Below are 1,119,682 nucleotides of genomic sequence, written 5' to 3'. Positions count from 1 at the left end.
TACTCATTTGCCTAGAGCTAAATGGGATACTGCACCCTGTAAGACTTCCTTATTATGGTAGGGTGAGGATTTATTATTAGAGGAAGTGCTGGCAGCAATGCTTATAGCTAAGGTTGTCTAATACTTTCTAAGACCAAGTTTTCAGTTGTTTGTAATTTTAATTAACTGTAATCATTTGGGCTGAAGTTTCCCTGGCCAGGTCTCTGACTCAGGCTGATTTTTTGGGGGAAGGGCGGAGTGGTAGGAAGGGGAGCAGGAAAGGGGAAGGGGGAGCAGGGAAGGGGAGAAGTTTCGGCAGAAATGGTTCAGCTATTTCCAAAAAAGAAGGCTATGGGAAAATGCAGTGCTTTGCCAATGTTAAATTAGTTTTTCAGATGTTTTGTTCAGAAGTTCTAGTGCTTCCATAATTTGGATCAAGAACTTGACATTTTGTGGTGGTGGTGGTGGTGGAAGTGTTCTGGGAAACACTTTCCTTGTGAAAATCCACTCAAAATTGGCTGAGTTATAGACTTCTGAAAATTGCTATTTACTCATGCTGAGTAGAGTGTTCTTAGAAGCTGGTGTCCAAAATCTCAAAACATTCCATCAAGCTCTGCCTTGGAGCTGAGCAAGACTTTTTATGCAATTGCTCTTTCTCTCATCTGGAGGCCACAGAACTGAGAGAAGGAAGTCTGTCTGTCCTGTCCTCTCAGTGCTCCTCAGCAGGCAGTATGCCCTGGTGGCATGGAGAAAAAGGAGGAAGCAGATGTATTTGAATGCAGAGGGATCCAGACAGATAACCTATTGTGGGTACTTGAATGGGCAGGCCTAGGACTGTCCAGAACTAAAGGTCCACCCCTTCAATCAAGGGGGAGGAACCACTGAACCTAGGGCACAACTCAAGTCTTGCAGCAATAAATTAAAAAACAGGATGAGAGTAAGGGTCAAAGGATAAAAATCAGGGAACCCAAAGGAGACACTTATTAGAGACGCTTCCTACCCTCACTTCCCACATCAGTAGTGTCCCGGCAGTCAGCAAACTCTTCTCTGACATCCTCGGCGGTTGCCTGGGTGTCTGCAGGGGCCTTAGCGCAGTCGGCCTCTGCAGCCTGGGGCTTCAGCAACTTCCTGGCGGGAACCTGCAGTACCCATCTACTCTCCTCCTCACTCAGCCCAGACTGAGTTGCTCCCTCTTATACTGTGGTTCCAGTCGGAGGATGCCCAGCAGGCATGAGGAAGCGTGGCTTCCTCGGTCCGTAGCATGGAGTTACCCCCCTCCAGTCCAGAGAGGGTCAGGTATACTCTGTCACAGTGGGCATCAGCCAGAGTGAGAGGTTGCCCACACTGACTGTACAGTTTGTCCCACAGGAACCCACAAACATCACAGTTGCTTGGATCTAGAGAGAAGAGGCTCACATAGAAGGCTTTGGTCCTTCCCTGCATGCCCACTGGATCCGTGAGAGGGGTGCTATCTTCTGCCAGCAGGCAGGTGATATGCTTTTTGGCACTTCTCTTTCTCTCCAGAGTGTAGTAAAAGCGGGAGCTGCAATCCATCTCCCAAAGGAGCTGGATGCAGGATCTAATGAAAGTGTCCTGGGCCCAAGAGTCATCGAGGGCCCAGAGCTCATCCCGCTTCTCCTGACAGGAGATCCCTGATGGATCCCTAGGGCGAGAGGCCAGGTGCCTCTCCAGCTCCAAAACTTCTCCCTCCAACTGCTCTATTGCTGTATCCCTTCTCTGACTGGCCTCTTGGGTGTAGTCACAACAGAAGAGCTAAGCACATACCTTCCACATTTCCCACACCCTCTGTGCCAAAGGAAAGGCATGCCTCTGCCTCTGGTACCTGCACAAAATTCTCTGTTACTCGAGCACTCTAGAGGCACCCACCCTTACCCAGTTACTCTGGCTCAAGGCATAACCCTCTTAATTTAGACACCCATCCTTATCCAATTCCTAGGGCTCAGAGCATACTCTTTGTGGGTTTGCAGGATATTTTACCAGTGAAAGAGCCTTACCCAGTAATATCCTTATCCTCTATGTATTAACAATTACCAAGCAGAATACACATGCTAAGCATACAATGCTATGCTCACCAATCCTGATCAGGCAGGCGGAATGTCCCTGTTCGCCAGGCAAGGTCAGTTTCGTCTGGATTCTGGTTGCTGCATGTCAGGTTGTGCAGAGGATTCTTAGCAGCTTTGATCATAGGCTGAGTCTTAGAGGTGATTTCTTCTTCTTCTTCTTCTTCTTCTTCCAGGTCTTTCCTTCTGTTCTTTCTGCTGGTCTCCTTCTTGGACCCAAGTTTATGTAGTAAAACTTGAGACCTGCTTAGCTATACCTTAACCAATCATTTTACTAAAATTTTACCAACCAATCCAAACATATTGTAGCAAAATTCTCTAACCAATCATACCTCACCACCTTAATTAATTTACACCTAGCAAAATTAATTATGTAACAGACAGAAACAATCAAAGAACAAGACAGAGATCATACAGAAAAACAATAGAGAAGTGGGGACTATATATACAAAACAATAAAGAAATGAGGATTTCACAACCACAACTATTGATAAGTGATTTCTTGCCAGACAGAATGCTATCAAATTAAGTTTTCTTTAACCATCTTAAGATCTGTTTCTTTATCTGGTGATAGTGAGTGCTATTAGGACAGGATCGCCTTCTTAACAGCCCGATATTACATTGCTTTCATTATAATTTAGATGGAATGTGAGGATGTGACTTCCTGCTTCTTAGTTAATGGCTGCTGCTCTCCTAATATGGCTGCAGACAAAGGCCTTAGCCTTACAATATGACTATAGGAAAAGTCCTTATCCTTACACCTCCACCAGGCCAGCCAGAACTCCTGGAAGGACACCACAAAGCCTGCATTCTCCAACAGACTATTGTTGAAATGCTGGTAGGCTAGCCCCAACCTCTCAGGTGTCAATAAGGCTGTCACAGCCATCAGATGGCCTGAGAATGGGGCTGGCCTGTTGCTGGAGGAGTGGACCTACAAGATGCAAAATCAAGAAATGTGAATGCGGTTCAACTGGGAGTGGCACGAACAAGTATCCTCCCCCTGGACATAAGTGGAAGAGTCACCCTGGTGGTGTATATCTCCCAGGAAACGATGGTTGACAATCTCCCTGAAGACATCCAAGGCAGCCTGGCACTTCTCTATCCCAAGGCAGTCCCACATGTCCATGGTGGTGTTAAAATTTCCACCCAGGACCCAGCACTTGGGAAGATCCAGAGTGCCGAGGAAGGTGGACACCTGCCGATACCCCTGCACTCACTCCAGGCCCAGTATAGGGGAATAGATGTATAACAGGTTGAGAATCAGCCCCTCCACACAGACCTGGAGGTACAGCAGGCATCCCAGTGTGACCTTAGCAACCTCCAGCATCTCGGACTGTAGGTTTGAGGAGAAGAAGGTGGCCTCACCTTGTTCGTGCCTGAGTGCATGGAGCAGAAATACACCCTGTCCCCCCACTTCAGCCACCAGCTGACTCTGGTAGCTGGATTAGTTTGAATCTCCTGCAGGAACATCACAGAGAACCCTCTGCCTGAAGGAAGGAGAGTACCTGGCATCTGTGGAGACATACCCTATAGCCTCTGGAAGTGATAGGTCTCATTGTGGGGTTGAGGATCCACAGGGCCAGGAGTGCCACTCGCTCCCACAGAGCCACACAGCAATTCATGGTTGATCCCAAAGGCAACCAGGGAATCACAGAAGCTGAGGGTCCATTGATAGGCTGTGGCATTTTTTAAGACATCATTAGTGATTTTGGGTGCCTAACTTGAGGAGCCCTAAAGGGGCCTGACTTTCAGAGGGCAGGTTCACAGCACTTTCTGAAAATCAAGCTTCTAAGGAACCTCAAGTTGAGCACCTTAAATCACTAGTTAGTCTGAAAATTTTAGCCTCTGAGACTAAAAGATGCTTTGATAGAAATCTGATCAGTGGTATGTAAACCGTTAGAGTGAATGGACTGGCCCCAAAAAATGTTCATAGTCATCAAGGTCTTTTCCTTCAGTTTTTATGTTTGAGGGAGATAGAACAGTGTCTGAAAACAAGAAAACAAAATGGTCTAACATAACCATTTTGGGCTACAGCCCCTTTGGGTGTGGGTGGAGCTCTACCTTCTGAAAAGCATCCTTCCTGCTTTTGAGTAGTGTCAATAGTTGTTTCTATGGAGACTTTTATATTCCTTCTGAAAGCCTGATTGAGCAGTCAGTCATCAACCCTCCTTCATTAGTCTCCCCTATACACCTATCTGAAGTGTAATCAGGGAGTTAACTCCCTGCTTGCTAGATAAACTGCAAGGACTGTGCTCTGGGCACTGTCGTATGTGTCTGCTGCTGAGACTCCAATGTTTGAGGCTGAGGAGAACTTGTGGTTGATCTGCCCTCCAGTTCCATGTGCAGGAACTAGAAATCTAGCCAATTTTTTGTTCATTCAGAAGAGAGAAGCGAAGTAACTGAACATATAATAATAATAACTGAATAATAATAACTGAACATAGTAACCCGGAGGAGGAGGGAAAACAGAAGCTGGAGAAGATATTCTGTTAATGGTATTGTGAGGGGGTGTACCAAGCCCACACTGGGCCAACAGGGTCTGACCAATCACTGTGGGCCCAGGAGATCACTGTGGGCCCAGAAGATCATGCCCCCTCGCCCCTGCTTCGCATGCTTCAGGTGGAAGGGACAGATAAAAGGAGGCAACGCAGATCAGTCTGGGCTGGCTGAGGAGGAGGAAGGATGTGTGCTGTAGACTCCTGCAAGGGTGCCTGTGACTCTCCAAGTGGTGAGAACTGCAGATCCTGACTATGCTGTGGATGACCATTCGCTCGCAGAGACTGACTGGGATGCTGAACTGCTGCCAGCCAAAGAGATGCCTGAGATGAGCCTTGTGGTAGGAAGTGACCCAGGGAATGTATTAGAAGCTGATACTGGGAATTTTCCAGCTTTAGAGGCCCAGGGTTGGAACCCAGTGGACAGGGTCGGTGCAACCACTAGGTGAACTAGGCGGTCGCCTAGGGCGTCAAGTGGTTGGGAGCACCAAAAAGCAGAGGCACTGGAGAGCCAGAGCGTCAGCTTGTGAGGGCGGCGAGCCCCAGCCATGGAGGAGCCGGCACGGCGCAGGGGGACAGCAGCCCTGCAAAGGCAGCAGCACCACTAGCGGGGAGCAGCTGCGCCCCCCGCCCCTCCTGCCCAGGCTGTGGCCTGGCGCCCCTCCCATCCCCCGAGGGATCCTGCAGGCTGCAGCAGATGCATGCGGGCGGTGGCCCCTGTGCGCCCCCCGGCTTCCCCTCTTGCCGCTCTTGGGTTCTGTGGCTCCCGGGAGTGTGAGCCGCTGACGCCGCCAGGATGCAGGGCCCTAAGCCTGCTCCGAAAGGGGCAGTGGCAGCTCACACTCTCGGGAGCCGTAGTGCCTGAACGTGGCGAGAGGGGAGCCAGGAGGAGCACTGGGGGCAGGCACGGCCCCCGGCTCCCCCCTCACCGTGCTCAGGTTCTGTGGCTCCCGGTAGTGTGAGCTACCGCCGCTGCCCCTCCCAGAGCTCCCCCCCTCCCGCTGGCTCAGCACTCTGCGGGGGAGGGGCTGCATGCACGGCAGCCCAGCAGCGTGTTTTGCCTCCACGTGGAGCCAGCGTCTGACCGGCATGGGCATGGCGGTAAGGGGAGTCTCGGGGGGCAGTCAGGGAGCAGGCGGAACTGATGTGCAAGGGGTGGGGGCGCAAGATGGAAGTTTCACCTAGGGTCAGGGTCCCCAACTCCCTCCCTCTGCACTTGTGACTAGGTGTGACTATTGGGTGTTACAGCCATAAACTGATTGACTGCTCTGCCCTGCCTAAAGGGTCAGAGCCCCCTAATTGCTATTGCCTGCCCCAGCCAGGAGGCTCAGGAGCTGCAGACTATTTGTTTTGCTTTACCCTGCCCAGGGGCTACAGAGGCCTTGGCTACACTCGGGAATTCACAGAGGGTGTAGTCACGCTGCCAGCGCTGCAAGAGAGCTCTCGCAGCGCTGTATGTACTCCACCTCTCCGAGGGGAATAGCGTGCAGCACTGCAGGCTCTGATTACACTGGTGCTGTACAGCGCTGCACTCGCTGCGCTCGGGGGGAGGGGCGTTTTCACACCCCTGAGCGCAGCAAGTTGCAGCACTGTACAGCGCCAGTGTAGCCAAGGCCAGACTGACTGCTTGTCCTGCCCTGCCCTGCGCAGCCCAGGGAGTCAGAGTCCCCTAACTGCTATTGTTTCTCCCAGCCAGGAGGCTTAGAAGACTAGAGAGTGAGCATTGGCTCTGTCCCGCCCTGTGGTTGCTGACTATTTGTTGGCTTTACTCTGTCCAGAGAGTGAAAGCTCAGCTGTGATTACTTGCCCCAGTCAGGAGGTTCAAGAGGCATAGACTGAGTCCCCCTAACCGCAATTGCTTGATCCAAGAGGGAGTCCTGCCAATTGTGTGATGAGGTGTACCAACCCTGCACTGGGCCAATGGGGGCAGTCCCACTTGACATGCAGGGTCCTCTGAGATAGGTATATTTTCTATTTTGGAATATGAGATTGTTCCAATAATAATAATAAATGTGCCTTAACAGACCATGCTAGGACTACTGATTTCTGGGAAGGAATATTTGTGCTATGATAAACAGTACAGTATTTCAGAGTCATGAAAAAGCACATTTAAGTGTATTGAAAACGTCCTGTTTTTAGACTCTCTCATGGGTTACTTAGAATAGTTTGCTTGTCAAGGCTGAGGTAGGGTGTGGGTTTCATTTCCTGAATCCACCACACATTTCCTGAAAAGAAATGGATTACCTGGGATTCATTCAGAGGAAAGTGAATTTCACCCAAAGTGAAGTGTTGACCCCAGCTTTGAACAAGGCAGAGTCCTGTGGAAAAATAATATGTGATTATGTAAATAAAAACTGCATCATAATGCATACACATGAGGAGGCAAAACTCTGCCCACATATTTACACCAGCGACACCATCACAGGACCTAACCAGATCAGTCACAACATCACCAGTTCAGTCACCTGCATATCCACCAACGTAATATACACCATCATGTGCCAGCAATGCCCCTCTGCTATGTACATCGGCCAAACTGGACAATCCCTATGTAAAAGGATAAATGGACACAAGTCAGATATTAGGAATGGCAATATACAAAAACCTGTAGGAGAACACTTCAACCTCCCTGGCCACACAATAGCAGATGTAAAGGTAGCCATCCTGCAGCAAAAAAACTTCAGGACCAAACAGAGAAACTGCTGAGCTCCAGTTCATTTGCAAATTTGACACCATCAGCTCAGGATTAAACAAAGACTGTGAATGGCTAGCCAACTACAAAAGCAGTTTCTCCTCCCTTGGTGTTCACACCTCAACTGCTAGAAGAGGGCCTCACCCTCCCTAATTGAACTAACCTCGTTATCTCTAGACTGATTCTTGCCTGTATATTTATACCTGCCTCTGGAAATTTCCACTACATGCATCTAAAGAAGTGACAGAGGGTCTTGTGGCACCTTTAAGGCCTTGGCTACAGTCGCGGATTCACAGCGCTGTGAGTGTAGTCGCGCCGCCAGTGCTGCGAGAGCTCTCTAGCTCTCCGAGGGGAATAGCTTGCAGCGCTGCGTGCAGAGAGCGTGCATCGCTGCAGGCGCCGATTACACTGACGCTTTACAGCGCTGCACTCGCTGCGCTCAGGGGGGGGTGTGTGTTTTTTCACACCCCTGAGCGCAGCAAGTGCAGCGCTGTGAATTGCCAGTGTAGCCAAGGCCTAAGACTAAGAGAAGTATTGGGAGCATAAGCTTTCATGGGTAAGAACCTCACTTCTTCAGATGCAGTCTTGCATCTGAAGAAGTGAGGTTCTTACCCACGAAAGCTTATGCTCCCAATACTTCTGTTAGTCTTAAAGGTGCCACAGGACCCTCTGTTGCTTTTTACAGATCCAGACTAACACGGCTACCCCTCTGATGCTTGACACACAATTAGTATTTTAGAGGATAGCCATGTAAACAGACAGTTCCTATCTGTCACTATAACTATTAATTCAGAGATCAAAAGGGAATATTAACATTTAGATGACTCTTGGGTGAAATAATGTCATTGTCTATATGTCTCCTTGAAATTTGTAATAGACTGCCTAATGAATAAATTGCCCTGTGTTAATTTGTGTAACTAATTACTGATGCTGCTGAGAAAACAGAAGGTTACATCAAAAGCCTATTGTTTACCCAGGACTGCATGATCAAGTGGATGCTAGAACACTGTACAAAAGGACCTTTGGGTCCTGATCCAGTTTATCTCAGAACTGCTTGAGGTTTCATGCCGGGGAAGCCTAAGCCACAAGGACTGAGATCCCAGTTATGCTGGTACTTCCTGAATGTGATATTGGACATTGGACTATAACCTCAGGAGTAAATTCTAAAAGAACTCTTTGCAACTACAAACCTCACCATCTCTGCTGTGAATCTGAACCTCAAGAATTAAACTTATGTATGTATATATAAGTTGAACCTCATATACCTGATGAGGTTCAACAAGGACAAGTGCAGAGTCCTGCACTTAGGACAGAAGAATCCCATGCACTGCTACAGACTAGGGACCGAATGGCTAGGTAGCAGTTCTGCAGAAAAGGACCTAGGGGTCACAGTGGACGAGAAGCTGGATATGAGTCAACAGTGTGCTCTTGTTGCCAAGAAGGCTAACGGCATTTTGGGCTGTATAAGTAGGGGCATTGCCAGCAGATCGAGGGACGTGATCGTTCCCCTTTATTCGACATTGGTGAGGCCTCATCTGGAATACTGTGTCCAGTTTTGGGCCCCACACTACAAGAAGGATGTGGAAAAATTGGAAAGAGTCCAGCGGAGGGCAACAAAAATGATTAGGGGTCTGGAGCACATGACTTATGAGGAGAGGCTGAGGGAACTGGGATTGTTTAGTCTCCAGAAGAGAAGAATGAGGGGGGATTTGATAGCAGCCTTCAACTACCTGAAGGGGGGTTCCAAAGAGGATGGAGCTCGGCTGTTCTCAGTGGTGGCAGATGACAGAACAAGGAGCAATGGTCTCAAGTTGCAGTGGGGGAGGTCCAGGTTGGATATCAGGAAAAACTATTTCACTAGGAGGGTGGTGAAACACTGGAATGCGTTACCTAGGGAGGTGGTGGAGTCTCCTTCCTTGGAGGTTTTTAAGGCCCGGCTTGACAAAGCCCTGGCTGGGATGATTTAGCTGGGAATTGGTCCTGCTTTGAGCAGGGGGTTGGACTAGATGACCTCTTGAGGTCCCTTCCAACTCTGATATTCTATGATTCTATATTAATCTTTTAACCATACTCTTTCTCTTCTTTTTAAAATAAATTTTAGTTTCGTTAATAAGAATAGTCTGTAGCGTGAGTTTGGGTAAGATCTGGAATAGTCATTAACCTGGGAGGTAATGTGTCTGATCCTTTGGGATTGTTAGAACCTTTTCTTTTATATGATGAAATAAGATTTTCAGAAATCTTCATCATATTTGACTTGGGTATCTGGATGGAGGCCTGAGGCTGGGTTACTTCAAGGGAACTGTGTTGTTGGCTTCTGGACAACCAGTGAGGTAATAAAGAAGCTGTTTTATGCTGGCTTGGTAAATCTAAGTATTGAAAATGTCCACCAGTTTTGGGGATTATCTGCCCCATTCTTTGCAGTTCATCCTAATTGAGCTTCAGCTGGCCCCCACTGGGACCCCGGTCACAGCTTGACTTTGCAACCTTAATATCATTCTTTTAAGGGAGTGTTTTTTGTTGCATTGGAATGACCATAGGATCCAGAGGCCCTGGTCAGGACTGGATCCCCATTTTACGAGGTGCTATACATATATATATAAAGACATGGTCGTTGTCTTGTATAACTAAATGGTATTGTACAAATTAGACTCCCTTAGGCATATGTACACCCCCCTACTGATGGATACGGGAATCTCAGTTCTTGTTAGTATGCCAAAGAAACTGAAGAATGTTACCAGATTTGCCTGTTACTTTGGGGTATGCTCATTTATTAGGGTTACTCTTCAGAGGGGTTCTGTAATTCTATCAACGTACTGCTTGAGAACACAAGTGACACATATGGAGCTCTATTTCTCCTTGCTGCAAGTTCCCTCCCAGTGGAGCTATCCTGCAGGACCTAGTTCCCCAGAGCTGGGTTCTTCCAACCCCCAGAATCTCTCTCTCTCTCACACACACACACACACACACACACACACACACTTACTTACTTAAACAGAGCGCGTCTGAGAGGACTGGGTTAATAAGTGCTCCCAAGCTGACTCCTTATATGTCCCTGGACTCAGTAGGCTGGGTCGAGCAGCATTTCCAAGCTGTCACCCTCATATGCCATGGGCACCGCACAGGGCCAGTGCAAGGATATTTTGCGCCCTAGGCGAAACTTCCATCTTGCGTCCCTCCCTTGCACATCAGTTCATTGAGGGGCAAATCCCAACAAGCCTTTATAGACTCCAAGGGCCAGCCGTGCCCAGGGGCTGCTCCCCAGACCAGGTTCCCCCCTCCCCGCCCCCTGTACTCCCCTTGATGGTTCATAGCCCCCCCACAAGCCCTCCCCACCCCGGCGGCCCCCGCCCGAGTCCACTCACTGGCTTTGCCAGGCTTAGGCCGCTGCAGCAGCTCAGCAGGGAGGAGCCACCTTCTGGAGGCACTGGAGAGCCAGAGCGTCCCACTTGCAGCGGTGGCGAGCCCCAGCCATGGAGGAGCCGGCGCGGCACAGGGAGGAAGCAGCCCTGCAAAGGCGGCGACGCTGCTAGCGGGGAGCAGCCGCGCCCCCACCCCTCCTGCCCAGGCTGCGGCCCGACACTCCCCCCGGGGCTCCTGCAGGCTGCAGCGGATGCATGCATGCATGCGCCCTCTGGCTCCCCCCTCGCCTACGGTTACCATATTTCAACAATCAAAAAAGAGGACGGGGAAAGCCCCGCCCTAACCCCGCCCCCATCCAACTCCCTCCCACTTCCCACCCCCTGACTGTCCCTCTCAGAACCCCTAACCCCTGACTGCCCCCTCCTGGGACCCCTGCCCCTAACTGCCCCCCAGAACCCTCCCCCTACCTGCCCCCCAGAACCCTCCCCCTACCTAAGCCTCCCTGTTCCTTGTCCCCCGACTTCCCCCCCCGAGACTCCACCACCCTAACTGCCCCCCTAGGATCCTACCCCCTACCTGTCCCGACTGCCCCAACCCTTATCCACACCCCATGCCCCATCCAACCACTCCCCGCCCCCTGATAGGACTCCCAGAACTCCCGACCCATCCATCCTTCTCCCTGCTCCCTGACTGCCCCCTGGGACTCCCCTTACCATGCCCATGCCGGTCAGACGCTGGCTCCACGTGGAGGCAAAACAGGCTGCTGGGCTGCCGTGCGTGCAGCCCCTCCCATGCAGAGTGCTGAGGCAGCGGGAGCGGGGGAGTTCCGGGAGGGGCAGCGATGGCAGCTCACACTCCCGGGAGCTGCAGAACCTGATCGCAGTGAGGAAGGAGCCGGGGGGCGTGCCTGTCTGGGCTGTGGGCGGCGGCCCCCGTGCTCCCCGTCTCCCCTCTTGCCATGCTCGGGCACTGCGGCTCCCGGGAGTGTGAGCCGCCACCGTCACTGCCCCTCTCAGAGCAGGCTCAGGGCAATGTGCCCCAGCGGCTCACGCTTCCAGGAGCTGCAGAACCCAAGCGCGGCAAGGGAGGAAGCCTGCAGGAGCCCTCGAAGGGTGGGAGGGGCGGCAGGCCACAGCCTGGGCAGGAGGGGCAGGGGGCGCGGCTGCTCCTCACTAGTGGTGCTGCTGCCTTTGCAGGGCTGCTGCCCCCCTGCGCCGTGCCGGCTCCTCCATGGCTGGGGCTCGCCGCTCTCACAAGCCGACGCTCTGGCTCTCCAGTGCCTCTGCTTTTTGGTGCCCCCAACCACTTGACGCCCTAGGCGACCGCCTAGTTCACCTAGTGGTTGCACCGGCCCTGGCACTGCACCAGAATAGAGTACGCCTGAGCAGGCTGGGTCGAGCAGCACTTCCAAGTTGCCACCCCCATATGTCCCAGGTTCAGAATGTCTCTATTCCCACTTTCACATTACAATTGTTCTGGTAGTAACCCTCTCGCTGAGCAAACACCACAGGATTTTTGGGTTCTGCAGGGATCTTTTAGCTTAGGTATGAGGAGCGTTGCTGCAGAGCAAATGAGGAAACCAAAAAACACCCACAAGGGGGAGAGAGAGAAGTAACCAGTTTAACCATTAAAGTTATTTATTGCCAGGTAATAACCATAGTGGAGCCAAACAAACAAAAACAGGTATATTAAATCTAACTTAAATATGATTATAAAAGTCAGGTTTAGAAAACGATAACTGATCGCAAAAGTCAGGGTCAGAAGGCTATACTGAGAGAGAGAGAGAGAGCTGGGTTCTCACCACTCTGTGAAGCTTGAATCAATCTGGGGTCCCAAGTGGTGGTGGTGGTAGCTGAGGGTCTGGAGTACTGGAGACAGGCAGAGTCTACAGTATGCTCAGTCAGGAGAAGTTGAAGTCCCAATGGAACTGATGCAGGTTTTGGATCCAGGCATCAGAACATGTACATGGATAGGGGTTTTTGTAGATAAACAACAATGGTTCAAGGGAGAACACTAGATGTTTATGTGTAAACTGATGGCTCAAGGGAATATACCAACGTTGTTTTGTTCAGGCTAGACAATAGCAGCTGATCATTCCTGGCTTTGGGCGATGTTCCTTGGAGGGAGCTTACAATGCAATTAGGGAGCTTCACTATTTTGGATACCAATAAAGGATTTATTACTATAATTGGTCTGATAACTACTGAGCTGGAAAAAGAACAGGAGTACTTGTGGCACCTTAGAGACTAACAAATTTATTTGAGCATAAGCTTTCATGGACTACAGCCCACTTCTTCAGATGCATACTGAGCTGGGTGTGTGCAGGCGTGGGTTCATTAACATCTGGAGCAGAGATCCCCTGTCATGCAGTGCTTCCCTGCTTTTCTAGTCCCAGAGTTCCATGCGGTTCTTGCCTTGGAATCTCTGTTCTCCATGCTGTATGCTAATGGAGATGCCACCTTGTCCCATCTTTGATGCAAATGAGGCTAGGGGAGTTTCCTTAATCCTGTCACCCTTATCCCAGGGGTTTAGGTGCGTCTCCCACTGCCTTTTCATTGCTTCTTGTAAGTCTTTCTTCTGATCGGTTTTGGTTCAAGCAGACACTATGGGGGGCGGGGGAGGGGAAGGTCTTTTGTGAGTCAGACAGGCTGGTTACTGCGCCCTGGTTCCCCAAGAACTCAGAGCCGCTAGGTAACCAGTAGGTATAAGTTAAAGCAGGCCACCTATTACTTTAACTTACAAGTTTTTACATATTCCCATAAGTTGTGTTTCTTGGTCTTTTCTCATTTGAGTTACACCAATTTAGGTTTAGATCCTGTTTCCAAGAGTGGCCAGCACTGAATGCCTCTGAGGAAGATGCACGAAACCTCATAGTAGGCAGCTCTGGGATAATCTTACCCTTATGAAAGTCTCATGCTAACCCCTAGTTTGAGATTGCCTTAAGCCTTGAAGCATGAGGTTTTATAGCCTTTCCAAATCTCCTTTCATTTAGCATTAATTATTATAGCTCTGGATATTCTTTTTATCCATATAAACATCCAGTCCCAATGGGCTATAAAATACACAATGAAGGATTACACTTTTGCAGGAATCTGTAGCCTGCAAAACCTTAAGAGCATTTGCCACCTAGCAACAGCTAGGAACATTTCTGTTTCTTCAGTACAATCCATAATTGTGTGATTCAGAGGAAACCTCCTACAACAACGTGTATAACTGCAATAGTCATTTATGTGGGAAGAAAAATGCAGCAACAGTCTCAGGTTTGCATTGCTAACAAAAAGGATCTTATTACTATTAGAAGTCTCTAACATAGTGGTAAATGTTCAAGACAAAAGAATTTATGAAAACAGCAGAAAGGGAAACAATGAAGTTACTATTATAGCAAAGGCCTTTACAATAAAGGGAATGTCAGCTTTTTCAGATGGCTGTTGGGTCTCACCCACATACTCAGGGTTTAAATGATTGCTGTATTTGGGATAGGGAAGGAATTTCCCCCCAGGTCAGATTGGCAGAGAGCGGGGAGGGGAGAGTCACCTTCCTCTGTTGCGTGGGGCACGGGTGACTTGCGGGTTTGAACTAGACTAAATGATGGATTTTCTGTAACTTTAAGTCTTTAAATAAAGATTTGAGGACTTCAGTACTCAGCCAGAGGCTTTGGGCCTATTAGAGGAGTGGGTGGGTGAGGTTCTGTAGCCTGAGATGTGGAGGAGGCCAGACTAAATACACTAACTCCTCACTTAATGTTGTAGTTATGTTCCTGAAAAATGCGACTTTAAGTGATACAATGTTAAGTGAATCCAATTTCCCCATAAGAATTAATGTAAATGAGGGGGTTAGGTTCCAGGGAATTTTTTTTTCACCAGACTAAAGACTATTATATATATATATATATATATATATACATACATACATACATACACACACACATATACACACACACACACACTATAAGTTTTAAACAAACAATTTAACACTGTACACAGTGATGATGATTGTGAAGCTTGGTTGAGGTGGAGGAGTCAGAGGGTGGGATATTTCCCAAGGAATGCCTTACTGCTAAATGATAAACTAGCAATTGGCTGAGCCCTCAAGGGTTAACTCTCACACTCTACAAGGCAGCAGGAATGGAGGGAGGGGAGACAGCATCACAGCCAGAGACACACACCGTGTGTGTGAGAGAGAGAGAGAGAGAGAGAGAGAGAGAGATGCGCATTTCCCCTTTAATTACACTGCCTTGTTAATTAGATCAGCTTGCTGAGACCACAGCTGCTGCCAGCAAGTTTCCACCATCCTGAGCCCTGTTGTGTGTCCCCCCTGATCTATGGAAGATGGGGGTAAGTGGGGTGTGGGAGCAGGGGGGAGGGGGACACCCTGACAGCCTCCCTCTTACTCCCCTCTCCCCCACACAGCAAGCAGGAGTCTCGGGGAGCAGCTCCAAGGCAGAGGGCAGGAGCAGCACATAGCAGTGGGGGGAGGGACTCAGTTGCAACTGCTAGCCTGCTGGGCAGGGCTGGCTCCAGCTTTTTTGCCGCACCAAGCATTGAAGCAAAATAAATAAATAAATAAATAAAATAAAAAATAAAGCCGCGATTGGCAGCACTTTGGCGGCAGCTCTACTGCGCCACTTCACTCTTCGGCATCAATTCATCAGCGGGTCCTTCCCTCCCAGAGTGAGTGAGGGACCTGCCACCGAAGACCTGGACGTGTCGCCCCTTTCCAATGGCCGCCCCAAGCACCTGCTTCCTGCACTGGTGCCTGGAGCTGGCCCTGCTGCTGGGCAGCTGCTGCACAGGGAACTTAGAGCAGGGAGCTGATAGGGGAGCTGCCGGTCCACCCTGGTTCTAAGCCCCCACGAGCTAGCTGCAATGGGCTGCTCTTCCTGCAAGCAGTGGACAAAGCAGGCAACTGCCAAATGACGTTAGAAGGGAGCATTGCACAACTTTAAATGAGCATGTTCCCTAATTGATCAGCAATGTAATAACGAAACATTGACCAGGACGACTATAAGTGAGGAGTTACTGTAATCATGATGCTCCCTTATGGCCTTAAAGTCTGAGAGACAAGGTGGGTGTGGTAATATCTTTTATTGGACCAACTTCAGTTGGTGAGAGACAAGCTTTTGAGCTACACAGAGCCATGTAGCTCAAAACCTTGTCTTTTTCACCAGACAGAGGCATAGCGAGTGCCCTCCGTACCCTCCGACTGGAGGGGGCCCCGCAAGGAAGGGGGCCCCTAAAAGTGGCAAAAAAAAATGTAAGGTATAACTAGGTAAGTGACATTTATTGATGCTATTGCACAATCCATGTCGGTTTTACTGACAAAACCGTGAAGTCATTATGATACATCATAATGCTATTGGCTACATCAGTTGTCTGTTGGTCAGTTTCGAATTTTAGTTGGACCCATTCAAAGAATGTGTATTTGCGTTCATAATGGCGGTCGGCGGATAAATGTTATTAATTTAGTTGTTAAATTTTTTATCGTTTGAAATGATTCGTTTCCAACGCAGAAGCGTGCTTTGTGATATCTAAGAGAACGTATAAGAGCGAAGCTAGTAAATGAAAGGCAGCAAAAGATGCCGAGAAGGAACTTGAGAAAATTCCAAAGTTGTCAATGTATTTTGCGCTGCAATCCAACGTACAAGTACAGGCACAAGAAACGAACAGCACTAGCAGCAACGAATCGTATTCAGAAGTGCTTCAAGTGAGGTCGAAGGTGAAGCTAGTTGTTCTACCAAACAAACTGTGACAGATATTCCAGCTGCAGCCAGGAAAGAAGTATCTGAATCTGAACCACTGATCCAGGAGATTGGCCGTCTATAATATCGGACAGGCAAGTGTGTGACATTGTTGCATGTGGCCCACCGCAGCAGAATGAAAGTTACGAATTTCCATTTAACGAGGAAAGACGGAGGTTCACAAGTACTCATTTCTAACGAACCATGGCAAATGGCGAGAAAATAAGATGTTCATGGTTAATGTACTCAGTTCAGAAAGATGCCATTTTTTGTTTTTGTTGTAAATTATTTGGCACTGGCGACATACCGCTACATCATGGAACATCTGCTTGGAAAGCACTGAAAGACTTCAGCAGCATGAAACAGGCAAAGGTCATCAAGACTGTATGGTGAAATGGTTTGACCTTCGGTCAGGCATAGTAAACCGTACATCTATTGACCAACTCAAATTGCAGGTGTGACGGGTTGGACCACACAAGCCCCCTTGGGAGCTGTCACCAGAAGTGCAAAGACTACCCCTGCTTCTGTTTTCCCTGCCAGCTCAGGACTCCAGCACCCTGTCTTGTGAGCCAGCCACTCCTGTCTGGCTCTAACACAGATCCAGGGTCTGAATCACTTGTCCCAAAGCTGCAGGTTTACCTGAAAACAGATCGCAGTAGTGTGCTTGTCTTTAGCACTCAGATGTCCAACTCCCAATGGGGTCTAAACCCAGATAAATCTGTTTTACCCTGCATAAAGCTTATGCAGGGCAAACTCAAATTGTTCGCCCTCTATAACACTGATAGAGAGATATGCACAGTTGTTTGCTCCCCCAGGTATTAATACATACTCTGAGTGAATTACTAAATAGAAAGTGATTTTATTAAATACAGACAGTAGGATTTAAGTGGTTCAAAGTAGTAACAGACAGAACAAAGTCAGTCACCAAGCAAAATAAAATAAAATGTGCAAATCTATGTCTAATCAAACTAAATACAGATTATTTCCTCACCGGTTCCAGAGCACTCCCTTTCACAGGCTAATCTCCTTTTAGCCTGGGTCCAGCAATCACTCACACCCCCTGTAGTTACTGTCCTTTGTTTCAGTCTCCTTCAAGTATCCTGGGGGGGTGGGGGTGGAGAGGCTCCTTCTTTAGCCAGCTGAAGACCAAATGGAGGGGTCTCCCATGGGTTTAAATAGACTCTTGTGGGTGGGGACCCCCCTCCTCCCTCCTATGCAAAGTCCAGCTCCAAGATGGAGTTTTGGAGTCACCTGGGCAAGTCACATGCCCCTGCATGACTCAGTCTTTACAGGCCGATGCCATTGTCCACATGGTATCTTGCATGTCTCCAGGAAGACTTCTTATGTGGATTGGAGCATTCCAAGATGCTTTGTTCTCCAAGTGTTTCCTGATCAGGTACTTAACCTGGCGAATTCCTTCCTAAAGAAGCTGACCAAATGCCTCCCAAAGCTTACTTAGAAACCAAGCAAGCATACAGACCATATTCTTAACCTCAAGTAGAAAATTATATATATATATATATATATATATATATACATACATATATACACAAATAGGATGAATGGATATAGTAGACCATAACCTTTACGGAGATATGTTACCTGGCAGGCAGCACAAAACATATTCCAGTTATGTCATACATTTATAAGCACCCCCTCCCCATAAAGTCTTATGTGGTACACTGTCACAGCAGGCTTTTCTGAAAGAAAGATTTCTGGAGAAATGTTGTCAAATGCATGGTTGATGTAGTTATTTTCTTGTCCGAAAGAAACTTGGCATTTTGAGGAAGTAATGAAAAGCTTGGCAATCCTTCGAATGGCAACTTTTTGGGACTGTTTGAATTGCTTGCAAAGTATGATACTGTCCTCAGTGAACTTTTACAGAGGATTAAGAAGGCAGAGACACATGTTCAGTACCTCAGTCCACAGATCCAAAACGAGCTGATTCAACTTGTTGCCAGTAACATTCAAGAGGCCAACATAGCGCAGCTTAAAAAAAAGCAAAATATTAATCAGTTATTTTGGACTGTACTCCCGACGTGTCACACGAAGAATAGATGTCTGTGGTGTTACACTTTGTTGAATGCAATGGTGAAGATGGTGTCAATATTCGTGAAGTGTTTGTTGGTTTTCTTAATGTCCATGATACAACTGGCGAGGGCTTATTGGAAGCGTTTCTTGAAAAGGCAAACAACTTAGGAATAGACATTGCTGACATGAGAGGCCAAGCTTGTGATAACGGCGCAAATATGAGAGGAAAGAATAAAGGAGTTCAAGCCCGCATGCTAGAAATAAATGACCGTGCCTTGTGTGTACCATGTGGCGCTCACACTTGGAATCTTGTGATCTCAGATGCGGCAAAGTCATTGAAATATGCCGTTGACTTTTTCGGTCTGATTAAGAGAATGTACGTTATCTTTTCTTCTTCACCTTCACGTTGGGATATACTTCAAGAACATATGCCAATATCTGTTAAAGGGTTATCGGACACTCGCTGGGAGTCGAGAATTGATGCTGTGAAGCCATTTTATTATCACCTTGAAGAATTGTGCAATGCTTTGTCATCTTTGCGAGAATATGCGCTCGAAAAGAAAGATGGCAATACAGCAACAGAAGCCGATGCGCTTTTAGACCATGTTACTACGTGGCCTTTTGTTCTGACTGTGTACATGTGGTACGATATACTATTTCATGTCAATAAAACCAGCAAATTAATTCAGTCACCAGATGTGTCAATTAACGTACTGCAGGCAGAAGTCGGTGCTACAAAGAAGTTTTTGGAAGCCTATCGAAATACAGGCTATATCTCTGTGGTCACAAATGCACATGAAATAGCAGAGCATATGGGTATTGAGCAGGTGTTTCCAGAAACCAGGGTGTGACGTAAGAAGAGAATGTTTGATTATGAATGTGCTGATGATTCGAGTAGTCTTTCTGCCAAAGAAAAATTCAAATCGCAGTTCTTTCTTGTTCTCACTAATCAGGCCATATCTTCTGTTTCGTCATGATTTGACCAACTCGTGGAGTGGTATAAGTTGTTTGGATTTCTGTACAATGCTAACCGCCTGAAGCTGTGTCAGAGAAAATGAACTGGAGAATCACAGCAAAAATTTTGAAAGAAAAAAGTGAGACATTGATGCCAACGAACTCATAATGGAATTGAATCGTTTTATTTGTCATCGAGAAAGAGAGAGGACTTGTCACGGCAAACAATTTTTTAACGTACATATACAAGATCAGCCTTCAGGAGATATATCCGAATCTTTGCATTTGCATCAGAATTCTTCTGACCACATCAGTTACTGTCGCTGGTGCTGAAAGGAGCTTCAGCCGAATGAAACTGATCAAGAATATCCTGTGCTCAACCATGGCAGATGACAGGCTTTCTGCGCTTGCAGTTCTCAGTCGAAAACAAGATTGCCAGATCTCTGGACTATGACACATTGATTAACCAATTTGCGGAGAACAAGGCTCGAAAGAAGCGCTTTGCATAAATATGGAATACATGTACACTGTAGGCCTATGTATACATAATATGAACCCTGTATATTGTATAAAGTAAATACTGCATTCCAGTTTCTGCACTGTAAGGGGCCCCACCTGGACATATGTTCGGAGGGGGCCACGTTCTTTGTTGCTACGGCCCTGCCAACAGAAGTTGGTCCATTAAAAAAATATTACCATACTCACCTTGTCTCTCAAATTAACTTATGTTAAACTTATTTCCCATTAGATGTTTCTGGAGTTTACTATGGTGTATGAGTGAGGTCAGGGAATGAAATGAGAGGGAAGATGATTGGAGTGCATGTGGACTGGACTCAGTGACAACAGAAGATTCCATCAAGTTTGTGTTCTGAAGTGCTAGAGGGATTCTAGAAAAGCTACAATAAGATGTTTATGCACTTGAGTAGACCCACTGCATCCAGTAAGACTACTTTCGGGCATAAAACTTTTCGGGATCAGGGCCTTTATTTATCATTGGATTTGAAGTGTGCCTGAAATGAAATGTGTCATGCTCCTTCCACTACTTTTCTCTCTTACCCTTTATTTCTCCATGGAGTAAAGAAACTAGTACTACATGGGGACTGTGATGGGTCACTTGGCTGTGCTTCTCAACACACTGAACAACTGTTACTTGTTAGGGAATTTTAGTCCTGTGACTTCATTAAATTAAGATTCCATAAACTGCATATATTCTGACAAATAGACAGTTTCTATCCCATATGGGCCATGAAACTTATTTCAAGTCTCAATTCAGCAAGGTATTTAAGTACATGCATAACTGTCTATAGGCTACTCAGATGCTTAAAGTTACACATGTTCTCCAGTACCTATCTCAGTCAGGACTTCAGTGATTCTCTTTATTTCTTACTTGCAGGGAAAGTTACTTATTTTCACTTCTTAAAAATTACTACTTTTTAAAAGTGTGGATCACTGTTTCTCTGTGAACTACTTTTAAACTAGCAATGACTTTTTAAGATGCTTTAAAAATCATATTTTTATATGCCACAGGATTGGCAAAGTATTGTAACTAAATTAGACCACTGCACAATTTATTAAAACTGTATTTACTTAGCTCCTTACAGGCAATATGTAGGATTCAGTTCTGGTTGTGATAGCAGTAGCAGAATACACACTAGTGTCAGAATAGGAGCCGGTAATTGTAAACGGAACAGAAAATTGAAAGGGAAGTAGCATGCTGTCTCTTGTGAAAGCCATGCTTTTTGTAATAAACACATGTAGTGAATTTATATTCTATAGAGATGTTTAGATAAAGATTTTTCAATTCACTGTACACAGTATAATTAACTGAAAATTAAGAATCCTCATCTTTTGAACTACATGCTTTACATGTTAACAAATTGTGCAGAAAAAAATTGACATTTGTATACCAGTGCTTATGCAGAATTAGCCAATTCAAAAATATTGGAAGGCAGAGAATGTCTGCTTGACAAAGGTTTCTCAAAGTAGGATTATTGGTGCCTAATTAAATGTTGGAGGCATGTTGCCATAGAGTTTTTGAGTTGTATAGGCTAATGGCCCAATCTGGTCGTCCTTGCCTGGCAATGCTTCCATTGACTTAAGTCAAGACTACAGGATCAAACATCATCTCACTGCACTGTAGATTTTTCTGCCTACTAAAAACAAGCTATAATGCATTTTGACTTTGCAGTGAGTTCTATCAACTCTTTTCTATTCTATCCTAATACCACATTACTTAGAAAAGAAAATTTTGAAGAACTGTAATAAAAAAAAATCACAAATATCAGGATGTAACATTTACAGATATTTTTTATATATCACTAATTTTTGAGGAAAACATCACAGCTGTAATTGCATTAAATGTGTAATGCCTGCAAAGTCATATAGTAATGTTACAGTCTATACATTTAATACCCTTACTATCTGTAAGTATGTAGTCAACACTGGTTTTCTTCATTATGAGGTGAGGACATATAACCTTTATGCCCAACTAATTCCCAGTACTTACAGTCTTAGGCATATTGTGCCATTTCTTTCCTGGTATAATTTCATTAAAGTCAGTGGTGCTACACCAGTGATAAATTTGGCCAGGTAGGGCTAATGTTTGTTTTCTGAATTGCTTATCCAGCTTTATTAGAAGCAAACCAGATACAATTTAGTCTACCCAACTTTAGCATACTGTTAGTCTTTTCAAAAATTATTTTATACTTTTCCTGTTTCATCTTTTCCCCCCTGTGTAGTGGATCTAGATAGCTTTTGTTTACTAACATTGCAATAATCTACTTTTTTTTGCTTTTAAGGGGGGGGGGGAGAGAAGGGGGAGGAGAGAGAGAGAGAGAGCGCGCGCGCGAGCGCACATGAGCAAACAAACAAAACAAAAAAATACCCCAAACAAGATGGCAAGGTCTAGGGCTGCTCAAGTTCTTTTCCCAGTACTGTGCAAAAGCCCAGGAAGCAGTGGAATTCTTTCTCTAGGCCTGCAAAGGGCTGAGAATGGCCTGTGAACATGGAGAGTTGGAAAAGTTGATGCTCAGATATTTTTTTAAAATTTTCATAGTGTTACAGGCCATTAAAAATTAAGTCCCCGTCTCCAGGAGATACACTCTAAATTAGACATAGCAGAAAGCATGACAATAAATAAGGGGAGGCTTATGGATGGACAAGGGAAACGAGTGCCTGATCCTGCCCCATTGAAGTCCAAGACCAACTTTACCATTGATTTCAATGACACAGGAATGAAAGATTGAGCTGCTGTGACTATTATTTTAGCTCCTTTTAAGGAAGATGTTAGAATTTTGGGAATTTATCTGGAATGAAGGCTGGAGTGGAAATCCTCAGTGTAAAACTGTATGAAAGTTAATATTATCTCCTTTACCAAAGCAGATATCTGGAGAAATTTACCTTTCAATATTTTTTTCATCTGGATGGTAATCCTCTGGTATTTCCTGGTTTGCTAAAGACATTTCAGAATCCATGAATTAATGGTATCATTAATGTCACATAATGAACATGATAACTGTGTGATCTCTAGCAACCCGAAAATACTAGAGATTTTTTAAAGTTTTCCTGTGTGAAAAGATAAGTTAAAACAAATTTCTCTGTGTCCCTGATCCCCAGTAATATTTTGAATATCTCCATTCAAAATAATCTTTCACTGTTTTCATGTTGGCTTTGCAAGTCACCTACAACAATTGCTGCTGGGCAATTAGGATACAAATGTAAGCCATTCCTTCCCCTCTCATTTTATTATTTTTTTTATGTAGAGATAGAAAGCATGATTCCCCCTTAAAAATCCTTTCTATCTATTGTGACAAAGTTCCTCCTCTATCTTGGTGGGTCTTGCGCTTATTAGCGGATTTTCTTGCCTCAAAGATTCACCATGTGGGTTGGTGAACATCCAGGAAACCTTCTCCTCTGGAAGAACCCACAGTCCAGGTCAATTGGGAGGTTTGGGGGGAACCCGGGCCCACTATCTACACCGGGGTCCAGCCCAGGGCCCTGTGGACTGCAGCTGTCTATAGTGCCTCCTATAACAGCTGCATGATAGCTACAACGCCCTAGGCTACTTCCCCATGGTCTCCTCCAAACACCTTCCTTATTCTTACCACAGGACCTTCCTTCTGGTGTCTGATAACGCTTATGCTCCTTAGTCCTCCAGCAGCACTCCCTCTTCCTCTCAGCTCTTTGTACCTCTTGCTCCCAGCTCCTCACACTCTCACCACAAACTGAAGTGAGCTCCTTTTAAAACCCAGGTGCCCTGATTAGCCTGCCTTAATTAGTTCTAGCAGCTTCTTCTTAATTGGCTCCAGGTGTCCTAATTAACCTGCCTGCCTTAACTGGTTCTAGCAGGTTCCTGATTACTCTAGTATAGCCCCTGCTCTGGTCACTCAGGGAACAGAAACCCTGTCTGACCTGGGAATCATAGATCACTCTCCTGTAGCCCTCTGCCCTGGAGGGAAGGGGCTGCTCCTCCTCCTCTTCCTCCTCCTCCTCCTCCTTCTCTGCTACCTGCTTGCTGGCTGGCTGCTAGACCCACCCACACCCTTGGGTGCTACTGCTCCAACTACAGCCTCTTGGGGGGGGCCTGCTGGCCCACTCCCCAGAGGAGGGGAGGGAAAGACCCCAACCATTGCTCCTGCTGCTGAGGATGCCACCACTATCTCCACCTGAGAAGGGTCCTTCCTGCTGGCCACCAGACTACCGCCTGGAGCTGCTGTGTTTGCTGCTGGGGAGCTGCTGGAGCCCTGAGGAGAGGAAGAGGACCATCTGCCAGTGGGGGAGCGCGTAGGAATTCTACAGACCACAATGGAGGGGACCCTCCCGGACTGAGTAACTTTTGAACTGTGCTCTTGTGGTGGGGATCTAGACTGTGTTTGTGGAGACACCGGGGGTGTGGCGTGGAGACTGCCCCCTGATCCATCTGTGTTGTCCCCACCACCACCATCATCGTTGCCCCCTCCACCACCCCCACCGGCTACTTACCATCTGCCTCAGGCTCCTGCCTCTGGGACTCAGCTGCTCCCCAAGGCTTGCCACACCCTGTTGCCACCATTGGGCCTGACGCAGCAGCCAGCTTGCAAGGACTTTCTTTTTTGTTGCAAGTGCACGTGGGTGCACGTGCCCCCCCTTTTGGACTGACCCTTTCCCCCCTGCAACAAGCCCCCAGCTTTACCCCTGCTGCCTACCCATTTGCCCCTTGCTGCCTTTTGCCCCTCCCCCTTACCCCACCCCCTCGCTAGCTCCAGTTAGTTTGTCTGCCCCGCCCTTTCCCTCTGCAGCCTTTGTTTGACCCGCCCCAGCCTCCGAAGCTAGCCCCGTGGTTCCTCTGCCCCTTTTCCCGCCTGGTTACTCCCTTCCCCCTGCGGTCCCCTTGCCCTGATTAGCCCCTCCCCTCGTGCACCTATGTCCCCTCCTATGCGCTTGTGCCCCTCCCCGTTTTAGTTTGATTCTATTTCACTGCACCCCCCCCCCAATGCTGTTATTTCCTCCCTTCCTTGGTGCAACAAAAGGAGCCGGAAACCTTCCCTGAGTCGGTGACTGACCCCTAGCCCTTGATAGCCCCCCCATTCACCCCTCCCCTTTTTTTTGGTGCCCTCCTCCCCTGCCTACAGCCTGGCGGGGAGGAGTGGTCGACCTGCTTCCCCTTTCCCTACCCCCCCTCCAGTGTTTGCTCTCCCCCCGTCCTCATTATGGCAGGGGACGAGGAGAGTGAGACCCCTCGGGCAGACCCTGCTACCCATCCTCCACCCGCCCCACCATCTTCACCCCCTAGCCTCTACCTCAACCGCCGCTGCCAAGCCACCTACTACCACCCCTGCTGGAGCGCCAGCAGCGGTGGGTAACGAGGTGACCTCCGCTGCTGCCACGTCTCTCGCCCCCTCTGACTCTGGGGGAGTCCCCCCAGCCGGCAGGAAGGGCCAGGGCACGAAGGAAGGTAAAGGCCCTGCTAAAAAAGCCAGGCCCTCCATGGCAGGGGGTGCCCCCACTGCCGCAGCCCCGCAACAGGCTGCAGCGTTCCTCCCTGCTGTTCCCTCCACCAGCTCTATGGGTGTCCCACCCCCAGCTCCCAGGGCATACGCCCAGGTGGCGGCGGCCCCCCCGCCTGCCGCTACATCATCTCCCCCATCCACCGCCTCTGCTACCATCTATAGCGGCCGGGGCCCCTTCCCCACCTTGACCAGGAAGCACGGCGTCCGTTGCCTCCTGGTACCCGCCTCGCCCCACGTGGAGACCTACGTGCGGGCGATGGCGAGGGTGGTGGGGCCCACGGCCATTGTGGCGGCCTCCAAGATGTATGGAAAGGTCGTCTTCTTCCTAGCATCGGAGGCCGCCGCCCAGGAGGCAGTGGAGAAGGGCCTGGCGGTGGGGGCGTGTATGTCCCCCTGGAGCCGCTAGAAGACCTGGGCGCCCGACTGGTCCTGACTTCTGTCCCTCCCTTCCTTCCAAATGCCGCCCTGTTACCCGCCCTCTCTACCCTGGGGAGGCCGATCTCTATGGTCAGCCCTCTCCCATTGGGCTGCAAAGACCCCGCCCTCCGTCACGTCCTCTCCTTCCGCCGGCAGGTACAGTTACAACTGCCGCACGTGACGGTGAGGCGCTCGAGGGGTCCTTCTTGGTCCCCTACCAGGGTTCCCGCTACCGGGTACATTATTCAATGGGGGAGGCCCGGTGCTACCTCTGCCGGGCGATGGGACACGTCCGGAGGGACTGCCCTTTGGCCCGGCAAGGAGGGACATCAGGGACCCCCGAGCCCCGGCAGGGTGCCGGCCCCGTCGTCGCCGGCGCCCATAGCTGCCCGGCGCCCGAAGCCGCCCCTCCTCCTTTCCGGCCCACCAACACTCCTTCTCGGGCCCAAGGGGTATCTCCCCCAGTGCGCCTAGACGAGCGAGTGGGCCCCGCCTCTGCCGCCTGCGATCTGGCAGGGCCTGTGGAGGAGGGTAAGGTAGGGATATCGCCGGGCATAGAAGAGGGCTTGCCCCAGGGAGAATCCTCCCTCCTACATGCTGCCCCACCATTGCCTCCCTGAGTCCCTAAACCTTCGCTTTTGCTCCCTGACCCGACTCCTGTTTGCCAGCCCCCAGATGATGCCATGGAGGGCTGGTCCGTAGTACAGGGGAAGCGGGGCAAGCGGAAGGCTGATGCGGTAGCCCCCCGGAAGACCAGGAAGGGGGGCACCGATGCTGAGCCTTCCGCTTTGCCCCTGGGTGGGTTTTGTCCACCATTACCAGCTGGGGAAGACGTGGCAGTATCGGAGGGTAGCACTACCCCTCCTCCAGAGTCCCTTCCTATGGAAGCCCTTGATGGAGCCCTTCTCGCCCCCTTACAATCTGAAGCCCCTGCCCGCACCATGGCGAGCGTCGCTTCGGGTGCAGGCGGAGAGAGCCCTGGGGTGGTGGAAGGTGATCTCCCTTCCATTTATGAGGAGATTGAGGCCCTGGGTCTGACCCCGGTTACGCAGGGGGAGGACGACCCTCTGCCAGCGGGCCTCGATCTGAGCGACCTCGCCTCAGCCCCCTTTTCCCCATGTTCTGTCCCCTTACCCACTGCTTCCGCTCCCGCCTCCGAGGAGCCCCTGGACTCTTCCACCAACTCGGCTGCAGATGGCACCCCGCTAGCGGCCGCCGAGCCTCTTGAGGCGACGGCCAGTGCCATGCAACCGGGACCCGAGTCACCAGGGGACTCCCTCGTGCCTGAGGGGCAGCCGACCTCCTTCCCGGGTGAGGGCCCCATCATTGATTCTCCACCTATGGATGCCGTGGCCTTACCATCTGCCTTGGAGCACGAGGGCCCACCTCCCTCCCTGCAAATCCCTGAGCCCCTTTGTGGAGTGCCACCCCCCACACCCAGTGGCCTGGCTGCTGGGGCCCCCGATCCCACTATCGCCCCTTCCCCTTTCCCTATTCCTGACTCCGACCCTGCCCCTGACACCGACCCCGTCCCTGTCCCCTCCACTTTCCATGATGCTATTGCCGCCCCTGGGGCCATCTCCGTCCGTATCCCAGAGGATGACCCCCAAGGAGCGGAATTTGTTTTTCCCTCTCCCGACCCTCCAGGGGCTGCTATTTTCCCTCCTCCGCCCCCCATTGAGCCAGGGTCTGAGGCGGGCCATGTGGCGCCAGCCCATCGGACGCCACGTCGAAGGTCTGCCCCCTGCTTGCCCGTCTCGGTGGGCCATGGGGCTATGACAGGGGCCCCGCTGGGGGATAGCCATAGATCGATAACTCCACCCCCCCCATACGCTGAGAGAGGAGCTACAGGAGTTCCTTGAGGACGTCCATGGCTCCCACAACAAGGTACAGCTTGCACTCCAGCGATGGGGGGATTTCCATCAGATCCTCCGGGCCGCAAGGGCCCTCATGGGGGAGGGTAAGAGGACCAGGAGGCAGGCCGCCGTGGCCTACCAACGGGTCCGCCTCTTCCGTGACTCCTTAATCGCTTATGGGGTAGGTCACGGATTGTTGCGCGGCCTGACGGAGGCCGTGGGTGTCTCTGCTAGCGAGGATCCCCCCCAGCCCTCCTCATGGCACCGATCATCTTCGCAACATTAAACACCAGGGGCTGTAGGATGGGTCTCCGCAGGAGCCAGGTGCTCTCCTTCCTTCAGGAGGGGGGGTAGTCTGTGATTTTCCTGCAGGAGACCCATACGGATCCGGCCGCTGAAGCTAGCTGGCGACTGGCGACCCTGTTCTCCCCCGACCTACGGCCCGAGGTGCTGGGGGTCACCGAGGCTGTGCCGGGCCGCCTGCTGCACCTCCGGGTCCGCATGGAGGGGCTTGTAGTTAATCTCGGCAACGTTTACGCCCCGACATTGGGCCCGGAGAGGTTGTGGTTTTATCAGCAGGCGTCCGCCTTCCTCGGCACCTTGGATCCTCGCGAGTGCCTGGTCCTGGGCGGGGACTTTAACGCCACCCTTGAGGAACGGGACCGCTCGGGGACCGAGCAGCACCAGGCCGCCGCGGACGTCCTCCGGAAGATCGTCGAACATCACTCCCTGGTGGACGTCTGGCGCGACCACCACCCGGATGACGTTTCGACATTCACTTTTGTCCGGGTGGAGGTCCATCGGTCGTACCACTCCCGGTTGGACTGCATCTATATGTCACGCTTCCATCTTTCCCGAGCCCACTCATCCAGCGTCCGGCCGGCCCCTTTTTCAGATCATCATTTGGCCACCGTGACAGCCTCTCTTTGCGCGGAGAGGCCGGGGCCGGCCTATTGGCACTTTAATAATAGCTTGTTGGCGGATGGGGGCTTCGTGGCATCCTTCCGGGAGTTCTGGTTGGCCTGGCGAGGGCAGCGGCGTGCCTTTCCCTCGGCGCGGCGGTGGTGGGACTTGGGGAAGGTGCTTGCCTGGCTCTTCTGCCGTGACTACACCCGGGGCGCCAGCCGACGGAGGGATGCGGCGATAGGGCAGTTGGAACGGGATGTCTTAGAGCTGGAGAGGCGTCTGGCCGCCAGCCCCGATGATCCATCCCTCTGTGGAGCGTGCCGGGAGAAGTGGGAAGAGCTGCGGACCCTCGAGGACCATCGGGCCCGAGGTGCCTTTGTTCGATCCCGCATCCGTCTCCTTCGGGAGATGGATTGCGGCTCCCGCTTCTTCTACACCCTGGAGAAAAAGAGGGGGGCTAAGAAGCACGTCACCTGCCTTCTAGCAGAGGACGGCACCCCCCTCACGGATCCGGCGGAAATGTGCGGGAGGGCCAGGGCCTTCTACGCAGGCCTTTTCTCCCCGGATCCGACCAATCCTAACGATTGCAGAATGCTCTGGGATGAACTCCTGACGGTCAGCGCGGGCGACCGAGACTGGCTGGAGCTGCCTCTCACTCTGGCCGAGTTCTCGGAAGCCCTCCGCCACATGCCCACCAATAAATCTCCGGGCATGGACGTGCTGACCGTGGAGTTCTACCGCGTGTTTTGGGACGTCCTCGGCCCGGACCTTGTCACCGTCTGGGCCGAGTCCTTCCAGGGCGGGGTCCTCCCTCTTTCGTGCAGGCGAGCCGTGCTCACCTTATTGCCGAAGAAGGGGGACCTCCGCGATTTACGGAATTGGTGTCCCATCTCGCTCCTCAGCACAGACTATAAAATCGTAGCGAAGGCCATCTCGCTGCAGCTAGGGTCTGTGCTGGCGGACGTGATCCACCCAGACCAGACCTACACCGTCCTGGGCCGCACCATCTTCGACAACTTGTATCTGGTCCGGGACCTCTTGGAACTCGGGTGTAGGGATGGTCTGTCGTTCGCCCTCCTGTCCCTGGATCAGGAGAAGGCATTCGACAGGGTGGACCACGGGTATCTCCTGGGCACTCTGCGAGCATTTGGCTTCGGGCCCCAGTTTGTGGGTTTTCTCCAGGTGCTGTATGCCTCCGCAGAGTGTTTGGTCAGGCTCAACTGGACCCTGACCGAACCGGTCAGCTTCGGGCGAGGAGTACGTCAAGGGTGCCCCCTCTCGGGCCAGCTGTATGCTCTGGCAATCGAGCCCTTCCTCTGTCTCCTCCGTAGGAGGTTGGCAGGGTTGGTGCTGCGGGAGCCGGAGCTGCGGCTGGTCTTGTTGGCGTACGCTGACGACGTGCTCCTCGTGGTCCAGGACCCGGGCGACTTGGTGCGGGTGGAGGCTTGCCAGACCATCTATTCGGCGGCCTCCTCCGCCCAGGTCAACTGGGTCAAGAGCTCTGGCCTTGTGGTAGGGGATGGGTGGCAGGTGAGCTCCCTCCCGCCCGCGCTTCAGGCCGTCCGGTGGAGCGCGGGTCCGCTGCTCTATCTCGGCGTTGACCTTTCTGCCACGCATCCATCTCCGCCAGAGAACTGGCTAGGTTTAGAGGGCAGGATGTCGGAGTAGCTCCGGAAATGGACAGGACTGCTCCGGTGTCTCCCTCTTTGAGGGAGAGCACTGGTGCTCAATCAACTAGTCCTGTCCATGCTCTGGTACCGGCTCTACACCCTGGTCCCAGCCCCGGGTTTCCTGGCCACCCTCCGGACGTCGATTCTGGAGTTCTTTTGGTCAGGACTGCACTGGGTCTCTGCGGGGGTTCTCCATCTACCCCTGGAGGAGGGAGGGCAGGGCCTGAAGTGTCTGCACGCTCAGGTCCATGTCTTCTGCCTCCAGGCCCTTCAGAGGCTCCTTTATGGTGCAGGTAGTCCGGCATGAAGTGTATTGGCGCACGCCTTCCTGCGCCACTTCCAAGGGCTCCGATATGACCGGCAGCTCCTTTGTCTCCATCCGAGAGGTCTTCCGCGAGGCCTCTCCGGGTTGCCGGTCTTCTACCAGGACCTCCTCCGGACCTGGAAACTGTTCAGTGACCAGGTCCGTGGCGGCCACCGTGGGGGCAGATCTCCTCGCGGAGCCCCTGCTACACAACCCCCAGCTCCGTGTGCAGGTGGCGGAGTCCCCCATGGTGCGCCAGAGGTTGGTCCTGGCAGAAGTCACCAAAGTCGGAGACCTCCTGGACTATGACCGGGGAGACTGGCTGGATCCCCTGACGCTCGCTCAGCGCATGGGGCTCTCCAGACCTCGTACTCCCCGGCGCATACTTCAGAAGGTGAGGGCCACTTTGCTGCCCTCTGCTTGGGACTATCTTGACCGGGTCCTGTGAGAGGGCACGCCCCGCTCACCCTCCACTCCGAGCCCTCCAGACTTTTTCATTGGGCCCCTGCCCCGTGGACCCAACCGGCCCCCTCCCCGTCCCTTCGCCATGAGTTGGCTGCACGATCTGCAGCCGGTTCTGTTCCGGACTGCGCCAAGGACACATCTATACACGCTCGTGCTCCATGTTCTTCATGTCCTCACCCTCGCGTCCCACCCCAATACGAAGTGGCAGGACCTTCTGCCACCTCTGGAGGGTGAGGGGCACCGGTGGGCCAGCCTTTATTCTGCTCTGATCCCAAAGCCCACCGGGGACATCAGTTGGCGGCTCCTTCATGGAGCCATGAGTATGGGCATGTACTTGGCGCGGTTTACCCCTATTCCAGACACCTGCCCGTTTTGCGGCATATTTACCTGGAATGCGCCAGGCTGCAGCCCCTATTCTGGCTCCTCACAGATATTTTTGTTAAGATTTTGGTTGCACTTTTTTCCTCACCTTTTTATTTATGCACTCCCTATCCGTCGCCCCACGAAGTCACGGGACCTCCTGGTCAACCTCCTCCTGGCCCTAGTGAAACTAGCCATCTAGAAAACCAGAGTGAGGAGGTTGGCCGATGGAGTCTCCTGTGACTGTGGGGCTTATTTCAGGTCCTCCGTTCGTTCATGTATCTGAGCAGAGTTCCTCTGGGTGGTGTCCACTGGCTCCCTTGCCACCTTTGAGGAGCAGTGGGCGCTGTCTGAGGTTCTTTGCTCAGTGTCCCCATCTGGTTTGCTTCGTTTGACCCTCTGACCTCACTCCTGTCCCTGTTCTTTTATTAGTTGTCCCCTGTAATTTTTTGGTTTCCAGGTCCTGTGGACCCCTCCCTTAGGCTGGGGGGGGGGATCCACTTCCTGGATCCCAAAAGGACCAGACTCCTGTACCCCACTGGTCTGGGTCTGTCACACTATCTATTTATCTATCTATTGTAAATTAATTTGGCCTTTATTAAATACCTGTATTGTTTTGGTTGTTCCTCTTATAACTTTTTAATGTTTCTTAAGTTTCATTTCTGAAGTATGAACACCATAGCATTCTAGGAATGTTTTAAAGTGGCACTAAAACCTTTTGTCTTGTAAGAGATCTCTGTATACATCTACATCAGAGAATAGAATTGACCTTTGCAACAACATCAGAGTGAATTCAATTCAATTTGTAATACACCGCTACCCTCAAATCTCTCATCATTACTGCTTTTTAGATAATATTCTCATAATTTATATCTATATTGAGTTATTTCCCCTATGGCTTTTATCTTGTGATTTTGTTTTACATGAAGTCTCCTTTGATTTTAATATGATCAGACTCCTTAATTCTCCTCCTTTTTAATGCAATCGAACACACTTACAGTTAATTCAGTTATACTTTGATATACTTGGTTGAACCACTGTTTCTATCAAAGCAAAATGAAAACCTTGAAGTGCTTCATTGAACTGCACTTGTCCAATTAGAATTCCATTTATAGTGAACTTCTACTTATTATTAGATGTTCTGTGGGATAAGATCACTATCGGTGGGATTTTCAAAACCTCTCAGAGACTAACTCTGCTCTCATTGAAGTTAGAGAATTTTAATACTGACTTCTGTGGGAGCTGACATAGGCCAAGAGTGAACACTTTGGAAAACCCCATTTTATGGGTCCAGTTCTGCAACCCGTAATTGGATGCGTAGTCACTTGACTTCATTGATTCTACTTACGTGAGGGTTTCAGAATCAGGTTGTACATAAGAGGGTTCCACTGTAGATCTTTTATATTTAGTGTACATCTTCGTATTATCATCTGCAGGTCAGGGGGCAAATTCTGCTCCCTTGGACTGTGGTTACTCGAGACTTATAGTGGGGAACTGAACAGAATTTGGTCTCTGAGTAGTCCCACGTTAATCTGCAGTGACTGATAATGTCCCAGATCTATCAAAGGTGTTCTATATCCTCAGTGTCATTGATCATCTTAGTCTTTGGCAGAATAATGTGTGGTGGCTGCTAGGAAAAAATCATCCAAAGAACTCTGCCTGGGCTTCTTTCTATGCCTCTCACTCCTTCCTTCTTAAGACAGTTGCAGTATTTATTGTGGCTACTTTTATCATGTATTGATAGGACTAATACTGAGAACCTTTAGTTCCTGCTTGCTCCCTTATCTCTTAGCTATTTGTACATTTCACTTTTTTCTTCATTGACTTGGATATGATTTGAAAAAAAGGATAACCCCCTCCCTGCTGCCACATCCCAGTGGTCACATATAGTTACATGGCCCCCCAAACAGTGACAAATGCCTGATATCTCTAGTAGCGGCAGAAACTTGTGCCACTCCTGCCTCTTCTCCTCACAGCTACAGAAACCCTGCTAGGCATCCATCCAAAGCCCAACTGTAACCTCCAGCAGGAAGGAGACAAGGAATTGTTCCTAGATGATCAACAGCATTTATTCCTGCTCCCCACAGAATGAGGTACAGTTATGCCCCCTCCCCTCTGAAAGCTGCAGGAATCCTCTGTAGGCCTGGATGTTCTGGCAGTGCTGCTCCAATAGAGGGGCAGACTGAGGTTGTCATGGGGAACCCTTTGTAAAGGATTTTCTCTGCTCAAAGGGATGCTCAAAGGAACAAAGGATGTGGGTGAAGCTGGACCTTGTCCTTATGGAACACTGTGTATGGGGGCTCGGAGGTCAGGGCCCTGAGTTCCAAGACCCCAAGGTGATCACCACCAGGAAAGCTACCTTCCACGAGAGGTGTGACCAGGAACATGTAGGTAGTGGCTCAAACTGGGGGCCTGTCAGTCAGGCCAGCACCAAGTTCAGGTCCCACTGCAGGACTGGGGCCTAACATATGGGAAGAGATGATCCAATCCCTTAAGGAATCGGCCAGTCATAGCATGGGAGAATACAGTGTGTCCCTGCACCAGTGGGTGGAAGGCTGATGTGGCCGCCAAGTGCACCTTGATGGAAAAGGGCCCCCGGCCCTGGGCTCTAAGGTGAAGGAGATAGTCCAAGATGAGCTGGATCAGGGCATCCCTGAGGGAAATGCCCCGCTCAGCCGTCCTTGGGAAAACCGAGACCACTTTGCCAAATAGGCTCGGCATGTGGAGGGTCGCCTGCTTTTCAAGAGGACCTGCTGAACCCCTTCTGAGCACATCCTTTCCTCCTGGCCTAACTATTGAGCAACCATGCCGTGAGGTGGAGTGCCGCTAGGTTGGGGTGGAGGAGGCGTCCCTGGTCCTGGGAGAGCAGGTCCAGGCAGGACAGTAATGGCCACGGCAGGATTACCACCAGGCTGGTGAGGGTCCCGTACCAGTGCTGCCTGGGCCACGCTGAGGCAATCAGGAGGATCTGGGCCCTGTCCGTCTTTATCTTTTCCAGGACCTGCCAATCAGCAGGAACAGGGGGAAGGCACAGAGAAACTGGCCTGACCAGGACAGAAGGAAGGCATCAGAGATAGCACCCTGTCCCAGCCCCTTCCCGGAGCAGAACAGGGGACAGTGACAGTTCTGCCGAGTCGTGAACAGGTCCACCTGGGGAGTTCCCCACTCTTGGAAAAGTCTGTGCACCACCTCTGGGTGAAGAGACCACTTTGCTTAAGCAGGGACTTCTCCTCTCAGCACATCTGCCCGTGAGTTCGGGCACCTGGTAGGTGGTAGGCCTGTAGGCAAATGTCGTGGGCTATATAGAAGTCCCACAGCTTGAGGGCTTCCACACAGAGGGCAGAGGATCGGGCCCCACCTTGATGGAGGCCAGGGAGACCATGCGGAACTTGAGCTTCACCATGTACTAGTTCAGGCCTTGCAGGTCCAGGATGGGCTTGAGCCCCCCTGTGGGATAAGGAAATAGCAGGACTAGTACTGAGGGCCGGTGCAAGGATATTTTGTGCCCTAGGCGAAACTTCCACCTTGTGCCCTCTCCCCCCCGCACATCAGTTCATTGAGGGGCAAATCCTAATGAGCCTTTTATAGACCCCAGGGGCCAACTATGCCCAGGGGCTGCTCCCCAGACCAGGTTTCCCCCCTCCCTGCCTCCTGAACAACCCTTGGAGGATGCACAGCCTCCCCGTGAGCCCTCCCCACCCCACCAGCCCCCGCCCATACTGGCTTTGCCGGGCTTGGGCCGCTGCAGCAGCTTGGCCGGGAGGAGCTACCTTCTGGAGGCACTGGAGAGTCAGAGCGTCCCTCTTGCGGTGGCGGCGAGCCCAACCATGGAGGAGCTGGCGTGGCGCAGGGGGGCAGCAGCTCTGCAAAGGTGGCAGCACTGCTAGCAGGGAGCAGCTGTGCCCCCCACCCCTCCTGCCTAGGCTGTGGCCCTACGCCCCCTCCCCCCCCGGGTCTCCTGCAGGCTGTAATGGATGCATGCGGGCGCCGGCCCTCATGCATCCCCCGGCTCCCCCCTCACTGCGCTCGGGCTCTGTGAGCCACCGCTAGGGGGTGGGGCCCTGAGCCTGCTCCAGGAGGGGCAGCGGCGGCTCGCACGCCCAGGAGCTGCAGAACCCGAGCGTGGGGGGGGGGAAGCTGGGGGCCACATCTGCCCAGGCTGTGGCCCAGGGGCTCCTGCAGCAGCACCCAGGAGTTATTGAAAAAGGTGGCATCAAACCTCAACCTTCAGGCAGAGGAGGTGGAGGAGCCCTCAGCGTCCCTTTTTAACATCCTGTCCGCCTTGGTACCGGGCAGGCTGGCCTTGCCACTCCACAAAGGGGTGGCGAAAATTTCAAATGCCTTGTGGCAAACCCCAGCCTCGTTGGCCCCCATCTCTAAGAGAGTGGAATGCAAGTATTTTGTGCCTACCAAAGGACATGAATACCTATACACCCACCCTGCTCTTAACTCCCTGGTGGTTGATTCGGTCAACCACAGGGAACGGCAGGGCTAACCAGCCCCTACTCCGAAAAATAAAGATTCAAGGAGGCTGGATTCAGTTGGGAGAAAAACGTATTCACCCTCAAGCTTCCAGTTACGGGCGGCGAACCATCAGGCTCTCCTGGGCCAGTATGAGTTCAATCTATGGGGCTCTCTGTCTATGTTTGAGGACTCTCTCCAGGAGTGTGACAGGAAGGAGTTCAAAGCGCTGGTGTAGGAGGGTACAGTGGCTGCCAGGGAACCCTGCAGGCGGCATCGGATGCAGCGGACACGGCCTCCGCGGTGTCCATGAGGAGGGTGTCGTGGTTCCTGCTGTCTGGCCTGTCCAGCGAGGCGCAGAACTCCTTCCAGGACCTCCCGTTTGACAGCAAGGCCCTGTTTGTGGAACAGAAAGACATAAAACTGCATGGCCTGAAAGACTCCCGCACACGCTTAAGACTCTTGGCCTCTATGTTCCGGCTCCGCCTAGACCTAAGTTTAAGCTGCAGCAGGCTCCCACCCAGGCCACCCACTCTAAATACAAGCCCCGTTATAAACAGTCACGGGACTATAAGATACTCCCGCAGAGACACTCAATCTGTCCCCCACCCTGGGTCCTCTAAGGTCAAACAGGCAGGGAAACAGCAGATTTGACAGGGCGCCCCGGGGAGACCTATCAGTTCTCATCAGGGATTCACCCACAATAAAGCTTCCCTTCTCCAACCAGTTGTGTGCTTTATTCCTGGAGCGGTCAGGGCTGACCTCGGACCGATGGGTCCTCAGCACCATCTCTTGGGCTACACCCTCCAGTTTACCTCTACTCCGCCCCCCAACCACCCTCCACCCCCATCCCTCCTGGGGGACCCCTCTCATGAGGCTCTGCTTGAGCAGGAGGTGGGGCGTGGTGCCAGTGGAGTTCAAACGCAAGGGGTACTAGCAGGGCTGGTGCAACAACTAGGTGGTCGCCTAGGGCGTCAAGTAGATGGGGGCACCAAAAAGCGGTGCTCTGACTCAGCAGGGAGGAGCAGAGCAGTTCCAAAGCACCTTCACTGGCGGCAAGAAGGAACTGAGGGTGGGGGAAGCGGACTGCATCCCTTATACCGCGCCTTAGAGGTGCCACTCCAGGGGTTGCTAGGGGCGCTCCCCTATGGGTACTGCTAGGGGAAAAACTTCCAACACCGGTGCACATGGCAAGCACGCACACCTATTGTGGAATACACATGAGCAATCACTCAAAGAAGAACCACAGCATGCCTCCCCCAAACTCTCCCCCACAGCCACCTATGCCCAGAACCTCCTTCCCAGAGACTCCTCCACAGAGTGGGGCCAGGAGTGGAGCCTTGGGTGGGGAGCCAGGCAGCAGGGACCCTGGAGTCTGATGTGCATTGCTGGGCGGTAGCCCCAACCCTGGACCCGGCAGTGCGGGGTTGGGTGGCAGGGCAGCCAGGTGACAGCCTGGACCCTGACCCCGTGGGGCCGGCTGGCAGTCCTGATGCCAACTCTGGATCTGGACCCTGTGGGGCAGATCCCGGACCCTGTGGGGCTGGTCGGCAGCCCCAGACTCTGAAGTCCCAGGCCCTGCAGGGCTGGCCCGCAACTCCGGACCCTGGACCTCCACCATGTGGGGCCAACCGGCAACCCCGAGCCTGCCACGATGGGTGTCCAGGTAGTCGGGAACCCAGACTCCATGCAGCCTGGCCACCTTTAGCACACAGCTGGGCCACAGCTGTGTGCTAATTGGGCTGCATGTGGACCACGGGTTGAGAACCGCTGAGTCAGAGGAAGTGGGGGGATAGTGCTGCTGTGAGAGTTGACATCACTGCTTCTGTGACAGAGTGCAGGTCATGAACACCTATTGAGTTCCAGGAGGTGTAGCTGAAGGCTGCTCCCCCAGCCTAAGTGGAGGAGCTACTGAACTCAGGGCTCAAATAATTATGTGGGACAACAAATTAAAAACAGGGTCAAGAGTGCGGGTCACAGGTTCAAAATCAGGGATTGAGAAGTGCACACCAAGCAGAGAACCCCAGACAGCTCCTCAAAGATGTCTAAGGAGCCAGTGAATGCAGCCCAGAGGAACTCTGCCCAGATACATGAACCAAGGGAGGAGTAGAAATAGGCCCCACAGTCGCAGAGCACCTCCCTGCTGGTGGAATAAATGGCCACCTTGGCCAGGGCCAGGAGGAGGTTGATGAGGAGGTCTCATGACTTTGTGGGCCACAGATGGGGTGTACGTAAATTAGGAGGTGTGGGGAGAAGTGCAGCCAAAAGCAGAGGAGAAGGTTCTGGAGGAGCCAGAAAAGGGGCTGCACTCTGGTGCACTGGAGGTAGATGTGCACCTGGGTCTCCCTCATGCTGCCGCAGGGTGTGAACACCTATTGAATCCTGGGAAGGTGGGCAGGCGCACGCCCGCCTGCAGCTGAAGGCCGCTCCCCCAGCTTAGGGAGAGGAGCCACTGAACCTGGCGTTCAACTGAATATGGGGGATAACAAATGAATAAACAGGAATGGGCGTGGGGGTCACAGGGTCATAATAAGGGATCCAGAGGGGGACACCAAACAGAGAATCCCGGACAGCACCCACTGCTCCTCAAACGTGTCTAGGGAGCCAGCAGATGCCACCCAGATGAGCTCTGCCCAGATACGTGATGGAAGGGAGGAACGGAAGTATGACCCACAGTCACAGACCACCTTCCCATACATCCTCCTCCTCCTCCTGGTTTTGTAAATGGCCACTTTTGCCAGCGCCAGGAGGAGGTTGATGAGAAAGTCTTGTCATTTCATGGGATCATGGGTGGGATGTGCAAAGATCAGGAGGTGCGGGGGGGTGGAAGTGCAGCCAGAACCTGAGGAGAAGGTTCTGGAGGAGCCGAAAAGAGGCTGCAACCTGGCACACTGCAGGTAAACATGCGCTAGGGTCTCCCTCATGCCGCAGCAGTGTATGTACAGGTAAGCCTGCACTCTGATCACTCATGTTAATTAGTTCCCATTAAGAAAGCTGATGGGCATAACGAGACAATCAGGCTGACAGGTTGGGTGGGATAAGGAGACAATTAACCCATCAGCCCAAGGCTGATAAAGAGGCAGGAAGGAAGCCCTAAGGAGGAGGGAAAGAGGAGACTAGGATTATGTGAGCTCAGTTATGCGGAAGCCTCAAGGGAAGGAGACCTCTGATCCCCTCAGGTCCTGGGGAGAGGGCCAAAAAGCACAGTGGGGCTGTAAAACTGTTTCATGGGGATTGTTATGGAAATGGTGGAAGGAATTTAAAAGGATATGGTGAAGGCACAGCCACTAGAATCCATGTAGTTTCTGCAGGGAAGAAGGTAGGAGGGAAGCCGTGCCCTGTGACAACTTCCCATGAAGGGGAGAGAGGACCCACATGCATTTATATTTGGTTGGGTGTTTTAAGGCTCTCCTGTTTAGTTGAGCAAGGGAGTTGAAAAAACTTTTGCATTTTGTCACTGGATGGTCAGGTCAGGAGGGTTTTTGAAACTGGGAGTGGCTTGCTAAGGAGGAGAGGAGAAGGCATTTGACAGTGGGAGGATGATCTAGTCCTTGTCATTGGGAGGCAGGATGGAAGGAGATTTTTAGTTGTAGATTGTCAGAGTTCATTAATTGACCATGCCTGAATATATCTGTATTTTTGAGAACTACTGTTTGTTGTTTTCTGCACACTGTAAGACAATGGGCCAAATTTGGGCCTGCTGTAAGCAAACTCAGGAAGCTGCATCCAATTATAACAAGGCTGAATTTAGCCTGCCCTCTTTAAAATTTTGTCTAGGCCCATAACCTTTATTGTTAATAGCTGCCTCAATTTCTGAGCTGCAGTCATGCATTTTAGATTCTCTACTTTAGCATCCAAGAAATCAAGATGATCCAACAAGGATATTAAAACTCTTCATGCTTTTCCAACCCACACAGCTGTTAAATACTAATTCATCATGAGGAGGCATTCTTCAGCCTGTTTTAGTTTTCTCTTTTATTTCATGGAAATCTGCAGTGTTCTTGCTGGCACAATTAAATATGACTCCAGAGGCAAATAAAAATAGTTTCATAGTTCTTCTGCAGCAGCAACTGCTGCAGTGACTATAACATACAAGAGAGGCAGGATAAGTAAGTCTTAGTAGACAAAACTTCCAATTTAGACTGATTTCTCTGGCAAATTTTGCATACTAGAACCAGGGCTTGGTGCCACAACAGCATAATAAGGGAGATAACAATCGGCCATACTTTTCTGAGCTCGGATTCACTGTTTCATACTATTTTGCAAGTATTAAAGTAAATCTTTGAACAAATTTCATCTGGTTTGACACAACAAAATCAAAACAAACACAGATACTGGATATTTAGAGCATCGAGTAATTCATAAAAATAAATCAGAAATCAATGTAGTGAATCGAGTTAACTAGGTATGAATTTGCTCCATAATTGTCATTTCAAGCAGCTAGGGATCAGATGGCAATGGCAGCTTACTGGCTATGTCCCTCATCCAGGAAGATTATAGAAGAAAGTGATAGCATAGGAGTCACTATGCCAGATCTACAGGAGGGGGGATTCTGAGTTTACAAGTTAAGTCAGGTTTGCAATAGCTTTCTATAGCATCATCCAACTGGATCTCAGTAATATCACCCAGATTTAGGTGGTATTTTAGGAAAGAATTGTAAAGAATTGTTTGTCACTAGAGTTGAGCAAATAATTTATTAATTATTGGAAAGCATCCAACAAAATGTTCTTTAATTTCTTTTACTCTATTATTTTCCATTTGAAATCTGAAATTCAAGTTGTTTAGACTAGCTACAGGACTCTCATGTAGGGTAGGTGGTTTCCATCCTATACAGGGTTTACAGTTTTGGTCAATGGCTTTCAGCTCCCACACTATAAAAATTGTTCCAATGCCATTGCTCACATGATAATTTCTTTTCTCTGATTGGATGAGTGACTTATCACGTTTCTGACATGAATACTTGCAAAAGTAAATTTAGACTTAGTTTTCAGCAAATATAGGAGGAGTGTATAACTTTCTGCAAGCATTCATGATAGTAACACTCAGATCAAGTGGTTACAGAAAATGAATACATACAGAGAAATAAATTCACTTAGGGTATGTCTACATTACAAAATAAGGTCGAATTTATAGAAGCCGGTTTTATAGAAATCGGTTTTATACAGTCGATTGTGTGTGTCCCCACATAAAATGCTCTAAGTGCATTAAGTCGGCGGCCCTCATCCACAGCACCGAGGCTAGCATCTACTTCCTGAGCATTGCACTGTGGGTAGCTATCCCACAGTTCCCGCAGTCTCCGCTGCCCATTGGAATTCTGGGTTGAGATCCCAATGCCTGATGATGCAAAAACAGTGTCGTGGAGGGTTCTGGGTACATGTCGTCAGGCCCCTCCCCCTCTGTCAGAGCAACGGCAGACAATCGATTCGTGCCTTTTTACCTGGGTTACCTGTGCAGACAACATACCACGGCAAGCATGGAGCCTGCTCAGTTCAGCTCAGCTCACCATCACCATATGTCATCTGGGTGCCGGCAGACGTGGTACTGCATTGCTACACAGCAGCAGCTAATTGCCTTTTGGCAGTAGACGGTGCAGTATGACTGGTAGCCTTCATCGGCGATCTGGGTGTTGGCAGACATGGGGCTGCATTGCTATACAGCAGCAGCTCCTTGCCTTTTGGCAGTAGATGGTGTATTACGACTGGTATCCATTGTCGTCATATTCCTCAGTGAGTTCGGTCAGAGGCACCTGGGCAAACATGTTTTGTCTCCTGGAGACTCAGTCCTGCTGGCAGTCCTATTGAACCGTCTTGACGATGATGGCTAGCAATCGTAGTACAGCATCTTCTGTCTATCAGTCATGCTGCACCGTCTGCTGCCAGCTTAAGATGTAAAGAATAGATGGACCAGATTTGTTCTGTATTCATTTGCTTCCCCCTCCCTCCGTGAAATCAACGGCCTGCTAAACCCAGGGTTTTGAGGTCAATCTTTGGGGGGGCCATTCTGTGTGACAGTTGTTTGTGTTTCTCCCTGATGCACAGCCACCTTTGTTGATTTTAATTCCCTGTACCTGTAAGCCATGTCGTCACTCCTCCCTCCCTCCCTCCGTCAGACAATAGTTTTGCGCCTTTTTTCAGCCCAGACGCCATAGCACTGGGATCATGGAGCCCGCTCAGATCACCATGGCAATTATGAGCACTGTGAACACCACGCGCATTGTCCTGGAGTATATGCAGAGCCAGAACATGCCAAAGCAAAAGCAGGCGAGGAGGCGATTGCAGCAATTGTAGTGTGGTGACGAGAGTGATGAGGAAATTGACATGGACATAGACCTCTCACAAAGTACAGGCCCCAGCAATGTGCAAATCATGGTGTTACTGGGGCAGGTTCATGCCGTGGAACGCCGATTCTGGGCCCGGGAAACAAGCACAGATTGGTGGGGCTGCATCGTGTTGCAGGTGTGGGATGATTCCCAGTGGCTGCGAAACTTTCGCATGCGTAAGGGCACTTTCATGGAACTTTGTGACTTGCTTTCCCCTGCCCTGAAGCACCAGAATACCAGGATGAGAGCAGCCCTCACAGTTGAGAAGCGAGTGGCGATAGCCCTGTGGAAGCTTGCAATGCCAGACAGCTACCAGTCAGTCGGGAATCAATTTGGAATGGGCAAATCTACTGTGGGGGCTGCTGTGAGCCAAGTAGCCAATGCAATCAAAGACCTGCTGATATCAAGGGTAGTGACTCTGGGAAACATGCAGGTCATAGTGGACGGCTTTGCTGTAATGGGATTCCCAAACTGTGGTGGGTCGATAGACGGCACCCATATCCCTATCTTATCACCGGAGCACTGAGTACATAAACCGCAAGGGGTACTTTTCAATGCTGCTGCAAACCCTGGTGGATCACAAGGGATGTTTCACTAACATCACCGTGGGATGGCCGGGAAAGGTACATGATGCTCGCGTCTTCAGGAACTGTGGTCTGTTTCAAAAGCTGGAGGAAGGGACTTTCTTCCCGGACCAGAAAATAACCGTTGGGGATGTTGAAATGCCTATCATTATACTTGGGGACCCAGCCTACCCCTTAATGCCATGGCTCATGAAGCCGTACACAGACAGCCTGGACAGTAGTCAGGACCTATTCAACTATAGGCTGAGCAAGTGCCGAATGGTGGTGGAATGTGCATTTGGACATTTAAAAGCACGCTGGCGCAGTTTATTGACTCAGATAGACCTCAGCAAAGCCAATATTCCAATTGTTATTGCTGCTTGCTGTGCGCTCCACAATATCTGTGAGAGTAAGGGGGAGACATTTATGGCGGGGTGGGAGATTGAGGCAAATCGCCTGGCCGCTGATTACATGCAGCCAGACACCAGGGCGGTTAGAAGAGTACAGCAGGGCGCGGTGCGCATCAGAGAAGCTTTGAAAACGAGTTTTGTGACTGGCCAGGCTACAGTGTGAAACTTCTGTTTGTTTCTCCTTGATGAACCCGTCGCCCTCCTCCCCCCCCCGTTCACTCTACTTCCCTGTAAACTAACCACCTTCCCCTCCCCCCTTCGAGCACCGCTTGCAGAGGCAATAAAGTCATTGTTACTTCACATTCATGCATTCTTTATTAATTCATTACACAACTAGGGGGATAACTGCCAAGGTAGCCCGGGAGGGGTGGGAGAGGAAGGAAGGAAAAGGATACACTGCAGTTTAAAACTTTAAAACTTTAACACTTATTGAAGGCCAGCCTTCTGATGCTCGGGTAATCATCTGGGGTGGAGTGAGTGGGTGACCGGAGGCCCCCCCACCGCGTTCTTGGGCGTCTGGGTGAGGAGGCTATGGAACTTGGGGAGGAGGGCTGTTGGTTACACAGGGGTTGTAGCGGCAGTCTCTGCTCCTGCTGCCTTTTCTGCAGCTCAACCATACGCTGGAGCATATCAGTTTGATGCTCCAGCAGACGGAGCATCGACTCTTGCCTTCTGTCAGCAAGCTGATGCCACCTATCCTCTTCAGCCCGCCACTTGCTCTCTTCAGTCCGCGATTCAGCCCACCACCTCTCCTCTCGTTCATATTGTGCTTTTTTGCACTCTGACATTGACTGCCTCAACGCATTCTGCTGTGCTCTGTCAGCGTGGGAGGACATCTGGAGCTCCGAGAACATATCACCCCGAGTCTGCCGTTTTTTCCTTCTAATCTTCACTAGCCTCTGTGAAGGAGAAACATTTGCAGCTGGTGGAGGAGAAGGGAGAGGTGGTTAAAAAAGACACATTTTAGAGAACAATGGGTACACTTTTTCACGTTTAATTTTGCTGTTCACATTACACAGCACATGTGCTTTCGTTACAAGGTCGCATTTTTCCTCTTATATTGAGGGCCTGCCAGTTTGGTGTGAGAGTGCCAGGCAACAGATTTCGGCTTGCAGGCAGCCATGGTAAGTCACAGTCTTTTGGCTTTTTTAACCTTCTTAACATGTGGGAATGGTTTCAAACAGCAGCGCCTTCATTTCCCATACCAAGCACCCGTTGGGTTGGCCATTTAAAATGGGTTTGCAATGTAAAAGGAGGGGCTGCGGTTTCCGGGTTAACATGCAGCACAAATCCAACTACCCCCCCCACACCCAATTCTCTTGGATGATCACTTCACCCCTCCCCGCCCACCGCATGGCTAACAGCAGGGAACATTTCTGTTCAGCCGAGCAGGAACCTCTGAATGTTCCCTTAATAAAATCACCCCATTTCAACCAGGTGACCGTGAATGATATCACTGTCCTGAGGATAACAAAGAGAGATAAGGAATGAATGTTGTCTGCATGCCAGCGAACACCGGGACCATACGCTGCCATACTTTGTTATGTAACGATTCTAGACTACGTGCTACTGGCCTGGCGTGGCAAAGTGTCCTACCATGGGGGACGGGATAAGGCAGCCCTCCCCAGAAACCTTTTGCAAAGGCTTTGGAAGTACATGAAGGAGAGCTTTCTGGAGATGTCCCTGGAGGATTTCCGCTCCATCCCCAAACACGTTAACAGACTTTTCCAGTAGCTGTACTGGCCGCGATTGCCAGGGCAAATTAATCATTAATCATTAAACACACTTGCTTTTAAACCATGTGTAATATTTACAAAGGTACACTCACCAGAGGTTCTTGTGTGCCCTCAGGGTCTGGGAGCACACCTTGGGTGAGTTCGGGGGTTACTGGTTCCAGGTCCTGGCTGTTGGGGAAACCGCTTCCTTGCTGTGAGTTATCTTCATTGTCTTCATCATCATCTTCCTCGTACCCCGAACCCGCTTCCCTGTTGCGTGATTCTCCATTGATGGAGTCAAAGCACACGGTTGGGGTAATGGTGGCTGCACCCCTAGCATCACATGCAGCTCTGTGTAGAAGCGGCATGTTTGCGGCTCTGCCCCGGACCTTCCGTTTGCCTCTCTGGCTTTGTGGTAGGCTTGCCTTAGCTCCTTAATTTTCACGTGGCACTGCTGTGCGTCCCTGTTATGGCCTCTGTCCTTCATGGCCTTTGAGACTTTTTCTAATATTTTGCCATTTCGTTTACTGCTACGGAGTTCAGCTAGCACTGATTCGTCTCCCCATATGGCGAGCAGATCCCGTACCTCCCTTTCTGTCCATGCTGGAGCTCTTTTGCGATCCTGGGACTCCATCATGGTTACCTGTGCTGATGAGTTCTGCGTGGTCACCTGTGCTTTCCATGCTGGGCAAACAGGAAATGAAATTCAAAAGTTTGCGGGGCTTTTCCTGTCTACCTGGTCAGTGCATCTGAGTTGAGAGTGCTGTCCAGAGCAGTCACAATGAAGCACTGTGGGATAGCTCCCGGAGGCCAATAACGTCAAATTCTGTCCACACTACCCCAAATCCGACCCACAAAGGCTGATTTTAGCGCTAATCCCCTCGTCGGAGATGGAGTAAAGAAACCAGTTTAAAGGGCCCTTTAAGTCGAAAAAAGAGCTTCGTCATGTGGACTTGTTCAGGCTTAATTCGATTTAACGCTGCTAAATTCGACCTAAACTCGTAGTGTAGACCAGGCCTTAAATGCAAACAAACATTTGTGGAAATACTTTTTGCAGTATTTGTCCAGCTCTCTTCAGAAGAGATTTGGCATCCGCTGATGGAAAAACCTCATGCAAGATAAAACTGAACAATCCAATCTTTCCTGGCCACACTAGTATTTATTACTAGCTATCAACGTGATTTGTTGAAGGGGCTTAAGCATGAAGTGCCTTCTGCTATCTCCAAGACTTGCTTCCCTTATTGAATCACCCTGAAAGGTATCTTAAAACCTGCTAGCCCAGTTCCTTTGCTCAAATAATTCACCAGTCCTGTAACCTCCCATGTGGAACTATTTTCAAAATTAGGTGAAAAATAAGGGAAAATGTGTCTGATGTAAACTTAGATGGTTTAGACAAGAGTTGGTTCAATTTCAGCTTCACTTGAATGAAACCAGCTTTGATTATACTTTGACATAATTTTATGAACTCTGCTATTGAATAATTTGGTCTGAATTAATTGAAATCTTGCTGATGCAATGCACACATTTGGATTAATTCTCTATTACCTGTCACATTTTTATATGCCAAAATTAATTTTATCACTGATAATTGAAACATTGTAATATAAATAAGTTTAAGGATCAAAGAGCCTTCAGCAATGGGTGCCTGGACATTTAAAATGACTGTTATTGCCATTAGTGAAGTGAGAAGCTATAACATTTCTGTTATACTTCACAAAAAAGTACTGTCTAGAGCAGGGGTTGGCAACCTTTCAGAAGTGGTGTGCCGAGTCTTCATTTATTCACTCTAATTTAAGGTTTCGCGTGCCAGTAATACATTTTAATGTTTTTAGAAGGTCTCTTTCTATAAGTCTGTAATATATAACTAAACTATTGTTGAATGTAAATTAAATAAGGTTTTTAAAATGTTTAAGAAGCTTCATTTAAAATTAAATTAAAATACAGAGCCCACCGGACCAGTGGCCACGACCCATGCAGTGTGAGTGCCGCTGAAAATCAGCTTGTGTGCCATCTTCGGCACACGTGCCATCGGTTGCCTACCCCTGGTCTAGAGATTTAATAAAGATTCATAAATACAGAATACAAAGATCACAGTAGAGATCGATAATGGGGGAAAAAAAGAGAGTACAGAGGCTGAATAGAATGGCAAGTATTTTCATTAGTTGTACTTAAAATTGCTTTGACAGCTATAACCCTTTATCTTGTTTCTAGTGCAGTGTTTTGAGGGTTGAATGGAAAACTGCCCTTCCAAACACGCGTCTTGATGAGTCCCTCGAGGGAGAGATTCTTGCATAAAAACGTATCAATTTCGGTACATGGAGCCAAACAAAACCCAGATCAGATAAATTTAACAAATTAGTATAAAGCTTTGTCTCAGATAAACAAAGTACTGGCATTTCACCTTACCATTCAGTCTGAATAAAAGGGAAATATGTAGCTGCACTGCCCTGGGAAATCTGAGTCATAATCTCATGCTTCCCTTTGCTCCAGAAGGGAAATAAGTCACACCACCCTTTTTGCTGGCACGGCTTACTTCCTTCTTTATGCCACCTCTGGGATGCAGTCCACTAAGTCGGATGGTGGAGCCACGGTTCTTCCCATTCCTCAGCCACCCACTCAGGCTGGGGAGTATCAACCCACCAGCATCCTTCTCTCGCCTCCCCTTGCCCCCTCCCCGGCAAGGCTCAGGTAGTTTTTCCCTCAGTTTATTAGTCTTATCAGATGTCTGTTCCTAGAGTGTTAACAAATCCTTAAGGAAAGAGAAATCAAAGGGCACAGGCATTTTTCTTTAACATGCCTTAATTAATGTTAAATGTGCAGTAAAGAATCTTTAATTCTGCTAAAAGAAGAACAGGAGTACTTGTGGCACCTTAGAGACTAACAAATTTATTAGAGCATAAGCTTTTGTGGACTGTTGTTCATAACAGTCCTTGGTGCTTTTAGAGCTTCTTGTGACTCTCTTGTTTAATCCTTTGCAATGACCTGGAGGGCTAAGCCCCACTTGCTTTAATCATGCAAATAGCCCTCCTTACTTCAGTGAAACTACTTGTGTGGTACCTAGTCTTCACAGGCTGACAATTTTGTTCTTGCAATAAGAAGATTAATTATCTATGAAGATATTAGATATATCATCTGCCTTCAGTACAAGATGTGGTTAACTTGCTTGTGGGTGAGGGGAGAGTGGATGGGATTGCTCTCAAGTGTGTTTGTTTCTTTCTAAAAGATACAAGAAGGTAGTGTTGAACAATTGGTCCTGTTCCCCAAAGGTGCTTTTATGAGGAGTTCTGTTGGATTTCATCTTGTCCTCTCTCTTGTTCAATATATATGGGAGTGCTAGGGAGACAGCCTGGGTTTTGGTGTCTTCAGTACAAAGGTGACCTCCAGCTTTGTTTCTACCTTTTCTGTCTCATATGCAGTGCAAAGGAGCTCTGTCCCAGCATCTGGCTGAGTGGGGCATGGATGAGAGCAGGTCGGCTGTAACTTCATCCAGGTAAAACAGAAATGATGTTGGGGAAAGCAGCAAGGAGATGTGCTGAAGTTTAAATCTACTCCTCTCAGAGCATCTTTGTCTATAATTTGTTACTCTTGTACATGTAACACTTCTGCTAGGTGTTGTCAGCCAAAAGGGCCAGGTTCAATTTTCTAGGGGTTCCTTCTAAAAAACTGAAATACCACTGGCTCAAGCCCAGGGGGGAATAAATATATAAATATAAATATATAAATATCTCTCTCTTTCACTCTGTGTGTGTGTGTGTGTATATATACATACATACTTCCGGACATGCTTCCTTTGATCCAGGGCTGCCACGCCCCCATACCAGTCTTATTCACACACACACACACACACACACACACACAACCCTTGATGATAATACTTCCCCATTCACAAACAGTGAGTCCAGGGGTTTAAAACAAAGAGAATGCTATTAAAGAGGAAGGGGGTAGGTGGAGGGAAATGACAACAGAATGAACTTGGGAAAGTCAGCAATTAATAAATAAATATCTATTAGGTAAGACTCCCACCCCTCAGGGCGTTTTAACAATAATCCCAACCTCAGTCCTCCTTTTCCAGTTATGAGTGTCTAATGCATGCAAGCCACTTCTGTCCTCCCCAGCTCCTTACCCACAGTTTGTTGTCCTGGACTGGTAGAGACCAATGATTCTGACAGGTCAGTGCTGCCTAGGCTATCCTAGAACTCTATCACCTGAGCGGATTCCAGTTCTGATGGCTGAGTAGGGAAGCCTCCCTCAGGTAAACTGTTGTTCCCTGCAACTTCAGCCTCATGGCTCTCACTTGTGTCAGCATCACCTCAGCGCCGTACCATCTGCTTTTTGTTCCTGACTTAACTCAGCTCTTCAAAGGTAGATCAAGGATATCTAGAATCCTTAACAGAATCCTTACCACCAGAAAAGCACTCTCCCCTCAGTGCAAAATACAATCCTCTATTTTTTGCCCTGTCCATTTTTTTCTCACTTTCCCAAGTATGCCTGACTGAAGTAATAGTTAGGGTCACCTCTGGTACATTTGGTGTTGATCTCTTGTCTCAATTTCTCAGGAGGGTCAATAGTATTTTATTTCCCTCAAAACTTAACTGTATTTTAACCACATCCCCCAAACTGTCATATAACTAAAATGCAAATAAAACTTGGCCCATTGAATCATTCCCCCTTGCTCACCAACAACAGTTCTCAAGCAGCTCTGGGCTGCTCTTCTCTCATTTCACCAATAGATGTCAATAGTGAGCTCCCAACAATTTGGGCTTCAGGCCACAGGGTTTAGGTCAGTTATTTGAAAGTCTAGTTAGATTCACAGTACAGGCAAGTCACATCTTAGGCGCATTTAACATGCGCGAATTCAGCTTTGCGCAGTCGGCAAAAACGGGGAAAAAAAAAGAAAAACAACAATATAAAAACTGCATCTGTAGTGCGGGCGATTCCGCCCGCCATTGAACTCAATGAGTGTTTCACTATACGCGGTTTTCGCTTTACACGCTAACCGCGGAACGGAACCCCCGCATAAGATGAGACTTGCCTGTAATCAAGATTCAGTAGTAGCTAGGATGTTCTTCCCTTTGCACCTGCCATCCACTAGTTGTATCTGGCTTTGTTGTTGTAACCTTTTCTCTAGGATCTGAATCTTTTTAATTTAGCAGACCAGAATTACAAGATGCCTTGGCTGAAAACTGAAATTAGATAAATTCAGATTGGAAACAAAATGCAAATTTTTGAGGCAGGGTAATTAACCACTGGAACAAATTCTCAAACGTAGTGGTAGATTCATCATCACTCAGTCTTTAAATAGAGATTGGATGTCTAAAAGATATGCTCTAGGTTATTTGAGTTGATAGTGCTCACTTACACAGTAGGAAGAATAATTCCTTTCACTGCAAGAACTAATGGGTGAAATTCTATGACTTGTGTTAAACAGGGTGCCAGAGTAGATGATCATAGTGGTCCTCTCTGGTCTTATAAATCTATGAACCTCAAAACTTCATTACTGCAATAATGCTGTACTTGGGACTGCTTTTCTCATATACTCAGAAACTGAAGCTGGTACAGAATTTGACAGCCAGGTTGGTAAGTCTCATTATATTAAGGGCACCTAGATCCTGTGAGAGGTACCTTTTTGTCTATTCTTATAATGCAAAGAAACAAAAACCAATTAATTCCTTGAATAATATTTCGCTCCTGTTACCCTTACTGTGATTTCAAATCTCAGAACTCTGTTTCTGTCTTTTCTTGGGGAGGGAAAAATCCTGTTTTCAGCAGTGAAACTTGATCTTTTAATCATGCACTGTATTTTACCCTATTGACTCCATCATTTATAATATGTTGATTGATCACTAAAATATACCAAGCAAATGATTTCACATTATATGCATCCCAGAATGCAATCTTGGAAAGTTTTGGACAAAGGCCATAAAAACGCCTTGTACATTTTTCTCTCATTGTAAAATGTCAATGTAAAATGCTTTATAATTTCATTTCAACATAAAAAGAAAAACTCATGATGAAAGTTAAGCACACTATAAATTGAAAGCGCTGTTGGCTGCTGCACTGTGTAAGATTTATGAAAGAATAACGGAAACAGAAAAATGAATAGGTAATGGATAGAAGTATAAACTAACACCATACTTGTACAAAATCAGTCAAGTTTGCAAATGGATTCCTCTTGTAAAAAAGACTTTTAAGTAGTTTAGAGTTCCGCTGTTACAGTGTAAAATTATCATGCCATTGTGTAGCTTTTGGTAGAGGCATTAGTAAATTAAAGGAAATTTAACAGAAGTCCACTGCAGATTATTACTGTTACTATAACAATAGAAACTAGAGCTGGTGACACTTGTGAGTCACTTTGCCAGTGCAGAATGGGGACTGAAAACTAGAACTGGTCAGAAATTTTCCATCAAAATGTTTTTTTTAATGGAAAATAGTTATGCAGAATTTTTTCAATTTTCTGTGGGGAAGTTTTGTTTTGGGTCAGGTCAACCTGAAACATTTTGATTTGTTTAACTGAATTGAACAGTTGAACCAACATGGTGCAACATGAGAGTCATGTGACTGTGGTGCTTCATAGGAATCAGAAGAAATGTAGTCCGTCTAGAAAGCCTCACCCATAGAGGAGAACAGAGGCATGAGGTACTTGAACTACAAATCCTATGCGGCTCTGTGGCAGCTCAGAGGGACACATTAATATTAAGCCAAGTTGAAATGAAATATTTTGAATCTTCAAAATTCTGAATGATTTGACACTTTTGAAATGTTCTGTTTGACTTTTCACTCCATTTCAGGATGAAAACATTCAGTCATCCAGTCTTCCAACTGCAGAGGTCACTCGCATCCTGAAGACATGTGTCATTAGAATAAGAGTTTCTCAAATAGCCTAATTATTAGTGCTGTGACAGGGAATATGAAGAATTCAGAATAATACTCAGAAACATTTAGCTCCCACCTAGAGATGCTATCAGAAAGGTGCTCAGGGACCATGGAAATGGGGAAGTATAAGAACCTAAATAGAATAAAGGTGAAAGATAATCTAGTAGTTAAGGCATAGGCAATGCATGGTGCGCGGAGGGGAGATGTAGAGACAAGTACCCCCTCCTCTGGTTTCTGCTTGGCCTGCTTGAGGGGTGAGGGGAGAATGGGGCTCCCTTCTTCCACTGCACCTGTCCCCTGTCCCTGGCAGCTGGGCCTGGGCAGGGAGCAGAAGGGGCAGGACCAGTCACTTCTCATCCCAGCTGCTCTGGGTTCCTGCTCTGTGCAGCCTGGAGGCTTCCTGAGAGAGCGTCTGGCTGGGGTGGCAGCTCACCACGCCCCCTGTGCTCTCCACCTGGGCCTGGCACAAAAGCTTGGCTTGTTTAGCCTAACCAAAAGAAGGTTGAGGGGAGATATGATTGCTCTATAAATGCATAAGAAGGATGAATACCAGGGAGGGAGAGGAGTTATTTAAATGAAGTGCCAATACTGATACAAGAACAAATGGATATAAACTATCCATCAACAAGTTTAGACTTGAAATTAGGTGAAGGGTTCTAACCATCAGAGGAGTGAGGTTCTGGAACAGCCTTCCAAGGGGAGCAGGGGGGGCAAAAAAATTAACTGGCTTCAAGACTGAGGTTGATAAATTTATGGAGGGGATGGTTGTCACTGTGCCTCAGTGGGTCACAGCTGAGGATGCCAAATTCAGGACAAACAGCTGAGAAATGGGGCAGACTCACCCCAAATTGGTGGTTATTCGGTCATTAGATTATACCCAGCTAGAAACAAAAGTACATTTGTGTCTCACTACCTTGGTTAACAAGAAGTAAAAAATGCATTAGTTCTTAGGCATTCCAGCCCTTAACTCACCCAGATATTAGACTTTATGATGAGCGGTTACTGAAAACCAATGTAATCACATATAGGGTCCTTCTAATCCCAGGAGATCAGCCACTTAGCCAGGTCAATATAAAACTCAGATCTTACCCAATAATCACACTGGTGCCAATCCTTTAGTAACTAAAATCTAACGGTTTAATAATAAAAGAAAGAATAAGACAGTTAATAGTGGCTAATAGATCATATGCATGCAAATGATTGCAAAGTCCTTATATCAGGTTTGTAGCCGTGATGGAATAGGCTGCTGACTTGTAAAGTCTCTCTGGTAACTTCCAAAACACTGGAAGTTCCTCAGTCTATAGTTCAATATGCTCCTTTTAGTTGTAAATCCACAGTCCAGAGAATCAGAGTAGGAAAGAGGCAAAATGGAGACATCACAGGGGTCTTTATAGCCTTTGCAAAGTGGAAACAGACATTGAAAAGGGCTGAAGGAGGAAGAGGCAGGCATGCTAAGTATCAATATAAATGCCTTCTCTTCAGGGGGCCTCTGAAATCCTAACACAAGACCTATGATGACTGTATGAGCAAAGTGGCTTTGCAGCTCTGTTTGTAGATAGGGGGTGGACACAGGGTCTAATATTTAAATGTTTTGGAAAGAGACAGTAAGCCTTAGTTTTCATCTTGTTTTTTTAAATGTTGCTACTGGCTATTCTCTTATTTATAGTGTGAAATGCATGCAGGCATTTTGGGCTTTGTCACTTTGGTATGTGACATTTGTTAGTATTTTATCTGAAACTAATTTGCTACAGGCAAGATATTCTAGTCTAGAATCCCAAAGAACAGATTCTGCCACCCTTATCCATACTATGTGCAGGGCCGGCTCCAGGCACCAGCTTAAAAAGCAGGTGCTTGGGGCAGCCAAGGGAGAGGGGCAGCACCTGCGGCAATTTGGGGGCGGCAGGAGTGAAGGACCTGCCGCTCAACTGCCACCGCCGATCGTGTCTTTTTTTTTTTTTTTTCAATTGCCACCGCCGATCATGATCGCGGCTCTTTTTTTTTTTGGCTTGGGGCGGCAGAAATGCTGGAGCCGGCCCTGACTATGTGCATGGTCTTATTGATGTAAATGGGACTACACCAGAATAAGGCATTACTCAGCATAAGGTAGTAGGGCAGAGAAAAGAATTGGGACCCAAATAAATATTGGTGAGGTACTATTTTTGTATCTTTTTAAAAAAATTAAAATTCCTTAATATAATCTAAGATGTAGGGGATTGCATCTGACATTTCAAAGTTCCCAGGGGAGGACCCTGCAGAGCCCATGCTTTTATCTCTTAGCTCCCTGCTTTTACTTGGCTAGTTACAGGCCTGAAGCATACATGCAGAGGCCTTGAGCCTTACTTTCATTGAGCACTTTAGTTGCTCCTCCACTTATCTGCATTAGAAGACATCAGTCTTGAATTCCCTGGACTTGTGGGATCAGTGCCTATGTTACTAGTCTGAATCTACGACATACAACATTCTGATGTCAGAGAGAAGAATCAAAGGCAGACCTCCTGATTCCTAGTGGTTAGACAAGGAAAAGACCATCTTTCCAATCTGCTTTCCACTAGCACTAGGTTTTTGGGAAGATATGACTACTTACCATGTGTTATTGAATGTGTTTGGGGTTATTTTCCTTGATGAACATTAGTTTTGATTTTGTAAGTAAAATCTAATTTTGGTGTTTCAGTTTATCATCAGCTGCAAATTTTACAAATATGCCGCTTTCCCCATCTTGTATATCATCAGTGAAGCTCTTAAGATTAGACCTAACATAGCTCTGTGTGACTCCAGCACACTTCCCCACAACGTGATACATGTCCATAAACCTAAAAGTAATGATAAATGGCATTTTCCCTTTCCAACTGGTTAGGGACCTGAAAAAGTGGGATGAGCTTAAAGAGTGTCCCCATAAAATAAAGTCCTCTTTAGTGCTGTACTTTATATTTCAGTTTTTTATTTTTTTTTCTGGAGGCAGGGGGACTAACTTCTCTTCTGCTAAAGTTCCTAATGCCTTATTATTGTCATTCTTATCTCATACGATCTAACAAATCTTCTGTAATTGGCTTCCTAAAGGGCATGGTTACATGTACGCATCTCCAGGTAAGAACATTGTTTTAAATTATTCATAGTTCCATCCCAGTCTCAGATTACTGGTTCTGTTGATTAGCTAAGTGGACAGCAGGACTGTTCAAAATACTAGGATAATAAGTGTGACATCATTCATCAGGCATGAGGGAAACAGCTACTGCTTCTCCTCCATGCTGGTACAAATGAAGTATATGAAGCAAGACTCTTTAAGAAAGTATTTTAACAGGATAATGTGAATAGTTCTCAACTTTTGAGACTCTCAACTTTTCTCAGAGTAAAAAGCAACAGAGGGTCCTGTGGCACCTTTAAGACTAACAGAAGTATTGGGAGCATAAGCTTACTTCTGTTAGTCTTAAAGGTGCCACAGGACCCTCTGTTGCTTTTTACAGATTCAGACTAACACGGCTACCCCTCTGATACTTTTTCTCAGAGTGTGTATCATGTCTTGAGCGTCTTGTGGATCACATTCTTTCCCGTTTGCAATTGCATAACATCCTGTGTAACTATAGCAATTGCTTATATGAAAAAGTGACATTATTAGGAAAGAATTTGTCCCAGATTCTCTGGTTGGGCTGCCACCAGCTCAGTGCAAGACCAGATATGGGGTAAAGATGGTTTTGTGCCACCTTTGTGGCACCTAGGTCCTGGGACCAGACTAGTCTCTGGCATGAATGACAGCTGCCAGAAGGGATACCACCAATTCAAGTAGCAAAGGTGCAGTGCACTAGCCAAGCAATTTCATCTGCAGTTTTGCCTTGTGTCCACACTTGTACTGTATGACACCATTGCAGTTGTGCTGCCCTTTAGGTACTTGTCTCACAGTTCCTGGAACAACTTCTTGAAGCAGTGTATTTCGGGAGATTTCAAAAGGGATTCTAGAGTCTAGAGGAATTGTGGGAGAATAGATCAAACTCCCACATCCATGGGAACCTCCCATAAATCCCCAGGAACTGATGTTATTTTCCTCTTTTGAAAATGAAGGTCAGGATGAAATTTCATCTTTCACTTCCTGCTCTGCAAATCTCTCTGCTGGAGACTTTGGAAAGCTGTCACAAAGCTTATCAAGCAGCTGTTGTGAGGTGGTGATGATGGGTGCTCTAGCAATTTCTGTGGAGAGTTAGAAGCTGAGACCAGCAGTTGATGGAGTATTTGCTGCAACAGTCCTGCATTCTAACCTTGGAGTAGCTTTGATCTCTCTAGTAGCTGAGTAATGTTCACTGAGCAGAACACTACTTTTGAGTGCTAACCACAGACTGGTGGGTTGAGTTGTTTGAGAATTGAGATGAGCAGCTGCACCTTCATAATTTCAGAATGAAGGAGACATTTCTGTTCCTCTGTGGTGAGCTGGTCCTGAGAAGTATGTCCACCAAGATGAAAGCTCTGATTTCTGTAGAAAAGTTTGGCAATTTCCTTGTGGAAACTAGGTATGCTAGATAGTTACAGGTCATGTAGGCATCAGTTTGGGATTGAAAAGCCCATGGTAGATGCTGTTGTTGTGGAAATTTGTGTTGTAAACATAATGTATTGCAGGGGTGTGCAATCAAAGTGGTCAGTGTGCCACTGATTGGGGGATTGAAACAATTGGGATTCCTGACCTATGCAGGAGCTATTGATAGAACCCATATGTTCATTGTCTGTCCCCCTCTAACCCAACAAACCCAGAAGGATAGTTACAGAAAGGGGGTATTACTTTGTGGTGATGCAGGCCATCTCAGTAGATCATCAAGCTAGTTCTTGGACATGTATCTAGAGTGGCCAGGCAAAGCATGTGATAGCAGAATTTTGAGAACTTTAGACTTCTCAAGAACAGGCAAAAGGGGTTTCTCTTCCCACCAAGTATTCATGGAGTCTTTATCACCTCTGTGACTTTAGATGACCCTGCATATACCCACTTTTTTCATGGCTCATAAAGTCATTCCAGATTACCCAGAACAAGAGATGCAGTTTCACTGAGACATTCAAAAGGCACAGGCTGTGGAGGAGTGTGCTTTTGGCACATAGAAGGCAAGATGGAAATGTCTTTTGGCCTACCCCCCCCCATGACATTCAATGATAGGGTAGCAATAATAACTGCAGGTTGCATTTGTATAACATATATGAAAGCAAATGGGAGATCTAATGAAATTTGGACTGTGGGGGCAGTGAGACTTGCAGCAATTTAGCTCCAGCCAGCCAGATGAGCTATTTCATTTCAGATGGGTTTTTATTAGGGTGTCGATTAATCGCAGTTAACTCATGTGATTAACAAAGAAATTAATCGTGATTTTAAAAATTAATTGTGATTAATCAGTTTTAATACACTGTTGAACAATAGAATACCAATTGAAATGTATTAAATATTTTTGGATTTTTTTTCTACATTTTCAAATATATTGATTTCAATTATAATACAGAATACAAAGTGTATGCTGCTCACTTTATATTATCATTTTTGATTACAAATATTTACACTGTAAAAATGATAAACAAAAGAAATAGTATTTTTCAATTCACCTCATACCAGTACTGTAATGCAATCTCTTTATCGTGAAAGTGCAACTTACAAATATAGATTTTTTTCTGTTACATAACTGCACTCAAAAACAAAACAATGCAAAACTTTAGAGCCTACAAGTCCACTCAGTCCTACTTCTTGTTCAACCAATCGCTAAGACAAACAAGTTTGTTTACATTTGCAGGAGATAATGTTGCACACGTCTTATTTACAACGTCACCTGAAAGTGAGAACAGGCGTTCGCATGGCACTTTTGTAGCCGTCACTGCAAGGTATTTACACGACAGATATGCTAAACATTCGTATGTCCCTTCATGCTTCAGCCATCATTCCAGAGGATATGCTTCCATGCTGATGATGCTTGTTAAAAAAAATAATGCATTAATTAAATTTGTGACTGAACTCCTTGGGGGAGAATTGTATGTCTCCGGCTTTGTTTTACCCGCATTCTGCCATATATTTCACGTTATAGCAGTCTTGGATGATGACTCAGCACATGTTGTTCATTTTACGAACACTTTTGCTACAGATTTGGCAAAATGAAAAGAAGGTGCCAATGTGAGATTTCTAAAGAGAGCTAAAGCAGTCGACCCAAGGTTTAGTAATCTGAAGTGCCTTCCAAAATCTGAGAGGGACGAGGTGTGGAGAATGCTTTCAGAAGTCTTAAAAGAGCACCATTCTGATGCAGAAACTACAGAACCTGAACCACCAAAAAAGAAAATCAACCTTCTGCTGGTGGCATCTGACTCAAATGATGTAAATGGACATGTGTCAATCCATACTGCTTTGTATTGTTATCAAGCACAACCCGTCATCAACATGGACGCATGTCCTCTGGAATGGTGGTTGAAGCATGAAGGGACATATGAATCTTTAGTGCATCTTGTATGTAAATATCTTGTGATGCTGGCTACAACAGTGCCATGCCAATGCCTGTTCTCACTTTCAGGTGACATTGTGAACAAGAAGCGGGCAGCATTATCTCCTGCAAATGTAAACAAACTTATTTGTCTGAGCGATTGGCTGAACAAGAAATAGTACTGAGTGGACTTGTAGGCTCTAAAGTTTTACATTGTAATATTTAAAAAAGCTCAGTGGTTTGAGCATTGGCCTGCTAAACCCAGGATTGTGAGTTCAATCTTTGAGGAGGCCACTTAGGGATCTGGGGCAAAAATCAGTACTTGGTCCTGCTAGTGAAGGCAGGGGGCTGGACTTGATGACCTTTTGAGGTCCCTTCCAGCTCTATGAAATAGGTATAGGTATATCTCAATATATTAAAATGTAGGGTTTTTTGGTACATAATTCTACATTTGTAAATTCAACTTTCATGATAAAGAGATTGCGCTACAGTACTTGTATTAGGTGAATTGAAAAAATACTATTTCTTTTGTTTTTTAGAGTGCAAATATTTGTAATCTAAAGTAAATGTAAAGTGAGCACTGTACACTTTGTATTCTGTGTTGTAACTGAAGTCAATATATTTGAAAATGTAGAAAACATCCACAAATATTTAGATAAATGGTATTCTATTATTGTTTAACAGTGCGATAATCACATGATTAGTTGTGGTTAATTTGTTTAATCACTTGATAGCCCTATTTTTTATATAAGTTCAGCCTCCATGGTGTGTGCTGCCCAAACTGCAAATTCTATGTGCATGCACTTTCAGACCGGTATTGGGGATAGATCAGTGAAATGGACGTTTTGATCTTAAAAAATAAGACATGTAATGATATCTTTAAAAGACAGCAGAGGGGTTTGAGCTGGACACTCTTTGATTTAAGAGGGAACTGCTGGCAGAACATTGTCAATCAGCAACCTCAACTATGGAACTCTTTCCCTTCTTGGCCACCAAAATCCAGGTTTAAACCTCCAGGCCTGTTACAAAACCTGCCTTTTGAGTGGTGGTATTGTTGTTGTTAATGGCTAGACTCATGTAGCAAGTTTTAAGTAAATAACTGATTTTAAAATTGGTATGGAAATAGATTTAGTTTTATTAGGCACCTAAGTTCCAATTCTCCATTCTGCTATGGCTCCTTTGTGCTGCTCTTCTGCTACAAAGGGGCCATAAACCCAGATGAACTGGCCCCGGGGAACATTTTCCTGAATAGGGGAAAAGCCACATGTGGCAGACAGAGCATCTCTGTGTTCCCCTGGTGTACATGTCATTCCTGGAAAAAAGAGGGTATGGTGGTGTGCCCTTATGAATTAACTGTTCCTGGTTTCTGGAACGAACTAACATCAGGTCAACCCCTGAATACAGTAAGCATAAAAGGTATTCCAAAGCCATATAAGCCATGGTTGAGGGCAAGCCCATTTTCTGGGCTCATCATTGCTCAGTTGGAATGGAGATTCAGACTCCGGCAGTTTAAGCGAGGTGCTATGAAATCTGAATATAGTGCAGCTTCTTGATGTCACCATTAACCTGGAAACGAAGCAGCTACTGAAAGCTGGGCATGAAGAACTTCCCAGCACTCAGATGGACACCTTCCATCAGTTACAGAAAGTTTATTCTAGAGTTGTCCATTCTAGTGCTGCCAGGGGGTGGCAGAGATGAAAGAGAGAAATAATGTGCAAGGCCAGGTGGAAGTCAGCAGCCATTTCTAATTTGTGCATTTTTAATGTATGAATGACCAATCTGGAGTCTCTTGGCTGGCTATTCAGAGCTGAAGCTTGTGTCATATGCCAGGTGGAAGGTCCTTGTCCCATAATTTGCAATACAGTCTCAGACACTGAATATGACCTCAAGGACACAATAATGTGAGCATTCTTAACATGCTCATTGCTTGCATAGGAATACCCACTTGTAATTCTAGATTCCTAATAACTATTTATTAAACCTTCTGATTTGGCTTACTTCCCTACAAACTGATTCTCCAAGGCAAACTCATCTTTGTCTCCTGTTAATCTGTTCACCCTGTTCACAGGCCCTTGGGTTACAAATCCTCTCTCTGATCATATGCTAATAAGTCATTAGTAGTGACTCTCTGTTAATGTGAATAAATCACTCCTTTTTAGTCACTCTTTTTTTAAATAAAGAAGCCTACTCCAATAACAACCATTTCCTGCCAAGAAGCAATGTAAAGTAAAATGAGCAAAACAGTTTTTTCATAGGCCCAACAGCAAACTCAGCTCTGCTTGTCCATTTCACTGTTTGTCTGCTCCTGAATGCAGCTTCTTGCTATTTTTTTTAAAATTACATCTTGGATCTCTGGATTTTTAGACACGTTACCAATCACTAGGAACAAAGAGCCAAATAAATTGGATCCAAGATTTATAAACTAACAGGTTGCATCTTTTCAAGATCTAGTGTTATCACCAAAAAGGATCTTAGGGTATGTCTACACTGCAATTTGACACCAGCAGCTGGCTCATCCCTTGGGCTCAGAGGGCTTGGGCTTAGGCACTGTTTAATTACAGTGTAGACATTTAGGCTCGGGCTGGAGCCCAGGCTCTGTCTAGGATATTACAAGCAGCAAGGGTCCCAGAGTTCAGGCCTGAATGTCCACACTGCAATTAAACTGAGCCTGAGCCTGGGCCAGCAGCAAGTTTTAAATTGCAGTGTAGACATACCCTTGGTGACTCTGGGTCAAGTTTACATTGTTGTCAGCAGTTACATGTTAAATATTAGACTAGCTACTCCCATTTTTAAATAAGAGATTTATATTGTCGTAAGATACATTGTCAAATTCAGGTAACATCTGAAAATACAATGTAAACACACTGCTTTTTAAGTAGTTTCCGATGCTACCTACATTAGCACAAGGAAAGATTTTAACTAGCATGAAATGACTATAGAAATGCTGAGCCAAACTCTGCCATCTGTTAGCCTAGTGCAACGTCACCAGAAGTTGTACCAGGGTAAATGAGGGCAATCTGAACCACTGTGTGTTGCTATAGGGGAAAATGCTTTAGCATGACTTTCTCAAACTACCAATGCTTATTCATATTACATTCAGCATGACTGAGGTACTGCATTAGATTTTCCATGACCAGGGTCCGTGTAATCCACCGTTACAGAGTTTACCATGGAATTCTTTTCCATGATGCAGAATTGTGCTCCAGAATATCAGCTATCATTTAAAAAATGCATGTAGCCCCTATGGTTACAATGCTAACCTGGACGAATCAAATGTAAACCAAAGCTGCATCTACAGCTTTAAAGGGTGCAATCTGCCCTGTTCATTTCTGTCAGGGCGTCAGGGACTTCATGCTTCTGTGGTCAAGGATTCTGGCATTTTTCCAAGGTGCCACAGAATTCAACATTTGTGGCACAGAATTCACCATTTTATTGCACCAGGCACCCAACATTTCCTTTTCCATTTTCCTGACCTCCCAGGACCTGTTTATAGATACATCTTGTTTTCCAGGCTTCCTCACAAGAGAGTTTACAGTGTATTCTCTCTGCACTGTTCCATGGAGCCAGGCAGCAGTATAGACTAGTGAGCTGGGAAGACTGGATTAAAAACACAGCAGCTGAGGCCCAGGGAGAGAATATATGAGCTGCTGAAGTTAGCTACAAACTCCCTGCTTCCGTGACACACATGAAGGGGGAAGGTTGTTTGGAGTATTATGGGAGCTGAGACCTGGTTAGTAAAGCTGGGCTGTTTGGAAAGCACAATGGGAAAAAAAATCTGTGATTGAAAATAATCACCAACCTATTTTATATCACTGAGTATTTTCAGTTATGACCACAGCTAAGGTGGGGGATGGAAGTAAAGGTTATTTTATGTCAATAGAATAAATCTTGTCTCAGAATGTAGGGGTTGCTGCTATGGAATTTAGGAGCTGCTTTTGGAATTTTGGCACGAGGCGCAGAGTGCCTGGTGCTCTGGCTATGACTTCAGTGCCTTTTTCACTGCTACATTACTTCAGGTTTTTTGCCATGATGCAGCATGAAACTAAAGTAAGGCAGCTAAGAGTTACTTTCCTTTCAATTCACAGTAGACACTCGCATTATTCTGTAGGTGGGAAAATGTATAATTATGAATGGTAATACAACACTTTTCTTTGGTTGCAATGTAACACGATTTAACTAGTTTAAAATGTTTTTAAAATATGCTTATAATGAGTTGTTGTAACCTTTTATCATGGGTGGCCCAAGTGTTAGTCACTGACAAATCATGAAAAACTTTTTTTTTATGCAAAGATTTTTTAAAAAAAGATGTTCCTCTGTTCACTCCAGTGTCCTAAATGACTGCTACTGACAAAAGCTGAAGGGAATCAACTGACCTGGATCAGGTTTTGAAGTGAGCTACAGTATATAAAGAGGTATTGATGAGCTCAATTTAGAGCTGATCTGCACATGGGTTTTATACTACTGCCATTATATTGATTTAGAAACTTCTGAATTTCCAAAAAGGTCCAAATTTCAGAACAAGCTATACCAATATAAGCACTTTATATACCAGTATTACTGCATCCATGCTAGGGAGTTCCACTGCTTTAATTACATTTTCCACAATCACATTCTTCACTCTGCTTGCATGGTATACCTCTTCCCCCACCTATGTCTGTTCTATCTATTTAGACAATATTGTCTCATTGTTTCCTTGTGCTTCCCCCAACCATCTGTTTGTATCCATCTGTTGTCTTGTCTTATAGTTAGTTTGAAAGCTCTTCTGGGCAGAGACTGTCTTTTTGTTCTGTGTTTGTACAACACACAAAGATCTTGGTCTGTGACTGGGGCTCCAAGATGCTATTATAATACAAATAATAAATGATACAATAACAATTAATATTAGTATTGGTACAAAAACTTATGTATAGACCAGCTCTCATTACTATTAGGCATGGAGGATTTTTAATCTAAGATTTGTTTGACCCCCAAAAAGGATATGAAACTCTTAAGATTTGGGAAGGTTCAGAGCAGATCATAAGCTGTACTTCATGGTTTAGGACCATCTATTTTTACAGGGATGTAGATTATGATCGATCTTTCTTGATATATAACAGGCATCACTTAGTGGGTGTAGCAGGGTGAACACCCGCTCCAGACCTGAAGAGCTTGGAAAAGCCCTGCAGAGGGCTGGGGCTGTAAAAAGGAGAAAAATCCCAGCTGATTGGGGAAGTGGCCACGCCCCAAACTGAGCCACTCAGCCTGATAAGAAGGCCAGGGCAGCCAGAAGCTGGGAGTCTCCCTCTGATGGGAGAGAGAGACAGGCCTGGCTGCAGGGAACTCACTGGGGACCTAGAGTGAGGCAGGGCTGGGAAGCCCTAGGCCAGCAACTCCCCAGGCTGCAGGGCCTGGTCCTAGGCCCATATAGGTATTGGGGTTGCAGAGGGGCAGCCTGAGGGTGGGTAAAGGCAGCCAGTCCAAACCCCTTGTTGCCTGTGATGTTTGGCTGATAGACTGCAGTCTGCCCCAGGGCGTGGGGGCTAGATGGTGACTGGCAGTAGCTATGACTGAGGCAACATTGGGATAGGGGGTGGAGTCTCCCCTGGGTGGGGAGACCCAGAGAGAGAGTGGGGTACTGCCAGGGGAGCAGCACCCAAGCCAAAGTCACTGGGGTCTGGGAGGGACATGGGGGGGCCAACGACAGGCAGGACACTTGGCCTGCAGAGGGTGCTCTGGATGCTGGTGAGCTAATTCCTGAAACAACCAGCAGGAGGTGCTGCAGGGGTGAGTCTATGCCTGATTACAGTGGGGGGGAAACCTGAAAGATAATTGTAGCAGAATTTTATAAGCAATCTCTGCTATAACTCTATCAGTGTTCACTATTACTTGGCTTTGAATGTAAGACTCCATTTTAGAGACCTTTTAATAGATATTAGCTGTGACATATTAAGGACCCTTTTACAAAGCCTGAGTAAATCATGCACAGGGGTTACTGAGGAGGCTCTCCCCCAGCAAAGCTGAAGAGTACCTGTATTGTACATCTGCTCCACCACTTTAGCCCATAAGCGAGAGTAGTGGAGGCTGGTGCTGTGACCAATTTTCTTAAAATACAATGTGAAATATAATAATGGATATGCAACTATGGTTCTGGCAGTGTGGTTTTATTGCATGGCAACTTAATTTCTGTCACAACTGGATTTTGTGCATGAACTTCCTGGAGCTGTCCTGCATAGGTGGTGGGCACAAATGGTGAGGCATGATCCCTGACAAAGTGTTCTTAGCAGGACACTTTGTCAAATCAAATTAATTGAAAGCTTAGGTTTTGTAAACACAAGGGCCCAGATCCTTGGCTAATGCAAGGGTCAAATTCTGCACTCATTTGAGAGAGTAAATCCAAAGTAATTCCACTGAGCTCAATAAAAGGCTTTTGATTTTACAGAAACATTTCTATTAGGAGTTATTCTGGATTTACATTATTGGAACTCAGAACAGAATCTTACCCAAGATTCTATAAAGTGTTCTGGATCAATACAAATGTTTCCATTAAAAACATTGTGATGGGAGTGGGCACTTTAGGGTATCTCCTGAGGCGCTGGGGTGCCACTGAGTCAGCTTATTCTGCCAGCCTGGGTCCCCTTTACCTGGCCTTGCTGGACTAGGTTCACAAGCCTTTTCCAGTCAAGCACACAGGCAGGGCCACACCCAGCTGCACAGAGAGACCGAGATCTGCTCTAGTGCCCACTCCCTATAAGATGGAGGTATAGCTCAGTGGTTTGAGCATTGGCCTGGTAAACCTAGCATTGTGAGTTCAATCCTTGAGGGGGCCATTTAGGGAACTGGGATAAAAATCTGTCTGGGGATTAGTCCTGCTTTGAGCAGGGGGTTGGACTAGATGACCTCCTGAGGTCCCTTCCAATCCTGAGATTCTATGAAATTCACTCCCTCCCTCAATGTGGAGGGAGATATGTACCACTTCTTGCTGCCCCCCCATTAGAAATTATATAAACTAGGTTATACTATAAACAAGAAATAAGTTTATTAACTACAGAAGTTTTAAGTGAACATGAGAGATAAAAGACAGAACAAAACAGATAACTGAGCAAATAAAACACAGTACGCAAGCTAAGCTCAATATACTTAAGAAACAGGTTACAAACTGTAAATTCTCACCCTAAATGTTGTTTTAGGCAGGTTGCAAAGTTTCTGTGGTTCAGAGTTCCAGTCATATTCCTTTTCAGACTGGTTGTCTGTCTCAGTCTGGACTCCCCTCTTGCCTTCCCTTCAGGTGGCTTTAGCAGTCTTTATTCTTGGGCAAACAGGCCATGGAGAGGAAGAGTCCTGTTTGCCTTCCTCCCCACCCTTAAATAGGATTTACATAAGGCGGAAATCCTTTGTTTCCCAAACTTGACCCCCTTCCCTTCCCTTCCAGGAGAAAGTTACAAGAAGTCCCAGGTAACGTTTAGTATCAGGTGACCAGACCACCTGATTCTGTAGGATCACAGCATCTATGAGTCAGTGGTAGTATGGAGCATCCGCAGGAAGGCCAAGCCTTTCCATAGTCCATTGTCCTCACTGATGGGCCATCCGCCCTGTCTGGCATTTCCATTGTTGTACCTGAAGTGCTAGCAGTGGGCATCACCCAAAGTAGCATAGCTGAAATACAGCTACATAGTCAATATTCCTAACTTCAGATACAGAAATGATACAGACATACAGATTTGATAATCACATTCAGTAAATCATAACCTTTCCAATGATATCTTACATGACCCATCTTACATAAAGTACATCTCAATTATGTTATATTCATATCATAAGCATATTTTCATAAAGAATATGGAGTGATACGTCACAAAAATAACCCTCAATGAAAAAGTGTTTTTGTTTGGATGTCAATAGTCCCATGAATGGTTTGCAAACCAAATGTTGCAAGCTTACAGTAGTGCATGAAAGCCGCAAGGGGACTAGTCTATTTTCATTGCCCATACTGAATAACAAGAAAAGTAGGTTTTGTAATATGACTTCTAAACTGACTGTGTCCCTTTGCTGACCCCAAGTGAAGGGATAGATAATGGACCCACTCCTTCTTCCATTAAAGTCAATGGTAAAATTACTCTGTGGCCAGTAAAAATAGACATTCAGAACTACAGACCAACATTGGGAGAAGAAACTGTGTTTTGCCTTTTCTGTGATTGTATTTCCTTGAGGTGAGGAAGCCGGGGAAGCCAGTTTTACATCATCAAATGCTACAGTGGCTAAGATGGCTTGTAGCGAAAGGGCAAGAAGTATCATCTGTTTCTTATTTTTCACAATTCATTTTAGTGCAGTAAATTACAAAAGAAACAAAACAAAGGCCTATTTTTGTAACTGTGATAGAATTTTTAAAAATGGATATGCTAGCATCCGCATAGCCTGCAGATAGCACCCCACTGAAGAGACATGCTATTCTTGAGGCACAATGGAAACCTAAGAAATGGACACAGCATTTCAATTTTTATTGCATACCATCAACAGGGAGAGGAGAGAAACCCATAGTTGAGCACCTAGAAAGAATGTGTTTGGTAGTACTCTCTCACAATCGCTGCTGGAGCAACTGGTTGTTAAGGGTTCTACCCCTGAGTTGGGATATTTAGTTTCTGACAGCACCATATGTGATCTTGTATTAGGCTGGAAGTAAGCTTTTAGCCTTTTCCTTCTAACTAGGCTAACTTGATTCACTTAACTGGATGAGAAAAACAGCAAGAAATTGTTATAGTTAATTAAAAAGTCATGACTGGCTTCTTTTGATCTGGAGTGATAGCGCAAGTCACTGCTGGGATGAAAGAATCCAGTGGGTTCTGCTAAAGGGTAAATACAAAAGCTATTTTAATTTTATTGAAACCTTTAATGGAAATTATATGTGAAATCATAAAAGAAATGGAGAAGGAAAACACATCTACAGGTACACACTACAGAGTTGGTTCCTTCCTTTTTCCCATGCTGGAGAACAAAAAGTAGAGCCCTGGACATTCTTATTGTAGGGGCATCTTTTTACCTCAGAGCTTGGTGAAGTCAGTTGGACTTGGATTTCATTTTAAATCACACACGAGGGTGTGTGAGTACATTAGTGATGCCCTCACATATCGCTAGTGGAGCTAGACGGAGCTTGGAAACAGGGAAGGAACTCACTGGCTGAAGCAAAATGAAGGGGAAACCTTGGGATTATAAAGTCAGTTACAATCAGGAATCCATAGTAAGACGACTTCAAATCAGAAATCATCCAGATGCTCCCTCCCTTGTATGGTAAAGCTGGGCCTTAAAGAAGGGTGATTCCTCATAAAGATAGCACCTGAATTTTGTTACTGGAATGTTGTGAACTAAATTAATTTATGTGGGAAGGTATGTAATGTAATCATTCTGCCATGTAGTGTCAGTAGCAACAGGGCCAGGTTCAGTATTTAGGTGTTCCTCTTAACTTTGCAAAACAGAACCAGTGCAAGCCGCCACCCAGAAATCACAGAAAACTAAACACCACCTCTGGGTGCTTCTCAGAGGGGGATATCTTCTGCCCCCCCTCCCCCAACACAAACACTGACTTTGTGTATAATACCTTTTTTTTAAATGGGAGAGGGAACACAGCATTAATTTTGGGAGAACACACAACTTTGCCTCCATAGTACTCAAATGGATAAACACCCACAGTTCTTGGGCAGAAGTCCTTTGACTAAGTGTCCAATGCTGTGATGTGATTGTCCATGGGATGAATGTCTCTTTAACGTGCCATTCCCCCTTCTACTCTGCTGCACACTACTCATGATTTGTGTCTGAGGTCAGTGAAACCCCATAGTCTAGGTGTGTATTCAGGTGGGCTCACCTCCAGCCCTGGGGAGGCAGGACTGATGGGGTGCTGAGATGATGATGATGATGCTATGCTGCCACCACTTCTTCTTTTCCATTGTGTCCTTGGTCCAATCTGGTCTGGTCCTACAGTACCATGATCACCTAGCTCAGCTATTAGTAATCACAGCTCTAGGATTTGCTGCTGCTCTGTCTCACTATGGTGTCTTTATCTGCAATGCCTTGTCTTGAGGCACCACTGCCTAGCTGAGTAGTGATTTCACTGGGTAGTGGGGAACCTCACTGCTTACTCCTCTGGGTTGTCTTTCACCAGAACACACTCTCCATACCAGGTCTAAGGCTCAGCCTCCCAGACCAGCTTAGCAGGAATTTCAGTTCTAGTTGTCGGCGAGAACAGACAGAACTCTCTCATGAATCTAATCAGTTCTGTCTTTGAACATTGGAGGGGGAGAGCCAAATAGTATCAATGAACCTTTAAACAGAATCTTAGCTACCACGTAAGAACACCTATACCTACCCCCTCTGTCTCTCATTTGAATTTACGTCACTACCCCAAACTTAGCAAGTGAGGCTAAAGTTAGGGTGACCCCCTTCAATTAGGGCATATTAAATACAGTTCTACTGCCCTTTAGACATAAAATGAGAATTTCATTACTCCTTCACCTAAGAAGTAAGTGAATTTTAACCTAAAACAGCATCATTGGAGGATTTTAAGAACAGGTTGGACAAACACCTATCCGGGATGATCTAGGTTTACTTGGTCCTGCCTCGGTGCAGTGGGTTGGACTAGATGAACTCTCAAGGTCCTCATCAGCCCTACATTTCTATGATTCTATGAAAATTGATCACTTTGGCAAAGCGTGTGTGTTTATGCAAATATGGTCTGCTCCTGAGGTCTTTTCCTCCACTTCATCAATAGATGGCAGAAAAGAGCTCATTCAGACCACTGGCTTATATTAAATAACAACATATTTTTGTGCCTACAATAGATGTCTAATTTTTTTCTGCTCTTCCTCTTTTCACTGACTCCTATGAATTTACAAGCCATGTACCTTGTGCTACAATGGTCACATGACATGGAGACATAACATTTCCCGTTTGGGGAAGGGAGATAGTGAGAACTGGATGTGGTCCTGTTTGTGTGTGTGTGTGTGTGGTGGTGGTTTTCTTTTAAACTGCCACTTTATATTAAGCCAAGAATAGCAAAAATTATGACTATGTAGGCAATGTGGACAGTGCCAGAAAAGTTTTATAAAGAATGCTACAAGAGAAATACTGAGGGGAAAAACCACAAGCATTAAAAATGAAGGAAATTCTAGTATCTGTTTGCTCCTGCATAGTGCAACCAAGGAGGCTGGAGATGGTAGGTAGGTCTGGGAGGCAGCTGATGAATAGAGGGCTTTGGCCAGTGGGTTGGGAATTGAGGGATGGAAAGAGGAAGCTAGGGGTAGGCGGTGAGAGTGCTTGGTGTGAAAGAGCAGGGGTTGAAAAGAGTGGGAAGCAGACTGGGTGGTAGAGGATGTTGGCAGCAAGGAAGCTTGTAGCTTTTGTCTCTGTTGGGGGCTGGCAAATGGGAGTCTTGGAGGTCAGATGGGAAAAGGGGCTAGCTGTTACCTCTAGGAACCAGTGGAACAGAAGGCTATATATTCTCTGCCCAAGGCTGTTTTTTTCTTTCAGGTTCCTGGCTCAGCCAGAACCCGAAATTGGACTGATGGGGAGTCAGGACTCTTGTCCTCTAAGCTTGTTTTCAGGGGATAGCAATGTTATCCAGGTACTCATCTACCATTGCCTTCAACTGGCCCCTTATTAGGAAGGGGTGGAGGTCTGATATCTACTTGTGTGCTGAGACAGCCAAAGTTTCCTGGCTGCTTTACTCTGCAGCATACATGGAAAATTCCAATTTGCTGTATTTTCATAAGGATGGTAGAAAGCCAATCAAAACAGAGCTTCCAGTAAATTGATGGGTTTTCGCTGAAAACCTCTAGTCTATGGGATAACATCATGGAGATGGCAGGCCAATTTGTAATAGAATTCAGAAAGGATTTAGAAAGAAAACAATATTGGATTTAAATCTCCCCAAATAATCAGCCTATTTTTTATTTTAAAAGTTCCTGTTCTTTTGAGAAAACCATATGACAATATTCTCTCTAATTTTTTCCATCCATGTGCGGAATTAATTTTGTTATGTGCAGCGATATCGAGGTAATGTGCAGATGTGTGCCACCAGTAGAAACACAAAACCTAGATATAATATATATTTTTAAAAAGTTACCATAGGGATAATTACTTCAGCCAGAACAGGTTAGGCATTTTAGAACTCACTGCTCAAAGAATTAAATTTAAGCATAATAGAGCAATGAAATTATGAAATGCATAGACCAGTCAAAAAACCTAAAAAACAGCAATTTGAAAGAATAAAATTACAGAGAATAGATGTGCATTGCAGGAAGTACCAAGAAGTAACAACAACACAAGTATGTGTTGGGAGGTGAGTGTGAAAGAGACTGTGTGTGTGTGTGTGTGTCTGAGAGAGAGACACAGAGTGTGTGTGTGTGCTGGCTGCTGGGGAAGTGTATGAGAGACTGTGCACTGTCTCTTTAAGCAGAGAGGCGTTTACCAGTCTGAAGGTTAGTACAGACCACAGCAGCCGGGTCTAACTCCTGAGCCCTATTCCCCCTCCCCCACTCTGTGAAGATGGGGTACATGGGTAGGGGGAGGGGAATATCCTGATATTAGTGCCCCCTCCCCCATGCTCTGCACAGCAAGCAGAAGGGTCCCATCCTGGCAGCAGCTGGCAAGGGGCTCCAAGGCAGAGGGCAGGAGCAATGCAGCTGCAGAGTAGCAGGGGGAGGGGCACCTAAGCACAAGTCGCTGGATGTGCGCGGCTCTACTAATCAAGTGCGTGGCACTTGATTGATTCTTGGGCGGCTGCAGGAAGTTTAGAGGGAACACTGCAAGAGGGGAACTATTATTTGTATGACAATAACTAAGGCTGTGAGTCTGTCACGGAAGTCACAGATTCTGTGACTTTCTGGGACCTCTGTGAGTTCTGCAGTGGCTGGTGTGGCTGGCCTCAGGTGCCGCGTGTGCTCTGGGGCAGTTCGGGCAGTCCCTGGGCCAGCAGCACCAGTCACTGCTGGGGCAGTCTCGGGCCACCACCCCAGCAGCAGCAGGGGTCTGGGGCCGCCATGCCCCCCCCCCAGCAGCGGGGGGTGGGGGGGCCGGGCTGCACGGCGTCCCCAGGCCACCTCCTGCCCCAGAGCACATGTCGCACCCTCGGGCCGCTCCCTGCCCGAGAGCACTCAAGATTTAGTGAGGGGTATATAGTACAAGTCATGGACAGGTCACAGGCCGTGAATATTTGTTTACTGTGTGTGATCTGTCCATGACTTTTCCTAAAAACACCCCTGACTAAAACATAGCCTTAACAATAAATGATACCTAGCGGTCCCAGTCAGGATTAGGAATCCCATTGTGCCAGATGTTGTACATACAGGCCTCTGTCCTCCAATCACTTACGCATGTGAATAGCTATAGCTTTATGCACAAGAGTAGCAACAACAATAAAATTACATCAAGGTTGTATGGTCCAACAACCACCCACCTTGGGCCTACAGTATATTTGTAATTTAGTTTTAACCCTAACCGGTTTCTCTCGCTTATTTTTAAAACCTCTATTCTACTTCTCTAGTCTCCCCTCATGTTGTCTTTCTTTTGTGATTTTCATAATGTAGAGCTGTGTGAGACACTGTAAGGCAAGGAGGAATCTAGGGAAGGAGAAGGGTGGAGGGAAGGCTTTGGAGGCATGGATCAAATAGCATAAGAAATTGTCAAAGTCCAGAATGCAGACTCTGATATCACAAAAAGTGTCTCAAGTCTGATGGCATGCCTCCTCCCTCACTGCTGCCTGGGTGGCTCTAAGACTTTCATGCCCTCCAGAATCTAACTGCTGGCTGGGGGTTCTTACTGACATCAGTGGTTATCCAAAAGTAGCAATCGAGAAATGGTCTAAGATATTTAATTGAACCAACACAGAAATAGTATAACATTTCTACTAATGGTTTTACAAAACAGCATGGGCGTTCCATGCTCTCAAACGGTCTGCCTTATTTTAAAACATGCGCTCAACTGATCTGACTCTCCTGAAATGAAATATGGTAGCTCTGTCAGCCTATTTTAGTATTCGGCTATTGTCAACTTTTACTGAAACTGGGCAGCTTTTGTAATCAGTTCTGTCAGTGTCTTTTATTGACACAACACCTTGAATACTTAAAAATCATCATCCCTCAGCCTATTGATAGTAATCAGATCAGAGATACAATGCAGGACTTGCTTACTGTCTGTAATACAATCTTACATTTTTAAATTAAGTGTGCCCATTGTCTAATAGACTTCGTGATAGTGACAGGAGATGTTTGCCTGTGAAATATTCCAGACTTTTTCTGTTTTCAAACTGAGTATCATCTGGCCAGATCAAAGATCGCATTACAGGGAACTTATGTAAAAATGAGGAGACAATGGAATTGTAAAATATCTTCACTGATCTAGTGCAATAACAAATATACTGATTGAATTCTCACTTCTCTCTTGTTGGAAATGGATTATATGTTTCCCAAGAAAACTTTGCTGTTCTCATGAGGGAAAATACAATTTCCTCTAACACACTTCTCATGACAAATGTATGTATTGGGAGGGGAGTAGCAATGGTCCCTTTATTTAAATAGGCTAGCACTTTCCATTATATTTAAAAAATATCAAGATTTTTTTTTTTAAGAGCTCTAACACCTCCAGGGTTTGAAATGTGTTGGGAATACTTCAGAGGTCAGTGAGGTGCCTTTTTCTGACCTCAGAGAAATCCATTCAGATTTTCCCAAGTTATAAAATTGAAAATCTTCATTTCCCTGCTGTGTTTCACACAGCACAGCTTTTTGGATTGCTGTCAATCCCCCTCAGGATTACATAAACTACTCCTGGGGGAATTCTGTGCGCAAGCACAGAATTAATGTGTGTAGACTTCTGGCCCTGGTCTACATTATGAGTTTAGGTTGAATTTAGCAGCCTTAGATCAATTTAACCCTGCACCTGTCCACACGACAAAGCCATTTTTGTCGACTTAAAGGGCACTTAAAAGCAATTTCTGTATTCCTCCCCGACGAGGAGATTAGCACTGAAATTGACATTGCCGGGTTGAATTTGTGGTAGCGTGGACACAATTTGATGGTATTGGCCTCCAGGAACTATCCCAGAGTGCTCCATTGTGACCGCTCTGGGCAGCACTTTCAACTCAGATGCACTGGCCAGGTACACAGGAAAAGCCCCAGGAACTTTTGAATTTCATTTCCACAGGTGACTGTGCAGATCTCATCAGCAGAGGTGACCGTAGAGTCCCAGAATCACAAAAGAGCTCCTGCATGGACCGAACGGGAGATACTGGAAGTGATCGCTGTATGGGGAGATGAATCCGAGCTATCCAAACTCCGTTCCAAAAGACGAAATGCCCAAATATTTGAAAAAATCTCCAAGGGCATGAAGGACAGAGGCTATAACAGGGACCTGCAGCAGTGCTGCGTGAAACTTAAGGAGCTGAGGCGAGCCTACCAAAAACCAAAGAGGCGAACGGCCACTCCGGGTCAGAGCCCCAGACGTGCCGCTTCTATGATGAGCTGCATGCCATTCTAGGGGGTGCCCCCACTAATACCCCACCCCTGTTCGTGGACTCCTGCAAGGGAAGAGTCTCATGCAACAGGGATGAGGATTTGGGGGATGAGGAGGTTGAAGATAGTGCACAGCAGGCAAGCGGAGAAACTGTTGGGAGGGTATTATCACCCTGGAGACAATACCCTCCCAACCCCACAAGATTACAGCTTTCTTATGCTGCCAGCTAACATAGCTACCAGAGTGGGATTGAATTATTCAGTCAACAAGTTTTCCCGTCAAAAATACTTTTTTTGAGGGAAAATGTCTCTTTCAAAGTTTTTATTTATATTTTGGCAAGAAATAATCAAATGAGAAAATTATTTAATTTTAAATTGAAATTTTTGGTTTTCAAAAATGAAACAATTTAAAAAAATTAAAATTTTGGATTATTTTTTTTCTTCTTCTTCAATTCAATTCATAAAATGAATCATAACTGTTTTTCCCCATCTTTTTCTTTTTCCATGCTAGAATTTTTAAAAATTCCTCAACTTTGGGAATGCCAGAGAACTTCAGTAGGAAAAATGTAACTCTTTGCTGGTCTGTTATTTTTCCAGAGTTGAAGATGTTCTTGAAAAATTACAGGCTAAATAAAGGAAAAGCAGTGGCTGGAACCAAAAAAGTGAATAATTCCAACTTCAGACATTATTAATCACCTTCAGTGGGAAACAGGAAATGTGAAACATTTTTTAGAAAAAATTCAGATTTTTTTTTTAAAAAATCATTCAGTTTTGATCTTTGCAAAATGGAAACCACTTTGAACATTTTTTTTTATGAAATGGTTTTTCCATTTTTCATGCAGCTTTAGTATCTAGTCCTTTAGCTGAAATGGTAGAGGCCTTGGCTACAGTCCTCAAGGTTTCAGGCTCATAACCTGTAAGTGATCCATAATGGGGCTGGGAGTTGTTTGTTGCACATTATAAAATGTTTCTTTTTCTTTTTAAAAAACCTAGGAAATTATATAAAAAAGGAAAATTGTATTTAAATAACGCTAAGGTTCAAATCACACACTCCAAAGTTAGGAAATGCTAGAATTAACTCTGCTTGTGCAACCTCAATTGGCATTATAATAGAATCTTTAATGACATAATCAAATCATATTTTTTTCAAGGGATCCCTGCTTCATTCAGTGATTTAGATAATGGCATAGATAAACTTTGCAGATGATACCAAGCTGGGAGGGGTTCTAAATGTTTAGGATTAAAATTAAAAATGATCTAGACAAACTGGAGAAATGGTCTAAAGTAAATAGGATGAAATTCAATAAGGACAAAAGTACTCCATTTAGGAAGGAACAATCAGTTGCACACATACAAAATGGAAAATGATTGCCTAGGAAGGAGTACTGCGGAAAGGGATCTGATAGTGGACCACAACTTAAATACAAGTCAACAGTGTAACACTATTGCAAAAAAAGCAAACATTATTCTGGGATGTATTAGCTGGAGTGTTGTAGGCAAGACACGAAGTAATTCTTCCGCTCTACTCTGTGCTGATTAGGGCTCAACTGGAGTATTGTCTAGTTCTGGGCGCCACATTTTAGGAAAGATGTGGACAAATTGAAGAAAGTCCAGAGAAGAGCAACAAAAAATGATTAAAGGTCTAGAGAACATGACCTGTGAGGGAAGATTGAAAAAATTGGGTTTGTTTAGTCTGGAAAAGAGAAGACTGAGAGGGGACGTGATAAGTTTTCAAGTACATAAAAGGTTTTTACAAGGAGGAGGGATAAAAATTGTTGTTCTTAACCTCTGAGGATAGGACAAGAAGCAATGGGCTTAAATTGTAGCAAGGAAGGTTCAGGTTGGACATTAGGAAAAACTTCCTAACTGTCAGGGTAGTTAAGCGCTCGAAAAATTTCCTTGAGAGGTTGTGGAATCTCCATCATTGGAGATTTTTAAGAGCAGGTTGGACAAACCCCTGTCAGAGTTGGTCTAGATAATACTTAGTCCTACCATGAGTGCAGGGGACTGGATTCGATGACCTATCGAGGTCCTTTCCAGTCCTATGATTCTATGATTGTCTGATAATGAAAGAGTTGTGTAGTGAATGGAGCTGTTGTCTGTAGGATCCAGTCTCATTTGCTGTAGAAGTTAGAAGAGTGTGGTGAATGAGGCAAGGGACTGCACAGTGTATTGAAAACTGTATTAAAATTGTAACCTATCTCATAAATGATCAGGGTTTTTCCTGGTCCCGCTCTTCAGGAAAGCATGTCATATGGGCCTAGGCTGCCTAGCAGAGTCAGTCTTCAGACAGACAGCCTAGAGCAGAGGTGGGCAAACTACGGCCCGCAGGACCATCATGCCTGGCCCCCGAGCTCCTGACCCAGGAGGCTAGCCCCTAACCCCTCTCCTGCTGTCCCCCCTTCCCCGAAGCCTCAGCTCGCTTGCTCTGCTGCCGGCGCAATGCTCTGGGCGGCGGGGCTGTGAGCTCCTGGGGCAGTGCAGCCGCAGAGCCTGGCCTGACCCAGTACTCTGTGCTGCGTGGTGGCGGCAGCAGTGTGGCCCAGCTCCAGCTGGGCAGCGTGGCTGTAGCTCCGCCAGCCACCGGTGCTCCAGGCAGCGCGATAAGGGGGCAGGGAGCAGGGGGGGTTGGATAGAGGGCAGGGGAGTTCGGGGTGGTGGTCAGGGGGCAGGGGTGTGGATGGTGGTCGGGGTGGAAAGGGGGTTGAATGGGGGCAGGGGTCCTGGGGCGGGCAGTCAAGAAGGAGAGGGGGTTGGATGGGGCGGCAGGGAGCAGTCAGGGGCGAGGGTTCCGGGGGCAGTCAGGGGACAGGGAGCAGGGGTGTGTGGATGGGGCAGGGGTCCCAGAGGGGCGGGGGGGGGTTGGATGGGGCAGGAGTCCTGGGGGGGCAGATAGGAGGTGAGGGCTGGGCCACGGTGGGGGCCATTGCGGTGCTGGCTCACTAGCTTGCTTTTTTTTGCTCCCTCTGCTGATTCCCAGCTGAAAAGGGGTAACCGATCTGGAAAAAGGGGCAAACAGTGAGGTGGCAAAATTTGCACATGACACAAAACTGCTTAAGATAGTTAAGTCCCAGGCAGACTGCGAAGAGCTACCAAAGGATCTCACAAAACTGGGTGACTGGGCAACAAAATGGCAAATGAAATTTAATATTGATAAATGCAAAGTAATGCACATTGGAAAACATAATCCTAACTATACAATGGTGGGGTCTAAATTAGCTGTTACCACTCAAGAAAGAGATCTTGGAGTCATTGTGGATCATTCTCTGAAAACATCCACTCAATGTGCAGTGGCAGTCAAGAAAGCGAACAGAATGTTGGGAATCATCAAGAAAGGGATCGATAATAAGACAGAAAATATCATATTGCCTCTATATAAATACATGGTACGCCCACCCCTTGAATAACGAGTGCAGATGTGGTCACCCCATCTCAAAAAAGATATATTGGAATTGGAAAAGGTTCAGAAAAGGGCAACAAAAATGATTAGGGGTATAGAACGGCTTCCGTATGAGGAGAGATTAATAAGACTGGGACTTTCCAGCTTGGAAAAGATGCAACTAAAGGGGGATCTGATAGAGGTCTATAAAATCATGAGTGGTATAAAGAAAGTAAATAAGGAAGTGTTATTTACTCCTTCTCATAAAACAAGAACAAGGGGGCCACCAAATGAAATTAATAGGTAACAGGTTTAAAACAAACACAAGGAAATGTTTTTTCACGTAATGCACTGTCAACCTCTGGAACTCCTTGCCAGAGGGTGTTGTGAAGGCCAATACTATAGCAGGGTTCATAAGGGAGCTAGATAGATTCATGGAAGATAGGTCCATCAATGGCTATTAGCCAGGATAGAGAGGAATGGTGTCCCTAACCTCTGTTTGCCAGAAGCTGGGATTAGGTGACAGGGCATGGATCACTTCATAACCTGTCTGTTCATTCCCTTTGGGGCACCTGCCATTGGCCACTGTCAGAGGATAGGATACTGGGCTTGATGGACCTTTGGTCTGACCCAGTACGGCCGTTCTTATGTTTGTTAATAAGCAGCAGTAACAGAATGGGAGAGACTTCTCCAGGCTCTTCAAACAAACCTTTAGGTTGCTTCAGTCTTTCATTTGGAGGGTTTCTATGGCAGGTACACCACAGCATTTCATACTAAGGAGGTAAAAAATGCCAGAGAAATCAAATAAGGAAGTTATTAGAAACCAATTTTGGACATGAATGAATGTACCTAACTTGAGGATGTTCTAGTTTTCCAGGTGTTCTCAGCAGCAGATGGTGTCTTACCATAGCTGAAGATCAAATTTGCTATTAATTTACGTTCATGTCAAACACTTGATATAATTAATCACTTTCAAATTTAAAAGTTTTATGTAAAACAAAATCCTAATCATCATGCTAATAACTGTGAAATGCTACTTTCAGATTCTGAATTCCATAGACTTCAAAGCTTCCAGATAGGAATTTTGGGTAGGAATCTTAGAATTTAAACTTAGATTTTTTTAAAAACATTATTCCTGTTACTAGTCTACTTGTATCAGTTATTTATTCACATTTGTAGATTTCATACAAGCAGTGAAAAAATTCTTAGTGAGCAGTCAGTGTTAAATGATATTTGCTCCAGCTATACACTTAACTTCACCAGGGCTGAAAGGCCATATTTCACACTGACTTTAATAGAAATTATTAGGGCTGTCAAGCAATTAAAAAGTAATTGTGATTAATCACATGATTAAAAATTAATCATGATTAATCATATAATTGCACTGTTAATCATAAAATACCATTTATTTTAATAGTTTTGGATATTTTCTACATTTTCAAATGTACAGTGCTCACTTTATATTTTTGATTACAAGTATTTGCACTGTAAAAAAACAAAATAAATGGTATTTTTCAATTCACCTAATACAAGTACTGTAGTGCAATCTCTTTATCATGAAAGTTGAACTTACAAATGTAGAATTGTGTTTTAAAAAAAAAAAAAAAAAAACCTGCATTCTAAAATAAAACAATGTAAACTTTTAGAGCCTGCAGGTCCACTCAGTCCTACTTCTTCAGCCAGTCGCTCAGACAAACAAGTTTGTTTACATTTGCAGGAGATAATTCTTCCTGCTTCTTGCTTACAATATCACTTGAAAGAGAGAACAGGCATTCTCATGACACTGTTGTAGCTGGAGTCGCAAGATAATTACATGCCAGATGCACTAAAGATTCATATGTCCCTTTATGCTTCAACCACCATTCCAGGGGACATGTGTCCATGCTGCCCAATAACTATCCAAAGCAGTGTGGACCGACGCATGTTCATTTTCATTATCTGAGTCAGATGCCATCAGCAGAAGATTGATTTTCTCTTTTGGGTTCTGTAGTTTCCACATTGGAGTGTTGCTCTTTTAAGACTTCTGAAAACATCTCCACACCTCGTCCCTCTCAGATTTTGGAAGGCACTTCAGATTCTTAAACCTTGGGTTGAGTGATGTAGCTATCTTTAGAAATCTCATATTGCAGATTTGACAAAACGCAAAGAAGGAAGCAATGAAAGTGTTCTTAAAATGAACATGTGCTGAGTCATCATCCAAGACTGCTATAACATGAAATATGTGATAGAGCAGGGCACATACAATTCTCCCCCAAGGAGTTCAGTCACAAATTTAATTAACACTTTTTTTTTAACAAGTGTCATCAGCATGGAGGCATTTCCTCTGGCATGCTGGCCAAAGCATGAAGGGGCATATCTGGCAGGTAAATACCTTGCTCCGCCGGCTACAAAAGTGCCATGCAAATGCCTGTTCTCACTTTCTGGTGACATTGTAAATAAGAAGAGGACAGCATTATCTCCTGTAAATGTAAAGTTTCAGAGTAACAGCCGTGTTAGTCTGTATCCGCAAAAAGAAGAACAGGAGTACTTGTGGCACCTTAGAGACTAACAAATTTATTAGAGCATAAGCTAACCTGGTGGCTGAACTTTGTGATTTTGTCCTCACCCACAACTATTTCACATTTGGGGACAATATATACCTTCAAGTCAGCGGCACTGCTATGGGTACCCGCATGGCCCCACAATATGCCAACATTTTTAGGGCTGACTTAGAACAACGCTTCCTTAGCTCTCGTCCCCTAACGCCCCTACTCTACTTGCGCTACATTGATGACATCTTCATCATCTGGACCCATGGAAAAGAAGCCCTTGAGGAATTTCACCATGATTTCAATAATTTCCATCCCACCATCAACCTCAGCCTAGATCAATCCACACAAGTGGTCCATTTCCTGGACACTACTGTGCTAATAAGCGACGGTCACATCAATACCACCCTATACCGGAAACCTACTGACCGCTACACTTACCGACATGCCTCTAGCTTCCATCCAGGACACACCACACGATCCATTGTCTACAGCCAAGCTCTAAGATATAACCGCATTTGCTCCAATCCCTCGGATAGAGACAAGCACCTACAAGATCTCTATCAAGCATTCTTAAAACTACAATACCCACCTGCTGAAGTGAAAAAACAGATTGACAGAGCCAGACGAGTACCCAGAAGTCACCTCCTACAAGACAGGCCCAACAAAGAAAATAACAGAACACCACTAGCTGTCACCTTCAGCCCCCAACTAAAACCTCTCCAGCGCATCATCAGAGATCTACAACCTATCCTGAAAGATGATCCTTTACTCTCACAGATCTTGGGAGACAGACCTGTCCTCGCTTACAGACAACCCCCCAACCTAAAGCAAATACTCACCAGCAACCACACATCACTGAACAAAACCACTAACCCAGGAACCTATCCTTGTAACAAACCCCGATGCCAACTCTGTCCACATATCTATTCAAGTGACATCATCATAGGACCTAATCACATCAGCCATACCATCAGGGGCTCGTTCACCTGCACATCTACCAATGTGATATATGCCATCATGTGCCAGCAATGCCCCTCTGCCATGTACATTGGCCAAACCGGACAGTCTCTACGCAAAAGAATTAATGGACACAAATCTGACATCAGGAATCAAAATACTCAAAAACCAGTGGGAGAACACTTTAACCTGTCTGGTCATTCAGTGACAGACCTGCGGGTGGCTATATTACAACAGAAAAACTTCAAAAACAGACTCCAAAGAGAGACTGCTGAGCTAGAATTGATATGCAAACTAGACACAATCAACTCCGGTTTGAATAAGGACTGGGAATGGCTGAGCCATTACAAACATTGACTCTATCTCCCCTTGTAAGTACTCTCACACTTCTTATCAAACTGTATGTACTGGGCTAGCTTGATTATCACTTCAAAAGTTTTTTTTCTCTTAATTAATTGGCCTCTCAGAGTTGGTAAGACAACTCCCACCTGTTTATGCTCTCTGTATGTGTGTATATATATCTCCTCAATATATGTTCCATTCTATATGCATCCGAAGAAGTGGGCTGTAGTCCACGAAAGCTTATGCTCTAATAAATTTGTTAGTCTCTAAGGTGCCACAAGTACTCCTGTTCTTCTTTTTTTGTAAATGTAAACAAACTTGTCTTAGCAATTGGGTGAACAAGAAGTGGGACTGAATGGACTTGTAGGCTCTGAAGTTTTACATTGTTTTGTTTTTGAGTGCAGTTATGTAACAAAAAATACATTTGTGAGTTGCACTTTCAGGACAAAGAGATTGCACTACAGTACTTGTATGAGGTGAATTGAAAAATAGTATTTCTTTTGTTTATCACTTTTACAGTACAAATATTTGCAATAATAATATACACTTTGATTTCAAATACAACACAGAATACATTATAGATGACAAATGTAGAAAAACATCCAAAATATTTAGTAAATTTCAATTGGTATTCTATTGTTTAACAGTGCAATTAAAACTGCAATTAATTGCAATTAATTTTTTTGAGTTAATCGCGTGAGTTAACTGTGATTAATCAACAGTCCTAAAAATTATACACATGAACCAAGAGTGTGATAAGGAACTTCAGTAGTACCATTGTCCGTTATACACCTGCTGTTTTATTCAGAAACAACATACTGAAAGTTATGTATGGTATGTTACTGATTTCAACCAACCTAGAAAAATAGAAAATCAAATTTGATCGGGGGAAGCACCACTGGTACTTTGTACTATTTGTATTTTTGCACAAATCTAATTACCATTCCATAGACATTAGAGATGAAAAAGGATTATCAGGTCATCTTGTCCATTCTTTGTTCCATTGCAAGATTCCCCCTCCCCCCTGCACTATATTGCATGCTTTGTATAGCCTAATTTTAAATTACTCCAGCTATGGACATTCCTTTAATTTTTCTGGGAAGACTATTCTACAGACTAATAGAATTTATGATTAGGAAATGTTTCCTGATATTCATCGGACTTTTCCTTTTCTCTCTTTCATCTGACATCTCCCTTTCACACCAATGGACTTCCTTAAATCAGTGGTTCTCAAACTGTGGTGTGTGTGTTTCATGGACAGCTGGCTTGTCACAAGGTGCTAGCTCCTCCTACTTGGTTCCAGCTGCTGACCTGTATTCAAAAGAAGATTATAAATGCACTACTCTCCAAGTACTACTACTTCTCATTAATAATTTCTATATTTGTCACAGGAATGGAAAGTAATTGCAAATGGGAGGGCAGATTGTCATGGTGATTGTGATCAAAGGGAAGGTGGCCCATGCAACATGCTCTCTATTAAGATGTGGTCCACACACTGAAATAGTTTGAAAATCCCTGCCTCAAACAACGTATCTCCTTCCAGGGTAAGAAGATGGGAACATAATGCTATGTGTACGCTTTAGGAGCCCTATCCAATGCCCCCTGAAATCAATGGGTGTCCTTCCGTGGGCTTCAGTGGGAATTGGATAAGGCCCTAGGTGCCTCTAACACTTGGGTCATGTGTGATGGGTTCTATTTTCGCATCTACTGCAAGGATGGATTCTAGAATGTAGATAAGAGAAAACCCGGAAACTTTTAAACCTTCAACAGCTGATTGTAGATTTTTAATGGTCTTTTTTTACTCACATGCATAAATGTGGCAATGAGGTAAACCCTGTACAAACAGGGAATCTAACGGAAGAATGAGGAAGACCGGCATGATGCTGCATGGTGTTGGTGATCTGAGATACTCAGGAGTCAGACTAGATAATCTGGCTTCCGAACTAGGAATTGGGTGTGGTGGGGTCCCACCCCCTGAGAAAAAGGGCTGAACTAGGCCTGAGAGGCTGCGTGGACCAGCAGCCAATCAGAGAAGGCCTGGGGAGAGCCAATCAGGGTAGGGAAAGAGGCAGCCAATCAGGGCCGGGCTAGGTCCTATATAAAGGCTGCATGGCGGAGGTGAAGTTAGTCACTGCCTGACTAGTGAGGGAGAAGGACTGGCTCCTGAGCTAAGGAGCAGTACCTTGGACAGAGCAGTGCTGGGCAGGCTTGGAGAAGTGGGGTGGAGCTCTGGCCCAGAAACCTGCCAGGCTGTGGCCCTTGCTAGAAGGGGTTGAGAAGGTGCATAGGGCCAAAGGGGAAGTGGCCCAGGGAAACTAGGCAAATGAGAGGGGAGAGAAGGAGGACAGAGGGAGGCTGCCAGGGATCCAGAGTAGTGGGTGGGCCTGGGTTCCCCCCCTTGTATTGCCACTGAGGAGAGGGGCCAAGACAGACTGTGACCTGCCCCTGAGACGAGGGGCTAGACTCTAAGGTTGTGGTTGGCCACCGAGGCAGGGGCAAATAGGACTGCTGTTAACAACCTTCCCCCTCCCCCCAGAAGACCAGACTGGAAGGCAGTGTCCTGAAGTGGATGAAGACTGTCCTGAAGAGGATGCCGCCGAGCAAGGAGCAACGGGGGTCCCAGGGCAGCAGAACAGAGACAACAGGTGAGCTACCACACGTCGAGGATGCCCTGGAGCAGTCAAAAGGTAATTCCTGGAGCGACCGGCAGGGGGCGCCAGCAGTGGTGAGTTGAACCCCACCACATTGGGTTATATTGATCACTTTGAGGCTGCAAAAGCAGTTCCAGATATAAGAAGTCTCTGTGGTGGTGTACCTTGTGAGTGTGAAGGCATTTGTGATACTTTGTTGTCAGATGAACCAGAAAAAGCTTCATTTGCTAAAATTATGGTCGTAACAGTGAATCCCTGTTTCACAAAGCAACACATGATAGTGGAAAGAGTTCCTTTTCACTAACAAACAGGAAGCAGAGGAGCCACAGACTCCTTTTGTCATCATCTTTAAAAAGCTATCAGAAAGCCTGCTGTGTTTGCAATGGAAACTGACTAGAACAAGCCTTTTGCAAAGCATGCTGCTTTATGCTCACAGGAACACAACCAGATTTTGGTAAATCTCTGGTGTGAGGCCTGCAAAACTGTGGACTTTAGTAGGAGTACCAGGAATGACCACCCATACCAGCAAATAGTGAAGAAGCTGCCAGCTTTGCAAATTTACCAAACTGGTGACCAGTTCAGGGGGTGGACTAAAAGTGGCTCAAGAACGAGTACTGGAAAACCAGGGACCAGAACCATACCTTGGGCACTCGCTGCCACATGCTCATTTTACAATGAATCAACCATGGTGCATAATGACCTGGTCAGCTGGCATAGTGCTCTGCTCCAGGAGAGGCCCACTGGTACCAGAACCATGGCCCTGCCCCCTCACTTTGCCCCTTCCCCCTGAGTATTCCCCTTGTAAGTATTCTCACACTTCTTATCAAACTGTCTGTACTGGGCTAGCTTGATTATCACTTCAAACGTTTTTTTTTTTTTTTTCTCTCAATTAATTGGCCTCTCAGAGTTGGTAAGACAACTCCCACCTGTTTATGCTCTCTGTATGTGTGTATATATATCTCCTCAATATATGTTCCATTCTATATGCATCCGAAGAAGCGGGCTGTAGTCCACGAAAGCTTATGCTCTAATAAATTTGTTAGTCTCTAAGGTGCCAAAAGTACTCCTGTTCTTAATCCAGAGAAGGACTCTCAGGTTAAGAGAGGAGGGAGGTGCTGCATATCAGCAGTGGCCACTAGGGATCGGCATGTGTCCTGAGAATGCTGGGAGCTCAGGTTTGCAGGGCAGGATCAGGGGTGGCAGGTTTGTAGAAATTTTGGTAGTGTCCAGAACCTGCCCTCACCCAAACTCTACCCCCCCACCTGCCCAAGGCTCTGGGTGTGAGTTTGGGTGAGGGAAGAGGTCTGGGGTGCAGGCCCTAGGCTGGGGCAGAGGATTGGGGTGCAGGCTCTGGGAGGGAGTTTGGGGATGGGAGGGGTGCAGACAGATGTGGTGCAGGGGTGAGGGCTGTGGGTTGTGGCTGCAGATGAGGGGTTTAGAGTGTGGGGGGGGCTTGGGGTGAGGGCTCTATCTGGGGCTGGGAATGGGAGACTTGGGGTGTGGGAGGGGCTCAGGCCTCAGGCAGAGGGTTGAGGGTGCGGTGGGGGGTGTGTGAAAGCTCTGGGGGTGTGGGCTCTGGGGTAGGGCAGGGCTGGGGATGAGTTTGGGCTGCAAGCAGGCTGCTCTGGGACAGGGGCCAGAGAGGACGTCCCCCCTGCCCCTAGCCCTTTCCCTGGTGGCAGCAGCAAGCTCTGGGGGAGGAGGCCCCCTTTCCTGCTTCTCCCCAGCAGCACACTCACCCCCACCACTGTCACTGCATGTGCTCCTAGGGCCCCTCTCATGTCCAGGAATCTCCCTTGCCTCCCCTGTGGTGGGTGCCGGGGCATGCTGCGTGCACCTCCTCCCCTGCTGTTGCCCCTGACTGTAGGGTTACCATATTTCAGCGAGCAAAAAAGAGGACGGGAGGAGCCCCGCCCTAGCCCCGCCCCTGCCCCTCCCACTTCCCGCCCCCCCTGACCTCCCAACCCTCCCCCCGTTCCTTGTCCCCTGACTACCCCCTCCTGGGACCCCTGCCCCCAACTGCCCCCCAGGACTATCTAAGCCTCCCTGCCTCTTGTCCCCTGACTGCCCCAACCTTTATCCACACCCCCACCCCCAGACAGACCCCTGGGACTCCCACGCCCCATCCAACCACTCCCCACCCCCTGACAGCCCCCCCCAGAACTCCCAACCCATCTAAACCCCTCTGCTCCCTGTCCCCTGACTGCTCCGATCCCTCTCCCCACCCCTGCCCCCTGACAGCTCCCCCCCAGAACTCCCAGCCCCCTACCCCCCCCGCTCCTTGTCCCCTGACTGCCCCCTCCTGGGACCCCTGCTCCTAACTGCCCTCCAGAACCCCACCCCCTACCTAAGACTCCCTGTTCCTTGTCCCCTAACTGCCCCCTCCTAAGACCCCCCCCCAACTGCCCACCAGGACCCTACCCCCTACCTGTACCCTGACTGCTCAAAACTTTCTCCACTCCCCCCAAAAAGCCCCCCCCCGTTTCTTGACTGCCCCCTCCAGAACCTCCCTGCCCCTTCTCCTGCCCCCCTTACCCTGCTGCTCAGAACAGGGTGTTGGGCTCTGTGCGAGCCGGACACGTGGCTGAGCTCCCCAGCACAACAAAACCCGGTCCCTGGCCCTGCACAACAAAACCCGGTCCCTGGTCCGGACCGGGTTGCAGGGGAGAGCTGCCCTTGTATCAGCACAAAGTGCTCTCGCTCCCGTTTTGCTACCCTGCATGGCAGAAACTGCTCCCAGTTGCAAAAGGGGAGGGCTGCACTTTGTGCTGAGACACTTGCTCAGAATGCAGGGCGGAGCTCCTCTCCAGCTGCTCCGGAGTCCAGCCCGGGACTTTCCTGCAGCCCTCCCAGCCGCTCGCTCTGCTGTGCCGGGGGAGGGGGAAATCCCGGACATTGTGAGTGCTTTACAAATTCCCCCCGGACGCTATTTTTAGCACAAAAAGGAGGACATGTCCGGGTAAATCCGGACGAATGGTAACCCTACCTGACTGTAGCCTCACTGGGGTGAGGGATGGGGCTGCGCCCTTGCCCAGCATGGGGCAGGAGCAGTGACTGTGGGTGGGGATGGGGGGCCCTGTGCTGCTGGAGGGTCCCATTGAAAAATGAAAGGGTCTGAGGGGGAGGGCAGGCTCAGAGTCAGTCCACCACTTTCTGCGCCCCCTCGGCATTGTGCTCCCAAGGCAAGTGCCTCACTCGCCTTGCCCTTGTTACGGCACTGCCCCAAGACCCTATCCTCCACTTGCTCCTCTCTGTTCCCTCCCCTGAGTTGATTGCCATTACAGCCAGTGAAAAGTGCACTTTTAAAAGTGGCAGGAACATGGACCCTTGCTTCCCACTGTTCTGGCAACCCTGCTCGGCTCCACCCAGAAGCCAGCATGGGGACTGAGGGGAGCCAGCAGCAGGCACTGACTGAGGACCAGGAAGTCACTCTGATGCTGACACCAGTTCCAGCGCAGGCTAGTGCCAGTGGTGTTCCACTTCTGTGTGCTGGGAGCCTTCCTGTTTTCTGTGCAACAGTGAGTACCTGTGGTGGGGCTGGGTAAAGGGGGCTGGGGTAGGGGGAAGAAACAATGGGGAAGTGGAATAGAGCAGAGGGAGGGGAATGTGGGAGTGAGGGGTGGGGGATGGGGAATATGGTGGTGGTTGGGGGTGGGGGGGGGATGAGATGGAGAAGAAAAGGGGATAGGGCAATTGTATGGGAAAAATGGGAGCCCAGCATGCAGCATCCCCTCAGCAGTAGCTGGGGCTCCCCTGTTAAGCAGGCCCATCAAACCATCACTCCGACAAGCCCTACCCCCCACACCCAGACCCCCAGTGAGCCCCAACCAGCTGCACCTGGATTCCAACCCCATCAAGTCCCAGCACCCAGACCACCCACTGAGCCCCCCATACCCAGACCCCCTGCCGAGCCCCATCTCTCCACACTCAGACCCCCCCTACTGAGCCCCAACCACCTTCACCTGGATCCCCTTCAGAGTCCCATTGCCCCTGCACCCAGAACCCCCCAACAAGCCTTTGTGCATCCAGATCTCCCACTGAGCTGCCCACACCCAGATTGCCCCACACCTGGATCCCCTCCACACTTGGATCTTGCTGGGCTGAACCTGCCCACCCACATCTGGTGCACCTGGCACAGAGGGGCAGGGCCCCAGGCTGTTTCTGGGGCAGGCCCAGCCCTTGCACTGTATCAGGGTTGGGTGCAGCCTCACTGCCAAGTCTCTGTATCGGGGAGGTGGGGGCTTCAGAGTGATCACTCACCTCAGTGCAGCCAGTGGCCAGTGCTCCCCACTGCCATGCTGGAGCCACATTTATTTATTGACAAATAAAATTTTGCAGAATTTTAAAATATTGTGTGTGTAATTTTTTGGCACAGAATTCCCTCAGGAGTAAAGAACACCTTTAAAATTATTTTTACTGGAAAGGCACAGATTTTTGCTTGGGTCATTCAGGTTTCATAAAAATAATAACCTTCTATTGCTATGCTTGTAAGTTTGCTGCTCAGTAATCACTCAACAGTGTAATGAACTGCTGGGAAATAGTGAACTGTGGGGGAGGTGGAAATGTGTTCCATTTCCAAATCTAGTCCATTTCAGTTAAAGGGAGGCCATGCAATCCATAGGTGACAAAATCATTTTTCCCTGGTATGACTGTGGCTTGAAATTTTGTTCAGAAATGTGCTGTGGACAGGGAGGGGGAAGGCTGTTGGGTTCTGTGTGTTTGCCTGCAGCCATAACAGGGTAAGCCATGTGGAAGCTAAAGCAACATCCTATTGACTCCCTCATGAATTCTGACCCAATCCCTGGGGCTGATAATTGCAAACTTTTTTTCTGAAGCAGGAGCTCTAGATAGGCAGTCACGTTTCAGGGAAGAGCATAATTTTCCAGGGCCATGTCAGTAGCTGACTTAGATGTGCTGTTCAGTCACTGTATGTTTGAATACTTCGGCTGCATCCACAGCAGGTTGCTATCGGCAGCTTGGAATAACACCTCCCTTTGCCTGTCAGGCACCACAAGAACCGTTATGTCCTCCAAAATATGAAAGGCCTGAAATGGTAGAAAAAAGCTTTTGTAGCAAGGCCACTGACTGCTTTCCACTCGCTGCTGTACCTCTGCAGCTTACCCACAGTGCAGTATAAGCCTGGCCCAATGTACCGTCACAGAACCGTTCGGAGATGAAGTGTTTCTGTGATGAACTTATGGTTGAAGTCCTGGAGAGGGTGAACAAGCAGCTCCAGAAACAGAAGGACTTGTGGCTTGAGAAAAGGCATGCTGAGAGGCAAGAAGAAAGGCTGAGGCTAGCTGCACAGCCTGAGGGCAGGGTGTTTCACCACAGGAGCAGTTGCTTGCTATTCAGTTCTTGGAACAGGAACAGCGGCTAAGGAGGAGAACAAAGCTCACCAGTGAGAACTGTTTGAGTGGCTGATATCAATAATGGCTAAAAGATTACTGGCTCCTGCTTCCTCACAAATACCACTGCTTGAGTCCCCCACGCTGTATGCTGGGATACAGTCCAGAAACAGCTTGGGAAGCTCCATGGCTGGGTGGCCCATGCAGTTGGGCCCCATAAGCAGCTGGACAGGGCAACTTAGCCCCAGGCAATCCTCCATCTTGACCCCCTCCTTTATGGTACCTCCACCCCATCCCCTGGCTCTAAGTGAGTGGCATAGGGGGAAAGAAGAACTGAGGGCCAGGGGATGTACAATGGTAGGGGGTTTCTGTCTTGTACATGGTTTCACTGTTTGCACTTGCTCATTCACTTTTTGTTGTGGAAAGGTTCTCTTGTTACTACAGTAGAACCTCATAATTACAAACACCTCGGGAATGGAGGTTGTTCATAACTCTGAAATGTTTGTAACTCTGAACAAAACATTAGGTTTTTTTTTTTTTTTTTCAAAAGTTTACAACTGAACCTTGACTTAATACAGCTTTGAAACTTTACTATGCAGAAGAAAAATGCTGCTTTCCCTTTACCTTGTTAGTGGTTTGTTTAACACAGTACTGTAGTGTGGGTTTTTTTGTTTGTTTGTTCCCCCCCCCTCCCCACCCCCCGCTGCCTGATTGCGTTCTACTGGTTCCAAATGACAGTCAATTACAAACCTCAGTTCATAACGCTGCTGTTTGTAACTCCTGAGGTTCTATTGTACTGTTTTGGTGTGGTAATGGCAGCTGGCCTGCCTCGCAATGGGTGAATGTTGTACTTTTATAATACACATTTATAAATAAAGCTTTTTATGTCATTCAGAAAGTTTCTTGCTATCACTGCATCTCATCATATCTATATTAGAAATAATAAAGGTAAACACAGTATGAGGGACCATTAGAAAGCAAACACTATTCTTCTATACAGTTAGGTACTTCAATCCACACCTCAATCACTTCCTAATATCAATCTATACTTAAAATCATCCTCCATCTCCCCTTTCATAAGTGGTCATGTCATTTATAAGTCCCAGCCTGTCCCTGAATGTAAACCCTGACTGGGGAAAAACCCTGGCATCATGAACTTTCTGAGTGCAGCCCACATTGATATTAATAAAACGCCCTCTGTGGTCTATGAGGGCCTGCAAGGGGGTAGTACCCTTGTAGTTCATGTACTCAAGTGCTCCATGAGAGAGGCAAACTACAGCCACAATTCCCATCAGTGGCCTCGGTGCACTTTGGAAACCCCATTCTTTTAAAGCTAGCAATTACCTCAGGAATATCTTTTATGGCCACCACCTTGGGATAAACTACACAGCTGATTGGCTCAGAAACCTCTGCCATCATTTTACCCACAGTAGATAGCCCAACACCAAACTGGTTGGCAACAGCCCTGTAGCAGTTTGGGGCAGCCAGCTTCCAGGTAGCTATTGCAACCCACTTCTGGACATGCAAGGGTGCCTTTATGCACGTGTCTTTATGCTGGAGGGCCAGGACAAGCTGCTCATAAAGGTCCAAAAGTGTGGCTTTCTTCATGTGAAGGTTTTGTCCTAACTGCTGGTCATCCAAGGGCTGCATGAGGTGGTGATCCCCACCAGCCTGTGCTTGTGGCCTGCACCAGAAGCACCAGTCTACAGCATCAGTGGCTATACTGGGGGTAATGAGTAACATCAGCCAGTTTGAGACTGCCATGCCTGGGTACTCCTCTTCCTCTGTCTCCTCCCAGGGGTGTCGGAACCCGGGGAGCCAGGGGACTATGGCCCTCCCACTTTTCACTGGGGCAGACCCCACCTCCTTCCCCTCCTCTTTCCCCGCAAGGCCCCGCTGCCAGGTCAGTGTGGAGCCCAGCCAGGGAGGGAAGCCCAGGCAGTTGTGGGAGACCCTCCCCCTACCTGGAGTGTGTGTGTGTGTGTGGGGGGAGGGGGGGGCTGAGAGCAGTCCCCAGCCCTTTTCCCTGCCCCCTGGGCTCCTCACCCAGCCCAGGGCAAGTGGAGGTGGAGGGTTCATGACTCTGCGCCAGCTCACCACAGCTGCCCATGCAGCTCTTCCTGACCCGGCTCTGGCCAGGGAGTGGGGCCTTGGAGCCACAGCCTGGCCATGGTAAGAGCAGTGCCATGGGCAGATGTGAGGAGCTGCAGACACTCCACCTGCCCTGGGCAGGGAGCTGGTGGGCAGGAACATGGGCTGCTGCTCTTGGCGGGCCTCCCTGCCCAGGACGGTGGAGGATCCGCTGCAGCTCCCTACAGCTGCCCACGCAGCTCTGATCATGGCCGGGCTGAAGCTCTGAGGCCCCACCCCCTGGCTGGAGCCGACTCAGAGAGAGCCCCACAGGCAGCTGTGGGGAGCCTGGGTCCCTCCACCTGCCCTGGGTGGGAGGTCCGGGGGCAGGGACACAGGCAGGGAGCTGCTTTCACCCCCCACTCCACCCTGAGTGGGCTCCCTGGCCCTGTTCCAGCTTGACCAGAGGCTCCTGGTCTCCCAGCCTCCCCACTGTTGGCAAGGATCCAGCACCCCTGCCTCATGATCCATCATAAGCTCTGTCAGGTGCCTTTGGTGGGTCAGAAAACACTGCTGAAATGTCCACCAGCGTCTCACAGAAGCTCTGCCCATTACCTGACAAGAATGAAAGTGCAAGCAAGAGAAGTTCTTGAAAAGATGCCTCCTCCATGTTGCTCAGCAGGGTGGGCAATAAAACTTTCCCACAGTGCACCACAGTCAAGGGCTAGAGTGGTCACATGTCGGGAGGGTGATAGGGAGTCTGGGATATGGTTGGTTTGACTCAGGTCTGTCTGCTGCAGTGTGGATGTCAGAGTTCCAGTTTCAAGCCCAGGTTGGAAAATTCTTATTGTAGGGTTAACATCAGTTTAGATGCTTTAGCCCTGGGTTTTCTAACCCAGGGTCAGCTGACTCGAGTCCCACTAACCCTGGGCTTACATTGCAGTGTATACATACTCTAAGAGGGGTAATCTGCTCAGTTACTTGTTAGTGAACTAAAGTAAAGAAAGATCTCTTACATTAAAATTAACTTAGCTTTTAACTTAAAGATAAAATGGAGGTCAGCTCAGTACCCATTAGCAGAGTTAAAATCCCAGTAAAAGCAATGGAGGTAAAAGACCAGCAAAAGATTGGTCAAGGTGAAGGATATCAATTAGCACGGAATGTACAACCATGTGCCTCCCAGCCCAGATAGACAGACACATGCTAGCTCTGCTCAAGCAAGCATGCTAAAAATTGCAGAGTGGATGTTGTGGCACGGGCAGCAGCTTAGGCTAGCTATCTGGGTACGGACCCAGGAGGTTGGGTGGACTTGTACCCATGCCATCACTCATGCTGCAACATCCACACTGCTATTTTTAGCATGTCTACCCAGGCATGTTCCTAGCTGCAGTGTGGACATGCCCTGTATGAATATATTAGTTCAGCTCAGTAGGGGTCTGTCTGGAATAGGGTTACCATCTTTTAATTTTTAAAAAGGAGGACACTCCATGGGGACCCGGCCCCGCCCCAACCTCACCCCTTCCCCGCCCTCAGCCCTGCCCCAACTCTGCCCCCTCCCCTGAATGCTCCGCCCCCTGCTCCTCCCCCTCCCCTGCTTCCCGCGAATCAAATGTTCGCAGGAAGCCTGAAACAGGGAGGCAGCAGGTAAGCTCGGGTGGGGTGCAGCGCGGCCCAGTCCGGCCCCCCGGCCGAGCGGCTCCCTCCGGCGGCCGGCCGGCCCAGGCCAAGAGGCTCTGGCCCCGCGTCTCCCATCCGGCTTGGCTCGGGCCCTGGGGCACTGGCCCCCGGCCCAGCACCGCGCCCCTGGCTCCCGGCCCGGCCCGGCCCAGTACCGCACCCCTGGCTCCCGGCCCGGCTCCCGGCCCGGCACCGTGCCCCCGGCTCCCAGCCCCCGGACCGGCCCCGCGACCCCGGCCTGACCCCGGACCGGCCCCGCGCCAGCCCCGGCCCCGCACCCCCGGCTCCTGCCGAGCACCGCCGGCCCCAGCCCCAGTGGCCTCGGCCCCGCACTGCCGAGCCCTCCCTCCCTATTTTCCTGGACATGTCTGGCTTTTTGGGATTTTCCCCCGGACGGGGATTTGAGCCCCAAAAAGCCGGACATGTCCGGGAAAATCTGGACGTATGGTAACCCTAGTCTGGAAGTCAGGTAGCAAGGAGAAGAATGGCTCAAAATAGCTACCTCTGAGCAAACATTTAAGAATTGTTAAGAGACAGTGCCAGAACTGTTAGCTTTGATCACTCTCTCACAGGGTATGTCTTGATTGCAGAGTTAACTCCAGTAAATCAGCAGTTGGGTCAGCCTTGCCCAGGAGTGTGCAGCCACACTGCACAGCCTTACCCGAGTTACTGTGTCCTCACTGGTGCTGCATTCACCCATTTGTATTGCCAGGACTTTTGGGGATACAGTCCATGGTTCTCTGTGCTGCAGTAAGTGGAGGCATTCTGTGATTCTGTCTCGGTTAATTGTGGGAGAACTTGTCTACCCTTCTGGATGCAAAGTGGTATTTGCACTTATAGCGCTCAAGTGGTTTAGCCTATATCCTCTCTGCAAAATGGGTGGGCTACTAACTGAGTGAAAGCCTCACTGGGATTTTAGCCTACAGCCCCAGATGAGCCAGCTGCCCTGGGTGGAAAGCTCCACTAAACTTGGGCAAGAAGGAATTGTGTGTGGATGGGAGGAGGGTTAGGCGCAACATCTGCATAAAACCCTGTGTTAACTCTGCAGCTAAGACTTATCCTCTTTCTCTGGACATCCTCTGAAACTGATTTAATCAGGAATGACTGAGGTCCTGCAAACACAGGCAGAGTTTAAAAGGAACATTCCCTTAGGACAGCAAATGGGAGAACCAGGCTAAAACCAGACCCAGGAAATGGTTGGGGGTGTCTGGAGAAGCGAGGCTTGCCTAGGTCACCATGATGGTAGGACCTGAGGTAAGATAGAGATGTGTGTAGACTGTTTGTTGTTTTAAAAGCCTTTCTCTCCAAAGCTTTGTTCCTACTATTAAGTAAACAATGTTTGTTTTAAGAAGGATATGGGTCACTGTGAAACTGGCAAACTACGTTCCAACTCTTGCCAAGGCTTTAGGCCTTAGCCAAGCACTAACAAATTCATTGCTGGAAACCGATCTGTTCCCTGTGTGTTAGTATGATTAAGATGTGTATTGAACTTATAACAATGTGTTTAGTCTTTATACAATGCTTGTAAGTTGCTGCATGCATTAATCCCATTTATAATTTCTTTATCACATGCTATAAGATAATATTTAAGTTCTTCTTCGAGTAGTGTCCCTATGAGTGCTCCACTGAAGGTGTGTTTGCATCCCTGTGCTGCTGATTGGAGAATTTTGGTAGCAGTGTCCGTTCAGCCCGCACATGGGCTGTCTCCCAGTCCCCCTCTGTCCTTCCCACCCCCCATGCTCTGCCAGGAGGCTAACCAGTGTTGTGCACGCGAATCCCCCTCAGTTCCTTCTCAACAGCCCTTGGATAGAGATGGAACTTTAGCTGTCTGTTAGCAGATTGTTAACGTTCAAAAGACTTACTAATCGTTTCCTTTTCTTAACTACTACTTAGAGTTTCCTTTACATTTCCCTTCTTTTATCCTGTTACTTAAAAATATCTTTAATTTAAACTTTATTTTTTGTCCAACTCCTCCCCTTATCTGGGGACCCCCTGGATAGGTTATGCCCAGTTCACTGGCATGGGCAGCGGGTAGAGCCCCCCTTTTGGGAGGCTAGCCCCCAGCTCTGCCCCTTCTGCCCAAGTTCCTCCCCCCCCCAATGGCTGGAACCCCAAGATCCCCTCACCTCCGACAGCTGGAACCACAAACCCCGGGCTGGCCAAAGCCCCAAGCCCCCCCCCTGCCTGGAGAAGCCCTGGGCTAGCCACGCCTCCCCTCCTCTCCCATCCCCAGACCCAAGTCGCTGCAGGGAAAAAAGTATCAGGGGGTAGCCGTGTTAGTCTGTATCTACAAAAACAACAAGGAGTCTGGTGGCACCTAAGGTGCCACCAGACTCCTTGTTGTTTTTGCAGGGAAAAGCATCTCTTCCTGACACATTTGATATGCCCCATGCAGGTTCCGGAGCGGCTTAGGAGGTGGTATGTACTACTCAGCTTCCTGGGTTCATCAGTAAGCTGAATAGCACATACCACCTCCTCAACCACCCTGGAACCTCCATGGGGCATAATAAAGCAAAAACTCCCCCGCCAAATCCCGCAACCGGAGGTCTGGTGGCCATGCATGGCAGTGCCAGGGGAGGCAGAGCCTCCCCATGCCTATTATACCCACTGCCTATGTTCACTGGGCTTCAGGAACTGTCTCAGCTGTAAAGAATCTATCTAGGTGACAGATGGACATGCCCAGTACGTCTATTGCCTGTGCCACCCCTTACCAGTACGGACCTCAACCGACCGTCTCGCTGACCCTCAACCTCCCTGATATGGGCAGCCATGGTACCAACCACTGGGACCCTTCCCACCATCCCAGTGGCCTTATTGGGACCCTTGGCAGGCTTATAGGCATTGTGCCTCTCGAAGTTCTAGCATGGCTTATCAGGTGCCAATGAGGTATTTATATGTTTGTATCACATTTGTATTGTGAGTTATAGATATGTAGGGTACATGACACCCCCAGACAGATTGGCAGCAGCAGTTGCCTAGCCTGTTTGACGGCCCATCAAGGGTCATCAGCTGTACAATGAACTCATTGAAAAAGCCCGGGGCTACACCTTATGAGTCAGCAAGGCATGCCTATGGACAGAACTCTAAGGCCTTGGCTACACTTGCAAGTTACAGCGCTGTAAAGCCTCCCCCGGCGCTGTAACTCACTCCCCGTCCACACTGGCAGGGCACTTGCAGCGCTGTATCTCCCTGGGTACACCGCTGCAGGTACTCCACATCTCCGAGAGGAATAGCAGCTGCAGCGGAGTGGCCATGACTCACAGGTGTGAGTGTAAACGCTTGCAGCACTGTACTAATCACTTTGTCAAGTGGCCAATCCTCTCCATTGTTGTGACCGGCTGCAGGAATGCGGAAGTGCCGGTTTCAAAGCTCGTACCGCAGAGAAAAGCAAACAGTTTGCAGCTTGCTTTGAGTGAGTAAATGAATGAGCAGGGGGCCAGGAGTTCGGAACTTGCAAAATAGAGAGCTGACATGCTCCAAAAAGCACACTCTCCCCCCCACACTCTCTGTCACAATCCAATCCACCCCCACCCCCCGTTTGAAAAGCACGTTGCAGCCACATGAATGCTGGGATAGCTGCCCATAATGCACCGCTCCCAACACAGCTGCAAATGTGGCCACACCACTGTGCTGGCAGCTGTCAGTGTGGACAGACTGCAGTGCTTTTCCCTACTCAGCTGTACAAAGACAGGTTTACCTCACAGCACTGTACAGCTGCAAGTGTAGCCAAGGCCTAAGGCTTTTCCATGCCAAGTGCTGTGAAGCTTGTGTTTTGGACACAAGAAGTACAAGCCACATGGCAAAAGGAATATAAAGGGCAGCTGCATCTTCTCCATTTTGTCTTCATTCCTGCTTCTTACCGCATGAAGCTCTGAACAAAGGAACGAATGACCCATCCAAGTTGTGGATGTGTCCAGAGGGACTTTCAAGCCAGCAAACTCACCAATACTGCTAAGAACCTGAGACATGGACTTTAAAATCTCTGTATCTGATTGCTTTATCATTTAGCAACTCTCTTCTTCTTTTTTCATCTTATAATAAACCTTTAGTTTTAGACACTAAAGGATTGGCTGGCAGCATGGTATTTTGGGTAAGATCCAAAATTGTATTGACCTGGTAACGTGGCTGACCCTTTGGGGTCAGAAGAACATTTTGTATATGTGAGCAGAGTTTTTAAATAACTTCTTACTGTACTGGACCTAGGTGCTGATTGGGAGCCGGAGAACTGGAATGCAATAAAGGGGGCTGTGTGATTTACTTTTTTAGCTCCTCGATAATCAGTGTGGGGGATCAGAAGCACAGTTTGTGACTGGTGGGTGAGTTTAACTTTAGTGTTAGCCACCAGTTTTCGGAGAATGAGTTCTCCTTTTTGCAGCATACCCTGACCATGGCATTTTCAGCGAGGGCTTCCCCAGGCATCCCAGGTCACATAGGGTATGTCTACACAGCAATTAAACACCCACAACTGGCCCATGTCAGCTGACTCAGGCTCGTGGGGTTTAGTAGTGTCCCAGAGCACAGGCTCCAGCCTGAGCCTGAATGTCTGCACTGCAATTTTATAGCCCCACAGCCTTGTGAACAGGGCCGGCTTTAAAAAGTGCGGGGCCCGATTCGATGGGGCCCCAGCAGGGATGACTCACCTGGCGGCGCTCCGGGTCTTCCGTGGCACTGAAGGACCCACCGCCGAAGACCCGATAGGGAACCGTCCGGTGAGTACATTCCCCCCCCCACCATCTGACCCCCCCATGTCCTGCCCCCAACTACCCCCCCTCAGAAACCGCAACCATCAATCCCCCACCTTGTCCCCTGACCACTCCTTCCCAAGACCCCCCACCCTAACTGCCCCCCAGGATCTCACCCCCTACCCAACTCACCCTGCTCCCTGTCCCCTGACCCCATTCATCACCACCCCGACAGACTCCCCGGAACTCCCATGCCTACCCAACCCCCCCTCCCCATCCCCTGATTGCCCCCCCCCCACAGAACCTCTGCCCAATCAACCCCCCCCACCCGCTCCCTGTCCCCGGGACTCCCTGTCCCTGTCTTATCCAACTCCCCCCCCCCGCCCCAGTCTCTTACCATGCTGCTTACCCCCGCCGGAGCCGGGCCTGGGGTCCAGGCCAGAGCCGGGTCCACGTCGCCCGGCCGGAGCTGGGCAACCTGGAGCCGGGGCTGTGCCACCCGGCCAGAGTCGGGGCTGGGGCCAGGCCGGAGCTGCGCCACCTGGCCAGAGTTGGGGCCTGGGCTGGGCTGGGGCTGCTCAGCCAGGTCTGGAGGGAGCCGCTCGGCCGGGTCTGGGTCGGAGCTGGGCCAGAGCCAGACTGGGCCACGCCACGCTCCCTGGAGCCCTCCTCACGCCCCCCCACCCCAGCTTACCTGCCGCTGCTTGTTTCCAGGCTTCCTGCATGAACATCTGATTTGCAGGAAGCAGGGGAGGGGGAGGAGAAAGGTGGCGGAGCGTTCAGGGGAGGAGGGGGAGGTGAGGTGAGCTGTGGCCGGGGGTGGGGCGGACAGCTGCTGGAGCTTGGGAACCGGCTCCAGCTCACCACTGGGCGCAGGGCCCAATTCAGGGGAATCGGCCTAAAGCTGGCCCTGCTTGTGAACCTGTTAGCTGGCATGGGCCAGTCGCAGGTGCTTAATTGCTGTGAAGACATACCCTTACACATGGTCCACATACAAAGTTCCACCAATTAAATGAAAGGTGTGATTTTTAAACTAATTTAGTTAAATTAGTGCAACTTTTCATGAGGACACTCTTCCAGTGATTTAAAGCTGTTTTTTTATTAGCTTAAATTTACAAAGGCAAGCTAAACCAATATAACTATTGTAAAACCACTGTAAGTGGGGCCATCTAGGCATTTGCATCATTTTAACTAAACCACTGCAAATTTGTATGTACATAAACTCTTAAGAGGAAATTATCTATATACTTGGGCAGCTTGTGTGTGTGTGTGTGTGTGTGTGTGTGTAAGTAAAATCCATTTATTTATGTTTGAATATTGGTGACATCATAGCAGAATTTTTGGAAGCCTTCTCTATCTATCAGTAGTTTTGAGCACTCAGCAGCTGCCCTTCCAGTGATCTGCCACACACTATCTAATCATCTCCTCACTGGTCATCTCCAAATCTACAAGGATGACCCACTGCCATGTTGTCAGATGTTTGGCGGTGTGTGTATGTTCTCTCTGTGTGCTATCCCAGCTCTGTGCAGATAATTGGCACAGCAAACCTCCATCAAACTGCCCAATAACCACAGACCTGTTAGTGAAGACACTCGGTCATGTTTATGGTCAATGAAGCATGGTCCTAATGCCATGGCTCAATGGTTACAGGTACACTAACACGTGGACTGGACTAGCTCAGTTAATGATGGGACTTTCCATTATCCCCTAGGCCAGTCAAAAAGACTCCCTCTGAAACTTCATTTTATACCCCAATACAAACAAGTTACATATGGCCCCTCTGACATAGTTAGTTACTCCTGATGTGAGTTGTTACCACCCATTACCTTGCACACGTTGGTTCAATCAAAATATCTCTATCACACTGTCATCCTGACCTCATCTTTAGGAGGGGTCATTGTGTTCTCATTATCTTCGGGAAGTGTGTTTTGTACCAAACTTGGTATGGGGTGTTCTATTACCACCCTTCTGGAATGTGCTTGCGTGAATGTCCTGTGCCTAGCACTTCTCAGGAATGTGTGTGTTTTTGCAATATCAGCCCTGTTCTTATCAGGTTCTGTGAGCCTGCACACAGGCAGAGTCTGACTTCTGCTCATGGCCTGTCTCTTGCTAACTTTGCTTTATGTTAGCAAGGCTTGACTACTACTTTAGTTGAGGCCTCACACCAGGCTTCTGATACAAGGGGTTATGTCTCAGGCTCTCTTCTTACTAGACACCAATTCTTCCATTATAACTTTGTTGAGGTTATTTCCATTTCTATGCCTGATGTGACCGAAGTACATAAGTTTGCTCCTGTTGACTTCTCTCCAATAACATTTCTAATATGAACAAGAAAAAAGATGAATACCTATAAGATAGGCAAGTGTCCCCACGAACACCTCATCTCAAAGGTTTCAATTTTCTCCTTGCCAGAAGCATTAATTTCCCACAATTCACATCCATAAGTTGCACTGGAAAAAGTATTCTTTTTACCAGTTGAACGTTTGTACATTTCCAGATGCCACGGTTTTTCCATGGGTGAGGCCATGGGTGAGCAAATCAATCATCGCCTTCTGATTCCTTTGGTACAGCCTCTTTGGTTGGATATGTATGATCCTAGATAACTGAATGCATGTGATTCTAGCCTATGGGTGGGGGTGGGGGAAGGAGAGGGAAACGCATGGGTGTCAAGGGTGGGGAAGAGATCAGACTAGGAGTGAACATCTGAGTCTAATGAAGTGAAGGATGAGAAAGCTGGGAGGGAGCAGGCTTCAGACGACTGGAGGTGGGGAAGGTCAGCTGGACGGGCGGGACGGGGTGTGACATAGACAATGCTGAATGAGATTAGGTGGTGGCCAGAGCCAGAGAATTCAGAGAGATTAGAGGACAGAGTTTTAGTGAATATAAGGTCAAATGAATGGCTTTTTTGATGAATGGGAGAATTAATCCAAGGAGTAGTTGGCAAATACATCAAATGGGGCACTGATATGAAAACTGAAGTCACCAAGGATAGGAGAGGCAGACTGAGAAGAGAGGACAGGGACAGGGCTGGGGGAGATCTCATTTGCTGGTAAGAGTAAGAGCTGGGGGGGGGGGGGGGAGGGAAGAATGGAAGGAGAAAGGGAGAAGGGATGGAGAAGGCAGAGTAGAGGAATTGGATGGAGATCAGGCAGCCAGCAGAAGATTACTTCAATAGTCATGATAGTTAGAAGTGAAAAAAACAAAATCTAGTGACTCAATACAGTATTTGAAGAAAGGATAAATCACATGAACAGGGAAATAATTAATGAAGGACAAAAATTAGAGCTATGAATTAACTGAATACACAGAAAATCAATTGAGCAAAGAACTAATCATTAAATATATACAGAGGCAAGACATTTAATTAAGGAGAAAACAAATGGGGCTTGAAATAATATATTATATGGAAAATGTAAGTGATCAGTTGACAAATCAATATACAGCGAATCAATTGCTCAAAGGGATAATAAAGTATTAAGTAAATCTAAGCGGCCAGATAAATGGCAAGCAAGTTCAGTCAGACATAGCTGGAGAGGCAATTGCTAATTTGTTTTCACTAGTAGAGGATAGTGTGTTGTCAACAAGGGAGATGAAGAACTTGCAGAATTATGCCCTCCAGGTCTCCCTGTGCCTGCCCTGTACTTTGCAGAGGCTGAAAAGGTGGCAGTAGCAGTTGGTCTGCAGTGGAAGTGATTAACCCCAATGGTGGGGTGAGGGAGAGTCAGGTACTATAATGTTCCCAAAGCTAATAGAGCTACACAATGTTTCATGAGAACTGTGCATTTCCTGTTTTTTCTGACATTGGTGAGAATACAACTCTCACATTCTGGAAAGGCACAGGGAAGTAGCAAATGCTTGCAACCTTAACTCCATGTTAACAGAAGTTTGTGTGTTAATTTTAAGCATGTTTTATAATGCAATCTTAACTGTGGAGCTGTGAGCAGTGGCTGTCTAATAGTACAGAAATGACTATCTCTGTCTCCTCTCTCCACACCAAACAACGCAAAAAGGCAAATTTTGAAGATTCTGGTTGAATAAATTTTTGAAAATGACATTTCACTTCAAAAACTCACAGGGAATTTTTGAAAACCCATATTTGCTGAGTTAATGTTTTGTTCCTGTTTTTGTTTTGACAAAACAAAATGAACTCAAACCCCAAGAGATTCAAAGCTTATATGAAACAAGATGACAAATTTAGCACCCCTGATCACGTAGCTCATGAAACTGGCCTACAAGGGAAAAAAAAAGGATGGGGAAAGCGAAAGCTTTAAGGTTCTATTTTTCCATGCTTTGCAGTTTGGCTAGAGTACATTTCCCACTGCATTGCCTTTTTATATATTCAAAATAATGTAAAAGATACCTTTCTAGCATAGTTCAGGTCATATTATGTTAATCATTAAACATTAAAGTATAGCAAGTGCAAAAGTCAAGCATAGCATAAAAGGTAAACATTTCCTTCCAGAGCATTCACATTGCTGTCTGTGAGAAAGCATATATTTATCACATTTTCTTTCCAATGTAGATGCTGATTTCTCAATGTATCTGCCTTTTTTGCTTGGGTCTTTCAAACATTCTCATATACAAAATACCTTATAGATATTGCTAGCACACTAAAGTGACTTTGCCCTCATTTTCTAGACATCTCGCTCTTGACATTTTTTAAAAAAAATATACTGCAGTGGTTATTTTTGTGATTGAAAGAAAAATGACAAAAATAATATGCCTCAATGCACCTTTAGCATGTGAGATTTATAAGTCATGTGCCTGAAAATACAAACTCGGGTTATTTTGTTTGATGTTCTGTGTCTGGTTTAGTTTTAAATGGTTCAAATGAGGGCTTCCACCACTTCCATTGGACACTGTTGATAATCTCTCAGAGATCTAATTTTGAGGACATTGTTTTGATACTCCAACTAATTTTTTGTTCTATATCATCCCACAAATCTTAACTAAATACTTATATCTGTCATCTCTGGATTAAGATAAACAACTTAATCCTTACACCTTTCACAGCCTTGTATTCACTCCTCAGATATCACTTAGCCAAACTATACAGATATCATTCTATTAAGGTTTCCTAATAAGTGTATGTGATAAAGTGCATAAACCCCACACTGCAGGAGCCATGAAGGAGTTAATGGCCAGAACAGTGACTTCCCCAGCTGTGACCAAGTGGCTGACTAGCAACAGCTGGATAAAACGCTGCATTCTCAGACAGAGAGGGGAGGCTGCTAAGGCCAGTGATGATCTCAAGGAGGTTCCATGAGTCCTGGCAAGGAGCTGCCCATGGAACAGACCCACAGGTCTTACTCTGCAAGGTGGGAAGGAGAAAGCTGGACATCTGGAGGCCCACATTTAGTTAGGTCTTGGAGTAGTCCTCAGAGACCCAGAAAGCTTGGAGACTGTGCTCTTAAAGGGCCATGGCATCACAATAGCCCCTTGGATATAGGGTGAAGGATTAAAAACTTTCACATTTCAGCTCTTTAATTATTTCTTGTTCTTCTCTAAATTGTATCCATTTTGTTAACATTTTTCTGGTATTGAGAGGCCCAGAACTAAACACAGTACTCAAAGGGATCTGGCCCCTACCTTGATCTTACCTGATCAGTTTCTGTTGAATAAGATGATGTAATGGTGAGAAGAAACTTAAAACAAACTATTTTAATTTAATCCTTAAATAAATCCTTAAATGTATTAACAACCAATGAAGCTGAATGACACTTGAGAATAGGAGGTCAGTGAAGTATTAATTTAGTTGCATAACTTTGAATGGAATGAAGACTGTAGTTAGAAGAAAGGATTCCAGTCAAATGAGAATCACAGTAATTTAGGCATAATATATAACTAGAGCTTTGACCAAGGTTCTATAGCAAAGGGGAGGGTCAAGGAGTTGCATATTTCAGATGCACATTCAATAAATTAGATCAACAATATAAACTAAAAGAAAGGTAAATGGATTCCCAATTCCTTATCTATCTTGGGTTTTTGACAGCATCTGAGTGCCTTCAACTTAAAATAGATTAGCAATAGCTCACATGCTCACGGTCTAATTGGTCACCATATGTGGGATTGGGAAGGAATTTCCACCCAGGTCTGATTGGCAGAGACCATTAGATGTTTTTCGCCTTCCTCTGAAGCAGAGTTTGGGTCACTTGCCAGTGTTATAAGGGTATATCTTAATCAATCCCCTGCTATTACAGGGGCCTCGGGTACTAGTGCACCTTGGTCCCTCCTACTCTCTGCCTGTGGCACCTAATAGCCTAGTCTCCTTTGGACCAATTTTGGACTGTTGGATTTGGTGTGTGACTGGTGTTGGGGGCTTGTGGTGTGTAGGAGGTCCGACTAGATGATCTGGTGGTCCCTTTTGGCCTTCACCTCTGAGGTCTCCAGGAGGCTATGTGGAGCCTTTAGGTCTTCTTCATTTTTTGAGGCAAAGAAACTCTGCTAGTGGTTGGTTTTTTTGTTTTTGTTTTTCTGTTATTGGTCTTTTTTTTATGGTATTACTATGGGACTGAGTTAAGATTGGGTGCCTTAACTATGCATTTCCTTAAGCTTCATAGAATTTAAGGTCAGAAAGGGACCATTAGATCAAATAATCTGACCTTCTGGATATCACAAGCCATTGAATTTCATGCAAATACCCTACACTGAGCCTACAATGACTTCAGTTATACTAAAACATCATATTCCTCTGGACGCTAAACTGTTACTGAAAACAGAGACCAAGGGACCACCAATGCCCGAGGTTCCTGCAAAGTAAAATTAGAACAACATTAAAGGTTGAAAAATACAAGGAAGTAAAAAATATGAAAAGAAAAGTAATGCACAGAACCCACACCCCAGAGGAAATGATTTGATAGCACCCACTATCTTGTGCCTGCTCACTGACCTCACTAGGCAGAGGATATGTTAAATCTTTTGTTGGGTGTTCCTAGGTCACTAAGTTTTGTGCACATATTTGTTTTAGTAAGTATGTGCTGATATATTTTAAAATATTTTTTAAACAAAGATATAGCTGCAATCTGTTATTGCTTTCAGAGTTAATTCAGTCATGCTATCTGCATAGTGTCTCAAGAATTCTAAATGTTGACACACAATAAAGTGAAATTTCAGAGGTCTCTGGAAGCTCATTCACTCTCCCATAAACAATATAGATCACTACATCCAGTCCAAGTTGTTCAGGGATTATCATACAGTAATAAATATCCTTAGCCTTCACCTGATGTTTCTAATTGTTCTCGAGCATGCATTTGACTTTTCTTCCTGTTAATGCCACCTCACAAACAACCATTTTAGATCCCAGTGTTTCAGGACAGAGCCAATCACTTCCACACAACCTTCTCAATTGTTATGTTTGGAGGAAAAGTAGTTAATCCTCTAAAAAGGAAAAATTATTGAATAGTACTGAGACCATGCATACAAATATTCACAATTTTCAGACCAGAAAGAATTTTTATAACTCAAATTTAAATACTTGAAATGTGGGTTTTAATGGGAATTGAGATAGATTCTTAACAATGCTTTTCAGGAAATAAGGTTGTTCATAATAAAAGAAATACATTTTATGAGAGTGGTGTGTACCGTTAATGCATATGTGTTTGCAATATAAATCCAGGGCACCAAAGCTGTTTGCGCCCTTGGCATAAGGAACTGGGATTTTCCATAGTAATGCATTTTGTGTTTGCTCTTATCTGAGAAAGCTCCAGATCGGATGGCTGGATCCTTGCTACTTTTGAGTACCTTGTTTACCGAGTTAGTGTATATGTAAAAGTGACAGAAGGTACTGATAGCAAAACTATGATGTAGAAAAGAATGCTGCAAGCAAAGATATAATGCCAGTAAACATGGGCCTGATCCAAATGACAGTCTTTCCACTGACTTCTATGAGTTTTGGATCATAACCCATATGAGCCCTATCTCTTTTAGAGATGTTCATACTGTGTCATGTTTATCGGTAGATTTTACATTTCAAAGTGTAATTCATGCAATAACTCTTGGCATTTGTACATATTGTTAAAATATGTGGGGTGTATATATATATATATATATATATATATGCATAAAGTTCTGCTACTACTCTTCATACAAAGCAATATTATTTGAAAATAACCACAGATGGGTGTGAAAGTCAGGCAAACAATAAATGCCTTTTTTGTTTTAACAAGATACTAGTGTATTGCAATATTATCCACAATCCACACAATAACCTCTGCTAATATGGGGTTTGTAAATAGAATATAATATTAACTGTTTGAGATTGTACTTCTGAGTGTTGTCTTTTTGCAATGGAAAAATACCTCTTTCCACATTTTTATGTGCTCTGGAATGCATGCCTGCTATCACATCTCTGTTTCTGCATTATGTTTTTGAAGCTGAAGCTCTAATCAGTTTGATTACATGACAAGCTGTTTCATCCCCTTCTACTTTTTCAAGCAATTTTCTAGGTCATGATTGCATGAGACTTCCCTGTTTAACAAAAGGATTTGAGAAGATTTTCTAGTGTGTCTTTCAGCAAGCAAGTTACATTCATTGTTTAGACATTTAATTTTGACACAGCAATTTCTGTTTGTATTTCTGAATAATTTTACCATTCGCTATTATTTTCTTCAGAAAAATGTGAAGCACATTTATGCATTTGGCAGTGAAAGCCATTTGTAAAATACACTTTTACCCCGATATAACGCGACCCGATATAACACGAATTCGGATATAACGCGGTAAAGCAGCGCTCCAGGGGGGGCAGGGCTGTGCCACTCTGGCAGATCAAAGCAAGTTCGATATAACGCGGTTTCACCTATAACGCGGTAAGATTTTTTGGCTCCCAAGGACAGTGTTATATCGGGGTAGAGGTGTATTTAAAATGTAGCCCCTTCAATAAAATATCAGAGATGCAATTAATATTTATTAAATTCAATCCAGCACCTTTCACAAGCACTATTCAGCTTTCAATTTAAAATGAGATTGAATTTATCTGACTTTTTGGATGTAGTGTAAAAACTTGTGTTTGATGTCTGCTTTCTTATCTTACAATGTGTTTGTGGAATGTACTGTCGAGTCAAATTATTGTGGCAAGTTACATTTTTTTAAATGTAGGATAAGTAAATCTGGCTGGTAAAAGAAAACAGTGTTTTTCCATCAAAGGTCATGTAGATACAGTCTATAAGCATTCTCATAGGGAATAATTCCTCACCTGGATCATCCCTTCTGTGGTAAATCCTACAGGAGCGGGTTCAAAGGGTAGAAGTTTCTGCAAGAGATTATTATTGTGCTGGAGATGTGGAATTTCCCCAATCATGAAAGTGACTACAGGGCCATATCCCAAACCTGGAAGAAAAGGAAAAGATGATCTTGTGGTTAACATGATTGTGACCCAAGAGAACGGAGTTCTATTCTTGGCTGTTATCCAGCTTTAGATAAGGAGTCTGTAAGTCACTCACACCAAAATGTTCATAATTATGTTCCTTATTTTCTAAGTGCCACACTTGAGATTACTAGAGTGAAATTGTGACTCCACTAAAATCAATAGGAGTTTTGTCTTGTATTGAGGATCCTATTGAAACCAACAGGTTTCTTACTTCTAGAATCTAATTTTCAGAAGTGTTGAGCACTTACAACTGTACTTGATGTCAACTGTGGGTGCTCAGCAACTCTAAAAAATGACATTCTAGATTTTTCAAGTAGGGTACCTGGGTAGTGAGGCACTCAAAATGAATGGACATAGGTCAATTTTGGCCTTAATTGCTCTGTTCTTGTTCCCTATCTATAAAATGGGCATAAGTAATACCACCCATCCTTCACATGGGTAGTGTGAAGACATTCATATATTTTTGTGAGGCACTCAAGCACTATGGTGATGGGTACCCTAGAAAAGAAAATGAATGATTCTGGGCTGGGTGTGGGTTGTGTACAGCAAATCACATACTGAATAATGATAAATAAAAATACTGAATAGCTCCCTCATTCACCAAGCACCTTTTATCCTGTGCACTGAATGAGGCATAGGTCCCAAGAATAAAAATGTGGCAATTTAATTAAAGATTGTATCACAATGCATATGCACAAAAAGGCAGAATTAAGAATACAGCAGCAACATTAACTCTTGACATTTTCTAACTTCTGAGTACTTGACTATGCAACCATAACAGCGTTTAACATTTGTGTCTGTGTGTGTATAGTTAAAAGTACACATTTACAAGCTGTACAAAACAAACCTACAACACTGTGTAAACATCTTTAGTAAAAGGCGAAAGATTTATACGATTGGAAGAGAAACCAGAAGATCTGTCACTCCATTTTTATTCATACATATTTTTCTATTCCACCGCCACATCCACTATGAGAAAAATCTGACAATGTTCCTGGGACTGTTACTTTTGAAATCTTACTACATATTTAAGAAGATTAGCGACACAGAGCCCGTGCAACGTTTCCATAACGAAGCAGGGTGGCGAAGAAGTGAGGTTGGGTATTTAAAAAGATTCCAGCAGACAAACGTCTCCACGCGCTGGCCGAGCTCTCCCGCAGCCATTCAACCCCAACTCGTAACCGCGTCTCCCTACGTCCCCCCGGGAATCCCCTCGCCCTTGCACCCGGCAGCGGCCACACTGGGAAGCCGGGGAAGGGCGAGATGTCAGCGAGTATCAGCAGCGGTGCTCGGGGGGGCAGAGGAGTAGGAGCAGAGCGCGCGACCCTGTTCAGCCGCCGCCCAGCCCGGGGGCACGAGCGCACAGGCGGGATGTAAACGGAACCGGTTTCTGCCGCCAGAGAAGCGCGGTGTCTGTCAGGCCGGGCGGGCGGGCAGCGGAGGGGTCAGGCGTTGGGCCGCCCCAAGCTATCCTGGGCCCTGCGCAGCCCCCCCACCCCCGCGCGGGTGTGTGAGGCCCCAGCCCTCCGCGGGGGGCTGGCTTAGGGGGCTTTGGGGTGGGGGCGGGGCTGGAGCGGGGGCGGGGCTTTGAGGTGGGGGCGGGTCTAGAGCGGGGGCGGGGCGTTGGGGTGGGGGCGGGTCTAGAGCGGGGGCGGGTAGGGACGGCCAGGCTAGTGGATGAGAGCGAGGCTGAGGGACTGCAGAGCCTGGCTACAGTTCACAGCCCCGCCCTCTCGCGGAGGCGCCTCTCGGACGCCGTACCCGACTCGCGCGGAGTCGCACGACGGAAGCTGCGTGAGGTCAAAGGGGCGGTGCGCGAGGGAAATGGCGGCGCCCCTGAGAGTCTGTCACGTTGCCTGTTGCGCGAATCGGGCTGGCGGCGGGGCCGTGTCGTGGGGGAGGGGCGGGCTCCTGGCCTTCGGCACCTGCCGCTCCGTGGCGCTCTACGAGCCCGAGGTGAGGGGGCGGGCAGAGGTGAAAGTTGACCGTAGGGGCTTCCCCGGGCTGGTGATTTAAAGGGCCAGCACCAGGCCCTTTAAATTGCCGCCAGAGCCTCACTGCAGGAGCCCCGGGGCTGAGGCTGAGATTTAAAGGGCTGGAGGCTCCACAGCAGCTGGAGCCCTGGGCCCTTTAAATCATCGCTCGAGCCCTGCTGCCGGAGCCCTGGGGTAGCGGTGGTGGCCAGGAGCCCCGGGGCTCAGATGGCAATTTAAAGGGCCTGGGGCTCCCAGCAGTGGCCAGAGCCTCGGGCCCTTTAAATCTCAGCCTGAGCCCCGAGGCTCCTGGCCACCTCCATAGCTGGTAGCTCCGGTGGTGATTTAAAGAGCCCGGGGATTTAACAGCCCCGCCCCCTTCCGGTTGAGGCTCTGCTTCCCCCACCCCCCCAGGACTCTGGCATACTTTTAAGTCCTTTAAGTCAGTCGTTCTCAAAGCCGATCCGCCACTTGTTCAGGGAAAGCCCCTGGTGGTCCAGGACGGTTTGTTTACCTGCCACGTCTGCAGTTTCAACCGATTGCAGCTCCCACTGGCCACAGTTCGCTGCTCCAGGCCAATGGAGGCTGCGGGAAGTAGCACGGGCTGAGGGATGTGCTGGCTGCCCTTCCCACAGCCCCCATTGGCCTGGAGCGGTGAACTGTGGCCAGTGGGAGCCGTGATCGGCTGAACCTGCGGACGCGGCAGGTAAACAAACCGGCCCGGCCCGCCAGGGGCTTTCCCTGAACAAGCAGCGGACTGGCTTTGAGAACCACTGCTTTAAGTTACTTTCACTCCTGGGTGCAGGACAGTGACCTCGTTTATCCCCCAGTTAGCGCTGCTGCTGGGCTTGCTGGCCTCAGGCGTTCCACTGCGCACGCCTCAGCCCCGCAACTGCCTCGCACCCCGGTGGGCTAGGCCCCCATCTGCTCAACCTCTACCAGTTCGCAGCCCCGCTTCATTTTAATTGCAGCCCCACCCCACAGCAACTTGGTTATCAGCTCCCGCCAGCCCTTCTGCTTAATGCGCTGGCTGCGAGCTTCCTCAGCTGCGTGTGCAGCGGGGGACCGAGTTCATGCGCTCGCGCCGGGCTGGCAGCACTTACCCGGCATGGAAACCCGCATTATAACCAGGCCAGCTCTGTGTGTGTGGATGGGCCTGGCCCCCAGGGGCGGGGCCTCCTGGCACTGCCCTCAGCGCCTGCCCCCGTGAGAGCAGCCGGTGTAGTGTGAAAACTGCTCTCACTCTTAAATTTGCTACATGTAGCAGTTACTGATATTAAACTGCTATCTGACCTGCTCTGCTACTGTAACAGCCATAGCAAATTGTAATCAGTATCAGTTACTGATATGGAAAGTTGTTCTTATTTGCTGACTTGTCCTAATTTGCTAAAACTTGACAGTGGTGTGAGATGGAAATATAACATCTGCTTCCAAAGAACCCTGCTTGGGGTACACGTGTATCAATTACTTCTTTATTGAGTGGAGTCTTTTAAACATCATTTATTTTGCAGCTTCAGTTACTGTGCTAAGACAACATAGCAAGTGCAAAACTAGAAGCACAGATGTCCTTGCTAAAACTATTAGCAAGTACTTATACATATTTTTAATGAGTATTTGTTATTAAAATATAAATTAAATAGCACTGTGACACATCTGCATAATAACACAGGTAAATGATGAAGTGCTAAGAGTAATTCAGGGAATCCTAGCAGCAAATAAGACAAGATTGTGAATTGCTAAGATACTTGATGCACTCATATAAACCGACTCTTTGTTTGTGAAGGGGTATATGTAAAATATTTCACTGAATCAAGTCTCCTGCAGCATCTCAGTAAGTTACATTAGAAAGAGGGGAGCTGCGGTGACTAGGCATTGGTATGCCTGTGCCTTTAAGAACCCAGTGGGAAGCCTATGCTGAGACCTACTGTCCTGTGGGAGGGGAAATGAAAAAGTCCCTCTATCCCCCATCGCAGGTTTTGTCCTTAAGCCCCTATCCTAACCCTGCCTCCTTCTGCTTGAACCCCCTGGCCAGTCAATTTCTGTCTCGTGCTCAGCCCCTGGCCACCCCCTCCTTCATTTTGCCCCCTTTGCTCCTTTTTAACCGCTGTAAAAAACAGTCCACAGAATCTCATGCCAAGTAAACGCAGGGTGAAGGGCTGTGGCTTCAGCAGATGTTACTGAGTGTGCTCAGTTCGTGTGATACATCATAAGTAGCCAATTAAGACAGAGAGCAGTTTTTCCTCACTTAGGCCTTGGCTACACTGGCGGTGTACAGCGCTGCAACTTGCTGCGCTCAGGGGTGTGAAAACGCCCCTCCCCCCGAGCGCAGCGAGTGCAGCGCTGTACAGCACCAGTGTAATCAGAGCCTGCAGCGCTGCGCGCTATTCCCCTCGGAGAGGTGGAGAACATACAGCACTGCGAGAGCTGGCGGCATGACTACACTCGTGTGGCAGCGCTCTGAAGTCCCAAGTGTAGCCAAGGCCTCAGCCTCCCTCTGGCTGGGAATCTGTGTGTCTCCCTCCAGCTCCTTTTTCTCCACTTTGCTTCTGGTGCCCAGGCTGCCAGCTACATGACTGCCCTGAGTGGTTGAAGGACCTGCCTGCCATTAAAATGCTAATGTCAAGAAGGTGTTTGATCTTTTTTGATATAACTTGTTCCTTCTTGAGCAAGCTCTCCAGCACATCAGGAAGCTGTTAGATAAATGTCCCTTCTTAAAGCTTTGGCAGTGTGGCTTACCTGCCCTTGTTTTTATAAACATAAATTTCCTCAAAAACAGTTGGGCAACTAAATGTTTTCTTTCTTTTCTCAGAAAAGAAGAGTAGTTGCTACACTGAATGGTCACACTGGTAGAGTTAATTGTGTGCAGTGGATTCACAACCAAAATGGCTGTAAGTATTAAGCAAGCTGTGTTTACAAATACCACTTTTGTTCTATGCTAGAATTCTTAGTTTTCATGTGCTCATCTGAGAACTGCTGAATCCAGGATGCTGTCAACTTGCAATCTCGTCAATTTAAAAATTTGAATTAAGTAGTTGTTTATGTGTTAACTGACTCCAAATCCACTTGTCAGTTTTGATTTTATTTTTAATCGTGCTTTGCTATTTTACAAAAATGCTGCTCTCTCTCCTGTTGCTTGGCGAAAGACCCATGCAAATGAGAAACTGAGCCTGGTCCTAATCTTGCAAATACTTGAGGTATGGCTTCACTTCAGAGTTAACTTGGGTTATTGGCACCTGGGTTAGCCTACCTTGGGTGTGAATGGTGACTGTGCACTGGTGCTGTACTCACTCTAAATTTGTTAAAGTAGTGGGTATTACTGCCTCTCTGCATAGGTAATCTGCCTTCCCAAGAGGCAGTAGCTAGTGCTGTTTGCACTTGGAGTTACATCAGCATAGCTACATTTCTCAGGGATGTACGTTTTTTGCACCACTCAGAGATGTAGCTGTGCTGATGTAAGTTCCCAGTGTAGACCAGTCCTGAGTTAACTCTTCAGTAAAAACAAGTCTTTAAACTCATGCATAACTTTATTAATTTGAGTAATACCATTAACTTTAATGGGGCTAATAATTTTAATTAAACTACACAGATGTTAAGTGTTTGCACAATTAAAGCCAATAGAGGGAGACAGTGAAAAGGACTTTACAGAAAGCACTGTCTGATGCAGAAAGTAAAACTAGAAATAATGATTTTTTCCCGCTAATAATCTGTTATAATAATCTTGGGATAGAGGCTTTTATAAAACCTGCAGAGGGGGGATTTATGATTAGGAAATCTCCTCACAGATATTCTTCGCCTCATCCTACTTGGGCAAGGTTTGTTTTTTTTCCTGCCCAGAAAAAAGTCATCCAGAAATCTGGTGGACCCTAGTAGCTGCTAAGGTACTTGGGGGATACTCAGAATTAAGACCCCAAGAGCTATGAATAACTCTTATGTATATTCTGCTGGGCTAGAAGGGGAACAGTGTATCCTACACCAGCCAGCCCCCTGGTGCTCCAATCTGCCCCCAACTCCACCCCTCAACTCCTTGTGCAGCCTGTGGATCAGCCAGAGAGTCCTCTGTGTGTGCACTGGGGTCGAGAGGGAGTGGAGGAAGAGGCAGCTGAGCTCCAGTTCCACATACTGAGAGATCTGTGCATAGAGGATCCCCATATAAATCTCAGGGTGGTGATCTGATCTGGACCTTTAAGTGTGACTGGTAAGGACTGCAGGTAGAAAGTTTCAGAGAGAGATGTGACTTTATTTTGAGCTGATAACAGAGCATGTTAAAAGAAATTATTTTTCATCTACTCCTTGCTCGGCAGCTGCTTCCCAGTTGGCTGTGAAGGAAAACAGCTAAACTGCTGTGGGGAAGTGTTTCTGTTCTTCACAGTACATAATTGGTGGTTGGTACCTGTGACTGATGCTCTGTAAATAGGGGAGTGACGTGTGTTTTTTAGGACAGTTCTTCCTCTGTTCCCATGCTTTTTCAGTAGTCAGGAACTTGAATCCAAGTGGTGGTAGAGAGTGTTGCAGCATCTTCAAGGGGTACAGACAACTTGAAAATCATATTTATTAGAAAATGTTATACGCAGAAGTAATCACTAAGATTACAATTGAAAGATTGCAGTAATTTTTCTAATTTTCATTGTGTTTACTTTGAGGATTTGACAATACTTTGTGCATAGTAAGTTTCATTGATTTTTTTTTTTTTTTTTTATGGTCAGTTGCTCTTCTTGTTTTTACCTATAAGGCAGGGGTCTCAAACTCAAATGACCACGAGGGCCACATGAGGGCTAGTTCATTGGCCCGAGGGCCGCATCACTGACACACACCCCCTCGCTGCCCCCGGCCCTGCCCCCACTCCACCCCTTCCATGAGGCCCCGCCTCTTCCCACCCCTTCCCTTCTCTCATTCCAACCCCTTCCCCAAAGTCCCCACCCCAACTCTGCCCCCTCCCTGCCTCCATAGGGTGCATGAGGGGTGTGGCGGGGGCTCAGTGCAGGGAGTTGAGGTGCAGCAGGGGGTTGGGGTGCAGGCAGGGGGCTCAGGGTGCAGAAGGGGTGTGGGATGCAGCAGGGGGCTCAGGGCAGGGGGTTGGGGTGCAGGAGGGGTGTGGGATGTGGCAGGAAATAGCCCTGCGGGCCATGTGTTTGAGATCCCTGTTATAAGGTATGCATTCCTGTGAGGGGAGGGAACTTCAGTGCTTTTCCTCAGGGCCTTTAAGAGGGCATGTTTGGTGTTATTTTTGTGACAAGTTACTCCCTGTTGCTGAGAAGATCATTATATGCAACAGCAGGGAAGCAGAAAAAACTATTATAAAACTTATTTAAAATGGAATTAAAAGAACAAAGTAGGACACAATATTTAAGGAGTTCTTCACTGGTAAATGTGAAGTTCATCATCTTTAAAAATAAATAAAATTCACAATGCTTCAGGAGCCTCATCCAGTACCCACTAAAATCAAAGGGAGTCTGCCCACTGACTTCAGTGGATATTTAATCAGGCTCTGTGTTCCATGCCCTGGGGTAGAGTGATGAGAGCACATTTGATTTCTTCTCTGAATACTTTTGTTTATTTTTTTCTTATAAAACATTGGCAAACTGTAAATTTGTTGAAGCAGACTTGACATATATTTTGAAAATGTAATGCATTACATGGCCCTGCTTCTAAACTGTTCTTGGAGTTTAGAGTTCTCTATATTATTGTCTTGCAATACCTGCAAAAAATTGCAGCATGCAATATATGAGTTTGAGAATGTCATGATATCTGCTGAAAAAAGTCTTCTGAAAATGTTTATGAAATATAGCTGAAGAGATTGCTCTTTGTGCTTCCTATATTTAGTGAACCTTTTAAAATATATATTTCTGCCTTACGGCTTTCTGCAAAATTGTCTAACACTGTACAAAAAAACAAAATAGAATTAATGGTGTGGGGGTGGGGGGGAAGAGGGAGTATGGAGGGAGTGAAGTGACTTCATTATTAAAATTACATCTAGATTTCCATTATAAGCCCAATTTCCCATCCTTCCCCTCCTAACTGTTGATTGGAGAAAGTGATTTTTTTCTGAGAATTTTTGTGGTTACCAAATTTCTATATGAAGAAGTGGGAACATTGCTTTGTACTAAATGCATTGTACAATTAATATTGACGACCAGGGGGAAGGAATGCAAGCTCAAAATAGGGAAAGAACAAGTTAAAGAATATTTCTATGTTAGATCTATTCAAGTCAGCAGGGCCTGATGAGACCCATAGTAAGAGGAACAAAAAGTGCCACCATTGCTAAACAACAAAGTTTAAAAATAAAGGCATCCTTTAAAAATTGGAAGTTAAACCTTAGTAAAGAAAATAGAAAGGAGCATAAGCTCTGGCAAGTCAAGTGCAAGAGTATAACTAGGCAGGCCAAAAAAGAATTTGAAGAGCAACTAGCCAAAAGCTCAAATGAACAGCAAATAATTTAAGTACAGCAGAAGTAGAAAGCCTGTCAAAGAATCAGTGGGGCCACTGGATGATCAAGGTGCTAAACGAGCACTCGAGGAAGATAAGGCCACTGTGGAGAAGCTAAATGAATTCTTTGCATCAGTTTTCACTGTAAAAGATGTGAGGGAAATTCCCACACCTGAGCCATTCTTTTTAGGTGATAAATCTGAGGAACTGTCCCAGATCGAGAGGTCATTAGTAAGGCTACGTGTTAGTCATGGGTATTTTTAGGAAAAGTAATGGACAGAACTCGGGCAGTAAACAAAAATTCACAGACTGTGACCTGTCCATGACTTGTACTATATACCCCTGACGAAATCTTGGGGAGGGGGGCGGCCTGGGGGTACCGCAGGTGCTTGGGGGGGCGGCCCGGGAGGGTGCTGGGGGGGCAGGCAGTGGTGCACGGCCCAGGACCCTGCTGGTGCTGGCGGGGAGGGGTATTCTGTGGAAGCGGCGACATCCCTCAGCACCTAGGCAGAGGTGGAGGCGCGGCCACGCAGCTCTAAGCGCTGCCTCCCTCCCCCCCGCCCCCGCGAGCGCTGGCTTCACAGCTCCCATTGGCTGGTTGGCAGTGCCTATAGGGGAATGCAGCGCGCAGAGCCCCCCGGCCACACCTCCCCCTAGGAGCTGAAGGATGTTGCTGCTTTCGGGGAACTCCCCCCAAGGTAAGTGTTATCCAGAGCCCTCACCCCCTCCTGTGTCCCAGCCCTTAGTCTCCGACCCAAATGTCTGCTGCTTGGGGGGGTGTGGGTGGGGGGGGGACACGGGGCGGTGACCTGAGACTGCCCCAGCAGTGGCTGCTGTGGCTGGCCTGAGGGCTGCCCGAACTGCTCAGGTGGCATGCCCTTGACCGTATTCGTATAAAACTTCACAAGCATTAACGTTTGTGGGGTTTTTTTGTTTTGTTTTGGGGTGTTTTTTTTTTTTTTTTTTACAAATATATTCAATGGTCTGTCTAGTCTTGAACAGCACTTAGCATTCTTAGCTATCACAACTCTTATGTTTTTAGGGAAATTTAATTTTCTGTAATACACATCGAGTAGCTTTGTTTGTTCCGTGACTGAAATAACTCTTACTTTATAGTAGCAATTAAAAGTAGGTGTTCACATAATTTAAAAAAATATTTTTTTAGCTGCTGAGACTGAATTAATTTCTGGAGGATCTGATAAACAGCTCATTGTATGGGAAACACAGAATAAGCAGGTAAGCAGAAATATTCCTATTGTCTTTTTGAACTATCACTTCATCAATTTTTATTTTCAAACATAGTACCCATGAAATATTTAGTAAATTAAATTACTTCTGTCTGCATTTCTGAACTCTTTATCTTGCCTTTTTATCTCACCTAGATTATTGCAACTCTTATATGCCTCTTCCAAGTCTCTCTCTGAACTTTTGCATCAGCATAATGTTGCTATCCTCTGCCACATGACTACATTTAATCCTATTTCTAAATATCTCTGCTGCAATTCTTTTAGTGATTCATTTACAAAAAATCCATAGACTTGCTTCAAAGACTTTTATCTCTCCCTGCTCCAAGCTTCATTTTCTAACATCATGTAGTATACTTCTTTCCCATAATCTCATCACTCTTAGAGTGAGACCCATTTTTCTATAGTTCTGTGTGCCTGGCACAGCATTCCTGTATCTTTCTTCACTCTTCTCTAGTTGCATCTGGTGAATCCACAACTGGAATACAGCATTTATTTATAGGGACCTTTATTACCAGAAGAATAGACAAATTGTGAGGAGTGTTGAAAAGATGGTTTGAAGGCTGCAAGGGTTTAACCCTTCTTGAATAAGAAGTTATACCTAATACAGTCCTGAAGTGCATTATGGAAATTCAAAAATTCTATTTTAGTCAGAACCAGTCTTCCACTTGGTTGAAAAAAGAGGATTTGAAAAAAGAAATTTGCACCCAATATGAGGAGGGCTATGATCAAAATGTAGCATGTATTTTGCACAAGAGAGTACAAAGAGGCACCAAATTTACAAAAGCAACTGAAGGATGATTTTGAAGGAGTTTGACAGATTGCAGGCTGACAGATTGTAGACTTTTCCATTCTCAGTGGAAGTCTCAATTTAGCTAATTAACCAAAACCTGAAACTAGAACCTTAGAAGGATGAAATACGGTAATAATAATAATCCAAAAAGACGGAGATGCTATAGAACCTTTCTCCTACTTAAATAACACGACTGATCACAAATATAAATGTAAATGGTTGAGCTCAGTACATGAAGAATAGGCTGAAATGTGACTGATGGCCCTTAAGCCAGAGTGTGTTCTTGATCTTCTAGCACTTAGAGATTTCTATCCCAAAGCCCATGTGTCAAGGAGGTTGTCAGAGTTGTTTGCATCACAGTGGTGGAAAACCGTGGGACTAAGTTATAGAAGGTGTAATAATTGAATTCAGAACTTAGTCAATTTTCAAAAGACCTACACTATGTTTAGCCAGACCACTGTCAATCAAGCACTTTTAATATATTTGAATTGGTTTTCATGAAACTGTGTAATAGGCTAGATTAAGATAAGGTGCCAGGTGTTTCTGTGGGTGGATAACAAATGCTAGGCCTAACTAGTTACAGGATTAAAAGCTTTTCTTTTCAGTCTGTGGGTATCATGTGATTATGAAATGTATCAGTCACAGTATGTTTTGTGTTTAATTTAATAAATTCTTTACAGCTTTAAAATTTTTTTTGGGGGGGCGGAAACAGTTTGAGTTGCAGAAAATTGCAGCAAGCCTGTATTAAGAAGTTGTTGGACACTAAATACACACCCAGGGCAAGTCTACGCTGCAGTGCTATATCAACGCAGCTGCACTGATGCAGTGCATCTGGTGAAGATGCACTATGCTTACGGGAGAGTGCTCTCCCGTTAGCATAATTACTCCACCTCAGCGAGAAGCGGAAGCTGTGTTGGTGGGAGAGTATCTCCGGCCAACATAGCGCCAGTGTGGACAGTGCGAAACTTGTGTTGCTTGTGTGTGTGTGTGTGTGTGTGTGTGGGAAAGCTTTTTCACACCCTTGAGTGACGTAAATTAGATTGACTTAAGTGGTAGTATAGATCTGCCCTCAGCTATACTCATTGTTCCAAGTCTTCTTCAGTAATGTACTCCACATTCTTACGAGCCTTTTGGAAAGAAACTTCCTTGATAAGTTCTGCAGTTATCATTGAATAGTTTTTTCTAATGACCTCATTATGACCAGGGCTCCGTGCATGTCACAGAGGTCACGGAAGTCAGATTCCATGACTTTGAGACCTCTGACACTTCTCAGGGGTCAGTGTAGGTGACCCCAGACCCCCTCCCCAAGATTTAGTCACCGGTATTTTTAGTAAAAGTCATGAACAGGTCACGGGCCACGAATTTTTGTTTATTGCCCATGACCTGTCCATGACTTTTACTAAAAATACCTGTGACTAAATTGTAGCCCTTAATTATGACATCTGTAATCTGGCAAGGTTCTCCTTTTAAGAAATACATGAACATATACTGTAATCAAGTTACTTCAGTCATTTTTTTCAAGGCTGAATGTACTTACCTCGGCAAGCTAGCCCACATAAGTTGTTAGTTTTCATATTTAACCATTACAGCCCTCTTCTAAACCTTTCCAAGAATTTAAATGTCTACATGCCTGAAAGTTTCATGTTTTCTGTTAAGTGTTTTATCTTTATTCTTTGTTTAATCTTATGTAACTTTCTGTCACGTTCAGCTTGTGAAATGCATTCATCTTGAAGGCCACACAGAAGCTGTTTGTGCTGTGGATGCTGTTTACCAGACAGATGAGTCAAAAACAGAATTAAATCTACTAATAGCTTCTGCCGCTTCTGACTCTACTGTCAGAATCTGGTCCAAACGAGGTTCAGAAGGTAACTTTCCTTACTGTTAATACTGTAGACACAACGGGATGGCTTAAAGACCAACACTAAAAATGGATGAATGTATACATGTTAAAGTACCTCTATTACACTAAAGTCTCCGAAGACTCTCTGCTAAAGACAGGGTGTAAGCTGGATTCTGTTTCTTCAGAGCAGTCATTCAGTCAGACCTCTACAAATTCATTGTCCTCTCCTCTGCATTGGGAATGATGGGTTGCTTACCTTAGGATGAGTAGCCCGATTTTACAGACAGCGTAGCAGGCTAGTGTAGCTAAACGTGTGAGATTTTGGTTTTCCATATTAGAGCTCTATGTTCTATTCCCAGCTTATGTAACCTTTCAGTGACACCTTGCTTAATAATAATGATTGTGAAGGGTATAGAATTGTTAGCACCAATTAGTAGAAGAGTGAGTCTAGAACTTGTAATTTCCTGGTTCCCGGTTGTGGGTTTTTGTTTTGTTTTATTATGTAGATCCTAGAGGTCCCAGTCGGAGATCAGGGCTCCATTGTAATAAGCACTGTGTGCATACAGAACAAAAAGTCAGTCTCTGCCCTAAGAACTTAGTCTTAATAGACAAGCTAATCAAATAATAATAGACAACATACAAGCAAAATGTTGAGGTACAAAACTTGATGTTTATTTGGTAGTTGTTTCTAGTTCTCTCAAACTAGTCACCACCTCCATACCCCGTGTACATCCGGCCCAGGCAACCTACACCACTATTTCTCATCCAAAGAGATCTCCCTTTAACCTGACCACCTCAGAGAAATAACTTCTTTCCTAGATCAAATGAGCAGGGAACTGCCTGAGCAGAACTACCCACCCCAGAAAACAAATCCCAGATCTTCCTGCGCAAACATTCTAAATTCTCTACATGTCTCTTCCCCCGCATTGCCACACTCTAGCAGCAGCAGGGCTGAGCATCTCATTCCTAATCCTGCCCGAGATATGGGGGAGCTCTTCCCTTAGGTGTTGCCTTTAGTTCAGGGTGCTGAGCCATTCGGACCACTGCTGGGTCTGTAGGGTGGTTGGGGGAAAGTGTGGCTTATCTCTCTCTCCCTTCTGCCACTGCAGCTGCTCTGGTAGAAGACAGGCTGAGTTTCTGCCCCAGTGCAGTGCATGTCTGCTGCAGTAATGGGGCCCATCCAGAGAGGGATTTAGAACATGCAATGCTATTGTCATGCTGCCAAAATTAAACTGTACAATATAAGATGCTCTGGGAAATAACTTTTAATAGCTTATAACTCAGATCTCAATGGATTTTACTGGGGCCAGCAAAAGGCATCTCCCTGATTCCATGGAGGTCCCTTGCCAAAATCAGATGTTTTTTCCAACCAATGGAGGTGGTAACTTCTCAGTGGGGTGTATGATTTTTTTTGTAATGGAAAGTGTTAAGCAACCATAACATAAGTGTGCTGCCCTCTCCCCCTACAGCGTTAATTTGGTAGAGTGAGTTCAGCATTCTTTACTCTCAATTTTCAGCTACCTGCCTTCAGACCTTGGAATTTGGAAATGGATTTGTTATGGATGTCTCCTTATCCTTCTTGCCTGGCAGTGATGGTAAGTACAGCTACATATCCTGAATGCTTAGTCCAGGAGAAATGACACATTTTTAAAAACAATGGTTGATGTGCCTTGAAAAACAGTGTTTTCATTTAGCTAATTTTGGACACACATAGTATATGAATAATCATATCTAAATTGACAAGAAACCACCCCAAGCTTCACATCTGAATAGATTTAATTTGGAGGTTAGTAGTTAGAACAAAGTTGCTTAGTTGTAGTGCTTCCAAAACAGTCTTGATAGAGCATGTATTATATGTCAATTTAGTTGTATTGTGAGGCAGATGTCAGTTATAGATTCATAAAGTTAGGTCAAGATATAAGCACCCCAGCAATGGTGGGATGGAGGTAAGCTCCTTTGGAAGGGAGGAACCATACTTGCAGCATCCTAAAGCAATTGTATAAATTTCATAGATTTTTTTTTAAAGACCAAATTGACTATTTAAATCATTTAACCTCCTGCATAACACAGACCATAGAACTTCACCCGATACTTCGTGTCAAGTTCTATTATTATTACTAACTATTATCTGATATTTACGTTATAGTAGCTTCTGGAAGTCCCATTGTGCTAGGCACTGTATACAGAGTCTGAGGCAGTCTTGGCCTCAAAGTTTACAGTCTAAATAGACAAGACAGAAAAAGAATGTGTGGCAGAGATATAACACAAACAGTGACCAGTGTGATGGTCTGCAAACATCATGTGAATTCATGAATTTTTTGGGAGGTGGATTTTGTTGGGATTAGCTAAACAGATGCCAGAAGGGATAAGGGACGTTGCAGGGAGTGGGGTAAGGCAATCAGAAAGGAAGATGAGGAGGGCAAGGGGATAACGTAAGGGAGAAGTGGGACAAGAGCAGGGCTATATGAGTGTGGGGTGTAGTGAGATGAAGAGGGCGGGAGGGAATTGAATTAAACTGCCAAATTAATGCAAAGGAGAGAGTGTCCAAATTAAAAATTGTAGGAAGCAGCACTGACAGCATCATCAGTGTCTGATGGTCCCTGCTGCAGCTGCTTGGCTCTGCCTCTGCTGGCTGAGTCTCTTGGTGGGTCCTTTCATGAGTTTGTCCATCCCAAGATCATATGAATTGGGGGAGGGAGGAGGCTGAATGGAGCCTAGTGTCTGTGGAGTAGGTTTTTCCCTGTGCATAGTTGTATGCCCAGTGATACTGGGGGTGGAATATGTTATGAGCAGGACATGGGTGGTCTGGCCTAGCAAGTAGAACCAGGAATCCGGCTTAGAGGTTGGAGACAGGAGTCAAGCCAAGGGTCAGAACTGAAGTCAGGAGACAAGGCAGGGGTCAGTCTCAGAGGCAGGAGTCAGTCAAGCCAGGAATCAGAGCCAGAGTTGGGAGTCAGGAGTCGGAGCTAGCCGAGATGCAGGTCTATTGCTATGGCTGGCAGGGATCTGTTTTGTTACACAGACGCTTCCTGGAACTTCTCCTGGGGCTGAAATATAGTGCCTGGTCTAGCCATGAGGGAAACTGTCAGCCTGGCCTTCCGAGGTGGTAATTCCTGTGGTATTTATCTCCACAGGATTTGTGTGGTAATGCATAGCATGCTACCGTAGCTGCCGGGTAACAGCGTGGAGGCATTGGTCATTCCACAGACCTGGATTCCAGTCCTATCCCTGCACAACCTCACATAGCACCCCTTTCAGGGGGGCCCATATGGCATTGCTGGACCAGGGTGTTTTTATGAAAGGTCAGGTGGTTCCCAGGACCATTGTTCAGGGCCATAGTCTTTCCAGTCGATGAGATACCATAGTTTGCCCCAGTTTATCTTGGTGTCAAGCACTTCATGGACTACATACTCTTTGTAGTCCGGGACATGTACTTGTGAGAGAGGAGGTTGGGTTTAGTGGAGAATGGATCTCCATGTAGGGTTTCAGGAGCGACATATGGAAGACAGGGTGTAACTCGAGGGATCTAGACAGGCAGAGTTTGAAGGTAACTGTGTTGATTTGTTAACTGATTTGGTATGGCCTGAGGAACTGGTTGTCTAGTTTGCAGGATGGCCTGTTTGTGCAGAGTTGTTCTGTGGAAAGCTGCACATCTTGGCATACTGAAAAAGTTGGCCATTGACAGTCTGATATCACTATAGGCTTTCTTTGCTTCCTCAAGGTAGCCTCTTACCACTTCTTGGACCTGGTGAATCTGTTGAATCCAGTCAGTGACTGCTGGGTTTGGGGAACCACTCAAACCACTGAGCTATCCCAGGTATACGCCTCTACTGAAAGCAAATTTCAGGGATCCAGTACTTCTGATTCTGCATACTCAAGTGTAAAAGCATCCCCATAAAAAGTCTGAGCTCAAAAGTCAGAGCAACAGCAAAGGGGGTATTAAGGGCCAGTGTCATCCTGCCCTGAATTGGTTCCAGGCTTGAAAACTCCTCAGAAGCCTGATAAGACACCTGATGGTTCCTTAGAGCCATTGCTTCCTATTGGATCTATGGCTACAGTGGTGACTTAGGTTCATGGTGAACACTTGGAACACTGTCATTTAGTTACCCTCATGCAACACCAGATACGTTAACTTTGGTGATTTAGGGTAAAGGAAAGAAGTATAATGTGGTGGGTCTGGTTCCTGTTCCTTCTCCCCCTCCTCCAGAAAAGAAAAAGAAAAATGTAAGTCCAAACCATTTTCTTACCTACGCAGAATTCTCTGGAGATAAGAGAACCTCCCCGTAGGACCCGCTACTCGTTCGCCATGGAAATGTGTCACAGTTTTGAGCTTTTTGCTTAACCAGGTGGTTGTTGTTGCCGTGGACACTGCCTTAGATTGACACTGATCTGGAATCAGGCTACCACTGGCCTGATACCTTTCCTTGTTATTGCCCTGCCAGAAAATGGATCAGGGAACCTCTCATAACTGGCCATTCTCTTATAGTTTTTCACAAAGAAAGTGATCCTTCATACACTCCCAAATTTTCTCTCCAAAATGATAATGGAATTCCATCTTAACCAGTCCATAAACTTGCCAGTATTTTTTCCGAGGCCACACTGTCACTCAGGTGAAGTGAACTACACACATTGGATGCTAAGGGTATGTCTACACTACGGGATTAATCCGAATTTAGATAATTACAGGTTGTATAAAGTCGAAATGAGTGCGGCCACACTAGCACAGTAATTCGGTGGTGTGCGTCCAAGTACCGGGGCTAGCGTCGATTTCTGCACCGTTGCACTGTGGGTAGCAATTCCATAGCTATCCCATAGTTCCCGCAGTCTCCTGCGCCCATTGGGATTGTGAGTTAAGATCCCAGTGCCTGATGGGACAAAAAACATCGTCGCAGGTGGTTCTGGGTACAGCCTCACTTCCTCCCTCCCTCCCTCCCTGCATGAAAGCAACGGACGGCAGACAACCATTTTCGCGCCTTTTTTCCTGGGTGGGTGAACACTGCAGACTCCATACCACGGCAAGCATGGAGCCCGCTGAGGTCAAGACAGCACTCATGAATATTGCAAACACCTCGCGCGTTCTCGTGGAGTTTATGCTCAGCCAGGACCAGAAAAACGAGGCGAGGAGGCAGCGGCGGCGGCAGCGCAGCGACAAGCATGATGAGGACATGGACACGGACACAGAATTCAGTGAAACCACAGGCCCCGGTGCTTTGGAGATCATGTTGTTAATGGGGCAGATTCTATCCATGGAACGCCGATTCTGGGCAAGGGAAACGAGCACAGACTGGTGGGACCGCATAGTGTTGCAGGTCTGGGACGATTCCCAGTGGCTGCGGAACTTTCGCATGCGTAAGGGCTCTTTCATGGAACTTTGTGACTTGCTGTCTCCTGCCCTGAAACGCCAGAATACCAAGATGAGAGCAGCCCTCACAGTTGAGAAGCGCGTGGCGATAGCCCTGTGGAAGCTTGCAACGCCAGACAGCTACCGGTCAGTCGGGAATCAATTTGGAGTGGGCAACTCTACTGTGGGGGCTGCTGTGATGCAAGTAGCCAAAGCAATCACTCAGGTGCTGCTACGAAAGTTAGTGACTCTGGGAAATGTGCAGGCTATAGTGGATGGTTTTGCTGCAATGGGATTCCCTAACTGTGGTGGGGCAATAGACGGAACCCATATCCCTATCTTGGCACCGGAGCACCAAGCCACCGAGTACATAAACCGCAAGGGGTACTTTTCAATGGTGCTGCAAGCACTTGTGGATCACAAGGGACGTTTCACCAACATCAACGCGGGCTGGGCGGGAAGGGTTCATGACGCTCGCGTCTTCAGGAACACTACTCTGTTTAAAGGGCTGCAGCAAGGGACTTACTTTCCGGACCAGAAAATAACCGTTGGGGATGTTGAAATGCCCATAGTTATTCTTGGGGACCCAGCCTACCCCTTAATGCCATGGCTTATGAAGCCATACACAGGCAGCCTGGACAGGAGTCAGGAGCTGTTTAACTACAGGCTAAGCAAGTGCAGAATGGTGGTAGAATGTGCATTTGGCCGTTTAAAAGGTCGCTGGCGTTCATTATTGACTCGCTCTGACCTCAGCCAAAGAAATCTCCCCATTGTTATTTCTGCTTGCTGTGTGCTCCACAATCTCTGTGAAAGTAAGGGGGAGACCTTTATGGCGGGGTGGGAGGCTGAGGCAAATCGCCTGGCTGCTGATTACGCGCAGCCAGACACCAGGGCGATTAGAAGATCACACCATGAAGCGCTGTGCATCAGAGAAGCTTTGAAAACCAGTTTCATGGCTGGCCAGGCTACCGTGTGAAATATCTGTTTGTTTCTCCTTCATGAAAACCCTCCCCCTTTACTGACTGATTTTCTGTAAGGAACCCACCCTGCCCCTTCCCCCAGCTTTCTTTCAAACCAAATAAAGTCACTATCATTTAAAAATCATTTATTCTTTATTAATAGATTAGAAAAAGAGGGAGGGAACCCGGGTGGTATTTGGGAGGAGGATTGCTGGGAAGGAAAAAGCCACAAAGAAAAGGTTAAAAAAATGACAGCCTTTTGCTTGGGCTGTCTACTGGGGTGGAATGGGAAGGTGTACAGAGCCTCCCCCCCCGCGTTCTTACACGTCTGGGTGAGGAGGATACGGAACATGGGGAGGGGGGAGGGTGGAACAGGGGCTGAAGCGGCAGTCTGTTTTCCAGCAGCCGTTCCTGAACCTCCACCAGACGCCGGAGCAGCCCCAGCGTTGCATCCTTCATCCTCTGGTCATCCTGCCGCCATCTCTCATCTCGATCGTCTCTCCTCTCCTCACGTTGGTCCCTCCTCTCCTCACGTTGGTCCCTCCTCTCCTCACGTTCACTGACTTCTTTCCTATACTTTGAAACTGTTTCCTTCCACTCATTCAGATGAGCTCTGTCACTCCTGCTGGATTGCATAATTTCAGAAAACATGTCCTCCCGCGTCTTCTTCTTACGACGCCTTATCTGTGATAACCTTCGGGATGGAGGAGGGAGGCTTGAGGAATTTGCAGCTGCTGTAGGGAGGGGAAAAAAGAGAATTGTTTTAAAAGCTACATTTTGCAGAACAATGCTTATACTCTTTCACGGTGACCAACACTGTTCACATTACATAGCACATGTGATTTCTGTGCAAGGTCGCATTTTGCCTCTTAATGCTGAGTGCTTGTGGCTTTGCTGCTAGAGATCACAGGTCTGGGCAACAGAATTCGGCTTGCATGCGGCCATGGTAAGCCATTGTTTTACAGCTTCTGCACCCTCCTTTCCCACATACCAAGCATAGCCTGTAGAGTGCTGCAGAAGCCTGGCCAATCTCAGCCAGTTGGGGGGGGGGGGCAGTGTGGGGGGGCTTGTCTGGGCCCCTTCAGGCAAGTAGAGTGCTGCGGTTTTTCTGTTAACATTCAGCAGCACCAGAAAACAAACTAACCCCCCCCCCCCCCCCCGCCATGAATTCTCTGGGATGATCACGGTACCCCTCCCCCCACCGCATGGCTGGTATCAGGGAAGATCCCTGCAGGCACCAAACTACCCCCCCCCTCGCCGCCGACCCCCCCCCCTCGCCATGAATTCTCTGGGATGATCACGGTACCCCTCCCCCCCACCGCATGGCTGGTATCAGGGAAGATCCCTGCAGGCACCAAACTACCCCCCCCCCCGCCGCCGACCCCCCCCCCTCGCCATGAATTCTCTGGGATGATCACGGTACCCTCCCCCCACCGCGTGGCTGGTAACAGGGAAGATACCTGCTAGCCAAACGCGGAAAACTTCAGGGCCAATTTCCCATCTGCGCTTGGCTAACTGCAGGGAAGGATTTATTTTCCGCCACAGGCAAACAGCCCAGTAGGAACGGCCACCTCTGTCCCCTTAATTAAGTTCCCGTATTTCAACCAGGTTACCAGGAGTGATATCACTCTCCTGAGGATTACACAACAAGATAAAGAACGGATGTTGCTTGAATGCCAGCAAACACCGGGACCATACGCTGCCAGGCTTTGTCAGGCAATGATACCAGATTACTTGCTGCAAGCATGGCGTGGTCAAGTGTCCTACCATGGAGGAGGGAATAAGGATGCACTGCCCAGAAACCTTCTGGCAAGGCTTTCGGAGTACCTCCAGGAGAGCTTCATGGAGATGTCCCTGGAGGATTTCCGCTCCATCCCCAGACACGTTAACAGACTTTTCCAGTAGCTACAGACTTTTCCAGTAGCTGAACTGACCGCGAATGCAAAGTCAGGCAAAGTAATCATTAAAAACCGTTTGCTTTTAAAACAAGTTTTATATTTTAAAAGGTAAACTCACCTGAGGTCCCTTCCATGGGGTCAGAGTCTTGGGTACTGGCTTGGGAGGCTTGGGAGGGTACTTCAGTCAGGGTGATAAAAAGATCCTGGCTGTTGGGGAGAATGGAGTGCTGTGTGCTCTCTGCAAGCTCATCCTCCTCCTCCTCCTCCTCCTCTACCCCATCGGCAGAATCCTCAGGCGTCGAGACTATCCCCGACCCAGAATCCACGAACAAAGGTGGGGTAGTGGTGGCAGCCCCCCCTAGAATTGCATGCAGCTCGGCGTAGTAGCGGCATGTCCGCGGCTCTGACCCGGAGCGACCGTTTGCCTCCTTTGTTTTTTGATAGGCTTGTCTGAGCTCCTTGACCTTCACGCGGCACTGCTCAGAGTCCCTATTGTGGCCTCTCTCCATCATGCCCTTGGAAATTTTTTCAAAAGTTTTTGCATTTCGTCTTTTAGAACGAAGTTCTGCAAGCACTCCCATACAGATCAGATCTCCCCATACAGATCAGATCCAGTACCTCCCTCACGGTCCATGCTGGTGCTCTTTTTCGATTATCAGCCTGCATGGTTACCTGTGCTGATGAGGTATCTGTGGTCACCTGTGCTCTCCACTCTGGGCAAACAGGAAATGAAGTTCAAATGTTCGCGGGGCTTTTCCTGTCTACCTGGCCAGTGCATCCGAGTTCGGATTGCTGTCCAGAGCGGTCACAATGATGCACTGTGGGATAGCTCCCGGAGGCCAATACCATCGAATTGCGGCCACACTAACCCTAATTCGAATAGCTAAAATCGATTTTGGCGCTACTCCGCTCGTTGGGGTGGAGTACAGAAATCGATTTAAAGGGCCCTTTACATCGAATTAAATGGCGTCGTTGTGTGGACGGTTACAGGGTTAATTCGAATTAAAGCTGATAAATCCGAATTAAAGTCGTAGTGTAGACCAGGCCTAAGAGAGCATTAGCCTTTTGTTTGAATAGGACTAAGTAACATCATCTGAACTGCTTGTCCCTTATGGGGAAGAGAGGAAAGGGTAGGTACTCACATTCCAGCACCTAAGTGGTTTAGACTGTGTATTGAAAAGTTTTAACACACACACCTCTGTTCCTGTTCCAGAAGGGCTTACTTGACTAGGGCCAAAGTTACTTCTATGGTTTATCTTTGATGTAATCCGATATTAGAAATCTGCAGAGTTGCTACTTGGAGCTCAACTCATACTTTCACAAAACATTATTCCTTAGATCTGGCATTTAGATTGGTATGCACAATTTGGTAATCTGTATTTCAATCAATTTAACTGTATCTCATCTCACCTTCCGAAAAGAAGAGTGCTTCCTCAGTGTTCACAGCTTTAGCTGGAATTCCTGTTAAAAAAGTTTGATATTCATAGTTTTCAGCTTAGATAGTGTAGTTCTAGTAGTACAGGGGCCTGGAGAAAAACCTGACCTACCCCAGCATCCCCTATACAGGGTTGCCTAGTGTACCCAAGACCTCAGGATTCAAGATCTGCATGGCCTGCCTTCCTGGTCATCGACATCCACGACACATCTCTCTATCTGCCTTCTAAGTATAATATCTGATGGTTCTTTTCTTGGCAAACTTGTCAAGCCTGTGACTTCAGACTTAGAAGATTCCTGATGGATCATTCCATGAGACCGCAGTCCAATCCTCACCCATCAGACCTCCCTATGCATTGTACAAAAGCATTAAATATCCCTTCAAGCACCTGGTCTCAGGCTCAGGGACTGCTTAGGGTAGATAAAGACTCTTCCAAACACAGCAGACATTAGGTGGCAGGAGCAAACGCTCACAAAAAATGTGAAAAATCTCCCTCCAAGTCTTCAAGTACAGGACTTCTTCTTTGACACCCTCAAAGTTGGCTGAGACTCCACTCCTTGGTCCATGTAGGTCAGGAGGTCACAAAAGGCATGGTGCCGGTTTCTCGACACTGAGAATCACAAACGTCACAAAGCCATCCACAGCCAAATGGACTGCACCATCCTCGATACTGGTGAGGAAAGAAGACAGTGGACATTTCCTACATGGACAGTACCTGTGCTCAAAGAAAAGGAATGATCAGTAACGAAAACAGCTAATCTGTGCAGGCCCAGAATCAGTAATACTGTCAGATCTGGTCTAACCAAGGATGTCCCTGCAACTTTGGTTAGCCGCTGTCTGGTACAATTGACCAGCCAACGAATAATGAGACCACCAATACCAACAGCATGGCCCACTGACAGAAGCCTCATTCTCCTTCAGTGAGTCCAGAATCAAGGAGAGGGCTTCACCAGCCTTATCAAGGTAGAAGATCAGCCCTGATAGTGTCTCCAAGATCTCATGGGCACCTTCCCACTCTCACAAGTAGGACTACCTGACTTGGGATTGATGGTATCCTCCTCCAGGGGGACTATCCCATGAGCCCTTGCACTGGCCTTATTTGGATCTCTGGGATCTGTATGAGACATCCCAAATATGCGAGGTCTCAGTGGGAATCAGGACAGGCTTCTTTACCTGGGGAAGAACCTCAGTCTGCCCAGGATCACTCTGAGGAAGAGGAGCAATCAGCACAGCCAGAACCACTCACTTCAGTAGGATTATCATTGTTCTCACCAGATGAGGCAGTCACTCCTGCCTTGCCATTACCACATGATGACTATATGACCTCTTGAGAATTGGATGCACACTCTAGATTCCCCTGGAGGAAAAACAGGGCACCCTTATAAGTTGCTGGATATCCTCCAGGGTGCTGCTCCCAGTAATGTGGCACTGCCTGTTAATGAGGCCACTTTAGAAGTGGCTGAGACAGTCTAGCATACTCCAGCCACTTGCGCCCCCATTCTGAAAAGAACGGAGAATAAATATTCTATATCATGAAAGGGACGGGATATTTATTTTCAATCCTTGCTCCATACTCTTTTTAGTGGTGCAGGCTGTCGTTGAAAAGAACAAGCAACTACCAACCCAGATCTAAACCCACAGACGAGGCTAAATGTCTAGACCTTTTTGGGAGGAAGAACTTCACTTTGGCAAGTTTAACAGTTCCGGATAGTGAAGTACCAACCTTCAATATCAAAGTCTGAGTTTATTATTTACAGTAAGTTCTGAATTCACTAAGAACTGACTTGAGAATAAACTTCAGCTCCAAGCAATCATTGATGACTGTAAACTTGCCTGCCTGATTGGCCCTTCAGACTTTGTGTATGCAGCAGATACAGCCTCCTGCTTGATGGCAATATCCATAGTTATGAGAGGAGTTTCATGGCTCTAATCCTCTAGATTCTCAAGGAAGTCCAATTCACTGTGAGGATCTGGCTTTTGAGGGCAATGATCTATTTAGTGAGAGAACGAATGAATCGTTAAATACACATCAGATTCCAAGGCCATCTAGTCTGACCTCATATATCACACAGGTCTTGCCCATAACAGAACTTCCTCAAAATAATTTCTAGAGCATATATTTTAGAAGAACATCCAATCTTGGTTTAAAAATGGTCAGTGATGGAGAATTCACCTTGGTAAATTGTTCCAAAATGATTAATTACTCTCTCCATTAAAAATTTGTACCTTATTTCCGGTCTGAACTTGTCTAGCTTCAACTTCCAGCCATTGGATTGTGGTATGCCTTTCTCTGCTAGATTGAAGAGCCCATTATTGAATGTTTGTTCCCTATGTAGGTACTTTATAACGAAGTCACCCCTTAACCTTCTCTTTGTTAAGTTAAATAGATTGAGCTACTTGAGTTTATAAGGCATGTTTTATAATCCTTTGATCATTCTTGTGGCTCTTCTTTGAACTCTCTCCAATTTTTCAATATTCTTTTTGAATTGTGGACATCAGAACTGGACACAGTATTCCATTGGTGGTAGCACCAGTGCCAAATGCAGAGATAAAAAACTTCTCTACTCCTACTCTAGATTCCCTTGTTTATGCATTCCAGGATTGCATCGGCTCTTTTGGACAAGTGTCACACTGGTATCTCATGTTCAGCTGATTATCCACAATGACCTCCAAATCTTCGGGAGTCACTGGTTCCCAGTATAGAGTCCCCCAACCTATAAGTATGATCCTGCATTCTTTGTTACTAAATGTATACATTTACCTTTAGTCATAGTAAAATGCATATTCTTTGCTTGTGCCTAGTTTGCCAAGGGATCCAGATCTCTCTTTATCAGTGATCTGTCCTCTTCATTATTTACCACTCTACCAATTTGTCATCTCATCTGCAAACTTTATCAGTGACTGTTTTATATTTTCATTCAGGACATTGATAAGTATTAATTAGTGTAGGGCCAAGAACTGATGATCCCTGTTGGTCCATGCTGGAGAAGCACCCAATCAGTGACCATTCCCCATTAACAATTATGTTTTGAGACCTATCAGTTAGCCAGTTTTTAATCCATAATTATGTGTATGTGTGTGTGTGTGCCATGTTAATTTTATATTCTAATTTAGTCAAGTGGTACCAAGTTAGACACCCTACAGAAGTCTATTACTGTAACACTATTACCTTCATCAACCAAACAAACTTGTAATCTCATAAAAAAATATTAAGTTAGGTTGATAGGATCTATTTTCCATAAACCCATGTTCATTTGCATTAATTACATTACCTTCATTTAATACTTTATTAATAGACTCCCATGTCAGCTGCTCCATTATCTTGCCCTTTTTCAAAACTGGCATAACATTTAGCTTTCAGTGCTCTAGGACTTACTGAAAATCAAAATTAATGGACCAGCAAGCTCCTCAGGCAGTTATCTGGACCTGCTGATTTGAAAATGTCTGACTCTGGTAGCTTCTGTTTAACATCCTCTAGAGATACTAGTGGAATGAAAAGAGTGTAATCACCATATGATGAGACTATACTGTCTGTTTTTCCTCCAACGTTGTTATTGCTCCTCCACAGGGTTCTGACTTTGCTTACTTGGTGGCAAAACAGGATAACAGAGTGTGTGTGTGTGTGTGTGTGTGTGTGTGTGTAAAGGGTTACATTTGTCCCGTCCCTACCCACAAAAAGTTTAATCGGCCACCTCCTTACTAAGTTGGGTAGGCTGCCTGGATAAACACATACTTGGACCCAACAAGAATCCCAATTGCACATAAATGTCCTGGAACTGTTGGCAGTACAGAAAGTCTGCAAACAATTCCTACTGTTTAATCAGACCCTGGACGTTCAAGTCATGTCAGACAACATGACAGCACTTTATTATATCAGTGAATTGGGAGGAGTAAGGTCCACCCTTCTTTGTACAGAAGCTGTTAGTATTTGGAACTGGTGCATCTACCATCAAGTCACCATCTTGGCAGTGCTCTTTTCGAGAGTGTCTGACATTGCAGCAGACATTTCTCCAGATACCATAAGTGGGAACTACATAACTCAGTGGTACAGAGCATATTCAAACAGTGGGATTCCAATGGTGAGATCTCTTTGCATCCCCCAAAAAACAATAAATGCCCAGTCTAGTGCTCCAGTTTGTCTCTGGGACACATTTCTTGTACAGTGGTTGAAGTTGTTGATGTACACATTCCTATACCATCCCTCTCTTACCTCAAGTCTTGAGGAAAACAAGACAAAGTTGGTAATCCTACTTGCTCCTCAGTGGCTGAGGCAGTTCTGGTTAACCAACATTTTCCAGATTCCCACTATTCTGGACTGCCTTCTCTCTCAAAAGGTCAGGATTGCCTATCAGCTTCTTGCAAGTGCCTGGTGGAGGCTATTAACGTCTTTCACCCTCCAATGGGCAGCCATTTGCTCTTTGCGCATCCTACTACAGCATGGTTTTTCAAGGCACTTGTCAGAACCCTTTTTCTTGTACTGAAACCTACCCTGATAAGTAATCTCAATCTAGTCCTGTCAGCATTTATGAAAGCTCCATTTGAACCTTTATTTTCATGTTCCTTTGTTCATCTATCTGTGAAGGTTGCCTTTCTAGTTGCAAGAACCTCAGCCAGAAAGGCAGCTAAGCTGGAGGCCCTATATGGCATACCTGACCTACAAGGTTTTTCATAAGGGCAGGGTTTCCTTGAGAGGCTGCATCCTAAATTAATCTCTAGAATAATGTTGGAATTCCATCTGAAGCAGGTAATCCGTTGACCCTTTTTTTTTTTTTTTTATCTGAAGTGTCATGCCACCAGAGAGGATGAGAAGCTGCACACTTCTTGGATGTCCATCAAGCCTTGGCATTTACCTGCAGAGGACAAAACCCTTCTAGAAATCCCCTAAACTATTTGTCTCCTTTGCTTCCCTTCTCATACATTCAGCAATATCCTGTCAGAGACTTTCCTAATGGATTTCGCTCTGTGTCCTGCTTTAGTAGGAGTTGATAGCAACCCCTCTCTTGCAAGGTATAAGGGCCCACTTGACCAGAATCCAGACTATATTGGTAGCTTTGCTTTGAGATGTCCCTCTCCTAGAAATCTATAAAGCAGCAGTCTGGGGCTCTGTGTATACTTTTACTAGTGTGACAAAGTTCCTCCTCAGTCTTGGTGGGTCCTGCGTTTATTGGCGGATTTTCTTGCCTCAGAGATTCACCATGTGGGTTGGCGAACAGCCCAGAGACCTTCCCCTCTGGAAGAACCCACAGTCCAGGTTGATTGGGAGGTTTGGGGGGAACCCGGGCCTGCCCTCTACTCCGGGTTCCAGCCCAGGGCCCTGTGGACTGCAGCTGTCTATAGTGCCTCCTGTAACAGCTGCATGACAGCTACAACTCCCTGGGCTACTTCCCCATGGCCTCCTCCAAACACCTTCCTTATTCTCACCACAGGACCTTCCTCCTGGTGTCTGATAACGCTTGTGTTCCTCAGTCCTCCAGCAGCACACCCTCTCACTCTCAGCTCCTTGCACCTCTTGCTCCCAGCTCCTCACACTCGCACCATAAACTGAAGCAAGCTCCTTTTAAAACCCAGGTGCCCTGTTTAACCTGCCTTAATTGATTCTAGCATCTTCTTCTTAATTGGCTCCAGGTGTCCTAATTAGCCTGCCTTCCTTAACTGGTTCTAGCAGGTTCCCGATTACTCTAGTGCAGCCCCTGCTCTGGTCACTCAGGGAACAGAAAACTACTCATCCAGTGACCAGTATATTTGTCCTCTACCAGACTGGTCTGGGTCTGTCACATATCCCTCCCCCCTGCTCAACGCCAAGGGGTTGGGCATCTTGGGATGCCAGACAGTGCACACGTGACAAGCTATCGGCGTTGCCATGACAGCTCCCTGCTCTGTGTTGCACATGGAACTGGAAAGGTTGGAGGGATAAGAACCATCTGGTCACCCTTGTGTTCTTCTCCTTGTTCCGCTGCATCCATTGAAGAGGGGCATGGTTGGTCACGAGGACAAATCTGCGTCCGAGCAGGTAGTTGCGCAATGTTTCCATGGCCCATTTTACAGCGAGACATTCTCTCTCCACCACTGCATATTTTTGTTCCCTTGGAAGGAGTTTCCGACTGAGGTATAGAATTGGGTGTTCCTCGTCCCCGAACATCTGGGATAGAACGGCCCCCACCCTACTTCCGATGCATCCATCTGCAGGATAAACTCCTTGGTGAAATCAGGGGCTATCAGTACGGGGTTACTGCAGAGGGCAGTCTGTAGGTCTGTGAATGCTTCCTCTGCTACGTCAGACCATCTCACCAGATTAGGTCCACGGGCTTTCACTAGGTCTGTCAGGGGCTTGCCCTTGTGGCAAAGTGGGGGATAAATCCTCGGTAATACCCCACCACACCTAGGAACGCCCGGACTTGTTTCTTGCGACTTGGTCGGGGCCAATTTTGGATGGCCTCTAACTTGTTCACTTGGGGTTTTACCAAACCTTTTCCCACAATGTAGCCAAGATATTTGGCCTCTGTAAACCCTACAGCGCACTTGGCAGGGTTTGCTGTAAGGCCAGCTGGCCTGAAGGTATCAAGGACTGCCTCCACCTTCTCCAGGTGGGTTTCCCTGTCTGGGGTATGAATGACCACATCGTCCAAGTAGGCAGCAGCATAAGTGTTATGCGGGCGTAATAGTTTGTCCATGAGGCGCTGGAAGGTAGCTGGGGTCCCATGTAGTCCAAAAGGGAGGACAGTATATTGAAAAAGACCCTCTGGTGTAGAGAACATATTCTTTTCCTTTGCGTCTTCTGCAAGGGGAATCTGCCAGTACCCCTTTGTCAAGTCTAGGGTAGTCAAGTACCAGGCATTACCCAGACGGTCCATTAGCTCATCTATGCGAGGTATGGGGTACGCGTCGAACTGGGATACTTTGTTTAGTCGCCGGAAGTAGTTGCAAAATCTTGTGGTGCCATCAGGTTTGGGCACCAGCACGACTGGGCTGGACCACTGACTGTGGGATTCTTCGATGATCCCCAACTCCAGCATTTTTTTTACTTCTGCTTTTATTTCCTCCCTTTTTGCCACTGGCACCCGATAGGGCCTCATTGTTATTCTGGCCCCAGGGTTCGTGACGATGTGGTGATATGTCTCGGTTGTTCGACCCGGTTTTGTCGAGAACACATCTTGGTTCCGGAAGATCATCTCAGACACCTCATTCTTCTGGTCTGGTGTTAAATCGGGAGACACTCTCACCTGTTTGGAAGGCTTGTTTTCCTGGGTTAGGTCTTTTTGGACCGTTGTGCATGCCTCTTGTGCATGCCAGGGTTTCAGAAGGTTAACGTGATAAATCTGTTCAGTTCTTGTTTTCTGCATCCTGGCTGCTGCACCTTGTAGGTTACTTCCCCCACGGGTTCAACCACCTCACAGGGCCTCTGCCATTGGGCCAGAAGGTTGCTTTCTGCCATGGGTACCAACACCATAACCCAATCCCCTGGTTGGAACTGTCGCACTTTTGCCTGGCGATTGTAATGGGTTCACTGGGCCTCCTGTGCCTTCTCCAAATGTTCCCGTACAATAGGGGTAACCCGGGCTATCCGGTCTTGCATCTGCATTACATGCTCTATTATATTTCTCCCCTCATTGTGTTCCTCTTCCCAGATCTCTTTGGCGATATCTAGTATGCCACGGGGGTGACGCCCGTATAATAACTCGAAGGGGAAAACCCAGTTGAGGCCTGTGGTACCTCCCAGATAGCGAACATAAGGTAGGATAGTAGGGTGTCCCAATCCTTCCCATCCCGACTTACCACCTTCCTTATCATAGCCTTGTTCAGTTAAACCTTTCTACCAACCCATCAGTCAGCGGATGGTAGACCGAAGTTCTCAGGGTATGTATATGGAGCAGCGTACAGAGGTCCTTCATTAGCTTCGACATAAATGGGGTTCCTTGGTCAGTTAATATCTCCTTCGGTAACCCCATTCGGGCAAAGATCCCCACCAGCTCCTTGGCTATAGTTTTAGAGGCCGTGTTCCGCAGGGGGACGGCTTCTGGGTAGCGAGTAGCATAGTCCAAAACAACAAGTATATATTGGTGGCCCCAAGCCGTCTTCTCCAGGGGTCCCACTAGGTCCATGGCTATTCGCTCGAAGGGGACCTCTATGATGGGAAGAGGTACTAAAGGTGCCCTCAAGTGGGGATGGGGACTGTGTAGCTGACACTCCGGGCAGGAGGCACAGTATCTCTGCACTTCTTCATGAACTCCGGGCCAGAAGAACCATTGTAGGACTCGTGCCAGGATCTTCTCTACCCCCAAATGCCCCCCAAAAAGATGACTATGAGCAAGACTTAATACAGCTTTCTGGTGTTTTTGAGGTACTAGGATCTGCTGTACCTTCTGCCCCTGTACTGGTGCAACCCGGTATAAGAGATCCTTCTTCATTATGAAGTAGGATCCTGGTCACTGGGTTTTCCCTTCCACGGGGACCCCATCTATTTCAGTCGCCTCCTTCCTAATGTTGTCATACCAAAATTTCCTCTCCCGGGGCTAATCTGCCCAAGATCTAGGGGCCCAGTCTCTGTTGCCTCTACTGGTTCAGAAGCATTAGGGTGGGGGTCAGACTCAGGTGCTTCTCTCTCCTGGGTGGCCTCCTTTTCAGCTGCGCGGGTCCGCCTACCTACAAGAGCGACCCTCTGGCTTTGGGTCAGTATTCGGATTCCCAAGGCCGTAGCTGCCCTTCTTTCCCTTTTTGTCTTTCTACCCTGTCTGGGAGTGGAGAACAAATCTGGGGATATTTCAGAGAAGATTGGGGGTTGACAGTCTGCTGTGGATGCCTCATCAATTTTAGGGTCCCCATCTTTCTCCAATCCCCCTACTGGGAGTAAGTTTCCAAAGCCTGGGAAGTCCCTCCCTATGAGCACCGGGTATGAGACTTTAGGGACTACACCTGCTGCTACCTCAGTAGTGTTCCCATGGATCTCGATTTTTACTGGGATGGTGGGTAGTAACTAACTGTCCCATGGACACATGTTATCCCCGTACGTTTAGCCTGTAGCAGCTGATTACGCTTCACGAGCTTCCCTGAGATAAGCATGATAGCACTCCCCGAATCAACCAGTGCCGTGGTCCCTACCCCATTTAGTTTCACTGGTCTGGTATACATATATGGGGTTAGTGAGACCCCCACAAGGTGGATTAGGGAGCATGGATCTGCCCAGTTCCCCGGGTTACACTGCATAGGCTCCTCAGCAATGGGACACTGTGCAGCTATGTGTCCCCACTCCCCGCAGGCATAACATCTGTATGGAGCCCTAGGCGTTCCCCGGTCTCTTGGTTTGGGCAGTCTAACATCACAATCCTCTTCTCCCTCAGTGCTCCGACTCTTTGTGGCCTCTGATGGGCCTTCAGCCTCTCTCTTTTTCCACCTGGGCCCTCCTGGTGGCCCAGTCACCCGAATTTTAGGGCTTGGTGCTGCTAGTTTAACCCGAGGTGCCTCTTCCTTAACTGGTCGGGTCAGCTCCCTCGCTGTCCTTCGCCTCTCTACCAGGGCGACAACCTCGTCATAGCTGGAGTGTTCATTCTGGCTTACCCAGGCACGAAGGTCTGGTGGTAGTCCCCTCATGTATCGGTCGATGACCAGAACCGCTAGTATCTCTTCCGGACTCCGGGACTCTGTTTGCAACCACTTCCGTGCGAAATGGATGAGGTCATATAATTGGGACCGTGGGGTTTTGTCTTCCTGGTACCTCCAACCGTGATACTGCTGGGCCCGCACGTTACCCCAGATCTGGCCAGGATCTCTGCCTTCAGCGGGGGGTAGTCTGCCGCAGCCTTTTCAGGCAGATCATGGTAGATCTTCTGGGACTCCCCACACAGGAATGGGGCAAGGATGCCAGACCACTGATCTCGAGGCCAGGCCTCCCGTAGGGCTGTCCTCTCTAAGGCCAGAAGATATGCCTCTGCATCATCCTCCCGTGTCATTTTCTGCAGCCAGTGGCTGGCCTGTATGAGCCGCGTCCCATCATGGCCTCAATTCAGCTCTGTAAGGGATTTTACCTGGTTTACCAGTTCCTGCAACATAGCTCGGTCTTGAGCAGCCTGGTCCATCAGCAGGCGATTAGTCTCTTGCTGCAGCCGCACTGCCTCCTGTTGGGCGGCTGCCTGGACACGGGTAGCCTCCTGCTGGGCCGCCATAGCTTGTATCAGTGCCCGCACGATGTCATCCATTGTGGTGGAAAAAAAAACACCCTCTCCCTTTTTTGTTGTTGTTGTGGTTTTTTTTTTTAATCACCCTCCTGCTGCTGCTGCGCTGTGCACCCCAAGATCCCACCGCTAACACCAGTGTGACGAAGTTCCTCCTCTATCTTGGTGGGTCCTGTGCTTATTGGCGGATTTTCTTGCCTCAGAGATTCACCATGTGGGTTGGTGTGGAGCAGCCCCCAACCCAGTATCCCGGCTGGAGCACCGGAGTGGGGCCGAGCCACATGGTGCGGCCCCCGACCCAGTGTCCTGGCCAGAGCGCCGGAGTGGAGCAAGCCCCAGACCCCGCTCCCCAGTGGGAACTCGCGGGCTGACTTAAAACAGCTTGCAAGCTGGATCCGGCCCGCGGGCTGTAGTTTGCCCACCCCGGCATAGTCCAATGAACACTGGTAGCAGAAATCTTCCTGTCTAAGGTTCAAGGAGCACATGTGTACCTTGAGTGGAATATATATAGGAAGCACGCATCTTGAAGAGCTCCAGTTACTAGACAAGGTAAATAACCATATTACAGTAATGGGGGACATATAAAGTATCTGAGCATCTCCCAGTATTTAATAGAAGTAGCGAGTGTGTTGTTAGTATGAATGCAGGTGTTTCTGAAATACTAGGAAAATAAGCAAGAGAGGGAGGCCCTCCCAAAATTGCCCTGAATGATCAGTGGGGAAGAGATTCTTTGATAAGATAATTAAACTGTCAGCCATTTTGCATTGTGAGAAGAAGCTGCCAGCAGATATTCTTTCCTCAGGTGAATAAGGTATAAACTACCTTCTGTCCATGCATGTAAGAAACTGCCTCAGGGCATGGTTAGGCATACACTGTATAACTGCTGCATTAAGACAGCAATCCAACAGTGCCTAGCACAGCACAGAACATGTATGAATAAGTCCCTACCAAATTCATGGTTTACTTTGGTTAATTTCATAGCCACAGGGTCTTAAAATTGGTCAATTTAATGATTTCAGATGTTTCCATCTTAAATTTCACAGTGTTGTAACTAGGGGTCCTGATCCAAAAGGGTATTGTGGGGTGGTGGTCCTAAAGCTGTTGTACAGGGGTTGCAGGATTGTCATACTCCTGTGGCGTTTCCTGCAGCTGGAGGAGGCTCCCGGAGGTAGAGGTAGGGCCAATCTCCCCAGTGTTGCTGGGAGTGCCCCAGCTGGGGGCTCCTAGCTGCTAGTCAGGGCCAGTGGTGGATTAATGCATAGGACCTGTGCCCAGGGGCCCCGGACAGTTTGAAAAATGGGTGCCCTAGCTCTGGCAGGAGCCACGGGTGGAAGTCCCGAGCACCAGCAGGAGCCGGAGGAGGAGGGAAGGGGGGCAGAAGCCCCAAACTTGGGCAGCCCAGAGTCCAGGCAGGAGCCCTCGTGAACCGCAGCCTTGAGTCTGTGCACACCGAGCTCTGGCTGGAGCCCTGGGGCGGGGGTGTGTGTGGCCTCCCCAAGTCCGGGCAGGAGCTGTGGGGGTGGCAGCCCCGAGTTCTGGCTGAAGCCTGGGTGCCCCTAGCCCTGGCAGGAGCCATGGGGGGAGTGTGGGGGGAGAGAAGGGAACAGCAGCCCTGGAACTCGGTGTCCCGAGCTCAGTCAGGAGCTGTGGAGGTGGGGTAGGGGGGCGGGGAGGCGGCAGCCCTGAGCCTGGGCAGGAGCCACCGGGGGTGGAAGCCCTGAGTCCCCGCTGGAGACCGGCTGCCCCCAGCCCTGGCAGGAACCACAGGGTGGGAGTGTGGCAGCCCTGGAACTTGGGTGTCCTGAGCCCTGGCAGGAGCCGCAGGGAGCAGCCCTGAGCTGGGCAGGAGCTGCGGGTAGTGGCAGCCCCCAGCCCAGGTCCCTGAACCCGAGCAGGAGCCGGAGTGGGTGGAAGCCCCGAGTCCCAGCTGGTGCCTGGGCGCGACTAGCCCAGGCAGGAGCTGAGGAGGAAGGGAGAGCAGCAGCCTGGGCAGGAGCCATGGGGGAGAGGGAGCGGAAGCCCCACAGCTTGGAGGCCCTGAGCCCCGGCAGGAACAGTGCGCTGGTGGGGGCGGAAGCCCCGGAACTAGGACACCCTGAGCCCAGGCAGGAGCCACGGGGAGCCGCAGTCTGGAGCCCAGCTCTGGGGCTTCTGCAGCACATAAGTGAGGGTGTACCACCCTCTTCTGTGCTGCCTGTGGAGGTGGGTCTGACCTCTCCCCTTAACAGTCATGCAGGGGAAGGACAAGTCCTGTCCCTCCCAGGCCTGGCTGATTTTGGGGAGATCAGATTTCATGGGGCCAGGCTTATTTCATGGTCCATGACACATTTTTTACAGCTGTGAAATTGGTAGGGCCCTATATATGACACATTTAATGAGACAAATATAGGCATATTCATAGCTGTCTAGTTATGTGTTATTTAACTCTGACAGTTTTTTTTACTGTAATGCCTTCAGAGCAGACAAGTCAATTTGTTTGGTTTATGAAGTTTTCAGATCTTCTAGAACTATATACAAAAATACATCGTGCAGTTTGAAAATGCTATCATACCCTGAAGGCAGTGCAATATGAAAAGCAGTATTTCCATTTTCACTCTGAATAATTTTAACTCAATAGATATTTTTTCCTTAGATATGTGAGTAAGTGATTGTTGACATTAAGTTTACAAGGCTGGAAAATTACAATAAATTCTTGTGACCTGTAGTCTGAATTACTGTCAGAAATAATAAAGGGTCTGTGCTGCATATTAGTCAGGATAATGCTGTCTTAAAATTCATGCTGTGAAGCAATAGGTTAGTTCTTTGTTTATTATGGTGGTGTATTTATTAGAAATCCTCTTTGAGTACCCTAGAGGAATATATCAGTATAGCCCTGTGTATATAAATGAGAAGTAATGATTCACACTTCAAGATTTAAAATAAAGCTTGCAAACCTGTAATAGTAGTTTAAAAATGAAACTCAGAATTTACTGTGCTCAGTCTTAAAATCAGCTCTTTCTAAAGGTGATATTCCATGTAAGGCTTAATCTTGAAATGTAAATAACTGGATATTAAACATTTTGCTTTATTATAAAGGTACTCTTTTGTTTCCATAGTTAAGGCTGAGTTTAAGTTTGTATTTAAAGCAGGGAAACATAATTGTTATGTGGAAATGATATAGCATATCTTCCACAGCTTAAAGAACTTTCTCAAAAGGTAAAGAATGAATTTTCATATAAATCTGTTAATTAAGATATAAGCATTTTAAAATATCCCAAAAATTCTAAAAAGGGGACAAGTCTATTATTTTTAAAACCAGTGGATAAATAAATGCTTCGTTTTTTTTGTTTTTTGTTTTTGGTGGGCATAGAAATGTGAAAACGGACTTGCCTCTAGACTGTATCAAAAAGTCAGGCATGCAATAATGAAAAATTATTACCGGTAATTTGTTATTTTTTGAATACTAGTTATAAATGGTTTGGTCTGTGCTGCAATGATTAAGGTTCAAAATCTATCATTATGATCCAAAGTCGTCTTATTAAAAAAAAAAGGAAATTCTCACTATGTTGGTGGTTGAGGAAACCTTGAAAACTTGAATAGCATATAGACTGGTGCAGTTAATTGTGTTATCTACTTGAATCTGAAACAATACCACGGAGACTTGGATTACCCCTTTTTATATGAAGGTTAACTCTGAAACCTACAGGTAACTTAAATGTCATCATTAAGTCTCACTGCTGATCTTTTTGCCAGAAACAGTTAGTTAATGTGACAAACTGAGATGACTAAGAATTTAAAACTTTAGAGAACAAGATGTCTTTGATAAATCTATGGAGCCATTATGGTGCCTTCATGCCAAAGCTGTGCTGACATCTGCATCTTGCCCAAATGTTATAGTACATACTCTTTGCATGCAGAATGACGTTTCTGAAAAATTACAAGTAGTCAGCTAGCTAACTTGAGTTAGAGGCATTTAAAATTTACTCTTGAATTCTTTTGTTGAGTATAATTTCTTTGAACTCTCCAGCAAAGAAATCATCTGACGTGTGGCAGTTGAAACTGATTCAAAATAATTCCAAAATCTATATAAAAGTTTCTTGATGTTCATTTTTTATAAACTTTTTCATAACCATAACTAATCTTGCATCAATTGCTTTGTTAGAGAAGTGATACTGGAACATTCTCTGCACGGTAAGTCATCTATGAGAAGACAACAGAAAACTCTTAATTAAAAAAAAAAAACTGTTACAGAAGAGCAAATTATATGATTCAATGCTTCACCGGTTGACCTATGAGCAAAGAGTTGCTCTGAGCTGGTCTCCTGGACCTTGAGAATTTGCGGGAGAGTTGTTATCCTGTGGATCCCTAAGACTGCAGAACAACTCCCCTCAAGTGCTTACAGATCTCGGCAAGCCCTTTTGCCATCCAGGCTAATCACCCCATACTAATATAAGAACTGCCATAATGGATCAAACTATTGGTTCACCAATCCTAGTCACTTGGGTTCTGAAAAATAAATTAGAAGTGGCTCTTCATGATCTTGAATCTCAAGCTGAAAAAATGAACAAACTTGAAAAAGCTTTACAGGTTATATTTAACTTATTGGCATGATGAAAACTGACGACTTATTCCAATGCCCGTTTTCTGTTTTGTAGCCAGATTGTCATCCATTGTAGTAATTAGTTTCTTAATCCATAACTGTGTATTTCCCAGTAAAACAAAATCTCTTGACTGTATGCCAAGGAATTTATGAAAGTCCCAATTCCCCCCCCCTCCCTTTTTATCTGCTATTCTGATATGTTTCATAGATTCATAGATACTAGGACTGGAAGGGAGCTCGGGAGGTCATCGAGCCCAGTCCCCTGCCCTCATGACAGGACCAAATACTGTCTAGACTATCCCTGATAGACATTTATCTAACCTACTCTTAAATATTTCCAGAAATGGAGATTCCACAACCTCCCTAGGCAATTTATTCCAGTGTTTAACCACCCTGACAGTTAGGAACTTTTTCCTAATGTCCAACCTAGACCTCCCTGGCTGCAGTTTAAGCCCATTGCTTCTTGTTCCATCCTTGGAGGCTAAGGTGAACAAGTTTTCTCCCTCCTCCTTATGACATCCTTTTAGATACCTGAAAACTGCTATCATGTCCCCTCTCAGTCTTCTCTTTTCCAAACTAAACAAACCCAATTCTTTCAGCCTTCCTTCATAGGTCATGTTCTCAAGACCTTCAATCATTCTTGTTGCTCTTCTTTGGACCCTCTCCAATTTCTCCACATCTTTCTTGAAATGCGGTGCCCAGAACTGGACACAATACTCCAGTTGAGGCCTAACCAGCGCAGAGTAGAGCGGAAGAATGACTTCTCATGTCTTGCTCACAACACACCTGTTAATACATCCCAGAATCATGTTTGCTTTTTTTGCAACAGCATCACACTGTTGACTCATATTTAGCTTGTGGTCCACTATAACCCCTAGATCCCTTTCTGCTGTACTCCTTCCTAGACAGTCTCTTCCCATTCTGTTCAAAGAATCCTAATACATTAGAGAGGCATCTAGTGGTTTGTCCTTATATTATCATCTGTGTTATAATTCTGTTTTTAATTATTTCAGTCAGTTTACTTGGTGTGGTACAAAATTTAGTAACATGTTACTTGCAGGATTACCCCTACTACTGTTTTCTAAGACATGTCCATTTTCTACATTCTGATCTCCTAGTACAGTAGCTGGTTTTAATGAGTGAATACTTTTGCTAGCATCTCAGAACTCTTCGATGGATAACATCTAGGCCTGCTGACTCATTGCTCCTTAACTCATCAGCTGGTTCCAGCACCTTTGCCTTTAACATCTCAGTCTCTGACAGTTCTTCATTGTTATTACAGTAACTCCTCACTTAAAGTCATCCCGGTTAAAGTTGTTACGTCGTTTGGCAGCCGCCTGCTTTGTCTACTGCTTGCAGGAAGAGCAGCCCGTTGCAGCTAGCTGGTGGGGGCTTGGAACCAGGGTGGACTGGCAGCCCCCTATCAGCTCCCCGCTCCCTTAAGTTCCCTGTGCAGCAACTGCCTACAGTTCAGCCGTCCCTCCCCCCACTGCCATGTGCTGCTCCTGCCCTCTGCCTTGGAGCTGCTCCCCGAGACTCCTGCTTGCTGTGCGGGCGGAGGGAGGGAAGAGGGGGTCTAATGTCAGGGTGTCCCCCTCCCCCCTGCTCCTGCACCCCGCTTACCCCATCTTCCATAGAGCAGGGGGCACACAGCAGGGCTCAGGACGGAGGGAGCTTCCAGGCAGCAGCTGTGGTCTCAGCAAGCTGATCTAATTAACAAGGCAGTGTACTTAAAGGGGAAATGTGCATATTTCTCTCTAACACATACTCCCTCAATTCCTGCTGCCTTGTAGAGTGAGAGAGTTAACCCTTGAGAGCTCAGCCAATTGCTAGTTCATCATTTAGCAGTAAGGGAAATATCCCACCCTCTGACTCCTCCACCTCAACCAAGCTTCACAATCATCATCACTGTGTACCAGTATTAAATTGTTTGTTTAAAACTTATAGTTAGTGTGTGTGTGTGTGTGTGTGTGTATATATATATATATATAGTTAGTTAGTTAGTCTTTTGTCTGGTGAAAAAAAATTCCCTGGAACCTAACCCCCCCCATTTACATTAATTCTTATGGGGAAATTGGATTCGCTTAACATTGTTTCGTTTAAAGTCGCATTTTTCAGGAACATAACTACAACGTTAAGTGAGGAGTTACTGTACTTGAAAAGAGTAAGGCTGTGGTTGGCATTTCCTTATTGTAATCTGTAATGAAGACTGATACAAAGAAATAATTTGGCTTCTCTGCAGTGTTATCCTCAGTCATTACTTCCTTAACTCTCTATTCCAGCAGATTTACACATTCTTTTGTTGTCTTACTGCTTCTCATAATTTTAACAAATGTCGTATTTATTTTTATACCTTTAGCTACTTGTGCTTCATATCTATCTTCACCCTCCCACTCTCCTTGAATATTACTTGATGTAACTTATGCTTCCCTTTATTAGCTGAACATGGGTTGCCCTTCCATTTTCTGAAGGCTCAAATAAGGTCTTCAATCTTACTGCTTAATCATATTGGTTTTCTACTTGCCTTCCTAGTTCCTTTTTTTAAATTAAGAGATCAAGCCCAACGTTTGTGTAGTTGAGGAGATATATGAAGAATAAATTTCTGCAAACTTTCCAGAAATAGTAATGCCTAGCGTCACAGTTCAGGGCAACTGCACCTGTATTTCCCTCTCTGTGATCCAGTAAGGACATCAACTTTTAGGCTTCTGGCTGTCTGCTGTCACTTCTCTGGGAAAGAGATGCACATCTCTCTCCCTCCTGACCAGTGGATTTCCAGGCAGTGCAGTTTCCTGCCTATACTGTGTTATTCACAGCAAGCTAGACTGCCTAGACCAGGGGTTCTCACAACAATTTTTTGGTGGCCTCGGAGTGCGGCCATCAACTTTCACTGGTGGCTGCACTGACACTTTTTCCTAAAATATTTAATTAACTTTAGGAAAAACAATTAAATATGCACAGATACACATCCAAATCATTGTAATTTATATTTGTAGGGTTTTTTGGCAGACTCAGTAATAAAAATAATGCTGCCTCCCCCTTCGGGAGTGATATTTGTATATTTGTTAATATCACAGCACACTTAGTAGCTACCTGGGAGGCTATGATAAGTGATATTAACAAATATACAAGTATCACTTTTCACAGATAGCTAGTAAGTCTGCTGTGAAAAGTGATACTTGCATGTTTGTAAATATCACTTTTCTCAGCAAACCCTAGGACCCATTAAGCTCTGGGGGGGGGGGGGGGGGGAGGGGGCGAGGTTAAAGGGGCAGGCATCAGGGGTAGGCATCAGGGGCCAGAGGCGATGGTGGGATGGATGTGTGGCTGGGGAAGCAGCGGGGGCCAGGGGCGATGGGGATGGATGATGAGTCCCTCTGTCGCGTGGCCAGCCCCAGGGCCTGGTGTCTGCTGTCATGCGGCCAGGGCTGTGGGTCAGTGCCCGGGGCCAGTGCCTTCTGCCGCACAGCCAGAGCACAGTGCTAGGTGCCAGGGCTGCATGGCTGGAGCCAGGAATCAGCGCCTGCCGCTGTGTGACTGGAGCTTGGGACTGGAGCCGGGGGCCAGCACCTGCTGCCTCACAGCTGGAACCAGGGGCCGGAGCTGAAGCCCCGCAGCTGGAGGCCAAGGCCTCGTGACCAGAGCCGGGGGGTGGAGGGGTGGAGGGGCAGGAGGTGAGTACCCACTGCCCTGTGGTCAGAGCCTGGGGCCTCATGGCCAAGCTCCTGAAGTCCCACTGCTAGAGCCTGCCGCCCAAAACCCCTCCCCCCAAGGTGGGTCAAGAACTCACCTTGCTCCTGCAGCGTTGTGCCCCATCTCCTTCCAGAGGCAGTGCAGGGCGGCACATCCAGGAGCAACAAGGAGGGAGTGGGAGGGGCTGATGTTCCCCCCCACATTGCCTCCCAGGAGGCTGTCGTGGCCACTTGAAAACCCCCTGGTGGCCACATTTGAGTAACATTAGCCTAGACAGGCCAGCATCTGTGCTTTGCTTTCTCCTTAGAGGCTATAAACAGCGTAATTATGCACAGTTATAATTTACCACACAGCTCTTTCTAAATAAGCACATTTGGTGAAAGCATTACAGAGGAAATGTATTAAAAACAATAAGAACTTACACATGCTAAAATGACCAGTTGGTCACCCCACCCCCAACCTTGGGGTCTGGTGCTGGTGTTAGTCTTTCCAGGTCTTCCCGAAGGATTGGGGCCCCCTTTGGACAGAAGGACCTGTCAGTTTTCTGGATCAGAAAGAAGTTCCTGAGTCAGCTTATGCAATTTCTTTGCTTGTCTGTTGGTCTCTGGAGAATCCAGATTGAACCAGTATGCCACTCTCCAAGTAGTGGTACTTCTCTGGAGGTGTTACAACCTGAGTGGATTTGCTCAATCACCCCGTACTGCTCTTTGTTCTTGGATGACTGTGGTCCCCTCACTTATGGAATTAGATACAATCCCTAGTCTATAATGATATGTAAACGTAATACATTAAGTATGACTGGGTTTAAAAAAAAATAAGATAAGTTCATGGCGGATAGGGTCATCAATGGCTATTAGTCAAGATTGTCAGGGACGCAGATCCATGCTTGGCATGTTTGTAAACATCAGACTGCTAGAAGCTGGGACTGGATGATAGGGTGGATCTCTCGATAAAAGTGTCCTGTTCTGTTCACTCCTTCTGAAGCATCTGCTACTGGTCACTGTCAGAAGATAGCATACTGGACTAAATGGACCATTGGTCTGACCCAGTATGGCCATTATTTATAGTGTGTAAGATCTCCCAAAGATATTGCAGGAAATTGCCATATCTGTCACAACTGGACTTAATAGAGGTACATTGGAGACCTAAATTAGAGGTACTTGCCCTTCAGCCTCCCAATATTTGTAGCAGATACTATATATCTACAAGAACTTCCATTTTAGATGATTTTAAATAAGAATTTTTACTACTTTGAAGTTCTTACTCATCTTGAATAAAGAGCACAAAGTGGCTGAGTTAGATTGTGACATAATATCCATTATATTATTCAGTTATATTTATGGTTTCATCTTGTGCCCATTTTTTCTTTTTAATAAAGATCACAGAATGCTAAAGTTACAAGATTTAATAACAAAAGCTTAATTTTTTTTCTTTTTTTGCAGTACCAATATTAGCTTGCGGTGGCGATGACTGCAAAATTAATTTGTATATTCAACAGAATGGGCAGGTAATTATTGCTTCATATCCTGTCTTGAAGTAAAATACTCATTCTTTTCTGCTTCATTTCTTTTGATGTGTGCTGCTATTCTTTTTGGCTTCTTCTATAACTGTTATCTCTCCCTAGAGAGCCATCACATAATAACAGCTTTATTTAAATTCTGTTTCAGGTATTTAGTTTTCCTGCATAGCTAATAATGGATGACACCAAGAAGGCTGAGGTGTTTAATGCCTATTTTGGTTCTGTCTTAACTAAAACAGTTAGTATTAAATGTGCTAAGCATCTGATCACAACTAACAACAAGGGGCAAGTAACACAATCCAGAATAGGAGGGAAAAGTGTAAGGCCTGATGAAATTCACCCTAGAGTACTTAAAGAACTAGTTGAAACAATTCTCAGAACTTTTAACAATTATCTTCAATAACTCATGGAGGATGGGTGAGGTCCCGGAGGACGGGAGAAGGACAAACATAGTACCAACATAGTACCTATATTTAAAAAGGGGAACAGAGACATGAATCTAGCTTAGATTCCTGGAAAGACAGTGGAACAAATTGTTAGACCATTTATAAGCACTTAGAGGATGATAACAGGGTGATAAGGAATAGACAACATGGATTTTTCGGGAACAATTCATGCCATACCAACCTAATTTCCTTCTTTGACAGGTTACTGTCCTAGTGGATAGGAGAGAAATGGTAGATGTGGTATCTTGATTTTAGTGAAGCTTTTATAATAATAATTAATAATAATAATTACACAGTCTACTATGGCATTTTCATAAACAAACTAGGGAAATGTGGTCTAGGGGAACTTACTGTAAGGTGGGGGCACAACTGGTTGGAAAACCATGCTAAATAAAAAGTTTTATTAATGGTTCTCTGTGAAAGCGGGAGTTCTTTAGTGGGTTTCTGCAGGCGTCTGTCTTGGTCTGATGCTAGTCAATATTTTCATTAATGACTTGAAAAATGGAGTGGAGAGTATACTTACAAAATTTGCTGATGGCACCAAGCTGGGAGAGGTTGCATGCATTTTGGAGAACAGGATTAGAATTCAGAAGGACTTTGGTAAATTTCAGAATGGTCTGAAATCAACAAGATGAAATTCAATAAAGACAATTGCAAAGTATTACACTTAAAAAAATCCAGCATACAACTAAAAATGTAGAATAACTGGCTAGGTGGCTAGGCTGAAAAGCATCTGGTGATTATAGTGGATGAGAAACTGAACATGAGCCAAAAGTGTGGTGCAGTTGCAAAAAAAGCTAATGTCATTCTGAGGTTTATTAGCAGAAGTGTCATATGTAAGACACAGAAGGTAATTGTTCCACTTTACTTGGCAGTGGTGAGGTCTCAGTTGGAGTATTGTTGCCAATTCTGGGTGCCATACTTTAAGGAAAGATGTGGACAAATTCGAGAGAGTCCAGAGGTGACCATAAAAAATGAAAAAAGACTTAGAAAGCCTGACCTATGAGGAAAGGTTAAAAAAAAAAAAAAAAAAGGGAGGCATGTTTAGTCTTGAGAAGAGACTGAGGGAGGATCTGATAACACTCTTCAAATATGTTGAGGGCTGTTATAAAGAGCATGGAGATCAGTTGTCCTACCTTCAGTGGACTTGAAGAAGAAGTATAATGGGCTTAATATATAGAGCAAAGGAGATTTAGATTAGATATTAGGAAAAAGCTTCTTACTATAAGGATAGGTAAGCGCTGGAATGGGTTACCAAGGAAGGTTGTGGAAACCCTATAATTGGAGGTTTTTAAGGACAGGTTGAACAAACACCTCTAAGGGATAGTTTAAGGTCCTGCCTTTGCACAGGGGGGATGGACTAAGATGACCTCTTGAGGTCCCTTCCAGCCCTACATTTCTATGATTTCTTAGGTAATCGTGAAATACAGATATGTCAGTTTCACACACGGAACTCTCAGGGTTTTTTAAATATTTCTCTCTATGAAAAGAAAACCTACCTCAGTCCAACCATTGAAATAAAGTAATTATGCATCTCTTTCCTTAAGGAGTATCCAAGCATTTAGTATATCATTTGAAAATAACGTCCTCAATTGAAAATGTAAATATCGTAGTCTAATTGAAATTACATTATTACTCTTTTTGGAATTAGGTATTTCCCATTAAAATTGCCTTCTGTGCCTTCTGAGTGCTTCTGAAAGTTCAAAAGAACCTTTGAAGCACATGATATCCAATAAGTTGTGACTTGTGTTCAGTATGTGTGAAAAGTACTGTGTGTCATTTGGAACATAGAAACTTTTAATTTTTCATATAGTTAACTATCAAAAGTATTCAAATGAGGATATGGGATGGAGCTATAATAGTGTATCTGAATTTTTAGCTCCTATCAAAACTTAAAAATGTTTGTGTCCCTCTGGCTTTTGGAAACTTTTTTTTAATTTCTTCCATTGACAAGTCATTCTGGCAAGGTCTCCCAAACATGTGGTGATGATTTTTTATATATCTTTTGTGATAGAAATTAGAGACTAAATAAAAAATATTTCTCTGATATACACAACTTACAGTCTGAGGCCTTGTTTACAGTAAATTCAGACCTACAATTCACCCTTTGGGCAGCTCTACTGGGGTGAATTCTGGGTCTGAATTTGCTAGTGTTTATATACACACAGAAATAAGGATTTTGGAAAGCTGTGGCTAGAATGCTAATTTTTTGTTGGTGATGCTGCTGCATTGTGGCCAAGAATTTCAAAAGTGATTTTATTTTGTGTCTCAATTTTTGGGTGCCCAACTTAAGATACCTTAAAGGTACTTGGTTTTCAGAAAGTGCTGATCAACTGGTCTTCGAAAAATCAAGCCTCTTCTAAGACATTTACATCTTCAGAGTCTGTATTTGAAGATACTTTAAACTCAGTTCTTCTGGAGCTGGGGAGGATCCCTGATTTCAGATCTCACATGGTAAAATCCTGAAGCAATACCCGCTTGAAAATTTTGGGGTGTGTTGTATGCTGGTTGGGTTAGCTGCTCAATGTAAGGGCTAAAGAGGTCCATTGCAGCTAAAGTTCAGAAACTTGGCTCATACCTTATCCAAATTGACACCATTGGTAATAAGCCACTCTACACTCTTTACAGTCATGAAATGACATGGCCAAAGCAATAAAGAAAAGGTTCAGAATATACTTGTGAATGTTGGATTACATTCTGGGTCATAGCCACTGTTTCTGTTTTTGGGCCCTCATAGAGTGGACATTATTACTAATACACAGTTTCAAGGTTACTTGAAGCATAACCAATTTTCTTGCATTTGTTTAAGTGCAAAGTTGCAGGGTTTAAAATAAGTCCCACACCGCCCCTGCATGCCTCTCCTCCATTCAAAAAGCTTGAGAATCTATGAACACCCAGTTGAACCTTTATGTTCCTTCTTAAAAGTATTTGTCTTTTAACTTTAGGTAATTAATGAGATGCAATCAAATACAGTTTTTTTCAGAGTAACATTTTGTCATTTTTTTCTAAAACTCAATGTAAATTTAATATTTGTTAAGGTTTTATACCAATAGCTTGTCCTTTTTCTCACTCCCCCATTCCATTAAGACCCACTGTTACCTTCAGCTCCCTTTTTCATCCAGGTGTAGTCCAGTCATCAATTCCTGCCCACCAGGCCCAGTGTTACCAGTGTACCTTAGAACAAACCTAATTCAGTACATTAGGTGACATTTAAACTTGTACTGACTGGTCAGTTCCTCCTCTTTCCTTTTTTTGTTTTGAGTTTCAAGAGCTTGACATTTTATACAAAGTGAGGGTGGTCCCCATTTTGATAGTGAACACAAACTAATTTTAAGAATGGTGGTCTGGACCTACATTCACATACTTTATTTAAAAAAACAAACATCTTTTTGATCTGTATTTTAAAATCATCTCTTACTCTCTCCTCTCTATTTCTGTTCCTTGACCTACTGCCAGCTCTGCAGATAGTTTCCCCTTCACTCCCATATTTTCTCTTTCAGGGGCACATATTTATTTGAATAAAATGTTACACCTCATCCTGTCTCCTTTCAAGTTAATTTGGTGTGGAAGATTGAGTTTACAAACACTGCCTCCTCCCCTAGCCAGTAAAGATCCTTCACCCTTCCCAGTCAACAGTGACTCTTTGGTGTTGAATAGGGTTACCATACGTCCGGATTTTCCCGGACATGTCCGGCTTTTGGGGGTTCAAATCCCCGTCCGGGGGGAAATCCCCAAAAGCCGGGCATGTCCGGGAAAATCGGGAGGGAGGGATGGAGGGCTCGGCCGGGGCCGGTGCGGGGCCGGGGGCATGGTGCCGGGCCGGGCGCGGTGCCGGGCTGGGGTAGCGGGGGGTGCGCCGGACTGCGGGGCCGGGCGGGGAGCCGGTCCGGGGTAGTGGGGGGGGGGGTGCGCCGGGCTGCGGGGCCGGGCGGGGAGCCGGTCCGGGGTAGCGGGGGGGGGGGGTGCGCCGGGGAGCCGGTCCGGGGTAGCAGGGGGGGGTGCGCGGGGCCGCGGGGCCGGGCGGGGAGCCGGGGGTGCGCGGGGCCGCGGGCCGGTCCGGGGTAGCGGGGGGGGGGGGTGTGCGGGGCCGGGCGGGTAGCGGGGGGGGGGGTGCGCGGGGCCGCGGGGCCGGGCGGGGAGCCGGGGGTGCGCGGGGCCGCGGGCCGGTCCGGGGTAGCGGGGGGGGTGCGCGGGGCCGTGGGGCCGGGCGGGGAGCCGGTCCGGGGTAGCGGGGGGGGGGGTGCGCGGGGCCGGGCGGGGAGCCGGGGGTGCGCGGGGCTGCGGGCCGGTCCGGGGTAGCGGGGGGGTGCACGGGGCCGCGGGGCCGGGCGGGGAGCCGGTCCGGGGTAGCGGGGGGGGTGCGCGGGGCCGCGGGGCCGGGCGGGGAGCCGGTCCGGGGTAGCGGGAGGGTGCGCGGGGCCGCGGGGCCGGGCGGGGAGCCGGTCCGGGGTAGCGGGGGGGGTGCGCCGGGCCGCGGGGCCGGGCGGGGAGCCGGTCCGGGGTAGCGGGGGGGGGGGGGTGCGCCGGGGAGCCGGTCCGGGGTAGCAGGGGGGGGGTGCGCGGGGCCGCGGGGCCGGGCGGGGTGCGCGGGGCTGCGGGGCCGGGCGGGGAGCCGGTCCGGGGTAGCGGGGGGGTGCGCCGGGCCGCGGGGCCGGGCGGGGAGCCGGGGGTGCGCGGGGCTGCGGGCCGGTCCGGGGTAGCGGGGGGGTGCGCGGGGTCGCGGAGCCGGGAGCCGGTCCGGGGTTGTGGGTCCGGGCCGCCGGGGGGTGCGCTGGGCCGCGGGGCCAGGAGCCAGTCCAGGATAGCTGGGGGGGTGCGCTGGGCCGCAGGGCCCGAGCCGACCCAGGCTGGAGCCGTCGGGGGGGCCAGCCTGGGCCGCGCCTCCTCCCCCCACACACACCCCCCCTTTACCTGCTTCAGGCTTCCCGCGAATCAAATGTTCGCGGGAAGCAGGGGAGGGGGCGGAGACTTTGGGGAGTGGGCGGGGCTGGGGGCGGGGCCGGGGCCCGTGGAGTGTCCTCCATTTGGAGGCACAAAATATGGTAACCCTAGTGTTGAACCATCCCCCTCAGATTCTCATCATAAGAAAAATAAAGTTTTGTGTGTAGGAGGGTGGCGGACAGGTTGATAAAGGAAAGTTCAGATAAACCCTAAAAAGGGATTGTTGTCATATTCTTGAGCAAGGTGAAATCTCTTCAGCTTCAAGTCATAAAATTCAGGCTGAGAGCAATCTGAATATACTTATTCCTAAAATCAGCTAGGTTTTTGAGAGTGAGGGGTCAGATGTGAAATCCTTGAAGACTACTGTACCAAGAAATCCCTTGTAGGATGAAAGAGTATGGGGAAACTACTGTTTCTTTTTTTGTGAGTCTTTGAAAGATAGTGTTGATTCAGAATTGTGGCTCCCAGGGAAGAAAAGTTATATATCTCTTCCTGCAAGGCCTCTCAAGAGGAACTTAAGGAAAACAAAAACAACAAGGCGTCCTTGTGGCACCGTAGAGACTAACAAATTTATTTGGACAACAGTATCTAAAAAATTTCAAAATTTGCATAAGGTTCTTTTTAGTCCAAATGGAACCAGACTGTTGGCATGTAAAATGAGTTTGGAGAAATGGCTCAAATAAAAGCTGGGGGGAAAGTGGCAAGAGCTGAAATGCACACAAGTTGGACAAAGACATTGTTAAAGATGTGGGTAGTACAATGGTATCTGTGTATCCAGTAAAGGTTAGAATGAAAATACAACTATGCTAGAGCAGAGACAGGATAACAACACAGAGGTACATTCCACAAAATTAGCTTGGTCTTGGATCAAGGAGTTATATAAAAACAGACATGTAGGCAAGAATAAAAGCGAGAAGTGTCTGTGTGCCAAGGCAAGAGTTTTAAAAGCAAAATTAGGTATCACAGAAATGTGGCGGAATGATCAAAAACAGCCGGCTATTGTAATATCTACTTACAAACTATACAAAAAAGAGAGAAAAGGCCAGAGATGTTGAGGAGTGAGTAGTGCTATATATTAGTGATTCCATAGAATTTAATGAGCTTAAAAATGCTGAATGGAGACTACAACACGAGTGAATCTATATTGATACAAATCCCAAACTGTAAAAATGTAAATATATTAGTAGGTGTTACTTCCAGCTTCCATATCAAGCAAAGGAAATTGAGCACTCAGTACTGAGAGAGATCAGCCAGGCAGTAAAATCTAACAAAACAATAAAGTGGACTTTGACTATCCGTATAGAAACTGGTCAAATGGCATAACAGGACACAGTTTAGAGAAACCGTTTCTTGACACTTCAAATGATTGCCTCTTTCAACAACTGGTTCTAGGGCATAGGCTATTAATTAGCACACAAGAACTAATTCAAGAAGTGATGGTAGCTAAACTATGCTGAAATAGTGACAATAGTATGATTAGGTTTAACATTCAAACAGCAGGTAGAGTAGTAAAAAGTGACACTAATCATTAGAATAAAAGATTTAAATAAAATGAGGTTAGTCAAAAGGCTGTTTGTGCAAATTGAAATCCTTCAAAATTTGGAATTCTTACCCTAGCTTTGTCAGTGAGCAAGAGTATAAATTACAGCAGTTACTAAGAAGAGGAAAGTTAGAAGGGTCAAAATGAAATTCAAAAAGTAAATAGCTAAAGGTGTAAAAACAAAGATAAGCTTCTTTAAGTCATATTGGAAGCAGGAAGCCTGCAAATGAATTGGTGGGTCCACTGGGTCTTCAAGGGCTAAACTGAGCAATTTGAGAAGATGAAACCATTGCTGAGCAGTTACATGATTTCTTTCCATCAGTCTTCATTAGTGAGAAAATTGGTGAGATTCCTACCCCAGAACTAATCTTTTCTGGTAACAAAGGTGAGGCACTCTCAGACTGAGATGACAGGAGAAGAGGATTTGGAGCATACTGATAATGTAAAATACAGTAAATCATCAGGCCCAGGTGGTGTACAGCCAAGAGATTTGAAGGAGCTTAAGTATGAAGTAACTGAGTTGGTAACACAAATTGGTAATTTTTCATTAAACAGTTACTCTTCCAGAGTATTGGAAAGTAGCAAATGTTTTATTTATGTTTAAAAAGGTCTCAATAGATGATCAGGAAAACGATAATTCTGTAAGTCTTGCTATCTGTCTGTACCTGGCAAATCAGTTGAATGGATAGTTTAAAAACAATAACAAAATCTTCCAGATATTTAATGAGCTTGGATTCAACAAAGAAAAGTTATTTCACTGATCTCTTAGATTTATCTGAGTGTGTCAGTAGTGACTAAAAGAGAACCATTGGCTTAATTTATTTAGTCCTCCAAAAGGCTTTGATAAGGTCCATAGGAAGAGGCTGCTGAAAAAGTTAGGGCAGTTATGGGTGAGTGGCAAAGTACTGTTTTTGTTTTTTTATCAAAAACTGGACAGGAGACAAAGCAAAGAATAGGAGTAAGTCAACTTTAATCGTGGCAAAAAAATTAACATCAGGGTGCCTCAAGGTTCCATACTACATCCTGTGTTTAATATATTAAAACAGTGATCTGGAAAGAGTGGTTAATAGGTAGCAAAATTTGCATATGACTCTCAGTTATTTAAGTTATTCAGGACCATAGAAGACCATGAGACTCTTCAGAGAGACCTAAACAATTTGGGTGAATGAGCAACATGATGGCAAATAATATTCAGTGTTGTGAAATGCAAAGTAATGCACATTGGAGGGAAAATTATAACTACTCATGTACCTAACAGGATTCCAAATTAACTGTATCAACCGAAGAAAGGGACCAGGGTCATCACTATAGAAAGTTCAATGAAAATCTCTGCTCAGTGTGCAACTGCAGTCAAAAAAGTTAACAAGACGTTAGGAATAGGCTGAAGAATAATACTGAAAACACTAATTCCTTTATATAACTCAGTGGTGTAACCTCACTTAGAATACTACATGAAGTACTGGACACTCGATTTCAAAAAGGGTATTAAAGAAGTGAAGGGGATTCAGTGAAGAATGACAAGAATGATCAAAAGCTGGTAAAATTCCCACGTGAAGAGAAACAATCACAATCTACTTTAGAAAGGAGACAAATAAGAGGGAACATGATAAAAATATATAAAATTACAGAGAAGATAGAGTGGGAGCTTCTGTTTTACTTGTCTCAAAGCTGTAACAAGGCAAAATTCAATGAAATTAGAAGCTGGCAAATTCAAAACACGCAGTGAAAAATTTTCCTCCACAGTATGTAGTTAAACTAGAACTCATTGCCACAGGAAGTCATTGAGACCAAGAACATAATGAGATTCAAAAAGTGATTGGATATTTATACAGATATTAAGAATATCCAGATTTGTCATAATCAGTGACAGTACAGATTTTGGAAATGCCATTAAACCTTCTGAGCTTAAGCCAATCTCTAACTATTAGAGATCAGGGTGAGACCTATATGAGGGATAGATTATTCCACATCTGCCTACTACGAGGTTCTTAAGCAGTCCCCCGAAGCATCTGGTTCTGGCCACTGTATGAGACAGGGTGCTAGTCTAGATGAACCATGGATCTGCTCCAGTATGGCAATTCCTATGTTCCTCATTTTTATTTTATTTTTTGTATAACATGTTTTCTTGTAATATCACAGGATTCGCTTCATAGTCTTTTCTCTGATCCACAGTGGCCAGAAAGCACATCTTGTTGTAGTCCTGGGATAAGGATGACATCTCTAGAACACCCCTTGATCATATGTCATTTGGTGGTCAGAAGTTAGATACAGCTTTCTAAAAAGCTTTGGATCTTAGCAAGCTCTCTGTATTTCAAGAGCATTTTTCCTACTGGTAAGATCTTCAAGGATTTTGAAAAGATCAGAAGTAGTAATCATGAAAGTCTAACTACATGTGATAGTAGTCAACATCCTGGATGCCTCACAATCAGGGTTCAGACCAGAGCACAGCACAGAGACTGCTCTAATGATACTAAAAGACTACTTTCTATAGCCATGAACACAGGCAAAATCTCCATACTCATGCTGTTGGACCTCTTTGCAGCTTTTTACATAGTAGGCCACAAGGTGCTGTTAACTTTAACCTGCCTATGTGACGTAACAGGAGTAGATTGCTGTGATTGTACCTTTCCAGCAGAGCTAAGAGAATGATGAGTTGTCCTCTCTAAAACCCCTCACTTCTTCTATAGCTACATGAGACCATTGAAGAGATAGTGAGACCCCATCGGGTTTTGCTGCCAACAACACAATAACTCACTTGTATATCTCAACCTGAACTGATGCAATTACCACCACTACAAAACTGTGATAATGCCTACAAGCAATCGGCACTTAGATAAAAAGCAACTGGCTCAAGCTAAATCCAGGCAAGACCAAAATGGTGATGGTTGGAAAGGGGAAATGCAGTGAAAAACTAGTGTAGATGTTGCCTCCGCTTTCCACTGAAGGCATTCATTCGTCAATGTGGTGTGAAGCCTCAAAGAACAACATGAAGTATCAGTGTTTAAAAATGCTTTCTTTCACCTCCAACTTGCCATGAAAATTTTCCCTTCCTTCCAGACAAGGATCTGGCCACAGTGATTCATGCATTTGACATCTCTGATCTGGATTACTGTAACTCACTGAACTTGATGCTGAATGTGAAAACCATGCTCAGGCTCAAGCTATTATGGTTTAACATTAAATGTATTAAGTCACTGAAAACTTTTGAAAATCTGAATAGGAAAATTCTTTCTTGTAAATTTGTTTTCTCACAGGGACTCTGCAGGCATTCCTTCTGCCAGTTTGGAGTAATGGCCCTGGTTCTCTATGTAATGAGACTTTAACCCTTCATTTACTGTTTTGATCTCTGGAGTGGTGCCTGAAAAACTAGGAATATGTCTAAGGGCAAACACTTGATGGACATTCCAATAGAATAAAAATTGCTAGGGTGGCCTGTCTGAACCACCCAGGACCTATATTTGTCAGACACTATGGTCATCTCTGGAATGGGGTATGAGTATCATTTACCTGGAATTACAGGTATCGGGAAGTCTATGCTTCTAAAAGTCCAGTGCCTCTTGCAACTTGCTCCCAGTTCAGAGCAATATTTGCCCTCCTGTGGAATAAGCAAATCATGGGGGAGACTCATCTGAGGATAGTACTTCTATCACAGGAATGTCCTAGCTGCAGCGCAGCTTTGGCGACAGCATTGAGGTTCTTGACTTGTAGAATCAGCTGAGTCATTTGATCCTATCCTTTGGGGATTAGGAATTGGATGATAAAATTCTTCAGATGTTGGGAGAAGAGGGCATGGAAAATCAATGTGTTGCAGAGAAGGTTAGAGCTTTTACCATCAAAGAACAGGCTGGATTGAGGCCCAAGAGATTCTGTGTAGATCAGATATTTACGCTAAGAACCATCATAGAAGAATGTATAGAATGGCAGGCTCTTGTTTATTATCAGTTTCAAAAGGCATTTGACAGCCTGCATGGGCATACATTGTGCAATGTTGGTCAATTTTATGGAATTCCAGCTAAAGTCATTAACATCAAGGCTATGTACAGCGATGCAAAGTGTTCTGTAAAGGTGAACAACCAGAAAATAGACTGGTTCAGTGTGGATATTGGCATGAAACAGGGCTGTGTTCTGTCTCCACTGTTATTTGACATTGCTGTAAACTGGATAATGAAGTATATTAGCAATACAAACACTGGCATAGGATGCATAGAAGGCAAATGCCTAGAAGATCTAGACTTTGGTAATATTACATTATGGAGCAACACTCCAAAAATCTACAAAGACATGTTGGCAAAAACAGCAGGCCAAGCAGGGATCAAAATCTGTTACACCAAAACAGACATCCTTGAAGTCCAGATGTCAAGCGGTAATATAATATTAGAAGGCGAAAACATCAAGGCAGTAGAACAGTTCCTTTACTTGGGCAGCACTGTCATGGGGGTACAGCCGTCATCGCCAGACTGGCACCTCCTCCTGGTCATGCTGGGGATTAGCTCAAGGCTGATGCCCACATCCACAGTTTGCACACCAGCATTCTGTCTCTGCTCGCGCCTATGGCGCCTTTCTGAGCTCCCAGAACCTCAGCATCCTCTTTTCAACTCAGCCCTCCGGCTAGGTCATCAGCTGTGTTTTCCCCTTCCAGGGTTAGGTATCTCTGTCCAACAGTCCAGCCACTTCCCCAGGAACAAAGGGGGGAGGAGGAGGTGACCCAGGCCCTCCCACCACTCCAGGCCCCAACCCAGGCACCCTGTAAATAGCAGCCTCCTGTTGTCCTCCTGTAGCCTCTGTCAATACTGCTCTATCTCCCTGGGCCACTTCCTCATGGCCCCGGCACCTTCTTCACCCTCATCTTAGAGCACAGCTGCTCAGTCCCAGGAGCCAGCCACTGCTCTGTCCAAGGTGCTTATAGTTCTCTCAGCCCTCCAGGGACACAGTCCTTATTCCCTGGGCTCCCAGCAGCAACTGAACTATTCTGCCCTGCAACTCCCTTTTATATGGGCTCAATGGGCCCTGATTGGCTGTTCCTCACTGTAGCCTCCCCAGGTCTCTATTAACCCCATCTCTACCAGTGTGGTGCAGGTGTCCCATCACAAGCACCATACTAGGTAACGGAGATGTCAAGAAAGAAGTGACGTCAAGGATAGGAAGGGCATTCACAACATTCACTAAACTCAATAACATTTGGAAATCAAAGAGAGACAATACCAGACAAAACCTGAAAAAATTCAGCTCAAATGTAATCTCAGTGCTAACATATGGCTGTGACAGCTGAAGAGCTTCCAATACGTCATATAAAAAATTAGATGTCTTTTTAAAATAAGTGCTATAAAAGCTTCTGGGCATTCGATGGTGAGACTTTATTACCAACATAGAGATTGGAGAAAGTACCAACCTGCAGGTTGTCAGAGAAAGTACCAACCTGCAGGTTGTCAGAGAAAGTACCAACCTGCAGGTAGAATTAGGAGGAAGTTTTGGACATATTTGGGGCATGTACTCCGGTTGCCAATATGCAGACTCCCACATGAAGCTGTCAAGTGATAACCAATTGGGTGCTCTCATTTCCTCACTCCAAGGGAAACCTTAAGAAGAACCATTAGCTGGGAGGACAGAACAGTCAAACTTAACACCATAGAGCAGATGGAAACAGCAGCTAATGATAAAGAGGGATGGAAGAAACTAGTTTCCACTCCGTGTGCCAACATTGGCATGAGAAGGATATAGTCTATAATATCTGGGGTGCCTGAGGAAGCTAGGTCTGCCCAGGTTACCATCACAGGATGGTAGGGGCTTTAGGTAAGAAAGAACAGCATGTTAACTGTTTTAAAAATCCTTTTTCTTGAAATGTTTTGTTCCCACTGGTCAGTAAGCAATATGTTTAGTTTTAAGAAGGCTGTTTGCTCACTATGTTCACCACTGATCACAGACTCTCAAAGGTAAGAACTGCAGGGAAATGCAGTTGATACGCTGCATACTGTAGTCCAGGAGTATGGGCTAAGAGTGGGAGAATTGCAGAATTCCACCCCAGAAGAGGTAGTGATGGCCTGAGATCTTAGGGGGCACAGAAAGGGGACAGAGATGCAACTAGCTCTGTATTGGGGGTAGCCGTGTTTGTCTGTATCCACAAAAACAACAAGGAGTCCGGTGGCTCCTTAAAGACTAACAGATTTATTTGGGCAGAAGCTTTCGTGGGTAAAAACCCTCACTTCTTCAGATGCATGGAGTGAAAGTTACAGATGCATCTGAAGAAGTGAGGTTTTTTACCCACGAAAGCTTATGCCCAAATAAATCTGATAGTCTTTAACTAGCTCGGTAACAATGACAAGTATTTCATAGGTTCTCTTCTCTGTTGGAAGTTACCTCCTGGGCTTGTGCTATAGTTACTGCCCGGTTGTAGAATAATCATTTAGGTGTTAAAAAAAATTTAACCTGCAAGCTGCCTCTGTGAGTGCTGGTGGGTATAAATACCCCAAAGGTGAGCAGTCAGATTGTTGGATTCCCTGTTATGAATAGACAAATTTATAGTTAAGAACAAAATTTTCCAATTCGGAGTGTTTTCAAAAGTCTTTTCAGTGACTTAATGCTTTTTATCTAGACATCTATGTAATGTTAAGGCTGTGAATTGTAAAAAGAGAAAAGCAAAGAAATGTTGATTAATGGGTGGAGATGATTACAGGAATGTCGAAGACTAGGTAGTCATCCCTTTTATTGGGTATGCGTACATATCAACATAATAAATATAAACAATTATGGTTAATGGCCCTGCTGCTGTTTCACTCAGACAAAACTCCTGTTGAAGTCACGTAAGTGTAGGATTGACCTCCAAGATTACGGTATTTGCAGTTTTTTTCCAAAAGATTTTAAAAAGAAAAGAAAAGGTTCGTAGGGAGGAAAAACCCCATCTATTTTTTGCCCACTTTTCTTGTTTAGATAGTGGGACAATAACTGAGATGAGATGATCTGCTAAAGTTACTCCTTGGCTATGGCCTCATCAAAAGGGCTCATTCAAGAACATGGTATTGGACAATAAGGCCTTGTTCTTCAGGTACTGATCATCCAGTTAATGGGAGTTGCAGGTGGTCAGCACATCTGAAGAGCAGGAGTTAATTGTCCAAAGCCATATGTATGGTATGTAAGACTATTGGATATTGAAGTTCTGACTTCTGTGGTGTAATGATGATTTCTTTTTAGTTTCAGAAAACACTAATACTCCATGGCCATGAAGATTGGATAAGAGGCATTGAATGGGCAGTCTGTGGTCAGTATGAAAGTCCAATAAAACATTTAATGAGGCAGAGAGTTGAAGATTGGAAGGGGGAAAAAAACCAACCATCTGGTCTTCATTTTTAATCCCATTCATTTGTTAGATCGCAGTTCCTGGTTCAGTGGAAGGCTGATGTCTTTGCATGGATTAGATGTTAGGTGGAGGAATATTTTAGCATAGCACTGCCATTTTACTCCAGTATTCACTATTCTCTGATATATTTATATTCTCTGATACTTCTGACATATTTGCTGTAGATCTTTTTTTAGATGGCACTTCTGATTATAATCTATCTGGGTCACTTTACAGAACAACATTCCTCAGACTAAACAAAGTATAATGCAAAGTAATACAGAAATTGAATTGTCTCAGTTAGCCAGAATACAGGGATGCCTTGCAGGTCTTTATGCTAGTACCACAATGGTGTGGTTATTTCTGGCACTCTGATTGCAGTGGGATTGGTTTGCATTTGTATATTTCTTAACCACCCAGTATACAAATCTCTTTATAACCATTGTTTTCTCTGCATCCATCACCTTGTCTTGCCTTGCCTGGTTTTTAATGTGTCAATCTTAGTGGCATTTGAACTCAAACAAATTTGCTTGACTTAGCAACTTGTCCCTTGCCATCCCTGTGGTCCTTGTTCCTGAGAATGGTGAGTCAGCCCCAGTTTATTTTTAAAAATTAAATTAATTTTAGGAACTTCCCTACCTCCTCTTTCTCCCCTTGTAAGAATAGCACAAATTGGTGGGAGACTCCACTACTCCTCATATTCAGCCTTTGAATAACTGATTACAAACGTTACTCACTTTGTAGAAAATGTAGGGGAGAGGCAACAGGAGGAAGGGACTTCTTAAAATGTATTAATTTAAATGGATACTCAAGATTGGGGATTTATCCTTCCTAAGCAGCATGGAGGGTGAAAAGATCAAGGGTGCAGGTGGGAGAAGCACATCTCAGAACAGTAACTTGTAGGGTTTCTCCCTAAGTCAATAACCAGTGTTTCCTGGACTGATGAACTGTGAGGCTGAAGTTTCGATATTGTATATCCCAGGATCAGGGCCGGCTCTAAGGTTTTGGCCGCCCCAAGCAGCCAAACAAAACAAAACAAAAAAAAGCCATGATCGCGATCTGCGGCGGCAATTCGGCGGGAGGTCCTTCGCTCCGAGCAGGAGTGAGGGACCGTCCGCTGAATTGCCGCCGAACAGCTGGACGTGCCGCCCCTTTCCGAAGTGGCCGCCCCAAGCACCTGCTTGGTAAGCTGGTGCCTGGAGCCGGCCCTGCCCAGGATATGGCTGTTACCATGTAAGTGAGGCAGGACCCATGAGTCAGTGTGTTCTAATTTGCTTGGTTGTGTTAAATTGTTAGAATGAGTTGACATTGGAATAAAAGGAACAATAGTGTTCATAATACTGTTTGCAGAGGGAAAAAATAAAATATGTATGGTGTGGTGAAGGGTGATAAGAATGGAAGATGTTAATCTTGATAAGTCAGAATGAAAAGGTAAGTGATTTAACATTTTTATTTTTACTGTGTGTTATTTTTTTAAACAGGCGGGGATCTTTTCTTAGCAAGCTGTGCCCAGGATTGTCTGATAAGAATCTGGAAAGTGCAGGCAAAATCAGCTCCGTCTGTGGAAGTCAAAGATGATGACTCTATAAGGCTGAAGGAGAACACTTTTACTATAAAAAATAAAAGTGAGTAACAACTGAAATGCTCTCTCTGTAGCTATTCCTTCTTCCAGCCAGTGTCGTGGTTATTGCTTTCAGTAGGGATAATAGGAATTCTGTCTGTTATAATTTTATTCCGATGCTAGAGTAATTTAAGACAAATTCAGTTACAGTAATAACTCTTGCTCCTCAACAGCAAAATATGTTTGTGTTTTAGAAGCATTGGCTGTGTACAGCGTCTGGTTTATTGCAGAAATAGTACACCAGAGAAGAGTCTCAATAGAGGCCTTCTATTAAACTATAAATATTATAACCATAGCCTATGGTTTTAAGGCATGTATTTGTTCTACCTCCAGTAAGCTGTTTGTTACACAGTTTCTCTCCAGTTATCAGACAAATGTGCGTCTTAAGTTTTTTTAAATTAATAAGATTAATAAGTCTTTCATATTAATAAGATTTGATTATACATGTGCCTTTAAAGGTGAAAAGAGAGCATTGTATGGATTTATTACTTCAGTATTTTTCAGATAATTTAACAGGCTGTGTAATCATATGTAAAGATAAATTATGTCACAGAGGTCATGCAAGGCAGCTCTCAGCCACAGCTCCCAGCTGCCAGCCTTGCAGCTCCAAGCTGCCTCGCGTGGTGGGAGTCCCCCTTCCCCCCTCTTCCCCGGCTCTGAGTCCCCCTTCCCCCTTCGGTCTCTCATCCCCCCCCCCCATTGTTTTTTGTAAAAGTCACAGACAGGTAGTTTTCTGTGTTTTCAGTTTTTACTGATTTTTCACTGATAAATTACCAGGTTTTTTAGTAAAGGAGTTCAGTTTTTACAGATTTACACCCATTTATCAATCCACTGGGTATTTTTTCGGGGCTTATTTTTGTTAAACATTAAAGGTTTATGCGATTGTTGTGTCCTGTAGCTCTGAAATTGAAGCAGTTCCATGGTGTAAAACACAGAACACGCACACGGTGAAGGTCAGAAAATCAAGTAGTTAATATTGCACTATGATTGGCTCACAAAGAGATGCTGCCTGCCTATTTCTCTGTGTCTGTTTAGTGTGGCGCTGAATTTAAACAATCAGTTCTTCATAAAGATATCTAATGCCCCCTGTCCACCCAGTTACCTCCTTTAGTGCCAAACTCCTTATAGGATTGGATGGACGGGCCTGGGTTCTTCTGGATCCCCACACAACCAGTCCTGCCCTTTCTATGGGCGGCTCCCAACTACCCACAAAATTTCTTCTCCCCCCTCCAGGGCTCCCGGGGGAGAACAGCTCACTCCCTATTGGCAGGCTAGCTCTTCTTCCCAGGCTTCCTCTTGTCAATCGTTTGACTCTGCCCCTTCCTCTGAGCAGGCATGCCTGCAATCCTTCCCCGAACCAACAAGGCCCTCTGTTTTACATAATGTGTCTCCCTCTGGGTTGCTTAGCAGACTGAGTCTGCCCTTGGCTACCTCTTCCTATAGCTCTTATGTAGACTTGACCAAATTTGGTCTTTTTTATTAGTATTTCAATGGAGAGTATCAATGATTTTTAAGCATTTTAAAAATTTTTATGTATTTACATTATCAGTTATGGGGAAATTATAAGGTGGGGGGAGAGGGGGGGTCAGACAATAGTAGATACTGAAATTCAAAAAGTTAAAGCGTTATAACCATTAAAAATAAATTGTACAATTAAATATCCTTAAGTTCTCAAGCTCATTTTTCTTACTCAAAAACAAAACAATGCAAAATTTTAGAGCCTACAAGTCTACTCAGTCCTATTTCCTAACTAGTCCCACTAGTCCTAACTAACTCATACAGAGCTCTTTATATAACGAGAGATAGATAGTAAGAGAGAGAGAATTATGGTATAAACATGTTTGCACATATTTAACATTTTGTAGGAGTTAGACTTGTGAGCATTGGAAACATCATATTTATGGAGATTATAGCCAAAATTCATTAGTCTTCTTACACAGAGGTTTATAAGGGGAGAAGTATAACAACATTTGAAAAAATCCCAGATATCTGCCCTGTGCTGAAGACAGGTTCATTATGATTTCCTTTACATAGGGTGCAAAGTAATTTTCTATAGAAATTTCTAAAAAATATATAAAAAGAACAGGAGTACTTGTGGCACCTTAGAGACTAATAAATTTGTTAGTCTCTAAGGTGCCACAAGTACTCCTGTTCTTTTTGCAGATACAGACTAACATGGCTGCTACTCTGAAACCTAAAAAATATATAGTAATTCAGAGAATCTCATGTCTGAGGCCAAATTATTATTTTTTTATTATTAGCATATTATTTTAAAATGTTTGCTTCTCTTTAAATATAGTACTTAAAGATCATATTAAAATATAATACATTACACAAATTGTTATAAATACCTCACATACCGCCTTTTGTAAGACTTGAACTATGGATTGAGGTCAGAAATATTTTTATAATTAAGTGCATTGCAGTGAGTTAGATTGATTATTCTATAGTTATGAGTATTTCAATTTATGCAGGGCAGCCTTAATTTGCTAATTTCCAACATCATGGAGAGTAGAGTAAGGCTACAAATTGCCTTTAATTTTGGTACCATTTCCAGAGAGGGTAATAGGATAGGCCTGTGCATTGCAGTGCCCACATTGGGTGTGAGCCACCCAGCAGTGCAGGGTACCATATTGCAGTTCACTTTGCTTGTTTTTAAGGCTTCTCATTGAATTGTACCACTATAGCAACTGTCTCTGTATTTGTGAAAATGTGAAAGATCTTTGTTCTTATCAAAATGCTATTGAAGAATAAGCAGTCTCATTCCCTCTGTTCTATGGTAGATACTGAGACAACATATGCAGTTATTCTGGAGTCCGTGTTAGCTGGCCATGAAAATTGGGTATTTGCAGTTCACTGGCAGCCTTCTTTTTTGAAAGGTAGGAAGAAAGTACATAAAGTACATAGTTTACCAGATAATGTATAAACATGGTGCTACTATACATTATATACCTTTTTGTGGGCAAGAGTTTCCACAGAGAAGCTATTGGAATATTCTCTGTAATTTTGCAATCAGAACATTTTTGGATGTATCGTAAGGTCCTGCTGTATGGTGTTCCTGCTTTATTTGCTGTTGTGCACCATATGATGCTTTGCCTTTTATTGATGTTGCCTTGATAAAAGACAATATGAATATAGTATATGAATGTTTTACATGTAGTACTGGCTTTGTTTGATTTGTGATTTATACAGCTTGTGGTATTTCACCTCAGTTTGTTCAACACAAACTAAAAATAAATTGTAAAGATGAAGATTTGTTTTTAATAATCGCTCCAGAAGATCAATGTTAACTCAAATGCCCTTCCTTGTTTTTCTTAATATAGAAAAATTGGTAGGGTAATAAAATATTGGCATTCTGAAATTTCTTTATTTCAACCTTACATGCATTAGTAGAACTCTTCAGAGAAATCCCTTGAATTTGTCTGTTTTTCAGATATAAATTATTTAAAACTATGCATTAATATTTAATTAGTCAAAGGTATTTGAAAACATTCTTCTTTAGAGCCTCTGCAATTCTCTGTCCCCAGCCATAGCATCAGGGATTTAAAAAAATAAAGGAATAAACTATTTCTTCTAAATACGTGAAAGAACAGTTACTGCTTTAGTTTGTAGAACAATGAATAGCATTATAGAATTCCCCCTCCCCCCCCGCTTTCAAGCAATAATAATCTAATGATATATATCCAATACAATAGACTATCTTTACAAATAAAGAGTTTGGAATTGTGATTCATAATCTTGGGGTCTTTAGTGTTATCAATGTGTGCTAGCTTTTGTTTCCTCTAAATCAAAACTTTGAAAATCCTAATGTGAAAGTAATAGTATAAATTGCTTATTCTTATACTTTCCTTTAGCATATCCCTCACACAAACAAATATTTGAAACAATATTTTAACATACCCTTATCAGAGATTTGCATTCATCAAGGACCTGATCTTGTTAAGGCTGGTGTTTATTCATTGTTTACAGCACAAATTTTGCAATGCAGCAGTTGAATTTTCAGCATATTTAGATTTCAATATTGGCATATTCTGTTCAAGAGCATTCTAATTTGTAGTAGCAGAATAATTTATTTTTTGTACTGTAGATGGCATAATACAACAACCAATGAGACTACTGTCTGCATCAATGGACAAAACTATGATTCTGTGGGCTCCAGATGAAGAATCTGGGGTATGGTTAGAACAGGTAAGGGTCAGTTTTTCTTAGCATACCTGTGTAACCTAACATATATTGGGTTTGCCTCAAATTTCAATGTGATTTTTGTTTTTTGTGCTTTGTTTTTTTTAAATTTATTGTGGAAAATTTCAGGTAGAATATATTGCTTTGAAAATGTTTCCTAAGTTATATGTATGTTCAGTGGAATAAGAACTGTATGCAAAATATAGAAAAGATAATGCAGAAAACACTTGTCAAGTTCAAGGGCAACAGCTGAACAAAAGATGTAGTACCCGACAAAACTGAATTATAGCTGAAGTGCTAGTGATATCCTTGGTTAAGGTTGCCATTTTAAACACAGTTACTCAGTTGTGAATAACATTCTAATTTTCCACTTTTGGGGCTGAAATTTGCAAGAACTGGTCTTGATTGCAAAGTGAATTCTTTGATGTTTTTACATAAACTGTTAAAACACTCTCTCTTTTCTTCACTCAACTGATATACTCTATGACATGAATAAAACTACATTTCTCAAAAGGAACAAAGTATACTTTGTAATGTAATAATTTTAATTTTTCTGCTGTATGTATTTGCTTACTTATTTGCAATGTGTGGCAAGCCACAATAAGTTTCTTTATCATTAGTACATATCACTACAGTATTTGTAATGGTGTTTTAATATAGATAGATATGGTTGCAACACCTATATTTAGGGTTCCTTTACACTTTCTAAGTCCCTGTTTTCCGTTATTTATAACTTTGCCAGACACTAAGTGTTTGGGCTAAATTTTTCTATGCTTTGTCTCTGCTTAAGGTCAATTTTTGGATATAGGTATAGATATCAGCAAAAAGTTTCAACCATTTTTGAGAATGAGGTTTTAGAAAATAGTTGTGTTCTTAATGTTAAATGTTGTTATTATTTCTTTGAAAGTTATATAGTACCTTTGTGCTTGGGAGTAGGAATTTGAAATTGGCTTGGTGATGCTAATCAGGTCAGAGAGATGCCTTTTGCTATCACCATGAAAATCCACACACATCTGGCCAGATAATGTCTCTAAAAATCATCAGTTGCATATACAGTAGAAACTCAGAGTTGTGAACACCTCGGGAATGGAGGTTGTTCGGAACTCTGAAATGTTCGTAGCTCTGAACAAAATGGTATGGTTGGTCTTTGAAAAGTTTATAACTAGCCATTGACTTAATACAGCTTTGAAACTTTACTATGCAGAAGAAAAGTGCTGCTTTCCCTTTGTTTTTTTTAGTTGTTTACGTTTAACACAGTACTGTACTGTATTTGCTTTTTTTGTCTCTGCTACTGCCTGAATGCATACTTGTGGTTCCAAATGAGGTGTGTGGTTGATTGGTCAGTTTGTAACTCTGGTGTTCGTAACTCTGAGGTTTTACTGTATTCAATAGAGCTTGCTAGATGTTTACTGCTAAATCTCCGAACATTCCATTTGCATTGAATATGTTCTCTAGACACACAGATGTTGAGCTCTATATGTTAGTTATAAGCCACAGCAACTCTTTTGGCCTAGGAGAAAAAGTGCAGGGCTGGAAGCCCAAATGGAGGAGTTCTAGTTTCTGTTCTTTCAGTTATTGGTGTTTAATAATTCTGTGCACTCATACATCAGAGAGGCCAGGTAAGTATTATTTCCACTCTTGCCCTTCCCCATTTTAATGTAGGTAATTGGGAGGCTGCACCAAATCACTTCAGGCAGAGTTGGGAATAGAATCCTTTCTCTAATATGGTAGAGTAAAGTCTAATCCACAGCCACACTGCTTTTCAGAATGAACGTGTCATATCTGTGTATTTGGCTATGCTGTCTATATCCACTGATCCACAATCCCTTTTACAGCCAAACACAGAGCCTAGGAATCCTACGACCCAACAGTCCATTGCTATCTAGCAGATAGCTGTATAAACCACTGGCAAACTATGTGGCTAGTTGGAAGAGGATAACAGGCTTCTATTGCCATCAGTTACTCCTTGAGTTCATGAGCAAGAGGTCTGTGCTGTGGATTTAAATGTCTTAATAAGAGCTGGTGAAAATTTTGGACAAAAATATTTTTCATTTAAAAAATAGCCTTTTATCAAAAATAAAAATTTTCATGAAAAAGTTTTGACATTGAAAATTTTCACAAAAAACCAAGAATGGGTCCTTTTGAAACTCTTACACATGAAAAAACTTAGAAAATGTGAAATTTTTATATGAACATATGTTTTCATTTTTTCAAACCCTACAGATAATCCATGTAGGATTTCATATGATGGAATTTGTTTTCTTTTTTTCTGACTAAACCTAGGAAGTTACACACACAAACCTACATTAAATGGCCTAAAGGTGCAAAGACAAGAATTTAAAAGCTAAAGAATACCAAAAATAAGTTTGACCGTGCAACCTTAGTACAGTCCCCTTACATATATAATACAATAGTCTTCAATTACATGATCACACAGTTGTTCTACAAGTCCCATTTCTCATTCAGTTCAAGGATGGATAGTGAATGAGGTAGAAGATTGCAAGAAGTTCTCTTGTGTTTAAAGAGCTGGACTGAGCAGGAGAGCGGGTTCTATACCTGGTTCTACTACAGATTTACTGATTTGGGGAAGGAGCCCTGATGTATGTATGGAAGGAGGCCACATAAAAATGTCATGAGCAACCTTTATTTTGGTACCTCTTAACTTTTGTGTCCTTGATTTTGCAACCATAATGTACTCCTGAGGGAATTCTGTGCCAAAAAACAAAATTCTGCATACAGTATATTAAGATTCTGCAAATTTTATTTGTCAATAAATAAATGGCAGTGGGGAGCACAGGTGACTAAGTCCACAGAGGTGGGAGATCACCCTGCAGCCCCACCTGTGCTCCTCTCCTCCCTCCCCCGGGATGTGGACTTGGTGGAGAGGCTGCACCTGACCCCGACACAGCGCAAGAACTGTGTGGGGTCCGGATACACAGGGGCTTGTTGGAAGGTGTCCGGGTGCAGGGGCAATGGGACTCTGCAGTGGGGTCCAGGTGAAGGTAGCTAGGGCTCAGCGTGGGAGGGCTACGTCTGCAGGAATGGGACTTGACAGAGGAGGTCTGGGTGTTGGGGGCTCAGCAGAGGGGTCTGGGTTCTGGGGGAGTGGGGCAGCATGGGGTGGGGGTCCATGTGCAGCTGGTTGGGGCTCAGTGGGGTGGGGGTCTGGGTGTGGGGAGCTCATTGGGGTGATCCAGGTGCATAGGGGCATGGCTCGTCGGGGTGGGGGTTCAAGTGCGGGTGGCTCAGTGGGGGGTGGTTTGGGTGCAGGGGCTCAGTAAAGGGGGTCTGGATATCAGGATGCACGGGAGTTGGGCAGATGGAAGCAGCTCCCCATATAATGACCCCTCCCCCCCCCAGACAAGGAGCAATGGGGGCAGGAATAGGGGGGTGCAGCTCTGGGGAAGGTTTCTGGGGGTGGGTCTGACCCAGCCCCAGCCGCTCTGTGTAGGGTAACGGTGCTCTTCCCCCACTCCCAGCCCATCTGGGACTAGCAGCTGAGCCCAGCGCAGGGTAGGAGCCACCTAGGAAGGGTTGGGTGCGTGGGGCTTGGTGGGAGTGTTCTGAGTGGGGGGGTGAGGCTAGGTGGCAGGCAGTTTGGGTATGAGGGGGCTTCAGATGCATGGGGGTTGGGCAGCTAGGGGGTGGTCTGACCCGGCACTAGCCGGGGCGTCCCCAGACACCCTCTCCCCCCAGTGATTTACCTCTCCACTGGCTGCTCTAGGTGCTCGAAACCACATGCCCACACTACTGGGGAAGGGCACGTGACTGCTCTTGTGGCTTCCCTTTGCCTCCTCATCAGAAAGTAATTTTTCTGTGGGGAAGCAAAGAAATCTGTGAATTCTGCACACGCGGTGGCACAGAATTCCCCCAGGAGTAATAATGCTCTTTTAACGTGTTTTTTGCATGCAAAATATAGATTGTGGTATGTGGCTGAGCTTGGGGTAGGATTACAACTAATGAAAGACTAGTTACTGAGCAATAAATATTTCACTTTCAATTGTTCATTCAGGTCCGTGTAGGAGAAGTGGGTGGTAACACGCTTGGATTTTTTGACTGTCAGTTTAGCCCAGATGGTTCAATGATTCTTGCTCATGCTTTCCATGGAGCACTACATCTTTGGAGACAGACTCCAGCTAACAGGGTAAAACCATATTATTGTTTTTACTGTTGAGTAGAAAAATCATGATAAATGTATGTACACCAAGTGCCATTTAACTTACTTTAAAATGACAGAACCATTCTTTGTCTAAAGAGATCATTCTCCAGGATTCTCAGTTCTGGACCTTGAGAATAAGGCATGTTGGGCTCCTCAAACTCTTAGCCTTTTGGTTTCTAAGGGCTGGTCTACACTACTGCGGTAAATCAATCTAACTTACGCAGCTTCAGTTATGTGACTAACGTAACTGAAGTCAATGTAGTTAGATCCATTTACTGCGGTGGCTACACTGTGCTGTGTGATGCACTTCCGTTATGCTTCTCGGGAAGGTGGGGCACACAAATCGATGGGAGAGTGCTCTCCCATCGATTTAGCATGTCTTCACCGGACCCGCTAAATTAACGCTCACTGCATTGCAGCAGTGCTGACCAGTGCTGTAGACATGCCCTAAGGGCAATGATAGCGGCTTGGGGAATGAGCTAACTTCCATTTGGGTCTGGGCTGTGGTCCAGCTGCCTCCTCTGAATGTTCACATCTGCGGTTAGTCAAGAATAACTGAGCAGCTCCCACTAGGACTTGAGCCTCTTCAGCCCATGCTCTGGCACTTCACCTTGATCTAACCTTTTGCTGTTTCAGGTATCCTGTTTGTGTCTTCCTGACAGTCAGGTCTGGTAAAGGACTATTCAGTTCTATGTATTTTGTATGTAAAAAGGTACACAGAAATAAATCTATTGCTCCTTTTTATGCATGTTCTCTCACACACATATGTATAATTTAAGGTTTCTGTTATTTGAATAGAAAGAATGGACTCCAGAAGTTGTGATTTCAGGACATTTTAACAGTGTACAAGATGTAAAGTGGGATCCAGAAGGAGAATTTATTATCACTGTTGGTTCTGATCAAACTACTAGACTTTTTGCTCCATGGAAAAGAAAACACCAGACAGAGGTAAATCTTTGAAAGTTTTTGCAAAGGGATGTTAGAACTCTGGATGGATAAAGCAGTTTGGTGCAAGATTAGAGACAACCTGAACAATGTTTATCCCTTAAGCTACGCTAAACTGGGACTCATGGAAGGGTTTTGAGTTTACATTTTTAATTTTGTCCTTCAACATTTCCTGTTTTCAGTGTTTGTAAGGACAGGAAACTGAAATCCCAAAATATTATAAGAGAAAGGAGTTGCTGCAGGTTTTTATGCTGCCCTGATTGGGGGTCTGTAGGTGCTACTGTAATATCAATTATAAATAGTAACATTTCCAACTCTTCAAAAACTAGCAGGTATTTGAAAACTAAAACCTAATCTTCTTCTCACTGGATTTCCAGCCTGGTTTTTTATTTATTTTGTTATTTGTGTAGCATCACTTGTAAATTACATCAGAATTCTTGGTTTTGGTGACTTGTTCTTAAATTAGCAGTTTTGTTCCAGCACCTCTTTTGTTGACTCTTCAGTTTCTGATATGAGAGGACCTAATTAAGTATGTGAGGAGAGGAGGTCCGGGTAAGGTATCTCCCCAACATCCTCTGGTGAAGGCTGATGCAAAGTAATCACTTTAGCTTTCTTGCAAGGTCCTTATCTTCCTCATTGTTTTCTTAAATTGCTGCTGGTCCACTAGACGTATCAGTTCTTTTGCAAACTTTTTGCCTTGGATATAATGGAATAGGCATCTCCAGGCAGATGAAAAATAATGAGGTCCCTAACCTTTTTTTTTTTAAGATGTAGTGGAGATTGTGTCATGTTCAATTAAGCATCTGCTTCCTTCTCAAACCATACCAGCACCTCTCTCCTTTGTGTGTTTTTTGTTTGTTTTTGGAGGTTTTGTGTTGCTGCACTGACAAGCAGATATTCTAAAATGACAGACTTCTGGCTTTTCTGAGGCTGTCTTTACTAGAAACAATGCTGCAGCTGTCGCTTTAGTGTAGACACTCACTACAGTGATGGAAGGGTTTCTCCCACTGCTATAGTTAATCCACTTTCCCCAAGAGGTGGCAGCTAGGTCGAGAGAAGAATTCTTCCATCAACCTAGCACTGTCTGTGCAGGAGAGAGGGGTAGGGTGAGGTTGGCTTAACTTCATCAGTCAACGGTGTGGCTTTTTCACACGCCTGAGCAAGGTAGCTGGGTTTACCTAATTTTTAGTGCAGACTTGGCCTTAAAAATAGAAATACCAATGAGAGAATGTGTACTGTTCAATTGGTTAGTGTTCATACTGGACAATGACTTGGAAATGAAAAATGTTTGTTATGTGTTGTTACGCTGATTAAGGAATTATTTTGTGGAGGAATTGAAATATGCCAGTGTTTGACATTGAGAGCACTCTTATCATTATCTCTCTCTCAAAAAAAGGGAAAAAAGTAGAAAAACATGCTAATACAATTCTTGCAGTTTTAACTCACATAACATGTAGTATCTTTGTCATTGTTTATACTACTATAGTCACATCTTCAATAGCTTCCACCAGTGTTTCCCAAACTCCCGCACCTCCTTCAGGAAAATTAAATCAGTCGTGCTTCCCTGTAACCTCATTAGTGTTTTGCACTGCTCTGTTTAGTCCTTCATGTGCCCCCCACTTTGATCATTGTTGGAATAGTTCTTCATAATGATACTTCTCCTCTCTTTTCTCAGGCCTGCTCTACATACAGTTTTTGTACTGATATAACTATTTTGGTAAGGGGTATGTGATTATTTTACCAAAATAGCTATACTGGTTTAGCCCCTACCATGGATTCAGTTAGGAGCTGTCTACACTTGCAGTTATTCAGTAATACCTATTAGGCTTAGGCCTGATCTACACTACAAATGCTTTGCCGATATATCTATGCTGGCAGATTCCCCTAGTGTAGACACAGTGTATGCCAACAGAAGCAGTCTTCTGTCAGCATAGCTGCGTTTACGCTGGGGGGGTTGTTGATATTGCTATATTGGCTAGAGAGCGTGTGGATTTTCCCCCCACACCTCTGACTGATATAGCTATGCCGAAAAAATATTGTAGTGTTTAAATAAAAAGTAATACAAAGTACTACATATGTGTCATGAGACGGTTAAGATTGCTGAGGGAGCTTCAGCTTTCAACTTCCTAATTTTTATGTATGTTAATTGTCAACATGTTAATAGCATAAAATTAAGGAATAGCTGTTTCTTCTCAGGAAATGGTATAATGTGGACTAAATTTAGATACCGGGTACGGTATGTATTGTAGATGTACTGTAAGTTGACAATCTTCAAAAAACTATCGGTCAGGAACATATTGGGGTACTTGTGGCTTTAACTTATTGAAGTATCATTTATTTACTATACAAATGATAGTATATTTTGTACAGTAAATAGATTATACCTCAATAATTTAAAGCCACAAGTATATTTTACTGTATTTTTAATATAGAGGCTCTCAAGCTGTTAAGTATTTTCAATTTACCGTACATAACTTAGAAATGTATAGGATATGTAATGTTACTGTTGAGGATAGTGACATCTGTTGGTGAATTAACAGTTGAGCAAAATACAAAAAATAAAACAGGTATTGCTCAGATGTCCATGGAAAAATTGGCAGCCAAATGTTTTTTAATCACAGCTGTTAGTTGCTTTTACTATGAACCTCTGTCTTATTAACTCTTTAATCTTCCATTTCAGTAAGAGCCTTGGTCATCTTTTCAATAATCTCTATTTACCTTTATTTATCTTCTGATCTGTGAATGCAATACAGAATTAATCATCAGTTATAATTTGTCATCCAGACTTGCACCCTATTTTTGGAAGAAATTATTGAACAAATCATTGCAAAATTAGTACAGCATAGTGTAGAGGAAAATAAATGAAAACGTAAGTTAGTAAAGAGTGGGGAAGGACTTAAATATAACTTTTTATGTGAGATCCTCTTTTTATAAGAGTTCAAAAAACTCTCTATTTTCACTGAAAAGAGATCTTGGGATTTTGCAAGATCTTTCAAACTTCCCATTGGTTTGTCATGGAAAACTCTTAGGATGCATGAAACTTGTGCAGATTTTTTTCCACCTTGTAAGCTCTTCAGGATAGGCACCATGTCTTTTTATATGTTTGTATAGTGTCTAGTACAATAGGATCCCCATCCTGGTTGTGACTTCTGGACGTTACCATAATATTAATAGTAACAAATAATAAAATAGGCTGATAACTCAGTGGTTTGAGCATTGGCCTGTTAAACCCAGGGTTGTAAATTCAATCCTTGAGGGGGCCATTTAGGGACCTGGGGTAAAAATCTGTCTGGGGATTGGTCCTGCTTTGAGCTGGGGGTTGGACTAGATGACCTCCTGAGGTCCCTTCTAACCCTGATATTCTATGATTAACCCAAAGAACACTATATGTTCTGCAAAGGAAGGTGTCAGATATGTGCAGTGGCAAAGGATGAAAGCTTTGGAACAAATGACTTCTATGAAATGGAATTTGGTTAAAAAACTTTTTTTTATTTTAAGAAAAAAATTCCTTTACTGTGTTAAACAGATTATTTAAATTGAAATACTTTTTCAAAATCTAGCTTACTTTTCAATATTTGTATTATCAGTGTACTACTTTTTTGCCTTTTATTTCATGTGACCAATAAAACTGGACTAGTCAGTTTCATTTAAGTCTAGTCAGTTTTCACTGTCACTTTCTATTTCTCTTGCACTTGCAGTATCTGCATTTGCAGTCCAAGTATTACAGTATTGTGCAAGAGAATTTTTAATTAAAAAAAATGTTTCTATCAACACCAGGGTTTTGCAATCCCCTCCCTCCCCCCAAAACATATAAATAGGGTCTAACTACCTAAAAAAAGAAATTTTGCTAAAATGGTAAATTATGCTTTGATGTTCTTTTATTGCCTCAGTTGACCTCCTTTTCATGTTTCTTTAATATTTGAAAATGTGCATGGTTTGCAAGTGAGCAATAATGAGCATCAGTATAAACATACATCATTACTTGCCACTTAATACAAAGCATTGTCAATTTAAGACAAAAATAAACGTACAATAAAAACATTGAGATATAGACAGAAGAGGGGAAAAAACAGGAATTGTAACACATTCTGTAAATGATACCTAGACTTCTTTTTAGAGGCTGAAACACAGAAAAAAAAAATGGAAGGAAGGGAGGTCTGTTGGATGCATACTACCTAGAGCTAGGCAAAATTTTTCAGCTGAAACTTTTTCCAGTGAAAAATGTAGATTCAGCACCAACAAAATATTTTGAAAACTTAGGTTTGTTTTGCCAAAATGTTCATGTTGGGGCAAAACAACAATTGTGGTGGTTTTGTTTTTGTTTAGCAAAGAATAAATTTTGTTTTGCCATTTTTGAAAGAAACATTTTGATTTTTTTATTTGAAATGACTTTGTTTTGAAATTTCCTTCAATTTTATTTAAAAAAAAAAAAAACAACTTGAAATCAAATAGTTCTTCCAGTGATTGCACATGCACATTCCACTCTTGGTGTGCATGTGCCCTGTGCACAGTTGCCGGAAATATTTCTCTCAGTGGTACCTGTTGGGGCAGCTCTAATGCCTGCTGCTTGAGCTGGTGTAAAAGGCCCAGCTGACCCCAAGCCTCCTCAGTTCTTTCTCACCACCTGTGACGGTTGCTGGAACTGCAGATACTCCCAGTGGACTGTGTTCTCTTGTATTTTATTGTAAATAATTTAGTTTAATTAAGGTTATTAGAGTTTAGTATAGTTAGATAGGTGTTTACTCCACCTGAAGGTTTTGGTCGATTCCCGGTACTGAGGGATTTGGAAGATGCCTCTCACCAGGCTGCAGGTCCTGTGTTTCCTGCAATAAAACTATGCTCATGAGCGACTTGCACTCAAGTTGCTTAAAGTGCCTAGGGGAGGTTCATATTGGAGTGCGTTGCCAAATTTTCAGGCACTGTAAGCCTCTCACGAAGAAAGATCGTGAAGCCAGGCTAGAGTTTTTACTCATGGAGGCTGCCTTGAGACCTCCATCTGAACCGGGTTGGTGGATTCGACATTGGGTGCATTGGCATCGGTAAGGATTGCACCTCACTCTGTGCCCGAGTCTCAACACCATTCACCATCCTCAATCCCTAAGAGAGGCATAAGAAGCAGACAGCCAAAAGGGGAAGGTCCCAGGCACCCAAATCTGCTAGGCAAGGGTTGAAGAGGAGAGTGTGGTCCAAGTCTAAGCACTCCTCTGCAGAAGATGGAACCATTGACTCTGGTATCTGGGTAAGTGCCATGGAGTCTGGAGCCAGAAGGAGCTCCTTCCACCTCTGCAGCAGCACACCATACCGATGCTGTCCCGGTACCGACTGTGCCGGAGGCATTTGCGGCTGCCAGTGCCTTGACTCTGTCAGTACCAGTATTGCCGGTAGTGCAAGAGTCAATACTGTCAGTGCCAGCAGACACAGGAGAGCCAGCAGGATCGCTGCAGTGCTCAGTGCTGTGCCAGCCTCACATACTATTTTTTTTAAGCATATCAGCAGAAGATTAAGTTAACCTTAAAGCAGTTTTTGAAGTAGCTTAATTTGAAGATGGTAATGTAAGTTATCTGTTGTTGAATTTAGACAACTGATAATTTGACTACTGTGGTTACTTTTTACTTAGGTAACTTGGCATGAAATTGCAAGGCCTCAAGTACATGGATATGACATGCATTGTCTAGCAATGACTGGCCGATTTCAGTTTGTTTCTGGAGCAGATGAAAAGGTGCTTCGAGTCTTTACTGCCCCCAAGAATTTTGTGGAAAACTTCAGTAACATCAGTGGTATTTCAATGGAGAAACTATGTTCCAGTGTAAGTATTGAAACAAACAAACAAGCGTTCGATAAAATAGCACCTTTGGGAGAGAGAGAGAATCATCACTACAGCATAACTATTGAGATTAAAATTTATTAAATGTCAAAATTATTTAAAAAAATCCTGAAACCACAGCCCTTAGATATTTCTCCCTTTCCAGTCTATTCAGGCAGGTGTGTGTGTACTTAGATCACATGTACCTTCTCTATCGTTTTATCAAATTGGCTGGATAGAAGGAAGGTTGCTGAGGGTTCTAAAGTGTATGGATATTTAGTAAAGGTCAGCACGTGTAAGCTACTCTTAATAAACAATTAAAAACAAATCTTGTGAATAGGTTCTCAAGAATGTAAGGGCATAATAGCATTATCTAGATGTAGTTCCTGTTGTGTGGTATTATTTGTTCTTTAATGGTATGTTTTGAAACAATCCGAGGCTCCCAGAAGCTATTGGATTAGATATTGTATATAAATGTTGTATACATACTCATCAATGTCTCTTTCCTCTTACCTTGCCTTGTCTTGTCTTTAAACTGTCTTGTGAGGTCTTTATGTCCCAGTTTTCCAGGCTACAGCTTTGCTTCCTTATCCACAGAAAGAGACATGACCACAGCGTCTCCATCCTAAAATAGCTGCACTGACTTCCCTGTGATCCAAATCAAATCCATTCTCTTCTTTTACTAACTTGCTTAATCTTAATAGGCCTTGTCTCTCAGGTTCAGTCCTTCCTGCTCTCTATCTGCTCTTCTAGCACTGGCTCCTTTTCCGTTCCATAACATACTCTCTGCACTACAAGCTCATGAGCTCTTTCTGCTGCAGCTACTACCAGCTGGAACAATCTTCTTGTGTCCAAACATTTTAGAGTTTCCATGTATTAAATATCAGCTGAAAAAAAAAATCTTCTCCCATGGCTACTCATATTATTTCTCACTATTTGTCTTTAACGTGAAAAAGCATTTGTGATCATTTGTGTTAATGAAGCTATACGAAATAACATATTGTACTGTATGATGCAGATACATGCTCTGTTTGATTTTCCACACAGTTCTCCCTTTGTACTCTGTGACCTACAGTATTCCAGAACTTTTTACAGGCCTTGTCTGCACAGGAAAGTTTTACCAGTTAGATTGTAACTATGTTCAGTACATCTATGATACAGTTTTATCAGAATAACCCCGTTTGGACACACTTATTCTGGTATAAAACTGGCTTTTTTGATTTAGCTTAAACCCCATCCTCGTGACATAAGGCACTTTTATACCAAAATAAGTGTCCACTTTAAACAAGGCTTTAGAGACTGTTATTTGTATTCTGGGTTTCTGATGTGGCTTTATGATATAATTAAATATTGTTTATCAGGTAAGTTGTTTCCACCAAATCTGTTAACCCAATCTTGGAAAATACTTTTGTCTCAGTGAATTTGCACAGAGGTGCTGAGTATGAATATACGCACCAGCAGGTACTGATCTCTCATGTCCCTGCCCTCCCACCCCCCGAAAAGTGCTCCAACCTGACTTCCCACCCCTAGCTTTGGCTTTCTCCCAGGGCTTCCCTTCCTTTGACATATAGCTGATGCAAACTGCCAGTCAGCTAACAGGACCTTTTCTCTCCCTATCCTGCCATGTGCCCAAAGCAAAGCTGCCCCTTTGGCACCCGAAGTCTTCTTGAAAATCACAGGTATATACTCTCACCTCCTTTCCCCCCAGAAAAATCCTTTCTTGTACCCAGACCTCAAAACACCCAGTTCCCAGGTCTTGTTTTCCTGGAAACTGTATTGTTTGAGTTAAGTATTCACTTTATAAAAGCAATCTCTATATATTTTGAATAAGTGCAGTTACCTCAGAATACCTGTACTAAAATGATTACAGATGCATGCTTCACATCAAATCTAGAAAATTGAGCAAAGTTCACCATATGTAGTTTCAGAGGAGGGGCTGAAGCATGGCATGGCTTTCAAAGTCTGGCAGTGCAGCTGCTCAAGCATACACTTCCCTGAGGAATTCTGGATGATTCAGAGGCTTCTTCTACAATGTGACACATCTTTATTTCCCTCTAGTGACATCTGGCCCTTGATTTTAAAGTACCCATAAAGTATACTAACTTCTGCATGAAAATATGTTTACTTTTTTTACCCAGGAAGCTGTTGACCTTCCAGAAGGTGCGACTGTGCCTGCTTTGGGTTTGTCCAATAAAGCTGTCTTTCAGGGTAAGACTATTGTGAAATAGTGTGAAGGCACTCCAGAGTTGTTTGTAAATTTACATCATTACTTGTCTTAAAAGTGTATATTTGATGACTTGACTAAGTCTGCTACCATACAACTGATTAACATTTAAGATCACCTGGAACTGTTGTTAGGTGCTGAGCATTTACTTGTCTATGTAGACTTCTTTATTGGTGCCCACCCTATTTGAGTGCCCTCCCAAAGGTAAAAGTGACAACAATAATCTCTCCTTTCCCTGCCATCAGAGACAGGCTTAGGAATTTTTAATACTGATGTATGAGAATGAAGGTGCTGATATGGGAATGCTTGGGCAAAGAGATGGGGTTTGCATTCAGCTCTAATATGGTGGGATTAGTGGCCATTCTTATTTCACCTGGCAAGTGAGTTCCCTACTCCTGATACAGCTCCTATGAATGTTTATCTTCTGCAGTCACTAATCTTCCCCTATGACCAGCTAGTTCATTATTGCAGTAAATAATTGTTATAATGGTGGAGGGAGTGGGGAGTCTCAAGTGACTACGACCAATTCACAGCCCCGGCTCGATGGTGCACGCTTTTCTCCTCTCGTGGATGAGGCGCCTGTTGTATGCATTCCCGCTGTTCCCTCTCATCCACAAGGTCCTCCTCAAGGTCCGGGAGGACAAGGCTTCGCTGATTCTCATAGCTCCGGCGTGGCCCCGCCAACACTGGTTCTCCATGCTGTTGAACCTCTTGGTGAACATGCCGATGACTTTGCCCATGATTCTGTTTGGCCCAAAAGGGGCTTGTGGTTCTTTTGGGGTTCTTGGTGAAGGACTGAGTTGAATGACCCAGGATGAGGAGAAATGGATACAACTCAATTTTATTATATGATGATAATTATAATATAATGTTAATTTTATGAATTCTTATTAACTTGCTACTATACTATGTAACAGATTTTAAGCAACTATAATTACTATGTAACTAAATTTGTAACACTTGCAATTATTATGTAACTAACTTTAAAAAGCACTTACAAGATAAGGGAAAGGAACCACATTAACAGTTGAGGCCTTTTTCAGTCTAACCACAGTATGAGGTAACAAGCAAAGTAACCACAAACAAAGCAATGATAGTTAACTAATTACTTACAACCATGCAGATAACAGTCAGATGGGAGAGCATATACATAATGAGTTCGAGCTGGCTATACAACACACGCTCAGGCTGGGTTCGGGAGCGGGAGGGTCAAGCCCAAGTTGATCAGACCTGGACTGGCCGTGACGTAGGTTCGTTTTCGGGACACCTCTAATTGCTATACAGGGGTGACTAAGTATATAGTTTTTGGAAGTGAATGTGGCACGCGTTGATTGGTTTTTTAGTGCCCCACTGTCTTCCCCTTATTAGGAAGAACAGTACAATATGGAAACTGCAGAAATGGCTTTTTGTGTGGTAACACTAGGGACACATAAGTTTCCTGTGATAAGCACTATGCCCTAATAAGGTCGTGCGGTCTATTGGGCCTCTTTCCTGGCTTCAGGTCCGCTGCGGGGTTGCGAAGCGGCCTGGCCAAAATGAATGGGGGGGAGTATACGCTGTATTAACAGATTCCTCATCACGCAAGGCCATGGCTTCCTTCAGCACCCCAACCTAGAGTCTTTCCACCTCAGCACATGGAAAATCCATGGTTAAACCCATTAGCGCTCCAGTGCTCTGATTCGGTTTGGAGAAGGTTCTCCTTGGCAGTAGAAAACCTTCCACTTGTGCCACTTATCTAGCCAAGTGGAAAAGGTTCTCTGTTTGGTCCTCACAGAATGGCACCCTTCCTCTGCAGTCCTCAATCCCCTTTGTACTGGACAACTTACTCTACATAAAGCAGCAAGGGCTAGCAGTCTCGTCAATCAAGGTGCACCTGGCAGCTATTTCTGCTTTCCACCCGGGCGCAGCAGGGTAGTAGGTATTTGCTAACCCCATGGTTGGATGCTTCCTTAAAGGGCTAGACAGACTGTACCCCCAGGTGTGACAACTGGTCCCCCAATGGGACCTTAACCTGGTCCTCTCAAGGCTCATGGGGCCCTCTTTCAAACCTCTAGAACTTGTTTTCTGCTTTACCTCTCTTGGAAAGTGACATTCTCGTGGCGATAACGTGGCTCAAAGCTTTATTGTCTGAGCCCCCTTATACAGTGTTTTATTAGGGCAAGGTACAACTGTGGCCACACCCGGCTTTTCTCCCTAAGGTTGTTTCACAATTTCATGCAAATCAGGACATCTTTTTACCAACGTTCTTCACAAAGTCACATGCTAATGACCGAGAACGCAGGTTCCATTCCCTAGAAGTCAAATGGGTGCTGGCTTTTTACATTGAGTGGACAAAGCCATTTAGGAAGTTGACGCAACTCTTCATCGCCATTGCTCAGAGAATGAAAGGGCTGATGGTCTCATCCCAATGAATCTCTTCTTGGATCACGGCCTGTATCAGGACATGTTACAACCTGGCAAAGACAGCAGCCCCAGCATTGACAGCGCACTCCATGAGAGCGCAAGCTTCATCTGCAGTGCTCCTGGCACAGGTCTCCATTGAAGACATCTGCAGGATGGCGACCTGGTCATCTGTTCCTACCTTTACATCGCACTACGCCGTCACACAGCAGGCTAGAGACTATGCCGCGTTTGGTAGAGCAATGCTTCAGTGTGCAACTCTGTGAACTCCGACCCCTCCTCCAAAGGACTGCTTGGGAGTTACCTACTTGGAATCAACATGAGCAATCACTCGAAGAAGAAAAAATGCTTACCTACCTTTTGTAACTGTTGTTCTTCAAGACGTGTTGCTTATGTCCATTCCAAGACCCACCCACCTCTCTGTCTGAGTATCCGTCAAGAAGGAACTGAAGAGGTGGCGGGTCGGCATGGACCTATATACACAGCCATGAAGGCTCCACTCCACTCCAAGTGGCTCCACAACCGACTCAATGGGTACCGCTAGGGAAAAGCCTTCTGATGATTGTGCATGCGGTGCGCACACATCTACTTGGAATGGACATGAGCAACACATCTCGAAGAACAACAGTTACGAAAGGTAGGTAACTGTTTTTAATTTTTTAGACCAAAATAATTCCTAACCAAGATTAACTCTTTTTCCCCCCATATCCCAAAGCCTCAGCAAATGAAAGCGAGTGGAGCATATGATTGATGTGATTTTAAAAACAGTTCAAATACACCTCTACCCTGATATAACGCGACCCGATATAACACGAATTCTGTAAGAATTCCAACTAGTCATGCATAAACACTATCAACAGTTTGGTAAATCACTATAGGCTTGACTTTTATTACTCTGCCGAAGCATCTTTCACCATGAAGATGTCCCAGAGTGGTTGTCTGAAAAGAGATAAGTGGTAGTGATTTGGGGGAAGGGGGAACCTTTCTTTTCTGTTCTGCCTCATTTTTCCTCCCTGCTTATATATTTTTTCTTAGTGCTTTCTGTATGCCAGATATCTTCTCTGGAGAAGTCATCATCCAGAATTGAAAATGTATTACTTGATAGCATCCTTTCTGAGACTGATCTCTCCCTGAGTATGCCCCACCTGATAAGTTCTTTGGGTATCTTTTCAGTGGCCTCTTTAGGGTCAGATTAACAGTTGAATTTTAATTTACTAATTTACTTTAACTTTAGGCACCTACTGTATTTAAGTGCTGAGCACCCAGCAGCTCACATTTAAGTTCATGGGAAGTGCAGGGTTTGGCACCTTTGAAAGTTAACCCCTTGTTTAGGTCCTAAATATAGATTTACAAGGCTAACTTTAGGCACCCATTTTTAAAATCTTGGCTGTAGTGTTTCCACACATCTTTGAAAATACTCCTCTGGTGCACGGGGAGAAGCACATGGCCAACTCCTGGAGTTTGTGGATGAGTCTGAACTGCCTCAGAGTCTTTGTAAGAGAGAGACAGACCAAATGCCTCTAATCCAGGGGAGGTCAGTCCCAGAAAGAAAATAATCAAGTAAGAAGTTTTCCATTTCATACTATATATTTGTCTGACAAAGTTTTTTCCCCCTACTTCCCTAGATGTACATTAGATACTTGAACTTATATTAGATAACTAGTTCCTAATTTGCATAGTAGGATATTACTGAAATAGACGCATCTTCATCTAAATACTTTCTGTCCTAAAACTAATAGGATCTCTTTACTTATATGTAACCAAATTTTCAGGTCAAGTATTTTCTCTGTGGCTGAATTAAATATTTATTTTGAACAGGTGATATGGCAGCTCAACCAGCTGATGAGGAAGAAAAGTTTAATAGTGTTTCGAATCAGTATCATCAGATTTACTTTCAACCCCTCATCCTTACAGGTATGCAACATAAAAAGGGTATTTTATGTGAATTAATAGTTGCTTTCATTACTAGAATGAGGTTTTTTGGGTGTTACTCTTTGGGACAGAGAGATTAACTGGTAAAGAAAAACACTATACTAAATTTGAATAAAATGTATGCATATGTCTTGTAGAACCTCCCACAGAAGATCATTTGTTGCAGAATACATTATGGCCTGAAGTTCAAAAGCTGTAAGTTATAGAAATGTTACAAAATGTCTTAGAAGCTCTTGTAACAGATTCCTGTAGTCTTGTACACAGTATTATTATAAATGTTTATAAGGCATCCATTGCAGTAATATGTTATGTTCTTAATATCCAGTGCTCTTATTCATTCATTTGCTAGTTGTTTTGATGTTGTGCATGCTCAGTATGTAGGTTGTAAGAAACTTTTTAATATGGGTCAGTATACAAGTTTGCACTGGATAAATAGGAACTGATATACTTTTAAATAAGCTATTTCCATGTCTCTCAAGGTGGTATGTCTGTAGCATAGCATTCAAGTATAGCTCCTTGTCAGCTTCATGTAGGGCTTAACACTTTTGAACCCTCTTATTAAAAAGCCCCCTGTGACCTGCATCCTATTAAAACATTGATATTAAGACACATTAAGACTAAAGGGCTTATATCAGCAGCCTAGAATGATAGTCAGAAGCAGTGTTCAGAAGCTGTAGAAAACCTGTACTATATTCCCAGCCATAAATGCACTTATGCAAACACAGATCTTTCTGATCCATTGAAACTTTTTTCTCCAGGATTATATGGCAACAGAGAACAGAGCATTTACAATAAACATAAATCATGAGAAGTGTTTTCACGTAATATAGTCATGCCAACTAATATAAACCATTTGGGCAAAAGTAATACACACAATAAATAAAAAAATAAAGCATATATTGGAATTTTTTGTTCCTAAAATGCCAAAAATATGTGTTCTTGGTATTAATGGTGTTTTGAAATTTCATAAAATGACTGAAAAGGGTTTCACTGGCTTAAAAAACCCAAACCTGGGAGAATGGGTGAATCCAGTGGGACCACAACATTCTATTGCGCTTCATTCTGATCAGAGTAAACCTTATAATTGAGCAAGTCTGAACAAGAACACCACCAAACTCAGTCCAGTTTGTAAGGAAACTGAAATCAAGCAATTGTTTCAAATAAATACCCCTGCTGCATAGATCTGTATGCATCTGTGTGACAGTCAGCTGGAATTCCCAGAACTGTGAGCCACTTTATCCCTTTTAGCCACAGCAAGAGAAGCTTTGCTGCTAAGCGGACACACGAGCATGTCTGCCTTATCAGCAAACTCTTCAAGATGCTCTGCCAGTCCAAATCTTGCCTAGCAGGTAACAATCAGTGAACCCCAGTTCCTGAGTTCCCCAGAGATATCTTTCTCTGCAGTGCTCAGCTCCTCTTACTGTAGCATTCACAAAACTTACCAAGCCTGCTGCTCCTTTAAAGAGACAAATCCTCCTCTTCAATCAAAGTTGGTTTATGTTAAAAGTAAAACAAGTTTATTAACAAAAGGACATAAGTAAGTGAAACCAAGTATAAGGAATAAGGATAGAAATGTTTATGAAGAAACAAAAATAAAAATATATATCTAAGACTAAAATTCAACAAACTAGTCTTTGGTTCAAAGACAATTTTCTTTCCAGTCTTTCTTCCAGCATGGCTGACCAGTTTTTTAACCTGGATCCTTCAGAGAGTACAGAGTGTTTTGGTTTCTTTGTCACCTCAGGTGAAGGATAAAATAGGGGTTATCTCCCCTCCTTTTTGTAGTCCAGTAAACTTTTGAAATGTATTATTTGAAAAGTAAGCCCAGACAAAGCCTCTCTTTCATACCGTGCTGCCTTTTCCTCCCACTTGTTCATTGATAGCTTTGTTTATCTTGCATGGTGTCAAGTATCAGGGGGTAGCCGTGTTAGTCTGTATCTACAAAAACAACAAGGAGTCTGGTGGCACCTTAAAGACTAACAGATTTATTTGGGCATAAGCTTTCGTGAGTAAAAACCTCACTTCTTCGGATGCTTTCACTCTATGCATCCGAAGAAGTGAGGTTTTTACTCACGAAAGCTTATGCCCAAATAAATCTGTTAGTCTTTAAGGTGCCACCAGACTCCTTGTTGTTTTTGTTTATCTTGTATGCAAATGTACCTTCATTGTCTCTGCTTGAGAACCCTGCTGATCAGACAAACAAATACACATTCCTTTGTCTAGGGCACACTGAGCTTACCCATTGCTAGCTGAACACATTTTCAGAACATAATTCTAGCACATAATTCTTTGTACACACCCTGTATGTGTACACCACTCCATGATGTTCAGGAACATTGTGTTACTAGTTTTTATATGATACTTTACATTACAGCTTATAAATACAGATTATGACAACAATGAGTTGGGATATACTGGGCTGGTCAGGTCAGCTGAAACTCACTGCTAGATACCAGGGAGCCCTTTATCTTCTGGCACTGGGATGCTCTGAGGGCCACAATCTGACACAAGGAGATTCATTTTTCCTGATGGTATTGACTTCAGCTCATAGAGTGTGCTCCAAGCTCTAGTGGCTAATTTACTGTAAAACAGACCCACTCAAGATTCTTTTTCAAGGTGATTGATGGGATTCCCCCCTCTGTTGGAGCCTATCATCGTGCCAATGGTCTTCCCATGCTCTCTTGCCCATCCTACGAATGGCCCATAATTCACATCAAAAGGTCCTTGGGATTCTGCTTGTATTGATCTACCATCTTTGTGTGTCCAAGATGAAAGTGTTCATATTTTTTCTTATTTTAGAAAGTTAAAGTTCAAGATTGACCATTTATTCTCCCCTGCCTTGGGGGAACCAGTTAAAAGTGTTGGGGAGAAGTCTAGCTGCATTTCAGTATATCCAGTATTTTGTATTCTTATGCAGTAATGCAACTTTGACATTTTTGTGATCCACATTACTTGAAATCATAACTATATTACATTTTAGGGGTAGGGTTGTGGGTGGCGCATTTAATCTAATTGATTGCCCTGTATTTTTAGAGATACTGAATCTTTTTAAAGAGACTCTTAAGAACATAAGAATGGCCATACTGGGTCAGACCAAAGGTCCATCCAGCCCAGTATCTTGTCTACCGACAGTGGCCAATGCCAGGTGCCCCAGAGGGAGTGAACCTAACAGGTAATGATCAAGTGATCTCTCTCCTGCCATCCATCTCCACCCCCTGACAAACAGAAGCTAGGGACACCATTCCTTACCCATCCTGGCTAATAACCATTAATGGACTTAACCTCCATGAATTTATCTAGTTCTCTTTTAAACCCTGTTATAGTCGTAGCCTTCACAACCTCCTCAGGCAAGGAGTTCTATAGGTTGACCATGCGCTGTGTGAAGAAGAACTTCCTTTTATTTGTTTTAAACCTGCTGCCCATTAATTTCATTTGATGGCCCCTAGTTCTTATATTATGGGAACAAGTAAATAACTTTTCCTTATTCACTTTCTCCACACCACTCATGATTTTCTGTACCTCTATCATATCCCCCCTTAGTCTCCTCTTTTCCAAGTTGAAAAGTCCTAGCCTCTTTAATCTCTGCCCATATGGGACCAGTTCCAAACCCCTAATCATTTTAGTTGCCCTTCTCCGAACCTTTTCTAATGCCAGTATATCTTTTTTGAGATGAGGAGACCACATATGTATGCAATATTCAAGATGTGGGCGTACCATGGATTTATATAAGGGCAATAAGATATTCTCCATCTTATTCTCTATCCCTTTTTGAATGATTCCTAACATCCTGTTTGCTTTTTTGACTGCCGCTGCACACTGCGTGGACGTCTTCAGAGAACTATTCACGATGAATCCAAGATCTCTTTCCTGATTAGTTGTAGCTAAATTAGCCCCCCATCTTATTGTATGTATAGTTGGGGTTATTCTTTCCAGTGTGCATTACTTTACATTTATCCACATGAAATTTCATTTGCCATTTTGTTGCCCAGTCACTTAGTTTTGTGAGATCTTTTTGAAGTTCTTCACAGTCTGCTTTGGTCTTAACTATCTTGAGCAGTTTAGTATCATCTGCAAACTTTGCCACCTCACTGTTTTACCCCTTTCTCCAGATCATTTATGAATAAGTTGAATAGGATTGGTCCGAGGACTGACCCTTGGGGAACACCACTAGTTACCCCTCTCCATTCTGAAAATTTACCATTTATTCCTACCCTTTGTTCCCTGTCTTTTAACCAGTTCTCAATCTATGAAAGGATCTTCCCTCTTATCCCATGACAACTTAATTTACGTAAGAGCCTTTGGTGAGGAACCTTGTCAAAGGCTTTCTGGAAATCTAAGTACACTATGTCCACTGGATCCCCTGTGTCCATATATTTGTTGACCCCTTCAAAGAACTCTAATAGATTAGTAAGACATGATTTCCCTTTACAGAAACCATGTTGATTTTTACGCAACAATTTATGTTCTTTTACGTGTCTGACAATTTTATTCTTTACTATTGTTTCAATTCATTTGCCCGGTACTGACGTTAGACTTACTGGTCTGTAATTGCTGGGATCACCTCTAGAGCCCTTTTTAGATATTGGCATTACATTAGCTATCTTCCAGTCATTGGGTACAGAAGCTGATTTAAAGGACAGGTTACAAACCATAGTTAATAGTTTCGCAATTTCACATTTGGGTTCCTTCAGAACTCTTGGGTGAATGCCATCTGGTCCCGGTGACTTGTTACTGTTATTAATTCCAAAACCTCCTCTAGTGACACTTCAATCTGTGACAATTCCTCAGATTTGTCACCTACAAAGGACGGCTCAGGTTTGGGACTCTCCCTAACATGCTCAGCCGTGAAGACTGAAGCAAAGAATTAATTTAGTTTCTCCGCAATGACTTTATCATCTTTAAGTGCTCCTTTTGTATCTCGATCGTCCAGGGGCCCCACTGGTTGTTTAGCAGTGTGGCGGGGCAACGACTCACTGGCGCGGTGCCTCCTGCTGGTCATCCTGGGAATCAGCTCTTTCCAGCCCAGAGCACCCTCTGCAGGCTGGCTGATATCTCGCCTGCCGCTGGCCCTGTGTCCCTCCCGGATCCCGGCACCCTTTGCCCAGGGGTTCTGCCCACCGTAGTATCCCCTCACTCTGGGTATCCCAGGGGAACCCCCAACCCTTTATCCCCACCTCGTCTCAGTGGCTACTGCCAATCATTGTTGAGCCCCTGGTCCCTGGGGCAGACCGCAGTCTGTAAACCATTCATCATCGGCGAGGGGGGTTGGACCAGCTGCCTCTGCTTATCTCTGGGCTGCCCCTCTGCAGCCCCAGTACCCTTTGTGGGCCCTTAACTCGGCCTGCAGCCTGGGGGTTTGCTAAGCTGGAACTCTCCAGCTCCCTCTGCCCTTACCCAGCACTGCTCCACCCTAGGTACCCTCGTCAGCTTCCCAGGCAGCCAGGTCCTTCTCTCTCAGAGAAGCTAGAGAAAGAGTGTCCTCTTGAGCTCCTGGCTCATAGCCCTTTTATAGGGCCAGCTGTGGCCTGATTGGGGCATGGCCTCGGCTGTGGCTGCTTCCCCAATCAGCCTTTCCCCAGCCACAGCCCTCTCCAGGGCTGCTTTTAACCCCTCCGGGCAGGAGCGGGGTGACCTCCCTGCTACAAGCAGGCTTCCTGCTTCTGATGTACTTAAAAAACATTTTATTACCATCATTGGAGTTTTTGGCTAGATGTTCTTCAAACTCCTTTTTGGCTTTTCTTATTACATTTTTACACTTAATTTGGCAGTGTTTATGCTCCTTTCTATTTACCTCACTAGGATTTGACTTCCACTTTTTAAAAGATGCCTTTTTATCTCTCACTGCTGCTTTTACATGGTTGTTAAGCCACAGTGGCTCTTTTTTAGTTTATTTACTGTGTTTTTTAATTTGGGGTATACATTTAAGTTGGGCTTCTATTATGGTGTCTTTGAAAAGTGTCCAGGCAGCTTGCAGGGACCTTTTAATTTCTGTTTAACTAAGCTCCTCATTTTTGCATAGTTCCCCTTTCTGAAATTAAATGCCACAGTGTTGGGCTGGTGAGGTGTTCTTCCCACCACAGGAATGTTAAATGTTGTTATATTATGGTCACTATTTTCAAGTGGTCCCGTTACAGTTACCTCTTGGACCAGATCCTGCGCTCCACTCAAGACTAAATCAAGAATTGCCTCTCCCTTGTGGGTTCCTGTACCAGTTGCTCCAAGAAGCAGCCATTTAAAGTACACCTCTACCCTGATAGAACGCTGTCCTCGGGAGCCAAAAAATCTTACCCCGTTGTGGGTGAAACCGCGTTATATTGAACTTGCTTTGATCCACCAGAGCACGCAGCCCCGCCCCCCTGGAGCGCTGCTTTACCACGTTGTATCCGAATTCATGTTATATTGGGTCGCATTATATCGGGGTAGAGGTGTATTGAGAAATTTTGTCTCTGCATTTCGTCCTGAGGTGACATGTACCCAGTCAATATGGGGATAATTGAAATCCCCCACTATTACTGAGTTCTTTATTTTGGTAGCCTCTCTAATCTTCCTTAGCATTTTATCGTCAATATCACTGTCCTGGTCAGGTGGTCGATAATAGATCCCTACTGTTATATTCTTATTAGAGCATGGAATTACTATCCATAGAGATTCTATGGAACATGTAGATTCATTTAAGATTTTTACTTCATTTGATTCTACATTTTCTTTCACATATAGTGCCACTCCCTCCCCCGCCCACATGACCTGTTCTGTCCTTCTGGTATATTTTGTACCCCGGAATGATTGTCCTCACTCCACCAGGTTTCTGGGATGCCTATTATATCAATATCCTCCTTTAACATGAGGCACTCTAGTTCACCCATCTTATTGTTTAGACTTCTAGCATTTGTGTACAAGCACTTTAAAAACTTGTCACTGTTTATTTGTCTGCCCTTTTCAGATGTGTCAGATTCTTTTTTATGTGAATGTTTCTCGTCTGATCTGGCCCATACTTTATCCTCTTCCATTCTCTCCTCCTGACTAAAACCTAGAGAATCTCTATCAATAGACTCTCCTCTAAGAGAAGTCTCTGTCCAATCCATGTGCTCCTCTGCAGCAATTGGCTTTCCCCCATCTCTTAAAACTTAAAAACTGCTCTGCAACCTTTTTAATGTTAAGTGCCAGCAGTCTGGATCCACTTTGGTTTAGGTGGAGCCCATCCTTTAGGCTCCCTCTATCCCAAAAGTTTCCCCAGTTTCTAATAAATCTTAATCCCTCCTCTCTACACCATCGTCTCATCCACACATTGAGACTCTGAAGCTCTGCCTGCCTACCTGGCCCTGTGCGTGGAACTGGAAGCATTTCTGAGAATGCCACCATAGAGGTCCTGGATTTCAGTCTCTTTCCTAGCAGCCTAAATTTGGCCTCCAGGACGTCTCTCCTACCCTTCCCTATGTCACGACCACTGGCTCCTGCCCAGCATGACACACAAGTCTATCTAGATGCCTCGAGAGATCCGCAACCTTCGCACCAGGCAGGCAAGTCACCATACGGTTCTCTCGGTCATCACAAACCCAGCTATCTATGTTTCTAATGATCTACTCTCCCAATACCTGCCTTTTCCTAATGACTGGAGTTCCCTCTCCCAGAGAGGTACCCTCAGTGCGAAAGGATACCCCAACATCACCTGGAAGGAGGGCCCAACTCCGGGAAGGTTTCGTTTGCTCCCATTGACTGCTCTCCTTCCCTGAGCCTTTCATCCTCCTTAACAGCACAGGGGCTGTCTGACCGGAGGTGGGACAAATTTACAGTGTCCAGGAAAGCCTCATCAACATACCTCTCTGCCTCCCTTAGCTCCTCCAGTTCCGCCACCCTGGCCTCCAAAGCCCATAAGCGGTCTCTGAGGGCCAGGAGCTCCTTGCACTGAATGCACACAGACACCACCCGCCCACAGGGCAGGTAATCATACATGCTACACTGAGCGCAATAAACAGGATAGCCCTCACTCTGCTGCTGGGCTTCTGCCTGCATTCTCTCCTTCAGCTACCTAGGTTAATGAAAGGGTTTTTGTTTAAATCACAAAGTTTTGATTATAGTTTAGTGTAAAGGTCTTAAAGAATGGCAAGTGTCTCTCGCCCCCCTCCCAAACTCCCTCTCAAAACTCCTTTAGCGGCCCCTGTTTGCAAATTCTCATTATTTGATAAATAGGCAGTGGGATGTAAAATATTCTTGGCTTTCAATTTTATTGCACAGCATTAATCTTAAAAGCAACATGAAATCACATAATGTAGATTGCATGTGGCCGTAGCAGCTGGAAAACCATGTTAGGAACTAGTCTGCTAAAAATAGCTTGCGTGTCACCTGCATTTCTGTGCCAAATATTCAAGCTTTAACTCCATCACCAGAATTTGAAAAAATTAATGTTGAATTTTCATAAATATTTAATTGACTAGATAATATTACTATAAAAAAAATCTACTGAAGTGATTGCACAACCTAACTGCCATATAAAGAATGTGACACATTCTGAGAGATGATACAATTTAAAATTTATACTAATCTTTTTGGAAAATTGCAATATAGAATTAGTATGCAGCAGTTTTGTGTAAATACTGTCTGCTTGAACTATTGCACCCTGAAGCACTTTTGCAATTAACACCAAAATGTTTTCAGAAATGTGTATATATATATATATATATATATATATATATATATATATATATATATGTGTGTGTGTATATCCTGTGTCATATATTTGAAAGTTCTTGATTGCTTACTTCAGCAGTACATGAACTAATTTCATCAGAGTGATTACTGCAAACTTTGAAAGTCACACAATTTTACCTGTGCGCAAGAGTTTTGTTTATTATGCAGTGCCAGGGCAAAATGAGTTGTGTGCATATTCTGTTGAAAATGTAGCTCCTTTACACTTCCAAGCTCCTTCCACAAACTAAGCCCAATTGTAGGAGGCTTGCCCACTCGCCACTAGTGCGTCGTCTTGCATCTAGGTTGAGGAATATAAATCTCACTGCATTGGGTGCCTACTCGTTGCTTGCTCTGCGATAGTCTTTCTTCTGGTAACTTGGCCCTCTGGCCAGGTCACCATTTAGTCCCCACCCTTTTCAGGGTTACAGAGTTCACCAAACAAGTCCAACAAATAATTTCTAGACCTTGTGTTGCATCAGCCACAGATGCTTGCTCCAGCCTTCCAGATATGTCCACCATTTAGTGCCTGGGATACTGACTGTAGACTTTCTCTCCCTGCAGTCACTATATTGCAGATTTTATCTTTGCCTGGGTACGTAGTTTTGCTTATATCAATAGCTTTCTATAGTGCCTGCATATTATAAAACTTGTACTCAATATAGTAGCTTCATGTTTTCCCCAACTACATTATAGATCTTCAATGAATTATTTTAATCTAGAGGCAAACTGCACTTTGATTTTCATCATTACTCACCATTCAAAGTTTCTTCTAAAATTTCTGCTTTCTCATTATCAGAACTTTTAACTATTTTGTCAGTTCCAATAAAACCTGAGATGTAACTTCTCTTATTCTGAATTCCATTCCTTCATTCTGATTTTCTGGTATATTTCTGATGCTTTGATATCTTTATTTAACCTTTCACAATACTTCCTCCAACTTTCTTTGATTTTGTTACAATGCTTTGTGGTATTGCCTTACTTCTTTTATACTTCATTAGATCTTCACTGTTCATAGTAAATTTTTGCTTTCTTATAAGCTTTATTTTTTAACTGACATTTCACACTCCTCATTCCACCATGGAAGTGAATTTTTAGTTTTGGGGTATTTTAATATCTTAGATATGGCTATAGTAGCTGCTGCTATTATCTTTATTACGTTGTCATTGAAATTTTCTGTGTCAACACTCACACAGTGATCATTCACAGATTCAGTATATTTTACTTGTGAAAGCTCCCAGTTAGCTTTCTGAAAATTCTAGGTGGGTAATTTTTCATTACCTCCAGCCTTACCTTGTCCTTGAAAAGTAAAGGGAAATGATCACTCCCCATTCCTCCTTCCATATATATTTCCCAGTTGCATTTGCTTGCAATAACTGCTGCTGTTATTCCCAGGTCTAAGCAAGAAAACCTACCATCTGGTGCATTAAATCTAGTTGGGGTGCCATCAGTTAAAACCTGTAGATTGTTTTTGTCTATTAAATCTTTCTAGGCATGTGCCATTACGATCAGTTGTCCTACTTCCCATAAATTATTATGACTATTTAGATCACCTCATGTAATACATGGTCTTTTACCATTCTTCACTGTTTCTTGTGATTCTGAGCTTTCCCACAGAGGTTATAGGTATTATAAATCCTTAAAGAAATATTTCTCTTCTGCATTGGGATCTCAACAGCACTATATTCAAGACTTACTTCTATGTAGTTTAATCTTTCCCTAATGAAAGTACAAACACCTCCTCCTGTACGTAGCTTTCAGTTTTGCCTAAAGGCAATATACCCTGGAATTTTAAAAAGTTTTCCAACCAACCATGTTTCCTGGATACAGTATCTGGTTTAGTTCTTATTTCCAGTATATTTTCTTTTAGTTCTTGACCATGTGCTATCAAATTGTGTGGATTCCAACAGAAGACTGTGATTCCTATACTAGTCATATTTCACCATTACCCTCATTCAGGATTGCATGAATATGATCCATTGACAGATTACTAACACACAAGAATTTTTCCACTTTCCTTGCTTTTCGTTTTCATTTTTTCTGATTTTTCCCTTGTTTCTGATGCACAGTTTGTCACTTCTATCATAAATGCAATAAACCTCCCTTTTTCACTACTAATATATTATTGCTTGTTTCTTCTGCAATGTTTATCATATTCTTTATAGAATGAGGCTGTATCTGAAGTTCCCCTTTTTCTGGGCTGCTTTTCTTTTCCTTTTTTGCCTGATGTCTTTTCAGCTTCTGCATAAGATATGTTAACAGTCTTCATCTTTTGTATATCTTTAGCTTGTCTCGCCACAATGTGTCCCTCTGTATGCCCATCAGTGACTTCCACCACAGTCACTGCACCGACCTCCACCCCTTCTATATAGTTTTCATAGGGATGCTTACCCCTCACGTTTACTGCAACTCGTTTGCCCTCTACAAACATTTGCAACATACCCTTACCATTGGAACATATAACACCTTAGGGTTGGTGGGATATATGGACTTGATTCTAAATATCTGATACCTTAAGGAAGAGTCCTTCCCTTAAATGTAATCAGTGCAGCTGTTGATGGTTTGATGGTTTGTTTTCTCCTCCTCTCTTACTAATTATTAAGGCTAAGTTTTTGTCACAGATATTTTTAGTAAAAATCACAGAAAGGTCACGGGCAATAATGAAAAATTAACAGAAGCCAGTGACCTGTCCTTCACTTTTACTAAAAATACCCAGGACAAAATGGGTAGTCTGTGGGGAGGTGGGGCCTGGGAGCTCCAGGGTCCCCTCCTGCTGTGGCTGGGAGCTGCTGGGGTCCCCTCGGCCACCCGTTGGGGGGGGGAGGGATAGCTCAGTGGTTTAAACATTGGCCTGCTAAACCCAGGGTTGTGAGTTCAATCCTTGAGGGGGCCATTTAGGGATCGGGGGCAAAAATCTGTCTGGGGATTGGTCCTGCTTTGAGCAGGGGGTTGGACTGAGGTCCCTTCCAACCCTGATATTCTATGATTCCCCATGGCAGCTGGGAGTGGCAGATCCCCCTTGCCACCCATGGTGGCTGAGATGTGGGGTTCCCCCCTGCCACCTGTGGTGGCTGGGAGCTGTGGGGGTACCTCTCAGCTCCCTGCCTCCACAGACAGCAGAGGCCAGCACTGGCTGAAGTCATGGAGGTCTTTGGAAGTTATGGATTCCGTGACCTATGTGACTAAATCGCAGCCTTACTAATTAGACATTTACTTACTAACACTCTGTTTTCTCCTGTGCTTTTTGTTATCTTCTTATCAGTCAGTTCCAGTGGTGTCCCATATGTTACTTCCTTGGTTTCTGTCAAATACTCTGGTAGCTGGCATGTTATTTTAACTTTCCCTAAAATTTTAGTTTTTAGCAGTATTCATGAGCCTGCTCTTTATTTTTACATTCAACTAAAAGATCCCTATCTTGCAACCTTCTGGCTCTTACTATATGCCCTATATATTTTTAATTCTGTCAGCTACTTTCACAGGATTAGTGTCCCCTATTCTTATTTCCATGGCTAGTGATCATAACATTGTGGCTTATTTCTTTTCTCAGCTTTGCTTTTTTGCCTATGCCATCATCTGAGCCAGCTTCTACTCTTTCTTCTCTCTCTTCCCCCACCACCACCTTGTATCTTACATTTCAGACATTCAGCCACTTTCTGGTTGGAACATTCTCTCTTTATGCTAACCAGATTGCTCGTGCCCAGGTGGGCTTCATGATCAGTTAAGCCTCTCTCTCCCTCCAGGTGCAGCCACGTAACATAATTGGCCTCTCAGGCCCACATTAACTCATTAAGGAACTCTGTGGAGTACACACCCCATCACACCCCACCCGTCTCAGATGCTATCCATAGTAGATTGATTATGTTTGAATATATGCACATGCATGCTGTTTGTGTTCTGCTGGCCTCCTGGGGTTTGGCTCCTTCTTAATTGGGGAAAAAATAAGTGGTGCTAAGCATCACTCACTCATGGTGCAAAATGAATTAATTAGTCGTGATTTAGTTAAATGATGACATTTGATCATTGAAGGCAAACTGGGAAGTTCATACCTCCAAGCATTTGTTTCAGCCTCACTGCAAACTCAGATGTGCAGAAAGAATAGCAAATATGGCAGGCGACCAGCTTGGCTTAACAGTGAAATCTTAGGTGAGCTTAAACACAAAAAGGAAGCTTACAAGAAGTGGAAACTTGGACAGATAACTAGAGAGGAGTATAAAAATATTGCTCGAGCATGCAGGGGTGTAATCATGAAAGCCAAAGCACAATTGGAGTTGCAGCTAGCAAGGGATATGAAGGGTAACAAGAAAGGTTTCTACAGGTATGTTAGCAACAAGAAGAAGGTCAGGGAAAGTGTGGGACCCTTACTGAATGGGGGAGGCATTTCCATGATGTGGAAAAAGCTGAAGTACTCAATGTTTTTTTTGCCTTGGTCTTCACAGACAAGGTCAGCTCCCAGACTTCTGCACTGGGCAGCACAATACGGGGAGGAGGTGAGCAGCCCCAGTGGTGAAAGAACAAGTTAAGGACTATTTAGAAAAGCTGGGCATGCACAAGTCCATGGGGCTGAATGCAGTGCATCCGAGGGTGCTGAGGGAGTTGACTGATGTGATTGCAGAACCATTGGCCATTATCTTTGAAAACTCATGGCAATTGAAGGAGGTCCTGGATGATTGGAAAAAGGCGAATATAGTACCCATCTTTTAAAAAGGGAAGAAGGAGAATCCGAGGAATTACAGACTGGTCAGCCTCACCTCAGTCCATGGAAAAATCATGGAGCAGGTCCTCAAGGAATCCATTTTGAAGCACTTGGAGGAAAGGAAGGTGATGAGGAACAGTCAACATATATTCACCAAGGGCAAGTCATGCCTCACCAACCTGATTGCCTTCTATGATGAGATAACTGGCTCTGTGGATATGGGGAAAGCGGTGGACATGATATACCTTGACTTTAGCAAGCTTTTGATATGGTCTCCCACAGTATTCTTGCCAGCAAGTTAAAGAAGTACGGATTGGATGAATGGACTATAAGGTGGATAGAAAGCTAGCTAGATTGTCGGGCTCAATGGGTAGTGATCAATGGCTCGATGTCTAGTTGGCAGCCGGTATCAAGTGGAGTGTCGTGGGGGTCGGTCCTGGGGCCGGTTTTGTTCAATATCTTCATTAATGATATGGATGATGGGACGGATTGCACCCTCAGCAAGTTCGTGGGTGACACTAAGCTGGGGGGAGAGGTAGATACGCTGGAGGGTAGGGATAGGGTCCAGAGGGACCTAGACAAATTAGAGGATTGGGCCACAAGAAACCTGATGAGATTCAACAAGGACAAGTGCAGAGTCCTGCACTTCGGACAGAAGAATCCCATGCACTGCTACAGGTTGGGGACTGACTGGCTAAGCGGCAGTTCTGCAGAAAAAGACCTGGGCTGGTTACAGTGGACGAGAAGCTGGATGTGAGTCAACAATGTGCTCTTGTTGCCAAGAAGGCTAACGGCATATTGGGCTGCATTAGTAGAAGCATTGCTAGCAAATCGAGGGAAGTGATTATTAGCCTCTATTCGGCACTGGTGAGGCCACATCTGGAGTATTGTGTCCAATTTTGGTCCCCCCATTACAGAAGGGACGTGGAGAAATTGGAGAGAGTCCAGCGGAGGGCAACGAAAATGATCAGGGGGTTGGGGCACATGACTTACAAGGAGAGGCTGAGGGAACTGGGCTTATTTAGTCTGCAGAAGAGAAGAGTGAGGGGGGATTTGATAGCAGCCTTCAACTACCTGAAGGAGGTTCCAAAGAGAATGGAGCTAGGCTGTTCTCAGTGGTGGCAGATGACAGAGCAAGGAGCAATGGTCTCAAGTTGCAGTGGGGAAGGTCTAGGTTGGATATTAGGAAAAACTATTTCACTAGGATGGTGGTGAAGCACTGGAATAGGTTACCTAGGGAGGTGGTGGAATCTCCATCCGTAGAGGTTTTTAAGGCCCAGCTTGACAAAGCCCTGGCTGGGATGATTTAGTTGGGATTGGTCCTGTTTTGAGGAGGGGGTTGGACTAGATGACCTCCTGAGGTCTCTTCCAACACTAATCTTTTATGATTCTGTGTTACACTTGGTTCAAATTTACAGGATTTTATTTGCAATCATGACAGTTAGATACTTGTTTTAAAACAAAGCTTAGATTTTAGAGCACAAGATGACATCTTGGAGAGATGCAAGAATGCCATACTTGAGTACACCCACCCTCATCTCCCACCACTCTCAATTGAATCCCTCCAGCTTAGAGTCTGTAGAGCAGGGTTTCCCTAGCTTTTCAAAACCAAGAACTGCATCAACAACTTCCCAGAGAGTTAGTGGCTGCACCTGCTTGCCATATACATTTGCCACCTTAATCATGCTTTATGATCATTTTTAAAAAACAAACCTGTTTTATTTCAGTGGCAGTTTTGTCATAATACCTACTTTAAAGTCAGGGAGCCACATTATTCTATAAGCAATGCCATTGAAAGAGCCCGGTGCTCAAAATTTGGACAGCTCTAGGGAAACAATCATCCATTTGCAGGGGAAAGTGCTGAAATAAAATCATTGTTTTTCTTCAGAGGAGAAGAATGCAAAACATGTTATTAAACATCTAAGTGTCCAGAATAACGGGGGATTTGGGGATATCTTATATTTGAATGGAACACAGTCATATTAATGCTAGGAAGACAAGGGTGACTTTTTGGAGCTATGCATGCTACACTTTATATGTCCTTTCTATAGAAGGACAAAGTTCCCAGCTTTTTCTCTTTTTAATTTGTATTTTTATCAAATGAGGCTTAATCTTTAACAAACATTTTGTTGACCATCTGAATTTTGCTTTGAGGAAAACAGCTGCTGCTAATTAGGCAGCTTATGCTTACATCCTCACTGAGGCCTCTTATCACTAGTATAATACAAATAATAAAAAATATCGTTTAGAAAGAAAGGATTAAAATAATATGTGCGCTAACAAGATAATCAGTAATAAAGAAATGTAGATGACAGCAGAACCCTATGACTATAGAATGTAGCCCATACATATGCATCTGAAGAAGTGGGCCGTAGTCCACGAAAGCTTATGCTCTAATAAATTTGTTAGTCTCTAAGGTGCCACAAGTACTCCTGTTCTTTTTTTAGAGTGGAGGAAGACACTTGTAGAGCAGTGGCTCGTAAAAGAACATGGGAGTCATGATGTATAATCAGCTGAACTTGAGCTTCCAGTGCAACACTGTGATCAAAAGTGCTAACATAATGCTTGTATGTACAAACCGGGGGATATCGAGAAGGAGTGGAGAGGATATTTTACTTCTGTAGTTTGCACTGGTGAGACTGTCCACAATTCAAGAAGGATGCTGAAAAACTGAGCAGGGGAATTACTTCGGTGGGAGGAGCATTTCAATGTGTACACATCCACTGTTTTGTTGACAAAAGTGTGTAGTGTAGAAAGGCCTTATACTAAGTTCTTTCGAGTTCTATTTTGCCCTTAAATTGGGATCTCATCCTCTCTTTCTGGGGGAAAAACAGTGCTTTGCTCTTCAACCAGCTGAGAACAATGAACAGAGAACAAGGTCTTTGACAAAGCAACAGCTGCTGGGTTGAGGATCCTATTCTTTGTGAATTGATTCAGCCCGCTCAAGAGCATGGGGGCGGTAGGCTCTCTAGTCCAACATCATTCTTGTTGTTTGTACAGAAAGATTTTCAGCAAAGCACTGATTACTTTCATGAAGGAAAAAAACCTTCATAAAAGTGCCCTTTCATGAAAGTGAAGTCCCAAGACAATCAGACAGCTTAACAAAGATCCTGTTCTTCTTATTGCAGCTCTCTTCCGAAATCTTAAAAAAACAACCAACCAACCCCCCACATCTGGGAAATTAATACATAACACTACTATGTTGTGTGTCACTTCAGGTTAGTCTGTACATAACATACCTAACACAAAACAGACTAAGGCTTGGTCTACACTAAACCCCCAAATCGAACTAAGGTACGCAACTTCAGCTACGTGAATAACGTAGCTGAAGTCGACATACCTTAGTTCGAACTTACCGCCATCCAGACGCGGCAGGCAGGCTCCCCCGTCGACTCCGCGTACTCCTCGCGGCGAGCAGGATTACCGGAGTCGACGGGGAGCACTTCTGAGTTCGATTTATCGCGTCCAGACTAGACGCGATAAATCGAACCCAGAAGTTCGATTGCCTGCCGCCGAACCAGCGCGGTAAGTATAGACAAGCCCTTAATTAAGGCATCCAGTAGTGTGTACCCTCTAGTCCTCTACCCAGAATCTCATTCACACTTTGCTACTAGCACAACAGTGATACACTTCAGACAATATACTATGTTGTGGCTGTGCTTCAGAGTAGATTCTAACCTTCAAGCACCCTGTTCCCCAGACGTGAGTGAATGTGATTTTCTAGAACTGTGCAAAAAAGGTATTGAGGAAAGACTGGCTGATTTGTGTTGATGTGCATGTATTGTGTTGGGGGAGTTCATGTATTAATATACAATTGTGACCTCCCCCACCCATGAAAAAACCCACCATGTGTGTCATTTGTCATTTTTAGATTGTAAACTCTTTGGGTAAGGGACTTTGTCTTTATATGTTTGTATAACACCTAGCACAATGGGTCCCTGATTCTGATTGGGTCCTCCAGCCATTATTGTAATATAGATATTTAACAACAGTAAAGTAAATGGCAAACTCGTTTTTATTCTGTTCGTGAAGGGTTTGAATTGCCTTTTAAATACTGCTTCCTTTATTGATTTGATCTAGAGGACTGAGGGAAAAATGCAGGAGATTACATACTCATATTGTTGTTTTTGAGATTGCCTCATAATTTACACTTCAGTGGTGTTTTTTAAAAAAAAACCTATATAAATCTTGAAACGTATCACTGAGATTTTGTAATCTGTATAACAAATTTTATTTTCTGTTTCAGATACGGACATGGCTATGAAATATTTTGTGTTGCTTGTAACAATTCAAAAACTATAGTTGCCTCAGCATGTAAGGTAAGAAAAGAGAGATTTTAGCACCATTTATTGAAAAAGGTTATATGATATCAGATTGACAAGGATTGTGGTCTAAAAGTTAGAGCACAGGATTGGGAGACAGAATTCTAAATTGTGGTCTACATTCTGCTACTTGAGTTGCAGTGACTCGGGGCAAGCCACTTAACTTTTCTGTGCCTCAGTTTGTCCATCCATAAAATGGGTATATTTGGTCTTATGGACATGTGCAAATGAATGTACAAAAATTAGTAATAATAAATTATTTGTGGTATTTTTGGTGTTGAGCAAGTTAAGAAGAAAGTGAATTGTCAGAATTCATACATATACTGTTGTCATCTTCCAGGGTTTAGTAGAAAGTTTAAGCAGGACACATCCTTACTATCATAGTAACATGTGAGTGAAAATAAAACTTGGAACTTCCTAGAGGAAAATTCAATCTAACTCAGTTGCAAGCATTAAAAAAATCATGCTAATATTTTAAGGTGGTGTCATTTTGTTTTTTGTTTCCTTTCCTTCATTTTCAGTGGTTTTGTCCCTGTCCTTACAGGCTTCCAAAAAAGAACACGCAGCAATTATTTTGTGGAGCACCACTTCTTGGAAGCAGCTGCAAAGCTTGTCTTTTCACAATCTGACCGTTACTCAGATGGCATTTTCTCCTGATGACAAATTCTTATTAGCAGTTTCCAGAGATAGAAATTGGTCACTGTGGAAAAATCAAGATAAAAAACCATTGCAGTCAGGTAAGCTACACGGCATTGGTGTGTCCATTCAAAAAGAGGTATTGAAACTAGTAAACCAATTTAGCTTTTAAAATAATTTTAACAATAAATTAATAAGATTCTGTTATATCTCACTGTGACATCTTGTTATACTTTTATTGTTTCATTCTTTAGGAAATAGAGAATTGTTCACATCGTTCTTTTTAAATACTGTACATTTATTGTCATATGGAGCAGCCACAAAGTAGATTAAAATGTAGAAAGCCAGGCATAAACATATATTAATAAAATAAATACATGTATTGAAATAAAAATATATGTATATAGGATGTGCTATCTCTGGGTTTTGTCAAGTAATTTGATTTGGTTTCAGTAAATCAGAGGTATAAAAAATACTTGGTTACGGGAAACCTATGATGTGTGTCTGAACTGTAAAACTATAATCCATTAAATAAGTTATTTCTTTGTTGTGGTCTGTCACTCCTGTGCAGGCTAAAGGACAGTATTAGACTGATGTCCACCTCAGAGTCTGTTGGACTTGTGTAGTAGGGCTGTATACCTGTTCGGTATTTCTTGATAAGATTAGCCACTTCCCACCTCTCTGGTGCTTTCTATGCACAATGCAGCAGTGGTTCTCAACCAGAGGTACATGTTCTCCTGGGCATACGCAGACGTTTTCCGGGGGTACTTCAGCTCATCTAGATATTTGCCTAGTTTTACAACAGGCTACATAAAAAGCACTAGTGAAGACAGTACAAACTAAAATTTCAGATAGACAATGACTTGTTTATACTGCTCTGTATTCTATACACTGAAATGTAAGTACAATATTTATATTCCAATTGATTTATTTTATAATTATATGGTAAAAATTAGGAAGTAAGCTATTTTTCAGTAATAGTATGCTGTGACACTTTTGTATTTTTATTCTGGTTTTAAGTGAGGTGAAACTTGAGGGTACGCAAGACAAATCAGACTCCTGAAAGGGGTACAGTAATCTTGAAAGGTTGAGAGCCACTGCTCTATAGGGTACACTGACTTTACAAACATGGCTCTGTCAGAGGAGAATTTGATAAGAAGAGATTCACTTGACTTTCAGCCTTGGAAAATCCTGCAAGATCCAACTCCTAGTGGAGCGTGTTTTACTCAAACATCGTATACATATGCTGAAAGCTGTTGTAGTTATACCAGCTGCTGATTTGAACCTAATTGCTAGGGGGTTGGTGTGTAATGTTACTGAGCTCCACAATATTTTCATAGAATCAGACCCTGATCAGGTATGTGTCTGGTAGACCTGCCTGGGAAATATTGGTAATGTTGATCAAGTCCTTTGTTAGAGGAGAATTTGATAAGAAGAGATTCACTTGACTTTCAGCCTTGGAAAATCAAGTCCTTTATGACTGGGTGATTGTTGTTTCTTACCTGAGAGGTCCATCCCAGAACATAACACATTGTCCAGTTTAGTTTTAAAAAGCACTAAAAAATATGCTGCATTGCAGGTTGATAGATTGGATGACCTAGGGTTAGAATCCTACGCAGATAAAAAATGTATATCTGCGGATGCGGCTATCCACAGATATAAAGTGGATATCTGCAGGGCTCTACCAGGAACCACAGCAACAAAAGCAGCAGCATGTTGGGACGCCGCTTACAAGAGCCAACACCCAGCCCGGGCAGCTCCTCCAGTGTGGTTATATTGCCCCCAGTCCTGCCCCCTGGGGTGGGCACTAGGCTCACAGGCAGCTGTCCCTGGTGCAAGCATGTGCAAGCGGCTCCCGCTCCCGGACAGAAGACACAGAGTGACGGCCCGACATGCTGCTGCTTTCGCTGCTGCGGTTCCTGGAAGAGCCCTGCAGCTCCACGGATATCCGCTTTATATCCGCAGATATAAATTTTGTATCTGCGCAGGACTCTACATAGGATTTTTCTACATCTATAACTTACGTGAGGCAAATATGGTAGCATAATTATACTTTGTATTTACAAATTTTAATAAGTGTGCTACAAGTAAATGAAATATACAGTGCATTTCAAGGGACAGTACTGAGCCCTATGTTTAAAAACTAAGACCGTGTCTCCACTACAGAGTTAAGTCGACTTAAGTTATGTTGACAATCATAAGTCACTTGTGTCTGCAGAGCATGTCCCCAGTTGTTGCTCTTGCATAGACAGGCAGTGTTTTGCATCATGGGTAGCTATCCCACTGTGCAACTCGCCATCCTCTGTCACCCTCTGCCTCTGGGAGCTCTGGGAATGGATCACGGTGCATCATGGGAACGTGTTCGCTGTCCCGTGATGCAGTTCTTTCCGTCCCATCATTCCATGGGCTTCCTACTTCATTTCATGCCATTTTTCAACAGTCCTTGTAAACTATGCACCTGCCATCTCTGCCTGACAGCATGGCTCTTGAGCTATTGACCAGTCTGGTGATGAGTGTTATGAACACAATGCGGCTGGTCCTGCAGTTATTTCATGAGCTGCAAAACAGAGAGTGAATCGGTGATGCATTCCCTGCTGGCTACCATGGAAACAAATAATTCAAGATTGCTGCTGCCTTGGTAGACCATTGGTACTGGGCTCAGGAAACAAGCTCTGAATGGTGGGATCACATCGTGATGCATGTAGGGGATGACGAGCAGTGGCTGCAGAACTTTCGGATGCACAAATCCACCATCCTGGAACAGTGTGTGGAGCTTGCCCTAGCACTGTGGCACAAGGACACCAGAATGAGAGCTGCCCTCACTGTGGAAAAGCAAGTGGCAGTCGCTGTGTGGAAGATGGCAACTCCATTTGCTACTGGTCAGTCGCAAATCAGTTTTGAATGGGAAAGTCCACCGTGGGGGTGGAGGTGATGCAAGTGTGCAGGGTCATTAATCACCTCCTGCTATGAAGGACTGTAACTCTCGGTAATGTGCAGGAAATAATTGATGGCTTTGAGGCAATGGGATTCCCTAACTGCAGCGGGATGATCGATGGAACACATCTGAATTTTGGCCCCCGCAACCGTCTTGCAACAGAGTTCATCAACCGAAAGGGCTATTTCTCCATGGTCTTGCAGGTGCTAGTGACTCACCAGGGCTGTTTCACTGACATCAATGCAGCATGGTCAGGGAAGGTGCATCATGCATGCATCTTTCAGAACACTGGACTGTATAGAAAGCTGCACGCTGGGATTTTCTTTCCAGACCAGAAGATTCCAATGAGGAATGTGGAGATGCCCCTAGTGATCCTTGGAAACCCCATCTTACCCCTTGCTCCTGTGGCTCATGAGCAGCAAGGAGCGCTTCAACAACAGGCTCAGCAGGCATCGAATAATTGTTGAATGTGCCTTTGTTTGATTGCTGGCCGGTTAGGCCTCAGTGAGAAAAATATTCCGATGGTCATTGTGGCCTGTTGTACTCGGCATGTTTGCGACGCGAAGGGTGAAAAGTTTCCTGGGGTGGACGACTGGGGCTGATCGTCTGGCTCCTGATTTTGAGCAGCCAGATACAAGGGCAGTTAGAGGGGTGCAGTGGAAGGCTGTTTGAATCCGGGAGGCTTTCAAGGAGCATTTTGACAATGAGTCCCAGTAATGTGTCTTTATGTAATGCATTCAGCCAGGCAGTGTTTACTTGTCCCCTTGAATTGCCCCTGTAGTGCTTGCTTCCTGAGCATTAATTGTACTAAGCAAATATTCCCACCTCTAGCCACTGTGTTTCAATGTTAGCACTGACTGATGTGTGTATGTCATAAATAAAGACTCGTTTTATTTCAAAAATTCAAGTTTAATAACAGGACAAAACACAAATTTTTGGTCAAACGTGGGACATGACAATGAGAAACAGTCTCATGGTTAGGGCTCTCACAGCTGTGTGTAACTCCAGTCCAGCTTTCATTGGGAAACAAGTCCCTAGGCGTCGAGTGCACAGGGTATTGTGAGGGACCAAGAACACATGATGAATGTGGTAGGGGAGTTTAGGGAGGGCATGGACTGAAGTTCTGTAGTGGTTACAGCAAAAGTTGTGCACAGACCTGCTCATAGTGCAGGGTAATGAGGGACTTCATCATCTCTGTCTGGCCCTCCAGGAGCTTTATCATCCGCTTCTGCCCCTGTGTCCTTTCCAGCTATCCAGCCTCAGTCTTTCATTAATTGACTCCCGCCATACTCTTGTTTTGCCATGTGCTCTTGTTTTGCCATCTGTTGACTGCAGCACTTCGCAAAACATCTCCATACTGCTCCTGGTCCTCCGCCTTATGTGACAGAGGTATTCTGCTGGCAGGGCCGGCTCTAGGATTTTTGCCGCCCCAAGCAAAACCCCCCCCCCCCCTTTTTTCGTGCCCCTCTGCCCCCAGCCCCGCCCCAACTCCACCCCTTCCGAATCCCTTCCCCAAATCCCCAGCCCTGCCTCCTCCCCCGGCATGCCGCATTTCCCCCCCCCATTGCTTCCTGCGGGCCCCCTGCGACCTCCCACCCTAGCTCACCTCCGCTCTGCCTGCTCCCCTGGGAGTGCCGCCGCTCCGCTTCTCCCCCCTCCCTCTCAGGCGAGGGAGGGCGGAGAAGCGGAGCAGTGGCGCGTTCAGGGAAGCAGGCGGAGCAGAGGTGATCTAGGGTCGGGGGGGGCGCAGGAAATAACAGGGGGGTAGAGGAACCGCTCCCCGCTCCAGCTCACCTCTGCTCCACCACCGCCACTCGGCTTCTCCTCCCTCCCAGCCTTGCTGTGCGAAATAACGGTTTCATGCGCGGCAAGCCTGGGAGGGAGGGGGGAGAAGCGGAGCCGGCGGCACGCTCAGGGGAGCAGGCAGAGGCGGAGCAGAGGCGAGCTGGGGCGGTGGGGGCCCTTTTTCCCCATGCCCCGGAGTGAGCACCTATGATGGCCGGCACCAGAATGCTGCCCCAAGAAATGTGCCTCCCCAAGCACCTGCTTGTTTTGCTGGTGCCTGCAGCCAGCCCTGTCTGCTGGTGTAGAGGACAAGGGCACATCTGCAGAAGCAAAAGAAACACTGAACAGAGACAGTATTGTGTGTGTGCTTACAGCCGTGAATCATAAAAGTTACACACAGTTCTTTCACTGTCCCTGGGCTAGCATGCAGGTCAGCATGAGTCCCAAATATGATGAGTTTGCAGGGGAGGAGGATGACAAGGGGGAATAGGCAAGAATTGATAAAGGGTGGTGTGATGGGTTCCCCCCAGGATGCCACCTAGAACTAGGATACCACTAAGCCTTCTGACCCACCAGCCTGGGCTCCCTCTCACACTGTGCTGCTGTGACGAGCTGCAGAGTCGCTCCCGGTCCTACACCTCTACCAGCATTCACATTGGCAGGGACCCACCCAGCTGCAGTTACATGCAGGCTCTCTGACCAGTCACTGCATGACCCAACAATAGAGAGGCTACAGCCAAAATAACCTCCAGCTTCCCAATCTAGGACCTCAGAGCTATACTGTCCTGCCCTGGTTAAAACCCCGACCAGTATGAATTTATTATCCAGTTCACCTTCCTCTCAATGTAGAAAGGAAAGGCAACAGCCTTTGCCCCTTGAGCTAAGATTTCCAAGCACTTCTTCAAACTCACTGGTTTAGATAAAGCAAAAACAAATTTATTAACTACAAAAGATAGATTTTAAGTGATGATAAACAGATCAAAGCAGATTACCTAGTAAATAAACAAAAATGCAAACTAAGCTTAACATACTAGAAAGATAGGATTTGAATTAACAATCGCTCACCCTGACTGATGATACAAGCAGGCTAGCAGATTCTCAAGGTACAAGCTGCACCTGCTTTACAGCTTGGAATAGCCAGGTTTTTCATACTTGCTAGAAATCCCTTTATCCTGGATCCAGCACTTCCCCCAGTTCAGTCTTTGTTCCTCAGGTATTTCCAGGAGTCCTCTTGTGTAGGGAGTGAAGAACAACAGATGATGTCACTCCCTGCCTTATATAGCTTTAGCATATGGCGGGAACCCTTTGTTCCCAAACTCAGTTTGTTGAAAAACATTGACATCCCACGATGGAGTCTAGTCATGTGGTCTGGTCACATGCCCTTGCATACCTTGCTGAGTCATAGCAGCCATTACTTACAGCTTGTCTGGAGCGTTCACAGGAAGGTGAAGTTCTTCCAGGGTCCATTGTCTTTGCTGATGGGCCATCAGCACCGTCTGGCTTCTTCCTTGTTGTACCAGAAAGGCTAGTTGTGGATGTCACCCAGAATAAGCACAATTGAAATACAGATACATAGTTAATATTCCTAACTTTAGATACAAAAATGATACATGCATATAAATAGCATAATCATATTCAGCAAATCATAACTTTTCCAATGACACCTCACAACCCATCTTGTACAAAATGCATCATAATTATGACATAATCATATGATAATATCACTGTGAAAAATATGGGGTGCAGTATCACAGGTGGTTTGCGAAGGGGATCACTACAAATGGCTAGGGAGACAGTTCTGAATATTGGTACCTTTTTCCATAGCCTAGGGTAATCAAATCCAATATTTCACTCCTGAGGGTAACCCAGGATGCAAGATGCATCTCCTGCATGTGTGCTGCTTCAGATCAACTCTGTATGCTGCTCGCCTGTGTGACACTCTGGTCCCTGCAGAAATAATTGCCAGATGGCATGGCAAAGTTTCCTAAAGCCAGGGGAGAAACAAGGCAGCTCTGCAAAGGAACCTTCAGCAGAGGATTGCAGAATACGTGCAGGAAAGTTTCCTAGAGATCTCTGTGGAGGGTTACCAGGACATCCCTATGTACATTAACAAACTTTTCCGCCGTGGCCCCACTGCATATATGGACAGGCTCTATTGTTAATTTCTGTCCCTTATCCCTCCTCTACCATATAACAAAGTACATGACTGCTCAATCTCCTCTCACCGTGCAGTATCAAAGCAAAATGAACACTTATCGGAACTCCCCTCCTCTGCATGCCAGAGCCAGAGTGCTGGGACTGGCTAGACCCCTCCAGAGTGGAAAAGAGGTCCTGACTCACCACACCACTGGACAACCCTGCTGTGCGCTCCACATGATCCTCCAGCTCCACTTCCTCGTCCACCACTTCATCATCAACTGCTGGCTGCTGCCTCTAGTTCCCCTGAAGTATCCACAGGCGCTTGGAGGAGAAGCTGGGATCGCTGCTGAGGATGGCATGCAGCTCCTTATAGAAGCAGCATGTTTTCGGCACCGCACTAGAGCAATGATTGGCGTCCCTGGCTTTCTGGCACGCCTGTCTCAGCTCCTTGATCTTAGAGCAGCACTGCTGCATGTCCCCCCGTGCCCCTTCTCCTGCATGCCACTAGCAATCAACCGTCAGTAGCAAAGTTCCTATGGCTGGAGCAAAGCTGCGACTGCACAGCCTCCTCTCCCCATAGACTCAGTAGATCCAACAGCTCTGATGTGCTCCATGCAGGGAAGCATCTGCTGAGGAAAGCTGGCATGGTCAGCTGGGAAGATGCTGTGTGAACTGTGCATGCTGAGCAAACGGGAAGAGGAATTTCAAATTTCCTGGGCCTTTAAATGTGGGAGGGGTGCATACCTGTGTACCTTCAGGGCAGCAGAGTTCAAACTGCTGACCAGCGGTCATGATGGGCATTGGGAGACACCTCCTGGAGGCCAATTAGGGCAACATAATCATGCACATTGTCTCTACTGATGCTGCGTCACTGTAACTGGGTCGCAAAAAGCTCTAGCGCTTGTCAAGGTGGTTTTATTATGTTGGCGTAGCAGGGGAGTTACATCGGTGGGAGGAGCATTTTAGTGTTTTGTAGACAAAAGTTGACTTTTGTCGACTAAACTATATAGACAAGGCCTAAAGCAACACTATTAGGTTAAAAATCACTTTTAAAAACAAACTTTCTTACCTGATAGTACATTAGATTATTAAAACTTAAATTTCCATTGGTTTTGTCAGATATGAAAATTGGCTGTGTTGATTCTTCTAAATAAGTTAAATATCCCCAGATTTTGATGTTTGATGTTATCTCCCATAAATAATCTGCTAAAAGGAAACTCCAGTAGTTGGTGGACTGGTTGTTTTTTTTTTTGTTTTTTGTTTTGTTTTCGGGAGGGGTTGGGATTAGGATTTTTTTAAACATTGCAGAGAGATTTTGGGGAAGTACAAAAATGTAAATGCAAATGGCAAATAAATTAAAGAAATAAGTAAAAATATCAACATTTTGTGGCTGTGGAAGGCTCAGAGCTTATTCCACAGAGACTGCCATTTTCCTGTGAAACAGGAAGGACGCTTTGTTAACAGAGATCGAGTCTTTTCCACTGATTTCAGTCAGAAAAGCAGTCAACTTTGAATGTTGTTTTCAGTTAAGTTTCAGCATCTATTTTAAAGTTTTGTGTGAATGGAAGGAAAAATGTTTGGTGTTTTACTTTGTAGATGAGGTCTAAGATATGAATAAGAAAATCTGCTGTACTTCCCACTTTCCCAAGATTTTTTGCTCATTAACTTCTGAAAGGATGTGTTACTGATGTTTAAGTATGCCAGTCCAATCGAGCGCCAATCTTGCTAGCTTGTTTACAGTACTCCTCTCACTGGAGAAACTTCCTTTGTTAGTTTGTGTTACTTTAATAAAGCAGTAGGAATAAGATTGGCACATTTAGTTTAAAACTCCAAATAGGCACACAGTGTTCCAAGTTGAAGACCATGAGTACTCTGTGGGAGGTGGACGGAAGAGATTCTCTTTTCATGTACAAATCCAGAACCCATCTGTCAACAAAGTACTAATCCCCAAATCAGTTTGAAATAAAACTACATTTACTGCCATCCTAAGAAATTTAAAGGCCTAATAAAATTTAATATTACTGCTTTTTACATTGCAGTAAATGAGAATACTTTTCTGTTGTTCACAGTTAAACTTAAAACAAAAAATGGTGACCCAAGACTGCATAATTCTGAAAATATGCAGTATCACTGGAGTTTTTTGTAGTAAAGAATGAAGAACTGTTATTGGGTCAGTGACTTCTGCACACATGATGATAAAGTGAAAGTTACATTGGTAATACTTTTCAAAGCCACTAAAATGTACTTATTAAGATACTATCAAAAATAAACAGTATGTCATAGAATTAGGCCAAGTAGAATATGAAAGAGTATTCTTATAGACATGGATAAATTTTCAGAGCGAGAGAAATGCATACAGAAGATAAAATTGTTTTTGCCATTATCTGGTGTTACAACTAATGGTATTATATTGTAATTAGGCTGACTAGTTATATTTATATTGGTCGCTGTTCATATATAATAAATATGAAAGGAATATGGCTTGATCCTTCCTACAAAGTGCTGACTACCCCAGTTCCCACTAAAGTCACTTGGAGCTGAGGGTGGGATTGTACAGGATTATTTCTGTAGATTTGGTGCCCTCCCTTTACTGCTTTCAAAGCAAAATAAGAGCAGGCTTTTTTTTTTTTTTTTTTTTTACAAAAGATAATCACAAGGATTTTTCTTCTGTTTACTTGTTTTATTCCAGAACCCGTTTTCAGCCTCTTTGCGTACACTGACAAAAACACAGCTGTGCATAGCCGGATCATTTGGTCTTGTGATTGGACCCCAGACAGCAAATATTTCATTACCGGAAGTCGGGACAAAAAGGTAACTAATACAAAAGGAACTAACAAATAGAGCAGCATAAAGTAAGCATTGAGTTGAAATAAACGTATTTGGATTTAGCAACTGTATCATATGTATGAATAGTGACACAGAAGTCATTGGGGCTACTTGGGTGCATAAAGCTAAGCACGTACATAAGCATGTGCAAGATTATGGCCAGTGATTTGCTTTTTTTTTTATTGTGTATAGCAACAAAAGGAGAACATGATGTATGTCATTTTGTGCATGTGTTTTTTAATCAAGGATTCTGTAACTTGATTCATTCCGCTCTTACAAGTAGACTTATATTTACCAAATATTGTTACCAATATCTTTAATAATACCACTCTAAACTCTGTTTTTAAGAAAGATTTGAATTCCTATAAATAGAAGCTGTTGTTTATTTCAAGGGGGGGGGGGGGGGGGGAGAGGGGAAGAGTTTTGCTCTATCTACCTCCATACCACAATACAAAATTACTGCTATTCCTGATGTGGTCTTAGTTCCTAAGCACAGGTACATAAAAGATAAAAGGGAACAATTGACTATCTTCTTTCTAATAGGTCATTGTCTGGGGTGACTGTGGCTCAGCTGGAGCTACTGAAAGCAGTGGGCCAGGTGCAGTCAAGCCTTGTTCTTCAATACTGGATGTTGGGGATTCTGTCACTGCAGTCAGTATCAGCCATGTGCTTGCTCCTGATGAAAGGTATTGTTACCTCTGCATTCTATAATTCATTTGTTGGTGTTTTTTTTTCTTTTTACCTGAAATTGATATTTGTTTTCCACTTTAGTCAGTGCAAGCCTTTTCTAGGTCTGTTGCTTGCTCTCTTTTAACATTATTTTCTTGTTTTCATTTACATGTTCTTTTGATGATGATAAAATATTGTTTTGAAGAGCAGGTTTCAACATAAAATGTGTATGATTTGGGCAGTGATCAGCTTTTTTGAAAATTGTTGATTCAAGCTTTTTAGAAATAACACAGTTGTTCCTTCTCAACAGCTACATCATTGCAGTAGGGTTAGAGTGTGGGAAGATTAACTTGTACACATGGAAGCAGTGTGAGCAGAGACCAGTGTTGACAGATTGGACCAAATGTGTCGAGACTGACAACAGGTATCTTTTTTGGGTGAAGGGGCTCATGAGCGGTTCTCCAGACCTATCCTGTCTTACAAGTGTGGCAAGGTACCTTCTCGGTCTCACCAGCCTCAGCTGTTTTTAGCCTTGGTGAGACGGGCTTGGGTAAAAGGGTCCTTCTAGGATGCATAGGGGAAGTCCGTTCCCTCTCTCAGCCAGTCTTTTGGGCTCCTTTTCCTTCCCTTATGGGAGGGGATGCAGCCTCCCCTCCTGGTGAGGTTCACTGTCTTGCTGCTCCTAGCCTACTGGCAGCTTGACTTCTCTCTCTCCTCCCCCCTCTTCTCCCAACAGGGGAGGGTTTAAAAAGGTCTCAGGCAGCCCTTAGTTGGAATCAGCTGATCTTAATTGACCTCAGGTAACTTCCTCTTAGCTGATCCTAATTGATTCTCTGGTAACCCCTTCTCAGCTGAATCTGATTGACCTTTAGTTACCCCTCCTCAGTTGATAGGGAGGAGGGCTTTTTAACCTTCTGGGACTGTTTTCTACCCCTCCCTTGCAGCTGTCTGTCCTGAGTTTAATCACATATCCCACCTCCCTGCTCAACATTATGGGGTTGGGCTACTTGGGTCGGCAAACAGTGCACCCTTGACAGACCATCCGCATTGCCATGCTTGATTCTGGACCTATGCTGTACTCTGAAGTGGAAGGGTTGTAGCGACAGGAACTATCTTGTTACTCTTGTGTTTCTTTCTTTGTTTTGGTGCATCCACTTCAGAGGGGCATGGTCCGTGACGAGGGTAAACCTCCATCCGAGTAGGTAGTAGCGAAGGCTTTCTATGGCCCACTTTACCTCCGGGCATTCCTTCTCTACTACAGCATATTTACGTTCCCTGGGCAGGAGTTTCCTACTGAGCAACAGAACTGGGTGTTCTTCTTCTCCAACCATTTGCGAAAGAACTGCTCCCAACCCAACCTCAGAGGCATCGGTTTGCAAGATAAACTCTTTCTCCCACTCTGGAGCTACCAGCACTGGGTCGGTGCAGAAGGCGGTCTGCAGATCTGCAAATGACTCTTCAGCCGCGCTGGTCCATCTTACTATGTCTGGGCCACGGGCTTTTGTTAGGTCTGTCAATGGGCATGCCCTGGTGGCAAAGTGTGGGGTGAGCTGCCTATAGTATCCAACTAGTCCCAAGAATGCTCTGACCTGTTTCTTCTGGACTGAGCGGGGCCAATTCTGTATTGCCTCTAACTTGTTGAGTTGGGGCTTCACCGTGCCCCTCCCCACTATATACCCGAGGTATTTGGCTTCTGCTAGCCTAGGGGTTCTCAAACTGGGGGTTGGGACCCTTCAGGGGGTTGTAGGTTATTACATGGGGGGTTGCAAGCTGTCAGCCTCCACCCCAAACCCCGCTTTGCCTCCAGCATTTATAATGGTGTTAAATATATAAAAAAGTGTTTTTAATTTATAAAGGGGATCACACTCAGAGGCTTGCTATGTGAAAGGGGTCACCAGTACAAAAGTTTGAGAACCACTGTGCTAGGCCAATCGCGCATTTGGAGGGATTTGCAGTCAGCCTTGCCTTCCTCAGGGTGTCCAGGACTGCTTCCACCTTCTCCAAGTGCGTCTCCCAGTCTGGGCTATGTATAATGACATCGTCGAGATAGGTGGCCGCATACTTGCCATACGCAACAGTTTTTCCATGAGTCGTTGGAAAAATTGCGGGAGCCCCATGTAAACCAAAAGGCAGGACTGAAACAGTTCCTCTAGTGTTGAAAAGGCCCTCTTCTTTTTGTCAGTCTTGGCTGGGGGATTTGCCAATAACCCTTGGTAAGGTCAAAGGTAGACAAAAATCATACTTTTCCCAATCGGTCAATTAGCTCATCTATCCGGGTTATAGAGTACGCATCAAATTGGGACACTTCATTCAGTTTCCAGAAGTCATTGCAGAACCTCATACTGCCATCAAGCTTAGGTACTAGGACAACTGGACTTGACCATTGGCTTTGAGACTCTTCAGTGACTCCTAACTTCAGCATTTTCCTGACTTCTGTCTTGATCTCTTCTCTTTTCGCCTCCGGGATCCGGTATGGCTTGACATTCACCTTCACTCCAGGCTCTGTGAGGATGTAATGGTGAACCTCAGTAGCCCTGCCTGGCATTTCCGAGAATACATCCTGGTTGCGTTTGATCATGTTGATCACTTCAGTTCGTTGGTCAGGGGTCAATTCCGGGGATTTTCCCACTTGGCCGGGCTGGTTGCTTGCAGGGGGTGACGACCCTAGAGTGACCACATGAGCTTCTCTGTCTTGCCAAGGTTTCAACAGGTTTATATGATAGCTCTGTTCCAGCTTCCAGCGACCAGGCTGTCGGACCTTATAGTCGACTTCTCCAATGACTTCTGTTATCTCGTATGGCCCCTGCCACCTGGCCAGGAGCTTGCGCTGCGCTGTGGGTACGAGCACCATTACCCAATCTCCCACCTGAAGTTTTCGGATCATCGCTTGGCGATTGTAGTATGTCTGCTGGGCCCCTTGTGCCCTTTCCATGTGTTCCTGCACTATGGGGGTGACTTGGGCTATCCTGTCTTTCATCTGCAACACATGGTCGATGATGTTTCTCCCTGGGTTCGGCTGTTCTTCCCAACCCTCTTTGGCAATGTCCAGTATGCCATGGGGGTGGCGAACATATAACCGTTTGAATGGGGAAAACCCAGTTGCAGTCTGAGGAACCTCCCTTATAGCAAACATTAGGTATGGCACCAGGGCGTCCCAGTTCTTCCCGTCCCGGCTGACCACCTTTCGTATCATGTTCTTTAATGTTCTATTAAAACGTTCGATGAGGCCATCGGTCTGCGGATGATAGACTGACGTCCATATGGTCCATATGTGGAGCATTGCACATAAATCCTTCATTAATTTAGACACAAAGTGGGTTCCTTGATCCGTCAGGATCTCTTTGGGTAACCCCACTCTAGAAAAAATTTGGATTAATTCCTTAGCTATGGTCTTGGACATAGTGTTCTGTAGGGGTACGGCCTTGGGGTATCAGGTGGCATAATCTAGCACAACCAGTATGTGCTGATGGCCCCGGGCTGATTTCTCCAGTGGCCCTACTAGGTCCATAGCTGTCATAACTATAAAGGGAAGGGTAACAGCTGTCCTGTGTACAGTACTATAAAATCCCTCCTGGACAGAGACTCCAAAATCCTTTTCCCTGTAAAGGGTTAAGAAGCTCAGGTAACCTGGCTGGCATCTGACCTAAAGGACCAATAAGGGGACAAGATACTTTCAAATCTTGGGGGGGGAAGGCTTTTGTTTGTGTTCTTTGTTTGGGAGAGTGTGTTCGTTCTCGGGACTGAGAGGGACCAGACATCAATCCAGGTTCTCCACATCTTTCTAAACAAGTCTCTCCTATTTCAAACTTGTAAGTAAATAGCCAGGCAAGGCGTGTTAGTTTTCCTTTGTTCTCTCAACTTGTAAATGTACCTTTTACTAGAGCGTTTATCTTTGTTTGCTGTACTTTGAACCTGAGACTAGAGGGGAGTTCTCTGAGCTCTTTAAGTTTGATTACCCTGTAAGGTTAATTTCCATACTGATTTTACAGAGATGATTTTTACTTTTTTTCTTTAATTAAAAGCCTTCTTTTTAAGAACCTGATTGATTTTTCCTTTTTTTTAAGATCCAAGGGGTTTGGATCTTGATTCACCAGGAGTTGGTGGGAGGAAGGAGGGGGGATGGTTAATTTCTCCTTGTTTTAGATCCCAGGGGGGTTGGAACTGTATTCACCAGGAGTTGGTGGGAGGAAGGAGGGGGAATGGGTAATTTCTCCTTGTTTTAAGATCCAAGGGGTTTGGATCTGTATTCACCAGGGAATTGGTGAAGGTTTTTCAAGGCTTCCCAGGAAGGGAATCCATTGAAATGGTGGCAGCGGAACCAGAGCTAAGCTGGTAGTTAAGCTTAGTTTTCATGCAGGCCCCTACATTTGTACCCTAAAGTTCAAAGTGGGGATACAGCCTTGACAATAGCCATTCGCTCGAATGGGACTTCCATAATCGGCAGAGGTACCAAAGGGGCCCTTAAGTGTGGTTGGGGGCCATATAATTGGCATTCAGGACAAGAGGCACAATATCATCGGACCACTGCATAAATTCCGGGCCAAAAAAACCTCTGCAGAATTCGATCGAGGGTTTTATCTACCCCTAGATACCCCCCGAACAGATGGCTGTGGGCTAGATCCATCATGCCCCTCTGATGCGTCTGCGGTACTAAGAGCTGTTCCACGACTTGCTCTTGGACCCAGACTACTCTGTATAGCAGATCCCTCTTTATCATATAATATGACCCTGGACTCTCCCTTCCACAGCGACCCCATTCACCTCAACTGCTTCTTTGCGAATGTTGTTATATATCAGATCATTGGCCTGATCCTGCCCAAAATTCTCCAGTGAAGGTCCAATTTGCCCAAACTCAGGGGGATCTATTTCCGTCTCCCTCTCAGGGGGAGTCTGTGGGGAACTGGGTCCAGCTGCAGGTTCGTCGACCGCCTGCATAGTCCCCTTGTCAGTTGGGCCAACTCTTTCCCCTACAAGTATAGGCTTCTGGTTCTGGGCCAAGGTTCTCATTCCCCTCCTCTTATCTGCCATCCTTTCTCGCCAAGTCTTCCTGAGCTTCCCAGGAGGAGAGAACAAATCCTGGGCAAATTCATGGAAGACCGGCGGGGTGCTAACTATTGGGGTCATCCCACTGCTGTCGGGGTTATTACATTCTTCTGACTCCTCTCCAGGGAGTAGGCTGCCAAACCCTGGGAAGTCTCATCCTATGAGGACTGGATAGGGGAGTTTTGGGACTACTCCCACGGTCACCTTAGTGACCTCTATTTTTACCGGGATTGTCGGGTAGTAATTGACATCCCCATGTACACAGGATATTCCTGTGCGCTTGGCCCGAGATAGTTGGTCTTGTCCGACCAGCTTTCCCGAGACCAGCGTGACCTCACTTCCCGAGTCCACTAATGCAGTGGTCTCTATGCCATTCATTTTAATTGGTATAGTATACCTATGAGGGACCATCGCAACCCTTACTAGATTTATTAGGTCGCATGGTCCTTCTATATCTCCCAGGTCGCATTGCATGGGCTCTTCTAGGTTTGGGTATTGGGCAGCTGTATGCCCTATTTTCCCACATGCATAACATCTGTACCCTGCTCGGGGCAGCCCCCTATTTTTCAGGCTATTGGGCCTTACCCCCTGAGTCTTTCTCCCCCAGGCCGTAAATCTCTCTGCGATCTCCGGCTGCTCTTCAGCCTCCTTCCTCCCCTCCATAGTTCTGCCCGGGGCTATGGCAACCTGGGTCCTCAGCGCAGAGACTTGCCTCCTATTCTGGTGCCTTCCTTCCCCAGTGGTCCGAGAAAGTTCTTGGGCTGCTAGATGTCTCTCTACGAGGGCAACTAGCTCATCATAGAAGGAGGGATCATTTTGACTGACCCATCCTTGCATGTCTGGTGGTAGCCCACTCATGTACCTGTCCAAAACTATGGTTTCCACAATTTTCTCCAGGCTGTGGGTCTCGGGGGGGAAGCCACTTCCGGGCTAGGTGGATCAGGTCAAACAGCTGGGACCTCGGCGCTTTGCTGTCCCAGTATTTCCACTCGTGGAACTGGCCCCTTATGGCTGTCGTCACGCCAGACCTCGCCAGGATTTCTGCCTTCACCTGGGGGTAATCTGTAGCTGCTTCTGATGTCATGTCAAAATACACCTTCTGGGCCTCCCCACACAGAAAAGGAACAAGGATACTTGCCCACTGGTCTTGGGACCAAGCCTCCCGCTGGGCCATTCTCTCGAACGCGAGGAGATATGCCTCTACGTCGTCGTCAATTGTCCTCTTCTGTAAGTAGTTGCTTGCCCGCAGGGGCTGGGTCCCATAGGGCCATGCATCAGAGTGGTCAGGGCCTTTAGCTGGTTCACAACCTCATACAGGGTGGCTTGATCCTAGGCCACCTGGCTCATCAGTAATTGATTTGGCTCCTGCTGTATTTGCACTGACTCTTGCTGGGTAGTCATCGGAACCCTGATAGCCTCTTGTTGGACTGCGGTGGCCTGCACCAATGCCTTCACTACATCCTCCTTTTTTTTTTCTTCTTCTTCTTCTTCTTCTTCTTGGGGGTGATTTATCCTGCCCTGAGATGGTTCACCACGAAGTCTCACTCACAGATCCCACCTTTGACACCACAAGTGGCAAGGTACCTTCTCGGTCTCACCAGTCTCAGCTGTTTTTAGCCTTGGTGAGACAGGCTTGAGTAAAACCGTCCTTCTAGGATACACAGAGGCAGTCCGTTCCTTCTCTCAGCCAGTCTTTTGGGCTTGTTTTTCTTCCCTTATGGGAGGGAATGCAGCCTCCCCTCCTGGTGAGGTTCGCTGTCTTGCTGCTCCTAGCCTACTGGCAGCTTGACTCCTCCTCTCTCTCCTCCCCCCTCTTCTCCCAACAGGAGGGTTTAAAAAGGTCTCAGGCAGCCCTTAGTTGGAATCAGCTGATCCTAATTGATTCTCTGGTAACAGCTTCTCAGCTGAACCTGGTTGACCTATAGTTACCTCTCCTCAGTTGATAGGGAGGAGGGCCTTTTAACCTTCTGGGACTGTCTGTCCTGAGTTTATCACACAAGTCATATGCAAGGAAAGAGCTTTCTTTTGAGATCTGGACAGTATTGGAATTCTGAATTAAATTTATTTAGATACATTTTTTTTTTTTGCTATTTTTATGGTGTATCAAAAGCTTTAAAAAAAATTTTCAGAAAAAGACAATATGCAACCCCTGTAACCCCAAGATATCCTCCAACAAAACCTGGGAAAGACCAGCATCAGCATTCCTGATATTGCCAAGGGAGAAATAAGCTTTTTAAAAACAAAAATATTATTTCAGGCTGCCATTAGACATCAGAGAAAGGCAAAAAGGGCATAAACCCAGTTTTTAAGAAATCCTTTGATGTCACCTTTAAGGGTAAAATAGGATTGAAGCTTTTAAAAATGTTTTTAAAAAAATCATTGTTAAAATGTGGAGAGGACTAGGAAGTGAGAGATGGCGTGGTGATTCTACTGATCTATGCCATCGACTCTGGGCTCCCAGCTCTGTATTCATTGGGAGTTGGTGCAGAGCTTTAGTTGTGCCAGAAAGGCCCCAGTCAGAATATGACTTTCTAATAGTTGTTCCCAAGTCATAGTCATACTTTAACACCAATTCTTCAGTTCAGTTCATTTGGCCCAAATAACTTTTTAGTTTAAATTCAACATCCTAATCATCACTGTTGCTCAGGAAGCATTGTAGATAGAACAAGCAGTTTTATATGGCACCTTCCATACAGAAAGCAAATCCAAAAGGATTAGAACGTAAGGCATACATACCGGTACTGCAGTGACTTGGTGGGCACATACAACAATCATCATAAAGCTGGTCAGGAACATTTCATTGAACCAAAACGTTTCACAGAGACATCCGTTTCCACAAAACTTTTGTTCAGAGAGATCCTGTAACTGGGTGGGTAGAGGATTGGCCTGGGATGTCGGAGACCCAGGTTAAAGCACCCTGCTCTGCCTGATTTGGAGTGATCTGGGATGAAAAACTACTGTGAATCTGGCAGAGCAGGGACTTGAACCTAGGTCTGACACAGCCCAGAGTGATATCCTGACCACCTGGCTGGAGAGAGAGAGATACTCACAGACACATCAGTTTTGTGTGAAAATGTTTCAAAAGGTTTGGTTTTCATTCCAATATGGAATGGAAAATTTTGAAACCACAAAAGTGGCAGTGAAAACATCCTCCTGCGAGCTCTAAGTCATTATGCTCCTAAGCACTAGCTTATGCATTGCATCCTGTTTTAAGAAGTAAGAAGAAAATTACTCAATATACTGGAATTATACTCTACTCTTTATCTTGGCGGCCTGGACATGATCATCAGTTCAAAACCTTAGACTGATATCTTTGGTAAATGACAGCAGTATTTTAGAGTACACTACAGGAAGGGAAGCTACAGTGTTTCTCTGATTTTGTAACTAGAAATTATAGATGAACTCCAATCAGAGCCGTGGACTAGAATCACCCTCCACCACCACCATACATTGAAGAAATTGGGATTCACATTTGGATCTGCAGATGAACAGTGTGACTTTGGCTCATGTATACGTAGTCAGTTTGAAAGACGCATCAAACAGTGTTTCTAGCATTTAGTCAGCAGTGTCATTTCTGAGCAAGTGAGATGCTTAACCTGAAACTAATGCGGTGAAACTTAAAATTGATAGCCGTTTTAATTATTGACAAGTGAGAGGATAAAATGTCATTAGTGTTGTTAATAACCCTAGAAATTCTGGAGTGTTTAATACCTTCAGGTCATGACAAGTCAATTTTTCTCAGCTGGTAGCACTGAAAGGGAGTGCACTAATTAGATAAATGATGATGTTTAAACTCAGAAGTCCAGCTGAGTTTGACATTTTGAAGTTGGTGTATGCATTCTTTTTTTCAATGTCTTCCATCTTCATTGCAGCCAAAGTCACACTCTTGCTATCAAACGGCTATGCTGGAGAAATCGGGTGGGCAGAGCTGGACATAACGACCAAGACAACAGTGAATGGTTGCAGCTTGCAAGTTGTGGAGATGACCACTGTGTAAAGATACTAAATGTTAACAGGTGTGCTCTTTAGATAAGGCAGCAGACCCAGCTGAGCCAAATGAACCTGTATTTTAGTTTGTTTAACCATTTAATTTTTAAACTCCATTTTCTGTTGTGAAAACAGGAAGTCTGACAAGTGTATTGATCTAATTTATTAAAGGATCTTGAATAATAGCACCTTGTAGTGTCTTGAAGTGTTAAATAATTATCTTATCCAGCAGTATTAGGAAGTTTCAAATACATTGGGTGTTCCAGCTAGTAAATATTTTGGAGTGTGTGTGAAATAGATGGGGGTTTCCACTTGATATAAAAATGGTGGCAAGGAGACAGTGTTTCTCCACTCTGCATGGAGATGGATAAGTAGAGAAATCAGTACTTCTATCATCCAGTTGAGAGGGAAGGAACTGTTTGTGTTTGGGCTTCAAATGAAGTATCAAAACATTTCAGACTTATTACAGTAACTCCCCATTTATCGTTGTAGTTATGTTCCTGAAAAATGCTACTTTAAGCAAAACCATGTTAAGCGAATCCAATTTCTCCATAAGAATTAGTGTAAATAGTGGGGGTTAGGTCCCAGGGATATATATATATATACACACACACACACACACACACACACACACACACACACACACAGATTATAAGTTTTAAGCAAACAATTTAATACTGTACACAGCAATGATGATTGTGAAGCTTGGCTGAGGTGGTGGAATCAGAGGGAGGGATATTTCCCAAGGAATGCCTTACTGCTAAATGATGAACTAGCACTTGTCTGAGCCCTAAAGGGTTAACACCGGGGTCTCAAACTCAATTTACCTTAGGGCCAGTGCCAGTCCTCAGATCCTCCCAGCGGGCCAATAATGTCACTCATGCCGCCCAGAACCCGCCCTCCAAAACTCCATCCCCCCAAACTCCGCCCCCCATCTGCCTAAGGCTCTGGGACGGAGTTTGGGTGGGAGAGGAGGTCTGGGATAGAGGATTGGGGTGCAGGCTCTGGGAGGGAGTTTGGGTGCAGAAGGGGTGAGCGGTTGGGCTCTGGGAGGGAGTTTAGGTGGGCGAGGGGGTCGGGTGCAGGCTCTGGGATGGCGTTTGGGTGCTGGGTGCAGGCTGGGGCAGGGGGTGGGGTTGCAGGCTGTGGGCGGGAAGAGGGGTGCAGGGTCTGGGAGGGGGTGTGTGGGAAGGGGGAGGGGATGCAGGCTCTGGGAGGGTGTTTGGAGGTGGGAGAGGGTATGTGGGGAAGGGCTGGGGTGCAAGCTTTGGGACGGGGTTGGGGGCCCGCTTACCTGGAGCTCCAAGGTGGGGTGGGCCAGAGGCCTCCGCGCGCTGCTGCCCCCTGGCACTGCACCTGCAGCTTCTCATTGGCTGCAGGGGTGCCCGGGGCAGGGGCAGCACATGGAGGCACAGCCCTGCCCTGCCCCGCCCCAGGGCTGCAGGGAGGGGCCAGCAGACACGTGGAGCGAGCAGGCAGAAGCCATTGTAAATCGCCCAGGGGCCGTGCCAAGGGAGAGACCCAGCCACAAAATTGCTGGAGCCCCGCGGGCCACACTGGGGAGGTTCTCGGGCCACAGATGGCCTGCGGCCTGGGAGTTTGAGACCCCTGGGTTAATACGTTGTTAATGTAGCCTCACACTCTACAAGGCATAGGCACCAACTTCCCCACCTTCCTGTGGGTGCCTGACATTCCCCTGCCCCTGGCCCACCCCTACTCCACCCCTTCCCTAAAGTCTCTGCCCCAACTCTGCTCCCTCCCTGCCAATATTCCAACTCCTTCCCCAAATCCCCGCCCTGGCCCTGCCTCTTCCACGCCTCCTCCCCTGAGCGTGTCGTATTTCCGCTCCTCTCCCTCCCTCCCGGAGTGTGCTAACGCTGCCAAACAGTTGTTTGGCGGCAGCCAGGCAGGAAGCACTGGGAGGTAGGTGGAGGAGCGGGGACACAGCACGCTCGGGGGGGAGGAGAATGGGGGAGAGCTTGGCTGCCGGTGGGTGCAGAGCACCCACTAATTTTTCCCCCTGGGTGAGCCAGCCCCAGAGCACCCACAGAGTCGGCGCCTGTGCTACAAGGCAGCACAAATGGAGGGAGGAAACACAATAGATGCATGGCAATGGCTGCAAACATTCCCTGTGGAAACTGAATCTGATGATGAACCCACAGTATCCCACTGGAGCGCACCTCTCCCTCCACTTTCCAAAGTGTGTGTGTGTGTGTGTGTGTGTGTGTGTGTGTGTGTGTGTGTGTGTGTGTGTGTGTGTGTGTGTGTGTGTGTGTGTGTGTGTGTGTGTGATGCGCATTGCCCCTTTAAGTACGCTGATCCCACTCTAAGTACATTGCCTTTTTAAGTAGATCAGCAAGTTGAAACAGCAGCTGCTGCCAGCAAGCTCCCTGAGCCCTGTTGTGTCCGTCTCTCCCCCCCCCCCCGCTCTGTGGAGATGGGGTACAGGAGTGGGGGGAGGGGGACACCCTGACATCAGCACCCCCGTCGGCGTAGAGCATCTTCCTTAAAGCACTACAGCGGCACAGCTGCGCTGATGCAGCGTTTTAAGTGTAGACCCACCCTTTGTTTCCCAAACTGGAGGAAGAGCTCTGTGTGAGCTCAAAAGCTTTATCTCTCTCACCACCAGAAGTTGGTCCAATAAAAGATATTAGCTCACCCACTTTGTCTCTCTAGCTTTACTTGGAGCAGTCACACTGAAGTCATGGCACTACTCATGGTGGTAGAGTTAAACACATGCACAACTGTGTGCAAGATTGGGGCCTGAAACAGGTTTATCTGGATTATAGACCGGAAACTGTGCAATGGTAAAAAGTCAGTCTTGCACATGAGTTAATATGTTAAAAGAAGAATAATTCCATGTATTTTTATTTCACAGGGATGAAATTCTAAATGCATAATATTTCAGTGATCATTGAACTGAAAACCTGCTCATTTTGTTTCTTTCTCTGCGGACCACCAGATGTCAGTATAAGAAAAAGGATAAGCAAAGGACCACAGAATCTGTGATATATAAATGAAAAAACAAAATAAAATTATCGTTATTCAAAGGAAAATATTTGTTCTAGACTGAGGTTGTTTAAATAAATGCTTCTGATAAGCATCTTCCAGGAATAAAATGTTCACTCACCGTTTGTTGGGGTGGGTTGAATCTGACTTCAGAAAATTGAGAACAATCTTCAAATCAGATTGCATCATGTTCTGCGTTCCATAACCCTCATCCCAAAACTACAAGTTGAAGATCACAAGATAATTTTTAAATTCCATCTAAAGCAAGAAAAATTAAGAGTAAAATCCAAATTATTTTACCAAAAAGCTTTTAAAGAGTGGGAGTTTTCTGCATTTTATGAAATCCTGTTAGAGTTTGTGTTTTATCTTGTGGAGCCTGGTATAACCATGAGGGTGTCGTAAAAAGGGTTTACAACTGTGAGGTACTGTGCACTCTCTGGAAACCTGTGGGATTTGCAGTTCCTCAGCACCACAGTATGCCTATAAAAAGATCAACAGTATTTATTACAATAGGTGATTCCTTTCATTTATTTAAATTGGGATTTGGATTGCATAGTAAATAGAACTGCTTATTTAAGACATTTACAAATCACTCTTCCATTTTGAAACAAATTAAATCTTCCTTTTTTGAAGCAGTTAAACCACCTGAACTGAATTTAAAATAACCTTCCAGGACTATATGCGACGAGACAGAGCAGTTTCCCATTGCCTCTGGACTGCTGTAATCTACTGTAATTTAAGACACAACTAAAATGATTTTGCTGTTATTGGTCTAGTCTGTAATGGATACTTGTCAGCATCTCAAAATCACCACACAGTTTGGGATGATCGGCATTTTCTACTAGTGAGGTTAATAGTTGAATAGTAGGCTGAAATGATGGCAGTGTGCTTGCTTAGCAGCTGATAACATTATGCCTTATTCTAGCCTGTGCTAGCAGTCTTCTTGTAAATTCAGGGATCAGTCAAAGAACAGGTAGTGAAAAGTACGTTTATTGCCTCAGTGAAGGAAAGGGAGGCCAGAGGCCTGGGTCCACAAAGGGACTTAGGCACTGCAATGCTCAGTGTTGTGGTGCCTAGAAAAAAAACAGGATTTCTGTGACCCACAAAGCCAAGTTAGGCACCTAGGCTCCCTATGCAATGGATGGGGTGGGGCGGGAGAGGCGCCATAGAACGCAATCCACAAAAGCCAGTCTGCCAGGTGGGGAGCTGCCTAAACTAGCCAATGGGAGATTCTGACAAATGGGGTGTGTCCTAAGCCCTGTCCCTCTCCCAAAGATCTAGGGACATCTATGTCCAGGCTATAGAGAGAAGCCTGTGTCTGCTCACAGTCCACGAATGGGAACCCACCACCTGGAATCAGGTGGCTTAGGTGCCAAAGTCATTTCTTGCAGGAATGAGTGAGGCACCTGTCTCACTCCACACAAAACAGCAGGAGGAGATAGTAGTGGTGCCCCAGGCCAGGGGGCAGAATACTTCCCTGAGATGTGGGAGACCCATATTCAATTCCCCTTTCTGCTAGAGGAGGAGAAAGGATTTGAAAAGAGGTCTCCCATCTCTTTAGAGAGGGCTGTAACCCCTGGGCTATGGGATAGTCTGATGTGGGACTCCCTCTCTCTCTCCTGGTGAAGCTATTCCACTGTGGATAAATAGCGATGGGAGCAGGGAACTGAACCCTGGGTCTCCCCCTTCCCAGGTCCTTTCCCTGACTACCAGGCTACAGCATCATTCTCACCCATTTTCTCTGGCCTAATGACAATTGAAGTATTTCTCCACAGTGGAACAAGCTGGCACCAAGGAAATGTACCTGTAGGAGTTTCCAGAATTAAAAAAAAAAGCAAAAACAGAATGGATTTATGGCCAAAAGGACCCACTGTGCTGTGTCTTCTTGCATAACATAGACCATAGAAGGAATTCTTCCCTCTTATGCAATTGAACATTATTGAGACAAATAACTCATGGTTAGGGCCCTACCAAATTCATGGTCCATTTTGGTCAATTTCATGGTCATAGGATTTTTAACATAGTCAATGTCATAGTTTCAGATGTTTACATCTGAAATTTCATAGTGTTGTAACCGTGGGCGCCCTGATACAAAAGGGTATCATAGGGGGTGGGGTTGCAAGGCTATTGTAGGGGGATCGTGGGATTGCCACGCTTACTTCAGTGCTGTTGTTGCCAGGGGTGCTGCCTTCAGAGCAGGGCAGCTGGACAGCTGCAGCTGCTGGCTGGGTGCCAACCTCTAAAACTAGCACCACTGCCAGCAGCAGTGCAGAAGTAAGAGTTGCAGGGCCTGGTGAGGGGGGTGTTACTATATGTCCAGGTTTTCCAGTCAGCCTCCCCACAAGGTCGGTGGCTGCCTCTCCGAGTGGGAGACTGACACCTGAAGCCATAGATGCCAACTCCGTGAGTGCTCTGGGGCTGGAGCACCTATGGGGAAAAATTAGTAGGTGCTCTGCACCCACCGGCAGCTAAGCTGAAAATGCTGGGCCTGTATGTTCCTGGCCCTGCCCGCAAGCGGTTTAAGCCACAGCAGCCTCAGGGTCAGGGGAGCCACCCTCGCCAGGAGCCTCCCCATAAGAAATCCAGAGGCTACAAGATGTGTCCTAGCCAATAGCCCTTGCAGGCCTCTCAGTCAAGCTCGAACCGCAGTAAGCAGGCAGGCAAGCTCTCATTTTGAGGGTATGCCTGAGAGCAACCTACTGGACTGATCCTCCCTCCCCTATTCTTGCCAACCGCCTTTCTCCTTTCCTCCCTGTGTGGGCATCTATAACATCGTACCAATGGGGCCTCAGTACAGTGGTGCAGGGCTATACCCTTCAGTTACTTTCTACCTCTCCTTCCCACACCACCCCCGCATCCCTCTTCAGGGACCCTTCTCATGAGAGTCTGCTCGCGCAGGAAATAGAGGGGTCACTACAGCTAGGTGCGGTGGCGGTCGTTCCTCCAGAGTACAGGAACAAGGGGTTCTATTCACGCTTCTCTTTAATCCCAAAGGCCAAGGGCAGTCTGAGACCTATCCTGGACCTGCGAGATCTGAACTGCTTCTTAGCGAAGTTGAAGTTCCACACAGTCACCCTGGCCTCCATCATCCCCTCCCTGGATTCGGGAGACTGGTATGCTGCCCTCGATCTGAAAGATGCATACTTTCACATCGCCATCTTCGAGGGACACAGATGCTCTCCACCTCCTGCCAGGCTTCAACCAACAACTGGCGCCAAGGGTGAGGGAAGGGCTTTCTTGGTCAAGCTCCTGCCTGCCATGACCTGTGTAGAGGTGCCACTAGCCTGCCCTGACAGCTTTGCTCATAGAGTAGGAGAACTGATATTTTGGTTGCTCCTGGTGTATATGCACAAGGAGCAGAGAAGTGCTTCAGATGGCCTCTTCTCACCCCAGCCCCATCTCGCCCCGCCCTCTGCAGGGGCAGCCAGAATCTATCACACTGTGTTAGTCATACAGTCAAGGTCTTCACAAATATTTTACTAACGTTCTCCTTGTTGTGGCTTATTTTATGCATTCAAGACTTTCAGTGCTGCTTTTCACAGCAAAACATTTGCCTGAGTTATATTTATTCCAAAGATATTAATTTTATATGAGCAAGAGTTAGGTTTAAAGTGTATAAAACAGTGGAAGTGCTCTCAATCCAATTTCTAACAATGCATGCAACTATTCCAACACCAGCACTACTGTTTTCATAGATATAATGCTAAAGTCTGCCTTCATTTACACTTGTCTGACCCTCAGTGCTCAGTGGGGTTGAATGGGTTTAACTGATTACAGCTTTAGGCCCAACACCTCTCTGTCGCTGAGCTGTTTTGATTGTTATAAAATAAATCTGACCCAAAACATTGTTAAAAAGCAAATTTTATTAAAAAAAAAAAGTGGCAGTAATTTTAGCGACCAGCAGTGCAGCAGCCAGACTATTCAGCACTTAGTCTCCCATTAGAAAGACAGAAATACAGTTTTTCTTCATGGTAGTGACTCCAGTACATAAATTAACCAAGATCCTCCAAGGCTTATACTTTTCATGCACTCTGCATCATGCTAGGAACCTTAAAATATTAACCAACTTTGATCCCAGAGCAATTTAACTGCTCATTCAGTCCTGTTTTCTGGCTAGAATACACTCAGTCTTTTGAATCAGTGGTCAAGTTTAGAAACAGTCTTGCTATTCTGGCTTTCAGTGTAACTTCCAGCATCTAAACGCCTTGATAATTTCTTTTAAAACCATTCTTAGCCCCTCTTTGGGGTTGTATTTTATAGATGTTCTGGGATATAAAATTATTCTAAAGAAATCCCATGCTCTCTAATCAGTCTTTTCCTTTATAATTTGAGATGCTACAATCCCTGTGCAACAAACCCAGTATCTTATGCTTCTTTATTACCTTGAATCTATCAATCTCCTTTCCATGCTTACTTTATAAGGATGTGACCTAAATTGTTTAGATGCATTATTGTGTAGACACTGGTACACAGAAATTGGAAATATTAAGATTGGGGTTGGGGAAAATAAGGGAGAAAAGAGGTGACGAGGGAGCACGCCTTCTTCCTTCCCTGGGTATTTCAGCAGCAACACAGGGCTATTATGAAGGCCAGCCAGCAGAGATTCTCCCTCTTTTTCTCCCCTCCCCTTCCCCCCAGCCATGACCTTCGCCTCAGGGGCCTGAGAGTCTTGATGGTGGCAACAGCAGACAGCCTGTGGGAGAAAGGCAAGTGACATTAAATCACTGTCATCTCTGCCTGCTGTGCTAAGCTGCCAGTTCAGCACTCATTCGCTTCCCTTCACAGGCTCTGTGCTGCTCTCCCCTGCAGCTGAGGTTCTGGGCAAGCCAGGTGATAAGTAGTCAGCTGTGCTAGGCAGCCCAGTGCAGGAGCAGGAGTTAGCCAACTGTTAGTAATAGCAGAGCACTGATCCGGGCATGGGTGAGGGACAAAGTGGGGACAGTGCCCTGCATGCCCTCCTCTTTGTTTCAAGCTCTCAGTCTGAGTTAGCGATTTAGCTGTATCTGCTCAAATTTGGTGTATTTCTTTCATGCACTTCATTTAGGTTGGGTCTTTTGAAAATATCCCTCTGGTTTGGGTCACATGAAGCCGCACGTCAGAAACACATTCCAGTCTGGCAAAATGACTTTCCTGTGCATTTCTAGCTCTAAAGCTCGTGTACCGTTTCCCCTCCTTCTTTACTGTATCCCTGTCATCCAGTTCTAATTGGTACAGCTCTTTGATCTTTATACAGCAACTATTTTTCAGACGGGTTTGCCAGAAAAATCTGAAATATTTGTGATGTGAGAGACATAAAAGGCGGAGGGGTGGCATGTGTGTGTGTATCCGTGGAAATTGAGGTATGATGAAATAGCTACTAGTCGCATCTACCCACAGCTATACCTGCAATGTTTGGTGACCTGCCGCGATTTGGCATCATAGTTGGTGTTTTACTTTTACTGACTGTCAGGTATTTTAATACTTGCACATCATTAAAGGATATTTCTTTTGTTCTGCTCTTCAGTCTGAAAGTTCAATTGGTAAGAAGCACTTTTCACTATTAATTAGCTGTGAATGGAATGTAAAATGAAAGCTTAATTAAAATTGGCATTTCTGAGCCTTTTGTGGGTGGGAATCAAGTTGGTGACAGGTGACATTAGTGGTGACACTGGGTGTGGAAACTCAGTGTAAAATGTGTATGATAATTAATAGGGAGCTAGTTGATAACATGCATTGCTGCAAGTCTGTATAGCAGAGGTTGCCCAAACTGTGGGGCGTGCCCAATTCTGGGCGGTGGGGCAGGGGGCACCACCCAGCCCCCACCCCACCCCCAGCTCTGTTGTGGCCCTGCCACCAGCCACGGCCCCAATCCCCAGCCTTGGTGTGGCTGCTGTTTCCCACCACCATGTCCCAGCTGCGGCTCTGCCCGCCGCCCCCAGCCTTGGCTCAGCTCACGGCCCCCTTACCCCTAACTATTCCCCTAGCTGAGGCCCCAGCCTTGGCCCCCTTACCCTTGTCTGCGGTCCCCTCCCTCCCCCTGAGCCGCAGCCCCGTTCCTGGCCCCGGCTTGGGGGGGAGGGGACATGGACAGGGATGGGGGGGCAAAACCCTCAAAAGTTTGGGGTGCACTGCTGTATAGGCTGAGATCTAACTCTAGCTCTGCCACTGCCTCTTCTCTGATTTTAGGCATGACCGTTCATCTCTGTGCCTCATTTTCCATGACGTTATACCCAGTAAAATGGGCATAAAACCTACCTCACAGGGTCATTGTGAAGACTGACTGGGTTACAATTTTCAAAGTGCTTTCTGCACTGATTTACCAAGTTCATACAAAAGTTGTAATTGATGGGTCTTCCTCAGTATTGGTTTTGCAATCAGACTCACCTTTATTTACAGAGTGCACCCCTGCTCCACGGTAAACATTCATTAAAAGATCAAAGAGATTGCAGTGATTAGCCTAAAAAAATACCTTTGAAAAAGAAAAGTGTTTATACAAGTTAAGCAAATACATTCCAAGCACAAATGTTAACAGAGTAAGCAGATGTAGCTTGCATCCTGCTCTGATCCACACAGCATGTGTGGATTTACACCCTTTCTCAGGTTTGGTTTTGCTGGTAACACAAGTAACAGCAACAAAACATAGACTTTGGCCTAAGCGTCCTCCCCCTACCTGGCTGTTCATAGTGGTTTCCCCACAGGCCTTCTGTTTCCCAGTCCCATTTCCCTCTACTTCCCTGAGAGACTCCAATCCCTCTGTGTATTGGTTAGAGTTAATAAGCTGCATCTACTACTCCAGCTCTACTGTAAATATCCTGCAGTTTCTTGCAGGGTTCTAGTACCTGAAGTCAAAGTGGCTCAGTGGAGTACTGCATTTATAGGAGGAATCTAGAAACTGTCACCACTAGATAACATAGAACATCTAGGTAATGCTGTCAGAAGGCAGCAAAAAGCCATCTCTCTCTCTTTCTCTCTCTCTCTCTGTGTATATATATATATATGTACATATATATGTATATATGTTAGGATTATGCAACAAGCACAGGATGAAATGCTGCTAGAATTTCTAAGAATAGCAGGTTTATGGAAGATTTAGAATATTTTAAGCACTGAATGAAGTCATGCATGATGTCTGAAAACTATCATTCAAGCAATACTTATACAGCTCAGAAATTCACTGGAAACTTCAAAACAGGATTTTGAACAGGAGTCTGGACTCTGAATTCAGACAAATATATGCAGCAAATTTTACAATGGCACATGAATTTTCAAAATGAATGTGTATTTACATTAAAGAAACAAGATGGATTGGACCAACAGCCGTTGGTGAGAGAGACAAGCTTTTGAGCCAAGCAGAGCTGAGCATCGACATGGCTACAATTACGCTGCATATTACAATTTAGTTTCTTTACTTGAGTTGGGATTAAGATTAATTTTTCAGATTCCTTCCTGATTTAGAAGAATATACACTATGAAGATAGAGGTAGCTATTGTGATGCTCAGGAAACTGTTTGTAAAACAACACATCAAATCTTTTATTGCATCTAAAGATGCAAAATGTTTGACAGAATTAAATAATACAGCTCCAAAGTTGAATAAGAAACAGGCATGAGTGTATGTATAAGATATTGGTGAGGGAGGGAAAAATAGGGTTTCAGATAAGAGTTGAAAAGAGATGGAGTCATGAAACAGAAAGGAAGGTAACTGTAGATGGTAGGAGCTGGAAATGAGAAGGCTATTACATCAAGAGAGGCCAGATGCTGGGAAAGACTAAAGCGAGCAAGTGAAAAGAGAAAGCAACCAGAACTCAGTCACTTTGTTTCTACCAGCTCCTTTAAAACAACTGTATTTTGCAGTTGAGCAGTACAGGCTGTTCCTTTCTTCACTTCGATGCAACCCAAATGCCTTTCCCTTGGCACTTCTAGTTTGCATATGGAAGAGTCTTGCTTATATAACAGGGAAAGTTTAGTAATATGGGAGGATCCACTTTCATACTGGTCTTTCAATTAAAATTATGGTGTGCCTTGATTATAACTACTGTCAAGTGTCTAAATTGTTCTCCTTCAAACACTTATTCAGCAGGCCTTTAAGAGCAGCTGGAAATGTTGTTACTAACTGATGAGCAAGTCTAAATACTGAGAGCGTGAAACAAGTAACATTCTTAAAGGTAAACAGAGAAACTTTTCATCTGGAGGATGCTGTTGGTAGGCGCAGATCCAGTAGTTTTTGTCTGGCACTATCTGCACTATTGAACCTCATATAAAACACTTCAAGTCAAGTCTAAAATAGTGGCAATAAAACCGCTGAACATGAAGCCTGTAGCACCACTTCAGCACTGAACAAAACACTTCGCTTTTAGTCTCTGCCCTAGTGGTCTCAACTAGACTACGACAAGCTTATGTCCAAGTGTAGTAATTGCAGCTTATGTTGTTTCCTAAATAAAAGCATTGCTGAACACAGTTTTGCTCTGTGTGAATTTAAATAATTTCCCATGGAGTAGATGATGATTATTGCTGGATGACAGATTGATTTCCACTCTATGCTTAACCATAAATAAACCTTGGGGTACAAGGGTATTACTGTTGTGCATTCCTACCTATAATATTCAGCAGCAAGTGATCAATCACAAACATGCACTCTGCATCTATTTGCTTTGCTTCTAGAGGCTGGATGCCTGGAACACTATGCTTTTTCAGGGCATAAAATTGCTTGTGCCATTACACATGACAGTTACTAGTTTCCTCTGGGTTCTCCTGAACTGCTTTCGATTTCCTAGATGCTATTTAACATTTTAAAAATCTTGCTGCTCTGTTCTTTTCTCTGAAGCGCTTAAATTCTTAAATAACATTAAAAGAGGAAAAGGAAATAAATAACTCCTTTTGTATGGATCAGCATTCTAGAATACTGGATGATGATCTCAGACCCCCCACGGCCATGCTCCATTAGAAGGGCTGTATAAGCAATGTAAAATTGCACCAAGTTATTATCTAACCAGTGGTTTTACAGCCACCTAGGATAAAGCACACATTTTTTCTAAATGATTTTAGAAATGTGTATTATAAGCTTTCCTAGACAAGCTCACACAAATAGCTAAGCCCCGTATACCATACAAGCTGTGGTTGCTGTTAACAAAAATAGCTGACGTACCCCAGTAAGCTCGCCCCTGTAATTCACTGGCAGCGATCAGTGCTGGTGGCAGTTGTTACTTAGCAGTGAAGGAATGAGAAGCATAATAGTTAAATTTTATTTGGGTCTCCGGTGAGATTTCATTTTCACAGCTAGTTTGGTTGACAGAAAATTTGATTCTTCAACTAGATCTAGACACATATTCCACATAGGTGTGTGTTTATCCAGTGCACCGCTGCTGGAGATATTTGCCTAGCAGTACCCGTAGAGGCATGGTGCCCATGGCTGTGGCCCCTCCCCTGGTTATATGTTGTGATGCTGTCTTCCCTGCCCCCTCCCCCCCCCCCCCAGTTCCTTCTGAGCGCCCAGGGCTGGAGTCAGAGTTCTGTGTGGTTGTAATCTCACAAACTCACAATCAGTCTTAGCGTAGTTTTTTACTGTATGTAGTTAGTATTTAGTGTTAGGTTAGCTCTAGTAGTTTTGTCCCCTGGTTCTGCCCTCATCTGGGGGAGTGATCCCTAACATGGGGAGGGATAGCTCAGTGGTTTGAGCATTGGCCTGCTAAACCCAGGGTTGTGAGTTCAATCCTTCAGGGGGCCATTTAGGGATCTGGGACAAAAATCTATCTGGGGATTGGTCCTGCTTTGAGCAGGGGGTTGGACTAGATGACCTCCTGAGGTCCCTTCCAACCCTGATATTCTATGAACAGTGATTCCCCACATGCGGTGCCTGCTATGTCTTGGCAAGATCAAAGAGCGTTGTTCAGTCGGCAGATTGTTCAAGAAAAGGATTAACGTGGCCCAAGACCTTTGCCTCACCAGCACCTACTCAAACAAGCCATGTGTTCTGATCTGGTACTGAGGCCTTCCTTAAGCCGACAATCACCCTCAGGCTCTGAGAGTGTGGCTGCGTCATGCTCAGGAGCAGGTGCTTCTCCGAAGAGGCAGAGGAGCGTTTCCGCATTGACTGTGCCAAAAAAAGATCACATAAGACCAATTGAGATCACTCCAGGTCTCGGGGTGAATCTCCAAGAAGAGAATGGACAGGCACGAAGCTGGTGCTGGCAGGTAGGACAGTGTGGGTGTAGTAAGTGAAGGCCCTAATGAAGGCCCAGTATGAGGCCTGAGGCCTGAACCAAACTAAAGTAATGGTCAAGACTTTGCTAATATAAAGCAAAGTTAAGCTGTGAGCAGGAGGCAGGCCCTGCTCACAGAAGCTGGCAAGAAAAGGGCTGATGTTGCATAAATATATATTCATCTTGCATAGTTAAAGTATAAACATGGTACCAAGATACACTATACTGGAACATTCCACAGATAACATGGAACAGGCCGACCCACCCCAGTGACAGAGGCAAAAGGGTAAAATGATGGATAGAGTTGTTTTGATCGAACCAACAGGTACAAGGTGCGAGGCGGCACCTTACCACGTAGAGGGGTTGTACCTTGCTACGTGAAGGGGTTGCACCTCAATACGTCAGGAGTGATGTGTAACTTGTTTGTGCCTGTGTATAAAAATGTATCCATGGGATGGTGTCTTGGTCCAGCCGAGGGGGCAGTGGAAAGTCCCGCCACTGACTGAGCTGAGTCCATTGCCGAGCGGCACTTTCTAGCAGTATGCCCGGTAGACTAAGTAATCTACAGGGAACTGAAATTGTGTCAGGGTCGCAATAAACCTGGCCGAGGTGCCTTTGTACCTTACTAGACTCTGTGGTTATTGGGGGTTCTTGTCGGGTTTGCTGTGTCAGCTATCTGCGCAGAGCTGGGGCAGCACACAGAGGGAACACACGCACGCAGCCGAGTGATATCAACAGGAGAAAGCAGAAGCACCACACCGGTAGCATCTGACAACAGTGGGTATTGCTGATCCTTCCCTGGTAACAAGTGGGAAGGTCAGAAACCCTGCATCATTGACTATGGTTCCAGCCTCTGGGCATCTGTGAAGTCCAGTACCACTGAGAGAGCTGCTGGTATTGACTATCCATGGCATTGGCATACCAGGCAGCTGCAGACCTCCTCTGCCTGTTGGTTCAGGACTTTTCCAGGCCACTCTGATGGAGTAAGATGCTGAACCCTGGTGTCTGTTCACACCATGTCCCAGCACTCCCCTTCGAGTAGTTGGGGTGGGGCTGGTTTCAGAATCAGTACGCATGCTTCCCTGGTAGCTCTCACCACCCCACAGCACCAATACAATCGGGCATGCCGGTGCCATTATTCACATTGGGACGACACCGCCTTTGCACTGGTATTTTCGGTACCAATGGTACTGCCTCCATCTGCGGCACTGTTTTCTGCCTCATTCTGGGTGACAGATGAATTGGATTATCTATTTGCTCCCTCTGGTCTCACTCCATCCTTGTCAGCAGGGTCCCAAGACTCCTCTGCATCTGAATCAAGGTCATCATCCTCCTGCTTTGCATCACCCAACAAACACTGAGGACCACTAAGGTCCCCAAGACTAATATAAGCCCTGTGGTAAGAACAAAGGTCCCTGGACCAGCACCTACTGGCCACCAACTCCCTATCCATATCAGTGACCCTCTTGGAATTAGTGGGACGCCCCTCGTTCATAGAGGTCCGCTCTTCATCTCGTTCAAAGGTGATATCACCTGCCAGATCTGCAATGGTGGCCACAAATCAGCCATGGGCTCAGACATCAGCTGTCTTCCTCCCTTGTCCGGGTGCCTCATCCCTGGAACACGATTCAGCTTTGGCTCAAACAAGGGCCTTGACTTTGTCTGCAGACAAGGCAGTACTACCGGGTTCATCCTCCTCTTCAATACCAGAGGACTTTAAGGCATATCAGTACCTCTTGTGTCATGTGGCTGCATCCTTGGGCATCCAATCGGAATTCCTGAATGAGAACATCCACAAATTGGTGGACATTTTACAGCCATCTGCCCCTGGGAGAGTTGCCCTTCTGATCAGTGATGCACTCCTCAAACTGGCCAAAGCCCTTTGGAGTACGCCAGCCTCAGTACCACCAGGGCTAAGCACAAGGACAAGTGCTACTTTGTTCCAGTTCAGGGATTTGAGGGCTTTTATTCACACCTGTCCTCAAATTCCCTGGTAGTGATGGCAGTGAATGACAGGACCTGGCAGGGCAGATTCAAATCCACCCCCCCAGGACAGAGACTCTAAGCAATTGGACCTTATGGGCAGGAAAATCTACACATCCTCAGCCCTACTGATGCAAATTGCTAATTAATATGCTTTGCTGTCCAAATATGACTTCCTTAATTGGACAGCTATGTCCAAATTTGCCATAGATGCCCAAGGCCTCACAGGATGACATTAATGCTTTTGTCAAGGAAGGCTACTTGGTGGCCAAGATGTCCCTACAGTCTGTCCTTGTCATTGCTGACACTTAGGCCAAGGTGATGCTTCTGTGGTCACCATACGGAGGTGCTGCTAAACTCCGGCATTGTGCCTGATGTCCAGCAGGCCTGTGAGGACTTGCCTTTTGATGGCTGAACCCTGTTCTTGGTCAAGACTGGTGATGTGCTTCACTCCTTCAAGGACTCCAGGACTACCCTGAGGTCCTTGGGGGTGTACACCCTGCCAGCAGAGGCACCGCTATGTTGCTCAGTGCCTTTGCACAGCCCTTTCCCCTGAAACAACAGGCCTACCCTAGGAAGAGGGATAGGTCCCACAAGAGAAAGCACTCAGGGTTCAATCAGCCTACACACCATTCCCCAGTGTCGTGTAAGTGCCCATTTTGACTCCCTGGTCCAGTGCACTTTTCCAGTTGTTGCTCCTCCCTCCTTCTCCCCCTGCCCATTTGGGGACAGACTGGCCCCCTTTTACAGCAGTTGGGGCTTGATTATTTCCAACAACTGGGTGTTAGACACTGTCAGATTGGATTATGCCACCCAGTTCATCTCCCCACCTTCCCTCCCTGTCCCTTTTCAGGGACCCCTCTCATACGAGTCTGCTCATTGAGCAGCTTAGTTCCTTGCTGGCCCTGGGTGCAGTGAAGGAAGTTCCATTGGAATTCCATTGGGTCATAGCTTCTACTCCAGGCATTTCCTGATATCCAAATCCAAGGGTGGGATGAGATCCATCCTCGACCTTCACAGCCTCAAACATATCAGATATATGAGGTTCTCTTTGACTATCCTTCCTGTGTTATTTCAGAATGACTGGTGCACTGCTCTGGACCTCCAGGATACCTTCTTCGATGTAATGATTCTGCTGAGCCGTAGGAAGTTCCTTTGCTTCGTTGTAAGAGAACACCATTTTCTGTGTTCTGAGGTCCTGCCATTTGGCCTCTCTTTCTCTCCCCAAGTCTTCACCCAGTGCATGGTTGTTGTTACCTCATATGTCAGGAGACAGGGACTCCACATCTTCCTGTACCTTGATGACGGTTACTGAGGGGCAGATCCAGAGAGGAAGTTCTCGTCCCATCAGCACCACATTGCACTTGCTTGGGCCTCATTTTGAACACTGGAAAGTCAGCGTGGGCTCACACTAAAAATATCAAGTTAATTGAGGTCCTGTTAGATTGCATGAGGTCAAAAGCGTTCCTACTGAACAGCCACTTTCAGGCAATTCAGTATCTCTGTTCCAGTCTGCAATCCCAGTCCTCCATGACAGACCAGGTGTGTCTGAGCCTCTTGGGCCACATGTCTGCTTGCATGCAGGTGGTCAAGTTTGTGAGACTACACCTCTGCCCCCTTCAAATGTGGCTCAAGACGGTCTATCACCCCACCCTTCATTTGGGGGTTGAGCTGGGTCATCTTCCTCACTAGCCCTAGAGTCCTTGCAGTGGTGGATTTACCCATAGATTGTTTGTCTGGGAGTTCCCTTCACCAACCAAGTCAGTTGTTACCAACACTTCCGTGCTGGGGGGTGGGGAGGGTGCACCTGGGCTCACTGAAGGTGCAGGAACTCTGGTCAGAGCAGAGACCTTGCTTCATATCAATATGCTGGAGCTTTGGGACATCCACAATACATGCCATACGGTTCCAGAAGGTATCAGACACTCAGAGGTTCACATACTCACTGACAATACCACTGGGATGTTCTGTGTGAACAAACAAAAGGGAGAACACTCTAGGTTGCTCTGCCTCGAGGTGATCAATCTGTGGCAATTTTGCACTGAGGAGGCAATTTTGCACTCCAGCCAGGGCGCTAGGTTGGGTTCGCACCACGCGGCTCAGCCCCGCTCTGGCTGGGGCTCTGGGTCGGGGCCGCCTCGAAAGGGACAGGGCACATCTCAGCCTGTTAGGTAGGCTGGAGACTCAGACTTTACTTGAACACAGCACTGAGGTGGTTTGGGAAGCGAAGTAACAAAGAACAGATTTAAGTGATATTAAGCAAGAGAAAGAGACAAGTTTGTTTACAAACAAAATAGGCTTTGTAGTGACTAAAACTGATAAGTCACAATCTTTGCCTCAGGAGTTTCCAGACTAACATCAAGTTACCAGCATCTCCAGCCATCTGGGCCAGGGGACCCAATGTTCCCACAAACAAAGGGTGCTGTTCCCTCTGTTCCCTATGTGATGGAGAACTCAAATGTCTTTTGCTCCCCTTCTGTTACCCATAGTTGATTGTCTGTGCTTCCAGAGCCAGGAAAGCTTCCTGGGGGCAGACTCCATCCCACGGGGTGCTCCCCAAGCTGCCACTTCTTAGCTTAGCTGCTTTCTTTACCTTCAGTATCAATGTACTTTCATTGCCTCTGGCTTATAAAGCTTGACCCAGACAGATGAATCCATGTCCCTGTTTCTAAGCCAAACTTGTTTATAATTTTGACTCCAAAACACAACCTATTTCCAGCACATGTACACAACTCATTATACCCCACCCGGACCTACATCACACAAGGATATTTTTGACCAGCGTGTTCTCAGCGTTCCTAACAGACCTTACTTGATGTCCCTGGATGGTACAATAATTCTCTATTGAATCAGTTGATTTAATTGCTTAGTCTTTTGGTTTCAGACCCTCTGTTCTCCCCCTGGGGTACCTGTATTCTGATTGTCACGTCTGTCTTCCAGGCTCTGTCCCAGCCTCTCACACAGATGTATCCTGCAGCCAGCCCAGCTCAGGGAGCAGTGGGGACAGATGATCTCATCTTGTCAAAACAAGCAACATGGGTCTCATTGAGACTCAGATGGAAGATCCCATGCATCTCCTGGAGGTAAGAACTGTTCACTCTTCTGGGCACTTGGGGCTTTTGCAACAAACAGGGGGCTCCTGCTATATATCCTGGTTGGAAGCTTTCCCTATCCCTGGATCCCAGCCCTGGTACAGAGACCTAGTTCTCATCATGACACCCTTATTTTATTCTCAGAAGATGTGTCCAGGATCCTGGTGACTGTTTCCTGCAGGAGATTTGAGCGGGGAGAGATCACTCACTGTCATGACCCAGGGGTCTTCAACCCGGGTCTGCAGGGTTCATGGGAGTAGCCACATTCCAGCCCTCTACCTGGAAGCCTGCTGACAACTGCTTAGCTAGGACCCCTGGAGTCCAGCCCCAGTTTGAGGCTCCACCCCTGAGGCCTATTGGCAGAGTCCCAGAGCAGCTAATTGACCCCCGGGCCCTCCTTAAGCCAGCAGCAGGAACACGAAGCTGCCTGAGCACCTGATGGGAGCTGATAGATTGTCCTTAGTGGGCCATATCCTTGTGTGTGATGGAGCTGTGTGCCAGAGAGGGCCAGGAGCAGATGCACCACGCATGGCCAGGAGCAGATTAAACAGCCTGTAATGCTAGGTGAGTACAACCATGGCCACATACAGACACCATGGGCATCCATAGGGACTGAATCTGGCCCTTTGCTACCAAGAGCACAACTCACTCCAACTTGAGTGGTGACCCCTGCCAGCCCCTCTGAGGTGGGTCAGTATTATCCCTGTTAGCTGGGGAACAGGGATGAAAAGCGACTGGCTGCCAGGTCACCCACAACGTCACTGACAGAGGCAGGACTGAAGCACGTTCCTGATACCAGTACAGCTCCAACCATTAGACTACACCCATTCCCAAAGCCAGAGAACCCAGGAGCCCTGACTCTGACAGCCAGTCCTGAAATGTCAAGAGCAAACTCCCTCCCATTCAGGAAGCCATAGAAGGGACCATCTGCTGAGCCCCCCTCTGCAATGCCACTGTCAGAGACCATTGCTAGTGGGTGCCAAGTGACTGAGCAGGGAGCTCCTGGAGATACTCCTAGGGGCTGCCCAGTCGTGTTTCATTGTGACTCTCTGGGAGCCATGCACAGACTGCAGCATTGACGAGACTCCCCTGCTCTAACAAAGGGTTTCTGTTCTCCTAGCTAGTCAGCCAGTGAGGCCAGCTTGCAGAATGTGGAAGAGCCATTTGGCGATGGGTTGGAGGACTCGCCATGTAGGTGGCAGCAGCTGCAGTGCCCATGGGCCAAGCCTCCACTCCTGACACTTGAGGCTAATCTCCCACTGCTCTCAGTGGGGCTTTGGCTTTAGCTGCTGGGCCTGCATGCCTAGACAGAGGACTCAGGTATTTCCATCACTCTGCTCAATGGCAAATGCAGCCATCCAAAGAAGTGAAGAACGGAAGTGAAATAGCAAAACTGGACCATCCGCTGAGCTGCTGCAATCAAGTGAGCACAGCCGGGGAGAGAAGAGGGAGAACTTGAAGGTGGCTGGTGGCTGTAGGGAGGAAAAGCAGTTTGGGAGCCAGGAGAGTAGAAATAAATAGTTAATGATGAATACTGCTGGCTTTGTCTTGTGTGGTGAAGGGTTTACAATGGGTCTCTTTACTGTCGCACTAAACTTTAAAATAGCTGTGTATGATGAAAGGGCAGGTCTATAAAGGTAAGAGGTCACACTAGGAGCTTGAAGTCCCAGATTCTGTCACTATTGCCTTCTTCTACCAGCTGATCTCAACACATCAAATTCCTCAGGTGGTAGCAGTAGTGAGCTCTTGTCCTCTTTTTCTGCACTAGCCACCAGAAAAAGGACACAATACATGTGGCCAAGGAAATAGAAAGGCATGGGGGTCACTTGCAGAGTTGCCTGTTAATGCGGCTCATGTGGGGGAGCACAGCAGGGTACTATGGACTCAGGGGTGCCATTTCAGATGGGGGGGGGGGAAATTTATCCATTATTCCAGGGGCTACTTAGTCACCTGAAAACTCTGTTTTTTTGGCAGATAACTTAGCAGTTAGCTGACAAGAGCACTATATCTAATTCCTAAATAAAAGAAAGAAAATTAAATATTAGATCCAATGAGCTCTAATACTAATGTGTTCTGACATCTCGTGACAAGTCACTTAAGGGACACTGGTTAAAATGTTAATATATATTCTTACTTTGTTACTAACTCTGCAGAGAGAGAGACTCCATCAGGACTCCTGGGTTTTATCCCAGCTCTGGGAGAGGAGTGGGGTCTAGTGGGTTATAGTGGGGGACAGATACATCAGGGTTCTATATAAGAACATCAGAATGGCCATACTGGGTCAGACCAATGGTTCATCTAGCTCAGTATCCTGTCTTCTGACAGTGGCAGGGGGACTGGACATGAGGACTTGGTTGTAATTGCAGCAGAGGTTAGTGAAGGGGCCTGGAAATAATGACTGCTGGGTCCCATCCATGGCTCTAATGGTGTGACCTTGAGCCGGTAGCTTCCCCTCCCCAGGTCCATTTCCCATCAGTAGGGGTGGGGTCGCAGTCCCTACAGCCCAGGGGGGTTGGGAGGCTCCAGGAAGGTGTGTGAAGTGCCGGGATGTCAGGAGCTGGAAGGCGCTGTCACCCCCGCACTAGGGCAGTGTTCTGCACCCCCTGCTGCTGGCCGAGTTTCTCCATCCCTTGGCAATAAGACAGACTCTTGTTTTCACAGCCAGTGTCATCACCTTGCCTGCTGGCTGGGCAGGGTAACTCCTCAGGTCACCACCCTCTCCAGCCTGCCTTGTGCTTGGGGAGTGAGGTGACACCGCTCTGTATATGCTGATAGCTCATTCTCCAAAGAAGAAAACTAGCTAGATAAATGCACTTTCTACATATACTACTTCTTTCTTGATAGTTAGACCCTTTGACCTACTCCCCCATCAGATACCTGACCTTTTGTCTTTCACTGATTAGATCACTTTTTCTAGCTAACTTAATACCCTCCCCCTCTTATATTAGCATGGTAGGTATCAGTCTGTTCTGCTAGGTGAAACTCTTGATTGAGTGAGAACTAGATTACTGGGAAATGCTTTGAAAATGAAGAGTGCTTTGCTAATGCTAGGGTTCATCAATACCTGGTTCTGTCTTTCATTATGTGTCTCTTTCTCATTAGTTTTATCTGTGTGTCTCATTACTAACAAACTAGCTAGTTAATTTTGTATTCTTCACTGACCAGTTGGCTTTAGAATATATAAATTGCTGTATATACGATCATACAAGTCATTATTAAGTGAGACCAAGGCCTTGAAATATGTTGGGGAAAGCATCTGGACTCAAATATGCCTCAATTAACATGATTGAAAGTTTGGGAAGAACTATTTAAACAATCTATTCAGCCTCATTACCCAGTCAGCCTGTTTTGTACAATCCAGAATAGCATAGAGGCCATCACATCTAATTCAATCTGGCATTCAGCCCAGAATATAGACCTCTTCTGTACTCCCGTTTTTGTCACCTCCAAGTATATGTGGAAACTGCAGCTGAAACAAGCTCAGTCCCTGGAAAAATCATGGAGCAGGTCCTCAAGGAATCAATTCTGAAGCACTTAGAGGAGAGGAAAGTGATCAGGAACAGTCAGCATGGATTCACCAAGGGCAACTCATGCCTGATTAACCTAATTGCCTTCTATGAAGAGATAACTGGCTCTGTGGATGAGGGGGAAGCAGTGGATGTGTTATTCCTTGACTTTAGCAAAGCTTTTGATACAGTCTCCCACAGTATTCTTGACAGCAAGTTAAAGAAGTATGGGCTGGATGAATGGACTATAAGGTGGATAGAAAGCTGGCTAACTCATCGGGCTCAATGGGTAATGATCAATGGCTCGATGGATAGTTGGCAGCCAGTATCAAGCGGAGTGCCCCAAGGGTCGGTCCTGGGGCCGGTTTTGTTCAATATCTTCATTAATGATCTGGAGGATGGCATGGACTGCACCCTCAGCAAGTTTGCAGGTGACACTAAACTGGGAGGAGTGGTAGATATGCTGGAGGGTAGGGATAGGATACAGAGGGACCTAGACAAATTAGAGGATTGGGCCAAAAGAAATCTGATGAGTTTCAACAAGGACAAATGCAGAGTCCTGCATTTAGGATGGAAGAATCCCATGCACTGCTACAGACTAGGGACCGAATGGCTAGGCAGCAGTTCTGCAGAAAAGGACCTCAGGGTTACAGTGGACGAGAAGCTGGATATGAGTCAACAGTGTGCCCTTGTTGCCAAGAAGGCTAACAGCATTTTGGGCTGTATTAGTTGGGGCATTGCCAGCAGATCGAGGGACATGATCATTCCCCTCTATTCGGCATTGGTGAGGCCTCATCTGGAGTAGTGTGTCCAGTTTTGGGCCCCACACTACAAGAAGGATGTGGAAAACTTGGAAAGAGTCCAGCAGAGGGCAACAAAAATGATTAACTTACAGCAGGTAACTAAGCTGGGCAGAGGCTAAGTCTAGAGTCCTACTTCCCTCATGCAGACCATCTGGGGAGTAACCCACAACCACACACACTGCAACAGTCTCTGAGTTGGCAAGGATTAGGGTTGTGCCTGAGGCAGGGTAAACAGCACAGATCTGCCCTTGGGGGAAGTTTCTCCAACAGCCACGAAGTGCCTGTGAAAGCCAACTCTGCTGGTGAACAGGCTCCCGTAGAGCAGGGCTCCTTTTGGATCCCCCCACCCCCATTCAGCAAGGGAAAGCAGTCCAGGGCAGCGCATGAAAGCTGAAGAACCAGGCTGGAATACATGGGCTCCCCTTCTTGCTGAGAGTTGCTGGGATCTTCTCCTCTGCTTGGGCAAGGGATTCCTCACCAGCCACCCTCCCAAACCTAGAGTGTAGCACCAGGGGAACCAATGGGAAATAAAAGAATGCATCTGTGTGCAAGCAGCTCCCCCTGCAGACCAGATCCGGCATGACTTATGAGGAGAGGCTGAGGGAACTGGGATTATTTAGTCTGCAGAAGAGAAGAATGAGGGGGGATTTGATAGCTGCTTTCAACTACCTGAAAGGGGGTTCCAAAGAGGATGGATCTAGACTGTTCTCAGTGGTACCAGATGACAGAACAAGGAGTAATGATCTCAAGTTGCAGTGGGGGATGGTTAGGTTGGATATTAGGAAAATCTTTTTCACTAGGAGGGTGGTGAAGCACTGGAATGGATTACCTAGGGAGGTGGTGGAATCTCCTTCCTTAGAGGTTTTTAAGGTCAGGCTTGACAAAGCCCTGACTGGGATGATTTAGTTGGGATTGGTCCTGCTTTGAGCAGTGGGTTGGACTAGATGACCTCCTGAGGTCCCTTCCAACTCTGATATTCTATGATTCTATGATAAATAGTTTCATCTGGCTCAGCAACACCTATATATATATATTTATATGGCTATATATATATATATATACACACACAGAATCCAACATCTGTTTTCTTCTTTTATTTGATGACCATGTAAGAATGTGCTGTTAAAAATGTTGGCTTTTGTAGAAAATGAATGTTTGAGACAGAAAGGCAGCTAAGACATTCTCACCCTTTATTTGCTGGACTCAAAAGATTTACTGCTGGGAACAGTGAAGTTAGTGACAACTACAGGAGACATCTGGATGTTTATTCCTCAATAAATTGTTTTTTAACATGCCTCTAGTAAGAACACAGGCACCAAGTGAGATCCAAACCAGCACGAATCTTTCTTCTTTTAAAACCAATTGATGTTTATTGCAATATTAGGAAGTCAGCTGATGCTTTGGGGATTGGTCAGGTTGCAGAGGGTTTGGTGTTCATTGGGGGAGCATCTTGTACCCTGGAGGAGGAAGGGTTTCTGGTTCTTCCAGGTGGGACAAGTCAGGATTCTTTGGAAGAGCTCGACATGCCCTCACTGCCCTCTTTTGGGAGCTCCCCTCCTTTGGTCTGTGCTCCTGATGTGCACCATCCTACTTGCTGCTGTTTTCTGACCCCTTCCTGAGGCATGTGTGTGTGTGTGTGTGTGCACGCGCATCACAATGGAGATGGAAGGGGAAGGAAGAACCTAAGTACAGGTGGCAGCAGAAAATAGGTAGGTGCAGAGCATGTGATGCTTTTCTCATTCAGGTGGTGGGGTATCTCCTTGAGCTGTGTGTGGTGCGGGGAAAGAGGCTAGAGGAGGGCAGTGCAGTTGGTAGGGGGCTCAGTTGGCTGAGGTACTGAGGGAACAAGACTAGTTAGGGAAGTTGGGATCCTGTTGGGGTAGAAAAGGAGGAATGAAATTAGAGTTGAGATTATTTGGATCCCATCCCTCAGGAAATTGCCTGGGGATGAGTATTCACATCTGTAGACTCTAGAGTTTAGGAGGGAAATTGCTTAGACCCGGATTTTGTTCCTGACAAGTCAATAACAAAATGCTACTTGCCTTCAATGGTATAGGATTGACACTGATAAAACAATTTGCAAAGGGCCTGTTCCTTAGAGAGGCTGCACACCCACATTTCCTACTGAAGTTAACCAGAGTTGGGGTTCATCAACACTTCTCAGGATCATAGCTAGTAAAATTATAGAACTCAGGAATCTAGGCACTATAAAGTGGACTGCGCAATTACACTACTATAACTCATAATGCATAAAGAAAATATTAAGAAATGACCTAATTCTTCTCTCACCCTGACTTTAAAGTGGTGTAATCCTCTTGACTTCAGTGGCGCTATTTCTGATTTGTATGGTTTGAAGTCAGACGAGAATCAGGCCCATAAACCTCAAATGGAATTTAACCATTAAAATAATTAAAAATAGAAGGAGGAGAATACACAAAGCAAAGTATAAAGACAAGACAATGAAAACTCTTGATGATGTTAACTACCGTTTTCAGCATGCTGCACAGCAACAACACAGCCGTGAATAAAAGCTGACATTAATCACCCTACATCTATGCTTCACTAAAATAGCAAGAGTTTATAAAAAATGTATGAGCCCCAGAACAGCCTGTCAAAAATTCCTTACATGATCAATCAGTATAATCTTTATGTAATGTTTCTTATATTGGCTCATGAATATGGGCTTTATTTAACTGCAGATATAGGACTTTTTCCTATTTTACAGTCTCTAATACTGCATTACTCCTTTGTTCAGTATTTGGAAGGGATGGGTTTTTCTACAGTGTGAAAACCAACCTATGGACTTATGCTAAAATTAATTTAACATAATATCAGTAGAGCTGGTTGACAATTTTCTGACAAAAAGCTTTTATTGGAAAACAGGATTTGATTGAAAGCATTTGCATGTGAAAATGTCATTGATATTTTTCAAAAAGAAAAAGTTTGGAAAAAACTCTGAAATTTAAAAATTTGGTGTTTTTTTTTTCTTTCAGAAATGTTTCATTTTGAAATTGTGAGTTTTCGCCAAAACTCTCATTGTTTGCTAAATGGAGTTGGGAAAGAATAAGAAAGTATGAGATGAGAAACCCTGATAAGTGTTACTTACATTCAGACTGGATCAAAAAATAAACTCACTGGCTATGTCAGCTCCTCCTTGAGCCAGGTTAGTCGAAAATACTTCTGCTGGATACAGAGAATAACTGACGGGTTGTTTGCAAATGGTTTTTAACCCGAATAACACATTTTCCTACACTATAAAAGCCAGCTGAATGTGGCCAAAGGCTTCCTGGGCATTGGCAAATGCTTGTTACATGGCTTCATTACCACTTTAATTGCTCTTTAACAGTTTCAGTGATCTGCTACTGGGTCTCTGGAAGGCTTTTTCACTTGTGTAAAGTTACTCAAGGATCCCCTCCGCTCACCTCCTCACTCCCCAACTGCCACTGACTCCCCGCTTGCATTCTCTCACACACACACACCCCGTGCCCCTGGGTGAGGAGGAGAGACGTGCTGGGTGGTGGTGGTGAGGAGGAGGGATGTGGCTGGCAGCTGCGGGGACCTCCGAAGGGGGAAGGGGATGGAGTGGAGTGGAGGAAGACTCACCAGGCAGCAGCAGCAGGCTGTGGGAGCCCCAGGGAAGGTCAGAGCAGGGAGCGGAAGAGGTGCAGGGGAAGGGGAACCATGGCCCAGGTGTCAGGCTGCACAGACAGTTGCATTAGGGGATGCACAGTCTCCCCTTGCCTATTATACCCGCTGCCCAGGGCCTCAGATCATTTTCAGGGTCTGTCTTGCCCTGTTTGTCCACAATTGGGGCAAGATCGCCACCAGCTGCTGGGTGCTGGATGTTGCTCACCAAGGGTACCTGATAGGGTTTCTCTCATTCCCTCCATGTTGCCCGCCCCATGGTGGCTCTGGGGATCCTTCCCAATGCGATCTCCTCCAAGAGGAAGCAGACACCCTCCTCCAGAAGGGTGCCATAGAATGCGTCCCACGCTGCTACCAGGTTCCCTTATTTCCTTGTGCTGAAAAAGTGGGGTGGCTGCCACCCCATTCTGGATCTCTGGTTGCTGAGCAAATTCATACGCAAGTTCTGCTTCTGAATGGTCACACTCTCCCTCATCATTTTTTCATATAGACATCCACCCCGCTCAGCGCAAATTCCTCCACTTCACGGTGGGACACGCCCACTACCAGTTCTGTGTGTACCCCTTTGGGATCACCACAACTCCCCATGTCTTCACAAAGGTCTTTGCCGTCATTGCAGCCTACATGCGCAGTCTAGGCCACTCCCTATTCCCCTACCTGGACAACTGGCTCCTTGTTGCACCATCTTGTGACTGTCTCCTCGCCACTATCCAGATCTCCGTGACCTCCCTGCCAGCCTGGGAATTTTCATCACTGAGGACCAATTGGTTCTCATCCCTACCTGCAAGACCCAGCACTAATTAAGCACTGATTAAAGATACTGGGAGCCACCACTGTGAAGGCTTGTCTCCAGAGCCAAGTAAGACATCTATTGTTGTTAGGGTTTGCAGGCACTGGTCCTAACTTGCTTGGTAGATGGTGATCAGTTGATCTTTCACTGGACTGGATAGGACAAGGACATAACTTGAAATGGGAAGATAATCTAGTTCTGGAAACTGTTTTAAATACACATTAGGGAATATTTAAAGATGGGCACTTTAAAAGGCACTACTGCTAAAATCTATGTAAACCCAAATGTCATGTCTTGTTATTTCAGACCCAGCTCTGTACTCTTTGCCATGAAACAAATTTGAAATTGAGTTAAAAAGACTACAGGCAACTGGTATTATTTAACCTGTGAAGTTTCTGAATGGGCTGCACCAACAGGTCCAGTGTTGAAACTGGATGGCTTTGTATGCATATGTGATGATTGACTATAATTTGACTGTAAATCAGATCACAATTAGAACAGTATTCATTTCCAAAAATGATCAGTTTTGCAGTTTTAGCAGCAGAGGAATTGTTTACAAATTTAGACTTGAACCATGCCTACCAACAGATCATCCTGGAAGACGATTCCAAGCAATATTTCACTGTAAATACTCACAAAGGACTGTTTAAATATAATCAGTTACCTCTCAGTGTGTCCTCAACTCCTGTTACTCTCCAAAGTACCACAGAAAAATTAATTCAAAGAACTGCACATGTGGCAGTACAGTAGAACCTCAGAGTTACAAACACTTTGGGAATGGAGGTTGTTCGTAAGTCTGAAATATTCATTACTCTGAACAAAACGTTGTGGTTGTTCTTTCAAAAGTTTACAGCTGAATATTGACTTAATTCAGCTTTGAAATTTTACTATGCAGAAGAAAAATGCTACTTTCTCTTTATTTTTGTAGTAGTTTACATTTAACTCAGTACTGTACTGTATTGCCTTTTTTGGGGGACAGGGGTGTCTCTGCTGCTGCCTGATTGTATACTTCCAGTTCCAAATGAGGTGTGTGGTTGACTGGTCAGTTCATAACTCTGGTTTTCATAACTCTGAGATTCTACTGTATATCTGGATGATGTATTAATCACAGGTACCACCGATACAGAACATTTACAGAATTTAGCAGACGTGTTAAAAAGGCTAAAGGAAGCAGGTCTGCTCCTAAAAAGTAATGTGTTCCTTCCTGGAGCATTAAGTGATATACTTGAGATAAAAAGTGGATACTCAATGAGGATGTGAGTGAGAGGGTAAAAGCAATTGTGGATGCCCCAGCACTTAGGAATATTTCAGAGCTGAAGACTTACTTAGGCTTACTTAATTACTACTGTAAAAGTTTTTGACAAACTTATTAATGTTTCTAATGACTCTGTATATGTTACTTTTAAAGGTTAAATAGTACTGGAAATCAGATAAGGAACAAACGCTGCAGGATTCTAAACTATTGCTACAATTGCTGACAAAGAACTAATATTGACTTGTGATGGATTACCTTATGCAGTTGGAGCCATTTTAGCTCACCAAATGGAAGATGGGTCAGAGAAACCAATTGGATTTGTATCTAATACTCTGTCTTGAGCTGAACATAATTATTCACAGCTAGATTGAGAAGGATTAGCTGTTATCTTTGGGGTTCAGAAGTTTACAAATATATATATATATATATATATATATAGGTTTACAATTTGTACTCATCATGAACCCTATATCTCATTGTTTAATGAGATGAAAGCCATGCCACCCATAACATCACCCAGGATCCAGAGATGGGCACTGACATTAAGACCCTATGACTATTCCATTGTATACTAAGCTAATAAGAAGTTGAGAAACACAGATGCTTTAAGTGGGCTGCCTTTACCGGAGACACATGAAAAAGACAAAAGTGAACAGAGAGTATTACTAATGGGCTATCTCAGTACACCTCTAGGTTCCAGGTAAAATCATGGACTGTAAAGATTTAGTACTCAGAAAAATTAGAGAACTTGTGCTAAGGCCATGACCCCAGACAAAAGCTGAACAGGAGCTCCGATGATGCAGTGAATTTAGTGTGCAAGATTCTATAGTGTACTATAGGAGCCTGACTTATCATTCCAAAGCAAGGATGTGAAGTAATAATGGATGAACTCCATAAGACACACCCAGGTAACACTAAAATGAAAGAGTTAGCCTGGAGTTGCATGTGGTGGCCAAAGATGAATATTGATAATGAGAGCAATCCTATTCTACTTGGCAAGAGAGTCTAAAAGCTCCTACTGTGGCACCACTCTATCCTTGCTAGTGGCCAGATAAGCCTGGAAGGAGAGTACATATTGATTATGCTGGACTATTTCTGGGAAAAATGTTTTTAATACTAGTGGATGCACATTCCAAATGGATGAATACATTATGAATACATCCATTAGAGAAACCACCATAGAAAAACTAAGGACCAATTTTAGACTCTGTGTTTTACCTGAAATGCTTGTATAAGATATTGGAAGTTCTTTTACTAGCATTGAGTTCCAAAGATTTATGACTCAAAACACCATTTAACATGTTACATCAGTATCTTACCATCCATCGTCAAATGGGTTATATTTACTTCCTGCTTAATATAATTACTGAGTTGGATATATTTTATGTTTTTGTTATTTCTTGGGCATCTCCAACTATCTCCCAAGTAAGTGGGGTTACCTTGCGCTTAGAATGTTTCTTCCACACTGGCCTGGCAACCCTGCCAGGAAGGAGGAAGGTGTGAGGAGACACTCATTTAAAGAGGGTATTAAAAGAAAACGTGGAGTTACTATAGAAACGAAAGTTACCTGTTTAATTGTTGGGTAACACTGCAGTCAACCACAGGCCTGTCCCCAGCAGCGATGTTAATGGGAAGGAAATGAAGGTGAAGGTTACACCTGATGCATACATACTTAATGGAAAAATACAGCAGAAACAATGGAAGCAAAAGCAACAACATGACAAACATGCTAACGAATGTTGTTTTACTGTTGGCAAAGCTCTATACTAAAAACTCTGGTCCTGGTCTCAGTTGGATGCCAGCTATCATCCAATATATTACAGGACCAGTCTCCTACATGGTAATTCTAGGGATAGCAAAGTTGTGCACCAACATATGGATCACTGAGAAAAGGGATTGTGGTAAGCTCTGGAGAGCAAGAATGGAATTGCCTCTGGAAAATGCCCAGTTAGGTTCCGTGCTAGTTTCTGGAAGTCTGAAGGGGCATCAGCCTGCAACAAATCGACTACTACAGACAGCCTTCATGGACAGACTGTGCAAGTTCCCATCGCAGAATGGCAGATTTGAACCAAAAACTGTTCCTGAAAATGCAGCAATGATGGTGGAATTACCTTTTTCATTGCTTGAATTGAGGCATTCTATACATGAGAAATGTCCATCTACATACTGGAAATATTATACAGTGTAATAGTGATTGAGTGCCTATTTCTTTATTATTATTTGCCATTTGAAATGCATTACTAATTATTATTATTGGTTTTGTAATTAGTATAGTAAATACTTTAAAGTGGAGGGGAAACAATGTTATGAGTCCTATGAACCAGCCCTTGGGGAGGGCAGATAGTTGAACAAGGAAATGTGTGCCTGTCTAATATTGGTTGGTTTGTTGTTGGCAATTGCTGGAAGTGGAGGCCTGCAGAACCACTCCAGCCATATATGTTGTCAAGGCTGCTTCCCCACTCTGAACTTTAGGGTACAAATGTGGGGGCCTGCATGAAAACTTCTAAGCTTAACTACCAGCTTAGATCTGGTCCGCTGCCACCATTCCCAAGTGGATTCCCTTCCCTGGGTAGCCTTGAGAGACTCTTCACCAATTCTCTGGTGAATACAGATCCAAACCCCTTGGATCTTAAAGCAAGGAGAAATTAACCATCCCCCGTCCTTCCTCCCACCAACTCCTGGTGGATCAAGATCCAACCCCCTTGGATCTAAAAACAAGGAAAAATCAATCAGGTTCTTAAAAAGAAGGCTTCTAATTAAAGAAAAAAGGTAAAAATCATCTCTGTAAAATCAGTATGGAAAATAACTTTACAGGGTAATCAAACTTAAAGAGTTCAGAGGACCCCCCACTAGCCTCAGGTTCAAAGTACAGCAAACAGAGATAAACACTCTAGTAAAAGGTACATTTACAAGTTGAGAAAACAAAGTAAAACTAACATGCCTTGCCTGGCTGTTTACTTACAAGTTTGAAATAGGAGAGACTTGTTTAGAAAGATGTGGAGAAACTGGATTGATGTCTGGTCCCTCTCAGTCCCAAGAGTGAACGAACTCCTGAACAAAGAGCACAAACAAAAGCCTTTCCCTGGAAGACTAACAAATTTATTTGAGCATAAGCTTTCGTGGGCTACAGCCTACTTCATCGGATGCATGTAGTGGAAAATATAGTAGGCAGCAAGGGCGGCTCCAGACACCAGCGCAGTAAGCCCGTGCCTGGGGCGGCAAGCGGCGGGGGGCAGTGTGTTGGTTGCTGTGAGGGGGGCAGTCAGGCGGCTTTCGGCGGCATGTCTGCGGGAGGTCCGCCGGCGTCCAGTCCCGCGGTTTCAGCGGCAATTCAGCAGCAAGTATGCTGAAGCCGCAGGACAGGAAGACCTCCCGCAGAAACGTCACCAAATCTGCGTGACCGCGGAGCGCCCACAGGCATGCCGCCAAAGCCCACCTGACTGCCATGCTTGGGGCGGCAAAAAACATAGAACCTCCCCTGATAGGAAGATATATATATACATAGCGAACATGAAACAATGGGTGTTACTATACACACTGTAAGGAGAGTGATCAGTTAAGGTGAGCTTTTATCATCAGGAGAGAAAAAAAACTGTTTGTAGTGGTAATGAAAATGGCCCATTTCCAGCAATTGACAAGGAGATATGAGGAACTGTGTGTGTGTGTGTGTGTGTGTATGTGTGTGTGGGGGGGGGAATAAGCATGGGGAAATAGTTTTACTTTGTGTAATGACCCATCCACTCCAAGTCTTTGTTCAAGCCTAATTTAATGGTGTCCAAATTGGTGGAATAGTAATTCCCAGTCTTCTCACTATGGGCATAGCCAACCATAAATTAAGGATATTGTATCTGTAGACAGAAAGTCTTGGAGTACGGGGTACTTAACTCAATCCCTTTCACCCCACTCTTTTCTGTGTCCATATTAGGGCTAAGTGTCTTCTGAGAGGTTTTGAACTAAAAGTTGTAATCATGAGCCATAGAAATTCTCTGACCATAGTGAAATATCTGGCCTTTTGTCCATCCTACCTGGAGGATTTCTTTTCTTTTCCTTCGAAGTCAAACTATTTTTAATACAGTGGATCACTGGATCATGTTTGTTACCAAGTTTCTGGGTGGGTGCTTGTGAATTCTTTCTATGTGCAGAGACTTGTAAGTACAGTTTGTTTGTTTGTTCTTAAGCATAATGTTTTTAAAACCCAGGGTGTGATTTTGATCTTTTTCAGGGAGGCCATAAGTTCTGTTTTCTGGATCATCACATTTTTTTCGTCGCTCCTTTTCTCTACAGATCAGGAATGTGATTGCTTTGACCTGAACTATACACTTGTCATCCTCCCCTGCATATTGGTCTACCCTCTCCTATTCAGTGCTTAAAGACATGACCAACTCTTTAAGCAAATGAATACAGAACAAATCTATTTTTTACATCTTAAGACGACGGTGCAGCATGACTGATAGCCCTCGGCATCTTCTGGGTGCTTGGCAGCAAATACTGGGCGCTTGGCAGTTAGGGTACTAAGACTGATAGCCACATTTTTCCTGTATGATGACGATGGCCTTCAGGCCTATTGCACGATCTGCTGCTCAGGGAAGACTCTGCTAATGTGCGATGATCCAACTTGTAATAGGACGGTTACCAGTCGTAATACACCATCTACTGCCAAAAGGCAAAAGGCAAAGGGCTGGTGCAATGCAGCCCTACGGCTGCTAGCCCCACAGCTGCCAGCAGCCAGATCGCCGATGAAGGCTACCAGTCATACTGCACCGTCTACCGCCAAAAGGCAGTTAGCTGCTGCTGCTGTGTAGCAATGCAGTACCACGTCTGCCGGCACCCAGAGGACATATGGTGACAGTGAGCTGAGCTGAGCGGGCTCCATGCTTGCCGTGGTATGTTGTCTGCACAGGTAACCCAGGTAAAAAGGCGCGAATCTATTGTCTGCCGTTGCTCTGACGGAGGGGGAGGGGCCTGACAACATGTACCCAGAACCTCCCGCGACACTGTTTTGCATCATTCGGGCATTGGGATCTCAACCCAGAATTCCAATGGGCGGCGGAGACTGCGGGAACTGTGGGATAGCTACCCATAGTGCAATGCTCCGGAAGTCGACGCTAGCCTTGGTACTGTGGACGCGGTCCGCTGACTAGAGCACTTAGAGCATTTTATGTGGGGACACACACAATCGGCTGTATACAACCAATTTCTATAAAACCGGCTTCTATAAATTCGACCTAATTTCGTAGTGTGGACATACCCTAAGACAAGAGATGATGTTTTTAGGAGATGTGACTGTGTCTTTAAGATAAAGACACTGGCCTTCTCTACACTGCCACTTTACAGCGCTGAAACTTTGTCGCTTGGGGGTGTGAAAAAACACCCCCCTGAGTGATGCAAGTTTCAGCTTTGTAAAGTGGCAGTGTAGATAGTGCTACAGTGCTGGGAGCCTTGCTCCCAGTGCTGGTAGCTACTCCCCTCATGGGGGTGGTTTTTTTACAGCGCTGGGAGAGCTCTTTCCCAGTGCTGGTGCTTACACGCGGCAGCGCTTTAAGGTTGGTAGTGAAGACTTACCCACTGTGGTTTTGATCACTTTCAGCTCCCTTGCAGTTTTTTGCTTGAAGAGAAGCATTGTCTAATGCAGGAGCTTTTTCATTTGAAGCAGTGCTGCTTGCTCAGCCAGAGACACTGTGCATTTTTGCAAAGTGAAGAGGCAGTTGCCAAGTTGTTCTTGCTGTTCCTTGCTTTCATCCATTTTCAGAGCTGCTGGAGAGACTGCTGTCAGCTCTGCCTGGCTGCTGCTCCTGCTGGATGACATATTATTTGATGAGCTGCAGAATCTGTTTTGGGGGCAAACTAAAGGATTTCTCAGGGTGAAGGAGCAGTTTTCACCTCTGTGGCGGGAAGAGCTTTTCTCCTGTACAGTCATGTTATAAGTAACAGGAACAGTAGGTCTCACAAGACAGGTAATAGATTGGAGAGGGCCACTTTCCTTTTACAGAAGCTGTGGTGGGTTCCTCCTAGCAGTTCGTGTTCATTTAACCGTCTTAAACTAAGCCATGTCTATGCTAGCGAGCTGACAGTGACACAGCTGTAAGATAGCTCATGTAGTCGTTCTATGCCAATGGGAGAGACCTTTCCCGTCAACATAGTAAAATCACCTCAATGAGTGGCAGTAGCTATGTCGATAGGAGAAGCTCTCACACCAACATAACACTGTGCACACTACCACCCCTGAGCGACATATATTTTGCTGGTATAAGTGGTAGTGTAAACATGGCCTAAATAGTATGTCAACTAATTTACCTGGCATGGAGGAAAGACTCACTCCCCTTCTTAGAACAGATGGTTCCTGTCTCCAGTGTGTGCTGTGATGCCTTTGCTACAATTTAAGTAACTGAAGTTCAAATACCAGAGGCCACTTATTACAAGGGACTAATGGGTCTAGCTCCCAACAGTAATGTCAAAAGACCCTTGCCCACTGTAAATACTGTGGAGTGTGGCTAAATGTGCTGCAGGGTGTGGTACCAACTGCTGTCAGGGGGTGTCCTAACCCTCCAGCACATACACTGTGGGCCTTCTGAGGGAGGAGGCGCTGCCTGGGACAGACATGCTTCTGCAGGATTAATTCAGCTCAGCAGCCAATAGACACATGCACATTTCCTACTTGTTGCACCCACAGTCTTTCCCTTCTGTTTCTCTAGATCCAACAACAATTAGTAGAGGTTTCTGGCCTGAGGGCTAAGGGAGGCTGCTGAGCTGGGTGGGGGTGAGGAAGGAGAAGGACATTTTCTGAACCTGGGGATGGGCTTTCTGAGCACTCTCGTTCGCTCTGTGGGGAGGGGAGACTGATACTGGCTTTGTATGGGAAAGGGTCTAGAGCTCTTGGGTGGCTCTGAGCTGTGTGCACAGGCTAAGTAGGACGAGGCAGGGTTCTCAGCCTGGGGCTCAGGGCTTGTGTGTGTGTGCGGGGGGGAGGGGGCAGTTTATGAGCAAGTTGGATTGATGGGTGCTCAGAAGCCTTGGGGAGGTTGAGGGAGAGGGGTTGGGTTTCATACAGGAGAGAATGGGGTCAAATGGCGAATGAGGCTATAGGTGAACTGGTGATGTGTATGTTGGGGGGTGGAGAGGTTGGGCCTGGGAGGTGAACAGTGAAGGGCTAACAGGGATAATCAGTTTGCTCCTGGCCTGGCCCTCACTATATAGTGTCCTTGTCTTTCAGTCAGAAAAGGGGTGAGAGAAGGCAGCTCTTGTTCCTCCTGCTTCCTCACCAACCCACCTTATTCCCACCAATACGGTTCCAAGCAGCACCTTGCCTAGTTTCCCAGTTTGAAAATGTAATTTGCCAAGGTGCCGGGGTGCAGCAGCGTGCTACCTGCAGCCCCACTGCAGGGCATATTTTGGGCACCACTAGCCACAAGGAAGCAGTGTCACATTCTGGCAGGCACGCCATGTGAGTCCTGGTCCTGGAAGCTCTTTGAGAGTGCTGAATCATTGCATGCCTGGCTCCCTTTCTCATCTCACACCCCAGCTGGTGGTGCCACCTTTGGTGACTCTGTTGCGGACTGTGGGGTTCCTAGGAGAGGGGAGGCAGCTGCCACCTTGCAGAATGGACTGTAGATTCAGCTGTGCCCTTTGACAAGGACTGCCTTTGAGTAAATTTGGCTCAATTTTCGTTTCTTACAGAATCACAAATGAGGAACTGGTGCTGGTGCAACACACTGGAATTGCTCCTTCATCCCTGTAGTGTTTTCCAGGCCACTATCCTGGGTCGCTTGTCCTACTCGTGCCCTTCTGCTGCTTCCTATCCCTGCCATTATCGCTCCTGGGCTCTGCAGCAGCATGCCCATCCATTTCAAGTTGAACTGACGCAGCCGAATGACATACTTTAAATTTTACATCATCAGCAACAACTTCATCCTGTGTGGACACCGAGCTGCCCAGCCTCTTTCTGTTTAATACATTCATCCTGTTTTGGGGGGACAGCATTTCTCTGAGCTCTGCAAGTGGGACTGACTAGTTGTTAAGCTGTCAAAGCTGAGCCAATTGTGCTGCAACCCTTAGGCCCCTGGCTAAGAGGGATCTTTTTCTTCTATAAATGTAGCCCTACCCCTTCTGTTGCTCTCAACTCTCTTAGTTTTCAAGGGAATTCTATTGGTGCCACAGCAGAATTCTGATATTCTTAGGCCATGTGCACTTTATATGATGATAAAGGAATAATAAATATGAGTGTTTAAAACCTCAACAGATGGAAAAGACAGTCAGTAAATGGAAGAAGCTGAATTGAATTCAAATCACAACATTTAAACTAAAGAATGAATTTGTCAGTTTTCTCAGGTAATGAGGGATTAAACAAGTCGGGGTAGTCAGACCTCAGTTACAGAACAAAAAAACTAACCCCCCCCCCCATCCTGCAATTTGACCCATGTGTGCAATCCCCAACTCCTGCATGAAATCCCACTGAAGTTGATGAAGATCTGTAAAGGTTAAGCGTGTGTGTGTGTGTGTGCGGGGGTGGGGGGTGGGGGTGTGTCTGCCTGCAGGACAAGAGCTAACTTGGTATAAAAAGCCTAATTGTCAAACACTTGTGGGAGGTGATTGACTGTTAGGACAAAATACGTTTTACTGTGATTAACAAATGCTACATATAACGTTACATGGCATGAAATAATCACAGTTGATTCCCAAGCTGCTTTGATTATAAAATACTGGGAAATGGGGACACTATCTTTTAAACTTAAAAGTGAAGGGGTGTGTGTGTGTTTGGGGGGGGGGGGAATCTCTTTCCCAACTTTGGGCAGATTTTTGAGCATTTTGCAAGAAATGCTGTTTTTTATACAATGTCTGAGAACTCAGTGCCAAATGTGGAACGGTGTCCACTTTACTGGAACTATTATATGCAGCAGCTGTGAATACCTCAGTACCTTAACAAACCTCAGTAAAACTACACCTCTATAGGTTTCCCCTCAGGTAGGTTTACCATACATCTGGGTTTCCCCAGATATAGCCTCTTTTTCGAGCTTCCTTTCTCTGTCTGGGCGGATTTTTCAAATAACAGGAAATGACTGGGGTTTTTGCAGAGCAGACAAGCTGGAGCTCAGAAACAGTCCCGATTGGTCCACTTCCCAATTGGCCCCACCCCTGCATCTGCAGCTGATTGGTCCATTCCCCTGCAAGCCACAGCTCCCACCCAAGCCCCAGTTCCCAGCCCAGGGAGGCACTGACTGACAGCTCTTGCTGAGTCCTGGCCTTGGCCAGCTGCCCTCCCACCGTGACACAGACTGACACTGCCCCTCCCCACCTCTAGTGAGTATCCCCACCACAGGTAACCCCTTCAACACTCACAACTGTCCCCCCCCCACTCCTTCACCCTTCTGCAGTGTCCTCTAGTTGGCAAACTGAAATATGGTAACCCTCCCCTCAGATCAGTGTTTTTCTTCAGTAGTGAACTCAAAGACATAGGTTTCCCACATTCTGCTTCCTAATTAAATCTGGATTGCTCAGTAAATTTTTGTATGAGATTTGGAGTATTATCTTCCTGAGTTTCTCATACCAGCGGTGCTTTGGCTGTATTCTACACTGAGTTCCCATTTAGCCAGCATGCTTTACCCCTTTCTGTGCTTATGCTTTTTTTACCATTTGGTCTATATGACCCAAGTTCAATCAGAATGGTATTTGCCGGGAAACCTATTTTTTGCTGATATCAGTCTCCTATCACCTTGGTTTATAAATCACTCAGTACACTGGCTTGAAGATTCTCCCCATTTCCATATAAACATGCTCTCTTGGTTACTCCCCTCCCCTTGCCCTGGCTTACGATGCACCCTGAAAACACATGGGGTAGCCCAGCCAACAGAAGAACCCAATTTAGAACATGAAATCTATTGCCTGTGCAAGAAGGGGCAGAGAGGTTTAGCACATGCTTTCATGAAATAATGATAGAGTCTGCTTAAAACCAGCTTGTTCACTGAAGCAGACATTGCCACAATTGTATTACCTAGGTAGGTTTGCTTACCTTCTAGTCTGAATAAATCTAGTTGTAGGAAAAGGTGAAGCAGGGGTGGGGCCTCGGGGGAAGAGGTGAAGCCAGGGTGTGGGGCGGTTCCAGCACTTCTGCTGTGGTGTCTGGTTTTCAGAAATTAGAAAGTTGGCAATCCTAGTCACTTTGAAGAGGGAAAGGGCCAAGCTGAGGGATCCTGCTCCCAGGTTCCCAGAGGCCAGTTCTCATGGGTACCCTGCATGCTGGCCTGGGACTCATCAGCTCCCCACACAGTCAGTCCTGCCCTTTCTATGGCTGGCTCCAGACTGCTCCAAAATGGCTTCTCCCCCCTCCAGGGCTCCCAGGGGATGGCATCTCACTTAGTGTTAGTCAGGTTAACTCTTCTGTCTAGGCTTTCCCTTGTCAATCATTTGACCCCCTTCTTTCTCTCAGACATGGCCCCTCTTCTGAGCAGGTGCCCTGCCAGCCTCCTTGGCTCTAAACAGTGACTCTCCTCTCTCCTTCTTGGTTGCCTAGCAGACTCTGAGTCTGCCCTTGGTCCCCCTTCCTCCCAGGGACAGCGACTCTCTCTGAGGCTCATGCACACCAAGCCCGAACCCAGATAAGCTCCTTGGGGGTTACAGATGTAAATGTTTAGAATGTCTAAATTGGCCCCTCACAGTTTCTAGTCTCTTTGGTGGATATTCCAAAGAAAGGGATATAGACAAGGTTCTAAACTTCATTTATAGTCACAACCAGGGTTGAAGCAAGCAGGTCTATTGTATCTTGGTACATGTGCACTCAGTTAGACTATTAGTGTGCATTTTTACTCTTCTGTATTATTACCAAGATGTGTTGTGATCCCTCCTTCTCCAGAGTTTGGTTTGCTGCTCCTTTAGGGATGAGAGGCAATGGACTCATCAAGCTACACAAAGTTAGATTTTCTATATTTTATTCATAAAAACAGATTTGCAACAATTTTTTAAAAATTGATCTCATGCAGTATAAGGGTATACAAGAAATTTTTCATTTACATTTTCTTCTGGCAGTTCCAGTCTAGTTTAAAGCATTTGTGCACTAACATCATTGGAAAATGCCATTGGGGCACAGCCTCTTCATAAATTTACAGTACTGTTTTGCTGCAGTAGAAAAGAACAGAAACATTAAATAGCTATATTCACTTGGTGGGTCTTGTTATGCTGCAGGAAATTAAAAAAATGTCATGAGAGAAACTACAGTATCATTGAGACAAAGAATGTACTGCATGGTTTAAACCTAATAAACGGCACACAGTCAGTATTCACAAAGTTACAGACACACACACACTCACCTCCATCAGGCCAATACTTTTGAGTTTTTCCTGCTATGTTGGATTAATATTTCTACAGCGATGTTTGTGTATACATTATATACAATATTGTCCTTTTCTCTTTTACAAATTAACAGATTCCTTTAAAAATAAACCAGGCCCTGATTAAATTCATAAAGAGAATACTGTCAACACACATTGAGTGACAACATCAATGCTTAAACAGAGTAATGAATTCTATTTTACCTGTGTTATACTTACATGTTTTTGTTCTAAAAGCTACAGGTACCTCCATAATCTCTCTTACTGTATGTGCCAAGTGAAATATTTTGTGATGCTCCCATTGGAAGATTTATATTTATGGTTATTTTTGGCTACGTGGTAAAGATTTTTGCTTGTCAAAGCTGCAATTAAGTCCCTCAGTTAATGAGCCTCCTCCCCTGTGCAGATACTGAAAGCTGCTCTTTAGTCATCTCTGGTCTGGGAGTGTTGTGGAATAGTCACTTCAGAATGTGGGAGGTGGGCAGGCATTGGTTAAAGACATCAAGTGCAGCCTGAGGCACCACTGCTATTTTTAGCTAGACAATATTTTTATTTGGTTTAAGAAAATCACTGGTCTTAATAACTGACAAGGCCGTGATACATCACACTGACAATATACTGGAGAATAGGCTGGGATTAGGCCTCACTTACAGTCCATGAGAATGTCTCTAAGATTGGTTCAGCTAGAACAGTGGTTCTGAAACTGGGGGTCAGGATCCCTCAGGGGGTCGCAAGGTTATTACATGGGGGGGGGGGGGTCGTGAGCTGTCAACCTCCACCGTAAACCCTGCTTACCTCCAGCATTTATAATGGTGTTAAATATATAAAAAAGAGTGTTTCATTTATTAGGGGGGTCGCATTCAGAGACTTGCTGTGTGAAAGGGGTCGCCAGTAAAAAAGTTTGAGCCCCACTGAGCTAAAACATCTTACAACTATAATACCTTAGAACAACTTTGCTTAGGGGAGTGGAGCTAAGGTATGTGCTCAAATATGAAAAATGATCAGTCCCTATCAACAGAGAGATTAAAATTCATGCTTTTTCCACATCTTTATTTTTCATATTCAAATAAAATATTCTATGGGCAAACTTGGTTTATACCACCAATTACCAGTTACAACTGTCACACACCCAGGTACCAAGCAAAGGTAGTGTATATTATTGTGTATGCACTCTGCAGAATTTGCCTGCAGCCTCAAGGTGCTGTGCCCTGTTCCCCCACCCACCCCCTGTCTACTAAATTAATATGATTGTAATTATGTGTGGCATAATTCAAACAAACTGTGAAAATCAATCCACCCTGTGACATTAAGACTTTACTACCCATCCATCCTCAGCTTCTTGAGTTAGCAGCCCTAGGACTTTTTCTGCCAGCTTTGTATATTACGGTTGGTTGTGTTTATTTTGAAAGAGAGGCAGAAACTCTGTCAAAATGAAGTCCCTGATGGTCAGCATGGGAACCTGGCAATCACCACATCTAATCCCTGGAGAACTGTAAAGAGCTCTGACTCGGAACAGCAACTCTGTAGCTGGTAACGCCTCAGGGCTGTTGCTACAACCTCTGCTTCTGCCCTATGTATAGTTTTTAGTTACAGGGGGACCCTGCTATTAGCAACACAGAGTCTCAATCACACTTCAGGAATCATTTCTCAAAATCCCCCTTTCCCACTGAAAATCCTCTCTGAAATGAAAACAAGCAAGACTAACCAGTGCAGAATGCTTCCAACAATTTAACACAACTTTTGTAAAATGAAGTGTATCTATTTCAATAAATGTTATAGCTCTACCATTTTATTTTTCTTTCATGGACAGCATATAGTTCCATGTTTTCAGCAGCCATGTAACAGTGACAGTTGAGTGGTTTTTATTTTTTTTAATTGTCTCATTTTTTGCAAGATTTGTATTTCCCAGCCTCCTCGTTGCTAGTAGAAATTTGGGAAGAAATATTTTCAATGACTTCTTTGTGAAGAAATAAAAGCTCCATGAATAAGGCTACAGATGAAACTCCAGGTTTCTCTTGCTCTCGCCTTTCCACATGAGTTACACTGGTACTCCCATGATGATGGCCTTAGCCCTAGTTCCTCTGTGTGGTAAGAGCAAATAGTATGTTTATAGCAGAGTTCTACGTCTGATGTTCAGTCCAGTCATTGAGTACTTAAAAGCAGTTCAGGAAGCTCTGATCTCCCATTTCTACAGGCCAGAAACCATCACTCGAAAAGATGGTGGCACGTGTCTGTGCCGAGGACTGGCACTGGGGCTTACACATGGACTGGCACAGCTAGCGTCAACTCCTCCTATGGATGGCAAATAGGCATGGTGAAGAATGGGCAGTTGTAAAGACAATCGGCGTTGTATACTGTAGAGAGAGGAAAAAAAAGAGGTGTTAGCAGAAGAGGAAAAGTGAATATGTCAAATGCGTGATGTCTCTGCAGGTTTTCTCTGACTTCTGCTATTACAGAGAGGGTTAATGCCAAGAACATTACATTTGCTGCTGTTGAGATATACCACTGCTGTTACCAACTTCCCTTTTGGGAGTTTTTTTTGACAGACTAGACAAGACAGGAGAATCTAATGGCTTGTTTCAAGTATCCCACAACTGTCTAAAATTCCCAGCTATTTTGAGATTAAATGTTAGACTGCTGATGTTTGGAAAAAAACTTTTAGCTTGCAATGAGGATGAACTAGCTAACAGAGCACACTCACAGGCTGATTTACCACCATTCTGAGGGCTGGATAACTAGACAGAACAGAAACTGAATGAACGAGTTCCAATCTATGTGTATTTTTAGTTCAAAAACATTAGAATTAAAGAAGTCAGTTTTTCAAATCCATCTAAAGCAAATAAGTGCATATGGAGGTGTGGAAGGAACCCATAGGTCACTTTGTAGAGTTTATCTACCTTTCAGTTTGGGCCCAATCCAGGGACATGCTGAGCATCCCTCAAAGCCCAGTGAAGTCAATGGAAGCTGTGGCGGCTCAGCCCCCATGAAAAAATCAAGCCTAACTGTCTATTTGGAGCTTAACTTTAGGCATTCAATTTTCCTAGTGGGCGGGTTTTCACATCACAAGATCCCACCATCATAAATGGTAGTCTTAAGAGAGATGCTGAAGAGTGAGGACATGGAGTTTGAACTAATCTCTCCTCCCTGAAGGTGGAGGTCCTTCCAGAACAGAGTCGAGGCGTACTAGCAGACTGCTTTGTGGAAACCTCTATTATCTCTGCGCATGGGCAGCGGATATAATAGGCAAGGGGAGGTGTTGCCTCCCCAGCACAGCTGTCCCTGCTGCCGGACACCTGGGCTGTGGTGCCCCCCTCCCTGCTCTGACCCTTCCCCAAGGCTCCCATGGCTTGCTGCTGCTGCCTGGGGTGAATCTTCCTCCTCTCCTCCATCCCATCTCCTTCCGCCCTCGGAGATCCCCGCAGTTACCGGCTGTGTCTCTCCTCACCCCCTACTCCCCAGTGTGTGTGGGGGTGTGTGTGAGAATGCGAGCGGGGAGTCAGTGGCAGTCTGGGGAGTGAGGAGGCTAGTAGAGGAGATCCCTGAGTAACTTTACATAAGTGACTTCCAGAGACCCAGTAGCAGATCACTGAAACTGTTAAAGAGCCATTAAAGTGGTAATGAAGCCATGTAACAGGCATTTGCCAATGCCCAGGAAGCCTTTGGCCACATTCAGCTGGCTTTTATAGTGTAGGAAAATGTGTTATTGGGGTTAAAAACAGTTTCCAATTGAGGACCCTTCAGTTATTCTCTGTACCCAGAAGCAGTAACTGCTAACCTGGCTCAAAGAGGAGCTGACATAGCCAGTGAGTTTATTTCTTGATCTAGTCATTTTATTCAATTTAAGTAAATGAGTCTGGCAGGGAATTCTGTGTAAGAAAGGTGATTAACCTACTGCCTTAGTGCAGGCTGTCAATGACAAGCACTTTTTCAAAAGGAGAGATTAGGCTTCAGTTTGGCACAGGTAGCCTGACTTTTCATCCCTCTCTATACAGCATACACAGAACTCCCTGCCACGCAGAGGAGAATCTATCTGGTAACTAAGCTATACCTGTTGCCTGTTCAGTTCCCCTGGGGAATGTTATTAGTGCCCTAAGGTGAAATGGGGAGAGGGTGTCACAGGGGCAGCAGCAGGGTGAGGAGTCCAGCAGTGAGCCAGCTGCACAGGGGGTCTCCTCGTGGTGGGTGGGGAAAGGGTCTGCGGGGGGACGTGAGGAGGTGAGCGGAGGGGGAGGTTTCAGGGGGGGTGAAGAGATGAGCGGTGAGTCAGTGGTGGGTGGGGGAGGGGCCTGGGGCAGAGCAGGGATGGAGTGTGGGCAGGGCTGTGGGCGGAAGAGGCAGGACAAAGAGCTGGTTTCTCCCAGGGGAAGTTTCAGCCACCGCCGATGTCTCTGCCTGTGCTCTTTCTGTACTGTGGATAAACTGAGGTCTTCAATTTCCAGGGCTGTCAATTTAGCACCTTTCACAAGAACTGGAATTTACTTAGGGCTTGTCCACATGGGGGATTTTCCCACTTATATTGGTATAATTATTCTGGTATGGCCAAACTGCTATAGTTATACTGGTATGAGTCCCATGTGGACATTCTTGGTCCAGACCAAGAGTGCTTTTTTGTTTGTTTGTTTTAGCTTAAACCGATTGCAAAGCAACATAAGCTAAATTGGAAAAAAGCACTGTTATACCAGAATATGAGTGTCTACATGGGGGATTATACCAGTACAACTATAGCACTTCTCATTCACATCTTATAGCCTTCCCAAGTGGACAAGTCATTCGAAAAAAATGTATGCCTGAATGCTTGCTTGTTGATGATCTTTCTTATTCTACTAGATCTGCATTTGTTGTTTGTACATTATGCTGTCAAATGGAGATAGATTACCAGTCACCCATTGCTTGGCTCATGAACCAAAAATTAGTTACTATGGAGAACTTAAAATTGTTGGCTTTGTTCAGATGCTGCATTACTGTGCTGCAATACATCAGACAAACATAGGGGGTGTAAGTGATTGCAATCTGCAACACCATGGACAGATAGACTCAACTTTACATTTCAGGGCTCTGCAGATTTCCTTTCAATGTTTTAAATGTTTGGTGAAATACAAACGTCCACTGTTTCTCATGCTACTGATGGTATTACATCTAGTGGATTAAATTAAATCCTCTTATTGTTACTCTGTCACACTATTTTGGTGGTATCAATTGAATCATGCCGGTTCCCAAGGAGTGCAGAGGTGGCATGTTTGCTGATTCCACGTGCTGAATCCTTATTAGTTTGATGTTGCATTTTTTAATTGTGTTTATGGTGCAGGGTCAAAAAGAGAATTGCCAAAGCTTATTTTCCCACCAGTGAAACTGCTTACTTTGACTATTACAAACTCTTCTGTAAAGAGCTATTTGAAGCTATTCCAAGAGAATTCAGTTGCATAGTAGACTGAATGGGATTTTTCACCCATTTAAATGTCAGCCATGCCACAGACAAAGCATGTCTGACTACATCAACATTGGCTGCAGTGGGTGGCAATTTTGCTTTAACTGTACTTACAATTTACTTTAACTTGAAAACTTTGTTTCCAGAGGGGTAGCCTCTGGTAAGAGGATTGGAATAAACATAACAGTTTATGCAAAAACTCTGTCTTAAAAAAATATCTAGCTCATAGTTTGCAAGGGCTGGGGGTAAAATGTCTAAAGGGAAGGTGAGAGTTCAACTTCTACAGTTAGTTACTCTGTATGGAATTGTATTCAACCTGAATTGCATTTCCCTACCTACATCTTGTGGCCATAGCTTTCCATGATGACTGCTCATGAGCTCAAGATGGCTGCATAAAAACTGAGATTTCAAAATTACTGGACATTTTGAAAATGTAGGGCTAACCAGGTATTGGTGTAGGAGAGTTTAGTATTTTATTAGCTATAGATTATATTGCAAATCCCTGTCATTGCTAAAACTAGCCCAAGATGGATGATAATATAAACTGCTTCGGGAGTACAATTCAAACTGAAGTCAATTGGAGTTCGGCGATCAGAGCAGCTACAAGTCAGGGCACTGGACGGGGCAGGAGGGGTAGAAGTGCCCTAAAAGTGTGGGGGCCACAGGTGCCTGAACCGTGGCCCTGCCCCCTGTGCCATGCCATCCCCCGAGGCCCTGCCCCCGCACTGCCCTTCTCCCCCGAACTCCTGCTCCCACACCACCTCTTCCCCCCAAGACCATGCCCCCCCCCAATTGCTCCTCTCTGCCCCCTCCCCCTGCTGCTTTCCCTTACGGCCAGTAAAAAGTGGGAGGACATAGCTCTGGTCCCCCCAGTCTCCCTGTTCTGGAGCCCCTGGTATGGGGAATAGACCATAGATGTTTTTTCATTTCAGTATGGAAATATATTCTTTAAATTTATAGGGAACAAGTGAAATCCTAGCAATAGTGTAGGTTCAATACTAGATGAGGATGGTAAAACTGTCAATCATGATGTGAGGAAGGAAGAAGCAGCTATAAAAATATTCCAGGATTGTCATTTTGTGTGTCATGCAGAAGCCTAGAATGTCTGAGTCAGTGTGAAGCAATGGAAACAGCTACAAGCATGGCTGAGAACTCTGTGTGCTTACAGTCTGTTCCCATCCAATTTTTAAGTTCTCAGCTATTTTGACTTTAAGAATTATAATACAGAGTAGATTTCAGTAACACATGCAACTGTGACATGCCAAGAGTCCACCTCAACCATTGTGATATCAGAGGTAACTCAGCCAATCATCTCCCTTACTCTATAGCTAATTTGCATGCAGCAGTCTCATGAGTTGTGTAAAGGAGACTGCACAGATGGGGGATTACTTGGCCCAACTGCCCCACCTGTGTGCCCAGTTGCCACAGTTCTTCAAAACCTGCACAAAACAACACAACCCCCCCCACAATAACCCCAAACACACACAACTCCTTATGGCAGCACACATCCCTCATTTGCCATCACATCACACAACCCACACACACAATAACCCCAAACGCACATAGCATCTCACGGCATCACACAACCCTCATCATCAACTGCACAAATCAATACAAATCTCCCAGCACAAACCTTCCCTCACTTCAACACAAATCAACGCAACCAGCACACACACTAATAACTCCAAACATCACACTGAAGACTAGAATATTTAAGTCAATGTGAAGTGGTGGAGAGAGCTACAAGCATGGTTTGGAGCTCTTTTTGTTTAGAATATCACCAGGTTCAAACATCACTAAGACTCATGGTTTGTTAGCAACAAATTATTAAGTTCTTAGTCATTTGTGGCTTCTCCCATCCCCCATGACTTTATGAATTAAATTGGTGTGACAGCACTGCTTTCAGCTACTGCTTCAATAAATATTTCTATTCTGTATTTGAAAGGATGAGGTATTCACATCTTACAATGACGATGAAATACTTTTCTGTCAGTAACTAGAGTGAGTGGGTACTAATCAACAACTGTTATCCAGTCCAGCAGATTTTACAATGTTTAACTTGCACCCAGGATTATTAAAAGAACTGGCTGAGGTGCTCTCTGAACCATTAATGTTGGTCCTTGGGACACTGGGGAAGTTCCAGAGGACTGGGGCAAAAAAGCAAATGCTGTGCTAATATTTAAAAAGGGAATTCAAATGGGATGGACCCAGGTAACTATAGGCTGGTTAGCCTGATATCTCCTTCGGTGGGACTTGTGGGGACAAACAACCTAAGTAGCTTTAAGATGTAACTTGATACATTTATGAACAGGATTATATGACATGACTGCCTGTGACTGCAGGGGACTGGAGTTTGACCTATGCCCTTCCAGTCCTATGTAAATGAACCACTAGTTAGATAAATGATCTAAAGCTGTGTTTACAGAGATGCATCCGAAGAAGTGGGCATTAACCCACGAAAGCTTATGCTCCAATACATCTGTTAGTCTTAAAGGTGCCACAGGACTCTCTGTTGCTTTTTATAGAGATCAGCTTTCCTCTAGAAATACTGACTTAACTCCTAGTAACTCAAGAAAAATTCAATTTTAAGATTCTGATTGAAAGTGACCTAATCTAAACAGCACTCATGAGTTTTTAAGTGGAAGAACTTTCTGCAGTGATCAGTTTCATACATGCCTACAACGTGTATTTGATTAATGCCTTCAGTTAGTATTCAGCTTTATGATGAAGGGTCAGATTTTTAATTATTCAAATATATTGGTAATGCTGAGAGGTAATTTAAACGAAAACTCCTCTTTTTACATTGCAAAGCTTCAGAACTTGAAGAGCTGTAAGTGTTGTATGCTGATAACAAAAGGAAGTGAATTGATTTTTGGTTAGTACAGAAGGAATGAGTTGACATTTTCCAAAGCAAATGGTCATACTGTCTCTTAGGTTTGCGTGAAGTGGAAATATTTAACTATTTTAATTCTAGCTCTCTGGAGTTAATTATTTTAGGTACACATTCCTGAGGTCTATTTGCTGAACTTTACTGAGTGTCCCTAAAGAATTGTTAAACTGCTTCACCAACAGGTAGTTCAGATCAACCCCAACTATTTCAACCTTCAATTCACTTTTTACCAAATTACCGAGTGTTAGTAACCTTAAAGACACGTACTCCACAACTCAAGCTGGAAAAGTGAGCATGGACACATTAGAAGTGCAGTTCTACTTGTGGAGAACACAAAGGTTAGGTAAGAAATGGTCTCTTCTTAAAAAGGAAATAAAAAATTGTAGATCCCTAATCCCAGAGTCTAAAAAGTGTTATGGTTCCCCTATAGGTACACATTCAGTGGTATGAAACCTAAATAGCAAAACCTGCTTAACAAGTACAAAAATTAATAGCATCTCCCTAAAATAGGTGCAATATAGTGATAGAGAATCACTAACACAAACATTTATTTTAAAATGAAAAGAAAAGACCCTTCAGACAGCACAGAGCATGAGTTTGGAAAAGGAAAACAGAGAGAAATTTTAGACCAGTTCCTTGCCTCCAGTCTAGCTGCTGTAGTGCCCCAAAGCTTCTGGAAACCAGTGAATTTGCACAGGGGAATGAACTGAAGAGCTGAAGGCTCTGTGCCACCCCATCTGTGCATTCCCCAGCATGTGGAAAAGGGATGTGGCTGCTCGGTGTGTGTTACACATAGTCCTCTGTGTCCAATCTGCAGAGGATGTGTGTCTGCTACAGCTCATCTTCAGAGCCTGCTTTGTAACTTAAACTAAAGACACTCCTTTTCACCTCTGGAGGTCTGTAGTATCAGCCACGATGTTGGCTAACACACAAGTGTAGCATGTGCCTTCACCACTTGACATGAATGATTTGTAGGGTGACAGCAGCTGCAAGCAAAGGGTGGAGCTTGTTATATCTGTGCAAAATACGTGTAGAATGCTACCATTTCGATTTAGGAGCACTTTATTAAGTGCTTTGCATAGGTATAAATGACTGTATAAAATGCAAGGCAATGAAGATTCAAGACCATTACCTTTGTGGAACCTCATTTTCCCCTCACCTATCATTAGCCTGAAGGAAGGCTGCTGTATCCAACAAAATGGTGATTTCTTTTGTGCTTAATATGCATTAGGAGTTCTGGAGTATTTGTGTTTGGATATCTTTTCATGATATAACTCTATCTTTAATATAACAGTATTACGTTAATCGGTTGTGTATTAATCTATGCACACTACAGCATGTCTTGTAAATGGGGTTGAAATGGAAAAGGCACCTAATACCCACACATTAAGGGAGACTGCTCGATCTCACCAAACTGTGCATGCATCCTTTTTTAATGTGGGCCTTGCTTTTGTGAACTGACCAAATATTTTCTTAGTATATTTTTCCAATAACAAAATGCACTGGCAATTCGGGTCCCTGTGGATTTTCCTGCATCAGGGCACTACAGGTATAGTAAAATCCATGTTTCTGTGGATTCGGTCATAGCTGGCATCATATAGCATAAGTTACATAAAGTATGGCTAGATGCACAGTCTGATCCACAAATCTCTCCAATAGCTTTATGCACCAATGCACGTGCACTTTTGACAACAGAAACTAGATATGCTACGTCAAATCCTGTAGTGAGCCAGACAAATGCCTGGCATAACTGTGGGGCACAGTGGTGTCTTGCTGCTACCTTTCTGTCCCCCTTAGGTCCCAATCTTGGGGGCTACTGGATGCTGAACTGGGCTGCTCTAACTTGTGCTGGTGGATAGAGGCTCCCAAGAAACCATTCTGCTGTCCAGGACCACTCCCTATCATATGGAAATCCTCATTTGCTGCCTTAAGGAAATTTTGCAGCAGTGCAAAGGGGATTTACCAAAGGGTGAGGATCTGCCCACCTGTCACAGACCTGTGATCGTCGTAGAAATCTAGACCTAAATTCTATGGCGGAGTCCCCTGGTTTCTGAATGACTCCACCATGACAGATTGGAAACTCTGCAGCAGCTTCAGGTAAAAAAATTTTTTTTTAAAGGGAGGCTGTTTAATTGCACGTTAAAACAAATATTATGATCAGATCAAAATCTGTTATTTTATGTTGATACTAGATTCAATTTATTTTATATTAAACATATTTTACTCTGCCCTTACAATTTTCAATATGATCCAGTTTTTTGTATAAGCAACATGCAGCCTTAAGGGAGCCAATATGGTCCAGTGTGCAGGGTACAGCATGAGACCTGGGTTCTATCCCTGACTGTGCCATGGGGCTGCTGGGTGACCTTGGGCAAGTCACTTAACCTCTCTCTGCCTCTACCAGGCAGATGGAGCTTGTCAGCTGTACTAGACAGTGCACCCAGGAGAAGGAAAACTCTGATTCCAAACCAAGAACATCAGGCCTGACCAGCCAGTTTGTAAAAGGTGTGCCGATGCTCTATGGGTCTGCACTGCCAACTCTGGTTACTGGGATAAGGCAAAGAACCACGCAACCTTAGGGCTTGTCTACATTACCTGTTTGATCGACAGGCAGTGATTGATCCAGCGGGGGTTGATTTATCGCATCTAGTCTAGACGCGATAAATCAACCGATGAGCACTCTCCCATCAACTCCAGTTCTCCACCGGAGCGTGAAGTGGAAGCAGAGTCGATTGGGGAGCATCAGCCGTCGACTTACCACACTGAAGACACTGTGGTAAGTAGATCTAAGTACGTTGACTTCAGCTACGTTATTCAGGTGAAAGCTGGAGATTTGGGCAGCTAGGCAGAAGATTTTGGGAAATTCTGGCATGACATGAGGCATGGGCAATGGTTGAGGAATGTAGGATAGCCACATTAGGTGGATATTTCTGCTTAAATGATCAGCAATGAATAGCTACCAATACTGAAATTTAAGCAGTTATTATTAGGATTCAGTGTCAACAGCGGTTTGGGATGAATGCAGTAGTTCACATCTTTTATAACTACTTGGCTGACTGCATAATTGATAATAAAGTTGGTAAAAATATTTTCTACAAAACGTTTTTCCATTGAAAAATGCCATTTCGTCGAAACTGAACTTTTTAGTGGAAAGGTAGTATTTGAGAAAAATTTAGTTGGGGGGAAGAGGGGGTTGTAAGGGTTAGTTAGTGCTTATGAAGTGCTTTGAACATACGGAGTGTTCTGAAAAATCAGGCGCTAGGTGTCCCAAGTTGGGCACAATCACTGAGGCACCCCAAGTTAGTGGAAAGTTCTTCAAACATTGACATTAAATGTGTAAGTGATCAAGTAATTAAAGAGTATTAAAATCCATATGCACAACTGGCCTAAATTAAGGTTGCACAGGCAAACTCAAAAACTGTCATTTCCTCATTTTTGTGTGCTCTAAATAATGTTTAACAATAAGTGACCCATGGTAAAACATGACCAAAATTTAACTCTCCAGTTAAAAAAAGTTCTCAGTTCCTCTCTGCATTTACCACTAACCTGTTTTCATCAATATGCTACTTACTGTTCTGGAGAGTTGATGTCTTCTATAGGGTCTTTGCTTGTTCTGGAGGGCTCTGTTGTGCTCCACTGTGCTTGTGGATTTTGATCAAGGTGATTTTTCAAAACAGCTTTCTCACCATCTGGATGGGGGGAAATGTTTAAATTGTATTTACTATGATAAAATGAAAATGGATTTTTTAAACAATTTCCTTTTAAAACATTCAATAGGTTCTTAGAGACATGAAGTGACCCTTCCAGGCTCTTCAGTCCAACAACATCTCTAATTTCTTCACTGCAGCTCTCAGCCTTTTTCTTCTTTCCCTCACCTCAATTGGTTGGTGCCCACCTCCAACTTCACTCTCTCTTCCACACTTAATTCCTTCAGTCCTTTCTCCCTTTGTTATGTCTGACTCACTAATTCCAACGCTGGCTTAATCCTCACATCTTTCTCTTTCATCTCCTGCTTTCAATGACTCTGAGCACCTTTGGAGAAATTAAGGACTATACTGACTTCCCTCATTCTCTCTTCTTTCAGATCTGCCTCAGTCCTTGACCAATACCAAGCTTACTTACTAATGTGCCATTAACCCATAGAAACTCCATCTCCATTTTCCATGCCCTCCTCCAACACTTGCCAAATTCTGCACACAAAAAAAAAATGTTGACACAATCTGGCAATACCTTTCATTCTCTCACTCTTTCCCCTCCTTTCTATGCTTTTCCCAAACCACCCAATTAATCACGTTTTTTATTTTTCCCCTTCTATTGTTTTTGTGCATCTTCCTATGTAGCCCTTGATAGATGACACCTGGAAGAGACTGAGAGGGAACATGTTCCTCTCAGTTTTGTTTACTGTCTTGTTGTCCATCTACATGCAGTTGCAGGATGAATGTATTCTCACCCAGAATGTTCTCTCTACATTTATAGAGCGTCTGCATTACTAACATGTTCCAAATCTTTGTGAGACAGTAGCCATCTTTGCTAAGGGCAGTATACAGGCTAAATCCCACAGAGAATAAGGGGAGATGACAATCATTTTGAGAGAGTTATAATAATAGATGGAGATATACCTATCTCATAGAACATAGAACTCATTGAGTCCAGTCCCCTGCCTTCACTAGCAGGACAAAGTACTGATTTTGCCTCAGATCCCTAAGTGGCTCCCTCAAGGATTGAGCTCACAACCCTAGGTTTAGCAGGCCAATACTCAAACCACTGAGCTATCCCTCCCCCTTGTTGTCTTAACTGTGGATTGTTTGTGACTTCAGTCCCACTGAGAACAATGTCATTTTGAAAGAGGACAGTTCTTGATAAATTTCTTTGAAGGAGAAGATTTTATGTGCCAGCCACTGTTGAGGGAGAAATTTGGAGTCATGAAGAACAATGGCAAAAAATTACCCTTAATCCTAAACATTTCTTAAAAAAACAAAAACAAAAACAAAACTACTTGTGCCAGATCTACTCAACAAAGAGGGCAAAAGGAGAAATTGGGAGTGATAGTTCAGCAGTTTGGGCATTAGCCTGCTAAGCCCAAGGGTGTAAGCTCAATCCTTGAGGGGGCCATTTAGGGATTTGGGGCAAAAATCTGTCTGGGGATTGGTTCTGCTTTGAGCAGGGGGTTGGACTAGATGACCTCCTGAGGTCCCTTCCAACCCTGTGATTCTATGATCAAAAACTAGGACTGAAAGGTTGTAATAGAATATGTATAAATCTATTAAAGGTATTTGTTTCTGATACACTAGAAGCACAGTTCTCTAGAACAGAATAGTTGATGCACTTTGCAATGGTGCTAGTTAAGGCAAAATGGCTGTATGCTGAATACCACAAAGTCAGATTATAATGACATGTGATGGACTATGATGATGAGTCTAAAAATGTTATGTCTCTTCTTGAGAAATGAGGGGAGGTTGGATTAGACTTCATGTATAATGTGATATTTTAAAATGTACATGACAGAATGTCAGTCTGTTTCTCAACAGAGCTCTTAAAATTAACAGACAATGCCCATTCTTGCATTTTAGCTAACTGGCATGCTTATGAAGAGAAACCTATGTGGCTAGATAGTCAAATGGGCCAATTCTGCTTAGTTATACCAATGTAAATCCAGTGTAATCCCAGACTCAGTGAAGACACTCTTGGGATTAAACAGGTGTAATGGAGCAGAATATGGCCCAGTGTATCTGTTCTCTCTACATTTATAGAGCGTCTGCATTACTAATGTGTTCCAAATCCTTTGTGACCATTCCCTCTTGGAAAGGGATATTTTAGTAGAATTGTCTTTTTAATGAGGGAACTGAACAAGGAGAGGGTCAATGTCACAGTTACATGTCTAACTGCTTCTGTCCCCTTTCTGGTCTCTGAGTCACCCCATCAGGTGCCAGGCCACAAGCTTTTACCGCTTCTGGGGCGGAATTCCAAAATTCTCCCATATCAGATGGGCCTGGTGTTATAGTACCCTGTGGTTCTTCCCTTTGGGAGTCTGTGATCAAAGGTGTATACATTGTTCAGACAGCCTTCTTAAAAACAAAGTATTCTTTATTTTAAACAATAGAAACAAAGAATTTTAGAGAAAAAGCATTAAAAACAAACAGTCTACCTGCATGTCTGTCTTATCACCCCCTAGACAGGCTCAAATCCTTCAGATGCCCCCAGTGTGGTGTGTCTTAATCTGGTTTCCCTGAACAGCTGAATAGGAGGCAAAATCTTCAAAGCTAATAGTCCCTTTTTACAATCCTCAAGTGTTTGCAAGGAGGTGGTTTATCTTGAGCCATTCTTTCCCTTCCTGCCTGTTTTTTCAGACACACAATCTCCTCGTGTGTTAAGCCAATACAGTCACGCAGAGAACATCTCAACCAAGTCAACAGACAATAGTCATAAATCATTACAGAGCAGCTCCAAAGCCATCAAGATAGTTGTTTGCTACATATGGAAAGTGTGACTGTTGCAAGTATAAAGGCAACGTGGAAAAAGGCATGAAGGTGAAAATAGGAGAAGAACACAAAGGGTGCAGTTAGGGAGGAGGCTAGGATGGCGTGAAGGGAATGAGATGATGAGTAGCAATACACCAGAGAAAAGACAACACTAAAGAAAAGCAGCAACAGAGCTGCAGAAAGCTTTACAAAGGCTGACCCATGGTTTTTATGTATTATTTCTATTGCAGTAGCACCTAGCATATGGAAACCTCAGAGGCCCTTTTGTGTCAGGTTCAGTAATACCTGTAAAAATATCCCCAAAGAACTTACAATCAAGATTAATAATGAGACAAAACAGATGGTGAAACAAGGCAGTGGGTTGGGTGTCAGGGAAGGAAGATGGGGTAACAGTATTATGAGTGTTTTTGTGCAAACTAGCTATTCTCCACATGTGTTATTCTGTAGTCATCACAGCACAAGCGAGTCTTAAGGAGTGATTTGAAGGGAAAAAAAGGATTAACATAGGAGAGGATGCCGAAGTGAGTAGTGTGTGGGAGTGCTATGGTCCAAAGGGGTAGGAGCAAAGATTTTCGGTATATTGGATGGAGGAGTAGTGAACTTGGCGAGAAGGAAGGAGGAGGCTAGAGCAGAAGAGTTACTTTAGCTGAGGCAAGAAATGACCATACAACAGGGACAAGGATTTTAATTGTAAGAATGGAGAGGGAAGGACAACATTTAGAGATGTTATAAAAAACGAAATGATGGGATTTGATAGCCTGGATGTGAAGGGAGAAGAACAGAAAGGAGTCGAATCTGACACTAGTTAACATAAGAAGTTTAACATTTTGGACAGCGGTGAGGGTGGGGTTGTGGGCGAAGAGAGCGGAAGTGTGTTGTGTTTGCTGTGGCAGCTACTGTCATGTGGGTTCAGCTTTTATTTTCTATACCTCACATTTTTATGTATATTATTCTTGGCATTTTCATAAAAGCCTTGTGGTGTCTATAAGCAGAGGCATTAGACAGGAATGCTTTTTTCTTTCAGAAATTAAAACAATGTTTGATGTAGAGCTGATTAAGGTGACAATGTAACACACTGACTTTATGATATAGACCAATTAAATTAACAAACAAAGTTACATCTGGCAAATCTTAGAAATTAGGGATTGAACAGACCTGTGGTTTATCTAGTCCAGTCCTTTTTTAGAGCATCATTGTTACCCATACTACATTTTCTAGCCAATTGTCCAGTCTGGTTTTAAATGTCTCAGATGAGGTCCCACCATTTCCGTGGGAAACTCTTCCACAATTGAACAGAGCGCAGTGCCAGGAAGATTTTTAATAGTGCTCATGGCTGGCTGGTGCTCAAAATAAGTGTTGGAGCTGGGGAGAGCAATTACATACCCGCTCTTCCCCTCAACCTGCCTCCCCCCAACAATAATTGTTATCTCCCAAATTAGAAAAAAGAACAACTGAAATATTTGAGGGCTCTTCCCCTTCCACCAATACATAAATCCTGTCCCCTCCCTCAATAGCTCCTCTGCTGTAACTCCTGCTGCTGTTTCCCTACTCCTCCTGAATATGAGCAAGCACCTGCTCCATTCACCAGGTTATAGGCTCCCCCTTTCACCCTTCTAACTGATTTACAGACCCCCATGCTCCCCCTTTCCTCCTCAGTTGCAGGCTGCTCCTAGAAGCCATTGATTTGCCAAGCTCCTCTCTCCTTCTGCCCCAGTTTTCCCCACCTGGGGCTGTTCCTGATGTGGGGTGGAGCTCTGCACTCTGACTCTGGGACTACCTTGATTCTGCCTCAAAAACCAGCCTATGAACTTATGGAGCACTCAGGAGGAGCACTCTTAGGAGTTGGAGACTTGCCAGCTCCTTCTTTCCTGGATTGCCCTCTCTGGTACTGCACTGAAGATGCTACAATCTGCCAGCCCCTACTCCCAGCCCACCTGCTCCTTGCTCTTTCCAGGGTGCTTTAGGAGAGAAGGGAGAAAAAGTTATCAGCCTAAAAGGGGGTTAGTTTGTTTAAAGAAATAAAAGAGAGGAGAATTCATAGGTGGGGTTTAGCCCCGTTACTAGTCCTTCAATACCTGAGTCATCCTCAAATTTACACATCCTTCTTGTGTCTCATTATTTGATACCCTCTCCTATCATTCTAGTCAATTCCTTTCCCTTCTTGACTGTACATGTAAGCGTACTCATAGAGTATTGCCACCCCAAAGTGTTCATGAATCAGGCCCCCCAAACTCATAATTGGCTTAAAATGACTTTTAAAATAATAAATGTTGGGTTATTTTTATTTGACATCTCATGTTTTCAAGCTTTACTCCACAGCCAGGAGGGCTAGGAACTTTCATTTTTTTTAAATGAAAACTACAATTCTCCCAGATCACATGCCTCCAGAAGCTGAGCCTTGAAGAAAAACACCAAATGTCCCAAGGCTCACAATAAAATTATGAGAATTGGCAACACTGTATATAGACAAAGCAATGGTAGAAACTTAAAACATACAACCTTTTGAGAGTAAAGGGAAAGGACTTGGTTGAGATATCAAGGCTGCAATTTAAATTTCTTGCGCACATAGACATGGCACAAACAATAATAGTGACAGTATTAACCAATGGGTTTATTTTATATATATATATATATATATATATATATAATTTCATCGTATGGTTCACATCATAATTATGATTTATGTGCAAAAATAGGTGGAAAGGAAATAAAGTAATTGCACTGGCAAACTTTCAAGCTTCCAATTACCTCTGAAGCTCAATATTGGCTTGAACATCTCTTTCTTATTGTCTTCTCTTTCTTTGTTCATTAAGTACACTACTTAAAATTGCCTTCTTCCCTCTTCAAGGTGCTGTTTGTTACTACAGGATGTGAAACCTCAAACTGAATGGGTTGCACTGAAATGTTCTAACTCACTTTAAAACTGCATTTCCATTATCTGAAGGCAGTTTCTAAAGCACTCCACATTCTCATCTCATGCAGGTACTTAGAATCTTGAATAAATAATGCCTCGGCATTTTCTATTCACAGAGCAGTGGCAAGAGAGCCAGGCAGATATCAAGTACTTTACATGGAACAGAACTTATTGGAAGTGCAAAATCCAGTGCCCAATTGTCATTGAATGCCAGAAAGCTTTAGCAAAGGACTTTTATTCATCTATGGTAGAGAAGTGAATTCCAGTTACAAAACTCACAAGTGTACAGATCTTCTCACTTGTTATAGTTTCTTAAAGAAACATACGCTATTTCTATAGGTGTCATATACGTTTCTGTAAGTTTCAATCTCAGTGTCATTTGTACTATTGTAATTTTATTAAGGCTCTTTGTTACTATGCTTATGCTGCAGCAGCATTTTAATGGTTTGCTACTTGATGAAAATACTTCTGTTTACCCTGTTTCTCCCGGTTTGATCATTACTTTCAATTCTATTGGAAAACATATTTTACACTCCACTTATTAATAAATATAAGTCTAATACTGACTTGAGGAAAACTGGCAGGTTTAAAATTCATACAGTTTTAAAGCCAGATAACCTAGCTGTATTATTAAAGGAATCAGAAATTTTTGAGGAATTTTCCCCATGTATGTTGTTTGTTTCCTTTGGACAGTGAAAACAGACCAATCAATTTCTGTTTTGCCAGCAATTTCTAATGAATTTCATATTTTGGGATCATAAGTCAGAGATGACAATCTGCAGATTAGAAACACTACACCTATTAAAAATAAATCATCTCTTTTGAAAAGAATAAGATAAAATGACCGTATTCTCAGTTGGTATAAATCACATAGCTCCACTGAAGCCACTTCCCAGCAGATGACAGTCTGGCTCAACCCTTCTAATGAGGTTAGGCTTTGAAAAAAGATTTTATTAAACAAAGCCTGGGCAAAATTCTACTCTCATTCCACTGTAAATGTGAAAAAACTCCATTTATTTTAGATTTACATCGGTGTAAATGAGAACAGAAATTGAACCACCTACATTTTGGCCCTAAATGGACCTCACAGCTATTGTTATTACTGTTGTGGTATTGGAGTCACTGTATTAGTGTGGCACCCAAAGGCCCCAATCAGGATTGGAATCCATTTGCTCAGCTCTGTACAAACACATAGGAAGTCCCTATTTTGAAGCAGTGTCCCTTTAAAGTCATATAGATCTCATTTGTGAAAGCCTTTGACTCTATCTGTGGTTCAGTCTCATGCTAAATGCCTTCATCAAAGCAACTTCACTGAGGTATCATTTCTCTCTTCTGTGGCAGATGAACTTCTCTTTTCCCCTGCGGTTACTAGCACCCTGCCTTTGAAGTTTGTTTTTCTTTGAAATATTTCTACAAGAGGAAAAATTGTAACACTAAAAAACATTGGAGGCTGGTGAAAACTGACAGTAGATAGGCAAACCTGACCCACCAAGGTATATTCTGAGTCAATTTACAGCAGCGAGTAAAGATTATACTGTGTCTGACTCAAAACATGATGGGTAATACCTTCCCTGAGCAAACTATAGTGCCAAAAAGAGAAAATTTGCTAATGTGACAAGCAAAAAGTCAGAGTTCTCTTAAGTAGGGGGAAAAAAGAGTTGCAAATCACTGCCTTTAACTTCTTACTATACTTCCCATAGAGCAGATGTCATTCATTGATTCTCCCCACAAACTGCTCTACAACTTACTATATAGATGTAGAGATAAATCAAGGAATTCTACTGAAGAATATAGAGTTTGGTTTTATATCAAAAGTCCTGTCATCCATGAATCATTTATCATTTCTTCATCTAATTAAATGCCAAACACAACGTTAATGCATAATTGACTGCATATTTTAAATGATAAAATGTCAGTAAATGAAAGATTTAAAATTCCTTCGCCAACATAAAATTAACCACATTACAAGTATATTTTTTTCCTGTTTTTCTTGTAGGGCCAAATTCAACCCTCATATACACCTATTCAATTCTCATTGACTTCTGTGGGATTTATGCACAAGTATTTGAGAACCAAATTTGCCCTTAAACAGAAAAAGGGAAGAAAAACTCAGGAGTCAGAAGGCACCCATTTCCAGCTGTGAAAAGGATTAACAAAAGATCAAGGGGAACCTTCCTTTAGCAGATATAATCAATAGCTCTTTAGAAGACAACCAGTTACCAATGAATTAATGAAAGAAATAAACTAACAGCTACAGTAAGTGCAGGTCTACTCTAAAAAGCAACGTTTAAAATGGCATAATAAAGTACATCATTTAGTAGTGAGCATATTTGCTCATTTGCAAGTAAAAAGAGGTTGAGATCCCATGCTGCATTTCTTGGAGGCATAGCACAGAAGGCACAGCCCAAGGGGAGAGGAGTTTGGCCTGCTCCAGAGGACTATATGGCTTTTGGCAGACATCTGAGAAGCCCCAGGATTGCTCCAATGTATGGCAGCATCCTGAGGGCTACTTCACAGTCTGAAGCAACCCAGAATCTCTGTAGCAGTATGCACTAAAGAGACACCCTGTCCTTTCTTTACAGGACCTTTCCTCTCCCTGATACACCCTCTACACTGGGACAGCATGGGGCCACTTATGGCAGCTCAACGCTGTGCAAGTGCCATGGTAATTCTCCTGTGGGCCCTTGAGCACATTTCTGGCTCCAATACACTGTCCAAGTGGCTAGGATGGGGGATAAAATCTATTCTTTTTTTTATAAATGCCAACCTGGGAAACTCAATGTGGACTCTTCTTGCTTGTACATAATCACCAGTAGCAAATATTCTGCAGGCCAAATTCTGCTCCAAAGAGTGTTGTATACAATGTAACAGGATGGAATGTAGTGTTACAACTGGAACACAACTAGCAATTCTGTTAGTAGGCAAGCCAGAACAAAATCTCTCTCTGTCACTCATAACTCTGCAATGCTAGCAGAAGCAATGCGTTCAAAGAAAATAAACTATCTGAAGAAAATAACAAATAGAGTTGATGGATGTTACAGTTGAAAACATTTCTATTTGGTTTGGGAAGCCATTTGATTCTGTATCGCAGAGGTTCCAAACTTGGCCCCAAATAAACTAAATGCTTGACTAATATTACTTTTCCATGTAAGCAATTGCTGTAGATGCCACAGGACAGTTATGGGATTATGGATGGGAGGTGAGTGTCTTGGGCAATCTCTGTCTTAAGGTAGGGCATATCCAATGAAAATGTTTGTGCTGCACATAAGGGGTTCTCAATACAGCACAGTACTCCTGATATAAAGAGTCAAACTGGGAGTTGCAGGTGCTTAGCACCTCTTGTGATTTGGCTCTTTATTCACTTAGCTAGAGCGAGCGAATATAGGTTGTTGTGATGTGATAGGGTTTTTTTTAATGGTACAAGTTTGGAATGGTCACATTTCTCACACGTGGCAATGTGGATCTTGGAGCTCATCCCAAAAGAGTGTTCCTAACACCTTCATATTCCACTACACCACTGTGTGTGTTCTGGCCAAGATTTTCTACAGTTAAACTCATAATTTCATATTTGAGATGAATGGGAAAATCAAGTAGCCTATTTAGGTGTTTAACTACAGATTTAGGAGCCTAACTTTTGCTCCTATTTTAAGAAATGTCTCCATAATACACAAGTGTGTGCTGTGGTATAAAGATTTTTATTAGGGATGAGCTGTACGGCTTACTTGTGGTGTCATCCGACCTCTGAAATGTGGTCATTCCAAACTCATGCCAGTGATAGACAATTGGAACTTACTGCAAATATGTTCTTTTAGAACAGAGGAACACTGTAGCCTGGAGATTGGCTTAGGGGTTAACCATGCCCATAAGAGCAGAGGCAAATGATTTTGCAGTGCCCAATCTGCTCCCCCTATATAAGCCCTGGAACTACATCACAGCTCCAGTCTGATGTTACTTCTCTTCTTTATTGTCCTGCTAAGTCTCTCTCTCTCTCTCTCTCTCTCTCCACTCACCAGCAGGCCAGACATGTACTATGGAGTTAGTGCATACAGCCCATCCCCTGTGCCCAGACATAGGCTATCCCTCTGCCCCCAGGTGAGACTTGTGGCCACTTCGAACTCATGCCAATACCATCTTTCTATCAAGCCACAACATTAAGCATTCCCTCTCCCCATCTAAGTAGGGGCTCACAACAATTTCACAAATATGCTTCCCTTGTCTATTCTAAAAAGCTGCAGGGTCCAGCCACAGTGACCTCCTTTCTTCTGGGCATTGGCATCTCTAAATTTAGAGTTCACCTGCTCTAAACCTTCCCCTGTCAAAAGTATGTTAACGGTATGCTGTAAACCTCCATGCACAATATTTCCAGCTAGACACACCTGAAACTCATCTGAGAGACTGTCATTGCTACTGGGTCCCGCAACTTTAATAATAAAGGGATTTTGAAGGTTCATTATCTGAACGTTTGAAAGGCTTTGGTTTGGCTAGAGCAAACAATGGGGTTTTATTTGTCTGGTGTTTTTATTCTGGCTAAACCAATTAATTAGTTCACAACAAAGAATTATCTTGGATACAAGAAGATTCTTGTGAGTGGAAGCAGTTTAATACAAAACAAACAAACAAAAATGGAACCAGTGGCATTAAACAAAGTTCACTCTTAGGAGAGATTTTGTGTATTTTATATACCAGTGATCTGGAAGAAAGAATTTTTAAAAAATCATTAATAATAATATGCCGCTAGGGGACAGTACAATTTTGATTAAGCTGAATAGATTTTGAAATCTGTAATTCAGTGCAGAAAAAGGTAAAATGATTTAGCCTAGGGACAAAGACATGAAAATGGAACATGCCCTTGGCATTTGCATGGTGCAAAACAATGAAAAGTCTGGGACACTGATGTTTAAAATTTGAATACCTTCAGCATGCTGTGGAAAAGTTAATTGAGCACAAACAAAATATGAGATACATAGAAAATTATTCTAATAAACTATTAGAAATAAGAGCAAGGTCACATTTAGAATACTCTTTACCAAGGGAATCATTTTTATTCAAACCACATATTCAAGAGTCCATTTGGCACAATTTAATGGCTCTTTTTTGCATGAACTATTGTTTGTGTTTTGTTATTTTTTTCTGGCGTGCCTATCACTGGTGAAATAGTCCACGTTCCTTTCAAACACATTATAAAAGTGCTTAATTCCACTCTCTGGGGTTAGTTCTTTTTGCTGATCTCAGCCCAGTAATTGCATGACTCCAGCAGCTATATATGCTTTTTTAGGACATTGGGAACTTTCTGGAGCCATAACTAGTGTAACTATAAGTACAGCCACAGTTGAAAATATGGATATTCTCTGCCATGAAGGAAAAAAGGCTGCTCTGATCCAAGCCAAAACTTAATATGCTCAAAACCAAATTATTTTGACCTATTGCAACAATAGTACAACATTTTAATGATTGAAAGACTATAACAAATATTTTCATTGAGGTAGCTTCTGTCTAGCTTAAACGGAGTTTGTGCCGCCGCAGAAATACGGTACCTGTGCCCATCTGTTTGTTAACATTTAAGCAATACACGATGTCTTATAGTGATAGACTCAAGGAACACAGCTTAACAAAGAGAAGCTTAGGGGGTAACTTGAATACAGTCCATAGTACCTGCATGGGGAAGAAACAGTTACTCACTGCCATAGGCGCCGACTTCCCCTCTTTCCCTGGGTACTCGATCCCTGCTCTGCCCCCAGCCTCACCCCCACTCCACCCCTTCCATGAGGCCTCGCCCCCATTCCAACCCCTTCCCCAAAGTCCCCACCCCAACTCCGCCCCCTCCCTATCCCTATTCCAACTCTTTCCACAAATCCCCGCCCCAGCCCTGCCTCTTCCCCGCCTCCTCCCCTGAGCATGCCATGTTCCCACTCTTGCCCCTCCCTCCCGGAGCGTGCTAACGCTGTCAAACAGCTGTTTGGTGGTGGCCGGGCAGGAAGCACTGGGAGGTAGGCTGAGGAGTGGGGACGCAGCGTGCTCAGGGGAGGAGGAGGAGGTGGGGCGGGGGATGAGGAGAGCTTGGCTGCCAGTGAGTGCATAGCACCCACTAATTTTTCCCCGTGGGTGCTCTAGCCCCAGAGCACCCACGGAATTGGTGTCTATGCTCACTGCAGTTCTTTAAGATGTGTCTCCCTATGGGTGCTCCACTCTAAGTGCACTTGCACCCCCTGTGCCTTCGATTGGAGATTTTTCATAGCAGTGTCTGTTTGGCCCACGCATATGTGTTACTCTGCCTTGTGCCGCATGCTGTTGTTATATAGCACTGTGTGAGCTAACTGTCCTCAGTTCCTTCCCTACCATGACGCCCCATGACAGGGAACTCTGAAGCAGCGGGGAAGGAGGGCAGGTAGTGGAGCACCCATAGGGACATACATTTCGACCTGCAGTTATTTCTTCGAGTAGTTACTCTCCCTATGGGTGCTCCACTGTAGGTGAAGCAGTTCCCCTTTCAGGAGGAGGGGGCTTTGGAGTCTGGCTCTGCTGTACCTTCTTCCATACTGGACTAAACAGAGTGTTGGAAGCAGAGTTGTGAATTGTTGCAGTGTTCAGCAAATGTACGCAGAGAAGCCCAAGTTGCAGCTTTACACATTTCAATGATAGAAACATTCTAAAGAAAGGCTGCAGAGGTGGAAACAGACCTCGTTGAGTGAGCTCAGATGTCAGTGGGTGCTTCGAGTTCCGGCCTTCAGCCCCCGTGAATTAACACATAACTCATGCTGTGAATTAATCCTTAATTGACAGCCCTAGTGCAAAGTGAAAGGCCATGGGGATTTATCAGTTGGAAGTGACAGAGAAGGAATAAGACCTGGGTGCATTGATTGATGACTATGAGCTGCCAATGTGATGCAGCTGTGAAAAAGGTTAATTAAGTCCTAGGATGCATCAGGCAAGGTATTTCCTGCAGAGATAGGGAAGTGTTATTATCACTTGTACTATTACAAGGTACTGGTGAGACCTCATCTGGAATACTGGATGCAATTCTGATCTCCTATGTTTAACAAAGGTGATTTCAAACTGGAACAGGTTCAGAGAAGGGCTGCTAGGAGGATCAGAGGAATGGAGAAACTACCTTACAAGAGGAGACTTAAGGATCTTGGCTTGTTTAGCCTAACAAAACAAAGGATGAGGGGAGGTATGATTGCTCTTCATAAATACGTCAGAGGGATAAGCATCAGGGAGCGAGAGGTGCTATTTAAGTTAAGGGCCAGGGGTAGTACAAGAACAAATGGATATAGACTGGCCATCAACAAATTTAGGCTTGAAGTTAGATGGAAGTTTAAGGCCCAGAACAGCCTTCCTAGGGGAGCAGTGGGGGGGAAATAAACTAACTTGTTTCAAGACTGAGCTTCATAAGTAGGACTATTAAGCGATTAAAAAAATTAGTTGTGATTAATCATAGTTTTGATTGCACTGGATAAAAAGACGGTGATATGTAGCTATTGCAAGGCTAAGTTCTAATACATTGAAATACTTCAAGTCTGCAGTACTATCTACACACTAAACATGCTTTCGCCTCCAGGTCTTGTGCTACAGATAACCCACCGACAGCAAATGAATCTCTCCAGCCGTGACAGAGTAACCTTACAGAGTTTCAGGATCTTTGCAAGCCCATGTATGAAAGAAAGTACAATAGCTTAACCAATGCTATTGCAAAATGAATAGCTATGGTCTGCAGACTATTCAACATTGTAAATGACAGAGAACCAAGAGATGTTATTCAAATTGCATTTTCCAATCAGTCACACCTCCCGAGGAATACATGACCTATATCACAACAAGAAGACTATAAAGTTTGAGCTTCTTAAAAATGCACTGCTTGCTGTGACTGGTGATCCTTGGACATCCTTGAGCAATCACTGCTATCTTGGGAGTCACAGCACATCTGATTGATGCTGCATGGACACTGCAGTCATTTGCTTTAGCAGTAACACCTACTGAAGAGAGACATTATGCTGAAAAATGTGTAGAGAATTTCTTGGATGTTGTGAAAGAATGGAATATTCAAGAAAAGGTAACAACAATTAGTACTAACTGTGCGATCAAAACTGTGATTAATCACTATTAATTTTTTGAAATCACAATTAATTTTTTTTGAGTTACTCGCTGAGTTAACTGTGATTAATTGACAGCCGTAGGTGAGAGTAATTAACCACTGGAACAACTTAAATTGTGGTGGATTCTCCATCATTGACAATATATATATCAAGATTGGATGTTTTTTGAAAAGATACGCTTTAGGAATTATTTTGGGGAAGTTCTTCAGTATGTGTTATACAGGATATCAGACTAGATGATCATCATGGTCCCTTCTGACCTGGAAATCTATTAACCAATTCTGTGATGTCTCACTGTGACACCCCAATGAATAGCAATTAGTTTTTCCAATAATATATATTGTGACTTTGGCAGACCAGGTGCCAGCTCATGCCAAGGCATGTAGGCTTCAACTGAACACTAACAAATAAATAGCTGAAACCAGTCGGGCTCACCTGTGTGTAAATATTGTTAAAGTAGATATTAGAGTTATAAAAATGTGTTTAGTTTTTAGACTTTATGAAATGCTTGTAGGATACTGCATGTACTAATCTCACTTATAACATCTGTACTCCATGTTATAGAGTGGTATTAAGTGTTTGCCTGGCAATCCTCCATAATTGTGTAAGTCATCAAACAGGAAAGAAGCATTAATTAATGTAAAGTGCTGGCTTCCTACAGAAGGTGTTAGTTCCTGCCGATCAAGAAGGTCCATTGAAATCAAATGAGCCATTGTGAAACATCAAAGAACAAAGACTTAGTTAATTGCATTCCTCCCCTTCTTCCCCTCAGAAAGAGGAGACATTGCATGAACTCATCCCATCACCCTGAACTCTGAAAAATCCCTCACAAGAAGAAACTGTATCTCTTTACTGCTTGGACTTTGGGACAGCAAGATTTCTAAGCATAAGCAAGGGATCCCCAGCTGCCTACCCTGGGTTAGCCCTAAAGGAGATATAGAATCTGCATATTACAGCAGCTTTTATCACTTTTGGAACCTAAGACTGTAACTCATTTGTGTGTGTATATTTGTCTGCTTTAACCTTGTAAATAACTCTCATTTCTTTTTCTTAGTTAATTCTTTAGATTGTTTATTATAGGATTGGCTACAAGCGTTGTCTTTGGTATAAGAACTAGAGTGCAGTTGACCTGGGGTAAGTGATCTGTCCTTTGGGATTGGGAGTAACCTGAATATCATTGTGATTTTTGGTGTAAGGGACCATCTATCACAAAGGTAAGCTTGCTTAGGTGGCATAATAGATTGGAATACCCACAGGCAATGTCTGTGACTAGTGTTTTAGTGCCTGAGAAGTTTACACGTGGTACTTGGTTAGTGAAATGTACGGACAGAACTCACAGCCAATTTGGGGTATATGCTCTGTTTCCTGACAGCCTGCCCTGAAATTGGTACTCATGCTCTTGAGCCACTGGGGGACAGCTTGAGATATATAATACTTAAATCTTAGATAGTGATTTTCATTTGTAGATTTAAAAAGGATAATATTTATCATTATTGTCATACTCCCTAGTCAGGCTGCCCCTTCTGCCTTGGGAAGAGATACATGCCTTAGTCTGGGTGGTTCTAGCAAAGTAGTTTCTTCTTCCAGCTGATGGCCCAATTCTTGTTCTTAACTTCTTTGAAATGGGTACCTTACAGGTTGTCTAGTATGTGTTATTGTTTACCCTTCCTTGATTTTATTTTTACAACCCCCTTTGATTTGATTATGCATTCAGGCAGGTAACAATATCAAACCAAACAGGGAAACAGGGTTATACATAAGATTAATGTGAATAATAAGCCATTTTCCTGATTTGTCACATCATTATCCCCATTTTAGTCACAAAGCAGATCAATGTCAGAGCCAGAAATAGAACCAAGGTGTCCTGACTGTGACTCAAGTGGAGCATGCTGCTTCTCAATAGCGGAACATCTTTAATGGAAGTAATTGTTTTGCCTGTATTTCTTTGGGGAGTGATGCAAAATACATGGCGGAAAGCAGCTGTGGGGTAGCTATAGTAGTAATGAAAATTCCTTTTTAGCACAGCCTATTTTTAGGTAACAGTTTTCAAACACAAATGTCTCCAATCTGACATTTGGAAGCTCAAATCAGCACTTAGTATATAAGCACATAAATATTTATTTTTTGCGGCTTTTTGCCAAAAGCAAAATGTGGACACCCTAATAAGACCGTCATGTTTGAAAACTTGGTTTCCCATATTTAATACTGACAACACAGGTGAGGTAATCTCTTTTATTGGACCTGCTTCTGTTGGTGAGAGAGACAAGCTTTTGAGCTTACATGGAACTTTTCTTCAGGTCAGGTCAGGTCATGTTTAATACTGACTCAGTTAATTGTCACAACATCCAAAATAAAACAAGAAAGTCTTTTTAATCATCCCGCTATGACTTTCTATTCCTGCTTGCAACACAGAAAATCCTTGATTCTGAATATCTTTCAAAACGTCTTTCTCTATGATATTTTATATGTATATGATATGCTCTTAGAGCGCACAACAGGATAAGGCCATTTTATACAGTGAGGTAACTAAGCAGTTGGTAAGACAACTCCCACCTGTTTATGCTCTCTGTATGTGTGTATATATATCTCCTCAATATTTATTCCACTCTATATGCATCCGAAGAAGTGGGCTGTAGTCCACGAAAGCTTATGCTCTAATAAATTCGTTAGTCTCTAAGGTGCCACAAGTACTCCTGTTCTTTTTGAACACAGTATAGTTTAGTACTAGATTCTGCATATTTGCAAAATGAAACCTTATAATTTAACACTCAATCCAGTAAAATGCAGAGCCCTCTGGAGCCAGTCCACGGGGGCCAAACTGCTTAACACCTTGCAGGACCAAGCCCTTAGCAGGCATCAGTGATTCTTACCTTTGCTGTCTGTAAAGTTCCGTATACTGAGGATGTCATTAAGATCCTGATAGTGGTTCTGCTTAATGTATGTTGTCTTCTCAGGTGTGTCCTGGAGCTGCATAGTAACCTCTTCTAAATCTTTGTCCAGCTGTAAAACAAAAACACAGTATAAGAAATCTAATGAGTGGGAACTAGGTCTGTCAAGTAATTAAACAAAAAATTAATCACGATTGATCGCACAATTAAAAAAATTAATCATGATTAATTGTGCGATTAATCGCAGTGTTAAACAATATAATACCATTTATTTAAATGCTTTTTGATGTTTTCTACATTTTCAAATATACTGATTTCAGTTACAACACAGAATACAAAATGTACAGTGCTCACTTTATATTTATTTTTTATTACAAATATATGCACTGTAAAAAACAAAAGAAATAGTATTTTTCAATTCACCTAATACAAGTATTGTAGTGCAATCTCTTTATCATGAAAGTTGAACTTACAAATGTAGAATGTACAAAAAAACCTGCATTTAAAATAAAACAATGTAAAACTTTAGAGCCTGCAAGTCCACTCAGTCCTACTTCTTGTTCAGTCAATCGCTCAGATAAACAAGCTTATCTACATTTGCTGGAGATAATGCGGTCCGCTTCTTGTTCACAATGTCACCTGAAAGTGAGAACAGGTGTTCGCATGGCACTATTGTAGCCAGTGTCACAGATGCGCTAAAGATTCATATGTCCCTTCATGCTTCAACCATCTTTCCAGGGGACATGTGTCTATGCTGATAACAGGTTCTGCTTGATAACAATCCAAAGCAGTGTGGACTGACGCATTCATTTTCATCATCTGAGTCAGATGCAAATAGCAGAAGGTTGATTTTCTTTTTTGGTGATGTGGGTTCTGTAGTTTCTGCATCAGAGTATTGCTCTTTAAAGACTCCTGAAAGCATTCTCCACACTGCATCCCTCTCAGATTTTGGAAGGCACTTCAGATTCTTAAACCTTGGGTCGAGTGCTGTAGTTATCTTTAGAAATCTCACATTTCTACCTTCTTTGCGTTTTGTCAAATCTGCAGCAAAAGTGCTCTTAAAATGAACATGTGCTGAGTCATTATCCGAGATTATTATAACATGAAATATATGTCAGAATGCCAGTAAAATAGAGCCAGAGACATACAATTCTCCCCCAAGGAGTTCAGTCACAAATTTAATTAACAGATTTTTTTTTAATGAGCATCATCAGCACGGAAATATGTCCTCTGGAATGGTGGCTGAAGCATGAAGGGGCATACAAATATTTAGCATATCTGGCACATAAATACCTTGTAATGCCAGCTACAAAAGTCCCATATGAATGCCTGTTCTCACTTTCTGATGATGTTTTAAATAAGAAGTGGGCAGCATTATCTCCCGTAAATGTAAACAAACTTGTTTGTCTTAGCCATTGGCTGAATGAGAAGTAAGACTTAGAGGTCTTGTAGGCTCTAAAGTTTAGCATTGTTTTGTTTTTAAGTGCAGTTATGTAACAAAAAATAATCTATATTTGTAAATTGCACTTTCACAATAGAGAGATTGCATTACAGTACTGGTATGAGGTGAACTGAAAAATGTTTCTTTTGTTGGTCATTTTTACAATACAAATATTTGTAATCAAAAATAATAATGTAAAGTGAGCAGTGTATACTTTATATTCTGTGTTGTAATTGAAATCAATATATTTGAAAATGTAAAAAAACATCCAAAAATATTGAATAAATTTCAATTGGTATTTAACAGTGCGATTGTTTAACAGTGCGATTAAAAATGCAATTAATCGCAATTAATTTTTTAATTGTGATTAATTTTTTTGAGTTAATCGCGTGAGTTAACTGTGATTAATTGACAGTCCTAGTGGGAACCATTAAAAACTCAAGTCGCTGCTTCCAGTATGGGCACTAAATGCATAGCTTTCTATCATTAGAATAGTAGACAGCTTGACATTGCAATTACTGCAGTGTGTCAAATACTGGTTTTTGGAGGTACCGTATAGTACCTCCAAAAGTCACGCTAAAGGTACCAAAATTAGTTAAAGTGGAAAGCTGTGCACATAGGACTCTAAATAGCCAATAAATACTGTTATTTGCTAGAGATAACATACAAATGAAAAAAAACAAGCTGCTTTGTCATTTAGTACTTTTCATTTTAGTTAAGCAAATTTTATTTCACATGACATTGCCGTCTTGCTGAATAAGAGAGCGAGTCCCTTGGACACTGGCATGCCTTGCATGGAAACCTCTTAATTTCATTCACTGCACACACATTACAGATGTAACTTAGAGAATTTTTCACTTGACCAGGTGGCTACTACATTGATTTCCACAGCAACCTGCACACAGCCCTTTGTAGGAATTCTGTTATTTTTAAATTTGACCTTGTCTGAGTCAGTGCATCAGTAATGCACAGAAAGATTCAGTCATTTAGCAGATTCAGTAATCAAACAATATATGAAATGTCAAAATATTTGATAACATGATGTAAAGAGAAAGCTTTTAAACAAGAGATTGATATAATCAAGTGTATGTTTTGCAGGAGTTAAGACTACGTGATCATAATGGTGCCTCTGGCTTTCAGAGTTATGGGAGGGATTCTCTGTGCTGCTCCTGACCCTGTATGCCACTGAGCCAGCATATGGGACCCTAAAGGCACCACAAGGAGCTTGGAGAGAATTCCCCAGTGTAGGTCCTACGCACAAGATGTGTGTTGGGATGGAATGAGGCATGTTAGAAGAAGCTGAGTGATCTGTATAGTGTACATTGCTATACCGATTATGGACACTGCAGGGTGCACAACCACTCAGCCCAGGCAGGAAATGCCGCAGCTTAGGTCAGCCCTGGCCTATTTTAAGTTGTGCTGGAAGCAACACTGGCCCCTAACCAGCCAGAATCCTGAGAGTGCAAATGTGACCCCTTTCTCCCTGAGCTGCTTTTGTGTCCTGTCACACACACTCACCCTATGCATAACATTTTCTTATAACAATAACAAAGTAGCACTGACATAAGTAACTCATTTGTTTAGTTTTGGCAATTAAAAAGGAAACTTACCCAAATTGTGGCATCATGGATGTGACTATGTGACTATGAAGTCAAGACTGCAGGAAGCATTTCCTTCTTTTAAATGAGACAAGCTGGGTGAGATAATATCTCTTTTTCACCAACAGAAGTTGGTCCAATGAGACAAACTTTTGAGCTTACACAGGATCTGAAGAAGAGCTCTGTGTATGCTCAAATGCTTGTCTCTTTCACGAAGAGAAGTTGGTCCAATAAAAGATATTAGCTCACCCACCTTGCTTCTCTAATATCCTGGGACAAACAACATTCTTTTAAATGGTATCTTCACTCCCTTTTAACCTTCTCAGAGAAACTTCTTTTATGAGGATGTTTTTCTATAATTCAGCTCAGAGGTGTCATTTTTGGAAGGTTTCAAGACAATCAAGCTCATGACAGAGTTGAGAAAGTTCCATGCTTTCTGTGATTTGAAAATTATTTTCTAACTTTTTAGATCCTTCATAACTCAAACTGACCAACCTGCCAGTCAGCAGGTGGCCATTCAGCTGCTGTTTTTGGTTGGCACTGCCCTTGGTACCAGCCTCCAGGCAAGGGGAAAAACATCCTGAACTCTTTGAAAGCATCCTTCAGACTGTAGGGAGAGAGAATCAAAGACCTCACCCCAGCAACATGCCTGGAAGATCAAGAGAGAGAACACTGGCCTGCTGCACTTGCACCATAAAGGACTGTACAGAAAAGAAGAATGACCTCCCCGAGGGCTAAATTGTGCTAATAGGTACAGTCCTGAGTAGGGAGTGGAGCAGGGTCTGGATTGTAATTACTCCTGGTACTTACAAGGGGCTCCTTGTACCACTCTCTTTACACAATTCTAGGGACAATCTGTCCCCAGAATTTGATCTGGTTCTATAACTGAGACCATAATAATGAATTAAGGTGTTCATTTAACTTTATATTGCTTCTTTATAAATCTCAGATCTGGAAACACGATGAAGGTAAGCTGTAGAGGTAGTCACAGGCTTTAATAGAATGAGCCCCAAGTTCTTCTGACACTGGAACTCTTGATTGCTCTTGGCAGGTTTTGGTATCTAGTTTAATCCATTTAGACAAAGTCTGAACAGAAAGAACTTCTACTCTTGGACCTCTCTGCAAATGCTATGAAGAACCGGTATGATTTCCAACATAGTTTGTTTCTATTCTGGTAATAGCGAACAGTTCTTTTTATATCCAATTTACATAGTCTGGCCTCACCAGATATACTCTAAGGCTCTGATTGGTAGACCAGGAGCTCGATGCTATAATTCAGATGGAATTCTGACATCAACTTGGGCGATGAAGATTTGTCTTTGTGAAAAAATGTAACAGGAGAACTTCTCTCACCTCTCTCATTGACCTAACTGCTACCATCAAGGCAACTTGTAGAGAGCTGGTAAAAAGAACCACAATTTGCAACTGTATTAAAAACTTTAGGCTATGCTCATCACAGTGTTATCTTAGCACCTCTGCAATTCTGGTGAGTACTATGTTCAAGTCTCATGCATTAGGAGGGTTATGAATTGGTGGATACAAATGCAATAACCCTTTTAAGAAAATGTTTCACAGGCGGGTGAGTAAAACAGATGCCAATGTCACATTAGAGTGGTAAGCAGAAACCACCACCAGGTGTAATTTAATCATGCAGTAGACAAGCCGGTCTTCATTAAAAATGGCAAGAATTCTAAGATGAAAGGGATGGGGCAGGAGAGTGATGGGAGAAAGCAGAGTTGGATGGCCAGGATTGGGAGGAACTTCCTTAGCCCGGGCAGGGAGTGGAGCACTGAGCTAGGGAGGTGTCAATGAGTGACCAGGATGGTCCTGGGGGTGAGGGGCAGGGGGAGAATTGTGGGCTATGAGGTGAGTGGGAGGTGTTGGGAGGGGGCTGCAGGGTGAGATATTGGGGGCAAGTGTGGGGAGATGGGGTGAGTTGTGGGGGCTGTGGGGCGAATGGGGGATGTTGGGAGCTGTGGTCAGTGGGGCTGAGGGGTTGGAGTTGTGGTGAGTGGGGTATATGTCAGGGCTGCTGGGATGTGTGATGGGCCTGTCACAACAAGTGAGGACTGGTGGAGGATTGTTGGGGCATATGTGGGCTGAAGGAGAATTCTGGTGTCTGTGTGGGGTGGGACACTTTAGGAAGGAGGGGGCCCTCCAATTACCCTAGTGCACAGAGTCCCCAATCTGATCCTGCTCCTGGTCTTAAAAATCTGTGAATAATTTGTAGCACTAGCTGTGGAATTAGCTTAACTAACAAATGTAAAAGCCGTTTATAAATAAATATTGACACAGTGTTGAGAGATGGTGGTGAAAATGATTCTGTAGGAGGGTGGGAAGAGAAGATGTGAGGGTAGTGGGGCTGCACACCTTTTATAACAGGGAGCAGAATGCCTCAAACTATCACCACGAATGGCGTCACTGACTAATTGCTTCAAAGTGGGTCAGGGACTCAGGAAGCTCAGTGGTTAATTCCTACAATGTGGATTTGCGAAGGTAACCATATAGAGGAGAACCTTGGCTTTCCCTAGTGAGTGCACACTGTGAATCAGGCTGCAGGATCAGCTGCAGAAGGGTAACAATGGGAGAAAGGACTTTTATACCCTCTTGCTGAATGGGGAGGTGGGGCAGGCAACCCATTGCCCAAAAAACCTTACCATGGACCTTACGGGGCAGCAGCTCCCCTTGCCAGCTCTCTGAAGACAAAGCTGCTGTGTTTCCCTTAACACATCTCCAGTCCGAAGGGAGATCCACATCTGTTGGATTTTGATATTTGTATTCAGAGACTAGAAAACCACACATAGTATTAGGCCATGCTAATAGGAATTTTATACTATGGAAGTGCCAACCAAGATCAGAGTCCCATTTTGCTAGGTACTGTACAGACAGAGGCACAGAGAGGTGAAGTGACATGCTCAAGGTCATACAGCAGTTAAGCAGCAGAAATGGGAACAGAATCCAGATCTCCTGATCCACAGCATTGTACCTTATCCACTAGAACACTCTGCCTCTGCTACCTCAAAATTGGGGTATTGGACCAACTCAGTAAAAGTGGAACTATTATTGGGATGCTGCAAGGTACAATAAAAAATGTCAATATAACATACCTACTCTTTGAGTCCCATGGTGGTCATGATATAAGATTTGCACTTTTACAACTACACCTGTACAACTAGAGGTGTTTAGTCTGTCTACAGGTAGCATAGAGAGTTCATGTACCTGTTGGGAATTCTCAGAAACGAGGGAAGTTTCACATAAAGCTGATAAAGGTATCATCTGTGATGAGATGAAGTGTCTCATCTCTATTAGTTTATAAGTATGACAATACTTACGATTTTAAATTTTTTCCCACTTGCTAACTAACTTTCTTTCTTTAGAAACACAGGCTAAAATTATGAGGTTTTGGTTGAAAAAAATGAGTAAGGTTAAGCTTTGTATGGCTTTACAGCTATGCAAATAACGTATTTCATCCACAGGACAGATTTATCTGGTTTAGTGTATACAATAAATGATACCTCTGTGATTTTCATTCTCAAGCGGTGGTTTTCTGACTGCAGTCCTTCTAGCCGAGATGTACTGGCTTGATTGACACTGGTGACTGATGTTGATGTTTTTGAGTCTTCCTTCTTTTGATTTTGAGTGAATTGGAAACGTCTGTTCTGAGTGGCCGCATCAGGATTTGTCCTCAGTGTGATTAACTGAAAGGTTTAAAAGCTGTGAGAAATTCTGCAGAGGATTTTATTTTTATATCAGTTTCTTCTGGCCCCCCAAATAAAAATAATAGAAGGTACACTTTACTTTCCACATGGAGTACAATTTCTCTGTGACCATGCAGACTGTTGAGCTATAATAACCTTGCAAGATGAACTGTTCCATTTTTTCAATTATTGGGAAATGTTTCTTAAAGTTCTAGTTAAATATATTATTTTTAAAATTTACTGCATCATCCCTTGTTAGTTCCTTCCTTTCATTGATATTTTCATCCTTCAAAGGGAAACATTCAACTTAAAAATCACACTTCTGTCTGAAAATTTCTTACACCCTATAGTTACAAAGAATGCAGTGAGCAGAGGGATAGAATGAGAAAGAGAGGTACCGACAAAGGGATCACAGGGATTTTAGACTGGGTGGGAGTTCAGCAGCAGGGGAGGAGGAGCAGGCAGCCATTAGTAGACTAAAATAAAGAATAGCCATTCAGATAAATTAAATACACCACATTTTTTAAAAAAAGGTTAAGCTCAAACTTAAAGATAAAGATAAACCCTAGTACAACCTAGTAGACACTGACAGAGAAAAAACCCCCACTTGAAGGTGGAAGGCCAGCAGCAGTTTAACAATGGTGGGGGCTATCCAGTTTATTTCAGAGAGTGCAAACTGTATGACCATTTGCCAAGTGACATATGTATAAACCCACTTCGAGCCTCTCATGGCCCTCAAGCACAGTGCAGCCTCTTAAGGCCAAAGCTGACGAACTGGTGAGGCCTACAGAGATAGCGAATTATTTGAAGAGATGGCATATAAGGACATGGTAGTGCTGTTCCACCTCAGAGCTGGCTCCCCACATCCTCCAGTTAAGGAAGTTGGTTTCATGAGCCGAAGGAATGGAGGGAAAAATGCCTCTCTTTGAGACTCCACTTCCGATAGAGGTGGGAAGAGGCTGATCAGGCACTGAAGTGATCATTCCAGAAGATGGGGTTATAAATGAGAGATGCAGACAGGCTATGGTAATAGGCTACATTTGAAGGTTGTAATTAAGTTAAGCTATTAATGACTATTTTATCCAGTTTTTATAGTTATATTCCCAGACAAAAAACTGCATTAAGATGGAGTTAAGGTAGAGTCTGAGTAACGTTTTCATCGAGCAGAAAAAAAAATATCACAAAGTTTGGAAGTTTGAAGTGAACTAAATTCAAATTGGAAATAATACAGAAAAAGAGTAATTAATTATCAGATCAGCTGACCAAGGAATGTGGTGAATTCTGCATCACTCGGGAGTCTTTAAATCAAGATTTGGACGTCATGCTACAAAGCCGTGTTCCACTTCATCCATATATTGTTAGATTAGATGCAAAAATCAGTAGGTGAAATCTATGGCCAGTGTTATACAAAATGCCAGACTAAAGTATCACAATGGTCCCTTCCAGCCATAAAATTTAACCAATCCTCTGTTGCTCTGCACTTGTACAGTCATTTTCAACCGTCCAAAGTTGGTGTCAAATGCTACTGAATTAGAAAGATAGAGTTTTACATCAACTTTGTACTCACTTTGCACTGGTGTAAAATATTAGGATGCATAAGAAATTGGATTAAAAATACCATGGAAAATGTTTTAATACCATTATACCAATCAATGCTATGCTCTCATACGGAATGCTATGCTCATTTCTGATCACCCCATCTCAAAAAGGCTATAGCAGAAGAAGAGGGCTTCAGAAAGGGGTGATAAAAATCAACAGACATGGGAAGATTTCTATATGAAGAGAAACTAAAACGATTAGGATTGTTTACTTTAGAAAGGAGATGAATAAGTGGGGACATGTTAAAGGTATACATTGCAAGAAAAAAGGGACTTTAAAGGCAGCAGATTAAAAACTTCTAATAGGAACAATTTTTGACCTAATGCATATTTAACCTATGGAGCTCATTTCCATGAGATATTAATGGGGCTAACAATGTAATTCTGTTAAGAATGATTGGACTTTTATATGGATAAGAAGATCTTCCAAAGTTAGGTAGGCAACAATATATTGGATATGAATCTGCATACTTTGGGGTATAAGGCAACCTCTAGATGAAGAAAAGTTAGGACTAAACTGCGCTCTGATCTAGTTATTCCATTATAAGCTTTCTTGCACTTTCTTCTGAAGCATCTTGTGCTGGCAACAGGTTACTCGACTAGATGGACCACTGGGCTGAGCTAGTATGGTAATTGCTATGTCCTATATCCTGAGCTAAGATAGTTGAACTGAAAGAAAGTAAAGAGAAAATGGTTTTTCTCTTTGTTCAGTTGTTTACTTTGTGTATTTGACAGTCATCTGTGTAGAGTCACTGTTTCTCCTGGGCAGTCATTTACTCCCTTCCAGAAATCACTCTTACAGATATCAACGTAATGACTTTTTAAAATAAGAATTAATTTTTCAAAAATAAATACATTAAAAAGCCACTTTCAGAGAGACCATCTTTACCTGGTATGCCATAAAGCTGGAATTTTTAAAAGTCATTTAAAAAAAAGTCAAGTGATCGATGTCCCTTTAATTAATGCTCAGTTAAGAAAGGTTGTGGTACCCCCATCTACAGGTACCACAACTTGCCAAAGCAGCATGCAGTATCAATAAAGCCTCTCTAGTCATGCAAGTAACTATCCTGTAATTATATTCTAGAAATGATTTGACAGATTTATTATTATAATTATAATTATAATTTTATTTAATATTTATATTCAGGGTAGCACAAAAAGGCCACAACCAGGTTGGGCCCCATTTTACTAGGCACAGTGCAAACACTGTAAACAATAGTCCTTGCCCCTAAAGAGCTTAGAGTCTAAAAGACAAGACATAACAGGGGTCGGAGACAAACAAGTGGGCTAGGATGGAGGGAAGGGGAAGCAGGACAACAAACCTAAGATGGTATGCACAGTTTTTAGCCCTTCAGGAGGAGTGATCACAGCACTTCCCCTGACTAGCCATGATTGGGCTTCAGTATTCTGTATGCATTAGGGCAGAGAGTTCTGAGGAGGGATGTGAAAAAGGGCAATTTGGTGGCTTTATGGATTTTCCCTGGGCGCTTGGCAATAAGATAATAGATTGATGGGGTGGGGTTGAGACTTTTTTATGCTCGGAGACATCAGTGCATATTTGCATTGTGAGTGGAAGGAACCTGAGGAGAAGCTGAGGAGAAGAAGAAGAGTAGGGGTGAGTCAGCCTAAGAAATGGGAAGGGATGGGAGGGGAGGAGATGGGAGGGCAGGGGCAGGGGTTAGATGAAAGCTGGGAAGCAGTCTCAGTGTCTGTGATAGGGGAGAGGGAGGAGAGTGTGATGGAGAGGTGTGATAGGGATGGTCTTGTCAGATTTTGTCAAGTTGTTTTCCTTTGAAGAAATCAAGAAGATCCTATGGGGAGATATGCATTCATATTCAATTTGTCATTCACCAGTTCTCCTAAATCTCTTGTTTTATGACTCTGTTTATGAATAGGCTCTCTTAACTTATGGCTATGTTGTAAGTAATTCTTCTGTAGGATCCAGTATAAAAAAGTTGGACTATACAGCCCTGGAGACTGAATTACTCTAACTGCAGAACGCATAAAGCACTACTGGTCAGCTAACGTGACATTCCACCCACATGTCTCAACCCTTACCTTCAGGAACCACATTTAGAGGAGATTTAGTAATTCAGTTCCTGCTCCCATTTGTAGTTGGTCTATCTGCTGAAAATGCCAGTCACTGCCAGATGTGTTGGCAGTTTTGTGGTGTGGACACCTGTTCACTAAGAACTGCTTTTTCTTCTGGCTCGGAACAGATGCCACAAACTTACTTTACATAAGCCACTAAAGAATCGTTGACATTTGGTTGTTATTAACCTTAGTTGGATTGGACCTGGTGACCTAGAGGCAAAAGGCTCCCAGTCTCTGAGGCATCCAGTCTCCAACTAACTATATGAAAGTCATCCAGGCTACACATTTAATTTATGTTTATTTTACTTCAAAATATCAAGTAGATTTCCAAAAAATGAGGTCTTTACTAAGTCAAACTCCCATAGGAATCAATTTCCCTTTGACTCAGATTCTGTTGGACTCACCTTGACTAGCACCTCACTTCACAAGTGAATGGGACTATTTATGGAGTGACATCAGACTCTGGCTCTTTGTGAATACATTCTGATTCATTCCACCAGTGCATAATATAAATATACAAGAGGAGCTCAAAGATAATAAAAGGCAATTAAATCTTGTGTTTCAGGGCACATCTACATGGGTCAGGAAAGAATTCCTCTCTCCTTCTATCATCGAATTGCACAGTTGGTGAGATGGATTAGGCTTTTTTGGGAGGGCCCCCCTTGGACGCATCAGATATTGGCCACTAATGTAGGCAGCATCCCAGACTTGATGGACCAATAGTCTGCTATTATATTACAAATCCGGTGTTCCTAGGAGATTCTATTATGTGGCAACCATTCCTGCTGTGTCTGAGTGCTTCACAGTCCTTAACATATTTATCCTCACAATACCCCTCTAATGTAGCCCAACACTCTTATGGCTGTTTTACAGATAAGGAACCAAGGCATAGAGGGTATGTCTACACAGCCTGTGGCAGTGAGCCTTCCAGGCTGGGTCGACAGATTTGGGCTTGCAGGGCTCATGCTACTGCACTAAAAGTAGCTGTGTAGGTGAGGTGGCTCAGGCTGGAGCTCAGGCTCTGAAAGCCTAAGGAGAGCAGTGGACTCCGCAGCCCAAGCTCCAGCCTGAGCCAGAACTTCAAAGCACTGTCTACACATCTATGTTTAGCATGGCAGCACAAACCCCATGAGGCTGAGTCTGTTGACCTGAGCTGCTGTGGGCTGTGTAAACATACCTAGAGAGATGGAGTAACTTGCCTTAGGTCACATTGCATGTCTGAGGCACAGCAGAAAATTGAACCCAGGTCTTCTACGCCTATGAATAGCACCCTTCCTCTCTTGCATTCCTTAAAAGAAGGAACCAGAGACCTATTCAAATTATAGATGCAAATCATTGTTTCCCGCAGACTTAGTGAGATAGTGAGATGTATGCATTAGAAATGTATGTATTCAAGTTCTTGCACCTTTTGCTTTATGTATTCATCTTTTTCCAAAATCTCATGGAAGTTCACCCCCTCTCCCACTAGGGCTCAGAGATAATTTAATGCATAACAGATTGGCTTGATTTAGAAATCTCACATATTCCTCTTGCTTGTAGGAGTAATGTAATTAATATAGAATTATATAAAAATCAAGTAACAATGTAAGTACTAGCATAAATGAATTCACCTACCTTAGGTACAAAAACAAGGCAGAGTGTAATGGTACTGCAGAATATAATGACTAAAGCAACAATGCAGAACTGAACATTGGGTTGATCCCGAGTGAGGAATGAAACTGCAGCTCCAATAATACACATGATCCCCACATTGTATACGCTCATCCCAATGTATTTGCTGTCATTCAAAGCAGGAATGCTGACATTTCGAGTCTCCCATGCTAAGAAACAACCAAATAACTGAAATAGCAAAAAAAACAAAAAAGAAAAAAAAAGAAAAGAAAAAGAAAAAAAGGTCACTGTTATAACACAATACCACTAGTTTACATGAATCAAAAGAGTAGTTTTTATTACAAGCTGTTATATATTTGCTATGATATTTCTCTATGAGCAATTTATAGATTGTTGACAAATCGATACAGCATTAAGAACCAGAGATATGAATGTGCACAGCACACGATATCTAATTCAAAATACACTAACCTCCATCAGTAACTACAAAAATTAGATTGATACTGCTAATCCTACTCTCAAGAGATAAAAGTGAAAACTATATTAGCAATCAGAAGAGATGGCATAGAACTTCCCCAAAGCTCAGGGTTGTTTGAATCTAGGTCCATCTTTAGCCATCAGTAAAGAAATATCATTACTGCTTTCATTAAAACCCAAATAGGGGAGGCCCAATTCATAGGCTTTTTTTCAGCAATGACTGAGAGTTCTAGTCAATCCAAGTCAATCATTCACCGATTATCACCTTCATTAGTAAACAGCAGTGCTGAGAAACATCCTGTGATATCATTCAGACCTGTCCAGCAGCACACCAGCTGCTAGGACAACAAATGTGATTTATTTTATTGCAGGAGGAGTTGATAGTGACCATAATATTTAGGTGGCCTAACACCTAGTATAAACGATTCTTGTGACCTTTTTTGACAAGCTCTAACACCTGTTTACAACAGGCCTTTGAAATTCAGTAGAGGGAATGCCTTTAGGCTTCAGCAGTGGTTCTCAACCTTTCCTGACTACTGTACCCCTTTCAGGAGTCTGATTTGTCCTGTGTACCCCAAGTTTCACCTTGCTTAAAAACTACTTGCTTACAAAATCAGACACAAAAATACAAAAGTGTCACAGCCCACTATTACTGAAAAATTGCTGACTTTTCTCATTTTGTCCATGTGAAATTTTAGTTTGTACTGACTTTGCTAGTGCTTTTTATGTAGCCTGTTGTAAAACTAGGCAAATATCTAGATGAACTGATGTACCTCCTGAAAGACCTCTGCCTACTGCCAGGGGTAGGTGTATCCCTGTTTGAGAACCACTTGGTTAGAGAAGCACCTTTTCTTTGAAATTCCATTAAGGTTTGGCTGAGATATAAACTGCTGAAAATCACCACTTCTCTCCTCTCATTTGCATTCCTCAGGAAAATTTTGGCAACCTGACAGAACAATAACTGAATGTGAACATTCCAAATGGCTGGGCTCAGGCTATTGCCTAAGCAGTAGCAGCTGGAGGGGGACCCATTACCCTCTGAGGAACCCTGGGGACCAGACAGCCTTTCTGGGACTGGGGAAACTGGTTCAGACTCCCCATGGCACATGTCCCCCAGGTTCCAGCCCACCCCAGACAGACCAAGTCTCCCAGTATGCCAGGGAGACTCCCGTTTGCAACCAAAAACTCCCCATTCCCAATTTAATGTCATTTCCTGCATAAAAACAACATTCCCCAGAATATGTGTCAGCCACACATGCACATCAGCCTTTGTTTGGAGAAACTCTGGCCAGAGCCGTCCCTTGGGTAGACCAAATCAGGGCAACCGCTCCAGGCCCCGCGCTTTGGGAGGCCCGGTGGGCTGGTACGATTAGCTGGTGTGGTCGATCCTACAAGAGACGAATCCGTCACTTCTGCACTGGGCCCCCCCACTCTGGGCCCCACGCTTTGGGGATCCCCGCGGGCTGGTGCAATTGGTCAGAGCAGTCAGTCCCAGAAGAGACATATCTGTCACTTCCGCCCCAGGCCCCGCACCCACTAAGGACGGCCCTGACATATGGCAGATGCACAACATGCTGGGTAATGTAGCTGACCTTTGCTCTCCTTTTGGTTCAACCAATGGGAGTTCAGAAAGGGCAGAGTTGGAAGGGCTTGGTGACCAATGGCACAGGGATGGAAGCTGTGAAGAACAGGGCTGCTGTGGTGGTGTGGAGCCGTGGCAGTGTGAAGTGGAGTCAGGTAAGGGGGCGGTGGCAGTATGTCAGGGAGAGGGCAGTCATGCCCCATTCTCCCCCAGGCCCTGACCACTGCAGGGAGCAGATAGACGGGGAGTTCAGAGCGGGGAACACAGCTCCACTCACTCTGGGACTCAACAGAGTGGGGCTGAGGGTGGGGAGGGGTTAATGCCCCTTTCTCCCCAGGCCTTTAAGTGCAACAAGAGAAGTATCAGGGGAATATCCCCTCCTCCTTTGGGACTTGGTGCAACCAGGAAGGTGTAGACCTGTGCACTTCTATTCTGCTGAAAGCACCAGGCCAAGAGTGAATGTCTTGTCTTCACTTCCCTGGGTGTAAATGCAGCCTTGCCTCCCAGAACGTAGCCTACAGCTGAGCTTGGGATAGCCCTCCTGGGGCAGGGTCCACACTGGGGGTGGGGTTGCAACTCTGCTTGCTTTGTTGTGTGTCCTACAGGGTAGGGTTACCATACGTCCGGATTTTCCCGGACATGTCCGGCTTTTTGGTCCTCAAATCCCCGTCTGGGGGGAAATTCCAAAAAGCCGGCCATGTCCGGGAAAATAGGGAGGGGTCGCGGGGCTTGGATCCAGGCTGGAGCCGCTGGGGCCAGAGCCGGAGCCGCTGGGGCCGGCGGTGCTCGGCCGCCGGCCAGCGCCGCTCACCCGGGGCTGGGGCCAGTGCTGGGGCCGGTGCCAGATCAGGGTCCGATCCGAGCTGGAGTCTAGTTTGCATATCAATTCTAGCTCTGCAGTCTCTCTTTGGAGTCTGTTTTTGAAGTTTTTCTGTTGTAATATAGCCACCCGCAGGTCTGTCACTGAATGACCAGACAGGTTAAAGTGTTCTCCCACTGGTTTTTGAGTATTTTGATTCCTGATGTCAGATTTGTGTCCATTAATTTCTGCAGAGCTAGAATTGATATGCAAACTAGACACAATCAACTCCGGTTTGAATAAGGACTGGGAATGGCTGAGCCATTACAAACGTTGACTCTATCTCCCCTTGTAAGTACTCTCACACTTCTTATCACACTGTCTGTACTGGGCTAGCTTGATTATCACTTCAAAAGTTTTTTTTCTCTTAATTAATTGGCCTCTCAGAGTTGGTAAGACAACTCCCACCTGTTTATGCTCTCTGTATGTGTGTATATATATCTCCTCATTATATGTTCCATTCTATATGCATCCGAAGAAGTGGGCTGTAGTCCACGAAAGCTTATGCTCTAATAAATTTGTTAGTCTCTAAGGTGCCACAAGTACTCCTGTTCTTCTTTTTTAGAGAGAGAGAAGGTTGCTTTCCCCTCAGCCAAATGCACAGTACCAGTAGATCATTCCCCCTAGGACTGCAGCCTTCTCCTGTTGCTAGCTAATCTAGCTAGTCTGGTAGCTCAAGTAGTAGTAGTCTGTGCTGCAATGTCCCTGATGGTGATGATGATGATAGGACATGGAGGGTGGAGGCTTACAGTTACAGTTCTGACCATGCAATTAAAAAGTGTCTCATAATGCATATGCATAAGGGGGCCGAATGAAGGTTGCAGAGACAACCTTAATACAAAGGTTGCTTACCTGTATCCAGTTCTTCAAAATGGATTCTGCATATTCATACCATTGGATATGTGCTGATGGTGTCATTGAATGGTGCAATCTTCTACTAGCAGTGCCTAGTCAAACACTCGCATGCCCCTTTCTGTCCCTACCCTCAGCCTCCGAGCATTATGCTAAGGACGAGGCTATAAAAGGGAGGGAGGCAGCAGTTACCGCCTCAGTTCCTTCCACTACTAATGCTGAGCCAGTAGAAAACAGGACCCCGCAAAACAGAGGAAGGAGGGCAGGGCATGTGAATATGCAGAATCCATCTCAAATAATCTCAGTTACAGGTAAGTAACATTAATTTCTTCTTTGACCCTGTTCTCTGCATAGTCCCACTCCTGGTATAGTTTAGTGCATAATACACATTTTAAGTAGGATGGTGGGTATGGAGTCCTAACTAAACAAGGACTGAAGCACAGATCTACCAACTGTGCATCTGACCATATATAACAGATAATGTTTAATGAATATGTGTTTTTTTACTCCACATGGCTGCTGTACAAATTTCTAGTAGTGGAACATGTCTCATACATGCCACCAATGCTGCCATCACCCTAGTGGAGTGTGCTTAGAGCTGAAGAATGGGAGATCATGATGCACTCTTATAACTTTCTATTATACACTGTCTGACCCATCTTGATAATGTTTGTGCTGATGCGAGATTTCCTTTATCATTACCAGCATATGAAACAAGCAATTTATGCAAAGACCTAAAGTCCTTTTTCCTATTGAAACAGAATGATAAAACTCTTTTTGCATCCAAACAATCAGGGCTGGTGCAACACATTAGGCGACCCAGGCGGTTGCCTAGGGCGCTACAATTTGGAGGGCGGCGACCGCGGCGGTATTTTGGCGGCGGGACCTTCCGCTACCTCTGTGGGGGGCGGCATTTTGCGGCGGGACCTTCCGCTGCCTAGGGCAGCAGAAAAGCTGGCAGTGCTCCTGCAAACAATGCAGCTTTGATTTGCCCTTACTCAAATGAGAATGGGAAAAAACACTGGTAGACTAATGGACTGACTGACATGGAACTCAAGTGATTTTTTGGTATAAATCTAGGATGTGGATGAAGAAATACATTGTATTTATAAAAGATCATAAATAGAGTGTCAGCCATTAAGGCATGAAGTTTACTAATCTTCCAAGCTGATATTATTGCTATAATAAAAGCAGCCTTAATTGATAGATGAAATAAGGAACATGAAAATAAGGGCTCAAAGGGTGGAGACATAAGCTGTGATTGCATTAAGTCCAATGGTGCAATAGAATCTCTTACCGGGGGTACAAATTTAGTAATCCTTTAAAAAACTTAACAACATTATGTGAAAATACTGATTTGAATATGAGAAGCTGCTGTTGCAGCTAAATATAGCTTTAAGTATGCTTTAAATATAACAATTACTCTAATATAGTTTGAATAGGGGCTGACACAGGATTTATACCCCTATCACATAGCAATGGCAAAAAACTTTTCCATTTTAACTTATAATATTTTCCAGTTGATTTCCTTATAGCATTAAGTAGAACATGTCGAATATCTGTAGACAAAGACTTCTCCAACTCTGCTAGAAGCCTATTGCCCATGCTGTCAGATGCAGCGATGACAGGGTCTCGATGGTACGCTTTTCCTTGTTCTTGTGTCAGAGGGTCTGTCAGTGCTAGTAAGCATCTATCTTCCCTTGGAATGAAGAACAAGTATGTGTACCACTGTTGTCTTGGCCATGCCAGGGTGATCAGTATCAACTGGGATTAATCCTGTCTGATTTTTTTCAACCACCTTCAACATTAGAGAAGAAGGCAGGCAAGCATACACTAGCTCTGTCTCCCAAATGAAGAGGAAACACATCTACTGTTAGACACTGAGTATCTATTCCTGTCCTCTAACAAAAATATTGGCATCTCATGTTGAACTTTGTAGCACGAAAATCTATCTTTGGAGTACCCCAAAGAGCAAAGATGTCTCAGATCACCGAGTCTTTCAAGGACCATTCATGAATCTGGGTAGATTCCCTGCTCAGTTGGTCTGCTAACTAGTTGATCCCTTATTATGATCCTGTGTCCCCCATGCCTGTCCTTGTTTATTCATTTGTTGTCCCTTGAATTTCGTTGAACCCATAGTCTGAGGGAGGGGCCTTCCTGTATTTTGGCCTTCCTAGGATTCAATTGGTGGTCTGCTAACTGGGTAAGGGATCTTGCAAGATGCAGAGCTACTGGATACACCTCGTGGAGTATACACCCATCACAAAGTTGTATTGCCTCCTTGCAAAGCTGTGATGGTCAGGCTCCTCTCTGTTTGTTTACATAGGTCATTGCGGTCATATTGTCTGTGGCCAGTTGAACCACTGACCCTTGTATCTGGGGAAGAAAATATATGAATGCCAACCAAATTATCCTTAACTCGAGCATGTTGATATGAAGATGACCTTCCTGTTGACAACAGAACCCCTTGTTACAAACTTGACGAGTTGTGCCCTGCAGCGTATTTTTGAGGCATCTGTAGATGGAACAGGAGTGATGAAAAACACCCCTCTCAGAACATTTCCCTGGTCCATCAACCATCAGAGGGATCTTTGGATTTCTGCTAGGATGGTAAGTATCAGATCCATACTGTCTACTACGGATCTGAAGTTTTTTAACAACCAATGTTGCAGTGGTATCATACTTAGTCTTGCATAAGGTGTGACATATGTAGTTAACATCAGCAGACACATTAATGATAGAAAGAACTTTACTTTCTGAGATGGACTCTTCAGTAGAGATTTAGAAAAGAGTGCCTATGAATAGGATTTTCTATGATGGAGTCAGTAAGGATTTCTTTTAATTTATTAAGAAACTCAAACTTTGGAATACAGAGCATGTGAAATTTGTGATTTCTTCTAGCTCGCCCTCTGAGGCTGCTTTTAGGAGTCCGTGGTCTAAATATGGAAAGACAAAATCCCTTGTCTCTTGCGAAATGCTGCTACTATGGACAGACATTTGGTAAAGAGATGGGATCCTGAGGAAAGGCCAAAGGGGAGGACGCTGAACTGAAAATGGTCCTACCCTATGGCGAAATGAAGGTACTTCCTGTGTGATGGTCTTATTGAAATATGAAAAGAAGCTTCTTTGAGATGGAGAGCAGTAAACCAATCTAGATAAGACAGGGAAGGAATAATGGAAACAGAAGTCAACATTCTGAAATGGAGCCATCAAAAATACTTTTTAGTTTCCTTAGATCCAAGATGGGATGGAATCCTCCATTTTACTTTGGAAATGGGAAATAGCAGGAATAGAATCCTTGTTTCCTGAAATGTATTGGAACCTCCTCTATTGCTTCCTTTGTTTACAGAAAATTTATTTCCTTTCTTAACACTGAGTCATGAGAAGGGTACCCGAGAGAGGAGGGTGTGGGAAGTTGAAATGAAAGAAATGGTGGCAGACAAATTCTTCTGCTTCATTCTGGCTTTAAATGGTCATCTCTTATATGATTGAGAAGTAGCAAATTGTTATTGCTGTTGCTGTTGGTAGTGATGTCTACCTTTGTTGAAATAAGAAGAAGGTAGGTATTTAGCTATTCACATGTTTAGAGAGGAAGAAGAGATTAGCTTCCTTACTAGGGAATCTAATCTTTTCCCTTCTCTATTGCTAGGAGTAGAATGTACCTCCTGATCTTGATCTTTGCACCGTTGCTGCCACTACTAGAGAATTTGATGAAGGATTGATACCAGTCAGCTCTGTGTTCTTGGGGAACCAGGGCAGAATATCCAGCCTGTCTGAGGCCTTGGCTACACTCGCAGATTCACAGCGAGAACTCTCTCGCAGCGCTGCAAGTACTCCACCTCTCCGAGGGGAATAGCTTGCAGCGTTGTGAGCGAGCGTGCAGCGCTGCAGGTGCTGATTACACTGGCGCTTTACAGTGCTGCGCTCGGGGGGGTGTTTTTTCACACCCCTGAGCGCAGCAAGTGCAGCGCTGTGAATTGCCAGTGTAGCCAAGGCCTCACTCATGAAAGATACCCACCTCCACCAGCCTCTGCTTAAACCAAAACCCATCAGAGAAAAGACTTGTAGAGAGCAATGAAGGGCGTTCAGAGACACACCTAAACCCCTCCTGACAAGGGTGACAAGATTAAGACATCCCCATTAGCACACAGAAGGAAGAACAGAGCCAACTCCCCTAGCCTCATCTGTATGAAAGATGGGACAGGGAGACATCTCAATTTGCATACAGAATGGAGAACAGAGAACCGCACTGAACTCTGGGACCAGAAAAAAGCAGGGAAGCACTGCATCATGGGAATCTCTGTTCCAGATGTTAATGAACCTACGCCTGCCCACACCCAGCTCAGCAGTTATCAGACCAATTCTAGTAATGAATCCTTGATTGATATCCAAAATACTGAAGCAACCTAGCTGCATTGTGAGCTCCCTAGAAGAAAACACCACCCCATAGCCAAGAGTGATCAGCTCCTATTGTCTAGCCGAAAGAAAACCCTTGAGTCATCAGCTAACCCATAAACAAATCTAGTGTTCTCCCTTGAAACACTGTATTTTCTCTACAAAAATCCCTACTCACCCTCCAGTCAGTGTTCTGATGCTTAGATCCAAACTATGCATCAGTTCCACTGGGACTCCATATTCTCCTGACTGATCGTGTTGGGGACTCTGCCTGTCTTCTGCCCTCAGGACCCTGAGCTACCACCATCACCTGGGAGCCCTGACCAGTTCAAGCTTCAGGGAGTGGTGAGATCCCCTTCTCTTTCTCTCTCTCTGTTTTCCTTTCTACCGTAGGTATTAACCTTTAATAATGTATGTTATGTTGGTTTAGCCCTCCTTATGTAGTTATCACTATTATTCAATAAATAACTTTTATGGTTACATTGGTTGCTTCTCTCTGTCTTGCTGAACTTTACTCTTTTGTGTTTTTAGCTTCCCTCTACCCTCTTCCCATTCACTCTACAGCAATGCTTCTTTTACCTAAGCTAAAGATCCCTGCAGCGCCCAAAATACTGTGGGGTTTGCTCAAGTAGGTTACTGCTAGTACAATTGTGATGTGAGAGTGGGGATAGGGACATGCTGAATCTGGGACGCATGAGGATAACAGCTTGAAAGTGCTGCTTGATCCAGTCCATGAATCCCAGGGGCATATAAGGAGAGTCAGCTTGAAAGTGCTGCTTCCTCCAGCCCAGTGAGTCCAAAGACATATAAGGGGTCAGTTTGACAGTGCTGATTGACCCAGTCCGCTCAGACTTGCTCTGTTAATGTATGTGTGGGTGTGTTCATCTGGTTCTGGGGTTGGAAAAACCCAGCACTAGGGATAGCTCCATTGGGAGGGGACTTGCAGAAAGGAGAAGTAGAGCTCCATATGAAAATACAAGTGACACAAGCAGTACATTGATAGAATTACAACCCAACCCCACCCCAGAAGAGTAACCCGAATAAATGAGCATACCCCAAAATAACGGGCAAATCTGGTAACAGGATGTACATGAAAAAAAGAAAATCCTTCATATGGAATCTGATAAAGCTTATCTATCTTGTTTGCAATTGGCTGTCAAGACGATGGGGTATTCCATATTAATTTTGCTGGTTGCCATACCCTCTCCAAAAGTGGCAGAGAAACTTTATTTGTAGAAGTGCTTCCAAACATATCAAAAATGGGATGCACAGTTTCTTTTAATGAAAATGAAGGTTATTTTAATGTAGAAACCATTCTGCTGATTAATTCCTGAGAATGAATGGCATCCTCTGAAGGAGAAGGTGTTTAGGCGATTCCCACATTTTTGTCTGGAGAGAATTCACCCATAGGTTCCTGGTCATGGGAAAGATCTGTCTGTAGAGAAACCTCTACCTTCTCCTCTTCATCATATAATTTATCTTTAATTAGAGTAGGGGACTTGTATCCCATTACTGGATCCATTAGTGTAGGATCCAAATGTCTTGGATCTGAATGTGCTCTTGAGAGTGGATGTGTCGAATCCATATAATTTGGATCTGGATGTCACAGATCCAGAAAGACCTCACCAGATCAATGGTGAACAGAAGGCCTGACCCTAGACGGAAGTCGATATGGAAGGTCTGGAGCTAACCAATAAGGTCAAGGAATTCATGGAGGCACTTGCCAGTCCTGCCAATTTCGACAGTTTGGTATCATAGCAGAACCAGGGGGATACCTGGGTTTGTAGTAGTCCGTGTCCAATGGAGGTTTCTGAGATTGTGGTTCTGGACTATCCATTGGCTCCAGTTGTTCATTTGAATGTGGATCGGAGTCCAGATCTGACAACAAAATGATTGGGGGGCGGGGCTACTGAGATTGGTATTCTTAATATGGACATTGGAGAAATCATCGTCTGAGGAGAGTCTGAAGGTGTCTTGGGTGATGGAGGTAACATCATCAATGGGACATCTGATTTCCTTTTCTTGTGAGAGTGTGGGGATGGATTCCTGTCCAATCTTCTTTTTACTGTTGTTATTGCAGAATCCACTGGAACTGAGGAGTGTGGTTCCACAGACAATTGTATGTTTGCTGCATTGGATCTGATGAGTCTCCAGACAGGTGTTTAGTCTTCACTTTTTTCTTCCTTGGAACCGATGGCCTTGGTTCCATGGAAGTTCTTGGCATCTATTGTTTACCTTCCATGTCTGATGTCCTTGATACTGATACCTTCTTTGGTATGGGGATCAGATGACTTTGTTACCAAGTGCTCAATTTCTTTAGAACTGGAGTTTGTTGCTGAGACAGATGGCTTACGTTCAAAAGTCTTCCTGGAAACAGAAGGGCTCAGAACTCACCCAGGCCTCGTGTTTTTATCTTCCAGAGCTTTAAGAACTAAGGATCTGGAGGTTTTTGCTGATAAGGCTTCTTGTAGAAGGAAGGCTTGGAGTCTCTTCTGCTTCTCCTTTCTGGTTTGCAGTGTGAAAGTGCTGCAGATTGAACAACAGGAAGGAGAATGTCCTTCTGCTAAGCACTTCAGGCAGCAAGCATGGGAGTCCAGATCTAGGTGAACTGCCAGACATGACACACATCTCTTAAATCCATGCTTCCTGCTCTTAGGGTCCACCACAAGAACAACAATAAACATATATTAGCTATAAAACAACAACCAAGGCACTGTAACTAACTGTCTAAAGAATTTTGATTTGTAAAAGGCTCATGATTGTGTCAGCAGGTGGAAGGAACTGAGGTGGTAACCGCTGCTGTGTCCACTTTTATAGCCATGGTCTCAGAATGTGCTCAGAGGCTGAGGGTGGGGGCAAAGAGGAGCATACAAACGCTTGACTAAGCACGGCTAGTAGACGGCTGCACCGTTCAATGGCACTGGTTGGTGCATATATAAGAATGGGAATATTCAGAGGACGCGCGAAGAAGAATCTGGCATTTCCTAACTTTTGAGTGCTTAACTTTGAATCCCTAATTATGTCCTTTTAACATTGTTTTTGGGTGTTCAATATCACTATTACTGTTCTTACAATAATAAAATTACAATACTGATTTACCATATTAGTTTCAAACCAGAATCCTGTAACTTTAATGAACAGAGTTAGTGGACAGTACATGCTTTACAACCTGTGACATGTCAGGATTTCTAGCATCTCCTGCTACAATTGTTACTAATTAGATATTTAGAATTTTTATTGAAATATGAAAAGATTCCTTTTAAAATATCATTAGTCTGGGAATACAGCCAACAAACAAAAATGATGCCAGCATTTACTACAAAGGCAGTTATAAAGAGATCAAAAACATCAATTATAACTGAAAAACTGATTTGAATAGGGTTGTGGGAGTTGTGGCTTGACCCATCCTCATTTACAACCCGAGCACAGCATGTAAAGTAGTTAAATATTCTCTAGCTCAATAGGAAAATACTTCATTTCTATGATAACTGAAGAAAGGGAAAAGGTTTGGGTGCAAATGTGTTTCTTTCACAATTGTATGTTATAATTTGGGGAGTTTATTCCTACTTCTCATTGGCATTTATGACAAAATACTTCCTTCTGGGAGAAATCCTTGTTTTTAAAAGAACCACAACTAATTATGGCCAACGTGGTGTAAAAACAGGGGCAAGAGCAAAGAGAGTTGCCCTTGGCCTGCTGAGAGGACAGTAATGGTTGTTGCAACGCTTCTTGGTTGCCAGTATGAGTGACTATACTGAGCCCAGCTAAGAATCTACAGGGTTCTACAAACAGGCGACCGAACTGGTGATATGGTGAGAACACATTGCTCTTCTCTTTTCCCATTTGCCCACACCATGCTGACTCCTTCCTTCCCACGTGAAGAAGCCAAATTGGAGAGGGGAGTTAAGATTGTGGGAAGCCTGCCACACTCTAAAATGCCATTTTTTAAGTTAAGATTGGGAGCATGAGCTGCTAGTGAAAGATTCTAAAGTCTGCAATTCACTGACTATTCCCATGGAAATTATGTGCCTAGCCACTTTTGAAAACCCCACTTAATGCTTATCTGCATAGTTAGGCACCTAAATACCTTTAAAAATCTGCCCTTTCCCCTCTTTGGCTCAATAGGTCCAGAGCTTGTTGATCTTCAGAACATGTTGCAAGCCTGTTTTTGATTTTCTCTGATGATGTGGGTGGGGTGTGAAAGGCTGGTTTTCCCTTCTTGGTTTGTGGGTTGGAAAGTTCTGTAATCCCTCTTTTTGACATTATATTGATCTGGGCTATTATCTTTATCTGTGTTTTTAAATTGTAGTGCCAGTGCACTTAGAGAAACTGTGACTGTACAAATTGGAAAATAAAATAAAAAAAAACCTCCTCTAAAGTCAATGGGGTTACAGCACTATACTTGAAAGGAGAATTTGGGCCATTAACAGAAATTCATAGTAAACTGCTGGAGGAAAACAGGACTGTGAGCAATATACAGCATGGATTTATAAGTTTTAACTGACAAACTTGATTTTTTTTTTATAGAATTACAAAATTTGTAGATGACAGGGATGCAGTAGAGGCACTATAGCTTGAGTGTAGCACTGCATTTAATGCTGCCTCTCAAAACTACACTTGCACAATCATTTCCAATTACCTTATTACGAGTACTGTCACATAGAGTCCATAGTGTGTTGTGATAAATGTCAATGTACTGAGTTCAGGGCCGGTGCAAGGAAGTTTCGCCTAGGGCGCAAAACTTCCACCTTGCGCCCCCCCCCCCCCCAGCCCTGCGGCAGCTCCCCGCCCCCCCTCCGCCCTGAGGCATCCCCCCCCCCCAGCAGCTCCCTCCTCCCTGGGGAGCCGTGCGGCAGCTCTCCACCCCAGCTTACCTCTGCTCCGCCTCCTCGCCGAGCACGGCGCCCTGGCTCTAATTCTTCTCCCCTCCCAGGCTTGTGGCGCCAAACACCTGATTGGCGCTGCAAGCCTGGGAGGCGGGAGAAGTGGAGCAGCGACCACGCACTCAGGGAGGGGGCGTAGGAACGCTGGAAAAAAAAAATGGGGGCACCGCTTTTTGGCGCCCCCAAATCTTGGCACCCTAGGCAACCATCTAGTTTGCCTAAATGGTAGCACCGGCCCTGACTGAGTTGTAAAGGGCTTCTGCTGGGGTACTGCAAGAACTAGTGTTAGGTACAGACTTATTTAACATCTTGTTATTTTTAACATCTTATTTAACAACAATGATCTTGAAGAGGAAGTAGAGAACTTCTGTCTTATCTGTCAGTTTCTTTTCCTGAAAAATTGAATGCCTGCAGACCTATTATGTAGCCATGTTGGTCCCAGGATATAAGAGAGACAAGGCAGGTGAGATAACATCTTTTATTGGACCAACTTCTTCAGGTCTGGAGAAGGTAACCAGAGAGTGTCTGACCTAAACATGAGGTGGGACAGATTGTTAAGCATAAGGAGTTCATATATGTTGTAGGAGACCACTTAAACTGAAGTGGGCAATTAAAGGTTGGCAGACAGGGGTGTTATTAACTGTTGTAATGAGCCATAAAATCAGTATTGCTAATAAGTCCATGCAGATCTATTACCCTCTCACTGATTTGTTGGAGGGAGCTGAAACTTAATCACAGTGAGCCCTGGTCTATGGGGCCTGCTGACCTACTTTCAGCAGCAAGAATTCTTCCATAGCCATTACATTTAATAATATAATAACACTTATAATGAACATAGGTACTGTGTGCACATAGGGATTTTTTTTTTCCTGAATGGATCCCTCAGTATGATCTGAACAATTCTTCGCTTATATACCAGTTTGATTGTCCCACATGTTTCCTTTGAGAGGCATGTCTGCTTATCCTCTGAACAAGAGATATGCGTAGGAGTGAGGAAAAAATATAACAAAGGAAGGTCACAATGAGGATATCAGATAGAAGCATAGAAAAATAACAGAAAAGCTGGCTACTATCCTGCCAAAAGTCAGGCCTGTCAGTAACTGGAGGTCTGTTTTGTCACAGCTTTGGAAACTCTGCATATTAGACCAGGCTGCTGCTTTGCAGATTTCACTCGCTGTTTACAATTTGTATTGTAATAAACCCCGGGGGCCACTCTCATGGATCAGGACCCTACTGTGCTATTTAGAGACACATAGCAAAAAGTTGGTCTCTACCTCAAAGACCCTACGGCTCTTTTCCTTTGGCTGTGATGCTTGGTTAGTTTTTCTTTCCTAAAATCAAGACAGTGGCAGTTTTTGACCTGCAGACATTTCACAGTCTTAAGTCACTGTGAAAATGGAACCGTGGTAATTCCACATTTATTATCTCTTGGTGACTCAAAATTAAAAATTACTTCACAAATAATACCAAAGAACTGGTTTAATTTTTTTCCCGATTATTTTTTCAACAAAAATAGCATTTGGGGCAAAATAAAAAAAAATCATTGACATTTTTTATTTCGTTTCAATTTTTCATTATTTGACATAAAATATTTTTGGGGGAAAATCAAAAGGGTTTGTTTTCAGTTTTTCACTGAAAAAGCAAAACATTTTCATAGCAGAATTAGGAAAAAACAAATAAAAAATTTCCTGTGAAAAACAATTGGCCGTTTTCAACCAGATTTATAAAATATGATTTTTCTAAATACCAGCACCTCAAACTCAGTCATGAAATTGAAAGATAAGCTGTGTTCTTTCAGGCTTCACATCATCACCAATAATAGATTCAGCAGTCAGAACTTTGTTAACTCTTCTGTTGCTGATGTATAAGCCAGAAATGTATCCAGCTCATTCTCCCAGATATGTGTTTATGTACAGTGCTAAATCAAATAGTGCTTAGTTTTTGCAGGAATGTAGCCAAATATGAGTTGAAATACACAATGGAGGTGAAATTCACCCATTGGTGGAGGCCCGCACATAAAACCCTAAATTCCCACTACTGTCCTGCATAGGAGGTGCTGGTTAACCTTTCTTAATACCCGTATAGGCCTGTGGACAGGAGGCTACATTAACATTGAAAGTTATTTAAATAAAACTTCCCACTTCATACCTAGACTTCCAGCCCACGTGGATTGTAACAACAGCTTTTCCTTCCTTGTTTCTATGCAGACTGTGTCTTTCATCCCTAGATCCTAACTGCTTTTCCCTAACAACTTTATAACAACTGAACTAAGCCTGTGGTAAGCAAACGCCCTTTAGAAAACAGTCACCTCCTATAACTTTACATTATTTCTATGGTTTCCAAAGGTTTGATTGCAAGATTTTTAAAGTAATCAAGCACTTCTGCCACAAACATACTATCAATTTAAAATGTTAACAACAGATGTACAGTTTATTTTATTGTAATATATTATATACTTTTGCTAAATAAAATAAATGCTACAATGGAGAACAAATATGTGAGACCCCATTACAACCTTCTGCAACGTCCCAAAGTTGTTTTGGCAGTTCTCCCCTGGTTCAGGTTGTAGGGATTTATCCTACAAATCCATATACCCTAATGTATTTTTTCACATCCTAAAATACCACCATTTTTTATTCTATTAAAGAAATATGTAGATCTGGTACCAGTTGATGTAAAAATCCCACAATCCATAAAAAGCAAAATTAAAAAAAAAAAAAAAAAACAGTTGTAAAGTGGAATATCCAGGATGGTGCTGTATTCACCACATGCACAAGTTTAAATAGTGTAAAGGATAAATAAGCCATTTTCCTCTTGTGGGTATTTTCTTTGGCTGCCAAAGCACTGGGGAAACAAGGAAAGCAAATCCATTCAAAATCACAGGTATTAAGAAAGGTTAACTAGGACTCAAGTTGTTTACCTTATTCTTTTACAGTACAAATTTTGATTCCTCAATGTACAGGTTAATCAAAAGTATCCAGATTACTCATTTATGAATTAAGTATTAAGAGTAAAAATGAATGGGCCAGATTCTGAACAGTACTGCAGGGGTAGGAAAGCAAACCACATGTGCAAAAGCAGTGTAGAGAGCTATGCAGTGGGCATGTACACCAGACACAGTCTCAGCCAGTGCAGTCTGCATAAGGAAATTTATGTGGCTATGTCAGGGAGGTCTGCCGACTGTGAGACAAATAGTGTGTATGGGGATACAGATCTTATATAAACTTTAAACATTTTATTTCTCAAATGGGTTTCATTTTGATAGGTTTTAAAGTATGGTAACTTTTTTTCTATCAAGATATAGATTCCAGAAGACAAGCTGTTGATTTATAGCCTAATTCCAAAATAGCCAGGTTACTGTAATCTCCAAGAATAAGCAGCAGAGGTGATGAATTTATTGTTAATGTTGTTGATGAATGAATGTTGAGTGATAAGTTTTGTTGCTAGTGTTTTTCCAATCAGCTATTTTTAGAGGATTTTTGTGTCAAACTTTGTGACACAATGTCCTCTCAAGACCTTTTCATCCAGATAATACCATAGCAACTTCTTCAAAAGTGGTATCATGGTTTGGATTTTTGATAGTTTGGGGATCATAGGTCACAGATCTCTATGGTATTAAAAATCTGAATATTTCTAAATTTGCTGATTTAAATGCACTCTTCAAAACAGGGGCGTCCTTAGGATTTATGGGCCCCTATGCAGCATTATTAAACTGGTGCCCCTACACCCAAGGGTAGCCTGGGCTTGCAGCCCAGGGTGTGTGTGGAGGGATGAGACAGCAAAGGATACTGAGCCGCCCAGCCCACCTCATGGCAGCGGAGAGTCACAGTTCCCCGCAGAGAGCCCCGTACCCTCTCCCTCATGCAGAATGCGCGGCGCCGACGCATTTGGCTCTGTGAATACGGCCCTGCCTAAGGAGACTGCAATGTGCACTGTGTGTGCGGGAGCCAACCGCTCTTACTTGCTGTCATGGGTGGTGGGTGAAGCTGCCACTTGGGGAGGCTAGCTCCCCAGCCCACCTGAGGCCCTTCCCATACTCCACCCCTGCTCTGCCCCAGGCCCCACCCACTCTGCCCAGGCCCTACCCTCTCCCCACTGTCTCCCTCTTCTCTTCCCTCCCCCTCCATGATCACCCCGTTCCAGCCAAATCCCTGAACCCAAATGAAGCAAATGACATTTGAAAAAAAAACCACTCTTCTGCAATTTCTTTCTAAAGAAAATGGAGCATGTTTTCCACTGCATTCCAGAAGGTGAAGACTGTACATGCAGAAGGTACCTAATTAAAAGCATTAAACTTGTGAATAAAAAATGTCAGTCACGGGTTTTTTGATATACCCTGAAGCAGTGGCATAGCCAGGATCTAAGAGCCGGGGGAGCAAACATAAAAAAGGCGTCGCCCACCCCCCCTTGGCTCCTCCTCCGGCCGCTCCGCACCCCCCGCTTGCTGGCTCCTCCGGCTGTGCCGTCCCGCCCTCCATTGGCTGCCGGCTGCCATGCTGCGCCCCCCCTTGCTCCTCTGGCCAGGGCTGCGGGCCGCCTTGCTGCCCCCCCCACTCTGCCTCCTCCGGCTGTGCCCGCTGCCCCAGCCCATTGGCTGTGGGCCGCCCTGCTGCACCCCCTCTCCTCTCGCTCCTCCGGCCACGGCTGCTGGCCGTCCTGCTATGCGCCCCCCCTCGCTCCTCCGGCCACGGCTACTGGCCGCCCTGCTATGCACCCCTCGCTCCTCCGCGGCTGCTGACCGCCCTGCTGCGCCCCCCCTCCCTCCCCCGGCCGTGGCTGCCAGCCGCGCTGTGCGGGCCACCCTGCTGCGCCACCCCCCCCCTCGCTTCTCCGGCCATAGCTACTGGCCACGCTGCGGGCCGCCTTGCTGCGCCCCCCCTCACTCCTCCGGCTGCGGGTCACGCTGTGCGGGCCACCATGCTGCGCCCTGCCCCCCCCCACTCTGCCTTCTCCGGCCGAACCCGCCGCCCCCTATTGGCTGCCGGCCACGCTGCGGGCCGTGCTGCTGCGCCCCCCCCACGCTCCTCCGGTCGTGCCGCCCCCGCCCCAGGGCTCCTCCGGCCGTGCTGCTCCCCTTTGCCTGCAGGATGTTAGCGCCAGCCGGCCGGCGCCCCACTTTTTGAAAACATGATGAGGGGAAGCAGCTGCTTCGCCTGCACCCCACTAGCTATGCTACTGCCCTGAATTTTGTCAGAGATCTGTTTGCAAAAAAACTTTGTAGTAAAGGCAAGTCAGCTGTCCTGCTGAATACAACATTACATATTATGGAATACATGATGCAGCTCTTCTCTGTTTTACATTTTCTTAATCAGTATTTCTAAGCTGATTTTATATTTTAAATGTACGCTTAAGCCTTCATAAAGTAATCATTCCAGATTACTACATAGTTAACTCACTGAAACAAAGACATTATTTTAAATTAATCAGTCACAGAGGTTTAGTATGTTCATAACAATGTTCATTGCTTTTAGAAAAAGGGACACTAATTTACTTTGTGTGATCTCCATAACAATAGACACGTGTATGAAATTTCACCAATTTTAAAAAATATGTTTCCAAAGATTTTAGGCATAACAAAGGATTTTATATCTTACTAAGGTACTGATTTTGCTAGAGGGTTTTCTTAGAACTAGTTCATCAAATAGTCAGAAGTGAAGAAAAGGAAACTTGTTTGTCCAGCTCTCTGGCAGGAAAGGGGTGTTGTTCCTTTAAGGGCTCTCTTCAAGGATTTTTTACAGATGTGATTTTATCATCTTCAGCAACACACTAATGAAATATTTTTAAAGCAGATTTTAAACTAAGGTCCTGTAGACAAACATGTTCTGAGTAAACAATACACTAATGCACAACTGTTTTTGTCAGTAAATTAGGGTGACCAGATCACCCAAGTCAAATATCGGGACGCGGAGGGGAGGCAATAAATAAATAAATAAAAAAAAACCACCCTTCCTCCACAAGCTCTGGAGGGAGGCCCCAGAGACGCAGAGGGAGCGCGGGGCCAGGGTGAGTGAGCGTAGCTGGTGCTATCCCGCGGCGGTCCCGGAGTGGGGGCAGCAGGCCCCAGCCCCCCCGTCCCACTCGGGTCCCACAGGGGAACGAATGGGCCTGGCCTGCCGATGCCTCCGGCCCGGGACCGCCGCGGGATAGCACCAGCTGGGCAGCAGCCCAGACGCGACTGGCCAGGGGCTGGGGGCAGCGTGCGCGCTGCTGGGTCCCCGCAGCAGGCCCAGGCGGGTTCGGGCCTGGGCACCAGAGCCGCAGCCGCCGAGCTTGGCCATCGGCCGCTTCCTCCCCCGGCGGCAGTGGGAGCTGCAGCAGCGGTTGCTCCCGAGTCCCGCTGCCTGCGGGGGAGAACAGCCACCGCCTGGCCCTGCGGGCCACCCCCCTACTCTCCCTACTGCCCAACTGAGTCCTGCCTGCTCGGGGCCAGGCCGGACTCTCACTCACCCTGGCCCGGCGCTCCCTCTGCGTCTCCGGAGCTTGTGGAGGAAGGAGGAATGGTGAGCCTGGGGAAGAGGCAGGGATTCAGGGAGGGAGCCAATGCGGGGAGGAGGGGGGGCATGTGAGCACTTTCGGGCTCCGGAGCATTTCCTTGTTTGTCTAGTGTCCCGACCGCACATCAGTGGGGACGCGGGACAAACAAGGAAATATCGGGACAGTCCCGATAAAATCGGGATGTCTGGTCACCCTACAATAAATTCAGAAACTGACAGTATATACCTGGGGATTGGCAAATGCCTGTTAAATGGCTTCATTACCACGTGAATGGCTCTTTAACAGTTTCAGTGTTGTGCTAATAGGTCTGGCAGGCTGGAAGGCTTTTTCACTTTTAAGTTACTAGATCCCCTCTGGAGTAAGAGTCACCAGGCTGCAGCAGCTAGCTGTGGGAGCCTGCAGGAAGGGTCAGAACTGGGATAGGAAGAGGCAGAAGGATGGACACTAAGATCCAGGGGTGCCCCAAATTTTTGGGTGCCCTACTGCAGCCTTGTATGCTGAGTATGCCTAAAGACCACCCTGCTTCCAAACTGATGCTAGATAAGCATGACTTAATCTGAACATGAGTGGATTAAGTTGCATGGCTCCAAGGTAGCCCTGACAGTTGATTTGTCCAAAGGCCCCTGGTGACAGGTGCCGCAAGGCAGTATAAGCAACGTTTTCCAGCCCTACAAATCAAGGCCAAGAAGCCTCACCTTTTGGGTCAACAGGCCAATTGAGAGCAGACTAACATTCCAAAATTCCAAAGACTAATCAGCTTGGAGAGAGGCAGTCATGACAGCCACAACCAGGCCACTCCAGCCTCTGAGCAATTTTTCCATCCACCCAAAGGAGGCCTGCTAGTGAGAAGAGCTGTGCCAGCAGAACATCGCCATCTAGCTCCTTGACTGCAGTTCCTACTCCTACCCTATGACAGTCCAGACGACTATAAAAGCTGAAGAGTTTGCATCCCCCTGCCACCATTATCTTAAGGATCTTATTTTTTTTCTATTTTGTTTTTATTTGGTCAGCCCCTTTATTATCAGAGTGTGGAAGTGAAAGTGTGGCTGTATGCACACATTTGTGTGTGAGCATCCCTAAAGTACAGATAGGAAAGGTGCCAGAAGGAAAAGTTTCCCCAGGTTGTCTCATGAAATTATTCATAAGAGTGTGTTCTGTGTTCTACGTCTAAAATTCCTATGGGTCTTGAGTTATCTTGTGTAACTTTTTCTATAAGAGTTCAATCTTTTTTATTAGGTATTATAACATCTGTTGGGGAGGAGGAAAAGGTTAGATATCAAACAGCAATTGAATTCAAAGGAGGAAGCTTTATAATTTACTCTGAGGTTGTAGGTCAAATATTAGATAATAATTTGGTTTCAGTCTTATGATATTTAATAGGACTGTTGCTTAAACACAGTTAACTCACACGCTTAACTAAAAAGAGTCAATTGTGACTAAAAAACTTAATTGCCATTAATTAGTTTTAATTGCACTGTTAAACAATAGAATACCAATTGAAATTTATTAAATATTTTGGATGTTTTTCTACATTTTCATGTATATTGTATTTTGTGTTCTACTTGAAATCAAAGTGTATATTATTTTTTATTACATATATTTGCACTGTAAAAATGACAAAAGAAATATTTTTCAATTCACCTCATACAAGTACTGTAGTGTAATCTTTTTGTTGTGAAAGTGCAATTTACAAATGTAGATTTTTTTGGTTACATAACTTCACTCAAAAACAAAACAATGTAGAACTTCAGAGCCTACAAGTCCACTCAGTCGTACTTCTTGTTCAGCCAATCGCTAAGACAAACGAGCTTGTTTACATTTACAGGAGATAATCTGCCCTTCGCTTATTTACGATGTCACCAGAATGGCACTTTTGTAGCCAGCATTGCAAGGTATTTACATGTCAGATATGCTAAACATTCATATGCCCCTTCATGCTTTGGCCATCATTCCAGAGGACATGCTTCCATGCTGACGACGATTGTTAAAAAAATAATGCGTTAATTAAATATGTGACTGAACTCCTTGGGGGAGAATTGTATGTGCCCTGCTCTGTTTTACCCACATTCTACCATATATTTCATGTTATAGCAGTCTCGGATGATAGCCCAGCACATGTTGTTCCTTTTAAGAACACTTTCACTGCAGATTTCACAAAACACAAAGAAGGTACCAATGTGAGATTTCTAAAGATAGCTATAGCACAAGACCCAAGTTTTTGGAAGGCACTTCAGATTCTAAAATCTGAGAGGGACGAGGTGTGACGCATGCTTTCAGAAGTCTTAAAAAAGAGAAACACTCCAATGCGGAAATTACAGAACCCGAACCACCAAAAGAGAAAATCAACCTTGTGGCATCTGACTCAGATGATGAAAATGAACGTGCGTCAGTCCGCACTGCTTTGGATTGTTATCGAAGAGAACCCGTCATCAGCATGGACACATGTCCCCTGGAATGGTGGTTGAAGCATGAAGGGACATATGAATCTTTAGTGCATCTGACACGTAAATCTCTTGCAATTCCAACTACAACAGTGCCATGAAAATGCCTGTTCTCACTGTCAGGTGATGTAAACAAGAAGCAGGCAGTATTATCTACTGCAAATGTAAACAAACTTGTTTGTCTGAGCAATTGCCTTAACAGGAAGTAGGACGGAGTGGACTTGCAGGCTCAAAATTTTACATTGTTTTATTTTTGAATGCAGGTTTTTTGTACATAATTCTACATTTGTAAGTTTAACTTTCATGATAAAGAGATTGCACTACAGTACTTGTATGAGGTGAACTGAAAAAATTGTTTTTGTAGTTTTTTTACAATGCAAATACTTGTAATTAAAAAATTTAATATAAAATGAGCACTGTAGACTTTGTATTCTCTGTTGTAATTTAAATAACTATATTTGAACATGTAGAAAACACCCAGAAATATTTAAATAAATGTTATTCTATTGTTAACAGTGCGATTAATCAAGCAATTAATCACGATTAATTTTGTTAATCACACAATTAATCATGATTTAATTTTTTTAATCTCCCTAATATTCAACTCTACATTATAATTGATTGACTTCAATAAAATTCTTTAGGTGGGAATTATGACCAACAGACAGGCACCCTCTACAGAGCTTTTCTTTGAATTTTTGAGGACTATTTTTTGTATTAATTTAATGATTTAACTAATTTGATTTTTTCCCAGTCCAATATTGAGATTAACTTGTTGATTTTGCTTTGATTTTATACAGTTGATAGCTGTATTGCTTTATTCTTACTCTAGTTTAATTTTATCAATAGTAGCTTAGCTTTGGGGATACATTTTCTTGATTTTTATGTTTAGTGTTTTAAGTAAATGCTTAAAACTGATACTGAGTCACATTTTAGTAAACAACATGGGTCCAGAACCTTTGAGAACTGAGATAGATATCAGCCAGTCAACCTAGAAGCCTGACTCTTAATTGGTGTTTGATTCTCACAACACATCCCCAAAATGAGATGTGATTTTCACAAAAATGTTTTAAGTATTTACAGCAGCATTGCTTCAGCTATGCAAATATTGCAAAAGGTTGCATCACTAGTACATACAGACAGAATAAAGCTGAATCCTGTTAGACTTTAAAGTGAGTGCCAGAAGCATAGCTATACACAAACCGGGTATACAGAATTAAAAAACATCCTACATGACCCCCAACCAACAGATCATAAATATAAAACAGGTTAGGGCCAGAAGACTTTCACATGATTACCAAAGCAACCTGATGACTGCTTAGTAAGAGAGACTCTTCTTTTTTCAGCAGCAGAGATTTGTATGTTGGCATCAAAATAATAAAAGGTGTGTATTTGTCTAGTGGCCCTGAGCACAATGTACCTGAAGTAAGTATAATTATTAATGAAGAGTAGCATTTGCAAACCTCAACAAATTCAGTCACATATGCTTTTGAAAATGATCTGGTTGTAAGCAAAGGAACATAACAGTTGACATGTGAATATCCAGGCTGATCAGGCTGGGTGTTTGCCAGGGCTTTGTGAGGTCTGTGTGACTGGCTGTTAGGCCCTTTGATTTGTGTGTTTGAGCCCTCCCTGTTAATAAAGATGGTGACCATTTAGGCTAGGTTTACAAGCCAGCTGCGAATTGAACCTCTGACCTGGGAAACAGGAGCATGCTAATGGGGAATTCTGGAGGCAGTTGGTAGGAGGGAGTTTGAACACTATACTTTCTCTCATGGAGCACTGCTATATCAGTAATGATGATGGCTAGTGATGGAACAGTTATGACCTGCAGGGGATGTCATGTTTCCAGACTACCCGAAGACAGAAGGGACTTCCCATTATGAAATGCAAGCTGGTGGCCGTACTGGAAGAAAAGATTTGTGGACCTGAAGAAAGATGTATCAAGCCTGCATAGCACCAGAGATGCTGAAGAGTTCTTGGCCAAATGGATTTGCGCAGCATCATTGGAGAGTCCACAAAGAAAGGACCTGGCAATAAAGGAACTACAAAGCACAGAAATTAAAGAAAAGATTGGCAGCTTGTGTGACTAGAGGAAAAAGAGGAGGAATTTACATGGCTTGAAGCAGAAGAATATGGACAATCTATGAGCCCCTAGAGGGAAGATAACCAGCAGAAATGCTACCTAGTCAATGTTGGTATTGAGCATGTCAGTTGAAGAGAATGCTTCTGAAGATTTTACAGGGAGAATGGTACAGAGAACTTCGGGGTGGGCACGCATACCTGAAGATGGTTCTTCAGCCCAACTCACAAGGATGTAAGGTATGGTCAAGAGCTCTCCAAATGTCCAAAGATAGCAAACCATTTTCACTAAGACTCCATGTTGAGAACATTCTGAAAGGGAAATAAGGACAGCAGGATGCTGTGCTGTCTTCCTGGACCTAAGACAAGATGTGACTGCAAAACTGCATGGGATTCTGATGGCATCAGGCAAAACTGCACTACTGATGACACATATTGGCACCAGTCCAGTTGGTCTTTTCAGAGATTTTTCCTGTCCCATGAGCAAGGGAACACAATATTCTGGAAGCAAGCAAAATGAATAGAGTGATTGGCTTTGTAGAACATTAGGCCATCTTCTATGGTGAGAGGAAGCTGTGTGGTCTGGCTGGCCTCTATCTCAGTATCTCTTCTGGATGGCAGGCTATCTAGACTAATCACATGCGTGTTAACCTAGAAACAAAAAGCGAGGTTGTTAAGGGGGTAAACACACTGCATAAATGCTCAGGCATTTAACTTACATCCCCTGACACCTTGATTTATTACACTCAAGTATTCATGAATGTAAAGAGATGAATTTTTTAGTTGCTTGTACATAGAGTAACACACACAAGAAACTGGAAATGATCATTCATGAGAAGAAGTTTGACCTAGTTGGTATTACTGACACCTGTGGGAAGATTCATGTCATTGGAATGTTAAAATCACCGGATGTACCCTATTTAAAAAGGGCAGAGTGGACAGAAAAGGAAGTTGGGGTGGCACGCTACATTGACGATTCTGTTGCAGAGTTATTGACAGCTCAGAAGCACAGGATCTGCAATTCTTATGGACCAATTTACTAACTACAAAAGCACAAAAAGGAGAGTCCTAGTGGGGGCTTGTTTGTGAACAATAATTGAAAGCTGCTTGAGAACACTTTATCAATTGCCACAAATTCTACACTCACATAATATGGCTACATTGTTAAAAAGTGGTCCTGGTTCAGAGGGAATTTTAAACAAACTATAAATAAATTAAATAAAGACAGTATATGACAAATGGAAAAAAGGAGGAAGTTAATAGCAATGATTATAAATGAGAAGTTATGAAATACAGAGAGTTGATAAGGGAAGCTAAGGATATCAATAAACATTCCATGGACAGCAGTGTTAAGGACAATACAAAAGAATCTTGAAAAATATATCAGGAACAAAAGGAATCCTAGCAATGGGACATTACCAAATGGAGATGGTGCATTTGGCAGTAATGATGTAACACAGGGGTAGGGAACCTATGGATCATGGGCCAGATCTGGCCCACTGCTTCATTTCATCTGTCCCACAGCGCTGGAGCCGCAAGTGCTGGCTCGACGGATTGCCAGATGTCTGGCTGGTTCTGCACAGCTCCCAGAAGTGACCAGCATATCCCTGCGGCACCTAGGAGCAGGGGCAATCAAGGAATTTCCGCATGCTGCCCCACCCCCAGTGCTGGCTCTGCAGCTCCCATTGGCCAGAAACCACGGCCAATGGGAGCTGCAGGGGTGGCATCTGTGGGCACGAGCAACATGCATCGCACAGAGCCCCCTGGCCCCTCTGCCTAGGGGCTGGACATGGCAGCTGTTTCTTGTAGCAGTGCAGAACCCCGGCAGGCAGGGAGCCTGCCTTAGCCCTGCTGCACCACCGACCGGGAGCCACCTGGGGTAAGCACTGCCCAGCACGATCCCACACCCCAACCCCTCTGCCCCAGGTCAGAATGCCCTCCTGCACCCTAAATCCCTCCCAGACCCCGCACTCCACCCCAAATCGCTGTCCCCACCTGCATCCTGAACCCCTCGTTTCTGGCCCCACCCCAGAGCCTAGGGGAAGCCTTGAACTTCCACTCCCCCCCCCCGTGGGGCTGGAGCTGCGACTGCCAGCTTGCCCTGCTGCAGGGGGAAGCTCCGAGCCTCTGCGCCTCCGCCTCCCCATGGAGCTGTGTGGGGCCCATGACTGATTTTTTCTTTGCGTCAGTGGCCCCTGATAGAAAAAAGGTTCCCCACCCCAATGTAACAGGTCAAAACATTAAATAAATATTTCTTTGGAAAGAAGCTGGGTGAAATATTCACATTTTACAGTAAAAATGTGATATTTTCTATTCCAACAGTGATTAAGGAGGATGCTAAAAATATCTACTAAAATTAACAGGACCAGATAACTTGTGCCTCATGAGTTCTCTGGACTGCTGATGTTAGCTGTTAACACATATTGAAATAGTGGGGAAGATCCAAAGATCTAGAAAAATGCTTATGTAGTTCTATTATTTAAAAAAGTTAAGTGCATGTTCTGAGTAATTATAGCTGTTAGCCTGCTATTTTTCCATGGGCAAAAGAATGGAATGAGTGATATGGGAATCAGTCAATAAAAAAAACAAAAGGTGGGAAATATAATTAATGCCAATCAGCATGGTTTTATGGGAAATAGCTTTTTTCATCCAAACACATGTTGCAAGTTTGATCAATAAAATGCAATTGCATTTATATAATACTTGGATTTCTGTAAGGATTTAACTTAGTACTGCATGATGTTGAGATAAAACAAATTAGAATAGCACATTGTGATGGGACAGACAAATCCTATGCTACGCCTGAAGGGTTTAAGGGCCCTCCGGGTCTGCCAAGTATGCTCTGGCTGGAGAAGCAGGTTAAAAAGGAGCTCAGAAGCCCAAGCAAAATGTGGTGGACAGGCTGCAGGAGAGACAATTCTTCTCTGGGAATCCAAGTAGAAGGCTGAGCCTGAGACGGACCAGCGAGCGAGTAAAGTCCACAGGCAGCGCCTTCTCCAACCACCACCCCCTATAGGTCTGGCAGGACTCCATTCATTTGGACTTTTTTTTATTAGGCTATTGACTGTTTGGACTGTAGTAGCCACTCTCCAAACTGAAGAAGCACATAGATAGGAAGTAGCGCAGTATGGCAGATTTAGACGCCCCGAAAGAAGGAACCTGTTGTTGTTACTTCTCAGAGCCCTGGGCTGGGACCTGGTGAAGCGGGAGGGCCCAGGTCCCCCTCCCAAGCCCCATTTAAGGGTAAAGGCCTAGATGCAGGATGAAACCAAGACACTTTTAGCCTAGGGGGAGGAACCACACCCACCCAACAGAGAGATAAATGGACACTTGGCCCATCACAACCCGTATCACACACATAATAGATTAAAATCCAGTTGATAGATCTCAAAAAATGTAATTGCTAATGGAGAACAATAAGCAAAAGGGTGTGTTTCTGTGGGGGAGCCACAAAGGGATCAGTTCTTGACCCAATACTATTTAATATTTGTATCAATGATCTGAAAGAAACAACATTATTACTTGTAAAGTTAGCAGATGACACAAAGATTTATGGAGTTGTAATGAAGAGGACCGGTAACTATTACAGAGTGATCTGGATCACATAAGAGTGTGGTATGATTAAAAAACAGTGCTTTAATATGGCCAAATCAAAACGATACATCTAGGAGAGAAGACAGTGTGCTGTACTTTACAGGATGATTATATATATGACAATATTCTATGGGTGGCAGTCAAAGAGAGACACATTCAAACTGGAAAAAAGGGGCAAAATTTTAACAGTGAGAGTAATTAATCACTGGGACCTAAAGGATGTGGTAGATTCTCCATTACTTGAAATCTTTAAATCAACGTTAGATGTCTTCCTATAACCACAAGTTATTGGACTTCATGCAGGAATTACAGGGTCAAATTCTGTGGCTAGTTATGCAATGGGTCACACTAGATGACCAAAGTAGAACACCAGATTGGGACTTACAAAACCTGAGATCTATTCCTGGCTCTGACATTGTCCTTCTGGATGACCATGGCCAAGTAATTTCACCAATGTTTTTCAGTTTCCCCATGTGTAAAATGGGATAATGATTCTTACCTGCTTTGTAAAGCTGTTGAGATCCATTCATGAAAAACTCTGTATAAGATGTGAGTATTATCATTACTTCTGGCATGAAAAGTTATGGTTCTGCATTCACATGCTAAAAGTAGGATGTGACAAACAGTGCACCAGCCAAAGAGAAAACACACAAGGGCCTTCAAGGGACTGCTCTCAGTGGACAGGGAGTGTATATTTATGGGTTTCAGAGTAGCAGCCGTGTTAGTCTGTATCCGCAAAAAGAACAGGAGTACTTGTGGCACCTTAGAGACTAAGAAATTTATGAGAGCATAAGCTTTCATGGACTACAGCCCACTTCTTCGATAAGAAGTGGGCTGTAGTCCACGAAAGCTTATGCTCTCATAAATTTCTTAGTCTCTAAGGTGCCACAAGTACTCCTGCTCTTTCTGTGTATATTTATGGTACACATCAGTGGCAGTAAGAAAATAATTTATAAGAAGTGTATTCCTTAGTTTAGCTCTTCACATAGAAATACGCTGACAGGAATTATCTAAAAACAATGATTAGACAGAAAGGAGTTAAACCTTAGGCAACACAGGTGTAGATGGTGAATAGACAGGTGCCTTGTTGTGGCACCACTTGTCCTCAGCCTGATAATGTCAGAGCTGAAATCAGGTTATGGAAGGAAAACCAGAAAAAAAAAAAAAAAGGCTTATGCCAATCACAGCACCTATAAACATATCAGAGAGCCAACTGTAATGGACACACATCTATCAGCATCTACCATCCCTTGCTATATGTAAAGTGAACCATCTCAACATCAGCAGGAATCCAAAGCTAGACATGGAAGTGAAGGTCACCTGGCTGGCGCACACAGAAAGGCACAACGTCAGGAATTAGTCTACTCAACTTCTGTGTAGAGACACTTACTAAGGAATGCCAGAACACCATACTCAGGCTTAGAGAGCAATGATGTAAATATGCAGCATGGCAAACAAATGTGGTCACATAGAAAATTAATCTGTGGCAGAGGTCATTTAACAAATACAAAATCCATGTTAGCAATACAAAATCAGTGCAGTACAGAAACATTGCAGTGAATAATGAGAGGACACAAAGCAGCCATAAATCTATGTGGAGCCATGTTTCAAAAACTGTGATATATTATAAACACAACATATTATATGTACAACCATCTCTGAAAAAATCATACCAGCGCAGGCTTTCTTGCCTCAGAGATTCACCATGTGGGTTGGGGAACAGCCAAGAGACCTTCCCCTCTGGAAGAGCCCACAGTCCAGGTCAATTGGGAGGTTTGGGAGGAACCCGGGCCCACCATCTACTCCGGGTTCCAGCCAGGGCCCTGTGGACTGCAGCTGTCTATAGTGCCTCCTGTAACAGCTGCGTGACAGCTACAACTCCCTGGGCTACTTCCCCATGGCCTCCTCCAAACACCTTCCTTATTCTCACCACAGGACCTTCCTCCTGGTGTCCTCAGTCCTCCAGCAGCGCGCGCACACACACACACACACACACACACACACACTCTCTCTCTCTCTCTCTCTCTCTCTCTCTCTCTCTCTCTCTCTCTCTCTCTCTCTCTCATCTCCTTGCACCTCTTGCTCCCAGCTCCTCACACTCCCACCACAAACTGAAGTGAGCTCCTTTTTAAAACCTAGGTGCCCTGATTAGCCTGCCTTAATTGATTCTAGAAGCTTCTTAATTGGCTCCAGGTGTCCTAATTAGCCTGCCTGAACTGGTTCTAGCAGGTTCCTGATTACTCTAGTGCAGCCCCTGCTCTGGTCACTCAGGGAACAGAAAACTATTCATCCAGTTACCAGTATATTTGCCCTCTACCAGACTCCTGTACCCCACTGGTCTGGGTCTGTCACACTGTTTAAAGACAGCATATGTGGTCCACCTTTCTGTTACTCTGAGCACAAACCAGGAAGAAACTGAAGCCAATACAGGAGAAACCTCCATGCTGTCAGCAAGAGTTTCTTCAGCAGTCGCTACTATTAATGCTCTCTTAAAGTACCTACAAGTACACAAATATAAGTCTTTTGTGTTTGCTTACTGCTGTATACAGTATGTGGAAAATGTGTAAGTACTGTTTTGGGGAATCGCTGTACAATTTATTAATTCTGTTTGAGATTATGAACTAGCCGCATACATCTTTATCAAGCTGCAAACTCCATTTTTATTACAAGGCTGTTTTTTGCCTCTCTGCTGTTTTTTTTACTTCCATTGTGAAATTCCAAATGATGATGGCACAGGTCTAACATCAGAGAGTCACTAAACTTTGACAATCATCCATTTGAATGGAGCATCCTTGGACAAAGATGGCTCTGACCCAGGACAAAAGTCTGAACTGGGATGTGGGGGTGGTGGTGTTCTAACTAAGTAATGGATCAGCAAACAGGGGACCTTGATCACTTCAAAAGGCTGATCCAAAGGTCACCTGGCAAAAAGGATAAAAGAAAGGATCTCTCACTAGTCATTTTGAGAGAGAGGCAGAAGAGATCAGAAAGACTCCATGATTCAGGGAAGCCATGTTCAGGAGGGTGGGGGAGAGGAAGTGTCCTGGACTCCACAGAAGACTCTGACCTCAGCCCAGAGAATGCTCCAGAGTGGTAAGGAAACTGAGAAAGGGAAAAGTGTCTAGATCTGTGTATTCCTTGTGCTAGCTAATGTAAAGAATGGTTTCCAAAGCCAATCTCTGTCTGTCTACTTTTCACTATCATGTGTTCCTGAAGAGTGAACTGTAAACTCAGAGCACCCAGGAGGTTAGTCTTCTGGGAAAGGATGTGCTTAAGCTACTGGGGAGGTCAGCACTGGTCCTGGAGCCTAGGATAGCTGGGCCTCCTGGTCCCATTTCTGTGAAGGAATAACAGACAGAGACCCTGTGGCCAGGAAATGTGCCAGAGAGGCCAAGAAAAGAGAATGCTACAGCCTGCTCAGTCCAAGGGAGGTTTTAGGGCTTTAGAAGCCTTGTCAGTGTCCAGCAGAGGGAGCTTTGCCAGAGCTGTGCATTATTTGTCTCTTATGGAACTCTTTGTTGTTGTGTATATTTATCAATACATTCATGCCAACAATTTCAGGGGACTTCTGATTTTGGGAACCTAAATTTTTGTATTCTCAATTTGAGACACCAGAGACACTTTAAATAATTTTTGCCCAAGTAAATGAATAAGCCACATCATATAGTCCCCATCCCCCAAATATTGTATTGATGGGTACATAATCAATGTCAGCTGCTTAAAGCTAGATCCACAATGGGGACTCAGTGTTGCAATATCTAATGTTTAGGTGCCCTTTTGCCTAGTGGAATGCACAGCCCAGGCTCCATCTACAATGCATGGGCTGAGTTTGGTGCCTAAGAATGGGATTTGCAAAAGCCATCAAGATGAGTGGGGAGCCACCTAAGCTAGCCAGTAGGAAATGCTGAGGAGAAAGGAGGGGCTTAGGCACTACCTTCTCCTCATGCTGTGTTTTATATAGGGCCTGATCAGGTAGGTGAGAACACCTAGCTTGTGAAACCAACTGAGGCTTAGACATGAGTTAGTAGCACGACGTCAGGACTTGTGACTTTGTGCATGTCCACTAGCAAAAATGAAGCCACCTAAGGGACTTTGAGAGCAGAAATGTAGGCCGTACGGACTTTAGACTACCGAGTTAGGTGGCAGCTGAGTAGAATTTTGTGAATCTAAATTTTGGACTTGTGCACCTAAACTGGCACTTAGGTCCCTAAATTCCTTTTGTGTATCTATCTTAGTGAATTATGTGAAATAACTGAAATGAATGTTATAGATTGTTGAGTTTTGTATCTCAAACCCTTCCAATATTTTTCACAATGATATAATTGGCTTCTATTTTCTGTAATACTGGCAAAGTATCTGTCTTGCATACAGAAATATTAAACTTGTGATAATGAGATGAAAAATGTTCCTAAGGTTCTCAGACAAAACAAAAAACCCCCAAACCTACAATAGGACAAAGGTGCAATGATGACAAAAATAGCCTAATTAGTAAGAGAGCATCTTCCTTTTTCAATAGCAGAGATGTGTGTTACGGTAAGGCACCAAAATAATAAAAGGTATGTATTTGGCTAATGGCTATGGAACACAGTACACCTGAAGTAACAGCCTTTGCAAACTTCAAAATATAAGGGTATGTCTACACTACGGGATTAATCCGAATTTAGATAATTCGGATTTGAGAAACAGGTTGTATAAAGTCGAAATGAGTGCGGCCACACTAGCACAGTAATTCGGTGGTGTGCGTCCAAGTACCGGGGCTAGCGTCGATTTCTGCACCGTTGCACTGTGGGTAGCAATTCCATAGCTATCCCATAGTTCCCGCAGTCTCCTGCGCCCATTGGGATTGTGGGTTAAGATCCCAGTGCCTGATGGGACAAAAAACATCGTCGCAGGTGGTTCTGGGTACAGCCTCACTCCCTCCCTCCCTCCCTCCCTGCATGAAAGCAACGGACGGCAGACAACCATTTTCGCGCCTTTTTTCCTGGGTGGGTGAACACTGCAGACTCCATACCACGGCAAGCATGGAGCCCGCTGAGGTCAAGACAGCACTCATGAATATTGCAAACACCTCGCGCGTTCTTGTGGAGTTTATGCTCAGCCAGGACCAGAAAAACGAGGCGAGGAGGCAGCGGCGGCGGCAGCGCAGCGACAAGCATGATGAGGACATGGACACGGACACGGACACAGAATTCAGTGAAACCACAGGCCCCAGTGCTTTGGAGATCATGTTGTTAATGGGGCAGATTCTATCCATGGAACGCCGATTCTGGGCAAGGGAAACAAGCACAGACTGGTGGGACCGCATAGTGTTGCAGGTCTGGGACGATTCCCAGTGGCTGCGGAACTTTCGCATGCGTAAGGGCACTTTCATGGAACTTTGTGACTTGCTTTCCCCTGCCCTGAAATGCCAGAATACCAAGATGAGAGCAGCCCTCACAGTTGAGAAGCGCGTGGCGATAGCCCTGTGGAAGCTTGCAACGCCAGACAGCTACCGGTCAGTCGGGAATCAATTTGGAGTGGGCAAATCTACGGTGGGGGCTGCTGTGATGCAAGTAGCCAAAGCAATCACTCAGGTGCTGCTACGAAAGTTAGTGACTCTGGGAAATGTGCAGGCTATAGTGGATGGTTTTGCTGCAATGGGATTCCCTAACTGTGGTGGGGCAATAGACGGAACCCATATCCCTATCTTGGCACCGGAGCACCAAGCCACCGAGTACATAAACCGCAAGGGGTACTTTTCAATGGTGCTGCAAGCACTTGTGGATCACAAGGGACGTTTCACCAACATCAACGCGGGCTGGGCGGGAAGGGTTCATGACGCTCGCGTCTTCAGGAACACTACTCTGTTTAAAGGGCTGCAGCAAGGGACTTACTTTCCGGACCAGAAAATAACCGTTGGGGATGTTGAAATGCCCATAGTTATTCTTGGGGACCCAGCCTACCCCTTAATGCCATGGCTTATGAAGCCATACACAGGCAGCCTGGACAGGAGTCAGGAGCTGTTTAACTACAGGCTAAGCAAGTGCAGAATGGTGGTAGAATGTGCATTTGGCCGTTTAAAAGGTCGCTGGCGTTCATTATTGACTCGCTCTGACCTCAGCCAAAGAAATCTCCCCATTGTTATTTCTGCTTGCTGTGTGCTCCACAATCTCTGTGAAAGTAAGGGGGAGACCTTTATGGCGGGGTGGGAGGCTGAGGCAAATCGCCTGGCTGCTGATTACGCGCAGCCAGACACCAGGGCGATTAGAAGATCACACCATGAAGCGCTGTGCATCAGAGAAGCTTTGAAAACCAGTTTCATGGCTGGCCAGGCTACCGTGTGAAATATCTGTTTGTTTCTCCTTCATGAAAACCCTCCCCCTTTACTGACTGATTTTCTGTAAGGAACCCACCCTGCCCCTTCCCCCAGCTTTCTTTCAAACCAAATAAAGTCACTATCATTTAAAAATCATTTATTCTTTATTAATAGATTAGAAAAAGAGGGAGGGAACCCGGGTGGTATTTGGGAGGAGGATTGCTGGGAAGGAAAAAGCCACAAAGAAAAGGTTAAAAAAATGACAGCCTTTTGCTTGGGCTGTCTACTGGGGTGGAATGGGAAGGTGTACGGAGCCTCCCCCCCCGCGTTCTTACACGTCTGGGTGAGGAGGATACGGAACATGGGGAGGGGGGAGGGTGGAACAGGGGCTGAAGCGGCAGTCTGTTTTCCAGCAGCCGTTCCTGAACCTCCACCAGACGCCGGAGCAGCCCCAGCGTTGCATCCTTCATCCTCTGGTCTTCCTGCCGCCATCTCTCATCTCGATCGTCTCTCCTCTCCTCACGTTGGTCCCTCCTCTCCTCACGTTGGTCCCTCCTCTCCTCACGTTCACTGACTTCTTTCCTATACTTTGAAACTGTTTCCTTCCACTCATTCAGATGAGCTCTGTCACTCCTGCTGGATTGCATAATTTCAGAAAACATGTCCTCCCGCGTCTTCTTCTTACGACGCCTTATCTGTGATAACCTTCGGGATGGAGGAGGGAGGCTTGAGGAATTTGCAGCTGCTGTAGGGAGGGGAAAAAAGAGAGAATTGTTTTAAAAGCTACATTTTGCAGAACAATGCTTATACTCTTTCACGGTGACCAACACTGTTCACATTACATAGCACATGTGATTTCTGTGCAAGGTCGCATTTTGCCTCTTAATGCTGAGTGCTTGTGGCTTTGCTGCTAGAGATCACAGGTCTGGGCAACAGAATTCGGCTTGCATGCGGCCATGGTAAGCCATTGTTTTACAGCTTCTGCACCCTCCTTTCCCACATACCAAGCATAGCCTGTAGAGTGCTGCAGAAGCCTGGCCAATCTCAGCCAGTTGGGGGGGGGGGGCAGTGTGGGGGGGCTTGTCTGGGCCCCTTCAGGCAAGTAGAGTGCTGCGGTTTTTCTGTTAACATTCAGCAGCACCAGAAAACAAACTAACCCCCCCCCCCGCCATGAATTCTCTGGGATGATCACGGTACCCCTCCCCCCACCGCATGGCTGGTATCAGGGAAGATCCCTGCAGGCACCAAACTACCCCCCCCCCCCGCCGCCGACCCCCCCCCTCGCCATGAATTCTCTGGGATGATCACGGTACCCTCCCCCCACCGCGTGGCTGGTAACAGGGAAGAACCCTGCTAGCCAAACGCGGAAAACTTCAGGGCCAATTTCCCATCTGCGCTTGGCTAACTGCAGGGAAGGATTTATTTTCCGCCACAGGCAAACAGCCCAGTAGGAACGGCCACCTCTGTCCCCTTAATTAAGTTCCCGTATTTCAACCAGGTTACCAGGAGTGATATCACTCTCCTGAGGATTACACAACAAGATAAAGAACGGATGTTGCTTGAATGCCAGCAAACACCGGGACCATACGCTGCTAGGCTTTGTCAGGCAATGATACCAGATTACTTGCTGCAAGCATGGCGTGGTCAAGTGTCCTACCATGGAGGAGGGAATAAGGATGCACTGCCCAGAAACCTTCTGGCAAGGCTTTCGGAGTACCTCCAGGAGAGCTTCATGGAGATGTCCCTGGAGGATTTCCGCTCCATCCCCAGACACGTTAACAGACTTTTCCAGTAGCTACAGACTTTTCCAGTAGCTGAACTGACCGCGAATGCAAAGTCAGGCAAAGTAATCATTAAAAACCGTTTGCTTTTAAAACAAGTTTTATATTTTAAAAGGTAAACTCACCTGAGGTCCCTTCCATGGGGTCAGAGTCTTGGGTACTGGCTTGGGAGGGTACTTCAGTCAGGGTGAGAAAAAGATCCTGGCTGTTGGGGAGAATGGAGTGCTGTGTGCTCTCTGCAAGCTCATCCTCCTCCTCCTCCTCCTCTACCCCATCGGCAGAATCCTCAGGCGTCGAGACTATCCCCGACCCAGAATCCACGAACAAAGGTGGGGTAGTGGTGGCAGCCCCCCCTAGAATTGCATGCAGCTCGGCGTAGTAGCGGCATGTCCGCGGCTCTGACCCGGAGCGACCGTTTGCCTCCTTTGTTTTTTGATAGGCTTGTCTGAGCTCCTTGACCTTCACGCGGCACTGCTCAGAGTCCCTATTGTGGCCTCTCTCCATCATGCCCTTGGAAATTTTTTCAAAAGTTTTTGCATTTCGTCTTTTAGAACGAAGTTCTGCAAGCACTGAATCCTCTCCCCATACAGCGATCAGATCCAGTACCTCCCTCACGGTCCATGCTGGTGCTCTTTTTCGATTATCAGCCTGCATGGTTACCTGTGCTGATGAGGTATCTGTGGTCACCTGTGCTCTCCATGCTGGGCAAACAGGAAATGAAGTTCAAATGTTCGCGGGGCTTTTCCTGTCTACCTGGCCAGTGCATCCGAGTTCGGATTGCTGTCCAGAGCGGTCACAATGATGCACTGTGGGATAGCTCCCGGAGGCCAATACCATCGAATTGCGGCCACACTAACCCTAATTCGAATTGCTAAAATCGATTTTGGCGCTACTCCGCTCGTTGGGGTGGAGTACAGAAATCGATTTAAAGGGCCCTTTACATCGAATTAAATGGCGTCGTTGTGTGGACGGTTACAGGGTTAATTCGAATTAAAGCTGATAAATCCGAATTAAAGTCGTAGTGTAGACCAGGCCTTAGTCACACATCCTTTTGAAAGCCATGCAATATGGCTGCCAGTAAATGAGGGACAACATGCACATGACCCAGAATGTCTAATTGACCATAATAATGAGTAGCTAACGATACATATGCTCTAGTTTACTTTTACTACTATAAATTATGACAGTAAGTACAGAAGGTTACACAACATTCATTAGGCTTGATGCTATCCTAGGGCTTGTCTACACTGGCAATTTACAGCGCTGCAACTTTCTGGCTCAGGGGTGTGAAAAAACATCCCCCCTGAGTGCAGCAAGTTTCAGCACTGTAAAGCACCAGTGTAGACAGTTCACCGGTGCTGGGAGCTGTGCCCCTCGTGGAGGTGGGTTTTTTTTAGAGCACCACAGTTGCCAGTGTACTGTAAGTGATTTGCAGTTTCCAGGTTGGGTAGGTTTGTGTGTTAGCTCTGCTCAAGCTAGTGGCTACAAATAGCAGTGTAGCTATAGCGGCACAGGCGGTGGCTTCAGCTAGCCACTCGAGTACTTAGCTGGGCCTCAGACTAGGTTGTACATGGGTGGATTGCCTGTTCTGCCACCCACATTGTTACAGCCACACTGCTATTGTTAGTGCGCTAGCTTGATCAAAGCTAGCATGTGTACATCTATCCAAGAGGGAAATTACACCTCCAGTTGCAGCTTAGATATACCCTAAGGTCTTGCTCCTGGAACAATTAATACATATACCTCTCTTTACACAGAGAGTAGTCCCTTTGAAGTGCATGGGACTATTCATACCATGTCAAGCTAATAGTCTGTAAATCTTTGCTGGATTGGGGCCTAAATCTGTGGAGACCTAAATGGTATTTGCATAACGATTTATCTGCAACAACCCAGAAAATCTATTTAAACTGTATGGTACTGTTGAAGTTGAATGTGTTTGTAATTAAATACAAAAGCAGATTTGCAATTTAGTGTTAGTTGCTTTAATTGTCTCTATCCCACAAGTTTATGGATGAATGTATTAGTGTTCAGTTCTCCACATGTCGCATGTATGGAATTTTGCTCAGCATCCAAAGTAGTGTTTGTGATAGGCAAGAAAAGATTTAGCAACATTCTCAGCAGCCAAATGATCAAATTCATACTAATCTATAATTCTTAGTTGACGCTTACATTATTTTTATTTAATTAGTAATGAATTTCTCATCAGGCTATGCAAAAAAAAACTATATTAGGACAAAGGAGCAATGATCATCAAATCAGCACCTACTCAAATATGTAAGAGTATCTTCCTTACAGAGATACCATCTGAATCTAGAGCACAAAAATAAATACTTTCATGTTATCATAAATGTTACACTGACGGCCAAAATGTTTCAAAGAAAATGTTTAGTCAAAAAATGGTCATTTTATCCAAAATGAAATTTAAAACAACAACTCGTTGACTTTTTTAAAAAATGCACCATGTGAAAATTTTCTTGGAATTTTTTTTATAAAAAAATAGAAAGTTGTATTGGAAATATTCTTGAATACTTATTTCTGCATTTTTTTAAATAAATTGCAAAAATCAGTTCACTTTGAACCCTTCAACATTTTTCAGAATTTTAATTTAATTTTTGACCAGCTCTATTACACCATTATAGGTGAACCAGACAAAACTTTGACATATTAACTCGTATGAACAGAATTACAGAGAAAAATGTAGCAAACACCAATGCCTACTTTTTACATATGAAAATGCAGAGTGAACATTTTACAATTTTGTACGCTGATGTTGGCACTTAAGAGGTTTGGCCAATGATGTCCTTGCATACCAGTTATGGTCCTTTTGACCTAACACTATGAAACTATATTACAAACCTAAACATGCAAAATGTGTAAAATCTGGTTACAGTTCAAGAATGAGAGTTTCCTGCTAGCAGTGACAAATTGGGAAGAAACAGTAGATAAAACAGAAAATTACTACAAAAATCAAAGCAACCCATTCATTAAGACAAATGACATACCAACTATTAAGGTGGGAGAGGTAATATCTTTTACTGGGCCAAGTTCTGTTGGTGAGAGAGACAAGCTTTTCAAGCTTACACTTGTCTCTCTCACCAACAGAAGTTGATCCAATAAAAGATGTTACCTCACCTCACTTGTTCTCAAATATCCTGGGACCAACTCGGCTACAACAACACTGTATATATCAATCATCATGCAGCCTTTACATTGCAAAGTATATATATATTATGGTAAAGTTTAATGACTTGTCAGCAATTGAGTACTAAAAACATGAACTCTGTGCTCTTTCTAGTTATAGGGATGCACTGATTTTAAATGGGAATTGTCTGCACAGATCTGAGGGCAGATTGTGTCCCATATTTATTGGCTGAAAAAATACAGTGCATGTCTCCTAAAATCCTTTCTAATTTTCAGAAGTAATCTGCTTTCCCAGTTAGCTAGATCTTACATAGGTTTGGTTTAACAGAAAGTTTACTAGTTACATAGAATTAGTCATTAGCATTATGAAATTCAGAAAGAACCAAAATAGTATTGGTAGATATTTCGAGAAGTGTCTAAAGCCTTGGCTACACTGGCAATTCACAGCGCTGCACTTGCTGCGCTCAGGGGTGTGAAAAAACACCCCCCCGAGCACAGCGAGAGCAGTGCTGTAAAGTGCCAGTAATCAGCGCCTGCAGCATTGCATGCTCACTCGCAGCGCTGCAAGCTATTCCCCTTGGAGAGAGCTCTCGCAGCGCTGGCGGCGCAACTACACTTGCGCTTCACAGCGCTGCCGCGGCAGCGCTCTGAATCCGCGAGTGTAGCCAAGGCCTAAGTAATCTGGAGTGACTTTCAATTGGATTGAGGCCCCTAAGTGTATGTCTACACTGCAATTAGACACCTGTGGCTGGCCCAGAGCTCAGGCTGTGGGATTGTTTAATTGTGGTGTCGAAGTTCCGGTTCTGGTTGCAGCTGAGCTCTGGGACTCTCCCACCTGACAGGGTACTACAGCCCAAGCTCTGCCCTGAGCCCAAATGTCTTCACTGCAATTAAACAGCCCCTTAGCCTGAGTTCCACAAGAGATTTAAAGACAATTCACATTTTCTCACTCATATTCCTACTCTTTGATTGCCAAATTCTTTAGTTTGCATTATACCTATTAGGTTAATGCTTTAGTGTTCTATTTAATAATGCCCTTGTTACTTAACATAATATCACATCTGTTTTAAAAAGATTTATTCAAGGACTTTTAAACTTACATCTATTCATTAGGAAATCTGTTTATTTTTTACCAGAGTAGCCACTAGACAGCACTGCTATGTAAAGCAAGCAATACTTACCATGAGCAGCCCTTTGTAGGCATAGACAATGCCAAGCCAAATGGTCATGTGAGTGTTTTCACAGTGCTCTAAAATCGGACGAATGGAAATATCTCTGCCGGCAGGGTCCGGCTAAAAGGGAAGAAAAAGTAAAGAGTAAAATATTTGAATTAATTTGACATGTACTTATGCCTCAGAAGCCATTTCATTCTGTTCCCAGTAGGTTGGGAAACACATGTATTTGTGTGTAAAAGAAAAGCCAACTTTAGTAAGACTTTTGATGGTGTGGTTCCATAAGGCTGCAAAGAAGCTTTGTAAAGATTAGTAATTAGGGAATTGAACGTGATAGGTGGATTCATGCTTACCCTGCTACAGCAAAATAGAAGGCAGAAGGACTGTTCATCATATGTGCAATGACTCTTTAATACTGCCAATCACATTAATCTGTTATAGTTTAAACAAATAACTAACTACCATGAAAAAAATATCCAGGAAGGCATTCTGCGTAACTGAAGGGAAAGAAAACAACTCAGTCTTTTTGATTTGGACAGCTAATTTGGTAAAAATAATAAAAAAGCTAATGGTATAGCTCAAACATGCAGCCATGAAAATATATATAGTTAAAAATCACTCTTCACGTTTTGTGTTATTGATCAATGGCTGAGTATGCAATGAGACACATTGTGGTATGTTCCAGACTATTTTTTGTTTTGTTTTATTGCCCTGAGATAAAACAAGTGCTTGGATTATGCTATTGCTATTGTACTACAGAAACTGCAGCAAAAGCTCAGTTTAGAATATAACCCATCCCCAAATCCCCTTGAGACCAAGTGAAACTCTGTACAAATTAATGCTGCTAGAAACCCTCATAGCTTTCACTCACCCTCAGAAAAGAGGATAGTGCAGCAATGCATGCCTTTTGTACCTGGTGTGACAAAATTCAATGGGCCCCAACTCCCAGGGCCCTGTGGACTGCAGCTGTCTATAGTGCTTCCTGTAACAGCTGCATGACAGCTACAACTCCCTGGGCTATTTCCCCATGGCCTCCTCCAAACACCTTCCTTAGTCTCACCACAGGACTTCCACCTGGTATCTGATAATGCTTGTACTCCTCAGTTCTCCAGCAGCACACCCTCTCACTCTCAGCTCCTTGCGCCTCTTGCTCCCAGCTCCTCACACTCACACCACAAACTGAAGTGAGCTCCTTTTAAAACCCAGGTGCCCTGATTAGCCTGCCTTAATTGATTCTAGCAGCTTCTTCTTAATTGGCTCCAGGTGTCCTAATTAGCCTGCTGCCTTAACTGGTTCTAGCAGGTTCCTGATTACTCTAGTGCAGCCCCTGCTCTGGTCACTCAGGGAACAGAAAACTACTCATCCAGTGACCAGTATATTTGCCCTCTGCCAGACTCCTGTACCCCACTGGTCTGAGTCTGTCACACTGGACATAATTTGCAAATTAGATTAGTGATTCTAACTGACTTGCTGTGTTACTTTGACAGGAATATTCTGTTGTACCAATCTATCCAAAGCGGTTGTGAACTCTTATCTTGTTTTCCTTTTGAGAAGAACCTGAAATATGGGCACAAATGTTCAAAGCAACTCACTATTTCCAATTTAAAATGATGGTCTAGATCTTCAGCTGATGTAAATCACCATGTGCTTCACTTTATGTACATGTGCAGTACCAGTGGAAGTCACTACAGCCAGTTCCTTTTTCAGCTGGCTACATGTATAAAATCTATGAGGCAGAAGAATATTGATTTATCTGAGCTACGGAAAAATCAGTTTTTCTTTGACTCAAATATAGAAGTGATTTTTTCATAGAAGGATTTCAGAGAAAAACTGACCATTATTCTACGGGTCAGTCTTGCTCCCATTAGTGTCAGTAGGAATTTTCCCAGAGATTTCAATGAGTGCAGAATCAAGCCCCTACTCCATTTCCCTCATCAGCCCTTCCACATGTAAAGCACGATTGCCTGGCTACTGCTGACCTCAGATAGCAACAAAGAATAAAAAAGACAGAAAAAAAAAAAAGAAAGAAAAGGAAAGAGGATTGTGGGGCATGTTTCTCACAATCCATAGTTATTTCCTTGCACCCTTGGCACAGAATGACAGTTACGTTCACCCCTTCCCAGTAGTAACCCTGAATAGGATAATCTAAATCCTAAAAATCTCTCAAATAAAAGAGGTCCCAGAGGAGGATTCTACCTTTTCATAAGTAGTGTATGGCCCCACGCTGACAGCCACCCATCACCTGCAACTCCCATTACCATCAACATGAGCTACAGGTGCTCATCACCTCTCAGGGTAAGGCTGCCAGGTAGCAGAAAAATATATTACAATGCTACTAATGTGTGTTTGGGATCATTAAAAATGTCTCCTTCTCCCTGATCAGGGACAAGATGTTTCATAATGCCAAAGTCTTTATGTACTGAATGTAATTTGACATTCCAAACTGAAGATAAAGCTTTCTGGATTTTCCATCATTTATGATTGACATGGAGAAAAGTTCAGGTGAGAGTTGCTATCTTAAAAATTCAGTAGTGTCAACATTTTCATATGAACAGGACTGTCCTGAAGATACATTTTCTCTAAGTTTCTAAACCTTGTCTTAGCTCATTACAAGGCCAAAGAGTTTTTTTTAAATACAGGACTGATCTCCCATACATCTTTGAGTTCTGGCGTGCCACTACTTGCATCCTTTTCTGAGTTGTGAGATAATTATTTCAGTTCCATTCTTTTCAGATCTACAGTATTCCCAAAAATGTTTAATTTTTAGCAGTGGGGAGCTACACTAGTTCACACCCACTCAGGATCTGGGCTCATGTCTTTTCAGCTACGTCCATCCTCTGCCCACACCCCTTCTCCTTTTTACCTCACATTAGTGGAGTGGGGTTTGAGACCTGCACTCAATGAACACCTGATGCTTCACCATATTTGTGCCTGCGTGGAAGCCTGGACTCATGCTTGCACTGAAACTCAACAGCCTTGTGCTGTTTGCTGAGTATATAATGATTTACAGGGTCAAGGTGCTGTCCAATATTTTGACGTGTATGCACAAAGCGTCACCGAATGGCTGCCGTACTACTCAGCCATAGGCAGTGAAATGCTTACTCTTCTGTTTTTCACTATGGTATTTCTTTCCTAAAACAATGTAGTTATGTTCAAATTAGGGCTGTCAATTAACTGCAGTTAATGCACATGATTAACTAAAAAAAATTAATCATGATTAAAAAAATTAATCACGATTAATCACAGTTTTAATTATGATTTAATTTTAATTTTATATTTATATGAATTTATATATAAACTATAATTTAATTATAATTTTGCATTGAATTAATCGCACAGTTAAAGAATAGAATACCAATTGAAATGTATTAAATATTTTGGACTTTTTTCTAAATTTTCATTTATATTATATTCTGTGTTGTGATTGAAATCAAAGTGTATATTATTTTTTTATTACAAATATTTGCACTGTAAAAATGATGAACAAGAGAAACAGTATTTTTCAATTCACCTCATACAAGTACTGTAGTGCAATCTCTTTGTCGTGAAAGTACAATTTACAAATGTAGATTTTTTTGTTGTTGCATAACTGCACTCAAAACCAAAACTTCAGAGCCCACAAGCCCACTCAGTCCTACTTCTTGTTCAGCCAATCGCTAAGACAAACAAGTTTGTTTACATTTACAGGAGATAATGCGGCCCTCTTCTTTTTTACAAAGTCACCAGAAAGTGAGAACAGGCATTCACATGGCACTTTTGTAGCCAGCATTGCAAGGTATTTACATGTCAGATATGCTAAACAATCATATGGCCCTTCATACTTTGGACATCATTCCAGAGCACATGTTTCCATGCTGATGACGCTTGTTAAAAAAATAATGCGTTAATTAAATTTGTGACTGAACTCCTTGGGGGAGAATTGTATGTCCCCTGCTCTGTTTTACCCATATTATTCCATATATTTCATGTTATAGCAGTCTCAGATGATGACCCAGCACATGTTGTTCATTTTAAGAACACTTTCGCTGTAGATTTCACAAAACGTAAAGAAGGAATCAATGTGAGATTTCTAACCGACCCAAGGTTTAAGAATCTGAAGTGCCTTCCAAAATCTGAGCGGGATGAGGTGTGGAGCATGCTTTCAGAAGTCTTAAAAGAGCAACACTTCAATTCAGAAACTACAGAACCCGAACCACCAAAGGAGAAAATCAACCGTCTGCTGGTGGCATCTGACTCAGATGATGAAAATGAACATGCGTCGGTCTGCACTGCTTTGGATTGTTATTGAGCAGAACCTGTCCTCAGCCCGATTCGACAGGGCCCCGGCAGGGATGACTCACTCGGCGGTGCTCCAGGTCTTCACCCCAGGTCTTCGGTGGCACTGAAGGACCCGCCGCCGAAGACCCAGTAAATAACTGCCCAGTGAGTACATGCCTCCTGCTGCATCTGACCCCCACCCATGTCCTGTCCCCAACTGCCCCCTCAGAAACCGCAACCCATCAACCCCCCCCCGCTCCTTGTCCTCTGACGACTCTTTCCCAAGACCCCCCACCCTAACTGCCCCCCAGGACCCCACCCCCTACCCAACTCACCCTGCTCCCTGTCCCCTGACTGCCTTGACCCCATCCACCACCACCCCGACAGACCCCCGGAACTCCCACACCTACCCAACTCCCCCATCCCCTGACCGCCACCCCAGAACCTCTGCCTGATCCAATGCCCCCACCTGCTCCCTGTCCCCGGGACTCCCTGCCCTTGCCTTATCCAACCCCCCCCCTGGCCCCGGTCTCTTACTATGCTGCTTACCCCCACTGAGGCCGGGTCCAGGGCCCGGGCCAGGGCCGCACTGCCCGGCCGGGGCCAGGACTGCGCCGCCTGTCAGGGGTTGGGGCCGGAGGTGTGCCACCCGGAGTCAGAGCCACGCCACCCGGCCAGAGTCAAGGCCGGGGCCAGGCCGGAGCCACGCTGCGGGGCTGGAGGGAGCCGCTTGGCTGGGGCCAGATCGGAGCCGCCGGGCTGGAGCCGAACTGGGCCGCGCCACGCCTCCCTGGAGCCCTCCTCACTCCCCCCCACCCCAGCTTACCTTGCAAAGCTGCCGCTTGTTTCTGAACCCTCCCAGGCTTCCTGCATGAACATCTGATTTGCGGGAAGCAGGGGAGGGGGAGGAGAAGGGGGCGGAGCATTCAGGTGAGGAGGGGGAGGTGAGGTGAGCTGGGGCCGGGGGCGGGGCGGACAGCTGCTGGAGCTTGGGAACTGGCTCCAGCTCACCACTGGGCACGGGGCCCAATTCAGCGGAATCGGAGGAATCGGCCTAAAGTCGGCCCTGGTCATCAGCATGGATGCAGGTCCCCTGGAATGGTGGTGAAGCATGAAGGGACATATGAATCTTTAGCGCATCTGGCACGTAAATATCTTGCGATGCCGGCTACAACCGTGCCATGAGAATGCCTGTTCTCACTTTCAGGTGACATTGCAAACAAGAAGCAGGCAGCACTATCTCCTGCAAATGTTAACAAACTTGTTCGTCTTAGCAATTGGCTGAATGAGAAGTAGGATTGAGTGGACTTGTAGGCTCTAAAATTTTACATTGTTTTATTTTTGAATGCAGTTTGTTTTGTACATAATTCTACATTTGTAAGTTCAACTTTCATGATAAAAAGATTGCACTATAGTACTTGTATGGGGTGAATTGAAAAATACTATTCCTTTTTTTTTTTCCAGTGCAAATACTTGTAATCAAAAATAAAGTGAGCACTGTACACTTTGTATTCTGTGTTGTAATTGAAATCAATATATTTGAAAATGTAGAAAACATCCAAAAATATTTAAATAAGTGGTATTCTATTATTGTTTAACAGTATGATTAATCGAGTGATTAATCACAATTAATTTTTTAATCGCACAATTGATTGCAATTAATTTTTTTAATCGCTTGACTGCCCTAGTTCAAATGTATTTCAAATGCAAGTTCTGTTCTGTTATTAGGGCTGGAGAGAATGCACGAGTTCATTACTCAAAACAGAAAAGCAGGCAAAAAATGTTGGTATATAAAAAAGGTGCTAAAATATTTTAAAATTCTACCAGAGTAGTAGATACATCATTTCCTTAATGGGAACAGTGCCAGAATTACACGAGAACAAGTCTGTAATGGACATTAGGTGCTGAGAAATAAATGTGGGCTTTTCTGGGATTCTGAGCTTGATCCTACAAGAACAGGCAAAGCTCCCACTGAAAACCATAAGGGCCCAGTCCTGTGAGGTGTTTCAGTGGGAGCAGAGGACACTCAGCACCTTTTGTGAACAGGCCCGATATCAGTATCAAAATTAGTAAAGCTTCTGTATTTGACAGCACTCTTTTAAACCAGGCTTCAGATCCATAAAATCTTAATATTTTAATGACATTTTGTTGAATTCTCATAAATTATGAGTTGTGTGTGTCCCTAAACAGGTAGGAATTATTTTGCTGTATGTGGATTTTTGTGTTTTATTTTTCAGTACTATGGAATGCTATTCCTGCTTCCAGGGCCGGCTCCAGCATTTCTGCTGCCCCAAGCAAAAAAAATAAAAATAAAAAAGCCGCGATCGGCGGCGGCAGTTCAGCGGCAGATCCTTCGCTCCTAGATGGAGTGAGGGACCTGCCGCCCCCGAATTGCCGCAGGTGATGCCCCTCTTCCTTGGCCGCCCCAAGCACCTGCTCGTTAAGCTGGTGCCTGGAGCCGGCCCTGCCTGCTTCACTGTTTCTATTTGCCTTTTGGTTGATGTATTGATTTTGCATGAATTTACTGATCCTGGCTAAAAGCTAGATAAATAAAAATAAAATAAGGTCTTTTCTGATGTCCAAAGAATGTTTTAAAAATCCATAATTATAACTGAATGCAGCACTTCACTGACCTCACTAATCAAACACCATTTGTGCACTTTGCTATTTGCCAGAGAGCTTGGCAGTAGAGAAGATGACAGCTTAAAACCTACCAAGGATTGTATATGTACTGGAATTCTGCCCTTTCCTTTTATAGAAAGCAATTGAAATGGCCTTCAGATGTCATCAGCAAAAGCCTGAAGACCTCCTGTCTGTGATTAGGCTGAAGCTTTCCTACTTCCTTTGAAACCTAATAAGGTTTCTTATACTGGCATCAGTTTTTGCAATGCTTTCAGCAGCTCAACATAAACAGTTTATTCTGTTAACTTCACATTAGAGTTGCACATCATCCACAATAAAATGCTTACTCTACTCTATGGCAAAACTGCTGAGCCTAGAGAAAGGCTTTCGGACACCAATAAGCAGTTTACTTGTGAAATTATCATAACCCTCTTGGATGGATGCATTACTATTAATAGGGGAGCAGCACCAACCCCTATCTTTAGGATGCCTAACACTGCTCATTATAAACATCCTCCAGACTGTTTTAGACCTCTATTGCCTGCAGTGTTTGCAGCAGGGTTTTGAAATTTGGCGGGAGCAGAACAGGCACCAAATATGAGCATCTATAATGGACACAATGCCAACCCGGGAGAGGCATAGTGTGAACACTGTGGATTTTTCTTAGCCAGGGCTAGAAAGGTTCACAACACTCAGAGCCCAAAGTACATCCAAAATGACCAATGGGCAAAAAATTGGCAAAAGAGCTTAAGACTAACTTTGCTACTTCTAACTACAGCAATAATAACTCCACATGGAAACTTATGAACGTTTCTCAAAAGAGTCTGATGGACGGCAGTGTTGGACACTGCTGAATAGCTGGTCAAAGCCTGCAACTGTCAGAAGGAAGTTTCAGAGTAACAGCCGTGTTAGTCTGTATCCGCAAAAAGAAGAACAGGAGTACTTGTGGCACCTTAGAGACTAACAAATTTATTAGAGCACTTATTAGATGCATCCGAAGAAGTGGGCTGTAGTCCACGAAAGCTTATGCTCTAATAAATTTGTTAGTCTCTAAGGTGCCACAAGTACTCCTGTTCTTCTTTTTGTCAGAAGGAATTGAGTCATGGCTGGGATTATATTTCTTCATGCATGGCTAGGGGAGTATAAGGATATAGGCCCAATTTACAGTGTTCTCTAGAAAGGTCAGGGTTCACCTACTAGTGCCCCAGACAGGCAGTGCTTGAAGAGGTACGCAAACAACAGATTCCTCCTTCACAGACTTTTCTTCAGTCTGTGAGTACTGTAAAATGCTAAAAGTTTAAATCTAGAGAGAATGGATGATATTGTAGGTAGGGCACTGGAGTGGGACTCAGGAGATCTGGGTGCAGTTACGGGTCAGCCACAGACTTCCTGTGTGACTTTGGATAAGTCACCAAGAGTAAAAGTTTCCAAAGTGCCTAAGTGACTTAGTAGCCTAGGTTCCATTTTCATAAGTGACATAGACACTTTGGAACCTAAGTCTTATTGAAAGTCAAGTCAATGGGACAATACTAAGTCATTTAGGCACTTTTGAAAATTTTACCCTTGATGTCTCTGTGTCTCAGTTGCCCATCTTTAAAATGGCAGTAATAATCTCCATTTCTCCTATCCTTCACCAGCCTTGTCTATTAAGTCTTCCTGATATATGTCTTGTTGATGTTGATAGTTAAACAGAAGACGAGCTCTGTGTAAGCTCGAAAACTTCTCGCTCTCACCAACAGAAGTTAGTCCAATAAAAATATATTACCTCACCCACCTTGTATAATTCTAGTCATTTTGGAAAATAACATTCAGGGAAAACACCCAGGGTTGTATTCTTCTCTCTTTTGTTAGACTGTTAATTGGTCTTCATATTCTCATTCCACAGTGTATTTTATTTCTCTCATCCCTAGATTCATATAGTTGCACTACAAGTGTAGAACACCACAGTCAGTGCTGTTGCATAAACTATGCAGCTTTAACATTTAAAATTTGGCACATTTAGGAGTTATATGGAACCCAAATGTGTTTCTTCATTAGAAAATCCTCATTTTACTAATTCAGAACACTCTTAGTTCTTTCTGAATCCATGTCTTCTGCAAGGTTAATTAGATTTAATATTTCACTGCGCATTTTATGAAACTGAAAATGTTTTCTACATAAAAACATAAAATGCTTTTAATATGCAATGTATTGTGGTCATTTTCGCAATTATACAAGAAAAATAGGAATATAAATAACAAATGCTTGTATATTTTTCAATTATTAGAAAATTTAAGGACATTTGAAGATTAAACAACTCCGATATGAAAAGAGACTGATTTTCTGTGAAATTGGTCCTCTCTCTTTAGCAAGGTATTTATTTTGTAAAGTCATTCTGTTCACTAATGCAAAATAACTGACACATTACTAAACTGGGGTGACACATCCAGAATATTTTCCAAATTTTGAGGTCTGTTCATGGGAAGTATCAGAGAAAAAAAAGAATGTGATTTTTGTTTAATTTCTGAGTCTGTGGTCAAATGTGTTACAAGATATCTATGATACACAGTAGCTCAACTGGATGCAAAAGAGTTATTGTGCTTTGATATATGTGTGACAGACTGACCATATTCTGAAATATCCTGAACAAACCTTAAGGAATTAAGATAAATCTTGCTGAATTAGAGTTCATACCTTTGGGGCCCACTGAATTAAAAATGCAGTGGTGTATGTGTTATGATGGCATTACATATAGCTTCTCTAGTAGAGAGGGCGATGCTAATATACTTCCTTCATTATCACCCTTTGAAGCTACCCCCCCCCCCCAACACCCGGAGAGGTTTGCATATGCTATTTCAAACTGGATTGTACAGGGGCCCCAGACAAATAAATGGTTTTTGGATAAAAAACATGGTTTTAAACTGGCTCAGGGACTTCTTTCTGATCCAGCAAATGGACAGAACCCTGGTCCATAGAGGGCCCCAATCCTTAGGGAAGTGTTGGAAGGACTGGGCCTACTGAGGTCCCATAAGACTGGGTTCTTGTTTTGAGCTGAAGCTGTTATGAACTTGTAACCACAAGGAATCCCCGGGGGCCTGGAGTGGGCCCATGTTAGAATCCATGTTAGAGTTGGAGTGATCTCTGGTAATCTTAATAGCATGTGTGCAGGTTCTTTTATTGTTTTTAATATGTTTTCTCTGTTGTGCTTTTACCTTAAGAATAAAATAGGTTTCCATAGGAAGAGCAGTGTGGTAACTTGTAACTGTTGACAATCATTCTGTTATCAGTTTCTGCAGAGAAAGCAAGCAGTGTGCTTGGGCAGCTAGTCTCTGCTAGGTATAACACAGTGGACGCAGGGAACTGTGTAGCCAGGAAATGCCCTCCTCAGAAGGGAGTGAGATGTGGGTCTCCACCCAGGAAAGGCAACAGCTGGGGAGCTGGAAGCCTGAGAATGGGTGGCCTTGCTAGAGCATTGAAGGAAATTCAGGTGCACTTGCCCTGAACTGTGACAATAACATGACATATATCTTGTTGATGTTGATAGTTAAACAGTGACATGCATGAGGCTTTGACATAGCATCCTAATGAAAGTGCTGGAAGCTTCAGCCATTGGGATTTTAAATAGGGCTGTCGATGAATCACAGTTAACTCATGCGATTAACTCAAAAAATTAATTATGATTAAAAAAATAATTGTGATTAATTGCAGTTTTAATCTCACTGTTAAACAATAGAATACCAATTGAAATGTATTAAATATCTTGGACTTTTTTCTAAATTTTCATATATATTATATTCTTTGTTGTAATTGAAATCAAAGTGTATATTATTTTTTATTACAAATATTTGCACTGTAAAAATGATAAACAAAAGAAATACTATTTTTCAATTCACCTCAGACAAGTACTGTAGTGCAACCTCTTTGTCGTGAAAGTGCAATTTACAAATGTAGATTTTTTTTGTTACATAACTGCACTCAAAAACAAAACAATTTAAAACTTCAGAGCCTACAACTCCACTCAGTTCTACTTCTTGTTCACATTTACAGGAGATAATGCTGCCTTCTTCTTATTTACAGTGTCACCAGGAAGTGAGAACAGGCATTTGCATGGCACTTTTGTAGCTGACATTGCACGGTATTTACATGCCAGATATGCTAAACATTCGTGTGCCCCTTCATGCTTCAGCCACCATTCCAAAGGACATACTTCCATGCTGATGACGCTCATTAAAAAGATAATGCGTTAATTAAATTTGTGACTGAATTCCTTGGGGGAGAATTGTATTTGCCCTGCTCTGTTTTACCCGCATTCTGCCATATATTTCATGTTATAGCAGTCTCGGATGATGACCCAGCACATGTTGTTCATTTTAAGAACACTTTCACTGCAGATTTCACAAAACGCAAAGAAGGTAGCAATGTGAGATTTCTAAAGATAGCTACAGCACTCGACCCTAGGTTTAAGTATCTGAAATGTCTTCCAAAATCTGAGAGGGACGAGGTGTGGAGAATGCTTTCAGAAGTTTTAAAAGAGCAACACTCCGAGGCAGAAACTACAGAACCCAAACCACCAAAAAAGAAAATCAACCTTCTGCTGGTGGCATCTGACTCAGATGATGAAAATGAACGTGCATCAGTCTGCACTGCTTTGGATTGTTATCGAAGAGAACCTGTCATCAGCATGGACGTATGTGCCATGGAATAGTGGTTGAAGCATGAAGGGACATATAAATCTTTAGTGCATCTGGCACGTAAATATCTTGCGACGCTGGCTACAACAGTGCCAATACTCACTCCTTACAGCCACGACCTTATACAGTAGTTAATTTTCCAGGGTGACTTTGTTTTTTTCCTTCCGTTATACTGAAATTCAGCTTGCCAACACATGAACTTTTGGCTTCCAAGTTATCTTGCTTCAATGGAACCTTTAAAAATTAAACTCCTTGGGAAACTGACAGTTCAACAGAAATCCCATTCACTTCACAATTTCCAAATCCTCATTGCTAGGAGTATGTTTAGATCCTGGCACACATGTATGACAGTAATTCTGTAACGCTCAGCTAGCTGAGATCACCGTGCAATGATGTCCGACAGAATGCCGGTATATATAGCTATATTGATATTAATGCCACATTTTATATATTATAAAGATATCATTTTATTTTTATGTGAGTTCTTGGAAGATGTAGAAAAATGTACTGTTTCATCAAAACAACATTACCAAAGTAATAAGGCACCTACATCTTTCATGGGTTTCAGGTAACCTAATGTAGCTATTTAATATCATGGAACTTGCTACAAAGACAGATGGGATAAAACAAACTAGGGTTATGATTAAAGGGGAAAAAATGAAAGAAAAAAATGCTATGTCATAGATAACCACTGAAATTTCTTCTACCACAATAAAAAGATCACTGGTGATTCAGCCTCAGCGATGCTCACACATTATTATCTTTGAAATAAATCTGCTTTCTTGTTCTCCATCTGTCTCTATACAAATAATTCCATAAAATAGTAATCATACATACTGTAGTTTACTGGGATTTAGAGATGAGAAAATACTCTTAGAGCTATTCATAGGCTCGTCCATTGTGAATGCTCTCATATTTTTACTCGCAAATGGCATGAATTCATAATTTATCATTTTATCCAGTGGGGGTTGATTTCTATGTGTTTTAAATAAATTGATTTTTGAGAGCCACATGCTTCCCAGAGAGGAGCGACTTGTTAATTCCACAGCCTAACCCAGATAGCTCCATTTTAATTTTAATCTACTGATCTAATTGTTTTTAAATAGATGGCATTAACTTAAAAAAAAAAAAAAAAGAAGAAGAATTGCAACCAAATATGGAATTACAAGCAATAAGAGAAAGGAATATTCTGGTATATTAATGGCAAGAGTTCTCTGAAACACTATTAGTTTCCTTAATATATAAATGCACTTAAAGATCCAATCCTGATTCCAATGCAGTCAGTGGGAGCTTTGTTTTATATTATTTCCTTAAAGAAATCTAATCCAGATAGGATTGTTGTCCAAGTATATTGTTTCAGACTTCCCTTCACAATCATAAAAGTGTAGGGCTGGAAGGGACATTGAGAGATCATCAAATCCAGCCCCCTGTGCTGTGGCAGGGCCAAATATTCCTAGACCATCCCTGACAGGTGTTTGTCTAACATGTTCTTAAAAACCTCCGGTGATGGGGAGTCCACAACCTCCCTTGGAAACCTATTCCAGAGCTTCAGTACTCTTATAGTTAGAAAGTTTTTCCAAATATCGAACTTAAATCTTCCTTGCTGTAGATTAAGCCCATTACTTCTTGTCCTACCTTCAGCGGACATGGAGAACAACAGATCACTGTCCTCTTTTTATAAGAGCACTTAACATATTTGATTACTTTTGTCAGGTTGCCTCTTAGTCTTCTTTTCTCAAGAATAAACATGCCCCATTTTTTAACCTTTCCTCGTAGATCAGGTTTGATAAATCTTTTAACATTTTTGTTGTTCTCCTCTGGACTCTCTCCAATTCATTCATAGCTTTCTTAAAGCGTGGAACCCAGAATTGGATACAGTACTCCAGCTGAGCAATCACCAATGCCAAGCAGAGTGGGACAATTACCTCACACATCTTGTATTCAATAATATACCCCAGAATGATATTAGTCTTTTTTGCAACTGCATCATATTGTGTTGACTCATAGTCAATTTGAGATCCATTATAACCCCCAGATTCATCTCAGCAGTGTTATCACCTAACCAGATATTCCCCATTTTGTATTTGTGCATCTGATTTTGTCCTTCCTAAGTGTAGTACTTTGCACTTGTCTTTATTGAATTTCATCTTGTGGCTTTCTGACCAATTCGTCAAGATCATTTTGAATTCTAGTCCTGTCCTGATATATGTCTGAGGAATAGAGACTGAAACCTGCCTAAATATGTGCTTGCAGCCACTTGGACAAATACTATAAGATATAGTAGAGTGTCCTCAGCACTGGGACAGGAGTGATTACTTTGTGACGTGAGGCAAGAGGCCAGGATTTAAGGGCTATGGCTGTGCCATGGGTGAGACACAGGAATGTCAGGAGAGGAGGGGGCCAGAAGCTTTATTACTATGCAGCTCCTCTAGAACTCCATAAACTATTCATTTGGCTTCAGTAGCTGCTGTGGTGTTCTCCACAGACCTTCTATAGACCGGGTGAAGGATTCTTCCTCTCTCCCTATGAACCTGTCCAGAACCTAGCCTAGCTACTCAGGCTGGGGGCAAGGATTAGGATTTTCCCCTTACTGTTTAGCAGGGGTTCTGGAACAATTTTTATAGTGGGGCTGCTGAGAGCCAGTGAACCAAACTGTAAACCCTGTATATAATGGAAACCACTTCAAGTCAGGGGGTGTGGCAGCACCCCTAGTTCCAGCACCTATGTACCTTGGTACCAGTGATAAAATTCTCCTAGAATCGAGGGAGGCTCGGCATTGCTGCTAGCTGGGAGACTCAATTTTGAGTCAGACAGAGAGGTTTGATGGCTAGAGTGTACTAGGTGCTATGAAGCCTGCCCCAGGCTTGCAAGAGTCAGTCTAGCTTGGGATTTTAGGTTAGGCAGAGACCTGATTCATCTTTGGAAGACTTAGCCTGGGGTTAATGTTATGTTTGGAGTTTGCCTTAGATGGAGGCCTGTTCCATCCAGCCTTGAAAGTTTGAGTTTAGCTTGGCAGAGCCTAGAACCAGCCTGGAAAGATTTTGGTTCAACCTAGAAAAAGGCTAACTCTGTTTTTTGTTTGTTTGTTACTTTAGTTGGGAGATATAGTGTTATGAAGTTGCTAGGAGAATGCTTTTGTAACTTATTTAAGTTCACTTCTCATTATGTTGAGAAGACAAATAACCAGGGCTGCAAGCTCAAGAAGAAAATATATAGAGACATTTTATTGTGTGTGTACATATACTCAAATATCAACGTTATTTTAGATTTTACAGAATAGAAAGTTATTGAAAGAACAAGGGAAGGTTCATTTAATATAAAAACCTACAGAGTATAGAAGAAAGGACTTAATCCTTACATGGGTAGTCTCATTGATTTCACTGGGATTGTTGGTATGAGTAAGGACTGATATTTTTTATGCTTATATAGTAAATTATATGCCTCCCCAGGAGATAAAAGTATGAAAGTTATGGGGATTTTTAGAGTCACAGAGTTTAAGGCCAGAAGGGATCACCAGGGCATCTAGTCTGACCTCCTGTATATCATAGGATCTCCACACTACCCAATACTCACACTCTAAACCCAACAACTGAAACTAGACTGAAGTTTTACAGCCCACAGGATACTAGACTACGATAGGAGGGACCAAGGTGCACCAGTGCCCAAAATCCCTACAGTGGCAGGGAAATGATTTCCTTTTAATCTTTCTTCAATAAATACTCAAGCAGTGTTGCCACTTTTGTGATGTTACTGAGAGCAAACCAGGTAGCCATGAGAAAGTGTTCTTGTCTGAATTCAGTAAAACTTTTATGCAATATTTCCTTAAATAATTGATCTTCTTTCAGCAGCTGTCAAACCAGATTTCATTTAACACAATTCTACCAAATACTTTTTCATGTTGCTGGTATAGAACAGAAAAGTTGTTAATTTGGTAACAGTTCAAAACAATAATCAGGCGCCCTTTTATATATTCCTTGGAACTGTTCTTTGTTATGTTACCATGCACCATATGACTGAAATCCACATTTGCCTATGCAACAGTGTGTGTTTAATGCATGTATGGTACAAATGGGCAATTCTGAACTTACTGTTACCTCTACTATGTTAGAGTTCCTATCTATTCTTAACAAAAATAGCTCTCTGTTCAAAATCTATTTATTTATACAATCATGCCTCAGTGACTTATAATAGTGAATGACTTAGGCAAGGCTATATGGCTTATTTTCAAAAAAGAATTCATTTTGGAAACTAACATATCAAACGGGATGATCCATATACCATTTTCTGTCACATTTTCATATATTTTATTTGGTGATTAAGTGTAGGTCCGTGCCTATACTTGTAAGTTTTTCCTCTGCATTTTAGGCCCATCTGGACTTTCAATTATTTAGATAGCTGTAGGCGTTTCTTGCCCACAGAAACCTCTGTGTGGTGTAGGTATGCTGGGACCCCATTTGCAGCAATGTAGTCTCCCTGTGTCCAGCTCTGGCAGCGGTGCTATGGGTTTAACTTTGAATGACCTTGGACACTTCAGGAAGGTGTGTGTTTGATGTGTGGTGCCACTACCCTCTGCCCTGTTTATTCTTTCTATTCTTTTGGACAGTTCTACATATTAGTGAGCTGAATTCTATTCCCAGCTCTCCTTTAAGTGACCTTGTGAAACCTGTTAGTTTATTTATAAAATTGCAGGAGTAGCAGGCCCTGGCAGCAGCAGAGATGAATCTTTGACTTCTTCTAGAGTTGGGGTATGAACCTTGCTTAATAATGATGGCAGTGAAGTGTAATAGCAGTCAGAAAAGACAAGAGTTTAACTCATATTCACTGGCTCTTTCTGCTGTGCATGTTCCCCTAGGCTACAGGGTATTTGGAAGGGCTTGCTCGCTCTTGCATGTCTGTGGATCTTTGCCTGAACTACAATATGGTGGGACAGGCAGCCTGATTCAGGCAAAATGTGGAACATACCATAAAATCTTCTACACTTGAGAGGTCTGGTTTTAACAGTGCTTTCCCGGGATCTCACTTCAGAAAAATTCAGGAAACAATATTGAATAACATTACTTCAGCCTGTGGCTTTTCACATACAATTTAGAATATTCACACACCCACCTTCAGAGTAAAAAGTTTAAAAGGAACTCAGGGGCAGAGGAGTTCCATTGAAAAACAATAAAGAAAAAGAAGCAACAAAATATAGATGCTAGAAGTAAACTACAGAGGTGGAGCCAACAGTAAGAGGATGTCAGCCAGTCTGAGGCAAACATATGGGTGTGGTAGCAGCTGTATTTCATGCATCAAAAAAGATACATTTAGTGCGTTCCAAAACAATTAAATAAAACCTGGAGTAGAGAGTACAGCACCTGATTTATCACAGAGTACTTATACAATATTTCTCCTTGAATCGCAGATAGTATAATAAGCAACAATATTCCTCATTGAATTTTTTAATATTTGTTTTATCCATGTCAAAAATTAACATTTTGTGACAAGAAAAAGTCTAAGATTTGCATTTAACGGATGAAAGGTGGATTCAGATAACGTATAGTTGGATATTAGGCTCAATACATTTATCACTCATTCTTTGCTAATGCACTGAAGGATGTGTCCTCTCCCATGCCTGCCACATTACAGAAGATCTAATTTATGTAGATAAACGTAGGTCTAAAAGAATAAGACTCTGTTGTAAGCCTGGTTTGTGACATATTTATTTTTACAATACATACCAGTCATCTAAGAAAGGTTAGGGAACATGATGCTTCTGAGGAAAAATTTTTAAAATATATGCAATACCTTTTTAAGGGAACAGTGTCAATTTGAACATCACATTTCCATGGGGAAATTTTCTGAAGGATACCTATTTATAGTTGTCTAAAAAATAATAATATATTTGGCTCAAAAACTTCATGAGCTGTTCCATATAATCAAACAATTCTCCTCCACCCAGTTTTCCCATTTCATTTCTTTTTTAGGGGGTAGGCATGCCTTCTCTGATACTGTTATGACATGCTTAAGTAACTTCTAAATGGGTGGAGGTGGGTGAAAGCAATGGCTGTGTGCACAATGGAGCTCACCTACATTCTAGGGATTATTAACTGGCAGTGTTCTGTAGGCATCATGGCAGAAGTAAGTCTTAAGGAGGGAATTGAAAAAGGATAAGATCGTGGATTAATGGGGTATTTTAGCAGTTTGTGTTGGCATGGGTTACAGCAATCAAGACTTAAGGAAGAAGTGGATTGACAAGGGACAAAAGATGGGAATGTTGGCTGAGTAAAAATGGAGGTCATTGGTGCAATAAGCCAATAGATAATAGATAAAGCAGGGGTGAGTCTATCTATGCATTTTTGATGTGGTGGTGAAAAGGGATTCATTTGCAGGGCTTAAGAAAGTGAGAAGACACGATTGAAGTAAAAAAGCAAGGAAGATGATTTTGGTAGAGAATATTGAATGAAGTTGAGGGGAGCAAGGTTGGCATTGCCAAGTCCAGAGGAGAAGACATTACAGTAGCTGAGACACAAGATAAAAGTCTGAATGAAAGATATGGCTCTGGTACAGGGAGGACACTAGCTGCTGGTTACTTCTGGCAGCAGGCAGTGCTCTACCCCTACTCCCACCCACCCACCATGGTGATGGAGAACCGTAATGCTGCCCTGGCAATGAGTGATGAGGAATCAGCCCCAAAGTTTGAAGAGGAGAAGCTCTGTACCCCCTAAGGCTGGGAGGATCACAGCCACAACTCCCAGGAGGAAATGTAGGGTAATGGTGGTTGGAGACTCTCTTCTGAGGGGGACAGAGGACACATCTGTTGCCCTGACGTGGCATCCTGGGAGGTATGCTGCCTGCCAGGGGCCCATATCTGAGGCATTACGGAGGGATTGTCGAGGATCATCCAGCCCTCTGACTACTACCCCATGCTACTCATCAATGTGGGCACTAATGATACTGCGAGGTATGAACCTCAGCAGATTAGAAATAACTACAGGGCTCTGGGAGTAAGGGTGAGGGAGTTGGGAGCACAGGTGGTGTTCTCTTTAGTCCTTCCAGTTAAGGGTAGAGGCCTCGGCAGAGACATAGGCATCTTGGAGGTGAATGCCTGGCTGCGAGGATGGTGTCTTGCAGGAGGGCTTCGGCTTCCTTGACCACGGGATGCTGTTCCAGGAAGAAAGACTGCTAAATAGAGATGGGGTCCACCTATTGAGGAAGGGGAAGAGCATATTTGGCTACAGACTGGCTAACCTAGTGAGGAGAGTTTTAAACTAGGTTCGACAGGGGCAGGTGACCAAAGCCCACAGGTAAGTCAAAAACATGGAGACCTGGGAGAAGGGTCAGAATCTGGGGGGAGCATGGGCTGTTATAGCAGAAATAAGAGAGAGACTAGACAGAACTGGAGGAGGTGGTAATTCAAATCAGTATCTTAGATGTCTGTATACTAATGCGAGAAGTATGGGAAATAAGCAGGAAGAACTTGAAATGCTAGTAAATAAACACAGCTATGACATAGCTGGCATCATGGAGACTTGGTGGGATAATACGCATGACTGGAATATTGGTATAGAAGAGTACAGCTTGCTTGGGAAGACAGGGAGGGAAAAAGGGAGGAGGTGTTGCCTTATATATTAAAAATGTATACACTTGGACTGGGGACTCTTAGAAATAAGAGACAGACTTGTTGAAAGTCTCTGGGTAAGGATAAAAGGGGTAAAAACAAGGAACATGTCATGGTAGGGGTCTACTACAGACCACCAAACCAGGAAGAAGAGGTGGATGAGGCTTTTTTTAAACAACTAACAAAATCATCCAAAGAACAGGACTCGGTGGTGATGGGGGACTTCAACTACCCAGACGTCTGTTGGGAAAATAACACAGCAGGACACAAATTATCCAACAAGTTCTTGGAATGTATTGGAGGCAATTTTTTATTTCAGAAGATGGAGAAAGCTACTGGGGGGAGGCTGTTCTAGATTTGATTTTGACAAATAGGGAGGAACTGGTTGAGAATTTGAAAGTGGAAGGCAACTTGGTGAAAGTGATCATGAAATGGTAGAGTTCATGATTCTAAGGAATGGTAGGAGGGAGAACAGCACAATAAAGACAATGGATTTCAAGAAGGCAGACTTTAGCAAACTCAGGGAGTTCGTAGGTAAAATCCTATGGGAAGCAAGTCTAAGGGGAAAAACAACTGAAGACAGTTGGCGGTTTTTCAAAGAAACATTATTAAGGGCACAAGAGCAAACTATTCCACTACATAGGAAAGATAGGAAGTATGGCAAGAGACCACGCTGGATTAACCAGGAGATCTTCAATGATCTAAAACTCAAAAAATAGTCCTACAAAAAGTGGAAACTTGATCAAATTACAAAGGATGAATATAAACAAATAACACAAGAATGTAGGGACAAAATTAGAAAGGCCAAGGCACAAAATGAGATCAAACTAGCTAGGGATATAAAGGGTAAGAAGAAAACATTCTACAAATACATTAGAAGCAAGAGGAAGACCAAGGACAGAGTAGGCCTGTTACTCAATGAGGGGGGAAGGACAATAACAGAAAATGTGGAAAGGCTGAGGTGCTTAATGACTTCTTTGTTTCGATTTTCACCAAGAAGGTTGGTGGCGATTGGACATCTAACATAGTGAATGCCAGTGAAAATGAGATAGGTTCAGAGGCTAAAATAGGGAAAGAACAAGTCAAAACTTACTTAGACAAGTTAGATGTCTTCAAAATCAGGGCCTGATTAAATGCATCCTAGAATACTCAAGGAGCTGACTGAGCATTAGCAATTGTCTTTGAAAAGTCATGGAAGACGGGAGACATTCCAGAAGACTGGAAAAGGGCAAATATAGTGCCCATCTATAAAAAGGGAAATAAGGACAACCTGGGGAATTACAGACCAGTCAGCTTAACTTCTGTACCCAGAAAGTTAATGGAGCAAATAATTAAGAAATCAATTTGCAAACACCTAGAAGATAATGAGGTGATAAGTAACAGTCAGCATGGATTTGTCAAGAACAAATTGTGTCAAACCAACCTGATAGCTTTCTTTCCGGGTAACAAGCCTTGTGGATGGGGTGTGTGTGTGTGTGTGTGGAAGCAGAAGACGTGGTAAATCTTTACTTTAGTAAGGCTTTTGATACTGTCTCACATGACCGTCTCATAAATAAACTAGGGAAATACAACCTAGATGGAGCTACTATAAGGTGAGTGCATAACTGGTTGGAAAACTGTTCCCAGAGAGTAGTTATCAGTGGTTCACAGTTATGCTGGAAGGGCATAACGAGTGGGTCCCTCAGGCATCAGTTCTGGGTTCGGTTCTGTTCAATATCTTTATCAGTGATTTAGATAATGGCATAGAGAGTACACTTATTAAGTTTGCGGACGATACCAAGCTGGGAGGGGTTGCAAGTACTTTGGAAGATAGGATTAAAATTCAAAATGATCTGGACAAACTGGAGAAATGGTCTGAAGTAAATTAGATGAAATTCAATAAGGACAAATGCAAGGTACTCCACTTAGGAAGGAACAATCAGTTGCACACATACAAAATGGGAAATGACTGCTTAGGAAGGAGTAGTGCGGAAAGGGATCTGGGGGTCACAGTGGATCACAAGCTAAATATGAGTCAACAGTGTAATACTGTTGCAAAAAAAGCAAACATCATTCTGGGATGTTTTAACAGGAGTATTGTGAGCAAAACGTGAGAAGTGATTCTTCCGCTCTATTCCACTCTGATTAGGCCTCAACTAGAGTATTGTATATAGTTCTGGGTGCCACATTTCAGGAAAGATGTGGACAAATTGGAGAAAGTCCAGAGAAGAGCAACAAAAATGATTAAAGGTCTAGAAAACATGACCTATGAGGGAAGATTGAAAAAATTGGGTTTGTTTAGTCTGGAGAAGAGAAGACTGAGAGGGGACATAATAACAGTTTTCAAGTACATAAAAGGTTGTTACAAGGAGGAGGGACAAAAATTGTTCTTCTTAACCTCTGAGGATAGGACAAGAAGCAATGGGCTTAAATTGCAGCAAGGGTGGTTTAGGTTGGACATTAGGAAAAACTTCCTAGCTGTCAGAGTAGTTAAGCACTGGAACAAATTACCTACGGAGATTGTGGAATCTCCATCATTGGGGATTTTTAAGAGCAGGTTGGACAAGCACCTGTCAGGTATGGTCTAGATAATAATTAGTCCTGTCTTGAGTGCAGGGGACTGGACTAGATGACCTCTTGAGGTCCCTTCCAGTTCTATGATTCTATGATTTGGCAGTCTGGACAAAAAAAAAAGGCCAAGTCTTCAAGATGCTAGCAGGGAAACTTGGAAAGATTTGGAAACTGCCTGGATATGAGGGTCTACAGACAAAAAAGATGCCCAGATCCTCCAGACTGTTGTTTGCATTTTTCCTAGTTGAATCTTATTCTGTTGTGTTCAGCTTATGATTCTTATATTTCTAGGTAGCTTGTATTGTTTCTCTGACTTCATTTGTGTTCACACTATCTTTCAATTTAGTACTATTGGTAATTTTCATTACTTTGAAGTTTAGACCCTCTTCTAGAGTTTTAATAATGATATTTAGTAAGAACGGACCTAACACAGCTGGGTGGGCAACCCCACTGTACTCCTTTCCAACTCAATATTTTTCCTGTATAGAAACCATGACTGTGGTTTGATTTACAAATCTTTGTTAGATTTTCAGGAACATTCTTACCAGTGATTTCTGTTTGCAGAATATTTGCAGAATGCAAAAGTCTTGTTCAAATACATGTTTGCATGATGGTTTGTGCCGTAAGTGTTCTCAAAGCCACTTTGAAATTTTGTTGATTTCCTTTCTCCTGTTTATAAATGTTTCAGTCATTAAGACAGGAAGAGAAACAACCCTTAATTCATAGATTCATAGATGCAAGGACTGGAAAGGACCTTGAGAGGTCATTGAGTCCAGTCCCCTGCCCTCATGGCAGGACCAAATACTGATAGACATTTATCTAACCTACTCTTAAATATCTTCAGAGATGGAGATTCCATAACCTCCCTAGGCAATTTATTCCAGTGTTTAACCACCCTGACAGTTAGGAACTTTTTCCTAATGTCCAACCTAAACCTCCCTTGCTGCAGTTTAAGCCCATTGCTTCTTGTTCTATCCTTAGAGACTAAAGTGAACAAGTTTTCTCCCTCCTCCTTATGACACCGTTTTAGACACCTGAAAACTGCTATCACGTTCCCTCTCAGTCTTCTCTTTTCCAAACTAAACAAACCCAATTCTTTCAGCCTTCCTTCATAGGTCATGTTCTCAAGACCTTTAATCATTCTTGTTGCTCTTCTCTGGACCCTCTCCAATTTCTCCACATCTTTCTTGAAATGCGGTGCCCAGAACTGGACACAATACTCCAGTTGGGGCCTAACCAGTGCAGAGTACAGTGGAAGAATGACTTCTCGTGTCTTGCTCACAATACACCTGTCAATGCATCCCAGAATCATGTTTGCTTTTTTTGCAACAGCATCACACTGTTGACTCATATTTAGCTTTATACTCATTAAGTATGAAGCTTGTTTCCACTGAGAATGCACTTCCTTGGACACTGTCCAAGGCAATGGAATTCACTCCTGAAGGAGCTCAGAACAGCTTCAAACATAGGGTTGCCAACTTTCTACTCAGACAAAACCGAACACCCATGCCCTGCCCCTGCCCTGCCCCTCCTTTGAGGTCCTGCCCATGCTCCATCCCTTCTCAGAGGCCTCACCCCCTGCTCACTCCATCCCCCCTCCCTCTGTCATTCGCTTTCCCCACCCTGACTCACTCGCTCATTTTCACCAGGCTGGCTCAGGGGACTGGGGTGCGGGAGGGGGTGAGGGCTCCGGCTGAGGGTGTGGGCTCTGGGGTGGGGCCAGAAATGAGAAGTTCAGAGTGCGGGAGGGGGCTCCAGGCTGAGGCAGTGGGTTGGGATGCAAGAGGGGGTGAGGGCTCCGGCTGGGGGTGTGGGCTCTGGGGTGGGGCCAAGGATGAGGGGTTTGGGGTGCAGGAGGGGGCTGTGGGCTGGTGGGTGGAGCTGAGGGAGGGGGCTCTGGGATGGGGCAGGGGATTAGGGTGTGGGAGGAGGTATGGGCTCTGGTCTGGGGGTGCAGGTTTTGGGGTGGAGCCAGAAATGAGGGGTTCAGGGTATGGGAAGGGGTTGGGGTAAGGGGGTGGATGAGGGCTCTGGCTGAGGGTGCAGACTCTGGGGTGGGGCTGGGGATCAGGAGCAGGAGGTTGGGGCCCGGGAGGGGATCAGGGGTGCAGGCTCTGGGCGGCACTTGCCTTAAGCAGCTCTCGGAAGCAGCAGCATGTCCCCCCTCCAGCTCCTATGGGGAGATGCGGCCAGGCGGCTCTGCGTGCTGCCGCTGCCCCGTCTGCAGGCACCGCCCCTGCAGCTCTCATTGGCCATGGTTCCTGGCCAATTGGACCTCCGGGGGCGGCGCTTGGTGTGGGGGCAGCGTGGGGAGCCCCCTGGCTGCCCCTATGTGTAGAAGCCAGAGGGGGGACATGCCACTGCTTCCTGGGAGCTGCACGGTGCAGAGGCTACAGGGAGCCTGCCAGCCCCGCTGCACGGCACCGCCAACCAGACAGTCAGTGGCCTGGTCAGCAGTGCTGACCGAAGCTGCCAGGATCCCTTTTTGACCGGGTGTACCAGTCAAAAACTGGACACCTGGTCATCCTATTCAAACCTCACTTCTATATGGTCACAAATAATAGTATATCAGCTTTTTTTTGTCTTTTTAAAAATTATAAACCCCATACAAAGTTCCTCACACGTGTGACAGTCACTTATTTATTTCTCACTGAACAGTGCTCAGATACCACAGTGATGAAAAGATGGAAGAACCTGAATAGACTATGAATTACATAACCTATTACTCTCCAAGAATAATGTATTACAAATAGTGAATAACTCAAGTGATTAGTTTGTCTACAATCCAGAGACTAGAATTTGTTCACATCAAATGTTCTTCTAACGATTTTGAACACACACACACACACACACACACACACACACACACACACACACACACACACACACGAATCAATGCATGTTTATGCATAATTTGTAAACAGAAGAGAGGGTTAAAATCACTCTTATTTATTACTGTTCTCCAAATAAGTAAGTTATTAGCTTTTCTCCAGACTTCTGGTACTCTATCATTTTCAAGCATTGCTCAAATGATTGTCGGTGGTAAAGCAGGTTCATGGTGCTATCACGAATACCTTAAAGCCGACTGTGATGCCCTTACGCATGCTGAGTAGCACGTTACTCCACAAAGAGTCCCACTGAAGTCAGTGGAGCTATCTGTGGAATAAACAATAAAGGGTTACCTGACATGAATAAAGATATTAGAATCTGGCCCTAAGGAAACATATAGTCCACAACAGCCAATTTGTGTGGTCCCTTATTCACGTGTAATAGTACCTTACCCTTGCCATGTGAGTAAAGGTATCAATCACACTTTGGTCTTACATGCTTGTCTACACATACAGCACTGCAGTGGCTCAGCTGTGTCACTTCAGCGCATTGGGTGAAGACACTGCATACCAACAGGAGAGAGCTCTCCTGTCAGCATAATAAAACCACCTCTGCAAGAGAAGCTCTCCCATCGACATAGGGCTGTCCACACTGGCGCTTATGTTGGTGTAATTTTTATCACTCAGGCTAGGTCTACACTACCCGCCTGAATCGGCGGGTAGAAATCGACCTCTCGGGGATCGATTTATCGCGTCCCAACGGGACGCGACAATCGATCCCCGAATCGACGCTCTTACTCCACCAGCGGAGGTGGGAGTAAGGGCTGTCGACAGGAAGCCGCAGAGGTCAATTTTGCCGCCGTCCTCACAGTGGGGTAAGTCGGCTGCGATACGTCGAATTCAGCTACGCTATTCACGTAGCTGAATTTGCGTATCTTAAATCGACTCCCCGCTGTAGTGTAGATGTAGCCTCAGGGGAGTGCTTTACTCAGACATAGGCAGCTTTTGCCGACAAAACAATGGAGGTGTACGCACTGCAATGCCACTTTTGGCAACAAAACTTGTCAGTTTCAACAACAAAATAAAACCACATCAACGAGAGGCATAAAGCTTTTTGCGGCAAAGTTAAAGTGACAAAGTGTCAGTGTAGACACTGCCGTTCATTACATGACCAGAACTGGCTTCTCCCAGTATCCCACAATGCCTGCTGTGACCATTATGCTCACTCTTTTGAACTCAGCAGCCCTGCTCCCCTTTCAAAGCTCACAGAAGTTCTGACAGCTGGGTGTGCAGCTCTGCTCCGGACAACAAAGAGCAAATCATTGGTGTGGAATGCTCCTGCTCTCTCCCACACTAGGAGCACAGAGGCAGACAGGCAGGAGTGCATGTGTGTGTGTGTGTGTGTGTGTGTGTGTGTGTCTGTGTGTGTGCAGGGGCAGCTCTAGCTTTTTTTGCCGCCCCAAGTACGGCAGGCAGGCTGCGGGAGGTCCGCCGGTCCTGCGGCTTTGGCGTACCTGCTGCTGAATTGCCGCCAAATCCGTGGACCAGCAGACCTCCTGCAGGCAGGCTGCTGAAGGCTCCCTGACTGCCGCCCTCGCAGGGACCAGCAGGGTGCCCCCCGTGGCTTGCCACCCCAGACACGCGCTTGGACTGCTGGTGCCTGGAGCCACCACTGTGTGTGTGTGTGTGTGTGTGTGTGTGTGTGAGAGAGAGAGACTGCTGTGCTGTGCAGAGCCAGGAAGGGAGGCAGGGGCTGATGATGGGGGTTTCCCCCTCACCTGTCTCAGCACTGGCTGCTTCCAATGGCTGTCTGAATTTATAAGACAGCATGTGGACACACTCACTCCCCTCCCCGCCACATACACTCCCCATCACACACTCTACCACCTCCAGACATGCCAAACCCACGAAAAAAACACAGAAATTGGGCTTGTTTTTGGCTTAATTGGCTTGTGAGTTGCTTGTTGGCTAGTTTTTGGCTTGTAGCTTGTTGCTTGTTGTAGCTTGTTGCTTCTTTTTTTTGATTGGCTCCTGGCAAGCAGGGACAAGGGGCAAGCAGGGTCAATGTGGGGAGAGAGTCAGGGGTGCACAGTGGGCCCACCACAGTCCCAGACTGAAAGCCGGGGGAATCTAGTCACATAGAGTGTTGGGGTTCTTAGGAATTGTCTTGTTTTGACTTTGTTTTGAAATGGGATTAGCTTGATTTTTGACTTATTGTGAAAGCCGGGGTGCTAATTTACCACATGAAAGTTGGCAACTGTGCCCACCTCCCTCCCCACACACTTCAGTTGAAAAGCAGTTGACTATCTACTAGGATGCCCCTGGAACAATGGGATTGAGAAACCTGCATCATGTGATGCTGTACCTGCCCCATGATGCATTGCACCCCCTTCCCAAAGCACAGTGGGATAGCTACTCCATCAGCACAAGGAGCATAGTGTGGATATGCAACAGTGGTTTAATTAAAGTGGCATAACTTTTGGTGACTAAACTCTGCAGTGTAGATACAGCCATAGCCTACATTTCCTATGAAGCCATTTTGACTTCTTATGGTTCTTTAGATTCATTATTTTCAGAAGAATTATAGCCTTTTGTGCCTTAATTAAGGTTTGCCTTAATTATATTTAATTAAAGGGATTTAATTTATAATTTGATGTACATAAATAGACTGCTTTTAACGACTATACCAAGTACAGTATTCATTATTCAGTTTTGATTGAATTAAGTCAGTGAAGCTAAACACTTTCAGTATAAATGGATTTATGTACAAATCAAATCAAATTTGGGAATCAGCATCTCTTATCACCAGCAAAAGTAGATTTCTCCAAAATGCATCTGATTTTTTTTTTTAAATTGGAAAATGTATCCCCCTAATACATATGATATAGTTTAATTCCTATCCACAATATATTCTCATGCACCACACTGTGATTTCTGCTTCTGTATGTGTCAAGCTTTGTGCCCTTCCTGTTTATCAAAATAATCTCAAAAGGATTCAGTCATATTTCAACTTTCCTGCTAAATGCATTTGACCATGCCACTAGATAGAGAGACATAACAATGTAGCTTAAATATTACAGACTGAAATCAAATCCACCAGATGCTGCTTGCTGCTTCTGGTTTGCTTACTGTTCACCTTACTTGGTGGAGGGGTAAAATGGACACAGACATCATGATACTTTCACTCTTTTATTTATAGACATTGTCATACCTATATGGCAATGTTTACCATAGTATCCTAGCATTTGCATGATTCTATGGTGATTTTGACTCTTATTATTGTGATATCATTTAAACTAAAAATAAGAAAAGATAGCGATGATAAATATCTTGATTGGGGACATGACTGAGTGCTTCCCCATCAGCATACCATCTGCCAGCTGATAAGGTCCCATCTAAAATAAAAAAACATATTTAAACATGGTTGGGAAACATAACTATGGTCAAACCCATGTTGTTATATGAATTACTCTTGCCCACGTAGACAGAAAAACATTTTATAACCACGTTAAAAACAATGTTCTAATGTAGGTATCTACTTGGGTTAGCTGGGCTTCTGTAACATGGCTGTACATTTTTTTTCTGTACATACAGGCAAGAATAATTCATAGTACAACATGGCTTGGCCACAGAGGCCTTGTCTACACTATGAAAAGTGTTACCCATTTTTCAGCTCTGTCACAGTTGTTCATTGTGTCCTCTAACCTTGAGGATAAGAAAACTGCCTGTACCTGAAGTGGAATCCTGGCCCCATTAATGTCAATGGGATTTTGCCATTTACTTGAAATGGGGAGTGAGCTGATTCATAGAGTAAATCAAGACCTAGGTTCATCAGATACTTTGCATCACCAGCACTGTATTAGTATGTAATTTTTGAGTTGGCATTTCTTCTTTATGGCTTTTCTTTAAAAGAGAAAATTTAGAATCTACAAATTGTGTATAGAAGAATCACAATATGCCCCTTTCTACTTACTTCATAAAATGCTGAACTGTCATTTAACAACACGATTCCAAATCAGAAGAGTAAGGCTGTGTCTACACTACAGAGACTATATTGACATAGTTATGTTGGCATAGCTATGCTGGCATAATCCAGGTTTTTCCATCAGTGTAGGAATGCCTTCTCCCGAAATGAAGTTAGCTCTGCTGATGGAAGCATTCTTCCATTGATAGAGCTGCATGTACACTGGGGATTAGGTTGACATAGCCACATCAGTCAGGGATGTGTTTTTTTTCACACCCATGACCGATGTAGCTCTGCTGACCTAACTTTTAAGTGGTGTAGAGCGAACCCTAGTCTCACCAGCTTCCTAAAGCTGTCCTTTACATGTGCAAACATTCACAGGGCTTCTGTTCAGTTCAGTCTCCAGACTAATTAAGTACTCACTGTGGACAACACCTGTCACTCAGGCCAGTCATCTGTGTTTTCTCTGACTTAGCCCCCTCTCTAGATCCAGGTCAAGTCTAAACCCGGCAGATGCTTCCAGCATAAAATCTCTAAAATAACTCTGATCAGATCTTCATTATCCTGTGTTTCAATTACTGCAACCTCCAAATCTCATCTTTCCCCACTTATATCTATTCAGAATGCTGTTGCAAAGGCCATTTTCATGCTCATAGCTTCAACCACATGATCCCTCTGTTTGCATCTGTCCACTGACTTCACCTTCTTCACTGGATCAAACACAAACTACTTGTCTTTGCTTTTAAGGCCCTTCATAGTTTATTCCCACCCTACTTAACTCTGATACACTAGTGAGAGATCAAATCCTGCATCCACTCTGCCAGCCTTTTTCATCTATTTGTACCATTTTCAAATGAGCGTCTTTGCACCCTCTTCGTTATGTATGGGAGAAGCTCCCTGTAAATATCTGTAAAACCACTTAATTGTCCTTCAAAGGCCACCTGAAAACTCTCCCTGCCATGATGGCTACAATATCTCAACACTACTTTGACAGCTGGTGGGCTGTGTCTGCTGCTTATCACCATAACCAGTATTATGTCATTGTTTTCCTATGTTTGCCCCATTGGTGATGTATTCACCTGTTGTTCTATGTCTTGGATTGCCACTTACATATCCTTTGGTTAGGGACCATCTTTAGTATGTCTGTATTGTATATAGCAAAATGAAGCCCTGATTCGTGAGTAGGGACTTCACGTGCTACCATAATACAGATAGCTGATAAATAATAATAACAAAAATCTTAATGGCACTGCAGAGTAGAATATCGGAGGCAACAATTTTTATTGTTCCGAGGCTGCTCTATCCAATAAAAACATTGCAATTAAAAGACTCCATTTTAGCCCATATGAATATTATCCTTTTACTTTTGGAGTAATGCATGTGCAAAGCACATATCTAACAAACCCTGACTCACAAAGAATTCTCTATAAATGGATTTATAAACAAAATACCAATTCTTAAATACAGATATGACTAAAAACAGTCCACGTGGATGAGGCAATATCTTTTATTGGACCAATGTCTCTTGGTGAAAGCGACAACCAATCGAGCTCCACAGACTGTTTTTTTTTCAGGTCCGGGAAAGTCAAAAGCTCAAAAATAAAAATAAAAATCCCAGTGTATTAATTACATGCAATGCCAAGCCTGACTGAACGACTTTTGTTCTAATGGCATAAAATGATAGTATCTGTTCTGGTAAAGAATTCTGTATAATTTCTAGACAAAAAGGAAACTTATTAAGAGTATTTAGAATAATTGTTGTAAGTATTTGATAAAGGTGGCAAAAGAAAGATTTTACAGTATCTTCTGTTTAGTCCTCAGGTATATTTCATAGCTTTTCACTCACGCTATGTCCCTAGGTGCTGGAATTAGTGGGTATGTTGAAAATTTATGCAATGCTTTACATGGCTACCTAATTTGCCATTCAGTAGAGATGTTGCCATAGCAACTGCTAGATCGCATGATGCTTAACACTGTCTCCAGGATACCAAACACATTCTCAAAGCAATATACCAGACTGTGTTTAGCCACATTCATCCAACTTTCTACAATTCAGCGTTTTCCATGTAAATTAATACATTGTCCCCCTGAAGGATGATTTTTAATGAATTGACTGATTCCATTGAAACCCTTTTCCCTATAACTTCTCCTTTTGTCCTAAACTGTACTAAAATAATGTTTGTATAAAGATGACATGGTGAGGAGATTAAATCTGAGGAAGGAATTAAAATGCAGTTCCAGGGACAGCTGTGGAATTAGCGAGATCACAATATATATGGCACCTGTTGGTGACAATATTTGGGATCACTATTGCCTATAAATATTTGTGGCCTAGCCTCTGTGATCACTACAGCAGAGAAAGGTCCTGTATAGTGAACAAGTAAATACTTCCTTCCCCTCCACCAAATCATTGCTATTTTATTTAACATTAGGTGGCTCTTGATATGCAGAATTAATCTGATATCTGCTGCAGTAGATCTACAGAGCGTGCAGGGGACCTACTGAGACAAATTTATCATGCACATCAGGAGCAATCTTCTAGAAGTAAAATGTACATGAAAGCAGAGTCTGAGCGGAACACAAGATTGTGAGAAGCCCTGTATGCAACCCAGTCTTCAAAAATACAATCAAGCTTGATAAAAGAGAGACCGAGATAGACTACATGATCAAGTCTTAAAAAAAAACTTTTAAAAAGGGGCTTCCAAGTCTGAATATGAGGATACAGGGCACATAGCAGTTGCAAGTCAATGCTCTTCTCTTAAAATACTTGTTACTGTAGAGGCATTGACAGTGTTCTGCTGTTTAAGAAAGAAAGGAAGAAAGAAAGAAAACCAACTAGGGTTAAAAACTGAAGGCAAGAGTGAAAAAAACACACAGACAAAAGGAAAATAGGAAAGGATTATGAAAGAAAGAGCTCTCTGTTGCACCCTTCCCCTCCTCTCTTGTCTGTATATTGTCTATTTAGGCTCCAATGCTGCTAATCTTTTTACAGGATCAAGACCTCAGACTGTATGGGTCTAATTCTCCACTCGCTGGCATCAGGTATTGCAATTTCCAGATGTGCAAAGTAAGTGCAAAACACTAATCTTGGTGTAAGGGATGGAAAATTCAGCTTTTATGACATTTTATACCCAATTTACCTTGACTTTGCACAGGTGTAAGCCACTACACAAGTTTCAAGCCAGTGAAGAATCAGGCTTGAAATTATTTTGTTAGGCAAGGATCTGTCTTCTTACCTGTCTAATTTATCATGCAAACTTAATGGCGCTCTATAAATAACAATAATAAATAATAGCTGGCTTTTCTGTCTTTGCTACTTGTACATCCCTTTCAGTCACATCAATTTCACTCTGGGAAGTATTATGGGCAGCAGCATCAGAGGTGCTGTCATGATCCTAACAGCCTCTATTGTAATCATCCAAAAAAATCAGTTCATTTACCTCTAATGCAATTATCTTCTTTAAATGAAGAGTGATGTTAACTTGCTGCATTAAGTTATGAGATCAACCAGTTCTCCTAATATGTTTACACTGGTCTAAAGAAGACAGGCCAGGTTCTGTTCTCAGTTACTCTAATTTTCACTGGTGTAACTTCAGTAATTACTACACTTTTACACAAATGTGACCAGGAATAGCATTTGGCCTGACAACGCAGCAGCCAACTGTGTACTCACCTCATTTACTGACATAAAAGCATGTTTCTAAGGCTAGCATTTGACGTCCAGTTAAAAAAAAAATCTTCAAAAAATTACCCCCTCCCTCATGATTAATCAGTAGTGGAATCTGTGATGAGAATGTCAGTGGCACTCGACATAAGTTTAGTTGATGAATAGAGAGACTTCTATAACAAACAAAACAAAATTTGAAGCCATTCCCTCATTTTCCTGTGCATTTCTCTGATCTGTGCCTGTATTTTAGACCGCAAAGCCCTTGTAATAGGGACTGTTTTTCTTTGTACCTTGTGCAGCACCACGCTTTTTGCTGGCACTAACCAAATAAGAAATAAATAAAAAATCTATTGTAATGATAAGTATTAATTCTATATTTCTAATGTACTGTATGTCATGACCAGGATGTGGGCAGTCCGAGCTAGTGGTCAGAGCAGGAATCATGCCGGGTCACATACCTGGACATCAGAGTCTGAGCTATACCAGAGGGCAGACCGAGTATCGGGAGGCAGGCAGGGTCAGGCAGTAGGAGCAGATAGAACAAGGGAAGCAGTCCTAAGCAGTTGCATGGAGAGTTTCCTGTTCCTGTGCTTGGTTAAATAGAAACAGGGAACCAACCAGGATCCCCTGAGTTCTGCCAATCAGATCCCAGGCACTGGAGGCCTGTGTCAGAGTTGAGCTTCTAATTCTGGAAAGTGTTAGCAGGTCACTGAGTGGCAGGCTGGAATTTACTGGCTTCTAAGTGCCCTGTAGAGAGGGTTGGAGACCCATGGTCAATGGGGTGCCCTCTGGTTGACATTAGACTGGGCTTTTCAGGGTGGTTCCTATGGAATGCAGGTGCCTGTAACCTATTCTACTGGCTCCCAGATGTGCTCCTCAGGACCATACCTCTCCCAGTCAGTAAAATACAAGAGCCTGCCACATTTACATTTAGAGTCCAGGATCTTGTGAACCACATATTACTTGTTGCCCTGAACTGGTGGAGGAGGTGGCAGGGGCCAGTGAGGGACAGAGTTTTCCATTTAGGGTTTCAAAAGTGATACATGAAACACTGGATGAATCTTCAGAGAGCAGGGTAGCTGAAGTTCAAAAGTGACTGGATTAACATGTCACAGGATCCTAAAGGGCCAAGGAACAAAAAATCCAGCTTGTGAGCAGGTCTGTCTGTGTGGAGATGCTCCATGGAGAGCCATATCTTTTGTCCCACTGAATAGGTGGGGCCTTGCTGGTCCGCATCCATTTATAGTCTGCTCTGGCTTTTTCTAAGTGTCCCTTCACTTCTTCCTGGGTCCAATAAATATGCTGCACTAGGTCTGAAGCTGCTGTTTTGGGAGAGAATGCAGGTAATTGCAGGTGGAATCAGTGATACCCATAGTTGGTAAAAGAGGGGCTTTGACCCGTAGATGCCTGGGCTGCATTGTTGTATGAAAACGCTGCATTAAGGGAGGAGTGAGGATCAATCACCCTAGAGATGACTGATGTAACATCACAGATACTGCTTGATGATTTGGTTGGCCCTTTCTGTTTGGCCATTGGGCTCGGGATGGTAAATGGAGGAAAGACATGTGGGACCCCCAGCAAGCACAGGGCCTTGTTCCTGAACCAGGCTGAGGACTCTGACCCTTGACTGGAGGTGATGTGCTCCAGAGGACCATGGAGGTAGGCTACCTGGCTAATCCATAGCTGGGCTGTTTCTTCAGCTGAGGGAAGGCCTGTGCAGGGAATTAAGTGGGCCATTTTGGTAAAGTAATCCACTGCTGTCAAAGTTCTTGTAGATTTGGTGAACTCCTGTAATTCTATAAAAAAAATTCTATGTCGATAGTCACCCGTGGTTGAGATGAGGTGTCCAAGGGCTGGAGGAGACCATAGGGCTTGTGGCATGGTATCTTGGTGCGAGCACAAACATCACAGAAGGCAATAAATTACTACTGTGGGGTGCATCTGGGGCCACCAAAAAGAGTGGGAAATTAATCGTTGGGACTTAAAGTGCTCCAAGTGTCCTGTTAGGGGAAAGTTGTGGCATAGTTGCAGGAGCACCATTTTTTTGGATCCTGGGGGAACACAGACATTGGTTCCTTATGTATGTAATCCTATCCCAGGAGCCTTGCAGTTGCTTGTTGATATGGCTTGTTCACCAGGTGGAATTCCTGAGGCAGAGTTAAAGGCAGAGTGTATTCATGTGAGTATATCCTGGTGAAAAGCTCTGATGAGAAAGTTACGGGATTTGAAAATGAGGGTTGGTTCCTGGCTGGGGTTCATGGGTTGGTACTGTATCTACAGGATACGGTGTCAGGCTTGCCGTTTTTGGTTTCAGAGTGATATGTGAGGACAAAATCACATTATGAGAAACATAGAGCCCACCAAAGCTGCTATTGGTCTAATGCTTTCACCTTATGTATATGACACATTACACGGGATACAATCTGGACTGATTAACAGTTGTGTTGTCTCAGTTCTTCAATCTGAGGTGCCTTTTACACTGCTTGGCTGTGAGAGCTACCACTCCTCCATGGGCAGCAGGTGGAACCCCCCTTTGGGAAGGCTAGTCCCCGGCTCCACCCCTTCTGCTCGCACCCACCCCCGGTGGCCAGAGTCCTGAGACCTCCTCCACCCAGAGGAGCCCCGAGTACCCCCCCCTTGACCAGAGGAGCCCCAGTCTGGCCAGAGGCCAAGAGCATCCCCCCTCTCAGCCGGAGGAGCCTTGGGCCAGCCAGAGCCCCCCTCCCGACCTGCCCGGAGGAGCTCCGGGCCAGCTGCAGACTCCAAGCCGCTCCAGGGGAAAAGAGTCTCACACTCATCTGAAAGAAGCTTTTGATATGCCCTGTTCAGGTTCCGGGGCAGCTGAGGAGGTGGAATTTGCTACTCAACTTCCTGGGTTAATCACTAATCTCTCTGGAGTCCAGGGAGATTACTGATGAACCTGGGAAGCCGAATAGCACATACCACCTCCTCAGCCACGCCAGAACCTGCATTGGGCATAAGAAAGCAAAAACTTCCTCCACAAACCCTGCAACCACAGGTCCACCAGCAGCAGCAGCACCAGGGGAGGTTAAACCTCCCCTGGCCTTTTATATCCACTGTCCATGCACTCCTCGTCTGCTCACACCAACCTTCAGCATGAAAGTTACTCCCAGTTATGGTATCTGAATACTGCAGCCAGGCATTGCAGAGCAACACCAGCAAACTCCCAGTCCCAGACTTCCCCCAGAAATGTACGTCTTGTACTGCCCACCTCTCTCCTGGACAATGCAAGTTCATATAAAGTCCATAATTTTATTAGTAGAAAATGACATACACAAATCCTGTTATCTCAAATAGAGTTTCTCAAACAGTTCAATTCAAATACACTAGTTTAGATAAAAAAAATACAACAAATTTATTAATTACAAAAGATAGATTTTAAGTGAGTACAAGTAAAAAGGCATAAAAGTCAGAATTGGTTACAAGAAAATAAAAGTAAAACACAACCAATGCCTAACTTAACAAGCTAAGTGAATTCAAAGGAAAGTCTCTCTTACCACATGTTTCAGCAGTTCCTGGCTGAATTTCTTTCAGTCAGTAACCCTCCCCCCAGTCCAATGCGGCTTCCTTTGTTCATCAAGTGTTGTTAATGCCATGGGTAGAGACACAGGGAGAAATCATTTGGGGTGTCTACTCTCCCTTCTTAAAGTTCCTTCTCTTCTTCAAGAATCATCTCTAGCTGAGGTTCAGGAGACAGAAAGTCTGTGTGGATAGGAACCCCAAAATGTTTCTTTGTCAAGATGTAGATTTTTCATCCAGATCTTCTTTCCTGACAAAGAATGGCTACTTAATCAGGTGATGTTCCATTTGATTTTGTTGACACCTGGCTGAGGCATCGGCTAGCCTCTTGTCTCTGGGGAAGTGGTTTGTGACTGCTCCCCAGGCTTAGAACATGTCTTAGTAATAACATTACATACAATGTCGCCATATATATTTTAAAGGGACAATAATGTTCATCAAATTATGAGTTTTCTAATAATGCCTCACAAGGCATACTTTGTACAACATTTACATAGTCCTGTAAAAGGGGTGAACATAGTGGTACAGACTGTCACAGTAGGTACTCCAGATTTTTATAATCAGTGAATACCTGAACTTGGTGGCGAGCTCCTTCCAGGTAGTGCTGCCATTCTACAAAGGCAGTTTTTATCGTCACGGGTTCCTTATCCAGTATTTCACAGTGTAGCTCTCCAGGGGTGAGCTTCCTTAAGTAGTAAACAAACTGGTGTAATACTTTCTCAGGACCAGTTCAATGAGAGAGGATAGCCCTGATCAATGTACTGGAACTGTCCGCTTCTATAAAGAAGGCTTGCATGACATCTGGATGAGTCAATAAGGGTGCAGTAGTGAAGGCAAGTTTCAGCAGACTGAACGCATGCTGGACTTGGGAGACCCATGGAATTGGGCATTTTTCCAGAGGAGAGCGGTGAGGGGCTCGATTTGTTTTGAAAAATTTGGGATGAATTGATGATAAAAGTCAGTTAACTCCAGGAAGCTTTACAGATCATGTACCGTAAGGGGAATCAGCCAGTCTTGAATGGCTTGGACCTTGCATGGCTCCATCTGGAGCTCTTCTGGGGCTAAGATTAAGCCCATGAACTCTGTGGAGGCCTGACTGAAAGCACACTTCTAGATCTTGGTGTAAAGGCCATGCTGCTGTAAGCATTCCAAGACTTCAGACACAAGTGGTATTTTGTTCAGGGTACTCAAAGACGACCAATATATCATCTAGGTAAACTATTAAGTTTTGGTTCAATATGACTTGGAATACATTATTTATAAAATGTTGAAAGATGGCCAGGACTTTGGTCAGCCCAAAGGGCATTACAAGAGATTCATAGTGGCTATATTGGGTATGGAAAGTGGTCTTCCACTCATCCCCTCCCTTGATTCATACAAGATTGTACACCCACCTAGAGGTCCAACTTAGCGAATATATGGGCAGCCCCTAAACAATCCAGCAACTCAGGAAACAGAGGTAGTAGGTAACAATTCCTAAAAGTTAATTGACTCAGTGCATAGTAGTCGACAGAGTCAGACACTGCCATCCTTCTACTTGATGAAAAGAAGTGGTGCACCAGCCAACAAGGTCAACTTGTGGATATACTCTCGGGCCAGGTTTTACAGGGGGTATGTTTGGAGTGCTGTCAGATCGGCTTCTGACATGGCATAAATTCATCCTAATGGTATTTTTAATCCTGGCTGCAGCTCTATTGGGCAGTCATAGTCCCAGCACGAAAGCAGGGTTTCTGCATTCCTCTTTTCAAAAACATTGGTGTAGTCTTGGTATTGTAAGAGGAATTCCAATGTAGCTTCAACAGAAGATTCTGCCTGGATAGCCACCCCAACCTGAACCTTTAGAAATTGGGACAGAATCCACCAGTCCCAAACAGTGTTGCCAACAAAACTGCAATGGAAAACAGACTTCCTTTATAATTCCCACCAAACAAGTGGATTGTGGAGGCTCAGTAAGGAGATCCCAAGGATCAGGAGAAAGTGTGGAGAATGGATCACACCAATTTGTAACATTTCTCGATTACCCTGAATCACAGCCTCCAAGGGAGTTGTTTTCTCTGTTACTAGACCAGAAGACAAAGGGGAACCATCTATGAGGTTGAGAGTGGCTTTGCATTGCCGGGGAGTCTGCAGGATCTGGGCTGCCACTGCCTTTATGGAGTAGTAAGCTGCATTGAGTCAATGAGAGCCAGTAGGATGGGAGTTCACAGGAGCTCCCCAGGTATGTGCAACTGGACCAGCACCTGCAAATGGAGAACCCTCGGGCAGAGTCCAGAGTGTGTTTCAGTTAAGACCAAGATGTAAGGGATCTCTTTTCCCTGATTTTTTTGAGTTCATACAGGACAGACAGAGATGGAATGACCTGATTCACCGCAGTAGAAGCAGAGATGGTGCTGGTAGCAGCATTCCTTTTCTACAGTGGCAAGCCGTGGATAGCACCCATCCACCTGCATCAGCTTGGTGGGAGGCAGTAATGAAGAGTTACGTACATGGATAGGAGAGATGCAAGGCCCTTCTTTTTTCCTCCCTTCGTTCCCATAACCAATTATCTATATGGATGGTGAGATTCATGAGGGCATCCAGACTTATGGGTGTCTCCACCCAGGTTAACTCATCTTTAATTTCTTCTCTCAGGCCCCACTGGGAACTAATACAGTTCACACCTTGTTCCAATCTGTATTGGTCATGAGGTGGTGGAATTGTATGGTATAGGAGACTACAGTGTCCTGCGCCTCTCAGAGCTTTCTTAGGGCAACCTCCACTGCATGGACAACTTCATCTGCTTGGTTTAAATAGAAGCAGGAAACCAATCAGGACCCCCAGAGTTCTGCCAAATAGAACCCAGGACTGGAGTCCCCTGTCAAAGTTGAGCTTCTAGTTCTGGCAACTGTTAGTAAGTCACTGGTTGATAAGTCAGAACTTACTGGCTCCTTGGAGACAGGGGTTTGAGACCTGCGATCTCTGACACTGTAACTGTTAGAAAACAATGATGAATATATTTATTTACAGTGAACGAACTTTCTATCACTATCTCATCTCTCCCTATTTTTCTTAACAAACACTCCTATCCCCTTCCCACTATTCACACCTCTCTCTTCCCAAGAGATGAGTTCCCAGCCCTTTTTAGATAATAAGACAAGTCTCTTTCTCCAGAACTGTCTCCTTCCCTGTCATTCCCTCCCAGGTACCTGCCCTGCCAGTTATCATCCTGACACTTGTAGACACAGAGGGCTGGATCCAAAAAAGGATTTAGGTATTGTGACACTGAGCACTACAAGCCTAACTTTTAGGTGCTTAGAAAATCACAGGAACAACACTGAGATCCACAAAGCCTGAGTTAAAGGGCATAGGTTCATGGTTCATTAAAGTGCATGGGAGGAGATAGGCATCTTAGAATATGATCCACAAAAGACAACACCAACACTAGCCAATGGCAGATGCTGACCAGAGGGCTGTGTACTAAACCCCTTCCCTCTCATAGAGATAGGTGCCTAAATCTGGAGTGCAGAGAGGAGCCTGTCTCTGCTTGTGACCCTCAGTTGGGAAGCCCACTCCTCAAGTCAGATGGCTGAGGAGCTTAAATTGTTTCTTGTGAGAATACGTTAGGCACCTGCCTCACTCTACACAAAATAGCCCAGTGATTAAAGCACTCACCTGGGATATAGGAGACCCAGGTTTAATTCCTTCATCTGCTTGGGGAGGGAAGGATTTGAAAAGGCGTCTCCCCACCTCTTCCGAGAGTACTGTAACCCCTGAGCTATGGGACAGTCTGATGCAGAGCTTCTTCAGTCTCCCCTGTTAAATCTGTTCCACTGTGGATAAATAATGAAAGAGTGATGGGAGCAGAGGACTGGTCCCTGGGTCACCCACTCTGAGGTTGGTGCCCTAGCCACCAGGCTTCAGAATCATTCTCTCTCTCTCTCTCTCTCTCTCTCTTTGGCCCAATGACTCTTTGGATTAAATAATTAAAGTGGAACAGCTTCAACAGGAGAAATGGAGGGAGCCCCACAACAGAAAAACCCATAGCCCAGTGGTTAGATCACTTTCCTGAGAGGTGGGAGACTCATCTTAAAATCCTTTCTGCCCCTCAGGTAGAATGTGGGGAAACTAAACTGAGATCTACCACAGTGCAGGTGAGTGCTCTCACCACTGGGCTAAAAGTTATAAGGTGGGCTGCAGCTCCACCAACACTCCTCCTCTGGCTGATTTTTAATGGAACCTGTCCAATGGGCAGCCCGGCCTTTGAGCACACCTACTGGATTGGGCACTGCAGGCAAGATAAGCATAGGAAGGCCTCTCTTTCCTGGTTTGTGGATCACTCTGGGGCTTAGATGTCCAGGTGTCTAGAGTAAGGCAGGAGCAAGCATGCCTAGAGGCAGAACTTTAGGCATCTGGGAAACTTTTACTTCAAAAATTTAGGAGCTGAGTGAGTTTAGGCGCCTATAGAATTAGATGGTAGCCAAACAGGAGTTTTGTGCATTGTAGTGGAATCTAAAATTGGGATTTAGGCACCTAAATCTGGAGTTAGTTACCTAAATGCTTCTGTAAATCTAAACGATAGTGCAGCCCATCCCAGTCCTCCTATATCACCGGTCAGCACAGTGGTTGAGCTGAGAAGAGAATTGCTGGGTGGCTCAGAACACATAACAAGAATGGGACATGCTGAGAATCAGCAATGATGACCTGGACATGTTGAGACATGCTCTAGACAAGGTAACATTTCAAGTACTATGTGGGACTAGTTAAATCTGTATTCTTTAAGCATGAAAAGTTGAAAATCAAAATGAGATGCCTGTAGATGTAGATCAGCACGTAGACCATAACTTTGTCCTAAAGTAACACACAGGAGTTGGTTCAAGAAATAACCATAGTTGATCCATAAAGCAATAGAGACAAAAATAATTAAGAATGATATCAAGAAAGGAGGGATTGTGGCAGAACCAAGAAATGTGATACAAAACTTTAGCAATTAATTATATTAAAAAATATAATAAATGAAAAGGCTAGTCAAAATGACCAAAATCAAAATGGAAGAAATTAAAATTCTTACCCATGTCACTGAGAGTATTTAAACAGCTACAACAGAGTCAAAGATGGCATGCTTATCCTACACAATACAGGAAGCAAGAAGGCAAGAAAAAAACAGTATGGCTGGAAGACGAGACTCAAGGGGTTATTCAAACCCACCAGAGATCCTTCAGAAAAATAGAAATCCACCCCAACTAAAGCCAAGAGAAAGGGAGAACAAACTATGGCAGATAAAATATAAAATATTAGAGAGATGAAGACCTATTGGTTATAAAAAAAAGCAAACAATTCTTTAAATATATCAGATATAGGCAGCTTATGAGATAATCAGTGTGTCCCCAGGACATAAAAGAGTAAAGAAAATAATTACATTGTATACTCATTGGGCAAGGAGCATCTTTTTTGTTCTGTGTTTGTACTGAGCCAAGCACAATGGGGTCATGGTCCACGAGACTGGGGCTTCTAGGTGCTTCAGTAATACAAATAATAAATAATAATAACAATTAAGGAAGATAAGGGCATTACAGATATACTAAGGCTCTAATTCTTTACTACTGGTATGTTACTCCAGTTTTATACTACACAGGTGTAAACTAGCTTAATGGACTTGAAAATCAGTGGGAAGCTGGAAATGACTCCTCTGAGTCCTTAGCACCATTTTTATATAAAAATAGTCAGTTAACTTGGGATTGCCTCAAATAATTATCTAATTGACCATCTACAAAACCCTAAGGCCCATCCTGTATAATGGAGGATAGGTGTCAATTATGTTTTGAGAGGGGGTGTTTGCTAGACAACCCAAAAATGCTAAGGTGAGCTCCTTGCTCTTATGAATAACAGAGAAGATCTGGCCCTTAGTATTCGGGAATAGTTGTAGGGAAAGGAGAAAGGAAGTAGGTTGATTGGCTGGGGTGGGGGAGTGGGCATCAGGAAGGAAGGAGGGAAATTTTGATTTAGTGTTCTGTAATACCAATAATCACTAGCTAGTAAGTGTCTCTAATCCATTTCTAATTTTGTTCTGGCATTTTATTATGTGTGTGGCACATCTATCCTGCCAGCTGTTTTGCTTGCTTTAGGGAACTAAAACTAGCTCACAGCACAGCAAAACTAGCTCAAAGTGTGTAAGAGAGAAAGGGGACATAAAAGAAATCTCTCTCATGTGCCACAGTATGACCAACAAAATAATAAAAATGCACTATGGTCATCATCCCTTTGAAATACAATCAAAGGGTGCATCTTCAAATATTTTAATAAAATGGTCTCCAGGACTTGTTTTTGTCAAGTGAACAAATCATTTTTCCCAAACAGGAATTATGTTAGTATGGCTCCAATGCACCTGAAATGCTATATTCATACAAAAGCCACTTGTTTGAATGATGTGACAATTGAAGGAAAAGAATATACCTATACAAATGTACTCTATATTGTAGCTTTTGAAGCCTTTTGTTCAATCAACGCCCAGTGCCTTTAATGTGTTCCCACAGGATGAAGAAAGCTTCTATAACTAATCCTGACTTTAAATCCTTAATATTCTAATCTGCCTCATACACGGGCAACACTGTTGATTAGAAGTAGGCTACATATGGTAGAATATGAAACTGCTCAATTATCTGTGTCATTGCTTCATTCCCAATCTGAGGGAGGGGAAGGAAGGGAAGCCCCATGCTAAATGTTTTTTAAATAAGAATTTTATAAGGGCGCCAAAAATTAATGTGAAGACATTTTGTTGTTAATCATCCTTGTTACAAAGTAAGGGAAACAATTTTACAGTATTTCTTCTTTAATCCTTTTGGAAAGTAAAGAAATGGTATTTTTAAAAATTGTTTCTTTATAAAAATGAATATCTTTATCTAGTTACTGAAATATCATCTCTGCCCAGTCATAGTATCTGATCACATCCAAATGCATCTGTGATGTAGGGAATTATCATTCCCACTTTGAAACAAGGGAATTTAGAGATTATGTGATTGTCCAAGGTCACAAAGGAAGTCTATGGCAATGTGTGGAATTAAACACTTATTTCTTGAGTCCTTTTCCAGTGCCTTAACTACAAGACCATCCTTCCTCTTCACTACTCCAATGAACGATACCTATGATTATGTTTTATAATAATGAACACAAGGCTCCATCTGAACCTTGAGCATGTATACTGGAGCCACAAACCTCTTATTCACAGCACAATTGGCAACTGTTTACCCAATATGTCCTGAGACCAGAGAAGTGGGAATTGGACTTGGCACTTCTCTTCTTAATTTATAAAGTATTTCTTTAAAGAAAGAACAAGAATTGCATAGTAGAGGTGCAGCAACAATATGCAAGCCGTCTTGACTTCCGCTTTGGAAGCAGCAGTTCCTCATTTACATGTAGAGCCATTTGTATGACTGTCAGTGAAATGTATCTTCTTTGATTTAAGTGGACTTTAAATAGGACATTGCAAAAATAATCTAGCCTTTTTGAATGCTGCTGCAGTTTTGAAATACTGCTCAGCTTGCAGAAACAGGAAGGTGGAAATGTGTGTGAAGAAGTCACCTCTTTGTTTTGTGTATTTGAAGTGTCTGCATTGCATCATAGCAATCAAAGAATTGTCATCCTAGATCAGCCCAGCAGTCCTTCTAGTCCAGTATCCTGTTTCCAAAAGTGACTAATATAAGATGTTTCACATTCACAGGGATGTCTAAAATCCCTTTAATTGATTATAACATGCGTATGAAGGAAATTTCTTCCTACCCCAAGCAATTAGTAGCTGGGTTGTTCCCTGAAGCATGATGGTTAATTCCTATTATTTGTATACACTGTTATTTTTTTGTATTATTTCTATATCACTGTTATTTTTACTGTGCCTTGTATGAGAAAGGGTAAATACACACACGTCACTCACCTTTACAGTGCCATTAATTGTTTTATATACCTTTTCCATGTCTACTATTGTCTCTTCTCTAAACTAAATTGAAGACTTTCTATGTCTCTCATCATTTTTGTTGTCTTTCTCGGGACCTTTTTGATCTTTTTGATTTCTTGCCTATGCTTGCTGAAACAGGGTTTCCAAAACTGTACATAGTGTTCAGGTGGGGACATAAAACTGATGTTTATAACAGCATTGTAAAATTGCCAGTATTATTTTCTGTTCCTTTCTCAATAGAGTCTAACACATTTTTGACAGCTGATGCAAATTGAGCAGATATTTTGACTGAACTGTCCAAAATAACACCAAGCCTTTTTCCTGAGTGGTTACAGTAAATTCAGAAGCTGTATATGAGTATTTAAAATTACTGTTTTAAAGTCAGACTGTCACATTGTGTTTTCCAATGCTTATCTTTGTTAGGTCCCTTTGAAGTTCCTCACAACCACCTTTAGCCTTAACTAACCTAAATAAGTTTTTGTCAGCTGCAAATTTTGCTACCTGATTAGCTGAAAGGAGGTATGAACAATTAATAAATATGTTAAACAACATTGGCCCTCAGACAGATCTTTGGGGCACTTCACTGACACTTATTTCATGCAGGCATGTGGAACTGGGAGTGTTGGGGATACGGCAGCACCCACTGGCTTGAAGTGGTTTCCATCATATACAGGGTTTACAGTTTTGTTCTACAGCTTTCAGCACCCCCACTCTAAAATTTGTTCCAATGCCACTGATTCCATGTTGCAAAATTACAATTTATTTCGAATTCACAGCAGTATGAAGTTATCATTTTCTGATCTGCAAGCTACAGTTAAACCACACTGTCAAAATAAAACCATAAATCTTCCCAGGATCATTTGACCAGTATTCTTATTTACTTGCAATTTATTGTGATCTGTTTCATGTGACACTATCAGAAAAAAATTGTATCTCAGAGAGATATGTGATCTTTATTCATGTTTTAAACTTCACCAACATAATCAATTACTCAAAATGGGTATAAGTTCATACTTTGCTGTGATCTGCTTTTCTCCTTCTTGGGAAAGAAATATTTTGCCAGTTTAAAAAAGCTATGTCAGGAAAAGGTGAAGTACAGGCATATTTTTGTAATGCTTCTTGGATATTCTGAAAGGAAAGGAGTTTGTGTGACAAATTTGATTGGTTCATGCTGTCATTTTTGTGTTTATCTGGTGCAATTTATTTTCCCTGTTCCTTAAAATGCCTAGAAGAAACCAAGCACTTACAGTATCCAAGATATTTTTTATTCCTTTTTGACCACTAGATGTCATGACTCACATTTTTGTGAATGTCCCCCATATTTTTGAAAGAATTAAAGAAAGAATTAAATGGTTCATGTACTTTTAGACTGCACTCGTTAACAAAATGATGCCTTAAGAGGACATAAATCTTGGAAAAAACAGTGCACACCAGTATTCTATTTCAAGTTGATTGTACTCTTTGGTTGGACCATAGCTAGGGTGACATGAGGCATGAAAGAATAAAGCAATACAGGAGAAGTATAAATTCAGATTTTTCTCATTTGGAGGTACATTACAAATGAGCTGTACTTTAAATATAATGATTAGAGCTAGAGGAATAATTGATTTTTTGGTTCAGCCAGCAAATAAAAAAAAAAGAAAAGAAAAGTGAAAATATTTGGTTTGGATTTAAAAATGTTTGGCATTTGTCAGCAAATCAGAAAAGGCTGCTTCCAAAAGGAAAGAGAGGGTCCTTCTTGTAGCATTTAGCCCAGTGATTAGGGCATGTAAGTGGTGGCCACAGCAAATCTCTATTTCATCCGTCTGTTTTAAAAAGAGCCCAGGATGACAGCTGTAGATAGAATTTAAGGGAATAAAAAGGGATACCAAAAGGAAGAAGAAGAAAAAGAAACAGTTGCAATTTTAACTGCCGGTCTTTCCTTGTCATTACTACTGTATAAGTAGTACTACAGGAAGTCCCAACTTCCTGTAAGTAAAGAAAGCAAAATAAATAAACATCAATTTGAAACAAATCCCATTAGGGCTGCATGGGGCTAGGAGAGAGCCGTGGAGTGGCTCTGCAGTGGAGCCTTTGCATAGGTCTTTGAAGAAGGCAGTGATATAGATGGGGCCTAGAAGTGGCTATGGGAGCTATATGTAGTTGGATGCAAGGGGTCCAGCACCCCAAACAACTGAGGTGCTCTCATTGCTACTCCAGCCTTTTGTAAGATTCACTGTATTTCTGGGTGGCTGGATTTCACCTTTCCAGGCTGCATCCTGCACTTCTGTGCAGCTGAGGAATGATCAGACTGTTTTTTTTTTCCCCCTGAAGATTTTCATTCTGAGCTCCTCTAAGAACTTTTGCTCAACTTGGAGCTTAAAATCTGAATAAAATTTTAATATCCAAACAAGGAATAAGAGAATCTTCCAGAAACATGATATGAACCTTAAACAGGCTTAGCAAGAGTATAAACAGGGATTTTAAAGAAAATGGTACAAGCAGAGATAATTTATTCTAGTATATATACTTTATATAATGTTGAGAGTCCTCACAGCTTCTCAGCCCAGAACTTCTCTGCTAATACTCAGCGCTTTCCAGGGCTGGCTTTCAGTGCTTCCCAGAGCAAAATCCCATGACTCATTTGTATGGTCCCTCCCATGTGCATCCCATAGAAAGGAAACAAACATCCTCCTTGAGTGTTAGGCAATCGATCCCATCTATACAGGCTAACTTCTCCAATACAGCAAACCTCTCCTAGGGTAAGATTCTTGGAGAACTCCCAAATCTCGTTTTAGAATATTAAACCTAATCCTCACTGTTCCAATACTATTTCTAATCTCTAGGCCCTCTTCAGACCAATGCTGAATGTTTCAGTGTGAAATTGTAATTTTCAGAATATTTTTCTGTGATAATACGTGCAGTACATATTGGACTGGACTGTAATATCCCTTTAGTCTCTAGTACACATATACCTCACTACAAGACCATGAAACATTACTCCAAACAAAACTTTTGTTGAATCATCTATGACTCCTGTGTATTGAAATTAGGGTAGGTTAATTGAAATGGGAGTCACAGACCTTTAGAGCATATGAACTAACAGAAGGAAGTTTAGGGCTAGATTAAAAGTGGGTTCTTCCCTAGCTTTTCCTTTCAGGAGACTTCAGATCAAATCTGGCCTAGCTCACACATGAATATTAATGTTATCATCTCAGTTTAGTGTGAATCCTGCTCTTGACAGATGGATCTGTGTTGCTGCATAGCTTGTAAAATCAACTAATATATTTGCACATTCATGGCCAGTAGCTGATTTTACAAAATACTCAATGAAGCCCTGCCATGTACAAGTAAGTCAGCTGAAAAGTACAAAGCACTCCTGCAGAAGACAACAAATTGCAATGAAGGTTTACTTCAGATACATTAGTACCATGTTTGCATTCTTGCTGAAGGAAAATTTCACTTTTCTGCAGTCCCCACTTTATCTGAGGCCAGGATTGAAATAAAATGTGTGTCCAACATGCAGACTGAGCTACATTAACCTAGCAATTGTAAGTTTCATCAATTTAACTCACATTTTTTGATGTGTTGAAAATATTAAAACAGTTCAGAAAGGGGCCATAAGAATGATTTGAGATTTATTTAGCTTATCAAAGAGAAGGTTAAGTGGTTAGTAGATCATGGACTATAAATACCTATGTTGCGATAAGATTTCTGATAACAAAGGTCTCTTCACTCCAGAAGACAAAAGCATAATGAGGTCCAACAGCTGGAAGATGAAACTAGGAGAAGTCAGATTGGATGTAAATTGCAAATTTTTAACAGTAAGAGTAATTAATTATTGTGGAAAATGACCAAGAGATGTGGATTTTACATCAGTTGAAGGTTTAAAATCAAGATTGGATGTCTTTCTAAAAGATACATTGTAGCCCAACCAGTAGTTATTGGGCCAGGAATTACTAGGTGAAATTCTATGGCATTGTGTGATGCAGGAGATCAGACCAGATGCTCATACGTGTCCTAACACACACACACACACACACACACACACACACACACACACACACACACACACACACACACACACACACACACACCCCCCTATACATCTACTAATCTATTTTAAAAAGAAAAGAAAAAATAGACAACTACCTGGCAGTATAAGACAGGGAGGGGGAAGATTAAACTGTGGAATGATAATTATCCTAATGGCTGAGCTATGGAACAGTTTTTATAAAAAAAATAAAAAATAACCCCCCCAAACTCACCTCTGTCATATACAATTCATTTATTTCATAAGATGGAAAGTTTTAAAAAATTGTAAAGAAAAACTGAGAATAATAAGCATAGACTGGCCATTGCTTCCTGGAAAGAGAGAATGTTTCCTATATATTTCCACACGTTGCAGGAAAGTAGAAATTGTGAGAGAAGCCTAAGTTTGTCTGCAAGACTGTTTATATGCTTAGATTTGCAGGACCTCTTTTTGAAATTGCACACACAATATCACTAGAGCAATTGATTAACTCTCTTGTTTTATATGTCAATGGGATTAGTAATACTTAATATAATATCTATTGTTGTAATAATAGGCCTCTTTTCCTTTCTGGTTGTTATTGTGTGTGCAAAAATTAAATAAATAAAACCGCATGCTCTGAAAAAAATCTCTGTAAACCACAAAAATAATTAAAAGTCTGAGAAATGTGAATGTAATGAAGACTTTGCAAATAGAGATCTCAAGAAAAATACAACACAGAATAACATTGCAACAGGAGCCTTTTGAGCCTTGTGCGCTAACATAAGCAAGCACTGCCTGTAATGGCCACCAGATGACTCCCTATACTGGAATGTTATAAACTTGTAAAATTCCCTTTTTATAAGAACAAATGGCTTGTGCACATCCAGAGGTACTCGGATTTTCTCTGGATCTAAACACCCCCCCACAGCTACTGAGCAGACACACAACCTAGAAACCAGTTTGAAAGCCTCATGCATATATCTTTTCCTGTTCAGTTTGAGGTGGTTCTTTACAAAAGGCTCTATGACTGCGTCCCATTCTGAAGAGGAGTGCCCTGATGTTTATTTAACTCTCTGTTCCTCATTGAAATGAAACATGCATGGGCAATGGATATAATAGGTCAGGGAAGGCTCTGTCTTCCCTGGCTGCAGCTGGGTTGGGGCTGCTCCAGCAGCAGGAGGGGGGAGTTGGGGTGCAATAGGGGTCAGGGCTCTGGCTGTGGGGGGTGGGGCCTCGTGCAGAAGGGGTGGGGCCACCGGGCTCGCCTCCCCAAAGGGGAGGTCAACCCACTGCCAATGGAAACATATATCAGAGGCGGCTGGACAGTTCTTTATAATTAAAAGGTTATGTGCCTATGCACATGCAATGTTGCAAATAAATGAAAGTGCTAGCAAATCACTGAGCTGTTTTTGTTTCCTGGTTGAAACAGTTACATTCCCCTTAATATTCTTTCAGTCTTTCCCCATGGCTGCCTACATTGTTCCCTTGATTGATCTGCAGCAAAGACCCTCTTCTTTTTGAATGGAATATAAGAAGCACCTCCAATATATTATGCTTTCTGGATTTTCTCTTTTTATACCTGGATAGCATTAGAAGATAAAGTTATCTTTCTGAAATAACCTTTCTGTACTGGATAAGAGTCTGAGGAGGACTCAGGGGAGGAAATTTCTCCATCCTTGCAGCCAAACCTGCGCGTATTCAAGTCAATAGCAAAACTCCCACAGACTCCAATATGAAAGATCAGGCTTTCTTGGCAAAAGAGTCATTGGCACAGATGGGGCCCAGTGAGGTTCATCCCTCCTTTGCTAAACACTCCAGACCTAGAACTATGCAGAGAAGACCCTCTCTTGTGGCACTAGAATCCATACGGCATCTCCTTCTCTCCCGCCCCTCACAGCCATATGGAATCAGGGGAAAACACCTCAGGTAGGAGGCAAGTAGAAACTCCAGCCTGTAGGGGCAGCTGCAGCAACAGCTAAAGCAGAGACATACAGGCTTCTATGATGTCAGAGAATTTTCTACAGTTTTGAGTGGACTTTGTCAGTCCTGTGCTGATTGGCTGCTTGCTCCAACCTTCTCCCTCCCTCACAGTCTCTTTGCCTCAGCCTCACTCCATACCTGCCCCCTTTGCCCCTTTCTCCCCTGCCCTGTGTCCCTTGCCTCCCTTCCCTTCAGTGTGCCCTCTCCATTCCCTTTGCTTTCTGTTTAGTTTGCCCCCCCCACACTAAACCCCACAAAACATAAAAAAACGAGCATGAACACAACATGCCATCACACTGTTCACTCTGCTTGTTTGTTAGACCCTTTCCCCACCCTGTGTCTGTCTTTTTCATTTCAATTGTGAAGCCTTCAAGGCAGGGACTGTCTACTACTCTGTGTTTGTACAGTGCCTAGCACAATGGGCCCAATCCCAGTTGATCCTTAGACACTACAGTGATAAACAATATTATTGTTCCTTTAGGACTCTTGGAAAGCAGGGGTGCTGGGACTAGGGGTGCTGGCGGTGTGGCAGCACCCCCTGTCTTGAAGTGGTTTCCATCATGTATACGGTTTACAGTTTTGTTCAATGGCTTTCAGCACCCCCACTATAAAACCTGTTCCAACACCACTGCTTGGTAGGATTCTTGCTTTCTGATTAGTTTGGTCTTTTTCTAATTGCTACACCCAGCTGCATTTCTACCTGACGTGTACTCATTAAAGGTGATGGCTATTAAAGCTGTACCAGATTCCTCAAAACCTGTGCAGAAGGCTGTAGACAGCTCCTTGTCAGTAAGCTTTTTGTTTGTGCTATCCTTTTTTCTCTAAAATTCCCCACCACTGCTACTTCTTGTACGATTGCACTGGTGGGAGAAGTGAGGGAAACACGTGTAAAGAGAGCTCTGGGCAGCCCCTAGCGTTTTGAGCATGGTGTCATCTAACGCAACTCAGAACAACATAACACATTGTTTCAGATGCAGGTTCATCCATCTACACTAGCACAAACACAAAGTTTACTGACAAAGAGCTGTGGTAAGACATTTTAGGGGGGAAATCCTACTATACACAAAGTCTGAAGCTCTCTGTGCTGACAAACGGAAAAAAGAGTTTTGTTGCTTATTTAGGGAATAGGAGCAATCCCTTTCGGAGCAATTGCCCATCCTCTTTCAGAATGCAAAAGACTATAGCTATGACTTCAGGTCCAGATTACTGTTCCCTGGAAATGTCCACTTTTGCTATACAATATCATTTGGAGCAGTCAATGCAAATGTCAATGTAAATGTTAAATGTAGCATAAATTGGCACAGCTCCACTGACTTCAGTGGTGCTAAGTTGATTTACACCTGCTGAGCTGAGGACCAACCATTAGAAGCCTGGATGTCTGTTGAGTTAATGAAGATAAATATTCATGTTTCAGTAACTTTGATTATCTTGATCTTCTCCTTCCTCCATGCTCATCTTACAAGAACAAACTCTTTCTTAAATCCCTATTACTTCATTTTTGCATACTACCGAGTGCTACTTCATTTTTGTTTCTTCCACCTGATTCACAATAAATTAACTAGTGAATTTCTATTTTATTTTGGTTGAATAGTTTATTAACAGAATCTGAATCCATCAGCTTTCTTCTTTTATCCTTAAGGGAAGACAAATGCCACAAATGCTATGTTTTAAAGTACTCAGCACTGACTTTAATTATTGTGCACTTGATCTAGGGGAAGGTGAGCCTGCCTTTGAGGAGGCTGATCTATGTAGGTCAGCTATGAGTATGTGTTGCTTTGTAATGTTGTCCCTGTGTGCGGCTGTGCTCATGTGTTTTAGCAAGGGTTCCTTTTAAGAGGTGGTTGCTGAGAAGCTCAAGTCTTGTTTGAGAATGAGAGCAATAGAAATACATTTTTGTTGGTTTTTGTCTTAATCTTACTTTTTCCTTTGTATTGATTCTTTATAATGCTGGCACTCTGACAATGAAAGAGCACTTCACAGTGTGGCATAGTTTCTTTGTTAGGTTATCACTTTCTCCTCTTATAGCTATCTTTTCAGACCAGCTGCTTGCAACAAGAAATATTATCGCCAAAGAGAGTGAAGAAGAAGAAGAGCTTTAATTTACTGAGAAACTGAAGTTATTTGTATGGAAGAAGGGATATTTACTGATATCACAGGATCATTGTAAAATAAATGGAAGTGCTTGAGAGCCTCAAATGAAGAGAAGGTTCTTTAACTAAATCCCCACCTTCTCTTACTTCGAAGCCAAACTTTACTTCATAGTAGAGATGGTCCTCAGCTATAAACTATTCTCTAAGTGCAAATTGTTATTAATTATAATTTTATTAACAATAACCCCCTAAATTCTAGTGTTTGAATAGGGAGTGTTACCTAGTTGTTAATTGAAGGAGACCAGGAGTAGGTTCTTCTAGGTTCTACCCCTAGATCTCCCACCAGCTTGCTATGTTTTACTGGGCAAGTGATTGAAATTAGAATACCAGCCTTAGCTTTGTTGCACAAGATGAACAGAAAGAAGACACAGAAAGCCTCCTAAATAAGCAACATGACAGAGTTTTTCTTTACTGCTCAAGGAAGTTAGAAGGGAGAACCTCGCTATGGCAACCACAAAGGGGTGTGGCCTGCTACCTAGGAGAAATAAGCAAATATTTTGCCAGGGTATAAGTACCTTCATAGGGAAAAAAATACTAGGTACTAAGGGGCTTTTTAATCTAGTGGTAAAAGGCATAACAAGAATCAATGGCTGGAACCCGAAGCCAGACAAATTCACACTGGAAATAAGCCACAAATTTTTAACAGTGAGGGTGATTAACCATTGGAACAAACTACCAAGGGAAATGGTGGATTCTCCATTTCTTGAAGTCTTCAGATCAAGACTAAATACTTTTCTGGAAGATATGCTTTCATAGAATCATAGAATGGTAGGACTGGAAGGGACTTTGAGAGGTCTTCTAGTCCAGTCCACTGCACGCAAGGCAGGACTAAGTATTATCTAGACCAGCCCTGACAAGTGTTTGTCTAACCTGCTCTTAAAAGTCTCTAATGATGGAGATTCCACAACCTCCCTAGGCAATTTATTCCAGTGTTGACAGGAAGTTTTTCCTAATGTCCAACCTAAACTGCCTTTGCTATAATTTAAGCCCATTGCTTCTTGTTCTATCCTCAGAGGTTAAAGAGAACATTTTTTCTCCCTCCTCCTTGTAACAGCCTTTTATGTACTTGAAAACTGTTATCATGTCCCCTCTTAGTCTTCTCCTTTCCAGACTAAACAAACCCAATTTTTTCAATCTTCCCTCATAGTTCATGTTTTCTAGACCTTTAATAATTTTTGTTGCTCTTCTCTGGACTTTCTCCAATTTATCCACATCTTTCCTGAAATGTAGAGCCCAGAACTGTACACAAGTCTCCAGCTGAGGCCTAATCAGTGTAGAGTAGAGTGGAAGAATTACTTCTTGTGTCTTGCTTACAACACTACTGCGAATACATTCCAGAATGGTGTTTTCTTTTTTTCCAACAGTGTTACACTATTAATTAATATTTAGCTTGTGATCCACTATGACCCCCAGATCCATTTCCACAGCACTCCTTCCTAGCCAGTCATTTCCCATTTTGTATGTGTGCAACTGATTGCTCCTTCCTAAGTGGAGTACTTTGCATTTGTCTTTATTGAATTTCATCCTATTTACGTCAGACCATTTCTCCAGTTTGTCCAGATTATTTTGAATTTTAATCCTATCCTCCAAAGTACTTGCAACCCCCCCCAGCTTGCTGTCATCCACAAACTTTATAAATGTACTCACTATGCCATTATCTAAATAATTGAAGATATTGAACAGAACTGGACCCAATCCCTGCAGGACCCCACTGGGTATGCCCTTCCATCTTGACTGTGAACCACTGATAACTACTCTCTGGGAACGATTTTCCAACCAGCTATGCATCCACCTTATAGTAGCTCCATCTAGGTTGTATTTCCCTAGTTTATTTATGAGACGGTCATGTGAGACAGTATCAAAAGCCTTACTAAAGTCAAGATTTACCACGTCTACTGCTTCCCCCCCCATCCACAAGCCTTGTCACCTTGTCAAAGAAAGCTATCAGGTTGGTTTGATGTGATAGTCAAACAAAAGTTACTAGGCTCAATGAAGGGGTAAGTGGGCGACATTTAAGGGCTGGTGATGAACAGGAGGTCAGACTAGATGAGCTAATTGTCCCTTCTGACTTTCAAGTGTATGAATCTATGCAGCGCATAAGTTCCAGATGGCAGCATACCCTAACTGGCAACACACTCTGTCAGCAGCAAGTGTGCTCCACCACACATACCCCAGCCCACTTCATGAAATCCTGGCTGGTAGGGTTCATGGAACACAGAATTATCTCCCAGTGTTTTTGTTCCACCTTGCAGCACTGGCCAAGGCAAAATGTGGACTTTGACCTCTTTGTCCCTCTGGTTACACAACTGTAAAATGGCTATAATACATACCTGATAGGTATTGAAGTTTAATGAATTAATGTTTTAAAACACTTTTAAATCTTCAGATGAGAGGTGGTGTATAAGACCCAGGTACTATTATTGTTATGATTAACAACGCAGTCTCCCCACTCTTTGTAAAATATGTAATGGGGAGTTACTGTGTGATCAACTGGTTAGAGCAGGAAGTTGAAAGAGGCAGGGAAACAGTAGACACCTTAACTGAGTGCTGCTGGACAACAAAAAATTACGAGAAACTCTTTTAAAAGATCTGAAGTTGTGAAATTCATGATCCTATTGTGAGAGCTGTAAGGTACCTTCTCTTAGTTTCTGTGACTAAAACCCAAAAACTCAAAATGATAACTCTTCCTATGTGAAATTTTTAATAGAGGCAGAGCTGGCTAGCCAGTGATGACAGATTCTACATACTCTTCAAAGTCTCTGTTTTAAAGTAAGTCCATCATTTCCTTACTCTATGAAAAGAAAAAGGGATGTGGAGTATGGAGGGAAGGAAGTGAAGTAAGGGCTCAGGATGTGTGCCTTGAAAGATTTGAAACACACACAGAAAAAAATATTTATATATACACACATTACCAAAATAAGATATCATTGTAAAGAAAGGTTAAAAATTTAAATGCAAAAAAGTTAGGAAATGATTAAATGAGACTGTAAAAGTTCTCCTAGTAGTAACATTAACTCTGCCACTTAGCACATATTTCAGATTGCAGACTGATAGATACCTACCTAAATATATACAATGTGCAGTGTAGTTAATTTTGATATAATACTTTGTTTCCATTTTCTGGCTTTAGTGCATTTAAAATTGTGACCTTAATGTATTAATATTAACTTTTCTTGTTTGTTTGCTTTTTGAAGAAAAACAAAACAAAAAACTAACCAACAAAATTACTGCTTGAGTAATAAATATAAACAATTAAACAGTCCATGAAGGCTATGAAGTTTGAAGTTCACAGATAACTTCAGATGGGGGTCATGTTCAGACCTTTGCTGTGGTTTTTATTTTATTTATTTATTTGTTTGCAAGGAGACCGTTTTCTTCAGGGCTAGGTTAACAGGGCAGCAAAACACAGGTTCATATTGTGACAGCCAAATCATTCCAACAGAAAAGGACAGATTTTTTTTAAATAAAAGCTTACAGTTTGCAGAAAATTGTGCAGTGCAGCAAAGATCACTTAGAGACCCTATAACAGCAGGAATGGCAGCTCCTTCATGCCTGTTATTTTCTTTTGTCCTTGAGGATGACAGGAATGTGGGGATTTTTATTTTTGGATTCTGTGTGTGTTTCAGCGAGATATTTGCAACATCCTTAATGCAAATTGTCCCAGCAGCACCTAACAGTAGATGTTGTCAGGTCAGGCACAAAGTATACGATGTCATGTAAGGGTCAGGGCTTTGTTAAGAAACTAAATTCTTAGCAAATAATTACTATGCAAAATTATAGGAAAAACTGAGTTATGGATGTGTATAAATTACTTTTTAAATCCCAAACAAGATATGTGGAATGGAGCTCAACTAGTAGACAAGCTGAGCCAGGAAGTCAAGCATTTGAAAGGAAGCTATTTAACATCACTAATGGACCACTTTCCTCTCCCAAAACAATTTTCTTCAGGATGTGAGAATGCAAATATTTACCCATAGCATTTACTTTGTAAAAGAGGCATATGGGCCAGAGTATCTGGCCCACTCATTGCGTTGCTCAGGAAGCAGAAAAGGAGTGGAAACTGGCTGCATCTCACCAGCTATGGATTCTTTTGGCTCAAGGGAGTCCCCTACAGTTATAGGGATGATGGCATCCCCTAGCCACAGCAAAGGGAGTGTGGTGGGGAGGGAGTGTGGCTAAAGTGTGCTGTGCTCAGGCTATCCCTAGCTTGCAAACTGTCTCCTTGGCACAGTCATTTGCTGCCCCAAAGTGTTAAGGCAATGGCCAATGCAGAACTAGAAAGAGAATCAGGGAATTGAGCGGATCTCAGTCATGGTAGGGCATCTGGATTTATGTATTTTTCCACTCAGTAACAGGTGGAAAGATTTCATCAAGCTTTCAAAAAGTAAAAATCTCTCTACTATAACTTTTGTGGTGAGAGCAAAAATGGAAAATTTTAACCTGAATGGACAAATTTTCAGATAATTATGAGCAAGGCAAAATAGTTTTATAATGGAAATTTCTATTTAATTTCATGTATAGACATAATACTGTACAATTTAACTACAAACATTGTATAATTTTAGTTTTAATATAGAGTAGACATAGTTGGGAATTTTTTCATCTAAATGATTTTTTAACAGGAAAGCATTTGTAACCCACACACGTCCTGTGTGTGATGCTCTGTCCCCTCTAGTGTCACCAAGCCCACTTAGAGATTAATGCGTGTGCTACAGCCTTAGCTAGAAGCCATGTGGCTTTTAGCTTATGCAGTAGAGGCTCATGTACCTAGCTCCAGAGGTCCCAGGTTCAATCCTACCTGCTGACAACTGGCACAGTGTCTTCAAAATTGTATGTTCCATGGGAAAATTTAGATTTTCCCCAAATACTTCAATTTTGGGGGCGGGAAATTTAAATTAAATATTTTGCTTCAGGTCTATTCAACCCAAACAGAAACATTTCAATTTGTGAAACTGAACCCACAAATTTAGTTTTGAGACAGTTCAACATTAAATGCTGTAGTGCCTCATGGAAGTTGTAGTACATGCCATCTTAAGCCCATATTCTCACCTATAAATCAGGGCCAGACTACATCTCCCACAATACACCACGGCCTCAATTCCGACAGCACTGAGCAGTGAATCAGAGGGAGTCACATGGCTATGGGTGCATCATGGGAGATGCAGTCTGGTCAGGGAACCTCATGCTTTGAGGGAAAATGAGTCAATCAGCATGTCAAATGAGGCATTGTGGCACCATAGGCAGATGCAGTTTAATATCAAACTGACTCAAAAATAAACATTTTGATTCAGTTCAACACACTGAAAAAAATGTTTCAATTCAGGGATGTCAAAATGTTTCATTTTGATTGAAAGTGTGGAAACAAAACATTTCTGATATTTCCAAACTGAAAAATTTCAGAACCTTTCATAATGGGAAAAATTTAGATTTTTAACTTTTGTATTCAGATTTGGGATAAAAACAAACATTGAAATATCTGAATTTCCTGCATGATGGAAATTCGTTTTTTGCTCATCCCTAACACAAGGGCATGATAGTATATCTGATAAGATTGGGTTCTGTTTATCCACTTAAAGTAAGGATTCGGCTTCTTGTTTTACATGAAAAATACACTATATCTTCCCCTAAGACACAACACATAAACATAGAATGAATTTTTAGGTGATTTTCAACTAATTCTTACATAATTTATAAGTTAAAAATAATTTAAATATAGGAACTTTAAGAAAATGTTCTTCAGTGTGACTCTTTTCCGTAATCCTTTTGCTAATAATAAATAGCTGATCTATTGTTATTAACATTTTCAATATTCTGAAAATTCACTGTCAGCTACATTTGAAAAAAGTAGGTTGTAATTAAGCACAATTATTAGCAACTTTTTTTTTGTTTTTCCATTATATTCACAATTTTCACTTACTCAAAATGGCAGCTATTTCTCCTAATTTACAGTGGGACTGAAGCTGACCAGTGGAGTTGAAGCTGTTCATGCCCGCTGTAAATTTTCTCATTGTGTGAATTAAACAAACTATTCATTTATTTTTTAAAGATGACACACAAAACAGGAATTCCATCATGTGCAATTATAAGAAACCTCCTACAAGGATCTTCAGCAGGATTTGAACTCTGGAATTTAGGGGGTTGATCATGACAACATAACACATTTCCCCTGTCTATGAAAGTGGAGCTTAAAAAGTGTTAATTGAAATGTTTTTAAATGTGTTCACAAACACACCACCTATTTTTCTAGTTTAGAATAAGCCTCTGTGGAAGAGCCATTAGAGCAGGAGGTAAAACACACACATTCCCAGGGAGTTTCACAACTATTTGCTAAACAGCAGTAGAATATTGGAAATCAGGACTTCTGCATTCTACCACTAGCTCTGGGAGGGGAGTGGCATCTGCCATGTAAGAGTCCAGGGTTCCTGCTCCACTAGAAATGATCTAGTACTACCTGTTGATGTTTTTGGTGTTGTTGTAGCCATATTGGTCCAAGGATATGAGGGAAACAGGGTAGATAATTTAAAAAAATCAGATTTTTAAAAAAAATTAATACGATTTTTTATTTTGTTATTTAAATTACAATAACTTTTTCTTTTTAAAAATAAAATTTAATCTGAATTTAATACAAAATATGTTAAGGCCTAAACTTATTATAATATCTGAAAACGTTTAAATAAAAAAGAAATATGCTGAATCCATGAGCCTCCATCAAAAACTTTGCGTCAAGGGCTGCTTTGCTATATAAAGAAAGAACAAGGGGAAAATCATCTAACTTTTCAGGTCATGCTTTTTAAAAATGGCACAATAGGTTGTATACTATATTAAGGTCTTGTTGTGGAGGGGGACTCCAAGGCGGTACTACTAGGTGCAAGAAAGTGGCAAAGTCATCACAGGCATTGGGACCCAGCTTCTGACTCCAGGATATGCCATCTACATGGTCTCATCAGGATCATCCCCTTTTTTATAGCTTCTCCCTGCCTGAGCTCTGATTGGCTTAGTTCTCAAATTATAAATATTTACAACCATGGAACTTACTCTCCAGATCATGAAAAAACACTGACCTACACAGTAACTACCAGCCCTTGATTTTGGATCATTCTGGGCACTTCCAGTAAATGGCTTTGCCCTGTCTCCTTGTGTGTGTATACAGAGATACAAACAAACAAAAATCCATTCATTTCTCAGTTGCCGTCCTTTATTGCTAAACAAACAAACACTGCTGTGCAAAGGCATATGGGTTACAGGAGCAGAAGTCTTGGACGGTTGTTAGTTCTTTTGTTTTTCTGGGGGTGGATGTGGAGGGTAGGGGAGTTCTATAACAAGGGAGAGGGACAAGAAAAGAGCAACACTGGTGTTAAAGCAGGATATTGTGGAAAAAGGGACAACATTTTTCAGAATGCAGCCTCTAGTGTTGATTTCAATATCTGGGAACAGCTGGAAAAAACCTGCCATGGCTGCAGATTGTAAAAAAGATCCTATTTGGGAATATTTTCAAGAAATTCTTATACCTGTGGGTAAAGAAGGAACACATGCCAAATGTAAACAGTGCAACAAAAAGATGCAATGCCTGTTTATCAGAATGAAACAACATTTTGAAAAATGCCCCTCAGAATGCAATGACTTCGAAGATGATGATGTGGACATGTCTGTACAATCAGGAGCAACTGGTTAGTAAACTTACTTTTGCACCATTCTTAAGGACTGCCTACTATGTCTTACTATGCTGGTAAAGGATAAATGAGATTATTGTCATAAATTGGTGTTTTAGGTGGATTACTTACGTATGAATTTCAAAATGTTTGTGCTTGAAATACAACTGGTATGTTAATTTGTCATGGGAGTACTTATCAATTACATTGTTACTGTTACAACTGCGTTTCTGAAATGATTTTTTATTGCTCAATATAATCAAACATCCTAGGTGAAGATTTCCTGTTTAAAAGTAAAGTTTTAATAGGCATTTATGAATTTTAACGTTTAAAAATGTTTTTAATCAAGCTTTTTGGCATATTACTACTGATAAGGGTTTGAGATTTAAGGGTTTAAGGATATATTTAGATCATCCTTGTGATTTATTAATTAGTTTTCCAATAAAACTGGGTTTACAATAAATTATATCACATAACCAGTGCTACAAACAGCTGTAGCAGGAGGACTCTTTCCTTTTCAATCTCATTTTTTTAAAGCTGAATAATACCACTGGTCTACAATTTTTGAGAAGTCGTCTGCTTCAGAGATAAAATGTGCTATTTATTATGTATTTTGATATGCTGAATTCAGATATGACAATTAAAACAACTGATTGGCTACTGTTTCTAAGACATTTAAGTTTTTACATTTTATGTCTATGTATATTGTGTAGATAGTAGAGTTTTAATCATAAATTGTAAACCTAGGTCTTTTCATGTGTTTATGGTTGCCTTACATGATAATATTTCACCTGTCCTGTTTATGTAACACTTTAAAAATCAGCAGACGGGTTATATAAATAAAATTTAATATGAAACAAAAGGCAAAAAACTATTATGTACATAGTTTAGTCCTATTCAGTGTCTACTCGGCACTTCTTGCCTTGTCTCTTGTATTCATTAAATGGAGCATCTCTTGTCACTGTCCAGCAATAGTCTGCAAGCATTGATGGGCTCCATTTGCCCTGATAGCGTTTCTCCATTGTTGCAATGTCCTGGTGAAATCGCTTGCCTTACCTGTCGCTCACTGCTCCGCACTTCGGTGGAAAAAAATCTAGATGAGAGTGCAAAAAATGTATCTTTAGTGATATATAGCAACCAAGGCTTTTGTATGCCTTGAGGAGGTTTTCCACCAACAACCTGCAGTTGTCTGCCTTCTTGTTTCCGAGAAAGTTTATTGCCACTAACTGGAAGGCTTTCCATGCTGTCTTTTCCTTGCCACGCACTGTATGGTCAAATGCATCATCTCGAAGAAGTTCACGAATCTGAGGACCAACAAAGAAACCTTCCTTTATCTTGGCTTCACTTAACCTTGGAAATTTTCCACGGAGGTACCTGAAAGCTGCTTGTGTTTTGTCAATGGCCTTGACGAAGTTCTTCATCAGACCCAGCTTGATGTGTAAGGGTGGTAACAAAATCTTCCTTGATTCAAAAAGTGGTGGATGCTGAACACTTTTCCTCCCAGGCTCCAATGACTGTCGGAGTGGCCAGTCTTTCTTGATGTAGTGGGAATCCCTTGCACGACTATCCCATTCGCAGAGAAAACAGCAGTACTTTGTGTATCCAGTCTGCAGACCAAGCAAGAGAGCAACAACCTTCAAATCGCCACAAAGCTGCCACTGATATTGGTCATAGTTTATGCACCTCAAAAGTTGTTTCATGTTGTCATAGGTTTCCTTCATATGGATTGCATGACCAACTGGAATTGATGGCAAAACATGGCCATTATGCAGTAAAACAGCTTTAAGACTCGTCTTCGATGAATCAATGAACAGTCTCCAATCATCTGGATCGTGAACGATGTTGAGGGCTGCCATCACACCATCGATGTTGTTGCAGGCTACAAGATCACCTTCCATGAAGAAGAATGGGACAAGATCCTTTTGACGGAACATGGAAACCCTAACATCACCTGCCAGGAGATTCCACTGCTGTAGTCTGGAGCCCAGCAGCTCTGCCTTACTCTTGGGTAGTTCCAAATCCCTGACAAGGTCATTCAGTTCACCTTGTGTTATGAGGTGTGGTTCAGAGGAGGAGGATGGGAGAAAATGTGGGTCCAGTGACATTGATGGTTCAGGACCAGAAGTTTCAGCCTCTTCCTCTTCCTTGTCTGACTCAAGTGAGAATGATTCTGGTGCATCAGGAACTGGCAGTCCTTCTCCGTGGGGTACTGGGCGTATAGCTGATGGAATGTTTGGATAATGCACAGTCCACTTTTTCTTCTTTGACACACTTTTCCCAACTGGAGGCATCATGCAGAAGTAACTATTACTGGTATGATCTGTTGGCTCTCTCCAAATCATTGGCACTGCAAAAGGCATAGATTTCCTTTTTATGTTCAACCACTGGTGAAGATTTGTTGCACAAGTGTTGCAGCATATGTGTGGCGCCCACCTCTTGTCCTGATCTCCAATTTTGCAGCCAAAATAAAGGTGATAGGCTTTCTTAACCATAGTGGTTATACTGCGCTTTTGTGATGCAAAAGTCACTTCAGCACAAACATAGCAGAAGTTATCTGCACTGTTCACACAAGTACGAGGCATCTCTGCTCACTTTGGCTAAACAGAAATGTGTCCTTTTGCAAAATCAAACACTGACAAAGAAGAGAGCATGACACTGTATGATTTCTAGAGCTGATATAGGGCAATTTGTTCAGCAGAGTGATGTAAGCTTCGTTATGATTGCATCATCCATGACTTCTAGAAATAACATGATGCAATTCATATCATGTATGACACAATACCAGCTTCAGATTGCATCATTCATTGTTTTGCCTAAAGAGCAAGTACTGTCCAAACCCAGTCATAGATTTATTCATAGATCCAGTCAAAGATGTATTTTAGTCATTTCTGGTTTAAATTGAGATTCCCTTCCCTTTATAACTCACTTATCCTCCGCCATTCCCAAGTCAAGGGTCGTATATACTGACCCAATAGCATATCTTGAAAACTAGAGCCAATCAACAATTTTAAGCATCATTTTCATTCTCAGTGACCCAGAATTATTAACATTTGACTACATTTATTTCAGAAGCATTTTAGCTTAGTGTACTCAGTGAGTGAGAGTGACCCTTTTTTTTTTTTTTTACCAATTTGTTTCAGGGTCCAGCTTAGACATAAGGGGGGTTATAAATGTCTATCTTCTGCAATATCTACAATTTCAGAGTCATCTGCTGGTACCACAACCTGTGCTGCAACTAAACATACATCAGATGGTAAATTAGCTGTATAAGCAAAGACTTTTTCATCACCCAGTAAATACATGGATAAGTTCATAACCAGAACCAGCAAATTCCAGCAAGACTAAATAGATTAAAAGATTGCTAAATTCATTTATGCCACACATTCTCCCTTTTGTCTTGTTCAGAACAAACATTTACTTGACATAGTTCAATCCTTACAACTAGGCTACTCTCCACCCGACAGAGCAGACAGTGCTGGGAGGTTGCTGGATATGGTATACAAGAAGGAAATCGATCAGTGTGCAAAAAACATTGATGGGAAATTCATTAATCTGAGTCTTAATGGCTGGAGCAATGCACACAGCGTACACAATGATCCAGCAATGTATGCTTGTGTGACAACAGAAGATGGGGTTGTCTATTTTACAGAAGCAATTGTTACAACAGGAAATGCCCATACAGCAGAATACTTAAAAGATGTGGCAGTACTATTACAAACTGTGAACAAAAATTCAAATGTTAAGTAAGTAGCTTTGTCACAGACAATGCTGCAAATGTAGCAAAGATGAGAAGAAATCTAGAAGAAGATAATGAAGGGAATCTGAAACTTATATGGGTGCAGTGCTCATTAGATGCATCTTTCAGTCAAAGACTTAATAAGTACAATTTCAGGAATAAAGGAAAATGTTGTTGAAATTTCAAAATAATTTCATAACAATCATTTTGCTAAAGCTTCACTGACGAGAGCAGGGGTATCCCAACTAATTCTCCCTCAAGATGTGCAATGGAATTCTGGGGTTGACTGTTTTGAACTATTTATTAAGAACTGATTAAAATTTGTGATGAAAATCGTGACAAAATAGATGGAACTATCATAGCCAAAGTAATCAACATCAGACTAAAGAGAAATGGAGAAGATCTTCTGAATATACTAAAATCTATTTCCATAGCACTGTACAAACTGCAGAAAGTTTGCTACTATATTGCGGATGCTGCTGAAATTGCAAAGAACTCAATAGATATTGAAGAAAGTAATACTCAACAATAAAGAAAAATTGCAGGCAGTAAAGAAGCAGATGGAGAAAGCACTTACTCCACCTCACTTTCTTGCCAAATATTCTCAACCCAAAGTATGAGGGTAGATGCCTAACTGCTGAAGAAGATAGGCATCTAATAACCACCCATCAGTCATGCCAACCACAATAAATTTCAGGGCTGGAAGTGAACCATTCAAGCAGTACATGTTTGCTGATGATGTTTAAAGTCATACCACTGAACTGGTGAAAGTCACGAGCTAAGCACCTGGGACCAGAGTTTGTTGATGTGCTAAATCAGCTTTTGACAGCAATAGCCTCTGTTGCAGGCATAGACAGAATATTTTCTTCATTTGCACTAATTCATTCAAAATTGAGAAAATGATTGGGAGTTGAAAAGCAGGAAAACTTGTTTTTCTCTTCCAGTCTATGAATAAAAATGAGGAGAGCAGGGATGAGATCTACTAGTTTTAAAAGTCTGAAGGACTGCCTAAGTAACTTCGGAGACTGTTGTCTTATTTTCAAGGGACTTAGGTGAGTAGGAGTTTAGGTTCCAGTCACTATCACTTAGGAATATTTGAAAATACGAAACACGAAATAATCAGTTGATTACAATTGATCCCTCCTTACCTTTACAAAATCATATAGTTGTAAATATGAAACATGTTTTGATAAAAAAAAGTTTATGTTAACATGTTTTGATAAAAGAAGTTTATGTATCCAAAACATTTAAGGATGTTTTGTTTGATAAAAATAATTTTATATGCTGTTGTGTGTTTAATTAAATTTCAGTTACCATCCTAATGGAGCTTGACAAAAATCAGAAGCAAAAAGCTAATTATCTAGTAAATAAGCAATTTATCATTCCCCATTTTCTAACACATTAAAACTATACAATTAATAAGACTCAGAAAATATTCAGCTATATAATTGCTTAAATAAATAGTTATAGTGCACCCTCCCAGTTAGCAAAAAGATGTACCAAATCTAGTGTAAAGTCTCTATTTAGTTGTACATCAACATGTTTTAGTTAGGGCTGCCAAGCGATTAAAAATATTAATCGTGATTAATCGCGCGATTAAAAATATTAATCGTGATTAATCACACTGTTAAACAATAATAGAATACCATTTATTTAAATATTTTTGGATGTTTTCTACATGTTCAAATATATTGATTTCAGTTACAACACAGAATAAAAAGTGTATAGTGCTCACTTTATATTTATTTTTGATTACAAGCATTTGCACTGTAAAAAAACAAAAGGAATAGTATTTTTCAATTCACCCCATACAAGTACTGCAGTGCAATCTCTTTATCATGAAAGTTGAACTTACAAATGTAGAATTATGTACAAAAAAATTGCATTCAAAAATAAAACAATGTAAAATTTCAGAGTCTGGAAGTCCACTCAGTCCTACTTCTTGTTCAGCCAATCGCTAAGACAAACAAGTTTGTTTACATTTGCAGGAGATAATGCTGCCCTCTTCTTATTTACAATGTCACCTGAAAGCGAGAACAGCATTTGCATTGCACTATTGTAGATGGCGTTGCAAGATGGTTACATGCCAGATGCGTTAAAGATTCATATGTCCCTTCATGCTTCAACCACCATTCCAGGGGACATGCGTCCATGCTGATAATGGGTTCTTTTTGATAACAATCCAAAGCAGTACGGACCAACAAATGTTCATTTTCATTTTCTGAGTTAGATGTCACCAGCAGAAGGTTGATTTTCTTTTTTGGTGGTTTGGGTTCTGTAGTTTCCGCATTGGAGTGTTGCTCTTTTAAGACTTCTGAAAGCATGCTCCACACCTCATCCCTCTCAGACTTTGGAAAGCACTTCAGATTCTTAAAACTTGGGTCAAGTGCTGTAGCTATCTTTAGAAATCTCACATTGGTACCTTCTTTGCGTTTTGTGAAATCTGCAGTGAAAGTGTTCTTAAAATGAACAATATGTGCTGGGTCATGATCCGAGACTGCTATAACATGAAACATATGGCAGAATGCATGTAAAACAGAGCAGGGGACATACAATTCTCCCCTAAGGAGTTCAGTCATAAATTTAATTAATGCATTATATTTTTAAGGAGTGTCTTCAGCATGGAAACATGTCCACCTGTTCTTACTTTCTGGTGACATTGTAAAGAAGAAGAGGGCAGCATTATCTCCTGTAAATGTAAACAAACTTGTTTGTCTGTGGAGTTGTAGCCTCTGAAGTTTTATATTGTTTTGTTTTTGAGTGCAGTTATGTAACAAAAAAAAATCTACATTTGTAAATTGCACTTTCATGACAAAGAGTTTGCACTACAGTACTTGTATGAGGTGAACTGAAAAATATTATTTCTTATGTTTATCATTTTTACATTGCAAATATTTATAATAAAAAATAATATACACTTTGATTTCAATTACAACACAGAATACAATATATATGAAAATTTAGAAAAAACATCCAAAATATTTAATAAATTTGAATTGGTATTCAACCGTTTAACAGTGCGATTAAAACTGCAATTAATTGTGATTAATTTTTTTAATTGCAATTAATTTTTTTCAGTTAATCACGTAAGTTAACTGTGATTAATCGATACCCTAGTTTTAAAGATTATATCAGCCAATAAGACTGCACCTTTCTTAAGAAAATAACTGAAGTACAAATGAAAAAGTTGATTAAAATCAATTATTTAAATCAAGGCTTTCCATTTGGTGATTTAAATCATGATTTAAGTAGCTGTTCTAAATCATATTGATTTAAATCAATCCACCCTGGAGAGAGACGAGGTACATGAGGGTAATATCTTTTATTGAACCAATTTCCTAATATGGAAGGGACTAGCTTTTGATCTTCCTGAGGAAGAGATTTGTGAAGATCAAAAGCTTGTCCCTTCCATCAACAGAAGTTGGTCCAATAAAAGATATTACCTCACCTATCTTGTCTCTTTTGTACTCATAGACTCATAGAGTTTCAGGGCAGAAGGGACCATCATGAACATCTAGTCTGACCTCCTGCACATTTCAGGCCATAGACCCTCACCCACCCCCTCCTCTAGTAGACCCTTAGCCTTTGTCTGAGTTACTGAATTCCTCAAATCATAATTTAAAGACTTCAAGTTACAGAGAATCCACCATTTCCACTAGTTTAAACCTGCATGTGACCTGTGCCCCATGGTGCAGAGGAAGGTGAAACCCCCCCACTGTCTCTGCCAATCTGACCTGAGGGAAAATTCCTCCCGACCCCAAATATGGTGATCAGTTGGACACTGATCATTTCAGCCATACTTAACAAGATACCAGGAAACAATTCTTTATAACTCAGAGACCCCTCTCCATCTGGTTCTCATAACTGGCTATTGGGGACATTTGCTACTAGTGGTCCCACACTGGTTACAGGCCATCCATTAACTTATCAAGCTCAGTCTTGAAGCCAGTTCGATTTTTTGCCCCCATTGCTCCCCTTGGGAGGCTGTTCCAGAACTTCACTCCTCTGATGGTTAGAAACCTCCGTCTAATTTCAAGCCTAAACTTGTTTGTGTACAGTTCATATCCATTTCTTCTTGTGTCAGCATTGGCGCTTAACTTACATAACTCCTCTCCCTCTCTGGTATTTATCCCTCTGATGTATTTATAGAGAGCAATCATATCTCCCCTCAGTCTTCATTTGGTTAGGCTAAACAAACCAAGCCCTTTGAGTCTCCTCTCATAAGGTACGTTTTCCATTTCTTGGATCATCCTAGTAGCCCTTCTTTGCACCTGTTCCAATTTGAATTCATCTTTCTTAAACATGGGAGACCAGAACTGCTCCAACTATTCCAGATGAGGTCTCACCAGTGCCTTGTATAATGGTACTAATTTCCCTATTTCTACTGGAAATACCTTGCCTGATGCATACTAGAATCGCATTAGCCTTTTTCACAGGCGCATTACATTGGTGTTTTATAGTCATCCTGTGATCAACCAGTACATGCAGAACGTTCTCCTCTTCTGTCGCTTCCAACTGATACATCCCCAGCTTATGGCAAAAATTCTTGTTGTTAGTGACCTTGCACTTTGCACTATTAAATTTCATCCCTCTTCCGTTACTCCGGTTTTCAGTGTCATCCAGATCGTCTTGTATGATATTCCGGTCGTCCTTCATATTGGCAATACCTCCCAACTTTGTGTCATCCCACTTTTTTTGTGCCAAGATCATTAATAAAAATGTTAAATAAGATGGTTCTAAGACTGATCCCTGAAGGATTCCACTAGTAACTTCTCTCCAGACTGACAGTTCACCTTTTCAGTATGACCCATTGTAGTCTCCACTTCAACCACCGTTCAATTCTCATATTAATCCCCATCTTCTCCAATTTAATAATTTCCCATTTGGAATTGTATCAAATGCCTTACTGAAAACTGGGTAGATTAGATCTACCGCATTTCCTTTGTCTAAAAAAACCCCAGCTATCTTCTACAGAAAGAGATCAGGTTGGTCTGTCAGGATCTACCTTTTGTAAAACCATGTTGTATTTTATCCCAATTACTGTTTACTTCTATGTTCTTAACTACTTTCTCTTTTAAAATTTGTTCTGAGACCTTGCATACAATTGAGGTTAAACTAACAGGCATATAGTTGTCTGGATCACTTTTTTTCCCTTTCTTAAAAATAGGTACTATATTAGCAATCCTCCAGTCATAGGACTTGCAATTTCATGTGCCAATTCCTTTAATATTCTTGGATGGAGATTATCAGGTCCCCCGATTTACTCCCATTACCTGTTTGAGTTGGACTTTCACTTCAGATGTGGTAATTTTTACGTTCTTATCCTCATTTCCATTAGCCACCCTGCCACTACCCCTAAGCTCCTGATTGCCCTTATTAAAAATGGAAGCAAAGTATTTGTTTAGGTGTGGGGCCATGCCTTGATTATCTTTAATCTCCACCTCATCCTCCGTGCTTATCAGTCCCACTACTTCTTTCCTTGTTTTCTTTTAATGTATATGGTTATAGAACCTTTTACTATTAGTTTTAATTCCCCTTGCGAGGTCCAACTCCACTTGGCTTTTGACAGTTCTCACTTTTTCCCTCCACTTTCTGACCTCCAAGATGTAGCTTTCCATGTTAATCCATTCCATCCTCCATTCCTTGTAGATTCTCTGCTTTCTAAACATACACACAAAACATGAATCTTCCTCACAGTATAACACAACACCTGAACTGTGACCTTCTGCTTCCCCAACAAACACACAACATATCACACACTAAACTTATGCATGTCAACCCTGAATATTTGTTAACGTTGATAAGGTTATAAATGAAAACTGTGTTATGTGAGCATTAGGCTACAGTTAAGATAAATTGGCATAAGTTGGTATTTCTATTTTCCTTTTTAGGGTTTATGTGGGTGGGAGGATGCCATACTTAACTAATATTATATTCTTTTAAATTAAGTTGTTTGTGGGATTATATTAAATTTGCACATGTATAGGCACAATTTTTCGCAAGTGTGAACTACTTCTGGATGTCTACCTTTTTGTATGCCAACTTAAGAAACCTAGGTATTAAGATGTGCACCATAAAATGGAGGTGCTCAAAATAAATGGACACCTTTGAAATCTTGAGCCATAGTACTTTAATCTGAGGATTTAAAATGCTGTAATAATGAAAATGATTAATTACGGTAAACCTCACAATGCCCTTGAGAAGTAGGATTTATAGTCAGGTGTGACAGACCCAGACCAGTGGGGTACAGGAGTCTGGTAGAGGGCAAATATACTGATCACTGGATGAGTAGTTTTCTGTTTCCTGAGTGACCAGAGCAGGGGCTGCACTAGAGTAAGCAGGAACCTGCTAGAACCAGTTAAGGCAGGCAGGCTAATTAGGACACCTGGAGGCAATTAAGAAGAAGCTGCTAGAATCAATTAAGGCAGGCTAATCAGGGCACCTGGGTTTTAAAAGGAGCTCACTTCAGTTTGTGGTGGGAGTGTGAGGAGCTGGGAGCAAGAGGTGCAAGGATCTGAGAGTGAGAGGGAGAGGGTGTGCTGCTGGAGGACTTTGGAGCACAAGTGTTATCAGACACCAGGCAGAAGGTCCTGTGGTGAGACTAAGGAAGGTGTTTGGAGGAGGCCATGGGGAAGTAGCTAAGGGAGTTGTAGCTGTCATGCAGCTGTTACAGGAGGTACTATAGACAGCTGCAGTCCACAGGGCCCTAGGCTGGAACCTGGAGTAGAGGGTGGGCCTGGGTTCCCCCCAAACCTCCCAATTGACCTGGACTGTGGGTTCTTCCAAAGGGGAAGGTCTCTGGGCTGTTTCCCAACCCACATGGTGAATCTCTGAGGCAAGAAAATCCGCCAATAAGCGCAGGACCCACCAAAATAGAGGAGGAACTTTGTCACACAGCTTACCGAGGTACATCAAGGTTAAGTGAATTGCACTATTATCAAGGTCACTGAATTCAATGAATGTTAAGCTTCATAGGAAATAGAATCACTTTATATTTGTGCAGTGCCATAATACAAATAACACATAATATTTAGTATCTGTATTTAGGTGGCTGGCTAATTCACAGAAAGTGCCTTGAACACAATATAAGCAAAGGTTAATCTCCTTCAAGAAATCCTGAATTCTGCTTCAGGATTCTATTCTGAGACAAATACTTTTTATCGGGAGCCAATTACTTCTGTGAGCACTGTGCAGAACAGCAGCTGCTAGTATTTTGATATATAAATGCAAAATGGCTCTAGTCCAACATTATGTTAAAATATCAGCCAAAACTACTATACTTTGTATGATGATGACCCTGTAGACTGTAACAGAGGGTAAATGTCATTATTCTGCTTGTCTTAATCAAAGTACTCTCAATAACCAAGCTGAGAAGATGAACAGACATAGGTTTCCTAAAAGATCTGATCTTTTTTCATCGCCCTGATACTACTGACTAATTAAATGGAGGTTCCATCACCCAATCAGCTATATTAATTGAAAGAAGGCAAACAATTAAATCCTGTCCTATCTGACTTGTTTTAGAACCTTATAGGAGAGAACTGAAGTAAAAAAAGATAGATCTAAACCTGTGTTTCTTAACCTTTTTGATACCAGGGACAGGCTTGCTGCCTTCCTAAACTGTCAGGGAGAGCTGAGGGTCCAGCACCAGTTTGCAGACCGGTCATTAAGAAACACTGGTTTAAAAGGTAAAGGTCCTTTGCAGAATTTTTCCTTAAAAAAACAAAACAAAACAGAATAACTGATAAGTGAAAACAACTGTAGATAAAATGCGATTACCCAATCTGTTGACTACAACTTTGGAATTAACATTCATCCTATTGCAAATGGCAATAGCTTCATTTGAATAGGATCCGGCTTTTACATTACTTCTGAAAGTTGGCACCTCCAATAACACAGTTCTTTTAGCAACTGGTTCAATACCAACACACATTAAAGAGTGCCTCTTACAAAACTATCAGCACCTTATCTCTTGAGCCCTGCTAACATACACATTTATATCTGCGGATGCAGATATCTGCAGATATAAATCGGTATCTGCGGAACCACAGGTCATTCCCGGGAACTGCAGTGCCGAAAGGAGCAGAATGTGGGGCTGTTGCTCCCAGGATCCAGCACCCCATGCTGGCAGCTCCTCCGGTGTGGCTGTATTGCCCCCAGCCCCACCCACTGGGGCAGGCACAAGGCTCAACAGCAGCTGTCCCATGTCGCACTCTTGTGTTCAAGCGGCACGCAAGCCCCTAGACAGGAGATGCAGACAGCTGCGTGGAAGGGATGGGGGCAGGTCTGCAGGCGGTACAGCTGCGCTGGAGGAGCTGCTGGCATAGGGCACTGGCTCCTGGGAGCGGTGGCTCCACATTCTGCTCCTTTCGCCACTGTGGGTTCCCAGGAGAACCCTGCGGTTCTGCAGATACTGATTTATATCCATGGCTATCTTCATCCGCAGATATAAATTTGTATCCACACAGGGCTCTACTTATCTCACAGCACTTGGATTTTCCTTGGAGATCTGTTAGACAAGTACTGACCAGGCCCAACTTCTTTAGATCGTGGGATCTGACTGCTTCAAGTAGCACATTAAGCTGGGCTATTTTTAACTTGATTTCTGCACAAAGCACGCTAAATTCTTAATTCAGATATTAAATGGAAAATGAAAAGTAAAACTGTTCCAGCCAGCAGAGAAGCACTGCTAGAGCAGGCAGCCAGGTATGGATTTCAAAGGTAAAACTGCTGCCTGCTGCCAGCCTCCAGGCTCCTGCTGATACTGCTTCCAAATGATTAGCTTAAAATGTTGAATCAGGAAGTTAAAGGTGTCTGGCAGTCAGGGACACCACTTGGAAGCAATAAAAGGGATGGGAGAAAATCTAGGGGATGGGAAAAATAAATTGAATAAATAAAGATATCCTATCTCCTAGAACTGGAAGGGACCTTGAAAGGTTGAGTCCAGCCCCCTGCTTTCACTAGCAGGACCAAGTACTGATTTTTGCCCCAGATCCCTAAGTGGCCCCCTCAAGGATTGAACTCACAACACTGGGTTTAGCAAGCCAATGCTCAAACCACTGAGCTATCCCTCCCCCCTATCTACAGACTGACAGGTAAGCCTATATTATGCTGTTTAAAGTATAATTCAAAATAGAGGAATTGGTCTTCACATGTAGAAATAGTCTGAATTGAAAGAAAGTACACTGGGTAAATAAAAGCTGTGTAAAGATCTGTTTTTGGTTTGAAGCAATGAAATTCATATAACTATTAACTTCAAGTACTTATTGTAGTAAGCAATTAGTATTTTGTGATTTGTCAATATTTTTTAAAATAACCCAGAAGATTCCAACTGTAGTCAATGAGATTTTTCTATGAAAAAAGTCTCAATTACAACAATTTACAATGCAATGGAGGTTTTAAAGAACAAACTGGATTACAAATCTTATGCTCACCTTCTCATTTGCTCATGTCACCCTCCCCACATCCCTTCCACTATGACAATGATCTGAGCTATGTGTAAGGAACAGCACTGAAGAATGTACAAAGGCAGTTTGAATCCCCTTCTGAACTAGTCCACAAGCTCCCTACTCTCACCTCCTTGAAAATTCTTCTCAAGACCATCTTCTCCTGTGATACCTACACAGAATTAGCTAAACAATGGCTTAGTAGAGGGCCTGCTGGAGATAGCTGATTATTAGCATTATTATTACTATTACATTTTTAACTTGCCATCTGAGACTGGAAGTTCTCTGGGAAGGGAGTGCTTTACATAAAAGACTCAATAAATCCAATTTCTATTTGAAATGTACTCAATGTTTGACACAGCTAAGGAAAGGCATGTAAGAAATATAGGATTTCCGAAAGACAATTACTTATATTTAATTTACAGCACAGTACTTGCCAGTACTCAAATGTTGTTTCCAATGGGCTTTTCAAAAACTTTGAGAAAAGATATACTAAACAATCAGTGCTTTAACATTGAGATGATATTCTTTGCAACTGAATTATCCTTGGAATAATCATTTCATTTTCATCTTTGATTGTAAGAACTGCCTACAGCTATGAGGACACAATGGTAAATTGTTGTTTTCAAGCTTGTTTTATTGCAAATTTTTAGATTGTTAAACACAAAATGGAAGTGTGTCAAATGCCCTGGTCTGCTTTGAAGATGTTCTACATGCTGACAGGTTTCAGAGTAGCAGCCGTGTTAGTCTGTATCCGCAAAAAGAACAGGAGTGCTTAGAGCATAATGCTCTAATAAATTTGTTAGTCTCTAAGGTGCCACAAGTACTTCTGTTCGTTCTACATGCTGTGAACCAAAACAGCAACACATAATAATCATAATAAAAAAAAAAATCAAACAGAGATTTGGTGGGATAACTCGCATGACTGGAGTACTGTCATGGATGGATATAAACTGTTCAGGAAGGACAGGCAGGGCAGAAAAGGTGGGGGAGTTGCATTGTATGTAAGAGAGAAGTGCTCAGAGCTCTGGTATGAAACTGCAGAAAAACCTGAGTTTCTCGATTAAGTTTAGAAGTGTGAGCAACAAGGATGATGTCGTGATGGGAGTCTGCTATAGACCACCAAACCAGGGGGATGAGGTGGACAAGGCTTTCTTCCGGCAACTAGCAGGCCCTGGTTCTCATGGGAGACTTTAATCACCCTGATATCTGCTGGGAGAGCAATACAGTGGTGCACAGACAATCCAGGAAGTTTTTGGAAAATGTAGGGGACAATTTCCTGGTGCAAGTGCTGGAGGAACCAACTAGGGGCAGAGCTCTTCTAGACCTACTGCTCACAAACCGGGAAGAATTAGTAGGGGAAGCAAAAGTGGATGGGAACCTGGGAGGCAATGACCATGAGCTGGTTGAGTTCAGGATCCTGATACAAGGAAGAAAGGAGAGCAGCAGAATACATACCCTGGACTTCAGAAAAGCAGACTTTGACTCCCTCAGGGAACTGATGGGCAGGATCCCCTGGGAGAATAACATGAGGGGAAAAGGAGTCCAGGAGAGCTGGCTGTATTTTAAAGATTCCCTATTGAGGTTGCAGGAAAAAACCATCCCAATGTGTATAAAGAATAGTAAATATGGCAGGCGATCAGCTTGGCTAAACAGTGAAATCCTTGCTGATCTTAAAAGCAAAAAAGAAGCTTACAAGAAGTGGAAGATTGGACAAATGACCAGGAAGGAGTATAAAAATATTGCTCAGACATGCAGGAGTGAAATCAGGAAGGCCAAATCACACTTGGAGTTGCAGCTAGCAAGAGATGTTAAGAGTAACAAGAAGGGTTTCTTCAGGTATGTTAGCAACAAGAAGAAAGTCAAGGAAAGTGTGGGCCTCTTACTGAATGAGGAAGGCAACCTAGTGACAGAGGATGTGGAAAAAGCTAATGTAATCAATGATCTTTTTGCCTCTGTCTTCACAAACAAGGTCAGCTCCCAGACTGCTGCACTGGGCAGCACAGTATGGGGCGAAGGTGACCAGCCCTCTGTGGAGAAAAGTGGTTCGGGACTATTTAGAAAAAACTGGATGAGCACAAGTCCATGGGGCCAGATGCGCTGCATCCGAGGATGCTAAAGGAGTTGGTGGATGTGATTGCAGAGCCATTGGCCATTATCGTTGAAAACTCATGGTGATTGGGGAAAAAGGCTAATGTAGTTCCCATCTTTAAAAAAGGGAAGAAGGAGGATCCGGGGAACTACAGGCCAGTCAGCCTCACTTCAGTCCCTGGAAAAATCATGGAGCAGGTCCTCAAGGAATCAATTCTGAAGCGCTTAGAGGAGAGGAAAGTGATCAGGAACAGTAAGCATGGATTCACCAAGGGCAAGTCATGCCTGACTAGCCTAATTGCCTTCTATGAGAAGATAACTGGGTCTGTGGATGAGGGGAAAGCAATGGATGTGTTGTTCCTTGACTTTAGCAAAGCTTTTGATATGGTCTCCCACAGTATTCTTGCCAGCAAGTTAAAGAAGTATGGGCTGGATGAATGGACTATAAGGTGTATAGAAAGCTGGCTAGATTGTCGGTCTCAACGGATAGTGATCAACGGCTCCACGTCTAGCTGGCAGCCGGTTTCAAGAGCAGTGCCCCAAGGGTCGGTCCTAGGGCCGGTTTTGTTCAATATCTTCATTAATGATCTGGAGGATGGCATGGACTGCACTCTCAGCAAGTTTGCAGATGACACTAAACTGGGAGGAGTGGTAGATACGCTGGAGGATAGGGATAGGATACAGAGGGACCTAGACAAATTAGAGGATTGGGCCAAAAGAGACCTGATGAGGTTCAACAAGGACAAGTGCAGAGTCCTGCACTTAGGACAGAAGAATCCCATTCACTGTTACAGACTAGGGACCAAGTGGCTAGGCAGCAGTTCTGCAGAAAAGGATCTAGAGGTTACAGTGGACGAGAAGCTGGATATGAGTCAACAGTGTGCCCTTGTTGCCAAGAAGGCTAATGGCATTTTGGGCTGTATATATAGGGGCATTGCCAGCAGCTCCATTTAGGGCTCAGTGGCCTGTCCTGCCAATGAAACAGGACTCTTGTCATGGCCCAGAGCGGCACTTAGAGGGAAACACAAAGTGAGAGAATCATTAGATTAGTAACAATACACAAAATTGAAAGGTAACATAGAAACCAGTGTAACCAACAGATAGCGCTATTTTTCCTTTTTTTTTTTTTAATGACAGTGTTCTGGGTCTAACCTGCTTGAGTACCACCAATGAAAAGTGCTTGTCACTCCTGGGCACCATAGCTAGAGGTAAAAAGGCTCGATGGGGAAAATACTAATTTTCCTTTGGCATGTCCTGTTCTGAAGGTGTAGCAGGGAAGGGCAGGGGAGAGACACGGTCCCTCACGGCTTAGGTATGATTCCTCTTGCAGGAGTGGGCCATTCATGGCAAATGGTGGGAGAAACCAAAACCACAAATGTATGTATCATACAGACCCTTGTTGATAGGCAACTAGAGCAGGAGCAGAGCAGGGTAGTCATGGGAAGGGGCACTAAGCCACACACAGTGCCCCAATACCCAAGATTGGGATGCTAGGTGTGTAAAGAAGCAGTAGAGGGGGTGGTATAATGTGGAAAAAGGGGTGCAGGAGGATACACCTCAGCAAGAGGCAATGCTATTCTGGAGCAAACCCAATGCCCATCTGACATCCCCTCTAGCAATGGTTGTGTGTGTACTATTCCAAATTGTTGTTGGATATGCATCCCAGAAGATACCCTTTTCTCTTTGTGCCCTCAGATGCTAATGAGTGATTTTCACCTGCTAATAAAATGGATCTGGGTCAACTGTATAACTTATTTTCAAAATTTCCCCTCTCCAACGTAATCCTATTATAGGCGTCGTCTCTTGAAAGAGGCTGCAGCCTCCCCATGCCAGCAGCCTCCTTTCTTGCTCCTGGCCTACATGTTCCTGTGACCCAATTTTCCAGTCTCTAAAATGGGGTTAATAATGCTCGCTCACCTTTTTAAATTGGCTTGAGACCTACAGATGAAAAACACTACAGAAGTGTTATCCATACAATGGTAAAATTAAACATAGTGACTCAAAAGATCCTGGCAAATTTTTACCTTATGCAATGAGCATTATATGCAAGTTAATAATTACTTCTTTAGGAAGCCCCAGAAGGAATGAGAATTATTATTTTTTGAAAGACAGAGAGTGGCCCAATATATGATAGGGGTGACAAACCAGAATCAGATGACACCCCTTTTCTACGCAGAAACAACTTCACTGATGCTCTATTTTAGAAAGTCTACTGCTTCCTTTGGAATGACAAGCAGTGCATCTGTTCAGTGATATCATTAGCACATGGTAAACACATTTTCAAGTGCATTAGAGACATTACTAGACGATATTGTCCTCAATGGGAATAGCATATTTTTCATAATCACACTGATTGTGTTGTCTGTGAAAAATGATGAGCAGTAACATATGATCAGCATAGTCCCTTTTCTGGTTCTGAACATAATAGATGTAGAGGGGGAAAGCATCTGACTGAAGAAGGCAAAACCAGAAGACCAACAAAGAGAATTAACCCACATTCATTCTGACAGGAATGCAAAGAGTATTGAAAATGAGCCACTTGCATGACAGTCCGCTTTGTAGGGATTCCCATCTACTAACAATAATGATTACAACAGCAATTGAATCATTACATTCCAGTTACAAAAAAGCCTTTTGAACACTTAATTGTTGTAGCTCCAGGCATTTCTGTCCCCCTGAGTGTTGAGCAATGAACAATGAATTTAATGTGAGCTTTCCCAACTTGCCAGGTCTGTAGGGTTTCAATTACAGACAAGTTTGTGTGCATGTGTGCTAAGAGGGCCTTCTATCATTTTGTAATTACTTTTTCCTTCTAGTCTCAGCTACTGAGGCTCAAAATGAACTGACTTCAACCATCTTATGACAGCTAATCTGTTGTGCTATCACTAGTCTGTGAGCTAAAGCCAGTGAAACAAGCCAGGGGAAATGTTGCTGCTATTGAGGTAATTTAGATATTTTAAATGACAAATCCATTTTCATATTTATTTGGTCTCACTGGCTACCAAATGGAGGCTCATGCCTTTGCCTCTTCTCCCTTCTCTTTAAATAGAGCCCCACGGGCTGTATAATTTCTTGGAAGGAGAGTCGGGTGATGGAGGTTGGGGGCGGCAAGGCCAGTGGCTGTTGATAGAAGAAGAGGATGTAAAGTTTCTTTGGGAAAGTTTCTGAAGGGGCATGTTGTGTGTGTCCTCACTGATGTACCTGGTCCGTGTTCCCTATTCCAGTGCTGTGAATGAATGGATCTGCTCTTCTGGCTGAGGCAGGACTATATAGACAGACACAGTAATGAAAGGGTTTTCTGGGGCGGTCAGCGTGGCCTGTGTGTGGGTGTATCTTTTAGTTTGTATAGGCAGTAATGGGTTTGGGGTTTTTAAATATTATTTTCCATATTGAACCCTGTGAGACCATTCTCTTCCTTTTCCTTTCTTTATAAAGGGAATTAAAGTTATGGTTAGTATTCTCCCTGCAGGCTGCTTGGGGGAGTGGGGTTCACAGTGAGTCAATGGCAGATTCAGAATATAACTCAAGCCTTCTGACTCCCCCTTAGATATACTGCCACTAGAACATGCCACCTTCAATGTTGATAGTAAATCTTCAGTGACTTTTTGAAGGGACTTGTCACTGCTCTTGAGTTGTATTGTGTTGTAATAGTCATTACATTGGTGATCCAGCAAAACTGCTAGCCTGGGATTACAAATTTCTAATTGTCCACAGTGACTAATATTTTTGAAGGGTGAATAAGATGTGCCTTTTTACTAGCATCATACATAGTAAAACTTGGGCAAGTAGATTTTCTGCCCGGACTAGTAATTTTGTTATAATTTTGCAGAGCTGTGCTGGAATTTTAAACAGTCATCTTTAGGCCACTGTAAACTCAATGTCCTCAGACAGTCTTCATGCAGCTGGTTGGTGCAATCTGTTTGTATCTGTTTGTATCACAGGAATTCTTAAATCTTAGGTATGTCCACTTTTTGTAAGATAGTGCTCTGACTACTAAGTTGACCCACTGCTATAATATAGGTGGGTCTTTGTATGCACCATTTAAAACGAGTTTACAACTTCTCAATGAATTTCTAAAGGTGTAAAACACTTAATTGCAGCTTTCTATCTCTGAACTCCAGAAAAATCTACTCACATGCAATCCTGGGCAACCAAAATATTTTACAGGCGTCTAGCACAGTGTTGAAAGACCTTAAATCCAGAATTATTATGTAGTAGATGGGCAATTTAGAACTGCATGCATCTGGGTTGGAGCATGCTTATTTTTTATTTCATTCTCTTAAAAGTCACCTGATGAGAAACCAAGGTTGTTATTTTAATAAGTTCTTAAATATAAAATCAATCCATCTCTGTGAAATAATGCATACTTTCAACCTGGTTTACCATAATGAAACCTGGGGTCCTAGTTTAGTAGCGTGGTGTTCCAACATGTTCCTATATATGGAGACTTAACTACTAGCAAGTTATAATGTGATAGGTAGGAATATGAATAAACAAATCACCAACTGGACTTGTACAGTTAAATAGTAATGTTAATCTCAAAGGAAAGCAGCTATATACCCTAATCTGACCCTGTAAATATTAGACTGTTCTAAACTGCATACAATACATGATTTACAATGTTCTATTGAACCACTGGATGGCATCAACCTATAATGTAACCAGTTGCTGCTGCTTTTACTGTTTTAAAATCCTACTGTCAATGCTATTGCTTGCATATTACCAGATTTTTGGTTCATTGTCTAAACTAAAATCTAGAAGGACACTGGCCACACAGATGGAAAGCTTTAGCTCTGCTACACAACAATTTATAATATTTAGTACATTCTACAGTTGCCTAATATATTCAATGGATTTTTTTTATAAAAGGATGTGTGTTTCAATGGTTAAAGTATGCATTTCTTTTAAAAACATATCATTTATGTCTATAAATATCTACTGGCATATTTAAATTAAAATGTAGTCAACCATCTTCTAAGTTTGCACTGAACAGACCATTTTCTTCTGAATTTAGGGTATTGTAGAATAGTACTGGATAGTCACCCCGGCTATTTTGTGAAAGGACTTCCCTCTTATCACACATCCTAATCCTGCACAGGGTTACAGCTGGTCATGCAGTTAATCTGTCAGTGAGAATCAGTGTTGGAGAAATTATTCATGAGAGTATGACACTCTGCAGGATTACGGTCTTCATGTGCTCAGTTCTGCCTTCAAGTATATCTGTACAAATCTCATTCAAGCCAATGCAAACTGTGAATGCAAACCGGAAAGCAGAACTGAGTGCTGGTTATGCAGTTTGGTGTAACTAGTAGTCTTCTGGTCAGGAGAGCAAAGGTACATGACTGGAGTAGCAGGACCGTTGTAAATAAATACTGAAAGGCATTGGCAGTGTGGTGAGGAAATACCGTCAAATCTGCACAGTGGATCTGCGAAAATTAGTACTCTTTATGCTATGTACATCCAAACAATCTCAGAAGAGATTAGATACTACAATGATAGGCTTTGTAGAAAATACTAAATTGACTGACAATATAACGGCACCTAGCAGTAGCAGATCCTTCAGTTCTTTACACTTTTTCTCCCATCTGCACTGTTCTATGCCAGCTTCCTTGCAATACCCATTGAGGATGAACTCTGCAGTCCTGGTGCCTGTCAATGCTTAGTCCCTTGTGCTGTTTCTGCCTCCCTTGAGGGCACAAATCAGCTTCTTTTATCTCTGGAGAACCCAACAACAAGCATCCACTAACAGTCACCATAATCCATTTTCAGTTGTCTTAATTAAAATGAGATAGAGAGAGACAGAGAATCAAATTAAAACTTAAGCATACTACAAACATAGCTAGACTAATGCCACAATAAATTTAACTCTCTAGGCTAGACTCTTTATTTAAGTCACCACCTATTAGATAAGAGAGAATTTAAAAGTATATATTTTAGAAAGTTAAAATGCTTCTTCTCCTGACAGCAATAAGCTCAGTCTTTTAACCTCCGTTTCCTATATTGTATCTCAGATCTGCAATTTCAGGGCAAAACGTATCACTCAGTAACATTGTGTTATGGGCCCAAACTTCTTTCCAGAGTGTCACAGATCCTCAAATATGGCCAAACCATTCCTACTAGAGTTCCATTCAATGAAGTAAGTCAAGGATGAATTTGGACCTTTACAAGGCTCTGTGAGATTCTGGAGAAAAGTTTGGGCTTATAAAGCAATGAACAGACAGAGTATGAGAAGTCTAGAGACCCTAATCTGCATATTAGCAGCAGTGCTGTGAAGGCTGATAAGGGGATTGGCAGAAGGAACTGGCCTTTCTGCCCCCTGAGAGCTCTGATCATTAGGGAGCTGGGAGGAAATGTGAGCATGGGTCATGGATAAACCCCCTGTTAGGGGAGGCTAGTCCCTGCCCCGCCCCTGCCTGAGGCCCTGTTCCAATCCCACCTCCAGCCCCATCCCTGCCCTGTCCCCCCTCACCCGCTGGATCCAGAGTAGCCCTGAAATGCCACTGGGGCCCTGAGCCGCCAGCCGGCTGGCCTGAGCTGAGCCACTACTGTCTTCAGGGGAGAGGCTGAACGAGGGCAGGGCCACAGCCTGGGTTTGTGGAGGTTTAGACTCTCCTAGCCTATTATACCCACCACCCATGCCTGCCAGCCTGTGCTACACTCCCAGATGGTTTTCACACTAGGGTTTTATTAAAGTTAATATCCAAAAAACCAAAACACAGGCAGCTTGCACAAGCCCCACACTACACCACAACCACCACCCTCCTGGGACTACTTCATCCTTCCCCACTGTGTTCCTTTTGACCTCTTCAGCACAGCTACAAACCCTTAAAAAGACAGAGCACAACCTTAAAGAGACAAGGTGCAGATAAATCTAACCATGCCATTCCGTTATCAGTGCTACATCTACTTCCCCTTGGAGGATGGAACTGCCACTGCAAAGGAAGAGCTCAGCCCTGCCCAAGTGGGGATAGGTAACTGGTAGGTGATGAGTAATCCATTAGCTGGCCCAGGTACCACTGAAAAGAGACAGCTGGAGCTGGAAGAAGATTGCACAGGGTGGACTGCAGGTAGGAGCATGTGTTCTGATTGCATGAACACAGCCAGGGTTCATGATTGGATATAGGTTCATGGAGCAGGTTCAGTGTATGTTCACATGGAGGCCCAGAGTGGGCTAAGGGATAGAGGCCGAAAGAGCAGTCTGAACTAGACCCAACTGACAGCTGGTATACAGCAGGTCTAGCTGTCTAGGATTTAGCTCTCCTTTTCCTCCTTTCAGGTCAGCTCCTGAAATTTCAAAATAGCCTCTAAAGAAGAATGATTGAAGTATTTTATACAACTGACATAATTTTGATCACATCATACTTCATGGACCACCATAACGGTATACTTTTTCGTTAGATTTTTACAATAGTAAGAGAACCTTTGTTTTTCATGCAGTAGCTGTTGTCTTTCATTTCTGCTAATGTTGCCATCTAGCTCTGGAAATATTTCCTAATTTCCTCAAAACTTAGTATTTCAAAAACACCTCTCATCCTGCCTACATCTTAGTCAGCATGAAGAGGTCAAGGAGCATGGATTCTGGATGACATCTCAATTATCCCTGGTTGAAGACAGATCATTGTCCGCTTTGCCTCTGTGCCTTCAGAGAAAGGGCTCATAATTCTTAGATTTATCCTAACATTAATTCTGCTCTCTATTAAATATGAATTATTTATAAATTTTATAGGTTTCAATCTGTCACATTGCCCAGCACTTTAATGTAAAATATTCCACTCTAATGCTTGCTGAACAAATCCAGCTAAATGCTAATACCATTCATTCATACCAAGAAAAACTGAAAACAAATAAATAGCAACGCTTTCATCAAGAAATCCCATTTAATGTTGTGTGGTTTGTCATTTGTTATATGGTATTGTTTGTACCCCCTGATTGGATGATTAAAACATTTCTAACAGGAGACCCAATGGTGAACAACAAATAACAGTTCCAAAAGAAATTTGCAGACAAATAACATGTACTAACCTCACAAGGCTTTTAGATTTGTGAACATTTCTGCTGGGTGTTACTAATGAACAAAAAATGATGCCACAAATCAAAGAAAAATGAACCTGTGCTTTTATACAAGAAAATATTTGTGAAACAGTTCACTATCCAATCAATTCTGCCACTAACTACTACATTGTTAAGAGTATAACTGTTTTTAGAGCAGGGGTTCTCAAACATCATTGTACTGTGACCCCCCCCCTTCTAACAACAAAAATTACTACATGACCCCAGAAGGGGGAGCAAAGTCTGAGCCCGTCCCACAACCCACCTCCATGGGCAGGGTGTGTGTGTGTGTGTGTGTGTGGAAGGAGAGGCAAAGCCAAAGCCCAAGGGCTTCAACTTTGGGCGAGGGGCCTGTAACCCGAGCCCCACCGCACAGGGCTGATGCCGAAGCTCAAGCCCCACCACCCAGGGCTGAAGCCCTTGGGCTTTGCCTCAGGTGGTGGGGCTCAGGCTTCAGCTCCAGGCCTCAAAGTCTAACACCAGGCCTTAGCATACTGTCTTTGGGTTTGCTCGCCATTCAATTGATGATAGTACCAGAGGAGGGACAGTTTGACGAAGGTCCATATGGAGATTCTTTTGTGGGTTAGATGGATGTTTTTCTATGTGAAAGTCTGCACAGAAAGAGCTGAGAACTGATCCTGAAAATCTAGACAAGGGGTGATGGAGGCTAGTGTTACCATCCTGAATTTGAGGCATCTGACAAATACGGGTATCTCAAGTCCAAAACTGGCCACAACCTCTTTTCTCTTGAGAAAGAAATGGGAATAGAAACTAACCTTGAAAATTTTGAGGTACTACTTCTACAGCTACCAGATGGAAGGAGATTTTCTCTCCTGAGGGCCTGAAATTGATTAGAATAACCTCTGATAACTATGCCTGGGATCCAGCAGTCCAAGGTGATTCCAGTCCAGGCCTGAGAGAAGAGGGAATGGCATTGAAAATGGTGGGAACAAGGGGCGGAGCGCTCTCATCAGGAACAGTCCAGAGCTCTTGCCAGTTCTGTAAACTTGCTGCTTTTTCTCAGGTGAGCCTTTCTTGTGAGAGAATCTTGTCTTTTTATTAGATGGGTTGGTAGGCTGTTGGAAAGACTTGAGCTGCTGTATCTGATAAGACTCTAGGGTAGGAAGAGCTTCCTTTTAGCAGATAGTCTGTATAGCCTCTATGACTGCAGTGTGGTGTTGGAGTCTTCAAAGTGAAAACCAATGAAGCCTTTTATTCACTGAAAGAAGTCTGGACCTTCAAATGGTAGTCCCCAATCACTGACTGGCACTCTTTAGGCATGCCTGAAGATTGTAGCCATGAGGCACGCTGCATTGTCACTGCTCTGGCTATTCATCTAGTAATTCTGAACATCAAGTATTGCTTGAAGGGAGTTGTTTGCCATGAGTTGCCCCTCTGTTATGATTTCCTTTAGTTCTGCTCCCGAGCCTGGAGGAAGCATGTCAAGGAAACTTGACATTTTGTCCCAAGTGAGGAAATCATCCTTGAAGAGTAGGGCCTGATAGTTAGCAATAACTACTTTCAAGGACTGTTCCAACCAGTGAAGCATAAGCTGGGTGTCCCTTTTGCATTAAGTCCTGTATGGAAAGTCTTGACAGACTCAACATTTACTGGAGAGATGCACCTCTAAAACAGAATAGACAAGGAGTGTGACAATCTGGAAAACATGAGGCAATTGGAGATTTTGTTTGGCCATGAGGTGGGAGAAAGAGTCTTAGTGCTGATCTAGTCAGCTGACAAACCAAAGTTAGTTATAACCGCCAACTGGGCAGAACCACTTTTAAAACTCTAAAATCTAATCCTACACTATTTAGGGAACAGAAATTGAAAAAAGCGAGGTAGAATTGTTTAAACTAAATCCACTACGGGGTGGACAGCACTGAGTTCAAACTCTCTGCCCTTGGAACTGAGTGGCAGTTGGGGTCACACAGCTTTACGGGCCCTAGGGTAGGGGACACAAGGGCTTGTAGGGCACATGTGGAGAACCAACAGACGCTGATGGCCAAAAGGTTATGAGCTTGTGCACACAAGGACAAGGCGTGGGACCCAAGTAGACAAAACTTAAAGAGGAACTGGTATTTCAGAGATGTAGTGGGAAATCAAATCAACTGGATACAGTGGTTTGTGGACACAAACTACAGATATGATAGCCTGAGACACAAGTAGAGACCTGATACATAAGAGCGCATTGCATGGTAGATATGACTGTGAGGTGGAATCTTGCTGTGGCACAAAGAGCCGAGGGGAACAGAGCCTTTACTGTGTCAGAACTTTCTGTGGGCTGGGGATTTGCTACTCCAAGTCCTTAGTCTATCCATCTGATTTGGACACCAACTAATGCAGGGAATTATTCAACAAGGAAATCTCTACTTAACCACAGCAGAACTTCTGACAGGCCTGAAAACCACTACTTTGGGTGCAAGTATAGTTGCTGCAATAATCTGGACACAACTATACTGAGAAGGGGGCGAGCCTGTATGTGACAATTGAATTGCTATTCCAAAGGCACTGTTAATGATAAATCAGAGTGTGGCTTTCGCAGAAATTGAAGTCTAAGGAGGAAGTTGTAGAGCAATTAGAAACTCAATTACAGTAAGTCATCAGGACCAGATGGTACTTCATTCAAGGATTGAAAAGGAATAAACTGTTACAGAGAGTAGAAACTGATGAGGACGTTTTATTTATTCTGAAATTCATAAAAAAAATAGGCTCCCCACACATTCCCTCAGTAAAATTTACAGTACACTATTCATTGACAGTTGTCCACTCAGTGACCCCTGACCCATACTACAGCTCAATCTATTCCCCAAAAATCATCCTCTTCAAACAAAAGCCTGAGAAAAGGGATGACCTTGAAGGTCAGACTTGGGTTCTGACAGGCAAAGTGAGTTTCAGAGCCACAGCTCTCCACTGAGAATGCTGTGCCCAAGAGATCAAATGCGTTGACTGTTAGCAAAATTTCTCCAGACCCACCACAATCTCAGAAAGCAAAATGGTTTGAAATTCAACAAGAGATAATATTGTATTTGTACTTTCCTAAAATGGATATGCTAGGATGGCAGTGGTCCATCTGGTCCAATCGTATCAGTGAAATAGATATAGAACCCCTGCCAGGAAGAAATATTTTATTCTCTTTCCAAGAAAAAGCAGCACAGGTTCACCTGGCTGTCCAGCACTTCGTACAGACCTGCTGGTAGGGACTTCATGAATGCTGCTTTTAGAGTAATGCCTAGTATCCCCCTCCAAACGTCTTTCCATATATTTCGTGTGTCACAGCTCATCTGTATACCTGTGTTATCTGTGAAGATGAAGTTTAGGAAGAGGACATTTTAGCAGACACTTTAGTGATGGCTGAGCCCAAAAGAATCTATGTCCTACTGGGCCAGTAATGGAGTGGGTCACTGACTGCACAGAATCATCTCTTAGGACAATGTGCAACACTGACAGTTCATTAACCTCTGTGGGGCAGGGTAGGGGGAGGGACCCCAGTGTTTCCACCCAATTACAGCACCTTGGAGAAAATAATGGTTTGACTGAATGGGGCGTGATCCTCACAGTCCAGTACAGAGTTCAAATTTAAAAACAACATCTAAACTATGCCCCCCCCCCCATATGTGACTGAATAGTATTTGCTGAATACAAAATTCAGTGAATTTTGATTAGAAACTATTCAAAGAATACCACTGCCTAAAAACGGTAGTCTATAGAGTATGTGAAATATTGATGTTGGTATTCAAGCTTCAAAAGTGGCCACCCAACTATTCTAGTGGGTAGAATTCATAGCATTTTTACTTTGAAAGCATGTATATTTTCAGCCAGAATATGCTGACAGTGTTGAAGCTTCATGAATTCACAAATACTGAAGGTTAAATCAAACCCAAAGCCTAGTGTTTAGAAAATACTCACAATCATTCCCCCTCCCCCATTTTTCAACTACTCTATTGTAGCACGAGAAACTACTTTGCCTAATCTAATGCAATATATATTCAACATACTGTTCATGAAGATATCCTTAAAAACTGCAAGTGTTCCTAAACATAGTAAGCTGCTTATGTAGGGCCTGTTTAAGAAGATATTGGGAATTGCAGATGAGTGAACCTCATTTTAGAACCAGAAAAACTCACTGAGAATCTACTGAAGGGTAGGGTAGTAAATACTGATAAATATAATCTGAAAGGGTAAAATCAACATGAATTTGGTCTATTAAATAATATCAGCAAAAACACAAATCTCAGTCTAAGTTTTCTTCTCAGCAATTCCCATGTCTTTCCGGCAGAGACCTCTGTCCTAATCCCAGTTCCTTCTATTCAAAGAACCAGTCCCATCTCTTGTATAGGGGGGAGGGATAGCTCAGTGGTTTGAGCATTGGCCTGCTAAACCCAGGGTTGTGAGTTCAATCCTTGAGGGGGCCACTTAGGGATCTGGGGCAAAATCAGTACTTGGTCCTGCTAGTGAAGGCAGGGGGCTGGACTCAATGACCTTTCAAGGTCCCTTCCAGTTCTAGGAGACAGGATATCTCTATTATTATTATTTTTTATATCTATGGTGGCGTTAATAAGCCACAGCTGCCACAAAGAGTTTAGCTTTAGGCAACATTCTAACTCCTGATAGCAGGGTTGGTCAGCAAAAGAACTCTGCCACCTTGTTGCTGTTCCTTGGCATGCTAGAGAGATGAATCATTTTGTACCCCATGTGTTAGTATTGGCTGTTATTTTATATATTAATTATTTAGAGGAAGAAATGGATAGTGAGTTGGCAAAGTTTGCTGACCATGCTAAATGGTTTCAGTTATTAAAAAGAACAGAGGAGTAAAACTGCAGATGGATTTAAACACATTGCGGATTAGGCACCTATGACACCGATGGTACAGATAATACACACTTACATTTTAAAAGCATTGTGCTAACATTAATTGAAACTACAGAACACCAGGGGGATAAGGAAGGAGAGGCATGTAAGTAATTATTCCCAGCATACAGATGGGAAAATCCAGACAGACAAGTGATGAGGCTTGCCAAGGGCCACACAGTGAATCAGAGTGAAATGGGATTTGGCTAGAGGAATCAGGGAGTTGATCTGCTTATGCCAGTGCTGAATTTCATCCTGGCAGCCTGCCCTATGCTTAATCTACAAAAACATAACTCTAGATAGTGTACAGGTGTAAGGTTAAGCACACTGGCAAAAACAGTCTATTTTTCTCATATGCTAATGGGGTCTGAAATTGTGGGGTCCCGTGAGGAGGAAATTTAGGAATATTTTTGGTTGTGCAACTCATTCCAAATACATGATATACCACAAGTCATACCTGTGTAACTAGTTTAAAAATGGCAACCCTTAACTGTAGAATAGGTTATCAAAAATAATAATACAGTATATGCCTGATGTAGGCAGATTTCAGAGGCATCTGGGATGGAAGATCAGTTAGATAGAAAATGAGTATTTAAAAATGGAAGACAGACTGTCTGTTGATGGAGAAAACACTTAAAGTGGGGCTGATCCAAAGCCCATTGAAGTCAATGACAGTCTTTCCATTGACTTCAGCCAACTTTGGATCAGGCCCATTATGTGCTCTACTCCATTTAACATCAGCCTCCTTGTTGCCCTTCATACAGTTTTGTCACTAAGGATGTGCAAATTGTCTCCTCTGCAGCTCATGTGTTCTGAAAAATTCCTCTTGTATTTTTCTCCTTCACTAACATAATTTTACCTCAAGTCTACTCTTTTGCTTCTGTTTATGAGCTTTTCTGTTAAAAAGGATGACCTGATATTTTGCTAGAAAATAAGGAGGGAGAACCTTTTCTTACACCAGAATACCCAAACTAAAAATAACAGACTAGTAACAGTAACAAACTCTGATTCTAATCTGATTTTTCGGATCTGGATCCAGGATTAAGCAGATGTTCAAAATATACCCGTGCATTTGAGGACTGGAAAATCATAGCCCTTAACTGCAGAAAAGGTGGCTCAGATTTAAAGGTAGCACATCCTGAATATGCCTGGTGCATTTTTGAAAGGCAGGATTAATATTTAATAATATTTGGTTGGTGAAAATGCTGGAAGAATGTCTATGTACTTAAGGTAGAGGAGGGCAGTGTTACTGACTGACCAAATTTATACAACAGCAAGTTCTGGAACATCTTGCTGTCAGTTGACTGAATATTACAAATGAATCTGTCATAGAGTAATTGCAGCACCACAGCTGTTGTCTTGGAGGTGCTGCCATTGGATGATTTCTGGGAACTTACAGAATGCTCTGCTACTCTGTCTGCCAGTACTGCAAAATGAGGCAACTACTAGAAACCTCACCATTTTTAAAAACAGACCTTGAATCTGTCCCTATTTTCATTCTCCTCCCTCTGGGTTTTTTTTGTACTAGCTGTACTAGCATGCACCTTTGTGCATGAACATATAGGAGAGCAGGATATTTCCACCTCTGCATCTACACTCTGTGCTTCAGTCATGGGAGGCACTTGGGATGTTTTGCTCTGTTCAGAATGAGAAGAACCACTTGAAAAATCTGGCACTGGCACCATTTTAGAATGTCAGGCTTCAGACTGTGGGGGTACTCTGGATTCTGGTGCTGGTTTGATAGGAGTCATATGTTCACAGATATCTCCTTGACTAGCTATTGTGATTAGCTTTTCTATTTTTTGGCTTTCCTAATATTAATATTGGCTTTGCACATAAACAAACCTATCCTGGCTTTTGTTTTATTTATTAAATCTTTACAGTCAATGCGATTTAACCTGAATTATTGTCATGGTCAGCTCACATCTAAGAGAGAGAGAGAGAGAGAGAGAGATTTTCTTTTATGGTGTTGCTAGGATGGGCTAGATTCAACCTTATGGGTGCAGAGCAGTTCAGTTTGCATACTTTTGTGTCAGTAGTGGCAATTATACTGCAAAAAAGAGGAGACAAATCCTAAAGGAGGGCAGGCAGTGGTACTGCTGCTGCCTCTCCCCAGATTTCTGATATCTAGTGTAGACTGGCACTGAATTAGCACATCTCTTCACTGGCCTACCCCTGCTCCCTCCCGGCCTGGCCTGGCCCTATCAACTTTTTGACTTGGCCAAACAGCTCTGAGAGGTGGTCAGTTGTGTTTTTTGTTTTACCACTCACATTCAGTGCCTGCGCTTCCACTAGGCGATCCTACGCGGTCGCCTAGGGCGGCAGGATTTGGGGGGTGGCATTTTGCGGTCCTCGGCGGAAATTCGGTGGTGGGGGGTCCTTCCGCTCTGGGTCTTCGGCGGAAATTCGGCGCCGGGTCCTTCACTCGCTCTGGGACCCGCCGCCGAAGTGCCCCAAAGACGCGGAGCGGAAGGACCCCCCGCCGCCGAATGCTCAGAGGAGCGCTGCCGCCTAGGGCGGCAAAAACCCTGGCGCCGGTCCTGCTCACATTAATACATATTTATGGAAGATTTTAATTTCTGTGTCAAAGACAAGAAGTGTTTAAACCCATTAAAGTTGTCTTTTAACCCATTAAAGTTAAACTGAACATTCAGCAACTCAAATGCTCTTTGGTTCTAGAAGTGTGCCGGTTTGGCAGAGGAGGATGTTACTTTTCGTAAACCATTTCACCCATGCCATGAGCTATAATATCTACAAACACCACATTAAATAGCAGGGCACCTTCTGCACTCATTTACGTGGGTGCAGAAACATTGTGCTTGGTGGGGCTGCAATAGTGCAAATGAGAGTAGAATTTGAGCTACTGATGACATCAAAATGGCTGCTATAAAATAGGCTGTAAGTAAGTTTCTCCCTGATTTTGATTGTTCATATATGCCCCTGATTGAAAAGTACCAATATTTAACTTCTTTTCTTTCAGGGGCACTGGGAAACAAACACAGCAATTATAGTATCAGAGGGGTAGCCATGTTAGTCTGAATCTGTAAAAAGCAACAGAGGGTCCTGTGGCACCTTTAAGACTGTTAGTCTTAAAGGTGCCACAGGACCCTCTGTTGCTTTTTACAGCAATTATAATTATTCCTGATTTTTTTCCAAAAGTTAAGAGTTAATTAGTTCACAGATGGTAGAATGGTGAAAGGGATGGGTGTAGTCAGCTTGCCTACAAAGCTGGATTTCAGAACATATGCAGTGAAATGAGACAGAAAACAGGCTGGCAAAAATAAATCCTAGTCTCCTCATAGACTTAAATAGACAAAAAGGTCAGAATAAAACTGTGGCCTGCATATATCCAGATGTATCCCAATTGCATCATTGGGAATAGTTGTCATAATGGCCAACAACCAATTTCAAACAGAGGATGAGAGTAAATCTTCTGGTGAACAAAACAACCCTACATGATTTGTCTCTTTCTCTCATCCTCTCTAATCAGAATAGATCAGTCTAAACATGCTCTAGGGCTTGCTGATATCATTCTGCTCTATTGCTGCTAATGAAGCAGGACACCATTTTTATATTGCACATTCAAATGATTTAAATCAAACTATTTTCATGGTTTCTCCATTTACTGTATATATGAATAAGTTATAAAATTATTAACTTGCAGTATATTCAGTACATGTTTTATTTGTACACGTATCCTCATGATTTGACTCTATCTATTTTACACTTCTATAGTTCAGAGATCCATCTACAACAATACACATGATTTACAACTGGCATCACATTAATAGTCCTTATAATAAGAGCAGCTGTGGCCATGGCTTACACTGTGTTGAGTGAATTCTGGATTTCTTATTCATTTTTTATAGTTGGGCAAACTCCTATTGAAATCAAATGAGTAAACACCTCAGAATTTGCTGAATTAAATGATCATAAAGCAGTTAAAACATTAAGGTGCTTGCCTCTGGCAAAGGTTCTAAACCCACAAAAGCGAGACGTCACATAGGCAAACTCGACAGTTGCATGCATGCAACCTCATTCAAACCAATGAGACTTTACATGTTTCAATGACAGCACAATTTGCCTTAGTCCTTAACCTAGTCTGTTACACTTAGTTATTGTAAGAGTATCATAACAAATGCATAATTTTATATATCATGCCCATCTTTCTGATTTCAGATACACCCATGTAGCTCTATGAAGTCAATGGGCCTGACACTCTTTTCATAGGCTTCAGAGTAGCAGCCGTGTTAGTTTATATCCGCAAAAAGAACAGGAGTACTTGTGCCACGTTAGTCTCTAAGGTGCCACAAGTACTCCTACTCTTTTCATATTAGTCTAAGGGAGGAATACTTTCAGTAACGTCAGTTGCATTACACTAGCTAGTACAATACTTAACATTGATGTGAAAGGAGAATCAGGTCCCATGTATACTGTAATACCTCCTAACAGCAACTTGAATTCTATCTAGGTTTTTTACTGTGTTCATTGCCATGTTATACGAGTACCTTAGCTAAAGGCAAACTGCTGGCCTAAGTTCTGAATTCACTTCATCTAAATTAGGTTTTTAGGGTATACGTATAAAGGAATTTAGGCCTCTAATTGCTGCTTAATTCACCTTAATCCAAAATTTAGATTCTCAAAACCCCTGCTCAACTGCTACCTGTAAGTGGCAAAATTACCTATGCACCTAGGGGTATGTTTACATAGCACAAAAGCAAGCAAGCAAACAAAACCCATGGCTGCAAATCTCAGACTTGGGCTTGCAGAGCTCATGCTATGGCACTAAAAATAGCTGTAGAGACATTCTCGCTTGGGCTCTGAAAGAGAGGGGCAGGTTTCAGAGCCTAAGCTCCAGATGAAGCCAGAATGTGTACACAGCTATTTTTAGCACTGTAGCACAAACCTGAGGATGTTGACCCACAGTCTGAGACTCTGTTGCAGGTTGTTTTTGCCATGTAGATATAACCTAATTTTCCACTGTTGGGTATGCACAAAGCTGCCCCAGTCCTGATGCCCACCACCTAGCTCATGCCTAAGCCTGTTGGGATCCTCAAACTAGGTGTCCACCTGCCTATCTGTTCTGTGGGTCCTAACCTGGTAGGTATGTGCTGAGACTGCCTATTGGATTGGGCTCATATAAGATGATGATGAGGTGGTGGTGGTCCTTTCATGCTATAGCCCAGTGATTAAAGAAGTCACTCAGGATATGGAAGACCTAGTTTCAAATCCCTTCTCTGCCTGATTTGAACCCAGGTTTCAGACTTCTCAGGCCTTAACCACTGGGCTATCATGTATTCTGGGGTAGGTCTCTTTCAGTCTCTTCTGATGAAGCTATTCCACATTGTATAAATTACTTAAATATTCATTGTAGCAAGGACTAGAACCTGGGTCTCCTAAGTGACTGCCCTAACTGCTGGGCTACAGAGTCAGTGCTATCCCTATGTCATTAAAATAGTGGATAAAGGAGAACAGGTGGACATCATACATTTAAATTTCCAAAAGGCCTTTCACAAGGTCCCATACAAAAGACTACTATAAAAGCTATGTAGTCATGGGATGAGGGGCAAAGTATTGCCATAGATCAAAAGCTGGCCAGGAGATAGAAAGCAAAGACTAGGATTAAATAGTCAGTTTTCATCATGGTTAATAACGGGGTGCCTCAAGATTCCATAGTAGATCCTGTGTTATTTAATATATTCATTCATGATCTGGAAAGGGAGGGGAACAGTGAGGCATCAAAATTTGCAGATGACACAGAGTAATTTAGGTTAGTCAGGACCGGAGAAGACTGTGAGACAGTTCCAAGAGACCTAAAGAAGCTAGAGCAATAGGCAACATGATGGCAAATGAAATTCATTGTGCAAGCAAAGTAATGTACATTTGAGGGAAAATTTAAACTATTCATGCACCAAATTGGGTTCTAAATTAACAGTATCAACTGAGGAAAGGGATCTAAGCACCTCTGTAGACAGCTGGAGAAGACTTCTGCTCAATGAGCAGCTGTGGTCAAAGAAGGTAACACAAGATTTGGATACATATGGAATGGGATGGAGAATATTATAATGCCTTTATATAACTCAATGGTGTGGCCTCATCTGGAATACTGTATGCAGTATTGGTCACCCTATCTCAAAATGTATATTGTAGAATTAGAGGAGGTTCAGAGAAGGGTAATGAGAATGATTCAGGACCTGGAAAAACTCTCATAAAACTCTGAAAAGAGTGGGATTGATTATTTTAGAAAGGAGACAAATAGGAGGCATGATAAAAATATATAAAATACTGAACTGTATAAATGAGGTAGATAGAGAGAACAGAAGTTCCCAGTTTTATATCACAAGAACAAGAGAACATTCAATGAAATGAAAATGTGGCAAATTCACAAGCGTTAAAAGGAAATGTTTTTCCAGACATGTGATTAAACTTTAGAATTGATGACATAGGAAGTTGTTGATGCCAAGAACTTAACAAGATTTTAAAAAGGGAGTGGACATTTATATGGATATCAAGAGTATCTAGAGTTATCATAACTAATGACAACAAACATGTTGAAAAGGATACTAAACCTCGTGCTTTAGCATTTACAACAATTTATTAGAGATCATGATGAGACCCCACACTGGGGGCAGATTATCCCACACCTACCTAATGTGGGGTTCTTACAGCTTCCTCTGAATCACCTACTAATGCCACTGTCAGACACAAGATAGTGGACTAGACGGACCTGGGGTCTATGCAGTATCACAATTCCTATGCTCCTACAATTAAAAAGAATCTCAATCTACTTCTGTTTTTTGAGAGATTTAGAATTAAAATTTGTTTAAAATGCAATAGGGCTAATAATTAACATTGCACTAGCTTGTGGCAGTTAGCCCTATCCCTGCACTGAGGGAAGTGAAGAGCTGTACAACCCTAGAGGGAGCATCAGGTGGCCTTCTGCTTCAGAGAGACACACAATGGCTCTTGGCAGGCCATAGCTACACTGAGGAGAGAGCAATCTGACACCCCTTTGAGGAGTGCAGCATAGCCTCTCTCCAGTCACTCCTCCCCTCCACACCCAGGGAGCAACTGGGTAGCAGTCCTTGTGCTTCCACAAGCACAGGGACTACCATTCTGACCATCCTTGGGGACTATGAAAGATGGGATCAAAAGAAGGAAAGGGAAGGTTTTTATACCCTACTCACTGAAGCTGGGTAAGAGTTGACCATAATCTTGCCCACAGGGGTTATGGACTAAATTCACCACATGCATATGGAGGCACAATGCCTGTGATGACAGTGCAGTTGTGCCCACTTTTACCAGCAATACATTTGGCCAATTGTGTTTGCTGTTTAGTAAAACCCTGGAAATGTAAGATTTCACTGGCAAAAAGTATAAAGAATAAAACTGTCTTAAGTAAACATTGTTATCATGCTGTCACTCACATTCTGGTTTTCACCTGTACCATGTTATGCTTTAATCAGGCCTGTTGGCAAATAGAACTTGATTCTCAGGTAACACTGTAGTTCTCAAATGCATAATTTTCTAATTGCAGTATGAAGAACAGGTGGTGTAACAAAAAATTAGGCCCAATAAAAGATTAAACAAAATATCTGTTCATGTGGTAATGAAAGAATTACAGAAAGCATAAACAAATGCTTGGGGCTGAATTCTGCTCATCTTTCTCATACAAGTAATCCCACTGATTTACAAGGGGAAATTATGTACCCGGTAATTCTGTTTCTCATAGTTTCTTCTTCTCCCATCCTACCATATGGAAATCAGGGACAGATAGTATTATGATGCCATCAACTGGAAGCAGGGAGGTAAAGAACTGTGAGACCTTGCCCACAGACATATAATCCTCCCACATATAATCCCTTCAGAGATACTTCCAGTACAACTCTGAAAGGCAAAAGCTGAATAAAAGATTGTGTCAAACTGAGAAGAGGACGATATATAGATATCAGCAGCAAAGCACCATGAAGAGAGAAAGGTGATATATAGGACGGAAGAAGAGGAGGTTATGATAAAAAGAATGACCAGGTATGTAATGTTCCTTTGTCATATGTCTTCCCTCCTCTCCCATATAACTAGGAATTGCATGATCAATAGAATTTTAAAAATCTTAATTTTCATGGTTTCAGATTGAAATCTGAAATTTCATGGTGTTGTAATCCTGAGGGTCCTGACTCAAAAGGTGATTGTGGGTGGGCGGTCACAAGGCTAGTGTAGGGGGGAAAGTGGTATTGCCACTACTACTTCTGTACTGTTGCTGTTGGTGGTGCTGTTTTCAGAGCTGGGTGGTCAGAGAATGGCAGCTGCTGTCTGGACACCCAGCTCTGAAGGCAGAGCCGCCACCAGCAGCAACACAGAAGTAAGGGTGGCAATACAATACCATGCCACCCTCTTTTCTGTGCTGCTGCTGGTGGCAACACTTCCTTTAGAGCTGGGCTCCCAGCCCCAGCCGTGGAGCTTCCTGCAGCCGGAGGAGGTTCCTGGAGGTGGGTCTGATCCAGCCCCAAGAGTGGCTTGTGCAGGGGAAGAGGAAGTCCCGTCCCTCCCCACCCAGCCGGGACTAGCAGCTGAAGCCTAATGCTAGGTAGGAGCCCCCAGCTAGGGTGCCCCCAGCCCTGCCCCTCCCTGGCTCCAGGCCCAGCACTTGGAGGCTAAAGGGGCCTTGGGCTGGCTCTGGGTGTGTGGTGAGGGTGACCATGGTTCTCCCCTGACCACAGCACCCTGGACAGTCGTCCACATCACCCACCTGTAAGGCTGGCCCTCCCCCGCAAAAAAAAGTGATAACCCCCCCACACACCATGCCACCCTCACTTTTGTGCTGCTTCTGGCAGTGACACTGCCTTCAGAGCTAGGCGCCTGGACAGCAGCTGCCACTCTCCAGCTGCCCAACTCTGAAGCCAGTGCAGAAGTAAGGGTGGCAAAATCCCCACCATAGCCATATTTCACCGGGGAGACCAGATTTCATGGTCCGTGACACATTTGTCTTGGCCGTGAATTTGGTAGAGCCCTATAAGGTAAGGGCTATCTTTGTTGCAAGACTCCTTGACATCAGAGGCTAAAAGGGCTTGAATGAAGATAAGGGATCATTAAGGTAAGGGTACAGTGTATCTCCTCCCAAAAATGATCAGCAATCAGGATCTTGGTAAAGACACTGGGAGGCAAAAGACAGACCAAAGTGTGGGGTAATAAGCTGATAACAGTTGTTGCCAAGGTTGAAATAGAAAGCACCAGTGCACTGGTAGAACTGGGATACATAAACAGACATCTTTCAGGTCTGTAGCAGAGAGCGAGAAGCCCTAGAGCAGGAAAAAAAAGGACAGACCTGGCGGTTTTGATCCTGCACCTTCTCTTGTTCAGACACCTGTTCAATGCATGGAGCTTGAGAACGGGCGTGAAGCCTTCCATCTTTTTGTGCATAAGACAGTATTGAAAAGAGAAACCCAGTCTGTGCTCTTCAGGAGGAACAGGGAGAATTGCTCTGTTGCAGAGCAGATTCTGGATCTCTGAGAGAAGAGCCAGGGACCTATCCTTTTCCAAAGGCCAGGGAGTTAAACTAAATCAGGAGAGTCATGCACTCCATTGAGTACCCTTGAGAAATCACCTCCTTCACCCAGGTATTTGAGGAGGTGGGTAGTCCATAATCTTGCAAACATCAGCAGTGGTGGGGACAATGTTCCTGGGTGGTAGCTTGATTTCAGTAGGGCTGCTTTGGGAAAACAGGGAAAGGGCAGGAAGAATCTAGTCCCATAGCTGCATTCCACCCCTCAAGCCAAATATATCTATGCCACTATGCCCACCCCTCATAATACAAACAATACAAACCTCATAAGCCCTATGCAGGGCCAAGCCCACCTGCTTATCTGTGGGACAAGTCATAGTCTTGTGTGAAAGGTTGATTTAGAAGGTAGGACCTGAGCATCCACCCTAGGGAAAACAAAACTTTTGTCTAGTTCCTCAAGGGAAACAGGATGGTGTAAGAGTCCTGGGAGTGTCAGTTCATGTGGCGCTATTCCTCAAACATAACACATAGAATTATTATTAGCAAATGCACAAGAGGTACAATAAAGATGGAAAAAAATTCAAAACACAATTAAGTAGGGAGATAAACCAGAGATGTAGAAGTAAATAAAAGAAAAATGTCAAATATGTCAGAAGGGCTTAGGCTGGCATCATTCATTTTAGCCAGTCAATAAATAGCCTGAGAGTCAGCAGTGTGAAGTGAGGGTTAATTCCAAGTTCCCAAGTGTGGTCCTTTGCAACACACTTGTGCATATGAAATGGTGAGCTTGCACCAGAGATAGTGTGGCAGCTCGAAACGAGGCAGGCTCTCATCAGGCTGAGTGATGAGGAAGGAGCTTCGTACAGAGGGAATGTCTAGAATGGTTGAGTGGAAGGGAAAAGCCACCTGGCCCCGCTCAGGACCCTTACTCAGGCAGGTAGCCTGTCCTGCCACCCATACCACTATGGCTATTTTTAGCGCTATTGGTTGATCAAATCTAGCACCCATACAGCAACCTGAATGGGAAATTACATCTCTGCTTGAAGCGTAGATGTACCCACAGAAACAGCTCCCATAAGTTGTGCTCTGGCACCCAGGGAATGTGGAGTCACACTGTGTGGCCTGCTCTCCTAGGCAGTGGAATAACAGTAGTTCTGTCATGTTTAAGGCCTTCCAGTGTGCTCCTAGACCCCAATCCAGCAAAACACTTAAGCACATGCTTAATTTTAAGCATAAACTAATCCTACTGAGTTCAACAGGACTAGTCATGTGCTGTAGTGTAGATTACGTATGTATTTAAGTGCTTTCCTGGATTCTGCTCATAGTGGAAAATAGGATTTTCTCTTCCTTTAGTGACTTGAAAGAGGGTAAACTTTGCAGTGTGAAAATTTGTAGATGATATCAAGATAGTGGAGGACAGCAAATAATACCAAGACAGTAGAATAGATGATAGAGGGGGAAGATTACAAAATATTAAGAAGATTTAGATGTGTAGGAATGACTTTTAGGGGGCTATTCAATGCTAGATAATGCAAAATGATGACTGAACCTTACTACAGCACCTTCTGTGGTTTGAATGCCTCGGAGCTATTTATAATTTCATGCTTATCACTTTTTGCCTTTAGCCAATAAATAATTCTCTCTGAATTAAAGACTCATTATAGGACTATTTTTTGCTGACAAAAAGAGGCGAGGTAGTGGTGCAGGGAGGTAACAGATTTAACAGTTAATTGTGTACAAAAAACCCTACATTAAAATAATGTTATTTAGGTTGAAAAGTCAAGCGCTCAAAAGTTAGGAAATGCCAGATTTACAGTTGCCAGTACAACATTAATTCTTATGCCTTGTATATTCACCCTGAATGAGGCAAGCGTCCTGTAGAAAAATAGTATGAAAACATGTAATTAAAGACTGTATCATAATGAACATAAGGAAAGGGACTGAACTAAAATTGTGCAAGCAATGGTAAATTTGGTATTTCCTAACTTTCGCATGCTTGACTTTGTGACCTAAATAATGTTCTTTTAAAATATTTTTTTTTACAATATAATTTCCTAGTTTTTTTTAAAGAATAAAGATATAATAATATAATTTGTTTTTATTACGAGAATTTAGGTTGTTCTGAAGCAGTCAAGCAACACGAAGGTGTGGTGTAAGCAAGTTTCCTTCCCAACCTTCTGAGAAACAGAATCTACCCACTGCATAGTGGAGAGTACCCCTCTACCTTGGGTTTGACTTTATTAATGTGATGAACATTTAACAATGATAAATTCATTAATATTTGTAAAGGCTTGAGGATGGAAAACACTTATAAAATACTAAGTATTATTAATAATTAAGAATAAGGTGCTGACACAGTTCTGTATTGATTACCAAAAACTCAGTGCTCTTATGCTAAATGTGGAAAACCTGGTCTAGAAAATTTATACCAACTTGAATGAGTCAAATATCTGACAGTATTTGATCTCTTTAAGTGTACTTACAGATTCCTCTCTCTATAAATCAGGTCAAGGTAAGCATCCATCTTCCAATTTGGTTTATACAAATTCCTGGTCATGCTACCAAGAATAATGACTGTGCTAGGCACCTTCTGTAGATTTATAAATTATCAGACTTGGGAAGGCCCTCACATAGGTGAGGTTCTATTATTGGATTGATAGATGCAAGGCCAATGGTAAAAGCAGAGAACTCACTGATTCATAGATTTTTAAAGCCAGAAGGGACCATTGGCCTCCAGCATAACTCAGACCATAGAATTTTGCCCAGTAATTCCTGCATTGGAGGGGACTAATCTTCCCTACTATGTAAGTGAGCTAGAGCATATTTTGTAGAAAGACATTCAATCTTGATTTAAAGAGCCCAAATGCTGATGTATTTATCTCATGGTAAAATGGTCTAATCATTTATTGCCATCATGGCTAAAAAGTTCTATCTTGTTCTCAATGTGAGTTTTTTTAACTTTGACTTTCAGTCACTGGACCATGTTATGCATTTGTCTGCTGGATTAAAGGGTTCCCTAGTGCAGATCTTTTCTCCTTTATGTAGGTGCGTCTAGACCATGATCAATTTGATTCTTATCCTTTTCTCTGATAAGGGAAATAATTAAGTCAGAAGGCCCTAAGTGGTGTAATCAAAACCCAGGATAGGTCAGATCCTGCAAAGCTCAATTATACTTACTAATATATGGGATTTGTGAGATGAATAGCTAATATTTGGATATGTTGCCGTTCTGCCTGACATCTTCTCTACGAGATATTTTGTAGGTGAATGTGCCCTGAGCTACTATCTAGGAACCCATGAGTTCTAATCCCAGGTCTTTCACCAAAAATGGGGGGTAGCAGTGGGCATGAAGATTTTAGATTCCTGGTAGCTCTGGAATGCAATACAGCTCCACACTGCGCCTTATTGTGGGCAAAGCCCAAATGACACAATCTAGGCTTAAATAATTAGTTTTATGATCTAATGTTTGTGTTTTTAATATGTGATTTATTTAAATTAATCATGAAATGGGATATTAATTACTGTGATTTCATTTTAGACAGCCAAATCAATTTCAAAATGAACATCAATGAATGTTACTTAAAATGCATTTCAAAATCAAACACATGACATAAGCAAAAGCCTTTCAAAATAAGCAACATTCAAAGTCTGTCTTTGAAGAAGGTAGAAGAATAACTTTGGTTTGCAGCTTGGATCCTGTCTGTCATGTCAGTATAAGGAAAAGCCTTGTGGCAGAGAGATTAACATGCATACAGTTCTTTAATTTTCCACTTAACTAGTGTTCTTGCAGTAGATATAGGCTACATGGAGAGAGATGGCAAGAAAAAGAGGGGCAATTCTAGGCAGGGATAGATTCCCTCAAGAATTTTTGAATATTTTCTTGTACCAGCACATGCACTTCCTTATCTGCATTTTGCAGCAGGCTAGCAGACACTAATGAGAGATTTCATGTTCATACCAATTACTTGAAATATTTAACATCCCTCTTAAGGTGCATTTACACTTCAAAGAAATGACTCACTGCATGCATTCCACTATATTGCAAAGGAAAAAAATGTGTCCCCACTTGGTATTATTATAGACATGTCTTTGAGTTCTACTATGGTTAAGGTCCTATTATCAATTTTATTTTAAATCCTTACTTTCAGAGGTTTATATTTTGGTGTAAAACATTGTTTCCAGATTTTAACTTGATATATAAGCAGGGCTCGGCACACCCTGCAGTGCTCCTTTCCACTGTAGCCAGCTTTGATCTCTATCGGGGGCCAAGGCACTTCTCATCCACACCAATAAATCTGACAGGTGCCTCTGAGGGGCAGCCACTCCCAGCAGCAGCACACGGAACTTTGGAAACTGCTACTACTGAAATGAGCAGCCTCTTTTCCCAGCAGCCAGTGCCTCCCTCACTGGTTACTGCTGTTCCTTACCATTAGAGCAAGTAGGAATTTTTCCATTGACAAAATTTCCCACCAGAAATGGGGTTTCACAGAAAATGTTTTTTTTTTTTTTTTTTGTTGGAAAGTGTCATCTTTGGTTACACTCTTTTGTATTTTTGACAGGTAATTTCCAAGTGAAGTGAAAAAAAAAGGCTGTTTCTTTTAATATAAAATTGAATTTTTTGTTTCAAAACAATACAGGAAAAGAAAGATGAAGGGGTTGGAGGCACTTCTCTCCAATTCACAAATCCATCAATGACTAATAGACACCCAGATACTACAGTGATGAAGGCCACATCAGAACCTCAATAGACGTCCTTCATTTCAACAGTCATCTCATTTTAGTCCCCAAATTATTTACTTTGCACACAAATTTGGTATCCTTTCACTATTATTATTAAAAATATACACATCAGAAATAAAGAATTGTGAAACTGGACTCATTCTTTTGTGTAAATAACGTGTGTAAATAAGTTTTAGGTTTCCTGCATGAATAATATCCCCCCCCCCATTTTGTATCTTTATCAGACATGGTGTCCCATGTTTGGATCTTGTCAAGGTTGAGGGGTAAAAGGGAAAAAAGACAAAATCATTTACGGCTTGTCTAGCTGAATAGTTTATGCATGGCAAGCTGAAGTGTGAAGCTACATCACATTAATGTGCTGCATACCTACTGGCAATGTGGACTTTGCTACCGCGCCCTAAATGTTTCCTACTGAGCTTTGACATACTCCACTTTGACACAGGAGTAGATTAAAGTGCACTAGGACACTTAGTGTGTGGCAGCATGGCCCCACAGACATGCATGGCTTGCTAGTATGCTGTAGATTTACACCTCAGTTTGCTGTGTACTAACTGTTCATCTAGACAAGCCCACAGGAAAAAAAAAATACTGAGAAAAAAATGGATTGAAAAAGACAAAGGAAAAGATAAGATAAATAGTAATGGAAAAGAAATACCATAAAGGAAGTGAAAAGACCAAATGGAGAGGCAAAGTAATTTTTAAAAAGGTTTTACTTAATAGAAAATGTAACTGTCAAAATGGTACAATAAATAAACAAGGACAGGACAAAATGTGTTGTGGGGTGAGGGACAGAAATTGCTGAAGGCCAGCTCTGGCTTGCTAAAATTCTCCCTCCTATTTCCCCAACACATTTTTCTGTGGTTACTTCTCTCTGTAGATACCTAAACTCCCATACACTCTTGTGGTTAGACTGAATATACTCTACTAGCTAGAGCCCAACAAACATGGTATAAGATGTCTGCAGCTACAGCTGAAATGACAGTATTTAAGAGGTCTCACACTGCCAGGATATTGGGCCAAACCATAAAGATATATAGGATTAAAATGTGATACTTGTCATAGTGCACAGTGTGGTAACGGTGTAAGGGCAGAGTTAAAACGGTTTGGAGTACTTAACTCTGCAGATCCATACTTTCGAATATTTGGTGGTGTATTTTTAAGTGCACCTTCAAGTTAAAAACCTTTTCTGTCAGAGAATTCTTTACCAACTAGTGCTATAAGTAACACCTAAGATTAGTACAAATAAAAGAGGCTGGAGAGAAAAAAAGTCTGTTCATTTACTTTATGCATTTGAGAATACTTTGTATAGTCAATTTTGCCATTTTCTCTATATAGTCAATCATTTTCTCCCTTGTTATGAGTTTTTCACACAGTAACGGGGGGGAAATGACAAAAATAAAAAAGTGTGATTGTAAAACTACAAAAATTGATAAGGTTGAGTCAGAGGCAGGTGCACTACCTGATACTACTTAAAAAATGAGTAACTAGAATTCAAGTTGATGGTATCCCTTTCACTTTGCATTTTTTGATTTTCAGAGATATGTGTTTTTTAAAAACTAAATCCTTCCATTACATTGTTGCCCTTAAGCTATAGATATACATTTAGAATGTTAACTGTACATTAACAAAACTATTTTTATAGCAATATTATTATTATTATTATTATTAGGAGTTAGCAATGAAAGCAGATGGCAAACCCTTGAGGCTTAGCTCAGAAGCAAGTGGGTTGGACTTCGAGATTCCTTTAGCTAAAGACAAGCAGGCAACAAAGGGGGCAGTGGTGCACTGCCATTCTGTATTTGGAAGAAGTAGAACCACTGGAAGGTGCAGGACTACTTGCCACCCAGCTTCAGTGTAATTGGGCAGGACACTATGACTACCATGCTAACACCAGCCAATCTCAACATGAGTCAGAGATTTCTATCAGGTTACTAGCTGGGGGAAGGAGGTATAATCTAGTGGTAGAGTGCCAGGAGCTCTTGAGTTCTAATTTTGGCTTTCATACTAATCTTTTGACATAGGACAAATCACTTAATATCTCCGCCTATATTTCTGCATATGTAAAATGATGATTTTTACCTGCCACCAAGGGCTTTGTGAGAATTTATTAGATGTTTGTAAAGAACTTCAATGAACAGCATTGTTAACCAATATTTTATTATTTACAGAGCCAGTTTCTAGAACATCTTCAGAAAGTGGTTTTCTAATAGTAAGGAAACCATAACAGTGGACAGTACAAGCTGTGGTAAGGTTAGTTTCTTGTTCACTTGCTATGGGCTCTGAAAAGTGGGGGAACTTTTGCCAATTTTTGTGAAGTGCTGATAGGTATTACCTTCAACAGCTTTACCACTGGTAAAGCCAAAGGAGATATACTTCTGTTAGACTAACGGTCTAACTAATTCTAAAACCACTTTATCCTATCTGTATACTTATTGTTATTTCTTTCTGAAAATCTGAACCTGGAGCTCACGCTTACTTATTAGAATAGCCACTACTGGCTGTATGTGTATAATTCCTATTAAACCTGCCTAAGGCTAGTATTTGTAGCCAGCAAGAGTGATCTGATCCATATAGAAGGCAACATATTAGTCAGACATTAAATGAACCCAGCATTGAAACATGATGCAGAGCAGCACTCTCTCTCCATTACACCAGTTGGCCACCTCCATCCTGCCATTCTTAATCTATATAAATTGTTGTTATTGTCATGTATTGTTTCTCCCAAAGACATCTTACCCTCAGTACATAAACATTATACAAATTTAGTTTCATGTCCTTTAAAGTCCTATTAGATCTATTTCTTGTAAGGAAGCTTCTTTATCTGTTAACCCAGATAGCATCTTGTTAGTAAACACATTGCAATGATCAAGTTCATTTGAGCTTCTACTTCTTAGGCTTTTCTCATAAGTATGAAGTCAGGAATAGCTTTTCAGTGTTAAAATATTTGGAATTTTATTTTTGCATTCCAATTCTCAAAATTTTAATGTAACTAACCAACACAATCACACATATGAAGTAGACCTGTGTATGGAAGTTTTAGAAATGGTATCAGCTTTTAAGAAACAATGGCTATGTTCCATATTGTTAATGAGAATATTAAATTTTCATCTATGAAAATTAAAAATAGAATGGATACTCTTTGGAGAATTATACAATGCCTGACTCCTAAGGACATTTCCAGACTGATTAATATGATTATTCCTCTTTAAGATGAGAAAGATTTAATATTCAAAATAACCCAAACGTATGTTCTTTATACTAAAACAGCCTATTTCACTTTTAGTGAAACATATAATAGCAAATCAGAAGAGAATAGCATCTGTTATTATTGCCTTCATGGGATTTGTAGATCATATCTGGAAAACTGTCCCTTAAGGGCACCTTCTAGTTGTTTGTGCAAATCAGGATAATGATTAAACTAATTCTTCCATCAGGTAATGCTGCTTTAGGTCAAAAAAATACTTGAGCTTTTTGGCTAGTCATTTCTGGATTAAACTAGCCATTAGTTGATATTTCTGCTTTTATTTTTTAAGAGAGTTATTTTAAAATAATGAAATACAGCTTAGCGGATGTATGGGGTAATGTTTTAATGTTTATTAATTCTGTGTGCTACCACTACTGTATTGTGAATATGTCCTTGGCATTTTTCCCCAGGGGAGTAATGTAAACAAGTTTTGAAGAACACATGCTGGTATCCTGGTTCAAAACCCAAGAACAACATTTTCAAAATATTGTTGAAACCTATGCATGAATGTGCATATGCAAAAGGGGTCATTGGTGCACACAGTTTAAATGAATGACACTAGCATGGCAAAATCTGTTGCATAAATAAATGGGAAGATAAAGATAACTGGACAGTCCAGAGCCATGACCATGTATTTAAATTCATACATTAATTTCCATGCTTAAAATGACAAAGAGATGTGGATGAATTAAGGATAGCACCTTACAAAATATTCAGAAAGGCTAGGTTCGTGGACTAAAAACTGACCAAACGACAATAGCAGATGGCAATGATAAAGTGTCATATATCAAATTAGGGAGAGGTATCTACTTGGATACAGGAGGGATCAATGTTAGGATCAGTTTTATTTAAGAGGATTAAGGGTGAAATTCACCCTTTTGCACAGGGCTAGCACAAAGCTTCTGCACAACATAAATCCCATTTCAATCCTCAAAACAGCGCCCAAATGGACTGTGTGTGATGCACAGGCCTTGGGCTGGCCCTGCTCATAAAGGGTGAGTTTCATGCTCTATAAATACTAAAAATACCAGTTGCACAAAATAAACACTTGTAGACTAGGATTTTCAAATTGCCTAAGGAAGTTAGGCATCTAACTACCACTGATACTTTCAATGGGATCTGGGTAATTACTTCCCTTAGGACCTTTTTAAAATTCCAGCCATAAGGAATATAGGCCATTCTTCAGGCCATGAACCAACCATAAACTGCTATGTGTTGAGAAGAAACTTCCCTTATAGGCATGTTACTGCCTAATTTTTTTAATTGGGTTTTACACCTTCCTCTGAACCATCTGGTACTGCCTGAGACAGGAAACTGGAATGGATTAAATACTCCTATGATCCTAATATCTTTATTATTTATCTGGAAGAAGAATTAAACCACACATTAATTAAATATGCAGATGACACATTATGAGGAGTTTCTAATCTCAGAGAAGACAGAGAAATAATTAAAAAAATTTTAGGATAGAAATATGGGAAGGAAATGTGAGCTAACATCAATGTGACACTGGCAGATCAGGTGCTAACTCATGCCAAAGCCCTAGGCCAATTCACTTGTGTATTAGTAAAGATGAAAGTGATTGTTAAATGTATGAGAATGTATTTGGTGTTTAAACTTCATTGAAAACTAATGGGATGTTACATGCATTGTTTTCACTTATCCTGTTGTAATGTAATGGCAAATATTTATTCTGTATATACCCCTGTAACCAAATACCCATCAAAAGAGAAAGAAGACTTGTGTAATGCAAATGAAGATCTTTGAGAGGAAAGCACTAATTTCAAAGCAAGTGGTCATTGTGTTGACGATCAGAGATCAAAGATTCTAAATGTGGTCCTTTCCTTTGGCTAATCAAAGAAAGAGCCCATTTGGGTGGTGACCGTGTCACCTTGTTTTCTGTAAGAAAAAGCTGTAAGTATAGATTCAGGGAAAGATTTTGCATCTCTGGACTGTTTGTATTCTAAGAGGGCAGAATAACTGAATGAGAAGACAGAGCTCTCCAGATTTACTCTTGGTTGCCCTGAGAGACTTGTGGGAAACTGGCAGATTAATGCATCTCTACTACCATTTTGAATTATAGATTGTGACTTACCTGTACATATATTTTACCTGCTTTAACCTCTCAGTATTTCTCATTTCTTTTTCTTAGCTAATAAACCTTTAGTTAGGTTACTATAGAATTGGCTACCAGCATGGTCTTTGGTATGAGATCTAGGATGCAACTTGACCTGGGTGAGTGACTGGTCTCTTGGGACTGGGAGTAACCTGGAATATTTGTAACATAAGTGACCTTTTATCACATAGTCCAGCATGCCTAGGTGGCAAGATAGACTGTGATGTCTAAGGGGACTTTCTGTGACTCCATTGTTAGACTACTATAATATTTGGAAGTCTACATTTGGTACTGGATTGGTGAAATCTAATTATAGAACATAATATCAGTTTGGGGTGCCTGCCCTGCTTCTTAACAGTCTGCCTTGAAGTAGGCACTCACAATCATGAGCCACTCCAGACACCATGACAATTAGGATATCTGAAATATGGATATCAATAGGAAGGCGATACGTAGGAAACCCATAATACTGAAAAAGAACTTGTGGAGAAAGTGAACAAACAACATAAGCATCCACAATGAAATATGGCATAATCTCCACTGTTCTGCAATTTAAGGCAGCTTATTCAGAGGCATCCCTTCACAGACCAGATATATAACGTAGCATCTCAACATGGTCCTCGTGAGCTCACACTATATAGTTCTTGCACTTCAGTACCAGAAGAATATTGAAAAATTAGAAGGAATTCAGATAACAGCGATCAAGAGGTTGAAATGGCTTATACATTTAAATTAGAAGGAAATAATAATAGCATTGTTACATGATGAACATGTGTGGCTATGATACACACCTACTAATATTTGAAAGGAATAAAACCCAAGAAAGGAAATGAGTTGCTTAGATGAGTATAAATAGTGTAACTATAAAAGTTATGCAATGAATGTAAGTGAAGAAAAATTTAGGCAAATAACAAGAAAAGTTTCCTGAGAAGTGAGATCTGTTTGTCTCTGGAACAGTCTCGTAAGATTACTTGGGGCATTTTAAATGAGATTGGACAGAGAATTTTAAAAAAAATTGTGTAAGAGAAAAATCTTGCTTTGCAAAGAGATTAAAATTTAAAACAAGCAAACACATAAGTCCTAAACCAAAAGTACCAGAACTTGCAAGTTACAATCCCCCATCCCACCACCTGTCAATCTGCATTGTTATTATTCACCCAAAGTACCCTCCCTGAATGTATTGCCTAAGTCTGGGTGGAGAAAAATAAAACAAAGTGTCTGAAGCTCCTGACTGCTTCTCTCCCTGCTGGGGTTGGGGGAAGGATTTATGATCATCCCTAATGGAAGGGGGAAAGGTAGCCCCTATGTTAGGTTACTTGTTGGTGGCAGGCTCTAGAGTGCTGTTTTCCCCTCACAGTAGAAGCAGTCTTTGTAAGGGTTCTTTGTTTCAAGCTCTGCTCCAGGCGTTGGGGAGAGTGAAGATATTGGGAACGGGCAGATTTAGGTCATGGGAGCAAGCTTTGGGGCCTCTGTGGCACTCTTGAAGTAACAGCACAATTTAAGAATGCTAAAGTAGGGAGAAGAAACATTTGCTAGTGAGAGAATGCTGGGTTCTTTGACTGATCTGCCAGACATTGTCTCATTCCCTCCTATGGCAGAAGAAACTGAGGCCTAATGGTTCATCTATCCTAGTAACAGATTCACTTGAATTGTAGACATTATTATTAATTTATATTATAGTGGCATCCAATGTGCACTAGGTGTTGTACAAACAAATGGGAAGATACAATCCATGTCTCAAACAGCCCAACACACACAGAGGAAAAGGATTTAATATACAAGTAAAGTGATGAGAGCGGTGTTTGATATACATCCTGTTTTAGAATGTATTCAGACTACACTGTGCATACATTACACACAAAAAAGCTATGTTAAAAGAACATTAAGGTTGAGAAGTCAAGCACTCAAAAGTTAGGAAATGTCAGTATTAAGGTTGCACGAGTAACTTTAATACAGCCCCCTTGTGCATATGCATGATACAGGCTTTAATTACATGATCACATACCATTTTTTTATGGAGCCCCTTCCTCATCAGTGCACTAGATGGGCAATGTTCATTTAATGAGCAGCTATTCAATATTTTGTTATATCCTCATTGCTCAATGTGTGATCATAGGACTTATTTCCTGAACAATATTCAAACCCTGCTATGAAGTCAGAAAAGTCTCTGAGGATATTAATAATTCTATGAGACTTATTATTATGGTATCCAAGTGTTTCACAGACATGAATTTATCGTCACAAAACCTCTGTGCAATGAGGGTGGCATTATCCCCATTTTACAGATGGGGAGCGGAAAGATTAAGGTCCAAAGTATCCACTAATTTTGGATGCCCAACTGAGACATCTAGGACCAGATTTTTCAAAGTCTTTAGCGTTATGTTGCACTTCATGTAGTCAAGCACAGCTCCCATTGACTTCAGTTGCAGCTCGGAGCATTCAGCACTTCTGAGGGTCTCAGGTCAGGCACTCAGAAAATGAGGAACACACAATTAGTGACTGGATCTGAAAACGTTTGGTTTAAAGGATTTGACCAGTATCACATAGGACCTCTGTGGCAGACGCAGGGATATTATCCAGTTTTCCAGGGCAGCAGTTAATTGTTTTAACCATAAGACCCCCTTTCTCTTCCTGCAATCCCCTGCCTCATTCATTATATGTTTTCCAGCTCCTGCAAGGAACCTGGGAGGGACCCTACAGACAATAACCTCCTTTCCTGCAAAACCCCAGAGCAGGTCTCCATCCTGTGCAATAAATGAGGGAGGCATCTTGTGGAAAAAATAGCATGTGATTATGTAATAAAAGATTTTAGTAGCTGCTGTTTAACATCCTCCTGAAATACTAGTGGAACGGAAAGTGTGTTATCAAAATATGATATATCAACATATGATATGACTAAATCATCATTTTTTTTGCCAAAGAACAGAAATATTTATTGAAAACTTAAGCCTTTTCTGCATTCTTATTGATAATTCTGTTATTTCTATCTAGAAATGGACCAATACCATTCTCAGGGTTCTTTTTGTCCCTAATATACTTAAAGTCCTCATTATACTTAGCTCTGCTGGCAATAGATTTCTTGCATCCCTTTGGTTCCCTTATCAATTTTCTACAATTCCTAGCTTCTGATTTATATTCATAACTATCATCTTCCCCTTTCTTCCATTTGCTTTTTATTATTTTTTACAATTAGCTTCAATTTCACTCTAAACCAGGCAGTTTTTAAACCACTATGGCCTTCTTCCTCAGTTGTGGGATTGATATTCTGAAATATTAGTGTGGACAGTCTTACCTTGATTATTTCTATTTTGTGATATCAGACCTGATTCTGAGCTGCACCTTTGAGATTCTCAGATTCTCAGGACAGCCAGGAAACAGTTAAGTCTACAATGTAATCCAGAGCAGTGATTCCAGCCAAGGAGCCATTGCGTCAGCTGAGAATAGTCAGAGCACAGTAGCACTCTGGGTCATTCCCCTGAGATGCACCCTACACTGACAGCTGCGAGATGGGGTAGCATAAAGCCATCCCACCAGTTATGTGTCATCTGGAAATCCCAGTGGCCAGTTCAGTCAGCTTTACACTTCCTCCTCAGAGCCAGTGTAAAGGGGCCAGAGCAGAACACAGAATTGGTTCCAATGGCTGCATTATACAGTTTACATACAAGAGACTTTGTGATACAGAGATGAGAATATGTCAAAAGTAGGTAATCCGGCATTTGCTAGAGTAGATGGTTTAAAATAAAGATATTTACTGTTTCTGTTACAGTGACAAGAATGAATGATTTATTAATACTTAACATATGTTGAAGTCTAAAATATTCTGGCAGCACAAAGGGACTGGACAACTGCCCTAAAGAAGTAGCCAAGGATTCCTCTAATTTAGGGGAATCCAAATGTGGTGCATAGCTGGCTCTATGCTTCTTTCCCTCTCACCTGATCATTCCACAAGATAATTAGCATCTCAAAAGGGCTTCTTCCCAACAACTGACCTAGAAGGAGGTAGCTTGCAAAGGGGGGCTGGAAATCCCCAGCTGTGAGAACTGCCTTCAAGAAAGATGCTCCCTCACTTTCACATCTCCAAAGATGGTTCCTGTCTCCAGTTCTACCACCAATGGGATCTGACTGGCTGAAGGGAAGGGATTCAGCAGTCCATCAGAACATCCATCTCTGACAAGTCCACAAAGCCGTAGCAACTGGCCACCATCTGGACTGAGAGTTGTCTCTCTTTCAAGGTCAATTACAATTAGAGGTGGATGAAATTTTTCAGACAAATAATTTATTCAACAAAAACTATTTTGGTTGACCCAAAACAATTTAAGAACTTGACACAAATAGTTCTGGCCAATTACAAACCAGACTGAAAAAGAAGAGGAGGAAAAAGGTGGTGATGGTGGTGTGCTACTGTTACCCCTTCTCCTCACCTCCCCACTATCCCCTTCATAACCTTTGGCCCAGGAGCTAGGGAGCTCACTTAGGATGTGGGGGATCCAGGCTCAAATCTCTGCTCCAGAGCAGACCCAATCCAGATTTCCTGAATTCCAAAAAAATTCAGATTCAGTTTGAGCCAAACAAAATTTTGTTTTTCAGTTTTCAGAACTGGTACCACACACACAAAAAGTAATTATGTACCCTGTTCTAATTACACTGTGAAAGGAGTTATAAATAATATGACCAGAAGGAATGAGACAGAGTTCACCAGGTCCTGGGATATAGATCCTAGAGAGTGTGATTAGGAAATGCTGCTTGGCAAATGAATGGGAGACAGAATGGAAGAGAAAAGAAAGCTCCCAATAGGAAAATATAAAGTCTCTTGTATTGATGATTACTGAGCCTAGTATATGTAGCTAGCTCAACTTTTCAGAATATAAGATGTTATGCAAAACCAACTTTTGTTTTAACATTTTCTCTATTTTTAGGGTTTTTTTAATTAGACCATTTGAGTCTTAGACTGTAGTTTTGCAAAATTTCACACAAACCATCCTGAAGAGAGGAAACATATCTCAGAGGGGCACAGACTATGGGATTTTCTCCCATAAGGTGTGGTGCAGTCAAGGCTGGGGGCAGGCATATTCATGGGAAATGCCCAAGGGCCATGGAGAAGAACTGCATTAAGGGGAGAAGGTAACAGTGTCACAATCTATATCATGTCTTAAATATGTCACTAGTCCAGAACTGGCACTAGTTCCACTATGGGTGGGAAGGAATGACAGCAAATGGCAAAAATTCCATATTTGTGGGACATAGGATGACCAGACAGCAAGTGTGAAAAATTGGGACAAAGGGTGAGAGGGGTAATAGGAGCATATATAAGAAACAGACCCAAAAATCAGGACTGTCCCTATAAAATCAGGACATCTGGTCAACCTAGTGGGACAGCAAATTTTAAATGATCATCTGTGTGAAGCTGCTCGGGGGGTTGGAATATTAGGTAGGACAGATTAATGGGCAGAGGTGAATGGTGAATGGTCAAAGGTGAATGGTCAAAGGTGGGTTAATCTGCACTTGATCACCTGGCTATCATCTCCAGAAAAGTGGCATATTGTTGAGCACTGGAGGAACAGTCTTATCCTCACTGTTGAGGAAAGGGCTCGAACGAGAGGCAGAGCCTCTGGTGAATCATGATGCCCTCCAAGTCAGCAATGAGGGTGAAATCACTATTCCATTGCTCAGTGTCAATAACAATCTTTAAAACAGTGATTCTGAAAAAAGAATCTGACAAGAATATTTGTGAAAAAAATCTGATTTACAGCACATCGGGAGTAGGCTCTGTCTGCAGAAGCCATCTGTCTGTGCACTTCATCGCTGTTTTCTATAGGAGACAGGCTGTCATCTGAAGGGTTTATTTCTGCTGTTTATTCTGTTCCTTCATTTATTTTGGGGTTCTCACTTGAAAATAAATGAAGTAGTTTGTATATTTCTTCATCACAAGAAGTAATTTTTGAAGGCTAAAGCATGAATAAAAAATGTAGGAAAGGGATTAAGTTTTGGTGAAAGTGTAAATATAGACGCAGATGGAGTCAGATGACTGTGAATAGTATCAACAGGCTTTACGCAAATTCTTTAGGGACACCAACAGGCAAGTTTGAATGTGCTAACATAGCAAGTACACGTATTTGAGAAAGCAAGCGTTTGCTGTATTGTTAATATGTCTGACTGACCGTTGTATATGGCTCTTTTTACATTTATGTCAGCGGTGTGTTGTTATGATCACATTTATATACTCTGGGATGTCTAAGTATGTGCATGGGCAGCGAGTTCTGTGGGGACCAGGAATATTCCTGGCCTGAGGCCTGGCTCCAGCACTGTCTGAGGCAGGGCCATGGGAGAGACCCGGCCTTCCACCCCCGGGTGTCCCCCCCCCACGATTTAAAACAACCCGGGGCCCCCCACCCACCACCGGCAGCGCAGCAGAGCTGAGTGGCTTCCCGCCTGCTCGCTCCACGTGGCTGCCGGACCCTCCCTACAGCCCCTGGGTGGGGTGGGTCAGGTCTGTGTCCACACGTGCCGCTCCCAACCCAAGCACCCCTGCAGCCAATAGGAAGCTGCAGGGGCAGTGCCTGGGGGTAGCAGCACATGGAGGCTTCCTGTCCTGCCCTGCCTAGGAGACCCAGGTAAGTGCTGCACCCCCCACACCCCTTCCCAGAGCCTGCACCCACACCCCTTTCCCATACCCCGCTCCTGTCCCCAAACTCCCTCCCAGAGCCTCACCCCCAACCCCAGCCCAGAGCCTGCACCCAAACTCCATCCCAGAGCTTGCACCCCTCACCCCCTCCTGCACCCCCATCCCCTCCCTCAGCCCGGAGCTTGCACCCAGCACCCAAACTCCATCCCAGAGCCTGCAACCTAGACCCCTTCCCCACCCAAACTCCCTCCCAGAGCCTGCACCCCTCTGGCACCCCAATCCCCTGCCCCAGCCCAGGGCCTGCACCCCAGACCTCTTCCCCCCACCCAAACTCCCTCCCAGAGCCCAACTTCTCACCCCTTCTGCACCCAAACTCCCTCCCAGAGCCTGCACCCCTCCTGCACCCCAATCCCCTGCCCCAGCCCAGGGCCTGCACCCCAGACCTCTTTCCCGCACCCAAACTCCCTCCCAGAGCCTTAGGCAGGTGGGGGCGGAGTTTTGGGGAGTGGGCTCTGGGTGTTCTGGGCACCACCAAAATTTCTGCAAACCTGCCACTCTTGAGTATGTGTATATATAAAATGGAGTTCTACCAACGACGAATATAAACCACTATATTAAGACAAAGATGGATTAAAGGCAGAGCCTTGAAAAAAACAGATTTGGACCCAGTGCTAGGAGGGGATCCCAGTCGGGTAAAAATGAAATCTGCAGAGTCCAGGAGGACCCACCTCCAACGTATTCTGCAGCTGCTCCGCACCCTACAAACTGCAGCAATAAGTGAGCAGTAGCAAGGCTGACTGCTGACACAGAGCTGATTGCAGCAGTGGCACTGATGTTTCTACCAGGGGAGAGTAGCATACTGCACCTCACTGCTGCAGATTCAGCAGGGCAATCTCCATGCATATGCCCTTCCTACAAGGTGTGGAGTATGGTGCTTCCTGCCCTGCCAGCTTCCTCAGTGTGGGCATAAGAGAGAGACCCCTAATGGCCCAAACACAGGTTTCCTTTCTGGAAGCCCCCACCCTTCAGGGGCTCCTACCTCCTCTACAGAGGGGAGAAAGACAGGAGTCCCATCCAAAAGAAGGAGAAAACGGAAGCTCCCTCCTCCTCATCTCTTTGCTATAAGGGACAAAGAAGTGTGAGGGTTAATGAGGAAGGAGGGAGAGAAAGATCAGAAAGGTGGAAAGAGCAATCTGGGAAGAGGGAGACTAAAAGAGTGAAGTAGAGGAAACAGGCCACAGAAACTGTGGGAAAGTGGAGGGAAACTAGAGAGAATACGGTGAGTGAAAGAGAAAATGGGGAGGAAGAAAGGAAGGTGAAAGAGGAGACTGGAAGGAGAGTCTATAAAGGAGAGAGAATTTTGACATAGGTAAGAGAGGTGGTGTGATAAATGAAGGGGGGGGGGTAGCTTCCTTTTATGGACACCCAGTCAACCAGTTAACTATAAAATTCCTCTTAGTACCTGTTCTCTACTTGCTTCACCTGTAAAGGGTTAGCAAGCCCACAGGTAACAGGAAAGGAGTGGGCACCTGACCAAAAGAGCCAATGGGAGGGCTAGAAGTTTTTAAAATGGGGAAAAAAATCCCTTTGTCTGTGTGTTATGGTTCTCTGGGAAAGAAGGTAACAGGGACCAGTTATGCTGTGAGAAACTGTTTTTCATACATGGCTTAAAATCAGATCATACCTAACGATTGCTTATCAAAACCCCCAGAAATGTAAATAAATTAGGGAATGTCTAGGAAGATATGATTAGGGTTATTTCTTTTATTTTTTACTGGCTTGTGGACTCCTCTGTGCTAACCCCAGATGCTTTTGTTTGACTTGTAACCTTTAAGCTGAACCTCAAGAGAGCTATCTTGGTGCTTAATTTTTGTAATTGTTTCTTTTAAGATCTAGCAAAAAGCTTAAGTTCTAAATGTATTTCCTTTCTTTTGGGGTTTAATAAAATTTACCTTTTTTAAGAACAGGATTGGATTTTTATATCCTAAGAGGTTTGGGTATATGTTGTTTAATTGGCTGGTGGCAACAGCTGATTTGCTTTGTTTTCTTTCTTAGCTCTTCTGGGGGGGGGGGAGGGAAGGGCTTAAGGGGACCCCACAGAAAGGAATTCTCAAGTGAGCCTTCCTGAGTCCCAAGGGTTTTTTTTTTTTTTTGCACTTGGGTGGTGGCAGCATCTACCCATCCAAGGTCAGAGAGAAACTGTGACCTTGGGAGTTTAATACCAGCCTGGAGTGGCAAGTATTAATTTTTAGAATCCTTGTGGGCCATCACCTTCTGCACTCAAAGTGCCAGAGTGGGCAATCAGCCTTGACAGAAGGAAATCAGAATAGCAAACAGGAAAGAAAAAAATGTTTTGAAGAGGAAGGAGAAATGAAGAATATTCTTAAAATATTAAATACATTAAACAGAGGGAAATAATGCAGAAAATTTTGATATAAAGATACAACATGTACAGGAAAATGAAGAAACAGAAAAGGGGCTGACTTGACTTGAATGGGAATTCAAGTGATTTGAATGGGAATTGTCTCAGGACAATTGTATTTCCCTTTAAAAAACTGGCTGCTAAAATATACAAAGTGCTCCTAGTTGTTTAATTTTATAAATCAGGAAACACCAGAGGATGTGGCTGTGCAGGAGGAATGGAGTTTGCAGGAGCTGGTTGTGGCTGCAAAATGTGTAGGGACACTGGGGTCCTATACCCCACAGGAAAACACAGCGTTGGCAACTCATAATATATATATATATATATATTTTTTTTTGCTTTGCCAATGACATGATTGTGGTTGGGACTACAGCTTGTCTGTCAATGGCTTGAGAAGCTCCAGCCCTCTAGAAAATTTGAGCCCCCTGACTGGGTGCCAGCTCCACTTGCCATCCACTCCTGAACAACCATGAGAGCTATTGCAGCACAGATCTCTCTCCCACTTCCCCTTCACCTCTCCAGGTCAATCTGAAGCCATTCTCACAAGAGGGGGTGGGGGAAGAGGGAGCCAAAGAGCTCAGTAGGTCAGGGAAGCTCTGCTCCCTTCTACTCTCCTCCTGTGAGCAACAGGGTCAGGATGGTTCCTTCCTCTTCCACTTCCCTTCCTGCAGCACCTGGCCTGGCAAGGGGCAGAGGTGGTGTGAAGAGCCCCTTGAGCTGCCCCCCACCCTGGAATGGGAAGAGGGGAGCCTGCTGCAGCTCTCTCAGGCCTGGAAAAGTGGGGGTGAAAAACCTCAGAAGATGCAGAGAGGGGGAGGGCTGAACTGAGAGGCAATGAACTCATTATTGCCAAACCCAAGAGATCAAAAATCATCAGACTGGCCCAAAAATAATGTGATCTTTAAGGCAGATTATATTGTGGTTTTGCAGTCTGTCATTGATTTTTGAACTCTACCTGCCCAACCCCAGTACTGTGTATGTGACAATTAATGTTGCTCACTCTACCAAAAGTACTGGGTAAGGTGATTTCCACCCCTACTGCAGGAGCTCTCAACTCCACATTTGCCCATCACCTGCCCAGCAATTAATCCTTCCCCCGTTCCCGTCATCAGTTCTGTCCTCACCCAGCCCTCCCATTGTTCCCCACCCAGCTGTCTCAGTCCCATTAGCCCCTTCCCAATAAGTTCAATCCCCCCAACCCACTTGCCCCCATCCCCTTCAATTCAGGCCCCCACAGCTTCCCTCTGTACAGCCTCCTCAGTACAGCCCCCAGCCCCATCAGCTGCCACTTCACTAAGTTCATCCCCCGACTTCCTTCAGTTCAGCCACCCATTAACTCCAACTCCCCATCAGGTATCATCAGAAACAAAGCTCCTCACAGATCAGGACACACCAACTAAAAGCAGTACCAGACCCTCTCACAACAATAGATGCAAAACCTTCAGTCATATCACCACTACTATGATGATCAATACTTCCCACAACCTTTTAAGATCCATTGGTCCTACACGTGCCTATCACGATAGGTGTACCTCATCCAGTGCATCAAACGCTCCAACCATAACTATGTGGGTGAAACTAGACAATGACTACACTCTTGCATGAACCCACACAGAAAAGTGATAACAGATAAAAACACCCTATCACTCATGAGCTAACACTTTTGACAAAACAATCACTCCATATGTGACCTCTCAGGCCTCGTCCTCAAAGGAAACCTGCACAACACCTTCAAAAGCAGAGCCTGGAGCTTAAATTCATAACTCTGCTAGAAAATCATGGTCTTAATAAAGACATTGGATTCACAGCTAATTACAACAATCTGTAACCCACTAACCCCCCTTTTTATCCTCTGTCTACAGCAGTGTTAATGGGCCACTTCACCTTGAATGATCCCATAGAATATGTACTAATTACTTATGCTAAAATATAGGTTCTATCTTGTATTTCGCTGTGACACTCTGAGTACTTTTCCCAGACCTGAATAGCTCTCTATATCTCAAAAGCTTGTCTCTTCCACCCACAAAAGTTGGTTCAATAAAAAATATTACCTCAGCCCAGTTGTCATAGCATTCCATCCCAAAGTAAATTCAAGAAATATTCTTCTTTCTGTTATGCATCAAAGTCCAGTACTTAGGAGGGCTCACTCAGGGCAGAGAAATCATGTCCTCTGTGTTGAGATCTGCTAGGCAGCCACATGGCCATCAATACATGCATTCACCAACATTCTACATATTGGCCATTCAGGCTTTAGCAAATGCCATCTTCTGGCAGAAGTCTTCTCCAGGCCTCTGTGTCCAGGGAAAGATGGAGAATGTGACATTGTACTCCATATTCTTTATGAAAATATGCTTGTGGTAGGAATATGACATAACTAAGATATGCTTTATGCAAGGTAACTCTTGTAAGGTATCATTGGAAAGGTTAGTATGTACTGAATATGATTATCCTATTTGTATGCATGTATACATTCGGTATCTGAAATTTGGAATATTGACTATGTATCTACATTTCAACTACAGTAACTCCTCACTTAATGTTGTAGTTATGTTCCTGAAAAATGCAACTTTAAGTGAAATGATGTTAAACAAATCCAATTTTCCCATAAGATTTCATGTAAATGCGGCGGGTTAGATTCCAAGGAAATTTTTTTTGGACAGACAAAAAGTATTATATACTGTACAGTTAGGGTGACCAGATGAGAAGAAGAAAATATCGGGACACATGGGGGGGGGGGGGGGGGGGGTATCACCGGCAGAGAAAAAAAAAGAAAAAGAATTATCGCGAAATATCAGGACAAACACCTAGATATCGGGACGATCTTGATTTTATCGGGAAGTCTGGTCACCCTATGTAAAGTACTGTACTGTACTGTGGTTGGGAAGTGCCTCTGATTACCTCACTGCAGGCAAGGATGCTAGGAAGCACCTTCACAGCTGCAGCTTCCCCGGAGAAGAACAGGCGCTGACTTTGCCGGGGGATGCTCCAGGCCCGCCTCTTCCCATCCCCATTCCACCTCCTCTCCAGAGCACGCTGCATCCCCGCTTCTTCCCCCTCCCCCCCAGAAAGTCCTAAGCGCCGCTAAACAGCTGTGGGGGAAGTGCTGGGAGGGAGGGGGAGGAGGCGGAGAAGAACTTGTGCAATGCTCCTTTGTAAAGTCGCTACTCTTCCACAGAATCTTACAAGCAGTGGACAGAGCAGGCAGCCAAACGATGTTATAAGGGAGCATTGCACAACTTGAAATGAGCATGTTCCCTAATGAGCAGTGACGTAACTTTGAAACAACGTTAAGCGGGAGGACGTTAAGTGAGGAGTTACTGTATGTTACTTTGGGTGATGCCCCCTAACACTTCAGGTACAACAATGAAAAAGCCTGACAGTGCTGATGACCCATCAACAAGAGACAATGGACTGTAAAAGAGCTGAGTCTTCCTGTGAACATGTGGGTCAGCCTGTGAAGAATGGCTGCAGGGCCCCTACAGAGGCATGTGACCATGTCACCTGATACTGGAACCCATCTTGAATTCTGTACTTTTCCACGAGAAGCTGAAGGGGTGGGGGTGGTAAAACTAGGAAACAAAAGACTCCAGCCTTATGCAAATCCTATTTAAGAGTGGGGAGTGAGGTACGACAGGTTGTCAGTTGTCCCCTGCTGCCCCACTTAAGATGACTGCTAGAAACAATTTAGACTGAACTGGGGGGAAGAACTGGACCCAGGCTGGAAGGACATCTGGCCTGTGAAGAAGATTATTAGAACCACATTTAGGATGAGAAATTACATGTAACCAGTTTCTTTAGTATATTAAGCTTAGTATGCATGCTCTGTTTTATTTTCTTAGTAATCTGCCTTATTCGCTATGCTACATCCTTAACTACTTAAAATATACCTATTATAGTTAATACATTTATTTCTGGTTTATAATATAATCCAGTTTACATGATTTCTAATGGGGGCGGGGAGGAGGGCGGAGCGAGGAGTTGTGCATACCCTCCTCCACATTGAGGGAAGAAGCGAATTTCATATAATTTTGGGTTTGTACTCCAAGGGGGCGGGGGCGGACATATGGATGCTGTGGCAAGCCCCTTAAACTGAGCCTTCCCAGAGGGGATCTCTGTCTCTCTGTGCAGCTGGGTGTGACCCTTCTATGTGCTTGGCTGGAAAAGGCTGGGGAGCCTAGCCCAGCAAGACCAGATAAAAGGGAGCCCAGGCTGTCAGAATAGTTTGACTCAGTGGCGTCCCAGCACACCAGATGACATCCCAGGGGGTCCAGCCCATCACAGAGAATATTCAAAATACCTCATTTCCATGTCCGTATTTAAAGGATAGTCCTGCTTCCCACCCTTGAGGAACATTGTTATGAAAATCCTATTGCAATGGATCTGTGGTCCTTAGCACAATGAGAACTAGGAAAATGTACCTATACTTATCTCAGAATTTACTCAATTCATGAAATAAGCTCCACAGATCCAGTGCACCCAGGAGATAAATGGATCATGCAGAATAGAGATGGAAATTAACATCCAAAGGTTTGAGTTTTTCTTTAGAGATAATTTTCCAGGTTCTGCCATAGGATAATTTAGGAAAGTAGGACTAAATTATCCTGATTGTAGAAGTTGTCTCAACTGGAGGGAACTTCAGGAGAAGGGGCATCCCCCTGCTGGCAGTGACTGAACAGCCTGGTCTGCCCTAAGCTGCAAACAGGCTGAAGTACTCATTGTAATAGGTTTGTGGACTTTATTACTTGAAGAAAGGAAATTTTCAGGTAAGCACAGATACATTTTCTGATTCCTCAAAAAAATTGCCTCTTGGCATTCCAAGCAACCAGCATCTTCCTCCTTCTGTATGCTCCAGGATGATTTCCTGGAAGGCTAATGGACTCCAGCTATTTCTGGTCCCTGTTTATTAACTTTTGCCTCCCAACACAGCATCCTAGCCCAGACTATGGGGCTTCCTGACTTGGCCTGCTTGCTGTTAACTCCAAACCCCAGATGAGTAATACACAGTTATAGGCTAAGTTCCCTCTGAACTGTGCGGCCACGTGGCTGTGCAGCGGCCTATTAAGTGCTGTGCAGGTGGCCACGGCTGTGGCGGGGAGAGGTGCCCCTCCCCCAGCCCCCGACCCAACCCAGTCTGGCCCTGTCCTGCTGTGGCCAGGGGAGACGTGCTCCTCCCTTGGCCCCAACCCAGCCCCAGCATGGACCTGTCGTGGCTGGGGGAGATGCGTCCCTTCTCCGGCCCCAACCCAGCCTGGCCTGGACCTGCTGTGGCCGTGGGAGATGCAGGCGCCCCTCCCCTGGCCCTGTCCCAGCCCCAGCCTGGACTTGCTGCAGCTGTGGGAGAGGTGCCTCTTCCCGCGGCCCCAACCCCGGAGCAGCCGCAGCGGGGAGAGGCACTCCTCCCCCCCAGTCCAGGTGCTGCTGCAGGGAGAGAGAGCTGGGGGAGTCAGATTTCCCAGTTGCAGCCCTGGGGCAGCCTGCACCCCAAACCCCTCATGCCCGGCCCCACCCCAGAGCCTGCCCCCACAGCTGGAGCCCTCACTCTCCGTACCTCAACCCTCTGCCCCAGCCCTGAGCCCCTCATCTCCAGCCCCACCCCAGAGCCCACAACCCCAGCCACAGATCTCACCCCCCCCCGGCACCCTAACCCTCTGCCCCAGCCCTGAGCCCCCTCCCACACTCCAAACCCCTCATCCCGCCACCACATGAGTTTTATGTGTACCAATATGGAGGTGATGTACACCAATATGGATGAAATGTGACACATCATCTCCATATTGGTGCACATAACAAAATTCATTCCGCAATGGGTGGGAAAAATTAGAGAGAACACTGGTCATAGAACCCCTAAATATAGTACATAAAACATATATATATATATATACACACACACATACACCCTTCCCCTCTCTCCCACCAAGCAGAATGAAATAGGCAAGTGAAAAACAGTAGAAAGAAACCTTTCTGTATGATAGCAGATCACCTGCATGAAATCAAACCCGTAAAAAGATGTGGCAGGGAAATATTTTTCCTACGTAGTGAGGTGAGGGGGAATCTGTAAATTAAGTGGCCTAGACATGGGTGTTGTTATAATGATAGAAGAAAAGAAAACTCACATAATTCTTACAGCCAAAAACATAAAGATGCTTTAAATATTTTTAGTTTTACGTCTTAATTATTTTAAATTGCTTTGAGTGTTTTCTGTAGTGTCACATGTGGGGAGCAAGTCCCAATAACAGTCATCTGTTATGTTACAGGGACAAGCAGGAAGAACAAAAGATGGGTTTGCTGACTGTTTAAACACTGCTTGTCTCATCCTAGTTCTGTATTTGCAACTTGCTCTTTAAGCAAATTATTGGGCCTCTTCCTGTGGTCTTTATTCAGTCAAAATCTTTTGGCCTCTGGCTGCCTAAAAAACAGTGACCCCCTGCACATTCTGGATATGTATTCTGCAGTACCAATGGGGAAGGAGAACAGTTAATGGGTATGCAGTTAGTCAATTCCTTTGGCCAAAATCCATGAATCAGTCATGTAGTGGGCAACAGTTAGTATGCACTAGTATGACTACACTCTGATTTGCTGGAAGGATCATTTGTATTTCCCACGCACTTAATTTTGTTTACTTGGGTCTTTCATATCGTACCAGGATAAGGCCCATTGGAGGTCTATAATTTGTATTTTGATCATTCATATAAAAGGACAGTTAGCAGTATGTTTTGAGATTGTGTGCTCAGGAATGACTTCTGCTCAATAGAAGTGTATTTAAGGAAAAAGGAATACCAAACTAAAAAGATTTCAGAGTATCTGACAATTTCCTGGTATTTCTCTTCAGAATTCCTAGTAAACAGCCTCTCATTAAAGTTTTGCCCAGTAGGTATTGATTTGCAACTCCTTAGAGTTTCTATCTTGTGGGAGTATTTCTGCATCCTTAGTGCTCCACTGTCTCACGTGCATTGTCTCAAATAAATCCAGTGTGCAAAGATCTATTCCTTTTGCTGGACAAGGGTCAACAAGAATGACAAAAACATAGGAAGCATCTTTTGGGCATGTAGAATTTTTTTTAACATAGCCTATTGCCAAAGAGGTTATTGCAAGAACTGATGTGTCCAGGAAAACAGAAATTCAGCCATTGGGAACATATTATTAAGGTCAGTTCTGAGAGTTACTCCACATGAGCAGACCCCTGTGCTTGTGCAGTCTGGCTTGCTGCATCAAGGGCTAAACTAGCAATTAAAAAAACCCTATAAAGAGTGCTCTAGAAATTATTTGTTTTGTTTTATTAAATTTAGGCTATAGAATGTATATAACCAGTATGTATAACCAGTGTATGAATGCCAAAAAAGTCTTGCCAGTACTGATTCCCCCCCACTTCCGCCCCCAAACACAAACCAATACATGCAGTAAATTTCACAATCACTTTCTGATCCTGCTGAAAATGTATTTAGTTTTAATATTATTTTTTTTTCCTGGTCTCCAATAAGATTGCTTGTAAACTTTGGATATTTTAAAAAAAAATCTAAGTAAAAATTGAATGTGAAATTTACCTCTGTGCAGAGGGTCACCACAAGACTTAATTAATGGATAGGCCTTGTATTGACTCTATGCACAGAGGTGAATTTCACTTTGAAGGCATTAGTTATGATGTTATATAAAGATTCTTTGGAGAAAGACTACAAAATATTAAAAAGACAATGCTATGAAATACCAACCCAGGTACAATTATGTGCTCTCTCTCTCTCTCTCTCTCTCTCTCTCTCTCTCTTCCATGCCTGTCATCCTTTCTCTCCGCTCAATGAAGTCAGCAAAAATCCATGCTTGATTTATTATCCATTTACCTTATTCAGCTCATCACTCCCTCAAGGAACTACTTGTAGGCTTCATTACTTGATTTTTCCCCCTGCTTCTCTGCCATTTGTGCCATAGCAACCAAAGTAAAATTAGCATCAGAGAGGAAATTCTGAGCAGCACAGAGCTAGAATCTTGGGAAATTCACCTTTTTATTTACAGGAGAGGATGTTAAACTGAATGTATGGCTTGATGAAATAATCACTTATGCATTATGGTTTGTTATTTGGAGCTAAACTTTTTGATATGCTGGTAAGTAAGTAACAGTCCAATCATTCTCTAACTCTACAGTGCTTGGACAGCAACCAAAGCTCTCATAGTATCAGAAGCAACAGCTTTCAGCTAGTACTTGTTGAAAGCATTTTGATATAATCAGGTACACTACTATACTGGAAAAACAATTTAATCATTTAAGAAAATCTGCGTAAGCAACATTAGAATAGCAAACACGTAAAACAGAGACCAGCATATTCAAAGGCTGATTTCACTAGTGAAAAAGGTTATTGTGGAAAATATACTTTAACTAGAAAGACCCTCCCCCCCCCAAATAATAATACTAAAAACCCTCCCACCAAACTCTCAGGTTTAATTGGGCAGAACACTAGCAACACTAGAGCTCCATCCCCTCTTTCCCATTATTTAATTTCTTTTTTATACAAACATTTTTTATACAAACTTAAATACAAGCATTATTTCTAGTGTTAAACTACTAGTTTTAAATTCAATTACCCATTTAGGAAACTGAATACTATGCAGTGTTTTAGGTTATTACATGTTTCGGGTTTACCAACAAGGCAAATGGTCCTAGAGCGCTGCACAGAGGAGATTGTGCTCTGATTTTTGCATATTTCTTTGATAATTTAGGATTTATGAAGAACAAAACAGACAAATAGGCTATCTAGTTCAGTTTACTGCCTCTTTCAGTGGGAAGTCCTAAATGCTGTATAGGATGGATAAGAACCCCCATAAAGCACATGGCCATTCTGCATTAATATACACTAGGGGAAATTTCTTTCCCTACTCCAACTAATTAGTTTATGGCCAGGTGAATGAAGAGTTGGAATTGTTTTTCCTGTAATTATACACAACTATAAACTTTTTAATCTGAGTTGCCTGGTAGTGAGTTCCACAGTGGAATTATATACAGAGCTCACTTTTAAACATCTGTCTGTAAGTGTTGCAATGGGAGCTACTGGGTACTGATCCCTTTTGAAATTCCAGCTCAGAGTGTGGGTGTTGAGCATTTGAAAATCTAGCCAATCATAATACATTTACTATGGCATATTATTCTCTCCTTAAAAACTATATAGTCCCAGGGCCAGATTTTGATCTCAGCTACAATGGTATAAATTGGGAGCATCTCTTTGAAGTCAGTTGAGTTGTTGAGCATTTACACTGGTGTAACTGAAATCAAGGGGCTAGATTCTCCACTTTTACACCTGTGCTAGGCAATGTGTGAGGCAGTTGAACTTTTTGGAGTTATTCCAGATTGACACTCTCACATGAGAAAGTCATAACTAGAATCTGGCACCTAGTCCTTAATTTCAGCTTTTATGAAATTCCTTCTGTCTTTCCCTCTCTTTCCACACATGATGCCTAAAATATTGCTTATTGCTTTTCTCTGGAATTTACCTATTTCTGTTCTGCTCTTTTCAAAAGAGATGACAAAGGCCACAATATTCAAGGTGAGGATGTACCATACATTTCTATAATAGCAATAATCTTTTCTGTATTAATATATCTTTTTCTTAATGCAACTCACACATTTTTCACTTGTCACTTTTTTAACCTCCACTGCACATGATGCCTAGGTCTTTCCCCTGGGAGGTTAATACTAATTCAGAATTCAGCACATATGAATAGTTTGGATTGTACCTTTCAATATGGATTATCTTGTATTTATGAATCACTAAAACAAATCTGCCCTAGGGGTCTGACCTAACATTACTAGTGGGTAAAGGAAGGTTCTTGTGCACATGTACAGCTATCTCATAGCTCTTATAGTTATGTCATATATTGAACACATGTCCAATAATTTCAGGTGAAATTCAGTCAACCCACATAGATGTGTATTTGGGCTCCATACAGATGGAGTGCAGAAAGGTAAAATACACTCCCCCATTGGATGTTGGGCTTCTGCAAAGCCACCCTGTGGCTTCCCATGGCCTGGAATCGCAGCGGCAGCCTCTCCATGTCAGTTGTACAAGGCACTAGATGCTTATCTATGCATCACTGGACCACCCCACTCCTACCCCAAAAAAGACCTTTTGCATCAGCCCTGCATAAAGTGGTGTAGAGACCATTTGCACAGCACAGAGAATGCACAAGAGCCCAACCCCTGGACAAGGGTTAAGTGGTGTAGAGGGTCTTGAGTCAGCCCTGTGCACTAGAGGTGCAATTATCTTTCGCAACAGAAACAACAAGGAGTCCTTGTGGCACCTTAGAGACTAAAAACTCACTTCATCAGATGCATGGAGTGAAAAATACAGTAAGCAGTATATATATTACAGCATATGAAAAGCATCATATATACACCTCTACCCCGATATAATGCAACTCGATATAACACAAATTCTGATATAATGTGGTAAAGCAGTGCTGGGGGGGGGGGAGGGGGCGGGGCTGCACACTCTGGCGGATCAAAGCAAGTTTGATATAACGCGGTTTCACTTATAACGCTGTAAGATTTTTTGGCTCCTGAGGACAGCGTTATATCGAGGTAGAGGTGTATATACTGCTTACTGTATTTTTCACTCCGTGCATCTGATGAAGTGGGTTTTAGCCCATGAAGGCTTATGCCCAAATAAATTTGTTAGTCTCTAAGGTGACACAAGGACTCCTCGTTGTTTTTGCTGATACAGACTAACATGGCTACTACTCTGAAACCTGTCTCCCAACAGAATGTATCTTGTTGCATGCCTAGTTCAGATCCCACCACACTCCTTTTCAGGACAAGCTCCCATTGAAATCTTTTTTCTGAAAAGAACTACAGGATTAGGTTATAGTTGGGGATGTTTCTGGACTGGAAAAATAATTTAGCAATAGCTGGCCCCACATCTTATCTTGATCATCTCTCCTGAGCATCAGGCCAGAATGTTTGATCTGCCCTTTTCAGGAGTTTGTCCACCTCATACATCTTCCAATGCTGATCTACAACAACATTTCTGAAACCCTTCAATCATTGCCATAACAAATTGCTGCATATAGCATCTGCCACAAAAATATCCTAGGACATGAATGGTACAATTAAAGGCAAATAAATGGTCAGTTCTTTGGAATAGTTAAAAGCTACACTATACATAGGTTGCTTCATCCTTGCCTTAAATATTGAGACCGAAGGAAGATCGCAGTTGTTGAATAAATATAGCTACAAAATATACTAGCTCCCATGGACACTAACTGGGACAAACCAAATGATTTGCCAATTCAGATAATAATAAACAAACAAACAGAGAAGGAGAGAGTGAGAAAAGATGGACCAAACCCATTTGTAGCCTTAAATGCACAGAGAAAATCTGAAATTTGTGTGAAACTTTACAGGAAACCAGTACAAATATTTTTAAACAGAAGGAGTATGCTCATGATTGCAAGTGTGTGCACTGATGAATTTTGAATGAGCTGCATGTTGTATTTGATATGAAAAGGAGCTTAATGAAAATAAATAATTACAGTAATCCAATTTTTAGAAAAAAGCTTTCACCAGTAATCCCCAATCCTATTGCTGAACAATGGAGCTTGGTGATACATTGTAGATGTAAAATAAATTTTAATAATAAAATGATACATATATATTGATAAACCAAAGATAGTATAATATCCAGCCTTTTTACATATGAGGCTGAGGCTGCAGTTAGTAAGTTATTACCAAATGGACTGTCAGGGTAGAAGTATCACTCATATACTTAGAATGAGTAATAATTTCCTTTTGTGTTGAGATTCAATTCCATAATGTTGTAAGATTTCTATTGCTGAGTCATTATTAGTGGATGTTCTAGGACACAAGTGAAGTATAATATTTTGAGTCAAATAAAAAAAATCTAATAGCAATGGAAAAAGCTAGCTGAGGGTACAGCAATGAAGTAAAGTGAAACCTGCATAAAAGACCATTCTATTAGGAACCTGTCTGAAGAGATAGCCCAGATGTAACCCAATTGTACTGAGTACAATTTTGCTCCATTAGAAAACTAACTCTGTTAAACACTGAGTAATTACTTAGAACAGGTTTCACTGTAGTTGCGATCCTACTTAGGGTAACTCAGTACAAGCACAGCAGCCAGTTTGACAAAAGCACAATGAAGTCAAGTGACTTGGCAGAAGTGTTACGTGGGTGAAGGACTGAGCTGAGATTTGTAGCTAGGATGCTGGCTGCTGAAATGTCCCTGTGTCCATAAGACAACATGACTTGCTTAAAAGGGAAGTGTGGCTTTAGTGGTAAAGAGGACTAAGAGTCAGAACTCTTGGGTGATATGCTCAGCTCTGACACTGACTAAGTGGGACCTTAAGCATGTCATTTAACTTTTGTCTCAGTTTGCCTTCCTATAGGCACTCTAGTAAAATGGGTATAAAACCACTTACCATGTTTTGAAGTCTTATTAGCTGTTTGTAAAAGGATCTGAGATCGTCAGATGAAAGGTGCTTTAGAAGTGCAAAATATTTATTATTATGATTGAATTTAGGCAAATACTGTCTTTTCTTAGGTAAAATCATCTAACAATCATTAGTCTTGGGTTATAGCAGATACTGTTACTAATTCAGCAGGATCACAAACATACAAGATAGGTAACTTGTATAAATGAAGAAAAATAATAATATGGCTACTATTATCAAAACAAGTCCCTGTTTTTATGTTAAGTTAACAAATACTGATTTCTAATTGTTGAGATTTCCCAGATTTCAACCATTTGACAATACTGGCTTTTTGAAAACCATGAACTATTTTAAACAGTGATCATCAAACTGCTTTCTTTATGCTGCTATGTTCAAAGTATTGGGTTGTGAGGGTTTGGAACAATCTAAATAATTGATGATATCCTAATCAAAAAGAGATTCACATCAAAGAGAGAAGCTACAGTTTCTGTTCATTGAAAGAGTTAGTCAAACAGGCAAAACATAGAATATTGCTGGTATAAACAGGATTTAACAGCTCCACTATATCTATTATGGACTCTCACTCATAAATCCCGCAGATTGTCTATTGGGCATAATTCAGCTGAGCACATGTAAAAGAAGTGAAACTCAATCAAAATAAAATTATTTCCCCAAACTCCGCCCCCCTCAACCCCCCTGCACTAGCACATAATCCAACTGTTCAAACGTCTAATTTCTCTAGACTTAAGGCTGGGTAATACTTACAGTATTAGGCCCCAATGCTGCAAATTGTTCCACATGGAACAGGTGACCCACTGGTGCCGAACAACTTGCAAGGTTGGTGCTTCTAAGCTTGTCTAGAAGAGAAGCTCCATTGGTTTAATTTAAATAAATTTAAAAACCTGTTCAGTTAAACTGGTGTGATCCCATGTAGACACACTTATATAAATTTAAAACTAGTTATATCAGTTTAGTTTTCACCTGTAAGATTACCCAGGCATGCTAAATTGCTATAAGACCAGTTAAAACTAACCTAAGAGTACCACCAAACAAAGTTGCACAGGTTTGAGCAAATCATTTTAAAAACACATATTTAGTTAAATTGGTGCAGCTTTCTGGGTAGATCAGGTTTGTCTCTCACCAACAGAAATTGGTCCAATAAAAGATATTACCTCATCCACTTTGTCTCTCTAATATCCTGGGACCAACATGGCTACAACAACACTGTAAAAAGCACCTCAGGACATTTTAAGCAGACATTTACATGAATAGCAGCTACTGGTGCAGTTATACTAGATAGGCTAAAACTTAATTCAATAATAACAATGTTTCACAGGATAAGATGGTCATAAGCTACTTGATTGCAAATGGGAGTTAGGTGCCTAAATACCTGGGCGTGGGCCCTAGTCCAGACATTGCAAAGCACGATGGTGAGCCTGTGGCATCGAACTGCAACCCACCGAATTTATCTCAGATAGAGGCTAGCAAAGAAGAGGCTAGCAAAATGACAAGGAGGCTAACGGCATTCTGGGCTGTATAAATAGGAGCATTGCCAGCAGATTGAGGGACGTGATCATTCCCCTCTATTCGGCATTGGTGAGGCCTCATCTGGAGTACTGTGTCCAGTTTTTGGGCACAGGATGTGGAAAAATTGGAAGGAGTCCAGCAGAGGGCAACAAAAATGATTAGGGGGCTGGAGCGTATGACTTATGAGGAGAGGCTGAGGGAATTGGGATTATTTAGTCTGCAGAAGAGAAGAATGAGGGGGGATTTGATAGCTGTTTTCAACTACCTGAAAGGGGGTTCCAAAGAAGATGGATCTAGACTGTTCTCAGTGGTACCAGATGACAGAAAAAGGAGTAATGGTCTCCAGTTACAGTGGGGGATGTTTAGGTTGGATATTAGGAAAAATGTTTTCACTAGGAGGGGGTGAAGCAGTGGAATGGGTTACCTAGGCATGTGGTGGAATCTCCTTCCTTAGAGGTTTTTAAGGTCAGGTTTGCTAAAGCCTTGGCTGGGATGATTTAGTTGGGGACTAGTCCTGCTTTGAGCAGGGGGTTGGACTAGATGACCTCCTGAGGTCCCTTCCAACCCTGATATTCTATTATTCTATTCTATGAAACATCCATTAGATGGGAATGACTTTTTACATTTACTGAGCTGGGGTGGTTTCAAACTGGTGGCCTATAAGTGAAAGCTTGGTAGTGCATTAGTAACACCTTGAAGAATCCACTCTTCTAAAATACCTTAAAGAACAGGCTTGTTTACTAGAAAGATAAGTTGATTTAGTCAAATTTTAGCCATTTTGGGGAGGATTTTAGCCTTCCACGGAGAGGATTTTTCCACCTTCTTGATGCAAAGACAAAATCTCCTACATGCTGCTCTGAAACCACACACTTAAAAGAAGTGCCCTGTACTATTCTTAAAGGGTCAGCTCCTATTAACAAAAAACTAAAGTATAACAGTAATACAAATACTAAAATAAATCCAAATGTGCTTCTAAATGCAATGTTTTATAAACATTCCAACAATTACTCCAAGGTCCTCAAACTCACATATATCTCATTTCCCCCACCCATGGATCATTAACAAGGTTTGAACATGCTACCTTCAGAGTCACAGCATAGATTTCATTATTTCACCTATATGTTACTCTCTATGGACCAGCCAATAAAGGAAGACACAACAGACACTTCACTAGAGGGTCACTCGGTTCTTTCTGAGACAGCAATTGAAAATTGGACATCAAGATTATTGGTTTCCATTACTGGGCCAGGAAACAGAGTGTTGCTAAGTGGCTACTGACAACATAGCCAAATGTTATATCACCCATTTGAATCATCGGCAGGTCTGAATCCAGAAGTTTTAGATGTAAACGCTTGAGTCACTACCATTTGTGCTACAACAGCTAGCCAGTAACAGACTCATAAATCCACGTATGTGGTCTAGCCACTGTGGAGAGACAAAGAGCCATACTGTGTTAGTGTGGGATACACAAGCAACATTTGGCTTTTTTTGTTCCAGAAGGTGATATAGCAAACTGCATGAGAATTGGAGCTATTATGAGTTATCAGAGTTCTGTACCAGCTTTGCTTGAAATGACCTTGGGCAATTTCTCGATTATTTTATCTGTCAAATGGGTGAATGACCAATACTTCTTCTAAGGTAGCAGTCTGAGGGCTTGGTAATTATAATAAAGGTTGTGAAAGACACAGAAATATAAACAGTTATTGGAGGAGGGGGGATTATAACTCAGTCTTCTGTATTGTAATTTCCCTTTAAATTACAGGGCAATGCATGTAGGTGACTCTTTTTTATCCCTCTATTGCCTCCAAAATTGTGTGAAAGCAGGAGCCAATTGTGTTTTTATGAGAGTCCTGAAGAAGGTTCAAGATCATGTTACTTGCTATACATTCAAGAGAGTTGGAACTGCAGCCTATGGCAATCTGCAGTAATATAATCTATGGAGTTCTCTGAATTTATAAATAATTATAATGTACTGGTTGGGTCTCAGACACAAGAATGCTAGCAAGAAGCTGGAATCGATTTCCTGGCCCCAATCATATGATCCATATCTGGGTGACATGACCCTTGGCAAATGGCAGGGGTTAGTTTCCATTGATTCTGTTGGGTATCATTAAACTGAAGACGGAACACTTTGGAGAAACATCATTTGTTATTAGCAACTAAGCACTGTTATTTAAGATGTATGCATTTTCTGAAGCAGCCAGCATTGGCTGGTGTCAGAGATAGTGTCTATTCCAGCATGTCAGTTATGATGTTCTTAAATTAAATCTTTATGAAATTACTTAAGTCCTCAATAAGAAATCCTCATGTCCTTAATTATCTACACTGTGTGTCTGTATAAAAGCAATGTAAAACATCCAGGAAGCTAAAATTTTCTAATTGTATCTTGATTACTTCATAATTAAACAGTAAAAATAAATCAGCTACTTCTTGACAAAATTCTTCCAAAAAGTGGTGAATGTGGAATATTTTGGTTCCCCAGGAAGAAAGACAGGGAGGCAGAGCTAGAATGACTTTAATATTGACTTTGGATGAACACAGATCTCTTGTATCAAAAACTAAAATGAATCTCAGCCAAATGTATTTTTGAAAGTATTTACACAACACTTTCATAATTTAAATAATCTACTTCTGCAATTCAGTATTTCTGGTTTATCCTACTACTTCTACAGTGAAGTCTGATGGGTTGGCATATTATTAGGGTGAAAACCTTTATGACAACATGAACTTTCCTACATTAAATAAGGCTATTTTAAACAGACAAAAATGAAAGATTTTTGAGGTTTCCACGTGTGAATTATTCTGTGCTGATATATGGAAAACTGACTGTTATCTAAGAGAGGCTTTACCTAACCATGCTTTTATTTCTCTGTATTTAGTACAGTCCTTTACTTGAATAGTCAGCAGCAAGCCACCTGCTCTTTCATTTCTTCAAAGTAGGTCAGCAGTCAGTCATCAATCTTTCATCTTCATTACTGCTAAATCCTAAAGCTTGAGGCAAATGAACCATTTTTAAAAAGATGCAGTGATAGCGGTGGCACTCTCTTTTCTGTGTTTGCCATTTGTGGTTGAAAAACTCCACAATCCAGATAATGCTAGCCAGGCCTTTAAGTGGGAAACGACAGGCATTCTGTCACTTTGCATAGGCTGCTGAAAAGAACTTAGGGCACAGTCCATTAAGCATCATTTATTCAAGGTTTATAAACAAAAATACTTTTCATTTTTTAATCTAGATTTTTAAAATAAAAAGGTTTATTTGCCTCTCCTTAAAACACTTTTGTCAGTGCACAGTAGGTCAGCCCCCCCTGTTGTATAATGAAGCTATGATACCCACTGTACACACTGAATATGTTTGACTTTGGACATCTGGTACTTTTTCAAGTATCTGTAGGAATCAGGAGCATAGGCTATGGCTCACTTATTTGTTTTTAAATAGATATATTTTACCTTTGAAAGAAATGCATTTCAAATCCTGCCCTTTAGTGAGTTTTCTTTTCCCAGGAGTCACTATAGTGCTAAATAAACATGAGCTAACACTGGTCCCATCTACCTACTACTAGAGCAACTTAAATTAACTTGCCTTATCACAGTATCCACAAGAAAACCACTCTTTGAAACAGGCTTGGTAGTGCCTACAGAAAATCAAGTAACACAAAGTACTTGGGAAAAAATTGCAGGCCAAGTGGTGCCAAAAGTGACTACTGAAAAATGTCTTAGTTACTTGCTCTGCAGCATTCAGACTTGCCATGAAAAAGCACCCCCTCAATCCTACAGGACAAATTCTGCTACCTTTGCACAGGCATTCAAGTCCTAACAAGAAGCAGAACTTGTCTGGTTTCATTGTAGGATGAAAAGACTAACTCTGTTCTTTGCATATTGTGGAACCATGGTTCATGGCTGCTGCTGCCAATGAAACACAGGGATGTGCGTTTCTGCTGACTCTTGGTGATCCTGCTGAGAAAATACAGCTCTATACCACTCCCAGTTCAGCTATGTAGCAAAAAGCTGCTAGACTAGATGGTCCATATGTAGCATGGACACATAGGATTTTGAGGCATCATAAGGCCTATTTCAGTGCAAGTGCCATTAGATTCTGTAATAGGAAATTCCATTCTGCAGCTTATTTGATATTTTACTATATCACACTAATTTGTCTACAGTATCTATTTTAGGGCTTTCTATAGCACCCATCATGGTAGCATATAAGCATTTTCTAGGAAATCTGTATGGTAAGTTTTCTGCAGTAATGAAGCACTGCTTGGATAATTATGTATATTAAATGATCCTCAGCTACTGGTTATGGTGGAAACGACTTGTCAGAGAGTGATAATGGTCACTTTAACAGTTTTGGATAATTATTACTTGATTTAAAATTAATTAAAACTTAACTGAAATAAAATTTAAAATTAGCAAAATAGACAGATCAAAATGATCACTCTTTCTCCCTCCCTGTTGTCACTCTTTTCCACCTCACTCCATGCCCACCCCATTGTAACAATATTCCTTCTGCAAGGAAGGAATCTTCCTGTGGGTTTGTTCATTCTGCTGTCCTTTGTTGCTACTCATCCTGAAGGTGTCTCTGCAGTGCTCTTAATAGGCTCTCTGTTTTTCTATACTAGTACACATGACAGGAATAATGACACTTTGCACTCCCAAAGGACTTTACAAATTTTAATGAATGGAGTTTTGACACACTTGAGAGATAAATAAGGGTCCGAAGGCAACAAAGAGACATACCTAGAGCCAAGATGGGGGGAAATAGCTCAGTGGTTTAAGCATTGGCTTGCTAAACCTAGGGTTGAGAGTTCAATCCTTAAAGGGGCCATTTAGGGATCTGGGGCTAAAATCTGTCTGGGGAGTGGTCCTGCTTTGAGCAGGGGGTTAGACTAGATGACCTCCTGAGACCCTTTTCAACCCTGATATTCTATGATTCTACAAACATAGAGCTGAAGAGAAAGCACCTCCAGGTAGGCTAAACATGTGAAATCACCAGTGTTTCATTTGTAATGAAAGAGGTGCTGGGGCTCAAGCAATTAGGTGCCAGTTCTCAAGCATTTTTTTAACTTTCATAACTGATGGGGCAAGTCCAGAGGTTCCAGGGCTCAGCTCTGGCAAGCATGGTAGCTATAAATTCTTCTCCCATCTATCTCATGAAGTTAGGTGATAATGCACTGGTCTTATAGAGGATAGAAAATTCAGCTAGTAAACCATTTCCTATTCATACACTAAGACTCTATGGGACATGACCTCTGCTCTACTTTTATTTGTACCGCTCAGAGGGCACAAAGGGGGCAAGGTCTAACCACATCCCCTTAGCTCAAGATTCTCCTGCCATGGGAGAGTGTCCAGCAAGTAGACACCATATATAGTCAGCTCTTAGGCCACTCACTTCACACCCCCAGGCATGCTCCGACTATACTCATCTGGTAGACAATCCCTGCTGTAATCTATGCTGTAGCCAGTCAGAAAATCAGAGAACCATTTTCAGTGCATTTTCTCTATTTCCTCTTGGAGAAGTGTACATAAAATAAAATTCAGAAAAAGTTCAATGAAAGGAAATAAAAGGACTCCCTTAATTGTAGTTACAGTTACTGAGCCCAGCAGCAAAGCATCAGAATTCTTTGGTATCAGAGACCAAAGGAACAGCAGAGTCTAACAAAATGTTAATAATGCGGGTCTTCAGCTATATTAATTATGTATATAAACTGGTCATAGAGAAGCAATGAAAGTTTGGAGAAACAATAGAAAAGCTAGTTCTAGCATACAAGAGAAGAGGCTGTTCTCAATTTAGCCTTAAGTAATATGCATGAGTTGATTCAAGAAGCAGGAATGATAGCAAAAACTGACAATTTACACTAAAATGTAAAAAAGAAGATTTTAATAAAATGAGGATGCTAGTCAAATAGGCCCCAAAGTCAAAAGTAAAGGAAGTAAAATCTATAGATGTGTCATGAATGCTACTTAAAGAAGCAATAGTATTGTCTCAGAAGCCTGGGTACTGCTGAACAAAAAAGGAACTAGGAAAGAAAGAAGTAAATGCATAAGGCTAAATGGCAAAGTTCAAGAGGTTATTTGAGCCACACTGAAATCCCATAATCCTAACCATGGCAAAACTAATAAAAAAGGTTATTAAAATTACAGCAGGCAACGTATAAAAGGGAAATTGGGAGGACTAAAAGAGCAAATAGCTGAAGATATCAAACACAACAAGAAATTCTTGAAGTATATCATAAAGAATCAGTGGATCAAGTGGATCACCTAGGCTAAAAGGAAACATTACTGAGAAACCAGATGACCATTTTGAAATCATTACCACAGAGGATGTTGGGGAGATACCTACCCCAGATCTGCTCGTTTCTGGTAACAAATATGAGGTACTATACAGAGATTAAGGTGTGAATAAGAAGCCCTGGAATAAACTGCCAAATTAAAAAGCAATAAATCACCAGGGCCACATGTATCATCCAGGAGTTCTGAAGAAGCTAAAGAAAGAAGTGGCTGAGCTACTTTCAAAAATGTACAATCTCTCACGAAAAACAGATACTAAGCAGAGAATTGAAGGGTTGGAAATGTTAAAGGCTATAAGGGTGATCCAGGACTTACAGCAGTCTGACTTCTATTTTGGATTTCTGTCCTATATAGATTCTTATGCTGCATTCATCACCATAGTATATGAGCACCTTCCAGAAGTGCATTAAGCAATGGGACTAACATATGTCATATCTTTATTCTCTCATCCTCTCCCTAGGGAAGGACGTATGCGCGCAATGGAGTGGTTTTTTTTTTTTTTAGTTTTAGATAATAAATACACACACACACACACACACACACACACACACACACACACACACACACACACACACACACACACACACAGCTATGTTTATGTCAGAGAAGACAAGGTCAAAGAAATAAGCCTTGCAGTTGCAATATGTGAAAGATGGTGAGGTTTATAATGGTCTTCAGTTCCTGAGGGAGTTCATTCTGATCTCGGACCAGCTCCAAGAAATTTCTGTCTCCTGCACAGATGAGCTTTACCATTATTATAAAAACAACAAAGAGTCTGGTGGCACCTTAAAGACTAACAGATTTATTTGGGCATAAGCTTTCGTGAGTAAAAACCTCACTTCTTCGGATGCATAGCACGAAAGCTTATGCCCAAATAAATCTGTTAGTCTTTAAGGTGCCACCAGACTCTTTGTTGTTTTTGTAGATACAGACTAACACGGCTACCCCCTGATACTTGACACCATTATTATAGAGAGTTCCATCATGAGTAAGAGTAAAGTTGTCAACCACAGTCTTCATCCCACAGCTTTAGGTGATCTTCTAGATACCATGAACCCATGCCATTGTGCACCTTGAAGAGAAGGACCAAACTTTGAACACAATTCAGTAGTCTATGGAAAGCCAGAGTGTGGAGGACAAGTATATGTTGCTGAGGAGATCAGCTACTGCAGAATGCTGCAGAACAGACTGAGTTTCCTAAGTGCTGAAGTCTTCATGCCCAGGTATATTGCATTGCTATAGTCCAGCTGAAAGGTTATTGATGCCAGGAAGGGACTGAGTCTTCTAGCCTACCAGAGATGTTCAGAAGTGTTACTTGCAGAGGCTGCTATGTGAGAGCTCAGCATCGGCGAGGAACCAAAGAGAACTCCTAAACTAAGGACTGACTTGACCACAGACAACACGTAACTATTAATAGTGTGTGTGTGTGTGTGTGCGGGGTGGGGGGTACAATTTAAAGGTTCTGGTGGTATGCACCAGGGTTCAGGGCAGGTCATATAAGCCCTGGAAGAAATCAGGGTGGGGAGGCTTGTGATCCTATATGCCCACCCCCACGTGTTGCCTCTCAAACTGATGGAATGTGGATGTGCACCTTCAACCAAAGAGATGGCACCATGGCTGCAAACTCTTCAGAATGGTTTTCTCTGACCACCAGCATAACCTGTCTTGCTTGGGTTCAACTTCAACCAGCTGCTGTTCATCAAAGAGCTGATTTCATCTAAGCATAGGCTACCTTGGTGGTAGTGTTGTGGTCATATGAAGGGCTCGAAGGTTAGGTAGAGCTGGGTGTTATCTGCATATTGCTTGGGTCTGAGTCCATGTCATCTGACCATTCACCTAGTGGCTGCCTGTATATGTTGAATAGGACCAGAGAGAATTGTGGGACTCGACAAATGAGAGGTCTGGTAGGGGAGGTGCAGTTTTCCCATTACTACTCCTTCGGTTTGTCCCTCCAGGAAGGACTCAAACTATTTAGTGTATTACTCTGGACCCATGCTACCTCTCTCTGGCGAGACTAGCAGTATCTTATGGTTAAGGTCAGGGAGGATGACAACGGATGTCTGTCCTCTATCCATTGACAGCGGGAGATGATCCACCAGTGCTCCTAAAGCAGTTTCAGTTCCATGTCTTGGTTTGAATCCAGATTGTGCTGGGCCTCGGACCTTAGCTTCAATTAGATAAGCTTGATATTGGCCCTGGGTTAGCTTCTCTATGAGCTTGCTCAGGAATGGAAAGTTTCCCAGACTTGAAGAAGAGCCCTGTGGATCTTGAAAGCTTGTCTCTTTCACAAACAGAATTTGGTCTAATAAAAGATATCACCTCACCCATCTTGTGTCTTTAAGTTTAATACTAGGCAGTAGTTGGCTAAAACCATGTATTTAGGGTGGGTTTATTCAGTGTTGGTTAAACTATTGGTGTTTGATGGGGGAAGGGACGATTCCTTCCCAGAAAGAGAAATTGGCTACTTTGGTCATCAGTGGCACCAGTTGCTTATGACTTTCATTCACCAGCCAGGAAGGCTTCACAAAACTTGGGTTGAGACTCCTTTATGGTGTCCAGAACTTCTTAGTGAATGAACACACTGAACTCTGGGAATTCAAGTGACGTACTGGTTGCTGGGTATAAGTACAGTTGATCCAGGCTGTTTGGAGCCTTCCTGAATATTTGCGATCATGTTACTTATGTGCTCGGTTCTGATGCAAGATGCCGACGCTCAGGATTGATTAAGTGGTTTATGACCATGGATAGCTTCTTGGGGCAGAATTTGGCAGCTTCAAAAGAGGCTGATAGGAAGGTTCTCTTATCCTGCAACATAGCCTGCCAATACTGAATGCCATTATACAGATCAATGGTTTGCCCTCATCTAGGATACTGTGTCACCCCATCTCAAAAAGGATATTGCAAAATTTGAGAAGGTTCAGAGAAAGGCAACAAGAATGATTAGAAGCATGGGGGGAAAATCTCATGTGAAGAGATATTTAAAAGTGTGGGATTGTTTACCTTAGAAAGGAGACCAAAAAAAGAGGGAGCCATGGTAAAAGTGTGCTAAATAATGAATGGTACAGAGAAGGTTTGCCTGGGAGCTTCTGTTTTTCTTGTGTTATGACACAAGAACAAGGGGACACTCAATGAAACTAAAAGGCAGCAAATTCAAAACTGATGAAAAAAAATACCTTTTCACATAATGCCTTATTCACCTGTAGAATTAATTGCCACAGGATATCAGGGAAGCCAAGCAGACAGCAAGATTCAAAGATGCATTGGATATGTACAAGGATAACAAGAATATTCAGAATTATAAGAGTTAATGCTTTAAAAAAAAAGAGTTTTTAAGAGATATAAAACCTCATGTTTCAGGATTTAAACCAATCTCCAAATATTAAAGATGGAATTTTTCACAGTGGGCAGATTATCTCATAGCTATCCATGGCAGGGTAACTTGCAACTTCCTTGGAAGACATCTGGTGCTGGCCACTATTGGAGACTATGGGTCTGATCTAGTACGGGAGTTCCTATGATTTAGAAAGTAGAGTCAAGCAGCTGAAGTGAACAATGGAGCCAGAACCAAAAAAGGAATGCTCAAAGCATTGAACACCAGCAAAACTCTCATTTCAACTGAGTAGCTGAGAAAGGAGCCGTTCATCCTGCCATCTTGGAACCGACCCTGCCCTGTTTTTATTTTTGCCAATTTCATATCGGTTCCCATGGAAACAGAAACAGAACTAGCCACCAGCTGAGTCAATTTCAGCTGCTGGCTTCCAGTTCTCATGTCTTCTGTTTCCCTGGAAACTGATGTGAAATCAGGAAAAAATAAGGTAAAGATTTCTTTTTAAAATATATTCTCTTCTTTAATATTTACTTTTACTTTGGGCCTGGTCCAGCTCCCACTGAAACTAATGAGAGGTTTGCAACTGACTTTAATGGAAGAAGGCTTGGGCCCTTTATTTTCACCCTCGTCAGAAAGGCTGCCAGTAGCCAGCAGGCAGTAGCAGCTGAGAGTGAGAGTTCTCCATTTCACCTGCTGGTTGGCTGACTGCCTGCTGAGATCTACAATGGCTGGTTTTGAAAGCAAGCTACAGATTTTAGGAGACATTTGGCTCCCACAGTCTGTAATATTTCAAATTGGAAGGAAAGAAATTAAATGTATTTAAAAAATAGTAGGGGAAACAGATGGGTGTAATGATATTTAGAGAACAAATTGACTAACAAGCCCTGACCTGTGTTAGGCTGAACACCCCCAGAATCTACTTCAGCCAATTACATGCTTCATTTCATAATGTACATTTGAAATAGTTCTCTCTAATCCAGCTGTTAGCCGACTGAATAGCCCAACAAGCATAATTTAAAGAGTATATATATATACACATAAACACATATAAGAGAGAGAGATGAATGTGATCTGATTGAAGAAAGTTTTGAATCTGCATAATCATTTCCACCTGAACACACACATCAGAATTATAAAACTGCTTCACCAATTATTACCCTAAAATACTCCCATATTTTTCAATTTATTTTTTTCTTCTGCATTAATTTGTGTCAGATTATTTACTATTCCTTATGGCAGTGTGTGGTGGTGAAGCCCAGGTAGAAGGAAGGTTTTTAATGAAGTCAGACTAGATTATCATAATGATCCCCCTTTAACTATCCTCGGCTGCTCCCCAGAGCTTTCAGGGCTCTCCAAAACTTGACCCATGCAACTTGTGAAAAGCTCCAACTACTGCCACTTCAAAAGTGGCGCTGTAAATGTACTGCCACACATAGGAAATAGTCATTGAAGTACAAGGTCTAATTTTCTGCTGAAACATATATCTCTATGCAAGCCAAATGCCATCAGTGAAACAGCAGGTAAACCCTGGGTATAATTTGATCCAAGATTTCTGACTCTACAAAATCTTGCTTTTATGATCCAGCATGTGTTGCAACTTGCACACACTTAGGGCCAAATTCTGACCTCAAATACTGACCAATATGATTTCAGTGGCACTGCAAACATCGTAAATCACTGCAAAATTTGGCTCAAAGAGATTGCACAGATGTAACTAAAAGCTAGTCCTAAGACTACAGCAATTACCATTAAAAAGTCAGTTTATTCACAGGTACTATATAATAGTTTCTGAGATACACATTATTATTCCAAGCCGAGAGACGCATCTGTTGTATTTTAGCTACCACTGTATGATAACACCAGATAATAATAATACCTAGCAATAAATATTTAATAGCAGCCATCCTATATATAGCAGAGTAGACATGCAGGGTGAGGTGGAAGTGAGCTGGAAGAGGGATTTAATAGAACTACCTTTTTGGTTACAGTGAACAGTTGGGGAAAAAAAGATTAGTCATAAATAGAGTTGTTTCCAAAAGTTTACAGACAATGAATTAAAGGTGGGGAACTGCTGATGTACCTTACTGAAGTTGTACCTTTATTGATCTGTAGTACAATAAATTGTTCTTTTATTTACTTGCATTGTGTCAATTGTTAATGGACACCAAAATCAAATAATAATTCTCTTGGAATATGCCATTTTCTAAGGAAGGAATTAGAACATAAGAATGGCCTTACTGGGTCAGACCATAGGTCCATCCAGCCCAGTATCCTGTCTACCAACAGTGGCAAATGCCAGGTGCCCCAGAGGGAGTGAACCTAACAGGTAATGAATTCTGTAATTGGGCATGTGAGATTAGTCATCCACAAAATGTTTATAGATACTGAAAAGTGTGAACAGAAAAGAAAGGAGAGAAATGAAAAAGTGAACCATAGTTTAAAGTGACTGGTTTTATGTGTTTTTCAGTCATCCAGATTTATTACTTAGCACTTTTGATCCATGAATATCATGTCTGTCTCAATTTAAAGTGAGCGGTGAGCTCAATCATAATATCATCTACTTTTCAAAAATAAACCGATAATTTCTGGTGTCTAAACAGATCCTGGAAACTACAATGAACCAAACAGGTATACTGGCCAAGCAGAGGTAGAAGAGCTACCTACTAATTAGAAATAGGATGAAAAGAGAAACACTAGAAACAGGTAAAGAAAGACTGTAGATGTGGAGATTGGGATGGCGCAAAAGTATTTAAGGAATATAATAGTGAAAGTGGCATTTTTCTCACGAATTAAAATGTCCAAATTAATGATAAAATATGTGTTTAGTACACAATGTTGCAACGCCCAGACTCAACTACACACTATTCTATAAGGTGCATAAATGTTTCCGCAAAATGGTGAAGAAACAAAGACTTTTCACTGGAGATGAAAATGGTCACATATGGAATGAATCCAGACTAAGTCATTGTTGAACCTGTGCTGAAAATGAAGGAAGGCAAATGATCACCCTCATTTCAGGTCCACTAATAGACCATTATCTGTGTGTCATTAATAACCCTGTACTACTGCCTTGACCCATTGCCTTCCAGAATTGCATTCTTAGTCAAGTTCATCCACTGTGGAGGAGAGAGGTCTAGAGGGTCTCTCTTAGTGGCTCACAAAATGAATACTAGACTAAGGGATAGCCTTACATGAAGATATAGAGTCAGCTGTTGGTACAAATTGTGTGTCTGGTCCACTGAGATAATAGGAATAACAAAGGAATAACAAAGATGTAAGCAGAGTCTGAATGAGCTCTCCCCTGACATCTAGTGGTGAGCTGTGGGAAAAGACTTCAAGAGGTGATCTTGTTTGCATGAACACGCCCACCCTGCCTAGGTGCTCAGTATGATGGGATTGCTTGCCCAAATGATCAGTTGTGGCTAGGGTGACCAGATGTCCTGTTTTTAAAGGGACAGCTCCATTTTTTGGGATTTTTTCTTATATAGGCGCCTACTACCCCTCACTCCCTGTCCTGGTTTTTTACAGTTGCTATCTGGTCACCCTACTTGTGGCTGGTGTTGGATCCCCAGTCTCCTTGTTATTGGGGTAGGAGTAGTAAAGTGTTGTTATCCTTGTTGTGTGAACTGAGGGCAGCAGAACTGTACCTGGCATACCCCACTGGAGAGACTCACCCTCAAATGAAGTGCACTCACTAGGCAGGGGACATGGGTTCCAAAGCCCAATGTGTTGAGGGAGAGAGAGGGTGGAGATAGGTACTTGTACCTGGTGGTGTGGGTGTTCTTTAAGGGTCCTAGACACCATTTGACCCTTCTTCTCTTCATAGTATAATAAAAGAGCTAGTTTAGATTCAACTGAGTCTTATTACATGCTGCAGAGCTGAAATCACTGATACCTAGATCTAAGTATTAGACCTACTTTGGGACAGTGTCTTTATTGCAAGAGACTGCCCAGTGTGCACCAGCAGTGAAGTTCTCCCACTAACAGCTGAAATCACTAAGAGCTGTGTTAAGTGGGGTGCCCTGAAGACATGATGGTGAGTGGCCAGCGGGTGGCTGGTAGAGAGGTGCAGCAAGCAGCCAGCAGGGAGGCTGGTGGAGAGGGCCAGAGCAGAGCCCCACAGAGAGGCGTGGCAATCGGCCGTTGGGGCGATGAGTGAGTGCCGAAGTGTGTAAGGTGCCTCCTTACTGCCCTCCGCCCCCCCACAGGGTGGAACATGGACTCTGTGGATGAACCTCTGAACTCTGGGGCTGTACTAGCCAAGGACAGCAACTGTGAGTGGGGTGCAGAGAAGGGACGGGCACGTTAAAGGGACTTTTGGGTTGCTGGACTTAAGAACCTGGGGGGCGGGGGGGGGAAGGACACTGCCCAACTTACTTGGGGGTGGGTCTTTTGCTCATGGTTTATGTTTATGAACCCTAGTTGCTGTGTTTTCTCAAATTAATGCTGAGTTACTTCTCTCCTTTTATTAAAAGGTTTTGCTGCACTCAGAGTCTGTGCTTGCAAGAGGGGAAGTATTGCCTCGTAGAGGCACCCACGGGGTGGTGTGTAATTGTCCCAGGTAACTGGGTGGGGTCTCAAGCCGGTTTTGTGTTGTATTGTTGAAAAGGAACTCCTGGATAATGAACCTGGCCCTTGTTGATGCTGGCTCCACCTGGCAGAAGGGTTACAAACACATGCTGTGGAAGTGAGCCACATTAACACCTGGCTTACTGCCAGTGAACCTACTGAGGGCAATACTGTAAGGCATTTTCTATGCACAGAATTGCACCACTTTACCTAAGGGTACTGGTTTTAGCAGATTTAGTTAATCAGGTGCAAAACCCAAGATACTTTTAGTTTAAACCAGGCTTATTTTGGTTTAGTATAAGTCAATTATGAACAGATTTAAACTAACGTGAAATTAGTCACTGTTGAACCAAAATAAGGCTATGGATACACTGCACACCTCTTGTGGTGGAGTGTAGCCTCCACGTAGCTATGCGGCAGTAAAAAACAGGCTGCATCCACCCTGTGGTGTGTAGCTATATGCGCTAGTGAAAGGATTTGGCAGTAGGGTGGTGACAAGGAAAGGTTCAGCAACTGGGAACTGATGGAGACTGTTACTGGAGCTTCTGGAGCCTTTCCCTGGCCCAGTGATAGAGTGCCACTCCCCTGCCCCTTTTGCCAGGTTATATACATTGATTTTAACATTCCCGTAGTGCAAAACATCCCCCCAGGTTTCAATAATACTAACTAGGTCAAAAATTCCAGTTCTTCTTGTTTGTTACCCAGGCTCCTAGCACTGACATGTATGGAACTGAAGAATTTCTTCTCTTTATGTCCTTTGGCTACTTGATTAATTTTGTTCTCAACATCTCAGTTTTGTGCTAAGTGGCAATATCTTCCCTCTTTTTACCCTCACCTTTTGCTAGCAGTTTAATGCCTGAATACGCTAGCCAGCCTGTCCCCGAGGAAATTGATTCCTTTTCTCCTAAGGTGAGCCATACAAATTATACAGTCCTATATCCCCATAAAAGATGGATTAGTGTTTCACAAAACCAAAACTCTACACCCTATGTCATTTACCTAGCCAGCACAGTGCCACAAGAAATGGTGGGAAAATAAGCAACTGATTCAAGTCAAAGTTTTGCATAAGACAAGAGAGCATGGAATCACCATTGCCTTTCATCATGTTCTTAATTTGGACATTAAGAATGGTAGATGGGTTGGAGGACATGATATTGTGAGTTCTAGAGTTAAGCTCTTTAGCTTATGCAGATGACATAGTACAACTGGGAGACACATTTGAATGAATGATGATACTCCTCACTACCCTGAAAAATTGGTGCAATCAGCATGGATTTACAGCAAATGCCATGAAGACAAAGTAGTTGCATCTTGGAAAAGGGACAATAAGTAAAGTGTTGAAAACAGCAGCAGTGAAGTCACAGAACAAGTAATGTCTTACATGTACCTAGGAAGCTTGATCTGTGCCTGTGGTTCCATCAAGGATGAGGTTAAAAGAACCATGATTTAGCTACAATGCTGCACAGAAATTGAGGAAATTATGGACTGATAAAAATATTTCACTTGGTAACAAGTGAAAATGTATCAAACCAGTGTACGAATGGCATTAATCTATGGTCTGGAAGAAGCTGCATTCAATTAAACAAACATCAGATGCCTGGAGGCAGTAGATATGACAGTTCTTTGGAAGGCAGCAGATGTAAAGTAGGATTTTAAGAGAAAGGAAGAAGTTAGGAGAGTAGGATGTGAAATCAGGGTATGGGATTGGCTGCAATCAAAAAGATTACAATAATGGGGACACTGTAGCAAACATACAGATGACAGCATGCCAAAGAAAATAATGCAAAGGTAACCAAGGCCAGTCAGACCTAGAGACCAACCACAGATCAGATGGCATGACATTATACACAAGGACATGACTAGGCTGGGCTTAATAGAGGAACAAACCATGGACAGGAATGAATGGTGACGCTCTAATGCTCTGCCTGTCTGTAAAGATTCTTTGAAATGAGAAGAAAAAGAAGTTTGAAGATGAAAGAATAGGTGTTGTGGGTTCTTTCCAAGACTGACCTCAGTTCTAATTGGAACTTTTTTTAGTTTTGTTTAGAAGAGCCTCAATTTCCCATAGGAGCTTGCACCATCTTTGTACCTCCACAAGCCCTTTAACTCTAGAATAAGGAACCTAAAAACAGTTTACAGTATTATTTTTTATATTATTAATGCATATCATGAAATTTATAGGATATGCACTGTGTCTGAGTTAATGTGGAAAAGAATGTTTAGACTTCCTGATCTGAGTGATTGATTTCATAGCCTTAAAATTACATGAACTCTAGCCGTTTCTATTTAATATTAAAGCTCCATGGGGCACTAAAAATACTGAGCAGAATGACTGATAACAGATGCACAGAAAAAATGAATTTCTCTATGCCCGCCCAGAAGTCACGTTTTCATTAATTATTTTCTATATAATCCACTTAAGTTATCAATTACATTTTAGTAACTTAAAATATAGAACAAACAAACAACATGGAGAGAACATACTAGAGAGCAACAATAAGGTACCACAACAGTTAATCAATGTCAACGTCTGTCTGTAAACAATTAGGGATATGCATCTGTGTGTGATTACACATCCATGACCCTAACACACACACCTCCCTATTTTTATATGCATTTTTCAAAAGGCTGGCCCATAAATGCTTTATGAAGGAGGAACAAATCATGGAAACAATAAGTGATCAGACAGAAAGAGTTTGATTAACAGAAGGTGATACAACAGAAGAACAGGATACTGGGCTAGATGGACCATTGGGCTGACCCAGAATCTTGTCTTCTGACAATGGCCAGTGCCAGGTGCCCCAAAGGGAAGGAACAGAACTGGTAATCAAGTGATCCATCCCCTGTCGCCCATCCCCAGACTTATACTTGACCCATAATTACCTTTTTCAAAGTCACTTTTCTGATCTTTTCCTGTACTCTGCTTCTTTAAGGCAAGAGAAACAGAGTGAGAGAGGCTGCAGCTGTTGGTGCCCAAGAGCCACCACCTGCTTATGTTAACTGGGACTGAATTACACAAACTGAATTGTAGATGATTTACTAATCTTTTCCCTAGAGGGAGGAAAACTCTCTCTCTAACATCACTAATGTCTGTGAGTTATTAGTTTGTACACATAATCTCTGTTACTGCCTGCTGTGCTAGGACATGAACTCAGGGCAGAGGTCAAAAGGATCAAAGGCACAAATACCCACTGAAATGAATGACATCAGTTATCATTCTCATTTCATAATAAAGTATGTATTTATGTGATACAAACCCTTTGTACGCCTGGAACTGAACGATGCCTGAAACCGAACGATGCCTGAAACCTTGGTAGTTATACCAGCACTTACAGGCGGACTCACAACAATACCGTTTTCTTTGGCTAAAGTGATATTTACTTATTCTGAGCCTACTTTCTGGGGGAGAAAATCCTACTAAAACTACATTTTGTGAAATAAGCAAGACAGTGAAAAGCTTTAGAGTACATGTTAATTGTTTGGGACCACTTTTCATAAAGTTATGCTAGACCACAAGTTACATTCAGCAATAATTTCCAGAAGTACCTACTACATCATTGGCACTTTCCAAACAAACAGTTAAAAAGGGTGATCCCTATTCCCAAAAGCTCACAATCTAAGGAAGACTCCATTGCAGAAAGCAATAATAAGTGTTATTTATATTTCCTTTAGCACAGAATTTCCAAAAATTTGAAAGCTGAGACCTTCAGAAAATATTAAGCCAATTATGTCCTGTTTCAGTTCCAGCTTGTATTGTTAAAGGCCTACTCCTATTAGGATTTTAATTAAATGAAATGAAATTATATTTTAAAAACAGATCCTTAAATTTATACTTTATGAACTGATAATATATACATTTATATAGGATGTTAAGTATTGCTCAAATACAAGTTATTATTTAAAACTGGCCTAAACATTACTTTTCAGGTTTACAATATTATTACTCAACAGTGACAGAGACCTATTGTTTCAGGCTCTCTGCAAATTCAGGCAGATATCACCACATCACATTATTTCAATCACACTTTTAAGTTCTTCACCACAACCATAACAACTAGAGACTAACTTTGGAAAAAAACAAACCTCAAACACTGGTGAACAATTTTGCACCCCTTGGAGTGTCCCTTGGAAGGCACATCTCACTGTTTAGGAGACACTGCTATGGCATTTTGCAGCGAGGTCGAAGACTCACCGGTGTGGCACTCCTGCTGGTCATCTGGGAATTAGCTCTTTTCCAGCATAAGGAGCACCCTCTGCAGGCCAGTGTCTCGCTTGCCGCTGGCCCCGTGTCCCTCCTGGACCCTGGTGCCTTTTACCTCAGGGTTCTGCCCCAGCAGTACCCCCACACTCTGGGTTTCCCCACCAAGGAGAACCCCCAACCCTCTAAACCCACCTTGCCTCAGTGGCTACTGCCAGTCATCATCTAGCCCCCACTCACGGGCGCAGACTGCAGTCTGTAATGGCCACTTATCATTGGCAAAGGGTGAGGACCTGCTACCTCTGCCTATTCCCAAGCTGTATCTCTGCAGCCCCACTACCTCTTCATACCGGGGCTGCAGAGATACAGCTTCATAGGCTGTCATCAAGGCCTGCAGCCTGAGGGTTTACCAGGCTGGAGGTCCCCAGCTCCCTTGTCCTATTCCCCAGCACTGCTCTAGTTCAGGTACCTTCCTCTCAGGGCTTGTCTTCACTACCCGCCCAGATCGGCGGGTAGAAATCAATCTCTCGGGGATCGATTTATCACATCTTGTCGGGACGCGATAATCGATCCCCAAATCGACGCGCGTACTCCACCAGCCCAGGTAGGAGTAAGCGCCGTCAATGGGGGAGCCGCGGCGGTTGATTTGCCGCTGTCCTCACAGCGGGGTAAGTCGGATCAGATACGTCGAATTCAGCTACGCTATTCCCGTAGCTGAATTTGCGTATCTGAAATCGATCCCCGTAATGTAGACGTAGCCTCAGGCAGCTAGCCCTTCTCCCTCTAGGGCTGGAGGGAGACTCCTCCAGCTTTTCGCCCACAGCTCTCTTATCAGGGCCAGCAGGGCCCTAATTGAGTAGGCCACAGCTGTGGCTGCTTCCCCTCCTAGCCTTCCCCAGCTGTTCTCACTCCTCTTATTTCAGGAGCTGAGTAACCACCCCGCTACACATATGTTTTAAAAATGTATTTGCCTAAGAAAACCCAACGCAAATAAGTCACCCCCAAAATAAACCCAAACCCCTTTCCAAAAATGCTGGTGCAATATAGAAATAATGGAATAAAATGTTATAGTATAGAATAGAATGACAAACTTATTTTTGCAGATAGTAAGCAGTACTGGTGATAAAAATATTGTTTTTCTCACTGATAACCAAATATTGATGACCACAAAATCAATTCTGGATTAATTGGCATCTCCAATCTCCATGTTGGAAGTACGTAGTATGCCATGTGAAGGTACGGGCTGATGTGCATATAGATAGGGTATTTCATTAACTTTATGTGATTTCATGCCGTCATTCCTTTTACTTTCAAAATGTTCTAATTCTAGGAACAATATCACAAAGTGGTATTATGCTGTTGTCTCCAGACAATTACAATCTTCAACATGACCTTTCCAGGAATTACATCAAAATAGGAGCAATTAGTGTGTGTGTGGTGGTGGGGTGGGGTGGTCTTACAAGTGAGAAAAATATATAGATACAGGGAATATAATTCCTGAACATCTGCAGTAATAATGCAATCTAAGCAATGACCTCTCCGCAGATGTCTTGAATGTGTTCTTACTGAAATCGCCTAATGGATTCTGTAATCTATTATTTATTGCAAGAGTATCTGTTATAGATTCTTATTAGAGAACTCTCCTGTGTTTACAGCATGATTGCATCTAAAATCTCTAAAAGTGACAGAGATGCAGCACCTTATTTAGAACGCAGCTAGGATTTCCTCTGTAGTTTCATTTTTAATTTATTAAAAACAAAACAACAACAAACCTCTACTTGGCCTGTTTTAATATATCATCACGTATCCTTACCTAGGCCCAATGAAAGCTACAAAAGCAGACATGGGACTATTATTGATACTTAGTGACATACCTCCATGTTGTACTTTTCCACTGTCCTTCTCAAGGGGTCCACAACCTGCCAGCAAATCAAGATGCAAAGATCAATCAGCAGCATCCCTCCAACTATCACCATCAGCTTCTGGTCCTTAATGATCTGGAAGGACAAACATAGAGCAGAGGAGGGCATTCCCATGAGTCTGAGATTCCTCTGGAGCATTCCTCACATGCAGTGAAAAAACATGCACTGTTGCTAAATAGGCTTTTTAATAATATAGAGAGAATTATTTCAGAAATAGCAGGTGAAAGAAAGATACTGTAGTTTTGTCTCCTGTTTAATGTCAGTGTCTAACGATTATATAGACATCTCAAAAGGAGATAGTGAGGGGTGGTAAATACTTATTAACAACTTCAGAATTCTGGAAAATCTAGAAGATTCAATCCCAAAGATCAATTGCTATGTGTATGTGTGTGGGTATAGAAGTCCATTAATTATTACAGCTCTCACCAGAGCAAATGCTAGAGTTACATTTTCAATTCAAGTTCCAGTTTTAAATCCGGTTTTCTAGTAAGGGGAATATATGTTTCCTTTGCTACCAAATTAAGAGGTTTTCTGCACATGCAACTCAGAACAGTTAACTTTAATATTTTAAAGTTTGCATATGCCTAGATTTCAATAGAGAATAGTTGCTTTACTAGTTAAAATAAATAAATAAAACCTACACTTACAGCCTTACAGGAGTATAGCAGCATCTACATATAATTTCTATTACATACAAAAAACTTCACCTTTAATGTTCTTTTAATTTAAAGTCAAACACTCCAAAGTTAGGAAATGCCACAATGAAGGCTGACTCTTAATTCAGCCCCCCTTGTACATATGCATTCGGATACAGTCTTTAATTACAAAATCACAGAGCATTTTTTCTACAGGGCCCACATTTCAGTGTTCAATGAAAAGGCCACCAGAATGGGCAAAACAATGCATTTTCCCCTACTCTCATTCACGGAAATGGGTGAACTGCTTTAGTGAAAATAATTTAAACAAATTCAACCTGAGAGGGACACCTGGCATGGAAAATTTCAGCCCAAATGATTAAATGTTGTCAAAGTTATAAGCAATTGAAACCAGGGTCTTAAAATGGGAAGAGTTAGGCAACCTACCACTCCTACCTATAAGAAATTGCATTTTATATTGAGTTTCTATAAAGTTGCAGGAAGGGGTGCAGATTATATCACTTCATTTTTTTCTTCCATTTGGAAATTAAAAGCTTTTTCCTACTTACTCTTATAGCACATGTTTTTAATTTTATTTAAACTATGTAAACTTTCACATATTGTGTCTGTAATCCCTTTCCACTGAAATTTCAGGAATAAAATTATCTCTAAATCAGTTACTCCACAAGCTACTAATTAAAAAATTTGACAAAAATTATAACTAGAAACATAAGTATGAAGGAAACATATGAGTTTATTTAGTATAATAAATTCTCCATTCTCAGAGAAGCTACTGCAATATTGTATGCCACTTTCTACTAGCTGCTTCCCCAGTTATTTAAACTATTTGGAGTAAAAATACTAAGTTCAGCAACCAGAGTAACTGAAGTTACCTTATGTGTTATTTCCATTTTCTTCCTTACTAAAGTCCATATATCTAATATTGTCATAATTAAGGGCTAAAGCATGACCCTTACTACATGCTCACCCACTTAGGTTACTTGTGGGCAGTTACATTGTTATTAGTCTCCCAAGAGAAAGCAAGCAGGTCTGCTTAGGCACACTGCCTTTTTCTGGGAATAACACATAGAAGGCAGGGAACTGTTCAGCTGGGAGCTGTCCCTCTCAGAAGGAAGAGACATGTGGGGCTTCACCCAAGAGAGGTGATGGCTGGGGAGCTAGAAGCCTGAGAGGAAAATACAGGTGGAATTACCTTGAACTGTGACACAAGTTATTGATTATTTTTAATGAGTAGAAGTGTGTCCATTAGCCTAGAGGGAAGCCTCCTAACAGTCCTGCTTTTGAATTTTTGAAAGAGCATTTATCTGCAGTTACCACAGCAAATCTTGCAAGATAATGGTCATTCCTTATTGTCATTTGCCATAATGACCAAAGACCTAAAGACTGTCCTTTGCAAAAGGATTGGGCCACATGTCTGGGGATTGATCCTGCTTTGAGCAGGGGGTTGGACTAGATGATCTCCTGAGGTCCCTTCCAACCCAGATATTCTATGATATTCTATGATTAACCATATCAGGCATGCAGGGACCATCTAATTGGCTTTTGAAAAAACAAAGGTAGCCCATGAAGTGGAGTAATGGGGAAAATGACCTGCATAAAAGTTAAGACCATGCTGAAGAGAACCGTTTTCTCTTGACATCACCATCATCTTAAGCTTGGCGCCCCTTTCTTCCCTGGACTTGCCAGCCAGAGGGAGAAGAGGTAAAAGATTCAGGTCAATAGCTATGAAAGCCTGATCAATCTGAAACTAACCAAGAGATCCTGAATGTGTCTCATTAAGCTACTTTATGAGCTCTGGCCACCTGTTCCATTGACTGGTTCCAGTTAACAACAGTCACATGAATCAAAGATCCCAAGAAACAAGGAAGAAGAAAGAATGCATCCTGGTTTTTATTTTTGTTTGGCATGAGGGGATGACTCAGTGCTCCATGAGGTAGAGGGGGGAGACAGAGAGAAAGATGGCACCCTCAATAGTTCCCCAGAAATGAATATTAAATCCCTGATATGTTATCTAATCAGAGATTCTCCTGGGTTAGAAAGGGGCATTATTCAAGAAGCTGCTAGTGTGTATGATTTAACAATCACCTCTGTGTTAAGTCCTGTAGAAAGATTATGTGTTATTATCTGAAGAAGGAGGGAATAGAGCAGTGAAACAATAGCCTGTAACCTTAATGAGCCTAAAGAAAGTAGAGTTAAAAGGGGAATTACAAAAACATAATTCTAATAGCTGTATTTTCTTTAAATGAAGAACAGGATTATGACCTGATTTTGTCAGTCTCACTGGCTATGGCAATCGGCTCCTTCTTGAATCTCCCATGTAGGATTAATAGAGTAACCCTTCCTTATGTCAACCTCATAATTTGATTTGACTGCCTGTGTATTAATTTGAAAAATTGACCCATCAATCCATTGATTTTATTTCATTTGTGATCTTGATTTGATCATTGTATTATTTTATGTTTTATTAGTTTATAGAAGTTATAATAAGCTAGTCAGCAACATGTTTGATGAGTTTTATGTTTGCTTGCTCATTCTTTTAATAAAAGTTTACTGGCCTGGTTTCTCTCTCAAAACTGCAACATGCGTCAAACTACCCTGAGGGCAAAAGTACTATAATTAAGACATTGATGAGCCACTTGGTTCTGCCCTTAAATCAATATCTACATCCCTTGCATCTGACATAATCATATTGTTAATTCCAACATTTTATACACCTTATTATGGCTAGAATTGGTAGCAATGAATGTGGTTAAGTTTGCCTTACACTTTCAATTATAAGCCTCTGTTCTCTGTTCTGTATAATTTTGCCAAACTTTATCTGTTGATGCTGAGATTTTTCATGCTTGTTCTCTGCCTCACGCTGAATTGTTTTGCAAGATTTTTTTTAAATGGTTCAGCTGTGTCACAGAACAAAGTTGGCAAAAAAGCCATAGGTTTACTAATGTTAACATTTTTTCCCTTTTTTGCAGAGACTTAGCATTGCTATAATTTGGAGCAGGAACTTGACATTTGGCAGGAGGATAATTCTGTGGTCAGTAATTTGCCTTTTTATGTCCTCATGAAAATCCATTCAGATTTGGCTGAATTATAAGTCTCTGAAAAGTGCCATTTGTACGCGATCAACAGAGCTTGTTAGAAGCTTGCTGATATCTCCCCCCGCCCAGTGGCATACAGAACAGCCCACCTGCATTCTTGGATGTCAGCACATTCACTCCTCAAGAAGTACTGGATACTCTGAACGAGGCTGACTCAAGACCTGTGAATCTGATCCATGCCCTTCCTGGCAACTGGTGCCACTCATGACCAAAATAGCCAGTGCCTCATTCAGGAAAGGTATCTTCCATTCCTCCTTCCAGAATGCAATAGTCTGACTAACATTGAAGAAAACAAGCTAGGAGCCATCAGTTTTAACCAACTATTGTCCAGAATCAATTCTTCAGTTCCTGAGAAAGCTCACAGAAAAGCTAGCTGAAAGACAAGGAGGGATTCACTCTGGTGCTATTATGCTAGTATGCCACTAGGTCACCTGGTAAGATGACATGAACTCAAGTGTCAGCAATATGCAGATGACACACAGGTCTACTGATCCTTCACCACCAGCACAGCCTAGTAGTTGGACAAGATCAGCTCATAGGTGAAGAACCTGAGCAATGGACATTATACGGGTGGGTAGAGGAAAGCACTTTGAGGAGTCTGCAGCAATTGTGCAATTTCTGTTGGTTGAATCTACACACCACAATCAGTCACTGCAGTCCTTAGTGTAGGAGTGCTCCTGGATTCTTCACTGACGCTAACCACTCCTATATCAGCATCTCTACATTTTCCCATTGACTAGGAGACTAAGTCCCATCCTGGCAGACCAATGACCTGACCCCATTATATGCACTTTCATCACCTCCAGTATGGAAGGCAGCAATGTCACATACCTGGACATGGAGCTATCAGTCCTTAGGAAACTCCAACTAGTACAGAAAATGGCAGTGCATCTCCTCAGTAACATGGGCTACCACGAGCACATCAAACCTGGTCTCTGCTGTCTACACTGGCTTCCCATAGAACATCAAGTCAAGTTCAAGATTTTGGTCTATATCTTAAAGGCACTCAATGGTCTCAGCTCAGAGATCACCTAAAGCTAAAAGATCACCTAAAAACTATGGTATGAAGACTGGTAATTACACCTTTCCTCAGGCACAATAACACTTTGTACAACAATGGTAAAGCTCACCCGTGCAGGACACAGAACTTTCTCAGGGGCCAATCCGAGACTGAACTCCCCAAAAATATAGGACTATCACAAACCTCACCATTCCACGCAAAGTGCAAGACACATGACTTCACTCTTGTATTCTCTCATATAAACACATAGCAGTGTGTAAACAAACAAATAATACAATACAATAACTGATGTTCTTTAAGAGAACGTATATACATTCCACAGCTGGCGATTTCATGTCCAGTGCATATGTGTCAGAGAACTTCCTAGTCAGCAACATCTGCAAGGGTGCCACATGCACCCTTCAGTCTTCTTGTGTTTCAGAAAGGGTAGAAAGAGCAGCACTGCCCCACTACACCCAGCTCCTTTGCCATGGTTTGTGGGACTCCAAAGTAGTGGGGAAGAAGGGTGGAATATGTATATGGACTCACATCTCAAAGAACATCAATTACTGCATAGATAAGCAAAAACTGCAAATGACACAAAGTTTGGAGGTATTCCCAATACAGAGGAGGACAGGAATATCATACATGATTTGGATGACCTTAAAAACTAGAGTAATAAAATGGGATGAAATTTAATAGTGCAAAGTGCAACATCATGGACTTAGAGACTAACAACAACATTTTTTGCTATATGCTGGGGATGTACCATTTCCAAGTGACAGAGGAGGAGAAATACATTGGTGTACTGGTCAATCACAGGCTGACTGTGAGCTGCCAATGTGATATGGCCATGAAAAAAGCTAATGCATGAGGTGAGGTATTTCCAGTAGAGACAGGGAAGTGTTAGTACCATTTCACAAGGCACTGGTGAGACCTCATCTGGAATACTGTGTGCAGTTCTGGATGCCCATGTTTAAGAAAGATGAATTCAAACTGGAGCAGATATAAAGAAGAGCTACTAGGATAATCAGAGGAATGGAGAACCTGCCATATGAGAGGAGACTTAAGAAGATTAGCTTGTTTAGCCTAACAAAATGAAGGCTGCGAGGAAATATGATTGCTCTCTATAAATACAGCAGAGGGATAAACACCAGGGAGGGAGAGGAGTTATTTAAGGACCAAGGCTGGCACAAGTACAAATGGATATAAACTAGACATGAACAAATTTAGGCTTGAAATTAGATGAAGCTTTCTAACCATCAGAGCACAGAAGTTCTGGAACAACCTTCCAAGAGGAATAGTGGGACAAAAAAACCTAACTTCTTTCAAGACTGAGCTTGATACATTTATGGAGGGGATGGTATGATGAGATTGCTGACAATAGCATGTGGCCCATCTGCATCTGCTATTAGCAAATACCTTCAATGGCCAGAGATGGGACACTAGATGGAGAAGACTCCACATTAGCATAGAGAATTGTTTTCAAGGAGTGAGACTGGTGATCTCTAACTAACTGATTGCCATATTTGGGGTTGGAAGAGAATTTTCCCCCCAGGTCAGACTGGCAGAAACCCTGGTTTTGGTTTTGGTTTTTTTTTTTGTAATTTTTTCTTTTCCTCTGCAGAATGGGACATGGGTCACTTGCTAGTTTGAACAAGAGTAAATAGTGGATTCTCTGTAATTTGGAGTCTTTAAATCAAGATTTGAGGACTTAGGTAAATCAGCCAGACTGGGGTGGCAGGCCAATAATATCCATGCTTGCGGCTGCTGGAAATGGAGCCTCATCTGAGTTGTAACAAACATGCAGGCCACCAGTTGCCTGAGGGAGGAACTTATCTGCATTCAACGGTAAGGCTGAAGGTAAGAGAACAGGTCCCTCAAAGTCTGGAACCTGTGAAGTGAAAAGTAGGCCATGGCTGTGGTGGTATCCAATATGGACCCTATAAACTGTTGTGTGGGCATCAGGGTTGACTTATTTTTGTTCACTAGCAGGCCTAAACATACAAACAGCCCATGGCTGTATTTGGGTCTCCAAGTGGCCTCAGACTGGCCAGTCATCAAGGTAGGGGAAGACTTGAATGTTTAGCCTCCTGAGGTAGGCCACAACCACTGCTAGGTACTTTGTAAACACCCTTTGTGCTATACAAAATCCAAACAGCCAGACACAATACTGTCAAGTCACTGACAGTATTGTGTCTGGCTGTTTGGCTTTTGTATAGCACAAAGGGTGTTTACAAAGTACCTAGCAGTGACTGTAGCCTGTGGTGAACCTCAGAAAACATTTGTGGGCTGGATGTATTGCAATATATAATATACATCCTGGAGGCTGAGGGCGGCATAATAGTCTTTCTAATCTAGGGATAAGATGTTTGAGGCAAGAGACACCATCCTGAAACAGAATTTCAGGATGTACATGTTTAAATCTCATAGGTCAAATATTTCCTGAAGCTGCTCCCCGATTTTTCTTGGGGATGAGAAAATAGCTCAAGTAGAACCCTTTCCCCTTTCTGCTGTGGGGGACTTTTTCTATGGCATTGAAAGCTGGGAGGAACTGCACCTTGCTTTAATGCATTCTCTTAAGATGGGTCGCTGAACAGGCATGGGGAATATGGGTGGGTAGGGAGCAGGAGAGCAATTGTATTGCCCATCTCCATTACATTAGATGTCCAATGGGTCTCATGTGACTTTGGACTAGATGTGGTGCAAAGAAGCCAGATGGTTGCCAAAGGGGGAGAGATGTCTAGGGCTGAAAAATAAGTGATATGCTGTCCTTGGGCATGGAGTCAAATCTGCTGCCCTGTTGCAGAGGAGGAAGGTTGGTGTGAGGAAGTGGTGACTCCTCCTGAGGCCTTCCTCTTTGAAACCTGCCCCTTCCGAGAAGGCACGGGTGCTCTGTATTGATAGTAAAGGAGCTGCCTGTGGTATATCTGAGGCCTGAAATGCCATCACTTGAAGGTTGGAGTGTAGACCTGCAAGGACCTGAGCATGGCCCTAAAGTGACCCCATGGCTGCTTAGGTCTTGTTGTGGAACAAGGAGCATCCTTCAAAAGAAAGGTTTTTGTAGCTTTGTAGCTCTAAATTGTGGTTTGTAGCTCCTTAAGAATTCCTGACAAGGACAGCCACAAAGAGCAGTGCATTGTTGCTGCTGTTGCCATTGTTCTGGAGGCTGGGTCCACAGCATCCAATGCCTCCTGGAGGTATTGCTTAGCAACCAGCTATTCTTCTGACTCAAAAGTCTAGAATTCACTCCTGAATTCTGGTGGGAACTTTCAATTGACGCACAGGATGACACACCACTTAACATGGTTATACTTCACCAGGATTGCTTGATATCCTCATTTGGAGGCTTCGGATAGACGATGACTTCCTGCCAAGCAAATTTATGCACTCCTTCTCCTTATCTTTCTGTGTTAATTTCTGAAGGTGCTGGTGCATTCTTTCAGTCACTGCCACCAGTGACCCTAGAACCAGGTGTGAGGAGAACTGCTTGTCGCCCATGGCCAGTACCCAGTACCACCAATTGGCCCACGTTGAAGTCAGTGCTATGGAAGCAGGCATCTGCTACAGGACCTTCACTGGCTCCAGCAGTCACTCATTTATAGGAATGGCTACACAGACCAGAACCGATAAGTGTAATATATTGAGTACCTTGTGCAGCGTATCTTCATACCTCTTCGGTCGGGATCTATGGGATTGCTACTACCCATCTCATGAGATCCTAGAAGATTTTATGATTATATATAGAGAGAGTGGCTAGGTTTGGCCTGATCAAAGGCCAGAGCCTTGTCTGGTAATGAGGAGAAGGTGTTTTCCAGTACTGGCTGTGGATGGTCCAGTTCTGGAGGCTGCTCCTGCAGCTCACTGTCCTGAGGACAGTTGTCCGTCCCTCTCCTCCCCCCAGGCACAGAGAAGCCAACCTGTGTTTGGAGTGTATGGGGGACGTCAGATCTATGATGTTCTGCATTGTCCATAGGGCCCACATGGCCACCCAGGTTGGTACCAGCAGTCCTGCTAAGGGTTGGTACCAAGCTTGTGCCTCAGCTGAGACCAGGTTTCTCTTCCCCATGCAGCGGAGGATGAGATCACCAAGTCATGGGATCTGACTGGGGATTGGTGTAAGCTCTACTCCAAGTCTCTTCCAGGATCAGGGATACCCTCCCTGCTATCAGCAGGACAGATGTCATTGGCCATCAGGGATACCGTGGCAGCCCTGCAGGCAACATCAGGTCCAGGAACCCGGACAGCAGCATCAGCAGTATAAGACGTTCAGGTAAGTCTTTGGTCAAAAGATTTCATGTTTGAGCTCCTGAGGTGCAGGATACTGGTCCCAACTCATTGGTTGATCAGTGACCCTAGGCAGAAAATGAGCCATTAAAGCTGCCTGTGCCATGTTGATGCTGGTGCTGCACAAGGAGGCAATACTGGGGTTGGGACTGGTACCAGCAGGTGTTCTGTCTCTCTTGCTACCGACAAAGTGAGTATGGCTGAGCAGGTGCCAGCAAAAACCTCAAACCCTGTGGCATGTCCAGCTCCACACAGCTAATGCCAGCTGTGGTGCTAAGGGAACTTGTTCTAAGTTTTGATGCATCCTTGATGTCAGGAAGTCTTGTAGTCTTATGCAGCTTAAAGTCTGAGCCTCGAGACAGTATTCTATGCCTCTCCTAACACAAGGACTTGCGCTCAGTGTCTGACTGATCCTGCTGCTACGGTGCACCTCAAAAGGTTTTGAAAAATCCCACCAGCTTCGACTTTGATAACCTTTGGTCCCTCAAAGATCTGGAAGTCTGGAGCCATGGATCTGATTCCAGACAAATGGACTGCTCTAACAGGAAAGCCCTCAGGTGGGACTTCCTTGAGTGCTGGCTCCACTTAGAGAATGACCTGCTTTGCTCACACCAGTGCAGAACACACCCCTTACAGAGGCAGAATAAGCAGCTTGTGTGGCTCTTGTTGAGAGGCCTTATAGCCTCAGATGAAGGGCACTTAAAGATTGGGGAATTATGGTCCACCATGCAGGCCCCACTGGTACTTGGTCTTTGGACAGAGAACTCCGGTCACCAATGACCTCAGGTCTGGTACGCTAACACTAGTCTAAGAGCCAACTGCTGACTTCATTCAGCCATAAAGGTAGGCTGCTCCCAGCGGAACTGCTCAGGGAGGCTGGAGAGGAAAAAAATGTTGGTGGCAGCTAGGAAAGGGAAATAGGTATGGACTCACTCCATTGATTTTGTTGGACATGGCAGAATAAAACTTCACTTAGGGCACCTGTATATCCAGGGCTAGAGCTCAGTACTAGTTAAAAGTTCAGAGGGAAACTAGAAAGATGACTGCTTTATTAACAGTTATCAGTTATGACCAGACAGAATGGAGAAGCAGCTAGTTCAGCTATAACATAATTACACTCACATAACTCTCTTGCAAGTATATTAGAGTTACATCATTAAAATAACCCACTCATTGGTTGATCAGTGACCCTAGGTAGAAAATTGTTGCTTAGCAACTTTTCCAAGCAGAATACTTAGCCTAGGACTGAACTGGATCCTATGTGTGGAGGATTTTCTACAAATAATGTGTAATTGTCATTGCCTGTGCTAAAAGGGATCCCAATCTTTGGAAAGAACACTACAAAGGGCTTGAATAGGTTGGAAGAAATGTTCTGATTTTGTTTGAGATAGCATTCAAATATCTAGTCTATATTTTCATTAATGAACAATTCTGTAGCAAAGTATGATGCATCATTACTAAATAGCTGGGGACATCAATGCACTTGATTACATTTATGATCCTGTTCCAAGCTATTCAGGAATGCATTGTCTCATACTGTATGGCAACGTGTTCTTTGTTCTGTCACCCATTATTCTCATAATGCATAGAGATTATGGTTGTGGCACCATTTGTGGGCAGTTACATTTCTTTTAGTGTCCTCATTGTTTTCCACAGCTATAGAGGGTTAGTCTTATCAAATCACATCAGACTGAAACTTGCTTATACCAATTATCAGTTCAACTAAAATTGGGTATTTTTCTCCTAAAATCGTATACTTCTAGGGAGTGAGATATTCTACTTTAAATCAGGTTAGGCCCTCATAATGTTTGAAAAAGTGCCATATATAGAATAATTTTGCTCAAAATGCAATGTGGGTTGTTATTAGCTTTGAAATAAAGGGACCTTTCTAGGTTTGGCATTACCAAACATAAAATACAAGAGAGTCTGTCTAACTATGACAATACTTACTACATTTCAAGTGTCACCAAAGGGATTACAGCAAGGTTTTCACCTATTGATATATGTAACTTTTATGTCAAGATTTTCAAAAATAGGAGTCTAAATCCATATTTAGGCAATTAAATAAGTGAACTGGTTTTTCAGAAGTGCTGAGTCTCTAGCAGCTCCCAGTAACCATTGTTTGAGCTCTTGGGAGCTCAGCACTTTGGAAAATCACACCACTTACTTAAGGTCCGAAATATGGATTTAGGAGCCTCACTTTAGGCTGCTATTTTGGAGGCTTTGGACTGACTCTTTATGTGCTATCATGGAAAAAATCAATAAAGTACCTCTGTGTCTGCTCAGATCGTCTTGAAATATGCTCTATTCACATTTGAATAATAATAGTCTATAAAAACATGCCATGAAATTACACCTGAAAAATTCACCATGTATTGGATATGCTATGGGCCATTTGGTCAAGATGCTAAACATTCATAGTGAAAAAACAATTTTCAAACATAATGTTTGTTTTATTTCCTATTTTAAAGAATTTAACAATAAGGCCGAAAAAATTAAAATGTTAAGTCTCCATATGTTGGTTCTTTAGAACAGATGGTCTCTAATATTGCATTGGTGGTGCGAATCTGATTAGCTAAAATAATAATCTGGGTGTTTTGCTTTTCCCCCCAAGACTTATGAACTTTCAGATTTACTTAGTCAAACACAGAGACACCACCTGGGAAATCTATTACAGTTTTTTGCTGTAAGTACAAAAAGCTCTAGCAAAATTTGTATTACAAAAATGTTTTGAAAGGTGTAAATATTTAAAAATTACCTACTGAACAATTATCTTAATAATAGAAATTAGAGATGGAGAGAACTAATTAGGTCATCTAGTCTAATATTATGCTAATGCAGAAAGGACCGGATTTACAAAGGTATTTAAGCACTTAAGATAGGTGCTTAGTGGAATTTACTGAACCTTCTGTTAATACATTATCTAGTGCATTGTTCAGTCTAGTTTTAAATAACTGAAATAATGAGACATCCATTGCATCCCTTTAAGACTTGTGTGGGAAAAATGTGTGGCATTTAATAGAAAATTATAACCTTTCTATGGGTTTTTTTAAACCAACCACAGTATTTAATAGAAATTATATCCCAGCTATAAACTCTATTGGATGGTTAAAAAAATTGATAGAAAGGATATATTTATCTAATAAATTCTATCAATGTATAGAGAGATTTATTTATAATATTATTAAGGGTCATACTCTTTGTGCTGGTACAGCAGTGCGGGGTTCATCAAGAAGCCAGCTATGGCTTCCTGGTTCTTTGCTCAGTCATAGGCACAGGTCAGAGCAGTCTGTGGGCTGCTTTAACATGTGTCAGCTGACAATGGTCCCCAAAGGACAGTTTGCCATCTGACGATAGCTTGAATGCTGTGTGTTCTGCCCAGGCCTTTTCCCTCCCCTGCTCTGTGCCGATATGCCCACTGAGCTGGTGACTGTTGTGAGGGTGGCAGGGTCAAATTATAGCATAGGTATGATAGACTTGTGCCTACTTTGAGCTTTCATTGAACAAAATAGTAAATTTCTGGATCTCATAGTTGTGAAAAGAAGTTTGAAAATGTGACCAGAGAGTACCCAAAACAGCACATGCCTGCACATACTCTGGAATAATAGCTCTGAACGGTGCCAATTCCAAAACCCATTATTCTGGGGCATCCACCAACATCATAGAGTCCTCTGCTGTGGTATATGGTAAGTAATGAATGCAGTGGATGAGGCTCACCTATCCAAATAGATGCACATCCTAACTGATGGGGTAAGTACTGCATGGACCTGTGCTGTCACCCTGCCTCTTTGGAGGGAGAAAAGTCCCATACTTTTTCTGAGGGGAGGGACGGAGAGTTCCTGCTCCTGCTCCATGGGAGGTGGAAGGGAACAGGTTTCCTGCCATTTTCTGCTCCTGCCTCTTTGAGAGAAGAGTGGGCCCTCCACCACTGCTACTCCAAATGTGGTGCAGGACAAGGAGACATGGCTCAGCTGTTACTGAGAATGAGGTCAAGCAAAAACAGGTATTTTTAATAATGGGTGTTTTTTACCCCAACCAGCTTTTTGAAGAGCTCTAGCAGCTCCAGGTTTTGTAGCAGGAAACTGAAATATGACAGAATCAGAGCTACAGCTCTGGTTAGGGGAAAGATGCTGCTGCCATAGAGTCATTGCAAGAAAAGGTCACCAGACTATTTTAACATGGGCAAAACAATGTATTTTTGCACAGCTTTGTTATCAGAAACAGCTGAACCGTTTTGGCTGAAATTTTCCAGATACATTCAGCGTGAGGTAGAGACCAGGCCTGTATAAGTTCAAGCAGTGAAAGTTTGGCAAAGTTATAAGCAACTGAAAACAGGCCTTATAATGAAAAGTGTTGGGTAACCTTAGTAAGTAGTGCTGCCTGCCCCACCTATAATGATTACAGGTTATTTGTTACAAAGGACCCCTGCCTCATTTAGTACACAGTATGGCGAATTAATGAGGCAAAGGGTTCAAAGAGCTAAAAGGAGGTTCTCATGTGTTTAAAGCACTGGACTGGGACTCAGGAGAGCTGGTTTCTATCCTTGGCTCTGCCACAGATTTTCTACAGGCCAAAATGTTCACTGGGGCCAAATTAAGACAAACTTGACTCTAGCATTATCTAGCTTTTGAATATTTGATTAACTTTACTTTTACATCTTTTTTAATGTAATATGTCCTTATAGTCAACCTGAATAGAGTACTACTTTGCTACATTTCATAGTGCTACACATAGCTATACCAACTTGGACCTCTGTAAATAATTCTTCTTTCTCCTTGATGTTTACAGCTTTCATCTACTTAGAGGTGATTTTCATATCCCTTCTCTAGTCATCATTTGGTTACACAATACAGATTTAGTCTTTTACTCTTTCCCCATATATGAGTGAGGGCTTCAGGTTGGCAGTATGATTGCAGACTGATTGCAAATATCCAGAGACTCTGATGTAGTGGCATTACAGAGTGGAATAACGATGGCAAAACAGCATAAATGCCAGTCTTTGAAGAAGATAATGCTTTTCATTTCCACTCCCTTCATTCACGTTGCCTTTACCTTAGAACAACATTTTGGCATCAAGATAAAACAAGGCCAGCAGAAGTCTAGAATGGTGGTGGTGAGCTATTAAATACTCAACAATATCAATAGAAGATGTACTATCATTTACACACAAAAAATCCCAACCCACATGTCAGATGTAAGTACAAAGCTAGGAAGTTTTGAATGAAGTTGTGTCAAGGCTATCATAGCACCAGCAACATTGTGCTTCAAGTGTGGACTGCAACAAACAGTATTCTGGTTCAGAGATGGTGATTACCAATGCGTCATTTTATTTGTCTGCCAATGGACAAAATTTTACTGGAACTGGGCAAATACTGATTATGGAAACTCTAACTAAGAAATTGTTGTTTAAAATGTGTTAGCCTTCCGGGCTCATCCTCGGTGTGCCCGCGCTGTGTTTAATGCACCTGACGGGGGAGGGAGCAGAGGTGATGTTCAGAACCCAGTGTATAACAGAGCAGCTTCACAACTGTTCTAATTTATGCTGGCAGAACTGGCTTCCTTTAGCAGTTCTGCCTGCTGAGGATACACCAGAACACACATTGTTCCTGCCATTGGCATTCCTCCTCCTCCCATTCTTCACTGCCAGCACATTCTCTGTGTCAGTGCAGGAAGTGGGCAACTTCCCGCTCCTCCCACTGGGCAAAATCCTCAGCTGCCTGGAGCAGCACAGAGGGGATTTACCAAGGCAGGATTAAGCCCCAATTAAAAGTGGGTTTGTTTTTGGTAAATATTAATTCTAGTCTACTTTCCATTATCTCTAATGAGCTCTTTAAAACTTTTCCCTACTGACTTTGCCCTTTTTCATTTGACAAAAACTGATTCCCCAGTACTCCTGTGTTTCTAATGTAGCTGAAATTAATGTGATTCTTTTAAATTACTTCTTTTTAGCACTAGATTGATCAAAGAGGTTAGCAGTGCTCTGGGAATACCGTATCATTTGACAGTTAACGGCTTGGCAGCAGGAGAAGCTCATTCTGGCTTTTGTTGGTTATTTTAAAAACAAGAACAATTGCAGCAACAAAGTAGTGGATTTAAAGTAAAATACAAAACAAAATTGAATGTGGAGCACTGTTTAAACCAATTATAATATTACAAATCATATTCTCAGCCACGTTTATAGTGTCTTCAAATATTTGTTTCGATCTCCACTGGACTGGATTTGAGTTGTACATTTCAATTCCCGGTGAACAACTTCTGTTTGAATAGAATCTTCACTCCAGTTTTTTAAACTTCTTCACCCACCCAACCAACAAAAAAAAAGTATTTCCCCCTTCCCAAATACTTCTCTTAATGAAAACTAAAACATATCAGTTCTTTAATAGAGACAATTACTGGATTACTATGATTATTTTGATTGGGTACAGAGGATAGCTGAATGTTGTAGGCAGGGACAAATTCCACTAGCCTCACCAGCTACAAAGAGTGCAGCCACAGTGTGGAAGCTATTGTATTGCTCTAGCACTATATGAAAGTGGTGGGGAAAAACCAGACGGTCCTTTGGCAAAGCACCCCACTCCCATCTCTGTCCCCTCTTCTCACAGCCATACATAGAGCCCCCACAGAGTAAAAAATCATCAGGAAGTGGAACCACACCAATCCTGCTGCAAGATGGTTATCTGTACCCATAGAGTTAGATTAGGAATTGGGTGGGTCCCAGACAGCAGCCACATCAAGGGATGGGATATTCCAAGGGCCTCACCATCTATCTCAGGGCTCTGAAGAAGGGGCCAGGGCCAGCATCTTTACCCTTCCCTGGCCTGAGGTGGGGCAGGAGGTGTCAGAAAGCAGGCATGGAGCTGCAGAGTAAGCAGGGAACACCTGGTTCCCATCTGCTTCTCAGATCAAAGGAATGTTTTTAGCAAATCAGAAAGTGCCTTAGAATTTCATAAAAATGAAAGAATTTTAAAAATATAAGTTAAAAAAAGTTCTGCTGCTGAATGCCGCCCTACGGTCTAGTTATTGGTTGTTAGATTCAGTGGCCAGAAGGAATCATTGTGTGCAAGCTGGTTGTGTCATACAGTATGTTATGGTGGTACCCCATATAACCTCCAAACCAGCAGGACAAAAATGTCATTACTATCAGAGGTATATTTGAGTATATGAGTTCATATTCTATACAGTTTTTTAGAAGGAGAAAGTAATCTGTCAATATATAAACAAATCAAAAAGTTATTTATAGACTGCACCATATATATTAAAGGTAGAAATAAAATTATTAGGTAAACTTGTCCTCCTTACTAATGCAGAATGGTTCCTTTCATTATATTCTCTTCGCTGCTGTTTTATTCAGTCTACCTTTAAATGAATCAAGTGACGGGTTCTAGAACTATGCAGAGCCTATTTCACAATCTAATAGATTTCACTGTTAAGAATATTGTCCTGATATTCAGCCTAAATTATCCATGATGACCGACAAGGTAATGTACCTAAAAGCAACATTTTATTGAAGCTAGACATTTATGAATAGATAGACCCTGAACTATCCATAAAGTATTAAACAAAAGGGTATTTAAATCATTTAAGATATACCCGTTATTTGTCAAGTTAAAAATATTAGAGTTTCAATTTGTTTGGTTTGCTATAATGCGTATGACTTAGGCTTGGATCATTTTTTTTTAAATCTACTGTCTGTAAGCTAAATCTGATTGAAAATGGCAATAGAGTATTTTCTGTCAGTTCAATGGTTATTGCTACCGTTACTCTATTTTGGGGACAACAATAAATTCCCACTCTCAAATCTGAAGTAGAATTACAATGCCGGTCATTGTACTGTCCCTGCTGGAAACCATATGGTACAAGAAAAGAACTTCATGTTTCTGAGTCATCTCTCCTGTCTTAAATAGAGCTTATCTATCTTGGTTAACCAAAATGGAAAACACAGTACAATTAAACATTTTGTGTGGACAACTAATTAACTAATTTGCATTTTCTTGTCAATAAATAGTCCTCTGTTTAAGGATTCTATGTCTCAAACTCTGAAATGGGAAACCAAAATAAGAAAGGACAAGGGAAGGGAACGGAAGTGATTAATATTGCGAAACAAATGTCGTTTTGATTCATAGGGGAGGTAAATTATGTTGCAATCCAATGTTTTGACTGAGCTGCCCTTAATATTTCCAGCATCTCTCAAGATAAAGCAGTTTATTGGGCAGCATTTAGATATTTGAAGACATTATCCAACCACCACTACTGTGCTTTTATTAAAAAAAATGTAAATGTTTAATGCACAATGGTCAATCAACGACTGGACTAATCAAGTTATTCACTACATGTCAGATCCCGCCACCCTTACTCTGTCTGAGTAGTACCTTGCTGTGTAAATACTCCCACTGAAGCTGATGGGACTAGCTGAGGAAAAAGAGACGAGTCAGTGGGTGAGTAAGGGCCGCAGAATGCAGCTAATAATAATTGACAGACAAGAGTCACTCAATGTCAGAGATGAGGGACCATTTGACTGTCTAAAGGCAAATGGCTTGTCAGAGTACAAAGTGACTTCTTAATGAAAGCCCAATAGATTGAATGATTCATTCCTGTTAGAGACCTTTTGAAATGATATATTTTGGAGCAAACGATAAAATCTACAATATAAACACAATATTAGAAATAAGGATGAGAAGCCAAATTCTGTTTTCAGTTATACCAGCAGAACCTTGAGCAGTGGACTTCAGTGGACAGAATAGTTGTTCAGATGTTGGAGAAACATTGTTTTGTGCAGTAAGAATTCAATTCTGGGAAAATGGATCCTTGGACTCAGCTAGAATAAGTATGCACATTATGGTGGCCCTCTGTATGGAAGTGTTAAGGAGGGAAGGGGCTCTCATCCCAGCCAGTGCACCCATAATTTGGCTCTTAATTGTTTTCGTCATTCAAAATATTCTGCACTGAATAAAAATACCTATCGAAAACTCTGGTTCAGAACCAAAATATAAGAAGTAATGAAGTGTTTTTGGGGTCAAGGCACCAGACTGGATCTCACGAGATCTGGATTCAATTCCTGGCTAAGTCAACAGACTTCCTGTGTACTAGGAGAAGTCACTTCAGCACTCTGTGCCTTGGTTTCCCCATCTGTAAAATGAACATAACTGTCCCTCTGCCTATCTAGATTGCAAGCTCTTTGGAGTATGGTCTGTCTCTTACTAGCTATGTATACAATAAGTAGCACAATTGAACCTCCAGGTTCTCCTGTAGTACAAACAATAAGGTATTTTATTAACTCTTAAAATGCAGGGTCCTTGAAAAGGGCATGCATAGGAAAATCTTTAAGGTGAACCTGTGCATTTTCCAGATAACTTTCCCCTTTCTCAGGTTTATGTGGCTCTATTTTTTCCTTCTTTAGCATAAATATTACAATTGCATGTATAGAATTGTGTATGGTAGCTGATTTTAGCTCTACAATGGCCAATAGTTTGTCAGCTTTGTTTTTTCATTCTAATTTCCATTCATATTTTCCCAGCAAAATGAGTAACTTAATAGAGTCTGCATCCAACGAAGTGAGTATTCACCCACGAAAGCTCATGCTCCAATACGTCTGTTAGTCTATAAGGTGCCACAGGACTCTTTGCTGCTTTTACAGATCCAGACTAACATGGCTACCCCTCTGATACTTAATAGAGTCTCATAGACTATAAGGGCAGAAGGGACCATCACGATCATCTAGTCTGATCTCCTGCATATTGCAGGCCACAGAACCTCACCCACCCACTCCAGTAATAGATCCCTAACCTCTGGCTGAGTTACTGAAATCCTCAAATCGTTGTTTAAAGACTTCAAGTTACAGAGAATCCACCGTTTACACTAGTTTAAATCTGCAAGTAACCCATGCCCCATGCTACAGAGGAAGTCGAAAAACATCCCAGGTCTCTGACAGTCTGACCTGGGAGAAAATTCCTTCCCAACCCCAAATAAGTCGGTCAGTTGGACCCTGAGCATGTGGGCAACAACCACTAGCCGGACACATGGAAAAGAATTATCTGTAGAACCTCAGAGACCTCCCTAGCTATTGTCCTTTGTCTTCTGTTTTTAAAGAAAACCATCTAACATTTCATATGTGTAAAGAAACTATATTAGAAGAAACAACAATATAGAAATCCAAACATGAGATGCCACATACTAGATCAGGGATCAGCAACCTTTGGCACGCGGCCCACCAGGGTAAGCACCCTGGCGAGCCAGGCAGGTTTGTTTACCTGCCACGTCCGCAGGTTCGGCCGATTGCGGCTCCCACTGGCTGCGGTTCGCCGCTTCAGCACATCCCTCGGCCTGCGCCACATCCCGCAACCCCCATTGGCCTGGAGCGGTGAACCACAGCCAGTGGGAGCTGCGATCGGCCGAACCTGCGGATGCGGCAGGTAAACAAACTGGCCCGGCCCGCCAGGGGCTTTCCCGGGCCGGCCACGTGCCAAAGGTTGCCAATCCCTGTACTAGATAAAGGTCTGAACTACTGTATTTCTAGCTTGGCTTTTCTATATACCTCTATCCCAATATAAAGTGATCCAATATAACACGAATTCATATATTACGCGGTAAAGTAAAGCATTATTGTGGCTCAATTCTGACTGATCTTGGTCACTGCCTATGCCTTTCCAATCAAAACTAGAACAACAAAATCCTACAAGTACTCTATCTCATCCCCTCCTAGCAAGCTATGAGAAACTTTTGTTGGCAACACTTATATTCCAGGTGGTGCAAACTGACTTAATATGACCATAAGAATGGCCATATTGGGTCAGACCAAAGGTCCATCTAGCCTAATATCACATCTTCCGACAGTGGCCAATGCCAGATGTTTCCAAGGGAATGAACAAAACAAGTAATCATCAAAGGATCCATCCTGTCATCCATTCCCAACATGTGGCAGTCAGAGACTCAGGGATACCCAGAGCATGGGATTCAATGGAGCCAAGACATGTTACAGTTGAGGATCTGCTCCCTGGCGATTTATGGATACTGGAAGAACTTCACAAACTATATATATATAGGATATAAACCAGTGAGGAGCAGGGTTTCCCCAACCTTTGCATTTTGTGAACCACTTTGTAGATATATATCCCTCTCCTGGACTCGTGGATCCTTTCAAAGTCTATTGCTTGATTGTCAAAACAGTTTATTCCATAGAACACCACTGAGGGCTCTGTAGATCACTATTTGAGAACCTCTGATATAGAGGCTACGAAGGGGATATAAAGAAAAAAGGGAACAAATGTTGACTATTCAGTGTATTTCAATATGATATTTTTCTGAAAGGGAGGACAGTGTTCCACAGCATCAGTGGAAGTATGGGTATCCAGGGGGTACAACAATAGTGCAGATAACAGCTTCATCATATCTGTGAAAAGAACAGTTGTTTCCTCACCTTTTTCTTCATTTTTACATTTTTGAAAATTGCATGAACTCTCCAGGTTTTTGCAAACATTGCTCCAAATGCAGTTGTGTAGCCCACTGTAAGAATCCACGTCCGGACCTAAGATATAATCAAAGACACAGCCTTTTAGTTTTTCACAGTTTTAATGACTTAAACTTCTCAAAATAGTCTAAAATATCGATTGTATCTAGAGATAGTAAAACAGTTTAGCATTTTTTTTTTATTTTTAAATTCTGTTCACAAGGTAATGGCACAGTTTTCTTCAATTTTTTACAGAATATTTTATTTATTTATTTTTAATTTTCAAAATTTCTAATTTGTTCCCCTCTTTCTTCCCTATTTTTCTGTTTTCCATTGAATGCAATAAAATGAAGACTGAATTCTTTCCCCCCTCCACTTTTTCCTTTGCAGTTTTCCCCCTTTTCCACTCTAACTTTTCATAACGTCTTCAACTTTGGAAAAACTACAGAATAGCAAAAGGAGAAATGAAAGTGTGACTCTGCTGGTCTGTAACTTTGCTTGAGGGAGAAACAAACAAGAGGCCTATCAAGGCCTGCATCTTTGGGAGAGCTATAGCAGCAGTCAATAGCTAAACAAGTTAGTAAATTTGATAGATAGTGTGGAACTAAATGGTGAAGGACCTTAATGCCAAGGAAAGTGTGTTTGGTACAGTGAAGAAGGGACACAAAGGAGGAGGAGATGTGGTTGGAGCAACAACCAGAAAGATGATCCTAACAGCAACATTTTGAATGGACTTAAGGGACCAATGTGGATAGCATCAAAGTTAGATAGTACGATATTACAGTAGTCAAGATATGAGATAATGAGGGCCTGAACAAGAGCCTGGGTAGTCTGGAAAAACAGAAAAAAATGGATCTTTAAAAATATCATGTAGATAGAAGTTGGGAGACATGGACATGGCCTGAATGTATAGGTTTTAGAGCAGAGGTCTCAAAGTCCTGGCCCGTGGGCCATCTGCGGCCCGAGAACCTCCCCACTGCGGCCTGTAGATGAGAGATGCATGCAGCCACACTGTTGATAAAGTCTGCTGCAGGTGCCACACCCCGCAGAGTGAGGGATAGAGGGATAGAGATACCATTACTAGTTGCTGGGCAGATTCAGCCACGGAGGCAGCATCATTAGTTGCCGGGCAGAATCAGCCATGGAGGCAGCATCACTTTTTTCCACAAGTCAAAATACCGAACACAACTATCTGAAGCACACCTTGCTGCAATCCTGAAGGTTTCAACTGCTCAGTCACTGAGGCCAAACATCAACAAACGGACAGAACTGAAGTGTTGCCAGGTGGCAAACACTACAAACTTTGGCTGGCGAAGAATTGTATAAAGTTGTATGTCAGTTTTATTATTTCTAAGAAATTCGAAATAAAAAATACAATATAAACGTTTTCTTTTCTGAACACCATCTTCAGTGACATTATTGGCCTGCTAGGAGGATTTGAGGACTGGCATTGGCCCTAAGGTAAATTGAGTTTGAGACCCCTGTCTTAGAGAGAGAGGACCAAATCACAGATAACACCTAGATTGTGGCCTTGAGTGATTGAGAAGATAGTGATCTTATAAACAGTAATGGGAAAATAGAGGAAAGAGGAAGGTTAGAAGGAGAACCAGGATAGAACAATGCCTCAAAAGCAATGGAGGCCAGGATTTTAAGTAGGAAGTTATCAAAGACATCAAAGACCACTGAGAAGTCAAGAAGGAGGTGGATGGAGTACAGACCCCTGAAAGCAGCTAACAAACAAATGTACTTAATGTTATTGTAGATAATGGCTCCCTACAGATTTCCATGCAGAAAGAACTACTGTACACATATGACCAGGCAGAGACCAAAATGTATAAGGTGAATGCAACGTTGAGAATAGAAAGCATTGGAGAAAGGTATCCAGGATGGCAAAAATAAATAAATAAATAAATAAAAAATCAAGTTTACAAAGAATGTGAAATCTTTAGGTATCTTGTATCTTATAGATGGAGGCTATTCACCTCAATATAGCAGAGTTAAGCCAACTCCAATTGGTTTTGACAATCCACGTTACACCACAGTTTTCAGGCTACTGGTTTGTGATTTCTCTTCCAGTCAGCATACAATGAGTTCTTTTCCCAAAATGTGTGATAATTGTATGTAATGTTCAAATGTGTTATTAATAAATATTCAGTACTTTTGTGTATCCAATATGATATTTTGGCAGACAGATACATGATATTTTAATATCTCTAGTAAAGCTCTTTTTTGTCCTTGCTCAAGCAGCAATTATCCTTGGGGATACTAATAAATTCAATTATGTTCATAATTCAGAAAAAATGTTATTTTTACCATGCTCAGTACAAAAAGGTTATGATTTGGATTAATTTATATTATAATAATATAGCCTATCGGCTGTAGTGGAAACCCTACTAATTAAAAATAATTTGTTCAGAATGAGCTCTCTGCAGCCAAGGATGTGAGGATGATTTTAAAATGAAAATAGGTTTTAATTTAAAAGAAATAACCTTCCATTTTTCTGCCATCATTTATAAAGCACACAGTAAAACAAGGTATTTACTGTACATTGAGTACAGTAACATCATGATCAGTTTCTATTCTATCTGATTTTTAGAGAAATTATGTTCATCATTTGTATTGGATCTAGACACAAAGTCAAAAGAACCTGACAAAATTAATAATGACTCATGATCCTGTTTCTCGATTATTTTCACTTAATATAGTTAAGATATTGCTTTGATTTGTAGTGGAGAGGGTAGAAAGGTGCCATGACGTGAGTAGTGAAACAAAGACAACAATGTGCCAGATTCTGCCCTCTACTAGCATACAGGGCTCCCATCAAAGCCAGTACTTTTGTTTCTCCAGACCTGGAGAAAAATCACAATATAGAATTCTTTGAAAATAAGGATTTTTTTCTCACTGACAATAATATTTCCATGATTTGAGCAATTCTCAGGAAAAATACAGCAGTGTAAGTGTTATTACTGTTGCAATCCCCCTCTAAAGCTGGATCCAGCAAAGCACTAATGCAGGTATTTAAACAGGTGAGCAATCCCATTGATTTCAGTACGGTTACTCATATGCTTAAAGTTAAGCACCTGTATAAGTGCTTTGTGGGACCGGGATCATAACAAGAAACATTAGAATAAATAGAAATGTACACATTTATAGAAACATCTGTTCACCTTGGGTTTGATCCTGCTGCCACTGAAGTCAATAGCAAAACTCCAATAGATTCCAGTGGGAGGAGAAGAAAACGCAGGCCACAAATGATTGAGCATGTCTACTTAAATTGCAACATACTTTTTTTTAAAAAATCAAGCTCTTTTATGATAAATACTTAAGTCTTTCAATGCATTCCTTAGAGTTTGTGGTATCTGCACAGTACTGTCAAAACATGTGCAGCAATAATAGAAAATTCAAAACTGCTGTTTCCACACAAATCAACTATTGTGCTTTCTCACTCTCTCTCTCACATACTGTGGGCTTCCCTCTTGAATTTGTAATAAACTTTAGACCATTTTCAATTACCCCAGTAATGTGAGATTATACACTAATTGTTCATGATTCTACAAGGTGGCTTTAACATCTAGACATTGTCCTATTGAAGGAGAGGCAAAATGTACTAAATTTTTCATTAATAAATTTGAATCACAAATTACTGCCTTACATTCTGTGGTGAGCCCAGTGTGTACTTGCTTCAGCATGTGGAACATCCATTTAGCTTTAAAACTTTTGTCCCTATAATTTGTTTGAAGAAAATTTGACTTATCAAGATAAAAGCTGAACCTACTCTCATTCCAGTCAATTGGAGAACTCTCTCTGATTTTAACAGGAGCAAGATGAGGCCCTGAGCGAGCAGCACAGATTGTGGTGGTCATGGAAATGGTTACACAAAACACATAGATTAAAATTAAAATGTAGGAAAGAAAAACAAGAGAGCAAGCAAAACATAAGAAGACTGTCTGAAAATCCCAGCTGTCATTTTTAAAAAGGACCCTAAGAAAACCAGAGGCCCAAATGCCACTGAAATTCAGTGGGAACTTGGTACATGTTACAGGACCGCCCCAATTGGAATGGACTCCCATAGCATGACAGGCACAACTGCCCGTTTCCTTTTTCAGAGTTCCTAGTAACTCCATCGAGCCCTCTTGACACAATACTACCCTCCTTATAAAATATTGTGCAAGTTGTCCACAAGTGAGTCCCAAGCACATATAATTTGTCACCCCACTGGAAACAGTGTTAAGATCATCCAACATCTCAGCCCACAACAGCCCACATATCGTACACCAGCACCTTTGACCACACCCAGAGTCTCTGTCAGTCCTCCCTTGTCCTTGTACCAGTACAACCATCCCAATTCTTCCTACTGGAGTGTAAGCCTAGTCTTGCCAGCAGGAACCCCACCAGACTCTCTGCTGGGAAATCCTCTTTTATCAAGGGGGCATCCCTTACTCCTCCTGGCCATCTAATGGTTTTTCTAGTTCCAGTTCTTCAGCCCTGGAGATGTCATCAGGTAAGCTCATCCACTGCTCCCCAGCCCTCAGCTCTGTAGCTTACAGCTAGCAAGCAACTCCCTGCACTGCTCCTCCTGACTTCAGCCCTGGCTCTTTGCCCTGGGGACACCAGCTAGAAAACCCCTCTTACTGCTCTCCTGCCTTCAGTCTTCTCCCAAGTTCCAAACATATAGTCTCTAGAAGCTCTCACCTATCCATGACTCCTACTCAGGCAGCTCTGATTCACCAAGTCTCTCCCAACTCACTGAGTTTCTCCCAGCTCCTGATAGCCCCCAACTGGAGCCCCACTCTCTTAACTGGTCAAATGTGCACATCTGTCCTGGCACAAGGGGTACTGGACCTACTTCATTCACAGGGGCCAGTCACTCTGTGACAGTGCCATACAGTCTTTGGCTCTACTGAAAATCCCCATCAAAATAACTAAACTCGAGGGAAAGAAAATGAAGCACATATAAAAACCTGAAGAAAGTTGAAAGAATAAAGAAATAACTGGAAAGCATAAGAGGAGAGAACATAACAAATACAGAAACCAGACAGAGGCATGTGTGCTCTTACATCCCAATGGTTTTGAATGTGGGACGGATTGTTCAGCAGGTAAAGTCAACAGCCAATACAATGTAAAATTGGTTCAGATGCTGCAGAACTTTATGTTTTATTTTTTACTAGGCACATTTTCCAAATCTTAATAGCATATATCTAGGTTTCTTTGTGCCAGACTACATGATGACACATTAGATTTTGTATAGAAAAATGTAAATGATATCTTAGACATAGCTATCATGTAAAGTATAGCGCATTAGTTTCTCTCTGACTGGAGTACTGTATTTAAGTAAAAAAACTTGCTCATATGGAGGCTAGCTGACTTTTATTGTCCCCTGTAATAACTGAGCTGAATCCAGGGAATAAAGGGCCTGATTTTCAGAAGTGCCAATGTGTCACTGGCAGACCTGGTGCCAGCTCTTGCCAAGATTGTAGGAGTTAGCTGAGTACTGACAAATTCATATCTGGAAACCAGACCAGCTCACCTGTATGTTAGTATTACTCAAGAGAGGTATTAAAGTTATAAGGATGTGTTTAGTGTTTAGACTGTATAAAATACTTGTAAGTTGCTGCATGCATTAATCCTACTTGTAATGTTTCTACAAAGGTAATATGTAAGTTTTGCTTATAATTGTAAAAAAGGCCTGCTCTAAACTTGTTCTCCCTGCCTAATCAAGGAGGACTATCAAGACTAAGTGGGCCATTGTGAAGCATCATGATAAAGTCTTTGCTAATTGCTCCTATACAGGGTACGTGCAGAAGGTCTCATCCCATCAGTTTGAAAAGAGAGCAGGCCTACTTTAGAGCAGCCCCAAAGCTGCTGCAAACTATGCCAGGGCTGGTATAGAAGGCCTAGGTGAGACAGTCACAACCGGCTCCATTACAGCTCCTTCCCCTTTCATATGTTCCCAGATGATATTAATGGCGGTTGTGTATCTATTGCACAGGTTGAGGGACAAATAGCTGCTCATTTTGAGGGAAGCTGGAATCAAACCCACCCTTAGGAACACATTAGCCTTCTCAGCCCACAGTGAGCCCAGTACCGAGCTCACAAGGCATTGCTAAGCTTAATTAATTGTTTGTAAAGCACTTTGAAATATCCTCCAATGGAAGGTGTTACAAAAGTCCATATATTATTATTAGATTTAGTATTCTATCTTAATTATTTCCAATGTGCACACACCAGTTTAGTATTTAGGCGCCACACACTTTCGTGGCATTTCTGCTTTCCAAAACTCTCTTGACCATTTAATAGCTTTTTTATTATTATTTTTCCACTGGCTTGCATTTTTTCAGTTTGCATCACATTTTATTTCAATCCGTATTTCCAGCTTCTCTTGTGCTCAGATACCATGGTGACTGTAAGATTAAAAATAAAAAGGTAGCCTCTTTGCAGTATTTTTCCTTATCCTCTGGAACACTTCCTAGTTGATTGTATCTGCACATTTAATTGAAGTAGTGTTTTGTTATTTTCCAGATCATCACTAATAAAGGGGTTATGAATAAAACAAAGCCTAACACTAATCTATACAGTACTGCCCAGAACACTTCCTCACAATTCAGTACTCAGTGCTATTTATTATTTCCGTTTGTTTACTTGCCTTCAGCCAATTTTCAGCCAATGCATATTGGAATTTTATTGCAGGACATTTGACCTGTTCTATTCTAGATAGGACATTAAATCATGCTGTAGTTGATATTATGGAATGCAGTTTGCCACCTATTGTAAGTATACAGAAATTGAGTACAGTACAGTATATATTGAATGTACTTAATTAACTTTGCATAGAAAAGAGGAAATAGCAAGCTGGAAGCAGTAACTGAGTTTAGGAACACTGGCCCTAATTCATGAAAGCACTTGATCATATACTCACTGTAAACTCATGTATAATTGCATCCCTATTCAGCAAAGTAGTTGATCACACACTTTAAGTGCTGAAGTGGGGCTATTGTTAATGTTCAGTTTTCAATTTCAACAGAGCAAATGCAATATACCATATCCTCCTGGGACAAGCACATCACAGAATAAAAATGGTATTGTAATGTATCCAAAAATTGCCTGAAAACATTCAGTGCTAACAAAACTTTATTTGGTATGATGCCATACCACGTCACAACCAGCCCCCTTCAAAAACAATTACAGGAGTCTACATTTGCCACATATCTGTAAACAGAATAAATGAAGATGTAGGTTATGGGCAGGTAGAAGAATTCAGCAAATCCATCAAGCACAGGATTGCTCTGAAAGCAATAAAATCTGTACTACAGAGAAATACTGCACATTAGGATTGCCCTAAACAGGAATAATTTGCACTAGGCAGCCAAATCACCTGAACTTTGTGAGCAGCTTTAGGAGCACACATGGACAGTCCCTAACTGGCAAGAAACGTCTGCTGTGTGCTTGTATATGCCAGAGTACACCGCTTTCCCATCTGCCCCAAGAAAAGAACTAGTGGTTAGGCTCTGTACAAGTTAATTTTTAGCCACATCTCTGCATTATAATGCAATGATATTGCTTTTTTAGGAGAATGCTACAGAATTAATTTGTATACTAGTTTTTATGTAGTTTTTCATAAATTTCAGCACCTTCCATTACATTATCCCCAAGTCACATCTTATGGCTCCACGAAAGCTTGAAAAGCTTTAAATGTCTATGTTCTTTTGTTTCTTTCTCAAATAATTTATTCTTATATGATATCCCACTTTTCTTTTATGGTATTGTGGCATTTCCATAGAGAGTGTAAATATTTACACACTATGATTATGTTGTATCTTCTGTTCTTTACACAAACATAATATGAAGGAACCACATGGACACAGTGGGGTGCAAAAAATGTTTACTGACTGCATATAAGAGGGGTGGCCAAACTGTGGCTCTGGAGCCACATGCGTCTCTTCAGCAGTTAATATGCGCCTCCTTGTATAGGCACTGACTCTGGGGCTGGAGCTACAGGCGCCAACTTTCCAATATGCTGGGGAGTGCTCACTGCTCAACCCCTGGCTCTGCCACAGGCCCTGCCCCCACTCCACCCCTTCCCGCCCCTCCCCTGAGCCTGTCGTGCCCTCACTCCTTCCCTTTCCCCCCCAGAGCCTCCCGCATGCCACGAAACAGCTGATTGGGAGGTGCAGGGAGGGAGGGGAGGCGCTGATCGGCGGGGCTGCCGGTGGGTGGGAGGCACTGGGAGCGGGAGTGGGGAGCAGATGGGGGGCTGCTGGCTTATTACTGTGGTTCTTTGGCAATGTACATTGGTAAATTCTGGCTCCTTCTCAGGCTCAGGTTGGCCACTCCTGGCATATAACATATGAGTCCTAGCTACAGATAGACACTGCTGCTCTGGCAGGGTTCTGGTGGCTTTGGCAACACACACAGTTGGGTTTGCAAGGCTTACGCTCTGGTGCTAAAAATAGCCACGTGGATGTTCCTGCTTGGGCTGGAGCTCCAGGTCTCAAACCTGAGGAGGAGGGTGGGTCTCAGGGTATCCCACAGGAGCCTAACCTGATCCCTGTGGTTTTCTCCAGCCTGCCTTCACCTGCCCCTTCTCAGAGAGTGGGAACTTGCCTTGCTCCGCTCTCTTGGGTCTCCTCTCTCACTGAGTTCTCTTCCCTCTCTGTGTAGTTCTCCTGGACTCTTTCCCAGCTGTGATCACTAATTGTAACTGAATCACCAAATCAGAATTACCTGGGGGTTGAATGCTAGATCACAGGCCAAGTTGAGCCTGACTCCCCTTAAAGGGCCAGCCAGTCTGTGACAATGGACCACCTGGCTGATCCAGTAGGGCAATTCCAATGCTTCTGTGTGGTTTTGGAAACCCCTTAGAAACAGTCATGCTTTAGGAGAAATGGTAAACTGATCTTTATATATTGTGAATATGTAAGAAAACAATAAAGCCAAACCCCAAGAAGGGGTAAATGTGGACTATATCTAATGTGCATAACTTCAGTTGAGGGGTGGAGAGGAACACTTCCTTTTATTTATGGCCTGGTTTTAAGATTTTTTTTCTTCTCCTTTTATTATTTATTGAAATAAGATATTTAAACTATTTAAATATTTTCTTCAGTAGTCTCTACAGATCTTTTTCCCATATGTAATACATCAGTTTTGTTTGTCATTTTTTCTTATAAATGAAAAATGTCTTTAGTTAAGATAGTATATAACAGATACAGTAATATCTCTGAAAATTAAAAAAAATTAAAGCTGCTAATGAGTCACTAGTGCAGTAAATTGCAACTAATTTCTTGCTGTGTTTAAATAGTGTCAATTCTGGCAGTGAATTTGAAAAACAGAAATTAGAGCAATTACACAAGGATATTAAACAACTGAAATATTTTAGCATTGAGGCTCTGGTGGCAATTCCATTGTGCACATGATAATTGTGACTCCATCATTAAAACTCAGTTCTGGTTTGCACAGAACACAAGGATTCAACCTCTTTGTTTTCTGTGAAAAAAATTTACAGCACTTCGTGAGTACAGAATCTATTTTCTGAGATTTTACAAATAAATCCATTCATTAGTTTACAGTTAAATTAATTAAAAACTATGCTCTTCAACAAATGTAGTATTCATTAATTCATCTTCACTGATTTTAAGGCTAGATTATGATGATCTAGTCTGACCTCCTGCACAACACAGGGCACAGAATATTTACTCAATGATTCCTGCATCAAGCCTATAAATTAAGCCCATGGTTTTAACTTTACAGGTCAGTGATACCACAAGGGGAAAAATATGAAAAAAACTGAAAGTGTCTTAAAACAGTTTAATCTAATCTGGGACCATGGACACTAAAATGCCTTAATTATAATCAGATGATTATTACATGGTGTCTCTGTCACTACTGGCCAGAATAAAGATTGTCTGTAAGGCCGGACAAAGGATGGAAATTCCATTTCACAAAAGATTTTGAGTTCATTTTGAATTGGAAAAAAAACCTGAATACTTTGAAGTTCTCTGCAATGGAAAATGCTGAAAAAAATTGTTTTGCGATCTACTGAAACACTGTGTTTTGACTTGAAATGTTTCACTATTGATTTTTATTTTTTATTTTGCTTTGGAATATACAATATAAAATAAAAAAAATCAAATTGAAAAGTTGTTTCAAAGCCAAAAAAATCAAACTATTTTATTCCAGAAAGGTCAAAATAGGATGTTTTGACATTACTGGAACTTTTTTTCCCTTTGAAACAAAATTTCAGTGAAATCAACTTGATTAGTGAAGTATTTCAATTTCAGTCTCCATGTATTTCCAGCTAGCAATAGTTGTCTGGATGCCTTAACTGTGCATTTTTTAACTTAACATGTTCGCATTTATTTTTAATGTAACCTTAATTCTGAATTTTCTGGGTTTATAATGCTTGGTTTGGGGATAATTACACCACCGCCATCATATTTTTTAAGGTTACATACTCTTTAAGTTACATACATTAAGGTTACATACTCTTATCCATAACTCCATTTTAACATAGTTTTTTGTCTTGAAATTTTAAACTAAAGAGACCGATTCCACCTCACTTAACAGAGCTCCTGGTTTAAGGATATTAAGTTGCCAGCATTACATCATCAGAACAAACTCAATAGATGATCAATGCACTTTAGGGCAGGACTTGTTATCCAGAAACTTCTAAGAGCTGATAAGCCCTTCTGTGAATATTACCTTCCTAATACTCTGCAAATGTTCACTAATCAAAGAACAATGAAAATAAAATCACATAATATTTCATTTCTTCTATAGATTTATCTGGAAGCATTTTAATTCAAACATTAGATGTAATATTCTCAGGCACCGGGCTGAGTACAATCTTATGGTTTTGTTCAGTGACAATGATTTTGTGTAATTTAAGTATCATTTGTGTTATTTTTGGAAAGAATTTCCTTTATCTTTTCTTGTAAGTATGTTCCTCTTATCGCCTGCCCTATCTTATTTGGGGAGTACAGCTTATTCCTGAAGAAAGGACGTTTTCTGAAGTTTGCTTGGGTGCCTCTGTTTCTACAGGAAAACTGGAAAGAGTATCTGCCCCCCTCCCATGCTCTAAAGAAGACTAATATTGACTGTCATAAAGATATCTGACCAATATAAAATACCATCAAAGCAATATATCAGCTGCAAAAGAAAGTACCTCAGTTTTGTTCCTTGTATTTTAAATAACGGTTTATAGTCAGTTTTTAAAATAATATCTCTACTGTATAGGTCATGACAAGATATAATCAAAATGTCGCACTGTAATCGTAGTTGCCATAAGTGTACATATGTTCTTACATTATGGAACTCATTCTACCTGGGGCTGACAAGGTAACTTACTTGGAAACTCCATCGTTTGCAGTATGGGGTAGACCTCCTTCTTGGCAATATTGACCAATAACCTTCATTGGTTCCCTGTTTAATTGTAGACTCAAGCCTTGTCTATACATGAACTTGCATCAGTTTCATTAAATTAGATTAGTTAATTGGATACAAACCCCTGTGTGGATGATTTTATTTTGATTTCAGAGTGGCTAACTTTGGCTTAACTAAAACCAGTTCCTACCTGACTATAAGTAAACTAAAATGAGTGTCCACATGGCCTTTTGCACTGGTTTAACTAGATCAATTTAAAATCACTCCTTAATTAACTTGTGAAACTCTGCATAAAGACAAGTCCTCAGTTTAAAATCCTGGTCCTACTCCACAGTAGACTAGATATCTTAGAGATCATCTTTCCACTGAAATCAATGGACTATCACTTCTGTAAAGTTAAACATGTGTGACAGTATTTGCAGGATTGGTGCCTACGATAGTTTACAGCCTAGGTTGAAAACAGTTCTAGAATACTTGCGTAAAATGAACTTCTTTTAGGTCTAGAGAGGACTGGAAGAAAGTTTTGTAGTAAGCTACCATCAGGAAATGTATAGTAATGTTTAATTGACAAAGAAAACATGTATGCTCAGAAAATCATAATAGACCACAGTTCTGATTAGGTGCTGCTCTACACAGGCAGCTTTCAATAATTAACAAATACATAATTTCAAAATTTAGAAGTGCAGTTACACTTAAGACCAGAACCATGGACCAAACCCTGAGAAGTTCTGAGCACCCACAAGTTCCACTGGCTTCAATGGCAGATGCAGGTGCTCTGGACTGCTCAGAATTTGGATCCAGATTTCTGAAAATCCTGGCAAAAGAAGTAAAAGCATCAATGTTAAAATGTACAGAATATTTCACAGAGGACATACATATAACGTGCTAAAAATTATCCCTTTTGCACAAAACATAAAGCTGTTTGCAAGAGCTTCTTAAGCTAGAGAATTTGAAGTTACTTACTGTGCAAAGTGTCTCAAATGTCTTTTCAGAGACAAAGGATCCATCAAGGCCAAAAAGAAAAATAGATGCATAGGAAAGCATCCCCCCAAGGATAATAAGGTTGTTCATGTAGGGACTGGACATCTTTATTAGCCTACAGACAGACGCAGACGGTGCATTAAATAGAAAAAGACAACAGTTAGATGACTCAAACCATAATGAACAGTTTCCTATCAAATTAATTAAACAGATGGCCGACCCTACTTGTGGAATTCTACTAGAAATATGCAAATCAATTTGTGCTTTCCAAAAAAGGTTGGATAAGCATATTAATTGTTAAGGGTTTTGATCTTCTCTGCTAAAGCTACTCCCTACTTTACACATTGGTTAATTAGCTAGGGTTTATGCTAATAACACACCGTGGAAAAGATTAATTTTTCAAACAGAATAAAAGGATTTGATCTAATGGATAGTTAATATCTTTCAACACAAAGCTGTTATATAGTAACTTCAATTAAAGCAAATAACATTTTTAAAATATTGTCTTCCCAATGTGATGTTCTCTTCATATAATTTTAGAGTCCACAAATGTAGTACTTAAATATGAAAAATGAAAAAGATAATGTACATTTCTTACTTCTGATTTCTGTTTTTGATGTTAAAGAACAAAAAAGCACTGGCCATGATCATTCCTAGGATAGTGAGTGCTGAAAGAATACTATAGAGAGGCAAGGAGATCTTACGCAGCTGTTCTTGTATAATTGTTTTGTCCTTTGGAGGCTCCAATCCTAAAATTTCAAGAAGAAAAAAGCTAAAGCCCACATAGAGATTGAATTCTTGTCAAAAAATATATCCCTTCCATTACCCCCAAAAGATCTAAAGACAGTGGGCCATATTCATCCCTGAGGTAAAGCCATTTACTTCAACGGAGATATACCAAATAGTCAAGAAAGGTTTGGACTTCTGATGATATAATACCCTGTTGGAAGGAGAAAGTCCCAATTCAGGAAAGCTTTAAGCATGTGCTTAATTCCATCCTTATTCAGGAAAACAATAAGCACTGCAACACACATGCTTAAATGCTTTTCTGAATTGGAGATGACACAAGTAGTCACAGACTAAGAATATTCTTTCCTAGTCTACTTTTATTTACAGCTAGTCAAACCCTAAAATCCTTATTAGGGTTCCAGTAAGTCCTTATTCACTGAAATCACTAGCAATTTGCCCAAGTTAAAACCGAGTGAGTACTTCAAAATTTAGCCCAATATTTTGTCATCAAGCAAGGATTGACCAAAAAGCAAAAACAGCAGCAAGCCATTACAGCTCGCTTGTGCTACCATATATATGGGAAAGAATATGGCCTTGTGTGTGTTAACTCTACCTCAAACACATTCAAATCCATGTTTTAGAACATATGATTGGGTTGTCAGTCAAAGTCATTACACCCAATCCCAGCCAGTACCCATGCCATTTGGGGACTACCTGGCTTAACAAAAAGAGTAATTTTGAGACAGTGTAACAGTTCTCTATATTTCCTCTTCATCTGATATTCACCTGTGTGCAGAGGGATTGTGAAAGGCCCTCCATATTACTTAAGCCACACAGAAGGGGTTCAGTGCCTGATTGTCTCTTCACAATGGAAAAGGTATCCATGTCAATTCCATATAGGGCAGTGTGAAAGGCTGACTTGACTTTGCCTCCTGACTCAAACCTTGAAACCTAATTTGGACTCTGACCCTTGGTATCAACCCTGGCCTGGACATGACTTAATTCCTCAGCTACTCCTAGCCTCAGGTTTGCCCTTGCTCTGTCCTTGTGGGGATCGTGATAGTAAGTTTCATTCTTGGATATGTTCCTGATACCTGGAGGTGAACTGGTAACAGGGTGGCCTGGTTCCAAAATGCATCTTTGGTCACTAAAAAATTCTTCCTGCAAAAATGAAAAAGGTCGATCCCCACCAAATATTGATGCCTGGCTCAGTGATGTGGCTGACCTTGCAGCTAATGGATGACTGGCATTCCACAGAAGGGGAATGCCCAAAAAATTCAAAGCAATTTGGGCTGAATTTTTAAAGCTCAGTGATTAATGCAGCCCCTGGAGATAGATATGTTGCTTCACTTCCTTCCCTTTGTCCTAGTCTTTTCTTTCTTACTTTATGTATTATGAAGTCCTCCCATAGGCCTTCATCTTTTAAAATAGTCTCAGTGGTTGAAACCTGTCCATGCAACGTGCAGTAAACTCTTAATCTGGTTTAGCCACAACTGAGTTTGTCAACTTTTGTGAAATGTGGTTGTCTTCATTTAGTAAATAGGGTTAGAGATGGATTAACACCCTATTCTACCATAACCACACTTCTAACTGCTGACTAAAAAAAGAAGGGCATAAGGGGGGAGAGGTTTGAAAAAAAACAACGACGGAAAAAACAAAGTTGGCACATCCCATCGTTTCTTACAGGATAAACCATCATTATTCTCCAAACCATTCCAAGACAGTTAAAAAACAAGCAAGAAGCATACAGATATATTTCTATGATTTCATAAGAAAATTAACTTGGAAAAATATTTTAAAACACTTCCTATGTTTTTCTTCCCCGAATCTGGCTTGAATACATTTCCCAATGGGTCATCAGTATTGAGCTGATCAAGTGGTGTAGATATTATACAAGAGCTTTTATAGAAGCAGTTGGTTGGTCTTGTATCCTATGATGATATGCCTAACCCATCAGGGAGTGGATCCTGGGAGCACTCCATCAGAAGGGTCATCCTTGCACCAGTGATGAGCCTGGCTCAGGAGCTGAAGGGGGGCAGCCTGTGTCTCCCCTTTCCCAGGGCTTCCAGGATCCCACCTCAACTCAGGTGAGAACAGCCCTGAAGGCTACCCTAACTTGTGACCTATGTGAAATGGCTCCAGTAGGCTGGTGCACCATGGTAGAATACCTGGGGCAGAGTAATAATCAGTCCATGCTCTATCTCTTGCCAACTCACCCCGGAACACATCTGTGGGGGCAGCTGCTACAAAGGTCTGTGCCTGTTCTGCACTACCTCCTGAGCCTCTATACTGAGGATATGCCCTGGAGGGGCCTTCTGACTACTTTGCAGCCATTTTACGCTAGCTGTGCTGGAGCAACACACCTGAGAATTCCCCCCTCAGACTGCAAATCTTTTGCAGAACTTTAATTCAGGAGTTATATATTTACTCGAAGGGCGATGTTCTTCACAAAACTAAGCAGGCAATAAGACAAAAATACAGTAAAGAACATATCTGAATGAGAGATGCTTACATTAAAGGACACCATTCTCAAAATCTACAGTAACTAAATGACTGCACAGAACATATTGGTTATTTGTATCAGTATTAAACTGAAACAACGAATGGTCTTATAAGATTTATTTTTCACATTTGCAGAATGGAAGTGCAATTTAATAGCTGTTAACTTTATGACTGATTATACTGTTATACTGTATGTATTCTATACAAAAGGCTTTGAGCCAGATCCTGTGCTCCTGATTTTCTGAGACAGGAAGTAACACCAGCTTCCCAAAAGCCATAAAGGGCCATTCCAGTAGCCAGGGATTGCATGGGTATAGGGACACCTTGGCCACACAGCTTCTGCTGGGGTGCTGGGAGAAGAAGGGTGTGGCAGTTCTGTATCACCCGAGCAATCCCTCATGCTGGGGGAATCTTTAATGGATCCTTTAAAACAAGTTTAATGCTGCTTTGTGCTGCCAGACCAGTATAAAGAAATCTTAGCAGGGCCCAAGATCTGGCCCTTTATCTGTGCCTAGTTATACATGCCCACAACTATTATCTGTGAAAAAAAGAGACCCCTTATTCATTTCTGTAAGTTTACTGAAGACAATAAAATGACAACTGGCATCTTCATGTAGTTACAAAGACTAAGAGAAATGTAACCTCCTCTTTATATATTCACACATCATGTTAGTGAGACTGATTGGTGGAGATGACATAGGAATGAAATTAAAGCATTTTGGATTTGTGAACATGGAAGAGAAAACATATTCTGAAACCCACTGAAATAATGAAGAATATCCATTTTCACAGATCATTTATGATTAGCACAAGATGTCAAAATGAGAAATACTAACACAATCTAATCATTCAAAATGTTGCTACTTTCTTTTCAGAACTCTCCTTTTGTAGCTTCTAAGAGCCTGCATGACACAATAAAATATCAAGCATGAGACACTGGCCCTAATCCCCTCAGCATATGATTTTATAACCTTCTTTTTCAGTAACAGAGTAATAAAACGTGTCTGTATAAAGCATGAAGTCTGAACTATATAGCAATACATATAACTGCTGTGCATCTTTTCCATTTCCTGTCCTACCTTGGAACCTGATGGTGTTGTTGATTATTTCCAGTGTATCAGCTACAGCATTATACTCTCCCACCTTCACTTCCTTTCTATCTGCAGAGAAACAAACAAGTAGGATTGTTTATGTCAGTTCACATCTTCTCAATAATGTAACTGTTTCCCTTTCTTGTTGTTGCTATATTTATATTCAAGATACCACAGAAAATGGCTCAAAGACAAGAAATACACATAAGGAGTATGAATTATTAACGCAGAGTGGCAGATTTGATATCTATTAGTATAAAAAGAAGCATTTTTGAACTTTTAGAGAAATACAAAGTTATATTGGACAATGTATCTATTAAGTCATCATTCAATACTAATTTGCATAAATAGCAAACTATTCTACTTTAGAATGAACATCTTTTCTAATCCCAAATTGGTAACATTAAATACTGGTTTGGGGTCAAATTACCACCTTTACTCATGCTGAATAGTACCCTTCTGCTCAAGTAGACCATTTAAACAAATAGGATTGCTTGCTGAATGAAGTATTTCTCAGAGGGAGTAAGGATGGCAGATTCAGACCTTTGATGAGCAGCTTAGTTAAAAGAGCAACTGGGAATCTGACATCTGAATCTTATTGTGAATTAACAACTCATCAATACTCTGATTGGAAAACATAATCCATGTATTTATTGCCAAATTCTATAGGAGCTAGAATACTTGGGTCCCACCTTTCGATGTGTACCCTGGGTTTACAGTTACATACACAGCCCTATTGTTTCTCACATAAATAATTTGATGCAGTACCTTAATATCTCTGGCTATCTATTCTTCATATCATCCCTATTGCCACAGTATTTTGAACTTGTACCTTATATGGTGCGTGTTTGTTTCAGTCTACTGTTCATGTTTGACAGGAATTTTCTATTTGATATAAGCTTTCTTGGTATTAATAAACTTGTGCACCTCTCCACTTAAACTTACCATTTTACTCTCTTCTTTTTACTTTTTGATCATAGGCATTCAAACCATCAGTATCTGAAATACAGCATTCTCAAATAGCCTTGAGGCAGAGTCTATGGTTTTAAAATTTCTTACTTTTCCTTACAACTTGCGGTTATCCATTTTCCTATTTTTTTAATGTTAGACCTTATCGTATAGTGGTCAGCATCACTTAGTTGAGATTCTAGGTTTACTGTCTTTATTAACTCCTGCATCTGACTTAAGACTCAATCAAAAACTAACAGGATTCAAAGGTTTTCTCTTCATAGCAGGAAATGAATGACAAAATTAACAGCATCAATGCAAGCTAGTTTCACTAGTAGGGTGGTGAAGCACTGGAATGGATTCCCTAGGGAGGTGGTGGAATCTCCATCCTTAGAGATTTTTAAGGCCCAGCTTGACAAAGCCCTGGCTGGGATGATTTAGTTGGTGTTGGTCCTGCTTTGAGCAGGGGATTGGACTAGATGACCTCCTGAGGTCTCTTCCAACCCTAATATTCTAAGATTCTATGATTCTAAGCTGCACATCATAGAATAGCAAGATTGATCTATTAACATCAAAGGTGTCAAAGGTGGCACAGAAACTAGGAGAATTTGGTGGGTTGTTTCTACATTTTCCTACAGTCTGTAAGAACACAAACAAAAATTATCCATGGTAAAAAAACTTACCTTGGCAACACTACTAAGAAAACAAATAAAACTACTAGAAACTAAAAGAAAACAATTAGCTGTACCACAAAAATTGTACTCTGCACTGTTTTGAGCACTTGATCCCTGAGTTACTCAAACTAAATACTCATATTGATCCTATACATGATTGACCAGGGTCGCCCTTCTTCTCATGTCCTTGCACCAGAATCATAGTTTTTTCCCCATGTTGGGTACATGATATGTCCTGGTCTGGTGCCCTGGCAAGATTTTCCATGGTACACAGCTCCTTCAGGAACTGGCAGCCCAACAGACATTCCATAGTTTGCGTTTCACCGCAGTCACATGTATCTTGGTCACTGGAATAGCAACACTTCTGCATATTGACTTTTAACCTGCCAACTCTTGTGTGAAGGCAATTTAAACATCTTCAGGTCGAACAATCCTCCTTTGTGCCTGCTGTAAAGTGTTCGGCAATGTCAATGTGCAATTTGATGTCCTCATCAAGTATTTCAAGCCGTGTGCACCACATTTCCAGTCGTGTAGCCATAGGCGATTTTTTACATGGTTTCGTTGCATCGCTTTTCTGTGATTTCAGGTGACTAATTGCTGTGGCGTGGCAATGTAACAGCTGTCTGGACTCTTCGACCTGTTGTAATCATTCTATTTATGATACAATACTCCCTGAGCATGGTATTGCCTGGTGCTCCACACAGGGTGGTTATTGTAAGAATATATTATCTCACTCAAGTCCATCAAGGCCACTGTAGCCTGGAGTGGGAAAGTGGCATCTTTCCTCTGTAATTATTTAAGAGACACATTTTTCCTGGTAGCCAGTCCATTATCCTTATATTTACATTAAAAATAAATCATCCACCCTTCAGCCTTCTATGGAAGAAATGGCACAGGTACAGATGTTGGAAAAGGATTTCTTCTTACATTGAAGCTGTGGATAGGAATATTTGAAAGAGCTGTGATCATATAGAGCCATAGCTAGTTGTTTTTATTGTATTTATAGAGAGCAATCATATCCTTCTCAACCTTTGTTTTGGTAGGCTAAACAAGCCACGCTCTTCCAGTCTCCTCTCATAAGATAGGTCCTCTATACCCCTGATCATCCTAGTAGCTCTTCTCTGCACCTGTTCCAACTTAAATTAATATCCTTCTTGAACATGGGTGACCAGAATTGTTCACGGTATTTCAAATAAGGTCTTACCATTGCCTTGTACAATAGCATTAATACTTCTCTCTCTCTACTGGAAATGTCTTGCCTAATACATCCTAGGATTGCATTTGCTTTTTTCACACCTGCATCACACTAGTGTTTCATAGTCATCCTGTGATTGACCCACACACCCAGGTCTCTCTCTTCCTCTATCACTTCCTACTGACGAGCCCCCACCTTGTAGCAGAAATTTTCATTATTAGACCCTAAGTGAATGATGGTGCACTTTGTACTATTGAATTTCATTGCATTTCTGTTACTCCAGTATTCATGGTAATCCAGATCTTTTTGTATAATATCATGATCCTCCTCTGTATTGATAATACCGCCATCTTTGTATCAGCAAATTGCATTAGTACACTCCTAATTTTGTACCAATATCTTAACAAAAATATTCACTCAGATTGGTCCCAAAGCCAATCCTTGAGGAACTACACCTGTATCCTCTCTCCAGTCCTATAGTTCACCTTTCAGCACTACCTGTTGCCTTCTCCCCTTTAGCCTGTTCCTTATCCACTTCACAATTCTTGTACTAATCTCCATCTTTTCTAATGTAACTAATAATTTTCCATGTGTTACTGCATCAAATGCTTTACTAAAGTTCAAGTATATGAGATCTACTGCACTTCCCTTAAATAAATATCAGTTATTTTCTCAAAGAAGGAAAATAGGTTAGTTTGGCATGATCTACCTTCGGTAAACCCATATTGCATTATATCCTGTTTTCCTCTATTCATTTAATTATTCTTTCCTTCCCAATTTCTTCTAAAGCCTTGCATATTATTGAGGTCAGACTAATAGGTCTGTAATTGCCGGACCATTTTTTCCTCTTTTTAAATATAGGTATGACGTTAGGTATTCTCCAGTCATATGGTATTATCCCCAAATAGATAGATTTATTAAAAATCCTTGCTATTGGACTAGCAGTCTCATGTGCCCGCTCTTTCAGTATTCTGGGATGGAAATTATCCTATCATCCCCAATTTTAACACATTAAGCTCCTTAAGTTTTATTAATCGGGAAAATGTTCCTGACCATGAGTTCTGCATAAGTGTGTGGACTCATTTTTAGTGGAGTTACTGGAAAGCCGCTGAAACAATATGACAGCAAAGTCCCTTTCCATACCATAGAAATTGCCCTATTTTCAAATAATTTTTAAAGGGATGTCAAGAGGTCATCAAGTCCAGGCTGATGTACTGAGGCAGGACCAAGTAAATCTAGGCCATCCCTGACAGGTGTTCATCCACCTGTTCTTAAAAACCTCAAGTCATGGGAATTCCACAGCCTCCCTTGGAAGCCTATTCCAGATCTTAACTACCCTTAGGGTACATCTATACTACCCGCTGGATCGGCGGGTAGCGATCTATCTATCTATCTATCGGGGATCGATTTATTTCGTGTAGTGTAGACACGATAAATCAATCCCCAATCACTTTCCTGTTGACTGCTGAACTCCAGCTCAGCGAGAGGCAGAAGCAAAGTTGATGGGGGAGCTGCGGCCATCGATCCCGTGCCGTGAGGACGCGAAGTAAGTAATTCTAAGTCGATCTAAGATACGTCGACTTTAGCTACGCTATTCTCGTAGCTGAAGTTGCAGATGTTAGATCAATCCCTCCCCCCACCCCAGTGTAGACCAGGCCTTAGAGTTACAAATGTTTTCCTTATATCCAACCTAAATTTCCCTTGCTGCAGATTAAGCCTGTTACTTCTTATCCTACTTTGAGTGGACATGGAGAACTGATCATCATCCTCTTTATAACAGCCCTTAACCTATTTGAAAACTGTTAACAGGTCCCTCCCTCCCCTTCAGTTATTGTTTCTCAAGACTAAACATGTCTAATTTTTTTAATCTTTCCTCATAAATCAGGTTTTCTACACTTTTTATAATTTTTGTTGCTCTCCTCTGTACTTCCTCCAATTTGGCCACATCTTTCCTAAAGTGTGGTGCCCAGAACTGGACAAAGTACTCCAGCTGAGGCTTCACCAGTGCTGAGCAGAGCAGGGCAATTACTCCCATGTCTTACATACAACACTCCTGTTAACACACCCAGAATGATATTTGCCTTTTTTGCAAATGCATCACATTGTTGACGCATATTCAATGTGTGATTCACTACAATTATCAGGTCCTTTTCAGCAGTATGACCACCTAGCCAATTATGCCCCATTTTGTAGTTGTGTATTTGATTTTACCTTCCTAAGTGAAGTATTTTGCACTTGTCTTTATTGAATTTAATCTTGCTGATTTCAGACCCTTTCTGGAAATTGTCAAGGTAATTTTGAATTCATAATCCTGTCCTTCAAAGTGCTTGTAACCCTTCCCAGCTTGGTGTCATCTGCAAATTTTATAAGCACACTCTCCACTCCATTATCCAAGTTATTAATGAAGATATTGAATAGTACTGGACCCAGGACTGACCCTTGTGGTACCCCTAGGATGACCAGATAGCAAGTGTGAAAAATCGGGACAGAGTGTGGGGGGTAATAGGCACCTATATAAGAAAAATCGCCAAATATCAGGACTGTCCCTATAAAATCAGGACATCTGGTCACCGTAGGTACCCCACTAGTTACTCCCTCCAAGTTTGACAGGAAGCCTTTGATAACCAGTCTTTGAGTACAGTCTTTCAACCACTTGTGGAACCACCTTATAGAAATTTCATCTAGACCACATTTTCCTAGTTTGCTTATGAGAATGTCATGTGGGTCTGTGTCAAAAGGCTTACTAAAATCGATACATTACACCTGATGCTTCCCCCTCCCCACCATCCACTAGGCCAGAAACCCTATCACAGAAGAAAATTCACTGAACGTTTAAACTTCTAAAAACTTTATAAAATGGTGAAAACAGAAACCTGACCAAACCACAACATGGTAATTATCAACTAGGACTGCTCATTAAAATTAAGAAGGATTTAAATAATAAATAGGATTGTCTTTATTCATTATAATTCTAAAAACAAAAACCAGCTACTCGTTATAACTTGTCATGAAAACCTACTCTCATCTTTCTTCACTTTTTTTTTACCATTTTTTATTTTTTTTATTTTACCATTTTATTTTACCATGATTTCAAGGGATTAATGGCCGGCCACATCATTTATAGTACAGAACACATCTCTGCACAGGGATGGATGCAGGTAGAATGGCTGCAAAGATGGGGCATCTGGGCATCCTGTGCACTGAAGGGAGATTCTGCGTTGACTTTGAAGGGCCTTGTCCAGTAGGAACCACGGGAGTGGACTGGAAAAAGGCTACTGAATCTTGACTTATCAGGATCCAGTGGCTGGGAATCTCCAAGTAGAAGGTGCAGAGAGGCTAGGATAATAGTTACATAGAGGCTGCACTATGGACTCCTAGCCTCCTTGAAGATAAGAGTGTGCACTCCATCCTCAACACCCCGTTTCTGCCTTTACGCTGGGAGAACAAAGAAAAGTTTTAGTGCCAGATTTGAATTTAGGTGCTTGAAAAGACTTGCTAATATGACTGGACAGACATACACAATTGCAAATATTTTGAGCTATGCAGCCACCTGCTCTACCTATCTGTGGTCTGTCACTTGGCATCTCTGAAGCAATGTCACAGGCATATAGGCCAATAAAATCACATTCAGATATTGGTCCTAATATCCTATGATTTTAAATGTCAACCTATTTAGCTCCCTCCCTTCTCAGAGATTTCTCACCTTTTTCTCTTTTCCAGAGACCATTTTCTTCCCAACATCCCCCAGGTCTCCTTCCCATTTACTTGGTGGTGTCTTTGGGGAGCATCTAGCTGGCCCTCTTGCTTTTCCTTTGAGAAACAGCTGGCTGGTCTAACTCCTGCCATCAGGCTCTTCAGGTTGGGGTGACAGGAAGGCTCTCTTTCTTCTAAATTATCTGGTGCACTACTTGCACTTGGAGGTGCACTACTTGCCTGAGGCAACCCAGACTGCATCAGAAAGCCGACTAGGAAACTGGGTTATTTTTTAGTTTGTTTGCTGTCTTTGCTTAAAGCATTTTCCCAGTCTTGAGATGTCCTGAAGAGCCAGCACTCTCTTTGGGAACAGAGAACACACCATTTGAAATATTTATAAGCATGTTCTAGAGCAATTCCATAAAGTCTCAAGAGTTGTCCCATGCTTGGACACCTTTATGTCATCCACAGGGGTATCTGGGGACAGAGGCACAAAAGAACTTAGATGTCTAGATGTCACTTTAGGTTCCTAAATCCAACATATAAGCTCCACTGAGAGCCTCAAAAACCCTTCTCAGCTGCCGCCTAACTCTGTAGGTACCTAAAATCTCTACATGCTAAAATTTCCACCATTAAAGTTCCCTGGGCACCTAACTTTGTGTTGTTGGGCATGGGTACAGCTGCCTCAGCACAGGCACCTATGTCAAACCTAAGCCCCCCTTTTCACCTTAGGACATTCTAGTCAAAACTGTAGAAAGTACTCTGACTTTCTCTGCCCTGTACTGATTTGGCTACTCTAACCCTACTCTTCTCTTACAATCCCTTTGCCTTAGCATCACTCCGCACCTGTGCTTCTCAGCCTGTTCTCCCTGATCCTGTCCCCTTTGCCCCTCCTTGCCTTTTCTTTCCATTTAGCTGATCCCCTACTAAGTAAACTCCCCCAGCCCAAAGTGGAACAAACATGCCATTTGCTACCGTCACATTGCTCACTCGGCTTGTTCGTCTGGCCCCTCCCCTACCCTGTGTCTGCTGTGTCCATTTAGATTTTAAGTTCTTCAGAGCAGAGACCATCCTCTACTCTTTGTTTGTACAGTGCATAGCACAATTAGGCCCTATTCATGGTTGACCCTTAAGCACTACTGTAATAATCTTGGCTATTAATAATAAATAATCCTCCTCCTTCTCCTCAAACTAGGCATTCGCTCCCTGTCTTGACAACAGGATGAAATCCGGTAGGCGGTCTCAGAGCATGCCTAAACCTACCCAAAATGGCTGGAGTAGAAAGAAGTGGTGAGTCTCCCCCTCCCCCCATTATAACTTTTAGCCCAGTCATTAGGGCACTCATGCAGGATGTGAGAACCCTAGGTTCAATTCCCCTCTCTGCTTGATGTGGAGAGAGACTCCTGGGGGGATTCTGCACCAAAAAATCCCAAATTCTGTGCCAAAAAAGCAAAATTATGCATATTTTATTTGTCATAATAATTCAATATAATCACACCAGTCTCGCTTATTTTAGTAATTTATTTAAATTATCATACAGAAAAAAAATCACAATAACTGTTCAGCATTTCCTAAACACATGAAAGTTAAATTACAAATACTTGGTAACCAATACCCTGCATTCCAGTTATAATCCTGGATTTTCATTTAAATTACATTACTTTTATTTTGGTGTTGGTGTTGTGTAAAGTAGACTGTCACTTTAAATTGCTCAGACTTTCACACATGAAAGTCATACAGTTTTGCTAATCATTGTCCCGCATTTTTTTAAATGGATGAGCTGTAATCTAACCCCACTGTGCCTCGCTGGCGCAGGAAAAAAGCGAGAAAGCCCATAGACCTTCCTAGATGAGTTTTCCGTTACTGTCATTTACAATAAGGCTCCTTTACACCATTTTGGCAAAGTAAAGGAGCCATAATTGACTTAGAACGGAAACAATTAACTAACAATGGGAACATTAGCAGCCTGCCTGCTTAGTTGTTTTTACATTTCTGCTCTGCCTCAGGGACAGCCTGTTTCACACAGCCCTATGCCTCCCAACCCAGGATGCAGCAACAGCGAGCAAGAGGCAGGGCTGGCTCCAGGGTTTTTACCGCCCCAAGCGGGAGTGAGGGACCGTCCACTGAATTGCTGCCGAATAGCTGGACGTGCCGCCCCTCTCCAGAGTGGCCACCCCAAGCACCTGCTTGACAAGCTGGTGCCTGGAGCCGGCCCTGGCAAGAGGGACGGAGTGAGTCTCTCTCACTCGTTCACAGGTAGGCAGGCGCCCAGCGTTCCTCCTCCCCCACACAGTGATCTGCTCTCTCCTGCTAGCTGCTCCCAACAGACGTGGGGAAGGGACGTGTGTTCCCCTCAGAGCTGGCTCCAGGCACCAGTGAAAGAAGCAAGTGCTTGGGGCGGCCAATGGGAAGGGGGATGGCACATCATGGTCTTTGGCAGCAATTCGGTGGTGGGTCCCTCAGTCCATTTGACATGTCATACATCTGCATAAGAACAAAAGAACAGCCATACTGGGTCAGAACAATGTTCCATCTAGCCCAGTATCCTGTCTTCTAACAGTGGCCAATGCCAGGTGTTTCAGAGGGAATGAACAGAACAGGTAATCATCAAGTGATCCATCCCCTGTCACCCATAACCAGCTTCTGGCAAACAGAGGCTAGGGACACTTCAGAGCATGGTTTTGTTTTCCTGTCCATCCAGGCTAATAGCCATTGATGGACCTAACCTCCATTAACTTATCTAGTTCTTTTCTGAACCCTGTTATAGTCTTGGCCTTCAAAACATCCTCTGGCAAAGAGTTCCACAGGTTGACTGTGTGTTGTGTGAAGAAATACTTCCTTTTGTTTGTTTTAAACCTGCTGCCTATTAATTTTATTTGGTGACCCCCTAGTTCTTGTGGTATGAGAAGGAGTAAATAACACTTCCTTATTTACTTTCTCCATACCCAGTCATGATTTTATAGACCTCTATCATATCCCCCTTTAGTCCTCTCTTTTCCAAGCTATAAACTCCCAGTCTTATTAATTTCTCCTCATATGGAAGCTGTTCCATATGCCTAATCATTTTTGTTGCCCTTTTCTGTACCTCTTCCAATTCCAATATACCTTTTTTAGAATAGGGAGACCAGATCTGCCTCCAGTATTCAAGATGTGGGTGTACCATGGATTTATATAGAGACAATATTTTATTTTCGGTCTTACGATCTATACTTTTCCTCATGGGCAGCAGCTGAATCCCCCCTTTGGGGAGGTTAGCCCACCAACCCACCCCTTCTGCCTGAGCCCCCCCCCCCCAGCATGCTGGAGTCCCAAGGCCCTCCCACCCCGCGACCAGAGGAGCCCTGAGGCACCCCTGGGGCCAAAGAAGCCCCAGCCTGCCTGCCCCAGTTGCGCCCACCTGCCCCTGGTTCCCCCCACATCAAATGCCTGGCCAGCCCCAGTGCCTGGCCAAGCCGCTGCCCTCCCCCTGAGCACATGGCTGGCCCCAGCGCCCATCAAGTCACTGGTCCCCGCAAGTGCCAGGTCGCTGGCTCAACCCCTGCCAGTCCGAGCACTGCCCCTGGCACTGGTGGGCCTGAGCTCCAGGCCACTGGCCGGCTTCAGGGTAGAGAGGGAGGTAGAGCGGGGCCTCTCGGGGAACATGGGCGGGGCCAGAGCCTGGGTCAGGGGAGGGTTAGCCTGCCCTGGCCTTTAATACCTGCCGCCCATTCCTTTCCTAATGATTCCCAACATTCTGTTAGCTTTTTTGAGTGCCACTGCACACTGAGTGGATGTTTTCAAAGAACTAGCCACAATGACTCCAAGATATCTTTCTTAAGTAGTAACAGCTAATTTAGTATGTAATATACATTTTGTTTGTATAGTTGGCATTATCTTTTCCAATGTGCATTACTTTGCATTTATAAACACTGAATTTCATCTGCCATTTTGTTGCCCAGTCACCCAGTTTTGTGAGATCCCTTTGTGACTTTTTCCAGATCATTTATGAATATGTTGAATAGGATTGGTGCTGGTATAGACACATTGTTTCCTATCTTTTAACCAGTTACCGATCCATGACAGGACCTTCTCTCTTATCCCATGACAGCTTACTTTGCTTAAGAGCCTTTGGTGAGGCTAGAGTGGTCTGAGTAGAGTAAACTGAGTAGAGTAAACTACAGTAGTCTATAAAAGAAAGAAATCTGTTTTCATGGGTATTTTTCATTTGCAAGAAGTAGAGATGGGAATAACATACTCCTTTTATTCAGTCAATTAACTGGATATAACAATTTTGGAATTTTGTTGAAGTTCAATTAACTATTAAGTTAATAAACTATTTGCATGCCAATGTCATGTTAGGGAAAATATACCAATTATACCACAAACATACCAGTTATATAGCAATATACCTCAGCTATATGCAATGGCAAAAATCCTAATTTACATTATACAAGGATGTGGTGATGTATCCTGTTTATGCAGTAAGAGGCACCAAGAGGCATACTAGCTGCAAAAGCCTGTCATAAAGTGAATTTCACCATTGAGAAAAATGCACTATATCCCACAATAATCCCAGAGATACCTCAGTCTGATTGCAGTAGACATGTCTAAAGGTTACACTAGATATAGCAAAACAGAAACTTATTGCAATATAGCAGCCTAGCATCATTATAGCAACATCACTAATGGCAGAGAACTCTATGAGCATCCTGAAACTCCTTTGGGACTTCTACAAGTAAAGCTGCTCCTTAGTGTATTGGCTAATTGCTTATCCACAGTTTTGAGATAAAGCATGCTGCCTTCTTAAACCCATTCACTACAGCATGCAATGGCTACAGACAAATGATTTTCTGGAAGTGTCTGTGTTCTGGGGGACATGTTGCTCCTAGCTTTTCAATGTACAGCAATCAAAAAAGCTTTTCAAACCTGAGCCATTCTTTTTAGATGACAAATCTAAGGAACTGTCCCAGATTGACGTGTCGGTAGAGATGGTTTTGGAACAAATTGATAAACAATAATAAGTCACCATGACCAGATGGTCTTTACCCAAGAGTTCGGAAGGAACTCAAATGTGAAATTGCAGAACTACTAACTGTGGTATGTAACCTATCATTTAAATCAGCTTCTGTACTAGATGACTGGAGGATAGCAAATGTGATGCCAATTTTTAAAAAAGGCTCCAGAGGCGATCCCGGCAATTACAGGCTGATGAGCCTGACTTCAGTACCGGGAAAACTGATTGAAACTATGGTAAAGAACAGAATTATCAGACACATAGATGAACAGCACGGCCTGGAACTCACAAGAAGAGAGGCAATTCTTGATTTAGTCCTAAGTGGAGCACAAGATCTGGTTCAAGAAGTGAATATACCTGAACTTCTTATTAATGGTGACCATAATGTAATTAAATTTAACACACCTGTGGGGGAAAACATGCCAAAGAAATGCACAAGAGTGGGTTTAAAAATGGGAATGGCACAAAAATGAGGAAGCTAGTTAAATGGAAATTAAAAGGAACAGTCACAAGAGTTAAATGCCTGAAAACTGTATGGAGATTATTTTTAAACACCATAATAGAGGCTCAAACTAAATGTATACATCAAATAAAAAAGAACAGTAAGAGGGCCAAAAAAATGCCACCACGGCTAAACAGCAGAGTAAAAGAGGCAGCTAGAAGTGAAAAAGCACCCATTAAAAATTAGAAGTCAGATCCTAGTGAGGAAAATAGAAGGGAGTATAAACTCTGGCAAATCAAATGTAAAAGTATAATTAGGGAGGCTAAAAAAGAATTTGAAGCAAAAGACACAAAACTAACAGCAACCTTTTTTTTAAATACATCAGAAGCAGGAAGCCTGCCAGATAATCAGTGGGGTCACTGGATGGATCAAGGTGTTAAAGGAGCATTCAAGGAAGACAAGGTCATTGTGGAGAAGCTAAATGAATTCTTTATATCGATCTTCACTTCAGAGGATGTGAGGGAGATTCCCCCACCTGAACCATTCTTTTTAGATATCAAATCTGAGGAACTGTCCCAGACTGAGGTGTCAATAAAGGAGGTTTTGGAACAAATTGATAAATTACACAATAATAGGTTACCAGAACCAGCTGGTATTCACCCAAGATTTCTGAAGGAACTCAAATATGAAATTGCAGAACTACTAACTGTGGTATGTAACCTATTGCTTGGATCAGCCTCTGTACCAGATGACTAGAGGGTAGTGAATGTAAAAGTTGCTTTTTTTTAAAAAGGCCCAAGGGCAATCCTGGCAATAATAGGCTAGTAAACCTAACTTCAGTATCAGGCAAATTGTTTGAAACTACAGTAAAAACAGAATTATCAGACACATTGATGAATATGATTTGTTGGGGAAGAAATATGTAAAGAGAGATCATGCCTCATCTACCTACAGAATTATTTGAGGGAGTCAACAAGCATGTGGACAAGGGAGATCCAATCGATATAGTGTACTTGGACTTTCAGAAAGCCTTTGACAAGGCCCTCACCAAAGATTCTTAAGCAAATTAAGCTGTCATGAGATAAGAGGGAAGATCCTCTCAGGAATCAGTAACTGGTTAAAAGACTGGTTAAAACAAAAGGTAGGAATAAATGGTCACTTTTCACAATGAAGAGAGTTAAATAGTGGGGTTACCCATGGATCTGCACTGAGACCAGTGCTGTTCATCATTTTCATAAATGGTCTGGAAAAAGGGGTAAATTTGTGAAGTGGCAAAATTTGCAGATAATACAAAACTACGCAAGATAGTTAAGTCCAAAGCAGATTGCGAAGAGTCACATAGGGATCTCACAGAACTGGGTGACTGGGCAACAAAATGACAGATGAAATTGAGTGTTTATAAATGCAAAGTAATGCACATTGAAAAATATAATCCCAACTATACATACAAAATGGTGGGATCTGAATTAGCTGTTACCACTCAGGAAAGAAATCTTGGAGTCATCATGGAGAGTTCTCTGAAAACATCTGTACAATGTGCAGTGGCAGTCAAAAAATGAACAGAATGTTAAGAACCATTAGAAAAAGGTTAGATAATAACATAGAAAATATCATAATGCCACTGTATAAATGTCGGGTATGTCCACAGCTTGAATAACTCTAGCAGTTCTGGTCACCCATCTCAAAAAACATATACTAGAATTGGAAAAGGTAAAACGAAGGGCAACCAAAATAATTAGGGGTATAGAACAGATTCCATATGAGGAGAGATTAAAAAGATTGGGACTGTTCATCCTACAAAAGAGATGAATAAGGGGGGATATGATAAAAGTCGATAAAATCATAAATGGAATAGAGAAACTGAATAGGCAAATGTTATTTACCCATTCAGATAACACAAGAACTAGGGGTCACCCCATGAAATTAATAGGCAGCAAGTTTAAAACAAACATAAGGAAGCAGTTCTTCACACAGACACAGTCAACCTGTGGAACTCATTGCAAGGGGATGTTGTGAAGGCCAAAAGTATAAGAAGGTTCAAAAAAGAATTAGATACATTCATGGAGGATAGGTCTATCAATGGCTTTCAGCCACGATGGTGAGGGATGCAACTACATGCTCCAGATGTCCCTAAATCGCCAACTGCCAGAAGCTTGGATAGGATGACAGGAGATGGATCACTTGAAATTACCCTCTTGTATATATTCCCTATGAAACATATGGCACTGGCCCAGTATGTCTGTTCTTATAATCTTATGCTTCTTTTTTATGATCAAACTTGTAGCAGAATTTTCTTTGGCATTTGATTCTGAAGATTATATGGCCAAATACTTGTAATAATATTTTTTCTAAATAATGACAGCAGAGACAAGTTAATAAAATAAGTAGAATAGGATTTTATTTTCCTCAGTTTAATCTTTTTCTATCAGTCTTCCTTAATTTAACTTTCTGTTGAATATTTTACTTATGGAAGTGACAGTGCCAATTGCATAAATGAAGATGCATTGAGATTTGCACATAAAGGAACACGGAAATCCCTGTTTCATAGTTTAATGGCTACATTTATTTTCCAGATTTGACACAATTCTTTATAGGACAATTGAATTTTCCATGTAGTTTTATAGTAAAACGTTATTAACTTTTGCAGAGGAAACATTTAACAATGTTCCTTTAAAAAAATATCCTGTTTTCCTCCCCATTGGTTCCTCTAGCTCTCACAATCCCCACAAATTCCAGACTTTCCTCTCCCTCAAACATATGCATATTATGCCATTATCTTGAACAAATGAAACTTCTGAGCATTTAAATTAAACACTAAATTATTCCTCTGATTCAGAATAATTTAACTGAGTTTTGCCTAGATTATCTGGAGAAACTGTCAAATTCTGTCATCAGCTTATACTTTCCAATGCTGTCAACTAGCTCCTTTGCTCAGCACAAAGTCCCTGCTGAGGCCAGCTTGCCAGCATTGGGTATGGGAAGGCTCTGAGGGAGCACAGAGGAGGGATAGGCAGGAGGAAGTGTGTGTAGGGCTGAGGGAGAAAATTTGAATTTGAATAATGGAGGTAAGTGGAGGCTGGAGTGAGGGGAAAAGGTGCTAGTGTGGGGAGAACCCCTGTGTAAGCAACCCGTACATTGGTGAGCACTTACTTACAGGAGTAGTCCCACTGACTTCAGAAGAATATTTGTGTAAGCTAGTGCTCACCAATGCAGAATTGCACAGTCTAGGCCAGGGATCGGCAACCTTTGGCACGCGGCCCGTCAGGGAAATCCGCTGGCAGGCTGGGCCAGTTTGTTTACCTGCAGTGTCCGCATGTTCGGCCGATCACAGCTCCCACTGTTCCCACTCCGCGGTTCGCCATTCCAGGCCAATGGGGGCTGCGGGAAGTGGCGGCCAGCATATCCCCCGGCCTGCACTGCTTCCCGCAGCCCCCATTGGCCTGGAACGGCGAACTGCGGCCAGTGGGAACTGTAATCGGCCAAACCTGCGGATGCTGCAGGTAAACAAACCGTCCCGGCCTGCCAGCATATTTCCCTGATGGGCTGCATGCCAAAGATTGCCTATCTCTGGTCTAGGCCTTTATATGCACCTCTGCCTCAGTGCTTTTGCCTGGTATGCCAGTGTAGCCATGGCATGGGGGCATCCTGAATACGTCTACTGCAGAAATTAAGGCAACAGTGCCATGGGGAAATCTTGAACTGCCAGTGTTTCAGCTCTGCTGCCTTAGTGATCTGCTGCACAAAGCACCAGTGCTGTGGAAAGACAAGGGTTTGATGGACAGGCCATGTAAAGGGGCCAGGTAATAGAACCAGGGATATGTGTGGGATAAACAGAGAGAGAGTAAGGAATGTGTTTGTAGGGGCCTTCTTGTGCCCCCATCCATGCCCTCCCTCCCTTAATGCTCCTGTAATGGAAATAGAGCCAATAACTTAGTGGGGAGAGGAGAGCTAGCGAATTAAGACATAGATTTGCCAGGGAGAAAGAAAACTGGGGATTTGTGGATGGAGCAAGAAGTTCCACTGTATGAGTATGCTGCCCTCAGACTTCCACGAACTAGGATCCCACTTTCATGCTGTCCTCTTTGATGCCCCCATAAGCCATAATCTCTGTAGAAGGTCTTCACCCTTCACAACTGTAGTCCTGGTGTGATGGATTTGCACCCTTAACTCTAAGATTTGTGTGGGGAATGTATTTATGCTTTCAAGTGGTATCACATCACATGGTATCTCTGTGTAGGAAAAATTGCCTCTTCTCAACTAATTGAATATACTTTGACAACAAATAACAAAGTACTGGCATTCAGTAAAGGACGGATTCTGATATCTTTAGTCATATTTCATAGAATCATAGAATATCAGGGTTGGAAGGGACCTCAGGAGGTCATCTAGTCCAACCCCCTGCTCAAAGCAGGACCAATCCTCAACTAAATCATCCCAGCCAGGGCTTTGTCAAGCCTGACCTTAAAAACCTCTAAGGAAGGAGATTTCACCACCTCCCTAGGTAACCCATTCTAGTGCTTCACCACCCTCCTAGTGAAAAAGTTTTTCCTAATATCCAACCTAAACCTCCCCCCACTAACCCAAAGTATCCATTTACTCAAAGCTACTTCCAATTTAGCTGAAAATTCACCATTCACAAGCCATTTCCATCCCACTGAGAGGTAGTGCCACTATGCAGAAACATGGCCATGGCATTGGAAGAGGGGGAGGGCCAACGGGGGCATGTCAGGACATGCCCGGGTCCTTGAATTGCCTTAATCCAGCTCAGCTCCTGATTAAATTAATTTTTAAATAATCCTCTCCTTCCTTGGCATTTACAGCCTTCAGTTACTTATTAAATGTTTTCTTGTTCATCCTTATTCATTGTTAGGTCATGATACATGTATTTAGTTCTTTTAGAACCAAATCATCAGCCAGTGAGGGGATTTAGGGAGGGCTAAATCCTCTCTGTGACTGGTGGTGGGCCCATGACTGAGAGGGTTGGGAAAGAAATAACTGGGGAGAAGTCTGGTTGAATAGTATTAGCACAGAGCCTGAGATGATAGTCACAAACATCAGGAGAATCCAAGAACCCACTCTAAATTTGTATGGGTTCTGTGAAAACTGTTGTTTGCACAGCTCTGCTTTAACCAATCCTGCTTTTGTGCTGCTTACTTTGTAATCTGTTCAATAAAATAAATACCCTGAACTGCAAAAGCTAGAAATGCCATTTTAAATACCTTACATTAACTTAGTAATGTAATCTAAGAGTTATGGAAACTAATTTAGTGCAAAATAACCACAGAGGCATTTTTTTGTTGTGGTATCTTGCAGAAGCTTGTAGCACATCAACATTATCCTAATTTACAATACATTATTGTTCTGATAGACCAGGAAGCTTTTCAGTTATCCTCACCACAAATCAACAATTAAGTCCATGCCCCACATTTCTAGCTCAGAGAAGTCACAACTGCAAGCTTATAAATAATGAGTGAGTGAGCCTTTCTTTATGTATTTCTATCCACTTTTAAACAGTTGCAACCGTTTTTTTGTTTAAAGACAATAGTGCTGAGATTAACAATTGCAGTTCAAATGAGGAGTAAAATGTCAGGTTGTGTAAATAATTATTCTTCACTGTAGCTGTCGGAAAGGAAGAGAAGACAAGGAGACAGGAGGAGAAAAAGGAGAGGGAGAAAAGTGCATGTGTGTGAGAGAGCCAGAGTGCAAAGGAAGGATTTGAATTACTGTAGTGTTCTGTATTCATTATAATTAGAGGTGACAAACTAGTTTTGCTAGTATAAGAGCATCCCCGACCCTTCGCCCACAAGTTAAACTGAATGTTTTTGACATTCAAGAGAGACTGGATATATTTTCGCCCCCCATCATTTTTCATTTTCATATAAGTCTGCAATTCTTGATTCTTGCTCAGATGAAATGCAGAAGGGTCATAATAATAAAACTTAGCACTTTACATTATTAAAGCACGGTATATAAAATTTACTGATAATTAATCCTTATAGTACCTCCCCTATGCATTATTATTCCATTTTAAAGATGAGGAAAAAAAGACAGAAAGGTTAAGTGCTGAAGGCCAAAGAATGTGCATTAATGGTAGAGCCAGGATGAGAATTCAGAAGTCCTTGACTTCCAACCCTGTGCTCATTCTACTAGACTATTAATGACATTTAGCCTGACAGGAAGTAATAAGTAAGTATGTTACATGTCACAAGAAACACTGATCTAATGAATTTTCCAGTCCAGCTTTACGAATTCAAAAGATTCACATAATACGGTAAGTGTGTTCATTTCTGGATGCTTATCAAAACTGAAATCACTAACCTCTCCCTGTTTCCTATTTTAGCCATTATACATTTCCTCTGAGTGCATGCAGAAATCTGTTTTATACATATATAAAGTACAACAGCCTTGCAACCCAACCAGAACCCAATGACACCTCATTACATGTACTGGGTTCTGGTTGGGTCTGAAAACAACCAATTTTCTTGGGCTCAGGTTGTGTCGGGTAGTATCTGATCACCTCCTCCTGCCCATGCAGTTGGCACAGTAGTGGCTGTGCACCCCACTCTTGCCAGCCATCAGCATCTCACTGTGCTCTGTGTGCTGCAGAGTGAGTGTGCTGATGAGTCACAGCACCTCTCAGTTTGCAGCACACACCGTGCAGCGATGGAGCCTGCAGGAACAGAGCACACAGCCACCGCCATGCTGATTCCATTGGCAGGAGGCAACCAGAGATTGTTTGTGGGCATGTTTTAGTTGGGGTTGGTCCTGCTTTGAGCGGGGATTGGACTAGATGACCTCTTGAGGCCTCTTCCAACCCTAATCTTCTATGATTCTAAGTGTGGGGAGCAGGGCTGAGCTTCAAGGACAAGGTATCATTGTCACTGACATAAGTTTGGAGAAACATTATCAACCATTAGAATTAAAAAACTTAATCCTGAGACTTCTGACTAGTAATAATATGATCATTTTACATGTATATAGTGCCTTTCATTCTGAAGGACAGAGCTCAGAATCAGGCGTTAAACTGCTATATAAATCATACACAAATATTTTATCCAGCACTCAAAAGTACCCACCTATTGGGTGCTTTCTATAATGAAAGATGAATGAAGGATTTGAATGTTCCATGAATACTTCTAAATCTTGTTCCTAATTTCCTAGGTCATTTAATCAAGTCCTTGGTATCTTAAACTAAAGCTCGGTATGGGATTATAAATTTTATCCCTGATTTTATGATGAACATAGTATATCACAGAATGTTAACTGATAATCACAATTAAAATGTGTAACCATTAAAAAAATCAGCTATTAATTTGAACTACATCCAAGTCAATTAAGGTAGTAATGGGATTAGAAATTATACTGAAGGATTGGTCATGGTGCAATTATATTATAAAATATACGTATGTGTAATATGTGTCATTATGCTGCAACCTCAGTTTGATTAAGGAATTTCCATTCTGTTGTATTCTTTCACATATAATTTGGTAAACTCTTCCACTGAAAACTTGTTTTCTTTACTCTGAAATCTTGAGATATTCAAAAATCAAGTTAGTTTTAGAATGTACATTATTTCTGAGTTTATACATTGTGAAATGTATTTATCATTTTTAATGTTGATATTGGTCTAAAGACACCATAACAATCTGGATTTGACTCCTAACTGTCAAAATATTTTTCTTCATTTACTGTATTGAACCAAAATCCTCCTAGTAAAGTCCCAAATCAATATGCTGTTTCTCAGTTGTAAAATGTACGTTGGAACCGATATATTAAGCAGATATTATTAAGCAGTGTGTGTAAAACAATAGTGATCCAGTCAGTTTTCCAGCCGCAGCTCATGAGAACACGAGATGTTGTTCAACAACTGTACAAATTAGACCCTCATCCTGCAAATTTTTGCTGTATGTGCTTAAGTAACTTTATACATGCTTATAATTCCATTGTCTGTAATGGAGATCGTCAGATGTCAAGTTACTCCCATACACAGGCTTGGACTGAGCTCCAGGGAAGTATCCCAGGAGGCCCTAGTGTTTGGAGATTCTAGAAGCCCTTGCAAGCAGTGGCAGGTTTGAACACAGATGCCATTGCTCTGAGGATGTGAGTCCTGGTTGACAGAGAGCCTAGGGCCCAGTAGCTTAGATCAACAGATCCATCTGTTGGAGTCCCTCTGCTAGTGAAAATTGAAGCCAGGATGCTCAGGAAGTGGGGATGCTGGTGGCAGAGGGGCAGCCCCTGGATGCCTTCTGTTGATTTGATTTTAGTGTTCTGTGGTAATATACACCGAGTCATGATCTAAGAAATGCCATACTGTACTGTACTAAATTCAAAAACAAGAAGCAGCAAATGACCAGGACGGCAGCATATGTATCATGTCAACCAATGAGGCTGCTGGGCCTACAGAGAATCTCAACATGAAACAACAGCTGTGGTGTTTGCAAGCCTCTTATCTGATGGACAAAATACCATCACCGTCTCCCAGGGCGCTAGTGGCAGCAGTAATTGGGTATTCATAACATGAACTACCACAGCCAATATCTCTCCTGGAAGCTGGTTCTCTCACCTCCCTGGAGGCCCTTTCTTTCCCAGTACAACTCTGCACATACATAACTGTTTACAGAATCCAGCACCTAGTTTGTATGACAGTTTTCTTACAAACTGTATCCCTAAATGCTTTATAGAGTGAAGAGGGCATTGGTTAGTGTTTAGAGTAGAGCATTCCTGACTGCAGAGAGAAACTGAAAGTCTGAGATTTTCATCTTGGCTTGTTCCCACATGAGAAAAGAGAGTGCGTGAGTGAGAGAGAGAAAAAATAGCATAAAATACATACTTTTTTAAAATAAGGAAAATTATATATTTCCTGACCATTGGTGAGCCTGGATAACAAATGGGTCTCAAGAGCTTAAGAATTGTTTTCTTGGCAGCCCAAATAAACAGAACTCATCTCTCTATTGTTCCTTTATGCCTTTCAATATCTCTTCCACAGGGACAGCACTGATGCTATCCCTCCCCAAAAAGGCCTGAGGATAGGTGACGGTAGACTGTAGTCAGTTTCAGTTCCCAGCTCTGCTACTGACATGTTTTGTGACCTTCAGTAAGTCATTTTAGGCCAAAGTTTTCAAATGTAGGTGAACGTTATGTCCTTAAAGCACATTTAGGTGCCTAAACAAAGTACTTTTCAAAGCTGATATGTGTGTCAAGTTTTTTCTTCTGTAAAACTAGAATAATACTTACCTGTTACTGTGAGACTTAATTAATGTTTGTAAAGTACTTTGTTTCATTGAATAAAATGTTCTATAGAAGTCCAAAATACTACTACAATTAGTACTAATAGTTGTATACAATAAATGCTATAGGGCTGGGGGGAAAAGAAACATTTTCAGATAAGATTTAAGAAGATGACATTTTTGAAGAGATGAGAGGCAGAGTGTAACAGAGGACCTGAGGAAGTAAGCAAGCAGGACTTGAACAAAAGGGCTTTCTGTATATGAAACTCTGAGGGAGCCCAGGGGAGCCAGGGGAAGAACAAAGGAGAAGAAACCACTCACCCATCATATATACATGGCTGGCTAATGGACTATAAGGTGGATAGAAAGCTGGCTAGATCATCAGGCTCAACCAGTAGTGATCAGTGGCTCCATGTCTAGTTGGCAGCCGGTATCAAGCGGAGTGCCCCAAGGGTCGGTCCTGGGGCCAGTTTTGTTCAATATCTTCATTAATGATCTGGAGGATGGCGTGGACTGCACCCTCAACAAGATTGCAGATGACACTAAGCTGGGAGGAGTGGTAGATACACTGGAGGGTAGGGATAGGATACAGAGGGACTTAGACAAATTAGAGGATTGGACCAAAAGAAATCTGATGAGGTTCAACAAGGACAAGTGCAGAGTCCTGTACTTAGGATGGAAGAATCCCATGCACTGCTACAGACTAGGGACCGAATGGCTAAGCAGCAGTTCTGCACAAAAGGACCTAGGGGTTACAGTGCATGAGAAGCTGGATATGAGTCAACAATGTGCCCTTGTTGCTAAGAAGGCTAACAGCATTTTGGGCTGTATAAGTGGGAGCAGTTGCCAGCAGATCGAGGGACGTGATCATTCCCCTCTATTTGACATAGGTGAGGCCTCATCTGGAGTACTGTGTCCAGTTTTGGGCCCCACATTACAAGAAGCATGTGGAAAAATTGGAAAGAATCCACCGGAGGGCAACAAAAATTATTAGGGAGCTGGAGCACATGACTTATGCAGAGAGGCTGAGGGAACTGGGATTATTTAGATTGCAGAAGAGAAGAATGAGGGGGGATTTGATAGCTGCTTTCAACTACCTGAAAGAGGGTTCCAAAGAGGATGGATCTAGACTGTTCTCAGTGGTACCAGATGACAGAACAAGGAGTAGTGGTCTCAAATGGCAGTGGGGGAGGTTTAGGTTGGATATTAGGAAAAACTTTTTCACTAGGAGGGTGGTGAAGCACTGGAATGGGTTACCTAGGGAGATGGTTGAATCTCCTTCCTTAGAGGTTTTTAAGGTCAGGCTTAACAAAGCCCTGGCTGGGATGATTTAGTTGGGGACTAGTCCTGCTTTGAGCAGGGGGTTAGAATATCAGGATTGGAAGGGACCTCAGGAGGTCATCTAGTCCATGATTCTATGAAATATCAAATACATTCCCTTGCTTTCCTCCCATGCCTATTTTGACCCCTATGTGTGGAACTACCATCTAGGCCATGTCTCTGCACACCCACTTTTGTCCATTACATGTTCTCTTGTGAAGGCTCTCCATAATTTTATCTGTAGCATACATGGGGCTGTGGAGTGTCTCTGGGTGTTGTCTTTATTTTTTAGGTGAAACCAAAAGGTGGAATTTTGACTATGTATGGCCCTGAGCCCCCAACATAAGATACCTCAGGGTCAGACCTATAGGTAAGACTTCCATAAGAATTTTCAGTCTAATCTGAAATGAGTGTAACAAGTAGATGTAACAAACAGACAATAGGGTGGAGGGGGACACAAGTGTAATAATAAAAATACATGGCTACATAGGTCACCTTATATCTATGAAATAGCAACTGTCTCTCAACTACTGGCCCATCCGAAAGAACAAGGAACTCTCTACAAAGAAGCTTGGCTGAGGGAAAGGACTGGAGTTCCTCAACCTGGACACATAACCAAAAGGATCAGAGACTACATTTAAGGGGAAATGCTCTCTGGGAAGGGAGGTCAGACCACCACAACATACAAGAAGACCAGGATAAGGAGAAAGAAGGCAGGAAGAATTGTCTAGCCTGAGGATGCTAACCAAACCCAGGGCTCGTGAAAGGGTCGAGATCAGACTAAGGGGGCTGTTGCTTATTTTTCAAAGATACATAACTCTCTTGTGCTTTCAAGAGTAAAGGTGACTGTGATTAAGAAATTCCTTTGCTAACCCTATGTTCTTTGGATGCCTACCACTTTGTCCTGGAAGGGGTTAATCAAGAAGATTAGCGCACCCACACCACGTGGAACTCTGAGGAAGCATGTAGAAGAAACTGGGGGCTAAGAGGGGTGAAGGCACCGATTTCAAAACTTAAGGCAATGGGGCTGTGGAGTCCCATGTCCCAAGGAAGGGGAGCAGACATGAGGTCTGCACCTGAGAGTGTGCCTTAGAAACCCAGAGCTAGGAATAGTGATCTGACTCTACTCTGCTTAGAAGCATGTGGAGGTCACTGGTTAGGTACACTGACAACAAACTGGTGTTCAAACAGAAGGGATTGGGTAAGGTTGTGACAATGAGCATTTGGATTTTTTTGGCATATAACCCCAGTCCCAGGTATAATATTTCACCTCACAATAATTTCTATTTAAGATGCTTTTTGGAGGTAAGCAAGTGAGAATCAGTGTTAGAATGTGCCCAAACATTTTCATCCATGTTGAAAGTAAAGTCAATAGAGTCAGAATGTAACATATAATGATTTAAGATTTTCCTGTTATGACTGCTGTTTGGTTTCCTACATTCAATATGACTTTTAAAGAAAAGCCTTATATTTACGAGATGGCAGCTTTGTTTGTTCCACAGTACTTCTCACAACTACTAACTAAAACGTATGCATTCTAATGGTTCTAAAGCTACTGTAAGGAACTAGAAGCAAATTTTCAAAGGCAACTTCAATCAGGAAACCCTTTGCTTATGAAAGAAAGATCTAAGTTGCTTTGTATTTGTTAGGAATGAGAGCCATTCCAACTAGATCCTGCTGAAAGTCAAGGTCACCATGAAAACAACTCCATTTTCCAGCCATTTTCCAGTGAATCTCTTCTTGCTTTAACTCCTGCTTCTGGCAGTCTCTTTAGTGAATTATTAATTTAAACATAACTGCGAGGAGAAAAAAGAACAAGCTGTAGTCTCTTTCCAGTATTAATTAGGAACAATATATGTTGTTCTATGGCACAGGAGAATGTTGTGGTTTATGTTATGAATAGTTATGTTTTGAAATGACACCCCTTACCCTTTATTTCCAAAGGCTTTTCCAACATTTTTCTGGGACTCTGTAAGCTACATACTTTTAATTTTGAATAGCATATATTTTTTTATTTCCTTCTTACGAGACAGAACAACTATAAAAAGAGAGGTGCATTTAAAATAAAAATATCTTACAGAAAGCTAGAACTATTAAATTATAATTGCTCTAAATAATAAAGAATTTTATAATGAGCACAACTGAATTACAGAGTGTAACTGTCAAACTCACGTGCATAAAGTTAAGCATGTAAGACTTTGCAGCATTGAGGCCTATATTTTTAGCACTGAAAGAAAATACATAATGTAAGGCAGAGAATCCTTGAAAACCTGATTCAAATTTGAAAAGCAGAAATGTGCATTTCATCATGCATATCAGTATCACGCATTAAATGAAAGTGAGGTACTGCAGAGATTTTATAATCAGCTGGGTATAAAAAATGAGAATGAGTACCTCAGAGTAGAAACTCTGAGTTAAAAACACCCTGGGAATGGAGGTTGTTCATAACACTGAAATGTTTGTAACTCTGGACAAAATATTATGGTTGTTCTTTCAAAAGTTTACAACTGAACATTTACTTAATACAGCTTTGAAACTTTACTATGCAGAAGAAAAATGCTGCTTTTGCTTTATTTTTTAGTAGTTTACGTTTAACACAGTACGGTACTGTATTTGCTTTTTTTTTTTTTTTGGTCTCTGCTGCTGCCTGATTGCATACTTCCGGTTCCAAATGAGGTGTGTGGTCAACTGGTCAGTTCGTAACTCTGGTGTTCATAACTCTGAGGTTCTATTGGAAACCTATATAGCTGTGCAAGACTGAAAAATATAAAATTTTGAGCTGGTATATAAAAAATAATCTAGTAGAATTCCACTGTAACTAGAATTGTATAATAGCCCATTACAATGTTCTGAAACCATGTGTGATTTCTGCCCCCCTTTACTATCGACAGAGTTTTACTGTAACCAAGTTTATTGTCAGCATTCTACTGCATTACTGCTGTTGAACCTTTATTCAAATGTAAAAATAATTAATGCCAGATTCTCAAACCTGTAATCTCAACAAGTTTCTTAATTATATACAGTTATGGAATAAGGAGCTACAGACTAGGGATCGAAGGGCTAGGCAGCAGTTTTGCAGAAAAGGACCTAGGGGTTACAGTGGATGAGAAGTTGGATATAAATCAACAGTGTGCCCTTGTTGCCAAGAAGGCTAACGGCATTTTGGGCTGTATAAGTAGGGGCATTGCCAGCAGATCGAGGGATGTGATCATTCCCCTCTATTCGACATTGGTGAGGCCTCATCTGGAGTACTGTGTCCAGTTTTGGGCCCCACATTACAAGAAGGATGTGGAAAAATTGGGAAGAGTCCAGCAGAGATCAACAAACATGATTAGAGGGCTGGAGCACATGACTTATGCGGAGAGGCTGAGGGAACTGGGATTATTTAGTCTGCAGAAGAGAAGAATGGGGGGGATTTGATAGCTGCTTTCAACTACCTGAAAGGGGGTTCCAAAGAGGATGGATCTAGATTGTTCTCAGTGGTAGCAGATGACAGAACAAGGAGTAATGGTCTGAAGTTGCAGTGGGAGAGTAGTTGGATATTAGGAAATAGGTTGGATATTAGGTTGGATATTAGAAAAAACTTTTTCACTAGGAGGGTGGTAAAGCACTGGACAACCACATAAGTTTTTATGGATGAGTCAAAGGTTAACTGTCAAATTAATAAGGAGGTGCTGCATTTATTGTAGGAATGAAAATCTTTCCAAACTTTGAACGAATTCAAGTATCATTCCTTTCTTATGTGGCTTCTCATGTATTTAGTTATATGTCTATTACCGACCCTAACCTTTGGCTCCCCCTCTGGCATTTCCCAAATTTCCTCTAAAATTGGTGGTTAAATATTTTCATTGCTGCCAGCAGTACTGATCTGGCTGAGATCCAGGAATGAAAAGCAATATACAAGTGCTAAGGATTATTATTAGGAGCCAAGATTTTAAAAATGGGTGCCCACTTGTAGCATGGTGGTCACCCGCTCCTGCCCTGAAGGGCATAAAACAGCCCTGGGAGAGGGCTGCAGCGGGGAAAAGCCAGGCTGATTGGGGGAAGCAGCCACAGGTGGGCCCATGCCCCAATCAGGCCATAACTGGCCCTATAAGAGGGCTGAGGGCCAGAGGCTAAGACAGACACACTCTCTCTAACTTCTGAGGGAGAAGGACCTGGCTGCCTGGGAAGCTGAGGAGGGTACCTAGTGTGAAGCAGTGCTGGGGAAGGGCAGAGGGAGCTGGGGATCTCCAGGCTAGCAAAGCCCTAGGCTGCAGGCCAAGCTAAGGGCCCACAAAAGGGTACTAGGGCTGCAGAGGGGCAGCCCAGATATAGGCAGAGGCAGCTGGTCCAATCCCCCTTGCCAATGATGGGTGGTTTATAGACTGCGGTCTGCCCCAGGGAGCGGGGGGTAGATGATGACTGGCAGTAGCCACTGAGGCAAGATAGGGATAGGGGGTCAGGAGTTCCTCTGGGAGGGGAGACCCAGAGTGAGGGGGTACTGCGGTGGGCAGAACCCCTGGGCAAAGGGCTCCGGGGTCCAGGAGAGACATGGGGGCCAGTGGCAGGTGAGACACCAGCTGCAGAGGGCGCTCCAGGCTGGAAAGAGCTAATTCCCTGGATGACCAGCAGGAGGCACCGTGCCAGTGAGTTATAGCCCCGCCACACTACTATAGAAGGCTAAATCCTGAGTAAGTGGCATGATTTTCAAAAGTGCTAAGCATTCAGCTACTTCTATTGGATTATTATTATGAGAGAGAGGGGCAGCTGGGAATGGAGTGCTGAGCAGCTGGCAGGAAATGGGCCTGCACAGGACACAATGGTTTGTTCCTGGGGGAAGCACCATGAGGGGTTATATAAAGGTAAATGGGGGGAGGAGGGGAGCAATGGACTTCCAAGGGAGGTTGTGCAATCCCCATCACTGGACATTTTTAAGAACAGGTTGAACTCATACCAGTCAGGGATGGTCTAGGTTTACTTAGCCCTGCCCCAGCACAAGGGGGGAGGGATCGCTCAGTGGTTTGAGTATTGGCCTGCTAAACCCGGGGTTGTGAGTTCAATCCTTGAAGGGGCCACTTGGGGATCTGGGGCAAAATCAGTACTTGGTCCTGCTAGTGAAGGCGGGGGGCTGGACTTGATAACCTTTCAAGGTCCCTTCCAGTTCTAGGAGATAGGATATCTCCATTAATTATAATTATAAGGTCCTGGACTTGGTGACCTCTGAAGGTCCCTTCCAGCTTTACATTTCCATGATTCTATATACTGTGCCAGGCTTGAAGAGTATCCTGGGGGAGGAAGAGAGTCCAAATGTCAAGCTACCTAATAAAGGTCCAGCTAGTGGGGATGGAAATGAGGAGCGAAGGGGCCTCTTGAAATGCTGCCAAAGTAACCAGCTGATTTTACTCCAGGCCTGCATTTCCTAAATGACAATACAGAGTAGCAAAGCAAAAAGAACAAACAATAATAAACATAGTATTTTTCTATTTATAAAATCATACATCACTGATGAGGCAAAGGACATAGCTAACTACAGAGACCCCCAAGGGCCTTATGAAGCAGCTATGTAGATCTGTAATCCCTGTTCATGATGAGATGAAATATTATTTTCAGAAAAAAGAACAGGAGTACTTGTGGCACCTTAGAGACTAACAAATTTATTAGAGCATAAGCTTTCGTGGACTACAGCCCACTTCTTCGGATGCATAAGTATTTTCATGAGGTTGATAGATTTCCACTCCATACGGCTAAATGCAGTGCCTTGCATAATGACAGGTTTCAGAGTAGCAGCCGTGTTAGTCTGTATGCATCCGAAGAAGTGGGCTGTAGTCCACGAAAGCTTATGCTCTAATAAATTTGTTAGAATCTAAGGCCTGGTCCACACTAACCCCCCACTTCGGACTAAGGTACGCAAATTCAGCTACGTTAATAACGTAGCTGAATTCGAAGTACCTTAGTCCGAACTTACTGTGGGTCCAGACGCGGCACGGAGGCTCCCCCGTCGATGCCGCGTAATCCTCTCACCGAGCTGGAGTACCGGCGTCGACGGCGAGCACTTCCGGGATCGATCCGGGATCGATTTATCGTGTCTAGACCAGATGCGATAAATCGATCCCAGAACATCGATTGCCTGCCGCCGGACCCGGAGGTAAGTGTAGACGTACCCTGAGGTGCCACAAGTACTCCTGTTCTTTTTGTGGATACAGACTAACACGGCTGCTACTCTGAAACCTGTCATTATTTTCAGGGCTTCTTTTTCTATCACCAAATTCTTAATCCGCTCAAATCTGTAGAATTTATTAGCATCCAAGTAACTCTTTTGAGTGCACCACCTTTCTCAAACTTCCTGGAAAGAGTTCAGAGACTTAAAGGCCCTACTTGATTACATCCAGTTCGAAGACAATAATTCACCAATTGCATAAAGAAGACATGTCAACACAATTTGTGGTTGACTCATTAACTTGTCATGTTAACTGAGGAAAGTTTCTAAATTTTGCATAGGAAAATTAACAGCCACAGACTTGCAAACAGAAATAAAGAAAATATTAAATTATATTGAATTTATTCATAATATATAGAAGGCTACAGGGTTTATTCACAGGTTTCCTCCAAACTTGAGGTTTGATTCACCCACATGATAAGCAGCCTAAATTGCTGCTGACTTCAATGAGTCTTCATAAAAGAACCTTTGATAGCTTTTATGTATGCCAGCTGTATTCAGCTGAACACCCATAAAAAATGTAGCATATGATCCATCCTATATGTTCTATACTACTCTCAATTCTGAATGCTGCTTTTGTGAAACTTTATCCATCAGTTCTGCGAAAGAAATTTAATAGCTCTGTTCTGAAGTGGCTCAATTTCCTGTCTCTCCTTTCTTAATAGAAGACTTTTCTTACACGCCCCACCCAACCCTTTCTTTGAGTTAAAACACAAAAATTACCTGCTATCTGAAACCCAATAACATGCTTCTTACTTCTCTAATTCTCACTTACTTCAAACAAATGTTAATAATTTATTCTATATCTTGACTTAGCACAAACATAATTTAATAAGCCACAGAGCATTATACAAGTAATTTAGTGAAAATTCCCATTTGAAGAATCTTGAATTTCTGTGCTTCTTGCAAGAAAGGTTTTCTTAGAAGATTTTCTTTATTAATTCAGTTCTATAGCAGAAAGTGCAGAAATCCCATGAACATCATGTTTCATAATACTACCACTCATTGCTGCTCAGAGCACATCATGCTTAAATTATATTAATAAAGAATTTATAGCATTCACTGATAAAAAACTATACTTAAAGTTGAGAAGGCCATATAATTTTAAGCCCATTCAATTATAACTTTCTCAAAATGTTTGTTTTTGGACTGAAGCTTCAAACTTTTCATGTCAGCCAAAGCCAGGGCCAGCGCTTCCATTTAGGCGACCTAGGCAGTTGCTTAGAGTGCTAAGATTTGGGGGGGGGGGCGGCATTTTCCCGCCCTCGGTGGCAATTCAGTGGCGGGGGGTCCTTCCGCGCTCCGGGACCCGCCGCCGAAGTGCCCCGAAGACCGGGAGCACGGAAGGACCCCCCCGCCGCAGAATTGCCAACAACGACCGGGAGCGTGGAAGGACCTCCGCCTAGGGCACCAAAAACCCTGGCGCCGCTCCTGGCCAAAGCTTAAGTGACATCAGTTTAGCAATTTTTGAGTTAAGGAATTGTGAATGAAATACACATTTCTCTGCTTATTAAAAAAATCTTGCAATTTTATCTGATTGTCAAACAAAACACACAGTAGAATACAAAAGTTCCAAATGTTTGTATTCCACATTGAGGAATGAGATCCTTCCTAAACTGGGGCGCGGGAAAATCATTCTAAAAGTTAAAGCTTTACAATTATTTATTCGCACATGCACAGTATTAACTCAATTCACTACTAAGTACTGATATAGTGTGTTTACTGCACATATGCTAAAACCAGCATAGAGTGCTGGCATACACAGCTGATTGGATTTTTCTCTTTACCTCTTCAATACTGATACTTATGTAAGAGTGTGACAAAGCAAAATCTTCCCTGTCAACATGGGCAGCTCAGCATGCAGCATCAATATATCTTTCTTGTTTTCTTTTAAGGTGAAAACAGATGAAAACAAATGCTAAAATGACTATGATTGAGAAATTAAAAGCCAGGATATTCAAAAGTTTGGATTCTTAGAGTATCATACAAAGGCGTTAGCCAAATTCTGCATTCAGTCATTGTGGAGTACATTCTGAGAACTTTATCTGAAGTCAATGGAGATTGAACACAGAGTGCTAAGGATGAGTACTGGGAGGAGTTTGGATCACCTGTATTGTTGTAACTCAAAAAGAAAATAAGTTCTCCATAAAATCCCTTTTGGGTGGTACTTCCTGCTGTGTCTACTCTCCACAGTAGTCTCCAGCTATAGCTCTGATGGCCTCCCCGTAACACTTTGGGAATGTCAGCCATCCCAGGATGTCTTACCGGGTATCAAGCTTTGTCTTTTAGTAAAAAGTGGATGTAAATTGTGGGAAGACTTACTGAAAGCAATGCTTTAAGAGACCAATCCTCTTAATCCTAGTTCACTCCGGACTGCTCGGGTCTCTAAGATCATCTTTACTGAATACTAATTGGCATATCCCCACTACTAACAATTTTTCCTTTCTGTGTTTTTCTCAGTTAGGATGTTTATTTTGGAAAGTTCCAGAACCTTATTTCTTTGGATTACCGGTATCTCTCCTTCAGCAGCAGAATATATTTGTGATTGCTAAAGCAATAATGTAAAATATGGGTATATGCTCTGAGTTGCTTAAACCTGAGTACAGGGACTTCTCAGACAGACTTCAAACATACAGTACAAGAGGACGAATTGTTTCATTTACATGCTGTACAATTTCATTAACTTTAGTGAGGTTCCATGGGTTGTAAAGCAGATCAGTATTTGGTCCAAAATCCTTTAAAGATTCCATGGCATATCTCTGGAAGAAGATAGCCTAGATCGAAATGGTGAAGACACTTTCCTCAGAGGACTTGGAAATGCTGAGGACCTTTTAGTTTTGCTTTTCACTGTTGTTTGCTTTGTATCTAAAATATACTGAATTTTTATTTTTGTGAGCTGTAGTACATTCTACTGGATCTCAAGGGTGTGATAGTTTTCATTTCCTGAGGTGGGTGTAATTTGTTTTAGGAAAGAAAGATGAATGGTCAGAAACACAGGTATAATAAATTAGTCCCCTTTACTTACAAATTTACTGTTCTTGCTAATATAACTTTAAACAGAGTTATGAATGAATAAGAAAACCAACAACAATATCCTCAAGTATCAGGGGGTAGCCGTGTTAGTCTGTATCTACAAAAACAACAAGGAGTCTGGTGGCACCTTAAAGACTAACAGATTTATTTGGGCATAAGCTTTCGTGAGTAAAAACCTCACTTCTTCAGATGCGTAGAGTGAAAGTTACAAATGCCACAGGCCAATTTCTGCTGTCAGTTACACTTGTACAACTCCAGCTGAGTACATGAGTAAAACTATGAGTAGAATTTAGCCCAGATTCTCTACTGTTATCAACTCAATTGTCTCCATTGCCTCTCTGTCAAATATTGATGGTTTAACCTAAGCTTGCTTCGGTGCAGTCTTCTTTATGTTTTAACTCTTGACTGGAAGACTGACCTATGGATGCAAAATGGAAGGCAGTGTTCATGCTGGACTTTAATTTTTAAAATAACAACAAGAAAAGAAAAAAGAATACACATCTAATATCTGGACATGCCTTTTGAATATCAAAATAATATTTTTTTTATTATAGGAAGGCTCGTTAGCTTTACAGTAAGTAATGGTGCAGGAATTTGTATTGCTATATAAGTATTTTAGGGTCCTGTGATGGGGCGGCTGCCTCTCACTGGCAAAAAAAAAGGAGTTAAAAGCAGCCCTAGGGAGGCTGCACCAGAGGCAGCCTATCAGAGGAGGGCTGAGAGGAGCAGCCAATCAGGGCCAAGTAGGCCCATATAAAAAGGGAGCTGCAAGTTCTCTGCTGGGAGCCCAGGGGGGAAGGACTGTGTTCCTGATAGGTTAAGAGAACTGCCAGCACCTTGGACAGAGCAGTGCTGCAAACAGAGGTCCTGATACAAGGGTAAGGAGGGTGCCAGAGCCACTTGGGAAGTGGCTAGACTGTAGATGGCAGTTTGCCATTGAGGGGAGGTGGCTGAACAGCGGACAGCAGGTCCCTCAAAATGGGGTATGGCTGGAGGGCTGTGTTGCTGAAGAAGACACTGCAGTTCTTGGAGAGATGTGGATCCAAGAGCAGGAGTCCTGGCAGCAATATACCACCCAAAGGGAGCACACTCCACCACAGAGCTAATTCCCAAGACAGGCTGAGGGTGTGCCAGACTGGTAAGTGAACCATGTTATGGGCCCTGATCCTCAATTGTAGCTGAAGAGTACAACTGATTGGAAAAACTTAGGCAAAACCTTTTTCCATCTCAGAATGCAGTTCCATCAAAATTGAAAAACTTCACACAATTATGTGAATTTCACTTAAATTGCATTTCAGGGAAAAATTGTGGTAAAGTTATGACAGTGTCAAAATGTCCCATTTCCAGTTTTTTGGAACAAAACATTCAAATTTTTCCTTTCAAAATGACTTTTTGTATTATATTATAATGTTTTTTATTTAAAAACATGAAACTGAACTGAAACACTTAAATTTTGTCCAAATGAAACATGTCAATCAAATGGAAACTTTCAGAATTTTCTTTCACAGGGAAATTATAAATTTTCAGGTTCATTCCTAATTGGAATGAAAACAAATCTTGAAACCTTCAGCAGAAGGGAAATTCCATTCTCCATACACCTTTGCTGAAGTGTGCATCCTGGGGATTCAAAGGTGGATTTAAGCCATCTTTTGTGCACCACTGATGCTGGCCCAGCTGTGTACTGGGCCAGACCCCCAGAGTAAACTTGTACACACTGGAGGATTTTCTGACTTGTGATGGCAGTCAGTGGCCTTGAGCAAATGTTATAGCAGCTGGAGATTGCTGGGGCACTTGGAAGCCCCAACCACACCTCTTTTTCCTCAGCTTTGACCTTATGCTGGCTGCATAAGGGAGGGAGATGGCCTATGAACTCTTATGCTGGCTCTGTGCTATCAAAGGATCCACCTAAATGTGGCGATCCTGCAGTTGCTGGCTTTACCAACTTTAGGGCAGCAATAATTTGAAGTTCCCCCCCAGGAAACTTTGAACCTATGACTTTTAAACAACAGTTCAATCAGTGATCTAACTAATCAAATAAAATCTCGGTGAAAGATAGCAAATAACTTTGTTCCATACAGTACAGTCCACCATTTTGCAAATTCAAATCTAGTTCTGGCAATCCCATTGATTCTAGTTGTTTTTATCATTTGTTTCACCATAGTACCTAGAATCCCAACCATGATCAGGCCCTGTTGTGCTAGATGCTTCACAAATACATATTGAGCAATAGTTGCTTTCCCAGAGTTTATAGTCTATGTAGATGAGACAGAGAAGGGGTGGGAGGAGAAATAGAGGACAAAACCATAAAGTGACTTGCCTAATGTAACACTGAAGGTAAGTGGCAGAACTGGGACTAGAAACCAGGCCTTATGGGTGTTGTCCCAGCACCCTATTCACTGGACCATGCTGTCTTTACTAACATTGAGATAAGTCTAGTGATGCTGTCCCAATGAGCTTTCAGATCAGGGGCAGTAGCTGATTTTAATGACTTCATATTTTTCTTAGCAGTTCAACCACTTTATTCTTGAATATATACTTTTTCTGTTCTATTGTGCATTTTGTAGCCATCTTTTTAAAGTGAGACTTTGTGCTCTTTACTGGTGACAGGTTTCAGAGTGGTAGCTATGTTAGTTTGTATTATGGCTGACTTAAAACAACACTTCCTCAGCTCTTGTCTCTTTACACTCCTACTCTACTTGCGCTACATTGATGACATCTTCATCATCTGGACACATGGGAAGGAGCCCCTTGAAGAATTCCACCAAGATTTCAACGATTTCCACCCTATCATCAACCTCAGCCTGGACCAGTGCACACAAGAGATCCACTTTCTAGACATGACAGTGCTAATAAGCAATGGTCACATAAACACCACCCTATACCAGAAAGCTACTGACCGCTATACTTACCTACATGACTCCAGCTTTCATCCAGACCACATCACACAATTCATTGTCTACAGCCAAGCTCTAAGATACAACCGCATTTGCTCCGATCCCTCAGACAGAGACAAACACCTATAGAATCTCTATCAAGCGTTCTTAAAACTGCAATACCCACCTGGTGAAGTGAAGAAACAGATTAACAGAGACAGAAGGGTACCGAGAAGTCACCTACTACAAGACAGGCCCTACAGAGAAAGTAACAGAACACCACTAGCCGTCACCTACAGCCCCCAACTAAAACTCTCCAGCGCATCATCAAGGATCTACAACCTATCCTGAAGGACGATCCCTCATTCTCACAGACCTTGGAAGTCAGGCCAGTCCTCACCTACAGACAGCCCCCGAATCTGAAGCAAATACTCACCAGCAACTACACACCACACAACAAAAACACCAACCCAGGAACAAAACCCTGCTACAAACCCTGGTGCTAACTCTATCTACAAATCTATTCAAGGGACACCATCATAGGACCTAACCACATCAGCCACACCACCAGGGGCTCTTTCACCTACACATCTACCAATGTGATATATGCCATCATGTGCCAGCAATGCCCTTCTGCCATGAACATTGGCTAAACCGGACTGTCTCTACGCAAAAGAATAAACGGACACAAATCTGACATCAGGAATCATAAGATTAAAAAACCAGTAGGAGAGCATTTCAGTCTCCCTGGTCACTCAATAACAGACCTAAAAGTGGCAATTCTTCAACTAAAAAACTTCAAAAATAGTTCTCCAACGTGAAGCTGCAGAACTAGAATTAATTTGCAAACTGGATACCATCAGATTAGGCCTGAATAAAGACTGAGAGTGATTGGGTCATTACTAAACCTAAACTTAATTTCCTCAATACTAATTTCTTCCTACTGTTACTCACACATTCTTGTCAACTGTCTGTAATGGGCCACTCTCTTACCACTTCAAAAGTTATTTTTCCTCCCTTGGTATCCTGCTGTTAATTGATTTATCTCGTTAGACTGACCTCACACTTGGTAAAGCAACCCCCATCCTTTCATGTATTTATACCTTCTCCTGTATTTTTCACTTCATGCATCTGATGAAGTGGGTTCTAGCCCACGAAAGCTTACGCCCAAATAAATTTGTTAGTCTCTAAGGTGCCACAAGGACTCCTCGTTGTTTTTTGCTCTTTACATGTCATTCTACACAGTTATCATGAACCACAAACCAGTTCTGATATTATCTTCCTCATTCCCCCTGAGTTTCCTTTCCTGGTTAGTGAATAGATTACTGCTGAGTTAGGAATCACTTGTAACTGAATATTCTATAGGCCACTTCATAAAAGTACTTGCCCTCAAAAAATCCTGTAAGATTTTTTTTTTTGGGCAGATCAGTCTCTTAATTTTCTAACAGAAGTTCACTGATGTATCAAGCAAAGAATGAAGATTAATTTAGACATGTTTTGTGTACTCTGTGCAGTTACTCTGTTTAGCTATACTTTCTGTTTTAACCACCAGTGTTTATGTCCAGCTCTCTCAGAAGCTAAATACTGCACCATCATTTATCATTGGAACTGTCACCTATGATTAATCCTGCTTATGATGCAAAACTGACAGATTCTTTGCAGAGATTATGCCTTTACCTTTATATGTTGCTTAAGCATTATGCGAAGCGATAGGAGCTATAATGAAGGGGAGAAAGAATGAAAATTGGATTAAAGTTTTTTGGTAAACATAAAATATGAGGTTTTTTTTGTTTTGTTAGAGAGAGTCAAATTTCACCACTCTCAAGGTAGTAATTGGGATAACCGGCATAATTTGTGGCCAAATTGTATATAATCACAGCTGTGCAATCTGTAATTTCTAAAGTGGAAACAGTTTCCAGGCCTGGATTTGTTTTTATTTTACAATAGAGATCTTAGACTAATCATTGTTGTAAAACAATTATTATGAAAGGTTTCTCATTATTGTGTGTTACATTATGGCTCCAAACCTTGGTTGGTGTAAATCCATTTTCCTCTGACGTTCCCTCCACCATACTCCCCCTTGTCCCCATGAAGCTGTGCAACCCAGAGAATTGCAGCATGCATATTAGTTGAAGAAGACTATTGAGGATTGATTGAGTTACCTCTGATATGCAATGACACTATTTAAGAATGACCTCACATATTGCTCTGGCTTTGAGTACGATCATCACCATTAGATACAACAAGAGCAATTAATTGTGCTTAGTTACAACCTATTTTTAAAAAAATGTTCATCAGTGATAGTGAGAATACAGATTTTTGTGAATTTTTGGTTCTCTAGTGCCTATGATACTTTAGCTACAGGGACTCTAAAAAGGTTATGGTCTCAACAATAGAGTCTTATTGTTTCATAAAGCTGAATTTGCTTTACATGCAAATATTAACACAAACTTAACTGTGGAATTTTTATTATGCTTCCATTACATACATATAATATCATTTTGTTGTCCTGCTATATCTCTAGCTACTGGTAGCAGATTTCCAGGGTTTTTTAGGTCAGTTTCCATTTGGATCTGAAATTGGTGACACTGAGTCAGGTATTTTCTCAGTATAAATTGTTTATTTACAAAATATAAGTAAGTCCTGTTCCTCTGGATAAAGGTGGTAACAAATGGCACTTAGGCAACTCCTTCATGCAGACACATCTAGTAAGACACCATTGCCCTGTTCCTAGAAGCAGCTGTCTTGCCTCTATCTCTATTCAGGATCTCTCACCACTTAACACAATTTCTTCTTTCTGCCCCAATCCCTTGGTTTTACACCTGGGAAACACTTAGTCAAGGCGGACTGACTTGGTGGGTCTGGGCACCTGCCATCCTTTTGTGTAGCTGTTCTGCTTCAACTTCCAGACACAGGAGAGTGGTTTAACTCGCATCATACCTTAACAACTCTCTAGGTGCAGTTACCACAGAGGGTCTTCACTGTTTTTATGGGGAGATTCAGCCTATATGTATACATCAATGACCTCTAATAGGCAAGCCATACCAGTATGTTATGGTTCAAAATACTACTTACTATGACCAAACTGAAAAATGCAGGAATTTGAAATGTCTGTGAAACATTTGTTTATCATAGATTCATTGTTTCACAGGCCAGTACTTTCATAGATTCATAGGCCAGAAAGGACCACTGTGATTATTAAGTTTGACCCTTGCATAATACAGGCCATAGAATATCACCCAGTAATTCTTGCATCAGCGCATCTTAATATTTTCTTTGAAGTGAGGTGTTTTATTGGTATTCTGACACTACAGATTATGCTGCCACAAGATGTGTTTAAAAAAAAAAAAAAACGACAGAGAAAAATCATAAAGCACAAATGTCACTTCTACTAGTAATATTTAGGACTTATATAGCAGTTTTCATTTTCTCAGTATTTTACAAGCACAGTAACTATTTGCACTTGTACAGCCTTTTCCATTTGAGGATCTCAAAGCATATATCTAATTTTCACAAGATCCTAGTGAGGAAGGTAAAACCATTGAAATATATTTCCTATGATGCACACTGCAAAAATCAGATTGAATAGGAATTTTTTATTTGAACTTAAGACATAAAAATCCTCGCAAGCACAGTCATATGATGCTTAAAAATAAATCAGACAGCCTAATTTTTAAAACTGCACATACTAAATTGTACAAGCATTTTGTATATAGTAAATTGCACATGCTTTTGCATGTGCCTTGTTTTGAACACACAAATTTCAACATGCATTCACAAGCGTGATTTGCAAATACATATGTACGGTATTTGTGCATATAAATCAGAATTTGTACTTTGTATACCTGAAAGCAGTGCTTGTTCAAAAGTGCCTTTTCTAGTATAACAAACATTTCCTTTAAAAATGCTTCATAAAATCTTTGACTGTATGGTGTATGTATGCAATATAAGTGTGATGCAGAGCCTCCTGAAGTTAATGGAAAGGCACCCTTTAATTTCAGTGGGCTTTGGATCTGTCCCACAAAGAACAAGAGAAAAATTAATACCTTTGGTGTGATATTTAAAATATGTACAAAAGCAGGTCTTTCATACAGGGCTGGCTCCAGGCATCAGCTCGCCAAGCAGGTGCTTGGGGCCAGGGCCGGCTTCAGGGTTTTGGCCGCCCCAAGCAGCCAAACAAACAAAAAACAAAAAAGCCGCGAGCGCGATCTGCGGCGGCAATTCGGTGGGAGGTTCTTCGCTCCGAGCAGGAGTGAGGGATCGTCTGCCGAATTGCCGCTGAACAGCTGAACATGCCGCCTCTCTCCGAAGTGGCTGCCCCAAGCACCTGCTTGGTAAGCTGGTGCCTGGAGCCGGCCCTGCTTGGGGCGGCCACTCTGGAGAGGGGCGTGTGACAATGCGGTTCTGGCGGAACCCAACTGAGAGCGCCAACTCAGGACAAATTGCTAAAACAGGGCAATTACAGCCCAAGGCTGGGGTTTTTCCACCTCTAAGGCAAACCAAACCAGCCAGACTAAGACTTCGGTCTCATCCCACTGGCTAACCGCAAGTCTCACAAGCAATCTCCTTAGACACTCCAGTTTCCCAGTATTACCACCAGTGCCACATGTTATGGGGACAAATGGTTATGAAAACTAATACCCCAGTAAAAGAAAAAGGTTCTCCTGATCCTAAAGGACCAAGCCCCAGACCCAGGTCAATATATAAGTCAGATCTTACCCACAAATCACACTGCTGCCAATCCTTTAGAATCTAAAATCTAAAGGTTTATTCATAAAAGGAAAAAGATAGAGATGAGAGTTAGAATTGGTTAAATGGAATCAATTACATACAGTAATGGCAAAGTTCTTGGTTCAGGCTTGCAGCAGCGATGGAATAAACTGCAGGTTCAAATCAAGTCTCTGGAATACATCCCCAGCTGGGATGGGTCCTCAGTCCTTTGTTCAGAGCTTCAGTTTGTAGCAAAGATCCTCCAGAGGTAAGAAGCAGGATTGAAGACAAGATGGAGATGAGGCATCAGCCTTATATAGTCTTTTCCAGGTGTAAGAACACCTCTTTGTTCTTACTGTGGAAAATTACAGCAAAATGGAGTCTGGAGTCACATGGGCCAGTCCCTGCATACTTTGCTGAGTTACAAGGCGTATCTGCCTTCTCTCAATGGGTCCATTGTATAGCTGATGGTCCTTAATGGGCCATCAAGCAGCTAGGCAGAGCTAATCTCAGCTTGTCTGGGATGTCACCCAGAAGCATAGCATAAGTTTGCCATACAGACAGTATAGAGCCAATATTCATAACTTCGACTACAAAACTGATACACACATATAGACAGCATAATCATAACCAGTAAACCATAACCTTGTCCTAGACACCCCATTTGACCCCCTTTATACAAGATTTGGGTGCCACTACAGGACCTTGGTTGCAACAATGATCTATACGGTCCCAGTTTATGTCAATAAGGTCACAGGGCGGCACATCCAGCTATTCGGCGGCAATTCGGCGGACGGTCCCTCACTCCAGCTGGGAGCGAAGGACCTCTCACCGAGTTGCTGCTGCAGATTGCGATCATGCGATCATGGCTTTTTTTTTTTTTTTTTTGCGCTGCTTGGGGCGGCCAAAACCCTGGAGCCAGCCCTGCTTTCATATTATGTCAGGTTACAGGATTGATCCTAAATGTCCTGAATGTCTTCAACGCCCACTCAAATCAGTCTTTCGGGATGTGTTCAGCAGTTCTCTGGATTAGGCTCAGAGTAGAATGGTAAAACTTACTATTAAATAGCCTAATGACAATTTTTATGTACACTTCTGTAATTCATCATACCGCAAGCTGTCATGGATTAAAACCAGTAAGCTGGTTTTAAAACCTTGTGTACTCATTAAAATGAATGTCAGGGCTGTATTCTCAGAGGCTTGACACACTTCTGACTCAATTTGACCCAATTTACTGTGATTCTTTCTTTTAGTACCATTTATAGTTTATTTGCTGATTGATTTTATCCATCTAACAGATCAGCTATTGATTTTCAGTGTAAGATTACTTTTCAGTCAATCATTTGTGTTGAAAGAGAGACATCTACTTGTTAGACAATCAATGCTTCTGTTGTGCCTGGGGATGAAAGAAATACCCACTGTCTTTGATAGGTGGGTAGTTAGCTAGCCAGTTCTTAAATATCTCCCATGACAGGGTCTGTACAATCTTCTTTGGCCTCTTGTTCCATTGCCTGATTGTACTATATAGTTGTATAATAAATAAATTATGCTGATATTTAGTCTAAAGATTCTATTTACTTCCTGCTCTGTCTTATATAATTGTAGACTGAGGCAAAAAATCTATCCTTGAAAGTGGGAGTTAAGCTGTGGTACAGGAAGAGAAACTGACCACAAGTATGCTCTGAAAGCCACCCCCCTTCAATTTCAGAACTGTGTGGAAAGAACAGGAGTACTTGTGGCACCTTAGAGACTAACAAATTTATTAGAGCATAAGCTTTCATGGACTACAGCCCATTTCTTCGGATGCATATAGAGTGAAACATATATTGAGGATATATATATATATACACACATACAGAGAGCATGAACAGGTGGGAGTTGTCTTACCAACTCTGAGAGGCCAATTAAGTAAGAGAAAAAAAACTTTTGAAGTGATAATCAAGCTAGCCCAGTACAGACAGTTTGATAAGAAGTGTGAGAATACTTACAAGAGGAGATAGATTCAATGTTTGTAATGGCTCAGCCATTCCCAGTCCTTATTCAATCCTGAGTTGATTGTATCTAGTTTGCATATCAATTCCAGCTCAGCAGTCTCTAGTTGGAGTCTGTTTTTGAAGTTTTTCTGTTGTAAAATAGCCACCCGCAGGTCTGTCATAGAATGACCAGACAGGTTAAAGTGTTCTCCCACTGGTTTTTGAGTATTATGATTCCTGATGTCAGATTTGTGTCCATTAATTCTTTTGCGGAGAGACTGTCTGGTTTGGCCAATGTACATGGCAGAGGGGCATTGCTGGCACATGATGGCATATATCACATTGGTAGATGTGCAGGTGAACGAGCCCCTGATGGTATGGCTGATGTGATTAGGTCCTATGATGATGTCACTTGAATAGATGTACAGACACATGCCTAGGTCGGGGTATTCTATTTGCTACCCAAGATCCATAAACCTGGAAATCCTGGACGCCCCATCATCTCAGGCATTGGCACCCAAGCATCAGGCTTGTCTGGTTATGTGGACTCTCTCCTCAGACCCAACGCTACCAGCACTCCCAGCTATCTTCGAGACACCACTGACTTCCTGAGGAAACTACAATCCATCAGTGATCTTCCAGAAAACACCATCCTAGCCACTATGGACGTAGAAGCCCTCTACACCAATATTCCACACAAAGATGGACTACAAGCTATCAGGAACAGTATCCCTGATAATGTCACAGCTAACCTGGTAGCTGAACTTTGTGACTTTGTCCTCACCCACAACTATTTCACATTTAGGGACAATATATACCTTCAAGTCAGCGGCACTGCTATGGGTACCCGCATGGCCCCACAGTATGCCAACATTTTTATGGCTGACTTAGAACAACGCTTCCTTAGCTCTCGTCCCCTAACGCCCCTACTCTACTTGCGCTACATTGATGACATCTTCATCATCTGGACCCATGGAAAAGAAGCCCTTGAGGAATTCCACCATGATTTCAATAATTTCCATCCCACCATCAACCTCAGCCTAGATCAATCCACACAAGCGGTCCATTTCCTGGACACTACTGTGCTAATAAGCGATGGTCACATAAATACCACCCTATACCGGAAACCTACTGACCGCTACACTTGCCTACATGCCTCTGGGAATGGCTGAGCCATTACAAACATTGAATCTATCTCCTCTTGTAAGTATTCTCACACTTCTTATCAAACTGTCTGTACTGGGCTAGCTTGATTATCACTTCAAAAGTTTTTTTCTCTTACTTAATTGGCCTCTCAGAGTTGGTAAGACAACTCCCACCTGTTCATGCTCTCTGTATGTGTGTGTATGTATATATATATATATATATATCCTCAATATATGTTTCACTCTATATTCATCCAAAGAAGTGGGCTGTAGTCCACGAAAGCTTATGCTCTAATAAATTTGTTAGTCTCTAAGGTGCCACAAGTACTCCTGTTCTTTTTGCAGATACAGACTAACACGGCTGCTACTCTGAGAACTGTGTGGGATACCCTCCTCATTTTTGGAGTGTCTCTGCTTCCCTATCAGTCTCCAATAACAGTAGTTCAGAAATCTCCGAGATGAGAATGATCCCCACTACACACTCATATCATCTAAAACAGTGGCTCTCAACCTTTCCAGGCGACTGTACCGCTTTCAGAGTCTGATTTGTCCTGCGCACCCTAAGTTTCACCTCCCTTAAAAACTACTTGCTTACAGAAAAATCAGACATAAAAAAACAAAATGTCAAAGCACACTATTAGTGAAAAATTGCTTACTTCCTCATTTTTACCATATAATTATAAAATAAATCCATTGGAATATAAATATTGCACTTACATTTCAGTGAATAGTATATAGAACAGTATAAACAAGTCATCTGTTGTCTGTATGAAATTTTAGTTTGTACTCGCTTTGCTAGTGTTTTTTATGTGGCCTGTTGTAAAACTAGGCAAATATCTAGATGAGTTGATGTATCCCCTGGAAGACTCCGCATGCCCCCAGGGGTATGCATACCCCTGGTTGAGAACCACTGATCTAAAACAAAGGGGTTATCTGAAGAAATGCTTTGACCAAAGCATGGCTGTATTTGCCAGTTTTGCAGGGAGTGTGATTGTTTCCGGCCCTTTTATGGATGTGGGAAACATGGTGGGAGAGGAGTCTCTTTGTGCCCTCCCTGCCCAGCACTGGGATAATTTAGCGCCAAACTGGGTGTTTATTTTGGATTTACACTGAAGGGTGGATTTATTAAGCTAATAAAATGTTCCATAAACATTAACTAAAAAATTGTACAGATATTTTTTAACTGCCTGGCATCATTGCTAAAGAAAGTCAATGTCCATTGACATTGACTTTGTTCAGCAATATTAATGGACCTGAAGAGTTAATTTAATTCTCTATTCCTGTCCTCTCCTATGAGAGCTGCTCCTTAGATATATCCCAAAAGATGGGGGAGAAGGAATTGGAATGACAGAGATAAAGCTCATCTACTTCTAAATTTCTGCTTATTTCCTCCCCTCCTTTTTTTCCACATTAGTCTGTCTGTTTCTATCTTAGTCCCAAAAATTATTGTAAATGGTAAATGGTTTGACTGAAGGAGGGTAATACTAATTAAATTATGAAACATAGCAAATTTGTGTTTCTGTCTCTCTTACTGCACAGACTCAGGGTGAAATCTTGGCCCCATTGTACTCAGTGGTAAAATGGGACCAAGATTTTTCCCTCCAGGTTTTATCATCATAACAAGCAGATGACTAAAAGCCACTATGTGACCAAATGTTTTATTTAGTTGAAATTAACAACACAAGACAACAGTGTTGAGGACATCTAACTAGTTAAGTTAATTAAAGATGCATTTGCTGATTTCAGCTGTTCATAACTTTAAAACTACTGATCTAGATTTCTTCAAACCTCACTTGTTCTGCAGATCATACTAAGATTTAAAAATGAACACAAATCTAAGGATTGTATCTGCTGTAGCTCTCTGCATGCAAGAATAGGTATGAAATTTCAATTTATACATTCTATATTGTATAATTTGACAAGGAATATATAATGCTATAAAAGGCACCATAATGTAAGCACAGGATGGCAAAATTAATGTGGAGTTTTTAACTTTAACCCTATTTTAATGACTTTTGAGTGCTTGAAGGTTGCATTAACACCAGCTTTTGGTATGAATATAAAATATAATGGAACTATGAGCAAAAAGCAAGATGGGTAGAACAAAACCTGCCGAATGATTGTGATTGCTTTTTTGGTGACAATTACAAAACCAAGGGATGAAAGAAAGGCAGTAGATGGAATATAGCTGGATTTTAGTAAAGCAGTGACACAATGTCTCACTATATCTTACTCTGCAAATTCATTCAAATTGGCTTGGCTATAAACAATGCCACATGGATTGAAAGCTGTCTGAATAACTAAATCAAAGATAATGATGCAATGAGCGATATCAAATTGTAGGATGCCACAAAGAATCAGTTTTAAATCTGTTTTTTTAATAAACTTCTTTACTATCCTGGCAGAGGGGATAAAAGAACAGATGCCCCTAAAGGTTAGATTGTGTTTGTAATGCATAGTGTGGATATGCCCCTCCTCAGGAAGAGCATTGAGAAGATTGTGATTCAGGCAGGCACAATCTCTCCAAGTGCAGCTCTGTGCCTAGCAAGGGTACACACTTGGCACAAGCCATTAGGATGGAAGAGACTCCTTCAGTTGGTGTGCTGGCTCCACTCGTGGCTGGTGGTAGAACATTCATGAGAGTTAACATATACTATATTGTCTTGAGTTTATTTATGTAGAAAAAAATTAAAATGTAATAGGCCAAAGAGTAGCCTGCCTTTTTCCAGTGTGCTGGGAAAACTGTCTCCTTTTCTTGTGATGTCTAAATGCAGCTGAGATTTTGAAAGCAAGAGAGGGGCAGATGCAGGCAGTCTGTCTCTGGGAGTGTTGGATGAGGGAAATGTGCTGTACAGAGCACCCATGCCTACTTTGAAAGGAGCAGTATGCACTTCTCCCAGTATCTGTTGACAGACACTAGCAAGTGCACGTGGGCCCCCATTCTATCCAGGTTATTCTTCCAATATAACTGTCTATGCCCTCATGGATGTGAAGTGCTGCCAGGCACACTAGCTGAACTGTGCTGGATGGGTGCATTGTGGGTGGCAGGAAGGAGTTTTCTCAGCCCTCTTCCTACATCCAAGCAGGACCACCAAAATATGGCTTGCTGTAAGGGCTCCTGGCTAGTTCTCATGGATAAATTCAACCCCAAGACCATTTCAGATATAGTTGTATTCCAGTTGGACACTTATACTCCCGGACAAAATTCTGTGAGGTAGAGTTGGGGAACTTCTAGCCTCACAGGGCTGCCCCCCAGACTACATCCTTCCCTTAAGTGATTATATAGCTTGAAAAAATCATACCATAATCCTGGCAACAAGTTCCCCCTAGCAGATCATAATGTCCAAGGAAAGGAGAAACTTGGAAAAGAGTAATGCCTAGAGACATGTGTTTGCACATTGTGCAGCCACAAGGCCCAGGCGGGCTGCCCAATTCTGGCTAGTTCAGCCCCACAGAAGAACCAGAAGTTTGGGTTTGCTCCATTCCAAGCCAACTGACTTTTGGGTAGAATTTTCAAAAGCATTTAACTGACTTAAGGGAAGAAGCCTCATTGACTCACATAGGCTCTTATGCAAATTCTACCCTATTATTTTCTATAAGACTTTTCCCATACACATTGTAGACAGTTGACAGGTAATTCAAAGAAGTAACACCCAGGTAACATAATAGATAGTTTGACACAGTAGATTATATAGAAAAAAATTCTGAAGGTGTTTGAAGAATTATTAAAACAGCAAGTGTTCAGTGGCCCCCAATCAAGATTGGGGCCCTATTTTGGTAGGTGCTGTACAAACACATGTAGTCATGGTTGTGCATTCATGAGTTTATGATCTAATGTAACATAAGGTGTAATGAGTGTGTGTGACAGCAGTAGGAGGGAAAGGAGCCAGGAGGAGAAAGGAGACAGTGATAAGACCACTTGATTACATGGGTATCTGCACAAAAGTTCATTTCTCCAAATCATATATTTTTTTAAAATCATCATTTAAATTTTTTTCTGTAAAAACCTTAATAGCTCACACTCCTTTGATATTTGCCTCCATGTTAAAATAAGTGATTCTGGGGTTTCTACCTTTTATTTTTATTTTGTATTTGTTCCCCCCCCCCTTCCACGTATATGCTATCACTAACCAACCCTCTACCTAGTACTATTAATTCTTTACAAAAATCAATATCTATCGTTAAATCACCCTAACAATTCCCATGAATTGGAGCTCCTCCCTGTCTTTTTGCAGAGTGCCTGCTCCATTGGAGAGGGGTGGGTTCTCCTATTCCGTCTGATGCTGTCCAAGAGCTGGGAGAGGGGACCATGTGGTGTCAAGTGCAAGAGAACAGCAAGGATGAGCTGAGACCCCATATACTATATTTCAACATGCATGAATTTCAATAGATGAAGACCTGATTTTCTTGTGGAACTAGACATTATACATTGCACAATTATACATCTTTAACAATAACTCTAGCAGTTGTTACTATGATAATGCTCCAGCATATAATATCTATAATTTACAAACTGTAGGGTGGAGTGAAACAGTCACTCCATAATTAAGGCTGCAGATGAATTTGTGTTAGCAGGTAATTTTGGCCTCTCTCTATAATCTACAAAAGTATTATATTGACCTCAAAATTGTCAGATTACTTCTGGGGCCTAGGTAAAATATTTGACAAAATATTTCCACAAAGCCGGAAGTGAATTGGACAATATGTTCCAGAATAACACTCTAAAAATAGAGGTGTTTAACAGTTCCAAAGGTCTTCTAATTATTTGTTTTATTACTTAGTAGCAAGAAAGTAGAATAACAGAGAGTGATAAAAGCTATTTTACTAACTATCTGAAATTTTGTGCCCAAAATAGAAATGTAGTTGATTAAAGTTTGATTTCAGGAGCTATTAAATATGATCAAGAAAGGTAAGGTTGCCAGGGCATGGGAGCTATCACATGGCCAGTAGAATATTATACTCACAAACAGAGACTGGATGTTATGCTCAAATGCTGAATTTTGCAGGACACTTAGAGCACTAGGTATACATGGGCTCACAGCCTTGCAAATAAGGCCTAATCCAAAACCCACTGAATTCAATGGGAATCTTTCCAAAGACTTCAATGGACTTTGGACCAGGCCCATAGTTTGGGGAACACATGCCAGTCATTGCCATCACAAAACCCTCCCAACAGGCTTAAAGCAACTTGAGCCTTTCTAGGCTTCCTGAGAGTTAAATGTTCTTATTTTGCAGAACCATAGGCCCATTACAACTATGCACCAATACAATCTTTGTTCTGCAAGTTGTTATCCTCCCTTGGGTTGGCACTCAAATGCATTATGAGCTAACACTAACTCATTGGTTTCCACAAGCCTCACATAGTGGTCAGCTGCATTCACTGAACCTGCACAACAAACCCATAATATCAGAGGGGTAGCCGTGTTAGGCTGATCTGTAAAAAGTGACAAAGAGCCCTATGGCACCTTATGAACTAACAGATGTATTGGAGCATAAGCTTTCGTGGGTGAATACCCACTTCGTCAGACGCATGTCCATGAAAGCTTATGCTCCAATATGTCTGTTAGTCTATAAGGTGCCACAAGACTGTCGCTTTTAAAAAACCAATAGTGGTTCAACTGTTTATGGTAATTCACAGTTAGGTCATCAGGGATTTGATGTATCTGCAGCCTTATAGACTATAAAACATTTTTTGTATGTGGGTATCCCTGTAATTTCAAAACTTCTAGTGTATTCTTGATCCTTCCTAGAAACTCAGAAAAATCATGTGCAGTTAATGCATTTTGATACACTTATAGCAGTTTGTAATTCATACTTTGTGGGCTTTTTATTTGCTTTGACATTTGGATGGGAAAGCCTAAAATGATAAATCAGTGAATAACTTCCTCCTTACGGTCAGACCCCATGCCATTTGCCAATAAATCCCAATGTTTGCCTGCTGTCACATCACACTGTTACAACCATGCTCCAAATGTCACATTAGCAAAGTCAGGTTAAAATCACTTTGTATTATAACAATTTTTACACTGACCTTTTGAAGGGCCAGAATGACAGGAAAGGCTTAGTGTCTAGTGCTCTGTGCAGGGAGCCTCTATTTATTTATTTTTATGAAGAAAAGAAGCACAGGCCTCATTTTCAGGAGCCTATAAGAATGATCAATATTTCTGAATATGAGACATTGTCACAACAGAGCTAGTTCACTTAGGGCCTGATCATGGAAGCAAAGGTTGCAGAAGCAGCCCCTGAAGCTAAGGGAGTTACTCACCTGAATAAGGACTCCTGGATTTGATCTTTCACGTGGATAACACTTCCAGTTCTTTTAAAAATATGCCAATAAAGTAGCCTGCATTGTAAGTGCTCTATAATCTCCTCCCTTTGGCAGTCTCAGTTTACCACTTTAACAAGCTTCATGGCAGACTATACAAGTGTTTGTTTCACCAGGCTTATTATTGACCTTTTCAAATAGCAGGGACTTTTATTAATAAATAGGCAGCTGTTATACTCTGATTTACAATTGCTTATTGATGCAAAACACCCAGATGCTTTGGTAATAGGTGGCAAAATATAGTTCTAAGGGCTAGATTACCCAGTCTTTCCTGTGTAAGAGGTGGTGTGTGGCCATGCTGTCTCAAGAGCATCCCAGGGAAGAGTACAATTTCCTTTCTGCTCCTGTGGATGGTAGTCAACTACTGATCCATATCAGTAGCAGATTTCTACCCTCATGTCCCATGCTGGCTGGTGCACAGGGGGAGCAATTAAGGCCCCACCCATTCCCCCTATTTTCACTGGAGATGCAGGGAGGCTGTTCAAGTGTCTGGTGTTGTAGGAAGGATTTATAACCCGGCCCAGTTGTGCATATCCAGCCCCAATCTGGCCCAATATAAAGACATTAACATTATAAATCACATATGCTCCTAAATCCAGGCTTATCCAGACAAAACTATACAAGACACTTTGAGTCAACTAAGACCTGGAGAACTCACATGTCCTGGATGTGCAGAGAGTTTACCTATCCAGGAGAAGGCTAGCTCACTGCACAAAGAGTTAACAGCTTGCCAACCCTCCAAAAAAAATTAATCCCCCAAAACAAACAACAAACCTTTGTGCAGGAGTTCTTCGTCTCTATGTACTTCCTGCAACCCACTATTCCTATGTCTGACCCTATCTCTTACAGTTGTAATACACTAAACAAATGCAATATTTATTTGGTGCATTCTTCATTTTGGCAATAATTTTAACAGTAAATGTGCTATTAAGTTATCTTTGGTCAAATCAGTTCTCTGGAGATAGAGGTACTAACTTGTATCACTTAAAAAAAATTCCCTTGTATTAAGATTGACAATGTTGTAAGCAAACATCTTTCCTAACCAGCCCTAAAAACACAGCCCATGTACTATGTGAAGTCCAAACTCCTCTCTTTCAGGCAATTTGGCTTTATTAATCAACAGTCAACAAATCAATTAACAAAGTAGAGTTCAAGCTTTCGCCTCAGATTTCCTTAGGACCCGTAGAGACCTTCTGCCTTAGAGAGTTAATCCTCCCCCAGTCCAAGTGGGGTAAAGAGTCATCTATGTTAGTCAGCAAAACCCATTTAAATGTTCCTCCTTTAAGATTAACACTTGTGACCAGGATGGGGTGTTTCAGGTAACACTGCCAGCCTATTACAATTATCTTAAGCAATGTAATGTAAGTCATACATTGACATCTACGAGAGTTATTCAGGGCTAAAAAATCAGCAACTTAATTTGAGAAACAAAACACTTTTTTTTTTCTTGCCTCTAACATGGTTAGTTATTACATATGCTCATTTCCCACTAAACATGTTTACAGACTCAATCTTCTGTAACTTCTGTACAAGACTTTAGTGATGATGTATTTAAACAGATTGTTTTTATGGGAACTAAAATGTCATTTTAGTGAATGAGGTGCCAATACACTGACTGTGTGGTTAGCTCTGGTTTGAAATGAGATTTGCATTTTAGAATGACAGAACAAATGCAAACTGTGTCATGGTGGCAAAAACAAGGAGTGGCAAAACTGGAGAGCAATTGAGTCTGCTCATGCACTTTATAAGTAAGCCAGCCCTACAGTAACAGTATCTCTGCTGTGACCGTGGAAACTGGAAATCTCTAAATGAAAAATATTTCCAGAATTCCAGCATTAGTACCCGCATGGATCCTTACAATACAAAACAGCATTTTAGTGAACCATCTTAGATTTCTTGAGCAGTAAACAATACATCTTTACCACATTTGTCTTCAGTTTTACCATCAGTCCTTTTCCCTGTAACAGACCTCCCTCCTACAACACAGAGGTACTGAAACACCACCCTCATTGTGTGTGTGTTCCTGTATGCTTGTAGTGTCAGCTATTATTCCACAACTGAATAGGACGATAAAGGAATGAAATCTTATCAGATAACCTCCTTGTAAGACTCCATTCCATTAGGTCTTCGGAGTGGTTCTCTAAGAGTATGTCTACACTGCAGCTGGGAGCACAGGTGGGCACAGGCTGGCCACCTGAGTACAAACCCACAGCCTGAGTACAAACCATCCACACCCCCTAACTATGTACTTGGATGGTAGCCCCAATCACCGCCCATGCCATCCCTGGCTACACTGCTATTTTTTGCATGCTTCCTCGAGCAGAATTAGTGCATATCTGTCTTCTCATGCTGAGAAGCATGTTCCCTTCCTAACCCCTCCTTAGCATCTCAGTTCCCAGCTACACAAAGAGGTTTACATGCTAACATTTTTTATTGAGCTGCCTCTACATTTACTGGGTCAAAGTGCTGTATCTCCAAAAAATAAATCCACAGCCCGCCAGTGAACTAGAAAGTTTCTTATCTCTCTGTAAAACTTCTTTCCCCTTCTTTTCTTAAATGAGTTTCAGCTGTTTTGTTTCCTTTTTAACTAAGAATTAAGCCTAGCATCATTACAATCGATTATCTTCTTAATATTTAACTACATCAAACAAATATATTTTTCCATGACAATATAACTGGAGAAACGATATCCTTGTCATGAGCATTTTTCACCCACCCTCATAATTTTACTAGTGACAGTTTCTTCCATACCACACTACTACATATAGGCCAAATGCTCCTGTCCTAAATTCTAAAGGCATGGAATTGCCCTGGCACTGTTCATAGAAGGAGCAGGTTAGGGAGAGACAGAGTAGAGAGATTCTGCAGCCCTTGTGCTTTCCTTTACACTGCCTCTCTCCTAACAACAACAAAAAGAAACCAGACAAATAGGGAGTGAGTTGTATCTGGCTGTTCTGTGAAAATATGGCAGCATTAGGCACCATGTAAGAGGAGGCATTCCTTAAAATAACTAATTCTGAAATAGGAAAAATTTTGAGTGAAAGTACAGAAAATGTGCATCCACTATTTCTCAAAAACAGGAAGTTTCCAAGTCACACAGACAAAGTTCTTTTCCGATGTTTCTTGTACATCATTTGATTACTGGGGAAAATAAATTGTGTTAATTATTTGGAACTGAATTCATACCAATCTTGTTGGAGAGTAACTTTTGTGGAATTCCTATTAATCATTTTCCATGTTTCCTTTATTATTGCCTATAACTTTTTATTTGATTTCTTTGCCTTCGTGTTTAAACAATCCTTTAGTAAAGTATATAGTTTTAGTATAAAATGGTGAAATTGGTTTCTATAAAACTTAGCACCTTAGAATCTAGGGTGAAGAAAAGTGAGTCTTGAAAAGGTAGCTAGGAATGTTTATTATTTAGAGTCTGCCTTACATGCTGTAAATCAGCAATTTCTTTCATACCTGTGCTTGCTACATTAGGGATTTTTGCTCAACCCAGACAATCCTACCTTCACGTATGTTTTCTTCCTCTACAAAAATTCTCACATGCACTTAAATAGGTCTCCTCCATTTTGCATACAGGTAGCTCCCCTCCTGCTCCCTACATACCTTTCTTTTCTTTCCCTATACACCCCTCTCATCTCATTCCTCCTACTTACTGTATATTGCTTAATACCACTGAGTAATTCCTCTCTGTTGTTGGGGTTTATATCCTTAAAATGCCTCATGTTAAAATTTGGTCATAACTTTGGCAAATTATCGATTTTTAATCCTTCTAATCTTTCTACATAAATAAATTCTGATGGATTCCTAAGCATTTTTGGTGCTCATCTCTGCATTTCCTTCAATTTGTCAGGTTTTTAACTGCTTAGTGCTCATATCTGAATACAATAGTCTATGTATGCATAAAGAAGAATTATCAATAAATACACCAATACATAATTCCAGTGGAGCAGATTACAACAGGAATAACAGACTGAGGGAAGACTATTGTTGCTAGCAGATACGGCATACAGAAAGTGTATCGTAAACTTATGTTTAAATTATGTACATTTCTTAAAAGAAAATCTTGGTGGATCTGCAAACAAAGCCACCAAGTTGATAGCTTCTGGGAGGTAGTGATGGGGGCATATATAATATATCCAATATCGATTTGTGCTATTAACTGTGATGTGGACAAAAGCAAATAATCTGTTATCTCCTAAACCACACGTAAACAGTTTACCTCAAGGAATTGTAGGTGTACCCCATGTCAAGCTAATTTCAAAGGCTGTCTAGAGGTGACAAAAGCACTGGAATTAATAATGGTCACGTATTAAAAGAAATTTGCCAAAATTGGTATTATTGAAACATGATCGAATGATTTACATAATATGAATATTAAAATCAGTGGCTACACTCTATTTAGGAAGGAAAGCATGGTCTGCACTGACATTTCAGAAAATCAGGACCTGGAATACTTATGGACAATGTTCTAAATCAGTGGTTTTCAACCTTTTTTCATTTGCGGACCTGTAAAAAATTTCGAATGGAGGTGCGGACTCCTTTGGAAATTTTAAACATATCTATGGACCCCAAGAGGTCTGTGAACCATAAGTTGAAAATCACTGTTCTAAATGATAAACTGAAAGATGGGGTGTTACTGGAGGTTTTGTACACCCACCAAACCAGACTGAACATCTCCGATAATATGGAGAAAGGAAAAATTGTGTTATCAAAAGGGATTTCAATCTAGGGGATATATGTTGGAGGTCACATGCTGCCACTAATAAAACTTACTTGGCATTTCTAAAAGGTATAGATTATAATTTTCTAACACAAAGTATTACACTTGGGCTAATTCTATATAGGACCTTTTTATTACAAATACAGAAGAATTCATTGCTAAACCAGTAATCACAAACTAATTACATGTTTAAATGGAATGGAGTTCTGATAAATTGCATATATGTCACACACACACAAAACTACATTAAAAGAACTTCATCAAGGCTGCAATGTCAAGTACTGAAAGCTGGGAAATGACAGAAATAGGGTGGTCTCTACAACATTATTTCAGCCCTCTTGTGCATATGGACAAGTATGCACATAATCTTTTTTTCCCATAGGAATCCTACCTCATTCAGTGTACAGTATGAATGATCCTCAATTAATGAACAGCTATTCAATATTTTATTTTATACTCATAGTTAAATGCCTTATTTACTGCACACTATTCAAACTATATTTTAAAGACCATTTTTAATTTTCTCATATGCTTTTGTATGGTGTTCATCACTATGGTAGCTGAGTGCTTCACAAATATTAATTACCATAATTTATCTTCACAGGACTACTACAAATATATAACTAGGCAGGATGTTGTCTTAAGACCAGAATATGCTCATTAAGGGTGATGTCTTACAGGTTTCACTATATTCAAACAGCTATGAACCTATTCTTAGTGACCTTAGAGCCTGTCTCATATGATTCCGAAGTCTGAAATAGAATTGTTGAATGATAACAGCAGTTGCACCATAGATTCAATTCTGCTGGTAAAGTTACAGTGGAGATTGACTTGGCTAAGTGGCAGCTCAGAGGATCAAAAATATTTTACATTCCTGATTTTAGAAGTGCTAATAGCTTAGTGACTGTGGTAGCTATGCCTGTCACTGATCAAAGTGGAGCCTAAGGGCAAGAACAAAGCAACATGAACCTGCCTGCACTGAGAAAATGAAGTGTGTTTAGGAAATGTGTTAGTTAAACAAATGTTAATTAACATGTTTTTAAATACAACTTACCACCTAATGTAGACATAGACAATGAAGAGTGAACATATTTTTAAACATCCCTGGTTTTGTCTTCCGCAGGTGCTTGTGCTGTTTTAAAAACACATTAATTACCATGTGTTGGTTAACACATTTACTAAACACACCTCCTTTCCTCAGAGTAGACAAGGCTTATGAAAAAACTGCACAGCAAGAGTACTGTAAAGAGACACCATTTGTTTGATATACACTCTATATGTTCATGAGAAGGAAAAATTAATTATACATTAAATACTGGATATCTAGAAAAAAAGTTTCTCATTTATTTAAAGTTAGCTGGCATCATTTTTTGTGGCCCTTGTACAAATATGAAGGTCAGGCATAGTTAGATCCCAATAGGGGACTAATTTAAAATAAAGCTCTCCTAAAAATGTTTTTTTGTATAGTCCCTGAACAGATATCCTAAACTCTCCCATCTGCTGGTAACTTCTGAGAACAGCCCAGGCCTCCCTTATGGAAACAAAATGGAACAGGAATCAGCCAGGCTATAACCAGCCAGAAAGTCAGGGGAGAAGTACCAGAAGTTCTTTCAGCAATTCTGTTATGGTAGAGGTGGGATAAAGCACCCCAAACCCTCAGAACCCAGGAATAATGGAGGCAGGACAGAAATCCATAACTCCCATACCCCCTGTAGATACCAGCAGCTGGGATGGGTGGAGGGAACAGGCACTTCCTCTTCTTCAGAGAAAACCAGTTGATCTTGGGGATAATCACATCCTACCCAAAAGAGTCAAGGCAATGAGATCAGAGCATCTGATTTAATTGTCAGTGTACACTGCCCGCATGTGGTCTAATCCTCATATGGATTTCTGTATGTGGTACAAGTACAGCCCCATCAACTGGTACTCATAGGCTCTGTCTACACTGGAACTTCATCGGCAAAACTTTTGTCGTTCAGAGGTGTTAAAACACACACACACACGAACGACAAAAGTTTTACCAATGAAAAGTGCTGGCGTGAACAGTGGCTTTGTCGGGAGGAACGCTCTCCTGCCAACAAAGCTGCTGCCGCTCATTGGGGGTGGAATTTTTTTGTCGGCAGGAGAGCTCTCTCCTGCCGACAAACAGCAGCTACCTCGTGTGCCTTTTAGCAGCATGGCTGTAGAGGCACAGCTGTGTCGCTAAATGGTTCGTACTGTAGACAAAGCCATAGGGGAAAGGAATTAGGGCCTTGCAAGTGAGATGGAATCTTTTGTTTCCTCTTTTATAGAATCTTAATGTCTTAATTATCAGAATTGTTGAATGTAATGGGCCACTTGATTAATAGTCTGTCTCCTCAAAAAACCTGTAGTAAATGTTTCCAGCTATGAGGAATTCTCATTCTACATCCTGGAGATGACCAACTGGATTTGTAGAAATTTTATGGGATGCACAGCAGCAATACCAGTCCAGGAGGAAACAGGTGACCTGTCTTGACTCTATTTAATCTAGTTTCACAGTCCTAGGATTCAAATGTACATGCAATCAACAGTGAGATAGATCCTCCCCTTTTTGGCTGGTTGAACCCAGGGAGATTATTTGGGCTTTTTAAGGTATGTCTACAGTGCAACAAAACACCCACCGCTGGCCCATGTCAGCTGAGTTTGGCTCAGGGTCCCAGAGCCCAGGCTCCAGCCTGAGCCCAAACATCTACACTGAAATGTTATAGCCTCATGAGCTTGAATCTGATCACACAGCATTGGAGACATATAGACGCTAATTCTGATGATGTAAGCCAGCTGCAGGTGTTTTATTGCAGTGTAGCCATACTCTTAGTGATTGAAGTCATGAATGCCTTTCTGTGGGAGGCCAAGATGCTGGAAACTTTTCAACAAGCCTTGTTCTGATCCTTGCTTAACCTTTACAGTAACCTTCAATATCATCAAACTTAAGGTACTATTTACGTGACTATGGGGCCAAGCTGAGGTAGACAGAGTCGTTTAAGTGGCTCTATTCTTTGTTCTCATAGAGATCACATATGGCTAATGGCTCATTCTCCTCAAAGGCACTCTCTGCTCTTGCCTGTAGGAGATGTGGTCTACAATTTCAACAATATTCTGATAATATTCAGCTTTACATCTCATTTTCAACCTACCTTAGCACAGCAGTTTTCTTGCTTGTCTGGTGCCCTGGCAGAAATAGGAAGCTGCGTGAAAGAAATGGCTGAGGCTTCATCCAGATAAGATAGTAATGATGCTGGTGGACAGAAGACTAGCAGATATCTGCTCCCACAGTCTGCTGTGTCATCAAAGTGATCTGCAACTTCTAAGTGTTCTTGCAAGCTTGACTGCTCCTTGATGTCGACATAGCAGCAGTTGCCAGGAATACCTTTTTCATCTCTAGCTGGTCAAAAGACTTCAGCATTCACTTCAGCTGCAGACCTGACCAAGGTAATCCCTCCTTAGTCACCCCAAGGCTGAACTATTTCAATTGTAACTTGTATGCTTTCATAGATTTTAAGGCCAGAAGGAACCATTAGAATCATCTAGCCTGATAACACAGGCCATACAAGTTCACACAGTAATTCTTGCATCAAGTCCACAACTTCTGGTAGAGCCATTTACAAAGACAGTACAGCCTCTCTATTCTGTCTTATTTCCCTTAATATATTTCAGGGATCACATTTAACCCTCTTAGCCACCACATTGCACTAGGAACTTATGTTCAGTTTATTTATCTACCAGGGCCCCTAAGGCCCTTTCAGAGTTACTGCATCCTGGAAGCATGGTCTATATTCTTGGTTCCTAGATGTATTACCTTGTATTTTCTGTTCTAAAACATATATTGTCTGAATGTGTCCCTGTGATGCAGTGACTCCCATCACCTGCTTAAAGCAGAAAAAATATCCAGTCATGCTCTGCCCCCTAGGGTGAATAACTAATTACCTCCTGAAGGAATAGGGGTGGAGCTAGCTAAGGACTCATTAGGCACTTAGACCTTATGATGAGATGAGGAAACTCTCCTGAGAGTAGAAGATTGGAGTAGGAGAGTTCTATCTCCCTAGGAAGAGTCTAGAGAAGACAGGACTCTCCTGTAGAGAGAAATATAGGGAGCTGGTGGAAGCCCAAAGATAGGGTAGGAGGACAAACAAGGAGCAGCATAGGCTCCTCTGGGGGAAGCCCTGAACTAAAGCTGACAAGAAGCAGCGAGATCCCTGAGGAAGCTGTCAGAGTTCCTAGGGCAAAGAGGCAGTGAGGGAAAACCTGCTAAGACCAGAAGCAACAGAGGAAGAACTCTGCTGCAGCAGCAGGTTAGGCTCCTGGGGGGAGGCTCTGAGGTAGGGTTATTAAAAGCATTTCAGTGGAGCCCAAGAGGGGTGGAAGATGAATTAGTCCATTAGAGAAAAGAGAAGCCAGAGGCCTGAGAACCAAATGGAGGTTGTACTAAGCACAGGCTGTGGAAAAGCAGCATAAGGGGGCACAGAAGTAGGGAGTAGCCTAGGGAAACAGCAGCATGTCTGAAGCTGCACATCTAGCTGCTTAATACATGGTGTGGGTTCCCCTTCTAGTTCATAAGGAAGGGGCCTGCAAGCCCAACATAAGAAATATTGAGCCCAGGGTGGGACTAAGGACTGACCCCAAAGGATGGGCTGAGGAATAGCCCAGAGGGGCAACTGAAGGATCTCTTGTGTTGGGATGTTTTGTGAACTTTCAGTTGGACCTTTGGGATACCCCTGAAGGGGTTTAAGCATGTATGTGTCTTGGTAGATGGCCCACAGTAGGCATGGGAGCTGAGGATAATGGCAATATCATGCACTGATGCAAGAGGGTGTTATAACAGTAAGTGTGCCCCCAACAGTCCCATTTATCAAGTGACCCAGATCACATATAAGTCTTTGTGTCTTCTACAAACTTCACCTGCAAACACTGTGTATTTTCTCCCAGGTCACTAAGAAAAAGCAGAGGCCAAGAAACAATCCCTGTGGCATCTCATAAGAAGTGTACTAATTAACTGATGATTCCACTCTAACAACTATGTTTTGTGATCTATAAGTTAGCTAGCTACTCATCCATTAATATGTGCTATATTGATTTTGTATGGTGCTCATTTTTAATATGAATGTTCTGTGGTACTGAGTCCAATGCCCTACAGAAGTCCAAGTATATAACATCAAAATTTAACTTATCAACCAAATTTGTAATCCCACTTTAAAAAAAATATTCAGTTAGATCAATTTTCCACACAGTCATGGTGATTGGCATTAATTATATTCGCAAAATTTAATTCTTTAATGATTGAGTCTCAGTGGATCAATTTTATTTTGCCCAGGATCTGTCAAGTTAACAGGTATATAATTATCCAGGATAACCCATTTACCCTTTTTAAACACTGGCACTAAAATTAACCTTCAGAGAGCTTCTTGACCAACTTTTTAATATCTTTAGTAGAAGATATCTAATCCTGTGGATTTGTATTGATATACTGTAATATTGAGTGTATAATAAAAAAGAGAAACAAATCTGTTTGCTGATGGTTTGGGGGTCATTTATAGCAAGCTAGCCAGCCTCTTCTCAGTTAAAATAACACATTTTTTCCTTATTTAAATTCTATACACTGACTCCTGCACTCCATTTGCAAAGTTACTAAGGAAGGGACACAAGCAATTGAGAATTGAATATAAATGTGCTAAATAAATAGCATTTGCATTTGATTTAATCTAGCCTTTTTTTCCCTAAAGCAGTAAACAAACTGCATGTCTACATGGACCTATGTTATAGTTAAATGAGCTGTGCTACAAAAAAATTGGTTAATGACCACCCAAGGATGTAGAATTGAATGATCTCTGAGACAGAAATCCAGTGCTTGCCAAGAATTGTAAAATGGTCACCTTTGACTCCTGGGTCCTGACTGGCTAAAAATAATTTGAATACAGAGCATCTGAGTATACAGCAGAACCTTTGCATATTAAATATCATTGATGGTGAAAAATGAAGGTAATTGCTTAAGTTTAACTTTAAAAATCCAAGAATTCTTAAGATAAAACAATGTTATTAAAAAAAAATATGGCCAGAACTTCACCAGCTTCTCTAAACCAGTTCTTAAGAAATATCCTTTTCCTTCTCCTCGGACTCCATACTCTTAAGGTCTCCATACAGAGAGGATCCTTCACATATCCTTCTTTCCTGCATACAGTTGGGGCTCAGCTGTCTCCAAGCATAATCCATACAGAACCCTCCAAGTTTCTGAGGATTAACCAACTCTAATCAAAACCCATTGGCACTACTTTTATATTTCTTTTCTCTTGGCTGTCAACCCAGAAATCAAGAGCTGCCTGAAGAAAATCAGCATTTCTTTATCATTAATGTTGAGGAAAAAAATGTTGTCATGTCCCGGGGGGGAGGGGGGTGATCCTTGTTGGCAGGTTTTAACAGGGTGGAAATGTTTGTGGGAAGGTAAGTTTAGCTAACAGTGTCAGTCCAAAGTGTGATAGCATGACCAGTTTGAAAAAATGGTTGCTGTCATGAAAGGTGCAAATGGTTATTATGGGTAACAGACCCATTCAAAGGTAGAGTTGAGAGTTAATTCCTATATTGCATAGACCTACTGCTTGAAGGACAAGACTTTGCCACATTGACCAGCAGAATTACATTTGGAATAGTCTTCTAAACTTGGTGAGAATGTCACTCTTTCTTTCCTAAGCATTATTTGAAAGGGATTTGCTAGCTATCGTCTCACCACTGTCCTCAGAAAACCATCATCTTATGCAGCCATGGCCCACCTGAGCCTCACCCTCACTATAAACTGGGTATATCAGAATATTCATTGCACTAGATACCACAGATCAAAAGTATGACATGTTATTTATACATAGACAGTGTTGCAACTAGCTGTACTATATGATGATATAGCGCCAGATCATAGCTAGTCCCCTTACACAGCTTTGACTCGTTGGGGTAGGGAGGAGGGAGTGAGGGTGGGGTTAGTTTGCTATGCTATTGCCCTTATGCTACTGAGATGCTTCTCCCCAGGAGGCCCTCAGCTTGAAAGGATCCAGCAGAATCGGACAGTCACATTGGGGGAATAGGCTGCACTCCATGAAGGGGTATCGTTCAGAAACTGAGATGTGGAGGATCAGAGCTGGTGGCTGGAGTGATGGCAGTTGGGTCAGTGGTCAGTGTGGTGGCAGCCCGGCCAGGAGCCAGAACCAAAGAGCAGCACTGGAATAAACAGCAGGCTCTCAATAAAGCAATAGTAGGGCTGGAAGCTAGAGCAGGAGCAGGGTTGGAAACAAGGCTAGAGTGGGAGCAAGGCAGGAGCAGGCTAAGGCCTGTGGAGTGGGTCACCCCTATCAGGCAGGGGAGGGGTCCAAGTCATGAAGTGACATTAGGCAGCCTGAGCTGCTGTTTTACCTGTGAGACGTATATACCTGCCTGGAGAGTCATCACACCAGCTCCTGGCTTGTGGATTGGCTGGAGCCTAGCACAGCAATGACTCATTGCCTCACATATAGCAGCGTGTATGCCTGTACACTGAGGGCTAGATTCACAAAGGAACTTGGATATGATGATGACCAGCATTGTCATGCATAACTTTTAGGTGCCTAGAAAATCACCTGAGTTCAGTGCCGAGGCCCCCTGTACAATGAATGGGGAGAACAGCAGTCACAAAAGCCAGGCGACTAAACAGTGCTTCATCTAAAAAAGCCAACGGGAGATGCCAAGCTGATAGGTGTGTACTAAGTCCCACTCCTCTCAGAGACAGGCATCTGAACAGAGGCATCTAACTCTGCTTGGATTCTCAGCTGCAAATCCCTTCTTGCAGTTAAGTGTAACACCGACAGACCCTGTCGGTGGCAGGCGGCATCAAACCAGGGACCTCGGGAAGTTAAAGCATGAGCCTCTACTACATGAGCTAAAAGCCAACTGACTGTTAGCTAAGGCTGTAGAGAAGACTCATTTTATCTCTCTGTCTCTAAGTGGTCTCAGTGCCACTAGATGGGACAGACCACCACATCCAGAAGGTGTGTGGGTTACATAAGCACCTGTGCTGTTTTAGCAAGAAGCATCTGGGGGGTGGATAAGGCGCAGGAGAATGACTAGGTCCCTCATAACTCTTCGCTCAGTGTTCAGGGATCTGGGAGACACCCTGGTCAAATCCCTCTGCCACCTGAGGAAAAGAAGGAATTTGAGCTGAGAATCTACTACCTCTCAGTTGAATGTCCTAACCACAGAGTTAGGGATATTCTGATATGTGGTTCTCTCAGTCTCTCCTGGTGAAGCTGTTTCACTGTGGATAAATAATGAAGGAATCACTGGGATAGAGAGAAAGAGAGCAAGCATGAGAATGACACTGTAGCCTGGTGATTAGAGTACTCATGTAGGAGAGCGAGGATCCAATCTCCTTGCTCTAACGATTTTGTTTTATTTATTATCCACAATGGAACAGCTTCAATAGGAGAGAGTGAGGGAGCATAGCCCAGTGCTTAGGGCACTCACCTAAGAAGTTGCAGGTCCCATTTCAAACCCCTTTTCCCCCTCAGGTGGAGGGGGGGCTTCCACATCTCACGTGAGTATCCAAACCACTGGGCTAGAAGTTGGAGGGAGGTTGTCCTCCTCTGGCTGTTTTTTATGTGAATTCAACTATAGGGACCTGTTCTGGTAGATGAGGTGTAAACACACTTACTGGATTGGGTTCTGCAGGTAAGTTTGGCGGAGGAATGCCCCTGTTCCCCTGGTTCGTGCATTGCTCTTGGGCTTTGGTGTCCAGAGCCCTGGCGTGGGGCTGCAGTTTGCATGCTCAGAGGCAGGAATGTAGGTGTCTAGGGAACTTTTGGAATCATTGGAACAATTTACCCAGGGTCATGCTGGATTCTCCATAACTGACAATTTTTAAATCAAGTTTGGATTTTTTTTTTAAAAAATACATGCTTTAGGAATTATTTTGGGGAAGTTTTATGGCCTGTGTTATACAGGAACTCAGACTAGATGATCATCATGGTCCCTTCTGGCCTTGGAATCTATGACAAAAAGCTTTTATGCAAAAATTCAGGGGCTGAAGCTGAGCAATTTTAGGTGCCTACAGAGCTAGGGGGCAGCTAAGTGGGGGTTTTGTGACTCCTAGTGGGGCCTGATTCTAGGATTTAGGTGCCTAAAGTGGCAGCGAGGTGCTCAAGTCCTTTTGTGAATCTATCCCTGAGACTCTCCAACAGGTGTTCTGCCTCCCTGGGGGAGATTGTCTCCTGAACTGTCCTCCCAGTGCAGGGCTGTAGCTAAATCTCACTGGTTAGCCTGTAGAGAATGCCAGCACGGAGTTAAAAGAGCTGAGATACAGGGTGGGTGAGATAATATCTTTTACTGGACCAACTGCTGTTGGTGAGAGAGACAAATGATGGAAGTTGGTCCAATAAAAATTATTACCTCATCCAGCTTGTCTTTCTAATATCCTAGGACCAACACAGCTACAACAAACTGCACTAAAAAAACTGGTGAGAACAACTATTCCATCTTTCTAAGTTCTAACCTGCCTTGTTGTTCAGAAAGGACTGCATTTAACACTCAATATTTCTGCTCTTTAGCACAGCTTTTCAATAGCTCTTTGCTTGTTTGAAATCTCTGGTTGATGATGAATATTAGGTGCTCAGTGATGCTTAGTGCAAGAAAAGTATAACAATACAATTTTTCTCAAAGAGAAAGAAAAGTCCATTATTTCTGGGCACTTGTTACTTGATATTCCTTTATTTAGTTTATTTATTTTCAAATGGCTGTATGTCTTCAGGCTATTCTGAGGCAAATACAACTCAGAGTCACACAAGTTTGCAGTACCAGACATGATCATAATGTAAATTAAAGGCAATAAACATCCATAGCCTACCTTGAAACTGTGTAAATTTGATGGTTCCCATTCTCTCTCCATTTCTGAATACAACTTGACCCTAAATAAAGCAAATAAATACCTTAAGTTTTATAAATATTTTATAATTCATTTTAATTCAAACTACAGTTCATTCCAGTTCACAGTTAAAACATCTAATATGGACATTTATTACTCAAAGATCAAACACAACTGGTATTCAAATAAATCAATAACTAGCCCTAAATAGAACTTTTTATCCATAGATCTCAACGTGTTTTACAAAGGAGGTCAGTATCATTATACCCATTGGGAAACTGAGACACAGGGAAGTTAAGATCATCTCGCAAAGCACTGGCAGAGCTGGGAATTTTAAAACCAGGTCTCTTCGTTCCCAGACTAGTGCTCTTAAGGAAGTTTTAGGGGCTTGAGGACCATGTGTTTGGAGTATTAAGTGTGCAATTCTGCCACCCTTACTCATCTTGGGCAAAGACTTAATACATGATCATAGAATATCAGGGTTAGAAGGGACCTCAGGATGTCATCTAGTCCAACTCCCTGCTCAAAGCAGGACCAATCCCGAACTAAATCCCCAAATGGCCCCCTTAAGGATTGACTTTACAACCCTGTGTTTAGCAGGCCAATGCTCAAACCACTGAGCTATCCCTCCCCCCTCAGGTCTGCTAAGATTAGTGGAACTACTTCTATAGTAAGATATTACTTTAATGTGAGTCACTGTTGTAATATTGGACCCTAACTGACAAAGGAGCTGCACTAGGCACTCTGGCTGCCAGAGATACCTCCATGGAAGTTTACTTACTGTATTGATTTGGACTAGATATTACTTAGCCCTTATGACAGCGCATAATGGATGTGGGGGAGAGAGTAAGGATCTTCCCCTGCTCCGCCCACCTTGCCTTGCACAGCATGTATAGAGAAGTAATCTAACCCTTGTGATTGTCATTAAACACTGTGGGAGCCTAATTATCTTCTCATATCAGTGCAAATCAGCACTTAGTCCTTTGAAGTCTGGGGACTCCCGCCAATGTAAAACCAGTGTAAAAGAGAGGAGAATCAGTCTGTGTGTCTTTGAATGTAAAAGACACACAAATAAGCTGTTGTTCCATCAAATCCAGTAATCTGATTCTGGCAGTGGCCTATGTCAGATGCTTCAAAGAAACATGAATATCCCCATAATACACCAGGATATTTGTGGAACTCTGTTTGTGAGGAATTCATCTCCAACATCCTGCAGTTGATTTGGTCATAACAAAATACGTGGAAAATTGAGGTTTCATATCCATTGTATCATTGTTTTTATCTAGGATTACAGTAAGTATTATCGAATCTTATACAAGTATCTGGTATTTTAAAATATGCTATTAAATAATTTATCTCATGAACTTAGAGGCAACGAATTTCACAGGTTGACTATATGCTTCATAAACAAGTATCTCTTTTTATTAGTTTTAAATGTAATACCTTTCAGTTCTGCATCCTTTTGCTCTTGTTTTATGGAATAGAGCAAGAAGGAGCATCTGAACAGAGGCCTTATGACCTTCATTAGTTAGAGTTTATAAATCAAGACACTCCTTTCTCTTCTGTCCATGCTAAATTATTCCAGTCTTCATAGCCTCTTAACACTTGCAAATCCCGCCATGTTTCACTCCAGCTATCTTCACTTTCAGGTACAGATAGTCTCCTTAATGAGCTATCGGCTACCATTCCAGTATGTGATCAGGAAGGAGGCTCTGCAACAACTGCACGTCCATCATTGTCTTTCCTTCTCTCCAGGGGCTAAGCACAGTCTCATTCAAGATCTGTTATGTCTCCAGGTGTCGCTGTGCTGCCCTAAACACCTGGACTAAAATTTCTAAAGAGTTTTTCAGCCACATCATATATACAGTTCCTATGTGGATGAAATTCAGTCATCATAGTTACTACATTTCACACCAATGTGGGTCTTAAAATAAAGATAGTTGAGATGGAGATGCAGAATGAAGTTAACAATTAACATATGCCTAGGGCTAGGAGGTACATTGGTTACATCATTTGCCCTATACCGCTATAGATCTAGGTGCAAAACCTGACTTAAGTCACAAATAGAATGAGTTTGGTAGTTCAAGATCTAGAGGCTCTGGCAGGGTTGCTGTTGTTATTTATTTATCCTGTACCAAAAAGTGTGCCAGATGTCTCAGACCACAGAGAAGACGTGATCGCTGCCTGGAAGAGCTTAAAATCGAAAGTATCCTTACTTAAGTCCAGTAATACCTTACTGTGTGAATAGTCCAATTGATGTCAATGGGACTATATGCAGACTAATCAACTTGAGTAAGCATGTTAGAATTGGGCCCTAAATAGTCAAGCCATATAAAGGGCACAGCCATACCAACAAAGGCATCATCAGTTCTGCCTGGCCTTTACACAACTACTTGGAATAGGGGATGGAGCCATGAGCCTTACCTCCCTTTGTAAGGATAGACAGAACTGCAGACCCTGCACTCATGGAAGGGAAGCACAGTGATTGCTTTCTAACTACTCCTCCAGGCATAAAAGATGCTCTAAAAGGTCTGGGGAGATGTGCAGGGCCAGCCTTGGGGGTGGGTGAGCAGGGCAGTTCCCTGGGGACGCCACACCACTCAGTCACTGGCTTTGGGTCTTTTCTTTGTTTTTGCTTGGCTGGCTGGGGAGTGCAGGGTGGGCATCAAAAATATTCTCTGCCCTGGGTTGCCAAAACAGGGAAACACCTAGGGTTGGCCCTGGAGATGTGTTTGGGGATGAGTATGCTGCAGACCTTAAAAGGGAATAGGGGCATATGTGCTCCTGCTGTAGATCAGAGAGTTCTGCAAAGTATTCTGTTTCTCTGTGGGAATATTGTAGCTTTGGATTGCCCTCAGAAGCACAGTGGAGCATTGAGGCACAATCAAGCCCAAGCTGTTTGAGGTTATGTTAGGTGTATATCTTGCTAGTTCCAATGTATGCAGTGTTGTTGTAGCCATGTTGGTCTCAGGATATTAGAGACACAAGGTAGGTGAGGTAATATCTTTTATTGGACCCACTTCTTTTGGTGAGAGACAAGCTTATGAGCTTAAGACAGCTCTGCTTCATGTCTAGGAAACATACTCAGAGTGTCATAGCTAAATACAAGGTGGAACAGATTGTTTAGCATAAGTAGTTAACACATATTTCAAGGGACCATTCAGGGTGTAGTGGCTTTTAACACCGCCACCAGTCATAGAAGAGAAAGGAAGTGAGGGGGAGAGAAGAAAGCTTGGGGGGTGGCATTGTTAGTGGGTTATAGAATGTTGTAATAAGCCATAAATCCAGTGTCTCTACCCAGTCCAGGATTGTTAGTGTCTAGTAAAATTGTGAATTTAAGCTCCCAGGCTTGTTTTTTGAAAGCGCTGTGCAGGTTTCCTTTGAGGATGAGCACTGATAGGTAAGGTATAGAGCCATAGGTGTCGACTCTGTGGGTGTTCCGGGGCTGGAATACCCACAGGGGAAAATGGTGGATGCTCAGCACCCACTGGCAGCCCCCTATTAGCTCTCCCCCACCCTCTCAATGCCTCCCACCTGCTGGCAGGCCCTGCGTATCAGTGCCCCCCCCGCCCAGCGCCTGACGCCCGCTGCGAACAGCTGTTTTGCAGTGTGCAGGAGTTTGGGAGGGAGGGAGGGAGGGGGGAGGAGCGAGGATGCAACGCACTGAGGAGGGGGCGAAACTGGGTGGGAAGAGGCGAGTCAAAGGTGGAGCGGGGGCAAGAAGAGGTGAGATGGGCCCAAGGGGGAAAGGGGTAGAGTGTGGGCGGAGCCTGGGGCAGAGCTGGGGGTCGAGCACCCCAAGGCACTTTGGAAAGTTGGGGCCTGTATATAGAGCGATCACTTTGTGATAGGGTGTTTTTGTCTTTTATCATTTTCCTGTGTGAGTTCATTTGAGAGCATAGTGATTGTCTAGTTTCACCCACATAGTTGCTATTGGGGCATTTAGTACCCTGGATGAGGTACATCATGTGATTTGATAGGTATGTGTAGGACTCATGGATCCTGAAAGGTGTGTGGTGGGGGGTACTGATCATTGTAGCAGTGGAGATAGGTCTGCAGGTTTTGCATCTGTTGTTCCAGTAGGCTCTGATGCCACTTTGAGTTGGTGTGTCCTGGTCTGTGGGGAGCTTGCTTCTGATGCTGAGCTTGGCAAAGTTGGGGGCATAGGCACCAACTCTGTGGGTGCTCTGGCCCTGAAGCACCCATGAGAAAAAATGGTGAGTGCTTAGCACCACCAGCAGCCCCCATTAGCGCCTCCCCATCTCCCCCCAGCGCCTCCTGCTTGCTGCGATCAGCTGTTCTGTGGCATGCAGGAGGTGCTGCGGGGGAAGAGGGAGGAGCAAGGGCTGGGCATGCTCAGGGAAGGGGGTAGGGTGGAGCAGGGACAGGAAAAGGAAAGGTGGGGGTGGGGCCTTGGGCAAAGGAGTGGAGGGAGGGGGGGCTGGGGTACTCCCCCCTGGCACATTAGAAACTCAGGACTTATGGTTGGGGGGAGGGTAGTTTGAAGGCCAGAAGTGGGGTTTCAGGAAAGATTTCTTTAAAGATGGGGTCCCCATTGAGTATGGGTTGTAGTTGTTAGATAATTTCTTATATGGGTTCCAGCGTGGGGTGGTAGATGAAACTGGACTCAGTAAACTCTTGAATGAACTCATACCGAAAAATGATAAAAGACAAAAACATCCTATCACCTGTGGGTGAACACTTTTCACAAAGTGATCACTCTATATCTGACCAATCAGTCCTCATCCTCAAAGGAAACCTGAACAATACTTTCAAAAGACGAACCTGGGGACTTAAATTCATAACTTTGCTACACACTAAAACTCATGGACTGAATGGAGACACTAGATTTATGGCTTATTACAACAATCTATAACCCGCTAACCACCCTCTCCCCCCGACTCCAGCTAACTCCGCCCCCCTTTTCTCCTATGACTGGAGCAGTGTTAATGGGCGACTTCAGATTGAATGGTCCCTTGAAATGTGTATTAATTACTTATGCTAAACAATTTGTTCCACCTTACATTTAGCTGTGACACTCTGATTAGGTTTTCCAGATCTAAAAAAGAGCTCTGTGTAAGCTGAAAGCTTGTCTCTCACCAACAGAAGTTAGTCCAATAAAAGGTATAACCTTATGCACCTTGTTTTACCAGTTCCAAGGTTGTCAAACCAAACATCCTTCTTCAGTCCCTTCCGTGGGTCCTGGTGTCTCCAATATGCCTCCTCCCACCCTCTGCTTGTGACCTGGCTTTCTCTTCAGTGACATACTTGTCACAAAATACAGAAACCCCTCACATATCTTTTGTAAACAATTTCTATTGTTACTTCAACCGTTTTTTAAAAAAGTCTGTACCAAAAAAAAATCATCTCAGAATCCTGTTATTTCATCTGAATTTTCAGACTTTATTTATGCTAAGAAGAATTTTTAAACTTAGGAATTTCAGCATGCTGTAATGAGCAGCATGGATGAAATTTCCGTTTGAGTGGCATGATATGTAGGAAGGGTGTCATACAAGTCTCCCTCAACTAACTGTTTTCAATAGAACTAAAATCTTCTGCGGATTAATCCAAATCCACATTAATTCTTATATTCCAATATTCGTATTGGGGGACACACATAACAGATGTACTTATCCAAAATCTTCCTGGTGACTGCATTTTTGAGGAGCCTGCTGAGCATCAGGTAATCTTCCTGAATCTGTATGAATTAGCCTTTGCTTCAGTAAGTGTCTAGATAAGAGCATTTGAATGGTGGCTGTTTAGCATAAATACTCTTTTCTGAACAATCCATACCCCCTTTTGATGACCCCTTCTTGCCAATATAGCTGTGGAAGCATACCTGGAGCTGGCAGAAATCCATATTCTATTCATGGAAAAATGCAGAAATAAACTTCCACATTTATGGCTTATAAATTGTGTTTCAAACTGATATAGAAAAACGATGCTATCCTTCTGGTGTAATGCTAATGAAAATTCTAAAAAAACACAGTATCGTAGGAATTGCCATACCGTATTGCCCAAGGTTGATTCAGTCTAGTATCATCTGTGGAATCTGTCAGTGGCCAGCAGCATGTTTTACAGGAAGGCCCCTTGGTATGCAGTGTGGGATAACCTGCCCCCATGCATTCAGTCCCATCATAGTCTCTAACAGTGAGAGATTGGCTTAAACCCTGAAGCATGAGTTTAATATGACTTCAAACATCTTTGTTACCATTAATGATAACAACTCTGGATATTTGGGGAGATACTGTGGCCTAGTGGATAGCGCATTGGTCTTGTATTGAGGAGACCTCCTCTTATCTCTGCCACTGGCCTTCTGGGTACCCTTGGGCAAGTCTCTTCACCTCTCTATACTTCCATTTCCCCATCTGTAGAATGGGAATAAATTATACTGACCTCTTTTATCTAGTGATGGAAAGCACAATATGGTATTTTTACCATATTATCCATATACATATGCAATCCCTTGTTGAGTCTTGTTAAATTATTGCCCTCAATGACTTACTGTGGCAGTGAGTCCCACAGTTTAATTACGCATTGTGAGTAAAAAGTAGTTCCTTTTGCCAGTTTTACATTTGCCACCTCTTAATTTAATTGAATGTCCCCTTGTTTTTCTCACATGAGAGAGGGAGAACAAAGCTCATATTATTCACTGATAACAGTGATTTCTTGTGGTAGTTTTTTTTTTTAAATATTGTCATAAGCTCTGAGTTAATGCAGTTTTCCAAATTCTACAAAAAATAGTTTGCATATCTTTACTCATTAGTTTATTTTGGGGGGAGTAGGGAGGTCATTGTCCCCCAAAACTGCAAGCCTTGGGAACGCACATCCCTGTTGGCTTGACTGGAGCTGCCCCACAAATATAGAAGTCAAACTGTGCCTATGTCTTTACTAGTCTTTGTAATATCAGCAATATTTTGACAAATCCATAAAATGAGCACATTTACACTACTCATCTGCTGATTAAAGGAAAAGCCATCCTCACTTATATGCTGCGAAATTATCCACTGGTATGGATCAGCTCTGATTCGTCTGAATATACATAAACTTGTAGATAAATTATGTATTAGGAATAACAGCTGTACATTTTTAAAGCTTTTATTTTGAATTCTCCATTGTTAAGAATTGCTGAATTATTGTAATTTAAGCAATATACAAAGAAATTGCCAAATTTATTCAATGTATGTTTTCTCCAGTATTTTATCAGTGTAGCATGATTTTTAATATGTGTATATTCAAAATACAGTATTTCATCTGTAATAAGGCATGCTGGATAATGCAAAAATAATAATAATGAAATCAAATGTTATGCAATGGAAAACTTTTGCTGAATATTTTATCAGCTCTAATATTTGATTAAATTATTGTTCAAAACTCATGAGTTTAGTTCTAGAAACTTATTATACATAGATACATAAAGCAAAAAACTCCATTGGAGAAATGTCACCTTGCTACCCACCCTATAAGTAACCCCATCCACACAAATGTTAGGAAACAGGAAAATCAACAGTGGAAATGCTATAACCAACAACAGAAATGCTATTACTGTTCCAGGATTAAATGCTGACTACCCTGGTCTCAGGCAGGTTTACCATCTTCTTTCTTTCTTTCAAGAGGAAATTCATTCATACATACATACATGCATACCTACATACTGAGTCATTAATATGTAATTTTACATATATTGTAACTTAAAGCAGTAACAGGGAACTATAGTAAGGTAGCTAGTGGGGAAAAATCTACTAACTCAAACTTTGGCTATTTTATCTAAACATGAGAAAGAATCCCACTTTTTGGTTTAACAAAAAAGTAATAATAAGTCTAAAAAATGTATTAGTATCTTTATTTCATAAACTGAGAGATGGAATTTATAAAGAAGCTTATCAATGTTTAATGCCTATGATTTATGTGAGTAAAGTATTGATTTTTGCTGCTATTGTACAAGAGATGACATTTGTAGATGACGGATTACTTATAATGATTTAACATGTAGGTTCTTTGGCCCCAATCAACTCATTACTTTTTTGAGGTCAAGGTAGTAAATCTCAAGATTTATCAAGAGGATTGTCTTCCATATATTCCAGACTCATAAATTACTAACAATATTTTTCTGCGTCTAAGTGAATGGAATGTTTGAATAATGGATATGTCTAATGCATGCATTAGGCCCCGAGCTTGCAATAGCATATGCCAGTGCAGACCCATACAAATGCAAAAAGACAACACTTGGGTTTAAGGCCCCTTTGCAAGATCTAGACTTTGTTCAATATATGTACCACCTATGACTAGTTATATCAACAAATGATACTCTGTAGAATCACAAGACAAATAACAAAATAAATGTAATATTTAGATACATTAGTAGCAGTCTTTGGTGGTTTGATGTGTCATCAGTTGTACAGACAGATTTTTAAATAAAGTAAGAACCAAGACTAATGCAGTTACCAATGTTTTGAGTCCCACTAACTTGGCTTTGACTAAAGCATATGTTCTAGAAAGACATCCCATCTTTATTTAAAGACATCAAGACACTGAAGGTATGTCTTCACTGGCAGGTGTGATTTCCAGCTCAAGGGGAAATATTGTGTTAGCTCTGACTGAGCCAAAAATAGAAGAGTAGCTACAGAAGTGCCAGTTGCTAACTGACCTGAGTACAATCCTGCCTGGGACATTAGGTACATACTTGGGCAGCTGTCCACTCATGCTGCATGCCTATAGGATTAGCTATACAGGTGTAAGGCACCTTTATACTAACATAACTGTGTCCACACTAGGGGGAAGTACTACTTTAACTATTCCAGTATAGTTAAAGTGGTACAATTTTTTGTGTATAGACTAGACCTCACTTTAAGGCAGGTTTTCCAATCCCCAAATCATTTTTGTGGCTCTTCTCTGAACCCTCTCCAACTCTTCAATATCCTCTTTGAAGTATGAGCACCAGACCTGGACATGGTACTCTAGTAGTGGTCTCACTATTGCCATTAAATAAAAAGATCACCTCCCTTCTTTTGGTAGGTATATCCTTTTTTATACATTCAAGGATCACATTAGCTCTTCTGGCCACAGCATTACACTGGAAGCTCATGTTCAGTTAGTTAACCACTATGATCACATGCAGGTATGTTTACATTGCAATAAAAAACCTGTAGCAGTGAATTTCAGAGCCCAGATCAATTGGCTTGGGCTTGCAGGGGTCAGCCTGTAGCACTAGAAATTACAAAGTATAAATCAATGGTTTCAGAGTGGTAGCTGTGTTAGTCGGTATCAGCAAAAACAACGAGGAGGCCTTGTGGTACCTTAGAGACTAACACATTTATTTGGCCATAAGCTTTTGTGGGCTAGAACCCACTTCATCAGATGCATGGAGTGGAAAATATGGTAGTAGGTATATATACACAGCACATGAAAAGATGGGAGTTGCCTTACCAAGTGGGAGGTCAGTCTAACGAGACAATTCAATTAACAGTAGGATACCAAGGGAGGAAAAATCACTTTTGTAGCGGTAATGAGAGTGGCCCATTTCAAACAGTTGACAAGAAGGTGTGAGTAACAGTAGGGGGAAATTAGATTTTGTAATGGTTGGGTCATTACAAAACTTAATTTCCAACTGCCGTGATGGGACACTAGATGGGGAGCCCTCTGAGTTACTACAGAGAATTATTTCCCAGGTGTCTGGCTGATGGGTCTTGTCCACATGCTCAGGATCTAACTGATCACCATATCTGGGGTTTGGAAGGAATTTTCTTCTGGGTCAGACTGGTAGAGACCCTGGGGTTTTGTTTTTTGTTTTTTTTGCCATCCGCTGCAGCATGGGACATGGGTCACTTGCAGGTTTAAACTAGTGGAAATGGTGGATTCTCTGTATTCTTTAAATCATGATTTCAGGACTTCAGTAACTCAGCCAGAGGTTAAGGGTCTATTAGAAGAGTGGGTGGGCGAGGTTCTATGGCCTGCAATGTGCAGGTCAGACTAGATGATCACGATGGTCCCTTCAGGCCTTACAGTCTAAAATGGAGCTCTTAGTAGTTGTATATTCAGGATGGGATTATAAGAACACAAAGAACCCGCTATCAGAGATGCTGTCAATTCTTCAAATTCAGAAGTTTTAGCTTTAAATTCTTATATGTGAATTTGTTTGCTGGACGAATAAGAATAATTATCACACAGAAAGGGGGATTGTATTGTGAAAATTACTGATTCTGAAAAAGATTTAGGCATTTCCATCAAAAATGGTCTCCCACTATTATGCTGTGGCTAAAAGAGCTAACACAATTCCTGGATGAATTTAAGTAAAAGGATAGCATAAAATAGAAGCAGGGAAGTAATATTACCTATGTAAATAGCACTGGGGAGACAACTGCTGGAATGATGTGTCCAGTTCTGGTACAAACAAATCAAAAAGGATGTTGAAAAACTGGAGAGGGCTCAAAGAGATACACGAATGATCTCTAAAATTATAGATGATAATTTCTAACACCAAAATATTATATCCTACACAGCCTAATTCTATGTTTGACCTCATTCTGACAAAGATGAATTGAGCACAGAACTAAAAAGGTGGTTTAACAATATATCAGGAACAAAAGAAATCAGAGCAATGACATAGGTCTGTTACTACATAATGATAGTGAAATTATCAATGATGGAGAAAAGGCAGAAATGTTCAATAGATATTTTCTATATTTAAGGAGAAGCTGGATTACCTACAGTTTACAATGATAATGAAATGTTTTCCATTCCAACAGTTAGTAGGGGGGATGGTTAAATAACAACTCTTAAAGTTAAACATTTTTAAGTCTACAGGACCAGATAACTTGGACTCAAAAGTTTTAAAACAGTCTGACAAAGAAAAATCTGAATGACTGAATCTGACACTTTACAAAACTCGGAACACTGGGGAAATTCCAGAGGACTGGAAAAGACTAATGTTATCGCAGTATTTAAAAAGGCTAAATGAGAACTATAGAATGGCAATATAATTAATACCAACATAGTTTTAAGGAAAATAGGTCTTATCAAACAAATCTGATATTGTTTTTGATGCAATTTCTAGTTGGTTGACAAAGGTAACTGTGTTGGCATAATATACTTAGGGCTTGTCTACACAGGGAAGCTATTACAAAATAAGCTAGGGTGTGAATTTAAAGCACAATACCTATTCCATCATAATTCCCTGTGAATACTCTCATTCCCCCTAAAATCTGACTCTTTGCAGTTTAGCTTATTCAAGCTGCCAAAGTGCATTAAGCTAAACAGCACAATAGCAAATCATTCCAGGCTTTTTCCTCATATAGACAAGCTCTTAGACTTTGTAACACATTCGATGTGGTATATTCTGACTAAAGAATTAATATTATATAAAATCAAAGCAGCATATATTAAATGTTTTAAAAAACTGCTCAACTGATAAGAAAAAGTAATTGTAAATGGGGAATCACCCTCCAGTTAGTGTTAGTCCTTGTGGGCCTCACTAGAATCTGATCTTGGCCCGATACAATGCAGCATCTTTATCAATTATCAGGATGTAAATTTTCTGTATCTGCTGATTTTTTAAAAATGTCCAGCTTTAGTTAAAACAAAAGCTTTCAACATTTCCAATTTGAAATTTTTCAGAATTTCCATTCCACAAAATGATCCAGAATTTCATCTATTGTCCCAATTTGGGATAAAAATAAATGTTGACATTTTGGAAGTTCCTGTAGCATGGAAATACTAAATTTCATGCAGATACAGTGGCTAACATCAGTGGGTCACACACACAGCAGGCAAACTACAGTATATAGAGATGTCACTTACACAGAGTCTGCATGGCAGCCTGTGACACTGCTGATGGGAAATGGGTGCCTGAACAAATGTGGGGAGGCCCTATTCTGGTGTCCACTAACAGAACACAGGGTGAGAAAGGCTGAGAAGGTGATGAAGGTGCTACATGTTGTCTCACAAGTGGTCATGGGGTTACTATAGTTGGGTAGCAGTAGTTACTGAAGTTGCTGTATAGTCAACTACGACCTGCTGTCATTTCATTATGAAGGATAATTCCTGGGTCAATGTCAGCTTTTGTGTTCTGTTCCTTCTAGTTTGGCCTAAATGTGACATATCCAATTGCTAGCCAGTATGTATGTTAGGTGTAGTATACACCATGATAACACATATTATACTCATGGTCGTAATTGGTATATTAACTATATGTTGGATAATTACGCTAAATTGCACTATGATTACTCTTGTTCTTCTATGCTAAGTATCCCACAATACCTTGTAACAGTGCAACTCAGCATTTGGCACCTGCAGATAGGGAAATTGTCAAAAACAAGATGCAGAAGTATTCTACTTGGGTACAGGGAGTGCGTTCTTTGCCCAACTAGTTTAGAATTCTGGATTCAAAAACAATAGGTAACATGGTACCAGGCAAACAAGTTGAAACTGGTGGGTGGACTCTTAAATGATGTATAGAAATTTGGGCTTGAAAAAAAACCGCATTATAAATAGAAGTAGTTTGGGGAATTTGGGGAGAGTGATGAGTCGGTGGGAAGGAGAACACCTCTGTGTAGGTTCAGTGAACACACTGTGAGACCTGCTTCCCAGAAGGACTGGCAAGGTATTGACTCTTTTCTGTATTATACTCCTTTTGTCTTTAGACAGTAAATTGGACGAGCTTGGTTATTTGGTTTTAAACATTTTTAATATTGGGTAATCAAACAATTGGCTGTACAATTAAGCAATACAGTTTTCTTTCAGTAATGTCAACATATCCATGAAACCCTTTTGCAAAATCTTCCTGGAAGACTTCCTCAGTGTTCTTAAACCCAAGTAACACTCCCTTAGCTTTCCCTGTGACTCTGTAAACTCCTCAAGATAAGTCTCTTCCTCATTAGCTACTCTAATATTGCTCAGTGTGAGAGGGTGTCATGGTAGTCTTCTAACTGTCTGACCTTGAAGAGAACCCTTGTGCTGACAAATCGGCATCAGTCACAAACTCACAATTGTGATAGATTTGCCTGCAGATGTACCTTTTGAATGCAGGATTTAAGACAAGTCTGAAGAGATGAACACTCATCCCTTCTGTACCAACTGAGCAGCAGCATCACACTGTGGTGGGCTAAGCAGATTGACATTACTATCTAAGCAACAAGTATGTATATACCAGTGCGCACAAATTCTGGACAACTGTTAGGCGAGAGCTAATTAACTGAAACTGTGGAGGAAATAAGCCTTCCACATTGTGTGGCAGGCAACACTGGTTACAGCTAGTGGCAAACTCATCCTTCCTTCATGTGTGCCCATGCCAGTGTCTGGTAATTGTAGTATGTGGAGAAAGATAATACTCGTTAGCACTAGCATCGGTCATGGTAAGGATGTCAAGATCTCCTATCCCTCTGTTACTGACCATAGGGACATGCTGGAGGACTGCCAAATTCTGAGGAGTTAATTCTGGTGCAGCTGTCCTTTAGCTTGCAGTCCCCCGTTGTTTTGCGAGACACTCACAACATTTCTATTTGCCTAGACTGTCGCGTTATCCAATTCCTTCTCCATACCTTATGCTCTTTGCCTGAATCTCCAACAACAATTGTATAAAATGTCAGTCCACATAGAGACATAGCCAGATTGGAACAAATAATCTGTCCATTGAGTCGGTTATCCTGTCACCAACAGTGGACAACACCAGATAGTTCAAATAAGGTGTGAGAAAATTAGTAGCTGGAGGATAACTTGCTTCTAGATAAATTTTCCTCCCAATCTTCAAGAGCTAGAGGTTGGCTTATGCCCTGAAGCATGAGGTTTTCTATCCTGTCCAAATCTTTAGTTTGTTTCCACTATTGACTCTTCCAACACTGGATGTTCTAGTTCTCTATGTACTTTTCGGAATCCTGCTAATCTCTTGGTCTCATTGGCATATCATGGCAATGGGTTCCACTGGCTAAATGTGCACTGTGTGGAAAATTATTTCCTTTAATTGGTTTTAAATGTTCTATCTTTCAATTTTTTTTAAATGTCCCCTTGTTCTTACATTATGGGACAGGGAGAATAGAAGTTGTCCATCTATTTTCTCTATATCATTTATTATTTTGTTTACTTTTCTCACACCCCTTTTTATTCACCTCCTTTCTAAGATAGAGTCGCAGTCATACAATCATAGCTATGTAGGGCTGGACGGGACCTCAAGTGTTCTTCTAGTCCACTCCCCATGCTGAAGTAGGAGCAAGTATATGTAAACAATCCCTGACAGGTGTTTGGAGGTTTTAAAGAACATATTTGATAATGACAGGGATTCCATAGTCTCCATAAGTAACCTGTTCCAATGCTTAACTATCCATATTTAAAAAGTACTTCCTTATAGCTAACTTGAATTTCCCTTGCTGCAACCTAAAGGTATGTCTATTCTTGTGGCAGTGTGTACAGTACAGACAATGCACAGCCAGCTAGCATGGGTATAAACAGCAGTGCAGGCATAGCTTAAGTGAGTAGAGTACTCTACATGCCTGAACCATAGGGTATATATGCTAAACGGCTCTCTACACACCCACACAGCGTCTCCCATGGCTACACTGCTATTTTTAGCAGTGTAGTGTCCCAGAGCCTTTCCCCATTGTAGTGAAAGACTAGCAGCGGGGAGAGGCTCCAGGAGCTCCCCTTTGCTCAGAGCATTTCCCTGCTGCCTCCCCGCATGACAGAACCTTTCACTGCTGCATATACCAACACACTGTCTTTTCAGTCTCTGCATATGAGAGTTTTTCCAGACAATCATCTCCAATAATTCTGGTCACCCATTTCTGAACCCCCTCTAATTCTGCTGAATTCTTTTTTCAGATGTAGTAACCGTAAATGAACATGGTAGTCCTAGTGAGGGACATTGATTTATGTAACGACACTATAATATTTTCAACATATTCTGCATCTCATTCCATATCGATGCTAACATTTTGTTGTATTTTGGATTTTTTAACTCCACTACATGTTAAGCAGAAGCCTCATTCATCTGTTACAGCAGAACAATTGTTCATAAGGTCTTTCCTCAGAAAAAAATATTGTATGCTAGTACAATTTTATCTACCTCAGCATCTGTGAAGTTACCCCCCCGGCGTCATTTTTTTTTTAGGGTTGGGTGTGGACGAGTTTCTTTTCCTTTTGTCCCAGCTCTGCACTTTGTCATTAATTTGCCCTTTCATAAAACCAGCATTGTTGTCAGCACCAGATAAACCCAAACTGAGCCACTCTAGGACTGCTGGGATAACAATTCAATGATCTACATACACTTGTAAACAGCTCTGCAGCAATGAGGAAGTGCTATCATTTTATTTTCGAGCATGGCAAGCAAAAATACTATTAGCAAACTCCTGAGCACTTTGTGTTACACACAGCAGCAAGTCTGAGACTGAATTATTCTGACAAGAGATAATTATTGCAGTCTGAACAAAGAGCTGAGAGTCTCAGCTGGTGGAAGTGGGGAAAGGGGTGGGGGGGGGGAGTTAAATCTAAGAAACCAAGAATAATGGCATTACATTTGTCAATCATTAGTGGTGAAGAATGAAAGGAAACCTAACACCACTCCCCCTCCTCACTTCTTACTGTAATGTGATTCTTGTGCATCTCAGCATGCATTCAGCTGATCTTACTATAAGAAAAATTCAGCATCTCCAATAACTGCCATTCCTTAGATTTATCCAGTAAAAGAATCCTACTGCTGTGTGAGCCATCTGTTCTGGTGCTTATGTGAATGTATGAGCTCTTCAGTGCTTTCCTTTTTCCATTATCATGGGCAGTCTCTGATACTGTTAATAGTTGTAAGCATTATGAGTAAGTAAATAAAAAGATGCATCTTTGACTAGAACTTTTTTTTTTAAATAAATTAAAAGCAACGTGACAGGCACTGTAATAATCACCCCTAAAATATGGTGCTTTTGCTGAGTGCTGGATTCTGATGCTGAGGGACAGCAGTCACACTCCCCTTGGGCTGGCTTTTGGATCACTTGAAGAGTTCAAATCCTTGCTAATTCTTCTTTTAATCGTGGCTCCATCTCTTCTAGACACACAAATAAATAGCGATATAACCACCCTGATAAGATGTCTTTTTGGAGTGATGATAGAGGAAGCCTGCCTCTGTCTTTGCTGAAGCTGAAATTCTGTATGCTTCTCCATAGCAGCATTGCTTGGAATAGAATCAAGAGGTTTTCAACAGATGTCAGAGTAAATCTGCACTGCTGGGTTGGGATTCAGAATTGTCCTGTTGGGGATCAGTTCCCCAATTGTTTCAGTTTTGATCTCTGTGTGCCTGTATAAAGAGTTTAGATACTTCAGTATCTCTGGCTTCAACATACAGCATTTTCTCACCTCATCACACACCCTTTTCCTTTCTACATGCTCGTTAATGAATCAGGAGAGCAACTTACTGAGGATGCTGTATGTTTAAGGACACAGATTGAAAATTAAAGATCTGAAGTTATTTCTTACATGTTCTACTTATACTGTATCAATATTTGCAGAAAGAATGCCAGTGTAGGCTATTTGCATTGCATTCCACTTTTACATTTCTCCTGCAGATGATCTGAGAGATTATAATGTATGATCGGGGAGCTATTACACCCTCCACTTGTCCAGCAGAAGTTCCAAACACAGTGATGAGTCTGACAGACTACTCCATTTCATCAGTTGTTTCTCATGTTCATCCTGGGCAAGTTCTTGGTGAGCAGTGTGTATCCAAAGCAGCATATTCATTGGGCATAGCATTTTTTAGATAGTGTATACAAGTCTGTCTAGGCAGCAGAATGCTTGGAGGAAATATGAACTATTCTTTCACTTCACGGGTACCTATGGCTGAACTTCATACTACCATATTTGTAACCAGTGAAAGTGGCTGAATTAAAACCCCATCAGTAGGGGGGCGGGGGGGGGGATGACGATGACAACTGGCAGGGCATTGTTCATTAGGTCCCTCAGCCTTTGGTATTCACTTGCTCCCCAGATCCATAACAAGGCAAGTTTTTATCATTTAAGGCATGCTGCACGGCCCACCCTTTCTCCCTTCTTCACCAGTAGAAGGTGATTGGACAGGGGTAGTGGTGATGTCGGACTCTGACAGTTGGGCATGAGGTCAATTAATTTATTTTATGTTACTGGGGAAACTGATGGGTCTGTTTTGCATGGGTCTTGGTGCATTTTTAAAAGATTGTCAAGTATACACAGAGCATTACATGGGCACTCATACTGTTGCCTGTAAAAATCCAAATGAAGAAATTAATACCAGTTTGAGAGAGATTCTCTGTTCTTAAAATACAGAATACCACTGGAATTGGCAATAACTTTAAAAATAGAAGAAATTTTCTAAGTTACCACTATGCAAACTCAGATTTATTATTAGCCAGAATTTTTAGTTTTGGGTAATTAAGGCAGAGAGGGTCAGTAACTTGGGTGAGAAGTACAGTAGCCTAATGTATTAGACAGAGCCCAGAGACTCAAGACAATTGACTTTTAGTCTTGACTTGGAGGTCTATCATTTTTTTTACTAATATTTGGTGTAAACACAGTCTGAATGGTGCATGGATGCATGGCTAACTTAGCTATGTTGTGAACATTCATATCTTGTCAATTGCCCATTGAGTGAGCTGGGGCACTAATAATTCAGCCAAACAATTCATCCCTTCAATGTAATAATCAAGTGACCTTTCCATCCCCTACATTTAACATTCAAGTCCTATGTTTTTATTTAGTGACACAAAAGGAAACATTAAATATGTAAAAACAAACACATAGCAAAACTAAAAAAACTGTTTCAAAGAGGTCTTAAAAATCCTTGTGACAACAACGTACTTATCCATGTTTCCATGGTTCCTCGGTTTTTTCCAGGTATTATATATAATTAAATCTGTCTAGGCAGCTTCTTTTCAAAACTCCCATAGTGGTGCAATGAATTTTCAAATCTCACTGCCTGTCCAGCTTCGTCTCTGAGCTAAAATTTATAATTTCAGTTACAAATTGCCAAAAGTATATACAACAATCTTGATGTACAGTGATTAAGACAAGAAAGAGATATAGTGATTATAAAGCCGGAAAGTAGTCTAATATTTTGAGTTCATGCCAATATTTAATACTAAAAGCTATTGTAGCTGCCTGACATTTTCCATTATATATGTGAACTATGGCAAACAAAACTGTTACATTTTATTTAATAACACAGATATTTATGAGCAAATAATAGGCCTACATGTTCATGAACTCGATTCTACAAACCTTACTCATGCAAGTCCTCCCACTGAAATCAATGGGACTACTCTCCTGAGTACTATTTGAAGGATTATATCCTGTGAGTATTATGCAGACCAAAATTATTTTGCTTTGAAAGATGATCTACGCAGAATAAAGAAAATAAAGATCTTTTTAGCTACTGTATTTTTGTTTTTTCCTAGAAAACACTCAAACAATACAGGTTCTATAAAAACATCTTGAGTTTAACTTCAGGTGGACTGTGTCAAGCTTGCACTGTTCTAATTATAGTGTTCGTGTATCAGATTATTTCTTACAGAAGGAACACAGCGAGGTTGACAGCAATAATAACGAAACACTTTGAAGAAAGGCAAGTAACAGATTCCATTATTTTCCTCAGGGTATCTTTGGTGTCTTATCCTTTCCTTATCTTAATCAACACATTCAAATTGAATAAAATAGAATTTGATTTGTAGATAAATTTGTAAATTATTTGACAAGTTGCAGTATTCTGTACATCAGCAACCTCTTTATTCACTAATGCCCTTAAATCAATTGCTTTTATTTTAATAGCAGTCATCAAAGCCAATCAGCTATGCTAACTGGCTTGATGTATAACTCTCCTATACTGAATTAGATTTTTCAGTATAACTCATGAGATGCCTTTTTTTTTTGCTTTATTGGTCTTAAGTGAAAGTGCTGTTAAAAACGAAAGTATTTTCTTCTCTGTCACCAATATTCTATGAATATTTATGGTCTTCATTATGCAGCAGTGATCTGAAAATGTTAAATTCCAGACAGAATGAGGATATCAGACTTTCAAAGGGATTCTGTTCTTTCCTTCAGCCACCCACAAAAGGAATTCATAATTGCAAAACATCTAACACAAATAATTGCATCTCAATTAGATCACATTATATCTCGATTTTCTAAACTGGCCAAAGGAATCACTTGTTCCTCACTAAAGAATGTGTTCAAAAACACTAATAAAGTTAATTTGTTTAATATTTTTGAAAAGTTATTTTGTGTGCAATATTAAAGCTGACTCTAATCAAAATGCATTTAATTAAGTGGACAAAAGGAAATAATGCAATAATGAAAACCTTATTAGCATATACATGATCTTATTTTCACAGGTTGAGAATAATCATTTAGGGAAGATATCTTTGGAACTGAGATCGTTCTTCTGAAGCCAATACACTAAATAAACTACCCTGGGAGCCCCAGTACTAGGCTTCCCAGCAACAGAAACAACAATTATCTGGTAAAATGTAGGTACTGCCCCTTACCCTGTGGACTGCAGCACAACCTTTACAAACTGTCTCTAGGATGGGAGATCTTGGGAAATGATTGAAAAGTTCATGGGAGGCATTTCAGTTAAGTTCTGGGTATGGCTAGCGATGTTGTTATAAGTAGAAATTTTGGCAGTATTGTTTTCCAATCCTATTTTTTCTTTCAATTTTTAACCCTTTGTTGATATGTACTGATATGCTTGGAGGGAAGGGCTCTATCCCTGAGTCTCTTTCTTCTTCCTCGGTAGACTTCCTCCCCATGCCATGTAGATCACCAGCCTGGCATCAGTGGCAAGAGTGGCTAAATATGAACAGGATAGGTAAGCTTATTGATGCAGGTGTGACTTTTTGTGACTCTCGTACAAGTAGTTGTGGAGAGAGGAGTACCCACTGTTGCGGTAGCTCCTGAGGGTTGCCCTGAGAACTGAAACTATCTCAAGTGTTCTTTGACTCATGTTGAGGGTGGACAGACTCTGAATTGAAGATGAGATGTGGTGCTCAAACTCTTGACATGGTCAAATCATTATCTTCTTCAGCCTGAAATCAAGGATTATTCTTGCTGATATTTATTGGTTTGCCCACAGAGAGTGATGGACCCAAGAGAGTTCCAGAATTCTCTGGGTAAAAAGATGGACCAGTTCAATAGACTTACAAAACACCAAGATTGCATTTTGTCCATGAAGAAAGTGATAAAATTGTTCCTGATGTAACTCTCCCTATGTATCATCCCCACAGATCATAATGGTACTTTGATAGAGGAAATGATTGGGGGAAAATACTGGAGTGAACCTGGGCAGTATGTGATCAGTTGCAGTACAGTGAATATCTGAGATCCTTTGCTGTGGCTGTGGTAGCATAAGTAAGACAAGTTTCTGTTCTGTCACAGCATTCCTGAAATCTTGTTCAGTAAAATCATTCCACATGGTGGATGTTGTACAGAGTACACCTATTACTTGGGGTCACAATTTGTAGGTCATGTTAGATTCTTAGAATTCTTGGATTCTAAAAGCCAGATTGTGGAACCCTTACTCATCATGGGGATCTCTTGCTAATGTGAGCAGTCCCAGTGAAGACAACAAGCTAAATAATCTAGGTCTCAAGGAGTAGCTGGGACCAAGAATGCTTTTTATCTGTGCTTAATGAGACAAATGAAACCTCAGATTTGGGTGCAGAGTTCACTACAATTATCTTTAACTTGAAGGTGACGAAGACATAATGAAGGCTACATGGGGCTACACCTTACGATAATTTAGTAACTTAAGTTAGGACAGAATCCAACTGCCAGCTTATTATAGAGTGCTTCACTCCTCTCACAAATTATACAAGTACTCTGTACTGTCTACCCAAGGGCCTGAGAAATTGATTCTCTCCTTGTTGTGATGCCACTGTAGTCGCAATCAGAACCGATACCTAAGATCAAGTTTAAATGGGAAGGGGCACGTGTCAAGCCACTGTATATAAGGCATCCTCAACTCATGATCCTCACTTCTGACTTTGGTCCATCAGAACCCAGATCTGTTGAACTTCTGAGCCCAAAATAGGCTCATTTTTTCTCTTGGCCTAACCCTCAACCAAAACTTGAGAGTTTGTGTTGGCACAATGATGGAAGGTTTTCATTGGTTGGGTGATTTATATGTTTAGATTTCGGATTGGTAAGCACATTCCCATTTTAAATTTCATCCATGCTCTGGAAAACTTAAATACTTTCAGGAGTGTCTAGAAATGTTTAAGATAAAAATAAATAAACAAATAAACAAATACTTGGAAGCTACAAGTGCTGCTCAATGCTCAATGTTGATTTGGTAGTTAAGGCCTATAGCACAACTTATATCTGTGGTTTGTGTATTGTAATGGCCTCTTATTTGCTTTTGGGTGCAATCCATTGTGTTGATCATAGAATATTAGAGTTGGAAGGATCTCAGGAGGTCATCTAGTCCAATCCCCTGCTCAAAGCAGGACCAAATCCAACTAAACCATCCCAGCCAGGGTTTTGTCAAGCCGGGCCTTAAAAACCTCTAAGGATGGAGATTCCTCCCTAGGTAAACCATTCCAGTGCTTCACCACCTTCCTAGTGAAACAGTTCAGTTTCCTAATATCCAACCTAGACCTCCCCCACTGCTACTTGAGATCATTGTTCCTTGTTCTATCATCTGCCACCACTGAGAACAGCCTAGCTCCATCCTCTTTGGAACCCCCCCTTCGGGTAGTTGAAGGCTGCTATCAAATCCCACCTCACTCTTCTCTTCTGCAGACTAAATTACCCCAGTTCCCTCAGCCTCTCCTCGTAAGTCATGTGCCCCATCCCCCTAATCATTTTTGTTGCCCTCCGCTGGACTCTCTCCAATTTGTCCACATCCCTTCTGTAGTGGGGGGACCAAAACTGGACATAATACTCCAGGTGTGGCCTCACCAGTACCGAATAGAGGGGAATTATCACTTTCCTTGAGCTGGAGGCAATGCTCCTACTAATACAGCCCAATATGTCGTTGGCCTTCTTGGCAACAAGGGCACACTGCTGACTCATATCAGCTTCTCATCCACTGCAATCCCAAGGTCCTTTTCTGAAGAACTGTTGATTTTAATCTACTAAACCTTATGTAGTTTGGGTCCTGGCTGCCTAAAAGATGGACTCTTTCCCAGTGTATTAACTTCTGTAGCCTGATAGAAACTGAGGTTGAGAGCAGTCACATCTGAAATATGAACCTCCTTATGGTCTAACAGAGTCCAAGTGTAGAGACTCTTAAAGCTTGTAGAAAACTGCATTTGTTTAGTCTACTTTTATTTTGTCTACCCAGGCCTTTTGCCCAAGGTTAGTTGATAAGAAATAAGGGCATGCGTACATGGGGGCACTCAGGAAAGTTAATCCAAATGATTTTTTAAAGTAGATTAGTTAAACCTCATTAAACCTGTGTGAAAAGAACAGGAGTACTTGTGGCACCTTAGAGACAAATTTATTAGAGCATAAGCTTTCATGGACTACAGCCCACTTCTTAAACCCGTGTGAACACTCTTACTCAGAATTAAAGTGACCTTAATTCTTTTGGGAAGAGCATCCAAACAGGGATTTAAAGCATTTTAACTAATCCACTTTAAAGGTACACCTTTAGTTCAGTCAGATTATCTTTCTTGTGTGTCCCTGTGAAATAACTCCTAAGTCACTCTTTGTTTAATGTGTATACTATTAGATTCTAGGGGAAATTTGTAAATATCTTGTATTTTAATCTGCTACTCTGCTCAAAGGTTTTGCAATGTGATTTCAATGAGAAAGAGATACTTAAAGTGGTAATATGAAAACAAAGCTTAAGGTGAGTAGGGATAAAAAAACAGATGAGAGATATATGGCAGCAAAAATACTCAAGGGGCCAAATTCTGCCCCTAGTTACATGTAAATGTGAAGTAACTCCATCAAAGTTAATAAAACTACACTGGTGTTACAGAGCAGAATTTGGTTCAATGAGATATGAAATTGTGTAAACAGAAGCATTGTGTCATAGATATGGAGGTGGTGGCCAGTCCCTGTATAGTACGGGTGGGACTGAACCTACAGTACTACACACACACTTCTGCTTGAGACCAGACATATGTTAAATTTGAGAGAATTCAAAGAGGGCTGGAAGGATTCCTTTGTAAAGAGGAAGGAAAAAAAATCCCTAAACAGATACGGCCTGGCTAACTGGCAACCTACTGGGCACAGTATACTGTAGATCCATCTTCAAACTCCTGAAGGGTGTAAATACCATGCAGAATGCTGAATTATTAATATGACTAGAAGTAAGGACCACTTTACCTTAGTATTTTTTAATAGTGAGATCTCTTAGATCAGTGGTTCTCAACCAGAGGTACGCAGAGGTCTTCCAGGGGGTACTCAACTCATCTAGATGAGTCTTTCTCAACCTGGGGGCTGCAGTCCCCAGGGGGTTCGTGGGACAGGTTTAGGAGGATCACAGGTGCAGGGCCGGTATTAGGGGGTGGCAAGCAGGGCAACTGCCCGGGGTCCTAGCCACAGGGGTCCCAGCGAAGCTAAGTTACATGCTTCAGCCCAGCCAGTTGGGGCTCGGGCTTCAGACAAGGCTCACAAATCAGAAACAGGTTCAAATAACACACTGAAATATAAATACAATATTTATAGTCCAATTGATTTAATTATATGGCAGAAATAAGAACATAAGCAATTTTCCAGTAATAGTGTGCTGTGACACTTCTGTATTTTTATGTCTGATTTTGTAAACAAGTAGTTTTTAAGTGAGGTGAAACTTGGGGTACGCAAGACAAATCAGGCTCCTGAAAGGAGTACAGTAGTCTGGAAAGGTTGAGAACAACTGTGTTAGACTGACAGTCTCCCAAGGAAAGTGTTATCTTGTCTTTTAAAATAACAACGCATTCAAGGATAAGAGGTAAGGGGCTAGGTTCCCTTTAAGCTATGTGGCCGCGCAGCAGACTATTTAGCTCCACGAAGGTCCCCCAGCCCGACCCAGGCCTGCCAGAACTGCTGTGGCCAGGGAGAGGAGCCCCTCCCGCCCAGACCAGGTGATGCTGCGGGGAGAGAGAGTTGGGGGGAGTCCTCTCTCCCTGCCATAGCCCTGGGCAGCCTGCATCCCAAACACCTCATCCCCAGCCCCACCCCAGAGCCCGAACCCCCAGCTGGAGCCCGGACCCCCCCCACCCGCATCCCAACCCTCTGTCCCAGCCCTGAGTCCACTCCTGCACCCCAAACCCCTCATCCCTGGCCCCACCCCAGAGCCCGCACCCCAACCTTCTGCCTCAGCCCTGAGCCCCCTCCCACACTCTGAACCCCTCAGCCCCACCTCGCCACATGAATTTTGTTATCTGCAGCAATATGGAGGTGGGGATGTGGTGCACATAACAAAATTCATTCCACACATGGGTGTGAAAAATTAGAGGGAACAGTGGAAAGGGGTGGAGGGGGGCGGGGGGGATTTCACTGGTAGAGGGACAGGGAAGATAGGAGGTATTTTCCATGTCCATGTCCAATTTCAATGATTTTATTAAATCAACTCCATAACTTCCTCTTGCACCATCCATTATCCATCCAGTGTTTATAAAAATCTTCTCTTCACCAGGGACAATTGCACAACAATTTCCAGAAATAACTCCTCAACTGACATACTGAACCGTTAGTTCTAGAGTTGCTGAAATAAGTCATAGTAGGAAATGCAACAGCTAGCTTCAACTGACCTTTATGTCCTGAAAATTCTAAATAAAATATCTTGTTCCATATATTCTGACCATCTCTTCAACCCTGTAGATATTCCTTTTAGTCAAATTATACAGTACTGTATATCTCTGTAAGTGTTAGGAAAAACTGGGATCCACTGACCAGGATGAATGGTCAATAATTAAAATGCGATGTTTCTTGAATTGCAATTGATCACCATTGTTGAACATCTTTAGGACACTTTGTAACGTTACTGTAAATTTGAATGAGGCTTTTATGAATCCTTAGTGTATTGTCTCTTCACTGTTACTTCATTCACATAATGATGTATAAAAAAACTCCATAATACAAATTGAAAAATATGAATTATTTAGCAAACTGTAATAGCTTCTGTAAACAACACTGTAGGATTACCCTGAATGTAATGCTAACACTTTGGACCTGTTTCCAGGACCGGCTCCAGCGGAAGAAAAAAAAAAAGCAAGCCGTGATCGGTGGCACTTCGGCGGCAGCTGTACCGCCGCTGCTTCATTCTTTGGAGGCAATTCAGCGGCAGGTTCTTCCCTCCAAGAGAGACCGAGGGACCCGTCGCCGAATTGCCGCCGAAGAGCCGGACATGCCGCCCCCCTCCGTTGGCTGCCCCCTCCGTTGGCTGCTTGCTGTGCTGGTGCCTGGAGCCGGCCCTGCCTGTTTCTCCACTCCATGATACCTGTTTTAGTTGCATGTCAATCACCTGCAGCCCTCTCAAATGTACTGAATTTTGCAGGATATTTCACATTTTGTCAAATTAGGCTGGCCATTCTGTTCTACTGCAAACATGCAGTGTTCTGTGCACAGAGAGAGACCATCAACATCCATCTGGTATTCTAGGGGAAATGCATTCAGCTAGGACACCATGCATGCAAATCTCACCTCTATTGACTGCTGATTATGTTTTCATGCACTTCATAGCACTTATTACTGACCAGGACCTCATATCTGACCTCAAAAGCCAGTAAATTATTAGCACCTTGTCATTTTACAAATAAGTTAACAGAGCTGTTATTGTACAAGGTTACTTCAAGCGGAGTTAGAAATAGAACCCAGATCTCTAATAAAGTAGATTCAATTTCCCATTCAGCTACTGTATATTGCCTTGTAGAAAAAGTATGCCAAATATGCATGCTCTGGTTATTCTGTTTCTAACTATATCACATTCCCTGCCCAGAGACAAGGACAAGAATCTACAATTCCTTATATCCAACATTCTACTGCTGTCTAGAAAATAGTTATGTTACCCCCCTGCACCATGTGTGCTAAGTCCCCCATTAACAGCTGGACCACATAAAGGATCAAAAATACTCAAGTAGAAGTGTGGCTGGAGATTTCAAAGTCTAGGACTCAAACCCTTTAAATGACCCTTGTAGCAGTACTTTATGGGTGGATGTGATAGAATCTGCTTTTCCTTTTTATTTTCTTTATTAAAAACTGTCTTATTTAATTCATGCAGCGAGAAAACCTCTTTTAAAAGGGAGGGCAGCCGTTATAGTAAGCTTCCCCATTTATAAATTGGTGCAAATTCCAGGATATCTTGTGTAAGGTGACTGCTGGTATCACAAAAGGAGGAGGGAAGCGGGGGAGAAAAGGGAAGGAGGAAGGAGCTGGCCTAAATAAGTAAGGCATGGACACTTTCTTCTCCAAAATGAAATGTAAGAGTCAGTCTACCATTTAGGGCCCAGTCCTTCATCATTAAATCGGTGGGAATTCTGCTGCCTTTCAATGAAATCAAAATTACTGACAGTCTTCTAAATATGGTTTTCTACCTATTTTACTCTTCTCAGTATTATGAGTTTTCTTGCTTCGATGAGTTATCAAATAATAGTGGCAGTTTAGTACATGTGTAATTGCCCTTCATAAAAACTAGTTGCTGTGGAATGATGGCTATGATGGATTATGAAAAATTATTTTGAGTTAAAATTTATCATGCTTGATCTTAGTTAAAAAAAGTAGTGGGCGGGAGGGGAGGTGGAAGTGGAATCCGTTCAAGTTTTCTGAGGTAGGATTTTGTTTTTTAAAAATGCTTTTGCCAACAGCTACCATTGACTAGTATCTGATGTATCAGTTTCCCCCTGTACCTCTAACAGGAAATATCTGCCATATTTCGTATTTTACTCTAGGGTAACTCTTGGCAATGTTGACTTTTTAGTGGTCACTACTGCATATTTTTCCACAGCAAAAAAACCCCCCAAAATCTTAAGCAGCATAAAAATGTCAGTCTTTTCATTGTTTTCTTCCCAGACTATGAACCTTTACAAAGGTAGGGAAAAAAGCGGAGTATTTTTAAATGGGTGCATACTGTAACTTTTCAATCAGAGTACAAATATGCAATATTTACTGCACATTTATAAAGTCCAGTATAAAACACATGATGCATCCAATGTCAGATTTTCTGTGTGTGGTCAACATAAGACAGCTATTGAATGAAAAAATATTGTCCATCAGTATAGACATCATGGGGTGGACTGGTCTAATCCTAATCTGGCTACCCTGATTAGTATAGCCGGATTAACTATATAGAGCTTCCTAACAAAGTAGTTATACAAATGATATGTCACAGTACATTTTCTTAAGTCTCTTTCAGCCATTTTCCAGGGACTAGATCAAGATTTTTGTTGTGGCCCTGAGTTTGAGACTCTATGTAGATGTGCCACCAAAGGCTGAGATCCAAAAACAAATTGTGACTCAGAATCATCCCTGTGAGTCACAACTCCCCCGAGCTGCTGTACTGCACAAGGTGCGTGTGCAGTGGGCCAGAGTATGCTGCATCACGCCCATTTCTAGACATAGCACATTCCCTTCTTCCAGCTCAGTCAGGTCTCACTGCGGGCACACAGCGGAACACAGCCATGGCTCTACCAACTCTCTATTCCTTCTCTCCCTTCCGCACCCATTTGCTCATACAAGGAATAGTGCCCTGCAGATCATTCTTGCATGCTCCCCTACCCAGACTGCCAACCTGCACAAGCCCTAAATGACAGTGCTGGTGTGTATGGACATGTGGGTCGGAGCCTCACCCCGTCTAAGCACCTGTGGAGGGGGAGTGAGACTTAAAGTATATTCTAGCTTCATCTATGTTGGGACTGGTCCTGCTTTGAGCAGGGGGTTGGACTAGATGACCTTCTGAGGTCTCTTCAAACCCTAATCTTCTATGATTCTATGTAATGGGAGGATGGCACTAACAAAACAGTAATGCTCAAAGCTGAGTAATTGTAAACAGTAAACCATAAGGTGTTTACAATGAAATAAGGTATGCCAAAAAAGCTAGTGCATACTCTAGAGGCATTGAAGAGGAGGAGGAGAATTATGCCTGTCTATATACTTTTGGAACTACTGCAGCTGGTACAGTGTGATCACTTCTGGGCATCATAATTCCAGAAAGATATAAATGAAAGACAATTCAGAAAACAGCAACCAAAGTGACAGATTAAGTCACCCTCACTCATGTAGTACTTTATTCCTTGCATTGCCCTACTTAAGTCACTAGAACTGCTAAGGTACTAAATATAAATAATGGGGGCAGAATCTGTCTCAAATTGATTATAGGTCTGTAGGGACTGATTTATTAGGACAAATTACATGTATAAATTTATATAGTGCTGTAGCAGAGCGCGGTAGGGACCCATTGGCTCCTGCCTCTGCTAGGTCCACAAAGTCACTCTGAGACCCTGGGGTTAGTCACCACTGGTGCAGTTTATTCACAGGCTTGTTCCCAACACCATTTCACCATGTACAGTTGAACCTTTACCATCTGCAGGCAGGCAGAGCTACCTCCCTGCTTCCACTCCCTGCCTTTTCCTTTTCTTTCTGCACCCCCTTGGCTTTCTTCCCCTAAGGCATTTATACAGCCCCAGGCTAATTAGGCCACAGTTATTTCTGCTCCCCTAGTTAGGGCCAGATTATCTCCAGCCAGCTCTAATTTATTCCCCTAAATGGGAGCAGGTGTGACAGAGGGCTGACTCATCAACCCCTTTGCCCAGCACCCTGTCACAAGTGCTGAATGATAAGGAAGACAACCTAATCTGGATGGCTTCCATACACACAGTTAAGGAAGGGGTATGAAGGAGGAAGTGGACAGATTCATAATACTCCACAATGGAAGACTAGAAGAAAGGTACAAGTGTCCTTATGACCTGTTTCTGAAGGTGGAGGATGCTTGGAACATGAAGAGTGGCAGGCTGCTGTAAAGAGAGAATGGACTGAAGAGGAGTGTGAATTCAAATGCAGAAGAAGGTCAATAAAGAGAGAAGATTAGACAGAACATATAGTAGTATCTGAGTCATCACTATAGAGAGGATAAGCTTGAATTTGAACTATAATCTATGTTTAAACCACCAGACTACTTTAATAAAAGTCATCGAATGTACCATGTGCCTTATCCTGGCTGTCAGCTCACAAGTATTAGAGGGACATCAATTTAAGTTGTATTTCTGCCTGAAAATGTTGCACCTATTATTGTTATAAGTAACCTCTAAAGATACTATAATAAAGATATTTAAGAAAAACTTTGTGAATTTGACAATATGTTTTGTATAGACAATTTCAATAGTTCATTATGACAAATTTCCCCCTTTCGTTTGTGTGGATCTGTCACATAGCAACAGAGGGTGACAAATCTATGTTTTAAAATGTGAAATGGTCTTCTCTCTTCCCATCAAATAAATGTACAGCTGACTGTGTCATAGACTCCTCCTATGCCTGTTCCCCTTAATGTGCCTGATCCAATGCCCAGTTAAGTCTTACCACGGACATCAATGAGCTTTGAATAGCAGCTAATATCCCTGTCTTTGCAACTATTTTAAATTTGTAACTGGCATTTAACTCTACGTAAAACAATGTATGAAAGATGCTAAATAAAATAAAGTATATTGCATTGTATTGGGATTGTGCTACACCTCAGAAAGTGTTTGTTTGCCCTGTGATTTCAGCCTGTGATGTGGGTAGTTTGAAAGACTTTGGGACTCAGCAGGATAAAGTCAATATAAATCCAAAGTTGTTATATTTCTGCCTCCCTCCCCATTTGACAATTTATTGGTGACTGTTAAAATTACAAAATAAATATAGCCCCAGAAGTATAAGATACTATATCTATATAGTACAGTTAAGACTGCAGCATTTAATTGCATGTCTCTCAGTGAAGTGAAAGGCATATAACAAACTGGATTTTCAGCTGTGACAAGCCCCCTAGGCTGTGGCATGTTCAGTTGAAAAACCCAAGTGTGACATGCCTTTCATTTCACTGAGATGCTTATCAACAATTTTACAATCCTCTCTCATTTTGTATAGGCAGTTTTTCCTCTGGTGTTCTCTTGTACTGTACAAGGTATTGTGAAACAGTTCTATAAAAGGAGACTGTTCAAAGCTAAATGTACATCCAGAGGAATTTTCTTAATTGGGACACCATACTGGATGGTGTATCTTGCCAGTGAGCAGCTTTCCTAACCAAGGCTTTGATTCAACAAAGCACTTTTCACCTCTATTGACTTCAGTTGGACCCCTCATTTGATTAATGTTAAGCATGATTAATGTTAAGTGCTTTGCTGAATTGGCACCTAAGAGAAGAGACGATTATAAACAGTCCGAAAAGTCCAGGAGAAAAAAATAACATTGGACTGAATGAAAATATACATTTCTACTTTATTTTTTCTTATTTAACTTAAGAGGCAGAGAATTGGAATTTCACACCTATTTAACATTTGGTCAAACACTTATTCCTCTAACACTAGAGAAGTGTGTGTTTCAACTTTTGCAAATGGGTAATGGATGGAGACTTTGATTTTCTTTTGATTTATAAGTGGAATTTTTGCTAATATTCTGATTTAGTAGCAGTCGTTTCCACTCACTATCAATAGGCCAAACTGGCTAGCTCAAAGACCCTTAATAAATGAAGTAGTTGTCCTGATTTAAGTGCATCCTAGTGAAGTAGAACACATTGTATTCTAATTTGCCATAAGAAAAGTATTGCAGTCAGAGATACAGTACAATACATTTAACATTTGTTACAAAACATATACATTGTCGGAAAACAATAAAGATTCCAGAGTCATATTTTTATACCCCTGGAGTTAACACTTACCTCACAGAAATTAGAGATGGAAATATTCTGATGGAATATGTAGTGGATATTTATAGTCCAAAGTGATGGTCAGATTGACTGTTTAGTGGTGTCATAACAATGCACCTAAAGCCAGATTTTTAAAGGTATTTAAGCACCAATAGATGCCTAGTGGCATTTTCAAAAGCACCTAAGCTTCATCATTAGGTACCTAAATACCTTTAAAAGTCTGGTCCTTACTCCCACTGGTGTACCACTAAAACATAGGCATCCCTATGCTCATTACAGAATGTGGATTCAAAAAGGAAATGGGGGCAGAAAAGAGGGTGTTTACAATCTTTCCCCCTTGCTTCCTTTTTGTAACCCCTATTTTACAGTAATTGACAAAGGAATGATCTTGTAAAATATTTTCTAGATGAGTGGTGTCCAACTAGTGGCTTGTGATCCTTAGTGTTCTAAACTTGTTGCCCTCAGGGAAACTGTATTTAAGTCACAAAAAGTGTTTTTGATTATGAATGCCAATATATCACAAGCTGTTCCCTGCAAATCTTAAACTGGAGCATGTCAGCCCATTGCAACTGCTTCCCACAACTTTCCTGGCAGCCCCCTGAGCAGCTCTGATATCAGGGGGCTGCTAACAGGGAGTTTCAAGAGGGAGTTCTCTAGGTGAAGGAGGAGCAAATACGGGACCCTTGGGGCAAGTGGCTGTCTGTAGTGTGTGTTTACGTTTGGGGGTTACTTGCTGTGTGCTGAGCTTGTGTTTGTCTGTCTGTCTGAAGGACCATGTGCTGTGACCAGCAGTTGGAAGCTGTGAACTTCTAACCAAGGTTTGGTATCTAGAAGCCTCTATTCATTGGCTGAGCCTTAGTCAGAAGGCGGGGCTATCAGGAAGGCTAGGGCTTTATAAAGCAGTGAGCAAGCGACCAGGTAGCTTTGCGACCAGGGGCCGCTAACAGGGAGTTTTGAGAGGGAGTTGGGAAGGGTGCGAGGTACACTTGCCATTCTTTAAAACCTTTAACCTAAACTATAATCAAATTTTCTTGATTTAAACAAAAACCCTATCATTAACCTAGGTAGCTGTAGGAGAGAATGCAGGTAGAAGCCCAGCAGCAGATTGGGGGCTATTCAGTTTATTGCACCGAGTGTAGCATGTATGATTACCTGCCCTGTGGGCGGGTGGCGTATGCGTGCATTCGGTGCAAGGAGCTCCTGGCCCTCAAAGACCGAGTACGGGCTTTGGAGGCCAGGGTGGCAGAACTAGAGGAGCTAAGGGAGGCAGAGAGGTATGTTGATGAGGCTTTCCGGGACACTGTAGATTTGTCCAACCTCCAATCAGACAGTTCCTGCACTGTTAAGGAGGATGAAAGGCTCAGGGAAGGAGAGCAGTCAACGGGAGCAGAGGGAAACCTTCCCATGCACCCTCCTTCCAGATGATGTTGGGGTATCCTCTAGCACTGAGGTTACCTCTCCAGGGGAGGGAATTCCAGTCATTAGGAAAAGGCAGGTGTTAGTAATGGAAGATTTGATCATTAGAAACATAGATAGCTGGGTTTGTGATGACCGGGAGAACCGTATGGTGACTTGCCTGCCTGGTGCGTAGGTTGCAGATCTCTCGAGGCATCTAGATAGACTTATGTGTAGTGCTGGGGTGGAGCTGGTGGTCGTGGTACATGTAGGTACCAAAGACATAGGGAAGGGTAGGAGAGACGTCCTGGAGGCCAAATTTAGGCTGCTAGGAAGAGACTGAAATCCAGGACCTCTATGGTGGCATTCTCAGAAATGCTTCCAGTTCCACGCGCAGGGCCAGGTAGGCAGACAGAGCTTCAGAGTCTCAATGCGTGGATGAGACGATGGTGTAGAGAGGAGGGGTTAAGATTTATTAGGAACTGGGGAAACTTTTGGGATAGGGGGAGCCTATACAGGAAGGATGGGCTCCACCTAAACCAAAGTGGATCCAGACTGCTGGCACTTAACATTAAAAAGGTTGCAGAACAGTTTTTAAACTAAGAGATGGGGGAAAGCCGATTGCTGCAGCGGAGCATGTGGATCGGACAGAGACTTCTCTTAGAGGAGAGTCTACTGATAGAAATTCTCTAGATTCTAGTCAGGAGGAGAGAATGGAAGAGGATGAAGTATGGGCCAGATCAGATGAGAAACATTCACATAAAAAGAATCTGACACATCAGAAAAGGGCAGACAAATAAACACTGACAAGTTTTTGAAGTGCTTGTACACAAATGCTAGAAGTCTAAATAATAAGATGGGTGAACTAGAGTGCCTCGTGATAAAGGAGAATGTTGATATAACAGGCATCACAGAAACCTGGCGGAGTGGGGACAATCAATGGGACACAATGATTCCGGGGTACAAAATATATCGGAAGGACAGAACAGGTCGTGTGTGTGTGGGAGCGGGGGGGAGTGGCACTATATGTGAAAGAAAATGTAGAATCAAATGAAGTAAAAATCTTAAATGAATCCACAGGTTCCATAGAATCTCTATGGATAGTAATTCCATGCTCTAATAAGAATATAACAGTAGGGATCTATTATCAATCACTGACCAGGACAGTGATAGTGATGATGAAATGCTAAGGGAGATTAGAGAGGCTATCAACATAAAGAACTCAAGAATAGTGGGGGATTTCAATTATCCCCATATTGACTGGGTACATGTCACCTCAGGACGAAATGCAGAGACAAAATTTCTCGATACTTTAAATGACTGCTTCTTGGAGCAGCTGGTACCGGAACCCACAAGAGGAGAGGCGATTCTTGATTTAGTCCTGAGTGGAGTACAGGATCTGATCCAAGAGGTAACTATAACAGGACCACTTGGAAATAGTGACCATAATATAATAACATTTAACATTCCTGTGGTGGGAAGAACACCTCACCAGCCCAACACTGCGGCATTTAATTTCAGAAAGGAACTATGCAAAAATGAGGAGGTTAGTTAAACAGAAATTGAAAGGTACAGTGACTAGAGTGAAATCCCTGCAAGCTGCATGGACACTTTTCAAAGGCACCATAATAGAGGCCCAACTTCAATGTATACCCCAAATTAAAAAACACAGTAAAAGAACTAAAAAAGAGCCACCGTGGCTTAACAACCATGTAAAAGAAGCAGTGAGAGATAAAAAGGCATCTTTTAAAAAGTGGAAGTCAAATCCTCGTGAGGTAAATAGAAAGGAGCATAAACACTGCCAAATTAAGTGTAAAAATGTAATAAGAAATGCCAAAAAGGAGTTTGAAGAACAGCTAGCCAAAAACTCAAAAGGTAATAACAAAATGTTTTTTGTAAGTACATCAGAAGCAGGAAGCCTGCTAAACAACCAGTGGGGCCCCTGGATGATTAAGATACAAAAGGAGCACTTAAAGATGATAAAATCATTGCGGAGAAACTAAATGAATTCTTTGCTTCAGTCTTCATGGCTGAGGATGTTAGGGAGATTCCCAAACCTGAGCCGTCCTTTGTAGGTGACAAATCTGAGGAATTGTCACAGATTGAAGTGTCACTAGAAAAGGTTTTGGAATTAATTGATAAACTTAACAATAACAAGTCACCGGGACCAGATGGCATTCACCCAAGAGTTCTGAAGGAACTCAAATGTGAAATTGCGGAACTATTAACTATGGCTTGTAACCTGTTCTTTAAATCAGCTTCTGTACCCAATGACTGGAAGATAGCTAATGTAACGCCAATATTTAAAAAGGGCTCTAGAGGTGATCCTGGCAATTATAGACCGGTAAGTCTAACATCAGCAAATTAGTTGAAACAATAGTAAAGAATAAAATTGTCAGACACATAGAAGAACATAACTTGTTGGGCAAAAGTCAACATGCTTTCTGTAAAGGGAAATCGTGTCTTACTAATCTATTAGAGTTCTTTGAAGGGGTCAACAAACACGTGGACAAGGGGGATCCAGTGGACATAGTGTACTTAGATTTCCAGAAAGCCTTTGACAAGGTCCCTGACCAAAGGCTCTTGCGTAAATTAAGTTGTCATGGGATAAGGTCTTCCTTTCATGGACGGAGAACTGGTTAAAAGACAGGGAACAAAGGGTAGGAATAAATGGTAAATTTTCAGAATGGAGAGGGGTAACTAGTGGTATTCCCCAAGGATCAGTCCTAGGACCAATCCTATTCAAATTATTCATAAATGATTTGGAGAAAGGGGTAAACAGTGAGATGGCAGAGTTTGCAGATGATACTAAACTGCTCAAGATGGTTAAGACCAAAGCAGACTGTGAAGAACTTCAAAAAGATCTCACAAAAACTAAGTGATTGGGTAACAAAATGGCAAATGAAATTTAATGGGGATAAATGTGAAGTAATGCACATTGGAAAAAATAACCCCAACTATACATACAATATGATGGGGACTAATTTAGCTACAACTAATCAGGAAAGAGATCTCAGAGTCATCGTGGATAGTTCTCTGAAGAAGTCCATGCAGTGTGCAGCGGAAGTCAAAAAAGAAAACAGGGTGTTAGGAATCATTAAAAAAGGGATAGAGAATAAGACGGAGAATATCTTATTGCCCTTATATAAATCCATGGTACACCCACATCTTGAATACTACATACAGATGTGATCTCCTCATCTCAAAAAAGATATACTGGCATCAGAAAAAGTTCAGAAAAGGGCAGCTAAAATGATTAGGGGTTTGGAACGGGTCCCAAATGAGGAGAATTAAAGACGCTAGGACTTTTCAGCTTGAAAAAGAGGAGACTAAGGGGGGATATGATCAAGGTATATAAAATCAGGAGTTGTGTGGAGAAAGTGAATAAGGAAAAGTTATTTACTTGTTTCCATAATATAAGAACTAGGGGCCACCAAATAAAATTAATGGGCAGCAGGTTTAAAACAAATAAAAGGAAGTTCTTCTTCACACAGCGCACAGTCATCCTGTGGAACTCCTTGCCTGAGGAGGTTGGGAAGGCCAGGACTATAACAGGGTTTAAAAGAGAACTAGATACATTCATGGAGGTTAAGTCCATTAATGGCTATTAGCCAGGATAGGTAAGGAATTGTGTCCTAGCCTCTGTTTGTCAGAGGGTGGAGGTGGATGGCAGGAGAGAGCTCACTTGATCATGACCTGTTAGGTTCACTCTCTCTGGGGCACCTGGCATTGGCCACTGTCATATACAGGATACTGGGCTGCATGGACCTTTGGTCTGACCCAGTATGGTTGTTCTTATGTTCTTATGTTTTTAACTACAAGTGCTCTGAGCAGCTGCTGCCCTTCCCTCACTGACTACAGGTTGCATCACAGGTGCAGGAGGCGAGAATAGGACTGGTTTGTTCTATTCCTTGCTCAACTGTCAGACTGTGGAAACCTAAGGGAGAGCAAGACGGGCACTTGATTGACTGTGCCTGAGCATAAAGGAATGCCTAGCAAAGGATGGCCCTCTTCCCTACATACAGTCACCAGGCTCTAGGGTCAGGCAGCCCAGGATAGAGGAAAATGAGAAAAAGTTGAGAACCAACGATTGGTTTCAGCTCCATAATTTTCTGCCCTGGGGCAGCTCTAACTTGCAGTCAGTTGGCAACTATCTCTTAAGGATTCAAAGCCAGCTGGAGACTGGAGTGCAATGCTGGAATGTTCAGCAGGAGAATTGCAGGTGGTTTCCTATCCCTTCGTGCTGCCTGAGTGAAGCAAAGGGAGTAAAATGATGCAGAGAATCTGCCCCAGAGTTTGGATTGTGGCCCTTTGACCTTTATAAAATAACAGATTTAGCTCCCAGCCTGAAAAAGTTGAAAACTACTGCTCTAGAAGCTGTGGCAGCCAAATCTTAACACCACCCCAATCCTTTGCACTCAGACACGGATTTCTATAGTAAATACAGTGAAAATAAGACTGGATGTTTTCGTAAAATCTCACCAGTTTGACCCGATTTATAAAATGAGATATAAAATTTAGGAAACAAATTAACAGCCATAAGCCAGATAACAGTGTGCATTTGTCGGAACCTTATACTGCACTTGTCAAATAGTTGATGGCTAACCCCAAGTCATGCACCACTAGTCTATTAAGGACACCTCAGTAGTTATTGCTATGTGAGATCATTTAATGCATCTCTTGGGGAATAGTACCAGACTTGCTAAATGTTTTCTGGTATTGTTAACTTTTACACAGACATAATCAACTTAAAATCTAACTTTTTTCCTTAAATTTTCTAAAATAATTTCAGACACTATATATTCTCCCAACCTCCTGTCAATTTTGTGGCTTTATAACCATATTTTAGAAACCATTTTCTCTCTATTGTTGCTATGTGAAAGAGCCACACAAAACAGAAGAAACCTATTGTTTCTTATCTTTCTGTTACAGTAAACTTGGGGGGTTACTTGTAACAAAAATACAATAAGTAAAATTTTCCAGATGAAAGTGATTTTTTTAAACTGATGTCCCTTTAAATGATGAATACAAATTACTTGTACATTTAGGTTGCCTAACACTGTCCATTATAAAAGATTCTTGCAAGTTGTTTTAAGAAGCTCTAACACTTGTTTGCAGCAAGCATTTGAAATTCATGGCAGGGTGGAGACCTTGAGCTAGAGAAATGCCTTTTCTTTGACCCATGAATTCCATGCATGTTTTGTTAAGATACATACTTTTGAACATGACCATATCCTTTCTCATACTTGAGTTCCCTAGGAACATTTTAGCAGTAAGCAAAAATAACTGGACATGAACATTCTAAGGCAGGGCCCACACTGTTAAAGCAGCAGTAGCACACATTGCATTGGGAACACCTGGAAGATACTAAAGCAACTGAAGCAGTGGCAGATAGGAGGAGAAAGTTGGCTGGGTTAAGCCCTCCTAAACCACAGTATCCCTGGACCAGGAACATGGCTTCAAAATGCCATCACCCCCTTTTCTTCACATACCATATGGGGCAGGACCTCTTCCAACTGCCAGAGGGCAGGAAGCGAGGCGGGTCGGAAACTGAACTGGGCTCCTCTCTAAGCCTCCCAGAGCCAGCACATGATCCAACAACCCATCCTCCCTTCTGGGGGCACCACTTGGGCAGGAGCCCCATCGACTGAGAGTAGGTAGGAAGGGAGGGACACAGGTCAAGCCAGAATCCATATGAGCATGCACTGGCCCATCCCTGTTTACTGGAAAAACAGCCTTCTGCTAGCTAAAGTCCTGTAGCTCACATGATAAAATTATCTTTTATAATACTCATGATTCATGGTTCAACCTGTGCTGATGATGCATGGGGCGGTATTGTAGTTAACTTTAATTATATGTTCAAATACTACTTGCTTCCAGAGGACCCCTGCCTCATTGAGTGCCTAGGGTTGTTGCACAAGAGGGCAAAAAATGAGGTATGTAAGCAACCATAAATTCTGACATTTAATATTTCCTAACTCCACCCCTTCCCCCGTATGTGATATAAAGTCAGTTCTTTTCATTCCTCATAAAATATTCCTTACAATCCTTTCATTTTTGTAGCTTTTTTCTTGAATACTCTTCAATTTGTTGATATTCCCCCATAGTGAAGTCCCCAGAATTCCATATGTAACCTCCATGGCTAAAAAACCTAGAGAGACGGAGCTCTTCTGTTCCCTCTACTAGGGAGAAAGGGAAAAGTCAACTTTGGCCAGTTTCATTTATATTACTTCGAACATTTAACCATAATTCCACCTCCTCAGTTGTTGTTTTTGATTGTTTTTATGAGTAAATGTGATACTAGACTATCAGCGCTGTACTGTGAAGCCAATTAGACCAGCAGCAATGTTGCAGCAGAACTAATTCTCCAGACAGACTGGACAGGTGTGGAAGAGCAGCAGCAGCTGCGCTGACTCTGCAGCAAGGCCTGACTGGAATAGTGGCAGAATGGAGTTGAATCCACAGTGAGGCCTGAATGGATGGGTGGTAGTAGCAATATTGAGCTAACTTAATAGGGTTCTGACTTGCCTGGCCAGTGGAAGCAGAGCTGAAATCCCTGAATCCCAAGAGCTGCTTACTGGAGTGAGACCTGGCAAAACAATTCTATTAGGACTGGAGCAGACCAGAAGAGGAGAGCCTCTCCTGGATGTCCTTTGGCCACCACTGAGATTAACTCACAATGTGAGGTTTTTGGTGTGTGGGGTTTGTGTTCAGACAGAGTTAGAATCATAGAAATGTAGGGCTGGAAGGGAACTCGACAAGTCAACAAGTTCAGCCCCTTGCATTGAGGCAGGACCTAGTAAATCCAGACCATCCCTGACAGGTGTTTGTCCAACTTATTTTTAAAAACCTCCAATAATAGGGATTCCTCAACCTCCCTTGGAAGTGGATTCCAGAATTTAACTACCCTTATAATTTGAAAGTTTTTCTTCATATCTACCCTAAATCTCCTTTGCTGAAGATTAATGGACATGGAGAACAATTGATCACCATCCTCTTTATAACAGCCCTTAATGTATTTGAAGACTGTTATCAGGTCACCCCTCAGTCTTCTTTTCTGAAGACTAAACATATCTAGTTTTTTAAGATTTCCTCATAGGTGAGATTGACCAAATTCCTGCAGTATTAATTTGGCTTAGTCAGTTTCTAATACGCAACTCTTTATGTAGAGAGCTGTATGAGTAATAGTTTTTGTTGTTGTTTTTTTGGTTTGACGGCTGAACAAGAAAAAAGTTTGTGGAAGATCAACCCAAACCAGAAATTTTTCATATTTTCTTGCCAAAATGAAAAACCTTTATTTTGGGCTGAACAAAATGTTTAATTTGGCCTCAAAAATTGTTCCCCATTTTTTTTAAATTTAGTTTTGGGTGTTTACCTTTACCTTTTAAAAAATACACATAGCTAAACTTGAAATGCAATGTCTTCAAAATGGAAAGCTGAGATGTTTAATTTTGAAATGTTGAAGCACAACATTTTGACTCTTTCAAAAAAATGTTGTTACCCAAATTTGCAGATAATTTTGGTCACCCTAAAATTACATTTTTTGTCAAATAAACTACTTATCCAAATTTTAACTACCATTGAAGGTAGTTAGTCACCCTAAGTAGGGTGGGGTAGGGTAGGGTAAAAAAAAAATCTGCAAAATGTTTCTAAAAAAAAAAAAGGAGATTGAAGCGGTTAGGACACTCACCCAGAAGGAGGAACACTCTGGTTCCAGTCCCTGGGTCTCCTATACTGCAGGTGAGGGCCCTCGCTACTGGTTATAATGGCGGGCACCAGATCCACCTCTTTTTGTGAATGGCACTTAAGTCCCTTTGTGAATCTAGCTCTTTGTTCCCAAATTTCCTGTGTTTTAATTAAACAGGTTAAAGAGGTTTGAACATGTTTAACATGGCTTTAACAGGTTGAACAAAAATACTTTGTTCAATCCAAAACAAAATTATAACTTTTCAATTGGCTGGAAATTCAAAGAGATTTCAGTTTCAGGAAGACCTGAAACCATTTTTTCTTTTTCTTTTCTTTCTTTTTTTGGGGGGGAGGTGGGGGAGCAGGGAGGGGAGCAGTGAACTGCCAGATAATCAGAAATCAATTACTTGCATAGCGATAAACCAAACAAGAATTCTGTGTGCTTTAATGAAGACCTAATCCAAACCATCTTTACTACCATGTAATATAGGTGAGACTACAGGCAGCAATATTAAGAAGGTGGGAGAAAGAACAGAAACCAAGAGAAATAAAAAATTGACAGATTTAAAATAAATTCAAATGCATTAGAAAGTTATTTTAAAATATATTTTGTAAAATCTAGAACATGCTATTATGGCACTTTAATTTTCTTGCATTTCACTAAAATGCTCCCAGGCTCCCAGAAACGTATTTGCAACTAGAGCACCTCTCTGAGGAAGAAAACTAGTTCATCACAGAAATCATGTCTGCCAAAAGAGAGGAGCAGTGATGTATGAAAATATAATCCACTGAACATCAGACCTGACAACCTCAGAGCATCTCCAGGCTAAGCCAGCTAACAGCAGCATTTTTAATATTACAGGTAGATTTATACTTAGTGAAATGTTAAACTTTAACATATAGAATATTGTTGCCTAGAACTCTCTCAAAGATTAACAATAGTGGAGAGTACATTAGTAAGTGAAGCCAAAATATCTGAAGATTTGCTGCATGAATAGAAAACTAAGATATACAATTAGATGAGGTTTTGGCTAGCAAAAAAAAAAAAAAAAAAAAGACAATATCACAGGGACTTACATATATTGTCTATGGGATCAGTTTTGCCCTCAGACACATGCATCAAAATCTCCTACACTGTACATTGATAGATGTTTTGCGTACATGATACCAAATACATTCAATGCTGTTGGTGATGTAAACAAACAAACAAACAAACCATAATTCAGTAAAAAAGGTCAGAAATCCTTATACACCTTGTCATGCCAATAAAGTTATTGAAATTGAAAACTGTTTACTCAAACAGTTATGATTTGAACATAGTCAAAAGTCAGTTATCTGCATTGAGTGTTCTCTAAACTCTGTATACTACCTGCTACAAAACTAAATAGATGTTGAGCAGTTATTTAGAGAAGTGTAATAGCAGCTCTTCACAGATAAAAATAAGTAGCTATTCTTTAAGGACTTACGATAACAGGTTTCTACAAAGTGATTTATGAATAGTCCATTTATTCTTTTCACCATTTACAACACTATCTGGTGTCCTCTTGAATCCTCCTCCTGTATTTTTCTTTTGTATTATTCTTTTGAATACAAATTTCATGAACAGTATTTCAGAATATTGTGGGGCCCAGTTAAGAAGTCCACCACTGTGCTCCTTCAAAAGAATATGTAAAATATGGACAATTTCAAAAATAGATTGCTCTGTATTTTTTGTGATTTACAAAATCTACAGTAGAAGTTGCCGCCTTTTAGAGGCATGAGTAGATCTTACTTTAACCACTTTAACTCAACCACATTGCAGTTCTCAAATGTATTTGACATCTGAGGCACTTCGTTCTGTACAGTACAGTATAGTATCTACAGGCATTCTCCAAATGTGCTTGATCAAGCCTTTGTGTCTAATCATTTATCACTAACTACAGCACTAAATCTGATAAGCACTCTTACTGATATTCTGAAAATCATTTCACAAATGATTTTTTTTTATCTCTATGAGGGGATTTTAGGAGTAACATTTTAGCTTACATTCACAACTTATTTATTAAAGCATTTTACTATCAGAGGGTCTACTTCTGCTCCCAGTGAAGTCATTTGGAGATTTGCCATTGAATATAATGGGGGCAGGATAAGATTTGTAATATCTTACTATTACATATTAACTGTAGGGCCAAAAAAGTGATAATATAATACCTAATAAAATAAATGAATCACAATAACAATAAAATATTTTACATCAATATAGTTCATTCCAGAAGAATCTTAATGAAAAGCAAATGAATAACTACCTTATCCAACTGAAATCACAAAGAGAATTTTAGGTATACAGAATCTAATTACCAGAGTTGGAATATACCTAAGGCAGCAGGGCTAACATCTATTCTAGTGAAAAGTTAAATAGAATCCTAATACCCTTAAGAGCTCAGCACACCAGTTGTATATCTCTTCTGAATACGGCATCTCTAAAATAATAGTGGCTGCATGGACCAGATCATATGCCCTAAAGCAGGGGTCGGCAACCTTTCAAAAGTGGTGTGCTGAGTGTTCATTTATTCACTGTAATTTAAGGTTTCGCGTGCCAGTAATACATTTTAATGTTTTTAGAAGGTCTCTTTCTGTAAGTCTATAATATATAACTAAACTATTTTTGTATGTAAAGTAAATAAGGTTTTTAAAATGTTTAAGAAGCTTCATTTAAAATTAAATTAAAATGCAGAGCCTCCTCGACTGGTGGCCAGGACCCGGGCAGTGTGAGTGCCACTGAAAATCAGCTCGCGTGCTGCCTTCAGCACACGTGCCATAGGTTGCCTACCCCTGCCCTAAAGGAAACCTTCCACAGCTGCATGGATGGGGCCTAACATGCTTTTGCAGTACTGTCTTCTACAACCCACTTCTCTGCAGGGTCTGGGGTCCAGATCAGAGTTGGACCTCTGTGGAAGAAGAGGGCAGGACAGGACTAGGGTCAGGTCAGCCAATCTTGTTCCCGCAACCACCTGTGGAACTTATCTGGAAAATATAAAACAGGCTGGGGTTGTATTACCTTTCCTTTAGGTCACCCCCAAACCTAGCAGGCATCCCTGGAAAAAATGTCTTCATTGCAATTACAAATGCAAATAGTGCAACAGAGGGGGAAATAGCGATGATCCTAAAATTGCCACATAGTTTTCCCATTGAATGATACCAACAGCAATAGTAACTTTACTAACTAAAAGTCTAGTTACTATTAACAGCCCATACTTTACCTTTTACTTTGTGCCACTATCATACTTATCAGCAGTAAATCCACCATGAATCACTGGCAGCACATAATTATAAGGTCTTCAAGGCCAGGAATGTCTCTTACACTATGAACAATAGGGCCCAATATTGATTGTGGCCCCTGGACACTACCCTAATACAAATAATAATTTAGCTCTTTCAACAGAATATCTGATCTGCCCAGGAGGGGACTGGATAGTGCAGAACACACTTGGGGGGAGGATTAAATTCAGGACTGGGAGTGTAATGGGGCCACCCTGCAAGTAGTAACCAAGGCTGGAAGCCAAACTGTGACTGGAGTGTTGCTGGCAGGCTGCTGGGATCTGAGCTGCTGGGCCAGGGCTGTAGCTATACACAGACACTTAGGGTGACCTGCCTGCTGTAGGCTGGTTGTGAGCAGCCCAGCTTGGAAGCTACAACAGCAAAGCATTGTAAGGCACCCAGGGCTATGAGGCCAGAGGTGACACAACTTCTCACTGCTCTGGATTTAACTTTTTTTTTTTTGTAATAAATGCAAAGGAAACAAAGGGTTAGATTCACAAGGGGACTCAGGTGCCATTCACAAAACTGTGTGTGTGGGGGGGGCTTTATATCCAACAGCACAGAGGCTGTTGGATATAAATAGCTGGCATGTGAGCTGGCATGTGAGAGACCCAGAGACTGGAATCTGGGTATCCCTGGTCACGGGTGAGTGCCCTAACCTTGTGGGACTGTAGAGTCAACCACTATCAAGATTTCGTAGGCTGAGAAGTGAATATGGTGCTAACATACCACCAATGCAGGAGATTTATAAGAAGATATTTCTGTGAAGTGTAACAATCTCCTTCAACCATGTCTCCTCCATGTGGACTGTATTTCATAAAGATGCAGTTGCAATTCAGGGTGTTGCTGTGAATTAAAGTGATGATGCTTCCAGGTTCTTGTTGTGTACATCTTCAACTAACAGGAATTTACTGCAGAGGCAAACGCTGCACCTTGGACCATGGAACCAAGACCTGATATGAAACCATAATCTCTGAGGTTGAGTGAAGATCCAGTTAAGGAATGACTGTGTGAGAGTACACTATCCCACCCAGTCTGCTCTTCAGAGGTCAGAGCTTTCTGTGACCATGACCACAGTTGGTCTCAGAGAAAGCTAGGTTCCACCATAATTTTTTCATGCTTATATGCTTTCTCAACTTCTAGGAGTCTCAGCCAAACCAGTTCTGCTGCAGCATTAGGGTCTTTGGATGCCTGGTCATGGCTTATGAGCAAAGCTCTCAGTTCCTGATCTGGGATTTTCTTCTTAAAGGATAACCCTTCTTCCAAGCATAAATGCTCAAGGTCTTTTCTGTCAAGATCTTCATATGACGGTGATTCACCCATTGTGATTAATCTTTAACTCTTAAAACTCTCAATATCAAATTTAAGCTTTTAATAGTGTTGGGATATGATTTTAAAACCCAACTGATCTGTGGCATGCAAATTCTACCAACTACGCCAATTGTCATGCTGTCTGGAGTGGCTTAGGTCAATGAGTGCCTACCTCAGGGCAGACTGTCAGAAAACAATGGCAGACACCCCAAACTGGTGGTATATTCCATAATTAGATTTCACCGAGCCAGTAACAAATGTGAACTCCTGGATCACTATACCAGTCTTACCATGGAGTCACAGCCTTTCCAGTCTATCTTGTCACCCAGACAAACTGAACTTTGTGATAAAAGGTTACTTAAATCTAAAATCACACCACATCAAGTTTATACTAGTCCCAAGTCTCTTGCACAAAATCAGTTGGTACTTGAGATCTTACACCAAAGACAACGCTGGCAGCCAATTCTATAGTAAACTAACTAAAGGTTTATTAGCTAAGAACAAAGAATGAAAGTTATTGAGAGGTTAAAGCAGGTGAAATTGTAACTCCAAATGGTGGCTATGATGTAACAAACTGCCAGTTTCCCAAAAGTCTTTCAGGGCTACCGAGAATAACTCTGAGGATTTCCATCTTCTTGTTTAGTCATTCTACCATGTTAAGAGTCCAGAGATACAGGATCTCTCTTTGAATCCCTATTTATATCTTCTCACAGAAGACAAGCTGACAGTCTCCCTAACCACATGGGCTTTTCTTTTGATGACAGAGAGTGAGGAATGTACTTAGACTTTTGACCTCCTACAATATACATAATAGCCACTTGCTTTGAAATTAGCATTTTCTGTTAAAGTCCTTCATTAGCATTTCACAAGATTTCTTTGATGAGTAATTTAATTGCAAGGCTATATACCATGTAAATGTTTGCTATAACATTATGACAGAAATAGATAAGCGAAAACAATACAAGTAAGTTTCCATTAGTTTTATGAAGTTTAAACACCCAAAACAATTATACATTTACAATTTCTTTGATCTAATACAGAAGTGAATGGACCTGAATGTAACATGACTTGGTCAGCCAGCATCACAGCCTCCTTGAGGGAAAAGAGGCTGCCTGCTTCACTTAAAACATGTATGTTCTGTACTCAAGAAATCATTTGATGCTGACAGTCTTTGCCAACTATCACCCTGCATCAAATCTTCCATTTTGGGGTACAATTATGGAAAAGTTTGCAGTGAGACAACTCTCATGGTATCTAGTGCTTTCAGATATAACTTGGGTATTGAAGAGATATGTTTGTGCCAGATTACAATTTAGGCCTGGTCTACACTGGGGGCGGGGATGTCGATGTAAGATACGACATATCTTATTCCGACTTACCTCCCGTCCTCACGGTGCGTGATCAACGGCCGCAGCTCCCCCGTCGACTCCGCTACCGCCGCTTGCTCCAGGAGTTCCGGAGTCAACAGGGAGTGCATTCGGGGATCGATATATCGCGTCTTAATGAGACGCGATATATCGATCCCCGATACGGTGGGTAGTCTGGACGTACCTTTAGAGAGGCTCCCTCATAAGTGCCAGTATTATGTATATAGGAATTTTGAAATGTGCCCTGGAAGCAGGGATGCAGAACACAGTGTAACTGTGTACAGCAGTTCACCACAGAAAGATTTATTCCTTCTCATTCACTGGTTTTTTGTTTAATGAACCCCAAGATTATTATGCGGTGTCAGAATTGCTGAATGAGAAGGAGACTGCAGTCATTGTGAGGTTAAATCCTGTGTTTGAAACTGAAAGCAGAGGAAAGGGGACATGTGGAGTAGCAATCAGAGAAGAACAAAGGCTGTATTTAATGAGCACAATAATAGCTAGACTAGCTTAAGAAGGAAAGAAAGCCAAACATGGATCTGTTGCTACCTCCACCCAGTTGGCAATTGTCAGACAATGTTGCAGACAACTGGAAACAATTCTGACAGAGATTTGAATTGTATTTAGCAGCCATATGGGCAGAGGAGAAAAATTATAAAGTGAAATTGTCAGTCTTTTTGCATGTTGTTGGGGAGGAAGCATTGGCTATCTATAACAATTTTAAATTTGAAGAAGACGAAAGCACGAAGTTAAGTAAAATACTGACTAAATTTGGGGAACATTGCATGCCAAAAAGGTTAAGACCTTTGAGAAAGACAAATTTTTTACATGCATGGAAAAAACTGACAACACCAAAGAGCAGTATGTCACAGAATTAAGGAGACTCAGTAAATCCTGTGAGTTTGGTGAGTTGAAAGAGGCTCTGGTCAGAGATAGAATAATTTGTGGCATTAAAGACAATGTGTTAAGAGAGAGACTGCTCCGTGAAGGAGATCTAGCTTTAGAAATAGCTCTCCAGACATGCAGGGCAGCAGAAACTGTGAAAGCACAAGTCACACAGCAGAAGTCACCAGAAGGGGTTATTCACATAATAAATGCAAAAGAATATAGCCAAAAAATGTCTCGTCAAAAAGTGGAATCACTCGCTACGAAAACGACTGCCAGGGGGAGACTGAGTTCAGACAGTCATGTGGAAGGCATGGATCACAACATGGCCCCAAACAGTGTTTTGCCTTTGGGAAATTCTGTCATAAATGTGGGGAAAATAATCAGTTTGCAAAATGCTGCAGATCCCACATGCAGAAAAGTCAAGTGCATTCAGTCCAAGACAACCTGGTTGACGAGTTTTATACAGACATGCTGGGATCAAGCAAGCCTGATAAGAGGGACTGGATAATGCCTGAGAAAGCGAATGAAACAATTATTTCACTCAAACTGGACACAGGAGATCAAGTTAATCTTTTGTCTGAACAAGATTATGACAGCCTGAAAATAAAACCAAAACTGGGACCAACAAAAGTAAAAGTAACTGGTTATTCTGGAACAAATGTAAACAGTGAAGGTGCATTGCTAGATCAATTATAAAAACACCACGACAGACTCCTGTTTGTTGGCGTGCCAAAGAAGGTGAGACAAATTTAGGCCTGGCCACCTGTGAGAAAAACTCAATTAGGTAAAACAGGTGATCTCACAACAAGATCATACTGATCCTGGCTATGAGGTATTCATTTGGGAATATCATGATTTGTTTCAAGGGTCGGGTTGCTTGCAGAATGAATGTACAATCCAGATAAATAAACATTTCCCTCCATTGTCCACCCACATAAAAATATGCCATTTGCATCCGTGATAAACTCAAGACCGAGCTTGCACGGATGGAAGCAATGCAAGTAATACAAAATATTTAAAAGCCAACAGACTAGCTGAGCTCCTTAGTCACTGTGGAGAAAAATAACTGACAGCTACAAACATGCTTAGATCAGAGAAACCTCAACAAGGCTATAGAAAGAGAACATTTCAAACTGCCAACCAGAGAAGAGATGATGGCTCAATCTGCAAATGCTCAATATTTCAGTAAATTGGATACATCCTCAGAATTTTGGCAGCTAAAATTATATGAAGAAAGCTCAAAACTATGCTTATTTAATACTCCATTTGGAAGATACAGATTCTTACACCTACACTTCAGCATAGCTCCAGCACCAGAAGTGTACCACAAACCATACATATGATCTATTAACATATTAATGGTGTTGACACCTCATCTGGGGCTCAACTAAAAAGGAGCATGATTGGAGACATCAGGAAGACCTGGATATGACTAGAGTTGCAAACCTGAAACTAAACAGGGAAGGCATATTTACACTACAAGCTTAAATCGACCTATATTAGCTCAATTTACAGCCACTGCTGTAATTACTGTGGTGGTTCATGTCCACACTGCCCTCCCTCTGTCAGTGGTGTGCGTCCTGACCAGGAGCACTTCTATTGACTTAAGATGGGCAGCATGGGTGGCTGAGAGCCTGGGCTCTCAGCTCCTTATAGCTCCCCACCAGGAGCCCAGCTACCCCTGCGCTCCTACCTCTGCATTTCCCACCGGGAGGTCGGCTCCCCGGTGGGAGCCAGGCAGCTACCCAGGCTCTCACCTCCCTGCTTCCTGCTGGGAGATTGGCTCCCCACTCCCAGCTGGGAGTGGAGCAGCTGACCGGGCTCCCAGCAGGAAGTGGGGAGCCAGGTGAGTACAGCCCGACTCTGAGCGGGGAGCCTGGGTAGCAGCCCAGGTGGGAGCAGAGAACCAGGAGCCAGGGGCAGCCTGGCTCTGAGCAGGGCGCCCAGGCAGTGGGCAGCAGCCCGGCTGGGAGTGGGGAGGACCCAATGCTATGAAACTGACAAAAATGACAGCCAACAGCCAATGTAAGTAATGTAGTGTCTACATGGACATTACATCACCCTAACTACACAGACACCTCATGGAGTGCAGATATGATGTTGGTGTAGTAGGGCACTTACATTGGTGGTAGCAAGGCTATAGTATGTACATAGTTAGGTTGACATAAACTGCCTTATGTTGACCTAAGTGGGTAGTGTAAATCAGGGTGGAGAAATGTGTTTTAGGGGTTACAGAACTGACTTTTGTTGGAGATATTGTTTCCAATGAAGGTGTAAAACCCGACAAGAGGACGGTTTCAGTCACTGGAATGATGCCACGTCCCCAGTCAAAGAAAGATGTCCAACAGTTCCTGGGAATGGCTAATTATCTTGGAAAATTCAGACCTAATCTATCTACAAAAGTGGCTTTGAGGAAATGCCTAGAAAATAAAAATGAATGGTGTTGGGGTGCAGAATCGGAGGAGTCACGGGAAGGTTTGAAACAACTGATACAACAGCCAACAGGTGAAGTTCTAGGCACTAACCTGGCTTATTAAAATGTCAGCAAATATCACGGGGTTAGGTGCTGTAATTTCACAGAAACATGAGGATTTTTGGCAAGCAGTGGCTTATGCATCAAATTCAATGACTGATGCAGAAACCAGATATACACAGATTGAGAAGGAGCTATTAGGAATATGGGTTGCCTATGAGAGATTCAATCCATATATTTATGACCTGACAATGCATGTTGAAATGGACCACAAGCCTGGTAGCATTATTTGGCAAAGTGCTAAATGACTGTACCTTAAGGATTCAAAGCATGATGATAAAGCTTTGAAAGTATGAGTTGGTTGAAACCTACACACCCAGTAAATTCATATTTGCTACAGATGCACTTTCCAGAAAGGTGACTCCCACTATGAAACCAGAGAAGACTTTGGAGATAGAGATGCAAGACTATGTAGATCTGACTGGAAAGTCATTTCCCGTAACTAGCAAGAAACTGCAACAAATAAGAAGGGGAACGGAGAAAGATGAATCATTGGTAATCCTTAAAGAAATGGTAATTAAAGGTTGGCCTAAAGAAATAAGCAGTTGCTGTCCAAGTATAAGACACTATTGGAACTGCAGACATGAACTTACTATGATAGATGGGGTGATTTTCAGGGGCAGCAAGGTTGCAATCCTAATGAGCCTCTGAAAAGAAATGCTACAGGAGATCCATGAGGATCATTTAGGAATTGAGAAGAGCAAATAGCAAGCACAAGAGGTGATGTATCAGCTGCAGATTAATCATGACAGCCAACAGGCAGATCTGCTGAGACCTCACCCAGTTCCACAAAGGCTATATGAGAAGGTCGGCACCGGCTTACTTACCTGGAAATCAAATGATTATTTAATAGTCACAGATTATTTTTCTCTGTATCCAGAAATCTGCACAGTACTAATAATAAGTCAGTGATAGATGGCATGAAGGGAATCTTTTCCAAACATAGAATCGCGATAATGAGCTGCAATTTTCCAGTGCAGATTTCAGGCAATTTGCCAAAAAATGGGATTTCATCACAAACATCAAACATCTCCTTCTCAACTGAGCCAGCAGGAGTTGTCAATTGTATTACTCAGTGTGCAGGGGAGATTGGGGCATGGATAATGGCTAGTTGACTAAAACTCAATCCAGATAAGTCAAAGGTGTTTGCTTGGCTGGGAGGAGCAATTGTTCGTGTTAGCAGGGGTAATTTTGGCTCCATTGATCTAGGTGTGCGTGCTTCCATCTTTTGTTGACTTCATTTGCAATCTAAGAATCTGGTTGGACTCCCAGCTGCTACTAGAAGATCAGGTAGCAGCCACAGACAAATCTGCTTTTTCCATCTACTAATGACTAAGGGGTGCATCTGTTTCTTTCAGATGTGGACTTTGCAGCTACCATCTGTGCCTTTGTCGCCCTGAATTTAACTACTGCAATTAGGTCTACATGGGGCTAGATCTTAAGTTCAGAATTCAGTGGCCTGTTTCTTTTTGTGAGCATAATCAAACCTATGTTCAACAAGCTGTAGTGGCTACCTACTAGTATCTGGAATGATTTTAAGATACTCTTTTTGATATATAAAACCCCTGCGGGAGAGAGGGGCCCAGACTCCAGCCCCCAAACGTCTACCCTGCTGAATTCTATAGCCCTACAGCCCAAGCCTCATTCAGCTGACAGAGGCCAGCTGTAGGTGTTTTACTGCAGTGTAGACATACTCTAAAAGGCCTGGGATCTACCTCTCTCCTAAGACATACTGACCCAGTTGCCATCAGCTGAGGCTCCTGAGTGTATATTTAGGGTTACCATATTTAACAAATAAAAAAAGAGGACCCTCCATGGGGCCCTGGCCCCGCCCATTTCCCCACCTCCAGCTCCGCCCCAGCCCCGCCCTAACTCCGCCCCCTCCTCCCTCCCACTCCCAGCCACGTGAAAAGGGCTGCCCGAGCGCTACCGGCTTCACGGTTTGCCGGGCAGCCCCCAGACCCTGCGCCCCCGGCCAGCACTTCCCCAGCGCAGCTGGAGCCCGGGAGGGGAAGCGCCCAGCCAGGGGCGCAGGGTCTGGAGGCTGCCCGGCAAACCGTGAAGCCGGTAGCGCTTGGGCTTCGGACAGCTCCTATGCCTCCGGACCCTGCGCCCCCGGCCGGGCACTTCCCCTCCTGGGCTCCAGCGGCGCAGGGTCCGGAGGCATGGGGGCTGCCCAAAGCCGTAGCGCTCGGCTCTTAAACAGAGCCGAAGAGTCTGGGGAGGAGCAGAGCCGCCGCGGCCGGAGGCTCTGCTCCTCCCCTGACTCTTCAGCTCTGTTTAAGAGCCGAGCTGCCCGAGTGCTACCGGCTTCGGGCAGCCCCCTTGCCTCCGGACCCTGCGCTGCTGGAGCCCGGGAGGGGAAGTGCCCGGCCGGTGGCTGGGGTCCGGAGGCAAGGGGACTGCCTGAAGCCCATAGCGCTCGGGCAGCTCGGCTCTTAAACAGAGCCGAAGAGTCAGGGGAGGAGCAGAGCAGCCGCGGGAGGGGAAGTGCCCGGCCGGCATTTTCCCAGACATGTTCGGCTTTTTGGCAATTCCCTCCGGACGGGGGTTTGATTGCCGAAAAGCCGGACATGTCCGGGAAAAAACGGACGTATGGTAACCCTAGTATACTCCATTGATACATGAGAGAGGGGGAGGCTGCTGAGGTGCCATTAGGGTCCTAGATCTTCAGGCAGGCCCTTAACAGCCTGAGTTAGCCTTTAGGGTACACTGCCTGGCTCTCTTTTCACTCTTGACTATGCTTTGATCAGGGCAAGGTGCTGGTGATGTGGGACTCTGATGGGGATTGTGTGAAGAGTATGATTCCTTTTTCATATTGTTGTGGGGTTATTTGATTTGCTCAGGGATAATAGCTAGTTCTGTTTGTTTATTTAATATATTTTAAAGATTGTCAGATGTGTCCAGAACATTGCATATGTGCTCTATTATTTTAGTTTATTAAAAATGTGAATAAAATGAAATAAATTTCTTACTGGATGCTAGGACCAAAAAGGACCTATCCTTCCCAGAGCCCCACGAGAATATAGGCAATCCCATTTCCAAAGAGTTAAATTTTTAATGCCGAGGTGACCATAAATGACCTCAGGGGATGAGACCAGGGGCTCTGCCTCAAGAGGAGAGTCTGAATATTCAGTTGCTCACTCTTTTTCACAATTTGCTGTAGATGAGGCCTGGTAAGTGATGATAGTTTACCATTCAGTGAGGGCCTCTGCCTGATGGCAATATAAAAGGCCATTTATCTACTAAGAAAAATGATCTGCTATTGATGTAACAAACCTCCAAAAACTGAGAACCCCACCTAAATTATTTTAGAATTAGAGGAAGTCACAAACAAAGCCAGGGAGACCCAATTAAGCACTACTGCAGCTTCTTGTACAAATAAGTACAATTTACTACTAGTTAAAGTTCTTTCCATGTCAAGTTGTTCCTGGGAGGCCTCATTCTCTTCCCCTTCCTCTTGTGAAATGTGCTCCTATTCCATAGACTCAGTTGAGAGATATATAGCATCCTTTGACTTCTTTACTGCTGACCTAAGTGTGTGGAAAGACTGTCTGCATAAGGCTAACTTTATCTCTTTTTTAATCCCTCAGACTAAAGCTTCAGAGAAAAATTAGCCCAGGGAAAAAAAAAAGAAAAAAAAAAAACATTAGAAAAGGAGTGAAAAAAATAGTCTGGAACTAGGCAACCACCAAAGAAGAAAGTAAACTGTGCAGAAGCAAGTTGAACCTGATTTGCTTCTATGAAGGCAGGAAGTGAAATTGGCCTGTGGAGAAAAGAGGAATTGGCCCTGATGAAGTGCACAAAAAAAGTCACTTATTGGTTGGTTACTAGCAGGGCCCAATGTGTATTGTGATTATGCAGCTATAGCCACATAATTGCATTGTTTACGTAGCAGTATAATTATACTCCAGAATCTAAGATTTCCCTTTATTTATTTTATTACAAACATTTCTAGCCTACGTGGCTGTGAAGAAAACCTCCAGAATATGAGCTGAGTGTGAAGCAATGTAATGGCCTTGCCAATGGGTGTGTCTACACTTGTAAATTTTTTACCATTTTAGGGAAGGGTGGAGCTGCACCAGTAATAGCAATGGTGTAAGCTCTAGCATAGCAAATTACTACCCCACCCCATCACTACCAGTGGTGCAGCTGTGCTAGCTAGTGCATTGTGGGAGGCAAAGCAAAGGTTTCACTTGGAGAGGGAAGGTAAGTAGCAGACCCACAGCACACTTTTTCTGCCTCATACCTGAACCCAAGATTTAGGAAGGCCACACAGGGACTGTGCAGGGATGTAATAAATTTTTCACTCAGTCTAGCCCTAGATATTTTTCTTCTTGATTGTATTATGTGAGAGATACTGTTATAATAGTGAGAACCAGTTAAAAAAAGTCAAAGCTATTAAAAGCCATATTGAATCCATTGTGGTTTAGACAGATAGTGAATGAATTTGTAGAGCTACAAAATCGTAAAGAAATTAACCACCACCAATTATTGGTCACTGGCATTAGCGGAACATCAATTTAATGAATCAAGATTAACCAAAAGTCTATCTAGAAAACAAATAACTTGAGTAGTAGAAAGAAGAGTTTTAAAATACTCAGGAGGATAGGGCATTGCAAGGACAGGTAACTGTAAAAGGGTTAGTGAGACTGAGTCAAATTCTCTGTCCTTTACTTGACATTCAATGTCCTGGGCCCAGAATCTCTAGATGATTGCCTAACGCTCCCGGATGAAAACAGTGGTTGACAACTCTGCTCTTCAGCACAAGGAACTTTCTACCACATCGGTAAACTTGTCTGTGCAGAAGACAGAGCTTTCTCAGGGGCTGGTCCAAGCCTGCCTCTGTTTCACGAACAAGGTCATAGACTGCTGCACTGGGCAGCACAGTATGGGGAGAAGGTGACCAGCCCTCTGTAGAGAAAGAAGTGGTTTGGGACTATTTAGAAAAACTGAATGAGCACAAGTCCATGGGGCCGGATGCGCTGCATCCGAGGGTGCTAAAGGAATTGGCGGATGTGATTGCAGAGCCATTGGCCATTATCTTTGAAAACTCATGGCGACTGAGGGAGGTCCCAGATGACTGTAGTGCCCATCTTTAAAAAAGGGAAGAAGGAGGGTCCGGGGAACTACAGGGGCTGTCCCAATATTTAGTTGTTTGTCCCACGTCCCGACTGATGTACAGTCGGAACACCATTTGTCTTGATATTTTGGCTCGGGGCTGGAGGAGTACACTGGTGAGCACTCACCTGGGGTCCCGGTGGTGTTTATTCAGGGTGGCTCCCAGGAAACGGCGGGCAGCAGGACTGTGCAGCCCCTAAGCACCAGGGTGGGTCTCTGCATGGTGCACCTACCACAAGCGCTGGTTCCATCGCGGCCAATGGGAGCTGTGGGTGCGGACAGGGCGCAGACCCTGTCCCTGGCTGTCCCTGACCCTGGGGCACTGTGTGCTACTCACGCCCCCAAGTAAGTCCCGCCCCCGCAGCTTCCAGCCAATGGCAGCTGGAGCCAGTGCTTGTGGCAGGTGCAGCACATGGAGTGGAGATCCCGCTGACCGCCGCTGACCCTAGGAGCCAGAGGAACCGGCCAGGTGCTTCCCAGTAGGTGGGAACCATCCCCCAGGTAAGCGGCAGGGCTGCAGCTAGGGCCCTGTGCCCGCAGCTTGTGGTGGGGCTGCGAGTGGGAGCCGGGGTCATGTGCTTGTGGCTAGTTTTATACAATTTGCCATTTTCACTGTTGCCTGTCCAAAACAAGGTCATGAGATTTCTTTTTTTAACAACTTACTTTAACAATTGTTGTAGCATGTAAAAAACTGAATCATTTTGTAAAAAAAAAATTCCAATAAATTAAACAACATTTAGACAGAGATCACACCTCAAAAATTTCAGGCCAAAATGGAAAATCTGGGAAAGATATGAGTGACTGAAAATGGGGACAGAGAATAGAATTGCTCATACAACCTTACCTGTAGTGGTTGCTGTCACTCATAAAATAATACTTACTAGCCAGCATCATCAGCTTAAGTTCTGCACATCACCTCAGACCTAACTACTTCCATCTGCTGCTTTCCAAGTTCTTATGTATTCTGCAGTTCTACAGATGCATAATACTGTATTTTTCAAGATGCTGTGGAATTCAGCATTTGTCCCACAGCATTTGTGGTTTTGGTGCATCAGGCAGCAGAAATTTTGGTTTTGGATAGCATCGTGGGAGCTGGAGCCTGGGAAATAAACAGGGTTGCCAGGAGAGCCTAGTCAAAACCTATCTTCAGAAATAACACTGGTCTACAATTTTTGAGAAGTCGTCTGCTTCAGAGATAAAATGTGCTATTTATTATGTATTTTGATGTGCTGAATTCAAATATGACAATTAAAACAACTGATTGGCTACTGTTTCTAAGATATTTAAGTTTTTACATTTTATGTCTATGTATATTGTGTAGATAGTAGAGTTTTAATCATAAATTGTAAACCTAGGTCTTTTCATGTGTTTATGGTTGCTTTACATGATAATATTTCACCTGTCCTGTTTATGTAACACTTTAAAAATCAGCAAAAGAGTTATATAAATAAAATTTATTATGAAACAAAAGGCAAAAAACTATTATGTACATAGTTTAGTCCTATTCATTGTCTACTCAGCGCTTCTTGGCTTGTCTCTTGTATTCATTAAATGGAGCATCTCTTATCACTGTCCAGCAATAGTCTGCAAGCATTGATGGGCTCCATTTGCCCTGATAGCGTTTCTCCATTGTTGCAATGTCCTGGTGAAATCGCTCGCCGTGCTCGTCGCTCACTGCTCCACAGTTCGGTGGAAAAAAATCTAGATGAGAGTGCAAAAAATGTATCTTTAGTGACATGTTGCAACCAAGGCTTTTGTATGCATTGAGGAGGTTTTCCACCAACAACCTGTAGTTGTCTGCCTTGTTTTTTCTGAGAAAATTTATTGCCACTAACTGGAAGGCTTTCCATGCCGTCTTTTCCTTGCCACGTAGTGCATGGTCAAATGCATCATCTTGAAGAAGTTCACGAATCTGAGGACCAACAAAGACACCTTCCTTTATCTTAGCTTCACTTAACCTTGGAAATTTTCCATGGAGGTACTTGAAAGCTGCTTGTGTTTTGTCAATGGCCTTGACAAAGTTCTTCATCAGACCCAGCTTGATGTGTAAGGGTGGTAACAAAATCTTCCTTGATTCAACAAGTGGTGGATGCTGAACACTTTTCCTCCCAGGCTCCAATGACTGTCAGAGTGGCCAATCTTTCTTGATGTAGTGGGAATCTCTTGCACAACTATTCCATTCGCAGAGAAAACAGCAGTACTTTGTGTATCGAGTCTGCAGACCAAGCAAGAGAGCTACAACCTTCAAATCGCCACAAAGCTGCCACTGATGTTGGTCATAGTTTATGCACCTCAAAAGTTGTTTCATGTTGTCATAGGTTTCCTTCATATGGATTGCATGACCAACTGGAATTGATGGCAAAACATTGCCATTATGCAGTAAAATAGCTTTAAGACTCGTCTTCGATGAATCAATGAACAGTCTCCACTCATCTGGATCGTGAACGATGTTGAGGGCTGCCATCACACCATCGATGTTGTTGCAGGCTACAAGATCACCTTCCATGAAGAAGAATGGGACAAGATCCTTTTGACAGTCACGGAACATGGAAACCCTAACATCACCTTCCAGGAGATTCCACTGCTGTAGTCTGGAGCCCAACAGCTCTGCCTTACTCCTGGGTAGTTCCAAATCCCTGACAAGGTCATTCAGTTCACCTTGTGTTATGAGGTGTGGTTCAGAGGAGGAGGATGGGAGAAAATGTGGGTTCAGGACCAGAAGTTTCATCCTCTTCCTCTTCCTCGTCTGACTCAAGTGAGAATGATTCTGGTGCATCAGGAACCGGCAGTCCTTCTCCGTGGGGTACTGGGCATATAGGTGATGGAATGTTTGGATAATGCACAGTCCACTTTTTCTTCTTTGACACACCTTTCCCAACTGGAGGCACCATGCAGAAGTAACAATTGCTGGTATGATCTGTTGGCTCTCTCCAAATCATTGGCACTGCAAAAGGCATAGATTTCCTTTTCCTGTTCAACCACTGGCGAAGATTTGTTGCACAAGTGTTGCAGCATATGTGTGGGGCCCATCTCTTGTCCTGATCTCCAATTTTGCAGCCAAAAGAAAGGTGATAGGCTTTCTTAACCATAGTGGTTATACTGCGCTTTTGTGATGCAAAAGTCATTTCACCACAAACATAGCAGAAGTTATCTACACTGTTCACACAAGTATGAGGCATCTCTGTTCACTTTGACTAAACAGAAATGTGTCCCTTTGCAAAATCAAACACTGACAAATAAGAGAGCACGACACTGTATGATTTCTAGAGCTGATATAGGGCAATTTGTTCAGCAGAGTAATGTAAGCTTCGTTATGATTGCATCATCCATGACTTCTAGGAATAACATGATGCAATTCATATAATGTATGACGCAATGCCAGCTTCAGATTGCATCATTCATTGTTTTGCCTAAAAAGCAAGTACTGTCCAAACCCAGTCATAGATTTATTCATAGATCCAGTCAAAGATATATTTTAGTCATTTCTGGTTTAAATTGAGGTCCCTTCCCTTTATAACTCACTTATCCTCCGCCATTCCCAAGTCAAGGGTCGTATATACTGACCCAATAGCATATCTTGAAAACTAGAGCCAATCAACAATTTTAAGCATCATTTTCGTTCTCAGTGACCCAGAATTAATAAAGTTTGACTACATTTATTTCAGAAGCATTTTGGCTGTAGAGCAGTGTAATCAGTGTTGAAGTAATCAGTGAATTTTATGTCAACGAGTATTTTCAGTTACAAACCACAGCTGTGTGAGTTTGTGAGCAGGCTGGAGAGAGGTGGAAGTAAAGGCTATTTCATGGCAATGGTTTAAATTAATGCTGGTGCAGAATTTAGGAGCTGCTATGGCGGAATTAGATACCATTGTGCTGCAGAATAGTCGGCGCCTTGCTCTCTGCCTGACATAAAAAAAGAAACGCCAGATCTCTCATTTTCTTGCCTCTCAACTATAATTCTTTGTCAACTTACATTACAGTAAATAACTCAAAAACATAAAGACAAACCCATCAGAAATAAACTCTCACATCTTTGCAGCGTGAATAGGATTATAATCACAGATAATTACAATATTTAGGATTGCACAGTGCTCTTCCTGCTACTGTCCACAAGAGTTCCAGATATGAATTAAGGATAGAAAATGGCCCGAGTGAGAACATTTACAGTATCACCTAAACCAGATAAAATAAACAAAGTAGTAAGAAACATTAGAAACATTTTTTAAAATGAACAAGTCAGAACTGTCATATGAAAAGATATTTATCCCCTACAGAGTCGGCATTAATTCCACCATTTGGATAGTCTGGCTTCTTCATGGAACAAAGACAGACACTCTCCAAGCTGCCACAATTAATCCTCAGCCTGGCAGGTTAAATCATTGTGTATTTTAAGTCTACCTTCATTCTTCTTCTAAACATGTTAATGGACTACAATACACAGACTCAAAATTAGACTAAAATTAGCCACATTTCACATTTAGTACATTATAACTGTGCATTCCACATTTCCGTGGCTGAATAGACATTAGATAGCTATCATATTGGGTGTTTCAGAAATGACCTTTCCATTGATACAATATGTCATAACAAATTGTAGAGGGAGTTCAAATTCTCTTCCTTCAGTACATATTAAGAACACAATTGACCCATGTAATGCTATTGACTGTAGTAGGGTTGCATGGATATATATATAAGAACACACATTGCCCTAATCTCTCTGTTTTAAGGTATAATTCCTTAATGGAGGTTTATCTTGATTATTTAAAATACCTTGCATAGAGAGAGATCCAAATCAGTTTGCTCAAAGAACAACCTTTAAGAATTCTACTTCATACCTTCCACCCAATGGTGTGAAACTGGATGTGCACTTTAGCTCCAAGTTGATGGAAGCCTGACAGAAAACAACCAAATCTTAAATTCACTGATTATATTTTGGGTTCTTAATTTTGATTCTTTAAGTAGTTTAGCAGCATTTCTTTTTTGATGCTCTCCTCCAATTCTTCAAGCCAAATTCATGGTCTAGAATAGGGGTCGGCAACTTTTCAGAAGTGGTGTGCGGAATCTTCATTTATTCACTCTAATTTAAGTTTTTGCGTGCCGGTAATCCATTTTAATGTTTTTAGAAGGTCTCTTTCTATAAGTCTATATTATATAAGTAAACTATTGTTGTATGTAAAGTAAATAAGGTTTTCAAAATGTTTAAGAAGCGTCATTTAAAATTAAATTAAAATGCTGATCTTACGCCACCAGCCTGCTCAGCTTGCTGCCAGCCTGGGGTTCTGTTCACCTAGGCCGGCAGAGGGCTGATCAGGGCCTGCGGCCGGGACCCCAGACCTGGGGGGGGAGTTTCAGGGGTCAGGGCAGAGGGCTGGGAGAGGGGGTCAGGGCAGTAGGCTGAGGTGTGCGTGGCGGGGGTTCAGAGATCAGGGCAGAGGGCTGGGGGCTGTGCGGGGTTCAGGGCAAAGGGCTGGGGGTGTGTGGGGGTGCAGGGCAGAAGGCTGGGTGTGTGTTGGGCTGTGGGGGGTTCAGGGCAGAGGGCTGGGGAGTGTGGGGGGTGCAGGGCAGAAGGCTGAGTTTGGGGGGGTTCAGGGCAGAGGGATGGGGCTATGGGGGTGCAGGGCAGAGGGATGCATGTGTGTTGGGGTGGGGGGGTTCAAGGCAGAAGGCTGGGGGGCATGGGGGGTGCAGGGCGGAAGGCTGAGTGTGTGGAGGGGTTCAGGGCAGAGGGATGGGGCTGTGGGGGTGCAGGGCAGAAGGCTGGGTGTGTGTTGGGGTGGGGGGTTCAGGGCAGAGGGCTGGGGGCGAGGGGGGTGCAGGGCAGAAGGCTGAGTGTGTGTGGGGGGTTCAGGGCAGAGGGATGGGGCTGTTGGTGTGCAGGGCAGAAAGCTGGCTGTGTGTTGGAGTGGGGGGGTTCAGGGCAGAGGGCTGGGAGGTGTGTGGGTGCAGGGCAGAAGGCTGAGTGTGGGGGGGGTTCAGGGCAGAGGGATGGGGCTGTGGGGGTGCAGGTCAGAGGGAAGGGTGTGTGTTGGGGTGGGGGATGCAGGGCAGAAGGCTGGGGTGCTCCCAGCCCCCTGCCCTGAGCCGCTCAGGGCAGAAGGCTGGAAAGGATATGCCCTGTTCCACCCCCTTTCCCCAGGCTCCATCCCTACCTCTCTCTGTGTCCTCTACGGAGCAGGGAGCATGCTGCCGCTCTTCTCCCTCCCCCTCACTAGGGCCATCAGGTGATTGGCCAGGGACGGAGAGGAGGAAGGGCAGGAAAGCACTGCTTGGGGAAGAAGCAGGGGAGGGGGGAAGCTTGGCTGCTGCAGAACCAATCTTCTGCCTCCTGCCCCCGCAGAAGAGAGTGGTGGGGCGGGGGCTGAGTGGGGCTGGGGGCCGGGACCGCAGCAGGGAGCTGCGTGCCACTCAGAATCAGCTCACGTGCTGTGTTTGGCACGCGTGCCGTAGGTTGCCGACCCCGGTCTAGTGCAAGAGGCAAAGGTGACATAGGATTGGCTCATTGACTCCTTGAGCTTTGTCTATGATGGTGCATCTCTGTACCTTAAATGCACGATTGAACCCTAAATTGATAATATTAAATAGATCTCAATTTAGAGGGTTTTTTTTACAAGAAAGGGATAGCTGAAAGTGGTTAGAGGGTGGCAAACTACTTCCTGAAGTGGATGAGCTCCTGGAAATAGGAGTATTGTAAAACTGCCACTTTTCCCTTCCAGCCTGATCACCTTGGAGCTGCAAACTCCCATTGGGTCTGAAACAGAAGTTGTGTCCTTTCCTTCTCACATCACATCACCAGTAATAAAGATTTTGAAGGATTATATTACTCTCTAAGTTACATCTGTGTCTCTCAATTAGGCCTCAGTAATAATTTAAGTCCATAATTCGAAGGCACTGGAGATTCAAGGGTCATCTGGGCTGGATGGGAAAGTGGGCATTATACCCTTTGGCTGTTTTTTCAGCTAGATCAACACAAACTGGATATAAGGCACAATTGTAATAGTAACTCTAATTAACAAATAGAAGATATGGGTAGATATGGGTCGATTCTTCATCATTTAAATGAAGACTGGATATCTTTCTAAAAAGTATACACTAGTTAATTCAGAAGCTGTAGGTCTTGAGTCAGGGATTACTATGTAAAGTTCTACGGCCTGTGTAATACAAGACGTCAGACTAGATGATCATAATAGTCCCTTTTGGACTGAAAAAAAAATCTATGAATTTACTAGAAAAATGGTTATTTGCAGAGTTCATAGAATCATAGAAGTTTAAGGTTGGAAGAGAACTCAGGTGGTCATCTAGTTCAATCCCCTGCTCAAAGCAGGACCAACACCAACTAAATCATCCCAGCCAGGGCTTTGTCAAGCCGGGCCTTAAAAACCTCTAAGGATGGAGATTCCACCACCAATCTAGGTAAACCATTCCAGTGCTTCACAATCCTCCTAGTGAAATAGTGTTTCCTAATATCCAACCTAGACCTCCCCCACTGCAACTTGAGACCATTACTCCTTGTTCTGTCATCTGTCACCACTGAGAACAGCCTAGCTCCATCCTCTTTGGAACCCTCCTTCAGGTAGTTGAAAGCTGCTATCAAATACCCCCTCACTCTTCTCTTCTGCAGACTAAATAACCCCAGTTCCCTCAGTCTCTCCTCATAAATCATGTGCCCCAGTTCCCTAATCATTTTCGTTGCCCTCCACTGGACTCTCTCCAATTTGTCCACATCCCTTCTGTAGTGGGGGGACCAAAACTGGACACAGTACTCCAGGAGTGGCCTCACCAGTGCCGAATACTGCTGACTCATATCTAGCTTCTCATCCACCATAATCCCCAGGTCCTTTTCTGCAGAACTGCTGCTTAGCCAGTCGGTCCCCAGCCTGTAGCAGTGCATGGGAATTCTTCCTTCCTAAGTGCAGGACTCTGCACTTGTCCTTGTTGAACCTCATCTTTTGGCCCAATCCTCCCATTTGTCTAGGTCACTCTGGACCTTATCCCTATCCTCCAGCACATCTACCTCTCCCCCCAGCTTAGTGTCATCTGCGAACTTGCTGAGGGTGCAATTCATCCCATCATCCAGATCAGTAATAAAGATGTTGAACAAAATCGGTCCCAGGACCGACCCCTGGGGCTCTCTGCTTGATACCGGCTGCCAACTAGACATTGAGCCGTTGAACATGTCGGTCTCAGGATATGAAAGAGACAGGGTGGGTGAGGTAATATCTTTTAATGGACCGACTTATGTTGGAGGAAGAGACAAGCTTTCAAGCTGCACAGAGCTCTTCTTCAGGTCTCCACAGACGTAGAGAAGAGCTCTGTGTGAGCTTAAAAGCTTGTCTCTCTCACCAACAGAAGTTGGTCCATTAAAAAAATATTACTTCACCCATGCTGTCTCTCTTAGAAAAATGTTAATCATTCAGCCATGGATTATTTTATTTTCAGGGAATGGTAGCAGTACTACTGCAGTCTTTTAATCTTTATAAATTAACTGAAAACCATTTAGAATATTTTAAACACACTACTCTGCTATTTTTCTTCCTTTTACTCGGTGGTTGAACTGTTAATACTACCTGTTTTGGGACGGTGAGAAGGGCAGATCTTGTTAGTTAACTGGAGGGGATACTTTCAATCTCTCATTATGCTTCCTGCTATATTTTGCTTGACATTAATACTTCTACATTATCAGGGTTTTTTCTTTTAATGAGTATATGAATGATGCACTATGCATTTCAGTTTGTTTAATTCTGAAAATACTTGTACCCATGAAATTCTACCTCCCATTGTTTTATGAAGTGTAAATTGGATTGTCAGCCTCATTTATAGAATCATAGAATCATAGAAGATTAGGGTTGAATGAGACCTCAGGAGATCATCTAGTCCAACCCCCTGCTCAAAGCAGGACCAACACCAACTAAATCATCCCAGCCAAGGTTTTGGCAAGCCTCTAAGAATGGAGATTACACCACCTCCCTAGGTAACCCATTCCCATACTTAACCACCCTCCTAGTGAAATAGTGTTTCCTAATATCCAACCTAGACCTCCCCCACTGCAACTTGAGACCATTGCTCCTTGTTCTGTCATTTGCCACCACTGTGAACAGCCGAGCTCCATCCTCTTTGGGACCCCCCTTCAGGAAGTTGAAGGCTGCTATAAAATCCCCCCTCCCTCTTCTCTTCTGCAGACTAAATAACCCCAGTTCCCTCAGCCTCTCCTCGTAAGTCATATGCCCCAGCCCCCTGATCATTTTTGTTGCCCTCCACTAGACTCTTTCCAGGACTCTGCACTTGTCCTTGTTGAACCTCATGAGGTTTCTTTTGGTCCAATCATCCCATTTGTCTAGGTCACTCTGGACCCTAACCCTACCCTCCATCATGTCTACCTCTCCCCCCAGCTTAGTGTCATCTGCGAACTTGCTGAGGGTGCAATCTATCCCATCACCCAGATCATTAATAAAGAGGTTGAACAAAACCGGCCTCAGGACCAACCCCTGGGGCTCTCCGTTTGATACGGGCTGCCAATTAGACATCAAGCCATTGATCACTACCCATTGAGCCCGAGAATTTAGCTAGCTTTCTATCCACCTTATAGTCCATTCATCCAATCCATACCTTTTTAACTTGCTGGCAAGAATACTGTGGGAGACCGTATTAAAAGCTTTGCTAAAGTCAAGATATATCACGTCCACTGCTTTCCCCATATCCACAGAGTTAGTTATCTCATCAGATAAGGCAATCAGGTTGGTCAGGCATGACTTGCCCTTGGTGAATCCATGTTGACTGTTCCTGATCACCTTCTTCTCCTCCAAGTGCTTCAAAATGGTTTCCTTGACAACCTGCTCCATGATTTTTCCAGGGAATGAGGTGAGGCTGACCGATCTGTAGTTTCCTGGGTTCTCCTTCTTCCCTTTTTAAAAAATGGGTACTATATTTGCCTTTTTTCAATTGTCCAGGACCTCCCCCGATCACCACGAGTTTTCAAAGATAATGGCCAATTGCTCTGCAATCACATTAGTCAATTCCCTCAGCACCCTCGGATGCATTAGATCTGGACCCATGGACTTGTGCATGTCCAGCTTCTCTAAATAGTCCTTAACCTGTTCTTTCACCACTGAGGGCTGCTCACCTCCTCCCCATACTCTGCTGCCTAGTGCAGCAGTCTGGGACCTGACCTTGTCTCTAAAGACCGAGGCAAAAAAAGCATTGAGTACTTCAGCTTTTTCCACATCATCTATCACTAAGTTGCCTCCCCCATTCAGTAAGGGTCCCACACTTTCCCTGAGCTTTTCTTTGTTGCTAACATGCCTGTAGAAACCCTTTTTCTTAACCTTCACATCTGTTGCTAGCTGCAACTCCAGTTGTGTTTTGGCATTTATGATTACACCCCTGCATGCTTGAGCAATATTTCTATACTCCTCCCTAGTTATCTGACCAAGTTTCCACTTCTTGTAAGCTTCCTTTTTGTGTTTAAGCTCACTGAAGATTTCACTGTTAAGCCAAGCTGGTCGCCTGCCATATTTGCTATTCTTTCTGCATATCGGGATGGTTTGTTCCTATTCCTGCAATAAGGCTTCTTTAAAATGCAGCCAGCTTTCCTGGACTCCTTTCCCCTCATATTAGCCTCCCAGGAATCCTGCCCATCAGTTCCCTAATGGAGTCAAAGTCTGATTTTCTGAAATCCAGGGTCCGTATTTTGCTACTCTCCTTTCTTCCTTTTGTAAGGATCCTGAACTTAACTATCTCATGGTCACTGCTGCTCAGGTTGCCACCCACTTCTACTTCCCCTACCAATTCTTCCCTGTTTGTAAGCAGCAGGTCAAGAGGAGAACAGTCCCTGGTTGGTTCCTTCAGTAGTTGCACCACAAAGTTGTCCCCAACACTCTCCAAAAACTTCCTGGATTGTCTGTGCACTGCTGTATTGCTCTCCCAGCAGATGTCAGGGTGATTGAAATTCCCCATTAGAACCAGGGTCTGTGTTCTGGAAACTTCAGTTAATTGTCTACCTCATCCTCCTGGTCTGATGGTCTATAGCACACGCCCACCATGACATCACCCTTGTTGCTCTCTCTTCTAAACTTAACCCAAAGACTCGCAACAGGTTTTTCTCCAGTTTCATACTGGAGCTCTGAGCAATCATACTGCTCTCTTAGATACAGTGCAACTCCTCCACCTTTCCTCCCCTGCCTGTCCTTCCTGAACAGTTTATACCCATCCATGACAGTGCTCCAGTCATGTGAGTTACACCACCAAGTCTCTGTTATTCCAATCACATCATTTGCTCAGTTTTCTTTTCCACCACCACTGATCCATTGTGTATATGCTCAGTGCCCATCTTTTCATAAAGGAAAACAGTTATTTGGTTGTATTAATTTTGTGTCTTCTCATATACACATGACATTTCAGTTTTTCCATTGAAGTTGGTTTACAAATACATATCTTTTTATAGGTCTCTCAAATAATAGTGTAATTGTACAGATTCCTTTAGAGAATCCATCATGTTTCTCAGTAGTGAGCCTCTTGACAAGAAAGCAGAAGACTGAAATTCAAATGCTTCAGTTTCCAAAGGACAGTTTCCTTAGAGACCATTTGGCCTTGCTTCAGAAATGGTCTCTACATCAACAGTGTCATACTCATAGAATCACATTATTAAATAACTGGGGATGAATGCCCACACAACGTACATTCGCATTCTGCATTCCCATATGGATTTCAGCCTCTGTGTTTTTTTCAAATATGTTTTTTCTAATCATCTTGCCATATGATATTTTCCATCATCTACATATACAGCTGAATTCACCTCTGAGGAAGACGAACACAAATAAAATGGCATTGGGAATAGCAAGCAGAAACTGCTGATGTGAAGACTTTTCATTCTGAGCTGAGCAATAAGAATTTTATCTATACTGCATATACATATGGTTTGGAAGTGCACAGAACTGTCTAATGCCCTGAATTGTGTTATATTTACAATTAATACACTGAAGTGAATGTGTAAAATTTGCATTGTGAGGTTACAAGTTTGTATATCAGTGACTTCAGATTAGATTTGTTCAATTTACAAACACTTCTCAAATGGCAATCCCTGTTAACTCAGTCTGAGTTCTGAAAGTCAGGCTGGGTTCTTTTTTCTTAAGTATCAGCATAAGTAATACAGTTTCTGCAGGGCCAAATTAAGCCCTTGTGAAATGCCCATGTCTTCAATTACGCACTTAAATTATCACTGAGGACTGAATGACACAGGTGTAAATGAGGGCATCACGTGCCCCGGAAAATCCTTTTTTTACTGGTGATGTTGGGTGAGACGGAAAGGGCCCAGCTTATGTTTCAGACCAAAGGGGAGTTTGCAGAGACGGCAATTAGAAAAAACTTTTTTTACTTGTACGTTTAGCATATTTATTATGGAAATCATTGAGTCACAAACATTGGGCCCCTTCATGACAACTGTACAGTCACTTTCAGAGCAGAATTGCATTTATGGCCTCCAGAGACAAATAAGAATGATAGCTATTTCATTCAGCAGCTCAGACTAACAATACAACCAGGACAAAGCTATTTCAAACTACTCAAGCACAAGATGAAGTCTCTACAGCAAGGTACTGAATGACACTGACACAAAATATACAAGCATTACACCTTCAGAATTGTCATTAGCAGATCATTGATCCTGAGGGCAGGACTTTGTTAACAAACAGTTTGTCAAAGCTAGTTGATCCTCTAGGGTTGCCACTCATTCCGGTTTTACCTGGACACTCTATTTTTTGCTCCTGTGTCCAAGTGCCATAGGGTTGCCATGTGCCCGGTTTTCAACTGGAAAGTCCGGTTGAAAGTCCTGGCAACCCTAAGTGGCACTCAAACAAAATGTCCAGTTACTGTGGGGTGGGGAGAGGTGCTGGGTCATTAACCCATGCCAGGCCCTGCTCAGCCAGGGTTGCCTCCTACATGCAGGCAGGCTCCTTGAGACTTGAGAGGAGTGAGAGATGGGGTCAGAGCCTTGGGGGAAGAGGTGGGGCAGGGGCAGCAATTAAAAGGGTGGCAACCCGACCCTCTGGTTATCACTATACCACAAGTAGTAGTACAGTTTCAGTGGCATCTAGACAATGTTTCAAACACAGTACCTTTAATAGCAGATCTAGAGGGAAGCAAAAGAGACTGCCCCATTTCCTGCTTCAACACCAATACATGAAGTCATAGAAATTGCATTTGGAATTGCAGGAAAGCAAGAAAGATTACACTTCTGCCTCCACATCCTCAAATACCTCCCAGTTTATTAGCAAAGATGCCAGAGCCCCAAAAACTCTGCTATAGCCCTGAAGTAGGGTCCTGCTCCAGCACTGCTCCTTCACTTGCCAACTGCATCTATAGGCTGCAATGTGCAGCATTAACACGTTCCTGGTTGAGCATTGCTTCATAAATGTAATATACCGCTTGGTATTTCTATTGAACACTGTGAAAAACTGAGTAGAGCTGATCAGGAATTGGAATTTTTGTTCCATGGAAATTCTGACATTAAAAAAAAATTTAAATCAGACTAAAAAAGTCAAAAAAGTCCTGCAAAAGAAAAATTTTGAAAAATTCCAATTCAGGACCATCAAGAACATTTTCTTTCAACAGTATCAAAATGTTTCCTTTAGACATTTGTAGCAAAATATTAATACAATTTATATTAATATACGTTATATTTATATAAAATATTAATTTTATTATACAAATTTAAATGCACTCACATGAAAGTCAAAATGGAACATTACAAGTTTTTCCCCTCAAAAACTTTTGTCAATATCAAGATGTTCCCATGCAACTTTTTAATTTTGACTAAACTGATTTTTTGGGTGGAATAGTGTTCTGTTGAAAAAAAATTAATGATTTCTATCATTGGCTATCTTTCCCAGTAAAATAAATATTCATGTGCTTCCATGTGAAGCCATTCATGTATTGCTTAGAATGAAATGTAATCTTCCAGTCTTCTAGAGGGCATAATTGTACTTTAAAGAAAAACATGTATGTAACCTCTCATTCAGTAGAAGGCTGTTCATTTAATGCACATAAAATATGACTCAGCCCATTGAGAAAGACTTCTATAAAGCAGCTGTAATTCTTTCTTAATTATCAGGTTTCCAGTGTTACATTTTGGAACAATTATATGCTATTTTCAGCATGTGCGAGAGTACAGTTAGCAATTTTATTGCAATTCCCTTGGAAATAAATAATCTTGCTCCAGTAGAATTCATCCAGTGCAATTTCCAAAGATATGCAAAAGAAATGCTGTTGGTGGCATGTTCTTAACCATCATACAGTTTCCACTGCCTTGTATTTTGTTCTCAATTGCATTATCATTAGGGCCCCAAAAATTGCTCCTAATAATAAGGATAAAAAAATATATATATATTGCCATACAGATCCCCATCTGCTATTAACTCAGTTGCATGATGTTATTTCAGGTAATAGGAAACCTTATTCAGTTGAGAACTGACCTTTTTATTCTGAAAAGAGTTGAAAAGCTACCTCACCACAAAATTTATCCATCTGTTTAATGCATATCTACTGCCACGTTGGTGAAGACAGAGTCTTAAATTCTCTCTGCAATTAGGGTGACCAGATAACAAGTGTAAAAAATCGGGACAGGGGTGGGGGGTAATAGGAGCCTATATAAGAAAAAGACCCAAAAATCGGGACTGTCCCTATAAAATTGGGACATATGGTCAACCTATCTGCAATATCTTTGGAGGACTAATGTGTAGAAAAGAAAATTGTCCCGATCTCCACATAGTAGTCTCAATAAATTATTGGCATTAGCAAGATCTATTGATTCCTGGTACACCTCTACCTCGATATAATGCTGTCCTCGGGAGCCAAAAAATCTTACCGCGTTATAGGTGAAACTGCGTTATATTGAACTTGCTTTGATCCACCGGAGTGCGCAGCCTCACCCCCCTGGAGCACTGCTTTACCGTGTTATATCTGAATTCATGTTATATAGGGTGGCGTTATATTGAGGTAGCGGTGTATTTCATATATAACATATTAAAAAATAACCACAGAATGTTATAGTATAAGTAGTATGATCCATGCCCAAACATACAGCTAATCTATATATATGCCTGACTTTGGCCAAGAAATGCCATCAGGGGCATATAACTGATAAGAAAGGTAAATTTTGGACTATATAAGAACACATGGAAATTTTGCAACCCAAAAGTCAATAGCCAGGGTCCCTTCCTGAATAGGTCTTCAGGATTAAATGACAGATATTTAAGGTTTGGGATAAACTATTGCATTTTTCAAGGAGTTAGGAAAGTGTGCTTCTCTAAAGAAGACATTGCCAGTTTCATTTAGTAGTAGGAATAGATGTTCTTCTTTGTCATTAACCTGCTTGTACATCTGTTTCATAGGCTGTAACTTCAATATTGTTCAGGGCTTGAGCTATGGTAAGTGTGATGGGGCAAATTAACTCAGGGGTGGTAGAGTTGATTATATGATTTGGTCAGAAAGGAAGTTTTCTTTCCTTATTAGTTCCATATGTATTTGGCTAAACTTATCAGCAAAGTACACTGACAGCTCTTCCCAGCAACTGATGGCTGGGTCAGTTGACTGGGCTATGCAGGCTCACTTGATATGCCAGTTCACTATGCAGAATAGTTCTGCTGGCCATGATTCTGCTGTCTTGATTTAAGAGAATTAGAAGGCTCTTATTGTGTCAATTACTACAGTGGCATGTAAATAAGTGTAGAATTGTTTGTGCCATTGGCATTTTAAATGTTCTGCCTGAACACTATATTACATATTTTCAGACACATTATTACTTAATAATTGGATTATTTTAAGGTGGTGTTTCCCACTTTTACAGGGATTGAGAAAATTAGAGTCTTTTTGTCTTTCAGTTTCTGTTTATTATGGGCCTTGGAAGGAGTTTTTATTGAATGAGAAGAGGTAAAGGGATACATTCAGCAGCGGAACAGCCAATTCTAGAATGTATAAATGTTATTTTTATTGTGTTATAATTGACCTTGCAACACTGAATGAATTTGGCTTAAGAAAGCCAAATATCCTTGTGTTCTTGGTATTGCAATGCCCCCCAAAGAGGAACAAAATCCACAAATGTATTAGATTACCATAACAATTATGACCTTAATCCTGCAAGACGGTCCATGCACGTGGACATTATGACAACATGGCGCTCTATTGAAGTTAATGGGGCTTTGACGGGCACAGAGGTTCACATCTGTAGATCTGAACACAGGATTAGGCTGTAGGGATTTATGTCCAGATATTTAAAAGCATTAGGCATTGTAATGCTGAGCATCACAATATCTAACTGATTTATGAACCTAAATCTGATTTTCAGAAGGGAGTAGGCATTTAGGACTCTAAATCCCATTGATCCCTATGGGTGCCTAAATCCCTTTTTGAAAATGAGATATAGGCTCCTAAGTCAATTAGGCATTGTGACACTGAACATTCAATTAGCACAAAATTGAGATTTGAGAAAAAAATTAGTCAAGGATCCAGAGGAAGAAATTCTTGGATTGCCTAGACACCAATCCTAGCAGCCTGGGTAATAAACAAGAGGGACTGGAATTGCTCATTTATAAATGTAAATTAAATTCAGTTGGTATTACTGAAACCTGGTGAGATGATTCGCATGATTGGAATGTTAAAATCAATGGTAACCTATTTTGGAAGGATCGGTGAGCAAAAGGGGATGGTAGTGGCACTTTATGTCAAAAATGGCATGACCTGTTTCTGAGTCATTGATTACTCAGAAGCCAATGATCCTAAATGTTTATGGATCCTAACATGTTTAACATCTAAATGTTTATGGATCCTAGCTCAAAATGAGGCAATAATTGGTGTCTGCCACAGACCACCAAACAGCACTAGGGAACAGGATGAGTGCTTCTTTACACTTCTATCTACAATGTGTAGGAAAAAAGATGGTGATCATGGGTGACACATCCTAGAGGTCTTATGCTGCCGCTACTAAAACATTTTTGGAATTTCTAAACATCATAGATGACTATTTCCTAATTCAAAAATAGTTGCAACCAACACGGGGGAATTCTATATTAGACCTTGTCCCAACAGATAAAGAGGAACTGATCACAGAATTAAAAATAGATGGTAGCTTAGGTACAAGTGATCATGACTTGAACACATTTATAATGTGCAAACAGAATAAAATCCAGACCAGTAATATATAGACTTGATACTGTAATAGGGCCAATTTTACAAAGCTGAAAACAATTATGAGCCAAATCAGCTGGAAGGAAGAATTTAATTAGAAAAGTGTGAATGATAATTTGAAATCATGTAAGAACACCTTAGTAGAAGCCTCAAAAGCCACAGTGCCACAATTGAGGAAGAAGGCTGTAGTGGTTAAAAAACTGACTTGGTTCAGAGGGAAGAGAAGGCAACTGTAAAAAAATAAAATAAAATATATAACTAATGGAAGAAACGGAAAGTTGATAGTAATAAATTATAGAAAATTGATCTGGGAAGCCAAGGGACACCAGGAGAATTCTATGGACAGCAGAGTTAAGGACAACAAAGCATTTTAAAAATATATATTAGTGAAAAAAAAGAATCCGGACACTGGTATTAGTCCATTACAAGATGAAAATGGTAGAATTATCAATAATAATGTATAAAAGGCAAAAGTGTTCAATAAATATTTCTGTTCTGTATTTAGGGAAAAAAACAGATGATACAGTCTCATCATATGGTTACAACACTATTTCTATGCTAGTAGTATCTCTGGAAAATGTAAAGCTGACCCCACTAAAGGTGGAAATTTTTAAGTCAACAGATTCAGTTATCTTGCATCCAAGCATTTTAAAAGGCCTGGCTAAGGAGATCACTGGACTGTTCATGTGGATTTTCAATAACTCTTAGAGCACTGGGGAAGCTCCAGAAGAAAACGAATATTGTGCCATTTTTTTAAAAATTAGACAGGATAACTGAGGTAATTATAGGCCTGTCAGCCTGACGTCTACCTCAAGCAAGATAATGGAGTGGCTGATACGGGACTTGATTAATCAAGAACTAAAAGAGGGCAATGTAATGCAAATAAACATGAGTTTGTGGAAAATAGATCCTGTCAAAGTAACTTCAAAAAAAGTAACTTGATATCTTTTTCTTTTAAAATGAGATTACAAGTTTGATTGATAAAGATAATAGTATCAGAGGGGTAGCTGTGTTTGTCTGAATCTGTAAAAAGCAACAGAGGCTCCTGTGGCACCTGACTTGCATCTGAAGAAGTGAGGTTCTTACCCACGAAAGCTTATGCTCCCAATACTTCTGTTAGTCTTAAAGGTGCCACAGGACCCTCTGTTGCTTTTTAAAGATAATAATGTTGACGTAATGTACTTGTACTTCTGTAAGGCATCTGACACGATATTATACGACATTTTGCTTAAAAAACTCAGATGATATCAAATTAACATGACACACATTAAACAGATTAAAAACTGATTAACTGGTTAACTGATCGGTCTCAAAATGTAACTGTAAACAGGGAATCATCATAGAGTAGGTCTGCTTCCAGTGGGGCCCTGCAAGGCCCTACCCTATTTAGCATTTTTGGAAGAAAACAAAATCACTTACAAAATTTTCAGATGACACAAAAATTGGGGAGTGGTAAATAATGAAGAAGACTGGTCATGGATTCAGAGAGAGCTGGGTTGCTTGGTAAACTGAGCTGAAGCAAACAATACAAGCTTTAATAAGGCTAAATGTAAATGTATACATCTAGGAAGAAAGAAGGTAGGCCATACTTAGAGGACAGGGGCTCTATCCTGGGAAACAGTGACCCTGAAAAAGATTTGGGCATCATGGTGGATAATCAACTGAACATGAGCTCATAGCATGACACTGTGGCAAAAAGAGCTAATATGATCCTGGGATGCATAAACAGGGAAATTTTGAGTAGGAGAGGTTATTTTACCTCTATTTGGCACTGGTGTGACCTCTGCTGAAATAATCTGTCCAGTTCTGTGGCCCACAGTTCAAGAAGGATGTTGATAAATTGGGGAGGATTCATAAAAGAGCCATGAGAACGATCAAAGGATTAGAAAACTTGCCTTATGATGATTAACTGAAGGAGCTCAATGTATTTATCTTGACAAAGAGAAGGGTAAGGGGTGACTTGATTACAATCTGTTGGCACCTACATGGGGAACAAATAATTAACAATGGGCTCTTCAATCTATCATTGAAAGGTATAACACAATCCAATGGCTAGAAGTTTAAGCTAGATACATTCTGGCTAGAGATAAGCGTAAATTTTTAATGGAGAGAGTAGTTTATAATTGGAATAATTTACCAAGGATTGTGGTGGATTCTCCATCACTGCCAATTTTTAAATAAAGAATGGATGTTTTTCTAAAAGATATGGTCTAGGAATTATTTTGGGAAAGTTCTGTGGCCTATGTTATACAGGATGTCAGATTAGATGATCATAATGATCCCTTCTGGCATTAAAATCTAGAAATCTATTAATTCAGCTGTCATAGGGCAATCCCACCTGCTGCCCTCAGCTGGCAGACCACAGCATAACAATCACTCCTGCCTCAGTTTCCCCTTTTGGAATACCCATAACTCCATGCAAGTTTATCCTCTACTCCATCAACAGGATGAATTACCAGAACATAGTTCAAAAAAGTCCATAACAAAAGTCCCACACATGTAGTCCATTGCTTACCCCAGCGCAAGCTGTCATTAAAACTCAAGACATCCTGTTTCTTAATGCTCCATTTATCACATACCGGTGCTTTCAACTGCATCTGGACTCTGTCAGTCCTCTCCTCTCCTTGTATGAGGACTGCTACCCCAACCCTTCCAGCTGAAGTGTAATGCCACTCATCCCAACAAGCAACTTCACAGCCTCTCTTCTGGGGGCATCCCTGACAAGGGAGCATCCCTCACTTCCCCAGCCCACTCATGTTTTCTCTGGATCCAGGTGTCTGGTTCTGAAGATATCAGCTGGTAAGCTCCACCACTGCTCCCGTGCCTCTAGACCTCTCCGGTCCTTGGCTCTGGCTTTCTGGTTTAGAGCCAGCAGACAGCTCTCCCTGCTGCTGCTCCTCCTGCCTTCAGCCCTTCTGGCTCTGGCTCGCTGTCCTGTTGACACCAGCCAGCAAATCTCTCTTGCTGCTCTCCTGCCTTCTCCCAGGAACCACTGTTTCTGCTTCTTTCTGGCACTCCTCCAGTACTCTGGTCTCCATCACCTCTAACTTACCCATCCTTCCTGACTGAACCAGTCTGCTCTGACTCACTCAGACTCCATGTCACTCTAGTCTCCACTGATCTACTTACTGGCTCTATCTTTATCTCACTGAGTGTCTCCCCAGAGATTCTCCCCAGTCCTTCATAGTTCCCAATAACTTGGTCAGTCTCTCTCTCTCCTATTGAGACTCTGCATAGATTCTCCCTGGTCCTTTATCGTTCCCAGGTGCTGTCCTGACTTCTTAATTGGCCACATGGGAGCACGTTCTGGCACAGGGGACCTGGACTGGCTTCATTTACAGGGGCCAGCTATCCTGTGACAACAGGACCATTACAATGTCAAAGAAATTGGAAGAGAAATATCTACTTGGGAAATACAGGAAAACAGTGCTAAAGCACTTTCAAGAGAATGAAGTATATCTCTAATTTACATACAAACATAATGGCTCCCCATAGAATAATGTGTTAGAGTTGAGGTCTTGGTCCTTATCTACAAGACACTCAATGGTCTTGCTCCAGGACACCTGAAGGTGAAAAATGAGAACTGTATCTGACAGTTCTGTTCTGGCAAAATGGAACTGTCCACTGCAAGTAAGGCTTGTCTGTCGAGGTGACAAAGTTTTTGCAGGGGCCAGGCAAAAATTTTGGAATGAAAATGAAAAACCACCACAGACCCCACCATCTTCTGTTCCAAGTGTAGTATGCACTTCGTCAATCATTTTTATTTTTTGCTATGTAAACACACATAATTGTTCATACCATATATTATATTAAAATAATTCCCTACATAATTTTCCCCTGGGGAGAGGAAGAAAGAATGAACAGATGTTGGTCATGTTACTTAATACACTACTGGAGGAAATTCAGATACTACAGAGATCAACACTAGATAAGAGCCTGAATAGAACAGATTAGTCTCCTTACATAGAAAAGATGTAAACTCTCAGGTGTCAATTTTCCACTCAGCTCAGACAGAGTGGGAAAGTTGGACTGTAGAAAGCCAATTACTCCAAAGCTGCCCAGCCCCAGTGCAAGTTAGAGATGCAAAGGTTTACAATTACAACATTTACTAGAAGACATTCATACAGTTATGTCCACATATTACTACTTTAGATTTCCAGAAGGAACACAGGCTTTTCAAATACCAAATGCAATCCTCTGTTCCATGTAGTATGGCATTCTTGTCATACCTGATGCTTCATAAGAAGATTAACTTCAGTAATAGAAAGTTAGCCAAAAATGAAAGTCAGACTCTGTGCCTCACTTCACTGCCTTTGCATGGGGCACATGTGTAGTGTATATGAATTGGGTAGCATCCCTTTAAATACTTTGTGAGCTCTCTGATGGTGCTCACTGTCCTGTGTTTCAAAAATCACCAATACCCTGCCAGAGCAGTAGTGTATATACCTAACTAGGCCTCATATTTTGTATATTAGTTAGAAAACACAAATTTTTGGACCCTACTATGCCCATGTAGTTCTTTCATATTATGATTGTTGTGTAAAGAACAAAAGACACAACTATAGAGAAGTTCTCAGAAGGCACAGAACTGTCATTGCTAGGTCCTCCACCCCCCTCCTCCAAAGTACAGGACAACTCTGGATGAGAGCTGGCTGGAAAACAACAATTCTGTTTAGTGAAAAAGTTTGAGATTTCAGAATTTGCTTTCATTCTGCATTAGAACAAAATCGAGACCTTTCAAAAAAATGTTCACAAGAACCCTTAAGAGAAGAATAGCCAGTGGTAAGGGCATGAAGTTGGGAAATGGAAGACCCAGGTTTACATCTGTTCTCCGAATCATACGGAGCAGTAACCTGAACCTGGGTGTCCCATCTCCAAGGTGAGACTAGTGCTCTCACCACCAGGCTAAAGAGTTAGTCTCTTTGTCTCTCAGAATATTTATTTATACAAAGAGAAATAGCTGCAAGAGGTGGGATTCCCTCAATCTCTCCTGCTGGAGCTGTTCTGCTATGTATAAATAATCAAATATTCATTGGGCTAGAGAGAGAGAGAGAGAGACTCTATAGCTTGGTGGTTAGGGCACTCAGTAGGGTCACCCACATCCCAGGTGAGTGCCCTCACCACTGGGTATTGGCTATTCTGGGCTCAGCGTGGATCTCTCTCTCTCTCTCTCTCTCTTTCTCACACACACACACACACATAGACACACATGAGAAACCTTCATGATGAAACAGCAATTTTTCAAAGGGGGACCCGGGGGCTGTCAAAAAATTTTCAACCAGCTTTAGAAATGATAGAGAGGAGGAGAAGTGCCCAAAGTATGCTATGCTGTGGCTTTGCTCAGCGGGTGAATGGTGCCTTGGGGGCTATTACCAGCTGGCTCAGCGTAGCGAAGCCCCTAGACATACTCTAACCTATGCTCAGGCTGAGCCGGGCAGAGATGCAGAGAGCTGTAACTATTTCCCTGATCGTCTCCCACTTTGCATCACCAAGTATAAATTCAATGAAGCAGAGAATCTGGCCCAAAAGATCCACAAACTGCTAACAGGGTCTTCTTCTTCCAATGTACTGAGAATCAGATCACCTGTGGGAAGGACATGTTAAACTCAGAGTTTATATTTCAGAGAGGAAACAAGAACCATTGTTTATGGTTTTGCTCTTTTTGCAAGACCCCTTTTACTGTGTCCGTCTTTTGCTATCACTCATGAGGCTATGTCTACACTGTGGACCTTACAGTGCCACAGCTGTACCAATGCAGCTGCATTGCTGTAAGATCTCTGTGTAGCTGCTCTGTGTAAACCACCCCCAATGAGTGGCGGTAGCTATGCTGGCAGGAGAGCATCTTCCATTGACATAGCGCTGTCCACATCGCCGCTTTTGTTAGTGAAACTTATGTCAGTCAGGGGTGTCTTTTTTCAAACCCCTGACCGACAAAAGCCTAACATTGCTCAGTTAGTATAATGGGATAGTGTTATTTGATCAAATTATTTTCTTCTATTTCAAGATCTAGAATCCCATGATTTTTGCTATATTGAAATCTTTTTCTATGGCAGTTTAATATACTACTGATAAAAACCTGGACTAAACAAAAAATGTACATTTTATATGTAACAAAAGATAACATTAAGATCGTTGATCAAAATATCAGACTAAAAAGTACCTTGGCCTCTAATTGATAATTTTAGTTGGTATTGCCTTAGGGAATAGGTGCTGTTTTGATAAAAATAATAACTTAATTATACTACACAAATTGCCCTGACCAAGGTACTCATCACATTGAACAATAATTTAACATTCTACAAAAACATTATAAAGCAACAATATTAATCACAGGTGGATAAGACATAATTAATATAAAAATCACATAAATGCTCAACCTGGCTGATGATGAAACATTGTCTCTTTTCCCTCTCAAAGAAACAGTTCATAGATGAGTTTTCACTTTTTTATGTCTCTTCTGAGAATAGTTTAAAAATTAAAATGTCATGCTTCTTCATCTCAGATTAAATACTTTCCCTTCACAACCAAGACTGTGGTAATAAAATCTATCATTTTTACCATGATGTGCTGTCAAGATTAAACAAGAGGTGGACATGGAAAAGAGGGAAAGGAAAAATGAAGGGACTGATATTCACTTTGTGATCTAATCCTTAGTAAGGGTTCACTGCCCCAGGAACATCCCAGGAGGGAAAATGCAACTCAGGGAATCACAGTCTCACTCCTGGTCACCCTGCTGCTCTGGGGAGGTGCAGGGTGACCAGGTGCAACAGGGCTACATTGCAGAACCACTGACATGCCACCAGGTGTTTTGGGGGAAGATAGAGCTCCACCCACTCAAAGGGGGGGAGCTATTGAGCATTAGTCATGCAGAGTTGAAGTCTATTTCCTTGTGCCGGTGACAAGATGGGCCCTGATCTGCTCCTGAGGTATTGAGAAAATGCTCAATTACTAGAACTTTTATTTTTGTCATAGGTTCATGGACTTGAGACATCTCTGTGCATCCCACCTGTAGATCTGGCTCTCTGACATATCCTCCTAGATGTCTCATCATCACCATCACGATTGCACCCCAACACCTGGCTGTTGCCTCTGACTCTCACTTCACTTCTGGACTCAGTATTGTCAACCGCAAGCATTCAAAAATTATGTCTGGCCTCCAAAATATCATGAGATTGACTTAAAATGTTGGGTTCTTTGTATTCATTTTCTGGCTTTTGAACTTTTTAGCCATCATGTTTACAAGTTTTTCTCCATGAGTGTTAGAAACTTACCTACATTTTAAACAAAAATTGAGATAATTTAAAATTATAACTGGGTTCAAAAAAGGATTGGATAAGTTCATGGAGGACAGATCCATCAGTGGCTATTGGCCAAGCTGGTCAGAGAGGCAACCCCATGTTCTGGGTGTCCCTGAGCCTCTGACAGCCAGATGCTGGGACTGGACGACAAGGTATGGATCACTAGATAATTGCCCTGTTTTGTTCTTTCCCTCTGAAGCATCAGGCAGTGGCCAGTGTCAGAAGACAAGATACTGGGCTAGATGGACCATTGGTCTGACCCAGCATAGCCATTCTTATGTGAGTCTCATGTAATCACCTGGCTACAGAAGCTGGGGCTTTAAGTGAAACGCCAAATATTGTGAGACTTATGATAAAATCACAAGAGTCAACAACAATGTGCGTCACACATCTAAGCCATGTCCATATCTTGCTGCTTTTTTCCATTGTAACAACTCTGGGATCTGGCCTTTTCTATCAACTAAAATTCTCATTTAGGCGCTCATGATTTCTTGTCTAGGCTCCTGCAATATTCTCTTCTCTGGCCTCCCTGACCCACATTGTCTATTAAAAATACAGCTGCTATGATCACCTTCCTGGACCAATTAAATCAACTTCCTCTTTGGATGCCTTGAATTCACTACATTAAATTCAAGAGTCTTGCCCTCATCCTTAAGGGCCGTCCCTAGCTCTGCCCCTCTCTATTTATCTCCTCCCGCCCAAGTGCTCTTGTGCCCTCTTCCTTGCTGACTCTTATGCTTGCAGCACTTCCCCAAACTGATCCATGAAGCCATTACCCTCTTGAAATCCTTCATGCAACCAAACAGAGCCAGAGCTCCCACAACACTTTTGCAGGGGAGGGACAGGAAGTGAGACAACGTGACCCCACAACCACCTCCGAATGGCAACACGTGGCCCCAGGATCCTGTTCCCCACACCTTTCAGGGAGTGCCCCATGAAACAGCAGCTTCCCTAACTCTGGGCTAAGTGGGAGAAGAGAGAGGTAGGCAATCCTCCAGCTATCCCCTGGAAGCAGTACTTGTACCTCGTGGTCAATTGCTTTGCTGGATAAGCAGCTTTCTCCTATTATCACTTGCCCTTCCTTGTTCTACAACTTATGTGATAGTAATTTGTGTTACAATACAAGAGGTGCAGGGTTCAAACCCTGCTGATGATAGTTACAGTTGAATATCAAAGAAAATTGTATTTTCTTTTAAAAAGTAAGCAATTATGTACAAAAACCTTTGTTAAAAAAGTACCATTTCAAAATCAAATATCGGAACAATCTGATTTTCAGTTTTCTGTACAATATTAATTCAGCCCTCTTCAGCACATGTATTATGATACCACCTTTAATTAAATTATCACATTTTTTTCCCACCGGACTCCCTGCCTCATTCAGTGAACAAGAATGAGTAAGCGTCAGAATTAAATTTGCATGGGCAATTGTAAATTCTATCATATCCAAACATGAATATTTTTCTTTTACATTGTAGCCTAAATAATATTCCTTGAACAGTTTTATTGTAATATAAGTATTTCCAAAATGGAATCTATCATAATGCTACAATACTTAATGATGATATTAAATAAAACCAATCCTGCCACTGACTGTTGGTGTGGGCAACTAGACACTTCCCCCAACATCATTTTTTGCCATATATGATTACCCTTTGTTTACGTTACTTCAACCTGTTTTGAATTCAAGTGATGAGTTAATATCTAAAATGATGAGAATTAATTTGTGCCCAGGCTGTGACAGGTTGTTAAGTAGCTGTACAGATTACCAGGGACCAGCCAAGGAGCCTTCCCATTTTCTATGTGTTCTATTCAAAACCACATGAAATGTGAAGTCCCTGTGTTCAGATAAGTGCAGGGACTGCTACCTCCATGCCACACCAGCAACCCACATTATCTTAAAAGTCCCCATTCCATATCTACTCACTTAGCATTACAGGTGCTAATCAGCAAGCATGCAGCTTGCCCAGGTGAGTGTAGTGGCAGGCTCTCTCCCCAGGCATGTTGTGGAGCTCTGGAAGGTATTCATTCTGAGGCAGAGTATCTCCCAGAGATCCCCCTGGAGAGTACAGCTCTGTATCAATTCTGAATGTACATCTGACAGTTTGCGAGACACACTATCAAATGACTTCTGAAAACTTAAGGTCTATATTCTGATCTGATTTACACTCCTAAAAGCCTGAAGCCGCTTCCCTGAAATCAAAAGAGTTACTACAGTTTTAAAGGGGTATAACTGAGAATAGAATTTGGCTGTAGATATATTGGGCTAGATCCTTGGTCCCACCAAAGATGCTTTGTGCTGCTCCAATAATGTAAAGCAGTCTTAAAGCTGGTTGAAATGGTTACCTGGGGAAATTCCTGAGTGGTGAAGGACTGGTGTAGCTAGCACCATACCGCTGTCTCCTGCCCCTTACCCCCACCTCTCAGCTATCCAATGTAAAGCATGTAGTGGGGAAAAGAAAGTATTACAAGAACACCCCAGCATTTCATCAATCTCTAGCTGCTAAAATTGCCACCTAGAGTCTATTGCAGCTTGTACAACTTACAGACCCTTGGGGACACGCTGAGTTGTTCCTCAAGAATATACTGGTGTCTGGCAGCTCAAGGAGCCATAAGGCAGCAGCATCATCTGAGGATTTTGACCATTACACTCACTAATTTTGTAATTCTAAAATAAATATATCAAATTTGTGTGGGATTGATTTTACAGATTAATGCTTTTGTTATTCTCTAAAAGTTTAGGAATCTTTCTCTTGATACTGTAGTTGTTTCATTATTTTACAAGACAAAACATGAAAGTTAGATTTTGGTAGTAACCCTGCACACAGATGCAGAGATGGAACTCAAGTTGCGTACTTCTCTTGCTGCTTCTCCATTTTAACCCCCACACTCCCAAGATCGACACTACATGTACTTTTCTCCAATCTTTCACAAGCTCCCTGGTTTTCATTAGGTTTCCAATATGGTCGATAGATCAGTTAAGTCCATAAGGTACAAACTACTCAGCGCCAGGGTACCACTACTCACAAGTGAAGCAGCTTGCAGGACTTGGGCCTAAGTTCTTGGCTACTTCCTTTAATACCTCATGATGCATATCCTAACATACTGACATGTATATGCGTGAATTTTCCAAACAATTGATGTATCTGCTCTTTATCAACACCTATTTCACCTTTGACTAGGAAGGGAAACAGAGTTATCATATATGAATCACACTGTGTACCACACTAAGACACATACTTTCTATAAGAAGAAATTGGCACAAAACCAGAAGCACTTGAATGCTTACCTAGTTACATATCAAACATAGATAATGCATCATGGATCAGATTCTCAGCAGCAGAGGATTTATCATAGTCCTCCTGGGGCCAGAGTGCTACCTCTATAGCCTGTATCTGACAGCAATGAGGCACAAAGCTGCCACAGTGCACCGGGAGCCCGATTCAGCTAAGCGCATGCTTCAGTGCTCTGCTGAAGTGGTACAAAGAAGATCTGGCCCACATACCATTCAGTAAGTAAGGAGGACAGAAACCTCCCAAAACACAAGAATTGCACATATACACCTCCCTTTATTTTTCAACTATTTAAAAAATGTAATGTGAATACTTTAGATATTGACTTAAAAATATAGTGAATAAGAGCAGGTTAGGACTTACCGTTACACCAAAGAAGTTGGTTTCATTCATAGCATCCAGAAATATTTTGCCAAGTTTATGGTTAGTGTAGTTAAAATCCTCAATTTTTTGGTGTTTGTTTGTAGTGTTGAGATATTTCATTGCCCGCTGCAGTGTTTTGGCAATCACCCATATTCCATCGTAGGCATAACCATGAAATTTACTGGACTGTCCATCTCCCCGTTTGTCATTATACTCCTTTTCATACTGCTGTGGCGTCTGTGGAGAAGGAAATAAAACTTCACGACATAGCTCAGGACTTCACAGATTTTGGGTCCTGAACCTTCATTTTTTAAGTGTCCCATTGATATAGAAAAGATTTTTAAGGCAAGCGCTAGGAAAGAGTTAAAACCCCATGAGATCATGCATTCTTATTAATTTCAAGAGTGATGGTGGGAGGTGGAGGGAAAGAGCCTAGAAAGAGATGAATATGTATTGCACAGGCTGTGTATATAAGAAGCACCCATTTTAAGTAATTTTACTTTCATACATCAGTCTTCTGTTCCAATGCATCCAGCATCCTGGGTTGCAAGCTGGTGATCCATAGAATTATCAAAGGGGAAGATTCTTCCTGATCTCTGTCACAGAGGTTGGGGTATGCCCTGAAGTGAGGTTTTATAACCTCATCATTTTTTCCTAATGTAAGTGATTTTTTTAAAAATCACAAAAGTGTCTAGGGTTTTGTTGTTATTATTGTTTTGTTTCAGAATCTTGCTAAACTCTTGACCTGAGTAATAGCTTGTTGCAATGAGTTCCAGAATGGTAGCATTTTGCACTCAATCTGCACAGGTGTGAATGACTACATGAGGGCAGAGCAGTGGAGAATCAGGCCCATTTATTCATGGGTTGGGACTTCATGCATTATATTTTATACAGAAATAAATACACACAACACATTTTATGGACCTGTCTACACTACCACACGGGGTCGATCTAAGATATGAAACTTCAGCTACATCAATAGCATAGCTGAAGTCGACGTACTTAGATCTACTTACCGCGGTGTCTTCACTACAGTAAGTTGACAGCTGACACTCTCCCGTCAACTCCGCTTGCGCGTCTCGTTCTGGTGGAGTACCAGAGTCGATGGGAGAGTGCTCAGTGGCCAATTTATCATGTCTGATCCGGCGGGTAGTGTAGACATGCCAAAAGTGTTATAAAGAACATCTTGAAAAGACAAAGAACCTTCAAAAATCATACACATGGTTATGTGATATGCAGAATGCCAGCTTATTTATCTATCTAAAATCTGGGGCGCATCCAATCCTGTGAGTCACAGAGGTCTAGTAAGGTTAACAATTTGCAGGATCAGGGTTTACCGAGTATAAATAATATATACAGCTAAGGAAGGAGATAGCAAAATAGGTTTCTAATGATCTGTCTGCCCACATAGTATCTAGTACTGCGGATTGTAATGTGGAGATTTTGTATAAGGCTTGTGCTTTACTGCCTTAAGGGTATGTATGTGTATCTGTCTGTAGGGAAAATCCAAGAACAAAGCCAATAGGGAGAGGGATTTTATCTGTATATCACCCTGCAGAAGAGAAGAAATAATATCTTACGTGTTTTAAAATAGCATACTGGAGGAGAAGGATAATCATATCAGCTGCTATCCGAGTGCAAATAAGTAAATAATAAGGATGATAATTAAAAAGAAATGAACTGACATTGTTTAATCAGAATGTTAAAGTACTTAACATTTTTCCAGTAAGCATCGATGTCAAGAAGTGACTCATGGAAAAACATGAGCACCTCTGATTAAAAAAGTGTTTGGAAATCTGGCAATTGCCAGTGGCAGCCTTAGTTCTAGGTCCAATAATAGGTGCTTCCTAGGGCACCCCACTGTAAGGGGCACCAAAAACATAGGATCTGGTTGCCCTCTGTGCCTTGCAGTTACCTGTAGTAATACTGGTGTGCTCTACACTCAACATCACCTTCTGAGAAAGGCTACTCAATAGCAGCACTGCTCTTCGGAGGCAGGCTACCTGCCTCCTAGCTGTGCCAGCAGCAGCGATTTCCTCCTCATTTGGGCCCTAAAAAATCTTTGGCCAGAAGAACAGTCTTCAGGGACACCCCAGAAGGTGGGAAGCGGGGAGGTGGAAATGAAATGAGTCATGGAAGAGGCAGCGAGAGACCTGGGAAAGAGGCAGGAAAGTGAGAGGACAACGTAGGAGGAAGTGGACCAGATAGGGAAATCTAAATGTGGGAGAAGGGAGGCAGAGAGATGGACATAAATTGGTTACAAAGGAGACTGGGAATGGTAGGTGAAACTTGGGGAAACCTAAGGAAGGATGTGGAGAAACGGGAGATTGGTTCTAAGAGCCCTAAGGATTCCTGTGCTTTGTAGACATTCATCCCCAGCAGGGGCAGCTCTATGTATTTTGCCGCCCCAAGCACGGCAGTCAGGCGGCCTTCGGCGGTGCAGCTGCAGGAGGTCCGCTGGTAATGCGGATTTGGCGGCATGCCTGCGGGAGGTCCGCAGGTCCCACGCCTTCGGCGTACCCACCGCTGAATTGCCGCCGAAGCCACAGGACCGGTGGACCTCCCACAGGCACGCCGCCGAAGGCTCCCTGACTGCTGCCCCCACAGCGACTGGCAGGCCGCCCTCCTCGGCTTGCTGCCCCAGGCACGCGCTTGGTGTGCTGGTGCCTGGAGCCGCCCCTGATCCCCAGCATCGTGGGGCTGGAGAGGTGGGTCTGCTCCAAAGTTCCCAGCGCTGTTGAGAGTCTTTTTCAAGGGAAATGAAGCAGCAGACCCTTAGGAAAGGTCTGCAAGATGATGAGGAGAGGGCCGAGGGCTTGAGGGAAAAGAGAGATTGTTTAGGGATCCACTCATAGACAAGGGAGATAAAATGAGGGCAGGAGGAGAAAAGAGAATGAGGGTTACACAAAAACATGGCAGAAGAAGACGATTGTTGTGGAGAATCTGTGGTGAGAGATGAGGGATTGCTTAATGCTTGCTGTACTCTGACTATTTCTGTTAGTAGTTATTAGTCCCTCTCTTTCCTGATCACTAAATTCACCCAAAGACACAAAATATTAAAAAAAGCTACCCTACAATGTCTCTTTCTGTAGTTATCAAATTTTAAATAATTGACAGGCAAAACAATATGTACATTAGAGGAATATTTTTGAATGTTGCAAAGTAGTTGAAAGAAAGATACTAACCCGTCCTGATATGGTCTTTATCACTTTTGAACTGAGAGGTTCAAAATCCACTCCAATGTAACCTTCCATAGCAGTAAGAAGGTTTTTGCTGAGACACTGTGAAGAATTAATCCAAGATTCCCACCATGAACTTTCATACCACCCAGGAATGATCCATTGATATTTACTGCCATACATCTCCTCATCATAAGCCTACAATAATAATAAAAAAATCAGTAGACATTGAGCAGTTTACTGGTCAAAACACTTACAAAAAACATCAGAAATAAAAGCTCTCTTGTTTAAGTTTCTACATAATGAATTTACTGCATATTTAAAGAATGCAAAAATATTTTAAATAACTTATTTTCTAACAGTGCAGATTTATTTCTTTTTTGTTTCCAAATTTATGTACATGAAGATAGCATTTTGGAAAATAATAAGTCAAAAGCTGTTCAAATCCAGTTTAATTAGAAGTAGAGGAACAAAAAAGTACTTGGTATCTAAAAGGCGGACGGGGAGAAGGGGGAGGGGGAGGGAAAGGAAGCTAAACACGATTGAGGGAAGTGGAGCAATTCCATAAGAAATCCTCTATAAGGTGGCTTTCAACCTCAGTCTGAGAAGAGTGGAAATAGATGAGTATGTGTGCATATGCACAAACATGCATTGTTAGTGTGAAACAGCTATATTAAACACAGTCAGTTTATTATTTTTTCTTGGGTGAAGCAGGCTTGATTTCAATTAATGACATAGTATCAGAGCAGAATGTAACCTTCTGCTGCAATATTGACATTAAAGTCTTATCAATTGATAAAGAATCATCCAAAATTGAAACAAGAATTAGGGAAAGAATATAACCAGAAAATCATAAGCCTGTAACCCAGAAGGCAAAAATTCACAATGTTTCAAATGTTCATGTTGTGATGTGATAAAATAAATTGAAGAGAAACATTAACTAGACATTTGTTTTTTGAGAAGTATGAAGCAATGGTAAAGCTTGTGGCATGGCAAACAATTTTTGCAGATATTCTCTTTTAAATAATAAACTATTTAATACTGAAATCTACTTTTCAAAACATTGAGCACAGCCCATTAAACCCACAGAGACTGAAAGTTTTACTTTAGCTACACAAAACAGAGGTATCCACAATACTTTATTTTTCAGACATGTATGGTAACATACATTAAAATTTGTTCTCCATGCAGAAGAGGAATTTGTTATGGTTGATAAAGGAATCCTGAACTTTTGTATTGTGAAGAAAAGTCTCCTTTATCTAGCATAAAATCTGCAAATCTTTCCTGAAGATTCTCTTTCCTTGTTGCTGCTGGATGTCTTCCTGTGGACATTTCAGTTCTCTTCAAATTGTAATTTTCATGTTTCTTTGCTTCCTCATAAATATGTGGGATATTAGAGATGCAAGGCATGTAATGGAGCTAAAACAGATGCCCAAGTCTTTTAGAAGTATATGATACAACCCTAAAACCCTTAAATGTAACAGACTTTCATAAAATCTGAAAAAGGAAGAGATTCTTACAAATATTCATTTTTTTCCCATCTGCATCATCCTTATAGAGAACAGACTAGGAGCAGAAGAGGGAAATCGCCAGGATATGAATATGAAGCATACTGCTTACTCAGAATACAATCCTTATGAAAAATACTCCAGAGGACCTGAAGGAGGCCCTGGGGATACTTGAAGATGAGATGGAAATGTTAAAGCAAGAAATAGAAACATGGACAACTCCCAAATGAGGTTAATGACCAGGTGTAGGAAGAATGTTAGAGTTGGGTTTTATGCCTGCCTGGACTATTACAGTGCTGCCAACTCTTACAAATTTACAGTGAGCAAGGCAATTTTGTTTGCTCCAGCTGCAGAAACTCAGGTTAGATCAAGTTACACAAATTATGTATATAATGTGCTGCTTGATGGAGTGGAGGGCCTTCAGCTTCTCCCAGAACCCCAAAATACCAATTAATTACCTGAGTGTGCCCCACAGCTATATCTTAATGAAATTGTGCACCCCCATAGTCCCACATCAATTCCGTACTTCCCCAGCCCCGCTGCTATTAATTTTGTGCCCCCAGCCGAACAGAAATTCTGCCCCTCCACCACCCTTGTGCACCTTGCTCCACTGCACACCCCTGCTCCGCCTCCAGCTGAAGAGGTTCATCATCCTCTCCCCAAGCCTGTGACAGAGGCAGCTCCAAGAGCTCTTGACCCCATTCCTCCAAGACTTGGGGAAGGGCAGATCTAAGGGTTTTTCTTCCTGTTAGGATATAGATATTCAGGCCTGTCTGTAAAGGCCTATACTTTAAGAATTTAGGTGTATTCTTATCACTTAGCTAGTTATAGAGGTATAAAAGAAAGAATCAAAATCACTTTCTGTATGTGTAAGAGCCTTCTCTCACTGTAACAGTCTGAGGCCTGGATCTTAGGCTAAGGCCTTCGGCTAAGCAGCAGAGGCAGCCATAAACTGGGAAATGTATGGTCACATCCTCACATTCCAAACTAGTCACATGGAAATAAGGTGCTATTGGACTGTTAGGAATATCAGGACAGGATTATATTCCTATCACCTCCAGAGAAAGGAAAGAGCCTAGAAGATATAAAAGGAAACTTAGGTTGATAGTTTTCTGTCTGGTAAGAACTCTCTTATCAATGGACACAGTTTGAAAATGCTTATGTCTGTATAGATGTAGTTGTGAAATCCTCACTTCTGTATTGTTTTGTATGTTTATTTGCATGGTCTCTGTCTGGTTTTGTAATTGTTTCTGTCTGCTGTATAATTAATTTTGCTGGGTGTAAACTAATTAAGGTAGTGGGATATAATTGGTTAGCTAATCATGTTACAGTATGTTAGGATTGGTTAGGTAAATTTTAGTAGAATGATTGGTTAAGGTATAGCTAAAAATATTACTATATAAATTAGGGGCAAACAGGAAGTAAGTTGGGATTTGAAAATAAGGAAAAAGGAACTTGGATTTAAGCTTGCTGGAAGTTCACCCCAATAAACATCGAATTGTTTGCACCTTCGGACTTCAGGTATTGTTGCTCTCTGTTCATGCGAGAAGGACCAGGGAAGTGTGAGAGTGAAGGAATAAGCTCTCTAACACTTCCATCAGTACACTAGAGTAGCACTAAACAGAGTGCACTGGCCAGATAAACTAGGTTTACAGCTGCTTTGCATCATCAGAGCAATACAAAGCAGCCAGTGCATAATCATGAATCTTCCTATCTGGCCAGCTCTCTGGGCTGACCAAGTTCCCCGTTGGCCAGCTCCCAGGCTACTTGCCTGGTGGGGAAGTTGGTGGGCTCCTGGGCAACTGGCTAGGAGCCAGAGACACAGCATGACAATTTTAAACAATTCTGTTTCAGTTCTTCCAAACTAGAATTTTTCAAAAATGTTCATTCTGTGAAAAATTTCACTTTTTTTTTAAATGATTTTTTTTAATATAAAATTTTCCATGGTATGGACAGTCCGGTTCCCACACAGCTCTACTCTTGACACATATTCCAGTCAGACTCCATCACACCACAGACTCATTTTAACCAACAGAATCATTGCATACAAATTGGCTATAGAAGAAGGGGAATGACTGGTTGAGTTCACTCTGATATTTCAATGGCCATTGAACTGGCCCTATCTAGAGTCTATATAACAATTAATTAGATACAACAGTTTTTAATGTCTTGGCATAATTACTAATTTCTTCCAATATAGGGTATGCATAACTTTTGAATTAATTTTAACTATACCGAAAGTTTGAAGAGTCGGTTATTCCATCATTATGATCATTTGGGACACAGGAATAACAGACATAGATAATAAATTTCTTAAAAGGACCAGTTTTAATTAATTTTAACTCAAACCTATTAAGAGATTTATTTGTAAATTCTCAGAAAATGTATTCAATAGTCATAGAGCAAGTGTGGCACGTTTGGGAAGAACATGTTATATATTTTTTTACATTACAAAGAGCTTGAATCCATGCTCTAAATGCAAAATGGAACCTCAACCTTAACTAAGGTCACATTTGCACTGATAATCCTGTATCCATCCTCATCCATCCAATGAAAGTGTGTTCCAGCTATAAAAAAAAATCTTACTTTGCATGCGGGGGAACATTAAGTTGCTGCCAGGGGTGCTGGAACTAGGGGTTCTGGGGGGCATGGCAGGACCCTCTGGCTGGAAGTGGTTTCTATCATATTCAGGGTTTACAGTTTTCTTCAATGGCTTTCAGTATCCCCACTCTACCAATTGTTCTAATGCCGCTGGTTGCTGCATGATAAAACTGTCATCTGATTTACCTTTGTTCTCTTGGGTTTGTTGCATCAGATAATGGGACTGCAATGGGGTCTACAAACCCCATAGTGAGCATAGACAGAAGGGGAAGGAGATCCTCTCCTGTTTACAGGCTAGCAGCTTGACCACACCCCCATACAGCTGCCAGAGGTGCCAATCATGGAGGCAGGCACCCACAGCTGCAGCCAACAGAGGAAACAAGGCCTGCTATAAAGAAGAGAACAGACAAAGAAAAGGAGGCACAAGGGTTTGGAGAGTAAACAGGCAACTCTCCTGCACCAGGCTGCCTCCATGAACACAGCGAAGAGGCTGAAACAGACTGCTAGACGTAATTAGAGATGAGGGTCCAAGAACTGCCCTGACTGTGGGCAAATTAAAGAGGGCCAGTCAGACCACCCAAAAGACCATACCAGGAGCTGGTGACAGTGACAAATATATCCAATACCATTAGGGCTTTGTCTGAAAGCCTCATTTTGCATACTGCCTTATTTCAGTTGTCCTTGATGGTTTAACCAAGGCAGAATGAGAATATATTGCACGGTCCACAAACAACATTCACTTTAATGGCTCCTTTACAACGACCATACAGCACACTCTGAAAACAGCAGAAGAAACAGAGACACCATAGAAAAATGAAAGGGAAATGCAAGCCAACAAGAAACTCTGCCTGTTACCAGTCACAGAGTGTACTGCTTTCAGAAAAACAGATTTGGGCACTGGGGAGTGTAAAAGCAATAATGAGCTGAATCACCTCACCCACAGTAAGCAAACTTAAAACAACCTCAAAAGGTCATTAAAATATATATAGGGACCAATAAGTGACTTAGGAGCCTAAGTCCCATTGATTTCCCATAAAATGTAGGCTTTCAAGTGCTTACGTAACTTTTGAAATTGGACTTAGGTGTATAAGCCTTGCTAGAGCCCTGAGCATAACTAAGACAATGATCCAGAGTAGGCCTTTGCAGAATAGTAACACACGAGGTATCAGCTAACCAAATAAGCACATTCCTGACCGGAGAGAATGGTACAAAAATACAGAGATCTCTCAAGTGACTACATAAACACATTATTACGAGATGGTACAAGAACACACTGACCCTTCCTAAAGATAAGGATGGGATGACAGGATAATGGATGAGTAGGTTTTGTTCAAACTAGCAGGTATAAGGTGTAAGGGTGATAACTAATAACATCTGGACTGTAATATGTAACTTGTTTGTATCAATGTATAAATGGAGAAGTCATAGGAAGGGCATCTTTGTATTGGCATAGGGCAGTGGTTCTCAACCAGGGGTACATGTACCCCTGGTGGTACACAGAGGTCTTCCAGGGGGTACATCAACTCATCTGGATATTTGCCTCGTTTTACAATAGGCTACATAAAAAGCACTAGGGAATTCAGTGAAAACTAAAATTTCATACAATGACTTGTTCATACTGTACACTGAAATGTAAGTACAATATTTATATTCCTATTGATTTATTTCATAATTAGTAAATATGAGAAAGTCAGCAATTTTTCAGTAATAATGTGCTGTGACACTTTTGTATTTTATTTCTGATTTTGTAAACAAATAGTTTTTAAGTGAGGTGAAACTTGGGGACACTCAAGAAAAATCAGACTCCTGAAAAGGGTACAGTAGTCTGGAAACATTGATAGCCACTGGCCTAGGGGACACCATCTTGTTATGCTGACTCAGCCTCTACCTTATCACAGGCATACATGGGTTAGCATCCCTATGAGCTGTTGGACAGAGCGCTAGTACCTTGGTTTCCTGACAACAAAATTGGCCAAGTGCCTTCGCTACCAAACTGAGCCTATCGTCTTTATGAGTAACATTGAGGTCTGCTGAATCAACACACTTCACTCTGCTAGTGCAGCCAACATCTGAGCTCCAAGAACAACAGTACTAGCAGCAGTAACAACTCTGCAGCACTAGCAACACTCCACAGCTCTAACAAGAAGGCGTTTTGGAAATTTTTACACATACTGCATTCCGTAGGCATTTTTAGTATGTATGCTATTCTAATAAAAACATTTTCCATTAAAAGTCAATGCTGTTGCATAGCCCCAAAAGTAAAAGTGAAAGAGAAAATGGAAAAATAAAAGAAGAGATGAAGGGCTGGATCCTACTGCCATTGGAGTCAATACAAAACTCACATTGATTTAAAAAGGAGCAAATCAAGTCCTGGGAATTTGTAGTTTTGTATCAGGAGTTCCGCATAAATCTTGCTCTGATTATTTAATAGTAGTTTATCTAAAGGACCACTTAAAGACTGTGAGCTGAAATTGGTGCAATGTATACCTTCTTATGTTCTCCTCAGCAGACAGGGCCTGATTCAAAGCTCAATGAAGTCACTGTGGAAACTCCCACTGGCTTCACTGTGGGTTGAATCAGTTAATTTGTTTAAACGTTTACCAGGATGCTGGCCAATGTTCAGGTGACTTCTGTTCCAATCTTGGGGTGGCGTAGAGTAGGACTAATGTGCTTTGTACCCGTGGCCTCTCTCCTTCAGTTATACAGGTTTTTTGGAGTGTGACCAAGTGAAAACGATGACATTTCGGAATACACCGACAATTATGCAGATCCTGAGATTGCCTTTTGGTATATTTCTGGCCTATCCACCAAGCATTCAAATTATAACCTCCAGTATGAAAATGTGTCCAAATACAATAGCACCTTACTTTTATAATCCCAAATTACATCTCTGGAAGAGATCAGTCCTACCCTCTAGTGCACCTACCTGAAGGTACACCTAGGAAATCAAATATCTGGCAGCATACCTTTATTTTGCTAATTAAATAATTGCACTCCCAGTCAAAATACCTCAGCATAGCTGTTGGAGTACTTGAATCAAGAATATATTTCATGATTAATAATGAGCCTACATGACATATTGACACTCATTTTTATATAAATGATCCACTCAGAACTGACCCCTTCAAAACTCTAAATATATCACAGCCGGGTCATGGGCAGCCAGACCTAGTAGTCAGAGCCAGGGTTCGCAGTCATGAGACAGGAGCCTTCTAGACCAGCATGTTCTAGACCAGAATTTCTGGTTTGTGGGAAATTTAAATAAACAACTGGGTTCATTACAATTCAGAACAAAATTAATTTTCAAAAAGGCAAAATTTCCAGCAAACCATAAATCCCACATTCTGGCCAGCTCTACTAATCAGACTGTTTTCTGCAGTTTTTGGTCAACAGTCCATCCCCTTTGCTGAGTGCCTATTTGTTTTAAGTCCTATACTCCCCTTCAGTCCATTGTCTTTCCCTCTAGCTATGCCTTCCTGACCTAAAGTCAGTAAAAGAGTTTAAACAAAACAAAAGCAAAACTCATGGTACTAACATGACTTTTGTAGCCATCGTATTGTTCACTCTGCCTATTTGTTCTATCCATCTCCTCCCACTTTGTCTCCATCCTGTCTATTTAGATTCTAAGTTCCTCAGAGCAGGGACTGTCTCTTACTCCGTTTGTACAGTAACTAGTGCTATGTGGCCCTGTTCTTGGCTAGCCCCTAGGGCACTACTGTAATAACCATGATATATAAATAAATGAGTATTAACTCAAAAACCTTTATCTGTTATCAATAACTGTTTACTAGTTATTAATCATCAGCCATGATACTGAACTTATTTACTGGTAAGTCAGTGGGCTGGTCCACACTAACCCCCCACTTCGAACTAAGATACGCAACTTCAGCTACGTTATTCACGTAGCTGAAGTCGAACTATCTTAGTTCGAACTTACCGCGGGTCCACACGCGGCAGGCAGGCTCCCCCGTCGACTCCGCGTACTCCTCTCGCCGAGCAGGAGTACCGGCATCGACGGCGAGCACTTCCGGGATCGATCTGGGATCGATTGCTTACCGTCAGACCCAGAGGTAAGTATAGATGTACCCAGTATGTGATGAACATCTAATAAGTAGGGACTTGACCCTCTATACCCCAACTTGTAGAGCTACTATGTTCTATGCCACAGTATGCTTGTTGAACAGAGAAAATATACTTATGTTTAGGAAAGCAAGCATTTCATGTGTAGAATTGACTGCTTTTTCTTTATCCTTGGATGTGACTATTTGTCCATTATTGAAAGGTGTTAGGAAACTAGTCTGTGTTTTGAGAACAGAACAATCACTGACACAGCACAAACATCCTTCCACAGGTCTCATAATTCTTTTTAAAATGTGGCTATGCATTTTCTCTCTCCTGGTGTAAAGCCCTCTGTTGCAGCTACAAATGCCCCTCCCCTTACTTCACCTAAAGGGATGGGGGGTGAGAGGGATTGTAGAGAGGTACAGACAGGGGACATGACTGAGCTCCTCTCCACTGAGCCTCCATTAGCCTAGGTACCCTAAAGACAGTTACATAACCCCTAGGCTACTCCAACTTATGGCAGTGCTGAGGTTAGGAAACCATTATCAGCTCCCAAATGCCCCACTCCCCTGAGCCAAACAGACACAAAACAGGGGAGATTCTCAACATCTCTCTGTGATTTAAATGCTAGAACAAAGTGCGTTGCATTTAAAGACAGTTTGAAGTTATTGTGGATTATGTTGAAGAGCATGTCAGGGGTAGTAGGATAGGCCACAGAGGACAGTCCCATAACACACAAATGAACAGGGAAAGAATAGTATTTGTGTTGTATTTTTGCATTCCTAGTTTAAGAAAAGCACACATTTTTCTCTGATGTGGAATATGGCCAACACAGAGCACTTCAGGGAGTGTCTCAGAGATAATGCTAACATCTGTACAACCAGAGATGAGAAGAGAGAAAGATGAAACCTTTTTCATTGGCATTAGGAAGAAAACAGACTTTTCTTCTGCTTCCCTAAAAAGTACCATGATACATCCCTGTCTTACCACTATTGCAACAGTGACAGCTGCTGAGTAAGAGTCAAAATATTTCCAAATGACATATAGCAATCTAATTTTGAACTTTAGGTTTTTACTCCTTTGCTGTGATGTATACATTTCTGTTTCTCTATGCAAACACTGCAAGGAGGAAAAAAAACAATTTTTGCTTTTTTATAAAATGAGTCTAAAGTCAGATTTTGCCATTTTTGTTTTGCCTGCATCTTTTATTTGCAGTGTTCCCATAGGACAAACTCTGATTCACTTAGATTTCTTTAGATTAATTCAATATGAATACAAATTTTGGGCCCTTAAAATTAGTTTATTCTTTTCAATCAGATACTAATAAAGGTCCAGATCCTGCTCCCTGTGATTTCAACGGGATCATGTGTGTATGCTCTGTATATGGATATAAAGTGTAAATTTGGGGGAAATGATTTAATCGCATGATGATTTTGTACCAGTCTTTAATTTATACATATTTCTCTTAATTTCAGAAATCTTTGATTTTACATATTAATACTTGGTTTTGTTATGAATGTGTCACACAACTACAATATTCAGAAGAAGAGATTGTTTTGACTCTTCAGTTTTAATTATATGAATAGAACCATTTTGAGAAGTAAATGTAACGAGGATAGCTTCTGTAGTTAGTAATACTGGAATTCTTTCTTATTTTTGGCCACAGATTTCTTATTCTTTGGAAAAGAAAAAAAAAAGCCTACAGCAAGAAACATACTCTGGCACCACGAAAGAATTCCTTTATCAGGGCCAGATACAGCAAGTCCTTACTCTTGTTAGTAAAAATACTGATTTCAGTGGTACTATTCACATGAGTAAGGGCTACTTGCTTAGGCCCCAATTCAGGAAAGCACTTGAGTAGATCCTTAACTATAAATATGGCCCTACCAAATTCATGGCCATGAAAAACGCATCACAGACCTGGTCTCCCTTGTGAAATCTGGTCTTTTGTGTACTTTTATCCTATACTATACAGATTTCACTGGGGAAACCAGTGTTTCTCAAACTGGGGCTCCCAGTCGAAAAGGGGGTTGTGGGGACATCACAAAATTATTGTGTTGGGAGGGGGGTCACGGTATTGCCACCTTTACTTCTGCACTGCCTTCAGATCTGGGTGGCTGGAGAGCAGCAGCTGCTGGCTGGGCGACAAGCTCTGAAGACAATGCCCCACCAGCAGCAGCGCAGAAGTAGGCGTGGCAATACCATACCATGCCATGCTTACTTCTGTGCTGCTGCCTTCAGATCTGGGTGGCCGGAGAGTGGTAGCTCCTGGCTGAGGGCCCAGCTCTGAAGGCAACAGCACAGAAATAAGGGTGGAAATACCATACCATGCCATCCTTACTTCTGTGCTGGCAGAAGCTCTGGCCACCCAACTCTGAAGGCTCTGAAGGCAGCGCCACCAGCAGCAGCAGTGCAGAATTCCGCAACCCCCCTACAATATCTTTGCAACCCTCCCACAACCCCATTTTGGGTCGGGACCCCTACAGTTATTGGGGAGGGATAGCTCAGTGGTTTGAGCATTGGCCTGCTAAACCCAGAGTTGTGAGTTCAATTGTTGAGGGAGCCACTTAGGGATCTGGGGCAAAATCAGTACTTGGTCCTGCTAGTGAAGGCAGGGGGCTGGACTCAATGACCTTTCAGGGTCCATTCTAGCCCTATTCATATTTATTTTATTTTATTTAGTTAGTTACAACACCATGAAATTTCAGATTTAAATATCTGAATTGTGAATAGGTGAATTGTTATTCGACTTCTGTGCTAGTCATGGATTGTCCATAACAAATAACACTGTCGGAGAAAAAGAGAGTTCTCACTCTCAGGTTGGGTGCAGCAAGTCAGATACTATATTATATCTAGCAGTTGCATGGAGGGAGAGAGCAAAACAGGTCTCTCTGCAGGTAAACAATTACAGCAAGCATTTATACCTTTGTTGCATACTATAATGAGCAACAGCTGCATTTTTTTTATACATAGGTCATCCTGATATCTTATTTTTCTCACCTCTATTTAGACTATAGTCTACATTCCATACTTATCTAACACAAGGTCACAACAACTTCTCATACAGTTCTTTCCCACTCGCCTCACACAATCCTCGCTTCTACAAATCTTGCGTTATTAGGGTTACAGCTAGTCTGACTCTTGCTCACATAAGGGGACTGTTTGACTATGAAATCCCCTTCAAATCCCTGTCAGTTCTTTCTCTACTTCCACCATGTTCGAACACCAGGTTGTTCATAAATGTACTTGGTACCAGAAAACCTTAGCCAAAGATCGATGATCAACTTTACAGTCGTCTTGTCAGACCTAAGGCCATATGTTCTATATACTCTGGTGAAGAGAGTGACAGAGCTGGTAACTGATGACCACTTGGTGGTGAGTTGGATCTGATGCATGAGATGCTGACTAGATAGACACAGGAGGCCCAAATGATCAGTGCATGTTGCCTAGGAATGCCTCATGGAGGACCCTGTGCAGAAAGACTTCAATTCCCACCTCCAGAAGAACTTCTCCTGCATTCTGGGTGAGGTTTTGGACATTGATTCTGAGTGGACCATGTTCAGGGCCATGGAAAGCTGTGGCCTGAAGGGTAGTTGGCATCTGTCATGGGACCCTGGGACTCGCTGGTGGACTCCAGTGTGAGGGAAGCTGTCAAGTCAAAGAAGGAAGCCTTCCGAGGAATGCTCGCGAACTGGACTCCTGATACAGTTGAGAGGTACCGGCTGTGGCTGTGGTGGTTGTTGAAGCCCAGGCTTGGAAGGAGTTTGGAGATACCATGAAGAATGATTTCCAGATGGCCGCAAAGGTGTTCTGGCAAACCATTTGTCACCTTAGGAGGGGTTGGTGGTATGTTGCCCAGGCTGTACTCAGCAAGGGTGGTGAAATGGTGACCTTGACTGAGAAAATCATAGAGAGGTGGAAGGAGCACTTTGGGGAACTCCTCAACCCAATGTACACCCTCCCCCCGCCCTTCCAGGATGCAGCACTGGAAACCTCCGGTGAGATCGGATCTATGTGCCTTTGTAGTGGTAATGTGGCAGAGGTGGGCGAGATTTTCCCGGAGATGTTGAAAGCACTGGACAATGTTAGGGTGTCATGGTTAATGCGCCTCTTCAATGTTGTGTGGAAGACAGGTGTCGTACCTCTGGACCGGTAAACCAGGGTGGTGGTCCTTATCTTTAAGAAAGGAGACCAGAGAGAGTGTTCCAACTATAGGGGGATCACACTCCTCAGCCTCCCCAGAAAAGCCTATGCCAAGGTGCTGGAGAGGAGGTTACACCCGTTAGTTGAACCTCAGATTCAGGAGGAACAATGAAGATTCCTTCCTGGCCATGGAACAATGAACCAGCTCTTCATTTTCTCACAGATACTCGTGGGCTCATGGGAGCTTGCTAATCTGGTCTACCTTTGCATTGTAGACCTGGATAAGGCATATGACCACATTCCCCGAGATGTCTTGGGGGAAGTGCTGTGGGATTATGAGGTGCCAGTACCACCTTTTCATGCTATCTGGTCCCTCTGTTCTCAGAGTGAGAGTTGCATTTGCATTCTTGGCATTAAGTTGAGTTCATTCAAGATGAGCGTTAGACTCTGCCAAGGATGCGTCTTGTCCCCACTCCTGTTCATAGTTTTCATGGACAGGATATCAATGAGCAGCCGAGCTGTGGAGTGCATTTGGTACGGGGACTCGGAAGTGAAATCTGAGCTGTTTGCATATGATGTTGTCCTTCTTGCTTCTTCAGACTGTGATCTCTGATGCGCACTCGAACGTTTCGCTGCGGAGTGTGAAGTGGGTGGGATAAGAATTGGTACCTCCAGTTCAGAGGTCATGGTCCTCACCCAGAAGAAAGTGGACTGCTCTCTTCAGGTGAGGGGGGAGCAGCTGCCCTTAGTGGACGAGTTCAAGTATCTAGGGATCTTGTTCATGAGTGATGGCAAGCGGGAGTGTGAGATCGATCAGTGGATTGGTGCAGTGGTGGCAGTGATGTGGGCACTGTACTGATCCATGGTGGTGAAGTGCGAGCTGAGTTCTTGGACGAAGCTCTTGGTTTACAAGTCGCACTACGTCCCCATCCTCACCTATGGTAATGAACTTTGGGTAATGACCGAAAGGACAAGATTGCGGGTACAAGCAGCGGGAATGAGGTTTCTCCACAGGGTGGCTGTGCTTACTCTTTGAGACAGGGTGAGGAGCTTGGCTATTCAGGAGAGTGTTGGTGTACATCTGCTACTGCTCCAGATTGAGAGGTGCCAGCTGAGGTGGTTTGGGCATCTGATAAGGATGCCCCCTGGGAGGCTTCCGTTGGATCTATACTGGGCACGTCCCACTGGGAGGAGGCCCCGAGGCCAACCCAGGACACACTGGAGGGATTATATCTCCTGACTAGCCTGGGAACAATGGGGAATCCCCCAGGAGGAACTGGAACCTGTTGCGGAGGACAAGGAGGTCTGGTCCTCCCTACTCTCCATGCTGCCACTGCGACCCTCACCAGGAAAAGCAGCAAAAGAAATATCTGAAATCATTAAATTTATGATTTTTAAAATCCTATGACTGTGAAATTGACCAAAATGGACCATGAATTTGGTAGGGCCCTAACTATAAACCCATGCTTAAGTCCCATTGAAATCAAGTGCTTCCATGTTTTCCTGAATAAGGATGGATTTAAACATGTGCTGAAGAGCTTCCCTGAACTGAGGCCTTATAGGTTTGCAGGGGTGGCCCACAGGATAGCAATTCGAGTTTTCAGATGTACGTTTATTGAAAGGTAATTCATTCTTTCCCCAAATATGCAATTAAACATCTTTACTTACACAACAGAACACTTTTGCTGCCATTTGCTCATCAAACTGGCCAAGGATTATCCGAACATCATTACCCTGTGGACAAAATAATGTATATCTAAGTTTAATGCAGTCACAGGCCTGGAATAAACTATATTTAAAATCACTTCTTCTAAGGGCCCAATTTTGTCACACTTACTCAGACTGAGGAATATTGTACTTTTTGAGTAGGCCCTTTGAAATCACTGTGAGAACTTGCAGAGTAAGGTAGAACATAACAGGTAAGATCCTCAGCTGCTGGTAAAAGCAATTTTGGAGTGATGCTAATTTACACCAGCTGAAGATCTGGCTCATTATGAATAAAGGTGGCAGAACTGCATTTCAAACAAATAATTGAGAAATAACAATATTGAGAAGATAATAGTAATACTTATTTTGTGTAGCTACATATTACTATTCAGTAATACTAAGAAACAGCACAGATCAAAAGGATATTTGATTTGCTTTGTCTTCATTTTGCACTTAAAAAGCAATTGCAAATATCCATGGATATATATTTTACAGTACACTGTCAATGATTTCACCTTATCAGTCAACATAGACGATGGACACTTGTAAATGAGATAACACACATTCACCAACTTTGATAGCTCCTAGACATTTTATTCATATCACTACTCTTTCCATAGACAGTAGAATACATCAATGCTAAAACTGGTAAAAAACTGCTTTGAGAATCCACAATTGAATTAAATAGTCAATGGAGGTCATTTTGCCTTCATGCCCAGAATATGTTAATGAAATTTTCAGATGACTTCAGAAACTGGAGCTAACTTTCTGTTGATGTGTGAAAAAAATAGTACAGACAAACATTAAACACAGAGCAGTCCATTACAATTCTCTATAACTTAATACTTAATTTCACACAACAGCTGGATGATCGGACAGGGGTTGAACAAGGTTTTTTTTATGGGTATTATAAAATGGTTTGTTAGCTTGCTAATTCCACTTCTTTTTGCAAAGCAAAATATCAAGCTATTCAATTTGAGTTTACATGGTGGAAAACATTTCAGTTATAATTATTTTGCTTTATTATAGATTTTCAGTTTAGATAATTTCAAAACTTTTTTTTCTTGTATAGCAAATAATATATCTCATCAAAAGGTACAGTCTGGAAAGAACTATTTTGCTCTTAAAATTATCTGAAACTAAATAGTTTTTAGCATTTGCAAGTTTTGCAGTACATGATTTTCTTTGGATGTTCTTAACCTGTGCAGTTTCACTAAGCTTATTTATTTTGTTTACTTAGTCACATAGTAATAAAATACTCTGTCTAAAACAGATACATTTAAAATCTAAATCCAATTAGCTCACATAAAACCAAGAAAAATAAGTTATTTTTATGAAAAGGAGTCTCATTCATATGAGTCCAAAAATGTTATTAAAGACAAAAGGGAAAAAATGTATGACAATGAAACAAACACACAACTCAACCAAGTTCTGTACTTTAAAAAATTATAAAACTATCCTGATTGTTTTGAGACCCTTAACTGAATTGTCAGACTTCTGTGCACATAAAATCTCAACTTAAATACTGCATTATCTAAAAACTAAACTGAACTAAAATAAAATCAATAACAAAATTTGCTGAAAACAAAAAATGAAATCAACAAAATCTATTAATGATGAAATTTTAAACTCATAAAAATACAGTAATTACATTATAGTTCCCACAGCAACAAGAACAAATTGTTAAACTAGAAAATGTGTTTTCTTGTTGTTACATAAAACAGAAAGTATTTGAGTTACTATCTTTTTTTATTTTTATATCACCTTTGGACTGAGAACAATTATCGGAAATTTCAGCCCAAAATATTAAGTTGTTAGTCACTGAGAAGACAGGTTTGAGAATCTTATTCTTTACTATAGTGACTCTATAATTATTTTATTGCAAAATATTATGCAAATTGCAAAGCACATTATGTCCTCTTCAGTAATACCCTTGTCCTTCTTAAACATCCTCATTGCCTACAGGGGTTCTCATTATACTGATATCACTGTGTAATTAGTTTGGCAAACAACATATAGCCTGAAATCTTTCTACTTTGAACACAACTGTGTGTTCTATGTTTGTTGCTTTTGCAAGGAAAGAAACAGACAAACATTAAAGAAATTCTTTTATTAAATGTTTATGAAATGAGGCCAGATTGTCAAAATAGCTCAGCTGTAATTTAAGCACCTAAAAAAAGTGACATGATTTTTCAAAAGAGCACAGCTCCCATTTAGGAATCCAGTGTGGTGTCCAGAGGTGAGCCCAGCTGTCTCTTCTCCTGACTCCCTCCAGAGTTAGGGAAGCTCCTGTTTCATGTTTGGCTCTCACCGAGGGTTGGGGAATAAGCCACTGGTGCTATGTGTTATCTCTGGGGGATGGTTGTGGAGTTATGTTCTCTCATGTCCTACCCCTTCTTTGCACAACTGTTGTGGGAGCTTTTGTTCTATGTGGTTGCATAAGGGATTTAAAGCAGAAGAGGCTTTATGAGGAAGGTGTTGCTAGCATAAGAGACGGCAAAGAAGAAGGCACAAAAACACTTGCAGGAGAAGTGGAGAAATGGATAGCACCACCAGCAAACCAGAATCAGGGAGAGAAGCTATTGAACATATAAGAGTAGATAAATAGAGAGGGGCAGGGCTAGGGAGGATGTCTAAGGACAAGAAGCATGAATTTAATTTAAGTTCTGAGCACTCACAGCTGCCAAGTCAATTAGAGCTGTGCTTTGAAAATACTGAAGTGCTTTAAAATACTAAGTACTCTGAAAAATCAGGCCAAAAGTGAGCACCTAACATTAGTAGACAATTTTGGTGTTAATCTCCGTGCCTCAGTTCCCCAGTTGTAAAGGGAGGATAATAATACCATCTGTTCTCACAGGGGTGTTGTGCATTAGTGTTTCTCTCTCATTAGTGTTTGGGAAGCACTCAGATGCCATGATGTCAGCATCACAGAAATGTCCAGGAGGAAATTAATAATTTTGTATTCAGTGCAGTTTCGGATGGTAGTTAATAAGATCTAGGGACACACATCGAATGAAGAAGATAAAAAGAAATATTGAATAATTGCCTATTCATAAATGAGTCAGGAATCCTGTGGGAAAAAATAGGACGTGATCATGTCATTAAAGACTGTATCATAATGCATACACACAAGGAGGTTGAATTAAAATTGCATGGGTAACCTTATTTTCAGCATTTCCTAACTTTGAAGGGCTTAACTTCGCAACCTGAACATTCTTTTAATGTAGGATTTTTGGATGTAATATACATAGAGGAAAAAAGAGGAGAGAAAGAGAGACAGACAGATCTTTTGGTGCTGTGCAGTCAATTCACACTGCACTGCCTCCATAATCTTGCTGTAAAATAAGAACACAAGAACATAAGAATGGCCATACTGGGTCAGACCAAAGGGCCATCTAACCCAGTATCCTGTCTTCTGACACTGGCCAACACCAGGTGCCCCAGAGGGAATGAACAGAATAGCTAATCATCAAGTGATCCATCCCTTGTCGCCCATTCTCAGCTTCTGGCAAGCAGAGGCCAGGCACACCATTCCTGCCCATCCTGGCTAATAGCCATTGATGGACCTATCCTCCATGAATTTATCTAGTTCTTCAACAATCTGAAGAAAGATCACCCCAGAGTAAGGATCACCATTCAGTGGGATAGAGCCAATGCAGGGCTCTTATGTCACACACTCTGCCTGTTGCTGGTGCAGCAGGGAAAAAGGGGCATAGCTGGAGAAAAGGGGATGTGGCATTTTTGTTCCCCCGTGACCATTATGGCCTGCAACAGAAACAGTGGAGTGCAAATGTGAGCTTTAAATCTCTGCCTTGCACTCTACCATTCTGACATAGCCAGAGATTTGGCCCAAGATTAATTACCTCCCAGTGCTCAAAGGCAATTACTGCATGTAAAAAATACTGATGCAATAAAAATAATATAATACCCATATAATGTTTATATGACTGATTTCCCAGTAAGGCAATCTTAATTTTTGTCTTGGGTTCTAGCCTTAAGGATAATCCCCTTAATCTTCCCTTTACCCCGTCCCCCCCCCACTGCTCTCAAAGCCCCTCCTTTTGGACTCAAAGATTAAGACAGAACTAATTTCAGAGCCAGAAAATTCTGCTTTAAATCAACCAGAGGAATCATCAGTGTGTGACACAAGGCATTTGATCCCTGTAAAGGATGAACATAACATACTAATTTAACAGCACTCCCTATTCCTCTCAGCTGAAGAAATGGGTGACTGGGCCTACAAATTAGAACAATACATATCTCTATTATTCAGGAACCAGGCTCACCCAGAATCCTATATTTTTTAATGCTTTCAACCTTAATTATGTATAAATCTCCAGAGAAAATGCGACTTTCATGAGTAAACTGGCGGTTGCCCAGTTTTGCTAACTTGCTTTATATTACTGTTACCCCAGCAACATAGCTTTTGAATCATTTATTAACCATTGTCAGAAACATATTTTCAAATCAAGCCAAGGCAATCACTCTCCTTTTCATTTACTAAGGCAGTTCACTGAAATATCAAATCAAGAGATGGGAAAATCCCCATGTCACAAGTGCTAAAGAAAACAGAGGACCAAATTCAGCAGTGATGTCAAAAGTAGTGTGAGGTACTTGAGAATAAAGTCAAGTTCATCTATTTGATGTTCCCTGGGAACTGCCATTCTTTCTATCTCTATCCCTTCCCTACCTACATGGGATAAGTAGGTGCCTCACCCACATTCTTCATTCATGCTCTTCCACTTTAACCCCCTCATTGTGACCTGCTGCTGGCTGACCTTGCTTGGGTAAGTCACTTCACCTCTCTGTGCTTCAGTTTCCCCATCTGAAATATGGGGAGAATGATACTGACCTCCTTTGTAAAGCATTTTGAGATGTCTAGATGAAAAGTGCTGTATAAGAGGTAGGTTATTATTTTAGTTATAGGCAGGGCTGGTAGTAATGCCTCTTATTAAGATTGCCTCACATTTTAGGCCATGTTTTCAGTTGCTTATAACTTTGCCAGACTTTAATCATTTGGGCCAGGTGTCTATGTTAGGTATTATTAATATTGTTGTTGTTGTTTTGGAAGGTGGGGGAAGGAGGAGGGAATTTCAGTCAAAACTATTGAGATGTTTCTGAGGGAAAGGGTAGGGAAAACCTGTAGTCAGGCTTGGCCGTTGAGGGGCCCTCAACAACTGCAGCTTTGATTCCTGCCATCTTGGAGGTGGTAGACAGTCTGTTTCCTATAGCTGAGTATTTTTAAACTCAGCCAAAACAAAGGCTCATGGATAGTAAACATCTGCTAGTAGGAAAAAGTATTAGCCTGGAACCCATGGATTCACATTAAAGGATAAAGACACCAATCACCTGGAATAACCGGTGTGCAAGGTTTATTCCTTGGCTACACTCAAAATAAAAACTGCCAACTATCAACCATTGTTGGCAATATGATTTCCTTGCATAGGCCTCACTATTGCCTTGGCACTAGTGGTCTCTCAGGGGGATGATGCACAATGATGTCACTCCCCATGGGATCTAGAACACCTCTTGCTGATTTCCAACAGGCAGGAATATTCCATCTCCCTGTGAGAACAGCTCACTGGTTACACTGAGCTAAAAAGCAGTCTACTTGACAGGACAGCCTTCACATACTTTCATATACTGATCTGTGGTCTAATTGAATACATCCCTGGTTTGTGTAGGGAGAGACATCTATCAAATAACATTATATTCTGCACTCTCCTTTTTATAGCACCAAAGATTTTCACCAAATTGTTGGCTTTGATAACTATTTTTATCAGAGGTCAGATCATCTATGTCTGTATTTAAACTCTGGGCCTCAGTAAAGTGTATATATTGTTGCTATCCTAGGAACTTTGTGTAAACAAAGAATGGTTTATTTTCATCCCCACACAAGATAGGGAGTCACTGGAGTCCTGATAGGCCTCAAAACTGCAAGACTTTCCTGCCAGAGGACTCATTCAACTGGGTGACACCTGTTATCAGGCTACATGTGAAACTTCTGTGGGCTTGCTTTTAGATATGCCACCATCATCTGAACACTAGGAACACCTAAGACATTGGGGTAATAATAATGGTAGGGTCCAGATATTCCCGAATGTGATAGATGACAGATTTCTTCACAAAATAGTCATTGAATCAACAAGAGTTAATGTAATTTTAGATTTAGTACTGGTAAGTACTGAAGACCTCATGGAAGAAATGGTTGTAGAGGATAACCTTGATTTGAGTTAATTCAGTTTAAACTAAATGGAAGGATAAACAAAACAAGTCCTGCAACTAGGAGTCTTGATTTCAAAAGGGCAAACTTTAAAAAAGTTAAGGAAATTAGTTAGGGAATTTGACTGGACTAAAGAACTTCAGGATCTGAATGTGGAGGAGGCTTGCAATTACTTTAAATCAAAATTGCAGAAACTATCTGAACCCTGGCTCCTAAGCAAGTGGAAGACATTCTTAGGGAAGGGTTTGTGACGTTGCACCCCATAATGCTTTATAGAAATACGCTTATGAATGTCAATATGACATAACTGGAATATGTTTTATGCTAGATATGCCATGTAATATATCTGTGCAAAGGTTATGTTCTTTTGCATGTATTCATCCTATTTGTACAGATGTATCATTCTTTTATCTGAAACTAGGAATATAAAATATAACTCGGAGGTCCTATTGTAGTTATGCAAAGTGTGGGCCATTAATGGTGTCTTGGAATCTTGATGGTTCCCATTAACCAGGACAATTGGTTGTAAATAGCTCTGTTTCCTTGTAAGTCTTCCTGTATACATGTGTGCTGGCAAGTGGGCAATGAAGTCTTACAGTGATGTGATCATGTTACCTGAACTGGAATCCATCTTTAACCTGGTGCTTTTCCATCTAGAAGGAGGGGTGAGAACCCAGAGAGGGACAAAGGATTCCTGCCTTGTGCAAAAGATATATAAGTGGGTGAAACAGAGAGAGAAATTAAAGATATAAAAGTAATGAAGATAAAATACAACATGGTTTTACAAAAGGTAAATTGTGCCAGACCTATCTGATCTCTTTCTTTGAGAAGATAACCATATTTTCTAGACAAAGGAAATGTAGTACGTCTAATCTACCTGTACTTCAGTAAGGCATCTGATACAGTTCCACATGGGAAATTATTAGTTAAATTGGAGAAGATAGGGACTAATACAAGAATTGAAAGATGTGTAAGTAATTGGCTAAAGGGGAGATGACAACAGGTCATGCTGAAGGGTGAAGTGTCAGGCTGAAGGGAGGTTACTAGTGGAGTTTCTCAAGTATTGGTTTTAGGACCAATCTTATTTAACATTTTCTCTAATGACCTTGACACAAAAAGTGGGAGTGTGCTAGTAAAATCTACAGATGACGAAAAGTTGAAAGGTATTCCCTATACAGAGGAGGAGTAGAATATCATACAACAAGATTTGGACAACCTGGAAACTAGACTAATAAAATGGGATGAAATATAGTAGTGCAAACTCATGCACTTAGGGACTAACAGCAAGAATTTTTGCTATAAGCTGCGGGCATATCAGTTGGAAGTGACAGAGGATGAGAAAGACCTGAGTGCATTGGTTGATCACAGGATGACTATGAGCTGCCATTGTGATGTGGCCATGAAAATGGCTAAGACTATCCTAGCATTCATGAGATAAAGAACTGTTATTTCCATTGTCCGATGCACTGGTAAGATCTCATCTAGAATACTGTATGCAATTTTGGTCTCCCTGGTTTAAGAAAGATGAATTCAAAATGGAACAAGTGCAGAGAAGGGCTACTGAGATGATCAGAGGAATGGATTCTATCTTATGAGAGAAGTCTTATAAGGAGGACACTTATAAGGAAACTGAAGGAGCTTGGCTTGTTTAGCCTAACTAAACAAAGGTTAAGGGGAGATATGATTGCTCTCTATAAATATATCAGAGGGATAAACACCGGGGACAGAGGAATTATTTAAGTTAGGGACCAATTTTGGCACAAGAACAAAAGGATATAAACTGGCCATCAATAAGTTTAGACTTGAAATTAGATGAAGGTTTCTAACCATCAGGAGTGAAATTCTGGAACAACCTTCCGAGGTGAGTAGTGGGGCAAAAAACCTAACTTGTTTTAAGACTGAGCTTGATATGTTTAGGAAGGGAAGGGTATAAGATTGTTTACAATGGCATTTGGCCCATCCACATTAGGAAATCTCTACAACAGTCAGAGATGAGACACTAGAACGGGAGAGCTCTGAGTTTCTTTAGAGAATTCTTTCCCAGGTGTCTGGCTAGAGGGTTTTCCTAACATCTCTGGATCTAATTTCCCTTGCCTCAGGTCAGATTGGCAGAGATCTTGTGTGTGGGGTGGGGGAGGGAGAGAGGAGTGGGGTGTTCTCCTTCCTCTGCAATGTGGGGAACAGGTCACTTGTTCATTTAAACTAGAATGAAAGATGGATTCTCTGTAACTTGAAGTCTTTAAATCAATATTTGAGGACTTCAATAACTCAGCCAGAGAGGTTATGAGCCTATTAGAGGAGTGAGTAGGTTAGTTTCTGTGGCCTGCAACATACAGGAAGTCAGAGTAGATGATCATGATGGTCCATTCTGGCCTTAAAGTCTATGAGTCTCCAGCATTCATTATCCATTATGCCAGTGGTGTAAGGCCCAATTAGGAATCTTTTCTCAAAAGATAATGCCCATTGTCTCCTGCTTTGCTCCAAACATAAGCAAAAGCCAACTTCACTGAGATGCACTTTTGTCTTAGACTGGGCTCAGACATTCTCTTTCAATCCACTGATTTGGGAGGTCCTTCCAGAAGTCAGTAAGGAGGGAGCAAAGATGTTATCAATTACTCTGACCAGTATGGAGCAATTTTGCTGTCCAAATCCTGGATCTGATATTGCTATCCACAACTTCTGCTTTCCAAACTATGGGATCTCCCATACCAAGGTGGACAAGTGAGTTTCCACTGTGGTCCAAAGTTTCTGAGTTTTCCAACTTGACTAATGGATTGTTGGAACACTCAATGAAAGGAGTTCTTCTGGTGCCCAAACAATTCTACTGGGAGCAGGAGAATTTGACTAGGCAAACCTTTTCCAGAGGATTGGAAGAGATTCCCCATCTAAACAATTGAAAAGTTTAGCTGTGCTGCTGGCAGACCAGGTGCCAGCTCATGCCAACATCCCTATGTCTCAACTGGACACTGACAGATACATAGCTGGCTATATCTGGCTCACTTGTGGTTTAATATTGATAAAACAGGTATTAGAAAGTGTTTAATGTTTAGACTCTATTGAATACTTGTGAGTTGCTGCATGCATTAATCTTACTTATAATTAAGATTATGATTTTGTGATGGTTACTTTTAGTAAAAGTCAGGGACAGGTCACGAGCAAAAAACAAAAAATCATGGAAACTGTGACCTGTCCCTGACTTTTACTAAAAACATCCCTGACAAAATTGGGAGGGAGAAGGGTCCAGCACCCTGCCCTCCCTTTCCCCCCCACCAGCAGCTGGCAGCTGCAGGAACCCCAGTGGCTGGGAGGGATCTCCGCCCTGCCCTGCAAGACAGGAACTGGGTCCACCCACTGCCCTGCAAGGCTGGGAGCTGCAGGGGTGTGTGTGTCCCCTGGTGCCAGCGGCAAAGACTTGGGAGCTGCGGGGGGCCTCCGCCCACGGCTGCTGAGCAACACTGGGGTCCGCTGGGAGCTGAGGTGGGGCACTGACTGCTTGCAGGTTGCCACTGATGGTGGCAGCTGGTCAGTCAGTCAGCGGAGGCTGGGCTGCTGCAGGGCCCCCACTGCTGGCCACGGCTGATCAGCTGCCGGGGCGCCCAATGTCACGGATTCCATGACTTCCACAACACAATCTTAGCCTTATTTATATCTGTGTTCCATATTGCAATGTAATATTTGAACACTTCTAATGCAAGCCTCTATGACTGTATGAATCACCATACAGGAGAGGGACATTAATTAGTATGAAGAGCTGCACTTTTACAGAAATTATTATACCCCTCCTGAAAGAGGAAAACCGTCAATACCAGATGGGCTATGGCTGAATCGTACAACTGGAAGCTCCCTACATCTGGATTGAAAAACTGTCAACCAAAGGACTGAAAACTCCTATTATTGTTCTGCTCTCCTCCCTCTGAAGATGAGTCATGCAAATGGACTCTTCCCATCAGCTGAGTTTGCAGCTCAGATCACATGGCAGCAGGGGGATAAAAACCCCAGACAAAAGGAACCAAGGATCTTTATGCTGCTTGGATTTGAGGGAGGACAAGGTGTTTCTAGGTATAAGCAAGAGATCCTCAGCTGTGTAGCCTGGGTTAGCCCTTAAGGACAAATAGAGTTTGCTTATAGAGTTTATATAAGCCTATATAACCTTTTGAAACCTAAGAATGTAACTCATTTGTGTGTCTATGTTTGCTTGCTTTAACCTTAAAAATAACTCTCTTAATTTCCCTTTCCTGTTTAATAAATCTTCATACAGTTTACTATAGGATTGGCTACATGTGTGTCTTTGGTGTGAGACCAAAGCATAGTTGACTTGGGGTAAGTGACTGGTACTTCGGATTTAGCAGTAACCTGAATATTTCCGTGATTCTTGGTGTAAGGGGCCATCTATCATAAAGATAGATGGACAGCAAGACAAACCAGAGTAAACCAGGGGACTGTCTGTGACTCTGTGTTTAGGTTGGACATTAGGAGAAAGTTCCTATCTGTCAGGGTGGTTAAACATTGGGATAAACTGCCTAGGGAGGTTGTGGAATCTCCATCTCTGGAGATATTTAAAAGTAGGTTAGATAAATGTCTATCAGGGATGGTCTAGACAGTATTTGGTCCTACCATGAGGGCAGGGGACTGGACTCGATGACCTCTTGAGGTCCCTTCCAGTCCTAGAGTCTATGAATCTATGGGTTAAGGCTGTCAAAGTGCCTGTGGAGTTTAAACTTAGTGCAGTTGGTTGGTGAAAACTAAATTTAAAACTCTCAACCAATTTGGGATTTGTGCCTTGGTTTTTAACAGCCTGAGGTTGGTACTTGTGCTCCTGTGTCACCATTGGAAACTTCCCAGGAGTAAACGAGAGGGTCTTCCTTTGCTTTAAACTTGGACTATTTATTATACTTGGAACAGTTAAAATTGTCTTTGTTTTCTGTCAAGGTGCATTTGGTTGCAACTTTTCATCCTGTGATGCACAGGTTGACAGTCTTTGCTTACCTTGCAATTGCAAAGTTTTTAAAAGGATTGCTCTATGGCTGCTTGGGTAGTTGGTGTGCTGTGATAGCAATGGAAAAAAAGAGACTGGATTCTCCATTGCAATGCATGGGGTGTGCTTTGGTTATTCTGCGGACACAGGGAATATTCCTTTAGAGAGTAAATCTCCTCTGCCATGGGAACTCGCCACGAATCTGACTGTACCTCTGGACAAAAACTGATCAGACTGCTTTCTGTTCTATATCTCTGTGAAGATATTCATTACAGTCAGAACTTCTGCCCTGATAGTAAGTGAGATACAGGCCAATGGCTAATCCTCCCTACACCATATTCAATACAATAAAATGTGGTCATAAGAATGGCCATACTGGATCAGACCAATGGTCCATTTAGCCCCGTATCTTGTCTTCCGATGGTGGCAAAGCCAGATACGTCAGAGGGAATGAACAGAACAGAGCAATTATCAGGAGATCCATCCCCTGTCATCCGATCTCAGCATCTGGCAGTCAGAGGTTTAGGGACACCCAGAGTATGGGGTGGCATCACGGACCACCTTGGCTAATAGCCATTGATAGACCTATCGTCCCTGAAGTTACCTAATTCTTTTTTGAACCCAGTTATACTTTTGACCTTCACAACATCCCTGGCAACGAGTTCCACAGGTTGACTATATGTTGTGTGAAGAAGTAATTCCTTCTGTTTGTTTTAAACTTCCTGCCTATTAATTTCATTGGGTGACTCCTGATTCTTGTGTTGTGTGAAGGGACAGATAACACTTTCCTATTCACTTTCTCCACACCATTCATGATTTTATAGACCTCTATCATATCCCCCTTTTGTCACCTCTTTTCTAAACTGAACAGTCCCAGCCTTTTTAATCTCTTCCCATATGGAAGCTGTTCCACAACCCTTATAATTTTTCCCTTCTCTGTCCCTTTTCTTATTTTACTATATGTTTTTTGAGATAGGGCAACCACAACTACACACAATATTCAAGGTGTGGGTGTACCATGGCTTTATATAGTGATATTATATTTTCTGTCTTATTATCTATCCCTTCCATAATAGTTTCTAACATTGTTAGCTTTTTTGACTGCCTCTACACATTGAGTGGATGTTTCCAGAGTAATATCTTTCTTGAGTGGTACCAGCTAATTTAGACCTCATCATTTTGTATATGTACAGTTGGGATTATGTTCCAGTGTGCATTACTTTGCATTTATCAACATTGAATTTCATCTGCCATTTTGTTGCCCAGTCACCCAGGTTTGAGAGATCCTTTTGTAGCTCTTTGCAGTCTGCCTGGGACTTAACTATCTTGAGTAGTGTTGTATCATCTGCAAATTTTGCCACCTCACTGTTTACCCCTTTTTCCAGATAATTTATGAATATGTTAAATAGGACTAGGGCCAGTACAGACCACTGGGGGACACCGCTATTTACCCAGAGGTGAAAGTAAGCCGGTGTGGTCCGGCGTACCAGTAAGAAAGTAGGCGCCGGTACACAGCTGACCGTACTGACAGGGCTGCTGATGGAGGCAAAAGGGGGAGCTGTCCTGGGGCCCGGTGATTTAAAAGGGCCTGGTGCTTCCAGCAGCGGCTGCAGCTACCCCAGGGCTCTGGTGGTGATTTAAAGGGCCCAGGGCTCCCTGCCACTGCCGCCACTACTCCGGGAGTCTGGCGGTGATTTAAAGGGCCCGGGGCTCTGGCAGTGATTCAAAGAGCCCGGCTGCCCTTTAAAGTGGCATGGCCAGGCAGCACTGAAGGGCTAGGTGGGGGAGTCTGGCACCAGCCGTGCCCCTTCTGCCTGAGGCCCTACCCCTTCCGGGGGTCCAGAGCACCTTCCCCCCCACCTTGCCCAGGACCCCCACCGCCCTGCGTACCAGTAAGTCATTTAAGTTACTTTCAACCCTGTATTTGCCTCTCTATTCTGCAAACTGACCATTTATTCCTACCCTTTGTTTCCTATCTTTTATCCAGTTACTGATGCATGAGAAGACCTTCCCTCTCATTCCATGACTGCTTACTTTGCTTAAGAGCCTTTGGCACGGGACCTCATTAAAGGCTTTCTGAAAGTACGAAACACACTATATCAGGGGTAGGCAGCCTTTCAGAAGTGGTGTGCCAAGTCTTCATTTATTCACTTTAATTTAAGGTTTCGTGTGCCAGTAATACATTTTAACATTTTTTAGAAGGTCTCGCTCTATAAGTCTATATTATATAACTAAACTATTGTTGTATGTAAAGTAAGCAAGGTTTTCAAAATGTTTAAGAAGTTTCATTTAAAATTAAATTAAAATGCTGATCTTATGCCACCAGCCTGCTCAGCCCGCTCCCGGACTGGGGTTCTGTTCACCTAGGCTGGCAGCGGGCTGAGCGGGGCGTGCGGCCAGGACACCGGCTGGCAAGGGGCCGGTAGTTGGGACCCCAGACCTGGGGCGGGGGGGGTTCAGGGCAGAGAGCTGGGGATGTGTGGGGGGGTTCAGGGGTCAGGGCAGAGGGCTGGGGTGGGTGCAGGGCATAAGGCTGGGTGTGTGTGGGGGTTCAGGGCAGAGGGCTGGGGGTGTGTGGGGGTGCAGGGCAGAAGGCTGGGTGTGGGGGGGAGTTCAGGGGTCAGGGCAGAGGACTGGGGTGTGTGTGGAGGCGCAGGGCAGAAAGCTGGGTGTGGGGGGGATCAGGGCAGAGGGCTGGGTGTGTGGGGGGGTGCAGGGCAGAAAGCTGGGTGTGGGGGGGAGTTCAGGGGTCAGGGCAGAGGACTGGGGTGTGTGTGGAGGTGCAGGGCAGAAAGCTGGGTATGGGGGGGATCAGGGCAGAGGGCTGTGTGTGTGTGGGGGGTGCAGGGCAGAAGGCTGGATGGGGGGAGTTCAGGGGTCAGGGCAGAGGGCTGGGGTGCTCGGCTCGTGGCGGTGCTCCCAGCCCCCTGCCCTGAGCGGCTCAAGGCAGAGGGATGGAAGGGATATGCCCTGTTCCACCCCCTTCCCCAAGGCCTCGACCCTACCTCTTCTCTGCCTCCTCTACGGAGCATGCTGCCACTCCTCTCCCTCCCCCTCACAAGGGCCATCAGCTGATGGGTGCAGGGAGAGGGAGGGGAGGAGGAGGGGCAGGAAAGCACCACGCTGGGGGAAGAAGCGGGGGAGGGGGAAGCTTGGCTGCTGCAGGACCAAGCTTCTGCCTCCTGCCCCCGCAGAGGAGAGCTGTGGGTGGGGGTGGGGGAGCTGAGTGGGGCTGGGGGCTGGGACCCCCCCACTGCTTTCCCCAGCAGGAGATGACTAAGTGAGGGAATATGATAGAGGTCTAAAAAATAATGAATGGTGTAGAAAAATTGAATAAGGAAATGTTATTTACTCCTTCACATAACACAAGAACTAGGGGTCACCTAATGAAATTAATAGGCTGCAAGTAGATTTAAAACAAACAAAAGTATTTTTTCAAAGTCAACCTGTAGAACTCTTTGCCAGGGGATGTTGTGAAGGCCAAAACTATAACATGGTTCAAAAAAGAAAGAACTAGATAAATTCATGGAGGATAGGTCCATCAATGGCTATTAGCCAGGATGGACAGGGATGGAACACCATGTTCTGTGAATCGTTAGTCCACTGTCTGCCAGAAACTGGGAGTGGGCGACAGAGGATGGGTCACCTGATGATTGTCTGTTCATTTCCTCTGAAGCACCTGGTACTGGGCACTGTTGGAAGACAGGATAGTGGGCTAGATGGACCATCGGTCTTACCCAGTAATTCCATTCTGATGTTCTTCTTATATTTTCCCAGATGTATCTGTCCGCCCCTGTAATCCACTAGACCCACTGCACCTCCCAGAGCAGAGACAGAACCCAGGAGTCCTGATGGGGTCTCTCTCTCTCTCCCCCCGCAGAGTTAGTAACAAAGTAAGAATATACATTCAAATTTGAAACTTAACCAGTATCCCTTAAGTGACTTGCCACAAGATGTCAGAACACGTTATTATTAGAGCTGAGTGGGTCTAATATTTATTTAATTTGCTTTCTTTTGTATAGGAATTGGATACAGTGCTCCTGTCAGCTAATTACTAAGTTATGAGCCAAAAAACTAGAGTTTTCAAGTGCTTAAGTAGCTCTGGAATCACACCTAAGGTTGCCCTCCTTACCAAACTCTGAAATAATGCCCCTGGTTTGTTGACTCCCTCAAAAAATTCTAATAAATTGGTGAGGCATGATTTCCCTTTACAAAAGCCATGTTAACTCTTCCCCGGCAAATCACGTTCATCTATGTGTCTAATAATTCTATTCTTTACTGTAGTTTCAACCAATTTGCCTGGTACTGAAGTTAGGCTTACTTGCCTGTAATTGCCTCCATCGCCTCTGGAGCCTTTTAAAAAAAAATGGCATTACTTTAGCTATCCTACAGTTATCTACTACAGAGGCTGATTTAAGTGATAGGTTACATATCACAGTTAGTAGTTCTGCAATTTCATATTTGAGTTCCTTCAGAAATCTTGGGTGAATACCAACTGGGTTCTGGTGACTTATTATTGTGTAATTCATCAATTTGTTCCATAACCTCCTTTATTGACACCTCAGTCTGGGGCAGTTCCTCAGATTTGTCATCTAAAAAGAATGGCTTAGGTGGGGGAATCTCCCCCACATCCTCGAGAGAGAAGATTGATATAAAGAATTCATTTAGCTTCTCCGCAATGCCCTTGTCTTCTTTGAGTGCTCCTTTAACACCCTGATCCATTCAGTGACCCCACCGATTGCTTGACAGGCTTCCTGCTTCTGATTTACTTTTTTTTTTTTTTTTTTTGCTATTAATTTTGTGTCTTTTGCTAGTTGCTCTTCAAATTCTTTTTTAGCCTGCCTAATTATACTTTTACATTTGACTTGCCAGAGTTTATTCTCCTTTCTATTTTCCTCTAGAGGATTTGACTTCCAATTTTTAAAGCATGCCTTTTTGCCTCTAACAATCTCTTACTTTGTTGTTTAGCCATCAGAGCTGGTGCTAGGCATAAGCAGACTAAACAATTTCTTAGGCGCCTGAGCAGCGCAAGGGGGCCCCCATTAATTATTAGTATGTGTTTTGTGCAGGGGTGGGGGGAAATACTTTTGCTTAGGGCCTCCAATGGGCTAGCAATGGCACTGTTAGCCATGGTGGCATTTTTTGGTCCTCTCACTATTTTTTTGTATTTGGGGTATTAGGTTTCCATGGAGCTTGCTGGCATTTCACTCTTGTGACTGTTCCTTTTAATTTCTGTTGAACTAGCTTTCTCATTTTTGTATAGTTCCCCTTTTTGAAGTTAATGCTTCTCTGGTGGGCTTCTTTGGTATTTCCCCCCTGCATGAGGATGTTCAATTTAATTACATTATGGTCACTATTACTGAGCAGTTCAGCTATGGACCAAATCCTGTGTGCCAGTTATATCTAAATCAAGAATTGCCTCTCCCCTTATGGACTAGCTGCTCCGAGCCATTAATGGTGTCTAGAAATTTTATTTCTGTATTCCGTCCTGAGATGACATGTTGCCAGTCAATAAGGGGATAATTGAAATCCCCCATTATTGTTGAGTTTTCTATTTTTATAGCCTCTCTAATCTCCCTGAGCATTTCACAATCACCATCACTATCCTGGTGAGGTGGTCAGTAGCATACTCCTGCCATTATACTCTTATTATTCAAGAATGGAATTTCTATCCATAGAGATTCTATAGTACAGTTTGATTCATATACGATTTTTACTATATTTAACTCTATGCTTTCTTTCACAATATAGTGCCACTCCCCCACCAGCCCAACCTACTCTGTCATTCCTATATATTTTATACCCTGGTATTACTGTGCCACATTGATTATCCTCATTCCACCAAGTTTCTTTCATGCCTATTATATCAATATCCTTATTTAATACCAGGCACTCAAGTTCATCCATCTTAGTGTTTAGACTTATTGCATTTGTATACAAGCAATTATAAAATTTGTCAGCATGTAGTTGTCTGCCTTCCTGTGTTGTAATTGAATGGGACTTTCTTTGACTGTCTTTTCAGCTCCTACCTGTACTTTATCAATGTCTATCCTCTCCTCTTTACTAGGATATGGAGAATTCCTGTTAGTAGATCCTCCCCAAAGGGATAGCACTGTTCAAACCACATGGTCCTCTGCACCTGTTGACTTTGCCCCAGCTCTTAGTTTAAAAAATCTTCTATGACATTTTTAATGTTACATGCACGTTCCATTCTGTTTTGGTTTAAGCGGAGCCCATCCTTCCTGTATAGGCTTCCTCCTTTTCCAAAAGGTTCCCCAGTTCCTAATAAATCTAAAATCCTCCACCCTACACCATCTTCTAATCCACCCATTGAGACCTTGCAGTTCTGCCTGTTGACCTGGCCCTGCATGTGGAACTGGAAGCATTTCAGAGAATGGTATGATGAAGGTCCTGGACTTTAATCTCTTAGCTAGTAGCCTAAGTTTGGCTTCCCATCTGAATCTTCATCCTACACCCTGTTTAAAGAGGTGTCAGATTTCCATCTCTTTCAGAGCACTTGCTTGTCTGTATTTCCTCAAGCCTCATTCACATCTAGTGAAATAGGCACCATGTTTTAGATGACCACAATGCCTCAGCATGAGACAACCCTATCCATAAGTTCTCCAGACTTTTGAAGCCTCTGAGGCTGAAATCAAGAGTCAGTCCATCACAGCTGTACAGTTGTCAAAATGAATCAGACTGTTGCATGAATTTGCAGGTGTTCAGCCACCTGGAGATGTCAAAGTGCTCTCAATTAAGCCTGATATAATTCCATGGCAAGCTTTCACACCATCATCTTCTTAGAATGCTAAATGGTTCTATTTAACCTCTAGCTGTGACTTCAGTAACACTTTTGCTCAGTGGACTCAGGAGAGCAAGAGGTGCAGTCACTTCTAATACACTCTGGACATAGCATACAGAATTAATGCTCATTTTGGCAGTTCTGTTGACCTTATTCACCTAGAACTCCTCAGCCCAGCTTCCTGGGAGTTGTACCAGGGGTGCTGGAACAATTTTTATAGTGGGGGTGCTGATTATGGAAACCATGTATTTGGTGTTTGTTATTATGACTTCAAGCTAGGGGGTGTGGCAGCCCCCGTAGTTACAGCAACACTATGGGTTGTACTGCTCACTAAACAGGTGGGAATATGCAAAGGACAATTGAAGAAGAAGAAGAAGAAAGTTACTTACCAATAACCGGAGTTATTTGAAATAAGCATCTGCATATTCACACATCCTGCCCACCTTCCACACTTTTTTGGAGGCTTAAATTAAGAGTTTCCAAATTAGTGGACCAAAATGAAGGGCGGTTGGGGCCATCCTCACTTTTATACCCTTGGAGGTCTCCTGGTAGAGAGGGGAGGTAGGATGGAAGAGCGGTTCCAGCAGACGCTGCTGAACAGAAGATTTCAGTGGCTCCCAGCACAGGCACCTTGATTACACAGGGAGGAATATGCAGGGGCTCACCTTAAAGAACTCCAGTTATCAGTACACAATCTGCATTTTTCTTGTCTCCAGTTGCTGAAGGCTGCTCGGTTCCACTCAGGATCTCTGGTTCGGTCCAGGGACTGCTGTAGAGCTGCCTTGATAGACATAGTCTCCTTGGATTTCATGTATAAGTCCTTCAATCAGCTCCTGAGGTTTGCCTTAGAGTAGCAAACCCTGAAATCCAGCTTGCTGATCTAATCCCAGCCATTTTTTTGCAGCCTGCCCCAAGTGGCTAATCCAATCAGCCACTAGGCTTAAAGACTTTCAACAACATTGTAGTAATGGTGCCTCATGCATAAACTGTAGTCTTTATAAAGCCTTTTACATGACTGATTGTCAGTTTTGGAAATCAATTACAGATAGAGGGCAAGAGCCTGGAAAGAGCGGATTTTAGTAGGAACTGAGGATGATCACTGCCTTGCGAGATCACAGCAAATCAGTGGCATAGCTAGAATTTATAACTCAGGATCTCCTGACTTCCAGGTTTTTGTGAAGACCACTAGACTGTGTCATGTTCTAGGCAAAGAGGAACAAAACACCGTCCAGCACTACTTTAAGCTGCCGGGATTTTTTCAGCAATAAGGCCAAACTAGCTTTCTGATCTTGGCAGATGAGATAAATCTTGAGTCTTCCTCAGACACTATGGTACAGAAGATATTTCTTTTAGGTTCTCTTCCATTTGCTGGAAGCTGTCCATTAATTAATAAAATGGAAACTGCTGATATAAGTTGGTGAAGATGAGCTGTTCTACTATGTAAGATAACTTTCTACTAACTTGATCAAATTGCCTCAGGATATTCCCATGACTTTCTCCTAGTCTCTGCTCCATCTGTAACATCAATCCCAAAATTTCATACTCAGATTACATGGTAAGCAATGCCTTCTTCTTCTTAAGTGGCATAACCAGATTCCCTAACAAGTAAAAAATAGAGTACCAACAAATTTTGATCTAGAATAATCTTTTGTTTAGTGTGTTCCAGAAGTTCAGTTGCTCTTATTGACTGATTAAATCTGTATGCCTTTTTACAATGATGTTGACTGGGACAGAATTCTCCAACTAGGGATTTATCCAATATGGCAGAGTCACAAATTGGCTCTTATGCCTTCTACTCCATCAGCATTTGGCAATGAGAATGTGGTGTGGCAAGACTATGCATGGCTGAAGATCTATTGCATTCTAGTAATCCGGGTCTTGTGGACAGCCCGTAGGAAGCTTGTATACTTTACAGGAGTGTGAAGGCTTGTGAAAAAATATGCCAGAATCAGGGCCTGCATAGAATCTACTCCAGAATTAAGGGAGCCACAGCCAGATCTCTTGCTGCTTCCCCTTTTAACTGTATCCAGGGGAAGCTAGGAGCAGCTGAGAATATGACATGTATGTGTATATACGATAGCTACCATTCATTATGACACACATAATGTGAGCTACAAAGTGCATAAAAGTCATCTTGCAGCTTTTTGAGATACATCCACTTATTTGGCATGTTATTTATGTTGGCCAGAATGGTTTTGGTTCTATGTTCACCCTCTTCTAATGCAATGTACTTTTGCTGCTGCTGCCGTCTGCAGTAATCCGTGGAGAAGACATAATTTAGGCACAGCTAAATGAAAGCCAGTGAGCTGTTTGAGACAGATCTGCACTCCATGCACTAGTACTAGTCTAGATGTCTGTAGAAAAGTAGACTATTCCCCCTTCAGCAGCCTGTACTTGTCATGAAAATATAGTCTTCACGTTCTAAAAAAATGCTAGGAATTATTATTCAAAGGCAAGTTGCTCCACAAGGGATACTGTATTTTAGTTATATATAATCCACAATTCTGTGAAATCCTATTTACTGAAATGCACAGAAAAGTCTTCCTAAAAATTCAGAACACTGGCAATTCAATCAATTGAATGACTGGTCTGAAAAGCCCTTTTAGGCCCTGATACTGCAAATGATTATGTACATGCTTATTTGAGTTCAGTGGGATTATTCCTGTGTGTAAATTTAAGCATGTGTATAACTGTTTGCAAGATTGAGGGGTCTTAGTGTCCAAAGACTCTACTAGAAATATAAAAATGGTAATAACTAAAAATGCATTTGCATTTGACACCGTCATAGAAATCCTCTGGACACTTTACAAAAAATAAGTAAAGCCAAACTCATATAATTAAGACAACAAATCTATCAAAAATGCAATATCCAAGCTAGTAAACAATCCTTTCTACATTCTATTCATTGACATATAAAACATAAAACTTGAAACAATGAAACTAAAATGGAAATAGAACATTACTGAGCTTTGCCTAAAGGCCAGAAGTATATTGTGTTGTGGTGTACTGTATTTTTAGGGGGAGACCATTCCAGATGTAAGCATTTGACAGAAAAGGGACCACTTCTCTGTCTCAGAGTGAGCTGGTCCTTTAAGAAATCTGGGTCTCAAGTGCACCTGTACCAGGCTAAGCCCACCTCTATAGGTAGATGAAATGAGATAAGTCATGTGATGGTGAGCATGTGTCTAAACAACACCTAAGGGGATGAGGGGATGAGAGCAACCTGCAAGGACCTAAATAGAGAAGGACTCCAGGGGAAATTTGGAACAAAGGAGGACTCCACTCCTGGGAATCAGTGCTCTATGAAGAGCAGGAGGTCTGGCTGTGTAAGAGGCCCTGGAAAGGAAGCACAGGACAGCTGAGGTTTTGGGGGTAGAAAGAAATGTTAAAATCTCACAAACACCTCTCTCTCAAACTTAACTGCTGTTTCCTAAACTACAGCTCACAAATGAGCTATTTTAAGATGCCAATTCACAGGCAATTCATATAACATAACAAAACTTGCCAGTGTTTCAAGGAATCCATAGATCACATTGTATTTCTGTAAACCTTAATAAGTATTTTATCTTCCTCTACATATCCCATAATTGTAAATTTAAATGATGTTCTTTCAGAGCATACATTAACGTGTCTGTTACAAAGAAAGAGGTTTTTACTTTCTATTTTGATCACTGTTACAGACATTTTGATAGTAACTGGGTGCTAATTTACCTATACTACAATTACACCTCATTGAAGAAAAGATTTCTATTGTCAGAATTGAATGCTTAAGTTGCACACACAAAATATATACATGCACCAGAAGTGCATGAAAACCTTATAATCCCCACATGCAGAATAGATGATTGTCTTGACAAGCACCCATTTATTCAAGCAAATGTAAATATGGGTTTTGTGTACTTAACAGGAGAGTATCTGTAATTAGCATGTAAAGCCCTGACCCTCTAAAATTCTTCCGGTTCTGCCAGAAGGGAGATCTCAATGTTATTCAGTGGAATTCACCATGGAAGGCAGAATATCTTCTGCAATACAGAAGGAATTTTGAATGGCCAGTACTGGAGGCCCCTATTTTTGAAATTTTTACTTTTTCATCATTTTTTGCAATATGAACAAGAGAAGCTGAAATAGATGGAGGAAGGACAGAAAGATCTGGATTCTGTTGTTAACATGAATTAAAGAACTGCTTAATCATTTTAATCTGCCAGTTAATGAATGACATACTTATAGTATCCACAGCAAACACATTGACTAATATACTTCTCATCTCAACTTTACAATTCATACTAGTGGAGGACCTGTCTCATTGTTGAAATTGCTTTGGGAATCACTTCCTTGGAATACATGTGTCCAATCTAACAGTAGATTAGTTAGTGAGAGGGCAAAACAAAGCATAGGTTGATAACGTGAGGTAGGCCTCATTTGGACATAAGCAGATGGAGATAATCAGGTGTTGGGACCCTATAGAGATGCAGAGTTCTTCTGCTGATTTTCTAAGGGTATATCTACACTGCAGTTAAAAACCAATGGCTAGCCCATGTGTAAGAGGGTGGGGACCTCCTCCCAGGTCCCACTGTCCATTGTTTAACCCCTCTTTTCGCCCAGTTGGCAACACTTGGGGAGCTCAGTGAGGCAACCACCCACAGATAAAGCATCAGCGCCTCCTGTTCCCTTTCCCTTGCAAGGGAGGAAGATCTGGCTGGAACAAGGGTCTGTCTGTCAAACAGCCACTGGATATTCAGCTTTATGGGCTTAGTCTCTTAAAGTCTATTGCCCCTTTAGTGGGTTTACCTTCTACCCCAATTCCTTGGGTGTATTGCTTTGCTGTCAGTCAGGATGGCTTCAGGAGCAGTACGTCTCTTGGCTGTCTCCTCCTTGGCTGGCCTACCTCTGTTACCAGCAATCTCTGAGTGGAGCAACCTTCTTCCTGTTCACCTCCCTTCCTGTGGTAAGTTTCCTCTTTTAAGCTGCTGCTCCTTCAGGGTGAACAAGCCTTGCAAGTGTTCCTCATTGGAACCCAGAAGAGTTCATTAGTCTCTTTCATACCAGTATGAGGGCATGCCCCTTCACATACCCCACCCCTTAAGATGGCCATTCGGGTTTGGGTTGTCTCCATTCCTGATCTCTGATCAAAAGAAATTGGCATGGTCCTTTCCCGCCCCGAGTTGTTCTCGGTAACTACTTGTAGTGCAAGGTACCATATTATATGGGAGTCTGTATCCCCCATGGTCTGGATCCAGTGTAAGGGTGTGTGATCGGTGATAAGAGAGAAGGGGTTACACAACAGGTAATACCTGAGGGTGTCTATTTGGTAGTTAATGCCTCCTTTTCAATAATTATAAGTTTTCCCTAGGGAATACCTACCTACTTAGGTGTATGACCGGGTATTCTCCTCTGAATTTTTGTGAGAGGATGGTGCTGAGACTGACATCTGAGGCATCTATGTGTAGTATGAATTCCCAAGAAAGCAGAGCAGAATGGCACAGGTGCCTGGCGTAGTTGTGTTTTCAGTTTCTGAATGCTTCCTCCCACTTTCCATCCCAATGGATCTTCTTAGCATTGTTGACTTTTATGAGATTTGTAAGGGGGGGGCCTTCACTGAGGTGAAGCTGTGGATAAACCTCTGGTAATATCCTGCCAGGTCAAGAAAAAGTCTCACTTGCCTCTTCATCTGGGGGACGGGGCACACCTTGTCGACCACTGGCTTCATAAAGCTATCTCCTACACAGTACCCCAAATAAGTTACTTCACCCACAGCCAACTTACCTTTCTCCAGGTTGGCCTTAACTTCTGCTGCCTGTAGGGCTTTTTAACACCACCCTTAAATGCTGCAGATGGTCCTCCCAGGTGGGACTGTAGATGATAATGTCATCAGTGTAGGCCAGTGTGTATTGATGATGGGGGTTGAGGAGCTTATTCATAAGCCATTGGAAGGTAGTGGCAGCCTCATGGAGGCCAAAAGGAATGGTTTTAAATTGGAAATGCTCAAAAGGGGTGGAGAAAGCAGTTTTCTCTTGTGAGGAAAGGGATAAGGGGATCTGCCAATAACCTTTTTCAGATTGACAGTACTTAAGTGCTTCATCGGTCCCAGCTGTTCTAGTAACTCGTCCACCCTTGTCAGTGGGTAGATGTGAATTTTGTGATAACATTGACTTGTCTGAAGTCAATGGAGAACCGAACTGTACCGTCTGGTTTGGGGATAAGAACTATGGGCTCCTCCATTCACTTCTGGATTGCATAATCACCCCCATCTCCATTATCACTAGTATTTCCTCTTGGACTGTATCCCACAATAGTCTAGGGTTCTCTCAGACTACCTGGCTTAGAGTAGTCTCCAGATGATGTTGGACCAACCACATTCTCCCTGGACAGTTGGAAAACTGCAAAGTCCCCAGTTAGTTGGAGGAGTTGTTTCCTTTGTGCAGAGAAGAATCCTTCCCCGCTCCCCCAATATGGTTGCTGGAGCTTTGCTGCTGGGGAACTGGAACCCCAATTCTGGTTCTGCTGGAAAAGGAGTTATCAGCAGGGCCTCCCGCACCATCCAAGGTTTGAGAAGGTTCACATGTTAGATTTTGGTTTCCTTTCTCTTCCTGGGTAGCCTAATCTCATAGTCCACAGGCCCTACCTGCCTGACACCACTGTGAACAGATCCTGCCATCGGGTGAAGGCAGTAGAAGAAGAACATGGTCACCTGGCTGAACAGTCCGTAGTCATGCCCCTTTATTATAATTTTGTTCCCGAGTATATTGGGCCTTCCTCAAATTCTCCCTAATGAACACTCCTATGTTTTTGAGTTGCTCCCTTAAACTGTAAGATATATTGGGTCATGCTTAAGAACCTGACATCTTGTTCTTCCCACCCTTCTCATAGCAAGTCCAAGATGCCCTGCGGTTGGCAACCATAGAGAAACTCAAATGAGGAGAACCCTGTCGAGGCTTGTGGGACCTCTCTTATAGCAAATAGGAGTAGTGGAAATAGCCAGTCCCACTGCTTAGGGTCATCACTGACAAAGTGCTTCAACATCCCCTTCAGGATCTTATTAAACCTCTCTAATAGATAGTCAGTTTGTAAGTGCTACACTGAGGTCTTTGGGGACTTGACCTTCAAAAGGGAGCATAATTCCCACATTAGTTGGGAAGCAAAGTTATTACCTTGGTCTGTTAATATTTTGCAGGGAAACCCTACGCATGAGAAGAGCTTCAAGAGCTCTGGAACTCTAGCTGTCACTTTCAGGGAGCAAAGAGGAACAGCCTAAGGATACCTGGTTGCATAGTCAATAATTACTAGCATGTACTGATGCCCGCTGCAGTCTTTTCTAAGGTTCCCACCATGTCCACTCCTATCCTTTCAAATTAAGTATCACAGGGCATGGCTTCTCTCCCCCTTATCCCTGCAGAAGCTGCATGGACTCCAGTGGTTGTGCCTTCACTGTACCCTTTTATTTTAGTTCCCTCCACCATTTCTACAACAAACCCCGTTCAGCAGTCTATTTACAGCACCAACAGTGCTCTTCCCAGGACCTGAGGGGAACAGAGATCTCCATCCCTTGAGGCCTCCATGTAACTGGGCTCAATTAGCCTGGTCCCTCTCCCTCCTCCTTGGGACTTAGCTCTTTATCAACCTTGGGCTGCTGGGCTAATTGGCTTCTTATTCCATCCAACCGGCCAGCCTGATTGTCTGATTATTTCCATCAGCTTTCTCAAGGAGAACTAATTAACATCTGAGTGATCAGAGTGCAGGCTCACCTGTTCACACCCTGCACTTTGTCACAGGGGGTCTCAATCAAGGGCAGAAGAGCCAAGGGTGCTGGCTAGTTGACACTCTGGGCAGGAGGAACAGTGTTCTCTCACTTCATGGTTTATGCCTGGTCAGTAGAATCTGGCTAATATCTGAGCTAATGTCTTCTCTCTCCCCAGGTGTCCCGCACATGGGATATCATGCACCAGCTGCAACACAGCCCAGCAGTGCTGGCATGGTATCAGCAGCCAGGCCATTACCACCACAGCTTGCTGATTCTTCTCAATTCGGTACAAGCACTCCTCCCTGAGTGCAAAGTTCAGGTACCATTTGCCTCCCTGAGACTCTGTTACTTCTCCAGCTTCGGGGGCCAGTTGCTCAGATGCATGGCTTAACAAAGAGTCGTTCTTCTCTCCTAGCACAAAATTCCCTCTCCATAGGAGGGCTTCCAGGTCCGGATATTCTGCTCTTCGTCTGTGTGGATCTGCGGAGGGTTGAATGGGATGTCCCTTCCCTGGAATGATTGGCTTTCTCAAGGCTTACCAAGCTCTTGGGAGTTGGTGTCACCAATTGGCCCCTGTTCTCACTTGCGGCCTGAGCCTGGATATTAAGGACTCGCAAAAAAAAAAAAAAAAAAAAAAAAAGCTAGTCCCAGCTTATGATCACAAGGTAAACCAACTTTTCTATATGGGCTCCCACCGTCAGTTGTAACCTCTGGCTTGGGTAGGTCTTGACATCACTATGGATACATTGAAGGTAGAATGTGGTCTTGGGAGGGTGTCACTTCACACCATGCAGGGCTGGAACACTATCTGGCTTCAGCCAGAGTCCAAGAGTCCTTGAACCAGGTTCCCTTGGACCATCACCAGTACCATCAACTTGGGGGAGGGAGGGTTGTGCCCAGGTTTCTGACATCCAGCCCTGGGTGTGCTCACATTCCATCAGTGGGCCTCCCTCTTTATGTGCCCTGTCTCCCCACAAGAATAGCATGTTAATGGGCTGGGGTTGCTGGCCTCTTTCTTAGCTTGGGGGAAGCTTGTCTGTGGGCTGCTGGCCAAACCTTGAACTGTGAGCCCCGCTTCAGTTGTTTGGGGTGCCTGGTGGTCCCAGTGGTGGTGTTGCATTGATGCTCAGCTTCCTTGTCCCCGTACGGCTGCCTTGGGCCTGAGGAATGACTGACCCCCTCGGAGAGACTGCTACTGATTTGGCTCACCCTCCCACCCGTGTCCCTTGCCCTGCTGATGTCCGGGGTTATTCTGCCTTTAATGACCCTTCAGCTTCTACAAAATCCTCCATTAACCTGATTATTTCTCATAGCATCCCAGGGCAATGCCATAGTATCCACTCCCTGCCTCAGCCACTTGAGTTCTTTCAGTCATTGTGGTGGTTATATTATTCCATATTCTTTATGAACATAGACTTATGATATGAATGACATAACTGAGATGTACTTTATGCAAGATGGTTCATGTGAGATATCATTGGAAAGGTTATGATTTACTGAATGTGATTATCCAATTTGTATGCCTGTATCATTTCTGTATCTGAAGTTAGGAATATTGGCTATGTATCTGTATTTCAACTATGCTACTTGGGGTGACACCCATTGCTAACACTTCAGGTACAAGAATGGGAAAGCCAGGCAGGGCAGATGGCCTATCAGCGAGGACAATGGAATGAAAATCTTGGCCTTCCTGTGGATGCTCCATACTACCACTGACTCATGGACGCTGTGATCCTACAGTGTCAGGTGGTCTTGTCACCTGATACTAAAACATTACCTGGGACTTCTTGTAACTTTCCACTGTAAGGGAAGGGGAGGGGTTCACATTTGGGAAACGATTCCCATCTTATGTAAATCCTATTTAAGGGTGGGGAGGAAGGCAAACAGGACTCCTCCTCTCCATGGCCCGTCTGCCCAAGAAGAAAGACTGCAAAAGGGAAGGCAAGGGGGAGTCCAGACTAAGACAAGGGTCCAGTTTGAAAAGGAATATAATGGGAACTCTAAATCACAGAAACTTTGAAAACTGTCTGCAACAGTATTTAGAGTGAGAAATACTATTTTTAACCAATTTCTTTAGTGAAACTAGTTTAGTTTGCATGTTTGATTTAGTTTGCTTAGTAATCTGCTTTGTTCTGTTTGTTACCCCTTTTACCACTTAAAATCTGCCTCTTATATTTTGTTTATTATTGAACCAACTTTCTGGAATTTCTAACTGGGGGGGGGCAAGAAATGTGCACACCTCTCTCCACATTGAGGGAGGGGGAAAATTTCATAATATATCTTTGGATCTGCACTCCAAGGCAGGTGGACATCTGAGTGCGGGAGCAAGTCCCTGAAGTTGAGTTTTCCCAGAGCTGATCTGCAGCTGAGTGTGGCCATGCCTGTGTTTTTGTTAGAGGAGGTTTTAAGAGCCTGGTTCAGCAAGACAGGTTAAAAGGGGCCCACGCTGGCAGAACAGGTAGACTCAGTGGTATCTCAGCACATCAGGTGGCTTCCCAAGGAGTCCAATCCGTCACAGTGGTAACAATCGGGGTCATCCCCGAATGGGGTATCTTTTGGCCCTAAACCACTGGCTATGGATCTCTCCCAAAATATCCAAATAATTCAAGATAGCAGACTTTTCACTTGCTTGTAATCCCTTGCCTGTTCGGTGTCCAGATTACGGTAGGCAGCCTGTGCCTGACTGATGAGGTATGGGATTAGGATAAGAGCCCATTGTTCTGGGAGTGACTGGGCTGTCAGTGCTACCCTCTCAAATGTGACTAAAAAGGCTGTAGGGTCATCTTCTGGTCCCATCTTGGTGAGCTTCACTGGTACTGGCAGAGGGACCCCTTAAGTGGAAGCATGACCCCACCCCATTCCTCCCTGCAGGCATAGGGTTGGTACTATCTGCTGTAGCATTTCCTTTTGGAACTCCTGTTGCTGGATCATCATGATCAGGGTACTTCTACGCAAAGTGAGGCAGCCCACAGCAGCAAGTCTCAGTGCCCAGCCTAAAGCACATGGGGCTTGCACTACTGCACTAAAAGTAGCTGATAGATGTTGTGGCTGGGTCTGGAGCTCAGGCTCTGAAGGCAGGCTTGAAGGCTTGCTGTGTAGACAGACCCATAGTGTCAGGTACTAGAACCCTGTCTAGAAATGCAGACCTATTTTGACAACTGTACTTAGCCAGCCATCTTAGCTCAAAAAAAAAAAAAAAAGAATGTAAAAGGGGCTGGACTCTGAGGGAGATGAAATTCAAGGCAAGGACATAGAAATCTGTCTTGGAGATCTATAGGAACAGCTAAATTCAGGAGGAAGCTTAGCACTTAGTGATTTATGTTTTGTTGCTAAGAACAGGGCTGGCTCCAGGCATCAGCTTGCCAAGCAGGTGCTTGGGGCAGCTACTCCAGAGAGGGGCGGCACGTCCAGCTATTCGGCGGCAATTCGGCGGACGGTCCCTCACTCCCACTCGGAGCGAAGGACCTCCCACTGAATTGCCACCGCAGATCGCGACTGGAACCGGCCCTGGCTAAGAATAAAGGAAAACCCCTGAAAAAGGATAAGGTTTGGATGCTGACCCTGCATGTGCATGTGCTGTGTTGAGAGCCAATTAAATATTGTTTGTTAATGGGATAAAAACAAGATTGTATAGTTATGCACTCAAAAGTCAAGAAATGACAAAGTTAGGGCTGCACAAAAACAAACTCTGCCCCTCATGCCTAGCTTACAATAAAGCCTTTAGTTATATGATCTCTGGCTATTTGCTGTTTAAGGGCTTGATCCTGTACCAATGAAATCAAGGGGAGTGCTTTGACAGACTAAAATGGGAGTAGGACTGAGTCTTACCTCTTGGTCCTCCCTAGCCCCTTTTCTATTGGCTTCAGCAGGCCTCATTCCTGCAAAGACTTGCATATATACTTAACTTTAAGCATGTGAATAGTCTTGTTGAGTTTGTTGGGACTACTTGTATGCTAAAAAGGATGTGTTTAAGTGTTTGCAAGACTGGACCCTAGGCCTGGGTTTCCATTTCCTGAAGCATGTGTGTTTGGCATGAATAACAGCTTAATCCTTGCTATTTAACAATAGTGGTTAAGTGTGTGCAGGCATAGACATGGGGTGGGTGGGGGAAAGACTTCCTTGCAGTCCTTTTTTTTGGGTATTCATGTTTTCTATGACTATGGTATTGTTGGCTCTACATTTATGTGATTTGCTTGTTTTTAATTCCCTTTACATTTTGTTACAAAATTAAAAGACAAAGAGTTTCTATTACATATTCATTGTAATACTCTGCAGGCTTTTAATTATTTATTGACACTCAGTTACTATGTATTTAAGAAATCACTGTAATAAAATAAATCAGAATGATAAATAATTTCAATATCAAATTTATCCTTGAATAATTTGCTTTCTAGGAAACAGAAAAGATAATTACTAACAAAGAACTCAATCCAAAACCAACTGAAATCAATAAAAACATTTAGACTGTATTCACTGAATGATTTGGACATAAAGTCCTTTTAAAATAAACCACTATTGAGTACAGGTAGATTTAGGTTCCCAGTGTAAGTATTTAGTATTAAACAATATATTTGTTTGGTTCAATACGTAGCAACTTATATAAGCCTACTTACTTATTTCTGTGTTTAAATTAGGCACAACATGAACATTAAGTATGTAACAGACTTCAATGACTGGGAGCATGACTTGGCTTCAAAATGCCACTTGTTAGTACTATTAGGTCTTTTGGCAAATATAACTTTTAAATTAATCCTGCTTTATCAGTTTTCTTGAAGGAAAAAAAATGTAAATAAACCAATCAAATGTTATGACAGATCCATTGCTGATACCTTTTCACTCTTCTTCCTGATTACTCAGTCTACATTACAGCAATTGCACATACCTTGAGCTTTTTGACATTGGTGCAGGGATCATTGGAGAAACTCTCAGTATCTGAAATTTCGATGTCTTCACCATACAGAACACCAGTCAGATCGTTCCTCACCTGTCACAGAATGAGAAAAAGGTAAAATGAATAAAGGAACCCAAAGAGGAGGGAGCAGATGGACTCTCTTGGATCACCATAAGAAGATTCAAACACAAAGGGTGATATGTGCGCCAATTTTCTTTTTTCCCTCTAGAATGAGACTGTCACAGTTCAGGGCAACTGCACCTGTATTTCCCTCATCATAGTCCAGCAAGGGCACCCACACTCAGGCCTCCAGCTTACCTGCCATCACCTGTATTGGCAGATACCTGTGCCTCTTTCCCTCCTGAATGGGGCTTTTCCATATTGCACACTTCCCTGCCTACACTGTGAATTCCCCAGCAAGACAGACTTTCTAAACAGGACTGCTTTGTCTTCTCCTCAAAAACTATAAATTGTGTCATTGCCACAATGAAGGTACCACACAGCTCTTTCTAAGCAAGCACATTTATTCTTAAGGTGAAAGCATTGCAGAGAAAACATATCAGAAACAATAAAAGAACCTATATGGATGCTAAAAAGTTACCGGAGATCACCTCAACTCTAGCAAGGACTCTGGCAGGAGATCAGTCCTTCAAACCCCACCAAGAAGTTTTTCTGTGATCACAAGTTCATAAGAGCTTTCATTCAGAACAAGCACCCCCATGAATTTGCGAGCCACTGCTTTATCCAGTTTGGGCCTTGGATCTTGTCCTCTTGTAACAGGTGATCAGCAGACAATGGGTTTCTCCTCAGAATGTAGCTACAAAGGTTGGGTCCAGAGATGAGAAGTTGCCATCCCCTTCTCTCAAGGATTTCCTGGGAAACCCAGTCAGTCAACTAAAGGTTCATTCTTATCTGGATATTGTTTAAGAGTCTTTTGAAGCTCAGAAAACTTACCAGCATTTACATTAGCCTTGTCTCCTCCCTAGTGATGTTTCATACAACCCCACAATACTCCATAAAAATTGGCATTTTAAGACAGTGAACTCCTAAAATGCTGAAACTTAATTCAATAAGGTTTAATTTAATTCAGTGAGGTTTGTCCAGGATATTACAGGAAATTGTCATATCTGTCACAGTGACCAAAGGATTGTTCCATATCTATATATGCACTGTAGATTCATAGCTTTAATTTGAGCAATAAAATGATCATGGCCAACTTCCTACTTTGCATAATCATAGCTGACTGATTATTAACATCAGTGAAATTTGACAAGAATTCATAGGCTACATTCTCTCCTGCAGCCAAAGATTCACTTGATGCCAGAGAGTGGTGGGTGGCAGTAAAATCAGGGAACCAGTTATGGCTCCTTGACTCTAAGAGTTGGTCTACACTAGCATCAGCCCCAACATGAGTTAAATCACCGTAATTTATGCTAGTGGAGGACTGGCATAGCATACTGGAGTTCCACAGGGCACGAAAGGAGCCGGGTGCCCTGCAGTATGCCTCCTATGCTGGGAAAGTAGATGAAGTGGTTAGCACAGGAGCTGGGTCCACCAACTTTACACCTACCAGCTGAGAGTTCTCTGACTCTCTCTTCTCAGGAGAACTCTCAGCTGTCCAGTTATGGCCAGATTCTGGCCCCTTTGTGCTGCTTAAGCAGTACAAAGGGTCTGGATCACAACTGAGAATCTGGCCCATAACATTTCAGATTCTTTTCTATAAAAATAACTATTTGAGGGTGCTTGTTTTTGTTTTTTACATCTTGCCAGCCCACTGCAAAGAATGGTGCTTCAGGTTACAGTTTCTGGAACACGGCGAAGAATCTAGCTGGACAGACTATGGTTGCAGTCTGAAGTAAATTGGGACTCACCTGTGATTTTACTTTAATAAAACTGTGATAAAATCATTGCCCTGCTGATGGTCTGTCTTCATTCACTTGCAACAATGTGTCAGAAATAGTAGGAACAATTCATTGTTATAAGTGACAAATCTTATACACATGGTCACCTATCAGAAGTCTCACACTCAAGCTGTGACAGATCAGAAAGAAATGTATATTGTACCTCACTTAACAGTGTTACAATTCTGTATCTTATATTAGCATTCTCTGCATAATTATTACAGTTAATTAAATACATTTCCTTTTTAATCAACTTCACTTCTTGAAAAGAAAAGCAGACAACCTTCATGAACAAAAAACTGGGTCCAGAAAGAGCTGGCAACACATTATGGTTAGTGGGAATTAGTAACAACCCTTCTGCAGTAGACTTCTTCTCCATGGGCATTAAATCCACCATAAAGCCTATTTTATTAGAAGATGTTTTAGCAGCCCAGGAGGAAGATCCACCTATTATTAATCTTTCTATATTATAAGTCCGTGGGGCTGAAGCCTAATAACAGAGCAAAACCAGGAGGATGTGGTAAGAAATCAGCCCTCATGGGTGAACGGCATTGCTTCCATTTAGGTAAAGATGGAATACTTTATTGAAAAACCAAGCAAAAAAACAACAACAACCACCACCACCACCTACTGGCATCACCTGAAAAATGCAAAAAGGAAGAATATCAAGAATATCAAGAAGAGATGGAACAACTAGGAACAGAACAAATACCGAATTTTGTGAGATCATTTATATTGACCATAAATGAAAAGGGATATTAAACATGTCACCAAAGACTGAATGAAAGTAGAATCTGATGAAGTTCAACAAAGACAAGTGCAGAGTCCTGCACTTAGGACGGAAGACTCCCATGCACTGCTACAGACTAGGGACCAAATGGCTAGGCAGCAGTTCTGCAGAAAAGGACCTAGGGGTTGCAGTGGATGAGAAGCTGGATATGAGTTGACAATGTGCTCTTGTTGTCAAGAAGGCCAACGGCATTTTGGGCTGTATAAGTAGGGGCATTGCCAGCAGATCGACGGATGTGATCATTCCCCTCTATTCGACATTGGTGAGGCCTCATCTGGAGTACTGTGTCCAGTTTTGGGCCCCACACTACAAGAAGGATGTGGAAAAATGGGAAACAGTCCTGCAGAGGGCAACAAAATGATTAGGGTCTGGAGCATATGACTTATGAGGAGAGGCTGAGGGAACTGGGATTGTTTAATCTGCAGAAGGGAAGAGTGAAGGGGGGGGGATTTGATAGCTGCTTTCAACTACCTGAAAGGGGGTTCCAAAGAGGATGGATCTAGACTATTCTCAGTGGTACCAGATGACAGGACAAGGAGTAATGGTCTCAAGTTGCAGTGCCTGAGGTTTAGATTGGATATTAGGAACAACTTTTTCACTAGGAGGGTGGTGAAGCATTGGAATGGGTTACCTAGGGAGGTGATGGAATCTCCTTCCTTAGAGGTTAAGGTCAGGCTTGATAAAGCCCTGGCTGGGATGATTTAGTTGGGGATTGGTCCTGCTTTGAGCAGGGGGTTGGGCTAGAGGACCTCCTCAGGTCCTTTCCAACCCTGATATTCTAGGATTCTAGAGCAAAAGAAATCTCACTAACTTACACAACCACCAGTAACTAATGTAGTCAAACAGAACCTGCTGAACTAGTATTAGTTGAGTTCTTGCATCTGGGAACAAGCAAAAAGAGAGCAGTAATACTGTCATAGTGGGTCACTTTGCTAGGTTTGTCCAAGCCTATCCTACCACTACCCCCAAGTCAAGCAAGACTGTGGCAGACAAGTTCTTTGGTGACTTTGTTTAAGCATTAACAACATCTTTGGCAGTCTCTTCTGTGCATTTAGTTATATATCTTTTCATATCAAGTGACATGCTGGTCAAAGCACTTACCTGCACATTAGAGTTTTCCAGACAATATGTAACTCTGGAGTTCAAGTTAGCTAATATTGCAACCCACCGGTCTGCTGTGGTACTGAATCTTGAAGAGGTAAAAACATTGGTTTACATGTTATTACTATAAACCTTCAGAGGTAGTCACAAAATATGTTGGTTTCAGACTGTTTCATAGCTAGAAACCCCAGCTTCTGTCAGTGAAGGTGATAATTCTTCTTGGCTGTAATGTTCTTGACACATAACCAATGACGCATAGTTTATTTTCTTTATATTGGTATAGGACTGCACCTACTCCCTTACTGGAAGCATCCACGGGGGTCAAAGGGTAAGGTAAAATCAGGGTATGCTATTATTGATAGCTGTACCAGACAGTCAATCAGCTGATTTAAAACATTTAATGTTGCTCAGTCCATTTAACCAGCTAGTTGGAGGGTATTTGTCCAGACACCTTTCCTTTTCCTTTGTGTCTTCTTCTTCTGCTTATGTGTCCACTTTTCAGGGTGCTTTTTGTCAGATCCCAATGGGGCAGACAAAAAGTCATACACTTGGTTTGTTCAAGAAATGTCTTGAATATACCTCGGATAGGTACAAAACTACAGATGCTTAAGAAGTTCCCCTATGGTAGGGCATGTACAACTACTTTGTCCACTGAATCCATCTTATAACTTTCAGTGTTCACCACCATTCCCATATAATGTACCTTACTCTTAAAGAGGTTAGATTTAGACGCCTTCAGCTTAATTCCATGTTTTTGTAACCATTGCTCTCCTTACATTTTTCCTGTTTTTCAAATGTGCCATTGCACACAAGGATATTCTTCAGCTACGCAATATGAACCTCACCCCTAATCTTAGCAAGGTACTCTTTCCTACACCTCTGAAAGTCAGCAGATAGTTTTGTTAAGTCAACTGGAATGCTACCAATTCATACAGACCTTAAGGTCTTATTACCTCACAGCCCTTCATAACTTTTTTAGCCATGTGATGGGGTGTTCGCCTCAGGGAAGGGGTTAAAAATCAGCCGAGGGAGGCAGTGCGGGGAGCAGCCAGTCAGAGAAAGACTGCAAAGAGCAGGTATCACCTTGGCCAGAGCAGTTGCTGGCAGAGACCAAGGAAGTAAGAGGGAGCTCCTGGCTGGCTGCTGGGATATGCTGGCTGGAGGCCCTGAGAGGAGGATGAAGAATGTGCTGAGGTCACAGGGAAGTGGCCCAGGGAATTGAAGCAGCTTTGGTGGAGACATTAAGGAGAGGCAGCAGGAGACTGCTATCAACAGAGTCCCTGGGCTGCGACCTGGAGTAGTGGGCAGGCCCAGGTTCCCCCCACTCATCACTGGTGAAGTGGTTGGACTATAGAACTGGGAAATAGTCACTCCCCAGAAGGGGGAAAACACAGATGGTGACACAGCCAGAGGGCAGAGTCACGAAGAGGGACATTGTGGTTCCTGGACTGAGGTAAGTCTGCAAGAGGAGAAGGCAATGGGAGAGGCACCATCACGAAAGCGTGCACGGTCTGAAAGAGCTAATCCCTGAGACAGACAGCAGGAGGTGCTGCTCACTTTTGTGAGTGAACTATCACAAGCTGTGATATTATTGATGTGTCCCCTTGATCTAAGAGAGAAACAGGATTTACCTCCAAGCCCCTTTAGAACATTTTGGGTTCAAGGACGGGGTTGTGTGCATCGTATGTTTTTCTGCTCAACTCTGTAATCTATGCAAAATCTTAAACTATCTTCTCTTTTCTGTACACATACCAATGGTGGGGAATAGGATGAATTTGAACGTTTTAGGAGTTTTTTCCAGGTATTCCTTTATCTTGTTACATAGTGGATGTGGCACCCAGATAAAAGTCTTCTGACTAGTTTGCTGGCTGCATAACTTGATAGCATCTCTAGATCAGGGATCTGTTCCTTGTTTCCATCACCTCTGGAAAAAACTTTGGATTTTTTCAGCATTTGTTGAGCAACTTGCCTCTGTGCCTCCAATAAATGACTCAGATTAACTGCTTGTTCAAACAAACTTGATCATCCCCTCTGCTTAGAGGCTGTTCTTTCTTCGTTGGTTTAGTCCATGAACTTCAGTACTAGCATCTCTTTCTTGTAACACTGATTCCACCTACAAAGGTCTGTCTTATCTGCTGAACATCCAATACAATTTCAGGTTTGGTCTGCTGTAGGATTTCCAGCACAGTTCATCCCTTCAAAATAATATGTTTTGATGGATGACTGACAGGGATATTTATACAGCAAAATAGTCCTCTGTGTATTTTGATTAATGTCTCTGATATCCAAGTTCTTAAGCCCTGAGGAGCAGCATCTTGGCTCAAGCACTGCTGTTAAACTTTCAGTATCAAGACCTGTATAGGCCCAACATATTACATTAGTGGTTTTCCCTTTGGGGATAACTGCATCCCATTTTCATACTTCAAATATGCACAAATTATCTGAACAGTTATTTCTGATGAAGTTCAAAAGAGCTTTCACTTTTGTCATTACAACATGAGGAAATGTTCACTCCATGTTATGGGGACTAGGTACTGGTTCCTCGCTGGATTAATTGTGTCAGTGGTGTTTGACTGTCTCTTCAGCAACACTGTAGCCTATTATCTAAATTTCTAATTCATGTGGACTGACCAGTATAGGAAGAATGAAGACATTATCTCTTCAGTTAACTGAAACAGGATTTCAATTAATCTTTGATAATGAATTTGAGTCCTGTTAGCAACTTAAAATAGAAGTTTGTCTTGAACTTAAATAACCAAAGCTTTTATTAAGCTTTTTAAAATGTCTCCAAGAGATTATCTGCCAATCATTGACTTGAGACCATCACACCTGCAATTATATGTCCCATAAAGCTTGAGTTTTTATTTTAAACAAAATATCACAGTGTATATTTCTTTCCAACTAAGATAGCTATTCTGGCACACTGCGTGGGTGGCAGATGGCAAATGCATGTTCGTCCTATTGAATAAAACACAGTGCTCTCATTTTTGTAACATTCCTGCTTGATATGGAGGTTCTGTATAGTCTCAATCCAGATATGCAACAATTGCATGACTTATGCCTGGAGGGGAATGCTGTCTTTGCAACCTGTGAATTTCCACTGGTCATACCTGCCATTTCCCTGTTGGCTGGTTTTTGGCAGCTCAAGGGGAAAACTGATGAGCCTATCTCATGAGGATCAGTCCTGGGCCTCTTGCTCTGATTACTGCTTTCATGACCTCTGCCTCAGTGCACCCTTTTCTAATCCTACTTTCAATTTGATGAACCAAATGGCTAAAATTTAACCTGTCCTTTTTCTGGGTCTCCTTGCTGTAGTTGCTCTGTTTTCAGCCTGCAGCCCAGTTTCTCTGCAGATTACACTTTTTCATTTTATTTTATTTTCTAGCCCTGCCTGCTTTACACACACACTCTCTCTCTTTCAGATTGAGACTTTTCCTGCCCTCACAGCCCTTCTTGGAGCTTTGGCTGTTCTCTTTCTCCCTGCAATGCCTGGTCTGCGAGTTGGTGCAGTTCCTGAGGGTGAGGAAGTCAAGCCCTCATTTCTCACTGCACAGGAATCTCACTTCATCCTGCTGTTTCCCTACCTTTAAAGCAGATTGTTTTTCTCTTGTTGCTCCTGTGAAGATGTCCTCCTCTTTTTCTATTTCAAGGGAATCTGTCTCCTTACTGAAACTGCTCTTCTTTTGGCTTGCAGGCCAGTTCTCTACAAAGCTACCCACTTAATTATGGGCAGTGATAGATGGACCATAGTTAAGATTAAAAGAAGACACCATGTTGCAAAGCTGAATTTTGCATCTTCTCAAAAGCCCACCAGTAGTCAGATCAACTTGAGAATTGGTATGCTAGTTCAGAGACTGGGGTGCACATTTGAGTTCATTTGGTCAAGAGGTTCATGAGATACAGTCCCACTCCTCAAATGATCTGTTTTTTAAGATCTCCATGTTCTTATGCTTGTGCAAAAATAATGAGTATCTGAATGTTTCTGCTGTGATGTAGTGCCCAGCAACAAAAACAAGCTCCAAAACCTAACTGGTATAAAATGTTCAACTGTATGTGTTGTTCTTGTATTTACCAGTACTGCTGAGAGGCTCCCCACAGGAGGGAGGGGCAGATGTGGGGTAAATATCCTTTGCAGCAGAAGGTGCAATGAATAGGAACATGAGTTCAAGTCTCTTCTTCCACTGACTGCTGTTAGTATTTCTGTATACCTCACAACCATCATTATTAAGTCCCCATATTTTTATCCTAGGGGGAGGCAATTGTCATTCCCCCAATTTGCAGACAAGATAATTGAAAGGTTGCACAAGGTCACTACCAGCAGAGCTAATATAAAAACCCACAGCACAGAACTGTCTTTTTGTTCTGTTTGTCCAGTGCCTAGCACAATGGGGCTCTGGTGCATGACTTAGGCTCCTAGGTGTTACAATAATGTAAAAAAAACCTGCCTTTTGAAATCTTTACCAAATTTGTGTGCTTGGCTAACCTCCGCAGGAAAGCTGCTACTACAGCCATACATTTTGTGAACACCCAAGGAAGTGAAGATAGGCTGAATGGGAGTACCATGAATTGGTAGTGTGAGTCATTCACTACGAATTTGAGGAACCTTCTGTGTCCTTGGTATATTGATACATGAAAAATAACTCTTAAATTGAGAGCGGTGTACCCATCTCCGGGATCCAGAGAAGGGACAGTGGATGCCAGGGTGACCAGGTGGAACTTTATCTTAAAAAGATAATTCTTGAGTTAACGAAGGTCTAAAATAGGTCTGAGACCTCCCTTGGCTTTTGAGATTAGAAAACAGGAGTAGAACCTCTTCCCTCTTAAATTCTGCAGAACCTCTTCCATGGCTTTCACTCGAAGGAGAGATTGAACATCCTGGACCAGAAATTCTTCGTGAGAGGGGTCCCTGAAGAGGGATTGAGAGGAAGGGTGGAAAGGAGGGGTAGAAATAAACTGAAGGGTGTATCTCACTTTAGCAGTGCTCAGCACCCCACGGTACAAGCTCTGAGGAAGTGGGAAAGGCAGTTTCACAAATAAAAGAGAAACAGAGTCTCACATCACAGGACATGGTATGGCGTCCTTGAGTGTCCCATCAAAACGCCTGCTTAGAACCCCTTAGATGTCTGGGTGGGACAGGCATTGAAGTCAAGGTAGAAGGGGGTGGTGGCCTGCCCCTGAAGCCCCTATTTCTCTTCCTCTGCAGGTCCTGACAGGCAGTCAGGGCAGATTATTAAAGGGGCAGTTAAGGCTTGTAGTACTTCCTTGAGGGAGCTGGGGTGTACAACTCAAGGGGCTTGAGGGTCACTCTCAAGTCTTTTAGTCCATGAAGCTTTGTGTCCATCTGCTCCGAAAGGAGCAAAGTTCCTTCACAAGGCAAGTCCTGAATAGTCTGTTGGACCTCCTAAGGGAGCCCAGAGGACTGTAGCAATGAACTCCTGTGCATGGCCACTGCTGAAAACCTGGACCTGGCAGCCAAGCCCACCACATCCAGAGCAGCTTGTAAAGAGGCCCTCATCACTGATTTTCCCTCATCCACCAGTGAGAAGAACTCTTGCCTGACCTCTTGTGGGAGCAAACCTTTGAATTTTTGCATGGAGTCCCACATGTTAAAATCATATCTGCTTGGCAGCACATGCTGGTTTGCAATTCTGAGTTGTAGCCTCCAGTAGAGTAAATTTTCCTACTGAAATTTCTTTAAATTCTTTGATTTTGGGGGTTGCACCCTCTTTCTTTCTCATTGGCAGAAGATACCACCAGGGATCCCAGGGGAGGATGTGTGTAAAGGAACTCAATCTTGGGTGAGCACATAGTATTTCCCTTCAGCCCATTCTGAAGGGATGCAGGGGTCTGCCACAGAGTTTTAACTGGGTCCATAATGGCCTCACTGAGAGACAGGGTTACTTTTGAAGGGCTCACAGTGGCTAAAATATTAACCAGGCTATGGGAGGACTCTCACTACCTCCATCAGTACACCCACATTTAAGGCCACCCTCTTTAACAACTCTTGGTGTGCCTTGTAGACATCCAGAGGAGGCGACATCAAATGCTGAAATGACTCTGATACAGTAGGAGGAGCACTCCTTACCGACGTCGAGGCACTTGGTATTAGTCTGATGGCCTGGCTCAGATGGAGGGGTCAGTGCTGCCAGCATGAGCAGAAACGTCAGCCTGGCCCCCTGATTTTTCTTCATGTCAGGTTTAAAGTTCTTGCAGATCTGACAATGGTCCCCAATATGAGCTTTCCCCAGGCACTTCAAGCAGCTTGAGTGTGGGTTCCTCAGGGCCATAGCCTGGTTGCAGGAGGCGCAGGGCTTGAAGCCTGGTGACTGAGGCATCCCTACGCACCAAGGATGGGACAAAAACCCTGATAAGTACGATAACTAACTTACTAAACTTGACTAAAAAATAACTATGTACAATAAACAGAGAAAGTCCACTGAGAACTTGTGAATGCAAGGAGGGCAGTTCCAGCAGCCATCCCAGGCAGTAAGAAGGAACTGAGGGGTGCGGGCTCAGCTGGGTGCTTTATACTGGTGCTAACAGCGCGTGATAGCAGAGGGCGCTTGAGCTGTTCCAAGGGGTACCACTGAGGGAAAATTTTCTGGTCACTGTGTGCAGGACACGCTCACACCTAGAGTGAAACATGCATGTCAAATCACTCAAAGACACCCTGGAACCCCAACATTCAGCTGCTTTCTAGAAATGGATTTCAAAGTACATTAGTTCTGCAAGGATAGAGCATTGGTAGGGCTCTGATGCCCTGATGATCAAACCCTGCTGCTGACACATGGGATGGGGGAAGAGCGTTTTGTTCCATGTGATGAAAAGGTAGCTATATATTTGTTTAAAACCAAAGTTTGCATCCTCTGTAAGTACTACTACTAGAAAAAGGCCAGATCAACCCAAACATTGGTAGACTGGAAAAAAGTTCCACAGAATGAATACTTGTGGAGCCAAAATAAAGCAAAAAAATCTTGTCCCACACAAATAGTAGAAGCAAGTCTTAACTGCCTTTCAGAAGAATTAGATTAAATTGGTGCATTAAGGTATGCTGTCTGTATGGGGCTATTCCTGCATGCTCAACTTTAAAGCAGTGGGTGACATACAAATTAATTTGCCTAGCAATTGCACATTATGAAGTTTCTGTGTCATGAATGAGGCAGGGAGCCGAAAGAAGGAAAGTATGGTCCTAAGGGTAAGATAATAGACAGAGACCCAGGAGAACTTAGTTTTTATCCCTGGCTCTGTGATACCTCTCATTTATCAGACTGATTTGATCCATTTTTTCTTCAGGAAAAAGACTTTTTTTCCAATGAAAATACAAATATAAGGAATATAAAAACTATGTTCACCTGCCAATATATTTTGACTAATAGTTCAGCATTCCTGTAACAAGTAGAAGTTTACAGTTTGCTCAACACCCAATCCGAAATGTCCTAGCTATAAACTAAAACCACAACTTCTAGATTAATAATACCACTTAGCTTTTAACAAATATTTCCAATTGTGTGTGTGTGTGTGTGTGTACTAAAGTTCTATGTAAATACTGGAGGATAAATCCTTTGTTGTTCAGGGGAAATTCTAATCCTACCAGATGTTGATCATAAGAGACTCCTAATGAATGAAAACTGGTCAGAGCAGATGGTTTATACAATCAAATATTTTACTGAGATTTCCTGCTGCAGAGATTTATATTGTATTTTTTTTTAAACTTTTGTTTGATTAGATTTCCAGGGTAAACATAAAGACAAGGAAATAATTTTTTTTGTTTATCAAACTTGAATTAAAAGAAATAAAATTGTAAAAGAACTTCTCTGGTACAGGAGAAAATATGCATCATGAGGCATTGTGAGGGAGGGATTACAGCTTCTGGGATTATTAAAGACAGAGGAACCTCAGCACACAGGTTGCTTTAAAGCTAAAACCGTAGCAATCAATCACAATTATCCATATTTCCATTCCAGTAAACCAGATACATTACTCACTCATATTTATAGGCTCAAGTGAATTAAATGCCACAGATTTTTTAAAACTACTGGAAAAAAGATTGTTTAGTACTGCATGTATTAGCCATTTTCTTCACTTGTAAGCTCCAAAACAGTCTTCAGTTACACCTATGCAAATACATTAAATTACCTGGGGAAAGAACCTGGCTCAGAACAGAAAAACAGAACATGGGAATAAAAAGAAGCATGAAGACAAAAAAAAGAGTACAATTAAAAAGTTATCTATAAGAAATATAGGATACTAGAAAAACAGACTGATAGGAAAGATGAGTGAGTAGAGAGGGATTTTTTTTGGAGAAAGACTAAAAAGGAAAATAGTAAATTTCATTGTTTTATTAATTGTTTAATAAAAGTCAGATTAAAACCCAAGATTTATGTATATGGTGCTTTTTTTAGGTTGAGATGAGGGGAGCTTGGGCTAGTCAACCCTGCAAAATGATCTGTGTTGGCAGACACATGCACTATCTTCAATGCCTAGGGCTCTAGGCATGCAGATTGTCTTACAGCTTTGAGGTCTTAATATAAAAGAAATGCTGACTCTTTTTTTGGGGGGGGGGGAGGGGGGAAAGCATAAGCAGTGCCACTCACAGCTGTAACATCGCCTGGCTTCAGCATATAGTATTTCTAGTGCCCCCTGTTGACTTTTTTGGCCCTGTGATGGTCCATTTCGGTCTATGTCTCCTGTGGCTTAGCTTTCTGGCCAGGCCATCTTTAAGTTCAGCCCCCTTCCATAGTAACTAAAATCCAGCTAAACAATCAAACAAAACACCCAAACCAAGTGCAGTTCTGTCCCACTTAGGCTAATCTTCAGTATACCTCCTGCCCTCAGCTTTCACATCTTTTGGGCTACATTTAAGTCCTTCCAGGTCTATTGTAGAGAGCTGATTCTCAGGCTTCCTTCCCTAGAATCTCAGGATATGATTCACTTACTCCTTACCCCTACTCCCACAGGCCTGTCAAGTTCCTCTTTGCTCTTTTAAACTGAGCACAGCCTCCCAGGGCCTTCTCCCTGCAGATTTTCTTCCTAACTGATTCCCACTGCCTCACCTCCCCCAGAGACTCCCAGCCCCTTCATACAGGCCATATCTCAGGACCTCCCACAGGATCCTACCTTTCCCCCTGTAGATTCTCTCCATCAGGAGACACTTACCCCAGGCTTAGTTCTCTCTCCCTATGTAGTCCCTTCTGACCTTTTCACAGCTGGGATCACTAGTTGTAATTAGGTCACCAGATCAGAATCAGCTGGGGATAACTGCTAAGTCACAGGCGAGACTCAGCCTGATTCCCCTTGAAGAGCCGGTCAGCCTGTGATAAGAAAATTTTAATGTGTGTGGGGGTTTTGGAGGAGTTAGGGAGTAGGGGGTTATCTTATAGGAAATACATATGTGTGTTTGAAGAGGAGCAAACTGAAATCTAGTCAGTTTCAAACAAGAGTTAAAAATAATTCCAGGGATTGTGCTTGTCACCCTTGGCAATTGTTGTGGTTTTATAATCACAGTTTCCTGTTTTTAACATGCTTTCTGTTCCCTCCTTGCTGTGTGGAAGAACCACAAAAACAGCTGGGTGAATACAATTACACAAAAGGCCCCAATCCTTCAAAGACTTACAAGTGCTTAACTTTATGCACATGAGTTGTTCCATTGAATACATGTAAGTCTTTAAGTATCCTGACAGCATTTTATCCCTGCTCCTACAAAGTAAACATACTGAAAAATTGGAGAATTTTTTTCTCTAATCTGTTTTGATGAAAATAATCCAAGGTGTTACTTATAAGAGAACCAGGAGATACTGTACATAGCTAGAAGCAGAAGATGATCATTCTGTGATCACCAGAAAAAAAAGAACCAAGAAAAATTCTTCTGATCTACTGGTACCCAATTGCTATCAAGTACCTAGCATGGCAGCTGCTGGGAATGTCAGGGTTGAATGAAAATGCAACTGGAGGAAAGGAATATGCTGAGGATGGATGTTCAACCTAATCCACAAAGATGTCAAATATGCCCAACAGAAGGTCTTTTACTGTCCAAAGAAAACAGACTATCCTCACTGGAGAGTGGATGCTAAGAAGAGTTGACAGACTATTCTGTAAGGAACAAAAAGACAGTAGGATGGTGTGCTTGTCTTCCTGGTGAGGAGATATGTCACTGCAAGATTGGATGGGATCCTGAATAGGGCAGGCAAGGATTCACTCCATATGATACATATCAGCAGGAATGTCAGTGCTTCTGCTGATACCTGACAGATCATTGAAGATTTCAAGAACTTTAAAGAAAAGCTACAAAGGAGGAAAATACAAGTAGTGATCTCTAGTATTCTTCTTGTCTCATGAGCAAGAGAAGACAGAAGATACTAGACATGAACTACTGGCTAGGTAAGTGGTATAAAGTGGAAGGTTTTGGTTTCATGGAACATTAGGCCATCTTTTAAGGGGAGGGGAGACTGTATGGTCTGGACAACCTCCATCTCATCAGAAGAGGAACCCATATTCTGGATGATAGACTTGTGAGATTAGTCAGGAGAGCTTAAACTAGCAACAAAAGGGGAAGGGAAAGAGAGTAAACACAATCATAATAAACAGACATATAACTCAGACATCTGTTATCATACATTTAAAAGAACAATGTGTCAATGGATATATATGTAGAGAGAAGAAAGTGCAATGTGCTAGCTAAGAAAGCAAATGTGATCCTTGGATGTATCAACTGGCGAATATCAAACAGAAGTAGGGAGGCATTATTGTCTCCTGTATACATCGAGACCATTGCATCACTGAGACCATTAGTGGACTACTGCGTCTGGTTCTGGTGTCCATACTTCAAAAAGGATGTTGACAAATTGGAAAAGGTTCAGAAAAAGAGCTACAAGAATATTCCAAGTCTGGAAAAGCTGCCTTACAGGGGAAATACTGAGGAAGATCAATCTATTTAGTTTATCCAAGAGAAGGATAAGAGGTGACATGATCACGGTCTGTAAGTTCCTACAAAGGTTCAAAAGTCATTGAAAGTCATTAGGACTTGTGTACCTAAGTCACTTCCATGTTTTTGAAAATCCTACCCATTATCTCCTCTTTGCCTACTTCTTTTATGCCAGATATCATTACTATCCACTTTGAAAATTAAATCCAAAAAGAATTAAGTGATACAAATAAGGGAAGGATTTCTGGGTTTGTAAATATGAGAACATGATTGAGAAGAAGATTGTTATTCCCTGGTGCATTCTGGGTGATATCTCAAAATGGAGTACCTGGTGGTGGAGCAACAGTAACACTCATTGAGGCCTTTTGGATAATACAGGCCTTCTGCCTTTACAAGATCTTCCTTAGAAAAGGGAAGAGAAGTAGGCTACTTGCTCTACCCTTCCCCATCCCACACAAGCAAATGAAGGAGAGAGTGTAGTCTTATGGCCTGTGAAGGAGGTTACAGCAAAATGCAGCTTAGGTTTCTCAATCTGGGCAAACCTTTTCGTAAACCTGGGCCAAGTGTTAGGTTTCAGGATTGTTTCACCTGATATTCAGTTTCATTATTAAGTCATAATTATACTAAAGATTTGATATGTATAGGTTTTAAATTATTCAGAAAAGGGATTCTATATTGTTCTATGAATAACAATAGAAACATAATGACAATTACTCAGAAAAATAATTTATCCATGAGATACAAAGGAACACATTGCAAAAAGGATGGTGACTTTCGCAGTATTAAAAGATATTGATCCTTAATGAAGAAAATATTATTACAAATATATGAGTGGGAAACTTGTTATGCATCGCTGAACTATTCATTTAGGGGTTGATCTGCAGTGCACATGAAGTATCCAAAGCTTTTGTGTTAGAGCAGCTTCCGAGGGACCCAGCTAATGGTAGATTGACTAAGGGGAAGGGAGGCTACTTTCCTACAAGCTCTACGAATTTCTGTATTTGGGAGGTCTTGTGCTTAAAACTCCTCAGGGCTCAGGTCTCCTGTGCGCATGGTTAGGAAACTTTGTGAAGAGAACTGAGCTTCTGTCCCCCTCCCGCAGAAGGGTCATGCAGGCAGTAATGATTTCAACTCTACTCGAATACTTTGCATAAGTGCAACATGGAACTTTATCAATTTCATTGGTTTGCATTGGTGTAAATATAAGGAATTTGTTTTAAAATCTGTATTTTGTCTTATTTAATTCTGGTAAAATTGCATAAAACATATATTTGTCCCTATCTTTATTCTATTATGTGTCTCAGAATAAAATCACATACTCTAGTGGGAAAACACAGTTGGATGGGATCCAAAATATCAGCTCAACTGTTTTTTTTTTAGATAGATAAATATAGGGATGATCTCCTTTCATGAACTTTGCAGCGGCATAAGTGAGGAAATATTCATTTGCTGGGATTTGTGGTAACTGAACACCACATCCATACCAGCTATAAAATTCCTGAAAAGACTGTCTGGCCCTCAGGTTGTTATTTTCTCAGTACCCCTCTGTTACTCATATCAGTCCTTCCACAGGAAAAGCAACATGTCACACTATGTATATCAAAAGAAGACAATCTTCTCAAAATTTTATTTAATCAGGAGAAAAGAAAGAAATTCCTGTTTGAAAAATGTACCTATTTTCTGGGGAGCAATGGCATGTGAAATGAAATACAAAATAAGTAGCAACAGTGACTGATTCCTCTGTATCTAAAGATTCAAAACATAAAAAATACGTAAGTATTAATTATCTATTTAAAGATACAAGCATTATAGGAAATAAGCAATATTCTCTAGAAGTGTATCAACTGATTTACACAGCAGGAAAGCCATGTTGTGGAACTGTAGCAAGAACATCAATTGACATCTGGAACACCAGAAACAAAGTCCTGCCTCAGCATATGAGACCTGGCTGGATTAAGGCAATGTGTGGTTTTAGAAGCACCCCCACCTTTTTATGGTGGAGGAGAGGATCACTAGTATCCGTCCAACCCCTGAAAAACTAATAACAAATTTAAATGTAACAACCACTCTAATGAAGTCAATACACATCTGTAATTCCACCACCCAGTCACTTCAGTAAGGAGCCACAAAATAATCACTCTCTCTCTCTCTCTGTATGGTGATATTCTAATCAGTGGGAAATAATAAAACCATTCCATGCTCATGTCAGAGTAAATCATGTGAGGCAACACCCTCCATCACTAGTGCCCACATCAGAGAAGCAAGGCCACACTTCTGCCATGGGATCGCCATATCAAATGACCCTATGGAGTGCTGTCAGAGTACCAGCCAGTGCAAGTTCAAGCACATCAGGGTGTTCCTACTAGGACTGCCACCTTTCTAATTCCTGGTAACCAGACCCCTGAGGCCCTACCCCCTTCCCCACATCTTCCCGCAGGCCCCACCCACTTATCTGCCTCTTCCCCCAAAGCCCTGCCCCCATTGCTAGCTCCTCTGCTCCCCACCCCCATCATTCGCTGGATCATCTCAAGGAGCCAATCTGCAGGTAGAAGGTAGATCATCTCAAGGAGCCAGTCTGCAGGTAGAAGGTGGCCCCAAGTGAGCAGGGGCTGGTGCGGGTTAATGACCTGGCACCTCTTTCTGCCCTGTGGTAACTGGACTTTTGGTTCAGGTGCCATTTAGGGTTGCCAGATCCCCCCAAAACAGGCACCTGGCAACCCTAAATGGCACCCGGACACAGGAGCCAAAAACCAGACTGTGTAAAAAACGGACAGGTGGCAAGCCTAATTCCCACAAACCTAGTAGACTGGGGCTCCCCGTGTAATGTCAGCCAGAAGACAGCCCCCTCACATGTTCTGAATCATTCCTAACAAAGAAAGGGGTTGCCCTGAAAAAGTCTGCTCTTAAAGGCACCATTAACTGCAAAAAACCCCCAGACTCATCCTTGCCCTACCGTGTTCGAGAATTAATAGAGTTTGGTCCAAGGTAATTAAATAAAAGGCCCAATCAAAATACTTCAGCGGGAGCAGGATCACGCTTAGATGTGGAATTACAATTACCATTCTTAGCATATTCATTATTGTTAAATAATTTCTCACAACTAAAATCTTTAGATAAGTGGTCATTGTGGTTGCATGCAGTAAGAGATTTATTATCTGGTTATTTAAGATTGGTTTACAGAAATTGCTGAAGTTGATTTCTAAGAGCACCTGGTAGAAAGAATTAATGTCAAAGCAGCCATTAAATTATTCATGGTTTTGTCATAAATTAATTTGCTATATTTACAAAGAAGTGTCTAATTCAGGTCTTCTTTGAAGTGAGGGAGAGGGGAAAATGTATTTCAAGTTGTTAGGTATTGTCTTATTCCATTTGTATTGTGCAATGTTTAAATACCTGTTTGTAACTTTGTTTAATGTATTTCTAGTAATAGAGTTTGTATTAATTTTGAAAACCTTCAATAGACATGCATGTTAATTATAATGGAATGTTCTGTACTACTCCCTGCAAAAAGCAGTAAAAGACGCTTCAGCCAGTAAGTCTGAATTGTCTGAATATTAAGCTGAATCCTTCTGGGACGGAAGGGAATCAGTACCTCCCAGCAACAAAGAGTCCTGTGGCACCTTATAGAGTAACAAACAGACGTATTAGAGATAAGCTTTCGTGGGTGAATACCCTCTTTGTCAGACCACATGCGTCTGACGAAGTGGGTATTCACCCACAAAAGCTTATGCTCCAATATATCTGTTAGTCTATAACAGGGGTCAGCAACCTCTAGCATGCGGCTTGCCAGGGTAAGCACCCTGGCGGGCCGGGCCAGTTTATTTACCTGCTGACGTGGCAGGTTCGGCCGATCGCGGCCCCCACTGGCTGCGATTCACCGTCCCAGGCCAATAGGGGCGGCGGGAAGCCCGGCCAGCACATCCCTCGCCTGCACCGCTTCCCACCGCCCCTATTGGCCTGGGACTGCGAACCGTGGCCAGTGGGGACCGCGATCAGCCAAACCTGCTGCATCAGCAGGTAAATAAACTGGCCCGGCCTGCCAGGGTGCTTACCCTGGCGAACCGCATACCAGAGGTTGCCGACCCCGGTCTATAAGGTGCCACAGGACTCTTTGTTGCTTTTTACAGATCCAGACTAACACAGCTACCCCTCTGATACTTAGTACCTCCCAGGACTACTTTACAGGATTCTGCCCTAAGTACTTAAAACTAAAATGAATCTTAAATGTAAATATAGCAAACCTGCATCCCATTCCCCAAACACTGTATTTTCTACCCCCAAATGTCTGGTTTCACACTGTCAAACTGTTTATTAAGGCATGCTGCTGTACCATAACATAGGAAAGTGAAGCTGGCTATTAACACTTTTGATAGAAGCCTAATGGTTTAATTGCAACAGACTCAGGGGACTGCACTAATATTTATGAAAACCTCTGTGTATCCAGGAGACAGTGATTACAAACTGAAAACTATGAATACAAATCTCTGTGGGAAATCAGATAAATTAAGTGTTTATTTTATAGAAAAATTGAGTGATATTTTGATGAAGGGGCAGATTACAGAACACACAAATGAGAGCATTCAAAAGTAATCTAAAATTCTTAATATATCAGCCCTCCTCCCAGATCACAGTCCAAACTTCTTAGATTTCCAAAATGCAGATGGTTCATCATTACTAAACTTTACGAATTTAGCAATATTGTCCAGTGACTATACATTCTGATTTATGTATACCAGTGGTTCTCAAACTAGGGCTGCCGCTTGTTCAGGGAAAGCCCCTGGTGGGCCGGGCCGGTTTGTTTACCTCCCACGTCCGCCGGTTTGGCCGATCGCAGCTCCCAGTGGCTGCGGTTCACCGCTCCAGGCCAATGGGGGCTGCAGGAAGCGGCAGCCAGTACGTCCCTCGGCCCGCGCCGCTTCCTGCAGCTCCCATTGGCCTGGAGCAGCGAAGCACGGCCACTGGGCGCTGCGATCAGACAAACCTGCGGACGCAGCAGGTAAACAAACCGGCCCTGTTTCCCTGAACAAGCGGCGGCCCTAGTTTGAGAACCACTGATGTATACTGCTTGCTCTTTTTTATTTAAACTTTGAAGACAGCTCAATAAAACTGAAACTGTCATTGATTTACTTTTCACATGGCTATATATGCTGTTCCAAGTGGTTTTGTTTTGATCAGCTGTATAGAAATGAGTGTTTTAAAAATGGCTTTGAAGTCTGTTTTCTTCTTGTGGTGGAATGGAAGAAAATAAATGACCTGCCCTGCGTCTTTGAGATGCAGTTTTCATGCTGTGATAAATGAAGGGGGGGGGGAGGGTAGCTTGCTTTTATGGACACCCAGACAGCCAGTAGCTATAAAATCCCTCTTAGTAGCTGTTCTCAGATTGCTCTTCCTGTAAAGAGTTAAAAAGTCTCACTGCTATGCATAGGTAAAAGGAAGTGAGTGGGCACCTGGACAAAAGAGCCAATGGGAAGGCTAGAACTTTTTAAAATTGAAAAAAAGACTTCCCTTTGTCTGTCTGTTGTTGTTCTCCCCGGGAGAGACAGACAGGGCAGAGCTATGCTGCAAGAAGCTTGGGCCAGGTATGAAAAATCATCAGTGTCATACTTAGAAACTACTCATTAAAACCCCAGATATGTAAACAGATCAGGAAATGTCTAGGAAGACGCGATTAGGTTTACCCCTTTTATTTTGTTATGGCTTGTGGACTCCTCTGTCTAACACCACGTGCTTTTGTTTTGCTTGTAACCTTTAAGCTGGACCTCAAGAAAGCTATTCTTGGTGCTTAATTCTTGTAGTTGCTCTTTTAAAATCTAGCAATAGCCTTAGTTCCCAGATGTATTTTCTTTCTCTTTTTTTAATTAATAAAATTTATCTTTTTAAAGAACAGAATTTGATTTTTGTGTCTTAAGAGGTTCGTGCACATGTTATTTAATTAGCTGGTGGCAACAGCTGATTTCTTTTTTTTTTTCTTTCTGAGCTCTTTCCTGGATGGGGGTGAAAGGGCTTAAGGGTACCTCACAGGAAAGAATTCCCAAGTGCACCTTCCTGGGCTCTCAAAGGGGTTCTGCACTTGGGTGGTGGCAGCATCTACTCTACCAATCCAAGATCAGAGAAAAGCTGTAACTTTGGGAGTTTAATACAAGCCTGGAGTGGCCAGTATTAATCTTTAGAATCCTTGCAGGCCCCCACCTTCTGCACTCAGAATGGGGAATTAGCCTTGACACATGCTGATCAGGACACAACTGGTCTTCCGTATCATTCTGTAGCACAGCTTCTCTCCAAATTCATTACTGATGGGGTAATGGCCCCCACCTGTGGAATGCAGAGGTCGTCAAATGGTGTTGCTGGAGATGCCAGGACTAAGCTCTGCCCTTCAGCTCAGGCCACCAGATTTTCTGCCTCTGACGGTGGAATAAGTTAGCAGTGCAGTTTCTTCCAACCATTTTGTTTTAAGACATTTTTTTAAAATTTGCTTTCATGCAGTTGTAACTTACAATCTTCCTTCTCCTCCTCCTCCAACTCTGCACTAGGTAAATAGCAGGTTTCAACCATCTGGATCTGCTATTACAGCACCTCCCTGCTGGATTCCTTTGGCCCCACGCAGGCATGGCTGAGCTATTTCACAAACACCTAGCTTAAATCTAAGCAGTGCTCCCTTTGTGAAGCATCATATATGGGCTCTTCAGAGGCTAAATTATCCCCTGCCTGTTGCCAACCAGCTGACCCTCACCCTGCCAGGGTACAAAGTTAGAGTCAGGCAGGCACATCAGGTCCCCTCCATGCCCTGAGGAGCCAGGACACCAACATAGAAAAGCCCAATCAAGAGCTTCTGAGCATTTGGGAGAGTCTAAGGGTACGTCTGTACTTACCTCCGGGTTCGGTGGTAAGCAATCGATCCTCTGGGATCGATTTATCGCGCCTTGTCTAGACGCGATAAATCGATCCCGGAAGTGCTCGCCGTCAACGCCGGTACTCCTGCTCCGCAAGAGGAGTACGCGGAGTCGACGGGGGAGCCTGCCTGCCTGTTGCGTGTGGACCCGTGGTAAGTACTTTGTAGTTCGAACTAAGGTACTTCGACTTCAGCTACGTGAACAACGTAGCTGAAGTTGCGTATCTTAGTTCAAACTGGGGGGTTAGTGTGGGCCAGCCCTAAGGAAGCTATCTGGTCTGTTCAGCGGGTGAACACCACCCTCACAAATACTGAAGTAGGTCCTTGACTCCCTGAAGAAACAAGCAGGATTCCTATACAGCTCCCCTTCCTCCCACTATGAATTGGGGGATTCTCATACTATGCTGGGGTAAGTCCTGCAAACCCCAGAGACTTTGGGTTCCCAAAAGGCAAAAGCAAGCAAGTCCTTTGCAACCAAGCATTAGTTGAGCCCTGTAATAGCCTTCTAATTTTTTGTTTTCGTTTGGGGGAATTTTGTGCTATTTTGTTTTTATCCATGCTGGGGGAAGGGGGTCAGGGACCCTGGAGGGGGGGGAATGGATCCTGCCACCAGTGAATGGGGGTTGCAGAATGAGCTTGCCCTGCACTCACTCCACACAGGTTGCTCCTGTCCTACAGGGCTGAGCCTGTTTCCTTGCTCTGAGTGTTGCAACCTGACTCACAGGTTGCAGCGCTCATCAGGTTTGGCTCAGCCACCCCCATCACGATGATGGAGGGGCAGCTGGGCCAAATTTAAGTGAGTGGCACTGGCACCCTGCATGCCAGGTTGTCTCCTTGACATGATGGAGGAATGTCTGAGTAAATCAGCACTGTGACCCTGTGTAACAGTCATGATGCTTCCCACTCAAATTTGGCCAAACTGCCCCCATCTTTCTCTCCCCCCCGCCCCATCATTATGGAGGGGTGGCTGGGCCAAACCTGAGCAGAGCTGTAGGAAAGGAGCCACTTCTGGGGGGTGAGTTTTTCATTTGATCATTTCATAGGGTTAGAAGGGACTGCCAGGGTCATTTAGCCTTACCCCCCACCGAGATGCTGGATTTTTACATGTTGTTTTTCATTTTATTTTGTGTTATTTCACATTTGCAAAGAAACACAAGCCTCTAGCAATTAGTATTGTTAATCAACAACTGGGGTGGCAATCAGGGGTCTAACCCCTTCTCCTTTGCATTCTCCCCCCAAGGGAGTGGCTTTTCTCCTACACAGATGCTGTCTCACAAGGCTCTGTACCATGCTCACTGTCCCGCATCCCCTTGCAGCATGTCTGGGTATGTGAAGAAGCCTGTCCCTCCTGTGCAGCCTACTGGGAATTGTGCCTGGCTGGCTCCCACCCCAGGGACCCTCGCTCTGCCAGAGACAGGGCTAAGAGTCAGGCAGCAGTGGAATGGGACTTGTGCCTTGCTCTGCCAGGGACAGGGGCCTCCCTTTCTCCACCTCTCCCCTGCTCCAAGGCTGGCTCCACACACAGGCCTTCGGAGCACTAGGCAGTCTGTGCCCAGACCAGAGGCACTTGCTAATTTCACTCCCCGCAAAGCTGCACCTTCATGGGATTACAGGGAGGTAAGTGAGAATTCCATTCTCATGATCAGATGATCCTGACTGACTGAGGAAAGCCCTGAGTGGTACTAGGTTGCTCCTACAGCACTTACCGGGGTGCTAGCCACCCTGGGGGAGCAGGTAGACAGCCTTTCAGCTCCCACGGACATTTTCACAAGTGAGGTATGTGTACCAGTACCCTCCTCTGTTATGTGGTCCCCAGGCCAGGGTGAACACTGTACTACCTTCCCCTTGTAAACAGTCAGGAGAATACCACACGTGCATCACAAAAAACAAACAAACACCTACTAGAATTTTCCAGGACAAAACACCAGTGTCTTGCAAGTAACTCATTAATATTAATAAAACATCTTCCCTTTCAAGCTTTATTAGATACTTGGTTTCCCATTGATGCCTCCTTTGAAGGTATCATAAGATCCAAATGAGGACATCTAATTAAACCAAATGTTAAACTAACACATTTATATAAAAACAAGAAATTTCATAAATGTTGTGAGCTTAAGGTTGGTGTTATTTCAGTAGCATTGGTGAAAGATATAGTCAGGCCTTCAGAAGGGGGCTTCCTTTCGAAAGACCCCAGAGAGTGGAAGAATGACGACATACCGCATAGCAATTTCAAAGCCTCAGCCATAGCCTTTCAGGCAAAAGGTTTACATATAATGAATAAAGAAAGCCTGCTTTGTGACAAACAAGATGCTCATTGTCTAGAGGAATAATCCTTGCTTGGAGTGAGATGCTTAAGATTTTTGTCTTGAACAAACCTTTGATGTGATTTGTGATGAGCGATAGGTTCTAACTTGATGGCTACAAAGAAACCATTTTATAGCCATTGCTAAACTTCAGCAGATATCATGTGCATCCAAACTTACAGGTGAGGAGCTTTTGGGTGAAAAGGCTGAGCAATTAGTAGTTGAGATTGAGGAAAGCCCTCAATCCCCACTGCTGAAACCAGCATAACAATCCATTAGTTGCTACCAACACCAAAGTTATCCAAGAAAGGACTCTTACCCTGGCAGAGGAAAACATCTGGAGCAGAAGCTTCCAAGTAAACCCAGGTAAATTTTACAAACCAACAAAATCCTCAGCATGACAAAGACAATGGCATTGGTATACAAGAGTTCACAGTTCCTGTACAGGACTCCTTCTTCTGATCCACCCTCTGAACCCAGAGCCATAAGTGGCTGGTTTTAGTCACAGCAAGGCACAGGTTACATGTTACGCACCTATACCTATACCTATGCACAGACAACATGCCAATACTCTGTCCAGAGAAACAGACCCATTCTGAAATGAACAGCTCCTGGAAAGGATTCATAGCCACCAGTTCTTCAAAATCCAGAGGAGCTTTTGATCCCAATCCAGCCAGTTGCTCACCCAGAAATCAAAACAGAAATCATTTTACCACAATGATAAAGATGTGCAAAGATCCAAAATTTCATTGCATTCAAACATTTCCTGAGGGATCCTCAATAGCCAATTATCTCCATTGTTTGGGATTCCTAATGCCATGCATCAGCTTCAGACCCTGAGTGGATTTCTCAAAATGCACGTACAAAAATTATTTCTGAGGTCATAGACCCATGCACTTGATGACACCTAATTTTACATTTCATACTCACATCACAGCTGAATTCCTTTGTGGGGAGGTAAGGTAAGTACATGCAACATGCTGAAAGCCAGCCCAACTTTAGACCCTTACATACTCACTGTGGATGTATCTTAAAAAAAATAAATAAAAAGGAAAACCCACAAACATGGCCATAAGTGATTGGACCAGTGGTCCATTAAGTCCAGTATACTGCATCCTCTTCCACCACTCCAGAAGGCATTCTGAATTTGCTAGACAGCCAAAGACCTATACATGCAGAAAATAGCAGACCTCTCAAAGCAGTGATTCCTTTATTCAGACTAGGATCACCTACAGTTAACAGCCTGACCCTTGGAAGAGAAGTGTAGTTCAACATAGATCCCCCATTAATCTGTGATACAGTTTGGTATCCAGATAGAACTCATACATAAGAGCATAAGAACGGGTCAGACCAAAAGTCCATCCAGCCCAGTATGCTGTCTACCGACAGTGGCCAATGCCAGGTGCCCCAGAGGGAGTGAACCTAACAGGTAATGATCAAGTGATCACTCTCCTGCCATCCACCTCCACCCTCTGACAAACAGAGGCTAGGGACACCATTCCTTACCCATCCTGGCTAATAGGCATTAATGGACTTAACCTCCATGAATTTATCTAGTTCTCTTTTAAACCCTGTTATAGTCCTAGCCTTCACAACCTCCTCAGGCAAGGAGTTCCACAGGTTGAATGTGCGCTCTGTGAAGAAGAACTTCCTTTTATTTGTTTTAAACCTGCTGCCCATTAATTTCATTTGGTGGCCCCTAGTTCTTATATTATGGAAACAAGTAAATAACTTTTCCTTATTCACTTTCTCCACACCACTCATGATTTTATATACCTTGATCATATCCCTCCTTAGTCTCCTCTTTTTCAAGCTGAAAAGTCCTAGCGTCTTTAATTTCTCCTCATATGGGACCCGTTCCAAACCCCTAATCATTTCAGTTGCCCTTTTCTGAACTTTTTCTAATGCCAGTATATCTTTTTTGAGATGAGGAGACCACATCTGTACCCAGTATTCAAGATGTGGGTGTTGCATTTATATAAGGACAATAAGATATTCTCCATCTTATTCTCTATCCCTTTTTTAATGATTCCTAACATCCTGTTTTCTTTTTTGACTGCCGCTGCACACTGCGTGGACGTCTTCAGAGAACTATCCACAATGACTCTGAGATCTCTTTCCTGATTAGTTGTAGCTAAATTAGTCCCCATCATATTGTATGTATAGTTGGGGTTATATTTTCCAATGTGCATTACTTTACATTTATCCCCATTAAATTTCATTTGCCATTTCGTTACCCAATCACTTAGTTTTGTGAGATCTTTTTGAAGTTCTTCACAGTCTGCTTTGGTCTTAACTATCTTGAGCAGTTTATTTTCATCTGCAAACTTTGCCACCTCACTGTTTACCCCTTTCTCCAGATCATTTATGAGTAAGTTGAATAGGATTGGTCCTAGGACTGACCCTTGGGGAACACCACCAGTTACCCCTTTCCAGTCTGAAAATTTACCATTTATTCCTACCCTTTGTTCCCTGTCTTTTAACCAGTTCTCAATCTATGAAAGGATCTTCCCTCTTATCCCATGACAACTTAATTTACGTAAGAGCCTTTGGTCAGGGACCTTGTCTAAGGCTTTCTGGAAATCTAAGTACACTATGTCCCCCTTGTCAAATTTACATTTCTGATGTAAGGAGAACCAGAAAACAATTAGGAGCAAGGATTCATGGGATTAGAACCCACTTCTGCACAGTCTAGGATGGTTGACATCCCACATTGCCCCCAGCAGGGCATACAGAGCCATTGCCAGGGAACACTGTGGAGATTAGGTGCTGCAGGAAATACTGCCCAAAGAATCCAGCATGACAGTACCCTATAGCCCTCTGATTGGCCAAGCACACTACTTAACCCTGGAGGGTGCACAGAAAGCTGAGCAACCACACAGATATCTGGTCTGCTGTAATTTCAGATCATACCTTGTCCTCTGACTATGACCCTTGCCTCCTGACTCAAGTCTGGTGCAATCTCTGGTCTCTGACCCTGTCCTGACTCTGACCCTCCTCGCTCTAGCAATTCCTCTGATCCCTGCTCACTGACTACCATTTTGTGGCTGTCCTTGATGTTTGGACACCAGTGCAGCTGTGACCACTATGTCAGATGGCCTATGTCCTAGTCCCTTACATGCAGTGCTCAGCACAATGGAGCCCTGATTTCTACATGCTACAGTAATGCAAGTACAATAATAATCACAAAGGTCTGGTGATCCCAACTACACCAGAGTTTCTCCAGGTTGGGCTGGAGTCCTACAACCAAGCACTGTAGAAAAATGAGTACCAGTCATAATGGCTTTTTGTAGCCAGTCACATCATAGCTTACATTTGAGTATCAGTTGTCAAGTTCAATCAAAATGACAGATTGGACAAGCCTGTGGCTGGTTTTCTAGTCTCCATTCCCTGTGAAAGGAAGGTTTTGTAATTAGTTCCCATAGCCATACAAGAACCACGCTGACTTTGTCATGAGGAAAAAGTTATTCTTCTAGCTTCAGAAAACTGTCTGTTCAAGGCACGTTCCTTTCCCCACAATTCCTGGGAAATAGTTCTATCATTTTGTTCTAAGTCTCAGAAGGTTGTGGCATAAATGGGCAATCCAAGAGCACTAAAGATATACCTCAAGCATATGAAGTGCATGTGCCATTTGCAGCCCATTCATCTTATTCTATCCCAAATGTCATGGCCTTAGGACCTCAAAGTTGCTACAGGCAAGATGTAAAAATCCTGTACCAGTTGGCATGCTAGGCATCTGGGAAACTATTCCCAGATGTCCTTAGAATCACTGGGGGGGGGAGGGGGGAAGTGTATGGACATAATCTGAGGAAGACTTGCAAAGTAAATTTGCATTCCTCTGCAGAGACACATATTGGTAGGAAGGTGCTACTAGATTAGTTCCTACATAACTTCTTAGTTTACAAAGCTCTTCTTTCATATGGGCAGAACTTCTATTCCTGTCTACTATTCTACTATAATAATTTAACTCTGTTTATCCTTTCCCTGCCTACTTCTGGGATTCACTGCTTGCTACTTCCCATGAGTAATGAATGAGGAGAGATTCTGTGTAACAGAATGAGACATTTGTTAGCTGATCATTTTCTTTATGTTAAGAGCATCTCTCCAAATTCAGCCCACGCTGGTAGTCTGGTAAATGACCAGAATACAAATTGACTTTTTTTTTTCTCTAAGGGGAGGCCTATATGGTTGTGGCAAGGTACTGCTAGGAAAGCCCTTAATCAGCACCTGCCACCCCTGCCCCAATCAGGAGGAATTGATTGGGGCTCGGTAAATAGCCTTGTGCCTGCCTGGTAACTGCCCGCACCTGCCAGCCTCATTTGCAGGAGCTAAAAGGCTGGAAGGAAGTGGAAGAGGTTCAGAAGGAGCCTACTAGTCTGTTGTAGGTAAGGCTGGTGTGAGGCCAAGCTGTGTAAATAGCAGGAAACTGGTGATGGAAAATAAATACAAAATAAAGAGCACGGGTGTTGCACCAGCTTGGAGTGTCTGTGAGTCTTTAAGGAGAGGGGCCAAGGGGCTGAATCCAACGGGGGATGGTGTACACCCTGTTATACATGGGGGGCCTGTCTGGGATCTCAGCCACTGCCAGGGAGTGGCAACCTGAGTATGGAAGGAACCGTGCAGTGGCTCGTGAAGCAGCAGGAGGAGCTGCAGATAACCCTGCAGGCCTTTCAGCAGTCCCACCAGGCAGAGAGACAGGCCTGACTCACTTGGCAGGCCGAGCAACAAAAGACCCTCCAGGACTTCATCAGGGAACAGGCCAGGGTACAGCAGCAGCTCCTGCACTGGTTGGTGAGTCCCCTGGAGGTGATGGCAGCTGTGCATGAGGGTTGGGGCTCTGTAAGATGGGCCCCATCGATGACCCTGACACCTTTCTGTGCACTTTTGAATGGGTAGCCATGGGCCCCAGATGGGACAAGGCAATGTGGGCTGTAAAACTAGCCCCCTATCTGGCTGGAGAGGTGCAGGCTGACTATGTGACCCTAACTAATGAACAGGCCAAAGATTGTGAGGCAGTCCTGAACTGGGATGGGACTGTTAGCTGAAAAGTACCAGCAGACGTTTTGGGCAGCATGGTGGATAGGGGGTTTGCGGCCCCGTGCTTTTGCCCAGAAGGTCATGGACTGGGCCATGTGGTGGTTAAGGACCAATACTGAAACGGTGGGAGAGATAATGGACCGGGGGATCCTAGAACACTTGTGCAGGACCTCCCGGAAAATGTGCGAGTCTGGGTCCGGCAGCACCAGCCAAATATGGCAGAGACCGCTGTCAAACTGATGAGGAATATGCAGAGGTGGACTTTCCTTGAAAAGAGGGGCAGACGGGCTGGTACTGGGGGAAGAAACCCTGAGAATTTCCACTCGGGAGAGGCCCCGAGAAAAAGAAAGAGGAGATTAAGGGGGCTCCTAGTTACCTGGGGCAGATGGTCTGCTGGCAATGTGGGCAGTAGGGACACAAGTGTCAGGACTGCCCGGAAATGGAATGCGGGCTAGCTGAATTTTGTGGCTGGATGAATGGTGGTGGGAAGAAGCAGGGGAAAGGACTGGCCACCATCCCTGTGTGGGTGGGGATTTAGTGGACACGACCTTGGGCCGCACTCTCATTCCAAGAGGGCTGGTATAGCCACAATGGTTTATCCCCGGGGTGCGAATGAGGCTCGAGTGAATCCATGGGGATTGATGCCCCTGGAGGTTGGGGGTTGGTTTGCCTGGCAATGGGTGGGGATGGTAGAGGGGTTGCTATTCCCCATGGTCCTGGGGACAGATTGGGACCCCGTCCAAACAGGGAAAGGAGGCCATGGAGGGGACCCTCCAGGAGGAAAAGAGGGGAGACCCCATTGAAGGGAGGGGAAACCCCTACATCCCTCGGCCCCAGCAAGGGAGAGAACCCAGGTCCCCTGCGGACATAACAAAATCCTAGACAACAAAGCCTGAGTGAAGACAGGAGAGAGCGAGGGATCGAAGGAGTGCCCTGCTATCGACACCCCTGGGAAGGAGGACTGAGGAAAAAGTGGGGGGAAGCCACAGGGAATGCCTGGAGATAGAACCTCCAGGAGGGGAGAGCCAGACTCCCCTGGGCCAGACAACTGTGCCTGAGGCCTTGGGCAGCCAGTACAAGGTCCAGACCCACCTGGGTTCCCTGCCAGACAACAGGAGGGATCAGTCAGTAGAGCAATCAATAGGCTGTGACTGGTGTGAGGACCAGTGGGTAGTCATGGATCTGTGGGGCAGTCCACTGCCTTACCAGTGTGCCTTTTGTGGCTGGGGGATGGACAAACCCTGTGAGGAAGACCCCCAGGGACCTCCCAGTGGAGGGCGGTGGGCCTCCCCAAAGCAACCTCCGGAGCAGGGGGAGAAGGAGCCGAACCAGGCCCCACCTCAGCGGTCGCTTAAGGGGAGAGGTGTCTGGCAGGGCGCTGCTAGGAAAGCCAATCAGATTGGGACTGGGTAAATAGCCAGTGTTTGCCTAGGAACTGCCTGCACCTGCCAGCCTCATTAGCAGGAACTAAAAGGCTAGGAGGAAGTGGAAGAAGTGGGGGTTGGAGACCAGGAGGGGAAGGCCAGGCGCGGTGCGGTGCAGCTCAGAGGGAAGAAGGAGCCTACTAGTCTGTTGCTGGTCAGGCCAGTGTGAGGTCAAGCCATATAAATAGCCTGTAAATAGCGGGAAACTGGTGGTGGGAAATGGACACAAAATAAAGAGCCCGGGTGTTGCACCAGCTTGGAGTGTCCGTGAGTCTTTATGGAGCGGGGCTGAATCCAATCATCTTAAGGTTATTTAATACATTATATCAAGTTGTTTTAATGCTAATAACCAGCTGCTGGAGTGTTTCCACAGTTGTGGAAAAACTCTTTTACTTATAGACTTTAAGGCCAGACAGGACCATCATGATCTAGTTTAAACTCCTGCATGTTGCAGGCCACAGAACCTTACTCACCCACTCCTGTAATAAATTCATAACCTCTGTCTGAGTTACTGAAGTACTCAAATCATGATTTAAAGACTTCAAGTTACAGAGAATGTACCATTTACAGTAGTTTTAACCTGCAAGTGACCTGTGCCCAAGATTGCAAAGGAAGGCGCAAAAATCCCAGGGTCTCTGCCAATTTGACCTGCGGGAAAATTGCTTCACGCCCCCCAAATTGGACCCTGAGCATGTGGCATGACCTACCAGCTGGACACCTGGGAAAGAACTTTCTGTAGTAATTTAGACTGCTACCACACTTCTGCTGGCCTGTGCTGAAGGGTGGAGCTTAGTCCTGGAGCATCCTACAACACCTCTGTATTCCATAAGTAGGGCCATTAACCCATTAGCAATGAATTTAGAGAGAAGCTGCTACCAGGAAGATTAAGAAATGTCTTAATTGATAATTTTCTCCCTTCTTTTCCTGGGCTACACACAATGTCCTGACATGACTGTATCATTTGTACAATCCTCAAATGCTCATCATGGGCAAGAGGTAAGGTGCATAGCCTGCACTGTCCAATAATTCTATAACTATCAATATAATCTTTGTTCCACAATCTGTCCTCCAGATACACACCTTTTCTGGCTGGAGAAGGCCTGTGGGGAGATTCTGAGATCAAATGCCAATGAAAACTATTAAAGATGCAAAGCTTTGATATAGCATAGGTTCAAGTAACCATTATTTTATTGACAATATGATTAACTGTCAACCTGTGTGGAAGCTTCCCTTTATGACCAGGGTTTTTGATGAGACAATTCTCGCAGTATCTAAATACCAAATACTTCCATGACTCTTTTCAATTTAGGTACCCACCAAAGGATGATACAGAGACTGCTCCTGCTGCACTAGAAAACGTCTTCCCAGAGGGGAGGTATTCTTAGTGGGAGTTCCCTGACATTTTTAGTGGTTTTGTTCCTAGCTCAGTGTGTTGATGACATGCAGATATAGTTTTCATCTCTTCCCATACAGATAATATTAGTTGAGCAGCTTTCTGGGGTTGAGGCTCACTGAGGCTTAAGCCAGATAAAAAGAAAGGTGACATTGGTGAACTAGGGAAAGCAACCAGAAGATATAGGGAAAATATCTGTCTCTCTGGCTGTCAATTTTTCTGTGTGTAAAATGTGTTCAGGGCCTAAAACAGCTTTTTTCATTTGTCTAGTAAGTTGTGACCTCTTCTTTCTGAAGCAGACCTTGCTATCACAATCATTTCTTTGTTACCCCAAGCCTAGGTTTTTGTACTATACCATACTTGGGGCTGCACCTTAACTCTGTTTGGAAATAAAGCTAGTATAGAATGTGACATCCCTCTTATTATGAATATCCCACTGAAAGCATGTTACACCATTGCTTCATAATCTGCACTGACTTCATGTTGGTTTCCAGGTAGAGTTTAAGGTGTTGGCATTGAACTGTAAAGCTTTAAATGGCCTTGAACCTGCCTATGTGAGATAATGCATTTCTTGTGGTGCCATACTGGTAGAGCATGGTAGAAATCAGTGAAGTCCCTTGAACTGGAGCCCCTCTTGGTATAAAAAAGAAGGGGCTGCTCTTTATCTCAATGGCTAAATAAAGTATAGGATTTAAGTGGTTGCAAGTTAGGGCTCTGAGGGGGAAAAAGAAGCATGAAGTGGGAATCATTAGCTGAATATATGCAGAGAGAAGGTAATTGTTAATTTACTGAAACAGAAGCACAGATGGTGTTATAGTAAACATCAAGTGCATCTCTCTCCCTGCACTTAAGAGACCTAAGAGAGCAAATTTGGACTGAGGTGAGGTATATATCATCCCAGACAGTGCCTCTTCATATCTGTGACATGGACCACAGCATGCATCACCTTGAAGAGCCCATCTGAAGCAGGAATATTAACAAATGCCAGACGCTTGTTCACTACTTCCCCGTAATGGGCATGTGAGAAATATGGCCAGATTTGCACTGAAGGAACAGTCCACCACTCAGACAGTACGTAGAGGGATGCTTTGGTGAGAAAGGTGGTCTATCACATATGTTAGTTTGGAGAACATCCTTAAATACCCCCTTCACACTTATTTCTAGTCTCTGTATATGATCTTTTCCTAAAGGGCCTAAAAACTAATTAATATACTGTCAGGTACTTCTTACTTTGGGCGCCTTCTGATCTTTGAACCACAGTAGATGAAAAGCAACAATGTGCACTAAATCTTATTGAGAATAAGATATCTTAGGAGTTTCTCTCCAAAATGTTATGACAGTTTCTGCAGTTACCCACTGTAAGAATGAACACTACTGTATGTGAGCATGTAACCAGTAAGCTTCACACTGATAGAGAAATAATTCAGCAATAACTTTGTTGTTACTGTCAACTGGTAGCCAGGTGTTAAACTTAGACTAATCCAGTAGTGGAGACACTTCTTTAGTGGGGGAGGGGGACCGGCAAAACATTTGGGTGTACCCAAATTTTCCTGTACATAACCATAGCTGAGACTCAAAATGCTTCTCTTGTGATCTGCAGACAGCAGGTTTACCAGGGAGATTCTTACAGCCAAACTAGTAGCTGCTTCACTTGGTATAGCATGGGTAATAGCAGTGCAAATGCCTATAAGGGACTGTGGCATAGATGGTCTGGGCTAGCAGTCACAGCAGGGCTGAGGACTGCCCACCAGGAACAGCAGTTGCTGAGCAGGAGTTAAAGGAATCACAAGAGCCAGGTCCTGTAATAAGCAACAATCAGGGTCAGAGTCAGGCTGAAGCCAGAGACTGGAGATCAGAGGCAATACTAGGCTAGAATCAAGAGGTGGGAATCTGGGTCAGAGTCAGGCTTGAGTCAGACAGGAGAACAAGCAAAGCCTGGTATTGCAGCAGTCCAAAGTCTGTGTGGTTGCCTAGACAACTTCTTGGGGCAACCCCTGGGCTAAACAGGGCACTTGGCCAATCAGAGGGACACAGAGTACCACCACTCTGAGTCTCTCTCTTGGGTGGTACTTCCTATGGCACCTATTCCCCATAGTGCTCCCTGGCTGTGCCACTGAACAGCCTCCTGGTGGTAATGTGAGACTATTGGCTGTTGTAGGCTCTACAGAGCCAGGTTCTAGTTCCCAAATCCTTACAACAGCCTACTACCCCACCACTAAGCTTCAACTTTGAACTGGAAAGCTATTCTCCACTGAATTAGAAGATAGTTTAGCCTGCATCCTGTCCAGTCTCTGTCCTTTTTGATAGGTCAGTCAACAAAAGTACCAATTTGTGCCAGGTGTAGTGGGGGTCATTGTGATACTGTTGTACTGGAAAATGACTGGGATCACCAACTCATGTCACATAGGTAATTGGACACCCAAGAGATGGTAAAACCTTTTGGTCACTGTCAGCTTGGCTTGGTTTAGATTGGAACTGGCAGCACAGAAATGAAAGGTTTCCTGTAGCATGTTACCAGTTAATGACTACCCTAGCACATACAGGGACAGTGACATCTAACATTGATTTCTGAGTTGAGTATTGCATAATGAACAATGTTTGGAAAATGGAAGGAAGTGGATCTAGATGATCAGTTAAATTGTTAGAATTGGTGAGAATATTTTTGTAAATTTCCTCATTGCAGACAAGGCCATAAGTCTTCGGGCCTAGACAGACTTAATTTCTAATGTCAAAACAATCAGATTTTTTTTTTTCTCAAAATAAAAACCTTTTGGGTAGAGCTGGGTGGAGAAAGGTAATTGAGGATTCTGATATTTTGAAATTTGGTTTTGTTTCTATTTGGAATGAAAATAAAAATGTTCTTAAGTTCTCCATGAAAGGAAATAATGCCCCAGTTCCAAGGTAGTCTACCTGCCTCAGAGCCACAGAACATGAAAGCACGGGGGTCGACAACTCCAAATAAGTCCATCTGTCAGGCAGGTGAGCTGGCAGAAAACGAGGCAGAACTTGGTCATAATCAAATAGTCTCCATGAAAAATTTTAATTTCAGTTAATTGGCAAACTGCCACAAAAAATGTTTACTTGGAATTTTTCTGACCACCTCTACTTCTGGCTATCTTTATATGTAATAAAGATACAAAAAAACGCATAAGGCCAATTTGTTTTCTTTGCAGATCATCATCAATAGTAAGAATAAAATTGATTAGATCCAGAGAGCACTAGTTTATGTTCTAGAAACTTCAGCTGATATAGTACTTGTAATGATTTTTGTATCTACTTTATACATAAACTTTGCACGGAGGGCAATTTTTTTTTCTATAGACTACATTGTTCTTGTTGCAGCAACACTAGCATGTTTAACATATAGGTACAGTCTGCCTTACCCAAATTTTGTGAGGATTCTATAGATGTAATATTTGCAATTCCATTAAATTGAAGACAGTGCAGGATCACATATTCTTATGACCATACTCGGGTCACAGTATAGTAATTTGATTGTGCATTTTTTACATTTAATTTGTGTTAAGTTTCATACTGACTTAAAAATTCTTTCAGTGACTATTTAGGTCCTTATGGGAGCAGCTCTAGCATACTGACAGGCCTTCTTTTTCCCTATATTCCCAGCTATTCATTACTATGATTACTGTGATCACCAAGGCTACTAAGCACCCATATTTACTGCAGTATAACACCCAGCTACTGTTTGTCTGTTCATCCACATGTTGCATCTTGTCATAATCCTACATTATGGTCTCTGTGAGCCACAGTCTTTGTTTTACTCAATTGTACAGTGGCTAGCATAGTGGGGGCCCAAAATCCCTGACTGGGTCTTCTAGGTGCTATTGCAATACAAATAATAACTATTAATAATACTATATTCCAAGTTAGCAGGATATTTAGTTTGAGTATTACCTTGAGAAAGTGGGAGTAATGGCTTTTTCCTCTCTGTGACCTTCATTTGTAGAATGTTTCCTGATACTATCTATATTCCCAGCTGGTATTAGTAATGAAAAGTAGGATAAAAACCCAATGTTTGCTGCTTCATTTAGCTGTTATTAAGAACTCAGGTTTTATATTGTCACTTTGTACTGTGCTCTGAGATATTTCTGATAAGGCACTTTATAAGTTCAGTTTTGTTGTCACTGATGTTGTAAAAATGCTCAAATGGCCCTTCAGGCATATTCAAGCTATCCAGGATATTATTCAGTGCAATAACTATGAAGAAACAGTCATTTCAGAATACAATCTTCATGAATATTCACACAACCTCCTGTGGTATGCATTTGGATAAAACCTGTTTTCTGTGCCTTATTGAAAGGCTCCTGTTCACAGGGCCGGCTCCAGGGTTTTGGCCGCCCCAAGCAGCCAAAACCAAAAAAAAAAAAAAAAAAAAGCCGCGATCTGCAGCGGCAATTCGGGGGGAGGTCCTTCACTCCCAGGCGGAGTGACGTACCCTCCGCCGAATACCTGGAACTGCCGCCCCTGTCCCGAACGGCCGCCCCAAGCACCTGCTTGAGAAGCTGGTGCCTGGAGTCAGCCCTGGTTCTGAAGGTCTGATGTCATTAAGAACCATTAAAATTAAAAACGTTTCCTGATGTGGTTAAGCCAAATTCTAAATTTTAAGAAAGAATTTTTCCTGTGAAAATATTTAAGAGTAGGGATACTAACAGGTTATAAAGACAATATTTGCTTAGAGAATCCGTGCCAATTTGACTATCAGATTATACAGTATTTGTGATGGGATGCATTGGCTTTCTGAGATTTAAGGGGAAACATACCTCAATGTAAAGCACCTGCTCCAAGATGGTTCCTGGAAATAAACCCCACTATTCTTGTAATTATTGCAGAAACATATCAAAGACCAATGGAAGTTAAGAAATTGAGTTTGCTTATGCAGTTGCCCTTCTTACCTTGACAATTAAACAGCCAGGAGGTATGTAACCTCTTTGCTCTAATCTTTGCACTCCTGGAGAAGTAATAATCTAAGGGCGAGGGGAAGGTGGGCAACCACTGCAAACGTGGAGAAAAAATACACCCTAAGAACTAGAATTCCTAATGCGTAAACTTTCCTACACCTTCATGAATCGCATCTACATTACCACCTGTGGGAGTTTATCAAGCAGTACAACATCCAGATAAATGAGCTGAGGAGTTATCATTGAACACAGATTACAAGATTGCTCTCCGAAAGCAAGTATTAGGGCATGTCTATGCTGTCCCACAGTTTGGACTAAGGGAGTGTGAAGAGCAGAGCGCACGAAAGTAACTCCCTCGTGTGGATGCTGTGGGTGTGAACTTAAAGATCCCAAGTTTGCACTACACAAATTCAGGCAGTTTAAATTCATGCCTGCAGTGCCCACATGGAGGAGTTACATCACAGCACTTTGGTGCATACTGCTATTCATATTCCCTTAGAACAAACTCCAGGGCAGCATTAGCATGCTCTTAGATCTAGATGTCAAATTGAGAGAGCAATTCTATGTAAATTTATGCACAGATTTTCAAACTGGAGACATTATGAAGCCACTCCACTGAAGCTGCCTTTGTCCTTGTAGATGGAGTCCTTAGACCATAAACTACCTTTGCCCTGGCTATTGTGTAACATGTCCCAGTATGTAGCCTAATCCACTTTGACAAACAATGTGTAAGAGAGATCATACACTGATCCACAAAGCTACAGCTCGTCTATTACTTCCTAAATATTTCATTCTATACAAATATAAACTCAGTGCCCTTTTGACATCTAGATTATAGAGTCAAATGTTTACAGAATGAGGATCTCAAGAAGAATGCCAGGAGATAGATGCAGGTAGAACTCAGGAACATGTTCTGGTATAAATTTCCGATCATGTAGGATAGTCCTTATAGAATACAGCGAAGGGAGGATCAGGCATTAAACCCTGCAGCCCACTCATTCTTTACAGATGAGTCTGCGAACAAAAAGGGTGGCTATTGTGCCACATAAAATAAAGAACATTCTTCTATGTGCTCAAAAGGCAAGTCAACAAAGACCAGGGTAACTGTGAACACCACAATGAGAGCCTAGGTTGTAACAAGGTTATGAATAAGTAGCAATTGTCTATAAAGTGGTTCACAAGTCCCTGGTGATGGTTGAAAAACTTAATGTAGTAAAATTGTTAGAGGGTAGTATGGTGAGCTTGAATGAATACAAGAAGATGCCGTAAGATGAGTACAGCAAAATAGTCCAAAATTGTTTTTGATATAGAAGGAGAGCAGGAGGACCAATTGTTTACCACTTCTAACAGTCCATACCTCTTCCACGTCTGAGAACAGCATATTAATATAGACAGCTTTCTGTACAACAGCAAGATTTTTTGAACGTCTGCTAATCAGACGAGGCCAGGACAGATGTTCAGAGACCCAAGCCGTGTGGCAGAGTGCCACTGGGCTGGGGCATGGGCTGAGATCATGTTGCATCAAGATGACTAGTAAAAGTGGTGGAAGATATAGCTGCTCCTGTGCATGTATTAGAGATTGTTTGGCCAAGCTAAGGCAATCAGTCTGATCCACTCCCTGTCATGTGCTCTTTTTGATCACCAATACAATCACTAAAATTAATAGAAAGGCATAAGCAAATCTTTTGCTCTAATGTAACAAGACACAGCTTGACTGAATTTCTCTGAAGCTCTGCTGTGGATCAAAATCAGGGGTGTGTGTTACTGCTGACTGATGCAAAAAGATTGACCAATGGACAACCCAAAAATAGGGGGAGTGGGATGGCTGGGTTGGACCTACATTCTATTGCACTTCTCAACTTTCACGGTGGACCCTTTCAGCCAATGCTATCTCATTTGGAGGGAGGAGTGGCCAAACAGGAGCTGTTTTGGCCTGGTGGCTCCTGTTGCTCCCAACTAAGGATGGTGGAGGCTAAAGGGAGCTGTGCCAAAAAATTCATTGACCTAGGCAGCCACATATGAGACCTACCCATACCATTGGCCCTGGGAACATAAATTTCCTGATGTTGTTGTTCAACTTTCAAAGGAGAAGGATGAAGAGGATCACTGAAAAAGGTTGGGTAATGGCATAGAGTGGAATTGGATAATGTGTCCAACCTGAATAATATCTAAAATACAATTATCCAGGATAGTTCCACCCAGTGCCTTGAGGAAATGGATCAAAAAGAAAAGGGAAACTAGACAAATTAAAAACTGGATCAAAATTCCTAGACAACATGTCAAATCCATGAGCCATTGTATAATCACCATCAAAATCATTGCTATGTTAATTACAAATCTTTTTTTGTGTCGTCATATGCTCTTCCATGAGGTGTCATGAGGTAAAATGGAGACTGTGGCTTTCAGGGAAGCTTAAGCAATTATCTTCCACTTCTCCACATCTAGTGTTGAGAATGAGGCTGCTGAGAGGATTCCAAGTGAGAAAGAGAAATGCTATTTGTGGGGTGGGGGTGGGTTCGGACCTACGTTTGAACTTGGTTTGTGTTAGAATGAGTGAGCTGCAATCATTGCTGCCTGTGTTATGGGGTGTGTGGAGAAGTAAATTGTGGGTTAAGCTAAAGGGGATTTTCTGTTGTAACCTATATCTTGAATATAAAATCTGTTATAATGGAACCATGTGCAGTCTTGCCAGCTCTTACAAATTTGTCATGAGTAATACAATTTTGGTATTTGCAGCGAGTCTCATGGGGCAGCTGCTATAGTTGTGTAAGAAAGGGTGATGGTGGTGCAGAAACTAGGGGTGTCAATTAATCGCAGTTAACTCATGCGACTAACTCAAAAAAATCAATCACGATTAAAAAAATTAACTGTGATTTAATTGCAGTTTTAATCGCACTGTTAAACAATAGAATACCAATTGAAATTTATTAAATATTTTTGGATGTTTTTCTACATTTTCAAATATATTGATTTCAATTGCAACACAGAATACCAAGGGTCCAGTGCTCAGTTTATATTATTTTTATTACAAATTTTCGCACTGTAAAAATGATAAACAAAAGAAATAGTATGTTTCAATTCACCTTATACAAGTACTGTAATGCAATCTCTTTATTGTGAAAGTGCACCTTAGAAATGTAGATTTTGTTCTGTTATATAACTGTACTCAAAAACAAAACAATGTAAAACTTTAGAGCCTACACGTCCACTTAGTCCTACTTCTTGTTCAACCAATTGCTAAGAGAAACAAGTTTGTTTACATTTACGGGAGATAATGCTACCAGCTTCTTATTTACAATGTCACCTGAAAGTGAGAATAGGTGTTCGCATGGCACTTTTGTAGCTGGCATTGCAAGGTATTTACATGCCAGATATGCTAAACATTCGTATGCCTCTTCATGACTCGTCGGCCACCATTCCGGAGGACATGTTTCTATGCTGATGACGCTAGTTTAAAAAATAATGTGTTAGTTAAATTTTGATAGAACTCCTTGGGGGAGAATAGTATATCTCCTGCTCTGTTTTACCCACAGTTTGCCATGTATTTCATGTTATAGCAGTCTCGGATGATGACCCAGCACATGTTGTTCATTTTAAGAACACTTTCACTGCAGATTTGACAAAAGGCAAAGAAGGTACCAATGTGAGATTTCTAAAGATAGCTACAGCACTCCACCCAAGGTTTATGAATCTGAGGAGACTTCCAAAATCTGAGAGGGACGAGGTGTGGAGCATGCTTTCAGAAGTCTTAAAAGAGCAACACTCTGATGCAGAAGCTACAGTACCCGAACCATCAAAAAAGAAAATCAACCTTCTGCTGGTGGCATCTGACTCAGATGATGATAGTAAACATGCGGTGGTCTGCACTATTTTGGATCGTTATCAAGCAGAACCTGTCATCAGCATGGATGCATGTCCTCTGGAATGACGGTTGAAGATGAAGGGACTTATGAATCTTTAGCGCATCTGGCACGTAAATATCTTGCAATGCCAGCTACAACAGTGCCATGTGAACGTCTGTTCTCACTTTCAGGTGACATTGTAAACAAGAAGTGGGCCGCATTATCTCCTGCAAATATTAAAAAAAACGTGTTTGTCTGAGCGACTGGCTGAACAAGAAGTAGGACTGAGTGGACTTTAGGCTCTAAAGTTTTACATTGTTTTATTTTTGAATGCAGTTATTTTTTGTACATAATTCTAGATTTGTAAGTTCATCTTTCATGATAAAGTGGTTGCATTACTGTACATGTATTAGGTGAATTGAAAAATATTATTTCTTTTGTTTATCATTTTTACAGCACAAATATTTGTTATAAAAAATAAATATGAAGTGATCACTGTACACTTTGTATTCTGTATGGTAACTGAAATTAATATATTTGAAATTGTAGAAAACATCAACAATATTTAAATAAATGGTATTCTATTATTGTTTAACAGTGTGATTAATCACAATTACCTTTTTACAGTGCGATTAAGCGCAATTAATTTTTTTAATTGCTTGACAGCCCTAGCAGAAACCAAAGTTATCCACCATTCTGGAAGGGGGATTCTAGACTGCAGGGACCTATAGCAAGATATATCAGTTAGTCAATTTTTAATCCATTTAATATATGCTGTACTGGTTTGAATGATGATTTTTTTTTACCCATAATGTCTTGTAGTACTAAGTCAAACAACTTTCAGTATTTTAAGTACATTATGTCAACACAGTTAAGTTTATTGCCAAATTTGTGATCCAGTCAAAACACAGTATACATTTAATTTGACAAAACCGTTTTTTCATAAAACCCATGTTGATTAAGAACAGAACCCCAGGAACAAGGAAGACTTATTTGTTATCTGCAACACAGTGTATATTTTTGGAATGGGAAATACAGGCTCCATTAGAGCATTTAACTAAATGTTGTATTGTTCTATTCTAAATTAGATGTGTAGACACCAGGCCGTGATTTCTCAGCTATCCCTAGGCTTAAAAAATAGGCAACACATTAGCAATGTTCCAGTATTCAGAAACAGAGTTTTTAAAGCTACATCTCAATGGCATGTCTGCTATTTCACACTTTATTTACTTTAGAATACTCAGATGAATACAGTACTGTGCTGACAATCTACTTCACTTGAGTTTCTCAGTTTGGTTCATAAACTTCCTCCATGGAGACTTAAATTTCTGTTAAAGCTATACTCTGATTTCCTGTAACGTCCTTTTTGAAGAGAAATTTCCCCATGGTCCTCTAGAGTAAACATGATGCAACCATGTTGTTGAACTTCTCTAATATTTCCCCATCTCCCTTAATTCCCATTCTCTTCACCATTAATGGTTAAGAGGGCCTACAATCACATTCAGCCATATGTATTTGTTTTTTTGTTTGTTTTTGCATCCTACATCTGTTCTTCATACCATCTTTTTTCTTTTTAAATTGAAATAATGCCTCATGCCTTATGTGAGGTTCTTTATAAATTAATGAATATCATTCAAAAATGGAAGGATGATTATGTTGAAAGTGAGCATGTTGTCTTAGATGGCATTTGTAGCCTGCTCAGGAGGTACCTATTCTGGTACCCCATTGTGGCCCTACATTGAGCAATTCAGAAGGAGAGGTTTGAACCAGGCTAATGTCCAGTAATGGGTCTTTTAGTCCCTGTGCTGTGGACAACAAGGTAATAAAAAGACATTGATTGTTATATTTTTGCTTCATTGGTTCCATTATATTTCTCCACACACTAATCCTGTTGTTCAGTTCATGTTGATTAATAAAAGGTACTTGGTTTAATAAATTAACACCCATCTAAGATTTATTTAAAGGATGAGGCTGCTAAGAGAATTCTGAGTGAGAAAGAGTTGGGACCTCTACGTTCTACCCTAATACAAATTATAATTATCAGACTGCATAGCTGTACTGGTTGTATCTGGCAACAATAATAAGTGTCATCTACTCCAAAACTACTTACGTTTGTCCTTGAATACACAGCCTAGAATAGGGTTAGATGGGACCAATATTGGGGTGCAGATTACCCCTCAGCACCACAGCCTCCCTGCTTGAGTGTAGAGTGCCTCTCTGTCATGATTCTGGCATGATTCACAGAGTGATCAGGTATCCGGTCTTTGACCGGAACACCTGGTTGAAAAGGAATCCTGGCGGCTCCGATCAGCACAGCCGACCAGGCCATTGACTGTCCAATTGACAATGCCACACAGTGGGGCTGGCAGGCTCCCGGCTAGCCTCCGCGCAGCATGGCTCCTGGGAACCAACTGGCCTGTCCCCCCTCCAGCTCCTATGCATAGGGTCAGCTAGGGGCTCCGCACACTGCCCCTGGCCAAAGCGCCACCCTCACAGCTTCCATTGCCCGGAACCGCAGCCAAAAGAAGCTGCGGGTGTGGCGCCTGGAGTTAGGAGCTGGGGAAGGGACATGCCGCTGCTTCCAAGAGCTGCTTGAAGTAAGCGGCCACCCAGAGCCTGCACCCCTGACTCCCTCCTGGGCCCCTGCCCCAGCCTTGATCCCCCTCCACACCCCTTGATCCCAGCCCAGAGCACCCTCCTGCACCCCAAACCCCTCAGCCCCACCCCAGAGCCTGTACCCCCACCTGGAGCCCGCACCCCCAACTGCACCTCAATCCCCTGACACAGCCCTGATCCCCCTGCTGCCCTCTGAACCCCCCAGTCCCAGCCAGGGGCACCCTCCTAAACCCCAAGCCCCTCATCCCCAGCCCCACCCCAGAGTCTGCACCCTCAGCCAGAGCCCTCAGCCCCCCCAGACCTCTGCCCCAGCCCAGAGCCCCCTCCCACACTCTGAACTCATTTATGGCTCCATCCTGGAGCTTGCACCCAGAGCCCATATCTCCTCCCACACGTCAACCCCCTACCTCAGCCTGGAGCCCCCTCCCATACTCCAAACCCCTTGGCTCCACCCCCCCAGCCTGGAGCCCCATCCTACACCCCAAACCCCTCATCCCTGGGCCCACCTCGGAGCCCCCGGGCCCTCTCACAGCCCAACCCACTGCCTCAGTCTGGAGCCCCCTCCCACACTCTGAATGCCTCATTTCTGGACCCACCTTGGAGCCTGCACCCCCAGCCAGAGCCATCACCCTGTCCCACACACCGCCCCCTGATCCAGCCTGGTGAAAATGAGTGAGTGAGGGTGGGGAGATCAAGCAACAGAGGGAGGGGGGATGGAGTGAGAAGGGGTGGGGCCTTGGAAGAGGGGCAGGGCCGGAGGCAGGGCAAGGGTGTTCGGTTTTGTGCGAGTAGAAAGTTGGCAACCCTAATGATTCACGAAGATTAATTGTTCTCAGGGAGTTTGATAACTAGGCAGATGACTTTTCTGGGTTAGTTGAAAATTCCATAGTTACCATGAGAACTACCCCAAGTGGCTTCCTATTGGAGGTTTGCAGGTGAAGATTACACTTTTGTTATGGACTGACAATTAACTCCTTCAGCCTAAGGTCAGAGTGCACCTTTCCCCTGAGGCCAGTGGACCAGTTTCAACTGTCTATTCTGGGAAATCCACAGAAACAATGTGCTTCCAGAGGAGAAATTTGTTTCTTGATGATTTTACTCCCCCAAATATCCAGGCCCACCATTAAGGCATGGTGGTCTAGTGCATAGGGTACTGGAATACAATGCAGGAGACTTCTGTTCTCTTCCTGATTCTGACAATGACTCACTGTGTACTCTTGGGCAAGTACATCTGTCTCTTTGTTCTCCTTTCCATGCTTTGTCGTCTCTAGAATGTAAGCTCTTTAGGACATGGACTCTCACTACATGTCTCTACAGTGTCAAACACAATGGGGTCCTAACAATGACTAGGGCCTCTAGCCACTACTCTAAAATAATTCTAGTCTAGTCTGATATGCAATATCAGAAAGAGGACATGATCTGTTGGTTGTGACTAAGCAGTCTGATTTCCATTTCTGAGAAAACTGCCAACTGGAATACTGCCATGGGTGGAGCACATTCTAGAATTTTAACACTATTAAAGGTGACCTACAAATTGGAAAAAATGGAATTGTGCCCTTTTTAGAAAACAAAAAAGTACAAAGAGATTTTTTTTTAAGTGACATTAGTGTGATCTGCTTTTTTTTTTCAACAGAAATTCAGGTCCTGTCTGGGTTAGAAAATTCTTGGATATCTGGAGAACTAGTAAAATGGGGACTTCATAAAAGTCAAGAGAATTAAATCTTAGTAATCAGAGAGTAATGGATTTTTAGTCAGACTGTTTAAATCTGAAATCCAACTAAGCTATGTCAGTTTATACCAGCTAAAGATCTCATGTATGTATGGGAGAGAGAGTTTAAAAACACCTCTTTAATTCCATGTTTAATGAACATTTTTGATAACTGAAGCCTTTGTTAAAGATTGATATCCTCACACACCTTCAATTAATGTTAAGACACAAAGAAAGATTTGTGGACCCTCAAGAAGTCCTTAGCAAAGCTAGGGCAAACTAGACTTGACATTTCTATCATAAGGAAGGAAAAAACAAAAGAAGAGTTCCAGGTCTTTTTTGTACATCAGAAAGAATCAAAAACAAAAACAAACAAAAAACAAAGAAACAAACAAACAATCACAAGCCCAATAGAAAAAATATTTTGCAGATCATCTGTCATGTACCAGGTTACCTTTTTTCCTAAGAACTATTTATGGAGTACAAGACCCTGAAAGGTCAAAAATGCATTTAGATTTATATGAACTGAGGGGATAGAATGGTAAGCTTGGTTACCTGGGGAAGAAAAACCAACAAGTAATGAGTTGCTTTTCATATTCAGGCTTGCCCTTCAATAACATGTTATTTACAGCAATAAAACTCTAAGACGGGCTCCCATAACCATGCACAAAAAGAAGTCTGATTGCATTAGGAATAATGAGATACCATAGTGTGCTGCTTCCCTCAGCCAAAAGTGGAATTTGCCAGCACTCCTACATCTCTTTTACAGTACATTGAGAACAGTTGTATAGATGGCCACATAGACACCTTTCAGATTTCTTTGTATGATACAATGGACTTTTCAAGTCTGGTGTGCAGATCTGTAGAGTTAAAACCTTTGTTTATAGATCTCTTTTATATACAATATTTTAGCCAAGTATTAATTTGAAATATTTACCCCAAAATCTTCAAAGCACCTTTGCAATGTATTGAGATATCTGAAGAAACAGAGAGGTGTTAGGTGCCTAGGAGATTTTGAAAATCCCAGGAGACAGCTGTCTGCTTCTTTAAGCACCTAAGGTGCCTAAATTACTTAAGCACTTCTGAAAAGTGAATCCCTGATGCTTTGTTGTACTGCCAGTAACCAGTACAACTAACAGGGCTGTGATTCTCCTGAATTGGTTTGTACTGATTGCTTTGTTGACTTCCTATACGTGCCAATTTTGTTTTCTCTTGGGTGTGGGTGTACTAAGTTAGAGCAAAAACACCACGGACAATGTTACCAAATAATCCCTGCATACCATAGGGACTCAGAGTGTGGCTTGTTAAGAACCTCCATCACAAAGTAGAGTTTCCATATACTACCCTGTGGGGTTTTATTGTCTTAAATTTTAATTACTGAGCCTGGGAATTACTCAAATGAGATTTGTTCACCTCTGTTATATATGAAATTGCCAAAGCATCTTTCCAAAGAATGTTTGCTTTTTAACTAAGTGATAATCTATTTTGTAAATAATTGAGAATCTGAAATTTTGGTGCATGTGTGCATGATTACCTTAGACTAGCACCTAAATCGAATTTATTCCAAATCCTGGAATATTCTAAAAAATTTCTGTCTAATTCACTTTTGAGGAATAACATTTCCAGTCTAATTCAGGGAGGCCTAATTTTGGATATATGTTGAAATAGTACCTCCTTCCATGGGGGAAGATGAATAGGTAGATATGATGATTGTTCCAGAAGGTCTAAAATCTAGGACCAGGATAGAATCACTAGTATCACTGATATAGTCTCTTGTCTCATGTGTCTTGGGGTTCTAGATACTAGCAGAAAAGTAATAAAGTCATATAGATGTCCAGTTTTCCCGGGTTGACAGCACATCTTTTCGCCCTTCATTTCTGTGTTTGGAGAAGAAAGTGTGTCTTGCTATTCTATTTGGTTGTAAAGAGGTCCCTCATTAGCATTGCAATTTTCCATGTCAGTTAATGGATTACAGACTAAAGGAAACTCCATTCTCCATGGTTCCCCAATTGGCTGCTCAACAAGTCTTACTCTGTATTGAGCTTATCTTTGATATTATTATGATTTTTATTTGTATTACCATGAATAGGAGCCCTATTCATGGACCAGGACCCCATTGCGCTACACACACACACACACACACAAAAGACAGTACCAGCTCCAAAGAGTTCACCATCTAAGTATTAAAGTATAAGAGACAGATTGAATACAGACAGAAAGATGAGGGAGTATGAAGAAATAATAAGTACTATATTGGTAACCATGGCAGGCAGTCCTCAAATTTACTGTAGATGACTCAGCAAAGGAGAGTTTTAAGGAGGGATTTGAAGGAGAATAACAAGGTAGATGTTTACAGGTAGCTTCTCACAAGTGAGAGGAGCAGCATGGGAGACAGCATGAAGACGCTTGTTTGAAAATTTAACAAGTGGGCAATGGAGGCTGACATGATCTGCAGGGGGGCGTGCCTGCGGACGGTCAAAGTCAGCAAAATGTCTCACGGCCGCAATCAGATTACCCTGATGGGCCACATGAGGCAGAGGCTTGTAAAATGAAGAATATTTTCTTGTCTTTAAAGCACTTCTGGTTAAGGTTAAGTGCTGACTCATCCTGGCTGAGCTAAGTTGACTTTTGGTACTGGATGAGTCCAACAATGCATACATCCAAAGCGAACAATGGCCATATTTCTGGCACTTCCTAACTTTTCAGTGCCTGACTCTGTAAACTTATACATACAGAAAACCCTGTTAAAAATGTAATCATGTCCTCCTCTATTGCCTTAGAGCTTCATAATAGTATCTTCATTTGAATTTCACATTGCCTATATGGGTAAAAGTATGATTTCTCTGTGCTTTCCACCATGGTACCAGCTATTTTCTTAGATACCTTGATTCAGATTGCCTGCAGCCTTGGCATCTTTCACCCTTACCCTGGAACTTCCTTTCATTCTCTTCACAGCGTTCTTGTGTCTGCCATCACAACCTCAACAACATTGCCAATACACACCACTGTCTCCATTCTATGAATGCTGAAACACCATGCCTTCATCACCTCTTGTTTTGACTATTGCAGTTCTCTTCCCTATGTCCTCTTCAAATCCCAACTCTCACAGCTTCAACATTTGCAGAAGGTTGCTGACTACTGTCTCACAAATACAAAGAATCTTGCCAGCATAGGTGCAAGAGCCTTCTCCTCTGCATCTCTTGCAATCTTGATCCCTACGTCATCTGCATTTTCTCCCTTTGGTATACATCTTAAGTTCTCACTTCCTCTACTATTTCTATTAACTTTAGGTATTAACTCTGTAAAACATTTCTGAATACATTTGTATGAGAAAGTGCATAATGAAATGTGCACTGTGGAGCCCCAAAAGGGACATTTTCAGCACAATGCACATCCAGAAACTTTCTTTACATGAGGTTCACTTCAGGGTCTTGATTCTCCTCCCACTTACACTAGTATTACCCCAGTATACTTCCATTGACTTCAGTGGAGTTACTATTGATTCAAACTAGTGTGACTGAGAGAAGCATCAGGTGAGGATCTAATTCCAACCCCAGGGTGTGTAAGTCTCATGTTCAGCATTCTTCTGATATGCAGGTGAGCAGCCAACTGCTAAGAGGTATAAAACAGGATGGTGGTTCTTCCTTTGACCCACATAAGTAGCCAGTATTAGACCCCCTACTGGGAGATACTAAGAGAATTCTGCTGTGTCAGTGGGACAAGTGTTGCTTGTTAATTCCACTCTGGCTCTGAGGCAGATGCAGGGGCCTCTCAGCTCAGGGATCTGTGATCTATGATGGAGAGAAACTTTAGGAACGGCCAACCTTGGGTAGAAAGCCTAGGCTCACTTAAAAAAAAATTAATATGTGTTACCAATAAAACCAAACCACAGAAAGGGGTTACCCTAGAACTAAATACTGTGTGTAGGTTCTTTTCAGAACAGTAGGGGAGATTGATTAGTATCCCAGGTGTTTCTGCCGATATTATATGGGCTACTGATAGAGGCCTTCATATTTAAGTTGCCTAACATTTTTCATTTCCATTGTAACTGTAGCGAGGTGGAGTGGCCTCCCTCTGACATAGAGAGGGAGGAACCACTCCACACCACTACAGTAACATTTCTTTGAGAAGCTCTAACACCTCTATTGTTTGCAGAAGACTGTTGATATTCAGTGGGGAGGGGAATTACCTCAGGCTAGGGAAGCACCTTTGCTTTGCCCCATGACATTCTGTTGAACTTTTGCTAAGATATAGCGGTTCAAAAACTACTATTTCTTTTCTCTTGCTTGTATTCCACAAGAAAATTTTGTCAGCAAGCAAAAATAACTGAAACACAAATATTCTCAGGTCATGCCAAAACAGCAGCAATTACTCTATTGGGAATACCTGCGAGCTGTCAGAGCTCTGTGGACACCTCATGGGCTAACTCCCAATTCCCTGGGGTTAGAAGAAGACAGTGTACTAGGGCAAGCTAGGTGAGGGTTTCCCTCTGACTAAATCCCCAGCCCTAGCTGCCCTTTCTTCTTCTGGGAGACCAGCCTTACCCTATTACCAGCTGATATAATCCTATAGCTCAGGTGGTAGCTGTCTGTATTACAATGCTAAAGATTCAGGGTTCAAACACTGCTGTTGGCACATGATGGGGGTTGTTGCATGTAAGAGAATTTATTTTTACCCTTCTCTTAAAAAAAACAAACAAAAATACCCCTAGAAAATACATTTAAAAACCACCATTAAGGCTTCAAAGTCAAGTACTCAAAAGTTCGGAAATCTCAGATTTATAGTTGTCCTTGCAACCTTAATTCAGCCCCCTCGTGCGCATATATTACAATACAGTCTTTAATTACATGATCACATACTTCCTTCTTTTCCCCCTCCCCCATTCCTCACAGGACTCTTGCCTCATTCAATGAACAGGATGGACATCCGGGTGAATAGCAAGCCATAAATCCAGCCATTTCCTAATTTTCCAGTGCTTGACTTTGCAATCTAAATAATTATCTGTTAATGTGGGTTTTGTATCTGTATTAATCTGAGTATCCAAACTTTTGCACCCAGGGATTTCTGGATAATCTCTGGAGAAGTTTGTTTTCATAAAGCCAATGGCATACCAAAATTTACAAAGTGTAAACTGAATGACCTGGGTAACTGCAAGCTGGTTAGTCTGACATTGATCCCAGGAAAAAAAAATGAACTGCTGATACAGGACTTTTTCATTAAAGCTATAGGAATGTAATACAATTAATAGCAATAAACATGGTTTCATGGAAGACAAGTCTTCTCAAAAATACTTAATGCCATTCACTGGCAGGATCAAAAGTGTAGTTGATAAAAGTCAGGTGAAGTATTCATGTAATATACTTAGTATTCTGGGTAAGTCATTTGATTTGGTACCAAATAGTTGTGGTGGTAGATATTTGGTTTGGTTTTTTGGTAAATCAATCACTGTACAGAATCTATACATCACATATTAACTGTTTTAAAATCTGGCTCAAAACATAGTTAATGGGCAAATATCAACTAGAAGCAGTTTTTCTAATGGAGGCCCTGCAGAGATTTGGTTCTCAGCCTAATGTTATTTGATATTTTTAATGAACGACGTGGAAGAAAATATAAAAGCATGTCTGATAAAGTTTAAGTATGACACACAGATTGGTGGGGCAGTAGATAACAATGAGGACAGGAGCAATCTGGATCACTTGGTAAATTGGGTACAAACAAACAAACAATGTGAGTTTTAATACAGCCATATGTGCAGTCAATCATCTAGGAAAAAAAGAAAGTAAATTTTACTTACAGGATAGGGGACTTTATTTTGGAAAACAGTGACTCAAAAAGGTGTTCGGAAGTATTGTGGCTAATCAACTGAACATGGGGACTCAGTGCAAGTGTCACAAAAAAGGGCTAATAATTCTTGGATTTATTAACAGGGGAACATTGAGCAGGAGTAAGGAGATGATAACCAAAATATATAGCGTTGGAAGAACACAACCGGAATACTGTGCTGGATTCTCTGGTTCACTATGTGACTAAAGCAGCTGGAGGCTTTTCCATGGAGAACTCCTATGAATCAAGCCCACTAGGTCCAATTCTGGTTTACAAGCTAAAAAGGATACTAAAAAATTGTAGGCTATAGAGAAAAGCCACAACAATGATTTGTAGTCTGGAAAATACATCTAAAAGTAGCTTGAAGAAGAGTTACGGGGGGATTTAATCATGGTCTATAAATACCTACACGGGGAGATGACTTGTTAGATCATGATTCTTTAATCTAACAGACAAACATATAAGCAGATATGATGAAAGGGGATCCAGTGGATATAGTGTACTTAGATTTTCAGAAAGCCTTTTACAAGGTCCCTGACCAAAGGCTCTTACACAAAGTAAGCTGCCATAGGAAAAGAGGGAAGGTGCTCTCATGGATTGGTAACTGGTTAAAAGATAGGAAACAAAGGGTAGGTATAAATGGTAAGTTTTCAGAATGGAGAGAGGTAAATAGTGGTGTCCCCCAGAAGTCTGTTCTGGGACCTGTCCTATTCAACTTATTCATAAATGATCTGGAAAAGGGGGTAAACAGTGAGGTGACAAAATTTGCAGATGATACAAAATTACTAAAGTTAGTTAAGACCCAGGCAGACTGCGAAGAGCTACACAAGGATCTCGCAAAACTGGTTGACTGGGTAACAAAATGGCAGATGAAATTTAATGCTGATAATTGCAAAATAATGCACATTGGAAAGCATAATCCCAACTATACATATACAATGATGGGGTCTAAATTAGCTGTTACCACTCAAGAAAGAGATCTTGGAGTCATTGTGGATCTTTCTCTGAAAACATCCATTCAATGTGCAGCAACAGTCAAAAAAGCGAACAGAATGCTGGGAATAATTAAGAAAGGGATAGATAATTATAATAGGACAGAAAATATCATGTTGCCTCTATAAATCCATGGTATGCCCATATCTTGAATACTGTGTGCAGATGTGGTTGCCCCATCTCAAAAAAGATATATTGGAATTGGAAAAGGTTCAGAAAAGGGCAACAAAAATGATTAGGGGTATGGAACAGCTTCCGTATGAGGAGAGATTAATAAGACTGGGACTTTTCAGCTTGGAAAAGAAACGGCTAAGGGGAGATATGATTGAGGTTTATAAAATCGTGACTGGTATAGAGAAAGTAGATAAGGAAGTGTTGTTTACTACTTCTCATAACACAAGAACTAGGGTTCACCAAATGAAATTAATAGGCAGCAGATTTAAAACAAATAAAAGGAAGTATTTCCTCACACAACTCACAGTCAACCCGTGGAACTCCTTGTCAGAGGATGTTGTGAAGGCCAAACCATAACAGGGTTCAAAAAAGAACTAGATAAATTCATGGAGGATAGGTCCATCAATGGCTATTAGCCAGGATGGGCAGGAGTGGGGTCCCTAGCCTCTGTCTGCCAGAAGCTGGGAATGAGCAACAGGGGGTGGATCACTTGATGATTACCTGTTCTGTTCATTCCCTCTAGGGCACCTGGATCTGGCCACTGTCGAAAAATGGGATACTGGGCTAGATGGACCTTTGGTTTGACCCAGTAGGGCCATTCTTACGTTCTTATGGAAGTTGAAGCCAAAGTTCGAACTGGAAATAAGAATTTTTTTAGCCATTAGAACAAATAACCAGTGATGTGGTAAATTCCCCATCACTTGGAGACATCAAGTCAAAATTAGATGTCTTTTTAAAACACATACTGTAGTTGAGCTAGAAGCTATTGATCTAGATGCAGAAATTAATGGATGAAATTCTCTGGCCTCTGCCCTGTACTATTCAGGAGGTTAGACTAGATTATCATAATGGTCCCTTTTGGCCTTAAGTCTAAATATATGCAGAAAAAATCCAGTTACATCTATGTAACTTTTTCCTTAAAATACCCTGGAACAGACCTATTTTATGACCTGGGAATGATGGTGCATTTTCCATAGTTAAGGCTGCAGCTGAGCTTCCCTTATTCCAATTCCCCTCTTGCCTCTTTGTACTTCAGTTCCCATGTGAATAAAATGGGTAAAATGATATTTTCTGTTGACTCCTGAACTGACTGTGGCCATGCATCATACCTCATTAGTGATTTTATGCTTGCTAAAGGTAGAATGACATTATAGACCATAACATTGACAGGGTGTATTGGTTATTATTTGGAACATGCATGGGGGGTGCAAATAGGTGAACATAAATAAATTGCTTATTAGGCTTGCTATGATTAAAGGTCTGTGGTATTAGTATGAGGCTTTGTGGAAGTAGTTATGCTGAAGGCTGGGAGTTAGGCCTACACTTGTCAGCTAAGGAGATAACCCCAGGGCAGATATTTTGCACACTCATTCTGAGACACTATCTAGCAAATAAACATAAAAGGTAACTGCTTGATCACAACACTTGTGGCTAAGGTCCCTGTGCTTAATTTGTAACAAAAGAGGTGCCAAGGCTCATGCAATTGGGTGCCAGGGCTCAAGTAATTTTGTACATTCACAACTGATGCAGCAAGCCCAAAAGGTGCTGGGGCTATGAACTGCCAAGCCTAGAGGTGCCGGGGCTCACTCTGCCAAGCCCTGACCTAAATTAAGCACTGTGAGGCCCTGACCCGGCACTGAGGTTCTGGACTATAACTGAGGAGCACCTCTCCTGTCCCAGCCTCACCCAGCACTGCCCCAGGGAACCAGCAGGAAAGCCTTCTTAAATGGCCGGCTGGTTCCTGATTGAACATTGTCCCCTCCTGGCCCTTCTAGGCCTCTAGAGGACCACGTCTTTTTGTTAGCCCAGCCTGAACGGTTTTTTTTTTTAAGCCATTGCCTCCAGCACGGGGCAGAAAATGCCTGATACACTCTGTCTGCAGTGTTGTTGTAGCCAAGATGGTCCCAGAATATTAGGGAGAATGTGGGCAAGGTAATAATTTATTAGCCCAACTTCATAAGTTGGTCCAATAAAAGATATTACCTCACCAACTTTGTCTCTCTGATAGACCCCCTCAGTTTGTTTGTTTGTTTTGTTTGTTTTTACAGAGATATCGGTCAAACAATAGGCAGGAGGGCTACCGAGGAAAGGTTTCAGCCACAGCTAAATTTAAAATACTTTCCATTAAAGTATTATGTAGAGAAACCACACAGAAGCCTCAGAGAACTCAAAGGGCATAAAAATGAACCCTGGGTAAAGTTCCTTGCTGATTGGCCGTTCACTTTTAGAAAAACACAGGAATCAAACCCCATTTAAGGCCCAATTTTGCACAATTATTTTGTCATTACCGGGTGCCTCCATAATTGAGTCATTTAGTGTTGGTAAAGAATGGATTTCTCTGAAGGAACAAAACAAGAGTATCAACAGATATCCCCACATTTTGTTTTCAATTTAAGATTCGACTCCAAAAAAACATAACCAGCAGAGAGAGAAAGAGAGAGAGAGAGAGTGTGTGTGTGTGTGTGTGTGTGTTGCAAAGTGGTGGACAGAGGTAATCCCAAAAGCGGTTACTGTATTAGAGAACAGGGAGATGGGAAGTCACTAGTTTTCAAGTGAGAGGGCAAACATTCTCAAACCCGATCCCTCTCCTTTCAGAAAATCAGTCCCACCTTAGCCTCCTCACTATTTACCTGGGGCTGAGATGACCACATTTGTCTGTCTGTTCCCTTGTGACAGGCATTTGTCCTGAAGTGTTGGGAAAACAAAACAAAAAACAAAATAAAAAAACAAGGGTGATAGAATTCACGGGAAGAAACTAGCTAACAAATACTTCTATTTTTCCTTTATACTATGCAGGACAAAAAAGGCCAAAATGGTTTGGAGGTTAGCTTCAGGACTGATCAAGGAAGAGTGACAAGGATAACACAGATCACTCTTCTGATCTATTAATGCCAGAGCAAACACTTTTTTTGAACTCATTAGACCTGACAGAGGTGGAAAGATGAGACTTCGCTAAGCTGCAGGCAAATTAGTGTTAGTTGATAGCACATCAGGGCATCATACAAACTAAAATTAACCAAACAAAGCTAGAGTGAAGGAAATGACTGGAAAACAACAGAAAGGTTGTAAGCTATACAGTGTAATATATATCAAAAACACATCTTAACTGAAAGTAGTTTGTGTCCACTCTTTCTTAAATGAAGTTGCTGTTGAGATTCCGAGTGCTTAACACTTTATTGTAAAGTTGTAGATTTATATATTTTTTTGTTCTAGACTTTTTATTAAAGTCCTTCATTTATTCCTAGAACAGATACAGCACCAGATTCTCAATCAGAGCTTTTCCTTTTGCATCTTTGGTGCAGTACAAACTGCTCAGAATCTGTAAAGGGCATGATGGATGGATTTAAATCCAAGTGATTTAAATCACAGCTTTTAATTATGATTTAAATCAGCAAGCAGGAAACCTTGATTTAAATAATTTGAATCTTCTTTTGCATTTATAATTCTAAGTTATCTTCCTAAAGAAAGGTTCATTCTCATTGGTTCATATAACCAATAAAACATGTTGATTTGAACTAAATATAGCCTTTATACTAAATGTGGTACTTCTTTTTGCTAATCAGGAGGATATGTTATATCTATAGACCATTTATTAAGCAATTATATAGCTCAAAAAGATTCAGATTCTTAATTTTTAAATTTTTGTTTTGTTAGAAATAATGCATTTCTTATTTATTAGATGACCATGTTTTACTCATGATTTGTCTTGAACTGCATTTGGATGGAAACAGTAATTCAATTACAAATAATAAAAAAAGCTGGTTTTGTGTATTAGCTAAATAAAACTACCTTAAATGCGCTTGATACATAAGAAAAATGTATCAAAACATGTTTTGCATTCAAAACTGATTTATTTCACAAAGCAGTATTCGCTTTTGTAGTTAGTAAACTGATGGATAATTGTTGGTCACCATGTGCCAGGTTTTCAGAGCATTTCCGTGTCTAAAGTGCCTCGTGGGATTTTCAAAGAGCCGAAACAGCTTAGGTGCCTAAGTCCTATTGAAATTAGTAGGAGCTGAAATCAATGGGAGTTAGTTCCATCCTGAACACTCAGCTCATCTTTCATTTGAAAATATAGTTCTGCTCCCACCAGCACTTGGCTTTTGTCTCCTGGTCACCCTGCTAGTATCGCTCTCTTGACTGTGTGTAGTTTGATGTCCTTTTCTGTAGCCTCTGATTTCCATCAGCTTTGCTGTTGAAATTGGACGACAGTGAAGCATACTAATGAATTCAGTCTCCTGACCCCCTTCCCTCAAGTCGCTGATGCTGGATATATATGCCCTGCTCAGGGTGTCAGCTAACACCAATAATCATCCTGGACAATGTCTAATCTCTACCTAGTAGCGCTAGAGGCACATCAACATGTGCAGCAATCTCTCTGGAGCACTAAGAAGGGTCTACGATGACTGTCTGATTGCACGATCACTGAGTGGCCACAGGTGTGCTGATGGAATCGCTCTATACCACAGCTAGAAGCTGTCTTTCTATTTGGATGTAGCCCTGTTCTGTCTCTGACAGGGCTCTGCTAGCATATGTGATTGGCTGCTCCTGTAAAAGAGAGACACCCAGTCCCTTCTGTGATGCAATGTCAGTGGCTGGCTGGTAGTACTTAAAGACCAGGGCATCCATTATAATTTATTTCAGCAGATCAAATGCTTCCTGTTTGGGACCTGTCCAGTCCCACTCAACATCTGGTCTTGTGACATGACATAGGGGCTCTGCTACCGCAGCAAGGTGTAGATAGAACTTGGACATAAAATGTATCATTCCTATGAAGCGTTATACCCCTTCCACATCCACTGGATCTGGCATGTCTCTGACTGCTTTGATCTTGGTGGGGTCTGCTTTCAGTCTCTCTGCTGTGAGCAGATGGTCAATGTAAGTCACCTCAATCTGTTTGTCACATTTTTTTGGATTGAGTTCTTGTCCCTGCATTGCTGTAGAAAGGCTTGTAGTTTTCTGTCATGGTGTCGTTCACCTTTCTCTCATTGCAGATAGCATCCTCATTATAGGTGAAGGCAGCAATTATTCAGCTTCCTCCCCACCAGGCAGTCCTTCCAGTGCTTACGTGAGGCTTCTCCGGAACAACTCTGGTGCTTGGCTTATGCATGTGAAGCCATCTATAGTGACCAAATGGTGTTGCAAAGGTTATCAGCCTGATGGACTCTTAATCCAGATTTATGCACCAAAACTCACTCCTCACATCACAAGGATTCTGGCTTTGGATGTGTAATTTGTCTGACGGCTTCTCTACCACCACCATGATGCTTACCCAGACTATACAGGCCTCTACATGTACTATGACTATACTTGGCAGTATTCAATATTTTTTAAAATTTCATTGGAAAAAATCTGGTTTTTAATCTTTTTTTTCAATATTTATCTGTTTTTATTTACGTTTCTGCAGAGTGTCAGCAGCCTGGACGAGCTTTCAATAGTGAAGGGAGGCCACCTTGCTGCTTAATGGCTCCTATGGGGGAGCTGCTCCTCCTCCTCCTCCTTGCAGTCCTGGCTGAGGGTCTCTGCCTCACCAGCCCTCCCTCCTGCACCTTGCACCTGCAGGGATCAGGTGTCAGCTGCCCTGTGGCTAGGCAGAGAGCCCTCTGCAGCTCCACTGCCACAGAAATGAGTGAGAAGGTCCTGGTGGGGCAGAGCAGAGACCCCTGGCACTCCCAACTGGTGAGTGAGAGAGCAGGTCCATGACAATGACACCCAGCCCCAACAGGTGCAATGTTGTGGGAGGAGAGAGGCTGCACTTATGCCAATTATTGATTTTTTTCCCATCAATTTCAGTATGTCAGCTGAAATCAACTTTTCCCAACCTTCATCAATTAAAGTCAAATCCTCCCAAGCCAAGCCTAGCTGTGATACTCCTGCTCTGCAGATGTTCCAGCTCCTTGTATACTAGATTTACATAGTGCCACTGGAATTTTCCTTCATGATAAGCATACAGGTCCCACTGTGGGATCTACTACCAGTTGCTGCTTTCCTTTAAGGCACCCACTGCCTTTGAAAACATCCCCATATGTTTTTAAAATTCTCTCCATTGTCCCCTCCTTCTTCTTAAACTACAGCTATAAAGTTTTGATGCTGCATCATGATCAAATCTATGGCTTGTATGACTGTATTCCCCAAGAAGGGTCTGCAGTCCTTACTATCCACCATCACAAACTGCAGTTGGTACCATCTGTTATTCTATGGGTTAATTATTATGAGTTTACATTTTCCTATGGGCTGCATTATGCTCTCATAGTACATTATTAGATTATGCCCACTCTTTGCAATGGGCATGTTTGAATCCAAATCACCCTGAAAAAAATCTCACAGCAGAAGGCCTTACTAGCCAGCTGAAATCATACAGGGTATTCCCTATTAATATTGTGGCATGCACCGAAGTTGTTGTTGTCCATTGTTGCTTTCCTGATAGCCTGAACCTATGCTTTCAGACTCAAAGAGAGAGTCATGATATCGTTGCTGCTGTCTGATGTGCCATCCCCTCTTGTACAACTCTGACTAAATCTTTGAGATTTTCCTCTGCTCTTCACACACACTACTAAAATGGTTCCATTTGCCACATTCCTTGCACTGCTGTCCTAGTTATAAGCATTTCTGCTTTATCTGCTGTCACTTTATCTGTTCAAGTCACATCGCCCCCTTTAGGCTATGTGGGAAGTGTGTGCAGATTAGTCCAATTATTCCCTCAACACAGCAGGTGTTGCTGTGTGTTGTTCTATTGGCTGCCTCTCAATCCTCTTGCTAAGGCCTTTTGACTGTCTGGTCCCCTCTCAGGATCCCAGGTGAAACCAGAAAACTGTTTGTAGTCAGCAAACAGGGTTAAACAAAAAAAAGGTAAAGAAAAATCTGTAAGCAGCTCCCTCCAAAATATGGGCCTCTCTTACTTCAGAAGGGCCTTGGGATAATCCATGCCAGCTTCAGAATCCACTGGGGCTCCAGCGCAAGTCTCAATCCTTTTCCCCATTCCACTCAGGGGTTCTGCACCCTCCTTCTGTGACGGCAGGGGCTCTTGAGGCTGGATGTCCTCTCTTCAGGGCTGGAGAAACTCAACAGTCTGTTCCCTTCCCAAGGTTGCCCCTCAGCTGAGTGGAGTTCCCTCTTTTTAACTCCTCCTCCAGTCCGGGCATGATTGGCAGGTGTGGCAGGTCAGGGCCATTTCAGCCCAAAGCAGCTTCTTAACCCCTTTCATGCTAGTGCGGGGTTTATATACCCCATCACGCCTGGTCATGCTGTCTCCCATAGTAAAGGAATCTTACTCTGAGTATGTAACCCTGGCCACCTGCTCTGCTTTGCTGTTGTCTCACTACATGTACTTCTGGGGGTGTTTTGTGCCCGAGGGCTTTCATCCTTTCTCTTGAATCTTTTGCCACATTCTGCATGTCTTAGCATCTGTCTCATGAGACATTGCCTACTAGGGTTGCCAACCCTCCACTAATTCTATTGGTGTCACTAGAATAACATTCCCTCCAGGAATCATGGGCCCACTGACTCCGGCTCCACTGATCATGAAACATGCAGTGCCTAAGTGCCTTTGTGAATCTAGCCCTATGTGCCAATGTGCCTCTTTAGGTGCCAAAATACCTTTAAAACTTCTGGCACGTAGGTGATTTTGAACATTTTGAACATTTTACCCTCTGTGCCAAAGCCAAGTCCATACACAGACTGTCAAATATTGAGATCAGAGGCCTCTAGAATGGTCTCACCACAATCTGCTTTCTTTTGGATGTGAACACTCTTATTGTAATCCATGTCTTGGTCTCTTCATGACTAGACTACTGCAATGCACTCCACACCTCAAATCCAGTTAGAAACTGAAGCTTCACCCTGGTCCCCGTCCTTACCCTTCCCTGCTGGTGAGCCTCAGGTGCATCCTGCTTCCCGGAGCCAAAAGGAACATAAGAACATAAGAACGGCCATACTGGGTCAGACCAAAGGTCCATCCAGCCCAGTATCCTGTCTACCGACAGTGGCCAATGCCAGGTGCCCCAGAGGGAGTGAAACTAACAGGTAATGATCAAGTGATCTCTCTCCTGCCATCCATCTCCATCCTCTGACAAACAGAGGCTAGGGACACCATTCCTTACCCATCCTGGTTAATAGCTATTAATGGACTTAACCTCCATGAATTTATCTAGTTCTCTTTTAAACCCTGTTATAGTCCTAGCCTTCTCAACCTCCTCAGGCAAGGAGTTCCACAGGTTGTGTGCTGTGTGAAGAAGAACTTCCTTTTATTTGCTTTAAACCTGCTGCCCATTAATTTCATTTGGTGGCCCCTAGTTCTTATATTATGGGAACAAGTAAATAACTTTTCCTTATTCACTTTCTCCACACCACTCATGATTTTATATACCTCTATCATATCCCCCCCCTTAGTCTCCTCTTTTCCAAGCAGAAAAGTCCTAGCGTCTTTAATCTCTCCTCATATGGGACCCGTTCCAAACCCCTAATCAAGCCCCAACTTCTGCATCAGCGCATGGAGAGTCTGGCATGTGGATCAGGCCCAAGTGCTGTGCCAGCAGTGCTTCCAGTGGCCGGATAACCTCCATGCCGTAGTGGAAGCTGCTGCTGGTGTAATGCCAACAGACCCCAGACATTGGCAGGCAGGATCAAACCGGGGACCTCTGGAGCTTAGTGCATGAGCTAAAAGCCAACTGGCTGTTAGCTAAGGCTGTAGAGCAGACTCATTTTATCTCTCTCTCTAAGTGGTCTTGGTGCCACTGGATGGGACAGACCACCACACCCAGGAGGTGTGTGGGTGGCACTGGCACTAGGGTTACCACCTTTGAAATGCCAAAAAACCAGCATCCACCCCACAAGGCAAGCCTGCCACAACCCCACCCCCAATTACAAGGCAACTCCACAAACGCTCCCTCTCCCCCCCCCCAGTCACTTGTATCTAGACAAAGAACATATATAGATTAGATTGATAACATTGCATGTCTCCTCACTCTCGCGTGACTCAAACCCTCTCTCACACACACAGTGCACTTGAGCATTGGTAGCCATACAGCTGCTGTATTTTCAACAGTTTTGTTCTATTATCATTTAAAGTGTGGAAGTGGGAACACTGCAGCATCTTGTGCTGGACACAGAAAGTTTTAACATTTGATATCCCAGTCTACTGTGGTAACACAAATCTTTAGACCCACATAACTCCACCCCTCCCACCCAAGCAGATTAAATTATTTTTCTGGCAGATGGCAAATCCATAAAAAAAACTAGGAAGTAGGAAGACTTTAACTATCTTTTCTTCTTCACATCATTAGCTAATTTCTCTAGCTTTACACACTTTTCATTTCTTCCTTCTTTTCAAAATGCCACCTACATTGATGGTACTAAACTGGGAACTCCAGTCAAGGGCAGAGAAATAATACAAAGGAACCACGGTTAGAAATATAGGCAGAGCACAAACACAACTTATTTTTAAAATAATCCCAAACACAAGTACTCAATGGAGGGGACATACTTAAAAAGCAGCAGCAGCAGCGTAGCAGACAACATATTAGACATGATGCCAAAATGCAAACAGCAGTAAAAAGAGATGATTTTAGGTTGCATAGGTGGAGGCCTTATACCACAGAACAAGGACATAGCAGTCTCTCTTCAGGTACTTGTGGGATCACACCTAGAATACAGCTTTTAGTTCTAAGTACTCTGAAGCCACAAAGTTGTGTATATAGGTAAATTGGAGGAAATGCAGAAAAATCCAGCAAAAAACATTAGAATAGTGGAGGGATTGATGTGTGATATATATACTGGTATCTAGTAGCCTACTTCAAAACCATATTCAGATGCACTCCTAATTTTATTTCTTCACCACTTCTCCAATACTCATGGCTGCCCACACTGAGATAATATAATTGTCATTTCCTGTCATCTGGCATTTTCATTGACATTCCTTAGAAGAAATAGATTTACAACCTGTGTGTATCAGAGTTTTACACAGTGAGTGTAAGTTTAAGATATACTTTGACTAAATATTCTTTGCACTTTTTAAAAAAATCCAGCAATCTAGTTTTATTTAAATAAACTGGAATTACACAAGAAGCATCAGAATTACTTGGTGTGCCTCCAGAGGAAAGACGTTCCAAATGGACATAATAGAGCTTTCTGGGTTTTTCTATATTCTATAATTTTATTATTTGCATGAAACTGAAAGAAAAGGCAGAAGCTCCATATTAAACTGTAAGAGAAAAGGGTTAAATTTTAGTGGTCCCAAGGAATCATGGCTCAGTGTGTTATACATAAGCCACTTGGATGCAAGTGAGGTGTTAACAGGATCTTTCACTACCTCAAGTTTAATACAATGTGTGGCAATTAAATCGGCCATCTGCACACAGAAGGGCGACACTTAACTCTCAAGAAGAATGAAAATGTCTTTAATTCAGTTAGGTATAACATTCCTTTTGGATATGATCTCAGCAGAGGAAGAGGGAGAAACAGCATGTGTACACTAGGAAAAAAGTGTGGTTTTGTCATGTGCTACCTAATACATGTTAAAATCCTAGTATAGAAAAGGCAGATGTGGAGGGTGACAGTTTATCTGAACCAGATAACATGTTAAAACCAAAATTTTCTTTCTACACTAGGATTTTAACATATGTTAGTTAGCACATTTTTTCATAATGACGAGAAGACCAGAGAGAGAGAAAGACGGGGCAGAGGGTTAACCCCCTCCAGGATCATAAGAAGTGAAGTACAGATAAGGGGAGTGAAAATAAAAGGGTGCAACTAGTTCTACCTCCTCATTCCCCTATAGATCATAGCTTCTCAGGCATACACTTAGCACAAAAGCAGGTTTTGACACTAGATTTGCAAATGCGCAAACTGATGCTAGAGGCTTAAATGTAGGAACAGGCTGAGCCTAGATTTGGCCTATGTCCTAGCCAAACCAATAACCAAACAAAGATAAAATTCCTTCAAAAGTATATATACTTTACAAATCAAAAGAGTCAAATGAGGATGTAATTAGAACTCTAGGGCATTTTTTATTGCAAAAAGGTGTATTTTGTACTACAAGAGAGCTATATTGATGTAAAATTCTAGGTAGTCTTTACCTTATGTAGCTAGCTAATAGATAAATCCTGGGTGGTTTTACCTTAAAGTACAAAATACACATTTTTTGCAGTGAAGAAATAGCCTAAAATCTTGAAAGGTAGAACACTAGATGTTGGGTAGAGCCCCGTGCAGGACTATTCTTTAATCCCACTCCCGCTATTATGGCAGCAGATCCTGCAGGAGCTGTGGGATCCCAGTCCCACTGCAGTGATCCACATTGAAGAAATTAGTTAAGGTTTCCAAACACTGATGGCTTGTCTACATAAAGGAATTTTTTGCAACAATGTTGTTACAACAGAGTACAAATCCCCAGCAGAGAGATGCTGCACCTGTGCAAAGTAGAATAACTTGAACCAGTCCGAGCCTCACTTTACAACAGTGCATCACATCTACACTGCATCAGCATAGTTATACAAGTACCAAAATCCCTAACAGAAGCAGGCTTTAAGAACAATAAATGCCATCTGGCAATAAAAACCAATGAGATTTAAACAATGGATGCATTTTTTCCCATTAATGATGGAATTAGGTCCCTGAGCATTAAACATTAGAAACCACCTTCTTCTACTATTAGTTAAGCAGCTCTTACCTCAGAGAATCTTTGTACATCCTGGGTTAGAGTTCCCACCCTCTTCCATTGATAATATTTGAGTAACTTCAAAATCGCAGGATTCACTGCATTATCAGATGGCACTGTCCGGAAGAAATAAGGATATTTTTTCTTATCAGCTAACTCTGGGGTTGTTGCTGCAAATGAAAGCTGAAAAACAAAGAAATGGAAATCTCAATGAGTGAAATCTAATTGCTGGCCCCATAAGAAGCTTACCCTACTTAATGCAAGGCAAAGTACATGAGGTGATGAATTATGGGCATTTGGAGAGTTTTTGACTGTCTTATGTTAAAGAAATAACAAACCTTTTTGAAATCTTGCTACCATCTTTTACTTTTCAGAAATAAACCTTTTCAACCTTGTCTACCTTTTAAAAAACAACACCATATATCCTATTAAAATCACAACATTATAGCCCATCTGCTACAAATTTAAATTCATGACTCATTAAAGTTTTGAGAGGGTTGCACTAAAAAATTCCCTGGGTCAGATTAACCACACCTAGATTAAAAACCAGGGGCAAGAAGCTTTTGGGGAGAAAACCTCTGAAGAATCCCCTGTGGAAATCCCTCCAACTTCCCTCCACAAGGAAGGGTCCAGAGCCCACTGCAAATCCTGATCACCACTCTGTGGCTTCAGTGGAAGTTGTGGGTGTGCAGAACATTTAAAAATAAAGCCATTTAGTTGTCTCCATGTGGATTCAGGTGTCTAAAGCCATGGGGGAAATCAACAGGCAGCCAAGATAAGCACTCAGGAGTCCCTGGCTCCGAATCTCCAAGTGTGTTAGTTAGACAATGGCTCTCTCTGGACTTTTGTATTAGGACAGAGCCAGATTGTCCCTGGCTCTTGTACAACTTTTAAAATTAGGCCACTTGGGTGCCTAAATGTGGAGTTAAATGACTAACGCCAGGCACACGTCTGGAAACGTTGGCTAAACCTCTCTGACTAAGTTTCTCCTCTGTAAATTGGAGCTGATACAGACTCACATCTCAGTGGGGTTTTTGAGAAGTAATGAGTAAATGTTTTTTAAAGTGCTTTGGAAACTAAGGCATTGGCTCAGAGCAATTCTAATTGACAGTGCTGAAAATGGCAGTTGGAGTCTATGTTCCCAATGTTGTCAACACCAATCATAGTATTGTAGTACTGGAAGGGATCTTGAGAGTCTTCTAGTCCAGTCCCCTGAACTCGTGGCAGGACTAAATATTATCTAGACCATCCCTGACAGGTGTTTGTCCAACATGCTCTTAAAAATCTGCAATGATGGAGACTCCACAACCTTCCTAGGCAATTTATCCCAGTGCTTAACCACCCTGACAGTTAGGAAGTTTTTCCTAATGTTCAACCTAAACCTCCCTTGCTGTAATTTAAGGCCATTGCTTCTTGTTCTATCCCTCAGAGGTTAAAGAGAACAATTTTTCTCCCTCCTCCTTGTAACAACCTTTTATGTACTTGAAAACGGTTATCATGTCCCCTCTCAGTCTTCTCTTCTCCAGACTAAACAAATTCAATTTTTTCAATCTTCCCTCAGAGGCCATGTTTTCTAGACCTTTAATCATTTTTGTTGCTATTCTCTGGACTTTCTCCAATTTGTCCACATCTTTCCTGAAATATGGCACCCAGAACTGGACACAATACTCCAGTTGAGGACAAATTAGTGTGGAGTAGAGCAGAATTACTTCTTGTGTCTTGCTTACAACTCTACTGCAAATGCATCCCAGAATGACATTTGCATTTTTTGCAACAGTGTTACGCTGTTGACTCATATTTAGTCTGTGATCCAGAATGAACCCCAGATCCCGTTCCACAGTACTCCTTCCTAGGCAGTCATTTCCCATTTTGTATGTGTGCAACTGATTGTTCCTTCCTAAGTGGAGTACTTTGCATTTGTCCTTATTGAATTTCATCCTATTTTCTTCAGATCATTTCTCCAGTTTGGCCAGATCGTTTTGAATTTTAATTCTATCCTCCAAAGCAATTGCAACCCCTCCCAGCTTGGTATCGTCTGCAAACTTTATAAGTGTATTCTCAATGCAGTTAAACTTCTGTTAGAAATGGTAGGAAATATAAAATAAATTGTCCAAGTATCAACAGGCCAGCTCCTTATCATCTGAGCTCTGAAGCAGCCCATTAATCCACCAACTCTCATCAGGGATGACAGAAGGGTAAAAACAAAAATGGGAGGAGGAGGAGGAAAGAAATGAAAGGCTGCCTTCCTGACTGTGTATTACTTCAAGAGTGACACATTATCAGGGTTACCATACTTAACAAATAAAAAAAGAGGACCCTCCACGGGGTCCTGGCCCCGCCCATTTCCCACCCCAGCCCCGCCCCAACTCTGCCCCAACCCCGCCCCAACTCCGCCCCCTCCTCCCTCCCACTCCCAGCCACACGGAAAGGGCTGCCCAAGCGTTACCGGCTTCACGGTTTGCCGGGCAGCCCCGAGACCCTGCGCCCCCGGCCCGCGCTTCCCCAGCACAGCTGGAGCCCGGGAGGGGAAGCGCCCAGCCGGGGGCGCAGGGTCTGGAGGCTGCCCGGCAAACCGTGAAGCCGGTAGCGCTCGGGCTTTGGGCAGCCCCCATGCCTCCGGACCCTGCGCCCCCAGCCGGGCACTTCCCCTCCCGGGCTCCGGCGGCGCAGGGTCCGGAGGCATGGGGGCTGCCCGAAGCCCATAGCACTCGGCTCTTAAACAGAGCTGAAGAGTCGGGGAGGAGCAGAGCGTGGCCGGAGGCTCTGCTCCTCCCCTGACTCTTCGGCTCTGTTTAAGAGCTGAGCTGCCCCAGCGCTACCGGCTTCGGGCAGCCCCCATGCCTCCGGACCCTGCACCGCCGGAGCCCGGGAGGGGAAGTGCCCGGCCGGCGGCTGGGGTCCGGAGGCAAGGGGGCTGCCTGAAGCCCATAGCGCTCGGGCAACTCGGCTCTTAAACAGAGCCGAAGAGTCTGGGGAGGAGCAGAGCAGCCGCGGGAGGGGGAAGTGCCCGACCGGCATTTTCCCGGACATGTTCAGCTTTTTGGCAATTCCCCCCGGACGGGGGTTTGATTGCCAAAAAGCCGGACATGTCCAGGAAAAACTGGACGTATGGTAATCCTACACATTATATACCCGTCTCCTTTAAGAACTGAAGAGACAGCCTGGATTAAGAAGGCCTCTCAACTTCCTCTTGCACCTATAAAAGGTTCAGGTTATTCCTCATACAAAGACTTTACTTACCCTCTGCAGGGTTGTCCAAATGCCCCTTGCCTCCCAACCATTCATATTTGTGTGCTACATTTGTGGATATCCAATTGGGTGTCTTATGCATCAATACCTATGATGCCCTCATTTCTTTTTCTCAGACCTCATCTACCTTTCCCTGTACCTCCCCAGTCCTCCTCCTGAATCACCATTTCCCTGGATTCTAATTGCTATCCTCCTTCCCTGAGTCTCCTAAGTGCCCCTAACTTCCTTTCTGTCTCTCCCACAAGTTACCTTCTATCTGCTTTTCTTCTGCCCAACTTTCAACCTAATATTCCTACTTTCTCTTTCTTCTTTTCCTTTCTCACTTAAGGGGGGTTTTCTCCATCCCCTTAATATCTCTATCTACCCTCAAACGAATCCCGAGCCACTTGCTGCACATTGGCACTGTTGTAGGGGCAGCGCACTTGGGTACACACTTAAGGGTGCCAGTTTCTACCTCCATGCATTGGGAAACAGCAGAACTGAGAAAGTCAAAAGAACCCTGCTGAATTGTCTGATGTGCAAAATTACTGCTGCTGAAAGGCAGCAGAGTTTTGTGAATGACTTTCAGACAAGCCATATGCAGCTGCTCAGGGGATAGCATATGTGGTACCTGTTTTGCCCCAGGCCTTCCCACCTACTTCCTGAAAATGCCCCCATTTCTGACATCTATGGGATACTTGTGGTTATTTTCTGCAGCAAGTTTAATACTCAAAATCTTCTGCCAAGAACATGCCTCTCAGGCTGCTGTCACCCATGCATGGCTTTTGAATCTCTTTATTGTAAAAATCTGATAAAAATTGGTGCTCTCCATATCATATAACAGAAAGGAACATATGGCACACAGTGATTTATTTGTAGAAGAATCCATACAAAATTCACTGTTCTTATGCCAGAAGAATTTTTGGTTGATGCTGAAAAAAGCAACAGAAATTGTATAATGAGATCTTAATAAAACTGATCTTTCAGGCTCAGTAGAAGAGCGATAGAGCACAGGTGCAGTATATAAATGTATCCAAGCGCACTATTAAGTACATTTGCATTTTTGGACCATGCATTCTTTAAATCTGTTCCAGAAATATTATACTGATATTCAAAAAAAGAGATGGGTCTAAACCAAAACATCAGATCTAAATACTCCTGCATGTTAACAAAGATTGGATGTAGCTTGGAAGAGATAGGAGCCTGTCCCGAAACTCAGGAAAATAATGCTGCATTGGTTTGAATTTGGTCCATATTTGGGAGGTTATTTTCACAAACAGAAGGGCTACAAACTATTAAAAAAAAAAAAAACAAGGTTAATGTTTGCAGAAATGGTTGGTTTACCTTCCATAGATCACCAAGGAAAGTTTCCTGCTGCTCACTGGCCAGTAGCTGAGTGGATTTTTCAAGCCCTATACTACTATCCATTTAACACTGCACTGTGAAATATTCTAAATAATTAAAGCAAAGCTTCACCTATCAAAATTTATGAGCAAAGTACATTTTATGATTGTGTAGCCTTGATTTTCTTTCACAGCATTGATTGGCTTATTCGTTACTTCATAAAATTTAGTATTCTGCCATGAGTCTACAAATAATTAATTCAGAGAGCAAAGGAACGAAAGTGTGTGAAAAGAACTGTCCAGCTTCTCTGGTTTGCCGAGTAAAGTTAAACTTTCTTTAAGGTGCTATAGCGGTAAATGAAGACCTCCACATCAAGTTGAGAGAGAAAAGCTCTTCGAGTAAACAGTCCAGCATGAAAAGGCAGCTGACAGCTATGCTGTACAAAGCCTGGTGACTGGAAGAGACTTCATTTGGGAATTAATTCAATATAAAAAACTAACAAAGAAAATAATATGGTTGTTCTTTAAGAATTAAAAGATGTTGAGATTTTACAGCAACACAAATGAGGGGAGGAGCTGAGTTTCATACCCAGTGAGATGTGCCTGTCTAGAAGGAGTAGAGTACAAAGAAGCTTGGATCTGTCATGTTTCTTTTACCAGCAGGTATATATTGTGGACAAGGAAAGAACTAGATATAAGGAGCTACTACTACTACAGGTATAAGTAGTCATTGGGGGAAAAATACTACTCCATCCAACCATAGATGCAGACAGTATGTGTAGTGTATAAATAAACTATAATTAGGGCTGTCAACTAATCGCAAACTCACGCGATTAACACAAAAAAATTAATCACGATTTTAAAAAGTAATCACAATTAATCACACTTATAACAATAGAATACCAATTGAAATTTATTAAATATTTTTGAATGTTTTTCTACATTTTCAATATTTATTTCAATTACAAAACAGAATACAAAGTACACAGTGCTCACTTTATATTATTATTTTTTATTAAAAATATATGCATTGTAAAAATAATAAACAAAAGAAATAATATTTTTCAATTCACCTCATACAAGTACTGAAGTGCAATCTCTTTATCGGGAAAGTGTAACTTACAAATGCAGGGTTTTTTTGGTTACATAACTGTACTAAAAAACAAAACAGTTTAAAACTTTAGAGCCTACACGTATACTCAGTCCTACTTCTTATTCTGCCAATTGCTAAGACAAACAAGTTTGTTTACACTGACGGAAGATACTGCTGCCTGCTTCTTATTTACAATGTCACCTGGAAGTGAGAATAGGCATTCACATGGCACTTTTGTAGCTGGCATTGCAATGTATTTAGCATATCTGGCATGTAAACATTCAGATGTCCCTTCATGCTTCGGCCACATGCTTCATGCTTCGGCCACATTCCAGAGGACATGCTTGCATGCTGATGATACTTGTTAAAAAAATAATGTATCAATTAAATTTGTGACTGTACTCTTTGGGGGGAGAATTGTAGGTCTCCTGCTCTGTTTTACCTACATTCTGCATATATTTCATGTTATAGCAGTCTCGGATGATGACCCAGCACGTGTTGTTTGTTTTAAGAACACTTTCACTGCAGATTTGACAAAACACAAAGAAGGTACCGATGTCAGATTTCTAAAAATAGCTACAGCACTTGACCCAAGGTTTAAGAATCTGAAGTGCTATCCAAAATCTGAGAGGGATGAGGTGTGGAGCATGCTTTTAGAAGTCTTAAAAGAGCAACACTCTGGTGCGGAAACTACAGAACCCAAACCACCAAAAAAGAAAATCAACCTTCTTCTGGTGGCATCTGACTCAGATGATGAAAATGAACATGCATCAGTCCGCACTGCTTTGGATTGTTATCAAGTAGAACCCATCATCCGCATGGAATCATGTCCTCTGGAATGGAGGCTGAAGCATGAAGGGACATATGAATCTTTAGCGCATCTGGCATGTAAATATCTTGCAACACCAGCTACAAGAGTGCTATGTGAATGCCTGTTCTCACTTTCAGGTGACAAGAAGCAGGCAGCAGCATCTCCTGCAAATTGTAACCAGCCTTGTTTGTCTGAGAGATTGGCTGACCAAGAAGTAGGACTGAGTGGACTTGTAGGCGCTAAACTTTTACATTGTTTTATTTTGAATGCAGGTTTTTTATACTTAATTCTACGTTTGTAAGTTCAACTTTAATGATAAAGAGATTGCACTACAGTACTTGTATGAAGTGAATTGAAAGATATATTTTTTTGTTTTTACGGTGCAAATATTTGTAATAAAAAATAAATATAAAGTGAGCACTGTACACTTTGTATTCTGTGTTGTAATTTAAATTAATATATTTGAAAATGTAGTAAACAGCCAAAATATTTAAAATAAATAGTATTCTATTGTTGTTTAACAGCGTGATTAATCGTGATTAATTTTTTAATTGCTTGATAGCCCTAAATGTAATACGAGCATTTCAATTAGAAAGGCATTTTCCTTCACCTTCCTTTTCAAAGGACTAACAGGGTTTCATTTAAGTGATATAATGACATAAACTGAGACAACCCCTAGTTCAGATGAGTCTTGGAGCATAAGAATGATGTTTAGGGACCTTTCTTCCAAGCCTCCTGGGATCCACAGGTTGTGTCAATCTATATCATCACGTCGTTTAAATAAAACCTAGTTAGATGTGTGGAGGAACAACCATTGTACTAATATCACAGTCCAAATATTTAGTTAAAAAATGGCATATAACCATTAATGAATAGCATCTCACGGGAAAAAAACTGCTTTTACTAGTTTGATTTTTAGGATAGGCAAACTAGTTTAATCCATCATATTAACACACACGAGAATATACAGAACGGAAGTCATCAATTTAGTCTACTATTATTTGCTTCAGTTAACTGAAGAAAAGTTTGGAACTCAAAACTCCATATATTCTAATTAAAATGACATCAATCATAACTGGCCAAAGAAGACTGATATGAGCAGGGAAGACAGACCGTGGGATTAAAAGGAAGGAAAACACTAGAGAGAATCTAATCACATGGGAAGGTTAGTAAAGATAGCAATAGTGCTAATGAATGGATTAGTATATTGTAGAGTTTGCCATTGAACAAGCTGTATGTGCTATTAAATAGTTATGTTAAAATGGATACTTACAATAAAAATATTAAGATGTTTGCTAAAAATTGAAAAGGAATTATAACTCTACTGTAAGAAAACACCTGTGAGGGAAAATGAACAAATCAATTATAAATGAGACTGGGTGGAATGAACATCTTCCTTTTGTATAACAATAGAACAAAGAGAGTGATCATGCTTTTTCACAACATTACGTCTTGGTCAGACTTTAAATTAGAACCCCTACAGAAGAGGTGCACTATCTATTAATCATTATTAATGACATTGTTAATGGATAAAGTTTGAATGTAGATAAATGCATATTCCTCCTGCATTGACTATCCAGTGTCTGACACTAGCTATTCATAAATGTTTACAAGTGTGGAGATCTATATTTAAGGGTGACTGGCCAAGTTTTTTTCAAGTTTGTTCACTTTTCCATTTTATGACTTTTAGTATAAAGATTAACTTCTGCTTTATTTAGTTTGATCAACCCCCCTTCTTTCATGATTTTTAAAATAGTGGCTATTTTCCCTCTCCCCCACAACTTGCCCATCTTATGGAAAAACATTAGTGAGAGGGATTTAAACTCTTCCTCCTCCTGTCCTTACTAGTATTTGCAAACCATGCAAATAGCTTTTATCATATTATCTTTACCCATACATATTTATATATTGCTACACTGTTTTGCTAAATGCACCTCCCAGTTCAGAGAGAGTGGGAGAGGAATAATTCATGAACAAGGAGCAGTTTAGATCATAACACAGTGATAAATATGTCCACGGACTTTGTGATGTCACTATTTCACAGAAAACAAAATTATATGAGATGCTGAGGCTAATGAGTGTACCCAAAAAGCAAATTTCAAGGAGGAATAAAAGACAGACAAAAAGTTTTGTTTATATGTATGAGTACACACACACACAGCTTAACATATATGCTAACTGGAATACTCAAAATATTGAAAAAGCTTTGTAGGTCACCTTTAAAAAGCTTTATTTGGAAAATCTAGGTACTAGAGAGAGCAGCTGGAGGTTTGAGCAATTGCTAGTAATAAAGTGTAGAGATTAGAAGCCAGGTATAACAGATGTGATTGAGCAAACTCTAATGAGCGACAAGCAGAAGGCTATAAAGAGGGAAAAACAGAGTTTAAAACTTTCAGCAAGACAGGAAGACATCATTCAAAGTGGAATATAGACTGAGTGCCAAAGGAATCACTGTAGGGCTAGATTCACAAAGGTACTTAGGTGCCTAAATGCCTTTGTAGGCATCTCAGTCCTACTATTAGGCAGCACTGATGTTCACCAAACCACTTCCATAATGTACAGCCTGTACAGGTCCAATAGGACCCTGACCTCTGGCCCCAGAGCCGATACTATTCAGTAAAATTTTGGGAAACATTTGGTATGGTTTTTAGACTTCACCCCTCCTGGTTCAGAACCCAAGTGGCTGCTGCTCACCTGGGCTGTGGGATACTGCATTAAAGTCCATGCCCCAACCTCAGCATGTCTCCCACCTCCCAGGTGAGTGCCCTAATCACTGGGCTATTGGCTACCAAGGGGAACATGGATCCCTCTCTCATTTATCACAAAAAAAGACTGTCCTGGCTTAAGGGCCTAACATCAGGAGGGGCTTATGGCTAAGAATCCTGTGTGCCTTCCTCTGGTCTGTCAGTTAAGTACCTATGGCCCAATCAGGTTAGATACCTAAGTCCCTTTGTGGCACTGGGCCCTGAGTCTCACTCTTCTCCTCAGCATTTCACTCCTATTGGGTTAGGCAGCTCCCCATTTAGCTTGCTGGCTTCTGAGAATCATTTTTGCCTACCTCTCTCCATCCGATGCCTGGGGAGACTAAGTGCCTAATTTGGGTCTATTGTGTATTTGGTTGTCGTGGTAATAGAATCTTGTATTAGATTATTAGGGGATAGCCCAGCCAGTTTTGGCTGGCTGTTGGTTAGTTCTGTGTGTAGCAACAAATGGCTGCTCCAAGGTTTACAGCTCTCTGTGTCTCCAGTTGTTGGTGTCACTAGGCATCACCCTAGGTAACTCGGGGGGGGTGGAAGACCACGAGAGTCGATGAAGCCCCCCCGCTCTAGGCCAAAGTGAACCAAAGCCCCTGCATGTTAAACTTTACTAACCTCACAGGCCAGCAGCTGGGAAGCGGTAGTGATAAGGGAAACCTACATGCTTCTAGATGAAGGACAAGATTACTTGCAGAAAGGAACAGTGCGAACAAGCTGCACAGCCAAGGTCATTTAATGTAACTACTGCAGAGGGAGGAAGGGGGAGGAAGGGGGGGGAGGTAGAGAAGGGAAAAAAAGAATAAAAAGGAAAAACTGCTTGTCTCAGTGCGCTTGATTTGAGACATGCTGGTCTCCTAGTGCCTATTCAGAGCTCTTGAATAAACTTTGGCTGCTTCTCCACCCTGGTGTGTTCATTGGTGCGAAGCACACCAGGCAACGAACCCCGCTGTTGCCCCTCAGGCCCTCTGTGCCGGCAACAGTTTTGGCGTCCCTGGGTGGGCTCGAGGCTGAAATTTAGCCTCGCCCGGATCCCTCCCGGTGGCCGATGGATTGTGGCAACGACCGACGCCCAGCGCGTACCGGTGACTTCATTGGGGGCCTTGGCAGAGACGCGGTTTGATTGACCCCGGAGGGCACAATGGTGCAACGCACTCGGATAGTGGAGAAGTGGTTGTGGGCGACGGTGAGGAGCCGGTCCCTTGGATAAGGTAGGAACAGTCCAGTGGTGTGGACTTTTGCCTGTTAGGACCTGGGGACACCCAGTGTCACCCGAGATCATGGGGCAGGGACAGAGTACGACAGGCAGGGCACGGTGTACACCCTTAGAATGCATTCTAGCAAATTGGAAAGTGTTTGATGCAAATCCAATAAATAAAAGTAGATTAAAAAGGTTCTGTACAGTAGACTGGCCTCAATATCAGCTAAAGGACCAGGAAAGGTGGCCACCGGAAGGATCACTTAATTATAACACGATCCTTCAATTACTCCTGTTTTGTCAGCGAACGGGTAAATGGAACGAACATATGCATGCGCAATTGTTTATGGCTTTACGAAATAGAACAGAACGAGTTAACTGGAAAAATATAGCTAGCAAGCTCAGTCCAAAGATAAGATGCTGGCCCCATCCAAGGACATTGTTCACAGCTAAGACTTGGCTGACAGCCAAGAAAAGGGGGGCCTGAATGTGCCCAAGCAACTATGGGATCTGCAAAACACTGCCAGGCATTAATGAAATGTGTTAGGTTTCTTTTCTCACAGATAAAAGAAGTGCTAACCAAAGACCCTAGCAGCCCTGCCATTCATTGAAACAAGGAGACTGAGTCTACGTAAAGTCCATCAACGAAAGACTGCTTTGGCTCCACACTGGAAAGGCCCTTTCCCAGTCCTGTTAACCACCAACACCACTGTGAAGTGCCAAGGACTGCCTACCTGGACCCATGCTTCTCACTGTAAAAAGACCCCTCCACCTCGGGAGGACTCTCCGACTGATGATAAGCCTATTTCTTCTTCTAGCTCTGCTGTGCCTTCTGGATAGCAGGGGGGAAAAAAAAGACAAGGTGAAGTGCTAGTAACCTCTCCCTTGTCCACTGACAGACCTACTGTGCCTTTGGATTTTTCTAGAAGAAGCAAAACCATTACAGGGTGATGTGCTAGTATCTCTCCCCTGTATGATGCTGAACCAGACTGTTTCAGGAAAAGAGAAGAAGGAACACTTGCTTCTCTTTTCCTGAAACCACAAAGTCCAGGGATTCCTGACTATAAAAGACATTAAGAACTGACCCTGGTGAAGAAACAAAGAATTATACGCTGGCAGAGAGGCTCTTACCCAGCTTATGAGTAAATATTTTCTAACCTCTGGACTTAGACTCATAGCATCCCAGGTACAGGCTGAATGTCTGCTCTGCCAAAGGAATAACCCTCGACCGGGAGTGTCAGTCCCACCAGCCACTCTGGAACCTACCCCAGGCCCAGGATTGGTTTGGCAAATAGATTTTACTGAGTTCCCCCGGACCCAAAGATTCAGATACCTCCTCATCTTGGTGGATCGATTCAGCGGATGGCCCGAAGCCTTCCCATGCCGTAACAACACTGCCAAAGCCTTCCCATGCCGTGGCCCTCAAATTTGTCAAGGAGATCATTCCCCGCTTCGGGCTCCCCCAGTGGATGGAATCTGACATCAGAACACACTTCACGTCACAAGTCATTCAAAAGATATCAGATGCCCTACAGATCCCCTGGAAGCTCCACACGCCATGTCAGGAGGCTTCTCTTAGATGGCCTGATGCTTTGCCCCTCGTTTTGCTCCGCGTCCGCGCTCTCCCTAAGGGCAGATTAGGGCTCAGTCCCTTCGAGATTATGTTTGGAAGAGTATGGCCTCTGAACGGTACACCGGTTCTGGCAGGAGAGTGGGAAATGGAGTACGGTTTCTTATCTCAGTACATGTGCTCTCTGTCTGCTGTTCTTTCTTCTCTCCACAGGTACACCAAAGATTCACAGCCTCTTCCGCTGGATGCCCCGATCCACTCCTTGCAGCCAGGCGATTCCGTACTCGTTCGGACCTGGAAGGACGAGCTTCTCCAAGAGCGGTGGAAGGAACCCCACACCGTCCTGTTGGTTTCCCATACAGCAGCAAAGGTCGAAGGACACAAGAACTGGATTCATCACTCCCGTCTGAAGGCAGTGCCCGCTCCTGAACAGTAGACCGTCCAGCCTGCTGAAAAAACTTCCAGCAATAATCTGGGACTTAAACTGTTATTTAAGCGACAATAAGGTTTGCTGGGAATGCCTTGTGCTCCCTTTGGACAGTCGCAGTGCACTCTCTGCGAGAACTCTGAGCATTGGTTGTGTTTGTTTTCAGGTGGCCAGCCTAACCTATTGGCCTGGTCCCTTTTGTTTCTAATCTGTCTGCTGTTGGTAATTATTCTTTTGTGGGCATTTGGGGAATTGTAATTACAGCATGTGTTCAGGTCCAAAGTCTGCCACCATGCTGCTTTGTGCCATGGGAGCATTCCTCTCGTTAACTCCTGTTTCCCCCCAAACACATGCGGGATGGGGAGGAATCCCTAACAACTTGGAAACAAACACGTATGAGGCCCTGAAGGTTGCCTTTGCCTGGGAATTCAATCTCTCCCATTGTTGAATATGTTCCCAAATCCCTCACCATTCGGCAGGGCTACCCTGGAGAGCCATTCCCCAAAACTGGTCCAACACCTGTCAACTCTGGCTGGCGTGGAACTCTTCTAAGCTTGGGGACGAAGCAGTAAAACAAAACTGCACCATAGAAGCCCCCTTTAGCCTGCTAGGAAATGACATCTGGAGGCCATTTAGTAATGCTACCACCATTCCACAAGCCATTAAATTAGCCTCATCCCCTGTGGGCCTGTTATGTTACCAAGAATCTATGCAAAACAACACCGGCACCCTTCCCTGGTGGTTTGCCGGCAACAGTACCTGCCAATACTACCTGTCCCCTGATGCTAACACCAGTATGCCCCTGTATAACGCCACAGGTCACTGGGTGAGCGACGTGCCCCGAACCTTTTCACAATACACGGCAAGCCTAAGTAAAAGCGGCAACAATTCCATGTTAGGGAATGGCCGAATGTATTATATATGTGGCCACAGCGCCTATAAGACACTGCCCAACCGCTGGTATGGTAGCTGTTACCTAGGGTTTCTGGCCCCTTCTCTGAGAGTTCTTCCCCAGGCCCCAAGTGGCTGTCCCCGACGGCGCCGGTCTCTATATGCCACCCCTGAACCTATTAGCAAAGGAGATCGACTTGGTACGATTCTCCTCCCGTCCTATGGCAAGGGACGACTGGCCCAGCTCTATAAAAGGCTCTCTGTATTCCTTACCCAGTTTGCCAATGACACCCTGGCCATAGAAAAAGGCATAAGCTCCGAGCTGTACCAGCTTCGATTGCTGGCTCTGCAAAATCGCCAGGCCCTGGATTATGTCCTGGCCTCCCAGGGCGGAGCATGTGCCCTTATCGGTAATGAATGCTGCACATACGTCCCAAATAACCCAGAGGACATTAACAAGCACATCCTGTCCTCTGAAAATGCCTTCAATCAGTGGAAGGCCCAGGAACAGGAACCCACTCTATTTGATACCCTCTGGAGCTGGCTCCCTAGCCTAGGGGGCTTGGGAGATGGTCCTGTCTGCCTCCTGCTTACTGGTCTCATACTTTGTTTCCTCACCCTAGCTCTCTTCCCATGCCTAAAATGTTTAATGGTTAAAGTATGTACCACCTCTAGATGTCAAGACACCTCCTTTTTCCCTTTAATCAATGATCCTAAGACCATGGCCTTAAATTACATTTTGTCCTCAAATTATGAGAAAACTCAAGCCGGTGCCTTTTGAGTGTTCTCAAAGGAGGGAGTTGTTGGTGTCACTAGGCATCATCCTAGGTAACTTGGGTGGGTGGAAGACCACGAGAGTCGATGAAGCGCCCCCGCTCTAGGCCAAAGTTAACCAAAGCCCCTGCATGTTAAACTTTACTAACCTCACAGGCCAGCAGCTGGGAAGCGGTAGTGATAAGGGAAACCTACATGCTTCTAGCTGAAGGACAAGATTACTTGCAGAAAGGAACTGTGTGAACAAGCTGCACAGCCAAGGTCGTTTGATGTAACTACTGCAGAGGGAGGAAGGGGGTGAGGTAGGGAAGGGGAAAAAAGAATAAAAAGGAAAAACTGCTTGTCTCAGTGTGCTTGATTTGAGACATGCTGGTCTCCTAGTGCCTATTCAGAGCTCTTGAATAAACTTTGGCTGCTTCTCCACCCTGGTGTGTTCATTGGCGCAAAGCACACCGGGCAACGAACCCCGCTGTTGCCCCCTCAGGCCCTCTGTGCCGGCAACACAGTGATTTCTTCCTAAAACTGTTGCCCCCAAGGATATAACAACCTGGCGACGAGGGTGGGATATCTGTGCTGCCCCAGCAACAGAAGGAAGTAGAAGTTAAGGTACAAAAAAAAACAACAAACAAACCTTGTTTGCTGCTGGAAGCGGGTGAGAACTGGCTTGTGCAAACTGAAACTAAAATCATGGCTACACTTACAGGGCCACTGGAACCTTCTGAGGAGACTATAGTGCAATGGCATGTATATACTGAGCATTTTGAGCTTTTTGTTATTTCAAATGACATTACAGAAGAGAAGAAGGTGCCAATATTCTTAAGTCTACTCCCTGCTACACAGCTTACTACACCCTGTTAAGACAGAGATTAAATCTTACAGTGACATTGTGGAAATCCTGGGGTCCCATTTTTGTCCAAAACCACTGGTAATTGCTGAAAGATATAAGTTCCACAAAAGAGACCAGAAAGAAGATGAAACAGTTGTACAATTTGTAGCAACTTTGAGAAAGCTTGCAGAACACGGTGAATTTAAGGAGATGTTAAATGATGCCCTACGTGACAGGTTAGTGTGTGGCCTGCACAGTAAAGCTATACAGAAGCGCCTATTGACAGAGGCTCAGCTTACTTTACAGAAGGCCATTGATATTGCTGTCTCCATGGAACTGGCTACAAAGGAGGCACAATCCATCGGTGCATCCCCTAGGGTGCATAAGGTGTCACAAGAACCTACCCACAAAACTGTGGGGAGTCAGGATTGTTACCGCTGTGGTAAGCCGGGTCACCCTGCATCAAAATGCTGGTGTAAGGACCTGTGTCGACACTGTGGCAAAAAGGGACATATTGCGTGTGCCTGTAAACAAAGAAAAAAAAAAAAAAGAGGCCTGTGGTATGGCCAACCAAAAAGGGAAATCTGCATACCCTAGAGCAGACCCAAAATGACCAAGAAGATACCTCCTCACAAGAAGAAGAGCCACTCCACGTTTTGTCTTTGGCAGTGGGCTCACATGAATACTGGGTAACCCCGTTGTTGGACGGCAAACCTATATGCATGGAACTGGACACAGGTGCAGCTGTTTCGCTCGTCTCAGAGACTGTTTATAAAGAAAAGCTACAGCATCTTCCTCTTAAAACAACTAAAATAGTGCTGGAGATAGATACGGGAGAAGCTGTGCCCATGTTGGGCACTACTAATGTTAAGGTGGAGCTCAATGGACAGGCTGCTAAATTGCCACTGTTTGTGGTGAGAGGTAATTACCCTTAATGGGTAGATCTTGGCTTAGGAAGTTCCAGCTGAATTGGGCAGAAGTGCACCGAGTGATTAAAGAAGAAACCAATCTGACCACTATACTAAGGAAACATGCTGCTGTTTTTGGAGAGGATCTGGGAAGTATGAAGAGAATCACTGTGACACTGAACATTAAACCTGACAGTCAACCAAAATATCTGAAAGCCAGAATGGTGCCATATGCCATCAGGCCGAAGGTTGAAGCGGACCTGGACCGCCTGGTCACAAATGGAGTCCTAATACCAGTTACCCATAGCCCATGGGCAACTCCTATTGTTCCAATAGTGAAGAAAGATGGCTCCCTCCAGATTTGTGGTGATTTTAAAGTCACTGTCAACCCCGTGTTGTGTGCAGAGCAATACCCGCTTCCCCGCATCAATGACCTCTTCTCAGGCCTGGCTGGGGGACAAAAGTTCAGTAAGATTGATCTGAGTCAAGCGTATTTACAGATGCACATTGATGAAAAGTCCCAAGAGCTGTTGACTATTGTGAGGCATAAGGGGCTTTATCTATACTGTCGCCTACCCTTCGAAATAACATCTGCTCTCGCCCTGTTCCAGAGGGCTATGGACCAGATCTTGTGTGGCTTGCCAGGAGTCCAGTACTATCTGGATGACATCCTGGTCACTGGAAGGAATGAGGAGGATCACCTAAAGAATTTAGAGGCTACCCTACAAAGACTGGTAGAGTATGGACTGCGAGTCCGCGAAGACAAGTGTGAATTCTCCCAGCCCCCTGTTGAATATTTAGGACACATCATTGATGCTACAGATCTTCGTAAGGCCCTGCCAAAGTTAAGGCTATTGTGGAGGCTCCATCTCCTCAAAATGTTAGCCAGCTTCACTCGTTTCTAGGACTATTGAACTATTATGAAAAGTTCATCTCACAGTTAGCCACACTGCTAAAACAACTTCACGAAGTCCTTGGGCAGAACAAGGCCTGGAACTGGACTGAAGCCTGTGATGTTGCATTTAATAAAGCTGAGGATGCATTGCTAAATTCTGAAGTTCTGACGCACTTTGATCCATCCCTACCCCTACAGTTGGGTTGCGATGCGTCCCCTTATGGAGTGGGAGCAGTCGTGTCACACATTATGCCTTCGGGAGAAGACAGACCTATTGCTTTTGCTTCACGCACTCTAAGCAAAGCAGAAACTAACGATGCCCAAATCGAACTTGAGGCATTGGGAATCATTTTCGGAATTCGGAAGTTTCATCAGTACCTGTTCGGATGGAAGTTTACTCTTCTCACAGACCATCGACCTCTGACTTCAAATTTTTGGACCCCACACAGGCATTCCTCCATTAGCTGCTAGTCGTATGCAATGGTGGGCATTGTTGCTTTCCATGCACACATATGAAATCAAATATCGGAAATCCACTCTGCACGGCAATGCGGATGGTCTCTCAAAGCTGCCTTTGCCAGTCAACCGTCGAGATATTGCCCAGAAGGAAATCTTTTACTTTGAACAGGTAGAGAATACACCCATCACTGCTATTCAGGTAAAGAAGGCAACTCGAGTTGACCCAGTATTATCCCAGGTTATGCACGGAACATCTCAACGAACCTCTCTGGTCTCACCCGACCTTGTTACCTACATGTCCAGGAGGATGGAGTTATCAATCCAATCTGGTTGTTTGTTGTGGGGGAGTCGTGTCGTTATCCCACCACCACTGAGATCACAGATGTTAGAACAGCTCCATTCCGGTCACTGTGGAATAGTGCGCATGAAGGAAATTGCACAAAGCTATTTTTGATGGCCTGGATTGGACAGTGCTATTGAAGAGAAGGCAAGAGCTTGTAAGTCATGTCAGGGTGTGAGGAATGCACCCCAATGGGCACCTCTACATCCATGGGATTGGCCTGAAAACCCGTGGCAACGTATTCACGTTGACTTCACTGGCCCCCTTGAAGGAAGCATGTTCTTGGTGGTGGTAGATGCCCATTCTAAATGGCCAGAAGTCTCTATAATACAGTCCACTACTGCAGAGAGTACTATCCAAAAACTACGAGGACTCTTTAGTTGTTTCAGTCTCCCAGAACAACTTGTGAGTGACAACAGACCGCAGTTCATCTGTCAGGAGTTTCAAAAGTTTATGAAGGCAAATGGGATACACCACATCACTTCAGCACCATATCATCCATCCACCAGTGGATTAGCTGAAAATTTTGTGCAGACAATGAAACAAGCTTTGAAATCGGCAAGGGGACAATTATCCATTCAAAAGCGTCTGGACACCTTCCTACTATCCTACAGAAACACACCTCATGCTACAACCAAGGCATCCCCGGCCTTTCTAATGATGGGACGACAACTGCACACTTGCTTTGATCTGCTGAAACCTTCTGAACCCCGACAAATTGTGTAACATCAGCAGCAAGATCAAGTCATCAGGCGTGCACCCAGAGCAAAAAACCGAACCTTTATCCCGGGACAGCCGGTTTTGGCTCAGAATTATACTTCAGGAGCTAAACGGGTCTCTGCCACTGTCATTGCTCAAATGGGACCTGTTTCCTACACAGTCCGGACTGCAGAGGATCTCACCTGGCGGTGACATGTAGATCAGCTGCTGCCAGGTCATACCAGTCCTCAGGACACATCTTCAGTTGAGTTGCCTGACTTCACCTCTTCTGGCGAGGCACCGAATCAAGAGTCACCTGTTCCTGACTTTTCCCCTCCATTACTGCCAGCGGCAGAGATACCCCTTTGCCCGGCATGAGCTGATATCCCCTCCTCACCCATTCATCCTACGAACCCTGAGCCCATTGTCAGGCCTGCGCCCAAGACACTTTCGGGTGCAACAACACCAGAAGTCTGCCGTAATCCACCTAGAGACAGAAGGCCTCCTTGTCGGCTGGATCTTTAGCTAGGGCGAACCCACACTTACGGGGCAAAATAATCCCCGGGGTTTAGCCGGGAATGAAGACAGTCTACCCTCCTTCTCTAGTTTAGTGTTTGTTTTATTTAGGGGACATTCTTATTAAGGGGGGAGGAATATGTTGTGTATTTGGTTGTCGTGGTAATAGAATCTTGTGTTACTATGGCAACTCAGTTAGATTATTAGGGGATAGCCCAGCCAGTTTTGGCTGGCTGTTGGTTAGTTCTGTGTGTAGCAATAAATGGCTGCTCCAAGGTTTACAGATCTCTGTGTCTCCAGTGATTTCTTCCTAAAACTGTAGCCCCCAAGGATATAACAGGGTCTGTCAATTCCACTTGGCAGCAGAGCACCTAGGAGTTAGGCATTGCAACAGCTTTTCACTAATGCAACTTCCTTTGTTTTGAAGCTATGCAAGGACCTGATTCCAATGAGCAGCTGAACTGCTGTGTCTCATTGCTAATAATAAGGGGGTAAAACTGAGGCAAGTTTTAAGAGTTCATCTCACCCCAGGAGCTGGAAGTGAGTAACAAACAGAAGTTCCTGACTGAACTCAAAGAGGAAGAAGAACAGACAGGATCCAACAAGTCAAGAAACATCATTTATTTATTTATCCATTTAGAATGGATTCTGAAGAATCTGGAGCACTCCGGTGTGGAAGAAATACAAAGCTCCAATTTGTGAACCTCATGTGAATAAATCGTGTTAATCCAATGTTATTCCACTGAAGTCAGTGGTGTCACTCTGGCCTTACATAGTGTACGCAACAGCAGAACTTGACCACTGAGAGAAACCAGGGAAGTAAAATCAATCCTAACAAAGTGAGAGAGTATGAGAACATGATAGATTGAGACTACAGTTGGGATGGATATACATGTGGATGCAGTTAGAGTTGGTGGATTTTTTGGCCACAAAGTTTGATCAAAAGATTGAAGTGTTCAGCAGAAAGCATACAGTTCTATCAAAAAATTGTTGAAAACCCAATTTTCTGTCAAAAAACAGTTTTGATGGAAAAATGTCAACCATCCCTAGATACAAGAAGAAGAAAGAATGGAACAACAAGGAAGAGAAGAAAAGAACAATTTGCACTGGCATGAGGGTGGGATGGGAGCAAAAACCAGCAGTATGACACTAACCTTTAGAAAACAGAATTTAAAATAAAACTAAGGTACTTAATCCTAAAGTTCCTGAAGTCAAAACTAAGGAAATTAAAATGCTTACATTAAAATGCAGCATTAACTTGAACACACCATAAGAGTCATATCCTTCAACAAAACAGGAAACACACAGACAATGGGGCAAAGTATGGTTAAACCGGAAGCTCCAGAGTTTATTTAAACCAAAGAGATAGCTTTTATCAAACACTCAAAAGTTAGAAAATGACAGAACTGAGGTTTCCTGTGCATTATGATACAGTCTTTAATTACATGGTCACATATTATTTTGTGCACAGGAACCCTGCCCTGTTCAGTGCATGGGATAAACCTGGATCCTGAATCAAGGTTGTGGAGGCAAGAAGTCTTGTCTGCAGAACCTATGTCTCATTTGCTGCAGAAATTGGAAGATGTGTTGTGAATGAGGCAGGGAACTGCAGGAAGAGAAAGGAGGTTCTCATGGTTAAGGCAGTTAAATGATGCCCTGGAGAATCAGATTCCATCCTTGTCTGTACCACAGAGATCCTGTATGATGCTAGTCAAGTCACTTAAACCAAACATTTCACAGGTAGTCACTAATTGTGTTTCTCATTTTCTGGCAGCCTGACTTGAGGTCTGATTTGCAGAAGTCTTGAATACTCACAGCTGCACCTAAAGTCAATGGCAGAACCGAAAGTCAATGGTGCTGACTCTCCGGGGCTGCCTGCATACTGCCTGTAGGAACCTGTAAAGTGCTATATAATGTGAAGTACTCTGATAAAAGAAGTCCCAGGCATCACCAGCTGGGCATCAAAATTTAACAAATCCTCCTGATTGTAATCTTTCAATGCCTGCAAAATAAAGATAATACCACCCCCTCACCTCACGAGGGTTTTATGAAAATAAATTAATTTTTGAAACACTCAGATACTCTAGTGATGAGCACTATAGAAAAGCCTATGGGGAAATTAATAATTCTGTCTTTAGAGCAGGGTTTGTCTCGTGCAGTGGTTCTCAAACTTTTGTACTGGTGACCCCTTTCACATAGCAAGCCTCTGAGTGCGACCCCCCCTTATAAATTAAAAACACTTTTTTATATATTTAACACCATTATAACTGCTGGAGGCAAAGTGGGGCTTGGGGTGAAGGTTGACAGCTCGCGACCCTCCATGTAATAACCTTGTGATCCCCTGAGGGGTCAAGACCCCCAGTTTGAGAACCCCTGGTCTAGTGTGCAGTAAATAACGCCTCAGGCCACACATTGAGCAGTTAGGATAAAACAACGGGTCTTTTGATCTAAGGGTCTGTTCAACCGGGGCCAGCTCCAGGAACCAGCCAAGGAAGCAGGTGCCTCGGGCGGCCAATAGAAAGGGGTGGCACTCCGTCCGGTATCGGGGCAGCACCTCCTGGTCTTTGGCGGAATTTGGCGGCGAGTCCCTCAGTCTCTCTCTTCCTCTTTGAGCTGCCGCCGAAGAGGAAGAGAGGGAGCGAAGGACCCACTGCTGAATTGCCGCTAAAGAATCAAGTGGTGGGATTGAGCTGCCGCCGATCGGCTTTTTTTTTTCTTCTGCCGCTTGGGGCAGCAGAAAAGCTGGAACCGTCCCTGTGTTCAACGTACGTACAGCAGCAGTGTTTTTAAAAAGCAAAAAAATGTTATGATTGTGTGGAAGGCACTTAAGAGTTAATATTGTGGGTCACACTAGATCTGGATATAGTGCTGACTGCTCTCTATGGTGTTCAATAATCACTCAAGCCAAGAGGTCTGACAGAGAACTCCAACATTGTATGTTCAGGATTGTGTAACATGAGACTCTGCATAACACAACACTCAGTCCCCACACTTTACTGCATCACTTCCAAGTTACCACTAATAAAGCACTTCTCTCTCTTGCAACTGCTCCTGCCAGCCTACAAGAAAATATAGTGTCACAACTATATGGATCTTGGCTCTAGCAGGAGGAGAAAACAAAGGAAAAGTGCAAGACAGCAGAATAAGTGAAACTCCTCTAGAGCGGGTGAGGGGTTCTTTTCCTTCACCCTCAACACTGGAGCGGCTTCCCAAAATATGCCTGCTCCAAATACTTGGAGACCAAGCTGTCCCTCAGCAAGTGGAGCAGCTCTGAGTGACTGCACTTCTCCAGGAGGCAAGAGAATGGGCAAGAGCATCCAATCAGATGGGATTGCTCTATAGGCTGGGGTTTTCCCTGCAGACCATTTGAAAACCCCTAGTCTGAAGAAAATCTGTAGAGTTGACAGTTCTTTTTTTTTTAACCCCCATTTACCTCCCCTTCAGCCTGGGGCTTTACCTCTGACATCAGTGCTTGTTAACAAGAGTGAGGAGTACAGAAAAAGAAATATGAATAGGTAGAAAAAAGGGTTTGAGGTACATTTTGTTGGGGAACATAATGTTTTTTATGAGCATGCAAAATGTAATAAATGCTTCCAAGAACTAGGTGAAATTTCAGACAGCTTCCTAACAGATGTTCATAGACTGGCAAAGCATTGTACAGGCAGAACACTCTCAGAAGAAATAGTAAGGGACAGAACTGTGGAAGACAATCATTTCTGGAAATGTCTACTTTTAGAACCTGACCCTGCTAAAATGATTACATGAGTATGAAAGCATGAAATATAAGACAGCAGCAACATCTATCCTGGGAAAATATCAAAGGGGAACCCGAAGAAGCAAATGTAGATGTTAAAAGGTTCCACATAAAAGCTCAAAAAGAAATGCATAGCAGATCACTGGTGTCATCGTGACAAAAGACTTACAGGGCAGGTGAATGGAAAACTACATTTGGAAGATGCTGTAAGACACCTGCCATATATTTGGAAAACATGCCCAGTTTTAGAAGCTGAGTGCAATAATTTCACAGACAAGGACATTATGTAGATTTTCAAAGCAGGTGGAAGCAATACAGAATGATAAACAACAACAGATAGGGGAGATAATTTTCCTTGACAAATCATCCACGTGGATATGGGTGATTCATAGTATAGTCAAGATGGTTGTCACTGTGAGTCTTGTATCCAGTTTTAAAACAGTCTTTTTTACTATTCATATCATGTGTGACTATGCATGAATGGTTAAAAGGTTTGTTTTTAAACTGGACACAAGACCCACAGTGACAACCATTTTCACTCTGTAATGTATTCCTCGCTAGTCCAAACAACTCACTAACGGAGATAGAAGGGAAAAATTAGGACTTGATAAATATAAGAAAATAAAAAAACATGTTTCCAAGATTAATAAAACTGCTGTTTTTTCCGCCAGCTGTAAGTGTTCTTGTTATACTGAAACAAGTATTTTTGGAAGTGGATTAAGCTAAAGTGAAAATTAACTTAAACTACAAGAAGGCTCTCTAGAGCAGAATAGCAATGTTCACATGAGGAGCTATTCTGGGCTCCCCCTCCCCCGCATGTGGGTAAGCCCCCACATTTAAGTCCCTGCTGTACCTGAATCAGAGCAGAGTTTTTCAACCCTCATTAGGCAGAGTAAGGACTTGAACGTGAGTCCCCCCTCATAGGCCAGTACCCATGCCACCCAGCCTGTCTCACTGACTGATCCAAAATCTTCCTGCTGAAAGTTACATGGAAACAGCTACATATGTGCAAAATGTTTCAATTTCAATGAAACAGCATAATGTTGCTGCAATGAAATTTCAACAGAAATGTTCTGACCAACTCAACTCACTACAGATTGTTCCTGGCTTACTGTCAAAAGCTGTCAGCATTCCATTAGCACTGCTTGTTCAGCACCGCTCCTCCAGCTAACACATGTTAAAACTACAGCTTGCTGTGCCTTGCTGTGTTAGCTAGCACATTTAAAAGAAAAAAAAGCACACCACATTTTTCCTAGTGTGGACAAGCCCCTTCTGACTGATGAGGGCTAGAAAGAAATTTCCCCCAATGGGCAAGTTGTTTCATAATTGTGCACTACAGGATTTCTTGCACTTCCTTTGTTACAGGCCATTGTCAGAGGCAGGATGCTAGACAAGATAAATGTGACCCAGGGACCCTTTGGGGTCAATCGGCAGATGGGCTCATAGGATTTTATAGGGATCCCCTGTGTCTGTTATATGCGTAATAGTTCATTGAAGGGTGGCATGTCAGGATTCTATGGAGTGCCAGTAGCCTACTGGTCATTATAATCACTGTGAAATGTGTGTACGGATGATACTTAAGGAATTATGTATTTATGCTGAAAATTATGTTCTTAAGGTCTTGGCGTTAAGGCAGCTCAATGGGAGATGATGTACCTTGGAAATGTTCCTTTCAGGCAGGAGGTAGCAGACACCTATCTCCCTGTCTGGCCATTTGGATGTTATGTGTTGCATGCCTCACCATGTATATCTATTTGCATACTGAGCCAGGTGCCACTCAAGAGTCCTGCATCATCTGCTTGTGCTGGGGCACCGAGCGTAAACATACACACCTGAAACCCACCCTGGCCTTATGCCCCCTGCCCCCTAGTGGTCTCCGGAGCCCCCGCCCACCCCAGCCTCCTGCACCATGCCCCTGACCGGTCCCTGGAGCCCCCCTGGCCTCGTTCCCCTGTCCCTGAGCAGCCCTTGGAACCCACCCTGGCCTCCGGGCCTCCCCACCCCATGCCCTTCAGAACCAGTCACCAGAGCCCTCTTTAATCCTTAGGAGTGGACTTCAACTGGCTCTTCCAGGATCATTATTCACTGCAGTCACAACTAGGGAATTTGGGACCAGATTGGAGTAAAAGCCCTCAAATCTCTGCACTGGGACAAAATAACACTTTGTCATAGTCGGTTCTTTGGCATACTCCAAAGAACTTCTGCAGCCTCTAGAAGTGCATTGTTGATATGGAGGGCTACTCTCCCAGGAACAGATGGCTGCAGGATAGCCACTAACTTATGGGTGTTCTCCTGCAGGGACTCCGCCTGAATGCCCAGAGAAGCAGCCATGGACTGTAAAAGGTCCTGATAGGCCTTGAAATCCTCCAGTATTGGAGGAGACGAAGAGCCAAGCACTGTTGAATTGTCCAGGGATGAAGAAGAGGCAGTTAACTGCACCAAGGTTGGCTTTCTTTCTTGGACTGGTGGAGCTGGAAGGAGCAGTTCCATGGGCTCTGCACAGCGAAGGCTCACTGGATCCACAGTTCCCACCACCAATTTGTCCGGGGACATCACCTTAGAGTGAGCTGAGGAATACAACCTCTGTGACCAAGAAGCGTCCCATAGATTCCATGGAGGCCACTGATAACGATAGGGTATTTGTGCAGTAGGTGTTGGGCCAGGAGTCCAGGTCCCAACCGTGGGACGAATGCCAATCCTGATGCCCGTAGTGCTCCATAAACAGTCCTCGATGTGGGTCAGGCAATAGAGAGTGGGAGGAGGAAGATCCCATTCTCAACATCGAGGAGCTTGGGGTTTCCGGCAATAAATGTGGAGTCAGTGCTAAAGGAGTGAGTAACTGGTGTGACTCTGCCATCGCCCTGAATGAGGCAGGGACAGGCACTGATGATGAAAGTGGTACCGCTGGCACCAAGTACATTAGTTCTGGAAGCAGTGTTGACCCCAAAGTCAGTGGTAGTACCGAAAGTGAAGGGCAGTGAGAGCCGCCATAGTAACATGGTTGGTTCTGAATGGAATGGTGCCAAGGGGTTTCCTGGTGCCAAGGAGGTCCCTTGCACTGAGCCCAATACTGGCCCTGCTTCCACAGACTATGGAAAGGGAACATTGGGGTGCGATGCCAACAGACCCAAGGCTTCTGCTGCCCATCCTGCCAATGGGACTATAAACAACACAACCTCAGCCGTACAGAACGCAATGCCATCCACAGCCTCAGAAACAACTCTGACATTATCATCAAAGGGGCTGACAAAGGAGGTGCTGTAGTCATAATGAACAGGTCAGATTATGAACAGGAGGCTGCCAGGAAACTCTCCAAGACCACATTCTACAGGCCACTATCCTCTGATCCCACTGAGGAATACCAAAAGAAACTACACCATCTGCTCAAGAAACTCCCAGCTACAGTACCGGAACAAATCTACATGGACACACCCGCAGAACCCCGACCAGGGGTATTCTATCTGCTACCCAAGATCCATAAACCCGGAAACCCTGGACGCCCCATCATCTCAGGCATTGGCACTCTGACAGCAGGATTATCTGGCTATTTGGACTCTCTCCTCAGACCCTATGCTACCAGCACTCCCAGCTATCTTTGAGACACCACCGACTTCCTGAGGCAACTACAATGCATTGATGTTCTTCCTGAAAACACCATCCTGGCCACCATGGATGCAGAAGCACTTTATACCAATATTCCACATGAGGATGGACTACAAGCTGTCAGGAACAGTATCCCTGATGAGGCCACAGCAAGCCAGGTGGCTGAGCTTTGTGACTTTGTCCTCACCCACAACCACTTCAGATTTGGGGACAACTTATACCTTCAAGTCAGTGGCACTGCTATGGGTACTCGCATGGCCCCACAGTATGCCAACATTTTTATGGCTGACTTAGAACAACGCTTCCTCAGCTCTCGTCCCCTAATGCCCCTCCTCTACTTGCGCTATATTGATGACATCTTCATCATATGGACCCACGGAAAGGAGGCCCTTGAAGAATTCCACCTGGACTTCAACAATTTCCACCCCACCATCAACCTCAGCCTGGACCAGTCCACACAAGAGATCCACTTCCTGGAAACTACAGTACAAATAATCGATGGTCACATAAACACCACCCTATACCGGAAACCTACTGACCGCTATACATACCTACATGCCTCCAGCTTCCATCCAAGACACATCACACGATCCATTGTCTACAGCCAAGCCCTAAGATACAACCGAATTTGCTCCAACCCCTCAGACAGAGACAAACACCTACAAGATCTTTATCAAGCATTCGTAAAACTACAATACCCACCTGGGGAAGTGAGGAAACAGATTGACAGAGCAAGACGGGTACCCAGAAATCACCTACTGCAGGACAGGCCCAACAAGGACAATAACAGAACACCACTGGCCATCACATACAGCCCCCAGCTAAAACCTCTCCAGCGCATTATCCACGATCTACAACCTATCCTGGAAAATGATCCCTCACTCTCACAGACCTTGGGAGGCAGGCCAGTCCTCGCTTACAGACAACCCCCCAACCTGAAGCAAATACTCACCAGCAACTACACACCACACCACAGAGACACCAACCCAGGAACCTATCCCTGTAGCAAACCTCGTTGCCTACTCTGTCCCCATATCTACTCTGGCAACAGCATCAGAGGACCCAACCACATCAGCCACACCATCAGGGGCTCATTCACCTGCACATCCACTAATGTCATATATGCCATCATGTGCCAGCAATGCCCCTCTGCCATGTACATTGGCCAAACCGGACAGTCCCTCCGCAAAAGAATAAATGGACACAAATCGGACATCAGGAATGGTAACATACATAAGCCAGTAAGTGAACACTTCAATCTCCCTGGTCATTCTATTACAGATTTAAAAGTCACTATCATTGAACAAAAAAACTTCAGAAACAGACTTCAAAGAGAAACAGCAGAACTAAAATTCATTTGCAAATTCAACACCATTAATCTGGGCTTGAATAGGGACTGGGAGTGGCTGGCTCACTATGTCATCAATATAGCGCAATTCCTCTCCTGGAATTGACACCTCCTCATCTATTATTGGGAGTGGACTACATCCACCCTGATTGAATTGGCCCTGTCAACACTGGTTCTCCACTTGTGAAGTAACTCCCTGCTCTCCATGTGTCAGTATATAATGCCTGCATCTGTAACTTTCACTCTATGCATCCGAAGAAGTGAGGTTTTTACTCACGAAAGCTAATGCCCAAATAAATCTGTTAGTCTTTAAGGTGCCACCAGACTCCTTGTTGTTTTTATAAACAACACAGCGCTGGCAAAGTCCTGGATCAAGGGAGACACTGGGATAGAAAGACAGAGGAGGTATGTAGCTGCCTGGTGTGTTGTGACATGGAAATAGTTGGTGCCAACATTGCCCTCATGAGCATCGGACTAATGGATACCCCAGTGCCACAATTGAAGTCAACTGTAAAGGGTCCCTAGCCTCCCTATTCTGAACCAGGAAGCAGTTAGAGGCACCTGCACCATCCTGTGGGCCAGTCCATGCTCTTTCTGGGCGAGTCCTCACAAAACCTGGAGTAGTCTTGATTAGTCTTATGCAATCTTTTCCTTGGCGCACTCAACAAGCTATGGCTCCTTTATCTCTTCAGAGAGGTGTCTGCTCCAGAGCGCGAAGTGAAAACACTCTCAGAACCCGAGGGCGACCTCTGATCCAATGAGGGCCTTGGTGCCAAAGCAGACCACATGGCCTGTTCACGCAGGTGCTGCTTTAGGTAAAGTTATCTAGTCACCTGTGTGTGTTTCATGAACAATCTACACATTAAACACCACTCCTTGATATGGGCCTCACCCAAGTACGGCCTCACCCAAGCACTGCTTGTGGGGAACCCCCCTACACACGATGGATGATGTTTAAACTCCAGTGAGGGCATCACAGGGGAATACTTAATTAACAACAACTAACACTAATCTAACTAACACTAAGGGTACTACTAACTATATACAACTAGAAAAAATACACTAAACTAGTGAGAGGTTCTGAGGGTAAGACTACACAGAGTTCCGACTCCAGCTACAGGGGGTAAAGAAGGAACTGAGGGTGGTTGGGATGGTGCTGCCATATATAACCTGGGGAGGGGCTATGGACAAGAGGCATGAGTGCTGCCCCCTACAAGTACTGTTAGGTAAAATTCTCTGACTCCAGTGTGCTGGGCGCTCGAACACCTAAGTGGAATATATGGCTGCATCTACTCAAAAAAAATATCTTTTTCTGAATGATTACTGAGAATGGATGATCAGAGGTGATTTTATGTGTGCTGAACTGGCCTCATATAAAGCAACAGAGTACTTGTGGGCAATTAAATACAATACTTACTCAGGAATTTAAAAATAAAGGTATATGAATTTAGATAATGAGAATTCAGGAACCTTTCTTTGCCAACCAAGGTGGCTAAACAAAACAACCAGAGTATCAAGGAAAAGTACTATACCAATGCCTAAAAGCAAGGTCTATCTAGGTTAAATTGCTACTAAAAACCTCCAGCAGATATGCCAGTGACTATCATCATTACAAATATTTCTGCTAGGAAACTGTGATGCAGCAGTTTCTGCACTAAGAAATGCCCAGAACTAGTACAACTTGATGTTGCTTTCATCTGTTTTGGGGACTGTAGAGTTTAACAAAATACACAAGCAAGAAAACTACACTTATTTTATACTCCTATTAAAACAATTAATAGCAGTTATGGATCAGACAGGTACATTCAGAAGATCCAAAACAAAGTTATTTATCAAGTGTTAAAATATTGCAAGTAAACTATATGGTTTATAATTCACAGATTTGAAGTGGTATAAAAAATCTCATCCAGCATTTTATTTTACAAAAACAAATTATAAAATGGGAAATAACCTTACATCTTAAAAATATAACTCTCTAATGTGATTGACAAGGCAGAATACAGCTTATGCTGTTTCTTACTGTGTCATTTTCCCCAAGGACAGTAGCTAATTGTTGCCTTAGTAACTCTCAGTGTGTTTTTCTCAATATGCATGCCTGGAAGGTCATTTCAGTGGTTACTATTAAATGAATAAGTGTTCCTTTATGTCTGTATTTGATTTTAAGTACAATATTTGCCCCTGGTCTTTGAATGCATGCTGGGTAGAAAGCATTAACTTGCACTGACATTCTCTACACCATTTAAGATTATGTACACTTCAATTAGATCTCTCAACCATTGTTTCCAGTTGTTGCCATCATCCTAGTTCCTAAGAACTGATATATGCTGTCTTTAGACCCTGTTACCTTTTTAATTTGTCACTAAATTCACAATACTGTTCACTCTGATCTTGTCTGTACCCTAAACATTCCCTGTGCATCTGCTGATCTGGCCAATAGTTTTGAGCAGGTATGCATCATATTTTCTAAAATTTGAAACTGAATTTAGGTTAAACATTGAATTGGAACACTTTGTTTTCATATGTAATAACATAACTGTAGTTTGTTCTTTTATGGACAGTGTGTGTATTAGTCCTCACTCTTTGGTGCTGATAAAGGAAAGTGTTTCAGCATATGTTTAACTTTAAGCATGTGAGAGTTACATTGACTTGAAAGGAATTACTCACATGCTTAAAATTAAACACATGCATAAGAGGTTTGTATGGCCAATTACTTTTGCAAGGTTATTTTCAAACACGATCTTTTCCAGTTCAATCCCGTGTATATAACTTTTCTCTAAAGTGGTTACTTGAAATCACTTGCCCTTTCTCCATCTTCCTTCTTGTCTGACCCAAAAGCTTTTATGAACTATCCTTTATTTTTATACCATAAATCTTGCTGAAATATTCTCTCAAAGTTTTTAACTTACATCTTCCAAACCTAGAGCATGGACCATAGAGATTTCATTACAATACTGTTTCAACTTTTGTACTGACAGTTTATGGACTTCAGCCATTATCTTGGTTTCTACCACTCAGAGTAGTTGGTCCATCTACTACTCTCTGTTCAGAAGTATGACCAAAAAAAAGGCACTGGTGTCCTAACTGCCTGTCAACATTTTACTCATGCCTGAGCATATTATATATGCCCAATATTGTGGAAATTGGAGTGAAGTGTGGATATGTCTGTTATGCCCCACAGACTGCACACATTTTGCTTCCATTTCTGTTGGCACAAATCCCATAAATCAATGGAGGGATACCTCCTCAAATGGTTGTGTGTGTCAAATTACAATGCATGATTGCAATGGTGTCACCATCAAGCTATGATGAAACCCCTAGTTGTTATGCTCATTGGAGTGGAACAGGAGGTACACAGCAATGGAAATAGCTGTGATTGATAGAGGAAAGTCCCTTTTGCAATCCATGTGCCAGAAAATATATATGTGAACATATTTGAGGATTTCACCAAAACACTCTCATTACAAAATCACAGTTGGCATATGTGTGTGAAGCCCATGGCTTGAAGGTAAACAAAAAGAAAACTGAAATTATACAAGTAGGGAAGAGGGAAGAAGAGCTGTTGATTGAAATTTCAAGAGAGAAACGGAAGAAGAAAGAATTTTTATACTTGGAAAGTACACTTAGTGCCATGACAGAGAGATCTGGAGAACTAAAAAGAAGAAACGAATGTGCATGGGCAGCAGGGAAAAATGTGGCAGGAGTATTGTGGGACTGGCAACTAAGTAAGAAACTGAAAAGGGAAGTGTATGCTGTGTAAGTCCCTACCTGCTCTATGGTTTGGAAACAGTGGGTCTTATGGAGGAGAAGATACAGGAAGTTAGAAAATAATATACAGAGGAGAATGGCAGGCAAGCAGAGAGTAGACAGAGTGCACATGGAAGAAATTATGGTGAAGAAAAACTTGAGATTCTCAGTGATAGACAGGCTGGACCACACACTCTTAAGGTGGAATGGACATGTGATAAGACTGGGAAAAGAACATCCAGCAAAGAAACCAAGAAAGGACATGGAAGCCTGAGGATACAATGGAAAGACTCCATCGAGAGAAGTTAGAAGAGAAAAAAAACTGGAACTCCAAGACCAAATACTCATGCCATGGACCAGAAGGAGTGGCCAAGAATTGCGGGCATCTCCAAGACTGTGTAAATGGGAGAAGGAATCAAGAAGTGAAGTGAGTGGCCTTCATTACAACGGTAACGTAAGTGTGCCTTTTCTCCAGGAACTAGATTTTATTTCATGCTAACATGCTATTTCACAGAACTTAGTAGCTCCTTTCAAGTTAAACTTACCCCAGTTTTATTAAGCCAAAACAATAAATACAAAAGTAAAATATTGTGGCAATACTTCAGAATATTTAATATTCAAAGGGAAATTTGAAATAAGCTTGTGTGTGTTAAGAAACTATCATGTAGACACAAACAGGATATGGATAATTTTAAAAAGAAAAAGAAGCTGATTTATTCAAAATTTGTGACTCCTAATTTATCTGGCCACTTGGTGAGAGAAGAGGAGGTAAACCATGAATGACAGGTTGGACTGGCTCTGTAACTCAACATATTATCAGTAACAATTAATATTGTAAAGAAATGAGGTTGGAACAGGGCCGGCTCCAGGGTTTTTGCCGCCCCAAGCAGCAAAAAAAAAAAAGGTGCGATCGTGATCTGCGGCACAGCTCTACCACCGCTGCTTCATAATTCGGCGGTAGGTCCTTCGCTCCGAGAGGGAGTGAGGGACCCGCCGCCGAAAAGCCGGATGTGCTGCCCCTCTCCGTTGGCCGCCCCATGCACCTGCTTGCTGAGCTGGTGCCTGGAGCCGGCCCTGGTCTGGAACTCTTAATTTGGTGAGATTTCTTTGCTTAAAGTATCTTTTTGGCAAGTTTTATTTTGCTTAAGCTCATGCTGAACCTCTGACAGGACTCACCAACTAGGCATTTTCCCACCTATCTTGCCTGTGGGACTCAATCTGGTCAGTGCATGTGTGGAAAGCACACCTAACCCACACAAAGGGCAGGGGAAGGGCAGAGGTGCTGGTCCCCTGCACCCCAAACAGGCACACTTACTCAATACAGTACTCAATAGTCTAGAGGACCCACCAAGAATGTAGGAGACCCTGGGATCAAATCCCCCCTTCTGTCTTTTCATACCTTTCCCATCAACATTTGTTATTAATGTTATTGTGACATCTTAGGAACTTTCACATACTTTCTACAGTTGAGCTCACAATTAGAGTAAATTTTTGGGCCCAATTATCACAACAGACCACACTTACCAGTACAGTTTGGTTGCTATGTGCAATGCCATAATCCAGCTAACCACTCAGCTATGCCAGCTTTATGGTTGCTTTGCTTCACGAGGTTGGTGCAAAGCAGCCAGATTGTACCAGCAAATCTGGCCCATGGTGTTTAAGATATTTAGAGTCCACAGCCAAAACAACAGAGTTTGTGGCTGTACCAGCACCAATATATACCACTTTGAAGATATCAATCAACCACAGTAGATATAAGACTAATACCCATCAGAGACATCTACCAGACAGAAACTATACATTATGGAGTTGACACACACTAGCGTTGCACAGGGGCATAGTTAAGGTCATCTGAGTTACCTTCATTGTGCATATTTATTTCATACTTTTCAAAATTTTTATTTAAATTTTAGTATAGAATAGCTCCAACTGTTATTCTACATAATTTAAAAGTTTCCTATTATATGACATTTTTTCCCTTTAGTTCTGTAGCCAGCAGTCCAGGTTAGCCTCAGAGAGCACTCGGCATGACCATAAACTTTTTGTTGTGCACTTCAACTTCTAGGTTGGGTTAACACCTCCATGTAGCCTTAAGGACAGAAGACTTGATACAACATAGAAGCTCACCAAAGATGGTCACAGGTAATAGAATGAAAGGGAGATATGCTGCAAGTAAATGCTCAAAATTCACAGAATTTGGCATCCCAGATGATTGGCTTTGCCCCAGTCCTAAGGTTAATTTTAAGAAAGATATCTAAAATAAAGGCAAGGGGCTACATCTCCAACACCCTTCTGGCTGTCTTAGGCTTCTCTGCCAGTACAAAGCAGCCAGAAATCCTACAGATCTGGCATTCTGAGCATCCTTTGGTTGGTCTAGAGGTGGTGCAGGTGGCATGGTTGAGGAATAGAGGCTATTGACAGTATTCTGTGACACTCAGCTAACCCCAGCTTCTATAATGGTCCCTTTGGTTTGTGGCAGTTGGACATAATTTAGAACAGCCCGGAGGCAGCTAGGTAAAGATGGCAGAGGAGTGTATGAATCAAAAGCCACCTAGCCATTTTCACTGGAAGATAACTCAAGGTAAATGGGGGAGAACAATATTTTTCCATGTTAGCAAAGAGTACATATCAATTTGGATATTGTGACAGCTTTCTGTAATTACTTATTGTGTTTACTAAGTACATATAAGCTATAAATACATATGGGCTAAATTTTCAATGCCTAGGTCTTGCACCTAGTGCCTCAACAAAATCCCATATTTGAATATGTTTTTAGCTTAATTGTGTCCATAAATAACCATCTGCACATGCAATTACCTGATTTGTATGCATAGATACAGCCTGTGGCGAGCACGTGAATTGGGCACATTTTTGAAGTTACATCTTCTGGGAATCATATACTGTCTTTATATCTTTTTAGATGATAGTTCGAAAAAAAAACTCTGAACCAACTCTTACTCTAGTAATACATAGTTATAGAATACACGGTGATATCTCCAAAGAAGAAAGCAGTCTATCAATTAATTGCTTATCTTTTTAATGCCCTGAATATGTATTTAAATTATATGTTTGCCATTTTCTAGAAGAGATTAAGAAAAAGTTAAACCTAAAAAAACCCCAGTAAAGGTCACTTGTAAAAATATTAAAATAAGGGAAATTCAGACTTTAAGGCTAAAAATACAGAGTAATACACATCTTTAATTCATTCTGTTCTGCTTCTTGACTGAATGCATAAGGCACAGAGCAATGCACTATCAAATCAAACTTTGGCCCCATAACAGGAAGTTACTGGATGAGTATCTTCACTAAATCTCCAAAGAGAGTGGGCAGCTTTAACTTCCCAAAATGTCATTAGCTTATGCAATTACTGTATTGTATTTGCATGCTCAAACAGCCAATTAGATGTTGTTATTTAGATGTCTATTCATTTTGGGTCTTCTTTCATGAAAAAGTACCTGATTCACACACAATTTTAGTACGTGTCCACACCAATAGTCACATTTCTCCCTTCTTCTTCTTCTTTTTTTTTTAAACTGGGAGCCAGCTGTGTCAGGAGGAACTAACATCCAAATAGATAAATACAATAACTTTAGATTTCAGCTGAAATGATCAATGATGAAATTGGTCGTCATTTCAATTATCTTTGTTAGGCTTCAGGGTTGACACTCTAGTGAGATGAGTGGGAGAAATTCACACTGCTTTCAAAACCATAGTTTCAGGTTGTCCATAGACTTAGTGCAGCCAAAGGGGTGAAGGTTTGTATCTTGTTTAAATGAGGAACAAAAGTCAAGGGATGAAGTTCTGTATTGGATATTTCCTGGGATACTAAATGTTAGCCTGATTTCATGCTGAGTGTGGTATAAATGCCTAGACCAGTAGAGCCCAAACTTTTCCGTTGTGCCCCTATTACCAGTAATGGAATCTGTCCATGTCCCCCCTCCATTACTGCACAGCCAAGGCTTCCTCAGCAGAGGAGCTTGGGCCGTAGGTGGAGCTGGGAGGACGGAATTGGGGATGGGAGAGGAGCTGGGGCTATAGGTGGAACAGGCCTGGTAGGGGACAGGGAATGAGGGCAGAGCTGACATGGGGGCAGAGCAGGGCCCGGAGTGGAGCTGCAGCTGGGGATGGAGCTGGGCTCGGGGCAGAGCGGAGGTGGAGCAAAGCTGCAGGTGGGAGCGGAGCTGGGTTGGGGGCAAAGCAGAGTGGAGCTGCAGCTGGGGGCAGAGTGGAACTGGGTGGTGTCCCTCCCATCACTCATGCCCTTGAACGTTCCTCTGTGCCCCCTGGGGGGGGGGTGCCCCACAGTTTGGGGACCACTGGCCTAGACAGAAGACAGGAGAGTGGTCTATCTGACCCATATATGTTCTTATTGGAGTATTTGGTTTTATGAGGAGGATGGATGGGTACAGATTTGAGTGTTTCTTTTATGTGGTTGCTCAGCATCCTCTAGGACAGTGTATACTATTTTGGTGCAGACAGTGGGAGTTCTGTAGCTATTACTGGTAAGGAAGATGTGGGAGGATGGGTGTTGTTTTGAGGCTGGGGTCTGTAATGATATATGCATTAACCCGTTGTTGTTTAGTGCAATCCACAGTTAGTATTAAAAATTTCTGCATATTTTGCATGGTTTCAAGATTAACTCTTTAATAACAACAACAACTGATATTAAATATTTTGGGTTACATTCTCTGGCCTGTGCTATCCCCTTTACACTGCCAGAAATAGGCTACATCTCCCTGAGGATACAGAGTTGACAGCCAACTCCTCCATTCTGCCCTGCAGTTCCCAGCATAGGGGGCATGCTAGGGGTGGCAAAAGGCCATAGCTGGAACCTGCTGCACTCTTCGCAGTTCATCCCATACGCCTCAGGCTACCTTAATTTATGCTGAGATGCAGGCCAATACAGAACTGGTGCAGAATCAGAATATTGCAAATGACTCCCTTACAGGCTTATATTCCACTGCATCAAGTGGAAACTAGAGGCAAATGTGAGTCCAAACCTTTCTTTATTTACTTTAAAGTACAAGAGAAATCGTAAGTTACAAACATTGTGTTAACCCTTTTGCTATAGGATGGAAAATATTAGCTATGTTACAACCAAAAATTTCTCAGATTAAGCATTTATCTCAGTAAATTGGATTTCTCTAAAAATTAACCACAGACAGTCTCACACAAAAGAGAAGATGTCATGAATCATGTATTTCAGGGTTTACAGCTGTTACATACATTGCTATAAAGCCATTAATGCCTGCAGTTAAGTCCTATGGTTCAGGGCTCACGGCTGTTACAGCTCTATCGGTCAGCAGGCCATGCTCCTAACTGATATTAATCACAGATTTCAGGGTTCACAGCTTCTATAAACTGTGATAGCAAGTTGATGGAGCTGGTATCAATTTACTCCACTTAGAAACAAATGCTGGCATATGCGCCTTGCTTATAATTACCAACGATCCTTTTGCCAATGGTTCTGTTGCTTACAGTCATCTGGGACTCAAGGAAGGATTCATGACACTTAGTAACCTGATGCTATCCATGGTACCGAACAACAGAGAGTACCTTTGACTATGGTAACAGTGCGTGCAAACATTGCTGATATGCTGGTAAGATTCATAATAATAGTCAGGCGCCTGATAATTCCTGCAGCTGTTAAAACATTAGTCAATGCTTAGAAATAGTGCTTCTATATCAATTATGTTTATAAAGTTTGATAAGTGACATTTCTAATGTCTGAAGACATTAGAGAACATTAAAGAATTGGTCTCTGACTGACTTTTTAATCATTTAGTGTAAACCCAAATAAATAGAACTATTTATGTGCACAAACACTCTTTAAGATCGTGCTAATAAGATGACCGTATTTTGAAAATTATTGATAAAGTTGTTTGAATTATGAGTTAACAAATAATTTTGAACCTTTAAAAAAAGTGAAACTGCTAATTTTCTAATACCTAAAATTAATAAAACAATGTCAGATTTGTTCCAAACTTTCAAAAACAAAATTAAATTCTGCCTTGAGAGTAATTATGGGAAATAAGTCTTAAACCTTTTGATTGTTAAAGTAAAGAAAATAGGGTGGGGTGAAGCTCAAAATCAGACTTATAATGAAAACAGAGTAACAAGCCTAACTATGAAGCCGCTAATGTGGACCTATAACTTACCATCTTCGTACTCAAAGAATAAGTACTGTAGTATTGGGGTAGGATACACTGTATTTTTCATACATAACAAAAAGGGTGAATCCCTGCTTTAAGTGCAAAACTCAGCCTTAACTATGGTTGGTCGAAAATTGAATAGTTTTCTCTCAAAAAAGCAATTTAGTCAAGATTAAAATGTTTCAGGTGCAGATCTTGCTACCATGATCCATGCCTTTGCAGCAATCCAATAATGAGGTGACAATGTGCTGTGCATGAGGCTATACACAAGATCAACCCGAAAACTTAAGCTGGAGTTCTGTACTGATCTGTACTGGCTGCCTATGGGTTTATATATTGAATTTAAGGTGTTGGTTTTGGTCTTTAAGCACTCAGTGACCAGGGACCTTCCTACTAGAGAAACCTCTTCTCCTCTCATGTCATGCTGCCATTATTGTGATCAACAACTGATTGCTGGATCCTCATTGATTTGAAAGGGGGTTGGATTAGGGGGCTGGCAGTAAGTAGTGTTTGTTGTGAGAGGCCCTCAGCTCCAGAACAAGCTCCTCTCCAGGTCCAAAACACTACAAGTCTATTGACCTTCAGGGCAGGAGGTAAGATTTGTTGGGTGAAGGGTAGATTTGTGTTCTGTGAGCTGTTTGTTTCTGTAACTTATGCCATGGCACCCAGAGCCATGGACAGGTGTCCCCTTCCTATTTTTATGTAAATCTAAATAAATAATAAATACTATATCCTAGTTTTGTCAACACTTGCTTTACAATTATGCTAAGAAAGTTACTTTGATTAGGTCTGACAAAACAAAACAAAAAACAGCCCTGCCCCCCAAGTGATTATACTTTCCCCAAGTCATCCAAGTGTTCACGTTTAATTACAATACTCAAATTTAAGTCTGACTCTTAATGGATCCTTTGTATATCCCAACAGTAGTCAGTGAAGACAGCAGAAATTATGAGGGAAAAATTAAGGACTTTAATGCTAATAAATTACAGTACTCAATTAGAGGACCCAGTTATTTGAATTTGTTTGTATCGGACCAAATCAAATGGTCCATGTGTAAAATACTCTCTAGTGAAGGAAAGAACAGCATAGGGCCTTAGGCTATAATCTGTTAGCATTCTGTACACATCCCACGAAAGTGAAAGGCAAGATATGCCCCAAGTTGTTCAAATTGCCTTTTAAGTGCAACTAAGAAGCAATCAGTATCTTAATAACAGCAGATCCAGCTGCTATTGTAGTTGTAAAATAAAATGCTGAGAAGGAAGGAAGATGGTTAATGATCCTATTTTTAAATACCAGAGGTGTACTTAGATAATACAGTGGTAGGGACCACAAAGGCAATGCAAAATAGGAATAGGGATAATACTAATCAGAGAAGCAAGTTGTGCTATACTTCAAGATAATAGTACCCACACCTGATACATATATTACAGGAGAATAATGTCAGAATAATTTAAGCTGTCCTGAGGTTATCTGAAATATCTTGCAGTCAGTAACTTTATCACAATCTAGTTTTATAGGTAATATAAGTCTTAAAACTACATTTTAAATTAGCGTTTACAGCAGAGGTTGGTCTTCTCTGAACCAAAGGGCCATGTGTGAATTACTGAAATCCCTACCATTGAAGGAAACGTAACCAAGCCTGCTGCTAAGACTCTTCTAAACAAAGGAACATGTGATGACTCTTATTTTAGATGCTATTTGGGGGATCTGGACAAAAACCGACTGCAGTTTCAGAAGCAGATTAGCCTCAAAAGAGATTGAGTATGCTTATGCTAAACTACACCAGAATCTGGCAAAATAGTTAGATGTGGGGCATTCCTGAAGTCTGAACCCAAAGGTGACATAAGTGACAGAAACTATCATGTCAATGTGCTCCTTCTCATTGGGTTAATGGGATGTGACACTGGAACTCAGGAAATGCCACTGAATCATCTCAGATTACAGCTCAGAAGGACACGCAGTAAGAGAAATATGTTTTGAAGGCAGATCAAAATCTCAGCATGGCTTCCGCAAAATGCTTCCTTTGAGCCAAAACACCTAGAGTGAAGGCTGATTGGTACTGAAAGACTGGACATTTAGCAGGACCCAGAGAGAGAAAAATCAGAAGTCTTGCCTATAGCAAGCATAATTAGCTTTTAATCCAGCAAAGGAGTCTGGTGGTGATACTGGCAAAAAAACAAACAAAAAAGCACCTCACCACTGTTTACAGTATTGCCAACTTTAAGCATTCAGAAATCATGATTACACTTCCCTCCAAAATATGAAGATTTATAAAAATACATTTGGGGTTTCTTTTGCTTGCCTTCCATTTTTTAGCATCTAGGGTTCATATCTGTAAGTTGTTCTCTTCAACCGTAAGAGCTAGAAATGTAATTTTTGTAATGAAAGACGAGACTCTTATATAATTGTCTGACTCCTGTAGCTGGGTTATTAAACATAAAATTTGGGCATCTCTTCTTTGAGTCTGGCACCACACCCTATATCATCAACACTCAGCAGATGAGTTCTTGCCATAGTTCTATAAATAGGGCAGTTTCCACCCCTGAGAGCAATTTCAAGCTATCTGTATAGCCCACACACATTTGATGTAGTGCTCTGTCCCCCTCTAGTGGTAGGTGCACCACATATAAAGGTTAAAGAGTTTGTTACTAGATATCCTTTCAGCTCAGGCACAGAGGCTCATGCTCTAAAATCCCCAGGGCCCAGGTTTGATTCCTCACTACTCACAATTCACTCAGGGCCTGATATAACTGAGGGTGGTGGTAGCAAGGAAGAATGGCCTCCCTCAGAGGCGGACACAGAGGGAATGCTGCAAGCTGCCTGGTGGGCGGAGCCAGGAGAACCACGCCCTGCATGCAGGAAGCAGAGGAGCAGGACAGGAAGAGGAACTATAAAAGGCCAGTCCAGCAGCTCAGTAGGGAGGGAGCTATTGAGGGAGACAGATGCATCTTCCATGCTGCTGAAGTAGGATGCCGAGGAGAACTGCAACTGCCCCAAAGCGTCTGCACAAGCCTCCAGCGAACCCTGCAACTACTGAGGCTGAGGAGCTGCTACCACTACCCTTGTCCATGTATCCTGGGAAGACTGAAGATGACCCCTGGACACAGGTACCCCCAAGGGTGAGAGTAGGAAGAAGCCCAGGGAAACTAGATAACAGTCTGGTTAAGAGCTGGCCTGGTGTGGTCAGTGTCACATGTAGCTGAATAAAATGGTGGAGGCAGTAGTTAGCTCTATTTGGTAGAGGTTTGTGACAAAGCTGTGACTATGCAGTGTTGTTGTAGCAGTGTTGGTCCCAAGAAATTAGAGAGACAAGGTGGGTGAGGTAATATCTTTATTGGACCAACTTCTGTTGGTGGGAGATTTTGAGCTACAGAGAGCTCTTCTTCAGGTCTGGGAAAGGTATTTAGAGTGTCACAGCTAAACAAAAGGTGGAACAGATTGTTTAGCATAAGTAGTTAACACATTTCAAGGGACCATTTAAGGTGAAGTGGCCTGTTAATACCTCTCCAGTCATAAGAGGGAAGGGAAGGGAGGGGAGAAGGCAGCTAGGTGGGTTCTTTGTGGGGTACAGACTGTTGTAATAAGCCATAAATCCAGTGTCTCCATTCAGTCTATGATTATTTGCATGTAGCAAAGTTATGAATTTAAGTTCCCAGGCTCATCTTTTGAAAGTGTTGTGCAGGTTTCTTTTAGGATGAGAACTCATCGGGCTCAACGGGTAGTGATCAATGGGTCCATGTCTAGTTGGCAGCCAGTATCAAGCGGAGAGCCCCAAGGGTCGGTCCTGGGGCCAGTTTTGTTCAATATCTTCATTAATGATCTGGAGGATGGTGTGGATTGCACCCTCAGCAAGTTTACAGTTGACAGTAAACTGGGAGGAGTGGTAGATATGCTGGAGGGAGTAAGGATAGGATACAGAGGGTCCAAGACAAATTAGAGGATTGTTGGTCCAAAAGAAATATGATGAGGTTCAACAAGGACAAGTGCAGAGTCCCATGCACTGCTACAGACTAGGGACCGAGCGGCTAGGCAGCAATTCTGCAGAAAAGTGCCTAGGCATTACAGTGGATGAGAAGCTGGATATGAGTCGACAGTGTGCCCTTGTTGCCAAGATGGCTAACAGCATTTTGGGCTGTATAAGAAGGAGCATTGCCAGCAGATTGAGGGACATGATGATTACCCTCTATTTGGCATTGGTGAGGCCTCATCTGGAGTACTGTGTCCAGTTTTGGGCCCCACACTACAAGAAGGATGTGGAAAAATTGGAAAGAGTCCAGTGGAGGGCAACAAAAATGATTAGGGGCTGGAGCACATGACTTATAAGGAGAGGTTGAGGGAACTGGGATTATTTATTCTGCAGAAGAGAAGAATGAGGGGGGATCTGATAGCTGCTTTCAACTACCTGAAAGGGGATTCCAAAAAGGATGGATCTAGACTGTTCTCAGTTTTACCAGATAACAGAACAAGGAGTAATGGTCTCATGTTGCAGTGGGGGAGGTTTAGGTTGGATATTAGGAAAAAAAATTTCAATAGGAGGGTGGTGAAGCCCTGGAATGGGTTACCCAGGGAGGTGGTGGAATCTCCTTCCTTAGAGGTTTTTAAGGTCAGGCTTGACAAAGCCCTGGCTGGGATGATTTAGTTGGGGATTGGTTCTGCTTTGAGTAGGGGGTTGGACTAGATGGCCTTCCGAGGTCCCTTCCAGCCCTGATATTCTATTATTCTATTCTATGATTCTATGACTGATAGGTCAGGTATAGAGTGATTGATTTGTGAAAAGTGTTCACCCACAGGTGATAGGGTGGTTTTGTGTTTTATCATTTTCCCGTGTGAGTTCATTCGAGAGCATAGTGATTGTCTGGTTTCACCCACATAGTGCACTGGATGAGGTACACCACATGTTGTGATAGGCATGTGTAGGATCCATGGATCTTGAAAGGTGTGTTGTGGGGGGTGTTGATCGTTATAGAAGTGGAGCAATGTCTGTAGGTTTGCTTCTGTTGTTCTGTCAGGGCCTGGTGTTGCTTTGAGTTGGTGTGTCCTAGAGTGTGGGGAGCTTGCTTCTGATGCTGGGCTTGCAGAGGTTGGGAGGAGGGAGGATTTGTTTGAAGGCCGGAAGAGGGGATTCAGGAAAGATTTCTTTCAGGATGGGGTCCCATTGAGTATGGGTTGTGGTACAGGTTCCAGTGTGGGGTGGTCAGTGACAACTAGAGGTGTGCAGTTGGAGGGGGTTTTATTTCTGTACTGAAGCAGGTTCTCTCATGATATTTGGGTGGCCTGTTGCATGATGTGACCTATGATTGTAATAGGACGAGATTATGTTTTCCATCCTCATGGGTGAGGGAAGGGAAGAGGTGCATGTGTACCTTAAGATTGCAGAATGCATCATTTCTATACAAAATCATCTAAGTTATGTCAGGTGCAGGGCATCAGGTATGTAGTACCAAGGACATTGTCAGCAATGAAGTGGCATATGAGAGGATTCTAATGGTTAAGTGAAAGTATAGGTTAAGATGGTATCCTGTGAATAAGTACAAGGGAACTGTAAAAGATTGTGAAGTGGTTATTAAATTGTATATGGTATTCTTTCAGGGGAGTTGGTTAAGGTTATGCCTACATTTATGGTGGCATGTAGAGCATATACACTACACACGTGCCTGGCATAGGTATAAATAGCAGTGTAGATAGTGAGACACTGCTTAGGTGAATGGAGCAGAGACAAACCATAACCTCAGGGTGCATACCCTACCCGGGCTCTCTAAACACCCATACAGTCCCTCCCACATCTGCACTGCTATTTTTAGTCCAAAGGTTTGGACTAGAAACCTCATCAGGTGGGTGTTCAGAGGCAGTGGTGTTGGCACATTCTCTCAAACAATACAAGCAAGCATAAAGTGATTGCTCAGAAGCCTTCTCATTTTTTTTCTTTATTGGTGCATATGCACTGTAATCCTTCCAGACTACACATCTACACAAGCAAAGAAGTGAACACATTTTTACCCCCCAAAGATTTACCAGGGTGCCACACATCAGCTTTGGTAAAGCTTGACAAATTGAGACCATTTTGGCATGCATCACATCAATAGTTTGAGCTCTAGCTCTGTTTGTTTGTTTCAACAAACAAACAACTTTTTGAAAAATTGCTAATTTTTTCCAGGGCTTATATCTCCACAACCACTAGCTCAAATGACCCCAAATTTGTGTCACTAACCCTGCACCCTCCTAACTACTTTCAAAAGGAATCTGATTAAGCATGTCAATTGTAGAGGATTTTAAAAGGTCAACCTTTAAATAGAAGTTGTGAAACAATCTTAACTATAGTGGCATTGCTGAACCACTATACAAATAATACAACCTTGAATTTTAAGATGTCTGGCATAAAGGTGAACTGAAATCCCCTCATTAACAAGAGTTTGATTTGCTTAATCTCCTCTGTATCCTCCATACAGATTTTACAATTTTTATATGATCTTGCTCAGGTTGAGTGAACTGGTTGATTTTGCAGAGAAAGTTTGGCTGTTATACAAGTGTTTTATCTCAAACTACTCTTAGGTCTTGAAAGCTTGGTAAAAATTTTTTAAAGAGTGTTGTACCAGTCAGTCAGAAATATAAGTGCTGAAACACTGCAAGAAATTCTATTTCCATGACTAATGGATCCAATGGCCAGCCCTAACATCCAGGTAGAAAGTGAAGGGTGATTGCTATTCCAACCTATGAACTGTGTTCCAGCCCCCACCACAACCCCTACTTAATGCTAGGCATGAAATCTAGTTACCTGTCTTTGTGTATGTGAGGAGAAAACTTCTTACTCTCTTTATTAATTTGTAATGGTTAAATTAAAATAAACTATGTAAAGACAATTGTAACTGCAGGATAAAAACTGGACAATATGCTAAATAAACACTTAAGTTCTGTCAAATGACTGCATTCTGTAATTGATGCTATATTAAAGTTTGAGAATATTTTCCATTGTCCTCCTTGCTCTTTTTACAATTCCTTTTCTACTTTATACATTTCTTGTACTTAAATATTTGAATTTTCCCTTTTTCAAAATAAGAAATTATATGCAAATAACTTGCCAAATGTTAAGTTTTGAGATTTAAATTACACCAATGTGAGGAAACAGAGTTTACAGTTGCCACTATGACCTTAAGTTCTTTTATTTCTGTGTGAAGGAAGAATTATAGATTCTGTTGGGTTCTATGAATTTTTTTCTTCAAATCTGGAGTTCTACACTGGATATATACAGGGGCTAGAATATTTATGCAGTAGTTTTAATTTGTCTATATACATGTATTGCCTTTCTCAGGCATTCAACAATTAAACTCTTCAGTATCTAGGTTTTCTTCCTGTGTAATTGAATATTTCAAGCTACTTGTAAAAGAATAGCCTTTTTAGCCATTGATACAACATATACAAAGAAGCATGCTGTGTGCACGCTGAACATAAGAGGCTTAGACACTAAGCCATATCATTGTAAAAACACTGGCTGAAAAACTGTTGTAATACACAATGTCATGAAGTTATTCTGATGGCAGACTGATATTATATGATTAATTAAAAGGCACTTTTGTATTTTAGCAAGGCAAGGGCATCTCTCATAGGCTATGCCTACACTTAAGGGGGGAGAGATAGCTCAGTGGTTTGAGCATTGGCCTGCTAAACCCAGCATTGTGAGCCCAATCCTTGAGGGGTCCACTTAGGGATCTGGGGCAAAATCAGTACTTGGTCTTGCTAGTGAAGGCAGGGGGCTGGATTCAATGACCTTTCAAGATCCCTTCCAGTTCTAGGAGATAGGATATTTATTTTATAGCGGCACTGCTCTACTGCTACAGCTCTATCGTCACACCCCTGACCAACAAAAATGTTACTAGCAAAAGTGGTAATGTAGACAAAGCCTTAGTTTGGTCAACAGCAGATCAGCAAACTAAAGTGTTTGTAGATTTAAAAATAAATTGAAAAAACGCAGTCTGTATACCCCATTTTGAGCAGTATATGAGGACAATGCTGTGAGCAGATGCTAACTCAAGGGTCCCTAATGACTAATAAATGATTTCTCCTTTTTAACTGAACATAAATAATAGATATATTGAAAAAGGAATTGTATGTCAAAGTTCTGCGAAGGCTTTTTTGTTGGTGTTTTTTTGGTTAGCCTTCAGTTTTCCTGTCCTAGTTTCTTTTTAATCAAAGAAACAAGGAATATTCATATCAATATTTTAGTAATGCTTTTATGTAGTCACAGCAAGCCTGCTCAGATTTTTTCATCAAAACAACCAAATTTCTGTTTATTTACAGAAGAAATTACCTTACATAACTGGGCATACACAATACGTTTCTGAAAATACTACAAAGTGTTTTTTCTTTAAATTTTATTTTGTGTAAGGGAAATTTCAAATGATTTGGAATTAACATGCATAGTTTAATCTATGTGCCTGCAGCTATAGGTTGGCATTTGCTACATTACAGTATCTGTAATATCCCACTGAGCTGCCATAAGGACTGCATAGGATTTAATGTCAACTGAGGCCAAGAGTAAATGGAACAAAGACTTCAATGAAAAACAGCAAAAATAAAAAACAAAATGATTCAAGAACAAACTGTTGTGTTACAGTTTTATAACTGCCACCAGTAGGGCTGCCTTTCTACAAAATTACATTTTTTTTGTATTTTTTTTTTTTTTACAAATTCATTCACACTAAAATTAGCAAACAAAATCTATGTTTAGTAGCAGTTAAGCTGAGGCAGGACACACTCAGTTCCACCCAAAACCTTATTTCCATTCTTTTCAGATAAAAGACTTTTGCATTCCTTTCTCCCTTCATACTGCCTACTGAACCATCAATTAGAGCTAGGTGAAATGTTTAACTTCCCCCCTCCCCCCCAAAAATGCAGATTCATGTCAAACTTTTCATGAATTCATGTCAATTGCAGCTAAGTATTTTGGTAAAACAATTTGGAAGTGTCAAAATGAACTGTTTCATCATTATATGTTTTCATTTTTTGGGGCTAGGTTCATAAGGGGACTCAGATACCATTCACAAAATGGAGGAGGTGGTGGTGTCAGTGCCCCTTATACCAAATAGCCCACTCATTAGGCACTCACCTGGGACATGGAAGACCCAGGCTTAACCCCTTAGAGCAGATATTTGAACTTAGCTCTCCTATAGCCTGGATGGGGGCCCTAACTACCTGGCTACTGGGTATTCTAGGATAAGGTTGTCTCAATCTCTCTACAGAAGCTGTTCCACTCTGTATCCAGTTATTAAAAATTGATTGGGGGGAAAAAGAACCTATGAGAAACACAGATTTTATAGCCTAATGGTTAGAATAAAGAATAAAGAAGATGCTAGTTCAAGACCCTCTGCCTAAATAGTCATATAAATCTGGTTCTTGCAGGTGGTTGCCCTAATTGCAGGGCAAAAGGGGTGATAACACTATCCTCTTTGTGGTTTGGTTAATCTAGTATTTCATTTCATTTTTTTAAATAAAACAAAAAAGGTTAAAGATGCCCAAAATCAAAACAAAGCATTCCATTTCAGGTGGAACAAAACCATTTGTTTGATCCAAAATCTATTTCTGACTTTTTGATTCACCAACAATTTTGAAAAAATTCAGCATTGGGATGACCCAAAACATTTTTTTTTTTTTTTTTTTTTTTGGAACTGCAGAGAACTGAAAAATCAGTTAAAATAATAATTCTTAAAAATAAACATTTAAATTATCAAAATGATATAAAAATCTAATTCTGTAAAGCCTAGATATACGTTAATATAAATTATATCAACAAATCAGCATATTTGACTGTCACACATTTCATGCATTTGGGAAGTTATTCTGCCTTAACATTCTGAGATCAGTTAAGATTTTGTTTAGGAGTGCAAGTTGGATGCAGTTGATGTATATACTGCTCTTTGGTATTTATTAGTGATGGAAGTCCAAGCCTTAAGAGTGTGCTATCAATAGCTACTGCATCAGCATAATAAATGCCTGAAGAAATTATAGTTGGCACACTTAGGGATCAATAATGCAAACACTTGGAAACTTGCTTGACCGTTTTATGTGTTCAAAAGGACTAGATGTGTGCTTATGTGTTATCCTGGATCATGTCAGAATGTTCAGCCCTTTGCAGGACTGTACCCTAAATGTGGTAGTGATCTTTTTAAAAAAATAGATAAAACAATCGTGCAATTGCTATCTTGTTAAGCCTTAGTCATACTCATGCATTTCTGATTGTAAAAGTGGAATTCCATAGAAGTAACTGACCAGAACTTGATTTTGTATGCCTAATTTCAATCCATAGTAAAACAGTACAATATTTTTAGAGAAATTTCGTAGGTATCTAGAGTACCAAAACACGAATACTAAAAGTGGGTTTATACAAAATCCATCATGCCAGAATTTTTATAAAAGAGTGCAAAATTAATGGTTGAAAATGTAGTTAGTATGACATTCAGACTGAAGTGCCTGTCTCGTGGAATCTTACTTTATACAAACCCCTGTTTCAAACATTTTTTAAACACTTTCATATGAATAGCAAAGTAGCTTAAAGACCTTAAATAAAGATTGAGTATGTTATGGATAAGGGGTTTCTCCTGCTGGGGTGAGAGGGCAGCATGGAAGGAAATCATTAAGATAAGAATCCCTTGATGAAGAAAGTATCTATGGGCCAACCTCTGGCAGGCAGGCAGGCTGATTGTAGGTAAGTCTGGGCAGTTTGTGGCATGAGGGGCCAGGAAGTTCTGTAATGTTGAATACAGCCTTTTCTCTCTGTGTTTTATTAGGGGCAGAGCCTTGATTTATGGAATGTGGGAGATGGGAGGACTAAAATGGTTTGATCATAGGTGTGAGAGGCCCTTGGGGAAAGAAGAGGACGATCTTTAATTCCTCTGCTACTTCCAGGGCTATGGGACCGATAGGATCTGAGACTATGGGAGTTGGCTGGCTGATATCCCTCTTCATCACAGTGGCAGTGTGACTAGAGTGGGAGGAAATAGTGTTTATTGTGGAGTGTTAGGGGATGCTTTTGCGAGGAATAACACCTTAAATGCTGAAGAAACTACACCAAACTACTACCACAAACTAACTGGTATCTTTTGGGTTTTGGTAGGGGATTCAAGAGCAATAGATCTGTCCCTTGCCACAGGAGCTTGGTTCCTTTATCCTGTGGTAGTTGGCTGAGAAAAACAAGGCTACAACAAGAAATTTGTACGGAGACATGTAATCCAAGAACAAGATGCTTTACTCAGTTCCATTTATTTCTCCCACTTATGTATGAGGAGGCCGTGTTAAGGATCCAGGCCCTCAGTTATTGAAGATGATTAACAGTGTTAGTGGTGACTAAATCAATTATCCATGATTTAATAAAAGATAAGACTCCTTGACTTTGTGTATTACCAAAGTGTAATTGGAGAATATTACCAGGCCAGTTCTGGTATTATCACAAATCAGCTATTAGTGTATCATGAACCAAGGGTAAGATCATTGTGAAGGCGTATCCAGCCTAAAGCGTAGAAAATCTCCCTTCCTAAACTTGGGTCTGATGGTGTTCCTCTAGTATGCAAGTCCCTGGAGAGGATTAAGATAGACATAGTTTTAAATTAGAGCAGAACAAAATTTGGAATTTCCATCCCACAGGACATTCCAACATTTGTTTTTGACACAAATGTCTCATTGTGGACAAAATTGATCAGATTAGGGGTGAGCTGTCTGTTTTTGTGGTGGCAGAGCAAAGTCTTTAGCGAATAAGAGTCTTATTTTCTCTGCTACCATTCCAGCCCACTGAGGATGATGGAAGAACTTCATTACACGCTGATCCAGAATGCAAGAGCTTGCTTATTGATACTAGTGCTCTGGGATCTACACTGTCTCCAGTTGGAATTTAAGTTGTTGGCTATGACCTGTAAATCTTCAAATGCCTATGTGAGTCCATCTCTTCCTGTGTCATATGTAGCCAGCACTTGAGCTGAATCTCTTTCTTATTAAGGAGGGGGAAGCTGGCAAGGTGCTCTCTATGAGGGACTATGGAATTTGTTTCTCCCCCTTTGTCCAAAATAGTCCAAATCTGGTAAGTCTCCAGGCACAAATGTCAAAGCCACTCAGTAGGGTTTTTAGAGAAGGTCAGAATACAGCCCCAGAGTGTGAGGTGTAAGGGATTTTTTCTCATGGATGGATGGTTTAGCAGAGTGGAGTTATTTCTGTTTGAATTTGAGGGGAGAGGTGTTAAATGCTGCTGAGGGTATTTTGTAGTTCCAAAATTGTAAAGCTCTTGTAGAGGCATCTTTTTGCTAGTATCTAAACAACAAAACATAAATAATGACATATTAAGTCATAGGAAGGGTGTCTAGTGCATTGTTGCATGGATCTGTGTGTGTCCAGTCTGATTAAACATCTTCAATAATGTTTGGAAGAAGGAAAAAAGTAAACCTTAATGAAACTTGCAGATGATATTGACACAAGGACACAATGCAAAAAGACCTATAGACGTTAGTAATATGGGAAGGAAATAAAGTCAAAGGTTTTCCCCATGCACACACTCCACACATTAATAAATGGATTAATAATTCACTAAATAGAAAATATTCATTTCAGAATGAGACCAAATGTAAAGTTCATAGCAAAACATTTCAGGTAGCTATGAGTAAGGGAAAAGATGTGTTTGGAGTTGTAGTATACAGTGTTGTTGTAGCCATGTCAGTCCCAGGATATTAGAGAGGCAAGGTGAATGTGTTAATAATCTCTTTTACTGGACCAACTTCTGTTGGTGAAGGAGACAAACTTTCAAGCTAAGACAGATCTGGGAAGAAGAGCTCTGTGTAAGCTTCCATCCACAGCCTCAGAAACAACTTTGACATTATCATCAAAAGGGCTGACAAAGGAGGTGCTGTAGTCATAATGAACAGGTCAGATTATGAACAGGAGGCTGCCAGGCAACTCTCCAAGACCACATTCTACAGGCCACTATCCTCTGATCCCACTGAGGAATACCAAAAGAAACTACACCATCTGCTTAAGAAACTCCCAGCTACTGTACGGGAACAAATCTACATGGACACACCCCCAGAACCCCGACCAGGGGTATTTTATCTGCTACCCAAGATCCATAAACCCGGAAACCCTGGACGCCCCATCATCTCAGGCATTGGCACTCTGACAGCAGGATTATCTGGCTATTTGGACTCTCTCCTCAGACCCTATGCTACCAGCACTCCCAGCTATCTTCGAGACACCACCGACTTCCTGAGGAAACTACAATGCATTGATGTTCTTCCTGAAAACACCATCCTGGCCACCATGGATGTAGAAGCACTTTATACCAATATTCCACATGAGGATGGACTACAAGCTGTCAGGAACAGTATCCCTGATGAGGCCACAGCAAGCCAGGTGGCTGAGCTTTGTGACTTTGTCCTCACCCACAACCGCTTCAGATTTGGGGACAACTTATACCTTCAAGTCAGTGGCACTGCTATGGGTACCCGCATGGCCCCACAGTATGCCAACATTTTTATGGCTGACTTAGAACAACGCTTCCTCAGCTCTCGTCCCCTAGTGCCCCTCCTCTACTTGCGCTACATTGATGACATCTTCATCATATGGACCCATGGAAAGGAGGCCCTTGAAGAATTCCACCTGGACTTCAACAATTTCCACCCCACCATCAACCTCAGCCTGGACCAGTCCACACAGGAGATCCACTTCCTGGACACTACAGTACAAATAAGTGATGGTCACATAAACACCACCCTATACCGGAAACCTACTGACCGCTATACATACCTACATGCCTCCAGCTTCCATCCAAAACACATCACACGATCCATTGTCTACAGCCAAGCCCTAAGACAGAGACAAACACCTACAAGATCTTTATCAAGCATTCGTAAAACTACAATACCCACCTGGGGAAGTGAGGAAACAGATTGACAGAGCAAGACGGGTACCCAGAAATCACCTACTACAGGACAGGCCCAACAAGGACAATAACAGAACACCACTGGCCATCACATACAGCCCCCAGCTAAAACCTCTCCAGCGCATTATCCACGATCTACAACCTATCCTAGAAAATGATCCCTCACTCTCACAGACCTTGGGAGGCAGGCCAGTCCTCGCTTACAGACAACCCCCCAACCTGAAGCAAATACTCAACTACACACCACACCACAGAAACACCAACCCAGGAACCTATCCCTGTAGCAAACCTCGTTGCCTACTCTGTCCCCATATCTACTCTGGCAACAGCATCAGAGGACCCAACCACATCAGCCACACCATCAGGGGCTCATTCACCTGCACATCCACTAATGTCATATATGCCATCATGTGCCAGCAATGCCCCTCTGCCATGTACATTGGCCAAACCGGACAGTCCCTCCGCAAAAGAATAAATGGACACAAATCGGATATCAGGAATGGTAACATACACAAGCCAGTAAGTGAACACTTCAATCTCCCTGGTCATTCTATTACAGATTTAAAAGTCACTATCATTGAACAAAAAAACTTCAGAAACAGACTTCAAAGAGAAACAGCAGAACTAAAATTCATTTGCAAATTCAACACCATTAATCTGGGCTTGAATAGGGACTGGGAGTGGCTGGCTCACTACAGAAGCAGCTTTTCCTCTCCTGGAATTGACACCTCCTCATCTATTACTGGGAGTGGACTACATCCACCCTGATTGAATTGGCACTGTCAACACTGGTTCTCCACTTGTGAAGTAACTCCCTGCTCTCCATGTGTCAGTATATAATGCCTTGCATCTGTAACTTTCACTCTATGCATCCGAAGAAGTGAGGTTTTTACTCACGAAAGCTTATGCCCAAATAAATCTGTTAGTCTTTAAGGTGCCACCAGACTCCTTGTTGTTTGTGTAAGCTTGACAGCTTGTCTTTCTCACCAACAGAAGTTGGTGCAACAAAAGATATTAATTCACCCACCTGGTCTCTGGCATTGCCTTTTCAACCTTAATGCCTTTTCAACCTTAAAGTTGCCATATTGAAATGATAAAGAAACACAGTAGCTATGTTCCACAGTCTTTAAGAACTGTTGCCCTTTCCCTTCTTTTAGTATAACAATTTTATTTATGCTTAAATATTTAGGGCCTTTCTCCCTTGTGCTGCATGGATGTTCTAAGAAGGTGAGTTTAGGAAGCCACTCCCTTGTGTCTTAGTATGGGAATACAGATGGTTGAGATGAATAAGCCATTGGACGGCACACAAAGGAATAAGACACGCTGGCAAGACATTCAAGCCAATCAGATTGCAACTACTTGGGACTGCCATAGCTCCTTTGAAAAAAGAAGGGCAGCCAACCATATACATTTGCCATAAACTGTCACTATAAATCCTTAAATAAACCAAGAAAATGGAGGGTACTCTAGAAAATGAGTACCTCTACCCAGGTGTTATGGAAAGTAGCCAATGGCTACAGTTCAACTTTGGATGTGTAGTTATAGAAACTAGCCCAGAAATCCAAGCTCAGACTGGCAAGTTGGAATGTTGGCACACTAGCTGGTCTGAACACAGAGCTGGCAGAGACATTGAGGAGGAAGGTACAGATAGAATGTATCCAGGAAACAAAATGGAAAGGAAAGAAGGCCAAAACAGAAAAAGGATACAAAATAATTTATTGTGGGGCCTCGAACTCAAGAAACCAAGTAGGCATAGCTCTTGATACTAAAATAAAGGAAAGAGTGGGCCAGGAAACAGAATCAACAATAGGATAATGATGGTCAAGTTGGCTTTTGAATGTTGCTTGCTAAACATAGTCACCAAATATGCATCCCAGTCTGACCATGGTGAGAATGAACATAAGTTTCTGGGAAATGTTAGACACTGCTCTTCAGCAAATTCCAGGGAATGAGGAAATAGTGGCACTAACTTAAATGAGCATGTTGTAAGAGACAGGAATGGATACAGTAGAGTACATGGTGGCCTGGGATATGGAACTCTAACTAAGGAAGATGAAAGCACATTACAGCTGGCACAAACTTGTGACCTAAATGGTAGCATGTAACAGGAACATACCCGTAAGTTTAAAAAGGGAAAGTCTATAAAATGATGGATCATCCAGTTTTAATGTATGGCACTGAGTGCTGGGCAACAAAGAAGAAACACAAGCAAGTGATCTGCTCCATAGAAATGCAAATGTTGACAGGGGTGCTGGAACCATTTGTATAGTGGGGGTGCTGAGAGCCGTTGAACCGAACTGTAAACCCTGTATATAATGGAAATCACTTCAAGCCATTTTGCACCTTAGGGTGCTACGCAGCTGCCCCCTTGGACCACTTCCTACCCCAGTCTCCTTTAGCTTCACAAAGTAAATTAAAATATCTTAAATCAAGTCTCTGATCTGCACACTCTTTTACAGGTTTTTGCAGGTCTGCATCGTCAGGTCTCAGGCAATGAGTTCCTGGGCAGCACTTCCCACTCAGGGCAACCATCTGCTCCCTTCCACTGCCTGTCTGGCTCTAAACAGCTCTGCTTCCTTTTTAGCTTGTGCAGGCTTTGGAGGTGTGGCTGGGTGGGATCACCTGGGCCCAGAGCTGTTCCTTAACCCTTTGTACTCCCCATCACAGAGGACTTTCAGCTTTCTATTGGATGAGTCAGTGTTTACATTTAAATTAAATGCACTAACTTCACAGCATATTCACCTTTTGGTACTTCCTTAAATAAATAGGATATGGAAGTTGAACACTAATGGAAAATGAATTGGACCACATTAATGGATAATAATGCTTACCCTTTCCACCCCCGCACCCTCCAAAGCATCATTTGGGATGGATCTATAATATGTAAGGTACATGATGGTTAATTCACACGACTAGCAGTTTCCATTGAAGTTTGGCTGAAGAAACCTTTTTTTTTTTTTTTTTTTAAAAAGGTCAAATGTTGTGATGTAGAAATAATTGGCCAAATTCATTGCTGGTGTAAGTGGCTGAAATGTCATTGAAGTCAGTGGAGCTGCACCTTCTTACACTAGTGGTAAATTTGACCCAATATTTTCAAAGTGCTTTGAACATGAATGATGATAGCATTTAAGTGCCAGTTATTACTATGTAATAGCAAGAGCAACGTGCCACAGCTATAAGATGGAACAAATATTGTTCTGATACTCCGTAGCAAATCACTACAAAAATATGATGTGCACTGTTTTATTTTGGTAATCCTCTTGGAGCCTAATCTCTGCATATATCAAGGAATATTTTTAGAAAGATAAACAGAGCATACAGGAGTCAACTGAGGTTCACATTAATTATTTTCTTCTATTACTCTGATGCCACCCAAGTACTTCATAACATTTCATGCAATCATGTTTCAATTAGTCTCTGTTATTCCCTTGACACCCTAAAATGAATATTTTCTAGATTTCTAGACCCATTAGAATGAGTATTTATCAATAAGAACAGAAATCTTTTTTATAAATTATAACTAATTGCCCTTTTCCTATGATGTCTTTATTTTTGCCATTCTGGAAGCTATTGCAGAGTGCCATTGCAAGCTAGTCAAAAATATTACTGTGACAGTCTGTATCCCATATTCATCCTTTTTATAAGACTATGATAAATTTTGTACATAGTAGGCCTTGTGAGGTATCCTTTGAAAACTCATAATCGGCTGAACATTATGGTCTTGGTATAATATATGCATCAATCTTGTACATAAAATTATAATTTTCTACTGTATAACATTGCTGTAATGTGTTCCAGAGTTAGAAAATCAGGCCCAAACCAGTTTTTCAGAGACAAATACACATGGGTGCCCCAGACAAGTACCAAAGTCAAGTGGGCTATCAGTTAAGTGACTATTTTCTGACAGGGGGAAGGGGTGAACAAGAAATTTATATTTCATCAAAAGGACAGTTCAAAGTTCATGCGCAGAAGAAGCTGTTTGTCACCGTGACTCAGCAAGAATGTTTCTAGCACAAGAAATTTAATTATAAAGAGGGGAGAAAAACACTTGACCTCACTCTCCTCCTTCATCTCAGCTCATGGGATCAACGACTCTTAAAGAACTGAACTTGGGAGGGAGAAGGAAGGTTCCTGACCAGTACAGACTTCTGTAAGCTTATGGTGAGAAAAACATTTTGCTTTTATGTTAACTTAAGCTTGTTAAGATAGGCATTTAGCTTGTATTTTATCTTTTTATTTCTTTTATAACCAATCCTGAATTGTATGCCTCATTACTTGTAGTCACTTAAAATCTCTTTTCTTTCTGTAGTTAATAAACTTGTTTTAATGTTTAATCTAACTAGTGTGTTTGAATTAAAATGTGTGGGAAATGTAATTTGGGATAACAAAGCAGGTGCATATCATTTTCCACTGGTGAAATGATAGACTTTATATGAGCTTGCACTGTTCAGTAAGGTACTGGGCAATACAAGATTCACATTTCTGGGGGGAAGTCTGGGACTAGGGAATCTGCTGGTGTTCTTCTGCCATGTAATTCATGTGTGGCTAGCTAGCAGCACTCAATACTGTGCAGGTGGGAGCAAGTTACATGTTGAAGGCTCAGAGGGGTAGCCGTCTTAAGGTGCCACAGGACTCTTTGTTGCTTTATGCTGAAGGCTGTCTGTTAACTGGTCAGAAAGAGCTAGTTACCAGTAAGCAGTGTAAAAGGCATCCCAGATTGGAGAATTGAGGAGATACAGCTATTCAGCAGTGCAGATTGTACCCTGGGTAATGTCACAATTACTATTAATTTTAATTAACATTTTAACTTTGTTAGGCTGGAAAAAGTTTTTTGCCTGAATGAAGAGTTTCCTTGCTTCTTGTGGAGGGTTGGGGAGAATCTGTTCTTGAGCATGTGCCTGTTGGATTTTGGGCATACTTAGTGAGGGTGGGGCGGGGGGAGAATACCCTATACATGAACACTTGGATAGTGTGATAAGAATAGGCCAAGCCCTAATTCAAGCCCAGTTTATTTTTGGGATTAGCTCTGTGGAGCACTTGTCTAATAATATGAGTAATACTTATGTTGAGGTAGCACATAAAAGGAACAATCAGGTTAGCCCCCAGTTGTAACTCAGTCCCTGCTGCAAGGAGCTTACAGTTTAAAAATACAAGACATAAGAAATGATGGAAACAAAGAAGCGGGCTGGGGCTTGTGTGTGGGGTACAGGGAAAAATAACAAATCTAATGCAATGTGCACAATACTTAACCATTGAATAGCAGAGATGACATCACTCTACCTGTCTAGCCTTTATCAGGCTGTATGCATTATGGCTGAGTTTTGAGGAGTGACTTGACAGAGGAAAATGTGGTAGCTTTACTGATTTTGACTGGGAGCTTCTCTCATTTGTGAAGGGCAGCAGGGGAGAAAGCTCAAAGGTGCTTGTTGAGAAGTGGAGACTCAAGCAATCAAGGATGGCATCATTGGTGGAGTGAAGGCAAGAGTTGACTTTATGATAAGATTATAGGTCTGAGTGGGGTCTATCCTGATGGGGGCAAAGGGTCATGTAAGCCCAGCGTTTCAAGAAATACAGGCCCTGATGTTTGTTCAAGAGGAGGAGGTTATTGGAGACTTTGCTGAGTGCTGTTTCACTGGAGTGGAGAGCGGTGGGGGGGACAGAAGCCAGATTGAGGGGGTATGGAATGGTATTTAAGACAGCACTTATAGATATTTCATTGCAAAGAGTGAAGATGCACAAGTGGAACTTTAAACCCTCCAGACTGCTCTGTCCATGTGGATAAGTTGCTTCTAGACTAACTTCCCATGTTCCCTGTTCCACTGGTGTCCTGTCAATAACTGTCCCTCAAGGGAACATGGGCCTTTTTACTCCAGTTCCACTGATCACAATACAGTAGACAGCACATGCAATGAAGTGAATGAGAGAATGGAGATGGGGCAGTGATTTGAAGAAGCAGAGGTGGGGTAAAGCTGGGGATTTTAATGGTGGGAGAGACCTGTGCATATCTGTATTGTGAGCAGAAGAAACCAGAGAAGAGTGATGGCAGAGGTGAGGGAGGTCAAGAGACCAGTTGGATGGAATCATTAGGCAAGGGAGAGGTGTTTGAGAAGAAAAGTGGAGAAATTGTTTGTGACAGGGAAAAAGGAACAGAGAATGATACGATGGTGTAGGGAGGGGTGAGGGAGAATGGGAGAATGGAGGGAGTAGAAGGGGGAAGTCTGTGTTGAATTTTGTTGATTGGGTTTTCTCTTTGAAGTTGGCAAAATTCTACATAGAAAGGGAGGATGAGACAGGAGGGAAGGTGGTCTTAGACTAAAAAAAAAAAAGTGACCAGATGGCTGGGATTGTGATCTATGGGAGTCAGAGTGGGAAAGTACTGCTGCTTGACCAGAAAGATGATAGAGATGAAGCATAAAGTCAATTTATAGTGAAGGAAGTCAATATGGTCATAGGACTTCCAGTAGGGACGTGCAGCCCAGTGCTTAAAGCATGCTGTTGGAATGTGAGTGACCCAGGTTCAAGTCCCTTCTATACCTGAATCAGCACTGGGACTTGACCCGGGGTGTCCAACATCCTCACTAAGTGCCTTAATCAGCTGGCTATTCAGGAGTGGGTCTGCCTCACTCCTATTTTGAATCAGAAAATCCATTCTGGACCTGAAGGTTTTGTCAATACCCATACATTCCGGTGAAAAATCTGTATCAACAAATCAACATTTTCAGATGGAAAAAACAGTTTTGTGAGAAAATCTTGGACCAGCTCTAGTTCCAGGTTTCTGAGAGTCAGGAACTGGAGGGAACAAGACTAAATAGATTGTGGATGGCTGATCTTTTTAAAGAATGGAGTGTGTGCTCCAGAGACAGTAAGAAAAGGGGGGTGGATCTGAGGTTAGAAAGAGTGGCATGAGGATGGCCGGGTGATGGAGACTGTGGTGGGAGAAAGGGTCAGAGTTAGAGCAGCTATCACTGGAGGCAAGGAGAAGATGTGTGCATGTGGAAAGAGTGAGAGCAAGCTGGAAATGGGAAGAGGAGTAGATAAAGTTAGTAGGAAGTGTGGAGAGGAGAGGGGAAAGGGAATGCAGGGTAAAAGGAGAAAGGTTGATATTATTGACTTTGCGTGAGACTCAGGCTCAGATAGTATAGAATGTTGCTGCCATATAGAAGAAGGATCCTTCACATAAGTGTGAAGACAAAGCACAAGCAGCACTATTACAGAATGGTCCAGATACAAATAATAAAAGATGCAGACAAAGCAGCTCTGATTGAACTCTCCCCATACATATTGTTTCTATGATGGCATTTTAAAAAATGGCCTGGTAATCTTGATTCAGTCTCCAATGCTTCATTTAGCTAATCTCATATACAAATTTTTCTTTAACCATTTCTGCTCAAGGGAAGCTAATGTCTGAGCCTGCACAAACCTGACCTTTTCTTTTGAACATAGCCTGTGCTGAAATTATCCATGCCTGTCACCTCAAGATTAGCTACACTTTCAGATCATTTGGAAATTTAAGGGCTTGTCTTCACTACAGAGCTAAATCAGCACTGCTGCAATCGATGCAGCATCGATTTAGCGGGTCTAGTGAAGTCATGCTCAATCAATGGAAGAGCGCTCTCCCATCGATTTCTGTACTTCACCTCAATGAGAGGCGGAAGCAATGTCGGCGGGAGAGCATCTCTCGTCGACATAGCATAGTGTGGATTCCGCAGTAAGTAGATCTAAGCTACGTCAATTTGAGTTACGCTACTAACATAACTCAAATTGTGTAGCTTAGATTGACCAGTGGTGGTAGTGTAGACCTGGCCTAAGATTGGCGCAGAATGGTGTTGCTCACTTACTAAGAGTGGCGTTTCATGCAGAGGGAACATTACACCATTGTTATGAGAGGAACTCAGGTCTTGGTTTTGCTCTATAAATCCATAAATGGTATGGAACCTCACCACCTGAAAAGCTCTGAGTGACATATTGGCAGTTACAATCAGCAAAGATGCTGAATTAACACTAAAATGGAGGGGTCTGCTGAAAAGGTTTTTCTGTGAGGAATCTTATATGCTGGATTTCCCATTTTGTTTACCCAAAGTCCAGGTTAGGTAACTTTTTGTGCATGCTTCAGATTAATCTTTTCTTCCAAAAGGTCTTCTGTGAGAGTTGAGTAGAGAAGCTCAAAGTGGCTGGTTGTGGAGTATTTATGCTGGGGTTTTCATTGTTGAATATAGTAGCCTCCAGGTTGTTGCATAGTCTAGAGTCTAGACTGTAAAGCAGTCTTGGTGGTAATGGTTGGTTGTTAAGGATACTTATTCTTTAGGATGCATTAATATTTGCACAAGTGCCTAGACCATGGATAGTTCTTTTTAATAGATTTAAGATAAATTCTAAAACCTTTTAATACAAAGCAGCTTGATATACAGACAAGACAAGCTACAGAGAAGCTTGATAACAAACTATCAATTTTTTTCAAAAACTGTCCTTGAAATATTTACCCACCCATATTCAATTCATATAAAGAGGAATCCAGGAAGGCCATAGAAGGCAAGTTAGTCTATTATTTTACTTTTAGGCCCTGATCCTGTATTCTTTGCACAACCTAAGCCTCCCACTGACTGAATTAGCTTCTCAGCTCATAGATATCTGCACCCATAATCAAGTGGGAGAATCAGCTGATGTGCATTATCATTTAAGTCTTCAAACACTTAATATAACATTGTTTTGAGCTGCATGAAACCTTGTGGGTTGATTTAAAACCCCACTGATTTTGGTAGGTATTAACTTGCCCTTCAATTAATGTACTGTAACCATAAGCCCCACCTAAGACAAAAGGCATCCATGAATCCATCCAGAAGCTTTTGACTGAGTACTGTTTTGGTTATTGGTCTGTGTATGTGGAAAGAGTCATCAGACAGAAACTGAGATCAGATGAAATCAGATGGGATGAGAGAGATGCCTTCAGGAGCAGCTAACGCATCATCATCATGTGGCTGATCCTAGAAGAAACCTGAGGAGAGATTTTTTGGGCCAGGGCTGCAGGCTGAAACGAGTGTTCTTGATTTTAGAAGCAAAAGAAGCTGCTTTCTGCTATATGATTCCTTCTGCGTTTAGATACAGGACTTTGTATGTCCTTTGTAAATAAACAAAATTGCATCAAAGAAATGCCTGACTACCACCAATTTTTACTCCCAGCTGGAACACCCACAGGCCCCCAAACTTTGACTAGCTGCTTGGATCAAGGAGGACTGATGTCAGTAGTGGGATCCGGTTTCCAAGGAGAGAGATTGTGAGTTAATATTCCTGTTGAATCAAGATGCAGTGAATAATGAAAATACTTGCAGAAATAAAAATGGCCAGTGGGATTTAAAACAAGATCTGAAACAGACTTCACAAAAGGGTTTAAACCAAAACAAGATCCTTAACAAGAGCTGGAGGTTTCCCAGAAAGGGGTCAGATAGGACTTGCAGGCTGAAATGAGACTCATCTTGGAACAGCAACTACAACCTACCTGGACAGATTGGGAAACTCAGCTGCAGCACATAAGCACATAGGCTGGAATGGTAAAATGGATTGATGAGGTGACCAGCAATCTGACTACAATAGATTAGAGATTTTCCCCCACACTGGCTAAAGCTTGCTTGGTCTACGCTAATCTGGAACTTGCCACCTGAGTAGACAAGTAGTAAGGACTTATATAGAGATAAATGCTCATCAACAGAAGGAAATCAAAGAGTCCCTGGCCACAGTGGAATGCAATCAACTGAAATAGGAATTGAGCCAGCCTGAGTACCTAAGTCAGACTAGACATTTAGAACACTTTTTTCTGCTCTGTTTTTAACTCAGAGGCCCAGAGAGAAGAGGTTGGGTTGACCCAGCTCAAATGATGCAAAAGCCCACGATCTCTGAAGGAAAATCTCCCTAGGAGATTTATTTGTCTCAATTCAATATTATAGCTCACATGAATGGCTGAGAGGAGAGACAAAAAGGAAAGCTACTAGTAGCTGACTTGGGTAGCCCAGCTCTGATGGTGCTGCAAAATTTACCCACAGAAAAGAGACTGAGTTACCCAGGCCTGATACAAGCTCTTGACATGTGGTTTGGAGCTAGCCAGGGCATAGCTAAGAAGAAACCCCACCTGAACTGGCAGAGGATATGTGGAGACTTGTGTTCTTGCATACCCATAGACCACCAAGGCATTCTAGCAAAGACTGGCAATGGACCACTTTACAGATGATCAGCTGAACTTGCACTTGCAGATCCAGATCAGCAAAAGGAGGTCAAAGACACTATGAAGAGCTGTGCAATTCGCCATGGATCTTGAATCTTGCAGCAGTATACTAGAAAGCAGCAGCAGTCACTAGTGAGAAATAGAAACTGATCTCCCTGACCCCTATAAGTACAGCTGTGTCTAATATGTATGATGCAAGAAGGGATTCTAATCTGGTTCATGACTTTATTGAACACTGAGAAAAACTGATAAATTTTATTTGTAAAACAAGGGGAATTGGCAATAATGTAAAAATTAAAGGAAACAGTTCAGTTAAATGCTGGAACTGTGGCAAAAACGGCCAAAAAAAAAAGACCCTTATAAATTTAAGGCAGGCAAAGATAGACTGTTGCAGGTAACTACTGAAAGCTTCTCTCACAGTTCAAGAAATGGGGGACACACAAAGCTGAAGGGGCAAAGCTTGGTGGAGGTACAAAGAACAGCCCTACAGTTTTTGTTTAGATCTGGGCAGTTAAACAACAATGGGAGTATGGTTAATAACTGTGTAATCGATGCTATGAAAGGAGTCTTACAAATTCAGTTTGTGGAAATCCCCTTTAAGAGATGTTTGTAGGCAATGAGTTTGCAGTGAATGAATAGTCAGTCCTGTCTGTGAGGGCAGAAACAATTATAAGAGCTATATCCTGTGGAAGCTTTTCAGCAAGGGGAAGATGGGAAACCTGTTTTGGGACCCAGGGTCCATGGGCGCCAAACTTTCAGGTCAAAAAGGGGCAACAATATTTTTACATTTTGATATTGAAATAAGTAATGTGGTACTTATAGAAATTGTAATATAAACTGCTTATCCACTCTGAGTCCATTACCTTTAAATAAAAGCTATCCTTAAAATTACTCTGTCACAGGGTCCATTCACAGCTAAGGGTGCCTCCTCCTGGCCACTCTGAGAATTAGGGCCTTCCAGATGCTGCACCCTCCTCTGACAGTTTCTCTTTCTACCCATCATCCTCTCTCACTTTGCATCCCATCTCAGTCCAAGAGCTGCAGCTTCCTCTTTGTGACTTGGCCCTCCAGCCAGGTCACTATGATCTTCCTTTTCCAGGGTATCAAAGTCTTCCAGGGCAAACTGTCCCAGGCAGTCCACTCTCCACTGCCTGATCTGTAGCACTTCCCCAGTGGTTGGTAGGGGAACTCAGACCCTTGCGCTACATCAGGTTCCAGCTCAGGGACCCTCTGATCAGCAGCCAAGGTCTGCACTATCCTACACCTTGCTGCTTTTCCCCTGAGTGTTTCCGATGTTTCTGGCTTCCCTTTCTCTGGGTTTGCCAGTCCAAACTCCCTCCTCCCAGGGAGTAACTGTAGATGACATTCCTTGATCCCAAATATACCTCCCTTCACCCACAGAGTGACTGCAGGCTACTTCCCTACAGCTCATTTCTGCTCTCAGCTCCTGGGCTTAATACAGGCCCCTCCTGGGCCTATGCAGCTGAGCCTCTCCGCTAATTAGTCCTTGATACCTGGTTCCTCCTCCAGGTGCAGCCAGGGCAGTTAACTGGTGAAGCAAACCGTGAAGCCGGTAGCGCTTGGACTTCGAGCAGCCCCTATGCCTCTGGACCCTGCGCCCCCAGCCGGGCACTTCCCCTCCCGGGCTCCGGCGGCACAGGGTCTGGAGGCACGGGGGCTGCCCGAAGCCGGTAGCGCTCGGGCAGCCCGGCTCTTAAACAGAGCCGAAGAGGAGCAGAGCCTCCAGCCGCGGCGGCTCTGCTCCTCCCCGACTCTTCGGCTCTGTTTAAGAGCCGGGCTGCCCGAGCACTACCGGCTTCGGGCAGCCCCTGTGCCTCCAGACCCTGCGTCGCCGGAGCCCAGGAGGGGAAGTGCCCGGCTGGGGGCGCAGGGTCCCGAGGCATAGGGGCTGCCCGAAGCCCAAGCGCTACCAGCTTCATGGTTTGCCGGGCAGCCTCCAGACCCTGCGCCCCCGGCTGGGCGCTTACCCGCCCGGGCTCCAGCTGCGCTGGGGAAGCGCCGGCTGGGGGCGCAGGGTCTGGGGGCTGTCCGGCAAACCCTGAAGCCGGTAGCGCTGGGGCAGCCCTTTCCCCCTGGCTGGGAGTGGGAGGGAGGAGAGGGCGGAGTTAGGGTGGGGAAAGGGTGGAGTTGGGGCGGGGCTAGGGGTGGGGAAATGGGCGGGGCCAGGACCCGTGGAGGGTCCTCTTTTTTTATTTATGAGATATGGTAACCCTACCTTTGTGGCCACTTACATTCCTTTTACAAAACTGTTATACAGGCCTAAATAACTCCCTTTGAGCCACCCAAACTGATAAGTTTCGTTATACAGGGTCTTGAGAAATCTGTCCTTGATATTCTTAAATTAGGCTGTTTTTGTAACTGCTATTATATTGATTTAAGTTCACTCTTTAATTGCTTAGTATTGCACTGACACTTATATCTCCTTATAATTGACTATGGGAAAATAGTCAGTCTGCACCTCACAGCTGTGCAATGATTAGTTAAGAAAATGCACTAATTACACTTGAAACACCTTTTACTTTCTCAGTTGTTACTAACATTCATATTTAATGTTACACATGGCTTTCAAATGATGTCTTCAGAGTTGAAACTGCAAATGTGAAAACAGCTGTGACAGTAGCTCCCTTTTAATTACAATGTATCAGAAATGGGTTGTCATGTTAGTGTTTTTTATTTTTGTTTTTTAATATTACTCTGATTTTTTGCTACCTATCCCAATGACAAATTAGAGTCAGAAAATAAACGCGAACCACTGATTGATTTAACTTTATATTTCATATAACACAGTATATGCTGCATATAAAATAATTTTATATTGATTAAGCAGACTTTGACTCCCTCAGGGAACTGATGGGCATGATCCCCTGGGAGGCAAATATGAGGGAGTAAGGAATCCAGGAGAGCTGGCTGTATTTTAAAGAAGCCTTACTGAGGGACCAGGAACAAATCATCCCGATGTGCAGAAAGAATAGCAAATATGGCAGGCAACCAGCCTGGCTCAACAGAGAAATCTTCGGTGAGCTTAAACACAAAAAGGAAGCTTACAAGTAGTGGAAACTTGGACAGCTGACTAGAGAGGAGTACAAAGATATTGCTCGAGCATGCAGGGATGTAATCAGGAAGGCCAAAGCACAACTGGAGTTGCAGTTAGCAAGGGATGTGAAGGGTAACAAAAAGGGTTTCTATAGGCATGTTAGCAACAAGAAGGTCAGGGAAAGTGTGGGACCCTTACTGAATGGGGGAGGCAACCTAGTGACAGATGATGTGGAAAAAGCTGAAGTACTCTATGCTTTTTTTGCCATGGTCTTCACAGACAAGGTCAGCTCCAACACTGCTGTCCTGGCCAACATAGTATGGGAGGAGGTGAAAGAACAGGTTAAGGACAATTTAGAAAAGCTGCACATGCACAAGTCCATGTGGTTGGATCTAATGCCTCGAGGGTGCTGAGGGAGTTGGCAGATGTGATTGCAGAGCCATTGGCCATTATCTTTGAAAACTCATGGCGATCGGGGGAGGTCCCAGATGACTCGAAAAAGGCTAATGTAGTGCCCATCTTTAAAAAAGGGAAGAAGGAGAATTTGGGGAACTACAGACCAGTCAGCCTCACCACAATTCCTGGAAAAATCATGGAGCATGTCGTCAAGGAATCCATTTTGAAGCACTTGGAGGAGAGGAAGGTGATCAGGAACAGTTAACATGGATTCACAAGGGCAAGTCATGCCTGACCAACCTGATTGCCTTTTATGATGAGATAACTGGCTCTGTGGATATGGGGAAAGTGATATACCTTGACTTTAGCAAAGCTTTTGATATGGTCTCCCACAGTATTCTTGCCAACAAGTTAAAGTAGTATGGATTGGATGAATGGACTATAAGGTGGATAGAAAGCTGGCTAGTGGGTAGTGATCAATGGCTCGATGTCTAGTTGGCAGCCAGTATCAAGCGATGTGCCCCAGGGATCAGTCCTGGGTCCCGTTTTGTTCAACATCTTCATTAATGTTCTGGATGATGGGATGGATTACATTCTCAGCAAGTTTGCAGATGACACTAAGCTGAGGGGAGGTAGATATGCTGGAGGGTAGGGATAGGGCCCAATCCTAAACAAATTGGAGGATTGGGCCAAAAGAAATCTGATGAGGTTCAACAAGGATAAGTGCAGAGTCCTGCACTTAGGACAGAAGAATCCCATACAGTGCTAAAGGCTGGGGACCGACTGGCTAAGTGGCAGTTCTGCAGAAAAAGACCTGGGGATTACAGTGGACGAGAAGCTGGATATGAGTCAGCAGTGTGCCCTTGTTGCCAACAAGACTAAAGGCATATTGGGCTGCATTAGTAGGAGCATTTCCAGCAGATCGAGGGAAGTGATTATTCCCCTCTGTTCAGCACTGGTGAGGCCACATCGGGAGTATTGCATCCAGTTTTGGGCCCCCCACTACAGAAAGGATGTGAACAAATTGAAGAGAGACCACAGAGGGCAATGAAAATGATTAGGGGGCTGGAGCACATTACTTATGAGGAGAGGCTGAGGAAACTGGGCTTGTTCAGTCTGCAGAAGAGAAGAGTGAGGGGGGATTTGATAGCAGCCTTCAACCACCTGAGGGGAAGTTCCAAAGATGATGGAGCTTGGCTGTTCTCGGTGGTGGTAGATGACAGAACAAGGAGCAATGGTCTCAAGTTGCAGTGGGGGAGGTCTAGGTTGGATATTAGGAAAAACTATTTCACTAGGAGGGTGGTGAAGCACTGGAATGGGTTACCTAGGGAGGTGGTGGAATCTCCATCCTTAGGTTTTTAAGGTCAGGCTTGACAAAGCCCTGGCTGGGATGATTTAGTTGGGGATTGGTCCTGCTTTGAGGAGGGGATTGGATTAGATGACCTCCTGAGATCTCTTCTAACCCTAATATTCTTCTAAGTCATAAATTTCATCTATCTTTACAGTTTATGTAGAATATGCTGATTTGGAGAAAATTATCACTGTTATCTATTGTCCTTGCTTAGTTAGATGATAAAGTATGTTGTCCTTGTATAACTGTCTAAGAGTTGGCAACAAAGCTCATGAGAGTCAATAGTACTCAGACATAATTTAGTCTGAATAAGTAAATTGTGCACCTGAGTTGAGGAGGTGACAAATAGTTGATTGTGTGTAAACTTTCCTTTCATTTCCACTCATAGACTTTAAGGTCAGAAGGGACCATCATAATCATTTACTCTGACCTCCTGCATATTGCAGGCCGTAGAACCTCACCCACTCCTGCAAAGTGGCTGTGTCAACCATATTCCTAGGATCCTCGGTGGTAGTTTCAAACCACTATCACACAGATGATCTGTCAAACAGAGTGTCTTTCCAGATTAATCATCCCTGGCCCCATCTGAGTACAATACTAGAATGCCAGAGTGGAAAAGAAATCCCTCTGTGCTCCTCCCCAACTCCAATTTGAAAACTTGCACTTGAACCCCGGCTCATGATTTTCGTACAATGTAGAGAATTACAAACAAGTCTATGGGGGTCGCTGATAGAGGGGTTGAGAGATGCTACAAATCTGTCAATGCGGTATTTTAAATATAAGCTTCACTTGAAAACAGCCCATATACCTTGCAATTGATGTTGAACATGATGGCCAGAACACATTATTTTATACTGAAGTTTAAGTTGCTAGCGAACCATTGTAGAGTATAGGGAAATGTCATATTTTTCCTTCAGGCTGGCTGTTGTGTGCAATATTGCTTCAGGGCTGATTAGGCTACTTTCATGTTTTACTTTCAGTTAAGAATCATGTATAGAAACTTCCAATATAGCATCTTAAATTAATGCAAGACTTGAAAGATGTCCACTCACCTGCTAAGTAAAGAAGTTGGGGAAGGAGAGAAGTCTAATGGATAGGGAAATGAGGGGGAAGTGAACAACCATTAAGTGCTAAGTCTTGTAGCATTCTTTCAAATATCATTAAGACTAGAGCCCTGCAACCTAACCTGAAGTGACTCTGTCATGACAAGGTCATGTGCAGTCAGACGTAGTGGGCAAAGCAGGAGACAGTCAGAGTCGTGCTGCAGAATGAGTGCACCAAGGAGTCACAGCATCTCTAAAACACAGCACAGCAGAGGAGAAGCAGACAGCAGGAGTAGGGCAGTAGCCAACATCATACCAACCCCACACGCAGAAGGCAGCAGCGCTGACTCAGGTGCCGGGGGATAACGGTCAGGTTGGAAAAACAACTCCATCCTTTTGGGTTCAGGTCAGGTGGTCTGGAGTCTGGTTCAGGTCTAGAAATTAGGCCTAAGCAGCCCTCTAATTAAGATTCTCCTTCCCTTTATTTCTCACTTCCACAATAAGTGGCTGGGTACCTATTATGTACCTATATCTAGCACTTACATTGCACTTTACGATGTTCAAAGTACTAAACATTTACAGAGTTATTGACAACTGTGTGAAGTATAACAGGCATTATCAACCCCATTTTAGAGATATAGAGACGGTGGCAGGCAGGTGAAATGGCATGCCCAAAGGTTGGGCAGTAAGGCAATAGCATGGAACACTTTTTGTAGTGGGGTGCTGAAAGCCAGCTAAAGAAACTGTAAAGCAGTGATCCCCAGACTTTTTACCAGCAGCTGGGACCTTGGGCACTCCCTGCATCCCTTTGATGGCGGAGCCAGGATCAGAACTTCTGAGCTACTCATATCTAACCATGTGGCTCATTGGCCAGGCTACTACTTAATTACGTTACGAGGAAATTTTGTGAACAGTGTGGTAATGTCATATCTATGTTCCACACAGGACTTAGTCTGGGCCTTTTTGTGATGTTACACTATCTTAAAGTGGCTTTTTACAAAGTCTGCTGGCTAAATAAGGGATATTTTATTTTATCCACTTAAGGAAAGCCCATATTACAACATAAATCAATTCTAATATGGACAACTTTATAATAAATTTTGATTTTTTTGCTCAACTCTAATTGACCATAGTTACAGTTAATAGATATTAAACAGAACTTCAGGAAACTCAGTGAACCCGATTAAAGCACAGAATAATATTGAAACTCATCAGTTATCTGTGCAGAGGTATTAAAGCCCAATTTATCAAAAGTGTCTGAATCAATTAGGAGTTAAAAAAAAAAAAGTCGATAGTTCTCTAAATGCACATATGCAAACAAAGATCAATTCCTCTACCGTGTATTTATACAGCTGATCACTTCAAATGTGCAGAATTCATTAAATGTAAACATTTTTATAGTGCTTGTGGGAGCCTTCCTGTCTGCCATTCCCCTGGAATAAAAACAAGTTAGATTACAGGCGTCATTAGCAAACATCCACTGTATATACTTAGCAAACATTACAAGCCAAATGAATGGAATACAATAATTTGTCATACAAGATAGACATCAACATACCTGGCATAGTATGAAAAATGTAAAATACAGCCTCTTAATGTAGAACAAACAATGCTGAACGAAGGAAGTTTCCAGAATATAGCGATGCACTTAGTTTACAACCACAACACAACCACAACGTTACCAAATTTAATTTTAAGAGCACTGTGTAACATGGAACTACTTTTGCATTTATTGTCCCATTGAAGTCAATTGGAGTCTTTCCATTACTTAAATGGACTTTGGATCAGGCCTATAGACAACAAATAGACAGATTTATGACTTTATGCCTTTTCCCGAAGATTTAAGTTACACTATTAATGCTTCACAGAATTTCAAATGAGGGGGAACTATTGAAAAATGTTACTGTCAAATGACAAAAAAGATTAAGCAATTTACAAATAGTTTAAGTATTAACATTTCCTCTACTGTGAAAGATGCTCTCAACATTCAATATTCAAGTTAATGTTTTCTGTTTTTATTTTTGTACTGTCAATGTTTATTAGCCCCAAAATATTTCTCTCTTACCTCTGCAGACAAATCATTAGTATGGAGCAGCTCCTCAGTAGGGAAGGATGCAACCCAATTCCCAGTCTAAAACCTATATTTCATATCCTCCAACTAAAAAATGCACTAAAATGTTCTCCCAGGCTGAGTGTTGGCAAGGTACCTCTTGGCGAGAGGTACATTTTTTTTTTTCTACCAAGCTTCATGCATAGCAAATAGTGTTCTGGAGTTATAGTCCCCTCAAAATCCAGTGGAAGCTCAGTCTGAAAATTCTTAATTCTTTTGCTTACTCATACCTCAAACATAAAAGGAACTGACACGAAACAAACATCAATATATTCCTCAGTGCCAGTCTTAGTCCATTTCATCCTTTTTAGAAACAAGAACAGGAGAAGATATTTGGGGATTAGTTTCTGGAACACCATCCTGGAAAATCAGTTTGCACAGGCCATTTTCAAATTATCAGTACACTAAGAAAACTACTGGCGCTCACTGCTTCTTAGCAGAGTGTAGTATGATAAGTGGAACTGAAGAAAGAGGGTTCAGGGATACAAGCCAAATCCATATTGCTAGGTCTCCAAACTCTAGAGTACCAGCATATAACACTGGTCACTCAACAGACTTAATAAAGATCTTTCCTCCAACTTTACCTGCCAGCCACTTCATTTATTGCTAATACAGTATTGCCAGGTGTTCAAAAATCATAGGTCAGGCCCCCAAAAGCATCATTGGTCACAAATCATGAGATTCGTTGTTGTTGTTGTTTTTTTTTTAATGGGTTCTTTCTATTGACCTTCTGATTTTTTAGCCTTTATGTTGCTTCTCTTGCTTTATGTTTCCAAATTCACATGAAGGCTCTGCCTGATTTGGAGCAGGGACCTGAACCCAGTTCTTCTACAGCCCAGCTGAGTGCCCTAACCACCAATCTATTCTAGGGGAGATCTCACTCCCGTTTATTAGCTTCAAAGTCTCCTTCTCCAACCCCTCACTGGCTGAAATCAGAATCATCTCCTTGTAATCTGCATCCATTACAACCTCTATCATAGCAGTTTCAGTTGTTTCTTTCCTCTTTGCTAGGTAAACAGCAACATCTTTAATCATAAATAGGATTATTTCGACAGCCAATTCTAATTCAATTGAATTTTTTTGCACTGTTTCTTTAGTTCAGTGGATCTGTGTATCTTAACTACACAGCATTCCTTTTCTTTATCTCAATTTTTATGATTCAGCACAACTCTGAAACCACCTGTATTTGTACTAAATTTCCACTACTTTTCTATTTAGTCTCATTGTGCTTATGGTCGCTAAAGGCTAATTATTTTGGTAAAATATTCTATTATTCTTTATTAGTGCTTATTGCTAATTGATATTCTGAACTTTCCTAATATTAATTTTAGGCCACTTTTTTGTACCAAAACTGGGCATGGAAAAACTCTTGTTTCTTTATTCTTTACAGGTTCTTACAGATAGGTATCAAGATGATATTATTTCTAAATCATTTTTTTCACTAGGTTGCAAAATAGCAGTTTTTTATAAGCAGTTCATAGATTTTTTTTTAACTGATTATAATTTTTATTTCAGATCCTCTCTAATTCAGATATATTTATTTACAGTACAGAGACCAAAAATATTATAGTTCCTACCAATGGGTCAATAAAATATTTAATCCTTCATATAAAATCATAGTGGGTTAAAGAAAAGTTATTTTGAAAACAAATCAGAAAACAAAGAGTAAACACTTGCAAACTAAAATAATTAGTTCAAAACCAACCAGTGTAAAATTAAGATAGGACTTTATGATTTAGGTATTAAAAAGAGCTCTTGATTTGCATCAACTACAAGTCTAGCAACTCACTGAAATCAAAAGCTCCATTTCTATTTTTACACACATCAAGTCACTGACAGAGTAAAGAGACTAAAACTAGTGTAGTGTCCATGAATGATTTAATAAGATGAGAAGATGCCTATTGCATCTGGCTTCCACCATCAATATTTATACTCCACTGCAGACAGATGTGACAAAGAGTTCCTCATAAATGAACTCTTAAAAACAGAAGAGATAAAAGACAGTGCTGTCAACAGTTTGCAAACATTTTAGGAACTGTATAGTCTACAGATATTGCATTGTGAAGAAATAGTACATTTATGGCATATTGGTTTTTCAGTATGTGTTTACAATATAGGATAAGATAGGTTAATAAACTGGACAAAACACAAAATACCTGTAGCTAAGGGGACAATCGTAGACTGGCCAGGGGGATGTTTTAAATAACAAAACAGCTCTTCCTCCCCAATCTCTATTAAATTAATTCCTTGGATGGTTAACAATAAGAAACAGACTGGGGTATGTAATTAAAAAACAAATTGTAATAACTTTTCTTTTCAAGAAACCCCGTAAATTACAGAAGAGAGGAGGCCTATTTCTTATACAAGTCAGGATGCTGAATAGTGAAGAATAGAGCTGGGTTACATTTTTTCGACTTAAATTCTGTTTTGCTGAAGAATGCAGATTAATGTTGACCAAAACATTTTGCAAATTTGTGTCAAATTTGCCAAATTGCTTCAGTTGGGAAAAAATAATCTGAAAAAAACAAATGTTTCGAATTTTTGAATCTAAATTACTTTTTGTTTTGAAATTTATTTGTTTCATTTTTTAAAAATTTAAAGGGTAAAAAAAGTCAAAAATGATATTAAACATTTTGTTATGAGTTGAATGAAATGCTTCATTTGACCTGAAAGTAATTTTTTTTTTTGTTTGGCCAGTGAGTCAACAATGAGCTATTCACACAACTCTAGTCAGGTATCCAACACCTAACCTCCAAGAGGGCTACAGAGACTCATGTGAACTGTGCTCTTCGGTTTTTCAACATTCAGTGCTTATTAATTCCATTTGAAAAAAGAGAGAGAGAGAAAATTGAGGACACACTGGTACAGTTTGTTGTTTCCTCTTACTAGGTAAATCAGACATTTATCGTAGCTATGCTGTAAACTTTAAATCATTTTGTTCATTTTTGCTCTTATATATTTGGTAATGGAAAATGCCCTTTGTTTTCTGTTTGTATGTGAAATACCGGTATTTTGTTGCTTTGCAAACCATATGAAAATAATGGGCATAAAATTTTCATGTAGTGCATCTGTGCATGTCACACATCTGAGGGCTGAATTTAGGTCAACATTTTCAAAATGTTGTTGCCTAAAGCTAGGTACCTAAATCCACTTTAGGATAGCAAATTTAAAATGTTGGCTTTTAGTCTTAGATTTTACATGTGACAGCGTATGACCAGAGAACGGGAGCAGTTACAAATATTTTTAATTATTATTGCTTGGGTGTTTTGAAGTTACTTTTTAAATGTAAACTTTAAGAAATTATGTGTATATACTAGGGACAAGACTGTGGCATTTAGCCACAGCCAATAGAAAAGAAGTAGTTCCCCCAGGAGGAATCCTGGAGAGAAAATCAGCCTTTGATGCATTCTGCCTCAAACAGCTTCCCATTTGCACTGGGGAAAGCACAGTCTGTTTTATCCTTTTGAGGAGTGCTGCATGGTTCCCCCAGCATAGCCTATCAAGTCTGCTAGCTAGCAGATAAGGGATCTGGAGCAATGGCTCCACTTACACCCCACCCCAACTAATTGTTCCCAGGAATGAGTATCTGGTAGCAGCCCCTGTGCTTCCTTTAACACAGATACTGCAATTATAGCTGGCCCTTTAAATGTCTATGTACATATGTTTGCTCTCTCCCATAAGACTATGTGGCTGGATACGAGCTGGTGATTAACTAAGACTATGACTAAGACAAACATGTCAAGTCTCATTCATTGGGTGTGAGACTCATTTATTAGCATGCTATCTCACTCTCACACACATTCCTAACCTCATCTCACTCATTTTGAGTAAGATTTTAAATACTTTTACTTAGGCGCTATAACAGACAACAATACATCAGGTGCCACAGGCATGGGGCTTAGAGCTTGCTTTCCAAACTTATGTACTGTGGTAATCATGGAAACTATAGACCCACATTCTATATGTGCAGGAGAGGAGAGGGGAGGATATGCAGGGGCAGGGGCATTTGTGTGTGTGACTACTTGATGGTCAAAAAATGAGTTCACCCACAAATGAGCAGACTGGACAAATTCATGTCTTCAGGGATCTCCAGCCATGCAGGTTTTTGTTCTAACCAGCAAATAATTGTTTTTATTAAAATCCACTGATTTCAATTGTGCAAGAATTCTCGTCTGCCCTAGACTTTAGTATGAATTGGGACATTATCGTGTTTCATATGCAATATTAAGAACTGTACATTTTAAATAGGGTTACCATACGTCCGGATTTTCCCAGACATGTCCGGCTTTTTGGGTCTCAAATCCCCATCCAGGAGGAAATCCCAAAAAGCCGGACATGTCCAGGAAAATAGGGAGGGAGGGACCGGCGGTGCTCGGCCAGGGGCCGGAGCCGCTGGGGCTGGCAGTGCTCGGCGGTGTGGGGCCAGGGTCGGCGGTGTGGGGCCAGAGCCAGCGGTGCGGGGCCGGGGGCGGTGGTGCGCTCGGCCAGGGGCCGGGGCTGGAGCCGGTGGTGTTGGGCCCGGAGCCGGCGGTGTTCGGCCGGGGGTGGGCTGGAGCCGACCAGGGGTCGGGCTGGGGCCAGCGGTGCGGAGCCGGGGGCCGGGGTTCTCGGCCGGGGCCGGAGCCGGCAGTGCGGTGCCCGGGGCCGGCTGTGTTCGGCCGGGGGCCGGGCTGGGGCCGGCCAGGGGTGCTCAGCCAGGGGTGCTGGGCCGGGGGTGCTCGGCCGGGGGCCAGGCCCAGGGCCGGCGGTGCGGGGCCCAGGGCCGGCGGTGCGGTGCCCGGGGCCGGCTGTGTTCGGCTGCGGGCCGGGCTGGGGCCGGCCAGGGGTGCTCAGCCAGGGGTGCTTATTTTAGAAATAAGGCACACATTTTTAACAGTGAATGTAATTACTACTACAACAACTTTATACAGGATGTGTTGGATTCTCTGTCACTTGAAGTCTTAAATCAAGATTGGATGTTTTTTTTCAAAAGAGATGCTTTAGCTCTGGTGCTCTCAACCTTCCCAGACTACTGCACCCCTTTCAGGACTCTGAAATGTAAGTACAGTATTTATATTCCAATTGATTTATTTTATAATTATATGATAAACATGAGAAAGTAAGCAATTTTTCAGTAATAGTTTGCTGTGACACTTTTGTATTTTTATGTTTGATTTCATATGCAAGTAGCTTTTATTTGAGGTGAAACTTGGGGTACACAAGACAAATCAATGTATAGTATATAGAGCAGTATAAAATCATTGTCTGTATGAACTTTTAGTTTGTACTGACTTTAATAGTGCTTTTTATGTAGCTTGTTGTAAAACTAGGTAAATATCTACATGAGTGATGTACCCCCTGGGAGACTGCTATGTACCCTGGTTGAGAACCACTGCTTTAGCTCTACCACATGTTACGGGCTTGATGCAGGAATGAAGGGGCAGAAGGGTCTGTCACCTAGGAGTACACTGCCTTCGAAAACTGGAACAGAATACAGCATTCTTCTGCTGTGAGCAATCAGCTCAGAAATCCACATCTCTCTCTAGGGGCTGGTCCACATACAGGATTATAATTTACTACTGCTTTTGGTTACTCTCTTAGCTCAAGTGAGATCAGGGCCGGCTTTAGACACCAGCAAAGCAAGCAGTTGCTTGGGGCGGCAGATTTACAAGAGGCGCAAGCATCCAGCATGGGAGCTGAGAACCAACAGGGGGCCCTGGGAGCTGTATTTCCTTGGTTAGCTCCCTGCCTATGGAGCCAGCCCTGGAGCAGGGAAAGAACTACATTTCCCAGCATTCCCTTGGCCAGTAGCAACAGGAAAGGGTGTGGGAAAGGAGTATTGAACTGAAATCTGCAGCTTGCTGTGAATGGTAGGAACAGAGCCAGCTCTAGGTTTTTTGCCGCCCGCCCCCGCCCTGGGCTCCCCCCAGCTCACACCCCTGCTGCCCCAGCTCTGGCTCCCACCTGCACTCCCCTGCTGCCCCAGCCCTGGGCTTTTCCTCCCCCCCTCCTCGCATCCCCTGCCGTCCCAGCTCTGGCCCCCACCTACACCCTCCTGCTGCCCCAGCCCTGGGCTCCCCCCTGCCCACATCCCCTGCCACCCCAGCTCTGGCCCCCACCTGCACTCCCCTGCTGCCCCAGCCCTGGGCTCTCCCCCCACCCGCACCTCCTGCCGCCCCAGCCCTGGGCTCTTCCCCCCCCCCCCTGCACCTCCTGCCACCCCAGCCCTGGGCTTTCCCCCAAAGAAGGAATTGGGGGGACTAAATGGACAGTGCACCTATGTATCTGAAGCCTAGCAAGGGAGGTATGTGGATCCCACTAGAATTTAAAATGAAAAGTAAGGGAGGGGAGGCTCTGGACCTGGGCAGCTTTAGATACAGTACCAGACACTTAAGAGGATTTCCACTTCTGAGCCATGGAAGCAGAAATTGACTTTTCCTCTCCAGATATAGCTAATATTCAGAAAGGGAATCTAGCACCTGCCTTCCAGATTTGAAAACCCTTAAAATTCAGGAGTGCTCAAGCTCAATTTGGGCAGCTGTTACTTCATTTCCCACAAATCAAATATACTGATCCACTTTAACTTGCTGTAGAAAAAGTAGAATAAATTGAGCAAGAAATGCTTCCCAGTGGTTATTAGGACTGGAATTGCTATTTTCAACAGCCATTGCTTTTTTTTTTTTTAAGTTTTAGTTTAATTTGTTTAAAAGGAAGACCGTGATAGTGCATTCCCCATAGAAACAAAGAATAATAAAGGCACCTCAACTTTTCCTCATTTATGTAGGACAGTCTTATAATATGCATCCAGATATCCTCCAGTCACACAAGCTGAAAATTGTTCCACTTTACTGCAGTTCTGTAACCATATGGGAACCAATCTTGTCTGTGTTCTGTGCACATCCAAAATTCCTGCTGAATGACCTGCCCTGGGAGCGAGTTACCAGTGACCCAGGGCTAAGGCAGCAGGAGGGTGCAGTTGCAGGGGAGTGAGGGGGAGAGCACGGGGAGGGGGCAGGGGGGGGGCAGCCAAAAATTTTTTTGCTTGGGGCAGCAAAAAACCTAGAGCCGTCCCTGAGTGAGATGTCAGTGTTATAGATCTAAATGTCCCGCTGATGAACCTCATGAGAGTTGATATGGTTCGACACAATGGAAATTCTGTTTTTTCAGCTTGAGTGGTTTTTTTAAAGCCATAGAAATTACACCGCCCTCCCCCCAAAAAAAGTACATTAAAAGAGTATTAAGGTTGAAAAGTCAATATTCAAAAGTTAGGAAATGCAGACAATCTTAGTACTGGCAACCTTAATTTTGCCTCCTTGTACATATATGTGTGACGTTGTGCAGTCTATATGGTTTTATAAAAACTTGATAATAAGTCAATATAATGTAACTGAGATAGTTTTAGAGAAAATACGGTAATAAGTGAATGTAACGTAACTGGGATATGCTTCATGCAAAAGGTCTCTTGTAAGGTATTATTACAAAGCTTATAATCTACTGAGTATGATCATCTGATTTGTATAAATGTACCACTCTTGTATCTAAAACTAGAAATATAAAATGTAACTCTGAGGGCCTATTGTAATTGTGTAAAGTGTGGACCATTAATGATGGTTTGGAATCTTGATGACTCCCATTGTCTGCAGATGGCTGTATTTACCTGTGAGTCTTCCTGTATATGTGTGTGCTGGCAAGTGAGTAATGAAGTCTTGCAGTGACATGTGATCATGTCACCTGAACTGGAATCCATCTTTAACCTGGTGCTTTTCCAGTGAGGGGGGGTGGAAACCCAGAGGGACAAAGAGTTCCCGCCTTATGCAAAAGATATATAAAGGGGGGAAGAGAACAGAGAGGGAGAGGAGCCATCATGAAGAATCCCCTAGCTACCACCTGAGCTGCAACAAGAGCTGTACCAGGGGAAAGAATTGTGCCCAGGCCTGGAAGGTGTCCAGTCTGAGAAAAAACTTACTGAAGCATCTCTGAGGGTGAGATTATCTGTATTCAGTTTGATTAGGCATAGATTTGCGCATTTTATTTTATTTTGCTTGGTGACTTACTTTGTTTTGTCTGTTACTACTTTGAACCACTTAAATCCTACTGTCTGTATTTAATAAAATCACTTTATATTTAGTAATTCACTCAGAGTATGTATTAATACCTGGAGGAGCAAACAACTGTGCATATCTCTCTCAGTGTTATAGAGGGCGAACAATTTATGAGTTTGCCCTGCATAAGCTTTATGCAGGGTAAAACGGATTTATTTGGGTTTAGACCCCATTGGGAATTGAGCATCTGAGTGCTAAAGACAAGCGCACTTCTGTAAGCTGTTTTCAGGAAACTTGCAGGTTTGGGACAAGTGATTCAGACCCTGGATCTGTGCTGGAGCCAGACGGGAGTGTCTGGCTCAGCAAGACAGGGTGCTGGAGTCCTGAGCTGGCAGGGAAAACAGAAGCAGGGGTAGTCTTTGCACATCGGGTGGCAGCTCCCAAGGAGGTTTCTGTGATCCAACCTGTCACAATATGCATTATATTATATTATATATTCATTATATGCTTTAGTTACATGATCACATACTATTTTTTCCATGGATGGACTCCAGAGGGATCTACTGGCTTGTTGCACTGGAAGGAGCTGAAGAACCAGCTGGTCTAGCTGTGGCAAGTAAACATGGTGCTGAAGATTGAACTAGAGAGCTACAAGCTCTAGTGCAAAGAGCTGCAGGCAAAGACTTGTGAGCCATGCAAGGCCAGCATCACTATGTGAGCAAGGACAAACCAAGATGAGATGTTCATCAGTAATACTCTGTTAAAGTCAATTCAAGTTTGACACAAGGAGAAAGACAGTCATCTGACAACTATGAAAAGGCAGAATTTCCAATTAATGAGGTCTCAAGAAAAATTATCTTAAAAATACAGAAAAGCAAGAAGCACTTGGGAACTTTCTTTGAAAGAAGATAGGAATTTTGCAGAAGTTAGACAAAGCAGTGTCTGTTCCACCATCACAAAGAGACTCATCAGTGAAGGTATGGCTATGCAGCATTTCCCAAATGTGGCCACTGTGGCTGTATACAGCCACCAGGGGCTTTTCTTGTTGCCACAGCCTCCTGGGCTGTGATTCTGGGGGGAGGAGGGAAGCAGCAGCCCCTCCCTTTCCCTGTTGTTCCTGGATGCACCGCCTTAGTGTTGGCTGCTGGTGCTGCAAGCAGGGGTTAGGCCCAACCCCCCCCCCCCCCCCGGAGACAGCTGGGCACAATGCTGGAGGAGCAGGCAACCAGTGAGTTCCCCACCTTCCCAGGGGTGGGGGGACTCAGGCTTTGGGCTTCATCCCTGGGTGGCGGGGCAGCAGGCTCTGGCCACAGGGTTTCTGGCTCCCACTGCATGGCACAGGGCCCGAGGCTCTGGCCATGTGGCTTCGGGCTCTGTCCCCATCCCTCAGACACGGGGCTTCGGGCTCTGGCTGTGGGTCTTCAGGCTCTGGCCCCCCCACTGCCTCCCTCAGCCCCCCCCCCTCCCCAATTCCATCGCCCCTGGCTCTTCCTGCCTACCCCGACCCTCCCATCCAGGGCTTAATTTGTCCCCAGGCTTGCTGGGCCTGAGTAAGTCTCTTGTATGTTTGTTTACTGCTAGCTACTAAGTCTGCTGTGAAAAGGGATATTAACAAACATACAAGTATCACTTTTCACAGCACACTTGCTAGCTAGCAATAAATAAATTACAATGATTTTGACATTTAAATGTGCATATTTATTTGTTTTTCCTAAAGCTAATTAAGTATTTTAGGAAAAAGTTTGAGAGCGACCACCAGCAAGAGTTAGTGGCCACACTCTCAGGCCACCAAAAAAATTATCCTGAGAACCCCTGCTCTAGAGAATATAATGCATCCATACTAGATTTTTAAACAATGAAATGGAAGTGCTGTGAAAACACCTATTGGATTTATAATAACGATATGTAAAAATACATAAATAAGCAAAGGGACAAATGTGGCATCCTGGGACTCTGCAGGTATGTAACAGTATGTAAGCTAGAGGGGTGTGGAGACAGAGCTTGGACATTCTCTGAGTAAGACACTGAATTTTGTCTCATACATTATGTTGTGGATGTAATGGTTAAATGAAAGCCTTCTTGCACTGGAGAAGATTAAAGTTTTAGTGAATTTTGTGAATTGCAGACACTACCTGTGGATCCCAGAAATGTAGAATGATAGTATCCTTTACACCAAAGGAACCAATGATCCAACCCAATGTGGCCGTTTCTAGTTCCGAATTTCCCTCCATAGTCAATAAGACCTTCATGGAGGATGCCAATTACCGGATATGCTTTTCTAAGACAAATTACATTTTAGAAATACAAACGGCATCACCTTCATAGATTGCATCCCCCCCTTTTTTTTTTGTAAGGCTAACTTTTGTAACAATAAGCAATATAAATAGTCAGTCACTAATTACCTATCAAGCGGCAGGAGTATTGCCCTTTGTCAGCCAGACCTAGATGAAACAGGGGCCAAGAAGTCATATCATTTTTTATCAGTACTCCTGTGTGTCACACTCTAATTACATGGTTTTCAAAATAAAGAGAATCGTTCACAAAAATACAGCAACTGAAGCCCCTTGAATCCCTCGGTTTAGAAAGAAACTGTCAGAAAAAAGATATTTGCCGTGCTCTCCATTTTTTCTGAAAACTAGTGGCATTGGAGAAAGTGAAATCCGGCACATTGCTGTGCATGGCTCAGAGGCATTCCTGATCTCCAGTAGATTCCTGTGGGAGCAGGCATGGGGCTGAAAACTAGAGCTGTGCAGAGAAGGGAAGTTTATTTCACAAAGAACGTTGAGATTTCAAAATCTGGCTTCATTCCAAATCGGAGACAAAACTGAAAAATTTAAAATTATACAGAGAAATAATAATTTTAAACAATCATTTTGGATTGATGGATACACCTTGTTTTGTTGGAATTGAAATGTTTTATTTCCATTTTGACTTTATTTTGTATTATAATATATAATATGATACAAAATAGAAATTTGAAATTAAAATCCATTTCAAAATGAAAAATTGACACATTTTGTTCCAAAAATGTTGAAATGGTATATTTTGATATTGGTCAAAACTTTTTCTTCTAGGGTTCTTCCAAAATGAAATTCTTGAGAAACCAACCCAATTTTGAAGTAATTTGATGTTTCAATGGAACTGCATATTGCAATAGAATATAATTCCGTCAAAGTTTTTCCAATTATTTCTACTGAAAATCAACAGAAAATAGAAAATCAGTTAGAAATTCCAATTATACTATGATACTCATAAGAACATTACTTGGGAAAGGCTCACTTTTCTTTACGCAAACAAGCTGCAATGTGAGACCATTGAAATACATTATAGACCTATGTAATAAAGCTAAATCATGTGAATGTGGACTAACTGGAGACAGAATTTATTTATATAAATAAATCAGAACAAAGCAAGATTTTTTTAAAGTAGACTTGACTTTGCAAAGAACAGTGGAGGTTCATAGTTCAAATGAAAACAGCTTCTCTAACTGAAGTGTTAACAAGCAGGCAAGAACTGAATTTCCTCTTCATACCAAGGTATGAGGACAGACTGCACGTAAAAGCAAATGGCAGAAGTCAGGTTTGTTTTCAATGAACGTGCAGGCCATTGCAATAAAATACAGATGCGTCAAGCACCAATTGTGTAATGTCATACTTATAATAAAAGCAACCATTTTGCAAGTGTGTGTGTGTCTAAGCACAAATTGCAAAGAAATACAAAAGCAAAATAAATTAATGAACATACAACTGGCAAGTAAAGCTCTAATGTTGATCGTACCCAAACAGTGTTTTGTGGGTCTCTTAATATATTTAGAAAAAAGATTCTCTAACAGATTGGTTTGTGACATGGGAAATAACTGAACAGAAAGGTAGTTACAAATCAGTTTCTTGAGCTGAGTGCAATATAATAAGAAGTAACCTATAAAATAATTAGTGACTGCTCAATGAACAAAGTGAACCCATGTGGCAAAGTTAAACTAGCCCGCCTTTAAAAGCATAAATACCATTCAGAGTTTGACTCAGTGGAATAGGAAGTCCCATATTTGTTTGAGTTGAAGCTAAATCTGTAAATGCAGATGACTAAACAGTCATTTTCTATAGACAAGGATGCATAGAATTTGGTGAGGTGCATTAATGATATACTGGGATCTCTGTGGTGAATTATATCATTGAAAACACACGCACCACAAAATTCCGTTAGTACTGAGAAATAAGAGACAAACTGAACTTGACCAGATGGTGAAATTAAATGTTATGGAGTGCACACACACAACAATAACTGGATTAACAGTTTGGTCACTGGATCTAGACAAACCCTTAACTTATTTGATTTAACAAAAGGATTTCAATAAAACCATCAAAGCTGAGTACTATCCCTTGAGAACAGATGAGGCCTCCATTTGGCTGTCTCCTTGTGATGGGGTATACAAACCCCACCCTGAGCAGTAAGGGATTAAGTACCTGCTAAGGGCTCAGCCAGCCACATCCCACTACACCTGCAAGAGCTGCATAGACAGGAGGAAGAGTTAAAATGGAGTAGAACAGCTCACTTGTGGGAAGACCAGGAAGAGAACAAATCTTTAGCTTGCTGCTCCTCAGGAAAGGGGTGAGGGAACACAGGATCTCTCCCTCAGCAACTACCTGAAGGTCCCTCCTTGAGGGAAGGGAGGACCTGCTTCTGTTATACCCAGAGAGGGAGGCATTTCCCCCTCATGCCTATGAACCCAGTTTATTTTTGTTGATTCCCTGTGTTTTGTTTATGGATACCCCCGAAGGGAACTGACTTGGCTGGAGGGACAATAGTGGGGTGGTAGGAAGTGACTCAGAAAGTGCAACCTTGAAATGCCCCTAGGTGTGAGACCCTTTGGAAGCCCTCACAGAGATCTGGGCCAGAGCCTCGTGGAATGGAAGGACCTGGGCTCCCCTAACTAAACCACCATATGCCTGTTGAAAGGCCTAAACCCTGACCACTAGGTGATGATCCCCATGAGCACGGTCTATCACACTCCTTTATTAGACTGTAAACTCTTCAGGGCAGGGACTGTTTCTTACAATGTGTTTGTACAGTGCCTAACACAATGGAGCCCTGATTTCAGGTGGGACGTCTAGATTCATAGATTCATAGATTCATAGATTCTAGGACTGGAAGGGACCTCGAGAGGTCATCGAGTCCAGTCCCCTGCCCGCATGGCAGGACCAAATACTGCCTAGACCATCCCTAGTAGACATTTATCTAACCTACCCTTAAATATCTCCAGAGACGGAGATTCCACAACCTCCCTAGGCAATTTGTTCCAGTGTTTAACCACCCTGACAGTTAGGAACTTTTTCCTAATGTCCAATCTAGACCTCCCTTGCTGCAGTTTAAACCCATTGTTTCTGGTTCTATCCTTAGAGGCTAAGGTGAACAAGTTCTCTCCCTCCTCCTTATGACACCCTTTTATATACCTGAAAACTGCTATCATGTCCCCTCTCAGTCTTCTCTTTTCCAAACTAAACAAACCCAATTCTTTCAGCCTTCCTTCATAGGTCATGTTCTCAAGACCTTTAATCATTCTTGTTGCTCTTCTTTGGACCCTTTCCAGTTTCTCCACATCTTTTTTAAAATGCGGCGCCCAGAACTGGACACAATACTCCAGCTGAGGCCTAACCAGAGCAGAGTAGAGCGGAAGAATGACTTCTCGTGTCTTGCTCACAACACACCTGTTAATGCATCCCAGAATCATGTTTGCTTTTTTTGCAACAGCATCACACTGTTGACTCATATTTAGCTTGTGGTCCACTATAACCCCTAGATCCCTTTCTGCCGTACTCCTTCCTAGACAGTCTTTTCCCATTCTGTATGTGTGAAATTGATTTTTCCTTCCTAAGTGGAGCACTTTGCATTTGTCTTTGTTAAACTTCATCCTGTTTAACTCAGACCATTTCTCCAATTTGTCCAGATCATTTTGAATTATGACCCTGTCCTCCAAAGTAGTTGCAATCCCTCCCAGTTTGGTATCATCCGCAAACTTAATAAGCGTACTTTCTATGCCAATATCTAAGTCGTTGATGAAGATATTGAACAGAGCCGGTCCCAAAACAGACCCCTGCGGTACCCCACTCGTTACGCCTTTCCAGCAGGATTGGGAACCATTAATAACAACTCTCTGAGTACGATTATCCAGCCAGTTATGCACCCACCTTATAGTAGCCCCATCTAATTTGTATTTGCCTAGTTTATCGATAAGAATATCATGCGAGACAGTATCAAATGCCTTACTAAAGTCTAGGTATACCACATCCACCGCTTCACCCTTATCCACAAGGCTCGTTATCCTATCAAAGAAAGCTATCAGATTGGTTTGACATGATTTGTTCTTCACAAATCCATGCTGGCTATTCCCTATCACCTTACCACCTTCCAAGTGTTGGCAGATGATTTCCTTAATTACTTGCTCCATTATCTTCCCTGGCACAGAAGTTAAACTAACTGGTCTGTAGTTACCTGGGTTGTTTTTAGTTCCCTTTTTATAGATGGGCACTATATTTGCCCTTTTCCAGTCTTCTGGAATCTCTCCCGTCTCCCATGACTTTCCAAAGATAATAGCTAGAGGCTCAGATACCTCCTCTATTAGCTCCTTGAGTATTCTAGGATGCATTTCATCAGGCCCGGGTGACTTGCAGGCATCTAACTTTTCTCTGCTTATATCTGGTTCTTCAAACTTAAATGGTAGAAGAAAAGGAACCTAATCAAGAAAACATTCTGATTGCCACATTTCAGCCCCTTCTTCCAGTTCTGGGCTCCACATCACTTTGATTTGGGCAGTCATATTGGCTAAATATGGAAAGATATTAAGCTTCACTGAATCATGTTTTTGATTTTTGTCTGTTTGTCATTTCACCGTGGTATTGATAGTTGGTTGCTAGGTTTTCCACTAAGACTATGGAAGTCATGTTATCAGCCTGTAATCTGTTAAATGCCTTCAAAACCACTTTCCTTTGCTTATGTAAGTTTAGTGCCTTTCTTTACCGGCTCTTATTGTATAAAATGTGTGTTATGATTTGATCAATGTCTTCCTTTTAATCAGTGAAAAATTCAACTTATGGTAGTTGAATTCTAATGTAGAAAGACTCTCACAGGGAGTTCCCCTGGGTGTTACTCAAAAACTGGGGCATGAATCTTTAATCCATCATGAGGCTGACTGCAGCCGTGGAAGAATTTTTGAACTTTCACAATACAGGGGTGATGGTTGTTACTATTCTTCGGCAAGTCTTAAATAGTATATAAACGTATTGAGATCGGAAGTTAGGATGATTAAGCCTGTGAAACTCCTAATCTCATTCATATAACTTTCATTATGTGAGCAAAAAGCAAAAGTCCTTGTCATGCAAAAATGCAGATAATATGGCAGCTTCATCAATAGGGACACAATGGGCCTGTGATGCGGTGAAACCCCATCCTGGGATAGAAAGGATTAAGAGTCAGTTACTTACATATGTTGTACCTGTGGAACAGAGGGACTCCTGTGAAGCGGCTTGAGCCCATAGGAGAACAGACAGCTCAGGAAAACTCAGCCTCATGGGCCAGGGCTCAATACAGGAGCTGAGGGGAAGACTTTGGAGTTGCTGAGAAAGGAGATTTAAGACAGAGCCCAGAGAAAGGGCTGGGTTGTTGAGAGAGTTTGGAAAGTAGTTTGAGCTTTTGTTGCCCCAGAAGGGATCTCCAGAGGATCATAAGCAATCAAAAACAAATACTGATAATCCCATCCAAAGGCAACTGAATAAAGCTTAACCTATCAGTTACATGCTGAAAGCAATGAGAAGACATGCAGTACAGACTAGAAAACGGTAATTAATACCTATATTGTGAAAATAGTACTTAGATTTAAATAACTCCTTGGGGCTGAGACTACCTTTTTCTTCATTGTACAGTGCCTAGCACAATGAGGTCCTGATTGTTATAGTAATCTAAATGATAAATGCTAATTATGCTGTTGTCAATGTAAAAATGAATTTACAAATCACAACAGAACTCAATATATAGCTAATTCCACAAACAACTGTTCAGTGCATAATAAAAAGGGACAAAGCTAAGTAATAAATCAACCAGCTATCTATAGTTAAGTATTTCAGAATGATTGAGTAACAATCATTCTTCAATTATGCTGTGTTTTATGAGGTTCATATTGGGTTTGCCATATTTTAAATCCCTATATCCTCACTCACTGAGTGATGGGCAAAATATAAGAACAGAAAAGTGACAAGGATGATCCAGAAATGAAAATTAAAAAGCATTGCCTTCAGAAATGCTAACTGTGACCAGGTGGATGGGTCCCACACTGGAGTGGAAGGGGTTACTGCAGCGCTCTTAGCAGCAGAAGCCATGCCCCCTCAACCGTGCTGCGCATGCTCCAACGGCTGCTGCAGTATAAAAGGGAGCAGCATAGCTCAGTCTGGGCTGACTGCCAAGGAGGAGGGATGCTTAGTAGAGGCTCTAGCCCAGGAGCCATTACAGACCTTACCTATGGGAGCTGAAGAGCCTGAGACCCGGACAAAAGGCCTGCTGCCTTCGGAACTCCAGGGAGCGTCCTATGTCGAGGAGCCTGGAAGCCCTGATACCCTATGGACCGCTGTCGTAGGAAGTGACCCGGTGGGGAAGTGGCACCTTCCAATCTCATAAGGTCAGTATGTTTCAGTGAGATTCCCTGCTGACCCAGAGGTGGACTGCTCTGTTGCTGTTAGGGCTCTGGGTCAGGGCCCGGTGGAGTAGGGTGGGCCTGGGTCCCCCTATTGGGACTGCCACCCCCATTGCCACACTACCCTGCATTTGAGGGTGGTTATATTGACTCTGGTCATTGGGCTGCGCTCCCCTGCAGACAAGGGGAGCCTTATTGACTCTGGCCACTGGGTTACATAACCCTGAGTCTTGGCATAACCCTCTTGGCTTCACTGTGGGCCTATCATGCCCTTGCCCCACCCCCAGGGTGATGGGGTGTACTGGCCCCATGACACTAACCAAATATTTACAAGAAGTGAGGATAAATGGAACATTCCTTGTCTGAGTTCCAGTTAAAAATATTCCTGACTTGAAAGTCTTGCAGCTTATCAGACTGAATGACAGCAAAGGCAGAGGCTCATCTTGCGCATAAGAAAAGAAAGGGTTGACTGTCCAAGGGATATCAGCTTTTGATATAAGAAATGGAAACTTTACATCTGAAATACGGTTGCTGGTGAGTGTTTGCTTAAGGTTGGGGGGCTGTCTGTAAGCGAGGACTGGTCTGTCTCCCAAGATCTGTGAGCAACCAGCAACCGCACACCAGACAACAAAAACTCTAACCCAGGAACCTATCCTTGCAACAAAGCCTGATGCCAGCTCTGTCCACATATCTATTCAAGTGACACCATCATAGGACCTAACCACATCAGCCACACCATCAGGGGCTCATTCACCTGCACATCTACCAACGTGATATATGCCAGCAATGCCCCTCTGCCATGTACATTGGCCAAACTGGACAGTCTCTATGCAAAAGAATAAATGGACACAAATCTGACAACAGGAATCATAACATTCAAAAACCAGTGGGAGAACACTTCAACCTCTCTAATCACTCAGTGACAGACTTGAAGGTGTCAAGTTTTGCAACAAAAAAACTTCAGAAACAGACTCCGAAGAGAGACTGCTGAACTCGAATTAATATGCAAATTAGACACAATTAACTTAGGTCTAAACAGAGACTGGGAATGGTTGGGTCATTACACTAATTGAATTATTTCCCCCATGTTAAGTTCTCCTCACACCTTCTATGGGTTATCTCGATTATCACTTCAAAGTTTTTTCTTCTGCTGCTACTGATAGCTCATCTCAATTGATTGGCCTCTTACAATTGGTATGCGTACTTCCACCTTTTCATGTTCTCTGTATGTATAAATATCTTCTGTCTGTGTGTTTCACTCTGTGCATCTGAAGAAGTGAGCTGTAGCCCACAAAAGCTTATGCTGAAATAAATTTGTTAGTCTCTAAGGTGCCACAAGTACTCCTTTTCTTTTTGCGGCTACAGACTAACACGGCTGCTACTTTAAAATCTAGCAATACAGTGTATCTTTGCTTGATATTTTTTAGAAAACTAATATGTTTAAATTCCAGCCTTTGGCTTAGGCAAAGGCTATCAGCATTACTTTATCTCCCTGATAATAAACCTTTTGTATTTTTTTTACATTAGCACAATTTTATTTAAATGAGCTCAGTTATTTAAATCCAAGTCTTCTTCATAGGTAACCTTTATACTCACTTAATCTTAAAAAAAAAAAAAAATACACTAAACCTACTAGGCACATAAAGTGAGCTCTTTCAGAACTGGCTGAGCACTTTTAAAGTAAAAGGTAATCACAAGCATAATTTACTTTCCTGAATTCACTGTAAAGGAAACACTGTATGCTTTAAACTGCCAAATATAATTTCCTTTTTTGATTAGGATCTTCTCATAAATAGGTTCTTATACATTTAGGGCTCAGTCCTACCCGCTTGAAGTCAATGAGAGTTTTGTCATTCAATTCCATGGGAGCTGAATAAGACCCTTATGAGGCAACATTGAAGGGTGGTGGTGGTGGGGGGGGAATGAATTCAAATAGGAAATATTTCAAGCTGCTCTCTGAGAAAGATGTTTAAGAAGTAAGAGCCACAGAGCTATATCTCTATACAGTACCTCCAGAGAGGCAGAGTAGATTACTAATCCATAAGAAACTGTCATCACAGTCAATTGTTGCAATAAAGAAACAATGAAAGGTTTTTAAAATATCCTATAGATGTATGTGGAATTTCCTGAAAAGCTTTTTTTAGTGCATCCTTTGATGAAATGGTAATTTACAGTAAAATGTCACTCAAATACACTCTACCTGATCATCAAAATGACTTTTTGGTTCCATTTTATTCCTCAAAACCCATTTTAAAAACCAACAAAGTAAATATGCAATATACATGTTTAACTGTATGTTGCTTTGTTCTCCTCAAAAAAAGCAAATACACAGAACCTCCCAGAATGAAGGGTAAAACAGGTAAGGAAGATAATGAATATCATTGGGAAATCCATGCTACAGGACATTAAACCTGAAGTGCCTGATATATAAAAACAAAACTCTTAAGTTTCAATTTTTGGGGGGGGGGATTTCCTTAGGGGGAGGGTTAAAGAAGATAGTGAGTATCTATTAGCAAGACACTTGAATCTGATTTTGTTTAATTAAATAATTCAAAACTAATGTCAAAACAAAGACATGCACAAATATTAAACAATAATTTAGTCAGTTATAAGTTTTATTTGGGTTTGTTTAAATGTATTTGCCTACAGCTGGTACAACAATTAGCTTGCAGAAGATGATCAAGAACAATAAAACAGTGTAATTATGTATACAGTAGGTGGTAAACCAATGTCAAATTCCAGAATGTTGAATCTATTTGCACTTACGGCTACAAGAATAACTCATTGAGCAGAGTCTAAAAATGAATCTACATGGATTTTAGTTTTGATCTTTTCTAGTACATTTCCTAGGAAACTGCATTTACCTCCTTTTACTCTGTTTTATTTTTAACAGACAGACACTGATGAAAGGGGGATGCTGTTCTTCTGTGAATCTCCAGTCAGAAAAAAACAATTACTGTACAGTGATACTACTACAGTAGCTACCCCCTGCCAGTACTCAACAAAGTTGATGTGGGACATTGACACAAAGAAAGAAATATTTGGAAAATAAATAATTCACTACTGTGAAGCACCCAACTATCAACAATTTGACAACCTGACCTAGAGGGTTAATTTTCTTCTTCATGTAAATGATATAGCTGTGTGTGAGAGAAGTATAGTGGATAATCATTTAGATATTTTTTTTTAAAAAGTCATTAACTGAAAGCACAAGGAATAATGCAGTCTCCCACCCTGCAAGAGTTACTGCAGTTACAGGGACAAAAAGAACCTGTTTTATGCCAAAGTGCCATGTTTACCCATGAGTTCACTCTAGCAGATAAACGTTAAAACACATATTACTAAATATTCATAGAGTTAGAGGCCAAAAGAAACCATTATAATCATCTATGCATCTGTCCTCCTGCAGACCATAGAACTTCACTCACTCGTTCCTGCATCAAGCCCAATAACTTGTGGTTGAACTAGACCAGTCTCAGTTCCTAGATGTATAAACTTTAATTTGGCCATATATAAAAAAAAGGGGGGACGGGAGGGAACCACATTATTTGTGTCCAGTATACTAAGCAATCTAGATGGTTCTAACTAAGGCCTTGTCTACACTAGCACTTACGTCAGCAAAACTTTTGTTGCTCAGGGGTGTGGGGGGAAAAAAATCACACCCCTGAGTGACATAAGTGTTACCAGCATAAGTGCTTGTGTGTGTAGTGGGCCAGTTAGCCCACTCCTGAAAAACAAGGAGAAAGGGTAGGCTGATTGGGAAAGCAGCCACAGCAGGGGCCACACCCCAATCAGGCCACAGCTGGCCCTATAAAAGGGCTGTGAGTCAGGAACTGAGTCAATCTCTCTATAGCTGGGGAGGGAGAGAGACTTGGGAGCTCAGGGAATGGAGTAGGGCTGGGGAGCTCCAGCCTGGCAAATCTTCAGGCTGTGGGCCTTGCTAAAGGCCAAAACAGGTACTAGAGTTGTAGAGGCTGTAGCTTGGGGTTAGGTAGAGGCAGCTGGTCTGACCCACCCTTGCCAATGATGAGTGGCCATTACAGACTGCAGTTTGCCCCAGTGAGTGGGGGCTAGATAATGACTGACAGTAACCACTGAGGCAAGGTGGGGATAGAGGGTTGGGGGTTTCCTGGGAGAGGAAACCCAGAGTGGGGGTACTGTGGTGAGGTATGGGGCACTGGGGTCTGGGAGGGACATGAGGGTGGGGGGGGGCCTGAAGCAGGTGAACCACTGGCCAGCAGAGGGTGCTCTGAGCTGGAATTGTCCTAATTCCCAGGACCCCCAGCAGGAGGTGCCGCACCAGTAAGTCTCCCCTTGCTACAGTGTGCACGGTGCTATGTTGGCGGGAGACACTTTCCCACTGACATAGCTACTACTGCCACTTACTGAGCTGGTTTTATTATGTCGATGGGAGAGCTCTCTCCTATTGGCAGAGTGGCTACATGAGCACTCTTACAGCAGTGCAGCTGTAAGCTTGTAAGTTTAGACATGGCCTAAGTGAGCCAGCTACACCGATAGTCCAAGACCAAGGCATAGTTACAATACATTTCTGTTGGTGTCACTGTGGTTGGCTACTTTAGGCCTCAATTCAACGAAGCACGTGCATGTATATGCTTAAGTGCTGTGCTGAATCAGGACTTTAATAGCTTAATTTTTTTCATTATATTGAAAGCTAAAAACCTAAGCTAACAGCAGCCAGCTGCCAAGCTGTGACTTACAAAAAGCCACGTGGTATCTGCCTGTAAGCAGTGATGAGTGCAGAAACTGCTGTTTTGAGCTGTTTTCAATCTAGTTTCTTGCCTAAATCTCTGTTACTCTCTCCCACTCTAACCATGATCTCAAGGCAGACAGCTACACAGAGGGACAGAGTAGTTCTCTTTCTTTGTCCCTTTCATCCTCCAGGAACTGTAAAGGAGTTCATTGCAAAGCCGTACTTGGTTTTTATTTTGATAATTTTTTAAAAGGAGTATGACGCTGGAGATTTCACAATTGACATACATTGGGCTAAGATTTTTCTTTTGCCCCTGAGAGCACCAAATTCACAGTCTATAAGTACCTACATGAAAAGAAGATTTCTGATGGAAGGGCTGTCTTTAATCCAGTAGACAAAGGCATAACAATATCCAATGGCTGGAAATTGAAGCTAAGTAAATTCAGATTAGAAATGGAGTGCAAATTTAACAGTGAGGGTAATTAATCATTGCAACAACTGATGGAGGGATATGGTGGATTCACTAGGAATTGAAATCTTTCAATCAAAATTGGACATCTTTTTAAAAGAGATGCTCCTGCACAACCAGAAGTTTTTGGGATTGGTGCAGGAATTCATGAGGGAAATAGTTTGGTCTGTGTTAGACAACACATCAGACCAGGTGATCATAATGGTCTCTTCTGGTATTAAAATCTAAGCCTTGGTCTACATGACAAATTTATGTCAGTATAACTGTCACTCAGGGGTGTGGAAAATCCATGCTCCTGACCGACGCAGTTATACTGACCGAACTCCTAGTGTATACAGTGCTATATCAACAAGAGGGCTTCTCTCATTGACATAGCTACTGCTGCTGGGGAGGTGGAGTACCTACACCAATGGGAGAAGCTGTCCCATCAGCAAATATGTCTTCACTAAGCACAGCAGCACTGTAAGTGTAGACAAGCCCTAAATGAGAGTATTTAAAATTGTTTCCAACTTCTGCCAGAGACCAGAATTAAGTGAGTTTAGTCACTGGCAGATTAAGGCAATCCAAGGACCTAGGCCAATGCACCTGTGACCACATGACTCCATGGTTCTACCCCCACAACCCATGTCTTAGCACCATCCATTAGTTGGAGTTGCATTGGCCACGGGACCCTCTTCTCCCAAAGGAAACAACATCTTGTGATCCCTCCATTGCCTCACAGGGGAAACAGCAGAGGCCCCCTCAGTTCTTGCCCCAGCATCTACTGAGTGAGTCTGCTTGGGTGGGTGGGCCAGGCTAGCTACACTTTAATCATCCTGCCACATTCACATCACACTCCATCAGTACTCGGCCCAGGCTGGGGAAACTAAGGATCCAGTCAGTGGACCAAATTCAGTGATGAATCCTGCTCACGTGCCACCTGGGGCATGTTGTACATATGTAACCATTGGGTGGGATAAAGTTCACTTCGTTTCCTGTCTCCAGTGCCTTAAAAAAAAAAAAAACTCCCATAGAAAGTAGTTGGAGACCCAGAGTACAGTCTCTATGGGTTTTCAGCAAGGATTGCACAGGGTCAACCTTCCCACATTCAAGTCGCAAAAGGAGCTAAAAAATGAATTTAATTAAATAACTGTATAAAATCTTAAGATAAAGAAACAATAATGTAATTTTTACAGCATGACATGGCTATTTTATAATCCACCGACATTACCTTCACAGTTATACATAAAGAAAACAAATTAAAATCTGAACAATTTAGTCCCCACAGAAATACAGTGAGAAGAAACTGAAAGTTCCCAAAAGCTTAGGTTTTGTTCACCTAAGTCTTAGTTAGAGTCTTTGATCACCAAATCTATACAGTCTGCTGAGTCTAAAACAATATCGTCAGTTGGAATCCATGCAGACATTTCCTTTGCTGAAATCACTGCTAGCCAGTCAGCTAACTGATTAACCAACCAGTCAGCTAAGTGTATAGATTTAAAGAAAACCCTGCAGCAAAATGTTTCAGAGTTAGGGAAAAAACAGCCTGCTTTCTGCTCCTGGGCTCAGCTTCTCCCAACTCACACAGGACACGTGGCCTTCTGCAAAGCCACACCCAATTCCAGAAGCTTCTGAATGTGGAGTGCTTAATGTGCCTAGCAACAATGACCCAGACACAACTCACTCCTACCTCCCGACAATGGGTCTCTTAAAGAGATATCTCCCTATGAGGCACATGGGTTACACATATGCTTAGAAGACAATCCTCTCCTGGAGCAGCCCCCCTTCCTCAAGCTTCCAGGTATAGTCAGGGCCAATCGGGGGGGGCATTTGGCCTGGGCCTCAAGCACAAATTTTTTGGTGTTTGATAAGTTTTGCAATTTGTTTTTATGCGCATCCTTATCGGACCAAAATGTGGTGCACACTCTCAGTTTAGAGCTGCAAATTTCAGCAAATAAGAGATGTGATTTGGTAAAAGACAATTTTTTTGTTAACTGATATAGATTGTCATATTAAAGAGTTAAAAATATTCATAAATATTAATAAAAATATATCAGTTCTGATGGCACAAGATTAGACCATGTGTCGTCATTTTTTATTTTTATTATGGCTAGGGGCCTCAAAAGCTGGAAGTGGCCTGGGCCTCTCTGGACCTCTGAGAGGGCCTGGGTGTAGTTAACACCTCATGAAATGCATTGGCTAGTTCTCTCTCTCTGAGCTGTTGCTAAAAGATCAGAAAGTTGTTACTTCATCTGTTCCATCGCTGTTACACTCAGGGCATGTTTTCAAACTTTGTTACCGCTACCGGGAGGGCTAGAAACTTACTTTAAAAAAATACAGTGATTCTGATCTCTTTATGTGACTAGGAGCTAGAACCTGGGTCAATAATGCTTTTGTCTGCCTTCAACTCTGATCTTAAATTATAAAACAAAACAAAAAACTATAACACACACATTGGTTGGAATGTCAGTGTGAGATTTGGAGATCTCTTTCTAATATCCCAGAGGCTTAGGATTTGAATGAACATGTTTTCCATTTAAAATTTGGAAAAATTTTGCTTCCTGAAAAAGGCCAATATTTTGGCTATTCAGGGAGGAAAGAAACATTTATTCTGCATCTCCCTAGTGCTTACCCAATTTTTCACTCAGATTTCATCAAGTCTGTGGATTTTTTGGTAGGTAATCCAGAAAGTCTATTAAAAGATCTAAGCAAAAAAAAAAAATACAACAAAACAGTCTATTAGGGTTGTCTGATTCTCTTACAATTATTTTATCCAGTGTTCTATGAATTGTTAATATCCAGTGGGACTGCACTTCATGTGCTTTCCAGATGAATAACTTCCTTCTAATTTTTTTCCAGTTTAAAACATAATTTTTTCTATTAGCTAGGAAAAGCTTTCTGCTATGAAAACAGGTCATTTTTCATGGTTTTCTCCTACAAATTGTAACTCTTCCATTCTTCTGCAAAACTATCTGAGTTGAGTTGAGATTGTTTGGTAATGGAGAATGAGGCCCAAGAGCTGTTTTCTTAGTATACTTCCTGTGACGTTATTGGAAGTCACCAGGTGTTATCATTGCAGATAGTGTTTCAAATTCTGTTAATCTCAATGTATAAGCAGCTACTCTTGGAGAAATGTTTGTAAGCTGTAAAGCAGTTTGTTCAATTCCTTAAAGTGCTGAGCATAGGACCAGTAGAACCTATTTTCTCTATCTGAGAATCATTCGTAGGTGTAGAAAAGCAAATGGGGCAGCCACAATTCCACCAGCACTGTACTTCCCTTACAACACTCTTTTTCTTGTCTCTTTCATTCCTCTCAGACCTCAATCTCTTTTCTAATTTCACCTTTCTCTCTTTTCATTTCTTTCTGTTTCACTTTTCCTCTCTATCCACAGTATTTGTGTAATTCTCTCTATGCACATTCTCACACAAACTCTCTATGCTCTTCCTCTTTCTCCTGCCAGTCCCACACTAACTTAACTAGTACCTTTCACTTACAGTGGGAGTTGGGGGCTCAGGGATGATCTGTGATGTGGAGTGGGGGAAGAATCAGTCTTACTCCCCTCAGACATCAGGTTGGACACTGGGATCTTCACTTCTTTCCCAGGCTTGGAAGTGCTGGGATCCTCATTTCCTCTCCTAGAACTAGGGAGATGGAAGATCCAGGATTGTCACTCACCATCAGGCTGAGCGGGAAGGTGGCTGTTTACTGGGATCTTTATTTCTACACCATACTGAGAGTGGAGCTGCAAGGACCTTCACTCACTCTGAGATCAGAGGAAGGGTCAGGAGCTTTACAACTCTTCAAGACATATTTCAGGCAGAGCAGGGAGCTGTGCTTTTGACCTTGGCTGCCATGTACAGTGGCTGTCTGCACCTGCTTCCTGTAGCCTCCAGTTCCTGGAGTCTTTGCAGCCCATGGACTGCAGGCAGTAAATGGAGATGGCACAGAGCAGCAAATACAGGAATCATTCTGAATAGCTGTTACAGATGACATTCACTTGATCCCTGCTGCCTCGGCTCCCGCTTTTCCAGACCAAACAACAAACAGGACTACATCAATATCCATTTGGCGGGAGTTCTGGACTGTAATTTGTTTGCTCACTTAAAAAACTATAAAGGAGATCCTGACCATAGTGGTGGGGGAGGGGAAAGTGGAGAGGACAGTCAAGAGGGGAAAGAGTTCTGAACATGGATAATAGTAAACTGAGACTGGAGGTGGATGCAGAGAAATTATAATGGCAGCTCTCCATTGGCAAGATTTAGGAGACTTTATCCACCTTTGCACAGCCACCAGAGGTCCACATTTGTCTGTATTTACAGTTGAATTTTGATCCTGAAGTGAGCATACATAAGTTTAAGAAGGCAGCTTCCTTCCAAAAGCTTAGAAATCAGATGATTAAAAATTAAGTGTAGGCTTGTTAGATTTTTTTAATCATGATTTTTTGTAGGCTGAATTGATTGTTGAATGTGTGAGATTGGTAATACTGAACTAGTGGTAAAATGCACATCATAGTGTTTTGAGCAGAGTTTCACAGCTGCTCCTTTTTCTATCATCTTCATTTTTTTCCCCTCCAGAATAAAATATCCCTTGAAATCTGTTTATACTGAGCCAGCCACTACCACACATAGGGTGACCAGATAGCAAGTGTGAAAATAGGGACATTTTTTTTCAGGGAGAGGGTATAGTTGCTTATATAAGATAAAGCTCCTAATATCAATTCAGTCCCAATAATATCGGGATGTCTGGTCACCCTAGCTGCACACATCACTATCAGAGCACTGGGACTATTTGAGGAGCAACATGAATAAAGGTGGCAGAATATGGGCCCATGTAACTCTAAGAGCAACAAATTCCATGACCCTTATCGCAACCCATAACAAAGGAGATAGATGAAAATAAAGCCACCTATTACAAACAATCCATGTATTGGGTATTACATGAATATTAGTTTCAAACAAGTGTGTGGGTGCATTTTGTAGGATCATTATAAAAGTTCCCCTTTTTTTGTAAAGAGGGAGGTGATAGGAGCTGTTGGCATTTCCATGATATATGCCACTAGTATAAAATACATCAGAGATTATTTAAACACACACACAAAAAAGTTGCTGCTATCATCCTGAGGTAAATGAATCAAATACTGTGAATTCTAATTCCCTTGCTATTGTCAACAATTTATAGACTTTTTTGAGTTCTACTATCAGAAATGCAATTTTTTTAGTGTCCTGAATGTAACATGGTTAGGCAATTTTAGAGCTCCAGTTCATATGATGTATTTTTAAATGGACATTAATACACAATTTTTTTTCTCACACACACAGCTGCTGAATTTAACTTTGAGATTACAGTTTCCTGTTTTTCTGCTAATGGTACATTAGCCTTCAAAGCCTGAAGGGGGAATAGGTAACTACAGAAACTACAAACATACATTGAATTAAACAAGATTAAAATAAAAATCTACTACATAAATTGTAGTGCTTTCTGTTGAAAATACAGGTTAAATAATTAAACGTAGTCTGCTTAAAAAAAAAAGTATTTTAACCTAGGCTGTATCTTAGAACTGCTAGCAATGATATACATCAAATCAACTTTGGCGAGCATTAAAGGTTAAAAATATTATTAAAACATAAGGCAACAGCCCTTAGGGATGTGAGAAAGGTGCTGAACACCCACAACTGATGTCAATGCTTTATAGCTAGTTTGGCTTTCTGTTGTATGTATGTCTGCTGGTATATATGGCGAGCTGCCTGAGAATAAAGGTGAAGCTCTTAGACCAATAAGAACTGTTTGCTTTTAAAAAGAAAGATTCAGGATCCGAGAGCAGGAAGCTGGTGACCTCTCAAGCCAGCTCCAAGCTCTTTGGTTGTGCAGAATTAGTTCTGTGTGTGAGAGCAACTAGTCACTTAGCCTCTAAGCTGCAAAAAGGTATGCATACTAAAAAGCTAAATATATTTTAAAATGTCTTGTTTGTTAGACTTCTGAACGCACCTTCTATTTTGCATTACTGTGGATTTCATTTATTTATTTAAGACATTTTCATATAATCAGAAATTTGAGATGGAAAAGACCTACAGTATTAGGGCAAATAGTGTACACTCCCAAACTGAAGAACTATTCTGTAAAGTATATTCTCTCGTGGACTTCCTCCCCCCCACCCCCCGCCCAATCTAGGTTTAGAGTATAAATTCTTTGGGTCAAATACTGTCTTTTTGTTCATTGTTTATACACAGCCTACCACAATGAGATCATGGTCAGTGACTGGGGCTCCCAGATGCTACAATACTACAAATAATAACTAATAATAAATTACAAGTGATGGGGCCTCCATATCTTCTCTCAAGGCACAATTCTATAGCTCTTATAAAACTTCAGGATTATAAATATTGCAAGATATTAAATCACATTTTTCCTTTGCTCAATTTTATTTTATTATACCTAGTTTTATGCTCACATAACACCTTAAAATTCTTTGCTCTCTTCTGTGTTCATGTACTGCACTGACTCTTATCTTGCAGCATTTTATTCTTTATCAGGCAAAAAAAAGGGAAAGCAGGAGTGGAAGGATGACAAAAGGATTTGTTAGAATCATCTGTATTCCTGCATACACGCACAGAACAGTGGTCCCAGAGAAAGTATCCAGAGGAAAAAAAAGAATAGATGTTGGTAGTCAATTACTGAACATGCCTAATTGTTGTTTAAAGGCAGTGTGGAAATCACCATTACAAGTAAAAGTTTTAAAAATAAGAATTAGGATTAACATTTTGCAGCTTTTCTGAGCAACTGAGGGCTAAAAATCTCACTTTTGGGTGGCGGAGGTTTGATAAATGAAAGCTGAGAATCACACACAATCCCATTACTCCTGAAGCTTGGGCTTTCGGTTAAAAAAAAATACTGTAAGACTTGTGATAAAACGTGTTTGCAGTGTTATTGTAGCTATGTTAATCCCAGGATATGAGAGAGAGAGAGATGGTAGGAGAGGTAATATATATTTTATTAGACCAAGATACTTTGTTGTAGCTCGAAAGCTTGTATCTATAAGAATCTAGTATGTTAAGAAAAGGACCCTGAGCTGCATGCCAACAGACAAGGTGTTCTAGTTCTAGCCCTTCCTCTGGCTGCTGTTAATATTTCTGCCCACTTTACAACCTTTAACCACCAAGATTTCATAGCCATACCTTAATGAGGCAGCTATCACTCACCCATTTTATAGATAAGATAACTGGGAGGTTTCCCAAAGTCACCTCAGGCATAGCTGAGAACAGAGCCCCAGTCTAAAATATGACCTGCTCAAATGTCATTCACTTTGCCATACTGGCTTTCAGAAGAAAGGGATCAAATTATATGCTGTTGTAACGCAGACTAATAATGTGGCTCTTTTCCCATCTCTAGTACCATATGTAGAGGTTTATAACTGCTACTGCTGCTACATTAATGGACCTACTCTTTTAGTTCGAGGAGCAAAGGCTTGTGCTTTTAGATCCAGAGGTCCCAGATTCAGTCATTGCTGATAAAAAAACAGAACAAAGAACAGGCTCAGTGCTGATGTCTCAGATCAATAGATACGACCTAACTCTCTGAGTTAGGAATTTTGATACCTAGCATTCCAATGCTATTTCACAAATAGTTGCACAAACAAGTGGGAACGTGTTGTGTCTCCCTCTGTGGGCTGGTCCTCACAATGCATAACAGGAAGCCTTTCCTCCATCCATTGAACAGGAGGGAAAATAAGATGAATCGTGGCAAAACTCTTCATGATAGTGCCCTAGGGAAAGAAGAGTAATACCCCCATACCACTTTATGTGAACATTTAGCAATGAAATGATGGAGCCATCCAAGAACAGCACCGTCCATTCCTGGTGCAATCTTCAGGTGAGTTAACACCACCTCATGATTAACAGTAACAAAGGCTGCTGACAGATCAATCGTATCAGCATGGACACCTTAATTTCATCCACAGCTAAGAGATTATCTACCAGCACAACCAGTGCAGTTTCATTTCCATATCCAGGAACCAGATTGATTGACAAAAGTCAAGGAGATCTGAGCCAGAGATGTTTCACCAAAATCTTCTCTATGATATAAACCAAAAACTGGAAGATGTGATATTGTCAATAGTTACCCAGGCCATCAATGGTGTGTGTTGGTTTCTTGAGCAGAGTATGCACCACAACTTCTTTACAAGAAGCTGGCATCCTGCCCTCCCTAACTGACCTTCTCTAGACAGGAAGAAGATGGCTCCACAAAGGCAGGTTGTGGGGAAAAAATGTTCCAGCGTGGACTATCAAAACAGGTCCCTAACTCCAATAGGATAAGTGAGCAAACTCAAAACATATGAAATGTGTTAGTCCATGCCAAAGGCCCAGTTTGTAACCCCCCACCCCTTTCAGTTTTCAACCACAAACTCCAAAGTGTGGTCAACTATGTACATAGAGCTAGCACCACTTGGGACATCCCATAGTGGCTATCAAATCTTGAGCCAATTCAGCATTGCCAACCTTAAAAGCACATATCATGAGGCAAATAACCCAAAAACTTCTGTAGTGGGGTTTTTTTTTGGGTTAATCTCACAATTTTGGGTTATCTTTTGATTTTTGAACTGTGTACACATATATTGTGAGTGTGATAATTATAGGGTTTCCAACTCTTGCAAATGTACAGGGAGTAATAACATTTTGAACCTTTTTGCAGGAGCTCTCACTACAAGACCAAACCAAATGTGGGGCCCCATTTTGCTAGACCCTTCACAAACACATAGTAAGAGACTGTTCCTCTCCCAAAGAGTTTATAGTCTAGTGCAAAGTCTGGTGGTTGGTTTGTGAGGTGGGAGTTGGAAGTGGAACTCACTAAACTCCTCACGTATAAGGGCTACCAAACATCCATTATATTGGACTCTCTACTGGGCTAACTTGTGGCCTGTGGTGGCAAGGCTCTACAGCTCATTAGCAATCAGGGCCGGCTCCAGGTACCAGCTTAACAAGCAGGTGCTTGGGGCGGCCAAGGGAGAGGGGTGGCACCTGCGGCAATTTGGGGGCGGCAGGTCCCTCACTCCCTCTAGGAGCAAAGAACCTACCGCTGAACTGCGACCGCCAATAGTGGCTTTTTTTTTTTTCCAATTGCCGCCACCGATTGCGATCGTGGCTTTTTTTTTTTTTTCTTGCTTGGGGTGGCAGAAATGCTGGAGCTGGCCCTGTTAGCAATGAGCTGAGACATCCAGTCCTCCATAAGCACTACATTACATGTTTGAGAATGAGGCTTGTTCTCTGGAAAGGTAAGTTTATTAAATCAAATTCTGACTTTTTGAAGCTTATAAAGGCAAAGCTTTTCCATTCTCTGAATATGCAGGCAAGAACTCCAACACACTACTTTCAGTTAAAACACATTCTACAATAAAGTGACCCATCCAGTTCTTAAAGGGGTTTGTTAACACAAACACTAGAAGTGCAACAATAAAACAAACATAACACAACATCCAAATTCACTTCTAAATATTATTTTTTGCTACATACAATAATTCCAGCAACTACTCCGGGGTCTTTTTATTTTACAAAGATTATATTTCTTTCCCCTAGTTCAGCTGCAGACCTGAAACCCACAATCTTGAGAGCCATAGCACAGATATGAGTTATTGCGGGTCAGGGGCAGGGGGCAGAATGAGGAGTGGAAAGCATGTTGTCTTCTACATGGGCCAGCCCATGGATGAAGACACATGACAAACATTGCTAGGAGATTACACAACGATTTGTGAGAGAGCAGTGTAATGATAGATATCAGAGTTCCTGGTTTCTATTCCTTGCACAGGGAGCAGAGTGTTGGCTAGGGATTACAGATAGTCTAGCCAAGTGTAATATCACCCCTGCAGGGATTATCTGAAGTGGTTGAACACAGAACCTCTGGATGTAAGAGCATAAATCTTTAGCTAGAGAACCAGGTCTGTTATCATGGTGCTAGTAGCAGAGTCATAAACTTCTTTATATGCTCTCACCACTGGAAGGTGACAGAGCCACATCAAATTAGTGTGGGTCACACAAACATCTGTCATGCTCCTTCTGAAAGACACTGTGGCTCAGTGGAGAAGAGTTGGGCTCTGCCTGATGTGACCTTCTGCAAGATCTCAGTTGTCCTTTCTGTAAAATGACTGAATAATGGCTACTTCCCCAAAAGTAGCAGTTAGATGTCTTGGTTCATAATAAGGCTTGTGAAGACCACAGAAATGTTAACTGCAGTCACTGGAAGAACTGAAGCTAGAATTCATGCTCTCCTGGTTACACCTTAATGTATTTTCTCCACAAGTATAGAGATTTCTCTCTCTCGTCCCCTACCCCCAATCCAAAATAATATGAAGGCAGGAGATTATCACACTTTCACATGAACTCCTACAGCACAAGCCAAAATTGCATTGCTTATGACAAATTCATGGGAGTTTGCAACACGGCCAACTTTAAGGATTTGTCATCCACATGAATGATGAAGTCACTGAGCACTATTAGCACTGGCACCTCCAACACTACTGAATTTTAATGATTGAGAAACAGGATACTTGAGAAAGTGACAGGGAACTTGCCACTTAAAATGGCATCTTTTTTAATGCAAGTTCATAGATGAGCTTCCTCTGCAGAGGTATTGCTGTAAGTTAATTTCCAGTCTCATTTCCACAAAGAATGCACAGGATGTTTCTGTAACTTTGCAGCTAAGCTATCTGTGCCTCTGATCCACACCTTTATGTTTCATAGCAGAGGATTACAAAGTGAAAAATATCAATAAGCAGGTATATTTTACTTTGTGGCATGAACAGAGTGGAATGATACAGTTAAGGCAAAGGAGAAAACCTGGAGGGCAACAAACTGCAGGAGAAAGCTTTCAACCAGAGCCAAATGCATTATGCAATACGGTGTACAGGAGTGCCAGCCAGAATTCTGATTTAACTGAGTAGCAACTAATGCCACAAAATAATACTTACAGTGAAATTATTTGAAATTTTGAAATATCATACCTACTGAATGACCCAAATGGCTTAGAAGTCTTGAACACTGGAAACAAGCACTACCCTTGGATCTCCCACCTTTCACTTTCTTCTAATCCAATGAATATAAAATAATAAAGTAATAACTAGACATTAACCCTCCCCCTTCTTTATTACTGGGTAAGTCATTCTTCTTTTCTCAATAGATTCAGGGTCTTCAGATCAGAATCTGTTCATCTAAACAAGTCTACAGGTTGGTGGTTTAAATAAAATTAAACAAGAGACTATTAAAATAGAACAAACTGTTCAATGCTTTCTTTTGTTTAAAAAATAAAATAAACTCTTGCCAGAGCCATTGAAATATCTAGAGATTGGTGCAAACCAGAACACTGGATCCAAATGGTAGAGATGAGGTATGCGGGTCAAAATCTGTATCTAGATTTCTATTTGGACTTTGCAGACTGGCTCAATCTCTGCTTTTCAAATGCACTCTTGATTTCTAAATGGTTACAGCAAAGGTATTCTTCATGTTCTGTTTCCAAAGTATAAGGTTTGTTGGATGCTTTTTAATCCACTCCCCCCTTCAAAGTGTGTGTTTGGAGACTTCACACACACACCCCACCCCAAAGATTCAGGTTTGGATATTGTGGTATTTCGGTAAATATTTCTTGTTCTCTAAAATAAATAGTTATATCATAGCTATTGAGTCTTTCAAGAACGATTTGTCAGTTCCAGTTTCAGTTTTAGGAGGCAAATCCACATGATTTAACCCATCTCCTTGATATATAGTGTACTCTCACATTAATTTGAATATAAACAGTTAGCACCACACTTGTACAATACTTCCTAACCTCAGTGAAGTATACATGAAGTCTATAATAGTTATACTACCTATTCCATTAAGCCTATTAAATAGTGCACATGATATGCTGCATACTGGATAACATAGCTTAATTGGCAGAATAGCTTAGGGAGGACATCGACTCAATTCATGACAATGAATACTTTCACTTCCTGTGACTTTGAGACTTGAAAATGGAACATTGGAATGTGTGATTGCTTAGTATAGTCTGGAAACTTCAAGCTACTGTAGACTCAAAAAAAAAAGGAATGATACCAAAATTTAGAAAATCAATTCTCTCTGATTTGAATCATGGCTGGAAATTGAGATAATACACGGATAACTACATTTCAGACACCCTTCTTGGTTAAGAAAAATATAAGTTTGGAAATAATGTGGTAGAAAAATAGTCAAATTCTGATTCAAGTTAAGGGCTACACAAACTGTGCATGAGGCTATCCTGTCTTGAGGAAGGCCATATGCTGCTTTGGGCTGGGAAAGAAGGCTCCTGTGCTGGGTCTGTGCTCAAGACAGTGTAACTTGAGCCACATGGAATTAATGTAAAATAAGTGCTTGCCCCTAAAGTAACCCGAGGACCATCCCAGCCCTTTCTTACTCTTCTGTATGGCACTGTGGTTTATTTCTGTGCACAATGATGTGATCTAAGATAAAGTTCTATCATTGCCTACAAATTCGGACTGAACATATTCCCAAGTGTCACATCTGCTTTGTAATGGGGAACTAAAGGCAAGTTTTGGGATGACAACAATGGAGTTGAGAAAGCACTTAGCATCTGTGGCCTCAGTTCCCAAAATCAGATTAGTGAAAGACTGGTAAAACTGTGCCTGAATCAGTGGTCATCATTGTTGGAACACTATTCTCATACAAAAATATCCATAAAGTATATTGGAAGTCCCCACATGGAGTCACCAGGAACTAGACTGGCCAGGTATGTATTGGAAGGAAATTTAAATAAACTCTTTAGGGTATGAGGAACTGACATTAGGCATGACCATAATTTATGTGTGGTGAAAATCAAACTGAAGAAAAACAAAATTGCAAAAACCACCAAGAAAATGGACAACAAAAGGCTAATAAGCAAGATCTTACAGCAGCAATATCAAATTGAACTGAAAAACAGATCCACCACAAAAGTTAATATTGACATGCCATGCTCCTTTCTGCATGACAGTATCATAGGGTTACCAATCGTCCGGATTCCCCCGGACATGTCCGGCTTTTCTGAGTTAAAAATAGCGTCTGGGGGGAATTTGTAAATGTCCGGACTCCCCCCCCCCATGCAAAGCGCGCGTGGCTGACAGGGCAGCCGGCCGGATGGTGCCACTTGCACTGGGCTCCGGCTGCCAGAGAGAGCCCCTCCTCCGCTTCCCCCTCCTCTCCCCTGCAGCTGAGATCACTCACTCACTCACTCACTCCCTCCCTCCCTGCATTCGCAGGTCGCCGGACATTCGGGCCTTTGGCAGTCTGGAGCTCCTCCCCCTGTCCAGCACGCCGCTCAGCAGCACTCTGCGAGGGTGGGAACCGGGCTATGTGCTCCGTGGGGGAGCGCGGCAGCGCGTCAGGCTGTGTGTGGAGCCCGACACGCTGTTCTGAGCGGCACGGTAAAGGGGTCGGAGAAGAGGCAGAGAGGTTCTGGAGGGAGAAGTCAAGAGACAGGGAGCAGGGTTGGATGGGTTGGGAGTTCGGGGGGGCTGTCTGGGGGTTGGGGGTGTAAGGTTTTGGGCAGTCAGGGTACAGGTAGGGGGTAGGGTCCTAGGGGGGCAGTTAAGGTGGGGGGTCTCAGGAGGGGGCAGTTAGGGGACAAGGAACAGGAAGTCTTAGGTAGGGGGTGGGGTTCTGGAGGGCAGTTAGGAGCAGGGGTCCCAGGAGGGACAGTCAGGGGACAGGGAGCAGAGGGGTTTAGATTGGTCGGGAGTTCTGGAGGGGGCGCTGTCAGGAGGTGGGGAGTGGTTGGATGGGACGTGGGAGTCCCTGGTGTCTGTCTGGGGGTGGGGGGGTGGATAAGGGTTGGGGCAGTCAGGGGACAGGTAGGGGGTAGGGTCCTAGGGGGCCAGTTAGGATGGAGGGGAAGGTCTCAGGAGGGGGCAGTCAGGGGACAAGGAGCAGGGAGGCTTAGGTAGGGGGTGGAGTCCTGGGGGGCAGTTAGGTAGGGTTACCATACGTCTGTTTTTTCCCAGACATGTCCGGCTTTTTGGTCCTCAAATCCTGTCCGGGGGGAATTGCCAAAAAGCCGAACATGTCCAGGAAAATAGCTTTGCCGGCATCCCTGCCCCAGTCCCCTGCATACCTTGTAGCTCCCGCAGGCTGCGAGCTGCAGGCGGATTCCCTCACAGCGGCTGCTGCTGCTCCCCCTAGACACCTCAGCTCTGTGTAGCTGAAGAGCCAAGCTGCCCGAGCGCTACCGGCTTCACGATTTGCCGGGCAGCCCCCAGACCTCCAGACCCTGCGCCCCTGGCCAGGCGCTTCCCAAGCGCAGTCGGAGCCCGGGAGGGGGCGCAGGGTCTGAAGGTCTGGGGACTGCCCACAAACCGTGAAGCCGGTAGCGCTCGGGCAGCTGTTTCGTGACTGGGAGGGAGGAGGGGGAATGCGGGGCATTCAGGGGAGGGGGTGGAGTTGGGGTGGGGAAGGGGCAGAGTTGGGGCGGGGCAGGGAAGGGGCGAGGCCAGGGCCCCGTGGAGTGTCTTCTTTTTTTAATGAGGAAATATGGTAACCCTACACTATCATAGATGCCACCATAACTGTAGTTGGTTTCCTGACAAGCAAATCTAAAGTCTGGATTAATGAGGATTAGTGGAGCTGTGTCAAAGAAAGGAAACAAGCCAAAGCAAACATTACACCTCCAGAAAAAGAAACAGCAAAAAAAATCTGTATGAAACAAGGATAAAGCAGTAAAAAGCAGCTCGAGAACAGAGCAAGGAAATGCCTAAGAACATAAGAATGGCCATAATGGGTCAGACCAAAGGTCCATCTAGCCCAGTATTCTGTCCTCTGACAGTGGCCAATGCCACGTGCCCCAGAGGGAATGAACAGAACAGGTAATTATCAAGTGATCCATCCCCTGTCGCCCATTTCCAGCTTCTGGCAAACAGAGGCTAGGATATGGATAAGATTGCCAAAGAAGTTGAAGCATCTCCTGAAAGAGATGATAGTAAAACACTTTGTCATCTCAGCAAGTTCCTAACTGAGAAATTTACACCAGCCAGAGGGCCTGTCAAGGAAAGTCTTTAACAACAAAACAAGAATAAAGAGCACAATGGGCAGAGAACTCTCAAGAGGTGCTACACGGAGCAGCACCAGAAGAAACTGACTTTGATGAAGAAATTAAATGACTAGAGCTGAGCAAATGTTTTTGGATTAAACAATTTTGGGGGGGATGAAAAAATGCAGATTTGGGTCAACCAAAAACACTTTGTGAATTTGTGTAGAATTTGCTGAATTGTTTTGGTTGAAAAAAAAATCAAGATGATTTTTTATTTTAAATTTTACGTTAATTTTATTTTTTTAAAAGGGTTTAAAAAAAAACCAAAATGAAAAAAAAAGAAAACATTTTGTTCAACCCAAAACAATTTTTTCCAACTTTTTCACTTTTCTGAAAAATTATAATGTAACTCTAAATTGGCCCATAATCTCAAATGTATTCCAAGTAACTAGCCAGACCTGTGGAGATGTTAGGGGCCAAGGGTCTGTCACAGTTCAGGGCAACTGCACCTGTATTTCCCCACAGTGGTCCAACAAGGGTATCCACTCTCAGACTTCCAGCTCCCCAGGGTCCCTCCTGACCAGGGTATGTCTAGGCTGCACTGCCTTCACTGTATTATTCCTAGCAGAGGCAAGATGCCCAAGCACACCTGATTGCTTTCTCTTCAGAGACAATTAACAGTGTGACTTCCCACAGTTATAGACACCACATAGATCTTTCTATGCAAGCCTATTTTATTCTTAAGGCAAGAGCACTGCAGAGAAAACATTCGAAGTAACAGAAGAACGGATACACATGCTAATAAGCTTACCAGAGACATTCCAACTTCAACATGGACTCTGGCAGGTGAATCCTTCAAAACCACACAAAGGGGTCTCCTCTGTGGTTATAAGTTCATAACATCCTAAGATCAGAACTAGCACAAGTCTTAGGGCCTCAGTAGGCTCAGGACCTCCAACCCTTCTCTAAGGATTGGGGCCCTCTATGGACTGGGGTCCTGTGTGTTTGTTGGATAAGGAAGAAGGCCCTGAGGCAGCTTAAAACCAGGCTATTTACCTAAAAAATCCTGTTGGTTCCTGGAAAATTCAGTTTGAATTAGTATATCTGAACCTCTCCAGTGGGGTGGCTTGAAAAGGCTGATCAGGGAGGAGTTACATTAGTATCCCCCCCATTAGAGAAAGTATATACATTGCCACAATAACACATACACAATTGCATTTGTAATACAATAGATCCCAAGGATATTAAACCTAATTCAATAAAGTTTAACTTAATTCAATAAACTTTATATTACTTCCATCAGGTTTGTCCAGTTTATTACAAGATATTGTCAGTCTGTCACAGGAGCTATTTCCACCATATTGTGGAGGGCAATATTTCTCAAAGTGTAAGTTATGCCCATAAGGGGAGACACAGAGGACAAAGCCAGAACCCTCAATTGTTCTCCAGAGTCTCAGCTTTCCTCACCTGAGCAGGCATGGGAGAAAAGTCATTTTGTACCCTCTTCACAAACCACACTGTGAAAGGACAGGTACAAAAGCCTTTTCTCTTTAACTTTGGGACTTTACACAACTTCCCAGCAGCCTTCTCCTTAGCTAAATAGAAATTGATGCTGGATTTTGGTTTCTAAACTAAATTCAGACCTATTCAACACCCTAGTAATAAGATCTTCTTTTCTAGATAACTTCTCTCTGTAAATAGTGGGAAGAGCAGATTTGGAATTTGTGGAGGTAATGTATCAAGCTGAATATGATGGGTGTTCAAATTTGCACAGGATGTTTGGCAGGATGAATTAATTAACACATTTGTTATCAGCCAAATATCGTCAGTGCACAGCAGAAGGTAAAATAGAGGTTCTTCCGACAGTAGATGTACTGCCTGTGGAGTTCTCTAGGCCATTGAAGTTGACATCTTACAAATCTTAGAATACTGGGGAAGTTCCAGAGGACTGGGAAAAGGCTAATGTTGTACCAGCATTCAAAAAGGGTAAATGAGATGACCAGGGTAACCTGTCAGCCTGATATCAATCCTGGGCAAAATCACAAAAAGGCCAATATGGAATGTAGTCAAGTAAATGATGACAGTATAATTAATAGCAATCATTGTGGTTTTATAGAAGATTTTGTCAAACAAACTTGGTATTGGTTTTTGATGAAAGCACAAGTTTTGCTGACAAGAATGTAGGTCACACTTACAGAATGGGAATCTATATTTTGGAAAGCAGAGACTCTGAAAGGGATTTAGGAGTGATGGTAGATAACCAACTGAACATGAGCTCCCAGTGTGATGTGGTCTTACAGGGCAAACACAATCCTTGGATCAGGAGAATATAGAGTAGAAGAAAGGAAAGGCTATTGCCTCTGTATACATTAGTGAGACCATTACTTCAATACCACGTCAAGTCTGGTTTCCACACAGTCATGAACAGTGTCTCATAGTGCCTCCTGGCAGCAAAATTCAATGTTGTGGTGCTCAGCCTCTGTTTTCCCCTCCTCAGGCTCTTGAATAATGGCTTCACAAACTCCCCTTTACAACACCATTGTTTGTGCGCACGTATTAAAAAACAAACAACTCTTCATTGTCCACACCTGATAATGTCCAACAGACTAGAAATCATAAACAGAATCTTTGGCCACCACCAAAACTCCTCTTCCCTGCTGACCTTCAGCAATGGTCTCGCCATGTCCTTATGAAACATAAGAAAACATAAATTTGGCACCCTTCCTGGGCACCACTTCTCTATATTCTTTGCATCTGCTCTGCAGAGCTCTTCCTTGCTTGTTTACCTGAGCACCACTTCCCAGGGCTTTCTTCCTGGAGGCTCTTTTCCCCCAGCAGGTTCCCATTGTCTCCATTCCCAGGATCTCTCTGCTGCTCCTGCTTCCCCCTCCTGAATGAAAGCCTGGGTCTTTATAGGGCAGGGGTCGGCAACATTTGGCACGTGTCTCGCCAGGGTAAGCACCCTGGCGGGCCTGGCCAGTTTATTTACCTGCTGACGCAGCAGGTTCAGCCGATCGCGGCCCCTGCTGGCCGCGGTTCGCCGTCCTGGGCCAATGGGGGCGGCAGAAAGCGGTGCGGGCGAGGGATGTGCTGGCTGCGGCTTCCCACCGCCCCCGTTGGCCCGGGACAGCGAACTGCGACCAGTGGGGGCCGCGATCGGCCGAACCTGCTGCATCAGCAGGTAAATAAACTGGCCCGGCCCGCCAGGGTGCTTACCCTGGCGAGCCACGTGCCAAACGTTGCCGACCCCTGTTATAGGGCATACTTGTCCCCTCCTCATCTACATCTGACTAATGGACAGGGCTGGCTTGCTTCAGGCCTCTGGCCTTTGAAGGGGCAGACCATGCTGTTAAACACATTTGAAAAAGGAAATTGAAAAACTGGAAATAGCTGAGAAAAGTGCTAGAAAAACGATGCAAGGTCTGGAAATCTGTCTTATAGAGAGAGGCTAAACAAGCTTAATCTAATTTTGTTTGTTGCAGAGTTTGTGTAGCCGTACTGATCCCAGGATAAAAGAGAAACAAGGTGGATGAGGTGATAACTTTTATTGGACCAATTTCTGCTGGAGGAAGAAACAAGCTTTCAAGCTTCACAGAGCTCTTCTTCAGGTCTGGAAAAGGTAACCAGTGTCTCACAGCTAAATACAAGGTGGGGCAGATTTTTAAGCATAAGAGGTTAAGATGTTGCAAGAAACCACTTAAAAGGAAGTGGGCAATTAACACCTCTGCAGTCATAGTACAAAGAAGGGTTAGTAAATTACAGATTGTAGTAATAAGCCATGTCTCTGTTCAGTCCATGATTTTTAGTGTCTAGCAGAGTTATGAATTTAAGTTCCAATTCTTCTTTTGAAGTTGTTGTGCAGGTTTCCTTTGAGGATGAGGGCTGAGAGGGCAGATTTGAAGTGATTGTTTTGTGGAAAGTGTTCACCAACACGTGATGTGGTGTTTTTGTCTTTTATCACTTTTCTGTGTGTATTCATTCAAGGGTGAAGTGATTGGTTTCACCTAGATAATTATTGCTGTGGCATTTGATGCACTGGATGAGGTATGACATGTTGTGATAGGCATGTGTAAGACCCATGGATCTTGAAAGGTGTGTTATGGGAGTATTGATCATCATAGCAGTGGAGTTATTTCTGCAGGTTTTGTATCTGTTGTTCTGGCAAGGTCTGGTGCCATTTTGAATTGGTGTATCCTAGTCTGGGGGGGAGGTTGTTTCTAATAATGACATTGGAAAGTTTGAGGTGTTATTTGAAGGCCAGAAAAGGGGGGTTGGGAAAAATTTCTTTCAGGATTTGGTCCCCATCAAGTATGGGTTCTAATTGTTTGATGATATCCCATATGGGTTCTGGTGTGGGGTGGTAGGTAACAACCAGGGGTATGTGGTCAGTGGAGGTTTTTTTTCTGTATTGAAGGTTCTCTCAGGGTATTTAGGTGATCTGTTTCATGATACAATCTATTTCTGTGATGGAGTGTCCTTGTTTGGTTAAGGCAGTTTTAAGTGTGTTAACATGTGTCCAAGACTTTCTCTTCAGAGCATGTTTTGTGGTATTCAAAGCATATTCTGTCACCTGTGGGTAAACACTTTTCACAAAGCAATCACTCTCTATCTGACTTATCTGTCCTTGTCCTCAAAGAAAACTTGCACAACACCTTCAAAAGACATGCATGGGAATCTAAATTCATAAGACTGCTAGACACTAAAAATCATGGTCTAAACAGAGACACTGGTTTTATAACTCATTAAAACAATTGGTAGCCTATTAACCCTCATTTATCCTATTACTGCAGAGATATTAATTTTCCATTTAATTTTAAGTGGTTTCTTGCAACATCTTAACCTCTTATGCTTAACAATCTGTCCCATGTTCAAATTTGCACAGGATGCTTGGCAGGATGGATTAATTAACACATTTGTCCCACCTTGTTTTTAGCTGTGACACTCTGGTTACCTTTTCCAGACTTGAAGAAGAGCTCTGGGGAGCTCCAAAGTTTGTCTCTTCTACCAACAGAAATTGTTCTAATAAAAGATATCACATCATCCATCTTATCAAGTTTAATCTATTTAGTTTATCCAAGGGAAGTTTAAGAGGTGACTTGATCATAGATAGTCTAAGTACAGCAAAACTGGCTCCTCCAATCATGCCTAGGTCCATTACTGCCCGCAGTAGCAGTATAAAGGCAACCATGCCAAGACTGCTCTGTGTGTGGGGGAGAACTGCACTCTGCCCGCAAGCTCCCCAATGAAAAACTCAGCAAGGGGGATGGAACAGGGAACATAGATCTTTCCCTTTGCCTTTGGCTTTCTTAGCCTCATTCTCTCTCTCACTAAGGGACATCAGCCACTGCAAATGCCTCTGGAGGAGACAACAGAGCTGAGGGGAAAAACCCACAAAGGGCAAATAAAGCCCTGAGACCTGACTGGGAATTAAACAAACAAATTATTGAGCCAAATTCTTAGTCAAAAATTTGAATTAGGATGTTGGAATATTTTTAACCAAGTTTTGAAATTAGGTTCAAAGAGCATATAAAAAATGGAAAGTTGATATCGTGTTAGGCATTCTGGAAATCTTCATATTGTATATTTTTAGAAAATATATGCAAGTACCCAGGTATTTCACTAATGCTTTGCCATATGCCAAGTTGAAGATGCACACCACATGATAGAGTCCACTTAACTCAGCGAAAAATGTGTTAATTATTTTGGTCACATTCCTGATACTGTTTTAATCAGGACCATGATAAATGAAAAACTGTGTCCATTAATATGTTAGTATGTAATTTGCTAGACTGAGTAATGTGAAAAATAACCCCGTTAATGTGTGACTGTAGCCCAAAGTTTAAATCTTACATTCTCAGCTTCTAAGAGGATCTGAATGGAAACAAAAGGATTTATTTGGTAATATGCTTATAAGTAGCCTTTGAACTGAACTGAAGCTTTTTTTATTCTTCTGTCACTAAGTTGCAGGAGATCATTCATCTGGTATCTGGACCTCATTCTTCCATTCAGTCCCCATATTGATCAAAGACTAAATAGAAAGGAATGAATATTTTGGACAAATGAGTTAATTAAGCATTCTTCTATAGGGCATGTTTTCTGTTTTTGATTATATAGATCACAGATTCAGCATTAGCGTTTGATAGTTTTGACCCAATTTATGACTGTATCGTGTTTTATTTTAAGAAGTGATTGAAATAAGCCTCTTACTCCATTTATAATGAATTGGACTTGCTGACATTAGATCAAAGACAAAAGCTGTATTGGTGATGCTAGCTTATTGTTTGTTTCAACAACATAGATACAAGTTGGTTGAGATTAAACGGAATAGATAATCATATTTAAATAAAATTAATACTGGATAGAAGCCAGTCTTCAACTGTTAGGAAGTCAGATTAAGCCAGCTCATCTTGTTAAACTAAATTAGTTTTCTACATATGAGCAGAAGATGGAAGGAAAGAAAAGCTCCCTTCGGCTAAATGTTTCACTTTATACTCTGGGTAGGATGTATAATGTTTACTGTACCTCATCCTGGAGTCTTGGGATAACATTATTCTATCTAATTTAAACACAGTGGGCCTAGAATAAATATTATTCTAGCTAATTTAAACATAATGGTCTGATTCTCCCTGATGTTAATGCTTGTGTATTTGTAGTTTATACTGGGGTAAATCGGGAGTAATGCAGCGGTGAATCAGGGTCTGTGCTTTTATTGTTGAAAAAAGACCTTCAACTTTTTTCATAGATGCATAGATTCCAAGGCCAGAAAAGACAATGTAATCGTCTAGTCTGAACACCTCTATAACACAGACTGTAGAACTTCCCCAAAATCATTCCTAGAGCATATCTTTTGGAAAAAATATCCAGTCTTGAGTTAAAAATTATTAGTGATGGAGAATCCACCACGACCGTTAATTACTCTCACTTTCAGCTTCAATTTCCAGCCATTGGATCGTGTTATACCTTTGTCTGCTAGATAACATAGTCTTATAACCTAATTTTACCATTCTTTGAAATGTTCTTCATTTTACTGTATTGTATGTATTGATTTTATTGTGTATGATCATAGAATATCAGGGTTGGAAGGGACCTCAGGAGGTCATCTAGTCCAACCCCCTGCTTAAAGCAGGGCCAATCCCCAGACAGATTTTTGCCCCAGATTCCTAACTGGTTTCCTCAAAGATTGAACTCACAACCCTGGCTTTAGCAGGCCAATGCTCAAACCACTGAGCTATCCCTCCCCCTGGGAAAAAAGAAAGAAAGAAAGAAAGGGAGAAAAAAAACAACCACAGAGAGGTGAAGTGACTTGCCCAAGTAAACTCATCTCTCTAAACTTAAGAATTTTAAGGGTGGATATCCAATTAATAACTTTTCAGGTCTAAGAGTTTGATCATGATAGTTGCTACCCTAAATTAATGTGAGTTGCCTTTGTAACTGTAGAAATAAGTGAGTCTTTTTCAAGTTCCAGACACAATAATGATATTGTAATTAGAACAACTGGAGTATAGGCAGAAATAGAAATTTCCCTGCACATGTAAGGGTCAGTTTGTCTTATACCTATCCTGATGTACTGAGCTTGATTTTCTTCTCACTTACACTGGCTTTACAGTGGTATAACTCCAGAGACTGCAAGTGAGTTATTCATGATGTAAGTAAATAATGTTGGGCAGAGCTCATGAAGGGAACAAATAAGACGTTGGGGTAACAGAGAGAAAACAAGTCACGTTTTAGCTCCTCCAGTGCTGGGAACACTGGGGACTAAAACAGTCTGACATAGTTTAGAGAAGACAAGGGATTGGCTAGAGTATTCAGCACTCTGACTCTCCTTCATCACACCCACTCCTCTTCCTCCCACACCCCTATACAGCAGGGGCAGATTTCATAGGGCCCTATAAAAGGAGAAACCTCAGCAGTTTGTATTGGGAAAGTTTTCAGCTGTTTTGTGCTGCCTCTGTTGTACAAAGCAGCTGGAACCAGGGTTATCTATCCAAATAACCTGACACCACATTTATTTGTTTAAACCATGGTTGACAAATTGTTTTGCAGAATAATAATTTTGAACAAAAGTTATTCTGACAAACTTATTTTTACCAAAAAGCTGAGTTCTTTGCAAAATAAAACTCAAACATAACAGTAAAATCAGTATTACGTTCAGTGTCTAATAATTACTATTTTGCAGGCAGGGCCGGCTCCAGGATTTTTGCCATCCCAAGCAAAAAAAACCAAAAAAACCCCAGAGTGCTGCCGCTGAAGCAAAAAAAACCAACCAAACAAAAAAACCCGGAGTGCAGCCCCTTGAAAAGAGCTGCCCCCAAAGGGCTGGAATGCCGCCCCTTGAGAAGTGTCGCCCCAAGCACATGCTTGGAACGCTGGTGCCTAGAGTCAGCCCTGTTTGCAGACAAGCTTACACATAGATCAATATATATTGACTTCAGTGGCTTGCACTATGGGGATTCTGCATATCACAGTCCTACATTTAGGGCCAAAAAAATTAAGAGTGAAATGATCCATTTCAAGGTGGTTTCTAAAGTAATTGAGAAGACATGAATCATGTTGCAAAGTCTACAGTGAAAAGAAAAGGTTGCAATCATATATAAATGAAAAAGCTGTCCAGTGTAGAGAAGAATTACCCTCTTAATCCTCTAAGAGAGATAAGAATGAAGGCACTTGGATATATCTTTAACATTTCATGACCAATGTATCAAATGCAACTAATAGAGCTCATACTACTAATAGGAATATTTTCTCTTCATCCATCATTAGAAGATCATTGCCACAAGAGCAGTTTCTGTGCCATATCTAAGTCATTACCTAGATTGATAAAGGCTAAGGAAATCTCAGGCATCCAAACACTGTGAATTGGATGACTGCAAACCTTTTCAAACATCATGAGCACAAAGGAAAATAAAAACTCATGACCTTTACCAGTCAGGAAGAACATGTGTCCAGAGCACAGATTGCATGATGAAGTTCACCCGACCACTTAGAGAGCATCACTGGCTGAAACTCAAATAGAGATAATGTAGTATTTGTCTCCTCTAGACAACACACTGTTTCCACAAATGCAGAAATCTCAGTCTGAATCTGGGTGATTTTCTCCACAAAATAACCAGCAATATAGTTAAGTATCAGAGTATCAGCAATATAGTTGTAACAGGAGGTATTCAAATCAGACCATTCGCCAACCAATACAGGACCAGAAATAAATCTGCTGATCAAGTTTTGGCAGATGCTATGGAAGAGGCAAAAACCTTTCTTCTGCACAGCTACAGCATATGAATGATTAAATAGCTTTAAGACAAAAAGTCAGTCATCCTGAGACTTTATCTACCAGGGCTTTAGCAGTCTTCCCTCCCATTTCAGTTGTTGCAGGCCATTTGTAAACCCACATGAGTTGTGAGGCAGAAGCCCAGGAAGTTGTTATCTTTTTAAGTGGTGAGGAATGAGCACACTAGAATTTTCAGTCATTGTGCAAAAATTCAAGTCCTTTTAAATAATGGATAAAATGCAACTGCAACATAATATTTTCCAATGTATTTTTGTTGTTGTTTTCCTCTCAATTTATCTATGAAATATATGCCTTTTGCAGTGTTCTACAAAGATGTGGCTGCATTTTGGTGGTGGGTGAAATTATTATTATGTAGTTTGTAATTCTGCAGCATATTTTGAGGTTTGTAAAAGGCACTATCTAAAATGGATATGTCACTGGATGTTTGTGGGGATAATTTTTAAAAAGATAGTAAGAGAGAGAAAGAGAGATCATGGGTTGGGGAAGGAGATGAGCCAGCAAGTAAGGGGAAAAGAAGAACAGAACATAATGAATAGTAAGAAAGGAAAGCACATAAAGGGACAGAGGGAGGGAGAATCAGAGAATCGTAGGACTGGAAGGGACCTTGAGTGTCTTGTAGTCCAGGCCCCCAAACTCAAGGCAGGACTATGTATTATCTAGACCATCCCTGACAGATATTTGTCTCACTTGCTTTTAAAAATCTCCAGTGACACAACCTCCCTAGGCAATTTATTCCAGTGCTTAAACACCACGACGGTTAGGAATTTTTTCCTAATGTCCAACCTAAACCGTCCTTGCTGCAATTGACGCCCATTGCTTTTGGTCCTATCCTGAGAGGTTAAAGAGAGCAATTTGACCTAGTTTCCACTTTTTGTAGGACTCTTTTTTGAGTTTCAGATCATTAAAGATCTCCTGGTTAAGCCAGAGTGGTCTCTTGCCATACTTCCTATCTTTCCTAGGCAGTGGGATTGTTTGCTCTTGTGCCCTTAATGTTTCTGCCAACTCTCTTGAACTGTTTTTCCCCTTAGAATTGCTTCCCAAGGGATTTTACCTACCAACTCCCTGACTTTGCTAAAGTCTGCCTTCTTAAGAAGAAAAAACGCAACAACAATTTCAAAACGGTGTGAAAAATGTGACCTAAAATAAGAAAGAAAGAGTGGAGTGAAAAAGTCAGGATGTTGAAAGAATGAATAATAAATTCACGGAAGGCAGGGTACAATCCATTTTGTTAAATTCATTATTTAGAAAGTTCATTAATAATGCTGCAACTCAATAAATAATAAACATCATGTGACTATTTTATTCCCTTATATTGCAGGGGGATGTTTTGGGAGAGGGGAAGAGAGGGACAGCTTTGGAAGCATGGTGGCACAAGTATTTTTCACTTGGTCTAGAAAGCTTTGGGGGAAAATATCAAGCTGTGAGCAGGAAAGCTATCCCTATCTTTGATAACAAATGGAAGGATGTTTAAGCAACTACTCTGCTCCTCTGCTCTCTATTTTCTTCTTCTCTACTCAACCCACTCCTTCAGGAGTGCCCTGCACTGAAGCATCTCTTTTATGGAGAAAAGCCATCACTTCAGCCAGCCAGAGGGGGTCAGTGTAAATCAAATCAGTATATACTGTGGGCTAAATATGCTGCCTCTGTGGTTTTCACAGGAAAAGAGTGATGGGGGTTAGGGAGCCAAATTTAGATTCTTTTCCTTGCAGTGTAATGCCAGGTCTGCCTACTGCCAATAGTTATATCTATAGAAATTGTTTTCCCTCCTATTCCTCTTCTTGGCTTCATCTAAATTTCTACTATTACATCATCTACATTACTTTCTATGATTCCGTATAAGTGTCCATTGTCACACCTTTAGGTTGAACCTCTGAAGTTTTGGGGGGATGGTAGTTTTGAGTCTTCAGGGATGCTGTATGCTATTTATTGCTTCATTTGCCAAGATCTGCATAATTGTTCCTACTGATAAGTTTTAAATCAAGGATACTAATTAAATAAATTTCAACCTTGTGAACAGAAGGATTTGTGCTTATGTACCCATCAGACTAATTCACAAATAATACCTACTGTATGGCAGTATAGTCTAGCAAACATTATTACTTTTTTGCAAGCCATATCTAAAGTTGTATTCATTACTGCTGCACCACCCATTACACTTCATGAAATCCCCAACCCTGCTCTCATTTATGTTCTTTCATCATTTAGTCAATGAAAATATCACATTTTCCACTGCTACGCCCTCTTCCCCCAGGATACCTCGATATTTCTATGGTGGAAGAGACCTTTTCCACATCTTACAAGCTACCTAAGCTTAGAATAACAAAACTCCAGCCAAAGTATAGTGCAGGAATAAAAATAAAATCTTCTCTTGACAGCAATACTTTTTTGGGGTTTCTATGAAAGATCCTTCATAAAAAAAGTATCAGAAAATCCTCTGCAAAGAGTCACTCTTAAAATACAGAGAAAATGAAAGTGTTTAGGGGACATTTAAAGGGAAACTGAATGACTTGTGGGGAGGGATAAAATTCTTGACAAATACTGGTAGGACAACTCAAGTGAAATAACAACTCTCAACTCTGAAGAGTTACCAGGAAGAAACAAAGAGGATACCAGAGGCCACCAGTTGAGTGCATTTAGTTGGGGTAAAGTTTGCCCTTGAAGCTTCATAGTGCTGCCTCACACTGATTAATATGAAATGAGTGTTATCCCTTCACTAGTGAACTACCTTAGCTAGCCAGCTAAGTCTCCCTTCTCTGCACCTTCACCCCCACTACTCCAGCATGTCCCCTTCACTACCTTAATTCTGCCCCCTTGTGTCTCCATCCTGTGCACTGAATTAGGTAAGGGTCCTGTGTAAAAAAACAATACTTACAGAACTTAAGTAATTGTTATACATTTATAACATGCAATTTTTGTACACTTCCCTTGGGACAGTATGAAAAGCATATTTTATCCATCAAATAAACCTACCCATCTATTCAGTCATTTATCCACTTCCAAACCAAACTTAAAAATGATCTCTTTGTGCTTTTCTGATCACTGCTAGCTTATTGGTTATACACTGGTCATATACACAGTATGTAGAGCTCAGAAGCCTTCCCGCAGCCAGTTCCAAATCATTCACGTTTGAGGGATAGGCCAGGGAGGATCCCAAATGACATCCCCAGGTTGGGTGGCTAGTTTGTATGGTCCACTGTAAATCTGGAGATTCTGAGCCAGAAGACAAGGATTTCCTCATTAGGCCTTGAGGCATATCATGCTTCAGGCATCTCATGCTGCTCTTTATTGGTCCTATCTGGATGACTGTTTTAAAGATCGGTATTAATAAATTCTATGATTCTGCAGGCTGGGGGAAATTCCCACAAAGTGGGACCTTTGAGAATGATAGAGAAGGGAACAGCTGGGAATAGATGTGATGTACGGGCCAAATACTGAGGTCCTTATTTAGTTTTTACTAAAACATTATTCATTTCAATTTCTTTTGAAGTCAGAGTGAGTTTGCTTGAATAATGATTAAGAAAAAAAATGAGTGAAGCCCTCAGGATATGTTGATTCAAAGCCTACTGAAGTCAAAGTCAAAGCCTACTGAAGTCATTAATGATCTGGAGGATGGCGTGGACTGCACCCTCAGCAAGTTTGCAGATGACACTAAACTGGGAGGAGTGGTAGATACGCTGGAGGGCAGGAATAGGATACAGAGGGACCTAGACAAATTTGAGGATTGGGCTAAAAGAAATCTAATGAGATTCAACAAGGACAAGTGCAGAGTCCTGCACTTAGGATGGAAGAATCCCATGCACTGATACAGACTAGAGACCATTCTGCAGAAAAGGACCTAGGGGTTACAGTGGATGAGAAGCTGGCTATGAGTCAACAGTGTGCCCTTGTTGCCAAGAAGGCTAATGGCATTTTAGGCTGTATAAGTAGGGGCATTGCCAGCAGATCGAGGGACATGATCATTCCCCTCTGTTCAGTATTGGTGAGGCCTTATCTGGAGTACTGTGTCCAGTTTTGGGCCCCACACTACAAGAAGGATGTGGAAAAATGGGAAAGAGTCCAGTGAAGGGCAACAAAATGATTAAAGGGCTGGAGCACATGACTTATGAGGAGAGGCTGAGGGAACTGGGATTGATTAGTCTGCAGAAGAGAAGAATGAGGGGGGATTTGATAGCTGCTTTCAAATACCTGAAAAGGGGTTCCAAAGAGGATGGATCTAGACTGTTCTCAGTGGTGGCAGATGACAGAACAAGGAGTAATGGTCTCAAGTTGCAGTGGGGGAGGTTTAGATTGGATATTAGGAAAAACTTTTTCACTAGGAGGGTGGTGAAGCACTGGAATGGGTTACCTAGGGAGGTTGTGGAATCTCCTTCCTTAGAGGTTTTTAAGGTCAGGCTTGACAAAGCCCTGGCTGGGGTGATTTAGTTGGGGATTGGTCCTGCTTTGAGCAGGGGGATGGACTAGATGACCTCCTGAGGTCCCTTTCAACCCTGATATTCTATGATTCTATGATTCTATGAAAGGGAGTCTTTCTATTCACTTTATTGGGCTTTAGATCAGGCACTGGATTAGCACATCAAGTTCCTTGAATGATCTCTCTATACTGTATTTCATTAATCTTACAATTTCAGGCATATATCACATAAAATGTACATAACTATCTGCCAAGGCAAACCAGGTAAACCAAATACTTTTAATTTCTAATCACAAATGTTCTGAACAGCTTTTATATATTTTTGAAGCCTCAACATGCCAATCCCTGGAAGTGTTAAGTTAAAGTTTCAAATTAGTATTTGAAATTATTGTCCTTTTTATATATAACCTCATTGACCTTCAAAGTTATTGTATAGTTATTCACATTTAACATTTTGCAAAGCATTAGTCAAAACTTTTGACAGCTATTAATTTTCCAAAAATTTCTTTAAAGAATTTGAAGACAGTCACTAGTCAAATATATTATATGTCATGACTTACCTGAACCAAATTCCATCCTTTTAGGGATTCAGCAATGATAGAAGTGACTGTTGCACATACTCCACCAAAAACCATCAGATGATTAGGTCCATATTTTATTGCATCATAGAAGGCTTTAAGTCCTTTTGCATTGTCACACTGGAAAAAAAAAGAATTATTTCGTAACTAGAAATTGCTGACAATATGGACCATCACAGATAACAATACTGACTCAGCAACAAACTATTGAACAGACAAAACATTCAGACATTGAATTGACTGGGTTTGATTTCTTAGTGCCCAAACTTGCAAAGCACCGTGCACCCTGAGCTTTGGACTTTCTGAACACAAGGACTCTCAATGTGCCCAGCCTCTGTACTGGAGGCAAAAGCTTATAAGAAGAGGCTTCTTGCATCATTTAACTCCCCTGTGCCCACTCTGCCAGAATTTTGACAGCTAAAATGTTAGCCATTAATGTCTGTGATGGAGAATGAAGCAGCATGGACAAAGAACAAGTACTGATGTTTAAAAATGTTAATAGAATCATTTTGCTACTTGGCTAGATTTTCTCTAGTATGTTAATACTTGACATGACAGATTTGTCAAAGAATATATTTTATGCACTGGCATCTGTTATGAAAGCTAAATCCATGTCAACGCATGCAAATAACATTATTTTGTATTAAAAAATGTAAAACCTCTATATTTTATGCATATACATATATAAAATATAATAAAACAATACTTTTAAGTAACAGAGACACAAATTGGTCAAAACATCAAGAAAGTGTAATTTTAAAATCCTATGACTATAAACAATTGGATTACTTCCTTGTTTTAAATTATAAAGAGCTCTACTGTAGTTTGAGAGTAAGCTCAAAAAATGAAGCCTGAAGAACAATTCTAGTCAAAGTTGCAAGGGATGTGACTATCAGGCTTATGCTGGAACAGCCTCAACTTCTTTATATCTCATATAGTAGCAGTTTGATACCTCATTTTGTAGAAGAATGTTAGTAGAACATATGCCTGAAATCAAGAATTCTGTTTCTAGACATTAATAGGAGCAGATACAGATCAGATATCTGTCAGGCTATACGGTGGCTTATGGGGCCAGCAGATTCTTTTTTCTAGTTCTCCCCTTTTTATCCAAGAAGTCCTCTTTAAATATAATCCTTATAAAACCATGGTATAACAGCCTCCAATATTTAATTATAACAATTGATTTGTTCACATGTATTCAGATATTGTTGATATAACATTTACTATCATCCTATTTTAAATAGAATATTAATTGTGTTGCACTTTGTTAAAAGAACACAGATTTCTACTAAGACGTTTGCAAGCATATATTAATTTTCTTACAGATTTCATCCTTTAAAAGAAAAAATATGGTTCTATTTCCATTTGGGACAGAATTATTCTTCTTACTCTTATCAAAGGATACAATTTTGCACTTAATGCATTTTTATTGCATGATACAGTACAAATGGACTCTTCTCTCTCCCCATTATGTCAGATGTTTTCAATAAAACTTGTTCAGCTTGGCACAGACTTATCAATTTGATGGACTGCTGATAAACTCGAACAATGTAGGAATTAACAATGCGATTACTGGATTGAGGCACGTGTCCAAATTGAAGTAGCAGTTTATCCTGAGCAGAACTTCAATGACACTCTACAACTAGGCCAAGTTCTAAAACATTTCAGCGTACTCTACTCTTGGCATGAAAGATTTATACCTCACCAGTCCAGGTTGTAGGTCCAATTATCCATTTCCTATGACACCAACTTCAAGTTATTTGATGCAACTGCTGATTTTTGTGGATATTTAGTGGTATTTGTGTTTCACAGAATAATGGTGTTTATGGAAAGTGCGAACCAGAATGTGGAAGAAGGAGAACGTCAATATTAAAGAAATAGTTGGGAGGTGTGGCCAATAAAATATAGTACATATAAAAGGAACAAAGGAATAAAAAACCCTTACTCCACAAATTTAAGATCTACAGATGTTTAAAAATAAAATCTTTAAAGTAACATGACTCATGCTGAAGTTCACCACTCAGTTACCTCACATTTTCTTGCATCTTATTTCTTATCCTTTCCCTAAATATTGACTATCTAGAGCCTGATCCTTCTAATGAATCTGCCTGCATAGAGCCTTAGTAAAATGGATGGGACTCCACTCAGACCTGATGGTCCAAGTGGGAAGATCCTTTAGAAGGTTCGGGAGTTTAAATTGTAAGTTGTTTTATTTGTTTTATCTTTTTATATTTAAAAATAAAAACAAACCTATCCAAATGATCTAGGCATCCTGTCAATTCAATTATCAATATAATACTCCCAGCAGCATTAAAAAACAAACATTCACAGAGGACCAACTTTACTTGAGCAGTTAGCCAAAAAACAACAAAAGGCTCCTTCTCACCCATCCCTCTCCCAGAACCCTGTCAAACGGATGGCTCTTTCAGAATTTCTAGAGGTTCCCCAAATATGGGCTATTTTGGATCAAGACGGTGGTGGCACTGGTGAGTCCTGGAACTCCCATGTGGACTCCCAGCAGCTCCATCTCTGAAAGGGGATTTAGTTTGAGCATCTCCAGTGTCCACAGCTGGGACAATGTGTCACAGGAAGAGAAGTGTACTCTCCCAGTAGGCACTTGCTAGGTTATTTAATGCTTTCCAAGTCATAACCAACTACTTAAACTCCATTTGGACTCCATACAGTACTTAAACACCCAGTGCAGATCCCAGAATACTAATGGTACATACACCCAGCGAGATGCCACACTCAATAAATGAATTGCTGCTTCCTGCACTATTTCAGTTGCCCTGATTATAATAAGTGGTCCAATGTAGAGCACATTGCAATAATCTAATCATGAGCTGACAAGAGTTTGATACTAGTAGCAAGATCCACATATGACATAGGAGGCTGCAAACTCCTGGCTAGATACAGACAGCAGAAAACTGACAAGTTTACTTCTGTATTATGATCATCCAACAATAGCTGGAGGGACAGAATCACATCTAAATTACAACCCCCAATGACAGAACCACTTCCTCAATTAAAGGAACTGATGTTATTTCTTCTATCTCCTCACCCAACCACTCATAACCATCTCAGTATTGCTGGTTTGAGCTTGAGCCAGCTCCATACCACAACTAGACGCTGACTGAGGCATTGAATGAAACTATATGAGTTATATGAGAGACACAAAGCTGGGTGCCATCAGCATACTAAAATCACTAGACTCCGTGTCCCCTTATTAATCCTCGTAACAGCCCCATAAACACATCGCACAGGAGAGGTGACAGAATGATGCCCCTGACATGTGAGAGCTGTATGGAAAGAGGAACAGCTACCAGTGAAATCTCTTCAAGAGAAAAGAACAACGCCAACAAAAAGCAGCTCTGTCCACTCCTGCCAGGGCCTGTAGACAAGTCAATGTCATTTTGTGATCAAAGGCAGGGGACAGAACTAATAATACCAGCAAGAACACATAATTCTGCTACATTGCCTGATCATCAACCAACATAACCAATGTAGTTTCAATGCCAAAGCCAGGTCTACATCCAGTAAGACAAGAATTAAGGAAATCACAGGCATCTAAATATTGTGACAGTAATCTCACCACAATCTTACTCCAGAAGGGAAGGTGTGATATCAAGCAACAACAGGCCCAATTTTTACTGCTTATAAAGTATCTAAAATGCCCTTATTAATAATAAATTATGGACCATTATCAGGTTAAAATTCACAGTGATGAATTTCAGAGGTACTGATCATCTGAAGCTCCCTTTCTAATCAGTCTTAAATTACTGTGCTTGGCACCTCTGAAATCAAGCCCCATATATTTTACAAACTAACTAACTAAATAAATAGAATAAAATAATCTTGCCTTGTTAATAACACTGTGGATGATACAAATGGAAAGAAGTTTTAGAACTTAAATGCTTTCCCACCATTTTTGCTTTTTGTTAGCTTTTTTTCCCTCTCACTCTGTACAGATGATGAAAATAGAAGTCAATATCACATTTGTTTACAGTTTGTTACTAATCAGTTTCACTTTCTGGTTATCACACATTAGCATCCAGAACTTGAGTCCACTCAGCATGTTAGATAAAGTTTCCACTTTCTTCTCACAGAAAGCCAGAATAACTTATGTCCTGGAAACTTTTTCATTTAACATTTCTTATTCCAGTTTCCCTAACAGGGGGTGCTCAGCCATAACCAAACCTCCGTCTGATTAATTTCCCATTGCTACTAGATAAAACAAAAAGTAAAAGTGATAAGAACTGCTTCCCCCCATCTGCCTCTGCTGGGATCTTTCCTCCTGGAGGTGAAGCTTGCTATCATGATTCATGACTTTTGTCACTTCTTGTCTGAAGTCCAGATTTTTAGAGGTATTTAGAGTTACTTGACTTAGCATTGCTAAGCCCATTGATTCTCAGTGATATTTAAGCTCCTAAGAGATCAAGTCACTTTTGAAAATGGGACCTAGACATCTCAGTCTCTTAGAGGCAAATATATACAGATGTTTAGGCACCTAAAGATGCAGCTAGGCACCTAGTGTGGTGCCTAGCTCCCACAGAAATCAAATAACTATGAAGAGCCTCCTGCCCTTCCCCCCAATAAAACAAAATAATTAAAAAAATGTTTCAGGTTGAACCAAAACATTTTCTGGATTTTTTGGCAAATCAAAGAAATTTGAACAATGTTGTTTCAGGTCATATCTAGACTCCTCCTGCCCAAGTGAGTGCCTAATCACCAGGCTATTGTTTGGTCTAGGGTGGCCATAGTGAGTCTGACCAACAGTCCACCTAAGTCAGTGTCCTGTCTTCCAACAATTGCTTCAGAGGGAATGAACTTATAAGCAATGTATTGAATGATCCATCTCCTGTCTTCCAGTCCCAGCTTCTGTCAGTCAGAGGTTTTGAGACACCCAGAGGTTGCACCATAAGGTTGCATCCCTGACCATCATTCATGGATCTATCCTCCATTAACTTATCTTATTATCTTCTGAAACCATTCATACTTTTGATCTTAACAACAACCCCTGACAATGAGTTCCACAGGTTGACTGTGCATTGTGTGAACAAGTATTTCCTTATGTTTGTTTTAAAGCTGCTGCTTATTAATTTCATTGGACAACCCCTGGTTCTTGTGTTATGTGAAGGGATAATAAGACTTCCTTATTCACTTCCTCCACACCATTTGTGATTTTATAGACCTCTATCATACCCCGTCTTAGCCATTACTTTTCTATGTGAACAGTCCCAGTCTTTTTAATCTCTCCTCATATGAAAGCTGTTGCATACCCTTAATAATTTTTGTTGTCCTTCTCTATATTTTTTCCAATTCTAATATATCTTTTTCAGATGGGGCAACCAGAATTGCATGCAGAATTCAAGGTGTGGACATACCATGGATATATATAGTGACATTATGATATTTTCTGTTTTATTATCTATCCTTTTCCTACTGATATCTTAGATTCTGTTAGCTCTTTTTGACTGCTGCTGCACATTGAGCAGATGTTTTCAGAGAACTATCCGTGATAACTCCACAATGATCTCTTTCTTGAGTGGTAACTGCTAACTTAGATCTTATTTTTTTGTATATATAGTTGGGATTATGTTTTCCAATATGCATCACTTTGCATTTATGGACAATGAATTTCATCTGCCATTTTCTTGCCTAGTCACCCAGTTTTATGAGATCCCTTTGTAATTCTTCATAGTCTGCTTTGGACTTAACTATCTTAAATAATTTTGTATTGTCTACAAACTTTGCCACCTCATTGTTTGCCCCTTTTTCCAGGTCACTTATGAATATTTTGAACAGCACTGGTCCCACTACAGATCCTTAGGGGACCCCAATATTTACCTCTCTCCACAATGAAAAGTGATCATTAATTCCTACCCTTTGTTTCCTATCTTTTAATCAGTTACTGATCCATCAAAGGACTTTCCCTCTTATCCCATAACTCCTTACTTTGTTTAAGAGCCTTTAGTGAGGGACGTTGCCAAAGGCTTTCTGAAAGTCCAAGTATATTACCTCCACTGGATCACACCTCTCCATGTTTTTTGACACCCTCAAAGAATTCAAATATACTGGTGAGGCATGATTTCACAAAAGCTGTGTTGACTCTTCCCCAACCTATCGTGTTCATGTATTGTCTGATAATTGAATTTTTTACTATAGTTTTAACCAATTTACCTGATACTGAAGTTAGGCTAACTGCCTGTAACACTGGTCTACAATTTTTGAGAAGTCGTCTGCTTCAGAGATAAAATGTGCTATTTATTATGTACTTTGATGTGCTGAATTCAAATATGACAATTAAAACAACTGATTAGCTACTGTTTCTAAGATATTTAAGTTTTTACATTTTATATCTACATATATTGTGTAGATAGTAGAGTTTTAATCATAAATTGTAAACCCAGATCTTTTCATGTGTTTATGGTTGCTTTACATGACAATATTTCACCTGTCCTGTTTATGCAACACTTTAAAAATCAGCAAAAGGGTTATATAAATAAAATTTATTATGAAACAAAAGGCAAAAAACTATTATGTACATAGTTTAGTCCTATTTGGTGTCTACTCGGCGCTTCTTGGCTTGTCTCTTGTATTCATTAAATGGAGCGTCTCTTGTCACTGTCCAGCAATAGTCTGCAAGCATTGATGGGCTCCATTTGCCCTGATAGCGTTTCTCCATTGTTGCAATGTCCTGGTGAAATCGCTTGCCGTGCTTGTCGCTCACTGCTCCGCAGTTTGGTGGAAAAAAACCTAGATGAGAGTGCAAAAAATGTATCTTTAGTGACATGTTGCAACCAAGGCTTTTGTATGCCTTGAGGAGGTTTTCCATCAACAACCTGTAGTTCTCTGCCTTGTTGTTTCCGAGAAAATTTATTGTCACTAACTGGAAGGCTTTCCATGCCGTATTTTCCTTGCCATGAAGTGCATGGTCAAATGCATCATCTCAAAGAAGTTCACGAATCTGAGGACCAATAAAGACACCTTCCTTTAACTTAGCTTCACTTAACCTTGGAAATTTTCCACGGAGGTACTTGAAAGCTGCTTGTGTTTTGTCAATGGCCTTGACAAAGTTCTTCATCAGACCCAGCTTTATGTGTAAGGGTGGTAACAAAATCTTCCTTGATTCAACAAGTGGTGGATGCTGAACACTTTTCCTCCCAGGCTCCAGTGACTGTCGGAGTGGCCAATCTTTCTTGATGTAGTGGGAATCTCTTGCATGACTATCCCATTCGCAGAGAAAACAGCAGTATTCAGTGTATCCAGTCTGCAGACCAAGCAAGAGAGCAACAACCTTCAAATCGCCACAAAGCTGCCACTGATGTTGGTCATAGTTTATGCACCTCAAAAGTTGTTTCATGTTGTCATAGGTTTCCTTCATATGGACTGCATGACCAACTGAAATTGATGGCAAAACATTGCCATTATGCAGTAAAACAGCTTTAAGACTCGTCTTCGATGAATCAGTGAACAGCCTCCACTCATCTGGATAGTGAACGATGTTCAGGGCTGCCATTACACCATCGATGTTGTTGCAGGCTACAAGATCACCTTCCATGAAGAAGAATGGGACAAGATCCTTTTGACGGTCACGGAACATGGAAACCCTAACATCACCTGCCAGGAGATTCCACTGCTGTAGTCTGGAGCCCAACAGCTCTGCCTTACTCTTGGGTAGTTCCAAATCCCTGACAAGGTCATTCAGTTCACCTTGTGTTATGAGGTGTGGTTCAGAGGAGGAGGATGGGAGAAAATGTGGGTCCTGTGACATTGATGGTTCAGGACCAGAAGTTTCATCCTCTTCCTCTTCCTTGTCTGACTCAAGTGAGAATGATTCTGGTGCATCAGGAACCGGCGGTCCTTCTCCGTGGGGTATTGGGTGTATAGCTGATGGAATGTTTGGATAATGCACACTCCACTTTTTCTTCTTTGACACACCTTTCCCAACTGGAGGCACCATGCAGAAGTAACAATTGCTGCTATGATCTGTTGGCTCTCTCCAAATCATTGGCACTGCAAAAGGCATTTCCTGTTCAACCACTGGCGAAGATTTGTTGCACAAGTGTTGCAGCATATGTGTGGGGCCCACTTCTTGTCCTGATCTCTAATTTTGCAGCCAAAATAATGGTGATAGGCTTTCTTAACCATAGTGGTTATACTGCGCTTTTGTGATGCAAAAGTCACTTCACCACAAACATAGCAGAAGTTATCTGCACGGTTCACACAAGTACGGGCATCTCTGCTCACTTTGGCTAAACAGAAATGTGTCCCTTTGCAAAATCAAACACTGACAAATAAGAGAGCATGACACTGTATGATTTCTAGAGCTGATATAGGGCAATTTGTTCAGCAGAGTGATGTAAGCTTCGTTATGGTTGCATCATCCATGACTTCTAGGAATAACATGATGCAATTCATATCATGTATGACGCAATACCAGCTTCAGATTGCATCATTCATTGTTTTGCCTAAAAAGCAAGTACTGTCCAAACCCAGTCATAGATTTATTCATAGATCCAGTCAAAGATGTATTTTAGTCATTTCTGGTTTAAATTGAGATCCCTTCCCTTTATAACTCACTTATCCTCCGCCATTCCCAAGTCAAGGGTCATTCATACTGATCCAATAGCATATCTTGAAAACTAGAGCCAATCAACAATTTTAAGCATCATTTTCATTCTCAGTGACCCAGAATTAGTAAAGTTTGACTACATTTATTTCAGAAGCATTTTGGCTGTAGAGCAGTGTTGCCTCTGGAGCCTTTTTTAAAAATCGGCATTATATTAGCTATCTGGCACCGAAGCTGATTTAAGCGATAGGTTACTTACCAAAATTAGTAGTTCTGCAATTTCATATTTGTGTTCTGTCAAAACTCTTGGGTGAATACCAGCTGGTCCTGGTGATTTATTAATGTCAAATTTATCAATTCGTTCAAAAACAATTCTAATGACACCTCAATCTGAGACAGTTCCTCAGATTTGTCATCTAAAAAGAATGGCTCAGGCATGAGAATCTCCCTCACATCCTCTGCAGTGATGACTGATGCAAAAGGATTCATTTAGCTTCTCAGCAATGGCATTGTGTTCCTTGAGTGCTCCTTTAGCACCACGATTGTTCAGTGGTCCCACTGACTGTTTGGCAGGCTTCCTGCTTCTGATGTACTTAAAAACGTTTTTTGCTATCAGTTTTTGTGTCTTTTGCTAGTTGCTCTTCAAATTCTTTTTTGGCTCCCCTAATTATGTTTGTACACTTAATTTGTCAGAGTTTATATTATTTTCTATTTTCCTCAGTAAAATTTGACTCAATTTTTTAAAATATGGCTTTTTATCTCTAACTACCTCTTTTACTTTCTTTTTTACACATGATAGCATTTTTTTCGTCCTTGTATTGTTTTATTTTCATTTTTAATTTGGGTGGACATATAATTTGAGCCTCTATTATGGTGTTTTTAAAGTTTCCATGCAGTTTGCAGGCATTTCAGTCTTGTGACCATTCCTTTTAATTTCCATTTAACTTAGACTCTTCATTTTTGTGTAGTTCTCCTTTTTGAAGTAAATGCTAGCGTGATGGATTTCTTTGGTTTTTCCCTCTGCATGAGGATGTTCAATTTAATTACTTTATGGTTGCTATTACCAAGCAGTTAAGCTATATTAATCTCTTGGACCAGATCCTGTGCACCACTTAAGACTAAACCAAGAATCGCCATTCCCCTTGTGGATTCCAGGATTAGATGCTCCAAGAAGCAGTCATTAATGATGTCTAGAAATTTTACCTCTGCATTCCTTCCTGAGGTGACATGTTGCTAGTCAATACAGGGATAACTGAAATCCCCCATTATTATTGGGTTTTCTGTTTTTGTGGCTTCTCTAATCTCCCTGAGCATTTCACAATCACCATCACTGTCCTGGTCAGGTGGTCAGTAGTATATCCCTACTGCTATACTCTTATTATTCAAACATGGAATTTCTATCCGTAGATAGTCTATGATGCTATTTGATTCATTTAAGATTTTTACTATATTTGATTCTATGCTTTCTTTCAAATATACTGCCTCCCCCACCCCACTACCACCAGTGCGATCTAACTCTGTCATTCCTATATATTTTGGACTCTGGCATTACCGTGTCCCATTGATTGTCATTGTTCCACCAAGGTCCTGTGATACCTATTATATAAATAGCCTTATTTAATATCAGCACTCAAGTTCTTCTGAGTATTTACACTTCTTGCAGTTGAACACAAGAACTTATAACATTTGTCAATGTTTTGTTGTCTGTCTGCATGGGATGTAATTGAATGGGCCTTGTTTTCATTTGACTGTTTCTCTTCAGTTCCTACCTGTACTTTATCAGCTTTTATCCTTGTCTCTTTACTAGGGTATAGAGCATCCCCTTTATTAACTCCTCCCCTAAGGGATGTGTCTGTCCAAACCGTGTGCTCCTCTGCACCTGTTGGCTTTTCTCCAGCCCTTAGTTCAAAAACTCCTCTATGACCTTTTTAATTTTACATGCCAGCAACCTGGTTCCATTTTGATGTAGGTGGAGCCATCCTGCCAGTATAGACTTCTGTTTTCCCAAAAGCTTCCCTAGTTTCTAATAAACCCAAATCCCTCCTCTGAACACCATCGTCTTATCCAGGCATTGAGACCCTCCAGTTTTGCCAGTCTAACTGGCCTTTCACTTGGAACTGGAAGCATTTTAGAGAATGCTACCATGGAGTTCCTGGACTTCAATCTATTAACTAGCATCCTAAATTTGGCATCCAGGACACCTCTCCTACCTTTCCCCATGTCATTGGTACCTACATGATACAAACACTTGCTCCTTCCCAGCCCTGCATATAAGCCTGTCTAGATGTCTCAAGATGTCTTCAGCCTTCACACCCACCAGGCAATTCTCCATGCAGTTCTCCGAGCCATCACAAACCCAACTATCTAAATTTCTAATAAGTGCATCCCCCATTACTATTACCTGTTTCTTCCTAATAATTGGGGTTCCCTCCCCCAGAGCAGTATCCTCAGTGCAGGACTATACCATGACATCATCCGGAAGGAGGGTCCTAACTATGGGATCGTTTCCCTCTACTCCAGGTTGATGTTCTCCTTCCTGAAGAATTTTGTCCTCCTGCATAGCACAGAGGCTATCAGACTGGGGCTGGGACTGCTCTACTGTATCCTGGAAAGTCTAATTTATGTACCTCTCTATCACCCTTAGCTCCTCCCCAGTTTAGCCACTCTAATCTCAAGAGCCCATACTCAGTCTCTGATGGCTATGAGCTGCTTGCACTGAATACACACATATGCCAAAAGGCAGGTAATCCTATATGCTGCATTTAGTGCAATAAATTGGATATTCCCTCCCTCCCCTCCCCCCCCCCGCTGATGGACAACTGCCTGCATTATTATTACTCTTGTAGGGTTTTTTGATTGTTTGTTTTTGTTGGTGGTTTAGGGTTTTTTGTTTTTGTTCAGGGGGCTGTTTATTCGCCTAAATCTAAAGAATGTTTGTTATGTGTATCTGGCTCTCATGCTCCCTCTCTAAGTTCCCTCCCAAAACTGACATTGTGACTGACATTGTTTTGATCCTTTCCCTGGATAGTTTAACTGCCCATGCCATTTGGAGGCATTACTCCAGAGTTAGATTGATTTCTCTCAGTAATCACACCTTTAGATTGAAATCATATGTCCCACAAAAAATCCTATCTCTGATTAAGGAATATTTTATATTTTTAAAATTACATGTGGATGCTGGAGTTCTCAGCTCAGTAACACTAGTATCTATTCTTTCTTCTGCTTCTTGATTTCAGGTTAAAACAAAAATCTCAACACTGTCTTATTATCCCTGAGGTCACACTACTGAGACACTTTTTATCAGATGTTCATATATTTCAGATATTATCCACGGCAAAGTGTCTCACACAGTTCTCATCTCTTTTCCTCAATTAAATAGCAAAACACTGTAAATTAATTTTCTCATCTTTATCCCCCAGTCAGCTCTGTATACAGCCTAATTTCTTTCTTCTACTGATTCCATAATTGTACAAGGTTTTTTGGTTTTGTTTTATTGGTCTGGTATTCCAACTTTACTCATGGCCTGAGTACCTCCATACTATGTGTTTCATCTGTTATAGGTGCTGCTTTTTCTTCATGCTAGTCACACCCAGGGGTGAAAGTAACTTAAAGGACTTACCGGTACTTCAGAGTCCTGCGGAGGGGGTGGGGCCTCAACTGAAGAGGTGTGGCATCTACCGGAAGAGGTGGGGCCTTTAAATCCCGGGGCTTTTAAATCAGGATTTAAAGGGCTCGGCGATCCGGCTGAAGCTAGGAGCCCTGAGCCCTTTAAATCACCCCCGGAGCTACCAGCTGCAGAGGCGGCTGGGAGCCCTGGGGTTTGGGCAGGGGTGAAAGTAATTTACATTTCTTACCCATATGGTCCAATCGCAAGCAAGCAACCCACCTCTCCTACGTACTTCATGGATCCCTCACATTGCATGACATAGATATAGAAAATAAAGCTGCTACTAGTACTAAAAATACTGTCTGTAATAAAACTTTAATATTGGAATAAGCCTGAAAAAGTGAAAACTCACTGTCACATTTTTCTCCGTGTCTTCCCTCCTCCTCCAGCCAGGCTGCCGACGCTAGGCTGTGCTTTCTCCCTGCCTGGCACTTAGCAGCGGCTGCAGGGACTTCCCTCTAGCTTGCAGCAGGGAGACTGGCTGAGGGAGGTAGAAGCTTGCCCCCTGCATAAGAAGAGTTTAAACTCAGCTGTTCCCTGCGCGGTTCAGCCCCCGGGGTTAGGAGCTGTTTCTGGCATCCTTGTTAATTTCACTCCCAGTTGTTGGGGAAGGGGCAGGGGGAAGGCGTGTGTGACCATGGCAGGGGCAGTTCTTTTCTGCCCCCTGGATGAGGGGATCTCCAATACTACTATAATACAATAGTAGGAGCCGGTTGCTGGGGTCGGGGCAGTCGGCAGCAGACTGCAGCTGCATTGTTTGTGACATACACATTCATACACATACATACTGTATGTATTACTGTCCTGTGGGGAAGGTGCCAGTGCCCTTTTGGGGGGGGGATGAGACAAGTGTTTCTGGGCTAACACACCTCAGGAACTTCTGCTTAATGTGTGCTGCCTAAATGGAGTCCGTCCTTCCTCAGGGGGCTGTTTGTTGGTTCAACTCCTACACTGAAGAGCTATCTTTTTTGAGAGAGCCATCCATACTGTACATATACATTTAGAATATACCTGGATCAGAGATTTAGATCTGTGAAGCAAGACAAGAAGATTTTGTTTTCCCAGGAAGACATTCATGTGGATGTTCCAAAGTTAGCTTTTGAGTGCCATACGGTACCCCCACATGGTAATCGCGCAGACTTGCTATTTACAACTGCCTCAAACAAAGCCGATCAAAGCACAAGTGAAGAAAGGTCTTCCAATTATAAGAACTTAATTAACAATTTGTCAGTTTTGAATCCCAAAAAATAGCAAGAGACAGAGAATCCCCATTTTGGAGAAAAGGAAATAAGAGCATTGGCTGATCAATCAACAGGAAACACACTTGGGATTTGTTGAATTCAAGGCTTATGGAGGAAAAAACATTCCTGGTAAACTCAAAAAACTCATCCTTGCAGTGGACACCCTTGCTGCAAGCAATGCTGACTGCGAAAGGGGATTCAGTGCAATGAACAACATCATTGCAGTGAAACGGACTGCACTTACCACTCGTCATGTGGCAGACTTGTTATTCATTTCATGTGTGGGACCTTCTTATACTCAGTGGAATCCCACGCCATATGTGAAATTGTGGCTTGGAAAGGGCCGACGTGCAGCACATTCATCTTGAGGCATCGCACGATAACAGGGAGAGCAGCGAGAGCAGCTGTGTGGCCCAATGTGGGAGTTGCTATAAGGATGCTTTGCTCCATCCAGTCCTTTCCATGGATGCCCCTTTCTTGCCCCCACTAGGCTGGCCCACTCACACCTTCCACGTGCCAGGACTGAGCCAGGGGCTGGGGCGGCTTTGCGGTGGGTAGTGGTCCCCGTTGGAGTTGCAGCCCCTACCTGCCACTCCCTATTGCTTGTGTTGTTGCTGCCGCATGCCCCCCAGACCTCCGTCTCCTCCCCTGTCTCCCGGACGGCTCCCTCCCACAGCCTGGAAGAGATAACAGCAGCTGCTGAGGCTGGAAGTTTTCCTGGGGACACCATTAAGCAGCAATCCAAAAGTTGGGCGCCCTCAGATGCGCTGGCAGTGTCCAGCCAGACCTTGACTCTTACAGAAGTTCCTGAGGTTTGAGCAGCAGAAATACTGTCTCCCCTGTTCCCCCACCCCTCAAAAGGGCACCGGTGCCCTCCCCACGGGATAGTAATACATACATTATGTATGTGTATGTGTATGAATGTGTCACAAACAATGCAGCTGCAACCTGCCGCTGACCCGCAGCGACCCCAGCAACCGGCCCCTGTGGGCTGCTGCTGCCTGCAGAGAGCCAGCAGATGCCACTGGGATGGGTCTGCCAAGGAGTAAGTAACCCAGGCAAAAACCATAGCCAGCCAGCCAGGGAGGGAGACAGGGGGGCAAGGGACTGCATTTCACCATGCCCACCAGTGCCCCGCTTTCCCTAGATCCTCCCTATTTCCTAGCAAGTCAGATATCAAGGATTTTTAAATCTCCCTTCCAGGCACATAAAAGAGTGCAGGGGGCACACCAATGGGTGGCTAGTAGTAGGGGAAGGCAGGAGTGAATGAAGGACAACTGAAATAGCCTTCATGAAATATACAAGATATTTAGAGAAAGTTTTGTCAATTCCAGCCTCTGCACTCTGCAGGCAGGACAAAACAAAAAGAGATCTGAGATTACGCCCTATGTCCTAAGGACATTTCAGGTTTTTAAATCAATATATAAAGAGGGTGGAATGAAAACTACTATTTATTTTAAAGGAGGCACAATAATTTCCCTGAATATCCAGTTTTCCCCTCCAATCCCTTTGTGGTTTTGTCTATGGGGGCTATTTGCTTTCCCTGTGAATCTTTAGTTGTTTTAGCAATATTGCTTTGCCCAAAATAAACCCTGATCATCATGACACATCTTCCCACCATGTTCTCCATGTTTTTTGTTTTTTTTTGTTTTTTTTAAACAGTAACATTTCAAAGAGGATCTGCAAGCAGTTTGGACATCACAACCATGATCCTCTGCTGGGGAGGGAATGGGATAGATTTGAACTTGGAAATGGTTCCTGATTTTGATTGTATTTTTTGTGTATAGGAGATCCCCTCATCCCGGAGGGCAGAAAAGAACTGCCCCTGCCATGGTCACACACACCGTTCCCCCTGCCCCAACAACTGGGAGTGAAATTAACAAGGATGCCAGAAACAGCTCCTAACCCCGGGGGCTGAACCACGCAGGGAACAGATGAGTTTAAACTCTTCTTATACAGGGGGCAGGCTTCTCCCTCCCTCAGCCAGTCTCCTTTTCTTACCGGTCCTCCGTACCGGCCCGTACCGGCTTACTTTCACCTCTGGTCACACCCTCTTCCTTATTACACATATCGGACTGATCACTGCCACCATGTAATAACATGAGAGGACTCCATTCTTATTAAACTAAAAATAGGCTTTTTATTAAAAGAACTATTTATGGAGCTGTTCTAATTGCAGATTAACATTCCTAGCCATCTGCACAAAGATGGACTTCCTGGTATCTCCTCCAAATTCTTCCAGGTTGCTACACTGTTCACTAGACCTCATGAAGAATAGGTTTATTTATGTGACATGGTTGAATTTTTAAAAGAGAAAAATATGTCAGAGCCAAAAACCCTCTTAGAGCTATTTAAAAAAAACAAAGAAAACATTTCATTTGTTCCTAGCCCTGAAAATAGAGTGGCTAAATTTCTTTAAACTTAAAATGTCTTGATTGATTACAGCCCAAAGGTGCCCCATACCCCCATTTATAAAGATTAAAAGAGAAACAAAAATAGGGCTTTCAGCAGAATAGTCTATTGTCTGGAAGTTTCAAGCTATATCAAGTACAGGCAGCCATAGCCAAAGAAACACCCACTCATCAGCCACACTCAGCTTTTTAAGAAGTCCATAGGTATGTCTACCCTGCAATTAGACACCTGTGACTGACTTGTGCCATCTGACTTGGGCTGGTGGGGCTTGGGTTAAGGGGCTGTTTAACTTCAGTGTAGATGTTTCCAAACCCTGGGACTCTCCCACCTTGGAGCATCCAGGCTCCAACTGGAGCCTGATGCTTGACACCACAATTAAACAGCCCCTTACCCAGAGCTCTGGGAGCGTGAGTCAGTGGGCATGGAACAGCCGTGGGTTTTTAATTGCAGTGTAGACATACCCCATGTTACCTTTTAAAAAGAATTAAAATAGGCAGTTTCACATTTCCTCAGGATGTTGAGCAAGTAAAGGGTTCACCTGTTCCCCAAAATGACAAACAACCAGTGTATTTTCATTAGAATGAAAGCAAAACCATTCCCTTAAATCACAGTACAAACTCTTACTAAAGCCAGGCTTTCCCTACCTAGCTTAGCTCGTTGATTGCTTCCAGCTGTTTCCTGCTTCAGTGGGATTATTCTCAGAAGAAGGCCCTAGCCTTCCAACCTGACAGCTCACAGAGCCCAGCTGAGTAAAAGGTACATATTAACCATTATGCTTATGCTAAAATAAATAGAGCCTTTCTACCATGAAATTGTTAGAAATAATTTATTTCTAATAAAACATTGAATTAGTCTTTATTATTCAATAAGATAATGATAATATCTGTAGTGTTTTTTACTAGTAATAAAGGCTTTTGAGATTCCTCCCGCACATCAGTTGTGCTTTGGCATTTAATCAGCATCAAAAGGCATTGTTTCACACACTTGAACACCGTGATCATTTTCATTTAAATATAATAATGCAAACTTGGTGCTGTTTTGTTGCTTCTTTCATTTGCAGAGAAAGTGATAGAATGTAGTAGATTTGCAGGGTATTGGATGATTATGACTCAAGTACAAATTGAAGTGCTAAGGAAAATAATTTTGGCAGGTTCAACTCAATCACTAGTGTCAGTTTGGTGTGTGGCTCTTCTAGTACTTTCACATTTCTTTTCATGCTCTTCATTCTCATTGTTTATATTTAATTTCCATAAATAACACTTCCTTTCAAATAGCGTAACAGATCTTGTCATGTTGCAGATGAACCGCTACAGACTACATGAAATCTATCTTTTTTTTCATTCCTGTATTGATACCATTTTAGAATATTAGCCAAAAAGCCACAAAAAGAAGTTTCAATTCAGCGAGAGATTTTCATATTTTGGCTCATTTAACATGCTGCTTTATTTTTTTTCTTCATCTAGAGTGAGATTGCTATATAGGAGGTGACAAAGTGGGTGAGGTAACATTTTATTGGACCAACTTCTGCTGGTGAGAGAGACAAGTTACAACTACACTGCATAAACAGGAGGTGATACATTTCAACTTTAATCTTTAAATTTTCAAAAATAATATGTGCATAATCAATTCCCCCCCCCATGCAGAATTACTTTATTTATTTATTTTATTCTTGAACTTTGAGTTAATTACTTTATGGAACTGTATTTTTACAGGTTTGTTATAACAATTATTCTTTCATTTTTATTTTATTTTCATTTTTATTGTGTTGTTAATTAGTAAATGTTTATTTCTTTCTGCACAAGATGGTGATCCATTGTTGAGAACTGTGACCAGTACTTGAGGTTCACTAAATCCAATAAGGATGTATATTAGTATGTTAAATGCATGCCCTTAATGATGCTTTGGAATGATGCATATTTTATACACCTAAGCTATACTGCTGATTCATTAATGTTCTCCACATTCAGTTTTAATAAAAGAAGTAATATCTTCCGGATAATTTTGTAGGTATGAACAGATAGTTGAAGCAGGTCAGAAATGTGATTGTTGAATTCTATTGACCACTATTTCAACCTTACTTCTTTTAGTACATTTAAAATTGAGATGCACAGACTGACACCTATCTGAGTACATGCTCAATACAGCTGTTCAGTAAATAAATGGAAGGACTGAATTAAGATGAATGTAAAAACCGGAAAATCTAAATTCATAAATAACAAAAATCGGGCAACAGTTGTAGACTGAAAAAGTTAAGTGTACTGTCTTGTAACATTCTTGGGATGACTGACTACAGTATATGTCACAGGGTGGCTAGTCCCCCATATGTGACTAATCAGCTGCCTCTGAACTGAGACAGTGAGGTCAGGGATCAGGTGACAGCTTGAAGATCACGTGATCCTCATAAGGACTAACAAGAGCTCTGAGGTTGGGCACAGCTGCAGAGAGCAAAAAAGCTCCTATGGGAGTCAGTGGAAAGAGCCCATGCTAGATTCACAAAGGGATTTAGGTGCCCAAATCCAAAATTTAGAAACCCTCTTCAAAACTGTTGCCTAATCCTATAGATGCCTAAATTCTCTAGGTGCCCATGTTTTCTCTGGTAAAGTCCCCTCAGCATCAACATTTTGGCTGGTGAGTAGGGACACTGCTAACTATTTCTGATGCTGCTGAGCTGCTTGGCACTTAATTCACATCTAAGCCCAATGGGATCCTTAAATGAATTGGTCCCTTACCTATCTTACCTGCAGGGCCTGATCAGAGTATGCCAATGAGGAGGAGCATTTGATGGTGCTGGCAGCAGCAGCTTTTCCCCTTATAACTTTTACCCCAGTAGTTGGAGTATTTACCCAGTTTGTTGGAGAACTGGGTTCAATCCCCACTTTGATTTGGAGAAGGGACTTGAATACAAGTCTTCTGTATTCCAGGAGAGCAGCCTAGCCTCTGGGCAATGGGGTGTTACAAGGCAGGTCTTTCCTTGCAATCTCTCTAGTTGCAGCTGTTACACTGTTTATAAATAATTAATTGGAGTAGGGGTGTGTGATGCTGGTAGACCTGGTCCCAGCTTTGGCCAAAGGTGATAAGAGTCAGCTGAGCACTGAGAATTTCATAGTGGAAACCACACCAGCTCACCTGTATGTTAATATTGTTCAAGGTAATGTTAGACTTGTAAAGAAGTGCTTAGTATTTAGACTCTATAAGATGCTTGTAAGTTGCTACATGTGTAACACCGACAGACCCTGGTTGTTGGCGGGCAGGATCGAACTGGGAGTTTAGTGCATGAGCCTCTACCGCATGAGTTAAAAGCCAACTGGCTGTTAGCTTAGGCTGTAGAGCAGATTCATTTAACTCTCTCTCTTTAAATGGTTTCGGTGCCACTAGATTGGACAGACCACCACACCCAGAAGGTGTGGTGGTTACACATGCATTAATCTTACTTGTAAGTTTTGCTTTATAAAACTGTAAAAATGCCTGCTCTGTACTTGTGAGCCCAGGCAGGAAGAGTGATCCCCCTGCCCATCAAGAAGGATTGTCAAATCTAAGGTTTCAGAGTAGCAGCCGTGTTAGTCTGTATCCGCAAAAAGAAGAACAGGAGTACTTGTGGCACCTTAGAGACTAACAAATTTATTAGAGCATAAGCAGTGGGCTGTAGCCCACGAAAGCTTATGCTCTAATAAATTTGTTAGTCTCTAAGGTGCCACAAGTACTCCTGTTCTTCTTTTTGTCAAATCTAAGTGGGCCATAGTGAGACATCACAATAGAAAGACTGGGCTAATGGCTTTCTCATACCCGTGCAGATGCTACCTGCAGGGAAGTTCATCCTATCAACGTGAATTCTGGAAGAAGCTAACTGACATGAAAATTCTTCATCTCTTTGCTGATTGAACTCCCACAGGGCTGGAGCTAGGAAACAAAAGCAGAAATCTTCAGGATCAACCTGGGTGAGCCCTAAAATAGTTCAATGCTGATAGATTACTACATCTCTGTCACCTTTGGAACCATAGACTGTTACTCATTTGTGTGCATATGTTGCCTGCTTTTAATCTGTAAATAACTATCTCACTGCTTTTTCTTAGTTAATAATCCTTAGTTAGTTTGCTATAGGATTGGCTGCAAGCTTTGTCTTTGGTGTGAGATCTGACGTCTAAATTGACCTGGCATAAGTGAATGGTCTCTTGGGAATGGGAGCAACCTGAATATTTTGTGATCTTTGATGTAAGTGACACTTTATCACTAAGTCCTGCTTGTGTGGGTGGAAAGATAGACTGGAGTGCCCAAGGGGACTGTCTGAGACTCTATGGTGGGACTGTTATAGTGCTTCATGAATTCACATTTGTTACTGGGTTGGTGAAATCTAATTATAGAACATACCACCAGCGTGGGGTGTCTGACCTGCTTCTTCACAGTCTGCTCTGAGACTGGCACTCATGGTCATGAACCACTCCAGAGAGTGTCATGGGGGCTTGAGCTTGCTACTCTCACATCTTAGGGAAGGCCCCTAGCTACTGGGATACAGTCTCCCCTCTACCCCTACTGACTATTTAAGTATTTTATAAAAAGTAGAACATCTTCATCAGGAGACACTGGGAAAACTGTGCCCCCAAATATCCCACAGCTCAGTGGTTAAGACATTCATGTAGGATGAAGGAGACCTGTGCTCAAGTCTCTGCTCCACCTCCAGCAGGGTGGAGCTTGAACCCAGGTCTCCCAGGTGGCAGCTTTACCCACTGGGCTAAAAGTTATACGGGGGCACCACCACCTCCTCTGGCTGTTTTTCACAAGAAAGGGTTGAGCTGGCTTAGGTGCCTAATTCCAGGAAAGAGTTCATGGCTGTGAATCCCAAGTGAAGAAAGGTGCCTCCCTCTGGCCTGGAGTTAGGAGCCTAACTCCCTTTGAGCAATGAGGCTTAGGCTATACCCCTCTATTCACCATTTCTTATTGGCTAGCTTAGGCAACGCCCTGCTCAGTGTGTTGGCTTTTGTGGATTCCTTTCTTAGGCACCTAACTTTCCCCATGCATTGTAGAAAGAGCCTGAGTGCCAAACCTGGGGCTGTGCATGGGTGATGGGAGATGCTTCCCCTTGGGGAAACTAACCCCTGCCCAGCCTCTTCCAGTCAAGGCCACGCCTCTTCCAGATGAGGCTCTGCTCCTGCTCGCTGCTCTCAGCCTTCCCCCGCCCCCCCCACACACACCCTGATGGCCCCAGGGCGGGGGGGATGGGGAGGCTTAGAGCTTTGCCCCTTCCCCCCACGGTCCTGGCTGGGCTGGGCTGGGGGGGGTGGCTGAGAGGTCTAACGGGACTATGTAGGTGGGGGGGGCTGAAAGCTTGGCCCCATCTGGGGTCAAGCTCTCTGCCCCTGCTGCAGCTCTGAGCCCGGGCCCCTTTCCCCATGGCCCTGTCCTATTCCTCCCATGGCCCCAGCCCTGTGCTGCCCCTTCCCACATGGCCCTGCCCCAATTCCACCCCCCTCCACCTCTTCCCTGCTCTCTCCTTTGGCCCCCACCCTCGCTGCTGCCCTGAGACCAGAAAAGTTTTGTGGCAGGGAGCGAGAGCTCCTCCAGTCCCAAGACCATGGCAGGGGGAGATTTTTCCAAAGGGCCCCATGCAGTAATCCACCACTTCCCCCTGCCCCCTGGCAGCATGAGATTTGGGAAGGCTTAGCCTCCCCTAGACTCCGTTATGCGCTGCCCTTAACCAACATCTGAAAGCATTACTAAAGGGTTTTCTAAGTACAGATGAAATGATATTGAAGCAGGGGGAAATCTTAATGTATTCAAAAAACACACCAAAAACTGTAATGCACAATGCAACCCAAGAGGTCAAGAAATTTTGTCATAGACTTCTCCCAACTTCTCCATCAGACTTTAAATTTTTAAATTCAAATCCTTCTAGGATGTAAAACAGTTGAACTCTAACCATAATGAATTAAACTTTATTAAGGTAACACTGGCCTACAATTTTTGAGAAGTTGTCTGCTTCAGAGATAAAATGTGCTATTTATTATGTATTTTGATGTTCTGAATTCAAATATGATAATTAAAACAACTGATTAGCTACTGTTTCTAAGATATTTAAGTTTTTACACTTTATGTCTGCGTATATTGTGTAGATAGTAGAGTTTTAATCATAAATTGTAAACCTAGGTCTTTTCATGTGTTTATGGTTGCTTTACATGATAATATTTCACCTGTCCTGTTTATGTAACACTTTAAAAATCAGCAAAAGGGTTATATAAATAAAATTTATTATGAAACAAAAGGCAAAAAACTATTATGTACATAGTTTAGTCCTATTTGGTGTCTACTCGGCGCTTCTTGGCTTGTCTCTTGTATTTATTAAATGGAGCATCTCTTGTCACTGTCCAGCAATAGTCTGCAAGCATTGATGGGCTCCATTTGTCCTGATAGCTTTCTCCATTGTTGCAATGTCCTGGTGAAATCGCTCGCCATGCTCATCGCTCACTGCTCCGCAGTTCGGTGGAAAAAAATCTAGATGAGAGTGCAAAAAATGTATCTTTAGTGACATGTTGCAACCAAGGCTTTTGTATGCCTTGAGGAGGTTTTCCACCAACAACCTGTAGTTGTCTGCCTTGTTGTTTCCGAGAAAATTTATTGCCACTAACTGGAAGGTGTTCCATGCCCTCTTTTCCTTACCACGCAGTGCATGGTCAAATGCATCATCTCGAAGAAGTTCACGAATCTGAGGACCAGCAAAGACACTTTCCTTTATCTTAGCTTCACTTAACCTTGGATATTTTCCACGGAGGTACTTGAAAGCTGCTTGTGTTTCGTCAATGGCCTTGACAAAGTTCTTCATCAGACCCAGCTTGATGTGTAAGGGTGGTAACAAAATCTTCCTTGATTCAACAAGTGGTGGATGCTGAACACTTTTTTCCTCCCAGGCTCCAATGACTGTCGGAGTGGCCAGTCTTTCTTGATGTAGTGGGAATCTCTTGCACGACTATCCCATTCGCAGAGAAAACAGCAGTACTTTGTGTATCCAGTCTGCAGACCAAGCAAGAGAGCAACAACCTTCAAATCGCCACAAAGCTGCCACTGATGTTGGTCATAGTTTATGCACCTCAAAAGTTGTTTCATGTTGTCATAGGTTTCCTTCATATGTACTGCATGACCAACTGGAATTGATGGCAAAACATTGCCATTATGCAGTAAAACAGCTTTAAGACTCATCTTTGATGAATCAATGAACAGTCTCCACTCATCTGCATCGTGAATGATGTTGAGGGCTGCCATCACACCATCGATGTTGTTGCAGGCTGCAAGATCACCTTCCATGAAGAAGAATGGGACAAGATCCTTTTGACGGTCACGGAACATGGAAACCCTAACATCACCTGCCAGGAGATTCCACTGCTGTAGTCTGGAGCCCAACAGCTCTGCCTTACTCTTGGGTAGTTCCAAATCCCTGACAAGGTCATTCAGTTCACCTTGTGTTATGAGGTGTGGTTCAGAGGAGGAGGATGGGAAAAAATGTGGGTCCTGTGACATTGATGGTTCAGGACCAGAAGTTTCATCCTCTTCCTCGTCTGACTCAAGTGAGAATGATTCTGGTGCATCAGGAACCGGCAGTCCTTCTCCGTGGGGTACTGGGCGTATAGCTGATGGAATGTTTGGATAATGCACAGTCCACTTTTTCTTCTTTGACACACCTTTCCCAACTGGAGGCACCATGCAGAAGTAACAATTGCTGCTATGATCTGTTGGCTCTCTCCAAATCATTGGCACTGCAAAAGGCATTTCCTGTTCAACCACTGGCGAAGATTTGTTGCACAAGTGTTGCAGCATATCTGCGGGGCCCACCTCTTGTCCTGATCTCCAATTTTGCAGCCAAAATAAAGGTGATAGGCTTTCTTAACCATAGTGGTTATACTGCGCTTTTGTGATGCAAAAGTCACTTCACCACAAACATAGCAGAAGTTATCTGTACTGTTCACACAAGTACGAGGCATCTCTGCTCACTTTGGCTAAACAGAAATGTGTCCCTTTGCAAAATCAAACACTGACAAATAAGAGAGCATGACACTGTATGATTTCTAGAGCTGATATAGGGCAATTTGTTCAGCAGAGTGATCTAAGCTTCATTATAACTGCATCATCCATGACTTCTAGGAATAACATGATGCAATTCATATCATGTATGACGCAATACTAGCTTCAGATTGCATCATTCATTGTTTTGCCTAAAAAACAAGTACTGTCCAAACCCAGTCATAGATTTATTCATAGATCCAGTCAAAGATGTATTTTAGTCATTTCTGGTTTAAATTGAGATCCCTTCCCTTTATAACTCACTTATCCTCCGCCATTCCCAAGTCAAGGGTCGTATATACTGACCCAATAGCATATCTTGAAAACTAGAGCCAATCAAGTATTTTAAGCATCATTTTCGTTCTCAGTGACCCAGAATTAGTAAAGTTTGACTACATTTATTTCAGAAGCATTTTGGCTGTAGAGCAGTGTAATATATTTAAAGAATAATATGTGATTATTTGATTATGCTGCCACTTAGGTTAGCCTCCAAGAGGCAAATTTAAGTTCTGCATGTATTTTTTTAATTTAGTTTAAGTTAGTCCATATCACCAGCCTATGACAGTACAAGACACCTAGGACTGGAAAATCTTAAAGTACATGACAGCATACATAAATATTAGATACTTCCATCACCAGCTAGTCACATACAGCAATATAGGAAACAGAACTTGTCACTCTTGTTTACAAGATGTAGGTCCACCTGGAACCGTAAAGGAGCAGTTCATTTATCTTACCCTGTAAACTCTTGATTACTGATTCTTTGGCTGGGTGTACCACCTGGCAATGAAACCTGGGCACCTCTCCACATCCTCCTGTATCCTCTTATGTTGTGCACATCCACAGATGCCTCCTTCCTCTTTCTTGTCCTTTCCTTTCTCCTCTTATTCCCTCTCTTCCCCTCCTCCTTTTTTGTGCATGGTTTGCTCTAGGACCTGCCAACCTGGTTCACTGGTGGTCCCCTTTTGCCTTTGGTCTTGCCCCTTTTGGGGTAAACCAGATTGCCTTAACCAAGCCCTAAGCGGAATGGATCCATAAATGCCTGAATTATACAAAACTTAATGGAGCTGACCAGAGCTTTATTTGTGCCAGGGCTTGCCAGTGTTGAGCCCTGTAACCTCTAGGCTTGGCAGTTCATAGCCCCGGCACCTCTGGGCTTGTCATGGCAGTTATGAAAGTAAAAAAATGTGCTTGAGCCCCAGAACCTAATTGCTTGAGCCCTGCTCTTCTTTCATTACAAAGTAAGCACTGGGCCTGACTCTCTACTGCCCTGGACCTTATGTAGTCATTTACACAAAATGGGTATAAAGTGCTTCCACTGGTGTGAATGAGTAGAGTATTTTGATATAACAGTATTTTACATCCATTTTGTAGAAATGTAAATTAACTACACAAACTGCATTACAGGAGACTTAAGCCTGCTATTTGAACAGAAAAGGAGACAGGCAGAGATATGTATTAATTAATCACAGAACATACAGCTCAGTGTTCTTCAGAGGGCATGAGTATGTTCCTTGGATGCTCTATTATACTTCAGCCCAAACATCAGTGCATGAATTGGAAAAAAAAGTGATATGTTTCCCACAAAAAATGTTCTTTTCCTTTTTAAAAACTCAATTTACAAACCATTTTTCAACCGGAATCAGAAGTGAGTTATAACAAACACCTATACATCCAAATGTGAGCACTGCCCATGGTGAATTTAAAACACAAGTACAGCAACAAAACCCCCTACCTAGCTAATCAGAAAATGATATTAAAAATCTGTGTCCACAACCATTACATTATTTTATTCATGTTACTGTTACTGCCTGTGTCTATTTACTGAAATTACTTAACAAAGTGTGTTCAGATCTATAAAACACACTAAGAATGGATTAAAAGATAAAGTTAACTAAGTAAGCAGGTCATACCAGAAAACTGATGAATCTAGAAAAGTTGTACAACAGAAATAATTTCTTCAGAGAGTAATAATTTCTAAAGCCTTGTTTTAGGGTTGTGTGGGTTTTTACTTATTAATGTTTAACTGTCAATAGTCCATATTAAATTTTAAAATTCGGTTTATTTATATTATACCCCAAAGTAGAGAAAATAGGGGTTAACTTTCAGCTATCAAAGTATTATTGTTCATCTCCTCTTCAAAATCTAACCCTTTAAAGGAGACTGGATTCATTTTTGACTCTTTCTTGGTTCATGCTGCCACCAAATATAAAACATGCAACTATATCCAAGTCATCCCTTTGTTCCTCCTGCACTATTGCCCAATTACTTCCATCTGCAACTCTTTCTCATGCATTATATGCAGCACAGCCTCAAATATTCTGTACCAAGAAGCATGCTCATCAGATTTGAAGGGGCTGGCATGCCACAGTGACTAAGTTAAGCTTTCATGTACAGTTTATGAAAGTTCAGTACCCTGAGCTTGTTTAAAAGCAACAGAATTGATGACAACTGATTTAAAGAACTCGGGACATTATGTGTGTGATTTTAATTTGTTTAAATCTGACCTCTGTAGGTGGTTGGGATGGGGTAGACAAACCGCACACTAGCCAGAAAAAGTTAATCAGCTGTTGTGGGCTCAATCAGCCCCACCCAACTGCCCCTCCAATGGATGTCAGTCTTGGAGGAGGAGTTAAAAGAGGTTATTTTGGAGGTAGAGCACACCCTCAACCCTCACTCTATGAGAGAAGCCTGGCTGGGGCTAAGACAGGGGTGTGCAAACTACAGCCCGAGGGCGGCACCCAGCCCTTCAGATGTTTTAATCCGGCCCTCGAGCTTCCGCCAGGGAGCAGCGTCCGGGGCTTGCCCCACTCCTGTGCTCCAGCCAGTGAGTGGGGTTGAGGGCTTGTCCCACTCTGCGCGGCTCCCGGAAGCAGCAGCATGTCCTCACTCTGGCTCCTACAGGTAGGGGCAACCAGGGGGGTTTGCACGCTGCCCCTGCCCCAAGCACTGCCCCTGCAGCTCCCGTTGGCCAGGAATCGCAGCCAAAGGGAGCTGCAGGGGCAGCGCTCAGAGCCGCCTGGCTGCGCCTCCATGTTGGAGCTGGAGGGGGGACATGGCACTGCTTCTGGGAGCCCACACCCTGACCCCTTCTGCACCCCAATCCCCTTCCCCAGCTCTGATCCCCCTCTCGCCCTCTGAACCCCTTGATCCCAGCCTGGAGCACGCTCCTGCATATGCAACCCCTCATTCCCAACCTCACCCCAGAGCCCAAACCCCCAGCCGGAGCCCTGACCCCCTCCCGCATCCCAACTCCCAATTTTGTGAGCATTCATGACCTGCCATACAATTTCCATATCCAGATGTGGCCTTCAGGCCAAAAAGTTTGCCCACCCCGGGCTAGGAGCTGCCTGCCAGCATCTTCCTAAGGTACAACAGACCTGGACTTTTGTTTTCATTTGTTACCAGTGACTTGTCTGTTACTGAATAAGAGTGTATCAGATGGTCCCCATCCTGACAGGGGTGAGAGCCAAATAAAATATTTTTGCCTTTTATACCTGACTGGGGATCCAGCAGTGGTTTATTGTGAGCCCAGGAGTGGCCCTATCACAGAGGTAAAACCTTAGCACTGATGTAAAAATGTTAATAAAAATAATCTAATTCATTCTTACAATGTTAGTTTATCACAAACTTGCCTCCATCTTTACTGACTGTTAGGAGATACTCAAAATTACTTTCATGCACATGATGTTTTGAGAGTATGATAAACTCAAATACTTACATTTTTGATTACTTATCTAATTATATGAAATGTTCAAGCCTGTTTTCCATCAATATGACAGGCTTGCAGAATGTCAAAGATAACAGTTTTTATTATCCCAAGTGTATTTACACAGACAGTAAAATGCAGCTTTATAACTCCTAGTTTGCTTTAACATTGTACTCTATTTTCATTTGTATTATGTTTTGAAAGGTGTACATCAGTTACTGTGATTTTTACCTTGTATAGAATATATGATAAGGTTTTAATTGCAAACTGTAAATGGTTGCAAATGGCATATTCTGAATCTAGAAGTCAATTGATCAAAAGGCAAATACACTCTTGTTGGTTTATTAGGTACCCAAGGCACATCCCTGTGATACAAGATATCAGCTTGGCATAGATATAACATTATCTCTAGAAAAGACATATATGAGATCTTTGTTTTAGAAAGAAACCTGATTTGTGTAAAAGAATGTAATGATGCTCTCTATTCAGGAGACTTCAAAGAGGAGTGATGCCTAAGTGTCAAAGCTATAAACCAAGTAGTAAAAATGAGCCTTTTCACCTCCTCTCCTTTTCAAAGGAAAGCCTTCAGTTAAAAACCACACAAATTTTGGAAAGGTTCCTATTAAAATTAATTTCTTTTATGAACACTTGAAAGTCTTCATTCTTGAAACTTTAAGGAAAACACTTATGGTTGAGAAGCATTTTCAAAAGATATTAATTACTTCTAATGTATGTTTCCACTCAAACATGAAAATCTATATTTATTCCTTAAATTTTGGGCTGGATCCACAAAGGCCACAATTTAGGCACGTAAGGCCACAATTTAGGAGACACTGAGATTCTTAAAATGACTGCTCAGTTGCTGCCTGACCCTGTAGACACCTGAAGTCCATAGATGCCTAAGTTTCTGCCAGTCAGCATTAAGGTTGGCAACTTTCTCATTGCAGAAAACTGAACATGCTTGCCCTGCCCCTGTCCTGTCCCTTCTCTGAGGTTCTGCCCCACTCATTCCATTCCCCCTTCCTCCATCGCTCCCTCTCTCCCAACCTCGCTGACTCGCTCATTTTCACCACACTGGGGCAGGAGGTTGGGGTGTGTGAGGGAATTAGGCCTCTGGCTGGAGGTGTTGGCTCTGGGGTGCAGTCAGGGATGAGGGGTTGGGGTCCAAGAGGGGGCTCAGGGCTGGGGCCAAGGGGTTTGGAGTGTGAGACGGGGTTAAGGTGCTGGGGCAAGGTGTTGGGGTGCAGGAGGAGGTGTGGAATGCGGGCTCTGGGTGGCGTTTACTTCAGGCGGCTCCCAAAAGCAGCAGCACATCCCCCCTCCAGCTCCTAGGCAGAGTTGCAGCCAGGCGGCTCCAAGCACTGCCCTGTCCGCTGGTGCCGCCCCCTCAGCTCCCATTGGCCGTGATTCCCAGCCAATATTAGTTGGGAAGCCAGCCCTTGGAGCGGGGGCAGCACATGGAGCTTCCTGGCTTCCCCCGAGCCTAGGAGCCAGAGGGGGGACATGCTGCCGCTTCCGGGAGCTGCGCAGAGCCAGGGATGGCACGGAGCCTGCCTTAACCCTGCTGTGCCACCGACCGGACTTTTAGCGGCCCAGTCAGCAGTGGTGACCAGTGCCACCGGGACCCCTTTTCAACAGGGCTTTCTGGTCGAAAACTGGATGCTTGGCAACCCTAGTCAGCATGTGCAATGCCATCTAAGTCCTGATGCAGCCCCAAACATAATAAGCAGCTTGAAGCCCTCATTCACAGCTAACCCCCAGCACAATTCTCAAACTAGGTATTCCCCCACCTATCTTGCCTGCAGGGCCTGATACACAAGACATGCCTATAGGATGCCTAATATGCACCAAAGGCAGCCAGGACGAGAAGGTCAGGAGTTTTTGTGGCTGTCTGTCTGTGTCCCCAGAATACCCAGTAATCCCGTGGTTCACTGGGACATCAGCAGGGATGTCAGAGTCAGGTTCAAGTCCTTATGCATATGAATATTTAATGTTTATACAAAGTGAAACAGTTCCAAAAGGAGATTGAAAGATTCCCTCTCCTCCACTGAATACTCAATAGATTGGTGAGCAGGCCACTGACATGCAAGAGCTGGGTTCAAGCCCATACTCCAAATCAGTCAGACCAGGTACTGGGAGCTGGATTCATACATCCCATGTGAGTGCTCTAACCACTGAAATATTGGCTCTAATGGAGTGGGTCTGGTTGTGGGATTTTATTTTGTTGTCTTTTTGCAAGAAAGTAGTGACCTGTCTTAAGTGCCTAATTCCAGGAAAGGGTTTATGACTAAGAATCATGAGGCAGCAATACATGCCTCCCTTCAGCCCATTCATTAGGAGCCCTAGAACCTGAAGTCAATGGGAGTTAGGCACCTAAATCACTTTGTGGATCTAACTCTTTATCTAAATGCAAAGATCTAATGTTATAACTTCCTGATGCATATTGGTATGTGAACAGTGAAATATTTTATATACCACTATCGAATCATTAGATGCTATAACTGGTTTCTAACGTAAGAAGCCATTTGAGCATAAAAATATTAACAGGAAATTAGTTATCTGGCAATGCTTAAACAACTCCTTACTGAACTCAAAGACAAGTGTCACCTCTCCAAGATTAGTAAGAGAATAGGACAATAACATCTTTGATTACTTAGGTTTAAGAGGCTTAAATAAATCTTAAAGCCTAACAGACTATTTTGAGAGGTGAACAACTTTTATATAGCAAATAAGAATATGTGGAATCATTTGAAACCGAATTTCAACTCCTGTTAAACTCTAATGGAAATGAAGAAATTTCTCAGAAAGTGGACTGAATACAAGAGTTATAACTCTAACTTAGAGATGTTCTAAAAGTTTACACCAGCTTTTATAAATAGTCCTAAACCACTTCTTTCTCCACAGAGGGCTGGTCACTCCTCCTCATGCTGTGCTGCCCAGTGCAGTAGTCTGGGAGCTGACCTTGTTCGTGAAGACAGAGGCAAAAAAAGCATTGAGTACATTAGCTTTTTCCACATCCTCTGTCACTAGGTTGCCTCCCCCATCCTCAAAGCATGGTGTACATTCTTTGTTCCTAGATGTATAGATTTACATTTAGCCATATTAAAACACATTTTGTTTTCTTGCTCCCAGTTCACCAAGCAATCCAGATCGCTTCGAATCTGCAACCTGTTCTCTTCATTATTTACCACTCCTCTATTTTTGTGTCATCTGCAAACTTTATCAGTATTGATTTTATGTTTTCTTCCACATCATTGATAAAAATGTTAAATAGCGTAGGGCCAAGAATTGATTACTGTGGGACCCCACTGGAAACACACCTGCTCGATGACAATTCCCCATTTACAGTTATATTTTGAGACCTGTCACTTAGCCAGTTTTTAATCCCTTTAATGTGTCCCATGTTATTTTTATATAATTCTAGTTTTTTAATCAAAATGTTGTGTGGTACCAAGTCAAATGCCTTACAGAAGTATAAGTATATTACATCAACACTATCACCTTTATTGACCAAACTTGTAATCCTATAACAAAAAAGATAAAGTTAGTTTGACAGGATCTATTTTCCATAAATCCATGTTGATTTGCATTAATTACATTTCCTTCCTTTAGTTCTTTATTCATCAAGTCCTATATTAGCTGCTCCATTATCTTGTCTGGGATGGATGTCAGGCTGATAGGTCTATAATTACTCAGGTCATCCCTTTTATCCTTTTTAAAAATTGGCACAATATTAGCTTTCTTCTAGCCTTCTGTAACTTCCCCAGTGCTCCAAGACTTGCTGCACATTAATGGTACAGTAAGCTCATCAGCCAGCTCTTTTATAGCTCTTTGTTGCAAGTTATCTGGACCTGCTAATTTTAAAATGTTTACCTTTAGAAGCTTCTATCTAAAATCCTCCAGAGATACTAGGGGAATGGAAAGACTATCGTCACTTTATGATGAGAATGTATCATTTGTTTTTCTCCAAATACAGAAGAAATATTTATTGACCACCTCTACCTTTTCTGCATTGTTATTGATAATTCTACCATTTCCATCTAGTAATGAACCAATATCATTGTCAGGATTTTTTTTCCTAATACTCCGAGCTCTGGTCAAGTGTAGTATTTATAAAACTCCTTCTTGTCCTTAACTCTGCTGACTGTAGATTTCTTTTTGTGTCTCTTGGCTTCCCTTATCAATTTTCTACAATTCCAAACTTCTGGTTTATATATACTCATTATCAACTTCCCCTTTCTTCCATTTGTTATATTCTCTTTTTTTTTACAGCTGCCTTCACTCCCCCTCCCCCCGAACTAGGTTGGTTTTTCTTAATCATCACAGCCTTTTTCCTCAATTGTGGAATTGTAGCTTTTTGGCCCCCTAGTAAGGTGTTCTTAAATGATTTCCAATTATCACTTACATTTTTCTGATTACATTCTTTCTCCCAGCTGATTTGGCTCATAATTGTTTCCAGGTTTGTGAAATTGTCCCTATTAAAGCACCAGGTCTGGACTTTATGCTGCTTGCACATTATAAATGTGATCAAGTCATTATCACTTGAACCTAATCTGCCATTCATTTTTATTTCTGAGATCAGTACCTCTTTTTCTAATATAGAATTCCCCCAGGTTGGCTGCAACACCTTTTGAGTTTGGAAATTGTCATCTATTATGCTCAGAAATTCCAAGGATAAAACGGTTACTCACCTTTGTAACTGTTGTTCTTCGAGATGTGTTGCTCATATCCATTCCAATTAGGTGTGCACGCGCCGCATGCAAGATCGTCGGAAGATTTTTACCCTAGCAACTCTCGGTGGGTCAGCTGAGGCACCCCCTGGATTGGCGCCGTTATGGCGCCCGATATATGCCCCTACCGACCCGGCGCCCCCTCAGTTCCTTCTTGCTGGCTACTCCGACAGTGGGGAAGGAGAGCGGGTTTGAAATGGATATGAGCAACACATCTCGAAGAACAACAATTACAAAGGTGAGTAACCGTTTTTTCTTCTTCGAGTGCTTGCTCATATCGATTCCAATTAGGTGATTCCCAAGCCTTACCTAGGCAGTGGGGTCAGAGTTAGATGTTGCGGATCGAAGTACCACTGAACCAAATGCTGCGTCGTCCCTGGACTGTTGCACTATAGCATAGTGGGAAGCGAAGGTATGTATGGATGACCAAGTTGCTGCCCTGCAGATTTCCTGTATGGGCACATGAGCCAGAAAGGCGGAGGATGATGTTTGAGCCCGAGTAGAACGGGCAGTGAGCCGGGTAGTCGGGACACCCGCCAAGTCATAACATGCACGAATGCAAGATGTAATCCAAGACGAAATTCGCTGCGTGGAGACCAGGAGACCTTTCATCCTGTCTGCCACTGCTACAAACAGCTGGGATGTCTTTCTAAAGGGCTTAGTTCATTCGATATAAAAGGAGAGAGCCCTGTGAACGTCTAGGGAATGTAGCTAGCTGCTGTTCCCATTGCGAAGCGTGGGGCTTCGGAAAGAAGACCGGAAGGAAGATGTCTTGGTTGACATGGAAGGCAGACACCAACTTAGGGAGCAAGGTGGGGTGTGGTCGCAGCTATACCTTGTCCTTATGGAACACCATGTATGGTGGATCCGATGTGAGAGCTCGAGGCTCCGATACTCGTCTCGCTGATGTGATAGCGATGAGGAAAGCTGTTTTCCAGGAAAGGTACAGAAGGGAGCAGGTGGCCATCGGCTGGAAGGGGGGACCCATGAGTCTAGAGAGAATGAGGTTGAGGTCCCACGTAGGGGTCGGATGACGGATTTGCGGATACAGCCATTCCAAACCCTTGAGGAACCTGTTGACCATGGGATTGGAGAAAATCGAGCGGCCATTTTCGCCCGGGTGAAAAGCTGAAATCGCTGCCAGGTGTACCTTGATGGATGATACCACTAGATCTTGTTGTTTGAGTGACAAGAGGTAATCTAGGATGGTAGGTATTGGAACCTGTAGGGGGACAGCGTCCTTCAGGGCACACCAGCAGGAGAAGTGTTTCCACTTGGCTAGGTATGTGGACCTAGTGGAGGGCTTTCTGCTTCCTAATAGGACTTGCTGCACCAAACTGGAGCAGCGCAGCTCAGATTGTGTCAGCCATGCAGCATCCATGCTGTGAGATGAAGGGATTGCAGGTCCAGATGGCATAACCTGCCATGATCCTGCGTGATCAAGTGTGGCCACAATGGGAGAGGAATTGGCTTGGTCACCGACAGATCGAGGAGTGTGGTGTACCAGTGTTGTCTGGGCCACGCTGGAGCGATCAAGATTAAGTGGGCCTTGTCCCTGCATAACTTCAGAAGGACCTTGTGGACCAACGGAAACGGAGGAAAGGCGTAGAGCAGCTGGTCTCTCCACGGTATCAGGAAGGCATCTGACAGGGAGCCCAGGGAGCGTCCCTGGAGAGAGCAGAACACTTGGCACTTTCGATTCTCTCGGGAGGTGAAGAGGTCTATGTGGGGAAACCCCCACCTCCAGAAAATGGAATGAATGACGTCTGGACATATTGACCACTCGTGAGTCATAAAAGACCTGCTGAGGTGATCTGCCAAGATGTTCTGGACTCCCGGGAGAAATGATGCCACCAGGTCGATTGATTGGGCTATGCAGAACTCCCAGAGATGAATGGCTTCCTGGCACAGTAGGTACAACCGTGCTCCGCCTTGCTTGTTGATGTAAAACATGGCCGTTGTGTGGTCTGTGAAGACAGTGACACAACAACCTTGCAGGTGTTCGCGGAATACCTGACACACCAGGCACACTGCCCTCAGTTCCCGGACGTTGATGTGGGGGGATATTTCCTGTGTGGACCAGACGCCTTGAGTGCAAAAGTCCGCGAGGTGAGTGCCCCAGCCCAGGGAGGATGCGTCCGTGGTGAGGATTAGAGAGGGCTGCGGGGCATGGAATGGTATCCCCCCGCAAACATGGTTGGGATTAGCCACCAACCCAGAGAGGACAATACCCAGAGAGGCCTGGACGGTACACTGACGAGAGCCAGATCTGAAGCGGGCGGAGGCGTAGTCTGGCATGTTTGGCCACGAAGGTGCACGAGGCCATGTGGCCGAGAAGACTGAGGCACATGCGTGCTGTCGAGGTTGGGAAGCTTTGGAGGCCGTGGATAATGGTCACCATGGACTGGAAGCAGGCCTGTAGAAGGCAAGCCTTGGTGAGATTCGAGTCCAGGACTGCCCCAATGAAGTCTAGTCTTTGGGTCGGCTCCAAAGTGGACTTTTCGGCGTTGATCAGCAGGCCCAGCTGCCTGAAGCAGGTGATGACGAACCGAATGTGAGACCAGAACTGTAGCTCAGACCGACCCCGAATGAGCCAGTCGTCGAGGTACGGAAACACTTGGACCTGATGTCTGCAGAGCCAGGCTGCTACGACGTCCATACATTTTGTGAAGACCCTTGGTGCTGTGGACAGGCTGAAGGCGAGGACAGCAAATTGGAAATGTTGGTGTCCAACCACAAAGCGAAGGAACCACCTGTGCGGCGGGTAGATCGCTATGTGGAAGTATGTGTCCTTCATGTCGAGGGCGGCATACCAGTCTCCAGGATCCAGGGATGGGATAATGGTTCCAAGGGTGACCATGCGGAACTTCAACTTTACCATGAATTTGTTGAGTCCGTGTAGGTCTAGGATGGGCCAAAGCCCCCCCTTTGCTTTGGGGATTAGGAAGTAGTGGGAGTAAAAACCCCTGCCCCTCAAGTCCTTTGGTACCTCTTCCACCACTCCAACAGACAGAAGCATTTGTACCTCCTGCAAGAGGAGTTGCTCATGAGAAGTGTTCCTGAAGAGGGACAGGGAGGGAGGGTGGGAAGGGGGGGAGCGAAACAAACTGAAGATGGTATCCTGTTTCCACCGTGCGAAGGACCCAGCGATCTGACGTTATGTAGGACCACGCAGGGAGGAAAAAGAAGAGGCGGTTGGAGAAAGGTAGGGAAGGATCCTGGGCGGAGACTGGTGCTCCGACCTTGAGCGCGGCTTCAAGTTTTGTCTCGGGGGGCCCTGATTCTGGTCTGGCTGCGTACCAGGTTGACACCTCCTAGTGCTGCGACCACGCCTTCTAGGAGGGTCTTGTAGTGGTCGAGGGTTGGGGTAAGTGTGCTGCGGTTGGGGCCGGAAGGGCCTAGGTTGTGTCACTGGGGTATGCATGCCCAATCAGTGCGTGGTGGCCCGGCTATCCTTCAAACTTTGTAGTCTGGGATCAGTCTTTTCCGAGAAGAGACCTTGTCCTTCAAAGGGAAGGTCCTGTATAGTTTGCTGCAGTTCCGGTGGGAGGCCGGACAGTTGCAGCCAGGAAATACGTCGCATGGCTACCCCTGAGGCTAGAGTTCTAGCAGCCGAGTCCGCTGCATCTAAAGACGCCTGCAGAGATGTCCTTGCCACCTTCTTGCCCTCTTCGAGCAAGGCCCCAAACTCTTCCTTGGACTCTTGGGGAACCAGCTCTTTGAATTTCCCCATTGAGTTCCAGGTGTTATAATTATACCGGCTCAGGAAGGCTTGCTGGTTAGCTACCCTGAGCTGTAGTCCACCAGAGGAGTAAATCTTACGCCCGAATAAATCCAGGCGCCTAGCGTCCTTGGATTTAGGGGCGGGCGCTTGCTGGCCAAGTCTTTTCCTCTTGTTTATGGATTGTACCACGAGGGAGCAAGGTTGGGGGTGCACATACAAGTACTCGTAGTCTTTGGCTGGCACCATGTATTTTCTTTTCAACCCCCATGCTGTGGGAGGGATGGACACAGGGGACTGCCAGACAGTATTGGCATTGGCCTGGATAGTTTTAAAAAAGGGCAAAGCTATCCGGGTGGGGGCATCAGCTGACAAGATGTCCTCAATCTCTGGGTCCTCAATCTCTGCCACCTCCTCCACCTGCAGATTCATGTTCTGTGCCACCCTACGAAGGAGGTCCTGGTGAGCATGCAGGTCTATGGGCGGAGGGCCAGAGGAGGACGTGCCTGCCACAGCCTCGTCAGGCGAAGACGAGGACGACAGTCCCTGGACCAGTGGGTCCTGGGGAAGGTCAGGCTGGGGCGGGTCCGGTTGTCCAAGGTCCACGACTGGAGGGACATCGGCCTGCTCAGGTGGTAAAGCTGTTGTCTCTGACGGTATCGGGGGAGGACGGCTAACCGTTGCCTCAGGCACCCTAGGCTCTGAATGAGTCGAGCGAGAGGCACCTGAGGGACCACCTTGGGCTTGGTGGTATGCCCAAGGGGTCCAGAAGGACCATTGAGGAGGACCCTGGTTGGGATCATGTGTCTCGTTCTGTCCCTGGCTTGCACCATCAGCATCCTGGTCTTGGATGTTATAGGCACTCCCTTCTTGGGACGACGCCGAGTTCTGATGGGAAGGGCATGGCGGTGCCGAGTGCAGTTGCTGAGGTGGTGCGGCACTGTCCACTGGTGCGCGTCTGGGGGTCGGGGACCGGTGCCCCGAGCAGTACCATGACCTGGAGCGGAACCGACGGTCATAGTGGCGCTGAGAGGTCGACCTGGATCTCGATGAAGATCGACAGCGCAGGCGGTGCCGCAACCGGCTGTGCGATGAGCGGTGCTGGATCGGTGCCGGGAGCTGGATTGGTACCGATCACACCGAGAGGGTGACCTTCGGGACGTGGAGCGGTGCCACGAGTACGACCGGTGCCGAGATGGAGATCGGTGCCGGGACTGCAAGCGGCGCCGAAAGCGGGACCATCTGCGTGACCAGGACCGGGACAGGGACCTCAAGCGGTGCCGAACTGGTTCACTCTGCTGAGGAGGCTGCATGAATGAGGGCTTCCCAATAGATTGGACAGCCCGTACCGGCGGTGTCGGAGGCTGAGAAGGTCCGGGCTCAGTCAACGTGATCAGGTCGGAGAAAGTCTCTGGAGTCGACGGCAGGCCGAGCTCAACAACGGTGTGCACCGGATCTGCACCAGACTCAACGGCGCTTGGGGCACCGGAATCGACGGTGCCGGAGTCGGGGCCTTTGTGGTCAGGTCCAGCACGGCATGTTGCTCTGCTGGGACTGCAGGAGGTTCATGCCCTTGTAGGGGGGCAGCAGGCTTTTGTTGCTTTCTGGGCCGCGGTGAGAGCGATCGGTGTCGCGTCTGCGTCGGTTCCGGGGATGTCCGGTGCCGAGGGGCCTTACTAGGACCGGGATGCTCAGGTGCCGGAGGTGCGCTGTGGACCGATGGTGCCTGATCTGCGCTCAGTGCCGGGGGCACTGGCCGAAGTGCCACTTCCATCAGGAGCTGTTTTAACCTGAAGTCCCGCTCCTTTTTCGTCCTAGACTTGAAAGCCTTACAGATATGGCACTTGTCAGGCTGATGAGTTTCCCCCAGGCACTTCAGACAGGAGTCATGGGGGTCTCCAATAGGCATAGGCTTGAGGCAAGCCGTGCAAGGCTTAAAGCCCGGAGCCTTGGGCATGAGCCCCGGTACCGGGTGAGAGGAACGGGGATAAGCCCTGAATCCTCAACTTATCTACAACTATATACACTAAATTTACTAACTTATAAACTTGCTAAACTACTAAACTAATTACAACGACACTAAAGAACTAGCAATACAAGGAAGATCGCTAGGGATGTGGAGGTCAGCTACGCAGCTCTCCACAGTTCCAATGACCGTCACGGGCGGTAAGAAGGAACTGAGGGGGCGCCGGGTTGGCAGGGGCATATATCGGGTGCCATAACAGCGCCACTCCAGTGGGCACCTCAGCCGACCCACCGAGAGTTGCTAAGGTAAAAATCTTTCGACGATCGTGCACGCAGCACGCGCACACCTAATTGGAATCGATATGAGCAAGCACTCGAAGAAGAAATTTTAGTTCTTGCAGCAGGAGACCTCCAGCATACATCACTAAAATTGAGGTCCCCATGATCATGCAGCTTTTTTCCTAAATCACTGGTGAAATGGAGCTTGCAAAAGAACTGCCAATGGATTAGATTTAATTTTTTCTCTTAATGATTTAAATGGAATATTGAAATGCTTAGTAATTTAAGGTACTAACTTCTCCTGTCAAGTACACGATTTTTTAGACTGTGTGTTGCTAGAAAGGAGACAACAGCTAACCTTGGTAAACAAAGAGAAATAGTGGGATTTTATTTGGATTTAGGATTCTTTAATGTTCATAAATTACTTGCTTCTGGACCATTCCTTACATGGCTTCTTTTAACTAATTTAATTAAGCTTTCTTCAATTTCATAGGACTTAGTTGAGATTACTCACCTTTTTCCATTTATACACTGTCTAGGATGTCCAAGATAAATAAAACAGGATTCACCTACCCTTAAATGAAATTCCTTTGCCGATTTATAAACTGTTTTAGTTATCTGTGATACTAGTGATGATATTACTACTGATTCTGGAAATAATATACTTTGGTCTTAACTTACCTAGAGAATAGCATCCTGACCAGGGTAGACCCACTCTTAAAAGTATAATCTGTTGAAAGTTTTCCACAGAGAGACATACAGAAGAGATTGTAGCTGAAATTTATTGTTTATTTTGTGTTTGGTCCCCCCCCCCCTCTTTTTTTTATTAAAATGTCATCGTTAATAATTGTGACTATTTTGTTTTTAATGGTTGTGTGTCCTGTGGCATGGAAAAGACCCCAATGCAACTTAAAAAGTGGGAGTCACATCCCTGAATTGATGGTAAGAAGGGCAATTATTAAATCTTGGTCTACCATTTCTTGTTTTTTCTGCACTACAAATTTTAGTAATATGGGGGATACCATTACTTGGGGTTCCAACTTAAAACACCTCTTCTTACCCCACACATCCATTTCTATGTCTGCAAATAAATGGGGATGCAACTGTTTGTTGGTATAAATGAAGGCATGTAGATGTCTAAGCACCTTATCTGCATGTACAATACATTAATTAAATGTCTACATTTTCTCATTTGTGACTGTAAATAACTGCACCTGAAAACCTATACATGCACTTATTTGCAGGTACAAACTGTGAGCACAAACTCTTTATTTAAAAAAAATGGGTCCTATTTTCTTTATGTAGTATTACAACACTATAGTAACTGTCAAATTTCAGCTTTAAATGAAAATAGTTGTTGGGTTCTTTTATAGTACTTGTTGTTCTGAACCAAAGTTGTTGATTTTTTTAACTCGAAGAGAACCTCCAAGTGTGATATAAATTATGCTCAGAACAGCTAATCAATCAAACTATTGCATCAGGAGTAAGATTAATGGAATATCTGAATTTGCACTTGTGGAAAGACTATTGTCTTTTACAATGTGTATGTACAACAACTAGCACTATGGGATCCCAATCCTGATGGGGACTTTTGGGCACGACTTGTATATAAATAAAAAAATAATCTTAACACTTTTTCTTTGGGAATCTAATATGCAATCACCATTTATTTATTGACAATAATGTTCGTTCCTAGACGCTATGTTATCTAGTGTACTTTACAAATGGCCAGTTTCAGCTCTACCATTCTAAATTGTTGGAATGTGAATGACGTGTTGGAATGTGAATGACGTGAAATCACTATAGTACACTGTAAAGCAATTAAGGAATATGTACACTTTAAATATCTGCTTTTCAATATACTTCTTAAATAATAAGTACAAGTAGATAAAAAAGGCAAATACTACCCACGTTAACAGGCCCTTTTAATTTGTCTAGTCCATCCTTTTTTTCGAAAGAAGTGGATGAGAAAATGGTCAGCAAGCCCCTAGGTAGTCATGACTCCTGAATATAATGCAGATCCATTGATCTAGCTAATAAATTTTTCATGCAAGAGAGAGGGTCTCTCCATCACTGTATGCCAATAAACCCTTATCTTATTCATGGCCAGTGATACACAAAAAGAGGGTGGAATCCCTTGCTATATTTATTTTGACATTGAACTAAGCAGTGTGACCCTGACCTTAGCTGTTTGCTCCAAACTGCTAGTGCAAAGTGGACCTACAGCCAATGGAGACTGTCACAAAATAAGGGACAATGCAGAAAGATCCTCAAGTGGCATACAGCAGCCATAATGGCTTTTATGCCATATCTGTTCCCTGTGGTTAGCATACAGTGTGTGGCCTGGGAAAAAGAGGGGTTAAATATACAAAGGGGCCTTGGATTCAGTGTTGGAGCACCTAATTTGTAAGTGGCCCGCAGTGCACTGGAATCCAAAGCCCTGAGTTAGGTACCTAGGCTCCCTATAAAATGCATGGAGAGAATAAGTTCCTAAGATTGGGATTCACAAAAACCAGCATGCTAAGTGCTGCCTAAACTAGCCAGTAGGAAATACTGAGGAGAGGGGAGTGGCCTAAGCACCATCCTGCCAACAGAATGAGGTGCCTCCCTCTGCTTGGGATCCACAGGTGTGAATCTTCTCCTCAATTAAGCCAAGTCTGTTCTCTGTTCAAAGAGAAGGACCAGGACTCCTTTTTCTGCCTAAAGCAGAGGAGGGATTTGAACTCAGGTCCCCCACTGCCAAGGAGAGTGTCTACAACCAATGGGCTGGGGGGAGGTTCTCTGAATTACTGCTTCTGAGGCTGTTCCATTTTTTATAAAATAATTAAATAATCATTAGAACAGGGATTTGAACCCAGGTTTCCTCGCTGCCGTGTGAATGCCGTAACCATCATCTCATAACTCTTTTTGGCCCAATAACTACTTAATTATTTTATTAAAAGATGGACCCTCTTCAATAGCAGAGTTTCAAAGAGCCCCACTGCAGAGACCTGGGTTCAGATCCCTGTACCACATCAAACAGAGGAGGGATTTAAACTTGAGTCTCTCACATCCAGGACACTACACTGCTAAAAATAGCAGTGTAGAGGAGGGAAAGCACAGCTTGGGCATGTAGAGAGCTATGTAGGCTATATACCCTAAGGTTCTAGCATGTCTTTACTCTACTCACCTAAGCAGTGCCTCACTATTTACATTGCTATTTATACCCATTCTGGGAGGGCAGGCAGTGTCTGTATTTTTCATGCTGCCATAAGCGTTGACATAGCCAAAGAGACCACTACGTCTTATCTCAGTTCTCCCACTGATTGGTGTTAACAATTCTGTGCACTTGACACTCTTTATTATGGAGCATGCAGATATTTTAGGAGGAAGACAAGTATCATTCCCCAATTTTACACACAGGAAAATGAAGAGGATGCATATAATCACTTCTGTCAGAACTAGGAATAGAACCCAGGGGCAATATTCTATGCTGTTTGTCTCAGGAGCTGCAGCACAGAGGGCACAGGCTAGGGAGGGGAGCAATGATGGCATTAATCCATCTTTATGTTTTCCAGAATTTGGGCTGCTCTGGACACTCCCCCTCCAGCCCGTTCACACCTTGTCACACCCTTTGGCTGTGCAGACAGCAGTATAGGAGTCTTTTCACCAGTTTTACAATGGCTACACTGGGGGAATTCCCCGGGGAGCTGCTCTGCTCCCTTTACAATGCATGGAATCCACCAGAGTAGGGGTTCTCAAACTGGGTGTCGGGACCCCTCAGGGGGTCGTGAGGTTATTACGTGCGGGGTTGCGATCTTCAGCCTCCACCCCAAACCCCGCTTTGCCTCCCACATTTATAATGGTGTTAAATATATAAAAAAGCATTTTTAATTGATAAGGGGGGTCACACTCAGAGACTTGCTGTGTGAAAGGGGTCACCAGTACCAAAGTTTGAGAACCACTGTACTAGAGCAACATGAAGGGGCTAAAGCAGGGGCTAGAATCTAGCCCTGCATCTCTAATAAGGTGAATTCAAGTCTCATCTACTTGGCACATACAGTATATAGATTTGGCACATTCATCCTTAGACCCAATATAGCTATTTGTAACCACTAGACCACATTCACCTTCAGACCCAGGAATACAATCAAGTTTCTGCGATTCCCAACAGGTTTTTACTGTTTAAGAAATAGCTGTGTAATCTACCGACAAAGTGTATTTCTTATTACCTTCGAGTGGCTGGCACACATGGAGTCTATCCATCTACTACTGCTAACAGTTACTTGTTTAGCTCAAGTAGTAGAGTTCTGTGTTGTGGATTTAAAAACTGACCCCTCCTAAAAGATAAGGTCAGGATGACCATATGTAATAGAGATGTCTTGATCGAACCAAGATGTAAAAGGCGATGGATGAAAACTAGCCACATCAGGGGGCTGTGACCAACTATGTCAGAGGGGCAATACTAACTTGTTTGTATCAGGGTATAATGATGTATCTCAGAGAGAGTATCTTTGTCTGACCTAGGGAGGAATGGAATGTCCTACCATTCACTGAGCTGGTCCATTGTTACAGGCATACATGTATTGGTGGTCTGGTAGAATCTGCAGGATACTAGTATCGTGCTTCATCGACAATAAACCTGGCTGGGTGCCTTCATCCCTTCACGTATCTTGTGGTCATTGGATGGTTCACTCAAGGTCTGCTGTGCCAGCTGTCTGCACAGCGCTGGGGTGACACACAGGGGGAACACACCCACACAGCCAAACATCTATCAACATCTAACCACACCTGACTGTAGGATCACCTGGCACCACTGATGATCAAATCATGCTATTAAAGTCAGAAGGAAGCAAAGGAAGTTTATCTGAGCAACAAGGGCATTTTCTGTTATGGCTGCATTGGGATTTCCTGCTTGTGCCTGCTTCCTGTTCCCAACCCTGTTTCTGATTCCTGCTTCTGCCTCACCCAGACCTTCGCACCTGTTGACACTGTGCTCTGGCTCTAGGACTGCCAACTTTCTGCTCGCACAGAACACCTTTACCCCGCCCCATCCCTCCTCCAAGGCCCTGCCCCTGTCCCACCCCTTCTCTGAGACCCCACCCCCGCTCACTCCACACACACCCTGTCGCTCGCTCTCCCCACCCTCACTCATTCGTTCATTTTCATTGGCTTGGCTCAGGAAGTTGGGGTGCGGGAGGGGGTGAGGGCTCTGGCTGGTGGTGCAGGCTCTGGGGTGGGATCAGGGATTAGGGGTTTGTGGTGAAGGAGGGGGCTCCAGGCTTGGGGGTGGAGCTGAGGGATTGGGAGTATGGGAGGGGGCTCCAGTCTGAAGGAGGGGGCTGGGGTGTGGGAGTGGGTATGAGCTCCGGGCTGCAGGTGCAAGTTCCGGGCTAGGCCTAGAAATTAGGGGTTTGGGATGTGGGAGGGTGTTCTGGGCTGGGATGGAGGGGGTTGGAGGGCAGAAAGGAGATCAGGGCTGGGGCAGGGGTTTACGGTACAGGAGGTGTGAGGGGTGCAGCTGGGGGTGCAGACTCTGGGCGGGACTGGGGATGAGGGGCTTGGGGTTCAGGAGGGTGCTCCAGGCTGGGATGGAGGGGGTTGGAAGGTAGAAAGGAGATCAGGGCTGGGACAGGGGGTTGGGGCGTGGTGGAGGGGGTGAGGGCTCTGTCTGGGGGTATGGGCTCTGGGGTGAGGCTGGGGATGAGGGGCTTGGGGTGCAGGACGGTGCTCTGGGCTGAGATCGAGGGGTTCACAGGGCAGGAGGGGGATCAGGGCTGGGGCAGGGTGTTGGGGGGCAGGAGGGGTTCAAGGGTGCAGGCTCCAGGCAGCACTTACCTCAAGCAGCTCCCGGAAGCAGTGGCATGTCCCTCCTCTGGCTCCTATGTGGAGATGCAGCCAGGTGGATCTGCGCGCTGCCCTGTCCACACGCACCACCCCTGCAGCTCCCATTGGTTGCGGTTCCCAGCCAATGGGAGCTGCAGAGCTGGCGCTTGGGGCAGGGGCAATGTGCAGAGCTCCCTGGGGTGGGACATTCCATTCCTCCCTAGGCCTTGGAGCCAGAGGGGAACATGCTGCTGCTTCCAGAAGCCACGTGGAGCTGGGCAGGGAACCTGCCTTAGACCTGCTGCGCCACCGACTGTATTTTTAATGGCCCAGTCAGCAGCTGGACACCTGGCAATCCTCTATGGATCCGTGCTTGATCCTTGACTCTCCTCCAGTTCCTTACCTTATGCCTTACTTCCAACCATGCTCCAACCCTGGTCTCTGACTTCTGATTCTAGCTTGACCCTTGTATCTGGCATTTGGTATCTGACCCTCAGCTTCAATTCCTGGTTCTGACTCTGGCTTGACCCCTGGCTCTGGGGCTGACTTTGGCTTCATCACCCAACCTGGGCACCTGCTCTGCCCACTAGACCTGACTCTGCTCTACTAGGCCAGACCGCCTACATCCCAGTCCATACCAGTTTTCTCATGCTTTCTCACATATTCATCTGCCTGTGTTTCCCAGTGCTGAGGGGTTAATTGAAGTTTCATTCTGAATTAACTGCCAGAGGGAAACAATACACTACAGCACAAGAAATTAAAGGTTATCTGTTTTCCCTCCCTGTTTTGGAGAATAGTGACAGTGGAGCAAATTGAGACCTAGTGTAAGAGGATACAACTTCCCAAGCAATTACACCTTGTTATGCCAGGTCTAAATTTGGTGCACATTGACCACAAACGTCAAAATCAATCAGTAAAGTAATATTTCCCCGCTAATAATTATGGAGAAGAACACAATAATGTATGTCATGAAGAGGGAGCTTATAATCCTATAAGCAAACAAAGGGGCTCAGGAACATCATTGTATGTCATACAACCATGAAATGAGTGTAAAGACTGTGCCTTGTGGGATAATCATATTTAATGTTACTCAGTAGACTACAAAGTCACATAAACAACAATTAAATCAATGAGTAGGATGAAGAATCAACTGCTGGCATCCAGATAGCAGACACAGCATGTTAGAACATTCAGACAGGCAGCCCTAGTTGTGCAGATCATGTTTTGAATTATTACTATTCTATGTTACAGCACTTAACTACTAATGTTAGACTCTTTAGAAATGCATACTATAAGAAGAGCAGTAACAATGCCTATATTTAGATTGCTTAACACCTTTCATTATAAAAAAAATTCTGCCTTTTTTTTTTTTAAACATTAACATCTCCATGCTTTGCAGTAGACTTTTAAATATGTATGGCATGGTAAGGGAGGCACTTTTTTGCTGTCGCCATGAAAATTATTTAGATTGGGCTGCGTTAGGAGCTGAGAAAAAATCACCATGTTCCACGCTGATTTGCTGTGGAGTTTGCCAGAGGCTGACTCTTAATGAGTCATTGATGAGAGAGAGACTGGAATCCTATCAACATACCATAAGGTAAATTTATGAAAAAACAAATGTCTTTAAAAGTAGTTTGATATATTATGTCAAATTATTTTAATTAGATCAGGTTTTTTGATAATTACAACATTCTTGTAGTGTTTTATATCCCTAAGTTACTGATGTACTCTCAACCTTAACTCTATCTTAATGTAATTTTCTGCCTGGGAATATATATACGGTTTGTAGACAGACAGACAGACCCACTACATAGACAGTTATAATATGCATGTGCTAATTTAGAGAACCATGTGATGAATCGTATTTAACATGCACCTTTGACCACATCTCCTGTACTCTTCCCAATATCTATCTCCACAACACTTATTCTAACATTCCAAACTTCTAATCAGCTTCACACAGCTGTCACTTAAAAAAAATCTCCTTTTCTCTGAAAGTGGAATTTCTTCCCAAAGTTATCCAGGAGTGAGCTGCAAAGCAGGACACTATTCACCCCTGAACTACTGACAAATTTAAGATTCACTATATAGCAACCCATCAGGGATACAAAAAGATGCTTTAAACCATTGGGTAGTTTGAGATTATGATTTAAAAAAAGCTGTATTATGTAGTATAATGAACTGCTGCCTCATTATTGGGTACCTTCCCTACACTCCAAATGAGCTGCTGGGACAGGATCTAGTTAGTGCAGGGCACTATGTTACCCCATTCAACATCCTTCTCCATAATCCATAATCCCTACAGCACCAGAACAAGAAATAATATACTCGGGTAAGAGAGGAGAAGGCCTGGAAGAGAGCATGAGCACAGAAGAAAAGCAGGCTGGAGCCAACAGTTTCAGAGCTGGCTAAGGGGGAAAGGACAGGTAGCAAGCCGTGTGAGGGCTGGGCACAGCCACATCCTGTTGCTGACAGGGGGCAAGAATAGCTTACACTGGAGGATACAAGAGAGCAGCCTGAAAGCTTTGAAACCTTTACCTCTGAACCCCCATATTGGACCAAGTTGGGAACTGGTGGACTGATATTTATTGTCATTGTTGAAGTTCTTGTGCCTAGAGTACACCTCTACCTCAATATAACGCTGTCCTCAGGAGCCAAAAAATCTTACCATGTTATAGGTGAAACCGCGTTATATTGAACTTGCTTTGATCCACTAGAGTGCGCAGCCCCACCGTGCCGGCGCACTGCTTTACTGCGTTATATCAGAATTTGTGTTATATCGGGTAGTGTTATATCGAGGTAGAGGTGTATATGCACCCTTCAATTTTGGGAGCCCTAGTAAAATAATTCCTAGTTTCTCATTTGAATTGAGTGTGTGTTTATGGGATCCCCCCAATGGCTAGAGCCTGTACAAACTCATACCCAGTGCATCTACTGTCCTTGTCTCTGAAGTCACAGTACACAGAGCATGCTATCAGACACCTAGAGGGCAATAGTGTACTTCAGAATTCACAGTGACACCGTGAAGTGGTGTTGATTACAATGGTTTGAATAGGTCTGTAACATGTATTCCTAACTGAAGAGGTAGTTAACTGTAATCCCCTCGGGCTTTAGAGAGCATGACCCCTTTAAATCTTTGTCCTGAGGCAGAGAAAATACTGATTGTTTCAGGAAAAGGAAATGTCAAGGGCATGTACACAGGGAGAGCGATGGGCTGTATGTATCTGCAGCTCCAGACAAGAGGCCTGCAGCGAGAAGGCAATCACACAGCAAAGCAGCCGAGAACCTACTCAAACCACGGGAGGGACAGAGGGGCCGACAACGAATGCCCCAGGACAGGAGCCAGGAGGAGCACTGTGCCAGGGAGGAATCACCCAAGAAGGACAAACCAGAGCTGAACCCAGTATCACCATCACCCAGAGCTGTATGGGGCCATGAGTACTAGGGCTTGTGACCTTGCAGTGGGAATAAGTAGCTCGTTAAGAAGGAAGGTTGTCGCTTTGTGTTGGTTTGCAGAGCGTGACAGAAGAGGGCACCAGAGGGTTTGTTGGAGAAATTTCATTGGTGCTGAAGACGGCCAGGAGAATCCAAGACTCACCACCAGACTGGAACTCTGCCCAGGATTCCTGAACTCTGAATATAGACGCATTGCTCAGTGTCTGCCCTTTCATATTGTGGTACCACAGGTGCCTCGTATTGGATATAATCCTGTTCTACAGCTCCCCTTATGTTCCCCCCTGTTGTTTTTCTCCATTTCCTTTCCTATATTCCATTGTGTACATGTGTTTACTCAGAGGGAGGAGGGGAGGGGAGGGAAGGGGAAGGGTTAGAACAAGTGCCCTTGGGGTGGAATGGGGTTTCCCTGCTGCATTCCTTCACATACTTTTCTTGGCCAGAGCTGCCTGCAGAACAGACTCTATCTTGGCCAGAAGGGTGCTAAAAATACATAACACTAGGAACCTAGGAAGGTTCTGGAATCTCTGTCATTGGAGGTTTTAAAGAACAGATTAGACAAACACCTGTCAGGGATGGTCTAGATAATACTTAGTCCTGACACAGTGCTGGGGACTGGACTAGATGACCTATCAAGGGTCCTACCTTTCTATGATTCCATGTAATAGTTAAACTTTGTCTCTCTCAGAGGCTATACAATTGGAGGCTGGCTTTACACACAGAAAGATGCAATGAAAAAAGTCAATACCTTTTTCATAGATTTATAGATTGCAAGGCCAGAAGGCACCATTGTGACCATCTAGGCTTGCTTCTTGTATAACACAAGCCATAGAACTTCCCCAAAACAATTCCTAGAGCATATCTTTTAGAAAAGCATCCAATCTTGATTTAAAAATTTTCAGTGACTGAGAATCCATCACGACCAAGAGCGGATTTACCATGAAACAAACCGTGAGGTGCACGGGGCCCACAACAACAGGAGGGCCCCCAAAATGCAGAACAAATCTCATCTGACAACCTGCCCCCTAGTCCCTCCCAGTGGCACAGCAGAGCTCAGGCAGACAGGCTGCCTGCATGCTGTGGCCGGGGGCCCCACACTGCTCTCGGAAGCGGCCAGCTGCTGGTATGTCCCTGCGGCCCCTGGGAGGGGAGGGGTGTCTCCACACACTGCCCCCGCCCCGAGCGAATGTACAGGGGCAGCTCCAGGCACCAGGGCACCAAGCGTGTACCTGGGGCAGCAAGCCACGGGGGACGACAGTCAGGATGCCTTCAGCAGCATGCCTGAGGGAGGTCCGCCAGTCCCGCGGCTTTGGCGGCAATTCGGCGGTGGGTACGTCAAAGCCACAGGACCAGCGGACCTCCCGCAGGCATGCTGCTGAATCTGCGTTACCAGCGGACCTCCCGCAGGCACACCGCAGAAAGCCACCTGACTGCCGTGCTCGGGGCGGCAAAATACATAGAGCCGCCCCTGCGAATGTATAACAGTTGTAGTGCTGTTCATTTGGAATGACCTTCATAACTCACTTATTTTGCTCCACATGAGTAATCTGGTAATCCTAAATCTATGCCACACCATCATGTACTCATTCTAAATTCACTTAGTTCAGTATTGTGACGTGGCCGTGAAAAAAGCTAATGTGGTCTTGGGATGCATTAGGCGAGGTATATCTAGTAGGGATAAGGAGGTGCTGCTTCCGTTATACAAGGCACTGGTGAGACCTCATTTGGAGTACTGTGTGCAGTTCTGGTCTCCAATGTTTAAAAGGGATGAACTCAAACTGGAACGGGTACAGAGAAGGGCCACTAGGATGATCAGAGGAATGGAAAACCTGTCTTATGAAAGGAGACTCGAGGAGCTCGGTTTGTTTACCCTAACCAAAAGAAGGCTGAGGGGGGATATGATTGCTCTCTTTAAATATATCAGAGGGATAAATACCAGGGAGGGAGAGGAATTATTTCAGCTCAATGTGGACACGAGAACGAATGGATATAAACTGGCGGTGGGGAAGTTTAGGCTTGAAATTAGAAGAAGGTTTCTAACCATCAGAGGGGTGAAATTTTGGAACAGCCTTCCGAGGGAAACAGTGGGGGTGAAAGACCTCTCTAGCTTTAAGATTAAGCTCGATAAGTTTATGGAGGGAATGGTTTGATGGGATAACATGATTTTAGTCAATCAATCAACAGCGTGCCATCGCGGGTAAATAGTATCAATGGTCAAAGAAGGTCTGGCTGGAGAATCTTGCCTGCATGCTCAGGGTTCTACTGATCGCCATATTTGGGGTCGGGAAGGAATTTTCCTCCAGGGTAGATTGGCAGAGGCCCTGGAGGTTTTTCACCTTCCTCCGCAGCATGGGGCGGGGGTCGCTAGCTGGAGGATTCTCTGCGACTTGAAGTCCTTAAATCACAAGATTTGGGGACTTCAACAGCTGAGTTAAGGGAAAGGGAGTGGGTCAGCTTTTGTGGCCTGCATCATGCGGGAGGTCAGACTAGATGATCATACTGGTCCCTTCTGACCTTAAAGTCTATGAGTATTACATGTGATATAAGGAATATTGTATAGTACCCATGTAATTTACAAAGTTACTTTGTAAATTAAATTGCATTTTTTTTTAAATTGTTAAGGAATGACATTTTGGATATTAAGAATTGTTTAATTAACAAAAATAGTATTATTTTTATTCATATAAATACTTTCTTGTCCTTTCTCACATGCTTTGATGAGCAGTGAAAGTGTTAATAAGGTTCATAATTAAAGTATCATTGTCATCTGAATTAGCATCCACTGAAATAATGGGGCCATTTGCAATTCAAAGCTATTGTTTCAGACTTTCCGCAAACTCTGCCAGACATCCTTGTACTGGTTATATTCCGTTTGTATTTGAAGGTTTTCTCCACAACCATAACAGCTAGAGGTTTTTTTTGTTTGTTTGTTTGTTTTTTTAAAGAAGAAGATGAAGACTCTGTCTACACCCCTCTCTTCATTACTAGTTTTTAGTGTCACTTAGGGGGCATGCCCCATACTTTCTGAAACATTGCTGACTAAACTGTGCATTTAAAAATACATTAGCAAATGTATGCAGTACACTTGCTAATACATAATGTACAATGTTTATAATTGAAATGTCAACATTTGCAAAAGATAGGGCAGTTGTTTACCATTCTCAGTAAAGCATAAAAACGGTAGTATCTCAGATACCACTGTATTGTCACCTTTGTCAACAGTTACCTTTTAACAGTGAACGCTACATGGTGGTAGCTGAATATAAAAACACATTGCAAAGTTTATGGACAGCAAGGTTATATTTATTTACATATATTAACATTTTAAAAATTCTCATTCATTCCTATTTCCTTTCCTTAATAAAATCTCTCCAGAGATGTCACTAACATGATTTCATGCATATTAGGTCATATTTAACAGACTGCAGTCATTGAAAAGACACCAATGTCTCTATGAGTGGCTCTAATTCTGATTTTCTGAAAATTATTCAAACTAGCAAGAAGACAGCTTTCTACTAACTTCTGCTTCTTTCACCACCAGTGAATTAAGAAAGTTTTTTTTAAAGTCTTTTAATGAAATGAATCTCACACTTAATTCAGAAAGTGACAACATCTTAGAGATAATTTTGAAGAACACCATCTCTTGCATTGTCATTATGTGACCTTGGGCTTAACTCTCTGCCTCTCAGCTTTTCCACCTGTAAAACAGGGATCAAAATACTTACCACCTATTAAACATGTATTCAGAGCCTCACTGAAAGGTTCTACACATGCAACATATGACATCTTTTCTATTTTGCATATAGTTATTAATCACTCTTCCCTCCTGCTTTTATAACTAGGAGACCAAGATGTGCATTAGTAGACTGTGGCATGCATGCCTTGGGATACTGCACTGTCCTTCATAAACTAAAATGGGAATATTTGAAGAGCTCCCATTTTTATTTTCATAATAAAAAGTGGTCTGAAAATAGCCCCAAAGTCACAAATGTTCCTAAAAAGAAAACATCAGGAATATCAACTCTGGATTTCTCATTTTGCATGGAGGACCCTCTGGAAGACTGTAGTTTGATAGAATCTATCTATATAATTGAGTTTTGCATATGTAAATTCTAGCACACAAATGTTATCACTTGAAAAGTACATGAGCAGGTGCCTAGGGTGTACAAAAGGAGTTCACCAAAATTTAAGTTTTGTGATCTAGGTTTGGATTGTTTTTCTTTGCTGGTTTGGAAAACCCGAGTTGATAACTATTTGGCACAACTTAGACCCTATTCTGAGGGAATTTTAGTCAAAAATCTAAACAAAATCACCTTCCCAAGATAATAATTGAGTATAATTGTTATTTTCTGTTGTGGTTATATAATTTGATTCTGAAAACCTAAATGGTTATATTGACCAATTCTCTGATTTATGTACTCAAATCACAGTCCGATACCATTTCTTTTTTTATATCCTATACTATTAGTTACTATTTTTAAGGATGTCTAATAAACTCTATAAAATTAATCTCAACTCCCAAGTCCTTTTTCTTAGTTAAGCAATCTAAATTTAAAAGCCCCAAGAAAGGTGCTACTCATAATCAGTTAAACAGTTGCATAATGAGGGTTTGTTTTATACTCTATTTTTCTAACAATATGCATATGCCTGACCAGCTGATGCCAAGCACAGAGAAAATTTACTTTTTATGAGCTAGATATATAAATCTCTGCTTCTTGATTAGCTAAAAGGTAAATACAGTATTTTTCTTGACCTCTAACATTGCTTCTTTAGAATGTTAGTTTCAAAACAAAAACTGTTACACTTTGAACTTCATAGTCAAAGTGAAAAGACTAGATATTCTCATTAATATTGTAGTGTATAGGAACTATGCAGTATCCCTTTAAACAGTTTGTGAGCCTTCTAATGGCCCTCACTGTCATCTGTGTTTCAGAAGCCATGAAGTGTGAAATCACAAAGGGGACACAGAACCTGAAGTTCAACATTTCAGCACTACTAGTATTCACAAAATCCTTGCACAGCCATCACCTAAACATATAAGCTCCTGAAGTCTTTAGATGCCTGAGTTTCCAAGGTGTCTATATATTGGTGGCTGGGCATGTGCACAGCCACCAAAGCCCTGACACGCTTAGCACCTAACTCGTGCCTAGTGTTCGGCATTTTCAGTTTTTACTGATTTACACCTGTTTATCAATCCAATTTTTTTCAGGTACTTATTTTTGTTAAACACTAATGCTTTACACAACTGTTGTGTCCTGCGGCTCTGAGGTTGAAGTAGTTTTGCAGTGTAAAACACAGAACACACACAGTGGAGGTCGCAAAAATCAAACAATGTTAATATTGTGCTATAATTGGTTCACAAGGAGACGGTGCCTGCCTATTTCTTTTTGTCCACTTAGTGCAGTGCTAAATGTAATCAATCAATCCTCCATAAATAAAGATAAGATAAAAAGGTAAAAGTGAGGCAAAAATGCAAATCCGTGCCTGAATACCAACAAGAAAATCAGTGCTTATAAATTTTCAAGAAAAGTAAAGATGGGAATGAAGAGGACGCATTGTGCTGCAAGTACTACAGCACTGAGGTCAGTGCTTGTGGTAACAGAATAAAAGAACATTTGGAAAGCAAGCAACACAAGAAGTTTAAAGAAGAAAGTGAGCTTTGGGGTAAAGAGTACATATCAGGAGCTTTCTCCAGGGCTATAATAAAAGAGGGGATGAATCACATTTGTGTCAATAAATTTGTGCGTGCTCTTCGTTTCGCTGGACAACTACTACTAATTGATTACCTACCCCTGTTGTGCCACATTGGTGGATAAGCTTGTAATTTGCTGCCCATCATGTAAATAATGCGTGGACTGTGCTAATGTGTCTCCTAGATCATCCTGAGTTTGTTGGTTCTAAAGCAGAAATTCTGAAGAGACTGGCAAATAACCAGAATGACCGCCAGATTCTGCGCACCAAGGTAATGTTCATTGTTGAAAACTTGGAACTACTGTGTGACACACAGAAAACACTGGAGTTTTCTCCAAATACTGCCAACACCTTTGCCAATACAAACTGGATCCTGAGAACCAAAATCTCAGCTGAACTGAGCATAAAAGCTGCAGGAGAAATAATATGGTGAGAAAACACAGCTGTTTCTAGAAATCCTTCGGACCTCAGCACATCATAAATCCTAAAAAGCATTCAAAACCTTCAACAAAATGCTCAGCGAGAAATGGGAGACGCCCGTGATCCATAATCTGAACCCAAAAGTATTTGGTGCCAAAGATTCTTTTTGGAATGTCATCCAGGTGTTTCACCCCTTCCTCAAGATGAATTTTGCAGCAGACTACGACCGTTATGCCAGAGTGTTTCAACCATTTGCCACTAAAGATGAAATTTCAAATCTGAAAGGGGAATTTACTGCTTACATGAATTTGCCTAATCCTGACAATGTGAAACTGGATGTGTTGGCTTTTTGGAATAATCATCAGGACATACTTCCCAACTTCAGCAAAGTGGCATGGTGAGCTTTGAGTGTACCCCCTGGACCTGTTGATGCAAAGTGCACATTTTCAAAGTTGGACTACCTCCAAGACAGCAAGAGGCTCAACCAGAGTGAGGATATTTTCAAGAAAATTATGCGTATGTACGCAAACCAGGATTTCTGGAAAAAGTGCTAGCTCTGGGAGAGACATTAAAAAAATGTACATTAAAAAAAGTTTCAATTATACTGTAGTAAAATGAGTATATTATGAAAGATATTATGTGTATATTTTTGTTTTTCTTTTTCCTCCAAATTTTTAATTTTTAACCTCATTTCATCACAGTTTTAATGTCTGGAAAATTAGAACTGAAAAATTCCTGGATATTTTTTTTTACAAATAAAAACTGAAAACACGGAACACTACTCATGCCTAAGCCCCAGCCAGGGCCGGCTCTAGCTTTTTTGCTGCCCCAAGCAGCAAAAAAAAGCGCCGCCCCCCAGCCCCTCCGCTGAGCGCCGCGCCGCCCCCCCCAGCCAAGCGCCATGCCACCCCCCGCCGAGCACCACCGGAACCCCCCACCCATAGCGCCGCCCTCCGCACCGCCCCCCCCACCGAGCGCCGCGTGCCAGAATCCCCCCCCCCCAGCGCCGAGCGCTGCGCCGCCGGACCCCCCCCCCCGCCCCCTGCCAAGCGCCGCCGGAACCCCCCTCCAGCGCCGCACCCCTGCCACACCCCCACCGAGCGCCGCATGCCGGAACCCCCCCCCCCCGAGCGCCGAGCCCCGCGCTGCCCCCACCCCCGCCGAGCGCCACGCCGCCGGAGCCCTTCCAGCGCCGCGCCCGCGCCACCCCCTCGCCGAGTCTCGCACAACCGGAGCCCACCCCCCAGTGCCGCGCCGCCGGAGCGCCCCCCCCCCGCGGAATGCCGCGCTCCCCCCGCCACCCCTTACCAGGTGCCGCCCCAAGCATGTGCTTGGGTGCCTGGTGCCTGGAGCCGGCCCTGGCCCCAGCAGGATTCAGAAACTAGGCATTCCACCAGTGGTTAGAGCAATCAGCCAGGATGTGGGAGACCCTACATTTGAATCCACACATTGCCTGACATGGAGCAGGGACTTGAAGTTCTGTCTTCTACCTGCCAGGACAGTACCAAATCACTGGGCTATAGGGTATTCTGGGGCAGGGCTCAAATCTCTCCTACTGCAAGTGTTCCATTGCGTAAAAATAATGAAATATTAATGGGACTAACGACAGTGTGAGAGTGATTCTATAGTCCACTGGTTAGAGCACGCAGGTGGGAGACCCAGGTTCCAGTCACCGTGCTCCAGTGATTAATTATTTATATGAAGTGGTATAGGTCCAACAGAAGTGACAGAGAGAAATTACCTCATAGACCAGTGTTTAGGGCAATTTCCTGGGAGGGGGCAGACTTAACTTCAAGTGCCTGCTCCACATCACGCAATGTGGGGATGTGAACCTGGTCTAGGTCTCCCACATCCTGAATGAAAGCTCTAACCACTGGAGTAAAGATTATAAGAGATTTCCTTCTTGTTTTTTTGAGAGAATGTGTGTTTAGGTACCAACTCCAGGAGAAGGTTCATGGCTGTGAATCCTAAGTGGAGGGAGGCACCTCCCTCTGTCTTGGAGTTAGGCACCTAACTTCCTTCGAGGGGCAAGGCTTAGGCTTCCCATCTCCTCAGCATATCCTATTGGCTAGATCCCTACGCAACATGCTGCCTTTTGTGAATCCCATTTTTAAGTGCCGAACTCTTCCCATGCATTGTATAGGGAACCTGAGCACCTAACTAAGGGCTGTAAATTCCACGTGCAGCAGGGCACCTAAACGCTAGATGTTGCAACACTAAGCAGTGCGGCAAACTGCTGAAGTCAATAGGAGATACTCAGCACTTTGCAGAATTAGTCCTGAATCTGTATTGGATTGTACTCAATTGCCATTGGATTGTATTCAATTTCCCTTTTGCATTCACCTTTCAAGATGGCTTTGCTATTTGGTCATTACTTACTCCTTATCTAAAGAAAGGAAACAAAATTTGAGGCTGTGCATTTAGTAGGGTTTAGACCAAAGTCAAATTCTGGCACAGAGTGATTTGTCAAGCTCTGTAGAGAAATAAAGGTCCTTTTCATTGAAACCTCTTAGAATCAACACCACATTTCACACATATATGCATATTTGTGACAACCCTTATTTCTGTTGAAATAAGACTTATTTGTAATAATTGATGGACACAAAGTATTCTAATTCTTGCATAAAGGTAAATGGAAGAAGACAGCCATCCCATGGTTTTAGCTCAGACTAATCCTGATAAAATTCTAACATTCAGTAACTCAGTAACATCAGGTAGTTATCTGAGAATGATAGACATACCCTTTGGGCTGGTATATTGAATAAAGCTCCCAACAACAGCAGAATTTCAGTACATTTCTTAAGGGTTTTCTTTATTTAGAGATCAACTGAAAGTTAATCATTAGTACACTCTGTAGTTCCTTCCTGAAACCCAGGACCTGCTGCCCAGCCTTTCCTAAAGTCTCTTCCCATGAAGGCTTTTATCCCCATTCCCATTCCCATTCCCATTCCCTGAAGGAATCTCCTACCAGACCTTCTACCTGGCTACTGCTGAGAGTCCCTCCCAGCTCCTTCCCCTGAGCATGCTCCCTTTTATAGGATGTGCTGCTTCAGTGCAGTCATGTGATCCTTGGCCACCTGACTCAGCCAGGCCTTTGAAAAAGGGTGCTGGATCTCATGCATCCATTCCAGGACTGTGCCCAGTTATATAGCCATGAAGTTAGAATTCTACCACTATGTTCTGCCAAATTGAGACACACAAACAAAGCTGGGGTAGTTTAATACAAGCAGAATCCTAAAACTATATTTCAAACTTGAATAGATTTTAGGTGGGTGGAGTTCATTGGCTCATCTGTTATGTTGGTATTCTTCTAGGTCAGGGGTTCTCAAACTGGGGGTCGGGACCCCTCAGGGGGTCATGAGGTTATTATATGGGGGGTCACGAGCTGTCAGCCTCCACCCCAAATCCCACTTTGCCTCCAGCATTTGTAACGGTATTAAATATATTTTAAAATGTTTTTAATTTATAAGGGAGGTCGCACTCAGAGGCTTGCTATGTGAAAGGGGTCACCAGTACAAAAGTTTGAGAACCACTGTTCTAGGTCCCGATTCAGGAAGGTACTTAAGCATGTGAATAGACCCACTGATTTAAATTAGATGATATATGGTATGGTTTAAATACTTTCCGGAATTGATGCCCTAGTTCATTTACCTATCTGCTAAGAACTCCTCAGTGCAAACTGGCAAAGGATTCATTGTTCTGTAATGGTAACTCCTAACAGGCCTGATAAACTCACTACTCCTACCACACCGCTTTCATAATATTTATCTATAAAGAATATCAGGTAAGATCTTAAATGAAAGCTAGGATCACACTGGTCATTAATATAATTGCAAAATGTACAAATACCATGCAGTGTGTATGTGTGTTGTGGGGGTTGGCTGTATATATATATACACACATACATACTAAAAGTATGTTCCTAAAAAAGTCTGACTCAAGGCAAGTTTGACAAAGAGGTTTCTGCCAGACAATGGATGTGTATTCACCTGTCTGCTTCAGTTCACATGTAAATTAAGCATTGTAAGCCAACATAATGAATGCTCCATTTGCATACAAAATCAACATGAGGATGTGAAGTCAGCATACTAGGGAACAAAACCCAGAGGGTCATCCTGAATTTCAGGGGATATAAGGAGAAGGCAAAGGGACACCCTATGCTTCCCTGGTGAAGGATAAAGAGAGCACTTTTGCATTCATGAAAGAGGAATCCCATCCACAATGGTTGGAGACACTGGGAGATTGCTTACTTTAGACAGGATAAACTACTTTAGACAAGGTATTATCCTGTTAAAGTTAAGTTTAATCTCTAGAAAGTGTGCTATGATTTTTTTATATATAACCTTTCTGTGTCATTATTATCCTTATCACTATCTCTTAAATCTTAGACTCTGATAATAAACGTACGATTCTTTTCACTATACTTATATCTCAGTGCTGTGATGTTATATAGGCATTGATCCTCAGTGAATCAAACAAGCTAGTATGCACACTGCCCCATTGTGGCTAGCAAACCTAGTATTTCTGTGAGTAGCCAATGACAGGGGCTGGATATCACAGAGGAATGCTTTAAGTAGGCTCAGGGACTAGGTGCACCTATTGTTAACCTGCAAAGCAAAGTGAGGGCTGACATTGCCCTGAGGAGATTGTTTGGGTGGCCAACAGGCTAGTTTTATCAGGGAGCTGACACCCAGTTAAACACCAGCAAGCCTCTCAGCTTTTTATTGAAAGTCGGCAGCTATCAAAGTGATTCGCAAGCCTAGATACTCCAAGAAGCATCACACTTTCTTTACAGCAAGAGATAACAGGTGTGGTTGAATTTTCTTTGATATCTATACCTGACTTTTTAAGTTTGAAGCATTTTTCTGTAATTTATTTTTCACTAAAAGCTTTCTGTAATTATTATTAATATAAGAAAAGTAAATACTAGGGTAAAACCCAGTTTCTAATAGCCACATGGAGATAGATCCTTACATGAATGCACAAAAAAGAGGAAATGAGCAACACACCTCCCTTCCTTTGCACACCCTCGTCAGAGGCCTGTCATGATTGCACTCTGTCCCCTGAAGCTCTCAATGGGAGTGCAACTCCACCCATTCCCCAGTGCAGGCCAGTGCCTTATAGGTTTGATAAATCATTAGCAGTTTATGACATACTTCAGCAGTTAACATCACAATGAGGCCATTTTAGAATGGAACATAATGTTTAGTTCAGAGCTGTACGTTTACACATTCTAGCCCCATTACATATAGCTATAAAAATTAATGAGAAATATTTGTTGAAAGTTTTAAACTATAAGACATATGGAGTTCAATTCTCTATTGCAATATAGACTGTTTGTTCCACTCTGATGATGCAAATGGGCAACAGATCTAGTATGACTAGTTACCCGGAAACACCCATAGTGGAGAAAATTGCTCTGAAGGTATAAAGCAGGGCAGCAAACTCTTTCATTGGATGGGCTGATCTGGATTATACATTTGGGACTAGGTATTATTCTGAATCCACATTAGAACTCACACTGATGTCAATAGGTGGTTTGCAAAAAGACTCAGGCAGAATTTGGCTTTCTGTACTAACTAAAATTTTAGCTATTATTATTTAAATATATTATTGTAACATTCTGCATCACTCAGTGAGAAAACATGCTTCGTTTCAGGCCATTGCTACTTCTGTCCTTTGCTTCTCTCCCTCTTCCCTGTCTCTATATTTCCTTCCCTGCAACAATTCTCATTCCCACTTCCCCACTGGTTACATTTTCCCCCTCCCCCCGCTTCCCTTTTGCTGAAAAGATCAGCAATTAAATAGTTGTTGACACTGATGTGTCATCACTGGTCTTTAGAGTTGATACTCTAATGAGATTAATCAGGGACAGGTGAGTTGGCACCTCAGGCATTTTTAAACTGTCTTCAGATGTAGGGAGACATCGCTGAACTGACTACACTAAGGTCAGTAGGAAGGTTTTATTTGCACCCATGAGGGCTGGGAACTTGCTTTTCCTTTTAAAATGACAGTGTGGACTTGGCAAGCTGGGCAATCTTAATAGGTCCTGCAGGCCACATAAATACATCAATCAATCTAAATTTGGCCTGGGTCATAAATTTGGTATTCCTAATAAAGAAAATAGAAGCTCTGGCTACCTGCAGATACGGAAACAACCCTGGGGGCCATGGACAGCTGGCCATGCTCAATAAAAGAGGGAGCAAAGAACGTGGCATAAATGGGTCTTGGTCTACATGGCACATTTTGCGCAAAACAGAATTGACATGAACAAAATATAGGGGGTATTGGATGTGTTAAAGCACCTTTCCACTGAAAAATTATCCTAACCATGAATATTAATATTTAAACTAAAATTAGGTTCAGCTGTCACTGTTTTATTGTTTCACTTTATGATACAAGATAAAGTAATGAAACAGCTCAGAATTTATTTTTTTTAAATTTCTTCCCGGTAAGATACAGAACAGCTCATTACTCATTTGAATGACAATATCTTGATAATGAAACTGAAGCTGAGAGAGAATGTTCTTGAGTTTACACACACAAAGTAATATTGAAGTTATACTTTAACAGAAGGCCAGAACCAAGCCTATAAAATTGGTGTCAGGTAATAACAAAATGAAACAAAAGTATGGCTATCCTCTGTGTTATCACTAAAAGTCAGTGAAAAATAACTGATTATCATATAAAGGGATGATGTCATTAATGCCCTGCTAAAGTTCTTGTCAACTTGTCCAAGGTTGTATTCTCTTCTCCTGCACCACACACCCGTATCATTGGGAGTTTGGGGTTCCTTGCCAGTGTCTATTAGAATCTCTTTTATTGTGCAAACACTGTAAATTAATAAGTATTAGAGGATTACATGTTTGCAACTAGAAAAAAGTTCTGCATTTTAAAAAATATAAATGGCATTGATCTTATCCTCACTCTCCTTTCCCTCTTCTTGTGTGTCATACTCCTTAGTCAGGTTTTATCTTAGATAGTAAACTCCTCAAGACAGGTACTGTGTCTATACGCATTCATACAGATCTTAGCACAATGGGACCCCAATCCTGAGTGGCACAGTTGCTCTCCAATATAAATAAATAATAATAGGCTCAACTGATGCTTAATTCAGTTTTCTGGTGGTGTAAACGAGAGATGAATTTGCTGTATTGATGGATAGTACTGTCATCTGAGATCAACACCCCAATGCTGCACCCCAATGCAGCAAGCAAAACAATGCTAATAAAAGTTTCATGAAATGCTCATTGTACTGCTTAGGGGGATATATTGTATATGTGTGTTTTTAAACAGTTGAAATTTCTTCACTCTCATAGTCTTTTGGCCCGGAGGCTTTGTACTGCTGAGAAATGTCATGCGCTTGTCACTGATATTGGTGAATTATTAAAAAATAGTTTGGTAAAGTATATCAAAAGCCTAGGTTTATTGTGAGGGTTAGGGATTTTTTGGAGGTGAAATACTACTCACACTAGTGGTTAGACTGCCATTAGTACCAGGACCAGCTCCAAGTATTTTGCTGCCCCAAGCAAAAAAGTTTCCCCGTGCCCTCCCCTCCCTCCCTCCCTCCCCGGCCCCGGTCCCGGTCCAGGCCCAACTCTGCCCCTTCCCCGCCCCATTCCCAAATCCCCGGCCCCGCCTCCTCCCCTGGGCACGCCGTATTTCCCCTCCTACTCCTCCCACCCAGGCTTGCCTGGGAGGGGGGAGAAGCGGAGCGGCGGCACGCTTGGGGGAGGAGGCGGAAGTGAGCTGGGGGGGAACGGTTCCTCAGCCCCCCAAGGTTACTTCTTGCGGCCCTCCCCGCGCCCTCCACTGCCACAGCTCACCTCCACTCTGCCTGCTCCCCTGAGCACGCCGCCGCAGCTTCGCTTCTTCCCCCTCCCTCCCAGGCTTGCCGCAAAACAGCTGATTCACGCGGCAAACCTGGGAGGGAGGGGGGAGAAGCGGAGCAGCGGCATGCTCGGGGGAGCAGGCAGCAGTGGAGCGGAGGTGAACTGATGGGGGAACGGTTCCTCTGCCCCCCCCCATTACTTCCTGCGGCCCTACCCACGCCCCCCACAGCCACAGCTCACCTCCGCTCAGGACCGGCTCCCGGCTTTTTGCGCCCCAAGTGAAGAAAAAAAAAAAAGGAGCCGGAATGCCGCCCCTTGGAAAGTACCGCCCCACATGCTTGGAGCGCTGGTGCCTAGAGCCGGCCCTGATTAGTACATATAGTGGTATAATAAAAATTAAGATTAAGGGTGAAATTCAATGGGCCAGATTCTCAGCTAATGTAAAGTTGGTGTAGCTCAATTGACTTCAATGGCCCTATGCTAATTTACACTCATTGCGATTTTGGCCCATTGACATTAGTGGTGAAGCAGGGTTGAATTTGGTTCTGGGAATTCAATATTTGATAAGATTTTTTTCTTACTAATATCACAAAATAGCCAGAGAATCTGAGTGAGCCATTATACGGATTTGAAAGAAAAATTCTCAGGGAAGCAGTTTTCCCCCAAGAATCTTCTTTAAAAAAAAAAATACAAAGAAATAGTCTCTAAAGTGAAAGAAACCAGACTATTTCTTAGTACCCCTGCAGTATGCATAAGCACTAGCATAAGCATTGACCAACTCTTAGAATTTAACTGTTTCTGTACAACACCTCACCTTCTTTCTGGTGCCTTGTGTAAGTCCCTTGGTGCTTGTACTTGCATGGGATAGTCAGGGCTTAAAAATTTACCTATTTATAAATATTGTCTTATTAAAGGTGGAAATGGCAATGATTCTCAGAGTTAAGGTTGCCTAATTCTTGGCATTACAAACCCTTGTTTTTAGTTGCTTATAAACTCTGCCAATTTCCATGCTGTCTTGCCCTAACAGGCTGAATATTTTGCAAAATTTTAGTAAAAACCGTTCAAAAATTTCTAAGATGAAATGATGACTAGTGAAGAATAGGTAATTTTGCCAATGTTAAAAATAAAATCCAATTGTTTCTTTGAAGAGCTGTAGCATTTCAATGCTTTTGAGCAAGGGCTTGAAAACTGGCAGGAGTATGGTAGTGGGTTTAGAGTGGTGCCTTTCACTGATCCTGTGAAAATCTAGCCAGACTGGGCCAAGTTATTAGCCTCTAAAAATTGCCATTTGACATGTAAGCAGAGTCAGGATGAGCTCTACCCTGACATCTGGTGGTGAATTATGGCGAGTGTGGAAAAGAACTCCAGGGGCTGATCTTGTTTGCATAGGCACACCCACTCGCCTGGCATGAAACAACAGCAACTCAAAGTGGTTACTTTGGCTGGTGTGGGATCCCCAGTTTCTCTGTTATTGGGGCAGGAAGAATAAAGTTTTGTTACCCTGATTCTGTGAATCAAGGCCAGTGGAACTGTGTATGACAGAAGGACTGAGTGAGTCATTCACCATTACCTAAGTAGCATGTGCTTGTCAAGGGGCATGGGTTACAAAACCCAGTGAATGGAGAGAGGATGGGGACAGGTAGTTGTACCTGATGGTATGGGCCCTCTCTGAGGGGTTGAAACACCAATTGCACTACCTCCTCTCTCCATTGTTGAATATCAGAGCTAACTTTTGATTCCATTAGAAGTCTAGTTACAGACTGCTGAACTGAATTCACTTTGGGCCAGTGGTGCACTAGCACTGGGGCTCCCCTACTATGAGCTGAAATCACAAAAGAGCTGAGATCACTGAGGCGGTGTTAACTAGTGGGGGAGCCTGAAGCTATAATGCTAAGCGGCTGGCAGAGCAGCTAGCAGAGTGGAGCCTTGTGGGACGGTTGGAGTGGCGCTGAGCGACTCACAGGTCGGTGAGTGGAGCGGCTGGAGGAGCAGCTAACAGAACAGAGCCTTGTGGGAGCGGCCCAAGGGACGGCTGGAGCGGAGCGGCTCACAGGTCGGTGAGCGGAGCGGCGCGGCACGGCTCACAGGTCGGTGAACGGAGCGGCGCGGAGCGGCACGGCTCACAGGTCGGTGAGCGGAGCGGAGCAGCTGCCAGAGCAGTTCGTGGTGAAGGCTGGGTGGAACCCCACGGAGAAGCAGCCGGTTGGCCTCGGATCACGTAAGGTGCCCCTTAACACCCTGCTCACACCCCCCCCCTTTTGAACTCTGGGGCTGCACTGATCAGGGACAGAGACTTTGGGGGGTTGTCGGACTTTTGGGACTTTGGTGATTCTTGGGTCGCTGGTTCCAAGAACCAACGGGAGAGGACACGGCCCAATTTGCTGGGGTGGGTCTTCGCTCATGGTTTGGTCTATGAACTCTAGTTGTGGTGTTTTTCCAATTTAATGCTGATGTCGTTTACCTCATGTTATTAAACATTTTCTGTTACACTCAGACTCCGTGCTTGCGAGAGGGGAAGTATTGCCTCTTAGAGGCACCCAGGGGGTGGTATGTAATTGTCCCAGGTCACTGGGTGGGGGCTCGAGCCGGTTTTGCACTGTGTTATTGAAGCGGAACCCCTAGATACAGAACCCGGCCCTTGTTGCTGCCAACTTAGATGGGCAGAAGGGTTACAGACAAATTGAGCTGAGTGTGTTAGAGGCTTGCTCCTTCAGTCGACAAACATACCATCTAGTCTTCACAGTTGTAAAGAAAACCTTGAAAACATGCAAACTGAGTCCACAGAAAGCTTGCAGTAAGAGTTTGAGATGTGTGAACTGCCCCATTAATCTCTAGGGTATGTCTATTCAAAGACACAATGGGCCGTACTTGCACCACTGGGCCCTACTTTTGTAAACAAAAAATTAAGTCTATTTACAGGACTGCAGGTTTGGAACTTGCTGCTTCATTTAACTGCACCACAACACAGAGTGTGGGGATGTAAACATGTAGGTGTGTGTGGCCCTCCCTCTCTGTCAATCTCCAAGGGAGGCCATGCCTCTTGGCTGTCACACCCCTGGAATAACAGTTTTAGACTAGAGGGAAGTTAGCAGTCTTGGGGATCAATCCCTCCGGCAGGGTTGAGCAGTGAGTGGTCCAGGGGCTCAAACCCTCAAGCAGGGGTAAGCACCCAATGCAGTCTAGGAGGCTCAGTCAGATGGTAGACTCCCACAGGCCTCCTGGCTGAAGGTGGGGTGGCTACCATCCCAGGGGTGGGGTGACAGGGGTTAGGGGGACACAGGCCGACCGACTCCACTGCATCCCAGCCCAGTGCCCTACAGTAGCAGAGTGGTCTGCCACTGGCTCAGCAGGGATCCAGCTGCAACATGCTGAACCGGATTCAGGCAGCAACCCAGCCGGACCGCAGTTGACTGTCCCTGGGCCACTTCCTACCCTTCCCTCAGGGTGTACCTGAATCTCTGGGTTGTCCTCCGTCTCACCTGGGTACACTGCAAGTGGTAATCCCAGCCACCCCTCAGTATCGGGCATGTCTGGTAGCTCAGGCAGTTCGGATGAGTCCTAGGGGCAGCAGAAGTCCTCAGCAGGCTCAGGCCCCAGCAGCAGGGTGGAAGCATCTGCCTCCCTCAGTGGCTTCCCCCCAGCTGAGCTACAGGGTCTGCCTTTTATACTTCTGGTTCCTATCCCGCCCCTCTGTTTCCGGCATGGGGGCAGGAGGCGTCTAGCCCTACCTCACTGTCAATCTCTGAGGGAGGCCACACCTCCCTGTTAAGTGGAGACTCCTACTGACTAAACAAGAAATAAGGGTGGGGTAGAGCATAGTACTCCGGGTAACCCAGTTTACCCTACCATGGCCGCTTTACTATACCTGCAAACCCAGACACTGTGTAGCAGGAGGAAAAGAATGCAGTAGGTCTAGTTTACCACCCAAGCACATACACTATACCTACCGGTGTAAGTACAGAAGGGCCCTCTTGACCCTTCCCTCCACCACTATTTCCCCAGTGGGAAGAATGGACCCTACTGCTGTCCCATGGGTGGGGGAGGGAGGGCCAGCTGCTGCCCCTACAGAACTTGGAGTGAAGGCCACCCCTTCCACTATCACTTCAAGAAGGGGCTTGGGTGGGAGTCATAGCATGAAGGCAGGACTCCAAGCACAAAGACAGTGGGAGGCTCCTTATGTCACAGTGTGACCAGAGCCCCAGATTACATTAATTTTGAGTCTCAAGCAAATGTAGGATTATGGCATGCAAACTCATGTGAGCTCAATGATAGATTGGGAGACTCCATATTTCTGATGCTTGGGTGATCAAGAAAATAATATAGTAGAGCATGCTTGCGAAGCTAACACCATAGTAAGGAACATGTTTGGGACTTTACAAAGTTTTTACAAATTCTTTACCAGAGGAACAATGGATTATGTCCTTTATAAAGTGGCAGTGGAAATGGTAGAGAGGAAGCTTCAGGTTAAAAGACTTTCAGAAACTCACTGCTGTGCTAGGAAAGAATCAGTGCAAGCCCACTGGAGCATTCTACCAGCTGTGGTCTGCTTTTCAATGATATTCCTCAAGATTCACAGCTTAATTCAGAAATAAGAACTAAAGCTGGAAGCCTCTTTGCTTCTATTCATTGTTTCCATTTTATTTTCGCTCTGAGTTTCACAAGTTTGCTTGAAAAGTCAAATGTTTTAATCATATCTTTGCAAGCTGAAGACTTGGAAATTGTTACATTTTCTCAACTAATATATGCCACATTGCAGTATCTGAACCAGATGACTGATGCAGATATCGATTCCCAAATTAAGGCAGCAGTGTTATTGGAAAAGAAGATATTTGATTATTTGCAAGATGACAGCTCTGAGGGATATAATTCTGAGCAACAGTACAAAATGAGCTGTAGATCAAGACAGACCCCTCCTTGGTTTCAAGACTACTAATGCACTTGTGACACAGCCGTCATTTGAATAGTTCTACAGATTCAAAGTCCAGAAAATGCTCACAGTTATAGTGCAGGAGATGGATCTCACTTATAAGAAGATGAAAGAAAAGCTCATTCTGGTTATCGCATGCCTGAAAGACCTAGGCACAACAAAATGTGAATGCTTCAGTCAGGCATTTACTGTTTGCAAAGTGCAAGCTGAATAGTTGGCAATAGAACTGGTATTGTTCAAAGCTGATCTCAAGAAGAATTTTGGTACAAGTTTAGATACTGGTTTTGATTAATTAATCAGGCTTTTATCTGCGGTCAAAAAGGGGTTCCCGAAATTGCACTGTCTTTAAATTAGCAAAAACAATCCCTGTAACTTTAAAAGAAGAATGAGTCTTTAGCAAAGACTGATCAAACCAGTGCAGAGATCTACCATGGGTGATGAACAGTTGGACAGTTTGTGCCTTCTTGTTTGTGAAATGGACATTGTTGACTCTATAGACACTGAGACAATAACTGAAAAGTGGAGCACAATGAAATTGTTGAAAAATTCCCTTGATTAGCAGTCTGTTAGTCAAGACATTTACAGTAATTATTATTTGCTTGTTTTGTTACTTCTTCATAGGCTGCAGAATTAATTAGCTAGCAAATCTTGATACTACTTGATAAAATTTCAGGCAACATTTGGTAAATTTTTTAGACTTCACTACCATCCCCCAACCATTTGAGACCTCTTGTGGCACCCCTGGAGATGAGACAGAAGTTTGAAAGGTCTTCTAGGTCAAATTACAGATTCTTGAGAACTAGATTATTATAGTTTCCAATATGGTTGGCAGGTTCACTTCTCAGAAGAAGACACTGATGATTTCCAGTAGTAGTAGGCATATCTGGTCTTTGCTAGCTTTCACCAGTCAGGAGGTGCATGGTGGTGGTTCTCATATCTTTCAGTGATTTTTAAGCTTTGACAAACATGGTGGAGGCGGGCTGAGAAGTGGAATGGGTGGGAAGGAGTTGGGTAACATGATCTGGTCAGGAATATAATTTCTGCCAGTTTCATTCATAACCAATTGATCTCACTAGCAGGTTATTATGACAGCTCTCTATAACTAGCAGTACTTGGGTCCAATGCCTGGATTATGCAATCTGATTTACTAAACTGAATAGCTCTGAGGGCCATAATTGTGTTGCATTAGGAACAGAGGAGCAGAAACCTCTCTTTGCCTTCTTTACTCTGCTGGGTAGTTATGTCAGAGTTTGTGTGTGTTGGTGAATGATTCAGATCATTTTTATGTCATTGGCTATTAACCTACTATATGCTTTGTCTGCCAGAGTTCATCTGTGAACCATGGTGACCTTCTCAGTTGATGTTGGGAGAGTGGGTGGCTTGGGGACAAGATGTCAATGATAGTATATATCAAGTGATGTATCAATGTCTTGGCCTTATAGTTAAGCAGCCTGGTCTCCTGGGGCAAATTCAAAACCTAGATTGTTGAAGAGTCTCCTGAGTGAACCAGCTTTAGATGATAGTTTCCATGGTATCTTCTATGTTAAGCAATGGAAGACAGAGAGGTTACAGCAGCTACCTGGCCGTCCCTGCAGTATTTGAATTGCATAAGTGATAGAAATTATTAAATTCTGAAATTCAATTTTTCTTCTCATCCAGTGAACATATAAATTAGCATAGCTTGGATAGGATCCTCAACTTGGCAGGATACAGTACTACAATCTCCATTTTCTCATGTACAAAAGATAGGGCTTAGATAAGGGGACAGAAACATTCTTTTTCTGTGATAGTGGACTTCTGGTTGATCTTGAGACAGACTCAGTAATCTACAGTAGTCACCTTTAAAAAATTATCAGCTACCTTAGAGAACAGAATAATTTTTTACTTCACTATTTTCAATATTTTAGGCAACCTTATATTATACAGGGCATGTAGCTACTATTGCAAATACCAAGATAAACATATCTTTTTCTCTAAGGCAAAACTGGAAAGGGATCATTGTCTCTCTTTTCTAGACAACACAAAAAATCACACAAAATGTGATTCCCATTTTTCTAACCACAATATTTCTCTTGTTTGTTAGCACCTCTCCACCTAAATATTAATACAAAGGAGGCCTTGTTAGGCATTGTGGCTAAATGGTGCTTATAAATTTAGCTGCATCTGGTGCTTTTATACTGTTGAGAAACTAAGACTATAGCATAGTCTACACTTAAAAGTTTTGCTGACTTAGCTATGTTACTCTGGGGTGTGACTTGCCACCCACCCTGACCCACATAGCTATAGCAACAGCCTTAGTTTAGATGCAGTTATACTAGCAAAAAAGTCCTTTTGCTGATACATCTTCTCCCTTAAACAGGTACCACACTCGTCCACAAAATCCTAGGGGAGTTCATACCTCAGGTGTTTTTGAAGCTGTCTACTCTGTAGACTCAGGGAGTCTTCGCTACATTGACTACACTCAGGTCACAGTTGAAAGGTTCCTTGAAAACCTGATGTCTAGATACTCGCTTTCACTTTTTAAATGGCAGTTTACACTCAAAGGCCTGGTCCACACTAACCCCCCACTTCGGACTAAGGTACGCAAATTCAGCTACATTAATAACGTAGCTGAATTCAAAGTACCTTAGTCCAAACTTACCGTGGGTCCAGACGTGGCAGGCAGGCTCCCCCGTCGATGCCGCGTACTCCTCTCGCTGAGCTGGAGTACCGGCATCGACGGCAAGCACTTCCGGGATCGATCCGGGATCGATTTATCTCGTCTAGACAAGACGCGATAAATCGATCCCAGAAGATCGATCGCTTACATCCGGACCAGGAAGTAAGTATAGACGTACCCTAAGAGACAAGATGGATGATATGATATCTCTCATTGGACCTACTTCTGTTGGTGAGCGAGGTAAACTTGAAAGCTTGTCTCTCTCACCAACAGAAGTTGGTTCAATAAAAGATATGACTTCACCCATCTTGTCTCTCTAATATCCTGGGACTGACACAGCTACATCACTGCACACAACAAGTTTAGGCTCAGGACAAGCTGAGAATGTCCTGAGGGCTGCCTCCATACACTCCTGCATACTTTCTAAATAAATCAGATACGGGTGGTCAGAAACCAAAAATTCTGATGCCCAAACATTTTTGAGTCATTGGAATTTGTTTTTGTTCCACACCATAATGAAAATGAGACTTTTTGAAATTTGTCATGAGAGACCTTCCCCTCCATTTTCCCCTACTCACCAATAGCGCACTGTGAGGGCACTCCGGTGGGATCGGGGAAGCTCCAAAGAGAACTTCATAAGTCTTTTTCTCTTTTCCCTTCACCGACCTTTTCCCCCCACTCTACTTCCATGCCCCTTTCTTTCGTTGATAAAAATGGGTCTCCCTTTTGCATTTTTAGGCATAATTTAAACTCTTGCATATAATCCTGCTATTAAGAATGTTTAAGCATAACATGTAACCTCTGTTTGCTCCCTTCGTCCTCAGCCCAGGGGAGAAATTGACATAGAGCCCAAGGAAATGTGTGTGTGTTTGTATAAGTAAGCAAGCGTGAGTGCGTATGTAAGCAACAGACCCATCATGCCAAGACAAGGAGAACATCTCGTACCATAGCCCTGACATGAACAGATAGAGTGAAATGGAAGTGTGAAGAAGGAGAGAGAAGACTAAAATACCATTTTTCAATATTTACAAGGCTAAAATACCAAATAAAATATAAAACTGATGCTCTAATAAATTTGATTTTTACACATGCCCATCTTATTGAACATTCCTTAGCCAAACACAAAATACAACATAATAACCAGCGTTTAGTTTCTGTAAATCTACATTCATATTTTTAATATTAAAAATTTAGGTCAGCCAATTCATTTGCAATTATTTTTTGTACTACAGAATTCCATTTGGAATATTAAAGCCAAAAGTCTCAAAAGAGCCCACTAGTTTTTGAGTGTGTTGATGCCAAACCTCAAGACACTTGGGCCAGATTTTAAGAAGAGCTCAGCATCTATTTTGACACCTAAATGCAGAGGCCAGATTTTCCAACAGTACTCTCAGTACTATTGTTCTTCATGGGAACTGTGGGGTGCCAACCACATTTGAACATCTGCCCTCCACATTTTGGTGCCTGAGTGGGAGCTGAGCTCTTTTGGTTGCTGAAAGCCTGGGCCCTGGTGTCTTAGGTTGGGAGCTCAAAAACAGAGATACTCAAAAGTAGTGGGCTTCTTTGAAAATGTTGGCCTTAATGCTTCAAAGTCCTATTTCTTCTAGTCACATTGTTAGTTATTTTGAATTTCTACATAAGCTGTCAAGAGTTACAGAAATTTTAGACAATGCACTGCACATTACCAGAAGGAAATAAGGTTAATCTCCTCTTAAATATTATACCCTTTAACCAAGCTCTGAAGTTGCAAATGTAATATTTCCAAATAGGTACAATTTCTTTTTTGCCAAAGCTAGCATGCTGAACAGCTGGGATCTGGAACAATCACTTTACTCCATAAGATAAGAGTAGGCTCATTACAACATATGCTGAATCTAATAAGCAGGCATTCTAAACCTGGTTAAACAGGATTAGATATGATTTTTCTTTTCAGATTCAAGCAGAAATTAAAATTACACATACTGTCTTTGAAAGAAGACACTGCCCAACCAAGCCATGTTTAAAATTGGTTAAGCTGGAACTGAGTTCCCAAATCAGAGTGTAAATGGGGAATTAATTGAATGGGTAGTCAGATATCAAATCTTTACAGCTCCCTCACCATGCTCCTTTTAAAATTCCAAAACTACAGTTGGTGCTAGGGGAAGGAACTTCCCACAAATTATTAGAACAGTCAAAGAGAACATTGGGTGAAATCTATGGCCTGTGTTATTCAGGAATTCAGACCAGATGGCCTTAAAATATGTAAACCTTTGAGATTTATATCTTTCGAGATGGCACCAAACAGTGATGTAGTAACACCAGTAGTTTCAGTATGATACCTACAAGTCTCTGATCAATCCTACGATTAGAGAGAAGAAAACAGTCCAAGGTTGTTCTGCTGACAATAGAAACTTGCTAGTTAAATGTAACAATGTTACAGAAGATAATGAGCTATACTTTGCTCATTTTACGTGTGTAGTTCTATCCACCTCAATGACATTATTTTTATGAGTCAGCCTTTGGGCACATTTTTGCAATGCATGGTTGATTTCCTTTCCATTACTTTCACACAGTTCACAGGCACAGACTGTGGAACCAGGGAGCTAGAGGTATGATAGCAACTTCCTTTCCCCCAAAAAAGAGTTCTCGATTTAAAATGCTTTGCTCTTGGACCAGCCAACTCCTACCCCAAATGAAAGAGTTCTGGAACTTTACTATCACTTCAAAGAGATGCATTTTTTTGTTCCCTAAAATACCAAAACATTCTGCCTATCAGTCAACAAAGACATGCTTAAGTAATTTGTATAATTAAATTTGAAACAAGTGAAATCAAGTACAAATATAACACCTTTTAACAAAAGCCACATATGGTTTAGGCAATGCAGTGTGGCCTCAAGTTTTAGCCTAATAGTGCTCTGTAGGGGCAGGGAACCCCCAAAAGAAGTGCATATTTATCTCCCTCCAGTAAATGATTTAGACTGGTAATCATTTAATCAGTGACTCATACAAAATTAATTCACTATACACCATATCTTTAAGAAGACAAAAAGAGGATCAGAATGACAGAAAGGTCCTGGGAATCAAACAGAATTATAGCATTCTCTGGCCATTTATCAATTTAGGTCTATCATTTTGGGACTTTCTCTTTAAAAAAAAAATTAGTACGCTCTCCTGGGGAACAGACACAATGTAGTTTAAGCAAAAAACTCCACCTTATATTCACAGTCACTTCTGCCATGACTACTGTTACCCAACTTTATTGGCATTTTTTTCACTGAGAAATTGTTGACATTTTCCTTGCAAAGATCATATGCATGAGGTATACATAAATGGAGTTACCAGAGATTTCATTTTTTCACTATTACAATTGTCATAGAAATGTTTCCAGTAAGATGTACACAATCCATGAAAATAATCACTGTCCAATCAATATATTGAAAAAAGTGTAGTTCCCTTGTTTTGTGCTTTGATAATATTCTGCATCTGGAGAACATCTGATAAACAGCTCTAGGGGTTGTATTAATCAACCACAGAATGTTAGATAATAGAGGTTGAAAAGATCTACCATATCCTATAGTTCATCCCCTTGTCTATGAAAGATTGTTCCTTAAGTAGAAAGTGCTTTATGCAGTTTAGTTTTAAATTATTCAAGGGTTGGGGCTTCCAGAACTTCCCTAGAAACATTTTTCTTGTGTCTATTAAACGTTAATGTTAAAAAAAATCTGAAGTATCAGTTTCAATGGCACAGTTTCATTCCATTTAACCAAGTGGAACATTTCTCTCCCTTATATGTGGTGGCCTGATATTGATTTATTATATTAATTCATTATCTGAAAAAGGAGGCATACAGTGAGGTGACAGAAGGCTGGTAGATCTCCTAGTGACTTTCACAGAGGCGAGCAGCGGCACCGGAGGCAGCAAACAGGGCGGCTAACAGGGGAGTTTGAGAGGGAGTTTGCAGGGGGAGGTAAAGGGAGAGGCAGGAGGGCGCAGTGTGGTGTGTGCTCTGTTTCCCCAGGTGCTGTGGGCAGAGACTGCAGCAGCCATGAGCCACGCAGCAGCAGCAGACAGAATGCAGATGGCAACATGTGGGAGCTGTGGTATGTATATAGTCCTAGCAGGAGACCTGGAACAAAGGTATGTGTGTATGAAGTGTCGCCTCATAGTGTTACTGGAGGAAAAGATTAAGGGGCTGGAGATGCAGGTAGAGACCCTGGTGGAGTTTAGGCGGGGGTTTGAGCAGCTGATGGAGGATAGGCAAGGTGGGGCAGAAGGGGAATGCTCTAGGGTGCAGGAGGAGGCAGTAGTAGATGACAGCGAGAGGGGAATGGAAGGGGGAGAACAAGGTAAGTGGAAGCATGTGACTGTGAGAAGCAGGCCAAGGAAAAGGAGGGCCAGTGAGGGGGGAATAGAACTCAGGAATAGGTTTGAGTGTTTGGATAACGAGGTTGAGGGGCAGCAGGTGATGACTGAAGGTGGGAGGGTGAGGAAGAAGAGAAGAGCAGCTAGTCCGAGAGAGAGGGGGGAGGAGTTGATGGAGACAGCACCAATTATGGGCCACCAGAGGATACAGGAAGGCATAAGGGGGAGCATAAGGAAAGATAGGAACAGACACAGGTCAGGACTAGAGGGATCGGAGACTAGATTACTAGATCACACTGTTGCCAAACAACGGCAGGTGTATGTAATTGGAGACTCTTTACTGAGGAGATTGGACAGGCCTGTGACCAGGGCGGACCCGGAGAACAGAAGGGTGTGCTGTCTACCGGGCGCAAAGATACGCAATGTGGACCTGCGGTTGAAAAGGATCCTAAAAGGAGCAGGTAAGAACCCCTTGATAATCCTTCATGTAGGAACAAATGACACGGCTAGGTTCTCATTAGAGAGAATCAAGGGAGACTATGCCAGGCTGGGGAAGACTCTCAAGGAGATAGAGGCTCAGATTATCTTTAGTGGGATTCTGCCTGTTCCAAGGGAAGGGCAGCAAAGGGCTGATAGGATTGTGAGAATAAATAGTTGGCTAAGGGAGTGGTGCTATAAGGAGCTTTGGGATGTATGGCCACTGGGAGGCTTTTGGGGACAGACACCTGTTCTCGCGAGATGGGCTTCATCTGAGTAGGGAAGGAAATAGACTTCTGGGAGGAAGGCTGGCTCATCTCATCAAAAGAGCTTTAAACTAGGAAGTTTGGGGAGAAGGTTGGGAGATGCACATTTTATCTCCACGCCAGATTCCAGTATTGAAAAGCTGAGTGAAATAAGAGGAGACATAGCTGGGGAGATGGGATTGGGCATAGGAAGGACAGGGGGGATGGACACAAAGAGGCCCGCAACATACAGTGCTACTAATGGGAGACAGGCTAAACGACATACATTAGGCTGTTTGTACACCAATGCGAGAAGCCTAGGTAATAAAATGGAGGAATTGGAGCTCTTGGTCCGAGAATTGAAACCGGATATCGTAGGAATAACAGAAACGTGGTGGAATGGCAGTCACAACTGGAACGCAGGTATGGAGGGGTATGCGCTGTTTAGGAAAGACCGAGATAAAGGTAAAGGTGGGGGGGTGGCATTGTATGTCAATAGTGAAATAAGCTGTAAAGAAATAATAGTGGATGGAATTGATAACACGGAGTCTGTCTGGGCAACACTCACACTGGGTAAAAGGACTACTAGAGCCTCTCCGGGGATAGTGCTTGGGGTGTGCTATAGACCGCCGGGATCGACCCAGGATATGGATAAGGAACTATTTAATGTATTAAGGGAAGTAAATACTAATAGAAACTGTGTAATTATGGGGGACTTTAACTTCCCGGATATAGATTGGGGAACAAACGCTAGTAGCAATAATAGGGCTCAGATGTTCCTAGATGTGCTTGCGGATCAATTCCTTCATCAAGTGGTAGCTGAACCGACGAGGGGGGAGGCCATTTTAGATTTGATTCTGGTGAGTAGTGAGGACCTCGTTGAGGAAGTGGTAGTGGGGGACAACTTGGGCTCCAGTGATCATGAGCTAATTCGGTTTAAACTAAATGGAAGGAGTACCAGAATTAAGTCAAAGACTAGGGTTTATAATTTTAAAAAGGCCAACTTTAACAAATTAAGGGGACTGGTAAGGGAAGTGGATTGGGCAAACGTATTAAGGGATCTAAAGGCAGAAGAAGCCTGGGATTACTTTAAGTTAAAGATGCATGAGCTGTCAGAGGCCTGTATTCCCAAAAGGGGAAAAAGATTACTAAGCAAAAGATTTAGACCGAGCTGGATGAGCGACTGACTCAAAGGGGCGATTAGGAAAAAACAGAAAGCGTACAAAGAGTGGAAGAGGGGAGGGATCAGTAAGGAAACTTACCTTAGTGAAGTCAGAGAATGTAGAGATAGAGTGAGAAAGGCCAAAGGCCGTGTAGAGTTGGACCTAGCGAGGGGAATTAAAAGCAATAGTAAAAGGTTTTACAGCCATATAAATAGGAAGAAAGCAAAGAAAGAAGAAGTGGGACCGCTGAAGACTATAGCCGGAGAGGAGATTAAAGATAATCTAGGCATGGCGCAATATCTCAATGAATATTTTGCATCGGTGTTTAATGAGGCCAATGAAGGTATTAGGGATACTAGCACCGTTACAGAGGGGCATACAGGATGGGGGATTACCGCATCCGAGGTAGAAACAAAACTTGAACGCCTTAATGGGACTAAGTCGGGAGGACCGGACGATCTTCATCCGAGAATATTGAAGGAATTGGCGCGGGAAATAGCAGGCCCGTTAGCGATAATATTTAATGAATCTGTAAACTCGGGGGTGGTCCCGTTAGACTGGAGAATAGCCAACGTGGTTCCTATTTTCAAGAAAGGGAAAAAAAGTGATCCGGGTAACTACAGGCCTGTTAGTTTAACATCTGTAGTGTGCAAGGTGCTGGAGAAGATTCTGAAAGAGAAACTAGTTGAGGACCTAGAGGTTAATGGCAATTGCGATAAATTACAGCATGGTTTTACGAAGGGCAGATCGTGCCAAACGAATCTGATCTCCTTCTTTGAGAAAGTAACGGACTTATTAGATAAGGGCAATGCGGTGGACCTAATATACCTGGATTTCAGTAAAGCGTTTGATACTGTACCCCACGAGGAATTATTGGTTAAACTGGAAAACATGGGGATAGATATGAAAATCCAGAGGTGGATAAGGAATTGGTTAATGGGGAGAATGCAGCGGGTCGTATTGAAGGGTGAACTGTCGGGTTGGAGGGAGGTTACTAGTGGAGTGCCTCAAGGTTCGGTTTTGGGACCCATTTTATTTAATCTATTTATAACTGACCTCGGAACCGATTGCAAGAGTGGGCTGATAAAGTTTGCGGATGATACGAAGGTGGGAGGAGTTGCAAATTCGGAGGAGGATAGGGATATTCTGCAGGGAGACTTGAATGAGCTTGTGAATTGGAGTATCAGAAATAAGATGACATTTAATAGTGAAAAGTGTAAGGTGATGCACTTGGGGATGACTAATAACAATTTTAGTTACAAGATGGGGACGCATTGGTTAGAAGTAACGGAAGAGGAGAAGGACCTAGGGGTCCTTGTAGACCGCAGGATGACTATGAGTCGACAATGTGACGTGGCGGTGAAAAAAGCCAATGCGGTCTTGGGATGTATTAGGCGAGGTATATCTAGTAGGGATAAGGAGGTCCTGCTTCCGTTGTATAAGGCGCTGGTGAGACCTCATTTAGAGTACTGCGTGCAGTTCTGGTCTCCCATGTTTAAAAAAGATGAACTCAAATTGGAACGGGTGCAGAGAAGGGCGACTAGGATGATCAGAGGAATGGAAAACCTGTCGTATGAAAAGAGATTAGAGGAGCTTGGGTTGTTTAGTCTGACAAAACGAAGGCTGAGGGGGGATATGATTGCTATCTTTAAATATATCAGAGGGATAAATACAAGGGAGGGAGAGGAATTATTCCAGCTTAGTACTAATGTGGACACGAGAACGAATGGATATAAACTGGCCGTGGGGAAGTTTAGGCTTGAAATTAGACGAAGGTTTCTGACCGTCAGAGGGGTGAAATATTGGAACGGCCTTCCGAGGGAAACGGTGGGGGCGACGGACCTGTCTGGTTTTAAGATTAAGTTAGATAAGTTTATGGAGGGAATGGTTTAATGGTTAAACATAGTAGCCGAGGAAAACCAAGCAATGGTACATAAATAGCATAATGGCCAACAAGGGCCAGGCTAGAGACTCTTGCCTACATGCTCGGGGTAGTACTGATCGCCATATTTGGGGTCGGGAAGGAATTTTCCTCCAGGGTAGATTGGCTGAGCCTCTGGAGGTTTTTCGCCTTCCTCCGCAGCATGGGGAGGGATCACTAGCAGGAGGGTCTCTGCCGATTGAGGTCACTAAAACACAGGATTGGGGACTTCAATGGCAGAGTCCAGGGAAGGGTCATGTGGCCTGCAGCATGCAGGGGGTCAGACCAGATGATCATAATGGTCCCTTCTGACCTTGAAGTCTATGAGTCTATGAGTCTATGACGCCCCACTTCAGCAAAGCAACTAGGCACATGTGGGGGATCTCTCCCACTTCATTGAGGAATGTTCCACAAAATCCTGCACACTAAAATGTCTGATTAGAAAGAAGCTTCCTTGTCAGTAGGTTATTTCATAATTGCCTATTATATGAATTCTAGAACTTACTACTGAAGCACCTGCTACTATAAGAGACAGAGTCCAGGCCAGACACACAACTGATCTAATCTTAAAATCACTTATGCATGTGAGTTGTTGTACAGTAAAGTTACTTTATGCATGTAGTTTTAAAGTAAAGTTACTCATGTGCATAAGTATTTGCAGAATCAGGCCCATATACTGATTTAAACTCAGTATTACCTGATGCACATATATTAACTTTTTATTCCTGGAGCAATGAATTCTTCTGAAATTGCTTTTGCCAGCCTAGAGAGACAATGTGGGTGAGGTATATCTTTTATTGGACCAACTTGTGTTGATGAAACAGACAAGCTTTCAAACTCTTCTTCAGGTTTTCTTGTCTCTTTCACAAACAGAAGTTGGTCCAATAAATGATATTACCTCACCTACCTTGTCTCTCTAATATCCTGGATCAACATAGCTACAACTTTGCCAACCTAGACAGTTAAGGAAAAATATAACTGCAGTTAAAACATAGTTTAGGGAAATAGATGCGAATTCACATTTTGAAAAAAAAAAACATTCAAAAATCAAAAACAGGCGATCATTTAAATATACAGTTCTTTACACTAACCCCTTGTTTTCTTTCTTTTAAAAATCAAACACAGGAAACTGAACACAAAAATGCACATTATGGTAATGTTAAGCTTATGAAATAAGCATGCAAAAGTAAGAAATTTCAGAAGTTAAGATTACTACAAAGACAACACAGCCATGCTGCACTTGTAAAAATCAAATGATGTTAAATAAATTCAGCCCTGGTAAAAACACCTGCAGCTCCATCAACATATTAGTTCTGCATGATGTATTTTTAGTAAGATAATTTGGATCAACCAGTTTTCATATTCAGTTTTTCTAAGTACTGCCCTAGGGGGCATGAATCAGTGTTCACGTTGCACTCCCCATCAGTGCCAAGCCCAGGCCCAGGAAGCTAATGATCCAACCAGGGGACCATATTTGGTGATGAATCCTGGTTACATGCCACCAGAGGCACGTTGCACATATGGTAGGATGAAGAGTACTACCCTACACTGTCAGTTTTTTATCAGCAGTTATCCTGACTAGTTGATTATACCTCTATTCCTTATTCTTCTTGAAGACACATTTCAAAAAGAAGTTCATCTATTTTAAAGTCACTGTAGATTTTGAATACTTCTTCCTTTACTAATGGGTCTAACTTTCTTTCTAGAACTATCTGTTCCCTACCCCACCCCTATGTGTTTAGTAAAGCTTTTCACACTTCTCTTAACTGCTTTGGATACCATTAACACATTCTGCTTTTGTGCTGGGCTGAAAATAAAACCTAGAAAGGGTCAATCAATCCTCAGATGTTCCTAGGTGAGTGTCCTACCCTCAAGATCACTAATGAGCCTGTGACAGTGGCCTTGAGTCTCCACTACATTATGAGTTACTCTGGGGTAAAACTGGTATGACAGAATCAATAGCCAGGTCCAGTTTGTTTTAATGGTATAACATACAATATCTTTGCTGCAGCATTTGAGGTCTCATTAACCCAAATGAACTGAACTCTGACACTGGGAGAAGATCCCTGTCTTGCTCTACCCTATTCAGCTGGTTGAATGACTCTCTCAATATATCAACGGTTTTTCTAATTTGATTCCAGCACCTTTATAGTACTCTCTCTGCAAAACACGTTGCCAATATTTTATCTTTGCAAGTGCTAACAAACTTTATATGCCCTTTTTAGACTCCTTTTCCTCTCTTAAGTTACATCGTAAGTTATCGTGTGCAATCAAGATCTGGGCTAGCCGTTAGCCATTTCCTGTTCTTTGCATTCTTTTTCCAGAGGTACTATAGACTGTCACATTTTAAGGTGTCTTATAGAATTTCCTAGCCTTCTTCCATTCTTCCTCGCATTGCAATGTACTTATACAGAAAGACGGTGTCTTGCCCATGGCTGCCAAAGGCCTAGGGGGTGAGTTGGGAGGACAAAGGAGGACATACATTCACAACTTGTGAGTGAGCAGCTTTCTCTCAGTGGCTTTTAAAAGATCAATGGTAATGCAACGGCGCAGGATATCAGTTGTATTAGCAAAGCCCATTTATGGACAGCAAAGTACCAGTACAATGGCAATTATGGATGACACTCTACTGGCACCAGAGTTGAAGTTAAGCAGCACTTTCAGAATAAAGCCAGTTTTTCCAAGGTGTTCTAAAATGTATAAGAAATGTTTTGACAAAATCATTTATTTCAATTTTGACTTTTTTATTTTTATTTTTGTATTATATTGTAATACAAAATTTAAAAAATTCAAAACAAAAACATTGAAATATCTAAACATTTCATTTCAAAAATGTTCAAATTGGACATTTTGACATTGTCAGAACTGTTTTTTCAGTTTTCTTCTGAAACAAAATTCTGATGAAATCAACTAGATTTTATGAAGTGCTTTGATTTATATGGAATACGTTTTGTCAAAGCTCTAATATTCATAACTCAGAAACTTCACCAATGCGGAGTTAAGGTTCCTTAGCAATGCATAGTCAGCATTGACAAACTCTGCATTTACTGTTTTTCTACTGATTGTGGAGGCTTTTTGTTGAGTATATTTCCTGCTTCTTGGAGGATTTCTGTTTTCAGCTACCAATTTGTGCATTCTGTAAGGACATGCAGCACTGGTAAGCAACCTTACCTCAGCATCAGTGAGTGTCTTGATCTTATCACCAACCTTTGCTCAAACAAACATCACTTTATACAGAGGACCTGTCCAATCTCAAACTTCTGTTTTAATTAAGGTGGTCAAAAAGGTGCCCCCTTCTTTCCTCCTATTTCTTTGTCCTTCCATTATTTTCAAGTTCATCAATGTCCCATGACTCAGTCATTGACTCTCTTCACTATGCAGCCTTAACTCCTTTGCCTCTTTCCTTTCATAAAGTCCTCCCATTCAAAATCTAGTCTTGGTTTACCCCTACCACTCACTTTCCTCACTCCTGCTCTTGCACTGCTGAACATCTCTGATGGAAGTGCTTCAGCCAAGCAGACTTCTGCTAGAAATTCCCTCTCTCCTTCTACAATTCTGTCATCTCTTTGTCAAGCAGCACTACTTCAGAAATTCCCATCCAAACCTACACCTGCAACCCATTCTACCATTTTACTATCTTTGACTCCCTCTTTGAACCCTCTTCTACTACCTTTGTCTCCCTCACCACTCTGGGTCTTGTCGACTTTTTCTGAGGAAAATTTGGCAAGTCCCAATAAGATCCTCCCTATGTCACCCTCCTCCTCCTCTCCCCCACACCAGCCAACCTCCCCAGTCACCAACACCAAGGTTTTTAGTTTGGGCTCTTCTAAATCCTCCACCTGCTCCAGCAATCCCATCCCATTCTACTTTGTGATATCGCTTGCCCTTACTCTCATCCTCTCCTTAGCTTTCTTCTGGTTCCTTCCCCTCCCAATACAAGCTTTGGGTTTCTCCCCTACCATAAAAAACCCAACCCCCCTTGCATCTCCAGCTAACTCCCTTCTCTCCTTTATTTCTAAGCTCACTGAACATACTTAAAAAACTGCTGTCCGACCACAACAACACATTGAGGTGATGTTAGTAAAGTGGTACAAGCATTAATAACTAAGGCACTGTACTACACAGTTATAAGGTTACATAAGAAACAAGGAAATAGGATATGAAAGACTGTTCATGCTACAGTAATGCTCCTGGATGCAGCTGGAATTAAGAAATGGGGATAAGTGATTCTTTTAAAGGACTATATACTAGTGTTACCTATATTAATTCTACAAACTTAGCTCACTTATTGTTCATCTAAGTTTATATCGAATGGTTCACTCCTAATATTTTTTCAATTAAGAAATAACACTGAGAGGAGTTTATATTGGATCTCCAACTGAAACTGATCAGAGATTATTCTATCTCCTTTTATATCTATAATAATAATAAATAAACTCCATTTTAAAAGCTTCTGGAAATGTGGTAGGCCATTATGCTATCATGGACACTAGTAGTCAAAAAAAACCCAGCTTTTTCAAAGTATCTTCTATGGTAGCTCCCACATTAGGATATTTAGCCAAAACAGAAACTAAAATAGAAATTCTAAAATGCAAAAAGTTATTTTAGTAGAATATTAATGTTGCAAGGGATTTTGCTTAAATTGTAAACAAAAAATCAAGTAGCAACCAATTATAGAAATATCTGCATAAAGGGTGAATGTTGCAGAAGATTATGAGTATGTCAAAATAGGCTCATAATGCCCAGAGAAACTGTTTTATAACCCTAGCCTTTGTGGGTGATAGCAGGCTTCTGCTATAATAAATAGTTTCACTTGAAATAATTAAACAATAAATACCAGTTATTTTCCTTTTATATCTCTTTTTGGTAATAAATGCAAATTAACATGAATCATTTGGCACACTCTAGTCACATATGGCATCACAATTTTAGCATTATTTTTGAAGCAAGAATCACTTAAAAGCTTCTATTACAGCAACAGAAATACTAGCATTTTCTATATTCATTACAATCTTATCAATGCATTTAGCCTTCTCAAACAAGTGCCCCATTTCTAGGTTGCTCATTTTTGTCAGGATGTTATGTAATGCAAGTTCTATAGCAGTTATTGTAATAGCACTACACAATAGTGTAGGACTATAAATACATGGATGTAGAGCAGATCCAGCTTTTATATGGACGTAGATCAACTGATCCAGCTTTTATATTCTGTGAATAACTTAGAAATGTCAGAGCTAGTCTCAACTTCCGTTAAAAAAATCTTTTCCCCATCTATAATTATTTTCATGCTATGGAAACCTAAGTCTGCTTCAGAATTCAGCAGCAGTGTGCAACAGAAAATAGTGTGAATGCTACTTTAAATAGGAACCTTCCACTCTGTATATATTCAGAAACATATTGGAGTCATATCATTAATGAACAAAATAACATTCTTACTACTTTTTACTCATGTTATCCCTGAATCATGATATACCAGCCAGCAAACAAACAAAAAAACTTGACTTTGACGTACCAGGTAGATTTTTCAGGGGTGGCAATCAGAAGCAAAACACAGCAAAACAAAAAACCACTCAGCTTTTTAATTTATGAACTCTGGAAATCAATAGATACAAACATGGAAACCAAGAAGACCTCAAGATAAAGCAATGCATCAATGTCTGGCCTTAGCCAGACTTAAAACAAGGATTCTTGGTAGTGAGGCTAAGGACAAATAAAGACAAGGCCTGTTACATGAGAGGTGTTGGAGGTATTGGAGTCACTGTGTGCTACACAACTAGAGAGCATAGAGAAAATGGAGAACTCCATAGTCCATAGCAGCTACAACTGGCCGGCTGACCCAAATCTTTCAAGAACTGAAGCAAGTCCTGCTCTGCCAGTGACCCTTGTAAAATGGTTGGTGCGCTAGGAACAATCACTGTTTTACACTCAAACTCTGCATTATGTAATGTGCAGGCAACTGACTTTTTCCTGACTGTCACAGCGCTCTGTGCCTCTGACTCAGGGATCCCTAGGTGGGTTAAGTGTAAATGCAATGATGTGTCCTTTTCAGAAGGGGCAATGTGGTTAATCTGCTATGGGTGATTCTGCTGGTGGTCTTTTCCTCCTGCTCAAGGGGGGCAAATAGGTGGCCACCAGCAGAAGATTCCATGGGAGTGAGGGGAATGGTAGTGGGGAGTAAGTCACAGAGGGAAGGTGCCTGGGGCCCTAAGAAACATCGGGATTGAAGGCTACTGGGAATGAGCATTGTGAATCAACAGGTGTCAGGGCCCATATAGCCTTGGCAGCTGAAGTGCCTACAGCACTTGCCTTACTGGTGGTATAGATGACACACTACTGGGGACAGTATCAAGACAAGGACTGACCCCATGAGGGGGCAATGTTTATCATATTTTGGGAGCCTGAATATTGTTTTAATTCTTTGTAAAGTCATGGGGATTGTTCAGATGGTGACCACTACTTACATGACTTGCCTGACAGCTATGGAATGGAAGGACATTGTGAAGCGGACAGAACTACACAGACACAGAGACTGTTCTCTCAAGCTACACTTACCCATTTGCTTTTTGGACACTACATGGATTCAGTGGTGTTTGGCACAAAGCAATCTCTCTTTGTAGTGAGATAAGCTATTTTATATACTATGGCACTCTGAGCACTCCACTTCCTCCGCCTGTTACCTAGGGAACTGTACGATGGCATGGTCACCATGGAAACCATGGACTGGCTTGAGAGAGGCTTGCATTGCCATAGATGGCACTTTTTGCATTATTCTTTATTTATGTTCCTCACATCATTGGCATCATTGGGAGTCCCTCACATTTACTGACAGGCTATGTTCAGTAAAGTGCACTTTCTAACTTACCAGTCTGTCAACATTTATAATTCTTACACTGCATGAGTGGTGAATACACACAAATTGTTGTATTCATGGGATGGAAGCCAGTACTTTGGACACTCAAATGTGACAAGGTTTCTTCTCTCCTTTTCAGTGTGGGCACCAACATGAAATTTGTGAAGCCTTACTTTACCCACATGCCTTTATTTATTAGCATATGTACAACACTTATTAACATATGCTAATGAGATCCGCGCATGGAGCATTGCATTTGGAAAAGGTCAGACATTGTTAGACAGGCACTCTGCACCCTTGAACAGACACCATAATGCATGTTCATGCCTCAGACACATGAGGTGCTTGACAGAGCTTGCCTTGGGGATAATTGTGGGTATTGTTCTAGCTGTGAGTAAAATAATCCCAAGAGGAGACAATAGAAAAAAGGCAGTGTCCGAGGTTGTATGCATTGTCAATGTTGGAGTGGCCAATCAAGGATTTACTGTTTGATGAAAGGGTCAGCAGAATGGCTGATATCCTGAGGTAAATTCTGTGGTCCAGGATGCCAATAGAGCACATGCTGTTGGGGGATCTTCATGCACTCCTCGATAACCCAGTGTGCTATCCATTTCAGAATAGGAGAGGAGAAGCTCAGAATAGATGGAGCAACTACTACAGCAAACCACATGGGCAGCCCTCAGAAATGCAAATATTCTCCTGGGCGTGCAGGTGCTCAGTATGTTATTTAAACACCCAGGTTTGAAAATGTTGGTCCAAAAACTTGTGATTCTGAACTTATTCTTTAAAGGGAGGAAGAAAGTCCTGCTGTGAATAACTACTAAGTAGTGTGCCCATACTAAAACCTAAATGGCCTATTTTGTTTTATTTTGCTTACAATGCATTTCTATTCAAGCTTTGGTGCCTTCAATTGAGGCACTAGATGATCATGATTCCTTCTGATCTTAAAATCTATTAGCCTTGGTCCCCTCACATCTATTCAAAATGCAGCCTCTCTCCAATGCATCGTTCACAAGCTTCTTGAGGGTCTATACCACATAGACCCACCTTGCCTTTCAAAACTGGTTCTACTGAGACATAGATCACTCTTCATTCTGCATATGGTGCCAGCCTCGATCTCCCTTTATTCCCCATGGGCACCTTCAGGAAATGTAAGACGACATTCACCAAATCACCCTTTATCCTCTTTTAAAACCTTCCCTAAAAACCTTTGATATGATGCCTACAAATCACTAGTGCCTACATCTAGTTAAGCTGGTGACCATCTATGAATATCTATACCCTGCAATCACACATCTCTGACCTTTACTTTGTAATTCCCTACCTTCCCAAATTTGTTTATTCATCTGTGGCATACTGTGTAAATCTTACATTGTGAGCCCTCTGGAAGCAGTACAGTTAGACCCTAATCCCTGTTTATAGTCTTTAGGTATTACCACTCTAGAAATAATAAATAAGAATTTGACGACATAGTAATGGTATCATAGGGCCTTATGTTTGCCTCTTGGCTCAGTTTACAAGTAAAAAGTTCATTTTCCTAGCCTGCAGATTCAATCTGGAACCAGAATCTCATACATTACCACCTATGACAGGGGTTGGCAATCTTCAGCACGCAGCCCATCAGGGTAATCCACTGGTGGGCCACGAAACATTTGTTTATGTTGACCGTCCACAGGCATGGGGACCCGCAGCTCCCAGTGGTTGTGGTTTGCTGTTTCTGGGCAATGTAAGCTGTGGGAAGTGGTGGCCAGCACGTCCCTGTGGCCCGTCGCTTCCTGCAGTTTCCATTGGCCTGGAATGGCAAACCGCGGCCACTGGGAGCTGCGAGGGGCCGTGCCTGCAGATGGTCAATGTAAGCAAACTGTCTTGCATTCCGCCAGTGGATTACCCTGGCGGGCCACGTGCTGAAGGTTGCCGAGCCCTGACCTATGATAAAGGTGCTGTAGGCCAAATGAGGCCCTCACACACACCTGGCTAACCCTATTGCCTTGCATGTATTTGTCCTGGTGTAACTGATTGGAACTTTGTAAACAATTCTGTTCCTGGAGCATAAGGAGGAATGAAAATTAGATCTCTCTCAGTTATGTGGGTATTCCCTGGCTAGCAGAGTTTACCAAAAAAAAAAAAAAAAAAACCCAAACAAAAAAAACCCACCACCTTTTGTTCACTACATTAGGCTGGTGTGACTGAATATACAGAGAAAAGATCTGTTGACTTAAAAGGTGGAGTTTCTACAGTTTCTTTCAGAGAAAAATATGGTTACTCTTTATCACAGATAACAAAAAACAACAAACAACAACAACCACACCATGTATGTTACTCCTAGCTAAAGCCAGAGCTTTGTTAAGATATGCTCGGAACATAGGAATGCAAGTGACAATCTTGATCATCATGTCCAAACCCCTGCTATTGCAGGGAATCCTTTTCTTCTTGTGGCTTGATAATTATGCCAATTTTGGGGTATAGCTTCATGAACATAAATTCTCAATGTAGTTAAAAATAATGTAATTTTTAAAAGTTATTTTTTTCACAATCGGCATTCTGAAAGGCATGTATACTAATTAATTTCAACAATAACTTTTTCTCTTTTCTCTTTATCTTGCATGCTGCTTAGCTTTACATGCATGGCACATGCCTGTATTTTTTGTGGCCTATAAATTATTGCAGTTTATAAACAAAAATTTAATTTGGGGGAAATATTAAAACAAAGGAAGAGCGCCTCTTAGAAGGTGAACGGGAGCATAAAATACTGCTTTAGAGTGCCTCAGTTCTACCTTTTTGTATTTTGGGCCCCAATTCAGGAAACCATCCCTATTCAGGACAACACTTAAGCACATATTTATGTCCCATTGAAGTCAACAGGGCTTAGGTACATGCTTAAACTTCACAGATTTTAAGGCTAGAAGAGACCACTATGATCATCTAGTCCGACTCCTGCATTACAAAGGCCATGGAACTACATCCAGTTATTCCTGCATCAAGGTAATAAATTGTTGTTTAGATGGAGTGTCATTACTTTAGAGAGTCTTTCAGTCCTGATGAAAGACTTTAAGTGACTGAGAATCCACCATATCTATAAGTAAGTTGCTCCAGTGGTCAATCACCCTCAGTGTTAAATGTGCAACTTATTTCTAGTCTGAATTTTTGTCAGGCTTAATCTTCCAGCCACTGGATCCTTTTATACCTTTGTCTGCTAGATTAAAGGGCTTCTTCTATCAAAAATCATTTCCTATTGTAGGTACTTCTAGACTGTTATCAAGTCACCTTTTATCCTTCCCTTGGATACACTAAATAGACTGAGCTTCTTTAGTCTCTCAATCTAAGATGTGTTACAGACCATGAACCATTCTTGTAGTTCTTTTCTCAACAATTTTTTCCATTTTGACACCAGAACTGGACACAGTATCCCAGTAATGATCTTGTTAATGCTGTAGACAGTGGCACAGGATGCAGCAGCACTGCTGGCTTGAAGTTCAGGGGTGCTGTGCACCTTCCTGGCTCCCCACTCTGGGCATTGCAACCTGGCACAAGGGGGTCGCAGCATCATTCAGGTTTGGCCCATCCGACACTCTATAGATGGAGGGATAGCCAGGCCAAACCTGAGTGGTGCTGCAACCCCGTGCACCAAGAAGCAATGCCTCTTGGTTTGGGAGCCCTCTCAAATGGGGGGCCCAGGGCAAACTGCCCCTTTTGCCCTCCCCTCTAGGCACCCTAATAATAGACCAATCAACACTGACTGTCAGAGCATGGGCAGGATATTTTATAAATTATATAGTTGCAATCTTGTGAGAGGCAGTTAATAGTTGGAATGCATTCGGCATGCGTATACAGTAGAATAGTTATTGACAATGTCTCAGAAAAGAATATCGGCATTTTTTGGAAATTCCTCAGCAGAACCACCTGCTAAAATCAACTCGTCAGAAATACCACTAACAGGATGTATTGCTTTGTGGAGCAATACTATACACATAAGTTGCCCTAATCCAGTAAAGGAGGCTCCCGTGATCACAGTCCTACAGGAGCTGCTGGGTCAGCCATTTCAACCAAAGGAATACATTTTTCCTGCAAGGTGCTTTGGGACAGAAAAATTAATCTGATCATGTAAGTCTGGCTGGCATGGAAAATGGTTGTGGCTGTGCTATATTTAGGAAAATGATCGTGTTCTTTGTTTGACGTGTTTAAAAGCAACAGAAAAAAAAAGATAAGTGAAGATGTAAGGCACAAATTTACTTTTGTAAGAGATGGAGTTTAAAACTGGCAGAAAGCATCTGAAAAGTTTAAGGAACATGAAAGATGAAAGTTTCACAGAGAAGCTATGAAAAAGATCTCCAGCTGGGTTGTATACCCATTAATGTGATTCTGCCTAAATGTGTTGCCAAAGAACAAAACACTGCAAGAACTGAGATATGAATGTAGTTTGAGTCAATTAAATTCCTTTGTCATCAAGGCCTGCCTTTTAGGAGCTATCACAATTGTGATGGGGTGCTCCGACAACTAATGCTAGAGATAGCAGACACTAAACCCAATGTAACCAGACAACTGGATGCTGGATGCCATCCAAAATGAGATTATTGAAACCTTCATTCATGCCTTTCAGTGAGAAAGAGTATCACAAGCTCTAGATGTGTAGGAGCTGGATTTTATAATGTACTATGAGAATGAATGTATGATTTGATTTCATCTTGTCAGCCATCCTTTTTTTTGAATAGCAGAAAGGAATGACAGACCAGAACAATCCTTATGACTAATTATGGTCATCCTTTTGTTTTAGAATAAGTTATAAAGATACTATGGTTTCCTATATGTATTACAAATTAGGAAGTAAGAGACTATGCTAAGTAGATTAGAGGAACATTGAAGGCCTGTGTCTCAATGTAAATTGTCTTGGTTATTGATTGTAAAACTTAGACAGGTTTAATTTGCAATGCCCTGTTGCTCAATATAAAATACTACTGTTTGTATTCTCAATCTGTTTGTGTGAATGAGGAATGTATGCATTAGAAAAAGATAAGGTGTGAAGGCCATTGTTATAGCCAGTCAAGGAAGAAGGAGTGAAGAAACTTAAAGGACATCAAAGAATCATCAACACGCATCCATAATGAAGGGCAGATTGACGACCCTGAGGTAAAGGCTGGCACTCCTAAAGACAATTGATTAAATCGGAACAAAAGACAGGATGACCCTCTCGGAGGTGTATTGGAATGTTTACACCAATTAAGAAGTAACCAGTCACAAAGTGACACAGCAAAATCCAGAGGCTTCAACAGAGAAGAAAACCTATAAGAACAGTATCAGAGGGGTAGCCATGTTAGTCTGAATCTGTAAAAAGCAACAGAGGGTCCTGTGGCAGACTTGCATCTGAAGAAGTCAGGTTCTTACCCACGAAAGCTTATGCTCCCAATACTTCTGTTAGTCTTAAAGGTCCCACAGGACCCTCTGTTGCTTTTTTATAAGAACAGGGTGCTTTGCCATAGGACTTTGGGTTCGTCTTGCCACACTCCAGGAGCATCGGATCGCGACTGATAGAACCCCGCTCCCTTCTGCGACCAATCTGGCTGGCCACTAGATTGATCCAGACTCTGGACTGGTAACCATAAACATCACTGCAGGACTGTGTGTGTGTGTCTAAAAAGCATATGCTAACTGTGGTATTCTCAATAAACGCTGTGTGTATTTACCTTCCTCTATAAAGATCCCGTGTGCTTTGTATGAGCATAACATTTTTTTCATTCTTGGGACTGACTGCAGATGGAACAACCTACATACGAGCAGTTTTCATGGAACCTGCAGTTTGTAGGGAAAAAAGGTTGAAGTACAAAATCATTTTCTGGGATTTTACAATGCATCTGACACTTCTGCAGAAACTTTACTTATGTGTATTAAAGATATATTTCTGTGACTAAATTTGCCTCTCAAATGTCTACAGGGTTATTGCTTTGAAGGTACAAGCAATGTGGCGGGTACATTCTCAGGTGTGTAAGCTTGACATAATGGTATATACTCCAATTCACTGTTTGTTCACTGTAGTAACTATTCACTGGCTCTTGTTCTGCAAGATGTGGACTGGGAAGGATGTCTTGTGTCAGACATATTAAACTTTGTTCAGGATATTCCAGTTATTATTAGATAATCTACCAAGCGTGTCTGTATCTGTCTTTGGCTCTGGGGAAGCAGTGTGCAATATTTTAAGTCTGTGCCTTATTAGATGGTGCATTCATATAGTGGCAATCTCCCCTTTGTTCTGCTTACTCCTGGAGATGCTAATAATACTTCAGCATGATAGCACTCCCTCAGTCTCTCCTGTTGAAGGTGTTCCACTATGAATAAATAATGAAAGAATCATTAGAGAGAGAGAGAGAGAGACAGAATGACAACTCTATAGCCTGATGGTTACAGCACTCACATGGGGGATCCAGTTCCCCTTCTCCAGTGATTTTTTAAATTATTCACCCACAGTGGAACAGCATCTGTGGTAGACACTGAAGGAAGTCCACATCAAAATATCCCATAGCCCAGTAGATAGGGCCCTCACCTGAAAAGTGGCAAAGCTGTGTTCAAATCCCTTCTCCCTTTCAGGCCAAGAGCAGATTTGAACTGGGAGTCTCCCACATCTCAGGTGACTACACTAACTAGTAGGCTAAAACATTATGAGGGAGTATTTCCCCCATCCCCAGCCATTTTATGTGAGCTCGCCTATTAGGATTCAATCCAGTAGGCGAGCTCTGAGCATGTGTACCAGATCGGGTCCCACAGGTGAGTAGGCAGCCAAACACCTATCTTCTCCTGGCTCGTGAATCAAGGGCTCAAGTATCCAGAAGCCTGGGGTGGGGCTGCAGTGTGAATATTCAGAGGCAGAAACATAAGCGCTTGGGGAACATTTACTGCAAAAATGTAGACATTGAGCAAGTTAAGGCACCTAAAAGGGTTTGGGGGCAGCTGAGCAGGGGCTTTGTGAATCCCAGTGGGGCATGATTCTGAGATTGAGGTGCCTAAGGCAGTAGTTAGGCAACTCTGTCCTTCTGTCACTCCAGCCCCACTACTTATTTTTAATCAGTGTCATGCAGTGCTTCGTCAAATGCCTTACAGAAGTCTAAATATGTATTTGCCAACACAGATAGTTTTAAGAACAGGAGTACTTGTGGCACCTTAGAGCTAACAAATTTATTTGAGCATAAGCTTTCGTGGGCTAAAACCCACTTCATCGGATGCATGGAGTGGAAAATACAGTAGGAATATATATATATATATACACAGAGAACATGAAACAATGGGTGTTACCATACATACTATAACAAGAATGATCTGTTAAGGTGAGCTATTACCAGCAGGAGAGGAAAAAAAAAACTTTTTGTAGTGGTAATCAAAGTGGCCCATTTCCAGCAGTTGACAAGAAGGTGTGAGGAGCAGTGGGGGGGGGGGGGAATAAACATGGGGAAATAGTTTTACTTTGTGTAATGACCCATCCACTCCCAGTCTTTATTCAAGCCTAATTTAATGGTATCCAGTTTGCAAATTAATTCCAATTCAGCAGACTCTCGTTGGAGTCTGTTTTTGAAGGTTTTTTGTTGTAATATTGCGACTTTTAGGTCTGTAACCTAGTGACCAGGGAGATTGAAGTGTTCTCCAACTGGTTTTTGAATGTTATAATTCTAGACATCTGATTTGTGTTCATTTATTCCTTTACGTAGAGACTGTCCGGTTTGGCCAATGTTCATAAAAGAAAAGAATAAATGGACAGCTGTTTGGCAGCAGGGAAGTGCTGGGAGGGAGGGGGAGGAGCAGGAAAGCGCCACGTCTCCATTTGGCGGCGCTTAGGACTTTGGGGGAGGAAGGAGTGGGGATGCGGCATGCTCCAGAGAGGAGGTGCAGTGGGGGTGGGAAGAGGTGGGCCTGGAGTGGAGCAGGGACAGGAAGAGGTGGGCCTGGAGTATTCCCGGCAAAGTCGGTGCCTGTTCTTTTTTGGGAAAGCTGCCACTGCTGCTGCGAAGGTGCTTCCTAGCATCCTTGCCTGCAGCGGGCTGGGCCTGTGTGGAGTATGCCGGGGCACTTCCCAACCACAGTAAAGCACAGTACTGTACAGTATATAATGCCTTTTGTCTGCCCCCAAAAAATTTCCTTGGAACCTAACCCTCCCCCCCGTATTTACATTAAATCTTATAGGAAAATTGGATTCGTTTAACATTGTTTCACTTAAAGTTGCATTTTTCAGGAACATAACTACAACATTAAGTGAGGAGTTACTGTACGGGCTGAGAAGCTGCCGAATGACTGGTGAATGTGTATTTGATGGACTCAAAGCTTGCTTGCAATGTTTAATGACTAGACTGGTTCTCAGCAAGGCAAAAATTTCCATTGTTATTGCTGCATTTTGTGTATTACATAAGAGTTGTAAAACAAAGGGGGAAAGGATAGGAGCAGTGTGGTGGGGTCAGGTTCCACCAGCTCTCTGCTGAATTTGAACAGCCAGACAAAAGGGCTATTATAAGAGTCAACCATAGAGCTATAAGGCTGAGGGAGGCCTTAAAAGATCATTTTAACAGCCAGTAGTGTTGTGTGATGCTTTTGTGCACCTGTGTGATTTCACGTATTTACACATTAAATATGGTTGGGGTATCGACTCCCATTATTAACTGGGGTTGCACATAGTTTAGTACATGCTATGTCTTTTTTTGCACATTAATAACAATATACTCTAGTTTTGAAACACTAAAGCTTTATTGTGTGTAACTGAATAAGCAACAAACCTGAATAAATGATTTAAAAACATGTTAGCAGCACTCTCAAGGGGTGACCCATACTTAAAAAACAAGTAAAACAAACATATGCATATGCATATACTATATATACACATACAGACACACACTCATATATGTTTCAGTCATGGTTAAAACAAATAGTCACTGTGCTTGCTAGCTGATCCTGTAGCTATCACAGGCCAGTGTAGATGTAATTCTCCTTGTTTTCCCCTGACATGGAGGGAAGTGTTCATGCCATGTGGCCACATGTTATGCTGGGGGTATAGGGAGCAGAGACCATAGAATTTTACATGGATTGGAAAGGCTGCTGTGTCAGGGGTCTTTGGGCATTTAGCTCAATGATGTTCTGCACCATCTGTGTTTGTTACCCAAGCAAAGCCATAATGTGCTAGTGCATTTCCCGCTGCACCTCTGAGTCCCTTTGCCCTTTTTCCAGCATGCAATCTCTCCATTCCTGGTCTTTCACCATGCTCTCAGTCATATGGCCCCTCCAACTGCTGTATTTGTAGTCAGCAACAGTGAACTGCACAATCTCAGAGTACATATCCTGCTTGGTCTGCTTCTTCCTTTGCCTGATTCAGGTCAGGCATTCAGCAAGTGTGGAGGGAGACATCTTAAAAGGCTGCTGATAAAAACAGACAGATATACCATTAAATGTACAGTCATAGTAGAAAGGTAAAGATAAATCTCCCAAATCCCTTAATTATTCCCTAAAAGACCTTTAATAAAAACTAAAAAATGTCATTGTTGCTTTGGAACAGCTTAATTCAGAACCACTTTGCAGTTCAAGTAATAGTAAGTGCTGAGTAGCATGGTGTGGAACGGTTACATACGGTGATTAGATGCTGGACAACCCTGGGTACAGGTATAGGGAAAGTGCAGTGGATATTGTAAATACTTTCACAGGCAGTGGTAATTTTGGCTGATATTTCACTCATGAAGGTGACAAAGGCCCAGAGAATGCAGCTGCTACTGGAGTCCCAAAGTTGCCCTGGTCTAAATGCTGCTAGCCTATTTACTGCAATGGTGCCTATGGAAGTCATCGCAGAAGGGCATGGGAATATCTCCTGTCCTGAGAGAAGAAACAAGACCGCCATCGCTGTTATGCTCAGGAGGGGATTGCAGAGTATCTCCATGAAAGTTTCACCAAGATTGTTCAAGAGGATAAAGGGGATATGCCCATCTGAGAATTGTACACCTCCCACCTACCCTAACGAGCCAAAGAAAGGAAAAGCGACCACCACCACTACCTCTTTCTTCTAGCACAGGTCAGTGATCTGTTGTGGATTGTGTAATTCAGACTGCTATACTAATCTGTTTGAACTCATATCCTAACATGTAGTACTTGACGGAACTGACAACTATATGTGCATTCTAAAGCATTAATTTGTATTCTATTCTCAGTGCAGTCCTAAAAGTAAAATGAGGAATCCAAAATTGATTCCTTCTTTCTGTAAACAGGCAGATGGGATGGGTGCCATTTTTAAATAGGGAAGAAGGGCGAGGGAGGGAAGGAAAGTTCCATGTATCAAACAGGTAAACAAACATGCTTAAGTAATAATAATTACCTGAGCTCCCTTCTCCTTGATCACTAGGCTCATCTGTGCTTGCCTGACGAGACTGGCTTGATTCCACCAGAGTTTTGAAGAGCTCCTGGCTTGCTGCATGGTTTGTGTTGCACTCCGTATCCCCCCACATCCTCTTCCTCCTTGCTGTGCACAGCAGTGGTTTCTGCATCTGACTCTCACAAAGTATCCAGTCACATTCAGGGCATGCTGGTAGACTCCCCGCCATGTATAGCATGCAGTTTATTGTAGAAGTGGCAACTCTGTGGGGCAGACCCAGATTTCTTGTTGTCCTCCCTCACCTTCTAGTATGCCTGCCAAAGTTCTTTGGTTTTCACCCAGCATTGTTGCTCATCCTTGTTATGGCCCAGGCTTAGCATCCCCTATGCAATCTGCATGTAGATATCTATATTCCTTTTGTTGCTCCTTAGTTGGGCTTGCACAGCCTCTTCTCCCCACAGGACAAGGAGATCCAGGACTTCGGTCCTGCTCCAGGCAGGAGTACAAGGTCTAGGTGTAACTCTGTCTGCATTGAGCTGGCATGGTTGGATGCTCACAAAGGTGGGCAACTAGGAAAAGACAGTTTAAAAAAATCACGCTGGAACTTGTAACTGGGGCAGGCTTCTGGTATCTGTGACCCTTGGGCAGTGGAATTCAAACTTGTGACTGTTGCCAGGACATGGGGCATTGTGGGACAGCTGCTGGAGGGCTGGTAGGGTCAACAGAAGTGACAGTGTCTACACTAGCACTGCATCGACAGAAGTAGGTTGACTTTGGCTCCATTTGCAGAGGTCATATTATTGTGCTGATGTAATGGGATATGCGAATGGAAGACAACTTTAGGTGTGGACACATGCAAAACGAAGTCAAAACAAGTTGATAAAATGCTATAGTATAGACAAAACCAAAGTCAGACTGGAAATAAGGTACTTTTTTTTTTTTTAAACTGTGAGGGGAACTGATCACAGGACTAGTTTAATTAGGGATGTGATAGATTTTCCAGTACTAACAGTTTCAGACAAGATTGGATGTCATTCTAAGAGAGATGCTCTAGTTCAACAAGAATTTATTGGCTTGATGCAAGAATTACTGGCTGAAATTCTATGGCCTTTGTTATGGAGGAGATCAGATTATAGATGATCACAATGATTTCTTCTGGCCATAAAAGCCTATGCATAGTCATAGATCCATGACCTGGCCTAAATCTCCTATGTACACTGTCTGACTGGGAACTGACAGAAACAGAGTAGACAGGGTATGTGGAGATCCCTAGCAGGTCTCCTCATCTGTGCTGTAAAACCTAAGCAGTTTGAATGGTCTTGCTCACATCTGCCAACACAATGGTTTAATTTCAACCTTCAAAATTGCTGATACCTAGCTGGAAATACACCAGAAAATATTACCTCATGTCCAGCATTACTAGCCTCAGGATTGTCCATCTAATCCTTTCTAAATATGCTGGGTAATATTCTGCTGCCCTCCCCGAGTATTGTATGTTAGGTTACACTCCTCTTTCCGTGTAAGTTCTGGGATCTTTCAGTAGGTACTGTATGGTATATCTATTGCAAACATGGAAATACAAAGGAGAATAAGTCTTTTTTGGCAGAAGATATAAAAATCTATAATGCCCTACATGCAATAGATGACAATTGGAATAGTTGGAGTTAAATGTTGATGTTCTGTGACTTCATTTTCATATTACAAATTACAGAAGGGGAATTTCAAAATGTCAGCTAAAGCCAACATATTGTTTTCAGCACAAAATATTCCTGCTACTCAGTAAACCTTCTGCTCTAATGTAGGAACACAGTCAGAACAGTTTTGTTGTACAAGACTTCCTAGGTAGTCATAATTGAATAAAATTAACCTGAACCAATGCACAGTTACATATTGCCACTGTAAAATTATTTTACCATATCCGGTCTCCACCTCCAGGAGAATGTAAATAAAAGTAGGAAGCAGATGCAGCCACTATTTGTGGATTTGCCACATACCAAATAGTTGCTCTTTATGTGATGGCAATCAGTATCTAGATTCAAGAGAAACTAGGGTTACCATATCTAATAAATAAAAAAAGAGGACCCTCCACGGGCCCTGGCCCCGCCCATTTCCCCACCCCTAGCCCCGCCCCAACCCCGCCCCTTCCCCGCCCTAACTCCACCCCCTCCTCCCTCCCACTCCCAGCCACTGGGAAAGGGCTGCCCCAGCGCTACCGGCTTCAGGGTTTGCCGGGCAGCCCCCAGACCCTGTGCCCCTGGCCGGCGCTTCCCCAGCGCAGCTGGAGCCCGGGAGGGGAAGCGCCCAGCCGGGGGCGCAGGGTCTGGAGGCTGCCCGGCAAACCATGAAGCCGGTAGCGCTCGGGCTTTGGGCAGCCCCTATGCCTCCGGACCCTGCGCCCCCAGCCGGGCACTTCTTCTCCCGGGCTCCGGCGGCGCAGGGTCCGGAGGCACGGGGGGCTGCCCGAAGCCGGTAGCGCTCGGGCAGCCCGGCTCTTAAACAGAGCCGAAGAGGAGCAGAGCCTCCAGCCGTGGCGGCTCTGCTCCTCCCCGACTCTTCGGCTCTATTTAAGAGCCGGGCTGCCCGAGCGCTACCGGCTTCGGGCAGCCCCCGTGCCTCCGGACCCTGCGCCGCCGGAGCCCAGAAGGGGAAGTGCCAGGCTGGGGGCGCAGGTTCTGGAGGCACGGGGGCTGCCCGAAGCCGGTAGCGCTTGGGCAGCCCGGCTCTTAAACAGAGCCGAAGAGTCGGGGAGGAGCAGAGCCACCATTTTCCCGGACATGTTCGGCTTTTTGGCAATTCCCCCCGGATGGGGGTTTGACTGCCGAAAAGCTGGACATGTCCAGGAAAAAGAGGACGTATGGTAACCCTAAGAGAAACAGACCAGGAAACAGAACCAAACAGAAACAGAGCCATTACATTTGGGAAGGTTGGAAGAGTCAGAGTCCAGTGTGACAGAACAAGCAGAGACTCACACAGAGATCATAGGAAGAAGAAGGTTGCAAGGTTGGGGCAGGAGGGAATGGATGGAGGACTGTCACTGAGTCAGGAGGATGGCAGGACAACAAGGACAGTGGTCATTCATAGGAAAGCCACAGAAGGAGTGAACAGATGGGACACTTTACAAGAACTGAGGTAGACTACACTGGGAGACTGGCACCAGGGGCACAATGTATGTGAATATAGCTGCCACCACTTTATGTATTTGATGTTTAATGTACTATAACAGACCTGTATCTCATTTCATAACTGTCTGTGCTTATCTCCCAACCTGCAATTAAGTCTGAAAACCAAAAGAGAGCAGGGGTAAAGTATACCCTAATAATGGAAAGACTATAAGGCCAACAAGGCACTTTAAAATATAATCTGAACACCTCTAAAAATCAGGTCATATTTAGGTGCTTAACTTTGGGTACCAAATTTGAATATTTTGGTCCAAACAGTAACTGCTGCAGTTATTTATTGCAATGCAATTACATGGCTAGCAATAATTGGCCTCTGGATCTCATATCCAGTGGAGCACTGAAGAATTACTGTGACGTGTCTTTCAGTAAGCAAATGCCATATTTACTGTGTATTTCTGAGCTTAACAGATTTGCACACTACAGTATTGTTCTGACTCACCATTTTCTTGCACCTTGTGCAGTCACTTATGCAAAGTGGGTGCAAAATGCTATCAAATTAGGATGTAAGTGTTGTATACTCACGATGAACAGATGTGAATGACTATATAATACATGTTGCATCCACATACCCTAGACTACTGTGTTATGCTACCTACACTGATTCAGTGCCCTAGAGGGTGAGGCAAAGAACAGGCAATGTGTGTGAAACTGCTGGGTTTGTGTTGGGAGCAGGGGAAGCAGCTCTACACATGCCTTGCAGCCATAGAGGGTTACTTGGAATTCTAGAGATTCTTTCCCTTGGCTAGGAAGAAGTGGATGGCGAAGGGGCTCAGGACCGCTGTACTTCCCAGAAGCATGGGAAAAGGGTACTCCAAAATGCTCTCCAAATGGCTTGGAAGTCTCAGGAGAGTAACAGCTGAACACCACAGGAAATTCAGAGGTGTGAACTCCCCTGTTCATCTTAACAAGATGTGCTCATCTTCTGCCACCAGTTCACTCAGTGCTGAGTGCCTGTAGCATGCAGGGAGCCTGTGTATTCTCAGGTCCTTCCAGGCCCACACTGAGTATTGTCTTTTGTTAACTCATTCCCTGGTCTTAGCATTGTGTGCCTGTGCTGTACACCGAACATGCCCATATTCAGCTCCCCAGCCTTGTTTCAGCATGGTGTGCATCTAGCTAGCACTGTGCTTGCACCGCATGACTAGCTTTCTACATTGTAAACACAAGTCATTTGGTAAAGGAGGAACCCTTGGATCAAGTAAACTCAAATTTCTACCTCAAACTCTAACCCAGCCTCTCTGCTGACCTGCCAGTTTTCAAGTGGACCTAATTCTTCCTCTGAGTTTTAGGAGACTTTGGAATTTTGCCTTTAAATAGAAGTGCTGTTGCAGCCTGTCTTAGCAGCTGCTGTTAGCCCTGTGCTGACATACCAGGAAATTCTTGTAGCAACCTTATGCACCCCTCTGTAAATCCAAAGAGAAAGATTATCATACCAAATATTGCATTGTGGAGCTCCAAGTTTCTCCTAACTTTGCCCAGGTCCGTCTACTTGTATATCAATTTTCAGGCTGCCCTAACTGTGCACGTAGATTTTTGAGTCCTTTCAGAAGTCTCCTTTAGCAAGACACCTCGATGTCAACTAAAATCTGGTGCAGCTCCCTCCCCTCATAATGTAGGGATATGCCTTAATCTTTGATCTCTTAAAATTACAAGATGAAGGAGGAAGACCAGGGATAAAAAAATTTCAAAAGCACCAAAGTGACCTAAATGTCTACATCTTTTTTGAAATTGGGACAACATTCCCCAGATACTTAAGCAAGTTTGAAAATTTTACCCAGATCTTTATATAAGGGCAATTTAATTTTTCTGTAAAGAAGGAAAAAAGTATCAGAGGGGTAGCCGTGTTAGTCTGTATCCACAAAAACAATGAGGAGTCCAGTGGCACCTTAAAGACTAACAGATTTATTTGGGCATAAGCTTTTGTGGGTAAAAAATCCACTTCTTCAGATGGGTTTTTTACCCCCGAAAGCTTATGCCCAAATAAATCTGTTTGTCTTTAAGGTGCCACCGGACTCCTCGAAGGGAAAAAAGGGTGAATGTGTTCACAACTAGTCCTTAAAAATATGCAGGATACAGAAGCCAGATGTGAGAGAAAGTTTTGAAGAGCAAGTTGGAGAAGATATTCTATGAAAAATACAAAAAACCCAGCTGGAGTTAATCATAATGAGCCAGTTCCTGAAAGCAAAATAGTATGAAGTACAAATGCAGATTTGCTTGAGCAAAAGTTGAGCAGGACTTTCAGGGTTCAGTTGCTATCTTTAACAATTTCTCTCTAGGTTGAATTATCAAGTTAGTTATTAAGATCATGTGGCCATCTACACTGAAATTAAACTACACTTTTATAGTCCTAGCTGTAGAGTGCTAACAAAAACCAAAAGTGAAAACACCCCAACCATATTGGGCAGGAATTGCTCTTTGATCTTCCACGCCACATACCATGTCACAAAAACACACATAGAGTGACAATTAGAGAAAGTGGAAGCAGCAATCTACTGAAAACATCACATTTTTTGTTTTCTCAACTAAAACTAAATTTATTCTTTCATATGCAATATCTAAAAAAAGAAAGTGAATAGGAATTTCTCCTCTATCACATCCAGCTATTTTAAGCTTTTGTATAGAGGTCATCATCATAGAATCTAAGATACAATACATTTCTACAACAAATGACAAAGCTTGAGTCTCCTCACTTCCACTGGTGTATTTCCACTGAATCAAATATAGGTACAAAGTGCCAGCCTGTGACAGTGTCAACTGATTACGTCCATATTTTCCCTTAGGAGACTGTTCCACAGTCTAACACACCTCACTGTTAAAAGTTTCCCCTGAAACTCAGTCTAAATTTTCCTTTACTCGATTTAATCCAGTTACTGAATTAACACTGGATTACAGCGTTGCATAAACTATTGTGTTGGTGCACCAAGATCTTTACTCAGTGATTTAAAAATCCTGTCTAAATTCCAATTTGAGCAATTATATTTCTACCTACTAGCCCAGATGTGGGCAAACTACAGCCTGCAAGCCAGTCAGGGGACAGAGAGAAGGGGTGGTTGGATGGGGCAGAGGTCCCGGGGGGGGGGAGGGGGGACTGTCAGAGAATGGGGGTGGGGGTGGGGCAGGAATCCCTGGGAGGGGGGGCTGGGCCATGACCCCCTCCCCTAACCGGCCCTCCATACAATTTCTGAAACCTGATGCGGCCCTCAGGCCAAAAAGTTTGCCCGCCCCTGTACTAGCCTCACTCTCCCTGCATTAATATAAATCAAATGCAGTATTATGATCAATTGGTAAAATTATTTGGGATCCATTTGGCTGGATGGAGCCAGATTGTGGCTCCGTCCAGACAAGGAGATAAGAGCCCTCCCAGCCCGCTGTACTTGCCTTGGACAGAAGGGGGCAATGCAGGAACTACCTATCTGGTATTCCCCTTTTCTCCTTAGCTAGGGTTACCATATTTAAAAAATAAAAAAAGAGAACACTCCACGGGGCCCTGCCCCCCCCCTTTCCCACCCCCGGCTCAGCCCCAACTCCATTCCTTCCCTGCCCCAACTCCGCCCATTCCCCAAAGTCCCTGCCCTAACTCCTCCTCCTCCCTCCCAGCCATGCGAAAAGGGCTGCCCAAGCGCTACCGGCTTCACGGTTTGCCAGGCAGCCCCCAGACCCTGCGCCCCCGGCTGGCACTTCCCCAGCACAGCTGGAGCCCGGGAGGGGAAGCGCCCAGCCAGGGGTACAGGGTCTGGAGGCTGCCCGGCAAACCCGTGAAGCCGGTAGCGCTCGGGCTTCGGGCAGCCCCTATGCCTCCGGACCATGCGCCCCCGGCCGGGCACTTCCCCTCCCGGGCTCTGGCTGCTCTGCTCCTCCCCTGACTCTTCGGCTTTGTTTAAGAGCCGAGCTGCCCGAGCCAGCGCTACCGGCTTCGGGCAGCCCCCGTGCCTCTGGACCCCGAGCCGCCGGAGCAGAGCAGCTGGAGCCGGGGAGAAGAAGTGCCCACCTGGCGGCTGGGGTCCGGAGGCAAGGGGGCTGCCCGAAGCCGGTAGCGCTGGCTCGGGCAGTTTGGCTCTTAAACAGAGCCGAAGTCTGAGTCAGGGGAGGAGCAGAACAGCCGTGGAAGGGGAAGTGCCCGTCCGGTATTTTTCCCGGACACGTTCGGCTTTTTGGCAATTCCCCCCGAACGGGGGTTTGATTGCCGAAAAACCGGACGTATGGTAACCCTACCTTAGCACGGAGCTGGAACAGAGCCTTAGCTCCCTCATGCATTTATCAACAGAGCTGTGCCAAGATGGGAGATTGGGAGGGAAGTAATCTGTACCTGATAACGGAGTGTTGTAGATTATTTCCCCATAAGAACTGTAAAGAAATCAGCTACACAGCCTCTCTCTCTCTCTTTCTCTCTCAGGGCTCTTCCCGGGGGTGGCACAGTTACCAATTACTCAGAAGTATAGCGTTGACTTAATCTACCCTTCCATAAATGTCTGCTAGCACCCCTTGCTGTCTCTTTGCATTGCTGCTTCCCAGGTATCCCCTGTTCTTAACAGTCAGACTAGCTACACAGATTATTTTTCACCACAAGTATTAGTGTGTGTTGTTTCAAGGTGAATGCTCATTTGTTATTTCCTACTTAGATCCCTTTATTCTTCTCTCCTCACAGCAGCCTTGTGTAGATTGGACAGTGAACCCAAGAATAAAGTTCACAGACACTTTTTGGGTTTCTATTTGAAATTCAGGTTTACAAAGTAAACTAGTTAATAAAGATTTGGTAGGGAAAATTCTGAACTGTCACTACATACTGGCCAGCCACCCTCCCTCTCTTCTCCCTCAGCTATGTCATTTGGATATGCATTCTGAGCCCACATGTTCTATTCAGAGGGCCAAATCACACCTGCCACTATAGAGGGGAGGGGAGGGGAGGATCAGGATGAACTATTACTTTTGCAAGGGTCAGCAGCGGTTCTCAAACTTCATTACACTGTGACCCCCTTCTGACAACAAAAATTACTACATGACCCCAGGAGAGGAGACTGAAGACAAGCCCACTTGAGCCCCACCGCCCCAGGCAGGGGGGCCAAAGCTGAAGCCCAAGGGCTTCTGCCCTGGGTGGGGGGGCGTGTAACTGTAGGCTTTGGCTTCAGCCCTCGGCAGTGGGGCTTGGGCGTCAGACTTGCTGGGACCGAGGGCCAACACCAGCCACGGCAACCCCATTAAAATGAGGTTTCAACCCACTTTGGGGTCCAAACCCACAGTTTGAGAATCCCTGCTCTACAGGATCAGTGGAGGGAGGGAGGATAATGTTTGCCCCAGCCCATCCTGTCTCCTTTTCTCATGGAGACTTCAGACCCCTGGGGAGCATTCTGCAGGGTCCATAGGAAAAGGATGGTGCTACAGAGACAGCTATGTCCTATTCTGCACTGAATTTGATAACAACACCCATGGAGAAACCCATCTGCAAGGAAAGACAAGGAGGTACAATCCTCCCCAGAACTCTGCATACTCTAGGACTGTGAACTTCAGAGTGCTTTGGTCTGCACCATACAGGACATAAAATGGAAAAGAGCAATGAGCAGGGAGGCTCCCAGACATACCAGTCTATCATTAACATGTTAGAAGGAACAAGCATGTTTGGAAGCTTCTCTTACCCCCCTGCACTCTGTCCATTTCAAGTTCAGAAGAGCACCTTGGAAGGCTCTGAATATTTTAATGGTTGCAATAGGTGCTTGTTCCCCAGTTAGCAACGGAGAAATACTGCAAATGCAGCCATTCATTTGAATATAAGAGAGTATTCCATTGAGGATGCTTGTTATGATCAGCAGAGACAACTAAAAATATAGTGCATTATTTCCTGTCTGCATATGGCTTTAATTATTTTATTTGGAATACTAAGGAATTTTACATGCTAGCTGGAAACAATCCAAGAATCTCACACAATGTATCAGATTAGTCATACAGAAAAATCTTCAGGTTTTGTTTTTGTTTTATATTCCTTCTTTCTTTCCTCACATAAGTGGTTGAATGAGTTTTAAAGTCCTTCAGTAAAGCTGTAAATAGTTAACTTTAGCATATCTTCTAGATACTCCTTATCCAAAACGGTAAAAAACTCCTATTACTAGTTTGTATTATATGCCCCCTACATGGATTAAGGTATGCCTGCAAGATACTTCCATTTCAAAGACAGGCTAACAAACAGTTTTCTAGTGCATTCCTTCTATTGCTAGCCTGAACTAATGATGTTGACTGTCACTCAATAGCAAACTAATAATATGTATTGATTTACTGAGTGTCACATTCCGGTGAGCAATCCAGACCAGTGAGGGGTTGTGTCATCCCGCCCTGTAACTCTGGGTGCCTCACAATGCTTTGCTATTGTAGGTCCCAACCTGAGCCACTCACAACCAGCCTACCAGAATGCAGGTAACACCCTGAGTGTCTGTGCAGAGCTACAGACCTGGTCCAACATGTCTGACCCCAGCAGCCTGCCAGCAACACTCCAGTCACTCTGGCTTCCACCACCCTTGGTTACAACTTGCAGGGTGACCCCAACACACTCCCAGTCCCAAGTTTTCCCAAAAATGTATGTTCTGCAATGTCCAGCCCCCTCCTGGGCAGTTCAGATATCAGAGGTCCATTGCCCCTGTATGGCATCAATATTCACCAGTTTGCTACTTTAACTGGAGTTACCGAACAGTTCAGTTTAAACACAGAAATGGATTAGTTTTGATTAAAAAATTAAACAAGTTTATTTAACTACAAAGGTATAGATTTTAAGTGAGTACAAGTATAAGATATTAAAGTCAGAAATGGTTACAAGAGAAATAAAGCTAAAACACTTTCTCATAGCTAAAACTTAACAAGCCAGACTTGGTTCAAGATAAAATCCTTACCACATGTTCCCAGCAACAGCACTGATCAAATTTGCAGGTCAGGATCTCCCTCCCCCGACAAAGTCAAAGGGCTACTTCCTTTGTCTTCTTAGGTATAACAGAGATAGAGACAGAGGACTTGCAGTGTTTTTGCCCCCTCACTTTTGTAGTCCAGTCACCCTTTGAAGTGGTGACTGAGGATGACTCCTTTTCTGAGGATTACTCTTCAAATCAAAGTTTATTCAAACAGTAAAGGAGGCAACATGAAATCTGTGGTAAAGGAGAATCCATTATCTTTCTTCTCCTCTATGTTTGCTGAAATGCAGACTTTCCTTGTCGCCTGCCATTTCCCCCTCTTGCTGTCTCAAGGACCCTGTTTACTACTTATATGTAAATCGAGGTAAAAACCTCCTTTGTTTAGGATAGACCTGTTTAACAACTTTTGCCTAGGGCTGTGTGGGTTTGAACATGTGCTAACAACATAATACAGGGGGAATTCATAAATGTTACATAAAAGTTGCCATATATATTTCACCATGATATTATTGACCAGCAAGGTATTAATTTTCAAATGATACCTCACAAGGCAAATTGTGTACAAAGATTATTACAACTGTGTGTAGGGTATGAATACAGTGGTGCTTTCGGGCACAGTGAGACAGGACTTCTCTTTCAAGCTTTGAAACCAAACAAAATCCCCAGCAATGTAATCAATATGAGTACTGAGTTCAGCAGAGGAAAATAAGTTCCAAGACTTAAAGTAAACATACACCTGACAAATTTTCAAATACCTGTAGTGGGGCGAGCACCCCACTCTGGAGAGAAAGGTGTTAAAACCAGCTCTGGGAAAGAGCTGCCCTGAGGAGCCAATCAGGGGAAGTCAGGTAGCAGCCAATCCAGGCCCGGTAGGGCTGGTATAAAAAGGGCTGTGAGCTAGGAGGCAGGCAGTCTCACTCCAGCCTTGGGGTAGGAAGGACCTGGCTGCCTGGGAGTACAGGGCACCTTTGATAGAGCAGTGCTGGGGAGCTCAGGCCTGGTGACCTCCCAGGCTGAGGCCTGACAGGAAGGCCTAAGGAGGTACCTGGGCTGTAGGAAAAGGCAGCAGGTCCAACCCCTTAGCCAGTGATGAGTGGCTATTCCAGACTGCAGTTTGTCCCTGAGTAAAGGGGCTAGATGAAGACTGGCAGTGGGTCAAAAATGGCTCAGGGGAGTGGGGTACCCTGGGTAAGGGGCACTGTGGTCCAGGAGGAACGTGGGGCCTATATGTGGTGGAGATAAAGGGACTGCAGAGGGGTAGGTAACAGAGGGCAAGACACTGGCCCATAGAGGTCACTCCAGGGCTGAGAGAGCTAATTCCTGGACAACCAGCAGGAGACGCCGCACCGGTGAGCCAGCCATCTGCTACATACCGCATATTTAAGACATTTTTAGTAGCAGATGGACAGAAGTAATTAACGCCTGCCTTGTGAGTAAGGACACAATCTAATTTCAAAGGGTTGTCCATGAAGAACTGAACAGTCTGTTCCCTGTCTTATTCACAAGACAGTAAATACAGCAGGGACTCACTGCTGTGCTTTTCCCACTGAATTTCTAAGAAATACACACACACACCCCATTATGGGACCATTAAGGTTCAGCAGAGTTCAAGGATTCAACTAGATTTTCGCCTACACTGCAAAAGACAACCATCCTTTAACCATCCTGGGAGACAACTGTGCTGTTACAGTCTTCTGACACAGCAATATTTATAGTGTAGAAATAGTATATAGGTCTAGTATGGTCTCTATTTCAATTATCTTATACAAACAAGAACACTGAATGCTGCAGAGTTCCATTTCCCAAGAATGGAATTTCAGGCACTATCATTACAGATAATGGCCCTCAGTTTGCTTGTCAGAAATCTGCCCAGTTTCAGCAGAATGGGAACATTAGAACTGCGTGAATTTGGTTTGCTGGCTATTCTGAAAAATATATTTTAAAAATTGTTTGAGATTGCTGAAAAAAATTGATTTGGATCAAAGTCAGGGAAAAATTGTTTTGAGTTTAACAAAATGTTTTGTTCACCCTGAAACATTTTTTTTTTCAGATTTGCCTTGTGAATTTTTTTGATTTTGAGGTAATTAAAAACCTTTTAATTGTTTAAAAATAAAACTGAAGTACATTTTGAAATGAATAGTTGTTTTGAACCAAAACATCAAAATGTTTAATTTAAAAAATGCTGAAATGAAACTTTTTGGATATGTTTTTTTTTTTTAAACAATTTGGTAAATTTAACAAAAAACTGAAATGTTTTGGTTGACACGAATCTGCACATATTTTCTTTTAGTGAAGAAGTTTTGGCTGAAAAATTTTGCCCAAATCTAGTGAACGTATTACTGCCCACATCCTGCCCACATTACAGCCCGTCTAATGTTAAAGCATATGCAGCTGTCAAGAAACTACTACAAAGGCAAAGTGGGATCAGCGACTAAATGAACTGTACTGGAGAAATCTACCAACAAAAGGCACAGTTAACAGTCCAGTGTAGCACCATGTCATACCTCACACAGACTACAGCAAATACACATTTTAACCCCACAGTAATGGAAAAGGTGATAGAACAAATTAAACACTGGCAAAAGCATGCCAAATACTACTATGACAGAGGTACTAAAGAACTCCCTGAACTCCAGATATGACAGCCAGTCAGAGTACAACCAACATCTAATGTCTAGAGCAGGGGATCCTGGGGCAACATTTTTGGTGGCCTCAGAGTGGGGCCATCAACTCTTGCTGGTGGCTGCTCTCACGCTTTTTCCTAAAATACTTAATTAGCTTTAGGAAAAACAAATAAATATGCACATTTACACATCCAAATCATTGTAACTTACTTATTGCTAGCTAGTAAGTCTGCTGTGAAAAGTGATACTTGTATGTTTATTAATATCACCTTTCACAGCAGACTTACTAGCTAGCAGTAAACAAACATACAAGATTTACTAAGCCCCAGCAAGCCTAGGGACAAATTAAGCCCTGGATATGGGGTCGGGTAGGCAGCAGGGGCCAGGGGTGATGGAATTGTGGGGGCTGATGGAGGCAGTGGGGGGCCAGAGCCCGAAGCCCCATGGCTGGGGATGGGGACAGAGCCCAGTGTTGCATGGACAGAGCCCGGGGCCCTCTGCCATGCAGCAGGAGCCAGAAGTCCTGCAGCCAGAGCCTGCTGCCCCACAACCCTAGGGTGAAGCCCAAAGCCTGAGCCCCACCATCCCTGGGAAGGTGGGGAACTCACCAGCTGCCTGCTCCTCCAGCATTGTGCCCAGCTGTCTCCAGAGGGGGGACAGAGCCCAACCCCTGCTTGCAGCAACAGCAGCCAACACCAAGCCGGTGCATCCAGGAACAACAGGGAAAGGGAGGGGCTGCTCCCTCCTCACCCGAAACACATCTCAGGAGGCTTTGGCCACAAGAAAAGCCCCTGGTGGTGGTGTGCGGCCACAATGGCTGCATTTGAGAAATGCTGGTCCAGAGCCAGGCACAAAACAGATTTTTTTTATCCAATGAATATTTCTGAGACTTTGACATTTTTACCTGTCTCAAAACAGGGTAAAAAGTTGAAATCTAAAAAACATTCTCAAACTGAAAACCTGGTTTTGGGGGTCAATCAAAATGTTGCATTTTTATAATTTTGAATTGTTTCATTTAGATTTTAACATTTTTAACCCTTTTCAGTCAATTTAGCTTAAATTTCAAAGTGAAAATTCATTTTGAACTGGAAAACTGGAATTTTTTGTTTCAAAAATGTCAAAGTGAGACATTTCAATAATGTTGAAACTTTTTTCTTTGATATTTTTTCAACCTGGAAATTCATTGACCCTGACCCGGCTTTGTCAATAGTTTTGGTTTTGACAACCTAGCAATTTTTGACAAAAACAAACAAACAACAAAACAATTTGGTGAAAAATTCCTGACCAGCTCTACGAATGACACAGACAAGGGGTGGCAGGGCTGGAATGTGTATGCAACAGTAGCACTAAAGACACAGTAACAGTACAAAAGCATTGCTACAACTTCCATTTCCTAAGAATAATCAAGGAACAATCATTCTCAAATGAAGATCCAAATGACTCCTACCACACAGTTTCTCATACCAACTGCAGGTTCGATAAAGCTATTGTTGTTAAGCACTGCAAAGAGCTTCCTGAATGCAGCTTTCACAGACAACACTGAGCTGTACGTTTCCATGGCACCTGACCAGGACAAGGCAGAACAGGGTCTACATTAACTTCAGTTGGTTTGAATTTGAGCCAGCCAGCAATGATTTAATCCAAAGAAGAGAGATAACAATGGGCAGGGAAAGTAGCCAGAAAAGTTGAACTTATGTGCACACTCCAATTGAGGGAGTGTGACCAGAGTTTGTAAAATAGGCATGTAGCCTGGGGTTCTTAGATTTCATGTTGGTCCTACATGGCTAGGTAATGGCCATGACTAAGCATGCTTATTTCCCCCCACCTTCCATCTGCATCAGCCAAAATGTGTGGAACCTTTCCAATACTGACCTTGCAACAGTTATCAGTGCCTGTCATCTCAAGATTAGATTGCTGTAATGCATTATATGGGGCTACCCCTTGAAACCATTTCAGAAGCTGAAGCTAATAGGCCACAGCATTCTGAGCTAAGTAGAGTTGCATTTTGGGAGCACACTGAACAGTGATTCAAGATCACACTGGCTTCTTATAAACTGCTGGGTGGGTTTCAGGTTGTTTTTAACTTATGAAGCTCTTGATGGCTCGGCACCTGCTAAACACACAATCTGGTGACTTACTACCACTGTTAAGCAGAGGTAATAGAGTTGGACCCCCTTTTGATATAAGGGCTTGTTTCACAAAGTTCTTTTACCAATTTAACTATGCAGGTTCCGAAACTGATATAGTTAAATCAATGTAGGGTTTAACTATATCAGTAGGAAGAGGAGTTTACTCACCTGTGCAATAACTGATGTTTTTCGAGATGAGTGTCCCTATGGGTGCTCCACGCCAGGGACTAAAAAGCAGTGTCTCTTAAGGAGGTAGGGGACTTCGGCTCTGGTAAGAAAGCTGTGGATAATACAGCCCTGCCCATACAAGTATCAGTTAGGGGTCCTTGGGTAAGAGCATAGTGTTTTGCAAAGGTGTGTTTGGAAGCTCAAGTGACAGCCTTGCAAATATCTGCAAGGGGAACGTTATGTAGGAAAGCCATAGATGTTGACAGGGATCTGGTGGAGTGTGCTCTGATAGAAGTTGGAGGAGTCATTGATAACAAAGGCGAATGCAACCCGCTATCCAATTGGAAAGTCTCTGATTAGAGATGGCTGTAACTCTGGAGCATTCCGCAATGGAAACAGAGTTTCAGGGAATTCCTAAAGGGTTTGGTCCTGTCCAAGTAAAAAGACAAAGCTCTGCGTACATCTAGTGTGTGCATCGTTGACTCAAAAGTGTTTGCATGCAGCTTAGGGAAAAAGGTAGGTAAGTGGATAGGTTTGTTGATGTGAAAAGATGAACACATCTTGGGAAGAAATTTGGGGTACAGTCGGAGGGTAACTTTGTCCTTAAAAAATATAATGTATGGTGGATCTGCCATGAGCGCTCTGATTTCTCCTGCACATCTGGCAGAGGTAACTGACACTAAAAACACAGTTTTCATGGATAGGTGCAGGAGCGGTTCAAATGGTTGCTAGCGGTTCAAATGGTTGTTGCATCAAGCATGTTAGAACTAAGTGAAGGTCTCAAGGTGGAGTGGGTGGTTTAATGTCTGGGTAAAGGGACTGCCTTTGGGAAAGCACTTTGTGATGGAATGAGAAAAAATAGTGGTTTCTCCGGTCTTGTGGTGGAACACTGTAATTGCAGCTAGATGGACTTTGATGGAACTGATGGAGAGTCCAGATAGTTTAAGTTCTAAAAGGTAGTAGAGTATTAATAGAAGAGGCACGGAAGTAGGAGTGGTTTGTTTGTCAGAGCACCAGTGCGTGAATCTCATCCACTTATGAAGATAGGTGGTACGTGTGGAATGTGTTCTGCTGTGTAAAAGTACCCTTTGTACTTGGTCAGAGCAGTCTAGTTCCTCACTGAAGAATCATTAAGGAGCCATGCTTTGAGGTGTAGCATGGGTAGGGTGGGGTGGTGTAGTCGACCACTTTGCTGTGATAATCGGTTTGGAAGGCAGGGAAGCGGAATCGGCAGGCAAATCGACATCCTGGTAAGAAAAGAGTACCATGCCTGCTTGGGCCATGTAGGGGCTATTAGTATGACCCTGGCACAATCCGTCCGTATTTTGAGCAACACTCTGTATAGAAGTGGTATTAGGGGGAATGCGTACAATAATTTGTCACTCCATTGGATCATAAAGTGTTTTCCTAGGCCTGCTCTGAAGCACAATTCCGGACACTTCTTGTTGGATGCGGTTGCAAAAAGGTTGAGTTTTGGGAAGCCCCATATTTTGAATATGTTGTGTAGGATAGTCTCATTTATCTCCCATTCATGATCTAGGGGGAATGCTCTGCAGAGCTTGTCCACGGTGGTGTTTAAAGAACTGGGTAGGTAAGAAGCTGAAATCTGGATATTGTGTTGGAGACACCAATTCCAAAACTTCATAGCTTCAGTGCAAAGAGAGTAGGATCGAGCTCCTCCTTGTCTGTTTATATAAAACATTCAGGCAATGTTGTCGGTCATGATCTTGATGTTTTGTTTTTTGATGAAGGGGAGGAATTGGAGGCAAGTGTTGTGGACCACTTGGAGTTCTAGAACTTTATGTGTAAGGAAGCTTCGGTAGGGGACCAAAGTCCCTGAGTGGTATGATGTGCCATATGTGCCCCCACCCAAGCCAGTGAGGGATGCATCTGTAGTAATTATAATGGAGGGGGAGTCCTGTAGGAATGGGACTCTGGAGCAGAGATTGTGTGGAAGGGTCCACCATATGAGTGAGTCCTTGACATGGTAGGCATGGATAGAAGTCTGTTTAGATTGTGTACATTTGGTCTGTAGACAGTGGTCATCCAGCCTGGGAAGCACTGCATGTAGAGGCGTGCGTTTCTGACCACAAAAGTACAAGAGGCCATATGGCCTAGAAGTTGTAGGCAGTCTCAGAAAGTGACCTGAGGGCTGTTCCTCAACTTGGCGATCTTATGGTGTTGAATCTGTCAAGTGGGAGAGATGTGAGTCCCATTAAGGAGTTGAGGTGTGCACCTATGAACTCCAGTCATTGAGTAGGAGTCAATGTGGATTTGTTTTCATTTATTTGTAGGCCAAGTCCCTTGAAACAGTCAACGGTCATCTGTGCAGATCGAACGGCCTCCTCGAGAGTCCACACTTTAAGGAGACAATCGTTCAGGTAAGGAAAAATTATGACTCCTTTTTTCCTTAGGTGAGCCGTCGCCACCACAAGAATTTTGGAAAAGATGTGGGGAGCTGTTGAGAGGCCAAACGGCAGAACTCTGTACTGGTAGTGCTGTGAGCCCAGAACAAAGTGGCCGGTGTTTGCCACATATTCTTGGCAGGGTCCATAATGGCTGCATTAATAGGGAGGGCAATCTTAGATGCTCTGGAAGGTTGCAGGATGTCAGTCAGCTCATGCTGATTTTCAGGTACTTCCTCCAGGGTAATCTTAAATTTGTTAGCCACTCTTTTAAAGAGATCCTGAAATTTAAAAAAATATTCCACTGTTGTTGGAGTTGGGGGCATAATAGCCTCGTCCGGTGCAGATGATGGGTTAATATTGTTCGGAGAGGTGTCAGGTGCCTCTTCTGTGTGTAGCACTGTGGATTGTTCCTGTAGTTCAGTCACAGATGTATGCACAGGTTCAAGAGGAGATGTGTTGTCACCTCTTCTCGGGCTGTATCGGTCACCTGTATGATCCCCATGGGCCCCAGTAATGCCACTGTCTGGGGAATGGCATGGGTGCTCCCATCCATGGGTATGCATATCAGGGCGGTAGGTCCTTAGAATATGAGGACCTTGATCTCCTGTGTCCCATGCTGACCGGGGTCTGGAATTGGGAGGAATGCTATGGTGAAAAACCTCCCTGAACATCATCATACTCATCACTAGAGAAGTGAGAGGGAATAGGAGATAACTATTGGGGCCAAGTTGAGAGGTCTGGTGAGAGATCAGTACCAAGCAGGGGAGACTGTAGGGTCAGTGATACCAGCAAATCCCTCAAATGAACAAACTGCAGCACCACGGTGTTTGCAGTCAGAGAGCATTCTGTTAGCTGCAATTGCTGTGCCGTGGGGTCAGGCAGTGCCGAATGCCGCTGTGCTGCATGGGCAGGCATAGTTGCTTGAGGTGCCGGTGCCGTGGTAGCAGCCGCACTAGGCTGTGACATGGGCGGGTTCAGTTGAGTCGGCACCGGGTCTTTCATGCTGCTGCTCGGTACCGCCTGAGAAGAGGCAGTCAACTTTAAGTGTGAAGCCTTGGCACCGGGACGGTGTGCCTCTGAAGCAGCCAGGGTATGTGCAGTGCCGGAAGTGCCTGGCGCTTCATCTGTGCTGAGCCACAGAGTGGTCGGCACTGAGGAGACAGACCTGCTTGGAGATCGTTTGGGAAACAGTTGGTCTCTGTGAGGCAAAGTAGGTGGTAGTTTTTTGGTCTTTTTAAAAATATTTTGCTGACCTAGGAAGGCTTCATCTCGATGAGGAGTCCGCACTTGGGTCAGAGGCAGGTCCCAGGGACTTCTCCATTAATATTAACTTGAGCCTGAGGTCTGTCTTTTCGTGCCCTGGCTTTTAATTTACTGCAGTGGATACATTTCTGGGGGACATGGGACTCCCACAAGCAGCAAACACCTTGAGAGTGGCCATCCGAAATAGAGATGGCATCTCTGCACGTAGTGCAGCGCTTAAAACCTGGTGAGCCAGGAATATTATGAAGTGTCTAACTAACTGACAGGAAAAAATGGGAAGGAAGAAAAACTGTGTTTTGGGGAGGGTTTTTTGAGGGGTTGGGAAAGGAAAAATAAAACTTATCTGACTAAATACAGGATAAAACTGTGTAAAACTAACTAGACTAGCTAAAAGCGAAGAAGTTTTTAAGTGAGTCTGCTGAGCTCCATCTCAGGCCAGGGATGGTAGAGAAGGAACTGAGGAGCCTGGCCGCGCACGTGTGCTGTTGAGACACAGCTGGCGTGCAAGGCAGGCACCACGCATGAGTGGCCTGTGTGGGTGAACTGCTGTAGAAATCTCCAAGCGAAGGTGCAGGGGCACACCAACACCTGGAGTGGAGCACCCACAGTGACATCTCTCAAAGAAGAAGGCAGGAATATCAGTATAAAACTGTTCACTGGTATTGCTTATTTCAGAACACATACAGAGGTATAATGGCATCCCCACGAGGGGTTATACTGATAACTGTTTCTAGAGCAAAACAGTTAAACTAGTACAAGAACTGTGTATAGATTAGCTCTAAGAGAAGTAGGTGCTGCCAGGTAGAGCTGGTTGAAATTTTCTGAATCCCAAATTGATGATGATATCTTGGGGGATTCTAAAAAAGCCATACAGCAGTAAGAACAGTAAATAGTTTCAAAGAATTCCTGAAAAGATTGACTTTCCAATCAGCTCTACTGGCAGGACATCCCCTGCTCTGGGTCCTTGGAACAGGCTCTTACATGACTAGTCTACTACAGTCCAGACTTTTTAACCACCCAGGCACTAAACAAAACCTTTTCTCTTGCCTCAGACTTTTAAGGAGAGTGCTTGTCTGAGGAAGCTTACACTTATAAGCAATCATTTTGTGTGTTATAACTACTCAGAGCCTATGGTGGGTACCTATAGATAATTTTATAAATTCAAATGTATAAAAAAGTATGAACAACATTTTCGTAGTATTGGGAGTAAATGCACCTCCAACCATGTCCGTGGTCTGCTCAAGGGATGTCACTTCAGGCCTCTAGCCATCATCTCTCTCGGGGCCAGGACCCATGTCCTCTGTCCAGACCAGGGATTTAGGCTGCAGCCTGCTTGCAATTCACTGTGATTATCCCAGCAGGTCTGATCTTAGCTCAGATCCTGCAGAATTGCTCTCTCCTAAGGGCTTGGACAGTGGTTTACCAGAGACAACTATGTGTTACACAGAGCACAGTATATTTATTGTAGTATAAAGCACTACAGAGAAAACATATAACAATAAAAGGTCTAAATGCATACTTACGCTTACCAGAAGTCCCTCATCTTTTCTATGGAGGCGCTGTCAGGTTCCAGTCCTTCAAACCCTTCAGCAGAGTTTGCCCTCTTGGTTAAAGCTTCATGCCAGTTTGTTGGATCAAAATTCCACACAGGCATCCAGTCATCTAGGCATCTAGTTGACTCTTTATAGCACAAGTTATTTCTTTGTCTCCTGGGTCTCTTGAACATTGTCTGAATCAGTATATGCAAACTATCTTATGAGGTCCTACTTTTCTGGAGTTGCTTACCAATCCCAGGTTCTTCAGTAATTACCCCCCAGTGATTTAGTTCATGGACAGAGCTCAGTAATCCTCCCCAACAAGCCAACATACAATCTGTGGCTCAGAGAGATACAGATAACATTTATAAAGTGGATAAAATAATCTCAGGATGTGTCTGTATCCATCATATTTGTAACAGGGACTCATTTTGTATTTTCTGCTAGGTATCAGATAATATGTTGATTTATTCCACCTCTATTGAACTCTATTGTATTCTATCAGATTGAACATGAGCGGAATTTTGAAATATTTGAGATGTATTATATATGAAGAGTCAGTAACAGTAAAAAATTATTCAGTTTTTAAAATATCCTGTTGTCTTACTGCATCAGAAGTATCCATGCATTTTCATTCAGCACAGGCTGAATACTAAGTACTATTATTTGGTTGAATAGTGAGCAAAGTCAGTGTATCTAATTAGTGGGATAACATTGTCATTGCTGCAGGGAGTCTTGGGATGACTGTAAAAATCAGTCTGAAGTTTGGGTACCAACAGAAGTGCTTGTGAGTTAAGTGCCTAGGCTAACACAACAATAACAACAATACTGCCTTGGAGCATCTAATCACTAACTGACAACAAAAAAAATATTTGGACTATTATATACCTGTCTACTAGTCAGAAATTAACTGTAGTACTAGTCACTTGTCAGGTGTAGTTTAAAAACCCCTTCTCCTTTCCAGGTCATTTTCCGTGAGAGAAAATCTTGTCAATTACCTAGTTCTCTCCAGCCTTTTAGAAGAAAATCTCAGTAGTTGGTCCCCCTTTCTTGCCACAACAGCTACATCAGAACTTTGACTCTTTCGGGTATATATCCCAATCCATACAGTATCCAGCTAATAACATTTTGATGGAAAACAGAGGGTCCTCTGTTACATCATCTATAATACAACTGGTCAAATTTATGAATTATAGCCAAATCCTGAAGCTGGTTTCTCGGGCCCTGATCCTGCAAATGATCTTGAAGATAATCTTTTCTAGTTTTCTATCAAATCATGGGGTCTGACTTTGAATTAATTAACATCAAGATAAAACAACAGTCACTCCCTGGAAGCTAATAACATTGCAGTGGTGTAAGTGAGACCAGAACTGAATCGACTGTATTTAACAAATGTTTTAAATGTGACTATGCAAAGAATGAAAAATGTGGAAGGGCCAGTATTGTGTGATCATATAATTAAAGACTACATCATAATGTACAGGCTGAACTAAAATTGCACAGACAAGCTTACTTCAGGCATTTTCTAACTTTTGAGTGCTTTTCTTTGGAACCTTAATAACATTATTTTAACACAGATTTTTTAGAGTAATTTTCTAGGTTTTTAAAAAAACAAACTGAATCCCCCCCACCAGAAAATCCATCATGTGGCATCACACTGACACACACATGGGTTACCGACAGGGTTGGAACCTTTAAATCCACCACACAGACTTCTGCTAATTGAGCTAATGGAGAAACTTATAGAAATAGTAGGTGGTCATCATCAATGTGGACAAGCACCAGAGGGGGAAGAGACACACACTTTGCTAGTGGGCATCACAGATATATGGTGACAGCCGAGGAATGGTGAGACACCAAGGAGTCTTGGGTTCCACTCCAGGCTCCTGCGGGGAGTGTACTCTAGTGGGCACAATCTCTTTTTGCTCATTCCCCCAAAGCCTGACCCCTTCTGAACACCTGTCCCTTTCCTGTCTCCTTCTCACCCCTGGTTCCTAGTCCCAAATCCCATACTCCTCACCCAGCCAGTCCCAGTCTCCATTCCTTAGTCTTTTCATCCCAATCCCAGTCTCCTTGCCCAACAAAACCTAGTCTCACTCCTAGTATCCCTATTCCTAGTCTCAGTGTACCCCACTCCTCAGCTCCTAGTCCATCCATTCCCCCCCCCTTCTAACTTCCTAGTTCCTTGCCCCAGACAGTCCCAGATTCCCCTCTCTTGGGTCCTTGTCCAATCTTTCACCCTCCACCACTCTAGTCTCTAGTACCCCCAATCCATGTTCCCCAGCCTCATTGGCTCCCAGTCCCAAACTTTGTTCCCAAGTTCTGTGTCTAATTTCAGTATATGCCATTTGTTAAGTGTCCTCCCAAATTCATTGTCTCAGTCTCTTTGCCCAGGCAGTCCTAATCCTTCTCCATTATCTCCTTTAGCTCCTGCTGTTAGGAGGTGATGTGAAGAGCTGCTCAACTGAAGTCATTTGCAGTGAACAACAAGTAGTATTATTGGTCCTACAAACCCCAGGAATTATGCTACCTATTCTTGAGTACCATCTACTGGCAAATTGTCAATTAATGACAGAGAGAGCGAGAACACGCACTTTCTTCCTATAATAGAAATTGAGTAATTTCAATGAACTATATAGTTTTTTAAATTACTAGGCAACACCTCTTCTGTTTCATGTACTTTTATTTTGAGTCCCTTCCTTCACATATGGTTTGCCCTCAAGAGATTTCTCTGCTGCTAGATATTCTCACATCACCTTTGCCAACTCCTGAAGGTTAATAAGGATCCAGTAAGAGATCTCCCTGTATAGTCATTGCCACTCCCCCCCTCCATCTGTATCTATGTGAGGGGACATACTTGGGTCATAGCTTGAGGACAATTGTTACTTTATTGTTCTTAGGAAATTATAGTTGTGGGGGGTAGAGCTGTCCTTGTATTTCTATCATGTATGACCTTGGTGGTATCCTTGTGTGTGTGTGTGTGTGTATATGTGTGTGTGTGTGTATATGTGTGTGTGTGTGTATATATATATATATATATATATGTATGTATATATATATATACACATATATATATCCTGGCCCTATGTCTCTTGTCTCTGTCACTAGGTGCTGGTCAGTGCCTCTGGTCACCAACAAGGAATTAGAGCAGTAAAAACTATTTTACTTCTCACAACATGTTAAAAGAAGATGTGAAGAACTGCTGGGGAAGCCATCTGCAGTACAAAACAAGAAGTTATATTGGTCCTAAAAAAACTCAGGAGCTATGCTACATAATCTTGAGTCCCATCTACTGGCATTCTATGTATCAACTATTTATATATACAACTTTACGAAGCCTACAAACTTATGAACAATTACACATTTTATACTAGTAGATTGTACTCTTTATATTATCCATCTATCTACATACAGAACAAACATAGATCAGAGCTCTCACTATCTCTCTTTATAATGCAATTAAATTATTTTAATAAGCCATGAAATTTTGAAATTACAAGGCAATTTTGCTACTCTTGCACTTCATGTGGCTTTATTATGTGTTTCTTATTTCTGATGATATTCATTAAAAGGAGATTTCTTTGCTAATAGATATTCTGCCATTCCTTTATCACTTTATCTTGATCACCTGTAAGAGAATATTTTTTCAGTCATCACCATTTTCACATTAAGCTTCTGTGTCTGTAGTTGCATGTTGTGTCTCATTTGGATCTGCACTTAAGGTAGTTCCTTGGTACGATTAGGAACCAGTTATGCTACTCTTTGCATAAATATCCACTTCCTGCCCTCCATCTCTTATCTCTGGCATTAGATGCAGGTTGTACTCTTACTAATTGTCTTATCTGAACTTCTATGAACTCTTTACTACTTATATCATAGTAGCATTTGATTTGCTGTTGCTGCTGATTACTTTGTTCTGTCACTTTCACATACTGCTGGCTTCAAAGTTTATTTGCTGTATGCAGAAGAATCTGTGTAACATGAGCTATACTGGACTGCTAGCGTTGTCTACTATTGGTGTTTTTCTCCAATCTAGTAATGCTTTCTTTGGTTCTTTAATATCTGGAATGTCCTTTTTTTTAAAAGTTTCTTGACAATCTTGACAGGTACTTCTGCTTTGCCATTACACTGATGTGGAGAGGACATGATACGTTTAAATTCTGCAGGTGCTATAAACTGTGTAAATTGCCTACAGGCAAACCAAGGTCCATTATGTGTAATAACAGACTTGAATTTGATGGTGCACAAACTGAGATTTGTAGCATTCAGTGATAGAGGTTTCTGGTGTTGTGCATAAGGGATATATTTCTGAATACTCAATCATTACAAGGTATTCTCAATTTCCCATTGTACAGACATCCATGCCTAGCTTGCTCCATTGTTGATTGGATATTTCCTGCATCATGAGTGGCTCCCTTTGTTAATTTGCTATGGGTTTATTGCAAATACTGCACTGGCATGTGACGTCTTTGAAATGACTGCTAATGATTAAGGCACTAGAGCAGGGGTTCTCAACCTTTTTCTTTCTGAGGCCACCCCCAAATATGCTATAAAAACTCCACCGCCCATCTGTGCCACAATAACTGGTTTTCTGCATATAAAAGCCAGGTCTGGTGTTAAGAGGTAGCAAGCTGAGCAATTGTCTGGGGCCCTATTCCACAGGGGCCCCCGCGAAGCTACATTGCTCAGGTTTCAGCTTCAACCCCAGGTGGCAGGGCTCAGGGCCCCCAGCTTCAGTCCCATGCCATGGAGCTTTGGCTTTCTGTCCTGACCTCAGCGAGTCTAATGCTGGCCTTGCTTGGCGGACCTCCAGAAGCCTGCTCGCAGTCCCCCAGGGACCCCCGGACCTCTGGTTGAGAACCACTGAACTAGAGAATATCTTGGGTCATGTGTAGATATGCTTCAGAATCCATGTGGCTAGAGTGTATACAGGCTAGCATTTGAGGTCATGTGTCTTTAGGTGTTATGACTCTACTGTCTTTCCAGAGAACACCATTTTGTATTGTCAGTTCTCTGTATACTATCTCCAGTATTTACAAATACTGAGTTGCATCACTTTCTTCCTGATGACTATTCTGATTGCTTGAAGTACAGTATCTGTTTTGAGTATGTCTCTACAGCTGCAGAAACTATTTACATATCACACAAAGAAATTCTGCTCAATTGATGTGTTCAAGTTCCTGATAAAATTTGTCTTTTAGATTTATGCTGAAGATTTTATGATCATGGGTCTTGGTAGTCACTGTCTTTTGTAGCACCTCTGCTTTGAAGGAAAAGTCTGAAATGAACATCAGATGCTCCTTTTTGTACTGTATAGCCAAACAATAATTTGAATTTTCATTATCATTCTTGAAGATACCTTGGAGCTGATACAAAGACTTTTTGAAGATTGATTCCAAAGGGTTGTGTTCCACGTGGACATGGTCATGTCCTGTAAAATACTGATCAAATGGTGCATGCAAAAACAAGAGCTAGGCATTCTTTCTTCCAAAAAGCATAGCTTTACTCTGCTTGAGATAGTTTCCCAGAACTACTAGCTGACTATTTTATAACAACACTTGATCTCATTCTACATGCACTGGCATCACATTAAATGGCTACAGCTATAAGTTGTTTCACAAAATAATATTTCAAGAGTGGATGGTTATCCACTATCTTTTGGATCTGTTTGAGAGCATCATGCAGTTGAGATTCTCAGCACCCTCAAGCATCTGTACTGGCCAATCTCCTAAAAGGTTCACTGACTGGGGAGAGATGAGGCAGGAGCACATCGATCCCTAAAAAGCACTGTACATCTTACACATTTTTCCAATGGGGCATGTCAAAAATTCCTCAGACCTTTCTATGGTCTAGGTTTTAGTCCTCTCCTGTCAAAAAGTGTCCAAGGTGTATGTATGTATGTATATCTCTATATATCCAGGTCCCAGAACAGTCCCATGTATATATTCACTTTAAGAATCACTTGAGATGCCTTATTGTTCATTGTACTACAATATTACAATCACAATAATCTTTCATATCTTGGAAAACACCTCCACAGTCATACACTAAGATATCATCAGCCCCCCCAAATCCTTCTAGAATATCATGTTGATGTCACTGTTCTGGCACCTGAAAAATGCCAAATGTCATTGATAGCTACATACCACTGTCAAAAAGCACCCAGAAGGTCAAACAAATAACTTCTCTCTTTATTATTACTTACGAGTATTAGTGCTTTTGGACATCTAAAACTGAAAAGACTTTTGCCTTTGTGATTCTTAGCAGTATCTCTTCAGTTTTTAGTAAGGGATCATGGGAGCATTTTAGAGCGTCATTCAGTAGTGGGGAGTCTCTCTCTCTCTCTCTCTCTACATATATATGTTGCCTTTTTTTAATTATAATTGCCATATTGCCAATCCAGTCTGTTGGATGTGTGATTTTCTTTGTCTTCCATCTCCACAAGGTAATTAATATTTTTGTAGTTCATTTTACAAAGAAACTGCTTCTTTGTGTGGTGGTGGTGGTGGTAGTAGTGATTTCACCTCAGGGTTGATTTTCACGTGATATTCTCTAGTAAATCATTCAAGCTCTCTGGCTAATCTATCTACGTTTTTATAAGGTCACTCTACATTGTGGCATCTGAGTGCCAGAAACATCCCCATATGCATCCAGCATTTTTCCTTTTTGTTAAAAGCATATGCTGGAACTGTCCATAGCTTTACATATCAATACGTCACCAATTGCTTGTAGCCCTCATTCAACTTATTTCTTCTGAAAACAGAATCATTGGTGCCATTTCAATTATTTCAAAATCTAGTTTGTGGAACTTGCCCATCTATGAACATTTTAATGTGCAGTATCTCAGCGAGTACATTAATGGACTATTGTGGAATTTTAGCTTGGAGTTGCTTTCCAACATCTTGGATGATTATTCCGTACAATTTTGCAATAATAATTAAACTCATTATGTTGCAGAGAGAGAGCCACTGTTAATTTGACACTTGAATGTCTGAGATGGTTGCCCGGGTGATGCTTGAAGTTTTAGTTGTGCAAACCACTTTTTCTCTTTGCTTTTCACAGCCCTAACCCAATGGGTGGTGATAAAGACAAACTCATCTGTGGAATTATCACTCCCCACTTGGCATACATTATATGGCTATTTCACCTCTATTTGCATGGTTTTGCTATGTAATTTATTGTATGGCATTAAGCATTCTGACATTGTCCCCTGGATATTTGCCTTGTTTATTCTTCCACAATCTATGTAAGGGTTTTATACCGCCACCCAACACCATGGTACCTGAGCACCTTTTATATATAATAAACTAGCAATAGGAAGGTCTCTGGTGGGCTTCATGCAGTTTTCTCTTCTTTCAGTATATAGAAACCTCTTTGTTTCCAGTTTGTGGGTGCTCTATTTTTAAGGTTAAGTGTTGTACATGTCAGTCTTGATGTGGTGAACAGGCTTTATCGAAGCGGAAGGTTTTGCAGCATTTCCTAAAGATGTTCAGACTCTGGATTTGGCAGATTTCCTTAGAAACTTTGTTCTATAACCACATCCTCTAAACTAAGCATGCTTTGAGCCCATCTCTCATGAGCTTTGGGCTTAGTGCCATGCTTTGGCACAGAGGCGTGCAATTACCTAAGTTTGGAATGCAGTCTTTCATGCAGTTTAGGCTTGATCCATTCACTGTTTAGATTAGAAGATAAGGATCAAGGCCTTAAACTGGTATTGGAAGCTGACTGAGAGCCAATGGAGGGACTGGAGCATGGGCTTGATGCATTCACAATGGAATAAACCATGGAGGAAGAGGACAGCCACATATTGTACCAGCTGGAGCCTGTGCATCATTTTCCCAGTCAACTTCAGATACAATGAATTATTCTGTCTTGATGTGACAAATATTTGGATCATTGTGGCCAGGTCCTTCTCCAGCGTGAATGGGCAAGTTTCCTGTCAAGCTGGAGGTGAATTAAGACCCCATTATTTTGTATTGATGGTTGGGGTTATGTTTTCCAATGTCCATTACTTTGCATTTATCAACACTGAATTTCATCTGCCATTTTGTTGCCCAGGCAACCAGTTCTGTGAGATTCCTTTGTAACTCTCCGCTGTCTGCCTTGGACTTCACTATCATGAGTAATTTTGTAACAGCTGCACATTTTGGCATTTTACCCCTTCTTGCAGATTATTTATGAGTATGTTGAACAGCACTGGGCCCAGTACATATCCTTGGGGGACACCACTATGGTCAGTTCTTCATTCTGAGTACTGACCATTTATTCCTATCCTTTGTTTTCTGTCTTTTAACCAGTTATCTATCCATGAGATGACCTTCCCTCTTATCCCATGACTGCTTATTTTGCTTAAAAGCCTTTGGTGAGGGACCTTGTCTAAGGCTTTTTGAAAGTCCAAGTAGACTATATCCACTGGATCACACTTGTACACATGTTTGTTGACCCCTCCAAGAATTCTAATAGATTGTTGAGGCGTGATTTCCCTTTACAAAAGCCATGTTGACTCATTCCCAACAAATCGTGTGAATCTATGTGTCTGAATAATTATGTTCTTTACTATAATTTCAACCAATTTGCCTGGTACTGAAGTTAGGCTTACCGGCCTGTAATTGCCAGGATCGGCATCCAACTTTAACAAATTTGTTTCCAAGCATAGTGAATATGAGAGGTTCCTGCAAGTGTATTTTCGGTTTGAAACCTTTAACTGTACAATGATGGCGGCAGCTCTGCTCCTCACATTGGTCTTAATTCAGAAAGCACGTAAGCATATTTGTAATTTTAAGCACCTGCATATTTCCCCGAAGACTGAATCAGGGCCTTACTTAATAGAGCTACTCAGATGGTTAAAGTTAAAGCACATGTCTAAGTGCTTTGCTGAATGATGGCTACTGTGTAGTTAAGTTAGTCATGTACATGTGTTACTTGTACCCAGTCAAATGTAAACGCATTTCCACCAGAATAATCAAAAGGTACTTTTATTATAAGAATGATTGCATGGTCACATTTACATTTTCTATTGGCAGCTGTTTCAGCACTACAACTCTTAAAAAAAAAGTTAAAATAATTGAATAAGGGGAAGAAATATGTATTCATTCTCCTGCTACTCAGAAAAGGCTGAACTGCTTGTGTTTAGCCTTTCCACAACTACCCATCTTTAAGCAGAGACTAAGCCTGGAAAATTTCAGCCAAAAAGGCAAACTTTTTGAGAGAGTGAGAGTGACTGAAAACTGGGTCTTATAATGGAAATACTTCAATAACTATATTTAATCAACGGTGATAATCCCAGTTCCAGTCCACAAAATGATCTTTTTTCCATTATCTGATTATATTAAATCAGATCAACTCCAAGTTTCCTTTCTAAATAGAGGCCCAGAGTTAAAGTTGTGTGACATAGTTTTAATTAAAAACCCTGATTTTTATCTTGATCTAACTCAGAGAAAAGGTACTTTTTATTTAATTTCTCATGTGTACAAATATAGGGTTACCATACGTCCGGATTTTCCCGGACATGTCCGGCTTTTTGGGCTCCAAATCCCCATCCAGGGGGAAAGCCCAAAAAGCCGGACATGTCCGGGAAAATCGGGACATGCGGGTCCGGCCGTGCGGGTGCTCGGGGGCCGGGCCGGGAGCTCGGGGGAGCGGTGCCGGGCCGGGGGCTCGGGGGCCGGGGGCTCGGGGACGGGCCGGCGGAGCGGTGCCGGGCCGGGCCGGGGGCTCCGGGACGGGACGGCGGAGCGGTGCCGGGCCGGGGGCTCCGGGGCCGGGCCGGCGGGGCCGGGGGCTCCAGGGCTGGGCCGGGGGCTCCGGGGGCTCCGGGGCCGGGGGGGCCGGGCGGCTCGGGGAACGGGCCGGCGGTGCCGGGGGCCGGGCTGGGGACCGGCGGTGCAGTGCCGGGGGCCGGGGGTGCTCGGCCGGGGGTCCGGGGGCCGGGCCGGGGACTGGCAGTGCTGGGCGGGCCGGGGGTGCTCAGCCGGGGGCAGGGCCCGGGGCCGGCACCCCAGGGCCCGAGCCGACCCAGGCTGGAAACGCCAGGGGGGCCAGCCTGGGCCGCGCCTCCTCCCCCCACACTCCCCCTTACCTGCTTCAGGCTTCCCGCGAATCAAATGTTCGCGGGAAGCAGGGGAGGGGGCAGAGACTTTGGGGGAAGGGGCGGAGTTGGGGCGGGGGACGGGGGCGGGGCTGGGGGCGGTGCCGGGGCCCCGTGGAGTGTCCTCCTTTCGGAGGCACAAAATATGGTAACCCTAACAAATAGGAAAAAAGGAGAATTTTTCTGGGAAATTTTGAGGTTAATGAGATAAAACTGACACAGGCTGAATTATGACTAACCTATTTGCAGAAGCAGCTGGGCTTTCCTCAGGAATCTACTGGGGTGGAGAGTTTCTGCTTATTTTATGAGATCTACCAAGATCACAACTTGGTGGTATGAGACAGGTCAAATCCACAAGCATAGGCTGAACTGATGCCTAACATGTCAGGCATTTTTTTTCTTTACAGGTCTTTCTAGATCCATCACCATTGTACTGTAGGAAATTGTCATTGAGGGAGTTGTACTGCATTGACTGTTTCAGAATAGAAGAAAGACATGGTGCAAGAGAAAAACTACTACGATGAAGTTGATCCTGAGAATATCAAAATGCTTGAAAACTCTGACAGGTTGCTACTATTTCTCAGTAGTGAAAGTCGAATGGAAGCATCCTTCAGTACTGGCTGGGTCACAGTACCATGGGCATAGAAGCAACCAAATTCAGGATTATTTTTCTGCTAATTTTGGCCAGTACTGGATCTGTAACTGAGCCATGATGGCTTCTATGGTGTTGCTGGTGAAGTCATGGAAAATTTTGAAGCCATATTGCAGAGCAGGTGTCCTATTATGAAGGAATCTCACATGCAGATGCTATCAAGGTAAGAACATGCAAGAAAAAAAAAGTGTAGTGCTATATGTAACTGCTTGTGCATTTGCAAATGTGTGCTGGAGAAACGGTTTAGCTGCAAAAGTAGTGTGTCTGTACACATACAGTCCTTTGCAATCTCTTTTCACAATTTCAGCCTATTTTTATGTAGAGACCTAAGAGTTTGAGAAACTACTTCAATGAAGGCAGAATTCCTTCCACCAAAGCAACCTCTTTATCCACCTTCACCGCACCTTATTTATCATAAAATATACTATTTAACATTAACTAACTTTCTGCAGTTATTTCAGCCTCAGAATACTGCACTGAGGCCACTAACCTTCTGCATTATACTATGTAAGCACTTCATTTTAAAAATAAAGTGGCTGCATGTCCAATACTATACAGGACATACAATTGCAGGTGAGAGATGCAGTATTTCTTTTCATGAATGTCAAATCTCATGAGTAACAGACAATACAATAGTTCTGAAAGTTTTGTATGAGCGAAAGAAACAACCATTCTGAATTAAGTATACATCTTATTCTATGAGTATATTTATTAAAAACATCAGCACAAGCTTTACTAAAATATGCATAATCATTCTAACACAAGTAACACTTTGAAGGACAAAGAAAAATGCATTCTCCTGTGTAATAGAAGATTTGAAGTAACTGTTAAATTGTGAAATATTGATCACAACATAATTGGGTTATTTCCAGACTAGTCTGCTGTACAATTGTAATATAGACTTGAAAAATAATGCTGTACATTATCCCAGCTCTATCATCCTATAAATAATGAAGTAAGTCATTATATATGGCAACTGTGCAACATTCTGTAAAGAGACGAGAAAACTCAATTAATTGTCAAGGTTCTGAAATATATTCATGTAACTGAATCTTTTGATAAAATAATTTTGGAGCAACTGAAACTAGTGGAGCCCTTCTTCGAACACCAGTGACTTGTCCCAAGACCCGCATTGCCCCTCAGCCAAGCACTAACAGATGTCTTCCCAAGTTGGCTTCCCAATGGAGGAGAAAGCAGTGAAATGGAGTCTGTGTGTGTATCTACGTATAAATTATTTCATTTACACACATATACTAGTCCTGAAACAAGATCCAGGGAATCCATTATTTTAGGAAACTCAGCCCAACACCAAATTCCTATTTGCAAGAGAGCATCTCTACCTCAAGAATGGATTGAAAAAACCAAAGCATAGACAAACTCTCCTGAAGGACTCCCTCTACCCAGAACATTGTACAACTAAAAGTGAACAAATATTTAAGACTAAACTTGTTCACATGCCAAGAAACAAAACTTGGAAGATTAGCATAACAGCACTACCTAACGATGTCTGCCATAATCATAGTAACACATTGTAAGTCAGAAAGTACCTTCTCAAGTGAATGTTTGCAGTACAGGTTTGTAAGATGGGAGCATAAGTGTCAGGAAGGTATACAGTAAATTGTAGCAAATGGGGAAAAGAAAGCAGAAGAAACCTGGAAAAAGTGTATAAAGGAGATAGGAAAAGAAAATAATGGAGGAAAAGATAGCTTGATATCCTGAAGGCTACCAAAAAAATAAATGTGAAGGTGATTGGAAGAGAGAGAATGTATTTATATAGCAAGGAAAGAAGTGAAAAATAGTTCTTATTTCTTACTCTTAAACTCACCTAAAATTCCACTCTACAATAAGAGACAGCAAATGTTGCATAGTTAAACTCTCAAAAGCCAAGAAATGACTGCCCTTTTGTGCTTGTTTACTGTGATACAGAGTAGGATTCTCCACTCTTACTCCAGAGTGCTCTAATTCCTTTAGTTTTTATCCACATGAAACTGGAGTAATAGAGTGGTGGAATTAAAGGAGAATTAAATTACATGATCACATTTGGTTTCTCAAATGAGAAATCCCTCCCTTCCCTAATTTTGTATGGTGCACAGTGCTCGCTACATTAACATTGACCTCATTCACTGTACCTCTCAAATATAAATGGTTTTCATGGCCTCCATTTGCCTGGCATACACAGAGCAGAACACCATAGTACATGTTGTTACACATGTATCTCAGATTGCAGAATGATATTAAGAGAAAAATGTAATAGAATTCATTTTTGGAGCTTTTTAATTTGAGAAACAAACCAAATTCAAGTCATCTAGTTTCAGTAATCTGAAGCACTTCATTATACTACAAGTTCTCCATGTCTATTATAATGTATGAAATAATAAATGGTTACACTGATTAGAATGACAGATTCCTATTTTACTAAAATAATTCAAAAATAGCAGAAAGTCTAGCTGAACTCAAATTACAAGATAACAGCCTATACTATCCTAGAGTTGTATCTAATTTACAACTATCTGAAGGTTATCAGTTTCCCTGATGTGATAAGAAATAGTAACCTGGTTAAAAGAAGTAGATGTATTTAATATTGCCACTAAAAAAATCAGAACTGGAAAAATCCATTTGGAAAAATCCACTGGTTGGGGCCTAAGCCACCAGTTTCTACAGATTTTAAGATTTTATTTTTAAAACAAGTACGTTATTAACCCTCATGATTGCAAAGAAAACCTTCCAAATTGAAAATGAATGGAAACCAAGGCAGTGTTGTGCTCTTTACTCTGCAAATACATAGGATCAGTGTCTACTTCTCACAGCTTTACCAAGAAATAAATGTTCTGGTCAGTTTCATGGCAGCTGCTCAATGTTGCTATGGGCACCAATGAAGGGTCATGGAAGTTGCATGGGGCTACTGCTGCTGAAGAAAGCTATGAGCACCAGCAGAGGTGGGCACTGGAGTTATAGAGATGGCCAGGAAAAAGACAGTAGAGAAGACACTTCCTCTTTACCCCTTATAGTAGCTGGGAAGCTTTGAAAATATCCTTTTTCCTTCCAGCAATTAGAAGGTGATGGAGTTTCAAATTTTATAATTCAGCAACTAGTGAGAGACTGGTCTTAAAGAGGAGACCTTAGTCAGGGTTTTGGGGCATCACCCTGGTAGAATCCCAGAAACCTTCTCTTCTCAGCAGTTAGGTGAGATGGGTAGCGAGCTTCTCCCCAAGATGTTGCTATTGAACTCACTGGGACACCCTAAGCCTTATCTTTCAGGAAGCTTGTATAAAAGTACATCTAGACAGTTATACTCTATTGCTTAGACCAACAATAGAGCCTAAAACCAAGATTTTAGAAAACAGAAGCCTCAAGTTAGACTCCTAAAGCTATAGTAAGTAGAATTATAATCAAAAGTGCTGAATACACAACTGTTTCCAGGGAGGACAATGGACATGGATTTAGGAACCTAATTTTAGGCTCCTATTGTTGCCACTCAGACTAAATCTGTGATCTTCAGCATAACTTATAAACAGTCCATTGTTTAAGGTTGTAGATATATAATATAGCCCAAAGAAGAGCCCAACAGTATTACACTAGCTTTGCTGTTGCAAATTATTTTCCATCATAAAGTGACCAGTCAACTAAGTATAGAGTAGTTGGACCAATGAAAAAGGAAGTTTGGCTCCCTACTCATTCATCTATGAAGAGACCTAAAGAAATGAATTTATTCTGCACATTCTATGGCTAGCAAATATGGCATTTAATGTCAATTCTATTGCCATGTAGGCAGAATGTTTGTGATACACATATGTGTACACAGATTTGATGTAAATCTTTTTCCTGTGAAAGATAAATGAAGAATTTAAGAATATAATTCCAAAACTTGTGGAGGCAGTTTGTGTTATAAATCTTGTAATGTGACAATATATATTCATGCAGCTAGCAGCCAGAAAAATCTGCTTTGGATATTGTGTGCTTTAAAAAAAATGCAGAATTTCTGCAGTTCTTTATTTATTCAAGTGCAGTCTTTGAGGAGCAGCATGCCATCCAATCCTCTTACTTTTATTCAGTCTTCTCTTTGCACATACACATAATTATGTTGAAGTAACAGGAAAAATATGTCTGTCATCTTAATAAATAAGATGCTTGCAACAAATAAGGTTATGCATAAAATTTTGCTATATTACAAAAGAGTTAAATTGCACACTACTGATAAGAGAACTTTTAAAAAATTCTTAAGTTAATATGAATTTTAAAAATCTGCATCTTAAAAAGGTTTCCAAGGAAAAAATAAAATTATGATGAGCAAATCCTATAGAATCATTGTATAATTTCCTACCAAGGATCATCACTCTTTCAGTAAGAGGCACATAATGTGTTTTGGAACATCAGGTTTCCTATTGCACTTAAAGTGGTTATAATTTAATTATATAAAAAAAACTCTCTTAATCATCCAAAAATTCCATGGCACTTTACATTTCTCATCACCCAAGAGAACTAATTTAAACTTAAATATTTTAAGCCATCCATTTTGTCAGTAAAAGAGAACATGTACTCTAATAGACTGTGCAAACACATAATTATGCACTAATCCACTAACATACTATGAAATTCTTACCAAAGGCTCAGTTGTTGCTCATTTTTAAAATCAGTACAGTAATTTTTTTTATTGTTGTTGCATAATTTATAGCCTTGAGAATAGAGTCTACAATGTAATGAATCAGCAGGGTTTCATTATCTTACAGTCAGTCTGCCAGGACCATTCTTTCTTCATAAAAACCTTTGATCTAAATAATAACTTATTTTAACTTCTACTTTATAAATTAGATGTCCCTTCTCTGATATTCATAAGAACTAAGGTACTGTTAAGTATGAAAGATGAGAGGAATAGTAGAGGTGGATTGAAACATACCCCAGATCCAAGTATCCCTGAGTGTTTAGACTTGGGCTTAGATCCTCTTATCCTTGAGATGAAGCAAGCAGCCAGTAGGAAACTACTGAGTAACTGTAGCAGGGAAGGGATGGCATATACTCAGAGCAATCTTGGCTCCCATCAAAGCTGCTTCTGGGACTTCAGGGGAAGTTCGGAAGATAATACACACTGTCCCTTCCCTGTAGAAACAGGGCTGATTTAAAACACTTCAGTAAAAATAAAAAAGACCCACATGACACAGCATAGGGAACACTTTTTAGTTCTTAAACATATTTTCTTCTTAAAGATCCTTGAGGACCCCAGTTTGGACACCATTGACAGATGATAATTGTCAAGTTCTCTGCAGGAAGAATTTACACAGGCACACAATTTGGCTCAAAAGCCTACCACTGCTATCTGCTGGTGGAATTGCTCTTTTGCTCAGTTGGTACAGTCTGTACTTTTCATGCTGAGTCCCCGATTCAATCCCCACTGAAGACAGAACTGTGCAAGGGCTGAGCCTAAGACCTCATGTGGCATCCATTATCCTTCCCCAGACATGCATGTCTGGAGGAGAGAAGAACTCCACAGAAGGCTAGCTCAGGGCCACAGACTCAAGTAAGCAGACACTGCTGCAGAAGCAATTTCAGCAGCAGACACTGTCAGATGTGATCATCAGATTTTTGCTTTCTATAGTTTTTGCTCTACAGTCTTTTCCCTCTGATGACTGGCTAATTGCTGTAGACCCCTCCCATTTTTTCTACTTCAGTTTTATCCTATTGTACCTCTGCATCCAACTGGGAAGCAGGGAGTCCTCCCTCTAGTGACATTAAGCTCCTGTTTTGAGCCCTAATGGGATGAGAATTACTGGCCTTTGAATGTATGAATTCTGGACCAAAACCTTTCTAATCTTGCCCATCCCGGGCCTCAGAGAGGTGATTTGTCCATATTTTGAGGATGAAGATGGAAATGCTTCTCTGGAAATTTTGTTAAAATAGAAGACAATTACTTGATGTATCTCAGAGATTTGGAATATGTGAAGTCACCACAGGAAGATGGATTACTGATAACACTATTATATCTTAGTGGGCAAACATCAGATAATGCATTTAAAAGTGCATGATAAATTCGTTTGTCATGTGCTTCTGCAGTTTCACATATCACATGGCTCTGACCTCCACATACATTGCATTCATCATGCATGTTGGACTGCTTCACTTGTGTTCAGCTCACTAATCCATCTAACTGGGACTACTTCTTATATCCCCAAACTGAACAGCTTCAAAACAGCACCCATTTATTTGGGGACAGGCAGGGAATGTAATAAACATAGCAGTTGCTAACACTTTCCATGATTTAAAAAACCTTAATTTTGAAGAGCTTATTGCCTTCATGATTTATTGGAATTCTTAAAATTTGACCAGGAGATAGTCCTTGGGTCTTTGGCTGGACTCATGTAAATCCATCCAAATCATGTACTACAGAATGTTACCACTTCCCATCTATGTTTCAAACAGCAACGCTTGTTTTGGGCTTGCTGCCAAAACACCTCACTCTTCCATTAGCACTGCATATGCATTGCACCCACATCTCACTTCATCAGTCCACACACACAGCAGAACTTACTGATGGGAAACAGACACTCTTCCTCCTCCTCTTCCTACTTATGCTCCTCTCTCCCCCCATCAAAATACCTTTTGGCACTACACTGAGAACCAGAGCCAAGATCCTCAAAGATATAGGCACTTGAGCACCTAACTCCCATGGGAGTTCAATGCCTACCTGCCTTTGAGGATTGGTGCCTAGGAGATCATGAGTTCTAGAGCCACTTCTTCTAGGACTGGTGCTAGCATTTCTGTGCTATTCACTATCCTTATTGATCAAGGTAGAGGACCAACTTCCTGTGTTCCCAGGGGGTGCTCGCCTCCAGCTCCACCCCCAACTCCGCCACCACTCCATCCCTTCCCCCAAACCTGCACCCCGCCTCTTCCCACCCCTGCTCCACCTCTTCCCTGCCTCTTCCTGCCCCATCTCCTCCTCTTCCCCCCAGCACCTCCTGCATGCTGCTGAACAGCTGATCACCAGCAGGCAGGAGGCGCTAGGATGGGGTGGGGGAGCTGATCGGCAGGGCCTGATTTTTTTTCCATGGATGCTTCAGCCCCGGAGCACCCATGGAGTAAGCGCCTATTGAATCAAGGTTGCACAAGAACACAGACCTCCAGTATTTCAGTTGGTAGGATATGCAGTATAGCAACCTTAACTCAAAGTTAACAAGATTTTCTGTGGGAGTATTTCCCAGCTTTTGAATAAGAAAGTATCAATGCTGATCTCTCTTCATAGAGCATTCAGATGGAGGCTAACAGTATTGATATGTATTTTCCACTTATGGCCCCTGTGCAGCCCTCATGTCTCCCATGCTACTACCCTATCCCCACACACAATCCTGTTTCCCCTTCTGGTCTCTTTTAGAGCAGTATTCCTCCTTCATGATTCCATTAAATCCCTACTCCTCCATACCCAGAATACCCCATGACCTCTCCCCTGACCTCTCCCACCAGCTCACTCCAGAGCTCATTCCTCCTCTACCCCCTTCCTTGTCATGGCTCTTCCCTACCACCTTCAGGTTTTAAATATTGATCTGTTTCCACGTGTGTTTGTAATCAATATCAGTGTTTTCAGACCCTGCTACAGGGACATCTCCATTTCCATTCCCCTGGCTCCTGAGGGACAGCAGCCAGTCAGAGCTCCTCTACATGCAGAGAGACAGCCTGGTCCCTCAATAGAATGAGCAGGTAGAGCTACCATCCCCAGCCTTCCAGTTGTATAAGCAAGTTGTTGGGAGGCAGTGCACTCAGTACTGTGTCAAATATCAGGAGGTAGCCATGTTAGTCTGTATCCACAAAAATAAGAAGGAGTCCGGTGGCACCTTAAAGACTAACAGATTTATTTGGGCATAAGTTTTCATAGGTAAAAAACCTCACTTCCTTAGGTGCCACTAGACTCCTTGTTGTTTCACTACTATGGTCTCCCAGACAGCTGGATACCAGTTGCTCCCGGCTAGCTCAGCAGTTCCTGCTGTTCCCAGCCACACCCTGGCTCTAGCTGTCCCTCCCACTCCCCTGCAGGCCAGGAAGGGCAGCGAAGGGAAAGTGGCTCTTTCCCCACCTCCCCAGAACTCTAGTAGTGGCCAGTGAGGTCCAGGTCATGTGGATGAAGAGCCCAATAGCCCCACTTCAACCCCCTGACGTAGGCGGCTGCAGCCCAGTCTTCACCTGCTCCCCTGTGTCCCAACTCTATGAGCTGCTGCCCATCCCTCCAGCAAGCTTTCCTCTGTCCCGAACCCAGTCCCAAGTCTTAGCACCTCCCTTACTATAGATATCTTTGGTTTTCAGGGGGTTGCCAGCTGTCCCTCCCCATCATCAGGGTGACTGCCACAAGCAACCACTTCCATCCCAATTCAGAGAAACAATGGTTCTTCAGAAGAAGGGACACACAGCCCTACCAGTAGACAGACATCTCTGCTGTCTCCCACCTTGCCTGCCAGGGAGAACATCGACCTCTTCGGTAAGGTTTGCTTGTGACAGGGCATTTAATCATTATATGAGCAACACAGAGGGCAGAGCTTCTCCTTGGCTGGTAGAGCTCTGACTGCCTGTGAGACTGGGTCTAGCTGGGGAAATGAGGGGTTATGGCCTGAGGTGTTTTCTACACTATTACCCTCCCTCCCGAATCCAGGCCTGACCATGTCTAGCTCTATCACGGCAAGAACTGAGTAGCTACATCATGCTATGAACTGCCTTCGTCGTGCATTGCTAAGATTTTACAGCAGGATAATACACATTGCTTATCTCACTATTAAAAACACACACATATTTTGCCTGTCAGTGAAGATCTAGCCTGCACCTCTTTCTCCTGGAGAGGCATGCTCTTGTCTGAGATTAGGAGAGCAGTGACCCCCCAAAAGACTAGAAGATGGGAGGCACAGCCAGCAACCTCCTGAAGCCAGGCTCCCAAGGGACAGTGCTGGGGACAGCAGCACATTGAGATGGATCAGGGGCAGAGGCACATGTGGGGCAGCAGTACAAGAAGAATGGTAGAGACTGCACTGAGAGGTGAAGGACAGGGGCACATAGGAATATATGGGCCAGTAAGTGGGGAAGCAGCAGCATCCACTTAAGAGTTTGGGGATTTTAGGATCCTCACCTCCCCTAACCTGGACTTGACTAGCCAGAGCTCTCCACAGGGGGAAGAGAGCACCAGATGGGCTGAGAGTGGGGAGGAGGAGTCCTCCACTAGCTGGGACCAGCTGGGAAGTGGCAGGATGGGAGTTCTGCCTGCTACACATATTTAGAGACCAGACTTTCCAGCATGTGTAACAGTTCTGATTGGTTGCCCTTCCTCAGCTTGCAGGAGAATGAGGGGGTGGGGAAGAAGCAGCCATTCAGATAAGAGTTTTGCTGTAGACTAGAGATTTTCCCCACAGTCCCTATGATGGTCTGAAAGTGTACGGTCTATGGAGAAAATCCACAGAGAAGGTAGTTTTAGGAGTGGGCATGTGAAATGAGTGGATGTGAGGTGCAGGTATGGGTGTACATAATGAATGGCTATATGTATTCAAAATGGGGTGTGTGCATGCAGAATGAGTGAGTGGGTAAGTGTAGAATGATCTAAGGTAGGTGCAGAAAGTATGAGGGAAAGATTGGGAGTAGAGTGAAAGTAGTTGGATGAATGAGAATTAAAAGGTCACTATTGAGTGCATTTCATAGGTGTAAGTCAGACAAATGAACAATGTGCAAGTGTTTGGAAATTCTTGCAACTTTGTTTAGTTAGTATCTATGGAGGAGATTTTGGCAGGTACACATATGTGAAGTTACAGACTTATAGCCCAGGACTCTGGACAGACAGGTTTTGAAGAGAAGGAGGTGATCTCTCAGTGTGTGACTGCACAAAGAGGTAATTTATGAAACTATGAATAGACTAACACCTTGTTAGACCCTTGGACAGCAGGAAAGGTTAGTCTACATACAGTACTTTACTGCAGGAGGAGAGGAGGATAGTGCAGTGATGGCAAGCAGATGACAAGCTAAGGTTGGCTTCCTGTAACATGTAAGCAATTTTCCTGTTGTGTCTTTTCTGTAACTTAATCTGAGTATGTCTTATCTAGTTTTGCCTTTATCAAGTATAAGTCTAGATATGTTAAGACAACCATTTACTCTCTTTTAAATCCTGTTTAATAAGCCTTGTTTTATTAAGAGAACTGCTGCATATATGTAAATTTCATTCAGTCCTGTCTCTGAAGAGAAAAGCACTCAGGCAACCTTGCTGAGAGGGGCCTACAGGGTAAGAGTTCTGAAACCTAGACACCCCAGTCTAAAGGGCATGGACAGTAGAGTCCACTCCCAGCAAAGCGTTGCAGAAGGCACAAAAAAGGTAACACACCATGGGGAACTTCACCTGTTTGGAAGCACAGTGAAGAAGAGGTAGTATATTATGACAGACAGCCTTTCTGGAACACAGTAAACATAAAGCAAGTTAAAAAAAATGATAATAGGGATACAATTGAAAAGTTTGTTGGTCAGATTGTTGCTATCCAGTGGTCTGCCTCTCAAATCCAAGAAGCCAGGTCAAATTAAAACAAACTGGTGGCGGTGAACACTACATTTTGTATCAAATCTGAATACTTTTATTTCAAAGTATTAAATATGTATGGATTTCAACTGATGCAGAGCTTTATATTCTATATTATGCTATTCTGATAGACTCCTGTAGCATTAATAGAAGCACAGGTTGGGAGTAAGAAAATTGGTGCTTATTTCTGGCTGTAACAAAAGCTTCCTGTTTGACTTTAGGCAAGACATTTAAATTGTTTCCTCATCTGTAAAATTAGGGTCATAATACCTACCTGCTTCACAGGGGGAGATAATATTAATAAATTCTGTTTGTAAAGTGTTTTCAGGCAGTTGGATGGAAAGCACCACAGACATTCAGATAAATGATTATTCAGTTTTGCTGCACTAGTTAATGCTGTTCTGTTCTTATACTCAACTGATTTTTTTTTTTTTTTTTTTAATAGCACTGGTTGAGTTTTCTCTCAGAGGAGAATATGGCTATTCTACCAGACTAAAGAGAGTTTACTGGGAAGAATGGCAATAGTCAGGGAAATGTAGCGATCAACAGAAATGAAACAATCTTATTCAGCAGAGGTTTGGCATATGAGTGCATGTAAAGCATCTGGGGTAGCTAGCCGTACTGTAAGTAGTTGCACCTCAAACCTCCCTGCAAGGTCAGTATTTGGTAGCAAAACAGTTTCTGCCATTCCACCAGGACAGAAGATCAGCTTTTTGCACTATCACATCAGCCATATCACAGGAAAGGGAAGGGGAAGGAGTGTTTGAAGCAGAAGTTGCTGGAGGAGGGTTTTGGACAGCCTGTTGAGTTGGATGTTGTACGAGTGTTGATGCCGCTGGTCCCAATGCCATCAAGGCATTTCTTGTGGATGACAAGGAATCTATAAAGTAGTGATTAACATGAATATCACTGTGATTGGCAAGCTATGTAGTTTTTCCTTGTTCTAATGCATTGCAGGGGGAATATCTATTATAGGTATACCAAATAGATTTAGTCAGATACATTTAATTCACATGAAATAAGACAAAACTGCTTATTGGAGCAATAAGGTATATAGATCACAGAAATCAGATTTCACACAGGAAAATGTTTTGGCCCAGAAGGGTACATATTGAGCCAAAGAAAGTTATTTCAGATTGTGGGGAAGACAAATCTGCTTTTGTCTAATGTTAATCTTATGTTAGTAGTGTGTCATTACACATTGAAATCAGGAAACTTGATGTAGGAGATCTTAGGGGGTGAGGGAGAGATAATGTATTTAGGAGCACATTTCTTCTAATTCCAGGACTTCCATGGGAGTTTAAAGCACAAATTGTGAAGATTAATGATGCATATAAATCACCCTATTACATCTTCTGAAGACATCACATTGCTTACATTAGAGTGCCTCTGCTCAGTCCTGTTCATGGTTTAGCCTATCTTTGATTATTATAATACTGGTATAAAGAATCCATAACTTCCTATAGAACTATTTTGTTGCTTATATTTCCTGATGAAGGTCTGTGGGCCATGGAGACTTATCCATATAAAACAGTGATCCCACTTTCATTTCCTTGACTCTCTGTACAACTGATGCTGTGTACATTTATTTGGTGGCTGCTAGAACTAACTCCATGGGTGGACCACCACCTATTGACATTGCACACAGATGCTCCTTCCCAATCTTTGTCCTGACCATGTATGCCTTCATAAGTTTGCTTTTTTCCTCCCATTTGCATGTTGTAAAATGTAAGTGAGTTGACTGTAGGTAATTCATCTGATGGGGATCTTTTAGCCATATTTCACTGTCTATATAGATTATGACAATTCTGTCACTAGATCAATAGGATCACTGTCACCTCATACACAAAATTATTTTTGCATCCCTTGCTCCAAAGTTCACCTAGGTCTGTAGCTCTGTCTTGCCAGAAGCTAATTCTGGTTTTGTGGAAGGGTAGAAGGATTTTCTGTCGGCAATAGAGGAAATATTACAGTGTTCCATGTGAAATAGTCCCAAAAGCTTCTCCCTCTGTTTGTATGTCTCTCCCCCATCACAGAGAATTCAGATATGACTAAATGTGCATATTTGAATAATAATGCTTCTGAGTGGTAGGCACCTTATATCAGAGAATATATTGTAAGAGCAGTCCTGTGTTGGCAGGTGATGAATCAGATGGCATAAAGTTCTTTTCCATCTCTAATTTCTCTGATACCAAGTCTGACATTCTACCACCTTCTGTCCAACTTCTGCCTCCCAGCTGGGTTGTATGGAGCAGTGATCCTACGATTCATAAGCAAGGGCCACATACAAACATCATGGAGTGTTTAAATCTACTGTTTTGAGAACACTGCGTGCAAGAATGCCATGCTCCTTCATTTTAGTATGAGCAGATGAAGTAAGGAAGTAAGTTAGAGCTTGTCGCTTATAGACTAGCTACTAGTGTTTCCAGTAATGTTTTTTGGAGTAGCCTACATAGAAGATTGTTACAGCTGGAGTGTGTGGGATCATTCAAATAGCTAAACGATTTTCTGGTATCACTGATATATTGTGCACAATGGATAATTAAGAAGCAAGATGAAAGATGACAGTGTGAAGGAAAAGATGGCAAGTTAGAAATGGAAGATGATATAAGATACAAAAGCTCAGTAAAGAATGAGTGCAGGCACTCACAAATGGAAGTTACAGAAATCTAAGAATGTAAATTATATACTGAAATAGTACTTCTATTTCTCTATTTTTTTTACTTACCTCAAACTAGTTTGTCAGTGTCTCTGAAGTCCACACTGTTAATATTAAAAAAAATTCAATCTTCGAATATAAATGTTTCTCCTCAGGGATGCAGAGGGGATCAAAAGCAAGGGAAGCAGTGTGGCGAGCAGAGTTCCAACTGTGGAAATTCCAACCTTCTCCCATGGGTGCTGCACAGCTTTGCTATGTAGGCTCTCTCTATGTGCCACTGTGCAGGAGCTTGGGAAGTTGGTGATGAGTTGTGACAGGTGTATGTGGCCGCATGGATCCAATAGCCCAAATGCACTATGGAGTGGGAGAGCAGAGACTGCTAAGTGATATTTGTGATCCAGTGGGTGAAGATTCTATCCTCCTTTAGCTCCTGCAGAGAACCCTCATGCAAAGCCCAAATGCTGCAAAGATCAGTTCAATTTTGGCTGTGCTGTCCCCCACCTCCACCCTCTTCTTTTCTTCCACTTTTCTGGGCTATAATGGGCACTATTAAAAACTCAGAGTCTACCACATAAGCTCACTGTAATATCCTCATACATTTTGAATAAGAGATTCAAATTATACTGCAATCACTGCAGGGTGCCAAATATGTTTAAAGGCTCCCAATGAACTTTTGCTGACCATGTGTGAAATAGTGACTACGACAGATGGCCTGAGGACCTACCCATAATTCATATTTAAAGTAATATTTGCTTAGGTGATTAACAAGATGCCTGACTGAGACTATACAGCCAGAGTAGTCTGAAAGGTGACATTGAGGTAATACATTAAGCTTTTAAAAGATAGTTAGTCATTGTTAAAAGGATCTTCATTGGTTCATTTCCTATAGAAGTCTGGAATTTGGATTCACTTTGTGTGAGTAGATAACAAGAAAACTAGTTTTGAAAGTAGGGGTAGCAGCCCTGGATCAGGGGCTACTTGATAGGAGAAATCTCTAGGCCTGGCAAGGGGTTGTTGGTCTCCAGACAGCAAGCAATGCTGACAGTCAGGCTGCCCACAGCCATTAGAGAGTATAGCTTTCAAGGGATGCAAACTACTCACTTTGTTTCTTGATTAGCTAGCAATGTCTTATCTAATTTAGCTTTTGAAAAAGTATAATTCCAGATATGTTAAGCAAACAGTTTGTTTTAATTTAATTTGATCTGTCTTTAAATAAGTCCTGTTTTAGTAAGGTTACTGTTGTATGGAGTATTTCCTATAGATGTCCCCCAAGAGAGGAGAACCCCATAATATCTGAGGGTAAAACATTTCTGGAACGTACATGCCTCGCCTCTTCTCCCCCCTCCCCACCCCCGCCACTCACTTAGCCTCTATTAAGTGAGAAAGGTCAAAGGTGTCATCTCTCAGGAAACAGTGTTGCTATTGGGCTGTGGTGGGTGAACACCACAGGTAGTGAAGAAGGCTCAAGCAAGAGACGAGCATTGAAGATGATGTTTATCACACTGAGGCTTTGGAATGATCAGCTATAATGGTAGCTCTGGTACAGTGCATTTAGTTTTATTTAAAAATTTGCTCAGCTGTAGTCTACATTTGATGATGATCCCATGAGGACAATATACATACAGTCCTGCTGGAGCATATTTCTACAGAGTACAAATCACAGGAAGTAGAAGACAGCCTAAAAACAGCAGAAAATCCTGAGCTGTAGAAATTTCAAGTCATTAACAAAAATTCTTAAGGTAAGATATTGTTTAGTTTCTTTAAAAGAGAGTCACCCAAGTTGTTTTCTATTTCATTGTAACAAACCTTATGTCAGTAGTTTGGGGCTGCAATTTCAGAAGTCTGCCTCTTAGTATTAGCTCTAGGCATTATGAAGATATATACACTATTCCTTTAAATATGTAACAGCATATGTATATTTTATAAAATATGAACATTTCCCATATCTCAGTAGCCCTAAAGGGGACTAAAGTAGTAAGGAGGGAAAGGAATATTCTTTCCCCAGCAGACAGTATAGTTTCCAGCTTAACTGGTGTAACAATACTCTAGTCACTAGGAACAGGTAGATGCCGTGAGTGCAGGGGACTGGACTAGATGACGTGAGGTCTCTTCCAATCCTACAGTTCTATGATTCTGGCAAGCTCTGCTCTATCCTGACAGGTCCTGGTCTAAGAGTAGGACAATTGCAAGATTCCACCCTAAGCCAGGTAAGGGCAAGAGGCCTAACACCTGAGGGGGGGCACTCAGAGACCAGAAAGGGCACAAAGGTCCTGTTACCTCATAACTGTGAAAATAAACAAACTTACATTCACTCTGGCAAGTTATTTAGTTGTATGTGACACTTTGTCTAGAACCTGGCACAAGATGCATCAAGGTTAGGATCCAGAAATTATTCTGACATTGATACCCACATCAACATGTGAAAATATTCAGCTGCCAGGTCATCTTGTGTGTGTGTGTATGCAGCCTTCCCTCAAGGTGAGGCTCAAGCTTCCTCACTGATGGTTGCTACTTGAAGTGACTTCTCCACTCTCCTCACGTGGACTGGGTCCCAGGTTCTTTTCCTGACTCCTGGTGCCCCCACCCAAAGGGAGCAATCACTGTCTGACACAACAGGTACCATCCCTGGGGAAAATGAGTAATGCTACTAACAGGCAAGGAGTTTAAAACCCAATATACAAGAAACAAAGTACATCAACGCAAACCCCAGCAAAGGAATGATACACCCCCACCTCTCAACACTCAACCTCTTGCCAACCCCAGCTTACCCCTGAGCATCTTCTCAGGCAGATGGTATGTATAGAATGAGTCCAGAGACAAGTTCGGCAATACTGTGAACATTGGCCAGCTTAAACAAAATGGGACCCCTTACTGTGTCTAGGTGATTCAGGCTTCTCTACTGGCTCCTACTAGGTTCACTGATCTGGAGTCCTGTGGAGATCTCAGCAGCCAGTCCTGGGTCAGGTCCCTGCAGGGCTTGCGCTGCCTGAGCCATGAAACTTTCCCACAGCAGTTCAAAGACTCCGTTTGTGAGGAGTGGGAGTTGATCAGAGACTCCCTGAGCTGCTCTGCTTCATTCTCTCTTGGAGCTCCCATCCCAAACTCAAAGCTCAAAACGGAAATTAACACTAGTCTTTGTCTTTAGGCTGTCCTCTCCCATAGAGGGGCTAAGTAGCCCTGGCTTCTCATTGGCTCAGCAAACTGCTTGTCCAGATCATCCCATCCAGAAGCCTCCCTACTGGATTCAGCAGGAGTTTCCAGGGCCACCCAGAGGCGGGGGCAAGTGGGGCAATTTTCCACAGGGGCCCCGCAAGCCCTGGCCCGGCGGGGGGGCGGTCCAGGTCTTCGGCAGCATTTAGGCGGCGGGGGGCCCTTCAGTCACTCCGGGTCTTCAGTGGCATTTCGGCGGCGGGGGGGGGCCCTTCAGTGCTGCCGAAGATGCGGAGCGACTGAAGGGCCCCCCACCGCCGAAGACCCGGACTACCGCCTGGTGAGTACAAGTGCTGCAGCTCCCCCGCTTTGCCCCAGGCCCCCTGAATCCTCTGGGAGGCCCTGGGAGTTTCTAGTCCATTGTGTTCCCAGAATGGTTAGAGTCAGGGGTGGGAACTTGTGTCAGAGTGCTTTTGTAGCCATTACAGCTATAGTCCCCATTGGTAAAAACCATTAGGGGCTCATTCTGACACTGTAAAAGCTAGAAAACTTCAAGTGGGTGGTTATGTGTGGAAAAAGTTACAAGCCACTATAGCTCCGGATGAGACATAGCAATCCATAGGCCAGAAGAGGCAACCGGATCATCTAGTCTTGTCTCTTCAACTATGTCATACAAAAAAGAAAAACCAAGGACGGTGTGGGTCTGCTGCTCAATGGAGGGGGTGAGCTGGTAACGGAAGATGATAGGAAGGCAGAGCTGCTCAATGCCTACTTTTTTTCTCATAAAAAATAACATGTGACTGGATGACTGGCAAAGTTACCATAGACAATAAAGGGATAAGGATGCAGATTGGGAAAAGTAAAGAACACGTCAGAGATCTTACGACCAATTTGAATAAATTCAAATCAGCGGGGCCTGATGCTATTCACCTGAGGGCGCTGAAGGAATTAACTGAAGAAATCTTGGCGCCACTGGCAATATTTGCAAACTCATGGATGACAGGAGGGGTCCTGAAAAACTGGAGAAGGGCTAATGTAGTGCCCATCTTTAAAAAGGGGGGAAGTAGGAGTTGGGAAACTATAGATCAGTCAGCCTGACTTAGATACCTGTGAAGCTACCAATGTATAAAATATTCAATTTGTGAACACCTGGAGGATGAAGGGGTGAATCATAGCAGCCAGCATGGATTTACCATGAACAAATTATGCCAAATCAGCTTAATTTCTTTCTTTGATAGGGTAACTGGTTTGGTGGATAGGGGCAATGCAATGGACATAATATACTGGACTTCAGCAGTACCTTTGACACAGTCCCACATGACATTCTGATAAGTAAGTTCAAGAAATGCAGGCTTGGCAGAACTACCATTATGTGGATACAAAATTGGTTAAACAACTGCAAACAAAGAGTAATTATTAATGGAATTATGCTGGATTGGAGGGAGGTCTCAAGTGGGGTTCCACTGGGATCTGTTCTGGGTCTGGTGTTGTTTAACATCTTTATTAATGAGCTGGATATAAGTATAGAGAGCATACTGATAACGTTTGCAGATGGCACAAAAGCTAAGGGGGATAGCCAATAGTTTGGAGGGTATAACTAAAATTCAGAGGGTCTTGATAAATTGGAGAACTGGACTATAGACAACTGTTTTCACAAAACTGGACACATCTAACAATCCATTGCACAACCCCAGGAAAAGACAAAGATGGGCCATTAGAGTTAATGGCAAGATATTGAGACAATGGGGATTTCCACATCTGGAATATCTATAGTGACAGAAGGGGGGAAAACCCACCTTTTCAAATGGAAGGGGTTTGAAGTGAAAGAATCCAAAAACTTAGAGACAGTGTCTAGGCAGAAAGCTGTCCATAAATGCTGGATCCTTTGTAGCTAGGGGGTATGCAATGAAGCTGTTCAGAGGCAATAGGTAACTTGCATTAGAAAATGGATTTTTATCTAATATGCAGGTATAAAGCCTGAGTTCTTATATGTTTATTTTCTATAAAACTTGTATACATTTGCTCTCATTTTATCTTTGAATCTGTACTTTTTCTATTAGCTAAAGCTTATCTATTTTTACCCCAAACAGGTTGCTATTGTGCAAGTTGTGGGGAGACTCAAGGGTCTCAGAGCTCAGGCTTCTGTCCAAGTGGCAATGTCTACACTGCTAATTTTAGCCCCACTGTATGAGCCCAAGTCAGTTGACCTGGGCTCTGATACTTGCTGTCACAGGTTTTTTGGGGGATGCAGTATAGACATGCATATGGGAGCACCAAAGGGCATCACGACCAAATATGTCCTTCAAGAGATGCTTAACCTTCAAGTTAATAAGATTCAGCTGGACCAGGTAGATTATATTGTTGGAATGGCAGAAACTGATCGTCTGATATCAAGTGAGGCCCAAATTATTTCTTTATCCATCCACACTCCACATTAATTGATTATTGTGGATTTCCCACAATCAGTTGCACCACAGAACAGCATCAATGTATGAGAAGGGACTGAAATCTTTAATTCCTAGAGGATGGAAGCAGATATTGCTTTCCTTTCCCCTTCCCTGCCCCCCCCCCCTCCTTGTTGGTTTTTTCTGTTCTCCATTATTTTTGAAAAATAAATTAAGAAATTATTAGAGGGCTGTACGTGCAACAGAAGATCTCATTATTGCTTTGCTATACCAGAGAGCAACACCAATGGAAAACTGCAAGTCACCTACTGAACTTCAGCTTAGCTCTCAGATCAGGACAAAACTTTCTGCACTTAAAAGTTGTTTCATTTAGAATTCTGGAGGAAAGAGACAATGGCCCAGTTTGCCGGCTTTGAATTCCATACTTTTGGGATAATTTGGTCAGATTGAATGTGAATTTTCCCAAGAAAGTCACTATTCCTAAAACTCTTTATAAGTTACTTATTTGTTTTGGATAGGCCACAAGGGTTCTCAAACTGTGGGTCAGGACCCCATTTTAATGGAGTCACCAGGGCTGGCTTAAATTTGCTGGGGCTTAGGGCCAAAGCCAGAGCCTCACCACCCATGGCTGAAACCGAAGCCTGAGGGCTTCAGCCCTGAGCGGTGGGGCTCAGGTTACAGTCCACCTGCCTGGGGCTGAAGCCCTTGGGTTTCGGCTTTGGGCCCCCCAACAGATGGGGCTCAGGATTTGGCTTTGGCACCCCACCTGGGGTGGCGAGACTCAGGCAGGCTCAGGCTCACAAAACTATGGGGAAGGGCTAGCTCAGTGGTTTGAGCATTGGCCTACTAAACACAGGGGTGTGAGTTCAATCCTTGAGGGGGCCACTTAGGGGTCTAGGGCAAAATCAATACTTGGTCCTGCTAGTGAAGGCAGGGGGCTGGACTCAATGACCTTTCAGGGTCCCTTCCAGCAATATGAGATAGATATATATCCATTTATTTATTCTGTCCCCCCTTCTGGGATTGTGAAGTAATTTTTGTTGTCAGAAGGCTGTCGCGGTGCAATGAAGTTTGAGAACCCTGGGCTAGGGCATTCACAGGAAAGTTTATTTTGGGCAGGATCTGGCCCTTTTCTGAGGGAATTTCCCTAATTAGTACTTTTCTGTCAATTTTAGGCCATTGTCCCTAGTAATGTGCAGAGCCCATACAAGCCTGTTATCAAATTCATGTTCTATACTTAGCTTGCACCTGACATCATCAGGAGATGGTGATTAGCTCTGGAATATTTTGGCTTCTGCAAAAACACCAAAAGCCAGGCATTTTCAACACTACCTACAAAAAGGCATGTGAAAAATTTTGAACGCAAGTAAAGACTATTTGTCAAAACTCATTTGATTTATCCAAAATGGTGGAAGAGATCTATCATTTCCCCAGGATTTCATAGATTCAAGGACTGGAAGGGACCTCGAGAGGCCATTGAGTCCAGTCCCCTGCCCTCATGGCAGGACCAAATACTGTCTAGACCATCCCGGATAGACGTTTATCTAACCTACTCTTAAATATCTCTACAGATGGAGATTCCACAACCTCCCTAGGCAGTTTATTCTAGTGTTTAACCACCCTGACAGTTAGGAACTTTTTCCTAATGTTCAACCTAAACCTCTCTTGCTGCAGTTTAAGCCCATTGCTTCTTGTTCTATCCTTAGAGGTTAAGGTGAACAAGTTTTCTCCCTCCTCCTTATGACACCCTTTTAGATACCTGAAAACTGCTATCATGTCTCCTCTCAGTCTTCTCTTTTCCAAACTAAACAAACCCAGTTATTTCAACCTTCCTTCATAGGTCACGTTCTCAAGACCTTTAATCATTCTTGTTGCTCTTCTCTGGACCCTCTCCAATTTCTCCACATCTTTCTTGAAATGAGGTGCCCAGAACTGGACACTACTCCAGTTGAGGCCTAACCAGCACAGAGTAGAGTGGAAGAATGACTTCTCGTGTCTTGCTCACAACACACCTGTTAATGCATCCCAGAATCACGTTTGCTTTTTTTGCAACAGCATTACACTGTTGACTCATATTTAGCTTGTGGTCCACTATAACCCCTAGCTCCCTTTCTGCCATACTCCTTCCTAGATAGTCTCTTCCCATTCTGTATGTGTGAAACTGATTGTTCTTTCCTAAGTGGAGCACTTTGCATTTGTCTTTGTTAAACTTCATCCTGTTTACCTCAGACCATTTCTCCAATTTGTCCAGATCATTTTGAATTATGACCCTACCCTCCAAAGCACATCTATTGAGTAAGCAATAGTGCTCTCACTTTATCCTGGCATTCCATCTTTGGGATCTAAACACAAATTCATAGTTTCACTTTTTTTCATTCCCACAACAGTCAGGAATAGCACCCATTTTTCTATAAAGTCTACTGAGATGAAGTGTTTCTGCAGTTTGTCCCTGAAATCCTCAAAAAAATTCCTGGCTGCATCTATGTACTATTTTTAAGGTTATTTTATCTGTTACTGGTTAACTAATCTTTTTATACAAGTCTGTATCTGAGTCAGTTCTTCTATACAATAATAAGAAAATTGTGTATTAATCCCAATTGCTGGCTTGGTTAAAGGCCTAAAATAGTTCTTCGGTTGCAAAGGAATTACGTCCGTTAATTGTGTCCAAATCAAACAGTGTCTTCCTACTGCCGAAACAATATATTGTCAGGAGACTTGTTTTGTTCATCACGGAGGTCTGTTTGCCAGGTTTCATCACAGTAGTGCAGGTAACATTGATTACCACACCCATGTCTATCTTTATGTAATTTGCATGCCATTGGTATTTGTCTGCTAGCAATTGTTGATGTATACAATGAATGCATGATGCCTCTTCACTGTACTTATGTATTTATGGTTCTCTTGCTTCCATTGGCGTGCACAATACCTATACCTATGGTAGACTCTACTTCTGTCCAAATGCTGGAGTATCTATATCCATGTTCAGTCTTGTACCTGAAAGTGTTGATCACGGTATAGGAATAAGTTTTGGTGCCCATCCTTGTGTTCTTTCCTTTGTTTCCCTCTCCTACACATGCTTCATGTCCTGCTATGAGAACTTTTTTGGCTTACTTAAAGCCTACAATTGAAAGGTTTTGCTTTTTCTGCTGCTTTGAAGATTTTTATGGTTTTTTTCCCTAACTAAACTCAACAGTTGTAGGTGGCATGTGAACCGCTGGCTGGGGGAGGCTAGCTCCCAGCCCCACCCCTTCCACCCCAAGGCCCTCCCTTCTGCACCCTCAGAGCCCCCCTCTCCCTCCCACAGCCGCCAGCCCCTGCCCCAGGCTGGGTAGTGCCCAAAGCCTCTCCAGCCCTGGCACACTGGAAGGGAGAGCGTGCAGTGCTGCCACAGCCCCAGGAAAGCGGGCAGCTTGGCCCCAACCCCTGGAGCCCAGTGGCTCCACCGAAGCAGGGTCCTGGGGGTGAGGCAGAGTGTGGGCAGGGCCACGCCTGGCTATTTGGGGAGGCACAGCCTCCCCCACCCACCGCCCAACCTTTCAGCAAACACTCCAGCAGCTGAGTGGCGGAAGCTCCTAAATATCTCCAGGGGCCTTTGCATCAGCTACAGTTAGTAATAAGTCCATTCCTTGCAAAACTCATTGTGCCCATCTATTGCAGTTGTACACAGCACAAAAATACTTCCATGTCTTCTCCATCCTGCTCCTAAACCTTAATTCCAGTGATTGTTTCAAGGTCTTCATGTTTATGGGCTGCTCTCAAATTCATCCACTACTACTTGTGCCATAGTATCTTGGTGGTCATGAGTCAGCCCCTCCCCCCCCCCCCCAAATTGTAACACTGGTTTAAATTATAAGTTTAAGGTTTTTTAATTTGTCTTCTAGTTCGAGCCTTTAGGTTTTATGTTTTGAAACTTTTCTACGAATACAAGGGCTAGAAACTTTACATGAGAATCACAGCTTTCATTTTAATCTCCTGATGCCAGGATGTGGGGCTCTAAGATAGACAGCAAATACCATAAATTATCCTTGTGATAAAGTTGAGAGTTGGCAACATTGACATGTTTTCTCTTCAAAGCAAGAAGCCCTTGTAGTCATCAAATCACCTCTTTTATTCTCACTTTGTATACACTTAGCACCATGTAAACCAATGCCTGCTCTTAGCTGTAGCCTGGGGCACTCTGAGCAAGCACAGACCTTTACATTCTAATAGGATGGGATAACTGATCTTTTCAGCCACCTCCCAATTCCCTATATAATAAAAGATACACCACATTGGCTACCTGAAGGTAAATATGGAGCTGGAAGCCTATGTGCCTAATTTTTTTTTAAATAAGTACTGAGCATTCCTATTGAAGGAAATGAGTTGCTAGTGCTCAGCGCCTTTGAAAGGCAGCCAGTTTTTAATGCAAGGATCTAAATTTGAATTTAAGAGTATATCTAATTTTTTGGGCAGAGAGGGGGTTAAAAATAGAGTTCAGAGTCTGAACTGAAGATTGAAAACATCAGTAATAGCCTAAAAACACGTGAAGGAGAAACTACTTGCAGTTCCAACAATATTTTAAGAAAATGTTAGGAGGCTGACAAAGGGAGCTGAAGTTGTGCTATGCTATTATGTGCATTCAGTCAGTCCAAACTAAATATTTTCTATGTTTCATACTGATAAATATATCCAGGTAATACTTGGAACATCAATAGAGATTCAGCAGGAAGAGTCACCTATTGAATATCCCCCTGCTGTGTTGGAAATCTAAGAGGAATATCTAGCTATAATATAGAAGCAGGTCCAACCCTATTCATCTTGTTATAGTGTGATGACATCACACCTTAAGGAGTATAGTTGCAGGTCATATATGTTCAACTTTACCTCCACCTTTGCAGTGATTCACCAACCCCCATCTGTTTTCCCTTCCCTTACATATTCCAAAGCCTAAACACATCCACAATCATCTACAACACCACAAACAACTCATCAATAAGCACTTGCTTTCAGCACTGCCACTTACCATGTTAAGTGCAGAATCTATAACTGATTCTGTAAAATCAAAAGGAACACCTTATTTACTTTAAATGTTCAGGTCTAGGACACTTTTTTTTCTTTTTTTTTTTGAGGGAAAAGCTTCTCAGTCATTCAGAACCACTTTGTAAAATAATTGGTTTTATGAGACCCATCAGAAAATACTAATTCAATATCTCTTCTACTGCAGTCAGACAATAAAATCTCATTTAACTAGTATACAATACCATAAAAACTGCAAGGGTCAAAGCCTCTTTAGCTTTGAAAAGAAAAACATATTTATGAAATAATTTGAAGTGAGTGAACAAGGGAATTTATTTTCCTGTTTCCTACTATATTTTCCTGTGGACCTGCTAACACAATATACTGAAATTGTTGTTCAATACTTAAGATTTTGAATTAAGACTGTCAAGGCTGTATCCCCACTTTGAACTTTAGGGTACAAATGTAGGGGCCTGCATGAAAACTTCTAAGCTTAACTACCAGCTTAGCTCTGGTCCGCTGCCACTATCCCAAGGCTAATTTCCTTCCCTGGGTAGCCTTGAGAGACCTTCACCAATTCCCTGGTGAATACAGATCCAACCCCCTTGGATCTAAAACAAGGAGAAATTAACCATTCCCCTCCTTCCTCTCACCAACTCCTGGTGAATCATGATCCAAACCCCTTGGATCTTAAAACAAGGAAAAATCAATCAGGTTCTTAAAAAGAAGGCTTTTAATTAAAGAAAAAGGTAAAAATCATCTCTGTAAAATCAGTATGGAAATTAACTTTACAGGGTAATCAAACTTAAAGAGCTCAGAGGACTCCCCTCTAGTCTTAGGTTCAAAGTACAGCAAACAAAGATAAACACTTTAGTAAAAGGTACATTTACAAGTTGAGAAAACAAAGGAAAACTAACACACCTTGCCTGGCTATTTACTTACAAGTTTGAAATAGGAGAAACTTGTTTAGAAAGATGTGGAGAACCTGGATTGATGTCTGGTCCCTCTCAGTCCCGAGAGCGAACACACTCCCAAACAAAGAACACAAACAAAAGCCTTCCCCCCCAAAAGATTTGAAAGTATCTTGTCCCCTTATTGGTCCTTGGTCAGATGCCAGCCAGGTTACCTGAGCTTCTTAACCCTTTACAGGGAAAAGGATTTTGGAGTCTCTGGCCAGGAGGGATTCCATAGTACTGTACACAGGACAGCTGTTACCCTTCCCTTTATAGTTATGACAAAGACTCATTATGCTACATTACTGGTTTTAGAAACACTTAGGAATCTTATCCATCCAGCATAATTTTCTTTGTGGACTTTTCTTTTATTTCCTAGAGATTAGGTATCACTTGAGTTCTTTTTAAGGATAGTAAACCCAAATCTATTGAGAGATTTCCAGACCACGTGCAGGAGGTATCAGTTCTATCATGTGCATTATATTAACTTTTTCTGCTTAAACAATCAAATGTAGGTATTGTGTACACTGTTACAAGCAAGACTGAATAAAATAGATATAATCTTTCTAAGAGGCTATCTTTTCAAATTAAGGGGGTGAGGTCTAAGAAAGAGTTACATATAAACTATTACTTAGACAAGGTTGAACACCTGCTTACAAGGCATATTTCCACTAAGTCAGAGAAAACACTAGAGGGTAAATATTTACTTTGTACATATGACAGTAAAAAACTTAATGGGTAACATTCAACTGACAGGGATGACAAGTATACTCCATCTCATGTGACAATCACTTTGCAGCCTTGTTATATTATCAGTACTGCCAACCCCAGACATTCAAAAGTCAGGCCCCCCAAAATGAGGAGACTGGTTTAATAACTTTAATTTAAATATTTTTTTCTTTACTTTCTGAAACTTTGGAGGGCACTCAGATCATATCTTCAAAATTTTCTCTGCAATCATGAAAGCTAGAAGCTTACTTTAAAAATAAAAGCAAGATGTTCACAGAAACACCTGTCTTGATGCACTGATTCTTTGAGTAAGAGATCAACCACCACAAGGCTTGCTATAAAATTGTAAAAGTTGGCAACTCTGCATTCCTACCTTCAGCGGAGCCCACTAGCCCCTAGTAACCCTGGCATCCACTGTTCCTTAACAGGCCCCCTAACCTTAAGAAGTCTCAACACCCACTTTCCCCCAGTATCCCACACATCATCTAACACCTGTCAGTACCAACAACCCCAGCTACCCTGCGCCCAGGGCCGGCTCTAGGATTTTTGCCGCCCAAAGCAAAAACAATTTTGGCTGCCCCCGCCCTTCTTTAATTACCCCACCTCCGGCCCCACATCAACTCCGCCCCTTCCCCAAATCCCCAGCCCTGCCTCCTCCCCCCAGGCTCTCAAGCCTAGGAGAGAGGGAGGGGGAGAAGCGGCGCCCGCGCCGCGGCCACTCGGAGTCTCCCCCTCCCTCCCAGGTTTGAGAGCCTGGGAAGGAGGGGAAAACTCCACGTGGCCACGGCGCGGGCGCCGCTTCTCCCCCTCCCTCCCAGGCTCTCAAGCCTGGGACGGAGGGGGAGCAGCGGCGCGCGGCCACTCGGGATCTCCCGCTCCCTCCCAGGTTTGAGAGCCTGGGAGGGAGGGAGGGGGAGACTCCGAGTGGCCGCGGCGCAGGCGCGAAATGGCCGCTCGGGATCTCCCCCTCCCTCCCAGGTTTGAGAGCCTGGGAGGGAGGGCGAGTAGCGGCGCGCGAATCAGCTGTTTCGCAAGCCCTGGCAGCAGCAGCGGAGGTGAGCTAGGGCGGCCGGGCACATTTTTAGGGGCGGCATTCTGGCGTCGGCCATGCCACCCCTAAAAATGTGCCGCCCCAAGCACCAGCTTGTTTTGCTGGTGCCTAGAGCCGGCCCTGCCTGCGCCCTACCCCCAGATATCCTCAAGCATTCATACAGGTACCCAGCTTTATGTTGCTCCCCAACCTACCTTTTCACTCCTAAACCTTAAGACCAGAATGGATCATCATGATCGTCGTCTGAACTCCTGCACATTGCAGGCCACAGAACCTCCCCCACTCACTCCTGTAACAGGCCCATAGCACACCCTGCCCTGAGCCACAGGTTAACAATAAACTTAAGTTTATGAGTATATGCGAGTCATACTGATCAAAACAGATTCAGCAGCTATGCCCTGGGCTGAGGCACAGTACGAGGCCTATGTACCATTTAAGCCATTGAAACCAGGCATAAGCTCTTTTGCGCTGGCCCTCTGCACAAGGGTGAATTTCATATAGTGTCATTAGGGTCTCCGTACTGAAGAGGGAATTTCAGGGGGTATCTAACATTTCAACTATATATATATATGCACGAATCTGAAAAACACTTCCATTGTATGAAAGTACAGAGCTACAGGAAAAGCTAATAAGAACAAACTTGGGTACAGACTGTACAGAGCAGCCTAATGAAAAGGGCAAAATACTAAACACAAAAATGAGTCAATTCCAATCTGTTTCCTATAGACTAAATTCTGCTTTCAGTTACAGCCATACAATTATCTTGGTACTATACATAGTGACCCAACAACAGCTACATTTGTTCTTAACATGGTTAAACAGTACCATCACTGACATTCCCAACTATATTAATCATATGTCAGGCCCCAAAAATCATGACATGGGTCGCGGATTCTTTGCCTCTTGGTTTGAGCCTGTGTGGTACACTGGGATCATGTTTTCAAGCTTTTCTCTGAAATCATGAGAACTAGAAACTTGCTTTTTTAAATGAAAACTGAGATACTTGTGTAATCACTTGTCTTCAGGAGATAGGACTTTAAATAAAAACATCAATTATAAGATCTGGCTATACTCCAGTACATGCAAAGTTTTAAAACTGACTTCTTCATTTAACAGGAAGCAAAGTGAAGACCATTTTGAGAAACTGACTTGGTTAAAGAAACAGTCACCTTAATAAAAGGCAGGGGCGGCTCTAGGCACCAGCGCAGCAAGCGCATGCCTGGGACAGCAAGCCGCAGGGTGCGGCCTGCTGGTCGCCATGAGGGCGGCAGTCAGGCTGCCTTCAGCGGCATGCCTGTGGGAGGTCCGCAGGTCCCGCGGCTTCAGGGGCAATTTGGCGGCGGGTACGCCGAAGGCGTGGGACCGACGGACCTCCCGCAGGCATCCCGCCGAAGGCTGCCTCACTGCCGTGCTTGGGGCAGCAAAATACTTAGAGCTGCCCCTGATAAAAGGTATGATGTTTGCAGATATTTTTCCTTGAAATTTAAAACCACTGTTCTTAAAAACAGATTTTTTTTGAATGTTTGAAACCCAAACAATGAAACCAATATAAAAGATGAAACCATATAAAAATAATGTCTAAGTCAGGCTATTGCATCCATATTTAGGTATTCTTTGTCCATAGCTCTGGGAACCTGAATATGAAATTTAGTCTAATAAAATTAAATTGATTCTTTTTTATTGTTCCCCTTGAAAAAAATCCAAAAAAGGAAGCAAATAAGTATTAAATGAAATGGATTTATAACATTAGTTGGGGTTGGTCCTGCTTTGAGCAGGGGATTGGACTAGATGACCTCCTAAGGTCTCTTCCAACCCTAATCTTCTATGATTCTATAATTCTTTCCTTTTTAATAATCTAAGGAAGTTATTAGGAAAACAGGTAGAACACTTGTTTGTAACATGTGATTTCTAAGATGACAGAGGCCCTTTAATATTGCATTTTCTTTTATAAATAATAAAGCTAATGTTGCACAGTTTATCATTACCGTTGCAGTTATGATTACAATAAAAGCATTGTAGTTTAGTTCTCGACCACTTAAAACTTACAAAATAAAATAGAAGAAAATCACAACAGCTGTGACTACAAACCTGTGCAAAGTCCGAATTTCCCAGGAGCACAAAAATTGCTACTATTTGTATAGTTTCTGAACATGAGTCTCTTGCTGCTCATTTATGAGCAAGGATTGCCAGTTATTAACTGGAAGTTCATTAGTTTGAACTCTATCAACAGTTATCCACCAGGGTATAATATCATGCCAACACTTCCAAAAAATTGTTATTTTAGTAGTTAACACAAAGTGACTAATCTTGCAATCTTTACTCACTTTGAGTAATACTTACACAGAAAAACCAGTTCAAGCAAAGTAACTGAACTGCCCACTAAATTGCTATTCATCTTAAGGGCTGCAGAAACTATACTGATGGTGTCCCAAAACTTCAGTCAGCTCAGCTAACTTTCCTTCTCTTCTGGCTCTGTGAGCCCCTGCTACCTGGCTCTGCAGAACAGATTCAATTACCTGCCTGTAGATGACTGGATTTACTGCTAGCACTCCCCTTCATGCCTGGGCATGGCACAGCAGGTTCTCATCTTGCACCCCCTACAGACAACTGCTCTGGTCCTCTTCTCATTATGACTCAGCCCCCCAGCCAGACAACATTTACTGCTAATCCCTTTGGGTAAACAAAGTCCAATAAACTGAACTCAAACATAAAACGCTTCATCCCTACCCAGGTTCATTCCTCCACAGACTCTTCACCCCTTCCTGGGCTCTGCAGTTCTCCTCCCACTCTGGTGTGGGGTGACTCCTCCCAGGATGTTATCCTTAGAGGCCCAGCTCCAAAATCAATAGTGCTTCACCCTCTTGTTTCAGGGTGTTTCTGAACCCCCTTTTCCAGTAGACCAGGAAGGGAACCCAGACCCTTTCTATCCTCTGGGTTCCAGTCCAAGATCCCTATAGGAAACAGCCAAAGTCTGTTCCCTCAGATTCTTCAGTGCATCTCTTTCTTCTTACCTTGACCTTCTTTCAGACACTTTTCCACAGCCCCTCCCTGGACTTGTACATTTGCATCTCTACAGGCATGTCCTCTGCTCTCTAGCAGAGAGAGAGAGAAGAACCACAGAGTTCTTCCCCATTCTTCCTGCAATCTCCTCCTTATCCATTCAGTTTCTCCCCCAGATGCTCTTCATCTTTAATTGGACCTGGTCCACCTTCCAAGTGCAACCAGGAGTACTAACTGCTCTGTCTCCAATTAACTCTTTCTTTACCTATATGGGGTACCTACTCCATCACATTGTCACTTCTGGGGAAAGCTAGAGGCTGGTCCACCAGGGTAGGAGAGAAAGAATACATCAGATATCTCAGAAACATCAGGTACCCAGCTGTATACTCTTCAATTCCTGACCCTCATGTCCTGCCCCGACAACAACTGGCAGAACCTCCTACCACCTGTGGAGGGTGAGGAGCTCCCATGGGCCAGTCTGTGTTCTGCCCTGGTCCCCCAGCCCACCGGGGATATTAGATGGGGTCTCCTTCACACAGCCGTGAGCACGGGCATGTACTTGGCACAATTCACCCTCTTCCACGACACTTGCAGTGTGAGGGAGACCTTGGCACATCTACCTCAAGTGTGCCAGGTTGCAGCCCCTTTTCCAGCTCCTCCAGAACCTTCTCCTCAGGTCCTGGCTGCACTCCCCCCCCCCACAATGTTCACACAACCCATCCATGGCCCCAGAACATCACAAGACCTCCTCATCAACCTCCTCCTGGTGCTGGCCAAGATGGCTGTCCACCATACTAGGAGGAGGATGCTGGACAGGGAGGTGCTCTGTGAGTGTGGGGCCTATTTTTGTTCCTCTTTTAGGTCATGTGTCCTGGCAGAGTTTCTCTGGGCCATGTCCACTGGCTCCCTGGATGCCTTTGAGGAGCAGTGGGGGCTGTCTGGGATTCTCTGTTCAGTGTCCCCCTGATTTTGGCCCTGTAATACTCACTCCCATCCCTATTTTATCAATTGTTGTGCCCCACATTCACTTCGATCTTGGGTCCAGTGGCTCCTCCACTCAGGCTTGGTCCAGAAACTCAATAGGTACCCAACTGTGACAAAATAGTGAATTCCATTTAAAAAATGCTGAATTCTGTGACAAGTTGGCAAAATGCCAGATTGTGTAGCCACAGAACTGCAGAGTCCACAGGGCCGTTACTGGTCACACTCTTCAGACATAGGTGCAGTTTGATTGCTATATTTGGGGGGCAGCATGCACACATGTGCACACTGAAGCCAGTTCCATTGGCTCTCTCCTGCCGCCTGGAGTGGTACCTGGGCTGCCAGTGGTGGTGGGGGCAAAGTGTTGGCTTAATGGGGGAGCCCCAGCTGCTGCTGCTGCTGCCAAGGGGATGTCATGTGCAGGGGTCCCACTTCCCCCCTCCGACCCCCGCATTCTGCTATCCCTTTCTCTTCCCCATTCTATCCCTCTTCTCCTCTCCACTGCTTCTTGCCCCATCTCCTCCCCCTTCCTCTCCCCATCCCATCCCCTTTCCTCTTCCCACTGTTCCTTGCCCCATCCCCCTGCCCCCAGTCTTCCATCCTTCTCTCCAATTCCCGCATCCCCTTCTCTTCCCCCTTCCTTCCCCAGTGTCTCTTCCCCCACTCACCCACCTTCCCCAATATCCCCTTGCTCTGCCCACCCCACCCTGTGGACACTCACTGTTGTTCAGGAAACAGAATGGTGGCCATGCAGAGCATCCAGCACACATAGAAGCAGAACACGACCAGCACTAGGATCCAGGAGGCAGAGTCCAGCTGCAGAGACAGAGAGCTGGAGCATCCACCCTCCCTCAGTTGGCAGGAGAGAAGCTGCTTCATTATGCCCCCTCCACTCCCCACCCAGGCCTGGCTCTCAGGGAGAGGGGTTGACTTTGAGCAAGCTGAAAACATGCAGGGAGGAGACGCAGCATGCAAATGACAAAGCCCCCCCCCCCCCCCCCCAGCAAGCTGAGCAGAGCAAGCCCTGGACAGCTCGGCACTCACAGAAATGGGAAAGGGGGCAGTGGCACATGACCCCATGTGCCCTTCTCACACCAAGCCTCAGTTTGGGGGGTAATGCCCCCCCCAAATTACTCCCATGCCTTCAGACCTATTGTTCCAAGCACTCTGCAGACCTAGTCTGGCATCAATTTATGCTCCATTCTTGTTTTCAGCAACCATAAAACCTAGAAGCTTAATTTTACATAAAATAAGTGCCAAGATTCTACAGCACAGTTTTATAGTAGGAAGCAAGTTCTGCAGCCAAGGAATACATGGAGCCCCGGATATGTTCTTTCATTGGATCAGTTTGCATTTCCGTAGGCCTCCAGCCAGGAGGAAAGGACACAGAACTAGGAGAGGAGGGTAAGGGAAGGTGGAAGAATAGAATGCAGTGTCTTGGGAACACTATCCTGGCACCACACAGATGGCAGGGGGAGAGGCCAAAAAACAGGACCTGGAGACCAATCCTGCCCTTTCTCAGGCCAACAGGCAACATATTTTATGTGAAGTTCCTAAACTGGAGCCCGTTTATTTTTAGAATTTTAAAAATACAACTACAAATTTCAAATATAATTTTTTTGAAATTCAACAAAAGAAATTATGAGGGAGAGGAGACGTGTCCTTGTTGGTATGTGTTTGTTTTTTCCAGCTTTTCGCCTAACCATACCCAGGAAGATATTTGACTAGTTCCAAGTGCACATGCACCATTTATAATAGTCATCCTAAATATGGGGAGGACTGCCCTGGCACAAGACCCTAGCAGCTTATAGATCTGAAAAAAAGGCATTGTGTAGGATGGCGGATCCAGTTATCAGCCTGGGAAAACAATTAGCCACACCCAGCTCACCTTCTAACCCTTACCTCCGGGCTCTGTTTATTCTCCAGCGCACATACACATGCACAAAATGTGGCTCAATAACATAAAGTACTAGGCCTTTTCCCAACCTAGACTGTAGGGTCCTCTGGCTTCCAGCAGCTTAATAGTCAGGACTTTACCCAGGCTAGGGCCCACTACTTGCATTCTTCTTCTGTAGTAGCAGGAAAGTGTCCTCCCAGATTTCTCCTGGTCCTGTTGGGTTCTCATTTATTTCCCTTTGTGGTAATCAGACTGTGATGGGATGTTCACCCCACACTGGAGTAGAAGGGGTTAATGGAGGCCTCATGGGCCTGCCATACCCTGTCCCAGAAAGGAGCAGTGGAGGAGAGTCCTCTAAGCAGCCTAGGGATGCTGTGCAGGAAGCAGCCAATTGGAGGGGACGCTGCATGGATCAACCAATCAGGGCCCAGATGGTTCACATAAAAGAGGCTGCAGGGCAGGGGAGTTGTGTTGCTCCAGGGAGCCCAAGAAGAGAGGACTGTGTGCCTTGCAGGCTGCAGGAAGGTAGCACCTTGGACAGGTCAGTTGCTGGCAGGGAACAGGAGCGAGCTCCTGGCTGGCTACTGGGACTTGTGGGCTGGAGGCCCAGGAAAGAGTACAAAGAAGATTCTGGAGCCATGGGGAAGTAGCCCAGGGCATTGAAGCAGCATTGGTGGCAAAGTTAAGGGAGGGCAGGAGGAGGCTGCTACCTACAGGGTTCCTGGGCTGGGACCTGGAGTACTGGATGGGCTCTGGTCTCCCCCACCCCCACTCACCCCTGGGGAAATGGCTGGCCTATTGACGGAGAGACTGAACCCCCCCAGAAGGAGGCAACATGGATTGTGACACGGCCAGAGGGCCGAGTCATGATGCTGCACTACTTGGACTGAGGTGGGTCTGCAGGCAGCAAGGATGATAGGAGAGGCACCACCAGAAGAGGGTGCACCAGGTGGCAGACCTAATCCCCATGACAGGCAGCAGGAGGCACTGCTGCTGTGAGTGAACCCTGTAACACAGACCCAATTACTTGATGCTGTCCAGATGGGTCATATGATGTCCAGCACCTGTCTGCTAGGCTCCTCTCCAGACAAGAGGCTGCCCTGTTACACATGACCTCAGTCTGTGCCAGGGCCCCCTCACTTTCACTCAAGTTGACAAAAATTGTGGTGGAGAATCCCCATGGCAGTGTGTCAGCTGCACATGAGGAGACTGTACAAGGTATCTGGAGGCTCTCCTTTGTGCTCCTCTTTGCTGTGCCCCATTGTTCATAGCATAGGGAAATACTCATACAAAATTTGGCAAGCTGGGGTCTCTACATTGAGGGACTCCACGCTCATTGTGCCACTCTTAATGGCCACCCACACAGGCTTCTTGTACCATCTAAGGATGGTGTCTCATCCATTTGGTGTCAGGGACCCTTCAATAGGGTCAGACATATGGTTCATCTTTGCCTGATTTTGAAGATCCCTCCATTCCTGCTGGATCCCCTCCCGGCAATATATAACCATCTCCACACCATTAACTTTCTGTGGGCCTATAGCAGCCTTGATGCTGGTGGGGATGGTTTTTGAGGTTTCCCTATAAGGATATCATATTTAGGCAATATCTCCCTATTAAGGACTCTGCTCTATCTCTTGGAGAATGTATTTGGACAACTGGTCCTCTCCTCTTCTTCTGAGCATCTGAGAGTTCATGAGAAGCTACTTCCCCCTGTGAAGTTCCTGTCTCTTACTAGGGATGGTATCCATGAAGGTACTTAGGCATTGCAATACTCAGCATCTTGGCACTTAACTTTTAGGTGCCTAGAAAGTCACAGGAACTACACTGCAATTTAAGTATACTATTAACAATACTATTTAAGTATTTATCCATAGTGGAAAAGTCATTGGTCCAAAGAGAGAGAGAGAGACACACTCTGTAGTCCAGTGCACCCACCTCAGAGATGGGAATCCAGTTCCCCTGCTCCAATCAGTGTTTCATTATTTAGCCATAGTGGAACAGCTTTAAACAGGAGCAACAGAGAACCACAATCAGAATATCCCATAGCTCTGTGGTTACAGCACTCTCCTGAAAGGTATAATTTGAACAAGGGGTTCCCTTCTCCCACTCTGGCAGATGAGGGAATTGAACCTGGGTCTCCCACATCCCAGATGAATGATCAAACCACTAGGCTAAAAGTTATGTTGGCATCAGCTCTTCCTCTGGCTGGACTTTGACCCAATCCAGAAGCTGTCTACTGGATTAGGCCCCACATGCAAATTTAGGTGGCCTATCTTCCCCCAGTTTGTGAATTGCTCTGGGACTAGACCAGATGCCTAGAGTGAAGCAGCGGTGCAGATGTCAGAGGCTAAAACATAGGCTCCTAGGGAATTTTTGCCCTGAAAATGTAAGCACAGCATAAGCTGAGGTGCTTACAGGGTTTGTCAGGAGTTTTGTGGATTACATTGAAACCAAAACTGGGATTTAAGCACCTAAACTCAAGATCAGGTGCCTAAATCTGGAGCTTGTGCCTAAATGCCTTTGTGTACCTTGGCCTAAGTCCCTATCAAGCCCAGACCCTGCACTACTAATAGTTCCACTTTCTGTCCTCTCTCTCCAGAGCCGCCAACAGCAGTGGTGCTAGAGGCCATTACAACTAGGTATGCCAATTAGTAGAAGTATGAAAATTTCATCCTTTCAACTTGCACATCCATGTGTGCAAATATCCTATTAGCATACTGAAATACTTATTTCAATATGGTAATGAGTAAAGTAAGGGATCATCAGGCAAGGTTGCAACAGGATCTAATTTAGTATATTTTTTTCTGAAAATGCTGAGTATCTGTAGCATTTAGCACTGTATTGCCTCCCCTTTGAGGCTTCTCTGGTCAGAGCTCTGCTACCCACTTTGTCCCTGGGCACTAAATATGGACAGCACAGTGCTTTAAAGAAATTACAAAATTATAAAGTATACCAAAATGGAAATGAACCAACTGGCTATGTAGCAGTTCTGCAGAAAAGGACCTGGGGATTACAGTGGACAAGAAACTGGATAGGAGGCAGCAGTGTGCCCTTGTTGCCAAGAAGGCCAATGGCATAGTGGGCTGTATTAGTAGGAGCATTGCCAGCAGATCGAGGGAAGTGATTATTCCCCGCTATTCAGTATTGCATCCAGTTTTGGCCCCCCACTACAGAAGGGATATGGACAAATTAGAGAGTCCAGTGGAGGGCAACGAAAATTAGTAGGGGACTGGAGCACAGGACTTACAAGGAGAGGCTGAGGGAACTGGGGTTATTTAGTCTGCAGAAGAGAAGAGTGAGGGGGGATTTGATAGCAGCCTTCAACTACCTGAAGGGGGGTTCCAAAGAGGATGGCGCTCGGCTGTTCTCAGTGGTGGCAGGAGAGGTGAAACCCGAGATCTGAAACCAGTCTTGCCTGTTGATATGCTATTACATTGTCCCATGTGTTGGCCCATACTATTATATTTACCCCTTTGATGTGCTGCTTACTTAGCTATGTTTAAGGCCCTGCCCCTGAGTATGATTCATTTTAACTGTAGAGGACAAAGTACGCCTTTGTACTTGCACTACTACAATAGAACATTCATGTGCCATCATTACATAATCACAAAAATCTTTGTTACAATATTCAACAAATACATTTTAAAACATTTTCAATTTCAGAATCAAACAGTAGCTTTGCTGTTGCTGAATCTGCACAATGTAGATGTTAATTGCAGACTGTATTATTATAGTCCACCTGCTACACACTACTGTCAATTTTTTTTTGTCAAGGAGATGGACTACGATTTTCTTTCCTGGTTAAAAAAAACCTCAGACTGAGCTAGACGCTATCAGAATACACCTCTACCTCAATATAACACTGTCCTCTGGAGCCAAAAAAATCTTACCGTGTTATAGGTGAAACCGTGTTATATCGAACTTGCTTTGATCCACTGGAGTGTGCAGCCGCGCCCCAGAGCACTGCTTTACCGCGTTATATCCAAATTAGTATTATATCGGGGTGGAGGTGTATTCAAACAAACTAGTATAGTTTAACCCCTTTACAACTGTATAAATATAACCTGTATGTCCATACTATTCACCCAAGAATTTACAAAAGAGTTGGAAGAAATATATTCTGAGCACCAACAGTTCACGGACATATCTAAGTTTCCAAGGGCACTCTTCCATTCCATTTTTAACAGTAACTCCTTTGCTATGTCATATTTTCATCTGTATTGCTTTTCAGATTTCAGCATATTGGTAGAAGTCAAAGGGCCAAGTACTCTTTGGGACCATGCTGCTAGGGCTTCTAGGTGAGTCGGAGATCAAATGGGAAAAAATAATGTAGTGGTATACTGCCATGCTCTGTTTAGAGAGCCATAAGAATGATCCAAGTCCTAGAAAACCTGCTTTACAGCAAGAGACTAAACTTTAAAGTCTATCAAAGAGAAAGTTAAGTGGTGATTTGATCACAGGTCTACAATTACCTACATGGAGAGAAGATATCAGATATTAGAAGGATCTTTAATCTAGCAGATAAAGACAAGATGCAGTGACTGGAAAATGAAGTCAGCAACTTTCAATTGGAAATAGGATGCACATTAACAGTCAGAATAATTAATCATTGGAACAACTTTGTAAGGTATGAGGCCAATTCTTCATTACTTCAACTTTTCAAATCAAAATTGCATGTTTTTCTAAGAGATATGCTGTAGTTCAACCAGAAGCTGATGGGCTAGAATAACTGGGTAAAATCTATAGCTCTGTTATACAGGAGGTCAGACTACGTTATTTTAGAGGTTCCCTTCCTTTATCTCTGTCTTTTGTTTGTCTGTCTTTGCAGGAATAGCCATTGTGTTTACTAGATGCATGGGCTGCACAGGGAAGCTCTCCAGCATTCCATCAGTTTCCCTCTTGTAGCCTTTCCATGTACAAAGCACTTCTGCAATTTAGAGTCAGTTCCTCTCTCTGTCAGCCTCTTAACACATGAATCAGAGTGCCCAATGATAAATGCTTGGGATTATGTGATCTTGAAAGCTCTTCTGTACTAGAGCACTGTTTGCACTGCTGCTGGTGTCAGGCCAAATTTAAGAATAAAGGGCAATTGACCCATATAGCTTATCAGTCAGATTGTACCCAGTCCATGGATCAACTGTTTTAACCTATACTATATACTCTGTTTTATATGTTCGGTAGAAAAACATGAGCGGCTTCATTCTCATTTACATTTAAGCTCTTTTACCCAGCTATGGCAGTGTCCACACAATCTGCAGCCACTTTAAGGCTCCTTTACATTGCAGAACTTGGTAAAAGGGTTTTAGTATAAATGAGAATTAGACCAATTATCTTTTCAATATTATAATAGAAATTTAAAGATAATTTGTACCAATGAGCAAAACCTATAGGTGTGCATCTTTGGCTTATGTAGATTGGATGCACTATAGTAGAAAGTGCACATTTGGTTTGTGTGTTATGTTTATCATGAAAACTAACTTACTGTTTTAATTGACGATACCAGCTGGGTACTGCATTAGTTAATGGGGATCTCCTGCCAGTCTTTAGTACAGAACTCTCTACTATAGGTTCTTTTCCAAGGGCCAGCAACAGAGATAAGCAAACTTTGAATTTCTGTCTTGCAGGAAATTCCAATATTTCAGCATTTGGTTTTGTCCCAAATCAGGATGAAAAGTTGAAATTTTGAAAATTCTTCATGGAATGGAAATTCCAAAAAAAAAAAAAAATTGATTTGGAAATGTCAAAACACTCTTTGCATTTTTGATCAAAATGAAACGTTTTGACATCCCCAAAACTGAAATGTTTGGTTTCAGTTTGTTGCAACAAAAGTCTTCATTTTAAGCTATTTCAATATTTTTAACAGCATTTCCTAGTGTGGCGTATTGCCTTATGGAAGTTCAAAAGCCTGATGCTGCTATGAGCCAGGTTTCCTGGACGGATTACCTCTCCCGTGATGTACCCAATCATGCGGCTTTTATGATGTGCCACACAGAGCTTGCTCAGTGTATTGCATTACAAAAGATGTACCATATATACTCATTTATAAGCGGAATATTTTTGGTAAAAAAGTGATGCATCAAAGAGCGGGGGTCGGCTTATAAATTTTAGGGTCTACACCAGAATGTGATGATTTTAAACTCTATGAAATTATTGAATTGAATATCTAATACATTTTCGTTTTATTTACCTGGAGTGTCTGCAGGCATGGAGCTTCTCAGCTCCCTGTGGCTGCGGTTCACCGCTCCCATTGGCTGGGAATGGCAAACCGCAGTCACTGGGAGCTGAGGGGCTCCATGCCTGTGAACGCTCCAGGTAAACAAAACGTCCCAACCCGCCAGCAGCTTACCCTGATGGTCCAGGAGTCAAAGTTTTCCAACCCCTGAAATATAGGGTTGGCTTATGAAAGTCACAGTTTTTGCTATTTTTACCTATCCATTTTGGGGGGGCCGGCTTATAAACCAAACAGGCTAATGAATGAGTATATACAGTAGTGCTCCAGGGATCTCAGCCCTTAGGAGAGATTGAAGATCCAAACTACAATTCCTATCAGGCAACTCACTGATAGGGAAATGCAGTTTAATGTTTTACTGAATTGATTCAAAATGAAACGTTACAGGACTGTTCAAAAAATGAAATATTCCAATTTGGGTTGAATCAACCTGAAATGAACCATTTTATTTTGATTTTCCTAATTGCAAAATAACAGTTTTCCCACAGAAAATTTTGATTTGGCAGAATCTGTATTTTCCATCAGAAAATCATTCCAATGGAAAATTCTCAGCCAGCCCTACTCAGCAACCCCTCTGAGCATGCAGACATTGAAGAGTGTAACAGCTACTTGCTTTTCTTTGCTCACGCTCAATTCCATTATTCAGGAAATGGGTGAGGAGCACACAGCAGGATACATTACCAAATTGCTGCTGCTTAGTAGAGCCTCTCTTCTCCCCTCTATTTAATTAGTGCTAACTTTAGATTTTTACTTTAAAAACTTATCAGAGTATGCATGTGAATTTTAGAACGTTGTGTTAAATATCAGCTCTTAAAACAAAATGTTTGCTCTCAGGGCAAAGCTTCCAGAAGAAGTTCCTGCAGAATGTAGACCAAAAACAATTAACATGCACAACACACATGCTCAGAATGCTGCCAACATCAGGACTTGAATTGGCAGTACATGTGTGCTCTGCAGGTTCAATGACCACAATACATCACTTTGATCCATCCATATATTCAGACATCAGGTTATCTGCCAATACAGAGCACCAGTCCTGCCACACATGCACAAAAGACTTACTGGCTTGTCACCTTGGCTTGATTTATATTGTACATCAAACTTTTTTCTTAAATAACTTTTAAAATATTGCTTTCCCAAAGGTCAGTGGACACTGCTGAGATCAAACCTGAACAGATTATCAGTTTGGGAGAATCAAAGCCATAGTTTGAGTCTTAGATGTTTACAGAAAAAGTTACAAGAATCATGAAATTCATGTCACGGGTTTTTAAGTTCTGATAGTGTCCCGCTTGGGACTTGTTGGGCACTGTACAAACAGAAAAGAGACAATCCCTGCCCTGAGGGGCTTGCATTCCAAGACAAAAACAGAGGAAGGGTAGAATTATTGGCCCAGCTTTGTTACAGATTATTTTTTTTAATTAGGGGGTTAGAGATAGGAAGAAAGGGAGCAGGAAAAAAAAAGAAAGAAAAGAGGAACAGTTACAGCTTGTCACCTGTGTAGCCATGATTATCAGGCAGTGTTTTGTGGGAATCATTGCAGAGGCAAGTCTTAAGGAGAAATTTGAAGGAGGACAAGGTAATGACTTTGCCCTTTTATAAATGGGAAAAGCTCCCTGAGAAAATCCAGAGAAAGCATGAAGGTGTTTGAGAGGCTGACTGGTGGGTATTAAAGACAGTGAATCCTGGCAGAGGGATGTTGGGGGTCAACATCATGAGAGGTTATAAGGTCAGCTAGCTAGGGTGGGACTAAGGTATAGAAGGCTTTGAGGTAAAGACAAGAGGCTTGCATTTGATGCTCAAGTGAAAGGGGATCCAGGGGGGAAGACAATGGGGAAAATGATGTGAGTGAGTAGCCAACATTATTTTAGCAGCAACATTCTGAATAGAATTGTGAGGATCAAGGTTGCAGTAGTCAAGGTCAGACCAGAGGAGGTTATAATAGTCAAAATGTGAAATGAGGGCTTGGATGAGTGCTTTGGCAGTGCCCAGAGGAAAGGCTGGAATTTACAGTTACTGTGTAAGGGAAAAAAGTGTTGAGATTTAGAAATGTGGGTACAATAATGTTATGTCTACACTTTGAACTGGGTGTGTACTTACCAGCTCAAGGAGATGTACCCACACTAGCTCTAATCAAGCTAGGGTGACCAGATGAGGAAGAAAATATCGGGATGGGGGGGTGGAGCAAAAAAAAAATAAAAGTAAAGCTGAGTGCTGCCGGCCGAGCAAAATATATATGCTGGAAAATCTGGAAGCAGTCGGAAAATTGGGTAGGTGTGGCCTCCAAGAGATGTGCTTTTGTTCCTTTTCTTTACCAAAAGGGAAGATGATGTGTCAGAATCACTTGATGTCAATGAAAAACATTACTTGTTGGCACGCATTGTCAGCAGAAAATAGTTATAATAGATAATGCAAATGATTTAATAATGAAAGCTAATTCAGTTTTGAATAACTGCTTATGCAGTACATTTGATTTTTTATTTGCTTTAATTATTATACAAAACCTGAACTGTCTACATTTTTATTTATTGAAATCATTGAAACCAATAAAGCCAGTCAAGCCAGCTGCCACACATACTGAATTTCAAAATAGGTGTATTTAAGAAATGTTATGTAAAAATAAGTAGCTGATCAAAATATCTAGAAGACATTTTATTTAGCCTAAGAAGAGCACTATGACTCTATTTTGGGTGAAAACTAATAGTATCTAAACTACTTGAGAGTGTAGTACTGCTATAAGTGCACAGCACAATACAGCCTTAACTAGGGAGCTGTGACCTGCACCTCCACAGTAAGACTGAATGGACATATCTGAAACTCTGGCAAAACTATAGGGTTACTATTCGTCCGGATTCCCCCGGACATGTCTGGCTTTGAGCTAAAAATAGCATCCGGGGGGAAATTTGTAAATGTCCGGACTCCCCCCATGCAGAGCATGCGCGGCTAACAGGGCACCCAGCCGGATGGTGTCACTTACATGGGGCTCCGACAGTCAGAAAGAGCCCGTCCTCTGCCTCCCCTGCAGCAGAGATCACTCCCTCCCTCCCTGCATTCGCAGATTGCCTCCGGCAGTTCGCACTGGCAGTCTGGAGCTCCTCCTCCCCTGCCAGCCAGCCTGCCGGGACGAACGGCTCACAGAGACGTTAGGCGAAGGCCAACAACAAGGGGGCCAGGGGGTCGGAGAAGGGGCAGGGAGGTTTTGGAGGGGGCAGTTAAGAGACGAGGGATCCAGGAGTTTGGGGGGGCTTTCTGGGGGGGGGTGTGGATAAGGTTTTGGGCAGTCAGGGTACAGGTAGGATCCTGGGGGGCAGTTAGGGGACAAGGAACAGAGAGGCTTAGGTAGGGGGTGGGATTCTGGGGGGCAGTTAGGAGCAGGGGTCCCAGGAGGGGGCAGTCAGGGGACAAGGAGCAGGGGGAGGGTTGGGGGGCTCTGAGGGGGGTGGAAAGTGGGAGGGGCAGGGGCAGGGCTCCTCCCTTCCTCTTTTTTGCTTGCTGAAATATGGTAACCCTAAAAACTATATAGTATAAGTGGTCAGCCAAGTTTGCAATTTGACCCCCATCTAGAAATCTGCACTTGTAGGAACAAGTCCATATCAGGGAAGAGCCTGAAGCAGGTGACACTGGCATGCTGGAGAAGCTTGGATGGTGGCTACTGTCGAAAAAAAATGGCTAAGCAGCACCAGCATGCATGCTGGTATGAGACGATGCACTGACCCACAATTGGGGATTCCTCATAATCCATGATATGTAGTGCAACAAATTCAAAAAAGCAGACCTACTGTGGGATGAGAGCTGGTCCTGCCTGGGATCAAAATAAGGGGACTGGAAAGAAAAGGGATCTGAGGCTGGACAAGAATGAGCTAGAAAGAAGGGGTTTGAAAAGGACAAAAACTTGCCATGCACAGTGGTCTTTGTTATTTGATCTCCTGCACAAAACAAATAGACCTGAATTCTAAAATTTTCTTTACCCAAAAGAAACTCATCTAAAAACTATTATTTATCAAGGACTCCATTGTTTTCCCAGTGCATTTTCTCAGCTGAAGGCTGTTATACTTAAGGAAAATCATCTTGCCTTATAGAGCAAAACCAGGTTCTACATTTTTTTCCTATCACTTCTTTAGAGTGGAAGTGAAAGAATAATGCAAGGCTTGTCTGGGAATGACAGCAGAATGAAAACATCATGGATGGTATTTATTGTAGAAGTTGACAATTCTGCACTAGTCACAAATCACAACAATGTAAATTGCTCCAAGAGTAACAGCACTCAGAGGCTTGGATTCATTCAAACAGAACAATGAACAGCAATACTAGGATCTTATCAGTTGCATTAATTGAAGATAATCTTGCCCAGAATCTGATTATTGTTTCAGCTGTCCATTTTCATTTTTGAATTATAGGGCTAGCAATTCATAAAGCTTCCACTATTAAAAAGCATCTGCGGGGAGTATCCCATAGGAAAAACTTTTGTGAAGACAAGAGTAGAACTGTGTGGAGACGGAAAATTTCATTTCATGGAGGCTTTTCAGGATTCTGACATTCAATTTTGTTCCTATTAGGAACAAAACATGAAAATTTTGAAATTCTCTGCAAAAGAAAATCCCCCCCCCAAAAAAAATTTTTCATGTTGACAAAATTGAAACATTGTGTTTTGATTTCAACTTTTTCAGCTGTGATTTCTCAGAGTGCAGCGCTTATCTCACAGATCATTGGTGGATCAAAGCAGACTTTCTCTCTATCAAGACATAGGTGGTCCATTAGAGTACAGCGCCTCTCTTCTACACATTCCCTCCCTCAGATCCATGCTCAGTTCAATCCCCACTTCTCCTCCATCCCCTTACACACAGCCCAATATAGCCATCATGCCCCCTAAAGCTCCACATCTCTCCCATGGATTCCTACAACCCCAGGCCGTGCTCTTTCCAAACCAACACCCTCATCTTCCTCATGTTCCTTCACAATGCAACCCCACTCCTCAAGATGCTCAAAGAAACCTACTAATGTGGAGTCAAGGGGGTCATGGGCTACAGTGAGCATTCTGACACTCATGAGACCACCTGCCACAAAAACATCTCAATGTGGAGGAAGGGAATGGCCAAGGAACATGTCTTCATTCCACAGGAGTGCTCAGGCAGGGCACATGGAGGGTGCTGCCAGAAGCAGAGAGGGCCAATGGGGAGGGCATATTCAGGAGCAGCTCAGATTTGCAGGGGGAGCTGGGAGTGGGAAAGGAAGCATTAACATGGTCCTGACTTTTCCACTCTACTATTCTTCTGTGGTTCATCAATCCCAGTTCAGCAAACTAAAGCATTTTCACCGGGCAGAGAAAGGATGGAAGCACCAGTGCTTTGCCACTAACAACTTCTGCTGCGTCACTGTGCTGCTCCTGCGTACAGCTTATCCTACGCTGACCTATCTGCTCCTAGCAGCCCCCAGCCAGTCATCAGGTCTATGCTGGAAATGCTTGAGGCCGTGGGTATCTGAAGCTAAAGAAGGAGAACTAACACTAGGGGGGACATGTTACACTAGGGGAGAAGGACCCAAGTCAGGAAAATGACATTGGGCATCATTGTGGACAGTTCAATGGAAATCTTGGCTTAATGTGCAGCAACAGTCCAAACAAACACAACCTATAGATTCTAAAATGAGGGAGAAAATAAAGGGAGACAGCAAAGATGTAGCTGAAGAAACAGAATAATATCAGTGAGTGAAAGAAAACATGTTGGGCTTCCCAACAAGACATAAATGTAATAAAAATCTTTCTGTTCTAAGAAAACTAGCTAGAACTCCCTTACCATAGCTTCCTACTCAGGGCAGTGGTTGCCTACACTATGTGCATCCACAGCTCTCCCATCCTCTGCTGCACTGAAAAGTGAAATATTGGAATAAAACTGAAGTTGGATGCCTTTCGTGGCAGTATAGAGCATTAGCCAACAGGCAGTTAGGCAGGCCCCATCATCCTATTTTTTAAAAAATTCATAAAAAGAACAATTGCCAATAATCACAGCAGAGAAAGATTTTCTGTAATGTTCGTTAGAGAACAGCATTTCTTCTTTGGTATTTCCAGTTAGACAATTCTAATAATGGGGTAGTAATATGGCAGTTTGGGAAGGCTAAAATTAGCATTTGACAAGTACTTTGTGGTTCACAATGTAAATATCTATGGCATTATAATTCAGTCACTCTAAAAGGTAAAGAATGATATTCTGCTCATCTGAATTACTAAATGCATGGTCTTTTAGTAACTTTCAGAGGGTACTAATTCACACAAGTCCCCAAAGCATCTTGTCAAAGCTTTTTTACAGTGCAAAGATAATACTTCTAACTACACTTAATGTGTTTTGGAACACAAGCTTTCTGAATCACAAGACCCTTTTGTTTTCTGTACTTTTCTGGGCAGATGGTTTCATATCGCATTTCAAAAGTCAAAAATGCAATTTTATTTATGCAAATTCTATCTTAAGAGTTGCACATCGGAAAATCCAACAATTCAGTTTCTAATTTATGAAATCACACTAATAAATAATTGAATGATAAAGTCAATACCAATTGTCTAATTTTTTTAAGTTGCTTTTAAGTAGAAATCCCTGTACATATGTCCTCCTGCATGAAAAGGAAGCCAATGTTAAATAATTCAAACAACCTTGTTTACTGAAGTTTAAGCCTCAAGCAGAAAAGCTCTCTTATTTAGGTAGGATAAGAAGAAGAGGACCTTAGAAATTTTCACTGTGGAAATAATTTGCTTATCAGTGTCACTCTATGTGATGGTTTCATTGTGCCTTCTTAAAAGGTATAAGCATACCAACTCATGCATTAAACAAGCTCTGTTACACACAGATAGCATTCCTTTAGATTCTTGATGTCACACCTTTATTACAAAGCAAACTGTTTGTTACTTAAAGAATAGACCAATAAGACCACCTAATCCAGACCAGGGCATGCTGGTTTGCTTCTGAGGCAGTGTGAATGGGTTAAGGTGAGCTATCTAGCTGCATGTTGTGTTTTGGGTCAGGCTTAACTGAACACAAATCCCAGCTGGGGAAGGAGCTGGATGGTTACTATGAAAGGAGGATGTTCAGAGCGGAAGAGGGCTGCAGGCAGGGAGAAACTCTGCAGTCACCCTCTGGAATGAGTGTGTAGAGGGACCAGGAAGGTTAAGGAGGAAGACTCAAATGAGAGGGAGGAGCGTAGAAAAATATCCTTTCCCTGGGAAGCAACCAGAAAGGATGAGAAGAGCAAGGCTATTCCCAGGGTGAGCTGGAAGCCTGATGGGAGGTGGGAACCCTCCGCAGCTGCAGCCTGCCTGAAGCCGTGAGTGAGGGGAGGAGTCTGCCAGTTCTTGGACAGTGGGAGGCATAGAAGCCTGGGATGAAGTGTGGGGAAAAGACTATAGTAGTTGAGGCATACCTGTGAGGAAGGAGCAACCTACTGAACCCAGCTGGGCTGAAAGTGTGTGTGTGTGTTTCTAGTGGATTTTGATAAAGGACTCTGTGGTCCCAAAAGGGGCTGGACTAATTGGAGGGCCAGGACACTCCTACAGCTGGACTAGGCCAAAGCATTGTGGAGGAAACTGAGACGTGAGTGCTGCAATGCTACATCCAGCCAGGAGGTTGTGTGTTAGGGCAGCAACTTGCCACAGGCAGAGCATGTATGCATAATGATGGACTCAAACGTCCCTATACAATCAAAGGAAAAAGTGGCACCTTGGAATGGCATAGAAACTACTCAACAATAACACTGAGTATACCATATGTTTAAACCACTCTCCCACTTGTACCATATAAATGTCTGCTGTCAATGTCTCTGCATAACACAAGACGCAAGGTGATTGAGTTCACAGTCTGTGTCCAAAGAAAAATAGTTCTTAACTCCCAAGACATCATGGAAGCCTAGATGAGAGTAAATAGGTACTTGGAGGAGCCAAAAAAATGTCCCTTGTCCACCAGTAAAATATAATGATTTGGGACCAGGCATGTAAGAATCTACCAACTAACTCCGAAAGCTCGGGAGACGGTTTGTGGGAGAACCTGCAAATGTCACTAATGTAGAAGAAAGCCTCCAGAGACATTCACACGTTTGACAGTCTGATTACATCGGCCATCCTCTCAGGTAAAATCTCGAGAGACATTTTGCCCCCAAATACCCCTTTGGTCTCGAGAAAGATGTGCTGGGCCGGGAACCAGGAAACAGTGGATTGTGGTCTCATCTCTTCTGATGAATTCTGTGAATTGTGCAGCTTACAGTACTAATGACTGATCAAGGTCTGGCATCTCCACCCCAGGAGAGAGGTAGCTGAATAACTGACAGGTTGCACAAGGTCACTTCAGGCAGAGCTGGGAACAGAGCCTGGAACACTAATATGACACAGTCAACTTTCATTCACTCAATCACACTGTCTTTCAGACTGTACCAAATCTATGTGCCTAGCTATCATGTGGATAACCACTGCTCTAACCACTAGACCATACTCTACTCAGACAGGAATAGAAACCAGAAATCCTGATGCTCCACATTCCACTGCTGCCTCACAAATAATTATGTAACTCACTGTGTTTTATGTCCTCCTCTAGAGGTTAATTCACCTGGAGAACAGCAGCCTAACTGTGTAACCAGTTGCTCATTTCACTCAAATAGTAGAGAAATATGCTGTGGATTCGGAGTTACCCAATTTAAAACATGCTGACCATCCATGTGGGGAAAAAAAATAGCATGCATTCATGAAATTAGAGACTAAAATAATGCAAACACAAGGAATGAGAATTAAGGTTGCTCTATATGAGAAGTGTTTGGTGGCTCTCCATTCCAGCTCCCATATCACAAACTCATGACTACACTTTGGCAGACTCAGAGAGGCCAGGAATTTCCATGACCATGGAGGCTGAACTGTGCCAAGAGCACAGATTAGAGTTGAAGCCTGCTGATGAGGCAGTGTGTATGGAAAGCTTACCTTCCTGCTGCCCTACAGGTACACAGAGGACTTCATTTACGAGGGCTCTTATGCAAATGCCTGGCACCAGCACTGAATTCACACACCAACTTAAAAAATTGTATATTCTAGTTTACCAAGGTCACATTTCTGCCAAATTCATTTCCAGTTAAGGTTGTGGAAAATGACTAACTAGAATAGTTAAATAAATTTGTCCTGTTTAATTTTAGCAATGGACATTTATGTGTACAGAATTGATAAAGTTCTGTTACTATTTAACCACATAGCCAAAATATAAGGCAATGTTGTAGTGTAAGGAGTCATGTTAGTTTGAAATTAAGCACTTGAAAATTACACTACAGTGCTGGTGAACCAAATAGACAGTTGCTGTTACATGAGAAATAGTCTCAGAAATAATCTTTTGGAACCTTGACAAAGGATAACAGTATACCTTTCATCACAAGTACAGTATGATCATTATTGGTATGACACACACTGCCTATATATATATATATATATATATATATATATATATATATATATATATATATATATATATATATATACACACACACACACACACACTCCTACCTCTACCCCGATATAACGCAACCTGATATAACACAAATTCTGATATAACGCAGTAAAGCAGTGCTCTGGGGCTGCACGCTCTGGCGGATCAAAGCAAGTTCGATATAATGCAGTTTCACCTATAACATGGTGAAATTTTTTTGGTTCCCGAGGACAGCGTTATATCCAGGTAGAGGGGTGTGTGTGTGTGTGTGTGTGTGTGTGTGTGTGTGTGTATAAAGCTATAAATAAGCAAATATTTGTTTTATTTGATATTTGGTAGACTTCTTAGAAAATAAGCAATATATTGAGGGGTAAAAATGTACTTTAACATGTTTCTATTGCATTTTCAGCCTATGACTGGTAAATTAGAAAATATTAAATCAGTTATGTCCCAATTTGGATGGGATTACATTTGAGTGGACTGTTGCACCACATTGCATTGTTGAACTGGTGCTCAACTGACTTTATGGGGGTTCCACATAGACACAGCAATTCACGCCCAGGCAGTTATTTTCAGGCTTAAGGCCTTAGTGTTAACTGCAAGACTTTTCTGCACCTCTTTCATTGCCAGGTTCTGGTTTGACCAATATGAAGAATTTTGTTTCTACTATAAATTGTTTCATTATATAAGCTGATCTGTGTGGATAGAAACAGAAGTTGACAAAATATTTCATTGATCAATTAACTTTTTATTTATATGTAAAGCTGTACACCTTACATATGACAATAATTGACATATAGACAGAGATCCTCAGCTATAGCCCAGGAGCACACATTGCACTCCCCCAATCCTGGGCTGACTGTGTGAGGGGCTGTCCTCTGTCTGGACCACCAGCATAAATTAGAAGAGCCCAAGAATTACTCTTAGTTAAGCTGATTGCCAACAAACCCAAGAAGCAGTACAGCATCTGGGGGGTCAGTGAGCCATACAGAAACTGCATCAACCTCCCTTTTCCAGCTATCCTCTTCCCCTCTGCTGGCAGCAGGAAGAGAGGGAGAAGAAATAGTGTAGAATCTCTTACACTGCCATCTCTATGCCACAGAAGGAATCCCTTTACACTAGGTAGGATGATCCTCCTGTGGCTGGCTACACAAGCTTTAGAGCTAGAATCAGTTGGCAGGATGGTGTAAAATGGTCACATAGCACCACAGAACATGGGTCACAGAGTTAGATAGAGCTGTTCAGATTATGACAATTCTGTTTTGCAACAACGTTATAAATTTGGTTTCCTGCTACAGTGGAATGAAACCAAAACCTTTTGAACATTTTTGCAAAAATGGAATTGTGTCAAAATGTTCATTTTCAGATTGAAAGTAGAGCTTTTAGATTCAGGAAGGGGGCATGTGTGGCTAGGGCACTGGTGTGGGTGATTCAATTTCAAGTCCCTGTTTCCCTGATTTGGAGCAGAATTTTTCATCTCATATTTCTCTGGATCAGACAGAGCAGAGATTTGAACCTGATCTCCCACACCAGTGCCCTAAACCACCAGGCTACAGAGTGTGAGAGTCTTTCATTTGATTAAAAATGCTCTCTCCCCCTCTCTAAAATCGGAATGTAATTTTAACTTCCAACATAAATCAGTGCTTTAATTTCACTTTTGTCTGCTTAGGGGGATCTCTCCCCTGCCACCTTCATGATCTTGCAAATGAAGGAGGGGATTCAAATATTTGGGATGAATCAAATTTTGAAGTATTACAACTACAAGTGTCCCTTCAAATGTCTTTACACCTAACTCATCAGAACCTCCAGCTCTTGTACATCTCTCCATCACTGGTTATATGGTCTAGCAAGCTACCCTTACCCAACAATGCCTCATGCACTGACTGCCTCCCCTGGTGACAGACACACAGCACATCTTCCTCTTCTTCCTTCTCTAAGAATGACTTTCCCTATGGTAACTGTTGATCTGTGGAGCTACCTTCAGAGGAAGCAGGGGAAAAAAAAAAAAAAAAAAAAAAAGCACAGAGATACAGATAGTCCAGAGAGAAAGGACTATTCAGCAAGGCTCAATGATTGGGGAGGGAACACCCTCCAGGTACCATAGCAAGTAGGAGAAGTACTGCTGCCAAGTTGCCTCCAGAATGCTGAGTGCAGCACTGGATGTATGACTTCCCCAACTCACTAATGTAATGCTGCTAGTTCCTGGGATTAGAGGCAGAGCCTCAAGCCTCCATCCAACAGGCCAAGCTCAGGCAGAGAGCCAAATGGTAGTGGAGAAAAGAAAAACAAAAAACAAACAAACACATTTATCAAGGACTGAAGCTGGCTTGCTATGAGGGGAGAATTCCCAACACATGGGCAATTGAAAATGCAGTGGAGAGCTTAAAAGTATGTGATCACATACTATTTAACATAAAACCCTGTAAACATTACCACATCCATTTACCTGAGAATCCTTTAATGTTACCTGGAGTTCATAGTTCTTCAAAATCCATGAATGCCTGTATAAATGTTCCAAGGCTAAATGAATAGCAGGTAACACTCCTGCTGTTAGATTTCTCTGGTCTGTTATGCAACTGACGGGTAAAAGCCCAAGAATAGATAGGCGAGTACGATCCCGTTCTTCAGAACATCTGATTATTAACAGCATGTAAATTACCAGAATCTTCCTCCTCCATTTCCAGAAAACCATCTTTCCTAGTCTCTCTGTGTCTTCCTGTTTCCCCTTGGAGCATTCATCCCTAGAGAGAACAGGCCTCAGCTTCTCTCTCTGCCAGACATTTTGCAGCTTTCTTTTATCTTGGTCAGTTATGTCCCTCTGAGAAAGGAGCTAATTGTTATTAAAGGATAAAGAGCTCTCCAAGGCTGGCTTTTCCAATTTGGACAGTAATCCTGCTCACAGCAATGCTGTGAATCAATACTTCACAAGAATAATCTTTAGGCAAATTGCTCTGCCAAGTCTAATTTTAGACATGTGTCATTTCAGACATTTCTTTAGCAGAAATAATCATCCATAGTTGACAAATCTATAAACAAATAAGTATAGTCATTCTTTTAAAATCTGATATTCTATTAGTTGATCCAAATGCTAGTATATTGAAATATTATTTTCAGTGCCTCTTCATGCTCTCACATATGCAATATTGCTTCAGTTTGTTTTATTTTGTATAATTTAGCTATCAATTGTTGTTTCAAATTACATTATATAAACCAAACAGAATATGTAGCGTTGTACATGGATAATATCTTATATGCTTCAGAAAGCAATAAGATAGCTCAATCACAGTTGCACATCTTGGGCCTGATTCTATTCTATCCTGATTCTATAAAGATGGAGAAATTGGAGAGGGTCCAGAGAAGAGCAACAAGAATGATTAAAGGTCTTGAGAACATGACCTATGAAGGAAGGCTGAAAAAATTGGGTTTGTTTAGTTTGGAAAAGAGAAGACTGAGAGGGGACATGATAGCAGTTTTCAGGTATCTAAAAGGGTGTCATAAGGAGGAGGGAGAAAACTTGTTCATCTTAGCCTCTAAGGATAGAACAAGAAGCAATGAGCTTAAACTGCAGCAAGGGAGGTTTAGATTGGACATTAGGAAAAAGTTCTTAACTGTCAGGGTTGTTAAACACTGGAATAAACTGCCTAGTGAGGTTGTGGAATCTCCATCTCTGGAGATATTTAAAAGTAGGTTAGATAAATGTCTATCCGGGATGGTCTAGACAGTATTTGGTCCTGCCATGAGGGCAGGAGACTGGACTCGATGACCTCTCGAGGTCCCTTCCAGCCCTAGAATCTATTCTCCCTGCACACCCAAAACTTCTGTTAAAGTCAATGGGAATTTTGCATGTACAAGGAATGCAAGTTTGACCTTCTCTCCTACAGTGTTCATCCTTAAATCTTGATGATTGCTTTGGATAATATCTTAGATATCTAAATAATTTTACTTTGGTATTTGCAGTAGTCTTAAGGAACACCCATAATAAGTATAAAGAAGTTATAAACCCTGAGGTAATCATACCTATTTATCTAAAGAAAAATTGCCCTGAAAATCTGCCAATCACTGTAATTATAACTAGATCTGGGTGGAAAAGGTTTTTGGCATCCTGCAAAATTTTTTGGAGATTCCAAAAAAAATTCCCATTCCAAGTTGGGACAAAAAAAAAAAAAATTCAGCTTGGCTCAATGAAAATGTTTCATTTGGATAACTTCAAACAAATTTAATTTTGATTTCAACCATTTTTAATTGTTAAAAAAATACTATAATTAGATTACATTTCTAAACAAAAAGTAATTTTGAATGAGAAAACCAGAATTTTTCATTTTGAAAATGTTGCAACAAAACATTGACAACTTCAAAACTTTTTTCAAGAAATCTCTCTAAACCAACCCTTTCCCCACAAAAAGTTCTCATTTGAATTAACTGGCATTTTCTGACCAAAAACCCCACCATTCATCAAAAAATCCCCAATTATCTCTAATTGTAAACATCCTAATTTTTGGTAATTGAATTCTGTACATTGGATGACCCAATGCACAGAATATGCTTTAAATAAAATTATGTTAACTTCTAAATATCTCAGCTGGAAGTGACAGAGCTAGATAGCATTTTAACAGCTATCCCTGAGTAAAGGGGTAAGGCATAGCTGGACTGACCCAGGAGGAGCCCAGGGAACAAACTGTGCTTCAGTTTACTGCTGGAGCTGACCAGTAGCCAGTTACTGCATACTGACCCTTGCACCAACTCTTATTCCTGGTTAGGGTGACCAAGTGTCTGGTTTTTGACCAGAACACCTGGTTGGAAAGGGATCCTGGCAGCTCTGGTCAGCAGGGCCGCCCAGAGGATTCAGGGAGCCTGGGGCAAAGCAATTTTGGGGGTCCCTTCCAATAAAAAAAGTTGCAATACTATAGAATACTATATTCTTGTGGGGGGCCCCTGTGGGGCCTGGGGCAAATTGCCCCAATTGCCTCCCTCCCCCCCCCCCCCCCCCCCCCCCCCCCAGGGCAGCCTTGCTGGTCAGCACAGCTAACAGGGCCGTTGACTATCCGGTTAGCGATGCAACACAGCGGGGCTGGCAGGCTCCCTGCTAGCCTCTGTGCTGTGTGGCTCTCGGGAAGCAGCCAGCATGTCCCCCCTCTGCCTCCTACGCATAGGAGCAGCCAGGAGGCTCCGCGTGCTGCCCCCACCCCAAGCGCCACCCCCTGAGGGGGTGGTGCCTGCGGACGGAGCAGTGCACAGAGCCGCCTGGCCGCTCCTCCCCGTAGGAGCCGAAGAGGAGGACATGCTGGCTGCTTCTGGGAGCTTTTTGAGGTAAACGACACCCGGAGCCTGCACCCCTGAGCCCCAACCCTAGCCCTGATCCCCCTCCCATCCTCTGAACCCCTCAATCCCAGCCCAGAGCACCCTCCTGCACCCCAAACCCCTCATCCCCAGCCCAGAGCCTCCTCATGCACCCCACATCCCTGCCCCATCCCAGAGCCTGCACCCCCAGACAGAGCCCTCACCCCTCCTGTACCCCAGCCACCTGAGCCAGCCTGGTGAAAATGAGCAAGTGAGTGAGGGTGGAGAGAGCAAGCAACAGAGGGAGGGGGGGTGGGATGAAGTGAGCAGGGATGGGGCCTTGAAGGAGGGGCATGGGTGGGGTCTCGGGGTAAAAAGTTGTAAGTAGAAAATTGGCAGCCCTAGTTCTGACCTGTGCTGGGAAGAGCAGAGCCCACCTATTTTTTTATTCCTCTCACCTCTCCCAGGCTCAAGCACAGGGTGAATGGAGAATACTGAGTGCTCAGCCCTGCTCTTCCCCAGCAGCCTTGCCGACAGCCCCGATGTGAGGCAGTATGGGGAAACATGCAGGGCAGGGAGAAGAAGGGATTTACTCCTCTTTATGTCCTTGTCTGACCACATAGATCTAGGCCCAAATCCAGCACAACATTATTGGAACCCCCTCACTGAGTAATTTAGAACATTATCTGGTCAGAACTCTACCGAGTATGCAAGGATGGATCAATCCTGCATTAGCAGGGGAATAGATATAATGATGCAATCGGTATTTTCCTGCTTTTATCCCAATGATTCTATAATCTGATTATTAAAAAAGTTTTTAAAACTTGGGGGAAATTAACCCTTGAGCAGAGGGCTGGCACAAGGCCAATTTGCCACTTAAGTCATACTTAAGGACTTTTTACACAGCTTAAGTGGGATTAACTTGTGCATAGGCCTTGTGGTAGAACCTTTTTATCAGGGTTAATTAAATATTGCTAACTCCAGGCATTCCAAAATTATGAATCAGGCCCCCCAAATTCATGATTGTTTCCTGCGTCATAATTTTTAAACCAGTCTCTTTTTTGTGCAAAAGGATTGAAATGTGCATGCACAAATGTTGGGGGTATGATCTTACCCCACATATATGCAAAACTGGTCTTCATTCAAACCTTCACTCTTCTTGGCCTGTGCTATCATCAGGTCTTTCTAGCTAGGTCATCAATGTGGTCAGATGTTAGGCTGCTTGTGTGTGTTCTCCCTGTGTGCTGTCCCAGTGCTGTGCAGGCAGCTGGCACAGCAGATCTCGAGCGAACCGCCCAATGACCACAAGATCGGTTAAGGTACTAAAGCAGCCAGTCCGGTTTATTGTCAATGAAGCATGGTCCTAGCTCCCCGAATCAATGTCTACAGTTATACTAGCACATCCATGTATGCCCGTGACAATGGATGTAGCTCAGTGAATGGTGGGACTTTCCCATTCCTCCCTCGGCTGACCAAAGGATGGGTCAGTGTGTTCCTGTTATTTTTGGAGAATGTGCTGGTATCGAGGTGTTCTGGTACCATCCTTCTGCAATGTGCTTGCGTGAGTGCTCTGTGCCCAGCACCTCTTAGGAATATGTGTTTTTGTAATATCAGCCCTGTGCTTGCCAAATTCTGTGAGCAGGGCCTGCCTCTTGCTCATAACCTGAGTTTGCTTCATATCAGTAAAGTTTTGACCACTGCTTTAGTTCAGGCCTCTGATACAAGGGCTTATGTCTCAGCTCTCTTCCTACTACACCACTATTGGCAGAAAGAGGGACAAAATGATTCACCAGTATGACCTCATGTTTTCTGCAACATATCACACCTGATTTCAGAAGAGCCAGCTCATTAGCACTAAATTTTGCAGAAAACTGAATATTGCGGCATTGCCCCAGTAGCATTCCAACAGCTACATTGCAACTCATATTATCCTCCTGTGCAAGAAAGAAAGAATGAGTAAGAGAACACACATACATCCATACATAGCCTCGTTTACTCCAAAATACTTGGACCTAAGATCTGAGGAGCCTACTGGCTGACCAGAATAACTGCAACAATGTGAAATAGGTAGCAGTTTACTACCGGCATAAGCCAGTAGTAAAAACTACTACTCCCATAAGTGAGGGGCAAGCAAGAGAGGAATTGTGACTCGTATCTGACTCACAATGCCTCTCAGGGCTACTTCTCATTTGGTGCACTGTATGCACCTAGGGTTACCATCCGTCCGGCTTTCCCCGGACATGTCCGGCTTTTCAGTGTTAAATGGCCGTCCGGGGGGGGATTTCTAATCAAGTAGAAATGTCCGGGATTTCCCCTTTCTCCTCATGCAGAGTACGGCTCGGCTGATTGGATGGCGGGACCTGATTGAAAGCTGCACGCAGCCACTGGGGCCTCTAGCAGCCAGAGTCCCTCCCCCTCCCCGCTCCCTCCTCCCCCGCAGAGCAGCACAGAACAGTGTTTGAGTCCACATGGAGCCCGCAGCTCTCCCTCTGCTGGGTGAGCAGAGGCTGCAGGGCGAGGAGGATCAGGGCAGGCAGGGGCATAGAGGCTGCAGGGGCAGGGCAGGCGGGGGCTGCAGGGTGAGTGGGGAGCAGGGGCACAGAGGCGGGGAGTGCAGGGGGCACGGAGGCTACAGGGATGGGGGTGCAGAGGCTGCAGGGCAAGGAGGAGCAGGGCAGGCAGGGGCATAGAGGCTGCAGGGGCAGGGCAGGCAGGGGGCACCGAGGCTGCAGGGCAAGGAGGAGCAGGGCAGGCAGGGGCATAGAGGCTGCAGGGGCAGGCGGGTGCAGGGACTGCAGGGCTAGTGGGGAGCAGGGAAGCACTTAGCAACCTCCAACCAAGATCAAGGCGGGAGGGAGGAGGGGGAATGCAGGGTGCTCAGAGAAGGGGGCAGGGACTTTGGGGAAGGGGTTGGAGAAGGGGCAGGGTTGGGGCAGGGCCAGGGGCAGAGTTGGAGCCCTGTGGAGTGTCCTCTTTTTTAAATGTTTGAATGTGGTAACCCTGTATGCACCACAACTTGCTCAGGCTTGTACCTAAACTCACACTCTTGTCCTGAGCATATGGCATGATGCCTGGTAAACAAGGAAGATAATGCTGGAATTTGAGCTGTGTGGAAGTCTGTGGGCTTAGTTGTTTGCTTTAATAACCACCTTCTGTTTAAGAAAGAAATATACAATGACATGGAGGCACCTTGTTCCCCATCATTTAGGGCTTAAAGAAAAGTGCTGCTGTTTTGACTTCAGCACATAACACTTGAAGTTTGTAGCAGGTGATATGTCTGTTTAATAGATTAAAATTGCCCAGTGTCAATCTTGTGTTGTACCTATTGTGACAAAGCTCTGTCCTTGCCTCCATGGGTCCTGCATTTCCTGACAGATTTCACTAGCCTCAGAGGCTCACTGTGACCCTCCCCCTTAACCCTTCTCTCTCTCTAGGGAGAAGGGTCACAGTCTATTGAGCCATTTTCATCATAAGCCAGCAAGGGAGGTGACGAGAAGCTATCCTCCCTTGCACAGTCTCTGTTGTCTCCCAGTCTCAGTGATCAATCAGGGGTAAAGGGAGGCGGGCAGAGAAAGAGCCTGGGCCCACCCTCTACTCCGGGCTACAGCCCAGGGACCCTAATAATATCAGCTATGGTAGCTGACCTTTTAGGAACAGGACACGTACAATTCCGTGAGCTACTTCCCCACAGCAGCCCCCACTTCCTCAAGCTCCACTTCACCCTTACCTCAGCACCTCCTTCCTTGCACCTAGTATGGTGTATACAGCTCAGGCTCTCCAACAGCACAACTTCTTACAGCTCCTGACATGTATGCCCACCTGACTAACTGGGAGACTTTTTAACTAGTTTCATCCAGCCCCTGATTGGTTTCAGGTGTCCCAATCAACCTAGCAATCTCCACTGCCTTCTGGAAAGCTCTTAATTGGCCCCAGGTGTCTTAATTGACCTGGAGCAGCTGCCATTTACTTATCCTGGTACCAGGGATTTGTTTAACCTGGGGCTAATATATCTATCTCCCATTACTTTTCTACTAGCCATCTGGCCTTGCCCCGTCACACTATATATTACAACCTATAGCTCTGTTGAACTGGGAGAACAAATCATGATTCTTTACAATTATTTTTTCAAATCTTTGTTGCTCTTCATTAAAAAATATATCTACACTAAAAAATCCTTTTCTGAAAATGATTTTCAGCAGTGGATTCTGGTACGGAAAACTGTTTCAGCAAATGTAACTGAGACTTCCACCAAGAAATACTGTACAGAAACAAATCCAAGAAACACTCTGGGAGGTCACCTTCACTTGCCCCTTTTTCCTTAAAAACAAGTTCTGCACTGATAAGTGCCTATACAAATAGAATAATGGAATTCCCATATTTATTGTCTCTCCATTACTCTACATCACATTTGATCATTTTGCAAGGAAAAGGTGGTAGTGTATTCCCCCCTCCCCCAGCCCTGCAAACTATGTTCTTTCCATCTCATTTAGGGTGACCAGATGTCCCGATTTTATAGGGACAGTCCCGATTTTTGGGTCTTTTTCTTATATAGGCTCCTATTACCCCTCCCACTCCATCCCTATTTTTCACATTTGCTGTCTGGTCACCCTAATCTCATTAACCATCACCACAAATAAAGATTCTATAATTGCATTTTAGTTAACATTCTGCTGATGGTGCATTAGTCAGAAAAGAATTAATCTCTGCAGTTGCTAACAGAAATAAAAGGTAGCAAAATTTTTGTTTTCATTAATGTAAGCATATATGAATGAATATGCAGTGGGGGCAAATCTGGGGATTCAGAGGTATCATGATCACATAGCCACTTTTCTGGCCATAATTTCACTTTAACTATTTTTCTTTTCCAGAATTGACTGGTTTTACTGGTTTTATTTTGACATAGTTGTCAACTTCCAATAAAATGTGTTTCCTGCCAGGAATAGTTAGTCACCTAACCCGAATTTACTTTCCTGTTTCAGATCTTCATAGATGTTTGCTGACACAATGAATACTATTATCTGTGTATCAAAACAGATGTTCACAACTTTTCACTTTGCTGAATTAACTAGCCATAGGTGCCATCCATGTAGTTGAACACATAGATTTGCCCATGAGAAGTAGGAAAATTTGCTCATAATACATAAAACACCTGTAAAGCATATGTTTTACCTCAGTCACATCTTTCAGGAGAATTTTCTCAACTGAATTTGCTAAACACACAGAATTTTTTTCCACAGTCATGAGCAACTGTCAAATCCTAATCTAACAAATGATTCACTGTATGTGCTTCCTAAATCTACTTCTCAAATTTGAAAGTCAAATATGTTAATTTTTGGAATTATGCTAATTTTCAAATAAATTTAAACTAAAGACCAATTAGGCTACTCATGTTTGAACCAATTTCCCCCAAAAATTTTAGCTGGCTTGAGCAAACAATTTACTTATTTTTCTTTAGGGATAATCACTAAATTTTTGCTGAAGCTAATTTCCAGCCTTAGGAAATTAGTCACTGTTAGCATTTCTTTTGTGTGATGTCACATGCGTGCATAAAGAACGAGGAGTACTTGTGGTACCTTAGAGACTAACAAATTTATTTGAGCATAAGCTTTCATGGGCTAAAACCCACTTCATCAGATGCATGCAGTGGAAAATACAGTAGGAAGATATATATACACAGAGGACATGAAAAAATGGGTGTTTCCATACTAACTATAATAAGAGTAATCAGTTAAGGTGGGCTATTATCAGCAGGAGAAAAAAACTTTTGTAGTGATAATCAGGATGACCCATTTCCAACAGTTGACAAGAAGGTGTGAGTAACAGTAGGGGAAAAAAATAAGAATTAGCATGGGGAAATAGGTTTTACTTTGTGTAATGACCCATCCACTCCCAGTCTTTATTCAAGCCTAATTTAATGGTGTCCAGTTTGCAAATTAATTCCAATTCTGCAGTTTCTCATTGGAGTCTGTTTTTGAAGTTTTTTTGTTGGAGTATTGCGACTTTGAGGTCTGTAATCGAGCGACCAGGGAGGTTGAAGTGTTTTCCGACTGGTTTTTGAATGTTATAATTCTTGACGGCTGATTTGTGTCCATTTATTCTTTTGCGTAGAGACTGTCCGGTTTGGCCAATGTATATGGCAGAGGGGCATTGCTGGCACATGATGGCATATATATCAATATTGACTGGGAGTGGATGGATCGTTACACAAAGTAAAACCTATTTCCCCATGCTAATTTTTTCCCCTACTGTTACTCACACCTTCTTGTCAACTTGTGCTTGCTTCGGTAGCTCATATAATAAAAAATTGGACTGATACAGAGAAGATTAGCATGGCCCTTGCACAAGGATGACATGCAAATTCGTGAAATGTTCCATATTAATTAGGATGATTTAGTTGAGGATTGGTCCTACTTTGAGCAGGGGGTTGGACTAGATGGCCTCCTGAGGTCCCTTCCAACCCTGATATTCTATGATTCTATGAACCATTGGAAATGGGCCATCCTGATTATCATTACAAAAGTTTTTTTCTCCTGCTGATAATAGCCCACTGTGACAGTGTACCCCATAAGGCTTTATGGGGAGGGGGTGCTTATAAATGTATGGATGACATAACTGGAATATGTTTTGTGCTGCCTGTGCCATGTAACATATCTCCGTAAGGGTTATGGTCTACTATATCTATTCATCCTATTTGTACATATATATCATTTTCTACTCGAGGTTAAGAATATGGGCTGTATGCTTGCCTGATTTCTAAGTAAGCTTTGTGAGGCATTTGGTCAGCTTTTTTAGGAAGGAATTTGCCAGGTTAAGTACCTGATCAGGAGACACTTAGGGAACAATGCATCTTGGAATGCTCCAATCCACATGAGAAGTCTTCCTGGAGACATGCAAGATGCCATGTGGACAATGGCGTCGGCCTGCAAAGACTGAGTCATGCAGGGGCATGTGACTTGCCCAGGTGACTCCAAAACTCCATCTTGGAGCTGGGCTTTGCATAGGAGGGAGGAGGGGGGTCTCCACCCACAAGAGAGAGTCTACTTAAACCTATGGGAGACCCCTCCAGGTTGTCTTCAGCTGGCTAAAGAAGGAGCCTCTCCACCCCCCCCAGGATACTTGAAGGAGACTGAAACAAAGGACAGTAACTACAGGGGGTGTGAGTGATTGCTGGACCCAGGCTAAAAGGAGCTTAGCCTGTAAAAGGGAGCACTCTGGAACTGGTGAGGAAATTATCTGTATTCAGTTTGATTAGGCATAGATCTGCGCATTTTATTTTATTTTGCTTGGTGACTTACTTTGTTCTGTCTGTTACTACTTTGAACCACTTAAATCCTACTGTCTGTATTTAATAAAATCACTTTCTATTTAGTAATTCACTCAGAGTATGTATTAATACCTGGGGGAGCAAACAACTGTGCATATCTCTCTATCAGTGTTATAGAGGGCGAACAATTTATGAGTTTGCCCTGCATAAACTTTATGAAGGGTAAAACGGATTTATCTGGGTTTAGACCCCATTGGGAGTTGGGCATCTGAGTGCTAAAGACAAGCACGCTACTGCGAGCTGTTTTCAGGTAAACTTGCAGCTTTGGGACAAGTGATTCAGACCCTGGGTCTGTGTCTGGAGTCAGACGGGAGTGTCTGGCTCAGCAAGACAGGGTGCTGGAGTCCTGAGCTGGCAGGGTAAGCAGAAGCAGGGGTAGTCTTTGCACATCTGGTGGCAGCTCCCAAGGGGGTTTCTGTGATCCAACCCGTCACACCCACCTTAACTGATTACTCTCGTTATAGTTAGTATGGCAACACCCATTTTTTCATGTCCTCTGTGTATATATATCTTCCTACTGTATCTTCCACTGCATTCTTCTGATGAAGTGGGTTTTAGCCCACGAAAGCTTATGCTCAAATAAATTTGTTAGTCTCTGGGGTGCCACAAGTACTCCTCGTTCTTTTTCCTGATACAGACTAACATGGCTACCACTCTGAAAGATGCACACATGTATTCCTCTTCTCCTACTTCAGTCTTAGAACAGAGTCATTTTCAGAAAAGGGATGAATAAAGCACTTACAGAAAGACCTTCTCTGAGGGTGTTTTGGGGCTTTTTTGGTCATTTGTTGTTGTCTGGTGCATTCCAAAGGCAAAGGGAGGTACATTTATAGTTCCCTTGTATTCATGGCATTTTAAATTGAGTTCTGGACTCCTTCATCTGTATTTCTGAGATACAGTCCAGTTTAGAAGTTATTAGCTCATGTAAAAGTTTGACTATATATTTAAACTGCAGCTATGTGTCATTTCATGCTCCCACACAATAGTTTCTCCCCTCTTGAGGACAATCCATTAACATTTAGAGGGATGTTCCCATCCCACACTGATGCACTGGCTTTTTTCAAAGCAGATTATCATTAAAACTGGGAGAAATGTTTTGGCAAATAAATTATTTGCCAAAAAGAGCAGTTTTCGGTCAATTGAAATTGTTTGGGAATTTGGGTCAAAGTCAGCAAAAAGTTTCAGCTGAAAAAATGGGGGGAAAAATCCAAAAAAGTCAAAATGTTTCAACATTTTTCTAAATGAAACATTTGGACTTTTCACTTCACCAAGACATTTCATTTAGAAATTTAGCTAGATTTAACCAAAATAAAAATACCCCAAAAAGGTTAATAAAAATCACCCAAAACCAAAATGAAACATTCCATTTTGGATCAAATTAAATGATTCTTTCAAACTGAAACAATTTTCTTTTTGTTTCAATGAGAAAAAATAAAAGAGTATTAATTTGGGTTGATCTGAAATTATTTGTTTTTCCGGTTTGGTCACTAAACTGAAAAATCAGTTATTCACTCTGCTCTGATTATCATTCACCCCCTTTGTATCTCTGAGTTCCATGTTTAATTGCTTATTTTAATCAGGGTATGGCATACTCACAGGTCCTTTGAAGCCCTTATTATCTAACTCTAATATGATTTATTTTTGATGGTAACTCCGATTGTCACACCAAGATACATCTTCCTCTCATGACAGGAGAGGAGACACTACCGAGATTAAGCCACTCCTGCACAGCTCTGATCTGTGTGTGCCTCAGCTTTTCAGGAGCCAGCTGTTCAATTGAGAAGCAGCTGACAGCTGGTGCAATGTTCCTCTAAGGATTTACTTTCCACACTACTACCCAGAGCAATTGGGCCTGCCTGTAGGCCAGAGAGCTTCATCTGAAGAAAGCAGAAGAATCTGTTTTTGCTGCACACACAGCTTCTGTTGGCTCCTAGCAGGTAGCACAAGGGTCTATCTCATCTCCTCTCTGCTGAGCAACACGCTTGAAGTAGAAAGGTGATATTACCATTGTAAATGGCATTAGTGAGACCATTACTAACACAGTGTATCCAGATCTGGTATCCACACTTTGAAAAGGATGTTGACAAACTGGAAAGGGTTCCAAAAAGATCTACAAGAATGATTCAAGGTCTGGAAAACCTGCCATAGAATGAGAGACTAAGGAATTTCAATCTATTTCATTTATCCTGTGCTTACGCAGAAGGTCAAACTCAATGCCCCTTCTAGTTCTAAAATGTATGAATGATTGGAACATAGACTTTTCCATCTCTAGGCTGCAAGCAGTGGAGTAGAGCGGGATCAGAGTGAAAACTACAGAAAGCATGACTGCAAGCCACCAGTGGCCTGTGATTTGTATATTGAGTAATAAGGCTCTAGGGACATAAGACTCTTACAAAACAATATTTTTGCTACAGTCATAAAAGTCACTTCTATCAGCATAGGCTATGGAAATAATTACCTAATGATTCTATGCCTAAAATGTATATGTTAATTATGAAATTAAACTATGCCTGATCGATAAAGATCCCTGCATCTAGTATCTTGTGAAAGTTAAATAATGTGCAATAGTTTCAAAGGACATTTTATTTGCAAGACTTTGATTTAGAAAGATACTATACTGATTTAGTTAAGTCAAACAATTTAAAAATTTAAGGTAAGAAACTGAATGCATTTGTTCTTAATTATAAATTGCATTTCTGTCTCCTGCTCGTAGTGCCATCTTGCTCCTAAATAACTTTACTGACTTTTACAAATGTTGATTACCCAGCAGCTCCCACTGATGTCAAGAGGAGCTGCATATTATTTAGCACTTTTGAAAATCAGGCCATTTATTTAGCAGCCTAAGGACTTGTCTACATAAGAAAGATACCCTGGAATAAGGTAAGGTAGGGTCTGAATGCAAAGTGCAATAGCCATTCTGGAATAACTCCCTGTGAGGACACTCTTATTCCAGAATAAGAGTGCCTTTTTCTGGTTTATTTTAAGAAACTTCCAAAATGAATTAAACTAAATCAGAAAAAGGCAGAATACCAATGTCCACATGGCAGCTTTTCTAGATTAGCTATTGTGGAATAGTTCATTCTGCAATAGCTTTTCTGGTCAATTTCCCCATGTACACAAACCCTAAATCATGTAACAAGTATTTAACATCAGATTGAAGTGACTAAACTAGATGTTTGGACCTCTATCAGTCACTATCCTGCATGTTTTGCTACATTCCATAGGTCCTTTCTGTCTCTTGCTTTACTCCCTGCTTTCTACTATTGGGAAAGCAGTAAAATGCAACGTCTAAGTGGTGGAGAAGGAATGTATGATAGTGGTTGTTAAAGCACAGGACTGGGAGTCGGGTATTTTGAATATTATCCCTGGATGTTCTATTGACTTGCTGTGTGATTTTGGGTAAGAACTTATTCTCTCTGGGTCAGCCTTGGCCCTCCCTCCCCTTCCTCTGGACTATGCAATTGATTCTCGTTTAAAATTCTCTGGATGGGGAAGAGAAAAAGAGAGAGATTGGGCCCTCTGCTTTCTGTAAATAAAGATACCCACACTTCCCCAGACTCACAGGACTCTTGTGAGATTGAAATCATTAGTGTTTCTAAAGAATTGTATGATTCTATGAGGAAGGCCCTATAGGAGTGCAGAGTATTAATATTATTGTCTATATTTGTGTGTATTTAATACATTTTCCACTGATAACATTGAAAGGACATGTGAGTAAATATATCTGAAACTGATAAAGTTTGAAAAATATACAAATTACTTCCATGTTGTGTCACTTGAGTTTTAATCTGTCAAAGTTTAATCTTCATATAGAGTTGAACTTGTAAAGAAAAATATCTATTGAGTATTAGCTCTTTATTAGGCAAACACTAAATGTCTGCTAGGGCAGGTACAGTAAACAGTGGAAAGGACGTTAATTAACATCCCAAAAGGAGCCTTTTACAACATTTCCCTGAGGGAGAAGGATGCAACATGTTTACAAAGAGGCTTACTGTGTATACACTCCTTTACAGGAATTTTGTAGATCAGTGAAAGTGTAGAGGAAACTGGAACCTGCCCTGTGTAACCAACACAGGAATTATAATGGAGAATGATTTGGGAGAAAACAGAAAAGAGTCAGACCAATATCCCCTGGCTAAAAACACTGGAGTGATACCATTTTGTGAGGGAAATGGTATGGTAAATAAAGCTATGATACTAAAAAGGTGCTGCAGGGCAATGATGAATTAGGCTCACAGTGTTTGGTGCTTTAGCCAACCTGGTAAAAATGCAGGGGACTACCGCAAGCAGTGAGTCTATTAATTAACAACAATCCACATGGTTTCATGAAAAATAGGTCTTCTCAAATGAACCTGATATCACAAGTCTGGCTAATTGTGCTAATATAATATACTTGGACTCTTGTAAAACATTCTATATAGTACCACATAGCATTCTGACTGAAAAACTGGCACTATTCAAGATCAATGGCACCCTTTAAATTGATTAAAAGTGGCTAATTGATATATTAGAAATGTTAATGGTGACTACGATGAGTGGGGGTGTTTCTAATGATTCTTGGTCCAATACTATTCAATATTTTTATCAATAATCTTCAAGAAAATACAAAATTGTTGCTGATAAAATTGGCAGATGATGCAAAGGTTGATGAAGTGGTAAATAAAGACATGGATTACTTGTCAACTGAGCACAATCAACAACATGTTTTAATACAGCCAAATACAAGGTAGGGTGACCATACATCCCGTTTTGACCAAGACAGTCCCTTTTTTAAATCGTGTCCTGGCCATCCCGACTTTTTGGTGGCAAGAGCAAATGGGACAAATGCCCACTTTTGTCAAAAAAAGTGGTGTGTGGAGGAACGTGGATGGGGGCGAGCGGCAATGCCAGCCCTGCGCGGGGGGAAGGCAGGGCTCAAGTGGAAGGCAGGAAGGGCTCAGGTGAGCAGCGACGTCAGCCCTGCATGGGGAATGGGGGGCAGGACTCCAGCAAGTGGCTTGGGCCAGCCCTGCACAGGGGCGGGGGGGGTTCTTGGGGTAGCCCCACCCGGTGTCCCAAAGAATGTAGGCCAAATTTACATGATGGAGGGACTGTCTTCTGGAAAGCAGAGATTCTGAAAAGGAGTTGGGATATCATGGTAGATAACTAAGTGAACATGAGCTTCCAGTGTGATGCTGTGACTAAAAGATGTAACATGATACTTGGGTGGAATGGGGTAACTACATCCCAGCTAGATAGGAGGGAGTTCTAGGGAGATCTCAATATGGAAAAGTTGACAGACACTGATCTACCACATAAAGTCCCTATAAGATCCAGTGGCTGGAAGCTAAAGCCAGCAAAGTTCAAAATGGAAATAAGATACAAATTCTTAACAGTGGTGATAATTAATCACTGGAAAAACTTACCAACGGGTGTGGTGAATTCTCCATAATTTGGAATCTTGAAATCAAGATTAGATATCTTTCTAAAAGATATGGTCTAGTTCAGCAGTTCTCAAACTGGGATCCGAGGTCTCCTGGGGATCTGTGAGGGTACTCAGGGGGTCCGTGAGTCATGTCTGGGGCCGCAGGCTCCACTGGTCAACTCCTCCCCCTCCCTCCCAGTGCTTCCTGCATGCCGTGGAACAGCTGATCAGTGGCGTGCAGGAGGCGCTGGGAGGGAGGGGTAGGAGCGGGGATGGGGTATGCTTGGCGGAGCGGGCAGAAAGAGGCAGGGAAGAGGAGGGGCAAGGGAGAAGCAGGGGTGGAAAGAAGTGGGGTGGGCCCTTGAGGGAAGAGGTGGAAGTGGAGGCGGGACACCCCCGGGGAAAATTAGAAGCCAGCTTGGGGAACCACAAAAAATTTTAAATAAAAATGGGGGTCCTCGGGTTGCTAAAGTTTAAGTACCGCTAGTTCATATAGGGCTAGGTGCAGGAATCTCTGGGTAAAATGTATGCCCTGTGTTGTGCAGGAGATCTGGTTAGATAATCATAATAATCCCTTCTGACCTTAAAATCTATGAATTAGTTAGGAATGGTACAAGGTCTTTGCAGAAGCATCTAAATTTTCTAGTACCAGCCCTTAGCCTTCAATGCTCAGCTTTAAAAAAAAAATTACCCCATAATCTGGGACTTTATCCGCCCTGGAGGCCCCGACAACAATTTTAACAGTCTATGTGATCTAGCTCTGACATCATAAGATTTTTGTTAAAATTACATTTGGCTGGGAGAGGGGACATTACCTTCACATTTTGTTAGATTTCATTTCTAGCATTTGGTAATAGTTCTTTACCAAATGCTATTAATTAAACCTGCCAGATGGGAAAAATTAAAAACAGCCCAAAACTAATATCTTAAAGTCAAAATGACAGATATTCACATGCCCCAAATCCCTCCCTATCAACCCCAGATTTGGGATTGTGGATTAGCGCTTATTACTACATGGAGTGCCATGTCTCTCACAGGGCCCAATTCTGCATTCCACCTTGGTCCCTTTGCATTACTCCAGTGATGCAAAGGGGCTGCAAACCCAGCAGAACTTACCAACTGGAAATTCCCTGTGCATAGACGGAATCTCTGCATGGCAAAGAGGCTCTGTAACATCCCCCTTGCAGACAACATGGGGGGGAATGGCAAGGAGCACATAAATATGACTGAAGCTATATTCCAGCCATCCCATATTGCCAGAAGAGCCCTTTGGGACACAGGAAGCTGGGCATAAATAAGAGCAACCCTGAGGCTGCTCTAACTTAGTCCAGGAGCCAATCTAGTGCTCTGCCAGACCCAGAACTGAGGAACCGCAAAGGTGATGCAAACATCAACCTTACCTCAAGTTATGTGCAGCTTTGCTGGGTCCAAGAATCAGGCCCACAGCATATCTGGCTTCTTAGATTTTTTGAGAATCTTTTACTATTTTGTAGGATTACTAGTACATGAAAGGTATTCACTGCACATAGCAGTAAGTTCCAAAAACTCAAAACATTCAGATTTTGCCCTCTCATTCTGGTGTTCTGACACTGCAGGGTTAGGGTAAGCTTGATACACAGCTCCAAGAATGCGGTCTTCCACATTCTGAAGTTCGGGAGCCACTGCTGGTCATTCCAGATCTCCACAAAGATCCAGTCCCATAATGAAGTGTTTATTGGGTGGCACCAAACATACCACTCTGCTGAGTGCAGCTGCTCCATGAATAAATCCAACAGGAATGGCCGAGTGGCATCAAAGGATGGGTTTTCTTCTGGCGACTCCCTCCACCTGCAGATTCCTCTAGTCAGCACTTCAGAAGCAGTGCTGCATCTTCTCCATAGTAATGAAGAGGAGTTCTGCAGTTCACAGTTGCATGGGCACCAACTGAATTCCAACAAATGATGGATGCTCTCAGAATTCCCTCAAATGCCAATAGGAATTCCATAATATGCCCTAAAAATTGCCCACTATGCAGTGATCCTGGAAGTAATACAAGGGCCTCTGGAATACCTTCCCAAACTCTCCATCATGCTGAAATCATTGGTGGTGCAGTGTGGTTACAAGTCTTGAAATGTGATGCTGCTTGTGTCTATTCAGCTAAATCAATTTAAGTTGTATCAATGCAACTTCTGCATGCAGACAAGCCCTAGGAGATTTAATAAAATATTTCCATTGCAGCTCCCCACCCTCCACCCCACTTCACCCTTTTTATAGCAAATATTCTGTTATCCCCAGGATTTCATCCCATTTTTTTTGTTCACACAAGCAGGAATTCTGCTTTTGTTTATATCAAGCCCAGAAATAGCAATTCCTCCCCCCTTTCATCATTTGAAGCTCCTTTCTTGATGTATTCATAAGATAGAATAACTTTACACTACAGAAGAAGTCAATTAACTGTTTGAAGCAGAGTTCTCTGCACAAGCCTGTGATATCACCTTAGACAGAGTGATGAGCTATGAGGCTCATATGAAATCTAATAGGCATGTGCCAGAAAATGTTATGTTGGCTGTGTGCATGTTGGCAGGGAAACTTAGGGATGCACCTTTTGCAAGTCAGGGATTTATACCCGGGTAAGGAGCACTGCCCATCTCTCTCCTTTCCTCTCCCTCACCTGAACACCAGTGGAAAAGCAAGCAGAAAATTAGAGCAGCCAATTAACTAATAAGTGTTCTTATGTTTGGAAAATCCTGAGGGAGAAAGACAGAGAGAGATACCACAGAGGTAGTGGTAGCTAGGAGAAGACTTAGCATTATGTCTCTATTGGAGTGACATCAAAAGATAGCTGAAGAGGCCACAGACTACTTTTCAAAATCATTGTATAATAATTATTAGTGATAAGCACCAAAAATATGCTCTAGTTATTGCCAAAATAACACTGCTATTCACAATTATTCATGCATATTGCAACTTAAGTGTAACTGTAGTTTAATATATAGGACTCTGCAGTAAGTACCTATATCAGAAAGTATAAACGGCTATTTAACAATTATTATGTAATGGTGGTGCTCTCCTAGGTGGGATGTGTACCCAATAACGCCCCATCTTTATTTCTGAGTGTAATCTATGCTAGTATCAAATGCCACTGAGGACATAGAAAAAATGCTTGTTAGTTGCACCTTCAGCTCACATCTCCTTTCTTATCCTTAGGCTTCTCCCTTGTATTCTCCTGACCACAGCCCTTTATGAAACAAATGGAGAGAACACTTTTGTCTGTCCCCTTTTGATTGAGACTCCTGAATGGAGATAAGGATCCAGACACCTTTTCTTTTTTAACTACCTTGCTTTTGAGGTTAAAAGGATTTACTCTGTTTGGACTGGCCTGTGAGAAGTTACCAAAACCAATCTATGACTGATATAGGCTTCTTAAAATTAAACAATTTATTGAAAATAGAGAGAAAATGTTAATAAAACAAAAAGTTATGTGCAGAAAATATCTAGATTTTAATTGTTGATAAAATAGATTAGATAAAGTACTCTCTGCTTAGTTACAGAATAAGAGAGGGAAATGCATTATGTTCTTAGAAATTCAGCTTTTCTCTTAGACCTTCTTGGACCAACAGCATGAGACATTGTCCTTTCTGGTTGCAGTGATCTGCCTGCTGTGCCAAGACCTGTTTTCCAAATCTTTGGTTGGTGATTCATAACAGGGTGAGTTACGTCAGAATTTCCACAAAGTACTCATAGATTAAGTGTAGTATCTGGGGAAAAATGAAATTATCTCAGAGCTCTGTACAATGTTATTGTCCCCTCTTTCTGATAATAATCCCCCCTACTTCTGAAACAATCCCCCACCTTCTTGACTCCAAATCCTGTTTTAAGTAATTTTGATCTTCAAAAGACAAGATGATTGAATTCTGACTTGCACATCCATTATTCTTGGCTATAGGTGTTGAGGCTTCATAAACTCAAAGGCACAAAGGGCAGGTAGGCACTCAACTCCCATTGAAAAATCAGTGGAAGTTGGGTGCCTGACTCCAATCTCTGACTTTGAAAAATTTCTCCCTATAATCCCTTTTACCAACTTGCACTTGCTATGAAACTAATATTAGTGACATATGCCACATTCTCTGTCACACTGCTCAGTTCCTTTATGTTAAGGTTGTTTATTTCCCTACAAAATTAAGTTCTACTCTAGAAGCTGAATGAATGTATAACCAAAGGGAGAAAAAAAGAATAAATACACCTTCGTTACTGGTCCAGAACTGAGACATGTCAAGTTTCCTCAACTCCTAAAACCAGATCCAAAGCCCTTTAAAGTCAGTAGATCAGGCTCCTAGAAAGCAGAAAATACTCAGCAGCTCACTTTATTTGGCCCTACATTTCTAAAATAACATAAACAACAAAATCTAGCATGGCCAAGAAAAGTCGTATACAAAGCCTATTGAAAACTCAATGGGAGTTTGGTCACTCACTTAATCCTCAATCCTACAAACACTTACACTTGTACTTAACATTATTCACATGAGCAGTTGTAGTGGTACCCATGTGCATAAAGTTAAAAACATACATAAGTGTTTGCAGGATTGGATCATTAAATTGGAGCAGGAGCAGGCTTTTGATTTCCCTTGAAACAACCTTTGCATTTTCATTAATTTGCTTGATCACATTTTGCTGAGAAAATATAGTACACAACCCAATCTGGCATGTGCCCCAGTTCAGCAAAGGACTTAAGCATGTGCTTACTTTTAACATATTTAAGTGCTTTGCTTAAGAGGAGTGGGGTTAATCATATGCTTAAAGTTAAATATGTACTCACTGCTTTCCTGAATTGTGGCCTAATTGAGAAAGTGCCTGGCAATGACTTGAATATAAATCATTGCATTTACAGTAAATGTATTCTTATATATTACAGAAATCACAAGCAGTAAATTAACAATACTCATTTAACTTGCCAGAAAAAATCTGAATATATAAATGATTTAAACTGTATGTCAATCCAAACTGAATTAATTTAATTATTTTCATGGGCTTTTCATTACAACTTTGTAAAAAAATACAATATATTTCAATACTTAAACAAAGTTGTCTCAAGGGGGATTTTGTAAAAAAAAAAAAAACAATAAAAATGTTTAAGATTCCAAAGCATTACCATATGTAGACTTAAGTATTATAAATGCACTTATAGTATGTCTCAATATATTCAAAAATCAGATTCTTTCACTTACTATCAAACCCTGCATTCAATGTTCTGTTTCCCCTTTAGGAGATTATGATGGCTCTGTATCTGTGATGTATGCAACTGTTATGTCCTAAGAGATTCACACTCCCTGGTCAGTGATTATGTCATGAATAGAATGTAGGTCTCCTGCTCTAACAAACAGACCACATATTTTTGTCAATCTCAGCAGCTGGGCAAGGACTGAGTGGGCCTGGTAATTTAACAACACTATCACTCACGTTTTGTCCACATTAGAATTAAAACAGCAGCTGAGTAGTATCAAGAATCCTGCACTGGCATAACTAAAATTTAGAGGATAAACCAACAACTTTTTCTCAGGTGCTGTCATTCTGGTACCTTTCATGAGTGCTAAGTTATTTAATTGTGACTGTTAAGCACACAATACTGATCAAAATATGTTATGCATTTTCTAAACACAGAAAAGACCATTTATATTTTAATAAAATTAAAATAATGTTAACCTGTTCACATGGTACATACATGTGTCAATTTATTACAGTCCCAATTAATTCTATAGATAACCTCATTCTATCTTCACTAATTGAAGGACCTAAAAAAGTGTATCAATTAAAACAAGAACAGCCATTCTAAAAATCAAATCTGCACTTTTTTTACACTGTACCTATTAGAGGATTGTATATGAACTCTCCTATACATTAAGATGAATTAACATCCTATGATCATTGAGGGCTAGATGATATTCAGTGTTTCCCCAGGTCATTGCTATTAACAATCAACGGGAATTCAAAGCTACATACCAGGTTTATGACAGGATCCTATTTCTTAATTTCTCTGGAGCATTAAATAGTAAAAGTGGAGTTTTTTAACAAGACTGTTATTCAACCACTGAGAAATAGAACCTGTTTTATAAATACTTTTAGTGTTAGCTTTCTAGTTCAGAAACCAAATTCTGTGTTAATAAATAACATACACATACTAGACAAATGTTTTGAGGTTTATATAAAAGTGTAGCAGCTTATTGAATATTATTGGATCCTTATATGTAAAGGGGAAATCTTGTCCAAGTTTGGCTATTTTCTTTTCTTTACACATTTTTTATAATAAGACCATCTTTAGGAGTCATCAGTTTATATAGGATAATGTAGAGAAGAATGAATTAGTAAAATTGTGAGTATTTCTGACAAATATTGTGCTTATATAAAATCAGGTATTGCCATTCAGAAAAAAAAAACCATGATCCTTTTCATTATAATTTCACAGTTCACTGGCATTCATTTTCTAAGGACAACTAATGACTATCTTAGGCTCATCATATCTGTATTCTATTTCGACATATCATTTGCATTAATACAAAAAATGCTGCCTTAGAATATTTGCTTAGCATTTCTGTCTTCAATTATATGCATTTCCCCTTAAAGAGATCTGAAAAATTACAATGCTAAAGATAATATAGTTTTATGTAAATAAAAAGCAGGAGCTACAGAATAAGAGATTCCCTAAATAATTTCTGGATTAGACATATTACAATGAAAGCAGCCTATCCTTGATGATTTCAGTTTATTTCTCAGATTCTGGGGACAGAGTGGGAGAAAACAGGGGTTTTTCTTAAAACAAATTAGGACAGGGAAGATGTTCAATAGTCAATTGCTTTACCAGGTTTGTCTTGGAAATGGATATCAGACACCAGTATTACACAAGAAATGACTGCCATCTTCAGGAAAGATTCAATATTGAATCAGCATTTATTCGATGCAAACACGTTTATTAAAGTTGTGACGAAAATCAAGTGTAATTCAGCAAAAAATAATTTTCCAAACCCCACATCCCTCTATAAATTAAAGAGAACGAGAAATTCCTGTACCAAATCTGACACCGTTTCCTGCCCAATGCCCTACTCCAGCCTCAAAGAAACAAATCTGAAACATAGGGCTTTTAGGAATTATGTGTGGCATATACACAACACAGAGAAACTGCAAATTTAACTCTTTGCGAACATCCGCTGCTTTGAATTCACAACATTGTATTCATGCTGTCACCCCTGAAATGCCTCTGCATTCCTTAACGGTTGTGTGTGTGTGTGTGTGCGCGCACCACACGCAATTGATACGACTACATAACCTATTAATCGTAACAAATGCGATAGTGAGGACAAGGAGATGTAGATCTCTACATCAAACAGGGTAATGCTTACGCTGAATAAATCTGCGAGAACTAGAAGACGAAGACGTATTCACATCCTTACTTTGCATTCACCCTCCAAATACACCTCTGGAAGGACGTCCCTGTCTGCTCAGGCCGTGCAAGCTAAAGCTGAAATGTGACAAAACCCACAAGCTCCTTTTCCCACCTCCTCACAGTGCTTCCTTCAGCTACATCAATTTCCACTCAAATCCAAATGCTACATTTTATAAATCCGGATCTCAGGGCCAGCTCATTGGGGGGGGGGGGGGTGGAAGGGGGGAAAAGGCCGTTGACGTGCATCTGTTGCTTAATAAATCGAAACCACACTGGGAAAGAGAGACAGCCTGAGGTTCTTAACGTAGAAATCACCAATTAAACCCATCCTTCTACAGGCTTATGTCACGAAGAAGGGCAACAAGCCCAAGCTATCACACAACCTAGCAACCCAGACACCTGCCCGGCCCAGCCCCCACCTTGTCACCGTGCCCCCGTCTTCCCCAACAAGCCAGCAGAGGTGGTATCGGCCGCATTCTGCTCTCAGCGACACCGCTATAAAATGCGGAGCAAGCCCATTGATGCCCGCAGACCTAGTCCGGCCGTGCCCTGGTGTCACTGAGAGCACAATATGGCCCGTCCGCCCCGCTGCCTGCCTCTCCACCACCGCACCCTGGGTATCTCGCCGGAGCCTCGCTCCATGGCAAAACACCATTCGCAGCCCTAAACATCTGTCGGCTGTTTGCACTCCATGTTGACACACAAGGCTGATGCCCGGAGCACAGCTCGCGGGTCAGGCCAAGTGCGGAGAGCAATCAGCTGCGCATCAACCTGTCCGCATGCCCCAAGGTCCGGGGCTCTGGGAGCTGTGGGGGAGGGGGAATGTCCTTCCCTCCCCGAGCACCTGCCGCATCCCCCGGACTGCACACCCCAGGCAGGCGCGGGGAGGGGGCAGCAGGCTGGCACTGAGAGGCTGCCGGAGAACCGCATCCCTACCTCGGTGTCATAGAGCCGGAGGTCCAGCGAGTAGGGGTTGAGCAGGGACTCGTTGCGGATCTGATCCATGGCCAGCTGCACGGCGGGCAGCACGCCCCGGCCGATCTTGCTCTTCTGGTCCTCCTCCGACTGGCTGAGCGGCATCAAGCCCATGATGGAGATCGGCGTGGTGGCGTTGGGGAGCAGCCCGGCCGCCCCCCGGGAGTGCCCCCGCGCCCAGCCCAAGCACAGGAGCAGCAGCAGCATGGCAGGGCAGGCGGCGGCCGCGGCCGCGCGGGGTCTCTTCGGGGAGGGCGGCATGCTGCGGGCGGCGGCGAGGGCGCGGGCTCCCTCACGCCGGGCGCATCGCTGGGTGGCCGCTTCCCCCGGCCAGGCAAAGGGCGGCGGGGATGGGCGCGGGCAACGCCGGGCTCTGCTGCCCGCTCGGCACCGGCACCCCCGGCAATAATCCTCCTGGCAATGGCGCTTCCTCCTCCCCAGGTCCGCCCGCCGCAGCCGGCCGCGGCAAGGCGCAGAGAGAGCCCCCAGCCCGCAGCGGCCAGAGGGGACCTGCCTCCCCTTGCACTCAGCACCGCAGCCGGCCCGCGCAGCCCCGCTCCGGCGTGCGGAAGGCGGCAGCCACCATAGCGGAGTTGAGGCACCGCGAAAGGGAAGGCTGAGGAGAGAAGCCCCCTCCGGAGGCCGGGCGGCGGAGGAGGGACGCGCTGCCGCGGCGGTGCCTCCGAGGTCTGGGGGAGATGCTAGTGCCGCATTCCCCTGAAGCCGGCAGCCGCTGGCGCTCGCCCCCCCACCGCACGCGCCCCGCAGCTCGCCGGACGGGAGAGGCGGGAAGGGACACGCTCCCCCTTTCCTCCTGTAATCCCAGCCAGGCGGCCCCGCCGCTTCATCCACGCTGCCGCCGCCGCTGCTTGGGATTGTTGTCACCGGGCTTCTTCCCGCCGCACGAAATCGCTGCTGAGGAGGAGACAGCGGAGTCAGGAGATGCGGGTTTGGGCACCTCCACCAGCCTATAGGAGGGAGGGAGAGAGGGACAATACTTGGGGGGCGGGGGGCTCGCTCCTGGCAGCTGTAGTCAGTGCCTGGGAATCCGAGATGTTTTCAGGTAGAAGGTTGCGCTGCGAACATAGAGGGACATCTGGAAACGCGGAGGTGTTTGGTGTGTAGAGGCTTTGCCATGGAAGGGCTCCATTTTCAGTCCTACTTTTGGATTAGAAGGCGATCTGTGGAAGCACAAACAGGTCATTACATGCCATGACTGGTATGTTGTCTGCCTGGGTGATTAATACAGCTTCGCATATATTAGCCCCCTCCACGGAAAATTTTATGTAATCAGCTGGCAAGAACTGCCCTTCCCATCGCCCCATTCTACGATATAAACACTCTCCACACCCTTGCAGTCACTATACAAGCCCATCCTACCCGCATACTCCATCCCATACACCCTTCCCCACACATACCGCACGCACACTAGCCCACAAATCCACAGACACACTAAGCACACTCAAACACACCGCACCTCGCAGAGTTCCCTCCATCCCACACACATATGCAATCAGTCCTCTGCCTAACACCTGCAGTGTCCACACAGGCAATACTCTGGGCCATATGTATTCTGCTTTTGTAGAATTTGGCATTTTTCAAGATGCCATGGAATTCACCATTTTTCTGCAGTCTGGTGCCCTACAAATTCCTTTTGGTCTCCCTGCTTGCAGCTGCAACTAAATAAATGAATGTTGCAGCAGAATTTAGCGTTGGCTGTGTGGAGTTTAGAGGTTGTTGCCATAGAATTTGGTCCCATTGTGCCTCACAGAATATGGACCCTATACACATTGTAGGCATTCATTCATACCATGCAAACACTCCCCAGCCCACACTCACCTCCACCTATCTCCCACCTGCAGACATATTGCACACTTGATCACATCTGTACACATTATCCCATACCACTCTCACACAGGTACATTTTCCCCTGTGGAACAGAGATACACTGTACACAGTCTCCTCCCCGACTATATATTGCAAAGTCCCTCAACAGGGAGGCTTTAACTCAAAACACAGAGAGAGTCCAGGCAGCAATATAGGGTCAGTCTTTGTTGTTTTAGCACTAGAGGTTAACTACTGAGAATGTGATCAAAGAACACAGAACTATGCACAATTAAATGCTTCAGACTCCTCCCTTTTTATAAATACTAATTCTTTTCCTAAAATCACCAAGGATCTCATTACAGGTTCCACACCTTTTTTCTTAAGCAAAACGTTAGCACTGGCCAATAAATCCTACTTATATTACATATGTACTGGTGCTAACCGTGTGATAAATTAGAATAACGGGAAATTGCATTGATAGATTAATAATTTTAAAGCCAGAAGGGACTCTTATAATCATCTAGCCTGATCTCCTGCATAACATAGGCCATCAGGGCTGGCCTTACCATGAGGCAAACTGAGGCGGCGCCCTCAGGTGCCAGACTGGGCGGCGGGGGGAGGTACCATTAGTACCCAGAGTGTAGAAAATTGTGTCTGCTGCTGGTGCATATGTATTCTCTCTGCTCTAGACGCACAGAGATGGTGGAGTGCTGTGCTGGAGGAAGAAGGGCACAAGAGACATAACAGGCAGGCAGGAGAAAAGGTGAGAGGGAATAACAGAAAACAGCAGGAGCTGCAGGGAGAGAGAGAAGGAGAAGCCTCTTATGTACCTCTCTAGCACCCCCAGGAGCCTGGACTGATTAACACCAGCTTCTCAGGGAGCTTCCCTGTTTCCTGCTGCTTCCCTGAACTCACTTGAGGAAAACAGGCAGTCAACTGAAGTAGTAGGAGTCAGTTAGGCCCTTAAGATGCTGGTATCTTCCCTCACTCAGGCCCTGCTACCAGCCTGCTTATTTGTCCCCTTCAATTGAGTGTTGAGAGCCACTCTAGCTGGCACAGAACAGCAGTCATGAGTGAAAGAAGAAAATGCCCCTCTGGGGCAGCATTCAGAAAAAGAAAGAAAGAAAGCAAAGAAAGATTTTCTATCTAAGCAGGAAGGAGCACTCCTGAGATACATAGACACAAATGTTCACGGTGAGCCTTCCGGCCCCAGTGAGGATGTGAGTGGTGAGGAGATGCCTGATCTTCCAGTTAATCAGATTGCAGGTGACCTAGCAGCTACTGCAGCATCCATATCTTCATCTCAAATGGATGTAACCATGCACATTCCTGAAGAAAAGTGTAGATCAGAGAAGAGTGTGGTGAAGGTGCAAGAAACAGCTGCTGCTGAGTTTAGTTCCTTAAGTCTAGATGATCCAGGACTGTGGACCCACTTGAGCAGTAGCCTGAGGGACTTCTTTGTACTGCATGGGCCACAACAAGTGAAAAACTTCATGTTCCCCAAAGACAACGAAAATAGAAGTTTCCATCCAACACATTACTGGCGTGAAATCCCCAATGGTGACAAAGTGGATAGGCCATGGCTTATGTACCCCCAAACCCAAAATGTTGCATACTGTTTTTGTTGCAAACTCTTCCAGTCTAATGTTCCAGCCACATCGGGTTCTACAGGAACAAAGGACTGGAAAAATCTGGCTAGAAATCTGGCAAGCCATGAGAAGGCAGCAAATCACCAGAGAGCATTCCATAGGTGGAAAGAGCTTGAGATGAGACTAAGATTAAGGGCCACCATAGATGATCAGCATCAAGAGAAGATTGCATCAGAATCTCTTTACTGGCAAAATGTTCTGAAAAGGCTCATTGCCATTGTGAGAATGCTTGCTACCCAAAACCTAGCACTGTGTGGCACTTCGGATCAGCTGTATGTGCCAAACAATGGAAACTTCCTTAAAATTGTGGAGCTGATGGCTGAGTTTGATGATGTATTCCAGGAGCATCTAAGAAGAGTCACCACCCAAGAAATGTACACACACCATTACCTTGGAAAAACAATTCAAAATGAGATCATACAGTTACTGGCAACAAAAGTCAAACAGAAGATTGTGACAGAGCTGAAGTCAGCAAGATATTACTCTGTTATTCTGGACTGCACACCTGACGTCAGCCATATGGAACAAATGACTTTAATGGTTTGTTTTGTAACAACAACAGAACCTAGTGAAAATGTCCCTGTGATGGTGACTGTCAGAGAGCATTTTCTAGAATTTATTGACATTGGTGATACTACAGGAGCTGGTATGACAAATGTGCTTCTTAAAAAGTTGGAAGATATGGGAATTGCGATAGCTGACATGAGAGGTCAGGGCTACGATAATGGTGCCAACATGAGAGGAAAGAACAGAGGAGTGCAGACACGGATCCGAGAGTTGAACCCTCGAGCTTTTTTTGTCCCATGCAGTTCTCATTCATTGAACTTGGTGATCAGTGATGCAGCATCAGCTTCCAGTGAGTCTGCTGAATTTTCTAATGTAATTCAAAGCATTTATGTATTTTTCTCTGCATCAACTCACGGATGGCAAATTTTGAAGCAACATCTGGAAACATCCTCTCTGACACTGAAACCACTGAGTGCCACACGATGGGAAAGTCGAGTGGAGGCGATAAAGCCTACCAAACACGAAATTGGGAAGATAGATGATGCCATGCTATGACAGGAACTGTTCGTGGGAGAACAGTGGCAGAGGGAAACATACATAACTTCAAATTTCTGTGTGGCTTAGTGTTGTGGCATGACATACTGTTTGAAATAAATGCTGTAAGCAAGAGACTCCAAGGTGTTGACCTTGATATATCTGGAGCAATGGAACAACTGGACAAAGCAAAGTCATACCTACAGTCTTACCAGTCAAATGAGGGATTTCAAAACGTTCTGGAGAGTGCACAGAAGTTGGCAGAGGAACTTCACACTGAAGCTATTTTCCCACCCATTCAAGAATACAAGAGTCACCGAAGAAGAAGACTTTTTGACTACGAGGCATGGCATAATCCCATAAGAGACTCCAAAGAACAATTCAAAGTTGAATTCTTTAACACAGCAGTATATTTGGGATGCTGTATGATATTCCAAAACTCCTCACTATACCTGAAGAAGACCTACACCAGGAATGCAGGGCACTAGAGACAGTGTTGACATATGATGACATGCGCGATATTGATGCAAGTGATTTAGGTGATGAACTGAAAGCCCTTTCAAGACACATTTCAGCAAGATCAACTCCAAAGGCTGCTCTAGAATATAAGTGCACAAATAAGATGATCACTCTCTTTCCAAATGCTTTTGTTGCTCTGCGCATACTTCTAATACTTCCTGTAACAGTTGCCAGTGGAGAACGCAGCTTCTCCAAGCTGAAGTTAATAAAAACACATCTACGCTCCACAATGACACAGGAGAGGCTGGTTGGCCTTGCAACCATCTCAATAGAGCATGAGCTGGCCCAGACTGTGGACCTTCAGGAAGCAGTTCAAATCTTTGCAACCAAGAAGATACGGAAAGCACCATTTTGATTATTCAAACAGACAAAAATGCCAGTGTTTACTATGCAGACAAGAAAAGTTACATTTACTGTTCAGGCGTTTGAAAGTTAAGTGTTACTTAACATTTTTGAATAAGGCATTTTAAGTTGTTAGTTCTCCTTTATTGGGGTAGATAGCAGAGCTGTACCATGAGAGGAGTAGAACAGGAAGAAGGCAGAATGCAGACTTTTCAAAGTTTTGGCCCAAGCGAGGGGGCATGGGGGCGTCATTTGAGCTCCCTGCCTCGGATGCAAAAATGATGTGGGCCAGCCCTGCAGGCCATATAACTTTGCCCAGTAATTTCTGCATACAGCCTATAACTTCTGGTCAAGAAACAGTATATCTTTTAGAAAGATATCTGATCTTAATTTGAAGACTTCAAATAATGGAGATTCCATCCCATCTCTTGGAAAGTTGTTCCAGTGGTTTATTACTCTGTTAAAAATGTGCATTTTATTTTCAGTTAGAATTTGTCTAGCTTCAGTTTCCAGTCATTGGATCTTGTTATGCCTTTGTCTGCTAAATTAAGGAGTTCTTGCTTTCAGAAATCTTCCCCCATCTAGATACTTGATCAAATCATTATGCACTTTGTAACCTGTTTGATAAACAAAATTGATTGAGCATCTTGAGAATGTCACTGTAAGGCAGGTTTTTCAGACTTTGAATCATTCTTGGAGGCCTTTTTTGAACCCCCTTGAGATGCTTCCTAGGGGTACCCAGAGTTGTGAGACACCTCGCTATTACCTGCCCTGAGCATGAGGAAGCCTTGTCTGTGCCTGCTGTGAGTGAGCTCCCCAACTGCACCAGCCACAGACAATACAAACACTCCTCTCTAGGCCTCACAGGCCCAGCTGTCAGTGTAGAAGTTAGCGAGAAGCACACTCCAAACCTCAAGCCCTCTGAGTTTATTTAACATATAAGCCAGTGGGCTACGGGCTTTCAGTAAAAACCTCACATGCCACCCTTTGGTGAACTATTATGCAGATATGACAGATCCAGATGGCATCAATGGGTCCCAGAGTCAGACCTTTCCAGTTCTTCAACATCCTTTTAGAAGTGTTGGCACCAGAACTGGATATGGTATTTCAGTGCTGTTTACAGAGGTAATACCACCTCCTACTCCTAAATAATATTCCCCTCTGTACTTCAAGGATAGTGTTAGCCCTCTTAGTCACAGCATTGCCCTGGGATCTCATGACCCCTAGATTATCCACCATGACCCCTGAATCCTATTCAGAGTCACTGTTTTCCAGGATGCAATTCCCTGTCCTGTAAGTGTGACCTATATTCTTTGGGCAGGATGAACAAAAGATGTTAGCTGTTGTGACACTGAGTGTCACAAGGCCTAACTTGTAGATGCCTAGAAGTTACAATTCACAAAGCCTGAGTTAGGCACCTAGGCTCCTTACAAAATGAATGGTGACAGATATGCACCTCAGACTCTGATTCACAAAACCCAGTGCTCTAGGTGGGGAGCTGCCTAAACTAGCCATTGGGAGATGTTGACCAGAGGGGATGTATGCTAAGCCGTGCCCTTATTGTTGAGCTAGGCAATAAGTCCAGGCTGTGGGGAGGCATCAGTTTACCAGTTTCACCTCATATCACCACTCCACTTAACTCACAGCACTTAGATTTGTTTGTAGTGAAATCAAATATATGGTTATTTAACAAAGCATAGAGATTCAAAGTAGTAGCAAGAAGTAAGTTTGAAACAAAGGCTAGATCAGGGGTTGGCAACCTTCAGCACATGGCCCATCAGGGTAATTCGCTGGTGGATCAGAGGCTTGGGTTTCTCAGCTATGAATGCTCTCCTGGAGTTAGGCACTTACAACATTTTAGCAAAAAGCTAAGTAGGGGAGGTGCCCACCTTAGAGCTCAGTGTTTCAAACACTCACCTGGGATGCAGTAAATCAAGGTTCACTTTCCCCCCACCCTGCCTTCTTTGCCAAAGTGGGAGAAAGAATTTGAATGGAAATCTCCCACCTGTCAGGTGAATGAGCACATCCCTGAGCTATGGGATATTCTGATATGTGGCTTCCTTAGCCTCTCCTGTTGAAGCTGTTCCATTGTGGATGCATAATGAAAGAGTGGTTAAAGTAGGGGGACTGGACGTGGGGTCTCCCACTTCCCAGGTGGGTGTCCTAGCCACTGGACTACAGAGTCATCCTCAGTGCACAAGCAACCTTAATCTTGACATTTCCTAACATTTGAGCGTTTTACTTTGAAATCTTAAATATGATCTTTTTATGTAATTATTTTGTATAATTACTTACAACTGGGAGAAATTTTTCATTGAAAAATGCAGATTCAGGTCAACCAAAGCATTTCATGAATTTGTGTTGATTGTGGTCAATTTTTATTTATTTATTTATTTATTTATTTGGAAATATTGGGCTAGGTTTACAGGGGATGTTGTTGACCTCTTATTCCCAAAAGCCTGGCAGCAAGGGCATTCACCTGGGATGTGGGAGACCGGATTCAAACCCCCACTTTAGAGCAGGGATTTGACTCCGGGTCTCCCACATCCCAGGCAAATTCCCTAATCTCCAGGTATTCTGGGGTAAGTCTGTTTCAGTCTCTCCTGTTGAGCTGTTCCACTTTGCATGAAATACTAAATATTCATTGGGCCACAGAGTGAGAATTACTCTAAAACCTGGTGATTAAGGCATTCACCTAGGACAGGGGACTCCAGGCTTCCAATCCCTTCTCTAAGTGAACAGTTAATCAGTTATTCAAAGTGGAACAGCTTCAATAGGAGAGATTGAGAGAGACCCACCCAGAAGGGCCTGATGGTTAGGGCACTCATCTGGCATATGGGAAACCTGAGTTCAAGTGTCTGCTATATTTCTAATTTCACTTCCCTTCTTAACCAGGATGTTTTTTAACCAAAGTAGCCCTTTTTTATGATTGTAGAATTGTACTTTTGGACTTCTAGTAAAATTGTCTTACACAATTATTTTCATTTTTCTGTTTAATTTTCCCTTCTCAATCAGCTTGGTCATAATTGTTTTAGCTTTGGGAAAATGCTCATTTTAAATATATATAATTGCTAGGGTCTATATTCTGTGAGCACATAATTAATGTAATCAGGTCATAATCAGTTACATGAAACCACTAATTTATGGTTCAGTGATCAATTCATATTTTATCTATGAGAAATGAGGACTAATATAGAATTACCTTAAATTGAATTAATAGTTTTTGTGCTACAAAATTATCATATATTATTTTATTAGAAACTGCAAGAATGTTTTACTAGTGGCAGCACAAGACCTGCAGCATATGGCCCCCAGAATGAAATTCCCCAGAATAACACAGGTCTTCTTTCTACACATTACTGGTGGTTGCTTAAGGAGGTGCGCAGGCTCCACTGTTTTCTTATTTGGTGGTCTACAACAGACCTATACCAGTACCCCCTTCTTATGCTTTCTTAGTTAGCAGATTGATTCATAAGCACTGCAGGTCCTGTGCTTCTGAGTTGTCAATAAGTCTAAAATAGGTAATGGCATCTTTGATGTAGAATGCCACCCCCAACCCCTGCTGCCTGCTCTTTCCTTCCTAAAGAGGGTGTATCCAGTGATTTTAACATTCCAGTCATGTGAATCCTCCCACCAGGTTTCAGTAATAACAATTTTGCCAAATATCTTCTCATAAATTATTTCCAATTTCTCTCATTTGTTACCTAGTCTTCTGGCAATGTATACAGGCAGTTAAAGAATTTATTCTCTTTACATTTCTTGACACCTTTATTACATTCATGATACCTTGAGTGTGAATTATATGTCTGAGCATACCATGGGAGATGGCCCAATACTCTGCAAAACCAAATAGCCCTATGTTGCAGCACTTACCAAGACAATGATTCACCTCCAGTACCTTCTGCTGTCTGTTCTTGCTTTGTGAAATATGAAGGATCTCTCAAAAGATAACCTGTACTTTCTTCTCCTTTACGCCCCTTTGAAATCCCTGAGTTTTTTTTATAATCTGTGAAATATCAGTGGAGCCATGTTCATGCCAGTATGTACCATACTATTGTATTCATAAATGTGTGCATACAACTGCATGTTCCTAACTTTAAAAATCTCTCCTTAAACATCTTGATAAGTGTATCTTTATTTCTTCACACTCTTCCAAACAGTGTGTATTATATCAAAAGAAATCAAATGAAACAACTACAAAAAACCTCCAACTTAAAGTGTTTAGAGCATCCAAGGACCATAAAATAAAAGTAAAAGGGGTCCATATTTCCATTAGAATTACCAAGCTAATAGCATCATTTGTTCTTAAGCACGATTGCACAAAACAATAAAATAATAATTACATAATAAAATAATGTAAAGGAACACAATTCCATCAGTCTTTGTTAAGAAACCAACATATATTTCCCCTTCTTCAGAAATATTTACTTAATATATACAAAAACAACAATAAAAACCAACACCGTTTCCACAGTCTTTGTGTTAGCACAGCAAGTGGGAAACATTGCTTCCAATTCATTGCTGACCTATATAGGTACAACAAACCCTTTGGTAGTCCCAGTGCTCTCATATAAACTTCAACATTCCTCTATCATGGAGGGTCAGTCATGAGTGCTTGTGTGGAGACAGTAGTCATTTCTCATGTTTTGTTTTTAATAATGGGATTATTTCCCATTTTTTGATGTACAGAGTGTCCAACCAGTCCGTGCCCCGGTGTATCCAAGGCCCACCACTCTATGATGGGTTAGCTTCTGTTCAGGGAAAACAGAGGAAAGAGAACACAGAAAAATATAGAGTAAAATAAATCGGCCAATGACTTCAAGAATGTAGGATAAGCAGACTCAGGATCCTTAGGTATATCCTGGTCTTGAGCAATTAACCCTTACCTGTTTATCGATTTCTAATTAGTAGCTTCCAGAGAAGAGAACCCACCTGCCTAACATTGAGCTACTCCACAGCTTCATCACCTTAAGTGGTAGTGGTAAGGACAGGTGCTGTCTTCTGTCTCTTTTTAAATGGCACTCCTCTGTTAGAAGCTTTTAATGATCTATGCCAGTGGTTTTCAACGTGTGATCTGCAGACCTCTGGGGGTCCACAGACTATGGCCAAGGGGTCCGCGAAAGGTTGTTGTTACCATAGAACAGTGGTTTTCAAGCTGGAATCCGCAGACTATGGCTAAGATATCCAA

At 42.8% G+C, this 1,119,682-nt stretch overlaps 2 protein-coding genes, 1 long non-coding RNA gene and 1 other non-coding gene across 6 annotated transcripts; 3 read left to right on the top strand and 1 right to left on the bottom strand.

The window, feature by feature from the left end:
• Nucleotides 1-97,101: 97,101 nt before the first annotated feature.
• ELP2 (elongator acetyltransferase complex subunit 2) lies at nucleotides 97,102-226,676 on the top strand. 3 transcript variants are annotated; one of them, XM_054019239.1, is made up of 23 exons: nucleotides 97,102-97,194; nucleotides 111,314-111,392; nucleotides 116,093-116,163; nucleotides 118,673-118,829; nucleotides 120,322-120,399; nucleotides 148,315-148,379; nucleotides 162,504-162,570; nucleotides 164,130-164,273; nucleotides 167,053-167,148; nucleotides 168,357-168,457; nucleotides 172,464-172,595; nucleotides 173,409-173,558; nucleotides 179,173-179,361; nucleotides 181,497-181,566; nucleotides 185,801-185,896; nucleotides 186,052-186,109; nucleotides 203,536-203,608; nucleotides 204,156-204,348; nucleotides 213,796-213,917; nucleotides 214,476-214,618; nucleotides 214,912-215,025; nucleotides 223,517-223,660; nucleotides 226,510-226,676. In XM_054019239.1, exons 1-23 carry the CDS (start codon nucleotides 97,117-97,119, stop codon nucleotides 226,529-226,531), a joined length of 2,442 nt encoding a protein of 813 aa, XP_053875214.1. In that variant the 5' UTR covers nucleotides 97,102-97,116; the 3' UTR covers nucleotides 226,532-226,676. The 3 variants fall into 3 exon arrangements, with proteins under 3 accessions (XP_053875214.1, XP_053875212.1, XP_053875213.1); XM_054019237.1 differs by lacking the exon at nucleotides 97,102-97,194 and adding an exon at nucleotides 108,337-108,487; XM_054019238.1 differs by lacking the exons at nucleotides 97,102-97,194; nucleotides 226,510-226,676 and adding an exon at nucleotides 108,337-108,487 and having other exon boundaries at nucleotides 223,517-223,816.
• A 36,117-nt stretch (nucleotides 226,677-262,793) lies between these two features.
• Nucleotides 262,794-1,110,307, bottom strand: GABBR2 (gamma-aminobutyric acid type B receptor subunit 2). Its single transcript, XM_054020335.1, has 19 exons — nucleotides 1,109,078-1,110,307; nucleotides 909,324-909,461; nucleotides 788,794-788,964; nucleotides 725,289-725,390; nucleotides 694,630-694,695; nucleotides 680,654-680,845; nucleotides 677,469-677,705; nucleotides 594,964-595,024; nucleotides 531,602-531,682; nucleotides 527,890-528,040; nucleotides 527,274-527,406; nucleotides 514,905-515,012; nucleotides 494,406-494,528; nucleotides 343,997-344,107; nucleotides 303,942-304,166; nucleotides 298,453-298,635; nucleotides 291,881-292,010; nucleotides 275,096-275,213; nucleotides 262,794-265,563 (listed from the first exon to the last, which is right to left on the bottom strand). The coding sequence occupies exons 1-19, from the start codon at nucleotides 1,109,375-1,109,377 to the stop codon at nucleotides 265,398-265,400; spliced, it is 2,796 nt and encodes a 931-aa protein (XP_053876310.1). The 5' UTR covers nucleotides 1,109,378-1,110,307; the 3' UTR covers nucleotides 262,794-265,397.
• LOC128832747 (uncharacterized) lies at nucleotides 334,592-448,034 on the top strand. Its single transcript, XR_008444042.1, has 3 exons — nucleotides 334,592-334,691; nucleotides 375,468-375,542; nucleotides 447,957-448,034. It is a non-coding gene; the product is annotated as an uncharacterized LOC128832747 (long non-coding RNA).
• On the top strand, nucleotides 1,094,272-1,094,380 carry LOC128833267 (U6 spliceosomal RNA). The gene has a single exon (XR_008444162.1). It is a non-coding gene; the product is annotated as a U6 spliceosomal RNA (small nuclear RNA).
• Nucleotides 1,110,308-1,119,682: the final 9,375 nt, after the last annotated feature.

The sequence above is a fragment of the Malaclemys terrapin genome, chromosome 2, assembly GCF_027887155.1.
Source record: "Malaclemys terrapin pileata isolate rMalTer1 chromosome 2, rMalTer1.hap1, whole genome shotgun sequence".
Classification (NCBI taxonomy): Eukaryota; Metazoa; Chordata; order Testudines; family Emydidae; genus Malaclemys; species Malaclemys terrapin.
Note: the sequence above shows the minus strand (reverse complement) of the source record. Positions and strands in the feature narration are given on the sequence as shown.

Coding starts and splice junctions, on each gene's coding strand:
- GABBR2 (XM_054020335.1), bottom strand. CDS start 1,109,377: ATGCCGCCCTCCCCGAAGAGACCCCGCGCGGCCGCGGCCGCCGCCTGC. Junction 725,391..788,793: donor ATGTACAAAGATTCTCTGAG/GTAAGAGCTGCT, acceptor ATTCTGTGACAG/GTGAGGAACGATCTGACTGG. Junction 595,025..677,468: donor CCAACTTCTTTGGTGTAACG/GTAAGTCCTAAC, acceptor TGCTTTATTTAG/GGTCAAGTTGTATTCAGAAA.
- ELP2 (XM_054019237.1), top strand. CDS start 108,356: ATGGCGGCGCCCCTGAGAGTCTGTCACGTTGCCTGTTGCGCGAATCGG. Junction 118,830..120,321: donor GTCCAAACGAGGTTCAGAAG/GTAACTTTCCTT, acceptor CTCAATTTTCAG/CTACCTGCCTTCAGACCTTG. Junction 214,619..214,911: donor GTGCTTGCTCCTGATGAAAG/GTATTGTTACCT, acceptor CCTTCTCAACAG/CTACATCATTGCAGTAGGGT.